The sequence below is a fragment of the Sturnus vulgaris genome, chromosome 19 (assembly GCF_052056855.1).
Source record: "Sturnus vulgaris isolate bStuVul1 chromosome 19, bStuVul1.hap1, whole genome shotgun sequence".
In the NCBI taxonomy this organism is placed as follows: Eukaryota; Metazoa; Chordata; class Aves; order Passeriformes; family Sturnidae; genus Sturnus; species Sturnus vulgaris.
Genome location: NC_142261.1, coordinates 5924166 through 6943833, shown reverse-complemented (window position 1 = coordinate 6943833; position 1019668 = coordinate 5924166). Strand labels below are relative to the sequence as shown.

Genomic DNA, 1019668 nt, shown 5'->3' with positions numbered 1-1019668 from the left:
GCTGCCAAGCCCTGCAGCTGCTGCAGGATTTCTGATGCCATAATTTGCATATATAGGCTAATTGCATTAAGCAAGGATCCACTCGAGCATGTTCATTATAAATGCCAGGCATATTTGTGTGCTGTTGTGTCTTCACGTGGCAGAGATTACCTTTTATATAAAATGGCCCAGACTGTAATCACCAGGCTCCAGTGGCGTTTGCTACATCAAGCAGGATTATATAAGGACATGATCTGTTTCAATACATTTTACTTAAACATATCTTGGCTTACAGCAATCTCGGCTTTCCTCTCTCTAAGTAATGGGCAAATGATCCAATTTTGTATTTCATTTTTTCATTGTTGTTATTTTTCATTCTGCAGGACAAGTTTAGGTTCACATATTGGAACATAATAAGGAGAGACAAAGGAAACTATTTATACAGGTGAATGTGTCTTTTAAGAGAGAATCAGTTTTACAATAAATAGAATATATTAGAAATAGATTAGAATTACTGTCAAAATTGGTTTTGTTCATCTTGTCATAATAACCTGAAATTAAAGTAAGGCTTATTTCACAGCTGATATCTCTAACCCTGAAACATTTTTAAAATGTTTTGCTTAAACATTTCAAATTATATGAAGAAATATGATCTACTTTTACAGATTAAAACAGTACTGGAGAAGTGATGGTACATTTTACAGTGCCTTATATATATGTGTATATATTTATATGTATATATATAATGCCTTATGTATATAATGTATATGTAACTGTGGACATAGAGTTAAGTAAAACTAGTTACAGCTGTCTCTCTCTGATGTATTTTAAATGGAACTGATCTGTCTTGATAGAAAAAAAAGAAAAAGGTTGTATCAGAAGCAAAATACAAAACTGAAATTACTTTAAGAAAATGTAAGCAAATAAAGTAGACTGGAAAGACTGTTTCTGCCAGTGGTTATGTTCCAGGCCATGGAAGACTGGTAGACAGATCCACCATTTTAAGAGATACTCAGAGAGAAGGCAAAGCAGTGCTGGAAGCTTGGAGAAAGTGGAGAATATGTAAGAGCAGCTTTCTTTACAAGTTATGTTGTGTTGCCATCCTGTTCACCTTTTACATGTCCATCCCTTCTGTGGATTTTTCAGACAGTAATTTTGCCATTTGTTTGCAAGGAATATAAAGCACTGACATAGCCTGTCCATGTGTTATTAGATGTAGAATACCCCTGACCTGGGATGGACAGTGAGCACTGTGGGCAATGCTGAGGTTTAATAATATTTCTAGACTGTATTAAGATACTCTGTCAATCTGCTCCTCATTAATTAAAGTAATTTCTGCCTTTGTGGGCATGGGCCAGTTGGATCAGACTACATGGTAGAAGTGCACAATGTGGCTTAGGCAGCAGATTCTGCCAGACCAGGAGCTTTTCCAGGAGTTTAGTTGCATTGTAGAAAAAAAAGAGTACCACAGGTAAGTCTTTTATTTAAAAAAATATCCCCTTTCTGAAATAAAATTATTTTACAAACATTAGTAATTCAAAAATCTTTCTTTCAGCAGACTTTGTGAAGTACCTGCCATGTAAAAGCCATAAATGCCATGTGCTGCCTTCTGAGGGATATTTCACACCTTTTAATGTCCACCCTCCATGGGCCTTGGACTGTCCATTTATTTTTTCAGTAAGGGGTAAGAGCAGGATTTTCAAGGGTTTATTTGAGCATTGTCTGTGTATGTGAAACCCTCCCACTGAGCTCAGTGGTAACTGAAAGAAATAATGGGAAGGATATGTGTGGGTAGCCAGAGAAATGGCAATGCCTGGAGTGGAAAAGTCTCCTTCCAGACAAGTGAAGAACTGTCCTTTAGTTAGCATTGCTGTTTTGGAACTAAAGTGTGCTTTTAGGTTTGGCTTCAATAAACCTTACCTTTACACACAGCCATGAGGACTCAATGTCGGGCTTTGAGCCACCAGAATCACAAGGTTTGATACCCCAAATGAACACCTAAAATGAGGATTCTTGTTTTAAGAATAACAATAACACATCAAGCTCATGAGTGCCATGCCTAGCTCACACTGAAATCTTACTTCCCCTGAAATCAGTGGTAGTTTTTCCTTTAAGATGAATGGTGCCTCGTTATACTTGACATGTCACTGGGAGTGGCACCCACAGGAATTTGCTCACTGCTGTAGTTTATTGACATTAGGACTTTTTCAAGGCTCTAACTTGTAGCAAATCAAATACTTACCATCTTTTTTTCTCACAACAGCACAAAGAGAAAAGTGGAATTTCATAAACACATCCCATGCTGGGGTCAGCTCTATTTTTAATGGAACTTCTGTCCCTACTCCACAGAACAGAGATAGTCTTCATGGAGGGATTTTTGAGTGGCAGGCAGCAAGGAGGAATTTGGGATTAGTAGTGGAGCAGCAGTGTGGGCTCTTCTGCCTTTTGGCTTGTCCTTTCATGCAATGTGCAGGGGAGTGGTTCCTGGGCAGTGGTTTCCTCCTGCATTCACTGTTCCCATGGATATGAGGTGGATGGCTCTTGGTGTGCCAGTTTCACACTCATATAACTTGAAATCCTCTTTCAGTTACATAGGAGCAGAGCACATGGGGATCTTTGGGTCAGAGCTGACTGGAAGCTCATAAAATTGCTTTATATTCTGGTTCTAGTCACAGGCACAGGTGGTTTAGCAGAATACAGCTTTGCTGTCAGCTTTTTCTCTTGTACAGTCATTGGAACAGATGGTGAAAGGATTGTCGAGGGGTTTTTTTACATACAAGCAATGCTACTTTTTCTTAGGAAAAACACATCTTGTGGAAACTGCAGTGTCTGAGTAAATTCAGTGAGTAACAGCATAATCCATTTTTTGCAGCCCGTATATTATGGATCCATCTGGCCTTGGGATCAACCCTTACTGTCTCATTGACAGATACCTAAAACAACAGACTTAAAAACAGAGAAGTAAGTAGTTATAAATAGGTGGTACTTGGTTATGACTAATTTTTTGGCCACACTGTGACATAGTGGAGACAAACTGCTCTGTTGTTGACCACAGTCTCCTCCATCAGAATTCACATTTTTGCACTGCTGTTGTTGGGAGCTTCTCAGCATTGAGCTGTGACTCACAGTGACAGAGGTGCCAGCCAGATGTTCTCCTCCAAACATGGGCTGCACGTGAGGCACAGGAATGGGCATCAGGCATCCTGGCACCAGTTCCTGACCCCAGTGCAGATTCCTGCTGCCTTGTTTGTCTTTCTGTGCCTCTTTGCTCCATGTTGGATGGGGGATCTGACTTCTTGACTCACAAATGGGTTGTGTTTGTAGGATGCTCAAGCCCTACTGCTCTGCAATCAGCTCTGCAGCTGAAGTCAAGCAGATGCTTCCCATAGGTATCCTGGAGAAGTAGGAATTTTTGGGGCACATTTAGCCTCAAATGAAAGCATCACTTAGGTCATGTACTTGAGAAGAAAGTTTTTGGGTGTTTGTGATGGGTGTTGTTGACAATAATCTTGGTATTTCACACTGATTTTGGAAAGCTGTTTTAGTAAACAGATAAAATACATTTCTGCCTTGATCCTTCCATTGACCCCCTGCATATTTCCCTATAATCCAAAGCCTCTGTACATTACCCACTCAGCACAACCCTCATTCCAAGAGACCATATGCTTCATTGCCTTAAGCAGTTCTGCTCTTCCCTGCCTGCTTCTTGGAGCAGTTGTACATATATATAATAATAACTAAAATGACTGAGCAGAAATACAGTAAAAGAAATAGCTGTAGCTTGGGAATGACCTCGAAAAGGGAGGACACTGTGATGTGCTGGTGAGGCACAGAACACATCAAGAGCTGAGTTTCACAGTCATTGACATGTCGTGGGCAGCTGAGGAAACTCAGCCTTTTGAGAGCAAGGACTGAGCTGCTGTGTTGCCATGTGAAAAATGTTATTAATTCCTGTCTTTTTTCTGTGTCTGTTTCAGTGTTGTACAGAAGTACATATCCATTTGTCTACATTGCCATATTAACAGCACATAAAGCTTGTCAAAGATGGAATAATGTCTATTGGTGCACAAAATTATTCCTTTTCTAGTATGGTCTTTAACTCAAGGAGCAGGAATCAGATGGAAATTACTAATTCCTGGGATTTTAACACAGGAAAGCACTGATTTAAGGAATAGGAAAAAATAGGTATGTCCATGTGTAAACAGAAGTTACATGATTTCATTTAAGTGTAAAGGCAAAAAAAATTGTTTCCACTTAATTGAAGAACAAAACACTTTTTTAAACATGTAAAAACCTTCATATGGATGGATATCATAGAAATTTAGATTATTTCTCCCTCATTTTTAATATCATTCTCTACGAGTCTTTTCATTTATTTTTGAGAATAATATTTTTTATTATATGTATTCTAAGGATATTTCTACAGCTTCTGTTTATGTATCTCTGAAGCCCTGGATGCTGCAGGACTGCATTTCAGCACTGGGACACAAATGATGGAAAGAGTCCTTTTTGGGCATTAGAGACTTGGGGTGTGCTCTCTGCTTTTGATTCAATTCTATATGTATAAATAGATATATACACTCTGCTACTATTATTAGCAAGCTATTATTAGTATTAGCTACTGTTATTATCCCCTGCATGGGTTGGGAAAGCAGTGCTCTCCTGGCTTGCGTTGATATTACTTGATTTTTGAGGCCGAGTTCCTTGGATGCTCCATGACTGCCTAATCCTATGCTTAAGGATAAATTCATCACTTGAATCCTACAACTAGTGACTTGAATAACTTACACTAATGTGCTGCTCAGACTGGCTCAGTGCAGCAGGCTGATTTTCACCTGAGGGTCCTTAACATTTCCCTAGGAAATGCATGAATACATTAGCAGAAATTTGATGGAATAAATTCAGTAACATCATTTGGAAGAGAGAAAGAGCCACAATGCCATTTTGTCTGATCTATACCTATAGCAATTTCCAAGTTGTTACACACACACATATAAATGTACACATACATTTTTATATATGTGTGTGTGCTCAGATATTTATAAAACCAACCACAGCCTTTCAATTGTGTGTGCTGTGATTCATCAGCAGCAATAGTTTTTGGCAGGGACATAATTTCAAATCTTCTGCTGAGGATGCCTGCCAAAACGTTGTTGGACAGAGATAGGAGGAGGAAAGTTATTTATAAATGTGGATAATTAGGTCCTATGCTTATTAGTGTTGAGGATGAGACAGAAAGACGACATGTGTAGTAATGAGTATTGTAATATGAGAAGATACTCTCAGTGATTTTCTAATTGTTGAGGGAAAAAAATTAAAAAACCAAAAAAAACCTCTCAGGTGAAATAACATCATTATATGCTGCTCTCAGCTATGAAATTCAGACTGGGAGTTTGTGGACTATCCTGCAGGAGAGGTCTCAGAGTAATGGAAGCTTGGAATACTTCCACAAGATTCAGGTGCTGACTGAGCACCTGACTGATCCAGGTCATAAGTGAGATTAAATTCTGTTTACTCAGTCCTGGACTTTGCATTTTGTGTTCAGGCAAAAACAAATCCTGATCAGACGTAGGAACTGCATTAAGTCCTCTTATGTGGAAGCAGTGCTCACAACCACACCGTCAGGAGAGAGCTCAGTTCTGTCAGCAGAGGCAAGGCTATTTCTGTATTCCAGCAGTCATGTAGATGTATGTATCACTCCTTTTTTTCTTCAAGAGATACTGTCACTGGGACAAATTCACCTTTCAACTGGTATTCACTCTAGAGGTATAAATCTGGTGAGCACAGTGTGAAATTCCTCTCTGCAGGGTCTGGAACCCGTGCTCACACAGACTCTGCACAGCACCCAGGACACTGCTCTCAGCCAGTTACTACAGAAAACTGGTCACACAGTGAGTCAGGAGAATAGCAATTTATATTTAAGATGTCTTAGCTCCTGGCCTTGTACCAAGCTTACTAGATAGTGTGACTAATGTGTAGGAGACATTTAAGCACACATCTGTGTTGAAACAGTTTAATATCCCATTAACTTTTCTTACTTCCAAGCTATTTGGATTGGTCTCACAATGCTTGGGATTTTTACAGCCTGAAGCTCCTGAAGTCTCAAGTAAATGGTTGCTTTGGGGGTTTCTGAGTTTCTCATTAGAGGTAAGGGAAAGAAATAGTCTTCAGCATTGCAGAAAGAAGCTTGAGAAATACAAAAATGTAGTTCTCTCCAAAGGTCATTATTTCTCTGCAGAGTGTGGGGGTTTTTAAACACTGGCACAATATTGGCAAAGTCCAGCGCCTTCAGAAAGATTATTCATGTATTTAAAGGTGGGTGCAGTGTAAGCAAGTGCCTGGTTTGGCCTGGGCCTTGGTCTCTCTGAAGGGGGAATGGTGTTGGGAGAGCTCGTCTGGCTAAATCACTGCCACCACTGCTATTTCTGCCCTGTTGCCAGCAGGGAATGTCACCTGTGTGGCTGAGAATCCCCTAGACTCTCCAGACCTGGAGTTAGCATCACTTACCCAAAAACTATTTCATCCCAGGGTTTTGCCTACACATCCTCAATGCAGCCTGTATGTGAAAACACTGCATTTAAATGCTGTTGCCAAAAAAAGAATCAGCAGGGTTTAGACAGCCTGTGCCAAGCTCATCCCTAGGGTGATTTTTTTTGAAGTAAAGCAGGGAATATCTAAAACAGCTTCTGGCAGAGAGATAGGAAAGGATATTTGAGGGAGCTAGAATTTTGCCTTTGTATTTCTTGTAAAGCATTAAAAGGATCCTTAGAACTAGAAATCTCCTAAAGTGTGTAATTATGTACGTCATGGTGTCTCAGATGGTTCTGCAGGCAGAACACTCTCCTTCCTGCTAAGGGAATTTTGCAGAGCAGGTTTTTTAGTGGTTTGCAAGGGCACCTAAATGCAGTGCTGGCTTTACAGACTGCAGTGCCTAAATATTAAATGCTCAGTAATGACAGTTACTATCAAACGCAATAGAAGCTAACACTGTCAAGACCATAACAACTATTTCTTTTTCTTTCTAAAACAGAAAAATAAAGGGAAATGGTGCAAAGGGAGATCAGCTGAACTTTGCAAAAGCAGCATGTGCTATTGCAGAAGCAAATTCTCACTTGCTAATCAGGATTAGGAGAAATGCCTGAGTTGTTTCATTGTTGGGAGCTATCAGCAGCACCTGTGCTTCATTAGCAAAATCAAAGTTTACTGTTATCTAAGACAAAAACGTTGGGGGGGGCAGGTGGTCCTTGAGGCAACAATATCAAATCCCTTTTTGTTTCCTGGAGAATGATTACAGTGAAATACTTTGCTTATGTTTCCATTCTTTAGACCATCTGTTTCAAATTAAACCCTTCTGGCAGGATACATCATCATTTATTAGAGCGTTACATTAGATAATGCAGTGTTAGTATGGCTGTTATAAACCCTTAGTTTCATGACTGGGACTTCAGGGACAGAACTGAAGTGTTTACTTAATGAAAGGGCCAGAGACTGTTAATAAAACTGGTTTTCTAGTTCAGAAATGGCTTTTTTTAATAGGTCTTTCACAATTCCAGTTCTGATGTGTCTTGATCTGCATCTGAATGTGTTTGGTAGAGTGAAAACTTCGGGCTTTAGATGACTGAAAGCAAAGGTACTGAGAAGGACTTGTCAGTAACAAACTGAGAGACACCTAAGGCTGGAAACACAATCCCTGCACATGATGGGGTGACAGCCATTTCCAGAAATCTCCAATGCCCTGTAGTATTCAAGGTACACCCCATGTGATTCTAGAGCATACACAGATCTGGCAGGTAACACCCCCACATCTGAGGGAATTTTCTACATTTTCAGTCTTGTCCTCTGTAGAAGCTCTTATGTTTTCTGTCAGAGGTAATCTTCACATAGACAGAAGACAGGCCTTGGTCCTAGAACTGTCCTGTCACTGTCTCAACCATTTGGGGACAATTTAAGAAGTACAAGACCTTGCAAGGAGACTGTTTTTTTTTTTTTTTCAATTCTCAGTCCCAGTGTACTAAAGAGTCTCACTCACTCCTTACTAAAGGAGTAGGGAAAGCAATTCAGTCCCAGGAAACAAGAGCAGTTCATTATAGGTGTATTTGAGATACTTCAGTTTAACAGTGATGCCCACTGTTACTAAAAAAAATTATTTCAATCTAGTTCAATTAGAAAGATGGTGACTGTGAGAGGAAAATTAAGAAATAGATTTATCATTCATGATATAAAGACTTTGTATGCTTTAGATAAGGCAAGGCCTACTTTTAAATATGCTTATAGAGAGTGTGCCTGGGGAAGAGGACAAGTCTTTCATCTTAAATAAGCTTCTCTCTTTTTTTCTGGTCAAAGGAAATGTGAAGAATCCTCTAGTAGGTGATTTACACCATCTAGATTAAATTCAAGATGTGAATCACTGCTATAATATATATATATATATATATATGTAGAGTTTCTTTCATGCCACAATCTCCCAAAATTTTGTGCTGTATTTAAGCAACACAGCATTTGTCCTGGTTACCCTTCAGCAATGCAGTCAGGCACAGTCAGGGAGCCAGCATCTTTTTAAAAATCTTTTTTCTTTTAACTGATCAAATCGTACTAACCAAAGTTGCTTAAAACCAGTATTCTCTCTTGCTCCATTAAAAAATATGAATTATTAAGTGAGCTTAAGTAGCATCATTTTATAACCCAAAAGTTTAGTGTATCATTTAAATGTTGCAGGGTGTGAAGCAGGCCAGGATGACATCAATATTTCCTTTAAGAAGGCCAGCAGTAAGTCCACAGTGTATGTCTGAATACATGTGGTTCAAATGACATAATGTTAACTTTTTTCCTCTCTCTGTTTCTCTTTCAAGAATAAATTTACATTTTTTTTTCTACATTGGGAAGGTGACACATGGTGAGGAAAAATTTTTGAGGTCTTGGAAGAAGCTATTAAAACCCACATTTTCTTTGTTTCAAATGTTCTTTTATTACTCTGTTTTCTCTTAAAAAAAAAGAAAAAAAAAAAGCCTGAAAGTTCATAAACTTTGCTTGCCAGTTGTTGGCTAGAGACCTGCCCTTGCTCTCCCTGAAGCTAATGGTAAAACATCCAAACACTGACTCATCCCTGGGCTGATCCAAGCCCCATCCAGAGATGAGCTGTTTGTATTCCTGGTGAACTTAACCTTGAGAGCTTCTGTGGGGCTGCTTTTGCTACAGGGTTTTTCTGCCTGCCAGGGGAAACCATTTATTGGGCCCCACCTATGCTGACCTTTCTGCCACCCTTTTGCTGGCTTTCTGACTTCTCTTTTCTTTGATCTGGTCACAGCACAGTTCAGAGGCTGCCCTAACCTTGGGCATCCTCCTTGAAGGTATCTCTGCATCAAACCACAGAAATGGGATAAGCCCCTGGGAATCATCCCTGAGGATTGGACCTAGGGCATCAGTAGCACAAGCATTTACTGTTTTCTCTAACAGAATAATTCCATTAGTAGGCATCAGTAGGTTGTTATCCTCTTACATGGATTTTCTGCTTACAGATGAAATACAACACAATAAAACTGGATTACAATAGCAGCAATATAAATACGTATAAAAAGAACAAAGAGCAAGAATCTGGGTAGTTATTGGTGCAACACAGGACTGTATATCAAGATAGTGTAACCTTCAACAAATTATTTTTTGAGATTTTTTTTAACCTAATTGAATTTCAAGTTTTAAAAAGTGGTAAACATAATATAATTAAAAATAACATTTTTGATCATATTGAGGAAAATCTAAGGTAATCTCAAAAGACTTTTGAACATAAATTGTGTAAGTATATTAGTACCTAGTCCAAGAAAAAATAAGCTGCAGAATGGAGCACAGGCACAGGAAATTCCTGATGGTGAAGTGTTAGTGCAGAAGAATGACAGCCAAAATGCAGCACTGAGGCAAACAATCAATATTATCCATTTTCATTTTCTAGCAAAATGAGATTGCCCAGATGTTCAGCAATACTTTTTTTTTGTGCTGGGGAAGCAATTTTGATACTGCTTAACAACAGTCTGAAACTTTTCTGGTGATGAGCAGACCTTAGCCCTGGTGCATTTGGTGACACTGCCATGCACTCCAGAAACTTGCCTGTGTTTATTACTGGGATTTTGACTTCAAATGGCAGCTACTTGTGCAAGCAACTGACCTCAAATAGCACTGAAACTTCAAACAGAACTATATGATTTTAGAATTCAGTTCAAGCCACTGAGAGATTTATCAGGAATTGTTTTATTTGTCTGATCCATCTTCAGCCTGTCGCTGTTCCCAAGTGAGTGATGGTGTCTGGTGCAGATTTTTCCTTCTTTTGTGAGATGCTGGAGGTCAAATGGGATTCAGGTTAGAGGGAAGGCTGGAGAGGAAGAAATGGGACACAAGTGGGAGCATATAATGGAGAATAAGTATTACTAGAGGTAAAAGAGAAAAGGTATTGTGGAAGAAAAGATTTAGAAAGCATTTGCATGACTGGGAGAGTGAGACCTGGGGAAAAGGGACCATGCTACTTCGGGAGGAAATGGATGTGAGGTTTTTTTTCTTCAGGGCTCTTGGTAAGAAAGAACATACACAGTATAAATACACACACTCGCCTATATAGTAAGATAAAATGAAGAAAAATAATAAAATTAACATTTTAAAGCTATATAAGAAGAAGCAGAAAGATGAGTATCTTAAATACAGAGAATGAGCAGGCAAGAAGGATAAAGGAGGGTATGTAGCAGATTTTTATCAGCATATTTTATGTGACCCCTGGGAGCCACAGTTGGTCTGTGAAATGCCCCAGAGCCAAAGGACTTGTGCTCCAGTCAGATGTGTCTCCTCTGCTCCTTATGTGTGTGAGACAGAGACACGGAGTGGTGGACAGGGGAAAGACACTCCGCTGGGAAAGCTGCAAGGTGGCTTAACTTTAACAGAAAGACTATTTGATTTTGGGCAGGCACAGCATCCCTGTACCCCTGCTGTCAGTGCCGCAGGAGGCTGAGCCTGGTCACTCCAGGGCTCAGGGGAACACATCTCGGTGTGCTCGGCAGGGGACAGGCTCTGGTCTTAGTGGCTCCGGAGTCACTCACACTGCTTGAAATCTGGCAGTTGGAAACTGTCTGCCCAGCTAGTATGTTAGTGGAACAACAGGAGTAGTATCATAGAATTTGTGGTGTATGGAATGTGGGTATGGAGCTGGAGCTTGAACAGGTGTATAGGAGTGGTAAGAATACGTAATTAAATAAGCAAAGGCTGGATAATGGAATCTGTAGAATCTGCTGGCATCCCAAGATCCACATTCAGCAGCAGTTCTGTCACCGTTTGCAAACTACTGAATCTGACAGCTAGAAACCAGTGATGAATTTGTGATGTCAGCTCAGAAAAAGGGGGCTCTGTCCTGATTCTCTCTCCCTGAGGCCTCTGTTGTGAGGTTAAAACAGCACCATTTGCCATCTACAGGTAATTAACATTACAGTGTGAGGTAATTAACATTCCAGTTCCACCACGTCTTTCTTCTGCACAAAGCAATGTGTGGAGCGGTAATGATCTCTAGCTTCTGAAGGGAGTTTCCATGTGAAGAGGTGAGCAGTGTTCCGACCAGAGGCACAAGAGGTACGACCGGAATGCCCGGACGAGTCCTCCTGCTCTGCTCTGCTGAATCCACCTGGCTGGTAACCACTTTTTATTTCCCAAAATGTGGGTTCCTGGTTTCCAGTGCCAGCGACCCAGTGCTGCCTGTACGAGATTGATTCCTGTGTGACAGAATCACAGAATCGCTGGGGTTGGAAAGGACCTCTGGAGATCATCCAGTCCAATCCCCCAGCCAAAGCAGGGTCACCGAGAGCAGGTGACACAGGAATGCATCCAGGTGAGTTTGGAATGTGTCCACAGAAGGAGACCCCACGACCTCCCTGGGCAGCTGCTCCAGTGCTCTGCCACCCTCAATGTAAACAAGTTCTTCCTCGTGTTGAGGCAAAACTTCTTGTATTTCAGTTTAAGGCTATTGGTCCTTATCCCGTCACTGGGCACCCATGAAAAAGAGTCTTTTCTTCAGACTAAACAGGCCCAGCTCTTACAGTCTGCCCTCATAAGAGATGCTCCAGACCCTTCATCTTTGTGGCCTCTTGGTCTTTGTTGTACTGAGGAGCAGCTGGACACAACGATAAGGCTCAGGGCTTATGACGGACTTGGCAGTGCCGAGTTAGTAGTTGAACTCAACGAACAGGTCTATTCCACCCTGAAGGACTGGTCACCGCATCAGGCGATTAAACCAGGCAGGGCTGGCGGGGATCCCCTGCCAGCCCCACACGGTGACCTGGCTGGGGCGGGAGCCGGTTTGGGAGCTGCCAGGCAGGACCAGCCCTTGAGCCCGGCCTGCGGCGGGCGCAGCTCCGCGGGCACCGCGTCTGGGGGAGAGGGGCCGTGCCGGGCCGGGCCCGCGGGGGTCTGTGAGGGCCGGGGGGTCGGTGGGCTCCGCGCAGCCCCGTCCTCCCCGTTCACGGAGGAATCTTGCCCCGCACCGCGCTCCGTCCGGGGCGGGGCGAGGCGGGGCGGGCTCGCCGGTGAGGGGCACGCGGCCGCCCCGCCATGTCGGTCCGCCGTGCCCTGGCGCTCGCCGCCTGCGGGCTGGCGGGCGGCTCCGTCCTGCTCTCCGCCGTCGTCGTGGGCAAGCAGCCGGCCCGCGGTGGTGGCGATAGCGAGCCGCGCCCGGGGGGCTCTGCCGTGCCCTCCGCCGCGCCGCCCGGCTTGCTGCTGCTACCGCCCACCGCCTCCTGCCCGCCGACAGCCGGCTGGATCGAGAGACCCGCCAGCACCGGCAGCTACTGGGACAGCAACTGGGACAGGTGGGCGCGGCCGGGCTGCGGTGGCGGGGCCGCCTCCTCGCCCGGGGGAGGTCGCGGCTGTGGTGAGGGGCCGGGGGGTTGGGGGACGGCGGGAGCTGCCCTGGACCCCTCTGCGGAGCCCCGCGGGGGAACGGCTCGGAGCAGGGCTGGGCCCCTCGGGGGTCAGGGGTCCCCGGGTCCCCGCGGGAGCAGCCCCGAGGCGAGGCAGGAACCCAGGACTCGTTTGCCGGGGAAATTCCGTGTGGTGACCTGCTCAGAGCAGAATCCAGCTGAACACCCGGGGAACGCTGGAGCGCCCGAGTGCTCCGAGGGATGTGCCAGCGCTGGGTTTGTTCACACAGCTCCGAGACTTACCCAGGGCACATCCCGTTATTCTGATGCTTTCAGCCAGCGAGAGTGCCAAGCCTCAGGCTTGTGATAAATGTAAGCGCTAGGCAGAAACGTGTCTTTTTTTTTTTTTTTTTTTTTTTTTTTTTTTTTTTTTTTTTTTTTTAGCCATGTCTCGATGTTGCTGTATGTCTGCACCAGGGTTTAGCAGCTCCCCGGTGGATGCCGAGCGCTCTCACGTGCTGGGCCGGCGCTGGGCCTGCTGCTCATGAGGCTGCCTGGGCTTAAATCGTTGGAAAGGCACTCGCGTTCTTCAGCGTTGAAATACATTCACGCAAGGGTTGATTACGTTTTTTTCTGAATCTTTAATTAGAATGTGCCGATATCTGCATGGAGCTTTGGCTCGTTTAGCTTCAGTCTGGTAGAATTATCTCCCAGGGGAGACTTATGTCAGACTCCAGTTTAATCATAGTAAATCCAAACCTAAGTACGAGCAGATTTTTATTGTATAATGGGTCGTTTTGATTTTTGAGAGGCTAGAGGATCAAGTGCTCATGTAAATAGGGCTATGTACGCCCCCGTAATAAAAACAATATCTTTATTAAATAAGATTACAGCTGGTTACACAATTTTACTGAGGGAGGTACTAAAGCTGCTTGTTTAACTGCAGCTCCAGGCCTTCCTGAGTCTGCTACATGGTTGATTTTCGTCAAAGATTCTGAAGTACTGTCAGACTCAAGTATTTTTTTTTAAACCAATCCAGGAAGTAGAGATTGTGCTGTAAGTTACAGAGCTGTCGCCATTGCCTGACCAAACATGGCCAGATAATACTTCCTAGCAGCTCAGAATAGCGAATCACCATTTGTCACAGTGTACAAACAGTGGCAGTGGAATGAATATATTACCCTAGATCAATTTATTTTCAGCTCTTTGTGGTCTACGAGTTGGTGTGCTGTGGCTTAGGTTGTGCCTGCTTGAAATCTTAATCTTGACTTTTGGATGTTGTTGGCAGAAGCACTTAATGTGCAAAGTTGTTAAATGGCTTATAAATACACAGAATATCTGACTGCTGCTCTTTGGGAGCAGGGAATGTTTAGAAATTCAAGTCTTGAGCAGATACTATAATATTCTTAACAACCAATGGCTTTTCAAGCGTGAAACAAACAAATGCAAATATCAAACTTGTTATTAGTCTGATAGGGTGTTACACTTGGAATGTTGGTCTCTGCCACTTGCACAGGAATAGTGCAGCTCAGTTCTCGAAGATAGATCTAGTTTCATTCACGTGGAATACTTAATGGTAGACATCAGATGAGTTATTCCCCTTGCTGCTTTAAATGTGCTTCAATTGATTTTAGAGATTTTTTTTCCTATTGTATCTTGCCAGCAGCATAGTTTCCAGTGAATCAGAAGTATCTTGTGAAATAGCAATAGAACTTCTTGTTATTGGACTATTGTTTCATTTTTAATGCCTTGCTGAACTTTAACAGCTTGAGGAATGTGTAGAGTCTCATTGTCTAATGGAAATCATGTGTTCAGTAAAGCAAAATGGAAGCAGGAGGGCTTTGCACAGCCAGTCTTGCTGTGAGTAACAGGTGTGGGAAGCAGCAATTTTCTGTGAACAAATTACTGTGCCCCAAACGGAATAAAAGTTATTTTTCATTAATATAATCAAATAAACAAGTTTAATAATGGAAGAAGTGAGGTGTAATATGAATAAAACACACTCTGAGGTGGAATGACACAGAAAGGATTTGTATTAATGGGGTGAAGGATCTGTGCAGAGATGGGCCCAGACTAAGGTGGGAAAAGTTTAGGCAGAGTTGGTGCTGATGTGGGAGATCTGTAGCACTAAACCTGTGATAGCAGAGATAGGGGAAGATCCCCGTGTCCTCAGGAGGAACTGGGTCAGCTGTCTGGGTGATGTGCAGAGCAGGGTGCTCGTGTGCACTGTGACAAGTGGAAGAGAAATTAAAGTGGCATGAGGGGAGAGAGTGCTGAAAAAGATGAAAGGATAAATGAAACACTCCAGGCTGAAACATAAAAAGTTTTACTGGAGAGACCTGATGTGACCTAGTTTAAGCAGAAAATAATTCTCAATGTGCACTGCAGAAGGTTGGAGTCTTTCTAGGATGTTGTTGGGGGGTTGATTTTTTTAGTCATTTGATGTAAATGAGATTGATAAAGTGCAAATTTTGTAGGTGTTATCACAGGGCCTTTTAGATATTTTCTCTCTTTAATGGTCAGTCAACGTATTTTCCTCTTTTCCTGGGTATCCTTCCTGATTTATTGTCAAAACCCCTACTGTTATACCCTACAAGTTTTTCTGTTGCTCATTGCTTTGCTTTTATTTCCCAAGAATTAAGTCAGGTGACGGCACTAAGTGGCAAATTTACCTATGTCAAGTTTGTCACCTTTTAATCCGTGACATTAACTTTTTTTTCATGCAGGCATTTATTTTTACTTTTCATACAAAGGCTTGAATCATTTTCATGATACAAGTGGCTACATTGTCAGTTTTAGTTCTTCAGCTGTGTCTGGAATTAAGACTATATATCTGTAAAATTCCCCTGCCTCTTCGTCTCCCCTGTCTAAAAATGACTCTTTCAATGTGTTTGTTTAGACGTGAACCACTGGCTCTTATCAACCTCAAAAAGAAGAATGAAGAAACAGGGGAAGAAGAACTTGCCTCTCGCTTAGATCACTGCAAAGCAAAAGCCACCAGGCACATATTCCTTATCCGTCATTCCCAGTATAATTTGGATGGCCGGGCTGATAAAGACAGAACTCTGACCCCACTGGGTAGGTATCACTAGCAGCATCATACTTTGCATTTGGAAGAAATTATTTTTCACCAGATGAGTACAGGTCAGTAACTCAGCACCGTTCTGAATCTTGCTGCCAAAATCTACTTTCTGTATTTCTTTGTGGCAGAAAGATGTCATGAATTAGTTTGTTTTCTTCAGTTTTGATCCAAACATTAATATGTGATTTAGAGAGTTCTAAACACGCTCAGTTGTAAAGAAACTTGTCAAAGGAAATTCCAAATTATCTTAAGGTTGCTTGAGCAAATTTTCATGCCAGTTGATGTAATTCCTAAGGGCTGAGGCTTTTAAACTTCATCCACTGAGATGGATTTTTCTTGTGTTTCTCTTAATTTAATCTGCTGATTTATTAAAAAGAAAACACCTCTGACTTTCAGCTGGAGTGTCTATAATTAAGTACATTGCACTTTTACTGCTGTCACTGTTTCTGGGAGTGCTGCTAATCACTTACATGAAATGAGGATAACCTTTGTCTGTGTTAATCTTAACTCACTGATCCTGTGACTAGGTCTCGAATGCTAATTAGTATTACTTTTAATAATGTACTTTAAAGCAGTGAACATTTCCTTGATTATATATGTGCCAACACTGTTTTCAGAGGGGGAAGAATTATTACTGTGGACTTTTTTTCCCACCCACATCTCAATTACTGGTGTGCAAACAGGAGTGAAATGCTAATTGCAGGCCTCAAGTGCTGTCTTAAACTGGTAACAAAACATAATGTTAATCCTGTCTCATCCTGTGCCTTAAGTAAGTGACTTAACCTGTCTGTTGTCTTTTCACCTGCCTGCCTGAAAGGTGGGATGAGCCTTCCTGAGGCTGCCCACGTGCTGAGAACTGTGCCAGGCTGGTGTTGCCTTTACGAACAACAACACACTGTCAGGCCTGAGGGGGATTGTTGCTTCCTGGGGATGGGGCTAGCAGGGATATTGAGTACTTCAGTGAAAGTTGCTGAATAAGTTTTGGGTTTTGAGGTGTTTTTTTTCCTAATTGAAACAAACAGGTTTTTTTCCTACTGATGTGGAAATATGACTTGAAATTGTTCAAGTAACTAGTAAGCTTGGCCTGAATAGTGGCTCTGATGAAAATGTTTTCCAGTTGTTTTTTGAAAGGAAAAAGCCCAACATTGATGCAGACCTTTTATGCCTGCTGGACAACTCTCTTGGTAGTTTGCATGGGGTGCTAATGGGAGTATCACCAATTCAGATAATGAATGTGCTTTTTAAGGTCGAGAGCAGGCTGAACTGACAGGACACAGGCTGGCAAGCTTGGGAATAAAATTTGATCAGATTATCCACTCCTCCATGACGAGAGCAACTGAAACAACTGAAATTATAAGCAAACATCTCCCAGGTAAGAGACTTCTCTTAATTTTTCATTGTCTTCTGATCCTTAAAACTGCTTCCAGTAGAATTCTAAACTTGTCCTTAAATTTGAGGTGTTATTTAGCCATTTCCCAGCCTTGTGTAAATGTCTGTATTTATAAAGAAACCTACAGCTGTAATTCTGCTTGTTTCCAGTTTATCTTTAAAAGTTCAAATACACTTTTTCAGTGTGTAACAGACAGGGAAAACAGCTTGTTGTTCTGTTCAGTTGGAATAAGTTGTCTTGCTGATGGCAAAACAGTTTTGTTGGAGAGATTCACATCCCTTGACAGAAGTGTGTAGACTAAAATGGACTTTAGGATGGAGAGTAAGCCTTCCTTAAAGAAAGATTGAAAAATGTATTGATTGTAGGATTGTGGGGCTGTTTGTAATGGCATGTGGACAACTCTTTTCTGAATGTGTATCTACTATTTCAGGAGTTAAAAAAATCAGTACTGATCTGCTGAGAGAGGGAGCACCTATAGAACCGGACCCTCCAGTCTCCCACTGGAAGCCAGAAGCTGTGGTAATTTTTCTTTAAAGTCTTTTTTTGTTTATGGTTTGGGTTTTTTTTTCAGTGTACTCTGTATGGACAGTAGCAATAACTTGCAGTGTCTGAGCTGATGTTTGTTACCACAGCCCTTAGATAACCCATTCTCTCCTCCTCCTCAGTAAGTGTGCAGAGCAGTTAAAACAGCCTGCAGTCCTTGAGCATTGGTTGAGCCCCAGGTGTGCACGCAGTAACCAGGAGCTCTTGAGGAGACGAGGCCCCGGGGGTGCAGGCTCAGTGCTCTGAGCTGTGTGTAACTGTGCCCTCGGTGCCTTCAGCAGTATTACGAAGATGGAGCTCGGATTGAGGCTGCTTTTCGGAACTTCATTCATAGAGCTGATGCCAAGCAGGAGGAGGACAGCTACGAGATCTTCGTGTGCCACGCCAACGTCATCCGCTACATCGTGTGCAGGTACGGCTGGCCCTGCCCACCTGGGGCTGCTCGGGGGGGGGGGGTTCACTCAGCAGGGCTGCCTTGTGGCACCACTGAGGGAGGAGATGTGTTGATTTCAGTACTTTGAAGTGGTTGGAAATCAATGCCTGCGTTGTGAGCAGCTGCTTCTGCAGCTTCATCAAGGTACCTTTTGAAAATTAGAACACTTTCATTCTAATTCCAAAGCAAAAATGGCTAAGTCGGTGAAACTTAACCTTTTTTGTACATCCGGACAGTTACTTTAATTACCATATGCTTCTGCATCCATAAACCTGAGGGTAATGCCTGTTGGAAAAGATTACAAATAGATGCATTACTGGATGCATCTCTTTGAGGTGGCATGAGTTTGAGCTTACATATTTAAAGATTGATTCAGTCTTGGGAATTCTTTACTAATGGATATTTTTGAGTTACATTCAAGTTTCATTAGTGTGTTTTTGCAGTAACATCCAGTATTGGATTAAGGGGAGAGTGGATTTTTCCAATAACATCAAGTTTGTTCATAAAGGAGAAACCAGTTCTGGATCTTTGCCTGTCTCTGTATCCAGTCAACTGAGTCTGTTTTATTCCTCTTTCCCATCAACAAAGCACTGTCTGTAAGTTACTTTGTCATGAGCAGGACAGATGTGATTAAACTTTAATCTGATCAATACCAATACAGTTTCAGTTAGCTTTATTTAGCTGAGCTAGGTAAAAATGCTAGCCTGTCTGCTTTGTGGGCTCCTTTAGAGCTTTTCAAAATTGCTATACTTGAAATTATCGATCAGGTAAACAGAATATTCTTTCCTGTGCTAAAAAAAACCCATGTTGTTCCTGCCAAGGCTTTTTCTGAAATGCTTACATACTTTTTCTCTTTGCTGTTGCTTTCCTCTTCATTGTAATGCCTCTTCTGTGCCTTTGATTCCAAGCAATCTGATAGCACAATTGAACCATGTAACATTTCCTTCAAATCTAGCTTGGCTGTAGCTGGTATTTAATCTCTTGGGCTTTCTACAAGACTGTCATAAGAGTTAAAACCAAGTTATTCCTCAGTATCAGAGGCAAGAGCTGTTTGAGGCAACATGTTTTTTTTTGCAACTGTTTTAATACAATTGATGGAGCTCCTGAGGCTTTTGAGTTAGGAAATTCAGAATGGCTGCACACCAGCTGTGATGCTGTGTTTCTGTGGAAGAACTTTTCCTTCCAGGGGAATGATGTAGCCTGTGGGAAGTAGTTCTGGTGAATTCTTTCCCTAGGCCCCTGCAGGCCACTGGAGGGAACCTGTGTTGCTGCCTCTGCTGTTGGGGCATGGCTGAAATTGGGTGTGACAGTCACTGCCACATCTACCTGGTCGCTGCTGAGGCAGCCCTTGGGTGCTGAGCCAGCTCTGTCTTGTGCCACCTGCACAGGTGTTGTGGTGCTGGAGCCTGGGCCATGTCCTGCCCTGTTTGTGATGGGGCTGTTCAGAGCACTCCTGGCACTGCATTCGAGCTGCTGCCTTCTGTCCACTTGAACTAATCCTGTCAGCAGTAATCACACCCATCTGCTGGACCCTGCTTAGCCAAGTGCACTCTTGGCCACGGTCCAGTTACCAATGCTGTGGTTTTATGGCACTTCCACAAGGAAAGGATTTTTTCCAAGGCTGGCTGGGGGCACTGGTATGCACTACACAATGCCCACCAATTTTGATTTTCCTCCTCCTTCCCCCCCTTATCTGGGACATAAGGTGATGCCGTGAAGGCTTGTTAATCTTAACTGTTCAGGAATTATTAATATATGTGTTTTTGTCACCAGAGCACTGCAGTTCCCCCCAGAAGGTTGGCTGCGCCTGTCTCTCAACAACGGCAGCATCACTCACTTGGTGATACGTCCCAACGGCAGAGTGGCCCTTCGAACACTGGGTGACACAGGTTTCATGCCTCCAGACAAAATCACACGCACCTGAGTGAGCACAGTGGATGGATGGCTGTCCAGGAGCTGCCTCTAGTCTCTTTGCACTAGCACATTCTGCTACAGTACCACTAGATTTTTATTACATTGGGGTGTGATGCTGTCTTAAAATGTCCTTTAGCCCCATTCCTCCTTCATATTCATATCTGCCTTTCACTCCAGAAGAGAAGAAACCATTGTAAGCCTGAACATGTCCCATCTTTAAGTATTCCCCAAAACTCAAAGCTGAGCTGTGGATTACAGGTTGAATGTCTGCTCAGCAGTTGCAAGAGCACTGACTTTTCCCCCACCCTGCTGTGAATTTCTCTAACCAAAGCTTGCTCCTGTGGGTATTTTTCTTGTGCAGGAAAGCGATTGGTGTGGGAACAGCCTTGTATCACGCTGCAGCTAAAACAAAAGGAGAGCCAGCTTGTTCCAGCTCCTGCAGAAGTGACAAACAGGGTATTCTGCTGTCTTAAGGGCAAAGGGATAAAGCTTCAGTTTTTGTAAGCTGTTGAGTGTGTATGTTGATATTGTGTCATTGTTCCCCTCTGCCCCCAAAAAGCCCATGTAAACTGTGCCTGGAGGTTACGAGCATAAAGGAAAGAGGGTAAAAAAAATTTGCCTCAGAGCTCTGGTGCTAGAACTAACTGCTGCTTATATTAAGTGTTCCACCATCCTCAGGATGTCCTTTAAGATGTTAAGAATATTTTTCAGTCTTGTAAAGCCTTTAACCAAAACACGGTCTGGAGAAGGCTGTAGGGATGAGACTGTAGCAGTAAGATGGGAGGAAAGGAAAGCAGCAATCTTCTTAAAGTGCTTTCAGTTTATGTCATATTTTTGAGTGCTCTTTCCCATTGTTTTATAGTTGTTGGTACCTTACTTTCAGAGTAGAGCAATACCACCACTGAGTTCAGGGTAGTGATGCTGCAGATCAGAGGTCCTGCAGCACTGGAGCAAACTGTGGTTGCCAGAATGGTGAGCAGGTGGCCATGGGACAGCTTGTCTAGGGCAGGTGTATAGGACAGGCATTGGGCAGAATGTTCCCGTGCCTCCTTCATACAGCTCTGACACTGCTGGGCTTGTGGGAGGGGAGGGCTCAGAAGCATTCTGAAGCTTGCTGGGCACCTGAATTGACGTAGAAACTTGGTTCAGTTAATAGGTGGAGGCTTGGGAAATTTCACCACATACATTGTCTGCCTTGGGGAGAGAGTACAGACTGTAGGACAGCAAGCAGAAGTCGGACAGCAGCCACGAGTAACTTGTTTGACAGATTCTCTGATCAATAAGGATGTTGATGAGATGCTGAACTTCTGTCAGAGTTGCATGAAGCATAATCAGGGAACACAACCGATGGAGAAGAGGATTTAAAGGCTTGATAATGAACTGCTGCTACATTAGGATACCTTCAAGGAACAGGGACTGGTAGGGAACAAACTGATTGTTGTGTAGTGTAAGGTGTGGAGGGCAAGAGGAAACCATTATGACGTATCTCTCATTGATGCAATGAGAATAATTTATCAGTTTTTGTCTATTAACTTTTTAAAAGTTTTGAATAAAATACTTGGTCTGTCTTTCCTCTCTCTTCAGCTGAATGGCTTTATGGGCAGCTGTAGCAAGTGTGGCTGGAGCTCAGCAGGGACTGCTGGTGCAGGACCTGTTGTGTCCCACACTGCTCGGGGCAAGAGCTCTTTCAGCAAACATCTGCAATGTAAACTTGAGGTGGGAGCCGGAGCAGTGAATTGTCATCAGCCACAGAGCTGCCCCAGGGGGAACTGCTGTAGCCTAGCACAGCCATTTGCAGGGCTGTGTCACCACCACGAGGAACACGAGCAGCAGCACCCTTAAGATGAAAATTCTGTGATTTTTATTTCTGTGTGTGTGCACATGTACCCTCTCACACATCCCCCTCTACATCCCCTGTGTCAGTGAACAAGCTCTTGGTGGGCCACCAGACACCACAGCACCTCTTTGCACAGGTACAGAAATTAACAATAGTTTTGGTGACACTTTAGGTGGGGGTGGAAAGTGTGAAATTTAAAATTATGTCTTTTTTACCATCGTCTGAGTTTCTGTCTCTTCAACACTCTAAGACACTTCTTTGAAGTTTTTGGTGGTGTAGTCCATTGTCACTGTTCACACACACAAAAGCTGCAGGTGTTGTATGAGCAAGGCCTGCACAAAGCAGTGAGTTGCTCTGCCATGCCCAGCTCCTTCTCCCCATGTCCCATACTGAACACAGGGTGACACTTTCAGCTATTCATCTGATTTTAATATAAAGTGGGATACTTCTGTATTTTTAACATGACACTTTGCTAATTAAAAAACAACCAACAAAAGCACAACTAATTTTTTGCACCTTTAAAAGTGAAATTTTGGCCAAGAAAACACAATTCAAGCACTATCACTCTGATTTAAAGTGTCTCCACAGGCTCAGTGTTGAAGGGCTTTCTTCACAAAATCACAAATGATCAAATCACTGCATAAATTGCTATTTTTGTCATAGCTGAAGTAACACATTGTTAGAAAAATGACCTCTTAAGTGCAGTACAACAGGACTAATGCACATTATATAACACAGTTTAAAAAAATACTCTCCTGACTGAACCAAAACATTACAAAGTGAAAGGCAAGGTGTGGTGGGTGTGTGGGTAGAGGGGTGGGTGTGGGGGGGTGTCTGCTACATGTACATACCAGTAACATACATTTAAATATTAAAATAATAAAGCAAAGCATAATAAACGTAAAAAGGACAAAGAACTAGAGTGTTAGTATCAGTCTCCTGGCTCAGTAACAAACTCTTAGCAAAAGGGGACCAGGGTGGAGAACAGCAGCTGCACCCACAGCATCTTACCCCAGCAGTTTGGCTCTAACATGCTATTAGGCAATTACATCAGATGATCAATTTCTCCAGAATGATAAAGATATAATTTATATTAAATTATTTTAAAAATCCAACCACCCAGCCAAAAAAAACCCCAATCTCGAATCTTTTGGACTAAAACTGTAGGTGTCTAAGATATTAAAATATTTTGAGACCATGGAGCCTGCTACATAAAAAATAAAAAAAACCACCCCAAACCTATGAAAAAGTCAGTCAATATAGTTGCTAACAGAAGGTTGTGGTTTTGGCTCTGGGTTTTTTTTCAAACATGTTTCCTAAAGTATGACACCCCCCAGGGCCGTGGTACTTGTCTGGAATATGACTGAATGAGAAGGATTTATGTAAAGTAGCTCTTCTTAATGTCCAGCTCCATGGAACTGGGTTCAATTTTAACAAAAGAACAAAGTAAGCTTTTTTTATTTTTTTAAGAATAATTTCTAAAAGAGAAGTCTCTCCCCCCGTGGAGAGCTACTGCACCAAATAATCCAACTTTGAGACATTAAAAGACATCCTGTTCAGAAAGCCCAGAGAAAAACTGTATTTTATCCGCCCATAGTAAGTGGATGCCACTTTTTTTAAAAACTTCTAAAAGAACAAAAAACTTAATTAAAAAAATATATTACAAAAGGCACTACTGAGCTTGCAAAAGCATTAAGTGCAGTGTTTAGGTTTGTACCAATCACGAAGCTGTGAGGGTGCACAGTTTGTGTCGAACAGTCACTGCCGTGTGTGCAGCCGGGCTCTGCAGTGGCCCCGGAGGGCGGGGTGGGACCCTGGGCAGGCCGGGCCGGCCCCCCCCCGCCTCCTGCCCGCTAAACTTGGGTGTCCTTCCCTTCCAGCCCTGCCAGGTCACCACCCAAATCCATCCCTTCTCACCAGCACAGCCCTGCAAAGCTTCATCTTCTGACCAGATTTATCTTCTAACAGTAGAGAGGTCTTTTTTTTTCTTTTTTTTTTACCTAGAGAGCTGTTTCTGGAAGCCTTTCACGCAACATTACAAGTACTAGGCTTGATAGGGAGAACTCTCTGGAGTTTCAAAAAGCTTTCTTATTCTCAGCATCATGCTGTCAAAACAAGTCATTCTTACAGAAGGCTGCAGAATAAAATTAGTGACTGCTGTAACAAAAACTCATTTCATTACCACATCAACACTAGAGACACAGTAAAAGCTCAGGTTTCATAAAAATATTTTGTCCTCAGTCCTCTCTCTTTACAGCTGGGAAATAGCCACCTCCTGGGCCACTGGCTACCATGCTAATATATTACAAACTAGACCATTAATATAAGGTATCTTGCTGGTAAATTTGCTGAGATTATTGCTGATGTGCTTTTGTGTAATAACTATTCATATCTGCTAGTGTTAACAGCTTCTCTGGGGAAAAAATAACCAGCTAATTTTTAAGTTTTCCTTAAATCTTCCCACTACCACTTAAAGGAACCCCAATAGTTTCTACAGTGTACTTTTTCTAAAGCACTCAGTAGATCTCAGTCTGTAACAGCCTAAGAACAAGCAGAGACTCGAGCTGTGCACACACACGGACAGACAGGTGAGGGTGGGTGTGGGAATCAACTGCCCAGCCCAGCTGGCTGGAAACACTCTCTGCTGTATGCACAGGCTTTCACATCCCTACTCCACAATGCAAAGGTCTCCTTGCATTCCCAGGCACGTTTTAGGCTTTTCCCCCTGCAAGCAGGAGAATGTTTCACTTCCTGCCATCAATCTCCTCTCCCTTCTGTTTGCTGATGATGCATTTCCTCGACTATCCAAGGTCAAGAAAGGCAGTTGAGGGCTGTGTGTTCATTACAGTGAGCATAAGTAGTGATAGCAAATACCACCATTGCTAAGGGACAGTTCAGCCCAGTGTGGTACTGGCAACAAGCGTTAATACAGCTACTGGACAACTGCACTGTCACAAACTTCTTGCTTATCACCAGTAATAATCTACCTTGTATATGGCATTAAGACATATATTCCATTTTTTAAACATACAGTTGTCCTCAATTGAGGAAAAATAAATAGCCAAGTACAAACCTCATGTCACCTTAGTAACATTGTAGTTCTTCCTCCACTCTAACAATGAAAACAGAACTGAAGTCCGGGGATGAAGAGCTGTATTTAGTGGGCAGGAGGCTCTGCAAAGTAGCGCAGGACACAGGCGGGGCTGTAGCGCCCAGGGCTCCCCGGCTCCGGAGGGAACGAGGCAGCGCTGCCGTGTTTTCCTGGACTTCCTGGTATGGGGCTGTTTCTTCCTGAACTGGGATACCCTGAAGCGTTTGGAAGGCCAGCAGCGATGGATTGGGACTGGAATCTTGCCTTCAACGCTGGACTTGGCCAACTGAAAGAAACCAGAAGTCACTGCACACTTTTGAAAGGGATCTGCAATAATGAGAGCAGCACTTTAACTCGGAATCACTTGAGATCTCAGAACCAATGCAACAGCTAAGAAAAATCCTATCTGGTAGGAGACAGGTCTGGAGGAAGAGAAGGAACAGGAAGATCATGAAATATTCTATACAGACGTGTTGCCCCAGTCAGTAAGACGTAATTTCTTTTAAAATGGCCACATAAGACATACACCATTCTCCACATGAACAACTTCTTTGGACTGGGGTAATAAAGGGTAAAAATAACTAATAAAAAGATGCCTAAAGATAGTAAATTCACCTTAACATACCTCGGCACAACCTAAGTATCACAAGGCAACAAACACAACATTCCTGCACTGCATCAACAACAGGGATGAGTTGTACAAACCAACAGCACAACTATCACTGAGTCCAGTGAAGGATCCAAGTACCAAATCAGCAAAGGGAGACACTGGCCAAATGGAAAACAGTCATGTCTGATTTGTCTGTGGAGACATGCTCAAATTAATTGGAACAGCAGTGGAATAGAAAGACAGGACTGCGGTACCAGGAAGCTCTTTATCAATAGACACCAGTCAAAAAGGCTTTGGTGATTAACTTCAGAAAACAGTTGATTCTGCTGAATATTTAAAATACGGGTTTGGGCGCAACAAGGTCTGAAATTCTGCTATTCAAGCTGACCCACTAAAGATCTACTTCAACTCCTGTGACTGAGTTTGCAGCAATACCTTTGCCTGTCAGATGAGGAATAGGATTGCACTGCACGTTTCCATTTGTAAATCATTGGGAATTTCTGGGGATCGATCTCTGCTCCTTCTATAGCTGCTAAGACATCACCATCCAGCTTCGACGGCTGCTCCCTAGAATGGAAACAGAACTAGATGAAAAGAGAACCATGTATTTGTTCAGGCAATAAAACACCCCAATTCCAAACCACTTAGTTTTATATAAGCAAAGAGATTGCCTGTGCAAGTAAGAGTTAGAAAAGGCAATTCTTACCCAAGAAGGAATAACTTTAAATTGTCATTTGTGGGTGAAGTCTTCGAAAGAAACTTCTGGGAAGACAGTTCTCGATGTTGTTGTGCCTCCTTAGTCTGAATTCCAGATTCTCTGGACACTCTCTCCTTTTCTAGTAACGTTTTGTAGTCTGTCCTTAATGTGGTCTCTCCATGTTTTCCTGTAACACTTGGCTCAGAAGAACTTGCCAGTGACACTGCAGAGCAAGTCTTGTCCAGAATTCCCTCATTCTCAGTTTTTTCAGTGAGTTTATGAGATACTCCTGCAGCCTCTTGTTCTTGGAATGACAGGGTTTCAAATTCTGACATCAAATTGGAAATGGGTGGCATGAAGCATTCTGAGCCATCATGCAGCTGCTTTCTGTCACTGATGATCCTTTCACTGGAGACAGGACTGCAAAACCCATTTTTGCTGGCAGCAGCTCCCTTCTCGTAGTGCCGAGGGTGAGCTGAGGTCTCGATGATGTTTCCTGCACACAGGATATCACACTCGGCATCTCCAATGGCATCAATGCTGGGCTCCTTGGACACCAGAATGGGGCTGATATTTCGTGCTGCATTTTGTCGGTTTTTAATTTCTTCTAAGCTCATGTCATCATCATCCTCATCCAAAAATGCTCCAACAGAAATGGAATTGCAGGACTTTTTACTTTTGCCTATAAACAATTGTAACAAGAGCAATACATCAGAAGACTTTAAACAGAATGTCGAGTATATCAGCTAGGAACAAATACACATTCTTTATGCCTTACTCTATTTCCCAAAGACCTCTCTGATTTTATGTAACAGCATGAACTAACCTGACTAAAATTACAAATGCAAAATGCACATGTGGCAAGCAGTGGTCTAAGGTACAAAAGCTTTCCTTGGTTTTGCTTCTTGTGCCTTTGTACACTCACAGTTGTAAAGAAGTATGCTCTAATTTTTAAAATGTTATTTTTCCATATCTGTGGATTACTAAATTCTATACTTTAAGATGAATGCCCAAATGCTCTGAGTGAAAATATACTGAAGATAGAGGTTTTCCTACAGGGATTTCATTTGGGGGCTACACTCAAGTAAAGCACTTCACATGAAAGATAAAGATTGTACTTCTACATTCAGTGTTGTTGTCTCTTTTTTTTGATGCTGTAATCAGACTGTTTGTGTAACAGATTAATAATAGCAACCACAACAGGTGAATACTGCTTCCCCTGGGCACCGAGCTTTTTCTGTCCCTCTTGTCCCCAGGTACAACCCATTGTTTGCAGCATTTGCTCTTTTCTTACCAGAGGGATGTGGAGTTTTATATCTATTGCAGGTTTCATTTTCCCCTGTTTCTGGCTGAGCCTTTTCGCTCATTTCACAATGACTCAGGTACTCTTCTAATTTTCGCAGCCCCTCCTGGGAAGACAGATCAACAAAACAGCCCAGAAATTCCCAGTATTCAACCCACGGGAACCCCAGTTCATGAGCTAACTCCCTGCAATAAATAAAATAAAACGAATCATTTGTGAAGACATAAATATTAGTTTGACAACAACTTTTCTGATCACATTTTAACAGCTATGAACACGAGCACAAACATGCAACCAGGCAACACAATCCCACAACAATCAACAGTCTGCAAAAGCAGACACATCCTTAGCAATGCAAGTATCACCTCATTTGTTCTAGAGCATTTTTCACATTTCATCTACTATTTTTACAGTTACCAGCATAAACATTGCTATCTTTAAGCTGACTGTATCTAGACATCAGATAGAGAGGAATCCCCACTGATACTGCATTCACCAGCTTTTTCTATTTGGGAATGGGAGAGGGAAGAGGAAGTGAGGGATTATTTTAAAGAATTAAATGCAGTCAGCTTTTAACAAAGTATTTTCTTCCATGTGTTGCTGCTAGAAGGTATTTTAACTGCAGGGACACACCACACACACACAGCTTTTATAAAGCAGCACATTTGTATTAGGATCTTTTCACTCTGGTCCCTTTTAACAATCCCTCTCTTTCACAGAACAAACAGGCTATGCATAGTTTTAGATCTGACAAATGAGGAAAGTAAATGCCTGTGAAAAGCATTCCATACATACCATCAATAATAGCCAAAATATCTTTATTGCCAAAGCTAAGAAAGTCAGGTCTCACATTTTAACTATCTTGTTTACATAAAAATACAGTAAAAATCCAACTGCAAAATACTTTGTCATATATTTCTGCAGTAGCTTTTGCCCCAAGATACTGTGCAGTAAGTAGTAATTGTACTCTCAGCATAGTCTTTTGCTTTTATATGCTCTATTAGTAAGTTTTTATACTGACAGTCTTTTAGATACCTTCCAACTCTTTCAACACCTCTCTCCAGATCAGATTTTCTGACATTGTGAAAGAAGCCAGCTCTCTCTCGAGGTGGAGTCTTCCACAGCCTGCGAAATTCTTCAGCCTTTAAAAAACAGAAATAAATTCAAAAACTACTCCCCACAGTATGAACTAACTCAGTGCTGGCTACACATCTACCTATAGGTCTAGAAGATGTTCAGCTGCTTGCTGTCCACAAGTGCTGCTCAACTCCAGCTGTGAAGAATCTCACACTGGATCTAAAGTTACTCCTTTCACTACTGGTGGTTACTTTGATCTTTTGACTGCTCATGAAAGAGAAGGACCATAATGTACAATCATCTGAAAATCAACTGCACAGACACCACATCTGCCTGCTTTTAATGTGTGTGCAGCAGGAAACAGAAGTGTCTTGTGATTTTGCCATTCATTCTATTTAATTACAAATGCTTCCTAGTCATTGTTTTCTAGGATGCAAAGGGGATATTCTTATATGCACAGACTTGCTACAATTATTAGAATAAATTCTTGCTGTCTATTTTGAAGTTGGAATGCTTCAAGGGAAATTTCTTGCAAAATCCTGCACTTCTTGACTGTATATGACAAAGATTGCAATGAAGACTAAGAATTACATTCTGACATTAAAAGTACCTATCAGCAATCAAAATTATGAACTGTTTACACCCTAAATAATATTTTTCAGAGTATAATGATATTTAAATTTCTGTCAGTTGAATAAAAAATTGACCAAGAACATTAAGGAGAAAAAGCATTAAGCATTTTGGTAGATCTCAGTCTTAAAGAATGCAACCACCAGATGACATAAAGTCCTCCACTGTATTTACTCACTGTTTCTAAAGCTGTTGTACTTGCAGCAGATTCACACTAAATGAATGAGTCAAATAAACATCTGTAAGTTTGGAATATATTTAACAGGTATCTAAGTATTCCTTCTGAAAACTAAAGGTTTTGCTTCTCCACTATACAGTCAACACATTTCCAAAACCATCCCAATACCTACTACTTGGTTGTCAGTTCTTCCATCTAAAAAAATACATAAATGTTAATTCAACAAGAAGAGGTTAAACTGCTTCCAGCATCCAGTGGCAACTTGTAGAAATGAGATAAAGATACAGTTAAGGTTTTTAAAACTGATTCATAGCTGCCTTGAAAGGCTTTGCTTCAGGTTAGAAAGTTATAGCAATTATCTGTAAGCAATGAAAGGTTTGCCAAAGGTGCTCTTTGAATAGAATCCGAGAGGGAAAAGAAAACAATTTTTGACTGAACTTCTACTCTTATGATGTACACCACATTTCTGTTTTCAGCAACAAAAAAATATTTACAAGTTTCTGTGCTTCTCCATGGAGGACGATCCACCTCCTCAGCAAAGAGAGAGCCACAACCTGTACCAGGAGCAAGCTCCACACAGGGAACCCTGTGGGGATCTTTATTCAGAGAAGAGAGAAGCATTAGCACTGGAGTCACAGGAAGTTCTCTCCTTACCTTTGAGGGGCTCATGGGGCCTGCAAAAGCCCTGATGGACAGCACTGGGTCTTTGGGGCTGCCAGGGTATTTAGGCCAAGTTCTCTGGGGGCCATCGTCCGTCTGGTCGGGCGACCAGGGAGCCCCAATGACCGGAGCTGAGGAATTGTCTTCTGCCCTCAGGAGTGGGACATAATAACGACCTAAAAGAAATCATAGAGAGCTTTCTCATTCAGTTTATGTTACAGCAGCCTGCTGCTTCTTCCTGGACTATCAATGCACCCATACTGAACCATCTCACTTTACTTCATTAGTAAAACTATTTGTAATTCAGACTCACTGCTTCAGTGGCTACAGATCACATTTTAGTGTAGGTTCCCTTCTCTTTCAAACACAAAAACACCTGCAATGATCCACAGAGCCCTTGCCTCAGGGTCTTTAATAAATTTCACAGCCTCGTTTTGCAAATGCCTAAATAGACACAACAAACCAGAGGAAGTTCTATGTCAAGGAAATTATAAAATTACAGGACTCCCCAGCATGACAGATACGCCTCTTGCCCTGTAAAAAATTTTTGTTTCTTTTACATTAACACTCTGCTCCAGGCTTACTGAATCAGGGCCTTGCCTACATTACAGAGCCATGAGAGCAAACTTGGGATACATACAGTAAGAGTTCTGACTGTCACTTAAAAGACAGAAAGTTCTCTGTCCCTGCTCAGTTTTAGAGTTTCTCTTTGGTTTTCAGAGCACTGTACAGCAGCATCATTTATAAACTGAAATACTATGGAAAGCAAACATAAGACAGCAAAGAGCCAAAATACATGCCTAATATAGTACAAAATTCTGCATACAGACCTTTCAAGTACTCTCTTATCTTCTCTTTCAATTCAGCAGATTTGTTCTTGCTTCTTTCACAAACTACCTGTTAATATAATTTTAGTTGTTAGGGCAGCATAATAACCTCATTTTCAAATCAACTGCAATGTGTGTTCTTCCTGAACAATCACATTATTGGCCCCTACCCATCTCACCCAGTACTTTTAATTCATAGCAGACCAACTAAAATACATCCAACTCCATAAATTCTATAACTTTTCCACAGACACAATCAGCATAAAATATTTTTAATGTTATACAGAATTTACTCTTTAATCATGACACTAGCACCTCACTACAAGCCTTCTTTCTATGGTAGATATGGTCTATGATAATGTCTCAATATGAAAAATGTTGATCAAGATAACATTTCTGGGTTTGCTGTGGACATGGAGAGACTTACTTCTGCTGGAGTTTGATCATATTTGTTTCTTGGATTTTTTACAATGGCTGGGTGTGAGGTAAGCACATTAACCACATCCAAATTCCCAAACTTGCAGGCAAAATGCAATGGAGTATCAAACCACTGCAGCGGGAAAAAGGGAAAAATTCACATGCACTTAGAAAGATGACCAAGTCAATACCACACATTTGATTTTGAGACTGAGGAAAGTAGATACATGTCATGACTAATTACCTCAGCTCTTAACAAATCTTTTCCCACTATAGTGCAGAATAATGACTACCAAACCCACAGAACTCACAGACAGCTCCCTTTCTTTCTTGTTCAGTCTCCCTTGCATATCCTTAAGCCATAATAATACTAATATTAATAATAATAATAAAAGAGGTACCCCCCCAAATCTTACCATTTTATCTGGAGTGTTCAGGTAAAGGTCGACAATATATTGGATGCGTTTCTTCAACATGACATCGTTGTCATCTGGGTACATCAGCCGCATAAATTCTGGATTTTCCAGAGTGTCCAGCAATAACTGGCAGATAGCAGGCTGATTCTCCTTGGCAGCAACATGCATGACATTGTACCTACACCCTTCCTGGAAAAAAAGACCAATATTAGAGTGAACCTCAATCTAAACAGCTTTCTTACACCCAGAGATGTAACTGATTTAACTGTGAAAATACACAGGTTCCTACACCGAGTCTTATATAGATAGTTTTGTAAAGACTTATCTTTACACCTATATTATTCTTATAATTAATGAAATTATTCTTACACTCAGTGCCTTTATTTAAGAAAAGAATCTGGCAAAAAAGGTATAATATTAGAAAATAAAGGTAGGTAGGAAGTTCAGTTTAGATAAAGAGCAGGAAAATGAGTATCGACATAAAAAATTAAGCTGCTTTGCTCTATTATATAAAAAATGCCATCAACTTCACAAAGCTGGTATGATACACGTTGAACTAAGATCCTAAGTGTTTGCTAAATGGCACCTTATACATGGATTTGGAATTTAATAGGGGTGCTTGAGTAAGCAATGCTGTAGGAACACCTAATTACAGCCTAGGCCCTACCCTGGTGCTTAAATTTAGTCTGTTTTAAAAAAGATTGCAATTACTTGGTGAGACCAAAGAGTAAGAAGACAAGACTATTCTTGTACTACTGAATACAACTATTCCTCCCCTGAAGAACTGCACACTCAGTTCCTTTAGCTCTGCTGGAGCAAAGGCAGCTCTCAGGGTGACTTACAGAGAAGTGCCCCAGCTGCTGTCAATGAACAGAGAAACCCTGCACTGGGTGGAACAAGGTGTCTTGAAGGAGGAGCAGGAAACATCATTCCTTCCAATTCTGCTTTCAGGCCTCAAAAGGTACATCACTAAACCAGAACCTGGATTTCCCCATTTTGCTGCTGTGTTTTTTTTACCTGTACAATTGTTGGGTTGTCTCCTGACCCGATCAGGTAACGAGGGTTACTCCAAATAAGCTCTGAAAACGTTGCTGTGTCTCCCTTCTCAACAGCTTTCCGAAGCTTCGCTGTGAGGTCTTGAGTCCGTGGACTTTTGTAGCTGTTGGCTCTCTCCTTATTCGCAGTCTCACTCTCAGGAGAGCATAAACCATCTACCAGAACACAAATCACTCCCTTCTAGATACATTCTTTCCAGTGATCACCATTTGAACACCCAGGTCATGAAAACAATGCTTTTAATCTAAGCCATGTATTAATTTGGCATCTTTAATATACAGGAGTAAGGAAACTGAACTCAGTAACAAGACACTTAAATACACTAGTAGTTAGTAATAAGGAGGGAGAGGAAAATGATTAATCATCTTGTAAAACTGTTTCAGACTTTAATAGGGGACTGGTAAACTTTATAATTACCAGTCTGTTCCCATCCAAACTTAAAAGCAAAATTCAGCAAGAAACAACAATTTTCTGATTATTAAAACTGCTTCTGCAGTTCTGTGACTCCTGAATCCTTTTAATCTAGCAACTGGGGACACTGAAATATGATCAGCGCTTATCAATTTATTTCTGAACTTACAAATTTACTTAAGAATTGAGTACACTTTTAATATACTGTGCAATTTTATCAGTGTCTTATCAATCCTGAAAATCATGAAGTCCATGAGTAAAATGAAATCCTACAAATATGACCATGGACTACTAAGCCATACAGACCATTACCTATATTTCAGCTTTAGAAGAGTAGCAATTGTATTTTACATTTAAAGCATTTTCCACATTTTAAACATTCTTTTAAATTTCAATTTATTCAGTGCTTCACCCTTTGAATTTTACTGTTATTAGTATATTGGTAAGGCAGTTGCTCCTTCTCTCACAAAAAAAAAAAAAAAATCAACGCTGTCGATTGCATTTACTGTACAGACATGAAGTCAGTTCCCCACTTACCTCTGTTAAATGATCCCATTTTCACTGGAGACAAACATAAAGAGGACTTGCCTGGAGATGGGAAATAATCACAAATTCCTTTAGCAAATTTCTCAGCATCCTCTCTGTTTGTAAAAGCTTTAAAACGGGAACCCTTAATCATCTTAACAGCCTGGAGAGCTTCCTTCCTATCTTCATAAACGTGTATTCTCTCTGCAACAAAGAACCACCAAAGTTACATTGTTTCAATAATCTCAGATTTCAATTCCTAGAATAGCATTACAGAATTTTTAGACTATCATTCCAGCTTTGGTCTCAGATTGTTTCTCTTCCAAACATGGTATAAAGATCAAAAGTCCTCTTAAATCCTGATTCTGGGAAACTGAGCAGGAGCCTCCCACGCACTCCAGGTAATGTCAGGTGATCCCTGCACAGGGCTCCCTTTTCATGGATGGGCCACCTTCAACAAAGCATTTCATTACCAGATGGAAATGCAAACTCAGAGCTCATTCACCCAGTATCTCTGGATGCTGTCTTGTTCAGAAAGACCAACTTTGTAACTGATCCACTGTCATAACTTTAAGATCTCTACAGAGAATCTTAGATAATAAACAAACCCTACTTCTTCTCCTTTCAATGATATTGTTCCAATAAGGATATCTTAATGTACTTTTTCTTAGTAAGAATTCTTACTACTGCCTCGGAGGAAATGATCCTGTGCACTACTCTACTGCCATCAGGAACAGAAAGGAAGATGTGAAAACTTTTAGAAGGGATCATTTAAGCTTCAACTGATGACAGTATAAATAGTTTATTTTGATTGTTTATTTACAGGATATTTTTTATTCTTGAGAGAGATTAAGGGCACAGGATGGGTCCCAGAATAGCAATAAAAAATAATTTTCTTCATCTGAGCTACACAGGATAGAAGATCCTCATGTGTAGGAACTGTAAAGGCAAACACCTGGGATGTCTTATAAATGTGTTTCTTTGCCTCAGAAGATCAAATAAATACTGTTTACAGGAACAAAGAAATACTTCAAGCAATGCCTACATACTAATGCAGTGGTGTTCAGAACAGCTGCTACACAAAAGAATTGTACTAGACATGACTAAAATGCCTATCCCTGGAAATAAGGGAAGCGAGTATTTACCATTCCTTGCCAATATGTCGTCATAAACTGGGCAAACACCATAGAACAGTGGAGGATCTCTGGACGGTGTCTGAGCAGTGATCTGTGAATCAGCACCACAGGCAGGAGCTGAACAGTTTATGTGTGTCACAGCATCTTCTTCTGGAGGGTTCAGACCCACACAGTACCCAAAGTCTGCCTCCTCAGCAGCACTTCCATGGCTGTTGTGATTCACTGGGACATTTCCAGCAGCCTCCTCGGACAGAGCAGACCCTTCCTCCTCCAATGCTCCTTGCTGCTCCAATAGTGCCTGAGCCAATTTTTTTTCAAAAATAAACCTCGTAGTTGCAGTAATGGGCCCACATTTCAGTCCTGCTCTCACAATCTCTTCTCTAAGCTCATCGTGGCTGAGCTTCTTTAATCGGGATAATATTGTATCCATTGTTATCTCACCTACAGGAAAGGCAAAAAAGGAGAGAAACTGTCAAAACCACAACTTTTCTTCTGCTACTTAAATGGTGTATTAAAGACAAGGGAAAAAGTGCCTCTTAGCAATTTCTTGGGATTCTGAAGAGATCCTTGCAGTGCAGGGACGACAAAATATTTTTCAATTCAACGTTTTTAAGTTACCAGACCTATACCAAGTTTATTTCCTCCTCTCTGGAGTACCTAAAAGAATATTTACAGCTTACATATCATTCTTGGTAGCCCTTTTTCAATTTCTTATGAAGTGAAAATTCCATCTAGAGCATTTATTCATTAAAATTTATGACAGATTGAGAAATACTTGATTCTGGACAAGAAAGGCACGATCTATTTGTGCAATGCAATACAAGGACACGAGCACCAGTCAGTCCCAAGAAAAGGGGCTGCACCTCCAGCTAAAGGCACAGAACTATTTCTAGTATTTCCTTAGGACTTTCTGGCTGACAGAAGTCTAAGGGCTAAGCACTAGGCAGCAACCAGGGCAGGCTTTCTCTGGCTGTGATGCAAGGCTGGAAATATGTACACAACACGTTGTTTCCCAGGCCTGTTTTGAGAGCAAACAGCCAGAAGACAAAAACAACTGATCTTTTCAGATCTCCCTCTCCAACAAAAAACAGAAGCTAGGAGAATTTCTTCATTTCTACAGGAATATCCTTCTCTGTGCTATGAGACAATTCCCCCAGCTCACGTCCCTCCATGTAATCCACACTGACAGCTTCCACACCGGGCAGCCAGAAGATACTAAAACCAAGCTGATGCCAACACAAACTCCTTGCTCTAAAAAACACAACTGAAAATACAAGATTTGGGTAGCTCAAGAATGTAAGAAGCTTTCACATTATTTCATCAGGTACTACAAACCTGCACACAGGCTGTGACTCTCCCGGCACACACTGCTCAGGAAGGGAAGCTCCAGACAGAAACGATTCAGCTGAGCTATTCCTCAGCCTGCCTTCACTCCTGCCTTACACTGCCCCTTCCTGCACTGCTGAGCCATTTCATGAGGCTTGCACTGCTTTGGACAGGGGTGCATGGCCGTTTTAGTAGTTTATTTTCAATTTCGGGTTTCATCTTCAGTTAACAAAACTAAAGACTACTTTTCATATATTAAAAAAACACAAATGCACACAGTAAGTTTTTGTAGCTTTCAGCAGCAGTCAATACAACACCACGTTAAGTTTCACTGCAATCAGAGTCAGAACAAACACATTCCTAGTATCAGGAAATACTATGGAAATGTACTTAAACCCAAACTTACATAGTCTTTCAATTATTATAAGACAAGTCATGTGAGTTTGAGGGTTGTTTCCTTGGAGGGACATTCCTTTGAGAACTGTCTCTTTTTTATAAACATCTTATTTTGAATGTCTGTGGTTCGAGAACAACATCATCTCAGTCCCTGAATATTTCACAAGTATTAACTGGAACCTTGCTGAAACAATGGGAAATGAGATTATTTCCAAGTAGAAAAGCCCCACTACCAAACAGCAGCAGAGCCACAGCTGATGTGCTGAGCCACTTCCCCAAAGTATTGTAGTTCCCTTGTGATTCCTGAGCCTCCAAGCAACCTCGCTGTTTCGATTATCTGACTTGCCCACAAGACTACAACGACAGATGTGAGAGATCCTATCACTTGTTTTCAATTCTTTATCCTCTATATTTTAAAATAAAATTTGATACCAGTATGTTTTAATCAAGGGATGTGCCCCTAAGGTCAATTAAAATATCCAAACCTGCTATTCTAAGGATTTTCCTTTTGAGACCACATAACTGTAAAATGACAAGAAAGATAAAAACTCAGGGGTGAGAATGTTTATCGCAAAAACAGCTCAATGAAAATACTTTGAGCAGTCAACATAATGCCTCAAAGAATTAACTGAGAAATGCTTCTATCTTTAGGGTTCAGAACTAGCACAATCATTCTGCAGAAGAGCATGCCTGTATATATATATATATATATATATATATATATATATATATATATATATATATAATTCATGTACGGAGGGTAGACAGGAACACACAAACATCCTTCCTGCCTTGTGGTTAAGCAAAAAAACGCTGTGAGTGATTTTTGCTGTCTTATGTTTTGACAGAACTGGTACCTAAAACTTAGTGCTCAAAAATTTTGTTTAAAGAAAAAAAAAGTTATTTATTTTCTGTGTCTATTACAACTCTGACACAACTGAATCAAAACGAGATGACAAAGCAGACCAGCAGTGAGGAGTCAGGTTTAAGATCTGCCGTTGGTATGAAGAGTTTTCTGCAGGGCATTTGGTGTTGAAATGGGGAAAACATTGTTGGAATGACAACACAGAACACTCATAAAATCTGTTTGTGTTCTGACAATAAGATTTCAGCTAACTTAGATAAGCATCATTGGTTTTTAATTTCATTACCTATTTTAACCTGTCCAAAACAAAATGTGTGACTTGCTAACCTGAGAAACAGCAACTGCTCGTTTTGAGACAGTCCTCCGACCGTTTGTTGCATGCAGGTGCAAAATGAGATTATTTGAACTGTAAAATTATTATATAACTAAAATGATCCAGAGCACAGCCAACACTGAGGTTGGCACCTCTTCTAGTTCAGCATGTAAGGCCTTGCCAGTTACCTTTGCAAATATGAGTAACTGCTTAAAGAACAACCGCATGTTCGAGGGTTCTTCCAAACCAATCACAACTGGGAAGAATAGGCAAGAAATGTATTTTCCCTTGTCTCACCGGATCAGTATGAAACAGCAGAATCTTCTCCCCCCCAAAAAAATAAGACTAGAACCATGACAGAATAAACGACTGACCTCTAAGGATGGCAGTATTATTTTACTCTACTACTTTCATTAAATCCTGCAATAAATGAGTAATCTAAGAAAACTGCTTTTTGGCTGGGTTGGTTCTTTTTTGGTTGGTTGTTTTGTTTTTTTTCCCGAGGCAGGAATGGAGAGTCACATCCTGTCTTTGGCTGTATTCGGCTGATAGGATTTGCATATGTTAGAGCAAGCGTGGCTTGGCGATGGGGTGATTTCTCTGTACCGCCTGTGGGCAAATGAGCCACCAGTTATGAACTACGTGGCTGAAAGGGAACTGCTAAACAAACTTGAAATAAGCCACGGGAGAAGAAGAAAGGGAAGGAAAAAGGGACAACTTGTCAGGAAGGAGAAACGCACACCTATGTCCAAACGCGGACCGGGCGGGCAGGGGATGCAGGAGCAGCAGCAGCGGGGCCGGGAGCGGGGCCGGGAGCGGGGCCGGGTGGGGCGGGCGGAGCCGACTCTGCCGCCGAGCCGGAGACGGCGGGGCCCGGCCGTGACAAAGCGGGAAGGGGAACGGGCGGCGCGGCCGGGCCCGCGCACGGAGCGGGAAAGGCCTCGCGGCCTCCCCGGGCGGTGCCCGGTGCCCACTCCCGGCCCTCCCGCGGGGCCAGGGCCAGCGCCAGCGCCTCCCCCCGGCCTCCCCCGAGTCTCTCACCTGGGCGGCTCCCGCTGCAGCGCTGGCTCCCCGCGGCGAGCGGCGCCGGGCCGGAGCGGGGAGCCGGGGACGCCATGGGGGTCGGGGAGGAGATGGCGGCCGCCGCCGCCGCCGCCGCCGCCCGGCGGCCGCCCGGCCTCCTGTCCCACAGCCGCAGCAGCCAGCCCACGGCGCCAATGACGGCGCAGGCGGCCAGGAGCTCCCAGCACGGCCATCGGCCCCAGCCGGCTCCCCACAGCGAATCCCAGCCCCCGGCGGCCCCGACCCACCGCTCCATGCCCGGCCCGCGGCCCGCCCGCCGCACGCCGGCTGTGCCCGCACGCCCTCAGGGACGGTACCTCCGCGGCCTCGCGGCTTCCACCTCCTCCGCCCCGCGCCCGCCCCGCGCCCGCCCCCCGACAGACGCGGCGGCGGCTCCGCCCGGCGCTGACGGGGCCCCGCCGCCTCCGCGGGCCTCACCGTGAGCGCGGCTCCGCTCGGCGCCGCTCGCTGCTCCGGCCGCACACGCGGAACACGCGGCGCAGCTCCGCGGCTGCCGGGCGGGAGGGCGCTGCCCAAGGCGGGCAGGGTTTGAACTGCACCCGCCCGGCCTGTCCTGTCCTCTCCTCCCGCCGCCAGCACACGGTTTGCGCCACCAGCCCTGGAGACCGGGAATGCACCGGCACTGCCACGGGCTCTTTAGAAAATTGCCGTCCCGGTATTAACCTCAACATGCTGTAGCAGTGTCGGTAAGCCATGAGAGATGAAAGCCACCGAGAAGGAGGCCTCTAGTGCAAGAGAAGGAAACAATTCCCTGCACAAGAGCTCCCAGCAAGTGCAGAATTCCTACCTGAGGGTACAGGCACTTTACTGTGCAGCGCAGGCACTTGGCTGGTTTAAGTTGCTGTCCTGAACGGAGAAAATAGAACCGTGTTAACTCACACTCTTTAGTATTCCAAGCAAGATACAGGAATTTCTCTCCTCGTCATTGCAATGAAGAGTACGCTTCTGCATTGTTCCGCTTTGAACACTCAAACTCCACAGGCTGACAAATTCAGGCCAAGGAATTGTGTTTCTTCCCTGATGAGTTCAGCCGAGAAAAATAAAGTATAATGGAAATACAAATACAGTGAAGTTTAGATGTGTGAAAAGTCAATACACAATAATGTCTTTCAAAGTAAGATTTTTTTTTTTCCTTAAAGGTGGCTATACAGCATATTCGGGATCTCAAAATAAAAATTACTGCCGAAAACCAAAGAGAAAATGGTGAGTCTTTCAAAGTAGAAACAACATGGGGCCCTTTAGCAAAAATAGTTTATTGCACAAAACTTTTAAAGGAATCCCTATGCACATAATTTTTATAATCAACATGCTTTGTATGATCATAAACATTAATTGTACATAGTGTAACTCCTCCAGCCCCTGGGTTATCCATTCTTCAAGAACATGGAATTGTTAACTTCTATCTTTACAAATACAGCCTAAGCAGACATTACTGAATGTCATACATGAAACAGAACCATTTCATTTACAATATCCAGAACATCTTTCCCTCCCCTAGAAATCTGTGCATCTGTATTGGAAAGGAGACTGCCCAAGACTGAAGTGTTGCTCATTAGTAGGAGGCAGAGTGATCAGATGACAGCTGATGAGCATTAGTAATTCCTCTGGACAGCAATTGCTTTCACATGAAAATACTTAAAGGCTCTGATCACAGCAAGTCACATGCAGCTATTCCCACTTTCCCTGCAAAGTTAATAAAATGTACATCACAAGCTTCTGCATCACCAGGAGTGAATTTGTCATCTTTAAGGTAAATTTATGTTGGTAATACTATCTGTCCCCAGCACACCTTTGATGTTGTCACAGCTAACACTAAAATAGCCGTGCACTGCAGTTGTCTCCCCTAAGGAGGAATATATAATCCATGACAATATGAACAGTAGAACATTCATCCTGGATATTACTTTACACATTAAAATCTCATGGATTTCTGCTAGGATATTGCCTGAATAAACAGTATGGGATCAGATCCTCCCATTGCATGGATGGATAGGGGTCTTAGCTGATCCCAATACAGTGCACAAATATTTCCAAGAAATCAAGGAAGACAATAGAATAGAGCATTATGCAATATTCAGCAATGCCAGAGACTCAGTAACATTTTATTCTATTGTAGGGTTTGCTGGTCTTTGTTGTCATTTTTGTTTTACATGCACAGTTATTCAAGAGCCCTCAAAAACTCAACAGCATCTGAAAAAATAATGCTGCAGCATTTACCAGCCTTCAGCACTGGGGAACATTCTCACATTGCAGTGACATTACTCCTTCATTAGCTAGATTTGGTTTAGTATGTAGCAACCACTGAAGAAACACAGAAAATACATTCTATTGCAGTGCTTAAAAAAGGAAAATAAATTTTTAGGAGATTATTCTTCAGATTCTCCTGATTATTTGGCAGTGCTGTGACAGGCAGAGGGGAGACAATTTTCATTCCTACAACTAAGTTATTTTATTGCCTAGACAGCAGAGACCTGAAACTTTGTAGACAGCATGTTCAGCCTCATTGACCCTTTTAATAAAGCAGCAACTATTTCTCTGGGTCATTAAAACCACAGCTAATGAGCTTCAAAAAGGTCTTGCTTTTATCACACACTGCATGCTCCTTCTAGAAGACTTCCCAGTGACTTCTGTAACTTCACTTGGCACCTCACTAGATTTAGACCCTCAAAAGTCTCACTGTCCTTCCTTTAAGTAAATGACATGGTGTTTCTGTTTGTAGAAAAAGCACATGGTCAATATAACAGGACAATACCCAGTGTCCAGGTACTGCCAGAAGCAGTTGGATCAATGCAGGAATCTAATCCACAACAGCTCCCTCATCTTGGAAAGGGAAAGAGACATCTAAGGCTAAATTGTGCAAGCTCAGATGTCTTCAGGAGCTAGTGAGAAACTGCAGCAGGATGCAGAATGAACACAAAAAGGAGAGCTGACATTCAGAACAACTAGGAAGGTTCTAACAATTCTGGCTTCTTTGATACCAGATAAAACCTTTATCCATACAACCACTGCCAAACTAACAGATTGGAACATAGTGGATTCTGAACTGTAGGCAATGTATTTAATAAAGTGAACAGCAACATTTAACGCTGCACAAGTAGTATTTTAAATCCTGGACATTTGGTACTTTTCTTGTACTGAATATATTATTCATTAAAGTTTTTTTTTTTCTTTTAACAATACTGTGGTTTGCTTTTTTTTCTTTTTTGAACTTAATATACAGGCAACTTCAAGAACATGACAACAACAAGATAATCAGTACCATTTACTCTACAAAGTAGACTGCAGCAGCGTGCAGACATGTCTTAAGCTAGTTTGTAAAGCTTTTGACTTGGAATTGTTTGGTAAATCCTTCTGATGGGCAACTAATGCCAAATCAATGCATTTCTTCCTTTACCAGTTGCAAAACCTTGACTGTCAGCATCATTTGACTTTGATCCCAATAAAATCGAAGTTAAAATCCGGTAGCTGCAGGACATGAAATCATTCAATATAAACACTTCTAGTGCAAAGTGTTCAACTGGACTAAAGCTTGAAGTGGTAGTTACGAGAAATCAGACTTTGGATAAATATAGGTGGGTTTGGGAGTTTTGTTTGGTTATTTATTTTTCATCTTACTACTAAACAAAATGCAATATCCTTCCCCCTCCTCTGCAACAACCAAACCCAAAACCAGTGACAGCCTCTGGAAAAATACATGAACTAGATTTTTTCCAGCCTTTGAATCCACTTGTACTTAATAGATTTTTTTTTTGTAAACACCAAACTACAGTGGATATAACTGACTTGTTTTATGTTTTAAAGACAAAAACATTCTAGTACATGAGTTGCCACTAAATCTTCCAAATACCTCAACATTGAATTTTAGAGTGAGAAGAGAGCTGTCTTATCACTGCATTATGAGCCACATGGAGCAATGGGACCAAAGATGGAGGAAACTAAAGTGAGCTGCTTTAAAAATAACTTAGTCAAGGTGCTCTGCAGAGGGGCTGCCACAGTACCAACACCTCCATTCACGGTGGATATCTTGGAATAGAGGAGGCAAAAAGTAGAGGAAGTGTGTGGGAGAAGATAAAGCTATTAAAAATAATAATTTTATAGGCATTATAATTATGTCTTTTAAAGTAAAAATAATTATATTTCTAAAAGCTCTGGCTTTAGGGACTCATTTCCCTAAGCCATTTGTACAGTATGTCAAAGGAAAGCAAACTTAAACATAACATTAAAACAATGACAGTAACAAAACCCCTCATTGTAGCCTTAACTTACAGTATATAAGCATATTAAACCAGATATTCAAAGTCAGAAAATTATGATTTTTTTTTCTTATATATATATATTTTACACACATACTTTTTAATGGGTGTCTACTTCAAAACTTGAAATAAAAAGGTGCAAAGTATTTGTGCAGTGAAGCAAAGCTCACTACTGGCCTGTGACTGTAAGAGAAAAACATCAGCAAACATCCCAGGCAAATCTGCCAAAGATACCACTGGTCTGCATTGCTTGTCTTTACAGTCTTGTTTCTTCTGCTATAGGTCAGAGGTCATCTTCAAAACTGGAAATGGCTTACAATAACTTACTTTCCTTCAAATACAGATATCTATAATCTGAATTTCAAGAGTAAGAGATTATAGGAGGGACAAGAGAATATTCAGCATATCCAGTTCTCAACCACTCCTAATGGCTGAACATGAGAAAAAGTTATTTTTCTCTGTAGTTTGGCTACAACCCAAGATGGGGGAAAAAATACATCCGACTCCCACAAATTAAAGAAAAAACAAACCCAAACAAGAAAACCTAGATGTTACATAATTAACAGTAATTCCTTAACAAACTCACCCAGATTGAACAATTACATAGCTGAAACCAGATGCTCCTCTTGACCTCATTTTAAACCTTTATCTGGAATCTCTTACTAAACCCTCAAATGAGCTAGATTCACCACTTGGCAGTACCCAACATGACAGAATTGCTATGGCAAGGTTTCAAACAAACCCTTAGAATAGCACATTCTACATTTACTACTCCATCAGTTTCTCAAATCAGTGCCCTTTGCTTCTATAGGCAAAAGCACAACTCTGAACACCATTTTAAAAAATGAAATAAATAATTTTTATAAAGATTTGTTTATATACTTAAAGCAATAGGAAGAAAGACAACTGATAAGGAGAGGTTATAGTGTCAAAGCTTCCTTGTCACTAACACTACAATTCTCTTTCTTTTCATCTGCAGTAGGAGTCTCCTGCTGGTCTGATGCAGTTGTAGGACTTGTAGAAGTAAGGTCCATTAACTTGCCCTCAATCTGAGTCCATGAAGACATTGATTCATGTACTGTAATGGTGTGTTCCTCCATCTGCCGCTGAAGGCTGTCCATCTCTTGCCTTTGAATGTATTGAGAACAAAAAAACCCAAAAATTAGCAAGCAGAAAACTAACTGCTAAATGCAAGACCAAAAAATTACTTTTCTGATTCTTGATACCTACTTCAAGACTACCTAAGATACAGCTGTATACAAGAGAAAGAAATCTACAAGAAGCTTAGGAACAGCTCTTCTTTAAGAGCAAAACAAATACAATGTGCTTATTATTATAAAAAAACCCTAATAGCTGTTTCCGATTTTTTCTACTGTGTACAATTTAGGATGGACATTTTTAGTTTATTCTAAAGTCTTCTTTCACTATGGTAATGACCATATAAGTGAGCACTTACAATGACAGAACATCCTACTGTCCTAAATATAGACCCAATAAAGAATTAATTTTACAAATCCTTTTTTCTTCATGGTGGCAGCTGGTTTCCTGAAAACATTTTTAAGATTCTTTAATATGGTTTAAAATAACAGGCCATACTTCAGTTGCCGGAGACAGCTGTTCAGATTCTTTAGAGGCTCCTTGCTCACAGCTGTTGGTTTCAGCAGTTCTTCCAGCAAGGCAGCAGGCACTGGACAATCAGGAATCTTGACTGGAGTCACAGGATTGGAAGAGTTATTCTCACCTTTCAGTTCTTTCCTCTGGTTAAAGGAAAAAAAACAGAGTCAGAAATACAATTAAGTTATTTCATCAATATAATTTTTCCCACCTAGAAAGAGTCTCACATCATGCCACTGGTGCACATCTGCACTACAGAGCAGGAATCACAGGCACATTCATGTTAGGTTATTTAAGAGCATTAGCAGAGAATTTTCCTGTACTTTACAACGTGTTCTTCGTGTTTAAATACCTTCTTCATCTTGCCATGCTTCAGGTCCAACTTCAGCTGCTGGTTTTGCTGCAGCAGTGACTTCATGCTGTTCTTCAGTTCAGTCACTTTAGCCTGCAGCATAAACTTATCCTTCTGAGTCACTGACAGGTCTTCCCTCACCATTTCCAACTCAGTCTTGATGTTCTAAATGGGAAGAGAATCAGTGTGATGTAGAGAAACAGCATAAAAATTCCAGCCAATTAATGCTCTTAGAATCTTTCCAGTTTCCAGAGGAAACTAGAAGAAAAAAACAACAGACAACACTGCTGCTTGAAACAAATTTGCCACGGTAGAAAATCAGTTTTGGTTAAAAGAAAGTCAGTAGCCTATGTTAATGGCATAAAGGTTGAAGAAATATAAGGGTAACAGCATAGTCAAAATAAAAATTCAGAAAAAAGTGTAAGCATGCTTTTAAAAAATAAAAGTATTGTTTTAATTATCCTCCTCCAGTAATCAAAATTCCAATCCATCAGAATTGTTTTGATTAAATACCTGCAAGACAACTTGTATCCCCTCTAACTCCTTGTGGCTGCGCTGTTCAGTCATGTCCAGCTGCTGCTTAAGTGTTTCAATTTCTCTTTCTTTTCGTTCTACTTCCCACTTCAGGTCTTCCACCTGCCAGGGGGAAAAAAAGCCCAAAACAATCACTGGACTTATCTACAGGTGAAATCAACCACAAAATCTGATATATATTCTTATATACAGAATGAAAACCTTCTTAAGAAAACCCAGTAAAGCTTAATTAAATATGCTGAATTAAAGACAAAGTCATACAATGCAATAGAAATACAGATAAACACAGTAAGTGTTCACTTTTTACCTCTTGGCTTACTAGAGGCTGTTCACTAAGTTTGTCATCCAGATTTTTCTGCAGAACTTGGAGCTGAGATCTGGCTTCTGCCAGCTCTTGCTGAAACTGAGATACTTCCTGGGAATGTTTTTCATCCTCTACCCTGCACAGCAAGATTAACAGACACAGCAGTTACTCAATCTGTTCTATAAAACCAGAACTTCACTGGATTAGCCAGTTAACTATAAATGACATGACCTGGAAGTGCATGGAACCTGGTTAATTACAGCTTTGACTGAGGGCTTTGCCAACACATTCATAAAGCAAGAGTTAAAACACAGATTTTATGAAAGAGATGTATAAATATTAAATATTGAAAAGAATTTTACTAAATTCTTGAGCACTGGTAATAGTCCAATTACAAACAACAGATTATGCAAAAAAAGACCAAAAAAACCAAAAAACAAAAAAACCCTGTCAGCAATTTTGCTTTGTTTTTGGAGGATTAGGGTTAAGCTTATATCCATTTTCATGTAGGTCTGATAATATTTTATAATTTAAGAAAAAATTGTGTAGATGCAAACTGAATTCTAATATATTGTGGAACACAGTCAATAATCAAATTAATCTTCTATGCAGTTCCTCAGGGATGTAAAAAGAATAATAGGAGATATATAACGTGTTAATCCTTACTAGCAATGTGAAATAGTACAAGTGTGTGGTGAAAGTGAAAAAAAAAAAAGCAGATAATGAAGCCTAAAAACAGTGTACCTCAGGTCTAACTGAATTATAAAGAGAGATAAATGCAGGTATTTGCTCAGAGTCCAAACAAGCATCTCGTGGTCAGGTTCTTCTGGGGAACATTCAACATAATCCACCCCAAAAGGGCAAACCAAATAATTTACTAATGTGTGGCTTTTTCAGAGGATTTGTTTTAATTACTGTTCTTTTCGAGACATTTACTTACTGCAGCTTGTCCACCTCAGCCTGCAGGGCCTGGACCAGCAGCTCTTTGGCGTGGAGCTCCTTCTTGATCTCACTGAGCTCGAGCATCGCTGCCCGGTGGTGTCGCCGGTTGTGGGCTGCATCTGCTTTGGCTGCTGCTTCCTAACAGGACAAAAAGATGCAGTTTTACTTTGTTTTGTCTCTGCAGGTGAATCATAAAGGGAGCTTAACACAGGACACGACAGAGAAGGCATCAACTGATCTTTCAGTCACTGGCTCTGGTGAGAGACTCCCTGCAGGAAGCAGTATGCTACAAAACATAGATTTCATTTCAAAATACTTTTAAATCACTTTGTAAGTAACTAAAAGATGAGCATTACCTGCTTCTGAAGGTCTTTAACTTTTAATTTTTCCTTCTCTAGGGAAGCCTGTAAAGCTTGAATAAGTTGTTGCATTTGCTGATCTTCTTCCTCTTTCCGCTTTAGGACTGCCTGAACCTATAACACAGCACAAAAACAAATGCCCGTTTTGTGTGGGCTCACTGGAAGTAGAGGAAATATAAACACAAGCAAATGCAGGGATTGCAAAACAACTCTCTGCTGTTCACTGATCACTTTTCCACACAGTACCTTCAACCTTACAAGTAGCTATGGTTAAATGGTAGCTCATTGCCTACGTCCACATTAATGCATAACTATTAGAATAAAAACTATTTGTCTCAATGAATCCATATGTAACACATATGCAACACTGTTACAAATATTGTAGTGCAATTTTATTAATTTTATTTCTAAAGAAAACTCTGTTTAGTGCCAAGTCCCATTTCTGATCTCTGGTTCAACCCTCTTAGCAATGCTGTTATGCAACACATGGGGAACCCAGAGTTGGAATAAATGCACCAACTTTGTATTGTATGAGCCAATTCCTTTCTGAAGTTATCACATCAAAAAGTCCAATACCTGTAGATTCAGTTGTACCAAGTCTGCCTCTCTTTTTGCTAATGCTGTTTCGAGGATATTATTGTGCTCCCGCAGAGCAGCGTTGGACTGGCTGAGACCTGTAAGTTTTCCACGTTCATGTTCCAGTTCAAGGGCCAACTTCTTATTAATTTCTTCTAAACGTTTTATCTTCTTCCTGAAGCCTCTAGATTCCTGAAGCTATAGTTAAAGACAAATCAAACAAACATAACCAAACAGCTTCAGGCTACTATCACAAAAAAATTGTGAGTTAATCTCATTAAGCCTCTTGTTTTTCCAGAGTGGCATTTCTTTTTTAAGTGAACACTAAAAAATAAGTTCACTTTGGTATTTTTTCCTGTTGGAAGACTAAAATGCTTACTAGAAAGATGAATCCAGGAGTACTGTTCAGGTTCAGATTCAGAGGAGTTGATATATATAACTTTTTTGTGCCACTCTACAACCGACCATCACCTGGCCCTCAGCATCACTGGGGATCCATGATTGCCAGCAGATCCAAAAGCTAATGATTCATGTATCCTCACTGTCTCGTGACCAGACACAGCTGGTACCTGATACAGGAACCCCTCCCCTCTCTCATCCTCTTCCCCTATATGATAGTGACTCACGAAACCACAGAGAACCAGCACAAGGCAACAAAATTTGCAAGTACCATAGACATGATGTTTCCTATCCATGACTCTGCCCTTCACCACTGTTGGAATAAAATTTTGGTACTAAAATTTTTCCCTCTCTCAGGCACTTTTTTCTGTCACATGTCCATCTACCAAGCGAATTCAAGCAATCACCTCATCTTCAAGTTCCAGCACTTTCTCTCTGTATTCTTCAAGCTCCTGGCTTGTCAGTGAAATCACTTCTTGCAACTCTTTTTCCAGCATCAACTTACTGCTGTTCACAGCTCGCAGTTCTGTCTTTAGAGCTTGAATCTTCTCCTAAAGACAAAGGGGTCACACGTGATTAGTGCATCATCCATCTTCAGGAGTCACTTCTGCTTTGGTTAAAAAGCCTGCTTCTCTAGCAAATATGAAATTAGGTGCTAGTGTTTAATTTAGAGGTCTTGCTCAGAGCTTTCCACCTTTGCATCCAGCTACTGCTGTTGGTGTATTTGATATCTTGCTCCATTGGTTCAAGAAATTGGAGCTTCCCTCAGTAAATTAATTTTCTTATTACAGACCTAACATATATAAATAAGCTATATTGAAAAACTTTTAGCTGTTGAAGAGAAAAAAGCAGTAAGAGCTAGACTCTTGGAAAATCTTCAGATACTAACCATTAAAAAAAAGAAAAAAATCTCATCAAAAAACCAACCAACAATAAAAATTTAATCAGTAAATCTACCTAGCCAAATAATCTCAAATATAGTTAAAGAAGTTCTCAGTGCTCAGAACCCTGACACCATGTTCTTATCTAGTTTTATTTTCCAAATGTTTTCATCACTTCAGGGTGAAATAGTATTTCAAGACTTATAGCTCTGTCTTTGTACAATGTCAAAGGACATCTGCATACCTGAGCAATCTGGTCATTCCCACCATCAGTTATTTGTGCTTTTAGTTTGCTCAGTTCTGCCTCAGCAGATTCCTTTGCAGTAAGAGATTCCTGCAGCCTCCGACTGAGAATGCTGACTGCATTCTCATAGGCTTTGTGTTTTGCTTTCATCTCTTTCTGAGCACTCGTCAGGTCTGACCCGAGACGCTTCATTTTCTGTTTCTGCTCTGTAATGGCCCTGATGTGAAAGGAAAAGAAAACATCAGGTAAAAACAAAAGCTGCTTGACAAACAGTACTACAAGATTAATTTTTCACATGACCCAACAAAACCCAACATCTGAAATCCAAATATGAACCAAATGCTGTAGTTCTTTTGTCTGTGCTAGAAGAAAACTTACTTTTTTGCTTCTTCTTGCATTTGTTCTACTTGTTGTTTTAATGCCTGATTTGCCTCAGCAAGAGATTCCATTTGTTCCTTATCAAACTGCAAAGACTTAACAGAAGGAAAAGAAGACCCATGAGCGTAGGAACAAAAGCATGTTTGCTGTGTATGTTTGATTACAAAAGAAAAATCATGAAATTTCAAAATTATTTCCATTTCTAAATATAAATTGCTCTCCAGTTCTCCATACTTTCTTTCCCTTTTATTTCCTCTTTAACTCTTCCCTCTGAGGCCACAACTGTTAACACAGATGAACAGTATTTGCATTTTGTTCTCAGATGGAGTTCACTTTAGGATCAAGGAAATTGCTTCCACATCAGTCTTCTACTACTCCTGTAGTGCTTCTCCCCACCTACTTACACGAGATGTTACTAAGCAGTCATGCATTTACAGAATTTTGCTAGGTATATGTCTAAATGTCTAGACTATTTAAAACATATAACCAAGAACATTAACTTGCAGGTAGTCATTCTGTGTGTATCCTGGATGTAACACTCTCCAAGTACAGAACATTACACCTTCCATACCTGTAGGCGTGTTTCCATATCATCTCGTTCTTTCTGCACTGACTGGAGGTGATTTTCTATTTCCACCATCTGCTGGTGAACCTGAGATACTTCTTTCTGTAGTTTTGAATGCTCAGATTCGAGTGACTGTTTTTCAGTTCGGATTTTCAGCAGCTCTCGTTTTGTCTCCTTCAGTTCCGAGTCCAGCCGCTTCTTTGTCGCTTTCAGCTCACTGATGAGCTGGTCCTTGGAACTCGCGTCCCTTCGATAAGCTTCCACCATCACCTTGCACACAAGAGTTTCAAGAGGACAATGTCACTTCTGTTTCAGCTTTGCAGATTTTTACTGATTTACTAGAAAATATTTAGCGATATTCTTTTAGTTTGAAGGGGTGGGGGGTGTCATATAAACAGCATCAGCTTCTCTGATATTTACTCTGGTTCAAAGGCTTTTATGCAAGCTCAGATATCAAGTAATAGTTCATATTAACAGTTCATTCAATGAAACACCTCAGTGCTCTCTGCAGTAAGATACTCTACTTCACATTCTTCATGGAAACTGCATTAATTATGTGCCATTTTTAAAAACCAAATTAATTGTAAAAAATTAACCATCCCATGCACGCAACTAATAACTTTTGCCATGAGAAAAAGGCTTAACTGTGACTGACAGTTTAAACAGCCTTTCCAAACTTAAACATAACAAGCTAAAACAAATTTTGACATTAGGTTAATAAGCAATCAAGCAGCAAATTAATGCTGCCACCTTATAAACAAGACACGTACATATGCAGTACTAATGACATATCCATTTCAAGTTACTGTTCCAAAACTGTGTAAATTCAGAAAAAAATTAGCAGTAAAGCACTTATTTACTATCTAATTACTGAAGCAACTATGATTTTTCAAAGCTGGAAGGAAATGACAACACTTGAGAATTCCCAAGTGCTTTTGAAAAGCAAACCTAATCAATAAACCTAAGAGAGATTTTCTGTGGTGGATCACTTGCCAAACTCCTGTAGCCCTGTCAAAGCATGAACTGGTTGGTGGATCAGCTTTTACATTAGCTGCAGATAGAAATTCAACTGTAAGTTATACAGTTTCTGTATTTTAAAGTCACAAAGTTCTGTGATACAAAAAATAGATTTAAATATCTTCATAACCTCCCCAGAAGTACATGCCTTTACTGTAAAAAGTGTATTCCTTGGGTTTATGTCTCTGAAATTTCTTTGCTTTTGCTTACCTTCTGCTGCAGGAACTGTTCCTTTACTTTTTGAAGCTGTTTTTTGAGGCTGGCATTTTCTTGTTGCAGATTTTCCACCTGCCAGATGGGGAAAAAGAAAACATTGCTTTATGTGCCAAATGTCGTATTATACCCGATTTCTACAGCAAGCATATGTGTCTGGTTTGTAACAATCGCCTAATCAAACAAGGATGCTGTTTCTGACTAAGCATCTCAATGGTTAGAGAACACAACATTTTATACAAAAATACATTCACCAGGTCACCACACTGGGAGCCAAATTACTGCATAGGAAATTGTCCACAGTGCCACAGAAAAGAGCACATTACAAAATTACTTCCCAAACTGTGACCTGAACTCCAAATTATTGTGTTTTAAAACTGGTAAGATTTCAGAAAGATCATTACCTGGCTTGACTTGACTGCCATTTCTTGCTTCAGCTGCTCCAAGATCTGTGATGTTACTTCTGTATCTTCTCCAAGACGTGTTGCTCCCTCATCAAGTTGCTCTTTACTTGCTTTTGCTGCCTGCAGAGCGACTTCCAACACGATCTTCTCATTCTGCAAATACTGGATCGTGTCATCTTTAGAAGCAGCATCACTCTGGAACTCTTCTAGCCTGGCCTTCAGTTCATCATACTGTGTTTGCAGATCATCCAGGGACTGCTCTTTGGTGTGCAGTGTCTCTTGGGTTAGAGTCAATTGCTTCATCAGGTCGAGGTGTTCTTGCTGCAAGGATTCAAGCTGCAGATCTCGCTGATGCAAAGTCAGCTTGGCCTGACAGGAAATATTTTAAGATTAAATTAATACAAAACAAAGGTTATCTTTAGAAAAGCACTCTTATTAAAATCAAGTATTATAATTAATATTTTAGCCTGTAGAAGAAAATAGCAGAAGGTGAAAGTATTTTATATCTTTCCTAGGCCATTTCTATTTGCTTTGTTATTGGTATTGACCGCCTTGAGCAGCATCTGTTACCTTACAGGCTTAGCAATGACCAGAATGACAAACCTAAAATATTCAGAATATTCATTATATACAAAAGTTTTACTTGAAAAATGTGTCCACAGTAAATTCAGCATTATTAATAACACCCTACCATTACATGGAATATAGTACTGAGCTACCTCATGTCACTGCAGCCCTTGACATGCTGCCTGCATAAGGTTACAAGATAAAGCAGGGCTCTGTAAGCGTGAATGTGTGTAATGATATTCTGACTACCTAACAACTTTGAACATGGATCTATGGTTCTTGTCTATACTTACAAGAATCACATACTGAATTCACTAAAAAACCCAGCACCTGGCACGACAGTAGTTAGGAAATTTTTAAAAAGTATTATTACTGACATGGTTGAAAAAAAGGCCTTTTCACCTGGAACAGAATGACTTTAATACACACTTCATTTTTGCAGCAATCTTTCAGGTTTTAAAAAGAAATTTAGAGCTCAGTATCTGTTTACTATTGTTTTTCTGCCAAACGAGTATTTCCCTAAGAATCCCTGGGAAGTTGATTAACAACAGTCTACCTGTTCCAATTCTTGCTCCAATGTTGCTGCAGAATCAGCCATTTTCTGAAGCTGTTCTTTCTCATCCTCAAACTCCTCTAGTTTTCTCTGCAAGTCTTCTTCCACCATGGTTTTAGCCTCCTGGATCTGCATGAAGGCAGCTTCTTGATCTAACATGTCAGCCTGCATAGAAAAAGCATGGAATCAACTTCTACAGTTTTAATGGAGGGGAAGGAGAGGGGAAAAAAAACAGTAAAAGAGAAAAGTAAATTATCAAGAAAGTTTGTAGAGGAAACACAAAAATAATTCTGATGTCTGCCTTACACACCTGCCTTTACTGAAGTCACTCATTCCTACACTTAAAACATCTTAGAATAATAGGGAATGTCTTGCATACTTGTGACAATCTGAATTCCTATTAAATAACACCATGTCCTTTCTCAGTTGATGATCAAGACATGAAGGCAAAGAATCTTTATTAAAATTAAACTGTTTGGGGAAATTGTAAACCAAAAGGGATTCCTTGGATGCTGTAGCTACTCAGGGAGCAGTCCTGTCATTTACACAAGCTATTTGCAGTAACACTGCAGATGGGGTGCTTCCACTAACCTGCTGCTTTACTCTCCTTTGAGACTCAGAAGCAGAAATGTCACTGAAAATCAGGGAATTTACAGTTCTAAGAGCTTTGGAAGTGACCGTACTGCACTTTAGATTTTACCCCACTTTTCTTACTGGAGGGAAGGAAGGACAAACCTGATTACTGAGCACTTTCACACACTTAAAAAAGCACATTACTGATTTAGATTAACTTCCAATTAAGTTTCCTCTTGAACAAGTTAATGGATGGGCAAAGAACAACATTTACATTTACCTTCAAAGTTCAATTAAAAACAAATACCAGAACTGAAAATGCAAATATCACCTTTGAATGGGAAATATATGGCCTTGTTCCCTCTTACTGTTCATAATGCCACACAAATTTATTTGCTCTGAAATATTTATTGCTTTTATAAAGCAGGATTTGAACCAATTTGTAAGAATTCTATGAAACTTTGCCAGAATACCCTTGATTTTACAAAACATAAATATAAAACCTGGACAGAACATAACTCACGAAAACCATCTACAATCATACCTCAATATTTTGTAGTTGTGCTGCAATACGTTCCTTTTCTTTAATGGACCTGTGCTGGGTTTCAGTCAGCTGCTGAGAAAGGGCCACATTCTCTAGTTTGAGATGTTCCAACATCCCTGCTTGAGTCATTTGCCCGGCCTAAAGGAAGGAAAAAAAATCACAGATTAATACCAACAGAATTTCAGAAAAAAACCCATAGTGTTGAAACTGTGTGTGCCTTATTTCAGCTACTACTTTCAGGAACAAGTGCAGTGAGGCCATTGTAGAAGGCCACTAGGTTGTCCTGTGGATAAAACTGAAAAAAAAAAAAAAAAAAAGAGATTGTCAGCTCTCCCATATGCAATAAATCCCAATACCTGTATGTTGGCCATCTCACTCTGCAGCCTGACACGGGCCTCCTGTGCCAGGACCAGCTGCTGCTGGTACCACTGCCTCACATTCTGGAGAGATGTGATTTCTGTTTCAGATGCCTTCAGCTTGTTGGTCAGCGTGGTCCGCTCCAGCTGCACCTTCTGAAGCTGGGTCTGCAAGGAAGCCAACTGCTGTCGCAGGTCATGAACTAGAAAAACAAAAATAAAGAACTTGGATTAACACACCCCATTGTGCTATTTCTATGCACACTTTTCCAAGGATTATTGCTATATTCAGTTTTTTCTATTTTTCCTTTATTGTTGAACAAAAGCACATATGCCCAATTATATAAAGATTGGCTTTTCCTGCCAAAGTGCTAGAATCAAAAGTACCAGGTCATAAGGAGAATAAAATTAAACTAAATGAATCACTTCTGTAATCATTCACAGCTCCTTAGAGGCAGAAAATATGAACTAACTAAACATCAGGAAGTAGGTATCCTGGCACGTACACTCATCATTACAAATCAGCATTTGTACAATTTTCCAAAAAGACAACTAGGCCACTGTCTGGACTAAATGTTTATACCTCCCTCTCCAGGCTGGCAGTGGCAGCTTGCAAATTGTGACACTTCTGTGACAGAAAATAAAAACCAAACATCTTAAAATTCAGACCATTTTATCAATATACCAAATAAACACAAGCTTAAATTTCTTCTTCTTCCTGGACTTTAGAATAAAGTTGAAATAAAATAATTTCTGGAACAACAAATTTTAAAGACTGACATTTAAATCATCCCACCTGTACTGTCTCTGGTGAGAACATTTTTTTGCATATCTTCAACCTTCTGCAGGAGTCTCTGGTACTGCTCTTCTGCTAACTGCAAATCATTGTTTGAAGAAGCCAAACTGGCATTCTTTGCTTCCAAGGCATTTTGCAGGTCAGCCATTGCTCTTTCCAGATCCCAGCAAGACTGCTTTAATGTGGCCACTTCTGAGCTCAGGGATTCCTGCTTCTGCTGGCTGTTTTGGCTGTGCTCCATCTGTGCCTGAAGCTTCATGTTCAAAGCTGCAAGTTGGGCTTGTAGCTCAGTCTTCTCTTTGAGAGCCTGAATGTGTCCAGAAAATCAAAATACAGGAGTCTCATGAGAAAATATATTAATGGCTGACTAAAAAAAGATGCCCAGCAAAATGGCTTTGATAAGGCAAAGACCACTTGCTTGTAAAAAATTATTTTTAAAGCAACACCTCACCTATCAGGTATTTCAAATAATCAGAGAAAACAGAGGAAAGGACATACAAGATATAGAGCATTGTATGTCAGTAACCACATCAGGATTTTTTATTAAGCACATATTTCTACACTTTTAGGAAGAATGCTTTCTATTTGAAGTGCTATACTATCAGTTAAAACAAAGAGAAAATATTTATAAAGACATTGCTAGCACTGCTCCAGATTTATTGTCTCTCTTTTAATTTGACTTAAAAAAAAACATACAAAAACCCCACTTTTTTTAAAGTAATCTTTGAAGACTTTACCAACTTTATACTTATCCCCTTCAGCATCTGTATTGGTTTTACATGGCAAGATTTTGGTACTGGGGGTCTGCAAGGGGTGGACCCTGTGAGAAGCTGGCAGAAGCTTCCCCCTTTTCCAGTGGAGCCAAGGCCAGCTGGCTCAAAGATGGACCCACCACTGGCCAAAGCTGAGCCCATCAGTGACAGTGACAGAGCCTCTGGGATGAGGGATTAAAGAAGGTGAAAAAAAATCATAGAAGAGCAACAGCAAAGATAAGAAAGAAAACTGTGAGAGAAACAGCTCTGCAGACACCAAGGTCAGTGCAGAGGGAGGGGCAGGAGGTGCTCCATGCTCTGGAGTTGAGATTCCCCATCTCTATGTCCTTATCTCTACCCATGGGCCTTTCATTGTTATTTCTTCTCTTCCCTGGCCAGCTGAGGAGGTGAGGGACAGAGCAGCTTTGGTGGACACCTGGCATCCAGCCAGGATCAGCCCACACAGCATTCTTGTGAAGTACCTTACTCAACAATGTTTTTACAAAACATAACTCCACAAGTAATGAGCAAGAGGTTCTTGGAAATTAATTAAAATATTGTTTTGATTTGCTGAATACAGAATTCCAAATTCATTTTCTACCTGATTAGCTTCTAGTGAGAGTGCTTCTAGTTGCCCTTCAAGTCTCATCTTCTCCTTCATAACCTGCAACATCTCGTCATGAGTTCCTGCGATAGAGCTTTCCACAGAAACACTGGAGACAGAGACAGCACAAGCACAGTTACAGGGTTAGAATACAGCACTCATCTACTTGAAGAAAAGTGACTCTGAAATTAAGAGGTACTCAGACTCCATGTGGCTTAGATTGTAGGACATTTTTTCTGGCTTTATGATAGATCCAGAACACAGTGTAACAGCCTCTGTTAAAAAAAGAAAGAAATTCTATTCATGCTAAGGTTTTATACTTTAGTTTCCTGTACTTGCAGCAACTAGAATATAGTGTGGCACCACATATTTGTTATTTTACAGAAGTGCAATCACTGACTTCGTCATATTCTGTATTTTCAGATCCCATTTTAAGCAGACAACTGGACATGATGGGATCACAAAACCTCCACAATTATTCTTGTAACTGTCTGCTTCAATGTGCCTGAGAAATACCAACAGCTGCTGCAAAAGAAAGAAGAACAGATATTTGGCATAAGGGATTCCTTATACTGATTCCTTACTGTACAGCCAAGGCATCTGGAGAAAAGATCTTTTCTCATTACCATAAGAAATAAATCTAAGTCAGAATAATCACCAACAACTGATTGTACACCTCAACATCTCTGGGCATGACACTTTATTCCAACAAAGCGGGGGGGGGGGGAGATATTTTCAAAAGTAGGATGTATAAAACATGCATCTGCAGACAACTGATAAAAAGCACACATTGTTAAGGGCTTCACCAGTCATGCACTTGCTTTCTGAATCAGTTTAATACCTGTCATATACACATAGGCTTGGGAGACTAAACCTCATTCTTAAAGGGATGAAGAGGATATCTAGGACAAGACTCTTGGCATTTCTTAACTATGTGAGCTCTGAAAGGTACCTGCATAGACTGGGAAAAGGACAATACTAAATATCATTGAGACAGTCAAGTCTACACTTTCAGACTTTATAGACCAAGGCTCACGAGTGATTCAGTGAATGAAGTCTTTCTATATAGATAGAAACAACTGCTTGCAGTACATTTAACACGGCCAGTGGCAAAAATATCTTTCTCTAAAGATATACTTAGTAAATAGGTACTCAAGTGAAGCGATCTCTCAGGTTCTTTTAGAATTTGTAAGCTCATAACAGTCTCAATCACAGTGTAAGTTAAAACTAGATCTAAAGTTAGCAGGAGGATGCCTATTCCAAGAAAGTATCATTAACTAACAACACATCATTCTTACCTGCTAGAAATACTGTCTCTCCTGCTCCGCACCTCTCCATTAACTTCTTGCTCTTGGGCCTGATGCTCCACTGCTGCAGCCTGCAGCACCTCACTGATGGAAGGGAATTGCCCCATTGCTTCAGGATGAATCTTCTGGCCATTTATTGTATATGGAGTATCCTGCTTGCCTTCTGCATTCTGTGAACTGCTATACAGCCCTTTCCCTGACACACTGCTGTAGGTAGAGCTGTCGCTCTCATTTCCGTCCAGCCTCATTCCCACTTCACTCCCATCAATCTCTGAAATGCTGTCTCCTGCCAAGGAGGAATTCTCTACTCGATCATCCACGTCAGAAGGCAGACTGATCTCAGAAACAACTGATGTTGGACCACTTCTGCTTTGCATCAGAGCCCCCCCAGGTAAGTCACTAGCCACAGAATTCCCAGCAGCATTTCGAGCATCTGAATCTTCAGTTCTGTAGTCAGCCAAGGATCGGATCTTGCTGGCCTTAGATTTTGAGCTTCTTCTTTCTTTTGAGGATGATGGAAGGCCCAAGCTACCCAGCTTTGGCCCCCTGGGAACGCTGGTCCGCAAAAAGGAGTATTCTTTTGTCATTGCTACAGTGCTGGCTCTTGGCAGGATTTCTGGATTTAACATCAGCTCAGGATCCAGGGTGCTGGAGGGACGGGTTTTGGATGTAGACTGACTCGACTAAAAGAAGCAAAGAGGCAACAATAAATTCCAGGATCTTAACTTTGAAATAGCATCAAAGACTTATTTTGCTGTAACTTAAGTTATGAAGCTCTACACTTTTACACTGATATTAAACATACATCCTTTCATAAACAAGGTAAATTATATCAGCAATCAAGTCTATTAAGCATCGGTATACAGATGTTGAAAATGTTCATGTGACACTCTGAAAGATAACTGAAAAATATAGGCAAAATTGAACATCTAGGTTACTTTAAGTTTGGTGTCTGTTTTTTTCTTCCCTACTTTAAGTAGCACAAAATGGTACTTTACTGATGAGGTAACAGAACCAAATTTTGCCTGTCCCGAAGAAAAAAATGCTTTCTCTCATTTGAGAAAACTACTGAATGTTTTAATTCAAGGCACAGAATGGTAAAGTTTTCAAGCTTCTCTACAAAGTACAATCTAGAAGGTGTGTTGTGTGGTACTCACTCTTTCTTGGTGTCTCTTCACTCGGTATTGTTTGAGCTGTTCTTCCAGACGCCTTCTTGCCTGAAGTCTGATTTGTTCTTCATTTTCCAATGGCAGTGAAGACTCTACTGAGCCTGTAAGGGAAAGGTATCTTCACAGTCAAACAGAAAACGCCAACACAGGCAAAAGGCATGCAAAAGGTAAAAGCCCCTTCTACCATCAGCAACATGCTTCATGCTTAAGCAAGGAACAGAAGGAAAAGCCCACTGACATGCACCTCAAATGACCCTCTTCAAATATACTCTTGTGTAAGCACTAAAAAAGCCTATGGACTTCCACTGCTTCATTTGCAAATGCTATAGCTCCTCAACAAATACATGACAAGAGATTACAGCAAGAAAAAAAATATTGCTGTCATTTAATCTCACCTGTGCTGCATTTCTGACAGTACGAAAATTATAAAACTAAGCAAAACTGCACAGTCCATTCATTCCCTACAAGTAGTGGAAAATTCTTCCCTAGATACACTTTCTTACCTTTTATTAACTCATATTAATTCCTGTAATAAGACTTTTAGACACCTTAATATAAAGGCTTTCCCTTCTCCCCCCTTCATTGCTCTTCTTTCCTTTTTTTTTTAGCTTAAAATCACCTGGTTCTGCTGTTCTTTTTTTTAATGTCACCTGTTATTCCTAATAATCAAGAAGATTAGAATAGCTTCAGCCCCAGAAAGCGTGAATTCCCCTCCAGTGAAGAGCCAGTTTTAAATGGTAAGGCACATGCCTTAGCTGCAGCAGAGGTGGTTTACTGAAAGAAAATGAATTGTAGTTCTAAGTAAGTTTACTGCAAAAATGAAGTTTAGTTCAAGCTTAAATGATGTTACAGGAGTCCAGAGCCAGGCTCAGAGTAAAAAGCTTTATGCAGCAAGAGAAAGCAGGGGCACCACCATAAACAGATGCTTACACAATTCAGTTTCTTGCATGGGAAGACTTAGTTTGAGAGACTGCAAAGCTTCTTTTCTAAGAGCTACGCCCTCAGCACTAGTTCCCTGAGACTTCCTTAGGCTGTCATGGAAACCAGTCACACCTGGGGATGACTCTTCACCCTGCTCACTGCTGGTAGGATCAAAAGACACAGGAGAGTCGGGGCAGAGCGACTCTGGCCCATTCTGGCAGGCATCCACTTTGCTGTTTATCTCCAGACTTCCCTCTTCATTTGGCACTTCATTGATGTTATTACTGGTAGCTGGAAAAGAAAGTTTTACTGAGCTACACTTCAAGCCACCTCATTCATCTTCATAGCTGCATCCAAATACAATGCCAGCACTACTGCCTTTACATTGTATGAATATGGAAACTGATACTGACAGCAACTGGCAGGAGAAATTCCAGAGAGGATTTTAAATTCTTTACATTAAATGACCAGAACAAGCACTTTTCATTTTCTTTACACTGTTGCCCTGAAGTAGGACCTCAAAAGTCATCATATAAAGTATCTTCAAAACTTCACAAAGGTTTTTAAATCTTGTTAGGTTTAGAAGTATGAAACACCAAGTGTAAGGAACTGAGGGGCAATCTACTACAAGTAAGCCTCAGCAGCTGCAGGCCTGTGCTGAATGATTCAGCTCTTTGATGTGCAGCTGGGCACTGGGGAGAGAGCAACCACCATCCCGATTCCCAGCCTGGCCCAAGCAGTTTCTCAATTTTAAACAGTTTACATTTTTTCAAATAGGATATCTTCATTTAGCCTTAATCACTTCTCTGATTTAGATCATCGTGTTGTCACAAAAACAGTTGCAGGCGTGATAGAAGGGGTGAGTTCAACAAGGATGTAAAGGAGGACAGAGGGAAAGACTGCTTTTTAGTTACTAACATTTTAAAACTAGAATAATCGCAAACCCATATTTAAAATAGGTGTCAATACAAAGAATAGCCACAAGAAGCCAAAAATAAGATAGCTCATACATTAAGAAATATTGTTTCTGCTCATCTCAGAAAGCATCAGGTTTATACTTTATTCACATTTTTTTCTTCACAACAGTGAGTGGTATACATATACCAAAGAGATGCTGGAGCAAAATTCTGGAGGAATTCCTGAGGCCAGGAGACACTCGGAATCTAAACACTCCTTGAACTAAAGTAATTTAAAGGCAGTGTCAATACAGCTGCAGTCTTTTTAGAACAATGGGCAAGAAGATGCAATTAGAATAAAAACAGTAGAAAGACAAACTATCTATCTGTAAGCCATAGTTCGATTGTCCAACACAGGAGATGACAGGCACGTGTGATCTCCAGCTCCATAAAAGATGAATGAATCATCACCTAACTACACTCTGCCACTCTGATAACAGGCGGCATAAGAAAAGCAAATAAAGCGTCAGGGCCTCCTCTCTGCTGCCTGTGACAAACCTGTGGTACCAGAAGGTCCCAACCCCACCACGTCACCTCCTTTTACACAAGGAACCACTGTGTTTTTGTGTATCCACACAGCCACAATGTACACACCTCTCCACCCAGCCACCCCCACACCCTTATACACCAACATATCCTCATGCTCCTGCCAAGGAAACATGGAGATTTCAATTCAGTGCAGGGAAAATACTTTCACAAGGAAAGCAGTTAAATACTGGAATGGGCAGGGAGGCTGCTGAACCTCCCTCTACAGACACACTCAGAATTCAACAGGACAAGGCCCTGAGCAACCTGATCTTGCTCCAGAACTAGGTGTGCTCAGTGCAGCAGGTTGGACTAGATAACCTGCACAGCTCCTTTCCAACTCAAGTTTGATTCTATAATCTACTCAGATAGTGGACTCTAAATAGTTTCTCATAAACAGCTGCATGATGATTTTATTATAGAGCTTGTCTACGTATAAAAGTTACTTTGAGATAAACTGGAGGGTACATGCCAGTATCTCTCTTTCATAAAGGGAAGCAGAGCCAGACATTTTGAGTTTTGCCCAAGTGATTTAATTTATTAGGAAGATCTCTTCTGCCAGAATAAAGTACTCCAGTCACAAGCCTAGTCTGGAACAGTCATTTCAGAACGGATCGTTCTAGAGAGTTTCAGGTGTACACTCTTGGAAACATTATCTGAAGACAGACTAACACCCTGAACAACAAATACTCATCTGGCAGCTGATAGTATTTAAGTTAATAGTTTGGTTTTGCTTTCAAAAGAACAAGTTCTACAGCTTAAAAAAATCAGTTTTACATACACACAGAGTTATAGACTTCATCAAACTTGCTTAAAACTGCTGTACAAGAGATTCCTGCCCTCAAGGAAAAACTTGCCCTGAACAATAACACAGATGATTATATAAAAGGCTAGGTAAGACTAGGAAATCATTTGGTGAATATTAAATAACTTACTGTTAATTTCATCTGTAGTAGCTAGCTGTGACTTGGCTTTACAATCCAAAAGTTCTTCAGAGCTGCTGGGAGCCCCAGTACTGCTTCTGCTCTCCAAGTGAACATCCTGCTGCAAAGATGAGGAGTCCATGGTAAAAATGATCCAGATCCCTGGAAGTTCTTCTTCTCAACAATTTGCCACCAAGTGAACTACCAAGTCCTGTTTCTCTCCATCAGCAAGAACAGCATCAAGATGTCACACAGGAGCACAGTTCTGAGCTGTAGAGCTGTTGGTGTGCAGCAAGCAGCTGCTAACTCCACATCATGGAAACAGCTTCCAGCCAAAGTTGTAATCACCAAGGAGCTGCATCGTCTAGAAACAAAATACAGTGAATTTACAAACATTTACTAGAGCTCTGAAAATAGGAGTTAAAAATAAAGTAGTGCCCACAAACAGCACCAGGACATGCAGTAACAACAGAGACAATGAAATACAACCAAGTATCCAGACTTGGGGATAAAAAGTGATCTGTTTATGCTCACTATTTTAGTAGCACATATACACTGCAGAACGATGCAACAGATAATATTTAGCAAGACAGCTGATTTAAAATCATTGTCCCTTTTAATGGAAAGATCTCTTTGGCCTCTGCTTTAAGAACAAAGCCAGTATCAGAGTAGTATTCTCCTCTGTAAATTACAGTATATACATAGAAACATACCACATACTTCATTTAAAGGAATGAGTTTCAATATCTTTTGTTAAAATTAAGTATGGAATTCAGATTTACTTTTTAAAAAATTAAATAACATCATTACTGTTTACTTGCCTGCAGAATAACAAGTATGAATCACTCTACAGACTCTGAACTACTCATTGCAGCACAAGCTGGCAGTCAGAACACGGCCTGGGCTGCAGCTCAACATTCTCCTTCTCCTGTGCCAGCCAACAAAAGGATTTCCAAACACAGTTTATGGAATTTATATATGATTCTTCAGGTATTCAGATCTAACCTCGGAGGGGGGTGTTGGAGAATGTCAAATCAGGAATACTTTGACTGCATTTTTACATAAACACAAACATTTTGAACAACATTCCTTCCATATCTCCAGGGAGCACTTGTGTAACTGCTACTGTTCCACACTGCCCTGGTCACCCTGCAACTCCACCATCACCTCCAAACTGTTACTGAAGCAGCAAACAGCTCAGGGCACACAGGAAAACACACAGTTATGTAGGTGACTCTTACAAAGGTGAGCTGTGAAGGAGCCAACAACCTGCAGCACCTTTCTAAATGGGAAACTTCCACCAAACAAAAAAATTAATACCTTCACTGTGATTTGTTACTAATATTTAAAGATTCTCAGATACCAAAGCTTTCAATAATACTCCTAGAACTGCCACTGAACAACAAATAGATGCTACATGACAGGTTACCAAGAGGAATTACAGATAAAAGAGAAGCAAGATTTTGGCTCCTTACACCTTGTCAAAATCCAGCCAACACGAGAGATGGTGTATCGTCTTTGTTATGAAACACGTTTAAATTATCAAGGTGATGAAGAATGGCTTTCTCCTGTACAACCCATTCCCAATATTAAACGGTAGAGTATTTTGGCCTCAGAGTCCTTTCGTATCCCCATGCTGGGCACAAGCACACACACACACACACACACACATACACACACACAGATGTAGGCACGTCACGGGAACACAGCAATAACCCCACAGCGAAACAGCCGTACGAAAGTCACCGATTTTGCTTAAAACACGAACAACCAGGACGACAACGGGTCCCGGTCACGAACCGGAGAGGCACCGGCAGACACGGCCGGGGGTCCCCGGGCCGGGCACGTCCCTGGGTGCCGGCAGAGGCAGCGGGAGGCCCGGGGCCGCAGCCCCGCGGAGCGGAGCCGAGCCGGGCCGGGCCGGGCGGTTCCCCGCTCCCCGGCAGCCCCGAGAGCCCCGCGGCCTGAAGCGGCCTCCGGCCCCCGCCTCGCCGCCCTCGCCGCCCCCCATCCCGGCCAGCCCCCCGCAGACCTGGGGCCGCCCGCCCGGCGCCGGCTCCAGCCCGAGACGTGGCGCTGCCTGCGCCGGGAAGGGGCGGGCGGGGCGGTGCAGCGCGGTTCTCCCTCCGCCACCGGCCGGGCGCTGCCGCCGCTGCCGAGCGCGGGCCCGCGCGGGGCCTCGCGGTTCTGCCGGCCCCGAGCCGCTGTCCGGGGCCCCCGCGGGCACAGCCACGGCCGAGGCCCAAGCGCTCCGAGGGGGCGGCGGGGCCGCCGGGCCCGTGGAGAGGCGGCGGCTTTTCCAGCCGGACCCTTCCGGCAGCGCACGGAGGGGAGGGAGGGACGGAGGGGGAGCGGCTCTCGGGCCGCGCCGCCTCAGCGCCCGCCCGGGGCTGTACCGTGGCTTCGTGAGGGGTCGGCGGCTGAGCGGCTCTTCTGTCGGGAGCTTGGGGCTGGCACCGACTTGCATAAATTAAAATTAAGTTGTGCATAAATTAAAAATTTAAATCTCTTTGTGAAGCTGGTGCGCTCCTCGCAGCCCTGTGTATCTGCATCATGCACGTTCCTGCATTGCCTTGTACAAGGTCTGAGTCAGGAGAGTCCAGTGACATGTCCTGTAAATGGCAGGTTTTCAGCATTCCCAATGGCCCTTTCCTCATGAATCAGTCCTTAGAGTTTTCAGCGTCTTTTTGGCGCCGGGCATCCCACAAGTCCTCTGGGGTACTGGGAGCTGGTGCATCGGACCACGTAATTTCATAAGGAAAACTAATGCTAACGTCATACTACCACCCTAAATATAATTGCCAGGAAAACAGTGTCTGCTTTGCCAGGTATTCCTCTGTTATCAGCCTTTCCAAATTATCCTCATTATGAACATGAATCCTCTGAGCTGTTTCTCTAGGAAGACGGGAGGCTGTTCCACAAGTCAGGAGGGTTCATAAACCAAAACACCAGCATATTGTTTGAACTGCAAGCCTGTTAACCAAGCTCCTGCATATTGCCAGCAACTGAGGGTTTTCCTGCACACATTACACAGCCCTCTAGACATTATTCGGGAGAGACCATTACTTTACAAACTAAGTCAGGAAGAGGACTGTTCTCAAGTGCAAATGCTTGGATGTAAGAGAGGCTCCCAGCGTGATGATCAGAGGTATCCAGAGAAAGTGTATGTGGATTCACAGGATAGCCTCCTGCTGTGCTGCTGCCCGAGCCAGATGTTGGTATGAATGGGCAATGCCAGGCTGTGCCTCAATACCAGTGTGAAATGAAGTTTGACCTTCTTGGCTGCATGCATGTTTGGCACTGAGCTCACAAACCATATGTGGGCTCTGATGACATATGAAACCCTGAGAATTGCGTGTGTGAATGAGAGTTTCAAATCTTTAGTAGTGATCTTCACTGGATACTCTTCCACAGAAGATGTCAAAAACAATATGGTGAGGAAGACTTGAATGCTTGATCTTCATTTGATCTGGTTTTGATTTTCTTTTAAGAATGTAAAAGCTTGGAGTTTTGACTCTTGCAGAGAACTCAAAACCAGAAAACAATAACCAACAGAGAGCTCAATTGTTGGGTCACTAAAGTAGCTGTCCTCTTCAGTTGGAATATTTGTCTATGTTTGCTTCTTGACTTTGAGCCCATCTCCCTAGAACAATGTAATGCTCGGGTAAATCTCCAAAGTATCTCTTTTTTACTTGCTACTCCACCACATAGCACCAAAGCCCCACTTGTTTGGAGACTATTGTCTCAAAGCTGCAGCAGGCTTAACCAGGCTGCTTGAAAGAGAATCCTTGATACTGAAAGATGTCTATCATCAGTAATGTAATTTTTAGCACAGAAGAGGAATGTCGTGGTAGTTGTTTAAAAAGCCAAAGAAAATGTCAAATACTTTCATAAATTAGCCTTTAAGGGAAGGGATTCTTGTAAATTTGCAGGAGACAACTTGTGTAAACTGCAGTCTCTGTCTCCAGCAGTGAAAGCCCATGGCTGATCCCAAAACCTGTTAGAGTTCTTGTTGCAGAGCACTCTTTATTTCTTCAGAAAGAAGGATCAGAAGGTACCACAACAAATTCTTTAACCACAGCCAGATGCAGCATTCTCTCACCCTGCAACTGGACTGCATACAGGAGCTGCTGTGCTGCCTTCTCGCCAAGTGAGCTCTGCCAGACCTTAATAGCAATTGTCTTTTTCAGGAACCCACAAGGCCTTGTTCCTAAAAGGGGAAGGGAAATTTATTCATCTTTCCTCTGAGAGAGAAGAAAAGAAAAAAAAGGAGAGAAAAAAAAAAAAAGGCATATGATGCAATTGAAGAGCTGACCTACCAAAATTACCAGGGAATACTGGCCATTTGTAGAATTCCTGCCCAGCTGGCTAATTCTGTTACTCACTGCATGTGTGAGAATTGCACTAGTGGAAGAAGAAGAGTCAGGTAGGAGAGAAAGGCTCCATACTCTGCAGGAGCAGAGGGTGGCACTCTCTGCACAGCACAAAGCCCATGCGTGGTGCTTTCCACTTACAGCTTTTATAGTTACAAACACGTTTTTCTAAATATTTCCTTAGGGAAGTTCTTGCTCTCTAACCACTGACAACACGATGTTCCAATTCCCTGTGCTTAGTGCATGTTTTTCTGCTTACATATTTCTATTATTTGGTGTCACTCAGTCTGCAAAAACTTCATCAAAAAAGAAACCTGTGCTAACCACATAAAAATAGCTCTATTATTGGCAGATTGCAATCAGAGTCAGGCATCCAGCTCGCCTCTCACACCCGCTGGGGATAAACACAGTTTTGTATTAAATACAGACGATGGAACTAGAATGCAGGTCTTCAGAAACATGCTTTGTTAAACATGGCATTAATATTTAATTTATATATTTTATTTACCCATAAATTTTATTTATATATGTGAAACACTTTTACAGCATTATACCCAAGCAATTTTTAGTGTGTCTGTTCTAGCATGGATAAGTATTTAAAATGTTACTTTCCTGACTCATTTCTATAAACAGTGAAGACAGATGCAACTGTGGTGTGTCTGATATAGCAACATAGCTCAGAATGGATTTAATCAACCTTTACTATACCTAAGAGAAGGCTGGGAAAGCATAAAAAGCCACTCTGTGTAACCATAAGGTTTGCAGATGGGAGCTCTTATGTACAGAGAATAAACTAAGATTTAAGGCCTTGTTACTGAAAGTATCTTGCCAATGCCCTCCTCCTGTTTAAATCTGGATTCAGTTCGGTCACACCAGCTGTTTTGAAAAACAGAAACTGCTAAGAGCTGCATTCATTCCTGTGGGACGTTCTACAATAGTCTCTCTGGGCCAGGAGAGTTACTTTTGGTATCAGGATGCCTTACATATTCCAGGAAATTAATTCAGAAAGTTCTCTTTTCATGTATCTCTGTGTGTGGGGTAGAGAGAGAGTTGATGGAAATTACTGGGTTTTAGTGGTTTCAAGCTTAGCTTTCCCACAATAAATGATTTTTGCTGCCAGTCTGGAAGCAGTAAGTTTCTAGTTATTTTTTTCCTGGAAATTACTTTCCCAGCCTGGAGCTACTGGTTAAGAAAGTGCTGCCATTACACACACAAGTCCTATCCACTAACTTCATAAATGTCACTATTCTACCGAAATTGGTGCTTGCTTCAGCATTTCAAGAGCTCTCAAAATGGCACAGTACAATAGGAAATGCTGTCCTTGGAAGGACTTGCTAAAAGAGCGTGAAAACCTTGAAGTTTTCAACAGGGAGCCCCAACATAGAGAACAGGACATTTACTTTTTTTAAAGATGTCTCCATGACTATGGAAGAGGCTTGGCCTTTGTTCAGGGATGTGCACAGTTGCCCCTCTATCTCCCCTACCTGGCATGGTGAGAATGGGCTACAACTCTGATCTGGGCTGTGTGGCAGCTCTGTGAGATGTGGGGCTGTAGGGAGTATGAGACAGGGAATAAAGATTGGGCAGGAAGAAAAGTGCCTTTTATCCTTCTGTCCTTTCTTGATCCTTCCAGTAAATCTATCTCCAGTCTCCCTCCAGCTGCCTGACACATCTCTCTAACAGGGAGCTGTGACACTGGGGGAAGCAGCTCACTGGAAGAGGTTTGCAGGTACCATTTGCAGTCCTGGCTTCATGGTTGTTACCTTCAGTGGGCACATTTTGGACCTGTGTTTGGGTAGTACATACCTTTGCATCATATCAGGCAGAACAAGGTTAAGAGCTGCATGTGCAAATTTTGCAGCAGTTGAAATGATTTATTGTATTATTATCCATGTTTTGTAGTAATCATTAATGAGTTACGCTGTGCTGCCTGGCGTGGGAAGTTGTTCAAGCCCATACAGAGTCCTCCTGCCTGCTCAGGGAAGGAGATCATAAATATAAAACATAATCCTCATTAAAAATATGGTTTGAAAGGGTCATCAACCTGAGCTGAAAATACTTTATGAGCAGACTACTGTACGTTTGATCCTTAATTCTAGATGCTAAGTCATTGCTAAGCCGTAGTGATGAAGTGTGGTGTGGACAGGTTCTGCTAGCAGAGGGATGCTGAGATAAGGGAACAAAGACGTACTGACAGAGTTTGCAAGGCCAACAACAGGGCAAACACACACATGAGAAATCAGCATACAGCTGTGTCTGTGCTACATGCTCAAGGTCTACAGCTTGGAATGGCAGCGTAGCCCCCAGAGCACCCTCTTTGCCTCCAAAGGATTATGGGTGCCTGCACTCAGATGACCCCTGGAAAGGAATCCAAGTAACAGGGGTGTAAGATCCTTAAAAAGAGAGCTGCTAGACTTGGGCTTGTTCTTTCTCTTTTATTTAGATATTTTAATATTATTATTCCAGCAATGTCCAAGCAAAGACAAAAATCAGGTTTGAATACCCTTTTCTGCCAGCTAGTCCTTGACTTACATCCTCAACAACAGTGCCTCAGCATAAGGAAAAGTCAGATGGAATCTCTGCATTTACTTCTGTCGCACTGAGCCTCATGTGGAAAAAAAGTACATTTCTTGTTTCGGGGATTTTTCAAAGCTTAACTTACATTTATGGTGACATCGCCCTGAGATTTAACTGTGAGTGTTGAGAAAAGCAGTGCGCCACAGTGCTGTGCTACAGAGACCAGACTGCCCTTCAGGCAGAAGTGTTCTGCTCAGAAAAACCCTCCTGCCAAGGATGCCAAGTGTCCTGGGTTTTGTGTTTATTCAGAACAGATAAAATGTAGTTATAAATTCTCTGATATATGCTTTTTCATCTGACAGGTAACTCAAAGAAATATTACCCAGGAGGAGCAAAATGTAAATTCAAACACAAGTCACAGTAAATAACTGACAAGGTCAGAGCCCAGGAACACCCTTTACAGAGTTTGCCCTGAAAAAAGAAGGGTAAAATAAGAATTGGTCACACAAAGAATTATTTGCATTTTCTGCTTTCAAGAAGTGCAAGAAGTATAAACAAGCCAATTAAGCTATCAAGACATTCCTTATGTGTCCTTCCATAGAAGAGCAACTTCTAAATCAGCATATGTAAATTTCCCAGGGAGGCAGCGTGGTCCCTGTGAGCAGTGAGCAGTCACAGTCCTGTCCCTGAGCCTCCCTCAGCCTCAGGCTAATCATGTTACTTTTTGTAGAAGTCCAATAAAGGCTAACAGACAGCTTCATCTCACAATGAGATGGAAGGATTAGGTGGAGATCTGTTTCACTTCTTTGGGATTCAAGCATTATCTCCTACAATCAGGACATCAAACCCATGGAGCAGGTGAATGGGCCTGGACTGGACATGAGGTCAGTGCCAGGACGCATTCAACACAAGACTGCATTTATGAAGGAAAAAAAAGTTTTCTTTGACACCAGCCCTCCAACTTCATGCTTGTTATATGCACCCATTTGGGTACCGACTGAAGGTTTTATCAATTTTTTCCCATTGATTAAATTGTCATTTGACGCTCACTGCAGGACGTGGTGTCAGTCAGTGGGGTACAGGACAGTATAAAGTAGAAAGCTGCATCAGGAACAAGGAGTGTCCCTTGCCCTCCCATCACCTTCAGAAAGGTTAAGTGGCTGCTGTGTCCTGACTGCTTGTTTTTGTGCAGGTCCTGTGCTTCGGGCTCCCCAATATGCCCATGAATATTCCTTTCCTGTCCTTTGCTTCGTGCTTAGATGAAGCCGGGGTGCTTTTAGTTGCTTGGAAAGACCTGAACCCTTTCCCTATTTCCCATTCCTCTGACCGTTCACTCCAGGGTCTGGCAGGGGACTGGAGCCGCGGCCGGCTGCGCTGCCCAGGGCAGCCGCCCTCTCCAGGGCCAGCACCGCAGCCCCTCCATCTCCCACCGCCCGCAGGAGGAACTTTTCCCGCAGGACCCGCTCCCGCCGCTGCTCGCAGGGCTCCAGCCTCCAGCCCGGCGATTCCCAATCCCGCCGAGGACACGGCACACCGGGCAGGGGGGCTCGGACCAGGCTACCCCCGCTCCCCTCCAGCCCCCTCCGCTCCCGCTGCGTCTCGCCCGGTCCCCGCCGAGCTCCGCGCCGCAGGTGACCCCCCGGGGGAGGGCAGGGGCCGGGAGCGGCCGGGGGAGGGGGCGAGGGGCGGGGAGCCGGGCTCGGGGGGTCGCTGTCAGCGGCGCCGCTCGGGGCACGGCTCGGCGCGGCAGCTCCGCTGGCTGTGCGCGGCTCGGCTCGGCTCGGCTCGGCTCGGCTCGGCTCGGCTCGGCTCGGCTCGGCTCGGCTCGGCTCGGCTCGGCTCGGCTCTGCTCGGCGCGCCATGCTCCGCAGCGGCCCCGGCGCGGGGCTCGTCCTGGCGGCGGCCGCGGCGCTCTGCCTCGGCGGGGCGGGAGCCAAGGTAACCCCGGCAGCGGCGGCACCGGCCCCCGCCCGCACCGGGCAGGGCAGCGCCGAGCCCGACGGGGAGCGGGTGCCCGGGGAGCCCCGCCGAGAGGAGGGGAGGGACCGGGAGTCCCGGGGCGAGGGGTGCAGCAGAGCTGCCGGCAGCAGGGTGAGGGGTGCGCTGGTGCTCCCGGGACGAGGGATGCGCCGCGGACACCGGGAGGAGGGATGCAGCGGGGCGGCCGCAGCGGGGCCGGCTGCGGGTCCCTTCGGCCCCTGCCTCTCGGTGTTTGGGGTGTAGGGCTGGCCGGGGACTCGCCTCGGAGTGCGAACGAGGCACGGCGAGACGTGATGCTCCGGGGCTCCGGATCAAACCCTCCGCTTCGGTACAGCCGGACCCGAAAGGCGGTGAAAGCCCAGTGACTACGGATTCCCAGCAGAAAGGAGAACACTTGCCCAAAGGCATCCCTGCCGCGGGCACAGCCTGGCTTGGGGAGTCCGAACCAAATGCCTCGTGCTGTTTTACAGTCCCCACGCTCGCTCTCCTCGCTCTTGGGCACCTCGGCTCTAGCAGGGACAGCAGGTAAACTCTGCAAGTGACAGGTACAGCTCCCAGGGCATAGGTACAGATATGGGCATAGCTGAGAGCGAGTGGGCACGGGGAGCTGAGAGAGGCTGAGCACGGGGGCACCTGCAGTGGAAAGACAGAGGAGGAAACACAGAGCACCCCAAAACCAGGAGCGGAGCAGTTGCTCTGAGCTGCGGGAAGGATGAACAGTCCAGGTCCCACTGAAGGGAGTGGGACTTTTCCTACGGACCCTGATAGAACCAAGGTTTGACATTTCTAGTAGAGATTCTTAATTCTATAAAACATGAGCTACTAAAGTATAAGAAAATATTATTCCATACAGTTATGTCTCGTTACATATGTATATATATATAACGAGAAAAAGGTGTAGGGTTGTTTTTTCTGGTGGCAAACAGCATTATAATTCTGCGTGATATAGTAATTCCCTGCCACAGCACACGAACACACAGCAATGACTGTGGTTGAAATGAAGATGTTTTATCTCACTTTGGTATCCTAGTGAAGATAGCTACAGTGAGAACTTAATTAAGCCGCATTTCTGGCCCTGAAATACTAACTTTACCAAGATCTGTTGAATTGTATGGTTGTGGAGCTTTGTATTTTGTTTCTCTTTCAAGTCAGGATTGCATTGCAGAATGCAAGCTTACCCTCATCCAGTTGCATACCTCTCTTATTAAACTACATAACTTGCTTGCTTCTCTGAATTATTGCATCCTTCCTGTGCTGTTTCTCTTCTGCCTTTGCCTGTACAGTCATGAGGAGGGAGTACTGGCTGTGTGCTGTACATTTGGGGGTGAAAGGCAATCATGGAACTCTGAATGCATCAGCAAACTCTAATTTTTGCTAATTTTTCTCTAATGTTTCCTAGTCAACTTTTACTGTTCCCTAACTCTGAAATCAGGAGTGTTTGATTTCACACCAGGCAGTAACTTAAGTATTGACCAACAGCACTACAGAAAAGAAAACTGCCTCCTTAATGAAGAAGCAGAAGTCTCCTGCCTGCTTTCCCCAACTTGACTTCTTGCTGTGTCAATTATTCTTTTGATCACGTTGTTTATAGGCTCTTAATATACTGGACAATTTCTTTTGCAGAATGAAAAGCATTTTCTGTTGCTTATCTTCCTAAATGTGACAGGGAGCTCTGTGTCCAACCAGACGTGTGTGTACATCTCTTGCTCCCTGTTTTTATTATTTCTTGGAGTAAATTGCACTTGCTCTTCACTCATCAAGGACTGCACTGTGCTGCGTAGGCGTCACTATTTTTATCTTTTTTGGCTACACTGATAGTGTTGCTATGCTAGTAAAGAAATATACATCCCACTCTAAGTTAGTGGTTCAAATGTAGTTTAATTTATCAGTTGAAAAAAGGTATTCAACGATTTATGAGAAATTATTTGTCTTTTGGCTTAGAGTTAACAATGTAAAAACGTAACAGAAACTCCCTTGGCAAGGGCAAAGTCTGCATGAGGTACAGAGAACTGAATTGTTCTTTTGATCCAGGAAGGTGGTCTCTGCCAGTAAGGGCTGAGAAAATTTGTGATGCTGTGAGGTAGCATGGATGTTTGCAACATGTTTTGTGGCAAAGTAGAACTCTCTCTGGAATCCTTCACCGAGTACTACAGCAATTTAAAAGTAGGAGTTAGATCAAATGAAAGAAAATTTGAAGATAAGGTGCATGATGTTTCCTCCTGCGTGTCTGTATCAAATGGAACAAGATGTGCAGATAAGCAGCTTGTTTATCCTGAAGGAAGAATGTAAGCCTGATGAAAGAGTAACACAGTCAAAATTATGTCTTTGTATGTCCATTAAATATTATCAGTTTCATCAAATCCCTGTGGAGGAGTTCTCTATGCCAGTGCCATCCTTCATCTGGTATTCTTCTGTTCACTTGCTGGCTTAAAGAAAAAAATCAAGCCTTTCTTGTTCTGTTTAAGAGAAGAAATCTTAGCAATCCTAGACCCTCTAGTGAAAGTCTTAGTCCTTTACCCAGCAAGAACTATGGCAAAATTCCTGCTGGTTTCAGAGGGAGCAGGATCCTTCCCAAGATCAGTGAAAGATTAAAAAAAAAATCAACTACTAAAATATGCACTTCAATTAGCAAAGAATGTGGCCTGATTAGTAAAGTGTATGAAATTTCAGCTATTAAATTCTACAGCCCTGATCAACAAAGCACGCTGCACAGTTGGCAATGTATCCAGAATCTCAACTGCTGTACTAGTCTCCTACCAGATCAACCAAGCATGCAGCTGAATTAGTAAATTATGCAACTGGAGCAGCAAAATATGCACTTCTGATTGGGGTGGGAGGATAGGAAAGGTCTCAAATGTTTTAAATTGACACACAATAGGTCTGTCAGTGGTCAGCATCTGCCTTGAGAAAAGTAGAGGCAAAACATGTAACTTTTACTAAGTCTTTGTGGACCATTGCTGGACTGGAAGAGTATATGCCTCAAATAGATCAGTGTTTGTTAGCAGCAGTCCCATTCTTTACCAGATGTATTGCACATCTGGTTCCAATTCCAGCAGCTGCCAGGTGTGGGAGTTATTTTAGTAACACTTTAATGGGATTTTTAGGTCCAGGTAGCTTTTGCTTTATTCATCACTGTAAAGCACTAGGTATGCACACCAGGCTGTATTTCTGTCTCAAGAGATGAAGCCAGTCAAGACAAATAAGGCACCTTCAAAGAACCTGAAAGTTTTGTTGGCAGTGAGCATAATATCTATTAATCTTTTCACTGTTTGTGAAAGTACTTTGTGCTTGAGGAGCAGAGAAATGATAGGTCTTTCCTGTTTTCTTTGTATCTTGATTAATTGCCATAACTGCATCCTATTGTGTTTACAATGTATCTTGGCAGATCAGATGTTTACCATGCAGAGAGTTTGGCCAATTTGGAGAGCAGCTATATTCATACATTCTGAAGCAGTAGAGCTGTTTCTCCCTAGCTTCTGTGTATGTGCTTTAAAAATCCAGTCACTGTAACTGGTTCTGAGCTTCAGAAGCTGTTTTTTCTTTAATTATTATTTTTGCTTTATACAGAAGATCTGCAGGTTGTCCTATTTTAATAAAGATGCAGTTTCAGGGTTTCTATAAACCACTTTTTAAAAACTATTTTTTAAATTTATTATTTTTTATGTCTGGAAGTAAACTTTGTTGAACTGCCTGGGCTCAAGGAAGGTGTGTGATTTGCTTTGTTTTATCACACTGTTCACTTTAGAACTCAGAAGCCTGAAACACTATTTGAGTCTAAAAATTATCTGGATTTGGGTTTTTTTGTTGTTTTGGTTCGTTTGTTTCTGGTTTTGGCTTGGGGGTTTTTTGTTGTTTTGTTGGGGTTTTTGAATACGCTAAATTTGATTCATAAATCTGGCTTGCATTGAACTTCTTATTGACCAAATTTCTGCCTCATTTCCAAGTCAGTTCAATGAATGATCCTATTTAGTTCTTTTTCCTGTTTAAAATATTTCCTACTGAGTCCAGAGCAGTGCCCTTAAAACATAATTGATTTGGGTCATTGAACCCTTATTTTTCATGCATGTTAGTTTACATCCCGCCACTGGTCTGACTGGTATTTAAATTAGAAAATTGCAGGCGGATTTCTTCTAGAGGCTAAAGTTCACGTGGAGTCTCTGGCAAAATAAGATCCTGGAGTACATATCCCTGGAACTGGGCAATGATTTGTAACTCTTCTTTAATTCTGTCTGGCCAGAGTGTTATAAATCTGGCACTCCCTTGTTAGCTTCACACTAAGCAGCAATAATGTCCACAGTGTTTTAGTCCTGATAATTCTAATTACGGAAGCACTGAAGAAGCTGAAAGCTGAGAAGATGGACAAGGCTGGCCTCAAGTCCTGCACAGCACAGGAGATTCTCTTTTTGTAGAGCTGAACCATAATTCTCTCGTTCACCAAGGCAAGCAATGGAAGCAGCAGCCAAGGTAAGACAAACAAGCCAGTGGCAGAAGATTTCTGGAATGATGTGGGTAATCTTTGTGCAGAAGGAGCCAAAAGACTGTAGTGCTGGTAGAGATACCAACCATCCTTGGGGTGAAAACGCTGAAATAATTTTTTTTCTTTACTATCTAAGAGGTTGGAGTAAACAATCCTGTTGCACTGGTTTGCAAAGACCCAGCAAACAAACTTTTCTGTGGTAACCAATAATTACTATTCTCTCCTCTGCTTCTTTGTGTGACAGACCAGGAATGGTGGTAAAATATTCAGGTCTCTTTCTTCCTGCCTCCTGTTCTTCTTAAAAAAAAAAAAAAAAAAAGAAAAGAACTCCTGGCATATTTTGTACCAGAGAGTGGCAGCCCAGCAGTAGTGTAGCTAGACCAGGTCTGGTAAAGCAGTTCTTCCCATTGCACACTGTTCTTAGTATGCACTGGTATCCCAGATCTATAAATGATAAATATTCAGCCTGGTGTTTAGATGCTTGCTTGAGTATGGGAAGTGCTAAATAGAAAAGTCATCTTCCTGTACAGATTCATGGCAGGAGAAGGGTGGAGTAGGGACAGGGCACTGTAGGGACTTGCATTAATATGTGTAACAATTTTACAGCAGTAGGGAGAAGCCTGACTGTCAGCCTTGGTCTTCAAACTCAGTGTAAGAACATTATCATTCCTCTTACAAGCTCTCAGCAGCACATGGCCCCATGGTTCATTTTGAATATCCTTACTCACATCATTGCCAATGGAAAGGAGGTTCCAATTTTCAGAGGAGCAAAGGCTAATTTGCCTGTATTTCCTTTCTGGAGTTCTTGGAACCCTACTGGAGCTCACAGAAGTCATCTGAGACTTCAGGAGGATTTAAATCAGGCCATAAGTACTGCTGGCTTGGATTAGTAATGATGTGCATTGAGGACAACATCTGTATTTGGGTTTGGGTGGAGTCCTTTCATGGTAGAAGAGTTGGTAATACTTTTGCAGTACCTTTCATCAGAGGATTTCAGAGTTTCACAAATATCTAATTACAGAAACTACTAAACTATGTGAAATCCTTGGTCCTGGGGGAGTACAGGCAGTGCCATTATGCTTCAATAGAAAGCAGGGGTGGGTGGTGTTCAGACTGGTAAAACAAAAGTGAATTTTTCACATGCAAGCCATAACCTGCTACACTATCTCATTTTCATCCTGTGTTTTACTCCTCTTATTTCTTTATATTAGCAGCCAGGTTTCAACACCAAATGAGCTAAATAAAATGGGCTGCCACAAGCCTCCATTCAGAACTACTGTCAGCTCTTAGGAAGGGATTTCAGAGGTTCATCGATCTCCTACTGATCTGGTTTTGTAGTACTTGTATTTCTTTATTCTGTTAAGATGTAGCAGGACTTAGCTAGGGTCAGGTGCCAAGGAGGCCAATAATGACACCTTCCTGGGTACAGGAGCTCTGGGATGACATGCCTCTGAAAGTCCAGCCTGATCCAAATCCCAGGAAGTTGGTTGCTCAGCCTTTCCAAGGACAGTGTGCCTGCTCTGTACTGTACTTAATTTGGGATTAGAAGTGGGAGATCTAATCCATTTATTCTACTTAAATCCAGCTCTCTCCTGGTCTTGGTCAGTAAATATTCCACTGTTTTGAGAGACTGAGTTTTTATTAAAGGGATTTTTTGACTGGAAACGTGGAGCCTTTACTGGTAGCACTGAGGCTCAAAGCCCAGGCTACCCATGCCCTTGACTTCCTCCTGTGCTCCAGATCTGCATGGGTGGGCACTTCAGGTAAATCTGAGACCTCACAATTTGAATACAAGGGCCCCAAGGAGTTGCTCATCAAGACTAACTTTAAATGCGAGCTTAGCAGGCTGAACACTTTGATTTGCCTCTAAAATCAACAGTAACTTATTCCAGGTTTCCTGGTTGAAACTTGAATGGGGAAGAAGAAAGGATGTCTGCAAAGCAGATTTATTTAGGAAAACGAATTGCTCACTGGTTGGGACCCTGTAACAACAAACCTAGGCTTAGTTTTTCCTCTGTCTGCAGTATCTGTGATACTTTTTTCAGCTTTCTCCCAACCCTCCCTGCTGTGCCTTCATGGTCTCTCCTTATGTGTAAGCAATAAAGTAAAATTTACAAGCATCCTGCTCTCTGAAATCCTGGCAAAGACAGTCTTAGAAATTTCCCTTTCCAGAGTGCACAAGAGGAGACTAATCCTGGGAGAACAAGGTGGAGAGAAATGCTGCTGTTTATACACCACCCAAAACTAAGGATGAGCACTTGGACCATAGCAGACCCCTGGATGCTCCAGCTCCAGCTGCAGCAATGGCTCATGTGGGAGCCCAGCTAAAGAGATTGTGTGAAAGAGAGAGGATTTTTCTTTGCTTGCATTTTAAAGATCACTACCCATGTTTTTGGCATAAGCCCTCCCACCTGCTAGTGGCATTTAGTGACACAACAACCTGGTTCCCAAAAAGTTGGGATAACAGCTCTGGAGCAGGGTAATGGTGGCACAGAATATTTGCAGATTTTGCATTCACATATGGAATGTTTCCTTCTCCATATGTTTCTACAATAGGCTGCCAGCTTGTGAAACGTCTGAAGTGCCTGAATGAAACAATAGGGTCATGTAGCTGGAAGTCCAAGCACAAGCAGCTCTCCTTTTGCAAGGCCAGTTTACACCTATATGTGTGTTTTGTTTGCTTTAAAAAATCCAAGTTTATTTCCTAGGAAGCGGCCAGCAAATTTTGCATGAGATTGCCTTTCAATTCTCCTTTCTCCTGTTTCTTGTCCTTTCAAAACGAAACAAAGCAGTTTTGGGCGCCTAGGGTGCATATGGATTTCATTATTTAAATCTCTGCCATGTATTTGGGAGGTGATATATATGAAGTTAATTTGGGAACATTCGTTTTACAGATTCCTATGGATATACATAACTTCTTCAATGGTGTTCAATTTTTATATTGAACTCCACAAGTAAACGTTTACTACAGGACTATAGCTTTTGTTTTGTTCTATATTCCATCTGGTTACTAAGCAGTAGAAAACGATCTGACCATGTTTTATACTTTTTAATTTGAGCTGCTTTAAAGTGCTCAATTTATAGAAAATGAAAACCAGATTGATCTTCTGGAAATTGCCCCATCACCCCTGTCAGTTCCCACCAACCCTATCGTTTACTGTTAATTTTTCTATGGTGTGTTGTGTACACTTTGTTAATGAGAACTTGCTCCAGTAGAGAATAGACCTATGTGACCTATTAAAGCCCTGAAGCAAATGGCCATGGCATCTTGAACTCTTCATTACACTGCCTTACTTTTATTTACCATGGTCCCATCATATTCAGGATTATTTGCCTGAGGAGACACTCTAAATGATGCCTTTGTTTCTCTTTCTAAGGCTTTACATTTTTTTGTATGTTTGAATGAGGGTATTTTCTGAAAAAGGAACCCAACAAACTAGAACATGGATAGCAGCAGCTTTGTATAGATGAAGGATCTTGTTTGATACGGCGTCTTGCATCTTTGTTGGAGAATTTCTATTTGTCTGCTGAGTGTCCAGTCACAAGAGTTAGCTTTGTTTTCTCCCCCCTGCAAGGATTAGTCTGAAAGGTCCACAAGAAGAGGCTGGGAACTCCAGCACTCCCTGGTGGATGTTATGTTAGATATGTTGTATGCTTCCTTGGGCATGAAAGCTGATGTTGTGATGAAAGGGGAAAGCCAATGTTCAGACTGCTCTCATCGGGACATGGATCACATTTGTTGCATGAGCATAGCACAATAAATTTATAAGACAGTTATGAAAGGTTTCTGCTTAAAATAGTTCTGCTTTATGGGTGTAATGGTTATAGTGCCCAAGGGAACACTGCCTAGTCAAGTGGGTCTTTCCAAGCACTGGATTTGCATATTTTAAATAGATATTTCAAATCATTTGATAGAAAAACAATCTGGCTTTTGTCCCTTTCAGACTGAAATGAGAAGAAGGAAATTAATATTGCAATAGGGGGCTGCAGTCAAGATAGAGAAGAGTTCATAATAAGACCTGGCACTTAGTTTCTAGTAAAAGCACTTGGATGTAAGTTAAATCAAAGAAAAAATGTTCTGTACCTTGGCCTAGGTCTCCTCCAGAGCAATTATATCTGTATTTCACACTCAACCAACATTTTATCCACTTCATAAGCCTGTCTGCACATTGACATGCAACAACTACTGAGTAATTAGTGAATGCTAGGATTACTCCTGCAATGATAACTTCAATCTGGGAATCTGACAGGTAGAAAATGTACCCAGGAGCTGCCAAGCCCAGAGAAAAACTATTCATCATAAGCATTTCTAGCTCTAAAAATACAGATCATGGCTGTAACTTGTAAGAAAGGAGAGAACTAAAGCTTCTGCCTATTTGTGGTGGGGTGGAAAAGAACTAGAATTCAGTGTTCTGAGACTTTACCTCTGAGCCCTTTTGCAGGGGAATTAGCAATGAGCTCCTGCAGTCCCACCTTTGCTGAGAGGGGGACATATTCTTCCAGAGGGCTGTTAAGACCATCTCTAACTGCTGTTCTGAATTTCCCTCTGTAGGAAACAACTCTGCCTTCTGCCTGCAGAGGGAAATGAGCCAAATGAACCAGTAAAGCCTTGCACCCAGAGCTGGGTGTTCCTCATCTTATATAGGAATCTTGCATCAGGTACTCAAAAAAGTCCGTGGCTGCTGCAGAAAAATCTGCCCACTGCTCGTAACTACAGTGTAGGTTAGCACCTCTGGCCTAATGAGGATGAACTGGTTTTCCTTCTCACCAGAACCTCCCAAAAGCAGCAGAGCATTCTGCTGCCTCTCCTCCATGTGCTCTGAAGGCAAGCATGAAATGTCAATGTATGCTCAGGCTGCATATAGTGCTGATCATGCTATGGAAAGCTGGGCTGTTCCATGGGTGATTGTTCAGAAAACAGCCCCTGCTTGTGTCCCTGGGAACAAGCATTTTTTTGTTGTTTGGGAACAAGCATTTCTGGAGTTAAATGAGGAGGGCTGTTGTTCTCCACAGAGGCTGGAGTGCATCGCTGTGCCTGGTGGTTATCAGAGTGCCCGTGTTTGTTTTTTTGTGATTTTCCTTTTCCCCACCTCCTGTTCTGAGCGAGGACCAAGGAGGAGGGATGGTGACCTCATGGTGCAGTTATGCAATCTGCCAGAGCCAGGTATCAAAACACAGTGCAGCTGTGGAGCTGGGACCTCGCAGGGCTGGGGGCCCTGGCCTCCTGGCTCTAATGAGATCACTGACCTTCTCCTGCCACTTCTTCTGCAGCTGCTTTGATTCCCAGGGATTTGTTGTGGCCGTGCCTGCCTAACGGTTTGGAAAGCTGCTGCAGGGAATGCTGCATCCACAGGCAGGCTCTGGGAGCTGGCCCTGGAGACCTAGAGCAGGTGAGGGTACCCTGAGCCCTGCCAGCCTCTTTCCATCCCAGCAGAGCTTATTTTCCTCCATCCAAGGGTATGCAAACATTCCCACCCTCCCTGATTATTCTTTTTGTCATAGGAACTGAGGAGAAGGTTGCCTGTTACAGTGAAATAAAGCAGTCCCCAGCAATCTTCTTGTGATGCTTGAGATGCAGCAGAGTCACATATGGGAAGAATAAGAGAGAATAGCATGTCTGCAGTCTGAGGCATATTTGGGCCTCCAAGTCCTCAAGTCTCATTCAGACTTCACATTCTTTGCTCTAATTGCTGAACTGCATTCCTGCTTCCCTTCCCTACTCTTCTAGCAGTATTTTTGTTTTCCTTGTCTCCTGCAGTAAGAGGCTTTCACAGCCTCCTTCCCTTCCTACCTATATATATGCTTTCTTCAAATGTCCTGCAAATTACTAAAAACAATAGAAAACTTGGAGAGAAATGTAAAAACAGGGCCCCATGAAGCTGTCTGATGTGTGCCAAGAAGAAATACAAGACAAGTCAGTTTCCTGAAAATGGGATTTGCAGAGTGGAAATGTCACGTCCATAATCACTTTCATGTGGTGGAACTGCTGCTGCCCACCACTGACATAACTGAGCATCTGTTAAAAAATGTGGGTTTGGTTTTGCTTAAATACAGCAGGTTGCACTCACTTCAAGAAGTATTAAGTCCTCGTTTAAAAACATGAGTGCAACTGCTCTGGTGCCATAAATGTATTAAAAGCCAATGTCTGCTCAGCCCAGCTTGAGTCTCACACTGAACCCTGTTCAGAGCTTGTTTGTGTGAATCGGCTCAGGGAGCAAGGAGAACATAAATGTGTGCAGAAGGTGAGTTTGTGTTGGGACAAGGATATTGGGAGGGCAAGGGAGACCCCTCAGCAAGCAGGGTACTCTTATAATTGATGGGAACTCTTGGAGATCAAGCTGAAAAATAATTACAAATAAAGACTAAACAAAGAAGACAGGGGAAGCTAATAACTAAGCAAAGTGTCAGCAATTTTTGTTGTGCTCTGTCAATCCCATGTCTGATCTGCTTCTGCTCACTCTGCTACTTTCAATCATCCAGAGACACTTGAAGAGTTGCCCTAATGTGGGATGAGAGAGTGTCCTTTTGCTGTTGCCTCATCCTTCAAACAGCAAAGGCAATTTGGCAGAGAGGGAAGTGGCTATTCCAAGGCATTTCTAGGAATTCTTGTACTACCAGGTGGTAAAAATAGGTTAGATGTGCTGCAGCTGTATCTAGTTCATTCAAATGGAAGAAAATAAAACTTGCATGCAAAGATGAGCTCAAAATGCAGAATTAAATAGAGCACTAATTTTCCAAAGTCTCTGATTACCTTTGTCCTCTGCTTGGAAAAAGTCCTACCAGCTTTGATCTCTAGATCAGTCAGCTAGTGAAGGAAATGTGGTCAGTGCTTAAACCAACAGGCTGGAGTTTTCTATCTTACTCTTGGGATAGTCTTTCCTCAGATCCTGTATTTGACGAGCATCCAAAAAGCTCAGACTTCCCTAGCTTGGAAATACTGTGAGAGGAGAACTTGGGGTTTTTACTGGGAACCACAAGAATCATATTTCTGGTAGCTTTGCAGCAAGTTCCAGCCATGTCAGCAAGTATAGACTTGTCTTTATTTTGGTTTTCCCTTGTAAGCTGGGATTGTGGGATGACAACGTTCCCTTTTTCCTTCTCATTTTCATTTAAAAACCCCAAGTTTAGCACTTTCCTGCTGCTCTGGCTGAATGTTTGGGCTGCTTTGTATTTCATCCCAGGTGGCTGGCTCTGTTCAAATGTCCTCAGGAGTCCAGGTCATCTTTGACTTGGAATGAACTTCCTACGTTTGGAGGGGAGAAGGGGGAAGTAGCTGGGATGCCATACCTTTGTTTTGAGCAAAGATGTTGGTGTAGCCAGAGTTCTAAAGAGGTCCCTTGGGCAGAATAAATGTGAAGGAGCTGGTGAAGGAGCCTTGAAGTGTTTCCAGCTCTGTGAAAGAAACACACGTGTGTGTGCATGTGTGCATATAAGATGGTTTTAATTTTGGAGGGGTGAGTGATCTCAAATAAAGCTTGCTGGATTTTCATCCTACTGATGCTATGTTGAGCTCAGATGGCTAAATTTAATCATCCAGGCTGAACAATTTTGGGCTATATGACTGGATCCATCTCTGTGCAGAAACTATTTCCTTACCCCTGTGGCTTCTGTTGAATCAGCTGTAGGCTGACAAGATAAGGCTATTGTGAAATGCCCATACACTGTCCTATTCTGGCACTAGGCAGCTGCAGTGGATTTTGATTTTTAAATTAAGCAAAAAAATCAACCTGTAGAGGAGTTCTTTCTTTTCTACTCTTAGAAGTGTTTAAGTACTGAGGCTATTTTACAGGAAGGGACAAAACATGAAATAACCCTCTGATTCAAATCATAGGATCATAACCAAGTATTCTTACTTCAGAATGATTTTTAAAGGGTCTAAGGTATGCATGAAAAGTGTCTATCCTCACCTTCACTAATTACTGCAGTATTAGTTTTTTTCATGTATAGTCTTCAAGCAAAGACCGAAAAGCCCTTTTACTTGGATAAGGGGTTAATGCACATCTGTGCTTGAAAGTACTAATAAATGCAGCACTTCTTAAATGTTCAGTCAGTTTGAAATATAGTGGATTATTCCTACGCTTGTTTCTAAAAAGAAGTGGAAGTGACATTTTTAAATCTGCCAGAAACTCGAAATACATGTGAGAAATGCACAGAAGTTGAGATGTGCATAAAGCATTAATGAGGGCAAAGTGGGTTATGAACTTTGCACATCATTTCCTTGCAAGCCTGCAGCTGGGTGTCTCTGTGAGGTGTGTGCCTTGGCCCTTGAGGATGTCGTGGAACTTCAGTGGCTCAGCTGTGTGTCTCCAGTTTCCTCTGCTGAGCTTTCACTCTGACTCTGGGTACACACCACAGGACCTTGCTATTTCTTGGGTATTTTACAAAAGAAAACAAGCTACATTGGATAGGTCCCAAGCCGGAGAATCTGAGATTGTGCTCGCAGAGGAATATCAAACATCAAGACAGGATGTCCTCCTTCCCCTACTTTGAAATAAATACACTTTAAAAATAAACAGTCTTTGGGATTGCAAGTGAGACAGTGTCCTCTAGGATGTTGCAGCTCGTAACCAGCATTAACATGAATGAAGAAAGAGAAGCAAAATCTAGGAACACAAACGGGCTGAGGATTTCCCTACCCAAGGCCTTTGCTTTGTTTCCACTTCTCTTCAGCAGGGCTTGTATCTTGACAGGCTGAGCCACATGGCCATGTCACCTTCTCTTACCAGCTACATGTCACAGCATCCTCCCACCTTCCCTCTGGGCTCCCAGCATCACCTCAGGCCAGCAGCACTTCTCTCCTGGAGGCAGGACAGAGGAGCTTGAGAAACTGAGCCATGCCTGCTCCCCGTGGTTCAGGTAGAGGCTGGTACCCATCACTGAAGAGGCTGTGGGCCAGCTAGAGGCTGCCACAACTTGCCATTCATGGCTTATTGCAAGACCTTTGCAGGTTTTGAGCATGGGGTTGCTGTGAGCTGCTGCAAGGACTTGTCCTGTCCTGGCAAATTGAGGAGATTACTTCTGAGCAATCCTGCTTCTGAGCATGCCTCTGGTCCAGCTCTAGCCTGGTTCCTTCTTTGGGAGTAATTGTGACTAAAGGGTGATAATTATATTATTAAATTAAAATAATCTTGTAGAGAGTGGGATTCCCTTGGAATGTGTTGATTCACTGACAATGTTCCTACAGGAAGAATGCAGTGGCTCCAGGCCTACATTTGTAGGTGGTGTGTGAGAGCAGAGTTAAGAGTTATATTACTCAGATGATGATAACTACTCTTACCAGTGCATATTCTTGGGTGGGCCTTATGGTAAAATCCCATCTGGCCAAAACAATAATTTTCTCCTTTTTATGCATGGAGATTCTGCTTTTCATCAGTGCCTCCTGCTTCTCAAGAGCTCTTTGATGTACAGAATTCAGTTTGAAGCAGTGACACACTGGCTTTGTGCTGCACCCCTATATAATACAGCAAGGGCTTCTCTTTCTTTGGGAGCTGGTGCTCCTCAGGAAGCAGCTGCTGGTGTCTGCATGAGATTGCTGAGCAATGTCCTGCAGTCGCTTCTGGCCACATCTGTTCCAACCCAGCACAGCTTTGTGTGTAAGAAAAACTCCCTACAACTTCATCACACATGGGTTTGCTGCAGACGTGCTCCTCAGAGGGCAGCAGAGCATTCTCAGCTCCACCAGAGTACCAGTCCCTCAGTCACCTTTGAGGGATAAGCACGAGGTCCTCCTTGTCCTCCTTAGCCCTGTGTTTCCTGGTGCAGAGGCATTATAGCCCCTTACACATGTGTATCTTAAATCAAAGCTGATGTCAATATTAACTTCTCAGTCCAAACACCAGCACAGGAGGAGGTTGGTAATGACAATGGGGCATTTTTTTAGTAATGGCACAAGATTAAACTTTTGAGTGGGCTGTGTAGTGTGAAAGGGGGAAATGCAACATCTTGGCATGTTCTGAAATAGCCAACCATTGTGTCTATGGCCAAGCAGCAGTATCTGAGATTGGAGTTACTTCTAAACATACTGAATGCAGTTCCCCAGTTCCCCCAATACAGAAAGCAGGTAGGATTTGTCTGACCACAGTGGACTGGAGATTCAGTTCAACACAACTGCTGGAAACATTTGGAACTTCTGGCCAGAGAGGAAAGTGCTGAAAAGCAGACAAACAGGACTGGTAATCTGGTTCTCCCTGCTCATAATTCACATAATTGGTGTGGGCATATATCAAGTGTTGTTTTTAAAAAGACAACAATCTATCATTTGCAAAGATTAAAAATGTGCCAATTTTTTTTGCATGCATCTGTCAAAAGCCCACAAGTCTATAGCTTGCTGCAGAAGGGAACATCTGTGTCTAATTGGCAAAACTCAGGGTTCATAATGGGTGATTCAAATGAACAAAACCATTTTCTCATTCATTCAGTTGGGGATTATAAACTAATCAGAAATCCTTCCCCCTCCCCTTCACTCAGATCTGTCTTGCACTTCCTGTCCCTTGTGGGTTTTTTTCCCTGATCTCAGAGCAAGTCTTGAATCTCTTTGGTCTCACAAGCCATAATAAATTAACAATTCCCCCACTGCCACGACCTTTCAGCCTTTCTGGAATTCAGACGTTGCATTTCCCCCTCTGCCCAGGTTTGGGTGTGCAGGGCAGCTCTTGGGGTTTTTATTGTAACCAGTTGGTGGCTCAAGAGGCACCTTGCATCTGAGGCTCCCTGGATGTACACAGAATGTGCAAGATGTTCCTCCTCAAATGATGACAGTTCGACAGATCCGAGTGAAATGAAGGCAGGAAGGGGAGCTTATCCTGAGGGCGGGGGCGAGGGATTTGGGGGGGATGCACTTCCCCATTCAGCACTCTGGTGATGAATCCCACAGCACCCCCTGATCTGGGGTGTTAACAAAGTCCCCTGGTAGTAGAGGAGGGGCTGTGAACGCCTCCAAGCGCCTTCTCAGTGTCTGAAAAAAGGCAACTGGATCAGTTCACATATTCCTCAAAACAAAATCTCAACCTTCAATCACTGCTAATTTAAGGAGGCTTGAGCCAATCTGTGATCCTCCCACATCCAGGAGTGCCACCCTGCGAGAGCAGCAGTGCTGGTGCACATTCTGCCTCCCAAACTGGGCACGTATTTTAGTGCAAAAGTTAGGTGGTGTTTACTGTTTCCTGCTGTGCAAGTACCTTGTTTAAAAGTGAGCTGAGGAGATTAGTGTGGAACAAAGGCAAGACTGCACCAATATGCTGGGATGATGGGAAGGAATACAAGAGAAGTAACAGAAAATCCCTCTATTCTTCTTCCAAGTGTAAGAGGCATCCTCTCCCTGAGGAAAGAGGAGCATATTCACTGGAAACCAAGTGGAAAGCAAGTTTTCAGTAAAATCCAAGTGAAAACAAGCACATCTATAATTCTGATGTGAATTAGTAAATGGATCTAAATGTTAGGACCTGTAGCCTGTTAAACTGGCATAAAGTTTTGCATGTTTCCCCTGGATTTTTACCATTAATTAACTAATCCAGACTGAACCCCAACATTTTACATCCTGGAGTAAAGATCAGTAAAGTTCTATTAATATGTTTTGATTTTTATATGTGGGACTCTTAAGGCATTAGACAGAGTGTGTGGCAATGAATGTGGTTTCTTTTCCACTTGAGACTTCCAGCCATAGTCCAGCCCAGGTGCCTTAAATGAGCAGCCTGTAGTTTATTCCACTATAATTAACATAAGCTTTGATTTAGACTACACTTTTACAAGTCAAATATTGGATTCCAAATTGAATACAGAACACAGTTTCCACCCACGTTACTGTTTTGGTCCTTTTCTGTGGCCATCCTGCATCCACCCTGAAATACCCCAGAATATGAGCAGCACCTGCTGGAAAACAAAGGTCGTGCCTCACAGAGCAGGTCTGGCTTTTTGTTTCTATTTAGGAGCTTTTAACATTTGGCGTTGCATTTTTTTTTCTTTCCATTTCAATATGAGCCAAGGGGAGGGACCAAGAGAAAAAAAATCTGGAGTATTTTGATCTTTGTGGCTTTATATGGACTTCATAAGCTTCGTTTGTTCTACTGCCAAGTCCTTTTGTGTTTAAATAGATAACAGACCAAGACGACTAATCATTTCCAATAAAAAAGCCACACCAAACCCAAAGCATTCCCTTTCTTTTCCAATTAATGCTTGTAAACCCATGCTCCTAGACAGGGCTTGTGACCTAAGCACTTCTGGTTTTGTTTTTTTTCTTTCCCTTTTCAAAAACAATTGCCTAAGGCACAGACTGGGCTCTGTGCTCTGCAAATTTATGAAAGAATCTGGAAAACAGGCTCTGAGAGTGGTTTTGGGAGAAGGTAGTTGTAAATATGATGTGCAAAAGCAGCCTCGTGCACCTTTAGAAAAGAGAAAAGCAGAGAATGGTGGTTAGTGCCATCATTTATGGACTTCCTTCCTCCTTGGAGGCTGGAGGCTATTTGTGGAGAAGGAAGAAATAGCAGATTCACATGGAACTGTCACTGTGTTATGTAAAATGCATGTTGGTTGCTGGTTTACTGGTGAGAGCTTGTATCTGTTGTCACTATTTTGAGCAGCTTTGCACTTGAAAAAGACATGATTTGCCCAATCAAAAGTAGCTACATTTTATTGAAGTAAATAAGGCTGAATGTCCTTAAAACAGAAGATGAGTTGGTTGGATGAATCATGGGTGATCATCAATGCAAAGGTTCTTTTTTACATGAAAATGTTTTTGTAATGAAAATAACACAGAGTTTTAAATGCTGTGACACGTTTTTCCTTTAGCTTGTTAAGATTTTTCTCACACAACATTTGTGTGGTCAAAAAGTTGTATGTTTGCCAACAGCACAAATTATCAGTAGTAGGAAGTGAGAATTATGTGAATTACTTATGTGGGTTATATTTCTCTTGGAGGTTGACCATCCAATATACACTTCCATAGTCTCTAAGAGAGGCTTCCCATATTAGATTGATGCTCCACAAAAGTAGGAGCTAAGACTTGCATAAGCTTAATGAATTTCCCTGTCTTGGGGGTATCTTAAACCAGTTTCTGAAGGGAAAGGAAAGAATCAGAACTTCCATTGGTCTGGCAGGCTGCAGCCTGGGTGTAATCTATGGCAAGATGTAAGATTCTCTGTTTTATTTCCCAGGTGTATTACTCCTGTGGTGCAGTGGTGGAATCAATGGAAAGAGGCCTGATTTTGTCACCAGGTTTTCCAAACAACTACTCCCCAGGGACACACTGTGTCTGGCAGTTTTTCATCCCCATGAGAACCCATCTCATCTTGGAAATATTTGACTTTGACATTTTTGAGAGCTCTAGTGAAACACCAACCCCCTGGGATGGCTTTTCAGCCCCTGCTACAACAGAAAATAAGGACATGCCTTCTCTTGAGGAAAACCTGGACTTTGCTGCCCACACCACAAAACCCTCTCTCCAGACCTCAACATTGAAGGTGGCTCAGAACCTGAGCAGCACCAGAGACCAGTCAAAGGACCTTGCTGGTCACCTGGATGAACTTCCAGGAGCCATCTCAAAAAAAGATGAAGCCAAACAAGCATCTGAAGAAAACCAGTGGAAGCAGATGAAGGAACCCAAAGGGATTACCAAGGCTCAGCCAGAGGAGCTGCCATTCCCTGTGGCTGGCAGTGCCCCAGTGCAAAGGCAAAATACCAGTGGCCTGGGAACAGGAGAGGATTTGGAAGGGAAGATGTTGCTTGCCCACCTAGCTGCTGGTGTGAGAGATGAAGCCACAGTAGAGAGCTGGACCCTTCCCTCAACAGCATTGCCCATGGAAGTCTCCTCCAGCCCTCAGTCAGCAGTGGATGTCTGTCCCCATGATGTGTTGTATGTTTCTGATCTCATCACATTTTCCTCTCGCTTCTGTGGCCCAAATTCCCCTGTAAACAAGACCATGGTCTTTGGTTCATCTGTGGAAATGGTTGAGGTTATCATGGAGCTGATCACCACCACGGACCGGGGCCGAGGCTTTGCGATGCTCTTCGAGTACAGGAACATCACTGACCCCAACGCTGTGGATGCTGTCAGGCAGGACAGGAAGGAAAACATGATGATGCTGGCAATTCTAACAGGGATCGTTGTCTTTGCTCTTGTTTTGCTCTCTGCCCTCTGTGTAGCTTGCAGGTAAGGTGATGCACACCAGAGCCTTGGACGCATGTGATATTATCCATAGGGAAAAGACCAGAAAAGAGTTACATTTCCAGAAAAGAGTTACATTTCCAGAAAAGAGTTACATTTCCTTTGCTCTGCTAACTCCTGCTGTCCTCCGCATGTGGTAAAGTGGGTACAGAGGAGGTCAATGCCACTCACTGTTCCTGCCCCAGGATCCTCAGTTTTCTTCCCTACTTCTCCAGCTCCTGTATCTCAGATTTATTTTCTGTTTCCTGCAGAAATACCTGAACAGTCAGGACTTTCCTGGGCATCTTTTGTTTTAATGGCAGTGGTGCCTTTGAACCTCAGCTTTTGGACAAAATCAGCACAGAAAGATCATCCTTCCCTGAGTCTCTTGAGCGGGTTGAGCTGACAGTCACTGCATCTTTTCACAGAAATCCCACAGTTTGGCTCTAACTAACCATCACTAGCACTCTGCAGAAAAGTAAATAATAACCAAAGTATTACCACATCAAATTAAGATTTAAAAATATTTTCCCATCTGTAGCATATTTTATCCAAGAGACTGTGCAGAAATTTTAAATCCAATGCATTCAGTGTGTTAAGAAGTCATCTGCACATCCCTTTGATGCTGGGGAAGAGCCCAGAGCCATGCTGCAGTACCTCTCATTGTTCCCAAATGCAGTCCAAAACGATCCAGTCAAACGAGCAGATGGTCAGGCTGGGTTGTGGATTTCCAGGTCCTGATGCTAACTAGTTAAATGGCTAAAACCAAACAGTTACACAAGCATGCCTCTCTAGTCGATTACTTTTCTTTTATATATTTATTTTCTCTGTATCTATCCAAGGAACACTTCTCCGCCCCCCAGCATATGTTTGCATTTTTCTAACTCCCTAGTGAAAACATTTTTGCAGAAACAGTGATTTATTTCTCTCCCTTCCAACAAATACAAAACAGAGCCTATGCTCCCCAGGTTTTTGGCAAAATAAACACCATTTTTCAAATGTTTTGACTTCAATGAAAACATCAGGTAAACTGAAACAAACCCTTGCAGGGCTCACTCTGGTGGCAGGGTATTGGCAGGAGTGTTCATCATGCAGCTGCTCTGGTTTCTCCCTTCCTGCATCCCCTGCCTCATCCAGTGTGCATCCTCCAACCCCAGAGATCTCGGGATTGCCCAGACACCCCTCACCACTGGGGCTTGGTTTTCCTTGTCCTTATGGGGGCTGCATTTAACTCTGGCTGAATAAACACGAAATGCAGGCCAGTCACACTGGGCACCAGAGAACATGGGCACAGTGGGGAAGTTAAATCTCCTCTCTGTTGCTGTTTATATAGAAATTCCTGCTTTCAGGGTCTGAGCTTTTTGTAGCTGTAAGAGTTAAACTTGCATGTGCTACATCTAACTAACCTTTTTGTTTTTAAAGAGCTCGCAGAACACTAATTTAGACCACAGTTTTTAGCTCTAAGGGAAAAAGTCTGGTGGAAAATGTCTTCCAGATACCAAATACTTTATTTTTCTACCCTTGCCAATCTTCAAAAGAGACAGAAACAGGCTCCCTTTGCTATGGCAGCAGTCTGGGCTGATACACATGTTGAGTAGGCTGTTCTTGCTCCAATACCCCTATTTAATTTCACTGTAACGATCCATGAAGCAGAGTATTATTCAACCCAAAAAGTACACCGGCAATCTGAGGCTCCACTGGCTGAGATTTCCTCTGCAAAGCCTGTTTAGAAAGTCAGGCCATGCTGCTCACAGTCACAGTTTGGCTTTTTGCTTGTCAGATGTTTACAAAATAATGTTCTGCTCTTCCTGACCAACAGAAAAAAAAAAAGTCCACAGGATTTTAGCCCCACACACCAATGTTTGTGTGTTCTGGTTGCTGGGAATACATCCCACCAGGGGTCCTATGGCACAGGATTAGGCTTGCTTCTTCTAACACTGGTATTTATGCCTCTCCATTGCTCTACAATTCTTTTTTTTTAAGAAGGTATCTATAACTCAGCCATCTATTGACTGAATGTAAATAGAGACCACCCCTGCTCCTTTAGCCTCTTGACAGGGTCTTTGCTATCCCAGCCTCCTGAATTCCCTGCATACTGCTCCTGGGAAGCCTTGATTACTCCACTTTATTTTGTGTGAGACTTATATAGCTTTTAAGTGAGACCAGGTGGAAGTGATGCCATGACCTGTGTTGAGTTACCTCACCTGTGTTGCACTGGGAGAGTCTTTTCTCCCTCTTGACTGTGGTAACTGCTTTGAGGGTATTGGTCTCTGGCCCCAAAACCTCTGACACTGCTTGGAGCTTGCCTACCTCACAGCTGTGGGTTTTTAATGCAGCTCAGAATAAGACTGCTGAGGCCTCTAAGCACTAAGCATTAAACTTCTTTTAGATTGAGCCCATCAAGCTCTATTTTATGCTTCTTGTCCTAAACAGGGGCTTGAAATCAGGTGTTAAATGTGTATTAGCCACAGTCTGTCCTCACTGCAGAAAATGTCAGGGTGGCACAGGGTGGGATGAGGGGGGAAATGATGGTGTTTTACCAGTGCAGCACACTCAGAACTGGGACCAGCTCCCTGAGGCACAGGGACACTGTCCTGGCTGGACTGGGCACTGCAGAGGATGCCAAGGGGAACATGGAAGCTCTTGGCCTTGTAAACTTGCCTTCCACTTTCTTTTCTCTTCATACTTTATTTATTCTTCTGGTACCAGGTTTAGCTGATGATTTTTTTTTTTTCCATTTCTATCTGCTGCTCTTGCTCAGCTAAAAGTAGCAGGCTCTGCCTTGCCAGGAGTAGAAATGGCCTGGGATGTGCTTGGCACCCACTGCCACTCCAGTGCACCAAGTCATCAGCAGTATCTGCTCAGGCTCATTGCATTGAGCAGGGCAAAGCTCTCTGGGGAAACTCCAAGTCTCTGCCACACTGCAGCTTTTGTTTGCTACTTGGGGAGGGAATGAAAGCTTCAGTTGTTAGTTGGCCAATAATTCTAATTACTTTTGGCCATGAAGCCTGGCTCGAGTAATGGGGGATTTTTTATTTTCTTTCCCAAGCCCCAAGAACAACAGATACGTCCACCTTATTTAATTTTAGTCCTGTCCCATGCAGTCAAACTTTTGCTGTATGGTTGCAACTCATGAATTGCAACTGCACTTTACATCTGCATAGCCTCCCAACCCTTGAGTGTTCAGTGACTCCATCAAGCCTTCAGTGTTGCCATCTCTCCCACCCAAGCTGCCCTGCCAGTCACTGCCTGCTGCCCATCCATCACCTGGGGGTGAGAATTTGCCTTTGCAATAACCTGGGTTGCATCCCATCAGTCAGTGCCTAATGCTCTCCTGTGTCTGCACTGTCCCCTGGAGAACCATTGGGCACAGACTACACTTGTTTCAGTCATTACCACATTCACCAGTGCCAGCCTTTCTTTGTGATATCTTTAAATCTTGTTCATCCAAAAATTTGTAACACTAGTTGTTTCATAACCTCAGTTTTAATAAAAAAGTGAAAAAACTGGCTAAGAACATGCATGTGTCTCCCTTCAGCCAAGGGGCACGTTCATCCCATCATCATCTGCCACAGTGCTGCCTTTTAGTGAAACAGTCATACAAATGAACAGCATCTGATGCTCTCTGCTTGCTAAATATAACCCAGTATGCAGAATTAGCTATGCAGATGAAATATTCTGTCTAGCAGGATAAGAAGGATGTCACTGCCCAGACTGAAGGATCCCAGTCCTGCTATTCAGTTACTGATGTGGAAGAGCAGCTGTCAGGGGGGAGCCTGGTGGGATTTGGCAGCGGTCTGAGCTCTGTTCCTGCTTTTGCAGTGAGCATGGGAAGAAGATGACAGGTTCTTCTCTTCTTCAGCTGACTTTCCACCACATGAGCATATAATTTTCTCCCCTTGTTCACAGGCCTTGCTGCCTTGAGTCTTGGCAAGTATTTTGGATGCTCATAACCTGCTGGGTTCCCCTCGCAGGATGAGCAGAGCCGAGAACTTTCCTGCTGTGGATCTTTAACTCACTCGAGGGCTTGTTGTTGTTGTTGCTGTCTCTCCTTTTCAGGCAGAGAACGTGCCCCAAAAGGAGCTCATCCAACGCATGCAGTGACCAGGAGGTTAGTGCTAATGGCTTCAGCAATTTCTGTTTCTCTCTTTCATATTGGCTGTTGCACTGTTTATCTGACGATGTTTACTGGGGCATGTTCTGAGTTGTAGAACAGGATCCAGAACTCCACTGTCGATATCAATGAGCTCCAGCTGGTGGTGCCAAGCCGGGAGAATGAAAACAACAACCACTCTGTGAGCCGGGAGCAGGCGGGTGAGTGCGGGGCAGCGGCCGGAGCGGGTCAGGGCACCCCGGAGCCCCGGCCCGGTTCATCAGACCCTTCCTTCCCTGCAGCCCTGCCACTGTCTCACCCTGCACAGCTGGAGAGCTACTCCACAGCAGAAAGCCTTTGTTGTGGGGACTGTCCCTTGCTGCTCCCCCCTCCCTGGTAGGGTAATTCCCCTGGCAAGGAGCTCACACAAGCACAGCTCCAGCGCGCTGCCAACACAAGCTGTCACAGCACATGGCATTGCAGACACTGGGTTAGCAGAGCAAATGTTGGGTTCAGGCTGCTACAAACAACACACACAGATCCATAAACTGGGGAAGAGTTTCACCTGCCCCGGGCCAGACTTTGTCCAGAAAAGATGGGTTTTACAATGCTCAAATTGTCTTTGGTCAACTGCAGCTCCCAGAGCTCTCAGTTTCTGTGGGTCTGTATGGATGGAGGTGCTTTGGGTGACATTCCCTCACAGCGTGCTTCCAGGAAAAGCATCCCAGCCAAGATGCAGAGAATGCCACTCGCTGGAATTTGGAGTCACGACACATGAACTGTCTCAGTGGCCCTTTTGGTTAGTGGAGGCCAACAGGGAGAGACTTTATGCTGTGTTGTGACACAGCATCACACTATCAGTGAACCATCAGCCACTACACACTCAGCTCTCACAAGGGTATCTCCATAAAAACTCTTCTGTACTCCCAGCCACGACAGCTTCCCATCTCCTCCTTGAGGAGATTGTGGCCAGAGTTCTCCTTTCCTGTACCTCATGACAGACCCTGGGGACACATGCAGACACACACACCCCTCCATGGCAGTCCCTGGAGCAACAGGATGCCTATAGGAGCAGCTTCACTGGGGTTTAACCAAAAACTACAGCTCCCAATATTAGCAGATATGAGTTAAAAAAAAAAAAAATTAGTTGAGCAAGTCTGCAAGTTTCTGATCTGCTGCACAAACTCATGTGTTTAACACAAGGAATTTCAGTTCATGTGTGTTTTTATTAGAAAGCAGACCCAGGGTGTTTCTCCTCTCCTCTTTTGTTTTGTTTTTAAAAGCTTGCAGTTTCAGAAGAGCAAACTGTTGACTTGAATTTTGTTCCGGCTGGTGCAACAGCCAGCCAAAGCCTGTTCTGCATTGTCTGGGGAGGGAGGGAGGGAGGGAGGAAGGTTGGAAGGTTTGTCATGGAGGAGTTGGAAACAGATGTTTTGGACTCTTGCAAGCAGTCTTTATTGATTTTCTTCCTTTCTCAGTCACTTCCTGCAGAGGCAGCACAGAACGGTCTCCTCAGGACACTGACCCAGATGTGCCCTCCTCCATCTCTGCAGTGACCACTGAGACTGGGAGTGATGAAGTGTTTATCATTTCTGCTGGACCTGGGACCAGTGGGCTGAGCTTTACCACCTACAGGATACAGGTACATTCCCCAGCATCTCTAGCAAGCTGCAGGATGTCCCTCTTGGACAGCACTCGTCATACCTGTGCATTTATGCCTAATGCCCACTTTCTAAAGAGGCAGGGACTGAACCAGGCAGTTCCTACCCCTCAAGCTGAGCTGCCATCAAATGATGTGGACTGTGATCCCCTGAGCCAGTATCTTTCCAGCTTTGGGAAGAGCAAATGCAGAGCCCTACCTCACCTCTGCTAGCAAATAATGGAATATTTGCCAGCAGGCAGTAGGATCAACCTACAGAAGTGTTAACTGGCAAAGCTGATGTTCCATTAAAATTATCACCTGTAGCAACTGAAAGACCTGGGAGTCAGACCTACTGCCCATCACTCCAGGTGATTAGGGAGTTACTCAGCTCCTCAGCTTGGCAGAAGGTGTCTCGCCAAGCTGATGTGAAAATTAACAGTGTAGGCTCCAAAAAAATCAAGTACTTAAAATTAAAGCACTGAGGCCCTCACAAATTCAGAGAGAGAAACTTGAATCGATTCAGCAGGTTCTCTCTTATTTTAGCTTTTCCCCCCAGATTCCTGGTCCTTTATTTGTTTAGGAACAGATGATGGCTCAGAAACCTCAGGTCTGGCTGTCACCTCTTCAGCCTTGAGTGAGTGCAGACAGAGCACAGTCATTACAAGTGTCTGCTCAAGCCTTTCCCAGGTCAATACTCTCTTCTCCAGTGCCCTCTCTCTTTTTCCCACAAGAGGATAAACAACCAGCACAAGGAACTCACATGCCCAGGACAGGCTGTGTAATACTTCTGTTACAGTTTACAAAACAAAAGCATTCTGTATCCTTGCACTTGATTAGGAAATTAGCCAGGAGGCCAGGCTGGTCAGGATTTTCCTTACACTGGTGTAAGACACGTGCTGAGCTTTTCCTGCAGCTGGCCACTGTGATGAACAGAAAGAGGGAAAGAAAGGAAAACAGCTCTGGAGCCTTCCCTTGCCTGAACATTGCCTTCTGTGGAGCAGGGCACTGGGAGCTGCAGCCAGGCTGGGCACCCTTGAACAAACACCTGCACTCCCTGATCCTTTCCAGAGCAGAGAGCTTCATCTGGTGGCAGCCCCACACACATCCAGCTTCTAGGCAGGAGGGAACAACATTTCCTGCCCCTTTTCCCCACTTCAGCCTGAAGGAACAAATACACATAAACCCCCCATTTCTATTCTTACATTGCTTCTACAATCAATCTTCAGAGAGCATTTATGCTTAAAAAAAATAAAAGAGCATTAAAACAGTGAAAGTAACCCAAAGAATTAAACACAATAATAAGTCAGGAAGCATGTCCTCAGTAATGCTCATGCAGCACACAAGTGAGGCAATATTCCCAACCAGATTCCTCAAGGAACAGGAAACCAAGCCTGCAAGCATGGCAGGGCATTTTAAAAAGCCCTGGGTCTTTCCCCACAGCTGAAGTTCATCCTCTCCAGGGGTGTGGAAATGGAGCACAGCAAACTAATTACAAACCTGCACTCAAACGGGTTCTCACCAGGCCACTTGATACTGAGGGTTCCTGGATGTTAGACGTGTTTACAGCTGAATTTTTAGCTGTGTATTTTTAGGGTGTGAAATGCTGCTGGCCAGCCAGCCTGCAGGCCTCACAGAGGAGATGGAGCATGGCTTTGTGGCCCAGCTCTAGGCAGTGGATGAGATTTCTGCTGGAGCACAGCCCGTTCCTTGGCAGGAGCTGAGCAGTTATCCCCATGTGAAAACACGTGTGAAATCCCGAGCCTTCACAGCACACTAAATAATGCCAGCAGACTCACCTCGTGCAAAATGCTTGACTAGAATTTGTCAAGTTGTAAGGAGCTTTCATTAAAAAAATTATCTTGATCTTTTCCCTGAGAAATTGTGTCTGTGTGCTTGGTCCTGTGCTGCCCACTAAGTGTGAGCCTCAGCTCTGCTGGGCCTGAGCCAGAGATTAACTGGCTTTTGCTCTGCAGTTTTTAAAACCTATTTGAAGACACCAGTCCTGTGTTGTGAGGGAAGAGCTAGGAGAGCAAAAAACCCCCTCTGTGACTGGCATGAGGAAACAGAGAGTGGGATGGCTTTTAGGGAGATTCCAGGTGTCCTCCAGAAGAGTCATGGCTTTCTAAATCCCCTTTAGTTTAAGGCATCATTCACCCTTTGGCTAACTTATGACTGTGATCTCTGACTTCTGTGTCTGACTTCTGATCAGACACTGCAAGTTTCAGATGCAAACGTTTGAGTGAAGAGTATGATCATGGAAGTTTAACAAACATTTCTTGCCAAAACAAACAAAAATTTCTTGCCATTTTCAAAAGCCTAGGAAATACATTGTTCATTTTCCCAGTTACTTTCAGTGTATCTATCTCAAAACCAGTGACTAATATTTACATCAGTTTGGAGATATTTATAATAATATTGGAATAATAAATCCTAAGACTGTCTGAAGGGGCCACTGAGGAGAAGACAGCCAGCTTAAAAATTTATAAATAAAGATTGTCCCTTTAATATAATCTTGGACTAGGAGCTTAATACTGAAACAAACTTATCCAGAGCCTGATGCCTCTCCTGGCTTCCTACTGAGTTTCTTTTTCTGATCTAGTGCTAATTTCTTGCCTCTCTCCCCATCCACTTTCAATATGACACATTTACTAAATAGTTTCTTTGATTTGCAGAAACTTGGGAGATTCAGTTTCTCAGAAATAACAAATTACATGTTTCTGGTTTCTCAGGATTTTAAAATCCAGGACACTGTGGGATTTATTTCAGACACTCTTTAAGGACTATGTAAACTTTGGGAATGTGGATTTTGCATTCTTCTTATGACAACCACATTTGCACAGCTGAAATTTAAAAATATGTAGAGTTGTGTAACAGGAGGTTTAAATAACAGGTGAAGTATTAGTAAGAATGAAAAGAGATTCATAGGAATGTCAGGGATTCTCTAACTTTTCTGGTTCTAAGCTCATATTAATATTAAGAACAAAAATTGTGATTTCAAATGCAACATCGAACTTATAAAGTATAGAAGAGATGTTTAAAGTTCATTCTCATGTCTGATCAACTCTGCTCATACACAGGGCTGGTGACAGCTGTTTGATGTAGTCTCACCTTCTGGTGATGCCAATTTTACACCTGGATGTCTTGTTCTACTCCTAAAGCATGTTGTCCACCTGAAGAACACTTTTTTATGTGAAATGCAAATCTCCTTGGCTCCAATCCAATTCTTGTGTTTCTTGTTCTCTTCAGCACAGACACTGAGAATAGATTATTTCCTTTCTCTTTCTTTTTCATTCTTTTTATTTTTTAATTCTTCCCTTACATAGGATAAAGAGCACCACTTACTTCAGTCTTTCCCCCCGAACTGTGCATTTTTGAAATTTCCGATTCTCTTCTTGCTTGCTTCTGGATTTATTTCAGCAGGCTCCATCCCCCTAAGTTTTATTTCCCCAGACAGACACATCTGGAGCCTTCCAAGAGCCAAGCAGAGTGGAAGAATTCTGTTTTACACAGTGAAGTTTACGACTCTGATGTGTCAAATACTTCCAGTAAATTAAGCCGTAGATATTTCATATATCGAGTGAGGGCTGTAGGACTATATCTTATGTAACTTCAATTTCCCATTTCAGCTTTAAACCCGAAACTGGGGGAGCAAGGTAAAACTTTCCTCCAGGGAAGCCAGCAAGCTTCAGACAGCACACTGGAAGAAGAGCGAGGACTGAATCAATCAGTCCCATGCACTAACAGCCTGTTTTCAGAGTGTTTCAAAAATGTTTTGATGAGAGATGCCAGCGAATGATCTTCATTTACTCTTTTCAGGACAAAAACCTGAAAAGGAGTGTCACCAGCCCGGCCTCTGTGTCCGACTGGCTGAGCTCGCAGCCCACGGCTGCAGGGGCAGAGGCTGCCGAGAAGGGGAACGTGCAGCTGGAGAATCCCTGTCCCAGGCAGCGCACCTGGAGCGCCCGCACCTTCCACGACTTCCTGGCCCCGATACCACAGCTACAGAAAAAATGGTGTAGCTGGAGCACCAACAGCCCCTTCACAAAGCTGGTTGACAGCACTGTGAGTCTTGCAGGGAGGGGAGGATGTTGGGGTCTCCGCTTCAGTATTTCCCAGTGTTCACTGATGGCACACGTTTTCCCCTTGGCCAGTGCCTCACCTCTCTGTCCTGCGGTGCAAACGCATCTCAGTCCATCTTCCTTGCTGTATGGGAAACTCGCTGGCCTAATTATATTGTAATTTAGCCAGGCTTTCCTAAAATATTAAGCAGCTGTATTTTCCTGCAGTTGGCACCTGGTTAAGAAATTATCCCCAATCCAGAAGAACATTAAAAAATGCCTTCAGACAAGATTATCTCATTGAGTGTTCAGACATGTGCTCTTCTCCCCCTGGTTATGCCTTGAATTTATTATAATTGATGTGTTATTATTGCACTGCAAGGAATCTGTAGGTGTGGCAGGGATATCTGGGTCTCACTGACTCCAGTCATCAAACCAAGAGCTTTTTACAAAGCTAATGAAGGATGCTTCTTCCTTTTTAAAGTAATAAGTTTTTGCTAAAGAATGCATCTTACCTCTAAAATAACCAGGAATTTTTAGTTCTCTTGGGATCTGCTTTTCATGGCATGTCTACTAATTTTGTACTATTTTGTGCAGGGTTTTTCTACAGCTGCAAGATCCCAAGGTGTGCCAACCAGAAAGGTAATCTCAGCCACTGAGATAGAGGGAGCATCAGAGACTGTTTACTCTGATTCATCTGCCAGTAATGCCTCATATCCCCTCACTCTGTCTGCACAGAGGCAGCGGAAGTTAACTTCCTGCAATTTGAAGAAATCCAGATTTGGGAACCCTTATTTTGGAATTTTAGCCAGTTCCCCTGACAGCAAACATGTGAGGTCCTTGGATCCCTCAAGACATCTAGGGGCAGCATCTCCAGTTAACAGCCAGAGCCCCAAAAATCTTTTAGAGAGCTCCAACCCACTGAAAATCAACTTGGTCAACAGTTCAAAAACAAAGGATCTTATGGTAGAAACAGATAAAAACAAACCAGTCTTTGTTATTTCTGAAGAAGGGGATGATCAGCAGCCTCTGGTCCTGGCAGAACATCTTAGTCAGTGTGGAGATCACCTGTCAGAGCAAAATGCTGTGTATGCTCCAGCCGTGCCAGACAAACAGCTGGTGGTTCTGACTGCAGAGGGGAACAGCTCTGCCACCTTCACATCGAGCCTTCCCCTTTGGGCAAAATCCCCCACTTCATACAAAGGGCACGGGAAGGCCCCCAGCTCCTCCAGGGACCAGCAGAGCTCAGCAGGTGGAGATGCCAACACTACTGAGACCTCACAGAACTGTGACACCCCCGCTGCTCCTACACTGTGCCAAGCTTCAGTCCACTGATGTCCTCTGAAAGATTGAAACGTCAGTTCCCAAACCCACAGGGAACAGGGACGTGAGCAGAGCAGAAGCTGTGTTCAGCAGTTGAGTGTGGCAGTCACATGTGGCAGCTTTGTTGAGAGCAGTGTTTGCTTCCCACACAGCGGGACTGAGATTACAAGGATACAAACCACAGCACAAATGCCATCTCCCATAATGCTCATTAACCTCTTCTCTCTTCTCTTGAATGAGATTTGGATGTAGTTCGTACAAGAAAGCACCCTCTGAAAAGGTACTTCAGTCTGCAGAAACCCTTTCCTGGGATGGGAGTGACCTGGGGCAGTCACACTGTGGTTTATATCTGAAATGTGAATCAGTCCCCTGTCCCTGTGGTATCACTCGAGTCTTTCTGTTAGGAGCTCTGAGTTAACTTCTGTTTATAGCTCTGCCTGTACAATCCAAGCCTTGCCAAGCCAAGGGTAAGAATTCAATCATGCATGTTTGCATACAGTTTTGTAAACTTCATTTTAAGTATTTCATAACTTCTGCAGTCTAGCACAAAGCTTACCAAGCATTAGCAACTCTAATATTATTAAAGAGCAAGATTATCTCATCTCCTAACTCTTTAGAGAAGTGTACAGACAAGCTGAGCAACCCAATACCAGATGCTTGTTCTATTAAAGTCTGATGTAGCTTTATCTTTGTTAGGTCTACATAGGCTTAGAACACCTCAGTCCACTACATTAAATGACTCCTCATGGCAACAGGAGCATGTATACAAAAACACTGAAATACTAGGAATAGTTTTCAGCATCCAACACTTGGATATTTGCAGCTGCTCTGATCCTATATCCACCAGCTATTTATTGCTGGTAACGCACATTGACTAGAGAACTATTCTCCTTCCTTTAGCAGGCAAGACTTGAAAGAAAAAATTAAGGTGGGGCAAACTTTGAGTGCTCACTTTCTTTAGAAATTAACCCTACCCTGGCTGTGCCTCCCTAAGTACAAATCCAGGGCATTCAATGGAACACTGAACCAAAGGGAAGCCTGCTAGTCCTATTGCCTTTAACAACCCCATCAGTATTTTAATTGCCTCCTGGTGATATTTTCCTATCTTAGCAAGAGACTCCTGCATGTTTGTACCACAATTCAGAATTGTTTTTCTCTCTTAAATGAAAAAATTCCCCTCTGAAGCTGCATTTTGCAGCTAAGACAGCACATTGTTTTAAAGCAATAGTATGTCATAAAACAGGTGTCAGAAAGAAATCTTCTGCACAAGTCTTCCCCTGTATTAGCTGCACTGTGCATCCAGTTATCTTAATCCTCCTCTGTGAAGGCATTTAAGACTGATTCCTGAAATATTTAACTGAATTATTTATGATTTCACCTGCTATTACAGCTTCCATTTGCCACCTATTAATGTCTGAGATATGCAACACAAGACTATAGGTTTTGCCTTATATTTTCTCTGGGTGTTTACATGTCTACCTAGACATAGAAGCTGTGCAGCTGGTAGCAGTGGAAGCAAAAACACATTTGCCCTTTAGCAGTTGACTCAAACATGAACAGCAAACAAGTCTCTGCAGTTATTATTTCCAGACTGTGTTGAGTAGTTTTGAAGTGCCAAAGTCTGGCTCCATGTTGGTTGGTTCTTTTTTGGTGGGTATTTTTTGTTGTTGTCGTTGTTTTAAATTAATGCTACTTGATTCAAAGGGAAGAGTTAATATATTTATGATTTTGAAAGTATTTAGAAGTCTTCACTACTCTAACAATAACTTCCACTGCATTAAATTAATATACATTGTAATTCAGTGTTCTGTTACTTATTACATTTCTAAAGGTTGAAATACTAAAATCTACTTTTGAAAAGTACTTGTGTTCAATTATTGACAATAGTTATATTTGAAGGGCTGGAAAAAGTGGCTTTTTCAATAAAAGCATGTTTAACTACTAATTTCTATGGTGTAACAACACTGAATATGTTTTGCTGAAAGCCTGAATTGTGCTTCAGAGCACCAGGGCAGTGTGTGGGGTACCCCAGTGGTGGCAGAAGAGCAGAAAAGCACACACTCCCTTTGGAGATCCTTTCAGTTTCTCTGCGACTGAAGATGAGGTGGTTGTTTACACTGACCTCCTTCAGTACCTGTTGTGGAACCAAAGAACAGACTTTGCTAACCAGGTTTGGCTAACTGCTGCCAGAGGAGGTTTCTGTGGGAGTTTGTGTTTCCTCTCTGCTGCTGCTGCCTGAACACTCTTCCATCAGTGCCTGCTGCAGCAGCACAGGGGCAGTTATTGATGGGACTGCACCAGACACCCTGGCTGCAGCACGGACCATACACACACACAGAGATGTGGGGAGAGAGGCCCTGCTCCTGATGAACCTGCAATATTGAACAGTGCTGCTTATTCTCAGAACAGAGGTGGCTGATTTACCAACGATTGAAAGGTGCTGCCTTCTGCCAGCAGAAGATACTGCAGCCCAGTGCCTGCAGGTGGGTGCTGCAGGTAGCCCAGGGGAGACTTCAGTTTTGTGTTTGATTAGAGTTTTTTTAATTTTTTTTTTCCTTTAGGCAGATCACTAAAATTAACTGCTAACAAGGTATTTGTGTTTTATTTTGTACCCTCAAAGAACGTATAAAATATTTTCTTCCTCTTACAGCTAAAGCAACTGTTTTGAAGTTCTCATATTTTCTCCCCCCCCCAGGAACACAGCTTCTACCCAAACTCTTCAAAAAAAGTCACAGTGCAGAGTTAAGAAATTCTGAAAGCTCTGGGTGGAATAAAGCACTTTAATACTCTCAGCTGCAAATATTGACTAGGATTAGTTTTTAAATAGTATTACTTCTGGCATTTATTTTGTTGCTAACAGCTATTGTTACTTTGGAAAGCTATGCTGCCACTTTCAATGACAGAAAACCTCATCCCTCGTGCACGGGCTTAGATTCAGTTTTACCTTTGTGAACTGCAGGGTTTGCTGTGTGATTCTGTGTCCTGTAACCAAGCAGCAAAGGGGATAAGCACCCCAAACACTCACTGAAGAGGAGGAAGAATCACAACTGCATGGGGGAAAAATATTTTGGAGCTAGCAAAGAGAAGTATTCTTTTCAACAAAACTGAGGAATATTCATCTTTCTTCTTTTTAAAATGAATTATTCTGGAATATACTAGTCAAACCCTCTAGCCAATGTGTTAGGTAGACTAAATAGGACAAAAAAATATGTGCATTCCCTATTTTTTACTCTGTACAAGGAAAGCTTCAATATAAAAGCTTGAAGCTATACAAGCTGACAAGAATCTGGTGTGCTGAGGTTCTTACTGTCAGGTACTTAAACTAGTTGAGAATGGAGGCTCAAAGGGAAAACAACAGATTTAATATCCAGATAATGCATCTTAGAAGATTCAGAATAGCATTTAGCAAGAAAAATCCACTTATAATTTAGTAACAAAACACGAACTGAGGTTTCCTTTCAAAACTCTAACTTTTTGTTAAGAGCAGTTGGTTACAAAGCTCTCTACTCACAACTGTTTTGTTGGGTTTTTCCCCCCTCGGGAGGGCAGAACACGAGCCCTAACAAAACATATTTGCCTCAAACAGTCCAGTCAGTAGATTTTATTCTAAACAATTAAAGATTAATTTGGATTGCAAGGGAAAAGAAAAGGCAAGTCCTAAGCTAACACTTACCTAATGAAAGCAAGTGAAACTCAGCAGCACTGAAAAGAATACCCAACAGAGACTAAATACAGCTTCAACATATATTCATGGTCTGTCTAGAAATGTCTTTGATGTTAAACCTCATATGGCACACTTAGCATTTTTTATAATTCATTTCCTATGGAAACTAATGAGCTTAAGGGTGAAATTACCTCATTGAAAGTCAAAATGGAAGTGTGAAGAAAAGAAGGATGACCTGGAAAGCAGATTTAGAAGCAATCTTTGCATATTAAGCATTGCTGTGGGAAATAGTATAATTAGTTTTCTTCAGAACTTATTCCTTGGAATTGTGTAAGTGGTATTTCAGCTCCCAAACATCATGCAGAAAGAATGTTAGATAAAATAGGTGGAAAAAATGCAAAATCCTCACATGTTCTTCTTAAAGATGTTTTTTCCCTAACTTTCAGTGACTGTTGACTTATTTTTAAGAGGGCAGATCATGAAAAATAAGGTTCCTCTCCAGCAGACATCTAAGGGGCCATAAGAAACCAGATTTTAAGAGCATAATTTGGAATAAGCATTTACTTCCCAAATTCCTAACTCCTTTTACTTGAATCAAGTTATTTCCCTAAGCCCTTGCTGCAGGCTAAGCCATCTGCCCTACACAGTTCTACAGAAGACTAGAAATTGATACCAAATGTATGCATTTTGTTTGCTAAATGAAAGAATGATTAACCTTGGACTGTCAAATACCAAGTTTTTCTTGTTAAATACAATGAAAACAGTTTCAGAGGTATCAGCAGAAATTATCCTGTAGAGTTCAAGTACCTGAGCCACTCTGTGGGCTCTAGGAACTGCCATACATTTGTTCCCTCTCAGTCACACCAACATTTTTATTTATTCTTTATGGAGAAAGTGCTTGGAAGAACTTTGGCTGTGCCAGACCTGATATCTCAATAGTGCTTAAATCCCAAATCAGCAGCTTCCTCAAACTAAATTAGTTACAAGTCATCTGTTGACATAATGGAGTATAAAACATTTAAACCCACCAATGCAAGTGCAGGGTTAGCCAAAATTACCAGTTTTAAAGGCTATCAGCTCATCTTTCTGGTGCACAGAACAACATAGTATTTTCACTTTTACAATACTCAACCTGAGTTTGAGTTTCACTTAAATTTAGTCTGACAGCTGGGCTAAGCACAGCAACAGAGATGAGCTACAACATTAAAGGGTATACAGCTTCAAGCATAGGAATGGCAGCAGCACAAAAATCCTGGGATGCTAAACTGCAACTTGAAAGTTAAAACTCTGGCATTGCTGTCTTTCCACCTCAGATAGAACAGGGTGCAGGCAGGTCCTCCCATTTACTCAGCAAGGCTAAAGTTCTGTTCAGAAAAAAACTGTATTAACAGTTGTCATTTGAAACCTTATAATTTATACAAATTACACTGTAGTAAAGATGAACACAGAATAACTGTAATTTTATCTAGGCTGCTGTTAAATCAGGTGGTAAAAGACTTGTCACTTTGGTGTTTATGGTGTTTGTTGCAAGAAACTAAAATAGTAAATACTTTTAAATAGTAGCCAACTTTTTAATTTGTTAGCATCTTGAAGCCCTCTTCTACTTAATAGGCTTTTGCTTACATCATTTATTATACATCCTGGAGAGATACTGATGATCCTTTGCAATATCATCTGACATTTTCAAGGAAGTTTGAGAATGACACAAACTCATGTCACTTTCAGTTACTACAAGTCCAGGGATGGTATTTACTTGTAAAATCTCAACATTCAAATAATTAACTGGTTGACTGAGTATTAGCAAGTATTGCATACATCCATTTCTGCAGTGAGAGTATATGCTATAGAAGAAACACAGACAACTTCAATAGCTTTTTTTTTCCTTTTTTTTTTTTAATTAATAACTTCTTAGTTCAGGAAAAAAATAAACCACAAAAGAGAACTGGAAGAACTACTCTCCACCTTCTTTATAAAAGAACTTTTCTCAAAGACAGAGACAATATACCTTGTTCACCACTATGTCAAATCCTAATTACCTCAGTTTCCACATCTATCCTACCACATGTCATGCTCAGCTTCCAAACATCTCTTATAAAGGAGGTGGGGATGTGCTTTAGACAGGTTAAAAATATGCTGCACCTTTACAGTATTTAAACAATTACACCAAGCATAGTTCATACATTTATCACATTAACTATCACCTGGTAACCATACATTTAAAAAGGTCTAATGTAGAGTATGTAATACCCATGACAGATACTCTTACTTACTTAAGAGCATATAAAGATCAGGATTTATTCACCCTCCCCATCTGCAAGTCAATTTCTGATCTCTTCCAGGTACAATATAAATGACAAAAAAATCCCTTCATTCCATTGCACTACTGCAACCCTATATGCATAGAAAGGCAGATTAATTACCTGTGACAGGGAAAAGGAAGAGGGGTTTATAAAAAGAATTTGAAGAACATCTACTGCACAGGTATTTTAGATGTTAAGCACATGAGTTCTGCTGTTTGGGTTTTTTCCCCCAAGTTTTTTTCCTTATGGTCACACAATACACCCCAACACAAACATAACTTGAGTAAGTGCAAGTTACTCCTGACCAACAAAACAACTTCAGCACAAGAGGCCTGAACACCAGCACAGTGACAAGGCTGTGCTGAAAGCCCATCTGGGGTGTGGGAGTGGTGAATGAGAATGTAAAGCACATTTCTGCATATAATGTGCAAAGGCTTGATCTCCACAACTGCACTCAATTTGCTACATGCACAGCCAGAGATGAAAATGAGATCAAAACCAGCTGGGAATGGTTGTCCTGAGAAGATACAATAACCATTTAAAAAAATCTAAACATAAAATACAAATACAGAAGCAACAGAACATTGTTAATAATACTAAAAGACAGAAACACACTGTTGTTGTTAAAAGAAGTTTCAAGTAATATTCCAGATCCAATTTCAATCCTACTCACAGGAGAAAATGCCCAGAGATTAGGAAGAGAAGTCCACACCAAAGTGTATTTTTAATAGCATAAGGGCATGGTCAACAGACTCATCCTTGCAACAGCTATTTTAAAAAATAAAAAATCTAAAACAGAAAGACAATTCTAATTAGCATTCATATTAAGATGTGCATTACTGGAAATAGCTGTTTAATTCACTGCAACCAGTAGACATGATGTGCTGCATCATTTGTGCTCCATTATATCACAAGATACTATGTGTACACTTTTTAACATCCAAGTATAAATCCTGCTCATAAAATAAGGCATACTTAAAAACAACATGGTCTCTACAGAGGTAACTTTGTATCCTTTCTTCTCATTCTGCTTCACTCTTCTAGGTGTGATGAAAACGAAATTGGTCCCAGTCGAGGTTTGTCAACATTAGCAACCAGTTTATGTTGAAACAGATTAGGGAAGGGGGAAAGTTGGGATTTATTTATTTTTAATGACACTTGGGACATCTTCTGAATGAGCTCTGCAGAAGGCATGGAAATAAAAATCTACATTTCCTATGTCAGTGACACCAGTGTGCCCCTTCATGATCCCTATCCAGAAATGCCTCCATATTGCTACAATTTGTCCAAACTCACTTATTTCCTGTAAGATTGTTCCTTCCAGTAAAGCTGCTATATTCTGTTTTAAATTATAGCATTTTCTGCATTTTCACCAGTGTATGCATGCTAGAGAACAGCTGCATTGCAGAGGTACATATTTAGCACATGGTATAAAACCAAAAAAGAAATACAAGAAAATGAACCAGTGTGTCCTACTGGCTGCTCTATGTCAAAAGCACTGTTTGGTCTTCTGATATAAAACACTACAGAAGTAATATTAGCAGAAGTCTGTTCTGCTTCAAGTATTACCCCAACTTTAAATGTGATCTTCAAATTTTTGTGCAATTCTTTTTGTAATTTCACGTGAATAAAAACATCAACATGTCTAAACTAAGAAAGGAAACTGTACTACCTCCACTGTAACACTACACATATGGTAGAAGCTTTAAGTTGAAAGAGCTGTTTATTGGATGGATTATTTAAAAAGGAATATTAATGTGGTTTCTAGCCCAAATGCAATGGGTGGCAACAAAATATCAGACTACCGCAAAATGCAGTTACAAATATACACTGACAATTTCCTTCTTAAATATTAATGGCTCTTGAAATACCCATCAGATACTTTTACAAAACTTCTCTATTTTAAGTCTAACGATTTTTCTTAGTTTCTTCACAAGTAGTGCAAATACACTCCTTATTCTTAGGTCATCCCAAGATATGGCTGGTTTTTGTGAGTGTGATTTGTTTGTGTTCTTCACTGAAGTGACACAGGGACACTGTAGTCATGAGCATGGAATGCAATGCTTGCTGGACTACTTTGGGAAAAAAAAAAATCTACCTTATTCATGTACAGCTGTAAAATTCTACAAATTAAGAATTTCACATCGGGTTACCTGATGCAAAAGTTAATGATTCCCTGCTATGGGAGCAGATCCCCTGAAACCTTAAACTGTACAAGCAGTGTAACAGGTTTTTGTCCCCTCTCTACAGACTACAGTTTTCAGTTCTTGAATCGTGTTTGCTCACAAATGTGATTGAATTTCCTAAAATAAAGAAAAACATAAGAGTATTAAAATGTAACAAAGTTCTCAGAAGGCAACAAAATCAAGTCAGCATCTTTCACAGGGTATTTTAAATGTTAAATAGTCTGAAGCAGACCATTTACACACTAAAATCTTTTTCAGAACCTGTTTAGATCATACTTTACTGCCATTTTCCATGTAACAGGATTTTCAACATCTCTCCTGCCTAACCCTCATTAGTTTTATTATGCACACAGAAAACCTGTTATTAAAAAGCATTCCTCTATACTTCTGCATACTTCAAACCCAGCAGGCAATTAAAACAGGAATCAGTGAATTAATTTCCCCTGCAAGATTTAGTAACTTTTAGTAGACAGCATTACACAAGTCATTAAGAACAAGAACTAACCAGGCTACTAATACATTTCAACATAAACACATTGTCTCAGTGCCTTAGAATCTTCTGGAAAGAAAAAGTTTCTCTCAGTCTGTATTATCGAAGTTTTTATGGGAATGGCAAACCTGTCTTCATGGATTAAACAGGTAACAATTTAGTACCAAGTACTTCTTCCCACTTCTCAAAAACATTTCACTGTTCACTCCTTGTTCTTCCCTTGCTTGGGCCATGTGACCCATGACACAAAATTGAAACAGAAGTTGGGGTGTTGAGTGTGTAACTACATGTGGAGGAAACGGTGCAAAGGAGACCCTGAATTTCCCCTTAGCTGGATTAGATCAAAGATCAGAAAAACCTGGCTCACATAATCTAACTACTTAGCAGAACGATTTAGCTCAAAAAAAATTAAAAATTATCTGGATATAAAGGAGTGGTATGACAGGATTGTTTGCTTTTATGCATTTTAGGAATTAACAGTAACAGCCAGTAAACTTCTAGGAAGGACTAATGCTTGGAAACAAAAAAAAGAAAACAAAGAAAGAAGGAAAAGGGAAAAAGAAAGGAAAAAAACCCCTGAGTCATTTTTATTCTAGATGAAATTATCCACAACATGAACAAAGATGACTGGTGAGTACTTTGATATTGAATTAATGCTAACATTTCAAAACAAAATCTCCTCTGGGAACACAGACAGTCCTATAATGTGAAGTTACAGATAGCATTAGTACTTCAAATTACATCTGCAACTTAAATCCAAAATTATTTTTGCAAGCTATTTGGTAAAACCCTTGAATTTGTAAAAGACTGCAGATGAATATTTTACAAGTCTGTCTTATGATCTGCTTGCCTGAGCTGCACAGACTGGTTATTTTCAACCCACAGTACCTGAAATATTAAAGGAATTATGCTAAGCGTGTATGTACATTGCAACATTAGAAATGTACTGCAGAATCTACTATTCATTAAGGCAATTTCTCAATAAGGGGTAACAGCTCCTCTATCTTAAATTAAACTTAGAATTTAGAGAATTATTCATAAGGTGAGAAGGATTTTTCCACCCTCCCTGAAACAGTTAGCTCTTAGGGAGGAAATTTTGGTTTTGCTTTATGAGTCTTTAATATTTGTCTTACTACATGTGCATCTTTTTATAAGAATAAAACTGCATGGGTCATCAGAAGCCTTGATATTTTTATTCAAGAAGCTTGATTTACTTTGGAAGGACATTTCTCATAAGTGACCAGATACCAGGAGTCCAAGGCTGGTATTAAAACTCTTGACAAGTAGAGGGTTAAATCTCTTTTCAGGTTTAATATTTCGTTTTTGAGGCATGCCAGATTCCTTGGGTCAGACGTAAGACCTAGAAACTCCTCGGGAACCTGCTGTGGCTTGGGTTACATGCTCCAAGCTGCTCCTGTTGCTAATTATTCCCACCAAATGATCTCTTCAATGGAAGCTGCACCTCACTAAAAGAATCTTTCCACCCCAGTGGGTGGAAAAACAGGCCCAAGAAGTGTCAGCCATGGGTTACATCAACTTACAAGTGCAGGCAGTGCCCTTGACAGAGGACTCATTTCAAAGTTGTGTTAAAGAAAAATGACCAAAAAAATCCCCAATGCTCACCCAATCCTGCTTTAAGCTGCAAGTTCTGGCACTTCAACGTTGCTCTTTATATTGTTGTTGGTTTGGTTTTTTTAAGGGACACAAAGCAAAACCACCTTCTAAAGTGCACAACTTACATGGCATGATGTGCTTTGACCTGAGTTCGACAGTTGCGTCCCCAGTAGCAATCAGGACGTGACGTGACAGTCACTACAAGAAGAGCAAATGAAATGCTACATTTATTACAAAAGTCATTAAAGGTGACCTAGATTATTAAACCACTGCTAATGGTGGTTACTCATCAGAGACAAGACATGATTGGCAAGAAATAGCTGTAGAACTATATTGCTTCACCTTTCTGGAAACAAAGCAAATGCTCTGTGAAGGGCAAGAAATTCATTTTTAATGTTAAGTTAATGCAGATTTATGATGAAATTATTTGGTTCTCAGTGCTGGCAATTGAAGTTTTGCCATTTAGCTTAACAGAGATGGATTTGGTTAGACACTCAGTATTTGTCTAGATGTATTTCCATACAAAAGAAAAATTATTAATTTGGGTAGAGTTTGCTGCTTTCCCCCACCTTGACATACATTACAATTCAGTTGTCCAGCAGCTGAACTGAAAAGCAATGCTAAAGGTAAACCAGGTACACAATTTTTGGTCATTATGCACAGCAGTACAACCAGAGTTCTCAACATCTTAAGACTGGGAAGCTGTTGCTAACAGCAAGAACTAAATTGACAGAAGTAATATTTAAAAGCAAACTGTTGGAACAGCTTCTGTTCCAAACAAATTTAGGTCTGAAGGAGGCACAGTTGCTTGCATGCTATTTTATACTAAAATTGTAAATGCAAAGATTTAGAATCAGTCTATGAAAACATTCTTGTTCCTAGCTGAGTGCTGGTAAAATGTTAAATTGTTCAGAAGATGCATCATTTTATGTGTTTAAATGGGAAAATTAATTACAGCAATTGGTTCCTGTTGACTATATTCTGATTTTACTGAATTCCTCTTTTCACTTAGCAGATATTCCACAGATGAGAAATGATACTGAAATAAAAGGTTCCATTAGGGAGTCTGAAAATAACCATATGCAAGCATAGCAGCTGACAAGTAAAGCAAGGAGCGTAAGGCATTAGCCCTGCAACAAGATTTACACTGGGCTACACGAAAGTGCCAAAAGAACACCAATAAGATAAAACTGATATTAACTCTTTCAATTACTCTCCTCATTGCTTATTGTGCAAAACAATCCCCACCTGGCAATTCAGCAACAGGAATATTCTGCCTGTACTGGTAGGCAAGTTCTCGAAAGCTGCGAAGGCCACAACAGTAGCAAAGCACTGTGTTCCCAGTAATTCTGTAATCTGGGGAGAAAACCAGTTTTTAAAAATGTAAGATTTAATAAATCAGACGTAACTAAAGAGCCAGGACTGCACTGGTTCTGTACACAGAACTCCAAACTTCTTGGTAACAGAGCTGAGTTACATCCAGACAAGGAGTCATGCACGTGCAAGGTGAACACAACACATACCTGACAACATAAAAACTCCTCTTTGAAGAGCTAAGAGACTTTCATTTAACATATTTTTCCATGTCAGACCCCTGGATGCCAGGTAATCCTGAAAAGAGCAATTTAAGTGTTTAATCTAGAAAAATCTCCAACCTTAGAGAGTAAGCAAGCCATTTATTCTCAAATATTTCCAAATCTATCAATAACTATGTTTTCAGAATGGGTTTATGCTGATGACAAGTGAAAATAAAACACCTGTAACTTAATTAGTATGATACAGTCAGACCACCAATAAAACCTTCCACTAAGTATTTTTTTTCAGATCTCCACTGTTCCCAAAAGTATGCAAATAGATTCATTCCAGTCACACTCTCATTTACCTCAAATCAAGATTTCCTCCAGCTTACCTAATTTAGGCAACCCTGTTATAGTATGGGCAAAATATTTTCCAAACAAGTTAGTGTGAAATTTAACTTGTCTGGGACAAAATATTTAACAAGCATTGCTTGCTTGGCACCTTTTTATTGAATTATTTTTCTCTTAAATAATATTTTGGATGATCGTTTGGAGCTCCTTTAATCAACCTTTTAGAATCAGGTTCTGCAATTGATACAATGCTGCCACTGTAACTACTAGGCAGCATATCACTTCTATTTCATCAGTGAGTACATCTTAAACTTTGTGCATTTGTTATTATCACACACAGTGATTTTTAAACATACCTTTAGGATATCTGATTCATAGTGGTTGTTATTCAGGACGCCATCTAAACACTTATCACCAAGATTTATTTCTAATGAGAACAAGGAGAAGAAGAAAAGTTACTATTTCTCACCCAAACCCCGTGGCCATCACACATTTTCTGAAGGTTCTTCTGTTTCTTGAAATAACATGCACAGGATCATGTGAGCACCAAGCACATGACTGCATTCAACATTCCCAAATGCATGTGATTTATAACTTCTAGTGGCAAAGACAAGATACTGAGATTTTACAATTTCAGTTTCAGTCCACCAACACTACCAAGCTGCAAAAATTACCAGTTCTAGTAAGGCATATTCCATTAGCTCCAAACTGCAGTCAAGCCATCCCAACTGCTCTAATTTATTTCTTCTTCAATGCCAAAATCCTGAGTTTCAGGAGTCTGAATGTTTAAGAGGGCAAGGTTCTTTTCTAATCCGTTACCACCAGATGTTCAGTGCTCTTGCACTGGTTTGTATGATTCTCTTCCTAGACTGAAATACACCATGGTTTTTTATATTGGAAAGAATTCTGCTCAGCAAGTGTAGTGTCTAATCCAAATATTGTGTGAAGAGACAAATCCTCTCAACGTTAAGACACGTGCCACTTCATTTTTTTGTGTTTTTGATGTGAGGACACAGGCCTTGCTTCTTTTCTGCATGACTGTGCTAAAAACATGTTCTGTGTCTCTTAAATTACTTAAAGCTCAAGACAGACATTATTGGAAAGTGAACAGGCTGATAAGAAAAAAATTACTCCACAATACCACAGAACGGTGCCAAGCAGCCAAAACACGCCATGCGAGTGCAGCCCCAGTACAAGTGACAGAAGGGCTGCAGACAAACTGTGCCTGTAAAATAAGAAAGAAAACTCTTGTAAGGACTTGAACACAACAAAACTCAACAGTTACCATTCTCATAAATCAATAACAGAGTCCTAATAAACTTGGTTCAAAAAAGGTACAACTTTCTCATTTAAAATACATTCTTTAAAGGACTAATAAATTCTATAAAGGAAGATTCTTTCATGCTGTCACTACAAGAATCCAAATAAAAAAGATTCATATTAAAAACAGTCTTCCAAGTAAATTTAAGTTTAATAATAAATAAGGAGAGTTCTGTAGAAAATAAAATAAAAAATGTACACACATTGCTGAGGAGCAACATGAGGATTCTGTTCACGTTCTGCTCTTCGGTCAGGCATTGGCTGAAAGCAGCAGGTGCATATTACATGACTTCCTTGAGCAGGACACACGTATTCCTGAACAGCTGGATGAGACAAAAAGGAACAATTTACACAATTGCAATCTGGATGAGGAATCTTATTGAATATTAACAACATAAAAATCTCGAAGTAACAAGCAACCTTTTTACAAAGATGCTATGAAACAGCAGAAAAACAGCATTCAGACTTCTAAACTGCACAGGTTTGTAAAGTATTTCAGTACGTAGAAAAGGTTAAGAACTTTTCAACCATCTGATCAATCATCAGCAACCCATTTTGGACAGTCAGAGCCAAACATTGTATTTGCCAAGACACCGGTGTGGAGTTGCTCTCAGTCCTGTGAGAGGGAGCTTGCTTAGGTCTAACTTAGTTCATTGTAACACAGCTCATTTCCTAGCTCAGGGAAGCTGGAGATGATCTTCAAGACTCCCTTCCAACCCCAACCACTCTGTGACTCTGCCCTGAATGTCTGAGTTGCAGTATTTTTGTGCTGCACTGCTGAGACAATGTGACACTGACCTGCAGGGAAGTTGGCAGAGGTTGATGGAGCATCTCCCAGAGCCTGCATTCCTCCTGCCTCTGTCTCCTGGCCTGCGCCAGACACAGCTGGAACAGAGTGTCTTCGGTACCCTGGGCACTGTCTGCATACTATATATGGTTGACTGAAAGAACAAAAAGTCATATGACATTACACCAAACAAATGCAAATACAACTTACATCACTATGCTAGACAAAGCTGGTTAGACTCAAAGTTTAAATTTAGGATTTCCTCATTCAATAACAGATGGAAGTTTATGTAACTCAGTACCTTACAGCTCTGAAGTCTGCTGTAGTTGTGACAGATAAAAACTTGAGTTTTGTAGTATTCCTCAGGAGGTTTTAAACAAAAGGAAAAAGAAAAAAGAGTAATGTGACGGAAAGAGAGACGAACAGAGCAGGAATAGTTATCTACAAGAATTCGTCTGTTCCTCTGTAGACAGTGAGCAAGAAGTGTTTGCTGTTGAAAATAAAGAGGAGGTATTTTGGTACTTGGGAATTCCTAAGTCAAGCATCAGCTGCTTTGGTATCACACACCCAGAGAAAGCAGCATTCCAGACACATAAGAGAGCACAATCATTGCAAACGCACTCAGGATCATGGACTGCTTTATCTCCTGACAAGATCTTAGCTAGAAACCTGTCTTTTTTTGTTCCACAATTCAACATAGAACTGCTGGTCACAAACTGAATCTTTTAGGAAGTTCTAATTTTTGCTGATTGCTCAAGGTTCAAAAGGATGGCCAGCAAAACTGCCAAGTTAATTACTGTCAAGAATGAACTTCATCTGAAAACAGATCCTGGCAATGATCACAGAAACACTATCAGCAATAACAGCATTTGTGAAACTAGCTCAGTTTGTGGGTCTGTGCATTCAAACATAGGCACATCTAATTCAGCACACAACTTAAAAACAGACATACCTGATATCTGAGGATTCACTGTCTACATCAGACAATTCCAGTAAATCTTCAGAACTCCCCTCCTCATCTGAAAAAGATCTCCGCACCTTAGGCTGCAACATGTCTTGAGTAATTTTGTTTCTGGCATCCATGCTCCGAACATCATCTTCATTGCGACATTTATCTGGCATGAGAACCAAATTCAGACTTCCAGAGAAAGGAACACCTCACATCCCTTAAATGCACTCTGCTTTCTTAACACAGTTACCATTATTGTGTTTTCATTTTTGTAAGACTTGGTTTTGGATGAGAGAGTTCTAAATCATCTTAGTTCAACTCCCCTCTCTGTTAAGGAAGTCTAGGATCAGGCAACTTAAGTTTTGTTTTCAAGACAAGCCACGTCAGAGAAAACAGCAGAGTAACAAAACACACAAGTATTTTATAGGCAACAGTGTGTCTAGACATCAGTTAGGCAGCTCATGTGTGAAATCCATAGGATTCTGCCACAGATATTGTTCAACTTGCCTGGATGCTGAATCAGATAAGCTTCAACCAAGTTGTTCAATATGTGATTTTTACAAATTCGTTCTACTGGACAACGACAAGTTGGACACAGAGAAGATCTTTCCATCCATCCTGAGTAGCAGGCAGCACAAAAAGTATGCATACAAGGCTGCAAGCTGGAAAACATAAAAATGGAGTCAAAATACAAATATTACTTTTTTTCAGATACATCCATAACACTGAAAAAATTATTTAGCATTGATTTGACTATCTAGATGGGGTAGGAAAAGGAAATTCAAGAGGGCTTGTGAAAATGCTGATTATCCTGACCTCCTCAAACAGTTGTCACTGAATGTCTTGCATTATAACTAGATGATTAAAGCTTTTGTCACTCTTACATACCTTACACAGTCATGCAGCAGTTCTTGGCAGATAATGCAAGTTAAAGTCTCTTCCATCTTATCTGGTTTCACATTTGATGTTTTTGCATCTTCAGAGCCAATTTTAATTATACATTCACTTGGAGCTGCTGGTGAAAGATTTGGACATGCATCTTCATCTACAAAGACAGAAGATAAGTTTAAAAAAGCTTTAAAAACTATTTTTATTCAAGTATTTTAAAAGTCCCTGGAAGATATGTACTGATTCGCTGTTCATTGGCAACGATCCCAAAAGAGGTTCTTGCTGTACACACTACAGCTTCTGCTACTGAAGACATTATTTCCACAGGACCAGATACCAAGTGAGACACAAGACACAAGCTGAAGGACTGATGACAGCTGTTGTAATTCATTTTGGAGGGGTAGGGGTGAGGGTTAAGTTGCAGAATACTGTAGTTTACTAGCCTCGTTTTAGTTTCTTCTCAGCAGGTTCAAAACCTTCCTCCTCCCCTGTTCTTTGAGAATCTGATTCTGCATTTTCTTTGTCAGTGATTTCTGGAGCGACTGCAGAAGTTTCAGCATTCACATCCAACTTTTCATGCTTGTCGTGCAGTGCTCTTACACACATGGATTCTAAGATGGGGAAAGCAGGCACAGAAGTGACAACTGAGGACTGTGATCCTATAAAATAAAAACAGAAACATCAACATGGCTGCACACAGTTATGAGACATGTGAAAACAAAAGGTACTCAAACCCTGACGAGGCACACGCATCAATCCAAACATCTGAATAGGAAAAAGTGGAGCAGAAAAGGAAAGTCTGCATAGCTTACTAAACACACTCTGAACCAATCTGACTAATTGGAAGACCTGGGGGAAAACAACCTATTAGTTGTGTAACCCTACTTAAAATCCCCATTCCTCTTTCAATTGTGGAGTATTTATTCTTAAGACTATTATCCACACCAGGTCTTCCTGACAAAGATGCCAGGCGGGAGTTATGCAATACTGATCATACGTAACAGGTTGGGATCACAGCAAAGGGAAAGCTTTGTTTCCATAGGAGCCAATGAGGTCCCAATGAACTGCTGACAAATGCATAAAGGAATTCTCACAATTCCTTCACTCATCCATCAGGATTTAATCTGCTTGCTCGTAGAGAGAAAGTTAAAATGCACACATCCACCTGGTATTTTCACTAGAACTTTACAAAGCAAATTCTAAAGACTGAGATAGGGGTAAGAGACCAATCTGCTTAAAGTAAAAACTAGAATAACAGGTGATGAACTTCATTCAGTGGTCCTGGGTCCCTTCCAACCCAGCATTCTATGAATGTGTGATCAAACTTTAAATACTTGACCCAAGCCTCACCAGAAGTGGACGGATTATCCTGTTGAACAGATGCAGACTCAACCGGAGAGGTAGAAGCAGCATTAAAGAGGTTTGATGTAGAAGTAGATGGCTGTGGTTCCTCATAGCAAGACTGAGTAGCTGACAGTGATGAGGTAATTTGGGTCTCATCATTACTTCTTCCTGTACTTGAGGTATCTTTGGTCTCATGGCATTGGTTTTCTACATTAACTTCTACAGTTGGAAGGGGGGAAAGGAAAGAAAAATATCTGTGTGACAGTCACCACATCATGGCTTCAAAATTCCAAGGAATCAAACTCTCTCAAAAGGGTTACATTAGTCATTAGAGCTTAGCTCCTCTTCATGGATCTTGAATTACTTCCTTACCTACTGGTTCTTGAGTTGCATCATGTTTTGTGTTTAAGGATTCATAAAGATAAGCAACATCTGAAAGAGATTTAAAAGTATTTTAAAATATGCTCTTTAAGCAAGAAATTCACTAAACTTAATCCCACATAAACAACTTCTAGTCACAAATGGCTGCATCCCCAAAGTCTCTGATAATGGAAGAGGGAAATGAGGGGTCACCTCAATAGTAACACGTTAATACTCCTACTTAGGAGGCAATTAGGAGCAGCACAGCAAGATCTTTTCTTCTCAGGAAACCAGGCAGAGCAGCTTTTGTGTGATGTTTAACTTGTGCCAGCCATGGAACCAGAGGCTTAATCATTTCTTAAACCTAAAATCTGCTCTGTCAGAACAGACTGTATTTTTACTGATACTTTGAATCAAAGTTCTTCGAAGAAGCTTATTATTTCTGAGCTCACATCTCAACCTCTTCAATCAATATTATTTCATTTCTTTGTGAGATACACGAACTCTCAAAAATACAGATTAGGACATGCCGTAAGTTTCAGCCAGAAACTAATTTAGAATCTATTAATAAAACCAACTGGATAATATCCTTTTCTTTTCCATCTTACTTCAATTTAATATTGCTCCAAAAATTCCTCTACCTTGCTACCTTTCTGTCATCACCTACAAGCAAATAAGTCTTAGTTTGTAGCAGTCCTTTTTCTGATCAGAAGTTAAAATATTGTCTCCTTCAGTAGGACTTAGAAGGCCAAACAGGCCAAATCTAAATTCTTCTCTGTGCTTGAAGATGGAAAAGCTGAAAAAGCAAAATTAGAGGCTTGGTAATTTAACTATTTATTAACCTAAATGGAAATCAGTGATTCAGGTCATTGCCTGGAAAATTCACCCAAGTGATTCATCTAAGTAGTATCAAGTGCTATAGTGACAACTTAGAAAAGATTTGTGAGATAAACTGTAGAGACAGAAAAATATAGCTTATCACTGCTTCATGTAACATTTACACCAGACAGCATAAATCTGTCTGTATATAAATTAACAGTAATTTCATAAAGGAAGTATTTCAACAGTGAGCATGTATCTGAAGAATTTTTTAAATTAACAGTTCATATGTTCATTACTTACGAAAATTGTAAATAACAGCATTGTTCCAGGTTTACCAATTCTACTTTCACTGTAGGGCTTTCCCTATCTCCCCCCACTTTGCCTCTTACCTCTTTAAAACAAAAAAAGCCAACGTACACACACAAAAAACCCCCACACACAAACCAAAAAGCTTTTGCAGCCTTTCCTTCTGGTGCCAAAAACTGCTTCACTGGGATATATAAAGTATCACTAACTACCCCAGCAATTTGACTTCTAAAAGAAGCACTGGACATGTGATTAGAACCTCATTACTTACCATTCCATGCATTAGTTCTACCAAAATTACTTCTAGGCACATTTAAATTTCAGACAGTTGCTCAGATTTGTCTCTGTAAAAACCAGCACATCCATGACCTTTTCTCTAGGGACTTGTTTTTAAATATATTTCTCTTTAAAACAGAACTACTCAGTTTTATTTTACAGATATTTCTTTTCCCTCATGACTCAAAAGAAAATGATTAAGCATGTCATTTAAAAAGTACTATTCACTTACTGTTCTCTGGCTCATTTTTTCTGTAAACAACATAGATCACATCCCCAGTCTGTAATGGGTATGTCTGCTTCTTAACCACTTTCAGTTTATTTATTACTGTTCCATTAGTACTGAAAGAGAAAGAAAAGATAACTTAGCATAAATGTTTTCATAATTACACAGGAGAAGGAAGGGAAAACACAAGATACATTTAAAGAAGAAAAACTATTGGCTACCCCCCAAAAATGCAAGTGGACTAAAAAACTTTTTCTAAAAAAAAGGAAGTCTTGAAACAAATTCCCCCGAAGACAAAAATGCAGAGCTACTGGAACTTCAAAGCTCATTTGAAGCTACTGGTAAAGAGATGGCAGTTGATAGACAAAAAAATCCCTGATATTTAGCCAATGTCTCCAAATAATTAGAGGACTGTTTCTGTATAATAGTCTCCACCCTTCAAGTATTAAACCCAAAGGGACAATACAAGTTCTATTCATAACGTTCCAGGCCATGTTTTCCATTTAATACTGGGAATCTCCTAAGATGTTCTGTGACAAAGGAACTTCTCCCTTACAGTCAGGGATGCCACGCAGTGTTAATTTTTTTACTCTTCTTCCTATAAAAGGAAAAACCCTAAAATTGTGAGGTTACTTGGACTGTTTGCAACTTGAAAGTGAGAAGTTAACGAGGTGGGAAAAAAGTGATACATAATGAAAGATGAGTTGGAATGAATTATTTTGATATTGATAAAAAATTCAATACTTGTAGAAATTAACTAGGGAAAATGAAAATGCAGAGCATTTCTGATTAATATCTTTATTCTCTTAACTATGGGTGATGTTGTATACACAAGCCATTAATGTTTTATAAAAAAGTCAAGTTATTCAAGAACTGAATAATTCCAGCTCACTTGCAGTAAGTATCCTTCAGGGCTGCAGCCTCTCGAATTTCAGACTCCTGCCACTCAAAATCTCAGCAACTGGTACCAAATAGGACCGAACAGAAAATATCTGCTTTTCCCTCTCTGCAGAGCAGCTGCAAGAAATAACAGCAAAGCTGTGCTGCCATCTCCTGGAGGCACAGCCCGTGTCCAGGGCACTGCAGACTGGCCCTCACCTCAGGGAGTTATTTGGAAATCAGCACCTTCCCCCTCCACTTTTCTGACACAAAAGTATGAATTAAAAGTTTAAAAGGAAAAACAAGTCCTTTGGAAGCACTACAGCAAGTCGTGATCAAAGTATTAGTTCTTGGTCTTGCTGCTGCAGCTGCTTCCACAGTCTATGTGGTTGAATCAACGAATCCAACATAAATGAGATACCAAAAAAATAGAAATGCTACTTGTAACTTTCAAGAAATGAAAAAAAAAAAAAACCATCTTTGGGTCACACTGATGAAATTTCAAGCTTCTCTTACAGGCAAGTATTTAGTTTGTCTTTTTCCCCCCCAGGCATACAGATGTTGACTAGGCTGAAAGACAAGCACAAAAGAACCAGCAGAGCAGAGAAATCACTAAATGATTGCCAAAATTTAGTAATTAAGAGGAAAAGAGAATTTTAGTCAGTCTGATAAAAACAACACCAATTTTAAACTCCATACTGATGGTAGTGATAACATATTTTAAAAGATTATGTTGAAGCAAAACTTCTATCTCCTTCACTTGCCAAATAAATAGTAAAATTTACAGCAACCTGTCAGAGGTCCTTTAAAAGAACAAAGAAACATCAAATTTGACCTCAGTTTTCCAGAAAGTATCTCCCATCTGCCCCAAGCTCTTCCTCTTTTGTAATAAATGAGCTAAATCCAAGTAACAAGACTTGTCTTTCACTGAATTTTAGCTTCTACAGGCAATTCCTAGCCCAAACATTTCACTAAACACAGGGGATGAAATGTCACAATAATGTATTTCATGAAGTAACTCTTAACCGGCAGTCATGACTGCCAAGTTCCAAGATCATTCTGGGGGACAGTAACACAAGACATTTTTGGGGAAAGGAAAAACTCCAAAACATCAACATCTAGTAACCACTCAGGCTTGGTCTCACAAAGCAAGATGCAGAAATAGCTATGCAAGATCCTGCTCATCAAACTGACTACAGACAGGCAAATCTTTGCAGTTCTGTATTTACACAGACTTCAGTGGGAGCTGACTAATGAATTAATTGGCACACATGGACCCAAATGAAGTAGGAATAAATGGATATCACCTAACACAGAAAATCATAAGCTTTCTTCAATGCATTAGTAAACTAAAGCAGTGGTATTTATCTCTCAGCCAACAACCAAAGGGAAAAAAATATTCAACTATCCCAGATAATTGTATCAGTCTTTCACTTCCAATTCCAGGCTTTAGCATGAGGCTTTGAACAGATATGGTGACATTCCAGATTAATGTTGTGGGTATTTTTTAACCAGACACACATGATAAATTATGACATTTGTACATTCCTCTGATGTTTCAAATTAAACTCCCCACAAAAGAAGTAGAAAGTACAATGAGAATCCCAAATATGAAGGCCATTCATTAGGACTTGGTATTGAATTGATGCCAACTGGCTGTACCATTTTTCAAGGGGAGAAGAAAAACAGTACTATCAGATATAAACTGTGTTGTGAAACTGTCACAAAAGGTTCCAATGGCACTTTTTTAAACAGGGGAAAAAAAAAATCAGGCCTTGACTCAATTCCAATATAGTTGATAACTACAGTTTCATTAATGAACCATAAATTCTGTTTACTTCCCAATCCCATCTGCTGTGCAGAATTGACATGAACAGCTTCACTCAGAACTATGTGTTAAAATTTTCATATCCTTCCAAGAAAAATGCCAGTCTAATAATTTCTAATAATTATTTGCATCCATCCAGGAAAAGAATGTAGTTTATGTTAAAGCTTCTGGGTTAACAGTTATCTGTTATTAAAGTACAGAATCCCTTCTGTACTGTAATTCTCCACTCCTTCAATGTTCATAGACACAGTTTGGACTGGAGGGTGTGGAGAATTTAGTAGCTGAAGGGTCACCAGCACCAACTGCAGATCAACCTCCAATTTACCCACAGAAAGGGAGTATCAGCCTGGTCTAAATAGTTTCCTGATCTGAAACATAACCTACTACTTAAAACCTTAAAAGGAAAAAATACTAGAAAATAACAAGAAATTACACTAGTTGCCTTTAAAATTTCTTTTTCAAAATGGAGAGTCTTCCAAACTGCTTTTACTGGGAGAAATCCAACTACTGCCTCCACTGTGTTAGGTCAGCTTGTTCAATTTGTTTTCTTTCAAGCACTATAAAGCAACTAGTGCATGGTTTGGAAAATAAAACAGAAACATATCCCAAAAGAGGGCGAGTCTGAGTATTTTATTGCACTATTTGCTAATTCTTGGCTTTTGTTACTTCCAAACTTTTATTTACTCAATAATTTTGAATGCTCTACACATTTTCTTTCACCTGCAAATTTTGGGTAATTCTTTCCAAAGTATATTCAAGAACTCATTATGCTATCCAAAGATAAAATGTTGGCTGTCTACATATATTTGATTGTATTCTTTGGATTAGGTACAACAGAGAAACAAAGTCCACTCAGTTTGACTGTCCCACACTCACTGCCTCCTTCAATGCATTCCTCTTCACCAAAAAAATCTAAGCTTGACCACAGCAATGTTTCCAAATTATTTTCAACTTCAGAGAAGAAAAAGCTGACCTTGCAGTATTTTTCTGTGACTCTGGGCATCTGTACTGCCAACTCAAACATTCAAGAATCATCTTCTTTCAGCTGCATTTTTTGGGACTCATCTGCTATTTGGCACAAACACTGGAAGACCCAGAAGAATCAGAAAAGTCTTCTGCAAGCAGTCATATCAAACCTTTTTGGTTTCTTGATTCAGCAATTGGCAGCCACACTCGAACTCACAGGAGGGAGAGCACTCCAAGGATTTCCTTTGTTTGATATACAGAAGTGTAACAGGCACAAGCAGCTCCCTGGCAATGCTCCATGGGTGAAGCCTTTCTGCTACACTACCTTGTAACAAGCCTCACCTTTTCATGAATATATCATACACGAAATTAACTTTAATTTGGCCTTACTAGTTTTCTGCTGGCTGCACCTTCTGCCTCAGGGGGTGGGTAAGAGGGAAGTGAAAAAAAGAAAAAAAAAAAAGGGGAAAAAAAAAAAGGAAGCAGGAATGTTTCTGCATCATGCACAATTTATTTAGCTTGTTCTGTCATAACATTGGTATAAACCAATTCTTCCAGGGACAGTTTCTCAAGCTGAAATTTACAGCTACACTCTGGGACTGCCATGATGGCAAACATGGCTTGGTTTGTTGTTTGGAACATCTAGAAATTTAGGATTATAATGGAGAATGATAACTATAAACCTCTCCCAGACATCCCAGCTAATCGTCTTTTTTTCCAAAACCTTAGCATTCCATCCCACTGCTTCTGGGAGTATAAACCCTGCAGGGACCTATCCTGGACCCATTTCTAATTACAACCTTGAAGAGGAGAGGGAATACACCCTTGTCAGGTTTGCAGATGACAACAAAGCAGGGGCAGAGCTGACAGCAGAATGTGCCCATGATGTACACAGATAAAGAGGAAAGTTTCACATTTGAGGTTTTGAAGGGTATCATGCTGAATGCCTGTTCCAACAGCCCAAAAGGTAATTTAATGTTATTGTGGTAGCTCAGGGTTAGTATCAAATACCTGCTGAGCTTTGGACAAAAGTACCTCTAAGAATATTCAGAGAAACCAACCTTGTATCTTCCAATGACACTTGACCAGACTCTTCATCCACTATGATTTTACAGTGATCTCCAGACACCAACTTGTTGCCAGGGAAAGATAAGTCACAGCCTTAAAAAGAAAACAGATTTTCCAGCATGCTTAAAAATACACATTACACAGTCAGATCAGCATTTTACATGGCTATAAATGCAACACAAACTGACTCATGTACATCTGCAATAGTTCAAAACTTCTTCTGTCACACAGGCAGCAACACAGTCCAATGTGAGATACATAAATACAAGTGGTGAGATTGAAATGTGTTATCAGCACATGGGGCTACCATTCGAAGAGGTTTCAATTCCCTTTTTCCCCCCAACCCTGGCCCTACAGATGGCAATTAAATCACAGTTACTCTGTTCTAGAGTAGCACAGAAATAAATCCACACATATCTGAAGTGCTCAGTTTAACTCCTAAAAGCATACACCTCACAGCACTCAGCTCTTTTTCCAATTCATTGAGATGCTGTCTCATTGGATTTCGCTTCTGTTTTATTCTGGTGTACCGGGGGGAAGTAGCATGAACCAATAACTGATCAAAAAAAAATTATTGTCACTGCTCTAACTTAGAGTCTTTTGTTTGTTTTTCAACAGGAAACTTGTCCTCATCTCTGCTGACAGTTTTGTTGTTTTTTTTTTTTTTTTAATAAAGCTGAAGAGAATTACAAATCCAGGACTAAGATTTAGGGACACATAGGTGAAGTGCCATGATGATGTGACAGAAATCTTCCTACCTAGAACTCAAGGGCTCTGAGAAAATCTTGTCTTTTTACTTCACTCTAACATTGCATATTCCAAACAACACTCAAGATTCTCTACTGATCTCTCACAAAGGATTCAAAGTACTTGCTTACACCAAAGTTATCATTAACAACCAGGATTGCCCCTCCACCTATTCACACCGTGGGTGAACTGACCTTAGCCTACCCAACAACAGATCCAGAAGGAAAGCAGCAACCACTACTTCAAACAAGTAATTCTAATACTCCTGAAGAGTCATAAGTATTGTTTATAAAGTCACAATTTGGTATTGTAGTAACCATCCATTTAACTAATCCATTAGCAAACAGCTATGAAAGCAACTGAAAGAGAAAGAATTCACCTTTTTTCTGCCAGACAATCCTCAAACAAACATCAGATTGAAGAATTCACCCACAGCTTACTGATAAGCAATCTCAATAGATATCACCAACTGTAAATTTGCAAAACATTTTTCCTACAAGACACTATTTGCCTTTCTCATAGAGCTATAGCATCTGGTGTTTGTTCACAACTATTTTTACAGGAAGTGACTAATCAGCCAACTAGCTTGAACTGATGAACAGGGAAAAGAAAATTATCACTGTCAAGGCAGAGAAAAAGAAACTGAAAACACTTCAGTTCTTGTTTCAAATACAATAAGCATGAAACCCTTTAAAATAAAGGCAAGTGAGACAAGTCCTAGACTCTGGGAATAAAGCTTTCAAACTGACTCTCAGAGAAACTTCCAGTACTTGTTGGCAGTCTTCATATGGCCAGAAGAATTAAGGGCTTTTATGTGGGTGTTTTCTTTTCTGTGAAGCCAAAGGATTTTGCATTGCAGTTCCAACTTACTTTAACCACAGAAACGAAATGAGAACGTAAACAGGACCGAAGCACAGAAACTTCTGAATCAACAATCGGTTCTCCTTATTAATACAAACTGCCACATACTACATAGAGGCACATTGACTTTGAAACGTGCCCGTATCGCAAGTTAATGAAAAAGCAAAGGTCAGTATAAAAACTAGTTATTCACACAGCTAAGAGATAAATTAGGAATACGGGGTGGCCCAGCGAGCACTTCCAACAGCTGAAAGCACCAAAGCCAACTAGTTTCAGTCCACCTTCCAACGCTGTAAGGGCCAGGAGGGGGATGGCCGCTGTCCCCCGAACACCGCCCTAGCCAGGGCAGCGCGTCCCTGTCCCACCTTTCCTCCGCCCAATGGTCCATTCTCTCTTCAGCAGCAGGACGTGCTCTGCCTCATCAGCACCCAGCCGGATCAGCTTCCCCCAGGGCTGCGGCTGCTGCTGGCTCTGCTCGCCTCCTTCCGACTGCTCCATTTGGATTCACATCTGACAAAAACAAACAAAGCCAACCCAAAGCCCATCATTACACGGCCCCCGGGGCGACACAGGGTCCCCGGGCACCCCCGGGGCCCGGCCCTGCGCGCCGCTGCCCCTCAGGCCCCTCGCACCCCCGGGGCTCCCCCGGCCTCGCCGCTCCCTTTTGTGCGGCGCCGCAAAACCCTCCCTCGCCCTCGGCCCCCCGCAGCCAGCCCACCCCCCTTCCCTGCGCCCCCACCCCGCACGGCCGCTCCCCGCCCCACGGCGACCGAGCCGGGGGAGCGAGCCGGGGCGGCCTCCGTCCGTCCGCTGCCTTCCCTGGAGCGGGGCGGGGGCGGCCGGCGAGCCCGAGGGGCGCAGCGCCCCCGCTGCCCGGCCCGGCCCGGCCCAGCCCAGCCCCGCTCACCCCAGCGCCGCGGCCCGGGCGGCTCCTGTCAACAGACATTGCCCCATCAGCTGATGCGGCCGGGGCGGGCCCGCGTGCCAATTGGCCAGCGCGCCGTGAGGGGCGGGCCTTCCGCCGCCCGCCACAGAGCCTCGCTGCCCTTCCGGTGAGGCCGCGCCGCGTGCCGCCCGTAGGGAAAAGCGGGCCTGCGGTGGGGCTGAGGCGGCGGCGACGCCCCGGCGGCCATATTGGGTGTGGGCAGACATCTTAGGTGTGGGCGGGACTGGGTGCGCGCCGCCATCTTTGTTATGGGCAGACCCATGCACTCATCGCGAGCTGTCTGTGCCGGCAGCCGGCTGGGGTCGTTTCAGCGGTCGCATCCACTGAGAAATTGTTGTATTTTAACTCTTGGATGTTGAGCAGTCATTGGTTTGTCAGCAGCGGATAAATAAAGATCATAACGTGCTGTTCCAGGGCCAGGGTTTAAAAAGCAAGCTCGGACCGAGGCCGGATCAGTGCTCGCAGAGGGGGGTCTCGCACGGAAGGGGCACCCCTAACTTTGATCAGGACACTTACAACTCTTACTAACCAAACCCTGCCATTATCGGAGACAAGAGCAGGCGACAGAGATTTCTGATCCTCGAGACTCGAGACTGGTCACTTGCCTCTTTGTTACCCCATCACCACCTCATTTCCATATCCTCCATTTGGTGGTCCTTTGTGTAAAACAGTATCATTACTATCCGCTTGCTGATCTGCTTGTTTGTACTGTTTTCGTTTCTTTTCTGGGACGTTTGTATCACGTGCACCGTAATTTTTTTCAGATCAATTAGCACCTCGTATAAAATGGCTTCCTAGCCAAACGAATTGTGGTCCTTTTGCACAGCATCAGTAGCATCCTTCTAATGATGGATCCCTTTCTCATATTCATCTCAGAACAGTTTTATCTTCATCAAAACAGGAAAAAGTAGGTGAGCTATCCTGGATGTCCCTGCTTCTTAAATTAGTCATCTAATACATACACAGGAAGTGACCCCTTTTTTCCCCTTCACTTGAATGATTTTGAAGTTTGGATTAAACGAGAAAACAAAAAAACTGGAAACAAAACACTAAAACCAAAACCATTTGCAGTTCTTGGCATTGATACTCCCACTTGGTTCACAGGCTTGAGCTTTCAGATTTTGCTTTTTTACCTTTCCTGGAAGCCCTGCAGATCCCCTCGGCCACAGAAATCTCACAGTAAGCCTGTGCAAGGCAGCTGGATGGGGCCCTGATGGAAGCAAAATTATTGAAATACAGCAGTGTTTAGATCTGCAGTTTTAACTGATACCTAACACAGTATTGTTCCACAGTCCCAATTGCATGAACCCCAGGTGAGGAAAAAAATATAAGCACACATGAGTCAAAATTGATGCATGTGCTTAAGAGCTTTGTGTTATTGACCTTAGTCTATAACTCTTCCCTTAGTAATAATAGTATGAAAAAAATGGTTCTTTGAGACCAAATGTCTACATTCCTCCAAAAGGATTTGTCTGTAAAATACCCTGCTTGCTCTCAACTTTGTCCTCACTGAGGAATAGAGCCTTTTATACATTTGAAGAGAGGCACATCAATGGAAGTTACAATCACTCAAAAGCATTGTCATGGTGCTTCATTTTTATTACTGCTCACAGTGACTGGTAATTGTTATCTCTGAGTGGCAGAGGAAAATACCAGCACATGGGAGATGCAACTAACAGCCCAACAACCAAATCTTTTGTGTAAACTGTAGCATTAGCTGAGGGAGGAAGTTGTTTTGTTATATTGTGGCATTGAGAAAACGTATTTTCCAAATATTCCTGCCAAGAGATCCCTTTGCAATCATACCAAGGAATTACTGCACCTCAGTGATAGCACAGAGCAAGCAAACGATTGGTTCAGCTCCGGCAGCTCTCCCATAGTATCCATGTAAAAAGACAGCAAGTGAAACATACAGCTAGCTTAACGAGTCCTGTGTGGTTAGGAGACTCAATTAAAATTAAATTATACAACAAATTAGGTTTTAAATGCTGCACTGCTTAGCCAGCCAGACAAATAATAATTAGAGGCGTACTGATCTGCTATGTGCTGCTGACTGCTGTAACTGCTCTCCGTGTACACTCACCACACTTCCCTCTCAGCTCAGGGTACTTCTGTACCACATTCCAAGTAATCCATCTCTCAACAGCCCCATTTTGTACTTGTCACCCTCCTGAGCTGGGCAGAATGGACAGGATCTCTTTCTAGAGACCACCTTTCCCATCTGCTCCCTCACTTAATGTTTGTTTAGCAATATACCTCCCCCTCTCCTTTGTTCCTAGACTCCAGCTCGTTCTAGATGGAATTAGTTTTCAGGCTCTGAACTGTGTAGGCACACATATATCAGGAGAAAAAGAAGCTACAAATATTACTTCTTTTTTCCCCTACATGTAGTGATACACATATCAGTTTGAAAATACCCTGTGGTGGATTATGGGGTATCAGCTAGAAACTGTCACCTCTGATACTGGTTCTAGCAAAAGAAATTTAGGACATCCTTACAAAGTACAATATAAAAATGAGTTCAGTTGAAAAGGACCTGAAGGTGGCTACTCAAATCCTACTGTAAATGTTCAAATGCATTTGTATTGCATTAATGTTAGAAGCTCTCTATCACCCTGTTATAGATAACATTCAGAAAGACTGGTGCTATTTAATTTTCTTCACAATTTTTTTTCACCTTTTGGAGAAAGCAATATCAAAATCTTAATACCAGATCTGGCAAAAGCAACTTGTAAAATATATTTCATGATTAAACTAATAACTGTGTGTTCTGCATGGAAAATAAATTATTTAAAATCATCCTAAGCCAGCAAGAGTAATGTTATCCCACAGCCATCTTCAGCTGCAGTTTCTGACCGCTGGCTGCTTGTCTGTGGGTAAGGAAAAAACAATTTTGTAGTGCGAAATAAAATATACCAAGGACAGACTTTTACTCAAGCATTTTTCCAAATACTGATAGCCCAGTCCTGCAGATAATCTATGTTCCTGCTATACTGTAAATGAGAATACTCTATTAACATGAAGGGTTTTCCAAGTCAGGCAGCCAGCCCCAGATTTTTTCCTTATTGTGTGATAGAGAAAGGAAGGCAGCTACAGACATCACATGGAAAGAAGAAAAGTGTCACTTATGTCCTTTTTCTTATGCTGTTAATCCAGACATCCATCCAACTGCTAGTGTTTGGAACCTTTTCAGAGTAGGGAAAACCAGCATGGAATTACCCATGAGTTACAAGGTAAAGCAGCAATGAGTGTAAGTACCTCCAGAGGAAGGACTCCCTGGGAAATTCAGAGGACCTTCCAGGAAAACAAACAAAACCAACACACCAAAATCATGCACAGGGGAGCTAATGAAGCAGTGCAGTTCCCAGGGAGAAGATCCTCTCAGCAGGGGCCACAGCTGAGCTTTGTTGCTGGGGGAGAAGGAGCAATGAGGAGAGGCTGCTCTGTGCCCAACTGGCAAACAGAGATCAAAAATAAAGCAATTGTTGTTCACACTTCCCCAGTGAGCTTCACTGGATGCAGCACTGATCAACAACACTCTCAGTTGTCTTTGAAATCACTTTGTAAATGCAGTCAGGTATTTCCCAAAGAGAGCTAATAATAAAAATTTAAAAGAAACCTTATTGACATTTCTTCTTAGAAATTGCTAACAACGAACTTTTGTTACATTCAAATGCAATTTTAAAACAGTATAAATACCTTTCAGCATTATTTACACCTCTCTTCCTCCCCAGGCTGGTGGAGGAAAGCAGTTCAAGTTCTTGCCTTTGGCACTTTTTAGTTTCCAAATATCAAACTCTGTAGGTAGCTTGCAAGCCCCAACAGATGGTCTCTTCTGTCTAATAAAGAAAACAATTCCACTTGATTAGAAAAATGGAACTATTCCTAACAGCCTTATGTTTTCATGGATTTGGGGGTTTTTTGGTAGATACAGGAACAGCCCTACAATAAAGTCTTTCCCCATCTTACCTGGCAGGAGCCCACCCTAGCCACAAGCATATGGACATACACTGACTCCCACTTTTCTTGGACCAGATTCAAGCAGACGTTTTTAATAGTTCTTCTTGTCATTTATAGGTGACAGTCCAAGTTTTCTTTTTGATCACGTAATTCTTGATGTTTGAGAAATCCTCCAGCACTTCTCCAGTAAGCGTTGATTGATATGTTTAGTCTAAGGAAGAAAAAAGTTGCATGTATTATCTCAGGATGAAAAACTGCCTACAGAAAAATTGCATTAGTATTTCTGCAAAGAATCCATAGGAAACTGGAAACATTTACAATCTAGTTAAAGAATTGATTGCACCAAAGGGGATTTTTAAAATATTTCTTTCCTTTGAGTGTTTTGAAACATACTTCCTCCAGGGGGTGCCAGATTAACACCACTGGAAAATAAAACTGTGTGAGTTATCCACTCTAAGGACAGAACTGTCCATCCTGCACATTTCCAAGTACCTCGTGAGTGATGCACCCCTCCAGTCTGAGCCAAAGGCTCCAGTGTCCAGAGTGAAATTTTTCAGCTGTTCACTTGTAAAACTCTTGAAGTCAGAAACTGCTGACTGGTCCTACAATTAATGTCACACACATGCTCTGCCAAGTTCAGATAGGACACATCCCTCAGAAAAGAGCTTTAAGAGTGGCTAAGTGGAGAAATACATCCATCTCGGCCTTTGGAAAAAAGAGACCTTGGGGAAGGAAGAAGTAACAAATGCAGTGGCAGCTGTATGTAGCTTCAATCAGCTTATGAATAAGGACAGAAACCTGGACACAAGAACTAAAATGACACAGAAAAGCTGAAGAAAACATGGTCAGAAGTGTCATCAGGTTTTCTATAGGTCTGCAGGGAATGTCAGCTATGAGTAGGATGTCTGTAAATGCCATTAGAGCAGAAGAGAAGTTTCACTGGCTCAGAAAATCGAGATCTATCACTTAAAACAGAAACTTTGCCTTGAACAGGTGACTACTTTACTCTTAGGGAAATTGATCTAATCACTATTTCCAGACAAAGTAGCAAGAAAAAAAGAAAGTTGTTGAGAAGTCATGTAATAATATCAAAACCTTTTCAACATTTCACTGCTCGTGTTTTTCTTTTATCTACACAGCAGATAAAATAATCACACAGTCAAGCCATTCTGGTTCCCACAGAAATATTACTGAAAGAGTGCCTGGTTATTTTCGACTTGACAGTAAAATCTCTGCTGGATAAGTATTTAAGGAGAAAATTTCTGTGAGACTCTAATACTAAAAGACAAAATCTCTGAAATATACCTAATTTGTCCTCTTGCAAATTTGCTTTTCTTTGAGATTAGGAACAACAGTCAATGCTAGCAGTGAAAACCAATATAATTAATCCATAATATCATATAAGTGTGGACATTGTCAGAATGAAGGAACACCCTGAATATTATATTAATCCATTCTTAGAGTGATCTTGGACCCCGGGCTGTTAACACCCTACTGAGATGGAGAAGAGATGCTCATTATTCCAAAACACCACCTCACTCAATTCTCAGCTGTGTATAACAGTGGAGCTCCAGTGCAGTCACTGATCAGCAACTTTTAGCATTTTGCTAAAAATATGATCACTTGTGCAGAGTTTGAATGCTGTGGAAGCACAGCAAATTCATGAACCAAAGCCTTGAGTGCTGGCAGTGGTTTCTGTGACTGTGTAGGGAGCTGTGCCTGGTGTAGGCCCTGAACCAGAGACAACAGATCATAATTAGAAATCACTTGCAGTACATACCTGGAAGTCTAGTAATGGTTTTTGTAAATGATAACATGCCCTAAATAGGATGATCTTCAGACTAGGCATTAGAATTAATGGAATATTTTACTTTATTCCTCACTTTCTCTCAATGCCATATTCTAGAGACACATTGATATTTTTGTTTGGCATTACCTTTGTAGATGCAGGCTTGCACGCTAACCTGGTTTATGCTGAACTGTCCCCTGAGAGAGGGAAGGCTCTCTCTTCTATGGCCTGTACAGAAACAAAAGGTCCCATAACATCTTGTCTGGCTTATTATTGGTAGGGAGTCAACCTGGGGGGATGTGGCAACATTTTTTATTTGTTATTTGATTTCTTAAGAATCCCTGCTGTGGATATTAAGAGGAAATCGGCCATAATTCAGGAGCGGTAGTTCTGATGGACAGTGAGATGGAAGGTTTCATATTAAAGCCTTAGGAGGCCAAAAAGAAAATTGAAAATCTGGAAGTATTGGCTGATGGGCACTATACTTTCATTATAAAGAACACCAAGCTCTATAAACCTCTTGGCGGGAGGGATAAGAGCAGAATGAAAACAGTGACCTTGAGTTCAGCGTCAGGCTAGAGAATAGGAGGTTTACAACAGAGGCCAAGTAAAGGAGAGGAAGAGGAAATGCAGGTCAAGATATCATCTTCAACTTCGACTTCATTCTTGGCACTCCTGGTCAAAAAATGTCCACATTTCTAGTTTCTTTCTGCAAACCAAATCAGATACATATTTTTTTTTCCATCCATGAAGCTGGAACCCCTAATTATGTTCTCTTAGCTTTGCATCTTCACTGCTGCATTATTCTCTCAGTTTTTGTCATTTGCTGTTTTGCCCCATTCCTATTCCTAGCCAGTGGCCTGCTTTGACCAAATCGCTTTCTATTGACAGCCCTCCTTTGATTCACCATTCTTTAGTGCAGCAAGGAGAAAGTTATTCTATTAATTATCCAAGACCTATTTTGACCCAAGTCTATCCAGCCTATCATTTAAATTAACTTTTAGGAGTCAAACTTCACCTCTTACCTGACACATTGTCATTCTTTTTCACTTCTTTGTTCCATTTTCCCACATTTCCTCCTAAGCCTGGTCTCAGTCTAAAGAAATCAAACTGGAGACCATTATTTGGGGCAGGCTTTGAGAAGCCAAAAAGCCTGTATTATCTGCTAGCTAACTCTGGAGGCAACTGGCTATGATTTATGAGGGTGTTGGAACACCCATAGCTCAATATCCACAGCCACTGAGAGCATGGGACACCGTGGGTGTTGGCACACCATCACCATGTGTTTTTTCATATGTGAACCCTGGCTACTTAAACACCCTGCATTCAGCTTTGACAGACTGTAAAGTACTGGAAGTCACAATCCCAAAACATTGGTCTTGTTGCTCCTTTTATGGCATTCTCATCTTTTACAGCAGTGTATATGTGGAGAAGTAATGGTTCAAGAGCTCACCTAAATCATTGGTTTGCAGTTTATGGTCTGCAGAGCCTGGCAAGCCCATGAAAAACTTCTAAAGAGTCTGAAAAAAGTGATTGAGAAAAAGAAAATTCATATGTGCCAGATAGCAATCTACATATGTGAAATTCCTAAAGGAGTCTGCACTACTGCTGGAATTTTTTTAGGGGTCCACAAATCAAAAAAGGTTGAAAAACCACTGACCTAAATCTTCTCCTGCAACAGCAAATGGCCTAGAACTGCAGCAATATGAGAACTTGGCACAAAGAAATGGCATGACAGCTAAGCAGCACAAAATCTCTGCAGCTTCTCACAGATGTAAGTGGAAGGGAAGAGGACAGGCACATATCTGTTTTGCCTTTGTAAGTATTTGTCCAGGGATTAAAACAGACATAGAGAATAAAAAGGGCAGTCTGTCTCAATGCTAACTAAATAATCTTAACTACAGATTACTGCATGCAACAAATTTGGAGATGGATATGTTCCCTATACAGATTGGTCATTTCAAAGGGTGAACTTTCACTAATTAAAAAAAAAAAAATCAGACAAGCACGATACCTATTAAGGCATCATGTCATTATTTCAGCAGATTCTCTGGAAATAAGCTTGTTTCTGTGCTAATTTTTCTTCTGGCAGAACCAATTCATTCTTGGCCTTTACAAGCTGGTCTTTTACATTTGATTCAAAATTGGATTTGGGCCTCTGGAGATATCTGATGTCAACCTTCCTAATGTAGTGTCAGCATGAAGACACAAAGAGATAAAAAGTCAGTTTCACTTAGAGTTTCCTTTTTCCAGGGTCTAATCTGGATTTTTCACTCTTTCACAATTGCAGTCTGGATCATTGCATCTTCTTGTTGTGAGTCACATTAAGCAAGAGGGCAAGAGAGTGCTTAGCCAACCTCCCTGGTTTATAAGCAGGGTCACTAACACAGCTGGAACACATACTTATGCTTCATGATATCACCTCATAAAACGATCACATAGCAGACAAATTTTAAGTGCATATTGGAAAAGCAGAAACTCTGGGGTCAGGGTGGCGCAGAGTGGAGGAAGGGTAAATGTAGGCTACAATGAGAAATAATGAGACTCACTTTGCTGGAGGAAATGGTCAAACATTAGCATTTCAATAGAAGAGGTCAAACCATTTCATCCAATACAGGATGTCATTCCCTGCAGACCAAGCTAATACAAGCCATAACATCTGTACTCTGTACTGTACTTTTTAAATATGACATCCAAACTGTGGGTTACTCCCCACAAAGACTTCTATTATCCCTCCTGCCTCCCTCCCTGGCCCAGCATGCAGTCTGTCCTCATCTGGATCACATGAATTAAACAACTAAAAATGGGACACAAAGGAAAAAGAGCAGGAACACAGAATATCTCAGAGGTGTTAAGGAAAACCATGTAGGCACACAGCTCAGGTCTTTCATAACACACACAGAGAAAGACTGAATTACAATTCTTTGGACAAGCTTAGGTCTATCCCATCCAGGCAGGTTCATTTACTTTTTTCTTGGAAGTGTGAAAATGCTGTGACCAAAAAAAACCCTAATAATACCAGAACAAAAACCCCAAACAAACCAGAAAACCCCCACAAAACATAAAATACAACCAAAAAACCCCCAAGAAAACCAACACAAAAACCAAGCAAACTCTCTTCCCTCTGCATTTCCCAATCTGCAGCACATTCATGGTTCCAAACACCTAGAGAATCAAACTTTAGCTACCACCACCACTGCAGAGCAGAAAGTAAAGCTGCTTTTTGCAGTGTCTTACTTAGCATGTTATATTTCACAAAGGCAGTAGAGGAGGTATTTTGTTCCAGGTCTCACATATGGCAATTGAGACAGGATTTTAGGCCACAGGTAGAACATCACCTTTCTGCCATATTGCCTATCTCTTAAAAAGGTAAGGAAAAACCCTCATGTTCAGATGAGCAGTACAGCTGTTCAGTTTTGCAGAAGACTTGTGAATTTCCCTTGATGCTCTTTTCTCCTTTGCTTACACCAATGTCTAATTTAACACCTTCTATTTCACTGTTCTCTCAGCAGTCACTGCCCAACAGCACATCCTCCCATCAGCTCAGCAGTGTAAACCAGCCAAGAGCACATTAAACATTTGATTGGATTCAGCTGGATCTTTCTGCATTGTGGGAAGAGCAGACAAGCGTTTGGGTAGAGTTTCTGGGTGTTGGTCTGGACATCCATATCAATCCCTTGCCAGAAAGAGAAAAAGCAGCATCACATTTTTCATAGTGCTTTCCTTTAATGACATTTCCTTCCTTCCATTAAGCAAATGTCCAGGGGAGATAAATGAATTGCTTTGTATATCTAGAGGATCTTTGAAACCCTTGATCTAGCCTAAGTGTGCAAGAATGAGAAAAATAACAGGGAGCTGAATGGAGGAAGGAGATTTAAACACACAAATTCTCAGATAGAAAAAATAATAAAGAGCTAGAAAATGGAGGCATGGCCCAAGAAAATAGCTCAGACATAGGGATACTCCAAAATAACACAGCTGCTAGAGGAGAAAAAAAACAACACAAAAGGACCTCATGCAGAAGAGGAGAGTTGATGTTCGGCAATGCTCAGAAATTTTAATACTGATGTGTAAAATTAAACCATGACAGCAGAACAGGCTTATCTGCAAGCGTCACGTTACTTCCCCTGGGATCACTACCTTCCCACTGGTGCTTCTGTCATCTTCTCCTCCCCCCTCCAAATCTCACTTGACCTGAATTCTCATGATTTGACTCCATAATCCTCTGGTTTCCACTGTATGCACACAAAAGATTATTGTACAAAAGCGAATTCCCAGGGCCTTGGGCTTTGCTTTCCATTTAGTTAAAGAATTATCCTACAGTAGTTTAGATGCTGGGAAACTTGTCCTGTAGATTATTGCCTACAGGGCAAATGCTGAGGAGGCTGCTAACGAGAGAACAGATGTTCAGTGGCTTATGAGCCTTGCTGAATGTAAATATCTTCAGCACACTGCCTGTCAATAAGCCTCTGCCTGAGAATCACAAACCTTATGGACAAAATTCAGCCCCCTTGTAAATGCATGGGTTTAGGCAGAATTACACTGAGGAAGAAGCTGCTCCTTCATCTGCACCAGAGAGCCAGAGTTTAAAAGCTTGTATAGACATTGAGACTGAATGTCATGAAAAGTTAATATTTTTAAACAAAACATTGTCTCTTTCCAAGAGAAAATGCAGCTCTTGGATCTGTTATGACACAGCAGGCCTAAAATAAACAGATTTCAGTGAAAAATTGATATTAGGGGTAGAAGATTTTACAGTGACTGTATTTCTACAAGTTTTCTTGTCTCCATAAAAGGATGTTCTGCTTACAGGGCTTCAGTAGGTGATGTCTTTCCAGGGAGCAGTAACTTAAGGGGGAGTGGGTGCCTCTGGACTCTCCTGAGCATCACTGTGCCTCCCTGCATACCCCTTTGTCTCTCCCTGTGACACCTGTAAGACCTTAGACAGTCTCCTAGGCAAAATGTGGGAAGAGTTTAAGCCCTCTCTTCCAATCTTCTGAACACGTGCAAACTTTCAGCTACCAAGGCAGTAGTGTTTTCTCCCTGTCATTGCCTGGTGAGTGACCCTCAGAGCACATACACTCCAGTGAGGGCTGAGTAGCTGATCACAATCAGTTGATGCTTCTGAACGGCTTTTTCTTTATGAGATTTCCTGACAGGAGGCCAAGAAATGCAAGGAGGACACTTGCCCTCAAATTTCACCCCTTCCAGCCATCCTTCCTGGGACAAGAGCAGGCTGACCTTGCTCTGCACCTCATCTTTGCCATGTCAAAGCTCAGTTGTACCTACATTACTGGAAAGCCACGAGTTCTTGCTGGCCACAGATTGTCACTTCACTGTTGAAGTGTAGTAACTGCGCTCCCTCATGAAGTTGCTTTTTAGGATCCACTAGTTGCAATTAGTTGCAATTTTTAGGATCCACTAAGGATTCTTTAGAGCTGAGTGTGCCACATCTCTCTGCTTTTGCCAAGTGTTGCTCAGAGCTCCAGTTATGGCACTAAGCAGGGTCTCTCCTCTATCACTGAATCCATGAAACCATGAAGGGGTTGTTTTTTCTAGGAGTCCTCTGTTACAAGGGCGTAACCACAGTTTGAAAAATAAACAAACTCCACCAGGTACAACATTTAACTGAAAAGACTGTCTGGCAAGCTGAAACTTGGGAGACCTGGGTCAGCTACTGGACTGTTTTATGATGTGGAACAAGTCACTGTGCTGTGTTCACTCCTCTGTCCCGTCCCAATCAGACTGCCACCTCTGCACAGACAAACCTTAAGTTTTATTAAACATGCATACTCTACTGAGCACACTGCAACCCTTGTCTCACCTGAGGCTTCTAGGTTCTTGTAACACACATAATAACACTTTACAGTTCAATCTCTTACAGCGGGAAGTCCCATGAAAAATATTTAGTATGTACCTTTGTGTATATAAAAGTGATTGGCATGGAAGGATGCCACAGAAAATACCGTAATTACAATCTTGTCTTTTGGAGGTAGAGATTTACTGCTGCAATGTGCTCACCTCTGGGTGGAGAGCACAGGAGCAGCAGCAGCACTGCCAGGACAGGCACACAGGGCAGGACCCAACCTGCTCAGCCTGGTTCCTTCCCCTTGCCCTCTCCCTGCAGGCAAACCACAGCTGGCAGAGCTGAGCTGTCCCAGCCTTGGATCCTGGCTAAGGCACCAGGGTGAACACCCCAATTCTCACCAGAACATTCACCATTTATTGTTACCTGACCAGAGTCCTCTACACCACCTCAATGGGCACTAAACCTGCACCCACCCAGCCCTGCTGGGCACCAAGCAGAGCATGGCCACAGCAGCCAGGCTGAGGGTGAGGAGGTAAGAGGCACATCAGCATGCAAAGCTCCATGAAAATACAGAAATATTAGGTGCTTCAAATACTGGCGAACCTTACTTCAGTTCCTCCATTGTTAGTAGCTGTAATATTTTGCCCTTAAGCAAAGCTATTTGCACGTTTCTTAAGCCCTTCGGTGTCGGTGGGACAAAGCGGGATCTATGGCAGGGCTGCACATGACCTGCTGAGTTTTGGCAGAACATCCTGAGATTCCCGGCCCCGCAGCGAGGGGAGCTCCCGGTCCAGGGCCAGCAGCCCGGGGCCACCTGCGCACAGCAGCCATGGCTCCCGGCTGTCCTTGTGCTCCGGCGGCACTAGATGGCAATGTGGGTCTTCAGCAGCCCAGGGACGGCAGCCCTGGGGGAGCCCGGGGGGTGGGTACCCCTGGGCAGCCCTGAGCATCACCGCGCATCCCTGCATCCCGCCCTGTGACCCCCGCGGCACCTCAGGCGGTCCGCTGGGCAAAACCTGGAAGGAAATGCTGCTTGGGTGGCTGTCATTGTCCTGTGCCTCCAACAACTGCTTCTCTTCCCAAATTAGATTTTCTCCGTCTCCGGAAATCAAAGCTGCAGCCAGCAGCAGGGGCTCAGTGCTGCCCGCAGCCCTGAGCCGTGGACGGGAGCAGCAGCTCCCTGCCCAGCCTGACCTGCCATTGCAGGGACCCACGGTATCCATGGAATTCTGGGGCACGAACCCCCATGGGCAGGCAGCCCATGTGCCAGCAGTGCATTTGTGCCCAAGCTGTCATCAGGCCACACACCTGCAGCTCTGCAGGCAGTGCTGGGGCACACCAGCCTGGCACCACCAGGCACTGCCACCACTAGCTGCCTTCTAGCAGATTTTTCTGCTCAGAAAGGGTTAACATTTCCTTTCCTGAGTCCAGAATAACATTTCTGAGAGTTGGTTTCTGGACATTTTATTAATCACCCTTAATCCAGTGAATTTTTCTTGAAAAGGAAAGCCTTTTTCTTAACAAAAAGTCACAGAGCCTTTTCTATTGTTGCCTTTGGATGGAGTTTTATCTGTCAGTCATGGGTGGGTTTTTAAGAGAAAATTTTCAGATGAATGATAAAGGACACCCTGAACTCTGCAACACAGAGATGATTTGCCACTGGTTTATAGTTTCTGTTTAGTTTTTAAATCTGCTATGCCTAGGAACATTTAATATTTCAGTTTCAGAATTAATGGGCTTATGTCCTGTCTTACACCTTACTTTTTAGGGTTGCCTCCCCTCTGAGTTCTCTCTGTGCCCATGGCACAGCTAGAATTAGTGTTTTCAGCAAGAGCTGTGCTCTGCAGAAGTGAGGGATGGTGAACATTGGGCTGTCAGTCCATGCAGACGAACTCCCCAGGCTAATTTGTGCTGCCTGTTGCACCAGGGACTTACCATTAACTCTGTTGTCATTCCTTGTCTGCTTTAACATGATTACTTTCAAGATTTCTCTCTCCAGGAAAACATCTGTGTTTTGAATTAGTTTTCCCTAGACAGATTTACTTACAGTTTTCCACATTAAATCTCCCTATTTTGTTGCTTTCTAGTCTATCTAGGTCCTTTTTTTGTTATTATTCCTCCAGGTGCATTAAAAAATCTCCCCATTTAGTGGAGTCAGCAGAGTGCTCTGGTATCCCAATTTAGTCTTTGTATTCAACTATGAATGAATCACACATTCCTGGATGTCCTTCTGTAACACAGTGCATTCACTTCCTGCAGTCCTTTGTTTACAGTTCATGCTTTTGTCATCTGCATGACTGTGCCAATACCCAAAAGGATTTAAATTACTGTTTCCATCAGTCACATATGAAAAAGCCATAAAAACCAGAATAACTCCCCCAATTGTTCTGCTTATCAGCCATAATTACATTATCTTTTGAATGTTAAGAGATTTTCCTCTTAGTATCTGCATTATTTTACTAAATATAAGCTTACAGTAACTTCCAGATTACTTTTGATTCCTGTTTGCAAACTGTTTGGGTATTTAATTTTCACCCTATTTTCTGTCAGTATAATATCAATTGTCCATTCCTCAGTTGTAACTAGCAGAAGATATTATTTTGTCCTTTAATTCATGGATATAACATTATAAATAGGCCCATAAAAGAAATGAAAATTTTTGAATGGCAGCAATCATGTCTAACAACAGAACAAAATGAGATGGTGAGTGAATTTAAAGAGTATCTTTCCTGCCCTTTGTTTTGTCCGTGTATTGAATTCAGAATGAAAGCACATGTAGACTGTGTCCGCAAAACATGCTTCCTCTTGTCAGCATTCCTGTATTTCATCCAGACATGCTGTTATTTTGGACCCTCATGCTCTGAGGTCGAATGCTGCACAACCTCTCTTGGCAAAAAGGAGCAGAGCTGGAGGCTGTGCCTGTGCCAACAACTGGGGCTGCCATGGCCCCTAAAGCTCCCCTTTATGAAAGCCTGTGAGAAAGCTCCCCTTGGAGGACACACCGATGGCAGAGCTGCCCTGAGTGCCAGTGCAGTCCAGTGCATGCCAGCACTGCAGGACAGCCCCTGCTCCTGGTCTCTACAGCTTTGCTTGGCTCTAAGTGAGGAGAGGGAGGAGGCTCAGTGCTCACTCCCCGTGCTCCCTTCTGCTGAACAGCATGCTCAAGTTATTGTCTACTTGTGTCCCAGCACTGCCTACAGTGAGAGCTATTTCCTTGTCCCTCTGCTCTTTTCTTATTGGAGACAGATCCTACATCTTACATTTACTCTTATTCCTGGTAGGTTTGCAATTTGAGCACTGCACTATGGTTTTCTCCAAGGTCTTGTTCTCTCAAGGCATTTCACTGCTGGTTTTTTTGGATGCACTTGAGCGACAGGGCACAGGTACTGTGTCCTTCTGGTGAGTCACAGGAAGAGGACTTTTATTTCTAAACTGGCCTCTTGGTCTATCAAGTCCTCGTAGAAACTACAAGACTCCCCAGTTTGCATTACTTCTCCCCAAACTCCATTTCATTAATATCACTGAGACACGACTCACCCCACCCTACCCCCTTCTGCAGGATTTTAAAAATGTTCCTAAGATTCCTTTGTGCATTATTATTTTAAAGTTGAGCATGGGGTCAAGCAGCTCAGTTCCCAGTGTGCTTTCTGGATGATGTGGCCAAGACATTGGTCACACTGGTGCCTTCTGCTGCCCACCACAGAGCCTGAATTCATCCTTCATGTGGGGGAGGATGGCAGTGCTCACCTAAAGACCTTGGCTATCCTGATGATGATCTTGGAGGCTGTTGTGCTTTGCCTTATGCCTATTCCATAGATCCTCCCACTCTTGTCCCCTTTATCTTCACTGCAGATGATAGTGAAGTGTGGGCACAGTAGAAGCTGAAGGTTCACTGTGATCATTTGCAAGAGCAATTAGCAAAAGCCTGTGCTCACATGAAGCCTCCGTGGCATGACAGAGTGTAGGGCATGTCCTCCAAATCTCATCCCTGCTCCAGGCTGTGCAAAGTCCTGTAAGATCAGAACTCCCAGCTTAGCGTTGCTGACAGGCAGACAAAGGCAGAGACAGACAATTCTCATCCTTATTCAGCTGTCCCTCCTCCTCCTCCTCCCACCTGTGAGGCTTTTGCTGTTAGAGCTTAGAGCATTCAGCTGTCTTCTACCTCCATCATTGCTTTGATAACTGATAGCAGGGAAGGTATTACTTAAAGAATCTGGGTGACTGTTAGCAAAATAAACAGGAGATGAAAGATAAGGCAGTCTCCTTGGTGCGTAATTACCTTAAAGGAAGGTCTGTTTGCTAATACTGTTGTTTTGATGTGCTAAATAGCTTGGGCTTAACGCCCCAGCAGATACTAAAACTAACTAACTAATTCCCGATGATGTCATTCCAAGATTACAGGGACTGGGGAGGTAAGGGAGGAGTATCCACAAGGCAGTGGTTTGTAAGGAGTGCTCCCAAATCACCCGATGTGGCAGACGGGAGGCTGGTCTTCAGAGACAGCTCTGCTGTCAGCACAACAAAACCCCGCCAAGCAGTGCCTCCAGGCAGGCGGTGGCTCTCACAAAGTCACCTACTCCCTTCCCACCAGCCTGCTCTTGAGGAGATGTTGTCAGGTGAGCAGCAAGGAGAGCTCTCTGCATTCACTGCAGAGCTCTGCAGGGAGAGCTTGCTCCCCAGTTCTCCCAGTAAGGGGGATTCTCTCCCTTTGCTCTGAGCTGGGCTGGAAGGAAGTGCAGTTGGGTTACCTGCATGTGTGCATCATCTGAACTGTGTGTGATTGCAGGGTTCCACTCTTTTCTTTAATTGTCTCCCTGGAAGCATCTTCTGACCTAATTATGCCCGCAGTTGTGTCACTTGGCTTGTCCTGTGTGCTGAGTGGCTTTGCATGAGCAGGGCCCGCTGTGCACATGCTGGCACACAGCTGAGCTAATAGAGACTGACAGTGGGTATCGGGTTTTTTAAGACTAAGAAGTCTCCTGGGGTGTTAGTAATCCCCTAGAGGTGCCATTAGCTTATGATAACCACACCTTTGAAATTGTTTTATTGCTTTAATAATGTGGTGGTGATGGAAAATGGGGAACATGCCACATTTATTATTTATGCTGGTAAAAGATGAAAGTTAGCAATTAGAAGCTTTAAACCACAGGTTCAGCAGAACTAGATGACTTGCATTTATTCCTTTTTGGACTGTGCACCCCAGCACTGGGATGCCCTTACTGTCCAGGTCTGTTATGTTGAGCTGCCTACAGAAACCACAGCAAAGTGGCAGGGCCAGCACAATTAACATTGTAAGATGGATACACATCTCACTGCAGGGATGGGTGGAGATTTCCTGGTGGGGAGCTGTTGGAACAGTGCTTTATGATATCTGAACTAATCTTGTGCTATGATAATTCTGTCTTGCTTAAGTGCTCGCAGCCTCTCTGTGCTGCGCAGTCATGCTGTGGCAGCTGCTGTGTGCATCTGATCCAAACTCGCTGCTTCCCCACACACTTAATTGGTAAAATTGCCACATATTGTTTATAAAAAAAAGCTTGGAAAGAGTGAGCAGAATCTTGGTCCCAGGACTGTAGAGCAGTGGCTCTGCTGCCACACGGCTGGGAATCACACTCTGTCAGCTCAAGGCAACACAAAGAGGATGTATGTTGTACCATATGTGTCACGACACCTGCATCTGGGTGGAGCAGCTCTACTGAAGCAAAAGAAGCTGGTGCAGCTGAAGGTAGAGTATAACATCAGCCTTTCAAGGCTGCCATGCTTCCCAAGTGTGGGGTTTTAACCTCAGCACTCAGAGAAAGGGACACCCAATGCCACAGCAGAACTGAAGGGAAAAGTAGGAAAAGTTAGGCTTGTCATAAAAGAAACATGCCAAGACAGCAACTGTCCATGCCTGGAGCTGTAATGGAAGCAATTTCACTAATCTGCCTTGCAGGCCACTTTCTCATTCTGTGTGATCCTTCAGTGAGGCTGCAGGCGTGTTTGATCGCTTCACCTTAGGATCAAATAAGCAGAGGGCTGACTGGTTTTATCTGCAGTTGGCAGAAAATGGAGGTGAGAGAGAGCAAGCAAGTGAGTTTCTATTAAGAATAGAGAGATTAATGCACCCAAATTTAATTGGAATTGCATGAGCAGGCAAGAGGTGTCAAGCTCTGAGTTCATGCATAGATTGTGTGGGTGTCCTATGTACTACATTTTGAACATCTGCAGCATGACTATCTCTGCCTTGTACTTTGGTCCTTGCTGCAAGCTTTCATGTTGGTTACTGATGTTGTACATCCTTATTTCTATTGTACACCCTTGTGCCCTTTGCCTCGTTGCACTGCACCACTCCCACTGACAGGCTGTGTGCAGACAGAGGTGAACCAGGACCTTGTCCATGACTTGGTTTCTCCCTGGCTCAATGTTATCAGTGTCACACCCATGTCCTTACCACAGCCTGCAGAGAAACCCCTTCCCTGGAGCAAATTTAGGCCAGCTATAGGCTATGTACAGAGCCTGGTATTGTGAGTGAGCAACACTGGAGTGCAGCACCTGGCTGTGCAGGGCAAAGCAGGACCTCTGAAGCCATTAACATACTTCTATTAATCGGGATCCATGTTGCTCCTTTTGAAGGCTCATTCCATGGCTTAACACAGGAAGATTGCATTAGCATCAGTCATTGGTTCCACGTTACTCAGGCAAGAGGAAACTACTTATGCAGCCTGGGGTCCCAGCCTTCATCCCACAGCTGACAAACTCTCACTCTGCAGGACCTGATTCACTTTGTGTGTGTGTCTTTTTCTCCAAGCAAAGCCCTTGGGGCTGAACATCCCTTCCTAAAGAAACTGCAGATGATTCCAGCCAGGCTGGTGAAGGGTTGGAGATGGTGGAGTCAACACTGTGAGTGCAGGCTGCTGCCACTCACAGACGGGAATTGGATTTGGGCCCATTCATTTCCTTCTCACATGAGCATCACCCTTTGACAAATCCCATGCTTTTGGTTCAGGTTATTCCTGTAAGGCTGGAGCTCAGCAATCCCCATGGGCAAAGCCTGGCCAGGTTTTGTATCTTTTCCTCAGGGCTGTTGTCAGCCTTGGCTGTGCTCAGGGACCTTCCCTGGCAGCACCAGCGGGACAAGGAGCCCACCCTCACTCGGAGCATTGTGCTGTGCAAGGAAGAAATGTTTCTGGCTCTTCTCATGTGTATTTGGGGCAGAAAGAAGGTGTAGTTTAGATTAGAGCACTGCAGCTTTATCAGTGTTTATCAGTGTAGGAGTTCTGCTCCGTGTAGCATAACAGCCTCAAGTCCTTTTAAACCCTGACATCAATATGTGGTGATAAGATAACACTGGTTATCCTGTACTGGTTGCTCTAGATAAGATAAACCCTTTTATGCTTTAAAACTGGACTCAAAGTTTCTGCTATGTTTTCTTTTCCTTTTAATGTAGCAAACTCCAGAAACATTTTATTTCTAAGGGAGTTGTATTTGTTAAGAGCAGATAAAAATAATACATATCATAAATTACTTTCCAAACTTGCCTGAGGAGCATGAAACATTTTCTTTCAAAGACTAAATAGAAATGAGCTAGTAGGAGGTAGATTTCAATGTCTTAGAAAATTGTTGGATTCATTAGAAACTAAAATTATTCCAAGTAAATGGTCATGCCTACATTTATTTTGTCAGAAGTATGTCCACACAGTGATATTTCATCAACAGTGGATGTTAATTTTAAGGTGGTTACTTTTAACTAACATGAAATAACTTTGGTAGTATTGCTTGAGACAGCAGTAGTTTGCATTTAAAGCTGGGACTGAATATCTCTACAAGCTGGCATATCCATAAATCTACAGCACTGGCTCTTCAAGTAGAGACTATATCTTCAGAGAATTTAGAGATGCATCCATTCATTAGTGAGTTAAAATTAATAACTAGGTCCTCTATGAAATTTAGCACTTTAGTCTTGTTTGTCCCAAATGATTTTAACAATGGAATAACAGACTCTTCACATTTTCGGTATAATTAAAATTAATTGAAATGACTTGCATTAGTTGTAATTAAGCTATGCAGCTAAGAGTGGTTGTACGTAATTGCTATGATTATATAGGCTACAAATAACCTCGAGGAATGGAAGTGGAGTTATTATGACAGGAGAACTCAGGCTCTCACCACCTTCCCATGACTGATGGTCTGCACAAGGGCAGGAGGTCTCTGGGATGAGGCAGTGCTCCATCAGAAGGGGATGCTTTGGGAGCTGAGCTGGCTCACATGAGTGCCCTAAACCTGATCATTAAAGGCTGCCCCTTTCCTCAGCTTTAGGGGAGCATTAGTGAGGGAGACAAACTGAAGTGGAAATGCAGTCCCTATAAAGAACTGAAGCTTTGGTACAGGGTCTGGCATAGCCTGTAAATCTCTGAATTAGCTCCAAATTCAGCTCCACATTCACCAATCCATCCCGGTTACATCAGGCATGCCCTTATCCCAGCACCAGCTGCACTGCAGGAGCTGTACAGCCCACAGAAGGTGACCCTGTGGTGGCAAACTCCTGGTTTGAGCTCCAGTGATTTCCATGTCCCTGTGGAAATGTTTTTCAAAGCACCTCCAGGCCACTTTGTCCAACTGCTTCACACCAAAGCTGCCCACAGCAGTGCCAAAAAGGGGCAAGGAAGCAAAAAAAATTATCCCCACCACTCCATTGCTTGGAAAGCTCAGACTGAAGTGATCAAGCCTAAACCACAATTCTGTAGGTCACTGCAGGGTCAGGTTGAGGTTGCTGGGGATGTCATACCCATAAAATCACCTTGTTTGCTTGTTTATGCTCTGCTTAGGCTTTTAGAGTAGTGTCTTTAAAACCCAGCTCAGTTTGTGGGTTCCTACATTCTTAATGATGGTTTGGGTAATAACAACTCCCTATATTTAATTTAGTTTGTTTCTTGGGTTTTTTTTAGTTTTTATTTCTTTTCATTGCCTTGGAAGTATTGAGCTTCATTTAATGGAAAACCCAGGGGAAAAAGGTTTGTAGGGTTTTTGGTATGGGAATAAGCCCAAAGATTTGAAACGATGCTGTTGTAATCTGCCCTCTCGCCACCTGCAGCTGGTTTGTGCATGACAAGCCCCAGAATGCAGAGCTGTGTCATGTCTTGCAGGGTGCTAGAAAAATGAACATTTCAGCAAGGTTTTGGCCTCTACAGCACATAGGAGTGGGAGGGATATGACTCTGCTTGGCCAGCTGTTCACATGCCCCGTCCCAAGGTAAAGTAGCCCCCCTAAAGCATTAGCCTGGTACACCAGCAGCAGGGCAGATGCAAAAGTCTGTGCTCAACACACAGCAGGAAGCACAGGATTATACACTGCCCAAATTTCCCTTCTTAGAGTGCATTGGGAATGATTGACAGGGCTGCCAAGCAAAGCCTCTTGGAATGTGCAGCACATGGAAACCTTCCTGCTAATTACTGGGGGTTCTGCTTTGGGCAAGGAGCTCCTGAAGCCTCTCCCACCCTGGGTCTGTCCCTAACTCAGGGCTGGTCTCTGCCAAGAAACTCTGTTTATTCCCAAACTCCAAACACTCCTGAGGAGGGTGTAACCTTCAGGCACCCACTTTGGCTAAAACCTCCTGGCATGCTTCAGCCTGCTCCTCTATGAGATCCCAAGAATTCACTTCTTGCAGTGCTGTTTCATAGCCCAACATTGCAATATAATTTTATCCTTGAAAGGCTCAGCTGTCTACCTTCAGGCTTAGCAACATGACTGCAAGAAAATATTTATTTACACCTATGTGTAAACAAGTGACAAGTGTGGGAATCTGATTTCTCTCTTATAATTTCTTTGATGACCTGCATCCTGTGAAGTTTGGGGTACAGATTTGGACAGCCTAGGGGTAACCACATGGCCCATGTGTTCTTGCACTAGTATTATTATCATGGGGAAGCAAAGTCTTTAAAAGAAAACAAGCAACCCAAAAACCCCACTCAGGATGGACAGACCATGATATTGATTAGAGGGTGGGTGAAAGAGTTCAGGAAAGTGAGAAAAACCATTAACATTTTGCAGCATTAGTCAGGAGCCTGGGGACCTGCTGAAACAAATAAAAACCCCATATAGTTTAGTCAAGGGAATTCAGCCAAAAAATTTAGAAGTTTCTTTTTATTTTATTTTTTTTTCAATATATTAACTTTTTACTCAATTTCTAGTTTAAGCATCTGAATAAATAATAGAAAAGTACTGTGAGCTAGGGAATAATCTGAACTGAGGGAGAGAAAAAAATGCTGAGAAACTTGCAGGCGTGCTCACAAAAAAGAGTCTTCCAAGATACCAGAGAAACCAGGAGGCAAGTAAATCAGGAGAAAACCAGATCTTCCTACCCCATTGCAAGAAACACAAGGAACCTGCTGTGCATTTCCATCTGGCAGGAATGCAGACCAGCACAGGATCTGTGTACACAAGATCCCATCAGCAACCCCTGGGCTTGCAGGTTCAGTAACTCCCAGTCTCCAGCTTTTGCTGCTGGAGAGATCAAGTCACAAACTCAGCAATGGGTTTTGTTTTTATTTATTTATTCTGTTTAAAAGCTAAAATACTAGCTTTTGTACAACTTGTGGCTGTACTCCCATCATTTTTGCTAATAAGTATCTTGGAATGGATAATGATATCCTCATGATACTTTCTTATCCTCCTCAAAACATTGAATACTTAAGAGTAATCAAGAAGCCACAGCAACTGCTCCTGGCAGGAAGCTGCCAAGCTGTTATCCAGAAGCCTGACCGGCATTATTTGGAACAGATGCTCTTTCAGCTTTGTAATTTTCAGCCAAAAACAATGGCAGTAAGTGAAAGTAAAGCTGTGGGTCAAAGGAAGGCTAAACTGTATGAGAATCATGCGAAAATATTTTTGATTTCACACATTCTCTCATTTACAGCACATGCTTCTGAAATGGTCTGTGAATGCTAACGTGCAGCTGCAGGTTTGACCTGCATGTCCATGGCCTGGATTTGCCAGCAGTGGAGACTCACTGGAAGCACAGGGTCACTGTCCTGCTGGAGCCCTGGCACAGCCTGTGCCACAGCAGAAGCTCCTGTGCCTCCCCAGGCTGGGGATGGGCCACACCTGAGACTCTGCTGCTACCTGCAGCCCTGCAGCCCTTGGGAAGGGCACTGCCTGGCACTGTGGCCAAGCAGGGGGACGTTGGTGCAGCCTGCAGCCTCTGGCTGGGTAAAATCCTCAGTCCTGTCTGTGAGCCCAGAGCAGTCACTGATGTAGGCACACAGGAGCCAGCTGCTCACCTGCACGGCCTCTCAGCACCAGGAGCTCACCTGGATCCAGGGAGGCAGCTCCCATCCTCAGGAGCTCCCAGGGCTGCACAGGATAGGCAGGATGAAGCTCTCAGTTATTATGTCCAGGCAGGCAAAGCCTGGTCTCCCCAGCTGGATGAAGGCTCTGCTGGGCTCATGCCACTCCCTTCCTTTGCTAGGCAAGCTCAGTTTAACAGAGCTCAAGAAACAAGCAGGTCTCAGGAAATAAATGCTTTCAGTCTCTCTTTTTTATTGCCTGTAAAATAGCAGGAGGCTTTCAAAGCAACAGCAAATCCTGTTAAAAAAAGTAGAGAAAATTAAAGAAATGTTTCTTGTCTCAGATCCAGCCCTTTTCACCTTAACTTTCCATCATGGTACATAAAATTTTGTATATTTTGGCAGAGCAGAGAAATAACTTTTCCCCTTTCTCTTCCTTGCACAGCCCAGGAGCTCTGAGTGAGCTTTAAACCAGTTTTGCACAAACAGAGAACGGCCAAATAATAGAGCAAGAAAACAGCATTAAACTTTGTAGACAATCAACTTTATTCTGTGCACAGCAGCTAGTTTCTCCTGCTCTCAGCAGAAATAAAAAATTTACAAGTGTTCTGGGAAAGCATTAAAAACCAAACACATCCAGACAAAGTCTAGTGCAAACTACTTGGAAATAGATCTGTGCATCACCTTCTGAAAGGCTCATTCCAGCTGTACTGGTGTAGCCAAGCTGACTGCGGCCAAAACAAATACACCCTGTGAGTTCAGGACAGGATTGGAGGGTTGAGATTTGAGTACCAGTCATCCTGGAGATCCCAGAGACGCAGTCACAGTCCTCTGCTTGTGAGAATCTCCTCATCAAAGAGGTTTTCTGCATCATTCCTTGCACACTGGCACAGAGAAAGGATGCTCACGTATTTGAGGAAAAGTGGAACCTCTCAGCACCAGGAGGAAAAACCCAGCTATTGCAGAGAAGGGATCAAAGATAAGAGGGCAGGATGCATTTCCAGGCCCACACCCCAGCCCTTTCCACAGGGACCATATTAGGTTTGCTGTACACTCTTATTGCACTGAATGTCATCTTCCAAGCATAGCAAATAACATTTTCATAAAGCACTGCTTTTAATCAAGCACAACCCTCACATCCCCAAAGGAGCTATCTGGAGTCTATCCCTTTTCTCTACTGTTCTTTTTTGCCCCCTTTTAACTCCCTCCCTTAGAGGCCTGTGCCTCCAGCAAGGAGGGCTCCATGTGGTTCCCTTCGGAGCTCATTAACACGGGTCCATCCATCAGGCCACGAGTGTGAGCGGGGCCCCTCGGGGCTGCAGCACAGCCTGCACACGGGGCTGGCACACAGAGTGCTTTAATAACCCTGGTGAGATGGGGAAATGCAGCCTGCTACCTGATTGCACAGCCCCACGCAGGCTGGGACACTTAAGCAGGATGCCAGCCTTGATGGAGCAGGAGGATCCAGAAAGCCTTGTGCTCATGCAGTATATTAAAAGCACTAAATTCAGTGTCATCCAAACAGAGTGGGTTATTTGCATACCCAGACACTGTTGCAGCTGGGGTCGGGTTTGAAACCACCTAAAATGCATTTCAGAACATCAACCCAAAACAATACTCTCATTACAGCAGTAATGGAGACCAGCCCCTTCCCAAACCCCAATCCTGACCTCTTGTGTGAGCACCACTAGACTGGCAAGCAGCTTGTGTGGGTGAGGGTGAGACCAGCTCCCCAGAGTCAGTTATTTCCTGTATGGCACATGCTTCCTATTCAACACAAAGAAAAAGCCTTCCAAATATGTTTGTTTCTTTATCAAGGACTAACGCTTGGGGTGAGGGGTTGAATCCCTTTTCATGGACATTTTGCAGCCTGTGAGTGCTCCTGAGCAGAAAGGCAGAGCTGCCTGTACAGAGGGCAGCACTGAAGGCTGATGAGCACGGCCAGGCAGCACTGATGTAAGCACACTCTTAGCCAAACACATGGAGTTGCTGGTCAGATTCACCTGCCCTCGTGTCTGGCTCTGGACAGAGCCCATCATCTCCGAATCTTGGAGCTCAAAGACCGATCAGGAATGAGGTAGACTGAAGGCTTGTGCTCTTAGGTGCAAATGGCTCATTATGGCCTTTTTCAGACTGTGCTGATGAGAGGAATCATTCTTCATTGATGAGAAATCCTGCATTTTCTTCTCTGGGAGAACACAGCTTTGTTCTCTTCCCCCATTTAATAATGCACAATTTATCAGGCTAAATTGGTGAGCCTGGTAGCAAGTGATTCAAATCAACTTCAGTGGCTATGAGCAATCACATGCACTTGAAGAAACCCACTTATACCATTTTCAGTAAAACCTGAGGAAAGCTGGCTATGAATGCACTACCATATCCTATTAATGCTCAAGAAAACCCATTTAAATGAACCTCTAAGGGCTGATTGAGACTTCTGTAATGAAACTCCATAAAGAGTCAGCTCCTTCCTCCAGGCTGGGCAGGCCAAGTGCCTCCATGGCTCTCTTGTTAGCTGTGGGCAGGAAAAACAAATGGATGGAAACACAACTGTGCTGTGGGCACAGAAAGGAGGGAAGGCTCCTGGCTTTTCCAGGGTTCATACTCTGAGCCTCACCAAGAAGAGCACAAGGTCTCACCTGCATCTCCCGATGCTATAAGAAACAATTTATCAGACTGTGACTGCTGTGCTCTGAAGAGCTGCTCAGACCTTCCCCCTACACAAAGCACAAACTGCCTCCAGTCTACAAACCCCAGTATTTCTCTGCTGGAACAAACATAATTTCTATGTCTCCCTATGTCTTATGTTAGCCCAGCGTTTGAAGCCTGCCCAGAACTGGAGAGGCTGCAAAGGCTGAGGGTGTGGAAGGAGAGGGGGAGACAGTCCCAGCCAACCCCTGTGCTCTCTTTGGGAGCATCCAGCAGGGATGGTTGGCAGGGAGCTGCTGTGCCCCATAGCCTATTCTAGCATGCACCAGGCTCCCACACTCACCAAAACAGGAAATAAATGGCCTTTCATAACCTTTCAAAAGCATTTACATGCCAACCACCCACCTCCCTTTCAGGGCAAGACGACCCTAAGGGGAAACACCTCTGCTTTAAGAAGAACGACTGTTCCCTGTCCATCCCTACAGACCCATCTGGTTTCTGATGCCTCCCAGGTGCCTCTGTTTTGGGCAGACTGGCCCTTGCCAGCCCCTGGGAAGGTTTGGTTTGCCAGGCATTGTGCCTGTGGGCAGCTGGCAGTGGGATCTGGAAAGCCTGGGCTGCAGCCTGAGCCTCCTCCAGATCCTGGCTTGTCCGAGCCCTGCCTGGGCAGCAGCCACCAGCCCTGGTGTTCCCGAGGACTTGCATCATCCTGCTGGAGATGTGGGTGGTCATCAGAAGGGGATGGGGCATGCTGGGGCCGTCGAGCTGGAAAGGCCATGGATGCCTCTGGAAAATGGAGACTGTCCTTCCATTGCTGCTTTTGTAGTAGCAACTGCTGTGCCGAGATAAAAGCTTTTGTTTGCCTTTTCTCTCCTACATTCCTAATCTCCCTCTGTGCTGGTCTCCCCTATAGTCCATCAAGCACTTTTAATCTCTAATTGCATATGACTGATGAGCCTGAACTCTATACACAGCGTTGCCAAGAACCACTTTTTCGGAGCCTGCTTTAGCTCTTTAGGCCAGTCATAACACACTGCAGGACCATTAAGAGTTTATAGTTTGTATACATAACACCCTGGGAGTACCAAAGGGTGGTTTATCCAAACAGAAAAGAATTGAGATGAATGAATGCAGAAATGACTTTTGGCCAGGAAATACTTTAATTTTAATTAGGGGGGAAGGGGGCGAGAGAGGAATGAAGAGGCTTTCTTCTCTCACAAAAGACAAGACTAATGAGTTTACAGCTGCAGGCGCTGACCTTGGAGCATCCCGTATAATGCTAGTGCTGAAATGTTTGGATGTGATGTTAGACCCGATAACCTTGCTTCTAAAAGGAAGAAATAAAGGGAAATGGCTGAATGGGGAGGGATTCATTTCATGGGGATGTACCGACATATTTATTTATTTTTCCCCCTCTTGCATTCCCATTCAACTGCCTTTGGCAACACAGCCGTTCACCCAGCTGCTGAGCTTCATACAGGCCTCATCTCTTCTGCAGCAAAAACAAGCCTGTTATGGCAATTTCCCCATATTTAGGATTGTCCCTCATCCCAGAGCCCGTCTCACAAGCCCCCACCTCTCTGGAGCCCGTGGCTGGAGTGAGCGGGGTGCCAGAGCCTGGGAGAACCCCACGCTCTGCACAAGGGAAGGCGCAGCCGGGGCTTCTGCTGCAGGGGCATGAAAAAGGCTGAAAGCCTGAGACAATCCTTGTGCAAGGATGCTGTCAGCTGCTTCCCCTGGTGGCTGGAGCCTGTGCCGGTGCCCGCAGCGCTGCACTCCCCGCTGTCCCCAGCCCAGGAGGCTCCTGCTCCTGCCCTGGCGGTGTCACAGCTCAGAGCAGCAGGAGCAGAGCCACGGAGCTGACACCAGCTGCCCGTGGGGTGCTGCCAGGGCGTGCGCCAGGGCAGCAGGGATGTGTGTGTGTGTGTGTGTGTGTGTGTGTGTGTGTGTGTGTGTGTCCCTGGCCCGCCCGACTCTCCCTCCTGCAAGGGCGATCAGGGCTGATCTTGCACCTCCATCCCTTGGCAAAGCGCATGGCTCTCACATCTTCCCAAAGCTTCACTGCTCCTTCTGCACTGGAGACCTCGGCTGTCTTCTCCCTGGAGCTTCCAGGCATCCTGGCATCTCCTTTCTCCCCCGGAGCTCTTTCCACGGCCCTGTGAAGCATCATGTGGTCCTATGGACCCTCCCATGGGGGCTGCTGTGCTACAGCCAGAGTGATTATTAAACTCTGAGTGTGAAGCTGCAGTGAGCTGCTGTGGCTCTGGAGCCAGCTTGGCCTCCGGGGAATCAACACCCCCTGCCCTGCGAGCTGGCAGCCAGACGGGCTGGAACAATAGTGCAAGTTAACGGAGCAAAACAACCATCGGTGTTTCCTATTAAAAGTATTTTTATGATGCTGATTATTATTAATATTATATAGGGGCTGTAATTTTCTCCCGACTCACTCCAACATCTCACAAAATAAACAGTTGCTGTATTATCCCCTTGTAAATGAGACCACAGGATTGTAAACTTTAATTTGTTACTTTTGGCTGCTCTCAGGTTTGGCAGACAATTAAACCAATTCATTAGTTCACAGAGGCACATTTTTGGCCATGTCTGGCTGCGTGAAGTCATCCAGTGAACACATTGGAGGAGGGTGTGGAAAAACTGTACTGTGCCTTTGCCACAAGATCTGTCAGTAATGGTCCAAACAGGCCACAGTGGACTTTGCAGACCAAGGTGGGAGAGGGTCTCCTTGCTCCTGTGGCTCTGCTGTGCCCTGGGCATGGGCCATTGGCAGCCCAGAGCCCCTGCGTGCTGGCCAGAGTAGTGGCATTGATTCTGTATCTGACAGCAAAGTAGCTGCGTGGTGCCTGAGGCTTAACCTTTATATTCTGCAGAGTTGGACTAGTGAAACTCCATAGGACATGGCAGAAAATGCTGAGCTCTTGGAAAGGCTAATCTGGCCATGCATGACCTCCCGAGCCAGCCCCAGCAGCTGGATTAATTCCTTCAATAGCTGGGCTGCTTTCGATCCCTGCTTCCCCAATTGCCGACACATGCTTAACCTGCAGAGCCCCATGACAGCAGAGCACAGCTTTTAGCCTTTTCAGGGCCACCAGTGGTATGTGCTGGGAGTTAAGGTGGGTTTCTTTTAAATGGAAGCTGTAACTGTGTGTTTTATGGTACAACCACCTTCCCAGTCCAGAGTGGCTTAGTGCAAATCACCCCGCAGATGAGGTTCTCTTGTCAGACATTTTTCACTCTCTGTAGTTTCTTAGATGTCCTTTAACAAACCAAAAATCCTGAACCATCTTAGTTTTGAAAAAAGCCCCATAAAATTAATCCCTTTTCCTTTGTTCCCTCCACAGGAGGAGGCTTTTTTATAGCATTCAGAAAGGAAGGAAAGATTTTTGAATACTGAAACCTAAAAGCTTCCCCAAACTAGTTCCTCACCATTGTGCTTTTCACCGGCCATCAATTTGAATTTGGATTTGCAGAGTTCTTTTGCTTTGCAATTTCCTCTGAGTGATCCCACCAACACCAGCATGTCTGGGGAACATTGCTGAGCTCTGGCCCTCCATCAGCTGGAAATGCTGCAGAGAAGGGGAGGCTGTGGAAGGGAATGGAGCATTTTTGAAAAGCTGGTCACTTCCTTCAGTGTCTTGACTGGTTTTTCCTTTTCCTGAAATAATATTATATAAAACACTTTGAATAGAAATAAAACACTTTTATCAAAGTGTTTTTGATAAAACAGTGAGCAAATGCTGCAGAAGAGCTAATTATGACTTCGCATATGACGGCAACTCCTCTGGAAAGCAGCTGCAGAAACCTGCCCGCCCCACTGAGCCACAGTGGTTTTCTTCCAGGGCTCCTCCTGCTGCTGCTGTGTGACCGAGACTGGGCCCCATCTCCTTTGGGTGTCAAACACATCCTCTGCTCCTCAGACGGCTCCGGGGGGATGAAGGGCTTCACCCTGCTGCGGGCAGCTGCACTTCGCTGCGTGAATTCCAATCAGGAGCTGGAGGAGGAGGACGACGACGACGAAGCTGGCTGGGTTTGGAGTCAAAAAATGAGCCCTGTATTTTTCTCCTTTCAGCTATTTATCAAGGCTCAGTGCAAAGGGCCTGACACCCGGCCAGCACAGGCCGGCTGCTGTGATGTGTGTGACACACGAGCCGGTAATGAGGGACCTTCTGCTGAACGGCCAATTGAGCAGCCGGAGCCTCCAACAGCTTCATCTCCGAGGGACGGCGGGTGGATCTCTATTTTGACACATCCTCGCTGAATGAGGAAGAGAACAAGCAGAAAATGGCTGATGATAAATGCAGCAATTAGGGAAGCTTAATGGAGCAGAAGGTTTTTTGTGAGAAGACAAAGAAATTGCCGTGCCGACACCTGCAAGGAGGTCCCAGCCGCTGTGCAGGGAGCCTCCAGCTGTGCCGCAGCAGCAGGGGCTGGGATGAGGGGACCCGACCTCTTTACTTCACACACACATCCCTCAAAGGCTTTGGAAAAATATTTTCCAAGTTAAACTTCAAAACATCATTTGATTTTTCTTTTTCTCCATTATGTTCAGAAATGGGAGCCTGTAATTTAGGCCTGGTGTAGCCTTCCCCCACTCCTTGCTTTTTATTCAGTTTCACATAATACAGTGCACTACTGGGAAAGGCATTTTCCTGACAGAGTATTGATCTTGGTGCTGTGAAAGAGCCGTGGCCTCAGCAGGGGGATGCCATCGTGCTCGACACAAGTGGACAAGAAGCAGATTCCCTGGACAATGCTGCTCACCCACAGTGATGCCCATTGGAGGCTGAGCCCACATCCCGCCCTGCTCTTCCCGAAGCACCGTGTTTCTGAGCTAAGCCCTGAGCTACCAGCTCCCCAAGATCTGAGCAAAAGTGCTACATTTGTTTGCCCAAGCCCCATTTCTCTTTATTTCCTTAGCTGGACTCTCCCCAGAGCCAAGTGCCCATGCAAAGGAGCACCAAGAGGCCCTGGGGACAGCTCTGCAAGGGGTGTTGGCAAGGGGACACCCAGGCTTCGGTGATGGGTAATGCCATTTGGCCTCTCACAAGACCATCCAAAATCCCCCAACACTGCAACCCAACTATTTTCTTAAGACTTTGGCAAAAAGGAATTTCCTGAGGGAGGTAAGGTTTCCTTTTTTATTTTTTTATTTTTTTTTTGCTTGGCACAAGCCAAGGAAAACACAGATCTTGTTTTCCCCTCTGCTGATGGTTTCTCGGCTCCAGCCTGAGCTGCACACCACTGATCTACCTCTGCTCTCATTCTGGCACTTGCTGGGCTGCCCGAAGCACAGCTGGTGTGTCTCGCTCTTCCCTAAGCTCTCAGGATATTGCATTCCTCACTAGTTGGCTTCTTATGCTTTCCCTGCTCTGGGCCCGGGCAGTGCTGGAGCTGCAGACCTGACAGTGGAAGCTCAGCCTGCATCAACATCAACCTCTTGTTTATCTAACTCCAGGTCACCAACAGCTAACTACATATTTATGGTATGTATACAAGCTGGAAAGGACAATTCCCATATGCTTATTTCAGGCAATAAAGCTGGCTTTTTAAGGAAGCACTAGATTTTTTGTCAAGAAACAGTTAATATTTTTGACAAGTGATCTGAGGATTTGTTACAGCTTTACAGATTGGCTTTTTCCCTCACTCCCTGATATCCTGGTTGTCTATTTTTATTTACTGGGCCAAGAGAGACCTCCATTAACTGAGGCTGGTGCACACATCTTTCATGGAGCCCCAGTTGGGTGTGCGGTATTTTGGACAAAAGGTAACTTAAGTGCAACCACTGGTCTCCCTCCTTATGGCTTCCTGAGTATCTTTTAAAATACAGGTTGCCTGAGGCAAGCAATGAACCTTCCAAATCCCATCTTCTTCCTCCCACCCACTGTCATTTGTTTGCTAAATTCCGCCCTTTTTTGGTGACTGAGGGAAGTCTTTGGGGAGACAGCCAAAAGTAGAATAAAAATGGTGAAAACAGCACAAAATGAAAGCTGAACAGTGGTAGTAATGCATAAAACCCAGGAAGTCCTTCTGTACCAGTTCTTTTAGCAGAAGGCAGCTCAGCTGGGGTGACTTAAAGGAATAAGGCTGAATTAATTAGTTTCTCTGTTTAGGTAATAATACCATTAATCATGATGAACCATTTTGTGAGAAGGCTGATACTCGACACTGTGTAATTCCACAGGAATCCCACTGTAGTGCAGCATTATTGATGGGTCATCCTCTGAAGGCGTGAGAGCAATGCTTCCTAATACAGTAAATGGCAAACCACTGATTTTCTTTTAATATTCAGAGCACCGCAACATCGGTCATGATGAATTCTTCTGGCACCAGGGTGGCTGCAACAAGCAATCCTTCAGGAATGCCAGGGGAGCATGGCATTGATTTAATGCTCACTTTTCAAGTCATACACAGACCAAATGCTTCAAAGGGTATGGCCCATTTTTGCTTTTTTTCCCTGAAGTTTGCAGTAATAACCTCCTTGCTCACACGTACCTGCATTAGGCACATGCAGCTATGGACTCTAACAGAGGTTAGGGGGAATCATTTACGCAGGTCCATGTCAGAGATGGTGTCAAACAAGACCCCATGTTGGACACTGGCACCAGGAGAATTACAATCCCCCTGAGCCAGCATTATGAATCTTTACGCTGAGTTCAACACGCTTTTCACATCCACCATGTGTTCTACATTCCTCCAATTTCAGCTGGGAGAGCAGGTGCTGATTTTTAATGCCTATTTTGTTTTAAGCCTCCTTTCATCAGATTAAGGACCCTGCTATTTTATTTCATTTTATTTTTCCACGCTCAGTAATTTAGTCACACGCAAACTTAAACCCAGAAGCCGTAGCACGCTGTGAAGGCACCGGCGCCCAGCGCTGCGGCACAGGGGCTGGGGGCACGGCTCCATCCCCCCGGAAAGGCTGGGGAAGCAAAGGGGGTGGAGAGCAGTGCTGCAGGCCACAACCTTCCCGTGTGATGCTGCACAGGGTCCCTCCACACTGAGCTGCTGCACACGGGCTGTGCTTCCTTCCCCTGCAGGAGATGCTGGATCAGCCCCTGGGGCGCAGAGCTCCAGGTGTCCCCAGACCGTGGGGTGGGGATGCTGCAGGGCTGGGGGCACTGCTCTGCTCTCCTCCCCAAACCCCCAAATCCCGATCTGCAGCGTGCCATGGGCCGTGCTCCTTCTGCTGGGACAGGGATTCACAGGCAGAAGCCAATCCCTGTCCCAGCACCAGCCCTTTCCACCAGCTGCCTCCTCCCAGCCGTCAATAAACCATTAGCCTCGAGTCAACAGCGCTGGCTACGACACACAAACACTCAACTGCCTTTTTCATCCAAAATCAATGTTGTATTTATCTTCATTGATCTACAAGGAAACTGAATGTTTAAAATTACAGGGGGTGCAGGGGGGAGGACGGGGAGGGGGGGGAAACAAGAGTTACAGAGCCAAGAAAATAGTAGCGGATGGCTGAATTAACTAGAGAGAAAAAGCCCAGGATATATAAAACATGGACACTGAAAAATAAAATAAGGGAAGGGGGGATGGTACAGCAAGTAAAACATGGCAAAATTTACATATGGATGAAAAGTAAAATTGGAAATAAAAAATAAATCATGCCAAAAAGCAGTTCAAGGCAGAACCACACTGAAACAAACATTTGCTTATGGTCTTCATGTACTATAGATAATATATCAGAATTTCTTTTTTTTTTAATCAACCATTAGAACTTTTTTTTTTTTGCACTCCTAAAATTCTACTTTGTCTTGTATACAGATTCCAATAAGAACACTGCACAATTAGCACAAGGGGTCCACGGAAAATTGTCCTTGCTTGCCAGCGATCCTGCCCACAACACAAAAAAAGAGGAAAAAAAAAGGAAAAAAAAAATAAGGAAAGGGTCTGCCGCATGGTACTGTGCCAGTTCCATCTGCTTTTGCCAGCTTGAAAAGTAGGAAACCGAAATTCCCTTCCAGGAGCGTGTGTTTCTCTTTCCTTGACGAACTGTCCCTTGTGTTTGTACAAAAAAATTCAGTCTCTCTCTCTTTTTTTTTTTTTTTTTTTTTTTTTTGTTAAACACAAGCATCCTTCTTCCTGTTCACATGCCATTGCCATTCTGTCTCCAGAGTTGCGCGAGTTGGTTGTTTTTGGGTTGTTTTTTTTAATTTTTTTTTTTTTAAAACCTTCCTCCCCCCAACATCCACTAAGACCTGCCTCCGAGTTCTTGCATAGTTGAAGTATATATGCCGTACTGAGCTTTCTGAGTGTGAATTTCTGACTGTGACAAGAGTATGAGTTGTAACCATGTTAACAAATAACCAGAGTGGTTCTAGAAACCATTTTTATAAAGTCTACCTATGTTAAGAATTTAATATTGGTGTACATTTATATTAACAGAATATTTACAGTTTGTTTTCTTTTTTTTTTTTGTTTAAAACAAGAAGTCAAAAAAAATTCCTCTTAAATTTCTGCATAATATAATAAGGCAAAAAACAAACAGTTTTGTACATTATTATTATTATTAATATTTTAATATATATCTGTAACTTCGGTTCCAAAGTACCAAGGTAAGTGATCAATTGGCCTCAGAAGGGAACCTCACAGTGGACTGTAAAACTACAGTATTTCCATAAATAATACTTATAAGAAACCCTGGGTATTTTTTTCTTAAGGATCTGAGGCCTTTAAAATGCAAATTTAACTAAAAACAAAAGCAAAATTTCTTCTTTTTTTAAGTGAATAAAGAGCACAAAATTAAAAAAAATACAAATCCATTAAAAATGTTTCTCACATTTGGGAAAAAATGTACAAACTTGATATTCTTAACTCTTTTTTTTTTTTTTTTTTTTAGCACAGAAACAAAAAACAAAACCAAAAATCAATACCTATATATTAAATTCCCATTCTCAGCAACCTTCTTGTTGGAAAGTCCCCAACCCCGTTATTTATGGAAATGTGCTTAACTTCTACAAATTTTACATTAAAAAAAAAGTTTACAGCAGTGCATTTTGTAAAAGGTTTGTTGTTTTCTTTTTTTGTTGGTTTTTTTTTCCTGTTTGTGTTTTTTTTTTTTGTTGTTGTTGTTGCTGTTGTTTGTTTGTTTGTTTGCTTGCTTGTTTTATGTACAGGTGAGTTTAAAATTCGATGTTGGGGACTATCGTGCCTCTACTTCTTTGGGGTTCCTAGAGGGGGAGTAGTCCCTGGACTCTGAGTTTGTGAGTGGAGTAGTCCTGCGAGGGGAGGCAGGTCTGGTGCTGCTGGCTGGTACGAGAGGCGGCGGCGCGCTCAGCGCTGCGGTCGGCGGGTTCCTGTTCAAAATCCCGTTGTGCATGGCAGTGGATGGGCTCAGTCTGGGGTAATGCATCCCGCTCAAGTGAGGCATGAAGGATGGCACGTGTGCCAGGTGGCTTTCGATGGGGGACGAGTGCAAGTGGTGCATTCTGGCACGCTCAAGTTCTTCCCGTAAGTGCAAGCGCTCGCGCTCCTCCACTTGCCGCAACCGCTCCTGCTCTCGGCGGGCTTCCAGAAGGTTCTCGTGGTTGTAGTCGTGGGGTTCCCTGTCTCTGTAGGAACGCTCGTGGTCGTAAAAGCCAGAGGTGGTAGGAAACCTATGGATAGGATCTGTCCGGAGCTGGAAGTCCATTCGACGGTGCAGGTCTAAGCTCCGGTAGGCATCTCGCAACGGGTCCCTCATGGGGTCCCAGGAAAATCCGGGGTGCGGCAGCCGCTCTCTTCCTGACAAAGGGTTCATGCCTATGAGCGGGGTCATCATCCTGCTGCGGTCCAGGACATTCATGTTGTTCATCTGGTGCACGCTGCCCATGGAGATGGGCATGGAGGCAGCCATCGAGTGAGGCAATGATAATCCATGGAGAGTGGGCGGTGGGGGATGCTCCACTGACCGGGAGTGCTGGGAAGGCTCAGACCCAACCACGAGCACATCACTGTCTTCCTTCCTCTCCTCCTTGACTTTGATGTCATTCTTAATCTTCTGGAGGTCGCTGGGAAGCTCTGTCTTTCTCTCCATGTCCTTGCTCATTAGATTGGTAAGCTTCAGGCTCTCACTTAGTGCAGGTTTGCTGTATGGGGATACAGACTGGATTACTGGCTTTGTGTTGTCCTCAGAGGGTCTCTTATCATGGCTTGGAGTTTCCTTCACTGGGGAACGGCTCTCTTTGATCTTGTGCTCCGCTATGGGCGGCTCTCTCAGCCGGTCAGGGTGCTCTCGCTCGGGCTCCTTGGACCTCTCCCTGTCCCCGAGGCTGACCTGCCTGATGGCATCACTGGAGCTCTGGCTGTTGCTGCGGATGAGATTGCTGATCTGGTGTGTCACTGGGGCTGATGCCGGCGAGGATCTGTTCGAATGCCTGTTTTTATCCATGAGATCTCTGTAAAGAGACAGAAGGTACATCCTTGGTTACGTGTGACAAACACACCCGTGATGTTGGGCATGCACAGTGCTGTGCCCAGCTGTACACTTCGAGACTGCTCTGGAAAGGATTTGGAAAGCTCTACAAACATCAGCAACAGCTGTGATGCTATGCTAAGTGATATGCACTAGCTGCCTTTACATACTTCAAAGACAAAAAAAGTTAAACGTTCTCAAATGCAGGACTAAACTGGGGATGTGGCTGCAAGGATATTATATTCACCCTAAGACCATTTCACTGAGACATATAGGGAAAGAAGAATTCTAGCAGCTTATTTTTCTTTAAAAAAAGCTTATTGTGTGTTCATGTGGACATCCTGCTGCCAGACAATGACCTTCTCAGCTGTAAAACTTGGGTTCCTTTCCTAAAACACCAACCCAGGCACATAAAACAGAAGCCTACAGAAATGTATGCAGGTCCTTCCCAAGTCAGCCTCATTGAATGGAAGCAGCTATAAGGGGAAGCTGATTTTCCTATGGAACTGCAAGACTTTTTCTTGTTGGCAGTTCTTGCAGGTAAGTCAGTTGCTTCAGGAGAAACATTCTTGAAGTGGCCATGAAACTGAGCAACTAAGCTGTGTTTCAAGAGGACCTGCTGTGATAAACAAGGGGTCTGATGACAACATCCATGGTTTAGAAAGAGAGGCACAAAGGTTTACATTTCCAATTGCACCTCTGCCTCTGAGCCATCCAATTAGTCACAGTTAATCCCACGTTTTAACAGGGGAATAAATAATGCTCACCTTCTAAAAGCACTTTGCTCTGAAGGAGAAACACTTTAAATGCAAAATATGATCACATGATTGAGAGAACTGCATTATGCAGCTGAGAGGCTCGCTGATGCCTAAGTTTTAAGTTGTGTTTGTTTTTGAGAGCTGTAAGACCTAAGTGCTGAAAGCAGGAGGTGTTTTGGGGAGCTGTGTAAGTATTTATCCCTTATGATTACATTTGCTGACTCAGCTTTTTTCCTCTGTGATAGTTCTGATTGCTGGTCAAGGATGTGGTTTATTAAAACCATGGCCTAACAGGGATGCTGGAGACAGCTTAAGGTAAATTAATAGAAGTGTAATAGAGCTGTTAACCCCTGTGTGAACACTCTTGAGAGTAAAGTAACCTTGGTCTGCAAATGAATTCCATTAGAGCCAAGAAGGGATGCCTTCCCTACCTGAACCAGATCTGTGCAACCATGTCAGACAATTTAACATGTAAAGCAAGAAGATTTTCAGCCTATTGCTTCCATATAATCTTGTTCACAGGTACTGCCTGAAGATCTTATAAAAAGCACTCCAGCAAACTGTGAACCCCTATCACTAGTCAAGCACACATATCTAAGACTTGCAGGCTTATTGCCTACAAAGAAGTAGCCTGTTGGAGAAAACTGGGCTCTGAAATATAAAGGGCTTCACAGCTTCAAAATCATATAACTGGGAGCTAATGAAGTAACTATAGCCCAGGTGATACAGGCCTGTCATTGTTAATAAGGGTTTGCCCACAATGCAATTTTTAAAAATCAGTTTTGCTAATGGATTTATGCACACTGCTCCAGATACAGGCATTTGCATTTTTATCTCGTTAATGTCCAGCTAACATTTGAATTCATCAGCATATCTGTACATTAATGAGAACTATGACTGTTCCAAAGGACCCATCACAGTTTCAGAATACACAGCAATATTAAAGCAGCTGCATTGAAACAAACATGTTTTCAGTACACTGAAAACACAGCAACACACTCAATTCCTCAGCCTGGTGCATTTTGTTAACTGACTAGCAGGGACTGGGTTACCCAATTTCCACAGAAGAAAAATCCTAAAAGGCAAAAAGGAGTTTTTTGGTGTTGCCAGTACTTGTGCTTATCTGAGGAAAAGGCCTATCAGCTGCTTTAAGGATCAGCAACATTTTATGGAAAACAGAAGAAATATAGAGGAAAAACAGACCCAGGAGGAAGTGGTGAGAAGCCCAGAGTGCTCACCTCTCTTTGTCTCTGTCGTCTTTGCTCAGAGAAAGATCCCTCTTCTCGGGCTCCCGCTCCCTGTCCCTGTCATGGTTTGTCACCGAGGAGCTTCGCTCCGAATCCGTGGGCTTGGGCCACTGTGGAGGTGTTGGGAAGGACGGCGGGGTCCGGTGGAGTCTATTCCATGGCTCATGGGGGTTATTGAAATTCTGCAGGTTTGGGCCATCTTTGTGAGTAAAAATGTTGTTGTGAGCTAGAATAATGGCAGGGGGAGGAAGAGTTAAAAATAATTCAAAGCAAACCATTATGCAGACATTTTTCACAATATTAGTCACAACCAGAATTGTTCTTTTAAGGATTTTTAATGGTGAGGGGGAGCTACTAGTGAGTGGATGCAGATAATTCCAACACTGGGTGTAAGATCCACCAGCTCTTTTAAGGCTGTTGTTGGAGGAAGCTTTATACATTTCAGTAACTCAGAGACTACTGAAAATGCCCAGCTTCTCTTCTCCCCCCACCCCAGGCAAGGGCTCCAGCACAAAAGCAGTATTTTTCCTCAGCTCCTCTCTCTGGCAGAAACTTTAATTTGTGGGTAGTTACAAGCAACCAGCTGCCTGCAGCTGAGGCTTCAGGGACTTTTTTGTTGAAAACCCAGACTATTTGGTGGTGTGTGTGTGTGTGTGTGTACAAACACAGAGCTTGGCTGTAAGGCTTTTCAGAACAGTCACTCGATTTTCCTCCATCCATCTTCAGCTGATTCCTGTTGCACCATGAGATGCACAAGCATGCTCTCTTATGTGCTCTCTTATGTGTGGCTCTCAAGCATGTTTCACCTACAGGTAACATGTTTTTGAAGTAGAATTATTTCATACAGGTAACTTAAACTCCAGCCAACAGCTACAGAGGAAGTCTACACAAATCAGAAGAAGTATCAATAGCTGCTCCACTGTGCATCTTCGCTGGTGAAGGGTGTTACTTTAGGTGCCCACAGGGTCCCAGAGCTCGGTGGGGTTTTGCAGCTCCAGTGTCTCTCTGAGCACACAAGGTAGCAACCCTCAGCAGTGAGGAGGCACAGAGCACAGCTACTGATCTCTGTGACATGCAGAAAAGCTCCCACCGCAGAGACCTGGAAATCTTAGGTGCAGTGTTTTCAGATAGGAGAATGGAGGTTAGGAATTAAACTTCTTTAAAAACTACCACCAGCTGCTGTAAATATTAGCATGTGGCTTTTCTGGAAGGGATGTTTGTCTGCAGTAACCCAGCCAGTACTTACTCAGAGCATGACTGCCTAATCCTCCAAAGGCATTGCTGCCTAAGTTCCCAAGGCCGCTGAAGGTGCTTGACCTGCTAAATGGATCTGGAAAGGCAAACAGGGATTTAGCAGGCATTTAGCCAAGAATGTTGGAGAATGAAACACACCCCTCCCCTTCTTAACGGTTTGAATCCAAGTAGGATTAGGCCAGACTTTAAGCTGATCCTTCTCATTGCAAGGTTCTTTGCACAGAAAATTCCCATCATGTTAAAATGGAGAAGGGATTCAGTGCTCACTCTGCAAACAGGTGCTGTAATAAACTTTAGTATGTGAGTCAGAAGTGAGTTAGAAATTAAGGCCTAATAGCTGAAATTAGGGTGGCTACTGAGCTATAACTCTCTTTCCTTATCAGTATTAATAGCAGAAACATTGCATTTGCCTTGAAAGAAGAATCTCAGCAGGCCCCTCGGCCAGCATTGAGGAGCATTGTCTTGTTTCTGCACTTTTTTTCCAGTAAAGGCACCCATCACCAGAAGAGGTTCCTCTCTGAGAGCACATAGCCCATCTCAGGTTTCCACACTCCAGAGACAGCTATGGGTTAAATCCTACCAGTGTACTTGTTTTCTTTCCTACTGATCATCTCTAAACAACTCTTCTTCCTGCCCACTGGCTTTTTGACTGTCCCCTTCAAGCCCTTAACTTGCCATGTTACAGGAGGTAATGATGCTCTCCACTTCCTCACAGATAACACATTTAAAATATAAGAGCAAATGGCACAAATAGCTTGTATCTTTAAGCAAACAGCTATTTGCTTATTTACTTATTTTAAAATAGATGTTCTTGCCCTTCCTCTTTGATCTTAAGTGGCTGAGTGACTCGGTAGAGATAGTTAATTTTGACAGAATGTTCAGGAATTGATGTAAATCTGGGTATTTGCAAGAGAAAAGTCTACTAGGTCATGTGGCATGCCACATTTACTGATTGGATGAATGTTACTAAAACATTAATCAACAGAGCTTGAACTTTAATTGGCAATGAGCTGCTTGTGAGCTTCTAAAATGAGGAAATTTGACAAAATCAGGCTCTACTTACTGCCAATTAGGAAACTGAAAGGCTGGCAAAATGTGCAGAACATTTACTTGCCAGGAAGTGTTCCCTGAACTCTTTTAAAGAGCCTAGTCAAGACCTTTCATAGGTGGAAAATGGTACAGGAGGAGCCCATTTTAAGCTGAGGCTTGTCTGAGGTATCTTTGCACAAATTTCCCCCATTTCTTCAGGCACATTCAGGAGCACAGGTCACAGTTTGGCTCTGGTGCAGTGTCCCAGCAGTGCCAGATGTGACAGCTCTGCACTGCCCTCTCCTTTGGGGCACAGTGAGGGGATGTGCTAGGAGCTGGCAGGGATGAGAAGCTGGCCAGCTTCTGGATCCTGAGGCAGTTTAAGCCTTTCCCTCCCCCAGTGGGACAGTGCAGGACCACACTGAGAGCCAGGAAGGGGGCAGAGGTACAGAGGTGAAGGCAGGGTTACTTACACTTACCTGCCAAGTGGTTTGTAGGCAGGAAGCTGCTGTGGTGAGGTGAGGGACCAAAAGGGGTGGTGGCTGGATGTGTCGCACCTGTGAGAACAAGGTCCCTTTTTAGTTCAGGGGCAAGTGACTCTTTGTGCACACAGAGCTCCTGGCCATCCCATTCAAGAGCCGGATGCAAAGGCCATATTTAACCAAGAAAGGCAGAGGAAGACCCCAAAGCTCAGCCGAGTGAGCACCAGGCTGGATTTCCCTGGGAGCCCTACCAAGGAGACTAACAGGGCACTAGGAGGCAGGAGGAGCCCTGGCACTGAGAGCTGCTGCTCACCTGAAGTAACGAGGAAGCCAAGCTCTTTGTCTGAGATTTTCAGTCATTACTCCATGTTTACATTAAAAAGGGTCAGCCCAGGTTATGGGCCCAGACAGAAGGTGCTCGGAAGCAACTGATTAGAGTCTGTATGAAACACCAGTTAATGACAGGCACGCAGGGAACATCAATCATGCTTCTCCCATGAGAGCTCCAGCTACGCTCTCACATCTGTCTCTGCATCCACAGGCTCCCCCCCTGGTGTTTTTTCCCTTTCCTAGACACTGCTCATTGCCATGGTGCCATGCTCCTCGTGGGAAAGAACACTGCTGAGCATGCTGGATTACACGAGGCTGAGGAGATGGGAAGGAAGGGGGGGAAACAAGCAGGTCTGCCCTGTATTTCAAGGTGGACCAGGCTCATGCAGAAAACTCTGCTCTCCTTTCAGAGCAGAAAATGAGAGATTTTCTTCCTTTGCAGGCAGGCATATGTGGATCTGAAGGAGCTCACAAGCTCAGTGTGAAAAGCACTGGTGTCACATGTCACTGGGGTACTTGGTGAGCTCCCGACCTGGCCTTCCTTGGACACAGAGCCCAACCCCTGATGGTTGCTGTGAAACACACTCCTGTCCAGAACATGAGCAAACTGTGAAACCTGAGGGGGAGGCAGAGCTCTGTGTCCCTCACCAGCCTGGGCACCTCAAACCTAAGCAGCCAGAAAATGAGTTGAAGAAACTTAAGAGAGACCATGGCAACGAGACCTATCTAGTACCTCTTTATAAACAATCTGACTGCTCCAATGCTTCAAGACGGATGGAGACTGTCATCTTTCTAATCCTTTAAGATTTCAGGAGGTGTATAATGGATGGGAGATTTCTTCAAAGGAGACGGCTTACAAACTCCACTACATGGGCTGATAATAAAAAATCCTCTGGAGAAAGCCAGGAGCAGCATTGCAGGCTGTCAGGCAGTTATTAAATAGACCGTCTGCCAGGCAGCCCAGCATCCGTCCTGGAGACAGGTGGCCCTAAGATAACTTATGTCTCCCCCAGTAACCAGGCAATGCAGCAGAACCAATGATTCACATCAATTGCACACGTGCTCAGTAAGGTGAAAAGAATGCCTCAGATATTCCAGAGTAAAAGATTTATTCCTCCACGTATTCCAGCTGCAGTGTTTGCTCACGTTGACAGCACTCTTTACATGGATTTACCGTGTGATGGCTCTTGTGATTAATATACTCACAGACAGGTTGCTCTAAGTTGTTTCTCTCTACTGAAAGTTTTCTATTAGTTTGCCTTCTCTAATGTTTCTATTTCATACTATTTCCCCTCTTGCTTTTACGAATGAAAAGCAAGCCATGCTTGCATCTTTTAAGGGAAAAAACTCCAGATACCAACTGCACTGGTTCTTTTCTGCCTGTTAGGGTAACTCTGTCCAGAAGCAACCTTCAGTAGCAAAACCAGACATGAAACAAGATTTTTGTAATGACAGGACAGGACAGACTGAGGACAGTGATAAGGAAACATAAATGCCACAGGAAAATAGCCAGAGGTTTGTAAATAAGCACTTCTTATGCATCCAAGCAGATGCAATAAGTGTCTTGGCCTTGTACTATCACAGTACCTTTATAGAGACCAAAACACAGGGTGGCACCCTACAAGGTAGAACTGGTACTAACACTGATAATGTCTGGTAGAAATGTGCATTTGATGCTTAAGAATTCCCATCCACAGAGCAGAAAGACAGACTGAAGCATTGGTGGAGTTCCTGAGGGCTACTTGGCATCTGCATTTGAAACTCAGTTCTCATAGAAATTTCAGCTTGATCGTCATCTGTTGCTTTTCTGTCATTTTTGGGACAGAGTTCAAAACAGTTTTAACATTATTAATTTCAACAGGGTTGAAACAAGGTTGAATATGATCCTGTCTGCACTGAGTTAGGGTGATTGTGCAATATTGCATCATAAAGCAAGAGTAACAGTAGGGAAGAAAATTACATTATTTGCCAATTAATTACATACATAAAGAGCTAAGTTACATCTTGTCAACTCATGCAGCTCATTCAGAACACAGACTTCGCTATCTCAAACATAGAGAGAAAAGAAGTTGAGGGGAAAGTTAAGCTTGAGAATAAAAACAACATTTGGCATTTGGTAGACAGATGTCCACATGAATTCACACTGGCCTCCTAGACCAGAATGTGAGAGCTGCAGTCTCCCATGGTCAGAGCCATCGAGAACAACACAGTGAAGGTTACTGTCCTTGGGTAATTGCACAATTGTAATTACTTCTCCAACAGATTGGAAAACAATTGATCAGTGTAAATTGTCTTTAATTCTTTGGGGCTTTTTGTAAATTCAATATATCACTTTAAGCCTCAGACTTTGCTGAACTTTGTAATGCATAGGGGAATTTTCTATTTAAAAAACGAACACTTAACAAATACACCTTCTGTGATATTTTCAATGCTGTTATTGAAGTTTTCCTTTTACAAAAAAACCCTTGTTTTCAGAAAACAAACAGAAACTTGGTGAGTGGAGGAGCTGAGAAGAATAACATGGCAAATATAAAAGCAAGGAAGAGTCTGGGGCCACTTCCAATCCTGTGCAATGGAAACATTTTCAAGTGTTTTGTCAAAATCACTTTTAAAACATCACTCTACAGCCTATTAATCAGGCACATAAGAACCAGCTGCACAGACAGGACTGTGAGCCAACTGCTGCAGCTCAGTGATGTGCAGAGGATCCTGCACTGGAGGTGGTGGCAGAGCCCTGGTCACAGCAGTGTCTCTGCACCCCTTGAACCAACCTTGCTTCTATTTTTGAAGCATATGTAGCTGTAAAGGCATGCATGACATACACTGACTGTTTCTTGCTGTTTTTTGTTTTTTAAAATCAACAAGGAGTGATCTTCCCTTACCTGTGGTAGAAAACAGAGGCCTGGCAAGATCTTGTGGATAATGGAAGCCTGGAAACACTCCAGGGGCGGGAGGTCTGCTGAATAGGTCAAGTTTACCACCTATCTCAAGCTTGTGGGGATCCAGCTGCATTTGCTGTCAAATGATATAAAACCAATCTCATTATACACTTCCTTTTTTTATGGGAGAACAAGAGAGGGAGTTAAGGCTCTTTCCTCCTCAGCCCTGCCAGGGAGTGTTAGGGAGAGTGACAGCAGCGTCCCCGGCCGCACAGCGCAGTCGTGCCGTGCTCTGCCAGGCTCTGCAGGGCCAGCCCAGCCTGCAGCCTCTCAGCTGCCTGCCCCATCCCAGGGAAGGTCTGCAGGGAGCACACAGCCCCTCAGCACATGCTGGAGCAGGAACATGACACACTGAGAGCACGGCACCCCGGGAGCAGTCTGCTCTCTCAGCCTGACAAAAAATACTCTGCAGGCACAAAGCTGCTGACAGAAGAGCTGGGTGATGGGCTTGTCTCTTCTGCCTCTCCAGTTTGAGAGAGACGTGCCCAGACTATGCCCTTCCTGCAGCCAGGACAGCTCAGTGTGCAGGCAAAGGGCAAAGGATGAAGGAAGCTATGAGGCTCCTCCAGAGACTGTTTTTATCCTTGTCCTGTAGAAGTGAGCATGGCCAGATCTGCACCTTAGTCATAGAAGCCTACCAATAGCTTAAAGATTATATATTTGCTTATTAAAATATATGGACATACACCCCCTCCAGAGGCACCTACTTAAGGAGGGAATAGCCTTCATTAATGGGACAAAAGAACTACTGCAGGAGCTATGAAAAAATAAAATCTACACGAGTCCCTTTATCAGCTATTCTACCTGCCATTGGGAGATTCAAGCCTGCAACAGCACCCCAGGGTACCAAACATCCTGTTACCTCTTGAGTGTTAAACCCCCTCCCTCTGCCCACCAGCACAGCAGCACAGGAAGCCCCACAACCTCTAACACTGATGTTATCAATCTACTCTCCTGCTCTGTGCTCTGTAATGTTCTTCACTGCATCGGCCATTTCATTACCTCCTCCACAGGAGGTACTAATGCAGAAGGGAAGCGACATTAAACGCGCATGCTTCGAAAAAAAACTATTGACTTGGGGAAATTACTCTGCCCCTCACTTTCTTCCCCTCTTTCTGGCTACACATCCACCTCCTCTGCCCTCAGATAAACTTTACAGTTGCTACAATAAATGTTAAAGGAGTGTAAGTATTAGTTAATCAATACAGGCAAGTTTGAGAATCACCACAGTAACTGCTTCCTGCCCATTACTCACTCAAATATGATCTGTAAGCTAAAAGACTTGGCTTTGTTCCAGAAACCATGTGAATTACCTTTATCTTTTGCTGGTGATGGTAGATCTGCCAGGCGATCTGTACATGAACCGCACACCACTTCCCGGGTTTCTGCAGTGGAAAGCACAAGAATTTAGATTAATTCATACGTTAGCAATCTACATCAGATAGAACATTTCATTTCCCTTACTGTCAACCAGGCAGCTAAGCAATGAGAAAGGCTGATTACTAAAATGGCACAATGGGTGATCAACATTTGCTTCTGCACTGCAGCAGATGATGTTTAAATTAAGAAGGAAACAGGAAGAATGTGGGATATCTTCCCCATCTCATGGACATCTGAGATCCTGCCTTGTTCTTTCCTACTCGCACTCCCCCCTTCCCAAATTGAAATGAATGGCAGCAAAGAACAGTATGCCATGCTTAAGAGAAAGCAACTAATGGTTCAGAGTTCTGTTTCTGAAAGGAGCCCTGTTCATTCACCCCTGCTGCACTGCAGGCTAAGTCATGCGTGGTTATTACAGCTACTGGCTTTTGGGGAGGGAAAGGGTAGGGACAAACAATCCCCAGGATGAGCAGTGCCACAGCTGAACAAGTCCCTATTTTCAGCTGAGCTGTGGTACTCACTGTTCCACTGTTTATGTAGAACATCAGCACATTGACCTAAGTCACCACGAATCTGTTCACTGGTGAGTGTCTGCCCATGCTCACAGTCATTTATTTCTGTGACCCTCATTTCATACTGTGAACTATTAATGCACATAAATGGATGCAAAATAAGGCTGGGATTCAACCTAAATGTTATTAATCAGAAGTGGCAGACAGCTAACTGACATTTTGCTTTAAGTAAAGGATGAGCATGAAATTTTCTACTGGACATGTTAAATTTCAAAAGCACATGCATAATATTCCAAGTGTCCGTGCATAAATATGTATATAAAATCCCCCACAAACCTTACTTACTCTTACTGGAGGCCTGTAAGGGTCTGACACCTATGGAAAAAGCAGAAATAAAACAATCAGTCTTTCTAAGACTAGCCAATATATAGAAAGGTGGGGAACTTTCTTCCTCTGAACAAGTAAAAGCATTTAGAAAGCAATGTTCCAGAGAAGTCCCCTGTGACACGGGAAATCTAAAAGGCTTAAAGAAGGCTTAAAACTTCTCTTTCATTCCTTGAACCAAACTCAGCAGAATTTTATGATAAACAAAGCAGCTTCATGCCAGCAACTGAACAGTGCCAGTGCTTTTCTGAACCTTGTAATTATTCTGAAATGGAGCACATAAAACTACTCTCCAAGCAATACTTAGAGGTAAGACATTGAAGGGGTCTCCTGCCCCATTTTCCTCCGACTTTTGAAAGAAGCCAATACATCCCTTTGAATTCATGACTGGTGGAGATTACTGTCTCACCAGAAAAAGACAACTTCTCTCCTCACTGCATTCTCCCAGTCTAGAAGGCCAATTTGCTCACCAGCCTGCTCTCCTTTTATTATCAGCAATCACTGTGTTTACTGTAAACCCAGATAAGCTGAAAAGACGTTTATATATTGTTGCCTACCCCTGGAGTCTTCTGCAGCAGCGTATGGTGGACTGTGCCTGGTCTACCTGCTACATCAATAGGGTTTGAAGTCTGAAAGACAAGAGGAGAGCGTGAATAATACTGTATCACACCAGTGGTGCATTTAACATCTCTATCTGATGTTAACAGCATTAATTAGTCCATGTTTGCACTGTGCTTTGAACACGCATATTGCTACATTAGTGCTAAATGTTATCTCTTACTGACAGCCAACAGCATTTAACCACCATGTCATTTATTATTATTGAGCAGCAGTAACAGTATTCCAGTGGCACCCCTAAGCCCCGCTGAGATCACACCCTGTTGTGCTGTGCATGTGCACGGGAAGAGACATCCCTGCCCCCCAAGCTTATTCTTTAGACAAAACAGGCAGGAGGTAGGAGAGAGAGCGAGAGATGTGGCCTGAGTCCCTCCATTTTCCAGGCAGCAACCAGCACAGCAGTCAGGAACAGAATAACTCGAGCATCCCAGTCCCATATTCCACACACTGGACCATGGCCCCTCTCTGACTGGGGCCAGGTAACAATGCCTGAACCAGCAACAGCCCATCTATTTGCTTCGACAAGGCAAAAATGAGAAACCTTAGAAGGTGCCTGTGGGTCTTTTATAGCTTTGCATTGCTTACCCCATCATTTTCCAGCAAGAATTAAACACCTCATTGAACAAATCTCTGTTCCTCCTCCTCCTCCGGATCCCACCTGTTGTCCTGTCCTAGACGATCCCCAAGAACTCGTTCATCTCCTCACTCCGGCATCCATCCATCTCCCACTCCCACAGCAACTGCACCTGGTGCCTCTGCACAGCTGAGTGCAGAGGGGTTCAACCTCATTCCCCAAGAGATTATTTCACTCATGTTTTAGGTCAAATTATAGCAGATTTCAAACACCACAAGGCATGAGTGTAATCCTGGGTGTGGGAGGGAAGGTAGGTTTTAGTTTGTCTAAGGCTACATAACTTCCAGCCTCATTAAAAAGCGAGTTCTCATGTGTGTGTAGGTAAGTCAATGCACTCCCCAGGCAGATCAGAGCTCTCAGGGCATCCCTGACAGCTGAGGTAGATATAAGGTGGCAAATAAGTTACAGCTTTCATACAGGCAAGAGCTTTAAGATCACAACATGTTAATAGCATGGTGTCATCCTGTCCCTTTGTCCCCTGGAGAAAGATGTGAATGCTTCCTCCAGCAAAGTAAACTGAATACTTCTGACCTTTTCAAGTTCTTAGCTTGTGAGAAATGGCCTTCAGGAAACTCACTGAGAAATTTACCGTCAGCCTGGATTTATGTGCAGTGGACTCACATGCACAGCTGTAGGCAAATGACATGGGAAGGGGAAAAACAAAACCAAGATCTCTGCTTTGGAAAGCAAGAAGTGCAGGAGTCAGAGTGCCAAAGCCAAATCATCAGGTCTGTAGTGATTATGCAGGCTTTAGTCAAACAGCTTGGGAGGGAGAGACCATGGAAGAACGATGCAGTAACAATGACTGGAGTGACTTTGCCTAGAGTTCAGCTCTGCCTCCTCTGGGAAACTGAAAAGTAATGTGCCAAAGCAGCAGATCCATTTTTCAACCTATCCCTCTCTTTTTCAGATGTTAGATTGTATGTAAATACTGCACTGTGCAGAGATTAAATGTCAGTGATTAACCACAGCACCAGAGTGTGACCTTGCACTGCCTAAACTCAAGCTAGCAAATGTGGGATGCATCTAAAATGAATTACAAGGCAGTTATAACAGCACTAGGAACTGCTTAGAAATGTAAAGGGTCTGTGCTCACTTTTTCCTTCTCACTATGCAACTGCTCCTTGGCCTAATAGTATTTAACAGTGAGACAGGATCTGTGAAGCTCTGTAGTGAAGATGGAAAACAGAAGAAAGTGCCATTGGTGTAGCAGCAGCTCCTCATGAACAGGAAAGAGCCTTATGGCAAAACAGCCCTGCCTGCACGTGAGCAAAATTTGTCCAATTCCACCTTATTCCTGCAGCTCCTTTTCCTGGAAAGTCAAGTCTACTACTCAGGGTCTGTAGGGACTCCCTGTCATCCCTTGCATGAGTAACAACAATTAACACTGGCAGACAAACTCCATCGAGGGATGGCCAGGTTCAGTCCCTCTTGCTCCCTCTGCTTCCATGAACTGCTCCTTCTCTAGGCCTGCAGGCACCACATACAAAACTGCCCCTGAACAAAGCCATTTTAGAGACTTTGCTATTTGTAATGCATCCCTAAACAAAATAATGTCAAGGATTCAATGGGCACTGAGGAAATCCTCTGGCTTCCATTAAAAGCATTAAGGGGGAAGGTTGTAAAAGGCCTTATTTGCAGCAGCTGCTAATTACTGACTTCCACTGGGGTCAGTGAGGGAAGCACATCCCCCAGACCTGCCCGGTGTGGGTATGGAAATCACCTTCCAAATGCAAACAGGAATGGCCTGGCTACAGTGCTGGTCCTTCAAGCCTTCTTAGACAGTAGCAGAGTTCTATGGAAATGCAGTTCAAGGTAAGAAATCTCTAAAATCACAGCATGTAAGGAAGCTGAACATGTCACCTTACAAATGGAGTATATGCTCCATTTTCAAACAAATGCTATATATACAATCCATTATTTCTTGTTTGGTGAGATTTAGCAGTTTTGTTACATTTAAAAATAGGTAATAAAAAGAACATGTCTGGGAGGGAAAAAAAAAAAGCAGTGCACACCATAGAATTTGCCAAAAATGGGGGTTATGATGGCAACATTTCCAAATGCCAATCAGTGCTAGTTGTAATGACATGTTACAGCTGCAGTGCACTTTTCAAACACATTATCTCAAAGAAGCTTGCAGGCATTAATCAACCCTTATAAAAGCCACTGCAAGATAACTTTATAGATGAGGAAGCTGAGGAACAGAAGGTTTAAGCGACTTGCCCAAGGTCAGACAGTGTTGGAACTGAGAATAAAAATTCAGCTCCTTCAAATTGCTCTACCCATTTCCAGCAGTCTCTCCCTATTGTTCCCACACTTGTGCAGTCAAATTCTCATTGTTTTTTCTGGGAATAAACACAGTTTATATTTTGCAATCTCAGACCATTAGATTTATAAAATGATTTGGGACTCATCGGTCTATTATGAGCTGTAAATATTTCAATCAAAATAATGCACTTCACTGTAGGCTTCTCCTCCAGTTTCAGCAGACCTCCCAAGTGAACCACTACATCCTTTCCAAGGAAGGATCTGTAGTGCCAAGAGAAAATTTCTGCTAAAGTGTTGGCTGCTTTGTGCAGAGGATGCTCACAGTTCTGCAGGGTGATCCTTTCCAACCCTGTGCTGCACTTCTGCTAGTTAAATCATGTGCTGCAAATCACCAGAGACAAGACTCTGAACACAGTTTCTCTCCCAGCAAAAGAACAAAGCCTTCAGAAGAAGAAGTTTGTACCTTCGGTTGAAATGCTCCCTGAAGTGACCCAAAGGGACCTGAATGTGGAAGCATGGGTGGCATTCCAGGCATTGCTGGAGGATAGGTTGGAAAGAACTACAAAAGAAAAAGAGATGCTTATGTCACAGGATGACTTGAACAATAATGGAGGTAAGTGCCAAGCCTGGCACATACAAAAATAGTACTGTGCTGAACAAGTGCCACAGTGAAAATACACAATAAATTTGCTTTCAAAATTTTTAAGAGCAAAGCCAAAACTTGAAAAATGCACTCATCCGGTAAATTTTCTAGATAGTGCTGAACAAGTGTGCCTTTAAAAATTGTGGACTATTGCAGGAAGCACAGAGCATAATTTGGGGTTTATGTTCACTTTCCATTAACTTTGCATTTTTCTGCTGTTGCAAAAAAATTGATCCTGTTTTGAAATGTGACCTGCTTTAATTTTTAAAGCAAAAGGAACCACAAGATGCTGCACTGCACTCTAACCACAGGCAACATGCACACCACCTTGTAGTTGTGTAGCCTGGGTGAAATTTTGCTTAGGCCTCTCCTGAGCACACACAGCAGTTTTACAAGTCCCAAAACATGTAGTTTTTTTTGTGCTTTGGAGCAGTGGGGAGCACCAGGAAGAAACCACCAGTCTGCCTTACTCCTGTGACCTGAGCAAAACCTTGTGAAAGAGCCATGCACTCCGGGCTGCTGCACTGGGAGAAGCACCAGCTGCAAAGGTACTGCAATGACCACTGACTGAGCAATTCCTGCGCATTCCCTGCCATCCCAGGCACAGCGATACAGAGCCGCAGCAGCAAAAATGCAGGAGACAGAGAATTAAAAAAAAAAAAAAAAAAAAGCCCAAAGAAAACTTGGTACCTTAAAAACATAAAAATCAAGACGGAAAAAGAGCTTTAGAAATGAATGGATCAAAACACTACTCATCAATCGAAAACAAGCAAAAGAAGAGCAAGCAGAACCATTAACAAAGAAACCAACGAGAAAGGTGAGCACTCACGTTGGAATGTCGAAAGTAAGGGTTGTCTAATTTGGGAGCGTACTTGTCAAACTGGAAAGAAAAGAGAAAAAAAAGGGAACAGGTGAGTTTGGTTTTGGCAGTAGCAGACACATCAGGATCTCAACATAGACAAATAATCATGGCCCGTGTGTAAGCGTTTAACAGAGCAGAACTGACTGGTTATTCCATACTCGCTCAGCGGGGACATGACTGATTTCCCCAGGCTAACACACAGGAGCCCCCAGGCCACGCTGGGCACTGCCAAGGCTCAATGCAGAACCCTGTCTCAGGCACTGCATGAACAGGCTCCTGCTCTGGGAAGAGAGCAGCACAGTGAAACACAGGGAAGTTCAGCTCCAGGTCCAGGTCTGGGATCTGCCCCGCTGAACTAGATCACAGACTAGCAGGTAAGAAACATTTTCCATTAGAGCCCAACATCTACTGTGGGGCAGCCAATACCAATTCCCAGTTTCCTGGGATCCTGTAAGCACCAAAATTCTTTGGGGAAGGGCTAAATTACTTTAGATACACAAATCTCGATATATTCCCCCTCCCCTGCAAAAGGGAGAGTTCCCCAGAGAAATGGTGGCTGCAAACTTTCTCAATTCCAGCATGGGGTTTTAACACCTCCATGTGTGTAGTCTGTGCCCTGTTTGTCCTGTTGACCATCTCAGAAGCAAACCCAAAGCACACACATATTGCATTTCTGAACAGTATGTACATTCTGCTGGGGAGGAGGGAATGGGGAAGAAGGCAGGGAAGGGAGCTGTAGGACCCCAGGAAAAGCTGCTTATTTGGCAAGTCAGCTGCTGTTTCACACTCCTCTATGTGCAGGAGAGTAGATTTGTAATTTCATTAATTACAGTTATTACTGGAGCCATGTCCCCTCCAGTGTAAATACCATAAATTACCAAACACATGCAGCTGTAATTTCAACACTCTTCTCTGGTGTTGGGATTAGCAGACCTGATCTAGTGGAATATAAGAAGATGTGAATGAAATATAACAAAAGAACCTTGCAAGTTGTTTTTGGTCTGAGGGCTGACATCAATGGGCATGGGAGGGGAGGGAGCTGCTCCCAAGCTTGGGTATCACAGTTCTTAAATAACACAGGAGACTTCTGAGAAAAGATTCAGGATTGTTTTACAGAGACCAAGCAAAGAAGGAAAGGTGTTTACACACAAGTACACTGAGCAAACACCTGGGGCTGGATTTTCAGTGGATGATATTGCTTTTAATTGTCTTGCTGCTAAGCAGATTACAACCCAAGAATGTCATCAAGCAGACAGCAGTGGGAAAGAAAAGTGGGAAACACTATATGCTCCTTGAGTCCTTGGTAGTTCTTCCCAAAGGCTGTTTTTGCTAGCCTTAAATAGGGTTGTTTCTGCATTTTGGACACAGTGTGAAACTGAGAGGGGGAAAAAAGCTCAATCTTGTGCTTTCAATTTCACAAAGTAATTGCCAGAAATGGGGAGAGAGTGCGTTTTAAAGTACTGACAAAATCCATTTGTAGCAGATCTCTAACAATTTTGTAACAGCTGCAGCCAAGTCCCATTGTGTTACAAGCAAATTCAATGACCAAATGCTTATTACACGGGCAGGAGGATCTCTCCCAGCAGAACCAGCCACACACAAATTAGCGCTTGTTGATGTAATCAAGTAATAAAATGCCTAAATCAATACAGATCAGGTATTAGGAGGAAGAGGGACAGAACTGGTATTGGATGAGATGCTGCACTGTGGTGAGAGCTCTGGGTAAGCCAGCACGGTCTGCCCTGCACCCAGCAGTTGTGGGGACAGTGGCTGGGGCTGGAAGCCACTTGTCCTGTGGCATTCTGGTTGGTGTCTTTTGATGTGTCAAGGCAGCTGGCTCTGGGAAAGGGGGAATAGAAATACACAGCAGGACACATGAAAAGGAAAACAAAAGGGATTCTGGACTTGTCTCGTGGGTGCTGTATCTGCTCACAGGTAGCAGCATGGGGGACCAGGAGGCTTGGTGTGGGGGCTCTGGATAGAAAGGGGGTCCCTTTGGGAGTGCTGGCCTCCAGGCTGGAAGGGCAGGGACAGCACACCTGGCTGAAATGAAGAGGGCTGGGTTTTGTTTGACAAGAGTGGGTTAGGCTTTTTGACCAGAGATGCTCTACTTATCCTCACATTTTGGGCTGGGGTACGCACCATGGGAGGTGCAGAGGGCGGCATGAGCGGCGTCTGGGGCAAGCTGGATGGAAAAGGAGTGAATGTGTGCTGGTGGGTGTGTTGGTGCTGATGCGTGTGTTGGTGCTGGTGAAACTCCGCTCTCAGCAGCGGCACCGGGCCAAGTGAGGCAGCGGCCCGGTCCGAACTCTGAACCAAAAACCGGTTGTTCAGCTCTTGCCTGAGCAGTTCGTGATCTAGAGGAGAGAGAGAGAGAAAAAAAAAAGACACAGAGGCCCGTGGGCCTGTGAGTACCACAAAGACGGAGGAGAAAGAGTCAATATTCACCTGGCATTCCCTGTTTCTGCAGGTCATGCTGTGGTGGTTTTCTACGTGAGGACTCATTGGTGGAGGTAAGAGAGATGCCTGTGACAAAGTACCAATCAGAATCCCCGAATGAGGCTGGCAATACATGATTGGTTGGTTGAATGATATCAACAGGCTGGTATCTAAAGACAAGAGAGAACACCATGAGTCATCACAGCAGAAAACATCATCGGGGCTCGCACTCCGCCCGGCCCGCCCGCCGCCCGCGCCCGCCCGCCCTGTCCTCCCAGCACCTGCTCAGGGATCCAGCCTCACCTCTGGGATCACACCTCAGAGATCCAGCCTCACCTCTGGGATCACACCTCAGGGATCCAGCCTCACCTCTGGGATCACACCTCAGGGATCCAGCCTCACCTCTGGGATCACACTGCAGAGGTGCAGCCTCACCTCTGGGATCACACCTCCCAGACTCACGGGAGCTGCACCTTCCTGCACCAGTGAGGTGCTGGGGAGTGCCCTGGAGGCCAACAGCTCACTTCAAAACCGTAATACTGACCTTCATCCTCTGGGCGTGTGACAGTCAGAGGCACACACACACACATACACTGAAATTTGATGTGTGTTAAGCTCTGACATATACATACTTCACAGGTAAAATGTTGGTAAGATCTGCAGTGCAATGACATAACCGTGGGTTTGGGTGGCTGGAAACTGCCTGCTCACACATCCATCCCTGTGCCATCCCCTCTTCTCAGCCCCAGGACATGCACACAATGACCAGAAACATCTATCCTATAAATCAAGGCCTTCCTTGCAGTAAGTTTTTTATCGAGATCTTAAATAGCAACCAGTCCTTTCCTCAATTTGTAACAGGCTGTAATTCTTGTTTTTTGTCATTGCCTTCAGGCTTTTCTCCTCTGAGAAAATACAGAGGATGAATCAGTGGGAAGAGGACAAACATCGAAGTAGCTCAAGATCTCAGCAAGGTTGCAACGACTGCTGAAACAAAATGTTCCACCATATGACGTGGCCTCTTCTCAGCATCCTCCTCTGGAATAACAACTTGCATTGGATGTGGTTCAGGACACCAGTGCTTTAGAAATGATGTCACTGAAGACAGTAAGGACCAATGTCCACTTCTCCAAAATGTCTGCTAGTATAACAATTAAATATATCTGTGGCTTTGCCTAAAAACTTCACACAGGGATTAGCATCCAACATGTTCAGTATTTTTAAAGCAAAGACCAACCCGTGTCCCCAGCTGTGGATGACACAAACCTAGTCCTGACTGATCTACTTGCTTCTGAATTTACATGAATCCACTTCTTTCACTGTAACAACCCCTTCAAACTACAGCTCTGAACAGAAAGGGGCAAAAGAATACCTGCACTTTAAAGTTTTATTTCATGTTCTGCAAGGATTTCTTTCACTTCAATTTTTTACAGTACCATTGGAAATGTCTAAATCAATCACTTTCTGAAGTGACATGGTTAAGATCTTTAAAAACATGCACTCTGATGGAGAACTTCAAGGTCTCTACTGTCACTTAGAAGCCTACAATCGAAAGTCACATTTGAAAGCAAATTTTGGGTGCCTAAGTCATTCGCTTTTCGTTAGTAAATGTACTGCTAAGAGCAGGTACTGTGTACTGCTACAATCCATATAATAATTAATACAAAAGCAGAAAGTATATATTTTTGTGATACTGAAGCCTAAGGCACTGGAATAAAAGAGTCTATAATGGGTTCTCCTCGGATTGAGCAAATAAGAAAAAAACTATAGGCTGAAAGCACTTAGGTCCAAAACCTAACCTCTTTAGAGAATATGAGCATGATTTCATGTGTGTGTGTTTACGCTTTTAAATCTGGCATGACTTAAAGAAACTGAATCCTTCTGTTAGCATCAAGATAATCCACTTTTCTGGAGGGGGAGATAAAAGCAAGTTGGCAGTTGTAAGTGCTCTGATATCCAATTTCTTTAAGAGACTGGAAGTCAGACTGATAGATTTGCAGCTGGCTCCAGCCCACAGCCCTCTACCACAACTTTGGCCTCCGTCAGGAGAAGAAAAGGCCTAGAGATGTTTGGAGAAGCTGTGTGGCACTTGGAGGAGTGGCTGCCTCGTAGTAAGGATGGAATTGCAAAGGAACAGCCCAGCTCCGAGAGGGGCTCTGAGCAATGTCTGGGTCTGAACTAAGCTCTTGCACCTGTCAGTGATGTCAGGTCCAGTCACACAGTAACACAAGCAGGGTGCCCGAGCAGCCCTTGGGACCTGCAAACACTGTCCTGTGTGCACACATGAGCTGGGCATGGCACAAAAAGGACACTCACAGTGCCCTCACGTTCAGGAGAGGAGAGACACACACCACTGCTTCCTCTATGTATCCTACACAAGGGCAGCCTTTGAGCAGATGGCAGAAGCTCAGCAAGGGCTGCTCTTAAGTTACTTGTATTAGCTTTAGGTTTCCAAAGGAAGAAATGCCACCAGAAGTGCATTCTTGTCTCCCTCTTCAGGGCTGCTCAGCAATATTGTTTGCTTTTAAGGAAGTTTTATGTGAACGACAACAGAAGCTCCTGGCTCTGCAGCACTCTGTATTGATTTTATGATGTGCCACTTTGCAGGCATTTCATATAGTGCAGACAAGAGGCATTTCACTGTCTGCAGGGTTAGACATCCAGACCTTTTCCTCCACTAACTTAGGCTTCTCCTACTTAAATTGGAGGAGAAATCCTTTTAGTAGGAACAAGACTGTTAGCGTTTCCTGGCAAGCTGCTGAATGTGAATAGGTCACTTGATCTTGCATCTCCTGAAGTTAATGGTGAAAACATACTTGCTTTCAGTGACTGCAATATCATGCTTTTAGTGAGTCCTCTGCTATTTCCTTTCGCTATGCTTTCAAAGTCTCCATCACAGTAGTTCTTCGCCTTAAACAGGGGAAGCAATGAATAGGTCTCCCACAGTGCTGCCAACATCTTCCCAGCCATGTGGTTGAAATTCTAGATGGTGCCAGGGCCTGTGACAGTCGCCAGCTTTGGCCTATGTGGTCCTGTCTCTGGCAGGGAACCCACAGCACTTTTGTCTATCATCGTTCTCAGAGCTCACTTTGGACCAATTCGTACTTTTTTTTTTCTCTTAAAGAAGCAGTAATAAATAACAAGACATTATTTAGCTCCTGGAAGCAAAAAAAGGGGGATGGAAGACCATCAGATTTTTCCACAGCAAATCTGTCATTTCCTTATTCCTTTAACTGACTTCATAGGAAACAGAGAGTGTGTTTTTTGCAAAATGCTTGTCCTGTTTAATCCCTGCTGAGTTAGTTGTGGAGTCAAATGCCAGATCAAAAGGAGGCCCCAGCAAGTGAAAGTTGCTGGGAAGTCTCCAGCTGCCAGGGTCTCTTCCAGGGACAGCTGTAGGCTAATGGATAAGCTATAAACAGGGCATTTAGGGCAGTAATGACAATAGAATGGGGGGCCGGGGTGAACAAAGGAAACCTTTTAAAAGGATGCAAAGACAGTGAGAGTAGCACAGCAGAGCTTGTCAGCTGAGCTGTCTCTGACTCAGATTGAAAAGTCATGGAGCCATGGGCACACAGCAGTTGTGCTACTGCAGGCAGAGGATCCAGCTCTGCCAGCAGGATGTGCTGCTGATCGAAGGATCAGGCAGGGGATTCAAGTGCTCAGTTAGAACAATTGTAGAAACAGTATTTTCTCATCAGTTCTAACGGCAGCAGCTTTCTCAGCAGAGGGGAGAGAGAAGGGGAGAATGGCAAACTGCACACCACTTCTCTGTTAATCTGAAAAAATGTCTGACTGTGGAATGCCACACTGGACAACTCATGCCCTGAACAGGACTTTTTTTTTTTTTTTTAAAGCATTGGCTTCGAAGACTTCCTATAGGAAGCTACAGTGATGTGTCTACAATCTCTGAACTGGTAAAGCACATCCAGGTCTCCTACCTGTTTCATGAGCACTGTCACAGTTCCAGCACACACTGAGGGGTCTGTGCCGAGGTATTTCACCTGCCCACCAGCCAGCCCATCTCTCAACACCCTCCAGTTGCATGCACGGCCAATTAGCCCTGGCAGAAGAAGGGACCTACCCGCAGGGTGCCCTGGTATCACGAGGCTGTTGGTGGGTAACGCTGGTGGAGGTGGCAGCGTGGGTGGGGTGGCGAACATGGCCGGATGGTGCTGGTGTTGGGTCTGCGATCTGAGAGAGAAGTGCGAGGTAGCAAGATTAGAGATGGAGAGGGGCAGAGCTGGGCCGGAGGAATGGTGAGGCGGAATCTGGGGAGACAGGGGCAGGTGTTTCGGGAGGCTGATGCTCGTGGCGCTGCTAGCACTGCTGCTCCGGCTGCAGAGAGAAAGAGACGGGAGGGAGGGGAGAGAGACAGAGAGAAAGAGTGTGTTACAATCCAGGGCTGAAACAGTGCAAGAAATACACAACCAGAAACAACACAACTATGGAACATTGATCTCCCCAGGCTTATGCTTCTGCTTGTCTTAATGGCAGTGGAGACAGTTAACGAATCTTAATGAACGTCTCCAACAGGGCAGAACAGGCCCTGGGCTCTCTGGAGGGACATTTCCTCCGGTGCTACAATCCTCACAGCTATCTGTGAGTACTGATGAAGGCCACAGAGGCAGCTGGATTTTGCACCTTTATGGAACCTCTGATGACCTTGCAGTGTCCACGTGGATCCTCGTGACCAGAGGACACAGTGACACCAATTCCTTTTTCTGTTTTTCTGGGTATGCAGAGCTGCACTGCACGAGTGATTGGGACCCCACTGGATCTGCTGCACTTGTAGTCACACAAGCATGCAAATGCACACCAGGTTAATAATTTTTTTTAGTAATTTGTATTTTATATCTTCCTCAATTATTATTACTCCATTGCAAGTGATCTAAGTTTTGTGGGCTGAAACACACTATCACTGCAGTTATTAGTTGTGTACTTCCCACAATACTGAATATCTGTTGCAAACTAAACCTCAGAGAGATCTTGAATAGTTTGAAATATTATTCACCACTTATACTACGGTGGCATTTACAAGGTAAAACCACAACAGACCTTAAGTATGCAGGATACTATGAAATACACATTAATGGCAGCTCTCTGTATTCATACTCTGACCTTTGTGCAGTCAAATATTATGCTTTAAATCAGTTTTCTCATCTTGTTTGAACTAGCCTAGCTCTTGCTTGGGAGGCAAAGCATGTTTTCTGCACCAGCAAAAAGACTATACAGGTTCCAGTTGACTGACTAAACTCTTTTCTCTAGAAACATTTTATCCATATCATTTTCACCCACCCTCCTTACTGGATGGGGGCAATTCAAACAGCAGAGCTAAGCCTCCTGCAAGATCTGAACATGTTGGATTGAAGCAGATTTATCAGCCCACATGGAAGCCCTGGTCTCAGGGACTCAGCATTTTCCAACACAGATCACAGGATATTCTGAGTTGGAAGGGACCAACAAGGATCAAAGTAGAAGACAGATATCTCTCTTTTGATGCTGGTGAGCCAAAATACCTGAGAACCATGAGTAGTGGAAATATTTCTGAATATAGAACAAAGGTGTTGCTCAAACTCAAACCACCTTAAATTTCTAAGTTAAGAACTAGCCAGGTCAGACAAGACCATGCAAAATTTTCCTTGCAACTGGACTGAAAGGAAAATGTGCCTTTCTCCTCATTTATCACGTTTCAAATGCACTGATCCACCACATCTGGAAAAACCAGCCTGGAGTCAGCCCACGAAGTCCAATATCCAAAGCACTGACCATCTTACCCCAGACGAGTGCTCGCCTTGCCTCTCAGAAATTTCTACCTATGTGAAACAAGCTCCATCCCTGCAGCAGCCTGAAGAGGACGCGAGCATCCCTTCCTCCTACCTGATGTTATTGAGTCCGTTGTGGGCCACCTGGTGATGCACTTGGTAGTTGAGAGGCGGAGGGATGTGGCTCGGAGGCTGGCTCCGGAGGTCGGGGATTAACTGAGGCTGCGACTGCGGCCGGGGCTGAGGCTGTGACTGCGGCCGAGGCTGCGGCTGAGGCGTGAGCCTGGGTGGTGCTGGTGCTGAAATCACTGGCTCCTTCTTCAGCAGTGGGCTCGCTCTGGCACTTGACGTGGGCGCTGAGGAAGTCGAAGTCACAACGGCAGCGACTGGCTGGGGGCTGGGGATGGGCAGGGCGAAGGGCACGTCGGTGCTCAGCTCCCGGCTCCGCTCTAGCCCAGACACCTTTGGGACATTGGCTGCTTTCGCTTCTGGCTTGTCATTCAAGGTGGGACCTTGTGGAGCAACAGGAAAAAGAACAAAGCACACGCTGAAAGGTTTGCGTTTACTTTCTCTGCTCGGTAGAACACATGCCTGGGAAAAAACAAGTCATGTTTCAGCTCGTGGGAGCACCGTGGGAGCACTGCTGCTACAAGATGGATGTGTGCTTGAGTCTGTCCTTCCGCTGTCCTTGACTGGCCAGTCCGCTGTACTTTTAGCATGTGTGCAAGAGACTTAGCTGTCATTAAATGAATGCATACTACAGAGAACACACAGCTTTGTGACTTCTTCAGGGACCCAAGGTAACGTACAACAGGAGTGTGAACATGTCTCAAGTTACTGCTACAGTATTTCCTGCTCAATGCAAGTTTCATGTTCAGGAAACACAGGCCTCATCATTAAGACATTTCATTTTCTCAATGCCCTTTCAAGGTAACCCACATCGGATTTAGGCTCAACTCCAGCTACAACGCACCATGATCCAAGCATCAATCCTTAATGATAACCCTATCTGTCTTCCAGGCTGGAGACTACCTGGGATCTCTGTAGCAAAGGATGGGACAGCTCTGCACAGAAGCTGTGACACTGCTGTCTCCTGGCTACACACTTGTGTGGAAGAACAGAACAGAGAACGTCAGAAAAATCCAGTCAGAAGTTCAGTAGGCACTCAAATGTAGCCCTGCTCACCCTAGACAGTGCAAACATCTGTATGTTCGGTGTGCCAAAACTATAAGGAATGCTGCAACCTTGCAAAATGCACCTATAGAGAGAATTCCATATGGAATTACTCCTTCTGTGGTGCCAAACCCTGCCATTTTTCATAATTAAGCTAAACAAAACATCCCAGAGAGTTAAAAGGCTGGAAAGGAAAAAGGGAGGAAAGAAGAGATATTTCAGATTAAGCAGTATCCAAAAGGTTGAAGACAACTGAAAAGACCAACATGAAAGCAATTCAACTCCCACTGTAACTCCCTTTCCACCCTCATCTGTGTATCCTTGAGTGCACACATACCCCAGACACGAGAAAAGCTCTTCATGGGCTACAAGACCTAAGGTTGTTGGTGTGTTGCACACATCCCACTGTGCACACACAGCACCTCTGACTTTTAGGAGACACACTTTTATTACCCACCAAAACGTGCTGGGGGCTGCTTGCATTTTGCTGCCTTGCAGACACGCAGGAGATGTGACCTACACTCATTAACATGCTCCCAACACCCTCACAAACAAATTCCACCTTTGAAATTCGCCCGTCTCATCAAAGGACCGAGCCAGTTCCTGATGTAGGAGGGTGTGGAAATAACACACAGCACGCCCTGCATGGCTAATTCTGGCCGTGCACAGCGTTTGTGAACCAGCCCATGCGAGGCCAGAGCCCCCAGTGCCACTTCCACAGCCTGGGTGCCACGGTGCTGGCTTTAGATGGGAGGAGGACAGCGATGACTCAGAGCCTGCAGCACACCAGCTCGTGTTCATGCACCCAGAATGCCCACGTGGTGATGGCATCTCCTTCCTTGAGATAAAAGGCAGCTTCCCACACTGCTTCTGGCTCTGCTTGTACTCTCACCAATGCACCGTTTCCCTCATCCACCCATCAATCAGCTCATCACTGTGTACGTATAAATTCAGAGTGTGAGAAGAGGACAAATGGAAACATATGAACTATATTTATCAGCTGAAAATGTCTTGAGGTCTTGGGGCCTCAAACCCACAAGTAACAGGAACAGAAGCCTTTCCAAACACCAGTGTTTTGGCTGGCAGCAAGTACTATCAACACTGTACTTTCCAGCACCTTATATATCTTTACTGGTTTGACACAATGTCTGGAGATCCTAAATTACTCTCTACAATAAATGAAAGCCTCTCATTTCAGTGAATTTCTTTATCAAATATAAATTCATCCATCACAGGTAACCTGGTTGTGAGATGTAGCTAGGCTTGGTTCCAATGCTATTTGGAATTTATTTTTGAAGTGAAATTCTCAGTGCTCTAGTGCATCATTACTTTTTATAATGCCACCTATGTTTGTAAATTTTTCTCAGATTTTACTGCTAACAGTTTAAAAATTGTCATTGCCTAGTCAAGCCAGGGCTCCCCACACTGCATTTTGGAGCAAGTGTGTTCACAGCTGTAGATTCCACTATTTTTCAGGAGCTACCCATTAAAAGCAATTGGGTTTCATTCCTGAGCATAGGTTTCCTCAGAGCCCATTAGCTCTTTGCATCCAACAGGCCTCCTCCTACAGAGTTAAACTTCATATTGTGCAATTATAGGCAATGTAGACTAATGGTGTATATTCAAAACACACTGGCACCACAAAAGTTAGTTGAGTAAAAAGTCAATTAGATCCAAAACAAATCAATAAAGTCCCACATTAAAAGCAGCTGTTTGACCAGTTTTATGTGCAACTATTGATTCCCTGTGGTTTCAGCATTAGTTCTCATTTGCAATTTTCTCAAAGCAAAAGCTCAGGCTCCCTTGCTGACTGATTTGACCAGCCAAGCCTGGTTGTGCTAGTTAGTACAAGGGGTACATGACTAATTCCTGCTGCCAACTTCCATCTCTCAGGATGCAGTACTGCAATGTTTTTGTGTTTCATTTTCGACAGCAATGAAAATATCCACATGCCAGTTTCCTCCTTGCCAGAAAAGCTACAGGCATGAGTGGGAGTATCTTCCCTCCTTTTGCAGCCATGTTGCACAAAAGCAGAAGCATGGAGAAGGGAAAGATATTATGTGAATTCATGGGAAAGAGGGGAAAAACATCTGAGAGAGCAGCTCCTGAGCCTTCTCAGCCACCACATAGGAAGGGGAGAATCCTGGTGTTTAGTGACTTTGTCATTTCTCCTCCTGATGGCTGCAATACACACATGGAAGTCTCTGAGCTATCTTTCCTGAAATCCCTCAGAAAGTTAATGATTTTAATGAGGGATATTGCCCTGATCAGGATCTCAAACTTCGTAGTTTCTCTGCAGGATACCCGAATATCCCTCCCAAGAGAACCACACTCCTGAGTGCCCAAGCTCTAACCAGGCTGACTGCTGCTCAAATATGGAAATATCCCAAGGAAAGCAACCAAATATTCCATTTTGTGCAAGCTGGATCAGGTTGCATCGAGATCCGTTCAGAAATTTCTGTTCTTGGGCTGCTAATCCAGCCCTCCTGAGCAGGCAGACCCATGGAGCTGAGCTTAACTGCCCCAACAAAAACACAGACCCACCCGACCACACCACAATGTTCTAGAGGCAAAAATGTGCTCATTTTTACCAAGTCCTAGAGTAATTTTCATGCTTAATGATAACAGGCTGAGCCAATTTGCCTAAGACTTGACAGTCAGCTCCAATAATTCAACCTTAATTAAACCTGAACGCATGTCAGTTCAGCTTGTCCCTTCACAGGAAATCTGACATTTGTAATGATTCATGTTCCAGCCATGCTAGGGGAAAGCTGGATCACATCTGCCACTCTGTACCGTGCAGAGCGCTACCCCTTTTGAGCACGCCAACTTTTGTTTATTTCCCAACCAAACACCTTGGACTTCTTCCATTGAGAGGTTTTCTTAAATGAACAGACATGTCTTGATCTCACAGGAATGAATGATGACTGAGTGTGAGAGACAGGGAAGAGAAGGCTGAAACTGCTCTAACAAGAAAAAAACCCCAACAACCTGGGATTAGTAATTCTTGCCTCCCTGATCGACTAATTTGTTCATTTGGAGTGTTGCAAAATGTTAACCTCCCTATGTCTTGGACTACATCCAATTCCAACTTCAACCGGTAAAGAAGAAAACCATTTTTAAAAGCACAGAGAGCTTCAGCTCCTGCTGTGTAAATCTGTAGAAACCGGAGGTGAAGTTAAAGGGAAACCCCGAAGTCAAGAACAGCTTAAATTACTGTATAAAGCATGCTTCAGGAGGAGTCACCCAAAGCTGAGAGACCATCAGCCAAGACCCCAAGCGAAAGTTTCCTGAATTCTGAATCTGTGGCTGGGATAACCGTGCACTGCCCATCCCCAAGGCTGCACAGGGTGACATGCCTGCCAGTGTGTCACTACACGGCATTGCAGGCTAAGCACAATACAGAAAGTCCCAGACACAAATTAAACCTTTCTGTTACAGGAATTTGCTTTCAAGCTGATTAAGAGTAGCTCAAGTGCAAGGGATTAAACATGTAAAGGCTGCTTTGAGAACTCCAATAAGCAGTTACTGTGTTATACAAACAGTACTTAGGGCAACAGCAGTTCCAGCCCTGCCTCTTGCTCTTTGCAAGCTGCTGGTTGCTGCTGAAAGGGGACTGTCAACACACGTACAATGTGATTGGAAATAATCTAATCTTGCTTGCACGCCTTTCCTTTGTCTCTTGGAAAAAAGAAAAGTGGAGTCATTCAGACGTCTTTCTGCAGCCTCCCTCTACAGTCTCCCTTGTTGCTTTCAAACAGCAAGGGTGATGGGGTGATGTGAGAAAGAAATTCCTCTCCTACATCCATCAATGACATCTTTACCAATGGCAGTTTCCCAAGAAACACAACAACCACCATCTGTAGCCCATCTATCCGCCCTGTACATATCCTTGAAAACAGACCCAGGCCAGACTGGCTATGGTGAACCCTGCTCCATATTCCAGCAAGAAACGCTACAAAAGCAGCAGCACGGGAATTATACATGGCAAGAAGCTGAGAATTTCAGAGTGAGCTGATGAGTCCCAGAGAAGACTTTTGAAGCATCAGCAAAGGAAACGAGTAGAGAAGAGCAAGACTTTACAGCAGTAGGTAAAAACAAAGAAATAACTAAATGAACCTCAGTAAACATTTTGTGTATTTTTTTAAATTTTATTTTAAATTTAAGGCTGCTGCATAATGTACTATGGATATGGAACACATCATAAGCAGAAGAGAGAATAAAGCATTTTGCATTGACAGCAATAACACTGATGCTGGTAGAGTGCTTACAAGTGAAAATCAATATTTAAGTGCTAATTCTTTATCCCTAGATGGCTTTTGCTTTTATATAAATGGCTTTTTCATTGCATTTTAGGAGAGTAGCACTACTTAAGACTTTAAGCAATTAGGCTGTTTGCAAAGGTAAGGCAAGCAGAGCTACTATAGCACAGAAGCTCCCCAACAAAAGGGGCACAGAGTTCCTCCATCTATTTTAATGCAAATCAGCTCAAGATAAGACATAAAGACATGGGACTCGAACACAGAACTACTGTCTGGGAAGGTCCATGGTGTGCAACATGATGATTTTTAACATTACTGAGAAGCAAGGGCCAAGTTTCCATCACTACAGCAGCACTACACATTAGGCTGTGTCAAAACAATGTTCTCCTGTGCCATGGGCTCCTCTGAACATCCGGGCTCCTGGTGGATTTTCCACAAAAAATTACAGTGTTTTCTCACAGAGAAGAGTAAACTGAGAGTGAGCTCAAACCCCTGTGCTCTGAACCCGTGTGCAGAAGAGCCAGCCTTTGTTCCCGGTGTGGCTCCCAGAGCCCATTCCCAAGACCAAGTGAGAAGCTGCTTCCCAGCCCGGTCTGGATCCGTCCCCTATCACTCAGTTCATTTGTACAGAGCTGTCTGTCAAGTCTCATTGCCCCGCTGCAATCTGAAACACCCTCCCAACAGCTGCCACTATCAATTACTCTCCCAGGCAGCCCTGACTATCAGGAAGAGAACTGGAGCGAGCACTTGCCAGTTTTAATAAACTGTGTTGCCCAAGTCATTTAACCTGCTAGATTGCTGTATGCTGGGGCTGTAACAAGCCTTCAGCTTTTCAACCTAGAAGAAAGCAACAGTGGCAAAAAGCTGTCAGCTTGGCCCTCAGAATTAACTTCCAAGGGTGTCTTCCCCCACCCTCCCTCCCGAAGCACCCAAGTTTAAAAAGTGAAATATCTTCAAGTCACGACATGGAAAGCAGCTCTCATTTTTATCACAGAGCCAGCAACTCCCAAGAACGAAGGGCTGACGTGCTCCACGACTGCCAGGTTAGGGGCAGAGAGTTCCTCTCTCCTGGACCTCCACGGACACACCTATGGGCACTCCCCAGAGCCAGCTCTGGCCACGTACAGGTCACCACCACCCTGGTAATGCTGATGCAAACCAAGGGCTTCAGGTTACCCAACCACCTTGAGAGCTTTGCATCCCCCCCACTCTCAGTACGATTAATGTTTTTCTCCCAACCAAAAACTCAAGCATGGCAAATTTACATTTACTTTGATTCTTTCAGAACTGGTAGGAAAGATTTCTTACAGAAATACTTATTTAAAATTAAACATTTCCATCCAGATCAGTGTTTTCAGTCTGTGGCTCACATATATACCAATATATTTGTGAATGTTAATCAGTAAGAAAAGATCTGCCATCACTAAGATTAATTTGAACACAGGAATGTGCCGTCTGCCAGAAAGCTTACTGGACTCTACAAATCAAAAAGAAAACTCAAACACACTACACTGAATGTTACACTGAATACTCTGTAGATAAGAGCCTTTGTTGAGAAAGCTTGAAGCACAGAAAGGTTTCACCCCCTCCTGCAGAAACTGAGGAGCAACAGCAATAAGATATGGACTTGATGCCTATTTGCTGCTCTATGTTCTTTAATGGGATGCTTTATTCCTAGAGATTTGGGAGCTTTCCATGCTCTATCGAGGCATGTTAGCTGTAAGCACGCATGATGACACACCAGAACTGCAGGGCCTGAATGAAAATGGGTGCCAAACACAGGGATTGGGGCCACAGCATAAAGAAGAAGGATCACCATTCAAATCCCCCCAAAGTAAGTCACACTGCATTTTCCTAGCAATGCTGCTTCTGGCAATATCTCAATGCAAAGCTGGAACTGGATTTGCAGCTAAATCACCTACTGTGGATGCTGGCGTTGTAATGAGATTGAAAGTTTCATACAGGCTTTTTAATCCAGGGCTATAATGCTGGATCAAATGGGTTAAATCTCTTCAGCACTACTCCTAAGCAGATGCTGAATGCCTACAAACCAGTGACGTAGGAGCCACTCTACTTCCCTGGCCAGAAAACATTACTAAAGCTCTTTGTAGTTGTATACTAAAGGTGTGTTTGTCTTGTTTTTAATGCGTGATGGCCTCTTGTACACCTAATCTGAGTAACAGAAAAAGCAACAAGGTAAATAAGTTATTTAGAAAGACACTCCCCCAATATGAAAGCAAGCAAGCACACATCCTCAACTCCAGCTGCAAGCTTTTAAACAGACAAAACTGTTAAAAACCAAGGAATCTTTTGATTTTAATTAGGCAAACAAGGGCAAATAATAAACCATCAACTACTACATTACCAGAGAAAATGTACTACTTCTGCTGTTTGAAATCCATATTGATTCCCATCTAGTCTGCGAGTGAGTTATTAATCACTCCAATTAAATCATGAACACAGGTCTTTACACTGAAATTGAACCCCCACCAATAGATCGATAACTCAAACCTCCAAGAGCAATTACTGCTCAGCATAATAGAGCAGCTTGTAACACAGAGCTCCATGCAGACCACAATTCTCTCTGTCATATCCTTCACAGGCAGTGCAAACAAACTGGGAAAAGAAAGATTTTATAACTATTATTTTCAAAATAAACAGACATCTGCTTAGAGTTACCTAATCTCTCACATCACAGAGGCAGATCTGCCAAGGTCACATTGGAGACATGATTACATTTTTTCACAATTTGTTATTCTAGCAAAGCCCTGATAAGATTGAACTATTGAAGTTCACACTCTGGTTTAATTTCAAGAGGTTAAATGCCAAATCCTTTTCTTATTGCTACAAGGAAGGGATCTGCCAAGCTGCATAATACCCTGTGTGGGCTAAGACAACAATTTTGTTTCATCTGCACAGTCTTATGAAGGTTTTGATTCTTTTTTTTAAATGACATCAGAGAGCTCCAAGCTCCCAAAGAATGATTTAAAGTAAAATCAGAAAGTGAGACTATTCCAGAGGAGCGTGAATGACCTTTCGGATCTTCCAGCCTGGAGAAGTTAAGTCAACGTCTGGCTGAGAAAGCACACTTGCTAACCAAAACCAGAAAAAGGCAAGAAAGAACATTCTGAAACACCAGATCATCTCTGCTGGGAACAGATGATTGCCCTAACCAGCCAAGCATATGCAGGGCCACAGAAATCCCCATCTCTGCCTTGGAAGACAACTGAAAGAAAAGAAGAACTGTCTGCACTCAAGCTCTTGGCTCTCTGTCCTTTCCAGGTGAGAAATGTTTTTCTGAGCATCCTTGCTTCTGACAGGCTGGCCCCTTCCCACAGCCCTGGAGCCCAATCCATCATCCTTCATTAGGGGAGCTATTGGCAGCCAATTAAGTGGTGATGGACACACACCACAGAGCTAATCAAGTTGAGTTCATACCTTACCCTTCAGCCTATGGGCACTGGCTCCTGCTTCCCCCCTTGCTGCTGACATGGAAAAATGGCACCAGATCAGGCAACACAAGAAAAGCAGCAGGGGCAGGTGGCTTCCCACCACGAGGCAGCTTCTACCAAAGGAAGGCAGGGAAATTACCTATTCCCCACTGCAGCAGAGGCAGAAAGAGCCCTAAAACCAATTTTCTTCCACCCTAAAGGGCAGCAAACAGATCTGTTTAGAAACAGTCTCAGTAACTTGGGTGAGGTCCATACTTGATGTCACGGCTGGAGCTGTGAAAAGTTGTGCTGCAAGGTGACAGAGTCTCTGCTAAGCAGGAACTGAGAGGAGCGACTGACCACACACAAATTAGCAAAATCCCATCTTGTTTATTTGTTATGTCCAGCTCTCACAGCTCAGTAGCTGCTGTCACATTAGTGCTAATATGCTCATAATTTGTGAAAACAACACTTGAGATCGAGTGCTTGTCAAGTGGGCCACTGCTTTCCAGCCAGCACCTCCCAATACTCTGAATTCTCCCACTGCCCTCCCTCTTCATTCCTAGGCACAAGGATGCCTCTTTCAGGCAGACACTTCCCGTGGATTCAGCAGCACACTACTCCCCAAACCAGCATGTGCAGCTGTTACCCAATTGCCTCCAATTGCTATGAAGTAGCACCTCCTTCCATTAACTTGGTTGAGAATGTAGGGTCAAAATGAAGAGAAACTCGAAGAATTTTCCTGCAAGTTTAAAAGCAGTAAGGCATCACTCCTCTTTGCATGGTCAAAATCCAGCTCCTGAGCTGCTCGAATGGATCTCAAGAAAAAATTGAGATATTGAAACTAACTGATTGAATACATTCAACATTTCCAGTTGCATCATGGATAATTAAAATATTTAAGGGACAAGCTGCAAGTTGTTAATCAGGGAACATTTACTTGAATGGTGTGTGCCCTTTGGATTTGGTCCCTATGGCAACCAAAAATTCACTCCAAAAGGATGTGCTGGAAGAAGCATGTCAGGAGCTGCCTCAACATTTTAATTCACAGAGTGAGCAATGAATAAATACAGCTACTGACAGCACAGCACAGGCAAAAAACGTTTGTAAACAGCATCAGGAAATCACAGATGGCCTTTTGCTTTTTAAGATTGAAAAAGTTCACTTTTCCTTTAAACACGCCCACTTATCAAGAAAACTGGACTGTGTTGCATGTGAATCACAGTTATTAACTACTGATAACAAAAGATGTAGGGCAGAGGAGCTTTCCTTCACTTTAGTTCTCAATACTTGATTTTTTGTGATAGAGTTTCCACTCCTACATTGGAAGGTGTTGCATCTTCTGAAAAAGCTGTTCTGTCCCATCTGGTTCAACAGGAACCACACTTTGAGAATGCAACAACATCTGAGGGATAGCTTTGCAGAATGCTTGAGAAGAAAAATGTGAGGGATGATTGGTTTTTCCTTCTAAACAGGAAAGAGTGGTTTGGTATGCAGTAAGGGAAAGAAAAGAACACTTCACTGCACTGCAGAAGGCAAACTCCTTCAGCATGATCTCAGTGTGTGAAGTGCAGCTGCAAAGCTCCTTCCAGCTTTCTCCTTTGATGAAGTGTGAATTCTTCAATGGGCAGTAGAAATTCTGGAAATATTTTAGTGCTGGATATGCTGGAGGATAATGTATGATCTGGCATTTAGTAAGACCTAACAGAGGAACACTGTGCCGTGCATTGCAGTGGAATCACACCCTATTAATGAAAAGGTACTCTTGAATCTCTTCTTGTGTGAGAGTTTATGGCTGTGGAAAAAAGTCTTATGAGGCTGGAGGGTGCAAGGCAGCTCGGATTGCTGCGATGCCAGCCTGGATGTGCACAAAGCCTGGAACAGTCACTCAGCACTTGCAAACCCAAAAGTGTGCTCTACACTCCCCTTCCTGCTGACTCCTTGGGGTACCTTTATATCCACTGCAGTGGCCCTGCAAATATCATCAAGCACAACAATTTCCACAAGGCTGCTGGATGGAATCTGCTGCAGGTTGTCAAGGCCATGGAAAGCCCTTGTGATTCTGACATGCATGAGACTACTCACTGTAGTGAGGGAAGTCGTTCAGGAGAGTATTCACTGCCCTACTGACTGAGGCATTTGGCTTTCTTGGTGCCTGGGGTTTTGCAGGAGCCCCAGCAGCATACAGCTCTGAGCTCTCCCACTTCCCAGGCAGAGCCACAACTCTCACAATCCCCACCTTACCCTTGGAATTGGAATTGGGCAGGCACTGCCACATCTAACCTCTCTCGGGCAACAAACAAGTACAGGCTCAGACTTCTGCAAAGATAATCACAGGAATAGTCTGGTCTGAAACTGCCGCACATTTTCATTTCAGTATTGGGTGAAAGAAAAGAGACAAGTATGTGGGCTTAGCCTGCAGTTACTTTTCCAAGACAGTAATTGCTGCATAATTCATATTCTTGTTTTTACATGTTTGCCATGTGTACCAACAATCCCACTGAAATCACTCTAAGTTTTTCCTTCAAATCCTCTCCATGTCACAGTTTTTCCAAACTGCACAAACACAAACATGCCTGGAGTCCAGTACAAAGCAGCTACTTGGGTTTGGTAAATTCCTGTATTCCCAGATTCTTGCACATTAGGGTCTAAGCTAATTTTTGAGAATTTCCACTCCACATTAGCACAGCAGACAACATCATTCACACATTATATCTGTATTTCCTTTCAAGCAGCTCTCTGTGGAGTCAGAATTGAGCCTTTGTATCTCTACCCAGAGCCACCTGGCTCCCCATCAACCCCAGATCCCACAGGCTGAAGGAGTGCTGCCCTCTGCACGAGGGAAGGCTCAGAAATAGTAAGTATTTGCAACTGATAGGAAATCTTAGCACAGTAAGAAGCAATTCATAGCTTCTGTATCAAAGAGGCTCACAGGGAAGTGCAATGATGCAGTTCCTCATCTCAGCCCTTCAGCAATGGTTTGAGGTACTTGTGCTCATATTAAACTAACTGGAGATGACATCCTAGATTTTTGCAGGGAGGGGAAATACATTTATTCTAATGGACCTCAAAATGGTTAATCAATTCAATGATTACAAAAGAAATGCCTCATCTCTCAAGGGGCAGAATCCAAAGGCTCGTGCCACTGGTTTTGGTTTTGAGGACACAATATGGTTTTGTTTTTGAGGACAACACTCCAAAGTGCCAGCAGTTGGTTTCAGGGAAAACCACCTCCTCCCACATTAACATATTCATTTGCAAAATCTATCACATATGTTGCGTGCAAACTGGCTGAGAGTTGATTCAGCTCTGACAGCATGAGAGCCTCTAGCCCAAATATCTGAAAGTAATAAAATCCACGCCATTCTCCTGATTCCTCACCCTAACAGAGGAGTGACCTATATTTGCTCTGCACTGTCAGTGTTCCCAGAAGACAGAAAACAGTAGCACTGGTCCATGGTGGGGTTGTGGACCTCACAGTGGGGTAATTGTCACAAGAAAAACACAAGCAACAGGGCTTTTGTTACAGGTTATGCTCACGGCTAATGGCAATGCCTGGGCTATCACATTCTACCTTATGGTCACTCCACAAACAGGAATTAGGCCAGGAAGACAAAGCACCCATTATTTTATATATAGAGATGGGAAGCAGGGGAAATTATGAAACAATCTCTCACAGACAGCAAGTATTCCTGTGATTTTTAGAGAGTTCTCCTCAGCCCTTTGTTTTGCAGGCAGGCTGGCTCTGAGCTGAGCTGTTCCCGACGAGCACTCAGCCTGCCAGAGGCTCAGAGAACCTGATCTGAATGAGTATGCTTCTTCCCATGGATTTGTTAAAATCAAAGCCAGACTCCCCTTATGCTGGGTGCTGCATGCTTCTGAAAAATCCTGTCTCTTTTTAAGACTGAACACAACCACGAGTGGCAAGAAGGAAGCAAAGATATTCCCCATTATGAAAGGAGGAAAAAGACACCGAGAGAGCAGTCAGCCTCTCCAATGCCACACCACATCTCTGGGGACTAAAGCTTTGCTGCATCCACAAGATAAATCCACCTCCTCCCCCTGCTCCCACAGCAGCAGGGAACAACTCCCCAGTTACCAGTGCTGGATGCCAGTAAAGGTCTCCCTTTTCTTCCTTGTGCAAGGCATTTCCCTCCCCTTCATTTTATAAATTACCAGAACAGACATTTAAATGTTCAAGAATAATCTGAACAGAGTATTCATGCCTTGGGCATTTTCATGCTCTACAAGGAGTGAAACAAAAGGGCCTCATTTAATACCTCCCTACAGCATTCCCTATTCCTGCTCTTCCCTTGTGAATCTCCAAAGGCAAACTCTCAGTGGTTCAAGGCTCCTGAAATACCCCATCCCTCCCTTCTCCCTTTTTAAGATGAGCTTCTAAAGCAAATCTTGCTGGCTGGCAGGAACAGGTGGTAGGAATCCTTCAAAGGAGAGAAAAACCATTTGTAACTAATAAAAGGAGAGGAAAAGCCCAATTCCTGTGGTTTTACTGAGCACCCCTGGGAGTCACTCGGATGGCAGGAACATCCTGCTGCTTTATGTGCTCTGTGCCCCCTGGCATCCCAGCCCTGCAGCTGCAGGACAGGCAGGATGAACGTCCTCCCTGTCCCTGCACCCCCTGCCTGCCGGGATGCCAAGCAGCAGGGTGGCTCTGCCTGCTTTATGGGGGATTTCAGGAACACTGCATCAGTTCCTGATGGGACAGGCTAAGGGCTGAGCCTGTCTTCTGCCCTGGATTTTGAATCTAGCTTTACAAAACCAGCAAAAGCCTCTATCCTTTTCAAACATATAGAAACCATCCAATGTTTGAACAAAGTTTTGTGGTAGATCAAAAAGCAGGAACTGCAAAACTGTCCTTGGGGCTTTGCTTTTATTCTTTAGCAAAACCCCTCTACAGTAACTTTCTGATGTTCAGCCTTGGAGAGAAACACCACAATACACTGAGGTGAACAATATACCTTAATCTCTTGCCTTATACTTGACAGGTAAAGAAGTCTGACTTGGAAAGGACCCCCAGGACATGGTTGGCAAAGGCTGGGCTTGCTGTGTGGTACTTGGAGACAGCAGCTCCCCTGGAAAGAACTGCAGCCCTGGGACAGCAGCAGCAGCTTGCTCCCCACCTCCCCTCTCCAGCCCTGCCATCCGCCTTTCTTCTTCCCTTATTGTCAAAACTGATGAAGGGAGAGGCGACAAGCTGGAAAGGCATGGCCAAGACTCGAGAGCGAGCATTCAAAGCACCCCTGCTGTGCTCCAAAGTGCTGTTATGGCTGCTCCCTGTGTGCAGGGAATTAGGATATGGTCTCCAATCCAGCTACAAGCAAAGGAGGCAGAGGAATAGATGTGCTTTCTGCAGACACCTCAGGTATTGCTTCTTTCCTGTATTTGCTGGCAAGCACAAGGTACAAAAACATCCATGACCAGCAGCAAATGCTGGAATCCAGGTTTATCTGGATGTAATTCTAAGGGATACTTCATTATGATGTGGCCAATGCAGTTGTTTGTTCAAGAGTTAAAAGGAAGGGATATTTCTTCCTATGGAGGAGGATCAGGAAATTAAACCTGGACTTGAGTCAGCTCTTCCTCCTTTCTCATATGGGTTTCTCTCCACAAAAAGGGGGTGGCAGTGGGTTTGAATGTTCTCCAAATGTGATTTCCCTTTACTCCACAAGAAATTTATAAAGAGAAAGGTCTGAAGTCCTTGCAGTCTTCTACAGATATGCCATATTCAGAAGCTCTGGGCTTCTCCCCATATCTTTGTTTCTCCATACCAATTTTGTCTGTTCACAGCCTGAAATTATGCCCAGCCCACACCATGCACTGCACACACATTTGGTCAAACTCCATCACCAACCAGCTTTTGAGCAGCCAGCCCCCACACCAGTGCCAGAAGGTCTATTTAGTTTGTAAGACTACAAAACCCAACACACTCCTTTACACAGCCTGGAACAGCGCTGCAGTATTTACATCCCTTCCAAAGAACCACAGGAACATTTATCACTGTATGGTCACGCTCTACTTGTCACACACCAGCACTGGCATCCTGGAGAGGACTGTATTACAAACAGACGCCCACCTCAAGTACCTTTGGGGTATTCAGCATGTTGTGGCTGCACTGAATTGGTTTCTGACCAGAAAAGAGAACACTTTCTTCAATCACCCTGTAGAAATGTTTTCCTTATGGGCAAACTTCAGAAATATCCACCGCCTGATATTGAGGTTGGTTTTTCTAAGAGCTAAGGATCGTAAAGTAGCCACGTGTTTAAACAAGAGGTCATTATCCACCAGCTCCAGGGTTCAGTACCAGCTTCTAAGCAAGAAGCAATTTGAAAATAGAGCTGTTAAAGCACTAACAGTAATTTAGTGTAATTTAAGTTTCTGTCTTACTGATTTTTCTGGCTAAGATTCATAGTGCTATCAAATTAGCATCTGGTTATCTTGTTGAGGGGAGTAAGGTCAATAGTCTAACAGGCCCATTTTGCTTCTCTTTACTGCTGCAATTGTGTGACTTCATCGATACTAAGGTCTGAAGGCAAAGGACACAGGAACAATGCCCTATGGCAGATGCCAAGCTCCTGTTTTGTGTCATACAGCACAGTCCAACATACGAGATTTCAGACACAGCAGTCAGAAGAAACTCTATCGACTCAAGATGCCACAATACCAAAAGTTTAACACCAAACTTATTAGTTACCACCCAATTATAGGAACTGAGATTTTTCAAAGGCATGAGGTCAGCAAGAGATTGAGAGTTGGACCCAAACCTTTAAAAGCTTTGTAGCAGTTCACCTGCACCAAAACCTGAAAGCATTTCAGGACCAACAACGGTAGTATATAACAACATTTGTTATTTAAGCAAACATGCTCTCCTAACTGTTTGCAGAGAAATCTGCTTTACCCAGTACCAGCCTTCCTCAGTCTCTCCAGCTTCATCTACCCAGTGTGGTAAGAAGAGAAGCTCCTCCACACCCTTCCTTCCTCTCCCTCTCCTCCACCTCTGGACAGCACATCATTCTCAGCATTGGTTTGTGCTACCCTCGGCATTCCACATTGCCAGACTGGTCAAACCCACAGATGGAAGGAAAGATGCCTTTCCAAGCCCACCTCTGGAAAGATGCAGATGTGGTAGGAAAAGCCCTGCAAGCAGCCCTTGTTCCCTTTGAAACCCGAGGAGAACAGATGAGCAGCACATTTGAAATTAATTACAGCAAAACCTACTGCATTGTTCTCTCCACCCCTTCCTTTTCCCCTGACCCCCTCATCGCAAAGCTTTCACTGGAACCTCTGTGGTGTGTATATTTTCCTAAAGTTGCCAGGGCCAAAATGGTACAGCTGAGACATTCACAGAAGTCAAAGAAAGTGCAGGCCCAGGTTAGTGCACAGGGGTACAATAGTTCCTTAAGAGCGAGCGTCTCCCCCGCCGCCGCCTCCCTCCTCCCAAACCTTCCGTCTCTAATGAACCTTTGGTGTCTGTCCACAAAAAACAAACATCAATCAGGCAACAGGCTGTTCCTTTTCCCCTGTTGCTAGTCTGAAATAACAGGCATCCCCCGCTGGGCTGGGAACGCCACTTCCCTCTCCAGCACACATACGGGATAATAAGGGGGAGGCGAAGGAGGGAGGAAAACCCGCTCCGAGGTGCCAGAATACACAGCGAGACGTGCCTTTCAGAGCCAGAGAAAACTTGGGAACACAACAGCTTTTGATTCCTCCTGCCCCACTGGGTACGTTAATTATTTAATAGCTGGCTTGTGAGTTGGTGGTGGTAGGAACAGGGTGGAAGGGAAATCAGCTTTTCCCTCCGCCCCCAGTCCCCTCCTCGTGCTGGCAGAATTGTGTGTGCACACACACACACGTGTATATGTGTGTGTGTGTGTGTGTGTGTGTGTGTGTGAGATTTTGGGCGTTCTTGGCAGCCTCTTCTGCACCCTGTCCTCTCTCCACACCCACACAAGACCCTCCTCGTTGGCCTGGGACCACAGTGGCCATAGACAGCATGGGACAGCATCTGGATCAAATGATGCTCAGGGCAAAGAAGCCCCGTCTGCTCTCCCTTTGGAAGCAGATATTTTTCACGTATTATGCTTGGGGGAAGGGCACTTCAAAGTTTATATTGGATTTCGACAGAGCTGGAAATGGAGCTGCAAATCAAACAGAGATCAGCTTATGATTTGCAACCAGGGCTTTCTAGGTGTCTGAAGCAACACTTTGGAAGGAGCATAGGGAAAAGGAGAATGTAACTACATCTCATTTGGATGGAGAGGACTCACAGATGTTAGGAGTATTTTTGATCAACAGCTTTCCTGGCACCGATTGTGGTGGAATCCACAACCTTGACGGCTAGCTGAGTAAGAAAGTGCTGGCAAGCTCCTGACTGCATGCAGGCAATTTGCAATGCTGCCAGTCAATATTTCAGTGAAAACAAAATTGCAGGGATCATATTAAAAGAGAGAAAAACAGAAAATAAAACAAAACAAAATCCAGCCTCTCCTTTTAAGAGAAACTCTGATACAAACTTGATCCAACACAAACTGATGGGAAAGTCCCTTCCAAATCAAAATGCAGCCTTTGTTTGTTTAAAATTAACACGCTGTGATGGGAGCCCTGCCGTGAGCACGCAAAGGCAAGTCTGCCAGCAGCAACAGAAGCAGACACAGCAAGAAGTGGCTTTACACGGGGACACCTGGGTGGCATGTTTAGTACAGGCCTGCAGGAAATGATGCAGAAAGAGGTTTATAGTTGTGTCCATTTGATGGAGGAAATGCATGCAGCAGGCAGGGGTCTGAGCCAAAAACCTCGACCCAGTTCTCTTCAATCTTTAGGAGGAGAGAATTTATGAGAGAAAAGGAGAGAGCTTCTTTGGCAGTTTTGAAACACTGGCTCTTCATGTAGGCCTATTAGTGTGCAGCAATGGCATTACTGGGAAGGACTGCAAGCAGTGTAGCCCAGGCAATGGCTCTCACTGGACCAGCCTTGAGATGACTGACACGAGCTCTCGGGGGCATCTGAACTCCTGGTACAGCTCACAGAGCCATCTGGAGCGCCTTCACAGGTCTCTGAATTACTCCCACCTGCATGGCTGGCAAAAGGGTGCTCTGCTGCTCACTGAGTCAGGCCCTTTTCTGTCCTGGCCTCAGGACTAAGCTTGGCTGACTGTGCTGCCAGCCAGCGGGGAGTCCCCAGATGCCTGCTGAAGGCAGCTTTACAGCACATACTGCTAGAATGACATAAAGAGCCCAGAGACTGGCCTGTAACACAAAAATATTTCAGGCCAAAACGTACATTATGCTCAGAGAACGTTTCTGTTGATACAATGAAAGGCATAAAATAATCTGCCCCACTTTGGTTACTAAATTGATCAGTACAGAGTGTAATGAACATATTCTAGTTGTTGGTTGCATGTTTCTAGCTCAGTTTCAAAGATTGGTTCAATAACAAAAATAATGGCATGTTCATTATTGTATAAACATTCAATGCTCACACTATAAATTTCTTCCTGCAGCCATTAAGACTGTATTAAATCAGGTTGTCTCTGCAGAGCTTGCACTGTGAGCACCTCTCCTGTGCCCAGAGAAGGCCAGCCATGTACCAAAGCAAGGGGCTGGGGACTGGTCAGCTGTTTGGAAGCCAAATCACATAACACTGAGAAATGTTAAAATGTTAGCTGCTTCAACCAACAAGGCTGGCCCTTTTCTGCCACCCTGCTTTGCATAGAGCTTCCCAGGGAGCAGCTCTGGCTTTGCAAGCTAAAGCAGTTTGAGGCAGGGTTTGCGAATTCTAATGCGAGCTTTGGTAATGCTGCTTGGACCTGCACTTCCGAAGATGTCCCAAGGATGAGGACTCATGGGACTGAAGGGACAAACTCTTCTTCCACAGGTTTCACAGTATGGGACACTGAGCATTCATACAGATGTCTCCCAAAACTGGATTGTCAATAAAATAAATATGGAAATACAGAACAAACTTAGCAGACAGCAGCAGCAGATGCAGGTTCATAGATGTCTGCTTATTACCAAGCCTCACTCCAGCTGAGACTTAAATAGCCTCCTTTATGCACAACGGGAGAGGGAGCGGAATTGAAGGAAACTGGCAATTACACAATTTTATTTCCCTCCTAGCCCGTTTGCTGTGCATCAGGTGGCTCTGCACTCACACACGAAAGGCGCTTGTGAGCACTAAGTGAAGGACAAAGCCAGATTGATGCTCTGCTTTCACTGGGAGGAAGTTTCTGTGTGCTTTTCTCCACGCGGTGCAAAAGCACAGTGAATGCATTATTTTGCATTATTTTGAAAGCACCACGAGTGCCTGAGACACAGGGACTTCCAGGCTTCCCTGTGTCTTTTTCAAGGCTGCAACCTCTCTTGAACATGATGGTGCTCAGAAACAGATGCCAGGGTCTAAGTTTAACACCACACCAGGATTTATCTGTATAGATGAATCTTCGATCTTCTTCCTCACCTTTTAATACAAACAAACTTCCACTTTCTAAAATCTCCACCCAAACTTCAGCAGGGTTGACTGGCAAAGCACCCACCACCCCACAGTGCTTGATGGTGTACTTGGGTGCAATCAGGCTCTCCTAGCTTTGCCACTCACCTTGCTGACACTTTTTAAGAATATATCTCCAACAGGGCAAAATGTTAATGTCCACTTCATTGGAGAGAGATCTGGAACTCTGACTATTCCCTTATGGATAAGCCTTTAAGAATTTATTAGTGATGAAACCAGTATGTTTCTTCAGAAACTTAATAGGGTTCCATAAAATTACTTCAATAACTTTAAAAATTTAATGGTGAACAAGAACCTTTCCACAGGCTTTTTGAACTGTCCGACAGAATCCCAGAGTGGGGATATAATTCTGCAATAAATTTTGCAGGATGGTTAAAAAAATATAAAAAGATTTTAATTTCCTATTACCTCCTGCAAGTCTTAGCCATCAATTTAAAGCAACTACATGAACTAAAAGCCCTGTAGTCACTTTTCCGTCCCAGCAATTTACAAGAAAATATTTACTGTTTGGGGAAAAAACCCAACAAACTAGAACAAGTATCCTTTTCAGAAACACAGACACGCAAACACAAACACTCTGCCAAGTCCTGCTCTTATACACTGGTGTAAACCCAAATAAATACAGGGAAGTGAATGGAGTCAGTATGGCTTTACCTGGCTGAACCGAGGCCGGGAGCCGGGGCCGAGTGCCCGGAGCAGCAGAGATGGAAGGAAAGCCTCATGCTGTGAGTCCCCAGGCAGCTCGGCAGCAACATTAACAGGCTCCACGGGGAATGTGTTCAGCCCTTGTTAGCAGGAAGGATGGCCAGCGAAGCACGGAGGTGAGGGAAGCAGCGAGCACATGCGTGCACGGCTCACACGGTTATTAGAGAAGAGAACGGCAGGAACCCCATGGCTGAAAGCAAGCCCCGAACCCGGCCTCCCTCCTCCCCTCCCACAGGACAGGAACAGAGAGCTCCATCACTCACAGCACTGATTTCAAATGAAGCTAACACACAAAAACCAAGCCCAAACCAGAAACAGCATGAACTGCTACAGGCTGATCAGGCCAGCAGGGTCCCGTCATCAGCCGCAGCCCTGCCCCGGGAGGAAGGTCTCAGTGTCCAGAGGGGCAGTGACAGGAGCAGGAGAAGCAGCGACATGCTGACAACATCCTCTGCTCCTGAAGTCTCTTGCTGGGACTTACAGACCTTGCCAGCATTGCACACAAAAGAGCAGCCAGATCCATTTGCAATTAAACAGCACACCCTGGTCTCATTGATCACTCCCATTGATTGCCCAGAAGGAAACACCAGCTGACCCGGGGTCAGACCCAGCTCCCCCCGCACCAGCACTGCCTTGTCAAATCCCTGGTGGATGGCCAGGCTGCCCTGTTCTGTGCTGCTGACCTGCCCTGCGAGGGGCTGCTGTGTCTGCAGGAGTCCCTAAGGGGCTGTTTCAGAGCCCAGCACAGCTGCCCAGGGTACCCTGTTCAAACTGCTCCACTAACACAGAAACAGCTCAGCGTGGGGAGCAGCTCGGAAAGGGGCATCGGAGAGCTGGGAAAACAGCACGAGCCTGGGCTGAGCAGAGTCTCAGGCCGGGGGGCTGGAGAGAACAGGGACTCTCCTCTGCAAGGAGCAAGGCTGATTTAAATCCCGGGGATGTGGTGGGCACAGCTCAGACCCACAGCAGACACCTCCCTTCACCCTGCACTGCTCGCCCATTGGAAGAGGGAATCAGGTTTATACCCCGCGTTTAATTTTCTCAGAAACTGAAGCTTTACAAAACCTTCCATGAATAAAACATGTCTCTGAGGTATTTCAAAAGCAGAATTGAGAAGACCCAACAGTTTCGTGGGGGTTGCAACTGCTGCTCTTAACATCACCACCCTACAGCATCCTTCTGTGCTGAGATGCAACCAGGGACTGCAGCTGGAGACAGCACTGAGACTTTACCCGCTGTTTTTTGCTACTCGAGAAAAAAGAAAAACAAACTATAAACAAGGAGTAAAAAGATGGTATCTTTCAAACGTCCTTTAAAAGCTGAAACTACTACAGGCACTTGGAAGTAATTTCTATTTTTTTCTTCTGATTTACAGTTTGATGGTCCTTTTATCTACTTTTACATGAACTGAGAAAAGCTAGAATGTGCCTACTCAATCAATATGAGTTTGTGCTGGCCCGTTCAGGATATATAATATTTTGCTTTTATAGTTTATTTTAAATAAAAAGTATAATTAAAGAAAATAAACCACCCACTTCATAACATTTATACAACGAAGACTTTATTTATTTTATTTACATTTTGGTGGGCAAGGCACAGCATGCTGTTAGCTTTCTGTGATACTTAACAAAGCCGCATTTGAAATTTAAAATCTTTAAGGAAATGAACAAATTCTATGGAGGAAGGGCAGTTGAGCAAAGAGACTTCTTACATTACCCTAGATAATTGTGCATATATATGTTTCTGTGAGTCTCTCTCTACTCCAAAAACATATCCATGACTTGGAAGCTTTAAATCAAAAAGCAATTTCAGTCTGTAATTCTCAAATAAATAATTAAACACATTTTATCTCCTACAGTATTGCTTCTATTCATTCTAATCCCACTGACACGAATGCAGCAACATACCCCACTTCCTTAAAATAACAAAACAAAACACAAGATACCAACCAGAAGGCCTGGAAATGTTTATAATTCAACTTTTCAACTCTCCTGGCTGCAGCCTGAAGCTACAAAGAAAGCTCTATGCTGGCTCAGTGGAAGGGGAAAAGCCCGGAGATGGCTGTGCAAACCATATGGCCACTGGTGCAAGCAAACCCCGCTGGCCTGCACGAGGCAGGTCTCACTCTGGGAGGCATACAACACTCAGTTTGTGTCAAAGTTAATAAATTATCCACTTTTGCAGTCTGAGTTTTACCAAACTAACCGGACAGTGTGGTTACAGTGAATGGTCTCTTGCTTGTCCATCATAATTTCACAGACAGCTGCTGCAGACAGGGACGGCTATAGCCTGGGCTAATAAATACATACAAAATAGCTAACAGGGGAGACACAGCGTGCATTCCCATTCCCAAAGAGAAGGTTGAACTTTCCAGAGCCTAGCCTGCAAAATCAGAATGGTACAATACTAAAAGACTGCACTTACTGCACTATTTTCTGTGTTTAGTTTCTGTTTGAATTGTGGGTAACTGGCTGTGACTTGGGTGACTACCTTGGTTACCCATGCTTTTTGATAAGCAAAGTCCTCGTCCTCAGACCACTGTGTAATTATGTCTATACATATGCAAGAAAGCTAATTCACTCATCTTGATAGTGGCAAAATTAGATAGAACTTTTCAAAAGGAGGATGCAGGGATGGGCTCACGCACTGGGGTATCCAGTATTGCCAACTCTAAAAGCATTTACAAATCACAAACTATCTTCAAAACAAGGTTGAAACCAAAGTATTTGAACTTCTTTATGACTACCTGCTGGCTTCTGAAACAGAAGAATCAAAAGTTCTAGGCTCTCTTCTGTAGTAAGGAAGACTAAAGTATTGCCTAAATAATGAAATTAAATCTTAGATTTTGGTACAATCCTCTGAGGGTCTGGGTTTCATGAAAAACACAGAGTCTTGTAAGCTTGTGATAAAATTACGGGGAGCAAAGCAGCTGCAGAGCATCCTGAGCACTGTATAAATCATAGCAATATGGCTGCTATCTAAAAAAATGCATTGTTTATTTTATTTATTATTACAGATGCTGTTGTGGAAATTTTTGCATGCCTGTAATCATGGTGGACTCTTGTCCAAAGGTTCAGCTGTAAATTATCATCCCCTTGAAGCTCCCTGGCCGTGCAGGTAATCAAGCACAAGATGGTGACCTCATCAAAATGTAACCAGAACATGGGGATAAAACTGAGATCAGGAGACAGGATGTAGCTCAGATCTCACTGTGGACCCCACGCAAGAAAACTGGGAAAATTGATGACACCTCTCCTGACCGCCATTCATGTAAAACACAGCTAATTGCCTGAGCGGGTGCAGTGAGGCTTGTTTGCTCTGTCTGTGCAGACTTCCAGGGATGGAAAGCTCTCTCTCCTTGCACAGTAAAGTAAAGCCCTGAAGGAGAGGTGGGCTTGATTACAGGAGATGCTGTCCCAGCCCAGACAGGGAGTCTGTGACCCTGACAACTGGAGACAGAGCGCCGAGGGACAGGACCAAGGCACGCAGGCAGCATGGCAAGCCCGGGAGACACTGGGCTCCTGATTCCCCTGTCAGTGCTGAGCATCCTTGGAGCTGTGCTGCTGCTGCAAACCTGTGCCAAGCACGGTATTCTGAGCTCAGCTGCATTCAGGTTGTTTTCTGCTTCACCGGGCACTCACAGGTTCCTCCTGGAGAGCTGACTTGCTGCTCTCCCATCCTGCCCATGCCCCTCCTTTCCCCTCTCACCCCATCTCACTGTAATAACCATCAGTTTTTAACAGCATGTCCTACACTGGAGGTTTTGTAGTTCCAGCTTTTAAAATGATTTAGTGTGACAGTTTAGTGCTGAATTAAAGAAAAAAAAAGAATAAGAAAAAGGAAGAGAAGAAGCAGAGAGAAAAAGGAGAGACAGTCCCCTTAAGGCAACAACATTATGGAGCAGTGATCTCAGAGGAACAAGGGTTCTTCTCTGGTTCAGATGTGCTTGTCAGAGCTCAGTGTCGTCTCTGAACAAGAAATCTCTCTTGCTGGCCCAAGGCACTGTTTTGTGGTCAAGAGGACAGAAAATAAAGGGAGGGAACTTCAAAGAAGCATAAGCTGCATTAGCCCGCTGGGGCGGGTGGCTTCGGCACATCCCATGGCTGACAATTATGACCTGCATGCCGAGAAAGCTTGCCTCCCTCTTGTCAGAGGGATAAGACACAGGCTGTGAGCTTTAGAGCTTTGAGGATGTGTACAGTTCATGATGAAAGATAGCACTTCAAAGCCCTCTGCCTGGAAACCCAGGGAGAAGTAAGAGCGGAGGGTAAGCAATCTTTTTTCCTGGGGGGGTGCATATGCGGGGGAAGGATAAGACTTACTTTCACTGTCATTTATTATTGCCATGAAAATGAAGCCTTGCACTGTTTATGGAATCTCTCATTAAAAGGATCTCTTGATAAATCGCTTGACAAACATTCATTAATTAAGTCTCTGAGCGCACTTGGCTGACAAGCATTCGTCTTCATTTTGCAGGAGGGGGAAATTGAGGCATGGAGCTCAGCGAGCCCCCAAGAGCCAGGGCAGGGCTGGGTCCTGGCCAGCCACTCTGTGCCACCAGACAGATGGATTACACTGCTCCCTCCATGCCCAGCTTGATTCTGATCCAAAGACAGGAGCAATATACTGCCTTCAACAGACTTCAAAGCTCTTTTTCCCCCATTGCTGCCCAGTGCCTCCCGGGGCTGCAAGGCAGACTGGGCTGTGCAGGTCTGGCTCCTCCATGGGCATCTCATGCCCTGGGGGCTCCTGGACACCTCTTTCATTTCACAGGCACCTCCCCACCCACAGCCTGCCTGAGGTTATGAATGGAGAAACCCTGGCTGCTGCCCAGGCTCCACTTTTCGATGGAGGTTTTCTTCCCTGGGGCCTTGGACCTATCAAACCAAGCAAGAGAAAAAGCTCCTTTAAGACTCCATTTCACCCTCACTGCCACTGTGGCCTTGGTTTCTAACACTGGGGACTCAGCAGCTCACCTGGGCTGCAGCCACAAGGCTACTGTGGTACAAAAGGCAGCACCTCCCTGCTCTTCCTGGCATGCAGCAGCTCTGGAGCAAGGACTGGTGTGAGAAAACTCAACTGCCTCCAGCCAGACCCACAAGGGAAGCCACAACTGGAGGGAGCCAGCAGCGAGAACCCAAGGCTCAAGTCCAGAAAATACAAACTATCCTACCCCACACACACTTCAAAATACTACAGCAGGCAGGAGGAGGTCCTTGCAGTGACTTAGGGGTGACTGTCCCTCTCACCTCCTTAGCCCCACAACTCATCTGCCTTCCTATCTCTGCTATCCCTGTGCCTCATGCTCCGATCTGGAGACACAGGGACAGATCTGACTTTCGCCTAAACTTCCCCTGCCTTTCCTAGTACTCACCCTTCAGAAAAAGGAAGGGCTGCCTGGCAGATTCCTGTGAGAAAGGAGCTGCATGAGAGAGCAAACAGACCTTTATTATTTGTTTATTGATTTATTCTCCAGGAGGATGTAACACTGGGCCCTCGGCAGCAAATGCCCTTGTAACTCTGTACTGCAGTGACAAGTTGGCCAAACAAACACTTTTCTGCGTCAGAAAACAAAGACTGTCAGCAGAGCAGATCAGGTCTTCTCCGCTTTTGCTTTTAATTATTATTTCCTCGCACAGAGGATTTAATCTCCTCTTCTGCTGGAAGCTCAAAGTGCCCCATTCAGCCTATTTCACAGCTGTGACTACTGAGGTCGCCCCGGGTCAGGACACCTCTCTCTGCAGCATAATAGTGCCTGGTCCCCGAAGTGGACATGCACGCCGTGCATCTGCCGCTGCAGATGAGCGGTGTGAGGAGGAGGAGCACGGCCACCACGGCGGCCCTGCCGGCAAGGGGCAGAGGCAAACCTTACCCAGAGAGCCCCAGACAAAAGGCCTGCTCCTCGGCCTTTTGTGCAGCTCTCAAATGCGGTCAAAGGTTACATTTTACAGCTGTTCCAGCCTCAAATAAGCGTAACCCGCCCTATCTCAATACTTAATTGCATTGCTAAGCTGCTGATAAACTAGGACAGCATAAAACACATACACAGGGCCAACACATCCCCGGGGAAAGTTTGTGGGAACAGAGGGAGTTGCGCCGAACAATGAACTGGGAACACGGGGAGTCGCACCAGACAATGAATCCGCTTTATGTGTTTTGGAAGCCTGGTTACCTTCAATGAAAGCTGCAGCACGGATGCTGCACGTTTGCTAGCTAATATCTCCCCAGAAAGGCCGCCAGTGTTTACAAAAGAAGGGCACAGTGCAAATGCCCACGGGAGAGGACGCGCACGTGCCGCGCCATGCGTGTGCCCACCAGGAAACTGTGCTGAGCTAATCCCCTCCCCACAGAGCCACCAGGCCTCCAGCCCCGGAGAACGCGGCCTTAAATCAACGCTCTTATCTCACAAAAGGAATTTAAGTGCAATGCTTTGAAAGTCACTTTCTCCCGGCCATATGGCATCCCCGAGCCTGGTCGTGTAGGAGCGGCGTTCATTTGCATGTGCAAGAGACAAATCTGGCTCTTGCATTGCGGGAGTGATAACAGGGCGAGGGGTAAAATTTAGCACTGTTTGGGTTTCTACACAAAATCTTTGCCGAGGCGAATTTCTCTCACCTCTCAAGCCAAGTGCCAAACGCTGAGGTGACCCCAGGAGAGCCTGCCCACGACCCCATGCCATCAGCGAGGTACATCAGTACAGGGCCAGGGTAAAAGAGAAGTCTGAGACAAAACCCATGATCTGAACCCAAAGCTGGCAGTGTCTACACCCACATTAAAGCAAACAGGAACAGGCTGAAATTGCAGGGATATAAACAGCACTGAACACAAACTTCAAGACAGCAAATTCACAGGCATTCGCACATTTAACTTCCTGATAGGGAGGTATTTTGAAAACTCATGTTGCTGAGCTGCTCCATGATATGAAGGGGTGGGGGATCTTGGGTTTCAGCACAAGGAGGAGCCAACAAAGCTGCTAACGCTTCAACATAAGCCTCTCCAGCAGATCTCTGTGCCAGGCATTATGCAGGATGGCAAGATTTTTGTTTTGCCGAGGCAGTGCCGTATGGGCAATCTGGTTTGCCTTATCAGCGAGCCAAGTGAGAGAAGAGAAATGTTCTTCCCCACCATTTGTTTAAATTTCCCTCTTTCCCCCAGATAAAGCTGCATACTTTTGTAAAAATATCTACAAATGTAATAACATAATGGGCTTGTCATCGGTTTCCACATTTGGCATTGAAAATCTGCAAAGCTTGGAAAGAAAGAGAATTCCTAATAGTTACTGCTGCTGAAGAGCCCAGCTAAAAACTGGGCCTTGATCCAGGTGATGGAGCACACAACCACCAAAATGCCTTTCCATGTCCAGCACCTACTCCTACACAACTGCAAATTGTTCCTTTCCTGGCCCCACTGAAAAAATGCAAGAAGGTTATTTCTCATTTCTTATTGATGGGCCTTATCTTCCCTCTTTGGGGTATTTGCATGCCCCTAACACCCACTACTGCCGTGAACTGATTTTATTTTGCAGCTCAATGCAGAGCATGCTGCAGACAGCCACAAGCCGTAGCAATTAATTTGGAGCCACTCAAACCTCCTTGCGTGGCAAGGTGGAACCATTCCCAGCACAATGCTTTCCACCATGTACCACAGTCTGCCCTCTCCAAAGCTGCTTCTCTGGCATTTCTGCCCAGGATCCATCTCGGTGAGATTATCCCTGGGAACACAGGAAAGCAGAGCAGCCCTGTTTTATGGCAGTGCCGAGCCCTCAGAGGAGGGCTTGGCGCATTTAGAGCTCTGTGGCTGTGCCCCCCAAGGGGATGTGGAGCGAGGCAGTCTCTTAGCAACACCCAGTGCCTATCACAGGTAACTGTCACCAACAGCAGGAGCGGAGCTGCGCCGTGCCCAGCACCCTCCGCCGTGTCCTGGAGAACCCAGATGTACAGACACAAACGCTCCGTGGGCACTGGCAGGGGAGGGATGTGCAAGCCCTTGTCAGGATGACACAGACAGCACTGAAATACTGATTTCTTTAAAATAAATGAGGATTTGATTGTATTAGAGAGAGAAGCATATCCCCTACAGTAAAGACTGACTTCTCCTTTGTCAGTAATCCCTCTCTCCAAGACACTTAATACAAATCTTACTGGAAGGGAAGAAGTCCCACCCCACACTGAGACAATGCAGCTCTAAATTTTAACTTAGATCATCACAAGCCTGTAAAGCTGATCTTTATGACAATGTGTGTGGCCAAGCTACAGGCTCTGGCAAAACTGATGTCCTGCTATTCACACGATACGGATTCACAACCCAAATCTCTTGGTGTAAGATAAGGAAGGCATTTCTCCAGATCACTTACCTTTATTTGCTGCAGGAGAGAACAGCTTCTCAGAGCCTACAGAAGCCTGAAAAAGGAAAGAGAAAGAGAGGGTGAATAATCCTGAAGGAGAAATTCGGAAGGCTTGCTCACAAAAACACAGCTCATAAAACAAGTGGGTTATCTGGAGACCTGCAGTTGCGCATTGCACCTGGAGGGTGCAATGTTGTGCCATTAAAGAACGAGCATGCATCCTGAGGAGATGAAAGCCAAGCAAGAGGACTGTCCTGATCTCACCCAACTACATCCTCCTGTCTCGTTTATTTAGGCAGCCATGCAATGCACAGCTATTTTATCCATGATTCCTCATATAAAAACAAAACCAGTGAAACTGCTATCAAGCTGAAGGAAAATAAAAAACAACCAAAACACATTTCAAAGGCTCTCTCACTGAAAATAAGCTCAATTCTTGCTGAACATGCAAAATGTAATTTGTGTATTGGAAACACAAGTTGCAACTGAACACATCTGTATGAAGGAGGGTGTTGTTTAATATTATGCCAAATGATAGGTACATGCTGCTATGCACTTAGTTGAGTATGAAATAAAACGACTTCCTCTTGGAAGAAGCCCGTATCCTTGCAGACTGGGTTGCACTATGCTGTCTGAACTCCACAGCAGTGTATTTGTGCTCCTCACAGCTCTGGGAAACAGTTAAAGAAATCCAATTAACCTAAACCTTGTAAACAGCTTCATGATAATCAGGGTCACTGGGTTACAGACAAGATGATAACGACAGACAGGGAAAAAAAGTCCATTCATCGTAAATAAAGCTTTTATGAGTTAATTTGATGGCTTCCTTTCCTCCCCCCAATGATATCAAACAGTCAACCGATTTCAGCATAAGCTTTTCCTCCTCGCTATCTGATAAAATAGCAAGCAGCCTCTCCAGAATCAAAGCTGGTCTGGGAGCAGGAGCACGATCAACATTACTACCATCTACAAGAAAGTATCATCAACGTGTTGCCACTGACTGCTGCATGAATACAATGGGTGAAGTACAAAGCTGACGAGCAAAAGATACTGAAAGTGAAAAAAGCCTTTTTCCCCTGGCTCTGCTTTAAAAACAATTAATTAATTCAACACATGGCTGAACGAAGTTGATTTTATTTTTGATTTTATTGATTTTATTCTAAGGTGCCTTGGGAGATTTGCATGATAAAGAGCACTACAAATTGTATTACATTGCTATGTATTTAAATGACGACTCAGAAGGAAAAAAACAAATAGTAAAATGCAAGAAGTTCTGCATGAGATATAGTAAGAAGCAAGAGTGATCCATTAATGTTACTTCTAAGAAAAGTGGCACTGCAAGCACTGAATGTCTTACTTAATGCAAATGTATAAAAAAGAGAGGGAAAACAACATGAAAAATAGGTTGAGGCTGAGACACATAAGAAAAAAATTCTGAATTATGTCCACGACAAAGCTGCACGTGTAGCTGTGGCATGTATGATCATTACACAGCTCAGCAAAAAGATCCTAAAATCTTAGGGAAAATCAGTTACCTGCACGATCCCTTTACTGCGTGGATTAAAAAGAGGAAGAACCAGGATTAAACAAGGTTTTGCCTAGGCTGGTTTGCAAAGAAAGTGTAACAGCGTCACACAGCAGCAACAACAGCGGTGCATAAAACGTTTGACAGCCAACTCTGAATTTACAACCCATTGTTAGGAGATTTTTCACTTATAATCAACACCAAGTCACCACGGATGCAGAACACATCTGCAGCTCTGGGAACTCACCCATGCTAACAGCTCACACAAAGCCAGGGCCTACTCTCAAAGCACTCCACAAGCACTCGGACACGTGGCAGGTGGATAAATAAAATTCCCCCGTTTTACAGGCAATGAAACCTCGGCGTGGCTTGCACTAAAAGCCCCAGCAGAAAATCGGCTGCTGAGCCACAAATCCTAAGTGCCGGGTCTGGATGCTGGGGTGTGCAGCCTTCCTGGGGAGCCAGCCAGGGCTGCAGGACCTGCTCTGCCCGTGGCAGACCTCCAGAAGCTCTGGGAGAAGCTTGGTGCTTCCCCTGTCCTGGAGAGTCCGGTCTCATGGCCATCACTTTGTGGCAGCTGCCAGCTCGCTCCTTTCTGTGCCGCTCGGTACCGCGGGCTCAGGGCACACACTGGCAGCGCCCAGCCACAGCTAAGGAGCTCAGTGCTACAGGTCCACACTATAAAAATCAATATTTAAGGAAGTCAAGCCAGAAAATTCACTTTAAAGACAAAGTAAAACACCCAGATTATTGCTCAGTTTTCTGCTATCAGCATGTGCCACCGCCTTCCACAATCAGAGTCAACATTTACAGAGCAGCGTTTTCAACATCGCAGCTTCAGTTCACAGACACAAACCTTCACACCTAGAGTTTACAGTAACTTTTGCTCTCACTTCTGGTGATTTCTAGCTCCAGATCTGAGCAGTTTTTGGCACGAGCACCATTTTGAAACAGTGAATGCCTGTGCTATAGGATATTCTGTGAGCTGCTGTAAAAAGCAGGAGGGAAGCTGGGGGAGGAAGAGCCTGAATACATCATTCAACCCTATCAGTCACCCTTTAAAGAAAGCATACAATAAAACCTATGTGTCTGAGGGAGCCCACTAATGAGAGAAAAAATCCAGCAAATCAACACATCTGCTAAAACAAGTCCCCTCCCAAATACTGCTGTTCCAACCAAATCATTTGCATATGTTTAATAAGGGATTTAAAAATAATATTAATAAAGTGGAATTCTTCCCTTGTGAACAAAACCAGGCATTTGGAGTCTTTTATGCACAGTTCAAGCCATCAGAGGAAATCACATGTTCTTTGATTGCAAAATGAAACTAAAAATTTCCTTTTTCCCCCCTCTTGTTGCCTCCTGCCTGTCTCCATCTGAAGGACCATCTCACGAACCCTTCAAGTTCCTTTTTGTTGCTGCATAAGGCAACGAGACTTGCCCAGCCTGAAGCTCACAGACAGAAGACACCTCCACCCTTCCTTGTTCACTGGCTGCTCATCTCCCTCGCCCCGGAGCACAGCCACAGAACCCACCACAGGCTTGTGTTCATAAAAATGCTGCTTGCATGGTCCCGCCCTCACCCCAATAACAACCGTGGCACTTGAAGCATATCTGACATCTGTCCCCAGAGCAGCAGTTCCTGAGCTAACCTCATGCTGCTGAAACCTCTAAGACCCAGCACCCTTTGGATGACACCAAGCCTTCCAGGTTCCCTTTGTGGCATATTCAATGAAGTTACCAATCCTTTGTCACCTTTTGATTTTCTTTCTTTTCTAATCTAGACCTAAAGGGGAAAATGCCTCCACCCAGTTCTGTGACAGCTTGAAACCAGGCTGAATACACTGCAAAGGAAAATAACATTTCTGCCCTTTTCTGCTTTGCGGAGAGCAAGCAGAGGAGAGGTGCTGCAGTCCCTCCCCCTTCCTCCCCTTAAACCCAGCACACATAAACACTGATTCAATTTTCAGCACTAAAAGCTCAGCAAAGGCAGCTTTTTTCCTCAAATGTGAGGTGGTAACCACAAAGGATGTAGCACACCCTCTCCTCTCGAGGTGAGCAGTGAGGCATAATGAAGTCCATGCCTCATCCATCCTGGTTCCCACTAACCCAAGGCAGCTGAAAGGTGCAAGAGCTCTTGCAGATTAATAATTTAATGATTATATATAACAGAACAACATCATCTGACAAAGACAGCACTATAAATTATGTCAGGCCTCAAAGTAATTACTTCTTTTTTTCCCCTTTTATCTGTAGCCTATAAATGGCTAACAGGGAATAGAACGATTCCTTATCGCCAACAACAGAGGCTCTGTGGACCTTCATGCCATCTCCTGGAGCACCAAATGCCACATCCAAGCCTGATACTCCAGGAGCCTGATAGCAAGACACCGGGAAACTGCTAATAAGGCTGCAGTTCTGGTTCACAAGGAACAAGCAAAGTAGTGTTAGGGGCCTGGCATGTATGTCATGCGCAGGGCAAAAGCCAAGCATTCCCTCCAAATAAGTCCAGTACAGTAGGCAGAAGAAGGAGACAGTTTAAATTTTAGATCTGGATGGCTGCCTATCTACTAGACAGCCAAGAGCTAGTCTCAAGAGAGACTGTTTGCACAATTACTGAACGTAGCAAGCACTAAAAAGCTCACAAGAAAACCCTTCTCTGGGAGATTTCCAAGCTAGAAGTGCTGGATACGCTTAGAGAAAGTTTTAGCATAAAGCACGGACACTCTCTGAAAATTTTGGATCAATTTTCATTCTTTCCTTTGATCTGCCTCCCCTGCTTTTACCAACCACTCCAATGCCACTTGATCACTTGTCCAGCACAGAATTTCAGCACGCTGGTACTGCTTTACTACTTTGCAGTTCACACTACAAGTCGTTCATACCAGACCCTTCATCCAGTAATATGAGAACAATAACTAAAACAGGAAGGTATTGTTTGGGTTGTGATTCTTCTGTAGGAAATGGAAATTGATACATATGGAAAGGTGCAAGAGAAACCTAGAAATAGCACACATGCACACAAAAACCCAAAGTAAAAATCCCCCTTAAGACCAACAAAGTATTCCATACATTCAGGATATAGAAGCAGCCCACGGATAACACTGCCTGCATTGTGAGGGAACGTTTCAAGGTAGCCTACAGTCCTTCCAAAACCTGCATTATTTTTGGAGAGAAACCACAGCTCAGTCAGGAAGACAAAAGAAAAGTTAGAACTGCAATTCAGTAGTTTTTGTGAACCTTCTGGTAATATCCAGCTTTGTGGTACATGGCTGGCTGGGACACAGCACAGCCCAGCTGTGTGAGGGATTAAGCAAGAGGGAACAGGACTTCCACAAATCCACACTGTGATTATCTTCCCACAGAATTTATAGACTGGGCTTTCAAGAGGGCTCAGCACTCAGCAGCTGCCTTTGGGGCATCAATGTGATTGGAGCTACTGGGTATGGAGCATTTCCAAAAATCCATTTAGAGATCTGAATGGTGGACCAGGTTGTTCTGAAAAATCTGGTTGATATTTGGGATAATTTATGAAATTCTGTCTGTTGACCTCCAGTGCAAATAAGGACTTATTAATAATAAATAATATTCCCTAAGCAAGAATGATGCTCCACATTTCTAGTAACAATCCTAAAAATACAGTTGTACCTTCAGTTACGCTGTAAGAGTGTTCACATCACAGTGAAATACGCAGCACAAACACTCCAAACAAGCAGCTATTTATTGAAATGGCAATGCCTTAAATGCCACAGATATTTCTAGTACAGTTATGATTCAAGGCCATCTTTGAGAGGTAGTGATGGGTCTTCTGTATCTTTCACGAGTTCACTCTAAAGAATGCTCACTAGAAACAAAATGTTTCTTGGGCTGTACTTCCATACAGCAACACACTTGTTTAGGTTCCCACCTCACATTCATTTAGCACACACATATTCAGTACTGCTCTGCTCCTGGAAGGGACTGTCACCATGCACTCGCCTCTTTGTCACCTTTTCTTCCAAGAATGCTCATTTCTCTCAGCAGTTCATATAATCATGACTGTTTTTTGCAACAGCCCCTTTGAGAAGCTAGCACAAGCCTGGGAACACAGATTAAATTAGGCCATAGAGAGCCTAGAAGAAGAGATCACTGGTCCTAATTCACCACTGATCACGCTGACTTTACACAATGGCAAATGGAATAGGAGGCAAAGTGGATGAGGACAGGAAGGCACTGAAGGAAGTGTATGGAGAATGACACAGTGCAGGGCAGCGAGGAACCAAGCTCATTGCTCCTCCACAAGTTCAACATCTTGTTTTGGTCCTCTTTTGGCAAGACAGTTATAAGCTTAAATTAACAATGTTTTGAACCCTGAGCATGTTCCTCATCGTTTTACAACCATTGTGGGACTGAACAAACGAGATTAAATCGAGCAGCAGCAGCAATTCTTAAACATACGCTGCTGTGGTGTGTTGCTTATTGCACAGATGTGCCTCTTCCCGTGACAAAGGGTGACTGAATCCTCTGACACAGAGGGACATCTGACCTACAGCATGTCTGCCATCAGAGCCTCGGGGCACAGGCCTGCTAACTCCTCTTCCCTCTCTCCTCAAACCATCCCCCCAGCCCCTGGGGAATGGCTGCAGCCCAGAGTTCTCCCCTTCCCATCCCCTCCATTAGCGATGCTTTATGATTCATCTTCCTCTGAGCAGTTGCTGTCTCCCAAAGGAAAAGATCAAACTCCCTCTCCTTCCCAGCTCAGCTCCAATAAATAAATAAATACGTGTACTGAAAAAAAAATTTAGTGAAGGAGGAGAAGGGAGGAAGCTGGGGAGTTCCTGGACCTCACCAAGGCTCGTCACACAGCTGCAGAAGGTTCCTCAGCTGCTTCCAGAGACACCAACGAGAAAAGAAAATTTCCAGCTGTCCCTCATTAAAACCAGCCAAAATACTTGCTTAATGTTAGTGCCTGTGTGTCCTAATTTAAATTAGGGTGCACTTGGTCCTTATCTCAGGATCTTCCTCCTTTAAACCTCAGCTCCCCAACCACTACCAAATCTATCTTTGCTTTACACTTGCTATTTTCCACTCTAATCAGCACTGATTTCCCCCTAACACATGTTCATATGCTCCTGGGTGTTCTGGTATATGAATGGCATCCAGAGAACAGTCCTCTCCCTGTGCCACTGGATAGGCTGCAGCTCTCAGTGAAGACTGGAGGCAGTGATGTGTCCGTGTTAAAGGCAAATGATACACACCACAGTAAGGGAGACACAGCTCTACATGATACACTAAGAAAAGGGCTTTGTGTGGTCCGGTTTAAAACATCTCAAACACCAGCCTTTGTGCCTTTCTCAGAGAGCTGACCTCCTCCCAAAACAGATTTTTCAGCCTACGCTTCCATATTCAAAATTTTTTCATTGCCCAGACACTCACTTAGGCAAGCACAGATTTGATTACTGATTTATTTTTTGCTAAAGATGTAAGGGAAAACCTACGTTCAGGTGGGAAAGGTTGGGAACGCTGTGTAGCAACACTGCTATAGCAGTTTGTATTACTGTCATTACAGCTTGATCCTATCTAGTCAGCCCATCTATTTGGCGGGGATATGGCTTTTTATTTGCACTAAATCAGAGGGAACGGCGAGTGCTCTTTGCAGAACTCTCTAAAACTTCTTATAATTCAAAGGCTGCACTGTAGGAAGAGTGATGGGGGAGAGCAGGGACTGTGCTGCGAATGACAGGTGGCAGACTGTTGTTTGGTACCTACCAAATTACTCTGCTGCTCCCAGGGCTGCCTTGGCATTTCATTATCCCAACTCTCTCCTGGAAGGATGCGGACATAAATTCACACCTCATGTCCTGGTTTCCGTCAAACAGAGTAAGAGCGCAAATGCTGGCACCAACTGGGAATGCCAAGCAGGGCTTGGCATGCTAGAACAAACTCTCAGCTGTGGTCTTTGCCAGCTACCTGCATTTATCATTGTAATGGCCTGCCAGACAGGACTTGGCAAGCGATGGAGGAGGGCGGGAGGAGGAGGGCCAGGCTCTGCACTGCCAAGCAATTCATTCCTGTAGCTCCTGCCATCACTGTACCAGCAGGGCAACCTTCATTTTATTTTATCTTTTAACCAATTATGTGTCACCCAAATCCCACCTGCAGCTTTCTCCAACACAAATGGCTATAAATCACAGTTCAGAGACCAAGAGGGTTTTGCAAGACATTTGATTTCATAAAAAGGTCACTGTCTGTCTGAGGATTGCTGCAGTTCAAAAACGAACTGAATAACAACCTGCATTGGCAGACAGGGAAGGAACTGCTTCCATCGTCTGTTGCATGTTGTCAGATAATATTAGAACAATTAGGGAGGCCAACAATGGCTGGATCATTAGGATTCAGCTGAACCAAAGAGCTGATAAAAATTCAGTAAAATATCTCCTCCTTTCAATTTTTGAAGAAAACATAATCAAATCAATAAAAAAGGGAAAATTGCATGAGCACACCAGAAACATTCAACATAACCTCCTTGAGCAGACAAACAGAATACATGCCTGTCATCACTGCAGCCTGCTCCAATCGGCCTGGGTATTCCAGAGCCTAACCCCCAGCTTTGCTATTTCTCAGAGCACTACTCTGCTCTCAGACCACTCAGCATGGTCTGCTCTCTAGGGAAAATGGTGTATTCTTGTTTTTGATCTACAAACTGGACACACAGTGGACTCTGAACAGAATTTTATGTGAATTGTATCACAGAGCAAACATTTAAGGGTGCTGAAAAACCATTTGACACTGATGCTGTTCTGGACACCCTTAGTGTCCATTCCTTTCTTGCAGGTGACATGTCATGCCAGACAGCCCTGACAAACCAGCATCAAATTCTGTGAAAAGCACGAGGGTAACTGCAGTGAGTGCATGAGGCACAGAGAAGATTGCATTGTCCTCCTAGCCCAGACCACGGCATATGACACACGGACATCCCTCTGACAGAGAGTCCCAGTTGAGAACACAATCCTGATGTGGCCCTTTCCTGGGCCTGGGGGGTCAGGGAGCTTATCAGGAAGGCAGCTCCTGTCTGCTGCCATTGAAACTTGCTGTCTTACCCACAGCAACCTCAAAGGAGTGCCTCTGCAGAAGGCTCTTTTGTTGTTGTTGTTTCTAATTCACTGCTCCAAAATATTTCTTGGCTGCATCCCAGGGCTGAAGCCTTATCTGCCCATCCCCCCGGCAGACACACAGCAGCTGCAGAGGCTTATCACAGTTGCCTGTCCACTGAGTTTACAAATTAACACCCTATCGAGGCTGCACGAGGGCTGATTAATCAGAGAGAGGCAGTCTGAGGGCCTTTATCACCGTAAGCGGCTGCTGGGAGAGAAGTCACAAATCTCTCAGGAGGCCAGAGATGCCTTACAAATGAAAGAGCAGGAGGCCAGAGAGGAGGAGGGCCCAGTGGTAGGGGAAGCAGATATTTTAGAGATAGTAGTGGTGGAGGTAATGGAGCAGTGGGAGGGGGGGAGCTGCAGGCAAAAGCCAGTACATTATGACAGCTAAAAAAAAAAGATAATTAACAGCCTATACTTCATGATTCTAGCTTTCCCTCCCCGGGCTATAATTTAGCCTATTGCTCCTTTGCTCCAGAGGACAATAAACATTTATTATGTTAAACACATAACTGTGCTGCACAAAAGCACCGTTCTTTCCCAGGTCCACTCCTTGCACAGCTGTGCAACCCAGGAGGATGGGGCTGCTCAAGTGGGCTCCCCTTTCATGCAGAAGATTACTCGGTTTGGACACAAAGCACATCCCTGGCTTCACCCAGAGCTGCAGCCTGCTGGATGTGTTCATACTGAACATGAAGGCAAATCCCATGAGACCCAGAGCTCCTGGATGGGGCCATGGCCCACCAGTACCTGACAAGCAGCGTCAGGATGTGCCCAGGTATGGGAGCAGCTCCTGCAGAAATCGTGTGATTCAGGCAGGCTTCACCTCCTAAGAAGTACCTCCTCTTTTTAATTCAGCAGCCCTGCTAAGAGGTTTACTGGGAAATTTTCATTCCCACTAGAATTATGTGTAGGAGAGATTCTTATTACAAGATGAATATTACAGTCATGTGAGTTGTACTGGAGCAGTGCTGGTCCTGCCCCCTCTGAGCACCTCAGCTGCTCTAAGAGCACAGAGATTCAGGCGTTTGCCTCTGCTAGAGGCTGTGGTTCAGGGATTGCTCTCCTCTGCTTCAGTGCTAGTACCTGCTGCAGCCTCCAGCTTTGTTCTTGTGGCAGGACAATGCAAAATAATTATAAATACCAAGGAGACTCACACTAAAACGATTTAAAATCTAATGCAACTTTAAAGGAATCTAATTTGGACATCTGTCCACATTTGTTAACATTCGTGTCTAAATTTAAAATTTTCAAGTTTAATCCTTGAGACCAAGACACATAGCTGAATTTTTCCTTTGAAGTGTAATATGTATGGAAACTGAGATTCCCATGCAACAACATGACTCCAGAAGTTAAAATTTTAATAAAAATGTTACCAACACGAAGATATTCATAAGCAAACACTGCAACCCCTTCCTGTCCAGTGCTTTCTATTAACACATCAGTAAAGAATTTAACAAATAACCTCTGGATAAAAGTGTCATTCACTGCAGCTTTACCACCAACAGTGCTGGGTGTGTGCATGATCTTGGGGAATGGCCATTTCCATTCTGCCCACGGAAATTGCAGAATTAGAAGGCTGCCACTGCCTAACTCAACATCTTCAGACCAGCTCTTTTCAGACAGCACCAGAAAGCAAAATAAAACAAAAATGAATGATCATCTGCCTTCTCCTCCTCTCTTGATCCAACGAGGCAACTATTTCCCAAACCACCTGGATTATTGGTCTACGAACTCATGCAGATGCCCAGTTTTAACACTATCCATTAGGTTAATTAGAACTGGGCAAGTAGATGCTGAGTATGAGTCCAGGAAAGGAACGACAGCTTTTTTATTCGAGAACTCCCTGCCAGGCTCTGTGAAGCAGACAGCTGCCCAAGGTCTTCTCATGGCTCTCCTCTGCCAACAGACACCAGATTAATTTGAGCTGGACTGGACCCCCACTCATTATGTTCAGGAGACCCCGGGTAATCAGATGGAGAAGCTACAGGATGACAACACGTCCTGTCACCCCCAGCACGTAACAGCAACTCTATACATGAAGGAAACATCAAATATTCATTAGGTAAACAATACGAATGTGGTAATCCCAAAACATGGTGAAATTCTAGAAGCCGTCTCTCTGGTGTTTATTAGATTGACTTTTTTACCTTCATTATCAAGTCTGCCCATCAGCCCTTCTCCCTCTGTCTCAGGTCTCGTGTTTCTACATTTTAGGGAAAAAAAAGTCTCTGCTGGCTGCCTGTTCTCCACAGCTCTGGTCCCACTGGTGGACACCTTCACCCACCACAGAAGGCACACCACAGGGGGCACATATTTAAAGACCTAAGAGAAGGGGCTAGGAACACCTTAAAAAAGGATAGCACATACATTTTCCTGCAAATGGAGGCTGCAGAGGAAAAAAACATGGAAGGAAGCCTATGGTTCACATCTGCAAAGCATCTGGCTTCCTACCCCTCACTCATTCAAGGGCAGTGAAGTGTGCTCACCTACTTTTTCTACAGGAAAGGGTCACCAAGATTTTCTTCTGTGCTACACAGTAAGTCAAGAAAGAAGCTCCCATTGTTGTACCTTGATTAAATATGGCATTAACTGACCTCATCTTCTGTATAAGAAGGTGGTGAATGGGGCAGTCCCCCATTTCCAGCCAACATATAATCTGTCTTCTCCAATTAGATATGCTTTGCAACAAGTGTGGTGGATCCATTTATTTCCATACTGCAATAATGCAGATAAATCCAACTTTGGCTCCAGTCCCACTGCTTTCAAAGCTGGGGCTCTGCATTTCCAATTGCTGCCCTTTTTTTTTTTTTTCTCCCCTTTCCCCCCGCCTTTCTGCTGCAAAATGTCACCAATTTACTTTAGCCTGGGGGCCCATTTTGAATTTTACCACCAATATATGAGAAATGCATTTTTCAAGCTGTTACCACTTAACTGTACTGATATCAGCCACTCAGGGGACACAATATTGTTTACACATCCTGCTCTATGGAATAAGCACGGATGCCAAAACTCTGCCTGGGTTGTGAAGGAGACGTTTACTCTCTGTTTTATGAGATTTCCTCGATTTGTGGCTGCCTCAATGGTCGTAAAAACAGCTGTAAATCAAAAGAGCACCACAAAATTGCAATAACAACTGTCGAACTCGGCTCTAAAAAGCATAACTCCCAGCACCAGAAGGTGGAAGGCTTTTCTCTGATTTAACACCAGGTGTGGGAGAGCCCTATGAAGTCTATGTGCAGCACTGTGTCTGCCCACAGCCACCCCCCCACGAGCTCAGCCAAACCCCTCTATTTTGGCTGCTCCCCTATTGCTCGCCCCTACTCTGCCCCACTAAGCTCCTTCCGGCCCCTTTCCTCCTCTTCTCTGGAAAACAGAAGTCTTTTTCAAATGCCTGGAGAACGCTTATACAAATAACTGCTGAATGCAGAGCCCTGTTTAAAGCATTAAAGCAGACAGAAAGTGAGCGCGGCTGAACACGGCTGTGCTCGGCACCGGGGCTGCTCTGCAGGACAGCGATGGCTTTAGCAGATGACCTCAGACTGTCACCTTGCTGCTGGCCTGCCCGGGAGAGCCCCAGCTCCTGCACAGTCTCTCAGCCCGGTTTTTAGGGAGTGGAGTGAAGGAGGAGAGGGCTGGTGAGACATGAGTTATTAACAACTGTCTTCTGGGAGCTGAGTCGAGCTAAAATGGTTCCAGAACAGGCAGCTCCATTTGAGCCTCCAGCGAGGACTGGCCAAGCAGCAGATGCATGAATTCAAAAGTTTCTGTTACTCTGTGCCACTGGCTAGAGTCCAAACCAAAGAGAGAGTTTCACCCGTGGGTAAAACAGCCTTCCTGGATTTTTCCATGCCCTATTCCAGTTGCTTTCACAAACAATCTTCTCATCCTTGTCTCCAAAAATCTTAAAAGACTCTCAGTTCCTGCATCTTGCCACCCCCCGTAATCTAAGACTAACTTGGCCAACAACAAACTCCCTTCAGCACCTCCCAGCTCTGAGAAACCAGCTGTGGCATCAACAGCCACACTATAAACCCTGAGTTACCCAGGCTCTTTGTGCCCCTCTGTCCAAAGCATGAAAAGCTTTCCTGGCCTCACCAGCCAGGTCTTCATTCTCTTTTTCAAACTTCCTCTTAAATCAAACTTCTTTCATGGCATTTGAATAACCCAACTTTTCTCCAAAAGTGGTCTGTGTGTGAATAAGCCAAAGTATGTGAAGAAATGTTGAGAGAAAGTTCATGGGAAGGAAGTTTAGCTGGTGCTCATCTCTGTTTTTCTATCATCTGCAGCAGACTAAAATACACTTGAGTTCCAGTGTGTTACTGTATCTCTGTCTGGCGGTGTGTTTTTCCAGATGCACATCCTAATTATGCTCTTCAAGCAAATGCCCCGTGGAGCGGGGTAGTAGAAGAGAAAACCTCTTTACAGTCACCACCATGCTGTGATCCATTCTGGACAGGAACTCCCCCCTGCATTGAGAGGACAATTTAATTTCCATGGACCACTTGATGTGAAGGGAAAAGGATCTATATTCTTTTGTCTGAACCCCACAAAGTGTCAGCCCTTCTTTCCCCATTCTTCTAGTAGACGTGTACATTCACATTCTTGAGAAAATCCCCAATAGATGGGAACAGTCTTTCACTTCCAAGACATTATGCCTCCCTGCTATAATCTTTTCCTTCTTGTACAATGCCTCTTGACTTTCTTTTGACTCTTTTCTTTGCAATTTTTCCTTTATGAATACAATCAGAGAGACAAAACAAAAAAAATCCCCCAAAACTAAACGGACAAAAAATGTCATTCAGAGCCTTTGCCAATGATGTTACTGGCAATTCCAGTTGAGAAACCATCTGTACAGACATGAACTGATCTGACATAGGGAACAGCTAGTTTTATTTCAAAAAGCTCTGTGTTCTCAATGTTCTGGGTATAGGAACTCTACAGGCCAGCTGAAGCTAATAAGGTGAATATGTGATCAGCTACACCCAAACAGCTCTTCCAAATTTATTTCTTTTGTACTACAGTGAGTATTTGGGTGGGGTTGCAAAAATTATTAAAGCAGTCAAACGCATACCATGCCAACTGCTGACCACAAAAACAGGCCATTTCCTCACGCACAAACTATAAGAAACATCTCCAGTAATTGGCTTGTATCAGTAACCAGCTATTTCCAACAAAAACATGGTTCTGCTCCATTTGGAGTCTGGCAGTTCTCAAGAAGGACGGAAGGCTGTGTGTAGATGCATGACTCGTACTGGGAAGGTGGTGTGGCAGGACATGCCATCTAACAGCAGTTGCTTTGATGAGGCATAATTGCAGGGCAATTACTAGGTTAATTTTCCATATATACCAGTACAATTTCACCCATAAAGTTTGATTTGCCTGCGGCGAGCGATAGATGTCTGTCTGTTTTGTGTTCTAAAACTCTGCTGTGCTTGCTCAGGGACCTGTGAATACACAGAGCACCACTGATCTGGCTGTCCTCTTCTCCCTTCCTGTGATGTCTGAGGGGGAAACGTTTTTTCAGTCCCTGACTAATGCTTGCCATGCTCAGCCACAGCAGGAGAGTTTCCAGCACACTCACATACATGGCTTGCCTTGTTGTTGCCACAGGCATGGCTGTGGCTCTGGGCAGGAAAGCTGTCCAGCTGGAGGAGGAACATCACTGGTGTGTGTTCAACCACCAGCTTTGCACGGGAGATGCTTTTGGAAGGAACAGGAGAGCAAGCTGTACTCAACCTTTCTTTGGCCAACCATCTGCTCGTTGGCCAAAGCATCAACAACTCTATTCAGCTGTCAGGTCATTTACCCCCCGAGACAACTGCACCTCCAGGAGCCCAGTGCTGGGCTCCTGTGCCTTGGTCCTGACTCATCTCCCTTTGGACTCTGTGGCAGGAGAGGCTGAAGCCACTGCCCTTTCCCTGCCTCTCTTCCTAAGTCCCACAGCAGCTAACAGCTCATTTCATTGGAGTTTATTTCTGAACTGGAAGCACAAATGGAGCATTGTAAGAAACCTTTGTGATTTTAGCCCAGACATGACTGTGCCTGCTCAGTAAGGAGATGAAAAGCTTACAGTGAAGAAAGAGGCAGAATAATCCTGCATGTTAATACACAGTGACTAACACTTTCCTGGTGACAATCTCCTTGTAGTCTCTGCAGAGGGATGTGTGTAATGATCCTCCAGAGACACTATCTTGAAAATGCACAAAAGCCTCTGATCAGACCTCAGCATCTCCCGATTAGCTTAGCAAGAGCAGTGGAAGGGACATCAATTTTCTAGAAAGTGCATTCAGAAAAGCACTTGATCAAATGCTTAGCTCCATGTATGTGCTTAATCTCACTATAGCTGAAGCACTTTCCTAAACCAACACCTTGTTTATTCCTTCTGTGAAAAAACCTCCAAAACCAAAAATGTAGACCTGAAGAGTCAACAGTTTAAGAAAATTCTGAATTTCTGTGGCTTTCAGTTTATGTCTAAAACAATTTGAAAGTGCTGACTCTGGAAAACTGTAGGAGGAAATAAATAGAAAATAAAGAAAACCAGCCAGAAGGGATGAGGGTATGTTATCATAAACACAGCTTAGCTTAGTACAAGGCACATGTATGTATCTGTCGTTGAGTATAACCTTCCTGGGATTTTATTGGTTCTTTTTTTCCTTTGCTAAAACAATACCAGATACACCTCGACAAATCTGGCATGCTGCAGCCAATCCATCAGCTTCCCTGCATTGAGCAGACTGCAGAAAATGGAATTTTGCTTTCCCATTTGCCTCCCGGTCTCACTGCTGCTACTCCCCATGCACACACTTGCAAGCCCTTCCCCTGTGCTCTGGCTGGTACAGGCTCCTGGACTGGGAGCAGATGGCTGATGGAGCTGGGATTGCTGCACCCTACTGCACTTGACAGCTTCCAGTCAGACCTTGATGCCTCCTGCCTAGCTCTGCAAGAACACAAAGCAAAAGGTGCAGCAGTTCTACACCCAATGAGCCAAAGTCACTTTTTAAGCTCATTTAAAATATCTATTTGACTAGGTATCTCTCAAAATAGGCACTTGTAAGCACAAGCTAAATGAGAAAAGTAAAAAATAATCTAAGGCACCTAAACACTTTGGATCTTTAATTTTCCCCCCAAACATATCTGTTGCAACTTTACCATTTGAGACAACGCAATTTTGTGCAAGACCATAAGCACAATTCTACCAGACTAAGCTCCCCTCTAGCACAACCAAGGAAATGATTGGTTTTCTACATCCAGCCCAAAGCTTTCAAGTCCCAAGACTTACTGCTGTATGCAAGTAATGCAAAGAAGTCAATCCCCGTGCCTCTGCCTTAATCTCCAGACACGTAATTCCAGAGCCCCAAGTTCTCGTCCAGCAACAGAGAGCAGCCTAAAGCATGTTCTGAGCTGGGTACTCACAAAGAACTACTGTGGATTTTGTTGTCTTTATTATGAACACTTCAGGGCAATGACCACCTTTAATTTGTGCCTTCCATAACATCAAATATGGTATTAAAACCTCAGAAATAGTTGTGCTTGTGCATGATATCCCGAAGGCTTTTTTTCTCTAAACCACTTCCAGCATGCACAGACAAAAGAAATAATGTCATCCTGCCTCCAACACTCCCAGCCATCAGAGGTAACATTAACCATAACTTTGCTTCTGTTCTACATGAACGTTTCAGTGCATTACAAATAAGCACCTTATTCAAAGCTCTCTCCCCAATTTATTTCACTCCAAAAAAGGAGACAGATGGTAGAAGACAGAGGGTTTTACAGTAAGAGAGGTTGGATTTTTTTTCCTCTTCATTTGTTCCCTGTGCTGTTTCTTATCCTTGGGGACCTGGAGTTTCTTTTGATAGCACTGTGCTGCCTAATAAACACGCACACAAGCACAGTCACAAGTATACATCTATCATCAAAGAGCCCTTCTTGTCTCCACTCCCCACAAAGTTGATTAATGATTACGTGTTTAACACATACATTATACATGGGAGGGGGAGACGAAGAGGGTAAATCCAGGCCCCTGTATACATTTACATATATTTACATACTCACATATAAAAAGCAGAGGAAAGCAAAAGAGGGCTATTCCCATTGGGACAAAAATCCATTTTGATAAACATACCTCCTAGCTCCCATTTTTAAAAATACAAAGGCAAAGGAAAGGCTCTACCCTGGTCTAAGGAAGAAACTGAAGCTTGAGCAAGCAGCCTTGTTTGGTTCCTGCAGTTCAATCCTGACACGGAACTGATAACTGTGTTATCAGCACTTGCATTACTTATGGTTTGTAAAAGGTATCTAACAGCTGCAACCCAGTTTGAGAGAAAGGAAAGAGCTTTAAGTTTTAAGGACGCTCCTGGTTTGTATTATTAATTCATACAGCTAAAATCCCAGTTCATCTAGCAATAGATTAGTAAATAATTCAATTAAATGGCACCTTTATGTACAAAGAAAAAAAAGGTCTGTCCTGTCAGATCAGTCCTAGAGGTACTGGGAGCATTTAATGGACTCAACATGGGGTGACTATGGACCAACCACAAAGCCAGGCCTGACCCTTAAACACAGCTGAAGAAGAGATGTGGAAGGGTACAACATGGCAAACTTCCTTCTCCATCCTTCCAGGCCGAGCCAACCCTTGGACCTGGATAGCTGCCCATGTAAAATAAAGCTGCCTGAAGGCTGCTTTAATCATGCTGACTGCCAGTGGTCTCAAACAATTGTTCCAGCAGCTGGGGGAGCAGTGCCATGGTAAAGGACTCCCCTGACAAAGTCCCTTCTGGCAGCTGGGACAAAGCTGGCACTGAAACTGCTATTGTGGCTCTCTGCTCTCCAGAGTGTCCCTGTGCAGAGTTAATCTTCCAGCCACCCGCTCTGCTGGTTTTCAGACATCTTTGCAAGGTTCAGATTTAATATGGGGCTCTTGTGGCACACCAGTGGCATTAACCTCTGCTGAACTGATCCATCCCAGCTTTCTGCTCACCCAGCTCCACCAGTTGCAGCCACAGCACAAGTGCTGGTGAAGACAAGGTGAAAGCAGTGGCCACTGACAATGTTTTTAAAACATATTTGCCTAGTATCAATCCTAGGAGTGGGAGGGATAAACTGAGGGATCAACTGATTAAATGTTAGGAAAGAAAACCTTCCATACACAGGGCTGGTTACAGTCCTAAGGCTGTGGCAGCTGGCCAGACAGAAAGCTCAACTATTTATAAAGCACAAATAAGGAGCGCTATTTTTTTCACTTCTTTTTTACCCTGTAACCTTTTGACTCTGAATCATGACCACTGACTCTATGACTTCACACTTTCTATTACAGTAAGGCTCAGGGCTGGCACTAAAGAAATCACTTTCTTCCTCCTGCTCATCCCTTACTTCAAATATAAACCTTTTCTTTAGCTGTATAAGAGTGGAAGAGGTTTGTCTTGAGTTTTTCAAACAGAAAAATTCATAACTGTTCAGGAAGTCCCAGCTAAGACTCCATTGAAATTCAGATAATTGACAGCATTCATTGTCTCATCTGCACCCCTTCCTTTGCTCCCTGATCTCTCCAAGTCCTTGCAGACCAGGTTCTTTCAAAACACTTCACCACACCACAAACTGAAGTGGATGCAGACAATTGCCAGAAATACATCCTAACATAAATCTGCAGCAGCTGCTGTAAAGTATTCAGTTCTTTTGTGCTGAAATGAACAAGTCCAGGGTGGACCTGGAATCATAATCCATGGCAGCAAATCCTCCTGGTGTGCAAGGCCACCATGTATCAACAGAAGGGCCAGGGTTTGGATCAGCTTGGCACACGTGTTTTTATGGGCCCATTTTATCACTGTCCTATATAAACTCAAGCATACTTCTTTTACTTTGTTACTGCAGCAGTTTATGGTAGATATTTCACATCTACCTGGGCTACAGCCAGGAGATCTAGTCTTTATAACAGGGAAGTAATTAATAAAGAAATACAGCTCTATCAAAGTACTCGTTGTTCACCTCCACTAGTACAAACATATACCTGACCTCAGCCAGTGCTTATCTGTTTCCCAAAAACATTCTCACACAATGGAAAGAAAAGCATGGTAAAATATAAAAAATACTAAACTATCCTTTCCCAGTCTAGAGGGAGTAAGCCATATTTGGCTTGTCTGAGTTCATATCTAGGTGGCCTCTGAACCAGAACCAGACTTCTGAGATGACAGGTAAGAACTTAGACATTTTTGATTCTGAGACAAGGAAAATGATCACATTAAAGGTGTGGCTCAAGGTGGCTCAAGTGAGATACCACGTTCCTTCCACCTCTCCTCGGCAGATGGAAGTCAGAGTGCAGTGTTCCAAAAGCAGCAGCAGCAGCTCATGCCATGACCATGGGTGTCAAACATGAGTTAAGCAATCTATGACTGAAGATGCTGCCTACTTCATTATCTTGCCCAGATATGGGGTTTGAAAAGCACTATAATCAAAATCACTTTTATCTTCCCTGCTTCTAGATTTCAAGTTCTTTTACTTCAACACCCTGGAGATTGTTCAACAATGCATGGCTGAAGCCTCAAGACTCTCTGCTGTCTCCAGAGGCAAACCTCTTGCACAACTCTGGCAGCAGAAAAATGACTCAACTTGCAGACTCCGGGGACTTTGGGGTTGAAGAAACGACAAACCACGCATGAAAACACCGCGATTGCTCTTTGCACCTTTTAAAGCAGGGAGAGATCACAGAACAAAAACCGAAGAGAACAAAAACCAACAAGAGACTCACTGAAGAGTGTGCAGGGCAAGCACAGCACCACAGCTACTACTAAACAGGCACCAGCACTCCTGCACCTGGCCTGAAGACAAGGTTATACCTCCAGCCCAAAGAAGATGACATTTTTAAATCAAAGAGATTTTGAACTATCTTAAGGCACAGATGTAATGAAAATACAAGGCTTGAATCGAAGATCACCAAAATACTGTTTGAAACAAAGATTTTGCTCTCTAGAGTAACTTTAGGGAGTTGATATCTTTGTTGTACCATCTTGCCAAAACATAAAAGCCATATAAAACTGCAGGTGAGAGAAGGGCCATCTTCATCCTGTGTTGGGTAGGCTGCCAGGAACGATGCCACAATAACCACACCTAAGACATGTTTCACGAGGAATGGTGAAAAGCAGGGCATGAGAGAGCAAAAGGGGTACGTCAAGTTGATGTAGAGAAAAAAACCTGGGGTTATCAGATTCACGGGTTGGGATTATTTCACATTGGACACAGAGAGAGGCTTTTGAGTTCACATTAAACACAAAACCAAGGAAGTATTCCTTCAATGGTTTGGGATCTTGCATTGGAGGGAGAGCTCAGGGGAGCACATGGTGACCAAGAGAAGAGCATTCAACACTTCACTGGTGCCTGAGCCAGAGTTTTGGAAGGAATGCCAGCAAAAGCATGGGAATAACATGTTGTACTGCCAGTGTGGCTCCACCTCTGCTCTCTTCAGCCATGAGAACCAGAGATTGCTGCAGGGACCTTCCTCACTACACAAACTGAATGCAAGGAAACATGGGCGGGGGAAAAAAAAGCGTCTCATGAGACAGGAGGGGCAGAAGTTCCCCTGCTGTTAATGCCTTGGGTGGGCAGTGAATCCCGCGCTGTGCACCAGAATGAAATGAAGCCAAACTAGTAAGAAACAAGGAGCATACAATGGAGCACTGCTGCTGAGATATCCAAGAGATCGAGCAAGGTTTAAAGCTCACAGATTAGAGCACAGTGCAACACGACGGAGCTGGCAAGGTACTCCAGTGCAGCAGTGACTCAAACCTTGACATTTTGACTTTGAAATTCCTGTTCAAATATGAGTTTCTCTACAGCTACAAAAGCAACAAAAAAATTTCATAGACACGTCTCAAAAAACCCCAATCTGCAGCACAGAATCCTTTTTTCCCCACCATGTTTGTACAGAACCTGGTGGTGAAATCCTGGTCTGCCACTCAGGCTTTCAGGTACAACTAGAACGCAGAGAGTAATAAAAATACCTGCCCTTAAAATAGCAATCTGGAAAAAAACATTGCCCTTAGTACTGCAGATATCCCTGTAATAATCTCCACCATAAATTGAAAGTGTTACCATTGTACCAGGAAGTGCTGGAAATATTTAGTGCTACTGTTATCAACCTGGGTTTAGTTTCATTAGCAGTCCAGACATGTGGTAAGGAAGAACCCATTCAATTCTCTGTCTCTGCTAGTGGTACACTTCATGGGCTCATGGAAAGCACACGTAAACCCGTTATCTCTGACAGGAATGGACACATGTGTGCATGTCCCAGATTTGCAAATTGCATTGCAGCGAATGCAGCCTTCATGTCACTCAACTGCATAGCTTAGAATTTTACATTTTAATTTTTTTGATGTCTGGGGAGATTAAAATGAGAACTGGCAGCATGTGCAAGGGATACTGCACTTTGAATGCCTTATCTATAGTGATTCAGGCTTCCCGGAGCTCCAGATGAAGCAGGTTTTTCACGATGGAAGAAACCACATTACATTGCTCCCTAGGAAGTGAAACAAAACAATAAAGGACGGTTAATCTCTTCTCTAATTCTGCTCTGTGGGACAACTCCTTCAGCAAGCAGTGCCTGGCTGTATCTACCTGGGAGGGGGTCATTTTACTTCGGCTTCCTCTTCTGCTTCCCTCTGTCCCTGGGAGCGCTCTGTCTCCCCGCTGCATCTTTCAATGGCTTTATCAGAGCTTGCACCAACTCAAGCGTGAGAAGTAGCTCTGGGCCCAGCAGGGAGAGGTGGGGGAGTGTGTCTGTGTGTGCCGGGGGGGGGGGACGGGGGGAGAGAGAGAGAGGGGAAGACGAGGGAGGAAATGTTATTCTGTCCTTTGTCTTTTCAACAATTTCTTTTTAATGCAACTTGCAGAGCAGCATATAATTAGGGGTCTTGCAGAGCAGGCTTAAACTCAGGAGTAACCCTTCTAACGACCTCGGGAGCGGATAATCAGGTGCGCGGCTGTGGGGCGCAGCACGGCTCCCCACCCGCCGCGCCGCTCGGCCTCGTAATTAGAAGCCTCCACACTCCGCTGCATAAAGGCAGATTGCAAGGACAGCGTGAAGCCCTTGTTTGAAGCTGGGGGCACAAAGATTGCAGTGCCTCTGATGGATGGAGACAAAGACTCCGATACTGGAACGCTTCCAGCAGCCTCCGAATACTCGCTGCGTTTCTGATGGACATTTTCAGGATTTCTTAGAGCGGCAAGGTTTATTCTCCTGCTCTCTTCCCCCCGCCCCCCCTAAACCCCCTTGCCTCAGAATTCCTCCACAGCTCTCTAAGCCAGGGATGTGGATGTGCCACTGTATGTGCACACATCTCCACAGATGCCTCCGTGGCTGTATTATGAGAAAAACGCATTGCCCCCTTTCCTCTATTTTTGTTACTTCTCATTCTTGACTGGGAGAAACATGGTGACACTTTAAAAATGCCCAGAACATGGGGCTCCGTCCGACCTACCCCCCAGAAACTCCCAAGCTAGAACGGTGTTTTAGCTAAGTTCACACTGATTTGAAACTGTGGTAGCAAGTGCTATGTTTAAGTCGTAGCTGATGTTAGCGTACCCCCCTCAATACTTGAGCATGAATAAAAAAAAAAATCCCTTTCTTAAAATCACATCTTTCTTTGCTGATCACAACTTGCTTTTCTCTATTTACATAACTTCAGGCACACAACTAAATGAAAATTGACACTGCAGTGTATCCCAGCTCCAGGAAGGAAAGAGGAGAAGGAAGGATGGAGGATAGGACCTTTGGGTAAGAAGGTAAGGGAGTGTGGGGAGTGTCAACTCGTGCCATGTAGCTTGTTATAAAGCAGTCACTGACTTCTATTTTACCCCAATTTCACCACTCTTTTGCATCTGAGCTTCTGCCACGGCTTGTTTGTGGGTTCCTCTGCACCTGACCCTCCCCAGCAGCGCTCCAGGTTCTCGTCCCATTGCAGCCACAGCAAACGGGAGAAAACCAAACGGCTCAGGCAGCTTGAACACAGCACAGCACCAGACTGACAAAAAGCAGCAAAGCCAAAAGTGCTTGAATAATAAAACTGAGGAAAAAAAAACCAAAACAGTAGAGCCACTCAAAAACTGTCAATTGCCAGACAAGCTCCCTTGGAAAGAGCATAAGAGGCAGGTTCAGAGAAGAGCAATATCCATAAGGCAACACGGTGCCAGTGGTTTTTTCCCCTCTATTTATAATGACAAGTTAACAGGGAATGGAACAGAACAAAACCTGGAAGATTTTCATAGGAAAAATCAGGACACTGTGCCAAGGATGGCTGCCCTGAACTCAAGTTATCTGTGAACTCACATTTGTAGGCACTTAAAACCTAGCAAGATCATTAGCAAGCTAATAAGAACCACCAGCAAAAGGAACATAACCTGGATTCACTAATGTGTTTCATTCTGCATGATGAAAGGGCAAAGGCATCCAGACACTGAGTTGCTGCAGCTAAAAAAACCTAACAAAAGATGCTGTGATGCATACTACTACCCTACCTATTCCATACCAGTACAAATGCTGCTATATCAAAGCAGTATCCATCCTATTCCCAGTCTGTCTGTCTTGTGCTCTCCCCACTGTACAAAAAGCACAGTAATTTCATAAGTGCTACAGCATCCCCCAGAAAAATGGACTGGAACAAACACTGTACAGCTCAGCTCAAGCATTTCCTTTGTCCCTCTGCACAGACCCATTGAACCACTGAGCTCCATGATCAGCACACTGTTCTTTGGAGATCAGGAGCTTCAAGGGAGCAAGGCAACCTCAGAGTGTGGGATCTGCAAGGAGAGCTCTTGACTCGTGACTATTTCTCATTCCCCAGGGTTTGAGGAGATACACTATGGGCAGGACCAATTTGGCAGTTCATGCCAACCTTGAACTGTGTAGTGGTTTTGCTTTGGTTGGTAGCATACAGGGACAAACCTGTTTATGCCTTCCCTCTGAAGTGATCTTACAAGCTTCAGATCCACTTTTATGCTGGTTGCATCACAGATTTCAGCAAAGAGGAGCATGGTTTCATCACACAGCAGATCTGCTCTACTTTTTCTGCAGCAAGACGCGTAGTCACCTGAACAAATCTTTTCACCAGATCTTTCTGGGGAACTGATGATGAATACAAATTTGGGGAACTACAAAGAGGTAAGCTGTAGAGAGCTTTTGAATGTTTACAAGCTGATCCAGATCTGTGGCATTCAGAAACTACATAAAACCACCTTCACTTCTTTCAACTTCCCATACAACACACTTGTTACAGTTTGCGAAAACTACTTCACAGATCTGAAATTTATTTAAGAAAGCACCTCTGCCAGCACCTTTCTTCCAGCCCAGCCCACACTCCCTGCAGCTCTGTTCCCAAGAGGACATGCAGTAAATCCCATCAGAGCAGTGGAGAGCCTGACTGGCAGTGGAGTGTACAGCCCGTTTTGGCACAGTCAGAGGAAAGGCTCCTGCCCATTGTGGAGTGACAGCAATCCTCTCCTAAGCCCTGGCTTGTGGTCTCCCAGTGCCTGTGCTGCCAGCAGTGAAGCCATGCAGACAGAGCTGGCACGGCTCCCGATGACCTTGGAGATGATCACGGCTCCTCGGAGTCAGGCGGAAATGTACGCGATCCGACAAGGAGGAGAACAGAGGGGGAACAAGAGATTCCAGAGGGCTCTTCTGCCTCTGAGTCTTGTTACTGTTGACTCCTTTACTGTGATTAACTCCTTGACATCCTCCTTCTGTGACAAGTGGGGGAGGACAGACTCAATTTGGTGATTAATTTATCAGTGAATTGCCTCCTTCCCTTTCAAACCTCGCCCCCGCTGATGATCTTTATGATTTAGCAGCACCTCATGAGAGGGTTTACAGCCTGATACAGGTTTGGCAGTCATCACTTCACCACCGAGAAACTCCATTTGGGACACTGTATGTTCCTTCAACAGACCTGGTGGTAACAGAGTCTGCAAGCTTCAGCCCACCCCACAAGCTCTGTATGAGGAAAAGAAATCCTCTCCTCCTCAACCTGGTGCTCAAATGACAGTAATTAGGGAATCTCATCACTCTAGACCTGGAGAGGGAGGGGACGTTCATGGTAATTGGAGACATTATATGAAGCCACACTGTGCTTATAAAAAAAAAGAAGAGTAAAACCACACACAGAAGAAACCAGCCCCCTCCCCCCAACCTGGCTGGCATTTCCTGAATAAACTGCCTTTTTTCAGGCACATAGTGTGCTTTTTAATACTGGAGACTACTGGAAGGACTCCTGCAGCCCGATTAAGTGTAATGCAGTGTAAAAAAATAGGAAGGAGGGGGAAAACCCTTGGAAAGGCAATCGAAGTGAAAAATCTATCAACAGCACGGGGGCTCCAGTGGAGCCAGGAGTCCTGTTCTGAACATGCTCTGACTTCCCAGTCGTTTGCTCTGCCGGACACTCCGGGGACCCCAGCACAGCAAACTACAATTTCTAGTAAATATATCCCAGGGACACAATTAGTTTTTCAGCTGGGGGCATGATAAATTGGTCATGCATAATTCAAGGCCGGCACAGGCTGAGTATAAACTGCTCGGTGGCAGCTTCCAGCTCCCTGACAGGAGAATGCAAATGTGCTGCTGGCTGCACCTCCCTGCCTGCTCCCCTGCCCAAAGACCTCTCCAGCCCTTCCTCCTCTGCATCTCTGGGTGATTTTAATTTCTCAGCTATGTATCCATCACTGTCCGATGGCCTTTTGGGACCCAATGCACATTGTTATCACAACAAATACCACTCTCCGCTCGATCTACTCTGTTTTTTCCATATGCAGACACAAGAGAATGGTTTTGGCACAGAAAGAGGCCGAGGGACTGTGTGGTCTATTGTCAGCATTAGATGGCCTGGGGCAAGTAATTTCCAATCTGCTTCAGTGTTCCCATCCACACAATGCAGATAATTCCAGCCACGCAACTGCAGAGTTAGCAAGACACGCTTAGTTTGGAGTCTGATAAAGGTCTGAGAGGTGGCTGAGGATGTGCAGCCTGCCCAAACAACACTGTCAAGTTCTCTGAGCTTATTTTAGGTGTCTAAATAAATACATCTGCCTGCTAAAAGCTGGAGAACAAGAGCACTTGCTGCTTCACGGAAGCTGGCTTAGTGATACATGAAGTGAAGACTCCAAAGAAACTTTGTGAGGCCTTCAAAATGATGTCAAGTTTCTCAGTGCATTCCAGTACACACTGGAAAATCCTGCTAGAAAAATTATTGCACATGCATTCTCAGATATAGCCATGTAACTGAAGGGTAACAGACATGTTTCAGCAGCTGCAGTTTTCCTATCTACCAAAATCATGAAATCACTTCTCTGGATTCATTGCCATTTTCAGGCATTTTAAGTCTAGTTTGTGGGAAATATTCTCAAAAAGCAGGGCTAAAATGGAATAGGGCATTAATAAACAAAAATTTTGTTTAATTCTGGCTGTGTATCTGCAGATACAAAAGCCCTTTAATTTCATGGTCAGTTCCACATACCCAAATAGGTGAGTTTGATTTGTCTAATAGTGAAAATAATCCAGGTCTGTTTGTTTATTTTAAGAGAAATACCATTTGGGGTTTTTTCTGAGCATGACTCTCCTGCACAGAGCTGGGTTTTCCTTGAATGAGACAAAATAAAATCCAAGCAGAGATAGAGAGGGTACAAATCTAGGGAGCACAGATGTTAAGCACGGTTAAGACTGAACATGCCCATCAACTTCAGTCACACAATTCTGCCAGCACTCAAAGCAAAGGCTATTACTGAGCCCAGGAAAAAAAAAATAGTAACAGTAAGGATACTTTTTTTTCTTCCAATTTAGTTTTAAACCAGCACTTCTTATCCAAGGAGTCGGGACCCTTTTGGCAAGACCACCACAGAGGAAATCTCAGTGCTCAGTTCACTGCAGCCCTGTTTTGAAAGGGCCAATGCCCTCTGTCATCCTCTAATAACAGATGCTCTCTGAGCTCTTGTGACCAAGCAAAATGCCACCTTCTAAAATCCTTGTGGAGAAGGTAAGAAAACTAATGTGGCTAAACATTTCACTCTGTTTTTCTCTTTCTAACCTAGTGTTAGCTTAGTTAGTGTGCATCTGTGTGCACATAGACACACATAATTATCTGAGAAACGCTTACAAAAGTAAGTAAGCCAGACTAAATTTAATTTTGGACTAGATTAACTAAATTAGCGCTTCAGAAATAAAACACACATTTAACTGAACTTGCAGAGCTTTGTATGATTCAGCAAGTCTGTCTTGTGTGGACACCTTCACCCCAGAAAGAGATCCTTCATTGACAAACCATCATTTATGAGGCTGAATTACAGGGACAAGGGTGGTGGTGCTCCTGAGGCTGAGACATTTGCAGGACTGAATCTGAAGACTGGATTTTGGTCCCAGAAGGTTTTTTAGTCACTAAGAGTATGAAGCTCTGACAGTTTCTGATGTTTGCCAGCAGACTTCTGAGGAGCTAGTGAGTGCAACAGCAACAATTTCACCAACAATTTATGCCAAACTAAATTCTGGGCTGGAGCATAAGTCATTAGAGAGCAGGAGCTGAGGGTGAACTGAAGGATCAAATCACTCACTCTTGGTAAGAATAACACTTCCTCCAAGACACCAAGCCCCTTCCTTTTCCAATTAAACAAAAAAATATACAAACCTTTTAAAATTTAAATAGTGTTTCAAAGGTCAGCTCTGTTCACATCAGCCCACAGGGATTACATAAAAAAAACTCCCCTATGAACAAAATTTTTTTACTTAGTGAAAACAGCAGGGACAAAATAGTGCTAACAAGGATTATTCTTTTTATGCACATTGGTAGGTTTTTTATCTTCACACATGAAAGTCTTCTCCATTAAGCCAAAATTTCCTGGCACACATGGCACACTAATTGTTGTCCCAGCTATAAGGGCTGTCCACCTCACAACTCATTGAAACATAGAATGGTTTGGGCCGGAAGGGACTTGAAAGCCCATTTAGTTCCATTTGCCATGGGCAGGGACATGTTCCACTAGACCACATTGTTCAAAGCCCCATCTAGCCTGGCCTTGTACACTTCATTCCACCTGTGGAAAAAACTTGTGCTCTCTGCTGGGCAAGGTCAAAAGGGGAGCAAGGAGATGCCACAGCAACACAACACTCCTCTGGGATAACCACTGCAGAAAACTATCCATAAATATGGTGATGTATGGAGAGGCAATACCTGTGTAGTCACCATCCTGCAGACAGAATTCTGCACTTCATTTACACAGCTCATATCTGCAACACACAGTAAGCAGAGCCTCCCAGGCACTGACAAGGCTAGAAAATTAAAACTGCAGTTTGGTCCGAAATACTAAAAAACCCTTGGTAGTTTCATGGAGCCAAGGGCCTCGGAGAGAGGCTGAACCAGCAATTCCTTCCTGAGCTTCCACTGGAAAAAGATTAGAAGAACATTACATATAATATACCCATATGCTTTGTTTTGCTTGCTTTTTGTTTTGCCTTTTAAGAAACTTCCCCTCCAGAATATTAAAAGTAACAAATTTTAATTTTTTTTTTAACAAACACTAACCTCAGATCATTAGCCAACCTGGCAACAGACCAGAGAAAATTTATAGCCGACGTGCAACATCAGCTTTCATCCAGAAATGCTAATTTCAGTAAAATGAATAGTGTGTGGGCTTTTCATACTGCTTTGCATTTGGCTCCTCACAGCCCTGTTTAAAGCCTGGGAACCGGCCATATAGTTAAACTGCACAGATGTTCAACAATCTGTACTTGTGTTAATTACCCTAATGTGAGCAGAAACTCAACAGATCCCTGCTAATGAAGGAGAAAGTTTTCCAGTGTGACTACCGTATGTTTCATTGTCACTGTATTACCAAGCTTCTCCCCCTCCTTCCCCTGCCCCCCCAGCTCCCATTCTCTGCAGCTCCTTTGCATTCACATCACCCTCCTACCTCAGCATGCATGAATTGGACCAACTAATGACTGTGTATTCGCAACATGGCAGACACCATTAGGCTGATCGGAGGTGCGGCTGCTGAATTTTAACAGGCAATTTTAAACAAGGTAAGAAAAACAGATTCATCACGCTCCCGATTCTCTCATCCCCACCCATCTGCCATTCTTCTGCCCTTGCCACAGCTCAGAAACACTCGCGAAGTGCAAACACACTTCCCCCTCCATAAAACACGGCGGTGTAGAAAGCAATGCAAATAGATGTTGCTGGGCAATTACTGGGGCTGGGAGCCCAGAGCTGCGTGCAGCCAGGAGGCCAGGCTGAGGAGGAGGAGGAAGGCTGGAGCGTGGGCTGGGCTGAGCCTGGAGGCTGCTCCCGGTCACAGAGCGAGGGCTGCGGGGTTCCACTGCAAGGAGGATGCTCAGCTGCACGCAGGAGGTGAGACAGGCTTCGAAAGGGCACGGCGGAAGGGTAAGGCAACGCTCAAGTGATCAGTGCTGCCAGTAGCAATGAGCCAATACTGCTGTGCAACTTAACCCAGCATTAAAACATACTCGACCTCCGAAGAACTGCCTTTCCCACTGAGGATCTCACTTTCTCTTCCAGCGTCTGTCTGCTCTCCGCTCCCTGCTGCCAATCATCACCTCCAGCCACTTTTACTCAAAGCAATCTGCTCAGCAAGCAGCAGGCAAAGGGGGCTGGGGAAGGGCAGCTGACTTGCCCCAGAGAGCCCCAGGTGACCTCTGAATGATGCCAGCCCTGGCCTGAGCCAGAGTTCACATCTCCCAGGTGCCACCACTTCACGGTCAGGCCAGTCTGCACCAGCAAATTGTATTACAATGACCCTCATGGGAACAAATGTACTCGCCGTGCTTGACTTGACTGGCAGACTCCCACCACAGAGGAAGGGGGGAGGCAAACAACTTTGCTCATTTATTAGATCCACCCTGCTAGGTCAGGCTCTTTGTTGTTCACAGAGCCAACAACTGCAAATGCAGAGATGGGGCAGCAGCTGCCATCCAGAGATCTCAGCGTGTTTCACCCTCACCGTTTCCACCCCTCCACTCAGGACTGGGCACTCGCTGCCAGCTCCACACCCGACAAAGCTCCAGTTCCCTCTCAAAAACCTTGTTCTTCATGAATTGAGGAGAGATGGAGGAGAAACGTCACACAGAAAGGTGGGGAGGGGATCCAGCATAACCCAGAAAGAGTTGAAAATTATTCAGAGAGCACTTGGCTCTTTTCTCCTACCTCTTCATCATTAGCACTGGAAGCAACACAGCTGTCTAATGGCAACTTCAGACACCCATGGGCCAGCAAAGCGACATTTTCCACACTTAAATAACACTGAGCTGATTTAATTACTGCACTTAATGGTAACAAAAGATGTCTCAATTTAATCTTCAAATGGCCCTCCAAGATCAAAACACAGCTGGCTGGATAACAAGATGGCCTAGGCCAGCAAACAAGTAGGTCCAATTTGTTCAAGAGCTGCATCCACTCCTCGGTATGAAAGGCCAAGGAACACTTGTGTGTCGAACGAATCAAAGGAAGCAGCGCTCCCTTCGCCCCCTCCCTCCCCGCCCGACTTTTGTTATAGACAGGAAAAATAAAAAGGCAGCTGATTCACGGGTAAAGAAATGCAACATGATAAAAGAACAAATGATGATGTTTGGGAGGGAAAGAAAAGAAGAACGAACCAAGATTTAACAGGTTTTGCTTTCATAATCCTTCAAAATGATTAGGAATGAATGAATCAGATTAAAATCACACGGAGACAAAGGAAGGTCTCTAACACTTGTTTTCCTTTCCATACTGGACAGAAGGAGATGGCTCATTAAGGAAAGACCTCAAGACACAGCTACAGTGAGGAACAACCAAGCTTCTTTTTTGGGCAAGTAAAGTAGGGAAAAATTAGCCATTTACTTCTAATGTTCTTTACTTGTCCACACTGGGCTGCGATTGTTACTTTTTGCAAACTATTCTAAGAAATGTCCCTCTCTTGAGCAGCTTTCACACATACTCCTGCCAGGCCTCTCCAGGCACTTTCAAGAAATCTCAAACTTTTGCATGTTCCATTACAGCTAAAGACGGGAAAGTTACAGCCAATTTTTTTACCAGTGCAACATTTCTGTGATGCCAAGTGGCAGGGACATCTAAATAAGCTCTCATGATATACCTGGGATGTAGCTTTCTAACTCCCCTTCCAGCTACTAAGAGCAACACAAGTGACACACAGCTCACATTCCTGACCTTATTTTACTAGCATTAAGTAAAAACAAGCTTGCTATAAACCAGGATACTTTGTGGGGTTACTCTGGATGAACAATAGTTTGTGGGATATTGATGCTGAAAGCTTAGAAAGTTTTCTCTAGTAATTTTTCCTTAACTTTTCCTCTTGATGGAGAACTAGGATAAGGCAACTAAAGTGTGCCAGTTTTCTTGGAGCCCTGGATGTTTCTGGGGAATATGGTTTCTTTGGGTTTTGTTTTTCATTGAATGCAGAGCTGTATTCCATCAACAGTTCCTAAGTAACAGATGATGTCATCGGCCACTGCACCATGAATGTGGAAAACTGGGGACATGGGGAATTTTCCTCCAACTCTGGTAACTCCCTCCTCCTCTCCCTGGACTGTGACATAACAGAGGAAGATAATGTCTGTATTCACAACAATCAGAACCAGACAAACCACTGGTTTGCCCAAACACTCTGGCAGGGATGAGACATCTGATCAGTCACTGAAGTGGGAGGGGCTGGGACAGGTCCTGTGGCTCTGTCTCCACCTCAACAGGGCTAAATCTCTGTTCAAGTGGGTTTTAAAGGGCCCTGGTTATCTGAGTCTGCATGCAAATTTCAGACTAATTCCCTCATTATTTATTTAAGTACCTTTCGTTCCCAGTGACTTTGACCCTGGATAGACCTGTATTTTCAAAACCCCATTATTTTGCAATAAACTGCTGAAGAAATACTCATTGCTTCAATTTACAACCTCCCTACTGATTTGTGTTCAAGCTCAGGGACAGAACCTTCGTACTTCAAACTAGCTGGGTTCAGACATCTGAATGGCAAGTACGAATAAAATTTCTCATCTCCCTGCCCAATTGGTTTCATTTAAGCACGACTGAACCTCATCTTAAAGCCACTTTCCCAATCAGTTTAAGTTCTAGATCAGTAACAAGAGATCTCGAGGAGGCACTGGCTGCTGAAGCTCGAGCAAGTGCATGTTTCCAGTTTGCATGTTTGTTTAAGTAAGTGACAAAGATGGAGGGACCAAAAGCAATTCTCTTAACCAGAACTCACAAGTGCAACCAAGTAGAAAATCTCCCTCCCGCCTGTGAGGAGGGAGTCAGGCTTTCTCAAAGGCTGAAAGACGGCTCCGCTCAATGCCCGGCAGTGCGCACAAAGCGCCAAGTGTGGAATCCTGACCCCGCTGAAGTCAGCAGCAAAATTCCCATAGATTTCCTCAGGGCCAGGATGTTCAAACCTGTTCAGACAATTCATAAACCACCACTTCAAGGGCACACCTTTGCATGAGATTCTCAAGGGCCTTTTGAGTTTTGACTTAAATGCCTGGATTATTTTTACAATTCCAGTTATGGGTTCTTTGTTCACAGGGAGTTAAGCAATACAAAGAACACAGTGAGAGAACAATGAAGGTATTACCATGCATGATTTGTCTTTAAAAAAATTCTTTTTCTTTTCATGAAGTTATAGATCCAATTTCAGTCTTTATTATCACTTTGCCATGTGAGAAAGTGGTTCTTAATTTTAATAAAGGAAAGGAGCTTCATATTTCAACAAGAGCTCAAATGCTTCCTACAATACAGGAGGTGGAAAGCTCTTTTACTAACAGTTACCGCAGGCCAGATTTAGGGAGGGAAAGGGAAATAATCTGCCCACACTGAGTAAATAAACCCTGTCTAGGACATACCTAGCAGTGGGCAGTAGCCCAAAGACATCTTGTCTGATGAGATCATTTCTGCCCCCTCCATTTTAAGGGAAATTAAGAGCTTGCTCTGCCAAGCACATATTAACATTTCACTTATCACTGAACCCAGGGTCCAAGCAAGTACATATGCTACTGCAGTCTGTGGTGCACGACTGGACTGATAAAAATCTTTCCACCATGTTAACCCATCTGGAGAAAGAACCATATATGCAGCTTTCACTCAGATTACCAGATAATTATCTTCCTCAAATCTACTTTGCCCTTAGAAAGGAATCTGCAGTATATCTAAGGAGGTTCTCATCTAAAACTTAACTGTATTCTGTTTCATGTGAAGAATGACAAGTTTAACCCAATTCACAAAAGTAAGTGCCTCAATTCACAAAGGCTTGTGTAGTTTACCTTTGAAAAAATCCAACTAGTGGCCCACCATTCCACTGCATGCTACTATAGCAATTTTAGATCAGAAATGCTAGTTGGGTTTGGCCGGCCAAACTTTCAGAGCTATTCCAGTTTAAAATGTTCTATGGAAATTTCTTTTTCCCCAAACATAACCAATAGCCCTATTATCTTACAGCCTTTCCCATCAGACCCTGTTTACACTAGCACTGGAGCCATAATACCAAAATCTGTCTTTAAATATGGTCCTCATGGGTAAAAAGTAAATACAGCTTTGCAAAATCGTTTTTAAATTTTGTTCCATCTCTGTTCTGGCAAAGGAAATGAAGCCAGTCGTAACCTCAGTACCAAGAATCTAGTTTAAACACAGCCCATGCTGGAAGTGAAACAAAAATTTGATGCACCATACATTACTTAGATGATCTGTGACCTAACTTGGGCTGTGACCAGAAGACCTGACTTGGGCTGCAGCTACACACTCACCCAAACGAACAGGACTGTGGACAGTGCCAATACACTCATTTTCCACACAAAAACCTCGAGATGCACAGCCAGGTGAGGTGCCTTGCCCATCAAGGGCATGCTGGGGAGGAGCACACAGCATGGGTGGGTGACCTGGCCACTGGGACACGCCACCTGGGTGCTTTAATACTGCATCAGCACGATGTTATGGGCAATACGTTATTTGTTGCATGTGTTATTCATTGTTGTTATTTCCACACTCTGAATCTCCGTACAAGGGGAAAAAAAATAAGAAACTGAGAGCCATGTACGGAACGCAGTCCTACTGAGAGAGGGCTAACCAAGTCAGTAAGACGCCTCCTAGCAAATTTCAAGACAGAGCCAAAGAGAGAAATTGAGAAAAAGCAACAGCAACTAGCATTTTTATCTTCCAACTCGATTGCCTACAACTCCCAGCAAAGGGATTTAGCTGTGATAAAAAGGGCTGCAAAGATTCCCAAGCGAGATATGGTGGTTTTACGATTCTTTTCAGGTAGCTGAGTACGAAATTCCTGCCCCTTTTTCTCCTGGGGCCATTCATCTTCCCCAGGTGATGGAAAGCCAATCTCCCAGCGGGTGGGCCTGCTCTCTCAGACTTTAATGCTTAATTGCCACAAATCAATTCCAACCCTGATGCTCAAGCTGCTGCTACCCCACATCCCAGTCCCCATTTCCACCCCTTTCTCCTCACACTGACTGCAGCCCAGGATCCTCTCATGTTACTAAATCCATCCTTGGACACAGCACCCAGGAAAAGCAAAGCTCCAGACACTGCTGGCTGTGGCCAGTGCTGTGAGCTGACCTTACACAAGAACAGCCTCAAAAAAAAATTCAGCTCTGTGTCCCTGTGCACGTGTGCACACACACATGCCTTCTATTTTATTTTTTTGTTCAACTAGAATTAATCAGGAATGATAAACACTGTTTGTTTCCTGAAAGCAGCAGTGGGGGGATGAAATATGCCTCTTAAGCTTATCAGCTTCAGTGCCACTGAAGAGAAAGCTGGCTTCTAAGCCCAGGGATAATGGGCTGTCCTTTCAGGAAGGTATCAGAGGTCTCAGGAGAGGGAGACAGCACAATGGTGTGACCTTCAGCTAATAAAGCCCACCCTAGAGTCCAAAGAAGCTTGGGGAATATTGACAAAAGTTCGTATTTACAACAGCCTGGACCCTTTCCAGATACCATTACCAGTCTAGAGAGCTGCAGTACATACACTCACACAGGCTTTTATTCTGCCTCCTCCTTTCTTTCTTTGTTCCCAGGCTAGCAAAAAAAAAAACAACTTAGTCAGAAATGGCAATTCTTCTGCTAACAAGGCTCCACCAGCATCCTTCTTAAAGGAGAGAGTTATTTCAGTTTCAGCCTTAGCCCTATCCTCTACTTGAAGGAGACTCAAGGCCTCTTGCAAGGATTCTTGGTGCACCATCACGCTCATCAGGAAGTAAGCATATGTGTTTTTGTGGAAAATCTGCTGATTTATTTATAATTCTTTAAACAAAAAGGCAGCCAACATATTGTAAAATGAGAATGTTGTTGGGTTTTTCTTCAAATAGGCACTGGCAATCAATGAAGCCCGTCAGAAATACACACCCAAAGCATTTTCAGGCAGAAACTGATCCCCCCCAGTCTGAGTTGTGGTTGGCAAAATGACGTTTAGCCCATAACTAGAGTGCACAGGCATGACTGGAATACAAATAACAATAATATTTTAAAAATTGTTCATACAGTGAAAAAAGCCGATTTCAAAACATAAAAACTGTTTGAAGCTGGAGTTTCATTTTTCTGCCTCCTAAAATAGTTCCAAAACAAATATATTAAAAAAAAAAAGGTTTGGACGAAATCTGTTTTCAAGGGTAATTTCACTGAAATCAATATTAAATCTCAAAACATTTAATGGAAATAACATCTTCAGCGACAGAACTATTTTGACCACACTTTCCAGTCCAGATATATGCCAGTCTGCCATTTTTATTTATCTGCTCAATAATTCATCTTTGCCATCCTGAAACTAATCCTGCTGGGGATCAAAAGGGATCCAAAAACTGGAACAGGTTAGAACTTACCCTAATAACATCCTCTAAAAGATGCCTCTGTATCGTGGTGGTCTCATTTACCATGCCAGTATTTGACAGGCAGGAAGAAAGCTGAACACATCTCTGTGAAGACCACACATTTCTCACTTTTGCAGGTTTTTTTTTCCAGTGAAGAACACGTTTCCACCAAGTGCTACAGTTACATCAGCTACACAGGCTCACAAGCAGTTTTCCAATTTCCTAGAGTTTTGGCCCAAGCAGGCATTTCATCCTTTCTCCTTAATCCCATCCAACCATATTTACTGTCAGGAGAGTTCAAGTGATTGATTGCAGCCTGGCTGAATCCAGAGTAGTCAAATTAGCTATTAATGCTGTGCTTTAATGTGCTCACACAAACAAGGTCATTGGTTGCATCGAGCCTAATAAAAGATGACACACACTGGGAGTGCACAGCCCAGGGGACTGCAAATAGCATGAAAAAGTCTTTGGTTTATGGCCACTACTTCAAAATCAAGCCTGATGCTACAGACATCCTATCTGTGCTCAGCAGTTCAGCTGGGATCCATTCACAGCACAAACCCAAAGGAGAAGCAGTTGGTCCTCCATCACCTCAGAGGTGCTACTGGCTCAACTGCAGCCACATTCTGATCCTTGGCAACATTAACCATCCTTCCTCCTGGCCCCCAAACTCTGCTCCAAATTACATTCATCCTCCCTCCTGAGATGAGCTAAGAAAATCAACCAGCAGCAAGCAGCACTGAACTCAGGAAGTGGTGTAACATATCCGAAGAAAAATAGAAAGAGTTAATAGTGCCATCAAGAAGATGAAGCCATGTGCATCTTGGAAAAATACCACCTAATTCAAGTGTGGGGAAATACTCAGGGCAAGTTAGAAAAGTGAAAGGTATTGGGTTCCTCCAGCAGGAACCTGGAGCTCTGCTTGGAAAGCTGGAGCCCAGTAGGGCAAAATACCCATTACCAGCCCACCTGAGTGAGGGCATGGGGACACAGAGAAGACTGCTCAAGCAAAGTAAAACACCATTTCCTATGAATAGGAGAAGGTGCTACACATGCTAACATGAAACTCTTGGAGTCAGTTTTAATTTCTCTACACACTTTCAAGGATGAGAGGTGATGTCTCCGGGCTGCCACCAGGGCCCTCACTAAGGGCTTTTCATTGCCTAAACCTCTACACCAGCACTGTTTTATTAACAATAACAGTGAGATCCTATTGAGAAGCTCCAGAAACAACTATGTCTGGTAGTAATTTTATACCTGTTTTCCATGGCAGAACCCCCTGGCTCTCAGGAAACCATGGGATATTAAGTGTATCCCAGAGAAACAGGAAGATCCAGGACACGTCTTCTGCTGTAGTGGATGGGCAACTGCTCTGAACTGCTGCCCTCTCTACTTCCAAACCACAAACGCTCAGAAAATGCCTTGCTTTTAGGGTACAATTTTAATAATGAATATTGGGAGTTACAAGGCTGAAAAAGCAAGCTCCATTCCGAGAGGGTGTAATAATCCCACCTGTGGCTGTTCCCAGTCCGCACTCCTGCACCCTACCTTGGGGCACAAAAATGGGAAGCAGAAATGGCCTGCTTGTGATGTTACATGATATGGCACAAGGCTTTGTCTTTCTTGAGTGACAAGATGAAAGAAAGAAAACTCAGGACTTGAAACTGCAAAGAATTAAGCCTTAATATCATCAGCCAAGCCGGTGACTGGATCTCAGAGATCTGTTTCCCTCTGAATTTCTCCTTGCTGCTGTGACGTGCTCACACTGAAAATTTTCCCCTGAGCAAGTGTCTGACTAAAATACAGCACACCCTTACCATAAAGCCCTTTGTTAAAACATCTTTGCCATAAAGCTGCAAAACCTTGGCTCCCAAGTACATTAAATCGTTATAAACCTGCCTTCATTTTAACCGTGCAGTATTTCAAAACACAAAGCGCTTCTTCTGAGAGATAGCACTTTAATGAGGAGAGGGGCAAAATATATAAACCAAACCTCATTATAGCATAATTTCCAGGAGACAAGCATGCTGTTATAAAAGGAATCCATGGCAATAGCATTTCACATAGCTTGAAGATTTAATACTTTTAAAAAGCCACTGCTACTTTCAGCCTTTGGTGGTGTTTTGTTTTGAATGTAACAGAAACAACCAAAATTATGGGTCCACTGTCAGCTATGTATTTTATATTCTGTAAATTGTTGCAAACGGAGGATTCAACTTTAAGGCACGCTCACAAAATATAAGGGAGTCAGTAAGAGATGACTACAAGTTACTGTGTATACTTTTTCCTTTAAAGCTCTGCATTCTTAAAGGTTGCTGCTTTAAACACCATGATGCACCCGAACCAGATCCAATTCAAACTGGATTGAAAGTACTTACAATGATACAGTTTGTTCATGTGTTAACACTGAAGCCAAAGAAACCAATCACACTACAAGAAAAATCTGGAGTATTAACAGACAAATGAAAGTAATGGATATAATGCCGTTTAATACCACCTGTCAGATAAATCAGGGTAACTGGCACATCAAAGGGACTGCAATTAGTTTCCAAAAATGAGAATACTCATTTTTTTCTTTAAATATGAAACTTGATTGCTTTCTACAAAATGACAAGTGGATCAGCCTCCCTCAGCCAACAAGAAAAATGTTACCGGAGAAAACTGTTCTTCCTAAGAACAAATTATCTATCAAAGAAGCCTTCTGAATTACACTGGTCTACAAGACTTTTAAACTTAATCTAATAAGAATTGCCATTATTGATTACAGTTCTTCCACATTAGTCTTCCAGTTGTAACTTCTGAAATGAAAGCTTAGCAATGATTAGGTATTTACTACAGTCAGTAGAGTAAAATAGTGAAAAAGAAATGACCATGAAGGCCACCAAAGAAACAACATACCTTTTTTTTTTTTTTTTTTGAGAGAAGGGAAATAAAACAAGCAAGAAGCCCCAACCCCCCACAAATAATCCCATCCCAAACCCAACAACAAGCAAGAGGAGATGCACTTCATGGCAGCTTTGACTTAAAGCACATGTAACACTGATTGATGGATACTGAAAGCAGAGACACCTGTGGAAAATTAAACCCAACCAAGCACCAAAACTGGGACAGGTTTTTTTTATGTTTCTTGGTCCTACTTCAGAAAATTATGCAAGAAAAATCAGAATTTCAGGAAATTATCATTCTAGCTACTGTCACAGATCTGGGTCAACAGCAGGGTAAAAGTTGACCTGTAATTGATGCCTATAACCTGGTTAGGATAAGCATTTCCTCTTATCTCTTGGCTGTGGCTCACAACGAATGCTATTCTGGACTGAAGGGTGCTTATGCTCCCTGATTACCACAAGGTTCAACACTTACTACATGGCTACAGCGATGGAGGGCCACTTCTGCCTGCAGTTCTCAGAGAGGGCATCTGAAGAGAGCACAACACACCAACCCTTTTCCTAAATACAGCATCCATGATTTTGCTGTTCAAGTCCTGTTTCTGAGGTACTTCTTAGAATTTTCATTTTTTCTGATGTGACTCTTGTTTCCAGGTTTAGAGCAAAAGGATAACAAATTCCTCCTTCACTGTCATCACTCTCTTGTAAGTCACAAGAGATGTTTCCAGCTCTTACCAACTGTAGCATGGCAGAAGACAGCAGGCTGGACAAGTCTGAGGCAGCATGTCAGCACACAAATTGTAACAGGATGTCTGGTGTTAAGGTAACCTAGCCTAGCATGTGCCTTCCCTTAGCTCAACTTTAATATTTTTCTGCTTGGCTGTGCAACTAAACCTCGAGGAAGAAGACAGCTGCAAGCAAGTGCACATGCTACTTCTGGTTTTTACAATCTTCCCACTTCCTCCATTAATAGCTGAGGGTTTGGGGTGCTAGAAACAAGAAGACTTATCACAAATGTGCAATGAGAGCCTGAGCTAACAGGTTAGCTGACATGGAACTGTTAACAGTGAATTGGCTTGGAGACAGTGGGGGAAAAAAAAAGGGGTTGGAAAAAAAAGGGAGACAGAGTGAAAAAGACAGAGACAGCAACCAATTCAGCTGCAAGAAATCAAGCTAAATCAGTCCCAAGTGCCCATGTTGGAGAGACTTGATCTCATACCTTGCTTGTTATCAAGGCACTCCTGATACGAGTCAGCTCCAGTTCCGTTGCGGTCTACAGACAAAACAAAAAGTTTCATTCATATCAAACATAAATATTAGAAACGTCTCAAATGGCAGCCCTGCTGGAGCAACACGTTAGGTGCAAACAGCTCTACTGCTTTCGGAGGCCATGCTGGTGTGCTGACAGAACCTGTGAGTGGTTACAAACAAGGCACAAAGACTGACACCAACCCCAAGTGAGAAGCTTCTTTCAGTCGTGGGCAGGAGGTGCTCCCAGCCCTGCCCATCTGTCTCCACACTGCTGATGGCAAAGGGAGGGGATTACAGCTCCAGCTGCTCTGAGTTCCTTAAGCACACGGAAGATGGAATACTTGGAGATAAATCTATCATTGCACTGCTCTCTGTAGGCCCTATGAGAACACTGGTTTGAACCAGCAGAACTCAAACTACAGTCTGGAATAGACTTCTCTGTGGCTTGTGGTGCTGTGGTCCCTTTTGGGTTTTGGCTGCTATATCATATTAAAGGCAACTGAAAATACAAGAACGGTCTTTCCAAATATTACCTTTCCATGGAAGCAATCTTACTGTAGCTAGCACTGGGGTTATCTAATCCAGCAGCAGAGGAGCTGGTCTGTGCCGTGAAAATGGGGAGAAGCTGAGACTCTGGTACACTTGTGCTCCACACAGAGAAGAAAACAGACAGCTCTCAAATACAAATATGGTCACACATGTGGCCTCTCACATCTAGCATGGACATCACCTAACAAAGCTCTTCATCTGCATTAGACGTTCAGCTAGATCTCATCACCTGCATGTAAAAATAGTTTCACCTGCAGGTTAGCAGAGTCAGGTTACAACGTGGTTTGGACCTCAAATGCAAGCCAGAGAATGTTCCAGCACAGCTTCTGCTCCAGCTTTACAATTCAGTTCAACCACAAAAAATGCCTGGATGGTCCTTGAAAAAAAATATTTCCGTAAACCTGGGTAAACTACTGTTCTTTCAGCAGCTTACACACACCGGAACATACGAGGACTAAAGCAATTGAGCCCATGAGGTGTTTGCACAACCTCAAAAAGTGAGGTTTTCTACATCACACATCTAAGAATGCACATGGTGCTAAAGTCAGTCCTGTGTTTAACTATCAAACCATTGGATCAGGTCACCCATGGCACATACTCCTACCAAAGCAACCCCAGTGGCACTGGAGACAGCTCCTCTACTAGAACAGATCTGTGAGGTGATCACGATTAATGAAGGAGCCACTCCACTAGGCTGAGCTGGGTGGCCAGGCTATCCCACAGCAATACTTCAGCATCACCATCCAGAGATGCAGCACAATAGCAATGTGTTTATTTCTTTCTAAAGATGCTGCTCAGGGCGTGAAGTTTATAAATATTGCTCACAACAGAAAAAAAGAAGACACTAAGGAGAACCCTGCCACCCAGGCACCTGCAAACAACTGCATTTCTATACCTCCAACAAGTGACTGGTCCCTGACTATGAGGGCTTGCTGGCATTGCTCCTGTGTGGCAAACACATTCCCACATCAGCTGCCCCTCTCATCTTTGCCCAACCATCAACTGGTGATGGCTCCTTGAAGAGGAAGAGATACAGATGCAAGTTAAAAGGCTTCACATTCAGCAATGGTATTTAATGAACAAAGAAGCAAAAATTGAAGTTGCCCCACTGTTTGTGTTGTGTAAATCGCAGATAATAGATCTCCCTAATCCTAATGAGGCCTTCCTATTAAAATCTTTATTAGCTTTCAGCTCTGCAGATTGCCCAAAGGCTCATCAGTTTCCCTATCTCTCAGTACCAAGATCTGCTTTAACTTTTACAAATAGCTCTAAGATATTTCTCAGCTTATCAGCATTGCCAAGCAGTCTGTCTTATCATTACTATTGCAGATAAAATAAATGAGCTCACGATGATATGAATAATGGCATTTTCTGTAGGCTGGTTTCCCATTACATTTTCAACAGATTGTAAACTTAAGCACAAAAGACAGAAAAAATTAAAAAGAAGCCAGTACGTGTGTGTGTGGCGGGGGAGAGGAGTGGCTTTTTTTTTTTTTTCCTTCCCATTTACCTTCAGTGCCTTAGAGCACAGGCTGCATTTTTAAGCTCACCTGATGAGAGCTAGTAATTAATTTTGAAAGGGAGCAGAAACGCCTCAGCTCTGCTTTCTCTGAAGACCAAAAGCCCGGTTACTTCTGGGATGTTTTTTCAGCTGCATTTGTTGGAGAGAAGCAAGGGCTAAACCACGCTCTTGCCTAATGAAGCCATCTTCATTAGTTTGCTCCTTTCCCTCGCAGCCTAGGAATACCAGTCAGATTGGGAATTGAAATCATGAAAAGCAACAGAACTGCATTTGAATTAAAAGACTGAGCTACAAAGGTCTCCGACGGCTGCTCGGGGCTGATTAGCACGAGGCGCGTGTGGCACCATTGCGGCACAGAGCGAATTTGGCGGCGCACGTTCGCGGATGAAGGCAGAGCATCCGCGGGAGCCGGCGCAGCTCAAAGCCTCTCGCGTCTCTGCCTGCCCGTGACAGCGAGCACGGAGGTCATGTTCTGGCAACCATTTTCTGCCTGGTCCCTGCAGCAAAATCCCTACAGGGTTAAACGCTTTTCCGCTCCCCCCCCCCCCCCCCAAATTCCTCGCCCTGTCACTGTATCAAGGTTATCTATTATTGGCAGTGACAGGTGAAAATTAATCTCCTAATTATTTCTTGCTGCGTAATCTGCACTGAAGGAGTAACGTAAAAGGATTACAGTACACCCTCTACGGAAGGCTTTGCTAGAAAGCCAATCATCCAGGGAGATAGAGGGGATGTGGGAAAGAGATATTTATGACGGATTTCCAACCATTTTGAAGGCTGAATATACTATAACTTTATAAGCGACAGCTCTGGAGTGAGGATATTCTTGCAGGTATCTTAATAGCCTAAGCACTTTTTATTGTTGATTCCTCCAGGAAAAAAAAACCCTTAAGATTTATATCCATTATTGTTCCTGATTCTCCTCTGGAATAGCAGTTACTGCAGGAACAGCATCCATGTACAGATGTTTTTTACCCCCTACAGAAACATTATGGCAAACAATCTACCCAGACTGGTTCAACTCAATATTAAAAATTTTGCAGCTACCTTCTACAGCAATTTAACTGTAACACTTTTGCCACAAAAACATAAGCTAGACGGAATACTTGCAAAAATAAAAGCATTTAAAAAAAACCTCATTTTGTAAGCAAGCTAGAAATATCTTTGGTAACAACACAAACAGCCACCTTGAAATTCTGGCTTTGTGTAAACTCCAGCTCTCCTTTTACCACCCACGAGAAAAGAAGGTTTATTTTTATAGTATTAAAGAACACATATTTATCTTTAACCCTTTCCATGCAGCCATATAAGGTACAAATGGGTGTTTTCAAGAACCTATTTTTTTATGTCCATGTCAACAGCACCATTCTAGTGGAAGTTTCCAAGAACAATCAATCACAGGTTGTGCTCAAAATTACATTAGATACTTTGAGAGATGCTGTCATTACCTGTGCCTCTGAGATAGTTAATGCAGGGGTCCCTGTCTGTGAAGCCCAGCCTGGCAGGTAACAGCACAGGGCAGCAAGGAAAATCACCACTTGTAATCATGTCCTGACACCAGTATCAGTCATGGTTATCTTCCATCTCCTTGATGGCTACAGTGCAGAAATGTCACTAATTCCTTTATGCAAACTCTCAGTGCTTAAATCCAGCACCATGCTCCTAATCTTTGGTAAGCCTAGCCCTGACAAACCTGGACAGTAAGACGCCCATCAGCAGCGAGTGGCCAGCACTGTGGTTTGTGTTTCTAGGGACCAGGATGTCAGGGCTGAGGACAGGTAAGTGACACGAGTGACACTGTCCCGAGCTGGGGCAGGATCTCAGAGCTGAGGACAGGTAAGTGACACGAGTGACACTGTCCCGAGCTGGGGCTGAATCTGAGAGCTGAGGACAGGTAAGTGACACGAGTGACACTGTCCCGAGCTGGGGCAGGATGTCAGGGCTGAGGACAGGTAAGTGACACGAGTGACACTGTCCCGAGCTGGCGCAGGATCTCAGAGCTGAGGACAGGTAAGTGACACGAGTGACACTGTCCCGAGCTGGCGCAGGATGTCAGGGCTGAGGACAGGTAAGTGACACGAGTGACACTGTCCCGAGCTGGGGCAGGATGTCAGGGCTGAGGACAGGTAAGTGACACGAGTGACACTGTCCCGAGCTGGGGCAGGATGTCAGGGCTGAGGACAGGTAAGTGACACGAGTGACACTGTCCCGAGCTGGCGCAGCCCTCGCAGCCGGGGCGGTGCTGGGGGCGCACCTGGGCGCAGTGCGCGCCCGCAGCCACACGGTGGCGCACGCCGCGCTCCGAGCGCGCCCGGCCCCGAGCGCTCCGCACCTGAACCCCCAAACCCCGCCCGGCCCCGCACCGGAACCCCCAAACCCCGCCCGGCCCCGCACCTGAACCCCCAAACCCCACCTGGGCCCGACCCCCGGCACCGTCAGGGGTCACTGCGCCCCCACAACCCCACTGTCAGAAGAAGCCGCCAAGCTGGAACGCATTTGCAACTCCAGGGACAGAAGCTGGCCGAGCCATCTGAACCACTGCTAAAATCACCAGCACTCGAGGTTTTAAATGAGCGGCTCAAATTAGGCAAATTCCCCAGCAGTGACAGAGGTGTTAAGGTTGTTCACCTTTTCCTCTGTTGGTTTTAACACCTCTGGGCCAGGCTGTGGCTCCTGGAGCCTCACTGCTCCCTGGACTCCCAGCATCAACAGTGCTGAAGGGCAGCTGTGTGGAAATGGATTATTTACCTCCTTAAGGCAACTGCTACTAAAAGAGTAAGACTCTATTCAAGTAACTTTTAACAAGCGCTTGCTTCTCCATCTGAAAGACAACTCCTAGGTGATTATTAGAATATCACAAGGACTCTGAAAATACGTGTCCAGCTACCAAGTTTTGCTGAATCCATGCATCACCTCTATATGTTTCTATATATTTCATTTTCACCAGCATGAGGATAAGGCAATTTGAGTTTACCCCATTATGACTAGCGATTTACTTCTCCTCAGGACCTATTTTCAATAGATAAACAGAAATAATTTAACAAAGTCTAGAACAGAACATAAGCTCTTAATGGTTTTCCCTTGGTGTTAAGTAAATGAGGAAATTATTCACTGGCATCTCTCATTCTGCCGATGTTTCAATCTTACAGTTACCTAATCTCTTACACAGTAGTTATGAGAACAAAAGAAATGTGTATGGAGGCAAAGCACCCACCTACTAACATATCAGTACTACTTCTAACAAGCCTGTTTTCCAGTAATATGTTTTCCTGATGGAAATCTGAAGAACAAATTCCTATCCATAGGCATTTTCCCCAAATGCTCCATCATCAACCTCATTATGCGATACAGAAATTGTCCCAAGGGATATTATGTAATGGCAATCCCTCCTTCCTCCCCCTAAGGAGTATATTTCTCATTACATCTCCTAGTAATTGATCAGTCTAGGAAATAATTTCTGGTAAAACCATATGTTTCTTTACCTAGTTTAGAATTTCCATCTTTATTCAGAAGGATAAAAAAAAGACTTTCAGGAGACCCTAAAATTTCCATTTTGATGCACAATGGCAATCTTTGCTTAAACATGCTATTAAGCAAGGAGTAACACATTTTTATACCTGCCTGACCTCAGATCTTGCAAACTCAGAAAGTCATTAAAACTATCTTACATTTCCTATTCTGATGACAAAAATAATTTTATTTGAATAAATCTCTAATGGATTTTAAAAGACTGTTTCGTATTCCAGTGTATCCAGACACCACAAGCCCTAGCTATTGTGGGTCATTCAACACAAAGATGCTGGGAGTCAAGGAATAAAAGAGGAAAAAAAAACCAACAAAAAGAAAGAAAATATTTAAGGCAGAAAATGACATAGACATCTGTGCTTTCCAAAAGTACCATATAGCACAGACCAGCCAGCTGAAGAATGCAGCCCTTTCCACTGCCACTTCTGTGGCATATCACCACTAAACATCCGACCAGGTTTTACTTTAAAAAGCAACAACAGGAAACACTAATATTTATACCCCTTGCTCAAAGTTAACACTTCAAGATTTCACATTCTTGAAAATCACGATGAAAATAAATATCAACTACTGCTAAATATCTTTAGTTTATCACTGGAACTCGAGACATACTCCAAAGCCTTTTTTAACTCCAAAATACCAGAGCTATGTGTGACACTGGTATTTGATTTAGCCGGCCCAGGCCACAAGGTCCAGCAGATGACTGCATGTCCCGATAGAATAACACTGGGATATATTTCACTCCTTCGTTTGCTTATGAGAACAGACTGCCCCTCTCAGATAAACAAGGCTTAAGGTTTCACTCAGAATAGCCCACCTTCCAAACAAAATAAAATTTAAAAAAAACCCCACTGTATACTAGTGAAAACTTGGTATCCAGCTAAATAAAATACTGCCTGCCTTGTCTTACAGCATTAATCTCCACTGGAAAAGAAAATCAGGCATCCAAGCTGGTGCCTTTTTGGCTTTAGCACAGGGCAGTTTTAGGGAACTGCTGTCAGCAAAGAAGAAAATTCTTGAAGAGAGCATTAGGAGCCTGCCACTTGTGGGAAGTTAATGCCGTGTGTATAATTCAAGCAGCTCACCCTTGTAAGTCTGTATGTGGGGAAAATCGGATTTATACATAAACATAAACCTCCGAAGTAAATTCTGATCAGGGATGACCAGAGATTTAACTCTCTACAAAGAAGAATGGGAAGACTCTGTTTTCCTGTAATACCTTGGCAGCCTTTTCCAGTTGAGCAAGGCTTTCTTTCAAGAATTGATAACGAAGTAAATAATTCCAGTTTCTGCGGCACAGGGGAGACCAGTTAAGGACGCTCTCCAAGACCCAAAGCAATCATTCAGAACAGTAACTTACATAACAAGAAATTATCTTTGTTACAAAATTAGGTTAAAAGGACCTCAGATACTGTAATGTTACAAAAAATCAGGACATGCCTTGAGAAGATTAGCTGGCAAGCAGCCTCCTGAGATAAATGCGCAACTTCAAGAAGATTTTACAAGCCTAAAAACCAGTTTAAATTCCTGAGAGACACACAAGCCTTTGCCATTTAAAAAGGTCCTTCTTTCTTTCCCTCTGCCCTCACCTTATTCCCGAGCTCTTTTTCCAAGCCATCTTTAGTTAACCAGTGACCTGGAAATCTTATTTCGCCTCCCCCTCCCCTTTTCAAATTTGTCACTTTAAACATACAAGGTTTAATTTCTTAATTGGATTAAATTTTTCATTCAGGCTAAGCAGAGGGGGTGGGGAGGGGAGCAGAGCCCGGCAGCCCCGCACCCGCGATCCAGCCTGGCCCGCACAACCTGCCCGGCCCGGGAGCGGCGCTGATTTCTCTGGTCAAAAGACACATGAAAAAAAAATAAAAAAAAAATTAAAAAAAATAAATCCACGACGACCATTTTCAGACTTGGTATTCCTTATGAGTAGACGGGCTGTGGCCGCACCGAAAGGGTTAAACTGCCAGGGACGGATTTTTGAGTTTGTTACCGTTTTCAACAGCCAGAAATCCCAGACCAACACCGGCCTCATCCGGCAGCTGGCTACAGCGCCAGCCAGCCAGCAACACCCGACAGAGCCAAGTCGCGATATTCCGCTCGAAGGGACCACCGGGGCACCCACGGAGCCGCCCTGCGGGACCCGCACGGCCACCCGCGGGTGGGTGGTGGCTGGGAGCGGCCGTATCCGCCGGGTCACCCGCGCTGCCCCGCTCGGAGCTGCCGCCCGCGGAAGGCAGAGCTTCAGTATTTATTATTTACCCTCCCCGCTCCCGCGAGGGTGGGAAGGGGGATGCGGTCGCACTGGAGGAATGTGAGAAATAGGGTGAAGAAAAAAAAAAAAAAAAAAAAGAAAAAGCAGCTCGGGAGCGCATCGCATCCACGCAGCTCCGCGCTGCTGCGCCTCTTTCTTGTCTTCTGTTTTATTTAAACACACCCAGTTTCTCCCGCAAAAAAACCCTCCATAATTCTGCTCGGAGCGCTTTTCGGTTCGGCTCCGGGAATGGGCAAGGAGCGGCTCCTGCCCCTCCGCATCCCGAGCCCCGCTCGGGAGAACGCGGCGCGAACCACCCCGAGGAAGGCACCGGGGCTGGCGGTGCGGCCGGGAAAACCGAACCAACCTCTCCGGCTGCACCGAAAACGGCGCAAGAGGGAAAGAAGAAGAAGAGAAACACACAGAGACCGCACGCACGGAGCCACCGGCGGGAAGCACGGCGATTTCCTCTCCTCGGCTGACCGCAAAGCCGCCAGCTCCGCGGCTGGAAAACACTTCCCCCGCCGAGGAACGGGGCTCAGGGAGGGGGACGAGAAGTCCCCGGGGGTGAGGGGTCCCCGGCCCGGAGGGCGCCCACCCGCCCGCCGCTACTCACCGCGCGGCGCGCAGACCATGGCGAGCCCCGCCGGCCCGCCGGGCCCCCGCGGGATGATCCTCCGGGCGCGGCCGGGCGGGCGCGGCAAGGAGCGGAGCGGAGCCGCTCGGGGCCCCCCCGCAGCGGCACAACGCGGCTCCCGGCCCGGAGGTGCCCCGGGGGTCCCGCCGGCCCCCGCCTCCTCCTCCTCCCGCCGCGGTCCTCCGCCGCTCGCTCTTTCCCTCCGCTCTTCCTGAGGCTGCAGGCACAGCGTCTCCTCGCTTATTCTTCTTTATTTTTTCCCCCTTGGGTTTGTTTTTTTGTTTTTTTTTTTTTTTTTTCTCTCCCCCCGGCCGAACCCGGGGCTCAAAGTTTGCGCCCCCGCGCCCGCTCAGCCCCGGAGCTGCCGCGCAGACGGCGCTACGGGTCCATCACCCGCGGGGCCAAAAACACACGAAGGGGCGAAAAGCCCACAGACGTACCACAAAAAAGGTAAAAAAGCAGCAAAAAAATATAAAGCGACCCAGGCGGCGGCTCCGGCCGGCATCCGAGGAAGAGAGCAGGAGAACGCTCAGCTCCGCAGGCAGCACCAGCCCGGCCCCATCCAGGGGCTTCCCCCGGCGGCGGGTTTCTTTCTTTCTTTCTTTTCGTGGTTCACGCCTCGGTAGCCATTATTCCCAAGCATGGACGGGGAGGCACCGCGCCGAGCCCGCTCCGCTCCGCGGCGGCGGTGCCGCTCCCCGGGCGCTCCGCGGCGCGACTGCTCCGCGCGGCCGCGGCCGCCGCGCCCCGCCCCGCGCCCGCCCGCCCGCGCCGCGGGGCCAATCCGGCCGCGAGACGCGCGGCCCCGCGCCGCTCCCGCGCGCGCGCCCGCCGCGCCCCGGCCCCGCCCCGCCGCGGGCGCGCGCGGGACCCGCCGTCGGGGCAGCGGGCGCGGGGCGCGCGCCGCGGGAGCGCGCGGGCGGGCGACGCGAGAGGTGCGGGAATGAGCCCGAGTTCAGTGCGAGCGCGGGTGCGAGCGTGTGAATGGCAGCGCCCGTGTGCGCGTGCAGGAGCGCCCGCTCCGTGCCCTGTGACTGGGCGCGCACACGTGCACAGGTGTGCAGGGACCGTGCGGACACGGCCCACATCCAGGTGCGCGGGGTGTGTCTGCACGGCAGGTGTGTGTGAGCCGTGTATTGCAGTCTGTGCGTGTGCACTGTCCCTGTGCGCACCGCATGCGCGCACAGTCCGTGTGTGCACAGTCTGTGTCTGTGTGTGCACAGTCTGTGTCTGTGTGTGCCGTGCGTGTGCCACGTTTGTATCCGTGTGTGTGCCGTGTCTCTGTCTATGTGTGCCATGTCTACGTGTGCCGTGTCCGTGTGTGCCGTGTGTGCGCGCACAGCAGGCGTGGGCCAGGCCCGTGTGTGTGTATGTAGCCCGCGTGTGCGCGCACACAGCCGGTGTCAGGGTGTGTACACCTGGCCCAAGGTGTCGGTGCTCTCTGAACGCCCGGCCCTGTGCGTGCCTGGTGTCCGTGTGTGCGCACGCTCCCTACCCCCGCCAGTCTGTTGATGGGCTGAGGTTGGGCTCCTTTCCCTCTATTTTCCATGTTAGTTGCAGCCTCCCGTGTCCCTGAGATGCATTTGGACCCCCAGGGGATATGGATCCGGGCAGAAGGAGAAAAGCAATGGAAATGTTTAATCGTGATTAACCTTCCCCATTGCAAAACAGTTGTTAGTAGGTATATTTAAAATATAATTACTATTGTGATTCATAGGTGCTTTAATAAATGGTTAATCAATGGCCACAGGGCCGGCAATCCCCGCTGCCTGACATGCCTGCTTAGCGCCTGCCGCAGTAAATGTGATTCATGGGGACGGGGCCAGCCCCTGCCCTGCCCTCCCCACCCGTGCGGGATGGGGGTGTCACTGTCCCCTCCCTGGTCAGCAGCCCCCCTTCACTCAGCCTGCACCCCAACAGCCTGTTCTGCACCCCAACACCCCGCTCTGCACTGCTGGCCCAAGTTCAGCAGGACTTTGGGGTGTCCCCAAACGGCCCCAGCACTGTGACTGCCTCTAGGGTAGGGGAAAGGAACCGCCCGAGCTTGGTTTTCAGCTGGCCTGCAGAAATTATCTGAAAATCTTCAGGGAGAAAGGCGGTAAACATCTGTATACTATTAAATCCATTAGATGTGTTCATTATTTTATATTGATTGGTATATCACTACACAAAGTTAATATATTATGATTATTAGTATATTGTTAAATCATTAAATACGACAGCAGACACAATAAATAATTTCCAGGGGATCTCAGCTGACATTTAGAAATTGATGGGTATGTTTTTCCCTTTGCATCCTGGCTGGCTGCAGGACTGCAGCGACGCTCTGGCTGCTCTGACTGATCTCATTCCCCAGCTTTCCTCTGCAAGTGAAGGCAGCAGAGAGAGCCTGCTCTGCCATGCCCAAGTTTGCATTTTAAAAGATGAAGCTGAATTAATATAAGCCCCAAAGAAACCTGTTGGACAAGGATATTCAAACCACTTGCATGAAACAGGGAGCCACAAGAAGGATCTACACCGGAGGCTGTACCTTGGTGTTGCTCAGGGAGAAGAACACCCTCTTGCAACATCAACAGGATTTTCATGTGAAAACGCAAGGATGGAGCTGCCCTTGTGTCAGGAGCCCTGCCACCTGCCTCCTGCAGGTACCCACCCCATCGGGGAGCACAGCAGCACAAGCATCCCCAAACCCTCAGCCCAGACTGCAGGTCACGGGGGGTTGTGGATTTATGGCACGGCTCCTCACGAAGCAGCAGATGTTGGAGAGCATGCACATCTGTATCTTTACAGCAGGGGAGCTGGATGCCAATCAGGGTTAATTCGGGATAAATTTACAAGAGCGCACAGCATGACCCAAGGTACCTCTTTATTGGCCTACTACAGGCCTGCTAAATGCATTGGCCGACTACCACACATTAAAGCCACATGAGCTTGTATGTTCAAAATGAATTTTACAGGAAGACACAGGGATAGAAAAAGGAGGAGAGCCTGTGTCACAAATGACATCCAGATGTGAAAACACTGTAAATACAAACATCAAAAGGCTCACCCCTCCACACTCTGCAAAGACAACACTGGAGAAAGGACTTGCTGCATTTAAACAAATATTCTCGGCAAGGAAGCCAAGGAGCCTGCTGTCCCTGGTGCACAGCAAACCCCCATGGATCCGAGTGGGAATTAGCCATTTGTCAAGGCAAACATGCAGCAAATATTATGCCATCCTCTAGACAGTTCAACCTTGGATCAGGGGCAATGAATCGGGATGGAAGGGAAGGTGTTTTGCTAAGAAGACCAGAAGTTTAAATCTAATAACTCAAATCTGAAAACTGCACTCCAGAAAGCTGTGATTATTTAGATAAAGTCTCCAGGGCTATGACATACTTCTTACTAGAATTGATACCGTTCAGGGACAGGACTTAAGCCTTGCCAGTTGTAAGAAATAACTAAATAAATAGGTGCCTTTTAAAGCCTTGTTATTTGCTGCAGTGAAGACTGGAGTGATAGCCTAGAAAATCTGGAATATCTGGGAAACCACTCAGTAACGTGGTTTTAAGAAGATGTGGGAAATGAAAGGCCATTCCCCTGAAAGGACTCTGAAGAGCTCCAAACCTCTATTTGCATGGACCTACAGAGGAACTGGCCGTGAGTCACCATCAGTGAAGGACAAGTGTTCCTGGAGCCAAGGACTCATCCCATCAGTCACCTGTCACACCGTCCCTTTCCCTTCTTGCCTACTTCTGACTGCTGTAGAACACAGTGGGGGACTAAGGTGGTTTGAAGCAGCACAGAATAAACCTAAAGAAGCATCAGAGGCAGGGCAAACCACTTAACACCCTTCCAGAAAGGCGGGGATTGGTGGCTAAGTGCACACAGGGTGCAATATCAGATGCTCATTTTGTGTTCTCGGTTCAGCCCTCGAACATGCAAACCACAATGACAACACTGGGTGTTCCTTGCTTGAACTCTTCTCTCAGAGCACCATGGCCAGGCACTGGGCTGGGGCAATGTGAAAGCCAAGCTGAGATGGGGTGTTTTCTTGTTTTCTTGTCTTTTCAAGATCCTATCTGACCACCAATACCTTACACACAGCATGAGCAGACCACACGAGGGACTCCACACTGAGCTGCTGCTAATCTCTTGAAGGCGCTGGGATGCCAGGGTGTGGGGCCAGCGTGATTGTTCTTTGAGATGAGATGAGATGAGATGAGATGAGATGAGATGAGATGAGATGAAATGAAATGAGATGAGATAGGCTGGGGCTATTGTTTTCACTCAGGCCTGACTCAAGGCTGCAGGATCACAGCCATCCACTCCACCAGCATATCTGTCTCAAGTGGAGAGCTCTCCCTCGAGACCAGATCCATCAGACCAGACTGATGCTTGAAGAGAGCACGGAAGACTCTCACCCTGAGACAGCACACTTCTTACTTTGGAGCTAAAAGCTTCAAGCAGTTTGATACTGGCAGTGCTGACAACAGACGGAGAAAGCACTTAACCATTGTGTTGCATAAAGATATCATGAGGAAATCAGGATTATACAGTAGAGAGAGTAGAAAAACACTCAGGAAGAGCTTGGATAAACTCTGGGCGAGATTCAATAACAGATGCCGCCGCCTCCTGCATCGTCTGTCCCCACCTGGGCTCCTGTTGGGAGGCAGCCAGAGAGGAGTTTTATTGAATCTGTTATTGAACCTGCCCCCAGGCTGGGGCTGTGCTAGGTACCCTCGCAGGGCCTAAAATAGAAGTGAAGTTACACAGGAATTTGCAGTGCAACTGTTAAAATATGCTCTGATTTGCCTCAAAAGCCAGTGTGTGTGAGGCCAAGGAGTGCCAGCTGCCTGCCAGGGCTGTGCAGAAGTGCCAGAGCAGGACTGCAGCTCTCCATCCATCCCAGAGCCTGCTGCTGATGCACAGCTCTGCTCCCAGGCCTAACAGCACTGCAAAACTATTTAGCTGTTGGAGGATCACATTACATGCAAAATCTATAGCTGCTCAAGAGCTTAATTTTGACATACAATTTTCACTTGCTGAACAGAAAAGGGAGGGGAAGTCTGAAACTGTCTAAACAAAATAATGTTTTTTTCCACTGCACTTTCAAATGTTCGTAAACTGAACAGAATACAGTTAGAGACGGCCCTTTGCCTCGGGGCATCCAAGGCTATGGCTCCAATTAAAGAGAACAAGGATACAGGAGGTGGTACCTCCAGTCTGATTGCTCTCGCCTGGGGCAGCTAAGCCTCATGAATAAACACTGTTGACTCTAACTCTCAACAAAACAATTACACGTTTGTTTTTAGAATTCATTTTCTTAGCCTTTCCACTTGCAATTTTTGCTACTATAAACTAGCCAGGACAAGAATAAATACCTTTGTGATTCTCTAAACATCCTTGTAATTGCAGTGCTTCACTCATGAATGTGTATTTCGACATCAGAAAAGATCCTGAGCGATAAGACGAAATGTTTCTTTGAAGTAACCTTTCAGAATTAGATGCAAAATATTTACAGCTAATTACTATTACAAGAACTCCTGTACACACACTGCCAACCACAGGAGTGAAAACCTTATGTGCAAATCCAGTTACCTTTGAAGAACAAAACCACAAGGAAACGGGTGAGACTTGTATTTTTTCGGACTCTTGCCGAGTGTGGTGCAGCCCCCGGGGTTCCCCATCTGCCCATGGATCTGTCAGCCCTCACAGACCTCCCTCCTGGCAAACCATCCCCAAAGGGATGCTCCCGAGAGATTGAGGGTGCTTCTATGCCTCAAAAGTGCCAGGTCAGCTACCTCCTGGATGCAAATGAAAGGAGTGGCAGGATTTCTACTGCTGGGAGAGTCTAAACAGAACAGGTAGTGGAGGAGTTGTCGCTCAGCTGCCTTGGAGACACAGCACAGCTGTTATGGCAGCTAGGACAAAACCTAGGGTTTCCACATGGACAGAAGACAGCTCCAGCCAGCCCTTCCTGGGCTCAGGTTACTTGTAAAGATGGATGGAGAATTAAAGCAGAACTCTGGTTTCCTGCTGAGGATAGTGGTGGAAGGGGAATAACCATTTACTCAACTTCTAAAGGTTTTTTTTCCAAAAACCAACCTATTGCTGCAAAGGAACAGCCAACCACCAACCACCATTTCAAAATGGCAAGCCTTAAACTACTTAGCACAAAAGATTTTGGCCAATAAATAACACTTTTTTTTTTTTTCTTTTTCTTAGAAATGCTTCCAAACTGGTTTATTATCCTCCTTCTCACTGTTAGTGTGAGGATGAGAGAATACAGAATGGGAAAGGAAGGGAGAGCCTGCTACCCTGTGGATTGGGAGAGACTCAAGCTATCCTTGACGACGCTTGTTCCACATTCCAAGGCAGACTACAAGAGATGTTGCCTGCTCCTATATGTTATTTATACATTGTGTTAAGCAACAACGTGCAAATGAGCTGGAGTACGAAACGTCAGACACGGCAAGATGTTCCAGTGCAGCACAACACAGCACAACACAGGGAAGAGACTCTCCGTATGGGGCCCTGTATCCTAGGAGTGTTTATACTCCCTTGGATAATTGGGACCACAGCCAGCTCATCCTAAAATATACAGCATGAGTATGGTTAGGCATCGCATCTGTAACATATACAACTTTAGATGTCAAAGCATCTTTGTTTGAAGTCAACAGCAATAAAAACTGCATTTGTACGAGAGCTTAGCATGTGGGAATACATATTGCTAAACCAGGATGTTAACACATGGCCCTCCTCAGTTGGCTGCTGCCAAAAGTATGCCTTTCAAAATTGGGATGAGCATGCCAATAATCTGTAGGATATTTTAAAACTTGGAGAAATCTACAGCTATCATCCAGTATCATCCAGAGAAAACTCTTTTTTAGGCACATTTACCTTTGGTAGAAACTGGCATAGCTTCCTCTACTTGGAAAGATTTGGGTCCTTTGCATAGATGGACATCTTATGTGTAAAAAACACAGAAGGATTTCTCTGTCCTGTTTCATTTTGCAGAAACTTTGCTTAGTCACTTAGTGACAAATTATTCACTTGTGTAGGTGAAAATTTCAAATGTACACAAACTTTCAAATTAATACAAACCTATCTTTCAAGGTTGCTATCTTGCTATTATTTCATTAAGGCACACAGAAATTAAACCAGAACTGTGTTAAGCTTATGGGATTTCTATGAATTTCCTCTCTGTATATTAAGCTTTAAACAAATATTATGATTGTATTCCAAAGGCTTGAATGGGCTGATGATTTTGAAAGTGCTACTCTGGCATCACTGTACAGCTCCATTCTTTCATGTATGTTTTGTTGTAACACAAAGAAGCTCTATTTATGAAAAGCCAGTCTTAAATCTATAGTTTGTGAAGCCATAATTTGTGGTTGCAATTGTGGTTAGTTTAACAAAGCAAGCCTTTTGGTTCACAGTGCACCATACTTACTATTTTTCATAAACTATCAGAGCAAAAAAAAACCCCTTCAACATGTCAGATATATGATGATCCAGCAATGTTGCAATTTTCCAACTCCTATTTTGTGGTATACCATATTATATGCACAGGAATGCTACATAATTTATTCTGGAGCACAGCCCTGTAATTATTGCTGGCAAACTACTAATTACATACCGCCATCAAATCTAACCATTTTCCCAATAAAAAACCTCTACTTTCGTGCGGAACACAGCAAATCCAGCCCTGAGTGTGCGCGTGTTTTTATTTTAACACGCATGCCATATGGTATTGATCCTCCACTCACATACACTTCACCTAAAATATCTGTACTGACTACGGGATTCTGCAGGCTTTGAGCTGTGGCACGGTGCCATGGGACAGAAAAGGTCTCAGCTCTGGGTCTGCACCAGCATCTCCCCCCTTTCTGAGGGCCAAACTTCTCGTCTCACTCGATTTCTGGCTTGGTTTAAGTAAGATTCAGGTCCTGCTACAAAATGGGGGTCTAGATCTCGAGTTCCCCAAACTCCAGGATTGGGGTGTTTAGGATTTTAGCACCAGTTCATCTTTATAAGCTACAATATAGCTCTGCTTGTGGGTCCCTCCCAAGAGTACAGTGGTTAGCCCTGTCAGCTGGCCACAAACCTGCTCTCTGCAGCCCAAGGAATTCTATGAGCCGTGGCACATTTCAATTGCAGAACTGCACAGCTTTGAGATGCTTGTGGGGGAAAAAAAAAAAACAAAACAGGAGGGATTGTGGGGAAGAGGGAGCACGCAACAAAAATTCCCCAAAGATACTGCCCTACATACACTGACATTTCCAGAAATTGGGCACAGATCCCACAGCCTGGAGAAGCCCCGGTGTTCCCATGCAGCACGGGAAGGAGCACGGGCAGAAAAGCAGCAGGGACAGACTGAAGCACGGATTTCAGTGTTTCCGCTCGAGGCTGTGCGTGCCCGGCCCGCTCGGGGGGCTCCAGGCACGGCTGTCCTGTGCCCAGGCTGCCCATGGCAGGAGCGCTGCTGCACCTCCCAGGGAAGCACAGGGAGAGCAGGGAGCCGCCTGCAGGGAGCCAATTACGGATCTGAGGCTCCAGGCTGCTCGCCCGCAGCATCTGCCCGAGTGCCGGCAGCAGCATCACCTGCAGGGATGTGGCCGAGGCCAGCACAGCTCAGCAGCACAGGGCAGATGGGGCTGGGGCTGCAGGAGCTGCTTTCCCCCAGCAGCATTCCCTAGAGGGCATCCCAAAAGCTCTGGGAAGCCAAGGGCAGGGGGAGAAGCCCAATCAGTATTAGCTTCTACTGCATCATTTTTCTTTATTCACAGAACCCCCTCCTAGCTTGGGGGGCTATTCTGTCCCCCAACGTGACTCCCCTGGACTCCATCCCCCTGAGCAGTGCATTTCTGACTTGGCAATCAAAACATCCATGAGATTCGTTCTTTTTTAAAAACATGACAAACAGTGTAGGTATGCGAGACAATTTTCTTAATCTTTCTCTATTTTCTCCTATTTCCACACTGCAGTCAGAATTGACTGCAGAGCAAACCCCCTCTCTCGCTTGTCTGAAGGTCTGGAGCAATGTATGGAGCTTGTTGCACACTCTGATGATAACGTGTGAAATGAAGCAGCCAGGGGCACTTGTGAAGGATGTCAGAAAAATCCCACTGGAGTGCAGTAACCCCAGTGCCTCCCTGGCAGCACAGGGCACGGGCTGCCAGCACAGAGCTGCAAAGAGCTGCAAAATCTGGCCCAGTTCTGGTAAAACATGGACTATTTGCTTAAGTTTCTGGCATTTGCTCCACAGTATCCTTAGCAGCTTTAACAAGAATAAAGCATGCTTTGCATGCCAAGCGAGTTGGCTGATCTTAGTCACGGCCTTGGTCAAACACAAGGAGTTGCTTGACAAGAAAGAACTGCCACTAAAAACATTTAAAAATGTTAACAGAACTCGCAGCTTGCAAGTTTAGTGTTGCATCTGAAGCCTGAAGGTCTTTGAGAGCTACCTTCAACATTCATCTCAGCTGTTTCCAGGCATCAACACTCCTTTTCCTCTTTACATCTCTATTCTTACTTATTTCACAGCTACAGAAATGGTCTGTTTAAAGAAAAAAAAAAAAAAAGTGACAGGTATAAGACTCAGCTCATATGGATAACTCTGGAAAAAGAGATTTTCTTCCCTGAGACTACTTTCAGGTTTGCTGCTATCAGCCGAGGATTAGTCAGCTAACATGGCATCTCTGTTGACATACATTTTCTCCCCACAGCTAAGACAGCTTAACTACTTTATGCTCCAGAATATTGCAATGGTTAACCAGATATTTTCCAAAAAAATATAAGCATCTCCTACTTATTAAATTGTAATTCTGCTTTTAGTATTGAATTGGAATCCACAGACAAAGAAATAAGCACCCAAACACCCTTTTGCCTCTAAAATATGCTCACTTGAAAAACTTGAAATATGGTTAAATAAATAAATGAACAGAAGAAGTTGCTTGGCCATTCTTGCAGGAGCACAGAATCCATTCAAAATCTTGCATAAGTTTTCTTCTTCAGCACATACACATTACAAGGATTAAACAGAAAGGGAAACTTACAGCTTTAGACACACTTTGTGTCTCAATACCAACTGCAGCACCAGCTTCTCTGTAAGGATTATCAAGGCTACAGCCCCATGCAGCTGTCAGTCCCTGGGGCTGTAATTCAGCTATCCTGCTCTCACTCTATCCATCACATTTACACAAATCCCCAAGGTGGACTGCCTTCTAAATGTCTTTACCTTGTGCATTATCCTGGGGCTTAACAATCCAATATTGGTGCAGCCAAGGATAATTACTCTCCATTGATGATAAAACACCCTGAATCCTGTCAGGCATGGCAATTTGCATCTTACAGTGCTGAGGATCAATAGATACAACAAAGGAGTGAAACCTGATTAGATACTGCTGCCTCTCAATGGAAAAGGAAGAGCTGATTGTTTTGCAGGGTTGAAGTCCTGGTTAAAAGGGAAACAGAGGTCTCCCATTACAACACAGTCCCCAAGCCTGCTGTTCAACTAGAAACTGCTGCAGGGAGTTTGAGACTCCAGGAGAAAGCAGTTGAATGAACAGGTCTTACAGACTCCTGGTAGAATAATGAGAGTTATTTACTTGGGCCAGCATGGCAAGAGCAGTTCCACTGTAACCCAAGAGAACACAGAGGGTGTGAATTGTCTGGAGCTCCAAGAGGTTCTACTTTCCCCTCGGTTTTATAGATGTACAGCAGAAAGAGGACTTGTTCACGATCACACACTGCTTCAATAATGAGCCTGGAAATTGGCTACTGGCTCTGCAAATGGATCTCTTTCTGAAGAATCCTCCAGGAGCGTGGGCTCAGCCAAGAGCTCCTGCCCTGTCGAGGCAACAGAAATGTCATATATATTTAAAATAAGGGATTGCAGGATTTTCCAACCACAATTAACCAGGTAAGCAGATGCATGAAGGTGGAGGTGGAATAAAAAATTATCCCAACAGTCTTCAGTCTTCTGACACTAATCTAACACTGAATCTGATCGAAGATAAGAAGTGTGGTGGGTGAACTCCGGTTCCCACATTTAATCTAGAGAGACATCACAAGCTTCCTCCTCTTCAAGTCTTTATTTGGAGGCCAGTAACACATTGACAGAAACCCATGGTTTGGCTGACAGCACTGCTGGGCTGCAGGCAGGGAACGCATTCCCGTTTGGACGTGATTCTCCACCACTGACACTCCCTGGGCTCAGCTGTGCCCATCTCCCACAGCCTGCCCAGATTAGTGATAGCAAAGCTCAGCCCTGGGCTGCACACCAAGAGCTCCCTGAAAGGATGTAGCTAACTGTGTTAAATCTGGGTTTTTATTTGGTTTCTGGTGGCAGAGCTACATTAAACAGGGACTGCATGTCTTCACGTTCTTGCTTGACTGAAAGAAATGCAGAGTTTTCTTCCATGGAAAATAGCAAAGGAAAAGCTGAATTTGGGGGGGCTCCCAAGCATGTGAAGGATAATGTTTTAAAAAAGGCCTCAAAACGTGCAAATAATCAAACAACATCAAGAATAAAGCTGGGCACATCTTTTCAGAAGGCATGCTCTGAGGCTGATGAAGGGCTCAAAGCAAGAGAGGAGGAAAACAGAGAAAAAGAGAAAAACTCTTCAGAAAGCGGCTGGGAATAGTCTGTTCTTATCAAAGCACGTTGCTGACACAGACCTGTCACGGAGCCAACATCTGCTCCCAAGTCACAGAGTCAGTCCGAGGCAGGCTCAGTGTCTCTTGCACAGGAACACCAGGAGTTGACTTGGCACGATGGACGTAAATGAGAAGAGCTGAAAGTACCAGTGAGCAAAACGGGAAGGAAACTTGTTCCTTTGATGGAAAACCTTTTTATTTTGACCTACAGGCAAACTTGCAGATTTTTTTTCTGCAGAAAGGCGTCTCTTCCAACATGGGAAATGGGCAAAAAAACCTGATTCTGGACATCTGACACATATGGTAGTGTCTGCTAAAGCCAACGGGGGGTTGCATATGGCAAGCCTGGAAACCTGAGGCTCATTAACATTATGGCATTGGATTATCACTATTTTATGGTCATAAGGATCTGTCTCTTTCATCCTGATGCCTGCTGAGTGATGGTGGATTCAGATGCCCCATATTAACCCCTAAGAGTAAATATAATATTGGTGAGAAGTACCAAGCCCACATGTAAAATCCTTTGTCTCCACTCGTGCAGTGGAGTAGAAACATGCCTTCCCACCCTGATCTCCTCCTGAAATCTGTCCCAACCCTTTAAGGCTTTCACTCCCCCTGCCTTCTTCAACCTCCAGCATTTTTGGGGTACTGGAGAAGATTTGCAAACAGTCTGAGACAGCATCACTGTAGAACAGATGGCAACTCTCCCACCTAGGGTGAGACACCACGCAACATCCGTTGGGTTCTCACATGAGCATCCAGCTCCTGGCACTGCCCGAGCCTCTGCAGCGGCACTCGGAATCTCTCCTGTGTGGTGGGAACCCATCACTCCTCATGGAGAAAGGGATGTTATTCTGGTTTTCCATCTGTCAGTGCAAACTGAAATGTAACTTTGTATTGGGCTCTCCACTCTGCACTCAGGCATGGAAGATTTAGAGCTTGCTGTTCTGTACTTGAAATGGGAAATTGGAGTGGAGCTGCTGAGTCATGAGAACAGGGGGCCTCTATTGCCAGCCGTTCCTCCCTGGGGAAAACCTCTAATCCTCTCTGATGCACCTGGGTGAGATTGATTCCTCAGGATTCCTGCACACTCACACAGCCTCTGACTGTCAGAGGTGCATTGATTTGTTCAGCAGTGGAGAACAGAATGGATATAATGGAGGTGATTTTTAAGGTGATGATTGCTATGGGTGGGTGAAAATAAAACTGTATTAAATAAGCAGCCATTAGAGCTTAAAACTGAGCAGCCCAGCTGCCTGCTTCTGCCCTCTGAAAGGAGGATGATAACACTGTCACATGCTCCAAAAACAGGTGAGCAGGAGCATAATGAATTCACAGGGTGTAGTAATACTGGTGGAAACTGGCTCAAAATGCCCTTGTGGCAATAATGCATCCTCTTGCATCACAGTGCACTCAAGGACATTGTCCTCATCTGAATGATGTTATGTGTGGTGGAAGAAAACAGGAGCAGAACATAAATTTAGGAACCTTATACATAGCCACCAAATCCCAGATAAGAGCATCCCATCGAAGACAATGATGCTGAGCCCTTGAAAACAAATGTAAACCAGCAAAACTGCAGATCAGTTTGCCAGGAAAGTTTCTGGTGATCGTTAACTGCTCCATGCAATTGGAAGGGAGAGGAAAAGGGTCAGGGTAAAGACCTATTTCCCTATCATTTCATCACATCACTCTTCATATAAGCACCCTGCTGACCAGCCTTCTCCCAGAACTTCTCAGCGATTAGCACCATGCTGTTTCTTACTGTGAATTCGAACAAGAGTAGCACAAAGCTATCAGCAGGGACTTCAGTGATCAGAAACTGCTCAGCCAATTTTCACTATCATTTTTTCTATGTCAAACAAATGCCTATTGTCACCAGGCCTGCTCCTGTGGCATGTTGAGAGCTTCTGCAAATTGCAGAGCCCCCTGTCTCTGATTCTAAATCCCTAAAATGTTAGCTCCCACCTTTTAGACTAACAGATGAGCAAAGGACAGGGAGCCAGGAGCTGCTGGTGGTAATTCTGGCTATTGATGCAAAGCATAAGTATTCTAGGCACCCTGTCCCCACCTCAACGCTTCCCTGCCTGCACAACAGGGATGTTAATACCAGTATCTGCCCTGCCACAAGGCAAAGAGAAGACAAGTTTTTTCTAAGATGCAAAGTGGTAATTACTAGTTCAGACTACAGGTCTTGGCACTGGAATTAGAAGCAAGAGAACTACGTGAGCTGGTGTTGCAGTCACTCACACAATAGGCCTGCAACAGAGACTTCTCTATGATCCTGTGCTTCTGAGATCCCCATTAGCTGTGATGGGAATGTTGCACATTGATGGGATGTCATCATCCAGCCATAAAGACTCTGGTGGAAGTGGAAAGAGAAGAAGCAGGCAGGCTATGAAGTGTATAACCCTGATTTAATGACATTAATGCAATTTGATAATTAGCAGAGGTATCACAGGCCTTATAGAAAACAAGGGAAAGAGAAAAGGATTTAGGAAAATAAAGGATATGTTTTAGAGCTTCCTCCAGCCTGCAGATTTCTTTTCAACAGCACATATATTGCATTTTTTCTTACAGCAGCCGCTGTAGGGGTGAGGGCATTGTATAACAAGAAGAATGGTCAAACACAATTTTAATGTGTCTAGTAAGGCAGAGTGCAATACTCATATATATCAGAACAAGCAATGTGCCAAAGTGCCTGATGATAAGGAAGAAATGTGTCCTCGATCAAGAAAAACCAGTTTAATGTGCACACTGGGAGCAGAGTATTACACAGATACAGCTTTCTCCTGGCCATGTGAATTTAAGGAACCCCTGCTGGTAACTGAGATTCCTTGCAGACAATCAGACCAGAAGCAAAATGCTATAAATTCTTAAGGTAGTGTATGACGTGAGATACATCCTCACATTTTATACAAAACCAGGAAGGGGAAGATAGCATGTAAGCATCTGAACTCCCATACAACAAATGCCATTTCAAGCATCATTTATTATGCTGCCTTTCACAGACTTTTACAATCCTCAATATGGTTAGCAATTTCAGCTGACTCGTAAAGCAGTTTTAAAATTCATCACTGAAAAGAATGTTTATCTCTGTGTTTCCTCCAATTCGGGAGTAAAATTAGACTCTTAAAACCTGGGGATGGTGTGTCTTTAATTTTGTTTAGAACAGAAAATAACTGCGATATGAAAGGTTTAATGAGGTTAGAAATCTAAAAGGAAATGGAGTGGGAATAGATTATCAAGAGAAATAAAGCCAACCGCTGGAGAGTACACTAATATTAAATATTAGGTTTCTAAACCAAATATATATAATCCATTTAGGGACTTAATGGTGGTTCTCAGAAGCACATTTATCTACAGCTTATGGTTCAACAACCAATATTATAACTCCATTTGTCATTGTTAGGCGAGGGGGATGGATGTCGGGGAGGCGAGGGTCAGCACGTGAGGAGGAGCTCGGGAGACGCCACTGCCCCACCTTTACAGACAGCCCTGGAGGGGAAGAGCTCACCTGCACATTCCTGGCTCCACAATGAAGATCTGCCCTGCAAATATCTCCTTACAAAAATACTCCCTCTTTCATTTTCCTCAGGAAGAACAAAGGCAACACATTCAAGCAGGGATTTGTCTTAAATCAGGCTTTATACCCATTTTTCATTTAGAAAGATACTTACACGTGTGCCTAACTAAATGTGGGATTACGCACTTGATTAAAATTAGCGACATGCTTAAACTACTTGATGAATTGGGTCATTAGATACCTAAGTCAATACGAGATAAGGAGCTCTGAAAATCAAGACAAATTGAAAACTCAAAAATGGATTTTGGTTCTTAGCTTTTTGCACCTATACTAATGAATTTACAGTAGAGGCAAAGGTTTAACTAAACTTCCTGATATCAATATCCAAGATGAAATCCCTGCTTGGGAAGCACCTGCTCCCTTTCTGGTTCTGCTGGGACACCAGGGCAGGGAGGTGACCTGCTCTGGGACAGCTCTGCCCTTGCAACTCCACTCAAGTAATTGCAGAAAAAAACTTCCACCATTAAGAATAAGAGACTTAGGAGACGGAGTATTTAGGGGAAAAACAGAGAAAGATGCAAGGGTTGTCACACTTCCATTTTAGTAAAAGCCAGAAGAGCCCTGTGTGGAGACATTAGCTACCTGGCAATATGGAGGGACAGCTGCTGGATGACCTGCAATTCCTGATCACTTTAACCCCTCCAGGCCACCACAAGCACAGGGTGAGGTTTAAAGACAGAGGTAATCTTTTTTATTGTATTAAATAGTTGGCCAGAACACAGAGCCTCTGCAGTGACCTTTTTGTGACGGCCGTGTGCCAGAACTCTTGTCCTGCCACAGTTCCATCTGCTGGCCAAACACCAGGCACCCTCTGCCTCCCTGCACATCCTGCCTTGCTCTATCCCATCAAAGAAGGATGCTGCTCCATTTTACACTCGGGATCATTGTGTTATTTTGGTTATTCTTCATGTTTTCCCTGTCTTTTCCTTTCTGAAAGGATGCCTGCTGTCAGGGACCCACCACTTCCAAGTGAGCACTCTGCCTGCCAGCTCCAGGCTTCTGGATGCAGCCAGCAGCTCTCTGAGGACTCCCAGACATGCTTCCTTTCTTTTTTCACAGGACAGGAGGGAAGCTGAGCTGGGAGGATGACACAGTAGGAAACAGAAGTGTGCTCCTTTCTCTTGAAAGGCTCCAAATCTGTTCCCTCTCCAGCCCCAAAGTACTTCTTGCGCCAATTCTTGGTTGACTGAAATCTTGAAATGTCACCAAGAACTGGAGAAAGCCAAAGGAAAACACTTGTTTGAAGTGGTCAAAATGAAGTAAAACATGCTCCACTACAAACAACACTTGGCTAATTCCAGCTTGAATGCTTTTTGCTATCAATGAAATTCTAAGGAAACAGGGAGTTCAGGCAGCACCATATGTTGGCTATCACTCTGCTCAGGCTGGGTATTAGTGGGTTTTTACTACTAACACCATCAATAACAGCAACTGAATTAGCTCTAAGAGTCAGAAATCCATCTTTTGAGTGGTATGACCAAATTCTTTCACATAATTTGCCTGACTGACAGAAAAATATGTTGCTAGTGTCAAACAAGTCTGGAAACTTAAAATGTTTCTAATTCTGCAAAAAACTAATGCAGAGCTTCTTGACTCTAGAGAGCTTCGAATCAAGACCTCATTTCAGAAAACTGCTAATTTTGATGTTCGAGCTGAAATCAGTTTTGCTGAATGAAACCTGTAAACCTTTCTTTGCAGCAAACACAAGGAAGCAGTTTTTCCACATTGACGTGTCATTAAATTGTGGAATTCACTGCCACAGGATGTTGCAGAGGCCAAAAATATAAATGAGTTCAAAAAAAGATTAGACAAATTCATGGGGGATAAGTCCACCAGTGGCAATTAAACACAATGCTCTGGATATGACCTCTGGCTCAGGAAGTTCCTGAAGTGCTGATTGCCAGACGTGGGGAGGGTAAGACTCGGGAAAGGTTCACCCTGCACAATCCCATTCCTTACACTCCTTCCCAAGCATCTCCTGCACACCACTGATGGAGCAGGGATTTCTGTGCTAGACAAACCATCCCCGTTTGTCTCTATAACATTTGGATCTGAACAAAGCCCTAAAATTTGTTGCAAAACAGGGAACTTGGTCACATGCAGAATGCTGCCTTTTTTTTTTCAAAATCTTCAAACGTTTTCCATAGTTCTCAATAAAAAATAAGCTGTACTAATCATTTCAGTGACAAAGTATCTCGCACTTCTTGCCATCCCAATTTAAAAAGAAGATCCAAATAAGATATTAAACTGAATAAATTGTTTATTCCTATGGGTATCCTGCAGCTGCTCTATTGCTGTGATCAAATTCTGGTGAAACAGCTGAACATATTCAACAGAGTTTTTTGACTCTTATTCCTCTAAGTAATTTAAACAATGCTGTGTCCAAATGTCTTGCAAAAGTAGAATTATTATGGCATTTTATACAGGAGGAGTTTGCTTCAATAAGGTGCAGATGAACAGGGACATAACTCTGAGGTCTAGAGCTCCTTTTCAGACTTATATTCATAGTGCAATTCTTAAGTCTTATGATTGTTGCTGTTTTTCTTGAAGCCCATCTCTAAGTGTAATTCTGTGGGAATCTTGGTGTTCAATGAAACAGAAAATGATAAATTTCTAGCACTGTGAAGCTTAAAAATGTGATCTAAATGCATTCCCTCATCACCCAAAGGCTGGGGTAAGGCAGAGAAAAAGACCTCATTTAAAAACCAAGCCCATCCTGTTAGAAACAAAACATTTTCAGGGAAACGTGATATTTGATGAAGTGACTCAAATCTATTTATCAGACTCAACCAAGTCCCACATTGCAGGCACCCAGATGTAACTTAAATTTCATATTCTGTGAACCCCCAAATAGCACAAGTTCTTAATCACATTCTTTAGTCTCCTATCTCAGTTACAAAGCACAGCACAGATTTAGAATTAACCTGTATAATTTTGCTGCAAGACGTAATGAAAACGTCATGATCCAGAATTCTTGGCTAACAGTTAGCCAAAGACATCTAATTAATCAAAAAGCCTAATTCACAACAACATCCTGTCTATGGACAAATTTCCACTGTTTTAAAAAACAATTTTGCTAATGAGCGGCAAAACTTAGATCAGTTGTTTCAAATTCAATTTGATTTAAGCCTAGGCAAATTTAAATTAAGATCAAGATAAATCTACTTAATCCTGGTTTAAAAGAGAAGAAAGTCCATGCTGAGTTTTGCATAGTTTAAGCTCAGTGATGTAAGTCATGATTAGAGACTAGTACAACTGTGAACACAAACAGTGCCTAGGTCAGAATTTACTTCTTAGCACTTGTAAAAGTAATTCTTAGAAAAGACTTTTTAAAAAAAAAGTTCATTTGTGCTTCTATTGTTATCTTGTGCTGTACAAAGACAGTCCAAAACATTTTTTTAACAATACATGTATATACCTACCGAGATTTTATCCACTGTACTTCTAACACAAGAATCTTCAGCAGCAGAAAGCCTCAACAGCTTGAGTAAAACTATTTTATTCTTTTAAGCTTTCCATCTGATGATCTTTCCTGGTCATGTAATTTCGTGCATTCCGTAAGTCCTTAAGAGTCAGCTGGACAATGCACGACTAGCAGAAAATCACCAAGATTTACAGACCAAACAAAACCCCTAACTCCCCTAGTCAGCCTTTGGCTATCTTCATAAATCACAGGAAAACACTTAAGCCTTTTTTTTTTCCTTTTTAAAGCAACCACCTATAAACAACACCACCATTTGTTCCTTTCAGTTTCTATTAGTCATAAATTTTGCAAAATTAAAGAAAAGGCATGAACAGGGCCTGAGTATGGAAGCCAATTTGAAGACAGACATGAAGATGAATGCTAAGACAGCACCAAGTTCCACACTATCAGCATATTCTTTAAGTAGATCGAAATTATTTTTCAGTGCTGTTTTATTCAATTTGTTGCATCACGTTTGGTTGTTTTCAGGTCAGATACCAGCAACCATTTGGTAATTGAACACCTACTTAATTTCAATCAGAGCCATGCTATGCTAATGCAATTCTAGCTGTTTTAATTTCTGTTGTTTTTCCCTAATTTGCTTTTAGTCTTCTAGTCACACAAAAAGTCTGTAAGACATTAACATTTCTTCTCATCTCAGTCAGTTGGGAACATACTGGAATCTGTAAGAAGTTATCCACCCTGTGCTCAAAAGCATCAGAAATCAGTGTGGTGACCCCAGCAAAAGACAAGCAGAGGCAGTGGTCCTCAACAAACCTCTCCCTCTGGTTTTCTCTTTTTTCTTGTCCCCTCATGGGGTACTTTTCTCTTATTTATTTGGAGGCAGTGGGAAGGCAGGAAGAAGGCTGTTCAGTGTTTTTTAAGAAAAGTTTTGTTTCCAACCCATGGCAGCTTCTATTAGAAGAGAAACAAAGAGAATGAGCAGATCCTGCTGTGGTGACGTAAAGCCTAAGAGATATTTCAGGGTCACCAGCTATCTTATACAGACAACATCTGGCAAAACCATCCAGCAGCAATATGGATACCAGCCCCAGGAAATACTAGTACACATAGCTAGAAAAAAAATATATATACTATTCTGGGTTTTATATTAAAAAAAAAAAACCAACAACTTTCTTTTTGTCAAGAAGAAAAAAGTGACATATCCACAAACGGCAGCGGAGACTTCCCGGCGCAGGCAGTGATAGATGAGGACTTTTGCTCACTCTCAGATGCATGGAAGAGAATAGTTTTTTGTGTTGAGAGATCATTACAGCTTCAGCCCTCCTACTGCACTGTTTCCTCTGAAATCAGGGGCAAGATTAAATCTGTTGTAGCAGAGTGCTCTGTAATGGCTCTGACAGACGTTGTTTTTCCTCGGCCTCACATCTGGGAGTTAACCAGCAGAGCTCTTGAAACCAACCAGGTCAGCTCTTTAGTTGAGTTTCGTGTCTAATCAGCCAGGAAGGCTGAGGCCTCAGGTCACACATGGAAATCACTAGAGCTATTTAAGTCGCCAGAGGTTATTAATAAATCTCCCACTATTTCCTTAAGTAAATAATTGGAGGCCCATCTTTCAAACAAGTTATGTCTGGCCATGTTATGGTACCAATTTTATCCTTCCTTTTTTCCCTTCACCAAGCAGGAAGAACAAATCTCTGGTGACAACAATGGCAAAACTGTGAATTATAAACATCCATGTGTCTCTCATTTGAATGCCTCCTCAAGTTTCCTTGACAGCTGGGGGAGAGGGAGGCTCTTAGTCTTTCCACCAGAGCCTGAGCCACTGAAACTGCTCTCGGACCAGCAGAGACTTTGGGGGAAAGCTGCACAGCTCTGGCTGCCGGTGAAACAGGAGCCCTGCTCTCTCCATTAGGTGCAGTTAGGTAGCCAAGTTCAGGTCCTGGGCTGCCACCAGGGAAACGAGGGGAAGAACCTGACTGTGAAACACGGCCAGAGGCAGAGCTCTGGGGGTGCTGGAAAGCAGGAAAGGAGCTGAGGGAGATGGGGCTTGCATGCTGCATCCTCCCTTCAAGTCACGCACAGGGAGCTGCCCCCAGGCCTGACACACACGGGTCCTGTGAGACCCACAGCCACTTGCCCCATGGCCAAATTCATCCACGCCACAAATGACAAGCCCTGGTTTATCAGAGCCCCAGTCTTTCCTGGATATGTTGCTCTTTCAGCTTTGGAAGTAACAGATTGCTTGCACTGAGGTAGATATGCCCGTTCTCACACGCACAGAAAAGAACACCAGCCCTGACCACTGGCCATTGTTAAATTGCACCAGCGATCCTCTGCAGGACATTTCTGCAGCAGGACTCCTGCTTGCCCCAGCTCTGACAGAAGAATTCAACATGAGATGGCTCCTGCCTGCCCCTCCTGCCCTGCCCACCAAGCTATTGCATCCAGCTCCTTGCAGGTCTCGGGGATATTTATGGCAGCTGTGATAACCCCAACGCATCTTCCAGCTGCCAGGACCCTTCCACCGCTGTGCTGAGTTACGAGTTGTCTTTGTTTGAACTTCTTTCAAGATGATGCAGAGTCTCAGGCATTAAGAGTACAGAATGAGTGCTTTAAACGAAGCCAAAGTCCACGTGGAAACATGTATCTTGTGCATATATATGTGTACACAAATATATCTGTCCCTTTACAGCAAATAATCTAAAATTTGCCTCTGAACAAAGAACATCAGCTCCATCCTTCAAGTTACATCAGCAACCAGAAGGTTAATAACCATTACAAGCCTCACACATATGAAACTATTTTAAATTCACAATAAAACCCTTTCTCCCCCTATTTTTTAGAAACTGCTCCCTCTCATAACAACACATTATTTTTTTTAAATTTTTGTGATCTAAATGATCTAAAGTTGTTCATACTTGAATAATGTTTTCTTTCTTTCTTTGTTCCCCCCCTTCCTTTTTCTCTTTCTCTCTTTCCTTCCCTCACTCTTGCAAAGATTAATGCTTTCAATCTAAACCCCAGCCTTTCTGAGGGAGGATTCTCCTCACACCATCATTGCTTTGCAGCATTTCTAACAGGGGCTATCGACTTAATTAACTCTAACTTTAGGTCTGAATCTCCCAACGGAAAGCAAATGTGAGCTGGAGCTGCTTTAGCCAAGCTGTGCCTTTCAAGCAAGCAGTACTGAAATATAATTCTCCCGTGCCTGCAGAAGAAGGTGGAGGGAAAAGCAGCCCTACCTTTGGGGCGTGCTCAGGCTGCAGGAGGGGCACGCCAGGGCTGGACCTCAGGAGTCCCCAGGCAGGCTGGCAGAGATTTGGGGGCCCTGGCAGCAGAGCTTTGTTCCAGAAGTGACACATTGAGGCTGTGTGAGCACAAACGTGTGGGTGGGGGAACGGGGGGAGAGTGCAGGTAGTGCAGTGCTCTGGTACCCGGGCTGTCGCCCAGGCATCACTGATGTGGGCACTGCAGGGAGTTGCTTGCCAATCCTTCTGGCAGAAGAAAAATTGCTACAGATGGCAACTGCCAGCAGGGAACGAAAAGCAAAAACAGAGGAATGCATGACAGAAATTATGGAGAAGAAGAGGAAAAAAGCGTTTCCAATGTACCCGTTTCATCTTTTCAGTTAAAGCAAAACCTGTTATCAAGAGCCCAAATGAGCAGCTCCACTAAAGCTGAGGGTGGAAATCACTGCAGAACCATCAGAGCCATGGAATCCCTCCAATTAAAAATCTACCATGTGCAGCACACACATGTAATATGTATATTTGCTTGTAAAGATGTGCTTGCACCTAATGAGGGACAGTATTTAGGCACATATATATTTCACATATATATTTTTGTGTCTGTGGCCCAGGAATTAGGTTGAAGACAAGCAAAATTGATGGAATTTGCACACATTTCTGTGTGACAGAAGGTGCCAGAAGAAGATATTTGCTGTCCTATTCACTCAAAACAGCAAAAGTAAGGAGCAGGAAGGAAAAAAAAAAAAAAAAGAAGGAAAAAAAATACAGCAAGCAGAAACACTTAAAATGAGTTACTATGTCTGGTCACTCAATCCTTTAAGCCCTGCCAACACTTTTCTGTGATTAGTTAGTAAATCTGACAAGGCCTGCATTTGTTCACAGCTTATTGACAGAACTGTATTGATAAAGCAATATCCAAGCCTGGGGAAAGAAAGCCCTCAATCTCATTTTACTTTCTCAAGACTTTATTGCACAAAGGTGTTTTTCCTGGATGAATTCATTTTCCTGAAACTAAACTTTGAATTTTCTGAGAGTGCAGCTCTTATATCATTGCTTAATAATTATTTATTGACTGGGTAGCCATTAAACACAGGAGAGAAAAAACATGTCACACGAATTTATTTGTGCAGATTTCTGACCTGACGATGCAGGGACATTTGTTCAGAGATCAGGAGAGACAGAACAACAGTAGCTGTGGGGGTGATAATTTTTCCATCCCCTAGAGATATCCTGTACTTTCCTGTTCCCTGTGCCCCCACTCGTCCTGAGGTTCTTCCTAAAACCAGCCCCAGTCTCCCCTGGAGGTTTGTGTCATGGGCATTGCATCCTGGATGAGGCTCCTGATGGAGTCCCTCGAGGACCCATTAGTGCTGCTCATAAATTAGCCAGATGGGGTTTGCCCTGACCCAGCTGCAGCAGGTTTGCTCTGGAGGGGAACCCAGGGCTCCCACCCCACGCAGAGGGAACTACACTTCCAAAGATTAGGAGCACTGGGATATGAAAAAGCAGGAATAGACAGGATTAAACCACTGATGATTTCATATTAAAACCACTTTATATATTACTGAAGCCTAATTGCAGCATTTCACATCCAGTTTAATTTTATGAGCTTGATGAATCCAGAGTGTCAATAAAGAAGTGGCAGTGTGGGATTGTTCAATGGTTGCAACCCAAAATGTAGGGAACTGGGTTCAGTAACAACCACTGGATACAAACACCACCAGAGAGCAGGAAGTGGTGAAACAATTGTGCTCCAAGAGGCTGGAGAAGACACCCAACACTTATTATTATGTGCTCCCACTGGAGACTGTTCAGTTTAAAGAGCTCTAACGGCCACTGCTGAAGATGGTAGTTGAAATAAATTGTTGAAAAAAACCCTATTTGTTGGTGTTTCATTTTACTTTTTCTCTTTTCTGTGGGTAGTGGAAATTGGCAGATATAAGCCAGCAAAGAAGTAGAACATCATCACTGAAACACAGAATGATAGGGAAAATCCCTTTATCATTTGAGTTAAACCATCACCAGATATCAATGAATCATATCACAAAAGCCTATTTAAGCTTTCCTGCCATTACAAATCCAGAGTGTCCTCTGGGCTCTTCTGCAATCGCTATTGATTATGACTTTAAAACCAAAAAAGTCCTCCTTGCTTACAATATAAAAAAATCACTTGTTCTAGACACAAAATAAAGCAGTTTTCAAAAATGGGCTGAAAAAAGGTGCACACGTATCTTCAAAGGCTATTTTCACTACTGCAAGCATGCACATAGTAAGTCTTCTAAAATTTATGAAGGAAAGAATAAGTAGGAGAAATTATAACCAGTTGAAAAATGGGCTGTGATAGGAAGAGGCTAATAAAGTATATATACTTCAAGGGGTGACATGTTTATTACTAATAATCTATAACAACATTGTCCCTTTATTCACCAGTGTTGTATTAATAAGGAAAGTAGTTAAGAACCTACAGATGTTACATGTGTTTTGAAAGGATTAGTTCATGTACCAATGACTTTCTGAAAAAATGGAAGTGTTACTACAGCTGTATTGCCCTGGGCTTCTGCAACTCCAGTTCAGCAGTGAAACTGGAGAAAGGAACCACCTCTAAGTGTGTGTTCACAGTGAGTGCTGAGACGTGGCAGAGCTCAGCTCCCCAGGTGTTGCTTCCTCAGGAGCAGATTCCCTTCTGGCTGAGTCCTGCTGATCCTCTCCAAGGAGAAACCCCACTCAGACAAATTCTGTCAGGAGAGAGGTCATGGCAGGCTGGAGACACAACTTGGTCATGTAGGGTCTTAACAGTTTTTTTATTAAGACAGCACTGGTGAGATGCCACAGCTCTTGCTTAAGCCAAGCAGGGTTGCAGTCTCACAATTCTCATTTTGACAGTAAACAAAGAGCCTGGCCCTCTGTGGTAGGGATCTGGGGATGACTTATTGTTAGAGCTGGATGGTGGAAATTATTGCTGTGGCAATACTTTGTTCTGCATCGAATGCCATTTCATAACATAATCAGCTCAACCCCGCCACAAACATGGATTATGCTCCATTCAGGAGAGATCTTAACAGTTTGTCAAATGATGTTTTACAACTGAGTTATCTCCAGTCTAGTCTGCTGCTTCATGCACGGTTGGACTGGACAGAAGGGAAGAGAAATGAAGTTGGTATCTGAAAAATCTGTAGCAGCACTGTGGCACTAAAACCAGTGCAGGCCTTCTCCACTGCAGCCATTTCTGAGCAATATAAATCAGAATCTCCTCCCTATCAGCTTTTCCAAATACCTTCAGATTTAGATTTCCTGAAGCAACTCACCATTACGGTAAAAGACTCAACATTCTTGCTTTTTAGAAAGTTCAAAGAGTGTAAACTCTAGAAAGTGGTAAGTCTCTCCATATGGCTCTGGACACAAATCTCAGAATCAGAATTTCTAAGAACAAAAAGGCACAGTAGTTGTGTGTCCCTGAATTTCTGGATATACTTCTTGAAACCTCTCTGGCCCATCTTGGAGAGGAGCTGGGCACTTGCAAACCCTCCAATGGTCACAGCAGAATCGAGTGCTCAGCAATCTTAGCACTGAGCATTTTACAGGACAGGTCTTGAAAATCAATCTCTTCCTGTTTGCTGTCAGTCTCTGCCTTTCACTACATTCTTTGTTGACACACCTATGCCATCCTAAAACTAAAGTAGTTTAATCTCCATCCAGGATGTATCCACACTCCAGACCAAACAGACACAAGCAGTGCACACCTGCTACCACAAAGCGCATCTAATGAAATGTGCCAGGCCACTGTCATTATATGCTCAACTACAAGCTCTGCTTACAACAATAAATATTCACTAATTGGTAACATAATTATTCACAATGCAAGGAGGAGGAGGGCTGCAGAGGGGAAAAATGTGCCCCTTTTATTTTCACAGTCTCTCTGAAGCCATGACATATCTACACATTTTCCTACCACATGTGCTGATCTAGACCTAAGGATGAGATGGCTGCTGAAGAGAGCCATTTTCATCATCCCTGGAGAGATTTGTAAAACAAGAGGGAGGGTTTCTTATTCCCCTCTCACTGAAAGAAGCATTGGCTCCTTTCCACTTCCAATTTCACCATGGCTGCACACGACTAAACATCCATTTTGACACTAATGTGGAGTGGTGCTCTCTGCTAGGTTGGGTCAGCCAGCTCTCCTGCCTGACTGGCCAAGTGATTGTAAAATCAGTAATGGTATATTTTACTCCTCATATTTCTTAAAAAACATAATTACTAGGGAAATTATTCTTCTTTTACTCTAGGATTTTTTCCTTTTCCTTTTTTTTTTTTTTTTTTTTTCCCAAAGACACATGTGCTCACTCTCTCATAACATTCAAAATGAGGTCAGAAACTTGCACATATGTGGCTGTGTGTGCTTTCTCCTCCAACCAGAAATGACAAAGCAGAGTTTGGCAAGGCAATAAAGGAATGGCCACAAATCAGCCAGGATTATCTGACTTCCTTTAAGAAAGCCATAAATTGTTTACAGCAGCATTGGTCTTTAATGGCAGAATGGGGGGTGATGGAGGGGAAAGCTTTAATCTAACAATTTCAACACATTGCCAAAGTCCTTTCCTGTAGTTTACAATAAAAGAACCTCCAAAGCATCTAACTTATGTTGGCTGGACTTTTTATTTTCGGGGAAAAGATCCTTCCCATGCTCCCTTCTCCTTCAATACCGAAATAGACTGGAGTGTAATGAGGTTAAGTTTTAAAGCATGAAGCATTTGACAAAAATGCTTGCAAAGATTTTAGCACCAGAAAACCTCTAGAGAAACTGGACAGAGCCTGGGATAATACACAACAGACTCTTCCAAGCTTAATGCACTGGGAATTGGAAGTGCATTAGGATTTTGGCTGCAGCTGGGCTTTTTACGGCCACTGGATTCTCGGCACCACTGCTGCTAATAATACATAGGTGGGGGGACATGGAGACAGACAGCTTGCTGTGATTGCCACTCCCTGTACACCACAAAACAGTTCCAAACAGGAGAAGGCAGAAGTCTAAAAAAAAAAAATTCTTTGGAAATGGAGCCAATCTGAACAGTTCCTATATATGAATTTCCAACACTGCCTCCTTTCCCCTGCAATGTAATTCTACATTCAAAGTTGTTTAGGTTTATCCTTTTGTTCTTGCTTGTCCTAGAGGGCAATTGTGAAGTTCAGAACCATCATTGGAATTTGGACAATTAATATTTGTAAAGTTTGAAGGTGCCCATAGTGGTATGTTTAGAGATAGGGTCTATGCCTCCTGTATTTCTTTGTATGTTTTGCACTTCAGGGCTATTTCTCAGATGGCACCATCGTGCAATGTGCATCTAGCACAAAAAAATGCAAACTCCTCCATTGCCTGGTATGGAAATCCTCTGCAAATTTTCCTTCTGGGGTCATCCCTGATATGGTACTGTACCTCTTTGTTCACATGCCACTTTTGGAAATGGATTTCTACTGCAAACTGATGTAAATAAATACAGCACAGCTCACATGGTTTGAAGAGTTTGTCAACAGAAAATATCCATTCCAGACTACTGGCTTCTGAGAACTGGAATGTTTCCAAATCTATTTATCACATCACTTTATAGAAGCTCTTTCCTCCCTCCTCTTGATATTTCAGAAATTTATTTGCCTCCCATTATAAAAATAAATACAAGTGCTTTCCCTCCCTAATGCCCAAACAGTAATTAGTTATAATGATTGTTATTTATGTTGTGGCAGTGCTGTGGAGCCCCAGACAGAGGCAGGGACCTGATATGGTTACATGTTTATAATCCCTCCTCTACATGCTACTTAACAGCATATTGCTCAAAAGCCAGTGAAAGCAATTTCTTCAAGTATCACAAAGGAGACTGCCAGCAAAGTTTCCCAAAGCTTTGGATAAAATTCCCATGAAACTGAGTGGTTCCCCATACTCCAAACTCCAGCTCTAGTGAGAGCCAGTCATCCGAGTTGAATTTTTTGTTTGGCTGAAAACAAACTCGCAAGGCTGAAGTACAAAAAGGCAAATGTACAGTCTTTCCAGGGCAAGAGGGAAACCATTCCCCTGTTGAAAAGCTTTTCTTTAATAATTAGGGCTGAAAAATTACTTGCATTTTCCCATGCTCTGATGAGAAAGTTATAGGAAGGAAGGAAACGCAGGAAGATCCGAACAGCACAGAAGCATAGGATGAAGTACTTTTATGGATAATTGCCATGCAACTCTCTATTTTGTTCCTGGTGCTTAGATATTATTAAGTAAAACTAATTAGAAATGCAATAGATAAATGTACTCGGAATTCTTCATATCCTCTAAGTGGTTCCAATACCACCCATCAGGGACTCTGCATTTGCTGGGTAGGCAAATGATTTTCTCATAAAAAGCTGGACGACTCTTACCATGGATCATTTTCTCCTTTAACCTGCTCTATTACTGCTCCTCCTCTCCTCCTCCTCCAAAGTGAAATATAATATCCATCAGTGGAGTAATGATTCCTGAACAAGAGACACAAGTAAAAAGCAAACCCCCCTCCCCAAGCCCTCAGCATAGAAGGCTTGATGAGCACAGCTAGTTAGCCCTGTCTCTAATTAATGCATTTTGCTTTTCCTGCCAGGTGTGGCCCCATTTCTCACTCACTGTTTTCCCTCCCCAACAATTTATTCTTAAAAACAGAAACAAGCAATGGATCTGTAAAATACAAATAATGGAGCAAATCAGTGTTGTTGGGTTTTTTTTTCCTTGCTGCACAAGAACTTTAAAGAGGTTTGGGGGAAAAAAAAACCTAAAACCAAACCACAAAAAAATCCCAACCAAAATAAAAACCTTTCCACTAAGTAATTGAGTCTGCACTCTTGTATCAGACATTCAATGCTAATTTGGAGTCCTGTCTTATCGCATTACAGACAAACACAGGGCCCCTTACATCAAGTGCAACAAAATAGCTACACTCGGCATTATTAATGAAGTAGATGGATTAATTTCCTATTTATGAGAAGCTAACCAACTGGCTAGCTTGCTGACAGCACTATTAATGATCCTTAATGCCCCACAGGCGGTAATGGGTCCCGCTGGGAGATCTAGGAGCGCTGCAATTTGTATTGAGGATTTAGACATAACAAAAAAAAAAAAAAAAAGAAAAAAAAAAAAGGCAAGAAAAAAAAAAAAAAAAAGCCCTCCTGGGAGCAGGCAGTTGATCAGCGGGCGCCCCGGCGGAACACAGCAGACAAATAATAAATGACAGCCTTGCGATTAAATCAAACCTTCTACTTTAAGTGTTAAAGTGTCTGACTGTCACTAACAATCTAGTGGTTGTTAAAGCCTCCCGGGGCCTCCAGGAACAGAGGCAGTGAGCTGGAAGGTAAAAGGGGGGCGAGCGGCCACGGCAGCAGCAGGAGCTGTGCTGGCTTGGGAAGGGAAGCTGCTGCAAGGCAGGAATTCACACAAACACCGAGCTCTGCTTTTTGAGGTACCACAGACCCCACGCATGGGACCCCCAAAACTTTACATGAGCCTTAAAAGAAAGATTTTACCTGGGAATGAGACAGCCTAGAGATTCCCTCCCCCAGCTCTCCAGCCCTGCTTACAATGGACTCAGAGCCCAGTGGGAGTGGGAATCCCACATCTAAGATCAGGTTTGTTGTAAATGAACGTCTTGGCTGCAGCTATCTAGGAATTTTAGTTTCCATTCGTATGCCTGTGCATGCAGGATTGAAACCAGAGGGCCATGTTTCGAGATTCAAAGGGGACAGGTTGAGGTGTGAACAGAAATCCCAGAGGCAACATGGATTTCATTCACTTAGTCTTTTTGATAAATGCAGCCATACATACTCTATCTTCCTTATATTTAGTTTCCTTGCTGCCCTAGACTGATCACATCCTGAGGCTGGGTGACAGCTTGGAGAAATCCCAATGCCTTCTCTTCTGGAGATCCATGTTCAGAGATAGAGATGAAATGGGCAAGTAGGTGAGATGAAAATAAGCACTGAAAAAGCCCTTTGCCCGTCACCCTCTATCAAAACACCAAAGCAAGAGCCGAGGCTTAATGAGTTAAGGAGGCACAAAGCCAACGTTTTGTACTGATTGGGAGAATAGTCTCCTTTTTCTTTGCCATCTTCTCTCTGTGCCATGACCAAATGTGGGCTTCTGTCTTCTTAGACCTTCTCCTACCCCACTTTAAAGTCCAGAGCTACATATAATTAAGGTGAATAACGCAAAGATTTCAAACAAGGTTAATCTATCTTTAAAGAAACATTTAGAAAATCAAGGGGAGTTGGCTGTTGTGTACCTGCCATCAGCAGTAATAGAAATAAATTCTTGTAATCTGACTCAAGGTAATGTCAAATTCCTTCTAGGTGCTTAGTAAAAGCTCTGAGGAAGATTTATAGTCCTATTAGGTTTTACAGGCACTTAAAGGTGGACAAGACACAGAGGGGCCATGTAGTTGTTCCCCCACCCCATAAGGAGCCCTTCATAGAGCACATAGCTGTGAGGAACAGCAGTCCAGGAGAGGGAACTGGAATTTTGTCTGGTTGTGATACAGACTCCCTGAGACCACTCCAAGAACCCATCAAAGGTGTGGGATGATACTGGTCTGCTGTCCTGCAAGAAACTCTCGTGCAATTTATGTCATCATCATACCTTGACAGTGCAACATGGGAAGAGAACCATAAATATTCAGCTCATACACATCAATTTATTTTATTACAAATCTATGTGTGTTTTCTGACAGAATTAGTATTTTTAAAATCATACATCTTCATAACAGGTCACTGAAGAGAACCCACTGGAAAACACAGCAGCCAATCAGAATTGCTTCCCCTTATGTGAACTTCAGTAAAGAACACATAATAGAAAAATAAAGTGCATGATGGGGAGTTCTGGTGAGCACTGGCTGCCAGGAAGGTAGCATGGACAGAACCACACTTATTTATCTATCAGTTCATACAAGCTGCTCTGCTATAGCCTCTGGGTGGGGAAGCATTGATTTTTAAACATCACAAGCTAAAGAACAACGAATCTGACAAAATGTCAGTGTGGAACAGAGGCCTCCTGATGCAGGGAAGGCAATGCACTGCCTTTGCCCTCAGGCAGGAGCCTCAGTCCAAAGGGTGAGAGATGTGCCCAGAGGCACCCGAGGGCAAGGGGAGGCTGCTGGGTGCTGAAGCTGCCCATCAGACCACAATCAGGGTTTATCATGGGGGCAGCAAGCAGGGATGGCAATTGCCACGCTGTCCTGGCTGCGTGTCAGATGCCACCTGAATTAATGCCATGCCCCAAAGGGCACAGGTAGGACAGGGCAGTGCCAGAGCAGTGAGTGGGACAGTGGAAGCACCAGCACTGGAGGGTAAGGGCCTCTGAGTGGCTGTAGCAAGGACACAAGTTTTGGGAAGCCATCAACAACTGCACATCAGCTCTACGAGCCTAATTAGGAGCTCCAGTTTCTCCTGGTAAGACCATCAAGTTTTGCTTAGGCTGGTCATCACCTTTGGACACGTGGATCACTAAAGGCAGGGCTGCACATATGTCAGAGACAAAGTCGTTACAAACAGAGAACATGCTCTTCATAAGGCACCTTCCTCCCATTCATCACACAAAGAATTAAGACATACTGGTAATTTCTTTAGCTGTCCCCTCCTGTCTTCTTCATGCTGGCATAAAATTGGATCCTGAGTCTTGTTTGCTTGATCATGCTTCCCCTCCTCCAACCTGTCCTCACCCCTTGCACCTCCCACCAACTTGTCCCCACCATCCTCGCCTGGATGGGGAAGGCAAAAAGTAAAAGTGACAGCCCTCCCGGGAAAGCCAAGGGGCCCCTGCAAAGTGCACTGCGAAAAGGAGCGCGCCTGCTCACTCATCACATTTCGCATTCGTTCTGCCACTCGCTGTCAAATTAAAACGTGGCCAACAACTCATTTCTCCTGCTCTCACAGTTACAAATTAGTCCATTAAGCTGTCTGCAGCAAGCCTTTTTTCCTCTTCCCAGTAATGGCCTCCGAGAATTCCTTCATAATCGCCAAGTCCTCCTGGGATGCCCACCGAAAGCAGATGGAGAAGCTCCCGGGTAATACAAGGCACTTTTTAATGACACAACATGCTGTGGGTCTTTTTTTATTTTGGTTTTTTTTTATGTCCCTGTTCTCCCTTCATCATCTTTCCCCCTTCCCTGCTTTCTTCCACCAGGAGGATTAGGAATTGAAAAAAATAAATAAAAGAGAAGCATGGATGGAGGGGCACGGATGCTCTGGTGCAGAGGCTGACAGCTACAGGAAGGAGTGTGGGGGGGAATCAGCTTCAACTCCCTAATTAAAACCTCCTAATTGAATTATCTTTATTGAAAAATTAGATCTTCCATTGGAAGCGTAGAGATCTGGGAAGACAGACGATCAAGTCCTCCTGTAGATGACTAATCTGTTTCATTTATTGTGTCTCCTCCTCCCCAGGCAGAGGCTGCACAGATGACGACCGTCTCTTCCGGGGGCCAGACCTGTCGCAGAGCGAATCGCTCCTGACAGAACAAGTTGCTTAATGCAGAATCCCCTCTCTGAAGGGATGTTTTGGAGAGCCAAAAGGACTTGAGTGTTATTAGCAAGTAAAGGGCTAGTACCTGCTGGGAGTTGTCTTTATTTATTTAAAAGAGCATCTTATAAAGTGAGGCTGTTACAGCAGCTTGTTCATGCAGGTGGCACAGGGAAGGGACTGCTGACCCCAGCTTTGGTGAGGGTTCTGTAACCCCCACAAAGATGCTGTGTATAGAAACATGGCATTTAAAATAAGGCAAACAACATTTTCTGTACATTGCTGATGCACAGGAAAAAAATACACTCACTAAATACTGCCAGCTGGTATCCATGCTGTATGTTAAATAATAGCAGCTCCAGAGAGATCTTTCCTGTCCACCTGCTAACCTAAAGTTAGTCCTGGAGATGCTGCTCTGCTGCCCCACAGCCCATGCAGCAGATGATGGTGGTGAGCACCTGGACTGGAACATGGCTGTGCCCAGCTGGGACCAGTTCTGAGCTGGCATTGGCTCCCATTCCCAGCACAGAGCTCGGGAACCTCCTGCCCCGATTGCAGCAGCTCTGAAGGCATCACCTTCCACACTACCCTGAGCTGAAGAGCCTGGCCAGGAGGATGTGAGGCTTTCTACTGTGCAATAAATAAAAACAACTTTTGGGTAACTTGGTCTTTCCTTTCCAGGTTACTGACATAAATTGAGTTCAGCCTTTATTTGATATTTATGTGAGGAGGAGAAGAGGCTATGAGAAGAGGCTGAATCCACCCCACATGTAGCATTCCCAAAACCACAGCTGGCCTTTGATGGAAGCCTCTGAAGACAGAGGCCAGATTAATGGTGTTTGAGAAGATCCTATCATGTTTTTACTTTTCATGTTCTTACTTTTTCAAAACAAGGAGGAAAACTTATCCAAGTGGGAACTACCAGAGGCACGTTGGCAATTCTTGTTTCCAATGAACCACCAAAGGGTAGAGAACACAAATCAATTTTTGCCCATTCGCCTTCCTCCCTTTCTCCCAGCAAATCAGAAGATTGGCTTGAAACTTGGAAGATGAAGCCCTAATTAAATAAATACAGTGGGCATTCCCTCTATTTGCTTGCTGACTTTGCAGTGGGGTCACTCCTATTGCCAAGTCTCCTCAGTGGCTCCATGGGTTAATTTATCTTTTGTAGCAAAGCCAAAATTCCTCATCTCACTGCAGATTTCCAGGAGCTGTGCCTTTAAGGATACATTTTGCAGCAAAATTATAAGATTTGGTGACACTCCAGTAGTCCCTCTTCAGCCTCCTCCCACACCAAATAAAATTCAGCGGCTCGGCTGTCACCCTGCTGCTCTGCTCCCCGCTCTGCCGTGAGTGACAGGCATGCTGTGCTCTCACCATCCTGGGGAACAGCCAAAGTATTCGTGGATCTCATTGCTAGACAGGCTGTGATAAGGCTGTTTTCATGGCTACACACCCTGCAGACAGGCATAAAGAGAAACAAGAAGGCGGCACCGGAGAGTAAAGTCCTCTCAACACCTTCAGGAGATGCCGTGTGCTGGAGGGCGAGAGAGGCTTTTCCACGGGCAGGAGCTGGGTTATGAATGTGTGTATGTCGAGGTGGGGAGGGGAAGGAATAAACCAGTTTCCTGGAAGTGAAGAAAAATTGGCTGTCTTTGTGAGTCTGAGGCCAGCTGGGAAGACAGAGGCGTGATTCAACTTTTTTTTTTAAAGAAAACCCACTCCAAGTGGCAGAAATATCCCAAAAAACCCACAACCAGCCCAAGCCCCAAACCCCTAAGTCCTGTAGCAGGAGAAGGAAAAACACAACTTTCTCTAAACACAGACAAGTCAATATGAATAAAAAGTGTCCTTCATGCATCATAAATTATTACTTTAGGAAGGAAACAGACAGTTTTTCTTTGAACAGTAATATACAAATATTCCCACTGGCAGAACACAAAAAAGGAGGAAGACTGCAAATAGATCACTGCACCCTTGGATTTTCTTACCACTATCTGCTCATTTATCCTCTTTTCACAACATAGACTTTCTGATTGTATTATGTTTATAGCAAATATGAGACAACATCCCTAGGCTTTTTCATAGCATTCTTTTCTTGTTTTTACAATAAATTCTGTGAAAGAAAGAACTCACCTTTTATCTTTCCTATTTACATGTGTACTCTAGACAAAGACAACAACTAGAAGAAATCAGCTAGTAGCAAGAAATTCCATCGTTTTTAGTAGAAGGTGAGGGAAATAGGTACATGTAAGCATGGAAAAAGCAGGAGAACATCCATCCACGTAGGCTCTGATTTTGGTGCAGACAATTAGCTAGAGAAGGCTTGGCCAGCACTAAAACAAATTCAGTGGCATTTGCTAGGAAGTCTGTTAGCTCTTCTCTATTTCTGTTGCACTGTTGTCCCAAAATATAATGAGATGTGCTACTGGAAATGCTAGTTCAAATAAAAAGAAATCCCAATCATTGACACTAGGGTTGTACAGATGCTAATTTTATTGCTCCTGCCATATTTTTAATTGCACGAAAAATCCAAGTTAATCAGCTCAAGTCCCACTCACTTTCTGTGGGAGTCAAGTCAACACCTTTGCCTTGGCCAAGCAAGAAGGACTCTGGTTTAGCTGCTTGTGACAGCAATTGTGCACACTGATCTATTTGTATACACATCTTTTTAACTGGCTCACTGCTCTGTTTAAAACATTTCCTTGAAATAACCTTGAACTTAAAGCACACGTGCAGCGTGCATACACAGATAGAAACACACATGTGAGTTCAGAGTTATCATCATAAAAATATTTCGGTAGAGTAGTGCTTCGGTTAAGCATCAAAACTCCACAGCTTCTAATTTTATTTCACTTCTTGGGGCAATTTCTGAGAAATACTTCAGTATTTTTAACAGTAGATATACTAGAGACCATATACACCACTGCTGGCCTCTTGCTTCCATAAATCTTTCAAAACCAATATTTATACTCCCATGAATGAGTGCTGGCTGCTTATTTTCCATCTCCGTAAAAGTGGCCAGATCAATAGCTCTGTGTATGTTACTTGGAAACATGTCACAGCAGCCTCTAAAACCTCTTTTTCCTTTGTCTGAAATCGATTTCTCTAATATGCAAATATTAAGAAAAAGGAAGCTTTAAGTTTCCTCTTAGGATCCTTTGTGAATCCTTCGATATCCAGACACCACTACGACGGAAAATTAAAACCCTGCCAGCAGTTTACTGTCTCCCCTGAGTGCCAGCCGTGCTGTGATCCTTACACTTTGCTCCAAGCTATGAAATTCTGAAATTTGCATATTCTTCACTTTGGGATTGTTTTGGCAAAAAGGTAAAAAAACACCGTGGAGCTGCCTGCCCACAAAAACAGCCCTCTCCTCTGACAACCTTCCTCCCTCTGAAGATGACAAAAGAGGAGCAGGAGGATTTCCTTTGCTCCTCTATGCCAGTGGAAAGATAACACCACTCACTCTCTTGCTTCAGATGTTACTGCACACCCAATTTTTTAGTTAATATGCAGGATCAGGAAAATTAAACTTGTGTTATGGACTCTGAGAAGGAGCAAAGAGATGTGCTATTCACTGGAGGTTTTTTGTGAGAGACTTGATCCCCCCTCCCCTTTTTTTTTTTTTCCAGCACAGCTTGAGCCCTGAAGCTTTTATTAAAAAATAAAAAAGGGGGAAAAAAAACCCCAAACCAAGCAGTGTACAAAAGTGGGGGGAGTAGAGAAGGTTTAACAAGCTCCAAGTCATAGATTATAAGCCTCTGCTAAAAATTTATGGCTGTTTGGATCTTTGCCACACTGAACAGATTGGCAAGCTGATCAGAATCGCAGCAGGCTGCCTAATGAGTCCCACACAATTTTTCACCCCATATTTTTCCAATAAAAAAGCAGTTAAATACCAACCGCAGCCACAGCAGAGCCTGCCATCTGGCTGCTTTTTTCTCCAGCCATCATTAAAATGGTTCTTGGCAGTTTACACCTCGCTTTTTTTCTGTACAGATGTGGAACGAATTTTCTGACAACCCTTGGATGAAACAGGGGGCTTTATTGAGCTTTACAGATTAACTGCCTAACTTCTGGTCCTAATTTTAAGTGTCTTAGCACACCGGAGGCATCATTTTAAGTGAGCTAATTGTACGTATCTAAGCCCACCAGCAACATTTGGTTAAGTTAAAGTGAGATTCAAAATCAATGTTTCGAGGAGCTGTGTAACCCACGCCACCACGGTCACCAACATCCAGCCTGTGCTGTGAGTTCACAGGGATTAAAAATAATAACTACAGGCACAGTGTTTGAAAGCGTCTGCAGAGGAAACCAAAGACTTATGGTTGAAACCCATTTATTGCAGCCAAACGAGTATGAGCAGCTTTATTTCTTGCTCTTTGCTTTGCAGCAGTGTGGTCAGCTGGGGAGTGAGGAGCCCTGTATTTGTGGTGACTCCACTGACCTGGCACAGCACAGCACAATGAAGCTGCAGCCCTGGGTGTCTGGTCAGATGTGTTTGAGCCACTTGCAAGCAGCTCTCCTTGTCTCTCTGCCACTGGAAGATGAGAGTGAGCAAAAGGAGAAGGAAGCTGATTATGGGGCACTGTGTTTACACACTGAATATCTGTTTTTTACAATCTGTGTTTGAAAACAGAAATGCAAAGCAAAGATCTTTTCGAAATCTAGAAAAATCGAAATATAGGCAAGAAGCACGTTTGAAAACTGCTTGTGGGCCAAACAGAAGCAGGACAGGCTGGAGATGGATACAAGTGGCTGAATGTCTGTGGACAGTTTTGATTAATGCAGTCTGCAAGGCCGGGCAGTTTGGGGATGGGAGCAGCAGGGCAGCCAGCTGAAGTGCAGCTAAAATGCTTTGAAAACACTGTTTCAGTCTTTCCCTAATGACTTGTCAAGACCACAAAAGAAGCAGTGGAAGTGCAGGGCCTGGAGCCCAGGTCCTCTGAGGGCAAAGATGGAGGGCTGTCAGACCCCTCTTTCTCCTGAAAGGATGACAAACAGCAGCAGAACATCAAGGAGCCTTTTTATCATTTCGCTCTCTTTCGCATCCCTAACACAGATTATTACTTATGCCAATCATCTTATAATGACCAGTGGATTTAAAAAATGAATAATTTATAGGAATGTTGATAACATTTATTTGTTTTCAGCAAGGACTTCACAGAATCATAGAAATGCAGTACAGAAAGGGACCTTAAAAGGTCATTCTAGACCCCCTGCTTTGAAAGAGATTATGTGCATAATAATGTAAATGACCCTATAACTGTACTCCAGAATCAACATTTTCATTAAGAAATATATTGCCCTTGTAATCCTACTGGTTGGGTAGATAACCTTCGAGCACAAGCTGACGCAACCACAGCTATCCAGGCTGGAAACAGGCAGGAACAGTGACCCTGAGACAGCACGAGTGGGCATTTATTCAGAAACCTACCAAGAACAGACTGGAGATGAATACAATTGGCTGGCTGTGTAATGATAGCTTTAATTAATTTACACTTCTGTGGCTGTCCAAAAAGGATGGCAGTTTTGGGGGACAGGAGCAGCAGAGCAGTCAGGTGCAGTTGCGAATTGCTGTGTTGGAGATAAAGGGTTCCACATCCATGCTCTGCTGTTGAAGTCATCCTTGGCCCCCAAACTGTGATGTGCCCTATCCCCATTACTGGAAATGGCTGTGCAAATTGCTGATGAAAAAGCAGAAAAAAATTACCTCCATCTCTTTAGTGGGTGCTGAAAGCTCCAATTTATCTCCTACCGATCGACCTAAAACACCAGTTCACCCTAAAAGCACTGATGTACTTTCAATGCACAACCCTGCAGCCTGCTGCAAACCTCATGGCAGTAATAAAAAGAATTGACTTGATCATCAGTAGTCAGGTCAGACAGTTCTGGGGTTCCAAACTCTATAATTTGGGCCCAGTGTGCAGGCTAGGGTAAAGGACCTGGTTTTGCAGCAAAGTAAATTAAAGACTAACCAAATCTGTCAGAGTAACTTTTTTTTTTTTTTTTTTTTTTTTTTTTACTGTTACGCTTCTGGTAAATTTTGCTTCTAAGAACTATTACTGTATGAAGAGTTATTCACATACACCCTGCCTTGACATTTGCACTTTTTTATATAAACATTTTTACAATATTCCATTACCACAGAACGCACCAGCTAATAGCCAAATCCCTAAAGCTGCTAACAATCAAGTCTGGCTCAGAGTCGCCTCTGAATAACTTCCATTTCTTCAATGCTTTTGCACAGCAGGATTGCTAATAAACAATTGGGCAGTAAAACTACAAGTCAGCCAGTACTGCCTCTGTCTTCTCCAGTTCAGGGAATTGCTCTAATACAATGTGGAAATATATCCTGTGGCCAAGCAGCCTCTGGGAATTCTTACATTTCAGGTTGGATTGTCTTCATTTGGGTTATTTTGGGATATCCACAAAAATGAGTCCCAATTCCCTTTCCCTTGCTCTCTACCCCCCACAGTCACACACTCCACCAAGCAAAACATTCTAGCTACTTAAAATGTGGTCAGGGAATAAACTATTTCAAGGAAAAAAAAGCCAGTCTCATCTTAAATGGTTTCCATCCAATCAAACAATTTAGCCCAGAGGCTAAAATGATTTAGCCCTTACACAAGCCTCGCACAATAGCGTTTGCATAACTTACTCGAGCTTTCTCTGCCCCATGGAGAGTTCCCAGCCCCCTGAGAACACACAAAGGTAACTGTGCATTTGATCCAAGGCTAGTTTTCGTTCTGTTTAGGGCTCACCTAAACTGAAGGTCTGGTAGGTCACCTGTGCACAGCAAAATGAGTTCCACGGGTCCATCAACCACCACATCCTCTGTGGTGCAGCCCCAGCTGCATTTTCCAGCAATGGGGCCAATGAAAAGCAGGAGCAAGAGCTTCCAAACAAAGTAGAGGGCAAGGTGCTAAAAGCAGGTGTATCCTCATGCAAAAACCCTGACTACAGCACTGGTGAACTACATCACCATGGAACGTTCCAAAATTCACATTTTAGGCTTTCACGCTTGTTTCAGCCTGGCAGTGTGCGTTGTTTTTATTGCTTATTATTGCTAAGTCAGTGTAGCCAACATGCAGCCTTTACAGATAATGTTCTTATGGTGAGTCCCAAAACTAGTTTTAAGGTTATTAGTGATCCTTTCCTCCTCACTATTTTTAAGGGTTTATGTGTTAGATTTGAGATTTCAGCTGTAGGCAGAAATATGGTGCAAACTGATCCTAGACTTCTTCCCCTCGATCCTATTAAAAATAAATGTGCTTTATTGCAATGGCATAAGAAAATTCATAGTGAAAAAGGTAAGAAATGGATTTGAGGTATTTTCAAGTCATTCATTTTCACTCAAAATAATAAATTGAAACCACATTTTATTCCTAAGAAACAAGGCTTTGCTCTTGTCATTAAAAAAAATCTCAGCACTTCAAATCCATAGGATGTGTGCAAAAAGAGGAAAGTAAATTAGCAGAGAGGCTCTGAAGTTCCAAACAGAAGAGCTGGGCTCAGAATCTTACAGCCAGACATTTGGATGTCTTGGGGTTATATAGTTCGAATTCCGCATTTATAGGCATCAGCAGGAGTTTCGCCAATGACTTAACTGACTTTTATGCTATAAAGCTAGAATGATCCATTTTGATTAACTGCTCTGACCTCCTGCATAACACAGGCTTACAGCACAGGGCCAAGATTTCATCCCAAATCTGGACAGAAGAAAGATGCACATCATATGAGTCAGCAGGACAAGCACAACAATTTTAATTTTAAAATGCCAGATCGTGCTGGCAAGGGAAAACAGGGTGGATGATGGACAGTTCTGGATACTGAGAGGTTTCTTGAAATATTGGGAGATACTTGGCTGTGTCAAGCAAGCTGACTGAGCTAGCTTTCATCTCTTGTTTTTAATTATCTTTACTCTTTCAGAATTTCCTTGTTGTGCTAAAAGTTGTCCTGGTGCAAGCCTCCTCCCCAGATCTAATCTCTTTGCTTGAGGCAACCGGGGCAGGGTTATTTTGACACGCAAACTAAGAGGACATATGTTGCATGCAAATGAGAGGGCCACAGCTCAGAGCAGACAGATTTTTTTTTTTTTTTCCCCCTGCCCCAGGCACTTCTGTTGTTGCTTAACAGGATTTCCTGGGGATCTAGATCAACACTTTCACAACAGGGTCTCTAAAGTCTGGCTCCCCCACCCAGCCATCCAAGGGCAGCCTGGGGAGCGGGTGCTGTGCAGAGCCAGCCCAGCCACAGATCCTGCCTTGGGAGGGGAAGGACAGGGGGCTGCTGGTGGCTGCAAAGGCTCAGCCCCACCGAGCCCTGGGCTCACCTTAAGCCAGGCTGACTTGAGAGACTTGCTTAGGGAAAAGCTGGCCTGAGGCCACCAGCCTGGCCAGTCTCACTCGCGATTTGTTGTTCTCAGGTATTAACATTGGAAAATTAGCTACTGTGCACTGGCAGTAACTTCTCAATGTTATTTAATACATGTTATTGTATTCACATTGTAAAGGGCCCACACCCTGTTCTGATTCAAGACCTAGATACAGAGTCATTATGGTGCTATAAACACCACTTTTAAAAGCCTGACTACGTATTGACACAGTTTTTAGTATGTGCAGAACAGACTCCCAAAACCACTCCAAACATTGTGATGACATTTTACACTGGGCTCATGTGTCCCCAGGATGGCATTAAATGAAATAAGACCGAGAAACCTATGAAACAGCAAGATCTGTGCAAAACAATCCAGCTTCAGAGATAAGAAATCAAGGCAACTTGAAGAGGAGGCCAGGCTCTGTGCTTGATCCATCATCTTTACTTGCCAAGATTGTAACAGACATCCAAGAGTGAATGTCACCAGGGGAAACGTTTGAGAACTTGCCTTTTGCTACTAAGAAAGGTGCTTAAATTTCAAAATGCCAAAATGGTAGGCTGCCCATGCCCAGACAAAAGTACTGAATACATGAATATTTAAAAAAAAAAAAAAAAAAAAAAAAAGGAAGACAGTCTCAAAACACTTGGCACAAATCACACCATTCATTGCAAGGAATCACTTCTGGCCAAGCTATCCCCATGGGCTTCGAGGGCTGTCAGCAAACTGCACAACCAGAATGAACTTGTAGGTCCCTCCCTTTGGCGGGTCTGCTCCAGCTGGGACGGGACTGCTGGCTGTCAGGGATGGGGGCTGGCTTTTTCAGGATTAACTAATTATATCAAAATACTTGTCCCACCACCCTCAATAAGGCAGATTTGGAACAGAAGCAGAGGAAGAAAGTCTTACAGATGGTACTGCCACTCGGCAGCTTACACCGAGGCTTGGGTGCCCTCCTGACCTTTGCTGGCTCTCCCCAGGGAGCAGCCCCACAGGCACAGGCAAGAGCAAGTCAGATGGGGTCAACAGATGGCTGAGAATATGGTGCACATTAACACACATTCTTCATGAGCCTGTCTCTGGCCCAGGAACAAGCAGGAAAGGGATTTGGCCCCAGAGCATTCAGCAAAGCCATGGTCAATACTGCACTGAAACCTCTACTGGCATCCACGAGGTAGACAAGCACTTGCTGCCAGAGTTAAATATTTCATTCTTAATGCACTATGGCATTGCTTTTGTGGTTTTGAGAAAGGCACGTTAAATTCTCTTAAAATGTGCTAGGAAAACCCCTGATGCATGATTTGCCTACAAATGGATGCTGCAGTGTTGTGCATGTGCATACGGGTAACTTGATAATAATAAAATTTGCCTTGACGCCTCTCTAAAAAGACATCATTGTCCTTCTAATTTTGATTCCTTGTAAATAATCAATCAATTAGCTAATCTGCTCAAATGTTCCCCCCACCTCTTTATGTTTTCAATTAAAAGTGTGAAAGGCAAGTGCAGACAGATTTACATGACGTTCCAGAGGCAGTAATGGGTATTTTTTCACTGATCTTATCAGGTGCCCTTTAAGTACACTTGGGGTTTCTTGTGATCTTGGCTGCTAAGCAATTCTGAGCATTCATTTTTTCCTGGTGGAAGACATGTCTTTATGAGGCTGTCTTTTGGGAAACTCCATATATAGAATATCCAGCAAACTACTTAGGAAATGGTATTTTCCTTTCAAAAGCCTACCTGTGTTTTCCTGAAACTCTTAGAATGTGCAAACTGATCCTTCTGAGAGTAGTCTGACTTTGAAGGACTTATGCAACTTTTGTAGAGATAGCAAAAGGCATCTGTCTTCCACAGGGCTAAGTCCTGGCCAAATTTCACATCCTTGCTTCAAAGTATGTAAGTGTGCAAGTTTCCTTAGCAAACTATTTGCAAGCACTTATACCAAGACCAAACCAATCTATTTCTCCCTACCTTGTTTTTTTCTTTTTTAGGCAGTCAAATCTTTCTATTTGAACTTTCAAAGAAAAGGAAATCAGCTGCAGGCAGACACACGACATGGAAAATTTCAGCTCCAACAGTTAAAGGTTGGCAAAGCTACAGGCAATTGTCAACAGCCCTGCAAGGGAAGTGCCAGACAATCCCCACATCGGGCTGGGCTTCCAGCTCCACCTGCAGCCTGGCCAGGAAGGCACGGACATTGTGTCAGCTCCATGCCTTCTCCCAGGCAGCTCTTTTAAATGAGTCAGGAGCAGTGATTTGTGGTGTGTATTGTGAGTGGACTGCAAATACCATGGAGGCTGAAGTGTAGAAGGCACAGCCTTACAACTGGGGGGTTTTATAGCAGAGGAAGATGGATCAATCACGGCTACTCCATAACACTTGAAAGACTCGCCCATTATTCATACAGATTTGGAGTCTACTTTAGACATTTCAGGTGACATTTGCTGCAATACAATGTTTACATATAATGTTAAATTATATCTTCAATCAAAAGGAAATGTTAATTCCTCAAACTGCAAAATAACAAGTCAGGATCTTGCCAAGATAAAAAATCAAACAAAGAAAATGAATTAGAACAACACAAAACTGAGCAGCAACTAGAAAGGCACAACGCTTTTCCCCAAGCCAAAGTCTTACTCATGTATATTGTATTAAATACTCTTTCAGAAACTAGCCAAATTTTTAAAATTGAACACAATCAAGCTTAATAATAAATTTCATCCTTCTGTAAGAGGTAAGGATATACTTTTTAGCATAAAGCATTAGCGATCACACTTATCTCTGTTCTTCAGATGAGAGGTGGCATTGCCCCGTGGACTAAAAATGGCAAAGCAGGTATGGCATTCACATCCCTTTGGGGTTATTAATTCCTGGGAGCACTGAGGCAACGCCACACTCACTTATTTCTGCTACATAACTACCCTAATATCCTTTCTGTGACACTGGAGCTAGAAAGTGCCACTACTACCCTCAGAGCAACAGTCAGACATCTCAGTTATTTCAAGAGAAAATCTAGTTGTGTAGTTGCGGGGGGGGGGGTCTGTACAAATTTTAATGCACCAAGATCTCACCTTTGGTATCATTTTCCCCTAATAAAACAGGGATGATCACACTTGCATAGCTGTTAGAGTGGGACAAGGACAAGTTAATGTGCGTTCCGCATTCTGAATGTGGAGCATAATAAGTGCATGAATTATTTATGTGTATAAATTTAAACTCTTTGATTGAAATGTAAGACTGGTTGATTAGAAATAAACTTCCTTCATCTTTGATACCTAGATGCTCTGCCACTGGAGCTTTAAACATTGTGGGCTCCCTGGTTGCACATTCCCATCTCCTCTTCAGTGCCAGCACTGGAATTCATGAAATAACACAGAAATCCAGAGCTGTCCCAGACGAAGAGAAGCCAAACAAAAGTACTCAAACCTCCAACTTTTCAGCTAGCTGAGTTTCCTGGAGCAGCTCGGTGCACAAACACAGAATGGTGGTAGCGCCAGAGGGAACATGTGGCTGCACTCAGGGGCCATCAGCTGCCACCAAACCTCACACCAGGTTAAACACCAGTCACTAGCACATCCAACTCCTCCTAGAAATGTTTGTTTTTTCCTGGAAACATGTCTCTATCTCTAGTTATTTCTCCCAATAGTACAGTAGCTTAAGAGAGGCCTATCAGTGATCTCCTGCACTTAATGTTTAAACCACCTCATTTAATAATCTGAAGAAAGGAGAAGGTCCCAGACAATTAAGTGACATAGTGATTTGTTATCAGGGAGTCTCAAAGGTAGAGCTGCAAGAATAAGAAATATGTATTGAGAAAACAAAGTCACACAACCAACAATACTCTGTGTAGATAAGGCCTCTCAATTAAATGTGTTCTCTTGCTGATGTGGATTTAAGTCAGAGCTTTCACTGCTCTTTCCTCCAGACACCAGGCAGGTATCAACTAAAATGTAGTTCCCTGTAAGAAAGGCATAACATCTAATCTGAAAAAGTGACCTCTTGTTACCCTTTGGGCAAGAAATTTTCCTGCAACTTCAGATCCTGTTGATACAATTTATTTCCTCAGTACAAGGCTAAAAGCAGTACCTGACACTTGTCCCATCCTGCCAGAGCAGCATGAGGGATTATAGGCAATTTTGTAATTTTGCCTGTTTTAGTTGCAGATGCTGAACGGAGAGTTAGTATATAATATGAAAAGGAGTAAGAGAACATCAATTATTAATGCAGCCTCATGAAGCAATTAATTTGCTGGGTCATTAACTCACCATCTACACAGGAATTCTAAAATCCCACGGCAGAAAAATGCTGGTCTGAGTATGGCTGAAGGCATTTCTGTGTGGGGCAGTGTCTCCAAAGCCCAAGGCCAGGAGCTGCAGGAGTTTGTGGTAAGCCTGGTGCTATGAACCACATTAATTGTACGATGTTTATTCCAGGAGATCTGCATGACCACCTCAGTGGAGATCACCATCCATCATTCCTCTGCTTTGCTTACAACTTTCCTCATTAATCTCAATGCATATTTAATTCCAGTTCACTCAGTCCATGCTTTACACTCACCAGAAATGCCATAATGAGTTCATCTTTTGTTTCCAAAATACATTTGGCTCACTGTTTTTAAGCAACAGAAGTGGCATTTGTGCACCAGCACGCCAGACTGGACTTCTAATACATGTGAAGTCTTTCAGAACAGCTCTACAGCACAGCCAACACCACCCAGAGCTGCTGGTGTCATTTTGACAGCTGAAATATTAATTTTTTGAAATTATTTTTCAAAAAAATTATGGTCTTCACACTTTCCTTGACACAAGGTAAGACATGCTGTCTTCCTTCTACCTAAGGCAGCTTTCCCTCCCAGCCATTATCAATAATCACCGTTCCAGCAGACTGATGCATATGCTGGCTGGCTTTGCCACATTAAGTCTCTCTCTGCTGGAAGAGGCATTAATTATAAGCAGGCAAGAAGAAACTTCTGCAGCATTGATGGCTGCTCTGCTGGGTGCTTTTCCTTGTACTAAGCTTGTTTTCATTAACTTTCCAAATAAATGATAAAAGGCACAGGCATGGGCAACAGAAAGACAAACCCACAATCAATGGAGTAGCTGGCTGGCTTCCTGTGTGTGTGTGAGGAAGCTTTGTTTAGATCCGTGCAAGCACACACACACACAGGCTTTCCTGCTGAGCAGTTTAACTAATCCAACCAGGAGTATAAAATACTAGCTCACTAGGAACTCCAGCACTTGGCTACATTCTTTGGTTCCAAGCTAAAACCAAACTTGCTCAGGGTAGGATGCTTCGTGTTCTGTCTCCAGGCTTGGTAAAAATCAGCCAACAGAGAAGTGAATCAATACATTCTGCTCTTACTGAAATGCAATTCTGACAACTCTCAAGATTTTAATATAAAATACTGATGACTGTTATATTGATTAGGTTGATTTAAATTGTGATTATTAATTGTGTCGATTAATTACCACATTTTATATACATGTTAGAGCTCAGAGCATGGGCCAGAGAAGAGATTTCCCTCCAAGTGCTGCCCAGATAGAGAGCAAGAAGAATATCTGACTAAAGATCTGCTTTAAAAGTTCCAAGTTTACAAGTTTTAAAGGAGTGCTGTGCTCGAGGAGGAGTCACAGCTTTCACTAGCAACTGCAAACTAATCTTCCAGACTTCACAGATAGGTTAAAGAAAACCTGCTGCACCCATCAGCAGAAACATTCAAAAGAAAATTTAAAAACATACTCCTGATCCAATGTGTTGTTCTAAATAATGATTTTTAAGAAAAATCACATTATTTTCCGGAGCCTGACTCATGATTTTTAAACATTTGGGGTTTGCCAAACTGCTGGTATAAATCTGGAACCGCTCCACTGACGCCACTGAAACTGCACCAATGTAAAAATGGCATCAGGGAGAACAGAAACAGGCTGAGAGAATTGGACAGCTGTGACCACTAACACAGGCTGCACATTAGGAAAGATCAAAGACTAATTTTTACAAAACATTTTGGCTTGTTTTTTATTTTACTGAATTAGGGTAAAACATGGCTCACATTTGCTCCCAGTAGCTTGACAGGCTAAAAATTCTTCCCTGACTTTTGAACACAGCATAATACCAGTGGGTATTTAGCCAGCTATTTTTCTGAGAGGTATTTTTATCTCCTGTTAGGAGGCTTCAATCACTTGAAATACAAGATTATCTTTCCTCCAAACTGCATGATTGTGGTGAGGATGCCACAGCAGATAAACACAACCTTCTGGTCCAAAGTCCCATCCTGCTCCTGCACTTCATTACTCAGAAACATCCTCATCCTCTTAGCAAGGGGAACAGAGACCAACAATAATGCCTCTAAAGGTTAAACACATGAACCTTTCGTCATGTTGAAAAAGGGGAGGAAAAAAGAGCACAGGCATTGGAGAGCACTACAAATCAGGGCAACTGACTGCTCAGCAGAAACAGAGGGCAAAGGGTGGGTGCACCATTATCCAGCAGGGAAAGTGCTCTCCAGAACCACTGCTCACACCCGTCTGCAGAGAAAACAATCGTCATTCCCAAAAGCCCCTCAGAGCTGGCAGTGTTTAGGCACAGACTCTGTATCAGGAAATGCCGGATCTTGGCAGCAGGCGTGTTACTGATAGGAATGATAAACCAGCAGGGTTATGTGAACATGCCTATCTCCAAGGCCAGAAGAAAAGGAAAGCTAAAATCTCCAAGGCCCTTTTGAGGGAATAATCATAAAAGCTACAGACTGCATTTCCCGTTTTTTTTGTATCATGATTAAATCTGTTTCTAGCATTACACCTTTAAGAAAGATCAAAGGGAGGCAGTGAGGGAAGGAGGTGCACAATGACTTCCACTAATTGAAGCAAGCTGAAGCCTCCAGCACCTTCTGGGTTTTCCAAAATTTCCCCCTCTATCTCAGCAGTTTCTCTGCCCTCCCCTGCGGCCCCCTGCCCCAGCCTCTGCAAAAGCATCCAGATGACTGCCACAACAGAGATGCCTTTTATAGCTGCCTGGGCACAGGAGTAGGAATAAAACCATCCCAATTCTCAGCATAATCACTGACAGAAACTCACTGTAGTTCTTCCATTGTTTCACTTCTATGACTCTTCTCTTATGTCTTGAAGAAAGGACATCCAGGTTTAGAAACTCTTAACAACTTATGTGTATTAATGCCAGTAACACTGAAACACTGCATGCAACTCATCCCAGTAACGAAACCTATCAAAGCAAAGCTGTACTGGAAAAAAAAACTAGTGCAGCAGGAGTTTTTGCCAATCTCCTCCTACCCCAGACCAACCCAATTAAGCTGCTAGAACTGGTAGTGTAAAGATAACCATGGCATCCCAAGTGGGGCTTTGTAATAACCTGACTCTGACTCAAGCGCGATAACGCTGAGAGCATCGTGGATTCTGCACTCAGCCAAACAAATGCTCTTGGATACCCCTATCCTTACCATTTACCTTCTCCAGTGTCTCTGCTTCCTTCTCTCATCCATCTGTGCCTTGACTATAAGCTCTTGGGGAACTCCTGGGAGGTGCTGGCTTCACAGGGGAGGCTGAGCCAGGGTCTGCAGCCGCCTCTACAGAGGCTACAATTCCATCCGCTCATCCCACAGCCCTTGTGCATAAGCAAGGAAGAGAGCTGCTTGTAAATGCCTCCAAGGGTCAAGTGCAACTTTCCCTTTGATGCTTAATAAAGTTTTGAAATCAAAACCACCATGTAAATGTTGTTCTTATTATCAGGTAGGTGTGCTCTGGTTTTCTTCCAAGGGAGCTCAGCCGCTGAAAGTGGCTGGTGCTACAAGAAGGTCCTGGATGTTCGACATTCAACTTTGCAGGGAGTAGACTGACATAAGAGCTTGGCACACAGCAATGAAAGAGGATGCAATCTGATTTGGCAAATTAGCCCCTGGGATGATGCAGTTGCCATATGTACCTAGGTGCCAAATTTCAAATGGAGCAGAGTGACCTGACCCTGACCTTTAGCTCTGAGCACTAAATTCCCTCTCCAGGGAGCCTCTCTAGCCTGAAGCGTGTTTCAAAGCTGTGAAGAGAAAAAATGTATTCACCTGGGGGATATTTACAGCAGAACATTTGTTTTCACTTATGCTGAAATCTAAGGAGAGTTTTGGTAGAGTCCCTGCATGTCATTCATTCCATCAACAGGTTTTGCAGCTCTTCTTATGCAGGTGTCTGAGGCCTGTGCAAATCTCTCTGGCTGACCACAAGTATCTGATGAAATCTCTGTTCTAGACAATAATTTGTTCAATTTGGGAGTTTTTCAAACAGAAGCAAACATCGTCTTCTTTTTCCCTGTTTACCAAAGACACTGCAGGACAAGATAAGGAGGCCACCAGCTACAAAAATTCACCACTCTTAATAAATACGCTCAAGAAGTTTACAAGAAGTATTGTAAATAACAACCCACACTTTTGAGAAGCCAAGTGCTTTGTTTAGTTTGGGATATTTTTTAATCATGGCACTGCAAACTAGTAATTAACTTGCTAATGTGAAACAATTGCCTAATGGGTCATCAGGCAACAAGTAAGACAGGTTAGAAGGGAGAATGTTAACTAGAGGTAACCATCAGAACTTTCTGAGTGTTATGATACCCAAAATACAGGTACGTAAAGAAAGGCAAAAGAAGGCAAGCAAAGGTTCAAAGACAAGGGTTAGTTAAAATTGTTATACAACTCAAAACAACTTTAGACCTTTACAGATCAGTTCAGTAATGAAATGTCACAATAGGCATCCTCCACGTGGACATGCTTTCACTTGGCTGTTGGCTTTATCATTTTAGTAGACTTGCATTAATTTTTCTGAGTAACCTAGCATGAACACAAGGCCAGAGATCATCTCAGACATGGCTGCTCTTCTGGAAAGCAGTGTCAATTCTAGAAACAATTGCCTTGCTTTTTGCCAATCCACTCAAACATTGATGGTTTGAAAACTTACCCAAACACTCTTTCAGACTCAAGTTGGCATAAACGAGGCTGTGGAAGTATTCAGAGAAAAGCTGAGAAGAGCTGCATGCAGCGTTATGGGCCATGCAGTAGCTTTGGGAAAGGCAGCAGTATAGATGAACCAGGCTTCCATTTAGTCAGCTAGCAGAAATACATCTTTATTTCAAGGAACTGAGTCACCTCTGAAATGCACCATTTGTTTAAATTACAGGAAATAAAGGTTTACAATCGGGGACGAGCTTGGCAAACCTAGTTAAGAAAAAACAATGGTTTGTACCATCTGCAGAACCTGATCTCTGGAAGGCTGATACATCCCTAAAAGCAGCAGTAAAAGGCGAGAGAAGGCTTTGCTAAACTTGTGTTCCTATCCAAGTTTCATATAGAGAACATCTGTTTGCACCCAACAACATACACAGGCATTTGATAAACACTTTCTTGCTTCTCACTTTAGGATGGCTCTTTGGCTCACACAAAATGTAACACTGCTTTTTATATAGTCTCACTTATTTCAAGTACCATAAAACCAGGCATGAAAAAAGCAAATCTTTAAAGATGCAAAGTAAAGCATTTTAAAAAATCTGGGGAAAAAAGTACTTCGGGTTGTCCACACAATCTTAGTTTAGCTCCCCTTTGCACACATGCTTTAGTTGTGTTTTGTTTTCAAAATCTGGCTCCCACATTTCCTCAGCAATCCCTTCACAGGCTCTGGTTCCCCAACACCACATCAGGCCCACACCTCCACCCTGCAGCACCTGTCATCTTCTTCCACACTGCTGGATGCCAACAGGAAAAGCTGTAAGTGTAAACGGATGTGCTTTTGCCATCTACCATATTCTCTGCTCCAGAACTTTGCTGGCAGCAAGGAGAACTAAGTGGAAGATCTCACTCTGCTGAAGTGTTTCAGCTGAAATTCACCTAAATAATTCAGTCTGAAGAAGACTCTGAATAAGGAAATTCACAATGACAGTCTGGGCAGATTGTAAGCATGCAAAAGCAGGGCTTCATGGTATAAATTGTAGAATAACCTTGACATCTGGCTTTCCTTCCCGTCCTGTTTATAGGAGGGTGGAAAAGACCTCTGTGTTCTGTGACTTTGAGAAGAATGAAGAGAACATGTCTCCAAAGCTATTCCAAAATAAACAAGGATACTTTGTGTATCCAGGATGACAGCAAAGCTTACCAGGAGAAGCTTACCATTCTAGCAGAGAATGAAGTCAGCTGCACATGACACAGACAAATGCTGTTTCAAGGAAAAAAATTGTGCAGAGATTGGACAAGATTTTCCATGCTCATTTTGTGTTCAGAAAATAACCGTGAACTTTAGACTTACAAGAACATACTGAGAGACAAGCATGTTTTACCTTGCATTGGGAGCTTACAGAATAATGCTACGAATAAATCATAGGAACAAACAAAATAGTCATAAAAAGTCCTCACTGCATGACACAGACTAGAGCAGCGGATGTACTCAGACAGTGATTCATGAGCAATGCTCCTGAAACTGCTATTGTGTCATTTCCCAACACCTCCCAATTCCTACCAGCAGGCTAAAGCTGCAATTAAAGAAGTGGGAGTGCTCTGCAAGCCTTCCCTGTCTGTAACAGGCCCATATCCAGCTCTTTATTAGGTAATCCAATCGCTGTAATGTGACCTTCCTTCAGAGATGTCTAGTCAGCCTACAGGACAGCCTATCAACCCGGGTGTGTTCCTTCTGTTCCTCTAATAACAGAGGTTGTTACAAAACACAGCTACTGCCCAAATCATTGCTCCTCTTCTGCATCTCCTCCCCTCTCATTGTCTTCCTGTTGTCTGGAGAGCACCTACACACCCAACCACAGTGGGAACAGGTTGAGACCAGTCTCCTGCACCCACTCTTGGAGCACACCTTCTTCCAGCCTCCCCTCGCACCTGGGAGGAGCTTCCCGCTAACACCTACAGACCTGCCTCATTATCCTCCTCAAATTTGCTTTCATGGCAATGCCATAGACAGCAGTTGGGCCTCCCAGGTCTGACAAAACCACTCCTCACCTTGTTGGCTTAGGGGACCTCTTCAGAGCCCATGCACACTCTCTCCTGCCTTTGCCCTGTCACATGAGCTACCTGTAGGGGGGACAGCCTTTTTGTGAACTAAGTATCCTGGTGAAGATATGGTCCTTGGCTGGAGTCCTGGGGGCTTTGGTACAACACACGGGTCATTTCCAACATCACCAACAGAGCTATCTTCAGAAATCAGTGACAAAGCTGCAGGACTCACTATCACAACCAGGAAAGCAACACGGAAGAACTTGGATTCCTGGCCAGTGTGTGAGGCAAGTCCCCGTTTATATTCCATTTGAAACAGGCTTTTTCAAGGGATACAGGGCTTCTGCTTGGAAATAAGCCAAGGGAGGACCTTGAGCTGTATCCATTGACCTCTGATGACAGAGATTAGATAACAAGTGAATGGAAGTACTTTCAGCAGTGGTGCTGTGTGCTGAGAGACATAATAAAGAGCATGTATCATGGCAATACTCAGCATATATAATTCCCTGGAGAGACTACCCAGTGAGAAAAAAAGGCTTTGGTATGTCCCTATTTGTTACACTGATTTTCCTGACTTTCCTGAAGGAGAGAATACTTTCTAGCTCGCTCCTCCTCTGAAAAATGCTACAGCCTCTGCAAACTCCAGAAGAAAACTGCAGTACTTGATGGTCAAGGGTCACTTCAAAACACCTTTTAATTCCTTTGATTCCATGTTTTCCACACTATGCTTTAACTTGAAATATCTGATAAAGTAAGAACCAAAAGTTAAGGCATGGGAGAAGAAGATGTGCAAGTGGATAAGCAGGTACAGACCTCTGGCCAAGTGAAGATGACAAATAAAACCAAAACCAGTAAGGGAGTTTCTAAATGGAACAGATCACAGCAGCCTGTCCAGAGGTCTGTCAGAGAGGGCTCACAACATCCGAGCCACAGGTACAGGTACAGAGTCTAAAGCTCCTCCCACTGCTCTGTGTATCCTTCACCCTATGCAGGCAGAGGCAGCTGCTGTGAGGAACAAAGAATGTCACTTCCCTGTGTGAAGCTTTAGTGAGCCCTGGAAACATCAGAGAGACCTTCGTGGAGCAGCTGATCTGGACAGGAATCCCAGTAATCAAATCACGGCGGTGGCTTCAATGCAATTCCTGCACCACTGTACGAAAGGCCACCGGCAAGGATTACCCTGGACAATTTAATTATGTGTGAAAACAGCTGCAAAGCTTTATGGGGTTTTAGGGTTGTTGTTCTTTGGATAGGAGGGGGAAAAGGAGAGGGAATCAGACATGGAGGGAGCTGGCTGGGAATGACCTGTGATAGCAGGGAAACACCCTGTCATACACAGGAGCAAAAGATTAAGGACTGATACATACAAAGCCAGTTTTTCTCAAAGGGTCTGCTTTTTCATGACTTGTCACCTGGAACAGGGTCAGTGTGACCTGCTGCACCCCACATCCCCAGTGCCATCAGAGATGACTGATCATTTCCTGCACACACCTTCATCCAGCTTTGCCACCGTTTCCCTGTGCACCCATGTTAGAAGATCATGATGGTCTAAGGGACAGTGAGGTACATTCTTGCTGATACTAGCTGAAATCTTGGTCATACTTAAATGAAACGGGATTTTATTGCTCCCTTTGTGCAGGCCAGAGATTCACCTGTGAGAATACAGTGTCTGGGGAATACAAGGTAACAAGGTCCAAGGAAAAACTACACATTGTCTTTTAGACCACCTTTTCCCTCCTTGATTCCATTAAAAGGTCCCCCTGCCTTGTAAAATATCTGTAGAGAAAACAAACCACCACAGAAAATACTTCACTGGGTATTACTTTCCTCAGGCATGATGAGAGCTCATCAGTGAAGTCTGTAAGCTGTTCGATTTAAGGACTCCACCAAACATGTCTCACACAGAAATTATAATACATGTGGTATTTATTTGGTTTTGTTTTTATTTCAATTTTATTTCTGGATTCTACTTTGCTCTGTAAGTTATTTTTCTTGCATGACAAGCAATATCCAGTTGTTCATGCACTGCCTTTTTTAAGTTTTGACATTTTGCCCAAATTTAAGACAACAAGATGCTTCCTAGAGGTTCTTCTAGCTTCAACGAGGTCTCTGATGCTTCTGGCTTTTAAAAACTAGTACATACTAAACCTAATATACATAAAACTAAGGCACAGTTAGTGACAGCAGCCACAATTTCCATTCCACATGAGTGTATGTTCTCTGTCTATGCACAATGGTGCTTCCAACCTGAAAACAATGCATGCAAGGAAAGAAATATGGGTTAGTGTGATGGGATTTCCAATGGAGCCTCAAGGACTTTGGTATCCCCAAACTATAAAGAAAGTCCAGAGAACAGAATGCTTAACATCTCGAACTTCCTTTGAATTCCCAGCCTTACTGAACGAAGAATAAAGAAAGCAGGAATCCACTAATTAAAGAGAAATGGGGCTTATTTGTCTTGGTTTCTGAAGTCACAGTTCTCCACTTCTGAAAACACAAGTTTCTCACCAGTTCTTTTCTGCCCTAGGGCTGTGACCTAAGCAGCTTAAATGATACACAGATTTTGGTCGAAATCTGCTCCTTATTTACTGGACTTCAAATGTGCAAGCAATTACTGAATGGGTCTCGTTTATTGAATAAAAGTATTTAGGCATTATGTTTACAAAGGCCTAGAAACATTAAAATCTAGTGAAAAACAATTACTTTTACAGAATACATCTGCAAGCAATATGAAGTCATTTTGTTTTTGTAAATTTCTCCGTAATAGACTTATTGTTGATGTGGAAAATGTTCACATTGCAGCAGTGAATAATTTTGAAATGCCAAACTTAATAAAGGAGAAATTATTGCAAATAATATCACAGCCTTTAAAGAAAAAAAAAAAAGCCAAAATACCAGCGGTTTCCTGACTAGTCAATCCTCTTCAGATTGGCAGAACCTCTTCAGACTAATCAGGAAGAGTTAGACAAATAGTTACTTTATTATGGAGGCTGTCAAATAAATCAGAATCTGGCAAGCAACTGTTTTTGAGCCCTGCAGCCGGCCTGGCTTCTTTTCCTGTAAACCCAAGGCAGTTACAGCAGACCCACGGATGTGTGTGTTTGTCTGCACAGCAACGTGTAGGCTTCAGGCCTCTAAACAAAACTTCTTCCAAATCTGGGCCAGCATTTTTCTTGGCTTCCTCAGGTTTTGTTGTGGAACATGGCTGAGAGAAGAAATGTTTTCTAACCAATTAATTCAAGTCACTGCTGTTATTTTTAATGGAGAGCTCTGAAGCTCAGCTCACAAAGGGTAATGAGAAAATAATGTTTTAAACAACATCATCAGAGGAATTAGGCCATGGACTTGAACTACATTATCCAGTTCTCGCCGCAGAGTTATTTTGCCCCCCCAATGTTTGCTCTTTACAATGGCACGATGAATGGGAATTTTGCCTACGGTACAAGCCTGAGACACAGCCACAACTGAAGGTCAGAGAACAGCGAGTTTCAGCACTCAGCCACAAGAAATGGGCTCTTGTGCTGCTACAGCCCTGACTCCAAACACAGTCCCAATGCCCGTGGGCTTCCTGTGCTTGGGAGTGAGTGAAAACCGAGATCTGGTTTTAGCAGGGCACTAGGGCACACGCTTAACCCACTGTCTTACAGCACTTCAAGTATTTAAACTGATGAAGAGGAGATTTAGGTACATGATTACATTGCTCAGTCATTCTGCTGAATAGAAGGAGGAAGAGTAACTACGCTAAGAGGTAACAACATCACCTTTTCTACCTCCTTTCAATCCTTTTTCTGTTGTTTATCTGGCTTGGACAACATTAACTTGAAAGACAACCACAAGGCAGAGGGAAGGCAAAAGGCAGACAGGACAGGGAGGGAAAAGAAAGTTTGAAATTATAAAACAGAATGGATGTAATGATCACTGGGGCTTACAGGCCTGTTTGAAACGTTTTCAAGCACTGCTGCTGTACCAAGTATATCCACCAGCTGAACAGCCAAGAATTGTAGCTGGAAAAGTCTAAGATTGCCCAGGCAAGAACTGTCCTTCCTCCTACCTCCTTTACATCCACAGCAATGCATACTGGCAGCACTGACAAATCAATTCAACACCAGTGATGATACAGACTAAGAAGGTGAGTTATAATAAGTTTTGAAGCTAATAAGATGGCTTAAAAAGATCTTTTTTTTTTTTTTTTTGCACTAGATCACATTAAAAGCAAGTAGCACAGACAGACTTGCACCTGCTTCCAGATGAAAGTGGCATCTAGTGCACTGCTATTCTTAATATGAATTAACTACTAATACACATCTGCTTTCATTCTAATTGACTTTACAGTGCTACTAAAAATAACTGGCAGGCATACTTCTCCCCTTCCCTGTGTCTCAATATGGATTCTCTGTTTTATGGATCCTAAAACGTAACACTTGCTGTAAATACAAACAATACCATCTTATTTATAATGTTCATTATATATACTTTGTGGGGAAAGCTATATATTATGTATATATTATATAGGCTTTGTGGGAAAGAGCCACAGATTGGTCCTTGAAGGCAGCCTGTTTCATGGAGAAAACCACCTGCAAGAGATTGGCATCTCACAGCCTAGGGCCAACAGCAGGGGCAGAGCAGAGGAGGTGCCACTGGTGCTGTCAGACAAAAACTGAGAGATGGGGAAAGGACAAGAAACTCATGTTTCACAATAAAAAGAAAGACTAAAAATACAAGAATAGGAAGGAGACCTTTTTGGTAGGATATATGTTGTTTTATGGGAACAAGCTCAATAATCACAGTACAAAAAAAAATCTTACTTCCTTCACCTTCACCTTCTGCAGGCAGGGTGAGGTTATCTACAAATTTAAAGGGGGTGAAAACGCCTGCAGTCACTCAGTAACTGAGATCTGAGTGCCCATAATATATAGTGACATGTATAACACGTTGGTCACTTCAGCCACCTTTGTGGCAATTAATAAAAAGAACAGACACCTTAAAATCCTTGTTGGTTACAAAAGGTTACTCTGTGCTTTCATCCTTGCATGATACCTTAATTGAGTTTATATATGAATGGGATCCCCTTCAATTTTAGGCTAATGTTCCTTTATATTTATAATATTCAGGATAGCGTCACATGCTTGATTACCTTTAAAACACTTATCATGATTCCATTTAAAAATAAATGAATCCCATTTAAAAGTGACTTGTCCCCATCTTCTAGTATTTATGGACAAGGACATATGGGGCTGATTTCCCTCATTATTAAGAAGCACGTCTGAGGCTTAAATCATTTAAATTATTCATTGACAGCAATTGGGCTACTCATACAAACTCCTACTTACATAAGGAGTCCCACTGATAGACCAGTCAAGTGGATGAAGATGGCTGAACAGATTTTGGGATGCATGGAGCATCCATGGACACTGCTGACTTTGATTAGGGTGAGGAGCACTTTTGAAAATGGGGCCCCACCTTCACTAATTAATATAATTTAGCTGAGACCTTCAACATGGTTGTTCTAAATGACTTTTTCTTCACAGGTCACCATAACTGAGGTCCTGAGGGGGGATCAGCAGCAGCTGGAGGAACAGGAGTGACTGTGCATCAATTACCTCAACAAAATGCCAGCCTGTTACCAGACATTTCTAGAGCACTGGGATTTTCCTTTTTGGTGTGGGTTCACAGTGATGCTGAGAGCAGCCAGACACAAGGTAGACATCTCTGCCCAACGTGGGCTATGAAAGATTTCATGAAGAACAAAGCCAATTCTAAGCAAATAAAGAAAATTATCTTCAAGCAGCAGAAAATGCCCATCTTTAGCGTGAATTTTCCTATTCCTGCAATACTGAAATCAGAGACAGGAGATGGAGAAATCAACTGCATTGCTGAGCTTGGACTGTAACAGTCCAAATAACAAAGGCTGTAAGCATTTAAAATTCTGCTAGAAAGAGACTTTCCAGCCTATCACAGACTACTGTGCTCTCTGACCACCTCAGCACTGGAAGACCTTGAGCTAACTGTGAGCATGTTTCCAATCAGTGGAGTCAGTGAGAGAACAGGAATCATCCTTCATGGAAAACAAAAAAAAGCTATTGTTATTCTTCGCAACGTTTTATTTTTAATTAAAATGACATGTTTCTTGCTCTCCTTAGAATGAGCCAAAGGAACATTTGCAGTCATTTTCAGGTCACATTATGTTGCACATATTGCAACTGATTTCACTGCAGTGTGGGCAAATTACTATTTTTTGGCACAACTAAATCATTATCAAGGTAAAAGCAGATAGTGAGTACCACCAACACCCAGAGATTACAATATATTTTAGGAAAACATGGTCTAGCTCTTGGAAGAAGACACTTTCATATTTCAGCCATTTCTCTCTTCCTACCCAGCCCCAACTCTGAGCCCCAGCATACCCTGGAATTTGCTCCTACATGTGATCCTGATGTAAAGATTTTGTTTTGTTTCTGTTTCCCCTAAGAAAGGCAAAAAGGTTAGTAAGTCTTTAAGCTCTGAGTTCTTATGGCTGTTAATATTTCACACTGCCAGCAGGGAAAGGAATTAAAACTGCCAGTAGCTATCCAGATAGATTTTAAAATCCCCTTCCCTCCCCCTTCTCTCTGCCTCCCTCAGCTTCAGAGGATATTTTCCCCGCAAATTGGTTTTAAATTAAGGAAGGTGATGAAGGCAATGTGCCGTCTCAGCATTTTCCCAGGTGCACTTAATCTAATTTCATTAAGGAGATCAGGACAGATGATCGCTACAGTTGAAACATTAAGTCTGTCCATTTTTGTATAAAAAAACCATTAAGTCTGTCAAAGTGTCGGCGGGTGGGCTGTTTATTATTGGAGATGAAGGCATGCTTTGCTTCCCCAATAAACTGTCAGGAGTAGTAAACCACAAATTAAGTCAGCTGCTGCCAAAGATTTAGGCAAAGATCTCCAACTAATTTTGACACAGGTGTGGCAAAGGCCAAGGAAAGGCTCGGAAACCTTGGAAACTGAGCCTGTTACTTGTGTTTGAGATATTTCAATCTGACCAACGAAGAGTGGAAAACTGGGCATCAGTGGGCATGATCAGGACCTGCTGATGCTTCTGACACTCCAGACAGAGTTGATGGGAGCTGTGCTGCACCGTGTGCCCCACAGCACAACCTGTAGAGTTCACCTTAAGCAGACAAGAACCATAAAAGCTTCATTCAAGCCACTGCTCTGTTTTGAACTTATGCACAGCTCTGACTGAAATGTAGAATCACATTCCTCGGACATACAGGTATCAAACACAATCAGAGGAAACTCATCAAAACTTTGGAAGACCAAGAGCCGTAACAGGAATCAAGTGAAGCCTTCAGATACTACAAAACCAAATGTGAGCCATTTGCTAAGGAGAACATTTTACTTCTCAAGAAAAATGCAGCTGGGTAGAACTCAGTATTAAAGACCATCAGGAAATGTTAAAAATGATGAAATATTAACTGGAATTACACAATCTTTACAGTACACACAGAGAAACTAATAGTGACTAATATGGAATCAGAAGTGACATTCCAACTTGAATTTTGTGTTGAGGGAAGAATATCATGTTTGTAGATAATGTGCTTTGAGCATCAAGGGTGGGCAGAGCAGAGGAAGGTTCCTTTTCCCACGCCAGGTGCAGGCAGGGCAGGAGCAGAGCCCACTTGAGCTGTATCCTTTGTTCCTGCCCAGGGGACACAGTGCTGCACACCGTGCCCTTTGGTGTTACTTAACCTGGCAAATGATTTTGGAATACAGGAATGAGAAACTCTGCCAGCCAAATGAGGGCCTGCAATTGTGGCTACTGGAGCATGCATCCTCCAGAATTCTCATCTCCTTGGCATCTTTACGGTTAATTATATCATTCGATTTAATTAATTGAATTGCCTAACTCAATTGCCAATTCCTATCACCTGCCTACTCTGTTATGTTCTATCTGATCACCTTCCAAGGAGTTACTGCCATTGCACAGGTAGCCCTTTGGAGCTCAGACTACCTTATAATGTTATAATGGTGTTTATTGATGTGGGCAGACAGCTGCACACAACTGCTCTCTTCTCTGTTGCCTCACATCTTAAAAATGTCTTCACAAGGTCCCTGGTAAGATAAGAAAATGCTCCAGGATGGGAAACTGGAACAGGGAGATGTTAAACAATGGAGAAAACAGAGAGCCAGGGACATGCTGACTGCCAGCAACAGAACTGGTATTATCCTGTTGTGCCCAAGAGCTCTCCATAAGCTCTCTTCAAGCCTTTTATGTGAGTTAATGATGCATTTTTTTTTCAGCAAACTAGAAGGCTCTTCTCATTGTTTGCTCTGAAAACTCTTTTCTACATTTTCAAGAATGAATATGGACAACATAGACTGTGATGACTCAGCTTGTTATATACAGACTAATGTACTTAAAATTTGAGTTTTTGTCTGGATAAGAGAAAAACACAAAATCTCAGTAGGAGGGGAGCACATTGGTGCTGAAACTTTGACTCTCGTTTCGTTTTTTAACTACATTCTTGCTTTATTTAAATACAAAGGTCAAGAAGGGCTATTATTACTAATAATATTTACCAGAGCTGTAGTTGAGAAGCACAATTTGGAAGGCTCCTCTCCCTCTGAAAGGATTCACAGGGCTTAACTCAACTGCCCCAAAGTCTCAGTGGGAACCTTTGTGTCTGCTCCACACACATGGTGGGTGGAATGATGGAAGCCCAGGGCATGCCAAGTCTCTCCCCCATCTGGCATTTCCCAAAGAGCAACTGAGTGAACAGGGTACGCAGTGGGCTTAGAGGATGCTATTTTTCTGGCAAATCTATTCATGGAGAATGATGAAATAAAACAAATTCACTGAATGGTGAATTTTTGTCTTCCTGTACTGGCAACAACATTACATTTGCCTGTTTATAGCACCCAACTCTTTCAAGGGCTACAAGGTTATTTTAAATTCAATATTTTGATATTGTTTAAAAAGCAGATCTGTTTTTAATAACAACATGCAGATTGTCTGTAAAACAGAGGCTTTCTTCCATTAAGAGAACTAACAGTCTTTACCCAGTTATTACTATATGGGAGAGAGCTTTCTCACTAGTTTTCACTCTATATCACTGGGTTTTCTGTTGGTAAGGAATAAACCTTAGCAGAAGCACTGATTCTGTGCACGTATGTGCATGCACATGCATATATGCAACACCACTGCATGATGCTAAGCCTGCAGCAGAGCCCAGCCACACACTTCCACAAGGACATGCAGCACTGCTGTCCATAAGCCAGAGCATCCTACGGTTAAAAACCACTTCAGATCTGTCTGAGAACCCAGCTGGGAAATAACTGGCAAATGGAGATTTCTCATTATTAGCCACAGCTGAAAACTGTCATAGACTGAAGTGTAATGCTAACAGAAGTGCAAATACTGCCATGTGAAAGCCCTCGGTTCAATTCCATGTTTGATCCTTCCCTTCTGCTGCAACCAGTATGAATCTCAATTTCTGGAAAAGTACCAAGTTTAATTTCTCAGAGAAAAGGACAATCGAATGATGGGCAAAACCAGTTTGGTTTTGGTCTGGATAGGCTTCAAAAATAGCAAATAACAGATTACCTGAAGTGGGAACTAAACTTCCAGCCTCACAAAAACAAATCATATGGAACCCACTTTTACCATTGCCAGATAAAATGTAATGAACAGAGGAAGAGAAGCCTCCAATAGTGCTGGAAGGGGCTTTTCTTACTGCTGGGTAATCTCGTACACAAACACACACACACACAGTGACCATTCCTGCTAGAGCAACTCCTGGACCTCTCTTCATTATTGCATCCCTTTCTCCTGCTGCCTGAACTATGATTTTTCCTGTGGGCTTGTGGATATCCTTTCAAGGTCAACACAGCTGAAACAACAGTGATAATTTCATCCCCCAGATCTTCCATACAGTTTATTCTTCTCATTGCTTCTCCTCTTATCACCTCCATCACTCACTCAAGCCCACGGTACTCAGCACCCTCTTTGACTCACAACACTCCTGACATCAAAATATTCAACCTGTGTTTTAAGTCCTGTATATTCTTGTTCTCTGTAACATAATGAGCATCCTCTGTTTAGCAACACAACTACATTCTCGGTCAAGCTGCTTCACCCTTCATTTACCATTTAGTCTTTCCTTTGGTGACAGCAGATCTAACTGTGTCCTTGTGCCAAGGAAAAGTTCCTACAAGATCATTTTCCTAGTCTGTGGCATTGCTTCCTACACAGCTTCTCACTTCCTGAATGGCAAACTATCACTCTTCATGTTTTGACTCTTTCACAGTTTACCTCTTCTTCCCAACACTGACATTCAGCATTGCTGTAAACTTTCATCTCTCACTGGTCTGATTCGATCACCCCCTTGTTAAACTTTCAAATAAACACCTCCTCAGTACTTGCCACTGTGCCTGAGAATAACTTCCCATTCACAGTCATAAAGCTGCCTGACTTTCCCTCTCAAATGCCTCCTAAAACCTTAATACCTACCAATACTCCCTTCAGATTAATACCTACGAAATCAAAGCTGGACAACAACGAGGCTGCTGGAATTCTGAAAGAGTGCTGTTGACATGTCCCCCCACTCACCTGGATCCCTTCTCTCTCATCTCTTTCTTAAGCCATGAACTGTTCTGTGTTTTCACAGCAGGTAGCAGGATGGGAACCCAGCCTCAGGTGGAGGGATCACAGCACCACTGTGCTGCTCCCCTCCCATCTATCACGGGCTAAGCTGCACCTGCTCTCTTGCTGCCGACTTCCAGGCACCTACTGGGAGGCTGGGATTAGCAAACTACAGCATGGCAAGGCTGATTCACATTGCCACAAGCACAGCCTGAGGAACTCACTGGGCTGCTGCAGAAAGCCATGAGAAAAAAAGGACTTCAAAACTTTTTGTCTCCAGCTTGGATTTAACTTTACCTGTCTCAGAGGTTGCTCGCTATAGCTAAAACATAAACCTACAGAACAAATATACAGTAAATATTGAGTGAACTTAGAAACACAGTTCCATTTTTTGCACATCTTACTTAGCACCACATTAAATGAAGAATGCTTGATATCTAACCCCTGATTTGGAGAGCTCACTTACATGGCGGGGCCATGTAATTAAGCTGACAACCCCCAATTTCACACAGAGCAGACAGAAGTCCAAGACTGAAAGAACATGAACACTGAATTACTTTTAAAGAAAGAAACAGACACTTTTAAAAATGCAATCTTGAACACTGTTATTAAAAAAATGAGAGCAACATTTTGGAGTAACGAGCAGAGATTACTCATTCCCTTGTTTTACACAAGTTGACTTTTGGCTTTCTGCAGAACACCATTTAACAGAGCACATTACCAAGCTGCTAGCCACTTTTCACAGTGATGCTAAAGCAGGTAAGAGACAATAAGTGGAACTGTTGATGGTTTATATTACTCTATTATGTTAATGTTCACTAAAGTATGCCATAAGCTCTCTCATTACATGTGTATAAACCAATTCTCTGTGGTGTTATTCCTGTGCTAAATGCTATAACTACATAAATCTTGAATTAATGGAGACTTTATAGTTCCAGAAAATGAAGGGTAATTGCTATCTGTTAATGCTGTTGTTGCTATTAAAGGAAGTATATATTTTCAGTAACAATGTTTATGGACCGTGAGCTTCACATCTCAGCTACTGCACAGAGAAGAGACAGTGTAATACAAGTATCAGACCGACTCCCTTTCTCTCCCTCCTCCCTCTCAAAAAGCACAGTATCATTTCCACAGCTTCAGTAAGCAACATTGCAATGCTCCTTAAAGCTGCAGGGCCCAAACCAATGTCCTTCACTGAACATACAGTAAAGGAAACAGGATTTGCATTTCCATCTCTGGGAACACATGATTTGCTAAGTTTCTCGCTTGGTTAAATGGCTGGACAGCTCACTTTATTAGTTTGGGTATCTCAAACAGTTCTGTGAGAAGCACATGGTGACAGAATGATAGGTGTGAGAAAGTATCATCCCACTTACTTCCTCTGAGATTTCAGCAGTGATGCAGAAGTGAAAGGCTATACTTGGCCAGAGACAGTTCTCAGAAAGTAGATGGGATTGACAAGTCCCCAGCCTTGAGCTCCTCTTCTCCGATTATTAAAAACAGCAGTGCAATGTTTGGAAACACTCACAATCTGCTGTGAAACTGTACCTTGCACTAAAGTAATGGCTTCTCTTTCTGATACACTGTACGTGTGACTGACTATGCTCAATTGCTTTTCTCCCCTGGAGCCCTGCACAGGAAAAAAAACCAAACCATCAGGGGTGTGTTTATATTTTACAATGCAACGAGGGTAAAACCTTAACTTTACTCTAATGTCTATGTTTGAAAACATTAAGAGCTCAATAGCCCATACACCTATGAACTAAATAAATAGTGCATAATTACTAGCATGGTACAGAGAGAGAAGTAGGAGGTGGAAAATTTCAGTTTTGCTTCTAGCTCAGTTGCTGACTCAGTTTGTACTTGTACACGGACTTTTTTTGTCTGCTTTCCTCGTGAGTTTTATGCAGGCGATACTGACCTGATGTTTATGACTAACAAAAAAATGTTATGCAAATCAAAAGTACATTAGTAATTCCTGCCCTGCCCTTCCTTAGTGCCAGCGTGGGTAAGTGTACCTCGAAAAAGCTGGTTCTTGCTGACCAGGCAGCAGAGCAGCATTGCTCTGCAGCAGTGGGGAAAGAAGCCGACCCATCATGTAATTTGGGAAGGCTGGTGCTGGGCTAGGCACTGTGCTGAATACTCCATCTGGCTGCAACAGCCTGGGAGCGTTAGCAGGAGATACATTTTGCCGTAACAGGGAGGAGGAAAATGTCCGTCAGGACAGTCACACCAAAATTTTTATAGCTCTTTGTTGCATCAGTCAGGTTAAATTTTAGACAAACACTGAATGAGTTTCCAGGGGAGTGTAGTATGTCAGGTAACAACAGAGCGAGTCAGGCTGCCCCTGTATTTCCCAACTGGAAGGCACTATTGCACTTATATTATCCCCATGAAAGGTTTGAAGCATCTTCACTTCAACCCTGGTGAATTTACATGCATGTGCCCATATCTTTGCTGACATAAAAGCAACCCCACTTAATTCCAGAGACCTATTTAATAGGACTGTGTCATGTTTCACGTCTCTGCAGATCAGGCAAGAGATAGAAAGATGATGATCTTGTGCTGCTTTCCTTATGAAGAAAAGAAATGTTATTATTAAGGCAGAGTCACCTTAAGGAGAAGGTAGCTGGGAAATAGGTGAGCCTAGAAGGTCAAATTACAGTTACAGAAATGTAAAGAAATGTCATATTAATGGTAAGGAACACTGTAATAGCCTTTCATTTGCTGTAAAGGACAGCACGTTACCAGCCAAACACAATGCAGCTTCCTCTGAAGGTAACCTCAGATCCCACATTCTGAAAGCTAATCAATGTTGTTCAGATTTCAATTTCTTCTCTACAAGGTGAAGTCAAACCTAATCTAACAAACGTCAGTCTCAGATGTAATGCCGCTAGCTGGGTCTACCAGTGTAATTTAGATAATCATTAATAGCATAGCTGTATAATAAAACTACATGTCACTTACAACTTCATCTGAGGTTTGACTGGCAGATCTTTAAACAGTTTTCTAAGTGATTGCTTTTACTTCCTTTGATTGGGCAGTCTGAGAAACGTTTTAACCCCATGGTATCTAAGCTTTTAGGGAACAATATTTCACCCTCACCACCCCTGCTGTCAGCTCTGCTGGTGTGTAACCTTGTAAGAAACACAACTCGGGGAGAGGGGTGGTCTCAGGGAGGGGACTTTATGCACGTATACTCATATAAATTTAAAATAATATAGAATAATATCTGTACAGTTTCCTTCATTCAACATACTATTTAAATGTTTCTCTTCAATCAAGCCGCCATTTCTAAACACAGCTTTTGCCATACTCCAAGAATATTTAGTATCTGATGGGATTTTTAAAAGAAAAAGTTGAAGAAGCCCTAATGTTTCTATAGCTTTAACAATATAAACAAAAAGCAAAAGACTTAACCAGGAGAAGCTTTCAGAGTAGTCTCTTGAACTCATGGTAACCTCTGATGCAGCCGGGCGTGCTGCTGAGGACACAGGGCTATCTGAAATCAGCCTTTGCTTGTGTAATGCTGATCCAGGAGAAAACTCTGTGCCACAGCTCCCCATCAATGAATGCAAGAGACTGGACAGCCAGAATATAAGAAAGGTTTGATGAAGATCTGCCCTGAGATTTCCAGGTTTGATCTGCCAGAAGCTGGCAAGGAATACTCAAGTCTTTTTTCTATTTGATGTTTAAAAGCATGGTGCCACTGGCACTACACTGTGGGACTTGTCTGTTTTCCTTGCAGAGGTGAACAAGAAACCCCCGTACACAAACACACAACTACAACCTTTCAATGACCAACCTCTGTACTCAAAAGAAGGTCAGAAAAATCATTGCTCTGTGATAAATATGCATGCAACATGACAAAACACTCCTTGACAGTTACCACACTGCCTTGGAGGGCAGGTCCCATCTTCTAAACTGATTATAAAATTGACATCTTCAAAGGTTACTATATATAAAATATGGGCTCCCGACAAGTTATCAGAGGAAACTTCCTCTGAAACAGCACTAATGCTGTAACTCGGGTCTCACCAAAGGCTCACATAATAATCAATAAAGACTATTATGTTAACGGGACTTTCTTTCCTGTGAATAGAAGCTAGTGAAGATCACAGAGTAGCTGATCTGATGCTTTTTCATCCAATTGTAGATATTTTAAAATTTGACATGAAGACTGGAGGAAAATGTTATTTTCAAATTCATTCTTATTTTGACTATCAGGGAATTTCCAAGCACAGGAAATAAGAAAATTCAGTCTTACCTTATCGTCAATATCGCTCTCGCTGTCACACTGTGGATTAGAGAGAGAGAAAAAAAGATTTTGAGAAACACCTTTATGTACAGGGATCTTTTGCATCATCCTCTTAAATCTTTAGGATAGCTGTTTATGATGTTCACAGTTCAATGAAACACACTTCTGATGTTTGCAGTAATGCCTTTTACATTGCTAGAATAAACCAGACAAAGCCAGATCCTCTCTTACACAAAGTTATGGTGTGCTCTTATTGGATGGGGGAAAGCAAACTTTAAACAAAAAGACAATCAGTGATGCATTATAACAACCACTTTAACATGAGTACCCCAACAAAAAGCATGCCTTTTTATCATCCCAAATCGTGGAATATATAGTAACAGTTTTGCATTGCTTCACCTTGATAAGCACTTTGTCATCTAACAAGGAAACTGTGAAACTGGCAATCAATTTCTAATTTAATGAGTGGTACCAAGAATAGTAATTAAAATACATCATAAATTCTGGTACACTTTTTAGTTTGAATGAGATCACGATCCCAGGAGGAAGTGTTTACTTAAAGAGTTTTGGAGTGCAATCTCTTTCAGGCTCTGAAAATGAAATGCTCTACTTTCACAGCACAAATGATGGAAAAATAACTTGAGCGCTGAACATTTCAGGACACGCACATCTTGCTGACTGGAGCTCAGAAAGATTTACAGTTGGGAACAGCAGTAAATCTCTTGGTGTCTGTTATGATGACAGAAGTGGTCAGTGTGTTCTGTAGCCTTGGTGCCCAGTGGGAATTTCCTCCTTCAGCCAACTGCTGATGGGGATGGCCCAGCGGGCTTCTGTAACCGGCAGCACCCTACAGAGTTCACTGGGTCAACAAGAGGGGACTCTGCAAGCCAGCAGTGGCAAGCTCCAAATGTGGAAGTGGTCCATGAGAATGCATATGCTTTGGTGTCATGAATGTAAAAGCAGAATAGATCTGTTTGGTCATTTTGCCCAGATTTCCTCCTGGAGAGGGGAAGAGGGATCTTTCCTGTCACATTCTTTTATCCTCAAGTCACACAGCAGCAATTTCAGCTGTTATGTTCTTAGTTTTCTGCTGATTTATGAGAGAATATTTAATCTCTTCTTCTTCTATTTGGCACATGGAATGATTGACCCTAAATACTTGAGGAATCTTTTATTTTTAAATTCTCTGAAACACAGCAAGCACACAAACAGCCCCAATATATTGGAGGAATCTCCCACAGTGCTTCTGCAGTGAAGAGTGCTCAGCTTCCCGACTGACACCTTATTCCCATTTTACTGTAGTAAAAATGCTTGGTTTAAGGAAGCTGTTTTTCTACAGTCTTGACTAAGCAGAACTCTTTTTCTTTCAAAAGGAAACCATTTTACACTGCCCCACACGATCCACAGCATGTTTTTCACTGAGAAATCCAACTGTTTAGTAGGATGTGCACAGATCTAATTGTATGTGTAACCATTCTGGAAAAGAAAGAACCTGAAGAAAAATGATAGAAGTAATAGGACGCTGCCTTGCAGGGGCCAGGAACTGTGGGTGGGCAAGTTCTATGGGAAAAAACAGTGTTAATATCAGCAAATACTGCTTTGTAGTAGGCAAGAACATCAGACAGCCATGTCTTTAGTAAATACCTTGCCATAAGCCATTTGTGCCTTTTTTGTGACTTTTATTCTGTCACTGACCTTTATGAAAATTATTATACGAAACACAGTTTCTGTTTTTTTTTTCACAAACCGAAAGTCATGAGCAGCCATCTGCTGACTCCCCCAAACCCGTGTCACACAACCACAAACAATTAGAAGTGTCTACTCTGGGCTTGGAATGGGAATAATTGTCCATCACATCAAGACACACTGAAACAGGTTAGCTGGGCAAAGGCTGCCCCAGTACCTGCTGCAATTGTGCTTGCTCAAGACAGAGATAATTCACACTGACAGAGCAACACATTCATCAAAACTCAGGCGGGGGGCGGGGGAAGATGCAGTCACAGCAGTCCACTTCTTATTATTTACATGCTCCTGAGAAACCCTGGCTGAGTGGAGGGAAGCCTTTCACCTCCACCCACAGGGAGCTCAAATCAAGCCCTAATGCTACAGAGACTGTGCATTCCCCCAAATTATCGGCATAATGCAGTGGGTCACAAAGACTTTGTTATTTTACCCTTTAAAGCCTGTCTACGTGAAAGTATCCTAAGTTGCCATTTTAATCTTGGTGCTCATTCAACATGAACACTCGTATTTTAGAGGCAGAATATTTTGATGATGTGATTCATTGCTCAGACTAAAGCATGTTACAGTAGAACGACACCTATTACAAGAATGGCATAAAAATAAGTTAGCATGCTCAGCCATGGCTTTCTTCAAATTGTATGCTTAGGCAACATCAACACAAATTTTAATTCTAACAGGGGCTTAAAAATTATACACTGCAATAATAAAATAACCAAATAAATTAAACTTTGAAATCCATTGACTAGAAAGCATTCAAAATTATCACTAAATCTCAGATGGTTTTGCCTATGAGTCCTGGTTTAATAAAACTTCAGTACTGTAAACATTACCAAATTTAGCTTAAAAGTATTTGAGATGTAAACAATTTTTTTGAACTGTAGTAACCATTATTATTCAAATACAAGGTAGTATTTTAGTCTTCTCTGGTTTTGTAACAAAACTTGTCTTCCTATTTCTTACTGCATTATGATGTTAAAAAAAAAAAAAGAGGAGAGGGCTTTTCTTGTTGAAAACAGATTTGACCTCCAAAATTTGTATGCCTATGAGTAAAAAATCCTCTTACAGATGTTTTACATTATTAAAAGGTGCAGAGTTGCTTTATTTAGATGCCTAATTTTGCTTTGTACCAATATGCAACTTTGCCTCATGTAGATAAGTGAAAGTTGCAAAAAGCCAGTGAACCATCAAATCCACATGCTAGATTTTATAAACAGACATATGAATGAAGCAAACAGCTGCTCTCTGAGGATACATTTTTCCCCATTCAGGATCTGTAAAGACTTCATAATTAATTGCTTTTAAAATGGAAAAGACAGCAAAGAATTTTGTTTCGTTTTAGCTTACATCTTCCTTACTTTAATCATGATTGCATCAGTCCTGAAACTGCAGAAGGCAGCAGGGCTGTGGATGCAGATCCACACGTGAATGTGGCTCAGTGTGGACACAGAGCCTTCCGTGAAGCTGTGACTGCAAGATGAGTGGTCTAAAAACTGCATTTGTGTCAGTAAGTTGCCTAATTTCTTGTTGGCCTTGTGAAAGCAAGTCCTCTGCCCTCTCTGCACCCATGCAGGATCACCCACACACAAGAACTGTCCCTCGTATTGGCTCCTACCTGGCTTTAAACCACCAAAATACTTTTTTTTATCCATGTGAGAATGTTCCAAACCGGCCCACAGTATGAGAGATCGTGAGGAAGAATAAACACATTGATATTTATTAAATTTGGACTTCTGCTTAACATACAAGAAAAGAAAAAACTTGAGACTCATGGCTACCAACCTATGGTAACCTCCCACCGACTCCCGAAGAAAATACAACCAGCTTTGGTGGAAAAGGCCCCAAGCGTCAGAATTCCCAGAGATTTGCTTTGTTTTATGTAAAAGGAACAGGCTCCCACACTGGCATCAAGAAACAGGAACCCAGAGGCTGCTGAACGAGCAAGAGCGCCGAAAAAAACGACGACAGCAAAACCAAGCGGGCCCAGACAGAGCTGCAAAAAGCAGAAGCACTGCTGACCCCTCTCCCTTCCCTTGGCCAGGGGGCTGTGTGATGAAATACTCCAGTTTCGAAGGGCTGGTTCAGTTTTTGTGGGAACAGCCTTCAGCCTCCTCACGCCTGCTCGGCTGCAGCCTCCTCCTCCTCCTCCTCACCTCCAGCCGCACAGCCCCGGCTCGGCACAGACACCGAGGCAGGGACATTGCATCGCTGGGGTGCTGAAATCAATAACGGGGTCACAGGAGGAACTTTGGTTTGGCCACAGAGGATTTTCTGTGTCTTAAAAGCCAACTTATGCCGTGTGAGGAGGAGGAGGAGGCCATGCTGCGAAGGCTCAGGCTGCCACCCGGCCAGGCTCACCTCCCACGCTGCTGTTGTTGAGGGACAAAAGCCCTTGTCACAACAAAAAAAAAGTTAAAGAAAATGTGAAGAATGGCAACTGTTGAAAGCAATGGGGGCTCATTGAAAGACAAAAGCTTCAATTACCTGGATTTTTCTAAAGGCCTGTTAACACTCCTGGTCTATAAGCAGGACTGTAAACAGCCATTGTACTGGGTTCATAAAGGCCCCTAAAGGGATTATTCACTGGGTTGTGCCAATTGCCTCTCAATTCCACCAAGAATGTTTGCAAAGTCGACCCCTAATTGTGCAGCTTTTTGGAAACAATTTCTTGCAGTGACAGGTTCCAGTTGGAAGGAAGCCTCCCATGAGGTGAGGTTCAGCAGGAAAAACACAAAACCCAGGAATCCCAGACAGAGCATCCATGTGTGTACACTGGGCCTTGTGGCTTCTCGTTTTTTTGATGCCTGGGCTGAAATCTCGCTTTTCAAGACTCCTCTCCATCATGGCTTTCCCACCAGGCAAGAAGCCGTGATGGATTCCATCACCTGCTTCTACAAACCACCTCCACAGGGGACAAAGATTGACTTATGGCTACTGTAAAACAGGCAACAGTGTATTTGGCAAAGGACCTTCTCTTACCATTAGACTGGCATCAAGCTCCTTATATTAAATCTGTACTATGATTCTCGTTGTTTTCTCGTGAGTTTAGGAATCAGGAGAATATCCTTTGACTCTTTTCTTACCCCCAATGCTTTAATTACTCCATCCAGCTTCTTCACATAATGAAAACACTACACTGATTAACTGACATCACACAGTCGTGTAAACTGTCTCATACCAGGAATAAGAGCTTCAAGAAATGAAAACAAAACCAACCCACTCTCCTAAAACTGCAACAAGATTGGCAATTCACGATGGGTGCAGAGAAATAGGGTTATTTCAAACGGAGCCACTTCCTCTAAGGTTTTGAGAAGTCACCTCAGCTTATCCACACAAACATGGTTATTGCCTACTTCACACAAACCCCGTGGTTTATGATTTAGGTTGTGCCTACACAGCCCCAAGGCTGTGGGCCCTGTTGTGCCAGATACTGTACAGCATTAGGAGTTACAGGTTCCTGCCCAGATAGCTGAGAGAAAGGCTTGTTTTTTTCCTCTCCACATAAATACACATACCTCTAGATATTATTTATATTATGATTAAGCAGAGGGTGATAGACATCTAACTAGCCATGTGAAGAAACAGATCCCAGCCCGGAGGGACATGCAATCTAACCAGTCTACCTGCAACTACAACTGTCTGGGGAAGGGCAAGGCTGAGAGAAGAGGAGGCAAAAATACTAAATATGCTGCCTGCAACATTCCAGTGAAAGCTAGCAGGGTAGAATACATATGTAGAAAGTTTCACATAATATATGAACAGTGCAGACACCTATGCAGCCTGCACACCCACTCCACAACCATGTCACCAATATCTTATTATTTCCGACAATACTTAGTTACTGAATTTTCTTTTAATAGCAAGGCTTGGGGAAGTACTAAGCTTAAATCCTGGGTTGTTAATGTCTCTTTTAAAGGAAGGAGTAAAATCAAGCCTATTTTTAAGAGCCCTTCCTTGTCCATGCCCTCTGAGATAACTTCCCAGGAGCAGTGGCAGTGCGTATGGATGCGCGCTTGTGTGTGCAGGGAGGGTGTTGTTTCCTATTAAGTCTGGCATCAGATTCATGTCTGCAGGGGCTTGCTTAAGATGATAGGAAGAGAGAGTTTTATCATGAGCCAGACTGACAGAAAAGCTTGCTAATGGGACTTGAGGCATACACAGGAAAGAAAGTGCCAAAACATTAAGCTACCGCCAAGTGTCAGAGGGCCACTGATTTATTGCAGCAATTTTGCCACTGTGTCCTTTATAAGGTCCCACAAGTCCTTCCTCCTGGCAAGAAGCTGTGAGCTGCTGCAGCTCGGGGAGAAGTTTAGATCCAGAGCGCAGAAAGTGTCCAAGCGAAAGGCGGGGGCCGGGGGGAGGACGGAAATCGAATGTTGACTTGAACTTGCCCCAGGCAGCAGAGTCCTCTTAGCTCCACTGCCTCCCTGACAGCTTGATGAAATGAGTCAGGGCCTCCCCATGGCTAGACCAGCTCAGGCTTCCAAGTGCCGGGGTAGAGCTGTAAGAAACAGATTGAGCCTCAGGGCAGCAATTTTTTTTTTTTTTTTCCCTTTCTCTCCTCAGCATTTGGCTGGGGGAAGGGGAAGGTTATGAGCACTACAGATGTATAGGCTGAGCCTTTGTCTGCAGAGGGGGAGGGCGAGGGGGAGAGAGAAGAACAGCAAGAGAGTATTAGCTATGGCAGCCGAGAATAGCCCAGAGCACTATAACTAATTTTGAGGGGCAGTGATGCATTGTACGGGCTATGTGCTGTTTGGTCTGAGGGGGCCCCTGTTGTGAAGCAGCAATCAAGAGGACATTTTGTTAAGTGACCAACAGCTGTCATCTGCAAGCCCAGAGTGGGGAAGGAGGGAGCAAGGGTAAGGGAAAAGGGGGGAAAAAAATAAGAAAAGAAAAAAAGAGCATTTGTCCCTTGGAGGCAGAGCACATTAATCCACCAATCTGCCACAGCTTTAACTCTAAACGTGCTCGAACTCCACTCCATCAGCCACCCGGAGAGATGGGCACCTCTCGCCCTGCTCCAGCCTGCCGGATGCAGGGAGCTTCTCTACCTCTGTGGGTTGAGAAACTGACGCTAAAAATACTGTTTAAGTCTCTTTTCATTCCATAAAATTGAGTTGATCTGCTGCAGCTTAGGGTCAATCCCTCAAGGACTGTTTTTCCCCCCTTCCCTTTTCCATAGCACTCATAAATTAATCAGGAAGACCCTGACTAAGTCATTTCATGCTGTACAACATAAAAGAAAGTCCCCTGATGATCCATGCAAGGATCTATTAAAAGCGGGAGGAGGGAGGGAGGAAGGGTTAGGGGAGAGGGAGGAAAGAGGGGGGGGGGAAGGAAAAAATCTCAACCTTTTTGATTTTTAGGATAAAAGCTGGAGGACTTTGTTACGAATTCTAGCCAACATCAAAACACCTTAAATAATTCAAAGAACATGTTAAAGGGAAGAAACTGAATGTTGCTCTGATGTTCAGTTGATGCAACGCAGAATATTACCCAAAACAGCACAGCCTGTTAAGGGAGACAGCAGCCTTGAGCATTTCAGTTCTTTAGAAAAATGTCAGAACCTGTAAAAATCATAATTTCCAGCAACTTTTTTTTTTTTTTTTTTTTTTGCATGATATAAACTCAGCGAGACTGAAATGTAGGTTTCTGACAAGCTGTTAACAAGACAACTTTAGAAATCTGTCTGGAGCTCTCAGGGAGATGGGCTGCCATTTCACTGCTTCGAAGAAGTTCATGACATGACAAGCAAAAATCAGGGAACAGAGACCTAAAAACCACGGTGTAATTTTCATTTGCTTCTGTCGTGAAAGAATTCAAGCAGAAATATTAGAAGGCTGCACAACTAAAAAAGCCAGGAACTGGAAAATCATTGCTGTGGTTTGACAAGCACATCTTTTATGCTGAAAATGGTTTCTTTATTATTATACCTATACACAGGAAAGCACTTTGGAGAAAAAGGGATAATCACAAGTTATTCCTTAAGATCTGCAAAGTAAGATCTACAGCTGCCTACTTTCCAGCTAAGTCTAAAAATGACCTAGTTCAAGGGAGAGAGTGACCAACCCATGTTGAAAAAGCTGTGAGAGCCACCAGATTTCTCTTCAATTCCCACATCCCTGCCCTTCCCCCCATAGGAATGGTAGAAAGATTTTTCCATAGTGCAGTCTTTTACTGGAGCCTACACAGACGTTGCTACCTAAATGCTTAATAAAGACACATTCATTAAAAATAGAAAAGTCAGCAACCAATGCCATCTACACACCAGAGTTCACTACCACACACAGGAGAGAGCTTTTGACTGGTTTACCGTATTATACCTCCTGCTTCAGGCCTCAATATACCAGTAGAATGCTTTGCCATAATTTTTGGATTAATTAATTATGCTCTTTCCAGAATCAATCTATCAATCTATTCTACTAGAAAAAAGTAGATCGATCTGTCTATCTATCTATCTATCTATCTATCTATCTATCTATCTATCTATCTATCTATCCATCCATCCATCCCCATAAAACACACCTCTTTCAATATACAGTCTCTCTCTTCCACTATTTGAATTGATTCTAAGTATTTAATGGTAGGCTGATGTAGCTGCCTGGAAGTCAATTTACTGACTGTGATTGACTCATTATATTTATGGTTGCAGAATCTCAGCACCCTTGGGAAAGCTTGGGAAACCCAACATACAATTTTATGCTTAATTTCAGCCCATATTTGCCAAGAAGGAGAGTGATTGGACAATGCAGGAGGTAATTTTCACTTGTACTGTCTATGATTACATCAAAGGGTAATGTGAATTATGGACCACACTTAGCCCAGCATTTGCAGGGATCACACAAATAATGAACTGAAGCTTTTTCACCTCTTTCCTATCTCTCCTTCTTTTCACAGGTCTCTGGTGGTGCTCCCACAGCCACACTTGGGTAATTGAAAGAACAGTGCACGCAAAGTTGAATAGTTGACACTGCATTTCACCAATTTAAAAAATAGAGGAAACTCTGACAAGAAAAGGGATGCAGTCTGCTTCTCTTCTGAAGTGTTCACAAGCTCTTTTCACTCTTCCCTCGCTTGGGCATTGTGTCACCTGTCACTCATTTTCTTTTCATTAGACAGACACTCTTGGAGACACTACAGAAGCTGTATATGAGTTTTCACCAAGGAACCAGAGAAACACCCATTACTTTCTAATTCTCTTGTTTTAGGCTATGACTAACCATGTGCTTGCAAGAGACATCTTGCCTTGCTGCCTCCCCTTTACCACGAGCATCCTGGCTCAGAGTTACCTGGACCCCCTGCCCCAGCTGCTTTGGTCCCTCATGCTCCCTGGGAGGAGCAGAAACCAAGATGGGATTTACAGTGACTCACTGCACAGAGCAGCTCTAATTTTGGTTAATGCAAGGATGCCTAGATGATACGTCCAACAGAAGAAAAATGGCTTAAAGCCATTATTTATAACAATGAGAGGCTGCTGCTGTTTGGAGAGGGGGTTATAAGCTTTCTCTAAAATCAAGGAGTTCAGGACTTAATATGGATATAGTCAAAAGCCACTTGAACCATAATGATCTGTCTAGTAATTCCCCATTTACTATAAACATCAGCTTTCTTCCATTTGGATTGCAAATCTAGTCCATTACTATGTCATGTCCACGTCACTGTGGAGTCACCAAAAACTCTTGTACCAGTACAAAACAACAGAATTTGTTAAAGTACATTCCTCTAATGGAAAGCATTTAGTTATTACTCAGCCATGTGACTCCATGGTGTGTGACTCTGTTTGGGAGCTCCATTTACATATTTATTTAGTAGAGAACATGCATGGCTGTCTTCCCTCTGTGCAGAACCATTATGAGCTGCAGGAAGCTGTTAGAGAAGATTTCAGCACAGAACTCAGGAGGAAAGGCATTTCCAAGTAGCTCCCTATCCTGCTTAATGGCAGCCACCCTCTGGAATCAGGGTGATGGATTTCTGGTTATGAAACTTGCTGTGGTTTCTTACAGTTCATTCATGTGAATGTTTATTTCTTTATGTATATACTTAATAATTTAATTTCTTTATGTATATATTTACACACATACACACTTTTTCTCATGCTGACAACTTCCTTTCCTCCTTACTTCTCCCTTTAAGTCCAAGTGGTACAGCAACAAAAGAACACACCAGGTTGTGCATGAAGACACCCATGTGAGAACCCTAAAGTCCCCCCACAGGTATATTACAGCTTTTTGCATTCAAATTCAAGCTGAAGGCCCAAAAATGTCTAACATGAACATTCAGAAGTGCCTTGTAACCACTTAGGCTGGAGCTGGCTGGAGGAGTGGCTGAAGCCAGGCTGAATTCAGGTGGGTGAAGCTGGGCTGACCAGCTACACACCTGGAAACACACCACTACCATGGTAAATAGAATATTTTAGAGCACCGTTTAATTAGGGATTCTGGATGTGGAAAACAATCTATGCACCTACTGTATTGTCAAAATACATTAATTCAGTGAAAAGAGCTTCAGCTCATTCTTCACTTAATGAATATACAAAGGTTATGTGAATCAGCTGCTTTGTTTTGTCAAATGCCTTTAGTCACTAGAAGTCCCTGTTGCTGTCAGGGACAAGATTAACTATACTTATATATAATTAATGTAATAATTAATGTAATTTAATTCCACTGCTATTTAACTCATAGCAAGGTCTGTGTTGTTGTGAGTGAAAAATATTAAGCTTACTATAGCTACCATTAATGTTTGCATTATCGAACATTAAAATTCAAATCTGGTAAAATATTTAGCACAAGAATTGAGATATGTACAGAAGGCCTATTCCTTCAAGGAAACCCAGAGCATGTGCTTACAGATTTCAACCACTGCTTTTAAAGAAAACCGTAAGAGATGGCTGCCCCACTCACCACAGGCAAGCTACCCCAAAACAAAGAAATTCACCAAGAGAGAAATTAAAAAGATTTTAAATATGAAAACTAAAAACCACCTCTGCACACCCCCACACCCCTAATATCCAGCAGTTGTCATTAGCATTAACACAATGCAAATTAGGTCTGCTTTTTTCCTTTCATTCCATTTAGATTTTAAAAATAAAGTAGGTAAGTCTTGGAAGTGAAGGACAAGCATCACCTAGGACATACATTTGGGTGTCAATGTAATCTAAGGAATATAGCAGAGACTTCAACTAAGAAAATAACATAGTTGGTTACTCCCTAAAACAGAACTATGTCCCATCAAAGCTAAATATAAAAGCCTCAAGACCTATGCCATTACCTGGAGAATACTCCTTTGGACCACAAAATGACAAAGCTTTGAACACTAAGCAATTTTGGAAACATATATATCCTACTTCAGGTAAAACTGTAAAGGCTTGCCCTCACCTTAGTATGTCTGCTCCTCTCCTTCAGTGCCCCTAGATCCTCATTTGTTCTTGTCAGCCCCCAAAACGTCCAGGATTGATGGAAATGTAATGACTGACAAACGGAGCCTCCTACCTCACTGTTCTGCTTTCAGACTGCCAAGGTAGCTTGACCAGCACTGACCTCAAAGACCAAGACAAGGCTTGGCTGTACATGTTGAAAGATGGGAATGTGAGTATGCTTTGCTAAGCCATCCTGAAACTTTCTGAACAAGCATGAGCAAATTTATGCCTCCTGTTGTCATCTTCTAAATTAGTATTTTCCTTCCAGAGCTGATGGGGACATGCTCAGCTGTGTGGATAGATGTCTTTTATGAACAGAAGTTCCAACATGTCAAAGTGCTTCCTTGGCATTGACGACCCCCTATTCAACTAATCCAGACTTGAGTAATTAGCGAATAAAAGAAAGAGAAAACATCTCAACAGGAGGGGAAAGAAGAGAAAAAGAACAGAAGAGCATAAATGGAAAAAAACAACGCTCTGTGGACCAGTAATGAGATGGGGCTACAAATACTGTTGGGAGTGGACTCTATCACCTTTTATTAGCACAACGAGGAAATAATAATTAGCTGGAACAAGCTATTATGTATTTGTCACAGAGTCAGAACACATTGAATTATACAAACCTGTTATTTTCCAGTAAGTTATGATGAACAGAGAAAATGTGAAATCTGTTTGAAGAACTGGAAAATACCTTGACCAGGATATTTTAACCCCTCTCAGTTCATGTGCACTGTCACTATGAAGCAGGTGAGTTTTCCTGCTCCAAGGGGAGCTGTGGCACAGTCAGTTGCTCTTTTTTCTCTCACGAATGTTGCTGTATCAGCTGTGATACATCAACCAACTCACGTGTGGTTTGCAGCCACACTTGGCAATAAAATGCAAAAATAGCAACTCACGATAATACTATTATAATTCTACTGCATATCGAATAACAACAGGGGTTTTCATAGACTGCAGAGTAATCAGGTGTCTTTAAATATGCTTTAAAGCCTTTTCATGGAGAGAGTGAGGGGAAGTTCTTTTCAGAGTTTATGCAAAGTATTTGCAGAGCTAACTGAGGGCTCAAGAGCTTCTGGGCAGCTTTTAGAAGCACAGGCTTAGAAAGACAATACTAATAATCAATGTAATCAATGTACAGCAAAAAATATTCTTTTAAATTCACACCTAATACTAGTTCATGAAGCAGAAGCAGTATTCAAAACAAACCACTGTGTTAGCTCAGCTGGCTAATGAATAATTGCCACAATTACAAAAACAAATCTTTGTTTTCAATTTTCAGTAAGTAGTGCTTTAGAAGAACAAACTGCTCTTGAAAGCATGATAGTATTTTTCCCTAAAAAAGGAAAGAAAGAAATCCTTCCTAGCAACTGCAATTATGATACTTTCATGTCAAATGAATTATATTACTGAAAATAAATCTTTCTAAGATGCACAAGAGGGTTATCTGGCTCCAGTCAGACTTATGCATTACTGGTTTTATATGTTGTACTCTACTTGATTAATATAGGTAATCAAATTATACTGCCTTCCACTGTGCTCTCAAATTCAAGGCTATAATGTTTTCAATGACAAAGTTCATAGAGTTGTATAAAAATGTACCTCATGCTGTACCAGCCCTTTATTGCTGTAGTAAAACACCATTTCCAATTTAGTAATAAGTGATATAAAACAGAGTGTCTTGATTGGCAGGGTCGTATTCATTATGCAGTGCCCTATGACACAGCACAGTTCCCAATGAAAATTTAAGGACAGAATCTACCACAATCTCAGATGTTGATACTTAAGGGAATTAAATGATTCTTTTCTCATGAGCTCTCCAAAGGAAGGACAAGAAACTGAAGACAGACACACACACACATATTACACATACACACACACGTGGATGGAAAGGAGAAAGGGGCAGACTCATCACAACATGCTGCTGCTCCATGCAGGCTCTCTTGCACTGGAGCCAATCCTATACTCTTGCTTCCCACCTGGGATAGGAAAGGAGAAGAGAAAATGACAGAAAAAGAGGAAGCATGACACTCAGGATAGCAGCAAATATTGAGAAATCTTCCTGGCTCTTCCACTGGCCTGACCAGTGACCAGAAGAAGTGACTCTGAGTGTTTAACTTGAAGGGCTTTAATGAAGTTGTGCTATCAAGTGCTTTTCACTTTATCAACATCAGGATTCTCTAAAGAGCTGTAAATTAGCCTGTCAAAACCAGTAACATCTTAACTTTGCAGCTATCTTTGAATATGTAAACTGTAACCCTTCCCTTCCTTCTTTTTCCTTCCATAAATCAGGAATAATTTACCTTATCTGTGAACAAACCAACCAATCTGTGGATTCCATAGAGGCCAAGTATTCTGGTGAGCCCTGTCATCACTGTGAACACTATCTGGAGGAGCAAGAATTATAAAGCCATTTTCTGCTGAACTAAATGGCAGAGATATTGTCAGCTGGTATCTTTTCTAAGCATGTACATTGAGCAAATGATATGATCAGGAAAGACAACTCTTGGAGTCAGGAATTAGTAATGTTATCTTAGTTTTGTTTCCTTGGCAACTTGACCTTTCATAATTTGCCCAAAGGCAAAATATGGGCAGCATATCCCTTTCAAATCATACCTCAATAATCTTCTGATTAAAAGCATCACCAGAATGTGGCCTTGCCATAAGATGGAGAATTAACAACTCTCTACTAAATGATCCACTGATGTTGAATCTAATTTAAGTAGCCTTGCAAGAATATTTAACACTTAATGATAGGCTCTGTATTAGAGTAGGTTTAATCTAGGATGCAGCCACAGATGTCATAAGAAGGAATTAATCAGCATTGCTTCCACTAAAACAGAAATGCAAAATTGCTGAACAGAATGTATTAGAAACAGATTAAAGAACTGGGACTTAAAACATAAAAGAAACAGAGATGATGCCACCCTCAGAGAGCTAATTTTAAATACAGGAAAACTTAATTCGCCTTTAACTGAAGAATTGGGGTGTTTGAAGTTACTAAAGAGAAGCTTGCGTTATCAAGAAGGAAAGAAAGGCAGATAGTCTTTTCCTTCATCAATTAAAAATGAAAGTCCAACCCTAATATTAATGCCTGCCTTAAAATCCTAGCAAAATGAAGTTATTGATGCTCTAGGGACTATTGCTGCATTCCACATGAAGCTCTGTACACAATGGAGTGCTGTGGAAGTTTCGTTGATTTGAAAAATGCCTGCCTGATTTAGATGTTACCTTTCAGAAGAGTAAATCTTGGAAAAAGAGAAATAGACCCTATGGTTATTGAAAAGTGTGCAGTTGAAGGAAAATAGGAAATAGAGTGTTTGAAAATTCACTCTGAATGCCCAGCACTGAGATAACTTGCCCATCCAAAAGTTTGTGTAAAGATCTACGTTACAATTAGTTGTTGTTGCATCATTCAGTTTATGTTCTCCCTGTTGTTTGAGGACCTCGTGCTGCCTACAGGGTTTTTGCTGCACAGTGCCTTGCATTAAAGAAGACACGTTAAAGTATAAAGGCAGAAGGGAACACAGCATCACTTCAGAGCATTCATATAGCACAAGTTATTACATTTCAGACAGTAACTCTCCTCTGTTCTTGATCTGAAGATATTGAGAATGAATCCCCTAATCATATGAATCTTTAGAAGCACATCATGGATTAAAAACTGCATTCTTAAAAATTTTTAGTTAAACTTAGCGTTCCTGGTAATGGTGAGGAAAACCTCAGTTTAGCACAATTTTCTCCTGAATGTATCTAGGAGTGTGCTGAATACTCCAATGACCTGATTCAACAAGTCCAACTCCTGATGGAATGGTTTTATTAAATGGTTTTGGGCTCAGTTGAGTGGCCCTTCCTTGAAAAATTATGAAACAATCTAGCTTTGGTCCCAGTTTTCATGGATAGCCTAATAGAACACACAATAATCTCAGTGCTTGTTCCCAAATGAATGAAGAACTTATATAAAGCTTTGATCTTGATGGAAGAATCCATCAAGACTTCCCATTTGTCTCCCTAATTACTTGCTTTGATGCTCACGGCTTGCAATCACTGCATAAGTTAATGTCCGGGGGTTGCCATGGCTACCATTAGTGAGGCAGAGTGAGACAGGGCTCTGCACATCAGCCACCTTTGCTCGAGCTTTGCTTCTCTCCCCGGGCTGCTCCTCCACCAGGGATGGTGGGAAGGCTCTCCTGAGCCACAAGTTAATAAAACAGTTCCTATTTGTGTTACTGCAAATGTTACTGGTAACATCCAGTTCACCCTTCTCCCTGCTGCTCACACACTGGAGGTCTGGGGAGCAGTGAAGTGGTCAGAAGACAAGAGTGCAAGCAAGGACTGGATTCACTTCCTAACTTGAACAACAATTTGCCAAGAGGTTCTGAACCTTGATTTTCCTGACTCTTGGAGGACAACAGCGATACATCTTTCACCCCACAGTCCTGTTTTGAGAGCACAGTGCTAAGAGAAAAGGAGCTATAATATTCAATTATTTTAATTTAAAATTTGCTTTAAGCGAGTTCCCTGTATTTCTACAACTTTCTGGTTATCTGAAGACATTTCATTAAACCTCTACACTTCTTTTTTAATAAAGGACACCAAACAAGTAATGATGCATAATATACTTCAACATTACTAGTAATTGCTCATTGAAAATAAGAAATGAGAAACCACTTTCTTATTTGCTTATCTGATGACCTCTAAAGACAATGACACACATGATAAATGCACAGTGTGATGTATTTCCTCATTTATTTTACTGATCTGATTTAATGTAATATCCTGAAATGAAGTACTAACCCATTAAGTGTCAACAAAAGTTATATTTTGCTCTGAAGTGTATTTGCAACTTAAGTCCACACACAAATTTTTGTACTTTGTGCAATTAGTTCATAGAAGTTTTCAGCACAATCTGTTCTCAGAAATTTCCATTCTGAAAAGGATGACAAACAAATGAAATATATGAGTGGGAACCATCATCCTATCATATTTCAAATAACTAACCAAGGTTGACTGAAAAATTCCTACAGCAACGACACAATGCTGCTTATTTTAGTTATTAGGAAGATAGATCACTTCAATACTCTGTTCCTGCCAAAGTCTTATGCATTCTTTTAAGCATATGAATTCGAAATCATTTTTGTTCTGAATACAGTATTTTCCTCTGGGAGATAAAGTACATGGTAAGTATAAAAAGTTAACATGTAATTAACACGGTAATGTCTACGCAAATTGCATCATGCTAGAGTTAACAGAGGTTCAGATCAGAAATAATCCTCTGAGCACAGACAGCACGAATTACAAGTTCCTGTAATGCTCAATCACCTGAAAACCTTCAGGATCCTAAAGCACCCACCAAATACCCTAGCACCTCAGATGCTCTGTTGCTCCTTACCAACCTCTGGTGTTCAGCACAGCTCCACAAAGATCTGCCCTGAAGTTTGGAAATCATTTGGACACAGCTTTTGCAACGAGCAAATGGTTGGTGGGATGGTGGGAAATGACAGCACTCACATGCTACAGGACCGTGTTCTAAATATTTACCCACAGTGTGACAGCAGGACACTTTGATTAGATGCTCTCTTGCTAATTTTCCTCACGATTAAGTTCACTTATTTTACTAAAGGAGTGACTATTAAAAATAAATCTACTGTGTTCTTATTTTTGGTCGATCCTGTAGTTCAGTCACGCCTGACAAAATGTGAATCAGAGCCCCTGCACAAGCAACAGGGCTATTTGTAACAGACAGCCCAGCACAGTGCCAATGCTCTCACTGAAACAACCAGTACTGGTATCCTAACAACTTCTTACTATTTTATGTAGAAACAAATAGCAAGGATCAAGAAGGAGATTTCAAAATAATTAAATGGGCTTAGGGAAGAAAAAATCAATTTGGGCAGAAACAATCTATGTTATATTTTTTAAATTAAACCAATGCTGCATGGTACTTAGCAACTCCAGGACCCACATAATGACAAAAAACAGCTCAGTGAAGCAACAATCAGAAGAAGCAGAAATCAGAGTAAACATATTAGAGCAATCATAATTGGACAATCCATAGAAATGAGGATAGTAATTTTTCAAATGACTACTGATACTGCCAAATGTTAAAGACAAGGAAGAAAAGCAAAAGGAGCTATTTTGAGACAACTGCCTTTCTTCTAAAGAACACAACACTGATGAGCTTGGATTCACCTCTCCAATACTATGGCTCATAGTATGGTTGGAACACACAGCACATGAGAGAGAATACATAAGCCAACATAAAATTCAGCATGATTAATATATGATTAGTTCACATTTGTACAACGCTTTGAAGATGTAAAGTGCTAATTAGAATTTCTGGCTTAGGCTGGTTGATACCCCAATGCAATCCACATCAGTAAATAAGAAACTGCAGAAGTTTAAACTATCTTCCCAAAGATTGAAGAACCCATGAGACACAAGGAAATGCTTTAAATATCAAGTGGATAAACAAATGTATAAAAGAGAGAAGGAGAATTCAATACCCCAGTGAAGAAATTTAAGATAGATAGATGAAAATATTTAAGACAGAAAGATAGAACTCATAATTATTTAAAATATACTGTTTTACCTCCCTCTACCATGACCAGAAACACTCCCATTGGTTCGTGAGATACAGAGATAACTCAGGAATCAGTAAACATTTGCTGAACCAAAAGTTCAAAATCTAATGGCCTAAGTGGAACATAAACAAATATCTTCCCAAGAGTTGTTCCGTAGTAATGAGAATGAAAAAAAAAATTATTCTGACATGTACAAGGAAAAAAAAAAGATGGACCCTAAGAATGGAGAGCAGAAAAAAAAGAAAAGAAGAAATTCCTGCCTGGCTTCCATCAGAAATTTTGAAACTAGACTTCAGTGAGGTGGCAGAGAATGAAATCTACATCAGAGGAACAGTATGTGGCAGAATATGTAAAATCATTTACAGCCAAAAGGCCATCCCAATACATCACTCTCGTGGGACCAACGCAGAGCCCGGGATCAAACCAGAATGCCATCCAACAGAGAGATGTTGACTCTGCTACTGATCTGGCCTTTCCCTGCTTAATTAAAGCCACTGAACACTCGAGCTGGAAAACTGTAATCCCCATTAAAGTGTCATTTGAGCAGTAGGTGATCAGACCTTTCAAGCTACACTAAGTAATTATGCTAGCAGGAACCAGGAGCAGTATCAATGTGGCCACGGGAAGGCTCTTAATGCCCAATCTGGTAACCTCTGAGGATTACCAGGCAAACTAGTACTTCCAGCTCCAGCCATGTCTGAATCAAGACTGAGGTCCCAGGAGGCAGCTGTAACCAGTGCAATGCAGGGAAGATGTGTGGCTCTAATCCTATAAAAGTACTAATCAAGATTGGGTAACTCCATCTGCGGGAGCAGTCACTGCATGTCGTGATTTGAAATAAAATAAAGATGAAATGTACCTAAACAGTAGGCACAAAACAAGGAAATACTCAGTGTGTGAATATTTACTTTTGATCTCCATTACGATGCAGAAATAGACACAGAGGCTGTGGTGGTTGTGCCCTCCCCCCAGGTGCCTTCAATGCATAACCTAAACTGTAACAGAGGCTCAGAGAACAAAAACTGGTTTTATGGAATAAGAAATGTGACCAAGGAAAGTCCCAGTGATACAAAACCCATGCAGATCTAAAACCACTACAGATGCATCTAAGTTGCACTTCAAGCTTAGCAAAATCTCTGTGAACTGATGTCAAAAACATTATTTGGGGACCAGGGAAAGTGGGGCCCCTAGTGATGCCCCATGGTTGGAATTGTCATAATGCAGAAACCACATTAAACCGCTCATCCTCCAGTGCCTGAGTTACTGAAAAGAACTGAGGCAGAAGAAAGACAAAACAAAGCAAACCTCCTAATTAGTGTTAAAATGAAACAAAGGCACTTTCTCATTATGCAGGATGCACATTTGTCTGTAGTGGGCTCTTGCAGAGGTCTAGGACTATCACTCACATAATGTATGAAAAGATGTAATCCCTAGGTATATACAAATCTTTGCCAAGTGTTTTTAAAGCTAGAGTCTGTAGCAACACATATTTTGCAGCAAATATTTAGAATGAAATATTTCATAAAGTACTTCAGCACTTCTTTGAGTGTTTAATTTATCTGACATAAAAGAACAAGAGTGTATAGCATTTTCCTGTAAGTGGATGTAAAATACGCATTGCATGGATCCCTATAATTAAAAAAACAGCAAATCATTGTCATTAATGCACAAGCAAGATCATAAATGAATACATTATTAAGTCCTACTGAATTAATGTTTAACTGCAATAGAGTTGAAATTGAATGAGGCAATTAATCAGAGTAAGAACTGAAAAAAAAAAAAAAAAAGCCACATCTGTCTCACTTTGAATACATTGAGCAAAACGACCTTCAAAACGGCACTGCCAATCACACCACGCCGCCCACTGATTTGACAGTCTTGGTGCCACCACAGAGAGAAAGTTTAGGCAGTGTAACAGAGACAAGCTTTCCATCTGAGTCACTTCATGGGTACATCTCACCCTGAGGGAATAAAACATTATGTCTCAAGGGTCTTATTTCATAAAATCATGAATGTTCAGATGGTGAAGATCATGCTGGTTATAAATGTGAACTACATCTGCTCAAAGTCACCAGAAAATGAAGCTGGGGGAGTTGACATACATTAATGATAATTTTCACAGGCTTAATGCTCTTCAACATCTAGGGGAGGCTAAAAAAATTACGCTCAGAAGCTTTTGTTCCACGGATTGTGCTTGGATCAACTAAAATACATTAATTTAAATTTCCCCTCATCAGTTTTCAACTCTGTAGTGGAATTTTCTTTAACGGGTTAATTAAACTCCATCAGGTTCTTAACTGTTGAAAAGTCTTAGTTCAATTTATTTCAGAGTTTAAGGAGGAGTAAAATGATAATACTAATGATGATAATGACCCTTATACTAGCTAAAGCTTTTTGCACTTCCCATGTAGAACAGTATCTATTGTTCACCAGTCCTACCTTTGACAGATTGGTAGGGATATGTACTTTTCTTCTGTGTAACATATTATGAATATTAAACAATATTTAAAAAGAAAAATCCATTGGTATTTTTGTAGCAAGTTCTTAAGCAATAATTATCTTTGAATAAAGATTTTTTTTTTCACCCTCAATGCAAATGAACTGCAAATTTTCCAAACCACGATTGTTTTACTACATGGCATTGATGGAGCAACTGACATGCAGGTAAATCAAAATGCTTGCTTCCTTTTCAGCAGCAATAAGGACTAGGTTCAGGATTTTCTGGTTAAAAAAAAAGTAAGGATTTCTCAGATATTCATTGATAAAGCAGCTAATTATTAGGGGTTAGGAAAGTTTGCCAGAGAGCTGAAGAGTGGTTAACCTGTTCCTACACTCCTACTGTAGGAACTACCAGTGAGTGTATTAAAGTCATTGTATTACTTTCCAATGCACAATAATTTGTCACAATATATCGGTTTTTTGCACCCAAAAAAGCCAAGTCAGACTATAGTGTTATCTTTCCATTAACATTTTGCAACCACATCTTTGCCCACAGTGCATAAAATGGGCACTGGAGGTGAACATGACTGGATCTGCACAGCACCTCAGTTCATCAGGGGGAAGTTGGGGTCTCAAAGTCACTGGCACAGGCTATGATGAAGGTCAGCAAAACTAAAAGTTCATTTCAGCTACTGTAGAAAGCCTGAGGAATACAGACCTCATGTGCCTTCTCTCTGGTCCTGTTTATTGATGAGTATGGATCAGAGAAGGCCCAGGGAAGCAACAAGTCTCCTTTCCTGAGAAAAGTGACACCTGGAAGGTGCCAAAGCTCTCACTGGATTCTCACTGTCCCTTAAACGACAGCAAATAATACTCTTCCATATTTTAAGGGCGTTTAGACAACTTCCCAGGATATATTTTTAGGCTGGCACTATTTTCTTTGGATACCAGTGTGAGATGTAGGCATGAGCTGTGGCACAGGGTATGACTTTGGAGGAGCACAGCAGGATGGAGCCATTGCTGCTGAAACAGAACTGTTTCAGTCTCAGCTGCCAGGCCTAAGATACCACAATGGCTTGTATTAAACCCATCACAACAAAACAGTTTATCAGCACCTAGATGCAAAGGAGGGCATTGGTAACACCAACTACCTGCAGGGATAGTTAACCCATCCTGTTTCATGGGAAAATGCAGGATTCAGGGCTGAATCCTGATGTGATCACAGCCAATGGTGCATGTTTTATTGGCTTCCATGAGACTGATGTTGGCATCTGTAATAGAAAGGGTGAGAGAGAAGAAGGAAGAGAAAGAGGAGAGCACGAGTGGGGGCTTCACTGACACACACAAACCCAAAAGATAAAATCAACACAGCAATTAAGCTTCAACAGAAAAAAGACAGTCCTTTTTGTTTTGGTTTGGGTGGGTTTTTTTGTGTTTTTTTTTATTTTTTTCAGTGTGAATGTTAATTACCATGCCTTACAGCAGAGATAACGAGAGGGTTTTACTGCCTAGCATTTTTTCAAACAAAGACATGAAAAATTCATGAGCAGGGAAGACCTTGGTGTTGAGCTTCAGTTTTCTTGTCAAATATTTCAGCTCTGGAGGTCCTTGGGAAGGTTACACAGCAATATTCAAGTCTAAAGGATGCCTGTCAGCTGGATCTAAAAGGAACAGGAGTTTTATAGGCTACATGTGACCTTGTCAACATATTTTCACTGGCCAACGGCGTCTTCCAGCATCATTCACCCAGTTCACAATAAAACTGAACACTGGAATGGCTGTTCTGCTAAGGGCACAGCACTCACAACACCAACCTGTCCAAAACACAGCAACTAAGATGGTTCATCATGAAATGCTGGTGTCTGCACATCGCTCTGAAAATGGTCCAAATGTACATTTGTGCTGACAATCAGGTACTGGGCTCCAGGGAAACTTTGTCAGTCACAAAAAATTTATCAGGACTCTACGCAGTCCAAAATGTCACCTTTTAAACGGGAAGCAAGATCCCACTATGTCTGGTATGGCTTCTAAGAAGATCTAAACCTTCTTTTCAAGTAACAGGCTTTAGACACACGAATGCTTTGCAAGTTGGCAGCACCTTTATTAAAACTCAGCTGAGGGGTTTTTTTAAGATTACAAAAGGAATTGCTGTTTGCTGACATGTAGGTCAGGCATAGATCAAGTGTGAGGAGAACAAGGCTGTTTAGTGGACTAACAAGAAACAAGTGTAACACAAAAGCTTTTGGGATCATGTGAAACTCCTTCCCTTCCCTTCCCTAATCAAATTCACCATAGCAGAAGCAGGAATTTGACGAGGCCTTCAAAGTCTGAACCGCTCAATGTTTTCTTTCCTTGTTAGTTTAATAAAGAGAAACCCCTCAGGTGAGTCACTAAGAATCACTCTTCAAATCAAAAACTTCCCTAATCCGTGTTCCCATGCTTTTAAAAATTATTCTGCATCAAAATTCTCAGCATACCACCTCTTCCAGAACAGACTATTGGAAAAAGCCAAGCCAACAGCCTCACCACAGTCTGTGTGCTCTATCTGTGTGGATCTCACAAAGACACCACATATCAGTAGCATGGAACATGGAGATGCCTGAATTGTGAATTTGAGGTAATTTCTTAATTATCCTCACTTCCCAGAAAGCTTTTTTGGCAAGTAGACAGACTTAACATATGCTTAAGTCTCTGAACTTAGGCAAGAACCTTCAGCTAAAAATATTACTAAACAAGGAAAAACCTCTCATAGTCATGGCAGTGTTTAAGATCTCAGTGCAGCCAAAAGTTCACAAATGTATACTCATTCTCTCCCACAGCACTGTTCTGAAACTAGACTCTTCTTTAGAACCCGAAATTTCCTGGTCTGAATGGTTTGCAGGGGTTTGCTGTACCTGTGCTAGGCTTAGTTTCATATGTAACACCATAGTGCTGCTTGTGACTCAAGAGCCCAGGAGGTATTTCTCTTGCCAGTGCTGGTGCCACTAAACCCAGAAGGGTTTTAGCAGTCACAGAGGTACTAATCAGAATTTTCTAATAATGACACTGGAATTGGAAGGCAACACTTGATTAGGTTTCCCAGTACTGAGCCTTTAGGAGTAAATCTCAGCCCATCAGTTAAAGCAGAGGACTCTGAACACTCATGAGAGATGCAGTCAATTCCCCAAAAGTGTCTGCCACCAAAATCAGGAAGTTTTAAGTCTCCAAGAACGACAAACCCTTAGAAGCTGCAAACTCTTCAGTCAATATACTTTCTCCTTCACATCTGCTAAAATTTTACTCAACTATTGCCATCATGTCCCTGCCCAGGGAAGAAATGGGATTCAATTTCTACTCTAAAAGCAAAAGGTTATTAAGAATACTAAGTCTTTGTTTTACAATTAAGTGACAGGAAAGGAGGCTAGCAGCTTCTTTCTCTTCTTTTATAAACTGTTGCTGATGAGTGCCATCCTGGCCTTTGAAAGATAATCTGTTGATGTTTAGAGGAAACACAGTAAACAAGAGATGAAAAGTCAAAGGCAAAGTAAATAAACACACTGGCTTCATCAATTCTGTATCTTAGCAGGGTGATAAAGAAAGATGTAGTGCATTTAACCTCAGCATGCCTCTCTCAAATACTGACACTGCCCTGTGTGCTCTGACTGCCACAGGCTCTCAGCTCCCACATCAGCACACCAAGGCATGCAGCCCTCCAGCCCCAGCCAGCCCCTCGCAGCTCTTCTGGGTGCTACAACACCGCTCTTCCCAGCTGTTCTTCTCCACACTTCACTCCCTGGCTGCACTTCTCTGAGCAAACAATCTTCTCCTTCTTGGGACATGGATTTCTGTTGCAGGAAGTATCTTTCAGAGATTTGCCTTCCTGGCAAATTTGTGAGGATGGATTCTCAGCTGCACTCTAAATCTGCTGGGAACAGCGAGTGGGGATAGACAGCTGATGTAAAATTACTAATTTTGCTTCTCTAGAGCTGACACTGTACTCACTGTGTCTTTTGGACAGCCTACACTCGCAAATCCCATCCACATATGGCTGTTTCAGTGCTTGGTAGACACATGGAGAATTCAGCACTGGGTGTGGAACATTTTGTCACTTTATGGTCCCAGTCTGAGCCTGACTCCAGCAGAACAGTACTTTGTGACTGCTAAGAAAACATTTAGTCTGTTAAAAACCAGAAGAATTCAAAATCCATTTGCTGCTCCTGTGACCTGAGCTTGCTCCTCTTCACCATACAACACTGTGGTGACCCGCAAATGAAAAAGAAAAAATAAATATAGCTCCATAATAATTTCTGAGTCTGCACTGGGGAACAAGAGAGCAGGGTCCAGGTGTCAATCCTGAACTGATGCCGAATTTCCTCCCTCTCTGAGGTTACTGAGATCCTGACCAGCTTCCTTCTGAAATGACTGTTTGGGCTCCACCACTCACTTTCAGTATCAGTGAGCACGAATCCTTCGCAAACCATTTTGTTTCAGTCATCACTCCTGCCAAGTGCCTTCTTTTTCTGTTTGTTTTATATCCAGCAAAGCTGTCGCTTCCCCTGCCTGCTCTTCCCTCGCACTCCTGTCTGTTCCTGCCATGGTGGGAAGTGCTTTCATTTCAGATCACCACAATGTTGCAGGTGAAATCTGTTAGATCACAGAGCAGTTCAGGCACAAAGAAGTTCTGACTAGAGAAAAGTGTCCTGTAGGTTTTCATATCAGTTTTCTCAGCTGGACCAATTTGTAGCTGGTTTGTGCTCTGGAGCTCCTCACTGAGAACATAATGGAGCAAATGAGGGCAGGTTTTGTCCATTGCTGCTGGTCCAAAACATTCATGAAGCTTGAGCTGCAGACCCAGCAACTGCACCAGTTTGCTCCAGTTCTAAATAAGAAAATTTCTCTGTGTGAGTCACCAGTACTACCTGCATGACCAATTTGGTTTCTACTTTACCAGACATCCTGTAACTAAAGCTCCAAGGGAGAAGACAAACCTAATGACAATATATAAAACAGTGGATCCCTCATGTTTTCCCCAGATAGTCCTGGAAACAGAGTTTGAGCTGCAAGAGTGCTGGTAATGGCTTTGCAAAAAATTAAAATGTACTTGTATTCAAACTGTAAACAGGGAACTTAAAGCTGGCCATGGAAAAGGCATTTACTTTAGGTATAAAGGGAACTTCCATGGTACCAAACCACAGATACTCTGTCTCTGCTTATACCTTCAGACATCTCTGCTTGTGTATTTTTAAATTAATACCCAGTACATATATTTTTCAGGTTTGGGTGCAATCTTCAAGAAAAAGCCTGACTGAAGAGATAGAACATAGAAAGGACAAATCCTTCACCAAAGAGGAGAAGACCTAAAGCGTGTCTGTTCCCAGATTTCTTTCCTCTAAGAGGTTTATTTCTGTTTATTACTTAGTAGCATGTTTAAACTCTGTTGACACCTTACCTTGACACTTTAAAGATCCATGTTTAAAAAACGACCCGTCTCTACTAGTAATGCAAATAAGATTCAGAATCACAGATTGATCTCCGCGGGAGTGTGTCCGTGTCCCCAAGACACGAGACACCTCGGTCCCGCTGGGGCCGCGGCGGCTGCACTCAAACCCGAAATAGCTGGGGCAGTTTCAGGCCCGAGCTGAGGCTCTGGGTTATGACTGAGAGCCTGAGCAGCACCTGCACGTCCCATGCTTGGCTACCGCTCGCTCTCTCGCTTTCATGAGAACCAAAATTCAGCCTCCTACACATCCACCGCAAAGAGGAAACTCGACACAGGCGCAGCCAAATCGATCGTGGGCAATGGTTGGGAGGAGGGGACTGTACCAGGCAAAGCCACCAGAACAGTGACTAATCTGCTGGGTGAAACGTGGCCAACCTCCTCTCCATTCTGATCTGTGAAATCACAGCGTCCTCCATCCGAGGCTGGCTTGCCCGAGAAAATAACGCAGCTGCAGGGTCAGTTTTATCATGGCTTAAGCTCTTTTCCTGCTGAGCTTAATAAAAGATGGAGAGTACTCAAGTGATTGAGGCATCTCTTACAGTGGGTTGGTGACTCATCTGGGTTTAGAAAGAATTCAGGGTTTTTCCTTGCTCACAGGCCTATATTTCAAACTGTGTTTTCTTTTGACTATTCTTGTTTTCATTTCATCTGGTTTCCATTGAGTAAAATTAGAAGCATAAAGCTTAAACTATATTGTGGACTGGTGAAACATTCAAACACACAGAGGAGTTTGTATTGAATGCAGGCCATTTGCTGAGGCTCATTATCAGCTAAGCATCGCCTAACGAAGGCTGCCAGATTAACTGTCCTCAGCCATGCAACAGTAGAACATTTCCCTTGTCCCCAGCTGCCTATCCAGGATTTTTTCATTCCTAGATGTGGCACAAGAGCTCAGAGAGACAAGTGGGATGCTTTGGTTGTACTGAATGTAATCCTGAAGGAGCCTTTGAACATTTGATACTTGCTATTTACCAGCATCAGAAACATGGCAAGGCACAGGTAACACAAAAAGAAAGTGTATTTGGCAATAACAGTAAAGCAATAAAGTAGATTTGTTTTCAATATACTGAAAAATAAAGCAACTTTCCAGAGTTTAGAGACATGGTTTCTCTAAAATCCAGATGCTTCATCATCTTTGTACTGAGCTAAACGGTCTCAGTTTATCCCCACATTCAGATGCCAGAATCTAAACCCTAGATCCATGTAATTCACTGGAAAGGAGAGTGAAAAAGACTTAAACAAACCCTATCCAGTATTACTGCCTTACCCATGTAAGACATTGCTCTGTAAGCTGTGAATGCAAACTTTCAGGCACTCATCTGAGACTTTTATCAAGCTGTAAAAAGTCTGCACTTGTGTGCATTCTACTGAACTTCTTCAGGCTCCTATTAATGGAAAAATGGCTGAAAACTGGATTCATTATGCCCTGTAGGCTGAAGAAAACTCTTGCTGTTGAGAGACCATTTTGCTGCTGCAGGTAACCATGAACCCAGTTGGGAAAAGCCAAAGAAGAAATCCAACATGACTGCTGAGATACTTGTCTCAGCCATGGCAGCACTCTGGGAATTTGCCCAGCAGTCCACAGCCTGTCAAAGTCCAAGGAAAACCTTGCAAAAGAGCACCTGAGATGGTTCAGTCATGGTGGTTTTGTTCATTTTTGTCTTATGCTATAATTGACATCACAAACTGGAACCTTCCTACTGCTAGTGGTGGAAGTTGCTCTTTTACCAAAATATTGTATCATTTCTGACATTAGCAGTATGGGAATTCACTTTAATAGAGATCTATATTCCCAGGCTGCTTTTAGATTGGGTTAGCAAACAATGTATGAATGCTGAACTATTCCTGGATCTACTATTCCCACTCTTTTGAGAAAAACAGAAAAAGCAGTTAGGCAAGCAAAGTCCTCTGTTTTCTATATTAAAAAAAAAAACCCTATAATGAATAAACACTTTTTTTTAAAGGCTCTGGATTAAGTCTCAAAAATCAGCCTATCAACACAATATAAACATTCTTGCTAATTAGGAAGAAGTTCTTATCTATTTGAAGAGAACTAAAACTGTGGTCCACATTGTCACACTATTAAGAAGGATGTAATGACATGATTTCCACATGGAAATGCCTTTTTTTTTTTAATAACACCACAACACTTCCTTAAAATGGTGTGACAAGTGTCATGGCTCTTAATGACACTTCGTTATCTGAGCAGCTGGCTTTGAAAAGGAGATGTGGCACCAGAAACTTGGGTGGCAGAAGCAGCCTGTCAATCACGGGCACATCCCGTAGCCATCGCTCCATCTTTGTCATAACTCGCCCTTGCCCCACTTTGGAAGAAGGCAAAGGACTGGAATCTGTTATTTAGATGGTATCTGACAAGTCTGTTGATCATTCAAGCTGTTCTCCAGGGAATCAGGGCTCTGGGATCCACCACAGCCATTGACTCCCCTGGGAGCTGCTGGGCTGGGGTCACAGCTCTGCCTTGGTCACAGATTGAGAGGAGCCAAGTGCAGGAATACAGCTGAACTCATTATTATATTTTAAATGTTTCAGGAACCTCAAAAACACATTAAGTAATGCAATAATAAAACTCTCAGTGAACCTGTGCAATAAAATCCATCAACAGAGGAGATGGGTAATATAATCTCTTTAGGAAAAAAAAAATCCTCTGCTCTATGCCTGAATTACCTTGTGCACCACAAGATAGAGGATTTAGACTATGGCAACGGACTGAAATCTCTCTTCAGGGACATCCTTCTCATAATTGTACATTCATGCCTCTCTCCCCAGTAGTAGCCTAAATACAATTTACCGTTGCACACATTTTTATAGGGTTTCTGCAAATCCGCCACTTTATTACCACCCCGGTTATAAGGGGCCACACGGCAATTCCTAAGGGTTCACTAACTGAGCAAGATATTAAGCTTGAATAAAAAGAATCAAAAACGTCTATCTACAATTTATAGTTCTCTATAAAGGACCTTGGGGAACTGCAATTTGAAGGTGAAAAGTAAATGGAAAGCAGATTTCAGCTGAAAAATTCCATATGATCGATGGAAGACTTACTGAGAATTATCCAGAGAGGTTTTTAAGGTGTGCTAGAGGTAAAAACATCCAACTCCAAATTACACACAAGACACACAACATCCCGCTGTGGATACATCTGATTAATCAGGTCTATTCAGAGCTTGGTAACAGCTGCCTTCTTTATGCACATCTCGTGAAAGCATCCTATTTTACACCTTTCTTCAGAAGAAAGAAAGGTAAAAAGAAGATTTGAAAACCCCTGAGAGGGCCCAGAGTACCTTTCACTCTCCCAGTTTGAGAAATCCTGAGGTGCAGAAGTGAAATCTCTGCTCTGAACCAAGCCACTACCACTTGGGATTGGAGCAACTGACCTAACTCAGCTGTGCCTCACTTTCCCTCTTGGTGAGTGAGGGAGTTTCAGATCATTCACCATTTCTGTGCTTTCTGAAGCTGGCATGAAAATGTTACAGCAATGAAAGCTATTATATCAGTGGTTTTTGTCTCCCTAAAGTTTTAAGAACAATAACATACAGTCACTGTGACATCTAATTATAACTAGCAAAAATGGAGAGAAAAACTACGCAGTTAATTACCTACAGAAATTAGGAATAAATTCAAGTATTTAATATGAGCAAAAAGAAGTGAAGTGTGGATAATGTGGCAGATGCATGCTCTTGCCAGACTCAGAAGGTCTGAATGTGGCAGTCCATCACTAACAGCATAATACCTTGTAACACTTGAAAATCAAGATCGGATGTTTTAGTGAAAGATAAACTATCTCTAGTGCTCCAACACCCCTTCATGTTTGGCTGAGTGCAGCCCCCCCGGGCACATGAGGAACCAGGAATGGAGTCCTGATAAATGGTTCTTACTTCTGAAGAGAGGGGCCAAAACCTCTGCTGTCTTATTCCTCAGCTGCAAAGCATCCAGTGATGTGCTTGGCCCACTGAATTTATGGAATGGAATGTGCCTACAGGAATGACTCTGCACTTAAATGTTTTTTTCCCTTATCCCAGCCACTGCTCCACTACAGGATCTTGTGTGATGGAGGGATGGGATATTTCCAGGCAGTAAACTTTCTTGTTGATGAGAAGCAAAATATTTATCTCTGAATCTCTGGCAATTTTTGAATAGTGTCATAATCCCCAGAATCTGTGGAATCTGAAACACTGACATATGGTAATTAACCCTCTTTTCATCTCTCTTTGATTCAATTGCACAGGATAAGTATAGTAATGCATAACAGGTGGGAAAATCTGTCTTTTATTTATTTATTTTTGCTTTGAGGTGATGGAGATAAAAATCATGGACTGTATTTGATGCAGAATCAAGTGAAGACGTGGTGCATTTAGGTTGCTGTATATCCATTCTGCCATGATGTTTTTATTAGTTCTCCTCCTAAGGCTAAGTCCAGGAATAACAGCTCAGAAGCTGGGCTGTGAAGGTAACACTCTTCTGCATGTGCTGTGACCTTTATGCTGGTGCTCTGGACAGCAGCACAGCTCCACCAAGTCACTTCCCATTATTTATGACATTTCAGTTTGAGCCTTAATAAATCATGCTCAGAGACAGTGTGATTTCCCAGCTAAGGAAATGCATACAGGGAGGAGGTAGGTGCAATCAAATGTCTTGGGAGTCCATGGATGATGGGCTATTAGAGGAAGATGTGTGGGGAGGCAACCTTGGTTTTACATTGGCAGGCTTTCAGTGGAGGTTTTTTCTGGAAATCACATTCCCTGTTGGCGCTTGGTTCGTCATCCAACCCTCCTTCCTCCTCCTCCTCCTCTCCCATCCTGCTTCCCCCCTCAGCTATCGAGCAGGCTCTTGGCAAAGACTGTCTCTAATATGTGCTTGCATATGGCAGAACATCTATCTGGATGGAAGCAACCACACATTAATGTATAACACAAATAATGAACAATGATTCATCTGAACAGGCTTGATAGGAAGGGCTGCTTTTTTCAAATCTGGGCCACAGTAAAGCTTTGAAGGATAATTTCCACTAAAAATTGGATCAAGTCCATCAAGAAGAACACAAATCCCTGTTTCCTCCAGATTGTTTCACTCGATTCACTAAAATGTTTATTCTACACTCAGAAAAAAGTTGCTGGAATTTCTAAACTGCATTAAAATTAATCCTTTGCTTCTTTACAGTTGCCTTTTTCAGTGCTTCCTTTGTTCCAAGCTGGCGCTTACAGGAGCTTTTATAACCAGCAGGCAATCACATACATCCTTCCTGTTTGCAGTTTTTACTGTACTTTACACAAACAAAAAATGTGGAACAGTCCAAAGTACATCTCAGACATCTGAGAAAGAAGAAGGTAAATTCTGCTAACAGTTCCCAGCAGATGACAAGAACAGGATAAAGCCACCTAAGCTTTGAAATGGAGCTGCCTTATTAACTCACATCTACCTTGTGAAAATCAGCTCACGGGATAACCCAGCAAGTCTCACACAACCCCACAGTGCTCCTGAAGCACAGATCTGCTCCAAAGGGACCATTTGCACAGCAGGACAGTGGCCTCACAAAGGGAAGTGGAAATTAGCACACACACAGCCCATGCCAGATCATAAAAGCATCGGTCCTGGCATCTAGGAAAGGACAAGGCTTGCCCTACAGCATATCTAACAAATTAATATGTAAAACACCAGAAGCCTCCATTCCCTGCAGTGCTCTTCAGCTATCTGGCCCATATTAGGCTCTAATTCCAAGCAAATTTTAATTAAGGACTCTTTCCAGTGCATACCTCCAGCAGGTTGGAATAGCTTGATTTGAAGGTAACGGTAAACCATGAGAAATGCTCAATGGCCAGTGACACTTTTCTGTCCCTCTCCTTAACACATGGAGACCAGATTTGGTGAATGAGCAGCGAGTCACACTGGCCAACAAACATCCTTCCCCATCAGCTGACACTGAAAACAGACACTCACCTCTGCAGCGAGCACTTCAGCATGGTTAACAAACCCTTATTACCTTTTGTGAACCTGTGTCTCATCAAAATTTAAACAGACACGTTGTCACACTTCAAAAACATCCTATTTCCTGCCAATGAAACAGCGAATTGCTGCTTAATGTTCTCCAGCAGTATTTGTTATAGGCCAAGGAGCCTGCTCTCTGCAGTCTCTGGTACACTACAAAACACACTCATTTTCCAACAGCCCTGTGTATCTGAAAAGAGACAGGGCTCAGGTGTTTTCACTACAATGCTGTGAAAAAAAACTGTGAGTGCACTGAGAAAATAGGCCTTGTCTACACGAGCATTTGATTTTTGTTAGCCTTGGTGCAGCTGCACTGCTGCTGAAAACAGCACAGAATATTCAAGTGTGCACAGGCCTTTAAGGAAAAAAGAAGCTCTATGGTTTTATGCACCTATCTGATATGCAGCAGTGGGAAAGGACTGATTGCTGCAGCTTGAAACAGAGCAAATACTTTTAGTTGCATCCTTATCCTTCTATCTACAGACTCACCAATCTACCTGTCTGGTGATACAGTGGGAAAAAGTAGTTCTCCATCATTTGCCCTTGCCCAAGCTTTGGCCATGTGCCACACCAAAATACCATAAAAGACATTTGCTGCTCCAAAGCTACAGAGGCAGCAGAATGGCCCTGTGCAGGCTTGTAGAAGCTTTGGAAGTGGAGCTGAAGGCTCTCAGTCCTGCCTTCTAACAGACCCACCACCACCACTTCATGCCCAGGCTCATGTCAGTGCTTCAGTGCTTATTCTTTATGGGACAACAGGACCAATTACAGAGGGATGGAACGAAGCTTGATCCCAAAGTAAGCACCTGGATGGAAAGCAGCATTAGAGGGCAAAACTGTCTAAATGTGCGGATATGGACTTGAGGCCATGGTTTGGTGGTGAACATTTGGTGGTGGTGCTTCATGGACAGCTGGACCTGATGATATTGGAGGTCTCTTCCAACTTTAACAATCCTGTGATTTTTATACTTTAGTCTCTTTGGAGGAGGAGAACAATCCCTTAATTATGGAAAACAACAGTTAAAATGTCTTTGCAAAATAGGGGAAGAATAATAATGCATATATGTACGAAATTTTACATAGTTGCAGTGGACTAGATACAATTCTTTGCTAAGAGGCTGCAATGGGAACAATATGCAGTCTGGATGCCTTTTTTCTTTTTACTGTTTATTGCTTAAATGAATGATGTTCATAAGGTTTCCCACAGCCCCACAGAGTACTGACTGATATCAGTGCCAGCCACACAGGTCAATAAAGAGAATTTCTCTATTACCACAATGATTCATGAAAGTCATTACTCCTTCTTTGACTCGCTTCCCAAAAAAATCTGCATGTAGCAGCACACTTGCCAAATGCTCCGTGTGTGCTCTTGGTGAAACTGGTGCAGAAATGGTTTTGTGAAATAGGATGGAAATACTGAGAAATGTGGAGGACACAGAGCACATGCAATCTCTTAAGGATAATTTTCATGCTGCTGGACTGAGCAGGAGCAGCTGCACAGCGGGGTCTAATGGCTCCCCACTCTGTCACACCTCCTGCCATGAGGAACACAGAGAGATGGGATGAAGTCAAGGGCCACTGAGGAGCTCTTGGCTCCATCTCCAGCCCTGCTTCAGGATTTTACTGAGAAAAACCATCTCTACACAGCTGGAACCCAGACCCTGCCCACCACACCCAACATCTCTGTCTGTCTCACACACACTCACACTTACTTTCTTTTTTCCTGCTGGCAGGAGACACCTTATCTAGAAGGTTATGCATTACTGTGATACATTTGCTTTTGAAGTACTGAGTGGCTTTTAGAGTCTGGCATTTTGAACTTTCAGGAGGAAGAATGTTACTCTCACAGCAAACTTTGAAGTCTGTTTCCTGAACACATTAACTGTTTACTCTCTTTTTCTCTCTCTTGGCCACTTTAAGCTCCTCTAGAGTAAACACAGTCCTCAGACCTGAAAAATCTTATCATCCAGGTATCAAATAACATCCTAAACACAAGAAATTAACCTGCCTATTCAAAACACATGGAGTCTGAGAGAGGAATGACACCACATCTGTAATAGAGGCCACAGTCCCCTCCTCACATACTTGTCACTTACACTCTAAGAATGTGGCATCTTTTGCCATTTTTATATGCACATCATAAGAAGCAAAAGTTAGCACCAAATATTCTTCCTTTTCCAAATCTCCTCAACACAAGCAAATCTGGACCTCAACTCTTCTTTCAAGATCAAGCGTTTTGGTTCCTAATCATCACCTGTGTCCCGCTGATTTTCAGCAAAAGTTTAGTTGTGTGTTTAAAGACTACAACTGCAAAAAAGGAAAAAAAAAAAGACCACATCAAAGAAATCTTTGGCTGCATTTGTGTATTCGACCACTTCCAAAAAAACTAGGTCACAGTTTCATATTCAGTTACACAATCACTAAATCCAGCAATGACTACAGAAGAACCTGATCCTGTAATTTATTCTATTCCAAACATAAGTTTAGGATAACAAAGATTCAGCCTGATAACTCCCCTCATTTAATGTAATTCTTTGTCATGAAAACAGAAACAAAAGCAAGTTCTTTGCGTTAGGCTGTGTTGTCAATTTAAATACCTTTGAAAAGGCTTCTGTGGTTGAGTGACCTGGGCTGGCTACGTGCTCAAAACAACCAGCCCTCCATTAAAGAACAAAGAAAAGTATGCTTTACTTTTAATCTGATAAACTTACATCCTGATCTTAATTGGTGAGACCATTTTGCAAAATTTGACTTCTTTTGCATTAAAGAAACAAAATTTCTGACTAGAGTTGGGTTGTTTAATTAAATCCATCAATTTAGAAGATACTAATGTCAACAAGCATAAACCTGCAAAACTCCACCCAACATAGACAGTGGAGTTTTGTCAGTGAGTCACCCATTCCCCCTTAGCAGAATTAAAATATATATTGATTCTTTGCAGTAAAACACATTCAAAGCAAGCGTTAATAAACATTTCCCAGTTTCTGCTTCAACCTGATCGTCTGCTCCTTGCTATCCTTCTAAGAAACAGGAGGAGGAAGCTTGCTCAACTCACTGAAAACAAATGGCTTTTGCATTACTGTATGTTCAAGAGAAAACCAGTGACAAAGCCACCCCACAGAAGCCTGGGTGATGGTGTAAGCCAGGCAACTCCTCGTGCTGCAGTAAATGAGCTGAGGAATGCAACAAAAAGGTGCACCAGAAGGGCACAGTAGGGAAGACATAAACCCACCTTGCTCATACTCATTCCCCCTTTTCCCTCTGCCACAAGCTCAGGCAATGAGAATTAACCAAGGAAACATCCTGTCCTCAAGATCTCCCTCTCGAGTGCCTTGATCTTAAGAGTACATTCCTTCCACATGTGTATCTTCTCAATCTTACTATATTGTTTTCCCTGTGAGAGCTTATGGGAACATTCTGTGCCTTGTTTTTGCTCTCACCCTTCCCAGGAAAAGAGAGATCCAAGAATCTGAAAGCATTTGAGCTCATACATGCCCTCCACATTTGGGCAGAATTCCTACTGCTGATTCAGGAGCTTCAGAAGATGGAAACTAGAATTATGCATCCTTTCATATGCTGGACACAAGGGCTTCTTTGCTTTAAGCCACAGCTAGGGCCACAATGATCATAAGCTAATCACTGTTGTTTCAAAATTTCCTTCACTGGGTTTGAAGGGGTTTATTGGTAATATAATTGCTTTTATTCTTGGATGAACAGAAAACCAAACAAGAAATGCTGGGATGGTACAGGTGGACAAATTCAGTGGTTCATCAATGCTCAGAGTCTTCTGACCCAGACAAGGAGAGCTGAGCATGATGTGAACTGGCCAAACCCAAGTTAGCAGGCTCACAAGACTGAAAGAATAAAATTACCTGGTTTGGGTTATACATAAAGTGTGAAAGGAACTGGTTCCATCTGGCCCTGAAAACTACTTTTTTATGAAAGAATATTCTGTACTTTACTATGTTGGCTTAAAACTCCCTAAAGCTCTTAGCCACCTGTATTTGATCACCTGCAGTCTGACTGCGAGGTGGCTGCTCAGCATCGCTCATCCAAACACCCTCCCTGTTCTCAGCCTGCTCTCACACCCACACCCCCAAATTTCACACCTCCATGGCTGCTTTCTGAGTCACAGGGATCGCTTTCGTCCCAAAGCTTAAACATTTTCTTGAAAAATCAGGATGTGAAAAAACTGCAAAAAGAAATAATTAAAAACTTGCTTGAGAATCCAGAATTTTACACTTGCAAATGCTGTGCTGGCTTGCCTAGTTTCCTTTAAAAAGTCATCCCTCCTGCCCCCTGGAATGTGGTTTTCCTAAAAGGAGACTTGGAGGGGTGTTTTCTTTTCCAAAACCCCAGTGCCACCACTGCTGGTGGCTGCTGCTCCTTTGCAAGGTGACGTCCCTGTCGCCGTCCCCACTGTCACCGTGTGCCAGACACTGCTGTGCTCAGCCTGGCTTGGCCCCTGGCCTAGAACCTGCTCTCAGCTTCCTGGCTGCCATTTGGCATGTTTTGTCTATTTTTGTTTTAACTCCTTTTCCTTTCTTAGAACATTTTCCAGGCTGGGAAATTCAATGGGAGGCTGCCCCCAGTGGCTTGGCTGCCAGCAGGGAGGTTTGCCAGCCCCGAGCTGGCAGGGTGAGAATTGGACGCTTCCGCTCCCTTCTCCTCCTGGACCTCGAGCCCCCAGCTCGGCCTGGGCACTGCTGCAGCAAGGCTGAGAATTTGGGGTGTCCCTGCCTCCCCATTTCCCCCGGGGAACACAGCCAGCACTCCTGTTTGCTCAGTGACTTGGCTATTCCAGTTAATGACGGCAGCTCACCGACTGACAGGCACAAGGGAAAAACGTGTTAAAGCAAGATGGGACACGTTCTTTGGCCTTGAAGGGGCTGTTGAAGACTCAACATTGAATAAATATGAAGAAGGTGGAAATAAACCTAAAAGGTCCCCAAAGTGTCACATGCCTCCATTAGTTCGCCTCCAAGTTGCCAGCACTTTGGTGGCTTTGCTGACACAGAAAGCTTGAACATTTTGTACATGAATGTCTCACTCGTCCTATGAAAGATCTAGGCACAAAAGGTAAAAATGTGGGGTGGAATCGAGGCAGTGCCAAAGGACACGGTCCAGAAGGAAGGGACACTGGACTGCAGTTCCAGTGCTGCCATGCAGGTCACAGAATTGACAGCACATCAGGCATGAAGAGTGCAACACTCAAAAATCCTAAGTAATATAAAATATTGGAATTTGTCCCTTTGGCAAGAGTACTTACTGTAAGGACATCAAAATGTTCACGATTTAAACTAGGTTTCCATACAATTTTGAATCAAGTTCAAAGCCTTGGACCTTATTGCTACGGCACTCCCCGGCTTACATCCAACTTATCTAAGAGATTATTGAGTGCTCTGGGATGACAAAGAAAATGTTGACATATTTATAGTTAGCTTTCTATAACTTTTAAGTTATGGAATTGATGTCTGGTATCTGCAGACAATGTGCATGATAGAGACACTGAAAAAAAGGTATTTGCTCATTTGCTCCTTAGACCATTCACTGCAAGCATTCACCATATAAATAAAAGCTACAAATATTATTTCACTCCCAATAAAATTATTTACGTTCCCCTACACAGCCTAATAACAAACATATTTCTTTTCAGCCAAGAGAGATCTCAAGTGGTTTAAGGACTATGCTGCTTTTATCAGGATGGCAAAATGAGCAGCAGCCGTGTCGTAGGGCAGACCCAGCCAGGATAACCCTGTGGGTTATGAGAAGAATTATAAATACATTCAGACCACACAAAATCCATGTGTGTGTGGATTTTTTTTTTTTTTTTTAAGAAAAAGAGAAACCAGACAGGTTTTGAAGGCCCAAGATCAGAACTGAGTTTCTTTCCTGTGACTGAGACAACACAGGAGAGCGTGTGGTCCATCAGGAGGGTCCCCTGGGGACAGGGCAGGTGACCACGTCTGCTTCCAGCATGAGACAACTGCATCTTTCCTAACATGCTCACGTTTGTTGGATTTCTTTTGGCAAAATCCTGGTGTGGCATTGCTGGCTCTTCTGCTCCTGTTCCCTGGGAGGGGAGTCTTCTCCACAGGGAAAGGTGACATTCCCACCTCCTGCAGGCACAGCAGGAGATCTGGAGCAACCTAAGTAAGGTAAGTACTGTGACACAAGAAGCAAATACCACTTCTTCTTCCTAAGTCATGAGCTGTTGCCTATCTTGTTTTAACTGTATTTGTGTGAGATTCAAGAGAATTTAAAATAAATTACTGAAAAGCTTTTTACTTTTCTCACAGGAAAAAAAAAAAAGCCAAAATAAAAGCCCCAAACACCAACAGTTTGACAGCAAGAGTAACCTCCAGTTCAGTGTCAGCTTTAATGGAAGAGAAAACATAAGGAAACGTTTTCATTTTGGAGGTCCCAAGAGACTCTTCCAAACAATACCAAGAAAAAACATTGCAGAAGTGCCAAGAATCAGGGGAGTGCTCCATTTACTTATTTTTATGGTCAGTCACTGATCATGCTGATATTTAACTTTGGCTCTGAAATCTTAGCTGTGTTAAAATAAAGATAATACACAACTCAGGGTAAATCCAAAAACAAACTGAGACATTCACAGAACTACTGTTGCTATCTCTGAATGCTGATTCGTAGTTGATATTTTATATTTTTACCGTACAGATCTCTGGGACAATGATATCTTTCTGTATTACATCCAATGCAGTGGATAATTTTCTTGCATTTTCCTATGCAAGTAGCTAAAATACTAATTCTTTTGCCAGAAGAACAAATCTGAATTTATACATTTAAATCATCAAAATGCTTACCACAAGTTTTAAACTCTCAGTGGCACCCAAAGGCTTTCAATAAAGTACAGGGTGCCACAAAATAGAAAAAATAAGGCAAGTGGCCAGATAAAAAAACTCCCAGCTTTCCACAGGGTCCTTCAGACTATAGCATACCTTCAGACATCAGCCAGCACTGGAATTATCTTAAAGATATCAGCTGTCTCACTTGCTCAAGAAGCCTCCACAAACATTCCACCTCTGCAGTGCCTGGGAAAGCCACTGACCCTGGGATGGTGGCCAATGGCCACTGGAACTCTGAAGAGCCCACGGGGTGAGGGAGTTACACTGAGAGGCAAAACCTGCCACAGCAAATGGGCTCTCCCATTGTACTTGGTCATGCATTATACAAAAATCACCATTTCTACTGTACTGCTGTCCCTTGGAGCAATGGGGGTGCCCAGATTAGTTACCACCCACTGAACAAAGCACTCAAGGTGGCACGCTGCTCACTGCTGAACTGAAGAGCTCCATTCTAATTTTACAGTGTTCCTTAGATGAAGCATCTCATGCTATCTCAGTGCCTCTATCTGGGTTTATTTGATGCTGCCAAATTTCCTCCTCCAATCCTGTCTATCTCCTCTCTCACTGGCCTCCGTATTAATGAGACTGAGCTAACAGATTGTGGCATGTCAACATGCTGAGCTGACATCCTGCTGCCCCCTCCGTGTCTGTCTGACTTTTAAGCTTTTTCTTTCCATTTCCCTTCTGGATTATGTGTAACATGCTCTGTAGTCCAGGAATGCCTCTTGCTTTGGCTGCCTTGCCTCTCTTTTTGGCATGCTCATGGAGCCACAGAGAATCTTGCTGAGGCCGGCTAAGTCACATGTTTGCCCTTTAATGAACATTAAAAAGAAAGCAGAATCTCTGCCATTTTGATGTTTCTATTAATACAGGCCACAAGAAAGCTCAGGTTCCTGCTACGAAGATCACAAAAAAACCAAAGGCTTCTGTAGCAGCTGATGCAGAAGGTCTTGATCATATTGCAAAGAAAAGATCAATTATCAGGCAGTACAAAGCACGTGCACTCAGTTTAAATTTGTTCAGCACAGCAATTTGGTAAATTTTGCTGTCACTTTCTGGCATTTCTGAGCTTTGTCTTGAATGACCTTTACTTAGAGATTTATTTTCACTCACTGAACGAAAGATGCTCAGCACAATGGAAACATGTCTTTGGGAAGTCACCTTATGGGAAGCATCTTGAGGCTGGGAGCTGAAGCAGTGACATTCTTTCATAAACCTTTCCTCCCTTCTCTTGGATCCAGCAAAGGTGGAGAACATTTGGGGGATTATAACTTGTTTTTCCACAGATGCCCCACACAGGGACATGCAAATGCAGGTGTGCAAAGACCAGGGGGAAGCAGGGAGAGGGAAAGACAACGTCCCCAGCACTTCAATTTCAAGTTCAGCTACAAAGACGCCCAGGAAACTCAAACTCCAGCTCTCAAACAGTGATTTGCTGTGTAAAAAGCAACCACCAAACCAAAAATATGACCGTGTTCAGCTGGAGTGACCTTTGCAAGAAATCTAGGGGAAAAGAAAAGAGCAGAATCTTTCCTTCCAAGGGAGGATTGTGAATTGTCTCCCAACTGCACTCCTGAGCATGAATCAATTTTCTTCCAGTCGATAACTAGCGCAAAGGTTCTAACCTTCATTTGTGCTCCAAATACTCAATCGGGGATGTAGAACACATACCAATTAAGCAATTCAGCTAAAATAAGAAGGCCGTGAACCAACATCGTTGCTGCAGCTGCCCCTGAGGGATCGAGGGTTAGCAGCTTGGGGAAAAGGTAATTTATTGAGCTTAATACTCTGCGAAATGTTCTCATGATAATAAGATTGTAAGATCGTTTTAATATCTGAAGTCATGTTGAAAAGGTCATTTCTCACTTTTTACGCCTACCTAAGTCATGTAAATTAGAGCTACTCAAACAGAGTTGAGGATGTTTGCAGCCTAAGTTTTTCTACGTTTTTGGACGACAGAGAAAAATGTCAGTAATCCCATGTGGTGGGCACAACCAGCCAGTGACCATGAGTTTTAGAATAGCAACAGTAATGGAAGCAGCTACCTTTTGCTGTGCATTAGGCCAGCATTTCATCTTTGACCTAGCAGAAACTATTCAGACTTTTGTCCTCCTTTTTAATGTTCTGATTTGTTATAAAATTATTACAAACACACTGCATGTAATCTGAAAGGGGAGGGGAATACAGCTGATGTGTTTGCCAGAGGTTTTATAACCCAGGGAAATGGGGCATTGGCAATTTCACAAAGTACTTGCCTCTTTCCCAACATGCTTTTTTCCACAAGAGAATTAACTTGGGAGATTCTTTTTTCTTTCCTTTTTTAAAAATGCTTTCTAGGCAGAAACTTTGTAGACTTTGCCTCCACATCTCCCAGCCAACATTCCTAAATCACAACTTGCAGCTGCCCTTGCTATTGCAGCCTCAGAGCCTCCATTTGGCAGAGCACCAGCATCATGCCAGGATGTGATGTTTCTGTGATGTGCACAATTACCCAACAGGGATGGAGCAGAGATCCCCAAACGCATTTCACTAAGGCCCCTGAATCATATTTGAAACCAAGTCTTCAAAATTTATAACAGCATTAGGCTATCTAGGCCCTTAGTTTCATTTATGTTTTGAAGCTTCAAATCCATCACACAATGGAGCTAAACGAGGGCATTATTCAGAGCAGTAATGCACTTGATCCCATGGAGGCTGAAATGATAGAAATCCCATCCTGCTCTCTTCTTTTATTTTCCAGCATCTTCTTCCCTCCTCATCTTTCAGCCCCAACTCTCGTCCTTTACACAGCCAATATAAAAAACAACCCTCCCAGGAAAACCTCCCTTGCCACCCCCCTTCCTAATAATTTTTCCATCTCTTTTCTCCTGAACCATTGCCCCATTTGTGACTCCTCACTGGTCAGGCCACAAGCTTTTCAGAGGAAAAGTCGCCTGTTTTTCTCTGCTTGGCAGTGTGCTCCAGAGGTGCTATGCAAACGATTTATTATAACAGATTATGGCCCAGAGTAATTTAATAGACTGGAAAGCCCAGCTGAGGAGAGCCAGCGATCCAGCATTCACAAAGCGTGCCACGCTTGTATTTTTCAATACATAATACATAAATCTCTCTGCTGCTGTGGCTCTGTTTTCAGATTTGCTGGGTTTTCTATGTGAAAATTTTCCGACTATTTATCAGCTTGATCTTCTCTGTCAGCCTTTATCATCCCTTACAGTCCTCCTGGAAACAGAGAGATCAAGGCAGCTGCCAAACAATGTCACAGCCTTCCAGGGGTGGGGTTCTGCAGAGGGCTGTATCCCTCCAGGACAAAACTGTCACCCTTATTATGATACCAGCAATAATAACAATAACATCAAGCTGAACCACTCTATCTCAGCAGAAAAGCGGGCAGGGAGAAGAAATGTCTGCATGCTTGTCTTCTGGCTTCTTTGGTTAGGTCCAAAGGGTTGAGGGCAGGACACTTGGAGGAAAAGAATCCCTCTCTGACATTTGGGGGATTCACTGAGGATGACCCTTCCAGGATAATGCTTCACCCCATTATGATCTGTTTTGCTACTAATTGGTCACACCTAATAACAACCCTGCCAGGAACTTCACTAATTCCCATGAGAACACTTAGCTGACAAGAAGTTCCTGCCAGCTTCCAGGTAACACCCTCCTCCCTCAGCTCCATCAATGCTCACTTTGCTTTTCAGGCTCAGTTTTGCTAAGGAACACTTGGCATCCAGCTAGAAAGTTCTTCCAGCGTGAACTGTGCTTTCAAGGAAGGTGATCACAAACAAAAGACAGAAAATATAATCCTGAAAAAATGAGAAAATGGAGATCCTGAGCAGAAGTGAGAGAAGTTTTCATTTGGCCAATGGATTAAATGTTAAACCTGAAACCCGCCTTTTACTTGGTTAGATAAATGTGAGAGTATTTGCATGCAAGGCAAAAAACCCAGGGAGCTTCAGTTTTGAAGTCTGTCTTCAATGAGAGGTTCCAATTTGGATGTTGACTGCTCCTAACAGACCATCACAGAAGGCTCTTGAGCACTGGTGCACACAGGGCTGTCTCCTCCTTTCCTCCTCTCCTCAGCAGCTACCGAGCAAGCAAAGTTCCCAAAACACAAGCAGAACTGTGAAACAATAAATCACGTTTGCCTTGCCTTGGCAGTCTGTCTGCTTTGCAAATTTGCACCCTGCCTGGGACGAATGTGGCTGTAGGTATTCCATGGGCAGGGCCAAGCAGTGGTTAACGGGAAACCTCCTGTCTGCTCCTTCCAGCACGTGCCAGGCACTGCAGCCTGAGCATTAATAGATGATGAATCGTGATTTGGGAGAAATATATGTTTTACATGTAGCTTAATATGCATTCATAAAGAAAGGCTGAAACCTGTTAATTCCCGGCATTTATACCTTCAGCCAATTTAAAAAATTCCAGCACAGTTTTAGAGGAGCCAGTACTTCCTTGTAGACTGGAAAAAATCTCTGCAAAAGGGAAAAATAAACCCTTGAAGTACATGAATAGTACAAATTACAGAATACATTTTCTGCAATTCTCTAAAATTTATCTGGAATGTTACTTTAAAAAAAATGGTGAGGCACTAAGATTACGTGGAAAAAAATGCACACCTTTCACACACTTTTTTTAAGGTCAACATTTTTGCAGCATACATAAAAAATGCAGAGAAAGGCAAGGTACTTCAAATAGTTTCAATCTTTTCATTAAGATCACTTTCCTCTAATTCTTTTCATAACAACAGCAAAGTCTCTTCCTGAGTTTTTATAAGTTTTGTATGGCATAATCTCTCAAGAAGTAAAAACAATAAGTGATGGTCTAGTGGAGTTACCGCAGTCAACAGACAAAAGGAGTGTTTATTGCTCAATTAGTGACTTCAAGAAATGCCAGGTCTGTAAGAGACAATCAAGACAGGATTCATCTGGCTATTGTAACTCCAGGCGCCTGGTTCCTCACTCTGGCCAGTCCTTCCTTTGGCTCCAGCCCTCCTCAAATCAATAAAAGGACTGGGCCATATTCAGCCAGATTCTGAAAAACCACAGCCACACCACCAGCCAACCCCCTTCATGCTCCAGTGTCTCACAAGGCAGCAGCAGCTACGTGGCAAACTTCTGCACGTTACAGACAGATGGGTTTTAAATAAAAGCACACACCAAACCAGATCTCTAAGAAACTCTGCTCCCAGGAGGCCATCCTGAGCCAGCCTACGATGCTGGAGGGAAGAGCCTGGTGCTCTCCTTCACAGACCATTCATCCCTTTGCTAACTGATGCCTGCACAGAGCACGGCCAAGAAAGCAACCATAGACAGTGCTGAATCTGGAAAACGTGAAGCATGAAAGAAGTGTTTAACTTCATATATTCAAGCAGATCAAAGATTTCTAACTCAAACTTTCTACGCGTCAAACTTTGCAGCTGTTCCCTTTATCAGCTCACAAGGAAAAAGTCTCCATGGATTGGTGCCATTCTTCGTAAAACCTCAATTGCTCTGCAATAAAAGAGGTCTAATTTTTACAGTACAGTTCTGCTTATATTTAGTATCAACATCTGACCACAAGTGCCAAATATAAAAGTTACTGGGACTCACTTTAATTGCGTTTCGTGCTCTCTTTGTGCACCAAATCTTTTAGCCTTACTCAGTGAACAGCTGACATTTGCTTCTACCAGTAAATACTTAACTTCCCTTCAATGTGGAAATCCAGCATTAACTTCCATTGCTTTAGACTGGAACCAAAATATTCTTCACATATAAAATTCTATGTGTAATATTACATGACGAGAGCGTTATTCTACCTCAGCTGTCCTCCCTTTAAAATTTTCTCTAAAGCAAGAAAAAACATAATAAAAAATGCACCAATTCCTTTCTCTCCTGCTCTCCTCCTCTTGAGGAGTTCTCAAAGCCAATTAAGACATCATTAAACAGTCAGGCCCAGCAATGGAAGGCAGAGCACCATGGAGCACCTACAGCACAACTGCAGCTCGTTAGAGCAAAGGCCGTCATCCCAATTAAGGACATTCACTGCTTAAGCAGCACAGCAATTGCAATCCTTTTGGCATTCAGCACTCTGTGACCCTGGCAGGGATGAGGGTGCTGCCATCCTGTTTGGGAGTGCAAATTAAGCTTCCTATAGTTGGGTGCAAACAGGCTTTCCATTAACTTCTTCCTTTCCCAGTATTTAGTTTAACTACCTGTGTTAAAGCCAGGGGGACATTTACTGCTAAGAACATTCATTTGCAGGCCCATCTCTTTCCCAAATACCTAAAGTAGTCTCCAGCAATAGTTTCATGTTAATGCACATCTTGGTTAAATAAACCAGTTTTCCAGGCTGCTGGGTTTTCATTTACATTTCTGGTAGATTAGTCTGAGCTGTGGAACTGAACACCACTATACCAGGAAATAGGAAGAGGTAAATTAGTCATTTCTTGTACAGCTTCCCACCTGAGAGCCAACTGGCTCCACCAAGTCCCAGCCACTTGAGATGCCCATGTATCTCTCTGCTTCTGGGGTCAGGACACAAACCCCCTTAACTATGGAATACAGGTACCACCCTCAGCTAATGAGATGCACTGGGGGCACCTTCCTTGGGCTTTGAACTGGGATGTTTATCCAACATACCTGAGGCAGTCACCAAGAGGGAAAAAAAAAAAGAAAAAGGAATGATAATAAAAGGTTGATTAATTATGTGCAATAACTGGGACAGCATATCATGAAAATTCCATTCTTGTTTACTCAGCTAATTCACTTTTTATGAGTGTTTAGGCTTTAAAGCAAAACAAAGCACTAATTACCCAATTAACGAGCAATTAAGTTACTGCAGCCTAATAGCCTGTACAGTGGCTGCCTTTATGAGTCTGATGGTGAGTTAGAGACCCATTAAACAAATTTATACACAGCTGTAGCAAACATTACATTTCCAGAGATGTTACATTACATGCTAATATTTTCACAGCCTTGAAACATCATTCACTGGTTTAGTGAATAGTTTGCCAGTTTACTCAGCCGAGCTCTGACAAAGGGAAGGTCTCACATTTTACCAGCAGCTACAACCCAGGGATGGATGAGAAGTGGATCTCTGTACCTTCTTGAAAAATCAGGTGACTTTTAACCAAGGTGAGTAACATTTACCTTAAATTTTTAATTTTTTCCTTAAATTAGGAAGAAATCACAGTCAAGTAATTTTCAACGAATAACTGCATATATTTCAGGAGTCTTAGGTGCTCTCTGCAGCAGGTGACACTACACTGGAAGTTTTAGGTTGGCAATTGGGTTGTGAAGATGAGGACATTTTACTGTGTGGAGAGACAAGATGTTTCTGTAAGCTCCTGTGAGACAGATGGGATTACCTGTGAGGAAGCACGACAGCCCTGAATGATGGTGCAGCATTAGAAGCAAGCTCTCCCCTTCTGCACACTGAGCAGCAACAAAGCACAGTGGCATGAATGCTAAGGAAGAGTTTGGTCTTAGCTCCAGTGCTCTCTTCCCTTCAATGACTACATCAAACCAAACATATTGTATCTGTATTTCAGTGTGGTTCAATTTTCACATCAATAATGGGTGTATCTTTTAGTGCAATTTTGATTGCATGGAGAAAAGCTCTATTTGTAAAGCAACCATTTCATCACAGTTTAAGAAAACATATTTTTTTCTGAGTGAGACTAAATGAAACTCAAAATAGATGGATCATTTCTTTTTGCCCATATGAGACAGGTTTCCATTTATCTACTAGCACATGAAAAAACCTTAGTTCACCTCTTTCACAGGCATAGTATCACTTCAAAGCACAGGCTGCACTAAGTAAATAAGGAATGTTTCATAGACCAAAAGCATGTAAGCAGTGCAGTATTTCCCTACCAGGCTGCTGCATTTCCCCAGGAGCTCCATGGAAACGTGCTGTAAGCAGTAAAGATTATTGGGTATAGTGGTGGCCTGACTTTAACCTGATGTTAAAGACAAGCCATTACTTGGAAGTCCAGCAGCTGGAAGTAGATATTTTTTTCAAGTTGCACACACACATATCAAACCTTCAAGTGGTATCATCACAGTCCCACTGAATTCCATGAACTGCCCAGGTCTGGTTTCTGTATGTTTGTTAATAAATACAAAACACACCTGTGCTAATGAATTTGAAAGCATGAGGAGACCTCATCTGTCTTATGGATAAACAGAGTTCTGCTCACATCCTGCCCCCAGACACCTCCCCAAGCAGAATTGCTAATAAGGCCCCACTGCCTTTGGCCTGTGCTTAGAGTTTCTTCTTGTGTAAATTTTCTGATATCTAATAAGGCATGAGCTTAAGCTTCACCATTTCCCCTACTGGGAATACTGAAGATGTGTTCTTTTCCTTTCTTTTTTTTTCCCCCTGCAAACACTGCAAGAATTTACTGGGTTTGAGATATTTATTGTTCCATCAAATTGGATGGACCAACTCTCTGATGGGATTAAAAAAATTATTAGAATGGGGAGGTACAGACACACACACAAGGACGTGATTGCACAGATCGTGCTTTCTTAGGAAACCAGGCTAAATGAGAAAAGCAACCATCTCCTTTGGTGGTAGATGGCTGCACAGATAAGTGTATCAAGGTAGGTTTTGTAAGGTATTTAAAACCAGCATGGCATGGAAAAAACAACAGGAGCAGCAGCACAAAGCTAGAACAATCCTCATTTTTGTGATCGTAAACAGTGTAGGAAGGTAAATGGTCAGCCAAAATGAAAAATGTGGAAAACAAACCTGAAGGCAACAAATGAGAGTCAAAGAAACTACATCTCACCTAAACAGGGACATCTTTTAATCATGTCTTTATTAATGCTTAAAAACTTCATCACCTATCAGCCAAACTGGCAACCCAGCAGCATCTGGTTTTGATTGAATAATGTCTCCCAATTTATCTTTCGTCTTTCATTTTTTAATTTTAATTTTTATTAAAGAAAAGGTCTTACCTGGCCTGTTTTGTATTGTTCTCTCTGCTCTCTTTTTTTTTAAAATCTAAAGTAATTTCAAAGAGTGAGCGTCAGATATCAAACCCAATATCCTTTTTCTCATTAGCACTTTTCCCGTGCAGACCTTCAAATGTGGTAATAATTAATGAGTCTGTGTCAGAAAATGAATAAAAGATGGCTCAGATGCTTCACTGTTCAGGGCTGACCTTTAGCTGAGTCTACTGTATTAATATATTCTTGTGTTGTCAGACTCAAAGAGCTAACTGCCTTATGAATTATTTATCAACACAAAAAGTCTTAACCAGAAACAGTGTTAACATTAATTTCTAACCCTCTGTGTCACAGCAAAGCCTGCCTGCACTGCATAATTGAATTTTAGTTTTAGACAAGCAATCAAAGCACAAGTCGCTGTTGTTGTAAGTGTGGCTGCCTATGATAGCAAGAGGAACGGCTGCTCTTTTTGCACATCTGGTGCATTACAGGCACTTCAGGTTCCTGTGAGCAATAAGCCTGACTGCAGACAAACGTGGAATGGGTTTGCAGGGATGAGGAGAGCTGTGGCTCCCTCCTCCCCAGCACACTTCTGGATGCTGAGCTGCTCATTACCCTGCTACTGCCACTTCTGAGTGGGGCTGGTATGGAGATGTGCTAATTCTCTGCTTTGAGCATCCTGAGGGGCTGCCTGCTACACCTGACCCATGGGGGATGAGGCTGGGAAGACAGTCCAAAGACTCTGCTGCCTCTTGGTTTTGCTCTGCCTGGTCTGTCCCAGATGAGAGTCCATCTATGTCCCTGCTTTCCCCTGTGTGCTCCCCAAATGCATGAGCTTCTGCAAGCCCATCATTTGCAGCTGTTGTACAAGTGGGTTTCAGCTGCTATCCCCAGCCAATTCTGAGTAACTGTCAAACTGATTTACAGGTTAGGCTTAATTTGTATCACACCAACCCTACTAAGGCCTAAGATTCAGGGGCTCAGTTGGGACTCAAGGGCTGCATTCACAACTCTTCTCTGCAGGAGACTCTTGGGAAATGATGCCTGTGCTGGACCAAGAGCAGAGATGTAACAACACATGTGTAGGAGGGAAATGACTCAATTCCCTGGTGGAATACATCAGCCTGTGCTCACAGCTCCTGGAAAAGCAGCACCAGTCTAGTACCTTTTTCTTCAGTTCACACTCAGTGACTGAGGTTTGTTCATCCCTGAAGAACCAGTTCAGAGATTACCAACAGAGCATGAGGGCCTTATAGAAATGAGACACGGCTTTAGGCTCTAAATCCTGCAACAACTCAGCCAAAGAGCAGCTTTGGTAGCTTTCTCCCTCTGTTCTCAGAGTTAGCAAGGGCAAAAAGAGAATTAAATCCCCTTGGCTCTTTCCCATCTAAGTAAAGAATGAATTGGAAACTCCTCAGTCCTGTAATATCTCTTCTCTTACTTTTCCTGGGAGCTTAAACCCAGGGGCTGAATGAGAACCAAGAAAAGCCAGCACAGAGAGAGGCTGATGGACCTCCATAGGAACTCAGGTCCAAACAGGGATGATGGAGCAGCACCAAGAGCTTCAAGAGACTATGCAGCTGAGGAGAGGAAGACAGACACTGTGTGAAGTACAAATGCTGCAGCTCCTTCAATAGAGAGTAACCCCACACAAAGAAAAAAGCTCTGTCATTCAGCTGTGCATCACCTCGGTGCCTGATACAGGGAAGGAGTTGGACTATGTTTGCAAAACCTGTTGTGGCCTCACACTGAACCCAGCTCCTGCTGGGGATGTTCAGATCCTGAAAAAAACCCCTGAACCACAGGTACACTGACTCTGAGGAAGAAAAGCTGTTTTTTACAAAGCTACCAGCAGGATCTGGATGTTTAATTCAAATTAATGGAAACTGGGTGTCTTAATCCCCGAGAGCTTTGTGAAATTTTAATAAAGATCTCTACTGTCTCCAAAGTGAGGAATGAGCACTATCCCTTACCTAATGACTGACTTGGTAATCAAAGGTTTGCTCTTCCCAGGAGCTGTGTGCATCATGCCTTTGCAACAAGAAAGCAGATGACTACGAGTGTTTTAATCTGAGCTGAAAAGTGCTGAGCTTTGTGGGTGTTAGGCTGTGTGATTCTGGGTTTTCCATCCAAGACTGCCAGCCAAGTTTCAATGGAAAACAAGACACGACATTTTTCAACACTCTGCTAACTCTTCTTAAGACTAATCTTTTATAGGCGCTGGGATCTTCAGAGCAGATTATTTTCTGTAGTTGTTTTTATTTTTACTCTGGAGCCTATGATGGAATAAACCAGTCTTTGCCAAACCAGATACTTTTCTTTGGCAGACATTTGCATATTAAATCTAAAATTGTTTGCCATGACACAGTGAAAAGCAATTCTTGAAAGCCACTTCACATCCTTCCTGCAAGATCTCACTAGCACCTCGGTAAGTAACACCAACCTGTTTTTTTGGAGGCCTGATAACCTGGCACATTCAGCTGTTCCTTGTACTGTTAGTGCTCCAAGCAAAATCGATGATCAAAGGTCTGGAAGACACGCACTCCTGCAGTAAATCCCCAAGACAGCTCAGGTCTCCCTTCAATTTGGTATTTATTAGCTTTTTCCCCAAACACAGCACAAGATGGTGACGACTAATTCCCATCTGCACACGCCTGCTCCCAAGCTATGGAAAATGACTCCACAGGCCAACTGGAAGCTGAATAGTTTATCCATGAGCCAAACAAGTGAGATTTAAGGATGAGTGATACGCTGGGATTGACTCTTTGCCCCACCAAAGGCTCCTGGAGGGTACATCCCATGCAGTTCATCACAGTGTTGGCAAACAGATGGAAACAGCTCCTTGCTTTATGGCTCTTGCACCAGCATGGTGACCTGCTCCGGATCCTGCTGCCTCCCATGTCCCAAACTCTCTCTGCTGGTTGTGTAAAATATGTTACAATTGGGGATATATATATATATTTTTTTAATCTTCCACTTCAATATACCAGACTAAGCTAGTAAAAAAATGAGACGGTCATGCTCTTTTAAAATAACAAAACACCCACCCTGGCAGTTATGACATAACCCGGCAGATTTTTCTTGTTACTTTGCTGTTTTAAGTGCCTCACTCAATGTGAATCCAATTACCAAGGCCTTTGTTTTCCCTAACAAAGGGACTGTGTTTCGGGGCTCCGACTCATCTGGCTTTAATCATCTCTCATGAGGGGAGCTCACTAACAACCACCTTGGGATACCTTTTATGACAGATTTGGGAAGGCACATGAAAGAGGGGGTGGTTGGAAGAAAAAGGAGATGAGGTAGATCCCCTGCTCCCTTTTTTTGTTGGTTTTTTTTGACAAGTGCATAGGCTTTCCACAGTGCTCCAGTAAACTCGAGTATGACATACCCCCGGCCACGGATGGAAGTGATTTTAGAGTGGCCATTTTTTTGGACTGAACTGTGGTTTATTTAAGAAGTCTCCAAAGTATTCTGAAAGAAGGAAGGAAGGGAAAAAGCCCAGCCCTGGATCTTCCCTGGCCCATGTGGCTGAAAATTACCCATTTTACTACTATGCAGGCCCATGCCAGTTGGCCAGCCTGGACAGAAATGTTTTCTTTTCCCTTTTAGCCTTATTCTATAACAGATTTTTCCTCATAAAAGTTACAACTGGTGCAGCTCCTCTAAAGTTTGAAAAGCGAAACTTTTGAAATCCATAGGACTCAATTCATGTGGCTGAGCAGCACAGATCCTTCAAGCAACACAAGGATTGAGACTTTGCTGTGGTAGAAAATGGGAATTTCATTCTCTCCCCCTTCATTGCAGGAGGCAATCAGGGTTGCTCAAGTCACGCTTTAAAAGTAATCATTTCAATACCAGACTAGTAAACAAAGTCTTATTCCATCCTGAAATGTTGTATTTAAAAGGGAAAACCCTTCCCCAAAGCAATCTTTCCCTGCTAATTGCAGTGTAAAAGACCATCAAACATACTGTAAGTACTATTTTCTCAATGTTGCACGGAAAATTTACGGTGCAATTTCCATTGTATTCAATAACCAGCACAAGGAGTAGTGTTAAGCCTAGAAAAGCTTGTTTTAATCACATATTAATATCAGTTGTTTTGCTTTCATTGAATTTAATAATTTTTTTTTGCACAGCCATAAGCCAGTTACAGCAATTCCCAAATACCTGATAGGGAAAAGTACTTAAGGTTTCTGGGTCAATCCTTTTTCACTGCATGTGACAAGGACAGGAATCTGCCAATTATCCCTTCTCTCAACATTTTGGTAACCCCAGTAAAATGGTCCACAGTCACACAAAGTCTTCTGAAGGCTGGTCCACTGTCTCAAGGGCTCCTGGCTGTTGCAGCACTTGCTCTCAGAGCCCATCATCCCCTCGTGTACAGGGGGAAAAAAAAATCCCCAGCTGCAATGATAAAAACCTCCTTTTTTTTTTAAAAAAAAAAAAGGAATACAGTAGAGAACTGTCCAACTTTCATGAGAATCCCAATTGTTTCCTGAAGGTCTGCAAAATTAGAAGAATGAGGCAGACAGTGAGAAGTAGCAGACTCCAGGCCCTGCCACCCAGCTTTGGCTTTTGACCAGTTAAACTGAGATTTTTAGGAAGAACATCACCCTGCAGTGTCCACAGCATCCCAGCTCTGGACAGGACCATCTGGTCCCTCCTTTCTCTTAGCAGGATCAATGCTCCCGTGCTCTTTGCTGGAAGGATGGTGATCCACCCCAGCACTTCTGCTTTTTCCAAAAGCTTTGGAGCAGAGGCTCATTTTGCTCTGCCTTTGAGAAATCATTTCAGATTAATACAACCATTCCAAAAACACAGGGGAGAATTTCTGCTCAGGGACAGCCTATTCACAATTTCTTTTTGGGTCGGAAAACAACACACAGACCTCTACCAGGCACAGCAGTGCACTGACAACCCCACACAAATCACAAGAGCTACTGTGTTAGGCTAATGTGGGCAATGACCCAGGCAACATGATTTACCAGTACAGTAACTATCATACATTTCATGTTGATTTACTAAGTCCTTACATGAGTGCTGGAACTAAAACTTACACTGCATGTTGCAGAACTCAAATGAGAATTGTTTTGGTCTATTCAGAGTGCAGGGACATCCCTAGGGCAGATCTGCAGCTCCACTCCAGATCCTTTCTCCTACTGATCCCCAACGTCCACAGTGTGTTAAACATAGGACCAATACAAAGGCAACTGAGTGAACCACAGACAAAAAATTAGCATGTTCCTTAGAGAGGAAAAGGTTTACCTACTTATGAGCTTTCCCACCCAGCTTAAAAAGTCTGCTGAAATGAGATTGCTTGGCCAGGCTTGCAGTAATGCAAGGGGATCTTCAAAATCAGCTCTGAAGGTTCTCTAGCTGAGAAACATTCAGCTACCATGAGCTGATGGATGCAGTTGCAGGTTTCCTGATGCTTCAGCCAAGACTTCAGGAGACCACACTGCTTGCCACCACCTATTATTATTATTATTATTATTACACAAACTAATCTGCTAAACTTCAATGGATTAGCTTTCATTTTAAGAATTTTAGCTTCTCTTCTTGAGAAATGTATCTGCAGGGCCAAAAGAACCCCAACATTGCTTCACAGTACACCTATCAGGCAAAACCCTGGGATACCAAGAGTTTATCTAAGATTTTGATCAAAGTTCCTACACCTCTCTCACTCTTGATTCTGCCCTAACCCCCTGTGCTTGTAAATAATTGACATCAGCTGGACAGTGGAATCATCTGGGCACAAGGTAGTTATGCCTTGGTTTTTTGAGTTTTTTACTATACAGAAAGATCAATGCAGTTTCCCCATAAAACACTAATCATTCTAACTCTCACTGTGAATAATTAAGAGCATTAATCATATTCCAGGCAAATATTTCCATACAGTTTATTAATATATCCCTATCAGATCAGAAAGACTCAAGCCCAGTAATAACTGAGATGCTAAGCCCTACTAAAAGCAGCTTTTTAAGACATACTGTGGTTCCAGATGTTTTGCACAGCTATTTATTTAGCTTGTAAACAAGCCACCAAAAACATTCCACATAATGATGGGAGAACCGCAATTACATTGTTGTGGGGATTTACAAAGAGCTCAGCATACTTTTGTGATTTAGAGAAGAGAAATCTCTCATTCTTTCTGAGAGCTGATTTCCAGATTTATGTCTGTGCTGTGAAGTGCCCTGGGAATCATTAAAATGGTGACAAAGAAAAGTGATTTTCTTTATTAAAAGAGGAATGAAGGAGGGGAGGGTGAAAGAAGAGAAGCCTCCCCGCTCTCCCCCACAACAGATTACTTTCCTCCTTGTCACGGAATTTCTGTGGAGTCAAATGATCATGGGGTAGCATTGATAATCTTTTGCTTCACTTTTTATGCATATTTATTAACAACAAATTGCCAGAACAGCAGCACTCCAGTCTATCCTACCACAAATTCCATCCTCTGCCTTCCCAGGCAGGAATGCTCAAGGAATGGCACCAGCAGTGTGCCCACCCCACAGCCTGCTGCCCACACAGCACCTTTAGGGTGCCAAAAACTGGAGAAGTGGCACAAAATTCCCTGCACACCACGGGAGGCTCTTGCTGCCATGTGGCCACATCCATGCAGGGGATGGCCACAGCTGCTCCTTGCTCAATACCCCATCCAACCTGGCCTGAGACACTCCTGAGACACTGGGCAGCCTGTTCCAGTGCCTCAAACCCCCACAGGGAAGAGTTTCTCCTGTGTATTAGTGAATGCTTCAGAGAGAACAGACCCTGGGGCCAGTGGCACTGCCAGGGCTGGTGGATAACACAAACCACCTGCTGGGACACACTGTGCTGTCACCCAGAGCATTTAATTTCAAGTGTTCAACAGGCATCAGGCAGCTACAGTTTTTAACTGATTCTGATTTGAGCTGCCCGGTGAAAATGGAAATCTCTATATGCCACTAGCAGCTGGGAAGACCTCATGATCACCTCATCTCATTTTGTCATTTGTAATACAAGCTAATTGCTCCAAGCCAAACTGGGTTCAGCCTTCATTTTCAGGTGCTCTCTTTGGTCCTGCAAAGGGTCACTTCAGTTCAATGTTCAAACCTTATTCTACTTCAACAGCACAAAAAATAAAGCCATGTATTCATCTATAAAAAAAGACCAAAGAACCAAATCAGCATTTTCAGCACTTCACAGATTTGCTGCTTTCATTCAAATCCAGCCCAATGGCTGCGACTGCAGCCTCCAGCACTGGGAAATGCTCCTGTTCATGCTCCAAGTCACACGTGGTGTGGCACACACAGCTCACCTTTGTGCCCTGACCCTGCCTGCCACTGCCAGCAAGGGGGGACAGCACATCCTCAAACCCTGCCCTGGGGTCAGGATCTAAAGGCAGCCACCTCCAAAACCAAACGCTGCTAAATCCTGCTTACAAGGACACAAAAGTGCCTTTTTGAGTCTAATTTTTTGAGCTATTTCAGTGAAATAGTTTTATAACTCCTGGCTATGTGGTGATAGCTGAAGGTGAAGATTTTAATCTTGACAAGGGTGCAGAGCCCCAGGGCACTGCTGAGCTGCAGGTGAGCTCCTCCCAGGATGGGGCTGAGCTGTGCCTGGTGCCCTGCAGAGCATGGCCCTGTGTCCCACTGTCCCCAGCCAGCACTTGCTGGTAACTCACAGGTAAATCCTGAGCCTGCTGTGGTAAATTAATGAAGAAGTGACATCCTCGCCATAATTCCTAGGGAGAGAGTGATGAGAGGCCTTAAATGTGATTGCTTTCCATCTGTATATGTGCTTAAAGACTGTAAAATAAATTAATGGGGAAATCTAAAACATAATGATAAGGATTCCCCACTGAACAGGTGTTTTTTCCATCCATGAAATTACAAGTTGCCAGGAAAAGACATGGGCCCAGCTCAGCTTTATTTCAGTCTCAGCTCCTTCTGTTAAAATAATAACAGGCTTTATGTTCCTGAAGCTGTAATTAAACAAGTGCTTTGCAAGGAAGACCTACAGCTTGTTGTACTGGAAATAAAAGGAAAGCTACAGCAAACTGCTTGGATTGGTCATTCCCACTTCTCCCTGGTTCCTAATGTGACTTCCTAGACCAAGCTCTCATTTCGTCCTGCTGGGTTTATTGGTTTGCCATCATATTGTTCCTCCCTTTTCCTTTTTTTAATGGAAAATATATAATCATTGAAGTATATTTAAAATCTAGCCAGAACCCACAAACTAGAAATAAAGTAGGTCCTCCAAGAGCTGCACAGACAGTCTTTGCCTCCAGTATCTGACAGGGACACCCAAACAACTTGTGCAAGCACTGAGCATCCTTCCAGTCACTCAGAGTGTAAATGACGAATTCTGCTCTCAAACATGTAACATAATGTATGGTGTGAAAAAAGAGAAAACCCACGAGTGCTGTCGCTGCATATTTATGATATAAAATAAGAATTAGCATATGGGAGAGCTCTAAAGGGAAAACAGCATAATTTTCTTCAAATTTAGGACAATTGGATCAGTTTTAGAATCCAGGACTTCCAAGGGAAACATGCATTTTTACTAAGTCAGAAGTCAATTAACCTGTCTATAAACCCTTTAAATAAAAGATTCCCCCTTCATTGTGCATGACAGGAAAATAATAACATAAGGCAAGATGAAGTTTAACTTATTACTTTTAGTTTTAAAATATAATTTGGGAAAGAAGATATGGAGGATTTTCTGACTCCTCTGCCCATTCACTTTTCTAAGGAAATATATTTATGAAGCAATGATGAAACAGAAACTAGAAAGTGATGATAATTACTAATAAGCAGCTACAGTGAATTCTTTACTTGCATACTGAGTGGAGTTGCACATCACCAAATTAAATATGTTTATGACTGGAACTCTCTACTAATACGTGCAGCTGACCTACAAACATCTTGCTCAACAGAGACTCTAATTATTAAAGTTTACATGATTTAGCAATACAATTGAAATGCAGAACAATTTAACATAGTGGGAAGAAAGTGGCTCTGGCAGAGAGTTCCTGAAATACTGGGAGCCCATGGCAGTGGAGAGGAGAAGTTGTTCTACCAGGACTGACCCCAACCTCCAGTTTGGTTCAAAGTCTTGTGTGGGAATGTTCTGCAGCCCTTCCTGCCAATATCCCAGGAATGAAAGCAGAAACCTGTGCAGCATGGGCTGCTGCAGCATGAGCACAGCCAAGGCTCTGCAGGCAGGGATGGAAAGCAGCACACCCACTGCAGACCCCAGCTAAGGAAAAACCACCACAGGCAGAAATACCATCACCAGCACAGGACTGGTCAGGTCAAATTCCACATCTGCTGGGTGCAGGTTTTCTCCACCCTGGGCAAAAGGCAGAGGGCAAGCCCTTAAACTGGACAATGTACAATCCTACAGGGCATCTAAGTGTCTGTACAGACTTCAGTAAAACACGGATGATATGAGCCCTGCCTGCTGGCTGCAACTCTGCCATTTCAGAGTGCCCAGAAAATCACTGGAAGTTTAAAAAAATTCTCTCTGGTACTTCCTCAAAGACCCACAGCACGAGGAATTTCCCCTCCTCTGACTGTATCTTAATTGTTGCCCAAATTGTTTCCTAACAGATATCTACATGCAAATGTAATGTTTTGGTTTTATCTTTCAGCTCCAAGATAAGGCTTCAAATTAAAACGGAAGGGTTGTGTTGCAGACTTCAAGAAGTGAGGTATAAATAACGTGGAGGTAATTAGCAGGGTGCTGATAGGTGCCGGCACCACAAAGAGAACCCTCCTGCACTCTGTGCTTCTGAGAGCTCCTGGACTGCACAGAGCACCCTGCTCCTGAGCAGCCCTTCCCAGAGGGGCACTGATATGGGTATATACCACTGATATGGGGTATTTGTGAGGGCCTCCACAGGGGAGATGGAAACAAAGGTCCCACGTGCTGATAAATGCTCAGCATCGTGGAAGAAAACACAACCTCAGGAAGCCAAGAGTGGATTTATCAAAGGTCCATGCGAGCTTTGCCCACTTGGAAAGGCAGGGCAGGCTCTTGCCAGATGGGAGGAGAGGAGAGGAGAAGAGCTACTCCAACTCTATAATTTAATGTTGTCTTTTTCAATAAAAGTTAAAGATACTTGGAAGCTCAGGGTACATAAATGCTGGAATTTATAGCTGTCTCAGAGACAGCTGCATGATATACAGTTCAACGAGAAGGCCACCACAATTAAGCTTCCAGGATTATTTTATTGGAGGAAGGGGGTGATAGGCACTGTTTAGAAAGTGGGAAGTAACAGAGAACAAAGTCTGTGTTTAGCATCATTTTACGAGGCTATGAAAGGATAAGGTGCACACACAGGCAGCTCCTCTGTGCAGGGAGGGTCCCTTGGAGAGTGTGACAAGGGAGGGAAAGCAATGCGGCATTTGTCTTTTTAAAAACACAGTTTCCTGCTGCAGGATTATCACTCTTTTCTTGAGTTGTCCATTATAAAGAGTTGCACTGCCAAACTCCCTCGGGAGGGTCAGACACAACACAGCACAGACACGTTCCTTCTCTGGTGCCTGCAGAGGGAACACAATGTGCTGCTAAGTATTCAGGAATCTTCAGACCATAAGAGCACGATGGACAAAGAAAAACATGTGGGTCACATAAAATAATTAATTGCTAGAAAGTTGCCCTTGTAAAACTTTCCCTCCCCCTCAAAAAAGGACTTTGCAAATACTGTCAGCGTGTGTATAGGAGGTAAGGAGGCACAGATGGTGAGTACCCTGTCTGAGGTCACACTGGGAAGATTTTACAGTGTTTGCAACTGGGGAAACACAGAAGTGAACACCCAGATAAAGACTGTGTATGCAGGACTGGATGTTTGACGAGTTTGCATGTTTAACTTTACTTTATTGATTTTCATAATTCCATTGAATTAAATTTATATTCCCTTATGTATCTAGCTATACAACTTTAAGTACATTATAATGGAGTGCTACCTGCATCAGGTTCAGTGCTCCAGTACAGATCCCACACCAACAATAAGGGGAGGAAGAAGCTATCATGGCCAGGGAGGAGTGTGGTTGGAAGGCTTTTTTTTTTTATGAAAATAGATATTTCAGCATGCAAAACAGGTACTTTCTGTGTCACTTAACACTAAGCCACTTCCCTGTCCATGCTAGGATAATTATCCTGTTTTTATGAAGAGCTGAGCCCTCACAGATTGAGGCCAAGTTGAGAGAGCTTTGCAGCACGTGGCACACGTTGTGCCTGGTGCTTGTGTGAAATTCCTAATGCCTTCTGAGAACACAGAACCACCTAGCAAGGGGAAAACATGCTGTGTCGTGAGCTCCCACATGATGAATTAAGCTGGATTTGCTTTTGCTTCTCCATATTTTTTTTTTCAGTAAGACTGGAGGCGCTTGAACACAATAAGCTCATCTCATTTACCCGTTCCTAAGCTGCACTCAGCAGGAAGTTTGACACTTCTGCTCCAGACCTAAAGAAGGGCTTGTCTTGTTTTCTCCAGCAGTTTGTCCAATAAAAGATTGTCTAGGTACCTCACCTCTTCCATAACCTTTCCTGAGAAAGCTTTTTACTGACATCTCAATGGTAGGCAAAGTGAGAAAAGGATAAAGCTACAACTACTGACTTTTAGAGGAAATAATTGCACAATCAATTTTAGGGGAGGGGGGAAAAAAAAGGTCGGGAATAAGCCAGCAGGGCTTCAAATCCAAGAGCTGATGTGGTTAAATATTATCACCAAGACATGGTGACAGGTCTGTCCTCTGAGTGAAGTATCATACCCCTGACCTCGTCCTCAGCAGCACCAAGGCCATCCCTGCTACACTGAACATCTTCCTTATTTTAACTCTATTTTTCATAATAATGAGCCACATGTGATAACAACTCAATTTTCCCATAAAACAGGATTAATCTCATCATCCCTCCTTTGAATCTAATTGATGTGATAATACTTGCAGCATGTTTTGTCTCATTACCTATAAAGGTAAGAAAGAAACCAGGACGAATGAGAGCAGCTCCCAGCACCAATGCTCTTTGGTTTTCCTACAAAAGAAGCACTGGCAGAAAATTCACTCAGCTCATGTGAAACTTAAGGGAGGAGTAAATGAATTGCTCTTTTATCATGTCTTATTAAGAATGCTCAGTATATAATCCATTCTTCAAATTATGCTCTGTTGAAACAGTCAGATAATCATATTAAAAAGGTGAATGGAAGAGGAGAGCAGCACAGTTAGTACCTGTCACTTTAGTAAAAGCAGATGTAGGCATGCATAATACATTTGTTTCTTAACCAGGACTCTAAAATAGTGTCTTTTAGAGCCTTACATTTCACTAAGTAATACCATGCACTGTGATAATACGCTGTAACATTCCTCAAACTGCTGTCACAAATGAAGACTAGAGCTTTTAAACACTGAAAATTGACTACTGTACTGCAGTAGCAGCAAGGCATTGGGGGAGAGGAAGGAGCTCACAGAAGGTCACATGAATGCAATGGCATCATGGAGAAAGCACTTCCAGTCATTTGAAAAAAGAAATTTTGAAGCTGGAATAAAATATCTTCACCTTTCATTGATATGCAAGTATCAAACAGTAAAGTACATCTACATAATATGTATGATGCAACTTTATTTTTATCACAGGGTTCTTCTTGCTGAATGCACAAACTGCTTTGCCTCTGCTGTCATGATTTATTTTACCACCCCAAAACCCCATAAAAAGGAACCTTTTATCTGTGGTTTGACAAGCTAGGGGCTCTATTTATTTCACACTACAGCACAGCACAAGGACGTTGTGTTGCTCCAGGAGACCCAGGCTGAGCTTTGTGACTCTCTAACCTCTTCTCATTTCTGCATTTCTCCACGGGAACACCTGCCATGGTCCTGCTAACTGCTCTGATGCTCAGCACAGTGGCAGCAGGAGGGTCACCAAGTGACTTCACCCTTCTTGCCTTTCCCCAGCAGATGACTCCAGTCATGGTCTGTACCCAGCTGGCTAATGAAGAGCTGCATTGCACTGAGGTGCTGGATCCTTTTAACAAGGAAACACATCCAAGCCTTACACATTGGCTAAAACTCTACTTACTGTGCAACGCCACAGCTCTCACTGTGTAAGTGAAGATTTTATAATGTGATTTCTCACCTACGTCCTCAAAACATCTGGTTTAGGAAGCAAGTGTACTTTCCAGTGCTTACAGGAATGTTCTGACACCAAAGGGAAAAACAAGCATTCCCTTGTAAAAGTTAAGGACTCCTCAGATTTTAAAATTTCTCACTTTGCATGTTCCATCCAGGCTTTCCTTATGTCTTTGCACCTTCCAACGACAGAGTTCCCTCTCCCACACTTTGATTCTGACTGAGACAGCACTTCTTTCTTTTCCTACTTCAAGAACTTTCTTTAACTGATCACTGAATCATGAAATACCATTTCTGCCAGTGGTGAGTACTTCACTGTAGTGTTCCCACCAGATTTGCTTATCAAAGGTCATAAACCTTACACTGCTGCTAATAACAGCAGCAGCTCTGTGCTATTGTTCTGTCAAATTTCTGTATGCAGCTGCTGGCTGCAGTTAAACTTCTGATCCCATTTACAGTACATAACTATGTGATACCATTTCACCTGTAAACAGCTGTTCAAGTGCTGATGTTTTGGGATAACCTTTTTTGTCCCCCTTTCTTTTTTCTCTTTCCCAAAGAAAAAGCTTCTTTAGTTACAGCTCTGAAGTGGGAGTCTGGAATTTTGGTTCCTGTTCCAGTGCTGCTCGAATCACAATTTTCCATGCTAGGAACCTGTGGTTGTAGCACTAAGGTTATCTACATACAAAATATATGCATTACCACGTAGATTTGACATGTGCAAGTATACCTGTGTGAGTGCACACAGACATACAGAGCTGGCAGGTTAGAAACAAAGCTATTTGGAATTTGTCTTTTTAGTCTAAATCATTGACAAACCTCCTTAAGAAGTTGCCAGTAAGGCAAGTAAGCTAATCAGTCCACTGCTAGTATTAAGTCTAAAACAATCTCCAGCTGAAATGTGATTAATCCATGCATGACAGCTTAAAGGTCAAAGCTAGAATGCAGAGCTTCTTGACTGCAAAGAAAGAACTGACTTATTTTTATCTCTTCTTTAAAAATTACAGCAGCCATGAAGTGGCTCAAGGAGCAGAGTAATGAACGTCATAAACCTGCCTCATAAAAATGGCATTCATGCAGTAATACAGCAGGTCAGATGAGCAGGGAACATTTCATTAAAAATTCCCCTTCTTGCCTACCCAAGAGAGACTTAAAACTAATCATATAAAATGGCTGAGTGACACCATTAACGAGCATTAATATTTTAAGGCTTTAATAGTACAACAGAGCTAGGCTGTTACATCAAAATTATACAACCTTATTAGACAGTGCACTTGGCTGCATTGTACTTGAACTGTCACTACCCCTGATTGGAAATATTAAGGTGGCCATGAACCACAGCACAAATACCTTGTTGACTGTCCATACTTTGAAGGCTTGGTAGTTTCCTGATATTAGCCAAATTCTGGATGATTTTGTGGAAAACAAGCTGATTTACCTTATCCATACCAAAGGAGGGAGACCTTTACTGTGAGAAATGGGAAAGGCTACTTTCAGAAAGCTGTTAATTTTCAAAGGTGCTGATTAGAATTCAGAAATCCAGGTTCTTGTGACCTGGATTACAATTTTGCACAAAACTAGCACAACCATGAGGGCAGAAAAACGTCCAAACTTTCCTTCAGCATCAAGATGTGAAAGGGAAGATTGGAGAAAGCAGAGAGACTACAACATGAGACAAATGTAATTGTCACCTATATCACTCTTCTGGGGACAACTAAGGATGTAGTTGACAAGGTCAACTAAAAACTTCATTGGGGATTACCTGTGGTCACACACAGTAATTTTGTGAGTTTCAGCCATTCGCTTCATAAACAACAGTTTCCAACTTTACCTCTTTTCCTTGTGGCAAGATCAAATCTCAGTCATAGTTTCTGGACATGAAACACATGAAAGGGAACTGGGAGAGGAGATACAGACAAACAGGAGGTTCAAAAGGAGTAATTTATCAATATTTTATGAGTAGTGCAGATCCTATCACACCTCCCAAATGTATGAAATGCTCAGTGCCTCCATTGGTGCTCTCTTCCATGATGTTGCACTTCCAAACACACACAGAGCTAGTGGCAACTAGCACTGCTCCTCTTTTAAACTTTAATGACTTGTAGGACAGTAATTAGCCAACTGTGACCAATAACAGAGCCTGACACTGCAGCCTTAGCAAGCATCCTACTTTAGCATCATCTGAAAGATCAGCAAAGTTATCATTTAAGAGAACCTCTTAATTACTCTGGCATTATAATGAATGTTTCTGATAGGCACCCAGCTGTTTTGTTTCCTCTTGCATAGAGCCAGAGAAATGAATTGCTCAACAACTGCCTGAGTGATAAGACACTGGTATTCTGAAGATTGAAGAGATAATGTTGATGACTGAGAGCTATTTCCTTCTCCTAAATGCTATAATTTTAGTGAGCAATTCAAGAAGGGATTTCTCAAACAATAGAGAAATGGAAGAGTTGGCTCAGTGTTGGTTACTTAGGCAATGTTTATAGTAAATTGATGCTGTGATTTTCAAGGAGAAAAGAGATTTAAGAAAACTGCAGTAATCTAGTACTTGACAGCCTTGTCTTTTCTAAATACTGAACATAATTTTCATCAGCACAGCTTTCTGCATTTCATAAATGTGGAATTTGAAAGAAATACTAATATCTCACATCTATGAATGCTGTTTGGCTCAGGTAACAAATTTTCTTGGCCACAGGTAATTACAGATTACCAGTTCTTGAGTCTGTTGAAGGATTCACATCTAATAGCATCCCTCTCAAAATGCATGAGCATCTGACAACATGACAATTCATGGGGTCAAGCAGTAAAATGATAGAAAACCAAAGATGCTGCAAGAGACCTTTCCTGAAAACAGAGGAGACAATAAAACCAGGAAATGGGTAGCAGTAAAAGTGGGTTAAAGCCTTAAAGGGTTTATATTCAGACCCGTGTTTTCAACACACACCTGTAGCAGCCTTGCAAAATTCTAGTCCTTTGCTCATCCAGAACAGGTAAGTTGGACACACACATGTAATGCTGCAATATTCTTGTCTTCTGTTGCCAAATCAAGAGCATTAACATCAGTCTTAGTTCTAAGACCAGCTGGTTGGGTCATACATTTTCAGCTCAATACACTGATTGAAAGAAGTTACAGTAATGATGTATCACTGTGACGTATGAGCAGGCACTACATGACAGAGAAGGAGAGAATCCATCATTTTGTGTCTAACAGCTTTGACACTGCTCAAAGACCACGGTCAGCAACAGACCTTCCTGAATTACAATGATGCTGCTCAACTGGAGAGAATCAAACAGCAAAAATAATTAGGGAACTGAAGCAATCTCTTAGTGACTTATGACAGAATGGATTGAACAAGAAGGCAACAGCCATGCAAAAATGCCATGCTGGAAGGGAAGTATGTTGTCATTCAATCATGTTAAGAAAAACTACAACTAACAAAATACTGAAACACAGACATCTAAAGAGGGGAAACATTGAATCTGTTATTCTGGCTTGTGTGCAATACTAAGATTCATTAAATAAATTACAATTTAGAGCAACTGCAGGAGTTCAGCAACCTTCCCAGGGACATGCAGAAAAGCTGCTGCTGCTTTGGCCACCAGCAGCCAGGCTGCATGTACACAGCTGGGCACAGTCTGATCACCTGCTATGGGACAAACTCAGACAAACTGTCTTTTCCATCTTTATTTTCTGCCGTCATTTGAAATTCAAATCTGACCTGCCTGTAAATAACCTCTCTCCCAGCCAGAAAATAAAAAATCATAGAAAACAGAACTTTTCATTTATGACTGCTTTAGGATTCAGACTCCCCTGGGCTTTGTGTACTTGGTTACACAAGAAAGCTGCAAAAGCAAAGAGAAACTGCTGCTAAGTGAGCTGACAGTAGCTGCTCTCAAACGTCAAAAGGAACATAATTGATAGGACTGTTTGGAAGCATACAGGCTGAGAAGTATCTTTGACAACTGAAACTGTGCTAGAAATATGTAGTAATTTGCCAGATAGAGTTTACAACCCATAATCATTTCAGAAGTTCCTCTTTTTCAATAGAGCTTGACTGAAAATTAGTACAAGACCCGCAGGGAGCAAACATCCATTATTAGTAGCGTGTAAGTGTAGGGTAATTGCCACAAAGCAGGTGCATGGCTGCTTTGAACTGCAAGAGGGGATGAGGGAGGTGGGGTAGGACACCTGAATTCAGGAACCTGAGCAAAATGTCTGGTTTCAAATACGACATTTCAGCCCCTGCCAGGCTTGCCCTGCGTCACTGATGGATTTGCTAAGCAGCTGCTCCTCACAATTCTCCCCCACAAATCCAGGTTCTCTATGCCTTGATTGGTAAAGAAGAAATGGGAAATCAAAAGGAGAGCAAAGGGGCAGCAGAGAAAACAGGCAAGCACAAAAACGCCAGGGGTTTTATTGAGCGTGCAGACTTTGGGAATCATGGCATCTCACAGACAGGGGATGTGCTTTCAGTCAGCCTCAGCAGACTGCTCCTCACACAAATGCAGAGTAATTTCAAATGTTGTCTTGGGGGCACAGTCTCCCTTGCTCTTCAATATACAGAATAATACAGGAAAAGAAATTTTTCACTATCCTCTTTTTGCTTTTTTAAGTACCCATCGGGTTGACTGAAGAAAGCTGTACTTCGATCTGATATACACCCTCAAAAGGAGTAAAAAAAAGAAGGGAGAGAAAGTCATCACACCCCTGCTGCTGATAACCAGGCCCAGTTTATGCCACTTCCAGCTTAAGCCTGTGTTTTATACCACGTCTTCTGAAAGGCTCTCAACACCTCCACTTCCCAATTTCACCTCTGCTTCTCTTGCTTTGTTCCTAAACCAAGTGACAAGAAAACACAAGGATGGTTTCAGTGATAGAATCATTATAGATGGTATTGCTAAAAAAAAAAAAAAAAAAAAAAAAAAAGGTGCTGAACTGTTCAGTTGCCTGAATAATTACTGAGGATGAAGAATCCTCTTCGTGAGATCTGTTCTCTGTGGTGGTGAGGATGGGAGGCAGAGACAGTCTATCAATCAAATCAGACAGAAAGTGTCTGTCCTTTTTTATTCAAAAAGGATTTTGCATTTCCAAGTGTGCTGCTCCGGTGTAATGAAACAGCGGCTGCAAGCTCCCGTGTAGCACTTCAGCTCTGTGCAAGGACATGCAAAGCCTGCCAGCCTTTTACACAATTTATTTCTTTATCTAATAAATCAAGTCAGGCCTTTTTGAGTAAAGCATCACTCCTTGTGAAGGAGTGAAGAACCGCCTCATTTGACAGTGCAAGGAAGGGGAAAAAACCTAATGGGGGAGCCAGCTTCATTTCAAGGTGACACTAAGCAGAGGAGGAGAGGCAGCAGATTGGTATTCCGTGAGGCTCCACGCAGGCGTTGGACAAGAGATTCCTCTGAATTGAGGGAGTCTCACTCCATTAATTCAAAAACCGATTGAGGTGGAGGGAAAGTAGAGCAATATGCATTATGTATTTGTTACAAAACTATTGTGTCAAAGCAATATTTAGTGGTAAATTATGGCACTATCAGGAGTAGGATGCCACATACATAAATCAATTTGTCTCCTCTGCTGGCAGGAGTGTGACAAAAAGATAAGAGCTCATCAGTGCCATTATTTCCCTGGGCTGGAGGAGGAGAAGGGACGAGGGGGTGGGGAGGAGCTGCTGGGAGAGCCCAATATACCAGTGATTGTAAGTGACAAAAGGAGGAAGGCCTTTAACTTTGAGAAGCAGAGTTAAGATGCTATCGCCAAGTTAAAACAAAGAAACCAAATCCCTGCTAAGGGAAGGTTGTTTAGTACAAATAAACTTGACTCTTCCCCCCAGGAGAGGGAAGGGGAGGACAGAGACAGACTACTCACTCATCCTCATTTATTTTCCTAAAGTCAGCTTGAAAAATTGATAAAAATTGGAACAATAATATTTTCTGTGGCAGAAGGATGAAATAAAAAGAGGCTTTATTAGAATAAAGGGAAGTACAACTATCGGCCTGCTAAATGGTAATTATGCCTTTATGGAAATATCCTGTTAATTACTAGGTCATTTTTTGTTTTACAATTGAGTTGTCAATTTGCAGTTAATTTAGGCCATGCCAGTCTAATAGCTATTTACAGATCACACAATTGCCTATACGGGAGGAGCATGTGGCCTCCGGGCAACAGATGCCATTTTGGGAGAGCTGGAGGTAAAGTATCATTGAACAAATGCAAGCCATCAACCCAAGGCAGCTCCAGAGGGGGGACACGGCACAATAACAATAAACACAGCAGTGCAATGACAGAGAGGCTTCTTCACTTCGCTTAGTGCTCAGTTTATGGTAATAAGAGAGAGCAGCACGTTAGAGAAGCTATTAAATAAAATCATAATTATCCCTCTCTTTAACAGCACCAAGCAGTTGTTAGCTCTTCTCTAAACATAACGCATCTGAAGTTGCAAACCCAAAATAAAGGCTACAATCACTGGGGATCTCTGCATAAGCTTGGCCCTGAGACAGGTGAAAGCATCTCTGCTCCTGGCACCTTCTTGGCACAGGTGCCTTCACACCGGGGTCATGGGCACAGGATGGAATATGAACATGAGAGCCAGAGATGTGCCTGAGAGGTGACAGCTGAAATGGCTCAGAACTGCCAGCCTGGTCACGATGAAATCCTTGGTTACACAAGGCCAAATGACCAATTTGCCACAATACCAGGGAGCATCACTGCCACTGAGGAGGAACACAGAGTTCTTGGCTGCAGAATGAAGTGCACATAAAGTATCTCCCGAAATTGCTTTCCTCTCTGAAAATACAAAGATCCTTGAGGCATCCATAAGGACTACATCTACAAGCCATTTAGAAATGTAAAATACAACCCCAATGCTCAATGCTTTTCAACAGGTTCGTTCCTCTGTTCACAAGTACAGCTTTATATATTTCAAAGGATAAATTCCTGTGTCCATGTGATGACTGTAAACAAAAAAGCCCATTATTGCCTTGTCATAAACTTCAAGGAAGCCCAAGAGCTCCTCCAGATGTTCCCTTCCTCCATGTCTTTGAAGGACAATGGAAAGACGTTTTATTGGTCAGTCCAAGCCTTCAAATTTTTAGGAATTTAAGACAAGTGAAGTGAGACAGTTTCTCACCAACATCTGTTTGCATAAAAGGGATCTTATGCACCACATTTCACATGGAGAACTTCTCCTAAGACCTCCTGAGGAGCTGTCATGTATATTAAAAGTTAAAGCCCTGGTTTTATTTGATAAAGTGAAGTAAGGGGCTCTATTCTTAGTAACATATTGAGGCAACAACATGAATAGTCTTGACAAGCTGTTCTACTTCCAGTTTAGTCCAAAGCATGATATCAACTTCCCATAATAACTACAAATGGAAGTAATGAAGGGCAGAGAGGAAAAATACAAAATAAAATACAACAAACAACTCAAGCAGATTAGCAGGCACTTTATGAAATTATCAGTTTGCAACAGTATAAACAATTTTAAGTCAATTTATAAAAAATATTCCCAGAAGGCAATCAAGTAAATCAGGTAATTATATCCTGTAAAGGGAGATAACATCAGGAAAATTAGAAACACTTCTGCACATAAATCAGAGGAAGGAAAGCCTTCACACTTCATTTACTCATTATCACATTTTATGTATTTCTTTGCAGAAGACAGGGAGCTGGCATGGTTAATGTTGGCTGCTGGGTGCCCCAATTATCATCTGTACTTATGGAAATGGCTTGAGGTCAGCTTACATAACGTTGTCAATCAACAAAACACGGAAAAATTGACAGACAGATGATGGAGGAAAGTGACAAGACTTTATTCCATAGGAATAGGAATTCCCACTGTGAATACTGACACTGGGAGAGAGGCTGGGAGTGCAAAATAGAGCCTCGAGGAGGCAGGATTGAAGACACCCAAGGTTTTGGAGGAGCTCGGCATCTCAGGCTTCTAATTTCACTTCAAGCCCTGTCAGCAACACCCGCACTATGTCATTTTTCTCCCTCTACCTCCAGTCAATCATGGCACATCTCCATGTCTTTCAGTAACCATAACCATAGGGAATTACTGTTTCTCTTTTCACCAGAAAAAGAACATCAGTGTCATGTATCTAAAATGTAGCTCTCCACTCAGCTGAGCCGTTAAGCATCTATTTAAAGTTAGGCACACGCTTAAATTTCATTAAAATTAACAGGACTTGAAGAAAGTGCCTGGAGCCAAGAGTGTTTTAAGTGCTTTGTTGAACAAGAATGTACTTAAGCAAATGCTTAAATGCTTCCATGAATTGGTGTCAAACTTATATTAAATCAGGGTCCTTGATGTTTTTATACCAGTATGTCACAAGTCATGAAGAAGAGAGAATATTTAACCAAATCTTCCATTTTTTTTCCTTAGGATACATAACAGTTGTCCTATTTCCTGCTGCAAGCAAAATATATAAGAAATGTCAATGGGGAATTACTAGTTGCTGAAGCATCTCTAAGATATTATGGCAGATAAGCCTTTTAGTAGTTAATATTCGTCCCCAGCCACATCCCTGCTTTATAGATTATAATTTCTCTTTAATAAAGGAAAACCCTAAATCCCGCAGCTTCAGCTGGAGATGGATTTTCATTTATTTGGTTGCAAGAAACCAAATTAAGAAAATTACTTTCTAACTAATTTTATAGTGCTAAAGAACATCTGATCATATGCTGGGGAAAAGCTTCAAGCTTTCCGGACGAAGCCGTTAAGACATGAGTAATAATTGGAAATTTACTGTGCATAAATCTTGATGAAATTAAACTGCATTTAAGTATGTTCTATAAAAACCAGGTCAAACGGCAAATGACGAATGCCCTGTGTCACTCGGCGTAGGGAAAGGTATTGCAGAAAATCAGAATAATTAATTCTTCCAAGTACTAAGCACAGGTAAAACTTTATTTTTTCCTTGTGCACAAGAAATCTAAGCATTAAATTGGCAGGTATTTCTCTGTCATTCCTGACTCAGACCCAGCTCTGGAGGGAAATGGCTGGAGCTGCACATGGCACAGGAGACACAGCTCCCTAACAACACCCTCACTGTGATTGCTCAGAGCTCACAGACCTCAGCAGATCAGCCCAAGTGCTTTTCACACAGAGCTAGGGCTTTGTTACATCCAAATTATTCCACAATCAGTCTCATAGGTTGGTCCAGACTCTTAAGTGGTGTGAACTGGAGACAATATAGCTCAGTTATCCCAGCTGCTGACCTGCCTTACTGCACAAAGCCCAAAATGTCCCAAAGATTCCCATAAAACTTGCAGATAATGCACAGGTGCAGTGCAAACCAAAACTCAATCATTTATGGCAGAGGTTTAAAGTAATAACTACAAAGGAGAAGCTCCTGCTCAACTCCCATGGGCTAGGATTTTATCAGCATCTGCAAAGCATTATCACTACAAAACAAATATTCTGAACACAGACATCTCTCTCCTTGAAAGAACAAAAAACAGTTAAATTTTTAGAAAGGACAAAAAGATAATTCAATCATGAGCTACCATCCTTCTAAAGACTGTCACAGTACATTAAAACAATAGAAAACTACAAATGTGATAATCAAATGTTTTTGTAAGTTAATAATTTCAGCTTACAGGACCGATTTTTCACTGGTGAAAGCTGCCACACTCAGTTGAAATCAATGGAGCTATGACAATTTACTCCAGCTAAAGGTCTGGCCCATTGGTTTTCGAAATTTAAGCTGAATTGAAGGAAGAAAGCATAAATTTACAAGCAAAAAAGATTGGGAGAGGCAATGAACCATCCTGACCTTTACTTTCCAAGTCACACACCAGAGAGCACAGTTCAGAATAAGGCAATGGGGAAGAACCTGTGCTCTTCATTTACTTCACTTGCAGAGGTTGCATCATCAAACTCAGTTCAGCACTAAGTTAACAAAGGCACCCTTCTAGAAATCCTCAGTCAGAACGATGGAAGTCAGGACATTGGAACACCAGAAAATGAAAGAGAGGCCATGAGGAAAGAAAATCAACTACCAGCATGAGACACACCTGCATTTTGATGGAAAAGACAGTGAAGCTGTGACCTGCACTGATGGGCCAAGGACAGGGCTCAGGGACTGACCTGGGCTTTGTTTGCTGCAGCCCTTCTGCTGACCTGGGCTTGGAGCTGAGCTGCAGGGGAGGGAAGAAGGCTTGGCAAATTCCATGGACGTAGCTCAGACTTCAGCATGAAACAAAACTATTCTAAGTTAGCGTGAAAGGCAAAGGTAATTCCCAAGGAAAACATTCATACTGTCCTTTTATGAGATTATGCAGCAAGTATCTGCTCGTGGTATGTGTTAAATACCACTATTTTTTCCTTCACAATATGTTGCATTTACTACACAAAAACCCTGCTGATCCAAACCCTTTCAAGTAATGTTTGTTGTGTTTCTTGTTGTCACTGTTTGTCGAGTAATACTTTGCTATAGGAATTAGGCAAACTTGTAATGGAAAGTGTCTAAGAAACCCCACAGTGACTGGCCCAGAGCCCTGCCCCTGCTCTCACAGCAGCTCGGGTGCCCACCAAACTGCAAAGCATTATTATTATTTTAATCTAGAGACAAGGAAGATAGGACTGATGCTATTGATCAGCCCAACAGACCATCAAAACCTACCAGATAGGTCTACTGCTAATCTATACTTTCTGGTTCACAGGAAGGTAACTGCACATGACGTATGTGCCATTCATCTCTGATAATGTGCTGAGAATAATTAGCTCGTGACATTTCTTTGTTCCAACTTATCTTTGTATCTGTGCCTATCTCTATTTCCTTTGCTGAGATATCCTTTTAGACTATTCTATTTCTGATATTTATTTGCCATGAGCACACCATTGGCAGGCATTGTTAACTTTAAGGTACCAAGAAGAAAGAGCTCTGTGCTATCTGAATTATTTGTCGTATTTCTTGGCTGAATGTGGGTGTTTAAAAAAATATATTTCAGAGCATCAAACAGGAGAGAGAAGGATGAGTTACCTGAAAAGACTTTATAAGGGGTTTGGGATTTAGTAACATCTGCTCACGAGGAGACTGCAGATCTTTTAGGGAAAGTTGGAAAGCAGCAGCCAAGCCTGTGAATTGCACATTATACCCTCGTGAATACAGACAGCTTTGTGGAAACAGAACATCCTGTCAGCACGGCTATTTGACAGCCTCAGGTAGCACTTGCTAACAAGGATAAGCTTTATTTATTTATTTTCATAGAAACTCATTTTTATGATTACTCCAAACCAAAGTGAGATTTTGGGATTGAGTTTGAGAACTATTATCAAGTGCTGCACTAATGCAGGGACTCTTTCTGGAAGGTCACGGCTCAGTGGAACAGGGAACCAATTATACACCTGCTCCCACAGCGTGTGCTCAGGCTGCACGGCCATACAATGACAGTTTCTTCTTGTAAAGACTGGGGAGAAATCAGATCTAGGAACAGAAATCAGCATCCCTTTAGACAAACAGGGCTGCAGTTCCCTGGACTGAACTGTTCAACTCTTGCTTTCTTTAAGGTAAAGGATGGGCCCTGCAGCTTCCCCTGGGGTCAGTGTTGCTGCAGACCCAGGAGAGAAGAAATACAGAGCTCCTGCTGTACCAATGAGAAAATGGCTCCAGCTTCAGACTGAAACATGTCTTGGTGACATGAAACAGCAGCACTCGCTGCCTTCTGCCCAATTATTCATCAGCACCTACCACCAACAGAGCTGGTCAAAGGCTGACTCCGACTGTTTGTTGTCCTCCAAGAAGTCAGCAGCAGGACGCTGCTTTTACACTCCAGGTTAGGTTTCCTCTCCCATCTGGCCTCTGCTATGTCTTCAGAGAGAAGATTTCATTTACAGGCTCTTTGCCATGAAGGAAGGAAACTGCCTGCTACTTCTGTTCTCTGCAGGGATGATGATACAGCATGCCTGCATGCCTGCTCTCTAACTGTCTGCTACGCCTTTGTGGCACACACAGAAAAAGCCTATTGACTGCCACTGCCTAGTAAAAATACTCATGAGAAAAACAACTCTCTTTTTCTCCCATGAATATGCTGCTCTTGAGTTCTCACTTGGATTCAAATTGAGGCAGCACACTAGGATGGGCAATGGGAATGGAGAAATACAGGACTCCCTGTTACTTGCAATTCATCTTTGTATGGAAGAGATGAACACAAGTTTTTCTCTCCAGTAATCAAGTCCAAGGGACTCCATCATGGTCAAGAAGACAGCAAATACTGCTGCTCTTTCTTTTTCATGCCTGCTTCTTATTTCCTCTGAAAAACACTTTCAGTCAGCATGCTGCAACTCAGTACCCCGGATAGGAGGAAAGGGAGGAAAGAAGATCTCTTGCCAGTGAGGATTTCATGCATGTGGCACAACCCCATCACAGATCCCCTACAGAACTGGCACGATCTCCCTGTGGACATCAGACAGCTGTGATCCTCTCCCATCCTTTGCAGTTCAAAGTGTGTGAAACTCTCCCCTCAGCTAGAGCTTCCCATGGCTCTGATCCATGGAGCCAAATTCACACATGCATCCTGCTCATATTTAATACAAAGGGATTTTAATGATTAAAGTTGCAAGAATGTAGCAAAGGATGTTAATCATTTTCCCAAAGACCTGAGCCAGAAAATCTAACATTTATGCTTTGAGTTCAGGTTTGGGCTTGTGGATTTTTTTAGCCCTCCCTCAGGCCTGAAACCCTCGAACAGTGCTGTTATCCTCAGCTGAGCTGAGGCGCCTGCTGTAAGCCATCAGTTCCCTCCTCCTTCCACTTCCACTGTCTCCTTTTAATCGCACCAAATCCCTTTGGCACTTGCCTCGGGGTAGTACATAACTCTGCAGGAATTCCATTGTCATGTAGCATTAATTTAATGTCCACTTATTATAAAGTGTTATGGAGAAATAATACACTGTTCCTGGATGAATTAGAAACCTGCCTGCATAACGAAGATGCCTTTTTGCAAGGTGCTGCCTATTGTTCGGCATCTTAGGCTCTGCAGAAGGAAACTGCTGCTTGTTTTGACAAGCAACTGAAATTTCTGTTTGCTGCTTTAACAGCAATGTTTTAACTGTCATTCTGCAAGGATAGAAATGTTCTGTAGTTCAAAACACACTTTTCAAGGATTGATTTGGACATACTTAATTGCCTGTTTTCATATATATATAGATATAGATATATATTTAAATGTCAAATTAGCTTGCAAGTTTAATTTTCTTGCCCTGGTTGAGAAAAGATTCCAGGGCACAGGACCCAGCAGCACTTTAGACCAGACCTGTTACATGACTAAAGGGCAGCCTGCAGCTCTCAGTTTGATTTTCCTTTAAAAGACAGCTCCCACCATCACATTTTAATAAATGTCCTTAGTCAGAACAGGTAACTGGGAGAGTATATACCTGTGCTACAGGATAATGATGTACTGATACAGTGGTGCACTTAAACTAAGATGCTTTTTTCTGAAGGGGAGCACATGGCTCAGAGAGGACCCCTGCACGACGAAGGGAGCAGGGTTTTCCTGGGAGACACAGGGCTGTGACCCTGTGCCTTCCCAGCTGTGAGTCCATGGCTTTAGGAGCAGGAGAGCCCTGCCACCAGCACACAGCTCACCCACAGCCAGCCAGGAGCACCAACCTCAGCTGCAGCTTTTCCTCTGCTACACTCGATGGGTGCACATCCACCTGTGAGGGCTGTAAGAACCGCCCTGGATTGGCATTTCTGGACCAGATTTGATGTGTGCTGGAGGTTATTTGGTCCCTGGATGACACTAAATTTAGCTTCTCATCTGTGCCCCATCTGCACTGGCACAAGGAAAGCAGATCTGGTACTTCTATTACCATAAGTAAACAATTATTAATAGGTCCTAATGACTTTTGCAGCCAGTTAGAGGCACGACAGGATGACCAGTGGAAGTTCAGCAGAACTGAAGAGGACAATGCAGTCCTAAACAACAGCTCATGGACAACAGGACACGGCAGCTCATGCAGGTGTGATTGTTCCACACTGCCACCATCAACACAATTGCTAAAAACATCAGGAACACAAAAACAACCAAATCCACAGGCAATGTCTAAATAAATACAACTGAGGGAGCAGTGAAGTTGCTGGAACAATGCTCCTTCATCCTGTATTTTCCTGTTTTTATCTTCAATATTGCCAACAACGTGAATTTCACAACAACATGCAGGAGACTGTGATCCTGCCAGTTAGAAGACTTTAATTTTTGATTCTGTGAGATATAACCAAGACACACGCTTTTTGCATCAAGATACCCGAGTTTAAAAGCTGGAAGTGCTTTTCTAAAGCAAGAGTCTTTTAATGATTCTCTTCAGCATTTCAGGATGTCACGGGATGAAGAACAATAATCACACAGCAAACCCACCACATTGTCTTCCAATGTCCCCTCTTGTGCCTATCAACTCCTTGGTTTAGTCTCAAAGCTATGGAACAGAAATGAAAAACTACGAACAGAAGCAGGAACTAATTTAATGTCAATTTGTATTTAACCCCGTGGGTCAGTGCAGAGGAGGGGACAGTGCAGGCATCACCCACTGGGACACAGCAGAGCACGAGTAATGTAGCATCTGTCTTTTCACAGCAGGGCTATGTGGCTTTGGTGGCACTTTAGCCACTTTGCTTCCAAAAAATTAGGAATAATTTTTGTCTTGTTCCAAAGATCATCATTTCCCACATAATTTTAAGGTGTTTTAACTTAATGAAGTCAATGGTGTGAATAATTAAAGTTACCTGATAAAAGAGAAATTCAAAACCACTTTCCTCCCAAGTCTGAAGCAGTTACAGGATATTAATTAAAAAGTAACCAGAGGAAAAAAAATTACATTACTCTCAGATAAAACTCCCTGAATATGAAGGGCTGAAGTGTAACTAAGAAGATCCAGGTAGCTCCTTCCAGTTTCTTCAGAACAGTTTTTGGAAAATAAAAGCAAGTGTTGGAAATGCAGTGCCTGCAACTTTGCTGGCACCATGACAGTGACAAAGAGCATATGTCTGTTTAGCTTGAACAAAAGCTCTGTACAGACTGATGGCAAATAGATGGTTGTCTGAACAATTAAATCAGGGCAATCAAGACCAAACCCTCTGCCAAAGTTAAAGCAGAATGAGACAGACACTCAGCCTCTCTCAGCACTCCCCTCCTGAGCATTTTGCTGTGTGGATGCAATTCCCCTGCAGCAGAGCCATGGCAGAGAGCAGAGCATGGAGAGATGATGGACTGACCCATGCATGGCACGGAGCCTGTCTCTGCAACCTGCCACAGCCTCTCTTCTTGCTGGTGCCCCAGCTTTCCACTAACTTAGGCACTTGACATGGAAATAAATTCCTGCCCAGACCCCTGCCAGGTCTGATAGCAGCACAGCTATCCCTGTGCACCAGCTGCATCCCAGCAGCACGCTGAGCCTGGGCAAAGCCTTGTCCTGGGGGAAGGCAGGGGCATCTGGGGAGGCTTTCAGGCTCACACAGCAGCAGGACTTGGAAAAAGTGGCTCGACTGACAGCTTCAGACGCTCACTGACAACTTACAGTGGCGTATGGCAACAATCCACCAGCACAAACCCGATGTTGCAAGTTATCACAACTATTTAGAGATGAGTGGCAGCCAGGAGAGCTCCCAGCAGAAGGGAGGAGGTAAGGGAAGGTTCTACAATAAGAGAGAAAACACAAGATGGGGAAACAGAAAAGGAAAACAAAAATCTATTCCAGTCTGCTTTTTTCCTCTGTTATGACTGTTACCTCTTCCTTCTAAAAATGAAGCAGGCTGTCAGAGACTCATAACTTATTGGGTCTGATGGAACTGAGGGAGATCTGTGTAAGTCACCAGGCACCAGGGTATGTGCACACAAGTTGCTGAGGACCAGCAGCTCTGCTTCCCTGCTTGATCCCAGTTACATGGGAGAATTCTATCACAGGGAAGGAGGTACTGGTTCAGAGCTTGTTCCTGTTTTAAATGGATGAGACAATTTCACCCTAGCCTAAAGACCCACCCAAAATGTTTTAGGAGTCCTTCTCCATTCAGCTTTTGCTATCACTGAGTGAAACAACCCACACAGGAGCAGATATGACTTGGAGAAGCAGTGAAGCTGATGGCAGTGGCTCTGGATAGCAGCCAGGGAGACGAGTTCTCTGTCTCACCTTACCAATTTTCTGCTGCTATTGCAGGATTCTACATCACACATGCCTTGTGCTCCACCAGTTGTACCTTGGCAACACAGAATTCACACCCTTTTTAAAGGTCAGTCTCTAATCGTGCAGCTGTGTAGCTGTAACTGTAATGGTGCACAGAAGGTCCACAGTGTTCTCCAAAGAGAGTAAATAGCAGCCAAAACGAAATATTTCTGAGTTCAAAATAAATTATCTTCTTCCATACTCACTGGGCTACAGTCCAGTAAAGTCTTTTTCAACTTGAATTTAATACAAGACTCTGCAGTGGCTTTTTCAGCACATCTTGAAAGCACGCGAGTACTTGCCAGAGTAATCTGCTCCCATGCATTCCCTGTGTAATAATTTCTTTCTAATACAGATCACCCCATAAATGTATTTTTCAGTGCTACAAGGCAAGATTCTGATCTCAGTCACGCTGCTGTAAATCTGTTATAATTCCACAATCTAGCCTTTAGCATTTTTAATTTCTAAGAATGCCACTGGGGTATATTTACCTCCTATTTTCTACAGCCTGTTAGGTGAGAATTATAGTCATGTTGTCCAAAGCACACTCTAATCTTATATGCATCCATTAGTGGCTTAAGAAAAAATGATCAGACTGTCCAATCAGGCTAACAGATAACACACAAGCCATCATTTACCTGTTATCCCTTTTTGCAATATTGTGATTTCCACTTGGCCCCAGGGTAATACACTATCGGTATTAGCAATTTTCCTTGTAAATTAATCAGAACCACCTAGCAAATAATTACAAACTTCTCTTCCAAATCTATTATCTTCAAGTTTAAATGTGGGCAGATGGTAGGCCTTAGGGCATGTTTTATTCCAGGTATGGAATTAATTGATGATTTCTCACATTATAAACAGAGAACTTCAAATTATTGTTGAACCTCTAATTTTTTTCCTTCTCATCCTATTAATGTTCATCCTAGGTAAATGTCTGGCATGAAATGTGCATTTTAAATACTTGGCCAATTTTGATTCAGGTGTGAGAATCACAAGGTTCCTTCTCACCAGCACACTGATATTCAGAGTTTCTCTGTAACACTCATCCACTGATGGGTAAAAATTAATTTATTCCTCAGGCTGCCTGCCCTTGGGTGGACTTGGACACTTTTCTAAACAGGACTTTGATATGCACAGTAGTTTCAGAATATAAATAGTCTAAGACATTTGGGTTTGAAGATCAATTTTTCCTTCAAATTGATACCCTAGAGCTGAAAACTGCTTATTTATTAATTAATTAAGCTTTCAATGAGCACAGGATCTTTGGAAGCCCAGACAAGGGGGAGGGGAGCTCGTGGAATACCTGGTCCAACACACACATGGAATATCTGACCTTTATGATTTAGGAGGCCTTTTCTCATTAAGCCAATAAAGTGAGATACCACCACCCTTATAAAGCATATAAAGAGAGGTTCGTGCAGAAAGCTTCCCTTTCCTGTTTGACAGGTTCTGATCTCAAGCATAGACACCCAGGGACCTGGGAGTCTCCACTCAATTTGAACACCCACCTATTACAGAGTTCTACAATTACCAAGGTTTGCCTCAAAGGCAATAGCATTGTTCTGCATCATTTAAAGCCACCAGATCAACTAAAACAGTTTTGTAATTAAGAATGGGTCATGCTCAATATCTTTCCCTCAGAACAGTGGGGTACTTGCTATTCTTTACTACTCATAAAATGGGGATATTAAAAAAAAACAAACCTACTGTCTGTTGCCTAGACTTTGAGCATCAGTGCTATTGTCAGCTTAGAGATACCTACTGTATCCTAAATAAAATGAATGTGAGCAGATCACAGGCAGCCAGGAGCCAGTATGGACACAGAAATATTTTATTTTTAAACATTATTATTATTTGTCTTACTCTATGTGAAGATGTAAGAAATAAATAAATACCTCTTTATAAATCACAGTCACACAACAAAGCACTGAGAGTTGAATTCATTGCTTCCTTCCTTTATTATTTTTCTTTATGACTTCCTCATTTGGAACTTCTCCTATTTCATCACTCACATGAATAAAAACGATCTTATGCAATCATACATCACATTTCCCTCTCTTTCCTGGAAGGAGGGGGAGGAAACTGGCTCAAAACAACCCAAACAATCAGAGACAATTTCCCAGTTGAGACAAGTTGCAAATGTGTAGCCAGCACAGTGTCCCCTTCACTATCATCTCCCTGCCACAATCAGCTCTGCACATGGGAATCCTAAACTCCTACTACAGCCAAGGAAAAACCCAACAAAACAGCTATTAGAGAGCATTTGCTCTCAGACATTTTCAAGAACTGTGTCAGTATTAGTAAAAAGCTTGGGTAATAGAGATGGCATGAATGCAAAGCTTTGTTCTGGCTTTTCACTTGAGGAATGCCTGTTCTTTGTCAGCAATTCATGATCAGAAAAACAAAATCAGAACAACTAACTGGGTAAAAGACAAAAAGACAAACAGCTTTTAATAATGTAGAAAGTCGATCACAGCACGCTCCCAAGACCAAGATCCAGTGCCTTGTATTCAGCAAAGAAACCACCATGGCTGCATTAATAGAAGATGCCCAATGCACAAGGAACATTATTGATTTTAAACAAGTAACTTCACTGACAAAGCTTCTCAGGAGCAACGAGTCATGTCAGAACATCCAGTCTTTTCCTCACTCCCGTCTACAACTCGAGATGCTTTAAGAGAAGCCTTAATTTCAGAGTTGTAAGCTTATCTCGAAGTATCTAGAGCTGTAGGTGGAAGGGAGGGAGGGAGGAAGTGTTTGGCATTCCAAATTGTTCCTTGCAAACAGGAGGTACTGGGCCCAGTGGGAAGGGTACTACAGAAACACTCACGTTATGCTGCTCAAAGCAACGTCCTGAAGCTGCACGACCAGACAGATCTCTCAGTGAGAGTGGTGAAGGATTCTGTGATGGCAAATAACTGCTTACCAAGCTGACTGTGTATCCTAAGGGGATGAGGAGGGATGCCCAAAGAAGTAGAGTTTAAGAAACAGGCAAGCAAGAAGATCAGGGTTTCCATAGACCAAAATTCAACTTCCTTGAACAGGAAAAAATTTATTTTGCTTATTTAAGTAATGAAGCTTCTACTATCCCTCCTGTCCTCTTCACTGATCATAATTGTTTGGGTAATGCTTGGATAGGGAAAGACAGATATAACCAGAAACCATTAACTGCATTCTCTCAGCAACACATTAGGCTCTTTGAAGAAAAACAAGGAACATTTAATAATACCTTCTTAAATGAAAAAGAAGGATGGATGCAACTTAATTCCATAATTAAAGGGTTAATTATATGCATGATAAAAATAAGTTTTATATTTTACTGTGCACACCCAATCCCTATAATCTGGTCATAAATAAAAGGGCTGGTGATAAGGAAAGCTGCAGGCAGGAGAGCAACTCACCATCTTTAATGGGCAGTTATATGACATGCTGCTAGTACATTGGCAGTAAATCAGCAGAAACATCTTTTATAGAGTTCTAGTTTTTATGATGTCATTAACTTTCCTCCTTATACTTAAGGGATAATGAAATAAAGTCATGAGGAGGGATCAAAGGATGAGCCCGAACTGTGTAGTTTGAAACAGCCACAGGGGAATGAATTTTGCCCACGCTTTCCTGCAGACATTTTGAGGGCAGAGAGGAGTGAAGAGTGGAGGAGGCAAGACAGACCACAAAACTTTTGGCAAACCCTGAATCTCACACATATTAATGAGCTGTTTTATGAGAAGAGTTCTTTAAGCAATATTCCTGTGGCTTCAAAACACTGCAATTTAGCAATAATTTAAACACACGAGGCGGTGGGATCCACACCATGTTGAAAGAAATGGCAAGGCAGGCTGAAACATTAGCACACCCATATTGCAAAGATCACAGGCACGACAACATTGTCTCATCCTTTTGTGTAACCAGCCACGCTGAGCAGGTGCCATCAGCAGGGTAATGCACAGCACCCAGTGCACACCAGTAAACTAAGGCAGTAATACTGGGAAGTTGTGACAGTTGTGAAGCATTTAGGCCAAGTCAGGCATCAATCTAACACAAATGGAAGAAAATGTTGCCAGTGGTTAACTGTAGCTAATTAAAAAAAATTAAAGTAAACCTCCCCCTGCCTAGCAGCAGTCATTGTAATTAAAATTCCTTCATAGGGTACCTATCAGACAAGCCTTAAAAAGCAGGATGAAGGTTCTAGGTTTAACTGATAAAATGACATCCAAATCTGAAAATTGGTAGAAAGACCAATTTCTTCACTTCCTGATCATTCCTGATTCTCATTTAGACACATAAAAGAGGAAATTTTGTGTCTTTCTCTAAAGATACCCAGTGTCAGCCATTTCTGAACACACAAATTATACGTAGCCCAGGTCTCCTCCTCCTTACAGCCCAATGTTTTCTTTCCCTTGCTTTGCATAACTCTGTTTAGTGGATTTTGCCAAGGAAATGAAGATGGAGAAGTTAATTAGCCCATCTTAGGGATCTGCACGAGCACGTGGGAAGCTCTAGGTCAGCGCATCTGTCTGCAAACACAGCGGTCAATTAGCACAAAGAACATTTATCAACAAGTGCTCTTACATTTTTCACAAGCAACCTTTCAGCAAACTCCCAGCCATGTACAGCAAGGCTCAGACGTGTTAGTTAAGATTCTGGAGGCTGCTCTCCCCAAGCACCGACTCCACTCATCTTCCCATTCAAATTGAAGCTGTCTTTTGTCTGATGTATGCACGCAGCAGGATGGAAGAGGAACCCATCCTGACTGCCATGGAATAATAATGGCTGTGTCAATGTGCCTGTCCATCTCCTGCCTGAGCATCTCTCATGTGCTCCCCATCTTCCTCACAACTGCAGCTGCGATGGAAGCTCAGTCCTGACAAGGAGTGTGAGAGATAGAGGGAAGCTCCTCTCTGCTGTTATTAAGAGGAAAGGGAGGGAATGGAGGAGCTAATTGTGCACACTGCAACTCCTCCTGAAAATAGGAAACTGAGTTATCTCAGTGTTTCTCATAGGGCTTTATGCATTCAAACTTCTCTAAATGAGGAACTACACCATGCATTACACATCGCCATAGAGATGATTGTATACCATTACCCAAAATTGAACCGAGTCTGTTCAAGCTACCCTGCACTCCAATTTGTCACAGAAACAGTTTCCCTGGTCCATTCATGTAATGAATGTGGATATGAAGTTAATGCCAAGGAAGATAAGCACCCTCAGGGTTATTTAAGCCTACCCTTCTCTGTCATTCCCTGCAATATTTCTTAGGCAGCATTATATAGGAGTTAAAAAAAAAAAAAAAAAAAGAAGCAGAAGTGGAAACAGGGTAGTGTCACATCATTCAGATCTGATACCAGCATTTACAGTGACCTTGCTGGGTGGAAATTATTTTACTGTTACCTATTTCAAAATCCAACAGGATTGATCTTAAAATCTGTTTCGTTCTTAGAGAAGATACTGAAGGACATAGCACACAGGCATACTTTGTCAGGCCAATATCTCTCTGGTTTCTATAGAAAACTTCTCAAATTCTTCATATAAATCACATTCATCCAGTGAAGTGTGAAATGCAGACCAGATTCTACAAAGCAACAAGTCATATTTCACGAAGCCCTGCGCTTTGTTAGGGCACTCTAGATGAAGTCCTGTCTGGGTGAAAGGAAAGGCTCAGCTCCTATGAATACCATTCAGGTGAGAATTTAACTCATTTAATTGTCCCTTTTAGCTTCCACACAGCCATAAGCAAATACAAGCAATAAGGCAAAGTAAAGCCCAGAAAAGTGACTGCAGCAGACTTAGACAGGAATCACTGTTCAGCCAGCCTTTCCAGTTGAAGTCCATCATCACATCCAACCCAGAGATGATGCACACACTGCACAATTTTGCAGGATTCCCCATCACTGCAGCAGCAGCAGCAGTGGCTGGGTGCTGGATCAAGCCTGTACTTGGAAGGCAGCAGCGGGATCAATGTGCCTCGAGATGCAAAGCTTGTAAGCTGGGAGGTTAAAAGCAGCATTAGAGAATTAGGTGTCCAATTCCCACTGAGAACTACTGGTAATTAGTATCTACAATAATACAAAGACCCATGCAATTAGTATGCAAAGATGCTCGTGCAGAGGGCAGGCTGGCTGAGATTTAATTTTTAGGGTTTCCACAGCAATTTTATTTGTGACCTAACACTTGATTTTTACCTTCAATATTCCTCTATATTCCACCTACCCTATCCTTACAGCACAAGCCAGCAAGATTACAAAACAGGGCTTATCTACAAAGAGCGTTTCCCTGCTATGGAGCCTGCGATGTCCCTCAATTTAAATTGCAATGGTTTCTTCTTTGAAGGATTGCTAAGTGGCAAGAACAAAACCTATGACTGTCAGGCTCTAAGCATCACAATTTCTTATGGCTTTACAGCAGAACATTAGGACAGGATGAAGAATTAGCTGTGTCAAGGAGAAAATTTGCTACTGTCAAATTTGTTTAGTTATTCAGAGTTACAAATATGATTTGCTGCTACCAAAAAATCAACTAGGCTGTATTAAAAGTGTAATTTGATACCCGGCTATAAATCTCTTTAATAAAGGTGTGGTGGAAATGATATTATCCATATATAAAGATTAATCTCTATTTAAATATATATAAATTCAGGAAGCTGAACGGTGCCAAAGCTGAAAGGCGTCTTCTAAAGTGCGAAGGTGCTTTGTTACTCCTGGTAAATGCTAATTCTTTTTGCTGCCGCTTGGTTGTACTTTACATTTAACCACACAGTCCTATTTATTATTCTCACTCTGAACTTTCACGGCATCCCTTTCATCAGTTAAATTCCCCCTTTCGAAACAAACATCTATTTGAACAAAAACAGTCTTAAAAAAAAAATAAAAAAGAAAGAAAAAAAAAGAAAAAAAAAAAAAGAAAAGAATCAAAGCATTTTTAGTGAAATGAAGTTTTCTGGACTGAATTACCCAGCCTACACCATAGCATGCTCAGCCAGTGGAAATTATTTAGGAACAAGCGAGGGATGGGGCCAAAGGCCCGAGGCCTTTATCTGGGCGGATGATTGATGTGCTGCGGGCCCCGCTGTGGCGAACAGCGATTTTTATCTGTTGCCAGCAGCAACAGGCCCGGGGCGCAGCGTGAGGCCCGCGGGCGGCGGGGCGCGGCAGGGCCCGCACACAGGGACACACAAACGGCCTTTTCAGCCGGACAGCTCTCGTGGGGGGCTCTGACATAAAGGGCCCTTTGCGAAGGCTGGAATTGTCAGCCCTTTGATGGCCGCATGCTGGGCCATTAGCTTCTGTTACTAATTTGCGGTGCATGTGAGAGGGCAGAGCGGCGGGAACACCTGCGAGCGGCTCGGGCGCATTGTGGGACGGGTTTTGTCAGGAGACACGAGGAATAAAGGACGAGGCATAACCCTTCCCTCCAAAGGGCAGATGACACAGGCTATTATCGTTTCCAGCCATCAAAAGGACGGCTCTGAAGTAACATCAAGCCGTCTAACTCAAACCTGGAAAAGCAAAGGAACTAGGGAAATTCAGAGTTAATAAGGGGCCAGCTGTAACGCAGTGTGCCAGGCTCCTCCGGGAACTTTTTGGGGACAGGCACCCTTACACGCCAGGATACTGAAGAACAACACACAGAATTCAAGGATAAACCATCATCCTGATTGTGAAAATCTGCATCTCCTCGAGCTCCAAGTGTGCAAAACACGAGGGGGAAAATAGCAGCGAAGATGGGAGTGCTGGTGGCAGATGCCAGCCCTGGCCAGAAGTAGAAGAAAAGCCATTTGGAACTGCTGGGGTAACTCCTAAACCCACGGATTCCGGCGCTCTGAACACAATAACGACGTTTTTCCAGCAGCAATCCCATAGAGCATCAAAGCTTCCACACCACTGGGCCGGTGAACACACCCAGAAGGTCTCCCTGCCCCACGCAGGAGCTAAACTGAGGCACAGCAAACAGCACGCCCCAGATCCCAGAGCGAGATTACGGCAGCGCTGGGAATACAGCACAGACCTCCCGTCTCCTCCTCCTGGCTTTGAACACAAAACCTCGCTTCCTTTGTTGGTTAATATTCAGGATGCAGAAATTATAAGCATTCAAGGCCGAAAGTTTAAAGATTAATATAAAAGCAACTTTTGTATTACATTTGTGCAAGCAACCAGAAAAGTACATATTGTAAAATAATCCACAAGTCGTACTACGGTGGGCCACTGCGGTGACTAATGAACGTGTTAACTTTCAGGCTGAGTTTTGCTGGAAAGCAATTTTTCCCACCAAATTATAAAGTCTACTTCAGTAAAAGAATAATTTACAACTCGCACAGCACCATGGTGTCACAAAAATACCACTCCAGCAAAATTAAATAGGTGTCAGAAAGCACAACAATATCCAAACAAATCCAACCCCAACTCCAGTCAGAAGGAAGAAAGTCCACTGCAGTAGGCTGAGTCTGCACTGACGCTGAAGACATACTTTTATTGAACAAAATTTCTGTAAAACATGGTTTGCACAGTCTGTATTCATGCTACAGCAGAGCCAAGAACCAGAAACGGGGCCCCATTGCATTAAGCTACTGGTTTTCAGCCCTGGGACATGAGACCTCCAGCTTTGCTGAGTACTTCTTAAATGAGCTGTAAAAAGGTAGCTAAGAAAAGCAAGCCTGTGGTCAAAATGGCTTTGCATTCAAAATATAGGGCTCTGCAACTTTAGTGCTGTTTTTCTTAGGTTGTTTGCAAATTGGAAGAGGTTGAAAACCACCAGCAAGACTCCAAGTTAGGTATGAGAGAAACCTACCATTATAAAAGAGGTTTGGGTAAAATGGCAGCAGACTTTGACCAAACTGAAACCCAAATAAATATTAAAAACACATTACTACGAGTCTGGAATCAGAAAATGCCATCAGCAAGGCTCCAGGAAGTTCTGATTCTGGCTTGTCACAATGCAACTTTAATTATGAGTTTTTCCTACCTGTGCTTCCAGCTTCACAGCAATTGAACACATTTAAATGTCTAAAAACCTCAAATCATGAGATCTTGATCAAACCATTGTAAGCTTATTTTCAATGACATGTTTGCCTTAAGTTTCACAACCACAGATTAGAATTCATTCCTTTTAAAGCAAATTCTGACAAAATCAATCAACTTGAGAAGGTACTGGTGAGTGAAAAACACTACACTTGGTAAAGCCACAAGTTACAGCCACGCTGTGGTCCTGCTGACCCACTCCCTTCTCCAGATTGTGTTTTCTTGGGATTCCTGCAACTTTCTACTGCTGCCATTGACAGAGATGACAATCCTACTGTTCTCCCATTCATTGTCCAAGGCCAGTGAGGTAAAGAGCTACCTGAACAGAATACCCACAAGGATGTTTGCTCAAGGCAGACAGATCAGAGATAAGGTTTTGGTCAGATCAGGTGTAAACCATCCATGATGTGAAGCAGAAACTAGTGCTATTGAGGATCTTTCTTTCACACTCCATTTCTCAAGTAAAACAAAGAAAAAAATCCTCTACAATCCCTTTCCTTGTCCCCCAGAACCTCTAGATAAACCAGTTGGTAGTGCCAAATGTGCTGTTCAGAGGCTGAACCATTCACACACCTCATAGATAATGATCATCCTGTCGACCCCACACCTCAGAGCTGGCAGGCAGCCCCCAAAGCAGCTTTGATTCTGCACGTTTTCACATTACTCAATCCCTCCACACAGCCATCTTCTGCTCACTTTCCCCAGCTGTCCAGTATAGCATTGAAGAAAATTAATGTGAGACTGCCCTTCTAATTTTTCTCTCTCTTTGGAGAACCTGCCCTCCTCTTTGATCTCCCTGTGAGCCTGTTTTGATGGGTGACCCAACCACCTGAACAGAAACTTTGAAGGCAAGTCACGGAGGCAGCGTGTCAGAGCACTTTGGGCCAACAAGATGGGCACCATGCTGACACTCTAGTTAAAAACATGCCAAGCTCCTCCTTTCTAAACACCAGATTAATCTCAAGTTCATTTGCATTGCTCTTAATGCACGTTTGAACACATCCTCTTCATTTAAACTGCATTGCCTAAAACAACTTCCATTATTTTTCTCATTCAATGCTATGGTAGTACTGGAAACTTTTGAGGAAGTGATTTCCTCTACATTTGCAAGGAACTGATTTCCTTTACATTTGCATTTTTCCTTTTCCATTTGCAAATTTCATCATTCAGTTCCAAAAGCCAACTATTGCATTGATTCTGCCAACCCAACAGCTCATTGGCCATCATTCAACTGAGGAACTCAACAGAAACACTCTCCCTGAGCTGGGTTGCTGCTTCCCCCCTTCCCTAAGATGACATAAAACCCACTGAGGTGAGGGATGAAGTGGGGCCTGACAGGCCACTCTTGTGCTCTCTGCACCAACCAGGTGCAGTCCTTCAGTGCTGCAGAGGGTACATGTCAGCTTGTGCTAACATCCTTCAGATAAAACCATTATCTTTGCATCATTCATTGGCCTTTATACAAATAAAGTCTCTGAACTAAAACACTGCTACAGAATCAATTTATTTTGGGGTTAATAATGAAGGCTTTGGCTTTTATATCCCATATAAATGTGTACTTTATTTCCAGGAAGGAAGGAAATAAAAGGAAGGAAAGGAACAAAAAAAAAAGGGAAGGGCCTTTCTTCTCAGTAACTATTGTAATTTCTTGAAATATCAACCAATTCTTACCCTCCCTTCTCACATGGGATCAGATATATGTGTCTGTAAGAAAAACCCATTTAATTCCCTCCCTTCAAATGCTCTAAACAAGATCCATAAATAGGATTCATATAAGGAAGCTGATTCTGGCATGACTGAATAAGTTTTACTTATTAAGAAAGGTATTTGAAGAATTATGTACTGTGAGAAGTATCATTGTTTGTGAGTTCTGAAATGCAAATATGCAAATATGGACACAGTATATTTAAAAAAATAAACAAAGTCTGAAATAGCTACCCAAAAATAATGCAGACAAGCTTGAGAAATAGATGTAGATACGAAAGTCATAATTATCTAGCAGTAGGACTAATCCAAAGAGATTAAAGAGACGGAAAAAGAATGAAAACAAGGGAAGTGATAAACACATGAGATGCAGCATTTGGTTTAAAGTGGGCCAGGTGGCTTCCTTGGCACTCTGGCAGCAGGGAATTCTTCAGACTCTCAGCACATTCTGAAGGCAGAGAAGCTGCCTGCCCCAGCTCCAGCCCATTGGGTGGGTGCAGGCTCAGGGATCATTCTCCCTATCCTTTAAAAGCAGCTAGATTGGAATGCAACCACAGAGATCTTCACATTACCCTGCTGCCTTGCAAATCTGGCCAATAACTTATGTCACTCCAGACTGCAAGTTAATCTGAATTAGGCATCTGATACTCTAGTTCTAGTTCTAGTCATCACACAATCTCCAGGAGAGCAAGACTCCTGGAGTAGGGATATGCCTCGGGTCAGGATGAGCAGTGGGGAGTACTTGGAGAGAGCCACCAGGGCATAAGGGAAATGGCAAGGAGCATTTGGCTCTGCAGCTTCATAGAGGGATGGTTTGTTGTCACCAGATCTGGTGAATCCTGGTCCTGTCTAATGCCAGTGCTTTGCCCTCTGAGATTCAGCTTAAGCTCCATACCATCACATCCCTTGGAACACACTCTAGAGGCAATTTTGGATATGGTCAGTCCCTGTTGCTTCCAGCTTATATAAACAGGAAAGGACACTGACCTGGTATTATCCCAGACAGAGAGCTGGGAAGAAGAGAAAAAAGCAGGGAAGAAAAAAAAAAGTTCAGTTTGTGGGTAACGTTTCAAGAGTGCAATCTTCTCAGCTAGTCCCTTCAGGTGCTCTCCACCCCCCAGCCTTTAAACAGGCATGTTCTGCTGCAGCACTGAGCTTCTCAAGGTCTGGTGTTCTAGGAAGGGCAGCGGTTTGGCCACCTCCTCAGTGCTCGGCACAACAATTAGTAGGAGGTTCATCACTACACATCAAAGATGTGGTCTGGCTGTGGATAATTTTTCATAGAACTCTTAGAAGTGATGAGTTAAAAGCATTTATCAGAAAAACCAGTGTAACAACAACAAAACCTGCAAAAAATAAAACACAAAAAACCAACCACTCAGGCACACACACAAGCTTCCAGACATTTAATTACAAAATAAATGCATATGACAGACATCAACAAGCCTACAGGAAGATTCCTGCTTCAGTATTCAATGCAGCCTCAATAAATATTTCAAGGTTTCAAATGGATGCTTTGCAATAGCACAGTTTCCATTTGCACAAGTGCCAGAAGGAAGAATTCAAAACAGGCTTAAAGCAAAACCAGAGTATTTTCCTGTAAAACTTTAATTGGGAAACTGACACTATATAATCTGTACATCATTGCCTTCGAGCTGTTGTTAAAAAATTAAAGCTGTATCAAAAGAACTGCTTTGTTAAATTAACACGTTATGCATACCAGACATAATCTGCAGCAGGAAAGGAAATAGCTTTGAGTCCAAAATGCACTGATTGCTGTGGCTGTTGTTGTCAGAGGCTGAGCCAAACAACATCAGCAGACTAAAGCATCTCTCGTGCCTCCTGTACGGACACATGCCCTTACAAACACCCAGCCTTGATTTCAAAACCTGGACAAAAGCAGCAGACCAGACGAGCAGGATTTCATCATGGTGATTGTAACAGCTACAAATCACACATCACATTGTGTGAATTCAGTGTGAAGTTTTGAGATGTGCAGGTGCAGAGTTGAGGCTGTGCTGACAGAGCCTGGCTGCCAAGCCCACCTTTGCTTTTATTCCAAGGCCACGAGGGAGGAAGGGGCTGAAATGCCCAGGGCTGGTGTGATGGGCATGAGGGCTCTGGACCAGCCACGGGAGTCTCTCTCCCATGGAAAAAGACATCCCAGCCCCTTGCTCCAGCAGGAGGCAATGCCTTTCCCATGCTTGCTCAGCAGCATTTGCAGGAGCACAGCCACTACCAGGACAGGCACCTGCAGCATGGGGAGCTGGGCTGCAGGCTGTGGCTGGGACAGAAGCTGAGGGGTTTGGTTTGAGGAGATGAGTGATCAGACAGGGACATGGGACAAACAGCACAGAGCTCCTTACATTCTAGGCACGTGACAAAAAATTTAGGTGGATCTTCCAAACGACCTCACCTATTTTAGTAAATACTCAGTAAAAGACTCTCCCATCTACACACTCCAAGAAAAGACCTGAGTACTACTACCCCATTTTAAGGCTAGAGACACTCAGGCACTGAGGCTCAGAGGAACCTGCCCAAGACCTCTTTGAAATTTAAATTAATGTAAAATCTCATTTACTTTAGGTTTCTCTCTGAAGTCCATTCTGATGCTGAAGTCTGCTCAGCAAACACATGCCGAAAACAAACCCAAGTGCCCTAAGTCGTTCCCAGGATATGACCACCTTCTCTGTTTAACCTTTGCAAGCCCTTGTCACAGTCACCATCAGTTTGGCTTCAGATCAATCCAGGCTCATCAAACAGGCTCCACTTTGAAAAGTGATTCATCACTTTGTATGCCCAAACTCCTGACAACATGACAGACTCAAGGAGGCCAAGTTTTCTAAAAATACAAAACACACTTCCTCAGAAAAGCCCGTTTCTCTCATACGTTTCAAGTCGTTCACCTCTGAATTTGAAGTGCCAAAGTAATTTTGGAACATCTGAAAGTGTTTCCTCGGTAAGAATTTACAGCTTTGCACACGATGGTCTGTACTTCACTCTGTGCATCGCGAGTCTGAGGCAGCGCTGTGGTCTGCAGTGGTGAAGGCGGGTTAACAGTTTTGAGGCTTTCAAGATAAGCAAAATTTCCCTTGACGTTGTAAACTCTTCAGGTGGTTAGAGACAACAGTTTCTGCTTTTTTGATGTCTTCTCAGAAAAGAGCTGACATAATTTTATCAGTCTCTGGGGTGACCATCAGATAACCAAGCTATTCCTGCCGGAACCACTCAATGCATCTCCCCCTTCCTGTCACTGGCAATCCACAAGACGACCAGGGGATTCGAGCTAACCACAGGGCTCACAACTTAACTGATTAAGTAGGTGGGAACTGATGCCAGCTCAGCTCAAAGTGTCTGCCTCTGCTAACCAGAAGCCAGCCGCAAGCTGTGGAGGGGAATGACCACAGATAACACACTGATACTGAAACCGTTTGGTGAAGCTGCAGCTTCCTGTTCGAGTGCTCTCACAATCTCTTCGAAATGAATCTTCAGCAGGAAACTGGCTGCAGTTAAATAGGCTGTTTGGGTCGTCCTGTGGCGTCTATTGCTGCCTCTTGTTTTCAAGGGACCATTTATTATTCTCTCCTGCCCTCTTCCCTGGCTCTCTAGATATGAACTGAATTAGGGTTCCTCCGAGAACGAGTCTTGAGGGGAAAAGGAAAGATGCTTAGGCAAAGTCTGTGAGCACCCTGCACCCGTTACAGCTCGATGCCTGCCAGTTACTCAGTGCTCTGTGGCCTCGGGCATCTCCACTGTGACATCCTAATCTTCGTGACTACAGCTCGTTTTCTCTTAAACCAGGATGCTACTAGATGCTATTAAGAAGCTTTGGAAGAGACATGAATACATGGGGAAAATATGTTCTGTGAACTGGTTTGATCTAACTTTGGTCACGAGCCTTATAACCATGCTTGTATCAACACCTGCTTGTATTTTCTTATGAGGAATGCTTGCAGAGAAAGCCTTTTATTCAAATGATTTTTGAGATAAAATTTTGAATCTTTGGTTCATTACTAGTATCCCACTAAGTTTGGCTTCTCAGCTGTTCAGTGCCACTGCTGCCCTGCAGGTGATGGCAGAATTTCATCAATCCAGTAAAACACATGTATGCTTTACCCATCTCAAATGCAGCAATTTTTTCCTTTGGTGATTACCAACTGGTCTGAGAATGCTGCTGCACGAGTTCAAAGCACACACTGCACAGTCTGTACCATCCCTCATCTACAGCACTCTAATTGCTACAGGATGTCCAAAAATTGTCCTGCTTTGATTAGCCGATTTCTAGGGCAGCATGAACCATTTCAACCCTGTATCCAGAAAACCCAAGAACCACATGACAGCTTCTTAATCAACTCCAAAATTTCTTATTGTTTACAGATAACAAAGTACCAGTCTAAAAAAACTGAACTGAGGTTTGCAAATATCCAGCAGCTATATCTAACATATTCCCCAAAACTGCCAGTGTCCTGACGCTTTCTAGTGAACACATGTGGTTAATTAATCAGACAAGAAAATTCCTCAGGATACTACAGATCTAGTCTGTAAGTGTTCAGGCACACAAAGTCTTATCCATCATATAGCACAGAGATGAAATGCAGACAGTACAGGTATGAATCAGGCTACATTCCTGTAGAAACCACTGCTGCCATCCACAGTAATGTAACTGTATGCCAATTTTCCATCATTCTGGTTGCAAACCCCTAATTATTCACAAGCATCTGGAAAGTATCTATAAATAAAGCAGTAAATTCCATTAAAATCTAGATGTGATACCACTTGAGCATGCAACTCAGGAGCACTGTGTAAGGACCACTAGTGCTTGCTGGATTTTTTATTATATTTTTGAGACACATACTAACTCCATAATCAAAAGCAATTTTGAGCACAAAACTGACCCCGAGGTCATAAGACTCTATGGCAGACTGTTCCCTTTCATTGGAAGTACATTGTACAGCCAGGACGTCAGCACATCCACACCGGATGGGCCACAGGGCTAATTAAAAAGTAGCTTTGGTGGTTGTATCTGTTCCTAGAGCAGGTTAGTAAACCAAACTTTATAACAAGTAATGAAACTGAAGATGCTACAGAAGCAGACAATTCCCACAAAAACAAAGCAGAGCTCAGAGTGATGAACAATTGTTTTACTCAACCTCAATACCTTTGAGTTTCTGACCTGTGAAGAGCTGAGAAAAGAGAGAACAGCTACAATCACCTGAAAACGATGCTGAAACACAAGGTATTCTGAACTGGAACTTAAAAATTTATCCATGAAACTAAGTATCATTGATCGAAGGTTTTAAAACAACTTTTGGATACAGTAGTGCTTGACTTGCAGAATTACACCACTGCCTCCCTAAAGGTATTTTATTAAAAGAAAGAGACAGGGAAGAAGCAGAAAGTATTTGGCCTTACCATTTGCCAAAAGGTATTGCAAAGAGCTCCCACTCGGTGTGACTCCTATCTCACATCCAAGTTACAATGGATTCACTGACACTTCTGCCCTCGCCCTGCATTCCCTGGCTTTCTAGAGCTGCAGATGGTCTTTTGGCATCATATAGGTAATCTCTTACAGTTTCATTTATTTATTTGCTATAAAAGGAGAAAAAACACCTTTCTAAAATGTGACCTGCAGATCATAGTGACTGGGGCTGGTGTTGACCACGAGTGGCTGTGATGCTGAAATGCTGAGGCAGCAGGAAGTGAAAACACTGACCCTGCATAGAAAACATCTCACATGGCTGACCAGGGTTTCCATCTGAATGCTCCTCTTCCAGCAATGCAAGCACTGCACATAAGAAAGTTGCTCTTCAGCAACTCTTCTACAGTTACAGCAGGAGCTGAGCAGTTTCTGGAGAGGCAGCCCAGAAGCCCAGGCTCCTGCCTGAGCCACCTGCACAGGGACACCAGCACAGAGCCCCTCTGTTCTCTCATCCCACAGAGAATGGAGGAGAGCTGCCTTCCCACTGCACAGGAACCACATGGCCCGGTACATTCACATTTTAGCAGCCAGCTCCATCACATCCAGGCTGAAACACGAAGTGAGGAGAGAAACCTCAGCCTACAGCAGATTTCCACCCATTTGCAGCTTTCACAGCAGAGCCTCCACACCTTCAGCATGTTATCAAAAGTTTTCTTTGGTGTGAGAGCTGACTTAGGGTTGCATCTGTTGTTTTGCTACATTAAAGTTGCATTTTTGTCTTCTGTTAGGACAGGAAAGAAACTGAAGATCTCTCTCGCCTGTAATAACAAATCCCAATTTAAAAAAAAAAAGGTGACAAGGAAGAAATACAAGTGATGAAATTGAGTACAACCCACCAACCTACAGGAACCCTTCCCTACACTCTAGGATGTGCAGTGATTGGTTTTACCATCACCCAAAGAACTTACCCTCTCTAGACTATTTTATTTCAATACAGTTTAACATAGGGAAAACCATTTCGGGACTGATAAGCAATCAGGGTATTCCACTGAGCTGCACAATTAAATATTTATGATGCTTCAACATGACAGCAGTGTTCTCTAATGCCAATAACACCCACAAACTTGATGCAATCGATCCTTTTTCCTTGATCTCTCTTGTTCACCAACTATCAAGGCCAAAAAAACATGTTCATCTTCTATTTCTACAATTACATTCTGCAGTGGCACTGTTATTTCCTCTGCTGCTCCCTTTACACGCCGTGGTTTTAGGTGCAGTTTCTGCAAGGGCACAGTGAAATATGAGTTAAGAGAGTGTGAACCCCTTTTCCACCCATGTGAACCCCCTTTTCCACCCGCCCCCCTGAGTTTCCTCTGAGGAACCAGCCACAGCAGCCAGCACAATGAGCACCAGTGCATGGGCAGCCCTCAGAAATGGACTATCACCCTCTCTGTAATTATAAAACACCAGAACTACCCACTCTCGCTGCACAAGACTATCAGAGAATTAAACAAAAATCTAAAGCAAATCCCCCAAGAGGCCCCACACTTAACCCCTGCTCACTGTGGTGGTTAGGTAAGGGCCCTGATTCTAATCAGCTGTCTACTTTAATCATCTTTTTGCTGGCTTTGGTAAAGGGAAAAGAGTTAAAACAAGGCAATGGATTCTAAGGAAAGAGAGTCATGAGAGCAAACAACCATGTGGAAACAGCTGAGGCAGGCAAGCAAATACCCTGCCCTGCTACACAAAGAAAGCTACAGCACGTATATGACACAACTGCTTCAGGACAGTCTTAATCAAAAAGATCCAGAAATAAAGACCAGATATTCTCAAAATCCTCTGCCTTTCCTCTTCAGCAGGATGTAATCCTTTCCAGGCTGGTGAATTCAAGATGGATTTAGGACAACTTTTCATTCTAGCGTGCAAGGCCAGTGACAGCGAGGTTATCCCAGCCCAAAAGCCAAGGAGCACTGGGAATTTCGGGGGATGTGTCTGCTGAACAATAGCGTCTTTCTAGTCAGATTAGAGGTCTGCTCCCCCCCAGTGCCCCGAGCCGAGGGCAGCGGCAGGGAGATTAAAAACACGGGCAAAAATCACACACAAGTCATATGTCCCATCCCTCGAGGGGCTCACAGGGGCTCAGTGTCAGCTGGCTGTGTCTCCCTGCAGCTGGAGGGTTTATGGAAATCAGGATCATCCTGTCCTGCTCCGGCCACAGGGACAAAGGGGCACCACTGCTGAGCCTCCGAGGCAGCCCTCTGCCAAGGCCACTGCTCAGGCAGGGGGAAACTCAGCCAGAGAGGGCCCTTTGTGCTTGCTTATGGCTGTGGAGATGAGTGAAAATCCATGAGACTTTTCATCCTAATTAAAAGCAGAGGTCATCTAAGAAGAAACAGACTTTCAGAAAAGGGAACTTCTAAAGGAAAATGTGTGTAAGGAAGTTCATGGACTTCAGTATTTGTAAAGCTGAAGTATGTAGTTTATTTATGTTTGTACTTCTCCTTAAGCTTTCCATGGGATGTTTCAAAAAGAGCTCCCACAGATCTGGAATAATATGTGTACTAATTACTCAGCTCAATTTGAGCTCATGGCTTATGGGACAGTCCCTGGAGCCAAGGGGCCAGCTCCTCAGCTGGCTTACAGCAACCTGGCTCCATCCCACACAGCACTAAGAGCAAACAAACTCTTCATTCAGTGAACTGAGCCTGTCCAGGTGAATTCAAGCATGGGGATAGTTTTTGTGAAGTGAGGCTATTTAGGAACATGGGAAAAGAAAACCAGCAGAAGCTAAATGCTTTGGACTGACACTCACCATTTTATTCCTGGCTCTCTAAAACTTCTGGTATCTTACAGGGAAAACTCCAAAATACTTTATACTTCTATTCCATATTATTATTTTTCTATCATTTAAAATCCTTTGTGTTGTCATTGCACTTGCAAGCCACATCACTTTTTTACAGCCCCTTCTTCTTTTCTCTGTCTTCAAAAAAGACAGAGTATTATTGCACCCGAAGGGGACCCATGTGCCATTCTTTTTCTTGTCCAGAAGAAAAAGACCATTAAGAGTCCCTCTTTTATGCTTGGCATCATGGCAAAAGGAGATTGATACTTATTTTGGAATTAGTACTCCTTTATTCATAAATCTTGTCCAGAAAGTCTTGCTCACGTTGCCAGCCCACAGGCACACTATTGTAGGAAATACATATTAAATTCCATTTTATCATTTACCTTTGGCTCCAACTCAAGGAGTTTTAGATTCATAACAAGAGTCCTGTTTCCAATATTGATTTTTGGCACAGAAAAATGCTAATTTATCAGAGATCCTAAAATACAATGAATTTTCCAGTCTAGCCAAGAAATGTTACCCACCTACAGAAGAGATTTTTCATTAGTGTGTGACAGAGCAGCAGGTGGAAAAACCCTGTTTGTCACAATTCCAATGTGCCTCTGGTCACCGAGCGTGCTTCCACACCATGAGGGAAGCACACTCAGGAATTCCCAAACAGAAGTATGACATACTTCATTGCAATTTTTTTTTTTAATCTTTATGTAGAAATTTATCCTTCTCAGGACATCAGTTTCTCCACGGTCATCTCAAGATGTCAAGGTATACAATCATCCCTGGGATCCATGTGGGAAATGGTACTGACTCAAGGTCTGCACAGAAAAGATGCTGTTGAAGGTACTTTTCCAAGTGATAATTTGGTTGCAACCAAACAGCAGAAGAGCACAGAGTGGATTGGGGAATGCTGCTGGTGTGATCTTTGGTGAGCCCCTGTAATCACTACACCAAGGCCATGAACGTGCCTGTGCTCACACCAAGGATTTCTGGCCTGAGAACAGTCTCTTGTTGGCTTCTTCAGGCTTTCATACAACTCCACTGAGCTGGCACAAAACTGAGAGAGGCCATGAAAAGCCCTTTACAGGGGACATAAACCCACAGAGTCAACAGTTCCTCGGCTGATGATTTCCCTGCACTTTACAGCCATTTGTACCTGTCCTCCCTCCCACTGAGGTCGCTGAACTGGGCATTATCTCTGTGCTGCCAAGCAGGGGAATGCAGCTCAGAACTGGCTGTCCCAGCAAGTGCACTCATGGGCATGAGCCCAAGAGAGCTGACAGGGGCAGAGTGGTTGGGCAACAGCTCCAGTGTGCAGCAACACTGAGCACAGAGCACAGAAGAGTCCTGGATGGCTGTAAAGATCTTTGCCAGCAAAGATCCAAACTGGCTGGAAAGCCAGCTCCAAAAATGAACAAGATCATTTAAGAGGAGCAGCCAGGAAGGGGCAGACTGGGGTTGGGGTGCTCAAAGCCTACCCAGCACTTGCCTGAGTCACCTCAGGTTCAACTTCACCCAGGGGACAAGATAACTGTTCTCAGGCTGCGTCACCAAGCAGGAGGAATGAAGGTTGCAGATAGCACTGAGCTGACTCTGGATGACCCAAGAGTCTCTGCAAGCCTTTTGGTGTTGTGCACATTTCTCTCTATCCACGAGCTCCAGCCTGAGTTATCTGAGACACTGGTTTCCGGCACTCAACAAGGAAGATGTAAAATCAACAGAATTTGATCAGCTGCCAGGGATTTGACTGGGCTACAAAGACTTTGATATTTTACAGAAGCTCAGAATAAAAATCAGCTGCTGCTGTAGCCAAGTGTATGTTACTGTTTTTATTTAAAAAAATAAAACCCTTTCAAGAACAAATAAAACCAAACAAAGACGTCTCATCCTCCTGTACTTTCGTTCCAAGACACACTCAGACAGGTTGGCTCACTGGCTACCCATTTGCCATATGCTTTCAAGTTTATTCTTTTATTCACTCACATATTTTAGCCCCTTCATTTCAGAAGACGAACAGCTGCACAGATGCTCTATAAATAAACTACATAATTTATTGGAAGAGGTTTTTCGTTTATTTTTTTAAGCTACTGTATATTCCCCAGCTCTATTCTTTTCCATCCTCTCTAAAAAACTGAGTTAAGTTCAGCTGCAGCTTGGGCTTGTCTCTACAAAGTGTTCAGCCTTATAAACAATCGCAACGTTTTAGCCATTAATAACAAATTGTATGTATTGATCTTATATTCATTGTAACTACTTTATAATTATGCTTGGTTCTAAGTTAACTATCGGGAAAAAAAATGACAAACATCCACAGAGTGGATATGTATCAGTGATACATAGAAACCTCAACAAATTCTAACTCTAGTTTCTGATTGTCTGTGCACTTTTTAACAAAATCAATGCATTTTCAGGTAGACAGGCCTCTCATCCTGTTACCTAAAAGAGAATCTGTTTTGTCTGCTCAGAGGACAGACAGACCTCTCTGACTAAGATCACTAATCTCATTTGTGCATGCAGGAAATGTGACAAATGGCTAGAGTAGTTTATCACACAAATGTAACCATCAAGTCATAGAGGGAATGAGATATTAACCTCCATAAACAAACTTGTGTTCTATTTCTCAGCACAGCGGAAGTATACATTTAATGAGATAAGGATATGAAACACATGCTACTGATGGGAGAAGGAGCTTGCAGCAGCAATACAGACATAGAAATGTCTCGTCCTATCCAAGTAAAAGTAAACACCATTTGAAACTTCATTTTGGGAAATAGTATCATAAGAGATTTTGTCCATGGTATGTACGGGAGACTCTGAAACTATGTGCCAGGTCACTGTTACTGATGGTTTTGAGACTCAAATTAAATCTAGGTGCAGCTGGAGTTCACCAGAGGTTATGTGGTAACTTCAATGAGACCAAAATTTCACAGCTATTTCAAGCACGCTCCTTATTTAGGCACTTAATGTTCCATGGGAAGCCTGAAGTCAATGAAATTGCTGGAATATCCAACCCTCAGGAGTTAGTTATTTAGACACTTGAATTTCATTTTCTTCCTGCCTCTAGCTCCAGAGCCTGCACTTTATGGACAAGGCATTTGCTGAGGTTTTTCACCAATGAGCCTGCTCTGACTGCCTGGACAGCCCTTGATGGCTCAGCTGGATGAGCCAAACCATGGACTGAGATTTTTTTTCATGCAAGATTCCTACTGTAAGTTCTAAGTTCTCTCTTTGCAAATGCTCATTTCCTTAAAGTGTGCATTTTCTACAAATGTTTCTGAAAGCAAACATCTCTGCAAGGACAGCTGACGCAAGTGAATGGTGAAGAGTGCGGATTCAGAACGAGGTAATTAAAACTGAGCATGCACAAAATAGTTTGTGGTATTTAAACAGCTGCTGATGGAACCCAGTACAAGAACTTCACTGAGTAACGATACAGATCATCATTCCACAAGCCTTCCACAACACAAGCCATCAGCAGAGCTATCAGAGGAACACCCAGCACAGCAGTGCCTCCTGCTACCACTGCTTTCACCATGTCTGGGAAACGAGGCGTCCGATGGAAACGGGGCAGAGCCAAAACAGTGACTTCATGTTTCACAGACAGCTGCTTTCGTGAGAAAAGGAAAACTGTTATATATGTTATGGACAGCTCCTGGTGTGGGGCCAGCTGTCTGGATCTGGTGGTTTGAACATCTCTGTGCCACCTGCGAGGATCAGCTTCCCATGGGAGTTTGGGCCAATGAGGTCTGGCAGTGGCAGTCTCTGACTTTTGCTAAATCAATTTAGAGCACCATCGGAGTCTGGGGGAAACAGTCCCAAGAGCTGGCACATGGTGGGGCAGAAGGCAGTTTAAAGGGAAAATGACAATCCATAAAGAAAAGCAATGCCAGTTCACACTATTCATGATCTCTAAATACTGCCCTGGCATGCAGAAAGCTCTTAACTCCCTTGAGAAGTTATGGTTGGCAAAACAAGAGAACCTTGTCCCCATACATGCACAGAGAAGGAGCTAGTAATTTTCTTAAAATCATTTCTCCGAGAAACAAAAGTAAATTTCTGAATAGCCAGCAATGGAAGAAAACAGTCCTATGATTTATTGGCCTTGAGACTCTGAGAAGAATTCTTTGGCCTTTTTCCATTACGATTTTGCAACCTATGTTATAGCCACTGGGAAATTGTTTAGTTCCCAAACCAGGCCCTCAGTCATAAAATCTGTGAAGATGATTCATTATTATTTATGTGGTGCCATGGGCATGCATGGCATTTTACAGACAAAGAGAAGATAAAGCATCTGCCTTTAGAAGCTTAGGTGAATCTGAATCCCCAAATGAATGGAAAGCAGCACTTAATGGGTCCTAGAGCAAACATTCCTCATCCCTCAATGAATACTCACCTGAGATACTGGCAAGATTTAGACATGAGGATACTTAGTAGACATATAACTACTGTCTAAAAATTTGTGACATTTTTTCATTAAAACAGTGAGACTTTTCAAGTCATACATTATTTTCTAATGGTTTTATGATGAAAATGTACTTAATCTTGTATTATGAATTTCTGGCAATACACATGATAGCAAGGGACAGCGTTGCTATGAAATCAGACCATAAATTCTGCACTGCCTGGCAATTTTTTCTCTTTGTGCACTGGGTAGAAGCTCAGCAAGTTCCATCACCTTAAACTTACAACATAAACTATTGAAAGTAAATAATTCTGGTGCTTATTGTAAAAAGAAATGTGATCCAAGCCTCCACATCAACTTCCCGAAGTACATAAAATCCACCCTTGTTCTGGTCCTATAGAGAATGAGCAGCTTTAGCTCTTGGTATCAGTTTGGGACCATTCACCTAGAAGGCAAAACTTTATCATGGCAGAGCTTGTGAAAACAGCAATTACTGTCAATCAGCGTAGGCAGGAACTGTTTGCTGGACTGAGACATTCACGTTCAGATTTGCATACACCTTCATCTATAACCTTTGCACTCCACATGACTTACTGGCTGAACAACCAGGGTATCATATCTGCCCACCATACATTTGTTTTGAGAGCCAGATATAATGTGATTCCAGGAATTTTCATGTTGACTTTGCTAAGCCTCTCACACCCTCTCCTATTTCTGTATTACTCGACTCAGTGATGTCTGTGCCTGCCTTTTTGGACAGCTGAGCAGAAAACGTAACCACAACAAATTAATCCACCTCTAAGTGAAGAAATGTCATTATTGCACATACAAATAAGGCACATATGAACAGAAATGGACAATTAAACATGTCTGGTACATTGCATACACAGGCAGATGTGTCCTGACACTGAAACACCACCCTTGAATATTGTGGCACTTGTGTGAAGGAAACATCAGCAACATCCTCCCCTGAAAACAGACATGCGAGCTTGTTTTGTAACTCAGAGCTCATAAATAAGAGAATATTGACTTTCTTGTTCACAATGGTGAGGGGTCTTAATTCTTTGTAAAATGGGAGTAATTGTGTACTTGATCCTTGTATTTAACAGACAAATGAAAACCTGTATGGGGAAGGGAGGAGAGGAGGGAAGCATCTCCTGCTTGAAAACTCTCCCCACTCAGGTCTTGTAATTCTCCAGAGGTGACTATCTAGCTGAAATACAGCATTAATTGACAAAAAAAATCCTCCCTATAAGTATAATATTAAATTAAGAAGCCCCTAGGCTCTTAATGCTCTCTCACATGTCAGGGCTGTCCCCTGCCAGGTGCACGACAGCCCTGTGCCCTCACCCTGTTTCTGTTCTGCATTTCTTCCGTGTCAGTGGCTGTGCAATAGGTGGTGTAAACCTCTGCAATCAACATCAACAGAAGTGAAAGAATTAGCTGTAAAATGACTTACGGAGTAGCCTCTTCCTGAAAGCGATTGAGCAGAACTCTGTGGGAGGAAACAATATGCCACAGTAAGTAATGCAAGAGACTCTGTGTAATGTAAGATAAGAATCATTTTGCGATTCCCTCCCCCAGCCCAGTATTCCTTAGGGGAAAACTCCACAACCTCAAATGATCTCCTGATAACTCTGTGTGCTGCCACAGGAGTAACAGCCAGAGAGCACTTCCAGGTGAGGGCTCTGGGGCTATTTCAGACAGGGTTTCATTAGCCAGAGCAGGGCTTCGACAGCTCCTCCCGACCAAGGTAAAAGCTCTCAGCGTGGGACACGTCTTCACAGCAGCAGGACACAAACTTTGAGCCATCCCTCTTCAGGACGTGACGGCGCCTTCCTGGGAACAGCACGCACATGTAAGGATGCTCTCCAGAATCAGGGCTGCACATTCTGCCTCACCGACTCCAGCGCTCAATCATGTAACCAAATATCCCACTTTCCATTCCCCTCTACGAATCTGTGAGCCTCCAGCATTACCATATGACAACTCTATCTGAAATAACAATAGCAGCAAAGCACTAATTTATCATCTCTCAGAGCTTTAATAAGCATTCTGTCCCTTTTGAATAAGTTAAATTACATTGTTTACTCCTGCTCTTCATTTCAGCTCCTCCTGCTCCTTTCTCTACCACATCCTTACCTCTTTCACATGCTGCCAAATCATTTGGTTCTTTTCCTTCTCATTACACCAGCTCCAGTCACTTGGATCCCTTTCCCCTCTCTACGACCAAAGACTGCCGAGCTGCTGGGTTTTTGCTGGCAGTGGCTTTCTTGAAGCAGCTAAATGAATTCCACCTCTAGCTCCAGCTGCTGCTATATGCCTTCTTTTCGGAAATTAAAAAGGAGCCAGGAACACATGACACCACATAACCCAGCAAGTACTCTGCAGGCCAATTTCCAAGTGTGATTTATAATCATGATGCCCTCACTACATGATTTTATTAAACAAGATCCAGGGAGTCTTAGCAGCCCTGTTTCTAAGACTGATGTTCTAGTGGCTACCAAAAATACCGAATTGTTGCAGGCTGATGGTGAGGATTATTTTGTCCTTTTGCAGCAGTGCCAGAAGTTATCACGTTACTAAATCAGCACAGCACAATACCCCAAAGAGATTGATGCAAACTGATTGCAAATACTTGCAATTTTTCACCAGCAAGATAACAGTCCCTTTGTACTAGCAGCTTGAAAACCTTTTGATCAGAGGATACCTAGATATACACAGAAACCTTTTCCAGACTCCTGCCCTCAGTGGAAGACATAATTATCTTGTTGCTCTGCCCACACAAGCTCTGTGCCCCTGGCTTGCACCTGCCTCTGACACCAGACAGGCAATTCTCCAGCCAAGTGCCCACGAAGGAAAGCTCCCAAAGCTAAGAAGAGACAAGAGGAAAGTCCTACAATTATGTGGGTGTGGGAGGAAGGCTCCCTGTTAACCCTCTCACCAGTTGGCACGAGAAGGAGGGTGCCAGGCAGAAGGAAAGATGTGACCTAGTTATTACACATGTCTGCAGCCAAGGTGTGACTGGGTGCCAGTCCCCACCCCTGGCATGCCACACCTGCACTCTGTCCTGCTGTAGATCCAGAGGCCTCTGTGCTGCTGGAAAAGGACATCTTCCATGGGGGAGCCAGAGGCTGCAGCAACACCAAGACCAGCATTTGAATTCCCACCTTCTGCATATTGCACACAGATTTGGCCACCACCTTCAAACATTACAAAAAAAAAGTATTTATTTCTAAACCTCCATAATATAAACTGCCCAGAAATAAAGCTACAGACCAGTGAAATGAAGGGCAGTGGCTTTTACCTCTATTTTTGAGAAACTATGACAAACTTATCCCTCTCTCAAAGTACTCTCTACCCTAAAGTACTCATGGAAATCAGCCTTGTATAGAAAAAGGTTAATAACAATATCCTGCTATCTACATAAGTATGTCAAACAGCTGAACACAATTATGTGTTCTGACACACTGGAGAGCTTGATCAGGCAGTTCACCTAAAGTAAACAGAGAAATGATGAGGAGGCAAATTACCTGCTTGGAAAGGCAGGAGGAGGAAAGGAAAAAGGGTGGAAGTTCTCACTCCAGCCCTCCATCAACTGAGATTTAACCAAGAATGACAAGGTCTAACAAATTGGAAATAATAACTAAAAACAGAAACAGGAGGTTTCATTAGAAGCTTCTCTCTAGGGAAACAGTCTCAGAGCATTTTCACTCTCACAGTTATTTACAATCTTTGAGCTTAGTGCACATGCAAAATATTTTCCTGGGATGGAGCAAACTCTTAGGCAACAAACTCAAGCACAGTAACAACAGACCTGCTTTTCTTAGGACAACTTTCAGGCATCCCAAGCTGTCCAAGAACCCCAGGAATCTGCAGATCACTGATTTAAAACCACTGAGTAGAAAACAATAAAACCAGTTGTTGGATAAAGTGTTACATCAGAAATAATTAAAACTGAATGGCAATTGACTCTGGTATTTTTCACATCCAAGAGCCTCTTCTCTCTTAGAAGTTCTAACATCAAATTTCCTGAAAATCAGCGGTGAAAAAGGGTGGGGTTCCCCCCTCCCTCAGAATTTTTATTGCATATATAAAATTAGTAACTGATGAATAGTTGGGAGTCAACTTGTAAAATCTTTTCCAACAATTAGGTTTATGCACAACCATGCTCCACACTCTCCAGGGCTGTTTGCATGCATTTTTCTGCACATCTAACAAATCACTATTGCTTTCTTGGTTAGCTGAGAAGACTGCAGCTCTTTAGGCAGATCCATACCAATTGTCACATGTAGCAATTCTGAAAAAAACCCCAGCTAATATCAGCTAGGAGTGCCAGAGCAGAACAGTTTGCATGCAACTATGATGGATGTTCCTAAAGAAAAAAAATCTTTGGGGGTTAACACAAACATGGCTCTGTCCGTATGTCTCTATATCAAGAGCAAATAATGAGAAAAGTAATCAATTGTGGCTGCAAATATAAGAAATCTTAGTGGAAGTTTAACTTGGCATCTACCCAAAGCTGAGGAAACCTCTTTTCACAGTGAATGAGTACTTGTCTGGCAGGAGTAATTACTGGGGCAAGCCTTCAGCTGGAACAACTTACTGAGACTCTTACCTACAAGGACAGGAGCACTTACATGGAGGGCTGTCAGAAAACTCTCACTTTCCAAAGAGTCTATTTGCTGTTTTGGTCAATTTTCTCCTTGTCAGAAGGGCCTCAAGCAGCAGGGTATGATGGTGCCCGTGGTACCCAGGCAGCCACATTCCTGTTGCTGCTGCTCCCACCAGCACAGCACCTGCCTGGGAGCTCTGGCTCACCTGAGAAACCCAAACCTGCTCTCACTGCTTCAACACAGGCAGCCAAGCAGGCTCAGCTCTGCCCCTCCAACACTGCCTGGAGAAACCATGGCAGCAGGAAAGGGGCTGACAAACACACAGTTCACAGCCAGGATTGTGACCCCACCCAGGCAGTCCCTGCAGAATCCCAGAGCTCTGGCTCCAGCTGCACAGCAACCCCGAGCAGATCCCCAGCGAGGGCAGCAGCCCTCTCTGCCTGGCCTGAGCACCAGCTCTGGCCTCTTCCAGGGCTGTCTGGAACACCCAGCGTTCCTAGAGGAGACTGTTATTAGTTAGGGGCAAAATGACTACGGTCTGTACATTTAATGATGCACAAGTGGAGCTGCACTGCTAGGTGGCATTTGTGCATAAAGATAAATGGCTTATAATATTTTGCAGATGATATGCTCTTTTACAACTAAAGATTTTGGTTCCTTTTAAGCCCAAGGTTAAAAACAAAACCAGACAGCACAGACAAGACATTTCAGTTATGTCACAGAGTGAATTATTTCTACCCTGGGATAGCGCTCATGTTAATTACACTGGATATAAAAAAATACACCTTTCTGGCAGCAAAGGCAAAATCTTACTGCTGAAAGACTCTACTACCCCCCCACTGATGTCCTTGAGAGCTTGAGCTACACCACTATCTGCAACTGTATTTAAAAGATTTCCTTCTTTCTTTTTGATAAGAATGGCAACTGCAATTTAGAAAAGAAAATTATGAGAAGATCTCACCAATAACCTGTAGCAGGTTTTCCAATATTGTCTATTAAATTGACAGGAAAAGTTATTTTCCTTATATAAATAAAAGCATAGCCTTCCACTGCTCTCATGATGCAAAAGAAATTAAGACACCCTCTGTTCAGTTTCTTAAAGCTACTGAGTTACTTATGGAACTCAAAAGACATCAGGAAGGGCTTTAAAATCCAGTCATGATAAAGGTAATAGGGCACCTCAAGCCAATTCCCCACTCTCAATGGGTGAGGCAGGATTCAACTTGGATCTTTTGTGTCCTTGATATAAAACCTAACTATAAGGGGATTAGTTAAAAGCAGGTGATGGCAGCACAACCACAAAACTAGCTTGTTTGTAGTGCTCCCTTCCCTCCTCTTTGGCTAAAGCACGCACATTAACATATTCCAGAAATGTCAAGAGTTCATTCCTGCTTTTCTGACATGTGCCACTTTCATTGGCTGAAACCAAGAGTGTATCGAGTACCTCCAAGTCAGCTGTTGAAACGGCTGTTTTCAGCCAATAGCTGTTCCCATGTGGCACAGGACAGTCCCCAAAAACAGTCTCCAGCCACTACTGTTAATGCCATCCCTGTGTTGGTGTGGAAACTGAGGCAGGGAAAGACTCAAATGTGCCCAGTGGCACCTGAGGAGACCCCAGCAGAGGAGAGAATTCCCAGGTCCTACACTTAGTGCCAAATCTTGCCTTGCCAAATCACAGCCTCAAGCTTGTGGCCCAGTGCTGCAAGCCTGCTTTGCTTGGTTAGCACTCAGCAGAGGTAATCAATAGTATGTACAGAGAGATCTGGTTTTGAATTGTTTTACAGCATTTGTTCAGGGTGACACTCACCTCAGCTGTATCCATCTTCTACTCTTTCCCAATTCCACAGTCAGAGTGGGCAGAGGCACCAGGAATTGCACGTGTTTACCCTCCCCTTGGTCATTTATAGAGCATTCCACAACAGAATATGGATTCAGCTTTGAATAGTGGAGAAGTCTCATATTTCCTTCCCAAGCAAATCCCTTATGAAACTCAAATATCTTGGAATGAGAAGGGTAAGTGGAGAGGAGGGCAAAAAGAGCCAAGGGCAGGAGATATCCCAGACCTTAACACAGAGACTCTTAACGCAATTAATTTCCATAGCCACACTCCTGTGTGCTGATACAATGAGTTCAATTGACACGGCAAAGGTCACCCAGTGCATCTGATGTTCCCTGAGATTAGAAACCCGGACCTGACAAGATAACCACAACACATGATGAATGATTTGGATGTTGTGCAATGCTTGAATGTGTTCCTTCTTGAATTCACTTACTTTATTCTGTTGGATAAACAGAGAGTGTTATGCTTAGAAACACTGCAATACCAGTCTGGTAAGATATCAAAGCACACAAGGTCTGAACATCTGTAACTGGCTTGATAAGCTACAGAACAGCTTCCACCCAAGACACTTTATTCCTACAGCTGATGGCTGCAGACAGCAGAAGGAAAGGTGGCCACTGACCAGGAATGAACAAACTGAGTGCAGTTAGCCAGGAACAACAGGAAAAGACCTCACAGAAATGCACAAAACCTACATGAGTGCTGCTCCCATTGAAACTATCACCTCTGCCAGCTTCACAAGACTTCTCCTGACTTTCCTTCTTCCTAACTATCCCTCACTGAAACGTCCTTCCAGCCATTAGAACTTAGTTTCTGCTGAAGCCGTTTCCATGCAAGCATTTGGTGTTTTGTGGAACGCCAATAAAGCAGACAGCAAGCTGAAAGGATGGGAATTTTTGCCTCCAGAAGAATGGGATTTGCAAGGTTTCATGATCCTTCCATATATATTGAAACCAGTTTCCCAAGAGTCATGGTTTGTGGAAGGTGTCTTAAAACTATCCTGTTGCTACTCTTTTTGACTAGGATGGTCTTACTCTGCTCTTCCAACTGCAGATCAGATCCCAGTGTGTCACACGTGGGGAACAATGGACAGCACGTGCCACAAAGAGTTTGCAGCCCACATGTCACCACCCCAGGCCTTCCAAAAACTCCTTCAACGTGTTCTGTAACACCCCTGGCCATGGCACTGAGGTCCCACTGCCACCCTGCCAGAGCCAAGACCAGGCATCCCACATGCACCAAAGTTTCCAGAGTGGGTAAATATGGAGATGTGTGACTGTGGTCCAATTCTCATTTCAGAGCTCATCTGATTGTGCTCCTGCCAAGGTACTTCAGCCTGAGGCACACATGAGGGACCTCCAGCTTTGTACCCTGCTGCTGCTGTAATCCCTGTGTCCCAGGAGGGGAAACGTGGAGAGAAGGGGGAGACAGTGCCTGTGATGGCACACAAAGAAAAGCAGATCACAGTGAACTGCTTGAATTAGAAATCACAGAAGTTATTTTGTATTCATCTACCAGAGAGAGAATTTTATATCTAGCCTATACAATATGCTAAACACTTATCAAAGAACATTTAAAGAGAGGAAAATCTTCGCATTTCCTAAAAGACTGCTTTTCGTTTATTATGTTTAAAGAAAAACAAACAAACATATGAGGATAGGATGATGAAAAATTAGAAAAGATAGCCTGGGGGATGAGAGGAAAAGGCTCTCAACAACTTAGTAGCAGCACTTGCTGGTTTTATGCACAGCTGAAGCCAATCCCTTGAAAAGGAGAGTTTTGACTCTTAAGTGGCCAGCACCTCTTGCAACATATTTCCTAATCAGCAAGTATTTATGGTCGATATTTTATATTTCCAATTTCCCCCTAAGGGCTCCTGAGAAAGCAGCACACCTGCCAACCTTTTCAGCTGGGCCAATAATTGCCAATTTGCTCTTTGCCTTAGTATATCACTCAATTTAGCCCTGCCTGTGCCCTGCATACATCCTCATTCATCTCTGTGCCCCCATGACAATTAGAGTGTTAGCTTCAGCTAACTAGGGCAACTATTCTACTAGGGTTGGAAGACAATTATTAGTCTATTTTCCCATCTTGTGGCAACAAAATTGAGAATCCATGACAATTACATTCAGCAATTCTGCACTCTGCCGCCTGTTCCCCCTCCTTGCCCCCACCTTCCGAATATTTCAAATTATCACAGCTCTACTACCACATTCAAATTTTCCATGTTCACAGGGAGTGAGGCTTCTATTTAAATGATAATGAGGGACGATCCATTCAATTTAGTGAGGGAGAAAATCCATTAAAAAGCAGGCAGTTCTTAAGCTGATGGGTCAAGAAAAAGATAAAAACCCTTTTTTCAAGCCATTATACAAGGCTCTGTGTGGATTTTTGGACTGTTCAGGACATCAGAAAAGATTAGGACAATTATGGAACATGGGGAAAACCAAAACAAAATGCCCAAGCTTTCCCCTTTTACTTGGGTCAACACAACAAAATAGCAATATGGCTTATCTGGCTCTTAATTCTCTGGCAACTTCCAATTACCTTGCACTGAAAGGCAGCAGAGGAAAATCCCATTTTGGAAAAAGGCTGTTGACTCTGTTTTGGTTGCAGAAGACCTGAGAGTACATGTGTAATAAGGATATCAGCTCTGTATTAGTTTTTAAGGGAATTTTACATCAAAACTGGGAACATAAACAAGTGGCAGATTCCCATCTCCTCTGTGCACCACAAAGCCTGGGCTAAAACTTCTCTGTTTTTTCTGCTCTGAAAGTTTCATCATCCCAAAGAAGAGCCCAGCCTCAACAAATCAAACCTCTGCAGCCAGAGATGATTTCACTACATCATAATAAGCATTTTTTCCCCCAATGACCCATAATAAATGGCACTTGGTGTAATGTCTGGAAAGACTTACTATATAAGCCAGACAATTACGGTCTCACTATGAAATTGTATCATTCTCTCCCCACAGAATTTTCACTTGTGGCAAGGAAGGAGCAAAATGCTCTGGGTTTCATAGTGGATGAACCAATGGCTGTTTGTGTGTGTGTGCACAACATAATCAATCATTTGCCTCAGTTTTCTTTAGAGTGCAATTATTTCACGACAGAGCAGGCCACCTCTTGACTTCACGGTCCATTAGAGACTAATGACATGCATTAATGTAAATAAAGAACAACTTGCTGGCATCCCAGTGAACAAGTCACCTCAAGAAACAAATGGCACAGAGGGGCTTGGCTGTTCAGAATAGCATCTCTGAAAAGGGGACCAGTGAAGCTGGAGGGAGGATCTAGTGCTCCTGAGATGGCACGGCTACAGCTGACACTTGGATGGGCACACTTCCCACCACACCTGCTGTGTGCTACCCTACAGCAGCCAGACCTGTCACCTCCTGCCTCATTTACTCCACTGTCCACCCCACTTAATGGGGAAAAGCACGGGAGGGAAAGGCAGCACAGAAAGCACCGAGGAGCAGCAGGAGAGTGACAAACAGCCCAGGTGGCTCGTGCTGCAGAGCATCCATGTGCAGGGGCACTGCAGCCTCGGTTTGTGACCACCAGCCTCCAGCAAACCCAATCCCGCCTTCCCTGGACATCCTGACTGCCCTGTGATCCTGAGGACATGTGAGGAGTTGTGCCCCTCCAGTGTCACAGCTATTTAAACAGCGTGCAGGGACACACAGCTCCAGAGCCAAGAGGGAGCAGGCATGGCTGGACAGAAAATCCTGCAGCAATCAACGCTCGGTATCAGTAGCACGTTGTTGTCTCCTCTCCCTTTCTACAGTAAGGGAGCCAGTCTGCCTCCTCATCCCTTTGCACAGAATGGGGAAAACCATCTGATTGCACCCGTGGGACTTCCCAAGACTTTCAGACAGTCACTAAATAGGCTACAGAACATGTACCAGTACGAGGCAGCGTTATATGTAATTAAAGCTAAATTGCACTCATCAAATAATGAACGAAGAGCATTCTGTGATTCATGAACCTTACTTTTCAAACCGTTTAATTACTAATTTGAAAAATTCTCATTTGTGATGGGTCGCCAGGTCACGAGAGCAGCTTCAGCAAAGCTCTGAAGTGTGCCCTGGCCTCCAGGCACTGCCCAAACATCTCCACTGACTAAAAAAGAACAGAGTGCCTATTTCCCACTGAATTTCACTGGCTGCTGAACAGGCTTTGAAGATTTTGCAGGAATTAGGCACTCGGAGTCAATTCCTACAGGCTCAGCCTGCAACTTTAGGGGCAAAGGGAAAGGAGGAGAAATACTGGAAGTGCATCGGCTTAACAAGAAAAGTCTCCAAGACCACTTAACGCTTTGACCTAAGCTAATGGCTAAGCTGGAATATGTTATTCCTTTTTCCTGCAGCTCCCAGGCACTCCTGCTCACACACCCGTCAGGAGTGGCCGAGGGGAGGGGAAGCAGGGAATCGCATCGATGTACGTGTGTATGAAATTACCATCGTTATTGACTAATAACACAGGCAAAGGTGTCCCATTACCATCGTTACTGACTAATAACACAGGCAAAGGTGTCCCACAGCAAGGGGATTTGTCCCGGGGCCCCCCCCGGCTGCCTGGCCCCACGGTGGCGCGTGGGCTCGCAATCCTGGAAGCAGATCACAGGACACGTTATTTTTCTCTTCCTCCCACTGCGTCGGCTGTTTACAGCACCCCATTCACACTCCAAACATGTAGAGAGAATTTTCCCCCGTCACATTTCCCTGTCAGAGCTGTCAAGCTGAATCCCGCTTTAATCTGCCAAAAGCACTTTTCTGCTGACATTTTTAATAAATACTTTCAGCTTTTAAACACATTTGTGGGAGCCATTTTTTCCCCCTTTTCTCCCTTTTCCTCCTGTAGAACGGGCTCTGAAAGCCTTAATAGCAAATACATTACACTTATCAAAGGCTTTCCCCCCCTCTTCCTTTTGCATCCTGAAGCGGAGGTAGTGTTTTCAATTTTAAAGCTAAATTAACTGTCCAATTGAATTTAGCTGGTGTGAGCCGTTTTCTGTGACAGGTTTTAGTTATGAAGCATATTTTACATTAATAGAACTCAACATGAAAACCACTCGCTCTGGGATTTCTGTGGCTTGCCATTGAAATGGCAAATTTAATATTTCAGACATGCTCGTGCCAGCGTTTGATTATTGTTCTTCATTTAAATCTCTCCTAACGGGAAAGGTCCTAATTAGTAAAAAATCATGTTTTAATGAAGGCGAAATGCTAATTGCTAACACAAAAAGCCTTCGTATAAAATTATCCCAGCACTGCCATTGATTTCTTGGTGACTCAAAAGCCCATTTGTGTGTTTACACACTAAGGCACCGTTTGCTTTTGTTTTATCATAACATTTCACTCAATGTACCATCGAATTTCCTGAGAGAAAGACAGCTTTCCCCCAAAACCCTCTCATATCTTGGCGGCAGGAAGCATAAAATTAGATGAACTAACTTTGCACCCAAACTATGAGATTACGTGCAGCAGCTAAACCCCAAGATGCTGTAAAGAGCTTTTAAAAACAACTTCTTTGAAAAGACAAAACAAGACATCAAGCCATTTTTCCCCAAGGAATAACAATTCCATTTTGTTTTCCCATCTCCGATCTTTCGCTTATCATATTATTTGCACCATGATTATAGTGTTTGCAAGGCAGCTCAACCACTTATGCCGTAACACTCAATCATGACATAAAAAAAAGTTATTACACAGTGACCTCTGGATGCCAACATTTGTTCAGCAAGATTTATGAAAAGCCATGTCAGCAGCGGGAATTGCTGCAATGAAGCGATGCTTTCTCCTGAACGGTACTTACATCACTGAGACGGTCCCTTGAGCTGCTCCGCTGAGAGCTTGTGGCCTCCCTGATGCTGTCCTCCTCGCTATTTCTGCCACTTCTGCTTGTAGGGACCTTCATCTAGAGGGAGAAGAAGGAGGGGGAAAAAGGAGATTTTCAAGCACTGCTCTGCCACCTGTTCCCGAGGTTGCTGACAGCAGTTCAGTCAATGTTTCACTCCACCCACGGCACCGTGGAAGGGATGGGGTGCATGGGGCTTCTCTGCAGTTGTGCTTGACCACGTGTGTCCACGCTCCTTTCATCACTAACGTGGGAGGAAAGGTGCTTTTGGCACTCCTGGAAGCAGGCGAGGCCAAAGTGCTGGGGCCTGACAGGAGAGGGAAGCAGACAGACAAACCACCTTCACTCAGCTCCCAGCACACCTCATCTGGGACACTGCTGTTACTGCCTGACCCCTGCCAGCTGTCAGCCCCCAGCCCAGAGATGTGCCCTGGGGCCACCCCAGGGACTGGGACTGCACTGACAGGTCATGATGGCACCGAGGGACACTGGCCTGAAACCACTCGCTTGAGATAGCACACCGAAAAGTAGAGCAGGATTAACTCTTACAGCCAAGGCTGGTGCTTCAATTGCTAAATCATCCCACTCCCTTCACCTGCAGTCGTGCTTGTGTTTGGATAGAAGTGAGAGAGCCAACGTTTGAAATCACAGCAACCTTCCTCTTACATGTGCAAAGAGTGCTACAGGGGGAGGAGAGAGGTAGGATAGATGTCATTCACAGCTTCATTCCTGGGCTCATTTACTAACAAATTATTCTGCTAATTCCCTCGTGAAATATTGGGTGGAAAGAAGTGTTTAATTTATTAATAGGTTCTATTCATATCAGTTTGGTTCCATTTAAATTACACTATTTAAAATGTCGGCTTGTACAAATTGGTATTTTTAATGGCAATAAAACCTCTTTGTTTCTTGCTGTCCTGTTCCATGGTGGTGCTGGCAGCCAGCAGTTTGCTTGTGGTGCTGATTTAACCCCTGCAGCCCTGGGAACACTGGACATGCTGTCACCACGTGGGCACATTAATCTGAGTGCTGGGAGCACTGATCACTGCCCTCCATGGGTGTTTGACAGTGCTGCCAGCTAAGTACCCCACAGTCTGGTAGTGTTTTAGTGAAATGTTCAGGGTACTGTATGGAGAAGGAGCTCCAGTTCTCATCCAGAGTGCACAGCCCTGGATGGGCTTGGGTAGCAGAAGTAAAATGAAAAGAAAGAAAAGTATCATGCTCAGTAGCATGTGATTAATGTCCTTGCCCTGCATGCCCTTCTGCCACCTTACACCTCACCAATACACTTTCTTCTGCAGCATAAGACTTTTAAACACAAATAAAAAATTTTTTCATGGCCACCTTATCACACAACCACCACTCTCAGTGCAGTGCCCTGTCTCACTCCTTGTCCACCACCTTTCAAACATGTTGCCCACCTGAAAACTTTTATCATGACCAATATTTCATCTTTGCTCCTACGTCAAAATGTTCAAAAGCACAGCAATGAGATGTAATCCTTGCTGGGATCAGCTAGAAGCATTTCCAACAACAGTGAGCTTGCATTTGCAACTATCCACACCATGTATCAAGGCAAGAAATAATCCACTTGGAGTTCATGATGCTCAATCCATATTGTCTACTTCCTTAATAAATAGGTCAACAACACCAAAAAGAGAAATCTAACTATACTACACATCAATATTGGCCATAAGCCATCAAATTTTTAATTCCACATATAATTAAGTAAATTTGGTACGATTTTTTTCCTAAATACATTAAATGATTGTCATTCTCTTATTTTATTCTTTTTGAGGTCTTTATTAAGCAATTACTACTTCAGCTATGCCATTATCTTGCCTAGGATTGATGCCAAGCCAATAAGACAAATGGTAATACCCCATTAATTACAGCCTTTCATAACTCTGGCACACCAGCTTTTTTCTGTCATCTGGGTCTTTCTACACTTCCTCAAACCCCAAGTCCACTGGTTTGGAGTCATTAGCCAGCTCTTCTGAAACTCTTGGATGTAAAGTATCTGACCTGCCAATTTCAGTCCTTCCAGACACACCAGGTGCTTTGTTTCACCCTGAAATAGGAACCACTTAACCATTACAGGGCAGAATTACCATTTCCCTAATACAGTACAGAAATGCCCATTGAATTCTGCAGCGTTCTGATTTCTGATCCATTACCTTCTCTTTCCCACCTAGGAACCACATCAAAGCCTGTCAAAATTATTACACCTCTGACCTAAACAGCTCCTAGACAGCTGCAAATTAAAGGAAAAATAAATTATGCCATTCCAAATCCTTTCACCTTCCCAAGTGCAAATGGTTGCTAGAATTAATTCAAAAGGACTAAACTGCCAGCTGTTTAAAGTTAGCACAGACTCACCCAACCTGTTACCAGACTGGATCCTTTTGCTGCTTTTCTTGAGTTACAGTCAGCTCCAAACACCACCTGTTTCTTTTCTCCAAATTTCATTAAAGGAAAACTACACCTACACACACAGTAACAAATTGAGACAATTTGACCTGACAAGGTCTTGCACAAGCAAGCAAATTAGAAGCATCACTGCTGCCATTAACCTTTCCAAGTAAATATCAATTATTAAACTTGCTGCACTACCTCTGTCCCCAGTTTGCTGCTGTGAATTAAGAGGGTCATCAGCCTTTTTGACAGATCTTGTTCATTTACACCTGCTGCCTGCCAGCAGGGGAGCCCGCACACCCGCAGCCCCAGCGCTCAGCCAAGCTGCCTTAATTCATCAGTAATTACCCTAATGAGCCACATGCAGGACCCAAGGAGGAGGACAAGTTGTTCTGCTAAATGGATGCATTGGTTTCAGGGGCACTCTCGGCAGACCTGGGTATTAGCAAACTGGTCAAAAGCTTCTTTCCCAAAGTTGCCGCTGGCTCAGCTGCTTGATTTTTAGTGATTTTCTCTGGGTGTTTTTGCTTGAGTTCCAGAAATTCCTCCTGACCACGTTCCCTGATTGAGTTTTGCTATAAAAACTAGTATTCCTCTCCCCTGGAAAAAGTCATTACTGTTCCAGAGTCTGCAAAGGTGAGGTGGGCCAGAGGCAAGGAGGGCTCCTGGCCCTGCTCCCAGCCTGGGGATAGCATCTCCAGCTCAGCACAGACCCAACCAGCCAGCTCCCCAAACCCACAGGTAAAACACCCTACATCCTCTCATACAACACACTGCCAGGGACTTCCAGAGGTATTACTGCAACACCAGCCATGGGTTCAAACACCTCAGGTGGATGGCAAATATCCCATCTAAAACTTGAGCAGGCCGTATTGATTGTCCAGGGTATTTACACACAGTGGCAATGTCCTTCAGCAACCAGAATTACATAAGCAATTCAACATTACAGGCTGTTCTCACCCAGAACCAAATCCTTTTGAGACACACATTGTGTGTCCCTGTCCCTCTGCATTACCCACTGAGTGCACCCAGGTCCTTGAGCAAAAGCAATCCCGTGGATGGGTTTGCCTGTTTGAGGCTGGACTAATCCAAACTGGAACTGGAGGGTTCCAGGCAGCACAACAGAGCCAAAGCACTGAGTGGGCAACAGCAGGAGCGAGTGTGTGGGCCAAACCTGGATGTGTTTGACTGAGCTGCCCTTAGGGCTGCTCAAAGTGTTTTGGGAGCCATGTGAGAAGCAAAATGTCTCAAAACAACGCTGATGCCCAAAGCTCTGCAGAGAGGGGCTTGGAAAGCTGCTCCTCAGCCTTGTCTCCAGAGGGCTGGAGGTGGGAGGGAATCTTGCCTTAGGCAAAGGCTGACTACTGTGTCACTTCAGGAGAGCAAAGCTGGAAGAAAATAAAAAGGCACACGGGGACAACTGAAGCTATTTGTTAATTTATCTCTCCCAAACCCTAAGGCAGCAAGACATTAATGCCCATGTGTATGAACTGAAACACTGAATAGGTGCTGAAGTTTCACTACAGCAGAGCCTGTTTCATTGTTGAAGTTAAGGGAATTCTCCAAAAGCATTAATTAAACCCAAAGCTGCTTAAAAACCAGACCAACACAGTCTCCTGCAAGATAAATAACAGCCCAGACCCACCACACACCGCAGAGCAAAGCTGGTGGCAGGCAATCCCTGCTCTCTGCAGTAGCTTCCAGCTTTCCCCAGGAAGGACAGATTTGTGGAAGGGACGGTTCCCAGCTCGGTGGGAGCAGGCCAGGGCTGCAGGCTGGGCTGGCTCAGCAGACACAGACCAGGGGTAGGTACAGAGGGTTTGCAAGGCCATGATCAATTTGCATTCTGCAGGTGCTCATGGACAGTCCCAAGCCACGTTCAGAGCCAAGAATTATGAACCTTGCGCTGTTGGACATCATGTAGCATGATTAAATATCATAACTCATCCTGGTAATAACTCCAGCTCTGCTACCCTGGAATGCTGTTGCCTTTCCATCTCTCCCATCCAACTTCCCCCTCCCTACTTCTTCCTGTGAGGTGGGGGTGGAGGAATACATGAATGGGCAGAATGGGCCATGTTTTCCTAAAAGGGCTTTTTCATTACCACTATGTTGGCTCTCAGCCCCTGGTTTTTAATCATAATAGATCAGCCTGCTCTCCATTTACTTAAGCTTTTCCGATGTCGGAGGAAAGCACGTTTTTATTTGGCACACCTATTTTCACATCACGGGCACGCTGCCCCTGCTCATTATTAATAAATACACTTCGATTTATCACAAGCTCCATTTGAGTGCCACGGGGAGCCCGGGGCAAAAGGAGACAAATTCTTTTCTTAAGTTGTTCTGAAAGGTGCTGGGCTTGCCGACCCTCACCCCCATTAACCCAGCACAGCTCGTGCTCTCCTACTGGGAGCTCCACGGCCTGTGCAGCGGCAGACTCGGACTGATCTTGTGCCATCTCAATATATTTGTTCATTATCTTGCGCACACACAGAAGCATTTGGAAATGTACTCGGGGCACAGGCCAAATTGAATCATCTGCCTTCATTTTCCACACGATCTGAAGCTACAGCTGCTACAACAGGCTGTGGGATTTTTATTTTCCTTCCTTAACAGTTTTTTTTTCCCCCCTCGCTCTTAAAGTCGCAGCAGTCTCATTTTAAACCCCTTGCTGTTGCTTGGGTTTGTATCTGTGTTGTACAAAACGGGTTTTGCATACACGCAGGGTGGGAAAAGAAATTCCCAGCAACCTCTCTGCAAAGTTCTGAAGGAAAGACAGAAAGCAGAAGCCTCAGGGTGAGACATAATTAAGCTATTAATCTCAGAGATGCCTGTTCTGGTGGCTCAGATGGGTCTATTAATCCACTAATCCTGTCACCTCTGCCAGTGGACAGGCACCAGCAGGAATGGCACCCACTCACTTTGTGCTGCCTTCTGGAGCCAGGAATGGTCCATGGAAACAAAGCTGCCCTTCCAGATCAGAAGGGCAAAGAGCTCCACGCAGCACTGAGCCAAGTTACCTCCTTTCAGGAACACATTAACTTTGAGAAGAAAGTTTAATTCCCTTTTAAAGCTCTGAAAGATCCACTTTCATTTGTCATGAGAGAGGACAGACCAGACACAGCCTTTGGATTTCCATGTTACTGACTTCATGGTAAATCTATTTTGGCAGGAGCCACTTGGAGATAAGTGGGTAGTGCTGAGAGGCGTCCAAGTCCCAGAGTTTAGGTCCAAGCTTTCAGATCACCAGAGACAGGGAGGAATCAACCTTATCATGCTCATCTATCTAAACTAATGCTGCTGAACACCACTTTACATCTCATCAGCAGGTAATGACTTTATCATCAGCTCTGCCAAAGGACCCTTTTTCAACTCTTTCTACAGGGCTGAAGAAAAATCTCCTGCAGGTAACACTTAATTCTAATCAAGATCATGATCTCCTATGGCTACAAGAATTGATAACATCAACTGTTCCAAAAACTTATCAAAAATAATTGTACGGCCTGTCCCCTTCCCAAAAAAGGGTGAAAAGTATGCTTAAACAATATTTTGGGAGACTTTTTTTGCTAACAAATGCTTGCATTTTATTATCAAGTCCCAGATAAGCTCATGTTTCTCTGGTAGACTATCGGCATAGCAGCTTTCTGCAGAAGGAGACAGCAAACTGCCCTAACAAATACAAATGGACAATTTAATTAAAATATATTGGAGGCTTGGAAAAAGTACTATTTGTGGATGAAACAGTCTGTTAAGGGATTGCACTCAAGCTAGCTCAGTGTATTTTAGGCAGGCAACAATAAGTGGCAGTGAAACATAGTGCACAGAGCTTTAGCCCAATGATTAAAGACCACGCCGAAATTACAAACGTCTGTTTTCCAGAAGGAGGGGGGAAGAAAGTCACCCAGTTGCCTCTGGTTTTAATGTTTGAAGCAAAACAAACCATTTGGCTTTAAAAATGTACTTCTTTAAACCTGAAAAGACCCAAGTATCAAAACAAGGTGGAATCAGCTAAACACATTACTTCTGATTTGTTTCCTTGAAAATCCAGCCTTAATGCATTCTAACAAAATTTATCTATCCCAAGCATACCTCATAATGAGATCAACTGGGAAAAATATCAGGCTTGTTTGTATATTTTATACTTGCTCTAACTTGGCAGTTTGGAGATTATGTATTCCCCAGGTCCCTCCTTAAATCGTTTCACACGCTACAATTTGATTTTCTTTGCTTGCCCTTTTCCACAATTTTTTTTGATACATTTTATTGAGTTCTGGCTCAGAGGGAAACGTTTCCTTTGAATTAAGGGTGCAATCATTTTTTCTCCCCTCTAAATAAGGACATATGGCATAGAAAGCAATGTTATGGTCTGAGTATTTTATGATTGAAGTAGGGCTCATTTTAAAAAATGACAGTAGCATCAGGTTGGATTAGAGTAGTTTTTCTAATTGGGTGGTGCTGCTGTGGATACTGTGATGGGCCATCTTGGCCATAACTCATTTTAAGTATGACATGTCCGTTTTTACTTACTGTGATGAAGAAGCAAACAGCAGCAGTGTTATGATACTGAACGAAAATTGTCCTTTTTTTTTTAGCAGTCACTCAGTTTCATGATGTTTTGAAGGTTAGTGTTTGCACACTTACCTGCCATGCAGACTACTGTTTCCCTAACCCTGGTTTGCCAGTTTCGTTTGGCTAATTTACATCAATAACCCGTGTTGCAGTCAAGCAGTCTGTAACACAGTGGTTTGTTTCTACCTCTCCCTGGGATGCAGAGAATTTGAATTGATGATAGCAAAGGATTTCTGTGCTTAGACTGAGTCAGCTGCTAAAGCAAGCCAAGTACGACTTCCTGTAATAAAAAGTATTATCAGTGAAAAACCAAAATATTCAATAGCCACTGATAGCTTGTCAGCTACTTGAGCAACATTAACTACTCACTAACACCCTAACTCTACATCTTAACACTTGGAACCAGATACACGGGTCACCTTCTGTTTCTAAGAGCAAATGAAACCCCAACTGTCTTTGCAGATTTTGAAGAACTCCTGTCTGAAGCTGTGATTAACCAGGGCAATGTCCGCAATGAGCTCAGCTCCAGCTCTCCAGGAAACACTTGTGCAGATCTGGTGCCACTTCTAACCAGGGAGGAGCTGTCTGACCCCACGGCTCTTGCCAGGTGCCATCTGAAGGGAGGCCAATGCCATGGGAGACCCTTTGTCCCCAGCTCCCACCAAACAGAGGCCGTATGGAACAGTGGATTGGCTTTTCTGCAGCTCTGGAACTGCTGCAATGATTTTTCACAGCTTTTGGGCTGGCAGGTGGCCCCAGCAGAGCCAGCACTGCTTCCCCATCACGGCCAGTGCTCTCAGGATCAGGAGCCTCACTGCCACGCAAGAGCTAATGCTTATTTTGGAAAAAAGGCTGGTGCTTAAGCAGGCAAAACTGCTCAAATTTACAGCTGCCATCAGGCCTGCATAGCAAACTGCAAAGTGCATGCCCCCAGCCGCACTTGGCAGATGGCAGCAGACAGCTGGGACAATCTGGCTTTGACATCCGTCAGTGATAAACTGTGTCAGTGCAGACCTGCTGAGGTTACAGCGTGTGCTGAGCAGGACTGGGACTGCTGAGGGAAACAGCATCCCCAGCCTCGACAGCATCCCCAGCCTCGACAGCATCCCCAGCCTCGACAGCATCCCCAGCCTATTGAACTAAACGTGCCTTGCACAGCAGGGCACCCAGATGGCTGCAGAGGCAACAGAGGGGCACGTATGGGGTTTGTGTGGCAAAGTCTTGGTGGCAGGGTGTCTCCTGTGAGAAGGTGCCCAGTGGAGACAATGCCAGCTGGCTCCAAGAAGGAGTCACTGCTGGCCAAAGCCAGGCCAGCAGCAATGGTGGCAGCACCTCTGGAATTACACAGTCAGGAAAGGGAAAAAGCTGCTGCTCAGCAGCAACTGCAGCCAGAGAGAGGAGTGGGAACATGTGAGAGAAACAGCCCTGCAGTCACCAAATGGGTGAAGGAAGAGCTGTAGGCAGCAGAGCAGGAGCTCCCCTGGAGCCTGTGCTGAAGATCACAATGAGCTGACAGGACTCAAAGGAGTAGCATCCAATAAATAGCCCATGAGAAAACTGAGCCTCTTAGAGCTGAAAGCCTCCGTGCCTCTTGAAAATAAGATTTGTAGCTTCAAGTTTCACATAAAGATGATTTGGACCTGTGACTCTCGGTTATAAAATGCCACCCAATATGCATCAAATAGAAAATTGATTTGGCACGGGTTTTTTTGGTAATGGGAAAGAAATGGATACACTGAAGATGAGCTCAGAACTCTTAGAGCAGATGCATCAAGTGTTACCAATCTGGTGCAGTGGACCATAGCGAAAGGATCACTGTGAGGGAAGTAGCTCCAAGCAGGACAGAGGGATGATTGACTGAGCATCCACTTAGCAAGGAGAGAGCTGTGTTCAGCTGGAGCCAACGCACTAAATTAGGCTGAGCTTACACGATGCTTTTAAACACCATGTAGGAGGCAATCAGAATTGACAGCTTTAACATTGCTGCCATCTATGCATACAGATACCATCTATTAAAGGCTAATATCAACAGCTGTGATGTTCAAAGCAAAAGTAGATTTAATATACATATTAAATTGTCCAAAGCTGCAGGAGATGTTTCAAAATATATTAGGAAATTCCACCAAGAAAAATATCTCTGTATATTTCAGTAGTTCTCTTCTGGTAATGCTACTCCACAAAACCAAGAGCTTTGATTTCAATATGAAAGGTGATGATAGCCTTCAAAAGTGATTTTGGTAAAAGAAGATCCCAAAAAGCAAGGTAAACTTACTACTAATTATGTCAGACAGGCAAAGCATTCAGTGCAGTGCAGCCTCAGCCTTGGGAAGAAAACACATTCCCCAGCCTTCTGATAGCTAAAGGAAGACAACATTTGCCAAGAACAAAGTCCAGACCTGCTGCACCAGCTATAGAATGGGAGATCACGTCACACAGATGTTTCAGCTGATCTTGGAATATCCACTGAGAAAACAGACAAAAAACAAGTACTGGAGACTTATTTTGAAAGAGCAACCAGGCCTGGCTGGGCTGCTATAGGCACAGTGCTGTGATACCAGGCTTGAGCAGCAGAAGAAAAGAAAACCAGAACTGGAGTAAATTGACTCAATTAAATTATTTCAACAAGGTTTTCTGGAAAATTAATCTTCTTTAATCAGCTTGGTTTCATTTCTTCAATAAGTTTGGCTGAAAATGAAACTGGATAAATGTGATACATCTAGGATTCTAGATGCACTCATACTGCAAGACATTCTGATAAAAGTTAGTACTATATAAATATCAATAAAGCATATTTTAAGTGGAGACCATCTCAGCTGAGTTCTCAGAAAGCAGTGTCAATAAATAAACATTAATGTTTGCTCCAGAAGGTAAAAAGATTTAAACAAGGTTTGCAGCTATTCAATAGTCCCATCAATATCTGAGAAAAAATGTTATCAAAACCACTGCAGATAAAATTCATAGATGCTAATGATCCCTTTTTAGAATAAATAAGGAAGAGGAGGGGAAGGCAGCTTTAGGCAGCAGCTTGAATTCTGTGAAAAACACAGCTCAGGATAAAAAAAAAACATATCTCAAAGCTGCACTATGGTTATGAGGAACGAGAGCAGCTGCCTGCAGCTCCTGCAGGAGAGAGGCTGTGCTGCCAAACAGAGCCTGCTGGAAAAGCTGGGAGGTGACACTGGACTAGTGTGTCCTTATGGTCTTCCTGCATAATGCTACACCCAAAGGGAATTATCCAACCCCGCAGCAAGGGAAGAGAGGCCACTTTCTCTTGGATACAGCATTGACAGGAGTGACTTAGGAAGGTGTTCAGCCTCCCCAGAGCAGCAGCAAGGCACAGCTGTACTGAACAGACAACCCCTGGTGGGTACAGCCTAACCCGTGGGGCAAACTTGGAGAGCTGTCCTGAACTGCTCCAAGCCCTTCTTATGGGGATCACAGAGACAACTGAACCATCATTTTAAAAAAGCAAAAGTTGCCAGCAGCTCTGCAGGTGTGAGGCACTGCAGGTCTCTCCTTACCTAGGGCTGGGCACAAAAGCTGCCCCTGATGCTGCCTGACACTGAGGGCAGCCTGCAAACCCCTTTGGGTTCTTGTCCATGATTCAAGGCAAACACACCCACATTCTTGCTCGACAGTTCTCTCAACCCCTCCAAGTGTCCCATGTGAAAAAGCTGTGCTTAGTACAGTTGGGTTTCAAATTCATTGCTAGGACTCTGAGGCACCACAATAACACAATTAAAACACCACCAGATGTGTGTCATATAATACATGTTAAAAAAAGAAAAGACATACTGTGTGCAGATACAACAACAATTTGCTGTTCAAATTAATTCAGGAATCAGTACCATCCCTATAAACCCAATATATAAAACATATGCTACTGTAGGCATGAATAAATTGCATGCATTTTTATCCAGATAAAGCCACACGTGCAACTAATAAACAGAAGTGAAAAAAGAAAAGAAACAAAGTAAATAAATAAATGCAGAGGCTGCCTAGGGAATAATGAATTGTGCAGAAACTGCTGTCAAAGATCAGAGTGCTGAGCAGAGCCCCAGCAGGACAGTCACAGCCTGGCCTGGGGCCATCAGAGCAGGCAATTCCCATGGAGTGCAATGGACCCCAGAACAGTTTTCTTGCCCAGCACTGGGGTGAGGTTAAGGTACAGTGGGCACAGTAGAAATCACAGGAGAGTCTCCCACACGGGCAGGGTCTGGCTGATGTCGTGTGTTCGGCTGTCCTGCAGAGCAGACATGTCCCTTTGATGGGTGACAGCCCCTAAAAGCCAGGAGCAAGGCTCCAGCCCCACAGCAGCTGGAGGAACTGCTGGCATTGCAGGCAAGAAGAAAACCACCACTTCAACATGTAAAGAGCTGCTGGCTGCCTGGCACAGTGGGAATTAGCAAAGCACAGACAATCCCCATGCACACCAACACGAGTGGTTTCATTCCAGCTCCTACCTTGTTCAAGCCAGACCTACGATTTGCTTTTATTACTAATGCAAACTCTACAAAGGCCCTCCTTGAACTCTGCCTAGATTTTGGGATCTGTCCTTTCCCTGGCAGGGGTCTTTGTCCCCCAGCCACCTGTCCCATGTCTCCCACAGGCAGTGCACAGCTAACCACAGCTGCTTCAGCTCAACAAGAGCCAGAGCCATTTTCTCCAGGCTCCCTGCACTAGCAGATGAACCAAGCCACCTCTGGCAAACATCAGAGCAAACCTCACACCTCTGCAGGTCTGGACTTGAAGCAGAGGCAACTCAAAACATCACTGTGTGTCTGGTTGTGATCATCCATTGTGATCAGTCACGACACTGGAGTTGTCAAGGAAACTCCAGTAAGGCCATGAGCTCCTGCACCACCAGGACAAGTCTTCTGATTTGAGAAAAGTGTTGAAACTACCAGAGCAAGCACAGCCAGCTCCTCAAGGAAACACAGAAGCAATTTCCTCTAAATGCCCAGGGGACATCCTGTTTGCTGATCGACATCCTGAAGAAAACAAAAATCTAAGAATAATTAGAGGCTAAGCAAGTATGGTGAAACCCTTTGGTAATTTTCAGTCTCGAGTAACTGAAAAGGGGTGACAATTATTTTAGCTAATGATCGCTTTGAGATTAATGTTCACAGCTGAGGAAGGGGAAGCAGCTCTTTAGAAGGCAGCACTGCTGTCAGGCTGAGCCCAGAGCTCCCTGAAATACCTGGCTGATACTTGCTACCATCAAAGGACACAGGGCATTACCCAAACATGCAGGGAACTAAAGCCAGCACCAAAAGCTCTTCCCACTAATTCCAGTAGTTTATGGTAGAGAAAAATTCTTGTTGTTGGCACTGTGTGGACTCTCATGATGTGCAGCACAGGAGTAGCTTGGCACTAGCTACACATTCCCTAAAACAGTGTTTTTTAACATTTCTCAGTCACAAAAGGATTGGCTGACATTCTGTAGCTTTGATACAGCTGAAAGGGCAAACTGCAGAGGTAGACATCAGGCAGACACTGGGGGTTATCCAGCTGGCCTGAATTGCTCCCTGTGAGTTTTGACAGCCTCTCCTCACTGATTCTGGAGAGAAAAATGTAATTGGTGCCTTCCAGAAAGGGGTCAACCTGTGCCTGGGGATGAGCTGGGCCCAGAGGAGGGGAAGGCTGCCTAAGGCAGAAAAATGTGAGCTGTTGCACCTGCACTGTTTCACAGAGGGCACAAAGACTTGTCAAAGCCCAAAATAAACAAGTCCACTAGTTCAACTCAAAGCCCGATTTGAAGTTGATTTAAAACATTGCAAATACTTGTCAAGTTTTAAGCCAAACCTTCATTCTATTCAGGTTAAATAAGTTATCAATCAGTTTAACTTGAACTGGAACAAGAAGCTTCTAAAATGAAATTAAAGTAACAGCCCAGTTAATTGAGCCTGCTGCAGTCCTTCCCATAAGGATGGTCTTAGCTTCAGGAAATGCTCATCTTCCTTGTCACATTGGGTGCAGAAAGGTATTTTAAACAGTAATAAGCATCTGCTTTCTCTACTTGTTCAGTGGGAAAGTCTAGAATTATATACACAGCACCTTAGAGGATGCTGTAATAGCAAGATGCATTTATTAATGATCCTACTAATGTTTCCTGAGAGCATCTCCAAATACTCTGCAAATACCCATCAAATTTAAATAGCAAGGATGTGCAGTGGGTGGTACTATCATCCCTTCTCGGAAGGGATGAAAAGACCAGATGACTTTGGGAACATCAAGCAATGAACCTGGAATAAGGCTGGGACTACAACTACAAAGAAAACAGGATGGCTAAAAGCACTGCAGCTTTTAACAGCAACCATCTTGCATCTTAACCACAAGATCATTCTCCCTGGGTGACATGTAAGCAAATATTTCTTAGAATGAAAGCATAATGTTAATAGAGTAGAGCTTGCTGAGAAAGCAAAAAAAAGGAATTGCTGCTTTCTTGGATATTACATGGAAACCCTACACTTCCACAGGAAATATTTTAGTAAAAAGAGACATAGAGTTACAGCATGAAAAAAATGAAGCCACCAAATAAGGCAGGTTTTGTGGAAAAGGGGTAAGGGAGCATGGCCTTTGCTATTTTGCTGTTTGGAAGATTTGGTGGGATTCGGGACTGCTCTTGATACACAGGTCAGTGAGGTTTTACTGTGGCCCAAAGATCTGTGTCTGAGTGCTGCCAAGTACCTTGGGTACAGATCTGGGAAATGACCAAGGTCTGTTACACCGTGGGATCTTTACAAGCAGCACTGGGGCCCAGAACCAGGGGGAACAAAACCAAAAACTCGATCCAGAGAGCAGAAATCAGGAAAAGGACTTCTCTGAACTGCAGCTCTTCCTGAAAGAGCGAGTGTGGGAGAAGGAACAAAGCTCAAAATAACAAAGCTCATGAAGCCTCTATGGGTAGAGCTAAATAACCAGGTAATTATCCAGATGTTATTGTTCCTTTGTTGCTGCCTGCAGATGAGAAGAAAGAGAACAATAGAAGTAGCAAGCGGGGATGGCCAAAGCCTCTAAAATATTGATGCAGAGATTGAACATTTCTTCTGGAGATATGAAACTGGTCTCACGTGGAGCTTTTGTGTTAATAGTTGTCTCAGTCGACAGCAAATTCTTTATAACAATACATGTTTAGATACCACTGCAGTGTAAATATCCTTACTCAAAACACTTTGCATCTTACTGCTGCTCACACTGTACCTGGCAGTTTTCTATTTAAAACAGTATTACTTGCTAAAGGAAACCATTAACAGAGGGCTAAAGGAAACAATCTTATTCACTGAACCAACACTGTTGTCTCAGCAAAACAAAGCAATTAACATCTGAGTTCACAGGAAAATATATTAGCACAACAGATGCATGTGCATGTATTTCGGCCCTTTGGTAAAATGTGCTGTTTTGGGGCCAGATGTTTCTGCTCATGCCAAAGAAGAATCCAGCTGCATCAAGCTGTGAATATTTCTTCTGATCTGTCAAAATCTGCTATGAACTAGAAGAGAAAAAAACAGTACTGAAGTTTGAAATAGAAGTCTGTTTTCCACTGGGGATTTTACCACCATCTGTATTTTAAAAGCTTTAGTACAACTTGACAGAGCCTGAAAAAGTTTGCAGCACAATAGGTAAAGCACATTGAAATACCATTCAAGTAAGGTTTCTGGTAGAGTTGAAACATATGGTAAAAGACTAGTTTTATGCATTTTTCCCATTAAAAATGAATTTATACTTATTAGTTGGATTTACAACACGTTTAAATTGTATGGCCTTTTTTGTAATGTGCTGCCATTATGAGCTGAACTCTCATTATTGAGATGATAGAGTAATATTGAATTACTGGGCAAACAAGGTCCTTTCTGAAAAACACCACAGCAATTGCTTTTCTCACGGTTTCTAAAACCAGGTGCTGTTTTTTCTTGCATTAATAGAATTACTATGGATTTGCACTGATGCAAGAATAAAATCATATCATTTTACCAAAGCCATAAAAAAGGAGCCAAAATGGAAACAGAACAGCTACGCAGAAAACATGAAAGCATCTCATAACACCATTAAGTTCACAAACCATAACACATTTGTCAAAGCTTGGTGTTGTCCCTCCTAAAAATCATCCCCCCAGCAGGACCAGCACGTTCCCACCTCCCAGGCCACCTGTGCAAAAGCCTGTAACTCATCTCACAGAAACCTCTGTTGTTTCATCCCCTTAAACCACCTCCTCCTGCCCCAGGGAGAGCCCAGTGGCAGGAGCAGCCTCAAACAAAGACTTGCTTGAGCAAGTGGCTGCACCATTATTTTCTGGCAAATCCCAAAACTGAGATTTTCTAACCGCAACTTGACCCCTAAAGGCACTGAGATTTCAATCTCCACTGTTCTATCCCCAAAATTTCAGCCCTAACAAAAAAAAAAATTAAAACTTGTGAAACAAACGTATATGGTACAGTGCAAATGAAGCAGAATGTAGCTGGGTATTTCTGAACTGAACTCAGTTTTCCATTCTGCTCTCCTCAGCTCTCCACATTCATCTGCCAGCAGCCAGGCAGCTGTGCTGCCTTCCAGGTGTGCAGCACAGCTTTGCCACTGACAGGGTTATCTATTTTACAAAGAATTATGCTGGCAGTGAAAATCACAGTAGAATTGTTTTGAAAGAAGCAAGCCTCAGATGGACAATTTAGATTTCACAGAAGTTGAAAAAGGATTTGCAGGTTCAAATTATTAATCAACACCCTGCCAGGCAGGGGCCAAGAGCAATCTGCCAGTGCTGAGTTTTTTTGGACTTAGACTGTAAAATCTGGATTTTACATTGACTCGGTCAGGAGAAGGATTTTTGTGCCTACAGCCCTTTCCTTCTGAAGTATCCAGGCAAAATGGATCCCTGGCTTTTAGGGGCGAGTATGAACTTAGGGATAGTGGGGTAAATTCTTTAAGGAAATCAGGGATTCCAAGGCTTTCTGAGCCAGAGGACACACTGCACATGACAAGGTTACTTCCCTGTAGTTAAAATCATGTTCCAGCTGTAATAAGACATATAAACTGCCCCTGGGGTCACATGGGGCCTTTCTTTGTTAGCAAGAAACATGAAAAAAACTGGCCAGAAAAAAAGCAGGTGTTCATGGAGAATCCAACCTTTTGCTGCAACATTGTCAGCTCTTCCCCGTGCCAATCAGGATGATACAGGCTGCTCTGGGAAGGAAGAATTTAATTGTAATAAGCACCTAGCAGAGTGTAACAATGGTTAATCACAGAGAAGCACACAGTGGGTGCCTCTGGTCACATCAGGCTACCTTCAGCATCCTTTTGGCTTGACCTGTCAAGTTACATGCCTTCAGAATTCTGCAGGGACAAACTTAAAATTAAAAAAAAAAAGGGAGGGGGGGAAGAGATTGGAAAAAAAGGGAGATTATCAATGAACCATTTTGAAGAAAATGCTAACTAATGTTCTTCCACAAACAAAAATGTAAAGCAGGTGGAGAGACAGTCCACCATTAGCTGCCTATTTCTATAAAAACCATCACTATCTCCTGGGGAACAGCCTCTGACAGCAGTGAGCAGCTCCTCCTGCTCTCACATCTGAAGCCCCTGAGTGTGCAGGGCTGGATGTTTCAGGTGTGAGCAGCAGAAGGGCAGGGGAAGGTGAATGAACAAGACAGGACACCCCAACAGGTGAGGCAGAGAGCACCTGGTGCAGGTCTCCTCTCTCCTGCACATCTATATTACCAAGAAGCGTTGCAAGATGAAAACTGGGAGCTCGAGGCCAAAATCAAAACAGAAAAAAAGAGGATATGCTCCCACAGAAATTGTTGGAAACAGTGATTTAATTTTTCTTTATGTTTACATTAAATGTGTCTCAGAGAGGCTGTCCAGAGAAGCATCACACCACGGCTCCCGTTGCACTACATTACAATACTGCTTGTTTCCTCCTGCCAGCTACTCATCAAGGGTTACCACCAGCACAGCCCTCTGTTCTTTCACATCTAGTCAGAAGGCAAATTAGTTGCAGCCTGATGGGGGAGTGCTAAATTTTTCATTACAATCTTTCTCCGGAGGTTTGGTGTTTAATAATTTGTACTGTATAAAATTTCACATATGGGAAAACATGGCACCACACAGCCTCTCCAGATGCTGGTTTTTTTTTTTCCTTGCTGCTAATCATGTGAGCCCCCCAGCTAAAGAAGTGGATTTAGGGCATAATTAAAGCTTTATACTTTAATAGTAAAATGGGTAATGCTCAATTTTATTTTTGAGAGGAACACACCACATTTGTAAATTCCCATTTCACCGAGGATCAGTTTTCACACAGGCTTTGTACCCGGGCTGCTTTGTTGCTGATGTACCGTGGAACATAAAGCATGTAAGCAGCTCGTGGTGCTGTGAAAGGCACACAGCCCTGCTCAGCCACTGCACAGGCTCTTTAATCCCTTATGATCAACCCAAGAGCAGGGCTGGCTGTCCAAGGGACATCTGCAAGGAGCCTTCACATCATCTGCTCTGCTTTTCATCACATCGTTTGGCACGGGAGTCTCTCAGATTGGTCACATGAACTTCTAACTCCTGGAAGTTTTAGCTGAAGCGATTTTTAAAGTTGCTGCTAAACCTCCCCCCTAAGCCAGGAGCCTCCTCCCTGCCCGCAGAGCCTGCAAACCGCAGCGCTGCTGTGGTGCCTGGGAATGCTGAGCCCTCTCCAGCTTCCCACCACGGCTCCCTCCCCTCGTGTCCCATGAGAACGGGACCTGGAGCTCGCTCCTGGGATTAACCACAGCTGCACACAGAGCACCAGGCTCACACGCCGGCCAAGAGCCCTGAAAGCCTCCCTGGGAACCGGGACCCAGGCAGGGACAGACGGGACGGGCAGCGAAAGGGAAGAGGTGCTGGAAGAAAGGCAGGAGACAGGAATAGCTGCGTGATGGTCAGCATTCTGAGGACTAATTTTAATTATTCGTTGAATTCTAGAGTGTAATCCCCCGAAAAAAAAGAAGGACCCCAAGGATTATACTCCCAGGATGCCAACTTGGTATTTTAAACCCTTTCCCTTTTCTCCTACACATCCTCCTAAGTAAATTCAGAAAACACAGAGAGGAGTACAATGATCACCTTTCACAATATGGTTTTAATTCAATCCAAGTTTCTTCCATCTGCTCAAGAGACCCACACACTCACTGCCTTAAAATCAAGTCCTTTGGTTCTATCATGGATTTCTGATTTCCCAAAGGAAAACCAGGTGATAAAGAGCCAGTTCCAACTAACACAGTAAAAATCTACAGTGTTCTTTGGCAAACCTTGTGCTTCAACTGAAAGCAGAGATTCCAGCTTTGCCATTAAGCATCCCTGTGTCCCTCCATCGTGGCTGAAAGCCAGGTATTACTCTACCAATCAGTAGCAAAACTGAGTAGGGTAAAGTAAAACTGTTACCATGGATAAGCATCTACTCAGCTCTCAGAGCCTGCAATATGCTGGCAAATAAATCAAATGACCTAGAACTGAGAAATAATGACCTTGGAAGTGAGAACTTATTTCTGTTTTTATCCATCTTTACTATCACAGCTTAAACTAAATCAACCATGCATTTTAAGATCTATATTGTATCCTTGCAAATCTGCCTGAGAATGTTGAAGTCTTGAAACACTCTTTGCTGAAATGAAGAGTTTATTACAGGTCAAAATTTTTACTTGCTCTGTAACTGGTTATAGGTGTTAAATCAGTACAACCAACACAGGAGAGACAGCTCCCAAACTCAATGAACCTTCCTGGTGGCCATGAGACTTCCAACATAAAACTGTGGTAATGGAATTTAGATATAGGGAAAGACTGTAAGTACTCAAAAGTGCTTTTTAAATGCCTGAGTTCCAGTTTCACTGACATGTCTGGGTCCTGCTGGGTGAAGACTCTCAGCTCTGTGATCCTGTGTTTTCAGCACAGCTTCATGAAGCCTTGGTGCCCAGCTGTGAGTGGCAGTACCTGCCCACAGAGCAAAGTGACCTTGAGGAGGCTCATCCCAGTGCCTAGAACTCACTTCCATGAAATCCCTGGGCAGGAAAATACACATATGGAGAGATAATAGAGGCAAAGCCTCCATGTCAAAGAGCAGATTGGACTCTTGCCATCAGGCCTGTGACAGCAATCCCTAATTCTCCAGGACATCTGCTTATCCAGCAAAACACAAGGCGTCTGTCCAGCAGCCAGGACAGCACAGGGGCTGGGCTGGCAGACACAGCACAGTCAACTTCTACCCCAGCTCTGACATCAGCCACATTCATCTCCACTATCACCATCCATCCCTTCTTTTTTTCTTCCCCCTAAATAGAAACCAGTTCTACATAATGTCATTATGCTCATCTTGTGAGGCTGAGTTTATCTGTGACTGCCAAAAGCATTGTAATCTTCAGCAGCAAGTATGATTGCTCTGTCATCGTGCATCTCCACAGATAGCAGTGCTCAGGGTGTCCTCAGAATGGGAAGAGGTCAAACCACTGATGCTAAACCCGTGAGGCCTGAGAGCTAAAGCACGAGCTGCAGTATCAGTTTTTGCCAGAGGAAACTCATCCATGTTCTGATTTGTCAAGAGAAGGATTTATATCAACTTATACCAGATAAGGAACATGGGGAATAAATACCTAAGTCAGAACTTACTAATGGGTATTATTTCTCAGATAGTAGCAAGTTAATGCTATATAGCTAGGCAACAAAGCCATCCCATCCTTGATAAAGGCATAAACACATTAAAGGAATAATCCCTGTGTGACATGAGGTTACTTGTGCATTCATAAAATTTTCACTGCTTCTGCCAGCACTGCCTTTAAAAAAAATCACTGCTCTGTCCCAGCTTGATCAAACCCATGATCTGCTTCTCCTTCAATATTCACAAACATGCAGAGAATCCCATTATAAATCCTTTCTTAAAGGATAAATAGAAGTCTCTCATATCACAGACAAACCAGCAGCTTGACCTAATTTCAATGGTTCCACATTATTTCCAGTATCAATTTATCTATCAGTTACACTCTGCCAGGAAACACCAGGGTCATCCTTTGCTCCCCAGGCCCAGCTGCAGGGAAAGAAGAAACCTCTTCTCACTGCCTTAAAGACATTGACAAACATGCAGAAGATCCAAACTAGAAATGCAAATTCTCATGATAAAATAGTTTAAGTTATTCTTTTTCATAAAAGAATTAAGACCATAACTACCTTTCATTACAGAAATACATGTCTAACACAGTAAGACCTCTTGAAGGGACAAGGTTTTTTTCTAAACTCCTGTGCAACAAGACAATTCAAAACCTGACCATTTAGGTGCTCTCCTCATTAGCTATTGCAAAATATCAAACTGATTCATTACTGGCATGCACATTTAAAATAAACACTCTGCTTCCTTAGAAGTTCAAGAAAGCCACATGGAGTAATAAGCCAAGATTCACACATCAGGACCTGAGCTGTCAGAGCTCTGCTAACGTCACTGACTCAATTACAGAGGGACAGCAATGAAAAGAGAAGCCAAAACAAGTACTCATCATCACAAGAGAGAGGATTACATAGAAGAGCATTATTTTGAAGCACCTTTTTCTTCTCTAAGGATGATTAATAAAAAAAAAAAATAGAGAAATTAACATTACATTGTCTGTATGTAAAATGGAGAGAGGGGAAAACAGGCTGTGGCTGTTACAAAATGTATTGTCATCTCCATCAGCAATCCTTTCACCTCCCTGATGATATTTTGGGGCAGAAGAGAAAAAATTTCTCTTGAAAGTTCACAGCAAATGGTTTTACAAGCTCCACGTTGCTTTATCAACCATTACCAAATCACTTCAACGGGAAAATCTACCCCAACTTGTATGAGTTGCCTCATTTTAGGTAAACTCTGAAGGACAGTGGTTTACTGAAAAGAAAATATGTGATCTAACATTGAATATGCCTCCCTCTTTCAGTAAATAAGTTGCTAAAAACAAAACACTGATGCCAGTTTGTAAGATTTAATGAATATGCAGAGTGGTAAATTAATAGACTGTGCCCCAGAGCTGCTCATTTAGAATGCTGCTGTTATAATAAAATTAGGTAAGTATCCAATGAAACCTCAGCACCCTGGGCTGGTGCCATCTAATTGAAGTTTACAACTTTATTGGAGATTCCTTGCATCTTATACATCTGCTTTGTAGAGTTCAATAGCTGGTGGCCTTGGCTCTAACTTAATTACAGAGCAGAAAGGAAGGTTGTGTCAGCATGGTAACATTTGGCTAAGCTGAAATGGCATATTTCACCTGTTCCCCTCTTGATTTAAGTGGACTAATAGGTCCTAATTACACAGAACAAATGGGTGTTTAAAGTGAAGACACAGAATTAAAGGGCCAGGTCGTGGCTGCCTTTGATCACCAGTGAAAGCAGCGGGGTGGGTGGCACCCAGTGCCCAGCCAGCAGCTGAAGGTGAGGACAGACAATGCTGTGAGTCACAATTAACAGAGCCAGGAGGGCAGCAAGCCCCAGCCTGAGCCTTGTGAACAGCCATGTCTGAGCCTGAGGACATCCTGGAGGGGAGAAAGCATCAGGTGTAAAGGCAGGGAAAGCAAAAGGGGTAAAATGGCAGCTGAAAGTGGTGATTGCAGTCACCTGCCCACAGTTAATGCCCTCCAGGGCTGAAGGAGAACACTTTTCACCTGGTACCTGTTGCAAGGGGCAGGAGTCAGAGGTGGGAGGGTCCCAGCAGGGTCTGAGGTGGTGCAAACCCACAGCTTTCACATGTATTTTTCTACAATATAACAACAATCTGATGGAAGGAGTTGATTGGCAGATGCCAAGTAAAACACTTCAAAAAGATAAAAAAAGCCACAGGAAAGCAAGGCTGTGTAACTTTCTGAAAGATAAGATGGAGCATGTTCACTATAAACAAACCCACCTCCACATCCCACATAGACATGCACTGTGTGGCAGCCCATTAACACTCAGTGTTTCACTGATTAAAAAGAAAATTTAATACATCTGTCGGAACACAGAGACAGAATAAATATCCTTATCGTTCCATTTACTGTAAATAATACTTAAGTGCAAGTCAAATATTAGCTATATTCAGCACAGCATCATAACAAAACAGGCACTGCTAACATTATGGTCCCAAACTGTGTTACTTGCAATTAACATCTGACATATATCTGCTTTTGCAATCACCCATTACTGATTAAATGACAAGGCACAATGTCAGATGCATAATCTGATTGGTTAGTACTCAGTTACCAAGGTGTTACATTTGGAAATTGCCTGTGAATTGATTTCTTTTATTGAATTAATAAGTGTTATCATACTGTACAGAAGGCAAAATTGCTACTGAATGTGAGCGATAACATATAATTACAGAAAATCAAATCCTAATCTGCAGAGCCAAGCCAGGTGTCAACATTTTAATTGTAGTTGGGGAAGCACAGTAACACCACAGAGCAGAGGGAGGATGGGAAGAGATCTCTCAAGTGTAGGAAGAAATATATTGCATAAAGAGCCAACTTTAGTTAGGCATGATAGCAACCTCAAGGGATGCCAGCCACTCGCGTGCAGAAAAAATTAGACTTAGTTTTTCATTTTTGACTATAATCCCACTTGCTGGGACCCACCTGACTGTCATGCAGACCCTAATCTATCTCTCAGTGTCTTAAAATGTGCATTTTTAGGAGAATGTTTCTGAAAGATTTTAGGAGATACAAGCATAAAATATGAAAATCATGCACCTCCACTATTCGTTCCATAAATTTAAGAAAACAATATCCCTTCTGTCCCCAGAAGGATCAAGTCCCTTCGAGATCATATCACAAGTTTCTGCTATGAATAAAACCACAAAGGTTTTATTAATTTTAGCAGCTGTTCACACTTTTTGAGTGAAAGCTGCCTCTTCAGGCATTTATTTCCTCGTTGGTGTCCCTGTTAGCCTGCAAACACTGCACTGATGCAGCTACTGGCATTGAAATTGATGATGTTAAATTGGTGGAACCCTGCTGCATGGACACTCAAATTAGCTGGTTCCAATACATTTGATCTATCTCAGGCACTCCTAAACCAATTTGAGTGTTCATGCTAAGGGACTGCACCACTCTAACTATGTGTACTCAGAAAATGATGTTGCTAAATTACTGCCATTTCTTTGGATTAAGGAGAGCCCTGGCTTCCTCTGGGGAATGAGCCATTCCAGCCACCACAACCAGCCTGGCAGGCTGTGATTATCACTCAGCACTGCATATCCAAAATCCTTCCATATCACCCCCTGTCCAGGCAATTCCAGTCCCAAACATCTCCAACCCTTCCTCCTCTCTGCTGCTGCCTTCCCACCATTCCCACCCCCAGGGCTGTGCTGCTGCTTCTCCTGACAGCAGAACTGAGCTGCTCACCATCAGGCACAAGCTGCCAGCTTTTCCTGCCCTCAGTGTCTCTCCATTTGGCAATCTCTGATCTCTGTCCTTTGGAAAAAGACCTGGCTAGGCACAGGATGGGGGGCACACACAGGAAGCACCAGGGGCAAATGACAAAGCTTGGTTCAAAGACCACACCACTCCCCTACTGCACCACGAGCCAGCTCCTAATTTGCAAAACATCTGTTCAAATCATCAGCTTTTTCTTTTGTTCAGGGATAAAGAGGATAGGTTAAGTCATCCTGTTGGCATACAGAGAGAGAAGTTAAGCCCCGTGCTACCACCACCCAGCTGGCAAGGCGTCTTGGCAGCAGGATGGCATACAAACATTTTTCACGAAGCTCTTTCCAAATTAATTCCTTGTATGTTTCTGTTTTCAGGATAATAGAGAAAGTTTCATTCTCGAGTTCCAAACCCCTGGGCTCAGCTGTGAGATGACCAGGTCAGCAAGTGTCTTCCCAGCACAGTTTCACCGTGGTCATGGTTTTGTGTCTCAAGAACTACGAGTGCATCTGGCACAGCCAGCTGTCCAGGGTGGTGAGGAAAAATAGCAATCTAGACAAGAGTACACGATGAAGTGAGGTTCCTGGGTAAGCAAAATCCTGGCTAGGTACAAACAAGCCACCATTGCACAGAAAAGGAAGAGAGCTGCACCTCTCCAGCCTAAATGCATCTTAATTCTGTACATTGGCCAGTCTTCCAGACACTAATAAAGTTGTTGGAAGGAAAACAACCCAAACTAACAAACACTTCTTACTGGAGCTGAAGTAACGTATTTTTAAAAGAAAATTTCTACAACATGAGATGTATAACTTGGCTCTACTGTGATCACTGTGGGGAAAATAACTGCTAGGAGTTGCTATATGCCTGAAGACTGAATTCTGGAGAGCAGGAGGAATCAGACTCACAGGAGAAGTCTGAACTACTGTAACAAGGAAAATCCAGCCATATAGAAGAGAAGCCTTCTTTCAAATACTTTTTTTTCCTGCAGTTAAAGGCAGTGCTGGGGAGCAGGACTGCAGGAGAGTGAAAGCCTGCATCGATTGAGATGAACTGCACCAACCTGGAGGCCTTTTGCTGTGAGGAACAGCAGCATGACCTCCACGCAGGAGCTCCGGAAAAACGACAAGCAGCTAATTGGGTTTCCTTTCCAGTCACTCAATTTACAGCCACTTCCTGACCTCGGCTTTGCAGCGTTTGGAGCCTCGGTGGTTTAATGAGCTAAAATCCAGGCTTTTCCACAAACTCAACCTACCCAGGTACATTTCTGTATCTCTCCTAGGCTGTGGCCACGGCAGAGCAGCAGATGCTGCTTGTTGCTCCCCAGCCAACCCATTATTTTTATTTTGGGAAGACCATTTTGGGGAGGATGCTGCCTGCAGACAGAGCAGCACCAGGCTGCCACTGGCCAAAGGAACACCTCACCCCAGCCTGATGCACTTTCTTCCATTGCAAGGAGACAGAGCCATAACAGCCCAGACGTGACAGTCCCATGGCAGCCTGAGGTGATGTGAGTTATAAACTATCCAAAATTCCCACTCCTCTTTGCCCCCAGCCATATGTTCCCACCTTCTCTCTTGCACCCGTACCTTTATGACTAAGTGGTGAGACAATTCAGGAAATTAACCCAAAGAAAAGTGATTTTTTTTTTTTTTTCTCATCACGTTAGCTTTTGGCTGGTTGAGCTCTCTCCAGCACTTATGAACACTTACACTGTTGGCTGAGGGAGAGGGAACATGTGGCCAGAAGCCTCAGGGAGGGAACTGGAGACCCCTCTCCCTGTAAGATGGGACCGAGCTCTGCCTGCCCTGTTTTACAGGGATCTCCAATGTCCAGAGGAGGATGAGGCTGGAACACCACCCGGTTGTTTAGAACGTAGGACGCCAAATCAACCATTAGCTGCTTTCTGCAATAATTACTTCGAATTTTTCTATGCAAGACCACGGTTACAACTACTCCAGATCTTGCTGTTCTGTGGGAGAGATTCCCAGGATGCATCTTCCTTCAATAATCTCCTGTATATTGCTGCAACTGACTTGGGCACCTACTTAATCTGTGACCTTACAGCTCCTGTCAAGCAGACTGTGACCCTCTCTAGACTTGTATTATCCATTACCAAATTTTCATTTTTATTAAACTCAGCAGAGACTTTTTCCCTTCTCCTCTAGGAAGCATGAATTCTCTTTTGTCATTTATTCCACGAATGATTTATACCAAGAGCCTGTCAACTATAGGAGGTACTTGCTTGTGCTTACTATACCTGCAAGCAGCTCTGTCCTTTCTGGGTCATTACTAATAAAGCACTTATCCCTCATACAAGCACAAATGCCTCCCTGTGCTCTCATAGGTATTTATCTGAGCACTTCAGAGTCCCCAGAGGATTTATCCTCACAGTGCTCTGCCGAGCTGGGCACTGGTGTGATTTCTGTTACACTGATAAAGAACAGGGCTTGGACACTGAATTTGGCTCTTTGCTGCTTCAAGGAGACTTAATCTCCTGAATCGGGATGCTGTAACCACTGATGATTCTTCCTTACTCCCCCCACCTGCTTCCTCTTGGGACAGCAGGAAACTACTCCAGGTTCATCCCACATTCTCTCCTTTACCAGACAGCCCCACTCCAGCAGAGAATTGCTGCTCCAGCCTGCAGGAGAAAAGGCTCCAGCCTGGGGCCATTGCTTACTGCTGAAGTGCTTATGAAAGAGAGCATCAAACCCCCACCTCCCAGCCTGCATGACCCAAATCATCACCCTCCATCCTGGCTCCCCACTCACAGATGACTCATGAGATGAAGTCTCCCTGCTGCTCAGCACCATCACTCTGCAGCCAGCCACATTTCATGAACAACAGTAAAACAAATATATTTGTCTTACAACTACAGCGCCAAGACAAGCAAGGAGCAAAGCTGGGGGCCAACTGTAACACCACAGATTTTGGCAGTCAGCCCTCTTTCCAGCTCCTTATATATTTTTCTCCTAACTTTCCACCTAGGTCTCCCTCTTTTTTGGTATTTCTGGGCAGATCATAACACCACTGAAGAGCAACAAACGCCTGCGTGGCTCAGTGTTTGCCCTTGATGAATTAAGGCATCTCCACACTCTCTCCTCTCCCACTCTTTCCAGCACCACTTTAGCACAGGCAAGGCTCAGAAACCTGTTGCTGCTGTGTTTCTCTTCTAAACCCTAAAGCCAACTGGCAAACTAGAATTTAACCACACAGCTGCTGAATGCAGTTAGATTAATACATGGTGGCCAAGCAAAACATTGCTTTTAAAATGCAATTTGTGCTTGGCACTGGAACCACTGGGAAAATTCAGAGCAAGCTGCACTACAGACCAGCTCATAACCCTATGCAGAAAGTGCTTTGATGCCCACAATTTACATCTGACAGCCTTAATGCATTTTGGAAAGAGGCAGTAGAGTAGAAAGTCCCTGCACTAATCACAACTGATGTAAGAAAACTCATTTTTGCTTCTACTTGGTTGTAAAATTCTATACGTGCGCACACACCCCATTTTCCAAAATTAAAAAAAAAAATTAAAAAAAATCACAGCAAGATGGTGGCAAAAATGGAGAAATTCTGGCAAGTTATAATTTTTATCCTGAAAGTCCTCCTTTATTGATCCAAAATACACCTTACAGTTTTCTGGTGGCATGGGGGAAAGGAAGGTGTAAAAAAAAAAAGCTTTCACCTGTGGTTATCTTGCCTGACCCTCATGCACCTCCATCCTGCTGTACTGAGCTGCAGCTGTGTTCATCTGCACAGGTATTTATGGACAATCTCTTGCAGACACAATGCATATTTCCCCACCCCAATAAAAGTTAGTTCAAAGCAGGCTGCTCCCATTGAAGTCCATGGGAGATTTTTTTCTTCCATCAACTTGAGCAGGAGTTGGGTTGGGCTTACTGAGAGTGTTTGCTCCAGGAAAATCCTCACTTGCTGATTAGGGCTCAGCAGGAATAAACACAAAATATTTTATTTTCATTGATAACTCCCATTCCTCAAATAATTTGAAATTAATCCTCCAATTTAATTTCCAGCTGCTTTTCTGTGCTTGGTTGCTGAAGGAGAAAAGATTCTGCAGAAAGCAGCACAGGTGAATTACATTTGCTCAACATTTTCAGCATTAAATAATCTGCACATAACTCAGGCTCACTCGAATGGTACACTGCACTGACCTGACATAAAATATAGCTCTGCTAAGCCAAAAAAGATAAAACAGGGATACCTTCATATTTAAAGGAGAAACAGTGAGGGATTTCAGACTTTAACGAGATACAGATGCCGACCACTGAATGAATCACTCTGCCCATAATTAAAGAGTCTTCTGATGTCTGAAGACTCTTCCTGTCATGAAAACTCTTGGATGCCATTTCATCTCCATCCTAAGCCTGATTTCAGACTGAAAGGGGGGAATCCAAATGTTGATGTCACCCCAGACACCACTTATATTCTCCATTTCCCTTTTGAAGAACTTGGTATTAATTTCTGTCTATTCAGGTTTTATATTTTTATAGGTCTTCAGGCACCCTTAGAGCTAGACAGGAGATATGAAAAATCAACAAGGAACCAAGGAATTTCAAGGCAACATGCTTTAGCATTTTATGCAAACCAGCAGTATTTAAATCAGGGATCTCTCTCACTAACCCACAGTATAAAATCAGAAAATACCACTTTGGTGGTGTAAAAGAACACAACAAAAACATTTTACAGTTTTGTTGACGCTTCAGCTGTAACAATTCAAGGATCCCAGGCAAGTGAAAGTCACAAGAAGTTGGAGCTTTATTACTATTATTATCCAGCTGGGCTACCTGGGCTAAAAATAAAAAGAGAGGAAAAAGCAGTGTCCAGGTACACAGCCCTTCCATGAGATGCCCCAAAGCTTGTGTCTTACTGATAACTTGCCTGCCCAAAAAAAGCCCCTTTTTTTGCCAATTAGGTTGGAATTCTCTATTTTCATTTACTTACCATTACTACTCCCTGGGCATGAATAAATCTCTCAGCTTTTCTGCTATGAGGTAAAAGAATGATTTAAAAAACAATAAATAAATCATTCTTCTCTTGAGCTGAAATATCACCTGAAGGTCCTCTTGCTCCACTGCAGCTGCAGCCTCCCCAGGGAAGCTGGTCCCCATGCTGAACTAGCCCTCATGCTGCAAATTTCTCCTCATTTCTGACAGCCTGTATCCTCCTGAACAGTGATGTTCAGAATGAAACACACTGGACCCACCACCAGAACTGAATAAAAGGAACAAAATGCTTTGAGTATTTTATAGGAAACCATATTTCTATTTCCTGATTACTTTTCCCCCCTACAAATAGATGCCACTGCAGACCCCAGGGTATTTAGTGATCAAGCTCCTGCAAACCTCAAACCCTCCACTCACACTTCATTTTATAATTTCTGGTAAAAGAGGTTCCTGACCATTTCTGGTCTTTTACAGTTCATTCCTTCTTTGCCTAGCACTGCTAAGCTGGAACTCACTTTTTTCAGACCTTTTCTATTATTTCAGATCCCCTGAATCCTAATCCTGAACTTGGCTGTGCTTGTACCTGTCTTAGCTTGGCATGGCCTGCAGAGAAACTGTGATCACCAGTGTGTCTTCCAAATGTGAATGGAGATGGAGGCAGCTCCACCTCTTCCAGGGACTGCTGCCTTCTCCATGCTTAGAAACAACTTCATCATCTTTATCACACTCTCCTGAAAAATATTCCCTAGGCATTACAGGCTTCCCAGCCCACAGCTCCTCCCTTTCTCCCTTTTTCAAAGATATCCCATTAAATTTTCTTTCCTGCAGTCTTCTCAAGCCTCATTTGTCCTCCACAGATTTTCAAAGATTATCACTAATGGCACTGAAATCACTTAAGCCAGTTTCTCTAAGTATCTGGAGCTGAATTCCTCCAGGCTCTGCTAAGCATTCAGACCTATTCTTTCCCTCTTTTCTGAGAGCACGCTGGCTGCAGCTGACCCTCTCAGGAAGAACAGAAGAAATAAAAAAGTCATTTGGTACTTCTGCTTTCTCACTTCCATCTTCTGAGAGCTTTTCCTTTCCACTGAGCAGCAGACTAACTCATTCCCTGGCCCAGCTCTTGCTGCAAACACATTCATGGAAACCTCTCTGGCTGCCCTTTTTGTCTTTTGCCAATTGTGGCTCATTTGGACCTTGGCTTCTCAATTTTCTTTGCATGTTCATGATAAAATTATTCTCAATAGTTCTGCCCAGTCTCCAATATTTTTTATGTTGCTTTTGAGTTTCAGGTCATTAAAGACCCTGTGATTTAGCTAAAGTAATCTCTTACTATGTTTCCCATCTGTCCTCTCCATTAAGGGAGTTCTACTTGTGCATTGAATTTGCTTCTCTAAGAAAACCTTTAACTCTCCCAAACTTCCTCTTCACTCAGAGCAGCTTGCCAAGACTGCAGCTCTGAGCTGACTGAAATCCACTTCCCTGAAACCCATTGTCTTCCCCATGCTGCTCTCCCTACTTTCCTTCTTAATAATCAGCAGTCTGGCAATCCAGAAATGTTTTTGTTTTAGAAAGGCTATTCTCCTCAGGTGGACTCATTTCCTGAATTTCCCAAGGACTGAATTCCAGTTACAGATCAGTTTGCATCTGTTCTGCTTTGGGTTTTGGAGATGAACAAGGGTGTACTTCAAGTACTTAGAAGAAATTCTCTTGCCAAAGTATCACAGCTAAACCTGTCCTGCTACAAAGCATTGCCACAAAATAGAGGAACTGGCAAAGAATGAAGAGAGTAGGATCTTTAAAAAAAAAAAAAAAAAAATCAGATTTTTCTGGAAGGGCAGACAAAACATCCTCCAAAGCATCAGAATCTTCAGCTCAGTGTCCTTAGAAAAGGCTGCAGAATCCGCCTTGCTGCTGGCAGAAGATATAATGAAGGATTTAAGTACAGGTTGTAAAATTCTATGTGCTGTCCTAGATAATTTATACCTTTCCAAATGATGCCTCTCCATTCCTCAGACACGAGAGATCACCCTGGAGGAGTCAGCCCTGACCCCAGTCCTTTCAACATCCTCTCTCTGCACAGGGGATACTTATATCCTCCAGCCCTGCTTCGCTCACAGTGGCAGTCGATAGGAACGAGTGACTCAGACAGAGGAGCTCAGAAAAAACAAATATTTTTATAGCAGCCCCCTAATACTTTAAGCAGGATGGGAAGACGACAGCATGTACAAGGGAGCCATTGAAAACAGCACTGCTCCTAACATGTGCTTGGGAAGATATCTGTTATCTGGGGTTTGCCAGCTGGCTCCTGTGTGCACAGCATCACCCTGCCTTTAACTCTGTTTGCTTTGCCCTTCCCACAAACGCAGTCTTTGCCCTGCACAAACCCCTCCTGCTGCCAGCTGTGATTAACCAGCCCCAAGGAGCCCCAGCAGCCAGTGCTGGTCCCACAGGAGGCACAGCTACCCCAAACCATCCCCCAGCAGATGAGCACTGTGCCCTGCACTCAGAAGGAATCAAACTCTCTGCCCGGGTCTGTGTTAATCCCACCATCCTTCCCAACACCACATCTGTCAATGGCTGACTTGGGCAACTCTGCACTGAGCATCCCTGGGACCTGCACCCCATCACCTTCAGTGAAGGGGATTCTCCTGCCCCCACTCCTGAAGCCCAGTTATTCCCCAGGAGAAATCTTCCTTGGCCCTTGCAGAGAAGCAGGAGACATCAGCCATAGGATGAACGGAGCAATGAGTTATTCACAACCTGATCCATACTACCAGCCTTATTTATGGCTGTTCCCCATTGGGCCACACAGCTTCTCTAAGGTTCATCTTAAAAAAAAATTGAGATCCTTGCTCCCATTACAGTATTTGGCCAAACTCCACTCCTAAGAACATCTGGACACTGTCAATCAGGACTATTACATTCCCTTACAGAAGCTGCATTTCTTCTATTAATTTGCTTTTACCCAACTATTTGCACCTCCATCAAACATCCTAAGCTGTCTACATCAATATTTGGGTTGCTAGTTTATTTTTCTTTCTAGCTTGTTTCCATTTATGCTGTGCTCCTCCATTTAATATTAAATCGACAGTGACAGATCATCACCCTTTTTCTAAATTCACTAAATGGTTTAATAATATAATTTTGAGAAACAGATTTGCGGCTCGCACGCACACACCAAGGCAAAATAAAGATGACAGCACATTTGAACAAGGCAGCAATAAAACAGTGATAGTAATAAAGAATAAAAATGCTATATCAGGTTGCCATGGGAACCAGCATTCAAGGACTCCAGGTAACGTTGTAAAACATGCCACTGAGCATAAAGCAGCAAAGCAGGTTAAGAGGTTATTTATTAGGCTGCGACATGTTGTGCAGTGCCCTCTGGTGAGAGCGCAAGAGAGGCACAAATGGGTTCAAAACCAGGCACCAGATCCAAGTGTTTGTGGCCCAGGAGCATCACCCAGGAGCTGCCCAAGCTGGGAAGGAGTGGCACGGGGCAGCGAGCACGGGTCAGGCACAGGCAGAGCTGAGCTGGGCTGGCACCACGACACACACCCACAGCGGCTTCAGTTTGCCTCGGGTCCCAGCCAGGAGCAGCACAGGGAGCCACCAAGGGCTCCAGGATCAGCTCCATGGATGGGATGTGCCAGCCTCTCCCAGGGATGCTTTTCTTGCCCAGGGCCATGGGACAAGCCAAGATGAAAGGCACAGCAGGTTATGATTAAAGGCACTAAGCACAATCCTTGGGCACAGCGTGTTTTCTTAAGGACTGAAAGTGGAACTTGTTCCATGCCCAGAAGTTTCCCCAAACCCAGGCTCAGAGTCCCTGGAGCTCAGGGACATGCACCAACCACTGCATGAGGAGCACAGAGGAATGACTCAACAGGGTAAGGAGCCCATGTGCAAACAACAAAAAACAATTCAGTAATTCAATTCAACTCAAGGTAAAACCAGCCCAAGGTGTCCCGTCCTACACAAGACAGAAAAACATAGATACAATCAAAGACAAGATGTTCTTGAGCATCTTGACAAGGTAGAACACACAAGAGAGGATGCTGCAAAGCCTTTTGAGGGCAATGTGCTCCCCTGCACCCTCCCCATGGCTCTCCAGGCTCAGGGGACATGTGGCTGATGGCCATGTCCACGACTGCAGACATCCAGCCCATTTCCAGGTACCTCTAATTAACATTCAGCATTTATCTGGGGAAGCAGAATAGACTGCTTAAACATATCACAGCACAGGGTTTTTCTTTTTTCCCCACAGGCCTTTCTGTAGGGAAATCAATACAAAATCTAGTTAAATGATTTTGAATAAACACTGTTAACATTTTGTATAGATTGGCTCTTCCAAAACTAAATCAGAGCTAACACCATCCTGATCCATCATCCTTCCTGCTACATCTAAAATAATGGAAATCATAACAGAGAGAGGATGATTTTTAAGCCTGCCAAAACCTGCTAAACACAAGACATGGCTGGATTAGCTTTTTCTATTAGCAAAGCCTATTTAGCCCTAATATTCTGCAGTGCTTTCCTTGCAGCTTTCCTGTTGGGATGAGGGTCATGCATGCTCAGCCTGCCAGCACTACTGTGCCAACAGCCAGCTCCTCAACCCACCACAGTTCTGTGGCTAGCAGCAGATTTGGATTTGTCTTTAAACTGCAGAAATACTGCTGGGAGATGGAGGGGGGCTGGAATATGAAACCCATCTCTCCTTGTTTTCCCCTGCACTGTTTAAAGCTGTCAATTCAATTCTCCTCCCACTAAGTGGCACCAATGCACCGCAAACCACAAGGAAAACATCTGTACAGACAGCTTATAAATAAATATTCCCCTGTCTTCCTGAGCCTGGCCCGCAGCAGGGGAAATCAAACAAGCAGGGGCTGCAGGGCTGCCTTGGCCAGCTCTGCCCCAGCACAGCCCTCCAGGTATGGCTCACCTCCCTCATAAAACCTTTAATTACCTTTCCATCAAGGAAATGCAGCTTACAGGGACACAAGGAAAGAGAAAAAGTCAAAGAGGTAATGCTGTGTTAGTTGCACACCCAGTACCTGCTCTCTCTTTGAGAAGAAAAGCAGTGCAGGGACAGCAGCAGACATTGAAACCCATGGAGCTTTGAGCCAAGCCCAACCCAGAGTCCCTGCAGCTGAACTGCATATAATTCACACCACAAATCACACCCTGAATGCCAGGCACCGCAGTTTTTCTTCCAGACAGCCCCTGTGAGGCCCTTTTGTTCAGGAGAGCTGTAAGGACTGCTCTGAGCTCCTGGCTGAACCACTCGAGGCTTTGCCCAGCAAAGCCCAACACTTGTGTTACTGGAGAGCAGGTATGTGGGGCAGAAACAGCTTTGCTGTAAATCAAATCTACTGTAAAAACCAAATCTATGGCTCAAACTTACTGTAGCTGGGAAAAGGTTATGAAATAACAAACCCCATTTCTGTTAACCGTCAGGCAAGAACAGAAACTAACAGGGAAAAATGTCTAGCAAATATCTTTTCACCAGTGCTCTTGAGAGAAGTGGCAATTAGCCAAAAATACCATTACAAATGCCAACAACGAGCAGTCTGGGACATGGGAGTTTCCCTTGCCATGGCCTGTCCTTTGGAAGGGTGATGCCCATGGTCCCTGCAAAGTGTGGAGACAAAGTGGTGTGTTGAGCACAGAGCTGAGCAGCACCAGCAGCAATGGTGGTCCTGGTGGTTTCACCACCATCTGCCTCACATTTGCTCCAGCAGAAAGCTGCTAGAAGACAGCAGCTCTGGAACACATTGCCATGCAGGCCAGCCTGGCCAGACACACAGAGCCCAGTGCTGGAAGCTGGCAGACACTGACTCCTCCAGCCCAGGAGAACTGCCTGTGGCTGACAGCCACCACACTCCAGACCAGACATACCAATCTGCCCTCCTAAATTAGCAATATGCAATGGCCACAGAGGAATGACTTGCCTTCATCTACAACAGAGCTGAACAGCCACAATCACCACCCTTTTATACAGCAAGGCTGAGCAGTTATCCCTGAGGGGAGGAAGATGTCCCTAAGGGGAGGAAAAAAGAGTTCACAGGCACCTCCTGAGTTTGTTTTTAAAACAACACTGACAGATGTAGTACTGACATTAAACCTCCTGTGCACTGAAAGCAAAACAGGGAATAAAAGAATCCCCTTGGTGTTGAAGCATTCCAAATACCCTACACTGAGCACTGGGGCTCACATCACTGGCCAGGGATGTTGACTTGCTTCTTTATGCTCCCTCCACCTTTCCCCATGCAATACCCAACAGCTGATTATTCTGTTGTTTGCAGTAGACTGAAGTAATTAAGCTTAACCCTAGTCCTGTGGGAGTCCCAGAGAAGGTTAGTGATCCACAGGCATGACACGCTGTTATTTATAGCTGATTAAGTTCTATTTATCTACATTTAAATGTTGCAGGAGATGGGAAGAGATCCCAAAACACATCTGTGTCTTATTAGAAACACCAGCTGTGTGTGGTAGCTTAAAGTTTGCCTTTCTTGAGAGGTTATAAGGAAAAGAAAAACCAACCCTGAATAACTCAAATTCTTCACTGCAGCTAAATAAATTGGTGTGGTTTAGTCATAATCTTCAAGATGTAAGCCTGCCATCCCATGCAAGTGACCTGCTTCTGGGGTCAAACTCAAACCCAAAATTAGCCAGGCCACTTTGAAGCTGCTCTGAGCACTCTAATTGCATTTAGTTTTTACTGTAAGACTGTTCATGTCTTAAGAGACATGAGAAAGGTGACCAGCAGGTCACAAACCAGATCTTTAGAGGCATAACTTCTGAGCCTCTATGCATTTCGTCACAGCACTGTGGTTTCACTAGTTAGACCCTCTTCATGTATATGCTCTATTTTCACACACACACAGAGGAAGAAAAGCAAACTGAGGGGATGCAGTTCTGTCACCACCCTTTCCTCCAGACAGATGTGGTGCTAAGGCCCAGAGCAACCACTGAGACTGGTATTAAAACCTTTGTGCAATTTGAGTTACTGCCTTTTTGTTTTCTGGTAGAGAACAGTAACAGAATTACTCGCATGCAGGATATACAAAGAGCTTTGAGAACAGTACCGTCATAACTCAGAGCCAGGCTCCAGAGGAAGGGACACCACTGTCTTGTCTCTATTTTCACCAAATCACAGAGGTAATGAGTTTACCTCCTAATGGCCAAAGCAGGATGTGCTGAAGGAAGCTGAGGTCTGTGTCTGGAACAAGTCCTAGTTGAAACATCCAGAGAGCAACAGGAGGCTTGAGCAGGAACATCTAGCTCTTGTGGCTGCAGAACTGTAACTCTCCCTAAGACACTTCAGAAGAATGACATATCATCTTTGCCTTTTCCCACTGCAAACCATTCGTGAACTGTAAGACTTTTGTTGGTAAGTTCCAGCCCAGGAGAGCTGGCGGAGTTTCACTTTCAGCATCACCTGAAACGCAGCTGAGACTCAAAATGAAACTTTAAGGTAAAAAGCAGAATCTCTGAGTTCTGCAAAGAATGCTTTGAAGTGCATCACCTTGGCTTTGACATCTTCTTGTGCAGAATCAGTGAGATTGTGCCCACAGGAGCTCTGTGAAACCATGCATCTTGAAGGAAGACCCACAAGGACTACTTTCACTCAAGCCACTGACTGCAATCTTTTGATGGATGATTACCTGGCTTGGCCACCACAGACCAAACTGCAGCTCACCTGGGCTCTCTTTGCAATCCTCACCCACTGTTTGACCTGGGGGGTAAAAGCCACCCTGCTGTCCCTGTGCAAGTTCTCTCTGAGCTCCTGGCTCTGACCATCCCCTCCCAGTGCAGTGCTCCTGGCTCTCCCCAGTCCCAGCCCAAATCTACTCGAGTGATGCAGCCGTGGGCTGATGTTAACAGAGCGTTAAACCTCAAATTAGAGCATGGCTGGAGCAAGCCTGGGATATTTCCAGTTTCCCCTAGGAAGGCAATGCTGCCAGCTCTTTGTTTTGTAGTGAGGCATGTGATAATTTGGCATCATCTTCTAAGTTCTGAAATTTGCTGGAACAAAAGAAATGTTGAGCTTTCATTAAGAGGAAAAAACAAAGTGTACAGTCTCAAGTCATAAACACAGACTTGCAAATACAGCCCATGAGTGCCTGAATACAATTAAGAAGACTCTAAACCAGTGCTCATTAACTACCTCGGTTGCTGGATAGCTTATTTGTTCATTCTTATTATTTGATTAGATTTGATAACTCAAATAGTTCGGAGTTGTATTTCTGCTGCGGTTCATCTGCTGCTGAATTCCTCTTTCACAGGCCTCCTTTACAACCCTAAGGAATTCAGGTGGTCACTCTGCAGTGATACTTGAAAACGGATATTTTGATATATACTAATACAGAGAACTGTCAATGCCTTAAATGTCACTTACTGGTGCTTTTAGATGATGTGTTTCAGCAGTTGCAGGCAGGTATGAGCATACATTCACTAAGTCAACTGCCAGAAGAGTTCTTCCCATATTACAGGCAAAGTAGAAGCATTTCAGTTTAAAAACAAAGAAGAAAAAAAACCAACAAAAACAAACCCAACACTGAAGCAAAGTCTGGTTATTCCAGAGTACAGTTTCCCCTGGTACTTTGTGTTGCAATTATTGACTTATCCCCAGATAGTCAAACTTATGCAGTCCAAAGTTTTGTTGAGGACTTTGTAGGACACGTTGTGCCTGAGCCAACTGGAGCAGACTTAGTGTGTTATCAGGCTGACCAGTGGAGCAGGGGACACACCAGATTTGCTGCTAAAGGGGGGGGGGTGGGGGGGAAATCACTGAGCTACACAAACCACAACAAAATGCAAAATCAAATTTCAGCACGCTACAAAAAGCAGGTTCAAGTTGCAACCACCTCAAGACTCTTTGGTTGGATTAACAGCACAAGTAACCAAGATAAGGAAACACCAACAACTTCCACTTCTCTGTCACTTCAATTATAGATGAATACAGCTCCTGGCAGAGCCACACCTCATAACCACAGGACAAGAGAATCTTCAGGTACACACAGAAGCATGAATACTGGTCTAACAGCAGCAGCATTTCTTCCTCATGCTTTTTTAATAATGTCTTAACTTTATCTTTTGGCTGGACAGGCTAAAAACACATGAGTAGAGATGGAATGCCCAGATGCACTGCTTTACAATCAATCCTAATAAGCAGGAGCAGAAATCTGAAAGCAAACACTACAAAGGGTTTTCAACACAAAAATTCAACCTCAATTTCCATTATCTAACCATAGTCCTACAACTTCAGAATTTTCTTATGAGTTCCTCTGCTTCCTCCTTTCAAATTACATTTACACAAAAAGCAAACCAATCTGCATTATTCTGGAAAACTAAGCAGCATGTGCTTTCAGATGTGCAAGCTGAACATCTGAGTGCCTAATTTATTAGAAGAAAGGCAGAACCAAAATACAGCCATACCATATAAATCACCTTCAATAAGAACTAGACAAAAACACCACGCTGGTTTCTGTAACCCTTTTTCTGTCCCATTCATTGCATGCAGATGGGATGAGTTCAACTGGAGGCTTGTTACCAGTCTCTATTTTAAAATAACCCCACAAAATCACAAGCCCCAAGAGATAATACAGCCAAAAATAATATGAAGAACACAAACGTGCTGCCACAAACACAGCGTGGATTTTTAAGGGCTGGTGTTCTATATCCCCGTTCAATGAGTTGCTGTAAACTAAAGATTGTTACAGGGACTTTGGGGAAGTACCCAGGAGAAAGCTCCCCAGCCTGCTGAGCGACCCAGCCTTTTGTGTCCTCACAGCTTGTGAAACTGAGCACAGCTCAGAGCCTGAAATGGGATGGCAAGAGGAGCAGCATTACCTTGTTCTTCTTCTCTCCCTCAGCATTCACCTCCACTCCTCAGCACAGGTCCCCTCTATGCACATGCACTGTCCCACAAGTGCTCAGAAGGGGCTGCTGGCTCAAAATAACCAGGATCTAAAACAACAGCTTAAGCACTTAAACAAAAACATGAAACAAAAGAAGAGAAGGGGGGCGGAGGAAAAAAAATGTAGTGGAATAAATCCAAGCGTAGCTCTTGCAGCTCAGAGCCCCTGGCAAGTGCCAGCAGTTTCAAAAGAGCTGTAATCTCTAAACTGTTATCAAGGTTTTATCACACTCCAGTTCTTATCTAAACCAAACAATCACTAGAACAGCAGCTGATAAGGCATCCTGACAAGGTAATTTCAGCAATTTAAATCCACTGCTACAGCCATCATACACAGAGAATATTTTAACACCCTTTCCAGTTTAACCTCTAATCTCTCTTCCTCTGTTCTTTCCAAACACAAGGCCAATTTTTCTCTCCTGCAGCCAGGCACACTTCCTGCCATGGTTTGTGTTACAGGCAGGTGCCCTTTGAGCTCTCCCCTCTGGTGTGCACAGCCCAGCCACCAATGCCAGCTTGCTTAATCAAAAGGATCATTATTTTCTCTCTGAATTCAAGTGGCCATTTTCCCTGGCTGGACAAAGGTCCATCGTTAAAAGCAGTGGCTACATCTGTCACAAGCTGCTGTGTGGGAAGAGGAGAGGGAAATCAAAGGCAGCAAACACGAGGCAGGATCAGCCCTGGCGTGACTGGGTGTAACACAGCAGAAATATGTTCTTTATAGCCCCGTGGGATTTTCACCTACAACATCTCACCCACATGCCACAAGGCAGGATTAGCTCAATGGCTCATCTTCCAGAATGGCCAGAACATCCAGTGCCTCTACATTTTTTTCTTGCAACAGACATTTTACATCAGGCTAGACTTTGATACATGGGACATCTGAAAACATTTATTAATGCTAAATGTAGCTGGCAAATGACAAAACCAAAACAAAACCAGTACCTCTACTGGACAGAAGCATCAGTCCATCTGATGCAACTTCCTTTGGTCACTAGATACTGCCTTGACACAATTCCTAATTACTTCTCTCTTTATGCTGGAGCAGAGAAGGGATGTTAAGCTACCAAGACATTGCTATGACTCCAGTGCTAAGCAGCAACTCGCCTGTATCACATAATGTTTATGTACACAGGGCAGGGCAGAGCAGCTTTAGAACCAGAGGAGTTTTCCCTGGGCTTTGCAGAGCTCCCACAGGCCAGGGAGCTGAGCTGGGCTCTTGTGCAATGGCCCTGGGCACACCCAGCACCTGCAGAGAGAGCAGCAGAGCCACCCAAGTCACCCAGGTGACCAGAGGAGAGCTCCTGGAGGAGCCTGTGGCCAGGTCCCTTCAGTGGTGCCATCACTGAGTGTGCCAGAGGTGTTCTCTTCATATGAACAGAAAGTGAACTGTGGTGCAAACTGGAGCAACTGCTCAACTCCTTCAGGCTGAGCTTCCCAATTCGGGAAGGGGAATTCAAGATGCACACCAGGGGAAAAAAACACCCAACCAGATGCTGCAAACCCCAAGAAATCCCTTCACTAAAGATGGAAAATTCTTTTACATCCTATTTCAAAACCTTTCTTCAATCAAAAGTTAATGATTCAAGAGACATACCAGATGCAAACTCCCATTTTCCTCTATAAATCAGTGTCTGACATGTGAAATGCAAACTAATTTGTTTACATTACAAGACTTAAATGTGGTTAAAGAAATAATAAGAGTGCCTTCAGTTTTAATCAGAAAAAAAAAGTATCTTGAGTTCTAGAAAAATTACCCAGCACAGGTAGGAACAGATCTGTAAATATACCATGGTAGCCTTCACTAGCCCAAAAAGAGATAAGTTATTTCCTTTCTCTTACACTACAAAAAACAATATTTTTTTTCATACCTGAATAACCTCTGACTGGGAAAGCACTGGGTCTCTGACATCAAGGAAACCCACGAGTAGTGGTCTGATTCACCAGGTATGAAAATCCGGGTGTGTATGAATATTGCTCTAAATGAGGTGACATCAAGATCTGGACAACATGAGTGTCTACCATATAGGAAGAAAGTGATCATCAAGTCATAAAAGACATGTAGTTTGTATCAAAATACACATCATCTTTGTGTTCCTCCTGCAAGGCTTTTTTGGGAGGTGATTTGGGCTGGATACTGTGTTCTAATGGGTTCCTATTGTATTATATTAGCAAGGGCTGTGCATTACCCTGGGTCCAACTGCTCTGCCCCAAGGAGAAATGAACATCACAGTTCAAGCTGTTTCTTCACCCAACCTGAGTTCACAGCAGGCTCGCCCGTGAAAGCACAGTTATGATGCAGCCACTCAGCATTTAAACATCCAATCCTACCCACCATAAACTGTCACTTCAGGCATTTATGGCAGACAGTAAACACATGCTTATCAGGGAACTGCACCCTGCAAGCTCAGCCAATGGAGCAGTATTTCTTATCAAATCAATGGCTTATCAGGGAACTTAACAAAAATAAAGGTTACACCATACGGTCTCCTCCTTTTCACCTCTGCTCCATCAAGATGTACAACTCCAATTAAAGCTACATTGCTTAGACTTTGTAGATTTGCTTCCTCCTTGCCTGCCCTTGAAAGCAAAAGGCTGCCTTTAAAGCAGAGCACATGGAAACAATTCCCTGCCCAGCTGTGCTGAGCTGGACAAACAGTGCATCGACCCCTGAGCTGTGCCCACCTGCTCGGGTCGATGGCCCCGGGTGGCAGCAAGGGACTGCCCGTCCCCGGGTGCTGCTTCCTGCACCCCAGGGACAGCACCAAGGTCAGGAGCCAGCAGGAACGAGCAGGATGTGTCTGCACAGCCACTGGAGTCAAGGGACACCATTGCTGCCGATGGGGATTTGGTTAACCAAAGCAACAAATAAAAGTAAACACTCCATAATAAAATGGAAAAAACCTCAGATTCTCTTTTACCCGGAGGTGTCTAAAAATGTTCACGTTGCATGAACAAGGGCATTTCTGAAGCAAGCAAAAGTGATTATATTTGTTTGACCAACTATTAAAGCTCCTTGCCATACCTCTCCACACAAAATGAGTTATTCCTCCTTCTGTGGCTGTCCTGTCCCACACCACAGCCTTACTCTCTCTTACTGGCAAAGTAACAACAGCCCCCTCAGACAGAATAGGTTGGATGTGACTTACTGCCCTGCCCATAACTTAAATGAACTTAATTAATGATCTTCTAATTAACTGCTGTTTAACAGTTGATGTCATTATTAGATCATCTTCCACCCCTAAGTTTACAGCAGAGGCACTGGAAGGAACCCAGAATAACAGCAGCCAGATGGAGACTGAGGAGCAGGTGTCTGGGGTGGATACTCATGCTGTTACCTGAAACAATTGCTATTAAATGCCTTCACACATTCACACATGAAAATTCCTAAAATGCAAAGGATCAGAAGAATTTTCAGGTGCTGAGCTACCAAGCTGATCTTCAGATTTACCAAAGACTTCTCTGCTTCAGAGAACAAGGCTGGTGAAGTTACTCAACACAAGAAAACGACCCTCTTGATTTTTTGTATCCAAATCAAGGTTTTCAGATTACAAAGCAGATGTCAGTACTATCACAGAACCAGGTGAATAATCACTTTTAAGAAATTCAATAGAAGCAGCCCAACTACTCACTCACCACTTTACACCATACAATTCTTGTTAATCCAAGCTTCTAATCTTGACATGTGACTGCCCCTTCTAAAAGCTCTAGCTCATCAGATATAAATTAACCTGAAAAATGGAATTACCCTGTAAAGCGGTCTGCTCTTTCCCTCTACATTTTACAACATCTAAGAATAAAACACTTGGGGCCTATAATTTGTTGCTGACAACACTTGATTTTGCTGAGCTGCACAGTCTGGAACAAGAAACATTCATTTCTACCTAAGAGACAGAGATGGATTTTAATCAGTATTACCCAAATTACTGCAGCCTGTGCTGCAGCTCCTCCTTGGATGACTGGGAATGCTTTCCATCTACAAGACCTTTCCTATTGATTAGCTGTTGTTTGGGGGTTTTTTTTCGTGGAAAACTTTGAAAATAGCTACTCGTGTATATTATCAATACTACTGACAACTTCATTGTCAAGTAAAAAACATTAAAGACCTTAAATTATTTTTTAAACTATTACCATATAAATCTGAACTGTCTTTATGGATTACCTACGCATGCTGTTGTTACCAAGCCAGGTTAAATTTAGTTCTAATGTAATGCACTTACTTCTCAGTGAACTCAAACACAAACCCGCCTTGATAAGCAAGCAATAAAACCCTGTCCTTTATTGCCACCAAGGTAATTCCAACTTTAATATATCTATTATTTCAGTACTAAGATTATTTTGCTGCAGTAAATTGAATTCTTCATGAAGGAAATAAAAGAAAATGCATGAGAAATGCTGAAACAAAATTTAAGGTTCTCTGAGAGACTAGACAACAGAAAATTTCAGAGAAACTGAAATTAGTACTGATATTACAGGAAAGAATAACTTAGAAGAGCATTATTTTTCTCAGTGTTGCTGGGATAATTTGAAGAATGTCAAGACTAAGCATTTCTACACTGCACTTCATCTGAGACTACCAGAGAAGAGACATTAAACAGTTCTGCTGCCTCAAGGACAGAATTCCCAGCTTCCAGCAGGAAAAATGCTGCAAGTGGAACCTGAGGTCTTATTTCTGACTCATGCTTTTTCACTGCTGTGAAATCCTTCCTTTTCCTAGGCCTGGATCTGATTTGCAAATTACTCTTTTCCTAGCGTGCAAAAAAAATTGGGAATGGGTTGAAAGATCATAGATAGTCCTGAGAATTTACTCAATTTGTGCAAAGATTTAGAAGGCAAGTTAACCATCTGCTCTATGTTAGAACAGCTGAGACTCAGAACTCTTGTTCCCCTTTGTGATCTTAACTACACAGGCTCCAGAAATGTTTTCATTAACACCAATTTTGTATTCCAAGAATCAGACACTACCATCATCATCCTAAACCCCTGCTCAATGCTTTGCAGCACACAAGAGTTTTTAATCAATACTAATATGATTACTAAACTGATAAAAGGATTTGGAAGTATGTGCAGAATCTCCCATCAGAGGATGAGTCTATTGTCATTGAGCAGTTCAAGCTTCTCCTTCAGGTGGAGATCTGCCATCAGCAATTACAAGAGTTTGCACTGTATTTTCATGTTCCAGTAAGATAACTAGAATGTTTCTCAGTAAAACAAGGACTGAAAACAGAACTGGGATCTCTAGAGTACAACATAGTGTTGCATACACTAACTACCACCCCCCAAAAAACCAACTAAGTTGGAAAATAAGGAGAACAACAAGAAAAAAAATAAACTTTTATCTTCCACCATCTCACCAAGCTGAAATGAAACAGTCAAAACGTGCTGGCTGCACCCACACAACAGAGAAACTGAAGAGGAAGGCAGGACCAGAACTATTTCCCTCCCACCCCCCCAGGTGTGTTTTCCCTGCCCAGGAAAACCCATCTGGCCCAGCCACAGCCTGGCTGAGGCTCCCCCAGCACCAGGGTCTGGGATTATTTGGGCTGACACAACCCTGCATGGTCCCCAAGAGCCAGGGATGATTTGTTCTTCACTGCAGTGAGAACAAGAAATGGTGGAAATCACGAAGATGAACAATGAAAGAAAAATGCAGAATTGGAGAAGTGAAAGCTACAATACAGGACAGTTAGAGAGGCAGGTTAATTATTAACACTGAAGACTTACCATCCCCTAAATCTTTAAAAATGTTTAACTAGCAGAGCCACAGTAAGGAAAGTATGTGGTTGAGTCTTCTTTCCATTTTGCAGAGGAGGAAACTGAGGTGAGGAATGAGCTCTTAAAGGCACAGAGAAGAGCACAGCAACCTGAATAAAACGTGTCTGGCTCCTAACCCTGTCTGCTAGACTGGAAGTCCTCTGCTCTGCTTTATCCTCTTCTAAACCTTGATCAGGAAAAGTGAGTGCCAGTATCTTTAAAGCAACAACATTCTTACTTGTGAATTGAAAAGCGCTTGATACAAGGGACAAAATAAAAAAGCTGACCTTTGACATTTTTGAAAGCTCAATAAAAGGCAATAGGAAGCAAAATTGTATCGTGCACCAATAAACCGTAAATTATTTTATGATACGAGAGGTTACTTAATCTAAAACTATAACTATTAAGGAGAGTGATAAGAGATAAGGAAGGCAAAGACTCAGGGACTTTTCAGTCTCGTATCTTATCACTTCTGGTGTATTATTAACCAGCTTGATTCACGATATCCCAGTTACTTTGTGATCTTTCCACAGTTGGAAACTATTACCAAATGTGAAGTATTCAGAACTTTGTTCAGTTGTGCTACTAAAACAATACAGTCTTGTTTTTGATCATGCATTCAAGCCACAGTAGCACCAACATAGGGGAGTTGTAAATCTTGTAGATTTTTTTTTCTTAAGCCTATGTAAGCTTTGATTTTGCTCTGAAAAGGACAGTATGAACACTTGCTACTCCTCTCAACACACTTTTTAATCCACTTTGCAAAGATTAGTAAACTGCTCTCTAATATATTGCTTTGACATCTCTCTAACCGATTCTACAAAGTTTTCCAGAAGGCATTGATTTATGTTAGATGTCCACAAGAATACTCACATTAATAAAGCTGATTGTGTCTCTCACCACAGAAATTATTTAATGACAGAAGCACCGTGATGCACATTCACCTGCACCCAAAGGAAATCAATTTACCAGCTGAACCACCCACCTGCTGTTAAATCTTTTATTTAGCTTGCATTGTTATTGATTTTAATTGAAGAAATCACAATTTGTCATAGCTTGTACTGCCTGAAAACTAAAAACTCTTTAATGTGCTGTTAAAACTGCAGGTTGTCTTGTCCACAGTGGAAGAGTATTGCTCAACTAAATCCCCATATCACAAAGCTGCAATCACACTGCACCTATGGTTGTTTTAGCTGTTGTAAACGGTTGCAGTTGGATAAGACAGCTCCAAGCAGAATACTGGGGCTTGGAGAGAGAGAGAGAGAAATGGATTATTTGATTAAATGCAATTCATCCTCCTCCCCTCTAAATCCTCCATCTGGCATAGACTTATTCATATCAATAATCTCTCGACTTCAAGAGGTTAATGAGTGTAAAATATTGGCACACAGTGCAACCTCAGGGGCGTAATTGTGCAGGGACTTCAATGCAGCACAAACCTACACAGAGGCAAGAAATGTGGAATTCTCTCCAGGTCACTGCTGCTCCTCCACCTCAGCAAGGTGATGCTGCACATCAGGAAACTGGTACGGCTAAAAAACTCCCAAAACATGAAGAAACAGACAAAACCAAAACAAAGCCACTAAGAGAAAGCCCAGCTGACCCTGATCCTAGCCCACAGTTGTGCCTCCACAAGGCAGCAGCTGGCACTGGGGAGAAAGCCAGGTGGAAAGGGACAGCAGGGCTGCTTTGCAGCAGGACCAGCTCAGTGCCTGTACAATACCTTGCCCCAGAACTGTGCACAATAAATGCCCCCCATGCAGCACCAAGGAGAAAACTCTTTCTTAAGGTGGCTATTAAGTGGCTATTTTTGGCCAACAAAGCAAGAATGTAATTTTCTCTGATGCCAGAAGCGCTGTGTTAAAGAAAAAGGCCAGACAAATAAAATACAACCCAGTCTCTGCTCTTCTAACACAAAGCTGTCTCCAGCCATTTTACATCTGGCAGCTACTTGGCTGATCCTCACCCATGCTGTCCAAAATGAGGTATTTCAACACACGCTTATGTTGCAAACAACATTCAAAAGCTTTTCCTTTTGTTGCAACATTGAACCAAAACAAACTTTGAAATCTCAGAAGCTGCAACAAAACAGGCTTGTCATTCCCCCAGCCAGCTTTAATCCTCACCCTGGAGGAGCCTGATGGCAGAACCACAGATACACTCAGGGCTGCACAAGCCCCATTTCAAGCTGTTCCTTCACACACTGTGCCACCAGGAGATGGGGGAAACCTCAAACACTTCATATTTCTCAAGGGAAAATAATACCCTGGTTTTCCCCACTGAAGGGTGGATGGGGAAAAACAACCTGTGAAGGTTGGCAGCCAGCATTACATTTGGAAAGGCACAAACATTTCCCACCCACAGAGCTCACCCTTAACCCCCTCGTCCTGAGCAATTCTCCCATTTATCTTATTGCATCTCCCTCTTGAACTTACACTGCCTATAATTATGCAGCTAATACAGAGAGATGGATACCTTACATTGCCTCATTAGATTGACAATAGGTGTTTTATAAAAAACATTTTTAATGCAGCTGCAGAGGAGGTAGAGGGATGAGAATTGACCTGCTTAAATATTGCTGCTCCCCAGCTGTCTCCCTGCTACCTTTAGCTCTACACAGTAATAACCATTACATCTATTCCTCTCCCTCCCTCTTGGTATAAACACTAATTTAGACCCAAAAGCCAGGTCAGATTTGAGTTGCTATTACATAACTTTTCATTTGTGACACACACATCTCATTGAAGATGGGTTTTTCCTCCTGACAACAGAGCTACGTGCTCTGTGTGTGGGGAATTACAGAACACCCACCTTTGCTCAGCTACGTAACATCTGCAGCGTTTCAGAAAAACAATTCTGTGTCAGACATTTCACCACCAGGATCCTCCCCTGCGAGTCACCAGGAGAGCAGGGAGGCAGGAACCCTGGAAAGCTCTGTCAGCTCCAACACTTAATGCTCCCTGACAACGCCTGCCTGGAGCCAGTGGCTGCAAATAAGAGGCTATGAGACATTCTTCAGCTCGGAAAGAAAGCAGGGGAAAACAGAGCTGGAAGTGTCCCTAGGCTTTCTGAAATGTAAAAAAAGACTCCAGCTCAAAAGAAGTGAAAGATGGAAATCTCCCAGTATCCTGCAGCAGCAGCCAGATGGTGTTTCTTCACTTATCCAGGCCCACAAGAGCCATCTGAGCTAGAGGGCAAAGACAAACAAGCTGCTGTAATCACACAACTTACCAGCACCTGGCAGATAATAAATGCTACCACTTAACAAAACTAGAGAAAATAAGCTACACTGTGCTCAAGAGCCTTAGCTAAAGGTAGCTAAGGAGTGCCAGACTGTAACAGCAACTCAGGATGGTGCTCTTCTCTATTCTTTCCTGTTACCTTGGATCAGGAAACAACTGGGAGGCAGAAGTCTTCTGAAAACCATCCAAGTTAAGGATTTGGTCAGGAATCTTCTGCTTAAGAAATGTGATCAATCCAGGAAAGGAAATAAATATTTACCATTTCTGTAAAGCCCCTAGTTCTGGTTTTTGAGCCCATGTGTCGTGAATGCTATCCAGTATCAAAGCACATATATAACGTCCTGCTTTTTTCATCCCTCAGTACAACCCACAGTAACCAGGAAAAAAAATAAAAATGTGAGTGAAGAAGGGAAAGACTGGAAATTAAGGGTCACACAGAAGCAAGCTGGACTAGCAGGAGACAGCAACAAGGTCTTAATCCAAAACAAGCAATACACACCGTGTATTTCCTGCTACCACCTCCCCACTGACTGTAGTCTGGTGTCTTGTTCTATAACCTTGTTTATGGGAACTCCTCCCTCTTTTTCTGTTTCTGCAGCAAACACCAAGCCTGCATTAGAGCCCAAGGGCCATCCCACTGTGATACAGGGCACCACTGCAGCCAGAGGTTTCAGATGGAGTGGCCCTGCTCTTGCACTGCTATTCCAGGATGCTGAAGTCCTATTTACACCCAGGAAAACACAGCAGGAGGCCTGAAGGTGTGAACTTTGCTAACACACCAGTGTGGGTCTCCAGTGACCCAGCAGCAGCTCCTCCAAGGGTCAGACTCAGCTTCATCCCCTCTGCTGAATGAATCAGTGGTTTCTCAGTCAGGACTGCCAAAAGCAAACTGGAGCCAAGGAGTGCAGATGCTGGCACTCTGGGAGCTGGACTGGATCCACTGTCTCGTTTTGTACAGTCACTGCACAGCTGTCAGACACAACAGTTATGGCCATTACCAAGCCAGAAGAATGGAGCCAGATAACCACACACAAGTGTCTGTATTTTATAATCAACTTTGAGCCATATGTTGGGATTTACTCCACAAAAGCATTCAGAGATATTCTAGTGTGGAAATACAAAATAGCAAACTTAAGATGCTTCTTTGTGATACTCGTTTTTCACTGAAGTTATTTACCTACCTAAGCACACAGACAGCAAAATTATGCTGAAACTTCACCTGACTCCATTCTCAATAGGGAAGTAAATAACTTGAACTAAGGATGAACTCATGCCTAGTTGATTTAGAAAGTTATTAATTTATTGATCTCTAGTTCGGCCTCTCCAAAACGAAGATTAAAACCTGTTCTGCCCCTTAGTCCAAAGAGGGGTTCTGGGCCATGCACTGGGATGCTGGGAACAGGAGTGGGGACATAGCCCATATATTTGATTAAAATGTGGGTTTCTTTCATTAAAACATCAGTTTATAAGCACTAAATGTTGCATGTTACCTCTGTTCATCACTCATGCTGAATCCAGAGAACACACAATACCAGCTGGAAGGCTTTATACTTTTTGATTCATGCTGATGTAAAGAAATCCACAGCATCCTCTCAGTGTCCCTCACTTGTGCAGCACATTTGCTTTTTTTAGTAGAAATCATTTTCCTTGTTAGATACTGCTAGAAACAGTCATGTTTTATGCTCCTGATTCAGAGGTACATTTCCTCTGAGTTTCTGTATGCTCACAACTGGCAACAACTATTGATTACTGCAAGCATTCTCCTCTTCTTTACCACTGCTTAAAAAAATGTAGAATAAACCTAGACACAATTTCTAAAAAAACAGACCTTGCTTTATTTTTCTCCCTAGAACTCTCTACTCCCTCTCTGTTTTAAAGACCCACAGCTCAACCTGGGCACAGCAGCATTGGAGCTTTCCTTAAAAATAAACAAACAACAATGTAAAATCCACCGTGGAAGGATGGAAGATTACAGGTAACTGCCAGCTAAAGAGCAATGTGCTTATTTATTCAAGTTCAGCACAAATACAGCAGAAGCTTAGGGACAAGACAGTTGAGATAAAATGTCACTGCACACATTTGAAAAACCTTATGAACTCTCTTTCCTTCTATGCAATCAGACTAATTACACTTGTGTAGAAGTCTAATTACACCTCTGCATTAGCTACCAGTCAAGTGTTTCTTGGGTTATTTCTGAGCAGCCTACAGTTAAACCAGCCTCATCCATTAACTGACACTTTGTGTGTGCAGTCTCACTGCTCCCATTATGTACCTTGAATCAGCCTCTGAAAATCCTCCTTGCTGCCAAAGATATCCTGGTGAAAAATGAAGGACATTGGAGGTGGCTTGAAAAAAACTGCCAGCATTAAAAACAAATGCTGTTATGCAAAGCCCTGCGTTTTATTTAAATTTGTGCTGCTTGAGATGCAAACAAGATTCATTTCACTACATGGTTGTGCTATCCATTTATTAACTATTCTGCATGAAATCCATTTCTAAATGATTTCACTAAAGTTCATAAGCCATTTTAAAACTCAGAAACTGATGAAAAAGGAAATGATCCAGCAGTCACAAGCCTTGAACTAAAAAGCCTGATGGAAATAATTTTATTTCTTAATTTAAACAGCATATGAAATTGGATTCAATCCCAAAATCATTGCATGCTCTTTTTAATTAAAACTTATGAAGGTTATAGCAAGTGGTTATACTTTGAGAAGGAAGGAACTGAGTTTACTGCTGTAGTAGCCTATGACTAATATTTGGTAACAGACAACAAGTGAGGCACACAGAACTGTTTCCACATTTTTACTCTGGTGATACACACTTGGATATCCAAACCCTGGCATTAACAAGCACTGTGACTTCAGCTGGTGATAACTAAGCTACCTCCTCTACTTTCCAGGCATCAGTAGTTCAGTGTAAATTAGAAAAACCCCCTGCAATAGGCTGCAATTTGCTCAGTGTCATCAGCTCCCACCTCTTATGGGGGATTCTGACACAGCACCCATAAATAACACTGACAGCAATGGGCTTTGCAGGGAGGACGAAGTATTTTTTTACACATTTATTTACTTATTATCAACATTCCCACTCTATTCAAGCAGGTTCCTGAGCAAAGCAGAGTACAAATGTTGTCACAGGCTCCCAGGCCCAGATCTAAGGACATGCTTACAGGAACAAGTGATTCTCCAAGCTCTTCCCAGAGTGGCTACGAGGGGAAAGCCACATTCCTCACTGAGCTCAATGGGGCACTCAACCACCACTAGTGGTAGAAGAGACACATTTGTGCCTTGCCTAGGTAAGCAAGAGCTGAACTGTGCCTCTGCAGTCCTGTGTGCCCTGTAAATCCAAAAGGATGGCTCCGAAGCCAGCTCAGAGTACCACACACTGCTCACACAGTGCCGTGGTCCCAAAGGCTTTCTGCTGCATCCCTCCTTGCCACTGCACCCCAGCACTGCCTGTCCACAACCAACACACCTTGTATTTCCTTAAACACAGTGTTTTCAGAACTCATTCTGCTTCTCTGTACTAACACCTCTCTTTCCTTTCCACGCAGGTGAGCACTGGCCCAGCACTGCCCCACACCCTTGGTACCATTTACCCCCATGCCACTGCAGGGCCCCAGCATCCTTCCTTCAGCCACTGCCTCAGTCAGTGCTGCTAACCACACCAAACCTCAACAGCTTCTGTCCACTTCCAACACCTCCCCAGCCTCCTCATAATCCATGTTTTCCAGCATGGACTCATTCACGTTGCAAGAATCCAAATTACAGCACCACCCAGTACACGTCTTGGAAAAGACCCACAGTCACAACATGATGCATTTATTCCATGTGTATTTGTGCTTACAGAACAGGAGGTTGCCACAATGCTAATTCCCTCTCTAAAAGAAATTAATGGCAAGTGAAACAGTGCAACGCTGAATTTCTGTGCTGTTCACTGAGCTGCAGCTCAGGAGGAAAGGCACATCAGCCAAAAAGCAACAGAAGACTCAGCCATGAGCCCCTTTTTAAGCAAGCATTCTGTATGCAAATCAAATCCAACTGAAGATATCACTACAATGTTAATGAAACCCTGAGCACTGAAAAAATAAGTGTCAAGGGAGCACAAATGCACATTTTGAAACCACAGAGCGCTATTACAGAAAACGTCTTATGACTACCACGGTCACCTTCGCCCAACAGACTTTGCATAGCACAAAACATTTGCCATCTGCAGTATTACTGAACAGGCATGTTCTCATTGCTCTATTAAAAAAGACTGAAGCTTTCCTCGCCTGGGTCAATAAGACAGCTGTTAAAAATCATACTCTGCTTTCAGAAATAGAGAGAACCTTTCAAGAGCTGGTTTCTTCAAGTAACTTTGATTCACCTGGGAATGAGCAGCTGGCTGTAGGCAGAACCAGTGCTGCCAGTTCCCTTCTGCACAACATTCCCTTCGTATCTGGACTGCAAGGAGTAGATTTAAAGATGATCTTGATCCTACATTAGCACTTCACTATATGCCCCATCAATAATCCCACTGAAATTACCACCTGAAAGGTAAACAGAAGAGTAACTTCTACAGAACTCGGTGTTACACAAAAAGCTTCAATGGACAGGATTGCTGGTGCAGTGCCAGAAACAGGGGGATTTTCCTTAAACTCTTGGTTTGACTTAACATCCACCAAAGGCAGCCCTTGTGTCAACTCTGAAGAGTGTAGGGTCATGCACCCGCCTCAAAATGCAAAAAGAGGGCCCCCCATGAGGTACTAACAGCTACCTCCCACCCTGGACATGCTGAATGACTGTATTTGAAACTTTCAGAGTGAATGTAATGGATAATCAAATCCCAGAAATGATACAAAATCCTCGTGTAACCTAGGACCTCTGTGATATAATTATAAGATGAAGATTATTAAAAGATCAAAATCAGGGAGCTGATTAGGGTAAAATATAGAAGACAATTGTTTGCAAACTGCTTCAGCTAATGTATTTGAGGCTTTCCAGTGACTGAATACATGACAATAATCCTCCTTCTACAGCTAGTTTTGCACCCTCCTATGCTTCACAACCTGCTTTCTTTATAACTTGTCCTAAGCAGTGCTTTTCCACCTTACTAACAGTGCAACTTACCTTGCAAAATCCCTCAGAGAACAAGGACCAGCATTTGAGTAGTTTCTTCATTCTAATGCAGCACAAAATGATGCAAAACAAACAGCAGTAAATTTGCATTTCAGCGTGACAGCAGTGATCTAAAGAGCAGCACCACAGAGCATGAACAACTAGGTTTGTTTTCAGGTTTGGACAAGTATTGTAAATCACCTCTGCAAAATGATGACTTTACAGGAACTTTGCTTTTAGGACAAAATCTCTGTAAAATGTGCAACCTGAGTACAAATGCCAAGTGGGAACCTGCAGGATTCTTCCCTCTCTTCCCTGCTTGACCTCATTATCTGCTCAGAGCCCACTTAGCAGCTCAGTCTAACCACTGAAACCTCACAAATTAATAGCACTTACAAGAGTGCATGAACCATAAGTCACCTGGGGCAACCTTCCAACGAAAAGGAGCTGCCACAAAGTCTCACAGCGGAGCCTGAAATGAGGTTATTCTAACAGCAAGGAAAAAACTCTCTCAGAAAGCTTTTCCTGATTCTTACCAGCACCAATTTAAAATAAAGTTATTCACATTAAAATTAAGTGAGGAAACAAGGCTGGTTCAGCATACTAATAGCTTTCCTGAGCTCAGTGTTTCTGTTCAATAATCAGCAGCTTTAGAAGGGTTTAAGCATCTTGTTTTAACACTGCCCTGACAGTGAGGATCCTGCCTGAGATGATGCTTAAGCACTTCACCAGTGTGAGACAGGTCCATGGCAGCAGCTTTCCCCTCTGAAGAGCAAAGCTCTACAAATCACAACACTGCTAATCATTCAGTGTTTGCAAATACCAGTTCAACCAGCAGGAAACCAAATCCCCAGCTGGACTGGCTCTCACCAGCCCTTCACATCCAACAACAAACAAGGCCCCAGAGCCAGGCATGGGCAATGAGCAGAAGATGTTCACCAATACAGATATCAGTAAGTAAAATATTACTCCAGAAACACCAGGCTCAGTTTATGCATAGAAAGTAACTCAGGCTAAGTTTCTTAATTGGTTTCACACTCAATGATGCTTAAACTTAGTGTTACATTTGCAGCTTTCTTCATTTCACTTGGAAGGATTCTCTGGGTAAGTGATGATCATTGCCCCAAAACATGAGCTTCCTATGCATGTGACAACTCCAGGACACTCCCTCAAACTCCTGCTCCACACTGGACTGCAATCCTCTCCCACAGTAGTCACTGGAACACCTCTGGTGTTCATCAGACCCTTCATTTCTCAGAGTGCTTGAGAAAGGAGAACCCAAGGAGCAGAAGCAGGAGCAGCAGGGATGGGCTACAGGCAGTCAGAAGGGAGAGAGGGTCAGCAGAGACAGCAGTGTCTGAAGAGAGGTGCAGCTTAGCAGGAGGAGACCTACAGTGCATTTTGCAAAACCTTTGGATCTGCTAATTTTTGAATGTCCAAACCAAAATCATGGCTTTCAGGATGCTATCTCACTGTCTCCATGTCAAACAAAGCAACCAAACATTTCCATCTCCTTTCTCTCTGCCTCCCCATCTTCATCCTTTGCTGCAGACCAATGGACATGAGCTGGGTGACATCTCCTGAGCAGTGGGAAAGTGCTGGCATTCAGAATGCTCTATCACAAGCAAAACCTGTTATTTCACTGTAAGAGGAAATTCCTAAGATTTAACTTCCTCATAAAGTTTATTTTTAATGACCAAACACTATCAAACATCATGTACACATGTACACAGCAGGAGTTCTTATTAGGGAAAAAAAAATCTTTGAAAAGAATCATGATCAAAATCATGAAGACTGCTGCATGAATTTTTATCTTCCTTCCTAAAGTACTACTGAAATATGAAAAAAAAAAACTTCAAGCTTTTTAAAAAACAAACAAGCCAGACACACTGCAAGTACATGGCATTCCCTTCTATCAGGATGGCCTCATTTCATCAGAAAATGGAAAGAGGAAAAGCACTGGAAGGAAGAGCCAAGAAAGTCTGACCTGAGCAAGTGCACAGCCCAGAGCTCAGGCTGTCCTCACTTCCCCAGCAAGGGGCACAGACAGCAGCACATCCTGCCCGAGCTTCCAGGGAATTTAGAACTTGGAACTTCTTTGAGGAGGAATCCCATGCTGAAATACTGACAAAAGAGCTACCAAGTGTTGCTTTTTAACCTGTTTTTTCTACACTGAGACAAGCAGCTGTTTCTCCACGCAGAAATACAGGAGTGAGGTACAAAGATGAGGAACACAGGGGATCAGGTGTCTTCAGGGACTGCTTCTGCAGAGGGAATTTGGTTTGTTATACTCAGAACTCCCCAACATGGGGAACAATAGAAAAGGAACACGGCATCACAAACAGCCCCCCATCTTGCTAATGAGACAAATTAACGAGGAGTCATTTCACAGCTCTCTGCAAGGCAGTTCTCTGGCTGAGCCTCCTTGCATTTGCTGACTAAACAGGTATTCCAAATCACCGATCAATCCCTTGAAATATCCCCTTTCACTGAGGTGTGAAGAAGGCAATGTGCTGAAGAAGACCCTGTGCATGCCCCCCTCCCTGGGTGCAGACCTTCCCTGTGATGCCGTGATCAGAAGCACTCCTGGTACCTTTTCCAGGAAACTGCAGAGTGGACTGAGACCAAATCCTGACCCGGTACAGACACACCAGCAGCCTGTGACACGGTTTGTGCCATGTCATTCCAGTGCTGTCCCCCAGGCACACCCAGTTAACCCCAGCTGAGGCACTGAGCTGCTAAAGCTCTGCTCTGCTGGCAGGGACAGGAGCTGGGGCCAGGCTGGCACTGCCCCTCTGGAGATGGACTCGTGCCTTGCATGCACCAACAGAGCATCCCGAGTTTGCAGAGTGGAAGAGGAAGGGCAGTGTGCTCCCAGGACACCTTTCCTGGGGAGCTGTCAGCAGCAGGTGCCTTTTTACAGAAGCCCAGCTTAAGTCTCTCCATTACAAGGGGCTGAACTGAGCACCAAATCCCTCTGAAAACATCACTGCCACTCTTACAAATGCACGAAATATTGCTTAGAAATAAGCATTATATTATTACAATATGGGGCCTTTCCTTTTTTAAATCTCAGTTTTCTGATTCATATTCACTACCTGGAAAGAGGAACATCAACGTTTAAGTTCTATGGTAGAAGTGTGCATGGAGAAGCAGGAAGAAACTGAAGTGGATTAAAAAGTAATTATTAAAAAGTCACTTAAATTCCCAATCTCTGAAGAAACCAATTAGAAAATCCTCATTCATGGCATTTGAACTTGTGTTATATCTGCAGCACACTTCTCCAATTCCTACAGCTCCTAAAAGGACACTCCTGAATGTCTGGATCCAAAAGCTGATGACAGGATGAAGTGCCAAAAGAGACCAACAAACAGCCAGTAACCAAGAAACCAAATACCATTAGGAGCATATGCATTATGTAAATACTTCCTGTACAATCCACATTTTACTCAAGTACATCTTGCCAAGCACACAACACACTCTAACAGGCAATATGACATTTAACTAGCAGTAGGTTCCAGGGGTAACAGCTCTCTACACCAAACAGAGGCATTTCCCATAGTCTAAAACCACCATTTCTTGCTGTAAATAGAAACAAACAGAAATTTCACTGTCAATTCAATGCATTGTTTGAATTGGGCACCAAACCCCCCATTCCTGAATTCACAGGTATTTTGGATGACAAGACTTAGCTCTCATTTCTTCTGAAATCAAGTCTGAACACAGGCCAAATGATTGCTGTGCACCTGCAACATCCGAATTTACTGAGAAATCCACCCAGAGCGCTGGCAGGAGCATTAGGTGGTAATTCAGTGGTATTGGGAGAAAGGAATGAATAATTCACTGGGTTTAGACAGTCAAAACTTACCACTTTTGGTGAACTTTACCTCTGAGATTTTAGATTCATTCAAACTCAAACCACAGCTCAGCAGGTGCAAATTCATAAAAGCACAGAGTTTGCATGACTCTCTTCTAACTGAAACTACCATCTTTTTGCAAAGCAGCAGCTGTGGCAAGCGCTCCAGTAGAATAAATATTTATTCCTCCTTAAATAAAGCTGCCTTCCCACCCACGAGTGCAGGCAGAACAATCAAAGGCTTCTCAAGGACAATTATAGGAAAAACTCCTGCCTGCCAAAATCAACCACTGCCAAGCACAGTGAAACCTGGGACACTTGCTCCACAGCTCCTTTGACAAAAAAGGCTTCCGTTACAAATCCCAGAGGATTTCAAGCTTGTTTCATAGCCACAAGGATTATTTCCCTGCTTTCCTGGCCAGCTCTTCTTTCAGAATTCATCAATATCACTCCTTGCTGCTATATAACATCAACATGATGCATCATACAGCAGCTCCTCTTCCCAAGGGGCACAAACAGCACACCAGTACTAACCGTATTTTTAAGATCAGTTTAGCTATTTGCTCTGATTTCTGCTATTTTTATATCTCTGACTATTCATCTTCTAAAACAGTCTTTTGTGATGACAAATAACAAGACAGATCAATTCCTTTTTGCTCCAGATGTTAAGATAAATTACTTTAGATAAGAAACAGCCCTTGTCACTGAAATTGCTAAAGAAGCTCAGAACAGAGTACTAACAGCTGAAACCTTGTACACTTAGGTTGATGTTTTTAATTGGATTTTTATTGTCCTTTGTTGATTTTTTTCTCGCTTGTGCTTCTGTGCACTTACAGATTGGAACAGCAACACTCAGCTGGAGAAGGCAAGCAGCTGAACTTGCAGCAAGGATCTAACTGGTGAGAACTGCATTTTTGCAAGCAAATAGTTCATTTCACAACAGGTTTGAGCTACAGGACATGCATGTAGATGGAGCCTTCACTCTTCCTAAATGTGAAGGATGTCCAGGCTGCATGCAGCTTGGCAAGAGCAGGAGGGCTGGATACCCACAGAACCCCCTGAGACCCACAGAAAATGCCCCAGCTCTTCCCTCCTGACTCCCTTTATGGACCCTCACACCAGTGTCCTCCCAAAGCCCTTCACCCCCAGCCCTGCAGCCCCCTCTGCACAGTGCCATGAAGGAGCTGATGGAAGATGCACAAGAACCACTGGACTGAGCAGCAAGGGCCACGTGAATATTCAGCCTGGGGCACACAAGAGCCCCAGAAGAGGCAGCAGGGCTCCCTGCAGGGCTGTGTAGTTTGGCACAGACACCACGTGTTTCATCAATGCTGCTCACGTAAAACAAACAGGAATTAAATCAGGGCTACTGAAGGCTCCTTCCCAGCTCCATCCCATTTTATCACTTATTTATTTGCCAAGGGTGATGTTATCTGCACAGGATTCGCATCCAGATTCTTATCCTTCACGTGGCAATATTGCAAATGCAAATTCCTGTTTTCTGCTCACAAGGAGCAGAGCAGTGACTGAGCAACCACACACACGTGATGTCAAGCCCTAATGAAATCACAGACTGCACCAATACCCTGTGACATGTTCAGACTGCAATCCCGACAGGGCATGTAATGGCAAAGGCAACTGCTGAGAGCATCCTGGATCGCATCCAGCCTCTTCCCCAGCAAAAGAGGGTAATTAGGCTTTGGGCTATGGGCTGGAAACGCTCCCTCATGCAGGGTTTTCCCAGCAGAGGGCACTTTTGATTCACACACCACTTCGGGAGCTGCTTTTTGTTCTTCCCCATCGCCATCTCAGAGAGCTGAAGCAGAGGTGGTGCTGTCTGCTTAAAAATAAAGACATCGTTGCTTTAGCTCCACTTTCCTGCCTCCCTCTCCCCTCCAACAAGTTTTATTAAGTTCTCATCTTTAATTCATGCCTGCAGCAGAGCTGATGTCACTTTTTTTTGCTATTAAAAAAGGATCCACAAAGCACAAGCCCGGCTTGCAGTGGTATCTCACCTACTTTCCTTCCCTATTTTTATTTTCACTTCCAGTGATTTGTTAACATTCATTATCCTCACAAACTGAAAAGCTATTCCAACAGAAACACAACTATAGCACCTCGAAAAGGAAAGCAAACAAACCACCTATTAGATTGCATGCTCCATCCCCTGCAGAGGCAGGACACAACCCACAAGAGACATCTCACAAATTAAACCCTCCAGTTGTCTGCAGGAAATTGCAGGGTGTTAGGGACCAGTGAAATAAACAGCTTAGCAACCACTAAGGTGAATTCCCCTTTGGGAAACTGTCGTTTCACAGTGGATGCAAAGTGAGAATGAGGGAGGATGTGTGATAAGACAGCGTGTGGGGAAGAAATTTCCAGCAAAAGCCTTGGGAGCAGAGATGTTTTCAACTGCTACAATAAAAAGCAACAACAACAACAACAAAAATAATGTCTGAATCAACTAACACGCACATCTGTTCTAAGGTAAAACACTGGGACGACCAATCAGGGCAGTTTTGCCATAATTCTGCTTCATTTGCATACAGCTGTGGTGTGGGGTGTAGGCTGGCAGCACCATGCAGCTGACTGAAGGCCACACAGTGTTAGGACAGTGAAGATGCCAGGAGTGCTGTCCAGGGGTTTCCTGCCATGGATCCTGTGCCTGTGCCTACCAGGGCACTGTTCTGGAGCTCTGGAGACTAAAAACTCAGCAGAGTCCACCAGCATGGACTGAACCCAGCACCCAGCAGCCTCCACACCTGCATTTCCAGCCTCTACCAACAGCCCCGAGGAACCCTGTGGGCAACAGAAATTCTGTGGTAGATCAAGGTCATGCTGCAGATGGAGAGAAGCTCATTCAGTAGTAAGCAGCCCAACTGAACAAGTCATTTCCTCTACAATTTATGTAATTTAGAATCACTCTGGTTCCTCTTGGCTCATGGATGAACAGTTTTGTTTTTTCAGAAGTCGGAGCAGCGGGTGGTGTGGTCATGTTGTGTACAATAATACAAAGAGCAGAACAATTACTGCCAAAGGAAAAGACACTGTATCACAGGCTTTGTGCTTTTTACCATGTTTTGTTGAGCAGGACTTCTTGCAGAATCACTTGTTTGTTTGTATCATGTTTTACTGGAACATAGGCTATTACCAACCATCCCCAACCCAGGAGAAGCTGCCATAAACATGCTTAAATAAAGAGCAAAAAAGCAATTGAAGATCAAAGGGATTGTGTAATATTTGTGTAATAGTAGGCTGGGGAGAAGGAATATGAAAAAATCAAACCCCAAAACCCAGAGATTGTTGCTTTTGAAGCAACAAAGAATGAACCCCAAATACGTCAATAGTTGTACTGAAGTCAATAGGGCCAGGCCACAGTAATCCCCCAAATATTTTATTCACCTGCTGCAGAGAAGAGACACATTATTCAGCCTCTGACACATTATTCAGCCTCTGACACATTATTCAGCCTCTGCAGGGCACTGAGTAGAACTGTACAAGGCAGCTAAGTACAATATTAACTGCTGAAGTGTGGGCTCTAGAATAATATAGAAAATTTTAAAAAATTAAAAATTAGGCCCTTTCCTTGGTTCAATACTTCGCCTTCAGGGCTTGTAACAGGATATTTAATTACATGATTCTGTATTATCTTTTCTATTATTTACAGAAGCTCTAACTGTTGATACCAGATATTGGAAGTTACACCACACATCAATACTATTCTGTGTAAAGCCTAGCACCAAAACGTCTCCCAACATGAGGGCCAGCTTGCAAATCATTAACAATTTTGGGAAAAGAGGATATTTCCCTGTTGGCTGTTAATCAGTAGCAGGCCTGAACATATATCCAGTAGCAATCATCTCAAGAAAAATACACGAAATCTGCAATAAAGTGGTGTTTGGCTGGTTTCCAAATCCTACACAGTCCACAGGCACCTTTTCTGCTGCTTTCAGCATGCTCTGCTCTCAGCCACACAGCACCACAGGCTGTACTGTTGTCCTTACAAAAACCACCCAGAAAATCCTCACAGCCACCAAATTCAGTTGACACAGAGCACACACTACGAATTTCTAAGCTGTGGCCTCCAATGAGCTCCAAGAAAGCCTGGTGTCCATGGCAGGATTATGGAATTCAATGAGGCAGCAAGGAACAAACTGGTCCCAAGACTCATGGCAGCAGGATGGGTATTTCAGCACAGACATAGGGCACACTATTGGCACCATGGCCAGAAGGAATTTTTATCACACTACAGCCTTCTGAAGTAATAATAATAATATCAAATTTTGTGCAAGAACAATAAAAGAGTTTTTAGAAAACCTTCTAACACAACCTTCTGCCCCAAGCCCAGTCCTCCTGCTTCGTTCTCTTTTTCCCTGACAATGTGGCTTATCCCACCAGCTGGCCAGTGGTGCAGACTGACCATCAGGAAAAACACATCTGGCACTCAGCTCCTCCAGGACTGCAGCAGCCCCAAGACTTGAGCTGCTTCCACCTACCAGCAGCTTCCCCAGCAAAGGGAGAATGAAGGGATTGTTCACAGCCCTGAAAAGCTCTGTGCCACCACTGAGCTTTTGCTGAACAGACACAGTGCCAGGAAGTCAGTGCCTGTGAGCTCCTGCTTGTTTTCAGGCCTGGCAGTGATGGATTACGTACAACCACAAGTTGGGCACAAACCAGCTGTCTATCTGTCTTTTCCAAACATCTTGCTCCAGTTTCTGTATTATAGAGGTGCCAATGCCTTGTTTCAGGATGCTTACTGCATAAAGAGCACATATTTCTCTGAATATTTTACTGTCACACAGAGGGACTGGACTGTTTGTTTTTTTTCCTAAATGCTGTTGCTTCTTCCCCAGCACATTCCCCACAATAAAAGTCTCTCTGTTCCCAGTGGCCTGAAGCTGAAATGACCAACTGCACTAGAGCTTTTCTCTGCACAGAAGCCCACAGGCAGAGAAACCTGTGCCCCACACACCCCAACCCTCCTGCCAGGGCACTGTGTCTGCAACAGCAGCTCCTCATGGTCCTGCTGTGTTTCCATCATGGACTAGAGGGGAAAAAAAGGAGAAATACAGCCAGCATTCTCCTCCTGGCCCTTCACACAAACACTAAAGGGCAGAGCACTGCAATAGCTTTACAAAGAGTCTAAACCTGCCCTGTCCAAGACTGTATATAATCCTTTGTGGCAATGTACACAGACACTGCAGGTACCAGCATGCACACGAGGCTGTGTGGGATTCACTTACTCCAAAGGATGTCTGGGAGAAAGGGCTATAAACAGCATCTGACTTGGGAGGGGCAAACAAAAATCACTACTTATTGAATTTAGGTTATCAGCCACCAGGATTAAACATTGGAGACACTTTGAAAACCCTTCCAGTTTTGTGGGAAAAGCTGTGGTAACACCACCGTGCTGTCCTGCAAAGCCAGAACAATTCCCAGGGAACAGCCTGGAACTGGCTGCAGCACTGCCTACATAGCAAAAACAAAACCAAAACACAGATGAAAGATGTTTCCCCTCTTCTCTCCCTGAAGGGAAAAAAAAAATCTCAAAAACATCCTTCTTAGGTTGAAAAGGAGATCACAGGGAGGAAAACATGTAGGAGTCCAGACGAATGATAGAGCTGTAGACCAGGCACTGCTGCATCTGCTCCAGCTATACACAGTTGTTTAAGAAAAGCATGATGAATTTTTTCTCTCTCCTTAGATGTCTTGCCTGGATGCTTTAAAGCAGCCTCAGAGGAATGTGCTCTTGGGTCTGAATCCCATAGGAAATTATCCTTTGTGGTGGATGGTCTCCCCTTGGGGCCTGTCTGTGTGTTTTGCTTTCATGTAATCCTCCCACCTTGGTTTTCTAATGTAATGCTATCCACATTATTATAGCTCTTTGATACTCTCAAATGGTACTTACTCAGGCTGTCATATTTTCAGCTTTCCCAGACTAGGTCTGACTGGCTTGGATGGCCTGTGGCTCATGCCATAAATATTAAGTCACCAAAAGATACCATGATGTGTGCCAGAGGCAGACATCACGTACAGGACAGCCTGGGCCATTTGCTCCCTCCAAGTGGGATGTGCTCTACAGGAATAACAGAAACCTCACACACAGGCACCACTCTCTCAGGGTTACTGACTAGCTTTTTGTCCTAGTTCCCTTTTCTTTTTACAACTTCTGCTCCAAGAAAGTTCAGCAGATTACATGCAAATTTTTAAGATACTTCCTGTGATTCAGCTCAGTTTTACCAACAGCCCAGCAGGTCCAGCACGCTGTCCTGCAGACAGGACTCCCTCTAGACAGCCCTACCACTGAAGCTTTCTCAGAAGGCACGAATCTTCACTGCCACTGCTGCTCTCATTTGCACAGAGCAGGGGTTTGTGGTTTCCTTTCCAGTTCCTCTGCATCACCCAACCTCAGTGCTCGGTTTGCATGACCTTTGTTGTCTCCCCAGTGCACCACGGGAATTTAACCATACAGCAACCCTCACTTGGAACGTTCTCTTTTCTTCATCCTGGCATGAATTTACACCCTGACAAGCTGGATCTTTAACATCCCTCCTCCACACACGCAGAGAGACAACTCCAGTGCGTCCCCCGTTCACGGAGCAGATCCCCTTAAACAAAAATCAACATTTTCCCGCAGCTTTCCTGCAGTGCTGTGTAACTGCCAGCAGTCATGGCCCGTGTGGAGGAGCACACTCCAATACCACTGACTGCTCTCCTGTGCTTTTGCTCTTCAAAGTTATCTCCCCTCGCAATGCAGGCTCAGGAACGGGGGGGAAATGCAGCCCACCAGAGCAACTGGGATCAGTTCCTGGAGGCTGCTCCCAACCCTGCCCTGTTTGCTTGCTGGATACTCACACTGAATCCAGCCCTCACCACAAGCCTTGCCTTCAGCTTGCCCACCTGCAATAATATCTTTTCTGCAGAAGACTAAGAAATTGACAGCGAAAGGTAAATTTTGTAGCTACTTGATTATTACCAAGAGTTACGTTCTGCACTCAAGCTTCAAGGTTTTTTGTCTAATGCAAGGCAGTATTTCACAAACACAAGGCTGATAAACCTCATGGCATGTATGAAGAGGTGACAGTAATCATGCTCATTAATGGCATTTACCCTTAAATTTTGAAGGCTTCCCTGAGGAAGAAACTCAATCTTGGCAGAAAAACCCCTCTGATCACATCTCAATTAAGTTGGCCCACTGCTCTATAAGCTTCACTGTTACAGATACATGAATTTCTGGCCTGAATTGTTCTAACATTAAAAGATGCAGAGAAGAAATACCAGACCCCTGCATCACTGCCCACTCCACCACCTCCCTCATTTATTCTATTTTAGAATACATAATATATTCTTGTGACATTATTTATATTATTATTTTAATTATATAATAAAACAATCCACAGCAATCGGGGTTAAGAAAAGCCTTTTTTGTTTTTCCCTCTTTCCCTTCCCTAAGGAGGGCTGATACAAAGGAGAAATGGCTCAGTTCCCTTCACAAGATCTGTCCTGAGCTGGTGCTCCAACCTCGTGGTGTGGCAGCTGTCCTCGGGCCATTTCAGCAGAGCAGTGCTCCAGGAACAGCAGCACAGCATTTCTGCTTTGTCTTACTGTCAACTCTGCTGAAAAGCAGCAAAGTAGGAAGGTTTTGCTTCATTCTCCACTGAGCAGCAATAAATTGACACAGCACAGCTGCAGCCTGCTCAAGCTGAAGGAAGGAAGAAAACAATTTGGGGCTCACATCTGTGCAGCAACTATGAAGAGAAGCCACCCATCTCTGTTCCAAAGAACTGACCCAGCTATGCAGTTCACTTCTGCTGATGACATTAGGTTTAGGAAATGCTCAGCATGTTTATTTTGCAAACAGCATTTTGCCTGGAAATTACAAAAGAATCAGAAGTGCCACTTGCTGTTAGACAACATTATAATGCAAAATGAAGCACAACCATTGTGACAGGAGAACACAGTCATTAACTCAAGAGAGTTGGCAGTCTTCTGATATTTAGTAGATTTTTCTCAAATTCAACACCCTGGAGTCTTGGGATCTGAAAATCTAAAATTTCTTCCTTTCATAAAACCTTTAAAGCAGCCCTCATAATTGCAGGATTTGAAAGTTAGGTACCCAAATGGCAAGTATACAGATTGAAATATTTTATGCTGAAGTATCATCTATTTTGAGGACAATATTATGATTCTTAACATTAGGTTTGATAACTCTAAACAACCAGCATACAGGACTTCCTTATCTCTAGATCAAACCCCAAATCTTTCATTGGTTTATCATTTCAGGACAGTTTATGATTGCTTACAAAACAAAGACACGGGAATTCTCAAAGCTATGGGACTTTCATTTTGGTTAGAGCTGCACAATTGTGATGACTTGCAAATAATTGTTATCGATGTTAGAATAATGAAGGAATCACGATCAACTATTTCTTAAACGATAAAATGGTCTTTAAAACTTTTAAAATCCATCTCTGATCTGAAAATACCTCTGCACTTTGAGGATATTCACCAGAGTTTGTCTGTGTTACTGTAAGGGACCCAGCAGTATTCTTGAAAAACTTCCTGTCTAAAAAATGTGTTTTCCAAATAGGGCCCCTGGGAAGAACACAGATGGATCTCTGCAAAATCTGGTACTTCTGCAAGAAACCAAATAGGACATGTCAAGTGGCACAGGAACAAATGGAGGTGGTCACATCCTTGAAGGTGAACCAGCAAAAAAAAAAACCACTGAAGACAACACAAGATTGGCAATCACTGTCTTCATGCACCACTTATCCTAAGAACCAGCAGCTCAAGAAAAGTCAAAGAAAAAAGAAACCAAAACAAAGATAGATAATCCAAGAGTTACTACCTTGCAGTATATTTGGAGTGCCCACCCTCTCCAGGGATATACCCTGGGTTTATGCAGCACATGGAATATCCTCCCTGGCCAGGCCACTGATGGGAAACATCAGCAAGTGCCAGGACTGAGATGAATGAAACTTAATGACAAATGGGGAAAAAGTGCAGAATATTGACCCTGGTTTCCTTCTGCCTTGCCCAGTTTGCCAGCACAGGGATAGTGCCACAATCCTGTCAGTGCTGCTTGCACTAATTAGATCTGCACAGCTAGAGCAGAACGTATTAAGGTTAAGAAAAAAAATTACCCTCTGAACCCACCAGTACATATCCAGAGGAACTATTCATTTAAACTTCAACTTAAATATGTATTTATCTTTGTGCTCTGAAGTCCAATATACCTCATTTTCAATTTAACCTCTCCTCTTTCATGCTTTGTAGAAGTTGTACAAGATCATTTATACAGAGACTTAATATTTATAAAAAATTCAAGCAACTGGAAGAGCCAGCATTTCAAAGGGTCAGCAATCAATGCACACAACCCCCCCTGCCCTTCCAACTGGAGAGATACAGACACAAGCTGCCAAGTGCATGTTAGGAGATGTTCTGGATTTCACATCCCTGGCACAGCCAGGGGAGGGAGAGCTGCAAAGAGGGGAACACAGGTCAGACCCTCGGGCAACGTGAACTGTAAAAATAACTCCTGTGACTGCAGCCAGCTCCAGTCAGCCTGCAACACTCACTGGAGCCACTGGGGCAGCCTGCAAGGCAAAGCAGCTCTCAGGAAGGCATGGTGGGGAAATATGGCATTCCAGGCTCAGAACAGGGATGGAGACTGGGATGCTCTGCTTCCCTGGAGCTCCATCCCAGCTGGGATGGAGACCTGCCCTGCCCTGCTTCCCTGGAGCTCCATCTCAATGTGCTGATCTGTGCCATGCTGCACTTCCCTTCCCAAGTACTGCTCATCAGAGAGAGCACAAATCAACATGTGCCAGGGGAATGGACCTACCCCTTCCTACATTTTTTTATTTTGTGAGTAAATCAAGGGTCCATCATCCAGAGATATCTTCCAAGTACATATAAAAAAGCCTACATATCTTGCAGGCTGCATTCAGCCCAGGGGTGCAGTTGTAAAGCCACCACCTCTCCTCTGCTAAGCAGCACTGAGTAATTCAAAGCAAAAGCCCAGTGTGAAATCCCCCACAAACCTAACAAAGTACTCTCAAAACCTTCATTTATCCAAGCCTAATTTTATAGCACTTTGACAGGGTCCAGAGATTGCCATCTGTACCCTTCATCCACCAACATCCACCACTTACATTATTTTGTAATCTGACATGAAGGTTTAATAGCTCTATTTTAGATGTGTTCTGAAGGGAATCAAAGTCCAAATCCTACTCCTAGCACATGGAAGGTTAGAGTGGCTCCTTTCACAGGCTATCCCAGTCTCAGCAATACTGGAATATGTAATGGCCACAAAATGTCAACCTACAACTTCTGGGTGTAATAGAAAGGTGTTATGCCTGGCTTTAGACATAGAAGTTGGGAGCAGAGTGCCTTAAACAAGCTGCTGAAGGTTGTGTGTGGATCTAGAGATGACCCATATGCCTTCTGCACCTCACTCGAGAAACCACCTTTCTTCCTGCTATGATTGAGGGGATTTCCATGTAGTATAAATTAGGGTGAAATATTTCTTTCCAGTGGAAACACCCCAAAACTACAGGTACACATAAACATCAACTTTTAATCATTTCAAGAAGCCTTGTTTAGAGGTAATATTGCAGCCACTTATTTACAGTAGTAAGACACAGTATAAATATGCAGTAGAACAAAATTACTTAATTAAGGAGGAAAGCAGCACATGAAATTCAGAGTACCTGCCTCAGAATTAAAGATAAAACCATTTCAGCTTGACAAACAAGACTAGAATTGTACTTTAGTAGAAGCTTCCTTAATTTCTTTGCATCCTCTCCTTCACTCCTTCTCCTTCCTATCCCACCCCAAGTATCTTTTCTGTGCTGGAATCCCCAGAGAGCTGTAAACTCCCAGTGACAGGCCAACAAAAAATCTGCAACAAATACAACGTGAGATTTCAAATACAACTTACAAATATTAATACATAACAGTATTTATTTTCCTTGTTTGGATTTACAGAGTGGAAATCCATTCCCTTTCCTGAAGGGAACCGAGAGGGCTCTCAGTGCCAAATGTGACAGCAATCACAAGTTAATAAAAAGACAGTAAGTTTATAAAGCTTACATGCAATACTTGATCCTAAAGCTCTTTTCCAACCTGAGTGGTTCTATAAGTAAAGAAAAATTAAATCAATATGCCCATTTTGTCTTTGCCTGCCCCAAAAGCTGCCTCTGCCAGGGGCAGCTCCTGGTGCTGCAGAGCTGTGTCACAGCACATTGGCAGCCCAGAGCTTACTGAAGAGCTTTGCAGATGGGAGATAAGCAATACTTTATATTTCACTCAGATGTAGATTATGAGCCAGGGAAAAGAAAGCTTAAAAGGTGAATGGCTTCTTTTGGCATTAGCTGAAATCTTTGTATAGTCTCCAAAGAAAGCCGACAGCGAGGTCAAGCTACAGTATGGGAATTCTATAGTCAATAAAAAGCCCTGTTTTTTAAGCTCTGAGACAGAAAAATTCAATGTGGATGACCACTTATTGAAAGGGTCATCATCCAACAGAGAGAAAATTGCTAGAGCAACAAAGAGCCCAGAAGTATTGCTCAGTTTATAGAAACCACAGAGAAGGACAAACTCTAAATCCGTCTCCTCCTAGTATTAATCTAGTTTGCCTCCAAGGATCAATTTATCCAGTAGAAACCGCATTGTGGTGGTGCAATCAAGTTCCCTCTCCAAAATCTGAACTTGAACTATAAAAAACCCCTCTGTTTTATGACTGCATGCTGACATTTACATATTTATTTAGCATTGAAAGCACAGCTCCAGCACTGCATTGACAATCAAGAAGGACAGATGGGGGTTCTTGACCCGAGATTTTTTTTATATTTTTTTTTCTCCATGGAACAACTTGACTTTTGCTATTCTCCAGGTGACTGCACTATGTGTCAGCATTCTCAGGATGTTTCCAGCATCAGAGCTGAGGAAGAGCACTTAGAGATCTCCCAGGATTTCCCTCTCAGGGAGGGGTTTCAATGCACCTGTGTGCTGACTGTGCCCACGAGGCTTTGCCTGCACCAGCCCTGCCAGAGCAACATCGATCCCAACACAGCACTAACCTTGCCCAGGCACTCTCTACCAAGAGCATCAAAGCAACAGCTGAACTGGCTCCTCGTGGATCCTGCAGCAGGACTTTCCATGCATTAAGTGACTCACTGTGAAACAAAGCCAGCTCAACGAGCCTTGTAGCAGAACGTCCCACTGCAGTGAAATAAAAACCTTTTGTACCTGGAGGCAGAGATCTCTCCCCCACAAGAACAGCTTTCTGCAATTGCCCCCCTTTCTGATTCTCATTCTCAAACCAGTTATATCCTTCTGCTCCTCACTTGCTCACACTCGTGCTCCCAAAGCAAGGAATTTGCTTTGCTAATTAGTGCCATTAGGGAAGTTGGGGAACATGAAGCACAGATTAAAAAATTGTTCAGGCTGGGTTCTTAGCACTTCACCCTTGTGATATATCCATGTTGTAAGCTCTGCACTGAACAGCACTTGACTCAGCCTCAGTTTGCAGCAGAGAGAAATTAATTGCAATCTAATAGGATTCAAATTGGTACAAGGGATGCCATCATTACGGGACAAGACAGAGTAAAACCACAGTACATTAGCAGCCAGTGAACAGCTCCAGTCAATGCAGTGGAACAGGCAACACCATGCCTCAGACATGATGAATTGATACCTCAATAATTGTAATTTATTAGTGGGTGCTGCTGAACTAGCACACGAATCAGGTGGGAATGGGCTGAACCTAAGCGGTGTTTGTGGAAGGAACAACATTGCTTTTGCAAGGTCTAACTTGAAATAATTTTACACTGAAGTGAAGATGTGCCACAGCTTAATTCAAGCAGCAGTTATGTGTACTGAAGGATGAAAGTGTAAATCAGCAGCAGACTGCGAAGCAGAAGGCTCCTGATATCAAATGTCAGTGGAGCTGCTCCCTTGCTCCACAACCTTTGACAATTCACTTGAACCTCTGGTGCTTCACTGAAGGCAGGTACAGCACTGGGTCAGGAGCAAGATTCCCATCACAGGCCACATTCATCCTCTGTGCTGACATCTGAGGAAAACTGCAGCCCCTTCCTCGCTGCATTTAAAACTGACACTGGAGTTAGTACATGAGGCTGGCCCGTGGATATTTAAAGTCATGTGTGACAAACAGGCTTTATGTAATGAATTATGGTTAAGCTGCAAGAGTAAACCTGACAGACATGCACATGCATTCACACTCACACAAAGCCCAACTGTCCCACTTCCACATGAGCAGCTCCAAGGGAACATCTACAAAGCAAAGCAGAGGTTGGGCAGTGACACGGATGGATGCACCCACAGTGATTCCCTTCCAGGTAGCACACGTGAGCTGCAGAGCCCAGGGCAGCCGAGGTTAACAGCCTGGGATCCCCACGGGTCTGCATTCCTGCTCCTGCTCCCTGCTGGAGCCTATCCCCTGAACAGTCATAACTTGCTGCTAAATGAGGCAATCATTCCCATGCCTAGGAATGCCACACTCCCCATGGATTTTGCTGGGCAGGCAGAATTTTAAGAATTTGTAATATTTTCCAGCTAGTTTCAGCAAACAGAATGTGAGCCACCAACACCGGAGGTGCCAACACAACCCACCAGCAGCTGCTATTTCCCTCCCATCTCCTGTTAGGGAAAATCTTTTGGATGCCAAACCCCCTGAAGCACAGACCTGCCACCCTCGCACCTGGTTAGACCTTGACAGCTCCTTTTGGCACTTCCCACCTGAGGGCAGTGAGGAAAGCACAGGGCTCCTGCACTCACTGCAGGAGGACCAGAGCACCACAGGAGAGGTAGAAGTCTGGCTCTCTGAGCTAGGGACAAATGCCACTTCTGGGAAGAATAAAAGAAATTAATTAACGCTGAACTGCAGAATTTTTTCCTCTTGGCAAGCCTGTTTAGTTCCCTGCAATCAGCTCTACTTACATTTCATACTCTAAGCTCATAATCAAGTGGGGCTATTTTAGAGCAGTAGATACCTGAGCTTCCTTAACTGGATCTATTCCATCCTAAAGCTAACCAAGAAGCCATTCAGCAAAGACAGAAAACCACAAAATTACACATTCAGTACTTCTAACCAGCTCTTCACCCTAGAAGACTTTTAGAGGGTATATAATTAAGAAAAAGAAAATGGTTAGGCTTAAAAACTGGCTCAGTGAGTTTGTTATCAGGATCCTTGCCTGGGTTTGTACTGTGGAAACACCCTCAGTACTCACACCTAGTTCTCAATCATGAGATGATGATTAATACCAGTATTAGATCATCCTCAGCAATTGCCAGAGCTTTCTGCAAGGTTCTTGCTGGATTAAATCACTGAATGGTGCTCAGCACCTCCAAGCAAGCCCTTGAAACCTGATGCTGGCATCCATCCTGGGCACCTGACCTGGCACATTCATCTGGCATGATGCAGGAATACCGACTGGGATGGAGTCACTTCTCTCCTGTCCTCTGTCTGAACCAGCTCCCTGTGCTCTGAGTCAGCTCTGAGCTGATGTGCCAGTGCTGTTTCCAAATCCAGACAAGTCTGTGGAATGATGAGGTTCCACAGTTTAAGGCTGGGCCCTTAAATCTTGCAAGACCCAGACTCCTACAGCAATGACCTCCTCTCTTCCTTCTTTAAGTTGAAAAAATAGTGTTGTATTTTCCTGTATGGTAATAAAATAATCATCATCTCCCCTGTTACTTTTCTTCTGTGTATTGCAAACATTTTAAAAATTAAATAAAAATTATCTTCTCCCTGTTACAGATGAACAGCCACACAAAAGATAGCAAAGCAATTAATCCTCTTGCCCAATAATCTAGTAGCACAAATTGGTGGCAGAAATACTTTAATCTCAACAACTTTACCAACTAGCAGGAATATGGCCTCTCCTCCTCTCCCAGACAGTTATTTTTGGAGAACAAGGAGAAGGAGTTTTAAAATTATGTGTCTGCAGTGTCTGGAAACATAGAAACACCCAACTCATACCAGGTACCATCATGCTAGAGATCAAGATCTGTATTCAATACAGAAATAAAAATACCACGTACAAGTTAATTTCTTAGAGACTGACTACTTGGTGAAAGACACTATCTGATAGTGAAAAAGAATGCATCACTTGCTTAATTTTTATTTTAACACATATAGTTCAGCACAGGAAACAACTCATTTTTTGGATAGGTAGAAAGAAAAGATTGACTTCTGATTAAATCCTAATTCTGTCAGAACAAGCTCCAAGTCAACAAGTGTGTCAATACTTAACTAGGAATTAACTAAGGGCTCCCATTTGTGTAGTTGTATTAACAGCTTTGCTGCAGGAAGCAAAAGCCCTTCAGCTTTTGAGCAGGTTTAGCAGATGCACCTCAGGCCATGACAGCACATCCCCACAGGTCCCCAGCAGCAGGGTACACCCCATCAGGGTGGGCCACGAGCTGCTGAGTGCTGCAAAAACCCTCTCCCCTGCTACATCCTGCAAATGAATACAGCTGAAGCACCAGAAATTCCTGTTATTGCCTATGTAAGTTATAGACATGCTGCCAAAATAAATAAATAATAACCATTAGGAAAACGAGCACATGATGCCACAGAAGGAAGGCTCTGGAATGATCAGAAATCCTATTTTGAGTCTCATTAATGGAGCACAACAAACATCTTAAAACACCTTGTACCTTTTATGTGCCTGGATCTATCGAAGTAGAAGAAAGACATTTATTCTAGTGAAAGGTATCAGAATATGAAACTAGAAATCAGAGTAAACTTAGTATGTGGGATTTGTTCATCCTCTTCTGTCATTTTTTTTATTCATAGGAAGGACACAAAAATGTGTTCAGGCTTCTCAAGACCCAAGTTTCAAGCCACTGAAACACTCTCATAGAAAAGTAATCATTTGTGATGACCAGTTATCATGAGACTGTAAATAAATTCCTATTCTTAAAGTGCAGTGGCAGGTCAGTAAATGCTGAGATCCAGAGTGGTGATAATTGTATAACTGAAGAAAAGTTAAGAAAAAAAAATGCAATTCAAGCAGCTAGGACTCAAAAGCTGCAGGAATAAAAACAGGTTTTTGAAATCATCTTTACAAAGCTACATGATAGTTGGATGAACATAAAGCACTATAAAGACAGGCAATTCCTGAAAAATATTCTTTCCCTGCTTCTTGGGTCAGTAAAACCCTTATTAACTACCAAAATATCTGCTTCTGGCTCTGCCTTAGGCTTACGCCTATTTGAGGTGACCCAAGGTTGTCAGACAACAATGCAATTCCTACTAAAAAAACACACACACAAAACCCCACCAACACCAACAAAAAACCCACCACAAAACATACTACTGTTTGTTTTTTTTTTCTCTGGGACAATGCAGACTTTATTACGTCTGCTATTACAACGTGCCTATAACAATGTTCTCTAACAAGCAGCCCTAAGGTCAAATATGTTCCTTGATCAATTTACTAGAGGTCCCTGGTGCTGCTGCTGTGGGTAGACTGTCTGGGGGAAAAAAAATAATCCCTTTATTCCTTTGCTTCGCTATAAGGAAGAAAAAAAGCTGTCACAAAGCCATTTTTCTTCTCCCTCTGCTCTTGACAAGTCAGGTAAACAGGGAGGGAATACCCAGCTGCAAAGGACTGTAAGAGATCAGCATTTGTACAGGCACATAAAACCACAATGTTTATTTACAGAGCTCCTCAACTGCAGCAGGGTGATTCAGAGCAAGGCTAAGGGGATTGGGATGATGTCTTAGCAAAGCACCTGCAGCACTTTGCATGAGGACAAACAAAAGCACTCTGGATGTGTGGTCATCTTTGTACAGGAATTTAACAGTTCAGTACAGTTGCTACAGTCAAATAACTGACAAGCAATAGCACAAATTCACAGATGCTCTGAGCAGCACAGTCAGCACATTAACCCTCTCCTAGTTTTGTCAGTAAAGCTGTGAGTGCTGCTCTGGTTTTGCTCAACACACCAGTACCAACCCATGAGTAATAACTCTACCCAGAAAAGCAGATTTGACACTGGCAAACTTGCTACAGAAATCACCTCAGGCTTGCATCAAGCAGCAGGAAAGGAGTCAATGTCATTGGCCACAATGCTGGGTGCCACTCTTACTCATGCCTGGCTGCATGGCTTTTGTTTCAGATGCTGTGATTTATTTATTTTCACTCTGAGTGTTTTAGTCACAGGTTGGCACTGATGTTAATGGGAACCATCCCATTCAGTCCCCCAAGCTGGAGTGAGCCTGCAGCTCCAGGTGCCTCTGGTTATTTGTGGGTGATTCCTGGGATTGTCTTTGCTTGTTCCCTATGGCTGATTCCCATCAAACACATCCATTCCTGCAAACAGCCCCTTTAAATACACCCCCCTCAAAAAAAAAAATTATCCTCTGCTAATGGCCTATAATGGGTCTAAATAAAGCCTGAGCTGTTCCTTACTCATGCAGAACTTCATTGCTTCTATTCCCTTCACACCCTGCCCAGTTGGCATAATTTGCAGAAGGGTTTTAGCACAGACAGTTGAAACATCCACATGCTGCCCGAACTAAAAACCTTAATCCTAGAGCCCCTTTCTTCCCCTGTGATAGATAAACATGGCTTTTATTTTGATTACACTGGTCCCATCTGCACATGAAGCCTGAACTCCAACCACGGCCCCACAGAGATTAGGACACCATCTCACCCAACACAATGCCTAGAGAAGGTTTAAAATCTGGTAGAACTCCAACCTCCACATGTCATATGGCCAGAATAGAATTCTGCCTAAAATAGCAGATTGCACATGTAAAACCCCTAAGCCACCACATGTGGTAATTAATTAGCACACACCTTGGTGTGCTCCAAAATCAGGACATTGACAAAGGACAAACAGGGGCCACACAGAAAACTTGGCAGCTTCTTCCAAGACCACGCATTCCCACTCGGGTGCCATGCCCTGAAACAATTTAAATCCATCTTTCTCTTTAAGCACAGACAGCACTGCCACTGACGATGATACGACAGTGACAAAGGAGGGCTGAAATTCAGACCCAAATTGTTATTCCCCTCAGCTAGGCAGTTATGCACAAGAAACACTGCTTGTAAACACTTCTTTGTCAAACACTCAATTACAAGCTGCTTTATGAACAAAATGAGGCAGTGGCAAGGAAAGTGAGAGACGAAAATGGGGAAGAAATCTCCAGTGGCTCACAGCAATCACCAGGAACGTTCCAGGTCACACTGCTCCTGACAGAGGGCATGGATACCCGGTTGGAAAACACCAAATCCAGCTCTGCAGAATGGGGTTTGGGTTTTGAGAACCTCAGCTTTGTTCTGCTGTTATGGTTATTTCCTATGTGGTAAGGAAAGAATAACTGGTTTATTTTTACATCATCGCTTTTTGCATTCTGAACCAGGAAGAAAAGGAGCACATGTACAAATGTGGAACAAGTTCAAAGCCCTCAGTTCAGGCAACACTCGTAATATGACTCCCTTTGTGTCATCCCCATTTACACCTTTATACACTGAAATTGCTCCATAGGAGCTAAAAAGTAACTGGAAACTGGAACATTCATTTTTTCATGTTAAAGCTGCAGATGCACTCCCCAATGTCCAGCTGAGCCACCTCCAGCTTCGATCCTAAAAGGACTGAAGCTCTCACTCCAAAAAGATATTTCTGACTGACACTATGCCAATAAAAGCCATGTTAAATTATAAGATACTGCCCTATGACCACTTGAAAGTTTTGAGAACCGACAGAAAAACAACTTCATGAGCTCAGTACCACTATCCAGGAGGCTGCAATGTTACAGCATCACAGGGCTGCTCATCATGGCACTGCTGCTCAAGCTGCCCTGGACAGCACCACCTACTTGATCCAATACCTCATCCCTGGAGTCTTTTAGCAGTATTATTCCAGTGGATAAGATTTCCCCTGGCAAGAGTTTTTTCCTTGTTTTTACTATTCAGACAATGAGTCAAGCAGAGCTGTGAGAGGAAATGTCAGAGAGCAAAGTGAAAACCATTGCTAATCTACTTGAACTGGCAATGGATCTGCAGATGAAGGAAGAATTGAGCTTGTGCTCCTTTCCCTAGAGCTGAACTGAAACCCTTTAACCAGAAGAAAGTGGAATGTTGAAGAAAAGGTGAAGATAAAAGGTTTTTAAATTAAAAAACCTGCACATATTTTCACAATTGACTTTAGACACCAACACTCAGAATTCAGCAGCTACCCAAAGAATACTCTCCTTTGTAATCTCAACAATTCCAACTGCAGAAAAAGCAAAACTGAAAGAAAGCTATCAGAAAGAAGAAAAAACACCAACTTTTGCATATAACGATAACAAGAGTTTACAAGTATAATTGCTAAAATTAACACATGAAACCTTGCTAGGGTGTTTTTTTAAATAAACTAATTTCAAGGCTCAGCTTCAGCAAATTTTTAGAATCAACTTAGAGTGCTAATAGCTGGAAAAACCTACATACAGACATAACATAGTTCACCTCTTGAATTAAAAAGGTACATACCCAACTACACCTTAGGACTCTCCCAGCCAGTAAGTTTGGAAGAGCTTTAAATCTAGCACAAACTCCTATGGCCCTATGGCTTTATTTAATTTTTATGTTTCTTTAAGACAAAACATTAGGGAAAATAGACTGATTCTGCCAAAACAATTGTGCAATGGCATTCATGTGAATAGCTACTAATAACCTTGCTTGAAGGAAAAATACAAGTGCTTATTTTACCTAAGAGATGCCTCCAAACCAAAGATGTGCTCACTCAAGCTGTGTATATTCTCAACAGCTCGTGTAAACCATCCATCAGGCAGAAGTATGAAAATGATCTCCCCGAAGAATGCACACAGAAAAAGGCTGAGGGATGTGGGTAACACTGCCCCAGGCTGCAGTTTGGGAGGTGAGAGCAGCTGAGAGGTGCAAACAGCATCCTCTCTGATATTCTTCCACAAGGAAAGCCAAGTCAGCTGGAGCAGTGCCACCGAGTGACTCCAGGCAGAGACTGGCAGCTGCCAAAGCAATCCTGCTGCAGCTCCTGGCACACTGGGGACCCCAGCAGCCTCCTGCAGAAGCTGACATCCACAGCCAGCAGTCAGCAAGGGCAAGCTCTGCATGAGGAAAGCAACAGTAAGTAGCTCATGGAAAAGGTATTTATCCTGCCTCAACCACAGGTGACATTGGGATGTCATTTTGTTTGTTTTAAATCAGCTCAGATTTAGACTGGAGTGGCGCAGATGGTTTAGTCATCATGCTGATAAGTGTGCTAGGAGAAGAATATTGGCTGTCTGCATCAAATGTGCTTATTTCACACCAATAAAAATACCTGTGATCATCTCAAATATCACTGCAGACATGTGGTGCAAGCAGAGGAACAGAGGCTACAATTAGGTAACAGATCCCAGCCTCTTCTGCAAAGTCTGCTAAAATATTGGGCAGCTGGTGCTTAAATCAAGATGAAGTTACCTTTTAGATGCTTCTTGTCCAAATCAGAAAAACAACATCCAAAAATACTGCAGCTTCTTCAGGGTTCTAGCCCCTCCTGCAGCATCCCCACTGAACCCAGGAATAAGGTCTCTACACATCTCACAGGACACCTGGAGCAGTCCTGTCACACAGCTATGAAGAGACGTCCAATAAAATCCTCCAGCCAGGGCTCTGAATAGAGCCCACACTACTCCATTTTTCAACTTGCTAAAATCACACTATCCAATAGAGGTGCTCTACTTTGGTACCTTCTCCAAAAGAAATACAAAAATAAAGTGAGAGGAAGGAAGAGGGAAAAGAAAGAGGACTTAGTGCATTGTGTCAACCAATTATATTCAACAGAGAAAAAGATACAAGTGGTTATAGCTTCCTGTAAATTACTTCATGTAATTAAATCCCCTTCTCTAAATTACAGACCATTTAGCTCTTCTTTTATAACAATGTAACCAATGACCACCAACAACCTTTTTTATAGCATCTAATGCCACGTAAGTTGTTAGCAATGAAATTTCCTTTTTATTTCTCCCTTTTGAAAAAAGCTTCTGTAATGAGATTCATTCACAGCTACTTACAGGCTGTCATCGAGAAGAGAGAATCGCCCTGTTTCCCTTTATTCTGCTCCCTCTGAGACTATATTTAAACAAATGTGACCTGAAGACCTTATCAGTCATCTAAATGCAGGCAGAGAAGTTAAAGGTGACCAGCAAGAGATTTAAAATATGGAGCTTATAACTGGTTAGATTCCCCACACACATACAGCATCACTTCCTAACACTGCACCAGCGTTACTATCTTCCTACCACTTGAATTTTCTGAGCTGTCTTAGCTTTGAAACCACCAGAACACCAGTTCAGCCTGCTGCAGCTCCTGCACCCTGCTGCACTGCAGGGCCAGGATGGAGAGTGAGGTCCCTGCAGGCACTGCAGACAGCCCCAGCAAGGGAGCACCCAGTGCCTTCATCACCGTGCTCTGCAAATCTATTCCAGCACATCCTAAAAGTGCCAGCAGCCACCTGGAGGCCTGAGCACCTCGCTGCTGCCCAGATGCTGTGAAGCGGGAGAGGTGAGTGGGGATAGAATTTTTGGAGGAGAAGCAGGGACAAAGAAAGCAGAAGCCAGTGCTGCAGGCAAAGCTTTGGGATGTGGTTGTGAAGACAGCATGGTTGATGTAACAGCAGCGGTCTGATCCTTAAATACACAGCAGGGAGCAGAGTGAACGTGGCAAGGCACTGCATCACTGCATCCCCATCCCCATGGTCCCCAGCCCTGCCTGCTCTGACACCCAGGAGCAAATCCCCACCCAAAAAAAGCCCATGGCAGGAAATGCTGGCCAGGTGAGCCAGCCCTGCCCAACCCAGCACAGGCACACCAAGGAACTGCACTCAGAGGCAGCTGAGCCTCCCTAAAAGAATCAGGAGAGCTCTGTGAAAGCCGGGACAAGTGGGGCACATGGAGCAGCAATACTGGCAAGGGAGAGTCAGCTACAAAAGGGAACACGCTGGTCCAGACAAGCGTTTCACTATTCAGTGAAAAAGACAAAGCCATGTTCTCTTACATATCACACTTCCAGCAGCCAAAACATGCTTTACATCACTGTTCAGAATATAATATTTGCAGTGTAATAAAAACCAGCATATGCTTCTGTTTCATTCTTCAGCATTAGCAGAAAAATAGTTGGACACCCCACAATTCCAACAGGCATGATCTCTTCAATTTATGTTTCCCTACCAGAACTGCAGAGGGTTTTGAAATACATTTTCTTCTGGCTTAAGCAAAGGCCGCCTCCTGTCACAGTTCCCAGAGGGTTTATGGCACTGTTTTGCACTGCAGTGTGTCACAGAAATCTGTTATGGAAGCTGTGCTGTAGCTCTCCAAAGCTGGCTGCAATCCCATGATGAAGTTACCTGTGCCACAGCTATAATGCAGATTTTAATGGCCTAAGATTGGTACAGCATTTTAAACAAACTACACACACTGCAAAGTTCTCCCTCTGCTGCAGAGCGGGCTCTGCAGCCACTTCAAGAATCTCGATGAATTCTTGGATAAATTTAGCAAAAACAACAGCACTTCTTTGTAATAGCAGGGTTTCATTTGGGAAATAAACATCCACTTTTTATTTACAAAGGATTTTTTCTCCTCCTGCCACTGCTGTGCTATGCCCACTGCTTCCCTCTACTTTGATCCAGAAAACAGAACACCAAGTGCCTAACCAGGACTTAAAGCAGATTTTAAAATTAGTTCCTGACAGTGCAAACAGATTGCTATTGATTGAAATGAGGCTGATTTCAGGCCCTGGATTAGCAAACCCAATGCATGGATGGTGTGCTGCCCACTGCAGTTCCCTGCCCTGCTGCTCCCCAGGCAGCTGTGGATCCTCTGCAGTCACAGATGAGTGTGAGAGAGCAGCCCTGCTCAGCTGGAACTGGGGCTTCATCCCAAATCCCTGGGCCAGGACCCTGCTCCACACCCTCAGCAGGAGCTCTGCAGCCAGCCAGGCTGTTTGGGAGTTCGGGAAGGTTTTGGGAAAGCTTTGCTGGAGCTCAGCACACAACTCGCCAAGCCTGGTGACCTCCACTGCCAGCCACGTCCACTGTGGATGGAGCCAAAGCTCTGGGGGAAGCCAAACCTGGTTTTCTTTTCCATAAAGCCAAAATCTGGGACAGAGGCTTCACACAGGTAGTGGCACCACCTTATCAGCCCTGATCTCCCAGCCAACACAAATACCTACTTAAAAATTGGTGCGAGAGCTTTCATGTCCAAATTGTACATTCTGTACTTACAAAGGTAGAAATGGATCCTGCTTTTTAGCAACATTTCGCTGATTAAAAGAAAATGGACTTTTTTCCTCTTGCTTTGTTGTTTAGTTTCAAAGAACGTTTAAATAACAATATCTGCTAACAAAAAGGGTAACATCAATTAGAAACAAAAAGAAACTAGTTTGTATAATTTCAGCGTTCAAAAGCAGTGAAATGCAAACACCAAAGCAGCACACACCAAACCCAACCAATCCCCAAAACCCACATTAAAGGCAACCTTTCTTCTTTTTTTTTTTTTTTCTTTTTTTTCCTGTAAGCTGACTGCCTATAATTCATTGGGTTTTAGTAGCCTGAGATACTGAAGGTAACAGAGTAAGTTACTGTTCTATCTACACCCTCTCGGACACAATTCAGCTTCCAAATGCTACATTATTAAGATATGGAAGAACAGGCACATCCGTGTCCTCTGGCTAAAGACAAAGACTCCAAAGGTTATTTTTCAGACTCACTCACTCTCCCACATGGCTGCTGAACCTCAGCTCAGAAAGGGGCATTTCAGTCTGAACTGTGCACCACTAAGCACACACTGCCTCCAGCCCACCAGTGGCTTCAAATCCAGGCATGACAAATACTACTTATTGTCTGAAAAATAGAAGTAAAACTCAAGCAGCTACAGGGTCCTATTGCCCAATCATCAGCATAGGATGCCAAAGGAAATTTCCTGCAGTATTTCATTATCCAGATGAGTTTCTAGACCATTTCTCTCTGTCTTGGGAAGGCCTCACAGCCTTTCAGAACCACCACACACAAATGGGGCCAAGGGTATGTAAATGGGTTGAAAAGGAGCTATCAATTTTCACCTAGACATCAGAAGAAACAGCGTGCATCCTGGATGGAAAAAATGACTTAGTGGATCACCTTTAGCTCAGCTCAGCAGTAACCCAGAGCTCAGCCCTCCTGGGGGGTAGGGAGGGTGTTATATCCATTAATGAATGTTGGATAACGAGATGATGAGCATCACAGAGAAACCACATGAATAGGTAATCAAACTCGTTAATGCAATTTAGCAGTTCCAGTCCAGCAAGAGCCACGGCACTGCAATACATTAATCACCGACAGTGCTCAGCAGTTTGGGGAGGGCTGGGGAGGGAAGGAGGCTCAGGAATTAGCTGTGCTCTGCCTTCCCTCCCTCCTGGAAGCTCTGCTGAGGTCTCGGAGATGTCACTCCTCCGGAGCAGCAGGACTGTGTTAACTCCCCTGCCCTCTGTCTCCTCCCAGGCTCCAAAGCCAGCTCGCTATTTCTGAGCACTGAATACGTGCTACACCAGCCTGCTCTCCGCAGCTCCTCTGAGACTCTCCCTCCTCTCGGGTGATTTAAACAGTGGGTGAGAAAAGGAAGGAGGAGGTGTAAGACACTAATCTTCGTGACAAATGACTATTTGCAGAACACTGTGTTATTACAGCCGCATTTAACATCTAAATATATTCAACACACCATGATGCTCCCAAGCTGGCTGAACAGAGAGCCTGAGGTTAAGCTAACTGGAAATACCAGCAACCCAACTTTCCTATTATCCCCAACTCTTTTCAGAAGGTGGTCATTGTACAGAAAGGCAACGGGTCCTAAAGAACAGAAAAAAGATGAAAAAAACCCCAAAACCCCAACTGTTCTACATCCACAGTGCTCAGACATTCAGAGGAATAAGCAACGCCAAAAATGAAACCAGAAAAGAGAACAGCTTGGCCAAGGTTAATCAAAGACTGTCCCAAAGTTCCAAGAGTGACTCCCCAAAAACTAGAAGAGGACACATAAGGGAGCACTGGAACTAAGAGGTTTTGTTTTATAGGTACCTCTTACTTAATCTAATCCAATTATACATCCGACCCTTTAAATCCCTAGCAGAGGTGATGGGCTGCTCTCCCCCTCCAGCACTGTCTGCAGTTGTGGTGGGGATTCCTCTCCCCCAGCCCCTGGCTTGGCTTTGGACATGGCCTTTGGAGAAGGCACTGACTCAACCTGCAAGGAATGCTCCAGGGCTGGGGCAGTCCCGGCCTTTCACAGGGGCTGGGTTTCCTGCAGGCCACTCTGGCTGCACCAAAACACAGCCCAGCTTTGAACAGATTCTCACTCCTCCACATAGCTCATCCTGATGACTGCAAGAGCTTTTTTTTTTTTTTTTTTTTTTTTTTATGATCCCCATTATAAGAGCAGTCTCAAGTCAAGTTTCAAGTCAGCACCTTGCCCTGTGCACATGTGTTGAGAGCAGCCCCAAACTCTGACAAATCTTGGACAAAAGGATCTAGACTATTTAAAATGCCTTTTTCTCCCTCTGCTTAGTTACAGCAAGAGAGAAATGTGTTTGAATGATTTTTATACACAGTTGGGAGTAATAGGCTGGAAAGGACAGATTGGTTCTTGCAGCCCTCTCCCCATAGCCTGAGGTACAGAACAACCAAATATTCAGGAGCAATCGCAATCTGGATGCTTTGTCAAATGGAGTGAAGTATAAATCTAATTTTCTAAACAAAGCAGACAACCTGGCACTGAAATCAGCTTACCACTTTGCACCTCTCTACAAGGATTAGCAGAATGCCATAATTATAATGCCCAATTTGATTTATTAGAGGAGGTTGCATAGAAAAGATGACAATTCAGTAGCATTGTGAAGAGAGGGGATGAGAGTAGAAGGAAAGCTTCAAATTGAACAGTAATTTCTAAGCAACATCTCAATATAATTAGCATTAATTACAGTAAGCTATCCAAATTAGGTATAAACCTATGTTTAATAACCCTGAGATGCAAAAATCATCCCCCCAATTCCAAAAAACTTAGTATTACAGCCAATTTGTCTAGACAGCTTGGCAGGAAATGCCAGAATTCTAGGTGTGAAATTTGTGGTTACTAAAAAGAAGGAAAAATTATTGAACTTGTCTATATATCACTTGCATAATGAGTTTGAACTAAGAATAGCCTAGTTTATGTAGCTTAGATTTTGCTGCTACTTTCATCAACCTCACAGACCTCCAAACTTGTCTGGATTTCACAACTGTATCAGCTAGGATAATAGCAGGTATTTAAAAAACCTCCCTTTCCAACAAGAGAGGAATTTTAAGTGTGACTTATTTAAAGAGGCACCATGTATTAAATGAGTCACTCATCACAGGTTTTCTTTTATACTCTTTGTGCAGGCTCTTTTTCGAGTTTGTTACTTATCCTTACAGGTTAAAAAAAAATTAAACAATGGAAGTTGAATTCAGGTTTTTATGAATGTGGCAGCAAATCCCCTATTTAATCACTGATGGCAGCCAAATACTACTCAGAAGAAATAAGTAAAAACTCCCTGATTTTTCAAAGCTGAAATACCAATAAACTAAATATTTGGTAAACTAAGGCAGCAGAATATGAGAGAAATCACAGTCTGCCAGTGCAAGAAAATCTCTTACCCCAGAGGCTTCTATGGAAGTGCCATGAAATCCCCACTGGACATAACTATGTGAAACTCAGTTTTAAATTTCATGCAGAACATGTCACTGTTCTCAACCTTTTCCTCCTGCAGGAAGAAGGAACCTCCCCATTGTCTCACACATCCACAATTCTGCAAATCCCTGCCATGCACTGGATTTCCTGCAGTGCAATTTTAGAACTGAAGAAACAACTTTTACCAGACCATGAGAATTTGTAATTTAAAATGTGATGAGCCCTTCTAAATTAATATGCTGAAACACAGAAGAGCATTGATAGAGAAGTAATAGGGGAGGGTTACATGACATAACCTTCACCATCTTTTTAAATGTTAAAGTATTGCAAGTCTGAATAAAACCATTTCCAGTAACTGGACAATTCAATCTTTGGCTGTCTGGCACACACACAGGATTAGTTTCATGGAACAGAAGGTGGCTTGAGTTAAACAGCTCTTTTTCTGCTGGAGAAATGGAGAATAAAAACCACTTTTTCATCTTAGTGTGTTTCTTAGCTCGGAACTAATGCTGGAAGGTCAAGTACACTGGTGTTCCCACTGGCTGCCACTTGGCACTTGTTAAGGACAACTGGGAAAGTGTCCACAGAGAGATGCTGCTGTGCCATGGGGACTGCCAGCCCATGAATGCACACTAAGTCACTAACAAATCTCCCTGCTGAGCAGCAGTTAAGAGATAAAGAGCCTGCCAGCCACAGCCTTTTCTTTGTCACCTGCCCCTCTGTACACACTGTGGCTCAGATGGAGCCTCTGGAATAATTCCCTGCAGCATGACAACTCTTCATTCATTAATGCTCTACCACATTTCACAAGGGTACACAGGAAAGAATGCCCAGAGCACAACTTCTGAAAAATGACTTTCCACTTCTAAAATACTTGAATAGTCTCTCCTCCTCAATCATGTGTTTTGGGGGTAAGTGAAACTCGAGTCATGAGATGGACATAGAAGTTTGTAACTTCCAGGTGCACATTGCCCAGCACAAATCCTCCAAAGGAGTTTTTATGACCTGATGATTTCTACTCGTGCTCAAGACCACAAGGGCCACGAATCTACTGCATGGATCACTGCACTGAATCAAAGCTGCAGGACCCTAGGGAGGTCTGCTCCTTCCTTCCCACATTATTCAGTGCACCTGGCTTCCACTCCAGCTTATGGAACCTGCCCTCAACACAGCATTTGTGCACTTGGCCACAAGTCTTGTAAGAGGCATTGTTTTCACCGGCCCAGAAAAGCCATTTACACGGACAACTTCACCTACCAGCAAGGACAACATCTCACAGTGGCCAACACCACGATGGTGGCTCCAGAGGAGAAGTGTTTCCCTACCTGTTTGGATAGCTTCAAGGGGAGTTTCTTCTTCATCCGTTCCTTGCCTCTTTCTGCCTCTCTCTCTGAGCTCCCCGCATCATTGTTATGGCCATTTTCACTTGGCTCAGCAGATACACAGTTTTCAGATTCTCTAGGTTTTTTGCCTGGATGCCTCTCCCATTTCTCCTTCCGCTCCTGAGGCTTTAGCGACATGTCCTTCTGTAGAGGAGATGAAAAAAAGAGAATGGTAAGTTCTTTAAGTTCTTTGCAGCTACCTTTAAGCATTAAGCTGGATAAATACTGAATAAAAACACCAACAAGACAATATGTGTTTGACCAGAGGTTACTTAAGATGAATAATCAGGCATGCACAATGCAAACAGTAATTTTAGATTAGATTAGGATGAATATTCTCCAGGCTATGTGTTTGATTAATTTCAGTGATGCTGGAACTGGCTATGAAAACGAGCTCACTTCAGATTAATTCAGAAACCACACGTCAACAGCACATGAGCAAATCAGCATCCTGAAGGGAAGCCTTAAACTGTTCAACTGAAACAGAGGTGGGTTTTGTTTTCTGTTTCTGATCTGAGAAGGAAACGCATCAGACCCCCCTTGGGGCTGACAGTCTGTGATTCACAGCAGCATTCATATGGAGAAAGGCACTTCTAAAGCCCTACCACGAATTCCCTGAGCCAGAGAGATCAATGGGATCCAAACACACAACAGAGGTTGAACACTTCTAAGTGCTAAGTGTCTGCCCTGAACCAGGCTGTAACACACAATCTAAGCACAGCTTAAAAGCGGGGATGTCATGTCATAATGATTAACATTGCAAGTGAGATCAGAGAAGGGAATTACTCCTGCTATCCCTGGCATCTCTGAGGACTGGAAGCTGAACTCCCAGTGACAATGTACCCAAGTCCCTCTCCATGCACACCGTGTGGAAAAGGAGTCCAAGAAATAATATGCCAAATCACTGTGACATTGGGTCACTACAGCTAGATATACTTTTCCCTTATGTCTTTTATTAACTGCTTAAGGAGCAAAAATTGAATTCTTATGGGAATGTTTTGCAGGATATCTATTCCAATTATCTTTTTATGTGAGGTAAATAGATAAGGAAATACCCTAAAAGCACTGCTTACTATGCCAAAATTCAGCTACAGATATTTTTCTAAATGCCTCGCTTTTGACTCGAGCAGTTACATGACAGGTATTTGTATCTTACATGAATGGAGATCACAATACAACTGCTCACATCAATGCACACACCTTCAGTACTGCAAAAGAGCTCATGAAAATCATTAGCTCTCTAGTCTCTCAAAAACTGAAGCCCAACAAAAAAAGAAAATTAGGAACTGGAATGAAATGCCCTGCTGATTGCTCCAGATTACTTCCTCCCCCTCTCCCTTTAATTAGAGAATTGACTGCCTCAGTGTGCAACATGCTGATTCCACTCCAAATCACTCACTTGTTTAAAGTTGCCCTTCCCTGGGAAGTGAGTGATGCACTGGCACTTGAGGGTCACAGACACATTGAAATTAGAACCAAGGCAATAAAACACAGCTGTTTGCAATTCCTGCCCAGGCTCCCAGACAATGAGCCAGCATCCAACCTCTGTACACCTTGCACAGGAGTCCTGTGGGGCTGGAGGCTCCTCTTACAGCACACACACACATATCAAGTTGCCAAACCCCCGAAGATACAAATCTTCCACCAAAACTAAAATAACTAGCACTGTCTTGGGGGCACAGAACAAACCAGTACACAGCTCAGCTTGCCAAGTCCATTGCTAGGGAAAGAGGAAGGAAAATACATATCTGGCATTATTCTCCGTGAAGGATAAAGGAATATAAATCCGTGTTTAGCTGCTCAGTTTGGTTTTTAGTTTAAAGATAACACTTTAAAGCAGCAGTTCAAGATGCCAGTTGAAAAATATCATATTGTGCTGTTTACTGGGAAGCTACTGAGATAAAAATCAAAATGCTAATCTTCAGTAACTAATCAAAAACTTGTCATGTGGAAATGATATCTGCTAACTGATACTCAGCAAAACATTAGAAACAGCAATCACCACAAACGTGCACTTCTTCACAAAGCCAGATGCACTTGTGATGTGACAGCAGGTGCAAGGAAGATGCTGCATGAGGTGACATGGACCCTGACAGGAGAGAAAGGAGGCTGGGGCAGGGAATGCCACCACCCGAGAGAACCAGCAAATCATGCACTCCTGGCTTGAGGGGTAATATTCACTTCTAAGGATGCCTTCAAAGCCAATAAATTACCATTTTGGTTTAAACTCTATCTGGTTTCACATGGTGGTTGGGCCTCTGTTAAAGCTTTAGGGAAAGTCTTCCCTTGGTACCCACAGCACATTCACTGCAGGTTTTCAGACTATTCCTTTCACCATAGAACTGGTCTAGAAATCTGTGTTTTTCTCCTTATTGAACCCTACAAAATTCCCTACTTCAAAATGCAGCTTTTCATCCCATTTTGTCTGGAGATTTAAGGCTTGTCTCATCGCTGAGCTACTAGCAAAATTAATTCATGAAATACAGTTATAGCTGGATCAAAGCCAAGGAAATAATTCATTCACTTGTAGTGCCATCCAAGAATCTCAAGCACTTTCCAAACAGCCATGAATTAAGCCCCAAGGCTGAGGCTGCTCCTGCCTCAGTGGGGGGACAGTGGAAGGAGACCTGGGGACACAGGGACAAAGTCACGTTTGTGTGACAAGAAAACCTACTCCAGAGTGCCCTTTGTCCCTGCTTCAGCAAAGGACACACTTTTCTGGGAAGGCAGGACACAGAGCTCAGCAGCCCTTGCTGACAGAGGGTGACAGCAGGGTGTTCTCCAGGCTGCTAAATGCAGACCTCTGCAGCCTCAGGCAGAGCAGGAGGGGGCTAATGGGGTTTCTGTTCTTACCTCCTTTGTCTCCTTTCTATTTGCTCTACTAAAAGAGCCTTCCAGTGATTGCTCTTTTACTAAAGTTTATGACCTCCAAGTTGGGGACCTCACTTAGCACAAGAGCTTACTATTTTTGGATGTGCATCTGTGCTTGTGCACAGGCAATTGCTGGAAAATTTAAGCACATCCAGAATATACAGCACATCACAAGAGTGGAGGTTTATTGATGCACCTTGACTGACTTCCATCCAGAAATCCCAGCCTGCAGGTGAGACTGGGCTCCTGACAAAGTGCCCCACTGGAGCCTTCCCCCCAGAGCAGCAGGTATTTTCATCCTCTGCACATCAGGTAAAACCTGGGGATTCACACAGGGACAGGATCTGAAGTCAGACCCCAAAGTCAACAGGTCTTCACATCAGCCTTGTGGTTTCTGCCCAGCCCAGGAGTCTGCAGACCTGCCAGCCTTTGCTGTCACAGTCAATCCCCTTCTCCAGGGAACCTGGGGGATCCCACCCAATCTCTCTTCTCAGTTCCAGAAACGAGACTGCTAAATCTTACTCCAGAATATAGAAAACTGTTTTGTTCCTTACTAGTCATTGCTTCCAGGACTGTCTTCTACCTGTCCTCACTTCAGAATTTCTCAGACACCTTCCAGGGCAGGCCACAGCCTCTCCATCTGCACCCCTTGTCTGTCTGGGCTGCAGACAGAGTGCAGATGGTTCTAACTGGCTGCATGGTTACAGATAGGGAAGAATGAGACCTTTCTTCAGAGCCCCTTTCCTGGCAGTTACTCCATGAAAAAATACAGATTCTATCTCCCTATTTGTTTATTTGGATGTGCAGACACCAAAGAACACTTCATCTGAAAATGGGAATGTGGTATCTCCTCCAGCTCTCCCTGGAATTCCTCACACACCTTCACAGCAGCTGTGCAGATTCACTGACAAAGACCCTGGCAAATGCTGGCAACCCAAGTACTTAACCTAGGCTCTGCAACAGATTTTGGGAGTCACAATAAAAACCCTGGTGATTTTTTTTCCATCACTATTCAGCCCAAGCAAGTTATGCAATTGCACCTCTGCTTGCAGCAGATCTGGCAGGAACCCTTAATCACTTGGAACACTCCTCCCTGAAAAGCCATTTTTCTTCTGTCACCAAGGCACAGCTGCAATCCCCAAAGAACTCAAGGTACACACTGCCCAGCTGATAAGTAAAGCTGGGAATAACGTGGGTGCACAGCCCCCAGCTCTGGAATGAGACTGTTCTTACCCCTAAAATGCCACAGTGAGAGACTTCTGCACAATGGACTCCACGTTTGCTGTTTGATCAGGAAATAATGATCAGCCCTGGAGGAGCCTGGCACAAGCTCACATCCCACAGCCATCCTCTGGCTGGGGTTATCACTGCCTGTTTGCTCAGCCCAGCTCAAACTCAGCCTTAATCCTCTGAATTTACACAGCTCTGAGGTATCAGAAAGACTGCAAGGGCCAGCTGTGGTTAGAAATACCTTTCACACACAGGGAACACTTAAAGAACCTGAAGAAAATGTCCAAAACCCACACAACTGGATGAAAACCCTCGGGTATACTGCTGGGATGCAGAGGGTAAAAATAACACCTACAGATAATAAAATAACTATCCTTAGCCCTCAAGCATCAGTTCAAAATGCAGCCCCGGTGTGAAATCAAGGCCATTACAATCCCCTGTCCCCAGGGCCCGTCGGACACTGCCAGGCTCAGCCTGGCTACGCTGCAGCCCTGCCAGACTGCCTGTGCCAGCTTCACAAGATTATATGGGCTGATTTCCCAGAAGGGAAACAGCCTCCAGCTTCTCTCTGCACAGCTCTTCACTGCAGCACTTATTCCTTAAGTTTGGCAATGTGAAACACCCTACCGAACATCAAATAGGGGAAGGATCCACACAAAGGAAATAAAAACACTGCTGCCTCTGAAACTGACCCTGCTTGTCCATGTTTCTGCCTCCAGCTTCTCTCAAAAAATTGCAATGGAAAAGCCCCCAAGGATCAGAGAACCATCTATCCTTGCACCAACTTGATCATGCAATTAGCAGTAGGGTTGTCAAATGTGTTTGTGTAATAGTTCAGGGAGAGATCCTGGCTCAGAAAGGACCTGAAACAGATTTTTAAGTATTCCTATTGACCTGATACTCAGTTTATAGAACCACAGAAACAATTGCTGACAATGTTCTCGTGCTTTCTAAGCAGACAAAGCACATTACAAATACAGACAGAACCACTACTAACACAAACCTACTGTCCGTTGATTTGCATAAAGGACACACAAGAGACAGTAATTCAAATGGAAAGATAATACTGGAGATACACAAGAGAAATGTACATTAAAGACAAACTTTAAAGAATGGATTTGAAGACTGGTCTGTAGAGAAAGAGAAACCACTGCAAGAACAGGAGCCAGCACAAGAAGTGATAAACAGGCAAATGAAATCAGGTGAATAATAAGGAAAGAAAAAGAGGATAAAAAAGCACCACTGAAGGGCATCAGGTAGGACCACACCAAGGTGACTGAATTTGAACTCAGCAGGGTGAACAGGCAGCAAACACAACTGAAAGGAGCAGAAGCACATTTAACAGTGGCAGAGAGGAGAAGTCAGAGCTCTGCCCTGGAGAGCCGAGGGGCAGAGTTTGGTGGCAGTGGGGGCAGGCTGTGGAAGGAGGGCTGGCCCATAGCTCAGCACTGTGGCTCCTTGCTGGCAGCCCCCAGGCAGGAGCCAGCCCAGACTGCCCGTCCCCAGCCCAGGACACTTAGCAGTGTGCTGGCATGTCCAGCCACACAGCTCCGCTTCCACCATGGGGAAGTTCTCACTTCTCCTGTAATGTAACACACACTTGTTTGTTTTACTTTCCAGCCCTCTCTTCTCCCCCTCTGAACTTCACTGCAAACATAACTCAAGCCCCTCCCCAGCCTCTCAGCCAGAGACACTAAAGCTGTTTCAAAAGGTAGAAACGGGAGTCTAGATTTGAAGTGACTTTCTTGCTTTGACCCGACATTCAAGCAGTGCAATCAATATCAATTAAAATGATTGCAAATGAAATCCTTGCTTGTTTAACCTTGGACTGCAATTCTCCTTTCACAGCTGACATATTCCAGATGAGTTCGGGTCCTACTTTTTAAAATGCATCACATTTGCTCTGACCCTGTCAAATGTTTAGCTCAAGAATAAGATGACTTTTTGACAAGACAGATTTGGAAATGTTAAGACATTTGAAGCTGACACTGGTTTGCAGGTTTATGATACATGATTTAACTTAAAAATACAAGTGGATGAACCAAGAAACTTACTGTAATTGAAACACTCAAATTTATTACCAGAGGCTATGTTCCTGTCACCTATGAATAGCTGAAGAGCAAGCTGCCATACTCTGCTGAACACCCGCTTGTTATGTCTCCCAAGAATTAAGACCTTTGCTTCCAGGACCTCAAAGACACAGAACCAAGTAGAGAAAGCTTGGAAAAATGTTACTTCAACAAAACAGTCAAAAATTACAAAACGGAAGGTCAGTTCACTATTCTTTTAAATGCATTTCAATCCATGTTGAATTTACAAGGCTTTGATTGCTCTTTTTGCTTGCACAAGACCTGAATAAATAATGAAGTAGGGTTGAGCAACGATTGTTTTTTAAAAAACGAGGAGAAAAGGCGGTGATAGTGTTCCTTTCCTTTCTAATTACTCAAGGAAAAATCCAGTCCTCTCCCCCCACAGCAGTAGGAAACAGAGCGTTTAACATTCATTTAGGGAACAATAAAAGTAAGAGCGCACACAGCAAACACCTTCACTTTAGAGGCCGAGGAAATCCGCAGGAATGCGAGCTGTCCATGTTTTTGGTATAAGCCCTTCTCCACCATCACCCATGGGGGAGGTGGATACACAAACTCTCCCGTTCGAAGCCTCACTCCACAAGCTCCAGAGGCAGCCAGCTGTGACTCTGCTCCCTCTCCAATTTCCTGCTCAGAGCCTGCGGGTGCCTCACTGCAGAGAGCTGCACCCCTCTTCCTCTTAGCTGCCTCCTTACAGACACTGCACAGCTATTAGGACTCCCACAGGTGCTTGCTGTCCATCAGAAAGGAAATGATCCCATTTGAAGCCATCAGTATTTCCTCCAGTGATGGCAGTAAATGCCCGACGAGCGCTCACAGAATTACTGTCAGCGGAAAGTGTGTCAGAGAGCGAGGGAGCTTAAATGATTGAAGGGGAGCTGGGGCACCATTTCCAGGTAGATGAAATGAGGCATATTGCAAGCACAGCCTGCCTGGCTTTTACAGCCTGCAGGAGTGCTGAAAGGTGCTGCTGCCCATGCACCACCAGGCCACCCTGCCCAGCTTCCACTGCAGATAAAAAGCACATTTTGGCTGAAGCTGCTTTCAGCCAAGATTGGGAGCTCAGCCTGCCTGGTTTATGTCGTGTACAAAGGAGCTGGAAAGAGCTTGTGCCTGTCAGACAGCAGCTTCTCCAGCTGCTTTGATTGCTGCACTGCCAGGTGTGAATGCTGAGCAGGGAGCAAGTCCTGCCTGCAAACTCCCATCCTCCCAGGAGCTCCTTCCCAAGGGACCCAGCAGGAATGGCAGCAGCACCACACACTGCCCAGCATCCCACAAGTGACAGACTACACAGAAACATCCCCACCTTGAAGAATGTGACCTGGAGCCTTCAATCTCAACTAACTTCCAAAGGTATCCAGCAGGTAAGCTACACAGTCCGACACACACTCCAGGTCCAGTGTTTTGGGAAAACATTCCTCAAGTGTGCCAATATCCAAGGACACTGCTGAGCCCACTGCTGATAGCCATCAAACAGATGCTTCTTGACAGAGCAGCCTTTAAACATTTACACAGAACTAATTTCCCTCTCCCTAGATTATTCAGACAGGCACTCCTTGAATTCAAACAGCTCCCACCAAGTGGCAGAATTAGGACCTGAAGAATCAGCTCCTTTCCTAAAGCCAGATGTGGCCATATCATCCCTCATTTCCAATCTTGCCAGGAAGATAACACAACCCCCCCCAGTCCCCAGTTGGCCCTAACTTGCCAAAGGAAAAAGCATGAGGATCCTACCAGCACAAACTGGTACAGCAGCTGGATGCATTCATCATTACCAATTTTCAGCTAAGCTAGTCAGATAAAACCAGAAACACAATGTTGAGTAAAAATACCTCCAGCCTATTTATTACTATAGACACGAATGCTTTAAAATGAAAAACAAAAGGAGAAGACCCAATTGCTTCTACCTCTGCTGAGAGGGATGTCATACTTTCCTGAGCTGGACTCTGGAAACGGAGTTGAGCCAAGCTGAGGCTGGGCAGATGGACTGGACACATGGCTCATTTACCAAAGGCACAGGCCTAAATTTTGCTCTCCTCCATCTATACTCCTGCGTTTAAAGGTTTGGTCTTCACAGTGTGAAATACACAACAACCACAGTATGATTGAACCGACTCCCATGGGAATAGCTACAGCTATAACCTTAGGAACTTCGTCATGACTTCAAGAACCTCAGCCTGATTTCTAAAGTAATTCAAGGCTTCCACCTGCTAAATACAGAGTTTTTCTCTATTTTTTTATGATTCCACCACATGTTCACTTCACAGTACATACTTTTAAAACACAGCCATGACAACTGTACTGCTCTTAAGGCAGCAGCACCAACAGCATGGAAGCTCCAGACCAATCTTCCGCACGGTGACAGCTCTGAACACTGCACTCTGTTCACTCTGCAGTAACTGCAGGTGTTAGAGACCCTGCTGCCAGCCTGCACCCTTTATTCCCACTCCAGGAAGGGTGCAGCTGCCCGTGGTGCTGCAGGGCAGAGGGGTGAGCTGAGCCCCAGCAGAGCAGGCTGTGAGCTCTGCAGTTTGACACAGCCTGCACAAAGCCAGCCAAGAGAGGAGTGCTCGTGAACTCGCTCCTGCCAACTCTGCTCTAGGGGTGAGAGTCTCCAGAAATAAAAACAGCCATATCCTGATCCCTGGGGCTGCCTTATAAATTAATTTCTGTTTAAACACCATGACACTAGAGGCATTTTTTTACCAGCTCTGCAGTTGCCCTCAGTGGTAGGCAACAATTTTCAGTTCAGCTGTCATGAGCTCTAGAATGTGTATTCAATAATTAGTCCTCTGGTAGTTTTCTTCTGGCTGGGAAACAAACGACAAGAAATATAAATGGTTTAACAAGAAGAAATATGTAGGAGCCAGCCTCCTCCAGAAACAGCTGCCCATAGCACATTACTAAGGGGAAAGCTCTGAGCAGGATGGCTTCTAGCAGGAGAGTGATGCCTTTCCATCTATCTAAATGTCACATGTGTTAATGGAAAGCCCAGGACAGTGCAGCTGTGCCACCCTGGCCAGCCCTGCTGCTGGAGAGATGCAGTGTACAGGGCAGCCTGCAGCTGTCAGTGTGGCCAGCAGAGATGCTCTCCCACATCCAGGGGCTGAGCACACCACGTGCTCCTGAGCAGCTCTTCCTATCACCGGTCTGCTTGAACAAACAACGAGCAGCCAAATGCTTCAGTATATCCTTAGGGCTTCCTAGAATAGTTTCAAATAGTCTCATATCTGTGGCAGAGGCAAAACATTCATTTATATCCTAGGCAATTGCTGAGAAATGGGAAACATTCACCATAGTAGCAGGCAATTTTAATGTATTCTATGTTACAAAACGTTTTCAGTCAGAGAGCTCAAAGGTCATTAATAGATTTTCATATGTTTACAGACAGCAGCAATTTCAAGCTCTGTAATTTTAAAACTGCATGTCAGTCTCTCAACTTCCAGCTGTTATTTTAACATTAGATAATGAACACAATGCAAAGGTTACACAATCACTTGAACCAGCTTATGCAGTAGATCCAGTCACACAAATAATTATTAAATTCTAATTACACATATATTATCACTCTTATTAGAACAGCAGGGCAAATCCTCTTTTACAGAGAGATCAACAGTTTAGAAAAAGAGGCCAGCAAGGTTATGCTTTTAGAGTTGCTCTTCTCTCTCCCCCATCACCTAAAGCACTGCTGATTTATGAGTCTCAAAAACAACACCTTGTTAACACCTCACCAGCCGGTGCACATCCAGCCACCAGCTTCTGTTTTCCTTAAGTCTATTGTAGATCCCTAAAACAGACATTGATGCCTACTAAAAATATTAATCCTTGATCAAAGGACAAAAAAGCATGTAGTGGTTACCCAGTGTCCTGTTTAAATATGCTGTTTTTTCTTTATGCAACTACTTTGATACTAAGAAGACATCCTCCAAAACGTAGAGATTTCTTCTAAGGAGAGTGCTGTTACCTAAGCTAAAGCTTTGCAAGACAACAGGGTCCCATAACATAGATTTTTATTTTATTGTAATTTTAAAGCAGATGACATTATTATAATAATCTCATCTGACTCTTTTATCATGCAGCCAAATGAGCAAAATCACCCAGCTGTTGTCTCAGGGAAATTTTGGATGTGCACTAGCAAACTGTCCTCTTACCACATAAGAAAACCAGCAGATTATATTTTGCTCATCTCCCTCATTTTTTTCCCCCTCTCTATTCCCAGGCAGTGCAAAGTGTTACTCGCTCTGGTTTATTCCGCCCCAATCCAGCTGTCAGTCACACAGCATGAAACCTCAATGGGAATTGAGGAATCTCATCCCCAAGATTCAGCTTTGAAGCAGGACAGACCAGCCATGTCCCTTTGTGTGACTGCGGTCTCCTGCAGTGACAGCAACGCTACCCTGGCAAAGTGATGTCTCTCTAATCCCCAGAGCATCCTTAGCCAGCCATGAATTTCACACTGGGAAATTCCAGGCTTTGACATTAAATAATTCCAGCTGGGATTTTCAAAGGATAAGAGGTAGGAGTCCAATCCCATCACATTCCAATAGGAAGCCCTTAAGGTTTGGTTTATTTTCTTTTTAAGAAGGAAACCCATATTTCATTCTCATTTCCAGCCCAGTTTCCTCTGGGACATGAAATTGAAAGCAAGAAACGGAGGGCAAGTGCAGTGCAAATGGGAAGAGAGACTTCTGAGAGTGCCAAACAACACCTCCAGATCCTGGGTACATCAGCTTGCAAAGGGCCATAGGAGAAGGAACAGATAAATCAGCACATCCATTCCTGTTCCTGAGGAAAAGGAACCTCTGTACTTCACCTTCACTTGCCAGAAGGAAGAAGTAACCAAGCAAACACCAAACGAGGACAGCAGATAATTGAAGCATAGAAGCCAACAAACCCAGCAAGCTGCAGCAAGGAGAACACGTGCAGAATGGGAATGAGGTGATCCACTCATCCACACGTGTCAAATTCGGCTGGGGCAGGCAGAGCTGCCAGGACAATGACCCAGGGCAGAGACAGAGCTCACAGAGCAGGTGCTGTCACTCACCCCACGCCCTCTCACCAAATCCAGAGCCAGTGCTCCAAGCTCTCACCAGCTTTCACACTCTTTCCATCATGTTTAGAGGATCTCAGTCCTCCCCCAACCAAGAGGTGCTAAGCTGTGTCTCTTTGCAACCATTTCAACTCCCATGCTAAATTACAAATTTCTCTAAATGCTTAGCTTTCAGATACAGAAACATCTATCTGCACTTCCCAGAGCCAAAACTGAAGGTTGGCTGGCATGTAGGACACATTTTTCTTCCTTACTGAAACAAGACACTGCCAGTCAGAGACTAGAGAAAGGGGCATTCCTGCAGTTTTCCATTTGCTGGTAGCCCTCAACCTTGAAACACAATAGGGAATTAAAACATGATACAGAGCAGCAACTTCCATCCCTGCTGGCCCACTCAAATCAGTTAAGAGCACTTGAACATCTGATTCTTGCACATCTCTGAGAGTTCAATTTTGCCTCTCATTTACTGTTCACAGCACCTTGTCAACAACAAACATCACAGAGTGAGAAATACAGATGCAGCACACAGCATTTATTTGTTCAAACAGGCATATCCCTTTGGCAAGAACCAAAAAACCCAGTCAATGTGAGAAGGGTTAAGATGGAGCAGATGCAACCAGAGACTCTGGGGAACAGCCTGTGTGGAAGCAGGGTTTCTTGTGATTACTTCTGTCTTGTAGTTCTTAATAACCCACATCACAGCTGACATCTCCACCAGCTCTCTGCTTCCTTATGTAGATAACCAGAAACAGAAAGGCTGACGTGGCAATTATGTTGTACACAAACACACACACACACTGCCTAACAACCCTACAACAGCACAAGAGACAAGCACACCTCACGTGTGAGATACTGGGTCTAAAACTCGGCTTAGAAACTGCTCATAAAATCAGGTAAAAGCTGCAGCACAGCTCAATTGTGCAACGGCACAAAGGATTTTCAAGATGACAAAGATCTAGAAAAGCATTTTGCAACTCCAGTTTGTTAATGAAGCTCTGATCTCCACCACAGCTATAACCCAGGGGGCTCTTGGTGCCTGCCTGCTGCATTAACACATCACACCGAGCAGCAGCACTTCAGGAATGAGCTGAGGAGACCCCGGCCAGCAGAGCAGGGAGATGCTGGGGTCCCCAGTGTCCCCTGTGCCACCTCCATCCCGAGGCTGTTGCTAAGAGACAAAGTGCCCGGGGATGCCTGCAGAATCCTCCAGCTGTGCACCCCCAGCGCCTCAGCCCCATTCCCAAAAGTTCCCAATCCTGGCACCCAACGGGTCACAGCGTCTCTCCTGGAGCCTTTGATAATCTCGCTTTTGTGTGCAAAGCAGCTCCTGTCAAGGAATTCAGGGAGCCTGATGATAGTAAAACCTGCTGATAAAAAGATAATATCAAGAGTACTCCATTTCAAAAAGCTGAGAGAAGGGCACAAGGGGAAATTTCACACATCAGAACAGAAGTGCTCACTAAAGCAGAAAGGGGTTTAAAAACACTGGGGTTTTGAGGTATTTGTTTCCAGTGAAGGATCTGGATTTCCCAAGTTCCCCACTGTGACCAAGCAAAACTGTAAGCATTAGTTCTCAGGTTTCAGCAGAATCTATAAAAGCAGGTGACCGAGACAACAGCACTCTTTGCAAAGATATCAGAAGCCAGTGTATTCTTAAACCTCACAGATCTGGGCTGACAACATAAAGGCTTTAAAAACCAGAAAGACCAGCTCCAATGTGCACCCATCCCACAGAAGGCAGCAACCCGGGTACTGCAGGGCCATGTTAATTAACACGTGCTTAATGGCACTTAATTCCCCATCTCTCTCTCTCTCTCTCCACGTGACTCTTATTGATACAGATGGGGTTTGTGGCTTTCACATCCCATTAGCAAAAGTCTAGGAAAAAAAAATAGAAAAAGCATGCTGAGAAGGTGAGGGAAAGTTCTTTCATAATTTATAAATAACATCACAATTTGGCTTTTATCAAGCTTTTCTCATTAGCAATTCTTATAGCACAACACAAAGGGAATCAGCATTTTGACCTCTATTTTTACAGAATGAGAAATTAACAAATGCAAAGCAGCTCGCCCCAAATCAAACATCAGTTCTCTGGCAAATCTACATCTCCCAGCTCCTAATCACGCTGTGCTGCAGGAGAACCAACAGTCAAACACTGTCAAAATCTCCTTCTGGCACTGGGAAGGGTTACATGGTGGTGGTAGAGAGCAGATTTTTCTAGGACACACAGTATGTGCAAATGCAGATATTAGCTACAGAGTGGGCAACAGGTGGTTTTTGTACAGCTTCAGCCTTCTATCCCTTTGAGTGTCTTAGATGAAATCAGCTTGAGAATAGCAAGGACAACATGATCAATATATTAAGTCAAGCTGTTTGTTACCAGAGGAGCAGAACTGGCAGCACTTCTTGGCTTCTGAAATATGACACATAACCTGGCCTCTCTAATGCGCCGCTTTGGACGGCACCCAAAGCCAGCACCATCTGGCCAGCATGGGCATGTGTGTACAAAGAGGACAGAAGAGACTCCTGGCTGACAGATAAAGTGACATATCAGTGCAGCAGCACAGACTCCAAATCTCTTCAGCCTTTGCAAAGCCAGCTCAGCACGCTGCAAACACGGGGCCAGTTAAGTGACTTCAGGTCAATAGAAGGGCTCAGAATTTCTCATGCAGATAAGATCCAGGTAAGCATTTGCTTTGTTTGTAGAAAACATTACCAACAGTAAAAACAAACAAACAAACCCCACAAACAAAACCAAACAAAAATGCAAAATGTTTTTCCTGGGGTAGGTTTGAAGCAGAGGGTATCACGTTTCTTCTCCTGCCCCAAAACTAATCTGTAAGTTTAAAAGTTCGATTTTTCCACCTCTATTTTTTACATGATTCTCCCCTGGCATCACACAGCAGACAAAACCAACATGTTATTCCATGGCTTAGAACTTCTTAAAGCTTGGCCTCCCAGCCATGGCACAGGCCACTCCTTCCTTCTCTCCTGCTATGCACTAGATTCTTCTAGTTTCAGTTTCTAGCATTTCAGGGATGATTTGGCAGTAAGGAAGTGAGAATACTTAGGTAACAGCATGAATTGCAATCTGTTCAAGAGAACAAGTGGGATGTCTCATATCACATCTACCATCCAATTCTGCATTCACCTACATGGTTTTATGCAGCTGTGAACTCCACTGAGACAAGGAAAGTCACAGTGGTGGAGAAGAGAGAACAATCATCATCCTAGTTTATGCCAAATCAAAAAAACCGCAGGAATCACTGAGTAATCGGACCAAATGCCTATTACAGTTTAAGAAAATACAGACAACCTATCCACCTTCTAAAAACCCAGTATTTTACACGGAGCAGCCAAACCTTGTTCTTAGCCTGACCTGTTTTCATTCATTCCCAGAGATCAGCTGGCTTTACAGAACAAGCCAATTATCCCTTCCTCTCCTTTGCAGAGATAACACTGCCAGCACCGTGCCTTCTCCCAGCTCCAGCCCTAATGCCTGCCTTGCTTTCAGCATCCAGCACCTGCCTCAAGCCTGAAATGTGACAAGTGGTTCCAGAGCCAAGGAAGATGGGGACAGGAGCACGGAAAACCTGCAACCTGCTTCCACAGCGAGCCCAGCCTGCACCCACCACTGTCCCCATGCAAAGGCTTCATCCAGGCAGCCTCCAGCAGCTCAGCACACACTTGCTACTTCCCCTTATCTAATCTTACTTTCTGGTACTTGACAGTATCGCAGGCCTGGCATTTAAAGCATTTGTAAGAAAAGCAGCGTGCAGAAGCAGCCAGGGAGATTAGAAGGCAGGCGCTAATTGTCTCTGCTGGGCAGTGAGGAGGTGCTGCAGCATCCCTGCTCCCTTCCCAGCTGTGCCCAGCTGCTGACAGTGACCTTGAGAAAGCCCTTTGCCTTTATCAGGGTGATAGAAGCACCCACGGGACAAGCCCGAGCTCCTTTATCAGTCCCTGCCGCTGCACCAGCACAAACATCTGGGCAGCAGCACAAACATCTGGGCAGCAGCACAGCTGTGGACTGGACCCGTTTGTGCCCAGTTCACCTGGCAGGGACAGCTCAGCCTGGCAAGCAGGGGACATGGTTGTCCCTGAGTGCCCCAGCCAGCAAAGTCACTCATAAGTTCTGAAACATCCTGAGCTTAAGTTGAAACATGATGAGGGAATGAAGAGACAGAAGACACAAAGAGGAACTGAAAAAGAAAGAATAAGTCTCTTGTTCCCCTAGCACACCAAAGTAAAAGTAATTAGAAAAAATAAAATTTTTTAAAAAAGGCATTTTAAGAGGATGCAAAGGGTGCACAAGGAAAAAAAAATCCCCCAACAAAACAACAACTATAGAAACAACACACAAAACAGACCACTAAGGTTCTGTTCAGGTTTTACACTTCTACAACTCGGTAAGTCAGGCTACTGATACAAAACTCCCAGTACATTAAAATCAGACATCAGTCACAAAGCCCCTCACTTGCATGAAACTTATTCCCTTCTGTACTTCTACACATCTAAACCAAAGCACTTCATTAATAAAGGATTTTAAACCCCACCACTATCTACGAAACACTAATTCCCAGGACTCACTCTCACTTTTTGTTTCTACAGAACCTCGAATTCTTTAGGGCTCTCCCATTCTCTGCCATACCTTCCTCAGCTGGTTTCCCTATCCTTTGCTATTTGCTGCATTACAAACAGTTTGGAGGATTGGAAAGCACAGTATTTAACATTTTATAGAAACATCTGCCAACAGAGCTGCTAAACACTCTTGTAAGAGAGACAGAGATGTTTATTTAGACATGCTGCTGACGTTTCCTGTTGCATTTTGATCCTGAGGCATATGTAGTCCTTCCAAACAATTTAGCATGCACTGGGAAGCACAGTTCTCAGAGAAGTGCAGCTGAAAGTAATTGAGATTGAAATTTCAGGCCCATCGCAGGAAAACCATTACCAAGGCTCCTCCCAAGGCTCCAGGCAGAAGCAGCACCTGGCAGAAAGGCAGGCAGGAGAAACCAGGAGCAAAGTTTGGGGCTTGGGCAGGACAATTTCCCGGCTGGCTCAAGTGATGCTGGTCACACTGGCCAGTGCCACAGGGCTGCCAAGTGCAGTGACCTCCTGTCACAGCCCAGGACAGCCCAGCTGTGCAACAGAAGCTGCAAAATTCACACACAATCCACCCACACACCTTGGGGCATCACAGGTGTCCTGAACTGGGTGCCACTGCCACCAGCAAGCCACTGGTCACTGTGCTGGGCCAGCTGGGCCATCCCTGGGCACCGATGGCTGCAAAGGTGTGTCCTTAGTGCCCCAGTCACCTGTCCTGTGCCCTTGGCTAGATTTAATTGCAGTGCCTGGGAGGGCTCTGACCTGACTCCTCCCTGCCCTTCTGCTGGGATTCAGCACCCCACAAGTGCAGCTGACAGCACAGAGCTTACCCAGCCCACTGCCCCTGTGGTTCAGAACCTGATGGATTAGTGCAAACTATAAATTGATCACAGTTAAATCACCTTCAGCTGCTGCAGCACAACCCCCAGGGACAAGGAATCCACATCCCTCCTCTCTCTGCCCTTGCTTCTTGTGTATTAAAAGAGGAGTAACCCCTCATGACCAAGTTAAAAACATTATGTTGGGCTAGAGTTTTAACACAGGCTGTGTGAGTACTTAAGGAAAAGAGTGGTTTATCCTACGTTCACTGAAGAAAAAACCCTACATTTGCAGCAATCTGAAGGAAAAAAGAGAATCCCAAACACAGCTTTTGACATCTGATCCCCAGAAGCAAAGGATAATACTTTCAACAACAGATTATTAATCTGTGTATACAGAAAGGATTAATGCAGCTTGTTGGTTACAGAGAAGGAAACTTAAAAAAAAAAAGAAAAGGAGAACTGTAAATTCAAGCTAACCACACGAAAATTAAGGGTTTATTATGGGGTACAGATTTAAACAAGCAAACCAAGTACTGTTGTGCACCAAAGGAAGAGGAAATAATCGACTCCAGCTGAATTTACTCAGAAGTGTGGATCTCATTCTCCCCCCAAGGAACACTTTTGCAAAAGCAGCTGATTTTACCTTGTGTTTGGGCCTACAAAACAGTGAGGAAACAGCATTTCATTGTTTTAAGACCCTCATAACTTCTTCATGGGGGAAAGTGGATCTCTGCCTGCAAAGATTGATCCAGCACAGTAATGGATGTCCCATACACTGTCTTTTCTTCTGATGCATGTTTGAAGTTATTTGTGTAAATCACCATACTGGTTGCCCTCATCTGGCTTCCATAGGGAAGTATTTTAATGATGATGAAAATAAACCCCAAAAACTGGAACACCGTGAAAACTTGCATTTTATGCAACTACTTTCAACAAGAACCAGCCCAGGAATTTTCTTTCACTTGAGCCCCCTTTAGTAGTGCTCATATTCTGCACATATTTGTGTAGAGCACATTACTCCAATTAAAAAAGAAATTGTACTGCTAGATCTAGCCATATGCTTATAATTACTCTGAAAGAAGTAGGTTTTTTGGATTCTTCTTCTGGGTCCAGGGGTTTTAAATTCTTGATAAAGGTCAAATCATCTCATTCAGAAGTGATGATGAAGTTCCACCAGTGTTTGACTGAAAAAAAGGTCATGAAATCCAAATGCTCTCAATATTCTTTAAATAAACTCATAAGCCTTTGCTCAAGTGTTAAGGGTATTTAAGGACACTGCAGTAAAAATGTATATACTTCTTCTCTTATCAGCCAGAGGTTGCATTAAGTGGCTGAAAATCTGAATAAGAAACTCCCCTCACTGCACCTTTTTCTAAGTTCCTTGTACTACAAGGAACCAAAAAATCCAGATGCTCCGAATATGCCATGGTGACTTATGACTTTAGTGAATGGAAAGATGCTAAGGGAGGGGTAAAAGAACAAGATACAGAGCCCCATGTCTGAATCTCTTCATAGCAGATTAAAAGGATTAATTAATAGCACCAACTCAAAGATTCATAGTAATAACTAAAGAGCAAGCACCGTTTTAGAAGCAGCACATGCACTCACTTCGTAACACCTGATGCACTTGCTTTGTATTAATCAGTTCACACGGACTTCCACATTTTTCTTTTTTTTGATCACAGACACCACCTCTAACAGACAAGCCCAGAGTATAAATTATCTATTATGTATTATATCATTAAATAAATGAACCAGCACGTATCCAAGCTCAAGAAATCCAGAACTGAAATTTGTGCTGTCCAACAACTACAAGGAAAAATCTGGGTAGGTCGGTTCCTAAAGGTCTCCAGCACATATCTGAAGTGAACCTTTGAGCCACAAAGACTTGCCAAGACTAAAGGCAGCCAGCACAAGTGACCAGGTCATAATCTAGTGATGTTTACAGGTCACAAATGAAACGTGGCTGAACTTCTGATCAGCTTCAGACCACTCTGATCCCAGCGCAGAGCACAAGTGAACCAGACACAAAATTGCAAGTTGCCAACAAGCAACTTCCAAAATCTGCTTTTCTTCTTCACTACCCAGCACCAACTGTCTGGATTCCTATCACAGGGTTAAGTTACAAAGTGACAGGAGTTAGAGAGGCTTGCAATAGCTCTGTGCTCACCTCCCTGCAGCAGGGGTGGTTATATCACAGAACTTTTAACAAAGCCAGTCAGTGCAACCTTCCCTTTCCTTGCTGCTTGATCCCCAGAATATTTCATTCTGGACCTTTCCATGATATTGAAGTATTCAACTTGAGGCTGCATGTACAGTGACATACACAGAGTTAATTCCAGCCTTTTGTCAAGGTAGAAATAGGTGAATCAGTGGAAGGGAAGTACTGAGAAAAGAACGTAGATATTGGGAAGGGAGTAGTAAAGGAAATAAAGTTCATTTTTCAAACAGCTGGGTTAAGAATGTCATTCTTTTGAGGATAGTGAAGGAGTTTGATGCACACATCTCCCCTCCAGTCTTCATGCACTCTAAGGAAAAGAGATCTGGGCTCTCCAGCAACTTTGCCCACACAGAAATCTGAGCAGCCAGAAACACAGACCCCCGTGCAGGGACTGGGGCAGAGCACCCTTCACATCACCTCTGCAACGGGAGGCATCAGTGCTCCTACAGCTTAAACTCTTCTTGTCCCTAAAGCTCTTCCTGGCATCAATTATTTTGGGCACAATTCAAATGGCTTCCTCTGAAATCACTTCCAAGCACTCAGAAGCAGAAAGCCCCAAGCAGGCTCTCAGGTAAGGCACTCACTTGAAAGAGTGAGCAGAAGCACAAGGTACCAGCCAGCTGAATTATTCAGGAGCCATGTGCATGGGGTTTTCAACCACTGCTTATTGCTGCTGGTGCAGCCCCTTCACCTTCAGGACAAAAAAAACTCAGTGCTGGGCTCAGAAAAAGATGCCCTTGTAGAGAACAGAGCCTCTCTGACATTGCACAATTCAGGAGCTGAAGGACAGAAATACAATACTGTGTATATCAAACAAGAGGGCACAAACACCATTACAGGCTCCTAATGAGAGACTGATTTCTTCCACAGCAAATTATAAATATACCACCACTAACAGTTTCTGCCCCCTGCCCCCCTATTTTAATAATTTCTGCCAAACTTGGTGCTTATAAAAACAAGTGGTGCAAAACTGTTCAGAGCTTCATCCAGACACATTTCCTCATTAAGCCTTATTAAAACACATTGTCTAATTCAGCCTTTACTCAGGGAAGGTTTCTGACTGCCAGACGAGCCACACATCACTTGTAACATCAACAAAAATCCACTAAGAATTAGTCTAAAACCAAACTCATTTCCTCTACAGGCTTGGGCCAAGATTTGCATCAAAGCCTCTGGAGGCAAAAATCCTACAGCATTATAAAGCATCACCAGCTGCCTGTTTGCCTTCCTAGCATAGCTTCAGATTTATTTGAAATCCATATTTGTGTAACACTAAAAAATTAGTAGGATATTTCAGATTCAAGAGACAAGAGCAAAGGGTTGCTTTGAAGGTCTGTGAATTGAAAGTTTTGTACTGTTTGCATTCATCAGTGGATTTGTTATAAAACAAAGTCCTGAAATGAATTCATAATCATTTAATCACAGCAGCTTTGATTTGCCTCTCAGTCACAAAACACAAAGGTATGTCACGATCCTGTATTTCCAGGACTTACAGCACACTGAAATCCCTGGATAAGAGTTAACAGCCTTTTATTTCACTAACTGAACTAGCAATTTCACTTAGAAAATAGTCACAGGTGCAGTTTCACATCTCTGTGTATTGTGTTTACAGGAGCAAGGCCACTTGCCAATAATAGCAAGTCTTTTTTATTATTTTATTTGGGAGGTTAAAAACTACCCCGGATATGCACTAGGTAATAAATGTTAATAACTTAATCACCTAACTTATAAACCTCATATCTTTCCTTTACCCTATAACTTCTGATGGGAGAACTGAACCACACACAATCAGAGCACACATGAAACCAGCAGACAAGCCAAACCCAGAATCACAGTTTGGGTCCCATGTCCAGCCTTGCCCCTTGGGGCATTCTCTCTGAAAATTCGGCTTACATTTTATCTATCCCATTAGCTTAGGAGAGAAGGCCACCCCCAGCAACAAAATCAAGCTCAGCAGTAGAAGAACCCACTAAAATGTTTAAAATACTGCAGAGCAGCTCCAAGGAAAGGCCTTGGCTGGGGGACAGAGAGCTGATGGGAGGATGGCAGCAGCGAGGGGGGCTGCACAGGACAAAGGGGTGGCAAAGGAAAAACCAAAGCCTGGCACCCCAGCACTTCCCAGGCTGTCAGTAACGGGGCTGCTGCTGTCACTGGGCTCTCCCTGCCATCAGACACTGATAGCACGCCTGTCACAGCAGGCAGAGATGACAAATCACAGGGAATACGTGTCAACACAATCAACTGGCCTGGAGACAGACAGCTGGTGTGCAAATTCCAGCACAGACTGCATCGCTGGTGAAATCATTCCAAGGCGTTTTTAGCAAGCACGAGCTCTCAACAACAGCCCTGGCTGCTAAAAATAGCCCGCTGGAGACTTGCTCCACATTAATAACAGTGCTGGCTAAATTTGAGTCATGACCCACTTGGTGACATATAAGCAAAACAAGCACAAATCTCATAAAGAAGTGAGAGATTAGAGTGCTTAGAGCCCCAGCAGTTTTAATGCACCTATATTACCATGTTTTCTCAACATCAATAGATTCCCCCAAAATCCTGCATAGGGAGGGAGGCAGGCAGGATCCTCTGTCAAATGCAAAAATTCAGGTAACTCTTCAGCACGAACATCAGTGCAGTTCAGTGCAAACCCTCCTCACTACAAACAAAAGGGACCAATACATCAAAGGTGCCAGGTGTCCCCATCTCTCCCATTTCAAAAGCTCCAACTGAGCATTCATCAGTTTTACAAAACATAACTGCAATATCAGGGGGAAAACAGCAAACACTGCCTCCCCAATGGTTTTGAATCTTGAGAAGCAGCAGCATGTTAGGGAAAGAGATCCACTTCTCTCTGGTGTACAACTAACCTCAAAAATGCAGTTTTCCTAGCAAGGGCTGTAACAGCATCTGCAAGCTGGAACTGCTCAAGATCTTTAAGAACAACATACAAAAATGGTAAGCACACAGAGAACTCTTCACACTCACATACCTGAGCAGCAGCTTTGTCTCCTCGGATGTAAATTAATTCCCAGACTGTTTTAAGAAAAAAATCTACTCCCTCAAAACTGCAGGTACACTGCTGAAACACAGGCCACCAGACTTGTCTGAATTAATCCCAGACTCAAACACAGCCTCTTGTTTAGAAAGGTTCAGTTCAGAGATAGCCAGGGATGGAGTCATCACAACCCGTGGTAAACTGCTTACAGTCATTAATTATTCACCCCAGTAAAATTTTGCAGCTTATCTCTCGTCTAAAAGTATCAGTGTTAGAGCCTTCCAGCCACTGGATCTCCTTACAGTTTTGACTGCCAGACAGAAGAGCTCTCTATTATCAAATTTCTCTGCCCTGCACAGGCTGTTATAAATTGTAGTCATGTCACCTCTTGCCCTCCTACAATAAAACAGACAGAGCTCCTGGAGTCCTTCCCTGCCAAACAGATTTTCTGACTCTTTAACAGTCCTCACGACACTTCTCTTGAAGTTTCTCCAATTTTAACCAATGTTCTTGAATTGCAAGCATTAGGATGGAACACAGAATCCAGGTTACACTTGTGTCAACTCCAAATACAGGGGTTATAACCACCTTGGACCTACTCAGCTCAGTACTTCCCTGTCTGCACATTCAATCTTGGGCACAGTTAGGCTGGGAGAACTCCAGTACAGATGGTTATCTGCCTTGACACGCCAGCCTCTTTCAGGCTAGCCATTTCCCAGGAGACAGCTATCCCTCCTCCATCTCCTCATTATACCACAAGGGCCCTCATTTTGTCTCTAGAGTATGGCATTTTATTGCCTCAGAACACACTGTTCACAGAGCGAGCCCAGTCACTCAGGCCCTGCTTTATCTTACACTCCACCTAATCTGCGTGTTATCTGAGAGCTTTATGAGTAATGGTTTTATTTTTTCTGCTCCAGGTCACTGATTAAAAGAAGTTAAATAGTGCTATGCTAAGAACCTAGTACAAACATACCTTCTGGAAACTGCTTTTGTCTGCCCAGTTTTGAAACCTTCCAGTTGGACAGTTTGGAATGCAGCTCTCATGCTGCTCCTGTTCAATATCTGCATTAACAAATAATAAAGCTGGGACAAAATCCCTCAGCTTCAAAATATATTGAACCAAGTACCTGGGGCTTTCAGATCTCAGAGAAAAGCAGAGCTCCCAACTACCATGCAAACAGATTAAAGCTTGTTCAGTGTCCAAGAGCCCACACTCACCTACCTCCACTGTCCCTCTGGAGAGCAGAGCTGCACATCTGGGGGTGTCACAAACCTGCCATGGCAGGGAAGCTCCTGCTCCCAGGGGAAACTGCTCAGGGTTATGAGCTTGGAGAAACCAGGGCTGTGTCTTTGCAGCACAGAGCAGCTGGGTCCCCTTAGCCCCTCTCAGTGGGCTCCCCTAATCCCACCATGATAGAATGGGACTATCTGCAATGGGAGGAGAATCCAGAGCAGGCAGAACAAGGCTCTCCAGAGGAGCAGGAGGCTGTGCAGAATGTGCCCCATTCTTTGCACAGTGTGAGCAGCCCCAGCCAGAGCTCAGCCAGCTCCAGTGTGAGCTCCCAGCCTCACCCACCACCCAGAGCAGCTGCTCAGGACAGCCACGCTCTGCAGCCCCACTTAAAGAGGAGGGATTTGAGCTTGCTGATCCACAACATTGCAAGCTATTTTATGGAGTTACTGCATAGGTTCTTCTAAATCCTGGAGAACTGGAACAGGAGGTCATCCAGACTACATGGAGAGATCCAGTGATGAAATGCACTCCCCTCCTCCCCCATCTCTACAAAATGATATATCAGGAAACCAGCCAGTACCTCCACCTGCCACCAACTAGACTTCACACTCCCCATTCTGTGCTTAAAATAGATTTCTCTGTATCTCAATATCGTAATTGCAAAGTCCTTCTGCTGCTCTGCAGTCTCTTCAAAAAGCCACAACCACAGCCAACATCATGTTTCTACAAGCCCTGCTGGAGAGAACTCCCTGACAGACGAGCATGAGAAAAGGGATGCAAGGAATGCATCCAGATAATACCTAAATATACACAGCTGAATCCTCTGGGTCTAAAACCCAAAATTCATCCTCATGACAGCAGTGCCTGCCTCTGCTGCCCTCCCAGCAGCACCTCCATGCTTGCACAGTGCACAAGTCAAAGTCCTACCATTTGTCTCTTACATCGCTGCTTGCTCTCAATCAAAGCCAATTCTATTCTTTAAGAAGTGCTCCTGATGGCATAAAATCACACGTACCTTAACCTCTCAAATAGCTCTGATCTTGAGCCACTTCAAATCTAAAATCTGGAAACCACATACTTCAAATGCTGCTAAAAAGCCAGTGCAGGGAAAAATGTGAAACATATTTTTGCTGCCTCCGTGTGCCTCAAAGAAAGATGCACACTTTCCACACTAGACACACTTCTAAAAGGATTTCTGGTGCACTGTGAAGTCTCACCTGCACACAAAGACAGGGATGACCCAGGAGTGAGGAACATCCTTTGTCTTACTGGGGCTTGTCCCTTAATCAGTAACACCAATGAAAACAAAAGCAACTTCACCTGCAAAATAGTGAGGTTGAGACTTTCTGGTCCTTGTTAGTGCTGAGATTCTGGACTAAGGATGAAAATAAAAGGCATAGAATTGAATTTAAGCGCAAAGAAAACCTAAGATTAGCTGCAGAACAGGTGTCTCTAAATCCCCACATCTAAAGAAATTAAATCCATGCTTAGATTCCTCTTCCCCTTTCCCAAAGAGCTGTAAAGATAGCCCTGGATAAACTTCCCAGGGGCGACAATCTGGAATTTCTCATAAGAACAGCATGATAAAGCTGTTAATGATAAATTCATGCAGAGGTGTAGGAAATCAATGTAAAATGGCAGTTTCATGGGCAACACCGTATATTACACAGCAGCAAGAGCCTGGATAGCACCTTATCCCCAGCACTGAGCACGTCCCAAAGGAAGGTGCTGCTGTTCCTTGTACTTGGCAGGAAGAGGCTGGAGGAAGGCAGGAGCCTGGCCAGGCAGGGACTGGGAGCTTTCCTACACCATCCAGCCCGGGAGAAGCTGACAGCTCTCTCCTGTCAGCCCCACACAGCTCTGCAAGCAGCTTGGTGCTCACCGGGGCTTTGTCCTCCTCTCCCTCTGCCACCAAATAAAGTACTTGGCAAATTTGGCCGTGTCATTTTTCAATGGCTTTCGTGTCACTGGAATGACAAGCCCTTATCCTGCCTGGCAGGAACGACCACGAGGACTTCTTGAAGTGAATCTGCAATGCAGACCAGGCAAAGCTCCTCCTGCTCTACTCCTTTGGCTGCAGTAACAGCTCTGGAAGTACCGCAACTCCACGTCTTCCCCATGCAAAGTTTTTGTCTAAACTCCTGCAATTATGATTTGACTCATCTCTGCAAAATGAGGTTCTGAATAAATTCATAAGAATAATTATCACAAAAATTACATAAACGAACTTTCTCGATGCTTGCCAATGTTTTTAGCCATGTCAGTGCAAAGCCTTTATCTTGTCTAGCAAAAGTTGGCAGGTTAAACCCAACCCATACCCTTGAGACTGCACAAATGACTGCTGCCAGTCGAGTAGCCAAAGCATCAAATCATTAAGGGCAAGCATTCTCTCCATCATTCAGTACTTCAAGGCAAACAATTAACGAGCCTCATTTCACTGCAAGTGTCTCCCTGAAACTTTGCTGGAATCTGGCCTAGTGTCATCATCTCATTTTCAAAGACTCTTCGTTTCATTTCCATTGCCAACACACTTCTCACTCCTCTCAAGGTCTTTTCATTGGTCATTTGTTTCAAAGCAAGAAAGAAAAACCCCACAAAAATCCAGGTAAAGAGTCCCACACACCTCACACTACTTTATTGTGTAGATCTACAATAAACTGAAATCTTCACAATAAATTGAAAATTATACTCTATGGTGAGAGTAATGTATCATCTACATAGCATAGGAAAAACCCATGAATAGAAAACTTACTCTGAAGAGAAGCAAGTGAAAAGAGTATCAAAAGCAGATCAAGTACAGCTCAACCAAGAAATACAATCTTTTCAAACTTGCAAAGAGAATTGGAGTGGCCATAAATATCAAGCTAATGAGGGCTTTAAATGGGATCTGTGCTTCTAACTCCTTCAAACTGCTGGAAAAAAAAATAATCTCTGAATGTCAACAGTGCCAAAATCTTCAAGAATTTTATATTTGCCCTGCTTATGCAAACGCCAGAAATTCTTACAACCATCCATTCCCCTTGCTCATAAATATTTATCTAGTTGGAGCCAAGTGCATAAATGAACCTTCTATCCTGCTTATGGCTGTTCTCCTTTTAATCCTTAATCCCTTTGCACTATCTTTCTTGTCTCTAACCTGCAGAGGACTCTGACTGTTTGCATTTAATTCTTCTTACACATGCCCCGGAGCACAAATGGCTTGTCAGGTTAAAGATAAAGCAAACATGTACTGCCACCAGTAGAGTAACCAGCCTTTTTGATATCAGAACACCTGCAGCCAAGGCAGGCTGGGAACGGAAGAAGGAATAAATAAGTGATTTGGCTGAGACCTCCCCACTCAGCAAATACACAGACTTTTCTAGGAGAAACCTCTTGTCCACTACACCAGTTCTGAAGTTGGTTCCTTTCCTCATTTTAATCGAATGCAGCAACACGAGGGATGGCACAGGCAGAGATAAGCCTGAGAGATTATGTCTAAATTGCATCTTGAACAAATGTTCAGGCAGAGCAGAGAAGGGAAAGGTATAAAATCTGTGAGAGGTCAGCAGTGAGAGGCTTGGAGCCATCAAGGGATGAGAAGGACCTGGACAGTGTTTCATCAGCATAGGCAGAAAGGTCAAGGCAGGAGGAGCACTTGGAAGAAACATTAGTATTTAGTCTTGGAGAGGGTCAATGGAACAAAAAGACAAGGGTTTGTCAGAGTCAAGAGCTTTGGTTCCTGAACAAGTCCTTTCCATTCTCCTACTGATCTACATTTCCAACCACAAAGACTCTTCACTTTTTGGAAGCTACACTCAAATTAGTCCTCAATTTTAAACCAAAGGCACAAATGAAGCCCCAGCAGTTTTCCTCAGTAACAGCCACGTCTCATTAGTGCTGAGGATTTGAAGCTGCTCCCCTTCCCTTCCTGCACTGTGAGCAATGGCCCTGCCAGGGCTGCTGCAGGACACTGGTGGGAAGGTGCTGCCAGAGAAAAAAGCTGCCAAGGCCCTGCCCACACTTGCTCCTGGGACTGACCGACCATGGAATTTTCTAATGGGTGTTTCTTTCTGTTGTTCTTTCCAATCAATTTGTTACAACTTTCCCTTCAAAACAGGAAAATTTAAGGTTTTGGAAAATTTATCTAAGCATACAAGTGCATCATCTGGCAAATGAGGCATTCCAGGGCAAGGATAACATTACATAGATCATTGTGATGATCCTGTTGAAGCACAATGTTTCCATCCTGTTTCTATCCTGAAATGTCAGACTGACGAAAAATGTATCAGATTTTGACATAATTCGGAAAATATTTATCATTATTTCTTTCAAAAATTCTCCTTTAAATCAAAGCACTCACACAGCCCTGCAGCCACAGAGAACCACAGCCAAAACAAGATAAAAAGGGGGAAAAGTGATTGCCAAAAGAGACCAAGTGAAACTCCTTTAACTGCAGGGGCTCCTGGACAGCAGGGCTGTATTTGCAAGCAACACCTCCAGTCACAGACAGAGCTCTCAAACAGAGATTTGGAATAAAAGTACACTCTTGATTCTGTGAGATAATTAACATTGTTTGTCTCAGCAGCAGTAAAAACAGGCTTTTGCCCCTTAGCAAGATATTTGGCTATGTCCACTATTGTTTACTTGAATGGAAGGCTAAAGGGCTCACTGAAGCTTTTCTCCCTCTGTTGTGAGAATTTCAAATACTGTGGAAAAAGCATCACTTCATGAACAAACTTTGTGAATCAACAAATACAAACCATACCCCTTGAAAAAGCAAACAAACCTGATCTAAATATTTTCTTCCAGCGTTTCTCAAAAACTTCCAGACAAAGCACACAGCTGTCACTCAACATCTATTTATAAAAATCTTTCTGAAGCCTTTATGAAAATGCATCCATGTGCCTACATCCATGATTGTATTTTTACATGCCTTTGTAGAAACCTTAACCTTCAGTAAATAAATACATGGAACTGTGTCCTTTTGGCAGAAATGCTTCCTGCTGTTTGAGCTGTAACAGGAAGATTAAGCTGTGATACACCTGCTAGCACCTTGCAGGTAGAACAGAGAGGTGATGCCCAGAACAGGTAAGGCAGAGCTCCAGGGAGCTCTCTCTGCACACTGGCAAATCCTGCTCGAGCAGTTTGTTCTTCTGACTGCTGCAATAAACCCACTAAAAGCTGCCAGAGGTGACCCAACACCTCTCAGCAGTTCCCAACTTTAGAGAATATCTAGATACACCTGCTGAGTTTTAACTCACTCTATCTTGAATTTATGCTTTTGCTTGACTGTGGCTTCCTCCTTAGAGGTGCAGATTAATGACTAGAGAAATTCAGGGTGAGAAATGGCTCAGGAAAGTCACCATGAGCTTAGTGGATCGAGTCCTCTGCAATTCCTGTGGTGCAGAGCCCACAGAGCTGATCACCACTGGGCAGCAAGAGCATCAAACCCTCCCTGCAGTGGCCCCCAGGGCCAGGTCTGCAGGGCTGGCAGCCAAGTGCCAGCTTGGCTAAGCCCTGCCTCACACCTGAGAGCCATGGGCAGCATCAGGACCTCAGCTGCACCCACTGGAGTGCAGGAATTGATTGCTAAGGCAGAAGCAGCAGCAGGTTTATTTACAAAGGAGGGACCTGCATGGAGAAAGAACCTAAAAAGTTGGTAATTTGGGAAATAAAAACACCCACAGAGAACTGGGACTTTCCAGAAGCATTTTTTCTTATTTAACGCAATATCTGAAGTTACCTGTAACAAACTCAAAAGAAAGGATTGCCCAAACCTCAGAATAAACCCTGGCTTCACACAATTAACCAGCTGCTAAGTCCCCTAGCACTTCCTGACTAGGAAAATAGAAAGCACGAACTCTCTTTTCCTATGTCTCAGACAGTTGGCACAGGAGCTCTCAGAGTTTAAGCCTCCTCTCACATAGCCATGGCCCAAATATGGGGCTTTTCTATACATATTTTCCCCATACAGAAGAAGTACTTCTTAAAATCACACATCCAGTAACTCCACTGAGCATCCTTCCACTGACACTTCATTACAGGCTGAAACAATCCGAGGATGGCCTGGATACAAATTCACAGGACAGAGCACCTGCTGCTTTAGCTACTCCCCCAGACTGGTTATTAAAACTTCCAAAAGCTGAGAAGGCAAAGGTGGCAGGACAGTGTCTGCCCCCGGGAGCAGCCAGCCCTCGTGTGTTTGAACACCACACTTTGCACTTCATGCCTCCACCAGCTGCTTTCATTTAGATGCAGGTCACATTCACACAGACTAGAAAGCATCACAGACCTGTACAAATTGCTAACATGGGAATTCAGGTCCTTGAAACTCCTGCACTGCAGCCAATGAACAGTCTATAATTTCTCCATTAAATATTTAAACAATACTAACAATACTGCTATTAATAAATAGAGTACCTTTCTCTTTTAGTACAGGTTCCTGATGTCTGGGAAAACGGTGCTATAGATTTTTTTAATACTTATTTTAAACAGACCGAAAAATCTATAAAGTGGCCACAGAATAATAAAGTTCAGTCTTCTGAGGAGACATGAATTTTCTTGTCAATCCACCAGTCACACTTCATAGATGCTTACAACATTTCAGGAGTGGGGGAAGGAAATTTGGGGAAGAGCATCAGTTGAAATTGGTTTCCAATGGCAGATCAGAGAGCACACAAGGCAGCAGCAGAGAAACATATGTTTGAACCCAAGCCAAAAATCTGGCTTCCTTAAGAAGTGTAGGATGACAAGCCTCTTGTAGCAGTAATAGTAGGCTGAAAAGTGGGGGTGGAAAAATTCCCTCTCTTCATGCAGAAGGCAAATTCTGTAACATCTACCTAACAGCACTTAATTTAGAACAGCTGAGGTTTGGAGAAAGCCTTCAAAATGACCCATTAAAGACAACCAAAAGCTTCACACTTTATGGTTTGGTATTGCAGTCTCTTCACTCACCACTGCTTTATGAGATATTTAGGGAAATGGTAAATAATACACTGGTATCAAAAACCTGAAGCACTTGGCAGAACAGACACCCCTACACTTCTTAGTTGAGAGCTGATAAATGCCCGTGCCTTTGCTATCCTACATGAACATTTCCATGAAATTAGGCACGTGAAAAATGATGGTGATCAAAAGTTAATTACAGTGTTTATGTCAAAAATCAAAAGAGTAGAACGGTGACTTTTGGTTTGGGTGTTCCCTTCACCAAGCTCAGCTACTCCCAGCAAAAGAGACTCCCAGGGAATGACATTTGCTTTTACCAGCAGGGCTGAGGTCTGGTCTGTTCTCTCCATGGTTCACAGGAGACTAATAGTACCAGCCTAGAGCTGAAAAATACTTTTATGATAGCAGTTCTACTGCTGTCACCAACAGAAACTATGCATGCACCCAATACCAGAAAACTGCATAGTCAGGAAGATAATAAAAGTAATATTCCAGGCAAAAAAGGGGGGAAAAAAAGACAGACTTAAGTTCCACTGTTTCAGATGGCACCAACTGCAATTCCCCAGAGAGCCAATAGAAACTTTGGCTGAAGTCATGTCCAGCATCTGTAGACTCAGTAAAAGCTACTGCTTGGCTTTTTTTTTTTTTCTTTTTTCTGCTGCATGCCCTCCTCCACCTTGAAACAGCCTGTGCTGATTATCAGTTTTGTGCCATTTGATGAAAAGATACTCCAGCAACTGGCTTGCATAGCTGCTTATACAGCAGCAAACAGCATCTTTGTGGAGTACAAGGGAGCAGAAAGACATCTGCTTGCTTGACTCCAGTAGGTACAAGTGGCTCATTCTTCGGGACACGCTTGTGCTTTCTGTGCCTGAGCTGCCTTGTCTCGCATGGCTGAACCCAATCCCTTTCCTTTTTGCATATCAAAGAGTTGATTTGAGCAGGATTGCAGGCGATGCTCAGAGGCTGCTGTCCAAGGCTTGTGAGGTGCTCCTCTGCACCTGCACACAGCTCACGAACTGTTTGCTACCACCACTGAACAGGGGAGTTGCTACATTGCACCTCCTTGAGCTGCTCACCAGCTTCTGTACATCCACACCATTTTTAAAGGAACTTCCGAGTAAAAACAGTCACAATTCCTTTAAGGAAAAAAAAAAAAAACCCAGTGGATTACAGCCACCTCTCCAGTCCTGAATCCAGTTGCAGCTGTCATGGTTTTCATGGATTAACATCTTTAAAAAAAAACCCAAAGCAGTGAAAGCCTGGAGCGAGCATCCCCTCAGGTGGGAGGCAGTGTCCCGAGGACACACTGCTGCCCTGTGCCAAGCCTCACGAGCTGCTGGAGTGTTTATCCTGCTGTGCATTCCTGTTTCATCAGCCTGAGCCACCCCACATCCCAAAATCTGCTTTTTAAAATGTGCACAAGTTCTCTCACTGTGACCTGAAGCTGGTGCTTGAAGAACAAGCAGCACTGATCTCTATCTACAGTTCATGACTGCCCCAGAAGCAGACAAGTTATCCAGAGAGAAAGATTCTGTTTTCAGGTTAGCACTCATGGGAATAAACAAGCAAAATGGAGAGAAAGGCACAATTTTTATTTTTTTTTCTAGACAGTAAAGCTTTCCACAAAGTCTCAGCAGTTCTGGGTTTGCAGGCTGTTGGAAAAATAAGAAAAAGGAAAAAATAATAAAAAAAATCAAGCCAGCCTTAAATTGTTTATTCACGGCTCACTGAAAACACACACATACAAAATGAGACTAGAACTAAGCCTGTCAGTGGTATTTCTCCATCCAAGAGATGACCAGGTTGAAGCCAGAAAATGAAGTCTTCATAAAGGAGAGTTTTCCAAAACTGTCAATTGCCCCTACTTCAAATGACAGCAGGTTTGACAAAGAAAACACTACTCTGCTTTAGTAGGCAGAGCTACTGCCAAAAATTAAAAGACATCTTTTTTCTTAAATTAAAACTCTTTCAGTTCCTCACTGTTTGTCTGGAAGTCAAAGGGAATGCAAATACAAGACAAGAGTGAAGTAAGAGCGCTACTTTTTATTGAGAGGAGTTTTTCTTTATTTTTTTTTTCCTGACATAAAGGCAACACCCTTTGGTACAAAATACACATGGACTGATTCTTAGAGGGTCCCCTCCCCATGAACAGTGCAAGGACAGCTAGTTACTCCTCATTTTTTGGGTGTGTTTTTCTCTTTAAACACAGTAACATTTCATCTGAATTTCAGCTTGCAAAGCTAATGTGCATGCTCAACTGCTGAATAATCCATGGATTTAAGTGTCCCTAAATACACAGTGAAAAGATGGATTACCCATTAGGATAAAATAATATACACAAGCCTCTAAATACACATGTACACTGTAATACACATTTTAAATAGTCTCTGTGTGTGAATTTAAATGATAATATGCATGCTAAAAAGTTTCAAAAGACATCTTGACAAAGAAGCCATTACCACTGTGTAAATAATACATCATTTAAAATAAATTTGCTGTACTCCCATGAAAGATTCTTTTCTGGTCAACATAAAAAGAATAAAAGAAATGAACACATATAAAATACAAATAGCACTGTGGGATCAGTTTCAATCTGTAGCAGAGTGCACATGTGAGGGCAAGGGGTTATTAAGTTCCTAACTCAGCATATTTCACATTCCTTCACTTCTGCCAGGAAATCTTGAAAAAAAAATAAATAAAAATAGGGCCTTATCGATTAATAAAGTAATAATTTACAGTCTTTACAAAATGTGGCCTTTTGCCAGTGGACATCTGAACAATTTTCACATACATCCAGGGCTCTACAGCACACACAAACTTGGGTTTTCCAATCGGCTCTCATGGACCCTCGATAATTATCCACAGATTGTAGACCAAAAAGGCTAAAATGTTCCTTCCAGACATGCATGGAAGAAACACCATCCCCTCTGCTGCCGGGAAGGAACAAAGCCCAGCACTCTGGAGGAGGGAAGCTCTGATCTGCATGGCTTGGCAAGGTGTGATGGTTCAGAGACCAGAGAGAGCTATGCAAAACAGGGAGGTCTTAAACACGAATGATCAGGTTTTACAGCTTGTTTAATTCCAATTTTCAATCAAGTCTGTTTTGTGTACACGGTTTTGGCAAGTCTAAGTCTGGTATAATATCCTGGAATTTGCTACTAAAACTTACATTGCTGAGCAGAGTAGGGAGGGAAACAAATCAGGTTTCTCCCTTTCAGAGATAGGACAGAGATGAAAACAGTGCCCTGGGGAAAAGAAATAGAGCTGCTCCAACATGATCCAGCTCAGCTCTGGCATCACAACTTCTGCAGGGTTCAAAACTTCACAACTGGTCCTAGGATCCTGACACAACCCCAACCAGAAGTGGCATGTGCTTTTCCAAGTCAAGATGTCACTTGCCAGGAGACGTGCCTGTGCCAGCTGCTGCTGCTGAAAGCTTAAACCTGCAACTGTTGTGCTTCATTTTCCCGACTGCTCTTAAGTTGGTTTTTATTCTGCCTTTCCAAAAGTGATTTAAAGGAGAATAAAATCAATAGAAGCAGAGAAGAGCTGGTATGCCTTCTTCCAAGGGGGGCTAAAGAGTGACAAACCCTCTGTTCTAAGCACTCCCTATCACAATCTCAGCTCTCTAGGATACCTGCCAAGTCTCTCACCTATGCCTGTGCCCTGCACCCTCCACTCGCTGTCAGCTCCACGTCCCACTACCAGAAATTAACCACATTTCCCATCAGCTCAGGGTGGAAACAGGGAATTCCCACTCGACCCAGGATCAGCTTTATTTGCCCAGTGTTCCCCAAAGGGCTGCAGCACCTGAGTTTGGTGGGGAGCAGCAGGTAAGTCCCTGTTTGCATTGGTAACCAAGGATGCCTTCCCTGCTGAACAGGTGAGACATTCACCTAAACACACATTAATACCATTTGGCCTAATAGTTAGCAGTTATTTTCTTTTTTAGCTGACCTAGCCCATGTGCTCAGCCAGAAGAAGCCCTGTGATCTCAAAAGGCAACGTTAAAAAGCAAAAAAAACACACCCAAAGACCCAGAAAATTTGGAGCGTGGCGACAGGAAAAACTGATGCAGAGTGTCTGCTCTGCAAATTATTTTCCAGTTGACATTTCCCCCGTCCGTCCCCGAAGGCTCCCATGCAGTCTGTGCTCTTTGGGCTGCTGGAAAAGGCAGGAATCCATGTGGGGACCCCTCCTTGGCACAGCCACCTGGGCTTCTGCACAGGACAGAGCCACACAGCTCAGCAAAGCACTTTATTCATAAAAAACACGCACTTACAACCCTGAGCAAACTCTGAAAGAATGTATTTGCCCACACAGCACTGCCTCTCTGAGAGGCACCAAAGAAAGCGATTTTAAGGGCTCTTTAAACTGGAATGTAGATGTATCAAAGGTGAGCTCAAGGCTTTAGATTCAATAAGCTACTGCTCCATTCTTCCCTCTTGACAGTTTGGCCTGAAACAATCCCAGGCAATTCCTCTAAGCCGAGCGCGATTAATTTATGACACCGTGCTTCAAACTGATTACAGCTGAGCAAACCCAGAGCTTCAGCCCGGGCTCCTTCCAGAGGGGAACAAGGCAGCTTCCCAAGCTCTTCATCAGCACGGGGCTGGGGGGCTGCTGGGGAGCATCCTCATCATCCTCAGCATCCTCATCCCTGGAGTTTGTGCAGCTGGGCTGGGCACAAACTGCTCTGCTCAGAAAGGCAGAGCCTGCTGAAGGCAGGCACACACAGGGCAAGCTCTGCAGCTTCTGCTGCTCCTGGCAGGGGAAAAGTGAAACCTCTCCCAGGAGTGAAAGGGCAAATGCAGAACAAGCAATTACAAGCGAGATTAGAAAGTAAAAGCTAAAACAGATGCTTTAAACCTTTGCCTACATTAGGTCACGAGCGTCAGCAATATTTTTTTCCACTTAAAACCAACCTATCTTGTTTATAAACAAAGTTCTAACACATACCTTTCATAACCTATGTGATTCTAACACTGTGACGTCTCAAAAACAAAAGGTGATTATTTTGCTAAAGCAACATTCCCCAGGAAATTCACACTTTAATCGTATCGTACTTGCTTTCCTTTGCTATTATTCATGTGCAATAACAAACTCGTGTAATTTAACTTGAAAAAAAATCAACAAAAAACCAAGATGCAACAAAGATTTGGTAAATTAGATTACATAAATCATTAAGGGAATTTCTAAATCTCTGTTCAATGAAACATAATAAATTGGGTTGTTTCTGTTTGATACTTTTATAAAGTAAGAGAGAGTTTTGTTTTTTAGAGTTTTTTTATTGTTTCTGTAATTTTTAATGCAGCAAAGCTTTGCACAGAAAATTCAAACACATCTTTCTACAAGCAGTAATATTTTAAAATATCTTTTTTTTTTTTTTTTTTGTGGTGCAAAACTCAAACAATTGCTGCAGCCAGAACTGGTGAGTTTATAAAGGTAATAAGTCATGAGCAGGATGAAAGGTTAGCCTACAAGACAAAAATCACTCCCATTTCCCTTGAGGACAGGAACTTGCCATCTTTGCTCTCCAATTTTGACTTTTGTTCAGCATTGGAAGAAAATCTCACCCCATATTCTGCTGTTGGTCTTAGGCAGCAAAGATTAATTACTGTGTTTGCTTTTCTACAGCAACCATTTGTATGGATGCTTCCCTCTTTTGAGATGGAAAGCACATAAGAAACTCACTTGATTCAGAGCTTGTCTGTGCTGCTTCCCTTTATCCCAGGAGTAATGTATTGTTTTTTTAAGCAAAGCAAACAGGGAGGATTTAGTAGAATACAATTTCTTTTGTTTTATTGCTCCATTAATTTTATTTATGTTCAAATATGCTGCTTTTATCAATTTGGTATGAGCAAGAGAGATGCATCAGGAGGAAGGAACATGACTGTACTTCAGAATGAGGCATTGGGCAGAACAGGAGCAGGAGATGCCTGAGCCACCTCGGATGATCAGTCATATTAATGCAGCACAGCCTTGATAGGCAGCAATTACAGGGTAATAGATAGCCCAAGCATTATTCAGAAATCTACTGCAACCATATGTTTAGACCCCTGCCTTTACATCCCTTCCTGCAGATACACAGGCAAGCTATCATTATTTAGGAAAAAAAACAACCCAAACCCTCCTTAGCAGTATATTTTGGATTTTCTAATCTGTGTCTCTTGAAAGTCTGCCACTGCAGAAAGTCACCTGTTTCCCCAGAGTTATTTCTTTATACTGTTAATTTTTAATCACTCAACTGTGCCTCAGTCAGCAAAGCAATACTCTTAAGAAATTGTAACAATAACACCTCGACAAAACCTAATTGAAGACTAACTAAAAAAAAAATTCCAGAATGAAACAGATACCCTTGCTAACTGAGCCCACTACACAGAACACTTTTGGGTCAACATCCTACCACAGAGTTTTTCTTATGTGATACAAAGGACAAGCTGCTTTTTTAGAGCAGCATCCTTTAAAGAGTGAATTGGATAGAAAAGAAAAGGCAAAGCACTTGCCTACAAGAAATGAATGATGATAGAGACCCTGCAAAAGGCCTTTCCTAATGACAAGATATTACTCCACAGGTTAATGAAAACCAAATACCAATTTAACATGCTAACCTTTGAGCAAATTGAGTTCAACTAATCAAGAGCCCTCCAAAAGGGTATTTTGAGCTAAGAGAAAAGACTGGAAAAATCATTTACATAAGATGGCTGGTAATGGTGCATTTAATGGCATTGGTGATAGGGAATTACACTGAGGAAATGAACACATCATGTATGACCTATTCCCTAAAGCATTTAATAAGATGTCTCCAAAGAGCCAAATTCTGCCCACTGGTAGTGAAGCACAATTCCTGTTAACAAGGAAGGCAATAATAGACTTCCTCAGGATACCCCCTTCTCACAATTTTAGACAGAAATAATATCTGCCATCAAACCCAGACTGGATAAAGGCTCTCTACATCAATTTTGGTAACTAAAGGACAGTCCACCTCTGAACTGGAACTCCTCCAGCACACAGGGATATTTATTACCCATGATCTCCTATTCTTTATGGACCCTCTATGTAAGGAGGATGTGACACCAATCTCTGAGTGCCTCTGGCTGAAGACTACTGGATAAATAAATCCTCCCACCATTCTTTTTAAAAGATTACCCTGACAAACATGCTTGGGAAATATCCTGAGTTTGTGCAGTCACACACACAAGGCTCAGTATGTACCTGCCTTCACCTTGTCCTCAGCATCTTCTCAAGCTATTTTTGATGCCCATTTAGCAGGGCTCAAGTACAAGAAAACAAACCTCATTCATCCCTCTCTAAAATTAAAGGCAGTACACTCATTAGAAATTTATATAAACAGCTAAACAAAAAGTGGCATTTACATTTTTTGTAACAAAAAAAGTAACTCCCAGAAAGGTGAAAAGATGTAGCTGGCTTTCCAACCTCTATGCTCACATATATAAATGGCATTAAGGCTTTTCCTCTGCTCTCTCCCTCCTGCCCCTAGCAGGTTGCATAGCCCCAAAGCACCAGATTTGAAAGTCTGCTTTGCACCACCACGTCCACATATTCTGAAAATTATTGGAAACAATCCAGCAATCCCCAGCTAAGCACCACACCTGTGATTTATCACTTACCACTCACACCGTGGCAACTGCAAGCTACGTATTCTTGTTTGTCAAACACAACAGCATCAAATTACATGGTTGGGAACGTGTCCAGCATCTCTTAACAATTCCAGGTCATGATAGATCCAAGATGTTACATTACAATAAAATCGGGACACATCTTTAGGAAATATACTTCAGAAGAGTATTAAGCCCTGCAATATATTATTTTTTATAGTATCAGATAATGCAGCCCTTTTTGAGGAAGGCAGGAGGGGCAGGCATTTCTCCCCTGAAGATTTCTAATACAGCAGGGAATAGCTGGCAACAAACAAGTGCTTGCCTTGGCAAAGCACATCAGGCTGCTGGTTTGTACATTTGCTAATATTTTCAAAGTCCTTAGAAATGACCTAACCCAGCAGGCACCTCTGGCCTTCCTGCACAGGGCTGTTGTCTTCAAGCACTCTCAGCCTGGCCAGACAACTGCCCAGGGGAAGGACAAAGAGATTGTCACCTAGATGGACATTAAATCAACAGATTACAGGAAATAATCTGTACAAATATAAGGGAGGCAGCTCTAATTGAGCACATGTAGTAAGACAATGTGAGGCCTTTGCCCAGGAAAGCATCAGAGAACAATGGGCTCCAAACCTGCAACAAAAGCACTGCAGATACTCCACCCAGCGAGAGTGGTGACCACGGTCAGGGGACACTGCTGGCTCAATACACTTAAACCTTTTAAAATGAAAAAAAAAAAAAAATCCTATTTGTTAAAGTGTCATCTGCTGACTTTCACTTGGGAGAAGTCCTGAACCATTGTAACAGCCACCCAATGGATGCACTTTAGTGCTTTCTTGAATTGGAGATATCCAGAGAAGTCATCAAAAAAGACACTAGTCACAGGTACATTAAACTGCTTAAATAATGTGCTTACATTTCAATGTATCATGCTGTAAGTTTATGAGTCAGACACCCTCCTCCCTTCCAGTTCAGCTCAAGTTTAAGCCCTGTGATTCTTGCTGGCTGCACTGAAGGACTAACCTAAGACATTTGGCCAACAGCTACCCCTTCAATCTTTTCATTACTCACTCCTGTCTCACTGCCTGAAAATAAGAATTACAATATGAATCTAAAGTTTTCCAATATTGGGAACCCTCATATTCCTTTGAAAAAAGATCCCATGGAAATGTGCCTACGATTAATAAAAGACCCAAACCTTTTGTGGAACTATACCTTACAGTTAAGGGATTCCATAATTAGAACATAATTACTGAGCCATATAATGTGTCAAATTATGGAGAATGACTATTTGTAAAGCTACAGATAAAGAGAAGAATGAATAAATCTGGAGCCACAGATAAAACCAATTAAACTGAAGTCCTTCCCTTCAGCATTCCTCTAACACTTTGGAGACCATCTCTGTACCCAGTACTAGTTTACATGCACAATTGCTGTGATAAAACTTTTACACTATATACACAGCATAAATCCCAGTAGTAAATAATTCAGTACAAGAAACGGCTGCAAAGAGGGACAGCTGGTGCTGACAACACTATCAGCATCTCTGCTACTACATGACACACAGTCAGTTATGAGTGGAGTAAGATTATGGAGAAGACAACACAAATTTCAGGTTAAGATTGGAGTTGTTAAAGGATTTCACTTGTTAGTTGAATAAGAGCCAGCATCCTTTAAAGCACTGTTCCAAACGAAACTACCTGTCTTCAAAATACACTGAGAAGGTCTTTGCATAGAAATTCAAAGCATGCAAACAGCACATTGAAAACATGCAGGGAAAGAAAACACTCATCTTTATTTGTTGTAAATCCTGAAACTCAGTTATTGCAGAGAATAAAATTTCACTTAGGAATTCAGTCAAGGCTAGCCTGTAACATATGGAAGAGTCCAGGAGAGGGTAAGAACCCACAAAGGCACAACTCTGATGCCCTGCAGAGTGGGCAGGGCAGGAGGCTCAGTGCCACAGACACCTCCTGCACCAGGTCAGCAGATTGTCCCCAAAGCAGCTGCCTGTCCTCAAGGTCACCACGGGCCTCAGCACACTGAGCACATCCAGGGAAGCTCAGCAGAAACAATGAGGTATGGTAAGAACAGAAGATTTACAAACAGACCCAGAGGAAACACTTATTTCAGATTAAAAGACACACAGAGTTTAAATCATCACCCCTTAGTTACTCTAATTTCTAATTTCATCCCAAAAGAGAGCCTTTGCTCTTGGACATGAGGAATTAGAATTTTTTAATTGGATTTCCTTGCAAATGCACCGCTGTTTTTTTCTATTCCCCAAAGCTCATTCAGCCACAAGAAGAAAATGCCACTTTTGCTACTTGATCATACACAGGGCAATGATTTTCTTCACCTGGTAGAATAAAGTCACCAAGAGTTCTTGTAACTTAAAACAAAAGCAGACCTCAGGCACCTGCTTTTCTCTGCCCCCCTCAATACAGCAGTACCATTCCTGCCTTGGTGCAACTTCAGCAAGGCACCATCCTTCCAGAAACTGAAGGGGGTGACCCAGAGAACAGCATTATAATTCTGTACAGCACAGATAAAAACAAGAAAGGAATTAAGCAAAGTACACTGACAACATAGCTAGTAATAAATTAGGGATCCACATCTAAATTAGTACCAATAATTACATTCTCATTCAAAGAAACCAAGGCGTAAGAGACACTAATGTCATTTTTTCCTGTTCAATAATATTGACTTTTTTAACCAAAAAAAAAGCAAACTGTCTAACCAAGTCAGAATATTAATTATGGCCACTTTAGAGACCCTGGATGCAACACCAGGCCACACTGCTCACACTGTGGCAAATTTAAATAAAGACAAATCCAGTCAATGTAATCTCTGTGGGATTGGGAATCGATGGAAAAGGCTCCTCATTTCAGCACCTGACCTAGAAGCCTAACAGCAGTATTTATCTAGCTTATAGGAGGACCAAACAAAATAAATATTGTGTAGAGTATATGTATGCAAAATATGAAGATTTATATTGCTGCTTTGATAGGTTCATTGGTATTTACTATTTAGAGATTATACTGGCATTTCAATTCAACAAAACCTACAGCAAACTCCCCCAAAATCCAAACCTGCATTACAAAGTTTCAAAGGCAAATCCAAAGCGAGTAAACAAGAACTCACTTGTGCAATAAATGTCCAGAGCAGCCAGAAGAAAAGAAAACCAAAAGGAAAGCACTGAGAGCAAAGAGCTCCACCCTTCAATGAGCACCGGGGGAATGAAAATGTGCTGGGGCAGGATCACAGAGAGCCACAGCAGCACTGGGGCAATCCCTGCTGGGCTTCCTCACACACCCCAAACCCCACTGGGGTCCCTGCCAGAGCCCCACAGCTGGACAAGGAGCCTTAAACCTTCTCTGCTGTGCAAAAAGAAAAGCTATTTATAGCAATGTTAAAAGCATTTTTTTAAAATCTCTTGCTGGAGGTATTTCAGTGCTTGCTCTGCTGACCGCTGTCATGTTCCCACACTTGAAACCACCAGCACTGATTCTTGTTTTCAGAGAAGAATTGCTTCTCCAGTACCCAGGAACAGCATGGGACGTGTTAGAAAACGCTAAAGAGTTTCCAGTTACTTCTAAAGGATCTTAAACTCATGAATCCAGGGCCATAAAAATGCACTTCTCGTCATTCTGCTTAGAATATCATCAAAACACCATTTGCCTTTTTACAAGCCCAATTAGCCCCCAGATCCCTCTCATGTCTCTAGCTTTTTCTGGCTGCTATCAGAAATCATTATACTTAAACCTGACACAGTTCAGAAGGAAACCAGAATGGCTGAATCTTTATATTTATTAATATTGAATAAAGACATCAATACCTCAGCAGCACAGTTATTTAAGATTATCTGTTATCCTTATGCAGAAAGCAAATCTGCACTATACCAGAAGTATACATATGATCCACTACGTTGCTGCTGAAATTCACATGACATTTAGATATTTTACTTAATGTGAGAAAAGCAGTGTTACAAGCTAAAACAGTTAAATGTCTATTACACAACTTGTGCCATAATATAGTATCAAATTCAACAGCACTGAGCACACCCATCCAAGCTTGATTTATTGCAGCTAATTGCTAATTAGGGTTATTTTTGAAGCACTGCTGTTTGCATTGCACCAGATTTGCACTTGGGGAGGAAACAGGATTTACAAGGTCAGAATGAAGTTTAAACATTTGTATACAGACTGTTTCCCTCCCCTCTATTGCTGAAAGGTCTCAGCAATCTGAAGACAACAGTATTTACACATGTGATGTTATTAAAACTGGGCACTCCCAGCTTCGTACAAAGCAGTTATTAACATGCAAAAATTCAAAGTAGGATTGCAATGGTTACCCAGACAACTTTCTAATTAAATAATGGCAGTAATATCACTATGCTTCCATGTACTACATTAAAAATTGAACAGTGCTTCACTAATAATGCATTGGCCATTTGCATAATCTAAAGACCCTGGCTGCCAGTATCAGCTACAGACCTTCACACCATGAACCACCACCACCACACACATCCCACACCCCCTCCACGGCCAGCAATCCCAAAGACAAACACAGCAGTGATTCCTGGGGGCTCCTGCTTCAAACTCCTGCCTATTCAGACCCATTGCTGGTAGGATGATCCTCAAGATCAAAACTTGTCTGTTTCTTTTAGAAACCAAACCCCTCTGTAAACTCTCCTCAATTTTTGTATCAACCTTCTCATTCATTCCCCTAGCAGATTTCTGACTGGTGTTTTAGGCACCACAGGAGTGTGTCTGCAACCAAAATACCATCACAGTAAGTACAGCCCCAGCCCCGAGCCTGCTGTGCTGGGTGGATTCCCCAGTGCTCCTGCAATGTCTCTGCCAAGACCCAACACAGCCACGTCCATCTGTGCTGCAGGTGAGCTCTGCTGGGCCACAGACTGAACAGGAATAATCCACCTTTCAAACCTCAAATACACCTGTCAGTAACTATAAAAGTAGACTGGCAGAGTGCTACAAAATTTAATCCCTTGAAAAATAAAGCTTCAGTTCGCTTGTACTGGATACAGGACACTAACACAGGCTGTACAGAATTAACTGGCTATAGAAAGTATGCAGGCTGAGTGACCTCTAATCAGGAAAACATGACGTGCCTAGACTTACCAAAGGTTCCTCTTGAATTATGACCTCAGTTCAGATTTATTTTTATGATTTGCTATAACTCTTTCCAAATCTTCTCTAATCATTAGCTGTATCAGCAGTATGAGAGCCCCATGAAAAATAGTGCACTGTTATTTTTGGTTTCAAGAGACCAATTGCATTTCCAAATATACTGCTAGCATAATCCAGCCAGGCTGTGGTTTCATAAATCCAAAGAGTTTTCCTGGCATATTATCCCAGAGCCAAAGACAGCTAGTAGAAAACCCCAGGGAATGGGGATTCACAGCTTTGACTTCATGAACTGTAGCACAGGGTCACGCTTAAATGTTAAAAGAAGAAACAAAATGTGGTTCTTTCTATGCCTGCCCAAGGAGATGGCTCAGAGAATGTGTTTTCAGGAGGAATTTAAAATGTGAGTCTGTCTCCTGTCCCTGGAAATACATTCATATTTTGGCAGCAGGAGCCTGAATGAAGGAGCTCCCAAAGTAGAGTGCTATGGAGACAGGATAAGGACACTTTTCCAGCCCCAAAACATGAACATAAACTACAGCCTCAGATCTTCCCTTAGTGTGGGTACATCGTTCCCAATTGTGTCTTAATGGAAAATACACTTGCATCAGTAGACAGCTGCTTACAGAGCAGCTGTTCCTTCCTGTCCTCCAGTTTGTTTTTAAAGGAAAGCTGCACTCCTCCTTCCTATGGTCCCCTGCCAGACTTGTGCAGGCACAAAGGGACTGCAGCACATGCCAAGGGTCAGACCTCTCAGCACCAGCCCACAGGAAGGGGTGGATGCCACAGGAGCTGCTTTTTTAAATCTGCATTACACCACATACCATACACATACGTTGCTGTTTGGAATAATCCTTTGCAGTCAACAGGCACTCTCAGAACTCTGCAATACAGCAAATTTGGCCTCCCCACCGTTCACAAGATGTTTTGCATCAGTTACTTCAGCCATTTCCAATGCTGATCAGGATCTCAAGGCACAGAGATCCCCCCACAGTTCTGCAGCAGGACAAGCCCCACACTTGGTCCCCACCATAACCAACTGCCCTGAGACAGCTTGGGACACACTGTGGTCAGTGGGAGCTCAGTCCCCTCCCTGAAAGGCAGAGCATGGCTTCAGTCCACTCACAACACACAGAGAACACTGTCTCAGTGGATTACCCAGAGGTGGGATGGGGTAGAGAAATACATTGTAAGAAAAGGGCATTCCCTCAACTCAAGGAAAAAAATCCTGCCCTGTTTGGAACTTTGAAGGAGGTCTTAAAACTCATTCACTTTTGCTTACTCCATTCTGCTGCACAAGTTCATACAGCATCCATCAGCACGGACCTTTTTTAAATCTTGTGGGCTTTGCTACAACATAAATGTTCAGACTCAGAGCAATTACTTCTGACTGCACTAATGAGACAAGCATGCTGTTTCTGTACTATATATATACATTATACACAAATTTCATTTAACAACTATCTTGGCTGTGATGTAAACCCATCCCTACTTAATTTATATTTGCAAACATTTGGACTGAAAATTAAAATTAATAGAAAGCTAAAATAAATAAAGGAGCTCCTGCTGCTCTGTGTGAATGTTCAAGAAAGCAAAGTGCAGAAACACTTCCCCCAAGCAGAGAGTTTGCAGATTCCTGATTACTGAACAGCCCTGTCAGACACCACTGGCTGGCTTGGTGTGGGGCTGACAGAAGGGGTGCACAGAATAGAGGAATTTTCTCCTTTCATCGGGCAGTACAGAGTGGGGACTAATGCACGTAAATCCCTGGTTCATCAAGAAGTGAATAGACCTTTTGTGGCAGTCTATTACAGTTATAAAGATTCTGGCCACGCTTCTCTCTTACCACCACCATCCCCTCCACCGAAATGAAAGGTAGAGCTTAAAAACACAGAGACAGATCAGGATTCAAAACACGCCAGAAGAGCCTGGCTGCACGGAGGAGAGGAGAAAAAGCCTGGCAGCCCCCCTTTGAGGGCCTTACGACAGCACTTTTGAGAAGTTTTGCTCAGGCAGCTGACATCCAGTTCTCGTCTTCTCCTGCAGATGTGCGGCTTTGCTGCACAATAGGCGCCTGCAGCCCTGGCGCTGCTCCAGGGCCCACTGTGTGACACTAACAAAAGGCGAAGCTGGAAGCCCTCAGCTACAGCACAGCTCTAAATGATTTAGTGACCACGGCGTCCAGACCCTGGCAGCAGCTGCTGCTTTAAAGGGACATTACCCAAGGAGTCAGTAAACCACGGAGGCAGGCGGTTTTTCACGCTAGGTTTGAAAAGTTCTGTTCAAAACTGAAATGGCCCTGCCACGTTTCTTCAAATATCCAAGGCAAAGAGCAGGGAGATGGGAGAGAACAGGCAGGGATTGTCACTGCAAGTTGTTTATGCAATACCACAAAGCCTAAAGACCATCCCTTATAATATCCTCCACTTCAGGACTTCAAGTCACTCTGCAAACGTTAGTGATGGCAACCTTCTATCTCCTTAGCTATATATTATTTATCTTTTGAGTTAGAAAAATAAATCTGTGACATTAAACCAGCCGCCAGTGACCAGGACAATTTATGCCCAAGGATGACACCACATTTTCTCCAAAGAGCATGGAGAAAGTTACCTCTTGGCATTCAACACCACATCACATTAGGAATTTTCATTTTCTTTGGTGCACAGCTGTACACCACTATGATGCCACCAAAAGGGCCTTTGCAGAGAACCTTGCACTAAAGGCAATCTCTATCTTGTGGAGATATTTATGATCAACAGCATGCTCAGCCCTGGGTATCAATGTATCCCACACCTGAACACATACAACTCTTGCAGAACCATAATATCAGTCCCCTACAGAACCCCACAGCAGCTTGTGAGTGCCTGTTCCAGAAGGATATGGGCTAGAAGAGCTCGCTGGTTTTTTACTGGGTACAAGAGCCAAGCAAATCCACAAATCCCTTCAAGCCCTGTTAGATATTTCACTTCCTCTCCAAGCTAGGGAGTAGCTGAGCTTGTGCTACAAAACTTCTCACATGTATTAGAGGATTAATGGAAGCGGCAGTGCAAGCTTCCAAAAACAGCCAGTGAACACAAGGAGTGCTGTGCTCAGCATTCATGTCCTTCTGCCCATCATTTCTTTTCTACCTTCTGATAACATACACAAAGTGGGTCCTTGTTTAGCTCTGCAGACACATCCTGACACCTTTTTTCTCCAAGCCCTCCCTGGGTAAGGTCACCCTGTGGTCATGAGCAAGGGCTGCAGCTCCAAACCTCTCTTGGTGGAGCTCCAAGAACAGGTGACCCCAGCTTACTGCCAGAGCTCAGCTCTCCTGCTTTGAACCACCACAGTCTGTACTGTAAGTACACCCTGCAACCCTGCAGGAGAGCAAATGGCTAACCAAAAAAAGTCACCAAGGGTCTGGTGGCAAAGAGGAATCAGTAGCCAGCTGCACTAAGTCCCAGCAATAATTTAGTCCAAAAAAAAACTTTAATTCAAGTAAAAAAAAAAATTATATGAACAGTAACTACTGTGCAGCAGAAACTCAAAATAATTTCTGTCAACAGAGCACTAATTAAGATGGATAAACACTCCTTTCGCTAATCTTCCTCCTCCCTCCAAAGCAATTTAGTTGCCCACAGGGAAAGAAACGTACAAGAAGAGACTGATAAAAGAGACAAATCAAAAAGGTGCACGTAGTTCTATATGCCAGAAGCAAGTAACAGCTCTGCTAGAGCTCTGCTGGAAGGGGAAAAGGTACAATTTTATATTTCTTTGTGGAGTCTGAAAGTAATTTTAAAAGGACCTTTTAAAGCCATCCTTCACCACCTGCAGTCAAGTGGTCATTAAAAAAGACACACTGTAATCAAAGCACCCACTAACTGCTGAGAAACGCTATTAATCCACCAAGCAGCACTTCTCCATCCATTCCCTCCGCAGCCATTCCGAGGCGGTGAAACAAAGCTGTGCTGGCTGTGTGCACTTCCAGCTGCTGTGGGAGCAGAGGTGGTGGGAGGGAAGTCAGGACATCGCTGTGCAAACCCCAAACAACAGCAGAGCTCAGTGGGGCCAGCACAGCTCCTGTGCTCACACCTTGGGCCAGCTGCCTTGGCCCAGATGTTGGGCTGCTGTGACAGCAGGGCATGAACACGGTTTGGTTCTGCACCTGAGCTCTGGTGGGTGTCAATATTAAAGTGGTGTTTTGTCAATGACTTGAATGTGCAGGGAAGGGAAACCAGCAGGAGCTGTTCCACGTTCTGTTGGGCCTTTCCTGCTCAGAAGGGTGGGAGGGAGGGAGAAAATGCCTTTGCAAAACATATGTTTTGAGCAAGAAGGGGCAGTGAGTGCTCTGCTCTCCCAGCACACTGCTACACACCAGAAGACATCAGTGAGAGGCGGGCAGCACAGTAGCAAATCTGGTACCAGGAAATGTTGCACAATATCAAACACATATAACAAAAGAATGATTTCCTGCTCCCCCCATGGAATATATCCTATGTAGCCTTATTTTGTGCTCCAAAACACAACAGCTATGTGCTCAACACAGACATCATCAGCTTGGTAGGATTAGAGATATTTTTTCCACCTCACTGTAACAAAGGTCAGATAAAGGGGAGCAGCAAGACCAGGAGCACCAAGCTGGGAAACAAAAATCAATGCATCTTCCAGACTCCTGCTCACCAGACACATCAGGAATGTAAGCAACTAAGAGCTGGAATGGGGGAAAGGGGAGGGATTCACAACAGCTTTTAGGCAGTAATTTGTCTTTTAACAGTTCTGGATGGAGTGCTGACTGACCAGTTGAAGAGGTTTTTCCCTATGCTTGGAGGGGGAATAGGAACAGTGCAAGAAATCAAGAGCGAGGAAAAAAAAATAGAAATCCTACATGAGGATCAGCAATTCTACCTTGCTAAAGAAAATAATTTTTATGTTGCATAGCTGCCTGTGACTTTAGGTGACTGAGGGTCCAGCCTGATGCTCTGAAGTGGCAGTGCTTTCAACAGTGCTAACAGCAGAAGTTGCTCCCCACAACACATGGGCCATATCTCACAGTTGTTCCAAAGGGCTGGGGCAGTGGGAGGAAAGCACTGGTGGCATTTGGGTCAGGGACACTGCCTGCTGCCAGCCCCCAGTGCTGCTTGACAGGCAGTGTGCAACAGCAGAGCCATCGCTGGCATGTCTGCACAACATGGGGCAAGAGACAGGTTTATCCAGGGTAATTTCACAGCATTCTCTTGCTCCATTTCCTGGTTGTTTTCCAGGTCCACTTTGTTATGCTGTAAAAGCATTACATGGCTGTGATCATGGTGACAAGACAAACCATGACGGTAGTGCAGTTAAAGGCAGCAGGCTCTGCAAAAACAAGCAGACAGGTCTGCCTTGTTCTCAGCAGTCAGCTCCCAAGAGACAAACGGGTTTCCAGGGATGGGGTGCCAGGTATCTCATGCCTTGCCAGTGACTCAGTTCTCTGGTAGGAGAAAAAAAAATCCCCACCATTTCCTTTGCACCAGATTTACCCTCGTTTTGCAAATGCAAAACCTGCTCTGAGCCCCTTCATGTTAACACGGAGAAAGGTAGAAAAGGCTTATTTTTAAGGGACTTTGAACTGTTTCGGTAGAAGGACCATGACTGTTCCTGGTCCACAGTATTATGAAACTCTCGGATTTCCAGCATTTGCTAGGATCCCAGCCTGACTGCAACAGCTTAAACCCAGCCTGGAACACATGCAGAGACTCTCAGCTCACCACCCACTCCCGGAGCTGAAAGGAGTGAGGACTCCAAAAGGTTGAACTGTAACAGGCAAATGTATTTTTAACAAATTCTGTTTCTATAAATATTACAAAGCTTTCTGCTCTTCGGAGGCTGCTCTGCTCCCAGTGCTGCTGACATTACGGTGACATTTCGGAGGCCTTCACGTTGCCTTACTGCCTTTCGTATGCTGGTTTTGTTCGAGGGATCAGAGAGACATATGAAGACACAAGGGCTGCTTATTCAAACCCTGCTCACTCGCTGACCTGCTGCTCAGGAGCACAAAGGGGCTCTCCATGTCAAGTGTGCTGCCTGCCGCTGTCTCCAGCGCTCTGGAATGCATATAAATGCAAAGGACACTAACCCCGAGGTGCCACCAACAAGGCACAGGGGTAAAAGGATGGGGAATTCACTGCTGAAGCTGCATTGGTGCCTCACACAGTCCCAGCTGGTCCTGTACCCTGTCCACACACCATAAAACACCCCCCTTCATTTATTAACCCCTGCATTTGCTCTTTCCTCTTCTCCATTTCCCAAGCTGTTTTCTCTGTGTTCCCTGTCCTCCCCCTCCATTTCTTCACTTTCTTGCACTCTCTGGAGCCCGCTGCCAGCGCAGCATGAATGGCACCGAGCTGGCACGCTCCCCAGATGCTGACATCACCTCCTCTCCTGCCTCAGCCTCCAGATCTGCACCCAAACCAGCATCCCCTGCCCTCGCTGCTGCCTCCTGCCAGCTTCACATGGAGCTCTCCTGGGACCAAAGAACAGGCTGGGTACACAGAAAGAGGAAACACATACAAATATATGCACACACACACACATATGTGCATATATATATATATATACACACATATATATCTAAGAGAGATCCCCCCAAATCAATCTGTGACACTAACACTTGATTTAGGACCCTTTACACACCATTTCACAGACACTCCAGCCCAAAACTACCCAGAAAATAGGAAATTACTCCTACATACCTGAACAGGTGTTAAGGATCACATCTACACTTTTTTTTTTAATGCTGCAACTGTTAAAAATCCAGCTAATAAAAGAAATAGGCAAATAAATAAACGCCAGAAACTCTGTTAGTTATCTCCAGGATTCAGCTGTTCAGTCTCATTCAAGGTCAGCTGCCATCGGAATATCCAGTAACACTTTCAATTAAATTTAAGGCTACATGTTCTGCACATCACAAAAAATCTAGTATTGTGCAGACACTGTACTGTTACCTTCTGGTTATTCTGAACAGAAATTACAGGGTGACACCTAGGGTGAAGAATCCATGTTCTCACTTCAGCAAGTGCTTAATTTTAGGGATGAAGAAAGCCCTTAAACAAACACAACAGATCCAGGACTGGCTGTACAGTGTGTTCCTTGGACTTTGTTTTATTTTACATAGGTATCTACTGTTTTCTTAATAGCAAACCTCAAAAGACTTTCTTTTCTTATTAGAGGGCAGGAAAGCCTCAACAATGGTGGTGTTGCAGCTCTACGAGAATTCTCCCATTGAAGATAATGAAAAAATAACACATCTCGCTTCCCTTTTCACCAGCAAAAATGGTTTGAAGTCTTGTTGGAACACTTAACAAGATGTTTTTGGCCTCCTATGACATTTAACATAGGTATTGTCATGCTAAGAGGATTGTGATTCACAAGAACTGCATACTTGAGTAGGATCATTCCACAAAAATTTCCATCTACCTTAGAAAATTGCCCATTGCTTTTTGCAATTCAAACCCAGAACACAACTATAGTTATTTAACCTTTCATCAAAAACTGCGAATATCTGATAATGATAAGTACAATCTATAAAAGCTTCAAGTCAACACTTTTTATAAGCAGATTTGTAAAGTAATAAATTTTCCATGACTTAACGATCAGCTTTGCCTATGAAAGCCAATGTTGTAATTCCCAATTGATTGTAGATGTTAATCTCGCAAGACTCTTGTTCTTATGCTGTGATTTATTAGCTGAATTAATGACAGATTGCACTGTTTAAAACAAGCTGCTGTTTTACACAATAACCCAGGAAGCTCCATCCAACTGAGTCACGCCAAGGATGGGAGGAGGGTGGTGTGCAAGGTGAAACTGCTCACCATACCTGAGCCAATTTGTCTGATTGCCTTTGAAATGCAGCACTAATTGTTTAACAATTAACCCTATGACTGAACACCGGGAGAGCTGAATGGCAGCAGCTATTCAGCCTCTCTGCAGTTTGGGATTCACATCCAGTCTCTGCAACTCATTTGCATTGAGGCATTTTGCTTTCTCATGGAGAACAAGAGAAGATTCCCCAACCCCCCTTGACACACACTCCTTTGGGTTTGACGACATTGGAAAAGAAAAATCTCTTGTGCTTCCGTATATACGTATGTGACCAGAAAAGGAAAAGTACAGAGTAAGGACAGAACCAATTCCTCACTCCTTATCTCGCTGCTACCACAAAGCATGTGACATTACATTACATTATACTGTAATAAAAGTTAGACCCTTCTCTCCAGATTATTCATTCTCTACCTCTTCAGCAACAACTCTGGTTTCTAGAGAATGTGCCACAAACAAGCTGGAAACAACGCAAACGGAGAGCCAGCACTGGAGTGGAAACAATGACAGCTCCTCAGATAGCCTGAGTCTGCAGGTTCTACCAGCTGTGATGCTGTAACAAACCTTTTACTGTCAACTTTGCCATCGAGACCCAGCTGGAGGGGATGTAACATGGGGACCAAACCCTATTATCCCAGGGCAGGTCTTCAGAACGATTTAATTCTGCTGCAGGAACCCCATGCTCTGCAGTAAATGGCTTCCCCCTTCATCTGCTTGTTAAAAGCTTGCCTCAGAAGGGATCCCTGCGTTTTGCAATGGATTGGGAGCTTGCTTCTGTGCTTTTTCACAAGTGTTGCAGTGACGGGAGGCACTTCCTGAGCCGTGGAGTGCCGAGTGTTGCCAATTCCCATGGAGCCATGGCTTGCAGCTCCAGTGCCTCGCTCGCTCTTCCCCGCGCTCCCTGCCTGCGAGAGCAGCAGCATATGCTGCTCTGTGGCACAGCTCTGGAGGTGAGCAGGGAGCTGAAAATAAATAAGGAAAACCAAATAAAGGAACCAAAACGATGGAGCCTCTCGTGGCAGCTTTTGAACAGGTGAAATCCCAGGCAGACACCTCAGAAGAGTCATCCCGAATCCCTGAGACTGCTGCTGTTATTGGTTTTCCAAAAGTGGCCCCAGCCATCTGCTGGTGGTCAAGCTCCATGATGTGGCAATCAATTACAGCTGTTATCTTGTCCTAGCTTTGACAGATGTTCCTCTCTTTCATTGTACAGTAATTACTAGTGAGCTGCCAGCAGGCTTCACACTTTAATTGTGGCGCTAATTTGAGACAAAGAGAGGGAAAAATAGGGAGAGACAGACAGGGAAAGGCAAAAGCTAAGACAGCTGTGGAAATTGGAGCATCCATGCATTAAACATTTCTTTACAAACAAGAGGTGAAGGCAACCAGTTGCCCCAATAACACTTTAAAAAGCACCATCCAACCATACCATGGCCTGTGGTCCTGCTTCCTTTCACAGGGGGAAAGAGGGACACGTCCCTTTCCTTGCCAAACAGGCTATGCTAAAAATACCTGCCAGCCTTCTGGCAAGGCATGGCTTCACACTGCCACCCAGCACGGTGCCAGCCACCTCACAGGAGTGAAAATTGGATGGATACAGACACAGGGTCGGGTTTGGATTTGGGAAGGGGAGGTGCTGAACAAAACAACGAACCTACTTAAATTACACCACAGATGAACTCCTCCTGCAAAACACAAACAAAAGCACTCCTCTGCCTTGCTAGAGAGCAAGAGTCACAGAGCACCTGCTCTGCAATCTGCTCTTCATGGAGAGCCTTTGGAGATGGGCAGGAGAGAACAAGGGCTGAGACCAGGAGCCAGCAAGGTAGGAAACCTGGCGACTCATTTCTTATGTAACCCCGGGCTCTAAAGAGTCTTCAGAAAAGGGACACGATAAGGTTCATCCTTTTCTTCTTGGCTGGTTTAGATGCAGTGTTCCAATGCAATTTCAGCAGCCATATTTTGCCTTAGTTTCTGTATACTCCCTAATGATGCACACCCTGTTTCTGTACACTCCCTAATGATGCACACCCCATACCCCCATGAAAGGGCTCTACAATGATCATAACCACGTGTAAAGCCCCACAATAAAACCCTCAACAGCTGCTTTTTAATGACCGTAGTTTAAGAAGTGCTTATTGCCTCTGTATAGACTGCAAGAGAATTTTTATTTTAAGGTGTGAAATAGGCCAAAGACTCTTGAAACAGTTTCCAGAAACCAAATATCAAACTTCCACTGGAATTCTGAACAATAAGCAGAAAAATATCCAATTGCTAAGAGCAAATCCGCAGCAAGCTACAGACACCCTCCTACCGGATGTCCAAATCTGCATTAACTATTTTCTTCGCAATTTAATTCACAATGGACATATTTCTGCTGCTCAATATTTATTGAATCTTTCAGTAGCACTTAGGCTGTGGTTCTGTGATGTGTTTGGCAGTAGCAGTGGCTCACAGCAGTTCCTGTCATGCTCTCTTCCCTTCCCTCTGCTGCCCACCCCATGCCCAGCCTCATGCCACTGGGTGCTCCCTGCTGCAAGTTGTGGCAGCACTACTATTTCAACATCCATTCAGACCAGGAAATGGAGAATGGCAGAAGGAATTAACACCCTCATTTAACACCAGAAAAAAAAAAAAAAAAAAAAAGGAGGGGAAGAGACTATCTCGAGCTGGCACAACTGACACTCAGGGGTTTCGCAAAACAGCTCGCTGCCACCCCAGGATCAGCCAATTCCCTGAACTGGTGAAGGGGAGGGGAACCAAAGAGCTTCCACCAGTGTGGAAGAGCTCAGCCATGTTAGAAACCTTCAGCTGGCACAGGCATCACGTGTGCAGCAATGAGAAACACAAAACCGCTCGGACCGGTATGACAGAGCTCCTTCCCGTGCCCCCAGTTTAACTGGACACCAACTGCAGGCATCTGCACTGGGGCTCAGATTTCTGTGAGCTCGGATCCGCTCATGTTTGCTGTCCAGAAACTTGTTTGTTTTTATGTGCTCTGGGATTTTACACTTTAATGCCGCTTACTGACCTTTCCATTATTTTATTTTTCCATTCTGGTCTGAAGGAGTGTTTGTTGATTTCATGTTTTATTATTACCTTGTTGTTGGGAGAACTTCTGAAATCAAATGGTTGGAAAAATGTGTGAGGCTTTTGTGGCTGCTGAACGCAACCAGGCTGCTCCTGCCAAAAATGGCAGTGTAAGTGAACTGTCTGGGATCACCACACAGCAGCTGTCAAGGGAAGAGAGGGGAAGGGATAAAGCTGTACATTTTTAACATGTTTCTAACATTGTAAATAGCAGAAGTAGTGGTTTTACAGCAGCAGAACTATGTGGTTCACTGACCAATGATTTGAACTGGCTTCTCTGCAGGAACTGCCACTTATCTGGATTACTGCTTTTTGAAAAGGGACTTTGGGACAGTGCTGTAAACATCTGCCAGGCACTGAGATGTTATGCAGATGGACAAGAAAAGTAGGTTGACCAAAATCCACTAGGGTCCTGCTTCCTGATATAGTCAAGTCAATGACATAGAAAATAATATCACAGGAAGCATAACTACCTGGAATAAGCTTCACAGTCTGCTTACCAACTCATCTTACTTGTAGACCTCTACATGTCCTGCAGGCAAACTGTCCTCTCCCTTTGTTTCCAAAGGACAGGTCCTCCTCTTAAGAGACATATTTGGGGGCAAGTTTACACAACATGTTCCCTATCAAATGAAATTCTGGGTCACATCCCCCATGCTACCTTGCCAAATACAAGCAAATACCACCTTTAAATCTCCAAGTTAGCCAAGAAACCAATTGACCACGATCCCACTATGATTTCTCCTAGCTATGTGTCCCATGATAACGTTCTAGCCAAGCAGCCAGTGAGGATCTCTCAGAATCCCACTGCTGCCATTCTTGTCTAGGACACCACACCAGCACAGCAAGCACTACAAGTTCTACTGAACTGCTCTCCCTGCACTGCAAACCCCAAAAGAGAGGCACGGATTCCCCAGGGAGCAATCCCTGCAGTCACAGGGTGCTGACCTCTGAGCTCCATCTCAGTCTCCACCAGAAAGGACTTGTTAAATGCAAGGCAATCTCTCAACTTTCCTCAATGCTAAGTAGACAATTATTATGCTGATTGATTGATTACAGTTCCCTGCCTAAATTATATCAGGAGAGAAGGCAAATCACTCAGAGAACTAGAAAAAAAATCACAGCCTAACTTCAGGCGAGTGCAGAGAAGGGTTTTTAGCAGTCTGAGTAACAGGCAAGTGGACTGGAGTCAAATCATTGCCTTGAGAAACAGTCCTGAACGCCAGAGGATCCCTGAGCACAGAAAGGCTGGGCAGGGATTGCAAATCAGCCATGACCATGTCAGGCCATGACCTTTTGTGGGAAATTAACTGGAAGGAAAGAAAAGGTCTCCTGAGCCTGATGATCCCCAAGTAGCACAGATGTGCATCCATTCCCTGCACTTACTGCTGTGGAAACAGCCTCACTCCAACATGAACCAGACCCCCTCCTTTCCCCTGGCTGCTTTTCTCTTCTCTCTTATTTTTTCAGTGGCTCGAGTATGTCTGGGGTTTCCTTCCATCAGCCATGGCCAGCAGCTGGCAGGCAGCTGTCACGGCTAAGGCAGAGATGGTTCAAAGCCTGCTCCCTTTCCAGGAGGCACCACAGCCTCCCAAACCCACATGGGACCCCACCAATTCCCAGACAAACAGCCCTGCTGTGCCCTGCTGGCACATCCATGCTCCAAGTGTCACCCTTAAACACACCCCTGGCAGTTTTTCGTCACAAACTCGTAATTCCATGTTGAACACTGCTCCAACTCACCTCCTGGCCCTTGCTGCCCACTGCTCCCCTGGCCAGGTGAGACAGCAGCTGGGTGACCAGGCAGGAGCACTGGGGTGCCAAAGCCTCATTCAGCAGAGTCAGGGACCTGGGGCACTGCTGCTGAAGGGCACAGCGGGGTCAGGCTGAGCCCTCAGCCTCTTCCCCAGCCTGAATGTGACACAGAGCTGTGCAGAACCCATCAGGACAGGCGTCCTCCTGGCCACTTTTCTGTCACTTTAAACATGCCGGTCCTGCTGGGTGTCCAGCCAAGCTAACCAGACCAGCACAGCCCTCCATCCACCACCAGACACAAATACTGAAGAGAACTTGCTGTGAGAGCCAGCCTTTGGTGCCTCTCTACTGATCCTTTCTCACTCAAACACCAGCTCAAGGGACACAGGCTCCCCTTCCCCAGTGCATCCCTGCACAAGACCCCACAACAACCCATGCTGGCCTCTGATCTGTATCCAGGGCAAGAATGAGCTTTCAATTCTCATTAAGGGCTCCCTCACAGGCAGCAGGGAGCCTGTTCCAGCTGTTCACCACAGGACACTGCCATTGCCACTCACCCCAGCACCATTTAGCCACAGGCACCCACACCCACCCAGTGCTGGGGATGCTGCAGACAGAGATTGTGGTCACAGCTCCCTAAGGAGAGTTTTTTGAGGGGGGAAGGCAGCAGTGGATGAACTCCAGCTGCCAAAACTTTTAATTCCTTCTCACAAGCTCAAGGCTGAAATGTTTGAAACAGCTTCTTAACAAAAACAAAAGAGGCTGTTGAAAAGAATAACATTATGACAGCTGCTGGGAAAGTCACCAGTGGGTGAACACCACTCACCTGTGATCCTGTCCCTTACAGGAAGGAAAAGGGTTTTTATATCCTGAGCTGCAGTCTGCACTTTTTATTTACTTTCCCCTTTCTCCCAAAGCCACCCTGGCTCGAGCTCACTGCTGTCCTGTTTCCAGCCTTCAGGATGGCTTTCACAAGTTGCCAGACACCATGCAATGTTTGTACCTCAGCACTGACCATCCAGTGGCCACAGGAGACAGGCACAGACAGGCTGGCCTGCAGCCCTCACCTTGCACAGGCTCTGGCAACAAGCATGACACACATGATCTACTGAATTTCCTTTAAAGTATCTCTACGTGAATGGAAAGTTTGGTTGGATCAGATAAACTCTGTGACATGAAGAACTCTGTGGAAGGTGTTTGCTTCAGAAATCTTCACCTTCTTTTCAAGGCCAAAAGCTTTGTTGCTCTTACATTTTAGGACAGGCTTGCTTGCTCTAAGTATAGTCCCAAAGTTTACCCACAGAAGAGAAAACCAGCCTGTGCCTCATTACAAAAAATTAAACAGAGTTTCAAACGAAATTAAGTTAATTATGTACACCTAATGACAGGTATGTGCTTTTAAAACAACAGATGTTGCACAGATGTGGTTCGAGGTAAAGATGACAACAAAAGCTCTGCTGGTGCTTCAGAAAATGTTTCCACAGAGCAGCCAGCACTGCACCACCTGTGCCTTTAACCAGCTGTCAGAGCCTGTTTCTTACCCAGGTACAGCAGAACCTCCCTTGCCCACTCCATACACACCACCTTGTTTGTGTCTGTTTGCCTGGGGGGTGAGGGTTGTTTGCTTTTAAAGAGTCAGCATTGACAGACTCCCCAAAGATAATTTCCTGATCATCCCCACTGCCTCCAAGGTTATTCTACAAGCTTCTCCTGCCCCATCACCATCTAGCTTGTGCACAGAAAGCAGAACATGTCAGAATCTCTCTCCTGCCTTGTATTTCCCCTTGGTCAAATATTTTTCAGGAAGTAGTTGATCTGGCCTGCAGGATATGAAAACCAAGGTCAACCACATCACTAGATGGCTGGTAAGAAAAGAAAATAATAGCATGTCTGAAAGGGGGCCAAGAGAATTAATTTGAAGGGGAAGTTATTTAGGATGAAGCTTTACAAAACGGGAAAAACAGCACTATTATGTTTCACAAGACCATTGTCACAGTGAAAGACACTGTGGCACTAAGATACACGCTAACAAGGGACATACACATTCCTAATAAACACATTTACATACTGTTGCATGTGGTAATTGCTTTTATTCTACAGTCACTGGCTACATTTCCAGATCCTTTGATTTCTGTCCAACACAAAAACCTAGCCTGCCCTTGCTCATGAATTTTGGAAGCCAGCATGAAAATATTCCAATATGCAGAATGAGAGCTTGTACAAACGTGCCAGCAAAACGTAGCTCTGTGTGATCTGACGCATTATGAACATAATGCTTGCTTTTTTTTTTTATGCACAGGAGCACACAGTCACTTCATGAATCATAGGAGAAGAAAGAATAAAGAGGAGAAAATACTGGGGGAGAGCGCCTTAGAAGTCTGCAGTTTTAAAAAAGGATTTGAGGAACATTGTGACATTTTAACTTGCATTTGGCAAGATCAAGTTTGATTGCAGTTTATAGCAGCTCTCAGCAGTGCACTGGAAAAAAACAGAGCCAACTGCTAGCAGGTGAAGAGAGCAAAAGAAGAACATAGCAGGGCTGTAATTCTCCTCACTCTATCACAACTCTTCTCTGCCCCATCACTGTTTGACTTCCTTGCTCTGCTAGACTCTAAAAATTAACCAAGGGACCCAGGGCTCTGATGTCCACACACCATCTTCATGCCACATCACCCGAGCAGAGCAGGAGCGCCAGGTTTGGGAGCAGCACGCTGGAATGGTGCAGGGAGGAGAGGAGCTCCATCCCTGCCCAGCCTCCCAGCCCTGGCTGGAATTTGGCACTTTAGCCTCTCTGCACACAGGACAGATGGCAGGATAGACGTGCCTGCTGGCACGGAAAGCTGTGCCAGCTCTCAGGGGGTGGCACCGAGGGAAGGCTTAGCAGGGAAGGGTCACAAGAGCAGTGTCACTTCCCTGACCCCTGCCTCCTTCCAGACACTGCTGGAAAGACTTGGCAGGAAGGGGGGTCTCCACTCCTGGATGCCACTATCCAGGTATTTAAAAGATCTCACCACATAGCATGTGTCCTGCTTGATGAATGGTTTTTTTATCTCCTCTCTGAACAGCTGTTTATCTATTACTCCTTTCCCTGTCCATTCCTGTTATTTAATTAATGCTCCTCTCAACATTCTCCAAGGAAACTAATGGCTTTGGTGGTGACTGAAAGGTGCTGAGCAATTTGCACGACCATTTCCAGTTCAGATTCTTTGAGACGCCGCTATCAGTCAGCCTTGTTTTACAACAAATTAGCAAAGCACATGTAAACGTTCAGCTATTCAGTCCAAATGTGCAATCGCAAAGAAATGATACCCTTCCTCCAGCACCACTTGTACTGCACTTCCTGCAGTCCTACACCACGCTCCTGTTCCACCAGAACACAAATTAGACTGCACTACAAATAAACAGAAAAGCTCCACAGATTTTTCTTTGTTTATCCTCCACAACATCTGCCAGAGCCAAACGGGAAGATCAGGCTTTGGTTTCAACTGAGATACTAGAAGTCCTCCAGAGCCTGAAAAATCGCACAAGGGAAAAATCAGATTTTAAGGCACAATAAACATGTCTTCATGAGATATTAAAAACCTTAGCAAAATAAAAATAAATGTTCCTGCAAACCAAACACCAGACATCATGTATTTCATCAGCTGCAAGCCCGCATGCCCAGGAGAAAAAAACATATGCAATCCTATGGAGTACCAGACTGGGTGTTCAGGCAAGGCAGCTGCTATTTGTGTCTCCATTCCCCAGCCTTTTTGGAAATGAAAATTATCCCTTCTTTCTGTCTCTCTCCCCACTCCCAAAGAACTATTTCCCAGCTCCCATTCCCCCACACTCTCTGTAAAAGGAGGAAAATGAAACCAAATCCTTAAAATGCCTCAAAACACAGAGACAAAACACACTGGTAAGACCCAGGTATTATCATATAAAGTAAGCTTGTTTAGATGGTCAAGGATTTCTTTTTTTTTTTGGTGCAGATATAGTCAGATATCAAAAGCAGTCTTGAGAGAGCCCTACACTGCACACACGCTGTGAATCTGTAAACTTTTTAGTAGCCATTTGCACATTAAAAAAAGTGTGTTTTAAAAATCCTTGAAGATCAAAGCACATCAGAACAGAGTTTTAGATAAAAGGAAAGATAACATGGTATAAAGATCCCTAGAGCCAACCCAGTGGCTTTCAAAACATTTTAGTCACATCTTTATTCCTTTCTACCTCAAAAACCCCAAAGGTCAATTTATTTAAATTGGTCAGAGATAAGCTGGAAAGTGAGAAAGACTAGAAGTAAATGGGGATTGACACACAGTGCACCTAAAAGATACCTTCCAGAGAAAATAGGTTTTCCTGTATTTGTCAAATACATGGTACACTTGAGGCATTAAATGCTATTTCAAACAATTCCCCAGGCAGGTTTGTAGAAATCAGCTCAGACGCATCAGTGACCGAGTGCTGCTTCCTTGCTCTATGATAATATGTAAAATTGCTCACATGAAGCACAACTCTCATCTCCTCCAACCTTTGCTGAGGTACCAGTCTTCAGGACAGGTGGTGGAACAGAGCCTGAACTGGTTATGCCAAGGGGCAGTGGTGGTGGACCGGCAGGATGTACCATCCCTAAAGACACCAGGCAAGGCAGGTTCCCTTGCTGAAAAACACTCACAGGAACAGAGTGTTCTCTCTCCCTCACAAAGTACATCCAAATCAAATCATTTGCCTTTGATTCTTTCCAAAATCTGGCTCTGGACCACCATCCAGAGTGAAAAATGCTCTCAACTCCCTAATTTACAACCCCACATTCAAATTCAAAATCTTATGGACAGCTACAAGCAATCAGCCAAACAACATTACTTAGCATTAATCAAACCACTGTTGACACTTGACAGCAGTGAACACATGATTTGTCTAATCTGTTTTAATAGAGAACACTGTCAATTTACTAAAATTAGTTTACTGAGCTCAATAGAAAAGTATGACGTTCCTTAGAAACCTTCTGAATACCTTACAAGTAATTTTGCTGCATTGTAGGTAGAATTCTTACCTTAGGCCCAGTAAAATAGAGAGACTTGCCCTGATTTCAGACATATTCAGCCAAGACTCAAAGGATACAAAGTTCAAACATATAAACAATGCCAGACACTCAATGGACCCATCAGCAGAGGATGCAGTGCTAAAGAAAGCTATTTTAATACCTGATGGCCATTTTCACCAGTTCTAAAACTTCTCTTTGGCCCTTTTACAACCTGAGACCCAATTTCCTGAAAATTCCTCCTATGTAGATCAGCTTCCTAAAACACACCACGATCTGACCACCTAAATAAAATGCATGTGTTTATGAACCATCTGTCACAGTCACAGGTCACTTCACAGTACTGGTTAGGACTTTGGAAAGCAGATGCCTGATTGCCTAGAGAAGAGCTATTTAAATGGGGAGGGGAAAGCCCAGGACAGGGCAGTAGGTACTGTCTGTGCCCTATTTAGGATTGTGAGGCTTGGGGTACGTGCAGCAGGACAAACCTCTGTGCAGTTTGAAGAATGCATCATCACACCCACTGTACCAGCAGCCATCTCCTGGCTGTTAGCCACCTTGCATTTTCTTGGGGTTATTTTTATTGCAGTAAGAAATACTTAATTTTTACCAGATGTTCATTTATCAGCATCCCCAGAGGCTGCTTCAAACACATTCACGTCTCCCTTAGCCTTTTCAAACCGATCAAGTTATCAGCAACCCTTTGATTCCTCCCAGCCTTGCCACAAATGCAAAGTTGGAATGGATGAGAAGATGGTGGGGACAGCCTCTCTCTTCCTGAGGACACCAAACCTGTGTCACTGCAGCAATCATCTGAGTCTCTCACTGCACTCCCTTCCAGTTTGCAGCATTTGGGTTACTTCTAGAAGAGTGTGTAAAAGGAAACTATGAACAGCACAAGCCAATCACCAAGTAAGGTTCAGCTCCCTCCACCAGGACCAGCAATTCAGCAATCTCTTTTTACTGCATTTTTTTAAGGAAACTCAAGAAGAAAAATATTGAAAGCTATTTCTTTTGTAAAGGAAATGTCAAGAGGGCAGTTAAGCAGCCCCATGGGAGAGATGACAAAACAGAGGCCATACAAACCCTTTTCCTCTCTCTTGCTTTAAAGGTAAAGTGGGTGAACAAAGTTGTTTCTCTTGGAAGTAATTCCAGTTGGCTCAAACTCTCCAAACACAAAATTACTGAGCTTGCTTGGGAAATGTATGCAAGTTGTACTATTACTTCAAATGCTTACAAGATGGCTGGGGTGCTGCTAGCCAAGTGTGTGGGTCATGTGGTGCTTTTATTTGCTAATGAACATTGAGGGTGGGTTGGCCCTGGGAACAAAAATCTGAGAAGAATCATAACTTGGCTCAAGGCATGCTCTGATAAATGCTGGGAACATGTATTTTAAAAGTCTGCTTGGAATAAAGCTTCCTCTCATACCAGCAATTCAGGCAGAGCTTTTCCCCCACTTACCACTCCTTTGAAACTGGTGTGCAGTTTCTATCTGCAAACTGATTTAAGACATCACCCGTCCCCAGCACACACGGAAAGAGGCATCTTTGGAGTCCTCAGGAGGCAAGGGAGCACAAGAACACACAGGCTCTCTTCTCCCAGGCAGGCATCAGGGATTGCCACAGCAGCTGAAGAGCTCTGGTTAAGTCTGAACCCTCCCTCTGCTTCCCAGACTGGACACAGCAATTCCACCCCACCCTGGACTGTCAGATCTGCACTGGCCGTGCTGCTGAATTCCCATTCTCACCCTCCAACTCCCTTCACTGAACCCTCCCCTCTTTCAACCTATTTTGATTTTTAACTGCAAAAGTTTGTTTAAACTAAAAGACACTCTTGGCCTCAAATATATTTCATATTTTTTCCCATTCCCTCCTCTTGCCCTTTTCCCAGCAGAAATCACCCTCATGTGCAGTGTTTGCTCTCTGTGAAGGAATTTCCCACTCCCCAAGCTCATCTCTCCCCACCAAGGCTTGCAATCACAGGTTTTATGCTGCCCCTTGCACTGCAGCCAAGACTGAAGAGAGGAGGATCAAAGCAGCTGTGAATAAATAACACGAATAGTAATGGTGGTGCTATGAACATTCATTATTAATACATTTTATTTCTAAACTGCCATGACAGTCTAGACCACCCTGCAAAAGATGAGGTACATCTGTTGCACACTCTCTTCCCTGAAAGCAGTGTTAGAGGAGGTTGTGGATTTGAGAGATTTGGATGGTGCCAGCAGACAGAAAACATCCCACTTTGGATAAACTCAGACTAACATCCCCGTGGCTGGCCACTGGTTCAGCAGGTGAAGCAGTGAAGAGTCCAGGAAACAAAAACGCTCCCTCCAAAGTCTGGAGGTTATAAGTGCTCTCTGAAGTGAGGAATACAGTGTTTAACAACAACCATTTAGGCTGGAGATGCCACTAGCCTAGCTTTGCTCAACTGCCACGCACAAACACATGATCCTGCTGTTGTATTTTCAAGAGATACTTAAACCATAAGCATTAACATCTCAAAGCTTTAAAATACTTCTTTAGGCAGAATGGGCATAAAAAGCGAGGAGAGGCAGGAAACCACTGTGGTGATGAGCCAGATGATGTTAAGGGCTCACTGCTCTTTCAGCAAGGTGTTAACCACAGCCAGGTCTCAGCACCGTGGTGCACCCAGTGCCAGGATCCTGCTCTCCATGCACCTCACAGCAGTGACCAGCCTTGTGGCTCAACAGCAAAACCAGAGCCCCTGAGGACACACACAGGGTAGCAGGAGCCTGTGTCCAAGAAGGGAAAATGGGCTCAAACCCAGCCAGGTGGCTTCCTGCTGCCTGCTGGGCTGGGGACATGCTCACGATGCCTCTGGCACCCAGATGCCAGTGCTGGCCCCAGAGCCTGGGGCAGGATGTGCATGCCAGAGGTGCAGCTCCACTGCTCCCAGCACCTCTGTCTGTCCCACGACTGTGCAACCACAGACCCAAGGAAAAGCCTATTCTGCATCCTCCTCAGTGCCAGGAGCTGCCTGCTCCATCAGCAATTCCAGAACTTAATGGGCCTGGGATTCCACAAGTTCCATCTACTCTGGAAGGAAGGAAGGGGCTCCAATCTTGCCTTTAGAATCCAGGCAGATCTGGGCTCTCAAGTCTCTTTCAGACACTCCCAACAGGCACAAAACCCAAACAAAAGCCGGAAACTCACACGGATTTGACAGGAAAAATGACAATTCAGAAGACAAGACATTTGATGGTACTATCAGCCTTTCACTTAAACATTTCCACAAATAATTTCTTCCTACCTAGTCTGTATTTTTTTCTGTTTGAATGAAGGCCCTAGGAATATGCAAATGTGTAAACTGTTGGGAAAAGCTGTGATGTTAGTCATCACCTTACACTTCATCTTATCGAAAGGCAAACTGACATTTAAAAATGAAATACATACAGGCAGAATAAATTAGATAGAAAATACTGTAAACACTATTTAGACCAAACACTAATGGAAATGTTTTTCAACACAGTTTTTAAAATACCTCCACTGTTATAGAAAAGCAATTAAGTTGTATCTTCCTTCTCTACAATACAACGTTCAAGATTACTAAATTGATTTTTTCTGAATGTTTTTGACCATGACACGTCAGTCAGTTATCAGTGGGGATGCTGAAAGCACTTCATATGACACAAAGCCTTTTCTCAAGTACCAGAGACAAAACCAAGGCCCACACAGCTCCAGTCTACACAACTTTGAGCCATAACTTCATTTGGACACAGAATTTCTTGGCAGTAGAGGAGAATTAGGAGGCTTGACCCAGCCCTGTGGTTCCACCTACTCCAACAGAAAGGTGGGATTTTTCAGTGACACAGTACCTGGGTGCAATCTCCTTTGGACAAGCTCTGAAAACACTTTAAAATGGTTTGAGCTTAAGTGGCCTCGTAGGTAGGAATCGAGCTGGTTTAGAATGCCCATGTCAGAAAAAGGATTTTGCGTGTTCCTAAATCAGCTGCGTTCATGCAACTTGGGCAACTGGAATGCAAAAAAAAGAGGATTTATCCCAGAACAGTTACCAGCTTCTAAGTAAGGAAAAGAAGGTGTGGGCAGTAGGGAGAAACCAAAGTTAAATTTCAGTAATTTGGTATAACAGTTGATTCCAGCAACAAAATTTTCTGTGTCTTTTTGAGCAACAGGCTGTCACCAGAAGGAAAGTGAAAAATCTCTGCCAAGAACAACATTGGAAACACCCATCAGGCTTTTAATTGGGAATTGTGTTCACTGAAGCCTTACCTGAACTCACAAAGTTCACACTAAGAGACAAAGTCCTGTACTCTGTGGAAGTATCACTGTTGTGTCAATGGGTGTTTGAAAATCTTGTTAACTGAAATAAACTTTTACATCACTGAATATTAGAGACAGTGAAGACTGAATCTAGTTGTTCAGCACACACATGCTTCTGACTGTGCAAAAATATTTCCCTGTCCTTTCAGAGCATCCATGGCCTGTGCTTATGGCCAGTTAAGTAGCTGCTTTTAATCATCTTTACCATTCTGACCAGTCCTCACACTAATTCAAAGCACACTATCTTTTTCACTTCCTTTTTTAAGGGCTGAAAGCAGGATCCAGACAAGAATAGCTGAAATATAAAACAGCTGCTTTAATGTTAGTGATCTTTAATGTTTGAGTTTTCACTACCATGTAATTTTAGGGGCTAATTATGAAATTACTGTCTATGCTCAGAAGAATTTTCCTCCAAACCAACATGCAATCTCCTTTACCAACATCCAAGTCACCCACAGAGATATTTTAGCAGGGGTAAAAACCCCATGTTGAGCAGGCTTCTTGGCTAAGCTTCACCCTTACATTATCTCAATCCCAAAATCATGATGGCTTTGGGTAATTTTCAATCACTAAAGCTGAGACAAAACAGATGCCAGCCTATGTCAGTATTACAGTAAGCATTATAACCCTAAGCACAGCATAGCAATAATGTGGTAGGTGACATTGGCTTGTCTTCCCAGTGCTTGTATTTGAAGAAACCAAACTAAATAAAAAAACCTCTTTCTTTAAATTGAACTTGACAGCCTTAGTTTCTGGACTGGTCTGATCTTGCACTTAGTGGAGACACAATTGGTGGGCTCCTGCCAAGGGAGCCAGCACTTCTAACTCACAGTCAGGAGGAGTGGAGGGGAAAAAAAACTTGGCCTGCACCTTCACTTTGGGTCAAAAGATGTTCATTAAGCCTGTAGGCTCTCACCACTCCCTGCCCCTGAGCTGTGATTCACCAAAGGCTTTACACCAAAATTTCTCAACCTACAGCTGCAGATGAACGATCCCTGTGAAAAATGCTCAAAATCAAACTGTTATGATTAGGGACATGTTTACTGCCCTTTTAGTCAACTTTTAGAACCAGTTTGTGATCTGTAATCATAGTCTCAGCTAAAAGTTCCCACTAATAACATTTTTAACACCTCTGTTTTAACCAGTACAACTATACCTAGTCAGCCAGGCACTTGCTACCACAGACTTCACACTTCTAGCATTGAACCCAAGAGGCCCTTAACACAGGTATATAACCCAAAGATAATAATTTGGAAGTGCAAAAACAAAGGTTCTGCAGGGGTGCATTAGCAGCCTGCTGCTTGCATCCAGCTCCTGACTATTGTGCTCCTTGGAGCCAATACACACTTGCCAATCCCACTAACCACATTCTATAAACCAATTGTTAGCAACAGGAATCATAAACTGCATGCACACACAAAGGACTGCACAGCTTTCACACACAGAAAAGAAACTCCAGCTTCTCTTATGCTATGTGAAATCCATAAAACGTTTCTGCTCTACTTGGAGTTTGCAAGGAAGGAGTAGGAAAGCACAGAGCCGTGCTCAGATCCATCTCCAATCACCTGGAGTCAGGGCTCCTGAACGTCTATGACAGTGATAATTGTGATCAGGAACAGAACTGGGTTCCTCCCTGTGAGCATGCTGAGACACTGGAACAGGGTGCCCAGAGAAGCTGTGGCTGCCTCACCCCAGGAGTGTGCAAGGGCAGGTTGGACAGGGGGCAGCAACCTGGGATAGTGGAAGGTGTCCCCTGCCCGGGGGCAAGAGGGGGTTTGGAATGAGATGATCTCTAAGGTCCCCAGCAACCCAAACCACCCTGTGATTCTAGAAATGCAACAAAGCCAACCATTCTGAATGCTCGTGTAAGTAAAATGAGCTTTGGGCTTGTCGTAAGCAACCTTACAGAGCAGAGCTCTGCAAAAATCAAGATTCCTTTGTCAACCTCACTATTGCATCTTATTTTGGGATCTGTAATTACACTCCACCAGACCTGCATACACTCACTGTTGCACTCGTACTGCAAACCAGCTAATTGTGTCAACAAAGATAAAGATCACTTCCAGCCCTGGAGAGCTCTCACAAATACAGACTGATACAAGGGGATGAGGGGAGGAAATACTTCAAAGCTCAAAAAGTAACTGAATTTAGAAAATGCACACTTTCCAGTCTCAGGATGTATGGCAACCCACAAAAACATGTTTAGAAATTCAACCAAACACACAGAGGGGAGCAAAGCTCACCCAGGTACAGCAACATGTCATAAAATGAGTAATGGTACCACTAAGACTCAATTGACAGCAAGACAACGAAAAACAAAATATATTACTTCATTTCATCTTTCCCTCGTGCTCCCTCAATAAATCCAAGGCAGGGAAAGCAAGCTTTGAAAGCATGGATTGGTAACAGAGAACAATGAAAAAAAACCAGCAGAATCAGAGGAAAACACACAACTAAGCACTGGAAATAAATTTCACTTTTATCTCTGCAAACTCATGATGGTGTGCACACTCTGCTCGCCCAAGGGAAACACCACCAGTGTATCCATCACCACTCTGCTGTGGATGTCCTCCCCAAATCCAGAGTGACCCATCCCTGCAGCTGGGGAAGATGGACAGGCTTCTCCATGCTCACTGCACACAGCTGCTTATGGGATTAGCTTGGAAAAGACCTTGAAGATATCACAGGTATTTTCCACGTTCATGCCCTAACTTGTTCCATGTTGATTTACTCATCCTCCTGTGCCTCAAGTTTCTTCTTGCCCTTTTCCCTGACAAGATTTTTACAATTATTGGTCAGCTTTTATTCCATTAGAGCCCAAAATTATTTACCTTTTAAACAGATGACAAAGCATCCCTTTGTCACCCCATCCCAGGGATGAGGCTGCTCTATTATAATTCCATTATAACTTTTGGAACACACAGTTGGGAACACGGTCACCTGTCTTTAGTCACGTAACACTTTCAAACTTCTCTTTGCCACCTCTGTTACTTTAACATATTAAAAATGCCGCTCCTGCACATTCTGGGGTGTAGAATAGAGAGGGGGAAAAACCACACTGAGCTTTCAATGGAAATGGTTTCAGTGGATTTGGCACGTGATGCTTTTTGAAAGGGTCACAAAACAAAGCTAATCCATTGATTTCAACTTCAGTCTAAGTGTTTCTGCAGTAAACAAGTGCTGGTTGCAATTCACCATGAATTGAAAAGTTAACAAGCCCAACAGGAAGGGACATTTACTTCCAGGCCATCCCAAGGGATGTGATTCTCAGCTGCTTTGGAAAGAAGTCAAAAACACCATATATGTTTCCTAGGAATAGTTAACTGAAAAGGTTTGTGTTTCTCTGTTTTCTTGCAAACTCTAGTGGCAAAGGGGAAAAAAATCCAACCTTTTACCCACTCATCAATTTAATAAAATGTCAAAAGCACACAGGATCACTTGAGCATGTGGATTTGACTCCATTATTATACCATATAATTTCAACAGCCTGTGGTTTTATTGTCCACAAAAAGCAGTAACTCACTGAAGCAAAAACAACAGCGGTATTGCATTTGTGGTACAACACCACAACACCCTCACAACCTTAAAGCTAAAACTCGTTTGTATTTCCTCATGTGCAAAAGTCATCAAGGCTTTTTGGGACAATTTCCTTTTCTTTAAAAAAGCGAACAGGTGACAACACAGCTTTATATTTAACTAAATAAAAACGAGAAGTCATCATATACATTACAGGAATTGCTTTATCTCAAATGACTCAGCTGTGACCTGTCAGAGGCCAGCCAGCACTGATACTGCTGCATCAAAACCAGATTTCATTCCTTCCCTTCCCTGTCCCACATATCTCTAATATTTATGGGCAGTCTGGTAATGGAGATTAGGCTATGACTTATCAGGCTGCAATAAGACATGTTAACATGGAATTATGGTCCTTTAGCATAACTAGTAATGATGGGTAATGTTATTTACCTGTAGAAAGAAACATCACTGTCACAGCTGCAGCTCATTCTACTGAGTGTAATTTAGTTCAATCATTTATAAATGCCTGCCTTGCTTATACTTTCCATTTTAATTTCCTTGTACTCCTTTAGTACTCCTTGTACTAAATCTCACCATATTTAGAAAGACAGTTTGGATGTCCTACATAATAACCTATGAACGCAGCAGAAAGGAAAGCCTGACACACTCTATTATTTTGCCCAAGTGAGTTCCATTAACCAGTCCCATCAAGTCAAGGCTCACAGTGCAAACAGAGCCCACACCTGAGGCACAGCCACACCAGGGCTCACCCTTGCCTGGCAATGTTTGCAGAGCAGATGGAGGCACAACGTGTGTGTCAACAGCTCTGAGGTCACATTTCAGCTCCCCAACATTTTTTTTTCCCCCCTTCCTCCACACAGTAAAACGATGCAGTGAGAGCTGCATCATTATTGCTGCATCATTATTGCTGCATGGTGTCCTGCAGCAATAGCACACACAACTGCATGCAGCATTTCAGACCAATCCTGGCATCTCTTCACTCCTTAGGATCAACTCAACACCCCAAGTCTTGCTCATCTCCCATAGAAGCAGCTGAACACCATGAAGAGAAGAATCTCTGCCAAGCAGATATGAGAGCTGCTGAGCCAGCCCCTCCATCCCTCTGCCAAGGGATGGATTCCCTCAGCTGGGCCTGATCTGCAAGTCAAGAAAATCACGGCAAATCACAATGCAACAATTATGCTTCTAATAAGAGCCACAATTTCTCTCCCTCCTGAGGATTTTTTTCCTCTCAGGCAGTGCCAGTGCTTTAGAAAATCCTGCTTATGCTGAAATGGCAAGCACTGGGGGGCTGCCCCACAGCACTGGGATGTGCAAACCAGGTAAACAGGCCAAAATTAATTCACAATTATCTGGCATGATTAATACAGCAATTCTACAAACACCTCTAAAGAGTCTATTATATTTTGAGGTCCAGCACAACAGGTTTCACAGGAGGAACAAGTGGACAACAAGGAGTTCTTACATAAAAAAAGCACCTTGACAACGAGTAAAAATTGATTAAAATTCTAAAAAAAAGCCAGTTGGATTTTTCTTTAAGTTCTCCGGCCAATTTTGGTAGTGATTAACAAAAGAAGCCCTTCAGAAGCCTGCTCATTCACAAGCCCACTCATTTATTCTCTGTATGCATGATGTGATCTTGGCACATAGATAGACACTTGAAAAGAGATTATATTCATCCGCCAATATAGTTATGACTTTGCTAATATGTCTTTCCAGTCCAGGATATTTTTAAGCAATCTGAAGACTAATGAATCATAGTAGAGAAGAATGTTACTGGGCAGAATACATGAGGCATGAAAAAAGACGACAGACAGCTGAACAATTAATTTTCGATTACAATTAAGTGAGGACACGTCCTGAGAACATTTGCTCAGAGAAGACATCACTGGGACTTTCGTCACAGCAACATCACTCAAACTAGGCAGGTTCCCACAAACTCAAAATATCTGGTGGATTTTACAGACTAAGCAAGTTAATCTTGCATACAAAATATGAACATGCAGAGAAGAAAATCTGATTCTTAAAACTGAATAAATTGCACACCTTCAAGCACAGACTGGAGCTAAGTGTCTGAGCCTGAGCTGTTCATCCCATAGGCCTATTCTGCTAAAGCATAATTATCATCACACACCATCATCCCATGAGATTGCCCTGAAATGTTCTCAAAGTGGTTAGTAGAACTCTGGCTGTGCTAAATCATTTTCAAATTGGTGCTACTCTTACTGAGTAACTTATCATCTATTCAGAGAAGGGGAAAGTTAGATGGCTCTGTGTGACAATTTCCCATTTTACTTCAATTTAGTTAATACAGGAGAAAAGAAGAGGGGGATTCAAAAGCTAAGGAATTTTAAAGAAAACAAAAACTGGATTATACCCATGAGATATTTAAAAGACAATACTGGATTTTAAGCTCAGAATTGCAACATTCAAAGAAAAGCAGGCTGGAATAGACCAAGGAAAAAAACAGCTATGAGCCATTAAATCAGAAGAAGCAAAGAAGGAAAAAGTGCATTGGAGACCTTTTAAATAACTATACAAGTATTAATCCCTATTAACCATTAATTCTGGGGCTGGGGTTTCTTTTCTCAGGTCCAACACAGGGCATAAAATACTGTCCAACAAGGCTACTCCCGGTGGGGGAGAGGAAGTTTTGCATGTGATTTCTTTGCTTTTTCAATCCCCCTGGCTCTCTCAGGCTGTGGCAGTGCTCCAGTCACCAGCCCTGGTGAACACACCTGGTGAAACAGGAGGAAAGGGAGACACAAGAGCCTCTGATTACAAGTGCATGCAGAAGAAATAAGCTTTACTCAAAGGTACTGTTTGAGCTGAAAATAAATTCATAATAAACAAGGGAGCTGCTATCTCGGGGTGAGAGCTCTGCATTACCTAGCAATGCTGCACCCAGGCTTTACAAAACCATACATGAAAGGACAAACTCTCTTTAAGGACATGCCCATTGAAATCTTAATTTTACAAAATGGAGGGTAAAGATGCTCCTGAAAGAAAGAAGTAAATGCCCATAGAAAAAGGGGCATTATAGGGTTTTTTTTATTGTTACTGGAAGAGACTTTCAGCGACTGAGGGATTAATTCATCTGCTTTATGCATTCAATTTATTCACATACACATCATGTTTGTTCATTACAACACTCTTTCAAGCCATGCACATACACACAGAATTCATTCCAAGCCTGAAACAACCCACCTCTGAGCAGATGCAAGACTTGTAAAAGATTAATAGGCACAACAAGCAATCTCGGCTGCAGGGGGAAAAATATCCTAGATAAATATTTCAGTGCTTTCACCAAACATCTGTCCTCTAGGCTGTGCTTGACAGAATGGCAAGGTAGCTGCTCACGGTGCTGGGTTTTGTGGTGAGGTTTTGGTAGTGGCTGGACCCTGTGAGAAGCTGGCAGGAGCTTCCCCCTTTTCCAGTGGAGCCAAGGCCAGCTGGCTCAAAGATGGACCCACCACTGGCCAAAGCTGAGCCCATCAGTGACAGTGACAGAGCCTCTGGGATGAGGGATTAAAGAAGGGGGAAAAAAAAAAAACCTGGACAGGTTTTAAGATTTGTGTTTCTTCCTCACTACTCTATTCTGATTTGACTGGTAATAAATTAAACTCATTTCCCAAGTCGAGTCTGATTTGCCTGTGATGGTAACTGGTGAGAGATCTCCCTGTCCTTATCTCAACCCACAAATCTTTTGCTGTACCTTCTCTTCCCTGGCCAGCTGAGGGACAGAGCAGCTTTGGTGGACACCTGGCAGCCAGCCAGGGTCAGCCCACCACACTCACAAGGATTAACAGACATCTGCTCAAGCAGAAGCAGCTTGTTGGTGGAGTGCCAGCCCAGCACAGCATCTTGGAGTAACTCAGCATCCTGCTGTGAGCCTGTGAAGACGTTCCAGTATCAGCTCCCTTGAAAATGCCTCCCTCAGAAGATAACAGCACGGGTGGGGTTTTATGTTAATGCAAAATCAGCTGGCATAATACACGTACAGCACATTGGGAGCCTGCTTCCTAAGGGTGGGAGGCACAAATCCAGAGCTGCCTCACTTCTTGCTCTAACAGCCATTTGTGAAGGCAGCAAACTGCAAGCAGCAGTAAGTCTCAGTGCCAGACAAACAAGGTTGCTTGGAAATGGCAGGGGCCTGTTTTTACTAACCTCTCTCCCAATGCTGTAATACAGAAACAATAGGTGAGTTTTGAAACACTTGGCACGTATTCCAATAAAAGGGAGATGTGGAAGGACATTGCTACTAGAGGGAGACTAGGCAGGTTATATTTTACACATGAAGCAAGTAAAAAGGGATCATCACTCAAGCAGTTTGCCTCTGCAAGAGGTTTTTGGGCACCACTGGCTGCCACTGCAGCTCATCCTTCCTCCCTCCTGTGAGGATGTTTGCTCACACCATGCCCACCTGCCCTTAGAGCAATGCTCTCAAACACCTATCCCCACCACAGTGGGACTGCTCAGGACTACCCCATGCCCTAAAAACACTGACCAGCTCCCAGGCAGGGTCCCTGGGCAATACCAACCCCACTGCACACACAGGAAAGCTGTAGGGCAGCCCAGTGTTTCTGGGGCATAGCCCATGCTAGCTCCATTCACAACTCGACCTGGAATGAACTAGGAACAAAATAAATACACGCCTAGGAAAAGCTCTGACCTCTTCCACTCGAAAAGCAATGTAGCACAAGGTCAAATCACCTTGGGACCTGACAGGCTGCCAGGACACCCTCCAAGGAATCACTAAACTTGGGGTTTCTAACTCACCTCACGTACAGAGCACCAGGGACAGGTGAAATGCTGGGCATTTGACTGCCAAACCCACAGAGAGGTCACATCTGCTCTGCTGGCCCATGGGCAGGCAGCAGCACCATCCTCCCCTCCAGCAGCAAGTCACTGTCACCCCCACACACAAACATCTTCAGCTGCTACACCCCACCACAACCAGGTCTTCAGAACACCCTGTTTTCCAGGGTTTTTTAAAACATGTGTCACAAGTTTAATTGAGATCCCAGGCACCTGCCTGGGAGAAGCAAGGGAGTAAAAGGAGACACGAGGCACACGAGCATGTGAGAGCTATTGGAAATGCCAAGGGGGAACCTTTCAAAGCAGCTTCTGCCACCCAAGAATTGGTCCTACCAGCCAGACGAATAAAAGGCTGTTAAAACTTGGCAGGACCACTTATCCAGCATCAAGTGACTTCTTGTGGCACCGTGTGACACTTCCAGCATCTGTCACTCAAAAGCTGTGTGGTGGCACAGCTCTGGCTTTGGAGCAACATTCAAAGGAATATCAACACACACCTTCATCACCTGGTGCCTCTTCCCAAGCACAGCCTGAAGGGATTTCCCTGAAGCTGGGAGCAGCACAGGAGTACAATTCCCTAACAGCAGCCTGCCTCCCAGAAGAGCCTACCTGCTTTCCAACAGGCACTAAAAATAAAAATAATTTTCAGCGAGGCACCCAATGAACAAGCTGCCTTTTTTCTTAAATGAGAGCAATGAAGTACTTAGAATGTGTAACATTTAATAATATTTAAAATATAGAGGCAATAGCCAGGCTTTAAGAGCTCAGAGCTGCCATTAAAATTAATAGGGCTACCTACTAATTACCTCTGAGGATCAGACCATTGGGTGCCTTGAGGATTTGCACTCCTCCTGTTTTAAGAACCCTGGCTTAATCTCTCTTCAACATAATGCTCCTTCTTTGCCTTTTTTTTTTTTTTTGAGCAGCTATATATTTCACACTGCCACCCACAAAACAAAGAAACCACCAGGCAGGACCACAAATGGTCACTCTAGCTGGCCAAACAGCGAGCCAGAGAGCCAACAACCCCCGGCACACCTGAGCCTTGTACAGAGCCAACATCAAGTGACACTGAAGGGACATGATCACTGCCTCACAGGGACTCTTCCTGGAAGTTCAGCCTGTGTGAATATTCAAACATTGCTCCTGTCCTCCTGTGGGAAGCTTGAGAGCCCACGTCATTAACTTGGCATCAAACCCAGAGCGTTTCCTCAGCCGACACTGCTGAACACAGCAGGTCTGACCAGCAGGAGCATCTCCATAATGGGAAAAGCTGCAGTGTGTTCATATAAAACAACTTCAAAACCAAAGAAGGTCCCTCCCCAGACCTGACAAAGCACACCACCAGCTCCAGAGCGTGGCTGTTGAAGGGGGATCCTCCCAGCACAGGGAGAAGGGTGGTGGTGCCAGCCCTCAAACTCAACGAGCATCTCACAGACACAGCTCTGCACCTCCAAGGGGCACACAGGTCACCCCTCCTCTGGGAACTGCCAAATGAGGGTTCATACTTCACTCTCAGCAATTTCACTGAAAATTTAATTATATCTTTATCCAGTTAAGGTCTGGCACTTCATCACCGTAGAAGCCATAGGTCAAAATAGACTGCTGAAAGTTCCCCACAGAAATCGTATGCAAAATGGATTGCTTTCACATCTGAGTGGCTCTCCTCCTGTTCAGGACAGGGCTATCATGTTTTCCATAACTTGCTCAGTTTATTGTCTGCAGTCAAACAGCACTGCTAGCATTGTTACTGCCAAGTAAACCATGATATTATTATGCTCCTGAGAGTTAATCCACAACTCACTGAAGACAATGGAAAGCCGCCCCTTTGCTTCTACAGGCTGCACATCAGCTCGCTCAGCCACGCTGCTGGTTAAGTACACATTTATGACATGAAAGCCATCACTAACACCAGTCAGAGAGGGCAGACACACACCCAGCACCCTGCCCCAAACACAGCTTTGTGCTGCTTCCCCAGCCCACCCAGCGATTCCTGTCAGGCACCAAGATTTCGAGATCCCAGATTTGAATATTTTCAGCTCTCACACATCAAGCTAAGCCTCTCAACAAACTGAGGGTTGTTTGCCAGGGCTTTCTCCAGCCCAGGGCAGCACTATCCAGCCCAGAGAGGAGGATTCTGCACCCTCCTGGGGACCAAATGGCTCGGGTTGTCCCTAGGGGAGTACCACAGGCATTTAGCAGCATCACTGGATTCATTAATTAAAGCCTTTGTGCGGAGTCACAGGAGAGCAAAAAGAAACTCTTCCAAGTTTTGCCACTGCTTCTCATTTTTGCCCTGCTAAGAAGCCACACCAGCACATTTTAAGGCAGCTGGGAATATGCACATTTCCACCCTCAACTCTTTCCTGGCCATGCCATTCTCCTCAGAGCCCCTCTTTTTCTACAAACCATCTTAAAGCAGAAGAACATAAGCTTTCTCCTTCAAATACAAAGACCTCTATCAGAAATACACTTCCTTCTGTATTTTCCTATTATGCAAAAAAGGTGCAGGGAAATATTTAAAAGGCAGCAAATTAAAGACTTATAAAGGGAAAAACTTAATCATCCCATGCAAAGCAAAGCCCATGAGACTTGATTCAGGGCGTGGAAACTTTAGAAAAATTCTTTAAAGGACACAATATTTATATCAACAAGAGCATCCAGATTTATAGCAGCAGGAAGAAAAGAAGAGGGGAACAGTATGCAGCAATGCTTGGAAGGAATATAAATCTGTCTGCTTCAAAAGCAATTTAAGCTCTGAACTTATATATAAATATAACAGTTGGAAACTTTCTGTGTCAACACAGTCACTCCCTTCCCTCGGTTGGTTTTATTTCTTTCAAACACCATGCTGCAGAGCTGTCCCTCCTCTCCTCTCTCCCCAAATCCCTGCAGATGCTCTCACCTGCCCTGGGCATCTGGGGGACCCCAGCTCCAAGCCCAGTGCTGGCCCAGGACACCCCAGGCTCAGACCCACAGCAGTTTCAAGCTGTGCCTGGCACCAGCCCCTTGCACAAGGCTGTGTACCTGCAGATGCAACTTTCCAGAAAATTCAGCAGCACCGCAAGGAAAAGATAATTTTCAAAGCTCCAAATCCAGGTGCTTAGAGTTAATTAAGTCCATTATTTGACTTCAAAGGGAAAAAATACATTAAAAAAAAATCAAAACGAAAATAATTTTCTTTCCACAGCTAAAGCGCTACAAAATCCATTTTATCTTTACATATCCACATCCTCTTTACAATGCTTTTTGAATGCTGGGCATGAAATCCTATTAATTTATAGGTACTATTAAAGGCATCTGAATTTAATATTCAAATGGCCAAGTCTTTTTTTTCCCCTTCTTGCATCTCAGCAGAAAGCAAAAGCCCCTCTCATTAAATGTGCCTGGTGAAAAAACAGCTAAGCAAGGCCAGCACCCCCACCTAGCACTTGCCAGGATATTTAAACATCTATGACAATGTCCCTTGAACCCTAAAAACTGCCATAATCTCAGCCCTAACCACCTCCTTTCTTGTGCCCTGCAGTTGATTACCCTCTGCTCCATGGAAGCCAAGCCACATCCCAGACCTCCTCCAAGCTCCCAAACCAAGAGGTCCGGGTTTCCACACCACTCTGTGCCTCAGCTGCTCCACACCACGGATCAGCCCTTCCACCCTCCCAGAAAAACCTCCATCTCCCCCTCCCAGCTGAGCACCATGGCTGAATTCCCCTTATGGATCCAAAATTCCTGTATTATCCACTGACTGTGTGATTATTGAGAGAAGATAGATGGGAGAAGGAATCCATAAATCTTCCGTTTTTCTCAGGAAAATGAAAGAATGCTGCAGGCAAACTTTCCACTGATGTTTTAGTTGCTTCATTGAAAGCAACTGTGTGTTTTCTTCAGACAGTTGTTTTGCATGATTCATTGTGAGGCCATTAAAACAACTGTACTCTTGAATTTTAAGACTATTTGTGCTACCACACATAGTCATTGCCCTTCTTCTCTCCCCTCAGCACCAACAGCCCTTTATTTTGCTTGTCTCAATAAAATGAAAGAGAACAAGGCACAGGAGAAAAAGCACCCACACTGTCCTATCTACGAATCAGCCTGGCAGGATATAATTCTCACAAGGCAGGGAAGAGGGGGAAATTCAGCTGTTGGCAAATTTTCAGCAGCGAATATTCCTTAGAAACATATAGATTTGATTAAAAACGTTTGTTTTCTGTCCAAATCTGGTAGGAGAAAATGAATGGTGCTCTTTGTTAGCCATCAATCTTCCCCACTTGTCCATGTGCCAGATGGCACCACACTTCATAGGAGGAGGAACAATAAGCAAAGAGTCAGTTGTGCAGTAAGTTTGCTTATAATCATTTCATCTCAAACAAGCAAAAGGAGAATAAAGATGGAAAGATGGAAAGAAGAATATTAACTCAGCATTCATCCACTTTATATTCTTTTTTTATAACTAAACCCCCACTCCTGACAATACTAATTATTGACATCTCTGGAATTATTATTCCCCCCAATGGATTTTGCATTTTTAAGAGAATTTCAAATGGAAGAGAATTTCAAATGGAGCGTGACCAACTTGTTATTAAGCAGCAAAATGGAAATATTTGTAACCTGCAAGGGCAGCCTGACTCCTCTGGCACTGACAAATGCCCCTTGCCCAGCCCCAAGAGCTTCCCTGCTGCCCACCTGAGGCACAAAGAGCTTGGCAGAGGAGCTGTGAGCACGGGCAGGAGCCAGGAACTCACCCCAGCCCCTCCACTTCCCTCAAAACCAAACCCACTCACAGGTTTGCTTTGTCAAGACTGCTGCTAGAAACAAACAACCGGCATCTTTCGCTTTGCACGAGAGAAGTTGCCATGTAAGTCAGCGAGCAGGAACCCCGCGGTGCCATTTCACAGAGTCACACTTCAGAGCAGAGCTGCGCCTCGAGATCCGATACCGCTCAACAGCATCTGCTGGTATTGTGCCAATAGCATATGCTGGGAGCAGATATGGATTCCAATGCCAGCAACAATATAGAGTTCAGACCCAGCTACGGAACAACACAGCAAGGGGAGCAGCGAGGCCTCTCGAGTGCCAAGCGGAGCCTGCCTGAGCTCCCGCAGCCCAACTCCAACCCAAAACTGAGCTGCGGGTGTGTGATGAATGGGGAAACAGCGCCGTGGAACAGCTACACCACCATGGCAGAGCCCCAGGAGGCCAGAGGGTGGGAAATGAACGTGGGTGCCCCAGCACAGGCTGCAGGACACAGGGAAGCTCCCTGGCTCTCAGCACCAGGATGCACACCTGGGCTGCCTCTGCTGCTGACAGAGCTACAGAGCCCCGTCCCCACCGCTCCTTGCACACCTGCTGCCAAATACCACCCAGGGGATGGCAAAGGTGCTCAGGACACTGAGCTGCGGGTCAGAAACAGCTCAAGGCTCACTGACCCAGCTCTCAAGTGTGCAGAGAAGCATTTTGGTTTTGCTCTTTAGATATCACAAAGAGTAGACATGCTGAACCAGGGGCTCTCGTGTTTGTGAAGTATTGGACATACACTCTCTCACTATGAGGATTTCGTTCAGTCACTCACATATTAAATAAAAATTAAAATGAAATAAAATAAAATAAAGCCCTGAAAATTTTGTCCTTGCCATCCCTGGCAGATGAAATAATCCTAGGGGAAACATTATTGCCTCAGCTCTAACAGATTGGATTTAGACAGCCAGGATTCATTCTTTTGGCTCTGCTGTTGACCTACTGCTTGAGCCTATTCATCTCCCCTCTGTACTTCTGTTTGCTCATCTGCAAAATGAGCAAGATACTAATCTCCTGTTCAAAGCATTTTAAAACTGTGGCTGGAATAGCTAAGTGCTGCCGGTGTGAAGAATCACATCACTCGCAATCTTTTTTCCAGCTGTTAAGTAGTTAATTGCTCGATCTGAAGTGATCAGATGGTTTCCTCCTCTAACCAGTCCTTTCCATCAAACTGAGATCTTGACATATCACTGAAAACATCTTGTGGAATTAATGGTCTGATTTCTCTACCAAATGTATTCATTCCTCATCTGACAGTTTGGTGAGGTACAAAGCCAGGCAGGGAAAGAAGCTCTTGGAAAAAAAGAAGGGGCAGTAATAGCACACACATCCCTCCCCCCAAAAAAACCAACTCACCTGGACACCAAAATGTCAAGAGAAATTACAGCTGCCTAATACATTAAAAATAACAGCAATAGCCCCATGGTTACTGCATTATCCAGCACCAAACAATTTCATGCTCTGCAACTACATCATGGGGGGAAAAAAGTCACAGCAAGCCTTGGCAACATCTTAAGTGGAACAAAGTGAAAACCAGCCCGGGCTACAATACAGGAGCTGTTCCTGTTCAAAGTAACTTAATCTTCTAATACGGCTGTGTACTTTAAATGCACAGGAGGAAGGAGCTTTGAGGCATTATCTGCTGCAGGCAGAGGATCCAGGGTAAGCAATACTGGCTGCTGCTGCTCAGCTCAGTGCCAAGCTGAGCCCTGATGGGGCTGGTCAGTGCTGGCAGCAGCTGCAGAAAGTAAACTATATACCAAGGGTCAGCGTTTTGTGCTGTCTTATGCAGGTTAAAATAAATGGTTCTGATTGGTATGCACCCCAATTTTAGGGGCGCAAACTTTGAGCCAGCTACAAGGCTCTCTGCACAGCCACAGTGTGGAGGTGCACTCACAGACAGCACTGCTGGGTTTAAATGTCTTTTAAATGAAAAAGGCAGAACAGATGCAAGTGATAGAGGGAGGTATTTTAGTCTTGTTGAAAACCTTGGTAAGGGAGGCACAGGGAGATTAACCTGTGAAACATCAGTGCTGAGAAACGTATTTAAGTCCCAATCTCACACATAAAACCAGCCTCTCCCGAGTCTATTGAGTCTGAAACTGAGCTCTGCTCAACACAGATCGTGAGATTCAGTTTCCCAAGATACCACCTCATTTGCTATCCTCACACCAACAAAGCAGCAGCATCTCAGGCTTTCACACTAGCTGCTAGCATTCCCACAAAGGAGAAACTTTATTCTTTTTTATACTAATTTAGTTTTAATAAGCTCAGTTCCCATTTCAGTTTCTCTGAATACACAAAGTTATCACAGGAGGCCTGGTAAATTATGCACCATTAAGGATAAGGTGAACTTCAGACTTTAAAAAAAAAAAAATCTCAAACCAAGATAAAGCATTTTTCGGAGCAGAACTGCCGAAGACATTTAGTGTTACAGTGGGACCCCTCCCTCCTCCTGGAGCGTGAAAAGGAAAGTATCAAAGAGTGACAAACAGAGAAGAAAGGGAGTGTGCCTATCAGGCTGTCAATCTGCCAATAAATCCCAGCTCTGCTAATGCCTTCAGTTCCCCGACACGTCTCACACTGTTTAAAGACACTGTGATGTGCACTCTGAAGAATTCAAGGAGGTGGAAGCAAAGCCCAAGGCCTTTATGCTTAACTGTTGAGGAAGAAAAGGGAAGAGAAGAAAACCCTCAGCTAGGAGGATTTAAGAGACTGCAGTGCTGAAGTGCACCTGCAGCCTCTCCCATTATCACCTGCCTCTATAATTTATAGATTTGCACTTTATGCTGATACCCAGCCTGATGTGGCAATATCTGTGCACGGCATAGGCTGAGGGAGTCAGAGCATCTCACCAGCTTCTGAAAAAAAGACACGGTGAAAAAAGCCACCATTGCACCACTAATTAAAAATTCAGGTTCTTTTTTTTTTTCTAGAGTAGAACAAAATGCATCATATCCCAAAACACCGAGCCCTGGGGGTGAAACTCTGCCTCATGCAGCTGACAGAGCTTCAAAAGCAGCAGAGCTCATCAGAGCAGATTTCCACCAAACCCACAAGGCAGCATTTCTGCTGTTCATCTTGATCACCACAACTGGCTCACAGTGCCCAGAGAGGTCGAGACCTCGCTGCCTTTTTTTGTTCCACAGGATTTTTCATATTTCTCCTTCAGACCGAGCAGCCTGCCCCACGGTGAGCCGGGCACCTGGCTCTGCAGGGGGGGATTAATCATCACAATAAGGTATTTGTAAGGCTGCTTGAATAAACCATGTATCCCCAAACTCCAGTCCCTCGCATTTTCCACTTTTAATTTGAAAAATATGTCGCTTCAGTCTTTCACACAATTTAAGTACAGCACATGCTAAGTTTCTTTAGTCCTTATCCTCACTTTTAAGATACTTCAGAAATACTTCTGATTTTTAATTATTTTTTCTTTATTACTGATTTTTAAGTTGTACTTATTTTAGACAGTATTCATTTTATTGCTATTTTACATTTTATTTGGTTTTCTTTTTAGTCTATTTACATTTTTTGAAGCTGGTCATTGACAGCCACCATATAAAACTCAGTCTGTATAAAACATTTGCCATGCTGTGGTTTCTGCCCACTGCAGCCAGCACTGCTGGAACCTTCTCAAAGTACAACCCAAGTTTTCCCATGGAAAATCTCCAGAGCAAGAAAAGCCAGCCAGCAATCAAACACCATTACAGCCAGACCCTTTGATATTTGCATGCTGTATCAAAGCCAAAGAACAATTCATTTAAAAATACTCATCGTGGGCTATTTTTGCATTAAATTTTAAATTTATAAAGCCACAGTGAGAAATTTAAATTTCTATTTTATGGGGAGAAGAAATTTCTCCATTTTAATAAGGATACAATTGTAACTGCCAGCAATGCATTGCATTTGTCTGATGAGTCTCAGAGCAACCCTTAACCACCCTGCCCTTCCTGACATTGATGGATTGTGTAATTCCAGGAAATAAAATATAATTATGGAGACAGATGAACAGACACCCAAGAAACAGCATTAAAAGGTATTGCATAGCCATAAAAAGCAATATTTCATATATAACATTATTAAAACTAAGGAAATGTTATCTAAAAGTGTTATCTGCATAAAGCCTCTCTGCCTATTTAAACTAAAAAGGAATAGATGGAATTTAGTCCCATGTATGGTCTACCCAGAATTTATTTATACAATCATTTTAGAGCAGTATTTTAAGACACCTGTATCATTTTGCAGACACACTGTATGAACTTCAAAAAAATAATACACAGCAAAGCTGCCAGAATTTCTCTCTTTCCCCCTGGCCAACCTCAGAACACCTTCTGCATTACCTCCCTGAACAGGTGACCAGGCTCTCGTTTCCATGAGGGCAGACAATGTCTTGGGAAAGCAGGAAATCTCAAGGGAGGACATCTCAGGCTACAGACACTTCCCCAAGGTAATTCCTGAACTGATTTCTAAGTGATGGCACACATTCCTTGGCAAGGCAGAGCACAAATATTTCCTGCATGCATGAACTGCTGGGAGCCACCACCAGCCTGCTGCTGCTCACCGTGACCTATTCAGTTTGCCAACCTTCCATCCCAGACTGTGAGCACTTTAAACAGACAGTATTTGTTGCTCTTTTCCATTCCTTAACACAATAGGACTAATCCTTGTTCAACATTTAAGGGTGCTTCCAACAGGAATAATCTCCTCCTCAAAGCACAGCTGGTTTTTACCCTAGCACTGGAATAGAAAAAAAATTTCTTTTTCTTACTAAAGAATTGGTCTAGAAAGCTGAATTACAAAGTGCATATTGCTGTCTACATTTTTAATAGCCTTTAATAACTTACAGGGTAAAAGACCACTGAAGAAGGAAAAAAACCCTTTAAACAAAAAGACCCAAGCAGCAAACCAAGCAGCACGCACATATATCTTACGTACACAGCCTCCCCCTTGAAATCGCTTAAGAAAAATGGTTTCTAGACAGATGGTGTTTTCCCTGCCTTGACTCCAGTTCAAACCTCCTTTTTGGAGAGACCAAGTTTTCCACTGAACTGCACATTACACACCAACAAAGAATAAATAGGCTAAATATAGCTTGCAGCCAAATCGCTGCAGTCTTGCAACGCAGCATTTTCCAGAGTCCTTTGAGGACAGCCAGCATGCTGGCAATGCAGCCTGCTCTATGTTTAGGTCCTCCACTTCCTAAATCATTACCTGCACACCAGGCAGTGCCATCCCCTGCAGAGCCCTCTGGAAGCACACTGCTCTCAAAAGCAGAAGCACGGGGATTTGGAGCCATCCCTCTGTAAGCTGCTGTCTCTTGTCACGCTGTCCCAGTCTGGAATTGGTTTTCCCACCACTGCTCTCCAGGGAGCTGCCTGGAGTGGCTCTGGGGCTCTGCAGCATCAGGGGATGCCCATCCTCTCTGGAGCACACAGCCCACGGATGGTGTGAAGAGCTGAAGGTGGGGAAGGCAGCTGCTGCTGATCTCACCTCCCAGAGCATCTCAGAAGTGACAGCTGAGGCTGTCAGACACCAGGATCAGCACTGCTGCTGAGAACTGAAGAAAAATCCACAACATTGTTCAGGGAGATGCTGAGTGTCCATGCGCTTTTTGTGATGCTCCCCAAGAGGTGTGCATTTCTTTCCTCTCCCCTTAGGAAGCACAGCTGAATTTGTGGGTTTCCAACTTTGTCTGTGTTTTAAGTTTGTGGCAGCTTGTCTAAAGCACAGGTGACATCACACCATGCAAAGCACAGCACTTCTGCTCCACAAACAGCAAACTGTGACATCCAGAGGACCCCTCAGGACCAAGGGTCATTGTTGTGTGCTGCTCATTTTTTGGGGGGGAAGCAGTTTGTTACCTGTCCCCAGGTGAGCTGCTGCCTGTCTGTACATTTATTTATTTCGGTTTTATTTCAGCAGGCGAGCTCCCTGTCGCGGTGGCAACGCAGGAAACGCTTATTGTTTTACATGTTTACAAACAGCCCCTTCAGATCTCCCTTCCCTCTCTGTCCCCTGAGGTAATATGCATTGTAATAAATTCATAATTCGCATTAGGATGATTTAAACAGCTTTGGAGTGGCATGTTTTAGTGCCTTGATTCAATTGTCTGCCTCTCACACTGACAGCCCCGTGCGCTGGGAGCTGCTCCCGCCTGCAAACGGGGAGGAACAAGCAGGGAGAGACCTTCCAGGAGAGGAATTAGGAACAAACTCATGCGAGCCCTTCACCAAGGAGATGGGATAAACACTGCTGTCTCACCCCAAGCACGTTTGGGCTATAAAGCTTTCTGTTTGGGGCTGCTTTTGGGCAGTGATATCAAGGAGTGGCTTTTCATTGCATTTACTATGAATTCCTACTATCCAGGCAAAAAATCCTAGCAGGTTTATTACCACCCCATTCAATCCACACACCATCTTGCAAGATGTTTATAAAGGAAGGAAGGCTGGGTTGCCACAAGAGAGAAGGAGATAAAACTCTTTGTCAGAGGGAAATGCCCAGGAGTCCCTCTCTTTGTTTAAGGATCTTGAGCAGTGAAAATCCACTGACAAAACACCAGCACTTCTGCTGTTATCACAACACGAGGAAATTGTCCTACCATGTGACAGCAGAACTTGGCTTTTAAGTATTATAACCACTGCCTTGAAAGGTAAACAGCTGTATGTAAATACATAATGGATCTTGGATAACTGCTTAGTGTTTTCACCTTGTACCAACCCCAAACCACTCTCTAAGTATTCACCAGCTGGTAGTCACTGCCTGCTTTCCCTACAGATGCAAGAATATGCAGATGAACAACAAAAGAATAAAAATCAATGTCACAGCTTTGCTTTGATGTTTTTAAAACTGCCAAACTCGGTACACATCCTTTCTGTATTCATGTTGCAACTTTTGTAAGCCATGCTGGTGGAAGTATCAAAGCATCAGCAATTACAGTTGTGACAAGAAAACCATTATAAAAGGGTCACACTGTGATTAAAGCATATTTTTCTATTACAATCTGGATGTCTTTTTTTGTTGTTTTTAATTAGGTACATTCTGGTAAAGATTTAAAAAAAAAAAAGTTTTGTTTTTTTTTTTTTTCCTAGTACCCAACACAGAAGATGCTGTAAAGATTTGTTCCATATGGTTGGACTCAATCTTGAAAGTTTTTTCCTACTTAAACCATGCTATATACTATGATACCCTATTTGAAGGCACTACATCAGCTATGAGGATCACTGATACTTGGGGTTAGAATTGGGTTTTTTCCTATTATCAACCAAAGGAATCCACTGCACCTGCATAATGACAGAGGAACCCAGGGGCTGTCCCACACTGAACCAGCCTCAGGTACTGTTTGACAAACAGAGGCTCATGTGGCAGCAGCTCACCCTGGAATTACCACCCCTGCCTTTTCTCTCAGGGGCCTCTTCTTTCCTGCATTCACTTTCTTCTTGGCACACAGGACACACCGTGTCCTAGCTGCAATCTCCCAGCCAAGTGGAGATATTGCCTAGTGCTACTGGCTGTCATTCCCATACCCCTCCTATCCCAGAGGATTAACCATCTCTGACCAGGAATCACCAGCACCTTTTTCTGTCTTTACCTGTATCCTAATTCCTCAGTTTGAATCTGTTTCCAGGCTCTAACCCCAGTGTCTGGTGCTATTATGTTTTACCATATTTCTGTTACACTTCTGCTCTACTCCAGATCAAACTGTAATTTTAAACAGCAATAGCAACAAATTTAGTTATTGTACTGCAATCAGCCAACTAGACAAAGATAAAACTAATCACTTAATAAGTCATCCTAGGGATTTTTTTCCATCTGTAGCAAAGGGCAGTAATACATGAGATCATCAGTTAATCAGGCTCTAAGACATTATCTTTGCCCCTCTCCTTTCAACCACAGAAGTGCTGTTTTCCACTGTCTCACATATTGCTTAATACACTTATTCTAAATCCAGCTGTCCTCAGAATAATTTCAGTTACAGAATTCCTCTTTTCTCAACCCTCACAGAGTTGAAGCAGGTCATACTTGAAAACACCAAGATGTTTCCACCCTTGGATTCCATTAATGCTGAATAAAACATGGCCTCAATTTTTTTTCCCTCCCCCTGGTTCCAGGGCCGAGCCTGGTAAACACAAGGGACTGCTGTGCCAGGGAAGCCATGCACAAAAGTCTTTACAACAGTGCCAAACTTCATCCCCACATCTCACAAAATGCAAGATCTTATACAGGGTAGATACTGTATTTTAGTAGAATTCTCCAAATCTCACAGCAGGCTGTCAAACTGTATTAGTACAGATCTGTCTCATGACTCATTTGGGATGCACTCCTCAAAAATTCAAACCTCAGAACATATGCACCCATTGAGACAGGGCATAAAATAAAAAAAATTAAAATAAAAAAATCGACAAAAGTCAACAACAGTTTATAAAGAAGGATTATGGATGCAAAGAGATTTGCATCTGATATATAACTAAATCCCAGTGATCTGGATTAAAGCAGGAAAGCCTCCTTTAGATACCCAGAAAGTCAGGGGGGAAAAAAAAGAACAATTAAAAATTCTACAGGGGCATATTTTAGCCCCTAATACAAAGCACAGTTTCATTATTCCAAAATTAAATTCAGTGGAAATAATGCCTCCAACAGTTTGAAAAAAAAAAGGTGCCTGGAAATGCCAGGAAATGAGAATCGGTTTATGCAAAGAAAATTAAGGAGATTATATGAGGTTGGGGAAAAAGGCCACACAGCCCTTTCTCCTTCCACCTTCTGGCATCTTACATTCCCAGAAAATGAAATTCCCACCAAGCCACAGCAGAGCAGAGGGTGGGGAAGAAATGGCCATAAATCATTCACACTGGAGCACTCTCCCACAAATTTCAGCTTTTCTCGAAAGCTGCATTTCAGGCAATTTCTCCAGCAATAATTCAGTTCTGGTCAAAGGCACGAGGTGCCCAGCAGAAGGAGGGACAGGACCCACAGCCCCCGGAGCCCTTGGCTGGCAGCAGAGCCCAACCTGAGCTGAGCTCTGCTAAAAAATCACCACGGCACTCCCCACCATCAGCTCCTACAGCAAAAGGATGTTTTAATTAACACAGTGTCATGCAATAGAGAAAAAGCATATTTCGACCTGGATTAGCATATGCTTCACTTAACAATAATCACCGCACTCACAGAGAGACTGACAGCTGAAGTATACACTGAGATGGGCCTAAACAAGTTTCTGACATCAGCAAAAAAAAAAGTATTAATTAAGAAAAATATTGTCTTTAGCTGACTTTAATGCCTTTTAAAAAATCACACTGCTGTTCCCACATCCTATGGAGAAGAGCTCTTCTATCCAACTCTTGTGGTGCAGACCAAAGCAAACCCTGAATTCCCTTTAACAAACTGTGTATGCTCTGTGACAACTGGGGTTTTTTGTTTCCTAAGCAGAATAAAACTAGTTCCATCTGCACTGTAATGAAGAAAAGACTGCAGAGCTGGAATCCAAGGATGTCAACTGAGACTTTTTAAAGATACAAGGTCCTTCAAGCTCCTGCAGCCTCTCCAGTGCCTGGGGAGGGCTGAGCTGTACAGGGCAGCTGAAGCAAACCTGAGCAGCCTGAGCTCCAAATGCTCCCCTCTGTTTGACCTAGTACTTGGCTACCTAATAATTCACGAGCACATACTGAACTTACAGAAAGGAAATACACTTATTTTCTACTTGGCCAAATTGTGAATTAGAGAAGAATCAGAAGTTATTTGATAATGACAGCAAGCAGTGCAGTTCTTAATCACCGACAGTAAAAAGTAAGCATCTTAAACCTGGAAATTCCCAATTCCTTGCAAAAGAGGGAAAAAGAAAAAAAAGAATCAATCACAAGCCGTCATGATACCCCATTGTTCAGCACTGTTAGCATTAGGAAAGAGTCACAGGGGATTAAGGCAGCAGAGAACGTGTAGTAGCTCCTGAGTGCTAAGCAAACGCAGGCTGCCTGGTAACACACGGCACAGGGCTGTGATTAATCATTAGGATGCGACAGAAGGCGAACCACTGCGAGATAATGTCAGCAGCTGAACTGTGCCCTGCCTCTAATGACAAGTTGCTTATCCTAACATGCTCCACATTTGTGTGACTAAGAAAGCAACCCCAGCCTGCTCAGAGCTTCTGACCCACGGCCAAAGGCTGGGGGATGCAGCCAGGGTGAGGGGCAGGTACAACACTCAGGGCTCAGTCCCTGCAGGGCTGAAAGGATCTTTGGTGGGACCTGGTGTGGAGTGTTTCTGCAGGAAACCACTGCAAACCACTGCCTTTCACAGCCCTGTCACACCACTAAAGGGGCTTCTCTGGATTTACAGCAACAGTATTTTCTAGATAGACTGCAATCGGTGGCAGCCTGTGGTGAAAGCAAAGGTGGTAATTTTTATTTCTATTTTATATCAAGAAGGAACCTAAGCTTCAGAACTTCCAGGAACCAACATGCACAAAATACCTTGCAAAACAACTTTCCCTGATACTCACTGAAATGAAAATTCAAGTGACCTCTGAAAACGGTGTAGGTGGTTTGATCTGTTCCCAGAATTGACTGGGTTTTGTTGTTCTGTTTGGGTCTTAGGCACAGGGAATAAGAAAAATTTGAAAGCTCTGCACCATCAGCAAGGGAAGGATGGAAAACCTACAGCATCCTTCATTCTGCCCACTGCCATGGGCCATTAGTGAAGTTCTACTCTGCATTAAACAGCATTTCATGGGAACAATTATTTATTAAGGGTATGGACAATAGCATTGATTGTTACAAGTTTGATTGATTAAACAGACAAATTGGCACAGTTTCTCCCTCCCTGCCTGCCATATGTTTCTTCTTCTTAAACATCTGGCAAAGTCTTTGTTTTTCCTTGAGTAACCTAACAGGTGTTGAACCAAATCCTAAATGCTTCAGTTTTCCCATTGGAAGCAGATGGGTGGAGGAGACAAGAATATTGCATTTCCAACATCTCTCCTTAGTTCTCCTCTGTGGTGGCCTCACTAATAGCCTGAGTTTAAAAATAGCAGAGAGGATTTCAGATTCATCATTAGTGATCTTTTGATGTGGAGAAGACTCTTTACATCGAGACAAGGAAGTCAGACCTCACTGCATTGATGCATTTTCCCCTGTTCCTTTTCACAGCACAAAGGACACAAAAAAAGAAAAGACTTATACCAGCCCTTCATATTGCTGTCACTAAAAGTGTTTAACATTCTGCCTCCCATCTGAAGGGGGTTATTTGTACATTGTTCTTGGATTTCTACAAGTCACCATCCCCTCTCTCCTCTGCTGCTGGAAGTCACCGAGTGCCACAGTCAAGCTCTCTCTTGAAGTCCTGTGTTGGGCACTGCACCAAATTTGTAATTCAAGCTGAAAGCACAGAAACACAGGTGCCTAACACTGAGAGGGCACTCTTTATTTTGAAAAAATGCAGCACCACTTTAGTTAATTAGGTCTTATCTGTTTAAAGCTACAGGATAGTTTGATAACAATTAGGAAGGACTCCCAACAGGCTGCTGGGATCAAAGGCCCTTTCTGCTACGACGTTTAACAAGGAAATTAACACTTTTGCCAAGTAATTTGCACATGCTGCCAAAGTTGTTTTAACTTGCTGTAATATTTTAGTTTTAAATATGTACCTGCAGAGATGCTGCTTTAATTCAAGAGTTCTGTGTGCCAGCTACAGGCTCCCTACCACACCACCAGCTCCCATTTACTGCTGGAGGGGAGCTTTCACCAACAGCATAACTCAAGTGCTTGCTTCTAGTCACTTCAAGAGATAAAAAAAAAGGAAACAAACAAAAAGAGTTTGGAGGCAAAAATTCCCTCACCATTTTCTTATTCATGGAAACTAAATATTTCCACAAGACTACCTGGGAGATCTCAACTCTTAATGTCACAAGAATTAATGAGAACTGTGATGCCAACATGCCATGCATGCTTGGAAAACTCCAACTGGACTCTTCTGATGGGTTTTTAATGTTTGAGACTGGGGAGCAATCACGGCTCCAGAGAGCTGTAATGATGAATGTCTGAGGGACAGTGAATATAATGAGGGAAAACACAGATTGAACAGCTGTATTTCATAAAGAAACAATAAAACCATGCATAGCAGTTTTTCTTTTTTAATTCAGTGCACTGTTTAAAGAGACGTTCTGATACCCAGTAAATTACGCTCACATATCCTCTCTGCTGATTACTCTTTAATAAGATCAAGCTTCCAGCAGAGTGGGGTGCTTGTCTCCTGGTTCCCTGGGATGCAGGGCTGAGCACCAGCAGTCCCAGCTGGCCCTGGTGTTCCTTTATTGGAGGCCATCATGCTGCACCCTAACAGAGCCATCCTGCTGTACCCTGAACCGGGGCCATGCCCCAGGCACTGCCCTTTGTGCTGCTAAACAAACTGCAGGATCGATCCTTGGAGGAAGCCTTTCCCTGCTGCTGTGCAGGGATGATTCATTCACTCAGCATTACTCAGCTCAGGTTAGCAGCCAAGGAGCCAGAGTTTATTGAGTGCACCAACTCAAAGCCAAAATTACATTTATTTCTTATAGTAAATCAAGAGCAGCCCAAACTAAGAGAGACAACAGGACTGTGGCTAAAGCCAGTCTGACACTGGGACAGTCTGACACTGCTTTATTTCAATTTCCTTCCATGAGGAGGGCAGTGATGGCTCTCACTGGGTGATGATGGCCAAGGCTGAACACAGCAATGGCCTCCAGCCCTCACCATCACCTCACCCATGGCTACAGCATCACCCACCCAGCTTCTGCACAGAGACCGGCCAGTCCAGACACAAAGGTTTCAGATACCCCTTGATCCTAATTAGACACTGGTCCTGTTTCACTGAAACATTCCATCAGTGACCCCGTGGCACCAACAGCCCGAGCAGGAGTGCAGCTTCTGCAGCACATCAATTTAAAGAGGGAAGATGAAGTGCCATCCTTGGATCTGGAGGCAAAGGGAAAGCTGTTTTTAAATCTGGAACCACTAAATACAGACTCTCACCATGAAAACATACCACTTTCACGGACTAGACACTGGCAAAAAAACCACTTTATTTTTACTAGCACTTCTTTTGTTCTCTTTAGTAACTCAGCCACATCAGTCAGTGACCCACTGCAGCACTGAGCAAAAATACCCAGGTCACAGCAAGACAGCAGTGAGTCAGTGAGGCACTCCCTGTGTCAGAGCCCCGGCTGTGCTGGCTGGAGCTGCAGAGGTAGAACCAGCACAGAACCACATCCTGCCCTGCAGCAAACCCACCACACTGCCACAGCCCTGCTGCCAGCTCTCAAAGCCACCTCCAGCCCTTCAAAGAAAGCTTCAAGTCCTCTACCGCTTTTAATTAGAGCTCAAAGTGCACCAGGTTCTCGAGTTTTTAATCACATAAGCTTTGTGAATTTATTAGCACGACAGCAGACAGCATCAGACAGCATGAGAAAAGGAATTAAGAGTATTTGCAATCCTTTTGCTGCTTCTGTTCCAATGTTGATCGTTACACGGTGAGACTCGCAGGGCTCAGCATTACCGTGTTACAGGAGCCACTGTGCTCTCAAATCAAAGGCTAAAGGCTTAAATCAAAATCGGAGGGCTAGGTGCTATAAAAAGGCTGAGGAACAAAAAAGAGCTTCTGAGAAGTTCTAAGCAGACACGGCCAGCAAAGAATAAGGAGACATCAGTAGCTGTCACATATTTCTCATTTAACCTCAGGCAAATTGTTTACTTTTTGCCTCAATTTCATATCTCTAAAATCTAACTGATAATACTGGCTGCAGTCAGCACTCCCAAGCTCCAAGCTTTAGCCAATACACTCAATTTCTAAAAACGAAAAATAACATTTCAGTCAAGTAGCTATTAATATTTTTGGATACAAAAGTATCTGCTGATTAGTCAAGTTAGCTCTTGAACTGTAAACCAGTGTTTCATTAGAAGAATTTTCTCCCTAAAATTAATTATTAAACTGGACACACTACCCAAAAGCAGTATCTTCCTTCAGAAGCAATATTTAATATTGCATATGAAGTGCAGGTTCTTTCCCCAGTCCTTAACTACAGCAGCATCTCTGACAAAGCCAGTGCACATCCATGTGCTGTTATACTGGAAAAGCTGCATTTTAGATTTGGCTCAATACACACATCAGAAACCTCACTCTTCAGATGGCTTGTTGGATTTCTGAGACTGAAGAGCTTTTTCTGGCTCATACATGTAGTAAGCGAAGTATAGCCAGGAAATTACTCACTTTTGAGGACAGGTCTTTTTTAACCCAAGCCAGAGAAGGTCTGGAGCCTTATTTCAGATGACAAGCAATTAAAAACCAAACCAACCCTTCCCCAACAGTTTCAAGAAGCCAACCCCAGAGCAACCCCAGTAACTGGAGCCAGTTTTGCAAGATACTTTATGGAAGGTGGAAATTTGGCTATGTTCCCAATCAAAGTTTTTCCCCAGGGACTCACATGCAAACTGCCAGCACAGTGAGACAGGTGCCCCCCACCTTTGCAAAAAAAGATTGTCTCCAACCCCTTGTACAGAGACAATTTAGTAAATTCACTCTATTTCCGTTTTCTCTCACTTCCTTCAGGCAGTTCCCAACAGTTTCTGTGTTACAGAAAACATCTCCTGTAGCCTTTCAAAATTAAGGTGCTGTGCAGGTGTTAATTACTGGCATGGATGGCCAACAGGCATCCAGATAACACCCCAGGGCAGACACACAGGTCACCTGCTGCAGTGGTCACAGGCTCTCCAGAGCAAAGATTAGAGTCCATCAGAATAGGAAGAAGGTTGCCCAAAGTCAGTTTGATTGACATTCTCCTTAAAAACCCTGGCTTAATACCAATGTTGAAAATAGCCTGGATTAACACAGCAGAACTCTTCAATCAGGTACTGATGGTACCAAAAAAAGTAACCAGAAACATTAGCTGAGAGTAAGAAGATAAACTTCTGGGAAATAAATCAAATTTATTTCCTCGGAAGGCTCATTTCCATTTCTAACAAAAATAATCCACAGTGTAAGGAACATTCAGGTGCAGCCAAGTCTCACTGACTTCCCAAACCTACTGGTGGAAATTGAGGAATCAGATTCAGCAGCAGGATCTGAACCCCACCTTTAACTGACTGGGCAAGAGAGAAGAAAACAGAAAAGAGACTTCAAGGACGAAAAGGCAATGGGGGGGATCCTCCTCCCCTGCTGAGCACTTCTTCTTTCCTGGCTCACCAGAGCATCCCAAACAGCTCAAACCCTGCCCTGCTGCACTGCCACACCATCTGAGACAAGCACCCCATTACTGCTCCAAGAAATTAAAGCGAGTTTTGTGAGTATGTGGTGTCAGGCAATGCAGTAAAGGGAAAAGCTGTTGTTGTGAGCCCTGGTGGACTCCTCAGCCTTCCCATTTGTGCCAGAAAAAGTAAGAGTTCAGACAAGCAGGCTTGGTGTGGTCATTAATCACCAGCAGCAGCAGAGCAGGTTCCACACCAGAGGGACGACCAGGGAGGCAGAAGGGGAATTTCACTTGGAAAGAAAGGGACTGCCCAGACCACAAAAGGCAAGCAAAGAGGTTCAAGGCAACAGGAGTAATTGAAATACAAGTGTCAAGAGAAAAAGAAAGCTTGAAAAACAAAGCATAAAAGCACATTTTGAGCAGGCAAGACCACAGAATTGTGCTTAAGGATTGCACACCTTGTTTTCTGCTCAATACAGAAACACACAATGCATCCCACATTTGACCTGTGCAGTATTACTTTAAAACTGCTCCCACCAGTTAATTCTACAGCCAAAATCTCGCCAGCCAGTTCTAATCCTTTTAAATGGTGGGGGATTTCTGCTGATCTTCTATATCTAGGGATCAAACCAGCAATGCAGAAGCAGGAGGGGAAAAAAATGAGTTTTAGTTTGATTTAGCACTGGGACATTTTGTATTGAGCAATGAAGCAAATGTGACACAGCTTTAAAATAAAATCCATAATGCTCTTCAGTGCAAGCAACTTGGGAAGCCTCCTCTAAGCATTAATAGGAGCAAAAGGATCTTATTTTACAAACCTTTCCCTTTATGTTTTCCCAGCTCGGGCTTACGTGAGCTTAGGAAAGCCCTGCTACAGACTCAGATAAAAGGTCTCATTTTCATACCCTTTTCCATCTAGAAATGGTGCTAGAACAGAATCCCATTCTGCTCCTACTCACAGTTCTGAATACCTCAGAAAGGGAAGCTCTGATACAAAGAAGACAATGATGCCTGCCCAGGACTGAGGCAGGCTGCAAAGGGGCATATTCCAGCACTGGCAATGGGATTTTCATTGTGGATATTTTAGCTCCAGATGCAATGGAAACAACCCCAAGGCTCCCCCTTAAAACACTTGTAGATGTGTCAGTAACTTCTGGAGTGACTGGGCTTTTTTTTTTGCAGGGATCTCCTGTGCACTGAAATGTCAAAATTGAAAAAAATTGAGACCACATGAAATAAGTAGGATTTAATAACAACTGTCAAGAGAACAAAATTAATAGTCTTCCATTTCCACATTTCTATAACGAAAACTTTAATTTCTGGAAGAGCAGAGCCTCCCTGGTGTATTTGATCTGCTTCATTAGTTGCCAGTTTGGAATCGATGCGATCAGCCCATGGCAGGTTCTGTTATTTAAAGATGTGAATCAACACAGCAGCCACTGGTCCTCGGATGGCTGAAGAACTCCAAGATCCCAGGCACAGGAAAACACACATTAAAGTGCAGCTCCACACACTTGTCCCCTGGGACATTCGGGTATTGCTGGTGACGCAAGCCCGGCTGCAGCTGCACTTTGCCCACTGACAGTTCAAAAGTGACTGCCAAGTCACTCCTGAGGTTTATTGACACTGCAAACTGGACTGAAGGCTGATTTAGAAACACTGCTCAGCAAGTTTGGGCATACACTTTTAAGTAATTACACAAACAACCCCATAGACTCAATCTAAAATTCAGCTCCACAGTCCAAACAAGTTTGTTTTTTTTTTTTAATGATATAGTTCCAAGACTATGAGGAGTTTGATGCAATTCAGCTGTGAGGGACAGCATGCCAACAAGGCACATCTGTCACTAATAAAAATAAAATGGAGCCTGGGTAAGGCCTACCTGTACTACTGCATCTACTCGCACTCATTCCTACCAAGTTAGACTACTAACAGCACCACCAATGCAACAATAAATGAAATACTTTTAATAGCTGTACTAGAAAGTTAACCAAACAAGCAACAAACTGTGCAAGGGCAGCTATTATACCAGAGCAGCAGAAAACAGCCTTAGAAGACACACATACTGCTGTGCTACTCACTCTCCTGTGTTTCTTGCAACTAACACACATGGATTCACCACCAAAGCCATTCCTATGATGATTTGGGAAGCTCCTTCTCCTCGTTTGAGGGAACAGCACACATACAAAGACTGCAAAAACACAGTGGACCAAGGCATGGGAAGGGACAGGGATGGGCTGAGTGAAGTCAAAGCTCTGAGCCATGGGACCATCAGGGAGCTGCAGCAGCCAAAATCACACCTGTGGCAGAAATAGAAACACTGAGGATGTTATGCAGAAGGAACAAACTTTGATGCACTTCACTGTGGTTGGAGTCAAGAGAGCTTGACACGTCTGACCTTAGGAAAAAGGTTCCTCATCTGCTCTCCCCTCTAACCCCTGCTCTGGGAATCAGGAGCAGCACAAGGGAAACAGGGATGTGCTTTCAGAGGAGCAGGTTGGGAATGGCACACACACTGCAACATGAAGCCTTTCCCTCCACTCAGCTCACACATAGCAAAACACCACCTGAATTTGAAATCCATTTCTCGTCTGCAGCTCTCCTCTGACATTTCAAATTCTTATTTTTTTCATCATGTGAAAAAGGCCAGTAATTGCACGAGGGAAACTCCTCAGCTATGGGCATGGCAGGGAAATCAATTAAAATGTTCTAGTTTCATTTAGGGAAAAAGGGTCATTCTGCTTTAACCACTTGAGCACAGGATTGAATGCAGAAACCAAAGTCAACCCAGCAGGACAAACCACTGCCATTAGAAAGTGCTGACAGCACAATGCAGCTGCCATCCAAAGCACTCATAACTGAAATTTCTTTTCTTGCAAAGAGGTTTGGTAGCACACAAATCAACAAAACATCACTTTCTGCATCCATAAGAAATTTTTTTTTTTGCATCTCTCAGCCGAGTTCCCAAGTTCCCCCATCAGACTGATTCATACACAGTAAACCTAAACAGACTGAGAATCATGCCTGGCAATTTCACTTCCTTCCCAGTTTCTATCCCTTATGATATTCTTACTTCACTAGAAATACCATGTCTCTCAGGCATGCTTCTACCAATTTAGCTTCTTCCCCATAAACTGCAGGCAAAGCAGCTCATTCACCCCCACCTGAAAGCAGAAATAGGCTGCAAGAGCTGCTGGTAGTGGGGTTATGTTTGGTTTTTGTGCACACACGTGTAACCAGGCCATAAACAAGAGATAGGGTTCAAAGTTTTAGAAAACTGCACACTGTGGAGCTGAAGCACAACTCCTGCACTTAGGGGTTAATCATCTTGCATTCCCTATTGTCCATCTCCTTTGCTGTGCAGACCCTTGGGGCACAGCTCTTGGGGCAGTTGAGTAAAACAGGACCCAGCTGAGCAGGATTTAGCACAGAACTAACTTCACTGGGATTTCCCACAGCAACTAAATACTCCAGTATTTATTTATCCACTTAAATGTACATTTTGAGCCAGCATCTGCTTTAAGAGATATACACATATGTAAGTCAGCAGCAGGAAATTGTGTCTTCTGGGAGATCATTATCTCTCAGTGCTGGCAGAGAGAGGATCCCTTTGAGAAAAGCACCAGATCCTACAGCATTATGCCAAGCACTGATGATGCACCTACAAGAGGTGCCTCATTCCACCTGCACAGCTGTGATGAGGAGTAAGCAATGCCTGCTGCCTCCAATCACATGTAAACACCTCCTCCTCCCCAGGCTGCAAACCCAGGACTCATCCCTTCTCTCCCACTGCTTTGGATACAGGAACTGACTCATCTCTAAGGTTTTTCTCCCCCCGCCTCTTTTTCCTCATTCCAATGCAGATATGAAAAATAATAGTCTTCGTTTCAATATTTAATCATATGCTTCATTTAATAACGAGTCCAAGAATAATTTAATCCCAGCTATCAACATAAAAGAGATATTGTTCTTTTCGCTTGATTATGTACTAAAATAAAACCCCCTCTGCTCTCCAACTTCTCACAGGCCAGAGTTTTGCTCGTTCTAACTTATAATATAAACACAGATCACTTTATAGATTTGATTACACACACAACACCTTGACCTGCATTTGGAAAGGGACACGGGATGCTTCTCCTAGCAATTTCACCTGCCTAATTACAAATGCTGCCATGTCCCCTGAATGAACAAACTCGCTTATGAAACAGAGAGGGAGCTGACATTTCATGGCACATCGCCTCGTGCCTCACTGAGGAAAAACACATCACGTGCCACGGATTTCTGGAAGCATCACCACTCCCTTATGGTACGTGATCTCTTGCCAGGAATAAATAGGACAGAGTCCAGCACTGGAATCACATAACATTTGGCTCACACATCATTTTTCTGTTATTGCACATTATGATACCAAACGCACTGTTCAGGTGCTGGCCGCTCTGGAAAAATCTCCTTAGCTATGAAAAACCTGGACTTAAGTACGAGGTGATTAATATCTGCAATGTCTTGCTTAGATACCCAGTGAGAACTTGAAGAGAGTCCAAACCTCTGAAGAGGGCGAGTGCTTTTGCATGTTACCTTTATGTGATTTAAATGATCCCCCAAAACGTGCTCTTTGGAGGACAAATGGAGCCTGTTCTCTACACATTTGTTAATGCTTTAGGAATGATCTCCAAACATTTTTGAGCATCTATAAAGCACAATAATGAAAATGATGTTATTTTGCATTAAATATTTTAACCATTAAATATTTTACTTCTATGTTGACAATATTCATGTATTTAAACTCTCTGCTTTGTTTTTGTCTGAAGACCTTTAACTTCAGCTCCTCCATCTTTTTCCAGCTAAAACATTTCTGCTCAGTATTACTTGTGTGCACTCCCACTCTTAAATCCTCCTTCCTCCTGCTTCTCATCGTGCATACTTCCTTTGGAAACATTAAGTAGGATTTATCACTTATTTCTGGAAAAAGAAAGCGTTTAAAATTTGAATACAAGTCCTTCAGAGATAAAGCATCCCAGGTTAAATTTAATGATGTCCAGGGGAATACTATGCAAGCGATGAGCTGCCTGCTAATATGTCGGTGCTTTAGGGAAGAAAATATCAATTAAATTTCATAGCATGCAACTACATACTGACCTTGAAAGCTATCTGTAACTTAGTTTAAACTTGCAAATTCAAAGTCTAAGTCAGAACTTCTGCCCTAATTGGTTTTAACATCACTGAAGAAAGGCACAGTTCTGTAGAGACTACAGAAATACTATGAGAATCAATCTGGAGAAAAGAAGAATTCCCCCAAATCCTATTAAGTGTTTAACCATGACATTTGTGTGTGCATCTGGTCTCCCCCCGCCAGCCTTGGGTTTTGGCCATTGCTTCCAGAGATATTGATGGTTCTTTTCTCTTTCAGCCTTCTGAAAACGCTAAAATAACTCAACAGTCACGATAGCCCACGTCTGCCAGCTCCACGGCAGTGTCACCCCAGTGCCTGAGTGGGAATTTCTGTGACTGAGCAGTTTATTAGCAAGAGAACAACAATCCAGCAGCATGGACACACGGGAGAAAGAAATCTGCTATTACCAACTGCTCCACCACTCAAAGGAAACCCAAAAAGGAAATCTCTCACCTGCAACCAGATTTCATTTTCAAGCCTCTCCCACAGCAGTGCCCTTTTCTAAGCTGCCGTTCACACTGTGCCACATATTCCACTGCAATTCTAATGGCGGGGGTTGTTTGGGGAGATTTTCAATTATTATTTTTATCTGCACTGATCTAGCATCTCAGTCTGAGATTTCACCATCAGGAAGAAATGACAGTAGAATATACACCTGTCTTTCCTACTACAGAGCTCAAGCTAAGAAAAAAAATCCTATATACTTATTCAGGATAAATACACCTAATTTCATCAAATATGTGTAAGCTGCATTTCCAAGCCTCCAAAGAGAAAAAGGAAAAGGAAGTCATTTTGTATTTACCAAACGTCTAGAAAAGCCCAGCTCCTTCCAGCTACAATCCAACTTGCCTTCTATAGAAGTTTCCAGACCACAGGCAGCAACAGCAAGATGTAATACACATGCCATTGTTAGAGGACAGCCAAGCATGTCTTCTCACTGAAATTCTTCTGGACTTTGCATCAGTAACAAAAGATTTGGAAATTCCTCCAACGTTCCTTGGAAGTTGAATTAAAATTTGTGATGCCTGAGCTGATGAAAAGGCACAACGTTGAAACCCATTGCACAATTCCTTCCTCCTCAGCTACCAGAACTGACTCTGGCCAGAGTGAGGTGGGATCAGTTTATTACTGTGAGACTCTTGTCAGGTGAGAAGCTCATTTACATCATGACTAGCAGCTAGTCAGAACACCTGGTGTCAGAACAGCAGCTCAAGTGAGCAGATAATCAGAGCCATTAACCCCATAGTCAACCCTGGTAAGGGGGGGTTTTATTCCCCTAGTAGCAGTGGAATATAAAATATTGCACAATAAACGAGTTGTCCAAGTCAGCTCTGAAATTCAGAGCCCTCTGACATCCAGCTCAACTGATTTTGAAGTTAAAAAACGTGAGAAAATAAAAGGGTTCTTCTGATCAGGGCTCACAGACCCATTAATCTGAGACACTGCATGGCAGCTCAGCCTATAGCTCAACAAACTTCTCCCTGCAACTTCCTAGCACCAGACTGTGGTGAATTCTGCAGCAGCCTGAGGCACCTGGGGCATCCACATCCCATCAGAGCCACAGCTATATACACATAAATACACACACAGCTCTTTCCTCTGCTTTGAAACATCCTGCAGAAGCCAAAGCATGAACTCTTCCTGCAGAACAGCCCGGGCTCTGTGTAACATATGAGGTTCCTTCACCATGAAATTTGCTCTCAGACTTCTTAAAGTCTGAGTAATTATTTGAAGAGCAAAAGACAAATCAGACAGCTCCTAGCATCGTGTTAAGGATCCCAGGAGCAACAGAGCAGCTCTTTATTCATGGAGCATGAGCACCAGGGCTCAGCTCAGAGGGAAGCCTGTGAGCAGACAGAGCAGGAGCCCATTAGACTGAAAAGAAATGCCAGAAATCCGCATGAGAGGCTCAGGCAGATCCTGCGGTCCAGCCCCAGCTCCTGCAGCCCTAGGTGGCTGTGTCTTCCCTGTCTCTGTGTAACGGGATAAAATGAGATGCTGAGGTTCAGTGACACAGCCCCAAGGGAATTAAGGTCTGACACGTCCCTGCTTAGAGGGAATAGAGATAAGCCTGCAGAGAACTCTTACCTAGAGCAATGCCAACCAGGCACAGCTACCACACAGCTTTTGGGATACTGCAGCACTTTGGGAACAGGAATATTTAATGTGAGCAGGGCTGCCTGGTGTGGACACTCAGCAGGGCTCTGTGCTGAGCCCCGCTTTGCTCCCGGGGTGTTTTCCCTGCATTGCTCAGGCTGGGGCCATGGAACAGCAGGAACAGAGTTATTGGCACACAGGTGTTCCTTCCACAAGTGCCTGGTGGCAGCACATGGAGTCCAGCTTTGCTGACCCACCAGCTGTAAAACCAGAGGGGAAAGCAGGAAATGGGGAGAGGAGGGGATGCTAAGCACTAACAAGCCCAAGATAAGCCACGTTTGTGGCAAAACGTTTTACAATACAGTATCTGAACACCTAGAGCTTTCACTTCAGGATTGTTTCCACTGCCTCTGGCTCAGGGACATAATGTGGATTTGCTACACTTCGTGGGTCATTAGCCTCCATGGAAAGTTCATTCCCTCATGCCCCAAAATTACTGTCAGGAGGGAATTTCACACTCTCCCCAAGGCACCCATCAAATTGTGCATCAAAAACAAAAGCCTCCCTGCAGCAGGAATCCAGTAAATTACACCCAGGTTTTTTTTACACATCTAGTTGTGTCTGGGATCAAACACTGGCATCTCAAAGAGGACAGATATTTCTTTGGAGACTACTTAATGCTTTGGAAGGGTTTTGCTCCAGGATATCCTGTCCTCACAGCCTTAGAAGGTTCCTGGTACCAGTCTCGGGTATTTTTCCAGACCCTACAGCCCAGGAGGGGACAGACATGGACCTTGCTCCTCAGCAGCATTTAAGAAACACTTTCACCTCAGCAATAAAACATTTAAAGTCTAAGTGCTTCTAAAACACATATTCCAGATCCAAGCCCCTTCCCTAATGTCCCCGATCACATTATCAGTTTTACCACAACAGGAAAAAAAACCCACAAAAACAAAAGCCCCTTTGAGCATTTCATAACTGGGTGGGGGTTTAGTATCACTAAAGCCTCTCACTGGTTTTCAATACAGCTTTATTTTAAGAAAGCATCTATTATATGAAGCTTGGGCTTTGGCAGGCAGAGCAGAAGCCTGGCCAGTGCAGAGAAGGAGGACAATACTCAAAGTGCACTATTATTGTGTCACTTTTTCATATTTCTTAATACCAACTTAGTGAAAAAGTTTACTACTTACTGGAAGTTACTTAGCATATGACTTCTGCATTATTCTGCAGCCATGATACAGCCTCTCCCTTTCTATCCTCCTACACAGACTTAGTAGAAACATTTTCTAGCAGTTCATCTGAGCCAGCTATTTAGTTTTCGCTTGGCAATATTTTCAACACGAGGCAGGTCCAGCCTCCAGGAAAACAAGTTATGCAGCAGGAGGGTGGGACACTACCAGAGAACACATAATAAAGTAAGTACTATGTATGACCCATGAAAGGAAAACTAAGAGATATTGTTTCCAAAATATTGTAAATTAAAAGTCATTGACACTGATGTAAAATGTGAAATTCCTTGTGCACTGTTTTTCATTCACTGGCCACAGAGGTGGAAGGCCAGAGCCATGGCAGAAAAAAGTACACTGTGAAAGGCCAACACCAAACCCAGCCATGACCCAACATCAAAACAGCACCCAGGAGGATTAAGGGAAAGATCCTCAACCCAGCACATAAACCTTCCACTAAGTCTTGCAGTAGGAAAGCTTTTTTTCCTCTGCTGCACTCAGGCTTCAATGGACCTAAAGCAGCTCCTCCATCAACCAGAGTCCTGCTGGTATGGATGAAGAGATATTGCTGTGCATTTATTGATTAACTTCCACCCAGCATTTTCCAGTTGCCCGAGAATCAATTTAATATCATTGCTGAACACAATAAGGATAAAAAAGGATGGGTACCTTTCATCTACACAGTTTTACCAGGCACCAGCAGCTAAACCATTGCTGAGACTCTCCTTAAGACATTTTCCCCTCCTCGGAATTGTTTTGCAGTTCATTCAATAAAGCAGCAAAACAATTTCCTGACAAACTAGGAAATGATTGTTGGACTGAATTCAAGAACTTCAGAAAATATTAGAAACAGAGATTTAACTGCAAGTGCTTGGATCCCACTGACCTTACAGACAAATCAGTCTGTCATTTCCTCAGCCAGCAAACCCAACCTGCTCAAAGACTGGTGGGAGGGAAATAATCCTGCCTTGCACCTCAGACACTTCCAAATGCAAGTCTGAAGGAGTCACACACACAAAACCCCTCATCCACTAAGAGCCTGCTATAATATTTTGCCCCTAAAACAATGCAATTGGTAGAAAGTATATTTAAAAGTCTGAGTTGTGCAGGGAAGTCTCTACAGAGTAGGTGGGCAGGGGAATCACACCACCAAGCTGAACCTGCAGTGGCAGACAAGTTCCTTCAAGCCCATGGCTGCACTCTCCCTTCTGGAAGCAAGGGCAGGAACAGCAGCTCACCCACACAGGCTGCAGGCTCCTAAATTCCCGAATCCCAGCAGGGAGAAGCTGCCCTGTCTTCAGCAGCAAAGCAAGCAGGGCTGCAGACAACGGCTCAGTCCAACAGCCTGTGTGTCCCCGAGCTCACTGCACCACCCGTGTGCAGTACAATGCCCCACAAACAGCACAGCCCAAACCAAAGCTGGGCCAGCTCCTCAATTATTAATGGTCCCCGTTGCTTCTCCAGAACACACACTACTGACACCACGAGAAAATCCCAACAAAAAATGAAACAAACCTAAGCGGTCAAAGCTTTATTTTACCTGCTGCAAATTAAAAACAACTACTCCTACTTATTGCAGCTCCAGCAGCTCCCTCTCTGCTTTTGACCCAGAGCTGTGCCCAGCATTATCAGTGCTGCTGTGAGTTTGGGATTGCCAGATTGAGGTGATTGTTCTGCTCCACACTGACCACGTGTAGGACTCCAACCATGGAGCCTGAGAAAGCTCGAGTTCACTGAGGGTCTCTGCTCTGGGACTGGGATTCCTGCTGCAGGAATGAGGGAAGGTGCTCACAGAAAACCACATCACTCTGTTTTCCTGCCAACAAGCTGCACTGTATTTCTTAAAATCTTAATTCCACCCTGAAAAGGCCCAAGAGTGCTTTGAGTGGTGGCCAGCAGAAAGTACCCCTCTGCTCCAAGGAGTGGGTGAAGCTCACTACAGGGAATTAAAAGCTTACACAGACTCGTTTATAGGATGTAATATTGCAGTATGGTTTATTCCTCTTCAGAGAATAACTGCAATACATGGCAAATTAACTTCTTTTTTTTTTTTTTTTTTTTAAGAAGGCAAACCACATTCAAAGCTGTCACTTCCTGAAGGCTGCACTATGGACTTGGTGCAGGAGGATGGGGAAACTCCTGACTCAGCCCAGAGAGAGATGGGATCTGTACAACACACATGTGGGGAGAACAGGCAACCACAGGGACAGGGTATTTACACAGCCATTCAAACACTGGCTAAAGCAAATTCCTGTCTTCTTGCCTCACTAGCAAGGTTTATATCAGCAGCAGGGAAATGGGAGTCATTTCAACAACTTACCAGAAAATCTAGGAATTGCTCCAGGGTCTTGTGAATAAGAAATTAACTAAAAGCACTGCTGTACAGCTTTCATGCAGATTATAAGGGGTTTTGGCTAGCAAAATGTTAGTAGAATTAAAATTTAAAAATGAATTTGGCATTAGCCTTGATCTAGCAGAGAGCCACAGCATGTTTCCAAGTATTTCCCCCAACATCCCATGGGACTTCCCGTTTCCTTAACTGTAAACATGTGAGAAGTCTCTGCACAACCGAACTAAAAGTAGTACATCTGCTTTCTCAATAGACACACTTGCCTATTAAAACTGAAACTCGGTTCCTAAGTATGTGAATATTTGTGTGCCCAGTCAGGAGCATTAGATTCCCTTGCAAGACCTTCTTCCTGGTCAAATGTCCAAGAGGAACAAATGTAGCTGCTGGCAACTGCTCTCCAAATTGTTTTTTCCAGAAACACACACTAACCATTTCCATCCAGAGATTCAATGTTTCCTTTAGAGAGGAAATAATTCAAGATTGTTTTTTTCCAGTAGTAAAAATCAATCGTTTCAATACTGAAATTCTCAAGCCAGTGTTCAGTCCCACCACTTGGGGGGTGGGACACATCTGAATTAAGTGAATCCACGCAATGAGCTGCTGCTACCTGGAAACTCATCTCTGGGACAGGTATGTGCATTGAAGGAAACACATCAATAGATCAGTTACTCTCTGCCCTTCCTCCCCTTAGTTTACAACCAAAGCAGTTCAAATGTAATGTATGCACCAAACAAGTGTAGCTCTACCAACACCTATGTGACCACAGTCAAGCAGGAGCCTCCGGGATTTAAAGGGTCTCATTCACAAGGTGAGACTTGCTAACCTTAGGAAAAATGCACATTAGAATCCCAGCACTAACATGAAGAGGACACTGTATAAAGCAGGCAGGGCTCTGAAATATCAAAACCTCTGCTGAAGCTGAAATCTCTGCTGAGATCTCACCAGCCACCAAGCCCACCTCAGCAGTGCAGTGACCACCCAGTGACAAAAGGAAATAATTTAAAACACCAGTTTTGTAGAAAGATGGTCATTACTGATTCTCACAGCTAGGGAGACAAAGAGAATAATTTGATCCAAATACATCCTTAATTTTCCCCCCACTGAGATAAGATTACAATAGCCTTCCAATCTTTAGCTGCTCTCTTTTGTGAGTTGCACATATGTGCTTTTTATTAGCCTTGGGCTTTGCAATTAGATGGATTTTCAGTTACTTCCAGAAATGCTGCAGGATGACTGAGCTGCAGCTAATCTTTGCGTCTCACTAAATGGGAATATGAAAAATGCAGCAGGGCTCCCCAGCACTACAGCAATGCATCTCAATTCTGCACTTCCACACAGAAATACACTAATGCTGTATTTCACACCTGAACTCTTACACAGGCACTAAAAAGGGAACCACAGCATAAGGAGAAAACCAGTAAACTAGTTAAAATCATTGATTTGTAGGGAGGAGAAGGAAAAATAACACAGACATTGCCTGCCAGGAGATGACCAATTTTCCAACAGTTCTTCCACATAGAAACTCTGTAGAGATGTGAGCTTCCTTTTTTTTTTTTACTTGAAAACCATTAGGGCAAAACAGAAGATTAGAGCTGCAGCAAGCTATCCCTTAACTCTAATTAGAAGTATTTGTTGTCTGGATTTAAAACTTCCCAACTTGGTGTTAATGAAGTGTAACACTGTAGCAAAAGGTATTAATAAACATGCCAGACTGTGGATTAGATAACAGATCTCGGCTCCCAGAACAGAGGATGCTGGTGGGGGAATTTTCTTTGCTGCTTCAATCCAGAAACTGTAAAACAGGGAATTCAAGTATTCAAAGTGGAAGACCGAGGGAAACTATTTACCTTGCAAAATTATATTTAAACACCTACTCCATATTCTGTTTTGAGAAGTAAGTTTCTTCTAATCTACCAGCGAACACAAATTATGTTTTGGGGTTTTTTTTTCTCCTTGAAAGAAAACAAGCAATAGAGAAATTGACAGGAAAGAGAACACAAAACTTAGTTTTGAAATTGTTCGGGATTTTTTGTTGTTGTTGTTTGTGTGTGGTTGGGTTTGTTTGCTTGTGTTTGAAAGGGGGGTTGGTTATTTTTTGTTGTGGAGTTGTTTTTTTAGCGTGACTTTTATCTCTTTTCAAGATTCCAGAGAGAAGCAAACAAAAAGTGACTCTGAAAGCCACAGAGGCTGAGGGGCAGCAGCAGTAGAGGATGCACAGAGGGAAAGGAAGGAGCTCTTCCCACTCACCAGCAAAAACATTTTCCACCCTCCAGCACATCTCCCTATTGTTTTCTAAGGAATTCCTCCATTTATCTTTCACTCACATCCAAAGCCCTCATTCCTGCCCAGGGCTGTGACCAAACCCCGGCACTACAGGACACGATCGGTTTAATTCTCTGTGCACATGCAGATGTGCCAGCCCGGCTCTGTGCACACCCTGCAGCAGCTCCTGCCCCTCTGCCACAGCTGCACTGGCCCAGTCTGGCTCTCCCTCTGAGCTTTTCTGCTGCACTGCTTTGAAATACAAGCAGCACTCTGTGTGCCAGGAGCAGCACAGCAAGCATACTCAGAGCCTCACCAATGCTGCTCTGGGTGTGCTGGAGATTATTCCACCACCCCAGCATCTTCCTCCCAGGGCACCCAGAAGTCCTCCAAATATCTGTGCAAAAGGAAGAACACGGGAAGGAAGAGGAGAGAGAAAAAGGAAAACCATTTACTGGTCACTGAATCCGAGCTGTAACCTGACCCTGGCTGTGTCTTGCCACCAACAGCATTAACTACAAGCAGCTTCCATTCAGCAGCTCCTGCCAAAAATAAACAGTGCTGGCTTTCCTGGCTGCTTGCTTGGGTTTGCTCTCAATGTTTTTCTTCTTGCTTCTTCTGGCTAATTGGGATATGCTATGTTTCCTCCAAGTAGTTTCTTCGTTTGTTTCTACCCACTACATTACCAAAACTGGAGCAGTTTCTCACAGTACAGAATGAAAATAAAAGCTGTTTGATCAAAGATGGCCACAGCAGGCAGCCTGGCATTTTAGGGGAGAGATGGGAGGAGGGATACGAGGGGTTAGCACAGGTACACAGCAAGTGCTGAAGGTGGTGAGGATGCTCTAAAGGTGTTACACCAGTACATTTACCTTCTGGAAAAAACTCCAGCAAGCAACACTGGAGCACTCCAGCACACTCACTGGACCTGGTCGGAGCTGCAGCAGGCAAAAGGACTTAATAACCACCATGGCAAAGTAAGAATTAATAAATACATGACCAGTGCTAAAGAGTATTTAGGAAACAGCAGCAATAAACCCAACTGATTTAAGCGTTTGGACAAGCTTGCTTATATAAAACCTCCTTTCTTGCCTCCCCTAGACCCAGCAATGCAAGCAAACAAAAGAGGAAAGAGCAGTTTTGTCAAGCTAAACAGCATGTTTCTGACCCAGCCACTGAAAAATAAGTTCAAAGGCCCTTTAAAACTCCTATTTTAATATGCTGTAAGTAGCACTCTCTGCCTTCTAATTTGTTCAGCTCTTTGAAACACCTAATTTCCTCTGCACTGTCACTGCACAGCACTCTGAAGCCTCATGGAGCCCTGCCACTTGATTCAACACCAACAGTCACGTTTCAATAGGCAATTCCACTTGAAAGGTTACAAATGAAGAGAAAAAAGATGTCTTCAAACCAGAGAATGCAGTGCAACACCATTTATTTATATCCAATCCTCCTTTCTGTTGCTGGCTACTGTAAGGCAGGCACAAGAGAAGGGGTGCTTTAAAGCTCAATAATTAATTCTAAGTGGTTTTAAAATGGCTAGAGATTTAAGGTAGACAAGATGCAGCACTGGAATTAGAGTCAAGCTGCTGTGCTCTTTGCTCTGCTCTGGAATGCACTGTTTACTCTGGCAGCACACAAAATACATAATTGATTTCTCAAAGAAAAGAAATGAGAAAAAAACAGCCCCATAAGCCTCATTATTCTATAAAACAAAAGTAAAAGGGTGTGTTTCAGGCCAAATCACAATTGTATTGCAGTAGGGTAGGAGAATTGGAACAGAATCATAATTTCATATTTATTAAAATTCATTTACTACAATTGCCATCAACAGGACCCCCAGGCTGCTAACAAGAACCTCCCTAGAGTCAGAAGCATCAACTTCTACAAGCATATTCAGATTTAAAGAAAAATTAAATTAAAAATAAATGTAATAATATTACTTTGGAGAACATTTATCATTCCTGACTATGGGGATTTTTGGGTTGTGGGGATTTTTTTTTTCCTTCCCAAACTTTCTTATTAAGATTTCGTGAAATTATAATGAAACTTGACAATAAACCACACGGTGCCTAAGTACACTCCCAAATTAGTCAGTTGGTAATTGCACCAGATACACAGCAATTATTTGTGTGTCCTCAGACAGCAAGTGCTGCTCTTCTTCTTGAGACCAAGCAGGATTCCAGGGGGTTCCAGAACATCCCTGACACAGAGCAAAACACCAGGGGCAAGAAATGCACTGTGCTGGTCATGGCTGGACAAAAAGAACATTTTGGGGACTCACTGAAGCCCTCAAACCTGTGGGGTCCCTCCAGACCCAGCAGAGGAAAGGCAGGGGACTCACCTGTGCTGCACCCCACAAACTGGCCCACAACAAAGCTGGGACCCCATGTGCTCTGCTTGCACACACAAAACAAGAAAAAAATCAGTGTGTGCCACTCAGCTGAGCCTCAGCTCTACAGAGGGAACCAAGGCTTGAAATATTCAAATAAGAAAAGAAAGATCTGTGAAAATGCAACCAAGGAAATGCCACCGAAAACCCTACGACAGCAAATTAAAAACCAAACAAAACCCACAAATAAACGCAATTAAAGCAGAGCAACTACAGTGCTAGCCAAGGGGAGGGGTCACGAGGAGAGGGACTTGTCACAGTCTCCATCTTTTTATATGTTCAGGAATAATAACTAAAGGCGGAAAACAATGAGATCCAATTTGTCACACAACACCTGCAATCAACTGAGCGAAAAAAACTACATAAATAAAACTCCAATCCAAAAAACGCACTATTTCACTCATACATTGTAAAGTATACTTCATGATTGTTTAATTAAAGTCATTTTTAGCTTTGCATGGCTGCAATCACCAAACATTGTCTCCCTGTCAGCATTTGAGGGGCTAACATACTGTTGCCAACAATTAGCACAAATCTGGTTGACATTGTTTTCTCTAAAAATAAACCATGCATGTTAAGTAGCTTGAGAACAAACATGAAAACAAGATTTTAGGATAACATTTTTCTTCTCAGTGGAAACGCAGTAGTGTAGGAAGCCCGAGTAATCACTCCAGGATCTAGTCAAGCCATCACCACACCTTTGCTGATGGCAAAGCACCACCAGGATATTTATTGGGGGTTCTGGACACTTGTGATTAAAAAAAATCTTTCTAAACAGAGGGACAACATTAAGACCAGAACTTGGCCAAAATCCCAATTTCCCATCTTTACCAGCAATGGTCTGAGCATGGGCATCACGGCAATAGAAGAGTGTGCAAGAAAACAGCCTTTAAAGTTCTTTCCTTTTGGAAAACTGACTTGTCTCTTAACGGGAGCCATCAAGAACAACACTGAAACACTTGCACCAGCATGCAAGTCGCTGGGCTAGGGAAGGCAGCAGTCATCTGAACTAGGAGCATCTGAGAAGCAAGCATGCCAACACTTCCAAGGGCAGCTTTGTTGGCTGCCCATCTTCAATTTCGGGACCCAGCAGGTCACCCACAGCACACTCCACCCTAGATGTGGTTGCCCAAAGATGGTTAAACGTGACTCAGAATAGAGATGAATAATTCTCCTGAAGAAATACTGTATTTAAATACAGACTGAAACTGCCCAAAAGGGAAGAAAACAGTTTCTTATTGTTGTTTACAGCCAGGACTGTTTAAACTCCAGCACTGACAATAGAAATAATGAACCTACTCTGAGGACTAGAAGCAGATACATACTCCAGTTTTGAAGCCAACAAATCTCCTTTCCAGTGCCTGCATGACACATGGATTAGAAGTAAAGGTGTGTGAGCAAAGTGGCTGAGAAGTTTGGGTGGCAGAGCAATAGGCAGGGGTCTCATCCATACTCTGACTATTCCCTCTTACACTAAATTACACTATGCAATTACAAAACTAATGCTGGAAACCCTTAACCAGACTGAAGAAGTTAACATATTCCACTCAGTGGATAGCAAGTCTCTAACTGCTTATTTTATACCCTGTTCTCATCTCTGAAGGCTTTTATTCTCCAGAGCAAATTAATCAGGCAGCTTGCATTATATGTTCTTTCTCCAGGCCTGGCTCCTCTCGGCATCTCTATTGATCTTCACTCAGCAAGCCATTAGCAGGAGGTTTTGAAAATTTGCTGGTTTTACAGTTCCCAGAGAAAGCCAAGTCCAATTTAGGGGGATTGCCAGGTTCAGATTTGAGAGCTCAGTCCTTCAGGGGGAAGATAACCATTTCTCAAAACATGCAACAACGCTCAAATCCTGTTCTGCCGTTCACTCACACGTGCCTGTGCTTCTACTGCTCAGTGCTGCTGTCTGCTACAGGAAGGCTTTTTCAGATGGCCAGGGAGAACAGAATTCACAGAGAACAGACAAGTACCACATACCTACAGTCAGAAAATAAGCCAGGGGAAAAAGAGTCTATGAGACTGATGTGGAAAAAAAAACAAGAGAAAGATATGGAGAGAAGGGTAGGAAGGTGACAACTTTTAATACCTAACTGTAAGCTCTAGGACAAATTATTTTTCCCTTGGACTCCAAAAGGTCATCTCTTCAATACACCTCCCTGGGGTTCCCATTTCCTCTCCAGTCCAATAAAATCATAGCAGTAAAGAAAATTGGTGCAACTGCAACGTATTTTTTGCCACATTTTTTGTCGCGTGTTTGAGACGACCTTTGTTCCCTCTCCTTTTGTAAGTTTTTTCTCTAGACACGCATGAGAGCAACCCAAACTAAACCTGATCACCCATCCCTCCTACCCCGTGTCATCTGGGAGCCTGCACTAGTGCTGAGCACACCAGAAGCCAGGCAGGCAGAGGCAAGTGCTGCTGTGCCCAGGGCTCCCCGCGAGTGCACACTGCGATTCTGCCGGGCCAAGTCTCCAGCTGACTTTCACACTGTGCACACATTATCCCCTGGCAAACAATGGTGCTCATTCTCCCGCCCGTTCCTGCTGTACACCGTGTGTCCCCAAATGCCAGCCTGGGATAACGTTCCCTGCTCACAGCCTTCGACCAAAGCCAGGCTTGCTGCTCGACCCCCACGTTACATAAGCTGAGCCTGCCTGGGCATCCCCACACTCCTAGAGGGAAAAAAAGTGGTGGAAGGAGGAAAAAGAAGTTTCAGCAACAAAAGAAAACCTCAAATTTAGACCTGAACTGGCCTAAAGTCCAGGGATGTAGAGATTTAAATCAACAAATAAATGTAATTTTAATTATTTACCCTTAGGACATCTAGAATATCACAGTAAAAACGACCTGGGTGTGCAATTCCAGTGCCAACTGCTCCTCTCTTTCCCCCATACAGCACTGTATTGCATCCCAGCCCTGACTGCTGTTCTGAAGAGTGCACAATTTCAAAACACCAACTCAAATCTGACATTTAATTCCCTCACAGCTGCTGCAAGAGCAACACAGGAGGGGCAGAGCTGTGTAACCAAGCTGGCCAAGTCCCCAGCTCACCTGACCTTTCATGGCAAAACTTCTTGGTGGCCACAAGAAACCAGGAGACAGAGCCTGACTTGCTCCTAGCACTAAGCAACACAGTGAAAGCAGATTTGCTCATCTACTGCCCAGCTGGGGGACAGCAGTGCAGGGCCACCAGGGGACCACTGCAGGGCCACCAGGGGACCACTGCAGGGCCACCAGGGGACCACTGCAGGGCCACCAGGGGACCACTGCTCTGTCCTTGGCTGGCTGGACCTGGCAGAGCTCCAGATGAACACCAGCCTGGCACTGTGCTGCTGCTGGGAAGGCTGGCCAGGAGCTTCCTTGGAGCTCCAGCGCCCCAGGAGCAGCTCTGCTTCCACTTTTAGACTGCAGTTGGAATGTTTTATTCAGGAGGAACCAGGGGTGAGTCAGTGCTCCTGCAAGCCACTGACCTCAGGGTGAAGGAGGCCATGGGTGTGGAGGGTCAAGCATGGCGAGTTCTCCTTTATTGCAGTATTTGCTCTCATTTGACTCCCTGCCCTTGTTTTCAGCCACAGCGGGTCCAGGGGTGCCCCAGCACACCCAGGTGTCTCTGAAGCCTCACCAAGCCCAGCAGCACAGCCCTGGGGAAGGGAAGGGGGCCCTGGGGAGGCAGCAGCAGATGGAGGAAGCACAGCCCTGCCATTTCCTGCAGTTTGCTGGGGCACAGTTACCAACCCACCAGCCCCAGCTGGGGAGACAGTGCTGCAGCTCCTGCATCCGAGCCAGGAAATCCCAGCCACAGCTAAATTGTGTTTCTCAGCCCTCCTGAGAGCCAAGGGCTCGGGCTGTGATGCAAGCCCAGATCAGTCTGGCCATGCCACAGGGCTGGTGACTGGCCCTGGCTGGTCAGCTCTAGCCAGAGGCTGAGTGGAGTCACAACCAATGAATGTGGTTTAGAAACATCTCCACCCTGCACCTACTGCCTCACTGAAAAGATAAATAAATAAAAAAGGAATAAAGAAATAAAAAGGCAAAGTGCATCCTGTGTTCCCACTGCATGTATTTCCCCCAGCAGTCACTGGTTGGGAAGGAAAGGCAGAATAAATCCCCTCCACAGGGGTATCCAAACTCACTTGACATGGGAGATAAATCTGTACCCAGGAGGAAATCAAGCTCTCTCCACTACAGACCCAATATAGATTGTGTAATGAGGTGCTTCCTTGCCCACACCACCACAAACACAAGCCGCCTGCATGCAGAAAAATAAGTATATATAGTTTTCCTTTAGAAATCCACCACCCATTTCACCTCCCCCTCACTTCAAGCAGTGAAAACAGCTTCTGTCCAACTGTCACGTGAGATTTAAGCAGAAATGACAAGAAAGGCAGCTTTGTGCAACTCTCCCTGCAATTTTCCCATCTACAATGTACATGGAGAGATGGAGAATTCAACAAAATGCAGAGGAAAAAACAAAATGACCAAGTAACAATATACTGAAGGTAATACAAACCTACCACTGACCCACAGACCAGCCACCTGCTTCTCCATTGCTGGGTATTCTGCTCTTTTTTGCTGGAATTTACTAAAAAGATAGCACCAAAATAACAGGAATATGGTCCCAAAGGAAAGTTTTCCCCCTGATGATCCTCTGCCACTGCAGAAATCCCTCTTTAGGCAATAATCTAGAGCTCTGGCAGGGTCTGGAGGCAGTGCCCTAGCCCAGACTCACCCTGATTTCATGCACAGAAGTTAATGCCATGCTATGGATGTAATTCTCTTGTAAAGGGATGCAGACCAGCCCTGGCAGCAATCATTACAGCAGCTCCATGCATAACTCTCCTGGTTATCCCAGCTACAGCCCTGCCAATGTGGCCCTCTGCTCTTTTTATTTCACAAATCTACTTAAACTATGATTTGCTCATTTTGCAAGATCTAAGGCTTGTACTAGACAACCTCTCTTAGGGGTATTTAACCCACATCACAGGTTAAACACTGCACCAGTGTGAATTCTGGGGAAGAAAACGGCTCACAGTCTTCATTACATGTATTACACAATTTGGGTGCGTTTGGGGTTGGGTGTTATTGTTTTGATTTATTTTAGTTTACCACCATTGAAAAGCTTTTCAGGACACCTTCCACAGTAGCCCATTATTATTAAAAAGTCCCCTAAGCAAGTATGAAAAGCCTTTGAGATTTTCTGGCTCAAAACCACAAGGGAAGGGTGAATAGCAGAACATGATGAGCTATGTTTGTGGAAGGGGCTGGGAATGAAGAACAACCCACAGACACACATCCAGAAATATCTAAATGTGCAGTCTTGAGGAGAAATGATCTTTCAGTTTTTCATCTTTCCCCTTGTCGAAGATTAAATATCAATTTTCAATCTTGTCACCAAAAAGCTTTAAGACAATGGATCCATCAGAGAGAAGCAAAGAGACACCTCCAGTTATTCGTTATAAAATCATATCCCAAGGCTACCAAGCCAATTTCCCTCTCCAAAATTCTTCATCATCCACACAAACCTCATCCCCCTCCCCAATATTCACATAATATCCAGAAGAGCTGGCAGGTGGGGGGGAAAACAAAGCAAGGCTGCTATTGCACTTGGCAGAGCTCTGGAAGACGAGACAGAAATCCCAAGGGCAGAGGCAGGGGAAGGGCTCTGCTCTGGGCACTCTGCTGTGCTGCAGAAATCCCAGCACCATTCCAGAGCCATCCATCCATCCATGAGCCTCTGCAGAACCAAGCAGGGACAGGTATCAGTGCCTGCGAGAAGGATGATCATCCAGAGCAACCCACTGCCTTGCCACGCTGCTGTCTGCACTTTCCAGCTGATTAAGCCAAAGGATTGGGGGGAATTTCACAAACTAAATCCTTAGAATATAGAAAAGGGATGGGGAGGAGGGAACAGCAATGGCTGAAGGATGTTCAGCAGGGAAAGATGCTTTTTCCTGTTAGACTAACAAAAATTCACAGTCACTAAACAAGTGGAGAGAGGACCTTTTAGCAGGAACAGCTGAGAGACTGATTTGAGAATGAGAAAAAGACCATTTTTACAAAGTGAAAAGCTCTACCCCATGCAGCTATTTGTAGCTGGTAGAATATACTGGATTTCTTGCCTTTATCACCACAAACAAGAGGCTGTTTGTACTGTAAAGCTGCAAGTTACACGGCCAGTACCAGTGTCTGTTCCTTTATACTTCATCTCCCAATTTTATCATAAGCAAACATGCAGCTTACAGTTGCCTATAAATTTCATCCTCAAACTCTTCAGAACAAAACACTGTGTACTTTAATCTTAATGTTCTCCCTATCAAAAAGATCCTGCTTGCAGGCTTTACAACTACTAAGCAGTAAAGTACCAGGAGATAAGTTATCCTTGTTTTACAGAAAAAACAGAGGGACAGAGATTAAATAACTTATCTAGACAGGGGGGAAAGTGACGTGCCCCAATTTTCAACTCTGATTTTTCCAGCTTTGCCCCAAGCTGTGCTGAAAGTACTTTGGAAGGGCTCTTGAGCAGCTACTGCAGAGAAAATCATTTGCAAAAATTAAATTTCACACCCAGTTTTAATAAAACTTACACCCTGATAATTCAATAAGCAGGACGTGAAAAAACTCACAAGTTTAAACAGCTCAGAGAATTTAAAGCTAAGTGCTTGTACAGCTGCAGTTATTTTAATAGAAGGCTTTATGCAAGACCAAGACACTTCACAGGTGCTGCTCTACTTAAAAAAAATATACAGTGCCATGAGTGCTCAATCCAAAAGAACAGGCAAAGGAACAGGAGTTTGCAAGCAACCTAAGACAGGTCCAACCATTTTAAGCACACAGAGGAGAGAAAACACATTTGCTCACACATGATGTGCACCCACATACCCTTTTTACTGATCATATACTAGCTGGGACATGATGGAAACCAGGGAACTCCTTCAGCTACCAATGAAATTGGGTAACACCAGGCAGGTGGATACAGCTGCCTGCCTGGAACCTGCCTTCAGTTTAACATGAAGCTGTCACAAGAAAATAAACATATCATTTCCTCAGAATACTTCTTCACATGCAGTCTTCAATCCCTAAATCCTGCATGACTGACAAGGCATTGTTCCACAGACCCTCGAAAAGGTTATGTTTATAAAAACTTCTACCTCTCACTAAAAGAGGAAATGCTCAAGCAGTTTAAATTTGGTGTAGCAAGAAACTTGCATACAGATTAGCCCATTTATTTGTTATGATGTTGCAAGATACTGTTTTATTAGCTTAATTTGTCATTAGCAGCACTGGAGACCAAGGTAACTACAGCAGCGTTGCTGGAACCTACATTAAAAAACCCAGCTTTTGAAAAAACATCTTCTTATTCTTGTACTTGCAACTCAGTTTTGTTTGTTTTTAAAATAGGCTGACTTATTTGAAGGAAATGAAGCTTTAAAAAGCTGGTGGCTGTTGGCAAATATTTTACACTATTTCTCCACTTCAAAGACTGTTCATATCAGAGATTCTACAAAGTCCACAGCACGCTAAATTGACACAAATCCCTGACAGAAACAGAGCTTATATGTGTAACCTACTAGCAAAATTCAGCTACCTGAATAATTAATATTCTTCAAATTAAGACTTCACTTAGCTCTCTAGGTGTACAATATTAAATATACTACCATTTGTTAATTTTCAGCATCAGATCAAAATCAGAGAGCAGCCATAGCAATTTGGCACCAGCAAGGACAGAGTTTTGACACTCACTTCAGCAAGGCACCATTTCACCCCTGGTCACTCCAAGCTGCTTCAGTTCATTTTCCCTTCTTTCCCTCAGCTTTTTAAAATTTTTTTCTCCTTTCACACCTCTTCTGAAATACGCTGCAGCTGCAGTGAGTTCCCAGCCCTCAAACAATGTGTTCTCAAAAGGTGCAGCCAAGAATGCCAATACAAATGAAATCTGTGCAGCAGCTTCTTGGGAGCTGGGACCACTTTACATCGTCTTGTCTGATATTAAAAAAAAAACCCCACCAACCTACAAGAGTGAGCCCATCTTGTTTCTTTCAAGTCTGAAGAAGCTTTGAGAGTGAAAAAACAAAGCAACTAATGGTAATGAGTTACACAGAACCCCTCATCCATGCGTTTTGCTTCCAAGGGAGCAAGACTAAAACGCAACATCAGATCCACATGAAATTCTGCACCTAATCTGCAAACCAGTTACCATGACTGCACATGCAAATTGGTCAGATAAAAGCCAGTCAGAGGAATAATTGGCTATTTGGAGGTACAAAATGACTAATTTATCACAGCCACCACATAAGTGGGTTGTTTTTTTTCCTCCGCTTCATAATTGCGCCACTTAATTCTCCAAGTCCAGCCTGGTGTTTCAGATGCAGTGTGGTACAGCAAGTGCTGAAACAGGAGAGCCCAGGCTCCATCCACATCTCCAGCACTGCTGTGACACAGATCCAGACTGTCACCTGTGCCCCACAGGTCCTGGCAGGAAGTCAAGGCACCACTGCTAAAGGTGACTGTAAAAAACCACCCATGTCCGTAAGTCTTGAACATTTACTAAGAGCAGTGTAACCTCTGAAGAAACCTGGGAAGCCACCAGTGCTGAAAACCCAGCACGGGCTACACCTCTGTGGTGCCACCAACACCACCTGTGAGCCTGAACCTCCTGAACAGAGAACCTGCAATGACCAACCTTCAGCATCATTGTCCTGACGCTGTTCAGACAACGCTTTCTGTAACTCGTAAATTTGCACAACTCTCATTATCCTGCCTAGCAAAAATTTAGCACAAATATCAAACCCCATCAGCACCCAGTCTTCTAGTAACTACAACCAATTACAGCTTCATTCTAGGTGCCCACAGCTAAGGCAGGAGCAGAGCATTATCATGTCTCTCCTCATCCAGGAGGTGCCTGGGCATCAGTGACAAATGATGTCCTTTACTGGCAAACACAAAGACCAGAGAGCTTCAACTTTAATGCTTCTCCTGCCTACTAAGATACCAACTATTCCTGATGGAAGTATTGGTAATTTTTTTAATACCTTCTTCCTGGGGTATGAAATTAATTCAACTAAAGCAGAATTGCAAAAGAATACAGGAAGCAAAGCAGAACAGGTCTGTATAAAATCTGACACTGCAATGCTTAGGCTTCAAGGGTGCCATGGCATCAAGCTTTCTTATAAACACTTTATTCAAGCAGGAAAGCCAGCCTTAAATATTCTCTCCTTCAGGCACAGAGCAAATGGATCAGTTGTTAGTAATTATCTGTTTTCCCTGTACTTCAGACACTACCATCTGTGAATTGGGCCTCATATCTTCACACAGTAATTGTGCAGTCTTACACGGGAGTCGATACACCACTCATTCCTTCTGAGGTTTATAACAAAACATCATCCTCCAAATATTTTCAGCCCAGTAAAAGGCATACCCTGCACAGAACTGTACCTCTCATACCAAGCCAACAGCTGAAGGTAGGATGCCAAAGTCCATTTGTATGTGCAAAAGTACAAGGGAAATCTGGGCAAAAAGTCAGTTCAGTGTTCAAAACTCTCTAATTATGAGATGACCAAGGCAAGTTTGTGGGGTTTTATGGTTAAATTCCAAGTCCACCTTCTCCTCACTGGAGCTGGGAGTCCGTGGTGTAACCAAGTGCTCTCTCTCTTGCAGCTGGGGCCAAGAAAGCCCCTGGCTCCAGACAGGTTCTCCCCTGCTCTTCTGGCAGGTGCCTCCCCATCCCCTCTCTCCCTGTGCTCTCTGATGGCTCCATGTGCACTGCTGGAGATGGGATTTGGTGTGCACAGGCTCAGAAGGAAAAACCCTCTGCCCAGATGTGCTAATCCCCTGTGGCAACCCACTTCACCACACATGACCTCCAATGGCAGGGCTTGACAAGGTCAATGACTGCTGTGCCACAGAGGTTACTTGTGCTCACTGAAGTCTCCAATGTGCACACAAGAGGGGCCCTCCCCCTCTTTTAGAGCAATTAAATGCTTTTTATTTAGAAATTTGCACAATTTACGTGCAATTTTCTCCCCACACAAGCAAGCTCCATTAAAGCCATTTTCACAGAGCAGAGCCAGCGTTTAGCTGGGCTCAAACACTGATCTTATCCTCCTGACACTTTCTTCAATCCCTCTGTGGGATTACAGCTGGGAAAATGACACTGATTAGAAGAACTCCTTCTTCCCCCACTCTTTGGATTTAATATCCAATACAGACTTCTCCTTAATACAACACAAGCACAGGATACAGTACAGAAAGAAAGACAGGAGGAGAAAAAATAACAGAAGGCTAAAAAAGAGGAATTATTGTGTGAACAGAGCTACAAGTGCCATTTGCAGACTGAATTGCTTTTAACTTTCTGCCATCAAAAGGGTTAGATACCTCATCCCCTCTGAGCAACCAGCCAAGCACAAAAAAGCTTGTCTCCTCTTTCTCCCTGTCACATTGAAACTAATCACTGAAAACAAGGTAGAAACTCTGTTCTCAGAGCAATTAACTTGCAAGTGAGGTTTTATCTTTCCCAGTAATCCTTTCTACCCCCAGCCACTCCCCAGTACCCCATGTATGACCAACTTCAGAAGCTTAACCAAGACCAGAGTCACCCCAGCACAACCATCATTTTACAATACCCATTCCAGCAGACTTGCAAGATGACCTAAAACACAGAAAGAACATGCAGCTGTAATCCTGCTCCAAAGGCTCAGGCCATATTTGCAGGGTTTCTTTAATCAATACACATCTGCTCTGCATCCCCTCTGCCCTGTGCCAGAAGGGCATTTGCGTGGCTGTGCAGCGAGCCAGATCAGGGAACCAAGGGAATTAGTTTTCCTGGCAGCATAAATGCTAGAGCTGGCACAAGGGAGGCAATCGGGACAAGCAGCCAGGGCAGGAAAGGACCAACCCCTTCAGCAAAAACACATCCTTATGTCAGATTAAAGTGGCCACAGCCCCAGCTCCCCGCTCGCTCTCCCCCTGTTTCTGCAAGAGTGCAGCGTGGAAGATCAAGGTGTTTAGCCTTGCAAAAGGGTGTCCATCTAAACACAGAGTTACTTTCACAGCTTGTTTCTTCTCTCACCAGCTTCTCCTCCCTTTAAAAGCAAAAAGAACGATTGAATAAAGGGGCTTGGATGCCTTCAGTCACCGTGTTCCTGTGCCCGGGCAGGGAGCGAAGGCTGGGCTGCAAGGGACTGAGCACTGCAGCCCTGGGCTCCTAAATGGAAGGGTGCTAACATTTTCCTCCGGCAAGGTAAACAATCCCGGCAGTACAAAGACTGAATGACTCCATGGAACAAAAGGGAAAATAAGGTCAAACCAGGGGAAAAAAAAAAAAAAAAAAAAGGAACAAGAAGCAAGCGAGATGAGAGAGATATGACAGATACAAACACACAGAGCAAACCCCCAAGAGGCTGCTCGTTAGCTCTGAAGCCGAGCACATGGAAAAAGAGAAGAATTTACTTCTTCCTCAACTGGAATGTTTGCATAATTGTCACTTTCAATTCCACATAATTCCCCTTTCTACACATTTGTTCCGTGTCTAGGCCACCATGCATGAAATAAATCCCTGTCTCAGAGCACGGCCTGTCTGTGCGACTCAGGGTGCTAAGGAGATTGGGTTTCCCGTTTATTCCTGTATTACATTCCAAGAAGGTGTGAACAATGCTGTATCAGCCTTAAAATATCAACCAGACAGATATCCACCTCGGCCACGACCACTTGGCCTAGGCAAATTTTTCTAAAACCATAAAGCTAAGTGAACGTGGTATTACTAAAGCATTAATTAAATACCATTTTCCCCCTTCTCTCCCTGTGACACATTCCAAGTGTGCCCAAACAAATAATTCAGTCTGAAGTTTTAGGGTTGTTTCTTCCCCCAACCCAAATTAAAATTACATGCACTCACTTTTGGGATAGGTTCAATTTTCTTCATATTTAGTGCTGATACCCAGGTGCCCTATTAAAAAACCTAAATTATAAGCTCAGATATTGAAATATCAACACTAATTAGGTCTTTTAGACACACATTTTTAGATGCTATTTAGAAAATCTACATTAAAAAGAGCAGGGGCAAAGGATGAACTTTCAAAATTAAAAGGAGCAGCACAGGGTAATTAGACACCCAGATTCTCATTCTTTTTTTAACAATAGAGACAAACACCATTTCAGTGGCCACAGAGGACACAATATTATTTCTTTTTTGAGGCTGAAGGAAGTAGAAAACAAAGTTCAAATGCTGCTAACAGAGGTGATAGTTAAAGTTCATTCAACTTTAAAGCTTGGCAAGGTATCATTAGAAGAAGAGAAAGTCTAAAGCCGTTTCTGCATATCACAGCAAAGGTTTTACTTTGCAATTCAGCTGCAGCCCAAATTCTGCCCTTCTTGACAAGTATCTGTAAAAAGACATTCCAAAGTTTCTAGTTTGGCAGCTGCCTAGGAAGGCAGAGCCAATGGGATGTCAATGCTCCAGGTGGGAAAATCTCCACAGCCTATTTTTGTTGCTTTCACCAGCATCAAGAATAGACTGCAAGAACCAAAATTTACTCCTTTTGAAAAGGTTTGATCCCCATGAAGACACAGAGCCAGGTGGCTTTTTTTCCCTCCCTATGTTTTTTCACTTCCAGAAGCACACCAGTTCAAGTGCACTGCTGGGAGCTGTCACTCTCCCCAGAGAACACAGTTTCCTAGGGTGGGAAGGGATCCCCACACTCTCCCCACTTTCTCACATCAAAATACCTGTCTTACATCATGATTAATCTCCTCCCAACTCAAAATAAGTTCTGGAATGCTCCAGTGAAATTGGTAAAAGAAGCTACACTTCACATTTCCTCCCATGTCTGTATCCTTATTGGCATGCTTTATGTGTCTGGCTTTATGCTTTAGGCACAGACTCATTATTCCTACAGTATTCAGCAGAGACTCAGTGAATAATCACATTCTGCTTATGTTGAGAACATGGTAAAGGTAATACTGGGAAAAAACACCAGTGACTTCATCTGCTAAACATATATAAACAGGGAATGGGAATTTTAACACACACGTGCACAACAGGAGGAAGATGTAAAAGAACAAGAATTCATTTATTGCTTGAGACAAAAATCTATTCCCCCTCTTCAGTAGCTGCTCCTTTTTGCCCAGGTAATTCCGTGAACAGTGAAAATTTACCTGCAGGTAACTAGCAGACAATCAGAAGTAAAAGACATAAAAAACAAACCAAGGAACACCCCAAGGGAAGCTTTATTTGCCTGCAGGAAATGAAACCAGAAGCTGCCCATTTGCCAGCCCTGATGCTGACACATGCTCTGCATTACAGCATCTCACCACGCTGCTCCAGACCACCCCAGCTGCTGACCCCGTCCCATGCCACAGGAGGACAGCAAACCAAATTAATTCGATTTTGGACGGCCATCACATTGTACTTCACACAGATAAACACAGTTTATACTCTGTACTTTTTTAGGGCAAATGAATATCACTGCAGGTTGCATCAACCTCACAAGTACCATCAAACATGCCCCTGTTTGGGCCACACAGCTCCATGCCAAAATTCCCCTGAAAACGTGCCACAGGCGAGGTGTATGATTGCAGACACCGTATCAGCAAACAGCTATTTAGTAGCAGGCACAGTTAGCTGACCTTCAGGCAGAAACTCAGTAACCTGACGATGATGACATTGCTGGCCCTGGATTGTCTGCTGCATTTATTTTGGCAGGGCTGAAGAAAACCCGCGGACACATTTGGAGCAGGAAGCGCCGATCAGGAAACCAGAGCGAGCCCTCGCTGCTGCCCAAGAGCCGGGCTTGAACAGCCTGCCCTGAAACCCTGCCCCACCTGAGCCACACAGCACAGCAAAAGCCACGGAAATTACATTAATGACCTTACAGTCCAGCAGCATGGCTGGCCTCAGAGCTGTGGCACAAGAGCTACAGTGTTTGGAGAAAGCAACTTTATAATTCTATAACCCTGAGCATCTTCTGGGCAGAGGAGAACCAAGCAACACACTCAGAGATTCCACAACCCATCCATGACACAACACAGCTGAAGGTAAGAAACCAAAGATGCTCTCTCTGGAAACAGCTTGTGTAAAATGTTTTTCTTTTTCTTTTTCTTTTTTTTTTTTTTGCGAGGACCAACTTAAAAAAGAATTCTTGGGAACCCACCAAGAAAACAACCTGCCTATAGCTGTTTGTGTGAGGTATCACCTGGGAGTTTACATTAGTTTACACAGGCCCTGATACAGCAGTTCCATAACCTCTGGTTTGGAAACAGCCTGTCTTACCCCTGCCAAAACACAACATCATTTTCTAACCAGGGCAAATTAGCTTGACGTTAACACAGGGCTCCTCTATCTAACAACTGCTAAAAAGAACATCTTTCCTTGCAAAAACCTTAAAGTTGTACAGGTGACTTAGTAATGAGCACAGGAACCTTTTCTAATTGAGTCCTGCTAGCACTTTTGCCTGGATGCAGCTAAAATTTTCATTTCCAGCTCACACCGCCTGTGTGTGACTTCAGCAACGTGGAAGAAAAGTCATGTATGAGTATGAAAGAACTGTGTGAAATCAAATTACAGACCCTGTGCAGCCCGGAGGCTCTCAGTTGTGTTTCATCACCCCTCTTCCCAATACAAACAGCATCGGGAATTATCCATTCCCTGCACAAGTTACAGGGATCCTGCAGCTGCAGCCACCTGCACAGCCATGGACAGGAGCTCAGAACCACAGGGACAGGCTGGGAACAAACCCCCACCCACTCCCCTCCCTGCCAAATCCACCCCAGGGGCTGCCCAGGAGTGGGAACAAGGCTCCAAGAGAGTTATCAGTTTGTTTGATGTAACCAACAACACTGCCATGTGCACACTGACACGAATGCACAGATCTCTGTGGAGTTTGATGGATGAGCTGATGGCAGGCAAGTTATAAAATCCATCTGGTTGGAAAACCATTGTCATTTTCAGCTAAAAATCGCACCAGCAAACTTGTATCACAACTTTGTACAATTCAGTGCCAAACTAGAGTACCAGAGTAAGTGGTGGTGTTCTTTCCTGGGGAGATCTTGCAAAATATTCACTAAGTCAACACTAATAGCAGTATGTGAGGTTTTTTTTCCTTTTTTTTTTTTTTTTAATGCACCAAGTGTTTTAGTTAAGCCTGAGAAAAAAATGGAAGGCTGTTTTTGCCTATCTTGCAACAAAACCTCTCTTGAGATGTCTGTTCTGCATCAGGAGAGTTTCCTAGTAAATGCATGAAAGAGTACTGCTATGAGAAGCAAGATTATAAATCCAGAGCATCAGGAAGGACTGATGAAGCTTAGGGGAACTTAAGAAGCCTGAAGTCAAGGCCTGTATTTTATCTTCGAGAGGGGAACTAGAGCTCAGGAAAATCTCAGGCTGCATTTGCAGTGCCCAGAGCAGGGCATGGCACTGCTCAGGACGTGCCACAGGAAAGGCTCTCACACTCCTGGCGTGGGGCAGAGGAGAAACATTTCCCTAGGAGTTTGTACAGGGAGATTTTGACATGAGAGGCTCTCCCATCACCTCCTGCACAAACACAGCACACACATCATGTTTGAGTTCTGTCACGTCATGGGGTGACAGGAGTTTCCCAGAGGGGCACATCCAGGTACCCCACAATGGCACAGCCGGGGTGACACAGGCAGTGATGAAAGCACTCGCCCAGAGCTCAGAGAGAGGAAATTTGTGGCACAGTCAGAAAGAAAACCCCGTTATCTCAACTTCCGGACCCCTCTGCTTAACCGCCAGACCACAAAACACTTTTATTGTAGGATAACATTTCAACAAATAGCTGTTTTCTCTTAGCAGAAAACCCACTTTGCAGTTTTACTTTTAAAAATCCATTTTTACTCCAACTCCGTAGGACTCCAAGCCAACCCTGTGACTCAGCATAAACAATTTCTCCCTCCTTAACATGCCCCAGTTTTATTAAGTAATCCCCATAAAAGCAATTACTGAGCTTTGGACTGAAAAATAACTAGGGAAAAAAAAAAAAAAGAGAGAGAGACAGCAAATTCTGCATATCTTTATTTGCATACGGATTCCCTCCCTCCCCCATTCTAAGGTTTTTGCCATGAGGTCTTTTATGTCTCTTTCAATAATCATATAATTATATGATTCCTAAAGTACACGCTGGCAACACTTCAGGGGATTTTAGTCATTACAGGTGACAAGACTTTTCTCTCATGTCTAATGCTCGCTAGGATTTCCTTCCACTTCATTCACAGATAAGATGAAGAACCAAGTGACACCCAAAACGCTCTCTCAGACAGATTTTGGGGGAATCAGCCCTTTTGCTTCTCCATTACAGATGCAGGGAAATGGGCAGAATTGAACTGGAATGAACTTCAATTGGAATGAAGCACTTTTTCAATTAAGCAGCCTATCATTTTTCCCAGGCACCACATCCAACTACTTTAATGGCTTTCACATTTTTCCTTTAATTTTACAATCTGAAAGAAATGCCAAGGTTCCATCAAGGACTGAGAATGCCATAATTCCATTTCTTCCAATGGCTGCAAGTTATTAACAAGATGTCAAAACATCATAATTATTTTATATCAAGTTTGACTGACTCCATAAACATCTCTTAGCTGCACACCATCCTGAGTCTCACTCCCCCTGAGTGCAGGTATGTGCTCAGGCTAAATGGAGTTAAGAGGCTGCACATCCTCTTCCACAGCTGTACAAGAGACATTTAAGAGCCACCAAAACATCAACAGCAATAATGCATTTTATTACCTGATGCACTTGATGTCATTGTAAGCTTTGAGACATTGCTTTCCTTGAAACTCTTCGGGGGTTTTTGCTCCTCTCCACAAATAAGAGCTCCCAGGAAAGAAGCTGCAGCTTCACTAAGCAAGAGGAGGGGTTAAAGGAAAGAGCTCGGTGTCCTTCAGCAGCCACCCAATTCAGAGCCAGCAGCTCTGAATTACCATTTGTTTCCCAACTTGGGCTGCACACTTCCTCCTAACTTCAGCATCTCATCACTAAGTACAGGTTAGGTCAGGGACACCCTAGCATCAGAATGACTCAATCTATATTTAAAACTGGGGAGGGGGGGAAGAAAGAAAACACCAAACAATTTCTGTCTTATTTTTATGAAGTTAGAAAGAACATCTGTTGAAGGGCAAGGTAACACAATGATATCAAACCACAGACACTGCAAGCTTCACATTCAGACTACAGGCACAACTGCATCATGCATATGTATTTTCTGAATTCCTCTCTATGACAACCTGTGCAGAAGAGAGAGGAAGGCAGGCTGTGGGCACAGGAGAGGAGCCCAAGCACGGCTCCTTGCCCTGCTGACCATGCACGGCAGCCCTCAAAATAGAACATTTAACTTCAAATTGCCACGTTTGTATGGCACTATAGATAGCCAGGAAAAGATTAAAAAAGCTTTGCTCTGAGCACAAAGGGAGAGACAGGAATGGTGCCATAAGCCCATGTTTTGCAGCCAGTGGCGCAGGGAAATAATTTTGATCCCTTCAATCCCCTTATCCATGCCAACCACTGACCTTGCAGATGCAACTTTTGTTCAAGTTCAGTCCCTTTTTGGCTCGAAGCAAGACAGAGCTACAGAGGAAACACTCTCCATTCATCCTGGATCATCCAGGCACTGTGCACCCATCTGCCCCTGCGCTCCAGTTAGCCACGTAATTCTGCACTTCACATCCTGTCACTCAGGACAAAATAATTAAGCTGCAAAGGGTGACACTCACCTCTCTGCCTGTCAGTCACACTGCCGGCCTGGCTGTGCAGGTGGGAGCCCCACAGCCAGTGCAGCTCGTACCTGCCCAGCTTTCACAACTCTTGCACCAGAGGAACTGGACCGACAACTACACACAGGTCGGGTTTGCCTGGGCGGCTCAGGAGCTGGTTAACCCTCGCCTCCATGGTAAATGGCTCTGGACTGAGAACATAAAGACTGATTCTCCTTTCAGCATCAGAGCAGTATTCTTAATAGTTCATTAGTTTTGGAAAAGACACTATTTCTCAAGGAGATGGACCAGGGCTGGTAACACTGTACTCCAACTCTCTTCCCTCTGAAGAGCATGGCTGGAACAGTCACAGCCCCCGCTGTGCTGAACACAGCAGAGCCAGGAGATATTTAAACAGCAAGAGCCACTTCACCTACATAAAACTCTTTTATACATTTACCATGATAAACTAGAGGCATTAAAGTGCAGTGAATTGGAAATTGTTCTCACTTAGAGCTGGATGTTCACCTACAACCGATACCAAGGTGCACACTCTATGCACTGTATTTCAAATCCTTATTTAAAAAAAAAAATACTAACCCAAACTGCATCAAGCAGGAAACAGCGTTTCAGTTCTGCTGAGACTGTTCTCTTTCGAGTACTTGCTGCAGCACCACAAACTACACAATATTCCCAAAACCTGCACACCAGGACAAAGCCCAGATGCTGCAGAAGCTGAAGCAGTAAGCATATTTTGACAACCCTCCACACAGACAAGGTGCACACAAGGTTGGGATCTGTGTGCATGCAAAGCCTGACACAGGTCAGCAGTATGCTGTGGCTGTGCCTGGAGAATTTCACATCTCACCTAAAAAAAGCAGGGAAGCAAAAGTGAAAAAAAAACCAAACTACCCCAAAACCTTTCTATCAATGTGCCTCCAACCACAGCACTGAATCTCTGTACCAAAATGAATTTTTTCACAAGTGCAGTTGCATGACCATCAGCCCTTCTGCAGAGCAAGCAGGGATCTACCAAAGAAACAACAAGAAACGCCAGACTGATCTCATCCTGCCCAGCTGCCTTCTTCACTGCTATTTCCCCAGAAACTAACATCATGACAGTTAGTCTCATTCTGTGAAATAAATGAGATAAATGATAAAATGTGCATCTTCTTAGCATACTGAGAGGACAGTAAAGTTTTCAGCTCTTACTCGGCATGAAGTGAAATGTACTACTGCAAGTAAACATTTATTATCTGAGTGAAGTGCAACATTAATTCTATTATATCCCTTTTATTACAAAAAAAATTTAACTGTGCAGTAGAGAGTACCTTAATTTTTTACAAAATATTATAGATTCTAATTAATTTAAAAACTGAATATAACTTCTGAATTTCTCTGTGATGGTTGGTCTACTTGACATTTCAGCAAACTTCACCTCATGTTTTGCTGCAGGTTTCAGAGTGCTCAAGAAAGCCTGAGCAGTTACACTATGGGAAATGACTTCGGAAAAATTGGTAGGATATTAAGAAGTCTTTCAAACCACCCAGATAGACCGAATCAAATGCAACTTGAGTTAAAAATGAAACCTCGGGTAGGGATGAGGGTGACCCCTGAGCTTGGTTGGGATTTCCAGGCAGTTTCCTCTCTCCAACTCCCCTGCAGCCACTTTATGAGCACTCAAGGTGCCCTGACCTTGGCTGCAGGGATGGCCCCAGGCAGGGGCTGGACTTGCCATGCACTCCATCACTCCTTTAATCCTGGCAGCTTTCACTGGGAATTCCCTATCCAGCAGAAGAGCTGGATCTTTCCTTACCACAGCCCACCACTCGACCATGTTTGCAGGGAACATTGCTCCCCTCAGTTCCTGGCCCAGCCGAGCAGATACTTCAGGCTTTCCACAGCTCTCCCCCTCTGCTTTAATCACCTCTGATTCCTCAACAACAAAGATACCTTAAGTACCTGCTTCAAACAAGATGCAAAAAAAAAAAAAAAAAAAAATCAACAGCTAGGAGAATAAATCAATGGAGACTAGCAAGCCTTCAGGAAAACCAAAAGGCATTTAGAGCCTTTAGAGCATCATCCAGAAAATCATTAGCTTTCCTGGGGTTAAAAGCACTTTTTAAGAGGAATAACTGGCCATCAGAAATGCTAGCTTGATACACCATCACTTGACAATTAAGTAGAAGGAAAAAATACTTAAATATCTGGAAACTTGTTTTAAAACATAACCTAGCTATGGAAAAATCTAAGCTGCAAAGTAGACATAGAGAGAGATGGTGACAAATCAAAATTTACATCGCTAGGTCAGTGGAGCTAGCACAAAACCTTTGGAACAGGAAACTGCAGTTAAATACATTGGTTTTCTTATCAATGAGAGATCAGAGCAACAGTAACAGGACAGTGTACAGCACACATGTGAAAACAGCCTTATCAAGATGACAGCCAGAGAACTTATGGATTTTGTCCAGAAGTCTACTAGGAGCAAAAGGCTTTCTAAACTCTGCTGCACCGAGGCATGCAGAGCAGAGAAGGGGCTGCAGCACTGCCAGGCCTCTGCATACGAACAGCAGGAGTGGGTAAAGCATTCTCCTCCTTGGGGCACAGCTGGGCCCCAGCTCAGCTTGTAAGGGCAGCATCTCCACTTCAACACCACGTGCACAGAGTCAAGGTCTGCCCCTTTTCAGCTCTACACAACACATCACACACATCTGAGCATGGGTTCTCCACAAGATTCTATAAACAGGTTAAACATTCCTCAAAATAACCCATACACACACACACACACCCCAAGAAAGTTAGAATTTCCATTCAGAGCTCCAAAGCTTTGCTGGAATCTGTAAAAATTATAAACAACAGCCATAAAGAAAACACAACCCCTTGTCTTTTCAACTACTTTGGGAGAACAATTGCTCTCAAAGATCGCATTCATTAACATTCTGATGAAGTTCCCTTTTAGCGCTGTTTTTCATACTTGAAAGGAACAGCTATGATCAGAGAGAGCCCTCAACTACCGACTCACTCATTTAGATTCTCTCGCTCTGATTCACCAATCACCTTCAAGAATAATTAGCAGCTTCATCTGAACGTAATGAATATACACACATGCTCACATCCATACCATTCATTTCGGAAGGCGGGGAGAAATCCCCCTTGCCCCATGCCAGCTTTTTCCTGACCCCTGGCACAGCACCCATCTCCTGGGCAGCACCAGCACCTGGGGGATTTTCCAGCAGCTGAGCATCTCACTGACCACCTCAAGAGGACACAGCAAACTACATTTCGTGGTGAGTGGCTGGCTACTAAAAATCCCCAAACAAAACACCACTACACACACACACACACATCAGCAGTCACCTGCCTGAAACCTGAGCTGGATTTATACAGCAAGATCAGGGGAAGGAAGAGAAAGGAGAAGTTTTAACTTCTTATGCACAGAAAGAGGCTGCTGCTTGTTTATCTGTGGGGCTGGTTTTTTTTTTCTTTTTTCCTTAATTTAATATATACATATATATATCATCAACTCAGTCTTTATTTGGAAGATGGTAGGATAGGAGATACATAAGTCAAGTCACAAGTGTCGCTGAAACAAGACACATGACTTTCAGATGACAACTGCCAAAGGAAACATTGCCACACGAGTTAAAATCCAAAATGCTTAAAATTCACACCAGAGAGCTAAAGGAGACCTCAAAGCATTAACCTTAACTGCTCATACTGCCAGGTCAACACAAAGGAAGAATACATATATTTATTCTATAAAGCACCCTTTACTTACAGGAACACCAGCGGTGAGAATTTGCTTCAGTGGGGAAGGGGAATTCACAACATGGTGAGATACAAAGAAAAACAAACCAAAAAACCACCTTACCTCTCCCAAATGATTCAACCATTAAGTTCCACCTAAACACTGAGAAATTTCATTTCCAAGGGGAAACCCAAGGCTTAGTTAGCCTATTAAACATAATCAGAGATCATTGTAACATCAAGAAACTAACCAACCTAGAACACCACAATGAACTACCACACATGCAACTCAAGCTCCTTTTAGGACTAAAAAATTAAATAAAATACTTTCTTAGTTCAGTACTGTCCCTAGGCCATGTACTCCCTTCTATACTTTCTTCCCCCTCATGAGCACAGAAGGTTGCAATTTTATTTTATTTTTAAAAAAGCATTACAGCAGATTTTAAATCATCTTAAAAAAACCAATGTACACCAAAATACAGATTTCCTCCAAAGAAGAAGAAAACCACTTGTTGCAGTAAAGTTCACCAGAGAACACAGCTCCACACCACACAAAATGACCTTGCCATTTCAGTCATTTACATGGGCATATACTGCTTTAAAGTATTTTTGCCTTAACCATCTCCTTCCCTCACTGCTGCATCACCTCTGCCAGACATCACCCACAGTCCAAAGAAAAAATCCACACCATGTAGAGTATTTTCTTCTTTCCAGTTTTACAGGGATTTAGGAAATGCACACCATCATTATGTCCAAGAACACAACCTCGAACATAACACACCTGGCTGGGGTGAAACAGGTGAATTCTGATCTCACTTTTCCCTCTGAGGTGACAACCACCATGGTTCCAGAGGTGCACACGTGCTTTTTTCTGACATGTTGGTAAATATAGTAGAAATTGGTTAATTTCAGGTGGTGTTCTCTGACATGTTGGTAAATATAGTAGATATCAGTTAATTTCAGGAAGGCACTCTCCTACATGTTTGTAAATAGAGCAGAAACTGGTTCATTTCACATGGTACTGAAGTTTTGTGCAAGGATTTTAAAGTGGATCATTTTGTAAAGGATCTTTTTTTTCTTTTTAAAGAAAAAACAGAAGTGCTTCCACAATCAGAAGTACCTTGGGGGGCAGATATTTAAGGTCACTTTCTACCCTTGTGTACCTTATTATCAAGGTCTGACTGATTCAATAACAAGGCTCACCCCATCTGAAAAACCCAGATTTTTCCCAGTCAGCCTGGAGGGACTGCACTATCATTTGAATTCTATTTCCTGATAATGTGCTCATCATGGTAGAAAATTTCTGCAGGAAGATGAATTTTACTTTCTTCCCTGACAGCTCAGTAGAGACTCAGGGGTTTAATTGGACCTATCTGCTGATGCATATTTGACTAAGAGCATGCCCAAGAAAAAAATAAGGTTATACAGACAGGTCTAGGGTTTGGTTTAGAGACACACGAAAGCGGATTGCTCGCTCATTATCAGTTCTGCATACACAAAGTAGTCAGCTTTCCTGTTAGGACAACACCCCACAAATGACACCACAAAAAGCCAAAGAACAGCCATCAGCAAGCTAACACAAACCTTCTTCCCTGTCCAGCACCTGCACACCCAGAGCTGCTCAGGGACCACTGGGCTGAATGTCCCTGCTGAGCAGAAGCCCTGGCTCCCCCAGCAAGGGTCCTGACACCAGGGCACATGGCCAAGGCCACCCCTGACACCTCCATGGCCACACAGGGACCATCTCTGGGATTCTGAGAACTTGGTCCTACGGGCAAAAAACTCCCAACAGCCACGATGTCACCAAAGGCCTGCGTGGCAGGAGGGGTGGGCTGGGGGAGCAGCAAAGCCCAGGAACAAAATGGGACCTCACAGTCTGAGCCAAAGACATTAAAGATCCCAGGGCAAATCAGAGCATTCATCAGCCCTTGCAGAACTCCTCACTACTGTAACACAGGTTAATAGACACACAAGTGGCAGGAAATCCAAAGTAGGGAGAGCACCCAAAACTTTGCCCATGTTTCCACCATGGTATGTCAAAGAAAGTGGGCAAAAGCACCAGGATTGCTCACATTTACTGGGAATTCAAGTTATTACACCCAAGAAGCAGCTTGCGAGGTGCTTCCTCTCGACAGCTCACTCCTTCCCCTCGTACACAAACAAAACAAAAATCAAAAGCCAAAGTCAGAGTTTGTCAATGCCCCTCTGAAAATATTAAATTTCCTGCTCTGCTTAACTTAGCTCAGACAAGGCAGGCAGTATTTGCTTAGCAAATATTGTTTGTAATAAGTTAGACAAGCAATATTTTTTGCCAGCCTATTAACACCAGAAAAATATGTACAGTCAACAAGAGATGAAGAATTTGTTCAATTACTTCAAAAATGGGAATTACAACCGAGGGATTATTATCCATTTAAACATCTCTTTTCCACAAAATGTCAAACACTAGCCATTTGCTAACAATCTCCGGAGACAGATAAAGTAACATTTTGGCAATGCAAACACAAACTCCCGAGCTGGAGGAGGGGGGAGTGGGAGGAAGGAGGGCGGGAGGGGGGGAAGCTCCACCATTCACAACAATGCCGGACCATCCCAACACGCCAGGATTATTTTGCAGCCAATTAAAACCCCAAACAAACATTTGACTAGCCCGAAGTGATGGCGAGCAGCGGCCGGAGCCGGGCAGAGGAGGGGACCGGGGCAGGGAAGGAGCGGCGAGCGGGGGGCAGCAAGTTCCAGCGGAGCGGCGACCGGCGGGGCTGGCCCGGCACCCTCCCGACCGCAGCCCCAGGATCCCCCCGGGCTGACACCACGATTAATGCACGTTAATTGCTATTTGCAAAATTCAGCAGCCTCAAAGCGCCGCGCTTCCTTTCTCAAATCCTTTTTTTTTTTTTTTTTTAATTTTTTTTTTTTCCTTTCCTTTTCCCTTCCACCCCCCCCCCCTTCCACCCACCCCTCTCTCCCCGCCGGCCCAGCCCCCGCCCCGCGGGAGGGCAGAGCCCCCCGGCTCTCTTACCTCCAGCGCTTCCAGGGTGTTGAAGCTGGCGATGGCGAAGCCATCGATCAGATCCTCTTCCTGGGAGCTGGACTCGCGGCGGCGGCGGCGCGGGGGCCGGGCGGCGCGGGCGGCGGGCGGCGGGCCCCGCGGGGCGGTGCAGTTCTGGCCGCCGTTCTCCTTGCCGGGGCTCGGCTCCTTCTCGGAGCCCGAGGACGGGCTCTGGTTCCGCGGGTCGCGGGCCGCCGCCTCCCGCCGCCGCACGCGGTCCCGCTGCGACCTCGACCTCCGGCTCTGCCGGATTTTCCCATCCATCGCCGAAGAAGAAGTAAATTAAAAAAATTTAAAAATAATAATAATTAAAAAATTAGAAAAAAAAAAAAAATGAAAATGAGAAGGCCGGGCGCGAGGGGGGGAGGTGGGTGGGAGTGGGGGGGGCGCGGGGGGAGAGAAAAGTCGCCCCCCTCCAACTCACCGCTTCCCTTCTCCAAACCCCGAAGCCCTTAAAAAATAATAATAATTATTGGAAAAAAAAAATCAACAACAACAACAAAAAAAATCCTGCTGTTCAGAGCCTCGGATCCAGGGCGATGATAATCCACAGAGCAAGGCTGGGTGGCGGTGGCGGTGGGGCGAGCGGCACACACACACAAAAAATATTAAATCCACGGAATGACCTTGACAAATTTCCACCCCCCGCCTCCCCCCACCCCCCAAAAAAAGCAACGACGGGAAGAGGAGGGGAGGAAAAAAAAAAAAAAAAAAAAAAAGAGAGAGAAGGGGGGGAAGATTTATCTGGATCAGGACGAGGACACCTCGGATTCACTCGGCGCGGAGGAGAGAGGCAGATCCAGGAGGCTCGACCCAGCTCGGGATAATCCAGGCGCGGCGCCCCCTCCCCGGGGGCAGCGCCGCTCCGGGGCCCCGCTCCGGCCGCCGCGCACCGCCGGGGGGGCCGCCGCCGCCGCCGCGCTCGCCGCCCAACTTTCTTGCCGCGGAACGAGCGAGACAATCCCTGGGCAGCCCCCGCCGCCGCCCGCCGCCGCCGCCGCCGCCGCCCGCCGCCGCCGACCCCTCCTCGCCGGGCGCCGCCGGCGGCTCGCAGCCCCCCGCCGGCGCGGCGCGGCGCCCCCGCCGCCGCCGCCCGCTGCCGGATGGCGCTCGCCCGCCCGCCCCAGCCCGGCCGCCCGCGGCGCGGCGCAGCCCCGGCCCCCAGAAGCCGCTCAGTCGGCGCTGCCCGGATGCCGCCCCATTCTCCCCGAGCTGGGACGCGGCGCTAGCACCGCCCGGCCGGCCGCGCATGAGCAGGGCTGCCAGCTGCGCGTCATTCCCCGGCGCAGGCCCGGCCGTGCCCCCGGCCCCCCCCCTTCCTCCTCCTCCTTCCCGCCCCGCCGCCGCCTCGCCTCCCCTCCGCGCGGGCCGGGGGCGCCGCATCCCGCACGGGCCCCCGCGAAAAGTTTCACCCGGGCCGGCTCCTGCTCCGGGCCCCGCGGCCGCCCTGCCCCGGGACACCGAGGGGACACGGAGGGGACGCGGAGAGGAGCCGGGACAGGGGGCGGGCTGCGGCCGGCGGTGGGACCCGGGGTCAAACGATGAGCCCGGGGACGAGGAGTGAGCTGGGGTTCGAGGGCAGCGACAGGGAAGGAGCTGCGGGAGGAGTTGAAGATTAAAATCTGAACCGAGGGTCAGGCTTAGGGATCATTTGTGGGTCCAGGACAACTTGGGGAACGCAGGAAGAGCTGAGAGACATAGAAAGAGCGGAGGGGTGAGCTAGGGAACAATCTGTGTGTCAAGGAACGAGTTAGGAAATGAGCTGGTGATGAGGGTGCAGGACACGGGAGCTGGGCAGCCAGGGCTGTAGTTGGGACGAGGAGCAGTGTAAGAGAACCGAGGGTTGGGGCTCATGAGATGGAAGCAGGAGACCCTGTTCCTTAGCTAGTTCATTTTCACCATCCCTGTTCATTAGCTCCTGCTCCCCATCCATTCGTCTCGTTAAGGTTTTATTCGGGCTCCGCAATGCGAGAAGGGGCTGTTCCCTTTCTAGATCCCCTGCAGTTTCAGGCCCTGTCTCCTCTCGCCAGGATCACTTAGGCTAAGGCTTGGTCCTCAGGCATTCCCTTGGGACAGGGACTGGCTTGGTGGCCGGCTGAGCAGCTGTGCAGTGCCCAGTCCTAAGGACAGCACTGAGGAAGGTGTGCTGGACCAGGGCTGTCCTACATACCACAATGGTAGCAGGACTTAATCCTCCTGTTATCATCTTTTATTGCACAAAGTCAGATATTGCAGCACGTTACCATCACTTCTGGGTACTCCCTTCCTTGTGTGGGGCTGACTCGGTTTAATTCCTTACTTCTTCAGCTGCTTTCACCTTCCCTGGGGGGGGGGTAGACTTTAGTTCTGGATGTGAGAGACATTAGAAAGATGTTGTGAAATAAAGCCTAAAGAAATCCATTGAGATTCATGTATAAGGGAAAAAGTCCATGAAGGAGATTCAGAGTTAGTGGTAGCTATGGGATAAGGGAAGCCAAAAAAATCTCCTGCTATTTGCTCACACTGTGTTCCAGTTCAGTCATCACCAGGGATGGTGGTTTCCTCATGCTGGTGTCCCCAGAAGTGGCAGGCTGGTAGCTGAACGTCTAACACACTCATCAAAACATCGATGTGGGCACTTCAATACCCATTTTCCTACCATTTTCTTATGTTCCTGATCTAATTGTAACAGCAGAGTAGTCAAAAATTAACTGCCTTCCAACCTTCCCAAGCAGGCTCTTTGAGAAGCGTTTCTGGTGTCTGGCAAGAGTGTTGCCCTGCCATACTTAGACAAGCGCTAAAATAAATATCATCCTCTTAAAATGTAGGATAGAAACGTCATTTAAATTTAAGCCATTTAAAACCAAAGGTAGAAATCCCATGTGTAGTGCAAAGCCTCTTAATGCAAATAGTCAGTTATGCATTGCATGCCTCAATCACACTCCTATCGGTGTCATTTGTGTCCTAATAAAATCCTATAATCTTTTGTGTGCCAATTAAAGAAGGAAGATAGCTAAATCTAGCTGCTTCCTCGGGTAATTACAGGCTAGAGGGGAGCCAGACAGTTATCTGTCCTGGGTTTTTGCTGGACTTTGGATTTCCAAAGGGTATTTCCTCTCCTGTTTCATTAAGAGACTGAACAGTATTTTTTTAAATGTGTGATATTTGAAAGGCACAGTCAAGATCCCGGAGATGGTTGTTAATTAAAGGTCTACATTTAGATAGACCTAGTTTAACAACGGATTTGGTTTAACAACTGCATTTGCTTTACCAATATTTTAAGGGACACTTTGTAGAAACAAGCATTCACACTGAGTTCACCAAGTTATTTTTTACACTGGTGAGCCTGTCCTTTTATTTACAAGGTAATTTCTATGTTGCTTATAAGTACATCATAAGGGTAAGTAATTAAAAAAGAGAAACTGGGGCGTTTTTAACAGTTTCTCTTGCTAGGACTCATCTCACGTTGTGTTATAGGCCCTCCATCATTAATATGCATTTCTAGTTCTTTTTTTTTCATTCACTTCCAAATTTGCTGACCAACAAGGACAGTGGAAATTGCCTGTAAAGTTGCTTTCTTTATTTCCTGTCAGCAGGGTCATCAAGATTCTCATCCCGTGTTTACGTTCAGGAGTTTAATGTCACTGGGAACGTAAACCAAAGGTGCCTTCTGGGGAAAGTTGTGAATACCATTATTTTCTTCAATTAACTCCACAAATTCAGCAGCACTATGATTGTCCACAGTTATTCTCATTTTTGTATATATATTTTCTCTTGTTGAAAGATGCAGCAGAAGGGTCATCCAAAGGAATTAACAAAATCAAATGGTCCACATGGGAAAGGATGCCTCTGCTTGAAACAGCATCTCTGAATCAATCATGCCTTTCCTTCCACTAAGGCAATTTCGTGTTTTCAATAGAAGGCAGACCTACAGTGGTTTTGTTTCCCCCCAGCATCAAATGGCATTCTGCACAATGATATTCATCATGTTATAACTCTAGGTGAATGATAATGGATCAGAGGGAATGAAAACAGATGGATGTTAAAACAGACAATTCCCTGCCACAAACCTGGGAGCCCTCCACTGCTGCCTAGTCCATTCATTCAGTGGATAATTGTATTAGACATTCCAACAATAGAGAGGCCTTCTTCATTAATCCTGAATTTACTGAAAAGAAGCTTTGCAGACTATAGCTCTTTCGGTGCTTAGACAACATCAGGCAAAATTTACCACCGGCTTAAATGTCTAAAACTCAACTGGATAGAAATGAGCACAGAAAATTCCAAAAGCAAGAGAGATGGGCGAGTGAGGCCAGGGGACAGGACAACCCAGGGGCAGCACTGCAGGTAGGCAGGGGATGTGAGTGCCTTTGCAGCAGAGCTGCAGCTCAGGTGATGCCAAGGAAATGTATTGAAAAGTTTCCCCCTGGCTGGAGTGCAGCTGACACTGAACTTAGCAATATTGGAGCTGGTTTTGAGCTGATTGTCCCTTCCCAGCCTCCAGCTCGCCACACGAGCCAGTGAATGCCAATCCCTGCCATGTGATGGGGCGCGTTCTGTAACCCTGGTCTGCATCAGGTGACAGGGGCTAAGCAATACAGATCAAGTCTCTTACCAGCTGTCCTGTGAGTCAGACCTCGATTACAATATTGACATTAACATTTTAATCACATGCATGCTGCTGCGGATTTTAATGACAAACTTGCTATGCCTTTGCCTTTTGAGGATCAGAAATTAGCCCCTCGTTCGTAGCAGGAGTGAGTGTGGCATCAGAGCAGCAGCAAGCACAGCAGTAAATATGGCATTGCTCTCGCCACGAGCCTGCCCCTGAACATTAACCTTGCTGGCACTGAGCACCTCACTGGAACAGGGACTTTGTTCTCAATTACTCTGTTCCTGTGGCTGGGGCAGTACTTAGGAGAAAGGAGAAAGGCGGTGCTTTTGTATTCTCGGTAGCCTGAGGCAATGTGAAAATCTACCCAATCCCCGAGTAACTATCATTTTCGATTCACAGGTACGTTAATCAGGGCACGGTAATCCAGAGACGTTTCCTTCATTCTGTGGAGGTGGAAGCAGGGTTGCTACTCTACTTTTTCTGCCCAGTGCCATCAGAGTGAGGTGAAGAAAATTCAGTGCAAATGAGAATCGCAAAATGCCCCAAATCTGTGTTGTTCCTCTCGCCCCAAACACGCTCCACAATCTATTGCAAATGCTGCAAGCTGAGTCTGCGAGGCTTTGCTTTGTTAAAGACTGTCATGTCCAAGGTGGAAGGACAGCCAAAAGGTCACAATAAATAAACTGAATACAAAATTGCTTAAGGCAATAAAAGGAGACCATAGACTTTCGGTACAGCTCTGACATGCACCAGGAGACACTTCAGGATGTTAAATAAGCTGGGGTTTGTGTCGATGGGCTTAGTTGTTTTCTGTTGTTTCTTTCCCTGCTACCCTAATACTTTGCCAAAACAATCAGGCCTTAACTGCTTGGTATCCCTTTCACAAACATGGGCTGCCTTTATCACTTGCTTCATCATGGTCATTTGCACTGAAAATACATAATCACTGTCAGAGTACAAAGAATCATTACGAGTAATTAGTTACTTCCAATATGGCAAGTCAGTCTCATAAATCTTGAATATTTGGCTTTGGTTTTGGAAAGAGATTCCTTAATGGCTATACTTGTGAGACTCTGTTAATTGATATAAAATTGTATTCAAAATTAAATTTGTTTTAACAGATCTAAATCACCCCAATAAATCAGCTTCAGCCTATCTGCTCTAAGGGTTCAAGTACACTTTTTTTTTTTTTTTTTTTTGCCTTTGGGAGAAACTGTGAGCTTGCAATCAATGCTTAGAGAGCTGGATCTGACCCTCCCCTCATTGACTAATTTCTTCCACATGCTGACATGGGATGATTTTGCTGGTGTGAGGAGGGATAAAGGAGGGGGTGGAAGCTGCAGCCCCTCTGCCCAGCCCAGAGTGGCAGTTCTGGGGCACTCAGCTTTCCTGCCAGGCAGGGGTGTGGGGAGCAGAGGGTTCTGTCCAAATTCACCTCACAGCCGGGGTGTGAGGAAGGAATTGCCTGCCTCTGTTCTGAGTGGGCAAAGGAGAGGGAATTTTAATAAGAAAGAGGAGTTCAAGTCTATCTCTAATAGTCAGATATTGAGAATTTATGCTATTATAGGTAATAGCAGTGTGAATGGTAGTTCTTATGATGCTTTTTTCCTTCTTCAGAGAAACTGTCTTTTTCATCTGATATCATGGGTGAGAGAAGGTGAGAGTTAATAACAATAGCTTAATTTTACTTGACTGTATATGCTCTATTTAGCTCCTGAAATTGTTTCAGGACAGGATGTTATTATCTTTATCCTTGCTTTAAACCACAGAAGCAGAGCTCGAGAGACAAAAGCCCAGTGTTCCTCTCCCATAATATCTTTAGTAGGCTGTATTCCTCACCTAGGCAGCAATGAGCCCAAATGCTTCCTGTGATCCTGTGTGGTAAGAATCTGTTGGAAGAATCCCTCATTTGCATCCTGTCTGTTATCTTAAATATCTCTCTAGTTCGTTGGTTTTTTTTTTTTTTTCCTTCTTCTCCAGAGATTCTTTTGTGCCTACTTCATCCCAGTAAAACTTTCCCCACCCCTCTCCCGGCTGGGTGGCTGCCTGTATTTCTGCCAGTCTGATCTCCCAGGAGTGGCAGCTGTGCAACCCCTGGAGCTGTGAGTGCTGCCTGCAGCCGTGGGCAGGGGATGTTCAGGGATTCACGAGGCATGGGTGGCTTTGGGGAGGCTCGGAGCTCCTCTTGCCTCCGCTGGGAAAAGCCTGCAGAGCTCTGTCTGCAGTGGTGATCACCAGCTAATGCTGTGTCTTGCTTGGCTGGGGATGCTTAAATCCTCTTGGGCTCAGTCATGTCTTTAATGATTCTTGTGCTTGCCTTTAGAACCTTGTGAGTGCACAGCTGCTGTCCTCACTGTTTGGTTAGGGGTGAATAAAAGTGATAATATTTTCAGTTTTATTGGGTGCAACTCTTGCATGTGTTAGGCATTTTCCTCAGGTAGAAGTTGCTTTTGTTTCCAAGTGTCTTGAAGGTTGTGCTCCATTTACTCTTAAATTTGGCAAAGCAATGCATTTTATTTTAATCCCTCAGTGCATATTATTAATCAGCTAATGCTTCAAAGAAAAAAATATTAAAAATTCCCAAATGAACAACAAAAAACTTACCCACCTGCTGTCGGAAACCTGAAGATTAAGACTGTAGGTATGGTTTTTGTGTCCTAAGCCTGGAAAGTGAGGGGAACCCTAGCAACAACTGATTCAGAGAAGGTATATTTGGCAGTCTACAGCTTGCTGACCTCTCCTAATAAAGACTGGCAGGGTGTGCAAATGGAGCTTAACACATGGTCATGATCAACAGGTGCTGAAACCTTTCTGCAGCATTTCTTCCACTAATATTTTGTCTCTTCAGAGCAATTGTCAGGAAGTTGTGTCATCTTAATTACAGAATCTGGGAGTAAGCTATTTACTAATAGCTGTGTAACTTGTTAATAAAGTCTTCCCTGCAGTGGGGTTTTGGCTCTCTGTGTACCAGCAGCAGTCTAAGCATGGATGGAGGCTGGCAAAATCACAGTGCCACATAATTTACACTGGGTCAGGTTACTGTTCATGGCAAGTAGATGAGCTGGACAAGTGTTAAACAGGGCTTCACCTTCACTGCTGTCCATGCCTGTGATGGGAAATTCATTCCCAGAATGGATGAGGCTTAACTAATTACTGCACAGTTGTATCTCCTGATGTCTTTGGGTCACCAGACCAACTTTGCCCGAGCCAAATCAGAAATGGATTCAAAGATAGAAGAATAGAATAATCAAAGGGATTGACTTGACTGCCTGGAATTATTTTGCAAAGAGACAGGTAGAATTGGAAACTAGATGAAAGGAAAACAGGAAAGATGGGAATGGCTCTGTTAGAGCGAGTAAGTGTAATAAGGGCTGAATTATTCTTAACAGAGAATTTTTACATGCACCTCATACTATTGCAAATCTTTTGTTGTCCTTCATCTAATTCACTGATTTAATTTCACTTGTGCAAATGAAGCAAGGAGCCTCAATTTATTGAGGGGGCTGTGAGGGCCTTTGGAAGGGAATGTATTGAATTTCAGAAAGCATTTTACAAGAAGGTAGCCTGCTACAGTCTTGTGCTGTAGGACTTCCTTTGGAAGCATATATTTCTCCCCCATAAGTCTTTTGAACAGTTTTATACCACACATGTTTCAAGAGAATTAAATCAATAACAATCTGTACCTTTCTAACCTGAAATGCAAGCTCTGCACGGCAGGAGATCAAGCTATGCAATTAACTGTTGTCCTTTCAAAGGAATTCTGACAGATATTTATAGTTTACTGTATTCCATTTTCCTGCCATTGGAATATAGCAGTGCAACTGAATGCAGCTGACTGGAACTATGAAATAATTATAGCAATAACTATTTCCTTCTCTACTGGGGAAATCTTGTAAAGTGCTGCATGTGGGAACTGCTGCTGTTCTTGCCCCTCAAAATCCAGTCCTTACCTTCAGTTTATCATGCATCCCTGGCTAAGTCACCCAAGAGAGAGTTTTTGTTCCATTACCTTCAGCTTTTTCTAAAATCAGGTTCTGAATCTCACGTTCATCTGGATGTGGAATGAATCAACACTGTAGAAATAAATGCATTTTAAAAAGCTTTCTATATCTGTGCATGGACAGTGTATGAAGTAGAAAGACCTCTCTGTAGTAAAATAAGTCATATCTTTGTGTGGGAGTTTGGAGCAGTCTATTAAGAGGAAACTATGCAATATTACCAGAAGTGAATAGATTGGCATTTGACTGCTAAGCACTTTGCAAATTTCAATATAAAGGCACTTATTTTATACCCTGAGCTGTCACTGTAACTTATGTGCTCGTGCTGGTGACTTAGTAGCATAATGACAGGCCATTGTTACTGAGCTAATTAGTTTTAAGCAATCTTTCCTAACAGTTTGCTTGAGGATGACATTCATTTGCTGCAAACTTCTGAGACGTTGATGCATCAGGAAAATAGTGATGCTGAATCTTTGAGCTACCCCTCTTGCTGGCTCAGTATGAGTGTCCTATCAGGGGACACTTGCTGTGTTGGACACTTAAGATGCCTCTTGCTATTTGTAATACCCTCAGCTACCTAGCTTACAGCTAAGGGCTGTAAACCTGCAGAGGAGCACTGTGGCTTCCAGCACATGATGGGATCTAATCCTTGCTTTGCCACATGGCCATCCTCTATCACTCTGGTTGAATGTCTGCAGATGCTTCCCAGGACCTTGCAAACGGGGATCAGATACATCTGGTGCTTTGGGGAGCAGTGTGGTAGGGGATTGTGGTGTCATTTGAAAAAGCCAGAAGTAGGATAAGTAGAAGTGGAAAAGTCTTTTCTAAGAAACTATTGGAATTATTTTTCTTAACAGTGCTCACCAAGGCATAGTAAAGAAGTGTCCAGATGCCCTCCACCTCAATTCACATGGTCTGGGCATGAAGTTAACCCCTCCTTCCAACGTGAAAAGAATGAGAATAGGGAAGAGAAACTGTTCTCACTTTATTCTCACAGGTGGCACCAACAGCTTGTGGCTGTTGAGTAATACTGTATTGTGCAGCTGCCTTAGAAACTGGTGGTACTGAGTCATTCACAGGTAATAATTTTGTTTTGGAGTCCCCCCAACTTCCATTAAGACCGGGTGGATAAGTGGTGATACTGTAACAGGAGGAAAAATTCAACCATCAGCCTCTCCCAGGTTTGCATTTCCTGGAACGGTTGTCATAAATGTGAAGTCCACGGGAAGGAAAGAAGTGAAGGAAATGAAGAACATCTTCTAAACTACCCAGACCCGGGAGCTCCCCGTGTTTTGCCATAAGGGGCTCTGGAATGCAGCTGTCTGACCATCTGATGTAGTAAAGCCTGAGTCTGCACCCCAACCCGTGTGACTCAGCTTCTGCAAGTTTATTTCTGTGCATGGAGGGCAGGTTTGGGGTTTCTGCACAGGGAGCTGGTGTGTGCCTGCAGATCAATACCAGAGCTGAGAACTCTCCTCCTGAGAGGCTGCAACAAACAGTTCATTATTTATGTGCTCCTCTCCTGTTCCCTGTGCGTTATGTAAATACTAATCAAGGTGAATTGGGCTCAGCCATGTCTAATTTTGACTTGGGTTTGTTTTGGCAATATCCAAGCAGAAATCAGTCTAATGGTCTTCTAGAGGGGTCCTGAGGTTTTCTAAGACTTTGCATGGATTTAAGGCAGAGTGTAGGCTCAGAGCTGACTGTTGGAATCCCAAGAGCTGGTGCTCTGTTTTTTCCAACCTTTGCCTACAGCAGGAATGTGACAAATACCGTGTCCTGTCCAGCCATTGCCCTCTGACCACAGCTGAAGTTACTCATTCTGATAAGCAGCAGCAGATTTTATTCCATTAATCCAACATTTTGTTAGCTTTGCATCCTCTCTCCCACATTCTTGTGTTTTTCACTTTGTGTTTATGACTCTCTGTGCATTTTTATTCCAGTTCAGCTGGGAGTAGGGGATTTCTCTTGGAATGTTTCACAGTTTTCAATTTGTTTTGTGGTTTCAGCAGTCGAGTGTTGGTTGTTCGTATTTACTTACTTACAGCACTGCTGTATTTTTTCACCTGTCTGTAGATCTGGGGAAAAAAAGGTGCTTTGCTGGCAGTGCTGCCAACCAGAGTCTCTTGTTCTTACTGGTGAGAGCTGGGGCACTGCAAGGCTGCCGTGATGTGCATGGGTGTGCCTGCTGAGCAGGGCAGCTATTAGTTCTGTGCATGATGATGGTTTCTGTGATGTGCATGACTTTCTCTGTTGGGAAATGAACTGTGAACACCTACTCATTTTTCATAGGCCAAATTACAGTGCTGTTTCAGCTCTCTGAATTGCCTACACCTCAAAAAAAAGGTCCCTAGGATCCTTTAGTGCAACAGTAATGAAATAGCTGGGGCTGAGCAGCTCTTCTGTTAGCAGGAACCACCTCTATAAATTTAGCCATTTGCTTTCTGCCTGGCAGACTTCTGATGCACTTGATGTACTTCTTCACCCTTTTATTTTTTTACACTTGAGGTAGCCTTTGTGTGCTTGTTGCTCAGGCTTTAACTGTGATTAAACCAGAGGAAGAGATTTTGGAGTCAGTGAAATTTTGCTTAGACTTCTGTGTCACTCTGAAAAGCTCAAAGGCAGCAGCTTAGAGAAAACAAATTAAAGTAGACATTATTATTTTTTCTTGAGGGAAAGGGAAAAGCATTACCAATAGCATTGCTGCTAAAATAGATAATACAAATTCAAACCTTGGAAACAAAGGAGCACAACTCTCAAAGAATTCATTCCCAAGTTGGAGTTCATGTGCTTCCACACTTGCATCTTTGGATAATCATTAAATTCTGGTTGTGCTTCCTAATCTAAGAGTTCTCCAGTGGTACTTAACAGCTCGAATATTTGTACACGAGGTTTTTTTTAAATTTCCTCTAGTTTTGGGGTTATTCCTGATTTGGTCTAGCAGAAAAAAAAAAGATGCTTAGTGGAGCTTGTGACTCTCAAGGTAGCAGGTCATGGCCAATAATAAACTTGTAGTGGAGTAGAGCCCAGCAGCTGGAGGGGACGGGGCCCCTGATGGAATGGGAGCTGTGGGATCTGTGTCTTCAGGCAACTGTCAGAGCTGTGTTCCCCCTCCAGGGTGAGCATGGAGAGTTCATGCCAGTGCATTACCACTCATTACCTTCTCCCAGGCAATCAGGTGTGTGTGTCTGCATCCAAAGATGGCTTCAGCCTCTCTCTGATTTTCCTAATGTTACATCACAGCCTGTGTGTATATACACAGCTGTCTTTTGTTTTCTTCAGAAAATAAAAATCCGTTTCTTCTCAATGTTCTGAGGTTTGGACACTGTGGTCAGAACTATGAAAGGTTTTCCTTAAAATCAAGCATTCCAATGCAGCAGGACAGAAAGAATACTGCCAGACAGTCAATTTGAGCTTCAGAGCTGTGCAGGTACTTAGAAGTGCAATCCATCAGGTCCTCTGATCTACAAGTCTGGCTGAAATCTTGCAGCCGTCAGCATGACATTGCTCCCAGTCACATCAAGTGTGACGAATTGCTAATAGATGTTTTGAAAAGAGAACTTAAATTAGCTTCCCAAAATTCACCTCCAGAATACAGGATCTGCCTACAGCTTGGATGTTTAGGTGTGATTTTAGCCCATTTTGATACATCACAACACCCGTGGTTTTTGTTTCTTTATTTCCTCCACCCGCAAAGCTGCCATTTTAACTTGTGTTTAGCTGGCTGTTAAACAATCCTGTGTTCTGCTAGAGCAGACAAACTGTGTTGGCAGGTGACTAAGATCAGAAGGAAAACTAGGTACGTTTCTTTCTTCTTGGTGGCTGTGGCTTTCAGTTCAGAGGCAAGGCAGGCGTTTCAAGCATGTCATGTGTGTGCTATAGGAAATGTGGGGGTCTCACGTCAGCTCCAATTAACCTCGCCTGTACACTGAGTTCAAAGTAAACTGCCGTGTGATCAGCAGGATGAACTCACTCATTTGGTCATCCCGAGCAGGGAAAAGGAGCATATTCAGATTGTGGACTCCTCCTGAGAGGGCAGAGGGTGTCCATAATGTGCTTCCTCAAAGCAGGCAGAATTCCAGTTGGCATCTGCTGAGGGCACAGTTCTTCACTGAGACAGAGTTGCTCAGCTTTATGCTGAGAAGCTGTCCCTGAAAAACAAATGAGGATGAAAAGGGTGATCCTCCAAAAAGTAGTATGGATATGGAAAAGCAGATTTCCAGAGAGGGCGGGTGTAGGGATTTAGCTGTGCTGCTGCATTATGTGTGCTGCTTATGGCCCAGACTTGGGTTCCAAGCAAGTGTGCCCATAAGTCCCAGTGTCCATTGTATGTCAGTCATTTCCTTGCCTCGGTTGTATTTTTCCCCTCCTTTGGATTGCCAGTTCAGCAGGGAGCAGCTGCAGGGGACAGTAGGACAGAGTGCTGGGACTCATTTTTAAGTACCTGTTTTATGCTTTGCGAGAGCAGCTGGAGAGAAGGGATAAATTACTATAAATTGCCAGTCTATGCAAAAAGGTGTTTGCATAAATTATTGGAGAGCCCACTTGAACTTGTTGAGCAGTGCTCCCACCAGCATTAAGAGGTCACTTAACCCTCTGTGCAGCCCTGCTGTGGAGCCCAGTCATGCATTTCAGAATTCAATGAGTTTTCTTCTGAGCATTGCCCAGAACTGATGCAAAGTGACATCTGACAGCACAGGCAAAGCAGTGACAATGCTCTGAGACACTAATAATAGCTGTAGAGCTAGAGCAGTTTCCCTCTATCCTTATTTTTTATTAGATTCTCCCCCCTTTGGTGAGGAAATGTTGTCATCCCTGGCACAGTTTATCCTTGGAAACCACCTTTGCTGAGCCATTTAATCACAGGGCTGGCTGCACAGTGGAGTCAATGTGCTAGGAATGCTCCCACCATAATCTCTTTAAAGAACAGCTGATACCTCATTGAGAACTTTGAAAAAAAAAAAAACCCACATTCCTCTTGGGTGATCCTTGCCAGAAGTTAGGAGCAGTGAGGGATGCTGATGGGGAGAGGCTGAATCATCTCTGGAACAGCGTGGCAGCAAACACCCCTAGAGAAGCAGCCTGCAAATCCTGTGCAGACTCCTTCTCTTCCCCCCTCCATTTCCTTTGTTACTAAGGAGATTTACGTTGAAACAAGCTCTGCAGGAATCCTCAGGTTCCTTGCAAGGGGATCTTAATATTTCTTCTCCTTTGTAATTAGTAAAACAAGAGAGGATATTAGAAAGGTTTCCTGTGAGGGATTCTTGGGGCCAAGTTACAGTAAAAAGGGAAAAATTATGGGTAACCCTCAAATGCTCGGTTGTGTGGTTGTGGTCAATTTGATGGGAACCCAAAGGCAATCCCAGGGGCAGAGCAGTAATGTGAGATGCTTCACTAGGACAGAAGTAGATCAATCTTAGTTATTGTTTTTGTATTTTTGTTTCATGATCTGCTGTAGCAGTTTATTCCTTGCACACTTGCTTATTTCTGAAGGTTATCTATCTACTTATCTACTTATCTGTTATTTATCTTCTATTTAACTGTTGGACTCGCTGGTCTTAAAGGCCTTTTCCAACCTAAACAGGTCTGTGATTTTATGATATTACCTTGCTGTACTGAAGTCAGCTGTAAGGCTGCAAAGAACAAGTGAGGTTCCAGGATGCCTGGATTTATTCAGTCAGGTGTTTTTAACCAGTGCTCCACGGTTAGGGAAGACAAGGGCAGTGGGTTGGGGTTTTTTTGAGTGCTGGAATTACAGGAAGGAATGGATGCCTAAGGAGGACCTTAAGGAAGAATTTAGGCACCTAAATCCTAAAGGATAATCCTGGCTGCTCCCGCCTACTTCTGTAAGCTGCTGAGTATCACCACCAAGAGGGTTCCTTAGGTACTTAGAGCTCTCCTCTGCATGTCTAGAATTATCCAAGTCTTGTTGATGCTGAACTGCTCAAATCTGATCTCTCTCCTAAGCCCTGTCAAGATTAACAAGCCTGGCTTTCTGGTGCCTCCTGCGAGGCCGTGCTGGTGGCACAGGCAGAGCTCGCCTGCAGCAAGGCTCTGCTCCACCAGCACAGACAGCTGCTATTTACATTCCAGAGCAGGGGAAGAGTCAGGCACATCCTGCTGCTATAAAATAGCACTGAATATTAAATGGCAAACACGGAGTTGTTGTATGAGCAATGGGGGTTTGTCCAGTCCTGTGTGTTCCTCCACTGCAGCAATCTTGGCAGACTTTTCATTTTTGCTTTGCAGTATCCTCCTCTCTCCCATCTCCCCAATATCCCTGTTGTCATTTCCCTCTACCTCTGACATCTTTATGCACCTCTTCCATGTTCCTGTTGTCTTCCCATTGCCCCTACACTGAGCTGTGCCACAGCTTCTGCTTTCTCCTGTGTCCTCTGGCTGCTCCTGGCAGGGATAAAACCCAGTGGCCTGAGGGTGGGCTGTTGGGAGCAATACCTGTGCTGGGCAATGTGATATCCTCTGTGTGTTGGTTAGAGAAGTTCTGCAAGAAAGGGAGTGCTGAGCAGTTTTCCAGTGCCATCTGTCTGAGTCCACGTGGCCATGGGAGGCCTGGAGTTTCTTGAAAACTAAAGCAGTCTAAAGTAATTTTGGTGCAAGGCATAAATTGACAGAATTTAGTGCATACGGCGGGCAACATGGAAAATGCTTTGAGAATGGAATTTTTGGAGATTATTCAGTGTGAAGGTGAATGGAAAGAAAGCACAGAGAAGGGAGGAATTGGTAGATTCCTGTAAAAGAGCAGTTGAAATCTTAGAATGATAGTTTCCTCCCACCTCAGCCCCCATCTCATCTGCTGGTGTCTTAGTGTGTATTCAGCAAGCTAACAGCATCAGGTCTTCTTTCACCTTGGCAGCACCACTGGTGATACTATTATACACCTCTATGGTTACTGATTCTTTTTGCCAAGTGTTCCACACCACTATTTTTTTTTCCCATGTTGATTATGCAGAATCTTCTGACCTTTAGAAATATGGCACTTCTGAGTGCTGCAGTGGAAACCAGCCTTTCCGTTTACATCTCTCCTCAATTCCCAGAGCATCGCTATAAAACACATTTTTTTTTTTCCCCCCCTTCCAATACATTATATTCCTGTAGAGTTAACCCTCAGGAAATCAACATCTGGTACTAATTATTGTTCTTTAGCTGAGGTGGCTGAATCTCCTGCCTTACAGCAGTGAAGGTCTAGAATTCCTTTAGCATGGGGAGTCCATCAGGAAAGGCAGAAGCTTTCTGTGAGACGAGGACATTGGCACACTTCCCAGCACCTGTTGGTAGCACAAAGGGGTATGTTACAGGCTGGGCTGTGCAATCCCAGGGTAAAGGAACACCATGAGGCCATTAAACACCCACTTTAAATTGCACCTTTGATCAAATTCCTCAGCAAAGGCAGCCTGGCTGTGCAGTCCTGTTCCTGCTTTGCAGATTACATCCCCAGATGTACAAGCTCTCTGGAGACCAGAGGGGAAGGAATGTCATGCACACAATAGAGCTGGAAAAACCTTCTGTCTTAATGGTGTCCCATCAAATCTTATCTGATAACCTCTCCTTTTGAAAGTATGTGGAAAGCCAAAAATAAGAACAAAGCAAACCATAGACACAGGCTTGCCCTGACCTGTCTTCTAGGCTGTATCTCTGTGGAGCTCTCCTTGCTTGCTCTACTTGTCTTGCTGTGACCTCTCTCTCTCATCTTGCTATCAAACTCACTTGCTGGTGTGAGAAGCTCCCCCTCCCTTCCTCCTTTCCTTCTTTCCAGCCTCTCCTGTTTGTAACAGCCTCCTCATGCTTGCCTGCCTTATCCACTTTGTCTTGTATTTTCAGTAAAGATTAGAAATATCTTTTCTTCTGACTCAAAGTTCTGAATTCCTCTATCTTCCTGCCACTGCTTATCTTGCTGCTGTATTTTTAAACTCTAATACACTCCAGGATATGGTTGTCATCAGGGACACTTGAACAAAGTAAAAGTAGTGTAGCAACCTTCCAAAATTCTCAGCAAAAGTGCTTTGTCAAAAGAAGAAAGTTCAAGGCATAAAAATCTATATCTGTATTTTTTAGTTGTTGAGTAGTGACAAGATATGATAGCAGAATGATTTTGGAGCATGTTAACTGCATTCAACCTCTGCCTGAGTTATCCACAGCTGCTTTTGTTGTAAAATCCGTTCTGTTCTAGCCCATCATGTATGCTATCACTTCTAGTTCGAGGCCTCTGTGGTGCTGGGCAGGTTGCAGTAGCTAATGCCCAGCAGTGTGGAAGGTGAAGCATTGCTGCTGGCCCGTTCTTGCTGCCTGCACAGATGAGATGTCCAGGCAGAAGGAGGAAGCATGGCTCGTAGCTGGTGTCAGACCAGGGAAATGAACTCTGACTTCCCCATCCCAGCTGACAGGCTGTGTGCCATCCTTCCTCTCCTCTGGGGCTCCCTCCAAAGATCAGTGAGACTCTTATCTAGGTGCTCGCTATCAGTGAATCCCTTGAATGCTTTGAGCTGAATGGAAAGGCCCTGAAACACCTCAGTTTTCAGAGTCTAAAGAAGGGAAGTACCAGATCTTACTGTCCTTCAGCTGAGGAGGTTGCAAACAGTTTGTCTTTCAGGCTATTGAAAGTTTTACCCTAAAACCTTCGGCTGACACCTCTGTGGCTTTGGAAGCTCTTACTGAATCCAGACTCAGGTGCTTTCCATTTAAAACTTTCTGGTTGGTCCATAAGATACTTTTGTGTGTTTTACCTCAAATCGGGCCTGCCAGGCATTGTGGGGGTAGTAAATAACAATTTCCTTTCTTACTGCTGCCCACTTGGGATCGTGAGTTGCCATATTCTGAACAAGGTTATTTTCTTTCTCTTTGGTTTGCTGAATTATACTTGCCCTGAAGACAGCTCTAAGATACATATCTACCTTTTGAACCGATGCCCTTGCAGTCTCTGATGTTTATTTTCACATTGCAGTGCCCACAGCTGTTTTCTGGAGCCCTGTCATTTCTCTAGGACTGGAGCATTAGTAGTGTGCAGAACAGTGTCTCCACTCTAAGTTGTTTACAAGACCATTTTACTGTCTCTCCCCTTTAAGTCTTATTGTGTGTTCATCTTTCTCCTCATTTCAGGAGGCATTATTACCTTTTTTATGGAACTTTTAAAATGTGAAACTTGGCTGTTAGAGAATGGCAATGAGGTTGTGGCCTCTGTGGTGTCTGGGCACCTAAAGAGCTCTTCCCTTCCTCAGGGGGATGGGGGGAGGATGCTCAGTGCCTGCTCCAAAACTGGCAATTCCTACTCCAGCAAGGGCTGAGCTTCCACCTGATGTTAACCCTGCAATGAGACAATTCAACAGATCTCTTCTAATGCTGTGTCTATTTACTAGGAAATTAATTACATTTTTTTTCCTGATTTCATTTTAGGGATGGTAAGTTGTTGCTTTGCCTTAGGGAGGAAAAAAATCAAAAGAAGAGGCATATGATTTCTGCTTCTTCTGAAATCTCGGTTTTGTTATGCTGAATAGCTGCAAACTATTTGCATTACAATGTACTGTAAATAAGAGATGCCACCAACTGAAGTGTAAACTGAGCAAAATGTGAGGAGCTCTCAGCACAACTGAATTTAAATGGTTCGAGGTGAGGTTGGACAGAACTCCGAGGTGAGAACACAAGGTGCTGAGTTTTGGGTCTCAGGCACTCCGTGGTCAGCAAAAGTCCTTACCCTAAGACACCCAGAGGATCTTAATTTTCAATATAAGTAATGTAATGTGTGTGGTATAGGTGCCAAAACTGTCAGGCAAAGAGGATGGGAGGGAATATGAAACCCTGTAGAACAGGATTAGGCAGGATTAAAGTCTAAAATGATCATGCTGAACCGGCTAGCAGATATTGCCACAGCCAACTCAGTAAAACTCAGTGGGACACTTGACATTGCACATTTTCAAGCAGCAAGTCTTAAATCTATATTCATGTGGAATCTTCTGCACTCAGCCTGGTGGGAGCAGGAACATGACAGCTTCAGGTGCTGGCTTAGGGGAATAAAGCACAGGCTGCTGCCTCGCAGGGACAGATCTCTGCTAGGAAAATGGAAAGCAACTGAATGATGTATGTAATTATGTTTGTTTGCAGAGCTATGTAATTTCTGCAAACCCACTGAGAATCCCTTAAACCTGAGATTAAAACCAGCTATAGATATATTTTTAACAACAACTGTCTATATATAATTATAGGTACATACCTAGCAGTTGGTGGAATGGTGTAATAGCTGCCAGTTCAACAGTCCAAAGCACATAAACATTTACCTTTATGAATTAAACCAAATACTTAAGTGCTTTGCTGGACAGGCAAGTACTTAAGCCTTTTGCTTAAATGTTGGGCTGAGTCAGGTCGGAATGAATTTGAGTTCTTCCCATCTCACTGTTGGTGTGAACCTGCCCAGCTTAGAGCTGACCAGTGTCAGGAAGGTGTTCCAGAGATGTGTCCTTGCATCAGCATTGTGCTACCAGCTCTGTGTCAGTGGTGCCCGTGCTGCTGGAGCTTTGGCAGCGTGGGAGGGTCAGGATGCAGGATCTGGAGCAGCCTGGAGCTCTTAACCCACTGTTCTTCAGGCCTTGCATCAAACACATCTTTGAACTGCTGCAGGCTCCAACCCTGCCAGCCCCTAACCATGAGGTAACCGTTTGCTAGGCCCAATATGAGTCATAGATGGGGAGGATATTTCTGGTTTCCAATTAAAGAGAAAGAAATGGCAGAGCTCATAATCATGAGCAAAAGGTCTCTGTGCAGTAATGGGAACCAGCTGGTGTGGCAGTCCATTGCAGACTCAAATCTGTCTTTGTTCAAAATGTGGCCCCACCATTATCACGGTTGGAAACAATCCTTGGTGCTGACACAGTAATGACAGCTTCATGTTTTAGACACATCTAATGGCACTAAGTCCTGATCTTAGCTGGCATTTATCAAGATAAGTAAGCCAGTCAGGCAAGAGCATGGTGGGCTGGCTGTACTCCTTTTGATAACGACGTGCGTGTTTCCTCTCTTGGAGGAATAATGAACAGAATATGACTGTCAAAATATTTCTCTCTGGAGAGAATCCAAAATAACTGACACTTACATGAGCTCAGTACCATCAGCACTGTGAGCTTCCTCACAAACCTGGCAGAAGTGGAGCTGTGACCAAGACATGTGAGGATTTATCCTCAAAGCCTGGGAGAATTGTTTTCTCACAACTCCCTGTAGTTCTCACTTGCAATTGGATCTCTCCTGGGAACAGCTTCACTTTCATGGACGCTGAATGAGATGGTCCTTTAAAAGGACAATCCTGGTGATTTCAGTGACGTTGGTTCTCATGTAGCATTGCTTTACACTTGCTTTATCTGGAATTCTCACTAGAATTATCCAACCCAGCAGAGAATCAGGCCCTGAAAGTTTGACTTTATAATTCTGGGATTTTCCTTCTTAATCTGACTGGGAAGTAGCTCAGCTAAAGTCTTGTCTGCAGAACAGAGTGCACACACAGACTCATGCAGAGCTTAATGTGCTTGTGTGGTGCAGACAAGCCCCCCCTTCAGCTCCTTGCCTTGGAGAATTTTGGGAAGCACATCTTGCCAGCAAAGAGGCTACTTCTAGGAGGAGGGGTTGTTTTAGGGAGGGTCCATGAGGAAGGCACGGCTGGGAATTGGGAAGGCATTGCTGAGAGTGCTGGTGAGTGCTGTCTAACCAGGAGAGGTGTTTGGGGTGTTTGGAGCCAGCTGAGCTCACAGAGGGACAATGGCCCCTGCACTCGGCATCCCAAATGCTGGAGAAGGAGCCAGCAGTGCTGCAGCACAGGTCAGGGCTGGAGTGTGGCACAGGGGCTCTCCCTGCACTGCAGGTCAGGTCCTGCCAAGCTGTCATAACACTCTCCAGCCTGGGCAGCAGGAGAGCAGGGCTTGCAAGACTGGATTAAGGTGAGTTTATTCCATTTTAATTCTTTCAGATGTAGATTTGCCCCTGTTAATCTGTGATGAGCTTACTTTTTGCTGTCAGCAAAGGGCTGACACTCATGCTGATGGAGTGACTCTTGTATTTTTGCTGACCTCTGTTCCATGCTATTCATTGTAGTTTTCATGAATTTTCTGTATGGGCAGCCAAGAAAGTGTCCTGTAGCTGGGGTTAACGGGTGAGTGTTTGTGTGTGCCTGTCAACTTTTCAGTTGCTAAAATCCCCCTTTTCCTGAGTGTTTCAGGGTTGTCTGGGGGATGATAAAGATGACTACGACAGCAGTAAAATTATATTTATAGAGCTATGTGTTTGTGAAGGTGACTGTGGTTTTCTAGGTAAATAGTTGCTGGATTATGCAAAATACAGTGTATGCCCATCAAAATCCTCGTGCCATGGGGAATATCTCCCACACAATTTTGTAGAGAGCTTCTTTTTAAGTGCTAGTGGTAAACCTGTGATGCTACATTAGGTTATTTTATAGCTTGCTAAGGTCCCTGATTGATTTTTCACACATTTATTTCCACAGCAATAAGGTTTTACATACTGAGATGTGGGAAGGAAATAAAAAAAATATTCACAGGATGTTGAATGGTTTCAAAACGTGAGCCTAAGTGTCTGTCCTTCAAAGGCTCTTACCCTTGGGATGGGTAAACTACCCAGATGAGAGGTGGAAAGTTTGCACATTCTCAAGTAAGGAATCACTTAATTTCCTCAAAGATGAGGTAATTTGAGTGAATTCCCTGATAAACGTGGCTCAGTGCTGGTGTCACACTGACAGCAGAGCTTGGCCATGCCTTGCTGCTCCATCAGCTCAAACACCAGTTACTGCAGCACTCCCTGAGTTGTCATTTCACATGATTTCTGTGCACTGGCAGGGCAGAGCAGAGAGAAGGGGTAACTGGGTGTGTGGAGGAAGGATCTGGGGATATGGATTCAGTCCCAGTGCTCCTGCTGCACAACCTCAGGCAGCTCCAGCTGTGCTGTCCTGCACTGTCCACTCAGGCTGGAAACCCTCCCAGCAGAATGGGAGAGCACCTGATGGGATACAAGTGACAGCTGTGACCCTGAACCCACCCCAGGAATTGTCCTTACGAGTTAAATTTCAGAGATCTGCAAAGCCTTGATGAAGTTTAATGGGCTGTAGGTGGTTTTGTCATTTGCATAGCAGACAGCATTATTGGGGATATTTTCTTCCATCTCTCACAGCAGCCTGTTGGAAGGCTGGAGTCCAGCCTGGCTCTCTCAGAGCTTCTGAGTAAACAAACAAGCATGCATCCTACTTAAAAAAAACAGACTGGCAATTAAAAAAGACATCTTGCGTTGTGCAAACAGGAAGGGCTGTAAAACACACTTTGCAGGGAGTCCGTGGAAACGCATTCAGTCTGGTTTATAATCACAGCACAATGAAATACCCAGAACATAAATAGCAAGAAATCAATTTTTCTTAGAAAAAGTAAAATAAAGAACATTAAATGATCATTTGACTAGATAACTGCAGTTTACTTGGTGGTATAACTGTCATCTTGCCTGTGCACAATAATGGAATTAATGCAGAGGGGGTATGGTTTAGATGTCTCCTTCTTTACAGTGACAATAACTCCCTTGTTTTCTCTAGTGAGTAGATGTTTATATTCTAATTTTGTCTCTGCAGGCTACACAGAGCCTTAAACTTGCAAAAGGGATTTGTGAGTAGCCTGCTTGTCAAGAACAAATACTAGTCCAAAGAAATGCGTGACTTATTGACCTTGGGTTCACTGAACCTTCATTTTGATGCTTCCGTACCATGAAGGAATCAGCTTCTCTGAAAATTAAAGTTCCCAGATTAGAATGGAGGCTTCAACAAAGGACCTGTGTGGCTTTACAAATACACATCGATTAGAGGACTTTGGAAGAGCTTTGTTAGAAAAGTGGAATTATGGAAAGCAAATGTTTGAGAGGTAAGAAACCGATTGAGGTCAAAGTTGATGAAAACCAGGCTTTTGAAAATACAGAATTTCTTATTTGCATTTTGGCCAAAAATGTTTACTCCTTGTCCTTACCTGTTATGTTGTTCATTTGGAGATACAGTGACAGGGTCTGGCTGCCCTGTTCATCTTGGCAAGATGAATGGTGATGTGCTGTGGGGAGAGGTGATGACTTTCAGGAAGACTCCTTTGGTATGTGCCCAATTTTTTTTTGTGTTATCCAATTCAAATTAGTTTGTTGCATCTTCCAAGTCTTTATAAGCTTAAAGAAATATTTCAAATTCCAACTCTTAATGTCTGTATTTAATGACTACAAAGCCATGACATCTTTTTTTTTTTTTTTTCCTCTGTGTCTGAAGAAACATCTCTCAAGAAATCAGCCCAAAGATTTCTGTGGGTGTTAGGGTTCTAGTCTTAACTTGGTGCTCAATCTTTTTGAAGGGTCAGAACTGCACCTCTTCCAAGGCACCAAGATGCATCTTTATGCTAAGAGGAAATTTATAAAAGCATAGCAGTTCCTATACAGAACTGTGCAGAGGAAGTGCATTCTTCCACTGCAGAACAGTGTATTTGTGCACATGTGTGACCATGATGTGGATGTGTTAAATACTTCTGTTATGTGTGTACATATCCACAAAACCTGATAAAATGCTATTTAAAAGCATATATATAATCAATGCATATGCTTTTCATATGGTCAGGAAACCTCTTCTGTGTGGACAGTAGTTAATTTTCAAACATCAGTTTACTACATTGGTTCCAAGGTTTTAACACCTATATATTTTACCTGTTTAATTGCAGAGATATTTGAATGATGAGAAAACTCAGAAAACTGAGAACTTGTTTTGCTTACCCCATAATCTGCAGTTTGCTTTGATGATAGTGTGTCATAATTCTTCCTGGGTGCCAGTCAAAACAAAGACTTTGCCCTGTACACAAGCAGTTCTTGTTTGGATGGTTTTGGTATTTTGAAATGTGGAGTAAAATCCAAGACAGATTATTTCCCTTCCCATAGCTCAATAAGGATAAGGCTGAAAGTGTGAAGAATCTTCAGGCTTAAAGTAACAGAGGATTCAATCCCCTTAGCACAGTGCCACTGTGATGCTGGGCTGCATCATGGATAGTTTGAAAGCAAAAGTAGGAGGGGAAAAACCCTCAAAACCTTTCAAACTGTCAACGTTTTTCTGAAAGAGGATTCTTCAAATGCTGTTATCAATGAAACTGGATGGGAAAATATTTCTTCAATATTTTGAAGCTTCTATAGTTGGATTATATTGTAGAAGTACTCGTATTTTCAGCAATATTTTCATCTTTGTTTTTTAACTACCTTACCCCTGTGACTTGAATTAATAGGGTACTGGGTTTGTCCCGTTATCAGGAGTTTGTTGTAATGGCACTGTTGAATTACATGACTTAAACTGCAGTTGTTGTAGTTATGTGCATTCAGTGGTATCTGTCTGGCTAGAAGAAAGCTTCAATTTTACTGTTGAAACTTTTGAAACTTAGATGGCTGGACAAAACAAAGTATTCCATGAAATCATATATCACAAAAGCTGACAGTCAATACTGTGAAATGCCATTTCCATGACTTGTTCCTGACTCTGGTTCACTGCTGGAGCTGATTACTGCCTTTGTGCTCCTGCTGGAGGATCAGTTGTCTGAGCCTGAGATTATGCTCATGTTTAAAGACAAGCTCAAGGTTTCTGATTTGGGATATCAATTAGAAGGCAAGGAGGAGGGAAACATGTTTAGCTGCAAAGTTGGAGGGCAGCCATTTGCTGTGTGTGTTCCCAAAGCAGCCCAGGGTCAGTGTGCTGGTTCCAGCCAGGAGCAGGGGGCCTGGGGAACGGCTGCCAGATCAGGATCTTTATCCCATGGTAAAGGTCCCATCTTCCTCTTCTGCCTCACTGCAGCTTTCCTCAGCCAGCACTCGAAGATTCTCTGTCATACCTTGACACTCAGTGGTTTCATTTGTCCTTTCTTGTCTGGAAAACAGAAGTGATTTTTAGTTTCTGATTTGGTTGAAAATGTTTTGTAGTTATTGGGATTAGCTATCCCTTTAGTGAGTCTGTTTTTGACATTTCTGAACCCAAACCATCCAATCTTTTGCTTTGCTCTTGAGTTCAGAAATCGCTGAGAATTAATTTTTAGGTTGAGATAGAGTTTTACAGCCTTCTAGTAATCTGAACTGAGATAATCCACTGGCTCAAATAGAAGATAAGAAGAAGAATAGTGAATGTCCTCGGACAAGACACACAATGAAGTTTCCAGCAATGCTCCTGAAGTGCCTTGGGAGAGCTGATGGTGGGCACACAGAGAAACCAGCTGCAGTTTGGGCTGCCTTGGCACCCAGGAACTGCACTGGCTGTCAAGCCTGTAACCAACCAGGCAGGGGTGAAAAAAGGTCAGGAAGAATCTTGCTGTTCCCAGTGTCTGTCAGTAAGTAATCATGCAGATAAAAATCACGCCACACCCTCAGCTCAACAAAAAATTTCTTTATCTATATATCCATATAACATTACAATACAAGCCTCAGGGCATCTCTTGTCCTTATCTAAACAAAAGTCTTCTCTGGAAACCTTAGTCATGCAAGTTATGGCATGAAATCACCCTTTCAGCAGAAAAATAGTAATTTTGCATCTGGAGTCAAAGGAGGACTGGCTTGGTGTACAAAGCTGTTCTATTTCTCAGATCCAATCACCCTTAGTAATTCAGGAGCAACTCACAGATCAATCTGTGAGGGTTTTTATTCAGTGCAGGTGTGTATCCCACTGAACTGTACCTGGGTTTTTCTTGGGGTCCTGCTGACCCCAAGTTGTGCATTTTTATCTGCCTTCTCTGTGGAAGGCATAAGAAAAATTAGAGGCAAAAGAAATGAAATGTGAATGACCTGGCAAACAGATGCAAACCCACAACACTCGATCATTGTGTTGTGGACTAAAGTGAGGAGGAAAAAAAAGGGGTTTTCTTGGAAAAAGCAGCAGTTTGCTTGTTGAATGTGATTATCAGTTGCCACATTTTTGTTTTGTGTAACAGATGCACCTTCCCTCTGGTGTGCTGGGTGACTCTTGTGCTTCGTGCTCCCAGTTGTCTGTGGGCAAACACACAAATTGCAAAGGGGAGGAGGGAGCTGTGCCCTGCTTGGGCAGTGTCTGCACAGCCCTGGCGAGGCTGTGGAGGATGCAGGTAGGCAGCAGATACAGCGATCTCCTGGGAGGCAAATCTGTGTGAGAATCCTTTCCCAGACAGAGAAACCTCTGTGGGCTCCTCAGTGCGTGTAGCATTAACTCACACAGTTCACCTTGAAAGGAATGTTAAAACAGTTCTTTAAAATAATTACACATAATCATCCTTTTCTCTGTCTTCATGCTTTAAAAATAATTTATTTGCCCTGATTAGTGCAGGTAAGACTCAGAACTGAGCTGAGCCTTGCTGTAGATAATCCTGCTCCCGGGTGGCTGCATTGTTCACCCCAGACTGTGTGAGAGGCAGCTTAAAGGCTTGGATCCCCTTCCTGACACCTTTAAAACCAAGCCTGGAGCCTGTCCCCGTGTGGGTGGTGGGATGCTGGGCAGGGGAAAAAGGGGGCTGTGCCTGGGGGAGAAGGAGGAACCCCTCCAGGCTGGCTGGGAAGGAGAAGGAAAACAGAGCATCACTACAGGGCTGCTGCCCTTGTTTGTAATGGCTCTGTTGCTTTTTTCCCTTCCTGATATTTCTGCAGTGTGCATTACCCCGTGGAAAAGAGCCTGTAGCATCAGTTCCCTCCCTGCTCCAGACAGATGATAACTGGTAAGCTTTGATTTCTTTCCTTAATTATAGTGTCTCAGTGCAAAACTTCAAGAAGATCTTTAAAATACTGCTGATTATTAAGAACTGCACTCCCTGCTTGCAACATTATTTCTTGACATTGCTTCTGACTTGCCTTTTTTTCTTCTTGGAGAGGTGAAAAGCAGGCTTTTGTAGTTTTCCTCTTTAGACTTTAAATAATACTGTGTTGCTTCTGCTTTAGTTTTAAATGTTTGCTTTCCCTCTCACTGGAGACCTGGTCTCCCACCCCCTCCTACAGCCCCCAAATGCAAAAGGGATTTTGCAAGTGCTGTTTGTTGTTCTCACTTCACTGTTTATGATGCTGAGCAGTGATGCATTCAGATTATCACAGCACGGGTAAAATAATACCCAGTTCTTCACTTACATCCTATTACTGCACCTCAGAGAGCTCTCTCACTTAGATTACTCAGGGGAAAGTCAATGACATACGGTCTTTTGATTTCAAATACAAATTGTTGTGTAGAGATTTAAAACATACCCTAATTTATTTTGAGATGGCCTATAATGTGCTGGTACTTTTTCGACTGTTTTATTAGACTGTGGTTTTTCCATCTAGCTTCTCTTCCCAAAGCCTACCAAATGATCATGATTTACTTAGGACATCTGTTAAACGCTGGGCTGTCTGGGGAACAAAGCAAGGGAGCTGCAGTCCTGATGGGAATATTGAAGGAGAGCAGTGAAACAGAGTGTGATCTCCCAACAATAGGGCAATTTGAGCCAAGCCTTACTGCAATTCCTCTGGCGTGCATGGCTTTTGCAGAGGAATGTGTACATCTCTAGAAATGCTATGATTAAGTGCTGGTAATAAACATATCTATCTCAAGACCACCTCAAGACTTTTAGATCTATTGCTTTGATATTTTTTTTCCCCTACAAGAACAAATCTGGAGCATAAACAGGAGCACTGACAGGATGCTGGGACCTGTTTGATTTCCCCACCCACAAATGCTGAGACAATTCTGTTTTCAGCTGTCACTATTAGTGTTTTCTCAGTTCTCCTCCCCTACACTCCCAGTTGAGACCAGTGCTAAAAAGATCTTTTTGATTCTTTCCTAGCAGTTGAAGCAAACCCTGCTGCATTTGAGCTTCCTCCTGCAGGACAGATTTGCTCTCTGCGGTTACCCTGTGGTTGCCACATGTTAGTTACATTAAAGGCACTGCTCCCATATCTAATGAAACAGAAATCCAGGAGATATATAAAAACATTCTACTATTTTCAAGAACATTTCCTGTTCTTCCCTCTCTCCCCTCAATTTCATGAATATGGGCTCAGTCTGTTGGAAGGGAGCTTTTTGTTAAAATATATCCACCCTGTTTGGCTCTCAGCAGTTGCAATCAGCAGGAGCATGGAGGTGATAGTCGTGTTTAAAGAGAAGTGATGGGTATTTATCTATGAAATATGAGCCGATATCGAGGGCTCTTAATGGTTTGATGGCATTGCAAAAAGCACACTGTGAGTCAATACAAGTTTTACCTGTGCAAAGATGATTGAAATCTGCACAAAATGGGACTTTTTGGGTTTGATACCATGGCCAGAAATGGTGAGATCTGCTCTGTTTCTCTGTTTGTACCTGAAGAACAAACTATAACCTGAATAGGGGGGCTAGAAAAAATACTCAAGACAATTTCCAAGTGTGTGGAAGCATCAATCCTCACAAGTGTTGAAGGAAATGTTTAGCTTCAGCTACAAAACAAGCAGCACTATCTTGGAGACTTGAAATGGTCTGTGCTTCTGCATTTATAAGTTTTATTGTTGCCATGATAGGAAGTTTAAGAGCACATAGGGCAGGAAAAATGTTGGTGTGGGGTTTTTTTGAGGTTTTTGTGTTGTTTTTTGCTTTTTTTTCCTGCTTATAATTTTTCAAGTGGATGGATCAACCCTGTGTAGGAGGATCCAAATGACTGTGTGAGCTGGGAACTGGAGCTGGGAGTTCTGTTTCCCTCCAAGTGCCTGAGCTCTCAGAGTCAGATCATTTTGTATCTGGACTTCAATATAAGGTTTAGTCAGAGATGACGGCAACAGAACTTCTTCATGAGTCATATTCTTAACCCTGCTCCAGACACAGGGCTCTTCCTTTTCTGCATTGGTCTCTGTAGCTCCCTTGTCTTGCTCTTAGATGTGCTGGTTATTGCTCGTTTGGGTTCTTTCTAAATTAGGTTATTTTTTTCTGTGCTTTCAGTTCTTGTGGTGGTGGCATTTTCAGCCATTGCAAGGATTTTTGTTACCTCTGCAGGGTAGCCCTGTCTTGTGCCATGCTCAAGCAGATTGTTTCCAGTCCTGAAGAGAAAACTGTCTGGGAGTTTTCCTATGAAGAAGCTGATCTAATTCCTTTGAGCTGGTAAAAGGTTTCTGAGCTTTGAAATGTGCCAGGCTCTTCCTTAGAAGTAATTCGTGTCAATTCTGTAGCAAGGCAACAATAATTTAGAGAGGATGATAACTGCAGGTCTGTGACCTGAGAGAAGCTCTTCTAGGAGTGGCTAGAAGTTTCTATAATGAAATCCCAAACCCTGTGAGAGATCCCAGGCTTTGCTGCCAACCTGAAACCTGAGTTCGGGTTTGGTAGGTCCATGAAACTTTCAAGAGAACTGTGGCCAGTTTTTGATTTCAGCTGAGTTTCACAGTGGTGCCATAGGTTCATTTAAATGCTGAATATGTGGAAACGAGCTCCTCTCCTTCCATGTGAATGTTAATTTAGCACACTTTGTTTAGCTGCGATGGCAACACAGTTTTTGGAAGCATTCTGTGTGCATTAGTCATCAATATCTGAGCGATGTTTCTATTGTGCTCATCTGCCAATGGTCCTAAAAAGCATCAGCAATTCATCTATTCCAGCTGGGACAAGAAAGCCTGACAAACTGCAGTGCTGCATTGAAAAGCAACTAAAAATGGAATCATAGGGCATGTTTATTGTATTTTCATGACTGCAGCAGTCAGGGACTGATTTTCTAGCACACTGCAGCATTTGGGATTACCACTGTGGGCTGTCCTGTTTCATCCCACAGGATGACTCAGTTGGAAGCCTCTGCAGCCCATGTGGAGGACTGGCCTCTCATTGGTACTGAGGGGGGCACAGAGCTAAATCTGAGTCCAGCTGCCTGGCATGGTGCTACTTTTACCTTGACAGCCTGGTGCTAGGATGGCAATTCCCCATCAAGTTGAAGAGTTAGGGCTGACACAGGTTCAGACTAAGAGGATTACACTGGGAGGTTCAGCTGAGGTCCTGAGCTAGAACCTCGTGAATCCAGGTTTGACTTCTGCTCTCAGAGCCTTGCCTGACCTTGTGTTCCAAGTGTTACCAGAGGTTAATTTTCATCCACAGGGTGAAGATGTTGTTTCTCCATCTGCTTTTTCTTTATTTCTCTAATTAAATTGATGAATGAGGATGGGCCTTAATCAAAGAAACAAGGGGGGGGGGGGGTCTCACTAAGCCGACTTCAGCTGGCTAGTTTTTTTTTAGTGTCTGTATCTAATAGGCTCTTCCAGAGGCTGAATCAGAGCTGCTAAATGGCAATTCCTGCTCTGAATGCCTTGATTAAAGCTTCTCTTTATGAATCCCCCTTTCTCCTTCACACTTACACCAAATGCCACGTCCACCTGGGTTTGGAGTGCTATTCCATTTTTGCCATCTGTTTTCAAGGCAGTCACCTTAGAGAGAGGTATCTCTGCCCCACTGCAGCCTGGTGCTGCTGTGCTGCTGGTACTTGGGAGCACCTGCCCTCAGATGAGTTGATTTATCTGCAATTTATCAAGAGGAAAACAAGGCATAAGAAAATTCTGCAGAGCAATGGTGCCCTGTGTCTCCTCCTGGCTGGAAGTGCCCTGGCTGGCTGCTCCATCACGTTATTGTGAGGAGGGGGACTGGCACTGGAAGGTTTTTAAGGTCAGCACCATCTATTCAGAGCAAGAAGAGAAGGTGTGACCTTTTTCAAATGGTAAGCTTTGTCAGTGCTCCCATTGGGATTTTCCCCCAGGTGACTGCTTAAATGTCACTTGTGGTAAGCCAGGGCATTGGAAGCACTGTGAACCTCCCCTTCTCCTTCATGAGGCAGCACAGGGAGATTCTAATTAGCCACAAAACAGAGAACCTCCTATGCTTTCCTAAAGCCAAAAACATCAGAGAAGTGAATAGCAATGTATTTTTCATATCATCTCTGTTGTTTAAAAGCCACACTTCTTGAAGATGTCTGTTTCTTTAGCAATGAAAAAGCCCTCCTGTATAGCTACAATTAACACTGCAGCAATAACTCAGTGGCATACATTCCTCGTGTTTATTGATTAGTGAACAAGCCCCCTGGGGTTTACACTGCTTCCAACATATTTGGTTCCAGCTGAATACCTGCAGTGTGCATTGATCTAAGCGTGTGATTTCTCCTAAATATCAGCCATCCTATTGCACCAGCTCTACATGTACTGGTGTAGCTGTGCAAAACAAGTGGCTAAGAATGAAAAATTGTGTGAAAAATGAAAGGGCAGCTGTTCCAGGCTCTGTTGACATCTGTGAGTGCTCTCTGTCACATTGAGGTCACACCTGCATAACTCACTTGGCTTCAATAGTGTGACTTCTGATTTGTATTTGCATGTATGAGAAGAAACTGAAGTCCCTCAGGGGCTGTGGCAGCTCAGGGCTTCAAAGAATCAGGTCCCTGCTGTAGAGAAGGACCAGATATCAAATGGATGCTTATTTCTTTACAGCTCTTGCTTTCTTTGTACGAGCTACAGATCATTGCACAGGCATTTCCAGTATAGGTGTGGCTGCAGTAATTGCTGCTTATTCTTTTGAAGGAACCTGTGCTTACAAAACACAGCAGGCTGTGAAGGCAGATGAACACACTGTCCAGAAGGGCCCAGTGTGGCCAGCTGAAGTTCAAAGATTAGGAACAGAGGAATGAGTTGCTTGGCAAGACAAAGAGCTTCAGCAAAATGTGTGCCTGGTGGGGCCCTGGAAGGTGCAGGTGAGCTCTGGCTGAGCAAGGGCTGTGCAGGGGGAGGCAAAGGGGACAGATGGGTATGAAGGAGAGGAAGACTGCAGGGAGAGAGTGGTGCTAGTGCTGTAGGAGTAACAGGCTGGATGTGTTTCAGCTCATCTATTTTAAAGTTGATATTAAAGTATGAAATAGCTTGTGGCAAGCAGGATGGAGGTACAGACAAGCTTTCAAACCAGCATTTAGGGGCAGGGTAATTCTGCATTCCTATTTGTAGCTGTGTAGCAGAAAAAGCAGAGGCTGCATGTGCAAGAGTGAGAAGAGACTGATAAGCAAACGAGGGAACATTAATATACCAGGAATTGGGAATTTCTCCTTTCAGCTGCATGTAGTGTTGGCTCCTACCAAATAAGAAGATTCCACACACACATCTGGCACAGCCTCTCCCAAAGTTTGCTAGGAAGGGTGATGCTGTGAGGGTCTGGCTGTGCTGTTCAGGATGTGGAATGGGCTGGTTCTGTTCACTGCAGAGCTGCTCCATCAGGTGCCTGTGCTTGAGCTGCCCTTGCTGTAGGGGTGAGACCTTCACCTCTCAAACTCACTCCCAAACCTGCTTCTCTATAATCGAAGCAAGTGTCCCTCTCCCTTTGCTCTTGAGGCCGTGACCTCACCATGGCTTTCTGCAAAGACCTGAAAAAATGTCCATTTTCCAAAATGAAGGTTTTTTTAAAAAAAGGTGGCCTTTGTGTATCTTGTGCTGTTTTAATGAATGCAGCAGCAGCCATAGTGGAGAAGGCTGTGGCAGGACTGCAGATGAGTGTCTGAGGTTGTTATTCTTGTTAAAAGTCAGGGCTGAGGCTTTGGTGGCAGGAGGCTTGGCTGCAGAAAGCCAGGAGGGCTTCACCCTGAGCTCACTTAGCCCTGCTCACCCACAGCAATCACAGCTGCTGCTTTGGGCTGTGCAATAAGGAGCAGTCTCCAAGGTTCATTAGGCCCTCGCCTATTAAGGGCTTTAAAAACTCGGGTCAGGACCTTGAAACAGATCTGCAGGCTGGGAGTGAGCAGAGTATGTGCAGTATCTGTGCAGTAAGGGGAGTGTTTTGGTTCAGCTCCAAGTGGATCCGTGCCTGTGGAACAAACCCACCTGGAATTAATTGAAAATGCTGGTGGCCACTCTTGGCAGAGAGGCAGGACCAGGTCTGGAGGCTGGGAACACCCTGCCCTCATCCCCTGGGCACGCTGCTGGAGGCTCCTGTGGGAGGTTTGTGTTGGCACTTCCCAGGCTGTATGTGCTTTGGGAACTTTCATTTCCACAGCTGTCAAGAAAAAGTCTTTCCCTGTAATAACAGACATTTTATTTTCTTGTGGTGTGGTTGTTTTAGATGTAAGGAAGAATTTTTTTGTCACAATGAATATGGTAAAACACTGGAATACATGGCCCAGATTGGTGGTGGATGCCCCATCCATGGAAACATTCAGGATCAGGTTGGATGGGGCTCTGAGCAACCTGATCTCATTGAGGTCAATGCAGAAGGACTGGACTACATGATCTCTAAAGGTCTAATCCAATACAAACTGTGCTATGAGTTATTTTCAATCTAACCATGAAGTCCCAACAAGAAAGCTTAGAATGACAACAGCTTCTGAAACATAAACTTGGTTTTTCTGCTCTTAGGCACCTCTCTCTCCACAGGCCACGTGCATGGCAGAGTAATTGTGTGGGGTACAGGACTCTACTTGTTAAACCCACGGAGATGAAGCTCACCAGAAAACTGTCTCAGGTTTGGCCAGGATTTTTAGGTGAATTCCAAATATCATTAGGAGGATTTATGGGCTTGTGTCTGATGAACAGTGTCCTTTGTTTCCTTTCTATTCTTTGGCTTATGAATATGAAAGACTATCTAGCTGATGAGACCACTGATATTTTAGTGTACAGAGAGAAGTTAGGATGCTCTGAGTATTTATAAATGTAATCAAGGAGAATTATCCAGATGTCCTGTGCCTGTGTCATTTGGGAAGTACAACTAAGTTCAGATAACAAAACCAATACATTCTGACATTGATTTTTGTTGGCCTCAGAATCCTGGAGGAGATGAGGGACTCCCTGCTCCAGGAGAGTCACAGCTGGGACTGAGTGGGACTGTAGCTGCAAGTCTGAGGAGTGCAAGGTGGAGAAAGACACTGACCAGAGCATCCTAAGAGGAGTTGATTGTAACCTGCATTGGAAAAGAAGACTAAGAATGAGGACTGAGCTGTGCTGAGATGCAAGTCCTGTTGCATTGTGTGTCTTGGTGAGAGGGAGTGATGTGCCAAAACAGGGTTTATCATGCCAGTGGCAGAAGAAGGAAGTCTCTTGGTTCCAGCTCTGCCAACAGACTGTTCATGGCCATGGACAGGCTCTTGTGCCCCAGATTTTCAGTTGTTTCATCTACTCTCTCCTCCCAGCACTGACTTCTTGCCAGGCTGTGTTGTCCTGCTGTTCCTTTGTGGAGCTGGGCCTTTCTTCTCTGCCCTCCACTTTTGGCAGCTCTTGCAGAGCACCCCTGGTACCACTGAACTTTCTGAGCAGGACAGAGATCTCTTGCCCCTGGGGTAGCCATTCCCCAGTGCTGATGCCCCTATTTCAATTAGTACAGGTTTTCCATGGGCAGTTTTATGGTGTTTGGATGCAATCTGAGGCTTCAGCTCATACAGACACAGCTGCTGGACCATATTTCTTCTGTCTCCTTTTCAGCTCCTAAGACAGAGCTCCAAATGGAATCTCAGAAAACTGAAGTTTCCTGGTCCAAGAAGTAGGGTAATGATCTTTTGGTTTTTTTCTCTTGCTTTGTGTTGTTCCACACAGGTATAGTGGATTCCTCCTTGCAGCAAAGGAGGTAGGGGCTAAGTTCTTCAAGGGGAAATTCCAGTTTGGGATAATGCAAATGAAAACACCATGTGTGTCCTTTTTCATTCAAATTACATACAAAAAAATTGGTGATACGAGACATGAGCAAAGGCAGAAAGGAGCCTAGAGTCTTTAATCTTTAAAATCTATTTTACATGATTAAAAGGATCCTGCCTAGAGAAAAGCAAGACTGGCTATTTATATCTCCATTCTTCTCCCCACTGCTCCCCCTTTTTTTCCCAGAAAATACTGCACAGTCTTTCACATCTGAAAGACCACGGCTGGCTGCCATTAATTTTAATGCTAAATCCTCATCAGCATTTCAAAACATTATGAAAATGTCTAAGAAACTGTCTTCTAGTAGCTTGAAAATATTGCAGACAGCAACCTAAATAATACTGTAAGTGCCCTGGTAAGTACAAGAGCACATGCTGGAAAGGAAAAGAGAAAAATAAAAGGCTTTAGACCACCAAGCAAACGTCAGCTCTACAAAGCAGGCATAAATGGATTGCAGGATTTCATGGATGCTGAGAGTTTGAATTACTGGCTGAGCTACACCTCACTTACAGAAAATGTGGTTTTCTTTTTTAGAGAACGCATCAAATATTGAATGCTAGCTTGCTTGTTCATGGACAAGTACGTAAATAACCTTACATGGAGGGTTCTGGTTAGGCTGACAAATGCAATTAAACGAATGGAATATGGCCAGGCCCCCCATATTAGTGCTCTGTTACCCTGCATTGGTGAGGATGATGGATGCCAATTAAATTGGAATGAATGGTCATAGGTTAAACAAATGATGACTCTGATCAAAGCACTCCTCCTTCAGCAAGGCATTCAACCTGTCCTAAGCTTAAATACATTGTTTTCAGTCCTGCTTAAAATTGAGTTTAAGTCATTTCCTGCTTAGGGAAGGGCTGGCTCATGGATTTTTGTGTTAGTTGTTGTAGTTTGGACTACCCATGCTTACCTAGTCTGTTATGCATGTGCCAAATTTCACTGGGCTTCCAGGACCTGCTCCTGCTCTCTGAATTTATAGTGCTCCAGTGGGCTTGGGGAGCTGAGTAAGGACTGCAAAAGCTCCTGCTATTTCTGCTTCCACTGAAGCATTGCCCTGCAATGGGCTGGCAGCAGGGCCTGATGAGTGGCCCTTCTCCTGTGAGTGGGGTGTTGCCAGTTGAACATGATTATCCAAATCATTAGTTTTCCTTTAGTGAGTATTTTTAAGTATTGCCACATCTTTCTGCTTTTGTAGGATTTAAAGTGGATTTTTTTAACCCTCTCATTTTAAGAGGGAGGAAACTTAAAGCCCCATTTTAATCATTATTAAAATAAAAAAAAAAAGGTAATTTTTCAAGAGCAGAAGGGGAATAAACCCAATTGTTTTTTCACAGCTTGTATAAGAACAGGGACAAGAACTCTCCAAGCAAATAGAGTCAAAATGTCAGGAATTGCTTGGAAATCTCAGAGTTTGGGGGTAGGTGTAGAGTTCAAGACAAAGGCATAGATAGGAAACTTCCTCCAGCTTCTGTGCTGCTTTTTCTCTCTTTGATTAGACATCAAGTTGAAGTATCATCAACACTGTGAATTCTGAAGAATACAAGAGAATGCACTTCAGGTTAGAAAGCCTGTCTTTTATTCAGGTATTAAAAAAAGAAGCCACTAGACTCTTCTTGAAATAAATCACTGAGAGGGTTAGGCAGGGGCTGGAGGTGTACACTACATTTTTCATTGCCTGCTCCTCGTAGCCAAGGTGTGTTGTCAAGACCAGCCTTGGAAAAGCACTTCCCTCTCTCCTCCCGTGTGGCTCTCCATGGTGACATCATTAATGCTGATGGCTGTAATTGACCACAAAGCACAGACCTTTAGTCCCCACCTGATCTTCCCCAGTGTTTATACACTGCTGGCCTGACCACACAGCACACTAATGAGCATTACACTTGACAAATATTGTCATGCCTAAACAGGAGATAGTGATTCTGCTAAGACAAGCAGCAAGCCCGGGGGCATGTCATGCTCAAATAGGAAAGTTAGGAATTAATATTCATTCTCTTCCACTCACTGGGGGCCTGATCCAGATCCCTGATGTCAGTTAAGTCTTTCCACTGTGAGCTTTGCTTCCCTCCTATGAAGCAGCATTTTAAAACAAAATACAACCGTGGAGTATCATAATAAATTTGACAGTAATAGCAGATGGTGCAAACTGTTTTTATCTGGGATCAGGACTGTTCCAGTAGATGGATGAGGTACTGATTTGAGATGAAAAGACACAGGTCCTAATTCCTTCTAGATTTTACTGTCTGGAGTCTTGATATATGTTGGATCACATTCCAAATTGTATGTGCTAGAACAAGACGTGGTGAGCAATTTAGAAGAAATGAGAACCTGTGATTCCCTTTGTTGCCTGTTTGCCTATTGTGTAAAGCTCTGTGTGGCTGCTCTATCCAGTCTGCGTGCAGAGCTTTGGGAAAACTCCCTTCTCCCCACACCAAGGCTGCTCATAAATCCCCAGGAATTGTACCTGTGCTGTTGAGTTGCCTTGCCACTGCTACCTTATATTCATTTCTCTTGATTATAAACAGCATCAAAAGTTTTAATGACTTCTTGAGGTTTTCTTTCCAGATGCTATAGTTTGTTTTTATTTTATATAATTTAAGATAGAGAGCAATTATTGTGAAATTAATGAGATTAAAAATTATGCTCATGTTTAAATATCTCCTTCGTCTGCTTTTCTGGTGTCTAGGCTTTACTGTACTTTCTTTTTTGTCATGAGTTGCCATGATTTACTCAACCCTTCTTTTTAATCCATTTCTGGCAGAATCCTTAATATCAGGTAGAGTTGGATATCCCTGAAGCTTTGGCCTAAATTAACTAACTTTGCAGTACAGCAGCAATGAGTGATGCCACGTTGAGGGCTGGCCCTGCCATGGGGGTGATTGCTTTGCTCAGGAAGGTTCTAACAGTGAGCAGCTGCTGGGCTCCAGTGCCCAGGGTCTCTGCTCTCCTCTCCTGGCCCCATTGAGTGCAAATCTGAGCCAGCAGCCTGTGCCTGCAGGGTTTGGAGTGCCTGGGTTTGTGTGGCTGGCTCAATGCTGGGTTTTATCTCCTCTCCTCTGGGGCTGAAGGGCACAGCCACAACCTCAGCTCAACCAGCCCCTGCCTGTGCTGGCAGAGATCTGGGATTTTGGGCACCCCCAGCCTGGGAGTGCTGCCTGTGCTGGCTCACATTGCTGGGGCAATGGGATCCTGTAAGACCAAGCTTTGCTGAGCACTCCTGTCCCCGGGTCCCTGTCTGGGCAGCAGAAGGCAGCCAGCCCCTCTGGAGCAGGGGCAGCCCCAGAGTGAGTGGAGTCCTTTGGAAGGCTGTGCTGCTGCCAGGAGGTGATTTACTGGGATACACAGCCAGGGCCAAGCCAAACTGAGGCAGCTGAAGCAAATGGATCTCAGCATAGGCGAGCCCTAAATGCAGGCTGGAGCCTTTTGCCTGTCCTGGCTGCAGCTGCTGGGGCAGGAGCAGCATTTGAAGGCACAGTCCCAAAGCCCAGTGAGTACTCAGGCTGCCCTGGCTGGGCAGTGCCTCCCTGGCATCCCTGACTATGTCCTCAGCCATTCTCCTCTGGGACAGATGCAATTCTTCACATTAGGATCTGATTTTGTGTTCAGGATATTTTGGGCGTAATGGAGAAAAATAATCACTGAAAAGAGCAAGGACTCCTTTGCAGTGCTGGAAAGCAGGTGCAGGGAAGGCTTTTCAGCATCCTTGTTTCCTTCCCTGTGGGGATGTGCTCAGTGCACCCCTCACCAGCCCCAGCTCCCTGGGACACAGTGTGCTCCTGAGAGCACACCGGGGCTGAGCACTGAGCAGTAATTGAGCTGTGCATCGTCACAGCACTGTCTTGATCCATGATGTTTGCTGTCAGCCAGATCCCACTGGGAACTGCTGCAGACATGTCAATGTTCTGCTTCCTCTGCACAGAGGCTCCAAGCTGCCAGGGCAGTTTTTTATCTCAATATCACCTCGTTGTTTTCACCTGTGTGCTATTAAGCTGTTAATATATCGGGGGAAAAACTCATCCTGGCAAGTGTATTAGGGATACTTAAATGAGGTAGAAAAAAATATTATTGTTATTAAATGTTCCCACCAGATACTTGGACAGCTTGCGTTGCAACTGCAAAGCTAACATTTAATTACAGCAAGATATATATTCATAATGGATTGCAATTTACCAAAATACACAGAGGGCCCCGGATTTGTCAGTGTGCATTTGCTCTGCAAGAAATGCATCTCACTAAAAACCAGATGTCAAAATTAACAGTAGAGCTTTGGCAGTGTAGGGAGGAAAGCTGACATTTCTGAGCTGGCATTCCAGCTGTGTTAACAGCATCAGGGGCTGTCGTGTCCTTAAACACAATGTTTAACAGCAGCACTGCATTAATTTGTTTAAATTATAAGTGGGGGGAAATCACCTACATTGTGTTGGAGGCAACAATTGCAATCAAGTGAGATTCTGGATCCCCTCCTACACCCCAAATATTTTCTCCCTTTCCATTCACTTGCCGTGTTCCTGTCTAGCAAAATCCCAGGAGGTTGTAAAAATTAGTTCGGTTCTGAGAAAATTGCTGGGGATCATTATCAGGGTCAGGATTTGGAGAGGGATGAGGGAGACAGGTGTTTGAAAGCTCTTGTAAATGTCTGAGTAACTGTTCTGAAATGTAAATTATTGATTCATATCCTCCTGTTTTTTAACGTGCTTTATCTTCCTGGTAATTTAACCTAGTTTCCAGAATATTTTTATCTGCAGTTTTCTAGAACCTGCATTACCCATGCATTTTATCTCATCTCTTTCTCCTGTTCTTAGATGTTAGGTAGTGAGTCAGGGCACTGATTAGCTTGACTAATTTGTTGGCATAGTTTTCTGTCAGGGGAAAAAGGATGCACGTTTTTAAAAGTGAAGATAATTAACTGTTGGAACAACACAAGCACCAGTGCCTTCTTCAGTACTAGCAATAGTAATATCAGGATGTGTGTTTTCCTAAGAAATGTCTCTGGTTTTCCACTGTCATTAATTTTTGGAAGCCTTAAGGCTTGCACTGCATGGAAGATGGATGATCCTGATAGGCCATCATGTTTTGGGACTTCCCAAAGCTGGTGCTGGGGCTCTGTGTTTAGTTCTGTTCCTTGCAGGAGAGGATGGGAGAAAGGGTTTGCCCACGGGGTCCAGCCTGCAGGAATGTGCCCTGTGGAGCTGGGCATCTGCATCTCAGGCCACATCAGGTGAAGGGCAATGAATTACTTGTGAACTGCTGGGAAATCTTGGCTCCTGGAAGGCTCCTGGGCTCTCTAATCACTAATTGAAATGTGAATTGCAATCTCCCAGAGCCTCTGATTGTATTGGCTGGAGCAGGCACTGCATCAAAGGGTGCTGATGTGGGATTCAGCTGCTCCCTGGGGCTGGCAGTGGGAATATGCTGTGGGCACTGTCTGGGGACACTGCTGTGTGCAGGGATCATCCCCTCCCTGCTGGGCTGAGAGGATGGGCAGCGCCAGGAAAGCAGCAAAAAGGGGGATGGCAGTGTGGGAGGGGGCTCTTGGGGACCCGTGTGGGAGCTGATATCCCGCTGGTGTGTTTATAGGAGTTGGTGTATTTATCTGTGGGTGCTGTCCTGGTCCTGGCATTTGGCACCCCCAGGGACCGAGCCTGGCTGCTGTGGCTGTGCTGGGGGGAGCAGGGTTCCATGCCACAGGCAGGAGGAAGATCTCCCTCACCTGTGGATAAGGGAGATATTCAATTTCGAGGCAAGATCATATTTCCTCCTTAAAATCCAGACAGATAGAGATGGCTGTTGACCCCAGCAGCATTATGTGACCTTATCCACCACACAGATATTTTCCTGAGGTTTTCCATTAGAGAGGCAGGCCTGGGGCTCCAAGGGTGAGCGTGGGGGTGATGCTGAGGTTTGAACCCACCCACCCACACTGAGCAGAGGTGGCTGGTGGGGCACACGAGGTGCTCTGCCTGGCTGGCTGGGTGAAGCAAAGGGAGCATCATCCAGAGGAAAACAGCTCCCTAAAGCTGGTGTAGAGATGCTCAGTAAATTACTTGAGTGTGATCTCGAGCATCTCTTGAAATGTTTTGCTGAAGGGGGGCCCAGCAGAGGAACAAGTCCTTGGGCAAATCACAGTGTATAAATACCTCTGGTGTGAGTGTAATTAAGGCCACAGCCCTGCCACACGATGCAGTCAGCAATAAATAGGTTCCTGAATTAGAGAGAATCTCTGCTGTATTTCAGATGTGACTGTTTGAGTTACATGTATAAAATGGCCTGTGAAATAGCAGCTGTGTCTGCATTATCTTCTTCTGAGAGATAAGCAATTATGAGAATGTTATAATGATTTCTTTAAAAAAAATTTTTGGTTTAAACAGCAATTGCTTTTCAGTGCAGGAGATATTTAAACATCAGTACCTTGAACTGATTAAAAAGAGCTGTACTGATAATGCAATTTTGTAGCTTGTGATTTGCACTGAGCAGTGTGATGAATGATGATGAAAGGCTGGAGAGGAGGTGTCTGATGGGACCTTGGCCACTTTGGTGGCTCTGAGGTGATGTGCTCATCTCACAAAGGGAGCTGCACTTGTATCAAACTCCTCATTAGTGCTGCTGTGTGTTTAGTGGCAGGTTGTTGTTCATTAACAGTGAACATGGGAATACCTTGCCTTGCTGAAGGGCCTCTTAGGAGAGCCGTGTTTCTAAGGGATACTCTGCATTCCTCTGCACACTGATCCTTCTCTACTCCAAGGATTTTAAATATCACACTTTAGCAATTTGTATTTCTCCTGACTGTTTATTAGTCAGAGCAATTACATGTATTTTTCAGACTTTCCCGAATGCAAAATAGATTCCTTCCACTTGGATAGCTAACTGCTGGAAAATCAAGTCTCCCAGCTCACAGATAGTATCACTGAATTCTTGGACCACAGAAGAATTTGTATATGCTCCTTGAATCACGAGGCAATTTATTTATTCAAACCCTCTTGGAATTTGTTCTCTGGCAGCGTGTAGCTCTGGTGCTGGTTGATGAGTAAAGCTAGCAGAGAGGTGCTCACTGTTTGTGTGTGTTCATGTATCTCCTGGGCAGTGGCAGGATGCTGTAAGCAGATAGAGCAGTTACCAAGGTGAGCTGGACTCTGTCGCTCTGTTCTTTTAATTCCTTTTCGCACTGTGTAAAAAACCCAAGCAACAACAACAACAAATAACAAAAGGGGGGGACAGGGTGTTTCATTTCACTGAGCTACACTCTGAGCATCATTAATTTCACTTCTGCTTGAGGTGACACTTAGGTCTGGAATCCTTCTGTACCCTGACTCCTGCAATTAGTTTGCTCCCTCCTCGATGGGGTCTCAACCATCTGAATCCTTGTCTTCGAGCAAGTACTGACAGCCCCCTCGTGTTAAGTTTTGTAAACACTAATTTGTGACATCTCCCGTGGCTTAAATCAAAGCACTCAAGTAAAAGTAATAATACCACTGTTAAAGTGAACGTTACAGAAGAAAATGCCTGTCACCCGACGCTGAATGGAAATGACACGGAGCATGTTCCAGGAGAGGCTTCTAATGAGGAGGCAACGCTGCACTGTCAGCTCCAGGGCTGCTTGGCACAAAAAGGGAGAGCAGGGCTTGTTTCCAGCCTCTTCTGCATTTCACTCAGGTGCATGTAAAAGGAGGAGGATGACCTGGCTCCTGCAAGTCTTTGTGTGAATGGCAGCTGAGATCCACTGGTGCATGGGGGTGCAGAGAGCTCTGTTTGTGCTCGGTGCTGGACACACAAGGGTCTCTCTGGCCTGCCAAATTTAGTTTAGCAATCAGGAGACACTATTGCTTGAAGTTATGCTTAGACTGTAGAGCTCTTTTCTATTTATCATTTGTCTCTCTATTTTTTTTTTTAATCCAGCCTTTCAGTCTTTCTTCCATAATCACATTGTATAAATCAAATGCATCTCTCCCCCCTTTTCCTTTGTAATGCCCTGAACATTGTTGCTGTATTATATGAACTTTTAATGTCTGGCAATACTGGAAACAATAGGAGCCCTGGAACCCAAAACTGTGTGTCACACTCGGTAATTTTCAAAGAAACTTCTGTGATCATTCATAGTACAACCATAATACAGATTTTCCAGCAGGTAGCTGAGCTGGTTGTACCCATCTGCTGTGTTTGAGCCTGTTGAAGGATAAAATAAACCTCTGCCAGCATATAAGAAGCCCAAGCAAACTGGGAAAACAGACAAGATTATCAGTCAGAGAAACATCATGCTGTGTAAATTCCTATCCCATGAGAGGAGCAGGGAACAGGGGAAAATGCCTGAGGGTGTTGCCTGTGCAGGAACTCCAGGCTGGGAGGGGATGGGTGTCAGCACTGGGTGGTGGATGCCCACTGGGTCTCACCAGCATGGAAACTTGGCAGGTGCTCTTGTGCTGAGGCATTCTGTCTTTTTCTACAGGCATTTGTCTGAAACTGCACAATGCAATGATGGTGTGGAGCACAGAACTGGAGTGGGAGGGAGAGAATGGAGACAGGAGATGCCCAGGAAGCAATCTGCACAACTCAGCTGGAGCTGAAGGTGAGAGCTGAAGGCAGGAATACCAGGAACACCTCTGCACCTTCGGTGTAGGAGGAGGTGGTGGCTTTTCTTCATGTGACCCGTGAGTGCTCCAGAGACACCGCTGGGCACTGAGCCATGGCACAGAGGCACTGGCTGAGGGAACTGGGAGTTAATTTATTCTTCTCCTTCCCTAATTTATTCTTCTCCTTCCCCAGGCTGCCTGGTGGGTGCTGTGTGACCCAGCTGCCCCCCTTGCTGTGACACCCTGTGTGGGGAGGAAGGGACTGACTGGTGCCAGCTCTGGCCCTGCTCTGCTCCGTGTCCAGGGGACACAGGTGGCACTGGCAGCTCTTCTGGTGGATCCACAGCAGCTCCCTCGGGTCAGCCCAGCTGCCCCAATTCCCCTCAGCGAGGGGCTTTGGGGTGCAGAAGGCAGCAGTGCCCTACACTGCCCAGCTCCTCCCCGTCCTGCTGCTCATGAATCCTTTATTCATGAAAGCATAGAATTAGTAAGGTTGGAATTAAACCTTTTCAGGCTCTCCTCTGTCAAGAATGATTCTAATGTCTTTTATTTCCTTTCTAATTTAATTTAACTGGAAAAAGCACTTCTATTTTTTTTTTATCCTTATTTCTCTATTCCTTTATGATTAGGGGAAACCTCATCTAGTAAGTCTGAATGCTTCTGCCATGGAAATATTTAGTACCAGCTCTGGCATATTTATGCTGGCTCTCTGATTAGACAATGTGCCAAACTGTCCTTCGTGGCCTTAATTATCACAATTTCAGGCCAGCGTTGCCTGCTTACAGCATAATCCCACGGCCTAGAGTGAACCCTGAAAATGCTTAATTAAATGACATTCCACAACAGATTAAGGAGTCAGAAGCCCAAGATAAAGAAAAAGGAGGCTGTGACCATAAGAGTGGCAGGTGCTCTTCCTACTCAGGATAATGCTTCTGACATGGACTGTTTCGGTTTGAGCACATTAAAAAACCAAATTGGTTATTTGTTATTTGGTAACAGTTTGGGGTCTACACTCGGCTTCTTGCATTTTCAGTGGTTCAGAGAGATCCTGCCTTGGGATGCAGTGTGAATAGCCCTGTGGACTCTCACTGATTTTACATCAGCTGAGGACCTGCTCTGTGCTCATCTCATTTGTTTTGGGCACCTGGATGAGACCCTTTGCCAAAGTCAGTGGATGCCTTTGCAGTTCTGAAATCCGGGGTGAGCACTGGGTTCAGACACCAAAAATATGTTGCTTTTATAAGAAAACCCCCAAAATCTCAAAAAACAATTTAAAAAAACCCCCAAACCAAAACAACCCTTTTCCCCGTGTAAAATCTAGCGTGCAGTTATTTGGAACAGACAGGATCACAGTGTCTTAGGGAGCCCTGCGGGAGCCAAAGCCCACATCCAACCACAGAAGATCAGCACACAAATACAAATGCTGAGATAATGTTACAGTGCACAGATTAGGGCTCAAATCTTCAGCAAATCTGTTCAGAGCAAGGAAATGACAGCACGTGGGGCACGTGCAGCACACTGAGCACGTCTCATTCAGAGGCCCATCAGTAAAGGCAGTTATTGCTATTATTGTGTTTTATCATATTATTCCTCAATTATTTGCTCCAGCAGCTCCCTTGTCTTAGCTAAATAAAGTGGCTGTGCAGAAGCTGACCTGGTGTGATTTCTCCTTTGTGAAGAGTGTGGGTTGTGGTTGGGTGTCACGATGTTTCCAGGGGTTTGGTTTGTATGGTTTGTGTCCTTCTCCAGTTCTATAATATAATTTCAGCAATTAAACTACAGGAGAAGGGAGTGAATTAAATGTCCCTGCTAACATAGGGACAGTCCTTAGGGGGAACAAAATGCAGAGGAGCTGAGTGAGGGTGGTCCCTGGCTGGTGCCAGGTGGTCGGGGGGGGGGGGGTGAAGTAGCCCCAGCCTCAACCCCAGTGGGGACTTGTTACCCACAGCACAAAATATACCCCATGCTTGGACACAAATGGAATCTCTGGGTGCACAGAAGCAAGGAACTTTTTTATATTTGGTAACAGAAGCAAGGCACATCATTCCTAAACCCCATCAGGCAGGCTGTGCAAGGGAGCGTGGCACATCATTTCCCTATCTCTGAAATGGAGGCTTTTTTGCTGAGCTGGGCTGTTCAAGTGATGAGTTTTTAGCATGAGGGAGGCCTCTTGCTGCAGCTCAGAGGCTGCATGTGCTTAACCCCTTAGCCTGTGGCTGGTCCTGCTGGGGTGCAGAGCAGCCACCTGGAGCCTGTCCCAGCATCCAGCCAGCCCTGAGCCTGATCTCCTCTCCTCTGAAATGCTTTTGCAGAGCCATCATCTGCCTGAATGCTCCATGACTTCACCCAGCACACTGCATTTACCAGCTTTAACATTTACCATCCTCTCTGGCAGCTTTCCTTTAAGCAAACGAAAAGTAGAAGAGCTTTAAAGAAGTAAGTGAAATCTGACAGCAAAAACCTCTTTTTAGGTATTCCATGGAGGAATAACCCAGGGTAATATGTGAAGCAAAAGTATTTTTATTTACCTAGAGGTATTCTATGCTTGGAGTCAACAAGACTGCACTGATTCCTGTTCAGAGCTTTTTATGTGATAAAAAGCACCACCTCAGATTTGTTTTCTTTATTGTATGTTTAGTATCACTCTTGAAACTGAAAATTTGTCTTTTTCTAGTCTGAAGACACAGTGGTGCAGGTGTTAGAGCATCCTCAGGTTCTCCCAAGTCATCCAGCAACATGAAACTTTGGATGCTTGGAAGGTCAGGCAGAGTCCAAGGCTGGGGATTTTGCCCAGTTTGGTGTTCATGAGGATTCTGTGTGTGTGTGTACAAACTGGGACCCCCTCAGCTGCAGCAAAGCTTTGTGCAGGTGAAGCCCCAGCCTGAGCAGAGCCCAGCTGAAGGCCTTCTTTGTGGCTGGAGCAATATAAAAGTCTTTAGATCCAGTCTTCAGCCTTGAAAGTGCTTCTTTGAAGTTTCTGGGCATTCACGTGTCCTCCAGACTTTCATTTTGTATACTGGGGGTTTTTTTGGGTTTTTTTAAGATTTCAGGTAAGATTTCAACAAGCTGGGGATGTATCAAAGTATAAAATACTTTGCTTGAGTCTTAATCAATCCAAACTGTTCTCTTAAGAAGGAAAAATAAAGGCTGTAAAAGCTGGCCAGACACAAGGCAGCAGATGTTTCTCTTTAGTGTCAGAGCAGCAATCTTTATTAAATACCAAAGAAAGCCCTGTAAATCCAGGAAGGCAGTTGAGTCTATGCTGAGGACACCTCTTCCTGAGGCCAAACAGCCTTTCCTGAGTAATTTGTTTTTCCTGCTGATCTTTCAGTGGTGTTTCTGTGACATAAAAGAAAAAGGGAAAATGAATATTTAACAGTGGAAACAACCTGATAGTTTGAGCTTAAAAAGAGAAGGGAAAGAACTGAGATGATGCTGTTCCTGCCTGTGCTGACTCCTCCTTGGCACCAGGTCTAAGGTGGGAACATTCCAGGGGACTCCAGGAGTAGAGCAGGGAGCTGGTTTGTCTGGTCACCACACAGCTGATGGGCAGGCATATCTTCTCCCAAGGACACGTCTGAGGGAAAGCAAACAACTCGTTCCCGTGGCCTGGGAATGGCAGAGCAAGGTCTCTGTAGGATGGAGGGAGTTCTTTTGGGGCTGTCTGCAGAGCACTGGCCATAATGAGCCTGGTAGTTTTCATTAGCATTGCTAATGGCATCTTCCACTTTTAAGAAATAACAACAAGGTTTCATGAATTAATAAAAGGAAGATGGTGATTGACTGAACAAAGGGTGTGCCAGGCTGTGCAGCTGGTCTGCTTTAACTAGGTAATGTCCATAGATACGGCGTTAATTTAATTCTCCGTTGAAATACTCCAGAGGAAATGTCAGATCAATAATGTAGGAAAGGGCAAAGATTTGCTAAGCCTGGCTGGCTTGTGTATGTTAACTACCAGGAGATAGATATGGATAAATGCTGAGCATTAAGGTGAGTAATCACAACTGTCTTGGGTGTCTGAAAAAATTTTCTGCATAAACGCTGTACAAAACAAACATGTTTCAGGCAAGGGGCTGGGTAACAGGTTGTTATTTCATGCACAGCTCTGCAGTTAACAGCCATGGGCTTGCTTTTTTTTTCTGGGAGAGGACAAAAAGCCTCATTTCAGACGTTGTCCATTCCTCCCTAGTGAGGAGCAGAGAGTCCCTGTGCCCATCCCTGCTCAGGGTCCTGCACCAGCACATCTCCCTGCCTGCACACACCTGGGTACCAGCACTAGCTCTTGGTGGTCCTAAATTCTGCTTTGCATCTGAATTTTACCTTTTACCACATTACTGGTGAGATTTCCACTGGACTGGGTGGCAAAGGTGCTCTAAAAGCAAATCCCACCTCTCCTTGTTAAGAAGCACTTCTGTTGGCAGGAGCTGTGCTCAGTTGTGGTCATGGCTGGCACGCTCTCATTGCAATGAAACAAGAACAGACACCTTTCATGGCCTTTGGGCCTAAATCTCAGCTATTTGACAGTTGCACTGTAATTTTTTTTTTTCCATGCAGTCTTGGCTAAACCGCTCAGAAACCTTGAGGATTTATTTATTTAAATAACACTATCTCCTCCAGCTCTGAGAGCGAGGGCTCTCCCAGAACCCACATGTGTGTGTGTGGAGTTTATGGGAACACTGTGATTCCAGAATTGCCAAAACAAACAACAGGTGCCTGTGTTATTTTGCAAGTAGGAGCTGCTCAAATATCAGACTTTGGCAGGGAAGAGGCTTCCTTACCACACTGATCTTCTTACCCCAAAGGCTCCTGGGAACCTGGGTGGTGTATTTATGCTAAAGGATGCAGAGTTGGAAAATATTTTTAAATTACCTTTGATGAAGGAATCTTTAAAGTGCCTTCCCAGCTACTTGTTAGTCTGCTTAATTTCTACTTTCAACAACGGTATGGATCAGTATCAGGTTTAAGTAGAACTGGAGAAGGCACAGGGTGACTCAGAGAATCCTGTAATAGCCTTTTTCCTAGGGGCTTGGCTTGCCTACTCCAGAGAACAGAGCATGGGTGTAGCTACACTGAGGTCTGCACCAGTACAAACCTGTGGTTCAGAAACAGGGTGGGATTGGGAGAAATGCTCACACCAGTGCAGGGAGCCTCCTCCAGGGACTGTGCAGGCTGCAGGGATGTCCAGGCAGAGTTTGTCATGCTGGTGGCTAAAGATGGGTGTGCTGTAGGAGTGAGCTGGGCAGAGCAGTCCTTCAAGTGGGGCTTCTTCCCTTCTCCAAGGGGTACAGTACCAGCTGCTGGCTTTTTGGGGTCTAGTACAACCAAGGCCCTCCAGAGAACCAGCTCCTGCTCAGGAGCCACCCACTCCATAATTGTCATATCATGGCACTGGTTTCCCAGCAAGGTGACAAGGGGCAGGATCTGTCCCCCCAGTGACAGGGAGCCCCTGCCTGGGCAGGACAGTGTGGAGATGTGTGCTGCTGCCTTGAAAAGGTGCTGTGAGCAGCCCAGTGCCTCCATCCCCAGTGTCAACCGGGCTCTTACTGGGGCTTTTCCCAGCTGGGTTTTAAAAGGAGGAAAGAAAAGAGCTGACAGAGCTGGAACTGCTTTAAGGTGGAACTGAAACAATAGCTTGTGGCTGTCTGAATCAGTTCCCTTGTTCCATGAATTTGACTCAGAGCTGAGTATTTCAGAGCCTCAGAAAGAAAAGGCTTATTTCAATTTTGGTTCTAATAATGGGCAAAGGTCACAGCAGTTGGGAGGAGAGGGGAAATGAAAGGCATGGGCTTGGCTGTTTTCTCTGAACCAGCTTCACCCGTTCCTGGTTACGATCTCAGCAGAATAATAGCTGATCCTGAGCAAAGCCAAGAAATGAAATTAACACATGCAAAATTACATTACAGCCGTGTCAGGATCCTGCTGCCCAGCAGTGTGAGCAATACATGGCAAGGACAGCACAGGAAAACTGATGGCTGGGAGCACAGCACCTCGCACTGCCAGGCACAGCCCATCCCTGCATCTCTGTGCTCTGGGGCACCTGCAGCTCTGCCCTTGGGGCTGCAGAGATGCTCTGCTGCCACTGCACCCACGGCTCAGCCTCCTCTCAGACCCACGGTGCTTTAACATGCTGTAAATCCAAACCTGAAACCTGCCAGGAAGCTCAAGGCTGATGTTGAGCTTCTCCAGGGACTTGGCCAGCTTTCAAGAGCAGATCATAGCACACCATGGGAGCTTCCTGGGAGGAGCAGCCAGGCCCCCTGGCCTTATGGAATAACCAGCAGTGGCACTTCCCTGGCTCTGGTCACCTGGTCCAAGCCTATCTTTAGGGGTGGATTCTCATTCCTCAAGGCTGGTGTGCCCCACTGCCTTTGCTGTGCTGGGCTGGGAGCACAGCGTGTGCCAGGAGCCCTCCAGGGCTGAGGAGATGCTGCCAGGTGTCAAGGCAAACACTGGCTGTGGGGAGCCCTGGCCAGAATCTCCCACCTGCTCCTCCATTTCCAGCTCCACAGGAGCCAGCAGCAGGGTCAGGCCTCACACAGCTCATCCTGCTGCTGGTACCAGCAGCTGGGAGCTGCTGAAAATGTGCCAGCACACCCACTTTGACCCCCGTGGCTCTGGTGTAAAGGCAGGTTTGCTCAGAGACAGGAGATTAATATGACTATTCCCACGATGTGCTTAACGACATCATTTACTTCAGAGGCTCTTGGGACGGCGCTGACACTCGCTTTAGCAGCTCAAGTGTTTAATGTGTTCTCCAAGGCACTCTCTAAACACAGATAGAGCTGAGCGACACAAATGTATTTGCAGAATGTTTTAGGGTTAGCACGCTCCAGAGCCATGCAATCAAATGATGGAGAGTGCGAGGGAATGGCTCTTTGAGAGGATCATGATTCAGCAAGGGGTCGTGATTATTAAATACATCACAAGGCTCCCTCTTGGTATTTTTCATACCTTGTTCTCAAAGTATTACTCATATAATTTTCCCTCTGAAAGTTATTACAGGTGACTCACCTTTAGCTCGAGTGAGCAAACATGACCAAGTGTTTATTCTCTTCACAGCTGAGCAATTTTAAGCCCAGATCCTGACCTTAAAAAAGTCCCTGAGTGAGGCTGGTGGGTAAGACAGTACACCACTGGTCCCTGGAGCATCGTGACTCAGAGGCATATTTCTTATTAAAGTGCTTCTGCTTTTAACTCGAGGCAGCCCCATCTTGCTGACCGACATGCACAGTGAATTTCCCGTCCCACCCTCAGCAAGTGCTGGGCTGAGCTCCCACCAACTCCCCAGGTCCCTGCTGCTGCCAAAACATCATCTGCCAAAACAGCATCAGCCTGCTGCTGTCCCACCCAAGTGCTGGAGGAAAATATGATAGGAAATGCCTATTTTTTTCCATAAGCAATTAATGCAGGGGAGGGAATAAAAATGAGCATCCCTGGGGCAGGGGGAGAATGGGGAGCAGGGGCTCAACTTCTCTCCATGGCTGCTGCCAGCTCCCCACTGCTGCCCCATCTGAAGGCTAGTTTGGGTGAGATTTTCTATTTGGATCAAGTTCTTTGTCTTTTTTCTTTCCCCTTGGCACTTGAGATCAGCAATTTCATTTTGCAGTGACAGCTAAGGGAGGGCAGAGCATGTGCCACTGTCCTGCCTGTGAAAGCCTCTTTGTCGCCTGCTGTTAATCTGAGCAGTTTTGCAGGCTCTCCGTGCTTTTGTCTCGAGTTTTGTTTTCAGTGTGGGTCTCACCACCAGTCCCACATGGTTTCCTGGCTGGCAGAATAATCTCCAGGCTTAGCAGACAGAAGGCTGGTAGCGTGTCCTGTGAGCAGGTGAGGGAAACCTCACACCCTGTGAGAGGGGAGCGCCTGCAAAGGAAAGGAAAAAAAGACACTGCACAGAATGCTGTCACAAACCCTCTTCCGGGCTGTTTGCAGAGAGGAAGGGACTTTGGCAGGGGACCAAGAGCTCTGGGTCCTTGCATTGGTGTTTCTTGCAGCAAGGAGAGATAAAGGGAGAGCAGTGACCAAGGCTGGGCTGGGCACATTGCAGCCCCTGTGCCAAAAATCACCCGGAGCCTGGGACACAGAAATGGATCCTGAGCTCAAACCTGTGTGAGACTGGCTGGGAGGAGGCTTAGGCTTGGGAACTGGTGCCCTAAAAGCTTCTGAGCCCTGGAAGTCAGGTTAAATTATTAGCTAATTGTCTGGGATGTATCTCATTTGTAAGAAATGAAGAGAGGAAGGCTGTGAGCATGGTTGGTGGCAGCAGAGCTGGTTAACTCCTGGTTGAGCTGGCATAAGAAGCTGTTGTCCTGGTCTCTAGGAGGGGCTCTGTGATGTGGTGATGCCTTATTCACGTGTGTGTCCACAGGAATTGGTGGCTGTCACCTGCAGGCTGTCACCAACCAGGATTTCCTGCTCAGGACAAGGCTTTGGAGAATCCCTGCCATGGTGCTGCCTGGGCTGATGCTCTCAGGAAGACAGGAGTCAGGTAATGTGTGCTCCATTTTAGTAGCTTTATAACCTGGGAAATTGCCTTTTGAGAGGTTGGGGGGGATAAAGCAGAGTAGTTCTCAGAGCCCTAAACTCAGTGACAAAGCTGCTGTGGAGACACTGAAAATTTTTGTCAGGAAAATATCAGTAGCCTTAATCTCTCATTGCCTTCTTTTTTTTAACACATGATTTAAAAACATACTGGTGTTATCTTGGCGTGATATAGGAAGCAGCCATGTAATATTGTCTCTTTGAAGGTTGTGTTAGAGCCACTATCTCAGCTCAAGTAGCTACAAGGTCAAATCCCAGCTGATATCCCATAGGAATTATAGAACAGATGTTAAGTTGAGCCTCTGACTTGGGGTGTCCCTCCCCTGGCTGTGCCATAGATGCTTGTGATAGCAGCTAACCAAATTAATTTGTCTGTTCCCCCCTCCTGCCTTGTGAAATTGGGATAACAGCAGTTTGTTATCTTGTAGATTGTGTAGATCAGCCCAGTAAAAGTTATGAGGGAGTGATGATGGGATCCCTACCAGAGCATGGGGAAAGATGAGAGGGAAAGGAATCAACAGGACTGAGTTTAGGGCTGAAACACAGCAGTCTGGGTTCCAAAATCTGTAATCCTCTGGGAAAAAAACTGATGTAGTGGTTTCGGTGCTGCATCTCATTGAGCAGAAATGTTTGGGTGAGGGTGCTGAAACGTAATTAGCAGAATAATTCCAGTTGAACTGGCTCTGCCACCAGCTCCCAGAGCCAGCTCCCTGTGCTCTGGACATGCTGCTGGGAAGGTGCAGAGCCCTGAAGCTCCTGCTCTACCTCCCTGCTCCCCAAATCCAGCAGTGTCAGTCCCTGGCACTCGGTGTGCAGTGTTGGCCTCATTTGCTAACAGCTTTGGTCTCTCCATATCTGAGACAGGATTATTAATATGCCTTTACCTCCCAGGCTGACTGAGGTTAATTGAGATTTGTGAGGTGCTGAGAAGGTGCAGCAATGAGTAGGGCAGAAAGTGGAGGTGGCAGAAGTGTTGGTATTTGAGGGAAGATTTTTAAAGATGAGTCTGGAAATCATCAGAAAACAAAAAGAATAAATCCTCTCTTTTTCTAACTAGAAAATTCTAACAGTAATTATTGGGGAAAAAAAATTTGTACACTTCTTAACAAAACCCTCTGCTTTTACTCTTATCTGATGGCAAAGCAGATCAAACAGAGCACTTTCTGATAAGGGTGATGTATTTGCCAGTTGTTTAAATGAACACCTGCAAGCCTTACCTTCAATATTTGGCTTTAGAAGTGGTGGGGGACAGTGGCTGCCAGTTCTGCAGACCTTGGGGAAGGGGCACAGAGCCTGAGTGAAAATGGGAAATCCCATGAGTGTTTGTCTACACTGAGTTAACTTTGTGGTAGTGGTATTAAAACCCCATGGAATGGAGTGTGATGGGTTGGAGGACACAGAGCCAGCTCCCAAGAGGCCAGAGGAGCACAGGACACATTTAAAATGCCAGTGAGTGTTCCATGAGGCTTTGGAGGAAGGTTCCTGCTCTGCAGGTCGGTGTCTCCATGACAGGGTTATTCAGGATGGCCCCCAGTGCTGCTCCTCCAACCCTCAGGTACCTTCAGTGAAGCTGATGGTGAATTTCTGCTGCTTGAGTCCTAATCCTGAAAGAAGCCTGAGGTGGGCCTGGAGCACCCTTGGATCTGCCAGTTCTTCCCCATCTCAGGAGCAGGGACTTTGTGTCCCTCTCACTGTAACTTTGTGGTTTGCTTACTTGGCTTTTTTTTTTTTTTTTTTTTTTTTTTTTTTTTTTTTTTCCAAGGAAAGAGGATGCTTTTGATTTGGAACTCAGTAACAGGTGTGCAAGTGAAAGGTTTGTGCCTGGTAAATGGCACTGAGAACAGCATGGGGAGAGAACAGTGTGTGCCTGAGCTGCTGCTGTCAGATCTGTTTGATGTGTTCTTCAGGAGGCCGAGGGTAAGGATGAGTTTGCACACACTGGTATTTGCCTGCCTCTGGTTTGCTTTCTGTAAGAGAGAAGTGATACAAGATGGAAAGGGAAAATGGAAACTGTGATATTTGGAGCTTGAGAAATTCAAGTGCCAGTCCTTATGCCATGATCTAATGGAAACCAGCAATGCAGGAGGTGCAGCAGAAAATATTTCTTGTCCTGGCTCTGCTGCAGGACCAGTAGGTAACTTGGATTGATGTTTCCCTGCTTCATCCTCCTGCCTCTGCTCCCTCACTGGTCTTGTGCCAGTTTCTGACCTCGTGCAGCTGTTGATGTGGGGAAAGGGGAAATCCCCTCCTGATGTGTGAGGTTCCCTTCACACTCCCTGTCCCACCCTGGCTTCATCCCATCCCATCCCATCCCATCCCATCCCATCCCATCCCATCCCATCCCATCCCATCCCATCCCATCCCATCCCATCCCATCCCACCCTCCCAGGGGCACAGGTGCTCTGTGCCCTCCCTGCACTGGGGATGTGCAGGGAACAGCAGTGTTGAGGTGTCCCTGGGCACCAGGGAGCTGCTGGAAGCTTCTCCCCAGCCAGCCCTGCCCTGACAGGTTGGTTCTGTGTTGCTGACCCTGTGCAGGAGTGGCAACTGGGCTGGGCTCCTTGCTCACCAACAGGGCAAAGCTGGGATGAGCCCCTGGACATTTTGGGTCCCCTGTGAGTGCCTGGCTGGCCAAGCAGCACCACCTGCCCCTGGGCTTGGGGCACTTGGCACTGTGAGACATCACTCCTGGGATGTCTGGTGACCTTTGAGACAGCTCAGCAAAGGGCTGGCACCACATCCCTGTGGATTTCCCTGGGGTGACACACTCAGGAGAGCACCAGCCTCTGTGGCAAGGACTGGTGTCAGCAGCAGCAGGGTCTGCAGGGCTGCCCAGCCAGCCTCATCTCATCCCCATTTCCTCCTCTTCAGTAGCACAAAATGAATCCCTCAGAAGTGAAGTTAACTAAATAAACAAATATGGAGCTATTTATTTTCTATTGTCAAAGAAATGCTGTGGGCTCAGGCGGGATTTTGTATTCACTGTTCACATCTGCAGCCCTGCTGTGCTCGGGGTGGGGGAAAGACTATCCCTTTTATTTGCTCTGGCCTTGCCAGTAAATCAGATGAGAAGGATCCCACCCTGAAGCCACCCCTCTCCAAACACTCTTCCCTTTCTCCCCAGTCTGAAGGGAGCAGAGCTGCACCATCCTCATGGTAAACACTGTAAGAAAAACAAATGCTTTTTCCTCTCTGGGTGGGGGGAATAGAGAAGAAAAAGGCATTAGCAATGTCGTTTTTCCCTCTGAGCTAAAATAACACAGCAGTGAGAGCTAAGGATGCAGCTGTGGTGCAGAGGGGGTTTATTTTTATTTTTTTAATACACCACTGGGAGTTCAAACAACGTGTCAGTGATACGTTGCCTTTTGTAGAGAGCAGCTCAGTTGTCTCCACCCTCTTTGGGTTTCTTCTTTTATTTTTTTTTTTTAATTTTCTTGAAGCATTTTAGTCACCCTGTTGAACACATAGCTCATCTGGATAAAAGCCTCTGCTGTGACATCCACAGCCTGGATCTGCACAGTTGTTTGTTTCAAAGCAATAGTCTGGGAGAATTTATTGAACTGGCTTTGCCTCCCCCCCGATCCTCCTGTGTAAATTAATGAAATGCATGTTCTGTGGCACTAGTTAAAAAGCAATAAATCCTTTCTTGCATTTATTGCTTTGAAGGTAAGGAAAAGAACATGTGATTTAGTCTTGAGGTAGGGTGGCTGGAGACACTCAGGTTTCCCTGGTGCTCTGTCTCAAAGATAAAGTGCTTTGTTTCAGCAGCCAAAGCAGCTTGAGAACCCCAAGATGCCCCTGGACCATAGTGGCCTGATCCTGTTGGCTGTGACCCAGCTGAAACCCCATCCCAGGTGCATTCACCTGGAGGCATCACATCTCCTGGTAAATCCAGCCCCAGCCCACAGAGATGCTCCAGGGGGGCTTTTGTGGGCTAAGTGCCTCTTCATGTCTATAGGCAGCTCTGTACATCTTGATTCTCGATGATTAGAGGTGTTAGTCTGCACTTAGCAGTGCCTAAGCATCTCTCAGTGCTTTGCAAATCCCGATTAAACAAACCTTAGTTAATGGCTTTTTGATTTTTTAAATTTATTTTAAAAATATCCTTATATTGCCAGGATGTGGTAAAGCCACTTTCCTAATTTCTGAGTGTGCTGAATCAATGGCAGTGCTCAAACAGAGCCAGGTGCTCTCCAGCTTGACCACTCCTCATGGCCCTGGGCTTGTCCCTGTTCCCTGGGCTGGGAATGCCCCCAGAGCAGGGGAGAGGGGGGAGACGTCCCTGGGCTCAGATCTGTGAGTGGGGCAGCTCACACTGACAGAGGCTCCTTGGTGTCTGAGTGGGACACACACACAGGTGTGGGGACAGGAGGGGGCTGCTGGCCCCTCCTGCAGCAGGAATTTCCAGTCAGATGGGAGCTCTTGTGTCTCTGAGAATGCTCAGCAGGAGGAGGGAATAAGTGCAGGCTGGAGACAGGACAGGATGGCAGGAAGGGCCATTTGTGACCACAAACACAACCTCTGCCTGTCCTGTGGCCTCTGCTGCACCATCAGCCCCAATCACACAAAAATCAGGACAGAAAGTCGCTCTGTCTGCCTGAACCTGACCACCTTTCTTTTCTTAGCCTTTGGCTTCAGCTCCTTCCTGGCTGGCTGGCCAGAGAGAAGTGCAGCTCCCTGGGCTGTGCCTGAGGGATGCCTTGGGGAGCACTGGCAGTATTGGACTTTGACAGTGGGAGAGGACACAGAAGTGATGGGAGCACCAGCCCCCACAGCATCCTGAGCAAGCCCCAGCCCTTGGGTGAGACCTGGCTGTAAGGGCACTGCAGGGAGGGTTACATGAATTTAACTCCTATCAGAAATGGAGAACAGGAGCGATGGGAGGATGTGGTCAATAGGCACTTAATGCTTCCTTTGAAACCACAAACCCCAATATACTTTTATTTTTCGCTGGAATCATGTAAAACCAACTTGGCCTGTGGCATTTTCTGTGAATGAAACAGAATTAAGGACTTGCTGTATGTACCAAAAATTCTGGTGAGGGGTTCAGGTGCTGGGCTTGGAGGTGTTTTTTTTTTGGAGCACTGCAGATTTTTCCCATTCCAGCTCCTCTTGTGGCTCTGAGGAAAGCAGAAACAGAGTGACCTGGGCAGAGCTTTTTGGGCTCTCTCAGATTAGCTCAGAGTGGGTCCAGCACAGTGGTGGGAGACTTGCCACACACATTAGATTAGACAGCGAAAATAGATTAATTTCTTATCACTGCTTACAGCGTATTTTGCTACTGGGTTTTAAGTCCTTCTATTGCAAAGTGCCCTTGGCACTGTAAAATGTGTGCATGTGCTCAAAAGAAAGAGACCAGACCAAATGTCACCCTCTCACCACCACCAATGCAGTTGGCATTAGCACTTGGCAGTGAGGATCCTCAGCAGAAGCTTCTGCAGACGTGGGCTTCGTGCCCATAAGGGTCTCAGTTTCCTCTTTAGATCTGGTGATTTGGAAAATACTTGCTCACCACGGGAAGCATCTTAATTCGTGTTTCCCTGCAGTGGAACACCTACAGAAGGGATTTTGTCTCCTCTGCATCAGCGAGGGCCTTAAATGGCCATGTGAGCTGCATGCTGCCTTTCCCTGCCAATAAGCCCTGATAGCAATCACAGCCACGTGGCCAGTGTCCTTGGTGGGCGTTTGTCATCGCTGCTCACAGAGCCCTGGCTCTGCCCTCCAGCCCAGCATTCAGATGGTGACAGGGGCCAGTCCTCCCTGCCAGCCCCAGCTGAGGGCTCTGCAGTCTGTGGGGCTGTGTCTCCTCGGCTAAATGAGGATTTCAGGGCAGTGCTGGGGACAGGCACTGGCTGCTCCAGATGTGTTTGATTCCAGTGTGAGGATGGGGTTTGGTACTCAGTGTGTGGAGATATCATCACGCCACAGACACAATCCCTTGCCCAGGAGCTTGGGATGCAAGCCCCAAACGCTGCTTGGCTCTGGGATCTGAGTGCCTGATGCCCTTGGAGACCTCAGGCAGGATTTATCCCTCTTTAGGAATGCTCTACACCCAGCAGCAATATGTGGAAAGTGGTTTTTTTTCTTTACCTAATTTATTTACTCTGCGAAAAGACCCATTCCTTGCATTTTTATGGAGCAGTGGAGGCTAATTTTTAGCACCTGAGGCTTTAAAGCAAAATAAATAATAAAACCCAAAACCGTTTATTTCTATTTCCAAAACATTCCTGTGTTTAATTCGGCAACATAAGTATAACTTTTGACTCTTTCTGTGAAACAAATTATTACCTGGTAACAGCAGGGAAAACCATTTCAAAATCTCTTCCAGGTATCCAGAAAATCACAAAGCAGAGTTACAGCCTGAAACTGAAGCCCCAAACCACTTCTGAGTGGCAGGTTTAAAAGCAGCTGAGGTGAGAAGATGCCTGAACATGCATATTTTTGTAGGTGGATAAGCAGCAATGAAGTGTGGTGTTTCCTGCCTTCTGCAAGGCTTTTAGTGGGTTGGCTGATGCTGATCTCCCGAGGTAATGAGCAGGGATGGGAAATGGTGCCTGCAGCTGCAGGGAAGGAGTGGGGAGACAGGAGGAGAAATAAATGGCCAGGGTTTAGAGACTGGAGGTGTGCAGCTCCTGAAGGGCTCTGTGGGTGAGCTCTGCTGATCTGACAGCGTTGTGTGGGTCTGTGATCATCCCATGGCTCTAACCACCACAAACCCAGGGACAACCGGAACCTAAAGGTCTGGTTTTAATCCAAAAAAACATCACTGGCCTGGTACTTTTCCACATTTTTCTCCAAGGTGTAAAAGAGCCCTGAAGGCAATAATTTTTTGATTCTGTGGGCAAAAGGCATGGGATGAGGAGCCTGATTTCCTCTTCTCTCCTTTGCTATAGGTGAACCAGAATTGTTCCAGCCCAATGCCATTTGCTCCAAGAATCCCCAAGTCCTGAGCAAACCTTTGATAGTTTTCCTCTGAAGCTCAAGCCTAAGATAGTCTTTAGTGATTTCTCTGTGATGTGTCAACTTTTTGGGTGCTGAGGCACAGGGGTGACAGGACCTCACAAACCTGGGCTCCCTCCCCTTGGCCAGGATGGGTGACACCAAAAGTTTTCTTGGAGCTTTTCCCTGGCATCACACCTGATGGAGACCCTCGAGCTTGCACTCGACTAAACACTAAAACCTCATCTCCTTTGAAGTGAGATCCCTCTGTTGTGCTGAGATTTACAGCCTGGCTGTGATGCCATGATGTCATGGTGTGTGATGGAATCTGTCCTGTGCTCCCCTCAGCCTGTCCTGCACACACACAGACCCTTGTGGGGCTCTGCTGTGATCAACAGCACTGCCCAGCCCTTCCTCCTGCTGCATCCCCAACCTTGGGCTCTTGGCTGCTGCTGCAACCTGAACTGCAAAGCCCAGTGCTGCTGGATTTACCGTGGGCACAGTGATCTGCAGTGCACGTGTCTTGTGGAGGAAATATTCCAGGGGGAGAAATAAAACATGGCTTTCTGAGCTGCTTGTCTCCACCAGCTTCATTTCACTTTTTCTAATTTTTTTTTTTTAATGCAAAGTTTGAGCTGTAGAAACAAAATTAACTCTGAGGTTAATTTGGTTGTTTTTTTTTTTTTTTCGGGTTTCCCCCATCTCTTTGGCTTTTGGAGTGAGGGAGACCTGCATGTTTTGCCAAGAAAGATGGATGTTTGTCAGTGACACTTCCCATATCCTGTCCCTTGAGAGCCATTGATGACACTTGGGAATTGATGCCTTTGAACCCCAGGAATTAATGCCTCCCAGCTGTTCACAGCACAGATCAGTCCCTAGATTGCATGTTTTAACTAAATTGGTTACAAAGCAAATATGTCTAAACTGGTGTGAGCCCCTTTGTGTGGACACTCCTAAATCAGTTTAAGAGTGGCTAGTATTGATTTTAACTTAATGTGGTTTGTTACTGAAGTAAGCTGGATCAATAGTGCTAAATAGGTGCCATTTCTTGTGTTGACTATGCTATGGAAAACTTGCATAGAAAAGATGAGTAGAAAGGGAAAAAGATTGAGTTTCTTCTTTTGTTGCTTCCCAGTGATCATTTATCAGTTTTTATGGCCGCTTTGGGAATTTTCCCCCAAAAGATACCACTTTAAACAGCACTTTTGAGGTGGTAATAAAGATTCCAAATCCACCTTAGCAGGGCATTTCTGGGAATGCAAAGCTTTGTTTCACTTATTTATCACATTTACCTCTGAACGAGGAACCCATGCAGGAAACCAGCACCTAAAGTTTCCCGAAAGCTGCAGGGAGGATGCTCCATTATTCATTTAGTGCCTGGAGCTGTGCTTTGCCATAAAATTCCTGCATGGCCCTGGGAAAACCAGGAGGATCCTCCATCTCCATCACCCACAGGTACTGGTGGCTGTGTGTAACAAATACAGAGATTCTCGGGGGCACACAGGTACCTGTGAGGGTTTGTGTTTGGGCTTACAGCCCTCCTGCCAGAAGATCCCTGCCCTTGCCTTTGGTGAGCCAGAGGAGCAGATCTGGGGTGTCCTCAGGAAGGATGGAGTGGAGGATGGTGGAATGAGAATGAGCTGCCCTGTCTCCCCATTAGGACTCAGATTTTGTTGAATCGAGTGAGATTTTTGCCTTCCACTTCCCTGCCAGCAGCATTTAGCCCTTGCTGTCAGTGCTGTGGGTTTCCCCCTCATGCATTATGCACGAGCCTTGCTTCCCCCCTGCCTTTGCAGCACTGCTGGGTTCAGTGCTGCTATCACAACCCTCTGACTTCAGCTGCTAAATTTCATTTCTGGTAGCTGTCAGTTATAGATCCATGCTGGCCACCAGAGCCTTGTGCTGAGTCCCTGCTGGCCCCTGTGGAGCAAGGCTCCCTGCCCAGGTGGCTGGAGATGCCTGCAGTGCCCCAAGGCTGCTCCCTGGACACAGGGGCCAGGCTGGCTGTGACTTCACACCCCTCCTGCTCTCACAGCCTGTGCAGCAGGAGAAATCCAAATATCCACTCCTACGGACAGAACTTGTCTGTAAATACCTGTCAAATATCATACCTACAGACAGAACACCTCTGAACCTTTGGTTTCCACTAGGTCTTGGATAGTTTTCCCTTTTCTCCCCGCCCTCTTCCAAATCTCATCCCCGAAAGACACATGATGGAGATGCCCTGACACACTTGGCTCATTGCCATGCACATTGCAGTCAAAATCTCATTTTCATTCCAGAAGCAAAAGGTCTGTCAACTCGTTTAACTGCTCAGAAAACACCAAACAAGAAATAAAGCCCAATTAAGAATGAGGAGAAGGAAGAGGCTCAGTATAACAGATTGTTTTGGTAAGAGGTTGTGTCAGCTCCATTTCCAGCTGTTGCTGTGTGACCCAGTGGCCAGGGCTGGCTTAGGGGCAGGCAGGGCAGGCACTGTCCTGGGCTGTTCCTCAGCTCTGGGGGCAGTGGAGATGAGGATGTTCTGTCCCAGCAGAGGCTGTGTCCCCAGACCCCAATGCCCCATTTCTCCTGCCAAGGGGTGAGAGCAGGAGCTGGGGTGCTGCTCTCTGACATCCCTTTGTCTCCCTGTCCTGCCCGGGAGGCTCTGCCCAGGTGGCAGCAGATGGAGGAGGTCACTGTCACCGTGGCTGGTGACCTTCCTGCAGGCACCACCAGGCTCCTCCTGGGCACAGCCCCCTGCTTGCAGGTTTCTCACCAGCTTTCCCCTGACTTTTCTCTTCCCCTCAAGAGATGACCACTTCAAACAACGGTTCTGCTTTCTGATCATTAAGACTTGGAAATTTGCCATCCATCACAGCTGTGTGTTTGAGCCTGTGTGATTATTTTGGGAAGTGAACCATGATGATTTGTGTGTATGTGCTTTATTGGCGAGCAGGATGTTCCCTATCTACCTCTCCCTGGCTGCCTGCATTTGCATTGGTTAATAAAATGTCTGATGTTCAATGACTTTCTGATGGGTGAACAAGATTTGGCATACAGGATGTAGCAGTTTTTCACGAAGGCTAAAATTTCATCCTGGGAGACTGAACCCTCTGTGGCAGCCATACACAATCCATAATAACAGAAGCTTTTAACCCATCCGTAATTGCTTTCATATAGAAAATGATTGCTGTAAGTTAACTTCATAATTCTAAATCAGTGGCTCTCAGTAGGAGTTCAGATGCTTTAATTTGCCCTGAATTATCTTTAACTCACAGGCAGTTCATCTATGCTCTTTTCTGATTATGTTCCTTGTCACTCTGACCCAAACTTTGTCTGCTTAATTTTTGTCTCTTCTTTCTGAAATTAGACCAATTTCCAGCGATATTTCACCAGTGGGGATGATACTGAGTGGGTGAGGTGCTCCCACCTGCAAACCAGCCCATGCTGTGAACCTGTCCTGGGTTACTGGTGTGGTTTGGAGGGGCCCAGCTGGGGCTGAAAGTGTGGGTACCCCCAAAGAGAATGGGAGAGCAGCCCAAGCAGGGCCATCCCAGTGGTGGTTTCTGGGCTGGTTCATGCCTTGGCTCCCTTTCTTTGGCTGTGAGGAGAAGGAAGGGACATGGTGGCTGTCTCTGTGTGTACCCAGCACGTGGAGGTTCCCTGGGCACAGTGTTTGGTGTGCTGTGATGGCACACCCAGCACAGATGTGATGGCAATCTGGGGGTGCCTCCCTAGTGAGGACAAAGCTCCTGGCTGGGTTGTTTGGCAGTCCCAAAATGAGCAGGGTGGCCACTCCTCCCCTTATGGCAGCAGCCAGCTTGTGTGATTTTGAGTGACAGCAGATGAAGGGATTGCATTACAGCTTGTCTCTAGAACTGCACATCTGTGTCAGCTCCTTGCTAAATCAATAAACAGGATGCTGAAGGAAAAATACTTTCAGGCTTCTCATGTCTTTATGCATCAAACGGATTGGGCAATGAGAAAGTCGGGTGATAGCAGGGAGTGTGGTGGGTCTGGGCTGATGAACTTCTTGTCAAATCAAAGGTGAGGGCTGAGTCCTGCAGAGCACTGGCAGGTTGTTCCCCTGGTCATGTGGATTCCTTCCCTGTGGTAGTTACTTTGCAATTTGGATAGAAATCTTCAACCTAGGAGCCTGTGGTACAGCATCAAGAAGTGGAGAAAAATCACTTTGCATGTTCCAACAGACTAACAAATTACCTATGGAAATGCACTTGGGAATATTCCTCAGTAATTGAATTTCAGCTGTTGTTTCAGTGTATGTGCCCCCAGGCTGTGGAGGTAAAAGGACTCCACTGAAACGCTTTGAAATGTTCCCTGGCACCTACAGAATGTGTTTACTATTAAAAAGTGAAACCTGCAAGTCAGAACGCTACCAAGTGCAGTTTAAAAACAAAATTGCACCCCTGCAGCATAGCTCAGGGTGCTGAAGCATCTGGTTTATCCAGACAGTCTGTACCCAGAAACATTCCTGTGACCTGAGTGGAGAAGTCGTGTCTGTGTCTCCTGCCAGGCTGACACGGGCACAGCTGTGGGTGCAGAGGGGCAGAGCAGGAACCCCTGGACAGTGGCTGGTGTGGGCTGAGGGGTCCACAGGGCCTGGAGCAGGCTGAGAAACACCCAGGAGGCTTTGAAGGATGAGCTCTTCTAGTTTTGGTATCTCTTGGATGCATCTCTTGGCATCTCTTGGACCCTCTCTTGGTCCTGCTGTGGAAACAAAAGTGCTCTTACAGGCTTGAAATACAGAGAATTTGCTGCTTTTGAAGAGCATGAGGAGCAATAGCTCCTTAAACTATCTGCAAGGTGTGTGGTGAAGAGGAGATGTGCTCTTGGGACATCGACCTTGGATGTCTGGCACGTTTTTCTTTAAATGCTGGTGACATCTCCAGTCCTGGCCTTGATGCTGAAAACACAGATGAAATAAGCTGTCAGTAACATCACATGATGACCAGTGAGTTTGATATGAAAAAATTCGAAGTGGCAGTAAGTTGGATAGAATTGAGTCTGGATGCTGAGAAAAAATTTTTGAATTTGGGAGCAGAAGGGAAGCAAAGCCTTCTTCCTTAGGCATACATGTCTCATAAAGCTGAAGTGGTGGTGGTTTTATTTTTTTTTATTTTTTATTTATTTATTTAGGGTTTTTTTGTTTGTTTTGTTTTGTTTTGGGTTTTTGTGTGTGTTGTTTTTGTTTTGGTTTTTGTTTTGGTTTTTTTAAGTGGTGATCTCAGTTGCTCAAATTCTGATTCTCAGTGGCCACACACTGCAGTTGTCTGCTCACACGGGGCACTCTTTTCCAGTGGAGATGTATACTGAGATAAAAAGGACTAGACTTGCACTTCAAGAGCTGTATGTGCAGTTCCAAATCTAACCATGAGTTTAAAACACAGTATCCTGAAAAGATGCTGTTTTTGAAGTGGGAGGGCTCCCTTGGGAATCTCTCTTCAGGGGTCACCTTCTGTTTTGCACAGAAACACATTTCTAGGATTCCACAGAGCAATAAAACCCAAACATCCCTAGCGTGAAAAGCAGGACTTTTATTTTCACAAGGTTTTTGTGTGTAAACCAGAAGTTATTATGTGTGCTACAAGTGTTGAAGAGCAGGGAAATGGGATTCTTTTCTTCTATTAAAATGGTGTTTAGACAGGTGACTTACAGAGCTGAACTACACACCTGGCTGCGGGAGAGCCCTAAACAGAGACGACTGAAAAATCCCCGCCTTTCCCCTGAGATTTACTTTTTTTTTTTTTTTTTTTGTCTGAAGATACTGAAAACTTCCCACCTCCACCTGAACTTTTCAGCTCTCCCTGCCTTTGGCAGGAGCCGAGAGCAAACCTGGCCCCGCCAACCGCCCCGGTTTGGTTCCGTGGGAGCCACAGGGAGGGAAATAAATCTGCTGTGGCGACGAGGCAGCGAGTTCCGTGGGTTTATAAATGCTGCAGCTGAGTGTTTTGACACGGCAGTCAGACAGAGTTAATCTTTGCCTTGACCCCGGGTACCGGGGCGCGGGCTCCAGCCGCTGGCTGAGCGCGTCCGTCTCCTGTTGGAGCATTCGCGCTCCAGCGCCCCGGCTAATCAAGTGTAATATATCTCTGGCTAAAACACACACTCTGCTTTTCACAGCTATTTAAACAAAAAGCAGACCTCGGCGCATTAGTTACGTATACAAATCACAGAGGGCTGCGGTTCCTGTGGTTGGGAAAGCAGTTGGATGGGCTGGGCTCGTTCCGGGGAGGAGGTGTGGGAAAGGTGTGGGAAATGCTTGCTTCCATCTGCCCAAATAGGTAAAAAAAAAAAAAAAAAAAGAAAAAAAAAAAAGAAAAAATCAAACCGCACTTGGTGTCGTATCAAAGGCTTTGAATCTTGATGGGGGGATGGTTTTGTGTATGGATATGGAAAATAGCTGTTTAGTGTCATCCCAAAGGTTGTGTATCCTGCTGGGGGATGGTTATGGGCCCAGAGTCCTGCACCAGGAGTTGGGAGAGGTGGGATTGGCTCGGGGTGAGATCAGGAGTATCTTGTACAGATTATGTGGTCTCAGTGTCTGATAATACCCTCTCAGTACCCTCTGTCCTACAGCAAACGGTAGCTCAGGAGACAGTCAAATTTGGGCAGGACAGTGAGCAACAAGGATTAGAGGCACAGTATTTATTTAAATTGCTGGGCTTTTCTCTTTAGCAGCACAGCTGGATCTGTAAAATGTGCTGTCCACAGAGGCCCAAGGATGACTTTTATCTCAGAGCAATCTTCCTTTGCAAATTCAGTAAGACTCATTTGCTTTGATTAGACTTTATCATCCCAGCTTCAATTGGAAGAAACTGGGGATGTTTTGACAGAGGTATACGAAGGGATGCTCTGTTTTTAAAAGCCTATAACAGAGCATGTCCCTGTGCAGGGAAACCACAGGAGCCCTGAGCTCAGATGATGGGGTGAGGTGTGGGATGGAGCCTGGAGGTCACTGAAGGGAGCAGCATCTTGTCTTGGGCTGCTGTGGATGGTTTTGATGGCACCTGTGACTATGGAAGGTGAGGCCAGGTGTTCACAGGACTTCCCATGGTAGCTCAGAAGACAATCAGGAAAGAATAAATCATTCAGGAGGTGAAAAAATAAAATGGGAGAAGAAACAAAGTGTTTCAGAATTGGTCCAGATCCTGGCTTGCAAGTAAGGCAGTCGTGCCAGCAGTGCACAAAGTAGTCTGTGACTTCTAGATTAAAGAGTTAAGTGATTTTTAAAGGTTTGTAAACACTGGACTAGATGACCTCTTGATACCCCATCAAGCTTTATATTTTCCTGTGATACTTTGACAGTTTTCCCCCAAAGGATCCCAGATGCTTTCTCCTGTAATTTTTCTAGCTTCCTGTTTGATCTCCCTGGGATCTCAGTGTGGATTCATTGATGTTTCTCTGTTAAAATTCAACAAAGCTTCTGCTTGAGAACTCTATTTTACAGAGCAGCTCATCCTGTTGGATACTGAAAACTTACACAGCTCAGGATAAAATACATCCTAACCCACCAAAAGCCTGGTACACCAGAGCACGAGGTTCCTCCAGGCAGTACAGTGAGAGAGCCCTACATAAACGTCTGTGTGAAAAATACGATCCTTAAATCTCTTTTGAACCCTGGCTCTCCCAAGCCCATCACAAAGCCAGCCTGTGACCTCTGTGCCTCCCTGGTTGCCTGTGAGCACTACTGGGGAGCCAGGAATGATGCTGGGGAGCCGGGGGTGATGCTGAGGAACTGAGGATGATGCTGGGGAACCAGGGGTGATGCTGGGGAGCCTGGAGTGATGCTGGGGAGCCTGGAGTGATGCTGGGGAGCCAGGGGTGATGCTGAGGAACTGAGGATGATGCTGGGGAGCCAGGAGTGATGCTGGGGAGCCAGGGATGATGCTGAGGAACTGAGGATGATGCTGGGGAGCCAGGAGTGATGCTGGAGAGCCGGGGGTGATGCTGGGGAGCCAGGGGTGATGATGGGGAGCAGGGAGTGATGCTGGGGAGCCAGGGGTGATGCAGGCTGTTTGTAGAGCCCTTTGAAGGTGAGTGCCAGCGCGTACCTGCGGCAGTAGCCGCGCTTGAGAGCGCTCATTTCCATTCAGGGCATGCTCCGTGGCGCTGTGTTAACTGTGCTGATAAATCTGGTGTGAAAACAACGCCGAAGCTCCTTCCACCTGGGAGCATCAAAGCCCGGCACCAGCGCGGTTTGATGCTCAGAGAGGCTGCGGGGCAGGCGGGGCTGGGGGGACACCCCTGGCTCTGGAAAGAGGGAGAGGCAGATCTTGGGGTGTCTCAGCAAGGGAATGTCCCCACCACAATAACCATCAAACCCCAGTTTATATAAATGCACCAAAAATGTGCTGCTGGAAGCTGGCTGGTGTGCCCGGAAAGAGAAGGGAAGCCTGCGGATCACTGCAAGCAAGTTCAGGCTTTAGCAATAAGAAAAATAAAAATAGGGCCTATTTTATGTCTGTCTTCTATACTATGGAAGGTAATTGGATACCATTATAAAATCAAATATGAAAGCAGTCATGCCAGCACTGGAACTGGGTGCCTGCCCTGTGCAGAGTGCTGCAGGATTGCAACCCGTGCCCTCTTTTAAAGGCTCCAACATCTTTCAAATGTATTTACTTCTCCTAAAGATTTGAATCCAACACGGCTTCAGAATAGGAGGTACCTATTATTAAACTTTCTTTTTCCTGTGGCTTGCAATAAGTTACTTCTCTTAAAAAAGATGGAAATTTCTATTAGGGAAAAAACACCAGATCAAAGAATAATTTAGGTTGCAAGGGCCCTCGAGAGGTCACCAAGTCCAACCTTCTGCTGAAAGCAGGGCTGACCTCAAAGTTAGATTGAGTTGTGATTTAAACGTGATGACGTTTATTTATATAGTGATAATTGTATAACACTTGGGTGTCAATTTATGTTCAGTCTGGCTCTTCTGAGTGGAGAAAATGGATGGGGATTTTTGAGATTAATATCTGGATAATAATCCATGGATAATAACCATCACTGCCTTGGGATAAGTTTTTCCCAGCCTGGCACAAGCCAGGACCTGAAGGATGCTGTGCAGGGCAGGAGCCTGAGGCAGGTCCCAGATATGGACATGGCCATTGGGACACAAGAAGGGTCCTGAAATTGTCCCCAAGCCCATCCCGTGGGCATCCCTGTGCCAGGTTCAGCTGCCCACATTGCCCCAGGCAAAGCTAGGGACAATCTTAACCTGTGCACAGCGACATCAGCCCCAGCTCCTGCAGCTCTGCTGCATCCTCTCCCCTCCCAGACATCGAAGAGGAGCTGAGGAAGAACAGAGAAAGTTTTAGTTCAGCAAATCCATAAATCATTTCATTTGATGATTATTTATGAACTAGATCAGAAGCTTGTAACAGTAGCTCTTAAGAAAGAGTTCCTGGCTGCCGAGCAGTTGGCATAGTTGTCCTCTGAGAACATTAAATATGCATTTACACAGGTGACTCTGGCTTCTTCCATTAACCCTTGCTTTCCTGCCTTCAGCCATTACTGCACTTCTTACACACAAGCATGTTAATATTTCGTAATTCTACCCTAGAGACTTCATTAGGAGAGCAGTGCCCTCTCCCTGAGGGTTGTGCTGTCTCCCACTCAGCAGTGCCTTTCTATTCTGAGAGCTTTTGCCCTCCAACTGTATTTTCTGCTTGGGGATGGAGACTTCTGCAGTGGGACAGGACCAATGCAAGTTGCTGCTCTTTGCTGCCAAGTAAGGCAGCAAAACATGACCCTCCTGTCAGCAGCTGTCCTTGCTGCTCCTGCCATCAATGGAATGTTTTTCAAAATTTTTGCTGTGCTGATGCCACAAGAGGCATCCTCCTGGTCCCTCTGCCAGGGAAGGACCCTGCAGGCCTGCACACTGTCCCAGCTGCTTGCTGAGGATCCAGTAGCCACAATACACAAGCTGAGTGTGAACACAAGGGGTTAATGTTGAATGCAAAAGGGCTGCAGGGTTCCTCTGCAGCTCTTGGGCAGGTTTGGCACTCTCACTTCATGGTGTCACTTGGCAGTCAAAGCAAATGCAAGTGATGTTGCAAAGGACAAGTTAATTAGATTGGACAATAAGACTGGGAAACAACTTGTCTTTGGAGTGATCTGTTACAGGAAGGGAAAATATTTAATTGCCGGCTTCTTGGCTTTTTGTTTAAAACCAGACGCAGATTTCCAGCTCTTGTGTGGGAGTAGGCACCTTTCTGGTGTCCAATAATGGTTTGGGTAAGTGAGTATTTCCACTGCTGTGGAACTTGTTACTCAGCATCAACTGGGAAAAAATTACTGGGCTCTTTTAGTATTTAAGAGCTCTGTACCAAATTTCCCCACTAACCTGGGGAGCTGGGTGGATGTGAGTAGCAAACTTGCCTGGGTGCCTGCCTTCCTGCCTGTCTCCTGCTACAGAGATCAGTACCAGCTCCTGGTTTGCACCTTTGACTTCAACTATGTTTGACACAAAAGCTTGTGATTACCACAGAAAGTTCGGGAGATTTTATTGCACTTAAATCCAATGGTTGTTCTTTTCTGGGACCTTTTTGCACTTGGTGGCTACAGAAACACATTGCCAGTTTCCAGTACCTGTAGTAAGATGGGCACACCCACCACTTCTGTGTCTTCTCCAGGTCCAGTGCCCCAACTGTGCTGTGTTACCTCTCCCACAGCTGCAAAACCCTAAACAGACTCCAAATAAAATACATCTGAAACCTAGAAATCTTCTTCATTTCCTCCTTTTACCAAGAGCCTTATTTTAATGTGCAAGCTTTTATGCAATGAGCTTTACTGTGTACATCTACTTGTATGGGTTACAGCTCCAGTTACCTTTAACATTGAATATTAGCATTTATTATTTATATAGTGCAAACAATGCACTAAACTCACTGAATTGTTTTAGTTATAGATGATATAAACCCCTGATTGTTACTTTTGTGGCTTCATTAATCCAGAATTTCTGATGTTTTCCTTTGGCATAAGGAATCTGAAATGCCCTGGCAGTATTTGCTAAAGGTGGGAAATTCAGTAGGTGGATTTCAGGAAGACTGTACCTGAGTCACCCTGCCTGTAGGAATAGACTTGAATGACACTGTTGTAGCACTTACATGCATTTCTTAGGGATGAAGGATTAACAGATGATGGATTAGGCAAATTAATCTACGGTTTGTCAGGACTACATTACACAAAGTTCAATTTAGTTTGATGGATTAATTATTTATTATTTATTATTTGCTGTTGTGTGTCAGTAAGTGGCTATTCCTAATGTGATGATGTATGAGAGCAGCCCATGCCTGAGCTGCTGTATATAAAGGTCATAGTTTCCATAATTAACCCCATTTTTCATGGACTTTTAATGCTGATACATTAATTTGTGCTGGTCTGGAATGTGACAACGAAATGCCTTTCCTTGACTTAGGTTTTCTTCAGCTCCAAACCATAGGATTATGAGTAGGATCTTTTGGGGTACAAGCACACCCATTCTTCAGGAGATTGCCTGTAGCTGAATTTCTCTGACCCAGCAGTATTTTGAGGGAGATAGAGAAGACTTAGGTGCCTGCAATGCCAGTTTTTAAAAGGAACATGAAGCAGGGTGATAGAGCAGCATAAACCTGGCAGGTTTATGAGGTGGGGTTGGGACCAGAGCCACACGTGAATTTTTCCAAGGGCATTTTTCAGCGGCTTTTCTAAGGTGTGATCCCATTTCCCACCCCCTGAGCTCCCTGACTCCTCTTCTGCAGCCTGCTCATTCCTGCTGAGCTGGGTTTTCAGGATGTGCTTGGGGACAGTGGTTTCTCTGCAGGGACACTCCTTGGATCGTGCCCAAGGCTTTGGAAACTGCTGCTCCCATCTCATAGCCAGCCTCAAAGCCAGAGTGGAATCTTGGAGGGGAGGTCACTGGGCTGCTCAAATGGGAGATTTGCCCTTGCCTGGGTACCAGTGGCTATGTTCCCAAACTGCACCAGTAAGCAGGAAAATGCTCTTTTTTCCTGGTGCAGGAATTGGGGCCAGCCTCTCCTGTAGAGCTGAGGCTGCATGTGCAGCCCCATCTCCCCATCTGCCTGCAAGGGCAAGGAAGTGGCAGTGTCCTGCCTGCCTGGCTGCTCCTCACAGGCAGCAGCAGGTTCCCCTCTGAATTTCCCTGTTTTTGTGACTTAAATCAGAACCTTGGGGCTGGCAGAGCTCCTTCTTAATGATACCATGGGCTAATCATTTACAGCAGAATGCAAAGGCAAAGAAGTGTGGTTTTAATCTTTACAAATGTATCTAGATAAGCCAGGAGACAGACTTATCTTTTGTATTACAAGAATGGAGGGTAAAAAAATCCACACTGAGGAACGTTGCTGTAGCGTCCTTGGCCTTTCCCTCAGCCTTTGTCTTTTCCTCTGTATCTTGTGCTGTTGAATTAATGGGATATGAACTCTGAATACTTAAGTGATTTATTCATTTTAATTAGCTTCCTAATAGCTTCTGGACAGTGATGGAATGTAACGTCGGGGCCTGGGCTGTTTACCTCCCAAAGCTCAGGGCACTGTGAGCTCCCTGTGCACAGCTCCTGCCCTGCCTGAGCTGCCGAGCAGCCTCTGGGACTGCAGGAGTTTTGGGCACAGGTGGAGGATGTGAATGGGTGGAGGAACACGGCTGAGTGTGCTGGTGGCTGCGAGTGCCCCCTCCTCCTCTTGGGGGGCTCCCCATGGCCAGCGCTGAGCGAGGGGGGGATGCCTCGGCTGCCTGGGGCTGAGCCGGTTGGATGCTGGGGATGCAGGAATCAGGGTGGGATGCTCGGGATGCAGGAATCAGGGTGGGATGCTCGGGATGCAGGAATCACGGGTGGGATGCTCGGGATGCAGGAATCACGGGTGGGATGCTCAGGATGCAGGAATCACGGGTGGGATGCTCGGTGGGTGAGTGCAGAAGGCAGGAGGGCTCCTCTCCGCCCGGACAGCTCCACCGCAGCCCCCGAGGCGCCGGGCGGGGAAGAGCTCCCGGCAGATGGGCCTGTCTGGATTCTGGCTGCATCCTCAGCAGGAAGCATACGGTGGGAGGCTGGGGACAGCGAGGTGAGGGAGCCAGCCGCGCTCCTCGCCTTCCGCTGTGCGCATGAAGCTGTGAATGGGAGGGAAATCGGGAGCTCTGGAGCAGCCAAGACTGGGGGCAGAGAGATTCGCACCGTTCCAGTTTACTGAAGCTGTGAAGGATGTGATAGATGAATCACTTTTGCAGCAACCTTCTCTGCCTGAGATGTTAAGCTTCTCTGTACACAGCGTGTACTTGAGGAAAAGATAGAAGGGATGTTCTCTGAATCAGGGGAGAGGCTGACGCACAGAGACATTTTCAGGGGAATAATTTACATATGCATTCCCTTTCTAAAAATATCAGTCACAGTATTGCCTCTATTTTTGCATGCGAGGCTCTCCAGGCTGGTGGATGGATAGAACTGGGAATTTGCACTTACATGGACACAAATACCACAGGGCCATTGGGATGACAGCATGGGCTGCCTTGTGCTTTGCTCAGGAGGCAGAGTGGAGCTGGCTAAACTCCAGAGGGGGTGAAAATGGGTATGTTCAGGGTGACAACAGCCCAGGTGTCATCCACCTGGCATGGTCTCATGGGTGTGCCTGATAGACAAGGGTGGAAGTCAGTTCCTGTTCCCTTCTGGAGAAGCAAGCTGGCATGACTGAGCAGAAGGCAATGACCCCTTTGGGAGGGGCAGAGAAAAATACAGGAATGCTTCCTTTCCTTGGCTAAGAGACATGGTGCTAAAAGTGGGCAGCACACCACAGTGGTTGTCCTGGAGGCTGGTGGGGAGACATGGAAGGGCCTTTCCCACCACAGCTGTTCTTGGCCTGAGCCCCGTGCTGAGGGAGAGGAGGGATGTCAAGGGTTTGCTCTGGCCCTACCTCCTGGCATAAGAGAGGAGAAATGAGTTTTCAGATGCTTTTGACATTGTCCTGCTCAGCTCTAGCAAAGTCAAAGATGAATTCCCTGTGACAGCAGTGGGAGCACATCTGGGTCTGCACTGAGCTCAAACCTGCTGGACTTGCATCTTGGTGGGGAAGGTGGATGTGGGGCCAAAGCATATCCTGCCATTCCTTCATTTGAAGTGGTGCTTTCCTGTGTGCCTGGGAACCCCAGCCAGAGAGCCTCAGTCTAAAGGGACAGGGCTGTCCCTAAGGTCCTTCCTGGGGACTGCAGGATAAGAACACTCACCTCCTGAGATCCTTAAGGCAGAACCTGTGTCTTAGCTTCGCAATAAATTAAGTAGCTCAATAGAAACACACATTTATCTTGAACTTCTATCGTGTAACATCCTACAGAAACAAAGTGGAGGAGTGCTTTGATGTCACTCCAACAGCCTTCTCCATCCCCGGGTCTCCCATCTGGAATTTACCTTGACCTTTGCCTTGGGCCTGTTAGGGACTGGCGAGTAAAGAGAGGAAAAGAAAAGGAGGAGGGGAAATAAAGGTACAAACTGGCCATTAATATATGTAAGCTGGAAAGAAAACAGGCATTGCTGCCACCAGAGGGTTGAGGTTATGAAACAGCTGTGCAGCAACACTGTGTCCGAGTGGTTTTATGATGGAAGCTGATAAATTTATGGAGGAGATTATACAGTCCAGACTTTGTGTTAGCAGGGACCAGACTCTCTGAGCAAACTGCTGGGAATTTTGTGAAGTCAGAGCTACGCTGATATAAAAACTGTCTTTGTAACCTGAGCAAAACCCATCCTTGGCCACGGCTTCACTGCAATGACTGATCTGAACCAGGGCTGATGCTCCCCTGCAGTGTCACAGCATCCTCCTCAAACTGGGCACACAGGGCTCTGACTAATGGGGACAGAACACGCAAGGCTGCAGCTGAAACACCAGGGAAAATTTTTTTAAGTGTTTTTTTTCTCTTTTTCTCTGTGGGTTTTGCTAGTATCTCAGGAAGTCCCATTAACGCCCACTCACTCCAGTAAGACACATCATTTTGCACCTTATTGTGTCTTCTATGAAAAGCTGGTACTGAGGAAGCAGTCTTGTGCTTCTTTGAAATCGTCTGTCAGAAAAAAAACATCACCCGGAACAAACAAACAACCACTCGATCCCCGAGCACGCTGAGATTGATTTGTAGCACTTTTCTCCCCCACCTTCCCCGCGCAGAAATGTTTTGGCAAGTCGTGAAAAATCAGAACCCTTTACTGTCAAATGCAATCTATTTCTGAGGGAGCTGCACTGAGGGCTCCGGGTGGATGGGAGGGCTCTGCCAAGGAGCTGAACAATTCCCATCCTAGGGATGCTTGTCCAGAAGAGCAAATACAGCCCGGGAAGTGTTTTGCAGCCTGTGAAGCAGGACAGGAGAGGAGTGAGGAGAGCTCACTGTGCGGGCTGCAGAGAGAGCTCCGGCAAGGAGATGCCACACCAAATGTAATACAAATGGGAGACAACCTGCCTACTCATTCATATCTAGTATTTTTCTAAGTGTTGCTGTTTTTCTGCATCCCGTTAAGCTTTTTGATTTGTTTCCATCTGTTCGGTATAGATCACTTCTGCAGTTTACTTAAAACACAAATACCCTTTATGAATCTCTACAGATGGTTTTCAAAGACTTATAGAAAGACAAAGATAAGATCAAGAAAATCTTGAGTGTTTGCCTCAGGGGAAAAAAATGGGACAGTCGCTTTGCCTTGCAGCTGCAAGCCACGTCAAATCAGACACTTTGATATGTTTCATTTTCTGTCTGAAGTCTACATCTGAAAGGCAGCCTGGCTTATTTCAGTCAATGCGCAATTTTGGTTAGTCGGGGCTCTTTCTCAGCTTCTAAAAAAGATGCTCATTTGCATCCTCGAACAAAGACAGCACTTTCCCCCCCTACATTCCGTGTGTCTTCGCCAAAAACTAATCATGCTGCAAATCCTGTGTGGGTGTGTGTTTTTTTGAGTGGTTCTCTCCGGCCTCGCTGCTCAAACCACTGCAGGGATGGGGCTCATCTCTTCCTTGGGAGCCTCGTCCAGCTCCGTCCTGCTTGTCCCGGTTCTTGGTAGCTCAGGCAGGACCCCCAGGTCAGAGCTGGGTTGTGCAGAGCCCATTGGCAGGTGACGGTGCAGCAGCAGCATCCCCCTGCATCCCCTGTGGGATGCACTGGGGCTGTGCCAGTGCCCTGCGGCCCCGGCCTGCGGGATGGGACTGGAAACACTGGGAGCAGGGAAAGGTGTAGAGGATGGAAATGGAAGCACTGGGAGCAGTGAAAGGTGTAGAGGATGGAAATGGAAGCACTGGGAGCAGTGAAAGGTGTAGCAGGAGGGAGAGCACACTGCTGGAGGATCATGCTCTGCTTGGGCAGTTTCAGCTGCTCTTTGCATTAACTTCTCCTCAGGCCAAGGCTGTAACTGCATTAACTCTGCTGGCCTCGGTGGAGATGCTAAAGCCTGTGTCTGCTTGTGAGTTTGAAAACCCAATCATTTCCCACAGAAACCCCCTGAAGAAGGCTAACTGATAAATCTCTACTACTACACTATTCTGCTTTAGACTCCTTGCTTGGGAGGGAGGGGAACTCACATTTCTTGTCTTTTCTTTTTAGGCCTGCTGAGTCCGTCCCAAAGCCATTTCACATCAAAGGGACTCTGCCCCTGGGCTTCAACAGACACTGATGTGGGCTCTGGAAGATTGGCCAGAATCAAAATCCTTGCAGAAATCTGAGTATTTGCATTGCAGACAGCGAACAATCACAAAAGGAACACTCCACCTTAAATGCTCAGCATTACTTAGAGCTGACTAAAAAAGAGCCAAACCACCAACTTGTAGGAGACACACACGTTAGCACTGGACTTTATGTGCAGAGACAAGGTGTGTATTGTTTGCCCAATTAAAGAGATAAAACCTGTGGGCCACAGTCAGCGAAATGAGCTGTGAAATGAGTGATGACTCGCTGAACAGGCAGGTGCACGCACAAAGGCGTATGCAAACTGTTCTGCTTATCTAAAGACAGTTTTATTGCCTGATCATCAATTTACAGTCCACTTCAGTTGCTCCTGAGCTGCCTTTGTGCTGGGCTCTCAGATAAACAGGAGGACTAGCATCCCTTGTGCTTTCCTTGCCTTTTGGAGCAGGAATGGCCATCAAGAGCAGAAAGGAGGTAAGATAAAAATGGGAAGGTCAGGGTTGTGCTGGGACACTGTGGTGGCAGCTGTGGCAGTGCCCAGCCTGGGGCTCAGTCAGTGATGTTTGTGCTGCTGAGCAAGCTCCTCCACCGGGAGAAATGCATCCAGCCCGAAATGTGGGGATGTGAAGGGGATGCCTCCATGCCCCTCAGTCCCAGACGTAAGGAACTAAGTTAGGGAGGATGAATGGGCAGTTCAGCTGTTTTGTCTTCACCCCAGCCGAGAAATTTGAGAGCAAAGTGTTAAAAACTTACAATTCCTATGCTCTATGGATCCAGCCAGCTTTGTGTAAACGTGTACTTGTAACAAATATTACTGGACTGAAGACTGCAAACCTGGTACTGAACTTGGATCTGAGGTTTTGCCAGTGCTGTTTTTATTTATTTTTTTTTTTTTGTGGCAGCTGCTCACAGAGTTTTTTGTTTGAGGCTGTGAGCCCCCAGGAAAGGGACATCTCCCACGTGTGCTGTGTGAGCAAGAGGTGGCATGAGCTAAAAGTGCTGAATTTAAAGCTTGGTATGATAGAAATACCAGCAAGTTCTATATAAATGTGGGTACATACCCGATGTAGCTCAGTGTGATGTTAAGATAGGTTTGCAGGGAAGTCAGAAGACAAGAATGTTGCCCTTGATCTTGAATTTGCAAATGAAGAAGCTTCCTCTTTCCAGCTTTCTTTGTAAGTTAAACACTGTATGCTTCCTGCAAGAGTCTTACAACTGTATAAATCAAGCCTTTTCCAATGCACGTGTGGCTTAGAGATCCAGGATTTGCCTCAAATGGATAATTTCATAGTTTGCATCAGAAGTGTGTGTATCCAGAGATTAATAAGTATCATATGCTCAGCTGTGAGACTTTGACAAAAGACAAGTTTAGGTTCGTTACTGAACATTTACACCTGGAAATTATAACCATATTAGAGTATCATATATTATATGATAACCATATAACCATATTAGAGTATTTTGCATCCAGGTAGTGAGTCTGAGAACCAAATAATTGTTGGAAAGTTTCAAACTGCTTGAATGGAGCATGTATTCCATGATGAATAATCTCATCTGATGAAACGTCTCGAGAAATAAGAAACTTCTCCATAAACAACTTTGACTTGATTGTTAGCTGCTGAATTCACCACTCCTGATCTCGAGTAATAGAGACAGATGCTTTTTAACCAAGAGGTTCAGGAAATCCGGGGTTCATAAAGCCAACACATCTGGTGGCTGTGCTTGTGATGGATTTCACACTCCAGCCTGGCTTGCTGACATTTGCCTCCAAACAACATTCATTTCAAAAGCAAGGGTGAAAGCATGGCTGTGACAAATTGGTTATCAAATTAGACTGATTACAGACTTTCTCTTTTTTTAACACCCATTCTGTGAAATTTCCTTTTCTCAGTCTTTAGAGAGACTCATACTAAAGCTTCAGATCTAAGCCCTGCCAAACCTCCAATTTTTTTTTCAGTTCTGCCCCCTCTCAATTTAAGGGAACTGTGATTTCCTCCTAAAGAGACCCTTGCCTAAGGCAAGGCAGCAGAGCCGCTGGAAGCTACTGCACTTCTGAGACAGGGAGAAGAAAGTGGGATGATCGGCCAAGATGAAATTCCAGGGGTTTTGTCCTTTGGCTTGCTGAACAAAAGTTTTATCATAGGACAAAGAAAAAAAGGACTCCTGGCCACTGCCTGTGAGGCTTTTTAAATGGTGTGGATCGAGCAGGAGTTATTTTAGGTAGATGAGTGTGTGCATAGTGCAGGGGAGGTCTCTAGAGACTGATACACTGGTAAAGAGGGGAAATACCAAATATCCATTGTCAAGTTAATTCCAGTGTTTAGTTGCTGTAAGATGGAAAAGAAAAAGCATTGCCATTGCCCTCTGAAGGGTCCTGTAACATCCACCCACCTGTCCCTCATATGCTTATCCCTGTGAGTGGGAGAACAGCCCCCAAAATCCCCTGGAAAGTCTTTGCCTGGGCACATGGATGCAGGAGAACTCTGTGAGGCCTTAGCTGACTGAAAGCTGTGGAAATGAGTCACATGTTGTGCCAAGTCTGTAGGAGCACTGCTGTGACGTCCTTATGTGTCACTCCAGACAGAACAGTGATTTTATGAAGTTCACTTTGGAAAGGATTGACCTCATTATCCCAAGGTAACAGCTGCTAAAGCACATGGGCTGTCAGGACTCTCTCCTGGTTTCCAACATGTCTCTCATGCTGCATATTGTTGTTTTCTGAGAGCAGAGGAAAGGATGGAGAAGAGGGAAGACAAGTGGGACTGAATGTGGTGCGGTCCTGTGACAACAACAAATCCTGGAGCTGCTCAGTCTGGGAGCTGTCACTGATGTGACACAGCCCACAGGAACACCCACAGCACTGACCTTGCACTTTCATTGCTCTTTGCTAATTTTTAAAGAAATGTGTCCATGTTCAAAAGAGTCTCTGCTTCTGATCTGTCAAAACTGCCATTAAAATTTAAAAAATTAAAGTCCCCAACTTGCCTCTTGACTTTGCATGCACTTTCCTGCTATCCATGCCCTGCACAGGAGCGTTTGACAAAGTGACACACGGTTACAATTGCTCATTCCTCACCACTGCAGGCTTTTGATGAAGCTGAGTTACGACCACAGCTGCAAAATACCGTATGGTGTTGATGATGTGGGGATGTGGTTCTCATAATGAATTCAATTAGAGCCTGTGTTAAAATGCATGGAGTGCATCCCCTCTGCTCTCAGTTCCCAGCAGCTGTGTGCTGTTGACTCCCTGCCCTTCCCCTTGGAGGGTCCCCTCTCCTCGTCTGTGGCTGTTTCCATCTGGCTCCCACTGCAGTGGGAGTGTGGTAGGCAAAGGATGCAGCCCGGTGCCAGTGCACAGCTAGGGGAGGGCGAGCAGGAGGAGGATGGAGATGACCTTGTGTGGTGGAGAGGGTGTTTGTGTTCTCAGCAGAGACAGATGAAGGGAGGCACAGGAAGGATCTGGGGGCAGGCAGCAGTAAGTGTTAACTGGCGGCAAAATATTCACACAGGGAGACAATTTGTGAGCTGAGATTTTAATTTTTGCCTTTCTGCTCGTGACCTTTGCTATAGGGAATTGAGCAGAGCAGACATCAGTTCCTCCCTCCACGTGTAAGAACTGTGTTTTTGCAATCTATCCTTAGCTTTTAAGACCTCTGGGGAGTCCTTGCAGCAGTGTTTGAAACAAGTCCCTCATGCATAAAGTAATCAGGTTCTTCCAGTCACCTTTTAGAAACCCCCTCTGGGTTCCCCACTGAGCTGGGATGCTCTGCTGAGGGGCTGTGCCCCAGGAGGGACAGAACAATAATAACACCACTGCTCTTGATCTCCTCCTTTACCATATGCACTTGTTCACTTGGTGGTATAGGGGGACTACCAGGCTTCAGGGAAAAAAAAAGAATTAAAATCGAGTCCCACCACTGTAGCACAGGGAATTTGTAGCACAGCTCATAGATGGTGCTTGGGACACACGTTCATCTGCAAGGGGGGGAATGTGTGCCATGTGTATTTATTTTTAAGGAAGCAATAACGTACCTTGAAAGAAATGTTTTAAAATGTTCCAAAAATCCGCCAGCTGTTTGCAATTTTGCTCAACTGCTAGAAATAAAATGCCAGTTGCATGGCACACTGCTGTAAGGAGTCAGCTCCTTCAAATGTCCTTCTGAGCCTTGGTGTCAGCTTATTCAACAGCCCAGCCTCAGCTGAGAAATCTCTGACTTGAAAGATCTTTTCCCCCCCTGTTACTGAACACCAGAATAACCTTTCACAGCATAAGTCTCCTCTCCCATGTATGAGCTCAGCCACTATTCCCTGAGCTCAGATTTTCTTGGAATTTCAGCTCTAACCTAAGTTCCTGGGTGATTTGTTGCAGGTTGCTTGATATCTGTCTTGGAAATGTTTTGGTGAGATGCAGTTGGATGAAAGATTGCTATTTTCAAAGCATTAGCTTCAGCTGACCCACTGGAACAGCTCATACTCCCAGTTTTGTTATTTTGCCTCCAGCAGTTTGCTTTATTGCAAGCTCTCGGAAAAATTCTCCTCCCTAGGAAACATTTCCATTGGGTCAGACAGCAAGTGAGCCTCATCCCAGCCAGATAAAGCAAGGCTGGGATTGCTCATGCAGGAGGAATGTGGCCCTGGGAGCCTCCTGCCCCACTGCCACCAGTGCCCATCTGACGTGGGGAGCCTGGCCCAGTGCCCAGGCTGGGGTAAACCCAGGGTTTTCCTGGAACTGAGCTCTCCCTTGCACTCACAGGAGCTGGGCAGGGCTTTGGGCTGGGCCCTAGGACTGAGGTGACCTGGCTCCAGCAGCTTTTCCAGTGGATGATGCAATGACACCCCAGCTGTGCAAGAAGTGGTGTTAGGAAGGCAAGGTCTCCATCACTCTGCTATGAAACAGGAACAGAGTTGGTTTTTTCAAAAGCTTTGAAGGTGACTGGACTTGCCAAAGTCCCTGGGTCACACACAAGTCCTGCTGCCAGCCCCAGGTGACCCTGGGCAAGCTGATCTTGGTGTTTGACTCGTCAGGTCTCTGCCTCAGCTCTGGTTCTGCATGCATGCTACAGAGATTCTATCCTAAATCTTCTCATGTGAATAAGCAAGGTTAAAGTGGTTTAACGTGAGAATTTCTCACTTCAACAAATGCATTTCTTTCCCCTGGTCTGAATCATAGAGGAAAAAAAAAAATTGTCAGCGTTTCAGCTAGAAAGGATATAAAGCTGGTATTATACCTCGTAAAACAAGTGGTGCAAACCAGAGCCGTGTATAACGCTGAGTGGGCAACTCTGCAGCTGAAGTGCAATAGATTATCTCAAGCTCAAGCAGTCAGGACCATCAGTCATGGGGTTTCCAAGAAACTGAAGATTTAGACAGAGAAATGACTTGCAGAGAGAAACTCTGTGACTACGTCAGGAAAAAAAAAGCACATTTAGTCAGATCTGCTAACTAACGTGGCGTGGGCACCACATTTCTAAAAGAAAGAGGTTTTTTTCCTTATCTTAGGGAACTAGATCTGTGTGGTTTATCTAAATTCCTGTCTTGCCTCCAAAGATTCTGTGAAGAATAATAAATGAGAAGTTAAGCCCAGGCTGTAAGTGGCTGCCTTACAGGATTCCCAGGGCTCTGGGGCCCTTGGCTGGCCACCACCTCCCCTCTCCCCTTGCAGAGGCAGGCTGCTCAGCACAGCAGAGCAGAAGAAAGGCTTTTCCCTAACAATTAATTTGTGTGACAAGATGTGCTGGAAAGAAAAAAGCAGCAGAAGAAAGGAGTTTTCCTTTGTTGCCTGTTTATTCTTGAGACACGCTCTGTGCACCTGACACGTTTGCTGGCTTCATTCTGGATCTAATGCAAGAAATTGGCACAGCCTCACTGCTGTGGTTAATTTTAAATGCAACAAGATCACGCTATGGTACTTGACACATCTCTAAGAACAACATCATGACACTGTTGACACTGAATGTTCGCTAATGGCATCCGCTGCCAAACTGCGATGTAAAATGAGTGGGATAACAACAGCAGCATTTAAAAAACTTCATTCAAGGGAGCATTTAAAATTTTATCAGGTCTAACTGGCATGGTGGATTTGCAAATGTGGAGAATATCCAGTTTCCTTTGCTTACTCACAAGCTTCCATGTGCAAGCCAAGTGCAGCTCCATCCCCCGGGGCAGGGAAACCCAGAGGTGCAGCAGCCATCCAAACATCTGTCCTCACAGCAGGTGGTGTCTGGCTGGACTCCTGCAAGGGACCAAGCTCCTGGAATTTCCAGTTCTGAAGAAAAGCTTCATTATTGGGTTTATTAACGGCCCTAAAACTCTTGCATGGATAAGTCAGAATGTAACCACTCCAGCTTTTCAGTCAATAAAATACAATATAATAAGATGAAAATCAAAGTTCTATAAATAAATATGGTTGAGAGTTAATCATTAGCTAATGATCTGTTGGTGAGGATGTAAGCAGAAAAGAATTACTGGTTTTCTGTGTGATTGCTGTGAACATTTCTGTGTGTGGATGCAGTTATATTGGCTCAAATTTTATGCAAATACAACTTCATTCACACTTTTGCTAACACAAGCTACTTTCCTAAAAAGTACTCTTATTTAAATATTTGCACAAAAAACCAGTGGGTTTTAAAACACATCCTTAGTTTGGACACTGTAAGGCACTCATTTAGATTGTCAGGACTGGGTATAAACAGGGCTCCTATTTTTGGAGATGGTGAGAAAAGAATTGCAGGGAAAATACTTTTTTGTACTGGTGTTTCAAATCCCTCCCAGCAGGGAACTGTGGTAGGACTAATCAAAATATTTGAGTCCCAAAGGGCTTCCAGTATCTGTATGTCAATGGCATTTGAAATTTAAACATTGTGACTGTTGAAAGTTTTATTTGGGGGAAGGTTATCGGTTTTAATCTTTTTAAAGTGATTCTACTCCCAGAAATAGGGTTTGTAGGTCTTTCAGCAGTCTGGGGCCAAAGCAGAAAGGGAATCTCTTATCCTCTCTGTAGAGCCTGCAGTGGAAATCCTGAGTGGGGCTTTGCTGCACAACCTCAATTCAGTGATGATGATAATAAGTTCCTCCAGTTGTTAAGTGCGGCTAATAAAGTTGAAAAACACCTTTTGAAAAATGATTAGGTAGATAATAAAGTATGTCAACTTGAAAATATGCATTCTTCATGTGATGACTGGAGATAGTTTATCACTTCATGAGTGACACATCCATTTATAAATATTTATTCTCTCCGGTGGTACTGATAAATCTTTTGAACCTATAAGCCCATTGATACACACACAGTAATATCATTTGTCTTTCCAATGCATTTTATTTATTATTGACTAATTGCCTGCCAGATTGTAAATATGATAGGGGTGGCATTGTGCTTTGATTAACTGTATGTTAAAGTACCCAGAGGAATTTAGTTCTAGCTCTGAGCAAAGACATCCAAGGCAATAAATTGTATATTTTGAAATCAGCTATGCAGTATGGAGCTGCAGCACTAGTTAAACAAGCTGAGCAGAGGCATTTTCCAGAGCAGTTTATTTTGATTAATGGGTTCCCAAAAGCCTCTTGCTGCTGTTTACAATGGATTTGCTGTAATATTTACAATAAACTGGGGTAAGTCAAGAGAGTTTTAATGTACTTCGACAGGTTACTTGCACTTCACAAACCCAGGGCCAGGAGCACAGTACAAAGTCAAACAGGTAAATGTTTCATCCTCTTTTAGGCACATGTGGGGATTTTTTCTTGTTCCTCCTCCACCAGCTCCACACTCAGACATTTTCTTAGCCAAATGTTTAAAACTGGCTTAACACATCTTGAACCATCTCTGTGATGACTGGAGATAATTTATCACATTAGACCTGACACACCATTTATAAATATTTATTCTGTGTGGTGGCACTGATAAATGGGCTGAGCAGTGTCGGCAGAGGCTCGTGGAGCTGCTTCCCTCTGCCTGGTTATCCCAGAGCAAAGGGCTCTGGCAGGGAGCACAGCCAGGGCAGAGCTGCCTCTTGATCAACTCCATCAGAACACTTCGGATTAGGACACTCTGGACCTTGTTAACCAGCTGCTCTCAAGCATTCCTGCCATGAAATTCAAGGTTTTCAAGCTGTCACAGCAGCAGTTTTGTGCTCTGGGTGGCTCTCGATGCCCAGCACAAATGCACATGCTTGCTCTCCCCTTGGTTTTCATCTCTTGAAGCCATAAGGGACAAATGTCATTGTCCTGCCCAAATAAAAATCCCCCTGTGGCAGCTGGCTGCCTGAAACACGGTGCAAGATGAGGGGTGTGTAAATGTTGGAGACGCCTGCCAGCACTGCCAGCCCCTCCACTCACCCCCTCTTCCCTCGAAATTGAACTAGTCTGTCAGGCTGTACTTATGCACCGTGTAATTTGACAGGAATTCTATTGTAATTAGCACCCGCTAATCACTGCCAGCCATGTTAGTTAGCTAATTGTACCTTGGGTATTCAAAACCCAAGCAAACCCCAAACCTCGCACATGATTTTGTTGAAATAGATGAAATAGCCAAATGTGTGTGTCCTAGTGAGGGATGTGGCAGATGGTGACACGTGCTGGTGGCTCCTCCGAGTCCTGCAGAAACATCTCCCTTGGGCACCTTCTGGACCTGCACAGGTCCCAAACCCTGACTCTGTGGGCAGGGTGTGGATGCTGCTCTGTGAGCAGGCAGGGGAAGGGGAACTGTGCAGGACTGGTGCAAGAAATCCCCAGGGTCAGAGAGCTCCAGAGGCAAAACTGAAAGCAGGAGCCCTTGACAGATGGGCCAAGGAGGGGTTTGGCGTTTCCAGCTAGGGGAAATGATCTTGCTCAGACTTTTTTTTTTTTTAATTCTGTTTTTAACACTTGTTTCTTTACAGTTAAAGAAACAGGGAGTGCCATCACCCAGGGCTGTTCAGCAGCCTTTCCTCCATGGAGGCAGAATAACCTAACTCTCTTTGATTTCCATTATGCTTTCCAGTGGATCTGAGATGTAATTAATTAATTGATTTTTGCTGCCAGTCCCCTAATTAACACTAAATAAAAATTCATGCCAGGGTTAATAGCTTTAAAGGTTGGAGGCAGGAGCTTCTGGTGCTCAGGTCTGTTGCCCGTTGAGCAGTGCATTTGGGTTGTATTCCCTGCCATGCTTTTAATTCCTAATCAATTGAAAGTTAATTTTGTTCTTAACTGAAAGGGAGCCAGAAACAGGGTTACTGTTACACAACTGGTTTTGTTTTATGCCCTTCCAGGGCAATGTTCACAAAGTTATAGCACCACTGGGCCAAAATGGGATAGCATGGCAAGGACATGATCCTGGTGTAATATGGTCCCCAAACCAGTGAGATTTATACCTTGTGCTCCCAATGCTTCCCATAAATGCTGCATTCTTTGCTCTCTAGTGTACTGGAAAATTACCAACACTTAGTATTTGTATGATGCTTTGAGGCTCTGAAGTGCTGGTTAATTTTATGTGTGGCCAGTGGAATTTTACTTACAAAAAAGTCAGGTTGGTCTTATCCATTATTTCTTACTAGACAATAAAATGGAAAACTAGACAGAATTATTGAAAATATTGCTTTATGTGTTCATAAAATGAATTATCTGAGCTATCTCATTTCCTCTCTAGAGCAGGAATGTTGAACTGCCTCAAAGACCTCGACTGAACCTGTGAAAGATGGGCTCGTGGATTTTGGTGCTCCATTAAACCCTTAAAAACATCTCCGTGTAAATGATGAGAAAAATGATAAACATTTTCTAGTTGTCTTTGGAAAAATGGAAGATGGCCAAGAATGAGAGTTTCTATCTGACTGCTGCTTTCACTTTCATGCCCCTGTGGCTATTTGGCTCAACATCTTCCCTTCCCTGGGCACACATGGTGCAATCCTAAAGTGTATCAGGGAAATAAATATTCAGAGCCAATATCATGAGCAGTGAAACACGGCCCTGTTTGACAAAAATGAGGCTTGATACAAACCTCTGCAGGGTGGCTATCAGATGATGTATTTACATTCTTTTCTGTCAATGAAGAACTTGGTTTCTTATGAAGAAGTGGTATTGAAGCAGTTCAGGTAGGAAGGTGTATGCCCAAGGCAAATATCCTGTAATTCCAATTGTTGTTCGTTGTGTTTGAACATCCATGTTCCTTCTCCTAGTCTTTGTTAGCAGTACTGTCCTCCTGAAATATGGGAGCATTCATCTTCATAATTTCTCTTCCATTTTCCACTGCCTTCTGTTCTCACTTGCCCTCATGCAACCACAGTGTGAGCAGCTGTGCAGCTGCTGTGCTGCACCTCAGTGCCCTCAGGGTGCCAGGGCTCAAATTGGTGACATGGTACAAGCAAGAGGGAAATTGAGCTGAAATCCCTGCTCCTGTCTCTTCTTTTCGTCTGTGTTTGGGCATTTGCAGCACTGAGCAGCCTGGAAAGAGAAAGGAGCAAAAAAAGGCAATTTCAAATAAGTGCATAAAACGCATTTTTTTCCCCAGTCCACCTCTCCTAGGCTTTAAAATGTTATAGGTATTTTTTAAGCTACAAGGTGGTGCAGGTTTCAAGGTGTTTGCCAAAGCATGGCATGCTCTGTCTGAGTTGGGATCACTATAGCTAATCCCTGAGCATTCAACTCTGATTTTATCTTTTTGTTATCAACTTTGTTCTTTGATCCAACTGGAGTATCAGTTCCATTCTCTTCCTTTAATGATCTGCTGCTCATTTGCTTCTCTGCTCAAATCCCATGCTCTGGATACTGCCAGCCTTTAGCCCTGGCCACACTAATACATAATGCAGATGATAAAAGCCAGTGTAACAGAAAAGAGGTCCCAGGGAGAATACAAACCATGACAAAATAAGAAGGAAGCAGATGGTTAGGTATTAAACTGCAGTAATAAAATAACATCTGGCAGAATATCACACACACACGCTGATGCCCGTCTGAGGAGTGCACTGATTTAAGTAATATGTTTCTCATTTTGGTGCAATTAACACCAAAATTTGCATAGCAAACTGTGGCAGAGCACACAGAAACTTCATTTGAAAAACGAAGTCCAAATATGTCTTTCCTACAAGGAGATTGGGCCTAGCAGATGCTGATGGACTTCCATAGTGTGGTGTAAAGCAATTAACGAGTCATACCTTCCTGCTGGCCAGAGAACCCATTACTATGTTTACATGCAGCCTGGCAGATGTACTTGTTTGCAGGGCTGGAAATTAAAAGATAAAGGGGGAATAGGAGTTGACCACGTGGAACATCACTCCTCCCTGTGCTGTAGAGAGCAGGCTGTAAGGACCAGGTAGATCCTTAAAACCCTGTGGAGGTAAATCTGCCTGCCTCAGTTCCTCTCCCAGATTTCCCTCTATGCAAGCTGGGGAAAGAGAAACCTTGGGGCTGCGTTTTTCAAAGGAAGTTGGAGGGAAGTTAAATCCCAGGGTGGTTTGACAAGCCACAGGCAGCACCGGATTCCCTGCAGGCAGGGAGGTGCTGCCTTCACAAGCCCACAAACAGAGCCCAGGGCCAGCCCAGCCTGATGAAAAGATGTTTAATTTGTGTTGCTGATCACATTGGGATACTGAGGAAGGGGTGTGCTGGGAAAGCTGCTGGAGAGGGCACTGGGAGCTGCAGGGTGGTGGGGATGGGGCTGACATCAGTGCAGGGCTGGTCAGAGCTGTGCTCTCCTTGGCCATCAGCACAGGATGGGGCTGTTCCATGGAGAAACCCTTCAGCAGCAGCACTCATGACACCTCAGTGACTGAATGCACAGGAATATTGTCGTGGGGGGTGGAGGGAGCTGTCTCCAGCAGGACCCTCTGTCTGTGGACACCTCCCAGCCCCGGGGGACACCTGCTCACCCCACACTGCACAGGACAGGAGGGTTGGAGCATCTCCATCTCCTGCGTGCTGGGAGCTGTGTCTGAGCTCCGGGGGATTCTGCCTTGCTCCACAGCGGGATGTGGAGTGTGAACCTTCCCGAGGGGCTCCAGCAGGAGCACACGGAGCTGTCCTGTGCAAGCACCTGGTAAAGTCAGTGGTTCATCCATCAGAAGCCCACGCCATTAAGAGCAGGTTGCAGGGAGCAGATTGCCAGTGTGTGTGACAGAACAGATGCCCTGTGCTCTGCTCCAGCCAAGGGAGCACTGGATTTCTGCTGCTGAGGGCTGGGCCACACTGCAGCCTGGCATGCACTTCAGCATAAATGACATCTCCTCTGGGAAACTTCCAGTCTAGCTTGGAATAAAAGCAGCTTTGTTTCAGAATTCCCTGGGATGTGGAGTTCTGAGAGAGAAAAGCATGGGAAGAGCTTAGCCTCCATCTACCTGCTGGTCCCTAGCAGGAGAGAGGTGGGTGGAAAATATTTATCCTCAGCTCTGCCATGCAGACAGATTTGACCATCTGAGCTGGGCCTGGCTGCTGGAAAATCCCATACACTGAATTTTCTCAGTGTAATTGGCTTTTGTGATGTCCCAGCATGCTGCAGCTGGCACAGCATTACCTGTCTTTGCAGGGCAGGCAGGCTGGCCAAGCAGCAGCCCTGTTCCAGGAAAGGGAAAGTGTATTCCTTTCTGTTTTGGTGTGTTCAGTGAAAGGCCTGATCTTGCTTCTTTTGAAAACGGTGACAATAGTCCCATTGATTTCCTTAGAAGAAAGGAGTGGGAACATGTCTAAAGTTCTTCTTCTTTCAACAAAGTGGAATAAAAGGGGCTCTTTCAACACACCTTTATTCCAATTCCTTCTGCCTTTTGTGGAGGGGTTATCTGCTGGAAGTCTGCATCGCCCCATGCACAGAGAGATCCAGATTTTGACATGAGCCCTGAATGCCATCACATTTTAAGTGAGAATGCAGTGATTTACTTCCCATCAGTGCAGCATTTAGATCATGTGGTATCTACTTTCCTATGACAATCTTTGCAAGGAATAATAAGGATGTTTTCCTGGTAGCAGATCTAGGACACTAAAAGAAAAAGCTGAGGGGTGAAAGATAGAGGAGTATTTAAGGGGGGAAGGAGTTATTTGTATTAACAGAAATATGAACTACTGCACCTCTGAGGGATAAAAGGCAGAATTTTGCTGTTTTAGGGACTGTGATGTGAACAGCGAGCTTTTTGCAGCAGTTAATTGTCTTGAAATCTGATTTCCAAAGGCAGCAGCCTTGATTTCATTTGTTCTTTGCTGGGGCTCCCATGGGAGTGTGAGCTTCAGTCTCCAATAAATCAGGAGAGCAACATGCACTGTGGGCTGACTCTCAGGCTCACTGGGAATCTCTCTTTCCTCCTCGCTGGGCTTTGGGTGGAGTCTTTAATTCTAAAATGGTTAGAATAGCCTTAATTCTTATTTCTAAGGAAGTAATGCTGCCAAAACCAGGAAATTAATGAGAGCCCTGCTCTTTGCCTGCTCCTGCCCTCCTGCCTCCTCCAAACTGCAGAGTCCTCAGGGACGTGGCAATTTGACCCCTGAGAACCAGTGCTCACAGGGTATGGAGGTGCCAGGTATTCCCAAAACACCTGGCTGCACAAGCAGAGCAAGAGAACAAGCCAGAATCCTTCCCAGAACAGCTCCAACCAAACCTGTACAGGAGAACCCCTGACCCAGGGACCCCTGGAGTCAATGAGCTCCTTTGCCAGTGGAATCTCACACTGAGCACATAACCTTTACTTTTGCTGCGTTTCTGCTGGGTTTAACCATTCCACTGTAGTGCAAAACGGGGCTCTGATGGTGCCTGAGGAGCAGGTGGAGGGGTCAATGTGGAAACATTTGCAGAAAAACTGCCTGTTCCAGCTCGTTTTACCAGCATTTTGCATTTCCCTGAGTCACTTTCTGAAGATGGTTTCATTTCCTATGTGATGCCTGTATTTTGCTTGAATTTCTCCTCTTCAGCCCCCCCTCAGTGATATTCTGGTGCCTGCCTTCTCAACAGTAGTAATAGCTGCAATACATTTAATAGCTACCCACTGCCAGGCTCTCAGCCTTCTCCATGGATTCCCCAAGGTCCCAGATGCATAATGCATTTCCCAGCTTAGAAATCAGACCTCACCAGGATCTGCCCTCTAAAAAAAAAAAAAAAAAAAAAAAAATTCCTTCCTGGCAGGTTCCCCAGCTCTGTGGGAATTAGCAGTGTGTGCAGAGGCACACAGAGGTGGTTTCCTTTCTCTGTTTGGGTGTGAAGTGCAAGGCTTGCAGCTACATCAGCTGCTGCAGACAAACAGCAGTGCCAACGCTGCGTGTCCTCCCTGCAGAGTCCCTGGTGGGACACAGCATCCTGTCCCCAGCCATCCTGTCCCCAGCCATCCTGTCCCCAGCCATCCCACCACTGAGGAGCAGAGCTGCAGGGATGGAGCTGGGTGATGGGAGGGCGATTTTTTGGTGTGAGAGACAGCAAAATGCAGAAAACAGTGCAGCAAGAGCATAACTGCAGAAAATCTGTGAAATATTCCCAGAACTAACCCAACTAACCCATCAAAGGCCCTGATCTGACCAGCTTTGTACTCTATCCTAAAAAATTGCTGGATGTGACAGCCATGGGGGGTTACATTTACCTTAAATTTTATTTTCTTCAAGAAGAAGCAATTAATTTCATTATTTATTTGACTTTCTATACAAGCAAAGAATGATTTAAAGCAATTTGCTTGTATGAATTCCTGTACCTCCTGGTGTCCTTCAGGACGGGCTTGTTTTCAGAGGAGAAACTCATCAAATGGCTCAAATGAAGGTTTAATGAAAAAAATGAAAAGAAAAGGCCATGGTAGAGTTGGGAAATGAACCCAGGAATGTTGACTTTGAACTACATGAAACCAGTTGCACTACAGTAGCATACTTGGTAGTTTTGCTTGGTTTTCAGCCACAGCTTTAAAGTTTGGCCAACAAAGTTAAGAAGTCAGGAAGGGGGTAATTTTTATTCTTCAGATGAGAAGACTGAGAAATCTAAAAGCCTGGTGCTCACAATAACTTATTATTGCTCTTTATTTGATGGAGTGACTCATATAGCACATAGCTTCAGGAGCAGGTTTGGGGAGAGCTATAGCTGAAAACACAGCCAGCTGTAAAAAGCTAGCCATTTCCTACACAGCATCTACTTCAAAAGAATAAAATAGATGTCTTCTCTTTTCTGTCCAAAAAGTCACTGCAGAAGCAGCTTTCTTTTGTTATCTCCCAATAAATGTGTCTCTGTAATAGTGGAATTTACTGCTGGGGGTGTGTGTTTCTCACCGCTGCTTCCCCTTACAAAGGAGCTAATCTATCTTGTGCTGGGAGAAGGCAAATGATGTCATGTTTCCTGTATTTCAGCCTACTTTCCAGCTGCTGCAGAAAGGCAGGGCTCGAGGTAAACACTTCACTCTGCAAGGGCAGAGCAGGAGCTGCTGCCTGTGGCCGGGCTGGGTGGGTGCTCCAGGAGCAGAACGATGCTCATGGCATTTCTGGCACCTCCAACCAGCCTGGCTTGGCTTTTCTCACTGCTTCCCCCCTGGATGGGCAGCCCAAGCACACGGGGTGGACAGGAGGCAGCGTTCCCATCCCCATGCCCTGCTCTGGCTGGGCTGGGGCTCGGCAAGTCGGGGCACTCTGCCTTGGCACAGCCCAAAGTTTGCAGAGCACCGCCTGAACTAGTTCGTTCTCCTTCCAGCAAGAGAGCCCTTGACATTCATTAAGGCTAAATTCACTCTCACATTTTAATCAATGAGATGGAAAAACAACAAAACAGGAATGCATAAGCAAGTCTGACTTCTTTTTTTTTCCCCTTTTTTCTTTTCCCCCCCCCCCTTTCTATCAGCAGTCTAACAAGCCCAGGATAACACCCGCCTGCGTGCCGGGTTCGCCCAGGCAATTATCACCAATGCAGATTGAATAATTATGCATGCAAAGGCCCGTCTGGTACCTGCCACATGCCATGACTCAATCCTGTGCAGGTGCATGTGCTGCCTCTGCCTCTGCTCCTCCCTCCTGCTCAGCGGGGCCGGGGCTGCGGGGACCAGCTCTGCCCATCCCATCCCTGCCCTGCATCCCCACGGAGTGCCCGTGGCCACACACTGTGCCATCACATCCCTGCATCCCCACGGAGTGCCCGTGGCCACACACTGTGCCATCACATCCCTGCATCCCCAAGGAGTGCCCGTGGCCACACACTGTGCCATCACATCCCTGCATCCCCAAGGAGTGCCCATGGCCACACACTGTGCCCATCCCTGCCCTGCATCCCCACGGAGTGCCCATGGCCACACACTGTGCCATCACATCCCTGCATCCCCAAGGAGTGCCCATGGCCACACACTGTGCCATCACATCCCTGCATCCCCAAGGAGTGCCCATGGCCACACACTGTGCCATCACATCCCTGCATCCCCAAGGAGTGCCCGTGGCCACACACTGTGCCATCACATCCCTGCATCCCCAAGGAGTGCCCATGGCCACACACTGTGCCCATCACATCCCTGCATCCCCACGGAGTGCCCGTGGCCACAAACTGTGCCCATCACATCCCTGCATCCCCAAGGAATGCCCATGGCCACACACTGTGCCATCACATCCCTGCATCCCCACGGAGTGCCCATGGCCACACACTGTGCCCATCACATCCCTGCATCCCCACGGAGTGCCCATGGCCACAAACTGTGCCATCACATCCCTGCCCTGCATCCCCACGGAGTGCCCGTGGCCACACACTGTGCCATCACATCTCTGCATCCCCACGGAGTGCCCATGGCCACACACTGTGCCATCACATCTCTGCATCCCCACGGAGTGCCCGTGGCCACACAGCATTCTCTCAGCCCTCCAGGGAGGCAAGGAGGCTCCTTGGCATTTTGGGACCCTCTCTATTGTGTGCTGGCAGATTCTGCAGGTTTTCCACTGACCCCCACTGCTGGAGGAGGGGTGCAATCCAAAGCCTGGCTTTTTCCCACTGACAGCAGACCTTCCTGTGTGGATTTACCCCAGCAGTGCTGTCCCTTCCCCAGGACTGCTGCCTGCAGCCCCACAGCTCTGCTGCCTGCAGTTTGCCACTCTGTAATTCTGTCCTTTGCCTGTGCACCAGCAGAATATGACTTTCTTCATATATTATACCTTGAGTGCAATACAAGAAAATAAAAATGAGTAACAGCTTGTTTCCCAGCCCTGGATGGAGCAAAAATTTTGATGAATGGGCAGACTACTTGCATGAAAAAGAGCATGAATAATTTGTAATGAATAATATTCAAGTGTTACCTTTTTTTTCCACTCATAAATTGCTTGCAAATTTTTCCCCCCGAGCTGTTAGTCACCAGAGCAAATACAGAGCAGCTTGTTGGAAGCATTTGTTTTCTGCTGCTCTGAGCTGTGCTTAGACGTGCTGGTCACTCTGATGGATGGGGAAACTCATCCTGGCATGTTTCTTCAGGTGACACTTGGTGATTTCCAGAGCTTTGCATATATATTTTGTCACAAGCAATGGCAGATGCTGAAAAAGCTGTTTGTTTGCTGCTACTGTTCGTAATTTATAAATTATTGCCTCCACAGGTCTTAACCAATATTGCAGTTTGACAGAGACCTGGGTTAAGAATGAATTATGTTATGAAAAATATATGTATATATTTATGCTGCTGGAGAGGCACAGTTCACCATTTCCCCTCATTTTTCTGGAGTTTTGCTGTTAAAAAATAACAGCCCTATATTTGTGGAGAAGTTTTGTGGAGGTGGAGGGTGAGGAAGGGAGCAATGGTGCATGGGTGAGGTATTCCTCACCTCTGGCACTATTTGTCCTGCTTTTATTAATACAGCAGGCTGCCTCTTCTGACCTGCTCCCTCTGGGAGTTCAATTTCATCCTTCAAACCTGTCCTCAGTTTTGGGGAGGGACACACGATGTCCCTCAGGGGTAAGCTCTGTCTTTTCCATATTTTCACCTTTCCTTCCAGGGTGACACAGGCTGTGGGGAGGTGGGAGAGCTGTCCCCACTGTGTCCCCCTGTCCCTGTGCATCCCTGCCCTGTGCTGGCAGCTCCACCAGGGGAAGGACAGAGGTCAGCCCTGACCAGTGGGTGGTTATTTCCATGTGAGCTGCAGCATCTCACCTGGCATTTTTCACTTTGACATTCGAATGGTTATGAAGAGAGCCTGTGCACACCTGTGTAACCCTGCCCTGCCCTGCCCCGGCTTGCCTGGGTGAGCTGAGGCCAGCAGAGGGTAAGGAATGTGCCAGGGCTGGCAGTGTCCTGACCAAACTGCCCTGCTCCTTGTTCTGGGCATCATGTGGATAATGCAGTCCAAGTTATTTTGGGATCTCTCCCCCACCTCTACCATTTTCTAGTCCTTTTCCACTGACCTCTTCTAATCAGCTGAGATACTTTCCTGTTTTCTTTTTTCCTTGAACTCAAAGCAGTATGAAGGAATGACCTCTCTTCCATGCACATGATTGCATTTTAAACTTTAATAGCTTCCATACCCTTTCCTAGGAGGTGCTCTGCTCAGCTGAAGCTCTGTACATTGCACTCACGTTCAGGGAGCAGCCAGAAGATGATGGCAAAGTACAGTTTCTGCATCACATCTCCATCTGCATGATGGATGATTCAAATTTAAGCTATACTTCTTTCTAAACTGAACATATGTGAAGTTGAGGTTCATCTGATAGAGTATTTATTGACATTATGCAGCTGTAAAGAGATCTGGTTTGCCTATGAAAAAATTGGAGTGTAATGTAGTTAATGCTAATTAAGAGATACCTGAATAATGTGCAGTGATTTCTTAATAGATGCCAAGAGAACAGGCTAAAGGGGAGATAGGAAAACACACCCACAGACCTGCTTTTGCTCTGTCACAATCCCTCCTCTGAAGTGCAGAGGAATGTTTGATTTCTGGGTGTGTGTGCCTGCCAATGGAAACCCAAGCAGCTGAGATTACAACAGTTCTGCTTATCCCGAACTGGATATGTTGGTTTTTTTTGGTATTCTGAGTTTAATGACTGATTTCCTCTCAGCACCTCGTTACTGATCCCTGCCTCTCTCGAAGTACAGGAAGATGGCTTGGATACACGAGGAATCACCTGGGAAGAGTGGTTTGCTCACATGGATCCCAGAACTGAGAATTTACAGCCCAAATTGCTTCCTGGTTGTGAGAAACGTGATTAGCTCCTGGGTGGATAGCTCAGTTATGAACTTTGATGTTATGAACTTTGATGCGACATTAGCTGTTCAAAGTGGGAGGAAAGGATGTGTGAGAAGGCTGGGGAAATCAGAATAAGGGCTTTTAGCTTATAGATGTTTTCTTTTTCTCTCTTGGTGGAGTTGTTTCTACTCAGAGGTAATTAACTACATCTGGGACAGGGATGAGCTGGCATCCACCCTGCAGTGGATAAAACACTGGGGAGATGTGCTGGTCCCCACAAACCCCTCCAGACCACGTCTAAGAAGTAGCAGGCTTTGTTTCCAGCCCCAGCTGAGCTCAGCAGCATGCCAGCCCTCGCCAGCAGCCCCTCCTTTTACAGCTGGTTCCCCCTTACATCAAGGCCAAGGTTCAGCCCCTTGGGTTTGCTTTGGATGTAAATCCAGCCGGGAGGGTGTGCTGGGCTGGGAAGTGAGGACACGAGCTGGGACCCCACCTTGCAGTGTGAAACCTAGAGCAGGGTTAGCTGCAGAAACGATTCCCTGTGACCTCTGCTTCCTCTGCCGTGAGAGTTTGCATTGTGCAGCCACGAATACATCATTCATTGCCACCCACCGGGGAAATGCCCTGCCAGCACGGCACAGACAGCCCGCCCTGCAGGAGGAAAGGAGGGGCTGATACGAGATCGAAAAACACACAGCCCTGCAGGAGGGATGTGGGAGATGGATTCTGAGTGGGAATGCAGCAATAAGCCTGTTTGGCTGGATTCTTTGCAAGTTTTTTTCTTTTAATGCAGGCATTCAATACTACTGATGGTCTTCCATAATTTCAAAACGCCTTTACTTCTTTTTTTCCTCTGCAAACCGGAAAGCAGAAGAGCTGAGTCACCTCTCGAGAGGACATTTCCCACCACAGATGTTCTGCCATGTGATCCTGGAATCCCTTGTTGCTGGAGGAGCTCCAGTGTCCCAGGGTGAGGATGACATTCCTCCAGTGGCATTGCTACAGCAAAGGCACACTCCCTGCTCAGTGTTTACTGCAGAACAAGTAAATCCTCTCTGTTTGGAAGCATCCCTGCCTGCACTGAGACCTTGCCTTTGAAAGGTGATAATGTGAAAAACATCCTGCCACGTTTGGCAATGAAGATCTATTTGCATTTGTTATCTGGGAGCCGTCCATCATTTCTAACACCCTGACTTCTGGGTGACTCTTCTGTGCTTCTCTCTGGCACTGTGTGCCAGCTTTGTGCCAATAATCCTGGGTGACAGTTATGGAGGTCTAAATTCATCCCTCATTTCTGTTATATACTGCCTGTGATTTAAAGCCACTTAAACATATATTGCCTGTGATATAAAGTCACTTAACTGTCTTGTTCCTCATCTGTAACACAATACTGCATTTTTGCTCCCTGTCATCTGCCTGCTCTCTGTGCATGGATGCTGGTCCAGGCAGGGCTCTCTTGGGTGCAGGTGTCTCAGCAGACTCTTTGGAAGCAATAAAGTACTTTAGGGGATTAACTTCTGGATTTGGAACTAAAGATATTTCAGTTTCCCCCAGTTCGCTGCTAACCAGACTGAGATCTTAATGAGATTTTCTGCAGTATTTAAATCTCAGCTTCTTTACTTCACTGATTTTATGAGAATCTTGGCTCCTGTGTTCTCTGGATTTATTTTTTTTTTTGTCTTGCCTTTTAAAAGAACATCACTAGCACCAGTGCAAAAAAAGATCCTGAGAGAGATGTCCCCAGATGGCTGGAATCTGCTATTTATTCAAACACAAAGAAATTTGGGCTGATATCGGGACTTTCCCCAGGCTCAGCTCATCAGGGTTGTGCATGGGGATGGACTTGAGCAGAACCAGCACTGGAGCCAGGAGAGAAGCTGCTTTTTCTGTTCTGGCTTGGAGCAGAGAATGCCTTGGAGCTGACACTCTCCACACACAAACTGAGTCTCAGCAGTTTCCTTGGGGCAGCCTGCTGCTGTAGAGTTTGTATCTTAATAAATATTTCTCTGTTGTTACCTGCTGCTGCAATGCATTTATTGGGTATTAAGAAATTCCATCTGGCAAAAGTGATATATACATATTTAATGGAAGTATTTTAGACTCCAGAAAAGTCAAATCTCTCTGTTCAGGCATCCCTCTGTGTGCTCCAAAACTGCCACAAGAATTAAAGCAAGTTATGTATGAGTGATCTCCTGTATTAAAGGGGCTACATTCATATCTTCCATTCTCAGCCTCTACCTCCTCCTATTCAATTTACAGTCCAGACTCTTTAAAAATGCCTTGTTATTGGTTGGCTTTTTTTTTTTTTTTTTCTCTCTCCTGTGGGGAAAGGGCACTTGTGAGACAATGCTCTCAATTGGAGATTAGACAGAGCTGTTGCATGTTGGTGCATGATAACAGGAGAGGTTCCAGCAAGCCCCAATACGTAATAAACTGCAAAGGCATAAATTGCATATGATTAAACCTTTGATGGTGGGCTGTTAGGAATTCCCAGTGCAGTGTGCCATGCTGCCTTTTACATCAGCCCTTACAAGAGCACTGCCAGACTCGTTGGCTCCAAGGGGTTAATTATACATTATGGATTAAAACAATGAAGGATGCTTGTTAATACTCAAATCATTGCATGGCAGCCCTGGGTGACTCCCTCACTGCTGCTGCCAATTTGCAACACTCACCTGGGGCAAGACAGGAAAAGCTTGTCATTTCTCACCCCTTCCCCTCTCTTTCCCTCCTCCTTGCTGGTTTTTTTCCCCATCTGCAACATCAATTTGCTTGTCAAGGTAGGTGACAGGTGAAAAGCCTACCTGATTATTGAAATTGTAAGGTCAAGAGCAATTGGATCCATCTGCCATGGATGGCAATTTACAGCCAGTGCTGGCCCAGGCATGCACACATGAGGGGCAGGTGAGGCAGGCAGGGGAGTCCTGACGGGAGTGATAAAACAGGGGCTGATAAAGAGGGTCAGGGAGGGCACTTTGGGTCCTTTTCTGGGGGTGAGGTGCCTCATCCCTTGGTTTCCAGTCAAAGCATTGGCTGGAGAAACTGGGTGGTGTCCTCTGAGGTACCAAGGAGCTGCTGATTTTTGTTCCCTCCATTTTTTTCTGACTTCAGAAATTTGGATGACTTTTATCTGTCAGAAACTAGCACTGCTATCAGAGAAGTGAGCTAATGTGTCTGTCTAAATGTTAAATACTAAGTGGAGATGTTATGCTGTGAGGAACACTACTAGAACTTTTCAGTTCTCTCTGGTTGGCAGAAGGCTTTAACAAGCAGAGTTAACATCCATAAACCTAGCATGAAGTTATCCTTTCAGCAGTTGCAGGCTTTGTATTTTCGCTCTTCTAAATAACAGCTGGAATAAAATGAAACTCTGCTCTCAGCTTCCCCTCCTGCTCTGGGTAAAACCCACCCCACTGTATAATCACAAATCTGAGCTTGTGCTCTCTGTGTACCTGATAAGCTTTCCTACCTACCAGCTTGTCTGAGTTAGTCAGGCTCTCTAAACCCTCTGGCAGACTTTGTGCTGGGCAGATCTGGGATGCTCCATGTGAAGCTGGAGTTGAGCAGTTGAGTGCTGTAGAAAACCTTGGTAGCCAATGTTACATCCAAGGCTTTTCCTTTTTTTCTCCCTTAGGATGATGTGAGGTCTGCCTGAAAATCTCCTGCCCTGGTCCTGGGGAGCCCCTCTGCTGTGGGTGTGTGGGAGGCTGATGTTGGCTCTGAACAGGAGTGATTTTCCCTTTGCAGTTTGCAGAGTGGCTCTGTGTTGGTGTCTGTGTGGCTCCAGCAGGAGGGAATCAAGTGCCAGTGTGTGTGGATCCCAGGAATAGCTGGGGAACGAGAATTAATCTTCTGGAAGTCAAGCTAATCGAGCAGTGATGGTGTTTCTGTGTCCACATCCCCACGCAGCCACTAATCCCTGGCAGAGCCTGTCTCAGTCATTTTACAGACTGAAGGAATGTTTGATGGCTTAAGGAAGGGGGAAAAAATAAACAAACAAAAAAACCCAACTTGGGGGGAGCATATAGCAAATAAGACTTTGACCTTACCTGAAGTATTTCTGTGCACTGAATTTAGCCAAGGACTCTTGAATAAAACAAACCTGAAGTTTCTAGGCCAAGTAGGGTTTGAGATATGGCTCCAAGATAAATTGTTGGAGGAATATTTCAGAGGCTGAATTGCACCTCATTTTTCAAAGTCCCATATCTCACAAACATCTTGTCTGATCTGCCACAAACTTTGTCAGTAAACTAAACCCTGACTATTGATTATGTATGCAAAGTTGTGAGCAAAAAAACCTGAATGAATCTTCACTCTTATCTTAAATACCTCCCTTCCAGGACACATCCCCTCCTCCTCTAAATTTTGGGGTCAATTAAAAAACAAAAAATTAGCAAATCCCAAACTGGTTAGTGCTGAATGGAAAGGCATTAGAGCTTCCTGTTTTCAAGTTCTTTATTACAGGAACTTGTATAAATAGAAAGTTTGAAACTAAGCACTTTAAGGTTTCTTTATTTTGTGCATGAGCCCTAGGAAAGTAGAAGCAGAGCAAAGGAAAAAGTAAAGGGATTTGAGGCAGGAGCAATGAGTAAGTTTAGGACTTAGTGTCATCTTCCATAAGTGTAATGGATAATTATTAATCTCTGGGCATTATGGCTTTCTGGCAAATGCACCTTGATAAATCTGTGCTTCTATTTCAGGGGTGTGGATAAACATTTTTGTTTGGTTTTCCCCATTTGTACTCCTGCAAAGACAAGCCTTTTCTTCACTTGGATCCATAGGGGAGTAATTAATTACACTGGCACCACTGTCCAGTAGCAATGGGACAATGACCCTGTGTTCCTAGTAATTAATTGCATGATATAATAAGGATTCAAATTATTTAATCATTTAATAACAGACTAAAGAAACTTTACATGCCTATGCTTATGATGATTTCTTTTAGCACTGCTTGCTTCTAGCCTTCCTTTGTCTCCTAAGGAAACAGAGCAGTCATAGATTTTATTTTTCTTTATAGCTAGATCCTGTCTGGATTTTTTTCAGGGATAAAAATTTCAATTAAGTATCACAAAATTAACAATTTAACAGATTTAGGTATTTAATCCACATTCTTCTGTGTGTGACACTTGTAATAAATCTACAGAGAAATGATTGAGAAAATACCCACTTCACTGAAAGTCGAAGAAGAAACTTGGAATGTTCCTTTTAAAGATATCAGTAGTATGTTAATATGTTTCAAGTTAAATTTTCTAAAGAAACAAAAGTAACTGAGTTGTGGAAGTGTTTCATGTCCAATTATTTCAGCACTTGCATTAACTCTGAACTTTAAATCCTATCCATCCTCATTATACAGATATAATCAATATCAGTAATTTAGAAGTTAGGGAAGATCTTCATTAATATCCCCTGTTAAGTGGGTTTTGAAAGTCATTGCATTATTATCCAGCTATTATTTTGTCACAGTATGAGGTTTAAAAGTAATTTTTCAGTGTGTTGCTATGCCTTGCTAACCCATACCAAGCTGATAAACACCTAAGAAATCAGTAAGTAAACAAGCACCACTTAAAATGTTGGTTTTTTATCAGACTTTTTTTCCAAGCTGCTGCCTAATAGCAGCACTTCTAAGAAGAGCCATCACTCTGCATTTATTTAAAGTACTACTGTGGTGGGGTTTTTTTTGTTTTTTTGGTTTTTTAATGTGTGTTTCCTTTTCTCCCAGCTGAAGCTGCTGGGCTAACCCTGTCACTGCTGCTCCAGGTGTGGAGGTGGGGCACAGTTGCTGGAGATGCTGTGGAGCAGATCCAGGCTATAAAATCAAATCGTGGGCAATGGCTGTTCAGGAGCTGGGCTGAAATAAATGTGTGGGTGCTCAGAGGTCAGGGCTCTCCTCTGTGCTGTTCAGGTCCCACTGTTGCAGGACTAGCAGTGAAAATCACAGGGGAGGATTGCTGGTGAGGGCTTTGAGCAGCTCACTGGGGTTTGCTGCTGCCACCCAAAATCTCCTTCTGGCTCCCCTTGGGCTGCAGCAGTCTCACAGTGACCATATGTGGTAGCAGAGGGGACTGTGCTGGCAGGGTGCATCTGGAAACTTGTGTGGGAAACTGTCCTGCAGGGCTGGTGAGATCCAAGGAAACCCCCGATGGAGTGAGTGTGTGGTTTTCGGGGGAAGCTCTGCATGAGTGGGACTCCAGTGATGGCCCCATCCACCACCACTCACAGCTCTTATCTCTGCAGTGCATAGGAGATATGGTTTATGAAAAAGCTCTAAGTGATTATTTGTTTTTCTTCTCCTCTGCATATGTGTCAGGAGTGGCTTGGAGCAAGCTTCGTGTTTGTTGGTGGCATGTGAAACAGTATCTTCCAGGAAACTTCAGAAATATTTTATGAAGTGTAGTAATAAAAATAACCATGTGGTACAGCCCATGCAAAGTAACCCTTTTGGCTGGGAGCAGCGTATGCAGTTTCTGAAGTGCACAATGCTTCCACGAGAAACACTTGCAGATGGATTTCATCTCCCTGGTATTTTAATATCCATTACTCAAGCCCAGAAAGCTTTCCTGGGGTGGGTGTGGAAGCAGTTGTCTGTGACAGACCCTTCCAGCTCGGAGCAGGACTGGGGCTGGCCCTGCCAGGTTGCATCCAGCTCTGTGCTCCTGCAGATCCCATTACCTGGGGCTGCGGGGCCCCTCTCCTCTGCAGGGCTGCAGCTCCAGGGGCAGGGTGATCCTGATGGGAATTGCAGGGCTGTGGGAAAACTGCTCCAGGGGCGGTGGGAAAATCCTGCAAGGGAGGCTTTGCTTCCTGGGAGGACTCTACCAGAGGGATGGTCTGGACCACCTTTGAAGAGGAACAGATTAGAACAAACTCAAGATGTATCAGCTAATTAATAGAGCTCGGCTACGGGGTTTGCTTTGTAGCTTCTGCTGCCGTGCCCTGTGAGGAGTTTGCTGCATGCTCGATAAGGATCCTCCTGTGGCAGCAAGTACCAGCTCTCTCTGCTGGTCTTTTGAGGTCTATGAGGTTTGACAGGATATGAGCAAGGCTAGTATGCCCAAAGGACAAACTGGGCAGTTGTTCAGGGTTGGCATTTCTAGATCTGATGAGGGATTGCATGCAAATTACCACTAATAAATGTTAATTACTTGGAGAGTACGTATTTTGCTTGATTCCTTTTTGGCAGCTTGTGCAACTGTGTTTTTAGATACCTGCTACTTGAAATGTTTGATTTAAAAAATAATAATCCTCTGTAATTACAATGGCTTTATTAAAGGTTGCAGGGCTTATATGATCTCTGTAGTAAAACTTTATGAATTCTTCTACCTAGATAGTGATCTCCTGGCTCTTGCTCCAAAAGAGCAGTGCTGGGTTTGCTAACCACTCATGGATTTATTTGGCAGCTTTCCCAGTTTGGATCCCATGATTTCTAGTAACTGGAGATCATGAGGGCTGAATATTTTTGCCCAGGATGTCTGTGGGTGGGAGCCCAATTGTCAGCTTGACTTAGCCTTGATGGTGGCAGTGGAGGTGACTTCCCTCTGTACAGCTCATCTTCCCATGATTTGCCTCACGAGCAGCTGGGCGATCAGCTGAGCTTGAGCCAAACTGCAGTGGAGATTTCCCCTGGGCATGGCAAGGCAGCAAAGTGCATCCCCAAGATGCAGGAGCATCAAGGACCTGCTGCTCGTGGTGCTGTGGGGAGCAGGTGGGGCACAGCAGGACCTTAAACTCCAGTGGGTGCCAGGCTGCTGCTTACAGCTCTGCTCTCACGATTTTTGTGGCAAACCCAAGCCATGGCTCTGCTGTAAGAGCTGGGATGACTCAGCTGTCTCAGCTGGTAAGACAAATGCCTCTCAGTCCAAGCCCTTTTGTGCCCAGACTCAAAAGGATGACGAGGTTTAGGTTACCCTTTGGGGTACAGTTCTTGTACATCATCACCTCAGCATTGTGGATGGGCAGGAGGAAAGTTCTGCCCTCAGAAAAGTTCTGCTCCCAGTCTTCCAGCACAGCCCCTTCTAAAAAAAGTGTGCCCCAAACTTGCTGTTTTTCTGTTTAACCGTGTGACCTGAGAGCACCCCAGCTGTGTTGGCTTAACCGAGCTGATTTCTGTGGTCTGTTTGAGCAGTTATGTTTCCTTTTCATAACTCATCTGGAGGAACATCTGACTTTGTGGAGCTCTCTGTGGTGAGCTCGTCCTGGCCAGCTCTGCAGACAGGTCCCACGTTGTGTTTGGCCCTGATGAACATGCCCATGACAGCAATTCAGAGCCCTTGTGCCCGTTTCCACTGGAGCTACAATCACTGGCTCTGTGACAGGTTTCCTGTCCTGACTCATAGTTGCTGAGTCATTTTTAATTTTATCTCCTTTTGAAGGGAAATGGCACTTGGTCTCAGGTTTCTTTTGTTATTATTTTTAACTTATGGCAATGTTTAATAGCTTTTGGTTCACACTTTATTTTTGCTATTAACACTCTTGCAGTTTCAGGCTGGCTGCCGTAACAGCACAATTGCATGTTGGGCTCTGAGCTGGGGCAACTCGCTGGAATAACTTTGGAGTGCTCTTAAATAGCAGTTCCTGTCTGTCTTGTCTCATCTCAGACCTATGATAGATAATCTGGAAGATTTTTAAAACCTAAAAATGTATCCATCCCAAGCATGCTTTCAAAGGACTTTTTTTCTTTTCTCCACGGCAGGAGCTTGTGTATCCCTTATGGGCTTCTGTGCTTGGTGATTTCTTTCTTTTTTTTTTTTTTTTAAATTTTATTTTTGCATTTTAGCAACACCGAGAACTTGTGCATATTTGCTCTTAAAATAATTACCCGGCTCGTGCACATGATCTACATGCTTTGATTTATGACACTACTGATGGTGAATGGACTTCTCTGTTACCAATGGGATGGGAGAAAGCAGTAAAGCCCTGCTCACATGAGTCCTGCTGGGTGATTTGGGGCACTGTATTTCCACGATGCTGTGTTACTGCCAGAGGATGCAGTGCTGGAGCTCAGCAAGTGAGTGGAAACACTTTCTTGGTTCAATGAACTCTACATCAGGCACATAAAGCTCAGTCACTCCAGGAAGCCACCACGGAATTTACCTCTGTAGTTCAACATGGTGTATTTTTCAAATGGCAGCCGTTTTCTTCTTTTTGTTAGTGTTGGAGGCACGAGGCACTGAATTCTCACTCCCTTTGGGCTTGTAGCTGAGATAAGGTATGTAGGTTTTACTGCTGCTCTCAGATAGTAGGTAAACTGCTCGAGATGCTTAAAGTGGGAATATGCAGAGTATTCAGGGGTGAAGAGCCCTGAGCTCAAGGGAAAGTGCTGGGCAGGTGCAATAATTGAGCGAGTGGCAGGGCCAGGGGCTGAGCTGTGCCCGGCTGCGGGCAGGGTGAGCAGGGAGGGCGCAAACAGGGATGGAGAGCAGGGCAGGGGACACAGCCAGGGCGAGAGGGGTGGGAGCGCAGCCTGGCTCCTTCCCAAGGGACTTGGGTGCCTCCCAGACTGCCCTGGTTGCCGAAAACCTGCCTTGGCTGCCAGCTTCCCTCCGGGAGGGGCTGGTGGCGGTGCCGGGGCAGCGGAGCTGCAGTGGGAGCAGGACCGGACTGGACCGGACCCTCCTTCCCCCGGGGCTCACCGGACCGGACCGGCCCCTCCTTCCCCCGGGGGCTCACCGGACCGGACCGGACCGGACCCTCCTTCCCCGGGGCTCACGAGACCGGACTGGACCGGACCCTCCTTCCCCCGGGGCTCACCGGACCGGACCCGCTCCGGACCGGACCGTCCTTCCCCGGGCCGTCCGTCCCCGTTGCGCTCCCGCTGCTGCTCAGCCGGGATTGCCGGGCTGGGAAGGATTCCTGGGATCTGCACAGCGCCTGGCTCCCGGCCAGCAGCAGCAGCAGCTTTTCTTTCCTGGCTAATCGCTGATAAAACAGGAAGACCTTGATCATCCCTTTTGACATGAATAACGATGTTATCTCCTGTGATGTATGACCCAGAGCCAGATAACGTCCTCTGGCAGGCCTTTTTTCTCATGAGATGTAAAATACAATGATTATGTTACAAGGGGGAGATAAAGTGGCACAATCTTCACTAGTTCAAATAACTAATTGAAGCAGGAACTAGTGGAAATGGCTTCCTTTGTTCCCCAGCCATTGTTGATATAACAGTGCTTATAATGAAAGCTGAAACTGTTGCCCTCTTTCTTTTTTTTTTTTCCCGTCTCTATTTTTTTTTTCCCTTTTCAACTCAAGTGCCTTCAGTTGTGTTTCGCTCTCCCTGTTTCCCTGGGGGAGCTGAGGACAGCGGTAATTTCTAGCAAGGGGTCCTGTTTTCCAGCAAGTCTTGTGTGTGAGTGTTAGGAGGATGAAATCAATAAGCAGTGCTCATTCTTTGTCTCCCTAGAGGCCTTTTGAGAACAGAAAAATTGAGACCAGTGCTCTCTAAACCATAATTACACTTTTTTATTTTATTTGCTTTCTATTTTTCTTTTTTTGAAAGCAACAAACCTAATTACCTGGCAGGAATGGTGGCCAGGGGTTTATTGGTATTTCAGTGAGTGTACAATGCTTACCACAATTGAGTTCAAATATTAAAAAAAAAAAAAGAAAAACAATGAAACAACCCAGCCCTAAAGCAGGCTGGTGTAAAAAGCAGGAGGGGTGAGACCAGAGTTTCACACAGGGAGTGGTGCTGCACAGTTATGGCAGATAATGATTAAAGGTGTTGGGAGGTTGCAGAGCTTGGTTTGATCACTAAAAAAGCTGTGATGCTTTTCCTACCAGGTGGGGCAAATGAGCCTTGTTGAACCAAAACTGGCTTCAAATATGAAACAAGAATTCCTTACTTTAAGAAGCCTGAACATACTCCTTAAGATGATTTAGTCATGTCCACACCACACAGAGGGCAGCATTAAATATGAGCTCGCTAGGGAAGGCTAAGAGCTGCGGGGGGGCTGCACTGCTCAGCAACAGGCTGTGCTCTGATGGCTCGATAACCTGCACAGATGAACTCAATAGAGATGTATCCTATCATGTGACAGAGACACACGGAGAATTTGAGAGACTTGCTCACATTCCTAGATGACTGTACCAATTTCGCAGTGAAATTAGACTTCACCTCTCATGATCCCATTACGGTGTCAAAGGTCTACCTGGTCTCACAATCACTAAACTCTAATCTTATCAGCACTCATTTTATGGCACTTCTGGCAAAACATCTGACTTGTGTGTGATGAGCACTCATTCCAGCTCTTTGTCCTTGGATTGTAGAGGCTGCAAAGCCAGAAGGTCTGCAGCTGGTTCTCCCTTCTTTCTTGAGTCCAGTGCTGTAAAGTTCAACTCCCACAAGCTCCCACAGCTGCAGAGCCCAATAACCTTGCCTAGAGACCAAACAGGTGAGGTAAAAGTCACCCTCAGCTATCTGAGAGTGTCTGGGCTTTGCAAGGCATTTGAAGGACCCAACTTTGTATTTTATTGATGGGATGGAAAGGATCTTAAAGATCAGAGTTCCAATCCCCCTGCCATGGGCAGGGACACTTCCACTAGAGTGGGTGCTGGAAGCTGGTCCCATCCAGGCTGTCCTTGACCAATTGATGATTACAGGTGCAGAAGTTCCAGATGTTACTTGGGTGCTGGGAAGGTTTTGCCCACAGGTTATGTGTAACAGTGGAGCCTTTCATCTGACAACTGCAGTTGTGGCCTCTCTGGTTGGAGATATTTGTTAGGGCTGCAGAAGGATGTTTTTCCTTGCAGGTTCTACCTTTCTCTTGCTTCCAGATGACCCTCTGGATGCACTTTTTTGGGTCAGTATAGGGAGATCCCTGGCAGTGCAGCACAGCCCCCCTGAGCATGAGCTGCTTTGGTGTCCATCCTGCTGCAGAGATTGTGCTGCTTGCTGTCCTGCAGCAGATGCAGGACAAGCCAAACACTGAGTGGGTTCAAAGCCTGTTTGCAGCTGAAGTTATGCTCCCAGAGTGCTGCAGAAGCAGTGTGAGGAAGCTCAGAGCTGGGTGCTATTTGTGACTGAGCTCCTGTGTGACCCTGAGCATCTCCCTGCACCTCTGAGTCACAGCCCTGCCTCCCCATGCCCAGGCACTGGGATGGTAACACCTACTTCATTTGCAAGGGTATCATGTGGTGCAATTTTGCACTTAATTCAATGTAGGAAAAGGGTTTTTTCCCCTCACATAAAGGCTGCACTGCAATGGTTTTTCCTCCCAGTGCTTCCGTGCAGGCTGGGAGTGTGGCTGAACTCGTTGGCTTCTAGAGGGTGCTTTGTTCCCTGTTAAGTGCAGGAGGAAATATTTGCAGGATTGGGAGTCCTGTGAAAAGTTTTATGAGTTACCACATGGCCACTGTGCAAATCAATTACTGTAGTAGGTCTGTAATGAGACTAACCCACAAAACAGTTACTGATTCTACAGCAACTTGAGCAGATGCCAAAAAATGTGGCCAATAATTAGTGACGGCCTGACGGATCCAGGGTTTCCAGCAGCATTTGCTCAGTGCGTGGCTCACAACACAGCTCATCCTGGGGATGGTCCTGCTCCCAAGGTCAGATTAGCTGATTTTTTAAAAAAAATTTGATTTGTGTCAGTCTTTTTTGGGAACCTAGTTTAAAACCTTTCAGGTGTAAGTATAAAGCTTAAAAGCTTTTCCACAGCTCCACCCTTAAGAATGGGTTTAATCCTTTTAACAAAGCTCTGATCTGACAGTTTATTTCGCTCTAGGCTTTAGCTTCAGTGGTTGCAGCCAAAACCTGACAAGTTCTTCTTGTTAATTCTGAATGTATTATCCAGTGACAAATGTATCTCCCACTTATATGTGACACTGAGAATGAAATGCATATGATCAAATTTCTTATAGCTGGAGTGGGGCTGGTTGTTAAGAACATCTCCATATCTTTGCAGTATGACAGTCAATCTAAATCCATTCTTTTTCAGCAGCATATCTCAGCCTAGTTTGGGATACTCATGATGGGTTGCAATCTGCTGCCATACTCTGCAAAGATTAAAGAAAGGCTAAAAATAAACCTGTCACTTTCCCTGGACACTTTCTTGTGAAATGCAGAGAGATACCTCACTAGAATGCAGAATAAATTCATATAGAATTTTTTATGCTGTGTTTTTTTTTATGGACAGATGGAGTCAGTGTCGTTTCTGATTTCTCATTTCTAAATACAGTGGTGTTATGTACACCCTTCCACCTGAAGGCTTGTCTTGGAAGCCAAAAGTGAATGAAATAGATTTTTACAATAAAGCCAAAAAAGTCCTTAATTCCTTTAAATTTGCCAATATACAGGATACATACAATGTATTTAATGAACTCTGCTCAGAAAGTATTGGCATGATGAAGAAATTTATTTTCTGGATTGTAGTCTGTCTCAGGAAGTTGGGGTTTCTCTTTGTAAGACTGATCTTTCGGTAGAGCAGTGACACCTCAGGAGGAGGGTGATGACTGCGTGCCATGGACTGACAGCCAGATCCTGCCCACAGTCTGTGTGACCCTGTCCTGCACTTAATCCCCGTTAAGCAGATCTCCTCCTGCTGTACATCCTGTGTGTGCCTGACTGGACCCATAACCCACTGCTATTTTCACCCAGTCCTTGGGTTCCATCGCTGCCGCTGTGCTGTCCTGAGGCTGCTGATTGCCAAGGATCAAGGCATCAATCCCTTCTCAGTGTTGATCTGAGTGTTCTGAGTGACTGTCCCATTTCCTCTTCCCCCCAGCCGTGCAAGGAGCTCTGTGGCCTTGGCCAGTGGAAGGAGAAGTGCTGATGGCAGGATGTCTCTGGGCAGCGCTGCCCGGTGTCACCGCGGCCGGAGCGCGCGGGTGACGGCCAAAGTCAATTTCCTGTTAAATTAGCTCTGCTCTTTCCCCAAGAAAGGTGGAATTTTAATGAAAGTGCTTATTAATGGATGAGCCCAGAGGGAAGCAGGTTTGTGGTGAGGCCTGAACTTTATAGGGAAAGCCTTACCTCGTAAAAGGCCACAAAAGATGCTCACAGACCTGAGCTCAGCCTGGCTGCTTGTACAGGGGACAGTCTTCCTTTTCCCATAAAACGTGCTTTAAGGGTGCCAGCTAAGTTGGTTCTCTTTTATATCAGTCACAAAAACAGTAGGAGGTTTAGTTCCTGTCAAATTTTATGGGCCATTTACAAGGATGCCTTCCCCAAAGTATTTCACAGGCCAAATAAAAATAAATGGCACTGAAAAATTTTATAACACAATGCACGAACTGTTGTGGCGGTGGGAGAACATGTGCTGGAGACCTTGTCTCTTTCCCCTGTGCAGAGGAGTTGAAATGGAATTTTAATTATTTTATCTTTTATAGGCTTTTTCATTTTTGATCATTACTGTAGTGTCATGGTTCCCTTTGGGAGAGAGAGATTGTGACTTTATACAGAGATGAGAAAATGTGATAGAGGTACAATTTAATGGCCCTGGAGAGTGGCATCTGCCCTGCAGAGACAGAAGGAAAACCACAGGAGGTGGGGAGTGATGACTTGCAGAGTTGAGAGCACTGTTGGGTCTGAGTTTGATGTCTGATGTGTTTGGGCATCCTGTGTGAGAGCTTGGAGATGGGCAGAGAGAGGCAGACACGGGCACACGAGTGCCTGTTGAGCCCATAAATCTGGATTCTCTAAAAAGACTTGGCTAAAACTGGGGGTTTGGTTCATGGTGATGTGGCTGTGCTGCTGCTGGGGAGGTACTTCATCCTGTAACTTCATTTTTCTGGTCCACACAGGAGGACAAAGGGAAGGAGCCAATTTTCTTCGGTGCTAGGAACAGATAAAATATTTGGAGAGGAACAGTGTGGCTTAGAATACAGGGAGAAGCCTGCTAACAGGCATAGCTGCAGTTCCCAGCTGACAATCTGCACTTCAGTCTGGGGGAGGAAAGCAGCACCTAAAAACCCATGTGGAGAGGAGCAGCTCTGGGGAAGGGTTTTAATAGCCACGGGTTGAGCAGTGTTTGCTGCAGGGCTCACAGCTCCCTCCCTGGGCTGCTGAACTCTGCACCTCAGTGCTCAGTTTACACACCAACAGCTTTACTGGAGGAGTGAAACAACAGCTTGCTTGCATGGGAAGGGAGAGGAACAGCCTAGCCCTCAGCAAGTAAATGGGCAGCAAGCAAGGATGCTCTTGAAAGGGTTTCTCTTCCCCTCTTGTGCATGTGCTCTTGGCAGCCCTGCTCAGCAAAGGTCAGAAATGCAATCACACCACTGCTGCTTCAGATTGCACATTTGATAAGAGATTAACAGTCAAATCCCCTCGCTGACCTTACAATATGAGAACTGCTGTTGTTTTGTTAATTCTTTTTCGCCATGGGGGTGGTCCAGCCCTGGAGCTGGGGCCCAGAGGGAATGTGGGATGCTCAGGCTGGCTTTGGGGTTGCTGTGGTGCTGTATCCAAACAGGACATGGTATTGAAACGAGCCCCTGAGGTAAACAGAGCTGTAAACCAGTGATGTCGATAATTTTGCATAACAATGACATTATTCCCCTCATATACCTGTGGCTTCATGACTTTGAGTCAAAGCTTTAAGACAGGTTTACACTAATGCAGATCTGAATGCTGTGAACACACAAGTAACCAGGTGCTTTCTAGTTCAGGTGTCAGGCTACAAGAAAAAAATACCAACTACTAATGCAACACAAAAGGCATTGTACTTAAGTGACTTAACTAGATTCATTTAACTGTTAATTTGTGCTGGGTACCATCAAAGTAGCAAAATGTTTGTAATCTTCCTGCTCTGAATAATCTGTCTGCTAACAGGGACGTGTGAGGGAAGGAGATGCCTATTAAACGCTTTTAATTAAGTGAAAGTGTCAAGTATGACCCAAGGAGAAAGTGCTGCCTTTTATTCTCTCCCAAGCGGTGTCTGCTTGAAGACCTGTGGCAACGCCCTGTCTGCCCCAGCCCTCCTGGGGCTGGAGGAGGTCAGGGCTGCTGGTTCTGGGATGTTTTGGGATGTGTTGGGACTGCAGTGTGTCCTTAGCACTGGCAGAAGTGTCTCATGCTTGTGGGACTGGCTGGGTGCTGACCCCCAGGTGTGCTGCTGCTGGAAGGGCTCACCTGTGCAGAGAACATCAGCAGCAGGGATCGTGCCAGGTGTTCCCCCAGCTCCTGCAGGTGCTGCAGATGGGGATGTTTGTCACCCTGCCGCTGTTCTTTTTCCTGCTAAGCTCATCATCTCCCTGGCGCCGATAGGCAGAAGACTGACATTTTCCACTCTCCAAGATAGCCAATATTAACAAATAATCAAGAATTTAGGGCCTTCCTGCTCACACAGCCCCATGGATGTAAAAGGGCTGCATGCCTGTAAAAAGAATTAGAACCAAACCTGCAAGAAGTGATGGGGTGGGAAGTTGCTTTCCTCTTCCCCACTGCCTGTGTGTATTTGTGGGAGAAGACTGATGGTTCTGCCTGGATTTATAGCCCTGTGTTTAACCAGCACTTTTGCCACAGCAGCAACTCTTGTTTTGTTTCTAATTTACAGCATATATGAATTGGAGGATAAATAACATTATGACCTAGCAGATTTCCTAGTGAATATTTTTGCTGCTTGTCAGCTGGGTGCACCAGGGCTCATGGTGGCCCTTGCACAGCATCTTCCTCGTGGGGAAGAATAGTCCCCTTGATTGTAGTGTGCTCTGCTGAAAGCAACCAAATAACTCAAGGACCTTAATCTTGCAGTCTTTACTCTCATAGTTAGCTTTGTAATTAAAATGAGTCCAACAGAGTAAAAAACCCAACAACAAACAAACAGAGCAAACAAACAAAGGAAAAACCAAACAAAACACAACTCAAACCTAAGCTGAGCCAACCTAGCCCTCCAAAAAACAAACTGCTGCTTTTACATAAGAATTATTTTTAACTGTATTTTCGTTTTGCTAAAGTGTCTTGCAAAACTATTTACTTGTCAGTAAATTGCTGGAAAGTTGTTCTCTGCTGGCAGAATGAATTTACTTTTGTGTGTATATTTAAAAAAAAAAACATTTTGAGAGAAAAGTTGAGATTTTTAATGAAAAAGTGTTGTTTTTTTTTTTTTTTTTGCTGAAGTTGTTCTCATCACAAACGTTTGTAAAATTTGAGAACTCTTGATTGCTGAGCAGTTTTATCAGGCTTAGGGATCAGGTTTTCCTATGTGACTCATCTCTCCTGCCCACAGGAAGCAATACCTGTAAGGCTTGTGCCTAACTGGGGAAGAGTTTTGTAGGGCTGTTTGTGCTGCTACCAAAAAAAAAAAAAAAAAAATGTTGGGAGTTAATTTGAGTTAATATAATCTCAGTAATCACTGGATTTATTGCCCAGGAAAACTGAAGGCATTTCAGTCTCTCCATTGGGCCAAAAGCTGAGCTCATGGTTTGTGGACTCTGCTGCTTTGTACAGGTGCTAATCACTCCCATACAGCTCAGCCACAATTTGCTGGCCCCTTCTGTAAAACATTCCAGCTTTTCTCAGTGCCCTCTTGCATGTGCTGCTTTACAAGGAAACTGTAAATTACAATTAAACCAGCAGGCAATATTTTATTTTCTGGGTTGCTAGCGGGTTGTTTCACGGGGGGAGCACATTAACCAGAGATGCCTGGGGGGGACGTGGCTCGTGGGGTCCTGCCCTTGTGTGCCTTGGGGTGTGCACAGAGAGGAACACACGGCCCTCATTGATAATCAGGCTGCAAAGGGCTCTGCTGAGTAATTGCAGCATTAGTCTTCTCTAAATGAAGCTTCAAAGTAATTTCAGCTTTTTATAATTACAGAGCCAGCGGACTGTAACAATTTCCAAATGTTTTGGAGCTGATTTGAAAGCTGATCTGCAACGTGTAGTTAAGATAAGTCTCAAAGGCCCAGATCCTTTGTTTTTAAGTAAAAACCTGTTGAGGAAATCTTCAGTGATGCATGTAAGATTTACACTGACTACAAACTGGCCTGGATCAAGTGGCACCACCAAATGGGTTGGGAGAAAGAGGGAGAGGAGGTGCAGAGAGGATACACAGACACGGACCAGAGTTTTTATATTAGGAATACTATATTGACAATTTTGAGGCAAGCTTTATTAGAAAAAATATTATTTCCCCTTTCCTTTTTATGTATCTCAGTGGATGATTTTGAAGCAAAAACTATTCCATTGACTAAAACCACCTCATTTTTTAGGAGGTTTGGATGGCTTTTGGGGTTTCTGTGCTCCATATATAAAGGAGAGCTTGTGGGTCAAGGCTTCAGAGGTAGTGAAGTGCTTATAGCTGGTGATGAGTACCCTAAGGGCATTCTCAAAAGCACCTGGACAAGTCGACTCATTCATTCTTGGTATTTGTGCATAAATAAACCTGAAAACTGGGCCTGAGAGACACAGAGGGTGACCATCACCTCAGTTGTCTCACTGTGGTGACCTAGGCTTAATATCTTTCCCAGTAAAACTTTTCATGGCTGAATGTAAGGCTGGATAGATTCATGCACTTGACATTGATCCAGTGAGCAACCCTCAGCTGCTTTTCAGGGATGTAAGGCTTCAATTACCACATCTAGCATTATAAAAAATAGATCGTGATCTCCATTGTTTCTCAAACTGCCTGAAAGCTGTAGGAAATATTCTGGGAGAGAGCTTAGGAACCATTAGAAGAATACCTGGAAAAGAAGGGAGGAAAAATGATGTAACTGATTCTGGCCTGGCAGCTATTTAAGTTAAGATTCTGACATGGTGTGAGGAGGGAATTGAGGAGGTTCCTGGCCAGCTCAAGGGAATGAGATCAGGTTGAAAATCTTTGCATTGGAAATAAAACATAGGAGTGGGACAAAGGAAGTAACATGGAAATGGCAGCTGACTGCAGAACCAAGTACAACAAGCAAAAACTTATTTTCTTCCCATTTTGAGGGTTTTATAGCAGGGCAGTGCTGTTGAACTCTATTTCTCCTGCTTTGTGCATAACACCTTGAAAATCACGTGTGAAGTGCCTTTGCCTCCTCCTCTTCGAGTCGTCCTTGCCTACTGCATCATCTTGAGATTGGAACTCGGGGATATCATCCTGCTTCTTTGTGTGTATTTTCAATCTGGAAAGAAACTTTTATTGGAAACAAGAGTCTTACTTAAAATAGGAGAGAGAGCAAAGAATTTTTATCCTTTCATGAAGTTGATCCAAACCTTCAAAGTGTTTTGGTAATTGTGTTTATGGCTAAAAGATTGATTATTTAAGTCTGTGCTAGAGTATACTTTTTGGTATGAAGTAATGGCTCATGACAAACCAGTTCAGGAATGCTTTTGAGTTTTTCAGGAATTTTTTTAAGCTGGATGAGGAGGGAAGAGTGTGAGGCACTAAGTTTAGCATTTCAAAACATCTGGATCTGCTCTATGGTTTATTTTTTAATGTGTTTTCCATGAGTCTAGTTAAACAACCACATGGCTTGATGGCAAAATGAATGCAAGTGTAGTGTTTGGAAAGGGACCCTGGATGAAAGTTCTGTTGCTAACTAGAGTCAAGTATATGCTCTTGTTTCTGGTTAGGTTGTGTGGATTCACAGAGAGCCCATCTTGGCTGCTGCTGTTCCTTTCCTCTGCCAAAAGCTGCTAAACATAAAGCAGGCAAAGGAAGTACTAAATTACAGAACACCTAATCTTTAGTCCTTTGTTTAATCTCAAATGAGTCTCCCAGATCTCTTAACTAGAAACGAGGCCAAGCTCAAGATGCAGCAGAAGCTGCACTGGAGCTGAGGGTCTCCTGTGGCTGCAGGGACAGGGGGGATTATTCTGGAAATGGTTTTTTTAGCCTGTGCTGCCACAGTGCTGCTGAGAGCTGTGCTTCTGATGGGCTGCCAGCACACCAGCAAAGTGTAGCTAGTACAGGTTCCTGTTTAACTGCTATTGATTTTGGGCACACTGAAGGGTATTTTTTGGTTTTTTTTTGGTTAGTATTAAAATAGATATGGTTGTATTGCTGTGAAATTTCTCATTGCTGATAGACACTGTCAGAGGTAAGGACCTAAATTAGCTCTGCTTGCAAGTGATCTTTTGCCATTGCTCTGTCCTTCCCCTTGACATCCTTTTCCTCACATCCATTTCCCCCCTTTTCCCCCTTCCAAGCATGTGTTTTTCTTCTGTTGCTGCTTTCATCTTGGCCCAAATGCTATTGAGGCCCTGATGCTGCTCTTGTGTCAGCAGAGTGGGGCTGGCTGAGGCACGACTGGGGGCAGCTCTTGAGGGCTGCAAGATCCATCTCCACAAGGATTTACAGCCTTCCCTAAAAATCCCTGCCACTCATGGCCATTCTGTCCTAGCAGTGACATGTGGTGGCAGCATCACTTTCTCCTGCAGACTGTGAACACCTTAGAGGCTCTCAGTGCATCTCAGGTCCCTGCACTGCCTCTCTCTGAGGGTTTTGTTGCCTCAATCCCTGAGAGATGGGCACAGGCCAGTGCAGGCTGAGGGTGGAGAGGGGCACAAAGGCAAAAAAGTAATGCCCTTTACAAGTTAAAGGTAGTGTTTTTTTGGTTTTACAACATATGGTGCTAAAAACTCCTGTTCTTCTGATATTATTACTACACATGCAAAACCACTGTAAGTGCTTCTGTTGAAATCCTACCAGCTAAAAAGTGTGAGTTGCTGTTGGGTGCAACTTAGGCTTCTTTGTATCTTTAAATGATTTGTAGAGGTCATTCTGAAAAACCTGCATTTGCCCAAAAAGACTGGAAATTGTGTTGAATTGATGCCTTGCAGAATGTTTGCAGGAAGGATTGGGTGGCAGGTTAGGTACAGGCAGCAAAGAGAAAAGATTAATTCCTCAGCAAGGAGAGGATGGAGCACTAAAGGAACAAAACAAAGGATATTGAGGGAGAGGAAGATGGCAGAAGGGTAGAGAAATTCATGTGTTGATATCCTAAAAGAGGTATTCTGAAGTATCTTTAGTGCTTCAGGTTTGCAGCCAATTTACATGCCTGGAAAATAAGGGATGTTGGTGTGCAGATGTAAAGAAGGATGCTGGAGATGGAGCCAAGGATGGTGCTATTTGTCTTCAGTGACTCATACAGATTCTTGAGCTGAGGAATAGAAGGGTTAAGCACTCTGTGTATTAAGGCTACAAAAAGCTTTTCAACCAGGAACATAAATTACTGAAGCTGCTATTCACAAAGACACATATGAGACATAAAACAACTGCCACAGCTTTTCACATGTCTTATTGTACTTCATCTCATGGTGATGACTGCAATGCTCTGGGACTACTTTTCAAAGTATTCTCCTTTGTATCTCAAGAATACACAATGGCTCAGCCTTGACATCCATCTTCATATGTAAGGAGACTGATAGGTCACCAGTGACATAGCTGCAAACATGTTATCAAGCATCTTCTGATTGCTTCCAAGCAAGTGCTCTTGTCCTGCATAAGGCAGACAGCATTTAGCTGTTCCCTTCCTGAGTATCTTACTAGATTTTTATTTGCTCTGAATTACAGCAAAAACAATCACTATACACTTTATACACTTTTTTTTCCGCTTTGTGATTTGCAGGGAGTCAGTGTTTCCAGTGACTGCTGGATTCCCTCATTCCCAGGAGGGCCCTACTCTGAAGTGAATATGCAGAAATCACAGTCCTAGAGAGCTGCTGAGCTCCAGGTCTGGAGGGATAATAGTGAATCAGGTACTCATGCACTTCTGTCCTCTCTGTTTAGAAGTAGCCAGATGCTGCCATGGTCTTTACTGAGCTGAACTGAACAAACAAGGAATAAACCTTGCTGGACCAGGATTTTTTGTTCCTTTCCCAGCTGCCACCTAGCCAGAGCAATCATTGCCAGCCTTCTGCCAGTCTTGCATTTATGGCTGGGAAGTTGCAAAGCTGATGTGTGTGTGTGTGTGTGTGTGTATGCAAAACTGCTGACCATCACACTGAGATCTGCTGCAAAATGAGCTCTGGGAAGCCTTATGCCAAGAAGAAAAATACCTTAGTGAGTTGAATATTTAGCACTCAGCCAAAGAGCTCGTACTTCCCCTCCTGCCTCTGAGCTGAGAAGAAGCCCAGTGTGGTGTAGAAAGTGAAGTCAAAAGGCAGGGCAGGGCTCCTGTTTGTGCTGTGGCACACCTTCTGTCTGCTTGGGTTTGTATCAACAGACACAAATTGTTGACTTCACCTGTGGGTGTTTATCTCCTGTGTGCAGGCTGTGTTTGCTCTTGCTGTCTGGGAGGGTGACAGGACCCAGGATCTGGAGCAGGTTGGCCCTGGGTGCTGCTGGGCAGGGATGGGGCTCTGGGGGTGCCTGGCTGGGTCAGAGCCCAGACCTGCACTGCTGGGCTGGGGGACAGGAGTTAAGCAGGGAAGCATTTGTGTGTAAATATTTGCTTTCTCAGACCCGGAGCTCTGCAAGAAACAGGTCTCAGAGCACATATAAACATCCAGCCCTTGCAGCTCTAAGGCTGGTTGGGTCCAGCAATGTCCAGTTGTGCTTGTACTAATATTAAATATAAGCAGCAGGGTTTTGCCAGCTTCATCCCTCAGGCTAGCCCTGTTTTTTAACAGCTCTGCAGTGAACTGTCCTTCCCCCACACCTTTTTTTTTTCTCCCTTACCATAAAGTAAATCAAAACTGGGGTTAGCCACAGTTAAGTGACCATGAAATGCTCAGAGCTAATCCTAAGGCTCTGGTCCTTTCAGGCATTAGCCCTGCTGTGACTCTGTAGCAATCTCTTCTAGCTCTGCAGTTTTCAAAATTACCTCACTCGTGTCCAAACCCAGGATCAGAAGAGGTGCATTTACCCCCCCTCAGCCAACTTCTGTGTATCTGCATGAACCAGAAACAAATCTCCCTCTTCCACAGTTTCCCCCAAGTTTTAATTTCTCTGGAGTGCAGTGTGGTCACAGCTGCTGACACAGATACACATCCAACACTGGGTCCATGAATGCAGCAGTGACCTACCAGCATCCCCAGCCCCAGCACTCGGATTCAGAGGCACCTAGTGTGGAGCACAGACAGAACACTCTCCCTGCACTGCAGAATAAGCTTTTTATCTTTCTTATATTATTTCCTGTCTTATGTGCTGATATGGCTCAGGCACAAATTTAACTCTGAAGTGCTGACACATTGCAAGGGTCAGTATGAAATCAGTGTTTGTCCTCGTCCTGGACAGATTAGCTACTTGTTCACATTGGTAACACATCTACATTTTTAAGTGGCAGAACTGATTTTGTGGGTTTCTGCTCAGAGAGACCCAGTTTCCAGCAGATTTTCCATGCCTGCAATGCTCAGTGTTGAATTCTGCCTCTGTTTCTTCCAGTATCTGACAATGCAGTAAGTCTGAAACAATGACTCAAAGCTGAGTTTTCACTGTGGTGTTTATGGGGGAAACCCTTAGGGGACTTTTTTGTCTTGATGCTGGAGTGCTTTCACTCAAATACAGAACCAGAGGATACAAAAGATTTATTTGCTCTAGCTCTTTGTTTGGAGTTTTGTGTTGCTGTCTGGGAGGAGTTTAAAGCTGAATAATGTTGAGATGGGGCAGCACAGCGGTGGTGTGGGACAGGGAAGGCTTTTTCACTTCCACAGACCAGTCGGATGCTCCCTGTCTCAGGGGTGGCTGATGCTTCAGGAGGATGGTGAGGGATCACTGCAAGGAGCTTCTAAGGAGGCTGCTGAGTTAATGATCAGAGTTGTAAAAGCCAGGGAGCATTTCCACCATGCTGAGCACGGAGCTGGGGTGGCTTTTGGAACAGGCTCAGTGGTAGTATGAGAACATGATGAAAATAAACAAGGTATTGTGTGGAGATTTGGTTAGGGAGTTGAAAGTCAATTCACCCACAATTCATCTGCTGCATTTGTGACAGGCGAATAAAATAAAATACCTTGGGAAAGAGCTTGAGGTCATTTCTTTTTTCTGGACTAAAGAGACTAAATCAGAAGACTACACCTTTCATGGAAGGCAGTCAAGCTCTTTTTCATGAAACATTTGGATGTCAACACGAGCAGCTTGAGCCTATGTAAGATTATAGACTTTTTCACGTGTCAGTCAAAATATCCTGGGGAGAAAAATGTCACATTCTTCCTCTGTGTTACTGGCACTCATGTTTTGTAAAACACATAGCTTTTTATTTAAAATAGATCTGCAGATATAAAAGCTGAACAGAAAATATCAGGAAGTTGGCTGGTCTCTGGAAGAGATGCCTGCTGAGAATGTAAAATTAATTTGCTGCATGTGAAAAATGCTGGCAGTGGGGACAGATGACAGGGAAGGTGTCTGAAAGAGAACAGCATGGGTATGTCTCCTCTGCCTTGCAAAGCAAAATAGTCCAGTCCTGCTCACAAAGGGCTGTTTCTGGGGTAAGCTGGTAACCTGATCTTTGTTCTTTTCACACTGGTTTACTCCTTTGCTAGTCTCTCTTCGAGCACAAAACACTTCTGTGTATCTTACATGAAGCCAGAGGACAGGCAGAGGTGCTGGTGTTTGTGAATGGCAGGTGCCTCCCTCGGCTGATGAGTGACATTGCTGGCGTCTCTAAGATGCTCAGGGCCTCTAGGTGATGTTTGTCCGTGTTTCCCCCCATAGAGGAACCATCCTGACTTGGGTCAGAGATCCATCTTGACAGAAGCAGAAAAAATAAGATGTTCATGGGGTGAATTACTTGTTTCTCCAATCAAACAAACTGAAGCATCAACATTTTTGCACATGTGTGAGAAGATTGCATAAGGTGTTCAGGAGCACAGCAGGACCAGCGCTGACCTTTGCTTTCAGCTCTGACTGTGACATCTCTGGTGTCTTGTTCCTCTTGCACCCAGCTGCATTTGCCTCAGGTGAAGGGTTCTGCTGCTGCAGGATCCCTTCCAGGACCTGTGAGAGGATAAAGATGTGTCTGTATCTCTGCAGGTATTTCAGCTCAGCAGAATTTCACTTCTGGGTTTTGCAGCAAGCCAAGCCGTGATTTTCCTGACTGACACACAGAAAATGTGGAGAGAGGTGAGCGCTTAATTTCTGATTTGAGACGAGAACGAGTAAGGAAAAGTACATCCCTCTTTTGTTTTCAGAGGATTTGAGGTGCATGCTTCAACCTACCTCCACCATTAGCACCTGTGGGGTCTAGCCTGGAGGCAAGGAACCAGGAGATCCAAAATGTAGTTTCGGGATCCTTAAGGCTTCTGGGTTGAACTGAACATTGCTTCAAATTGATTGTTAAATCAGGGAGTGTGGGCGTAGCTCATTCCATTATAATCCCCACAAATTGCTTTGTAATCGAAAGCTTTTGTTCCAGTGTCAAGTGGTTAAGCACCAAGTAAGGAGATCTATTTTACAAGACCAGACAAGATCTGACAGACAGCGGAAACTTAACTTTCAACAAATATAACAATCAACATGAGAGAACCAAAAGGTCCTCATTAAGCACTGCTGTTCTTAATTAATTGGTCCTTCAGATTTACTTCTTTAAAGCTGCTAACAGCCTTAAGCCTTTCCTAGATTAATTACAAAAGACGAGCAAATCACAATAATTAGTTTAGCCTCAGGCTCTTGCCAGGCCTCTGACCTATGTGTGTAGGTTTGCTCCATGCAGGGTAGACTGGGGGAAGCAATTTGCCTTCTTGTCTTGTTTTTGAATCAGAATTTCTGGCAGGAAGTGTTTTTGTTTGTTTTTTTTTTTTTTTAATTTATTTTATTATTTTCTTCAGTTGTTGGAAAGTGTAATTTTCCTTCCCCTGATAGATTCTTGTCACTTAGTTTAAAATGATCCCTGTGCTGTAACGACTCCCACTTGGGCTGGAAACCCTCCTTCACCAACAACAGCTCAGTCAGTGATGATGACTTTCAAGGCTTGTAATTCTTGGCTTATGGGCCTGCAGACTGGGGGAAGTATCATTAAAAATGAATCATGCTGCTCCCCTGGGGATGTGCCTGCTTCCCGGGATGCAGGAATGTGAATCCATCACCCCTCCCCTGCCGCACAGGGCTGCCAAGTCACCAGAGCAGTGCAGGGATGGATTGTACCGAGAACACGGGTGTGTTGTACCTGTGGATGTAGGGAGGGAATTTGTGTGTGTGCTCCTGGAGGAGCAGAGCCGTGGCTGCACCAAGCACCTGGTGCTCCTCGGGTCTTTCTGGTCTGATCCATCCTTTGATCTGTAACTCAGCTTTTGGGGCCACCCCTATTCCCTTCATCCTCCCGTTTCAACCATCACCCACCTTGATTTGGATGAGTGGTCACAGTGAAAGTTTGTTTCCTGTGCCTCAGTTTCCCTACCTGTAGAATGGCACAGTACCATCCCTTGGAGATTAGCTACATGTCTTGACTTACTCATTCTGTAAATTGCTTTGAGATCTTAGGCTGATGAGGAGATAAGGGAAAATTATTGCAGTTTGTGCTCTTGATTAGATAATCATCTGCTTAATTTCCTGTGAGTTCAATGAGGCACCTAAGAATTATGCTAAACTGTGGTTTAAGCAGTGACATCATCCCAGTGCTGTACTGTTTGGCAAAACTGCGTGTAGCCATGGATAACACCTAAAAAATGCTGTTCTAAGGTATCTGCTGTGCCCCTCCACGGTGCCCTTGCCAGCAGTGAAATGGAGTGGGAGGTCCAGGGCACATGGTCCCTCCACAAGCCTCAGCCCAGCTCTGCTGCCAAGAGGAGAATCCACTGCAAAGGTTCTTTCTAAGCTCAGCAGTGCTGTGTTAGCATGATGTACTGCTGGAGATTTTCTTCCTGAAAAAGAAGGGAGCATACATTTTTCATTGAAGCTTTTGAGTTCCCTCTTCCCACTCACCTTCCCTCTGTCTCACTGCTGCTGGATCCAGGTTTCAAATGTGTGGTTTTTATTTATTTTTTTGTTTTTAATGCTTTTAGGGTGTCTTCTTTCAGGCCAGAACAAACACAGATGAGCTCCTGTGTGCTGAGCTGCCGGGCATTGCTTTATTGCTACCTGGGAGCTGTAGAGCAGCATCAGCTCACTGCTGTGCCCCAGCTAGGAAATCTGTGCTAGTTTTTTGCTAAAAAAAAATATCTTATTGCTTTGGCAAAAGTGTACAAACCAGTGAGTTTTTTTCACCTTAGATAGTGAGTGCCACAGTGAGGCCAATCCCCATTGGGAGGATGCTTTGCTCACCCCCAGGACAGCTGGGATCAGTAATGCCACAGTCAGACATCAGGAGGGAGTCACAGACCAGGCTGGCTGCTTCCCCCTGCCTCTGGCTCCACAGTGAAAATCCTGGCCAACACAGTTAATCCATTTCCCTTTTATTGCTCTGACAAAAAGAAAAGGATCCTTATCTCTCTAAACTAGAAGTGGAATGGGAAGCAAGCAGAGGCCTTCCTCTTCCTTCTACTTATCATCTCTTTGTCCCTCTAAATTTGTCTCTGTCCCTGGACCTTAACCTCCCACTCCAAGGGCAGGACAGGGCAGGCTGATAAGCCTTCTGAAACCACTGCTATTGAAGCAATTATTCAGCAGCTGCAGCCCTTTGCAGCTGAGCAGAGATTGCCATCTCTGCTCATGGGAACACTGTCCCCGTGCCTCCCTAATGCATCCTGGCCTCCAGACCTTATTTATGGCACCTTCTGGCTGAGCTCCAATATGACACAGCTTGGGGATCTTTACTGTGATTTCTTCAGACTCTGTCCTCAAAACCAAGGCAATTTTTATTTTTTTCCCCCCTCCTTCTCTATCTTCAGCTGCTTGTGCTGAGTTCTGTTCACAGGACAGCAGCACTCCTCACTCCAGAGATCAGGTCCTGTGTGTTTGCTGTCCTTGGGGAATAAATTCAGTGCGGCAGAGACAGATGAATGCTGCAGAGCTGCTCTGCTACCCATGTGCTAATACTGCCTTAGTTAGCAGGCTCCATTCATAGCTAATTTGAATGCAGTTGGGGAAATGTGTCTGCAATATTTCTATGGATTTTTTTAAAAAAATTATCTATTTGTAGTTTCTATGCAGAAATCATTGCAAAAAGCAGATTTTTACACTTCAAGTTTTGTCATCTTAACCCAGAAGTGTGATTGGTCCCCAAGACTGGGAGTGCAACCTCAAATACTTGTTTTCACCCTCAGTTCAGAGCTGGAAAAAAACCTTTTTGGAAGTTAGTTTCCTCTGCTTGGGCAGAGAAAAGCCCCATGGGACTATGAAACATTTCAGCAAAGAGATTAAAAATATCAATACATGCAGCACAGAGTTAAAATGCCACCAAAAACTTTTAAACCCAAAGCCCCCAGTGGTAACGATGGTGGTGGGTGCTGGCAACGTGCAACTGACAGAAAATAAAAGTGAGTTTGGAACATTTTTTTTCCAAAAAACAAAGGCAGACTTATGCCAGGTGCAAATGAAAGCAGGACCTAGACCTGTGCCTCTCTCAGTGGTGCAATCCACACGTGGGGGTGTGGGATCCAGGAGAGGCTGGGGAGGGGAGTGGGAGGATCAGGTCTTTTTTCTGAGTTATGGATTTAGCAATAGACAATAACGATTTCCCCTTTATATAAGCACCAGTAGGGGAAACAAAACAAACCCTTTGCCTCATTTCCTGTTGTGTTTTGAGGTTTTTTACCAACACTGAAAACCACAGTTCATTACGGGAAGTTTTAGTGGTCTGGGTCTGTCAGTGTTTTAAATCAGTATTTGGCATCAGCAAATGAGACACTTTTCCCTTGAAGCTGGAGGGGAGTTTCACTCTTTTATGTGTGTTTTGTTTGAGAAACAGTGCATTCGCATTTCTTGTCGAGTTCCTCATTTATAAGCACTGTGTAAAGCTACACAAAACCAGCTATGTTTTGAACAGTTTTCCTTCAAGCTGGATGAATAACACTTCACCATTAACCTGCTGCTTGCCAGGGGCTGGGGAGTGTGGCAGTCACTGGCCTGCTGTCAGCTCAGTTTAATATCACAGCTCTTTGTAGATGAGTTTCCATCAGTGAACTTGTTCTGGAGGGAGATATGAGATTGAGATGCTGGTAAATTTTAATGGAGTGAGTAGGTTTATATTATCCATCTGGGGTGTTGGGATGGTTTGTGAGGGGCTGTACATACACATGGGTAGGAGTGTGGTGCCCCCTCAAAACCCAGGAGGGGCTGGCAGGAAAATGAAACACAACTTTTTACTTTTTGCTGCCTGGTTCCCAGTTTTTAAAAGGAGTAGGTGTTGTGGTATTAATCCGATTTTGTGGAACATCCTGAGATGCTCAGGTAAGAATAAGCACAGGAATGGCAGCAGTGCCACAAGGCTCCCTGAATGGCTGTGTCCCTCACCACTTGTGCTCCTCTCTGGGCAGTCAGGCTTCAAGCTAAGCCAAGCCTCTGTCCCAGACTGCTGTGAGAGCTGAGCACTGCGAGGAACCCTGATTTTATGGTGTTCTGCATATGAACTGTCCTGCTCCCAGCTTAGTGCAGCCAGAAGCCCTCCAGAAGCACTGACCCTGCTGTAGCTGGGGGGATCCACACCCCTCTGGTGGGCAGCCAAGGACTGCTGAGACACTGTCCCAGTTTAACTTCTGGGGGGCCGTACAGATGTGGAGGCAGTTCTTCAGCTGCACCATCTCACTCCTCACATCAAGCACAGCCTCAGAAGAAGCTTCTCTGGGTCAGAGCCTCCAGCAAAACAGAGCTGAGAGTTGTTTAGAGAAGCTGGAAGTGAGCGTTGCCTCCCTGTCCCCGTGGAATGAGGAGCAGGCTCTGGAATGAGGAGGCTTTGCTGCTGTCCTGTCTCTCCATGGAGACTGTGCAAGCCCCCGGGGAATGTGCTCTGGTGCCACGGGTTAAGTGTTTTAGAGTATGGGAGGCATAAAACAAACGGGCTGAGTGTTCCCATGTGCCACCAAGATCCATTTAATTCAGCAGCACAGAGAGAACTGTGCTTTGGCACCCTCCCCACCTCCACCAGCTTCTCACAGAAGGGATTAACACAGGATTTAATTAATAAGCAGAGTGACTTGTTGTTTGTTGTTTTTTTTTTTCTTTTTCTTTTCCCTTTAGCATGGTGTGTCCTACCTGGATGTTGCCCTGTGCAGTTCAGGCTAATAAATACCCCTTTACCTGGGCACAGGGAAAGCCACACCTGGCCTGTGCAGCCATCAGGGTGTGAATGCAGGTGCAGCAATCCCATCTCACCCCCTGGAAGGGATGTGGCCAGTCTGCAGATGAGGAAGGCAGCAAACAGGAGGAGGGGAAGGTCACACTCTAAACCCCATGCTTTCTGTGATAATTTTCTTTGATCCCTTTGCTTTAAAAGAGAATAAAGCAAATTTATAACGTCCCACACCCCTTGAAGTTGCAATAGGCTAAAAAACCCCTCAAGTTTTCCAGCTGAAACTTGCATGCTCCTTGGCTTTGGTGCCAGATAACATGTTGCTATGCCACACACTGCCAAGGAATCCGAGTGCTCTGAGTGCAGGGACACTAAAGATGCCACACAGAAGGCTCTGCATGCTTGCTGTGTTTTTCCATAGCAACAAATACGCCTGATTACAGCACATTCATATGCTCTATATAATGAGTATCCCATAGGAAATTTATCACCGTGCATCCTGCATCATAATTAGAAATCAGGCTGGGGCAACTGAAGCTAATTCCCCAGGCTTGGGATGTGTTTGGTGTGGAGAGGGCAGTGGGGAGCAGAGAGGGGAGGGTGAGAGGCAGCTCTACTGAGTGCCTGGCCCTGATGCTTGTTGCCAAATTTCACAGCTAATTCTGAAATATTTGTGCTGTCCCTCCTGGCAGTGTGTGTGTGAGTGACGAGAGGTGTTTTTGAGTTTTTTTTTTTTCTCTTGTTTAAAAATTAACAAACAAAGCCAAACTTTCTAGCCTAATTTCTGTTCTGGTCCCCTCTGGCAGGAAGAAATTGAAACCAGCAGTGTTTAGAGTTTAGTTCCATAGGCAAAGTGTGTTCTCCTGGGGGGTTTCTGCCGTGGCTTGGTCCAATTGTTACTGCCAGATCACTTACAAATATTCCTAACTACTTCAGACAAATTCAGCGATGCTCTAATGAAAAAATAAAACACCAGGCAAAGTTTCAACCGGGAAAATTTAATAAAGAATTTTATTCACCTGACAAATCGAATCAATTTTCACCAAATAAGGCAACATTCGGCCTCAAGGCTGGAGTTCACAGCATGTGCAGTGTGTACATCCTTACAGGTTCAATGGACTCGAGTTTTGTGGCTAGAGCTGAGTTCAAAATGAAATGTTACCAGCAGGTCAAAAGCTGTTTTGTAGCACAGCAATTGTGTTAGGTGTTCCTATGGTTCAGGCAGTGATGATAGCTATTAAGGTATCTACTTATATTTGCCATCAGCACTGCATTAAGGCTTTTTCTTATATGATGAGATCAGATTCAGGTAATGAAATTATCTTTCTTCTCCATTAACCTGTGTCACTTCAGTTTATGAACAAATGCTGCCCTTGATTGTAGCCTGACCAGAGCCCAGGCTTTCACTGTGCCTCCAAGGACAGAATTTGGTCACTATTGGTAAGTACAATACAAAGGGGAGACACAAATATATAAAATATTGAAGCCGTGCATAAGTATATTAATAGTAATGATGACTTTGTAGTTAAATCAACTGTCTTTGTACCCAGAGATAATTTTCTAAGGCCTCAGTGAGCTCGTGGTCAGAAGTGGGTTGGAGATTGTGCAGAGGAGGGATTTTCCACACTGAGATTTATCCTGTTACATCACCTGCTGTTGCATGGGCATGTGGGAGTGAATCAGGTGCCCAAATGTAGGTATCTTGTGACATTTTTTATGCTCTGCAGCACTTGAGACATGGCCATACTGCTAGAATCTGGGATGCAGGAGATCTGTGCCCATTACAACAGGCACAGTTGAATGTTGAAGTGGCAATAGATGCTTGTCAGCTACTTGAACTGCTCCCTTCTACACAGAAATAATGATATTTATTCAATAAATGGGTAATTTGATGCCCCAGAGACTGAATTGACTTCAGGCATGATGCTTTACATTTCGGTGAAATTATTTAGGATGGGCTCACAGAAGTTCATGAGGCTTCTAGTTCTTCCTATCTATGCTAAAAAAACCCAAGGCAAACCCCATGCTGCCAAATTGAACTGCATTTTGCCTGTGTAATGGCTCTAAGTGATGCAGTTACAGCCTTGTGAGAGTGTCATTTTTCAGACCACTGCTATGGAACAATGCACAGTGTGTGTGTGAAGCAATCACTGAGACTTCCTTCATCTCAGTTCCCCCCCAGCTCCCTATTCAGACACAGCCCAGGTTTGGATTTGGGGAATGCAAAGGGCAGCCTGCACCTAACCTTTGCAGTGACATGGAGATTGCTCTGGCCACGTTGCTAGTTCTTTGCTCTCTTGTAGGTTTTATTGTGACTCTCATTGCAGGTTTCATCTTGGCAATGACTGATTCACATGGTGGTTTGAGGTAAAAGAAGCAACGCCAGATTTCTGGGACTGGCGTTGCAAATGCTCTGGTAAATGAGGTGTTTTTCATTTGCCCTCAGCTGGGTCTCTTAGCTTGGACTCGCTCTGCAGATAGACCTGTTCTATCACAACAAGCACAGCACTTTGTTCCCATCTTCTCCAGTCTGGAACAAGGATAATGCAGTAAGCCTCTTTACTCCTTTCCAGGAGAATGCCAACATTTGCAACAGTCCCACAGCTCCACAGCATTAATGAAATCACTGGATGGTGTACTGTGAGTTGAAGTGGCCAAAACACTCTGTTGTAACCTTTGAATTAAGTGCTTCTCATCACAGCCTGGAGGTGAGGCAGCTGGACAAATGGCCTGGCAGCCAGCCCAGCTGCTCACTGGGCACTTGCTGGGCACCAAATGGCCACGTGTGCTCTGTGTCCAAATGTTCTGACTGCAAAAGGCCCTGTTTCACAGTGCTGCCCCTGAGGAAGCGTTTTTCTGTCTCAGGGGAGGATGCTACAGCAGTTTCTGTGCCATTTGTTACCTGCTCACTCCCTGAAGCAGCCAGATTGGGTAGAAGTGTGTTTTCATCAGGAGGAGAAGCTGCAGAAAGTGCTGCTGTCTTGTTTGGCAAGGGTGGAAAAGCACGGGCTTTAGACAGTTTCTCAGGCAGGGGACAATGGTTACAGGTGGCTGTCATGTGGAGGGGAAGAAAATTTCCACCCTCAGGTTGGTTCCTGTTTGGGGAGGGTGACAGGCTCCCTAGTGTTTGATGTCAACTCTTGCTCTGATTTATTGTACACAGGTCTAAAAGCTCTTCTTTCCACAATGCTGTGAAGCTGCAAGTAAATTTAATGCATTTTGGGGGGATTCTCTTGATTACAGACAACAAAAAGTCTACTCCTGTTGGTTGGCACACTTCCTGCCAAAGATCCAGGCAGTGAGACAGATCCCTGGGGGTTTTCCAGGTTTGTGCTGCAACTTGATCTGCTGAACTTGCAGTGACCGAGGGATTATCATCCCTAGTGCTCCCTGGGTTAGGTTTTCCTCTAGAAGTCAGGTGGTGTTCTCCTTAATAAAGCATGGCCAGGGCAGGGTGTGACAGTGGCATCCTGTGTTGGTTTAGGGTGTCTGGACTGACAGACCATATCCTTCAGCACTTATTGTAGTGCCCATCCGGGCAGCAGAGCAGGTTCTAAAACCATTTACACATGAAACGAACTCGGTGCAGCAAGAATAGATCAGAGCAGGAAAAGAGAGATGAGGAAGGAGGAGGGAATGGGAAATAGGCTGATGTGTCTTTGGAGGGAGGAAAAGGAATGTGTAAAACAGACACAGGAGCAGTAGATCAAAGTAGCCCAGTGGGAAGAGGAGAAAGAGCAAACTAGTTATTGCGTGAACAAAAATATCATCATGGCTGAGACATGAAGGGAATGACAGGAGGAAAAGAACAGAGATTGAGAGTAAAAAGAAACATTTTCCTCTTGGAAAATAATAGAAGAGTAATAAAGCATAGGAGTGGGAGGTGAAAGAGAATCAGAAGAAGAGGAGGAAGGCTGGAAATAAAGACATTCTAAAATGGTGACTGTATGACCCCAGGGGAAGAGCAGAGCAGCTTGGAGATGGATCTTGAAATTCACTTTGGGTATCACATCATGAAACTCAAGCTCAGGCAGGAGCTCTTTTCTTTTGGGAAAGAACAACCTGTGCCCACATGAATGTCAGATTGGTGTTGATGCAGGGGGGGCTGAGAAGCGAGTTTGTGGCTGGAGCCCTGGAACAGCAGGCTCTTGTTGAAGGGAAAGAAAAGAGCCCAGGGAAGCACAGCCAAGCTGCTGTGGTTCAGTGAACCAGGCAGCATGTGATGACATTTCCTTTAAAGCCCTGCCTTGTGATGAGCGTGCTGCAGGGTAAGCCCAGGCGCTGGCAGCCTGCAGCAGGGCAGTGCTGGCCACACAGCACCCTGTGGGATTCCCTGGGCTCCCTGCCTTCACTGAAGCTCATACACACCCATTTCCAGCAGCTCCTGCCTGGCTCTTCCTGCCCCTGGCTGCCTGCTCAGGGTGGCCAGAGCCTTCCCTTTGTGCAGCTGGAGCTGCTGCTCCTCATGCTGCCCTGTCCCATGGGCTGTGCTGTGGATGTGTCCCTCCTTCCTTATCCTCGGTGCCCATTGCTCCGTGGAGCAGTTTGCTTCCTCCCCAGCTGTAAGTGGCATTGTTAGTTCTTTGGCTCTAATAATCTTCATTTGAAGCTCTAATGGATATCCACACAGATAACATGCTAATTTATTAGTTCAGCTCAACTGGGCTGCAGGATGAAAAATGATTGCGGAAGACTTTTAATAAAATTCAAAGGGATTTTATAGGTCTCAAGCCACTTTTAAAATGCAAGAGAAAGCCAAGAGTATTACTTTGTTAACCCACATAATTCTATCCTGCCTAATGAGGTCTGGAGCTAATCTTCAGTGCTCTGCCCTGGGATCAGAATTATTGGAGCAGGTAAACACTGCTAAGTACCACATTGCATCTCTGAGTTGGGTTGCATTGTCACCGTGACTTTCTGTTCCTTCTCTTTTATGAACTTTTCATAAAGCTCAGAATAGAGATAATTATGTAAAAACGAAGAGCTGGCTTCCTGTAGTGAGTGGCATGCAGCAGCCTCCTTTCCCCTGTTCTGCTGGGGTTGAGGCAGTGAAGGGAAGCACAGAGTGTTGGCTTGGGGCAGAGCACAAGTCTTGACTTCCAGGCTGCTTTTCCAACGGGATGTGGAGAGATCAGCCCATGACAGCCACCACTCATGCTACAAGCTCAGCTTAGGCAATATAGTTCTTTTCCATGACAACTTCACATTTCTTACTCATTTTTGTGGAGCTATTTTATGTTTGGGGGAAACAAAGGGTGGGCTCTGAGAAATCCAGGAGAGAAATGATCTACTTAAACCTGTTCAGGAGAGCAAAATCTTCTAACGTGAATGTGGAAAGACTGTTTATTCTCCCCTGTATATGTATGTTTTGGGCTGTTTTTCTTCTGACAGAGACAATCAATGCAGTGTGACAGAGTCAGTGTTAGAGGACAGAAAATACAGAGCAAGACTGCCAATTACTGTAAACTGGTGACCCCACTTGATTCAGGGGAGTTACTCATCCACACAATCTCAGAACTTGCTTCCCATTTGAGAATCCATAATAAACTCTGTCCCTGTCAGTATTTCAGCTCAGACCTTGTCACTAAAATGAAGCAAAGCATTGAAGAGTCAGGCTTGTTGAAGGTTTCACAAGCTGGCCATGTAGTTCCCCACACCTGTATTGGTTGTAAGGAAAAAATATTTCTATCTGAGTTAAAAACAAGGCAATTGAACACCAGTTCTCAGAGTGGTTTGGAGAAGCTTTTCTGGTTTCCATAAAATTGCACTGTGTCACAGCAGGCTCTGCTTTGCTGCTTTCACAACGTGTACAATGCCATAACCAACCACAAAGCAAACCCACACACTGTCATTATGCTTACTAGTCTAATACAGCAGCATGTGTCCTGTGCTCAGGGCAGGTTCTGTTCAGATTTATAAGAATTATGACATCAGGAATCCTCTTCCTGAGTGTGTAAGCAGTGCTTGTCACAGTCATCAGCAAAGCCCAGCCACAGATGTGGTTTGGATGCTGGAGGGGGTTTTGCCCAACCAAGCGACCTCGTGATTCACTCTGGTCCCATTACTCAGTGATTATAGTGTGACCTGGGGAATATTAGCCACAGTCAAAGCAGAGGAGGTTAAGGTGACCACTTACCAGGAAAATGTAGCTTTCAGGGTATAATCTGTTTACAAGCATTTAATTGCAGTAAATGAGCCAGGCAGAAGGTGAGGAGGATCTGAAACACAGAGGAATAATAAATTGACTCATGTTTATTTAAGCATTTGTATCTTCTGAAGCTGGGCTTAGCCTGAGGATGCAAAGGGATTAAGGCATGCTTGCAAAGCCCCTTGTCTTCTGCCTCCCACTTTTCCCTATAATGCCAAATCCTCTGTCCCTTTCCAGTGGGGTCTATGCACTTGTACATAATTTTTTTCTGCTTAGAATATTCTCCCCTGTCATCTGCACTGTTCAGCCCTGTACATCTCACTTCCTTTCCCAACCTATTCCTTGTGTTTCAGTAAATGCTGCTCTTTCAAGCTTTTCATCCCCCACTTCCCTTTAATTTGAATGCAGAACTATCTATCTCCATGCCTGCATGTGTAAACTGGGTTGTATCACTTCAGGCCAGCTGAAAGCTGTACTTTCCAGAAGGGTTCAATTAATTAAACAAATCTCAACCCCAATTTCATTTTGACCTAAGTTCTAAAATGCTTGACATAAAATGGATCATTTTCTGGAGTTTTCCTCTTGATGAATCCACATTTAATATTAAACTAAAATCTAAATTAGTTTTTTTTTTGCTTGCAAAATGTCAACATTTTCATTTTGAAAAATGTTGAAACAAAATGTTCTGACACCTTGGAAAATCCATCTCCTCCCATACCAATTTACCATCTGAAAACCTGTCATTAATGTTTTATCCATGAAAATAACCTAATCAGCAGTTGTAGAAAAGCTTCATCTCCTTTTTGTTCCATGGCTCATGGGATTGCAGACCCACTTGCATTTTTGGAATGCCCCTTGGATGGAAGCCTGAGCTGGGTGCAGTGGGACATGATAAATGGGAGGTGTGGCCTGGCAGGGGGTTACAGCTTGCTTGGGGTGGCTTTTGCACCCCAGACTTGTTTTGGATGAGTGTGTAAGAGCTTTACTTGCATGGGGTTGACGGGCAGCAGTGATGGCCCCGATGGACTACACCTAGGCTATGAGCCTGCTTTGGCTCAGTTTGGGACCATCCTGCCTCCCTCGTGATGCTGTAGGGTGTCTCCAGCTCTGCTGTGGCCCTGCTCAGACAGGCACCACCCTGGTGATGATTTGTCTTCATCCTTGACCCATTCCCACAGAGGTACCTGGGCTGGGCTGCTCCTGCAGCCTCCCTGCCCTTTACCCCATGGAGCAAGAGCCTTTGTTCCCCTGAGCATGGCCTTGTTGCTCAAGTCCCAGAAGATGCTCCTGACCCAGTAACTGCAGACCCACAGAAGTGTTTTACCTGTCCAGGTAATGAAATACTGCAACCCTTGCTTTCTGGATGCAGAAGGGAAGTGGATTTTCCTAGTTGTTGCTGATTTTCATCACTTTCCTTCATTTTTATGACTCATTATGGTTCTCATTTTCTGGTTATAGTCAAAGAATATGCTTTCACCACGATTCTCACATTCCCACAGCTGAGGAGCCCAGCATGGGCTGTGCTGTGCCATCCTGCCCCCTCCTTCCATGCCAGGCTTCCCACGTGTGCTCCTGCTGCTGTGCTGGGAGGGTGCCTGGCTGGTCCCTGCTGCACTGCTCAGGCATGCAGGGCACAAGGCAGCAGCTCGTTTTCCAGTGCCCTACAAGAGGTGTGTTTGCTGCCCAGAAAAGCCCAGGAACACCTCTGAGGCTGCAGGGACCTGTCCTGGGCTTCTCTTTCCAGCTCCAAGCCCCCTTTCCATCCCCACTGTGCGAGGCGAGAGCGGAGCGAGCAGCGAGAGCTGTCAGGCGTGTTAGTTATGATCCCATCAGCCCTGTTTATGATCTCATGATTCAAGTCTGTGGTGTGGGGAGCAGCAGTGCTGCTGGGCTTGTTTTAACAAGCTCTTGCAGGGTGGCTGCTGGAGGCAGCTCCACCAGAGAGCAAGAGCCTGGCGGTAGCGGTGGCTGTCGGGGGAGCAGGGTGAGGTGACCTGCCAGGTGTCCTGTTCCTGAGATTTACCCCAGACCTGGGCTGACTGCCTCCCCTGACATTGTGCCCTGTGCTTTATGCTGTCTCTGCAGCTGGGAGGACACACCACTGAGGAGATTTCCTTGTGGGCTGCAGTGTGTGGGTGGCTCACACGTGGGGTGTGTGGCACAAGGTGCCAGGGCCAGCCCCGTGTGCATCCTGGCACCCATAAAACATGCACTGTGCTTAGGGTGAGTGTGTGCATGTCCTGTTTGTCTTCATCTATCAATCTACAATTATACAAATCTGTAATTAACCATTACAGCCCCCCAGACAGCCTGTGGGACGTGGCTCTGTTGTATGTGCTCCATGCTGGCCAGCCAGAGCTGGGAGTAGCACTGTCCAGGGATGCAAAACCTCAATCACTGCAGCCCATTCCCCATGTCTGGTGTCTCAAGCCTGGGGGCTCTTCCAACATCTTCAATTATCCCAGTGTTTAGTTCAGTTTCTATTAAAGCTCATGAAAAGATTCCCACAACTGCAACTGGACTTCCTCGTTTGACTTTCACTTTCTAAAGAGGAGATTAATTTCATGGGATCTGCAGTGGAAAACTCAGCTGTGCCAAGAAATGTAGACAGCTTTGCAGGAGCAGACATTTCAAATTGCTGGGCTGCAAACAACTTGGAGTAACTTGTAAAGCCATGTGAAATGAAAACAGTTTTCCAGTTAATCTGCCAGTTTAAAAAAAAAAAAGTCCCAGTGTTAAGAGGAACAGTTTTTTGGCTTGGGCTGTGATTTCAGTGGGTTTAAGATGATTTAAGTGGGGGCTCCTGGAAACTCTGTGCACTCTTTTGTACAGAGTTTGGTTCTTGTGCTGCTCCTTTGGTGTCCACTGTGTCCAGACAGGGCAGTGACCATCAGCCCCCGTGGGGTGGTTTCTTATTGGGGACAGAGGTTGGGAAAATATTTTTCTGGAGCAAAGTAAATTCAATGTGTTTGTGCAGGTTGGCATGCTTGCTGTATAGAGAGGATGGTGCTTATAAAGGGAATTACCTGAGAAAGTGCAAAGTATGAATTTCAGACCACCCTGACTGTTCCCTGCTTTACATCCTGTGGTGAAGCAGATGCTCCTCAAAAGCCCTGGGCCAGGCAGGTGCCCAGGTGTGCCTGCACTGCTGGCCTGGCTGCACAAGTGACCCAGCTGTGTCTGGCTGCTGGATCCTGCGTGCTGAAGTCCAAACTTGAGGTCTGCAATGTCAAAGAGTAGGGCAGGGAAGGGAAGTGAAACAAAAAACCAGAAGCTGAGGGAGTATTTTGAAGAAATGGGCGTCTCTCTCATAATGCAAGGGGCCATGGCTGGGCTGAAGGCAGTGCCCTGCTCTGATTTCCCTGATTCCAGGACGTGACTTCTTTCAGTTCCTTCTAGACACTTGAGAATAGGGAAGAGTGCAGAAGGGCTGTGGTGGGACTCAAATTCACCTTCAGGAACAACTGCTTGGCCTGACCTGGTAAGGAGTGCCCCTGTTGGATGCAGTTCCCCAAGAGGCAGAAGCTTTTCAAATTCAGAGAAAGTTTATCTGAACAGCAAAATGCCTGGGAAGATCATATGTGAAAGCTGGGTGATAATTTCCCATTGCCTCACAAGGTGTGTGGGTGTAAGTGTCAGAGTTAATTCCTGAGACTCAGTGAAGGTCATCTGAGCTTTTATGTGATTCATCTGGTGGGGGTTTTAATTCTTCTTGTGAGCAAAGTCTCACAGCCATACATGAGGAAACTCAGCTGTGCTGCCTGGCAGAGCATGGCTGTGACTTTGTCTCTCCATCTACGAAATTAAGGATATCCAAAGCTGTGAAGGAAAACTGCAAGAATTGGGCATTTTGTTATTGGAGTGTGTTTGAGAAGGGAAGCATTATTTTGCCCCTTTGTAGAGCCTTTGAGGGTAGATCTTTACCTAAAATAGGTAGAAGATTATTTTATATCTTCAGATATCCCTGCAGAGAGGTAGCAGGAGTAGCCCCGTGAAGGACAAAACTTAGAGGTGTCATTTCTCTCAGCAGACATCCAGTTTGCCTTAAAGTATTCTCTAGCATTTCCATGAGCACTTTCCCCTTTATTTACTTGTTTGTTTGTTTATTGTCTGCCTAATGGTTTCAGCCTCATCACAAAGAATGAAAGCAGCACATCACTGCAGGAGAGCTTGCAGTTGCTATTGCAGTCCCTAGCAAGTAGTAAAAAAAGAAAAAAGAAAAAAGAAATGCTACTTTTATCAGTCTGTCCATGGCACCCCTATGTCCAATTTGGGATTGATCACTCATGTAGAAAAGCTAAAAACACTAAGTATTCTGCTTTTAGACCCCACAGGCAGAGACAGGTTATGTGACCTCTGTTTGCCTCACAAGCCTGGTGTTGTGCTGCTTCATCCATTGCCAAATTTTGTTTTAAGGAGGAAGCAGATGTGGAGCACAATGAAGGGAACTGGATAAAGAATTTCAGGCCTAGTTAAGAGAACACTAAATGTGAGGGGATCTAGCTTTCACCTTACACCCCACAGTCTAGGCACAATTCCTCTTCATGATCTGTCAGACCCGAGGAAGAGAACAAACACTTTTGTCCTGGAGGAAACAAAGTAAAACAAAAGCCCCATTGCCCAGGGTTTTGCTGGGCAAAGTGCTTTGTAAAAATGAGAACATCTACGAGATTTGCCACTGGCTCTTCTGACTTGAAGCTGAATGGTTAAATGGCTAAATAATCCCTACCTATAGCCTTGGTTTCTTGATTTTACTGGAGAGGGAGAGGTTCAAACCTCCAGGTGTTTGCTGTTTGTAGCAAGGAGTTGGGGTTAGTTGGTGGTTTGTTTCTGCTGTTATGGACAGGGATTTTCATGGTCCTGGGCTCTCCAGAACCCTCTCATGTGTTTCTTGCTCATTCAATCTGTTCATTTGGATTTAGGGTATTTTTCAGCTCTGAACTGATACGTGAGTCAGGTGGGAATTTACACTGCGATGTTTAAAGAAACAAAGAAAAAAACAACAAAAGGAACTCTGCTCTCAGCTCTGCTAGAAATTGAAATAAATAATACACCTGTATCAGCAGTTTATTTGACAACATAACTACAGGTTGGTGACAACTGTTTTTAAAAAAAGGAAAAAAGACATTTTGGTTATGTCAGCATCTCCAGGAATTAGGAAAAAAAAAAAGACTAGGAAACAGATATAGCCTGGATCTTTGCAAATGTTCAGCAATGGCACAGGGCTAAAATCTTTTGTCAAGGTACTTGAAACCCAGGATCTCATTGTCTTTATTATAAGAACATGTCAATGCTGAGAGTAGGAAAATTCAGAGTGACAGGTGCTTCAGAGCTCTACAAGGACCAGGGTGCTGCAGCAGGAGGCACAAAGGCACAAGGTGTGAGTTGAAAATATAAATGCTGTGTCCAGCTGTAATAATCCCCTGGAATTTCACCATGTGCAGAGCAGTGCTTGGGGTGGATGGAGTTCCTCAGTCGATGGCCAGACCCTGACCTGGTGGAAAATGAAACCCAACAGCCCACTCGAATGGTAATTATCACAAGAGAGTGCTCCTGGGTGCTGGCCTGCCCATCCTTCAGGCTCAGGCAATCTCTGCCTGAGGGAAGAGCAGAGTGAACCCTCTGGAGCTGGAATGCACACTGCTAACCTGGGCAGCTCTGTGGTGGGAAAAGCTTTGTGTGCTTTGGCTCCTGCAGGGCTGTGCTGGAGTTGTGGAAACCTCCCTGTGCAGAGAGGAAGCCTTGCCAGCACCTGGCTGTCCCAAGCATCCATTTATTAACCTGAAATCCCAGTTTAATTCCACAAGGGTGAGTGTAAGGTATTTTCAGTTTACCCATTCTGGACAACTTTTTGCTGCTGAAGTAGACAGAAGTGCTTTGTAGAGGTTTATAATAGCTCTCAATCTAAATGTTTCTATTGGATTCAAAGAGCTAATTATCCCTTCAAAATGCCTTTCCAAAATTGTTTTCAGACTTCTCCTCCATTATAACTGAACCCAAAATTGAGTGTCTCATGTATTTGTAACAGGTGCCATAGGACACCTGAAAAAGAAACACCAGTCACCAGCTGATGCCACAGAGATGTCACTATCGAAGGCAGCATCTCGGGACATTTAGAGTCTTTTTTTGGCTGAGTGTATTCTGTTCTAGTAATGTTTCCCTTAGACTTTGTTGGTTTGTTTTCCATGGGGCTAAACGGCTTGGATGTACTGAGGACCTGGCCTTTTTCATATGGAAAAGAAAGATTTAGCACAAAGATTTATCTTCATGAGCTGGGGGAAAATTTCCTTCTTTTTGATGGACCCAGCCCTTTAAAGCCTCTGAAAGGAAACCAAATATCTTTAATTCCCAGGAGACATCTCAGAGGATCAGAGCTAAAACATTACTCTCTGAACTATTAGATACAGAGACCTCTGCATGACCCTTTGTGTTTCAGAGTCTCAAGGCTGTGGATTCTCCAAAAGAACCTATTTCTTCTACAACCAGAGGCTGAACAAGAGTGCACCATTATAGAAGTTTAAATAAACCACATCAGGTCATCTGCTGCTTAAATCCTTGCTACCAGGTCTGTAGATATTTTTGCTTTCTTTCTAGGCGAGCTCAGAGTCCCAGTGCCAAAGGGCAATATGTAAATTGTGCTGTTATTCTGAAACATGCAAGGTAATAAATGGTGCTGTCAATTGTTTTCACTCAAGTGACAGATTTATTCTCTTCAAAACGAATGACCAGGAATGGCTATTATTGCAAAAAATTCACTAGGTATCATCTTGTGCCTGTTGTTAAACAAATAATGCTGAGTCTAATTGCCTTCCTCTGTGGCCAACTACCTATGAGTTAATGTTTTTTTTGTTGAAGACGTGTAATTTAGCATTGCTTTTGATGTGCCATCTGATTGAATGTCTCTGTGAATCACATCTGCAATCTAGCAGTGTGTGTCCCAGAGGAATACCCCTTATCCCATTGTTTTCTCCTGAGCTGGGTAAAAACACGCTTAATTTTTTTTTCTTAAGCATGAACTATTAAGCTTCTGTTTCCCAGTTTCTAGGTTGATATTCCTGCTCCTGGCAGATGCACTAAAGTTTACTAAATCAGTTGCATGTGGGAATGTATGATGTTTATAGTACTAGAAATAGGGGGATTAAATCTCAGTAGCACTTTCTCCAGAGTAAACATGGAATTAGCCTGGAATCTGATCCTGCAGTTCTGCCCAAACTCCCCTGGAATCTGCAGCCCTTTTTGATAGCACCCTGTTTTTCAGCAAGAAAATTCTGCAGATGATACACTTCAGGCTACAATCATTATTGCTTTTTGAAGATTTTTTAGTGATTCAGCAATGCCTGTTTTTCTACAAGTCTGTGTTCATTTTTTTTCCAGTCAACATTGCAGTGTTTGTAATGTTTTAGGAGGTTAGAAAATAGCATCTAAAACCGTAAAGCTTACATAAAGCTTGCACTTCAACAACATATTTTAGAAAGAGCTGATGGCAGACAAATGTTGACGTTAAAGCTTTGCTTCCTTGGAAAACAATACAGCTTCATGTGCCAAAAAGAAGGTGATGGGGAACAAAGGTAAAACTTCTATCAGCAAAAATCTTAATTTTTGTAGCTATCGAGGTCTGTTGTGGTTGAGAATGCAGTGGAGGGGTCCCAAAAAGGTCATCAGAGATGTGAAGAGGTGTCAGAGGCAGCTTGTGGGCCACCCTCTGCCCCAGGCACTGCGTTTCAAGATTCCCCTGTGACTAAGAACTGTAGAAATGCAAGTTTTGTGCTGGTGTGATGGGCTGAATTAGGCACACTGTGATTTGTTCTAAGATTATTCTGAATGCTCATATCATTGAGCTCTCCTCCTCATAAAGATACCTGATACTACTGATAAAGATATTCGTTGTTTTCAGTTGTGTTTTTACAACAGTATCAAACTGGATCAGTCATCCTGGTGTAAGTTACAACAGTGTGACTTTTCCACACAGATACATTTTTAGCCAGGGCTTTTATTTGCGTTTCTGTATTACAATAATGCTCCATTAATGGACTTTGTCAAGCAGCAGAAGCCAAGGTCTGGTTTGCCAGCAGGTGAGCGTTAAGAAGGGGAAATGAGATGGGGAAATCAAAATAGGGGATACAGGTAGGACAGGAACTGTGACTTGCCTTGCAGTCATTCAGGAGCCAGTGGAGGCACTGAGGACAGTCCCAGTCATCCCTGGGGCTGGGACTGGAGCCCTCCAGGACAGAGGGGTGTCTGAAACCCCAGCAGTGGCACAGGGATCCCAGCCTGCCCGAAGCAGCATCCTGAGGGGCTCTGCTGGGGATGTTCTCCCTGCACGCTGTAATTCTCCAGTTAAAGCAATTTGCCAGCAAACCCCAAGCACTGATTGCTTTGCTCTGTTGAAACAAATATCCAGGAAATCCAGCTACAGACTTTTCTATCACTTAGCTCTTATCTTGCTCTATTGCAATAACTATTTGATGACCTCAACAGAGGCCTTGAATCCAGCAATCAGTTCTTCAAGTTTGCAACAAAACCCGTTCTTTTTTCCTAAACAACTACAAGTAACAAGAGGTTGTCTGGGACTTTTATCTGTTTTGACAAAGCCTAGAGCTCCTCCTCAGCATGCTGATCTGCTCTTGCAAGGTCTGGAAGGAGGATGTGGCTTGGCTCTCCTGCCTCAGCTGGGACTCGGTGTCTCATGCCTGGCAAAGCAGAGGAAGGAATTGCATTCCTTGCCTGAAAGGCAGCAGAGGCTGATTGGGTTTTTATTGCCACCAAGAAGTTCAGCTGGTTGATTTGCATAGATAATTTTTAGCTCCTGTTTAGCCTTTAGGAGAGTAAATGATCTGAGTGATTCACTCGAGGCAATATTCACCCTGGTGCTTTAGCCAATGATGCTGGTACCTTTTTGCTCCAGCTGGAGGCCTCTGTTTGGTGTGGAATGGGTTAAACTGCAGCCCATGACTGCAAAGCATTTGTCTGAGGACTGGGACCGTTCTTATCTTTACAGTGAAATATTATCCCTTCATGGTTAACAACCAGCAGCAAACCTGCTCCTTGTGGAAGCAGTTTGGCATAATAAGCCGGTTAAAGAAGTCTGCCTATTGATTAACTGAACTAAATGACCCATAATTAAGAGCCCAACTGTGGAGCTAATCTATTTGGTGGTGCTTTCCTTGCCCTGCCAGGTTTGGAACCTGCAGGTGTGCTGGCTGTTCGGGGTGGGGCTGGTGTGTCCCTGGAGGGCTGTAATGCACACCCTGATGGGTCTGGGGGCTGCTGGCACACTGCTCCCCTCTCTCAGACCACAGAGGAGCTGCAGGAGCCCAGCTGGCTCCAGGAGGGTGTGCTGCCTTTCCCAGGGCTCGCTGGAGCTGTCTGCTCCACATCACCTCGGATTTATGGGGGCATGGGGAGGTGGCTCCATCCCTGCAAATATTCTGCTGTGAGAGGGTTCTGTGTGCTGGACGGGAACCCAGGCCACCAGAAAGACAAATGGGGCTGAAGCTGTGGGAACCCATTTGTTTGGTCAGCTTGCAGTGTTATTTCCTTGCAGAAAGTTGCCTATTTTTAGTTGTAATTTGTGTGTAGTGTGGTGCATAGTTTCTATAAAATGTATTCAGACTGGAGTTTAACTTAGGTTGTTTAGAGGAGCTCCTTTTTATACCTGAATATTATTGAATCTCTCATTACCCCCTTTGTAAAATGCTACTTTCTGCTCACACTTTTTTTCCCTGTGTCTTACTAAAGATTATGCCAAAATGAGTTCATTGCTTTGCCCTCCCTTTGAAGCAATGCTATAAAATCAGGATCACACTTGAGTGGTGGCACAGCCAGCCTGCATGCTCTGAGCTGGTACCAAGCTGCACCAGGCCAAGGGATTGATAACATTAAGCTACAGTTTCAAGTAGTCACAAAGAAAACAATGTTGGGTTTTTTTTGAAACTCAGCTCTTATCTGCCTCTTCTTCTCAAACAATCCTCCCCAAACGTACAAAAGTAGCAATCTGAACAGATTTGGTCTCTAAGAGTTTAAGGTTAAAGGATTTAAGCACTGCTCTTTCCTCTGCTGGGCCCACTGAAATAATCAGAAAACGTTTTCACTGACTGTACTGGGTGTTAGAATAGGCCCCCCAAATCCTCATGCTCTCCTGCATTGTGGAAAGCTCTTGGCTGTGTGTGTTTCTGGCACAGAAAGGAGGTTCTTTCTCCCTGTTATTTCCTTTAATCTCTAAAAGCTTTCAGCCACCTGCAGTGGAAGCTGCTGGTGACAGAGTTTGCTGTGCTGGCATCCTCAGCCTGAACCAGTGGAGGAGCAATTCAAGAAATAAACACTTGGATCTTGGTCCTTGCTCTGGTGACACAGTAATGAGGGAGGGATCTGCTGATAATGTGGAGGCTGCTGTGCAAGGAGCAGAGGTGCCTGGTGAGTGGGGTAGGGTGATCCAGGTCCCCTCCTTTGGGATGGGGACTTTGTTCTCTTTCCTTCATCTCTGGTTTGCTTCAGATCTTTCTGGGCCCACGTGGCCCCAGCCTGGGAGGCATTTTCTAGGCACAGACCCCACTGTGCTGGGTGGAGCTGTGTGTTTGGAAGCTGGACTCCTGTCCCAGCACCTCTGTGAGAATCTGGCCAGGGAATGGCCTTGCCCCAAAGGTGCTCTATGAGAATTGTGCAAGGACTACAGCTGGAGCTCTGGAAACACATTATAACTAGTTGCAAGAGAGCTTGTATGAGAACCTGACTGAGAATAAAACCCTGCAGCTGCCTTTTACACTTGATTTGATCTCATTCTGGCCTTTCATCCTTCTTTTTGTACACATTGCTATGAGAGAATAGTTAGTTACCTCCTATGAATATCTCAAGATGTTCATGCAATGTCTGAACAGCAGAGCTGGCTTGTGCTGAGTATCTGACCATGATCCAGGAGGTTGCTTTGATCCCAGGGATGGGCAGCAGGGAGACAGCTGGCTATTTTCTTCCCCTAGATGCAAGGAAGTCCTGGTGCCATTCACATCACCTCATCCCCCAGCTGGAAATCCCTGGAGCAGCTCACACATTTGTCCACCTGTGAATTAAGTGAATTAACTCCCTGCAAAGATGCCAGAGACAGCTCAGAGTTGCCTGAAATCTCACCAGGATTCCCCTACAAACACGTGTCCAAAACCCTTCAGTGAGGGATCACTGAAATGCCTGGGATGGTTTCTGCCAGCCATTAAGGCAGCCCTCATTGTCATTTTGGGAAGAGATGAGATGTCTCCTCTTCTTACTAGAGTGGTACTTCTTGCTATATTTACAGCTTTTTAAAAGTTTGGATTTGGTCAGTGCCTCATAAGCACTTCTGCTTTGGCAGTGAGAGAGCAGCTGCTTCCAGGTGCTTGCAGAATCCCCAGCAAATCTTGAATCTGAAAGCTTCTATTATTTACATATATATAATCATTATTAGATTTATATATAATATCTGCTGATTTAATGTACATATTATTAAAGAGTCTGTGACTATATCAGCACTTGTGTCCTAGCAGATCGTGTTATGCTTCATATGCCACCACAGAGGATGCAGATAATCTGAAAAGTGCCTTGCTTGCACACCAGAGCTTTAATAGCTATAACAAGACAATTAGTACATCGTTCCACTTGAACTTTAATGTAATAATTGGCAGTAAGTAATTCCCCTCAGATGTGATACACAGCCCGTGTTGTGAACAAATATTAGAGCAGCCCTGTGTAGGAAAGGGAAAATAAAAGTCACAGCTGCTGATTATGAGCAAGGGGGTGGATTTGGGGATGATGTTCCACAATGATGGATGTGGTGTGGATGTTGGACATGGCCCAGGTGCACTGTGAGGACTTCCAGTGGATGTGACATCCTGATCTGCTGTGTCTCTGCATCTCTGGATACGTGGGATGTATTGCACAGTGCCTCAGGGGAAGGGACACATTTATCCCCAGGTCTGGTTCTGAGAGGTGCAGACAAGGCTCTTTATTCTCCCTGCCCACAGAGAGAATGACTTTGAAAAAAGGGACATTGGATAGCAGAGATATTTTTGATAGTCAGTGAATCAGAGCCTTGGCAGAGGCCAGCACATCCTGGAGCAGAATAAGGATTGCCTCTTTCTCAGCATGACCCCAAACACTTCTGAATTTCCAAACATATTTCTGATCCTCTCTTGCAGTGAGGTCAGTGGGGAAATACAGGCTGCAATGCAGCTTTGTGATTTGAAGTTCAATGTCCAAATTGTGCTCTAATGTAGCAGGGAAAAGCATTTGTTTCCCACAGTGGATCAAGTGGGTGCCAGCAGATTGCTCCTTGTGTGCCCAGGACCTGAGCCCCACTGCCTGTGCCCAGCCCTGGCTTTCTGGAAAAAAAACCACTGCTTGTGACAGGAAAGCTCATCCAGGCTGCCCTAATGATGTTCACATGAAAAGAAAAGGAAGGGGGAGGGAGGAAACATCTTAACCCATGTCGGGTATGATCTGTGCTGTGATCACATCCTGTCTGATCCTCCCTTCTGGGTCTCTGAAGTGTAGGTGGTTGGTGTGTGCTCTCTGGAGCTCTGTGTTCACTTCTGTGCAGTGCATGGGTACAAAAGGCTGCTTACCATGGGAGTTTGTGATCTGGAGAAAACAGGAAATGACATTTGGGCAGTACTACAGGAGATGGGTTTTCACTGACCCCATGTTTTTGAACAGAGTAATTTGCAGTATTTTCTAGGACCAGATGTGTAATTAATGATTTATCCTAGTTTTTGTGGATTTTTATGATGTGGGCACCATGCAATTGTTTCCAACCAAGGAAGACAAGGAATGTGTTTCCTAAACTTCTGAGGTAATAGTCAAATGTGGACTGTGACAGCAGTTAGAGAAAGTTTCCCATGGGATGATTATGTGACATCACGGTACTGCTGACAGAAAGCAGGGTCCCCAGTGCTGGTATTGAGGCTGTAGCATGAGGGGTGACTTCTTGAGCCCTGCTCAGTGGGGAGTGGGGACAGTTTGCTCAGGCCCTGATGAGGGGGAAAGTGTTGACATTGATGTGACAGGAGCTGGGGAATCTCAGGACTTCACATCCAAGCCCATCACGAGGAAGTTCTCTGCTGCACCGACGCTGAGAACAGCAAAATTCCTCCTCCAGCACAGGCAGGCGTGGATGGAGGAAACGTCTGCAGTTCTCACAGCCCCTGGCAGGAACAGCACTGCAGTCCTGGGCAGAGCTGCAGTCCAGTGCATCCTCCCCTCCCAGAGTGGGTGATGCTGTGCTGGCTGTGCCAGCTGCATCCCATCCTGGCAGGTGGAGGCTCTGGCTGCACTCCTGCCATGTGCCTCGGATAAAACCCCACTGATTCATTTAAATCTTCCCCATCCAAGCGTGGCAGGACCTGCTGTCCTTGGCAGAGGGTCGGGGATGGACATCAGGTGTAACAGTGGGCAGGGGAATGGGAAGAGGAAGGTGTTGGGGGATCCAGGCACTGCTCTCCTTCCACCCAAATTCCTTTGGCAGCTGGATCTCCTGTGCTCCTGTTCATGAAAAGCAAATGACTTCTCAGATTTATTAGTTACCTCCAGGTGCAATTTATCAATCCCAGGCTGGGCCCTGCCCAGGCAGCTGGGGAGAAGCCTGTGCCTTTGATTAATGTGCTCTCCCCCACAATGGTGGCAGATTTCTTACTGGGGTTTAATTCTAACAGATTCTTAAAAATAACAAGAAGCATATTCAGTGAGCTGTTTAAGAGGATGCAGAGCTGAAGCACAGTTCATTCTCTAAAGCTTTGAAGTATTTACAGAAGGGGTTGAGGGAATCTTCATGGAAGCTGGGAGGGTAAAGGAGGAACTTTAAAGGAGGGTGAATTGGAATGGGCGGAAAAAAGGAACAATTACAACAGCTCATAGTGGAAACAGGAGACTGAGGGGTTTCAAAGTAGAAATGAAACAATGGGAGTGAGATCTCAATGAGAATAAGCAAAAAATGTTAAAGACTGGGCTCTTGCAAACACAGGCGTTTCCTTGAGCCAACACAATTTTTGTGTCTGAAATTATTGTGAAGGGGTAGAGGAACATTAAGTGGGAAAAACCAGATAAACTAGAAAGATAAGAGGAAAATGGGAAGCCCTCAAACTATGGGCTGCAGTGTAGAAAACCTCTGAGGCTTCACTGCAGCTATTCCCCTAAAGCATCAGGAGGATGCCTTTTCCCATCTTTATTTTCTTCACCTTTTAGCCACAGGTTAAAATGAAAACATTACATATAGACCTGCCTTTTGGAGACTGAGCCGAGAAGAGCTCTTGATCTTTTGACCCTTTTTTCACAGATGGAAATATATTCATTTTCCCCTCCTTTTCAACAGTCCAAAGCTGTTTTCTCACAGTTCAGGGTCTGTGCTGGAAAACAGTTTGCTGTTTTCCTGTGGGATGAGGATGCTGGTTCAGAGTGGTTTGGAAAAACTCCACCAGCATCATCTTGTCCCCTCTGTACCTGAGTTGGCTGCTGACAGCCCTCCTAGGTGCAGCAGCTTAGATTTCAGTGTGACAAAGTGTTTTCACACCCTTTGGTAAGGAGGAACATCACAACCCAGTTAAAGGGCAGGATGCTCCAAGCTTCCAATGCATATTTATATCATCTATTTTAAGTATCTACTTTCAGATCTTTCTATATGGTCAGTGCAAAAAAAAAAAAAAGAAAAAAGATCCACATCCCTGGAAGGTGACTCATGACACTTAAAATAGACTCCTCAGACATCCTCTCTCTGCACTAATTATAGCAGGAGGCTGGAGATGTTTAGCACAGTTTTAGCACGTGAAGGTTGATGCTGCAGGAGACAGCAGCAATACCCAAGCAAACCAAATACTTTGTTTTCCCTGCTGCAGGCAGCAGGGTGCCTGCAGTGAGCTATGTGCAGGTTATCTGCAGCCCAGCTCCCTGGTTTATGCCCTCTTTGCTCCAGAGAAAGGTGTTGAAGCCAACACAGGTACTCCCAGGCTGATGCTCTGCTCTGTTTCTGGTAATGCTGTGCATGGTAGAGGGAGTGTGGCCACAGTTCCCACCCAGGTCAGGCTGGGACTGCTGCAGGATGCTGTAGCAATTGGGATGAGATGCCTGCATCCCCCTCAGAAAGGAGATGGAGAGGAAACCCACTGTGGTCTCCCCTGGTATCACGGCAGCTGTGCCAGAGCAAAGCTGGCTTTGAGAAGGGCACACAACCACAGTAACATGTGGGAGTTATCCCGAGGCTTGGGGCTGCCATTCACTGGCTTTCCTGCTGATGGAAAAAGAGCAAAACAGCGTGACTGGGCGAGCATGGGGTGGATTTGCCCCACCCTGTTCATCCTTCAGAGCAGGGTTGCCATGGCTCAGAGTGGCACAGCCTAGAGTTTCTCCCTCCCCTCACCCCCACTTTGCATAGCCATCTTTGGAGCCACAGTTGAAAATTAAGCCCAGAGTTGGCCATTTGTAAACCAAGCTGACAGGAAATTGCTGGCTTTGTGCTGAAGAAGTCATTACCTTAAGCTTTATTGCCGTGTGCAGAGTTTACTTGTGACAAAGTAAATGTGCAGAGATGTCTGTAAATAGGGCTGGGATATTGCTGCGTTAACAGCTCCTGGGAAGGCATCAATCAGCAGAGCAGTGTGCAAGGAGCCATTACCAGCCACTGCTGCAGTCTTTCCCACATGCACATGTGTCTGAGCTCTGCACCCACTGCCGGCTTCTTCCCTGCCTGGGCAAAGCTCCCTCCTCCTCTGGGTTTCAGAGGATGCTATGCAGCCTTGCTGTGTCATCAGAGATGTGAGCAGAGGACACTGGCGAGTGTGACCCACCTGAAAGAGCTGCACTGCATGAGGTGTGATCTCAGGTCCCTCTGCCACTTGGGCTGGAACAGCAGTGCTGCAGAGCTGGTGAGAGAGCCTGGTTTGGGGTTTTGGTGTCCATTAACTGTATGGCTGTGAAAGGGAGACAGCTTTGTCTCAGTAATGCCAACATAAATCTCATTTAAAATAAATGAGGCAGCGAGATGCACCACTCGTGCTGCTTGAACTGCTGAAGAAGCTGTGCTGGGGGGAAACAGATGCATTGAAAATAAGTCGGTGTCTGTGTGATTGGTGTGTCTAAATGATCTTGGTGGTGCCTTGAAGGAGCATCTCCCCTCCTGCTGCTGTCAGTGGTGAGGAGTTGCTGGCAAGCAGGCAGCTCTGGCTGTGGAGTGGCTGAGTTCTCCTCCAGCTCACAGAGCTCTGGCAAGTGGGAAATGGGGGTTTCTGGCTTATCTGTGTTTTCTCAGGGTGGCCGACAGCCTGCTCTACTTGTCTGAGCACTTCAGGATGTCTGGAACTTTTTATGTGCTTCTTCCCTCTGAGTCAGCCCCCTACTTCTGATAGTGTTTTGATTTTTGCCAAAATTGTGGCAGCCCAGTGCAAGCACGCATTTCTGGTCTTTTCTGGCTTCTGCCACTTGTGGGAGTGATAAAGGCAGACAGGGAATAAGATCTCATCACTTGGGGGTCATCAGAGGGGCAGCCTGGAGGAATTTTCCAGGCACTGGCTGTGCAGGGCTGGATTGTTGCAGTACTGCAAGGAGCAGGAAGGCAGAGCCCTGTGTTTGCCATTTCCAGCCACTGCTGGCCCGGGGCTTCTGCAGCTGCTACAGCTTGGGGTGGTGTGGAAAGGGAGGGTTGGCAGGTGGCAACAGAAATCAGATGATGCTGCAGATTTCCTCCCTCTCGGTCCTCACTCTCACAGCTTGTGGCCCCACAGTGCCCAGAAGCTGTGAGGTTTTGTTTGGGGTGGTAAATCTGTGTTTGCCCATAATGAAATCCTGACCTGATGTGGGGCTGCTCCCACCACTTGGCCAGGAGGGGAACACAGAGCTGTGCTTTCTGCTCTCTGCTTTCTGCCTCTCAGCCTTGGCCTGGGAGTGCCCATGGCTCTGTGAGGGGCTGAGGAAGGGATTCATTCCCCACTCACTCTTCAGCTGCCCTTTGGCTGCACGGCTGTCCCTTTGGCACACAGAGGGAGCAGCACCCAGCTGTAACTCAGGGCTCATTCCCTGCATCCCAGGGCTCTGGGAGCAGGGCTGTTCTCACAGCCAGGCACCTGCCTCTGCCTGGGGAGTGAGCCATGGAGAACTTGGCCCAGAGTGTGCAAATTTCCTGCTGACACAGAACTTTTCATCCACAGCCACTGCAACCCCGTGAGCCCAATGAGCCTGGCTCCCATGGTGCCAACCTCAGAGCTGTGTCCCCTGTGCTGCCTCTCTCTGCCTGAGTTTGGGGATGTGGTGTCAGCAGCCTCCCCTTATCAGAGGGAAGCAAGAGGGTTCTCTGGAGCCTCTGCTGAGCTGGGGCATCTCCTCCAGTCACTGCTGGCAGAGTCCACGAGGAGCTTTGAGGAACCCAAAGCAGAGCTGAAGCTCGGTGGCACTGGTAACCAGGTGCCAGCCCCTCAACTTGCCCAGCTCAGCAGGGTGTGGGAAGGACAGCCAGCAGCTCCTGACCCCCATCCAGGGCAGGGACATCACTGCTGGTGCCAGCAGTGATGGCTGTGCTGTGCTCCCTATCCAGGCTCGGCAGTGCTTCCTTGGGAAGTGTTGTCCTGGGGGATGTGATGGCAGGAGCTGCTGGGGAACCTTCCTATCACACTCTTTAAATCAGAAAATGCTTACTTTTCCCTTCCAGAACTCAGCTCTGTGGGAATAAGTATCCTGATTATACACATTTGAAACTGCAGTTGTAACACTAAAACAGAACTGCTTTTTCAAATTTGAGCTGACTGATTTGTGTGCTGAGACTTCAACTGATTCTTACCAAAACTGCTTGGAGAATAACCCTGGTGCTCTGTGGCTGCTGGGTGAAACTAGTTTGCTCTGGAGTGGTGTGTCTGGGTTGGGCTGAGGAGGTCAGGAAGACTGTTCCCAGGGTTGGGGTCTGAGTGATCTGCAGACTCATTCCCTGGAGGAATATCTAGTGCTGATTCTCAAGGCTGAGCTCATGTTGCAGCTTTTTGTTCAGTTGAGGTTACTCATAACATCTCTCTCCTTTACGTGGATGTTTATTTTTGTGAACCTTTGAGGAACTGAATTGTCTCTGAGGCTGTTATCTCTCTGTCAGATTTGGCTGAAATTGCTCAATGAGTTCAAAGTTGTTGAGGGAGACACAGCCAGTGTGAATGTATGAGCCATAGGAAATCAGACTGACAGGCTGAAATGAGAAACACTTTAAAACTGTCAAAGCAAAAAGTCTTCCCTGTGGCCTGGCCTGACTTGTCCAGATTATTGGTTCCTAAAGCATCACAAGATCCTGCCAGCTACCTCCAACCCTGAGGAGCTTCTGAGACCTCCCCTTTGGAAAGCTCAGCTTTAACTCTGCTGACAGCAGAAAGGACCCTTGGGATTAGCAAGAGATTTGCCACCAGCTTTTCTTGTGGCCTCTCAAGTCTGGGAGAGTGGAACCCCATGGTGAGATGCACATTTGTACCATTACCAACACCCCGAGAGTGATGGCACACCAGACTCTTGATTTGTGTTTCCTTTTGCCAAATGACTTTGATTGAAAAGGGATCTGACACCAGTTAATTAGATGTAGGAGCAGGTTAGAAAAATAGTTGCAATAATGAATCTGCTTTCACTGGTCCCTGCTGCTGCTCCAGGAGTGCTATCACAGCCATTCACAGGATGGTTAATCTTTCAGCAAGTGCTTTGAGCATTTTGTGCAGGGAGCTATGCACCATCGAAAAGAATGAATGACCCTGTTTCTCTTCCCTATCGTGGCTATCAACCAGAGCTGTCTTTGGCAGAGCTTGTAGGTTGACTTCTGGTTGAATATTAGAGGCAGGATTCATCTGTCCAAAGTAGACATCTAATTGTGAATGTCTACATCTGAGTTACTTGTCTAGACTCTTGTTTATAGGAAAGAAATGGGCACCCCAAGGACATGAGTCATTGTATGTTAGAGTAAATGTCTAAAATAGGTCAGATGAATCATTCTGTAAATGGGCCCTTTTCTCTGCCGTGACAATAAAGGGAGCCCAGAGTCATCATGAGGGGGACACAGATGCCTCTGAAGTACAGTGAGATGCATCCCAGCTCAGACACATTTCTGGGTATGCATAGTCAGCTGCTCTTATGTTTGCACATCATCCTGACATCTTCTGCCCTCTTCTTGCTCTTCCCTTTATAAATTTACCTGAGGCTGAGATGCCATTTTATTCTTGTAGCTTCTAGTGCAGGATGACTCCCAAGTACCTGCTTTTCCTTTCTCAGGGTCATCAGACTGGAGTCACCTTTGTTCCAAACCTATATCTGGGCCTGGAGCTCTGCTTTATCCTCTCATGAACCCTCCTTTCCCACTGCACTGAAACACAGCTGGGGATCTGCTTTCCCTGCAGTCAGTATGTTCCCTGTTTAGACCATCCACAAGAGCCACCTGCACACATCTCAGGTGCCCTTGTGTTCTCCAGGCCAGCACAACCTGCTCTGATTTATTCAAAATTTCCTGAAACTTCTGGTAAGCTGACAGAGTTCCTTCCTGGGCTTTGATTATTGCCTTTTTCCATCTGTGTTGTTTCTGCTCTGGGTGGGCACTGCCACCTGAGAGGGACTCACAGCAGCTCCGTGCCACCCCTGCTGAGATGAATTGCCAGAACTGATGGTGTTGGTGCACAATCTCTGCTGGGGGGTCAGGCTATCAGCCTCAAGCTCCTTCACAGATTTATTCCCATTTTATTTCTGTTTGCTGAACAAAAGAAATGTATAATACTTACAAATCCTTCCAAATAGGCTTGGAGCCTAGTTCTAGATGTAGCATTATTTTAACAAAACCAGTGCTGTGCTGATAAATGGGATAGTGGGAGGAGGGAAAGAAACTATTTATAACACATAGTGCAGGAGATGAGGGAGAGCAGAAAACTGAAGAGTGCAGATAAGATTTTTGCTGCAGGTGTTTTCTCAAGTTTTGGCTTGGAGACAAAGGGAAACCCACAGACCATCCAGATAAGCCCATTAGGTTAGCTGAGCACTATTTCATTACTCAGTAGTGTTATCTAGGCCCTCTGGCCTCAACAAAATCCCAGCTTTATTCTTTCCTCAAATAGTATTTTATTAAAAAATCCTCTCTGTGTGAGAGGACTTTTAAAAAAGCGCATTTTAAAAAATACATTGCAACATGGGAACTTTCAAATGCTGGCAAGCTGCACCCTTGTGTGAATGTGAATAGGACACGATGTGCCTGCTGTGTCTTGCCTCAGTGTTGCTGAGACTTTCCTTTTCTTTTCTCAGCTGGGATCAAGCCCTGGATCCACAGGTTTGGCTTTGACCAGGTGAGGTTTGGCATCTGGAGCTGATGGGGGCAGAGGGGTGTGGGACCAGATCAGGGTGCTGTGAATGTTTGTGAGAAGAGAAGAAGTTGTGCTCTCCCCTGGGACCTGAGCAATGAGGAGGCTGTGAGGCAGCAGCCACTGCTCTGGGAAGCAGCTGGGACTGGAGCTGTGGAGTGAGGGGCACCAGCCCTTCTGAGTGGGCTGGCTGAGTGTTTTAGAGGGAGCCCAGCTGATCTGCCTGGCAGGGAAGTTAAATTATGTCCCAAAATACACACACTCCTGAGAACCAGGCACGCAGGAGCACTTGCTGGAGATGAAAGCTGAAGGAACGTGCAAACTGAAACCACAGTGAGCCTCACCCTGCTCTGAACTGCTTCCCACTAGGAAATTCCTGGCCCCAGCAGCGTTTCTGTTTGCTCTGCAGAGCGTGGGCCATTGGAAGGTGGCTCTGCTCTGTGGCAGGAGGTGCTCCGGGAGGCTGCTCCCTGCTCAGCACTCGCTGCTAACAGCAAACACAGCAGGGGTGACTCAGAGGTGCTTTCCCTTCCACCACAGAGGTTCCAGATCAGACCACGTCAGTGCTGAGCCAACGTCCTCGAGTTCCTCTGACGGTGTTCAGGGCCTGAGGAGTGGCCAGGTCCTGTCTGGCTCCCAGGAGGGTGGCACCTGTGACACCTAGGGTGTAGAAAGGGCTGTCCTGACACTGTGACCAGACAGGCTGACATTTGCCTGCAGCACTGCCCAGTGTAAGGTCATTCCTTCCACTGGATAACGATGCCTGTGAGGACAGAACATCTCTGCTCTTACCCCATTCCACACCTCGTTGTCTAACTCAGCTCTTCTGATACCTGACAGTCCCTCTGTGTTTTCTTCTCATATCCAGAGTTAACCTCACAACTAAAGCTCAGCAAATCTCTTTAAATCCACTTGTTCCTGGAAGCTTTCTCCCTGCAATGATACCTGTGTGTGCCATTGTCCTGCAAATACCGAGTTAGAGATTTTCCCTGACACTAAGAGATGTCATTACTAAAACCAAAGCAGATGGCAGAATGGGATTGAGGTAATATTATGGAGATTTTCCCAAGGTGTCATGTATTTTCTGCAATTATGAAGTACTCAAATGGCTCACATGAGGAGGCTACAAACCCTGCATCCCGGGAAGGTTTCTAAAAAAAGTGAACATTTGTCAGGGATGACTTTGTTACCCAGACTTTCCCTGGGGAAGCAGATGAACTGTGTGGTTTCCTGAGGTCTAGTCCCAGGAAACACAACTAAGAAACTTGCCAGATGCTGAAAGTGCTTGTAAGGTTTAGCAATGGAGAGGAAATGTTCGAAGAAAAAAACATATCTCAGATTCAGAGCTGCTTTCTCAGCAGTACTGCTGAGTTTGATTAGAACAAATCCTGCCACATTTGGCATTTGAAATGCCTGAGTAACAAATAATACCTACTTCTCAGGGCAGGAGGAAATCAGAGTGTAGAAGAAATCAGCCTCCTTGGGGCAGAGCATGTGGGAGTTTCCTTTGTATTGTCTGACCCACACTGGGGCCAAGTACAAACAACACTTGAAATTTGCTCCCAGCATTTAGATATTTCTTAAAAACAAAAATGATATTAGACGGGGAGCAGTGGCTAGGCTCAATCTGATCCCAAGGTAATTTGCATTAAATAGTTCCCAATTCTTTCTTTAATATTGTTCTCCTGCCTTGGCTGTGTGTGCTGCTCATTTCCTTTGCTGGAGGAGTGAGCAGCACATGGCAGCGGAAGCTGAGCCAGCCAATAAAAGTGATGTGGCAGAGGGAAAGAGAGGAATGTTGCAAACAATCCCTGTTTTGGCTGATAAAGGCATCCTCAGGAAGCTTGCAAGTTGTAGGAGTCTGTCATTTTGCTGGGCTGGGGAGAGGAATGGGGAAAAAAAAAACATATGTGCAAAAAAGGCACTTCCCCATTTGATTCAATTTCCATAATATTCTAGTACTCGTTCTACTTTTGCACAATGTGAGGCAGAGATCCAGGTCTCCTCACCCAGCTCTGCTGTTGCTTTGAGAGGGATGCAGGACTTGCAGTCTCCTCTTGATCTCCAGCTGCAGGAAGCTGACCTGGAGTGCAGTGGGGGAAGGGGAGGATGCTGCAGTTGGTGTAACCTTATTTTCCACATGGTTGTATTTGCCCAAAACAGGTGCCATGCTATCACAAGGATGTCCTTTCTGAACTTCTGACATTATTTAACAGGCACAGACCGGCGTGGTCAGTGAAGTCACATCCTGGATTTTCACCACAACTGGTGCCAAGAAGCCACCAGTGGAGCTCTCCATCCAGCCCAGCAGTGCCAGGCAGGTCCCTGCTGGGTGCCAGGCCCTGGGAGGGCAGGCTGCTGTGTCAGGATCAGTGGTTTTCACCCACTTCACATGCCGTGAGTGGCAATGCCAGTGCAGCACCATGGTGCTGGAAATGCCCAGCACACCATCGTGCACGGAGCTCAGGGCACAGCATTCAACATTCAACACTCCATTTGTGCTCCCCAGGGGCATCGTGCAGGATGGATCCAAAACGATTAAATCCCCAGCCGTGTTGGTTCCTCTCACAGCTACAGAAAACATTTTCCTCTGATGCTCAGTGTGATGTGCCCAGGACTCAGGCTCTGAGCTGTGCTCATCTCAGCCCTGTCCTTGCAGTGTCCCTCTGGCTGAGACACCTCTGGGGTGCCCAGAGCTCCCACTGCCACTCAGGGAAGAGCCACAGCAGTCTCCAGTGGCCACATGGCTCACCTCAGCCTCCCCTGTCACCCAAGCGAGACAAAGGCGATTGGAAGGCAGAGAAGAAAATAACAAACTGTTGACCACATCGTAAATCCCAAGACATGGCAGCAACAGGGCTAAGCTCAGTCATGCAGGAAATATTGTAAATGAAACCACAGTGCTCAGATGCAGCGTCTGTTGAGAAGGAAATCTCTACTGGTAGCTTGCACCTGCTGGATACAAAGAAAAGAAAGGGACTGAATTTCTTAATTTAGTAGGAATCTATTTTTTTCTTCAAAAGACAGCATATTTATAACTCTAGTAAAACTGCAAAATTGGTGTATAAAAAAAATCCTACAACAAGAAGAAATTGATTTCTGGATCTGATCAGAGCACAGCTCTTAATCTTTGCTCCTCTTTTATAGAATTGCTGCCTGGACACCTCCTCTATAAGCCCAGGACCTAATGCTTTTTCAGTCCATACTGAATGGAAAACTGTCAGGAAAGGGAAAGAATCTTTAGTTATTCTCTTTTTCCCTGATAAAAAAAAAAATAGAAAAAGATACAGATATTCAAATAAATTCTTCTCCTATTTTCAGTGCTTTTCAGGTGACAGGAGAAAGTGAAGGCTGTTGTAATCCCCTAACCAGGCATCTCACAAGAGCAGTCCTCAGACAGGACTCAGGTGGGCCCAGAGGTGCAGAGATATGAGCTGCTGATCTTTTTACAAATCAGTCTCTTTGCTTCATGATGTGAACATGTAGCAGAGGGAATCTTCCATCATCTATAACTCAAAGGCCTTGGGGCTTTAAGTAGCAGCAGAAACAAGTTCCAAGAAAGGCCCTGGAAGCACCTGCAGCATCCTTTGTGATGGCACCCTGACTCAAACAAAGCTTTGGCCCCCAAAGAAGATTGAGAACCTTTGAGTTAAAAGAAAAAACCCAAACAAGCAATTGGATCAGGTTTTATTAGAATCAAATCAGGGATGTTGAACTTTGCAAATGGAGCAAATGCAAAGCAGCTGTTTCCTCCTTCCCTGCCCACAGGTGGGTCTGTGCTCCCAGAGCTGGCTGATCCTCGATCATCTGAGCTGCAGCAGAGAGAGCCTGCTGGGAAAGGGGTACCATGCTGGCACACTTGGGAGTAGGGGGTCTGGGAATCTGGCAGGAAACCTCCTCTTCAGACTGGCATGTGATCAGGAGATAGTCAGGCAGCACCACAAGAAGGGAAATGAGCATCCAGGTTTGGCTGCTGTGGCTATAGGTGAGCCAGCCAGGTACAATGGTCTCTGCCTCTGTCCCCTGCCTCTCTCCTGGCACCAAGGTCTCTCAGATGCCTCCAGCAGTGCCTCTGTGTTTCAGATACGTATTTGTTAATAAGGCTAGAAGCTTTGAAAGCTTTGAAAGGTCCTGTTTGACTTAATCCCTATTGATCACAGAGCCTTGATGTGAAGGAATTCTAAATTTCCAGCTGCTGACTGTTTAACAACTTCTGACTTCAAAAGCTCTAGGAGCCTTCTCCTTTTAAATACACTTTCCACTTAAGGAAAATATAGTCAGCCCCTCATTAATGTGTACTTCTCCCATAATTATACAAGCGTTTGTAGTGCAAAGCTCTGCTCTGTGCCACGAGCACATTCCTCATCCAGGAAATCAATAGGCAATAAGCAACATCCATTTCCGATCTTTATAGAAGTCGTTTGCTACAAAGGCAACTTTTACTCAGTTTGACAATGCAGATGTAAAATAGATGATCTGTAAAAACACCCAGGTCTCCTCAGCTGACAGCCCCTTGTCCCCCAGTGAACCAGGGCACATTTCCCAGTACCAGCTCAGCAGCTGGGAGGGCACCACTGCTCCAGGCCACTGGCATCTCCTCCCTCCCAACTGGCACTGCCTGGGGGCTGCTCCCCAGGCAAGCTGAGAGCTGCCAGTGGGGCCCCTCAAGCACAGAGGGTGACAGTCTGAGTTATAGCCCTGAGTCAGGGAGCAAGAAGGAACCTGGAAATGATTATGGAGCGTACGGGGGAGCCTGAGCAGTGGAGAGACTGCAGAAACCATGCTGATCCCTGGGGAGCTCAAACCATATAATTTACATAGGTCTATGCCTGAACTTACCTTTACAGTCATGCTCTTGAAAAAGAGTTTACTTGAAAAGGAGGGGATACATAAATCTCTGGGGCTGAAAGAGCAGCTGAGCAGAGCCAGGTTTATAGGCAGAGATTTGCATGCCTTCAAATTCACACAGCCTTCCTGTGTGCTGCAAGGCTGGGATGGAGGCAGTGAGGGGCTGGAAAATCTGTCAGCTCTGTCCTGCACTGGTCTGAGCTCAGTGTGACTGCAGGGACCACAGGGTGAGGTGATGCTCAATGGAAATTGATGTGAGCAGGTATTAGTGCCTCCAGGAGATAGAGTTATTCTAGATACAAATGCTTGGGAGATCTTTGTGAAGCTTCTTGCATAAAACTGAGACTTGATACTTCTGAGGGTTTTGGGGTTTTTCTGGTTTTGTCAAAAAAGAAAAGGAAAAATTCTCCCTTCCCCATGGCTCCCCTTCCCAGACCACTAGGGCAGCTGAAGAAAGTGAACTAAACATGCATGCAAAGCATAATGTGCACCTTCCAACTTCTGAAACTGGTGGAGCAGGGTCCCAGACACAACAGCTTTCTTCACTGGCCAGTTCTGACTCACCCTCCTTCTGCAGAAGCCATGAGACATAGTGAAACCCCGCGGTCTCAAACTGTTTACAAAATGTACAGGAAGGCACTAGTCCAACTAACTTAATGCTGGTTTTTGGTACTGAGACACACTCAGCTGTGCAGCCCGAGACAGAAAACCAAACTCCGTGGGTGGGGTGAACTGGGAAGCTGCAGCAACCACCCAGAGCTGCAGGCAAGCCTGGGACCAGCACTGGGCATGACAGGGATCTCCAGCAACCCCAAATTGCACTTTTCTTTGAAGTTGGCAGAGAGGACTGTCACTGAGCTGATACTCGGGTTTTTTTTTCCCTCTGATTATGTCATTTTCTGTGACTCAGAGGCAGTGGCACACAATCCAGAGGGTCTTCATCTCTGAAGCTGAATGCTGTGCTTCAGCATGAAATGATTGCTGCACTTGATTTCAGAGCTGCAGGAGAGAAGGCTTCTCTGCAATATATTGGAGAGGGAGAAACCTCCTGGAGTGACCCACTGGATTGTATCCTCAGTGTACACGGGACAGGGAGCTCTGACACTCATCCCAGTGCTGGCAGCTCAGTGACAATCCCTGCAGGGACCACACTGTTTGTGTGTGCACCCCCTGCACCACCCATGCACAGTTCCTGCACTGCTGCTGAGGAGCTCTGCCCTCAAGGTCAGTTATTCTTCTATCACACAGCATTTTAATTGCCTTTGGATATCTTTCAAAACCTGAGCTTGTGTCTTGATGAAACTTTTGACAGGCAGTGAATAACAGGAGCATTATTAATTTATGTCAGATGGGACTGGAGCATTTCTTGTTTATCCTTCCAAAATGGTAAATGAAAAAATGGACTTTTTCTTTGACCTTGGTTTTGGTTTGTGCTGTAGATCCCCAAAGAAGAAAACATCTCTGTAGTGTCTTATTAACAGAAAGCATTTGCAGCAGGAAGAACAATGTGTTCTGGCCCAAACTCGCAGCTGTGGCCACCAGCTGTGACAGCCCTCTTGCTCCAGCTTCGTCTGTACTGCATTATTTCAGAGGTAGCTTTAAAGAAGTGAGAGGCTGGCTTAGAAACAACCTGCTGCAATCTACAGAAAAACTTCTGGGTCTGTGAAGGGCTCCAGCAGCCCAGGGGATAACCTGATGCTTGGCTCCAGGGCCCTTGCAGGAGAGCCAGGGAATGCAGGGAAAATCTGGGTATCTGGTGAGTGGAGATGTATTTAGTAGCAGGAATGAAGTGTGTGCCTTCCAATCACATAAATTATATAAAAACTTTGGCCAGACTCTAGACATCCCACTGGAGATCATTACTGCTCTCTCCCTTAACTTTGGGTCTTTCATACTTCAGTTTGATTTTAGACATTGGGAAGCATTCAGAGATCTTTGGCATGGGTCTTGTATGGCCATTTCCCAAGTAGCTGTCTGCTCCTCAGGTTTTCTGGGACTGCTGGGGGCTCGTGCCAGAACTTCCAGTGCTGTCCTCTGGAGCAAGGGCTGCAAAGAGCATTTGGCACTGACTGCATATGGGAATACCTTAATGTCTGCTGATGATTTGTCTGACCTGCTCCTCTGCTTTGTCCACACGCTGCTGACTCTCCCCTTGGGAGCTAATTCAGAGCAGGTATCAGGAAGTTCTGCTCTCCTGGGGTCTCTATGCTGGTGGCCTGGCAGCTTGGGCTGAGAGGAAACAGTTGTCTGCACCCCTTGGACTGCAGCTGCTCTTCACAGAGTTTGGGTGTTTTGTTTGTGACCTGGTCCTTGAATGAACATTCTTTTAGAATAAAACATAATATAAATAAGTGAAAACACATTTGCCTCACCTCCACTCATATAAAACCTGTTGTGTATAGCTTTCTCTTACATAACCCACCTGACTCCAAGAACAAATGTCCCTAATTTCTTCTGGATGATAGGGTTTGTAGAAATTTAAAGGGCAATTTTTCTCTCCTTCTCTTAGCTCTCACAAAGTATTACAATAAGGAACTGCAGTGACAGACAATACTTAAAGGCATGGTTTAGAAGTGATTCATCTGTGAAACACGGTGTAGCATATTTTATTGTATTTTAGCTAGTAAAAGCTGTGCCTTCTAGCTCAGCTCTGTCATGCTGCATGGTGAATTACACTGATAGGAATCCCAGCCACACAGCTGAAAATAAGAACCCTCTATACAAGAGTTAATGTGGTAGATTTGTACTTAGACATGTATTTGTAAAATATTTAAGCTGCACGAGAAGGGCATCTGTAGGAAGATATGATTACAGGATCACAGAAGTGCAGCACAGGGCTGTCGTATTTTAAGGTTAAGGAACAGTCATTAGGCTTTGGTGGCTGACACTGCGTGAGTGGAGGAATGGAGCCCTTTGAAAAGCTGAGTGGGGAACAGCCCTGGTCCTGCATCTGCTGCCCCAGCTTGAAGGATGGTGTTTTTACTGGTTCTAGGACCCTCTTATATCATTGTCTTATGGTAGGAGAAGAGAGCTCCAGGAACTGGCTTCTTGTGGCAGCACAGGCTTTATGCCTGCTGCTATCCAGGTGGAAAAGCACAGCTCATCGGGAGCTGATCTTTTCAACTTTACAGCAGTACCTCATCATCCCAGGGCTCTGAGTGCCTCCCAAACACACACAGACAGTTTTACAAGCCCTTCAGCTTATCTAGACAGTGTCTTGTAGCCTCTTGGCACTAAGCAGTTCAGGCTGTAGTGCAACAGCCTTCAGGAAAGCAGAAAACCAGTGTATTTATTGCACTGGGGTGGTTTAGTCTTGCAGAGAGAAACACGCACCTCTGTACTGTGACTGCAAACCCTGAATCTTCTGTACTCTGGAGTCTTATCTATTCTCATACTGCTAGCAGTTCTCAGCCAAATGGAAAGGAGGACATGTTCAGGTACTACAGTACAAGGTAAAGTATTGGAAATTTTTGACTGCTGATTCCTAAATCACACCCAGTCTAATCACACCCAGCCTAAATAAGCTCCAATTCACTGAAGTGTTTTAGCAGCCTTCCCTTGACTTCACTGAGCTCTAAGCAGATGTTTAAACTTAAGTGCATGCTTGAGTTTTGCTGAATCATACAGCAATAAAATATGCAGAGCTGGTCTTTAATATAACCTCCTGATTCATGTGAAAACTACACATTTCCCGCAAAGCCTACTTTGAGTTAATTAATGAGCATTAAGGACTCACATTTTTCTAGTGAAGAAGGGCCCCAAGGGATCACAGCAATTTGTGTTCATACCCTGAACGATACCAGTACAATCTTCCCATGCAGACAAAGCCTCAAGCACTCCCTCTGTGATAACCAAGCACTTACATTTGATGGATGGGTTTTGGCTGCCTCTGACACCCCCTGGGTCAGGCGGGAGGACCTGGCCTCTGACCCATCCCTTTCATCCCTCTGGCTGGAAGTGTGCCCACTGCATGGCTGATTTTGGGGGGGACAAGGGCAGGGACCCTGGGAAAGCAATGAGGGGAGTGGAGGGGCTGCCTTCTTGAATGTAAGTTCCCAACATTTCCTAAATCACACCAACTCCCCTTGCTGTTGTTACAGCCTTCTCCACAAGCTTGACCAAAGGGGCCTGTGATCCGTGTCCACAGGACATGCTGGCTACAGGAAGCCCTGGCTGTAAATTTATTTTGAAGCAGCGTGAAATGAATCAGAACAGCTGGGTGTGACACAGGGAGGCAGAATGAGTGCTGCTGGAGTCAGGGACTGCCAGCCCTAAGGCAAAGCATCCCAGGACCTCATTGAGATGGGACTCGAGCAGCCCCTGCCACAGAAGGGATGAGGGCACTTTCCTTCAGGACATGAAGACACAGATTCCCAAAGTGCCAGGAAAAGATCTGGAGCTGAATGCTGCAATGCAATTTTCTTGATGACCACTTTGTTTGGCAGCCAGGGTTTTACAGAAATGGCCCTTGGTGGCTGTGAGCTGCACAGCTCAGTGCTTTCCAAGAAGTCACAGGGAGTTCCAGGCTGGGGAGACCTCCTCCATCAGCAGATCATCCTAAGAGGTCCATCCCTATAGACTGAACAAGCTCCATCTTAAAACTACATGGGTTGGCTGAGAGTTTTTTGTCCTTGATATTTACTCCCCACTACTGCTCTCCCAGGCCTGTTCCAGAAGCTTACTCTGCTGGTGAGAAACTGTTTAATTTCCACTCAGACTTATGTCAACATTGCCTGGTAGCTATTTCCCTTCTCTCTATTTATCCTGCTAGAAATCATTGCTCAGCCCCATTCCCAGCCCTGTGTGGTCCTCCTTCAGCTGGAAAAGCAGGGGAAAAGGAGGAGATTGTTACGGGAAGCACTGGAGCAATAAAATCGGTGGCTGTGGTAAGATGTTTAGGAGGAGTGAACCCAGCAAGGACACACTTGGAATGCTGCTGGCAGGTGGGGCTGGGGGAGAGGGATGTCTGAGGGAAAGGAGTTGTCTGTCCTTGATAGGTGAGGTTGGTGAACAACCAGCTGCTCCAGCAAAGGAGTTAAGGATGCTCCAAAAGTCTGCAGTTATGAGGAGCAATAAGACAAGGTTGATCAGGAGAATACTACAATATTTCATGAAGCACTTGAACAGGACTGGAAACAGAGAAGAATGTTCATCAGTTGTCAGCTATTTGGCCTGAGGAGTGGCAGATTTCACACTCCTTTCGAAAAAACAGGATAATAATAGCCAGTCACCTCTCCCCAGGGTATTAGGAGGGTCAACGTCTGTAAAGGGTGTGGGCCGTTTAAAGTAATAAAGAAATGCAAAGTGTCCTTATTATTAACCTTCCTGTGCCTCAGTTCCCCATTTGTAAACTTTCAGCCAGCACATTTTGATTGCTTTTTCCTCAGGGAGCTCTGCCCAAGGAAGGTCTCAGTTGGAGCTGAGCTCTCCAACTGCTGCCACTTGTAACCATGGCCCACTTGCCAAAGATGCTGGGACGTGCTGAGATGGACCCGATCAGAATGTGAAGCTGGTGATCAGAGTCTTCACAGGCATTTCTTTTTTGTTCTGTTATTTTGAATTCTATTTGCTTTTGCAGCGTCCTTCTATTACTTGTCTTCTCTTTATTTTCCAGCTGGTCTCTTATATGAGGTTCAAAATAAATTTCTTGGAATGTTAAGGAGTGCCTCGTAGAGGGTGTAATTTCACCCATCTCTGCAGTGACATTTCCCATCTTTCAGGACAGCAGAGGTGAACCTCCTCTTTCAGCAGCACAATTTCAGGTACATAATCACCTGTGAGCCACTGAGCTGGAAGTAAAAGAAATGCAAGGCAGAGCTTCAGGAGATACAGGCCTGGGGACAGAAAGCTGAGTAATGCCCCAGGCTTGTAGCTGCAGGTTGATTTGCATGCCTTCATTGTGCTGCTGTAAGGAGGTGCAACTTTTCTTCTGCACATTTCCTAAAGTATGGTCTATTGATCTTTGCAGTTGGTTCAAAGTGTGGGGCAAGGTTTTTTGGGTTTCAGGACTGTTTGTTTATCTGCCTCGTCTGAAGCCTGACTGCTCTCTTGCAGTGAAATGAGCCTTGTATCTGGTGACTTCACTTCAGTGAAGTGTGTCACTTCAGTTCTTCCCAAAACCTCCTTGCTGTCTTAATCTAGCAGAGTTGTTTTTTTCTTGAGCTTGGTTTGTTTGTCAAGTGAAGCATCATACATTGCCTGGAGCCAGGATGCAGCTCTTGAAACCCAATAGTTTACAAGCTGCTTCTTCGGAAAGCTCAATTTACTTGGGATGAGTTATTCTGAAGTAATGTTTTCTTTCCTGTTTATTTTTTCTGACAGATCTTCTGCTTTCCCTGTGCCCTGTCACATTAAACCATTTATGCACAAAGTAAGCAGTTTGGGTTTGCCCTTGTGACTTTACTGGAACCAGTTGCTTATTCTTATCACGATTCTGCCAGCAAGTGCTCCAGCAAAAGAAATTGCAAACTACCCACTGCAGCCACTGCATTTCAGTGCAGTTACAAGTGAAATCACATCCTAGTTTGAGGTTAACATCTGGATATATGAATGCCGAAAGCTCTCTGAGTTTCGTCCTGTGAAATGCTGCAGTGTCCAGAGCAAGGTGCAAGTCTGAAGGAGAACACCCTCTGTTCAGAGCCCAGCTCTGCAGTGGTCTTTCCACAGAGGCTGATAAGGCTGGTGTCACCAGTGACAAAAACACAAGATCCACTCAGCCAGGGAAGGAAAACAAATCTTGAAATCCAACCAACTCGTGGCTGAGTCTGCCCCCTCTTTCTTTCTTCCATGAGCTCACAGAAACGTTTATTTCTTTATTTGCAAGGGGTTTGAAGCATTCTCTGAACAATAGTTTCTGTTCACTTTTGCAACACTAGAAATTACTGGAACACAATGCTTGGTTTGTTTTGATTTCCTCTAGATTGCCATATCCAAATGTCCCTTCAATCTATTATATCTTAATACTTAAGCAAAGAATTACTCATGGGACTAACTAATTTTTTTTAAATTTATTTTTTATTTATTTTCCTGAAGGCAGTGCCTGTGACTTCGCAGCATGGAAACCAAGTGGGAAAGTAATCTATGCAAATTATATGTGCTTTTCTGGTTGAATCACGTTCCCTTCACTCACAGTAATGAGTCACTTGGCATAAAGTGGACTGTTACTATGAATGGAGAAAGCACATCAGGGCTCTGCTTCTCAAGAATTATTTCCACTTGCTGCATCTCATTTTGGCCTGGAACCACAAGGGGTGAGACTCTGCTGTAGCTTCTCTGCACTTGAGGGATTGTTGTTCCCCACATTTTCATTGGTCCCAGATCTTGCTAAATGCTGGTGCTGAGGGTGGTGCCTCATGGTCAGTCACCACAGCTGTCTCACACAGCTCCTAAATACTGGCCACAGAGTCCTTTCCTGTAGTAATACTGAGACTAAGCCAACAACTGGCCTTGGTGAAGAGGAAGGCAGGAGTGAGTCCCATCCCATATGTGGTGTCTGAGAAGTGACTGCTCAAAATGCAGCCTGGCTGAGGGACTGACTCCTGCCAAGTCAGCTGCCATCTCAAAACTGGTCCTGTTTGTGTCAGGCCTCAAGCAGGGCAACCGAAATCAAATTATCACTCTGGAAGATGTTTTTTTCTTGTAGTTTTTCTTATATAGTAATTAACCCAATGAGCAGATGGTGAGGTCTGGTGCTCACACTGAACACACGGGTGCCAGAGAGCTTGGATTTCCTGCTCTCAGCTTCATATAAGCACTACAGCAAAAGCAACTCCCATGGGCATGACATGTTCCACCTCTCCTGACCTTACACAGGCTTACATTGCTTTTTCTTGACTAGAATACGTAATTCTTATTTATTTATTGTAATGGAAACAGACAACTGACACTGAAGTACTATGACACTGCTGATTGATAGTTGAATGACAAGCTGCAATGTCACTTTCTTAGGAGAATAACTATCCTGAATTACAAGGGTAGTGAATTGAAACACATCCTTTAGAAGGATGCCTAATCCCATTTTTAAAGCTCTGAGTGATGGTGAGCCCTCTATCTTGTCAAGTAAGGTCTTTAATTGCCCTCACTGTGAGGACAGGGCATCTTATATCAAGTTTGGTTTTAATCTAATAGCATTGACTTGCCTTGTGACCTTGGAAGAGAAGGGATGGATCAGTTGTTTAAGGCTAAATTGATCATGGAATTTATGTATTAATACACCTGTTCTGGAAAGCCTCCAGAGTTGTTTTGAACAGGTGAACCCTAAGTAGAGTTTCAAGTTCAGTTCTTGATTTTTGTGTGTGCTATGTGAGTATCACTTTCCGTTATCATTAGCCTGGGGTTTAAACTTTGTAAAGCAGCTGGCCTGGGCTTGCTCTGTGCAGTGGCAGGTAAGACACTTGATCAAGCCTGTGACTCCTTTCTGCTTCCTGAGCTTTAGGAGGAGCAGTGGGGATGAGCCTCTGTGTACTTGTGAAGCTGTGATGTCATGGTGAACACCTGTAAACACCAAAGAGAATAAATGCCATAGTTATGGTTTCACTGCAGCACTGCACTGGTTGAAATACCCAGTGAGAAGAAATAAGTACAGTCTGAGTGACAGCCCAGGTGAACTGTTGCATATCTGTCATCAGAGTAGCATTTAATTAATTAGGAGATAAATGACGATGCCATTAGGAGTGTATTGAGACCAGTGAGAAATGTTCCAGTGTTGACAGAAATCACATAAAATAGCAGTCACTGAAATAGCTTCTCAGGTCTACACTGTTTTTGACGTGTTACTTAACATTGGGGAGCCCCTAAGCTTTAAAGAAGCAACTCTCTACCCTGATCTAGACAAATTACTTTTGTACCTTGATCTAAACAAACTCTGATCTCTTTGCTGCCATTGAACTCACCTTGTCTGAAACCTAATCTGACTACTTTATTCTACCTCTATACTGGGAATTCACTCTATCATTAGCATTTCAATCTATTTAATTCACTGAGGGTCGCTGAGCAATGTAACCGAATCCATGCTAAGCTACCACTGGCAATTTAGCTGTCAGATAGTCTCACCTTCTATTTTTAGTTGCACTCAAATTCCTTGCTTAAGGGGGTGCACTCTGAATTTCTGGATTAGCTTCCCCCTGACCCCTCTATTGTATCACTGCCAGTCACGTTTAGGTTAGAGCCCTGTTTACATTGTTCTGTTACATTAATTGCAGCTTGTCCAAAGTATGGACAGTATTCTGGGAGACTCTGTTGACAAGACAGTAACTCTGGGATTAAGGCCTTGCATTTTGAGCTGAGAGAAGTCTGTATTAGTGCAGTGAAGAAAGTCTTTGCTAGGGAGACTTAAACTGCAACACCAAGACCTCCAGGATCTTATAACCTAATTCTTTAGGCTGGATGGGCAGTCTCATCTTTGGCTCTCCATAAGGCATTCTGTCGTGCCACATGCTTACACTTGAGTAGGGCAGGAATAGCGTTGCCAAGGTTCATACCTTCAGAGATAGGTTAGGATAAGGCATGCAACTGCACCATTTCTTTTCTAAAGAATTATTTCGAGCAGCTGTGCTCCCTGGCCTTCTGTGTCTTTTCTGTTATTTTCTCTTGCACGGATTCCACTACATCTTATTTTTATATTTATTTTCTCCTGGCACAGCTGTCTCCCCAAGCTCTGTGTTCTAATGACCTTCTTAGCAAGTACATATGCTGTGGTGTATATTTAGTTTTGAACCAGCTTATGGCTTTTCTTAGGTGCAATTCAGGGCAGGAAGCAATTTGTTCCTGTTAACAGAGCTGTGTACACATGTGTGCTCTGCCTCTGTTAGATACACTTTGGTTGCTTGTTGTACTTGCTTCAGCTCTGTATTCCAGTCACCTTGAAGTCTAATTTAAAAATTAAGCAATTAATGTGTATACTAAGCTTTAAAGAAGCATCTCTCTACCCTGATCTACTCAAATTACTTTTGAACTTCAATCTAAACAAACTCTGATCTCTTTACTGCCCTTTCAACATACAAAAAATGTGTATATAGGCAGAAAGCAGGCTTTATTGGGAGGAAAACAGGCTGGGCATTTAAGGTGCAAAATTCTTGATCTGTCTTGTAACTTTGTGGTCACTTCACTTCTCTTACATTCTTCAGGCTTCAGTTGTCACGCAGCCTGTGAGTCCTGATGCTGTTTCCTGTGATAGACGTCCAGAGCATGCACCAGTGAGTCCTGCTCTGAGCTGGGCTGCCCCTCTGAGGCTCCTTCGGGGGCTGATGCTCAGAGGTGAGTGATACCAGACTGCCCTGCTTCCTCTGATTCCAGCTCTACCTGACATCAAATAAATATTTCCCTGTGCAAGGGTAAGTAAAGAGCTGAGGCTGATCCCTAGGAGGGTCATGGCTGGGGATGAAACTGGAATGTTCATTGGGAGCCTCAGTAATATCCAATTCAGATTGCTGATGAATACATCCTGACTTTGGGCACATACCTCCTATTAATAGTAATGGGAATGTCACACATGAATGCTGGAGAATATTGCCCATTATTTTTGGTCTCAGAGCTCTGAGCTGAGAGATTCCCAGAGAAAAATGGCCATTTGCTGTATGTTGCAGGCTGCAATTCATTATACACAGTGCTTGGTGACTGTTATTTACCTTACAGAACTGTAATGTGATAAGAAGTCTATGTAAGCCACTTAATGGTCTGTCTACCTTAAAGAAAATGTGTACCTGATCAGCCTCTGATTTATGCCACTTTCACCCCAGTGCAACTCTATTGGCTCCACTGGTGTTACCCCTGATTTATGCCAGTCTTAGTTGGACTTCATGAGTTTATGTACTTTATATGACTCATGTACGTGAGGAGAAATGTAGTCTAATAAAATATCTGGCTGTGCATCGTAGCTGCAGGTTCTTTGCAGAACTGTTAACAGGAGTACAACAAAACCATGCTCTGCTCCTCTGCAGTGTGTATATATTTCAAGGGGTTATATTCCATATCTATAGAGATATAACTTAATGGTCTCATATTTGACTAATGTGCTGCCTCGCTGGCACAGTGCAGAGTTAGAGCAAGGCAGCAGGCAGGGTAAACCTGTAGAATGAGAATAAGAACTTGAAACTTGACTGTGGTAATTTGGGCTTCTTTTTTTTTTTTTTTTTTTTTTTTTTTTTTTTCACTTGATAGCTCGACTTCTTTGCCTGGAAACAAAGAACTTCCCACAGATTGCATCCCTTCACTCTGAAAACAACTGCTTTTATCTCAATCATCTTGCTGCATCAGCACTTATCCTCTGGCTTTGGGGTAGGAAAACAGTCATTTTATGATGTTTATATTGCAGTAACAGCCAGGACACGTAGTCTTAGATGCAGGACTCCTTGTTCTGAAAAATATGTAAACAGACCAGGAAACTGCTCTCTGGCTTAACGATCCCGTGCTCCTGTTAATGAGGGCTTCTCTAATCACCATGGCAGCTTTTATCACCTGGCCTTGTCTGCAAGGAAAGGGATCATTCCTCTAATCTCTGGAGCAGGAGCATCAGTGTGAGCCCTGGTGAAGTTGTTGGGGTGATATCCATTACCTCTGCTGGATTCCAGGTCAGCTCACCTTGTCTGGTACTCCTGGCTCCTGATGGCCAGAGCTGACACCTGAGCCTGCCCTGTAGTTGATCCTTGTTTCCTTCACCATCTTTCCTTTTAAAGTTTGCCAGCTTACTTGTTAAGCTTTCAGACACATTTTCATCTAATGAATATGAGTGACAGGTACACTCAGGTGTAAAATACAGAGGCTGAGTGAATTTCTCAGGGAAAATGTCAAAAACTCTTTGAAATTAATTCTGTACTGCAGGACAGCATGACACCTGCTTAAACCTCAGAAAGGTGCATTTTGGAGACACTAGTAATCCTAAACTTCTTTCCTAGTCTGCACAGGTTTGTGGACAGCCTTTGCCAAGTGGTATGATAAAAAAAATTAAAGCTGCTAAGTTCTTAAAAAGGAAAGTGCATCTCTGTTGGCATTGTAAAACAGCAAGTTGAAGGCTTGCTCTGCCTGTACATAGCTGTAATTTATGTTTATGCTCTCGTAAGGGGTCTGCTTGCCCTTTATGCATGTGCCTAAGTCCCATTAACAATAATAGGAGCTGAATGCAAGCAGAGAGGTTTAGCTAGAATATTAGGAAGCACTTCTTCACCGAATGGGTTGTCAAGAATTAGATCAGGCTGCCCAGCGGGGTGGTGGAGTCACCATCCCTGGAGGGATTTAAAAGATGTGTAGATGTGGTGCTTAAGGACATGGCTTAGAAGTGGCCTTGGCAGTGGGTTGGACCCGATGATATTACAAGTCTTTTCTAACCTAAATGATTCTATGATGAGCTGATGCTGAATTCCCTAAATGCTGCCTTGAGCTCTAAACCCCAGCCTGGGTTGCTGCCTCTGCAGTTGATCAGTGTCTCACCACCCAGAGCTGCTCCCCTCCCCTCTGGCCACACAACAGCCAAAGAAGGCTTTTTGCAGGGCTGGAGCACTGCAGTCACCCTCCTGTTACACAGGCTGGGGTTGTGCACAGGGGTGGCTGCTGGGAGGTGTCCGGCTGCCTTGGAAAAGCACCACAGGAAGGAGATTCATCAGCAAGGGATGTTTTCTGCTTAGCTCATGCTGTAATGAGCCCAAGTCCCTGGGTGGAGAAAAGAGAGGTGACAGGAGGAGATGGGGAGATGGGAGGGGAACAACTTGTTTCAGGCAACAAATCAGTTGCTAACTCTTCTCCAAAGCCATTTGCATCGATGATGTTGGCCCACGGTGTGTTGGAAATATAAGGCACTCTGTAGACAGCTGCCCAAGGGAATGCTAATTAGCTGCCAGACAATTAATAATTAATCAGACTTTTGTTCATTGTGAAGACACTGTTTTCTTTGGCAGCTTCATAGTGTTCTGAGTTTGCCTTGCTTTTCTTTCACAGGCTGATATCATCGTGCTGGAACCAGGCTTTGCGGTGACATGCTTCTCCCTCCCTCTGGCATCCAGCTTGCCCTGGCCACATGTGCAGCCCAGGCCACGACCTCGGCCTTGGCTGGGCTCTGATGGCCCATTTAACAGTCAGAGGCTGGAAAGGGAGTTGCTGCTGTGCTATTTTTAACCAGCTGGACAGTTAAATAATTCAGAGGCAGACACACACAGAGTGGTCTGGGCTGTGCTTGGGATCTGAGAGAGGAGAAGAGCATTCTATCGACCCTGCTGGGCTTGCATGACCTTATCAAGCATGGGTTCTCAGGCTCTTTAACACAAACACAAAACAAAAACCAAGCTTTCAGAAGTGAAATCCCTGCCTCATTGACGTCAGTGGGACTCCTGGCTCTGACTGCAATGGAGCTTGGATCACACTTAGCTGCAAGGCGAGAGCTGTTCAGTATTTCCTTGCTTTCTAATGCTGCAGAACTCTTTTTCCATGACAATAAAACCCAGAAATGGTGAGTAGAGTCCAGAATGTCAAAATTTCTGGGGGAAAAAATGATTACTTCTAAGAAATCTCTTTCAAAACAGGATGTCCCACGTATGGCTACTCCCCCTGATTTTGGACTAAGAAGAAATGTACAGAAAAACATTTCCTCCCATCTCTCCGGCCCAGTCCCCTCCCCCGCTGTCCTGAGGAGTGGTCCACAGCTCAGTGGAAAGCTGACCCTCTCAGGGATGCCAGGGAGAGCACAAGACCTGCCAGCAAACTTGTTCCAGTGCAGAATTCCACAAGGTCATAGCTTCCTTTGGGCATCTCCCTGCTACAGTGTGGGGTCTTCCCCAGGCTACAGGGGAGTATCTGCTCCACCATGGACCTTTATGGGCTGCATATGAACAGCCTGCCTCACTGGGGTCATCATTCATTACGGGATGCAGGGGAATTTCTGCTCTGGTGCCTGGAGCACCTCCTCCCCTTTCACTGACCTTGGTGCCTACAGGGCTGTTTTTCTTGCTTATTTCTCCAGCTGCAGCTGCACAGGCACTCCTACCCCCCACCACACCTTTTTAAATCCTTTATCTCAGAGGCTTTACCACTGTTGCTGATGGACTGGCCTTGACCAGTGGTGGGTCCGTCTTGGAGCCAGCTGGCTCTGACTCTGTTGGACATAGGGGAAGTTTCTAGCAGCTCCTCACAGAAGCCATCTCCGTAGCCCCCCTGCCACCAAAACCTTGTCATGCAAAGCCAGTACACTTATCCTTCAAATAAAAGGCACAAACTCAGTTTTAGGCATGAAGGAGATTCCCTCAGAGAGTTGAGCAGAGGAGCTCAACTTTGAAAGACAAATGCGCAGCAAACCAGGCTTCACTGATCCTGCTGTTAATAGGGCTGCTTGTTTCCTTTGATTCCTGTGTGTTAGCTCAGCTGTGTTTTGGGACTGAACAAGATCTTTCCACTAGTTCAATTTCAAACACGTGGTAAATGACTCTGTGCCTGGAGCACCCAAGGTTCCCGGGTGGTCTCTGTGCAGAGCCCAGAGCTGTTCCTGCAGCCGAGATCAGGCAGAACACAGCTCCCTGTTCCAGCGTGACCAGCGCCCGCCGGAGCCGGCTGATGCGGAGAGGAGGAGGAGGAGGATGCGAGTCCTTTGGGCACTCCACACTTACGGCTCGCCCCATGTCCCCACGACCCAAACCATCACGACATTTGCTAGCAGAGGCGTGTGTAAAAGAATGTGGTTTGTGATGATGCTCGGTGGATCGAATGAATAATTCGTGGCCAGGGTGACTCAGGCAGCGCGGGCTGGCAGCCAGGGCAGGGCAGAGGAGCCAGGGGCTCGGCAGCACGTCCGGACAGTGTGCTGGGAGCACGGCGTGTTGGAAAGGACAGCGGTAACCCGTGTGCTCCTAAAAGCCCATCGGGAGAACACCAGCAAGGAAAAGGAATTTGGCATCAGAGGTGTGTTCTTCTAGCCAAAAAGTATAGGCAAGTGGGTGGGAAGGCTGTGCATCCAGAGTTCACGTTTGTAAATGGAAGTGATAGTGTACTTGGAAAATGTGACTCTGGATTTACCAAATCCCACTTCTTTTTCCCACAACTGAACGATGCCTATCTTTCCTTCTGAGCTTCAAGAAGACATTCCCTTGGGAGGCAAAAGCCCTGCCTGTTTGACAATGCATGCAAAATAGGATGCTATGCCCTGTACAGTGCAGAAGTTCAATTTTCAGATAATACAGAATTGGGATGTCTTATCTAACACTGCTGGCAGGCTCTCCTGAGAGTCTGCACAGCAAAATTTACCTGCTTAGTATGGTGAATTTAAATCACCAGAGCCACACTGGCAAAACTCTCCTGTGCAGAACCTCATTCTGGTCTAAAGTCCTTGAGTAATTATTCTGTAATAAAATCACTTAAATTTTAGAATAGAGTGTCCATGTGGAGAAGTTATACAGCCACAGCTATAACAGGATAATTATTTTGTTATAGCTATGTCAGTCAATTTCTCAAAGCGTCAGTCACATGGGAAAGTTGAAATTATATATTTTTTACAGTCTACAGCAATTCTTTATTTTTTAATGTCCATTAGTGCTTGACTAATGCTAAATGATAGTGGAAATTCTCTAGAACAAAGACAGTGCTCAGAGTTTCCTCGTGGTTATCAAAGGAATTTGGATCTATTCTGGTAAAACTAATATGTAATGAATTGGCAGTGATTGGGGGTTTATAGCTGAATTGACTGGGAATTAGGAAACCGCAGTTTACTCAATTCAACTGAAACAGCTGAAACTCAGAAATTTGTAAAGTCCCTATTTATGTGTTAAGAGTTCTCAAGATTTAAAAGTACACACAAAACCAGATTAAGGCACAAAATTCTCTTATTGCCACACAGTGTTGGATGTTTCATATTTCAACACAGGACTTTATGTGACTAATCATAACAGTTTTGGGGCTGTCGGAAACAGTTTAGTTCCTGGGCAAGTTGTTGTGAGGTCTATTTATTATGATTCATTATAAATTGTGGTGGAGATAGTCCTTTAGGATCAAGCTGTACCTGTCAAAGGACAGTGGCATATATGAGCTTTCTATGGAGATATGCCAGAACTAGTTTGAGTCTGGAGATTAAAGCATAGCAGGAATTAGGAGTCTGGCTCCCCTCAGAGCTGTCTGTTGAAATGCTAGATGGAGAAAACAGGTGCCAACTGAATTTTTCACAGCCACATTTGAATCTGAGTTGAAGAGTTACCAGAACAGGGAAGGCCGAAAATCTCAGTGCACATGAATGCACCATGTAGCTCCTGCATGCCAAGCTGGGCACACAGCAAGCCTGGGGAGCTGGGGCTTCTGCACAGTGAAGCAGACCTGATATGTGCTTAATAGAAAGCATGACTCAAAATGAAACCTGCTGATGGCTGTCAGATGTCTTACAGCAAAATGTTACCAAATTACATGTATTACATCTCCCTTCCTGCAAAAGGGGCTGGGTTTGAGGTGGAGGATGCCAATGTGCATCTCCAAGTGGAGATGCCAGCTGGGTTGTACACAAGGGCAAGGACAGAGTGTGGTCTGTAGGGCCACAGCTGCAGGCATATTTGGGTACATGGATGGCTTCTTGGTCCCATCGGTGTCTCCTTGGGCACAGCTCATTCAAACCAAGGATGCTCCTCTGTCACCCTCTCCCAGTATCACCATGCCAGAAGGGCTCTCCTAACTCAGCACTTCTTGTCACGCAAGCCCTACTAGATCTGGTCGGGTAAACCACCTCATTTTGATTTCAGTTTATCTCCATACATTCACCTCTTTGGTTCTTTATCTGAATTTGGGCTTTTTAGGCTAGTGGAGGGGATGCCCATTTTGCACAGGGCACAAGGATAAAAGAAGGACATCTGTTTCCAGGGCTGCAACACAAAGGCTTAATCGTATTTCAGAATAACTGGAGTTATAAACTGATGGGGCATTTAAAATGTTATCTAGTTCCAAACATCAAATGTTCAAATTCTGCCTTAAGGGGACATTAGCTGATTATCAAATCACAATGAGATTCTTATAACTTTATTTTAATAAACAGTTTTCATAAATGTTAACATTTTAATGGATGATTACATTCATATTTAGCTAGCAGATGCATTCATGTTGATTGATGTTATTTCCGTGAGTACCAAAGGAATTAAATAATGACTTGTCACTTATGGCAAAGAGCTGCTCTAATACTTTTTAAATAAACGTTACTTGCGGTGTTTGATAATTTGGCGATGCTGGGGTCAGCTGTAGGTTCTGGGTGGACCCCGAGCTGCCGGGCAGCTCCCAAGAGAGCGGGCAGCCCCTACAGCAGCACCCCAAATACGGGGGGCCCGCGGGGAGCAAGGGAATCTCCTGCTGCCCTTTAGAGGCTGCCATGTGCCCCTTGCCCGGCCGGGCAGGGCGGAGGGGCCAGCCCAGGTGCAGGGCGAGGGCCGGGCCGGGAGCACTCGCCACCCGCGGTGGGCCCGGGCAGCTCGGCCCGGCCCGGCCCAGTGCGGTGCTCTGTCCCCCTCTGCTGGCCGCCCCGGGCCGGCGGCTGTGTGCGACCCGCTGGGGGCTGCCTCAGAGCCCGGGGCTCCTGCGGGGCTCCTGCCGCCCTCAGGGAGCGCCGGCTGTGCCCTGCCCCAGAGCCCGGGGCTCCTGCCGCCCTCAGGGAGCGCCGGCTGTTCCCTGCCCCAGAGCCCGGGGCTCCTGCCGCCCTCAGGGGCCGCCGGCTTTGCCCCGTCCCAGAGTCCCGGAGCTCCTGCCGTCCTCAGGGAGCGCCGGCTGTTCCCTGCCCCAGAGCCTCGGGGCTCCTGCCGTCCTCAGGGGCTGCCGGCTGTTCCCTGCCCCAGAGCCCCAGAGCCCGGGGCTCCTGCCGTCCTCAGGGGCTGCCGGCTGTTCCCTGCCCCAGAGCCCCAGAGCCCGGGGCTCCTGCCGTTCTCAGGGACCGCCGGCTGTGCCCTGCCCCAGAGCCCCGGGGCTCCTGCCGTTCTCAGGGACCGCCGGCTGTGCCCTGCCCCAGAGCCCCGGGGCTCCTGCCGTTCTCAGGGATTGCCGGCTGTGCCCTGTCCCAGAGCCCCGGGGCTCCTGATGCCCTCAGGAGCCGCCCCGCAGGCCGAAAGCCAAGGCATCTGTGGCTGGCACCGCCCCGGCCCGGGGTCGGGCGGCTGGGTCGGAGCTCCTGGCAGGCATGTGTGTTGTCAATAAAGATCTGGGGGTTGCCGTGGCTTAGCCCCAGAGGTTCCGGAGCCGCCCGCTGCCGTGCCCAGGCGGTGTGGGAAGATGGGTACAGTTCCACGGTGGGGAAGGTGTGAAGAACGCTAGAGAGGGGCTTCCATTGTGACAAAGACATGCAGAACCTGTCCTGTGCAGGTTCTGTTGTGATGAAGCATGCACAGCCTCACTGTGAGTTCTTTGGCATGCAAGTCTACAGAGCCCTCCGTGAGATCCCCATTAGGATGAAGGTCATTGGAGCCCGCTGTGTGATCCCCATTGGGATGAAAGTCTGCAGAGCCCACTGTGTGATCCCCATTGGGGTGAAGGTTTGCAGACCCAGCTGTGTGATCCCCATTGGGGTGAAGGTTTGCAGACCCAGCTGTGTGATCCCCATTGGGATGGAGGTCTGCAGAGCCCACTTTGTGATCCCCATTGGGATGGAGGTCTGCAGATCCCGCTGTGTGATCCCCATTGGGATGGAGGTCTGCAGAGCCCACTTTGTGATCCCCATTGGGATGAAGGTCTGCAGAGCCCCATGAGGTATGTGGGGTCTGGGCTGTTTGCTCCCAGTGCCCTAGGGAGTGCTGGAGGTTTTGTGGTGCAGTGCTGCATTAGCTGGGATGATGGTGGATGAAGAAGAGGTGTACTGGAGATGACCTCTTTTTAGGGTCAGTTCTTGATGGCTAACTTTTGGGTGGCTCGTCAGGAGAGCCTCTTGGTGTTTTATCCCTCTGTATTTCTTGGTGATTGAGTTTTTTTCAAGAGACCTGAAACAAACCTTTGATGACCTGTAGTCCTTTTGGACCCTGGTGTCTCCTGTGTGCCCACAGTGAGACAAGTGGCTGTGTCTTTAAGAGGCAGAATTGAGCAAGTATGTTCTCGCCTGCTTTCCAGAAGTCGTTATTAGGTTTGAGGGATCGGTTATCTGATCCAGCATGACAGATGGATGCAATGTTTTTGTCTATGATGACTAAACCTATAGAGATTGCATAAATAACTTCAAGGTTCATGTTCTGATTTCATTGTAAGCATGTTTACATGTAGGTGTATGAATATATTTTTAAAAAACCCAACAACAAAACCAACACAGAAAATATCAGTGGTAATCCTCTGCCATGAATGGCTTGAAAACTACCCTTTTTGTATCTGTGCCCTGATTTCTCTGAGTGACTCTCCCTAACTTTGCTATGAGATCAGCCTGCTGTCCATGAACTGTCTGAGACTTTCTGGAAGGCAGCTCCAAACTCATTCCAGCTTCTTGCCTGCAGAGATCCAGGAGAGCTCTAAGAGCCAGCAGTGATGCTTGCTGGCCCAGCTGCACTAGCTCAGGATAGGCCATTCATGAGGTGGCATGGTCCTGTCCCTGGCTAGCAGAGCCTAATGTCTGGTACCCAGTTCTCTGCTGCAAATAGCTCATGTTGCTTGAAGTATTCAAGCCCTGCTGTCTGAAGTCGAAGATACAGTTTTGCATACACTGAAAGTACCTGGAGCTATTTGGCAAGTTACATTGTCCTGGTTAACAGCCTGGTTGTTTCCTGTGGGATTTTATTTTACCTCTCTGTGGACCTGTGTATCTCATTCTTTTAAGCATTTGACTCCTGTCATGTAACTCCTCTGCAGTTACACTTGTGTTATGTCTTTCGCTGGTAATACACTGTGGCATTTCTGCTGCTCGCTGAACCCGGGTGCTATAGGTAGCAGCTGGATGTGAAGCTTTGTGTTTCTGAGCATTGGTGTGTGTTTAGCAGGGAAATTTCCTGGATCAGCAGGAAATCTTGGGCTGCTGTTGTTTGCTTTAATGAGCAAAGGTACCTGCTGAGACCCCTGCTGAAAGCAGCATACCCTAAAGCGTGGTTCAACGATGAAGTGCTCCTGGGAGAAACTGCAGACGTCCAGAATCACTGGAGCAGTTCCAGTTCTTCATCTACTGAAGATCCCATCTAATGTTGGCAGGCTACAATTGGTGTGTGGCAACTGCATTTCTGCAGTGGGAGGAGTGTCTTGGGGGACTGAAGTGTCCTTCTAAAGAGGTTCCCAAGCTGATGTCTAGGATCAGCTTCTGCCATTGGCTTTTTTTTTTTTTTTGTAATCAACCACCTAAGCTGCTTGGAGATTGAAATGCATTGCACTTTGAGCCAGTTCATTAACAAATACCAGTTGAAATACAAAAAGAAATTTCTAACTGTCTATAAAATAGTTTGCCTGTGAGATCTCTTTCTATATAAAGAGTTTTTACATAGTTTCTTGTGATGTTGATGTCATTGGGCATCATTGAAGATCTTTACAAGAGTCATTAACAAGTCTTGACTGCTCATTTTAAATGGCTGCTTTTTTCATAAGGAAAGATAGGCTTTTTAACAGTTAATCAGGCTGTCAATATGGTGTATGTGTTGTGGTTTGTGTGTTTGGATTTTGTTTGTTTTACCCCTGAATGACTGTCCAAAAACAACCAGTGATACTGGATGGGGGAGAAGAACTGTTCAAGAGAGGCATTTTGGCCTCCCATGATTTCCAGCAGACATGGTTATGGGCTTTCATAGGTAGTGGACAGAGTAAACTTTATACCCAAGTCAGCCAAAATAAATTGCAAACTAAATTACAGCCTTTTAAAGGAAATCCAGCACTGAAAAAAAGAGACAAACAAAATCCCAACCAAAAGTCACAGGTCCCATAGCTAGAAAGAGTATGGTGAAGATAAAAACCTGGTGCTGCAATCTGCTGTGGATAAGAGCAGGGTGGACAGTTTGGCTGTGTTGTTCTGGTGTACTTTTGAGGATAGCAGGTGTCATTTTGATCTCAGACTTTTTATGTGAAAGCAAACATTATTAAATAAATGCTGGCCTGTATTTCTCCCATGCAGAACTAGTCACGTTTTGGGCTCTCCAGAATGGCCACATGGCAGATCTGTCTGTGCCTTGGAGCCATTTCTGATGGACGATTTTATAAAAGCCAACTGCAGAACTCCAAACTATTTCCCACACACTTGAGAGGGATTAGCTAATGCTTCAGTGCCGTGCTTCAGTGATGAAGAACAGTGTTGTCATATTGCTGGCAGAGTTAACTTTGGACTGGAAAATCCATTGAGCAAGGAGTATTATTGGTTCCTGGCTCTGCTGTACCATTTCATGGGTGCTCTTAGGCAATGATTGGCCCTAAGTGGGGATCCCAAAAGGATTTGTACAGAATGGAGATACAGCTCCAGTCCTTAAGAGCTCTTCTTATCTTCTGGCTGGTCCTTAGGATTCTGACACAAAGTGATCTGTGGCTGGAAAACTTCCTGAAAGTGTGTGCAGACTTGTTACTAAGAAATGCCTGCTTCCACCACAGTCAGCTGCTTTTGTGCTCGGCCCCAACTTAAGGAAACTAAAAAAATGAACCAGTTCCAGTCCTTGTTCAAAGACTTACTACCCATGCTGAGCAGTAGGAGAAAGGAGGGTGGCATGAAAAGCAGCTGCTAAGCACCCAGTGTTCTGGGAAATGAATTTTGCACAGCTAGGAAACAGGAGGAGAGGAATTGCTGTCCTGCACATTAGCACTTGTCAACCAGAGCAGGGGTCCCCCCCCCGATCCAGAGGGGTCTGCTGTCTGTGAAGCAGAGTGGTCCAGCTGACTTGTGCCAGGTACCTTCCATTTCTTATCATCTGTGATTGCTTTAACTCCATAGTTTGTGTCGGCTGTTTTTGACATATTTCATGCTGGGAACTCCTCAGCTCGTGGTGGCCAGAGGTTAACTCAGCTGAGAGCTGGCTTGCACTGAAATGTGCCTACTTTCTCAAGACTAGGTTTGTGCTTTTAACAGATGTCTAATTCTCTTTTCCCTCTAGGCCAGGGAGGTTAATTGGAGGAAAGTGACTGTACATCGGGCCCAAGAGCCTCCTACAGAGATACTTGGCACAAATAAATCAGCCTATTTTTGATGAATAACAAGGCCCCAAAGGCTCTAGTTCTTGCTGCCTGCACAAATTGCAGGTATAAATTTCACAGCTGATCACAGGGACTCCAGAATTCAATTAACTCTCAGCTCATTTAAAAAAAATGCTGCCTGCCTATTTAATTATGAGTGTCACTGATACTACACATGCTGTTCAGGAAAACTCCAATTAATAAAGCATTGCATCATTAATATGAGTGACAGCATGAAGCCTGTGACTCTCTGAGGAGTCTGCCTTGACCCTCTGCAATGACAGACTTGGGATTTAATGGAAAGGGGAATCCTTTTCTCCAGGTTAGGGTGATGCTGAGGGAGCTCCATGCTTTGCAGGCTGTTCCAGAATCCCTCTTTTGGGGTTGGGATGTAATATAATGCTGGGAACTGGATTTAGACCTTCTGGTACTTGGGTAAAATTCTAGGGTCTCTGACTGGGGGGATGGGGCTGCACAGAGACACACGGGACAAAAATCTGCAAGGATTTTTGGAAAGAAACTGCAAAGATTAACGTGTAAGGCACGGTGAGAAGAAGACAGCAACATTCTTCTTGCACTGCCTTTACCACATTAAAGCGCATTTCACTGCCAGGAAGGGTGTTAACCAAAGCTGTACAAATAACCACATCTCTGCAGAATGTTTCATTTTCAAGTGTTCTTGATTTAAATTTAGCTCAGTCTCAAAGATCTATCAATAAACAGACACGTTTCATTTTGACTTTCTAACGTGTCTTTCATTTTAAACCCAAATTGATCTGATCTGGTTATTCCATGCCTCTGCCTGTGCCCATCCTGTTCTCTCTTGATTTCATACCTTGCAGGTTGTGTTTTTGGAAGTGGTCTCCATTTTTGCAGCTGCATCCTTCCACTTCAGGAGGGTGTCTGTGCCAAATGGCTCTTACCACAACTGAAGTATCAGAATGATACACAGGAGGTACTTGGCCTGTCTCCCAGGCTGTGTCCCTCCTTCCTCAGCCACTATTGTGTGACCCACAAGGGTAACAGACTGGCATTTTCTTTAGTTGTTCTGCAGATCATGTCCAATTGGCACCTCAGTTTTCTGAATAATACTGAATTCTGCTTTCTCTTCACACTACTGTTTTGGTTTTTTGTTGTTGTTTGGTTTTGTGGTTTTGTTTTTGTTTTTGTTTTTGGTTGTTTGTTTTTCTTTTTCCTGAGCAGCTCTGTTCCTGACTACAGCAATCTTCTTTCCAGTAGTGGCAAAAACAATCTCGCTGTTTTAGCCCAGAGGCAGATGTCACCCCAGATTAGATGTCATGGCTCCATCTCTGCTCAATTTCTTGCATCTTCCAGGGATTTCCACACTAGTCACTGGTGCATTCAGGAAATGTGTGTCCAGATGTTGTTGCAAAAAGCTGGTAGTCACTTCGGTTGCCTCAGCTTTCTCCAGAGAATCCTTTTATAAACTGTTTGCCTTATTGCCCTGTTCTGTGTGCTGCTGTTCCCTGTTGTTGGTCAGAGCTGAAGCTCTCCCTGCCTGTTTGCCACATTTAGGTAGAGTATCTTCACCTTTTGTGTTTAGGCACATGCTTGTCATCCATTAAATACCTGCAGGACCACCTCTCTTGTCCACAGTATTATCTTAAGACCAAAACCAAAAGAGAAGCTTTTCCACTCTCTCTCATGCCTCTTCATTTCTGGTCCATCTCTAGCAGCTACTTCAGTGCTGGAAGAGGGAGTGGGTGTTTTGTGCGAGTTTATTTTTGCACAGTGAGTGGCTGCAGAAGCCCTAGAGCTGTTAAAGGGCTGTAGTTAGACCAGCATTTCTGACACTTGTGAGAGTTCAGATTTCGACCTATTCACTGCCATCCTAGGACTGCTCCTTTCATGCTACCCACTTTCATTTTCGACTTACTTTGTTCCCCTGTTGCTTCATCTTAAACTGAAATAATCTCTGTCCTGCACTTGGAGCTACCTGTCTTGTACAGCCTGAGGCTTTACAGGGCTCTTACTGATGGCATGGGGCCCTGGGCACTGCTAAAGCACAGCTCTTGGATTCACACTCTGTTGCCTGCCCTCCCTGTGCAGTGCAAGCCTCCCCTGCCAGCAGGGCTGGTGCTTGACTGTGACCAAACTCTCCTGGGACTCGACTGAGCAAACTGTGAAGTGACTGTAACTCACGTGAATCAGCAGGGCATGGTGGCTGCTGCTACAGCCCTTGGGTGACAACTTCCAGGTCTTCTGCTGCAGCTGTGCAAGCCCTGGAGAGCACTGATTCCCACCTTGCTTTCTCAGCTGGGGCTTGGTGGCTGTAGCCCAGTGCTCATCTTGGAGAAAGTGCCTGGGAGCCGATGGAGACAAGGGGGTTGGATGCTTCTCATGAGAAGGCTGAGGTTGTTCTTGTTTCCATCCCATTTGGATGTCTTCACACAATTCCCTGTTTTCTAATCACTGGCTTTCACCTGCAAAATAAGGATATCCCTGTAAGCCTCGTGAACTTTAATTGAGAATAACAAGCATAACAGTACAGCAGTTTCCACTGATTGAGGAGAATAGGGCTCAAGTCCTTGTTTTGACAGAAGTGTGATATTTAGGCTGCCTGTGGGAGATTTTGCCAACTCTAGAACCTGTTCAAACTGTTCTGCAAAGTTTTGATTGTTATGAAGTGAAACTGCAATGAAAAAAACATGTGGCCACGCTTCCTGACCACCTGCAGCTGGGCAAGGAGCTTGTTGCCATTGATTGTTTTGTGTGACTACAAGGCATTGACTTTCCTGCTGTTTGTCATTTTCTGGCTACCTGTGGGGGTAAGTAGAGGTTGTGAGCCACTTTAATCTGTGCCCCTGGGCCAGCACTGAGTTAGCCAGTGGGGCTGCGATGTTTATCCAGCCTCTGTGCACATCTGTCCTTCTGAAAGCATTGCTCACCTGCAGTGAAATCCCTGTGAGGCTGGAGGAAATGGAATGTGAGCCTACAGCACAGAGATGTGCAGGTAACAGGACCTCCCCCTGTGAAAGGCTGAAACCCTCCAGAACTCCTGCCTCCAGCTTTCCTGGCTTTGAAGTTGGACTCGTGTGCCAGCCTTGCAAAGGTATCAACTTCATCCTGAAACAGATTTCCTACATTTAAAAGGCTCCTTCTCACTTCGAAGCACACAAACCCCAATGCAACTGAAGATGACCCCCACAGTGACTGTAGCTGTGTCTGGCCCTGGCTGGTCCCATCTTTGCTGGTAAATGCAGCTGGGGACAAGATGCAACCCTTCAGCTGAGGTTGCTCCCTCACCAGGGTACCAAGTCCTCCAGCCCCCTCGGGAAAACCCTGAGCTGCCTTGTTCCCTGCATCTGTCAGCCTTAGGGCAGCTTGTTCACTTTGCAAGGCACAGCTCTTTTCTCAGCATAGCCCACAGGCAAAAGGCACGACTTTTATTTGTCTGAGAGTGAAAAAAAAAAAAACCCAAAAAAAAGCAGCTCTTTGTTCTAGCTTTGTACAGTAAGCTTTGGCCCGAGGGAATTCAGGAGCCGACTTTTGGCACTCATCGTGCATTTTAGGTATCAGTAAGATGCTGGTGTAGAGATACCCTGCTCACTTTCTCAGTTTTGTTGAATATTAGGTGGGGATCCAGGGTGCTTCCCATCCATGAAACTGCTGTGTATTCCTCTTAGGGAAGGAATGATTTCCGTGCTAAAAGCGATGTGTGGCCACTCAGGATCTGCAGCCTCCTGTTTGGAAGCCTTCCTTGTACAGCATGTGGGAGCATGTGGCTCAGCAGGGAATCGAGACCTGCAGCGTCCTGGGATTTGCCAGTTTGTGCTGCTGTACAAACACAGCACTACAGTGTTCTCAGCGCTGAGTAGAGTCCTTAGTCCTGGCTTTAAGGGAACAACAGTGACACATGCTGTATCAAGAGCTGGTTGGACCCTTTAACAGGCTGGGAGGAGATTCATGCTCCACACCCAGATGCATTTTTCCTTTGGTTTGATGCTCTTGACTACCCCTGGTGTAATCCAAATAACGTCAGGTCTGAGTACTATTGACAGAGTTCCACCAGAGTAGCTCCTCTGTGACTGTATGTATGATACTGCTGATAAGCACTACAGCATGATAAACTAGACTTGACCTAACCTCAGAAACCTGGGATTCTGCTTTGGTTTGGCATCAAATCAGCAGAGGCTGATCTGAACCTGGAGGATGGGAATCCATGTGAATCCTGGCTTTCCTGAAACTTCTGCTTCTGTGCTGAGCCTGATTTCCAGGTGTTCACTTTTATTTTCATCATTGTGTTCCCATCCCAGCCTGAAATCTGGTTTGAGTGGTTAAGTATGACCTGTGTTCCCTGAGTAGCTGCACACTTGGGCTCTGTATATATTTTTTCTTCACATATCTGCTTGTTCCGATTAGGATCAAGCTCTGATCTTGTGTACTTGCCCAAACTGTGAGGATTTGGGGTTCAAGTTTTGATTAAGTGTGGTGCATTATTCTTTACTGTTTCCACAGCTCTGTGGTATCTGGCTTCAGCTGGGATCGATAGCAAAGGTTCCAAAATAAAGCAGGAGTGGCTGGGGTTGGGATTTTCCAAGCCTCACAAAGAAAATAAGAAAGTAAGAGGGCCTGTTGTTAGCTGGAGTGTTTTGTTACATCACTGTGTAGCAATCTGCCTTGAGGGAATCCAGCGGTCCAGATCAGCACAGAGCATCTTTTTCCTTCCAACCCCTTTGGGAAGCTTTGTGAGGATAATCAGGGGACTTTATTTGAAATATTAATCTCTGTCTTGGAGGCATTTGGCCTCTTAGATAAATTGCTGAGGAAGGCACACAGTAAGACATCTTCTTTTTTCCCCCCTTTTTCTTGTCTCTGGAGAGACAATGAAATCGCCATTGAGCCCTTCTGCTTGGAAAGAGATATCACCCATTGTGGTTGCCAAGGAAGGTCCCAGCTCACAGAGATGTTGCTCAGGTGAAACCTAAATATGTTATTGGCATTTGAGAAACGTGCATCACTGCACCACTAGAATGTTTGCCAACAAAAAAATGCCATAGTTTCTCTGAAATTCTGCTACATTTCTCTGAATTAAATTGTAACAGCAGTCCTTGATGGGCACGAAGCTTACTTTATTTTGTTGGTTGGTTGCAGTGCAGTGTTTAGAGTTAAAAAGAGCTCTTAGCTTTTCCACTCACTTTTTCTGGGCTGTAAGCAGACTTCCCCTCCACCACCCTGGCTGTGCCTTGACTTGTGTTAGGTGAAGAGTGCTGTTTTGGGAAGGTGGGCTTGTGTGCAGTCTCCTTGATGGACTAAATAAATGGAATTCATCATATTAGTTTCTATTTTGCCTGTTTCTAGAGCTTGCTAAGCAGTCCCTAAAGATTGCAAATAAATAAAATGTGTCAGGGCCTTATCTTGAACAAACTTGATTTTTTTCCTTTGCAGAAATTGCATACTGTAGTGTCAGCTTTGCAGGGGATGACAGAAACCAGGATCCCAAATTACCATGGCTTGTGGCTAATTCAAGTATTTCACTGTCAGCTGAAGCTGAATTTCCTCATATTCTAATTAGAAATTTTAGCTGGCTGGAAGATGGGATGGTTTCACTGGAAGCATTGGCAGAGCACCTAAATAAGCAGATTTTGCATCCTGCTGTTTTCTCCCTATAGAATGTTATTAATTATTGTGCTAATATATAGGGGGTGGAGGAGTAATGCCTTGCCCCTGCCAGCTGCAGAGGTGGGAAACTGGGTTATGCTGCAGGCTTTGGGGTTCAGCCCTGTTCAGCATTCTCACTTGAGAGAAATTGGAGGAAGTTAGCATCCCATGTTTGAAATGACTGTTGGTGTTAAATACACTGATTCAGGAATATCTGGTAATATGGGATAGGAAAGGAACGTGACGTCCCTCATATTTCTCTCCAGCTTTTCTCTGCAGGCTTTTGCTTTTCTGTTCAAAAAGGAATGTGAACTTTGCCATGTACAACCAGAAATACTGCTTCAGCATGAGTTGTTGGGTCTTACCAGACTTTACTTTTCTCATTCCAAGGGTTGATCTTTCTTATAGAAATATCAGCTTGTATTATTTTGACAGATTAAATCCTATGGATGTCTTTTTGTGAGATCGCCAATTTAGGTGCTCTGGTCCTCAAATTCAATGTTGATTGGTGTTCATATGATTTTTTTTTGTTGTTGTTCTTTCCACACGATATCTCCTCAGAGATGGAGGAACAACTATGCAGGCTTTACAGGTATATTAACTTCTGTAAGACCTTTGAAAGGAGTGTATTAAATCAAATTGCATGTGTTGCTTTGATTAAGAAAGGCTGGTAACCCACACAGAGATACTCATGTGAAGGAATGGGTGCTTGCAGGGGAAGCAGCAAGTCTCTGTAAGGCACCTACCAGCAAAGTTGAGGTGAAAACACCATCTGGGAATGATGGGTGTTTCTGCCAGACAAGGTAAAGTGAATATCTGGCTCAATCATGCTGCTGGTGTTGCAAGCATATTCTTGAAAGCTGGACTTGGCACTGCTTGTTACCACCTCACCAACATGACTTGGTGTGCTCTGGCTCTTGGCACTGCTACTGGAAATAGGGTGGAATAATGCTGCACAGCAAATCTTTTATAGCAGAGTAAATATAGAAGGTGGAAAGGTCTTTAAATGGCTGATTGAACTTGTCTGGAACAGTCACGAAATTCTGCTTGGAGCCAGAGCAGGGTAAATAGCCTAGGTGTCCCTTTTTTCCCTCATTCATATGTATTTCTGGAGGGAAAAATAATTCAGAAATCTTTCAGACTAAACAAAACTCTTTGACCTCTTGTAATAGCCTTCTCCCCATTTTAAAAAAAGCTAACAGTTTGGCTGTGCAATAATTCACAAAAGCTTTTTGCTTTGCCAAAATTGTACACTCCACCCCGTGCTCCCCCAAATTCACTCTGCTCCATTTAGTAGAGCTTGTTGGCAAAAAAACTGACTTCATGCTGTGGAGAATATTTGTTTCTTAATAGAAGATGGAGCAGAAGTGGAATTGTGCTGGTTGTGTATATTTTGCCTTCTCAAGATTAGCCCCAAGCAATTATCTGACTGTGGACTGTGCCAGAAAAACACAACAGAACAATTTTAGCAGTGCCAATGAAAACTCCAGAATGCGCTGCACTCAAGAGTGTAATTTTAGATTCTGTTTTCAAGTAGTATTTCTGTGACATCATTGACTTTAGGAAAAATAATACCCCAGGGCTTGTTTTACAAACAGGATGGAGCTTTATGATTTGGCAGCTTTCCGTAGGCAGAAAGACAAACGTTCATCACTTACAAACCCCTGTATGACAACGGGCTTTGCTTCCTATCAGCAGTTAAAAGTAATGAGAAAAAGTAAAAACTGATGTGGAGAGGGAGTTGGAAGGCACCCGCCTGCTGCCCTGAGGGCAGGGATGCTCAGATCACCTCCAGCAGAACCTGAGCTGTGTGAGGATTTGCTCTGGGAGTGGGAGCACTTCTGGCTAAATCCCGTGTGTAGAGTTGCCCCCGGGCAAGATTTGGGAAATACAGTTGTTTCTGCTTGTGCTGCCTCTGGTCTCAGTTCATGACATCGACAAGCTCAAATCTGGTGTCAGGATGGGAGGGCTCTGCTGGTCCCCTGGGCAGGCTCCAGCTGCCTCCTGGAGCTCTGTCATTCTCCTGCAGCCAGTCTGGTGTGTGCTTGAGAGATTGGGACGTCGTGGTGACACTCCCTGTGTGCCTCAGCCAGAGCTCTGCCATCAGGAAACACTTTGAATTTCTTCACCACTTCTTGTCAGAGTTCTCTGTTGATTGTAGGACTGGTAGGGGACCCCAAGTAATTGTCTGGTCCTTTTTTCAGACCATGTGCATTTGGGCAATTCTTTGCAGATCTCCAAGGATGAGGTGCCATTTTCTTCATGCTAATTCACATTTTCCTTTCTGTGTTTTTACATCCATCACTTCTGTGTTATGCACACGCATTACAAATAGGAAAATTGCAGCTGTCAAAAGTCACTCTGTGTTTGACCCTTATTCCCCTAACCATCCTGGTTCTTCCCTGAATAGTCTTTGTCTATCTTTCCCCATCCCTTCTTTTCTCTTGTAGGTAGATAATTTAGAAAGCTCTCATAGTACCTGCACCAAGCACTTCCAGGAAAATCCAAAGTGAATTAAAGAAAAGATAATACCCATATCAGCCTTTTTCATACTGGAAGGCTCTATAAGCTCAATGGGTGCCTTCGACTCAGTGAAATAACTTGTTTCTCTTCAATAAAGATTTTCTTATAAAAAAAAAAAGAGTTCTCTGGCCCTAGGGCAAACTATGCTGCAGATTTCCTTCACCCTGTGCCTCCCAGCAGATGCAAGTGGAAAACAGGTTACATTCACTGGGATGAATCAGTTGTGGCTTGATGGCGATGACACCAGCTCTGTCGGCAGCTGGTTGATTCAGCGTTCTCTCAGGAATTCAACAAGTTCGTAAAATCAGTCAGTTTGCACACAAATTTCTTTCACAATCAGCACCAGTGACCAACTCCAGTGGAGTTGCTCCCAGGGGGTGTTGGTGCATCTGGCACAGGATGGCTCTTCTGTTACTCGACCACAATCCTGTTTGGCAAGTTTGGGCACAGCAGCTATGTTCCGAATGAGTAGGCTCATTGTTTGTTAGAGTGGGGAGATGGAGGCATCAGGTTGCCTCTGATTGTGTGAACTAATAGCTCTGTTCCAGAAAAACACGTGTAACTCAGGCTGATTTCCATGAAAGTGAGTAATTTGCTATGAGCGTGAACCCTGTCAGAGAGGGGCTGCATCTTCCCCTGAATGTGTGCAATGTCCAAAAATCTTGGGCACTGTTATAATATAAATAACAGATCCTCATAGTCTCATCAGCTCCTAGACTCCCTGGGGGAGCTTTGCATTCTTCTGTAAATATGAGCTTTGTGGGAGAAGTCTGATGCTACACAAGCATGTGAGAATTTCCTTCCCAGTTGGCATGAAAAGACTATAAATCTGTGGAGACACAAGCCCTTCCCCCTAGCCCTTCCTATAATATTAATGGGTGTTCAGTTAAGCCAAAACAAAGAGTGGTTTCCCTCAGGCAAAGTTGCCTTAAAAAAAAAAAAAAAAAGAGAAGGTGTTTTAGCATACAGATAGAAAACCTTGTTTAAATCCATGCTTAATAATGCAGTAAGTGTCCAGGGAAAGGAATTGTATTTCTTGCCCTGCTTTGGGGGCTTTCAGCTTCCTGGGAGTAAAGGTTGGAAAATAAACAAGGGCTGATGCTAATGGAGATTAAGGGTGACCTTGGCCCGTGGGGTGACTTGCATGACCCTGTAGGGATTGAGTTGTTGGATAATGGAGACTTTCAGACTACCTCTGTCAGGCAGGGAGGTCAGCTGTGTCACTTTGCAGTTTTTCTCTCACTCCCTACCTCCATGTTGCAGAGATGTTTTAAGGGATAGTGGCAGAGAGCTAAGGACAGAAAGTCATTAGAACTTCAGTTCTCCTCTAAAGTCCTGTTGGACAAAGTGGTGGCAGCTGCCAGCATGGCAGTGTGTTTTTTTCTGGTCAGATCCTGAAGGTGGTCATGGGAGGGTGGGGAGGTGGTTACCTGCTCTGGCCCTCCCTGACAACAGATTGCTGGCATCATCTCAAGCTCATCTGGCTTTGAATCTTTCCTATCACTAAATTCTGGAGGAGAAACTGTGCATGATTCTTCCTTCCCACTGTACCTGGTTTTATATTCCTTAGAGTCTCAGAAGAAATCAAAAGATATGGATCTCACTGGTTAGAAACTAGATGAGGCTGATAGCCCTCAGTACAAAAAAAGCACTTGAAGAATATTTTAAGTTTATATCACCGCTTGGCAAACGAGTCAATGCCGGCTGTCTCCAGCTTTGGTAGCAATGTGGAGCCTGCAAAATACAACCCACGCTGGGAGCTGAGATGCAAAATGCCTGCAAGCATATCTGGATATTGAAATGATAGGAGTTGTGAGCCGTTTCTTATGGTGTGGGTTTGTGTTTAATATCACAAGGAATTTTTTAAGCGTTTGTGTAAATTTTGTTTGGTTTTGGAATATTCAGGTCTAAGTGGATGTTCTGATGGAAAGCGGTTTTATTTATTTACTCACTTTGGATATTTGGAAATAATGCCTTCCGGGGCTTTGGATACTGCTCAATAATTTATGGCAATCTAGAGGTACAAACAATTTCCTAATAGAAGTAAAGGCAGCTTGAGGGCAGGTGGGAGCACGGTGAATGAGGAGGTAACTGCACCCAGAGGATCAGAGGCACAGCTGCATTTTGTGCTTGGTAATGCCCCAGGGATGTGATTATCTTTTGATAACAGAACCCCTGTGTGTCTCTCTGCCTGGCAAGGGTTGGGAAGGTGCTGGAATAGCTCTTCAGTGAGCAGCTTTCCCTGCAGAGGATCCTTTTGAAAGCGTTTGGGAACCTGGAACAGCTTTTTATTGTCTGGAGAAGTGGACAGGAGAGGTCATGGTTCTGGAAAGCCCAATCTGTGACCCTGCTGCCTCTGCTGTGTGGGTGGGAGAACACCACCATGGGAGGCTGCCCCATTCTCTTGCCTTTTCCCTTTTCTCCTGGTTATGACAGAAGCTCATCTGTTGTGCCTGGAGCCAGACAACTCCATTTTCTTACATGGTTGCCCTTGGGCCATTTCAATTCAAAACGCCTCTCTAGGTAGAGTGTGTGTGATGATTTTCTGCTCTTTCCCTCTCTCTCCATTTGCTCTGCAGCTGCTCTGAACTCAGCTCGCTGCTGGAAGTAGTTGCTGAGAGCAACGTGATACAGCCAGGGTTTCATTTTTGCTGCTGTAACCTCCTGTACCCTGCTATTGATGGAGTTTTGATGTGTTTGACTCCAAGTATGGGATTCTTCACCTTCAGGCACCAGTCCTGCTGGATCCCAAATGTGCTAATGCTCATTTACAGCAACATCAATTGGCACATTGCAACGGAGCTTTGATCCTACAGCAAGGGCTTATCTGCTAAATGACTGCAAGGGTGTTAGTGTCCCTAAGGGTTAGGCTCAGCATATGTTTGCACAGGAAAAGGGCAACTATCTGAAAATGTTTTTCAGCGTTTTCTTGGATAGGTTAAGAAGGGAGACAATATTACACGCTGCTTTTGGAAGAAAAGAAAACCCTTAAGCTCTCAATCTGTAACCCAAGGTTACAGATCCCTTTTTAGACAGTTCTGCTCACAATCCTGGGAGAGGAAGCAAGAGGTAAGGTCGTCTGCCTAATTTTTCTTTTTTGTCATCCTCTCGCAGTGAGTTTTTGCGCTAGCCTGCAGACAGAGGGAAGAGCTGGGTGGGTGGTGATGAAACAATCATCACTTAAAACTATTTGCTGATAATGAGTCACTCTTCATGGAGTCCCAATCTGTTCTCCCTTCTGTCAAATACGAGTGCAGCAAGTCTGCCTGCTTTGCTGAAGAGTTTTACTGGCTTGGGTTGGTTTTTTTTTTTCCCTGAAGGATGGATTCTAGCAGGAGGATTTGGCGAGAAGGATGAAAGAATGAAATGTGTTTGTGGGTGAATATTAATAAAGAGGTATCTTCTTGTGCCAAAACTGAGGTTGAACCTCCTAGCAGCTCAGATGAGGAGCTGGGAGGTTTATCTGCAGTCTATAGGCTCCCTCTTCTCTCTGGCACAAATCTTGGCAAATTCCCATGGCTGTTACTCCTCAGCTGAAAGTGGAGTTTAATGCAGAACCTTCAGCTCAGGTGGTGAGGCACAGGGTTTCTCCTGCTGATGTGACGGTATTTGAAAAGAACTAAGAAAATTATTGAAGACAAACCTGGGGTGACCCAGCATAAAATAAAATAAGGCCTGCATGACCCAGCATAAAATAAAATAAAGCCTGCATGATCCCAACATGCCCCTAGGCCTTGCCTTCTCCTGCAGTTCCCTTTGCAATGATTTATAGTTGATATATTGATAAATGCCACCCAATGTGTTAAGAGCTCTCTGGCTTTTGTTGTGAGGGTGGCTGCGATGTCTTCCCTGATATGGTTCCTGCTATAATAGGTCAGTCCTGTGATTTTGATGAAGAAAAGTCAATTTTCTTATAACAAGGTTTAACAGAAAGTTTATTGAACTATTGATAATGGAGGATGCAATAGATACATGTCCCCTAGTTCATATGCTGTAAGACATTAAAGAGTACATTGTATGTTTATCACTGTCAAATCCAATTAAGGTTTTAATTATAAATAAAAAGAATTGGCCATTCAAACATGGGGAATAATGATCAAGGGAGGGCTAAGCATAGGTTCTGGGTTAGACTGGACTGAAAAGAGACTGAAATCAAGAGAATTAAGAGTTTGGCATTTCTTCCCAGAACTACATGGACTTCTGCTATAGACTCAGGCATAAGTTTTGTTCAGTGATCTGTCAAGTGAGTTGGGGGCTAGCAGTGAAGTGGGCCTGTGCCACACGCTGAAATCATCTCCAGGAGGTCTGGGGCCTTCTTCCATTGTGTGAGTGCATTGTTGTTAGTGCCACAGGGATACACAGCTCTGCATCTGCCCTGTCACAAATCCAGTGAAGCCTTCCACCAGCATATTTTACTGCTTTTCAGTTCATCCTGATTGTAGTGAGCTGCTTCACACACAATAATCCTTCTTGCAGATCAGATATACAGTAATCCTCCTTTACAAGCGAGAGCACAATGGGCCTCTGCCGTCAGACATGATGTAATCCTGCTGCATCAGATAGAGAATTTCTTCCCTGTGCCATGTGAAACACTGTCCTCTGTCTTCTTACACCAGACTGCAGCCTTTTCCCATCAGGTGATTTTCACATCCATGCACTGTGGTTCTTCTCTAGGCTCTAAGCCATAAATTCCCATATTTCCTTGTCGTGCTCTGCTACAGCCCAGACATTCCATGTCCCTGGGAATGGTAGCAATGGGTAAAATTGGAATTTCTACATTGCATGTGATGTGTTCTTTTGAGTAGGGACTTCTCCTGTCTTCTGCTTGTGCAGGACCTAGAGCAGTTAGAGGCAATGAACCCTGGGTGTTAGGGGAATATACAAACCAGCTGACTGCAGGCTCTCTTGCTTACAATTCCCTGCACAATACAGGCCTCTTAAAAATGTGAAGCTCATCTTCGAGCTCTGCTAAAAGCAGGTGCTGTGGTTTTAACCCAGACACAGTGCAAATGGAGCAGCTGGCAGCTCCTTCAGCTGCACCTCCTCTTCTCCTGGTAGCTCAGGTTTATTTGCCTTGTATTGCACAGACTGTTGTTTAATAATTCTTCTGCTGGGGATGATACAGGAGAGTTGTCTTTTGTATGCATATTCTCTTTAACCTTTCTCTAATCCTTCTTGTGGGTCCTGAGCATTGCAAATCCTCTTCTCTTCAAGTACAGACTCTGCTAGTTTCTTGACTGGGGAAGGGAGAAGAGGGAGATGCTGTCATGTGGAAGGAAAGGATGTATTCTATCGCTCTCTTAATCCTCCAGTCTGTTAGAAAGCAGCTACACATCCTGCCTGATTGAATACCTGCCTTGTAATTCAATCTCGGAGTTCCGCTGCCATTCATAAATAGATTACACTGCTGTGCTGCAGGGCTGAGCCAGGGTTTGTGTATTCCACCAGGCAATCCATGGCAGGGGGATTTTCCTTTTGCTATGGGGAGGTGAAGCAGCTGAGCAAGAGGCTGAGTTGGGGTGGTAGAGGGCAAGGATTGGCAACTTTCTTGGCTTTGGGGCATGCAAACCCAAATATTCTCTTTATGTGGCTCGGAGCCACACAGATATGTAGATATGGATGATGAGATGGCTGCTGTCTTTATGTGCTTTTAATTTGTCCTGTTATGTAGATCTTTGGTGGCTTGCACAGTTCTGACCCTCCACTTCCTCAGAAATGAGTGCACAGTAAAAAGTGGCTCAACTCCTGTGCTCTTCTGCCTTGACCATCCTGAGCAGTGTCCATCAACACTGGCTGGCCCTTCTTTGGTAGCATCAACACACACTTCTGGCCTAGTGGGACAGAGGATAATGGATGTGGCTTTCTCACACTTGGGCAAGCTCCACTTCAGATTGTGTGTTGCCAATTTGAGAGACAAAGTGATCTGTGTTTGCCAAGTGCACATCTCTGTAACCTGAGAGAATGCAATTCAGAGCTGATAAGTAATAATCAGGCTTAGCAACCAAAGAAACTTCCCAGGGTTTTGCTGGGATCAGAGCCACGACATGGTGTTTGTTTGTGGATTCCTCTCACATTTGCAGGATCTTGTGCTGTTCTAGGGCCATGGCACAATGGATGTGGGAACTGAACAGTGGACGCTGGTTATGTGGAGCTGTCTTTGTGCCTCTTGGGTTATTCCTGGAGCAGAAACTGGGTAGTTCCTTCTCAAGAAAATTCTTCCAAGGCATCTTTGTGAGCAGAGTGAATGGATCTCGCTGCAGTGTGATTTTTTTCTGCTCTTTTTCTGTTCATTAAATGATATATATTCTCATGGAGGCTCTAAAATAAATTGTTGCTGCAGAAGCACCTTTTAAAACTTGTCAGCTGTGGGTTTTTTTTCCCCAGTACCTTTGCCTCTTAGGACCATAAATGGCTTCCTAAAGCAGGAAAAAACCATTATTAATTACACTGCCTAATGAACTCATTTGGCTTTCTGCCCAGCTTCCAAAAACAGCAGTAGCACCAGGCTGGATACTGTTGTCTCACTGTAATTATGTTTATATGGAAAGTTAATTTTTGTTTTCATAAATTGATTTGAGGCTTCTGGAAGCTATTTGGAGATAATTAACTTTGCCCACACAGACCTATATAAGGGCGTTTGTTTACAAGGTAGCGCTCGGTGCTGGAGCATGGAGGTAGGTTCTGGGATCATCTGGAAATATTCAGTTAGCAGCTCAGGACAGCTGTTTTCAAGCTTGATTCCCTCATTTTGGGCAGCAATAGCAGGCAAACACCACAGCCTTGAGATTTTTCAGGCTGGTAACAACCCTCAGGGTGGACCTGCAGTCCCTTGCTGCAATCCAAATGAACCGCAATCCAAATAATTCAAACACTGCAAAAGCTGGTGCTGGAATTACAAACTCCCTCAACGTGAACGACAAACGTGACAGTCCCAAATGGAAAAGGCCTGTAAGGAATGAGACCAGACCTCCACAAATAAGCAGTTGTGAGGCAAAAGCAGTTCCCATATATCTTTTATAATGGTGAGGATGGAGAACAGGCAGCAGCAGCGCCAGGTGATTTAATGGAGCCTTCACCAGCAGGATGCACGATGTGATGCTGCAGAAGTGACTTATTTGTTCAGTCATAGGTGTGTGTCTTTGGGTTTCTAGCCCCTGCAGTGAACTCTTCCTTCAAATCAATTCATTAATGAGCTACTTTATTATGCATGGAGATCCATTAGAGAAATGTGTAATAACCTCAGGATGCAGAGCCCTGCTCCCAGCACACAGCTATTGAAGAACAAAAGAGGGAGGAAAAAGCAAGGGCTCCTTGGCAGCTCTAAACCTGTTTGGGAGCTCTTGTGTGACCCCTTTTAAATGCACTCTGGATTGTGTTTAATAAAGAAGTGGATGGCTTGGCTGAGTGCAGCAGCTTGTGTAGGTCAGTGCCCAGGGTACTCTTTTTAAAGCTGCATTTTTAAAGTTCCTGTGTCAGTGCACTGTAGGCTTTCCTCTTAAAGAAAAAAATTGTAACTCAGAGGCCTGAAAATGTACTAATTTCTTACTGCACACTTCAAAACCATGGACAAAACTGCATCAGAAGGCCTTCAGGGCAGCTGGCATAAGATGTGTCTCTGCTTTTACTGGTGGAGGGGCTGGATGAAATTTAGAATTCATAATTTTGGGTCTACAGAGGATGCTGTCTGTTCTGGTCTGTCTTGCTCATAACAAAGAATGATTTTCTCAGCCCTTGCAGAAGACTGATGTCCACACTGTAGCCGGATTGCCAGCAAGCCCATAAATTCCAGCTTTTCCTGTTTGAATCTTTGCATTCCTGTCTCGAGCAAATCCCCAGGGTCAGTGTTTTGCAAGTTTTATCTAGTGCGTCCATCAGGATCAGGACATTTCTGCAGATTGAAGGTCAGCGTGCTGGAACAACAGCCCTGGGTGAGATCAGAGGAAAAAGGAACTTCCAGAAGATGCTTCTAGTGTTTCATCTGGTAATCCTGTTGTTGTAAAAGAAGAAGCAAGGCAAAGTGTTACTAGAGATGTTACAGGTCTTCTAAGGTTGCTTTTCATCTTCCTGGTCTTCCTTTCTCCCCACTTCCCCTCTTATACAGCAGCAGAGTTACGAGTTTTAGTCCTGATTTGCTACTGCACTTTCTGTCAGTTAGACTTAGGGTCCAACCTCTTTTAACCTACATCTATGACTCTGAGAAAAATAAATATTTTTATGTTGAGGAAATTTGCCCTTTTGCTTTTATTGATGGATGTTCAGGCCCCTGCAGGCCACCCTGTTCTCAAATTCTGTCTTGGGATTAGCCAGCACCTTGTGAGATGTGGTAATTCATGGCTGACAGCAGCTAAAGTGGAATTTTCTTTTGGATCCTGTGGTTTGGACACCAGATGGTGAAATGGGTCGAGTACACATGTGCACTTAAAGCACTAATGTTAAAACAAAAATCCTGGAAGCAGGTGTGGATGAAGGGCCATGAATTGGAAGGGCTGCTCCTTTTTCCTCCATCTGCTGAGCTTTCCCAATGATAGGTGAAGGGTTTACCCTTCATCTCTCCAGTTATTTGCTTCTGTATTTTATGGAGACTGTTTATTGTGCACTACAGGCTGCTCCATAGCTGTGTTCCCATGCCAACCATCCTGCAATATGGTGTACATGCTCAGTGAAACAAAGCAACTTTAATCCTCAACCTTTGGATGTCTCCTGCCCATCGGGGCCAAGCCTCCAAAGAGGAACCCTGCTGCTTTCAAAGTGGAGCTCCAGGTTCCAGTTAATTGGGCCCAGTCATTAAAGGAAATTCAGTTTATATCTACTGGGACTGTGAAGGGAGTAGATTTTTTAATAGCAAATATCTACAGTGTCTATTGGTTGTCCTCAGGTTAAAAAAAAAAAAAAGCAAACTCTCAGCAGAGAAGAAATAATTCTAATTGCTTGCCGTTGGCAGAATGGCTGCTCTGCTCTTTAGAAGCTGTATTTATATCCTGTAAGAACCAGCTCATTAGCTCTATTGCTCACACAGATAATCAACAACATAATTAATAATTATTTATATGACACCTATGGCAGAGGGCTTGGGATCACACAACAAAACATCATTCCCTTATGATCACTCAGGCATTTCTAAGTATGATTTTTTTTCCTTTCTTCTGTCTGTTCTTGACTTTCTCTGGCTATCTGTGCCAGTTTTTAATGTTTGGCACAGGTTTTTTGGTTAACTTTCCACCAAGTGTGTTCTTCTCTATTAAAACCTCTCTGAAGTCTCACTTGATTGACAGAGTTTTTCAAGTGGCACAACTTTGTCACCCAGTAGAGCAACCTGGATTGGCATGAATAGCCAATAGCTCTGTTGACTTCAGTGGCATTTATTTTTCCTGATCTGTGCACTGATCCCTGACTGCACTTAGATGTCAAAAAGCAGGATTTCTCTTGGTCAAGTGCTCCACCTGTTCTGCATTTCCCCAGGCCAAAGCAGGGCTGTGGGATGCTGTGTTTGGGCTCCCTCCAGGATGTCTGTCCTGGGGAGGACTTAGGAGCAGAGCATATAGATGCTTTCTCTTGGGTGGGATTTTATCTATTTTAACCAAAGATTTTATTCTCAGACAAAGCCAACCTTCTGCTAGGTTTCCCTGGTAGTGCTTAGACTCCCATTATGCAAGGCAGCTCCCATAGCCTGACCTGCAGGGTGACCATGGGGCAGCTTTCATTGTGCTTTGCTAATGTGGAGAATTCTTACAGCTGCTGGCATCAAGGGTGACATGCATCAGAAATCCTGCAGTCACATCCCATAAAGCCACTTCCCCTGCAGTGCTGTCAGCCTGGGCTGTGCCAGGGCAGCAGGGATGGGTGTGGGACACCACAGGTAAGCCTTGTTCCTTGCCCAGCACAGCAGAGAAGCTCCAGGAAAGAGGTAAAGCTGCTGTGAGCTGAGCACTTGGGACAGGCTGACAGTCAGAAAGGTGAAGGGGCTCACTGGGAGATGGGAAGGAGAGCAGGAAATCAGGGAGCACCCCTGTAATGGGACATTTGTAAGGTGTAGCTCGTGCTGTAGAGACTCATTTCTTCCGAGCTTTGGAGAACAGTCAGGTGTCAAAATGCATTTGGGAAAATTTGAGGACGTGTTTTGGATGGGGAGAGAGGGGAAAGAAGCCAGTGTCTGACTAGAGATGCTGCTCCTGTACTTGAGGAAAGGTGTTCTTGCACAGAGGATCCTTGTACTGAAGGAACAGAGGAAAAGAGGGTGCATCTGAATAGGATTTCAGAAGACAGGAGATCCTAAAGCAGGTTGCTGCTGTGTGAAGCTGCCAAAAGGGAAAGAAGTGTGCCCTGCTGGTGGCACCTGCCTGCTGTGGGCAGGCCACTCTTGCCCTGCCCCTCTCTGGATGCCTGTCAGTGGAGCTGGGAGCCCAACGTGCCTTTGCCATATCTGCAAGCCTCAGCCTGAGGCTTGGAAACTGTTTGCTGGCACCATGTGTTGCTAAGCAGATGGGCCTCTGTGTTTGTACCCGCTCAAGTTTTTCAGAGAGGGTGGCTTTGGTGTGGCATTACAGTTATTGTTGCCAGCACAGAAAAACAGAAGGAAAAGCATCTCCAGTTTTTTACCACCTGCTTCCCCTTCCTCTTTGTGGCCCCCATCCAACACCTGAGTAGGTGCTTGCCCACAAAATGCTCTGGGAGGAAAAGGAGAGAGAAGAAAGCCCCACCCAGGCTGATTGCAAGATGCAACAGGTGAAATTCTGATGTGAGGAAATACCAGAAAAGTCTTACCTAAGCATACTAAAAATACATGAGGGTGGGGCAGCTGAGTTACTAGAGGGGAAACTTGAATTACTGCAGGAGACTGTAAATGGTTTGAGTGTGGCTTGCCAAGGCATTTGCTGGTCTGTTCCTCTGAGGGCAGGTACCAGCTGGGGTGTGCAGGTGATGGCAGCACTGTGGGACATGCCATGCAGTCCCTGCCCACAGAGCTGGGTGCTGCAGGCAGGCAGGTGGCTGGATTTTCCAGGCCATTTTCCTTCTTCCTAGCAGGCCAAGGGTTCAGTCTGTTTCCATGTTCTGAGTTTTATAACAAATGATATGTAGGGTGATTTTTTTGGTTAACCACAAGGGTTCCATTTGAAGTGTGATACAGCAGTGGAGCTGCAACCAGTCTGGGCTGTCCCATCCTTGAATGGAGCGAAAGAGTTAAGAACAATGCTTCAGAGTTAAGATATAAAAAAAATCGGAAATGTTTTGAGAATTCTTACCTTCCCTCACTAGGTTTTTACCTCCTTGGTACGTGTGGCTTCTCCCCCTTGGTTAAGGGGATTATTGCCCCTGAAAAATGCATTTTGACAGATTGCCTAGGCCTCATTGGCTGATCGGATACGAGCTGACTCGTTTCTCTCCATCCTAGTGAGTGATCTGTCTCTCTTACCCATTGATTTTTCTGTCCTTGTGTCTTGAGATTTATGGAACTGGATGTATCAAAGCACAAATTCTGTTCCCAAACCCTTGAAAGATCAAAGTGGTTAGTATTTCACATCTTCAGCACCCTCTTCTTCTCCCTCTGTTCAGTAAGGAAAAAGAAAACATTATGTGTTAAAAACATGTAGCGACAGATTTCTTCATCACCCAAAGGCTCTACATACCAAACCCAGTCTTTGTTGGTTTTTTGTGTGTCCATCCACCCCTTGCCATGGCAGTTAATACAATTCCATGGTTTGTGAGCTAACAGGCACTGAGCATATGGGAGAATTCTGAGTTACATAATTTTCCTTTTTTCTTTTTTAAATGTAAATTTTTTACCAGATCTCTAGCTGATGAAGAAAGAGACATATTGGGAAAGAAGGTGTGGGTGAAACAAGGACAACATTATCCTTGTGCTTGGCCACATGGGTTGGTTTGTTTTTTGGAACACCCTCTCTTGCAGATGATCTGCCCATAAGTATCTGTTGCGCTTTTTGGTGATATTTTCTCCTCAGCATTGTTTTTCCTGCCTCTAACACAAATATTTTTTTTTTGTGTGTGGCCGCATTACCACTTGGATCTTTTCTTCCCAAAAGGGAAGAACAAGGTATTTTCTCCCTCCTCACTTGTTGTGCCTACTTCTGATTACAGCACTAGGGTGGAGATTTTTTTGCTGTGTTGATGAACCGGACTCCTGTGTCACTAGAGATGTTGCCAAGAAAGAGGCTGATTTAAGATCTATCTTAGAATGTAAGCTCTGCCTGAGAAGTACCACTATATTTCTGCTGCCTCTGGGAAATTTAGCTGCTGCATTGCTGCCAATGGAGTGAATGTGCACCCTTTATCTGATCACCACTTCACCCTTCCTCAGTCCTTCATGGCAGCATCCAGTGCACACACTGTGCATAGCTGATGTCTGATATGTTCTGCTGGAAAGCTGAATGATGCATTGCATTGTTCAGCAAAACCAGTTGGCGTGTTTATTGTGAATGTTTGGAGAAACAAAATCAATAACATTTATGTAATGCTCCTGTCATCCACTTCAGCCTCTCCCTTGTAACTATGGATGCCTTTCCTGAAATGAGTAATGAAATGTATTTAATTGTACGCTGTGATGGTCACAGGACAGCAGCTCCAAAGCTGTTCTGATCACCCCAACGTACAGTAAATACTCCAGCAATTTTCACGTGCAAATGAGCATAAGTTAGTGTCTTGTTTGTAAATGAGCACAAATAGCTGTGCTGGGTTCATATTTTTACTGTCAAGATTATTGTCCCTCTGAAGGCATCGAGCTGCTTGTTGCAGCTGTTTTACTGTGCATTCTGCAGAAAAGGTCCCTGGCTGAGCAGAGCAATCCTGTGCAAGGCAAGACAGTTGAGCTGCCACTGAATCATGGTGTGGCTTTTTTGCTTTTTCGTGTGTGTTATATTACAAGTCTCAAAAAGATTATCTGCCTGTGTCACTTTAGACTTGCAGGGAGGAGGTGACAAGTGGCTGCAGTTCTCGCTGTCCTGCAAAGAGAGGGCTCTCACAGGTCATCTCTGCTGTGACAGAGAGCAAATGGTACATTATTTTTTCCTCTCCCCATGAGGGAGTGCACCTTCCTTATTGTTCAACTGAAGCCTCTTTACTTTAAAAAAATTATTAGAAATTTGTTTCAATCTCAACTATGTCATTGTCACTGTAGATATTGAGGAACTGATGTTCAGGTCATTGTTTACTAAGTGGATCTTTTCCCCAACATAAATAGATCCCCCATCTAGACAAATTTTTTTCAGTGAGCTGTAATAGAGTAAAACTCCTCCATAAGTGGTAATAAAGTCAAAGTCCTTCATAAATGAGCTAATGGGTTGATGTAGGTCAGAGATGTAGGCCTGTGATGAATCTCAGCCTGCCCATCAGTTGGCTTCTCTTGGTTTGCTCAGAAGAGATCTGTGTACCACAACCTGAAACCCACTGGGTAGATCACCCTGAGTTCCAGTGGCAGGTCAAGGGAGGCAAGGGATGAAATCAGATTACAAATATTCTTGGCAGTCCTCTCAGCTCTTTGAAGTGATTGCTGCTCGTCTCTTTACTACTCATTTTGTCTTCTGCTGCCGACTGCAGTGTAGGAGCATCTGATTATTATAGAAAAGATGTGGGATTATCATACTGAAGCAACTAAAACAGTGAAACTTGTTCTTGGCATGATCCAAAGCCTGTTAAAGCTGGTAACAATCTCTGCTTTCATTGCTCAGTCTTTCCTAACTCTGTCCTCCATAAGAAATGCTGTGTTGGAACATCTAAAGAGTCTGGTGGGTGCGTGTAAAGAGCCCCAGGCTAAACAAGTCTGTGCAGTATTTACCAGAGGCACTGAAGCTCCTTGTGTAGTTTTAGTGCAGTCAACCTGGCAGGAATCAGCATGCTTCCCTTGATTTGGGGGGTCAGCTGGGCACTGTCCTGTGCTTCAGCCACTAGGAACTGTTGCTGGGACAAGGGCAGCAGTGCAGGATCACAGGCATTTGGGGTATGCTGCACATCTGAGCCTGTGGGGGCCCAGGCAAAATGTCCTGCTTGTAGTGCAGACAGTTTCTGGACTCCCTGGCTGGAGGAGCTGTGCTCAGAGGGCTGGGTCACAGCAGTCCTGTGGCTGGTGAGGCTGGAGGAGTGCTGGAATGCTTTCCCTAATTGCAGGCTGCAGCACAGAATGAAGGGACTGTGTGGGAGACAGAGCTTTGTGTTCTGTCTCTGCAGTCTCACCCCAAAGCTGTGATAGGAAATCCTACAACTCATTAAGGGCATTTCCCTTAGCAATGTCCTTAATCACTTCCCAGGATACTACTTTTTTCCTTCCCTTTCTCTTCATGCTGAGAAGGTAGCTTTCTTCTAAAGTGGGTTATGCTAAGAGTTCATCCCATCTGACTCAGCTCTATCCACTGCTTGGTTTGTTCTGAGTCAGTGCCTTCCTAGGAATGCTGTGATCATTGTTACTGTTGGATACCTTTAACTCCAGCTGGACAAAGCTGGCAGCTTTGGGCTTGGAGTCATGTTGTCAGAGCTGTGCATACAGCAGGGTGGGAACTGTGCCAGGCGTTGGGATCTGCCCAGCAGTGCCAGCGAGGAGCTCAGCATGACTGGGAACACCTGCCTGAGCTGCATGGAGATCCCTCACAGACACCCCTTCCTGCTGCTGCGGGGTGTCCCAGCTCAGGGTGTGTCTGTGCTGTTTGGTGGCCGTGGCTGCTCTGGAGGTTCAGGTCTGCACAGCACTGGAAGGGCCATCTCCACAGAGATGTTGTGAGAGAGAGGTCAGTGGGACCAAAAATAATATTTGAGGCTGTGTGTGTGACAAGCTAAAGCAGTCTATGCTCACATTTGCTGAATTAGCTGCAGCACCCGAGGTGACTTCTTGTGCTCCTGCACCATCTGTGGGAGGACAGGCTGAGCTGGGACAAAGCCAAAGCAGCACAGTCAGCCTGTCCTCACTACTGTGGGCCGCCAAGGTGAGTTTGTCCTGGATCAGCAGAACGAGGATAGGAGGGCTGAGGTAACAAAATCTCTAAAGAGCTACCTTGCCCTGTGGGGAACTGAGCAGTCCTTGGCATTATTTTGTACAAAATACTGATCATGACAGCTCTTAACTGCAGGGGATTTTCAGAAGCCTCTGGGGATTTTGTATGAACATCTGGTTTTGGTAAAGCAGCTCCTTGTAAGAGAACAGCCATGCAAACAAGCTATTCCTGAGTGTGTAGGATTACACTGCTTTAACTGCATTTGCCAGGTAAAATTCTCTGTTCTATGTGGGTACTGGAGAACACTTTTGAGACGTTTCTTTGCTGCAGTCTTTGTTCTGCCATGGATCTGCAGCCTCCTGCTAGCCTTAGCTGCCTGACATGTTACAGGCTGTCACCTTAGCCTTTCCCTAATAAAGATGTTCTTTGCCTGTTTGCTCATGGGTCTTCCCTGCCACTCCAGAGGTTTAAAAGAAAGAATGAGTTCAGGTTAAATTACATTAATGTGCAAATATGTACTGATTTCATCTACAGAACACTCTTGCAGCTTCCTCCATAAAGCTGTACAAACAGCAGTAATCCTTCCCTCCCTGGACCCCATCAGTCACCAACATTCTCACACTGAGATGCTGAACTTTCTGTGACACTGGAAAATCTTGCCTGTGGGTGTGTAATGCTCTTACTGGTGCTGCAGAAGTAGGTGTAAGGTGCTGGAAAAAAAATCATTCCTTGTTTCTCAGGCTTTCCCTCATTTACTCACTGAACAACATCAACTGTGGGGCTCAGTGTTCATTCCTTTGCTCCAGGTATCCGAGGCTCTGGTGATGAATAAGGCAGAGCCCAGTGTAGCTGATGAGATATTCTTTGATAGGTAGTTTTCATGCCATAAAAGGCTTTTGGCATGTAGGAAAGGAGGAGCACTTCAAGGACACCACTGCAACGTGACTTTCCCGCTGTGGTGTTCCCAAGCTGGGAGCAGCAGGTTAATTTACAGTGCTTCCCTTTCCCTGGGCTGCTCACCATCTGGCAGGGAACCCCTCTGCTCCTCCTGGCAGCACACAGCACACAGGTACATTAAAACCAGGCTTCTGCAGAAGCAGGAACGGGTGCTTACTGAATGTACCTTAAAAACAAGGCTCTGTCCAAGGTTTGTAGCAAATATGGCTTTCCTGAAATACAAGGCTGTGAGTAAAATAGGGACATCAATGGACATGATCACAAAGTAGCTCCCTTTTGGTGTGGAAGCTGCTAAGGCTGTTCTTGCTAAGGCACAGGACTTGCTGTTGATCTCTGCAAAACCTGTAATGCCCTGGAGGCCTTTCATGTGTCTGTTTAATATTGCAATTACACTTGTGTCTTTGCAGGTGAAGGCCAAGGGCTTGTTGCACTGAACTTAATTATATTAGTACACGATTTCTCTTCTCCAAGCCTTCTTTAAAGATGACTGTGTATTTCATTCTTGGTGCCTGAGGAAAAGGACTGTCTGCTAAAGATGTTTTTAATGATGGAGGTGAACAGTTCTTTAATAAGATGGGACCTTCCTTGCTGAGACACCAAAACTGGTGACAGATATTGGGGGGTACCATCTCAGCTTTAGTTTAGGCAGCCAAGTCAGGGAAACGAGCTTTGCAGACTTTAAGTTGTGGTGTCTTCTTGGAAGATTCTGTTCTCTGGCTTGCTTTCCTCTTGTGCATGTGTTTGCAAGCCAGTACAGTGGTAAATCCCCTTAGAGGCAAAGCTGTAGGAGGGGATCACCTGAAGCCTAAGCTGTGTGGAATCCAGGATGAGGTATTTGTTTAAGCATCTCTGCTGTATTTCTTATGACCCTTGACTTGCTTAGTGCTGTGTGTGACCCTGGTGGGGAAGAAAAGCCACTTAGTAAAGAACTGCATTTCTGAAGAGCAGCAGAAAGATTTCCTCACAGTTTGGCTCTTGTATCTCTGCACTATCTGTAAGCTGGATAAAAGCCTTGGAGGAATGATTGTCTGAGCAAGATTGAATCTGGAAGAGAGGCTCATGGATCCCAGGAAGAAACTGGCTGTCAGGATGTAGTATTGACTTGAAGAAAGCAAGTCCTTGGAGGCACTATTGACTGTCATTACTGATGTAGTGGAGACTGCCTGAAGTGCCATTTCTTGAGAGTGGCATCATTTTTTTCCTGTATTTTTTTCTTTTTTTGTCTTCTCCTTTTTGCTTTTGAAGAGGGTTGGCAGAAAAGCAACACGAGCATGTGCCATGAGTGATCTGACAGTACATGCTGAGCTGGAGCCTGCTGAGGGGCTTGTTTGGAAATGAAGGGCAGGAAGGGGGTCCTGAGGGACTGGTTCCCCTCAGTGCACACCAGCCTGGAACTGGAAGTGTTTCCAGCCCTTGTTTGCAGAGAGCAAACTCTGCCCTGGTCTCACCCAAAGGCAGGAGCAGTGAGGTTTTTTCTTTCACCTGCCCACATTAGATTCTGCCCTCGAAATTGGGGCTTCCATACAGGAGATGCAGTGACAGGTCACAGACAACTTGGGACAAACCTGGTGTCTGTGCTAGAAAACGTAGAGGGAGGAGGGTGAAGGATCTCAATATTATTTTAAGACTTGGCAGAAATAGCCCTAGGGAAAGTGAATACAGCTGCTTCCCTCCTGTTTGTCTCTGGTATGCCTCCACTTGCTTTCTCAATGCTGAGCCTGAAACAATAGGGGGAAGAGCTCATGGCCCTTTGGGAATGCTGGCTGTTCCCAACTCTTACAATTAGGCTGGGCAGAGCAGTGCTAATTGAAACAACACTGTCCCAGCCCAAGGGGCCATCTTGGTGTTTGGGATGGAAATTTCAAAGCCATTTGGTGGACATGTACTTTTCCTTTTTAGTAGGGTTTTTTTGGTGTTTATTTTTTTTTCTCTCCAAGGAGGCCCATCCACATTTCTTTGGTGGCATGCAAAATGTGAGTTTTAAGTTCTCTGGCTTTAGTAATGTATTTCATGAATTTCAAAAATCCCTCTTTGCAAAAGTTAGTATTTTTGGTTAGGGTTCTGTTTCTATTTGTCTGCTTTCAGACAACTCAACAACTGCCTCAGAACATAATGACTTTGGGCTGTGCATTCCACAAAGCTGTATCCAAAAAGTTCTTGAGAAGCATGTGGACATCTACTGAAGCCATACAGCAAAATTCCAGTTTCTCATATACTTTCCTAATGGCACAGCCTGAGGATAAGGAAAGGAATAATATAATAGGCTTGTGCATGTTAATGCTTTCCTTATCCAGCTTGTACTAAATAAGTTCTAAAGTCCTTCACCCCTTAATGAGGTGCCTTTGGGAACTGAGTACCCTATTAGTAGCCTATTGACCTCTTCTGGTGTCCTCATATAAAACAGGGGTAGGATGGCAATACCCAGTCAGCTACAAGCAATCTGTGCACACTGATAATTATTCTCAGGGTGTTAGATAAAAAACAGACATGCCCTATTCCCAAAGCAGTGTGGGAGGGATGGGAAAGGGCTGCTGCCCAGGCTGCTGGAGATAGTGGGCAGTGTTAGGATGAAAAGGCAGGAGAGATTGAGAAAGGGTGATGCAACATCTCACCTCTTATCACTGATCCTCACTCTGGCTGGCCTTGCTCCCAAGGGGCTCTGCCCAGGAGGGTGTCTGGCATTGTGGAGTGTCCCAGCTGAGTGTCTGGCTTTTCTCCCTCACGGACACACTGGCTGGGATATTGAAGTGACTCAGTGTTTGGATGGTTTCAGGCAGAGGATTTGCTGCGTTGTCCATGACTGAGATGGTTTTGGATAACCCAACAGTCTGGTTAAGCCTGAGATGTAGGTAGTCCTTGTTTTGTTCATCTAAGGAGGTGAAGGAAGCATTTTGAGGAGGCTGTTAAAATCACATTCTTGATTCGAGATGCTTTTTCTTCCCTTTTCTTTTTCCAAAAGGAAGATGATTTTTAGGAAGTGATTTTATGCTTATCCTTGAAATCTCTCTTCCCTGTATTTCCCCATCTGGATGCAGTTAGGCTGTACATCCTCTTCCCTGTGACTCAGCATGCCTTTGTGGCCTCAACCTCCAAGGCTCTGCTCCAGGGCTCTCTTGGAAGCACCATCCCCTGTAGAGTGGGGCTTCCTGGCTGCTGCAATTTGGCTTGGGAAACTGGGTCTCACCGACTTCAGCAACTCTATCTTATCTTCAAGGTACCTCTCAAGGTTTTAACTCAAAGCCTTGGAAATGGTTTGGCATCCATGTTATCTGCAGAACTGACTGCTGCCATGGCAGCTGAGATCAGCTGGAAAGTTTAGTTGGACAGGATTAAAAAAAAAAAAAAAGAGAGGAAAACTATTTTGGTTCTAATTAGAAACACTGGGGGAAAAGAATTGAGGAATATGTGTTAAAACGTTAAGCAGCTCTGCTCATGGCCTGTCTGGGAGTCAGAGATATCCAGGCTGCAGACTGTTGGGTCTCACATTCTCTTGCTCCCTGGCAGGGGCTGCAGTGACCAGCCCAAGCTAAGCAGGGGTAGGAGGCAGAGTGGGTGGGTGGCTCTGTGGGACAGGAAACCAGGGCACCCAAGTCAAAAGGAGTTTGCCAAGGTCAGAGGCTGGGCTAGTGGCAGAAGTTGACCTGAGTCATCTGGAGCCCTTTTTTGGGGGGGTGGGCTCAGTTCCAGAGGTGTCAGAAAGCAGACACAGCATCTCGTGGTGCCTCAGTCCTGGCTCTGGAGGCAAAGAGGAGCCTGAGGCTTTGTGCCCAGCTAAGGAGGAGCTGCTGAGCATGTTTTAACAGCACCCTGATACAAGGCACTTGATTCTCAGGGACGTTTGCCAGAATCCTGGCAGTGACTGAAGGTAGGAGTAGAAGTCGGGATGTGGTTGTTTAAAACAGCTCTGCTGTTGCTTTCTGAAGGTCACCAAAGGGAGGTGAAGTGGACATTTGCAGGAATTGGATACTTGACTCCCCTGTGTGTCTGAAAAATGTCCATCCTGGATTCATTTTTCCCCTGCAGGGGAAAGCTGTGTGCTAGACTGTCCCATTACACTGCAGCAGACATGAAGATCTAGTTAATTTAAGTGCCTCTTACTTCAGCTGAAACATATTTGCAATTGGAATATCATTCCTGCTCACTGAGCAGACTCCTGGAATCCACAGGCTTTTGTGTGAGAGATCCAATTAAAATACAAAAAGACAGATGAGGTGAGTAAAGCTCTCCCCACAAATTCTGGGAGGGATTTCCTGCATGAGGCCAGCCTTGACCTTGAGCATTCCCAAGTCCTTTCCCTGGGATGCTGACCCAGTATTCATAAATCATTTGAAGCATGAAGTGATCTTTTTATTTAATAAATAATAAAAAAAAGTAATTGGATTGACATAAATTAAAGCTGAGTTAACCTGTCTGGAATAATTGGATTGGTAATAATGGGCAGCAGTGTGGATTGAAGTAGGTCACAGTTTAACCCGGAGGCCTGCAGAGGCTATTTTTTTTTTTCTACCCCTTCTCTCCCTCGCCTTTTTTTTTTTTCTCTTTTCTTTTTTTCCCCTCTCTGAGAGCACAAAGAAATGTGATGGGAGGGAGATACCAGTATGTGCCATGTGTGTGGGGCTGCTCGTATCTGGGGAATTGCTTTAGGGAACTCCAGTTCCAAACTTGGATGTTCCTGAGAATAATGTTCCCTGGTTCATTGCTGGGAACTGACAAGACAACTGTGACAGAAGCTGTATTGTACATGGTTGCAGTGATAAATCATTTCACAGGGATTAACCCTCCATCCTTCCATACTGTCCTTGCACACCACTGATATAGAAAAGGCTGGAGGAGCTGCTCTTGAATTGGGGCTTTCCAGTGACAATGAAATGTGTAAATCACTGGGGTTTGGGGTTGTTCTCTTCTATTATTAGCATATCTGTAAATACCCCCCTAGGTATTTTATTTATTTAAGTTTGACTGGACTCTTCTTGTGTCCTTGGGTGACAGCAACAGTGATAAATAATCAGAGAGCTGAATAAAATCAGGAGTTTTTAACTCAAAGTAGCTTAAAGCTATTTTACATTGCTCTACTTCTGACTTGAGACCTTCAACACTCTTTAACTACTGGTTAGAAATGATGAGTACTGCTAAAGTGCATCCAGAAGGAGTGACTCCTCCAACCCCTTGAAAAATATCCCAGGCTTGGGAAGTAACTCTAGGATATTGCTTCAAAGCAGTTGCATGGTCCTCTCCCAAGACCTTGATTGGAAGCATTGCTGTGTTTGACACCATATCCTTCACTCCAGTGAAATCCAAATCCACCAAGGCACAGATGTTATGCTAAGCACATGAGAAATCTCATCTCCATTGGGATAGAAACATTTCCAAAGGAACCACTTCCCTCAGAGTGGCAGGAGGCCAAGAGTACCACTCAGGCAGTTGAAAAATGAGCTGTGTAGAAATCCTCTTGAGACGAAACCCTCCTCTGATCCTGAAGCAAGCAGGATATTGAGAATATGTGCTAAGGAAAGATTCATGTCCCTGTGGCATGCCCTGGGAAGGGCTCTAGAAGTGGACATGCTGCAAAACATGCTGGAGGTGTGGAACCAAGCAGGGATGAGGAGGCAGGACAGAGAGACCAGTCTTCCTCCTTCCTTCTCACCTGGGCCATTCAGGTCTTGTTTGCTTTATTCTGTAAGGAATTGATGATGGTTCTGTAGTTGCAATAGCTGCTTTGTTAGGTGAAGTTAACTGGACTGTGTTCAGTTCCTGTGGCCAAATCCTGCTGCGTTTCCAGAATTGCCTAAGTAGTTCTGATTGTCATGTTAAAACCACTCACTGTAAATGGCTTATTTGGAACAGTGGTCGGTGTAAAACCTGTCCTAAGCCACGTTGTTATCACCTGCTTGGGAGGAAAACAGGTTTTGAAGAATTACACTTGCCACTCTAGAGCTTTCCTCTGTGGCTACACCCTGACACTGCTGGGCTCAGTGGTAAAACTCCCTGGGTTTTTGGTGGGACACTTGGTACAAGGAGCAATTTTCTGTGAGCAGGCAAGTGCATCCATGGCAGGGATGGAGCAAGGGCTGCCTGTCCGTGCTGTGCTGGGGCTGTCCCCTACTGCCCCATCACACTCCGTGCTGGGCAGCTCCTGGGGGAAGCATCAGCACTCCCTGTGCCCTTCCAGGACAAGGGAGGGCTGAGGGAAAGGGAACGCTTCCGAGTCACCATCTGCTCAGGAGTAGTCCAGCTAGATGCTTTTCTTTGCCTAGAGCTGATGATAAAGCCACAGCGTGGACTTAAATAATTAGGAGATGCCTGGCTTTGGAGCAGAGAGTCACTTCTTTCCCTGCTGACCTTGGCTGATTAGCAAATATTTGGTATTATTTGTAGAATCCTATCAAAGCAGCCCAGAGGTATTCATCTGCTTAAAAGCCTCTGGGAGATCTCTCTCCCCCATGGGGGTACTGCCCATCCTGGCTCTTCAAAGCAGGTTTTTTGATTAGCTGACGGGAGATGCATGTTTAAGATCTTGTGGTTTTTTGATGCCTTTTTTTTTCTCCCCACCCCCTTTCAAAGAAGGGAGAAACTTAACATCACACTAGTCCCTTTGTGGCAGTTTGGAAGTTAAATTTACCAGGACCATTATCTTTAACAGCTGCTGCTGTCTGACAGATTGAGTTTATAGTCGGTCTTATAGGCACTAAAATCACTTTTATCCTTGTGGGTCCAATTTCAGAGCTATTCAATTTATTATCTCTAACAGCTTAACAGCTGTTCTCCCCACTCCCTCGTACCCCTCTGCCCCTCACTCCCTCTGGCTCCCCAAAGCTCAAACCTAAGGGTCACCCCTTAATCCTGGAGGCAGGAGCAGGGATGTGCACGTGCTCTTCCAGCAGCACCTGGAGCTTTACTGGAGACAGGCAGCGTCCACTGATGGAGGAGGGCCCTGCTCTGGCAGTTTTTTCCAAGTAGAGCACCCAGCCATGGCCACAGCAATCTCACAAGAGCTGTTCCTTTCTCAGCACCTTGGCAGAGGAATCTCCCAGTCTGTGCCTCAGTTCCCTCTCAAGGAGAGGTGTAAAACTCTGTCACTTCAACTGGTGAGGCCACCGAGCACCTTGGCAGCAATTAGTCAGCTGTGTTAATGGGCCGGAGGGAGGCTTGTTCTTGCTGCAATTACTCCCTGCTCAGCAATGGCACACATTTCCCCTTCCACCTTTCCCACCCCCCCCATCCCCTCATTTTTCTCTCTGCTCTGCAGAAGCATTGATTTATTGTGTGAGTAGACATTGTGATGATGAGATATATTGTGAAAAATTGCTGAAAATTAGTAGCGAGAATTCTAAGATGGATTTCCCTTATTTCCCTGTAATGGTGGTTCATGATCTATTACACCTTGGCTGGGGCTAAGTTTCCCTGAAGTTAATGGGAGGCTTCCTGTTGACACATGTAGTCTTCGGATCAGACCTGTGGAGTTTTGGCACTTGTCAAGCGATAGCAAAATCTCAGCAAGTCATGTGGCACAAAGGAGACTATTCAGACCTGTCACTGAGTGTCTGTTTCATTCTTTTCATCTTCTCTTCGGTTCTATTCAAGTTCTTATGCTGCTCTTGTTCCAGTGGTGCCCGAGTGCCCTCCAATGGTGCTAATGCTCCCACAAAGAGATAATAATGATACCCGGCTGCTTCAGAGAGTCCCTTTCTGCTCTGCTTCATTTCCCTTCCACCTTGCAGACAGTCTGATTATACCCCGTGGCTATTCCTACTCTCTTGTCAGCTTCAGAAAGGAAGAAAGAAGTCATTAGAAACCAACGAAAATGTTAATTGTATCATAAATCTCTGAACAGAGCAGCATTTCAGCAGTTTATTCTGATTTGGGTGTGTGCCACTGCAGCTAAATCTGCTTTTCTTTTTCCTGTAAGTCACTGAAAGGCTCAGAGAAGATGGAGGAGACAGCCTGGTTTGCCAAAACTGTTTGCAACATCAAATAGGGCTGCACAGTCTCAGCATTTACGCCTTAGACCTAATTTGGAAGCAATACTTAAAGAAGTACTGAATAAATTCTGTATTTTTTTTTTAATTAGGCTGAAGCGAGCATTTGCATGCTCTTTTTCAGTGTGTGTTTCAAGAATGGCTTTAAAGGCTTATGGGACTGAGAGCACATCCAGCACAGTAGCCTTTCTTCAGAAGAGCTGGGCTGATGCATCTTCCTAGCAGAGGAAAGGCATCAGTAACCATGTGACCGTGTGGCCATGGGAATCACTCATTGTGCCAAAGAAACTGTAGAATTGGATTTAAAAAAAGAGGCCTGGAACTATAGCAAGGGGTGCTGGACTTGGAAGAAAGGCTCAGAGCAGAGGGTGCTGCCAGCTCTCCTTGCAGAGGCTGCTGGAGCAGCTCATGGAAACAAGCTGGTGACCTTGGAGAGACCTTAATCAGTGGTGCAAGGTGTAACTGGGGTGTATTAGAGGGAAATCACTGAAGTGATTTCAGATGGATAAAGTGGGTAAGTGTGATGTGCACAAGCTCAGGGAGCAGTTTTGCTGTCAGCAGTGGGGTTATGGAAGTAGAGGATGCCTTTCCTTCAGGCCAGTGTCTGTCCAGAGCTCCCACCCATGCTGGGACTGTCCTTCTCAGGTGTGGCTGTACTGAGGAGCCCCACAGCCAGCCTGTGCTGCCCTAACTGAAGCATATTGCCACAGATGGATAACTCCAGCACAGACTTGGCAGAGCCAGGAGGGATCTCGGGGCTCAGGAGTGGCACACACCTTGCAGACAGGTGGGTGGCAGCCCAAGGATGGGAACTGCAAGGTCTATGAAGAGGCACAGCCACTGCTTTGTCTTCCCCATCAGGTTCTCATGAGTTCAGGTCCAGCTGTTCTCCACCATTTGCACTGGTCCGTGGATGTGCTTTGTGCTTCCATCTTTTTTACTTTTCTCCCTATTTCAATCCAGTTTGACTGTGGCTAGTCCCTGGTAGACGGGAGAGAGGGAAGAGGAGGGTTAATCCAATCCTTTTATCTTGCCCTTTGTCTAATTAAAACCACAACAAATGGCACAGTTTAGGTTTAAATGTAATTGTGTTTAATGAAACATTAAGGGCAATTAAAGGAGTTACCGTGGCAGCCTCTCTATACCCTCCAGGGTTATAATGGTCTGATGAAGTGCTCTTACTGGCTCTCTTGGCAGGGGGCTGTTAATTGCGTTAGAAACTGATAGTGGTTTTCTTTTAATACTGAACTTTCTCTGGGTATCCATCTCGCAGGCATTTGCTTGTGCTCAGTCTCTGGAAGTTGGGAGCAGCACATGGACACGGTGGCTGCCCGGGAGGATGAGTGAGACACTGGGGGCTGCTGAGGCATCCCCTCCCTTTGGCTGAGCTTTGGTCTGGACAGTCACTGGAGGCACCCACTGAAGCCCTGAGTTCCTTTTCTGGCCTAATATTATGCTGCCTTTATTGTGCATGGGAGACAATGCCTTATGTTTTTTTGCCTGGGAAAGGTTGTCCTGATATAGCCAGGTTAGTTCAGGAGTCGTCAGCAAAAGGGAAAACATATTGTGCAAACTGAGATGATTCATGCTTGTAAATATTACATAGTTACTATCAATCTCAGACTTTTAAAAGAAGCACCTAGAGGTCATTGCTGGAGATTTCACAAACACAAAATTTGGCATTTTCCTCCTTAAAAAGCAGCCTGAATTTAAAGCCAGTTCCTCACATTTTAAGACTTTGACTCATGCCTGACTCATGCTGTTTTTAAAAATACAGATGGGAGTTGGCAAGAGTGTGATAAACTGAGGCATGGAGGGAGAGCAGAGGCAGCCCCAGCACTGCCACTGAGGTCAGGCTTCCCCCACACCATCCCCAAAGGTAACCCAGACGGAACCAGGAGCAGAGCCAGAACAGGATGCCCAGCTCTAATCGCTTTCCTGCATCTTGAAGAAATAAGCACTGCCAGGGCAGCAAAATAAATACCAGTTTAAAAAACTGGTGCTGTAAGTAGACAGCAAATAGTCCCCTTGCAGAAGAAGTGGGGCAGTCTGGGCTCTTTCTTTGTCTCTGCTGCCTCTGTATATAGAAACTGTGGCTGAAAACAAGGTTAGCTGCTGCCTCCTGAACATGGGGCAGGTTTGACAGCAGCTTTGTGGCAGCAAGGCTGCCTTCACATCCCTGACAGGATGACTGCTCTGTAAATCTTAGTAAAAGATGTCACAGCAACACGTGTCCCCCAGAGACTGGGAGGGGAAGGGAATGATATATGAGCAAAACCTTTCTCTAGAGTCCTGCCATCTATTTCTCAAGTCTTAAGAAAATGCTGCCACTGTGCTGCCTCCATTTATCTCAAATAAATATGGAGGGAAACTTCTAAAATAAGATACCTTTAAATATTTTTTAAGGCAGAGGTTATTTTTTAACACAAAAGACTTTTTTTCCCCTTTCCTCAGCACATTTTCCAGTTGCTTTCATAAATAAATAACTTAATGCACCTCCTTGTCTCCACCTGCTTCCTGCCCCGTTCAGCGGGTGCTTCCTGAGGCCATGGGGAGAGCCAGGCAGTTATCTCAGCCTCCACCAGCTCCTCGGGATCCTCCTGCCTTTCCACAGCATGAGGGGGGAACAGATGGACCCTTATCTCCATCTTGCAGCCCAGGAGCCAAAGCCTGTGGAGATCTGGGACTTATTCATGCTCACTCAGGAAACCTGTGGTTGATCAGGAGCTGAATCTTGTTAGGTTTGTTTGGGGGGTAGGGAATTGTGACTTGGACATAACAGCAGCTGTATTTTTGGGCTGTGTCTTCCCTTACAGCCATTGTGGAGGACTGACTGTGGAGGTTTGTTTTACTGGGCTGTGTTTGTGTGGCTGTGTGTACCTCAGGTGACAGGTGCCTGTGGCTTGTGACAGAGCAGCACAGCTCTTGGTGAGCTGAGTGTGCTGTGGTGAGGAACTCCCAGTAACTTGTCCTGGTCCTCAGTGGTGGGATCCAAGTGAAGGATCCTTCCCTGGTGTTGAGATAACCAAGGAGGTATATTGATTTTCATTAAAAATGTTTTTTTTTTTCCCCAACCCCAAAAGAATTCTGAAACTGTTTCTACCTGAGCCTTCTATTAATTCTTTTCCAGGCTTTGTGGATGCTGGATGCCCAGACTTGGTATCACCCCTCCATACTTGTCCCTAGCTGTAGGAAATCAAGGAAAACAAAAGTGTTAACCTGAAGATTTCCTGCCATGGTCCTTGGGGTGCTGTTGGGTAGGTCTGCCCATGCCTTGAGGAGGTGTTTTGCATAGCAATATGAAGAGTTTTTCTCCTGTTCCCCCATCCTTTCATGCTTGAAGGGCTCTGTGGCAGCAGGAAATTGTCTCTAAGGAGGATTGATCTTGCCCTTCACAGGGATTAAGGGCCTCTCCTTAGTCTGGGATGAACTCCCTTGCTCCCAGGGAAGCTGCAGGGCCTGCTGTGTTTCACTGTGATTATTTTTCTTTTTCTTCCCCCATTTGTGGATCCAGAAGGCTGCTCTACAAACCCCCACCCTTTGTGCTCCAAGATCCCTCAGTCCACCTCTCCTCGCTTTTCCTTGGAGCACTGCTCTCCTGATGATACTGGCCAGCAGAGCAGTGGGCATGTGAAAAAGGGATAGGGAGGATAAATTAGATCATCCCCACTGGGTACATTGATCCTCATCATCTCCACTGCCCCATCTCTGGCCATACACCATTTCTTCTCTGTGCTGCTGAAGTGGTGCTGCGGGAACAGGGACAGGGCATTCACACTGTTTAAGTAAAATATAATGATTTAAGTTTTATTTAATTTAAACAATAAAATGGCCATTAAACAAGTTATGCATTGACCACCTTACCATGCCCTCTAGTGCTAATCCTGATTAAGTGTCTTTATTACTTGGCTCAGTTGGCCTTTTTTAAATGACAACGAAACACTTGATAGCACGAGTGCAAACTCTTTCCCTCTTGGCAATTATCTCCCTTCCTACTGAGTTTTGCAGGAGGAAGGAGAGGGGGAGAGGGAAGGAGAAGGGAGAGCGGGTTGGCCAGGGGAGAAATCCAGCAGCACCTGATCCGTTTATCACACAGATATGCCATAGTGGAGGCTTAATGGAGATTTAAATAATTCAGAGCACTCAGCCCCGCTAAAGCTGTATAATGAGCCTTCTGCACTGTGAGCCACTGCTCGGCTGAGCATACGAGCAGGGAGGTCGTGTGGTTTTTCCATGCATAATTAAAGGGATAAAAGGGGATTTAGAGCAACAGTGTTACAATGAAGCATGCGGACAGAGGCTTCACTTTTATTTAACTTGGAAATGCCAAACTGTTTTTGACTTGCAGAATAAGCTTCCCTCTTTCCTTTTATCTTTTTATATATATAAAAAACCCCATATTTTTATATATATTTCTCCCATTCCTTACTGACCTGCCCCTGCTCCCCTCTGTCCCTTGAGCATGGGGTTGTCTCTGAAGAGGATTCACAGTGATTCTTGTTTCACACTGGGACAGCAGCTCCCAGCTCTGTGGCTATTCAGGGTGGAACAAGCAGGCATGAGCTGAGAAGCCTTTTCCAGCATGTTTCTTTTATTTCTGCCGAGAGGAATGGCTTCAGATGAAGAGAAGGAAGATGGGAAGAATACTGGGTGTCACTTCAACTCTGTGATTTACCATTTTCTGCTGTGCTTACAAAATTTCTCGCAGAATGTGCTGCCTGGATGAATGGGTCTGAGACAACTTGGTCATTCCTGGGTTTTATTGCTCCTTTCTGCTCCTCTGCCCTGTTCTTTCAGGAGCAGCCAACCTTCAAAGCCCTGAGATGCTTTGTGGGGCACTTGGGTACTGCCTGCTGCACAGCTGGGCCAGGAATGGTGTTTCTCACGCTGCCCTTCATCAGCTTGCTGTATCTGATCTGCCCCTCAGCCCGTGCTGTTGACAGGAGAAAATGGTTGTGCATTATCCTCCTCCTAGGAAATGGAAGAGGATGCTTCTGTGCTGAAAGTTGCTATCAACCATGTCTCAAAAACTGTGCAGGTCTATGGTGGTGGTGGTGATAATTAACACGTCTTTCATTAACCCCTTATCAATGGCCCAATCTGCTGTGGGAGAGCTGCTCAAAGCAAACAGGTCTGGTTTCATCACAGCCCTTCCCAGTTTGAGTGAGTCTTCCTGCACTTCTCCCTGTGGAGTGGGGGCAAACTGGAGAGAGCTCCAGTGGTCTGGAGGATCCTGAGAAGGCTGGGGAAGGGCAAGCATAAACTCACCTGTAGTAAGATGTCCCAGGTGACCAAGGAAGGTGAGCTCAGTTTGGCATGGCTGCAAAATGAAGTTTATGTTGTGGGTGGAGGTTAAAGGAACTAAAGGGACATTCGGGCCAGCAAAGTAAAGGTTGAGAGGGGTTCCTGCTGCTCCTTGTGCATAGGGTGGAGAACCATTCTTGCAGGTCAAGATGAAGACCAAACACGGAGTGGTGAGTGCCCAGTGGGAGCAGTGAGGTCTAAAAACCCAACTGGTTTTAAGGAGACGTGTGATGACTTGCAAAAATGGATTCTATGATGTTTCCATCTGCAGAGTTACATGGATCATTAAATCAGGAGCTCCTTTCTGCCCTTTGATCCTTAATAACCCCTTTGCCCAGGGCTGTGGGAGGTGCTGCAGCAGCTCATGGTTGGCTCCCTGTGTTCCTCAGGGCTCTCCTGCCTTCACCACTGTCCCCAGGTAGAGCTTCAGAGCTGCTTGTCACTGTGATGTACAGCCAGGAGCACAAGATGCTGCCACACTTAATCCCTAGAATTAATTCATTATTTTCCTTTAGATAAAGAAAACAAGCAGGAATCTGTGGCCACTGCATTCACCCTAATGGCACGTGTCTGTCACTTATTTGTTGCTGGGTGGGAAGCCAGGGCTGCTGTGACATCCTGCACGGTCACTGTAATGGAAACATCCATCTTGTCTCCCTCAATGCACACTCTCCATTTAGGAATTTCGAAAACACTTCTGTCAAATATCACTCTCTGCACAATCCTGTTAGCAGGGCTGATGAATGGAGTCTCAAATTAAGACCGATCCCTCTGATAACCACAGTGCTGTAGGAGAGTCATCTGCTCAGTCAGAGCTATTTATTATATTTGATTAGCTGGGATGGCAATCTTCACAACCCACTGTAAATTCTATTAGGGGCACTCTGAGGCCCAGAAATGCAAATTAGACTTCCCAACACACATAGGCATACATATCACCTCTCTTTGCAAATGGGTAATTTCCTCACATTCATTTCAATGTTGTTACAAGAGAGATGTTGATGCCTTCCCTCTGCCAGGAAGGAAGGGAGAGGGAAGAGGGGGACTACTACTACTGGGTGGTCAGACAGCCCCATGGGGCTCCATCTTCTCTTTACTCTTCATTGTGAGACCCTGCATGGCAGCAGCTCCAGCAGTAATGTTTTGTGAGCCCATGGCTTTCTACCTCCCAGCTCTCACTAGCCCATATTCTACAGGCATCCCCATCCAAATGGGTGCTCAGGAGCACAAGTCTGTACAAGGCTGGAGAAACTTCATGGGAGACTGGCTTGTGGAGAGGCTGTAAAGACAGGGCAGGCTCTTCACTCTATTTTGTCTCTCCTTTATTTGATTCAGACAGGCCCCAGGTAGCTCTAGCTGGCTGTGTGACATGAAGCTCACAGCTGGCTCTCCTCTGGCCATAGGAGCAGGACAGGGTAGGTTTGCTGAACAGCTCCATTAATAATCATTGGTCAGGTGTTCTGAGGCCCGTGCATAAAAGGCACATTTTAATCAGATTGTTTTTGTGGATGGTGTTGGTGCAGGTCACTGAGGTGCCTTGGACTCCAGTGGAGTTGGCATTAGGTGTGTCCTTTCAGGAAAGGAAGGCTCTGTCCTGTGGCCAGCTCACAGAATAGTGCATCCACAAGTTACATTTGTTTGTGGTGATTCTTTCTGCCAATAACTGAAGGAATTTATTAAGGGCAAGTAAAGCAAAGGTTATTTGGGAGCTAACAAGCAGCACTGTTGGTGGTTTGCTTTCTTCTTTTGGTCATATTTAAGAATAATTTTCATAATGGCTCATTAATGTCTGCATTACACAATCATTTACTAATACACATTATCTAGTAGTGTACTGTCCATTGATCTAAGGGTTAGGTTCATCAAAACTGGTTATTCTATGAATAATAGGTTTTTAATAAATCCTTTTTTAAAGGGTGACTAAACCTTTTAAAGAATAACACTGACATAAAATCTAATCTTTATCTTTTCCCCACCTTAAGTTCTTATACCTCTTCGGTAGGATGCTTACAACATCTGTGTCCCTTTGATGTGCTTCCCATTGTGTCTGTTTCCCTAGGATTTTTATTAGGAAGAGCTGCTGCAATGCTGCATAGCAAAGAGAAAATCCTCACAGAGCTGGAGGTACCTGGCAATGTATTTGAATCTTCTTAAGCAGTTAAAAAAAAATAATTCCCAACACGGTGAATGAAAATCTTATCTGGGCATGATAAGGATCCCTTGGTCCCTGTAATATAATGTAGTTTGTTTCTTCCAGCCTCACAAATGCTTTTGTTATCTTTGCTTTGATTTTTTTTCTTCTCCCCTCTGTATTGCTTTGATTTTTCCCCCCCCCTTCCCTTTTCTCTTTCATCACTGTTGCTTGTAAATCCTTCCCTTGGTAGAGATTAGAGTAGGAATGAGTGATAGATGCTGTCAGTAACAGGAGCTAATTTTACCCCTGATAATGGCTCTGTGGTTTGTGCAGACTTGGCTGTGCTGATGCAGACACACACCTGGGGACCCATCCTGTCTGTGCCCTGCTGGGCACTGGGGCTGAGCTTGGGCAGGATGGGCTCTGTCCTGCCAAAGCCTCATGCTGGGAACAGTCTCTGCCTGTGCTTCTCACAGTGAAGAATTCCCTCCAAGCTCACAAATAAAGCAATAGCCATGTTTGGGTTTTCCATGAAGAATGTTTTCCCTTCTGCACAAGAGTGTGCCTGTGGCTGGACTGGGAGAGGAGGAGATTCAGTGTCTGGAGAGAGGATTTCCCTGGCACCCACGCAGCTCCCAGCCCAGCAGGGAGGATTTGGGGGTGTCATGGGCAGGGACCAAGGCAATGGCACTGGAAACTCCAGTAGTAACTCCACCAAGCATTGCTCAGAGTGGCCCTACTCACTGCTGAGACCTCCTTCTGCAGTTAGCACCTGCACATTGCCCTGTGGCATGGTGCCAGCTCTCCCTGCGAGCCACTGTTCACACACTGAGGGCTGGGAGTTCAGAGGCACTGCTGTGCCAGCCTTGCCTGCCCAACAGAATGCCCAGTGCTCTGTGGATGAGCTCCTTCTTGCTGCTGCTTGTGCTCATCTCGTGCTACCAGCAGGGAGGGAGTGCCAGGCCATGGGTGAGGGGGTGAGAGGTCCTTCTACACATCAGGAGGAAGAGCTAGGAAGGAAGAGGGCTGCAGCAGTGCTCAGCTTTGCTCTCAGGTAGGGGAAAAGCACTGCTGGACTGGCTCACCAGTGCCCTTGACCTGCTCTTACTTGGTCATAGCCTTTGTGGAGGATGGAATTGAATTTGGCTCTGCTCTTTCCCTGCATTAAGTTAACACTTAACAGTTCATTTTCCCTGGTGTTCTTACAAGGGACTGAGTTCTGGGAGGGGATTTGCACAGCAGATGAAAGATGGCTGAAAGGATGTTGGAAGTCTGAAGAAGTCTTGAAGAATAGCTGTCTCCAGTGCAGATGCTTGTGCTCTGCTCATTTGAAATTTCAGCTGCAGTTCCCATGAGGGTAATTCCCTCCTCTGGCCTGTACTGGTGAGTTTGATTACTGTGGGTCATGTTCCGGCCCCAGAAGGGTTGCAGTGATCTTGGTTAACTGCTTGTTCTTGGATAAAGGCTGAGAGAAATCTTTACTTTATTTGGTGTGACACAGTCACAGCAAGCCTTTGCACTTTTCAATACCAGTGGTAGTGACTGAACAGATCCAGTAAGGCAGCTCACTGTGGTGCTGTCCCCTCTTTACTGCTTCTGAAGCAGAGCCAGGCCATCCCTTCATTTTGAAGTATTTCAGGTGTAGTAAGGTCTGTTCTTCATGAAGCTGTAACTGGTTAAAGAGGTGGAGGAAGGATAATGGTACAAAGCTGTGACACAGCTGTTCCAGCCCTGTTCCAATATGGGCTGGGAGCAGCTGATGGCCTCTGATGGCTGGTGTTTTTCTTAATTGTGGTTGGAGATAAACAGGGGGTGGATAGAGAGCAGATGCCATCTGTGAAGCCAAGTCTTCTGCTACTTGCAGGGTCTGTGGTAAGGAGAGCTCTGCTGTGAAATAGTTTGTGCCTGTCGGGAGTGTTTGGGTGTTAATTCAGTGTGGTTTTGCTGCCTTTTGATGGGGTAATGGTAATCTGTGTAATTACAGGGTAGTTTCTCGTTAATAACTGCTTCAGTCATTTCTCTCTCCTGCCTTCCCCACCAGTTTCTTTTCTTCTGCAACTTAGAATGATATTACTCATAGAATCATATGTATTTATTTTGTCAAATGGAAATACATGCAGTGGTATGTAAATTCAGGACCTGAATGCTGTAATGGGTTGGTCACTGGGACAGAGATCATTCACCCCTGCACTGTGGAGTCAAATGGTGGCTGTGGGAGAGGAGCTGTAGGTGTTTTCCAAGCCACTGGTCTTATCAACTGTTCTCTTCACCCTTCTGGGAACCACCAAAGGAAAGTGGGTTTGTGCCCCTTTTGGTCTTATTGTGCTTGCTTTGGACCCAAACTTAGAACCACAGAATCATTTATATAAGATCACCAAGTCTCACTGTTAACCTAGCACTGCCAAGTCTTTTATTAAGGGAAATCCAGTTTTTGACCTCTTTGGCTGTGCAGGCTCTTTTCTCCTGTGTAATGTTCTGTCCTTCATCTCCTTTCTTTTTTTATGGTGTCTTTGCATTTTCAATCATATTTTCACAGTGAGCTGAAAAGGAAATCAAGAATCTGCCAAAACATTCATCATCTCCTTTCTTTTCAAAACAGTATTAGAAGTCAGGCCTGTTTGAGGGCCTGTGCATTGAAAATTACGCAACCTGCAGCTGAGAAATTGAAAAGTACTGTGAACATTGGTTTAAATTTTTAACCAAATTCCTGTCAGCTGCATTTCTTCCTTTTATATATTTTCCTTCTATTAATATTCTAGTGAATGGCTTTACAAGAAATAATGAATTTTAAACAAAGCACTGGAATGGAGGACTTTTCCAGAGAATGAATTTCAAGTCATAAATGTGCATATTCTCACTGGGCTCTGAGGGAAACCACCCTCTGCAGAACAGAGACATGACATTGATTCCTACATCCAAAATCAGCCAGAATATCCTGTATTTTGAATACACCCAGCAAAAAACTTAGGAAAAGATGGGTATCTTCTTCTCTTGTTTTGCACCAATAAAACCAAAAGAGAAGTGGAGACAGAATTCATTGAATCATTTCTGGGGAAGAGATTTCCGTGTAACTTATTTTTTTATGAAAGAAACTCAATATCCTGACAGGGAAAGGGCTGAAAGGGCTTTCTGTGTAGGAGGAAATGGTAGAGTGTCTTTCTTGTGAGCTCCTAGGTGACTTACAAAGCTAAAAACATGTTATATTCAGAGGTGCTCTGCACCTGCAGCTCCTCCTGGAGTTGGTGTGAATCAGGCTGGTAGCACAGACTCTGCTGTCATCTTGAGGGATCTTCTTTTTTTGCTTCTTTCTGGTTGTCTCCTGACGAACTTGGGAGTGTGTGGTTAGATTTTCTGCTTGGTTTTCATTTCCTTTCTGCAGAGGAACAGTTTGTGGGTTCTACATCCTGCCTCTTCACCGCAGGTTTGTAACAGATTGGTGTGGGGAGCCAGCATCCCCAAAGGCAAGACTGAGTGAGCCTGAGGCTGCTGTGCTGGTCCTGGCACAGATGTGTTCCAGCCATCACCCAGGCTTATTAATTTCCAGTCAACCCTGAGGATAATTGTGTTTCCCTAAGGCAGGAGGTGTCCAAAAGGATCAAGGGTACAGCTCAGAGGTGAGACTTGTTAGGGAAGAAGAGCTGCTAAAAGTCATCTCCTGCAGCAGGAGGGCTGAGGTCACCTGCTGGGAGGCAGGGCAGTGGGGCACCCTTCCCCAGGGCTCTGTGCCCTCTGCCCGAGCTGGAGACAAAAATAAAGATGCCTTCAGCAGAACCGTGACCTTCATGAGTACAAACTTGGACCCAGCCCATGGGATTCAGAGTGAAAGGGTGACGAGGAGAAGCAATTCCGTCCTGACACAATAACAAATGTGAGAGGCTCAGTGCCAGTATTCCAGTGCATGAGTTCACCCTGGGACTTGCAGGTCACTCGAGTTTTCTCTCAGGACCACTGACCCCACTATGCTCTGAGGTGCCTCTCCTGAGGCTGTGTGCTGGCTGACCTTCTCTGTTCAGCTCTCCCATGGAAGAGGCTGTGGCTGAACAGTCCAGATACTTCCCCAGGATCCTCTGAGGGTCTCTGGGCTGCAGAAGGTGCAGGTTTAACCTCCACTACCCATTGCCTTCCCAGGCTGCTTTGTCTTCTTGAAAGCAGGCACTGCTGCTAAGCAGAGAGGAGAAAGTTGTATGGGAGGAGACCTTTCCTCTGCTTGAGGGATGAGGTGTGTGAATGTATGAAACCAACTCTTGCTGGCTCTTGCAGGTGGATTTGGGCAACTCCCCCTTGCTTTCTAAGCCCAGCCTGCTTCCTGCTGAGCCAGCCAGGACCAAATGCTCCATCCCCCCTGCCAGCAGAGGCAACCTGTGCTAATGTGATGCAGGTCCCACGCTGCTGCTCCACTGCCGTTCCATCTGATTTGCTGGGAGTCTCCCTGCTTTGAAGGCAGCCGTTGTGTTATCGTGTCAGAAGGTAATTAAATAGACCCCAATTCTTCTAATTACTGCTCTCTCCTCGGTACATGCCTGCACACAGGGGTGAAGTGAAGGGTATGGAAATAATCTCTGACAGATCACAGCTGGAAATCTGTGGCACCTTGGATAAACATTGGAGTGAAGGCACCGTGCGCAGCCCGGGCGGCTCAGCTCTGCAATTACTGTGAAATCTGTCTGAAGAGATTGGGGCATGGGATTGGAAAATACAGCAGGATCTGTTCTCCAGAGAGCAGCATGTAACGAGGGGCTGGGTGATGGGGAGGAGAGGCGTTCCTGATACACAGCATGGGTTTTGCTGTTGGCAGGAATCCTCAGACTGAGGCCAGGTGAAATAAGCAGGTTAGTGAGATGCACCTCGCTGGACAGGGACAGCAAGATGAAGGAACACTGAGATCTGGCAGCATATAAGAGATACAGGTCACCATTACATCCCTTGTCATCGTTGTGCTGACAGGGCTCTGCTGCTGGGAAGGTGGAAAAGCCTTGAGTTGGTGTCTTGGTGCTTTCTCTGCCCGGAGACCAGAGCTGGAATGAGACAGAAATGACACCAGATCCTCCCATGTGCCGTCCTTTATGCCAAGGGGTGTGAGGTGAAAAAAGCATCTTTGGCTTGCACCTGTCCAGCTGTTCCTCACATAAGGTGAAAATGTTGTTGCCTTTGAAGTTTTTGGAGGTTTTCCCCCTAAAAGTCAGGGAGAGGAGTTTCTTCAACAGTCCAGCTCCTGGTGAGGTGCTCCAAGGCGTTGGATCATAGAGAGCTGATTTAGCAAGGCACAAATGACCCTGAAATGTCTTGCTGCATACAACATGATGTGTTGCTTTTTGTTGTCTGATATTTATGCTGCAGTCTTTAGGAAATCATCAGCTGCTGGTATCTGAATGCAATGCTATTGCAGGGCTGGTGGAGGTGGAATAAATATTTCACAGATATGACCAGAAGCATCTTACTGGGGACTAAAGCTTGGTTGTTTGAGAGCCAATTCTGCTTTATTACCTTTCCCTTTATCTGCCATTCTGGTTCTAAAAAGGTCTCCTAATGCCTCATGGGGTTAATAAACCAGGAGTGGAGGCAGGAGACTTAATTTTGAGTCCTGTGCGATTTATGGGCTGGGGAAGTTGCTGCTTGCCAGGCGTCCGGAAGGCAGCAGAGCACACGGTGCCAGCAAAGGGCTGCACACAGCTCGTCTGCTCTGCTCTGCTCAGTGGCACCAGCCACGGGGGAGGCTGAACGTGTGTCTGTGCTGCTTAGAGGAGCAAAGACAGAGCAAAGATGGGACTGTTTCCCCCTCATTTACCTGTTGTTTTTCATAAAGGATCAGGCACTGATAAATACCCCGTGATCTCTTGGTGAAGCTGTTTCCTCCTTTGGAAGATGAAACAGCCTTTTTTTGAGCTCTGGGGCTCATGGAATGAAAAACAGGACAATAACTGAGAGCCAGTGGTGCCTGAATGGGCAATGAGGGCAGGTTTAGCTGCTGAGCTGCTGCCCAGCCTTGCCTGCACAGCTCAGGGCAAGGGCAGGACTCAGCTCAAGCTCTCACCTCTGGCCTGATAGCAAAGCCTGGGAGGGGTGGTACCAGCCTGGCTGCTGCTCTGCAGAGCTGCTGGCGTTCATGGACCGTGCTGGCAAGAGCAGAGCCTTCTCTGTGGGATGCTGGTCTGCTTCCAGTGTTTCACAGGAGATGCTTCCTTCCCTGGGCTGCAGTCACATTGCCTTTTATCCTTCTGGGATTGGCATTACTCACGTCCTCAGAATCCGCTTCCAGACAAAGCACACGGGGCACTTATGCAGGAAATTGTTCCATTTTTTGCTTGTTGTTTGCTGTGTTGATTGTACTCTCTCTGGTGGTGTTTGCTTGCGGCAAGTGATCCACAGTACCTGAGCCTGAGGGGAAGATGTCAAGGACAGAGTTGTCTAATTCCCGTGGGAAGTCAGCTGGATACTGTGCCTTGGAATCCTGCTAATCTTAATGGTCTCTATGGGTTTAAGCAGAGCTGATGAGATTAGGGTTTGTGCAGATCATGTTGCTGTGTGCATTGCAGGGACTTCCTTAGAAACTACCCCTGCTTTTTGAACCAGCACCCAGCCCACCCCAGTGCATGGTCCCTGAGGGGCCTGCTGTCTTCGTGGATGTTCTTCCTCCTTCAGAGAACCTTCTGGGATCAGGGTGAAGAATTCTGAAGCGTGAAGGGTCACGAAATCAAACCCTATTCCTCTCTCTTAATGGAGGGCACGTTTTTTTAAATAAAGCCCTTTTTGGAGCAGCACTTCTGGTTCGAATCATTTGGGGTTACACCAGTAGCTATGGCAAGAAAAGGAATCCTGCATTTTCTTTTTGCTATCACAGCCCTCCCGGGTTTCAGTCTGAAGGAAACAGCCTGATTCACGACAGTGTCACAGACCAGCTAAGACCCTACAGGTGACCCTGAGTACCTTGGCACTTTAAAGAATTCCACAGCATGGAAATAGTATGGAGACTACAGACAGAAAATAGCTTTAGCCTGTCTGACCCCTCACCCCCTGTCTAATTTTCATGGGTATTATTTACTGCTGCAAAATACTACATGCTTAAGTTATAAGCTGATTTTAAATCAAGGCAATTCCATGGCCATCTGTGGAACTACATCAATTTACACCTGCTGGCGATCTCAGCCACTGCTGATATATCTTCTTGGGTTCCATAAAAAATGATTTTTTAGAAGCTGACTTGTTAGCTAAAGCAGCAGCAATGATCTTTTAACAACGCTATTAGGCTGTTCAATGCAGCATTTTCATTGATCAATGTCCTTAATGTGGCAGAAGAATGGCTCCATTTTCCCATTACTTCTGTGTATCCAGCCTGGCCAGCCAAGGTAGGATGAGTGGCAAGCACTCCTGCTTACCAAAACCTGCTGTTCTGCTACAGACTGGTGTGCCTATGCCAATTGGAGGTTGAGGGTGGACACTTCAGCTGTGACTGCCTTTGTGCAGGAGCACAGAAGTAAAAGCAGCCATGGTGTGCTGACCCACCCAAAAGGGGAAGGAGGTGCTTCCCTCCCCACACATGGTAACTCTTGCTTCTGTTGTCTCAAAACAGATAGTGATGGAGAGTGAATTAGGTTGAGAAGGGAAGCATCTGCAATATTGTCTCCTTGCCTCACCAGTGAAATGGAAAAATCTTTGGGATAAGTAAAGAAAATTAGAGTTTTAATCGTTTGGGGCTGCTATTTCAGAGGTGATCAGTTTTCAACAGACAGATTGTTTATCCTGTCTGGGCCTCTATTTACACACCAACTAAATGAGCTTCATAATGGCTCCAGCAAGGCCTTTATGAGACTGTGATGTTCTCAAAGAGCTTTGAGGTCTTCCTGTGAACACACAGCATGGGAACCAAGTGCTGCTGCCTTACAGCTGCTAAGCCACTTCTGCATTTGGCTCCAAGGACTCTCAATTATTTCAAGATGCTGAGATGGGAGTGTGTTCTGGTTCAGTGCAGTGCACGTGGACATCAAATATCCTCTTGTGTCAGAGCAAGAGGCTGTAGACAGCAAGTGTCTCTGATAGGAAGTACTGCCTGTCCTCTCCAGGTACAAATCTCGGGGAAGCAGCTCTGTGCTTTGGGTTGGAGGCTGTGATTTGAGAGTAATGAGGCCTTCCACACTGGCAATGCATTGTGGTGATGCTGAATTTAATGGATTCCTTGGAGGCTTTGCACTCTTTCTGCAAACATTTCCTCCTCAGCCAGACATTTAGAAAGCACCATATGTTTCCTCCACCCCTTTCCCGCTCTGCAAGCATGATTTTTATATGGATTTGATGGGTTTTGCTTAATGGTTTCTTCATGATGTTTAAAGGATTATTATGCCATGGGCTAATGCATGTTAGTGTTGTCATGGATTTGTACCAAAAGGGCTTTTGTTCTCAGCCCTGGACTTTGGGAAGCCTCTTTGAGTAGCTATCAAATGGTTTCTTATATCTTGTTGGCAAAAAAGTTCTTTTGATCCCTTCAGTTCTGAGGTCAGACCTGAAAGTAACAGCACCTTATGGTAACACTGAGGTCTTGTTATGGGCAGCATGTCCTTAGGTGGGGGCTTAACTCTCCAGTGAGTGAAATGCTGGCAGCCAGCAGTGATTGCAGAGAAGCCAGGTAACTTAGGAAAGTGAATTTGTGCTTACCAGGTACAGCAGCCAAGTTCTTGAGGCCTCAACCTGTGGTAACATGTCCTTTCTCAAGCAGAGAGAAGTTGGCTGCCCCCTTGCCAGCATATCTTGCAACACTGGCAGACTCCACCTATTTTTCTTCTCTTCATTCTCATCCTGTTCTTTTTCCTCTCCTCCCAAATGTTCATCTCTCTGCAGGAAAAGCACTAACTGGAGTGAGAAGTGCCAGTGATGCTCCAAAGGGTGTCCTTCCTTTCACAGCCCTGCCTCAATGCAGAGCAACATTTGCCTGCAGGTTGGGTGGTGATGTGCAGACCCATTAAGATTTGTCTGTTAGCTCATGACAGCACTGTAAGCTGTTCCTTCATGTAGAAAAGGAACACTGAGTGCTGGAGGAACTGAGGCAAAAACAGTGAACCCAAAAGTTACAGAGAGCTTTCAGAAAAGGTCGAGTCATCCATGGTCTCCTTGCCTCTGGCAGCAGAGCTGAGATTCTCCTTCCCATGCCACCTGCTGACAGATGCAAATGGCAACTGTGTAGAAATAGCCTGGGGAATAGAAATCTTATATTTCTGCTCCAGATCTCGCAGAAAAGCTTTTGGATGGTGATCAGGGATTAGCTACCCTTATCATCCATCTGTCCTTAGTGCAATAACAAAACAGAGCCTTGCTCTGACCAACCTTGTTTGTAAACTGCAGGAGTGGGACAGCCCCAGGGATCCAGATGAAGATGGTCTGCTGGGAAAATGATTGCTGTTCTTGGTGCCACAGATGTAGTCTGAGCCACTTCAGAGGGATCCTGTTAGATCCCGTCTTCTTCCACACAGTCCTTTGGGATAGCTGTAGAGATGAGGTTTACTTTGCAGATGTGATCTGAGAGTTGTTAGAGAACCTCTGCTACAGTTTGTAGTCTTGGGTAAATCAGAAAGCAAATGTCCCTCTTTCCTTAGTGATTCAGTTATTGCTACTGGAAGGCAAACAAAGCAGGAGCAGGTAAAGTGACAGACCTGCCCCTGTCTGCCTGAAGCCAAGCCCATGTCCTGAGTGTGAGAGCATCTCCTGCCAGCTGATGCTGATAGTGAGGAGAAGTGGCTTGCTCCAATGATAAATCCAAACCTGTGTCTTTTGGGTTATTTGATTTTTACATTAAAGGATGTAAGACTGTATGTCCAAACCTTCCCCAAATTTTACACCTACAACTCCTCTTCAGATGCTCTACAGAGGAACCCTTTGAAACTGGGTCCTCCTCTCTCAGTTCTTGGTCATTCATGGTCTAATTTTACAGCCTGGCTTAGTTAGAAGGTCTGGAGATGTGCCATGAAATCAGGAGCCCCTCTGAAGCCAGAGGCTGACCAGGGCTGTGCAAATGGATGGAAAAAGGCTTGCAAAGTGGAGACAGTTTCTAGACAAAGGCAGCATGCAGTAATCCCTGAAGAGTAAATGGAAAACAGATTACGTTTGTTCTCAGATCTGTTCAATAATGGAGCAGCAGGCAGCTGCTGGCCTGCCTCCCCTGGGTCCCTGGCAGGAGCAGACAGCCACTACATTATTAATTGTCTGCTGCTGGCAGTCCAGCGGGACACAGCGGGGCTTCTGGAGAGGAGCCTGGTGCTTTGGGAAGCAGCCCCTTCCTCCTGCCTCCGGGGCTCTTTTAATAAATGTGTCTCTTCCCCTGAAAACTCTTCCTCATGGCATGGTGTCCACGTGGCTGTGGTCACAAGCACAGCTGTAGCCACAAGGCAGGGGTTCTTCATTCACTGTGGCACTGTAGCACCTCCCCTGCTCTGGGCATCGGGTGCCACCGCCCGCAGTGACAGGGGGCAGGGAGCAGCTGGGCAAAGCCGAGGCTGTAGCCTCGTCCTGGGTGGGGGAAACCGAGGCACAGCTACGCTGTCACACGGGTACAAAGACCCTGGATGTGCAGCACACATCTTCTCGTAGTATTTCTTCTTGTTAGAGCTTGTCCTGGTCATTCGGAGGGAGTCTGGGGATAGTGACTGTCACACGTGGTATTTTAGCAGGGATGCACCAAGTCCCCTTTGTGTTTCAGGGTTCCAGTTTTAAACTGGGGAGTGTTTCTCTGCTCATGGCTCCGGGTCTCTGCCAGCCAATAGTTGGCCTAAAGAGCTCTTTCTTGGGCCACTGTTTTCCCCCTTGTCACCAAGCTTTCCTGCTTCATCTTTTGCTCCCATGCCCTAAATTTACTCAACTGCTTTGGCTGCACAGGTGATTCTTGGTCTGACCTGCAACGTGGTTGTGTCTTGGGTGAAGGACAATTTATTTCAAATCTCCAGTCTGTAATGAACATTAATTGCTTTATCTGTTTATCTTAAACAGATATCTGAGAAACAATCACTGCTGATCTTCCAGCCAAGGAGTGTGCCTTGGCCTCTGCCCTGACCTTTGTGGGAGCGCTGGGTGCTCACCTGATTTAAAAGCTTGCTTGTTTTAACCAAGCACATAAGTCACACAGAGGAGTCTGTGACCCCAGCATGAGCTTAATTATTGAGTTAAAGGTCAAAACACACATTTGGTGACTTTCACATTGCATCCCCCCAAAAAAGAAAAAGCTTTACTAGGAGATGTCCAAACAGAACAATGAAAAAGTGTTGTAGAAACTGGGAATGTTCTTTGGCTTTTTATTTCCTTGTGTCCCTTTTTGCTTATGCACTGTCCCTGAGCTGATAACAGTGGTATATTTATATTTGTGCGAAGAATTCCTAATTTCCTTTCCTGCTACTGCTTTTTTTTTTTTTTTTGTACTTTTTCAATATAATATCGCCTCACAGTGGCGTGCTTGATAATTTTTGCATGAAATTCTGGAAGGTGCCTCCTGTGAAAGCTGGCCTTCTTTCAATAAACTGCCTTGTTCTGGTCTTTTTGTTTGTTTTGTTTAGGTTTTTTTAAAGTGAAACCAACAAAAGAAAATGTTATCTTTTCCTCTAGCACTTGGTGTAATTGGAATGTTGCTGTGCTCATAGTAGGGATGTGGACTGCCTTGGATTATAACTATACCCACGTGTATTTTTGACTGCTTCTCACCTAAGCAGTAGCTCACATTTACAAAACCACCCATGGATTTTTTCCAGCTGGAAAAAAAAAAAAAAAGAGTTTTCTTCTTCTGTCTTTTTAAATAGAGAATGTTTTCCCTGCAGACAGGTATTTTCTTTCATCATTGTGCTGTCATCATGAAGAGACAGAACATATCCTGCTGCCTTTAGCAGAACTGCAGCCAGAGTTGTTGTATCCATGGACAGAGACTTACACCACAGAAAGGTGGTGGACACCGAGTTATTGATGCCACCCTGGCAGACTCAGAGGGGCAGTGTTTTGTCATCTGCAGTGTCTGAGGGTTAAGCCCCAAGGTGCAGGACACATCCCACCAGAACTGGCCAGGCCAATATCCACGTGTCCTTGACCTACAGGAGGTGTGGTAGCCTTGGGAGAAAATCACACAGAGGTGACACAGCACTCCAGGCCTCAGGAATTTGGGAGTTACCAGACAAGATTTTATCTGCTCTTTATTTTTGTAAGTGGGTTTTTTTCCTGTTTATTTCCCCCCCTTTTTCCTCCAGTCTGCCATCAGTCTCTTGTGTCTGCAGCTTCCCTGCAATGGAAGGGGAGGAAGAGTTGTGTTCTTTTGTTGGAAAGGGAAAGAGGATCACTGACACTGCAAGGATGTTTGTGTGCTTGAAAGGGGTGTGCAAAGCCATGAATGTCCCTGAACCTGAAGGCTGGATGATCCATACTCCTTTTTATTCATTACTGGAAGGGTGCAGTGCACAGAAATAGAAGTCAGAGCAGTTATACCCACTGAACAAAAATAATCTGCTCTGATAAGTACTACATTAGTGATATGATAAGAAAGCAAGGGTCACTCATTATTTTCAGCTCTGCTCCCACCCTGGATAGATTACTGAGCCCAAGCAGGGACTTTTTATGAGCAAGAGAGATTTTTCCACATCTCCCAGTCAATCTAGTGATAGGGAAGGGAAGAAGGAGGCAGCTCAAATGCTCAGCATACTGCTGTGCATCTCCAGGGAGAAACAGTTAAATGGAGATGTGAGGGCTTGCCTTGCTTCACAAGGAAATAGTCTCTTTTATGTGTATCTTGCCTGTGTTGATATTTGAAAGCTATTTTGGGCCACAACAGCAAATTTAATCCACAGTTTGTTCTCTCTCTAAAGTATTGTACCATAAAAACTCAGATCAATTTTGACAGCTCCAACTATTTAGATTGGAGAGGAAAGCCAAACAATGAATCACTCTGAATATTTACAGTTGAATTCATCCCAGGGTACCTGTACCCACCTCACTGAAATGAAAGAATTATCTGAGAGATGAGCAAAGGCTTGGAGGCTCCCAGCTGTTTTCCCAGCTTGCATGGAGTGGTGTATCCAGGGCTGGGATGTGAGGGGCAATCCAGGGCTAAGGTTGCAGAGGGGTTGATGAGTTCAGAGTGGTCTACACACTCTCTTTGGGAGGCTTGGGGGTTTATGCTGCACTTGATCTGCTGAGAGTCAAAGCACTTGAACCAGAGTAAATACAGCTTCCTCACTTCTCTGGAGCCGGCTGAAAATGTGGGAAAGTTGTGTTTGCAAATAATTATACAGTAGTCAATTTTCAACAGTCCACAGGAAAAAAACCTCACAATGAAAAAAGCCCTCACAGTCAGTTATTGAATGAATTCTCTTGGATATCTTATCATGTTATAGCCTGTGGCTATGACTTGATATGCAGGAATCAGTGTTCAATTCTGTACCTTCTTCCTACGGTCTTTACCCAAGGTGCTCCATTTCCCTCCTGTCTCAGCTGGAAAATCTCTTTTCAGGTTTTTGCCCATTGCCCATCACTGCAGCATCTTCCCCATTAAATTGATGGCAATTGCAAAGTCCTTTTCAGCTTTTATGGGCTTCATAATACTTCCTCACAGGGAACTCAACAGTCTATATTGGCTATCAGTGTCACCCTCTGAAATATTGCTGTCATTCATATATGTAACGTCCCCAGTCCCAGAGGGGCTGCAGCCACTGTGCTAACTACAAATAAGTGCAGGGATTGCTTTGCTGTTAAAATGCAGCTGTGTCCTGAGTGTAGAGAAGGAGCTGCATGGCTGTTGCCAGCAAACAGCTCTTTGCTCTTTTCTTGGAGGAGGTGACCAGCTATTGGTGAGAGACAGGAGAAACAATTCCTTTTACAGGCTTTCCACCATTAATGAGAGCAGGATATGGTGATGAGCTGATTTTTGGCTAGGCTCTCAGGGCTGTATTAGGTATTGTATCCCTAGTTAGGTGTTGTGATTTGCTGTGTGAATTTTTTCCCCTCCTCATTGTTCTGTTTTCTCTCCAAGCCTGTACCCATGTGAGCCTCTTTGGGGTTACCTCTGTTTGTGTCCATCAGTGTCTCAGAGTGTGGCCCTCTGAGCTCCCTCATGCACAAGTACTTCTAAGCTCTGGCATGAAAGAGTCGTGGAAGATCTTTCCAACTATTTTTCCTGTGTGGCTGAAGGCACATCTGACCACAAAGCAGGGATTAGGATGGTTAAACTGTGAACAGACAGACTGTGAGATGGACAATAGTAGCAAAGCTCCTGGCATGCTTTTCCCTTAATCCAGTGCCTGCCTGCAAATGCCATGGATAGCACAGGCAGAACAACGGGGAGAGTGAGAGTGGCAGCTCCGATGAAAGCAAAGGTGGGGGGGAATCCCGGAAAGCATGGGTGAATTACTGCTCTGCTTATTCTGCACTCTTTATGTGGGGAGAGGGACTTGTTTGACTTCCTGGTGTTGGTGGTTTATAGGAGCTCAAGTCTCACCTCTGCTCTAAAGTGCCAGAAGGGAGACATATACACGTTACCAGGAAATCATAAAAAGTGCCCATAAAGATCCTGTCTCTCACACATTGTGGGGCTGGGAGTGAGGGGAAGCATCAATGCACTGTGGGCTGAACAGGGCTGAAGAGGTTTGGATGGGGAACAGGCAGGGTGTGGTCCCACTCTGCAGACTGAGGGACTGTGGCAATGCCAGCTGGAGACTCAGGCTCACTGGAACCAGTATTAGGGGTGTTGGGGCTGGATGTTGCACAGGTGAATCCCTCCCTGGGGAGAGAATGCCTCATGCCAGCCACTGTGCCACTGGCAGCTGAGTGTGGAGGCAGTGGGAGATGTAGCCTCTGTTTCTCCTGTTTCTGGAGCATCCCCTTTCCTTCTAACAGGTTTGAGTTGGTGATGAGAGAGTTTCTTATCTGTCACAGCCTCAGCTAAGACAGCAAATGAACCTGGGACTTGATGGCAGGAGCTGGTCCCCTTTTATCTTTCCTCTTGCCCCACTTGTGCATTCATGGGGATCTCATGTGCTTTCCTGTGCCCTCCCAAAGGCAGCTGGAGAGAGGCAGAGAAGGGACAGACTTACCACTGTCCCTGGGAGCCTTCCAGCCAGCACTGAAACATGTACATGCCATCAGCAAAGGGCTAATTTCCTGGAGCAGGAGCAGCCCTGTGGATGGATGTCCCCAGGTCACAGTGCCTTGCAGGGTGGCACAGCTCCCTCACAATCTCAGTGTGCCAGGCAGCTACTCTGGGCAGTGCTCACTGGGATGCTGGCATTGCATCCAGGGAAGAGCCTTGCTGTGTGGAGAGTAAACAAAATGCTTAATTTACAGCCATTGATTTATCGTGCTGTTTGCTGAAATGATATTACAGTTGGCTGCAGACTGTTTTTCATCCTCTGATAGCGAGCTCCCATCAGAACAGTGCTGCAGAAGCTTTTGCTGCCCACTGAGAGTGATGCCAGCAGGAGGCTGGGAAATGCCAGCTGCAGCTGGAGAGGAGGGGTCACAGCCTCAGCTGGCACATGCCAAGGTAGCCCTGCACCAGCTGGCATTTGCCCACTCCTGTGGTGTGCTGCACTGGAGGGATCTGGTCCTTGCACTAGCACAATGTACTTGCAGGCTCTGGACTGAGAAAATTCAGTTTAACTCCTTTCTATTGATGGATATTGAAGGAAAATAATTGTCCTAAATGCATTGAAACCTGGAGGAAAAGGCATTTGTGTTTCTTTTGTTCAGTAGAGGTTCTCTTTCTAAGGTTCACAGAGGGACCTACTTAGTCCATGCCTGTTCCTTGTTCTGTATTTCCAGTTCAGCCTGTCTATCACTGGGGGAAGGACTCCACGGGCAGCGTTTTTTGTTTCTAGTGCCCTCATCACTGTGGAATCCTAAACCTTTTGTCCACCCCGTGCATACAAATTAAATAAAGACCACTGTGTGTGGTTGGTGATCAAAGGTAGGGAGCTTGCAGCACAACAGGCATGTAAAACAACAATTGAAATTCTCATTGATCTTTTATCATTGCTGGCTGAGCCTGCCAGCTCTCTGGAAAGCTGTGGTCTGTGTATTACATTTATTGTGGCTCCATTTGTGACAGCTTCTTGGAGAGAGACAGAGAACTCGTGGGGCAAACACTGGATGGTGGCCAGAGGAAGGCAATACACACCAGGAAGATGCTACAACTCATTCAGTGTAATTGTAGTGGCAGAAAAACAGTGGTGGTGGGAGAAAAGCTTGCTGAGGTCGGTGATGAGAGATGACTTGGCAAACAAGGTCCAATTTGGAGGCTGCTCCTTCTCCCTCTCCCTGCGTGGGCATTGCCCAGGTGTGTGGATCTCTGAAATGTGCTTTTCTGTAACATGATGGATTTGCCTTGAATGGCTCTGTAATGGGATACCTTGGAGAAAAATGGCATTATCCCTTGAAGCACTCAAGGCTGGATTGCTCAGGGGAAGCCCTTGAGTTGCAGCTGCACTCGCTGAGCATCCTCCAGGCAGGTGGGCAGAGGCTGCCCTGCTATGAGTGAAACTGGGGCCCTGGCCAGTCAGAACCCCCTGCCAGCAGTGCAAACTAGTGACAGCTCGGTGCCAACAGCCCCAGCCCAGGGGTAACCCTGTTCTGCTGCTTCTTTATGGGTCTGGCAAAACTGGGCTTCACCCAGGACCTGGTGGAGAATAACACCTGAGCATCAGGGTGTCCTTGGTGAATGGAGGGAGGCAGACCCCTTCCCTTGGTGCCTGCCTGTTGCCTGCAGCCTGCACACTGTGCTAATCCACGTGTGGGTGGATTTATCACCAGGGCAGGATGCTACCTTGGCATTTAGTCCTGCAAACCTCAACTAGATAAATTACCTCATTGCCTGTCCCTGTCGGTCGCTGCGTGGGGGAGCAGAGAGGAGCAAATGTCTCCTTGCCTGTCAGAAAGGGCTGCTGTGAGCCAGCACCAGCAGGACTCCAGAAAGCTGCTGTCCCCTCGATGCCTTTCCCTCCATGGGAGGCAGGTTCATTAGGTGGAGAAGCTTTGTGGCAGCAGGGAGCCTTGGCTGCTGCAGCGAGAGGATTGCCTGGCACTCGGCTGCGCCGTGCAGGCTGCTGCTCTTAAATCTCTGCCCTGTTAAACGGGATTGGCTTGTCTGAGAGCAGGCAAAATGCCCTCCCAGCACATGGGCATTAGTGAGAGAGGCTGAGGCTGCCAAGACATCATTGCTGATCATTAAGTGTGTTTATAAAGGCAAGGCCAGGAGCCAGGCAGGCCCTACTGATCCAGCCCTGCTGCTGCAGCAGAGCCAGTGGCAGGGGATGCAGCCTGGGTACTTCTTCCCCCAGCTAGATTAATTTATAAACTAAAAAAACCTGATGTGAGTCAGGTCTGAGCACTGACTATGCTGGCAGCATTCCTCACTGAGCTCCTGGAGAGTGCTGGCCATCACCAGAGCGGGGACAAGGTCCTGGTGTCCTCACAGGGGACAAGGCTGCACTCACAGCATCGGTGCCGTGGCACAGGGCAGCAGAGAGGTGCCTTTAGCCAGTGCAGAGGTCTTCTGCCTGCCTATTGTGACGTGCAAAGTGCAAAGTTATTTCTTATCTCTGTGCAAAAAGGCAGGAAAAAGCACTTGTTTCCCTCTGTGAGTGGCAGTGGAAATCAAAAGCTCCTTGGTGAGGAGGTAATGTGGCTCTGTGCTAACATCTGTGAGTGATGGATGGCACTCCCAGAAAAGGTGTCACAACCCATCACATGCCTGAATCGTGACAACAAAGGGGCCGTTCTTCCATGCCTGTCTTCTCTGCTCTGGCAGTGCTTGCACACATCGTTCCTGAGGTTGAGATCATTCATGCTGGAATAACTTATAAAGTATCAGCGTACCACTGGGATTTAAACTTCTCTTTCTCTGCAGCCTTAAAAGGAAGGAGCTAAAGGCAGGATACACAAACTGATGAAAATTACTGATTTTATTCACTATTTTTACCACACTTTTTTCCCAGAATAAAATTGTAACTGGGTGATTTAATAATCTTGATGTATTCTGGGCGGAGATGCAGAGCTGAAATGCAGTCAGCACTCAGCACTTTAGAGAACTGAGCTGTATTTCTGGTGTCTAGGGACTGGTTTAGGATTGTAACTTTAGCTGATTAGACAACTGGCTCCGACACATTGCTCCCACCCCATTTTCTTCACATTTTTCATAGCAATTTTTTTTCTGCAAGCAATGTAATGTAAGCAGGTTATATTCTGCTGGTTTCTATGAAGTGAACTTGCAGAAATGAGACTGGAGCACAGTGATCTTTCCCCATGCCCATCTGAGCAGTCAAGGGGGACAGGATTTGCTGTATTTAGAGCATTTGGGGATGGAATGGGGCTGAACAGCTTTCCTGGCAAAGTGAATTTCTTCTGGTAGAGTCTTGTGGGATGCTAGGATCTAACTAAAGCTTCAGATCTCCTAATTTGCATTAAAAGAAATAGAAAAAATAAACTCAGAGACTCCGTTGCCTTAGGCTGAGTTGGATGATAGATTTTGGACAAGTGGGCTAGCAAGTCAGGAATCCAAAACAGGTGATCAGCACAACTTCATGGGCTCCCAGCCCAAACCCAAGCTGTCATTTTGTTGTTCCTCTTGCATGTGCTGTGTTTTGTCGCTGCCTCCACTACGGAGCTGTGTTAAATGCTGCTGCTTCAGAGTGAATGGCTTGGCCTCTGCAGGGAGCAGGTAAAATATATGTTCTTCAAGAGATACTTGCTGCCAGCCACCTTCCCTGAAGGTGGACATTTGTTATTATCCCAGGAAGGTGAAGGATGTGCTGCTGCAGGATGTAATTCACCCCAGCAGAAGCCTCCTGCCAGAGCCCTCATCCCTGTGCTGTGGCAGAGGAACAATCACTGTCCTTGCTGTAAATAAGGAGGCTGAACTCTCAGCCTCTTCTGGGTGGCATCGAAACAGGGCAGTGCCCCTTTTGTGCTGGCACTGGCTGAGGTGACAGGAACCAGGGGAGTGCCTCAATCTGCCTGGCATGGCTGGTTCTCAGAGCCACCCTGCTGTCACTGGAGCAGGGACTTGTCAAGATGATAGCAACTGAAAACCTTAAGGCGAGGTTTCATTGGGATGACCGTTCCTGGATGTCTGAGTTGCATTTTAAAGTCTGGCATAAGTGAATAACGTCAGCACTCTTGCTCCACCAAAATCTCTGTGCCTGCTTGATTAGTGGATAGGAAAACAATTAACTAGGAGATAACTTCCCATCATATGAGGTTTTTCTTGTTTGTTTTTTTTTTTTCCCCTAAAAGTCTGGGCCTGTAGATTTTCCTGGCTCTCTCAAGGGCAAGCAGTTTCTCACGTCCTTGAGAGTAAATGCCAAACTGCTCAGGCTTGGCTGCAGCGCTGGCTTTATTTGCCAAGGACTTCAGAGCATGCCTGAAGAACAGAGCAAGAGGGAAGAGGGAAAACAGACAAGTAATTCTGACACACTTTAGTATTCCTGGCGGTGCTGCTGCCATCAGCTGTTCTATCAGCTTTCACAACCCATGCTATAATTAAGATCTGTCAACACTGATAAAAGGGAGAACATTCAGTCAACTAATTAAGTATCGCTTTAATACTCTAATATTTAAATTCAGGTTCCTAAATCAGCAGAATAATAAAATGTTTTATGTCTGCTTAAATGGCAAGGGAACAGAATGTGAATATCTCAATAGTGGATTTAATTATCAATCTGCCTTTCCCCCATGGAGCAGAGGAGGTCTCAGTGCCAGTGCAGCAGAACCAGGATCCCTGGCAGCTGTGGGAGTGCAGAGCTGGCTGGAGAGCAGGCCTGGAGCTGGAGGGAGCTGGGGACCCCCTGCAGCATGGCTGGGGTGGCCAGGGCTTAGAACCAACCTGGCTGGGATGCAGGTGTTTAACTGTAGTGTTGAGAGATGTCCTTTCCAAATGTGCCGTGGCTGGTGATGGCTCTGCACGCTGAGCAGGAGGCAGTGAGGCACAGACACAGATCAGGGCATCAAGGGGAGCATCTGGGGTTGGGATGCTTTGGTGTATTGTCCATGGCTCCAGATATGTGAAAAGAACTGAGCAGGGTGCAGGTGTTAAGTTGAGCAAATGCTTCAGCAGGCCTGGCTTCAATATTACCTTTCCTTTGTCCTTTTTGTGTTAGCTTGCTGTGAATATTTTAGTGAGCACGTTTACTGGCAGGAGTGTGTTCATGTGGAAGGGAAATATTTGTTCAATTAATCTCCAAGAGGACTGCAAACTGAGATATTTGAAGTATTTGCAGTAGAAACTTAATGTGACTGCTGCACTCATCCTGGCAAGGAGCACAGGCAGCCAAGCAGCTCATGAGCACCAGTAAACTGAGCAGGGCAATCGGGGTTGTGGTCAGGGGGCTGCTGCTAACGATGGCTCAGGTCTGGTGGGGAGCTCTGGCCAAGCAAGGATGCAGGGCGTGGAGTTCTTTTAAGACTTAAAATTGTTCTCAGAAATTACATGGGATGGAAAAAGGCTTGAGGAAAAAAAAAATCAATTTGGAAAATCCAGCTCTGTTCACACATAATTTGCAAACTGGAAAAGAGGTGAAATTCATCAAGGAAATGAATCGTTACAAATGATTTGTTCAGCTGTTGTAGGGAGACGATTTATGAATATTGATCTGTTTGTAATTGTGAATAACTCCCTGTGGAAGCTGTGTGCTGTAGAAGTGTTGGGTATCTGAAATCGACTGAGAAAGTGCATTTTTTTAACACTGCAGTTACTCCAAAAGGCTTTAGTCAAGATTGCAGCCTCCTTGTGCTCTTATTTGTAGAGGTTACCGTAGGAATGAATGCTTGGCCAAAAAGTTTTCAGAAAATACCCTGACTTCCATTTTCCAGCAGGGCCCTTGGAATACAAAATGACTTGCCCAAGGTCAATTAAAGTCTGTAGCAGCCTTTGGGAAAGAGTCATAGTTTATTTTGCTTTGGTTTGGTTTGTGGGAGATAGTCCCAGAGCAGGAATTATTGGCATGTCTGCTGCAGAAACGCAGCTTTGCAAAACTGAGGATTTTTACTGGAATGCTTGAGTTTTGAGGAGGTGGTGTGAAATCCTGTGTAATTCCCTTGCTCTGCAGGAAATGGAGCGTGGGTCACCCCCAACAGGCAGCTCAGCTGCCAGGGAAGTGTGGGAAGGTGGGATGGATGCATCTCACCCAGAGGGTAGGCATGGGCACCTGCAGGAGTCAATTTGAACTGAGCAGCCAAGGAAAAAGCATCTCTGGAGCAGAAATGCCACAGAGCATTCACAGTACAGCCTGGGTGTGCAGCTCGAGGGTTGTCACCCTTCCTCCTCCTGGAAGCTTCGTTTCACAATTATTCTGTGCCCTTACTCTGTGACTCTGGCACAGGGCTTTATGGCTGGTGATTTTCTGTTGTGCTGCCCGGTCCTGAGCAGGCCACTTGCTAAGTGAAAAAGGATGACCAGCAAAAACATGGATTATTTCTTTTAAAATAGAGAAATGTGGCAATTTCATACCCTGCAGTTCCTTCCTGTCAACTCATCCTCCTGCATCACATTGCAGTGAGTGACAGCAACCAGAGGCTATTCATAAGGGTGGCATCTCCGCATGTAATAATCATAATTACATGAAATAATAACTATCTAAAGGGCAGCACAGTGAGTGACAAGCCAGAGAATATACCTTGACACCTGCCAAAGATGTACTAAACACACAGAGAAATTTTCCCCAGGATCCTGTCACTTTGTCAACTAACAGAACCAGCCAGAGTTAATAAAATTATTCCAACAAAGTCAGGCAGGGCTTTTTCCCTTGCTGTCAGAGCCTCAGGTTCACAGGTTCACAAAATCATTGAGGAGCCTGCTCTAGGTCTGGCAATGATCTTGTCGTTACTATTTCTGGCTGTAATTAATTGGAGAAGTTTCTCTTCATGGAGTTTAATCTGATAATTATTAAAGATAATAACTGATAAAGTGCAGGTGGCAGCAGTCTTGAGGGACCTGGCTAAAAAAACCCCGAACCTGGAAAGGTTTGACATTTCCTTTGCTGCTATTGCTTCTGATATTTAATTCTACACGTGTGTAAGAGCCAGACCCTGGGATGTGGAGCCCTGTGTGGCAGCTGATAACACTTACAGACTTTATCCTGAGGTGCAGCAGCAGGTGATCTTATATTGTACAGTATCTAATCCTTTGTGTGAGGCAAACATGGAAATTGTTGGGACAGACCCCCTTCCCTGACAAAATGGTTATGGAAAGGCAGGAAAGGGGAATAGGAGTGGGAAAGGTATAATGTGTGTAGATAAAACATGAACCACTCCAACTAGAGTTAAGGGTATTGCTGTCCCCCACAGGACCTGACTTTAAAAAATCATCTGGAAGTTATCCCAATGAAAATGAAACAAAACTTGTTGGCTGAGTGCTGGCCTTCCTGCCCAAACTCCCTGGCTTGTGTTGTGGGTGGGTTTGGAACAGATATCCCCAATCACAAATATCTAACAGGAGTCACAACCCTGGAGGTGGGACTGTGCTTCCCTTCCAGAGCGTGGGGAGCACTGCAGGAATGGAAGATGCAGGGTGGTTTTTGCAAGGCTCGTTATAATTAGGTTATGTGCATTCTGAGTGTCTCTTTAGTGCTGTTCTTAGACACTTAAATAACAATTAGAATTGTCGGCAGGGCTATTTTTGTTCGCTGTGGTTGTGAGGTGTGGTGTTTGACCGTGTGTTATATTGCCTGATATGGTCCCTCATTTCCTTGGTTCCCTGTGTGCCCAACCTTGGCCTGTTTTTAGGTACAAGGGGGAGCAGCAGTGTCCAGGCAGCACAAAGAGAGAGGCACCTGTGTCCCTAACGTGGGTGTCAGACATCACAGCTGTGAAGCAGCACACGGGATGAAGTTCATGCGAGAGGTTTATTTATACTCCTGGCGGGATGCACCAGTGGTTTCCATGGGGATGGGAAGGGCTGCACAGTAGGACGGCTGCTCTTATTGCACATGATAGAGAGCTAATGGGGAGGGCTGCAGCCTCCCCGTGCCCTCATTAATCCAGCCCCCTGCCAGCTTCCCAGCTCTCCACACCCTGCACCACCCCTGACGGGCAGGTCATGGGGCGTGAGGTGAGAGGTGCAATTTTTAGGAAGCAAATGCATGTTCCCGTGGCAGTGAATGGATAAAAATAATTTTTTCCGTGCACTCTTTTTGGGGGTTATTATTTTGGAGAGTAGAGGCAAGGAGGGTTTATTTGTTTAGTTTTATTCCCATAATGAAAGTTCCGTGGGAAAAGCAGAACTGGAAGTGGAGTTTGCTTTGTTATCACCGGGTCTTGCTGCTGTGTGGCTGCCTGGAAAACCCAGGGGAGAGCACAGGTGAATTTGGCATTGGCTGCCATGTGCTGGTGGAAGTTGTTTGTCCTCCAGAGGAGCAGCTGCTGGCCAATTCCTGCTCCTGGGCCACATTCCCTGCAGGCATTTCCCAAGTGTGCAGCACAATCTGCCCCATGCCTGGTTTTGCAGGGAAAGCATCTTAGAGGGAAGAAGTGGTCCTAGGTGGTCACCAGCTGTACTGTTCCTGCATCCCTCCTCTAAATGCAGTGGCTGTAGCACCTGCCCTCTTGATTGCCTTGGAGCTTTTGAGGGAAAGTATAAAATTCACCCTTCCTTGCAGTCAGACACCATCCCACAGCTCAGGCTGGGCTCCAGGGAGGGGCTGGGGTGGCTGCACCTCACCCACCCAAGACCAGCAGCCCTTCCGACGAGGGGGAGCTGCAACCTCGGTTTTCCTTGGATAGCCCTGGGGGGCTCTCAGGTTTAGCATCCCCGAGACGGTGTCAGGCGAAAACAAAATCTCAATTGCCCCTCATTTTCTCGGAGGGCAGGGATTTCTGGGAGCGTGTGGGTTTCCTGGAGCCTCTGAGTGCCATCTGCTGGGCGAGGGGCTTTGGTCTGGGGGCTGTGGCTGCAGAGAAAACATCCACGGGGAAACAGAGATTGGCAGGGAGAGGCCAAGGGCTGTTAATAATACAGTAGCTAGGGGAAAGCAGAGGACAGAACACACCAAAAATTGCATTCAGACAACATAGATGACAGTTATTTTGATTTGTAAATGTCTACCTAGTTGGAAAAGCTGCCATAAATAATACCCAGCTGTCAGGCTGTCCTGATCTGCAGGCTGTGTGCTCAGGCGTGGTACTGATGGGGGGCTATATTTTTCTCAGTGTATGTACAGGATAAACACACACTCTGCCTGCACATGTTTGTCATTGAGAAATCCCTGCTGCACCTGCCGTGTTCAGTCACTTGAGTCTTCAGAGGCAGCACGTTGTTGAATTTAATTTTTTTCCTTATATAATTTTCCTCCTTGTCCCTCATCTAAGGCAAGAGAATCCCTCATCCCACGGCTCTGCTGCTGTTGTAACACAAATTGGCTGCTTGCTTTGCCTTTGCTGGAGCAGGTGGCAATCTCTGGGTACCCAGTGCTGCACTGCACCACACGTTCCTTCTCCCCAGGCTGGGGAAGCACATAAACCTGAGCCATTTCCAGGAAGGTACTCGGCTCCTGCCAAGATTTCACCTGTTTTTTGGATAAACAGAGCACTTCAGGGCTATCAATATTTATGGATTAGCGTGTTTGAAGGCCGAGAGGGAGCGTTTATCATTATCCACTCTGCCCAGCCTAGGCTGTGGAACAGCAGCAGCCCACCCGCAGCCCAGCCTCTCCACCAGTGCGTGCAGGCAGTGCAAACAAAACCTCACTTGCTGTCGATCTCAACTGCAGTTTGGGGTATTGGGATCGATTCCTTGATTGGAGCAGGAAACAGCAACAAGGACAAGTGTTTCCTTGGTGGGGTTTGCCTGAATTTAAGCCACCCACCCATCAAACGCTGCTGAGATCTACCAACTCTTTTCCCAGGGAGCAGCAACAACCTGCAACCAAACCAAGCCTTCTGTCCAACAGCATCAAAAGGTTTCTGAAATTGCCTTCTGAAGGTGCTGGCCAGTGAGCTGGATTTATGTTCAGGTAGTTGGTGAGAAGGATTTTTGCTTTTCTCCGTCAGCTCTGAAAATGGCTCAGGAACAAGCCCAGCACCCTGAGTAAGTCACCTTAGCTCAGCTGTGTCCTGTGTTTAGAATCCCATAAATAAATAGCTGAAAAGTCACTTCAAGGTTTGGGAAACCTTTGGGGGCAGCCCTGGATGGATTTATAACTTCCTGTCAAGAAGCACATAAGATTCATGGCTGTGTGTGGCTTTGCTTGGATATTTGACTGAATTCTGCTTTGCATTCTGGGCTCAGACAGATTTACAAGAGAAATCAAGGGGAGACAAAGTCTGCAGCTTGAACTAAGCTCAGTGTTCACATACCCTGGGGAAGCAAAGCTTCTGGGTGTTTTGCACAGCTGTGACCTCCAGACTTAGAAGGAAATTTCCCTGTTGAAGATGCACAATTCCTCTAGCAGTCCATTCATTCTAGGTGCAAACTGCTACCAGTAAATGCCACATCCTGAAAATGCATATTGCACTGGTTGTGTTGTGTTTTGTGCCCTTTTTCAGCTGGCCAGCCCTCCTGGGATCACCAGGCAGAATTTGCTGTTAAATGAGTGTCTTTGTGTTTCCTTTGCCCCGTGATTGATCTGTCTCATCGTGTCACAGAACTATATATAGCTTCTCCCTACGAGTGGCTGCTTCTGGCCATGTCACCTCAGGTCGGATTAATTAACCCTGACATCATCCATTTTCATGGACAGCGATCCCATTCCCTGCTGCTTGTCAGCAGAAGAGCTCAGGGGTGAGTGCAGGCGGGAGGTGATGGGGAGGCTGTGTAAACACCATCGCTCTGCTCTCAGCCAAGGCATTTCCAGTGCCTACTTAAAAGAGCAGAAGCCAGAAGCCAACTTTTCATCTCCTTGTTTTTCTTAGGGCTTAGCAAGGAACCAGTAAGTTTGCAGCAGCTCTGATTACAAATATTTGCTCTTTTCTTTGGCCCCTGATGACTCTGCTGTTGGCTTGGTGACAGCGTTTATCCAGTGCCGGTGCTCCAGCACTTGGCTGCTCTCTCCCAGAGCCAAGCTGTCCCCAGTGCCTCGTAGGAACAACGAGGCTGGGATTTCCTTTGTAGGGGCTGTGTCAGCCGGGGAACAGGGGCTGAGAGCCTGGAGCAGCTCCAGCCTCCAGCTCTGACAGGCTGTAATTGCTCTCCCAAACCTTCTGCAAGGGTTAAGGCCACAGGGCAGGACGAGGGGCAGCTCCAGCTCTGTAACACCCCTTTCTTTGTCAGTAGGATCCCTGCCATGCAGCTGGAGTCTGCAGCACTGCTGCTGTGCCTCGTGGGTCACAATTGTTCAAACTCGTGCTGCTCATCCATTCTAGCCTTGAGTGGCCTCTTTTGAGAGCAAAAGAAAATCTGTGCAGTTGCAGGGGGAGCTCAGACAGCTGGGGCTGGCGTTTACATCTGGGTTGGTTTGCTGAGTTGGCCTTGGCTTTCCTGGTTGACCTTGGGATAACTCCTGTAGCTGACCCTGCTCTGCCATTACTAAGCTGTGGCTTCAGACTTTCAATAACAAGTGTGTTTTGTGGGGTTTTGTTTTGTTTTTTATTTTGTTGGTTTTTTTTTTAATTTGGAGCTCTTATTAATGGAAGCACAAGTGCTTCCATTTTATTAGAAAATACTGCTGAAAGATGGCAGGGGGAGAGAGCATGAGAGATTAAGTCTACTCATGGATTGGATCAGAGTATGAGATTTTGTCTCCCACTGTGCTACCAGCTGTATTAGACGAATATGTCAGAAATCCTGCAGCAGGCAATTACAGCCCGACGTGGGCTGCTGCTGCCTGACCTCGGGTAGCCTGTGCTTGGCTCCTATCTCGAAACAAGGAGCCTTTCTCCCCAAGCTCTTTGCCTTGTGCTGCCTCATTAAAAATCTGCACTGCCTTCGTTGTCCCTCAGTATGACCCGTGGAAAAGCTGGGGATGGTGGAAGAAGGAGAGAGCCGAGCAGTGGTGCTGTGCTGGCCCTTGGAGAGCACGGGCTTGTGTCATCTCAGAGCTCTCCCCTTTCTGTGCCTCACCAGCATCTTCCTTTTCCTCACGCTGCTGCACGTGAGATTTATTCCTCCAGCCTCCATGGTATGCATTAGCTCTGCATTTTTTTGGCTGGAATATCATTTTGCTACTTCATGCTAATATTTTGTGAACTTCACCAGGCCTGCTATTTTTCTTCGATTTCTCTTTGCAACACTTTCCATTCTGGAATGATCTGAACTTAATTCATGTGCCATTTGCTCTGCGCTCTACTTTCAGCACATTAATAAAAATAATTTAAATTGTATTAGGCTCCAGACAAATCCCTGTAGTATCCCCTGAGTATCTCCCTTCAAGCTGATGCATTTCTGGTCCTTATTTTTCCTTTGTTCCTTGCGCTTAAGGCAGCTTTATAAAGGGATGGAGGTTTGTGTAGCTGAGCCAAACTGGAAGCTGATGAGTAATAAAAAATTGCTCTGCATTTTTGAAGTGAGGAGTAGAGTAAAATAGCTTAAGGTAAAAACAGCCATGAGGAGAGGGGATGGCTCATGCTGCAGTTGCTGAGTACCAGAGGTATCAGTCCAGCACAATTCTGTCCCGTTTTTGCTGGCTCCACGTCCACGTGGCCATAAAGGAGGGCAGGGAACCACTGAGCCTGTGCCACCATCAGCCCTGAGTGTGGAGAAGTGTATTTTTCAATCAGCATGTTTTCTTTATTTTTACAATGTACTTCACAGAAAAACTGTTACACCTAATTTGTTCTGGATTACTACACAAACAGCATCCAGATATCACTTGTCACCCTGGGAATAGCAGATGATACACAACGAGCCAGCAGCAGCATGCTCTGGCTGAAGGGCCTTGTGCTTCTATGTTTTGTCTTCTTTTTGTTTCTAAATGTGACTTGCAGAATAAAAACACACATTTTAAGCAAGCACTTCCTTGCACAGATCTGTTTTGGTTTAAAGCATTTAGTGTGTTCCTTTAGCAGATCAACTTTATTTTGCTGCTCTTCTGATGCAGTGCCAGCAGTGTTTATTTTTTTAGCTGAAATGATTTCCTCAGCAGATTTGCTTTTGAAAGGACGCTGCTCTGTGCATATCTTGTTTAAACCTTAGCTCATCTAGCTACTGTTCTCTTCTGGTAGATATCTTGCAGATAGGGAACAATGTTATTGGAAGGCAAATGCTTATTTCCAAGCCATCTTAGAAGTACATCAAAATCTGTATGAATGAGGCTTGAAGCAAATGAACTTTAAAATCCCGGGTTTGATTATCTCAGAGAATCCCTGCTGAAACTAATAAGGCAGCATCATGCAAAAGGCATTCCAGGCTCAATGTTACCAAGTATTAATTATTGTTATCTCTTTGCTAGCTGATAGCAGTGCCTGCAGCCCTGTAATTTAGCTTTCCATCAGGAAGAATGGTATTGGAACAGAACTAAAAAATAAAGCTCAATATAAACATACCAGACCTGAAACAAAAGCTGTCGTGGTACACTGTGGTTCCTTCCCCAAACCACAGCCTGGTGTGCTTTAAAGTGGCTTTAAACCCACTCGGGGAGCAAACTGCTGCTGCTCCTCTTGTAGAACCTTTCTTGGGCTGCTGGGGGGAGGAGAGGCCAGAGGGTGGGCAGCTGCAAAGTTTGAGGTGTCTTTTCAAGTCTACCATGTGCATCTTGGATGACTTTGTACAACAGTGACATCTGGTGATACCCATCAATATTTACTGTTTCACTCTGCTTTTCAGGAGGGTGGAGTTAAAGTCTGCAAATTCCTGACTGCTTGAGAAGTAAGTTACAGCAAAGCACTTGGCCAGGCTGCTTCTGGCAGCCAGCTTGCCCTGGTTTTGGCTTGGGAATGTGGGTGCTTTTTGGGCAAGGGCCATAGGAGGTGATAACATATCTTTCCTCTTTCCTAACTCACTATGGTGTTGCCTTGCTTCTTGGTTTGCACCGGGGATATGACCTGGGGAAAAGGATGTATTTCCACCAAATGGTGGTGGAGAATGTTTGTTGACCTGTCTATCTTCTTCTGGAGGTCTATGTGCCACAGAGGTGTATATTTCCTCTTTTCTTCCTTCCTTGCCAGTATTTGTGCAAATTAAAACAGTTTAAAAAAAGGTTCCTATGGATTGATTCAAATATGTGAATTGCAGGAAAGAAATGAGGTTATTATCCCCTTCAAGTGATTCTAAGTGGTGTCTGGACCACCTCCCAGGATCAGTGCTTACCTGAACACTTGATGCCTGCTGTTACAGCTCTTGGAAAAAGAGAGAGCTGTGCTCCTCAGGGCAGGGACTGGGTACTCTCCCGTGCTGCATCAAGCCCTTAAATGATGCTTAACAAGAACTAATAAGAAAAACGATGGTTTGGATGTGCACACATGGGGGACAGCAGGAGAGGTCTGTGGTGAGGCTGAACTCAATTTCTTTATTATTAGATATTATACATGCACAATAAGCAGCCTTGGTGTGATTATTCCATACCTATTTCTTTCCAAAGAACTAAATCACCCCTTGGAGAGCAATAGAAAGATAATGTTTTCACACCATTAGTCAGATGCTAAAATACCAGTGCAGTTTTTCTTCTCCCTGGTAACATAAAGCTAGAAACAATTAAACAGAAAGGTAACACCTTGTATGCTGCCCAAGGAGGTTTTTTCAGTTCTGGAAACTTCGCTATAGGTGAAAGCTGCAGCCAGTGTATGTTTGTTCCCAGAAAGTCCTGATTCTTCCAAAGAATCTAGCTATGGTTGGACTCCTCACAGGGATTCCCTCTAGAGGCTTTTCAGTGAATTTTCAGCAAGGACCAGAAACCTTCAGGCTTGCTTGGGGGAAGATGGGGAGAAAAATGATGCAGCCTCTTCCAAGAAACTCCTCATTTAGGAGAAGTCTGTCCTGCTGCGAGCTCCTGAGCATCCCCTTGGCTCCAGCTGATCTCACTGGCCCCAGTTCAGCTTTCCTGAGCTGGGGTCGAGGTGCTTTGGCAGGGCTGCCCTAAAGAGCTCACACCCTTTGGGTCCCTCTGCCATCTGCAGCACCAAGGGACAGTGACATTTGGTACAAGGACCCCTCATACCTGGATTTCCTCGGGAGCCTCCGGGAGCTGCTGCTGCTCCTGGGCCTGTCCCACAGCCTGTGCCTCCCTGTGCTCATCTCTGCAAACCCACTGCTATGCTGGAAACCAAAAGTTCCCTCATAGTCCCTCAGGGATCCTTATTGACTTTTATGGTCTTTAAAAGACCTCTGCATGGATTTGTAATCATTCTACGTGTACGCCGAGAAACACTAACATAACTGGTAATTAATTTGTTTTAATTGTTTTTATATAATCCCCGCGAGCGACCTCATGTTTTGTTTTGCATCTGTTATGTTTCTGACTCAAATTTTAATGCCTTAATGGGAACAGTGCCAACTGCTGTTACTCTGAGCTATGAGCAATCTCCTGGCACACTTCCAGTCCTTTATTGTGGAACTAACTATACAGCACTGTAATTTAACTAGCAAAATGTGGCAAATCACTATTATTAATAACAATAAATCTATTTCTGCAGGTTGACAGCATTAAAATAACAAATTATTCTGCAAGGAAAGCTGGTAATTTTGGGTGCTTTCCACTGTGATCATTGCAGAAGTATAATATCCATTATTAAGAGCCTTTTGGTGTCTCATGAAGGAGCTGCTTGCACATGACAGTGCATCACAGTACTTACTACGGGGGAGGATACAGAGGCCTTGACCATGGCTATTTCAGTAATTCATCATTTTAATTTTAAATGTTAATGGCAGGATGGGGCAGGTCAGGAAAAATTGCTTGCCTCCCCTGCTTATCATTCCCACTTCTTTAATAATCTTGTCTCATTCAGTTAGTCAAATCTTAAAGCCCAAGATCTTAATTTCTGCTCCTCTCTTCCCTTCAATCTCTCCTGCTCTCTCCATCCTTGACTCCCCAGTGGCCTGCAGCCCTCCCAGGTTTAGCTGTGTGCTTGGTTTGGGCAGGGTTTCCACTGTGAGAGCAGTGCCCAGCAGACACTGCTGGGGTAGGCACTCTGGTGAGCTTAAACAGGAGATAAAATACTAAAACAGGAGATAAATACCATGGAAATGAATACCTGCCTTGTAAGTTGCAGGCACTAAAATGTTCTTGTAGAGTCTGTTTGCAAAGTTAATGTTTGTCCAAGAATTTGTAACATACCCAGGAGTTTTATTCACTTTCTGATTATTATTTCAGGATGGTTTTTATCCAAACCACATCAGGTAATGGAGAGATTGTTACTGGCCATTGCCTCTAGCCCCTTTGCTCATTTGTAGAACTCTTCCAGGTGTCATTAATGAAGAGGGGATGGGACACAGGAGTGCCTGTTGCTGCTTTCTGCCAGCTGAGGAGTGTTCCCTTGCTCTGAGCTCTCCCAGCCTGTGTGAGCAGGTGTCCACAATGGCTGGAGTGGAACTGGAGACCTGCCCAGACCTGCAGTCTGTAACCTGCTGTCAGCTACTCTCTAGGTGCTACCAATAAACTCCTCTGCAGCTTCAGCACGGGTTACTGCTAGTGGGTAACACGGGTGATCACAGCTGTTTAAAATCCAGCCTCAGCAGGGCAGCATGTGCTCAGAACAACGTGGAGGGGAAAGAGAAAAGGTCAGTAAGAATAAATATGTGATGTGGAGATAACTGGATACTGAAAAAGGGAGTAGAAACAAAAATATTTGTGGGGAGTGAAATTTTGAAGACACATGCAAAGATAGAACTACTAGATTGATTGATAGAACTACTAGAAATGTCAGGAGCAGGGAATCAGGGAGGAGACCAGGGTCCACAGTTTGGTCACCAAGTGTTTCCCTCTGCACCAGAGTCCATGAGTGTGGAGTCAGAGTGCTGGGAAATCTCGGGTGAGCAGGAAAGTGGTCCAGCTAGTGAAGTGGTGTTGGAACCGAGCAGTAGTGAGTGTGAAGGAGCTGACACGCGAAAATCTGCTCCTTGGTGCAGCTGCAGAAGTCTCCATGTGGTGGTTTGCAGAGAGCTGCTGGGGTCCTGCTTAACTCCTGGCATGTGAAACAAGTGGCTTAGAGCTGCTGCAGCAGGGAATTGCTGCAGTGGTTTGGTCAGTGGTTTTCCTTATTTTTCTATTTTCAGTTTTTCAGGGGAAACAAGGAAGTGGAGAGACTGACAATCAGTCTGATTCTTTGTGCTTAAAGGTGGAGGGGATTAATTTCAGAGCAGCCCCTGAGAACCCTGGCAGTGCAGCTGGGATCCAGCCTGAGCTGCTGGGCACACTGTGATAATTCCAGTTTAGCTGCTGCTCTCCTGGGCAGTCCAAGGGTGGCAATAGGAAAGGGTTTCTGAAAGGAGTTGTGGTCCCCGCTTCTGCTTAAAAATAAGAATTAAATCCTAGTTTATTCTCTGCTATTTTTGTTCTTTGCAGCCCACCCTTTGCTTTCAGCCAAAGATCCTGTGGCACTTGACCAACAAGAGGAAGGCACTTGACCCTTCTGAGTGTTTTCATCCTGTTGATTTGCAAAGCAGCCAAATTCTTGGTCCAGCGTGGCAGGCAGTGCTGACATCCCCAAGCCTTGCTCCACCCTTGGAGCGTTCTGTTTGGAGCTCCACATTTTATGTGAGGGGTTTTTAACTTGTTCAGCTTAGTTTCTGTTGCAAGTGATCCGAATAAAAAAACGACTGAAAACTGTCCTTTTTACACTTTGTTAGAAACTACTCTGAGAGCACAGGACATGGTTATAAACAGACACAGAGCACAAATGTGCAGTTATGAGAAATGAACCACTGATCTGCACTTGTCTGGGAGTGGTTGCCATGGGTTGAAGCAGCCTTGTTGAAAGTGGAGGGGTGAGATAGCAATCGGAGTGATTAAAGGCTGGACTCTTTCATCTATAGATGCTTGAATAACTTTCCATTACTTTAAATTGGGTTGCAAATGAACATCCCCTTTGATCTATAATGGGACTTTCCAATCAGCGAGGCCTGAGCTCAAAACATGAAAAGCAGTTTACGTTGATGAGAGCAGTAGGAAAGATCTGAACCCTGAAGAACGACCTGCTCCAGCACTGCTGGAGATAAAAGAAAAGTGGAGGTGGCTCTTTGGGAAGCAGGAGGGCCAGAGGAGTGACCTGGATTGCCCAAGGGCAGAGGCACCACTGTGGTTATTCAAGCTCTGAATGACCCTCATCCCAGGTTTAAATCACCAGTCAGAGGGTCTTGGCCAGTCTCCTAATTCGAACGATGAGAGCATTTTGGGTGAATAGAATGAGTCTTTTGTGGGTGGGGTCGGAACATTGGGTGGGTGTGTACCGCTCCTGTTTTCATTAGGGAGCTACTCAAGCAGAACCAAAACAGGAAAAAAAAATAACCTATTTCCGCAGATGCTGACATTATATTGGCTTTATTGAAAAACAGCCGAGTACCTAAATAGTGTGGTTTATGTTATTGGTTGGTTCATATCTAGATGATATTCCTTATCAGGTTTGACAGGTCGGCTTCTTGGCCTAAGTTACTTAACAGCATCTCTTTATTGCAAGCTTTTGTTGGTCTGTCTCACAGCCAGGGTGTTATCTAGCCTATGGAATTTGATTTATTTCTGTGCTGGCATGTCCAGGAGAATCCGTGTAAAGAAAACAAACTGCATGTCCCCTTCACGGGAGATCTTGGCTGCTATTTCTCTACCCACTAAAAGCTTTATCACTCAGCCTTGTTATTACCATACTAAACGGAACACTTCAGAGCTTAGCGGCTTAACAAGATAAAAACATGCTTTGTGGTTAATGTGGTTACTGCAGGCATGCACCGGGGCCGGGAGGAGCTGCTCCCTTCCTGCTGCACAGCGCTGGGGAAATGCCTGGCCTGATAAAGCGGCTCAGAGCAGGCAATTCCAGACAGATATTTCAGCTTTATCAGCCCCCCCGTGCTGCAGGCTGGCCGAAGGGACAGGGAAGTGTCCCTTCCTCCCCTGCCAGCCGCGTCATTGGTGACCAAATCGCATCTGGGGCTGTTTCTGTGATTCTGTCTCTGGTCAGTGCTGTGGAGTGCAAGGGTGCTTTTCAGTTTACAGGGATTCCCCTCCTGATACCAAGTCTTGAAAATAATCCAAAAGGTTTTTTTCCCCTCTGAGCAGAGGTTGGCTTGTGTTGTCTGAAATGAGCAAATGTTGGAAACTTCCCTGTATGACTTTCTTTTTGTCAAGTTGTGACTTTGGGTACAAGGTGAAGGGAGGTGTCTGGGTCCCTATTGCTAGAACTTCATGAGTATTTAATCTCTGGTATTTCCTTTTCCCAGAGATCCAGTTATACTTCTCAGGATAACCTCAAAGCACACACATTCTCCTGAAATACTTCTGAACGAAATTTGCAAGTGTAACTCTAAGAACCTTTTCATGTACCTTCCAGAATTTCTCAGTGTCTCTTGGTTTTATTTAAAGCATAAAAAGACAATAATTAGACAAATCTGCAGATGAGACTCGAAGTCAGCTTTCTATCTTAAACCAGAAAGCAGGACACCTTATGTTTTGTCTCTTCTGGTGCTGTTTGATTTAGTGTTCAGGAGGGATCTGATTTTTCTTACAAAAGCACAGTCAGTCCTCCTTCCTCCTTCCCAAAACTTCCTGGACCTGGTTCTCCCATGAGATCTTTTTCAACCTTCCCTGTCTTATTTATTGTTGTTGCTGTTAATTTTACACTTTTATTGCCTCCTTTCTCAGCCCTACACTTTGTTCTCTCTTTTTTTTTTGTGCTGAAGGATGAGCTGTCCTCCCACAGTGCAAACAAATTTACTATGCTGAGGCTCTTTGCTTAGACAAGGACCCATTTTTAACCAAATGTTTTGTAAGCAAAAAAGAATATTCATTTTCCAGGACACTGCTAACAAGGACATTTTTGTGGTTGTCGTTGCTTAGTGACTTCATGTCATCTGGAATTTCTGTGAGCCCAAAGAGAGCCCAGATTTTTGATGGACTGCACAGCATTGCTGCTCTGCTCTTGCCATCCCTTCTCAGCCCTGGATACAGGAGAAGCAAAAATCCTGAGCACGAGGATGGGAGGGGTGGTGACAAATTGTGTCACATTGTGCAATGACCTCATTTCATGCAGATACACCCTCCCTTACCAGCTCACTGTTGCTCCTGCTGACAGCAGCAATGAGTTAAATATTATACAGAAGTGATGTTTAAGTGTTTGAATTAGTACTTGGAGCTGTAGTTCAGTTTGCTGTGGAGCATGTTTTTCATGCACACAGCATGCAATAAAAAAAGCAGTTCCAGAGCACGGTTCCATCCCAGTGGTCAGGGCAATCTTTCACTAACCACATGCCCAGGCTCATTCCTAAAGGTTCCATTGTGGAAGGAGTAATAACTAATTAACAAATATTATTGATGTTTACACAGAAGGCAGTGTGTGTGTATCAGGAGCAGGTGTTTCAGGTAGGAGGAATATTGATGAGCAACCTCTTGAATCTTCTGCCTTGTGACCCGTCTGGGAGCTTCAACTAAATTTGATTAGTGCAGCCATTAATCATCTGTTAGTGGTTTTGATTACACTGCCTTAAATAAACAGTTTATAAAGTGTATTCAGGTGTTTCATTATAGCTGCCATGCAGTGCCATGAGCCTCTTCTCCCGTGGTGTGGCCTTGGTGGGCTGGCTCAAGCTCAGTGTGATGGCCAGGGCTGCAGCCCAGTCCCTTGGCTGGTTACAGGACAGCATTGTACCCCGTGGGAGATCCTTGGAATCATCCTGTGTTACGTGTCAGGCTGCCTCTCTGTTCACTAACATTTGAACAGCTGGTGTGTTTAGATCCTTGGGGTCCTAAAACCCCTGTTTGGTAAGTTATGAAGATGTCTGCCTGCATAATCATGAGCCAGTTTGAGTGGGGGCAATCATTCTCATCCTGAGCTCCACAGCAGCCATTCCTTCCCAGGGGTGTGGGTGAGGAGCTGCTGAAGTGCTGGTGTTCCTCAAAGCTGCCCTTACCCTTTCTCCAGCACTGTCACACTCACCCATAGCTCTGCAGACCTGCTCCAGGCCTGCTGGCATCACATGTGAGGAGCAGGGGTAGTCTGGGGAGGGACATGCTCTGCTCATGGCTTGTGGCTCCAAAATTCACATTCACAGGTGGGTCCTGCCAGGGACGTGCTCACCATGTCAATATCTCCAGTTCATGCATTATGCAAATTGTTTGCAATACAGAAGTGCTTAAACAGCTGAAAAGATTTGAGTTTTGTGCACAATGTACACTTTGCTTTTCCTATACTGATAGCAATGTATCATGTTTTAATTAAATAAGTATGGAATGCAAATTGTAATACTAGTTGATTTGCAATATTTATGTAAGCCTCACATTCTGTAAGTATTTGAATTTCATATTAGTTTTGCTTTGGACACATTTTTTTGTATACTCAAAGAAATTTTCTCACTGGTTGAAAACAGAGCTGGTCTCTGTCTGCATTTAGCTACAGAAAAATTATTTTGGTACCTGTGGAACACTTTGCAGAGACTGTGATGCAGGTCAGATGCTCACATAGGGTACCATCCCAGTTCAGCATGCAGGAGGGTGGTCTTTGGCTGGGCACTGACCTGATATTGCAGGGGCTGAGGTTCAGTTGTCAAACTGGCACTTTAGACCTTTACTGTGTGCCTTGTGCTGTGCTAAAATTTCCATTCCAAGATGCAGTCAGCTCATTAGGCTAAGCCAGTGTGACTGTAAATTCTGTGATTGATCTGAGCCCACCCCAGCTCCCATCTCCTGCCCACTGGAGGAGCATTCCAGGAGCCCCTCAAGGCATCCTCTTTCCCTGTGCTTCCCTCCCAGCTCACCCAGGGCCTCCAGGAGCTCCTGCAGTGAGCAGTGTGCTGCATTCAGGTGATGTTGAAGGTCTGGAAGTGCTTGGTGGGGTGTCAAAAGGAGTTTTGAGTCAGAATTTCAATATTTAATAAAATAAATTTCTCAGGACAGGAGAAAAAAAAAAGGCAGCCAAAAATAATATAGTGGAATAATTGCTATCTCTGGAAGTTTCAATTATCAGTCAAAATATCCTGAAATCAAACCCTTACTGACATTCAGCCTCAATTATATAAAAACCACTGGGGATATGGAATATGTTCATATAAATGAGGTCTCTGATAACTGAGGGAATTTTCAATGTACTTAATGGATGTCAAGAGACTTGACCCTGTTTTGAATACCAAGGAGTTTTGGATAATTGAAGTTTGGATAATCTAGGTTGAACTGTAGAATTTAGCAAATTAAGATAACATTGAGAATCTGTGTGAGTTAATTTTAGTTCTTACAAATGAAACCAGTTTAACTAGCTTGGAGACTGGAGCCAGCAGACAACACAAGTGTGCCACAAGCTGCACTTATCCCAAGCATCACGTGCAGCCTCATTAACTCTGTCCTGCCCAGCCCCTGGAAGGATCTGTGTGCACAGATGAGGGATGGTTTAATTTCTCTGGGCTGTGCTTAGCACACGCTGTCAGGAGGGCTTTGGGTAGGCACGAGCATGGCTTCTGTGATGAGGATTTGTGTCTGCTTGGAATTGAGCAGAGCTCGGTGAACACCAGCAGAACAGGGGGTGTGCAGGGGCTGCTGGTGATGGTTTGGCTGATGAGGCCCCAGTGCAAGGCAGAGAAATGCAATCCTCCCAGCAGTGCTGTCTGATGCCCCCAGTGCACAAGTGCTCGCCTTCCTCTTCTCTCTCTCCCCCCCATTCCTCAGCATGCATATTTTAAATGAATATTTTAATGTATTTCTAGGTTTCCAGGAACGGGGAGGAATAAATTATTCAAAATGAATTACAGTGGTTTAAGGATATAAGAGCTGTAAGGTTTGTGGGGAAACAGACTGTCCTGCATTGAATCAGCTGACAGCACCTACCCAGCTCTGATAAGCTGGCAGAAATGTCTTTATCTGACAGGTCTGAACAGACTCGGTGCTGGAAGTTTATTTTCTCCTGTCTTGTCTTAACAAGAAGCAGTACCTCCTTCTCCTTAACACCTTTGGCTGGAGTACCAGACCCTGGAATATTTCAAGAGAGAACTGCCTGGGGGCAGGAGGAATGTCCATAAAGTGACAGTCCAGGAACTCCTGGGAGCTGTTACCGATTTCTTGCTTAGCTGCAGCTCTTGTGCAAGGCAGTTGAGATCAGTAGGAGTTGCCCCCTAAACTCTTTAGAGATCTGGGTCTGAAATGTGACTGTAATATTGAGGTGTTAATTCTTCCTTTACTGCAGAGGGAAAAACATTAGACAGTGTAATGTATAGAGACTACTTAAATGAGAGGCAATGGAGGAATTTTGGACAGAGGCATGTTGTAAGTATTTGGTCTATACATTGTGGATCACAAAACCTCATATTTCAAAAATATATTCTTGTTTTTAATAGAAGCTCCTCTGGCAATGGGAGGAGGTGACAGTGTGGTAAGCAGTTGTTCTTTATGAACCTTCTCACTCGTCACAGGCTCCATGCATCTGCAGGAGTGTTTATCAGAGAGCAAAACTGCTGCACAGCATCACTGAAGGATGCTCTGCAAGTGCTCTGTGCTGGTTTTATTACATTGGCAGCTGAAAACCCCAGATCACCTGGGGCTCCACTGTGCTGGGCTGTGTGTAACCCCTGTCACCTTTAAAAAAAGCTAGAATAAATGAAAGGATTGTCCTCTTTTATAGATGGGAATGGAAGCTGTGGTGCTGTCAAGTGACACACATAAGGTTAAACAAGAAACTGTAGAGAAAATTATCCTCCCCAGCTCTGGTCTAGGTCTACTGTCCTCTCTTAGATCTCAATTTGAAACCCACTGCATTAGAGTGGATGGAAAATTAGCCAAGAAGGTTAATCCTACACTGAAGGACCAAAAAATGCTCAGTTATGGAGAGACTGAAAGATAAGACACAGCAAAACTTCAAACAAGTGCTCTGGAGACTATCCAGATACCAGAGACTTGTTGGAGAACTGATAGGAGAGCAGTGTGTATCAAAGCACAGAGGGGAAACACCAGGGGTAGTTCAGATCAAATGTCAGGGGGGGCTGCTTTAAAGAAGAAAAGTAGAAATAAAAGAAGCTGCATTAATCTGCAGGGGTGTGATAGTTGGAAAGATATTCTCACCCTTACAGCTTTATTAGAGATAGCTCTCCTTGCAGACAACACCAAAAAAAAAAGGAGACCAGACAGTGTCAGCTCTTTTCTACTGCAAAATTTCCATGCAGAGAACCACAGGGAAAATGCCTGACACTGCGAACTGTAAACAAGCTGAGCCACTGTCAGGCTCAAAAATCAATGTTTTTTTAAAGTGTATGTTAAAACCAACTTTGTTTACTTAATTGCAATAGAACATTGTATTTTCCTTTAGAGAAAATTGAGAAAACCTGGAGGGAGATTCAGTGGTTTGCAATAAATAAACACAAATGTGAAATCGAACACTACCCAAATTACAAAAGCTAAGTACATGAAACACCCCCAGTGCAGACTTGTCACTCAAGTGCCAACTGTCAAGGGCTGGATACTTTTCATAAAGCATAGTTTTAGCCTTTATCTTAATGTCAGTACTTTGTTATGATTGACCTTCTTCTGGCTGGAAGCCCACTTAAACTAAACAATGCTATTCTGTTCTGAAGAGGGTGAATAGAGAAAGCATTGTTACTTGGTAAAATGCCTTTGGACCGAGTCCCAGATGGGAAGGAAGTGCTGTAATTACTGTACTCAATACACAGCACTGTAGGGGCACGTAAGGCAACTGGTCTGCAGCAGGCAAGGAGCAATCCTACACCTCTGCTGGCTGGGAGGCTCCACTGACTGAGCAAGTTTCATATTATGATTTTATTTGTTCTGCCTAAGCAAAAAAATCTGCACTTGATCACTGGAAATTAAAAATTCAAACCAGGCTCCCTAAGCAAATAGCAGAAAAGACTTTAGAGCCTGTTCATCCCCCAGTGCCTGTTTGGCAATGGTGAGCACAAACTAGGCTGGTTTATATTCTGCTGTACCTGTGGAAGGTTATCCATATTCTATTCCAAATCCAGTTGTGATTACAACTCCATTCCATATAGTCTGTGCTATGAAATGTGTCTGGTCCCAGTGCTAGAATCCCTGCTTTTGAACTTGTCACAAAATAACACATAAATGGCATTTTAACATGTGTATTTATCATGATATGCATTTCCCTGAATGCTGTTTTTATAAAATAGCACAGGAAGCACATTCATTACAAAGCTTTGCAGTATTGTGATGAGAGACTTCTCTTTTAAGTGGAAAATTATCTCAGTTACACTATTGTCATTCAGTTTTATCTTAAAAGCATCTCAGCAGACAAGTGGGGAAGGTGAATTATTCCAGCTGCTGTATCTACTACCCATTGTGAGAGATGCTCTTTGCCATGCACAGCTCAGTCTTAATAGAAATGGGCAAAGGAGATGGGAGGAATTATTATTGCTATTTTGCAGAGGGGGAGCACAGACATGCAATTGCTTACAGTTCCTTGGGAGGCTTGACACAACCAGGAACTGAATGCAACCTCCTGAGATGTAATCCAGGTGCTTTGCTGCCCAGGAAACACCTAAAACAAGCCTTTGCCTTGTCTTATGGGGCTTGATCCCATTAAAAAGCTAAACTAGGCTTCCCTTCAGCCACATATTTAGTTTTTTTGGTACTCTGGTTGGTATTTTTGCTGCTGGCTTGTACCAGCCCTGTGATGCCTTACACTGGTGTGCTTGGGGTGGCTGATGGATTGGGCAGTTCTGTTGGTCATATGCACTAATATTTATCTTAGATTAGCACCAGGGTCTGGCTATCCTTTGAAAAAGTATAAAAGATGGTTTGTAACCCTAATTTGTCCCTGGAAATGAGTGCATCCCCTAGCTCTGTAAGTTATTCTCACCCCTCTGGTTGGAAATGTGAAGAAAAACCTGGAGGGGCTTTGCCCTGTTTTTATGCAAAGTACATTTTGAATGGGTTAACTGCAAAGAGCATGTGACCCAGCTGAAAAGAGCTTCCCAACCAAAACACTTTTGACTTCAAAAAGTGTTGGGACCTAGTGAATACCTACAGCCCTTCCTAGGGAAAAAGCCAAAGTGGTCACAACTCAGCTCATGAGGAAGATTTGTGTGACATCTTCTGTCCTTTCTCATGCTGAATGCTTTGGCATTTGCAGACGAAAATCATAGGTTCCTCATTTAAAAAAAAAAAAAAAAAAAAAAGAGAGATTAAAAAAAAGAGAAAAAATCCCTCCCTAATTCCCATTTGTTTTTCATGTAACTTTATCCTCCAGAAGTAACATGGAAAACTGGAAAATACCATGTTTTGAATGGACACTTTGTTTCAATGCGAAAGAGGCAGCTCCAGCAGTTTTCTGGATCCCTGATGTGTTTTTGAATGGCATCCAAAGTTTGGGTCAGGATAGACAGGAAACCAGATGGGGACATTTCTGTATTTTCTGAGTCAAATTTCTTCCCATGCTGCAAGGAGTTTTAGTCTCTGGAGAACCCAGCTGTGATGGTGTCGGAGCTTTTAATTCCTGTGATGCTGACAGATCTACCAGGCACTGTGATGAAGACATGCTCTTGCCTGGAGGAGCAGGCAGTGCTATCCTGTGTGCTTGGAGGGGAGTTCAGTCCTGGGAAAGTTGTGTGAAGACAAATGTGTGGTCCAGCAGGAGTGAAGGGTTTTGGTGCCATGTGCAGAAAGATGTATGTTTTCATGCATATGGTGATTATTTGAGGCAATCACTGGCTTAGTGCTTAGCTTTCCTTGGGGACCATTTTTTCATGATATCTGGTATTTTCCAAAGGCCTGTGTGCTTAGACAGAGGAGCTGGAAGTCAGCCATGGTGATCAAAATGAAATGGAAAAAGATGCAGGGTTTTCAGATTTATTTTTTCAGGATATTTATTTAAGCGTAGCAGTTCCACAGAGGTCATCACTGATGTGCACAGAGGCATTTTAGCAGGGAAGCATTCTACCAGCATGGCTGTGTTTTATTGCTGGTGGGATTATTATTAGATTAGGGAGAAGATTGCAGCTGAGGGAGGGGGGAGTTCAATGGGCTCTGGAATTTGGATAGATCTGAAGGGGACAACTCATTGCCTGAATTGCTGCTGGTAATGAAATTGCTCTTGACAAGTCAGAGGGAGCTGCTGGCCTCCCGTGTGCTGAGGTATCTGCAGTGCTCAGATTGCTCTTGGAGGAACATGAGGAAAATCCAAAAGCATTGTTTTTTCAGAGACTGCAGGTGGGTTAAACTCGAGCAGCAATGTGCAGAAAGGATGCTCCTAACAGCAATGCTGGGGGCATTCAACACTTCACTGGCAAATCCTGTCAGGCAAAATGAAGATGAAATTCATTGAAAACACTACAGAGAGTGAGGATTTGGTGCATTTCATGCCTGTCCTTTGCATTTCCATGGTGGGTGGCTTGCTGCCAGCCCTGCTCCCAGCAGGTCCTGCTTCCCCTGGGCCAGCCCAGCCCCTGTGGCTCTGGCTTTGGGGGCTTTGGTGAGCAGTGCTGGACTGGGGCAGTCCCCAGATGGGGCTGCTCTGGGTGAGAGGAGCACCCAAAATCTCTCCTTCCTTCAGGTGCTGAGGGCTCTGGCAAAAATCTTCAGAACTCAGAGGTCTGAAAGCACCAATTCAGTGAAAGCTTTGGAACACCTGCTCCTGCTCCCTGGCTGGGACTTGTGAGGGGTCAGAGCAGGGTGGATCCTCAAGGAAACAGGCTAACACTGCCCCATAGCCAGTGCTGGAGCTGTGGGCAGCAGATTTCCAGCTGCTTGCTTGGAGGGAGAGCCAGGCAGAGCTCTGGGTGACCTGCTCCAGCCCAAGGTACAGATTTGCCATTCACGTTCCAGGCAGGGCAAAGAGATGAAGGGTTGAGTCCAACAGCTTGCAAAATATTCTATCTCTTGCTAACAGATTCTCATGCAAAAAAACAGGTTTTAATTACTGCCCTGTTTTTCCATACTGGCCCCTTACAAACAGCTAACTCCTTTTCAATGGAGAGCATTGCAGTGTGAATATTTTTTTTTCCCTTTTTCCTTTTCTTTTTCCTCCCCCTAACCTACTTTAACTAATTTTCAGGATGCTGGCAATTGACATGCATTATTTATACTGCTGCAAACCTTGTATTTGGGATGAGAAATCCTACTGTCAGGCTTCCTGCTTCTAATAAGCATTCCTTTCACTGCATTATCTCCTCTCACAGCCCAGGGCTGCTCTTGCCAGGGACCCAGCTGGTGTTACTCGATGACTTTGTGGCGTGGGGAGCCTGCCTGGTGTAGCAGATCTGCTGGCTCGTGTGCTGCTCATCAGCACAGAGACACAGGCTCCTGCTCCAGCACAGGGAGGGGGCTGAGGCAGAGGCAGAAGCCACCGTGGGATTGAGTGACAGAAGTCCTGATTTTCCATGACCTGCTGTCTTGTGTTGCGACTCGAACCTGTGCAATCTGAATTTCAAATGTTTCCATCTTCCTCCCCTGCCACCCAGTCTGGATGAAAACAGAAGGTGAAGCAGGAGGACAGCCAGTGCAGCCCCCGGAACAAAATGCTTTGAGGTTCTCAAATCTGTCTCTGTCACACTGGATCAGTTGCCAGGGCCTGTGCTGCCACCTCTTTTTGTTCATTTGAAAGATAACTCATTCCTTAACAGCTGAAATGGCTTCTGACAAACCTCCCCTTTGAAAATTGTGCTCAAGGACACTGCTCTTCCACTGTTTGCACAGTCAAAATATTCTGGGGAGGATTTTTTTTCCCCCTCTCTTTTATCTGAGGCAGCATAATAAAATACCTTAGATAAACAAATTTATTCTTGGAGGGATGTTTATTAGGCGCTGGCAATCCCTATGATAAATAATTTCTCTGGGAGGAAAAAAAAAAAACCTAAATAGAAAGTAGGCCAAGGAAATGATGTGAGTGCAGGGGATAAGGCAGGGAGTGGAGGATGCAGAGGCTCCTGTCGGCTCTGGGGGTCTCAGATGCTCCCGCAGTGCCATCTGCAGGGAAACCCATGGAGAGGGGGCACAGGGGCCTGGGGCAGGACTAGGGCTCCCATATTTGCATGCTCATTTTCTGAGGATTTGGGAAAAGCAGGGACAGCGTGTGACAGCAAATCCCACCGTGGGAGAGACTTTACAGACACCTGGTAGAGGGTGACACACGGCTTGGGCTGTGCATCACCAGCTGGGGGACTGATGCAAGAAACCCGGCAATAATGTGTGAGAATTGCTGATCTTTTAGTGCAGAAACCAGAGGCAGATTTCAAGGTGGGATGGGTGGGGGGGAAACGGTTGCTGTCAGTTTGAGACAGATATTTTTTGTTTTCAGTTTTTTCAGTGAAATTTAAACCACAAAACTTTCATTTCAGGTCAACCTGGAATGTCAATTAGGTCAAAAGTGAAGCAGTCAAATTGCTTATTTTGATTTGAGATTATTTATCTCCTGCTTTCCCTCTTAATTTAGGTGATTTTTAGTGTGAGGGAAAAAGCCACTTCTGAGAAGCCAAGAAGTTTCTTTTTGAAAATATTATCACAGAATCTCAGAATGTTCTGAGTTGGAAGGGACCCACAATGATCACTGAGTCCAACTCTTCTGTGAATGGCCCATGAGAGCCCATGACTCTGGCATTATTAGCACCACACTTTAACCAGCTGAGCTGACTTCAGGGATCCATTTCATCCTTCCCAAAGTGAGGCCTTTGATTTTAACAGTCTTGTCCTGAAATGCAGTGTCTTGAACTCTTTTTTTAGATTTCCTTCCTAGGAGCAACCTCACAGCCCCTCACCCTCTTTGCTAACAGCAACAACCATCCTCTAAATTTATCTGCCATTCGGTTGTGTCTCTTTACAATTCAGTTCCTCAGCAGTTTTGTGTCAAACCTTTGTTTGCTTGAAGGAATAACAATATTTTACTGGTAAAGGAGTCACAGAGTGAAATATCCCAGATAATGTGAAGAAGTGTGTGGCAGTCCCCCTGAGACTTGGTCCTTCACTGTGCATTTCCACAGCCCCTCTTTCCCCAAGAGCTGCCCACACCAGTTCCTCGGTGAGTTGATGTGCAATAAAAACTGGCTCTCATGTACCAGGGCTGCTCAAGGATGTGGTGCTCTGATTGTGGGAGGAAATTGGGTGAATTATTTCTTCTTTGAGAGGCAACTCTGCTAAACGGTATGTGCTGCACAGCAGAGGTCAGCTCTGGCCACAGAACACTGCCATGCTCCAGGGAATGTGAGAGGTGGAGAAGGTCCTTTCAGTTTTGCTGTTAATGACTGATCTGGAGGTTTCTGTATAGTCTGTGGTTAGAGAGAGCTCCAAGCAGGTATTTTGGCATAAAAGAGATTGGTTAGATTTGATACAGAAGCTGTGAACTCCAAAAGATGAGCAGAAGCATGGCAGCACTAGGACTCTGTCCATTTTGAGATTTTCAAAGAGGTTGAAGGGATACCAAAATCCCACTGACTGTTTAAAGCTATGGCTAAGCTTAAAGAACAAAAGGGAAGTGGCTTTGGCCAGAGGGAAAATCCAAATTTACCAGAGAAGAAGATGAAGTCAGAATGCTTGTGACTGAGCAAAACAGGAACACAGAGTGACTTCTTGTGAGTGGATTTCAAATGTGGAGCAATTTGCTTTATGCAAATGTGATCTGGGGTTTCCTGTGGGTCAGGCTGGCACAGGTGCTCAGTGAAAGAGCAGTAGCAGCTCCTGCTGGTGAGCAGGCACCAGCTGAGGAGGCAGCTCGGGCTGCTGAGATGTTGCTGGTGATGCCAGCACTTTTGGAAGAGGGCTTTCTGCCTCCATGTGTATGAGGAGCAGTGGGAGGCTGTTATTGCTGCTGAGAGACTGCAGGCAATCTTAGTTCTGGGAGTGTTTTGAACCTTAAGGTATTGAGGTGGAGAGGGAAAGGAAAGAATCAGAAATGGAAGGAGATTAATTCTTGAAGCCTGTCTGCATTTTTTTACATAAATTCTGTTCTGCATCCAGACGTGTAAGGCACAGGCTACAAAAATCCCTGCTTCTGCTGTAGGCAGAGCAGAGGATAAATATATATGGATGAATAAACAAGGCAAGTAATCCAATCTCATTGCTAGTATTCAGTTCCTGCACTGTTGCTCTAGGCAACCAGCTTGAGTGGGGATATTGTCTATAACCTTAAAAACTGATTATAGGCTACTTCACTGCCTCATACGGTCTTAAAGAGGATTAGAAAAGAGTGTAAAGCTGGCTTAGGCACTATGTTAACAAAGCCTCAAAGGCATCTGCAGATTTCCTTGTTCACGAAGTGATTAACTTATTTAGTAACTGTGAAAAAATGTGCCCATTCGGGGAGCCAGGCTGGTAATAATTAAGAGATGTAACTGTGCTGCCGTGAGCTGTGCGGGCTGACACCCTGCCTGCTCACACCAGCTGCCTCCCGAGCCTGGGCTGCTCTGCCTTCGGGCTCACACAGCTTTCCCTTGTGCTTTCTCAGGGGACGAGGAGGAGTGTGCACGGGGCAGAGGAGGAAGGCCCCGCTTGTGCCTTTCATTGCCCTGCAGGGCTGTCCCGTGTCCTGACACTGTGTTTGGCACTGCAGCCACTGGCTGAGGCATCACTGTGCCCATGGGAGGAAGCACACGCCAGCACTTGGCTTCCTCCTTCGGCTGCTTTTAAACTAAAGAATAAAAATGACACTGAAAAACACCACCCTTATCCTAAGCTGAAGTGTGCTGGTTGAGGCAAACACCAAGCAGCCACAGCCAGGGTGTCAGGGGATTGTAAGTGCAAGGCGAAGCCAATCCTGGTTTTGCTTCTTCACAGTTTGACAGCAAATGCTTTTCTTTGATAATAATGAAGGCAGCAAGGCCAGCAGAGAGGGCTGTGATGGGGCCCATACCTCAGAGGATGCCCAACTGGATCTCTCACCAGGGTTGAGTGCCCTGTCTCTGACAAATGAAGCTTTCTAAACCTGAAAACATGCAAAAATATTTGGTACGGGGGGATAGCTTGGCTTGTATCCATCCTGGAAGTAAAACAAGTAAAAGTGGTTTGAAATAATGGCAAAACCAACCTTTGATTTCAATGTGTTCTCCCTCTGTGAAAATCCTCAGACATCACAAAGATGAATGAGAGATCTGAAAGCACACATAAACACCATCACCACTGTGTGGTGGATCTGACATGGATCCTTCATTTTGTCAGACCCAATCTGGATGTTAAGAACTCTTCCATTTATGCACAGCCTACATTTCACCTAATGCTTCTAATTTTCACTTTCCTCCTGGGTCAGTGTATTGTTATTTAGTGAGATGATTTCATAAATTCCTACAGAACTTCCAGGAAAATCTGGGCTAATAATGGGGAACAATTGAGGAGATAAGACAATACCCTATGTCTTTAAAACACATTGTGGTTAAAACTCAAGCTCTTTACCATCCCAAGCTTACATGTGTGTAAAGTGACAGGGGATGAGAATTACACATTTAGAAGGGAAAGCAGACACTCTGAAGATCATAAGAACAGATTCAAATCAGGAATTATTTAAAGAGAGGGAATTTAATGCTGCATATTGAATCATATGGGAACGTCCAAGAGGTCTGTTAATAGTCCACAAGCTTTCTGCTAGTGGATGGAGATATGTTTTGATCTTGGAGGAGCAGAATGGCACTTTGTGTCTTCCATCTCTCCTCTTGTTTTCCTGTCATTGCTTCAACCCCAGATAATGGATGGGATTTTCAAAGTCACACAGCCTTGACCTGTTCGCTTTGTCACCAAACTCAGCTCAAAAGCTGAAAATTCTGCCTGCCTTTCTATTTCTGGCTCTCCCAGGAGAGTGGAAATCATGAGAGTGAGTGGAAAGAACTATTGGTTTAAGGAAAACAATTACAAACCTGTGTGTGCTTCCCCACTTAGCTTCTCCCAGGAAAATAGGTGTTTTCAAATGCTGCTCTTGTGTTAACAGCTCTTCTGAATCTGTCATTGTAGCTACCTGTGTTTCATTCAGCATCTTAGGAAGAGACCAAAATAGCATCTCATGGATGAAGAATGTCCATTTTAACCTCTACAAGTGTCAATTGTTCGAAATGTATATGCAGCACTTGGCATCAGGGCTTACTTACAGTTATTGACAGCATCCCTTGCTAGACTTGAAAATACATTCTTAATACATGTTGGCTGGAAAACAGTTGAAGTACTTAGTAGTTGTTGAAGTCCTATTTGCTTTTTTTTCCCTCCTCTCCTCTTTCTTGAACCATCCCACCAGAAATACTAAATTTATAATACTAAATACATATTTAGTGGCTCCCAGGGTGTGGCACGAACTCATCTGAATTAGTTCATCTTCATTTTTAAAAACCTTGTGGTAGGCAAAGTGTCCGATTTTTCTATCTTGTTTCACAGGAGCTGTATTTATGTGCAACAAACACCAGTGTGCTCCTTTCACACATGTCTGGACAATGTCAAAAGGCAGTTTCTGTTTTGATTTGGTCTAAGAGGTGATTTCATCTCTCTAAGAGAGATTTCATCTCTCATGATCTGCTTGTGTAAGTCATGTCCCTTAAGTTAATTTGGTTAGGATGCTGCTGGCAGTGTGTCCTGGCATGGGAGCTGGTGGGAGGAATGCTCACATCAGGTAAGGTCCTCCACATGGTGCCTGAGGAAGTGGCTTGACACAGAACCTCTGGATTTGCACTGGTGTGCTGCTCAGCAGAGTGAGGAAGCCGTGAGAGGCCCTTATGTGTTTCATTATGAGAGTCCTGGAATAACACTTTTGGCCTGGTTCAAAGCCACATTTTTAATGAATGAGTAATCTCTCTTCCTCTCTTTCTGAACTGTTAGCAGCTCAAGTAATGATGAGAAGAGGCAGGGAAATTATTTCTCTTGCAGCTGGAGGGCTGACCAGTGGATCCAGAGGAGCAGGTTGAATATGTCACCAGCCACTTGAGCAGGGAGAGAGACCCTGCTCCTTCCCTTTGAGAAAAACAGATGTGCTCCCTCCACCTGCAAGGAAAACACCACTGTGAATCACTTCATCCCGTGCTCCTCCTGAGGGTCATTTATGCTGAGTTTTGAAGCTGTTCCATGGCTGAAACTCAACCAACCATCCATGCTCTCCTTCAGCTGTGGATGGAGCTGTGGGGGGAACTGGATACCCTCCAAAACAAACCCATTCCCATGGTCCAGCCAGGCTGCTGCAGCTGTGGTGGGAGAGGGGGAATGTTAAACACAGTGAGCTGGGGTTTGACTGAGCACTGCCAGCTCCTCCTCGGGGGTGAGCTGGTGCTCCCCAGGCACTGCCATCCATCTGTGCCAGGCACAGCATGTAGGAAATGCTTCCTTTCCTTTCCTTTTGCTGTGCAAAATCTCTTCTGAACTCAGAATGAGTTCCTGTACTTCCTTTGAATGTTCCATGGGAAAGAGCTGCAACAAGAATATTTAGGTGGTGTTCTCTCTTCTAGCCATAATTTCACCTCATGTGTGTGCTCTGTATTACTGGAAATCTTTATATTCGCTCACTTGTGAGCTATGGCAGCTCCCCAAGGAAACAAGTTATTTCAGTAGCTGGGGTGTGCTTTGTGGCTGTGTTCAGTATCACTGAGAGCCAGACTCTTCAGGCTGGGAGAGTTGCCCATCCTCTGTGAGCAGGTAGAAAAAAACTACTTTTATGCCCCAGGTGTGTAGGGAAGGAGGTCTGGATTTTTTCCATCTGTAACAGGCTTTTCATGTGTCATTGGGCAAGTCATTCAATCTCCCTTTACAACATTTCTCCACTCTGCAGTGTCTATTACAATCTTTATCTGTTTTTGTCAGCTAAGAACATGTTCTTTAGGACAGGGGATTTCTTCCTATGTTTATGTGTAGCTGTGTCATAATTAGGGTCTCTGGGTATTGCCTTAATTCCCACTATAACATCACCAAATTATACTTGAATAAATTACACATCATGGATATTAAATGCTCAGCTCAGTTTCAGTGCAAAATAAAAAGCTCAAATGATGGTAACTTAAACTGGCAATAAAATCGCCAGCATTACACCCGTAAATACTTAATTTGCAAATGTTTAGAGAATTAGGCACCTGCTATAAATCTTTATTGTGGGCTTTGCACCCTGTTGGCAATCGGTGAGCTATATCTCACTTCATTATGCATGAATGTATAATTTTCCAAAAGCATAAACGTGGCCTCCAAGGGCAGGCACATTATTAGCGTTCCAATGAACCAATTTGTTTCCTCCCCAACGTGTTTATCTCCCAGCTCTTGCTTGCCAGTGCCAGTGGAAAGGTTAATGGCTCACAGCTCCCTGGCAAATGATGCACTGGTTTAACCTCTGCCAGGCCTGGATTCTTCATTGTCTTTAGCCCTCAGCATGTTGAAAGTTAACAGCTGCACCCTGTGTGCTGGCTGGGATGGAAGAGGGGCTTCTTTCAATTATTGCACGTGTCCAGGATGAAATGGGTTCCTGTTTCCTTCTTGCTCGTTGTGGCCCTGATTCATTGGGTACACGATGCTCTGGGAGCACTTGTGCCTGCTTCAGCAGAGCCTTTGTGCCATTTAAAACACACAAAGAGCCACCAGAGCAGCTGGGTCTGGTCACCTGCCAAAAGTCAGGCAGCTTTGGGCTGAACTCATGCACAGCATTCCCAAATGGAAATACCTGGGCAGGTGTGAAAGGAATATACAGCCTGAAAGGTAATGGAGGCTAATGAAATGTTGGATGTGCTTTCAGTGCTGTCAGAACCACTGGGCAGCACAAGTTTTTGCTAAAGTTTGCATGTTTCAGTATTAACAAGGCTCAGTTTAGACAAACGGAAGGCCAAACCACATAGGGAAAAAAAATTATGAATTTTGCTCAAATCAGATGAAAAATCCAATGAAATGTGCTTTTTCCTTCCTGTGAAGAGGTCTCAGACCTAAGCTCTATAGAAATTTGTTTTCAGCTGTCCAAAAAGGAAGAATTTCTTTAGGTGCTTAAATACAACTGGGAGTGTGGCATTTTCATTTCAGGGACAGAGCCATGCTCAAGGATAATGCACCTCCTCAGGCACTCAAATTTAAAAACTATAGCCCAATTAGAAATGCTCCAATTATTACTGTTATTTGCTACTTAGCAGCTGTCATTGGAGGCTCAGGACAGCTTTGTGCTGGATGCTATGAATACACAGAAGAAGAAAAAAAAATAACCTGAAGGTGCTTAAAGTCTTTGCCTAGGAGACAATGAATAGATGCAACTGGCAGGGAAGCCAGAGGTGGAAGCTGTGGAACATTTCATCAAGTCTGAAAAGAATCCACTGTTGTCTAAATCTGGACTCTGAGCTATTACATGGAGTAAAGTAGCATTAAGTAGGCAGGAATGGCTGTCTTTGAGCAGAAGGGATATTTATTTCTAAGCTTGAGTAATAATTACCATGGTGAAGTCAATGAGTTTAAAAGGAAATAATTAGGCCACAATTGCAGGGGTGGGATGAAAAGCCAAACCATGCAAGCTCCCTCTTCCTCCAAGAACCTCTCTGATTCTTTCCCTGTTGTCCACTTGCTACGTTACCCTGGAATTCCAATGAAAATTTAAGTGTATCTAAATGCAGCCTTGCCCCTGGGAGAGGGAGTGGATCTGTCATCAGGGATCTGTCAGAGTCAATAACATTTCCCCCTGCAGCCCCGAGCCGTGCCTCAAGATCTAACATTTCTGTCTGAATTATCAGCTAATGCTCTGACAAATTGCCTGTGATTTTCTTTTTTTCTCCCTGGGTGGATGTGCCTGGTCTGCAGATTAGGTAAACACGGGCCGGGCTCTGGTGTGGAGCACAGGCTGATGATTTCCAGCCAGACATTGCTGGGCTGGACACAGTGAGCTCGGCTCTGGGGCTCTTACAGCCACAAACCTGTCCTGGGAGATACCCACCCACCCACAGCAAGAAATGATGGAGCTGGAAGGTCAGGACCTGACTGAGACTTTGAGTAACAGGGCTGTGAGTGAGGCTTTGCTCTACCTGTACAAAATGGGGTGAGTTGTGGCATAAACTGTGTTGCTAAAATGAGCGGCAGTGCTGGATTTATTTCTCTGGCAGAAGGAAACAGCTACTGGTGGATTAGTCCTTAGACACTGAGGTCATCAAAACTGCCATGTGGGTGATTTTGCACTTGTAAAATGAAATCATCTTTGTGAGGAAAAGCTATGGAAAATGCCCCAGAGAGGCACCCATGGGGTTTGTTTCTCTGGCTACGAGATTCCAACACCTCTCGGATGAAGGAAACCATTGCTATCGCCTGCCTCTGCTCGCTGCAGTGTGAGATCCAAGAGTCTCTGTGTGTGCCTGCTGCAGAAGTGATTTTCCTTGGAGCATGAGCTGGTTTTTAAGCACTGTTGGTGTAGTGGCAGCCTGAAATACTGATCATGAAGTAAGATCATGAATGAGGGAGAGGCAGGAGAAATTCTCATCTGAGCTGTCTGGATTTCCATTCGCTGTTTCAAGTCTCTTCTCTGTCAGTCAGGTGGATGCACATTCCCTCCCTGGCCTTTTTCTGATTCCTCTGTTCAAACTCCAGGCACCACCAGCACCCTTTTCTCCTGCCTGGAGCAGCCACACAGCCCAGCAAAGGGCTTTCCAGTCTGTTTCAAATTCCAGCTGCAAACATGCTTTGCCCAGCCCTTCCCCTTGCTAGTTATTAAGTAACATGATATTATTATTAGCTCCGCTATGAAATATTTGGGAATTGATCAGCTCTGCATCTTCCTTTAGGCTGAGAGTACTGCTCCCCCAAACCATCAGTAGGATTTGGGTGCTGGATTCCCTTAGGCTCCCTTTGCAAATTTCAGTCTTTTACAGGACAGTGGAGTAGTAGAAGCACTTTGGGATATGTGGCATTTTCTACTGTCTTCTTTAGGAGTGCATCTAAAGGAAAATAAAACCTCTGGGAGGACAAGAGTTGTGGGACTAGACACACACACTATAAAGTCACCGAGGTGCTTGACAGATGAGCAGTGGCACCAACTAGAAATATGCCTGTATAGCTCTAGGAAGCCAAATAACTAAAAGGTAGAGATATTTATAATCTTTCTCAAATGTCCACATAAACATGCACAGCAGCCAGGAAAAGAAATGCAGTTCTGGATTCTTTCTGAGGAATTTCAGGCTGGGCACGCTGCCCTTTTATTACAGGCACTGCAAAGATTTAAAGAGGGAGGGCTTGAAGAGGAAGGAGAGACAAAAGCCTTTGCAATCTAGATTATCCCCTTAAAATAAGGGTTAGTCATAAGTCATTAAAACGAGGATACCTGTCAGCAATGTTTGATAATCGATGGGTAATACACACCAATGAAATTATTAAAATAGAAAACAATTGCAGAACTACCATTCCTTTGTAATAAACCTTTTTTTTTCCCTGAAATGCCGAATGTTCTATATGTAACATTTGAAGTGCCCATAATGAAATCCCTGTCCTTTTCACATAGCAGTGTGTGCTGAGGCACAGAGATAAAATCTTTAATGTCATGGAAGATAGATTGCATTTTAGATAGGCTGGAGATTTGGTGGTTAATAGACACAGCAAAGGCCACCTGAACGGATGAAGGGGAATGAATGGATTGTTCATTTTGAGAGGCCCTGTGTGTGCATCCAAGGTTTTTCTAAATATAGAAATAGTGGATGGCTTGGGCCAGAGCCTTCTATCCCACAGGGAAGCTGCACCCCTCATGAACCCCACTTGCTGGGAACCTCATGCAGAGGCAGACTCTAGGTGGGTGGGTCACTGTGGTGGGAGAAAGCTCTGAGCTGAGCTGGGCTTTTGTTTCTCTGAAGAAAATACTGCCCTTTGCTTGGCCAGAGTGTCCAGTTATCCCTGATCTAGGGGCAGGCAGAGGTGCTTGGATGAGGATGGGAACAGCAGGTGTTGGGAAGTAGGGCTGTTACTGTCCCCAGATCCAAGCATGGACCAAGAGGGGTAACACAGGACCAGTAGCCAGCCTTTCAGGTAGACAAGCCTGAAGAAAAGGGAGTTGTGAATACATAAAAGAAATATTTTCTTGATTCTGATACCTATTTTCACATTAAGTTAGTGCAGGCAGGATGGCAATAAAAAATTTCCCAAGTGCTATTTCTCTTGCTATTAAAGTTTCATGAAAAAGTTCCACAGACAGGTCTTGCTCCTATTTATAGACATCTTTCTTGCCTTCAACATTATTATTAAACTCTTTTGTTACAGAAAGCTAGTCTGAAAATGAGCTGGCCTAGTAAATAAAACACTTGCTTTTGCCAGCATACTCATCTCTGCAGAGCAATATACCCAGGAATATTTTCCTCATATGTTTTTGTCAACATGTTATTGCATATGCCTACTTAAACAGTTTTAATACATCCTCAGAGCACTTGCTTTGCCTGTTGATTTGAGGTGAAATCATGAGCAGGCAGCACTGCACAATCCTGACCCCAAAATCCAGGAGGAACATGCAAAGGAGAGAAGGGGAGTTTATTCCCATACATCCACAGGCAGCCCAAGTGTCTGCTTGGGGTTTTGTGCCCCAATTGTTCCTTCACTTCTGAGAGTCAACCTACAGTCTTCACTAGAATGAAACATGCTACCAAAAAATTGCTTTAAATGCTTTGTTAATTATTTTGTTAAACAGGTTTTTCTGCTCTGTATTATTTGCAAGGCAAATTAAAGCAAGGGTCTGTGATACCCAGAAAACATCTGGTCAACAAAAATGAAACACTAAACCCAGAAGCTCCCCTCTGTGGCTTGTTTTCATCCAGATGTGCCTCTTTCAGGATGCCTCTGCTCCTCCAAGGTGTACCCAGAACAGTTGTGGAAAATGCCTTACATCTGTCTATAACAAGAGTGAAAAAATCCCCGTGCAGAGAATCGAAGTGATTCTGAGTACTTGGAACGCTAATTTCTGTACTCTTCTGAAAGTTTTCCCACAAATATGCATGAAAATGTCTCTTTAGTTAGGTTACAGCCCTTAAAAGACAGACATCTATCAGCTCATCCAGCTTTTTAACCAGGAAAGCATTTTGGATACTTTTGGTACTTATCAAATACTAATTAAGAGTTTTTAACATTTTTCTATGTTTATAATATGCATTTAGTAGCTCTCTCCACAATGTTTGAAAACAAAATTATTTCTCTGTTTGCTTATTAAGCTCCTTCCTTATCTGGCAAAGGGTGGATGGTCTACCCCTGATTCTCTCCTAGCAGCTTCAGGAAGCCTGATGGAGTGTGTTGACTCTGGAGTTTCTGGCATGGCACCAGATGCAGTAGATAAGGCCTCTTATCTCCCAGAGGAGGATATAAACAGCCTGACTGCAGGGCGTGCTCCAGCTGGGGTAGGGTGGGAGCTGGGCAGGAGTGGCTTTTTGGCTTTTCTCTGCAGGTTTAGAGTTTTAATTTCTGTTACTTCCATTCCATACAACCCGTGTTTTTCAGAGATGAGACATGAATTTACACAGACCCCTCCTACACTGCCCACTTTGGCAAAGCCTTGCACTAGGTACTGGTTGATGGTTTGTTGTTTAGACCTGGGAAATGACAATGCTGCTTTGCAAAACTCTAGTGAATTAATGTTCCGTGTAGAAACAGCATCTTTTTAATAGAAGAAAGTGTGTGAGGATGTGAGGAGCTCAAACTTGGTGCCAGAGAGATCCAAAGGAAGTAAATCCGTGTCTCACCTGGAAGTATTTCTGGATTTACAACTTTTCACAGCCCCCTCTGCTTGATGGGATGAAGCAAGAACCAAAGAGCAACTCGCTCTGTTCTGCAATAGCTCAATTACTGCAGCAAGTGCACTTCCAGATGTGGGTAGAGCAAACTTAAAACCATTAGAGTCATAAAAAGAGCCTATGACAGTATCTAATCTAAATCAGATCATGAAAGATCAATCAGTGATTGTCCTTGTCATCAGTGATAACATTGTCTCACTCGCAGTTGCTTTGATGCCAGGGATAATCTTGACATAAGAACCACAGATCTGAATTCAAATAGAGGAATCAAGAGGTTATTTCCAGCTTGATTTTTCCCCTCAATCTAAGCCATGGATATGTTTATTAGAAACTTGTTCCTAGCCTCCTTGATGGCAACTCAAAACTCCCTGTAACCCCCACTGGTGCTCTGTGCCCCTTGCTGGAAATCAGCCTTTAGAAGGTTCACCAGCCAAGCTGAGAAAGTTAAAACAACAACAACAAAAAAACCACATCAAAGATGCTTGGGCTGTCTGCCCACAGTGGCCCAGCCTCCCTGTCTGCAAGGAGCCCCTTTCCAGGCCTTTTGCTGCTCTCTTATCCTGAGTCCAGGCTGCAGGACCAGCACCCCTGGACCCCCTCCACAGCCCCTGACACCCGGCTGGGCTCTCCAGGGGTGCAGGGTCCCCTGGCTCAGCAGGTCACAAACTGCACCAGCTGCCAGCAGCATCCTCAGGGGGTCCTCAAAGAGAAAAAGGGAATATAGAACCACGAGCACAAAAAAGTTACTGCATGCCTGTGCTGTTGTTTATACATTTAGATACTGTGATTAAATTACATACATAATGCATAGTGTTTGTAATACATTATTAATAATAATAATACTGTCTTGTGTTATTCGGCTAGAAGATACATGCTCTGAGTGATGGTTCATTGGTCTATTCACACACAATTTTCATACATCTCTAAAGATTACCATTTTAACAGCTTTCTGTATGGATACTGCCAGGCAGTTACATTTAACAGTGCATAAATCTAATTCCCTCTGCACTCAATTTTCTCAGGCAGCAGAATCAATTTGAATCTGTCAGGATTTTATTCTAAAGTCTATTAATGCCTCCTGCCTTTTTCTGTATTTCCTCTTCTCTCTCTCTCTCTCTCACTTAACAATCTCAGTCTTTCATGAATTCATTCAGCTGCAGAAAAAGATGCCCCACTGATACAAACACTCTTTTATCTCTTTACAACAGAAACCTAATTAGGTGTGAAGGAGACACAAGAAAGGTCACAATTAGCCCTCCAGCAATAAAGGTTAGCAGTTGTAAAATCCTATAATAATGCTGTTGAACTTTGTTATTATCAATAATGACGGCCTTTGACAAGGTCAGGTTCATTATTCTTAGCAGCTATCACTGAGCTGCTGAACATCACTTAACATCCCACCTCAGCAGCCCCATCCCTTCCCTGCCCCGGCTGCTGCCACAGGACCTCTCACACCCCACGTGCCAGCCCGACCCTTTGGGCACATTTCAAGACATGCTTTAATATTTTTTTGTATTGAGCTGTGCCGAAGGATCCCTCGCTGAGCCTTTTAATTATTAGTTAAAATATCGCCTATGGGTTTTTTGGGTTTTTTTTTCCCTCTGTGCATGGGTGGAATGATTCTGCCTAATTAAGGACTTAAATGGAGATGGTAACAAGAAAGCAATAGGAAATGTGTCCTGGTAACAGCATTTTGGAATAGAGGAGAGACAATTACCTGCTTTGCCATTAAAAGCCAATGCATCTCTGACATCTTCAGATGGTTGATTTTTGGGTTGCTTTTTTACCTGTTGAAGAGGGCTTCCCAGGAACCTGACTCCACCAGAAATGTTCCTTTTTAGTAGAGCTCTTGAATAAGCAGGATGAGCGTGCCTTCACTCTTTCACCTACTTGTAGTTGAGCTTTTAAGGATCGGGAAATTTATTTAACCTTTATTTTCTAGTTCACCTGGAATTTGAACAAATAATCAGTGGTATGTAAGTTGGGAAACTCCTGTCCTAGGCTACTCCTAGACTCAGTGGAGGGACAAAGGGAGGCAGAGAGAGCAGCAATTCAGATCTCAGATGGGCTGAGAAGTCCTTGGAAGTTGCCTCTCTCTTTCCCTGTCCTTGAGGGAATTCTGAATAATTACACTTTTAATTTAGACACCTTGGGAAAATACTAATGCTAAACTGTAAGTGTAAAGCTGAAATTGCAAAGTAAAACAGAAAATTAATATTAAGGGCAAAGGGCCAGAAATACAAAATATTTGATTTACATATTAAAAAAGAAGCTACAGATGAACATGGATGTTTAGTTCTCTCACTTTTACCACTTCTCAAGGCAGATTCTTGTCAAGTCAGAGTTTTGTATCATGCTGCCCCTGCTAGGTCTCCAGATAATGCTGCATTTGGACTTTAACTAGCATTAATCCATATCTCATCTGGTATTAAAAAAAAAAAAATCAAAACACTATATCTAACCAGCCAGCAGCGAAAATATCAGTAAACTAGGATATTCTTGAGATAATTCATGCTTCATAGAGAGGACCAGGTGCTGGCACAGACAACTGTACAACTTCAAAAGTTTGTGTGAGCTGCAAGCTCAAGTACAGAAGCTGAACAGCGTTTGTGCTTCCCACAAACTCCAGGATTCGTGCAGTGCTTGACAGGGAAAAACGTGTGCTGAGAACAGTCCTTAATTCATGGCTCAAGGCTGGAGTTCACTCAGCATTTTCAGGGAGTGCAGACACAGATCACTGGGCTCTTTAAGGATGTTCTGCAGTGTTGTTGCTTCATTGCCCCCCTGCTCCCCAGTGCTCAGGAGCCCATTCCCAGTGCCCCCAGCTGCCTCTGCTCCCTCTGACACCAGGGGAGGCTCTGCCCGGGAAAACACCACACGACTCAAAAAAAGACATGTAGGAAAAGCAGATAATACAAGCCAAAGCTGCCGAATAACTAGAACAAATGCCAACATCTGTCCTGTTGCCGGATTTTAACAAAGGAACTAACAGCTGCTAGGAAAACATAGAAATTCGATTGCTTGGATGTAAGATTTGGTAACGTGGTTCCTGATACTTTTAACTTCCAGTTCAGAGAAAAGCAGAGTGTTGTACCCCAGGCTCACCAAGTCTAATCTCAGGGCAAGAATCCTGCTGCCTCCTGAGACATCCCTGCCAGCTGTACCTGACACACTGCTGCACCCTCCTGCCCTCCTCTCCTTGACAGAGCATTCAACATGCAAAACCTTCCAGAAAGGACATGTTACAGCAGAAAAATGTGACTTTTATTTGTTAAGTGGTTCAGCTTTAGGAGGAAGATTAAGCTCTTTAGCTTCCCTGTTGTCCTCATGGCACTCACTGGGCGTTTATCTTGCTAATGTTTCTGTATTGCTATTGCTGCCCAGTTGGTAGGAGCTTCTATTTGCATAAGGCAGCAGGTTTTTTTTTAATTTATAAACCAAGGATGCGTCCTTGTACTTCAGCAAGAAGTTTATTGGCTGATTGACTTTAAATGTCAATTTTATCAAAATATTGATTGGAAAAATTCTTGTGCTTCCATCGTATCCTATAGCTATATCTAATCTCAGCTCCATCCAGCCAGTGCAATATGTTGCTTGCCAGACTAGAAAATGATGTATGAGCCATCTGGGCAATGGGCCCAACCCTGGGCAAGATTAGTGCTTCAATTAGCTGCTGATAGCATTCCATTAGAATATTGGTTTCAAAGAGCACTAAACAAGAATGTTGTGCTTTGATTTTCAGATTTAATTACTTCCATCAGGGCTATAAATGAACTCATTAGTCTTAGTGGCTCTAAAAGCTAGAGACAATAGAATGTTATTGCCATTGTTCTTGGGGGCTGTGCAAACACTGCTTTCCAGAGGCTGTTAGGAATGGCCATCAACCTTCCCTCCCTTCCCAGCAGGGCTGACCCTGTGCAGCTGCTCTGGAATCAGCTCTGGTCGCCTGTGTGGAGATCCAGGGAGATCCAGGGCCTGCTCCCAAAGGGCAGCTTTGTTTGGGGGGCTCATTACACACTAACAAAGGTGTATGGAATAAACTCGCACCTTGGCTGCTTTTCTTTTCAAAGTTATTTTTGTGTTTCAGTTTCTTCCTCTATTTTGTTGTAAAGTTGGCCAGAGTTTCTAAGATTTCTTGAGACTTTTTTCTCTTTTTAAATCAACTGCATCAGGATTTCATGACACTTTTCTCCGTAATTTTGCAGAAATTTTTTTTATTTAGTTTTATGGCCTTTGACCTAAGTGGGCAGTGCACTGTGTTTCACAAACACTAGTTTTTTTCTTTGAACATGATTCTAGGCCTGTTCCTCCTGAAACAGAAGGGAAAAAAGGAATGGAGAAGGGGAATGCAGGTGCTCACAGTCACTCCCAGTGGCTGGAAGCCCCTGAGCTGAGCAGTTTGTTCCTGGTAAAGAAACTGTCCCAAGAAACTCGGGCTGTCGCTGCAGTCAGCATTGCTTTGAGCAAGACCAGGAGGTACCAAAGTCCTCTCAAATTAAATTGTACAATAATTATATGAGGAAAAGGGCAGAATGGACTGTCAGCTCTGATGGGGAAGGGGCAGTGCAGGATTACTGAATCAGAACCTCGGTATTTATTGATATTAACCCCCCCAGTACAGTGGTGCCATTAGTTCAGCAGCACATGATGTTGTTTATTAAAACCTCAAACTTTGCAGAGCTTTCTTTAATCTGATGTGAATCTCACTTAGTCAAAGTCCCTTTGTTTTTTCTGGCTTCATTTTGCAGAGGAAGGATGCCATGTGTAAATAAAGGATATGATGCTCTGCACCACTGATTTTTATTAAATTAAAGCTGTAATCAGTACAGTATGTCTTAACCATAATATTAATGTGGCTAAACCAGTAAATGCTCTCATGTTGAAAGCTCAACACCTGCTTTCTATTAGTGTCTGGATAGTTATTTGATTTTTCATTTTTCATTTCAATAGAAAGTTCTTTGATGAAATCCATAACTCAGCTCTAATTTTTAGTTCCCAACCCTGCATAAATCCCAGAATATGATTGGAAAAGCCTACTCTCACATCTTAAATAAGTTTCTCCTAAAGTTTGCCAGACTGTTGTGATAATGTTGGGGGTTCAGGAAAGTGAGTAAAAATGCTGAATCCTTTGACATCACTCATAATTTTGCCCTTGCCTTCCAGCAAGCCCATCCTTTGCAGTTCAGAGCAGTGGATGTCCATCCTTTCAAGGCTTCTGCTGGTCACACACCTCTTCCCCCTCTTTTGCTCTGCCCTGCAGCTTGCTGGCAATCTGCAGCAGGAGTGTCCGTGTCCCCAGGGCTCGGAGGCAAACTGAAGGAGGAGAGCAGCTGGGACAGCCCGAGCTGTGCTGCTGTGTGGGCACAGAGGAGAGGCCCTGGGCAGGGACAGATGCCAGGCTGGGCAGTGCAGCAGCCTCCTCTCAGCTCCTCCCTCAGGTCTGCAGGCTGGGAACGGGAGCCAGCCCATGGAGAGGGAGAGAAAACATCCCTGCCTAGTCTGGTCGAGGGCAAAGCCAGTGGTGGAGCCAGCTGGAGTTTGGATGTGTACTTGTGATTTTTTTTTCCTGAGTGCTTTCAATGCCATTCTCAGTAGTTCTGGAGCCATTCTCAAGTGTTTAAAAATAGAACAAAGTCTCTCTCTCTGTCTCGTTTCTTTCATTTCCCATCTTCAGGGGAACAGTCTGCTGGATGTGTTTGCTTTTCTGGTTCTGCTGTGCTGGAGAGATGGGAAGAATGAGGGTGAGGAATCTTCCTCCATGGTCACTGTTTTGTCTAGTCAAATTTCTGGTCTCTAGTGCCAACTCCTGTGAAAGCTCAACTACCTCTGTTTTAAAGACTATTTGGGTTAGAGAAAATCAGGCAGATTATACACAGTTGTCAGAGTTTCTGTCAGCAGATGAAAGCAAGATCACTGTTGGCTTCTGGCAAGTATTTCTGACTCAGTCCCGTTCTGGTGCTGCATTCCTGTGTGCCCTGCCCCAGCAGTGCTCCTGCAGGCAAACCTCACAATCTCCCACCCTGGCCATGCCCTGGGCTGGGTGGTGCAGAAGTAGAGAACAGAGAATGGCCACACTGGGATGGCAGGAGGGATTTGCTTTCCTCTTGACCCCAAGCCTGATGGGTTCTTGCAGCTGGCTGGTGCTGACAGCAAATTTCAGATCTGGCACACACCAAGCAGAAGGCAGATGTTGTGTCAGCAGTGTTTAAAGGGTGATCCTGCCAGGAAAGGGAGAGGACCATGGCCATAATGCAAATACCCAAGTCCTGTGGTGGGGATAGGACAGGCCTCCTTCCCATCACTCTGCTCAGCCTGGCTGCTAATCCTGGCCTTGCAGGAGGACACGAGTTTAATGAGTGAATGAATTAGCAGAGCTCCTGTGTAGCTCATCCAACACCTCAGATTTATCATTACCAATCCAAGGCTGAGGCAGAATTATCCTAAAAAAGCCTGTAATAAATTAGAACAGACCCAAATTCTAACGGGCTGTCACGTTTGAGATCCAGACTGTCCAAGCAGCGCTTGCTCTCAGTTTGTCACTGATCACGCAAGACTGAGGAATAAACACCAGATGTTGGGAATGGGAGGTTTCTCCCCTGCAGGCTGCTGCCTCCAGCCAGCAGCTGCTGCTCCCAGTCACGTTCAGCCCCAGGGCTGGGCTGGGCTGTGCCCCAGTGGCTCCCAGACCTCTGGTGAAATCACTCAGGAGCTCCTGTTTCCTAATGACAATACAGCAGGGCTTTATTTGAAGGCTGAGCCAACGTTGTATCAAAGCCAAATATGTCTGGCTTGGCACCACGAGCTCGCACCGGAGCCAAGCAGCTGGAGCAGACTGTACATGTATTTAAAGGGAACAAAACCAGAGAGACTCTTGAGTTATCTCCTCCAAGAGGTCAATCAGAGTGCCAGATTGCCGTGCCAGGTTTTGCATCAGGCTTCCTCTGGTCTATCCCTGTACACCTACAGGCCCAGCTCTCAGGCTAAGCCTCGATTCTCCTCTAATTTCCCACCCCTTCCTGGCTTTCTTCTTGCAGTCTGCTAATTGCAGGAACTGCAGCCCTGTTGGTATTTTGTCCCTGCACTCACCCTTTTTCTTCTTGGGGACAGGCCCAGTTTGTGTCCTTTGCAATCCACACCAGCACAAGGAAAAGCACTCCAGACTTTTCTGGATGTCCTGTCTCTAAACTGTGTCCATCTGAGCACTGAGGGGGTAGGTAACCTTTGCCATCACACAGAGAAGCAGCAATAAGCCTTTGGCTTCAGGATTCCAGTCATATTCTGTGACTCAGAGACCTGCTGCTGGTCCACTGGCTCCACTAAATGATGGCTTACAGGATAACTAATGGTTATTAAGGCTGTGGCTGCCCCAGCTGATTGCAGTGGGAGAGGCTGTGTTTGAATGAACATAAAAAGGATTGCTTGCATTCGGGGTGTCATTCATCACTAATTTAATCACTCTTCCTTGAGCTAAGATGTGTTCAGATGCTGGACAAGATGGATCCTCTTCCCACCCTGGGCTTCAGAAATGCTTCAGGTCTGTCTGAACCATGGACTGAGAATGAGAAGGAATCATACTGGATCACAAGACATGATTAACTCAAGGCAGACCTTTTCTTGTCTAATTAACAGTTTTACCCTTGATATTAAATCCACGTGTGCTCATAGCTCACCACAAATGAGAAATCTGGAAACCCATTTTCAAGGCATTTTCCATTATGCAGTAGCAGGAGATGTACCATGGTTTTCTAGTATTGGTTGTATATTGTTTTCTCTCTTATCTTGATTGCTATAACACAAAAGTTTTAAGGTTAGGTCTCCAGTTTTGTTGGGTTTTTGGGGGGGTGGGGATGAGGGGGTAGGATTTGTTTGCTTATTTGTGCTCCTATCCATTACTTTGATCCAGGGAAGTAAAAGAGATGAACGTGCTTGATCTATAAACAACTGCATGAATAAAGGGCAAAACCTGTTTACTGAAGTAAATCTTGGAGAAATCCTGGTGGCAAGGTAAATTGTCACATCCAGTGGTCATTCATAATTTGCTTCAGCATGTGAGTGCTGAAACTGGCCTTAATTTCACCCAAAATGTCCTGGGGAAGTGCTCAGCTGCTGATTCATTCCTTGCCCTGAAATCCCCAGGGAACTGAGGTGCAAACCAGTTAAAGGTAATTACCTCTGACCAGTTCCTGTGCTCTCTGGATTGCCTCTGAGATTCACAGCCCTTGAAATGAGAAATCTGAGACCTTTACATAAAATGTTTGTTCAAGACTCTTTATAAATGAGGGAATGTGATTGAATTGGAGCCCCAGTGAGGGTGGGCTGATTTCAGTGGCACTGCATTAATTTTGCATCAGATGAAGCTTTTACTCTGCTCTGCTGCTGGAGAGCTTGGGATTGGATGCCCTTGCACCTGAGGGAGGGAGGGAGGGAGAGAGGATGGGTTTGGGGAGCACCTCATGGGGTTACTCCTGGTGTTTGTAAAGCCTGAGCTGTTGGAATGATCCTGTGTAATCCTTGGTTTGCTCTGGCACTTCTGTTCAAGCTGGGTCCTGTGATGGTTTGTGTCAGCTCAGGCTTTTTAGCAAAGTCCCAGCAAATCATCTGTGTGGAGAGATGGAGCTCTGGGGCTGTGGCTGAGCCCACATCTCTCACTGCAGCAGGGTCTTGAGATTGTTACCTTGGAAGATAAATGGAAATGTCACCAGCCCCACGTGCTTAGGAGGTGAAACAGCCTTTCAAGGTTTCTTATTCTGGCATCAGGAGGCTTTTAATGATCACATAGATCTGCATGGGGAAATAGAGGAAGAATGAATAGAGTGGGTTGGGCCTATTATCTAAATATAGGTAGCATTGTGTGTATTATCTCTGTTTGTTTAGCCAGAGTAAGATGGGCATTAACATTCTGTTTCAGTCTTAATTAGTGGCTGATAAAAGCACAAGGTGATACTTAGCAGTCTTGACAGTGTAATTCATCTAAAATTCCCTAATAATATGGTTGCAGCAGTCTTGGAAGGGCTAATTGAATGACTTTCACACACTTAAGGTTTGGTACCCACAGTATCCAATATGTTGGTTGCTTAGGAGACGAAATTAAACAAAGCTGAACACATTCATTTTCTCCTTTTTTACTGCACAGAGGATTAACTTATTGCAATATTTTTCTCTATTAAATGCCTAAGCTTTAGGTGTTTAAACAAATGAAAAAAAACAACCAAAAAACAAAAACCAAACCCAACCTAACAATCCAGATCCCCTATTAAATCAGCAGATGGCTCCTAGAGCCAAATTAGGGACCTTTGATAGAACCATAAAAGCTCTGCTTTATACAGTGCACATGTTCAGAGTTGGCAGTGTTAAATGAGACCTCCATGCAATCTGCTCTGAGAAATAGCCTGACTGGCACTGACCCCTTCCTTTGTATAATTCAACACTGTCTCATCAATTGCAATTGCACAGACGTCTCTGCAATTTAGCAGACCTTGTAAGGACTGACTTTCCCAATATTTGTTTAAGATGAACTGTATAAACTTGTTATTAGTAGTCTGCCAGAGTAAGGGAGATAACAGTGTTTGCATTAGGCTACAGAAAACACAGCACCTGGGCAAGGTGCACCGAGCCTGTTCCCAGCAAATGCTCTTGTTTCAGGCTCTGCTGCTGATCCTGATGAAGGCAAAAGTGAAGCTTCCAGCAGCATGTCAGGGCAAGACCATGCCTCTTCTATGTTGGACAGAGGCTCTGAGCTTGTATGGCTGAGTAATTAAATTTAATAATTTTTTAAAAGTCTCTGAATTCACCTGAGCAATGCAGGCAGCAGAATGAGGCTGCAGTGGGGTCTGGTTGATCTCATCTCAGTTTTGTCTGTACAGCCCTACTGATTTCACCCACAGACCCTGGCACTGCTCATCCTCCCACTCAGCCCCAGCTTCCCCACACATGTCTGTGCTCATCCTGTCCCCAGATGCTCTGAAATGGGGGTGGGATCCCAGTGTCCACCCCAGGGAAGCTGTGAGCACTGACCACTGCAGCTCAGAGCTCCAGACTGGAATTATTTGCAGAACTCTCAAACCCTCTCTGAGTTTTCAAACCTAATCTTAGTTCAAGGTAGGAGAGAAAACAGTCCCGTTATTAAAACCACATTGGTTGTTGCAGTTGATCACAGCAGAATGGATGCTTTTTGCCTCCTGCACAGCAAGACTGGGATAGGGAGGAGTGAGGAAAAAGCCCTGGAGCAGCAAGGCTGATGGTAGCAAATATATGGGCACTATTTCATTTTTCATTGAGTTTGTCTTTCCTTTCCTTGCTATCTCTTCCTCCCCACAGTATCCCTGCATTGATTTTTCATTCTGCCTGTTTATAAATGTTTATAAAGCATTTGGGGAGCCTAGGGAAGGAAAGGTCTCCAAGTACTTAGTGGAGGAAGAACTTAAACACAGGGCTGCTGTATTCCTGCTGACACTGGGCAGTATTTCAAGCCAGCCAGAGCCCTGCTCTGGGCTTGTGGTGCTGCTTGGCTGGGGATGGCTGAAGCAGGCAAAATCTTGGCTCAGCCTATGTGTAGCCACTGCACAGCATCCACTAGTGCTGAGAGCAGGAGGGCTTGGAACAACACTGCCATTTACAGCCTGAGCAAAACCAACACAGCATCAGATGATAAAGGAAACAAGCAGACATTATTCCACATTTACTCTTTGCTTTGTGCAATGAACTTTTTTTCACATGAAATATTAAATAACCTTCTTGTCTTGCCACCCTCTGATTGAAGTATTGATGAACTAGGAATGGAGATGTTATTAGGCCAATAAATACATTTATTGATACTATCATGCTGTTTATTAGAGAAATGAAACAGATCAGGATCTTCATGTAACTCACAGGAAAGACACCACAATTCATTTCCCAGACATCCCCATGTTTCTGATACCTGGGATGCTAATGCACCTGCAGTCCTGCTTTCACACTAACATTTCTCTCTGCTTCTTTCTTGTATTTTAATTCCACATCCACTGTGGCAACCTTACAGCACCCACATTCTTAAGGCTGTTGGAAAATTCTATTTGTGAAGGTGGAAATCAGCTCTGCCTGGCACAAGTGCAGGAGGTTCCATAAAGTGCTGGAGGAGCTGGCTCATCTGTTGTGCATCAAACACTAGTTGCAGTATGAGCTTTTAGCATTGTTGAAAAGTAAGGCTTTCACTGTTTTGAAAGAGCTGGGGAATGAGGAAAATCATGAAAGGTTATTTTTAAAATCTTATATCCCTATTTCCCCTTCATCATCCTTCTTAAACATATGAAACTGGGTATTTTGGAAGTTACTGTGGCTTGGCTGATGCTTTATTCTGCATTGCTTTTAATACAGTTTCATCCAATTCCCCCTTGATTGGCCCAGCAGCTCATTAGGGGTTCCTGCCTCTCCTTTCTGTTTGCTGGTGCTGCCCTGGTGTGTGCTGACCTGGCCCCTCTGCTTCTGGATTTTACTGGGGTAGGAATCAGGAAAACAGCTAGAAATCTGTGCTGGAGTTGAGCAGAGGGAAGGGCTGTGGCTTCAAGTTCCTCCTCGTTCTCTGAGCCTGCTTGGAGTGTGCTCCCTTACAGGAGATGCTCAGCACAACCAGAGCTGGGTAAGTTGTAATGAGAAGCAAAGTGCCCTCAGTGTGTTTTGAACCATGGCCAGTGTGGTATTTTGGAGGGGTTGAGGTTGTCTTAACAAGGCAATGAAAATTACAGCAGTTTCCTTCTGTTGCTCTCTATTGAATGTTTGTTGTTTTTTTTTTTTTCTTGAGGGCTCACTTTCAGCAAAGTGAGTTATTTGTCTAACTTCTGCTGATCCCTCTGCTTTCATGTTCTGAAGTTCCAGGCTTTAGGGCACTGTGTTTTATTGGAGGCCTGGATGCTGAAGGTGCCCAGATAATTGCAGTGTTCCAGCTGAGGGGTGACAGGGAAGGCACAGCTTCTGAACCACAGGGGATGATTAGATACCATGGATCTGCTTAAACTGGAGGAAGCTGGCAGAGTTAGCATCTTTTATAAGGCAGTTTTCTAAAGGAAGCTCTTTTTTCTTCTGCAGCTGAAATGTTTTGCATGAAGGTGTCTATTTCAAAGATGTTTTGACAGAAAACTTTGGAAAGGAGTGTTTGTTTTGTCTACTTTGTTTTGTTTGAGCTGTTTTTGCAGTGTTTCAGTGAAGTGGTTGCTTGTTTCTAAACAGAAGCATTTTGAAATTTCTGTTCTGTGGAATGACTTGAGATTTTAAGGTTTTGTTCTAATTCAGAGTAGCAGAAACCCTGGAATTGTTGGAGCACCCAGTAGGTTTAGGATTCATCCACCACCAGGTAGGATATGACATTGTTTTGTGTAAACTTTGTTTGTAATTACTTCTGCTCCCACCTCTGTAGGTCTTTAGCTGGGGACTCAGTTGTGAGAATGTTTGCCATAATACAGAAGGGATCTTCTGGCCTCAGAATTGCATGGCTTTAGTTATTTATGCAGTTAAGAGTGTTGCTTGCAAATGACCCAGGTCAGCACCAAAAGAACTTTTTTGATAAAGCACTGGGAGAGGAGACAGCTGCATGGGCATGGACTGAGCCTGGGGTGGGTTATATTCAGTTCAGGGTACTCTCCTGTCTTCTGCTCTTTTCTCAGAGCAGCCAGCACTGTCACTGTGCAGAAATCCCTCTGTTCATGGCAGAAATGACAAATTTGGTGGGTGTTCTGGTGGCTGGGATTGGGAAAGCCCTGCTGGCAGGAGGCAGAGAAGGGGCTGCTGTCCAAGGCCACCAGCACAGGGCATTCAGGGTTCCTGAATGGCAGGATGTGGCCCCTCTGAGATCCCAGGTGTTCCTTAGGCTTTCATATCTTTACTGCGTTTTGATAAACCAGTAAAGCTCAGAATTATTTTGATTTAGACAGTCCAAAACTTGAAAACAGCTAGACTTACACAGTCAATAAACCAAAACTGTCTCTTCAGCACTGCACTGACAAGGCTCAGAAGAAAGACACACAGAGAACCTCTCCACTAATATTAAACTGATTTGGCCATTTTTATTCTATAAAGGAGGCTGGTTATGAGATTTAAAAAGACTCATATATCATGCTGCCTCATTAATTTTCCATTTGGGCTCAGCTGTCAGAGGATACCATATTAAACTGCTGCCTGGAGTAGTCTTCGGTGGCAGAGAAATGATGTTTGATACCCTTTGCATTTCACACAGTCTGTATAAAAGGTCTCCTTGATTTGCCATCCCTATTATTTTCTGTCAAAGAGCCCTGCACAGCCTCTCCAAAATAATATCACCTCTCCAAAACCCTGAAGGTCTATTTGTGGTTTCCATGGTGACAAAATGACCCATAATATTCTTTGACTACTTCAGTAAATGAAGGACACAACTGGGCCTTTGAAGAATAATAGATTTTTTCTGTTTCTTAAGAAAAGATGTACTTGTGAGCTCAAAGAGGGGAGGGGGAAGGATGAAAAAGATATTAAGAGAAGAGATTTGCCTTGTAACTCAAAGGACTTGCTGCAAGTGTAGCAGACAGCACTTGTTGAAAAATAGACCTTGAGCCATCTGGTACCAAAACAGGAGTGGGATATAGCCCTTGTGATGACTGAGATGAAGGAGCTTGTGCTGTAACTCATTTTTACAATAGCTCTGCTGCTTAATTCCGAATTCTGTGACACGCAGGGCCAGGCGCTGCAGGTGCAAGTGTGTGGTTAAAACATTTTCTTCCAGGAGCTGTCAAACCCCTGCTCTGTGCTGCGTGGGAGGGAGGATGGGATTTTCCAGCAGAGCTGGCCTGGGGGACAAGTGGGTGGGAAGGAAGCAGCGAGGCTTTTCTCAGGGTGTCTGTGGAGTTTGTGGGAAAGCCAGGTTTGCAGATGGAGCTCTGTTACTGAGCTGCCCTCACAGCAGAGCCTGTGCTGGGGTGCTGAGTGAAGGTGCTGAGCAGGGGTTGAGCTGCTGGAGCTGCTGCTGCTCTCTCTCACCACTGTGGGACTGCCCAGGCTGCTCTGCCTGCACCCTCTCCGGGGTGGGAAGCATCCCTTGCTGCATGATGAGCTGGGAGCAATGTGTCCCATGGCTGCTTTGCATGAAACAAAACAGAGGAAAAAAAATCAAAAACAAACACCCCCCCAAAAACCAAAAAAACCCCAAGATTTGTAAACTTTCCAGTCCTGTGAGAGCATTCAGGCGTGCACTGGAAACAGGATTTTAAACAAAACCACATCTTGCAGGGGAAGAAACTGAGGCAGCAAGCAGGTAACAGGGCTGAGCAGAGCACTGCAGAGCCTTTGTGGGAGCGCTGGGGAGGAGAACGCCAGGCTGATTGTTCCTTCCCCGGGGTGCTTTGGGATAATGCTCTTTGCTTAGACAAGCTGTAATTCAGTTTTTTGTAGCACACACTCCCAGCCTGCCCAGTGATGCTGTCCATGACCATTGGCTGCTGGGGCAGCACTGGGGTGTTGGGTCTGGCTGGATTACATTAGGTCAGACATGAGGAGAAAGGGTGGTTCAGGTGCCCCAGAATAATAACTGAGATTCCTGGGGTGCAGGAGCAGGCTCAGGTTAGCCTGGGCAGGTAAAATCCAAACAGCTGAATTATCTGAGGGGGCTGCACTGCAAAGCAAAGAAAAGTTCAGGATGTTCCCAGGAGCCTCTCAGGAATTCCTGCTTTTGGAGTTTTTGAGCTTTTCTTGTGTTTTCTTTTGGGTGTATTCTAGCACTTTACCTCCCAATTCTGGAAGAAACAGGGAAGTAAAAAAGATGAGTAAAACTTGAAATGTAATTCCAGAATGTCCTGGTGTTTTGCAGATGTCCCTGAGATGATTTTAACAGCTCTTCCCACCTCTCAGTATGTTGGTGCTGCAAGAGGGAAACAAAGTCTGGTGTAATGAGTTACTCACTATTTATCCCATATTTTGGTGGATTTTTTTTTTTTAGATTTGGTATGGGTTTGGCCTGAAAATAACAACATTAAAAAGCCCAAACCAAACAAAAGCATTTGCATGGCTGCTTGCTTAATAAAGGACTTGGGCAACTTAATATAAACAAAGGAAGAAATGAGGGCAAGATTAAACCAATAAGCAGTCTAAAACCACATTTACCACCAACCTTGAAAATCTGAGGCAAAATCTTGCCTGGTTCCTCTGTTCCTCACATGTGCATGCCTTTGGCAAGGATGATTAAGGTCTGTGCTGCTTCCCCTCTAATGTGAACAAAGCCCTTCAGAGCCCTATTCTAGTTTCCTCTTAGCATCGTGTTTGGCTTCCTTTGGGACTGACCTTTTACTGCCCACAGCCCACCTCCATCCTGTTAGAGAGCCTGCAGAGAGTTACTAAGTTAAACATCATAAATCCCACTATAAATGATTACACAGAGCTTTTCACTAACAATCTTCTGTGGGGATATCAAGCTTGATAGAAGCATAAATCATTTAAAGAACATCTGCCTAATGAGGGGTAACCTGGAACTGCTTCCCTAAGCCTGAATGTACCAAGGGAAAAAAAAATTGTAGGCAATTGGCCTATTTTAGCTGGATGCAGGTTGGTTTCTGTTGTCACAACTGGCTTTGCTGGCCACGTGGGACTTGCCCACATTCCCTGACAGTGACATTTGCTTTGCCTGCAGCCCATGGCACCAAGAATGAGGGATGTAAGCTCAGTTTAGTGCTTGTTGTTGTAAAGAAAGACTGATAATGTGTCTAGACACAAAGTTCTACAGAGGCAGATGGGTCACAAGAGGAAACCTGAGCAGGTGACTTAGAGGCAAATGAGCACGGATGTGCTGTGGTGTGGGAGCTCTGTTTTGTGAAATGGCAGCAGAACTGGGAGCCTGAGAACAGGAGCCATGATGTAGGAGGTGAGCAGAGAATGCAGATGGACTCACCTTGCCAAAGCCTTGCTTGAATCGCCACAGCAGGACAGGTAACACCTGTCATGGGAACATGGGAGGGTGCTGAACACAGCTCATCACCAGTGCAATGGTTGGCTTTGTCAGGCAAAGAACAAGCTGAATTTGAAGGAGGGAGTCTAATAAAGTTAAGGATCAAATCATGACTAATAGATCAGGAAATTGTTGGTAAATACAAGGGTGGAGTTTCCAAGGGAGCCTGATACATTCCCTGGGATCCATCACGTGTGAATCAAGGCTAACGAGTCTGTTTGCAGATAATCCCACAGGCAGAGAATAAACTTGGCACTGGAAAGGCTCTGTCTGTTCATTAGGTGTAATGGGAAGAGTTTGAGATTCCTGTTGACAGTCACAGCTAAGCCAACCTGTGACTTTGACCATCTGAGGGACACCTGGCTGCCAAACTGATGATGGAAGGCCTATGGGGTGAGGAGTAGCACATGGAAGCTTTTCCATTTAAAATCACTGGATCATCAGGAAAGGTGTAAATAAACAGCAGCAGTAACCTTGGAATGCAATTGAATCACTCCTGCTGTGTAAATTTGACTGCCAGATGCTCATGGCAAGTCTTCATATCATGGTTTAAAGCTGCTGCTGCCTGATGATAGATTTAACAGACGTGACTAGCCAGGAGCAGGATTTTTTTTTTTTTTTTTTTTTTTTTTTTTTTTTTTTTTTTTTTTTTTTTTTTTTTTCCAACTAAAGTTCTTGTCACACAGAAGTGGTCATGAGATTTCAGGAAATCCATTGCCTCTCTGGATAAATAAACTTGCTGGATGTGTGAGTTGTCCATCACCTCACAGTGGGGTCATTGCTGGGTGTTATTGCTCTCTTGACCTGCAGAGATGGTGCCTTGGATCTCACCACTGTGATTAGAACTGAGACAGGGGGGTCATGAATAGTTCAGTCTTCTCCTCGTGCTGTTGAAGATGAAGTCAATAGGAAGTAAATATTATTGACTGCTGTTTTCATTCAAAAATCAAGATTCATTGAGGTGAATCTGAGGTCAATAGAAGCTCTCGGGGGAGGAGACCAATAAATCATGACACTGGATAAAACAATATTTGTAATGCAGCTAATTTTGGATATTGAATGTCATTTGATCTAGTGAGGTTTTTTGCAGTACCTTTTTTTGTTAATTGTCCTGTTAACCAAATTGGTAGGTTGTACCATTTAAAAAGACTGGGTAGTCAGGTTGTAGGGCTAATTAATCTTGGATTACATATTTCCCTGGTTGGAGCTCTTTCTCTATGTGAACCTTACCTGGGTGTAATTGAGTTCTCTTTATGAAACTGCTTTGTGGAGTGTGTGCATTTGCAAGTAGGGCTTGGGTACATGAGATAGGATTTATTTTGGGGAAGGAGGCACAAGCAGAGATGGAGAGGGAAGTGCTTAAAGTACAATACTTGGCAAGTATGAGGTTTTTATAGCATCTTTTTAATTTAACTGAACCGAACAATGAGTTGGACAGTAGTTTCAGTGAAGATTTGACAATTTCTTTTGGAGAGAGTTTGCTTTTTTCTGTAAGTGTGTTCATGTCCTTGACTGCTGAGACTGCACCCTGGGGCTGGCAGCCTTGTACCTTCTCCCAGGCCAAAGCAGGGCAGTTTCATTAGATTGTCAGCTGCTCTGAATAGCTGCTGCTCCACAGAAGTCAGTGGAGTAAAGCCAGGTTATACCAGCTGAGAACATGGCCATCATTTTTCCTGAGTCACATTTCTAACCCTTGCTGTGCTCTGGGATTCCTGATCGGGAGCCAGCCCCCGTGGCAGCTGCAGGGCAGGGTTGTCAGGAGCATCCAGCCTTGGCCTGACTCCCCTGCCTCGGCAGCACAGGGCTGCTTGTGTTTGTTGTGCTGCTGCACCCAGCCCCAGACTGCAATGGGTTGGATTCAATTAGGGCTGCTGCTGGAATGCTGACATCCACTGGAGCATGTCGGCTCCAGCCCATGGAAATCAGCGAGGCTGGGCTGGTTTGCAGCTGCTGGGATCAGGCCTGGGCTCAGCTGCTTGCTCTGCCCACCAAAGGAGGGTGAGCAGTGGCAGGGAAAGCCTCGTCCTTTGTGTCAGGGCATTTCCTGCCCTACCTGGGGGTGCTGTGCTGGGCTCCAGCCCCCCGGGATGGAGCAGGGATGCTGAAGGAGTGGCATTGCCTGCTGGCTGCTGTCCCCATGTCCTGGCAGGTGTTTCCATGGCCCTGCCAGAGCTCCAGGGCGTGCATGGATCCATCTGTGAGCACAGAGCAGGCATTCAGTGCCTGGTTTGCCATTAAAGAGTGTTTCAGCCCTTCTGCAGATGGTCACTCTGCCTTGTCTGTGTGGGCTGCCTTTGTGGCTGGGAGCCACGCTCTCAGAGCAGATATTGTGCTTCTAGGAGTGCAGGTTCTCTTTCTTTTTGCCTTTTTTTCAGCCAAGGGTTGTTTTGGGTTTGGATTTGTTATTGCCAGTCCCTCAAAGCAGGAAGACCAAAGAAGGGCTGGCCTCTGGTTGGCTCTTGCTGAGGCTTTTGCTGCAGGATTGCAAAATCCGGCAGGGATTTCAGAGGAGGAAATAATTATTTGTGCACTCCTTCCTCAAATCTGCCTCCTGCTCCAGCGTTAGAGAGCATCTAGAAGGAGGTGCCAGGGCAGCTGCTGTGCCAAGGACAGCATTCCCCAGTGGGGTCATCCTCCAGGAGATGGGAATTAGGGCCAGAGATTAGGTGGCTGTGTTCACTGACACTATTCTCCCAGCTGCTGAACCCTTCCCTCTCACCCAAAGCATGACGTGGCTTTTACCTTTCCCCTCACTTTTATCAGCTGGAGCTGGGAGAGCTGGAGGTGCCAGCACAGCTTCGCCCCTGGCTCGGTGCCACCAGCTCTGTGTGACACAGGGTGGCTGCCTGCCAGCCCTGCCATGCCTCTTGCAGCCTGAAATCCCAGTGGGTAAATTCCAGCTACTTCAGTGGGAAAGGGAGCGGCTCCTCTGCGGCTGGGAAGGGCTGGCACTGCCTGGAAGCTCCACCAGGCTCCACAGAGTTCATGGAAAACTCAGCCTGCAGCAATGTGGAACACACAAACCCGTTCTTGTGGTGCCTGGGAGTTGGTGTGGCAAGCTGGAAATCCCAGCTGGGAGTGATATCCTGAAACGTTCTGCTTCATTGAGCTGACCTGAGAGTGTTTTGTGGGTCAAAGTTTGTGTTAATTTAAATTTTGTGAATTCCAGAGTATTATATTTGTTTCATTACTATTTTCTGGTGTTTCAGATTAATGGTTAATGCTTGATGAAGGTTTTAGAACAGCAAAATATTTGCCATTGTTTTTATGTTGCTTAATTCTGTATGAGCTGCAACAATATTTTAAAAACCACCAAAAAACAGGGAAAGCCCTGAGATAAAAAATACATATAAAGTGCTTTTTCTCTGCTGTAATTGCCAAACCCTCTGACCTGGGGTTGGATCTTGGAGTGAGTCAGATCTAGGGCACAGTTTCAGCAAATGTTTGCTCGAAGTGTTGCATTCTTCACTCCAGCAGTTTGGTTCATTTTAGGCTATGACATGTCCAGCCTCGTTCTGCCACTGTTTGAATCTGTGGGACATCTGCTGCAGGACAAGTGTGTTGGGTTTGGGCCCTGCTCTGACTCAAGCAAGGCTCAACAGACCTAGAAAAGGGCCAAGAGTCTCCTCCTAGGAAAGAAATAACTGAAGATAATATCACCAAGGCTGTAAAATCCAGAGTGAAACAAGGAAACTGAATAGGGAGTGACCATCTTTTAGGATGTGATTTAAGGGGCACCAAATGGCAGGATTAGATGGCAGGCCTGAATTGAAAAGGACATCTTTCCTCACACAGTGTGCTGACACTGCCACAGGGGTGCGAGGTGCTGAGGTTTTGTGTGTTAAAAAGCAATTGAATGAACTGAAGGAAGAAATGTCCATTGAGAGCTATTAAATGTAAAAGCTTTCATCAGCTGTGGCCACAGCATGGGCTCACAGCACAGGCACACATTTAACAGCAAAAGGGGCTTTGGGGACTGCTCTGATCACCTCAACTAACTTCATGTATCTCTCAGACCCCTGAGAAATATTTCCAGTGCTAACCTACATATTGTACCAGCGACCCACCACCCCTGCTCCCTTTGCTGCCTGCAGAAAGGTCAAAGATAATGATTGAAAATAAATAAATAACCCAGGAAAACCCCCACTGCTTCCCTCTCAGGTCGTTCAGGCTTGAAATAAATCATCTTTCTATTTCTGAAGGCACAGATGACTTAAGCCAAATTGCATTCAGAGCCATTATCCTCACACTTATTTATGCTGTCGTGTCTTGTGCTAACACTTTGTGAAATATTTATTTGCTCCTGGTCTCCCGCAGCTTAGCTCTGGATTCATGAGGCTCCCGTGTTATGTCTCTATTCTGTGCAGCTGCATTCTGTCAAGGAAGGAGGAAATGAAGACTCCAATCTGTGTTTTACATTATAAAAATATATTGCACATCACCACAGGTAATTCCATTCTACAGGTGGATGTTTTGTTTGCACGTGTCAGGCACGTGGGATGTGTCAGAGTAACTAAATGAAGGTGTAGTCACCAAATCTTATTGTCTGATGATGAGCAATTCTTCTGTGTTTGCTTCCCAAGCCTGCTCTTGTGCTTGCTCTGCAGGTCCCAGGTAACTTGCAGGAAAGATTTTGAGAGGAACAGGAGAAATCCTAAAAAACAACACATGATTTGAGTGGGTCAAGAGATGAGGTAACTACAAGTGAGAAATTCTGTCTGTATGAAGTGCTGTAAATACTTTTATCTCTAATTCTGTGGTTGGAGTCAGCCCTGTAAGCATCTGAAATGGCTTCCCCAGGCACAGTGCCAGCTTCCCTTTCCTCAGCTGAGGGGAAATGGGCTGTGGCAGTGCTCTGCAGCTCCTCTCCTGACTGTGGGGCTGGGAAGATGAAATCTGTCTGCTGGGCTTCCCTCCCCTTACCAGAAGCACTGATGTAAGTGTCTGCTGGAATCTCTGCAAGAAGATTGACTGTGTTTGCTGTGGTGGCATTGGGTAGCAGCTGATTTAAAGTACTGAGGTACAACTCTGACACTTGGCTGAGGCAGCAGAAATCTGCTGGAGAGAAACTTTCCTGTTTCCAATCCCAGCTAAAATCCAGGTTAGCAGTGCCTGGCTGTCACTTGTGTTGGATTGTCAGTGATTAGTGCAGGATGTGCTAACAATCCTCAGTCCAGCTATGGACAAGTTCATCCAGTCTGAGAACCACTGGCCCCTTATCTGAGCAGAGCTGCCAGAGACGGAGCCAACCCCGAGTGGAAACTGCTGCATCTTTAGGAACAGTGTCTAAATCGTGTCAGGCTATGGCACACGTTTGTACCATGTTGATTTTGGTGCTGTAAAATCAAACTTGCCACTGATGTCGTCACTACAAAACCTTTTGCAGCCCAAATCCAATTTTAGATAGATATATTTTTATATGTGTATATGGGGGGAAAGAGCTGCTCAGCTGCTGTTGCTGCTTCTTGGTGAATTACCCCGACAAGCTCCTTCTGGTGTTAGCTTTAAGTGACATTTGCTGTGTAAATGACACTGACATTCAAGCTGAGATGTTGGCTCTGGCAGCAGCTCGCTGGTTCCTCCCAGGGTGCCCTGGAGAAGAGCCTGCAGCAAAGAGCTGCTGCTGCCAGCAGGTGCTGCTGGGGCTGTTTGGGGAGGAGAGTGAGCCTTGTTCTCACTTCGGTGCTTTTTTCTTCCCTTTGTGTCTCCAGAAGACCTGGGGACACCGATTTAACTTCTGTGTCTCCCCAGTGAGTGCTGCTCTCGTGTGCTGGCCTTATTTACCAAACACCTTTGGCTAAACATGGAGCCAGGGTCGATGGGTCGTGTTTAAACAATTGATCATCTGAGGAACAGGATAACAGAGCAGAACTACCAAAAATTGCTGCACAGTGTGTGTGCACTGATCCTCTAAGGGATCAGAAATCTGTCTTAGGCAATGCACAGCTTTGCTAGAAGAAACTGGCACTTATTTATTTATTTTTAACCAGAGGACAAGCTTTAAAGGCTGCAAGCAGAGCTTTTCAAAGGACAAGTGGGAGTTAGTTGCCTAATTCACATTGACTTTTGGGGAGATCTGGTTGCTGAGCTGCTCTTTATGCCTTTCAGAAATCTCCCCTTGGTCCACATAATCTCTTTATAACCCCTTTTTAATTAGCTTGTCTTTCTGGAAGAAGAGACCAAGAAGTCACGTTCAAAGATTATTGCTCTATCCAGCAGCTGCTAGAATAGCTCAGTTAATGCTGCAAAATCTTACTGCAGGTCCCAGCAGCATGTCTGGTCTGCCTCCCCATTCTCATTTGGCCAGGGCATGTAAACTGCCCCCAAACTGTTCTCCAAACCCATTTCCAGCCTGTGATGCTCTGTGCTGTAGCACCAGCTGGCCATTTATCCAGAGAGCCTGGCTTTGAATCTCTTGGCAGAGCAAAATATTTGAAAGGGAGAGAAATTAAAGACTGGGGGTGCTTCAAAAAATGACTGCCAAGAGCACATGTATGCCAAGCAGGAGATAATGTGCTACCTTTACTGTCCCAGGCTCTCCATCTGCAGTTCATGCCACAGCCTTGCCCCTGCTGTTTGGGATGAGGAGGGGAATGTCAGTCCTGCAGGCAGCATTTGAAGATGCAGCCTTAAAGCTGCATAGAAAAAAACCGAAGTCTTCTTAATGGCAAGTCAGGCTTCTCCAATGAATTTGGGATGGGGACAAGGAGACGTTTTTGAAGCTTCTTGATTTGCTTTTACATCTGTAATAACAAATTCAACTCAGAATTTTTATAATGAAACCATAAACTGTAAACATTGGAGGTGGGAGCCTGGTGAATTTGGATGCTTGAGGGAAAATATACAGTATTGTCATGAGGAGACAATTCCCTAAAGCAGATGGGGGAAAGTGGTCCCAGGGGCTGGGGGAGGCTGAGAAAGGAGGGACTGATGAACTGGTGGCTGGGAAAAATCCTGGATATTGCACATGGCAGAGGAAAAGCTGATTTTTGTGTGCTGAAGGTTTAAGATTCAGGTCCTTACTTGCTGGTGTAGTTGCCAGCAAAGACAGCCTGGTCAGTCCATAGAAGATCAAACTCTACAGTGGTTAACACTTCAAGCACGGGGCTCTGGGAGGTGCAGTAGAGTTTGGTGGTGTCACAAAAAGTAAAAACTCTGCTGTTGGGGACCTGGCTCAGTCTTGTCCCCCACCTGTCTGGGAAGCATTTTAAGATCCTTAAACGGAAGGCACAGCTATTATGTGGGTCGCCAAAAAATGTTACTTTTTTGTTCTTCTAGTATAAGAATAGTGAAAAGGAGGCTTGGCTCTGTCAGTGACCACCCCAGAGACCCCAGGCTGAACTGGCTACTGTCAAGCTACTCCAAGGGGAAAATAAACTCTCCTATATCCTTGCTCTCAGCAAGTCCTTTAAAACATCACCACATCCTAAGCCCATGAGCTAGAAAAACAGCTGCCTGCTCCACTCCTCCTCTGCCTGATGAGGTTAATAATAACTTTGAATGCATATGTACAGCATTAGCTTTCATGGTAACATGCATAATTCAAATCCCCTAAAGAACAGTAGAGCTTTGAGGAAGCAAACTTCCTTAATGTACTGGGCAAGGATCCAGCTTTTACCAGCTGTTGAGGGTTGATGTACAATTTTTGGTTAAGTGAATAATTTATCACGGATATTATCTGTAGTGTATCACATCCCGACAGTTTATAGGGCTGTGTGTATGGCTCTTGAGATGCCACAACACTGCCATATGCTTCATGGCCCATTACCACTCACTCCCTTAAGATGTTTTCCCCTATGTTAAACATGTTAGAGCTGCAGTGGGACCACAGGCCCGGTGTAAATGCTGGCTGGGTTTCTCCCCACCAGCCTCCCTGTATTTAAAAAAAAATTAAAAAGGAAAGAAGAATTGCTCAGACTCTCCCCAGCCTTGTCATTTTAAATAAGCTGCCTGCTGCTTCATGATACAGATGTGGATTATAAATTCTGCAGAACACCTGTCCTGAGCTCATCCCCAGCTACCCCGTGTAACACGGTTGTGTTGTGTTGTTACAAATCTATTTATTGTAGCTCCAGTCGACTGTCTGCATAAATCAAGGCTGCTTTAATCAGGCAGTGAGGCTGCTCTGCCCCTCGTACTTGCAGCACAGAACAGAAGTGGGATGTGCTGGCAGCCTCTGAGAGAGGTATGCAATGCTGTGTCCCAAATTCCATCTGCAGATGTCCTGCTTCTTGGTCAGGAGAAGGAATGCTGAGGCTGAAGGACTTCATAGTTTATGTAGCTGCTACAGTGCAGAAGGGGGGAAAAACATCTGGGTTGTTTGTCAAGTTGATTGCTTATATAGGAAGCAGCTTCCTATGATAAAAAAGACTGAGTCAAGACTGAGAGTGAGCAGCTGCTGAGCTGTAATTATAGCTGGGTGTCCACCCTGAGGATGGTTACAGCTTCTTCAGCTACAGAATGTGCTGGTTTTGAGTTTGGTGACTTCACATCCAGGGAAATATCTTTGTTCAGTTTATCTTGAACTTCGGTGTGCTGCTACTGCTCAGTGACCACCAGGCTCCCCATGGTTGAGGGCTGCAACTTGCAATAAATGAAATAACATGACTTATTCACTTCTGAATGTGCCTCAGGAAAATAAGTGCTGGAATGGGATCTTTCATGGATGTGGGATGGAGTATTTCAAATTCCATGTTTCTTTCAGTAAAAAACTCTCTCTCTTTCCAAACAAATTGCATTTTTAGATCTGTTTATTACCCTGTAGTTGTTTCCCTGTGTAAAGATGGTGCTCAGCTTTCTCTTGTGAGTCTGTTGCTTGTGTGAGTTGTTCTTTTTACCTCTTTCCTGACTAGATTAGAACTTTTGTTTTCAGTATTTTTCCTTTCTTAATGAGAGTATTGGTCTTTAGGTCATCACTTCCACGTGCTTAAACGTGAGAGATCCTGTGGGAAGTGGAACAGGAGAGGGGTGTTGTGATGGACAGAACAAATGTGATGGGTTTCAGGTGACTGGAGCACATCTGCTCTTCTGCAGCCACCAGGCACACTCTGGCAAAGGGATCCCTCCTTCCTCTGCACATCAGTGGGAGGAAAGGCAGCCTGTCCCATGCATCTGGGTCATTGCACTCTGTTCAGGGAGGAACAGGGAGGAACAGGGAGGGCAGTGATCACTGAACTCCTGCCTGGCTGCAGAAAGGCAGAGGGGACCCAGAGGAACAGCCCCCAGCTGGAGGAGCTGGCATTTGGGACAGCTCTGTGCCCCTCTCCCCGAAATAACTGAACACGGCTAAACGGCAAGGCGAGGGGCTGGGTTAATCCTGCAGGATCAAAACCTGTGCTGGACTCAGACCTGGTGATGCCACAGCTCTGCCTGGGCCAGGCGAGGCTGTGCCTTGTGCTGAGTGACCTTTCCTGGCTGGGAGCAGCTCCGAGGGCACATCACTGCCTGCCTAAGTGCACTTGCTTGCTAGCAAGGGAATGTTTATCCAGTGTTTGGATTAATCAACCTTGAAAAAGGGTCACATGGATTTACTCAAGCATCTAAGTAACCTTCACAGCAAAAAATATAAACCCCTGTGTGTTATGGGACTCTGTGCAGCCCTGGCCTTGGAATAATGATGTCTGGAGTCTGGCTCTGACCCCAAAACACTTCTCGTTTCTGAATGCACACCAGGTCTGTCATGATGTTCCTTATGGCCGTGTGTAAGTGCCTTTCCTGAGGAGTCCTGTTGCTGGCAATCTGAGAAGTTTTTTCTCAAATTCCCTTTGATCCTGCTGTCCTGTCCTGGTTTGCTTGCTGTGCTCTGTTCCCTCTGCAATTCTGTTCCTCTTTTACCCTGCTGCTTAATGCCTCCTAGATCCACCCCTTGTGTTGTTCCCCCTGCACAAGTGGAAATTGTAGGCATTTTAAAATGTGGTTAGTTGTGCACATTGGCTCCATCAGAGTTTCCTTGGATAACAAGACCTTTGGAAACAATTTCATTTACACCTCCAGCTTTGGCAAATAGGAGATGACAAAAAAACTCCCCCTGCAAATAAATAGAGTCTCCCCACAATAAAGCACTGCTTTCTTCTAATATTTTTAGAGGGATTAAACAATGCTGAAGATAAGTTCAATATTTAAACAAGAAGTTCTTGAAGCCTGTGCTCCTTTAAAAAAGATCATATACATGGTTGAATTATGAGCAGACCAGTTCCTGTCTCATACTGGAGGAATTTGACACGTGTCTTCTCCCATAAACATTAAGCCAAATATATTCTGGTGGAACTATCATATTAAATTAAGATGTAAAATCACGGCAAGGTCTTCATTCTTTGTGGCAACTGGCATAACAACTAGAGGAAAAAATAAAACCCAAACAATTGTTTCAACTGAAAGTCCAAGAATGACATCTAGTGGCACCGTGTGAGACTTCTGGGGTGATCTATGTGAGACTAGTTAAATGCATCCGTGAGGGTTTTCCTTGACTATTCGTGTGCTAGAGATCCAATTCCTGATTTTCAATCACTGCCACCTACCCATTTTAAAAAATACTGCAAGCTGAATACTTGTTCTTCAGGTTTGTTTTTTTGTTGCTGATTTTGGGGATGATAACTTCAGATTAATTGAGGCTGTGACTAGCTTTTTGCTCTGTGGCTAAGTGGATCCCTGTACACCACAAAGCTAAACTAATACCTGTAGTTGCTTTAGCTTCTTTGAGTCGAAGTGAGAGTAAAGTCAATGTCTTATGGGATTTCCAGCACCAGATTTCTCTGATGAGAGCAGCAGTAGTGGGAGACAGAAGAACTCTTATACAGAGGAAAGAGAAGAAAAATGCCTTCTCTCTCTGCATTCATAGATTTAAACTAAAAAAAGGTGAAACTTCAAGCAAAGCATTTTTTTGAAGGCATCAGTGCAGCATTTTAAGTCATGAGAGTCAATTATTTTGCAAAAGGTAGAACTCAGATGATGGAGTGTCCTGGTCTTCTCTGTGTGCAATGGAGAATTGACTGTTCTGACAGCAATGACCTTCCTGCATCTTTAAATCCCGCAGGATCTGATGAGGATTGTATAACATATTCATCATAGCAACCTTGGTGATCCCAGTGTGGCACAGTTAATCTTGGCTGTTTGTGTTGTGCATGTCTGCTTTGGAATTAAGACTCCAGCTTTTCTTGTGCTGTTCCAGTGGTAAATGTTGCTCTGTCCTCTGCTGGGAATGGAGACTTTGCAGCCTCATTAGGAATTGATTTCACTCCCCTTCTTAGAAACAGAAAATGAATTTTAGCTGCTTGCTTTAAACTCGGAACACATACCTGGCTATAACGGCGCATAATGAGGTAAATAGTTGCTGCAAAAATGCTCTGGTTCCCTTTATTAAGAAAGAGTTTAAATTGACACAAGTGGAGTACTTTTATCTTTTTACCCAGCAGGCAGCAAATGAAGTGGGTTAATATCTCTGGAGGAGGGGCAAACTGTGTTATAAAGGGAAATTTTGCTGAGGATATAAAACTGAAAGAGGGACTGTGAGAACAATAAGATGAATGGGAATGTGGAAGAAAAATCCCACAACTCAAAACTAGGCAGATGTCTTGGCAGCTGAGGCTCAACTTTAAAACAGGAACTTGATGTAGCACATCAGAGACTGAGAAGTCCTACAGGACACTCCCAGTCCTAGCTCTGTCCTCATCCAGGCTCTGCCACTGAGAGGGATTACAAAAAAAGGACGAACTATCAAACTGTAGTAAAAATTTATTACTTTGCTCATGCTTCCCTCAGCTAAAACAGGAGGCAGCTCCACTGCTAAGCATCCTCTGGAAGAAAGGCCCAGTGCTTAGTAGCCTAAAGGCAGGGCCTGGTGGCAATATTGTCTTAGAACAGGCTTGAAGAAAAGCTGATGGTGATGAACGAATAGAATGACACCTGCGTGCAGGCCTAAACACTGTGATTGAGGAGTATTTATAACCTTTGGTGGTTTTAGTGTTTTCTCCCAAAAGGGAATTTAGTGATGGATTAGTGTCACTAAAATTCCTTGCTCTGGCTTTATGAGGAAGATTTACTTTGAAGAGGGCAGTAGTACTAATGGGTTATCTCTAAGGTTGGTGTACTGTGCCAGCTTTAATTAGAAAAAAACCTCTAGGTATTTGTGCCAATTATTTTCCTGCCTGAAGTCTTCACCCTTATTCAAAGTGAGTCTTTCTATTGATTGCCAAAAAGAAATATCTGAGACTTAGTAGGTGAGGGTGTGATAGACACAACTCTGTCCCTGAAAATCTGTTCAGACTGATTGTCAGGAAGTGCGGGGGGAGCTGCTGTCTGTCTGTCTGTGCTGTCTGTCTGTGCTGTCTGTCCTGGGCGGTGCTGCAGGGGATGAGGAGCCTGTGTGTGTCTGCCCGGGGCACTCAGAGCTTGTTTTCCAGGCAGTGTCCCCCCATCAGGGCAGTGTGTGTGTCCCCCCATCAGGGCAGTGTGTGTGTCCCCCCATCAGGGCAGTGTGTGTGTGTCCCCCCATCACAGCAGTTTGTGTTTGTGTCCCCATCACAGCAGTTTGTGTTTGTGTCCCCATCACAGCAGTTTGCGGGAGCGCTCTCTCGGATGCCCACTAGATGCCGGTGCTGTCCCACAGTCTCTGTGTGCTGGGATCGGCTCTTCCAGGGGTAATTTCACTGCACCCACCGTGCAGACAGCCAGGCTCTGCTCAGGGAAAAGCAAAAATCATCGCTTTTGCCCTCCTTAAGGTTCTTACCGTGTTTTTATTTTCCCCTCTGAACGGAGAGACAGTTTTAACATCAAATGTTGCACAGTTCAGCTCATTCATTCTGTTTAATTTGGGATCTTATGTCTGCATCACTTAAAGGAGGCTAACAAAGTTGTGCACCAGTGCTGAGGATGTATTTTGGGTGTCTTCACCGAGTTGCATTATTATTTCATTATTATACCAGATGTTTGAACCATGAAAACTTGTTTGGAATAATATGCAAGGCTCTCTGCATAATACAGGTATTTAGTACATAGCTTTGTCTTCGTGGTGGCCACCATCATCTCATTTGGTGGATGAATATGAGCTAAGGGTACCCTTTGTTCATTATTGCTTGTCAGCAAATCATTGCAGCAAGGATTTGAGAGATTTTTCCTGCTTGGGTGTTTGCTACTGGATCTCTGGGAACAATCTCCTAAAGGCTCTCATCACTTTGTAGCAGAATGTCCAGTGTTGTGTCTTCACTCACAGCATCAGCGTGGTTATGGTCAGGATGCCCTCACTGCTGCAGGAAAAAACAATAGTCCAGAGCGAGATTCCTGTTGATCTTGAGACCTCTAAATCCCCTGGCAGTGCTGCAGGGCTCTGGATGTGTTAATTCAATTTACAGTCATGATAAGGCAGCAGCAAGTGGCAAGAGGGCTGTAAAGTAATCTTTGTATGAGTGAGTCTTTGCAGAGACTGCAGAAATTTGGCAGGATTTGCTCAAGAGACTCTAATTTTTTTAGTCATTAGTATTAATCAGGAAGAGAGTGCTGCATTTCATAGCTTGGTGTTTCCTGTCCATGATAGCCTCACCACCAGGCTGGATAGCACACCGATTAACGTGGAATGATGAAATGGAAGCTGGAGCAGAATGATCCTTCCAGGGTATCTGCTGGCAGGACTTCCCCTCAGTGCCAGCCAGATGGACTGAGTGGATATCACAGCCCAGGCTCGTAAACAAACTCAGCTCCATCTGGCTGGGAGATGGATTTCATTCCCAGTGATGTAATTCTCACACCAAGCTCCCTCCCTGTGATCCATCTTCCCTCCCGTGTGCTCCCCCGTTCCCTTCACTGCCTGCTGAGTGCAGGGTTTGCTGTGGCCCTGGAGATGCTGGTGCTGCCCCTGCTCCTGCTGGAGCCTGCTCTGGGGGTCACATCCTCACAGCTGCTGGGCAACAGCCTTGGGACCCACCTGCACCGAAATTCCTCAAATCACTAAAAATACAATATTTAATCTTGTAAGATGTTGAAGTTCAAATGAACCAAGTTAAAGGAGATTCACCCCAATATTTATGAACATATTGGGCAGTGGGAATGAGCCTGGAGTTATAGTTTGCACAATTAGCTTCCAGCAGTATTGCCATCACTCTAAAGGGATCATTTCCATTCAGGGATGGAAAAGCTGCTTTTTTTCAGTACAGCTGATCCTGGCTATGTTGGCTGCCTCCTTTAGGGCTTATACTCACATATCTTATTTCGTACAACCTTTTGTTTCTCTCTTTAAAAAAAAATAAATTATTTGCTCCCTCCAGCATTAAATATTTACGTCTTTTTCAGCTGAGAGCACAATTTGGGCATGCTGGAGCTCATGTCAAATTTCTAAATTGCCACTGGTGAAACAGCTCTGGCATTAAAACTAAATGCCTTGCATCTGTTTGTGGCTATCTGTAGTCTTTTAATTATCTGGCTAACATATTGCATGGGAGAGAGCTGGTCTGCCTGGGGCAAGGTTAAAGATTATTTGGTGTTCCATCTTTAAACAACAGATTCCAAAAAGGAGAACCCAAAATGCCCTGTTGTGACCTCAGCTTCTCAGCTCATATACTAGATACATCTATTTGTACTGACAGTGCCCTGGTTTAACTCGGCATACATCTAATGAAATGCCATATAAATTATCTAAGATTGATTTTAATTAAAGCCAGACCTCTGCCAAGGCAGAAGTCATAGATATTGTGTTAGCTGGATGGAAAGCACTTGTGGATCCATTGCTGTGTTGTGCTCAATACCTCTTAGCTCAACTCAGTCCCCAGCTGCATCATCTTGTGAAAACAAAAATGTGATAAAATTCTCGTTAAACTTGCTTCTAAGCTCATTCACGTTCTTTCTGAAGTCAACAGGAGCTCTGTCCCTGCTCTCAGCATCCTGGTGCTTGTGGCTTTCTGGCTTCCCTGTAGCACCTGCTGTGATCTGGCTGGAGCAGGGCCCTTTGCTTCCCAGGGGATTCAGCAATGTGAAGGTGGCAGAGCTGAAGATCACAGGTGTGGTTATTGTGTTAGACAGAGAGAGTAGTGATAGTAACATATATAGATTTTTTTAGAGAAAATAAGGTATTTATTGAGAGTACGATTTGTATTTTTATAGTATTTTTTTGTAGAGTTAAGACAAGACAGTAATTTATTGGATAATTGGGAAAACGTTTTTAGAATAGTACTTTAGAATGAGTTTTATGGTTGGTATTAAGTGTTAATTTAATGTTATTAATTTTATTTTATTTTTACTAAATTATTATCTTGGGAGAAAATTTCTTTACAGAAGCTGACATGTGATCAGCTTGGGAATGGAGCTGAGAGAACAGGAGAAGCTCCAGCCTGAGAATGATTTTCCAGGCTGTAATTTCCCTAGATCTCTAACAGTGTGTCCACACACAAGACACCCTTGCAGGCTTCTCTTGCAGTGCTCCCCTGTGGTGGCAGCATTCGTACAACTCCTGGACCTCAGTGGATTTCCCAAGGCAGCTGGAGGAAAGGGAACAGGTCTGGGACTGTCTGTGCACCGAGGGAGCAGCTCCTCACCCACTGCTGGTGTTCCCTGCACGCTCCTTCCCTTCCCATTGTAGCAGGGAATGTGTTCTCACAGTGACCTGACAGAATCAATCACTGTGTTTGAAGGAGTAATATATATATTTATGTAACACAGGGAAAAGCATTTCAGTTCAAAGCTTGGCATAAATAATACATTAGGTTTCCTGCCTAAGCTGTGGTTTACCATCATGCTGAGACACAAATGTAAGGGGGGGAGACCTATTATACAGAGCTCAGCAGGCTTCCATCTTGTTACTTATACATAAACTGGGGGTAGGTTGCCCCTCTGTTCGCATTATGAGGTGATTAGCATGTTGTTTAATATCAATTATGCATGTTCCATGTTTACAGGCATGTTAAATTATGCAAACTGTAGTCTTTAGACTTTTTATTTAATTTGTTGGGGGTGGGGGGGAGAAAAACAACAGCAAAACAAACCTTTTAGTTTGGTGGCCTTCTCTCCTTTTCTTATTTGCACCCTGGCTTTTACATCTGGGCAATGTCAGTGAGAGAGATGCTCCCCCACTGCTTCTGTCACCCCCCATCTCTTGGGGACACATGGCCTGGCACAGGGGCTGTGGCAGTGGCAGAAGAGCTTTGGAAAATGTATCTTGTAGCAAAGTAAAGACACTTGGGCTTCAAGTTCTTTCTTAGCTTTACAGTAAACTTAAAAGAAAAATTAAATGTGAGCATAGGTGGATCCAGAAATGCTCCCTTAAGAACACTTGCCTTGAATGCAGGCACAGGCTGGATCTTGCCCTTTGTAGGGCAGTTAAGTTCTTTGTTTTGAAGCATGCAATACTTGAACTTAAACAAGGTCTCAAGCACTTGAACCCTGTGCTGTGTTTAATGACAGATTCAGTACTTCCAGGAGTACTTTTCTACAGGTACTCATTGAAAAGTGTCTTCCCTGAGACTTTACCCTCACTCTGCTTAGATCTGGTGAAGTGGGCACCTGACCCCTCCTCCAAGTGCATGGGTGCTTTGGAGCTGCGATGTGTGTTTCCCTGATGATTAAATTACATTTGCTGGCCATCCTGGTGTTTCATCTGCAGGGACAGGAATGCTCACTTCCTAGAAAAACAGGCTGGTCTGTAAACTCTCAGAGGAAAAGGGTTTTCTTTTCAGCTCTTTACTCCAACTGAGAGAGACTTTCAACCTGTGGAAAGACAAGTTTGGAAAGAGCTGGGGGTGGGGGTAAATGCAGTGTCTGAAAGAATCCATCCTCCATGGCTTCCCACAGTGATATAAAGCACAAAATACTTCCCTGCACGACTTTAAGGCTTGAAATAAAAATCAGAAGCTACAGCTATGGTGTGCTGTAAGGAAAGAGCAGGAGGGCCTGAAGGCATGCTGGAGGTCATAGGTCCCTGCAACAGCAGCAGCTTAGTGAGGTGAAATTCCCAGCTGAGGACCTAAGAAGAGAAACGATCCTCTGTTATGAAAAATCACTAAAGGGCAGGAAAAGACACAAAATCTGGTGAGGTGTCTTAACCCTTGGTTGCCTGCAGAATGAATCAGCTGGGGATGAATCCTGCATCCTGCTTTTTGATGTTGGAGTGCTCGTGGGTGATGGCTCTGTGAAACAAGAGCTTTATGTACCCTCTTTATAAACCCTAGCCAGAAACATGACAAGCACAGTGCTGTGAGGATGGGATGGTTACAGGCACAGAGCCCTGCCTGTGGGATCAGTAGTTAGAGCAGAAAATACCTGGCTGCTACTGTCTTTAGTTAACCTGAGTCCCCAAAGCCATCCCAAGAACATTAAAATAAGCTGTGGGTTTGCATCCTGTGCTTTTTGCAATAACAAATCTGCCCTGGCAACCTGATCTTGCTCCTGAGGCTTTGTGTGGTCACTGGCTGTGCCCACACCTGCACAGCAGGGCTGGCTTCAAACCCTGACAACAGGGACATGTCAATATGGGGCTCTTTGTTAGTGCTATGGACACTTATTAATTTTTTTTTTCTTTTCAAAGAGGTGGAGAATCCATTTTATTCAGGGACAAACCCAGTTAGGACTGACCTTTATTTAATTGTGTCAGATGCAGCTCCCCAGGGTACTGATATCAGGCAGGAGGGTTGGGCAGTGCAGTGATTCCTCACTCAGCATTTCAATATTACAGGTTTTTGGCAAACACATGAGAAGGAATGTGATGCTAACTACCTGCTTTACTGTCAGCATAAAATCCACAATAGGAATGGGTCAGAAATGGAGTCCTAATGCACACAAAGAGCTTGTAATCTCAAAACAATCTGTGTAGCACCAGGGAGAGAGCTGCAGGCTGTGACTGAGTAAGGAGAAGCCTGGGTGTCTAACATGATTCATGGTGGTCACAGGTATGAAACAGGGAGCAGGACCAGCAGTGAAGCAGATTCAGAATCTCATTTTCCTGACAGGATGCATGTACATGCTGTGCAGTCAGCAAACATACACCTGTCTGGGTAATAGCTAGAGAGGGACACACGCAACATGCACACACATCTCAGAAACAGATGGGGAGGCTCATAAAGTAAGTTTATGGAAAGGAAAGATTAAGCTGGAGAGGCAACAAAATGCTCCAGGAACTTAAATGAGAAATATATGTTGGCAACGGGACAGTGCTTAGAAAGAACAGAAAAATCAATTGTTGTTTAGCTGCAGCAGAGGATATGGATCATTTAGCATGGGCTGGTAGAAAATATCCCAAGAATAGTAACAGTGCTTCCAAGGACCTCAAAGAAAGCAGTTCTTGCATGAGTTACAGTTCCCAGGGACGTGCACCACCTGCCCTGGTGTGCAGAGGGCAAGCCTGCTGAACCCGATGGGACAGGGACTAGAATATAAAAGAGTTTATTGTACCAAGTGAGAGGCAAACAGTGAGGCATCTCTCGGGACCTGGAGATCTGGGATGCTGGAATTTGTGCTGCATCCCCCATATTTTGCAAATTATTTCAAATATAAAACAGCTTTCTCAGGGAAAAATCTTATTTTATGAGAGCTATGTCTTCAAGACCCACTTCTGTGACATCTATTAGATCTAAGGCAATAGTGACAATTTTAGTGTATTGAGCAGAGTTTGGAGGTCTGCTGATACATATTTATTTTTCAAAGAAAGTGTGGGTTGAAGTGATTTTAAGTTGTGATCGATACCAATAATTACCACCTTACCTACGTGATATCTCTTTACATGCATTTCATAGTGCCTCTTTATTGTGTTTATGATAATTTGAACCTCTTTGCCCTAACAGGATTGTGAGTGATTTGGTAAGTTTTAGACACTGTAGGACTGTGCAGGGTCTCTTACTCAGCAACACCTGTGTGTCAGATGTGTGTGTACAAACCAAATATCAAAGAGCAAGAAATGTTTAGACTTCCCATGCTGCTCTGAGAAAAGCACATCTTGAATTTGAGCCAGGCATTTGTGAAGTAAAGGAGCAAGACCATGAGTGTGTGCCTTTGATAAGCAGCAAGATTTTTTTGTTTTTTGGTCTGTTTCTTGACTGCATTTGTTTGTTTGGAAATTTTTATCTAAGAAACTGGAAAACATCAGTAATGCCCCAGCCTCTGCTTGATGTTAAATGATTCAAATACTAAAACTCTGTTTTCAGTTTGCTCCCTGAGTGTTGTGCTGCTCTCAAGTCCTTTCAGTTCCTCACTTCTACCTAAGCTGACAGAAGTCAGTTCCTCAGTCTCTTTTCATGCATTTGCTTTTGACCAGAGCACTGCAGGACATCATCCAAGTCACTCTCCTCAGTGCCTTGTGAGTCTGTGTTCTCACTCTGTTACATTTTTATCAAATACTGTTTTTATCAGATGCTGATTGCCTGTGTTTTACAGCACTGGGCTATTTACAATAAAGTTTTGCTAGCAACAAATTCTGGATGTACCTGGAGAAGGGAACATCCAGGCAAAGTTTTGCCTGATCCAGGTTATAAATTAAAAATAGGCTTATTAAATTGTTTAGTATCTTTTCTGCCCTTGGCACATGTTATACACATGAATAATTAAGAATTAGATCAAATTCATGGTACACAAAACTCCCTGAAAGCTGTGGTGTTTTGTGACTGTCTTTTATCACAATGTGAAAGAAAATACCTTTTTTTTTTTTAAAGTCCCAAGCTGAAAAGAAAACCAGAATCTTACAGATACAAGTGATCTCTGAGGTGCAAACGCTGTGGATTCTGGGACAAGAGGTTTTTGATCTGATATTTAGATTCATAGTTGTAAGAATGTTTTAGCCTGGCTTTTAATATAGTTGCTGGTTTGGTTTCAAACCTTAAAACCCATGTCCAAAGATGGGTGTATAAGAATGCACGTGAGCCTGTGTGTGTGTGGGGGACACAGGAGAATGTCCATGGTGGTTCTGGGGCTGTTCACTGGGGCTCCCTGACAACTACAGCACCAAGCAACGTACTGAGAGCTTGCTTTGGTTTTACTTCCAGTGTCTGCATAATGTACTCTGAGTATTTATAATTTCATAGTGCATCTCCTACTTTGCTGCCCCTTTTTCCAAGCATTTAACCTCTCTCAGATTCTTTAGCAGTAAGACTTTGTTCCTGGCTGATCTACCTTTGCTCAAGGGCACCTCTGCTCTGAGAAAAACCTCCCAATAAAGTGAGAAGAGGATGAGTTAGATTTAGGTGTTACAGAGTGCAAAAGGTGCTTAGGAGCAATAAAAGTCTGGGAATTTTTTTCGTGTCTCTTGTGTTTTCTAATTGACATTTGGCAAATGTCCTTGCACTCAGTCCAGACTTTAAAAATAACCTTTGTCTAACCTGTATTTTATGATTACAGGCTTGTGGGCTTTTTAAGGACTTTTCAATAATTATTGGTGGAAATAGGGGGGAAACTGAGACAAAGAAATGGGGCAGAATCAGAGGGTTGAATAAAAAGTGTTGGTTATGGTGTTGGGGATGTATGACTGAGAATCATGGCTCAAGGTCCTCAAGAATGAATGAAATCTGTCCTGTGTCTTCAGGACTTCAAGGGGTCTGTATTTGAAGATGCAGCTGCAGTGATACTTTGAGCTTTCTCAGGTCTGTGGGTATCTGCTGATGCTTCATTCAGGACAGGATTTATGAAAAGAGTATGGGGTCACTGGAGTACAGATCTGTGGTTATAACACAGCTTCTGGCTCCTGTTTAGCCTTACCTAATTCAGTGTAAAATGCACTTTCTCCTGCTGATCAGTCCTGTTTAACCTTTCCTGTATAGCACATGTTACTGCAAATTAGGAGCAGAGTAATAGAGTAGTGAGAAGTTCTCTAGGCTAAGGATGAGCAAAGATCCCTTTGGGGACTCATCTCTACAATTGCATTTTGCTTTTGCTGTGAAGTACAAGTGCTTCTGCTGTCTAAGATCTCATGGAAATGGGATTCAGGAAATTTTAGAGAGAGGCTGTTTCTGCTTATGGATTACAGGAAATTCTGCCTCTCTATCTCTTGCCACATTCCTATGTCCAGTCCTTCAGCATCTCCCTTGTATGGGTTCCTTGTGCCAGTAAGGAGCAAAACCTGCATCTTAATTTTTTAATGTACTCCAAAACATGGGTGACTTCTCTGCAAAAAGCATATAAAAATGTAAGTGATAGAACAACAGAACTAAGCAGTAGGTTAAGTTCAAAGCATTCGTGATTACATTATTTCTGGGTTTCTCCTTAAAGAGCAGAATATACCAACAAGTTTCTGTTTTAGAGCTTTCTTCCATTTTCTGTTCTTTCTCTAGGTGAGTGTCATCCACAGCATGCAGCAGTGCACTTTCCTCCCAGTGGATTGTCCTTAGGCAAGACAAGCTTTAATTGTCTTATTTTCGAGCCATGTACACTGCAGCCTTGCTCCCTGCTGTAAAATGGCTCCTAGCTTAGCATTGCACATCAATGTTTCCTTGCTGTTCTGATGTCCTTGGCATCTGCTGCTGATTCCTCAAGACAGCATAAAAAAGAAAACCATGCCTTGCTTGTGGAGTCTCTTTTGTTTGTTTTGCTTGTGCTGCTGACACTCTTATTCCTGAGGACTGCTGGAATCTTGTGTGGGCACTTGAGGAGTGCTTGTGAATTGTGCCTGTTGTGATCCTATCAGACCTGCTCAGGTTTTGTTCCACTCCAGTGACTGAATCCTCACCCGGGGAGCTGCATGTGTCACTGTGACACACCAGTTTGATGCTGATATAAAACCATGTGAATTATGGCAGAATAAACCCAGTTAGCAGGTTAGTGGATCTGACCTTTGTGGTTTGGTGGCCTGAGGAGACAGCAGCAGCACTTGTACAGGTATCTCAGCAGTCATGGCAATTTTCCATTCCCTTTTTCTCTGGCAGAGAGGGAAGGGGAATCTGAGGCTATTTGAAAAATGAAGCCTATAGAAGAAACAAACAAACTGCCTGCTCTGGTATTAGAGTCATCAATCTTGGTCAGGCACTATTGCCAAAGGAGAACTAGGCTGGAGAAATATGCCTGTCAGTATTCAATCATTATGTCCATTAGATACTGGTTGGCATTGATACATATTAAATAAAGGAGTGTGAGTTGTAGCTGCTCCAGTTTTCCCTGTGTGGAACACCCAATACAGTGATAACAGGCTGAAAAAGCTCTCAGCAGCTCATTTATTTATGTGTACATGGAAAGGGGGTTGGCAGCTGGGCTGACTTTAACACTGTAAAGAAGAAATTTGGTTATGTGCCAGGAGATCTGTAGTAACAATCAACAACTTCTAAAGGATTCAGCTCAGGAAGAGTGAAGGCATGGAGCTGGGGCCAATTGAAGCATTTGCAAAGTGACAGGAGAAATACATATTTTTTATATATATTAAGGAGAGAAATAGTGATGATTCCTGTTGCCTTCCAAGTAAATGGAAGGCATAGAAACTCATAGGAGGAAGCTGGTAGCTATTGATAAAGCTCCATAGGGATTACACCTGCAGATTTGAGCTTGAGGGGAGTGATGCCACAGGTGTAGTGGGAGGGAGGATCAGATTGGGCTGGGTAAGAGAAGAATTAAGTTAATGGGCTCAGCTCTCTTTTGCTCTGAAGCTCCTGCAGCAATAGGAACAAACGGTGCCAGCAGCTGCTGCTGTGTCGTGATACAGAACAGCATGGAGGGACCAGCACAGAGAGGAGAAAAGTCTTGCAGCTCAATTGCAGGCTCCTAGGATGGACGTGGTTTCCTACCAGCAAAGCAAGTTTTATAACGTGGTGACTGCTCCAGAACAATGTCTTTCTGGCATCTGCATTGTAGCTGTTTTAGAAAAAGGCACACAGACATAGGAGCCTGTGCCCACAGAATTGCCTCCCTTGCAGGGAACACAGCTCACACTGGTGATAGATGTAGCAAAGGTGACCTGCTTCCTTCTCAGCATGTTTCAAGGCTTTAAAAGTGCAGTATTACCTTTCAAAAGCTTTCCATGGCTTCCTTGATGCTGCAGCTCTCAGTGATAGGAATCCCTGGCTAGAGAAAGGCAAAGGTCTGAACACAGCTGTTCCTCTCCACAGAGCAGATTGAAAACACTGTAGTTAAAAAGCAGAATTTTCCTTTTGAAAAACGGAAGAAAACATTTCTGAAGCCCTGATGGTGCTGAACAGAAATACCTCATTCCTGCAGAGCCAGGTGGGGGCTGTGCTTTGAAGCCTCGTGCTTCTGTCTCTCTTGCAGACTGCAGGTCTCTTGTTATGTTGTGTCTTAGCCCAGCCAAGGGCTGAAGGAATGAAAGCAGGGATGGGATCCTGCTCAGCAAACCCCAGGCAGAGGCAGGCAGTGCACACCTTACAGTGAGGCGTTCTGAGAGCAGCAATGCCCCTGGCTCTCAGCATGACACAATGGGGGATCACAGGGAGCTGCCTCATTGCCTGGGAGTCTCTTTCACTGTGTGGAACTCTTCAGTGCTCAGGATCCCAATTTGATATCATTCAGATTCTCCATCTAGATGGCTAAAACTGACAGTGCAGTGGATGTCAGCTGTGCTGATGAATTTGCTGAGCATCAGCTCTGCTAACCACACTTTGCTACTCTGAACTTCAGTTTTTCTCTCTAGCCCAGCAATGTTTGTGCTTCTTCCATGCTGTTTGTTGCTGGACCTTGGTGTAGCTCTTCCTTCATTTATTTTTATATCCTATGGAACATTACACTTTGTCAGGACCCAAAATAAACATATTGTATATGTAATAACATTGTTTTCCAATGACACTGTGGAACCTCTGCTGTTCCCACTGGTTCCTCCATTACTTGTGCACCCTATCTCACATTAATGTACCTCTTCACCTCAAACCATTTTCTAACATAAAACACTTCTGTTTCACAAAGCACAATTTCCCCTCTTTAACAGGGTTTATATTTTGGCTTTTATTTTTCTTCTTCATTTGACTTTCCATTCCCTAATGCTGAAGCTTTGCAAAACATGGAGAATTGGTTTGCTTTGACAAAGGGGAAGTTTGGAAATGCCTCTGAAGACTGAGCCGTGGACAATTTCATCCACACAAGTGTGTCTAGACTGTGCTTCCTGACAGCTGGGTGCCAGGGAACCCTAACTCCAAACTAGATATTAGACCTGTATTTCCCTCCTGCAAGTCTGTGAAGGAAATACCAGATGTGTTAACTTTTATTGTTCATGGTCCTCATGTATATGAGCAGTAGTAGAGCCACATCTGTTACAAACATGAGTGGGGTCCAGGATGCTGTTATTCTATTCTTATTTTTGCCCCTGTGGACCTCCATAAAGGCAGGTATAATGTGCTTTTTGATCTCTGTAAAACATCTTGACGTCTCAAGATGGAAATTTCTCCAGTGCACTCTGCTGCTGTCTCCCTTATTTCCCCCAGCTTTAGAAAGCCTTCATCTAAATCCTCTTATCTGAAATACATGAGAATAAGCAGTGGATTTTGATATATTCCAGTGGTGGGTTGACCCTCAGCTAGTTGCCAGGGCTGTTCTCTCACTCCCCCTCAGAAGGATGGTGGTAGGGAGAAAATAAGATAGAAAATCTTGTGATCTAGACAAATGGTAGTTACCATAATGGTCAAAACAGACTCGACTCGAAGAAAAGTAATTTAAATTTATTGCTAATTGCCTTAGGTTTGGATAGTGGTAAACAAATAAATTAAAACAATACATGCAGGGAGTGAGGCACTCTTCTGTTTTCACAGCTCTGCCTCTCCATCCTCCTCACAGCCTGGGGATCAGGCTCCCTAACAGCAATCAAGGAGTCTTTGGATACAGAAGAAACAACTTTTATCTGCACTCAGCACCAGGCACTGCCTGAGTGACAGCTGCAAAGAAGTGCAAAGTCCAAGTGCATAAACTGCTCAGGCCCCTGGAAACACATTTCATATTTACTTCCAGTTCCATTTCAGAACGTACAGCTCAAATTTCTGGTGTTGTCCTCAGGACGGGAGAGAGGGAGTCAGTCCAGTCTAATTTGAGGCAGCCAGGGCTGATTTGTCAGGCTCCCTCCCTGGTTGTTATTCTCCAGCTGTCAGATGTGGCCAGCCCTGAGCTGAGCATCAGGAACGACATCCACAGCTGTCAGCAGCACTCAGTGTCCTGTGGCGCTTCTCTGACAGCTTCAGTTGTGTTGTACCTGAGCTAAATCCCCTCCTGCCCACGGTGGGGATCATAATCCATCACATTTGAGTGACTCTCGCTGTCAGGGAGGTGAATGGTCTTTGCTGAGTGAAAAAAATTCAGGTAAACGCTGGGTTTGCACATGGTCTGTCTTGTGAGCAGTGAAATTCTTCTCACAAGGGGAGTGAGAAGGGGTATTTGCAACATATTCAGGGCATGTTGGGTGATATGCCCTCTCTGAGTTAGTGCAATGCCAATTTCTTCCCATGCAAACTGAGGATGGACTCAGTATTGACCAGCAGAGAGGTTCTGTGATCTCTCCAATATTGAGAAAGATTTTTGTGCCAAAATGCTGCTGGATGAGCATGATTCCAAAGCACTGGCTTGGTTAGATGGAGAAATGTTCCTCTTGCAGTTTCAGTTGTGAAAACCAGTCCATGGAGCTGAAGCGTCCAAAGCAGTCTGGTATGGTTTATTTGTTTCTCCAAATTTTAATGATTTCAGTGAATGATTCCTCAGGCTGACTTGGTTAAAAAGATTCAGGCCAAATAGGAATTTCCAAGTTGTGATCTATAGGCTAATCTGCCAAAGGCAGGGGCTATAGGAGGTTTTTCCCTGAAATAAATGAGTGCATCCATCTTTGGTGAGTGGCAGCTGAAGGCAGCCTTGTACATGGTCTCCTCTTTCCTTGTTTTTGAAATACCAGCACGTTTTGACTCTTGGGAAATCTGCGTCAGGTTCTGACTCATGGGTTTATTCTGGTAAATTTTGCATCCTCTTGGTTTTGTGGACTGGAGCTGCTGTGCAGGGGAGAAGTGCAGCTCTGCATCCAGGATTTTCCTGGAGTTACTGTCCTGGGGATGCAGAGCTCCTGTCCTGTGGGTGCACACTGGTTGTCCAAGCGTGACTGCCAGTTTGAAAGGATTACTCCATGTGGCCACCTCTTTGTAGACTTTGTGTAGTTCAGAAGCAGAGAATCGTGAGAGAGATTTATAGTTAATTAAGAACTTCATAATCTAATCCTACCTTTTATTATAACTCAGGCTAATGAGCTCCACTCAGTCATTCATGTACAGAGGCCAGGCCTTTGACAGAGGGTCCCAGCTCTGACTGAAAGATGCTGCTGAATTCACCACATCCCTCTCAATTATGCTCATGAATAATTTGCTTATGATATTCAAGGATGCTTGCAGGGTGTAAGAAATTCATCTTTGTGTCTGGTTTCCCTGAAGAATATTCCCCATTTCCTGAAAATACAGCAGCTTGTGCTGGACGTGCACTGCCTCTCTCCTTGTCATTCATTAGAGCTCTGCTGAAACATTTCCGGTGGTGAAGCAGCAGCAGAAATGTGCTGCAAAAGTGCCTGTCTGGGATTGCATCTGCTGAAATGGACATTTTAGTGAACTGCCCAAAGTCTGGAAATTATTCGTGCTGACTATTTGGGAAATGCTTTCAAATAATGAATAAATTTGCAGGAATCAGAGATGGCTCATGAAAGATTAATGATGGCTTTTCTTTTACCACCCCCCTCCCAATTTAAATTTCAGCGTTAGGTCTCTGCTTTTGAAGTTACTGCATCAATGCTGATTCATTCAAAATTAGATTTGGAATAATTTTAGGGAGTATATTATATTTAAGGGTAAATATAATTTATATATATACATTTATAAATGCATATATATGAATATAATACATAAATATTATATTTATGGACGGGGAGAGGGGGCAAACCCGCCTATTATCTCAAGGAAAAGATTACTTAATTTCTGATTTGCAGTTTCTACTTTACTTTTATTTTACCACTACATTTTCTTTGTAGGAGTTAATTAAGGCTATGCTATTACTGAAAGTTATTTTCTTCTCATAATTAGAATGTGATGTTCATTTTCTTATGCTGTTTTATTCTGGTCAGTATTCATTTCAGTGTTTAATCATTTCTCCTCCTGTCAGATTATAATTTTACCACTTGCAAGAAACATTGCCCTGGCACTGGTCCCTTTGTTCCTCCAGTGTACAATGCAGTCACCTTTGCTCTGGGTTACACTGGGCCTATTCATGGAGAAATCTGATTTTTAAGATAACAAGTACTCAACCCTTGAACCAGAGATTATCTCCTTAACCCGGCATCTGTGGGAAATGTGGATTCATGGAGCTGTGTGTCATGTGAAATTCTTGAAGTCCTCATGGTTTAAGATTGGCTGGGATCAAACAGTGTTTACTGAGAGGTGCCTGGTAAAGTATTTCCAAAGAAATCTGAGCCAGCAGGGCCAAATGGTCCCTGGAGAGAAGGGAAGTCCTAAATAAATTGTGGGAAGGCTGTAACTGTGGCTGAAAGCTGAGCTGTGGTGGATTTGGCAATCCAGCAGAAAAATCCAAAGCATGAAGCCTCAGCTGAAGGTGCCCTGGTGGAATCATGGCCAAGGGAAAGGCTCAGTGTCCAGGGGAAAGTGTTGGGTGAATGTGAAGGTTAATGAAGCTGATGCTGGGGCTGAATCCTGTGTGTGTGAAACCTGTGCTGCCTGTGACTGTAAAGGGCCTTGTTGATCAAATGATGGGATTTCTGAATCAGAGAGTTAAGTGCTGCTTGGCACAGTTTGTTTCATTGTCCATAATGATAGGCTGGACTGCCATGCATTTCCAGCTATTTTTTTTTTTTTTTTACCCTGAGCCATGTTTGAAAGGATTGGTGTAGCTTGGCTGATAACTGTGGGGCAGAAAGAAAATGGTTTCTTAAAAATAGCTGAGCCTACACTAGGGAGCTCATTATTTCCACTGTACTGAAAGACACTCCATTCACCAAGACAGGCTTCCATCAAAGAAATCATCAATGCAGTCTGCCATCATCTCTCAGAATACCTTGTTCTCTTCTCCATAATTAAAATACAGGAAGGCCTGTGCATTACCCCCCTGGCAGTGTGTTCCCTCCTGCTTGGTTTGTGCAGCCTTGCTCAACACAGGGCCAAATGCTGCCAGGGAATTCTCAGTGAGAGGCCCTGGGACTGGTACGTGAGGGGACAATAATTCCTCAGGAAAGGTAAAAGTGTCTTTGGGTTGTTACAGGGGAGCTGCAAATACATCATTGCAATTCTTGCATCATAAACCACTCATTCCCATTTTACACTGTATTGCAGAGGGTAGACTTAAATGGATGTAACTTAGCATTCCATGTGTTTCTGCACTGTTTGAAGCCACACAATCTAGTCACTGTTTGATTTCCTTGGCTTTACCAGTCACTAAGGGATACAGCATTCTGTGAAACCAGATGGAGTGTGTGTGAACTGCTGGACTAACCTCCTAAGCAGATTTAATGGATGACAAATATTGAGCAGAAGTGAAAAATGCTGCTCCATTGTGCTAGACAAAACCTAAACAGATCTGGAACTCCACTGTGATCTCCCAGCTTCTGCTGTCTTACTATGCAATTTAGCTTTTAACATCCTAGAGATGAAACTCTCTGCAATACAAACTAGAGGGTGCCCATTAAAATACTCATGGCATGGAGCAATTCTGCAACACTTATTTCTTTAGCAATCAAAGTCAGTGCTAAAAGAAATCTCTCCCTGCCTTCCCCCCACATCCCCCCCTTTTTGAAAATTCTAAGTAGAATTCATTGGTTTGATCTCTTTTATAAGCAGACAGTAGAGCTGATGAAGATAGAAACCAAGTTTTTCTTGACACAGCTGACTGGACTGACTATGATTTATTTGCAGTGTGGCAACAGTCAATTTTTTTTGCATACATGTAATTTGTATCCTGCTGCAAAGGTCTCACAATTAAACTCTGAAAATGAGGAGTACATATTTAAATTACAAGTATCTGTAGAAAGGACTGACTGGGTATGCACTGAGAATAAGCTCAAAGTATCAGTAGGCTCTTGTCCTACTAAGTTTGCTTAGGCATAAATGGAGAAGGGAAACAGTGGACTGAAAAGGAAGAAACATGCAGTTTGTGACCTGGAAAGAAGAAGTTCACAGAAATAATCTCTAAGTACAGTAGAATTGGAAGGTGACACTGCCAAAAGTAAGTTCTGTTGCCCAAAGTGACGAAATTGCCACTGCTAAGGAATGCAGTAATGCCATTGATGAAATTTACCTTGGGTTGATTAATTATTCTCTCCAAATGCCATCTCAATCCAATTAACCATCCTTTTTCTTTCTCAGTGTCACTTTTTGTCCTTATGTGCACTGCAGCAATATGTGCATGTCCAAAGTCCCACATCATTGCTGCTAGAGTTGTTCACTGTGCTAACTGCACAGCTCCCTTTTCTGACACTCCAGAGTGGCAAGAACTTGATATGAAAGAAGAGCATATGGTTTTTCCACTGAAATGTTCCCCAGAGAGTCTTTTCCGAAATGGGAATCCACCATCCGGCTCTCATTTTTCAAATCCCCGTGTAGCTGCACTTATCTTTTGTGAGCTGCAGTTTTCCACCAGGAGAGCACTCCCTGTTTTCATGCTGGGTAAATGGCCCAGATGTCAGTCCCAGGGCTGGCACAGCGAGAGCAGGATCTGGCTCTTGATGAAACTGGTCCCAGATTTCTGCCAGGGAATCTACAAGACCCCGTTGGCAGCTCGGGCTGTGTCTGGCCAGGTCTGCTTTGCAGAGAGGCTGTTCCTGGGGGCATCTGCTTGGTGAGGAAGGAAATGCCAAGGACATCATTGCACTGCGAGCCTTGGGAGAAAACTGTTCACATCTGTTTAGGAAATGGGCTTCCAAATGGCTCCCTTCTTCCAATGGCAATCTGTGCTGTGTGCTCTGTGTGCCCTGCAGAGCACTGATTACCCCAGGCATGTGTGAACCCCAGGCTAATGAGATGTGATCCCAGAAACACAGGGCAGGTGTGTCTGGCTGTGATAGCAAATGACAGAATTGGACAGAAAAAGCTAACTGTCATTTCAATTTTTTTTTTCCTCCCCTTCATGCCTCTGAGATTCTTCTCCACACTCAAAATGAGACCTTTGTCTCCCAAAGCTCCCTTTTGAGATGTGAATGGAAAAAAACCCCACAGTCTTTGCTGTAGCATAGAAGAGGAAAATACATTATTTTTCTTTGCAGATAGGCCAGGCTGCCTTGCTTACACCTTCCCCTCACTGAGTTATTACAGACAGTGGTATCTGTGGTGTGAATAATGCTGTGCTCCTGCCAAAAGGCACACAACACATTGGCCATAGATCTCATAAATGTCAGAGGTATAAAGGAAGGTAATCGGTGATAGTTCAAATCCAAAAAACAAAGGGGCTGAAGAGTCAAATTTGGCTTCGTTGATGTTGAGCTTGAACTTTTATAGACTTCTGAGAAATGGGTGTTCTTGAAAAGCAAATCGCAATTACAGTTTAGCAGTGATTTATCTCAGAGCAGCTTAACGAGGAAGTTTCACGGCTTGCTCAGTGGGCTGGTACTGAAATGCAGCATTAAATCTCCCAGGGAATGCTAGCACCCCACACTGAGCCAGGCCTCTCTCACCCGAGAGAAACTGCAGGCAGAAAGCTTTAGGAAATTCTGAAGCAATTTTACAACAGCACGGAGCAGACTCTGGGTGCTCCTGCTGCTTTTCCTGACAGAAGTTTGCCCAGTTAAATTTGATCAAACATTTCTATTTTTTCCCATGTTTATACACTAATGATTGTAGCCTGATACTCGAAGTCTGTGAGGGGCCACTGGAAAATTCTTGGGCAATTCTTATTGCCCTGCTTTAATGTGAAGTCACTGTGTTCTCCCAAACCTTTCTCAATGTCAGTGCTTCAGTGCATTTCTGATCCTTCTCTGGAAAAAGGTCCAGAGAAGCCTCCTGAGGCTCTCAGTCCTTTAGTGAAAAGAAAATCGCAGGAAGGACACACAGCCTTTGCTTTATTTTAGGCAAAACGAAATGTAGAAATCTCATGGAATAATGTACTGGGTTCAATTATTCTGGGAGGATTCCCTAATGTTTCATTTGGTGTCCGTGTTCTACCAGGCTGTGCACTCCACCAAAGGAAGCTGCTGAAAACGCTCATTGCTTGGCAGAAGAAACAGTACAGTTTTTAAAAGTTTGGGTGAAACTTAAAAATTCAAATCAGAATGTTCCTGCAGGTGTTGTATTTTCAGGGTTGATTCTCCCACTGGCCTCAGCAGCCTGCTCACTCTGGCTTGCTGAGCTAATGAGCAGGAGGAGGGTGGGCTTGAAAGCAGCTCCTACAACTGGGGCACTGTCTTTACTCTGAGCACGCCTTGGAAACAAGGATGAAAGGGGAAAAAATCTGTTAATGACTTGACATTATCACTGTATCTTCTTCATACGTTAAATCACCAGATAATAATAAAAAATAGCCTAGCAACATGGGTTACTGTTACTGCAAATGTTTTGCATGGAGCTTCTAACTGCTCTAAACCTTTCTAGCAGAAGTTCAGATCCAGATTTGAAACCTAAGGTTGGTTAAAATTTAGCATTGCGTGTCTACTTCCAGGTTTTACAAGTTATGAATTAGATGGGGAATTAGGAACTGAACTTAAGTGCTTTGGTAATTCAGAAGAGTCAGAGTAATTCAGAGATTTGCATCAGACTCGCTTCTTGGGGTTAGAGGCATTTCTAGAGACACTGCTGCTTCTCCTGCTGTGAGGACTAACAGGCAGAATGTGATGACAGCTGGCAGCACGTCACTGCAGAGTGTGCTCCTGGGTTAATGAAGATGAGGAGGGAAAAGCTCTGTCTCTTTCATATTCTCTTAACTTGGTAGGTTGAAGATGTCTGACAAAGTCTCTCCGAAGTTTCTGTGAACTGCTTTGTTTGTCACCCATTAATTGCGACTCTGCAGTAACTCCTCCCGGGGCTTTGCTCAGGGCAGTTATTTTAGGGAAGAATAAACCTTTAGACCATTCTGCAGGTGACACCCAGGATGTAAAGATGCTGATCTTTGCTGTCTTTAGATTGATCTCTCTCGTGAATTTGCAGTGGTATTGTACTGCCACGAAATAGATGAGGAGGCTGATAGACAAGCTCAGGGAATGAAATGCTTGACCCCATCTCTCTAGGTCAAAATAGAAGTGAATTGGTAAAACTGTTGAAAGGAACTTGTTCTGTCCCAGCCTGCGAGGTACCTGCACTGTGCAATAGTGCTGAAAGTCCTTTGAGTGAAATATTTATTGAAGTGGGCATCAGGTTTTTTTACTGTTCTGTTACCAGGGCAAGAAGCAGCTGCAGTCTGTGCAGTGTGAGTAAATGAGGAAGCAGAATGAATCCCCTACAGATCAGCTGCTCCCATTTTGCCCCTGCTGCAGGATTGATACTTTGGGGTCTACTCAGGCTGCAAGGAGGTGTCTGTCCGTCCTCACAGAGAGGAAATAGGGCTGCCATGAGAATTTTTCTATTCTTTCTAATCTCTTTCTACTTGCTGGAAAAGAGGCTTTTACCTTTAGCAGTTTGTTCTTATTACAGAAAGCATATTGAAAAATTAGAAAAGGTGCAGGAGAGAGTAACTAGTAGGATAAAAAGTCTTGATGGATTAGAGCCACGTGGAGAGGTTAAGAAAATTTGGCTTGAATTCATTAGAAGAAAGGAAATTAAGAGAGGACATGATTCAAATGTAAAATTCTAGGGAAGGTGGATGGAGCTGAAGCTGTGTGGGAGCAAGTTAGAAATAGCATGTGAGCTGAAACTAAGAAACAGAGAGGGAAGAAGATAGAAAAACAACTTTGAAAAAGTGGATTTTTCAAAGGAAGTGCAAGCAATAGTTTTTAGACAAAAGAATGAACTGGAAAACCTGAGAAATTGGATAGCCCAAGGGGGAAGTGTTGGTAGGATCCACTTAAGCCTCAACACCAGCCTGATCTCATCTGTCCAGCTGTTGCCAGTGTGTCTGCTTTAAGTGGAAGCCAGTGCTCAATATGAAACTTATAACCCATACCTGTTTCTACCTCCAACAGCAGGGGAAGTGCTGGGTTAATGAATTGGCACCACCCTGATTAAAACAGGCCAAAATCCTCTGTAATAATGGTGACCTCCTTCTTCTAGAGATTGAGCCTGTCCTTGTGGTCCTAAAAGCTCTGTGGCTGTTGGGTCCTTTTGGATTCACATGGAAATGCATAGCCATGCCCATGGCTGGTTGTGAGGCCAGTTCCCTGCCCTCCTATGCTGTGTTTGACTGGTGGGTAGCAGTAAACCCAGCAGGTGTGCTCGCTGTGGTTTTGGGTTTGTTCCATATGTGCTCAGCAAACCTTCCTCGTTCATCAAAATGAAATCGCTGCCTCTCGCAGATGCTACCCAGCTCTCCAAGAGAAAATGCCAGAAAATAAACGAACCTTTTTCTCACCTGTACACAAGTAATTTTAGAACCCCCAGGTGATCTTGCAGCTCATGAGATTTAAATTGCAGCCAGGCCTAAAAACAGGCACTCAGATTTTTGTGTGTCACATTGAATTTTGCCCTGGTTGTAGTGGAGTTGAAAGAAGTGTATTTCCAGGAGCTGGCATTTCCTAATGCCAGGAGCTGGCACTGGGAAGAAGGTGGGGACACAGCTGCTGAGCATGTGCTGCCTGCAGATGCAGGAAGGAAGGAAAATATAAAGCCTGGAAGGATGCTCCAGACTATCATTTGCAGAAACATTTCAGAGGGAACCTACAAAGAATTGAGTTTGTCAGATTTCCCATCCTCTCTTCTATTTGGAACAGGGGTTGGGAACTCAGCTCCCAGTGGGACCAACAGTATTTACACAGCTGACAACTTTCATTTGGAAGCTGCAAATGGACAGTTAACTCCACAAGAAGTATGTTCCAGTGAGGTGAAAGGGCTGCTGCAGACACACATTAATTGGCAGGCCTTCTCCTTGCCAAAGTCACTTGTCCTGATGTGTGCTATTGACTTGGGGAATGGCCATGCCACACGGAGAGCTCACTGTGGGCAGTTCCACAGCTGATGCTGGGGAAGAGGCCAGAGTGTGCCCTGATCTTTAAAAGGCATCCTCTCATGCCTGCCCCCTTCATAACCTCCCCAGGGCCCTGCTGCAACTCCACCAGTTGCTCCAGAAAGAAACCACAGCAAATATCTTCCTTAAGCACAGTTTGTTCTGCAGGGCTGCCATGAAGCCAGCCTGGGGAATTATAGAATATTATATATATTCACTAGGAGGAAATCCTAACGTGAATCCAGTGCTTTCCTGTGCTGATTCCTTTGCACATCAGTCACTCCTGGATTCCAGAGTGGCCCCTTGAGGACAGTGACAGTCTGTGTGAATTGACGTGGTCCCTGGCACACAAATCTCAGCATCCCATGCATTGTCTGAATGCTGTAGGTCAGGTACCTGTGCAGCTGTACCTGACAGATGCCTTTGTACACCCTGTTGTCCCTGCTGGTTTCCATCTGGATCAAAAGCTCTGAGGAGATTCCTCATAAAGCAAATACAGAACCCATCTATTCTATGCCCCTCTAGTCACATTTGCTCTCACACTTTGCTTGCTTCAAGGTGGACAGATGAAAATCCTGTTGGCTCAGGGCTTCTTTGTGACAGCCTCATCAAGCCATTAAATATAATTCTGGATTGCTACTGGTTCTCAGTTGAATGTTAAAGAGAGGAATTTGGAAAAGGCTGGGAGTCACGGTGCTGTCCACAGCGTCCTTCCCTGGCCTGCCCTGGCTTCCAGCAGTGCTGGATTGTCATTCTCTTGAGCAAGGCTCCATTCCCTCCCTGGGAGGGAGGTGTTCACACATGGAATTGCCCACGTGTGTGAGCCTGGGGGAAAAGCTGCATCCTCTTCTTAGCCCCTGCCTGGTACACAAGCTGGATAAATAAACAAGCCTGCAGCCTCTCATAATAAAATATGTTTGTTGCTCCAGCTCTTCTGCTGAGTTATAACTTCAGGAGTCAGAATAGCCTCTGTGTCTTTTGTATGAAACCCGTGCAGCTGAGGCTGCTGACAAAGGGCTGTATTTTACATAGGTGAAGCTCCTACTGTAAATTGTAGCACATTATCTGCTGAGCTCTTTGCTTCTAGGGTCTGTTTAACATTTGGCAGCATTGAAAGAAATAGCAGCTGAAGATGGGAGTGGGAGCACTGTGCTGTCAGGTCAGCTTAAAGGTCTGTGCTGCCTTTCCATGGCCTCAATTCTTAAGACCAGCACAGCTGCGACTACAACCTTGAGTCTATCTGAGTAAGATAATGTGATCAAACACCTTTAGTTAATTAGTGGCAGTGCTTTACCATTCTCTGAATGTAGTCTTTTATTGGACACCAATCAGGCTATAATTTTATATGATCCTGGACTGCTTTTATTCTGTTAATTTCATGCCCATTATTGTCCATCTTCTTTATACCTAATGAAATGCTCACTTAGTAAAATTGATGAGCTTTTCTAGTCAGTTCTGCAAATTTGAGTGACTCCAGTTAAACCTAGGCTTCCTGGCAGTACTGACTCTGTTTTTATTGTCTGTTTCCATCTGAGAATGCATTTCAAGCTTACCAGTGTTGGATAAAGGGGACTGTAACATGCTCAGCATCCTTTGGTGTCGGTGTAACCGTGGTCACATCACTTAAACCTGTCCGTGCCTCACTAACAAATGCCTCCTCTGTCACCGTGCTGCATTTGTGTGTTGGAGGCAGAGCCTGTGTGTGGTGCAATTGGATTCCATCCCTGTTGCACTGTAGAGGTGCCTCTTGTCACAAATACCATCAATAAATTCAGCTGGGATGGCAGGAGAGTTACATCTGCCTGTGTGCACACAGCCCCCTCACAGAGAGAGTGGGGAGCTGCTGTCCCCTGCCCCTCATTAGAACTGCTCAGTTGTTCTGTCCCTGTTCATTTCATTCCCAGAATTAAACGGGAGCTGTTAATTGCCCTGCACACATGCTGGGTTTTCACTGGAATGGGGGCACTGCTTGGCTCAGCACAGCTGATGACCAGCAGGGCTCATTTCCTCTGGCAGGGTGTCAGAAGTGCACTTTTCCAGCTGACCTGAGTGGTGACAGTGTCCTGGTTGACATCCCTGGGTCTTAGAGGACTGCATCCTGCTAGGGGCTGTCTCATCAGGGTGGCAAGGAGCTGCTGAAGTCCTCTCCAGGAGTGCAAATGCAGCACACAGCTGTGTTTCTACCACATCAGAAAACATCATCCCATGCTAGCAAAAGCTTTCACAGGCCAGCAGGCAGGAAAAACGTTCACATCTTCTCAGGCAGAAAGCCATCAGTCGTGTGCTGGTGCTAATTAGCAAAATTCTGATTAAGTCATTGGAGCAGTGCCAGCTTGTACCAGATGAGGTGCTGGTCCATGTGGAGTTGGTGGATATGGCACAATACAGCGTGGGCTGAGAGCACCCTGGGGATGTGGTGTGCTGAAAGCAAAGCCCAGAGCAGCAGCCATGCAATCCCAGCACCAATTTAGTCTTTAGGTTTCTTTTCTGGTACTTTATTTACTTGCTTATTGTGTTTCCCTATCTACCTACCTCAATTTAAAATGAGAAATCTCTTTATGTGTACACAATAGATGGGTGTCCCTATGTCCCCAGTGCACAGCAGTGTGTGGTTCAGCTGCACACAGGACCTGCTGGCTGCCTTGGGGATCCCTCCAGGGAGAAGGAATATGGACACTGTGCTCCATTCTGAAGGACCTGGTTAGGAAATAGGTTTGTTCCACCTTCAGCTCACCAAACTGGTGATTTATAGGAAATCCTTTTGATTTATAGGATACTCAATCAAATACAGCCAAAACATTAAGTTTCTGGGGAAATTTGCAAGTCTTTTCAGCTCTGGTCATAAATGTATATTCTTAATATAGCATCTTAACATTTCCAGCTATCCATCATAGGAGATTTCCATTTACCCCACACCCACACAGACACGTTATTCTGCTTCAGTCTGGAAACGTTTCTAGATTTAATGAGTGAATCATCATCTGTAGAAAGGCATGAGTTTACAGTGCCTTAAGTTTCTTGCATGAAACTTATATCTATCTCCATTTTTCCTTCTTGGTCATTACTGATATGGACATTCAGGTATGGGAAGCTTAGGGGGAAAAGTTCATGAGGTGTTATTTTTTGTCCTTGCAAGTTCATTACAGAGATGTGTAGCAATATTAATTAAACAAAAGTAATCATTATGATACTCTTAAAGCACAAAAGTTTGACCTATTTCTCTTCTCCCTTTAGCTAAAGCCCACACAATTATGCCCTTGATAATCATTCAGTGAAAACACTCAGCACATTAAAAGTTTGAGCTTATTAAAAAAATGGAGACTAATGTATGGCTTTCTGCTGTTCTCTCTAGTGGAGAAACCTGTCTTCAAAGAAGGTGTGTACAAGCATGGGGGATCTAATAATTTTTGTGCTGGTGATAGAAAATTTTCCTCCTCATGTACTATTCAAGAATGTCAAAATACTGTTCTTATTAGGTACTTGCCTACTAGGGCCTCTGATTTTAAATGTCTGGCTAAACTGATTTGGGGCATAATATTCTTCAAGCTGTGGACTGAGAAGCCTCTTGTGCAGCCAAAATATCAGTGACCACATTTGCCTTTCCCAAATAACCTGAGTATGTTCCCTCTTTCTGGGGTGAGGTGCACAGGCAATGAGATTGCCCCTGCTTGAGCAGCCAGTCTGTGAAGCTTCAGGAGCTCTGGTGATTTGGAGATCCTCAGTCTCACACTCTGCAGGGTACAGCTGCCTAATCTGCATGCATAGGATTCCCTTTCCTCGTCATTTGGATGGTGAAGCCTCTGGGATGAAATGCAGAAGCTCTGTAGTAGTGCTGAGTAGTTACTTGGCTAAAAAAAAAAAAGAAAAAAGAACAAAACCAGCAACTCTGACTGCATTGAAAAGATGGACTGTTGGAAGAGAACAAATGCCTGATCATGTGGCACGATGGAAGAACTGTGCTAGTTTGTCACCACATCTCTGAAGATTGCTCTGGTTTTCCTTCTCGAGAAAATGAGCATTTCAAATGCTTCATTTGCAATTTTGTGCAATTTCTATCAAAGATAAGAGGCATCATTCATTGTTGTATTGTCATGCTGGAAGAATGTTGGTGGCTTTGAGTCTGCCATAGACTGAAACTATGTTTGGGGTCTTTTTTCCCCTGCCTTTCATGATGGATCCCAGCCAGTTATTTGACACAGTGAAGGTTCAGCAAGTGTGTAAATGCTCCTGAGTGTTCACAAGCAGTTTAAGAGACTATGCTGAAGTGAGAGGGGGATGGGAATAATAATATATGCACAACTGTTGTAGCTGTTTTTAAGAGTACTTGTTGCCATCACAGCTCTGGAATAAGAAATCAGAGCTTGGAAGCACAATTTATCCAGGGCTATGGGAATATCAGCTCAGGGTTGTAAGGCTAAAGGCACGACTGGCTGGAGAGATGTATTGGAAAGTGCTCTGGGAATGGATTCAGCAGCTGAAGAGCCCTTGGATGCAATGAAGCTAAAGGTGTAGAGAGACAAATCAGTGACCTTTTAGGGAATTGCCTTTCCAAATCATCTGTGAAATCATCAAAATGACAGTTCCCATCTTAAAGTCAGCTGGTGCTTGAGCATTATGGAAAGCTTGGGATGGAGAGTCCTTGTTTGGCTGGTTCAGGTGGGAGGGTGGCTCACTGCAGCCTGTGCTGTCTGTGACAGTCAAGGACAGGTCTGTGTGTCTATAAAATGAAATCCAAGGCCTGGGTTTTTAGGTAGGCACTTCAGGAGAGCAGAATTCCACTGTAGCCCGTGGCATCACCTCACTGCTTGTGGTAATGATCAGTTCTCTTGGTCAGTTCTCTTTGTGTCTGCTCAGAAATGGGCAGGGCAGCCTGTGAGCCTCAGAGCTGCCTCTGCCCTGTGTGGTGTAGGGAGAGAAGGATCTGAGCACTTCAGGGGACAGGAGGAAATGGAGCTTGCAGATGGAAGTGTGCAGCATCACAAGGAACACACACATGGCTGGGAACTCTGCAGCCAAAGGACCACCCCTCACTTCCATGTCTTGGGAATCAACCACATTCATTTAGGTTTTGCTGCACTGGTTTGATAACACCAGTGAGTTTCTAGGTTGGTGATATTTTCTCCTCTTTCTCCTCTGGCAATTACACAAAACAATTTTCCTAAATCCTCTACTCTTTTTCAAATAATGAGTTGGAGTTCTGCTCTGTGGAGCTCTATCTCTTTTTTTGTGCTGTTCTCTGTGATGAGTGTGGTGGGAGCATTTGTCTCCCCCAGCTGCCTTCGTTGTGGCCAGCTGCAGAACAATTGGTGAGACACCATCTGGCTGTCCCTAATTTTCACCAGCTGTAGGTGTAATCAGCAGGATGATTGCAAAGCCCCTCTTCCTTCCATACAAAAACCCTGGAAAACAAATGCAGTGATGCATGGATGTGTAATGGGAGGTGGAAAACACGCCTTGGTTTTTCAGAGGGGTACAGGAGCTGCATTATGTTATTTTTGTACAAGTGTAAAAGCATCTAGGTCAGGGTGTACCTGGTGAAGAAGCTGCTGGTGTTCAGCTGCTGCAGCTTCTCTGGGGTTGGAGTTTCTCAGTGCAGGTGAATTGGGGTGCAGGCACAGGGAGGTGTGCTGTTTGTGCCTCCTGCTCACACAGAGGGCTTCCTTGTTGCCTGTTCAGATGTGTTTAGATTTTCATCTCTTAAATCAGTGAAAGTTTTCCAAAGTGCACAGCCAGTCAGGACTTGCCATGTTACCCCACATGGAAGCAAGCAAGATAACTGTTAACGTCTGTTTGTTTGGACTCGGTAAAGTGTCAGGATTAAGCCCTGCCCATGGTACTCCCTCCACCTTACATTAGGTGTGATATTTCAGCACCCTTTGCCTCAACTGCTCAATTATTCAGTGACCCAGACCTCCCAGAACAGCCAGAGCTGGAAGGTTTCTTTCACTGGCTTTTATCTGGCAGTTTACCTGGGTTTTAGCTGGTGTGTCTGTGTTTTCAAAACTAAGCCCTGGTGTAATGACCCCCTGCTCCTGCTGTTCCAGAAAATCAGGCAGGGCATTCCCAGGGGGTTGAAGTCCTGCTGGATGGGGACTGAGGTGCTGTCTCAGCCTGGTGAAACACTGGGTGACCAAGCTGTGCTGAAATTCCTCAAAGCCGTGTCTGCTCTAAGCCTCTGTAGCAGAGGCTCGTGTAATGTTCCATTTGAATTATTTAAGTAGTGAAAAGTACAAATAGCTAATGAGGCACCTTAATCATAGATTGTAGGGCTAAGGATTATGATAAACGTGCACAGAGGTGTAGAGGAGTAACAGTATGGAAGGAGGATTATTTAAAGCAGATAGCATTTATCATCTATGTATGCCAGTCTAGTTCTTATTTTAGTTAAAGCAATCAGTACTCATATTCTTTCACATCTTCCAAAAATCATTGCTTTGGTAAAAAAAAAAAAAAAAAAAAAAAAATGTTTCTCTCCCATGGGACTGAAATTAATATTGACCAGAAGGGAACTGCAGGTATTCCAGTCTTTAAAATCTGTGGCAGGATGACTCCTTGGTTAAGCACAGCCTGCTCATAGGCTAGAGATGGAAGGATGTATGGCCAGCAACAGTTAACATATTGATTAATGTCATATTAAAAAACACTGTGTTTTGAGAATAGAATAAAAGGCAAGGTAAGGCTATGTGTTTGAGTTTGGTAAGAACAATGTTAATTTAAAAAAACACATGAAGACAAAAAGGTGTTTAATAGAGATCAATTCTACTCTTATCAAGACTATTAATCCTGCTACTAGTTCAAAGCAAAATAAACTGTCAAAAAAGCCAAACCAAACAACAGAAAATGTCCTCCATTGTGCCTAACAGAAATAGCTGCACAAAAGCTCTTCAGTGGAATTTGAATTTCTGATTAATTAGACTGCAGTGTTAATTAGTGCCAGTGGTCCTGAGACAAATCTGGTAATTAGTGAGTTGCATATCCAGTGGGGAAGCCCAGCAGAACACCTGTTTCAGAGTGGCAAAATGGATGCAAATGGAAGATTTGCAGTGTTGTTTTACCCCTGCTAATTTCCCTCATTCTGCGGTTTGTACTGCAACCTTCTTTATGCAAGTTGGAGTTTGTGAGCAATATCTCTGAAATTATAAAAACCATGATCTTCGGGTAGGCTGGCAGTGCTGGGCCAGGTATTGCCTGGCTAATGTGAAGAGGGTGACTATGGATGTGGAACGTGTTATTCCCAATTGTTTAGACTGCAGTAATTAACAGTCGATCAGGCTTGCAGTAAATGGATTAACAGCACCTCAGGCTCTCAAGACAAACGTGTGTAAACCTCACACCTCAAAGTGAATCTGATCCACAGACGGTTTAAATCAAAAAATAAGCACGTGAAATCTCTTAAAAGTTGTTGGATCAGGTGAGGTAGCTCCTGGTTTTCAGCACTGTGACTGACTGGGTGTTGGCAGCTCCTGCTCACTTCTGATGAGAGCAGAGTAACCCCAAAGGTGTCAAAGGCAGATCCCCTCCTTCCTGAGACTCGTCTGCTAAGAACTCCCTGTGTGGTTTTACATGCTCATACCATTACTGATAAATGAGGAGTTGTTTCTTAATTAAACCCCTTTATGTTTCGGCAAATTTTTTTTTTCTCTTTCTGAGGAAGGGATTTATCTTTGGCTTTGTTAAGTTGCAGAAACAGACGTTACAGATCTTAGGCTTAGGAGAAGTTCAGTGTGAAGCAATAGCTGGTGTCTGCTGCATTAGGGGAAGGTGTTTGAACACAGCTCTGAGCACTAATTAATTGCTCTAGGAGCAGAGAAATACCGTCTTCATTCCGACCAAAGGTTTTATGTTATGCACAGAAACTTTTGTACCTTGATCAGATACACTGTCTGCTTGGAGATAATAGTCTCTTTTTTTTTTTTTTAAACAGGCATATCCAGGATTAAGATTTCAGTTGGCCTTAATTAAGGATGTCATTGGTTGAATAAAAAATGCGGGGCTGGAAATGTCCAGATGCCCTTTGGGACACGGTTCATCCACGATAAATGCCACAGGTTTCTGGGTAATTATCTCCTACAATATGAAGCATTGTCAGCTTCAGGGCAGGCTGTAAGAAAGGTGAGGTTCAGAGCAATTTACTGCATCAGAATTTGACACTCAGTGTTGATACGGCTCAGATCTGATTAAGGTCAAGAGACAGAAAGTTTGTGTCAGCGTGGAACCGTGCTGAAAACCAGAGCTTCAGAAGTACCAGAGAAGGAAATACTGCTAAGGAAATGGGCTTTTTTTAATACTCTGGTTCTCTACCAGCCTGTTCCCCATCAACTTGTATATGGTCATTCTTAACTTGATACAAATCGAGAGGCAAAATGCATCCCTTGGCCATGAGCCAAGCAGACTCAGCAGAATCTTGAACGAAAAATAGAGCACCAATCAAGTTAGCAAATAAAAGTGGAGATGTCTTTCCTCTGAGAACAGTTGATGGTTTTTAAAAAGTCTTGTGATCAGAAACCTTAAAATTTCCTCTCAGCACAGGAAAAATGCTCCATGGCAATACTTTGGTCTCTGTAATTTTTTTTCTCCCCCCCAGGAAAACTCAGTCTAGTTTTATAATACTCTTTACAAGCAAATAAAAGTACCAGGTAAGACACAAGTTAAAATACTGTGACAAGCAACCAGGGTATAGGCCAGTATCTCATCCTTTTAGTGCTTTAATCTTTTTGGGGATGGACATTTATGTGCCTAAGTAACAATGGGAGAAAGGAGGGCAGTGTGCTAGGTGGGGCTAATATCTCTTGCTAGACCCACGAATCTCATTATAAGAGAGAAAAATGCATTTTGAGACGTTCAGGCCCATCTTTTTTCCAGAAATACAAGCCAGTTCAGTATTTATGGGCCATCATGTGGAGGTGAAAGTGGACTTTGGCAGTGCTTTATTTTAGCCTGGTGAAAAGAGGTATAAATGTTAAAGGCAGTCCTGGACACCAACTTAGCTGCAGTCTCTGGTCAGAATAATGCTGTCAGGGCATTTTAATGGTCTTGGTACATGTCTTGGGGCTGGATGGAGCCATGAAGTTGAGGCTGGAGGTCTCCAGCATGAAGTTCCCTCATCTCTGTCCATGGGCAAATGCTCTGTGTTTCTGTGAAGTGCTCAGCAATAGCTCACAGCACACCCTGCACCAAGACCCCTCACCAGGCTCTGCTCGCAGCCAGGCTGGGTTGGGTACCTGGCTGCAATTGTTAACAAAATGCACCTCTACAGAGCAGCTGTAATCACAAAATCTATAACCATATGGAAATCAGAGCTGGAGTGCAGAGACCTTGTGGACTTGCAGTCTATCATAATGACCTCTTCAGGTCGATAAACGCTGTGCACAGGAAGCCAATTCCATCCTCTCTAACCTATCTCACTTTTGAGAAAGGGCAAATGCTAAGGTTAGATGTAAACAATACCCTGATGATGGGCATGATCAAAGTGCCACCATGCAAGGGCTTGGGGTTAAAATGTCTCAGAGTCATTTAGCCTTGTTAACAGGTTGCCCCGGAGCTATCTAAGTAGATGACAAAACAGATTTTTCTGAAGGTTTCTGGATTTGCTGGAGGCCTTCAGCCTTTTGGGTGTTACCTGAGCTCAGAAGGAAGATCAACTAAATCATTAACTTTGTGGAAATGGTACCAAGGCTTTTGTTGGTGCTCCCTGCTCAACTTCAAAATGTAAAAAATATGTCTCTTAATTTCTGGAGGGACTATAGAAAAAAAAATCCCAGTACTTGAAATCCTCTTTAGCTCTAAAGAAACTTGTAACAGATTCTTTAACAGAGGCATGGGAATGGGCATTCTCCTTTAATGTTCTATCCAAGGAGGGTTTCCACAGTAATGAAATATGCCACAGTCAGTGATAGCTCAGCTGAAAAAATTGGCCAGTTAAGGAGAGGCTCAGCATATGTGCCCCTTTGCACCATCTTAAATCACTCTTACATTCTGAATTGTCTATTCCTGATAAATCTTTTCAACGTTGCTAGGTTTGAAGTGTGTGGAATAAATGCATCCTTATGGGATATGTTCCAGCTGAATTCAGCCTGGTGTAATTCATGGCATTGGAAGTGGCCCAAAGTGACACTTCTTCCTTTGTTAGTTTTGCTTTTGCTTTTTGTTTTGTTTTTTACAAAAGGGCAATTGCTATGCAAAGTACCTGTGAGAGCAATCAACATTGGAAATATCTGTCACTGTAAATAAATTTGGAGTGTTTGTGGCTTATCTCAAACCATACTGTAAACTGATCAGAGTAGAGGCTCTGAATTACAATGAATGAAAAATGAAAGCAAACCCTTTGTTTTCATTTACACAGGTCATGAGCTGCTAATGTGTGACTGGCTCCAAGAAAACAGCTAACGAGAAGACACTCTTACTTGGTGTTAAAATGAATCCCCCAAACTGTCTTGCCCTTGGTGCCTCTTCCTAGAATCGTGTGTAGCTTCCTGAGCCAATGCAGATGTGTATCTGAGTGAAAGGAAAATAAGACAAACTGGAGGAAACGAAACTTCCACAGGCAATTCCTGAGCTCAGAGCTGCCTCTCTGTGAAAGCAGGCAGTGAATGTGCTCAAACAGGGCTCAGCTGAGTCTCTCAGGGGAAAAAAAGCATGTTGCTAAAATGCAAATGAAAACATTTTCTAATTAGCTACATACTCCATATGATATAATGTATATTATATATTGATGTGAGCCCTTTCTATGGGCAGGGCCCAGGTGAGCCTGTTGGGGCAGGGAGGTGATGGAATTAGGTTCCTGCAGGCTGGGGTCAGCCCTGACAGGTTCTGTAGCTTTCAATTCCCCATCGTGGAGACTTCTGAGAGCTGAAATACCTGCCTGGTGATAAATACTCCTGATAACAGATCACTTGGATGCCTGTGGTTTCTGGTTAGGTCATTTGGAAGCAAAACTCTGGGCTGGTGGGGCATCCTGGTGATGAAAACAAACCTATTAGTGCTTTACTTGCGTTTAATTAAGTGTAGAGGGCTGGATTTGCTTGACTGGAGGATTCTGGAAGGGATCCAGCTCTGTCAGCCCTGGACTCATCCACTAATTGCCCTAATGCAGGGAGTGATTTGGAGAGGTTCTGTGGGAGTTTCTCCACCAGAAAAAAAAAATTCTCTGGGAAAAGAGAACTTCATTGAAGGCCAGAGAGCATTTACAGCTGTAGTTCTGCACTGTCCTGGAAGAAGGGAATCCTTCCCTGGGAGACTCCAGCCCAGGCTGGGCTGCAGATTGACCTTTGCTGAGCCCAGTGTGCTGCCCTGGGGCTGGGGCAGTGCTGCTGGGGCACAGCCTTCTGCTGCCTGGGCAAGGAAACATTCCTTGCTAGAAATTTTAGTGTGGTGTGGGGTTTTTTTGGTCGGTTGGTTGATTGGGGATTTTGTTTGTTGTTTTTTTGTTTGGTTTGTTGATTTTTGTGGTTGGTTGTTTGTTTGTTTTTGTTAGAAAAGGTGATTATTCCACTTCAGCATTTGTTCTCACAAGCTTGTTTCAAGTTCCAGTCTAATGGTGTTCTTATTCAGACAGAGGCATGCCTTGCTTTTACTTTGGGAAATCTGCTTGTCACTTCATTAGACCACTTACAGCTGAGTGACAGGGAATTTAATTTTCTTCCTTTCTTTGCAGCTGTTGAAGAATTCTCCCCCATCTCTCTGTCACCCTGTCACAGTGGGATGATGTTTGTGGAACAGAGATGCTGTGGCACAGCCTCTCAGCTCACAGCTAATCAGCTGTCTCTTATTCTGCCTCGGTGTCACCCAGTCTTGCTTTCTGTTACAAAATCCTTGACTCATCTGTTGCTGAAACAGATTTGTGATTTGACACCTTGCTTTCAAATCCTCCAGGCAGGGCCAAGAACATGGGCACAGTGTGAGAAATTTGCTGGGCATCCATTGGCTTCAGGGGAACAACAAGTGCCAAGATCTGAAGTTTCAGGTTCAGTGCCAACTAGATCAAGCAAAGAGTCTTTGGTGCCTCCTGGCCAGGCTTCTCCTTCCCCATCCTCACTTACTCCTGCATTGGAATAGAAAAGTTTTATTTCCATTTTTTTTCTTCCTCCATTCCCCTTTCTCCTCCACTCCTGTGATCCATTCCCTCCTTAATCTACGAAATCAATGAACTCCAGTCAGAGACTTTTCTTATCTCTTGGCAGTTCCAGAAACTGCCCTTGAAATGCTAGAATCTGAGCAGAGAGTGGAGCAAAGCATCTGGAAAACTTATCTTCCACAACTTTGTATCACTGGTGTATTGCAATTTTCTGCCTCTGTACTCTAGCTGACCTATACGTATAATAGAAAACTTTCTCCTATATTTCTCATAGTCAAAAGTTGTCTTATCTTCAAGGAAGAAGAAAATAGGTTCATTACTCAGAGAAAGACAAGGAGATGTCATCCCATGGTAGGGTTTTTTGAGTGCTTTGTTTGGGTTTTGTAAGTGGCCACTTACTGAACTGAAAATTGCAGGGGGAAAAAAAAAGCACAGCAGCTTTTCCCATTACTATTTTGTTTTCTAATTAATCCTGCCCATTCAAGCTTTATCTGCTTTGCTCATGCAGAGTTTGCTTTTATAGCTTTAAAAAAGGGTCGAGGGGAGGTGTGAATACCCTCCTCTGCTAATGCATTTTGATTGCTTTTTCCCCCACTGTTGGAAGGCTTTTAGAAACACCACAGTTCTTAATTTTTCATGTGACACTGGTTTCCCACCGCTCTGGGTTATTCAGCTTGGTAAACATTTTGCCTGAAGGATTCCATTTCTTTGGATGCACAAGGTTGTGAGCTGAAAGTTCCAGCCACTGTGATTGCATTTGATGAAGACATAATTAAGACAGGCTAATTTGGGTGAGTGTGTGTGTGTTTTTAATAACTTTTGAACCAGCCTCGTGGAAGTGAGTGGTTCCCAATGCCAATCACTGCAAACCAGTCATGTGTTGGGCAAGTGCTTGGAGAGAAGGAATTCCCCATGCCAGGGGTTACATGGCTTGGCTTCAGCTCGGCTGGGTGACTCCAAGTCAGCCTCCGTGGTAGCTGAGCTTGTGGACAATTATCATGCTGCTCTGCTGCCTGTGCTCCCTGCACAGAAAGGTTTTTCATCCTTGTTATTTTGTGAAATTGGTCTGCATTGTCAAATATTCGTCATGTAATAATATCTGAATAAAATCTGGTTGTATTTTAATTGGAAAATGAGGTGCTGGGTGAGTAACTGTGCATGGTCCTCCCTGCTGCAGCAGTTTCTTTCTGACCAGCACATTCCTCATCTAGAAAAAGCAGCTTTATCAGTATTCAACTTTGCAGTATGTGGCAGTTGAGTGAAACTAGATTTTGAAAGAAAAATGGAGTATCTAAAGAGGATCAGCTTTTAGAGCTGCAAAGTTGTGGACCAGACCTGATACTGGCATCAACTATTTTCATGATTTTTCAGCTAAAATGAAGCAAAGTGTGTTTAAAAATGCCCATGAAATTAAGTTTTTAGGAGAATTATTATGGCTTGGAAGAGAAACTACACTCCAAGAGCATTTCTTCTGGAACAGAAATTCCAATTTTAGATAATATTGGTGATACAGAAGAATAGTACTATCTCTTTGATGTGCGATGCACTCATAAATGAGTGCCTGTAACACCTCAGAGTTGAATAGGTCCATGTAAGTGCTATTATTGTTTATTGCTATTTAGCATTAGTGGATTTAGATCTCTCAGGAATCCGATTAAAGCAGAAATAGTGATATTCAGGCCTTCATGTTCCTATTTGTCTTTCAGTGGGTTTTATTTCATTACCTCTGAGACTACTTAGGGAATGATTTCTGACCCTCCCTGGGTAATTTTCTAATCTGTTAATGCTAAAATATCTTGGAGAGTCCAGATCTCAGGCTATTTTTCTTCCCCTAAATGTTTCTCGGAGCCATTTAAAAAGCCCTTGGAAAGTATAACAACAAAAGCTAGGCAGTGTAAGTATGCATGACTTTAAATTATATAGACCCTAATTCTGGGATGGACAAATGCCTCTTGGTATGCAGCATCATTCCTCCCTCTGCAGCCTTCCCTGGCTAAAGCTGTCAGGGCAAAGTGCATGTCAAGGCTGAAATGTCTCAGTGTCAGAGCAGTGCTGGTCTGTCATTGCTCTTCAAAGTTTAATGTGGTATTTAGAGGTGAGATCGAAGAGGAGCATCCCTGCAGCTGCCTCTCTAAACAGCTCAGACCTTGAGGGCCCTTTTGATGGTGCCATCTCCAAGGTGCTGAATAAAAAATACCCGTGGCTCCAGCTGGAATCCAGTGGTTTGTTTCAGAAATGCCCCGTTGAAGCTTCCCAGCCTGTGCCAGCCGGATGAAAGCTGTGACACGTGCCTGTGCATCCTAGAGCTGCATCTTCCAACTGCACTGCAGACATTCCCTCAGGAGCTGGGGAGTTTTATCACTGTGCTGCTGGGGGGAAGCTGGGCTGAGGAAATTACTTTGCACAATCTGAAAGCAGAATTCTCTCTGATCTGATGGGGAAGAAATTTGTACAGTTCCATGCCCAGCTTTGGAGTAATTGCATTTTCAGACTGTTCAAGCCTTCCTTCAGGTGTTGCTCCATTGCCACCTAAATGGTGTAGCTGTAGAGACAACCCTTGGGCTGATTTGGAAAGGATGCAGGCAGAGATGAAGTTCAGGAGTGACATTGATTAAATAATGCCCAACTCTAATTTTGTCATCTGCAAAGAGGCTGGAGCTGGCACATGTCTGTGATGGTGAGGGCTCTGCTGGAAGGTTTATACCTGTCAGAGCCAGAGACACCCTGCTGAATGGAGACAGGTTCCCTCTGCTCTGGATGTAGATGATGAAGCAGCAAGCAGGTGAGAGCTGTGTTTCTCCAGCCTGGCTGGATGCCTTTCAGCAGAAATGTCTCGTTCTGTGAGTTAAAGGGACTTGACTAATCACAGCTCTTTACAGAATAACTCTGATAGTGTTTCGTAGGCATTTCCCTTTAGTGAGCTCATTTTTCTCATCTCTGTTATGGCTGGAGCTACTGAGCTGGGAGACTCCTTTAAGAATCATCTATCCTCTTAGTTGTGATAAGGAGAAATTGAGGTGCTGCTCGTGTTTGTGTCCACCTGAGTCCTGGTCCTGAGAAGGAAGTGAAAACACAGAGCAGCCAAGCTGTAATTTCCCTGGGCAAGGCAGCAAGGCTTCCAAACCCTAACTTTTCTGCTTTCAGTGACAAAGATTCAGCTTCTGAGCTGGAATAGGAAATAGAAATTTCTACTTAAAAATAAAGATATATGCAGGTGTACTTGTTTTCCTCCAACACCTTCTTATATCACTTTTTTCTAAAGTGATAGCCTTTCTTCTGAAAGATAACTTGTTTACCTTAAGTTCTGTTTACTTTTCTGTTCTTTGAAATTCTCTTGCTTCCTATTCACTGCTGCTGTTGCCCAACTCCTGTCCTCTGTGAAATGTTCTACTACAAAAATTTGTGGTTGTCTTTGGTGGTGAACAAGGAAATCAAAATTGTCTAAACTACAATCATATCCCTTCCTTCCTCTTCCCATAAGAAGCTGTATTTCCTCATTGAAGTCTACAGGCATGGTGGATTTGAATAAGAGGAAACCTATGGAGAGTAGGAAGGGGGAGGGAGGAAGATTCTTCGTTAATTCAAATCGGAACCTTCCTCTGTATCTTTCATGTTTTAAGCCTCTCTGAAATATGTGTTCGTATTGAATAGTTTGATAGGTAGAGCATTGAAAATCCACTGTTAAAACTCCCTGAGATGTATCACCCTCCTGTGCAGAGGGAAAGCAGTGCTGATGCTTTACACAGATTGAACTTTTCTCACTGCAAGCCACAGTCACAGGTGATAAATGATCCTGCAAAGCCTGAACTTTTGTGTGAGTGTATTATCTGCCACCAGCTTCTGGGTTCAAAGTTTCTCCAACACATACACTCCTTCCTTTACCTGCAGAATAGGTTTGGGGGTTTTTTTTGTGGAGCTACTTGTTCTTTCAAACAGTGTCTTCTCGTGCCCTTTCCCTTGGCTTAAGGAGCCACCTGTCAAACACAGGACTGTGACCTTGCACAGTGCAGAAGGCAACAGGTCCTACCCAGCAGGAAATGTCGTGTGTGTGTGTGTCTGGCTTTGCACTGTGTCCTCACCCTTCTCCACTGTTGGTGCAACAGCCTCCCAGGATGTGTGATTCCAGGAGGCTGAATACTATAAAAATGAAGTAAATAGCATCAGAGTACATGTAACTCTAAACTGCACAACAGTTCAGATTTTGAAATATTAGAAGGTGATTGTAACATGATCAACTGGTTTAGTGATAAATCACAGGGCAAAATACTGATTGTGAACAGGGAGCATTTCATCAAAGCTAATCATTGCTACGGGTAACTCAGAGCCCCTTTAATAAATGTGCATGTGATGTGAAGCAATGTGATAAGTGGTGTGGCAGGAGGCTGGATCCTGGCAGGTGTGACTGTTAATTTTGTCGATGCAGCACTGCACAAGGAGCACCCCAGAACTGGGTCTGGTTTTGAGCAGGGCAATCTGGTGACAGATTTATTGAACAGCTCAGAGGTGTGTGATGGTGGGATCCCCTTCTGAGGCTGATGTCCTAGTGTCACACTCTGAGTAAACTTTGCTGGAATGGGTTTTTGCCAGATGCCTGTGTCTCCCTCCCTTTTCCTGGCCTGGTGATACAATGCAAATCAGACACTCCTGTCCATAGGGATGATGAACTCTCCCTTTCACTTGACCAGCTGGACATGTGTTAAGTAAATCTTGCCAATATTAACGAGGTCTTTAAGAGTGTGAGTCCCAGCTAACTCTTGCAATCTGTCATTGCACCTTTAAATCTTCATCAGAACTGGAGCACTGAGTCTTCCCAGGACTGTATTAATTGGATTTCATGCTACTGGGAAGGTGTGTGGTTTGTGTTTTGCATAGCAATTACAGGTACAGCCACTGAAGATTTTAGTACTCCTTGTTTAATTCCTCCAAAACTGCCATTGCTCTTGAAACTTTTAATAACCACCAGCTTACCCTTTGTGAATCTGTGATTTGAAGGAGTAAACAGAAGTGGAATAGCTTTTCAGCTAATGCAAATCACCTATGTTTTTGGCTGACTCTGTCAAACTACGTTTCTTTCTTTAACCTTTGGATGATTTTCTTTGCCAAGGGACTGCCTGGCACCATGGTGGCCTTAGGTCCATAAAACAAAGCAAGCATAACTTATGCATCTGGAAACTGTCATCTTTAATCTCGATTTCCAGAGTGCATTGCTGACTGAACTGCAATTTTAAAAGCTTTATTCCTCCTTTTTCTATCGAAAAGGTCTAGTCAGAAAGTAGTGGAGAACAAAACCATTTTTCAGCCTAGATGAAGTGCATAAAAATTATAAATTGATTTTTATAGTGCTTGTTGAACTTGCTTGCTCAATAATAAATTATTCCAGTTACAACGTAACCAATGCATTCCTCGTAACTACCTACTCTCTGAACAGTGACAGTCTACAACTTGTATTAATATAAACCATATTGAGAACCAGCAGATCATATGCAGTGTTTCAATGCAACATCAGCACTGAAATCATGATAAAATACTTCAGGGTGTCAGGCTAGTCGGTGACAGGGAGCTGGTGATTCAGTCTGGTCTTCAGGAATGCTCTTCAGGGGCTACAGTGGAGTTAACAGGAAAAAAGAAAAGGGTTCACTGGCAATAAAGGGCTGAGTGGCACTTTATTTGTCGGTTCAAATCAAGTATCAGGTGCCAATTAAAAGGGTCTCCTGCAGTCGCTAATTAAGCAGCACTGAGGGATTGATTAGCCATTTACCAGTGACTGTCAGTACAAATGCATTTGTTCTATTATCCCAGCATGTACTTCAGGGAATCGACCAGTTTCTATTAATGAATCTGAGCATGTTCACGTGATAAGCACAGGACTCTGGCATTTAATTTGTTTTAATATATAAGCCATTAATTTTATTGACTGGACCATGCTCTCCAGTCATGGATATGCTTTCTATTGCTTCAGTGGAGTTTGTCTTCAAAAATGACTCTCCAAAAATGAGGAGACATCCCAGAAAATGAGAAAGGGTCAAATTATTGAGTGTTTCACTAGTCCAGCACTCTGGACTTCCTGCTGCATTTCTGGGGCAGAAAGGTGAAGATAGAAATGAGGAAACTGGTAGTGAAAAACATGGTTTTGAAAAGCCCAAGTTGGAGATCAGTGTTGCACATCTGTAGCATTGCTCCAGCCTAAATTTCTCTAGCAGGATTTTGGGCAGTTGGCCCTGCCTTGGCCTTGGCACCACCTCCACTGGAAGGTGCTGCAAATCCTGAGAATGCCAAAGACTTTTTGGATTTTCTGTGCCTCCAATTCCTTCACAAATGTTTAGATGATGACGGTATTTTGAAACAGAAAAATACTTTCCCCACTGTGTATCTTGAAAGTCACCTTTTCATTTTTGCTCAATTTGAGAAAAAACACTTCTTTGTGTCGGAATTTCCCACATCATGATAAAGTTTGGCCAATATTCCTGCCTCACCCTGTTAAGTTTTTCTGATGGGGCTCCCAAGGCACCTTCTGCAGGAGATACTGGGGTTCTGAGAGAGTCACCTGTGAGCCCTTCCATGTCTGTGCTTAGAGCTGGTGAGCAAGGAAATCTCTTGGGAAACAGATGTGAGAGACCAGCTGCAGCCCAAGGTTTTTAAAAGCAGATTTAGTCTTGCTGTGACAGGATCAGTGGTTTTGCTTCCATACCTTCAGTGGCAGGTTTTTTTCCTGACTTCAGTGGGAGATTTGGTGCAGCTTGGAAAAGGGAAGGAGCTCAACACAGGTGGAATATACTGCCTTTATATTCAGAATTCAAAATCTGTTTGATATTAAAATGCAAATAAGCAAGAAAACAAAAATCTCTTCAGAAACCATGATGCCTTATTCAAGATGCTGCTATTTGGTGCCTATTCCAGACTTCATCCCACTTTTAGTCTTATACGAAAGTCTTTCCTAGTTCTGATTTAATGTTTGGGGAAATTAGATTTGGAATGAAAGACAGTAGGAGGAAATATTTCTTAAATTTGATAGTTGAAAGAAACACCCTTAATCTCCCCTGTTATTAATACTAAAGGAGCTTTCAGAGAATAATAAAGCTCTTGCACTAAGCCCCTTAATTCTTTCCTTTAGCCACTTCTGTTTTTTATTTGCTTTTTTTTGGTTCTTCTGATACTAATTTTTTCATTTTCTTTTCCTCTGCAGTTTTCACCTTCTTTCCCTCATCATTCTACATTTATTACTCTTTCCCCCCACTTCTCCCTATCTCTTTTTAAAACCTTTTTTTTTTCTTTTGTTTTCTCTAGTCCCCCTCCTCCCTTTGTTTTGTTTGATGTTTTCCACCGGAGCTCAGTCCTCTGCTGTCATGTTCTGTCAGCGTGGTCACAGTGGCTGATGTGTGCTGGGCTGTAGAATGCCTGTGCCTGGTTTTTCTGAGGGCTCCCTGCACTGCTGCTGTTTTACAGGACAGCAGCAGCTTCCCTGCTATTGCCAGAGGTATTCTGCCTGCACGCACCACTCTGCTGTGGCTGTGGGAAGAATTGTACTGGGTAGCTTGAGAGTGTGTAGGGATATTGCTGGTGAGGATTTTTGCTCGTTCAACTTGGTTTTGCACTGTTCTCCTCCTTTTCCTTTGGCAGAAGCTGTGTGCAGTCACTTTTCTGTTGGCTTTGTGTTAAAAAGCTGCTGTGAGGGCAGTTGGAGAAGGAGGTCACCCAGATGGCTCATTAGGACCAGAAAGTCAGGGGAGGCAGGAAAATTGAGACTCATCTCATGAGAATCCTGCTATTGTGACTAAAAATCATAATAAGTATAATCCTTGTGTAATAAGAGTGATAATCCTTGTGATATTTGCAATGGAAATGGTTACATGTATGAATAACTTTCATTCAAAAACAATTAAACATTCAAAGTTGTGGCTAATCAATCATCAGGTGGTTATTTTCATTACAACTATGCCACCACCTCTGTGCCTTGTGGCCCCTTCTTCATGTAGCAGTTTCAGTCACAGCTGTTAGACATCATTAAGTGGACTTGATACGCAAATTGAGGTGAATATAATGGTCTACAAAGCAAAGATTTGGATTAAATGTAAGACACAGTCCTAATACTAGGATTTGGTGGCCCTAAATGCATAGAGTGCCTGAAATTAATCTCATGATTACAGCACTTTTGTTCACATTGTATAATAGAGTAAAATGTTTTAACAAATCCTTTTTGATGACTCTGATCCTCTATAGGCATTGAAACCTTTCATAACCTGCAGTTATGAAAATATAAAGAATAGCAATAATTCCCCAAATCTGAACAGACAGCCCTCAGTGTTTGATGCTGAAATCCAGACTGCTGGTTTGGCTCCTGGAACAATTTGTATCTCATGTCTTTTCCCCAGCCTTTGGATGGTCACTGTCCTGACTGTCCTGAGGACCTTTGCAGTGGGGTGTTGTTGAAATCCCAAGTGGCAGCTGCTGCTCACACAGGGGCCAAACTCACCTGAGCTGTATAGACTTTTGGAAAATGCCATTTGAGGTAGCCAGACATTCTGAGCTGACCATCTGCTTTACAGTAGGTGTTCCTGTGCCTCATCAGCCTAATTGCTCCTGTGATTGTTAGTAAAGAGGGGGGGCTATTTCTCGTTGTAAACTTAGTGATGATATTTTCTGAACTATAAATATCAGTTCCTCTTCAGACATCCACTGGCTCCCATTTATCAAAGTGACAGCCAGCCAGCAAGCAAACCCTCAAAATGGGTGATAAAATTAGCTACAATCAATACTTCATTCAAAGTAATATAATTAAGCCCACAAGTTTCGTTTAATTTCATCTTGCAGAGGACTTTGTTTCAGAAGGACCTGATTTTTGCAATAGCCAGGGAAGATAAGCACAGATCACTTTACAGTTCTCATTGGACAACTGCACTTAGGAAAAAATGTTAGGAAAAGTATGGCTGATGCATTTATTGCAGGGAGACAGGTATCAGCTACCACAAATTTCAGGGCAAAATGGCAAAAGTTTTATAAGACGTTTTTTGAAGACTCCAAATTATGATGGATGCTGAGACAAACCACTTTCAAATTCATGTGATCACTGGTGCATATCAAATTCAGTGTGGCAGAATGCAGGTTGGTATTTATAACTGGAATTATCACTTAGAGGTGCATATAGCATGCTAATTAATCTTACTACCAGTTGAATGAAGAGCTTGTGGGCAAGTATCTAAATTTTGAATGTTTGAAATAGGAAAAGGAGAAGGACTAACTGCTTGGGAGTTACACTGGCTATAAGTAAAAGTATTTTTCAGAGTTTGAGTCTGTCTGCATGTAGCTGATAGTTATATATTTTCATCTTCTTTAGTGTTGATTTTCCCTGGTAGCTGTCCTTGGGTCACTGAGATGTTTGTGCAGCACCACTGGTTCATTGCCAAAAAGTGCTGCTAACTTCCAAAAATTCAGCGTGGGGCATTATGCCATTGATGTTGGGGTTTGCATCATTAAGATGTGTTTGAACAAGGTCTTGAATAAGAGAGCAGAGTGCTAGTAGTAGCACTGGTGCTTTTTTTTACTGATGCCATCCTGCTCCTTGTGTTCTCTCCCACCTTTGTGCATGGGAGCACTTCACCCTCCAGCATTCCTGTGACTCCTCCTGCCTGCAGGGATCAGGCTCTGCTGCTGCCTTGTCACTCTCCTCCACTGCTGTAATGCTGCAAAGCAATGTCAATGAAGCCATAAATCCGCTCTGAAAACAGATACTTGTAGAAAGCTAAGTGTCCTAAAAGTTCTGCACAGTGCACAACCCAGGCACCAGGCTGATCATCTCTTTCCAGGGTGATCCAAGCAAGATGTTTCCTTTCATAAACTGGGGGTTTCTGCTGGCAGAAAATTCTGTGCAGAGATAAATTCTTTGTGGGATTTGTTCTGTTTCTGTTTGATCTGTTACTTTGCCTGGAAAACCCTTTCCTTTTGGCTCTTGGGTTGGGTCCTGCTGTGGGTGTGGGGTGAGGTGTCAGTGTCCTGTGTGGAGGAAGGATTGGAAGCAATTGCAAAAGGAAGTGTGGAGAGTTTGAGCAGAAGGGTTTTGGCAGCTCCTGCTTGCAGCAAATCCAGAGTGCATGATAACACTGCCAAAGGAGGTGTCAGGAGTCAGTGCCACATTAAAGAAAGCCTGGACTAATCTTTCAGTTTGGGCTGTGAGAGACTCTTTTACAGTGGTGGGTGTGTGTGTGTGTGCACGCACACTGTATGCTTCTGTGTGTATAAATAAAAACTGGCCTCTGACTCTTGGAATCCCTTCCTACTAGAAAAAAATGTCATGGTATTACATAGATTTTTGGTGAATTCAGAAGAAGCTGTCTTAGCACATTTTCAATCAATTGGTCCTGGGAACATGCCTCTGACTGTGCACTTGTGTGCTGCCTTTAGGCACCATGTGTAAAAAGGCAGCCACCCCAGGAGCTTTAGCTCTGCCCAGGAGGAGAGCAGCATTTTATGAGCTCTCTTGCATGCTTTGTCTGAGAAGTGATCATGTTTGCATTATAGGTCACTCGGAAATGTTTTCTTCTGAGCAAGTTTTTTGTGTTCAAGGTATCATCTAACCCAGAGCCCAGCCAGGCAGCTGCCTCTTGGGTAAATCCTCTGACAGCACAATTCTTGTCAAACTGTTTCACGTGTTCATCTAGGTTAGAATAATCAGAGCTGCTGATGTGTGCTGCCATCAGCAACTATATTGGCCTGGGCACATCAGTGCATAGAGTGGTTAATTAAAAAAAATGAGCTGATCTTTGTTTGCCCTGAGCCAGATTAAATTGTAAGGAAACTTGCAAACAGCAAGGCCTCTTGCTGGATGGCTCCTGACAGTCAAGAAGCAGATGCTGGGGGTGACTTTTGAATTCTCTGTGCAGTTGGAAATGCAGTCATCTCAGGATGACAGAGATGACAGGACTGGAATTACAGCCCTGTTCGTGTCAAGCTTTGTAGAGATGTGCTGTGGCTGAGGCTGCCAGTAGCCTTGAAATTGTATCTTCCTTTAGTGGATCCCTCACAGCAGCAGCTATTTCTGTTGAAATGCACATCAGATTTGGGAGGTTTATATTCCACGCTTTGGAGGCGTTTTTTGGCAAGAACTGTAGTTCTTAATTGAGGCAGTGCTTGGTTCCTGGGCCTTTGCTTTGTCAGGTATGGGTTTGCTGTGCAGAAAGACTTTAAATGTCTTTAACTCCAAGCTCAGCATCTTGGCTCCAAGGGATTTTCCCATAGCTCAGAACTACAAACCCCTTCATCTCCTGTGTCAGGACTGGCTCCTTTGCTCTGCAAAAGGAAATGAAGGGTGCAGATTGCTGTGACACCAACCATGGGCTGTGCTTCAGCTGCCTCACTTGCAGGAGAATAGAGCACAAGGCTCTGCTGGTCTCTGATGTGTGTAGGCATCTGAAGGTTGATGTGTGCTGCTGTGAGTCCCTCAGAGATAATAAGTGTGAGGATCCATCTGGCTGTGCAGTCAGTACAAACATCACAAAGATGGATTCATGACTAAGTGTTCTTTGGCTGTAGCTGAAGGATGGAAGGTGGCCCAGCACTCACGTGTTCCCTGAGGGTTTGTTCCAGAATGTGGCTTTCCAAATGCCACCGGAAAGATGATGATGACAACTCCATGTAAAACACTGTAAGTGGCAAAGCATTCAACAAATTAGCTCATCGTCTTGGAAATCAATATCATTTAAGATGTGTGTTCCAAACAGTAGCAGCACTAATCTGAAAGTGTTCCCTGATTCAGCAGCTGAATGGAAATACCCATTAGAGAACAGGATGCTTCCTACTGTTCAGCCTACGCCTTTCTCTTCTTTGGAAGTAATTCATGTTCCTTCACAGCTGGTGAAGGCAATGAGCTCCTCTGTGTCTATGAATTCCTGAGGCAGGAGGAGAAATACTGAGATAAAGAATCAGCAGAAGTGTGACTGTGACAGAAGTGTACCAATTAAGATGAGCAACCAGCTTAGCTTTGGAGTTGGACAGGCAGGATTTGCTCCTCCTTGGGGACAATATGTTTGAATGTGGGGTTTGGGCCTTAGAGGCATTGACTGGGCTTAGACAGTGACTGGATTTAGGACTGGGAAGAGCTGCAGGATAGGGGTTATAGTTTGGGTAAAGGACAGAAAGTGCCAAACTCAGACACTTCTATTGGTGACTGGTGTAGTGCCTGATAGTGTGAGGTGGCAGGGGCTGGACTCTGGGCACATTTTGACCTGGGACTGTGAGGTTTTGCTGTCATCAGCCTGGGGCTTGGACTACCAGCACAATGAGGACTGCAAAGTGGGTAGAAATCAGTGCTGCCTTCTTCTAGGAGTTGATTGAGGCAGGGGTTCAGGACACTATGCTGGATTGAAATTCAATGTATGTGGGTGAGAGGCATCTAGCCTGGAAATGTCTATTTCTTTTAAGCTGAAAAGCTCCACTGAGTTTTGAAGGAGCATTTGGGATAAGCTGGGCTTGTTGATGCCTGCTGCTGTTGTCTTATACTAAATATGGACAGAAAATATAATTTTGGGTCTTTGCTAAATATAATGGGTCTTGTTAAAACTAATCACTCGTGTAGAAATCAGTGAAACAATTGTTTCCCAAGGGCTACAGTAATTCAGCTCTCCTGACCAAAAGGAGTGGTCAGTCACAGAGCAGCCTCTCTCTGTCACAGTGAGCTTTAAATAAAGACTGACTTGCTTTTCACACTAAGCTGTGTTTGTGGGCATAGCTCCTGGCTGTTGGGTACAATCCTGCTTCACCACATCAAAATTTATGCCCCACTCATAAAAGTAGATTTAACAGTAGCAAAAGCCTAAATGCTGCAGCAATATTGCAAAGTAATCCAGGCATCAGAGACTTCCACAGCCTTGTAAGAGGCTTGGCTACATAGAAACCTGACAAATGTCCCAGGATCTAAGACAGCATTAGAAGAAAACAAGCACATTTTGTAGGGAGCAACAAAAAGGCAGGACAGGGGGATCACAGGACTGCCACGACATGGTTCCCTCCACACCTTCCTGCTTGGCACCAGCCTCAGCCAATATTGCTTTTACTGCTCTGCCTAGGGTCAGGCTTATGTCTAGGGTTAGGCTTATCCCTAGGGTTAGGGTTCTGAAAATCACAAAGCCCAGCACTCCAAGCACACTGCAGCTGCAAAAATCATTCCAACATTAACACAGGACTGCCATGTTGTTGCAAAACAAACAAGAAGGAACCATTACATTTTGTAGGGAGGAAGGATTATTCTTATCTCTTGTTTACAACCTTTTGTGGTACACAGGTCCACAGATATTTTATCTCCTGTCACTCTAGGAGAGATATGATTGTCTTTAACTTATAGAAATAAAATCCCTCCCCCCTCAAATTCTCATTATAGGACAGAAATGTCTTCATCTGTGTTCTTTGAGAGAATCATTTGGGAAGTCACTACTTTGTTCCTACTGCAAGCAGCAATAAAAGTGCTGTAGAGACTTTGATAAGCGTTGTCTACACAATTTCACAGCAGATTTTTGTTTCTTGATTTCCCTGCGCCGTTCTGCTGTGTCCTGGTTGTGCTCAGAGGATCTGTTTGTTCTTAGCAAGACTGCCCCGGGCATTATTTCCCAAATGGTTCCAGCACAGCCTCTGAAAATCTGGCAGAGGAAAAGCTAAAATCCTGTCTCTGAGAGGTTTGGTAGCAAAGGGCAGGTACATGCCCACGAGTGTTTCTCTGGAATGGTTCCTTTTTCCCTGGCAGGGTCCCCCTCTGAGGGTGACAGCAGCACAGTCCCCAAATGTGTCCCACAGTTTGGAGCTTTGAATGCAGAAATCTGGCAGCTGGACCCAGACTTGAGGGCCTAGCAGTTGGGAACTAACTCCTTTCCAGCTCAACAGTGCAGTCCTTGAATAGTTTTGGGTATGAAAAACTTAAACAAGATTCATCAGCTGCTGTTTTTTTCTCCTTCTTGGCTCTCCAAAAGCCAAGGACTTGTAGGGCATTTGGGGAGTGCTTTTCTAACCATCACCACTCAGTTTGTCCTGCAGCTCTTTGACACATACTGTTTCTTTCAACAGTTCAGTATCAGTATTGTGTGCACGTGAATAAATTTAATTTTGGATGCTTCTCTGACATACTAAAGTCAGTGTGAGCCCAGATGAGGTGTTAGCAATGGGTTTGTAAAGGAGAGTGATGGACTCTGCTAATGTGCCTTTATATTCCTCGTGCATTGTGCTGATACTGTTTTCTGCTGGGTGATGCTGAACACTGGTTTTGTAGTACCTTAATATTAAAAATGTATCAAGCAGTTTGCCTTTTTACAGTGCCTGGTGTCTGGATGCCTTTTGAACCAAGCACATTATCTAGACAGCAAACAGCATGGCAGGCTGTGAAAACAAACCTGTTCTGAGTTCAAAGGAAAGTTATCTCCATTTTACCCAGGGCATGTGAGTCAGCATGAAACTGAGTCAGCTGAGTTTTTTGTGTCCATCTAAGCATTGCTATAAAACATTGATACATCCCTATTGATCTCCACAGTACTCCACCAGTGCATCTAAATCACCTGCTAGAGAAGGAAAATATTTATTATTTATTTGTAATTAGTGGGCAGCCCACGAAATCCACTGTAAGATGAACCTGCTCCTGTCTCAGTTGCATCCCTCTGGTTTCAGCCTGGCTCTGTAAGACAAAAGCCATTTACAGGGCAAGGGCTCTTAGAAGCCAGCAAGGAGTTTTCCCCACTAGATCAGCACCTTCCACCAACATCCTGCATTTGGGAAATCAAGGATTAGCAAGGACAAGGGAAAGCTTGCAGAGTGGGTGAGGCAGCATCCTGCCTTGGGTTGGTGGCTTGGGGACACCCCAGGGTGAGCATCCTGAGTTCAGGGCAATGGGGAGCCCTGACTGAGCAGCTCTGTGCACACCTCCCCTGGGGAAACAGCTGGAGCTCCTCAGGCAGCTGTGCTCCAGGCTAATAGGTCTTCTTTTCCTCTTGAATCTAGAAATTTACAGTAAAAATGAAGTCTTGTGAAGCTCTTTTGCAGCCAGCCTGGGCTTCCCCAGAGTGTGGAGGCACAGAATTGGAGCTGCCTGAACCAGATGAGACAGCAGGAGCCCCAAGAGCAGGAAAAGCCATTTAAAGCTCTTCTGCTTCTTTCTCTCACTGCTGAACTTGCTGTGGGGGTAGATGTTAATTTAATGAGTACTCATTAAATTATCTTACAGTAGCTCAGATAGGTCCCAGCAGGTTCCTTGAACATGACACAGGATTTTGTTTTGTATTGTTTGGGCTTAATTAGTTTTTCTGAGGGACAGTTATAGTCCTAGCAGAGAAGGATATGAAAATACCATTGTACAAAATTGTGTGGGGAGAACTCCTGCTTAACTCCACCTATGATGATGTTATTTTTAGGGTAATACTTATAGTTCAGCTTTCAATATTTTCTCCCCAAAATTCTAGCGAATTTTTTTCTTTGAGATGTTAGAAATAATAGCTTCAAACAAAGCAAAATATTGTAAAGTAAAAACAGCATCTACGACTTAAATGAATTTAATAGAACTCAAGAAGTTTTTGCAGGGGTTTGCAAAATGGGAAAAAACCAAACACATTTGTCTTGGAGTCCATCATAGTTTTCAGATTTCCCACAGATAGAGAAGATGAGTTATTCACAACACTACAGTCAGTGTGAGCTGGAGAAATGAATTCCACCTGGGATGCACTGTTATAGGTGAGGTGTGACACCTCTAGCAGCAGCCATTAAAACAAAAAAATAGGCCTGGAAAAAAGCCCAGTGCCTGGAACTGTAGAAAAGGAGAAAAAGTGAGAGATTTGAAACAAAGAAACTACCTGTAAGTGGTCACAGATGACATTTTCCAAGATTGTTCCTCAAGACAAATAACTGACAGGTTATTGGAGAACAATCTCGTGTTAGAGATAATTGGGGATTAATTAGCATCAGGGATCTCTGTCCCCAGTGATGCAATTTTGGCCTGATGGCAGGAGGACCCTGACCATGCCCAGGGCTCACAGAGCTGTCCCTGCACTCCCAGGGGTCACTCCTGGGACAATCCAGCTCCTCTCCCAGGTGCCAGGGCAAACACAGGTGTAACCCATGCATTGTGCAGAAATGGACCAGCCCTCTGAGCAGCCATAAACCCCTTACCTAGCTGGTGTGGCTGATTTCACCTCTTCCCTTCCTCCGTGTGTGATATTCTCCAGCTCCAGCCCCTCTGTTACAGGAGTGGAGCAAACACCCTGTGAGCCTCCAGGGCTGCCCTTTGGTCCTGCTGTTTTCCATATCACTGAACGAGAGAGCTCAGATCAGAGTGAACGAGCAGGATGTTCAATAGCTCATTTTATTAAAAAAAAAAAAAAGATTTCTCCTCCCCTTATTTGGGCTAACAGCTTATCAGTGCTAGTCAGGCCTGGAGAATGAACACTGTGTTACATGGGTTTACATATAAATTAGCTCCCATTTTCTCACAGGCAGCCTGGGCTTTTTCTGCTAGTTTAGCAGAATTTCCCAGTCATTGGGGTTTTGAAGGTCCATGCAGTCTCTGCAATGAGAATAGTTGCTGATGCTAGAATTCAGTTTTTATTGGAGATGAGGTGTGGTCTGGCAGTTTATTAACAGCTGAGCAGCTGGCGGGCAGGTCAAACCCAAGGCAACATTAGTTAAACTAACTCAATACTCCATGGTACATTTATTTTAGGGAAATATGGAAACAGTTTCATCTCCCTCTGATAAATAAATAACATCCCAGCCTAGGAAATTGTATTTTAAAGGAAACTTTTAGAATTTCCATGCTTCTGGAACAGGCACCCAACATAGGCTTCAGCTAGTGAAGGGTGGGGAGGAACATCTTGAATCATTTGCCTATAGTGATGAATTTTGGCTCAGCTGAGGTTTCCAATGGCCACAGCAACTAAAGATATTTACATGGAAGCCTTTCAGTAAGGAAGGATTGTGATGAACTCATTCTGTGGACATGGCCATTCCACATGGTGAATAATTGCTGAAGTGCCCAGTCCTGTGATAGGAAGCACAGTAATGACAGAGGCACAGCTGCCTCCAAGGGCCATTGCTCAGCACCCAGCTCCCTGTGGGTATCAGCAGCTGATTTTACTGAGATTGCTGCCAGAGGTGTCCAAAAACCACACAAGAGATGGAGCTGGGCAAATGGGGAGCTGTGGTGAGAGAGGGCACACCAAGACCTTGGGGGGATGTCTGGGGGATCCCAGGCTGAGAGGAGAAATCTCTGTGTTTTCTTTCCAAGGTCATCTCTGGAAAGGGGCAAGGAGACCTCCAGAAATGAGCCACAAATGGGTTTTATTACAGGTCTTATATTTTCCAAATACAAATTCTGTGTCTGCATGTGTACTTACTTTTTAAGAGTATGTATAGTACTAACCATGGTAAACCTGTTGTTTCTGGTCAATTTAATGATGCCATAAAATGTGGTTTTATGGCTGACTTTCTCTGTGTTAATGCCTGCAGGAACCTGGGGAATTTTTTTCTTTTTTTAATCTCTAAGAAAACCAGACAATGACTGCTCCTGATTTTGTGGTTGGGAAGTTCCTGATGCCTGTTTTTGTTTATTTGAGGGTTTCTTTTAGTACCTTTCACAGGTTCAAGAAAGAGGCTGTTTCATTAGCTTGGTTTATCAAGCAGCTGTATCCACATAAACACTTATTTTGTTATCTGCTTCCAACACTTCCAGAATGGAAACAGGATCTGCTAAAATTCAAGGAGATCTGATACAAGCTGATGAATTATTGCAGGAATTCAGTGCAGTGTTGTTAAAAGAAATGAATAAAACATTAGTAATGAACTCTTAACTTGTGGACATAGAACAGTTCTCCAAGATACAGATTGTTTTCATACTTCAATACTTTCTCCATTATGAAGCAATTAACTCTCATCTGTTGTCTTTTAAGAACAAAAGCTTTTGTTTCAAACATGGCATCTTCCTCTCTTCCCAAATATCTTTTTGCAGTTTCTTAGTCTTTACTGTTTCGGATGAAAGATTCTTGTTCTTCTTTGTGTCACGGGAACAAGAGCTGAATTTTGATGTTTTCAATTTCCTAGAGCACAAGTGTTGCTTAAGATTGAGTTCTTAATATCTTTTTCCCCCCAGTAAAATTTGTATTTATTTCCTTGCTAAGAAGCAATTGCAAAAATATGGGAATGTCTGCATCTTCATGAGGTGACATAGATTTTAGCAAATTATTTTATTTACTTCAAATAGTGATTTCCTCTAATCATCCTAGCAAACCTTGATTAGCAGTGTGATATGCATTGCAGAGCTTGACATCTGTTGTATATCATAACTGAAAATGCTTGACTTTGCCATCTTATTTCAACATCTTTCTCTTCCAATGTCTGCTCTTTGAACCGGCTGACAGAAATCAAAATCCAAGTGCAAAAGGGGCTGTAATTCAACCCATGCTGGGAGAAACACAAACCTGATTGGTACTTTGATGGAAACAAAATACAATTTGTGTTTCTTAATACAACAACGAAAATCCAACAACAGAAGGGTCATGAATTTAGTTCTAAGATAGATTTGTGCTGAATTGGAAAACTGCCTCGAGTGTTGGAGGATGTAAAAGCCTGATGTACCACTTCCTGATTTAAAACTTATTTGTTTGTGCTCAATTGGTTTGATATTATGAATGTTATAGCCAGGGCAAAAAAAAAAAAAAATAATGATTTTATGAATAATTTTAATTATCACAGCAATTTTTAATTTGTATTGTAACCTAAGGAGCATGTAAGCAGGCTTTTGTAGCTTCTGGTGATCCTTGTATCAGAATAGTATTCCAGAATTCTTTGGGCTTTTTTGTTTTCAGGCCCTCTTTTCACCAGTACACAAGGTAAATTGTGGAATTTAGGCACATTAATTAAAATTCATTGCTGTTGATTCATTGCATTCCATATTTTTTTTTTAAATGTAGCCTGTTATTTTTTCTTATTAAAGCCAAAAACTCCTCCTTTCTTGTCCCATTCTTTACATTTCTCAACCACATGTAACCTTGGTTTCAAAAAGAGACAACTTCTTCAGGAAAATTTCACAGCTATCTTGACAAGGCAGAACAGTAATCTTTGAAAAGCTGTTGCAAAGGATTTGTCAAACACACATGTAGGTGTGTGGTTTAACCACCAGGCCATGTTGCTGTGAATTTTCTCTTTTGTCATGGATGTTTTTTGGTCATGGCATTTTTGGTTTTGAGCCAGTACATTTAAATAGCTGTGAAATGTGACAGATCTTAGGCTGAAATTATTCAGAAGTGGGATTTGAACTCATCTCTGCCACCTCTCAGGTCAGTGATTCCTATTCTAGATTATGGAATTATTTGCTCTATTTTTGGGGTTATTTGGCTGAGGGTTTGGGGGTCTTTTTCCCCTCTCAATAACAAATGAAAGCAAGTGTAAATCTCAGAATTTACAGAATTTTTTTTTTCTGTGTCTTGTATATACTGTTCATTCTTGGAGATGAATCAGTGCATAATACCCATTTTGACAGACTGAACAAGCCTTTGGGCTAGGTGCTGTCTTTGTTATCCTAATTCTCACTTTTATTCTTTTAATGAAACCTCCACCCCACATTTATTAGCACAAAGCTCTATGGGAAGTACAGAAGTCCTACTGTAAACTCTGCTTCCTTCTTTTTTCCCCCCTCTGCTTTTCTAATGCCAAAAAGCTTCAAAAAGACACTTGAAATCCACAGGGGAAAGAGAAATTAGACTCCAGCTGACATGACTGAATTTTAAACTGCTAAATATTTTATAGTTAGATTAGGTAATGTGAGGTTCCACTAAGCACAGCATTGGGCTGTTTGGGGGTTTTGCTTTTAACTCAATCTGTGCTTCACCATCTTGATCAAAACTGCTGCAGGAACTTTCCTGCAAAGTTGAGAGAATTTTGACCTTTCCCAGCATTTCTTGTAAGTGATCTCAGCTTCATGCCTGGCTGATTAGAGTTCACCTTATTCTCCAGGAGCAGCAGAAAAAAAAAACCGAAAGTGCTTCCTTGGCTCTTTCTGGCTCCAGCTGATAAAGGTGGAGGTGCTATCTCTGTCACTTCTGAAAATGGCTGCAGATGGCAAATCCTGCAGCTCTCCTCTCCCAAATGATGTGGCAATTCTTTGTCATAATGCTTCCTCTGACCCCTCTCACAATCCTGCTTGGAACTTGGGCCCAGACTGGGAATTCTGCTGGGTATTTGTGGTTTTGGTTTTTTTTTCTTTTTAGAGAAAGATGGGATAATCCAGAACTAGAATGCTGAGTTGGCTGATCCAATGCAAACAATTGCATTTTTCATATTTCTGAAAATATGTGTTTAATTGACCGAAGGCAGTGTAGCTGAAAACACACTCCACTTACTTACTTTGATCTTTTAAATTTGGTCACGAATGTCTAAGAGACTCAATTGCAGTCAGACAATGCTGAGACACGTCCTAGAGCACTGTGCTGTGAATTCTTTTGGACAGAAAGAGGTGAGGGCAAGCACCAGACATCTGCTGGTGTGGGCCAGCAAACTATCCTACATTTTATTTTCATTCATTCCATTTAGATTGGAAAAACAAAATTCAGCTTAGAAATCTTTCTTGACAACAGTGAAACCTTCCAAAGTGCCTGGATCTTGCTAAGGAATGTTGTTTGTGGGCATGCTGTGCCTTCAGGGCATCTTTGAGGTTCTGCTGTGAGATGAGACTAATGGGATCTTTCTGGTGCATCTTTGCTGTTTCTCTGATGCAGCAAACAGGATCACAGAGCCCTCAGTCCCACGTTGGGAATTACTGCTCTGCAAATGGTGATTCATTTGATCTGCCTGTTTGCTGCATATGGATCTTCCTCTTCAGAAGGGACAGGGAATTTTTCAGCGTGAGGGTTGTAGCAGAGGCAGAAGAGGCTGCTACGTTGGAGGTCAAACAGTATTTTGGTTTTTCCCTTCTCTCTGCTGAAGACAACCCACAGTTCTTATTTCAGCACATTAATGCTGAGCTGCCACAAGGGCCTGGTGCCCTCTGTGAGGTCACACCTTGGTGGTGTGTGACACTGGGGCAGTGCTCAGTTACTGGAGCACAAAAATTGGCATGGATTTGTGCTCTTGGAAACAGCAGAGCGTGTTACAGTGTGTGTTTTCTGCCCTGACAGCCGTCAGGTGTGGAGAGAAGGCAGGCATTCGGGGGGTTTGGTTTCACAGCAAGCAGCCAGTGTCTTCTGTTCCTCACAGTCCTTTGGAATCCCCTCTGCTGGTCCCCTCCTTGCTCTGCAGCTGGCTGCTCTGAGATCCTGGACACAGCCTCTGGAGCCCATCCACACTACACTGCACTGCCACCTTCTCCCCTTCTCTCCTGTGGAGCAGCTGTGTGTACAGGAGCTCCTTTGGCCTCATTTTTTCTGTCCCCCTACAGAATCACCATGTGTTTTACATTGTGCTGATGTGCAGAAGCTCAGGGGGACATTTGCATATATGCAAAGCTTCACAGAATGTGCTGAGAGATGTAACCTCTTCTTGGGCGAGTTGTTTTCATTTGCTTGCCCAAGAGCCTTCCTCTATCCTGTTCTCTCTGTTTATTAAAGGCACTTTGCATCTCCTCAATAAAACAGTTTTGTGGGTTTTTTTTTTTTTTGCCACAGCAGTGGTAGCTTGTTACCCAGTGCCTGTCACCTTCTCTGGTGAATAAATCTTTTTCTTACATGAGCTGAGGCTGTCAGAGGTTGTAGAGTGAAAGAGGATGAGTGGTTCTCCCACAGCTGCTGGGGAACAGCTCCTTCCATGGCCCTGGGACCAGTGCAGCTGAACTGCCACAAAGAGGCACATTTGCAGGCCAATTTTAAAGGAAGGTAAAGCTTGAGCTTAAACAAGGATGAGGTTGTACTGCTGAATTTTCATGGGAAGAGAATACCATTAAGGATGTTTAAACTGCAGTTGTTTCCAAGGTACTTCTTCAAGTTAAAAGGGAAACTTTATAAGAGCTCAAAAATCATATGCTGAGTATCACACATACAACTTTTTCAAGTCTGTAAGAATCCGTAAAACAGCAGAAAAGTGAAGTAATTCATTTCGGTGCTTGGTATTAGACAAACAAGCAGTGCAGTTCCTGGAGCAGTTTCATTAAAATGCTGAAGTAGTGGATGGAGAAGAGAGGCAGGTTTACAGTTATGCTCTATTTGATATCAGATGTTATTGCAATGTCCAACCAAAGCCACCAACCAACTCCATCAGCAGTTTATATATATGGAAATGTGCCTCGTGCCACTGCCAGGTTTTGTCACAAACTGATGATTATGAGGACCAGGCTGTTTGAGTATCCAGCCTGAGAGGCCTTAAAAAGCCCTTTACTGACAGTGCTGCCAAGCTGCTTGCCTTAGGATGTTTCAGCACGGGAGGCACCTCCAGCTACTGGAGCTTTTTGAAAATCTTGGCTGTGAAGTCTGAAGCTGTGAATATCTAATATGTGATGGCACCAGGCCCAGCTGGAGTACAAACACACACATACAAAAACACATGAGAATATGAACAGTGCTAACAAGATAGAGATACTGTGCTCTGCTGCTGCTCTCATCCCACTTCCATAAAATAGAGTATTGAAAAGGAGAATTTACTCTCTGTCCATTTCTTCTAGCCTTAAGGCTTAATTCTGAACTTTATGGGACTTTCTGGTTCCCCCTGTTCTTCATCTCCCCTTTCAACTTAACGTTGCCTTTTAGTTTTATTATCTTGAAAGCTCAGAGAGACTGAATTTTATCTGCAGGGAAGCTCATTTGTTTTTAAATGACTTTCAGTCTGAAAGTTGGGAGATTACAGGCAGCTGTAAAAAAAAATCACCAGTGAAAAAAGATGAGTTTCTTGGTTACCTGAGAATCAAAATGGGTTCAAAAGGAGAGTTTAAAATATGAGATTGGTTTGGGTTGTTGGCCAGTGATTTTGCATCTCGAGGCGTGTTAAGCAAGGAGAGACACTTGGATTTCTCCACCTCTTGTTGCCTGTCAAACCCTGAGCTGTGGCAGGACGTGAGCTCTGCTGGATATCATCAAGTGTAGGAGATCGCTTAGTCTGTGGCACTGTTGTAGTCAGCTTTGCAGCTAAAAATCTTCCAGCATCAAAGAGGGATGTGTGTCCCAATGCTCTGATCTGGCAAGGACAGCTTGGAGGTGGACAGGGACACCAAGGAAGGGACCCCAGGCCCTGGGGGAGGTTCCTGGGGTAACCCTGGGTGAGGTGCCTGGCTCTTGGGAGAAAGGAAAAAACCCAGTGTGCTCTGGTGGAAGTGTTAATTCTTACCATTGCACTGCTATCCCCAGTGACTCCAGGTCACCAAAGTTTGGGAGTATGATGATCCAGACCTTCATTTACTCCTGAGTTTCCTTTGGCATAAACTTCATTTCATGAAAAAGGAGTGAGCGAGTCAGGAAAATGATATGGCTGTCAGGAGATTTTTATGTTTTGAGAGACAGGTGATATTAAAATACTTTTTAATGGATGGTTAAGCTTAATGTGATTAATAGATCATTTTCGTGTTCTGCAGTTAGGGTGATATATAGGAAAAAGCAGAAAAGAAACCCTAGGGAAGTAATATTTTCATCCCAGTTTCTTTTCTTCTGCTTTTTTAGTTTCCTTTTCTCGCATCTCTATTTTTTCCCCTTTTGTTACTTTACTGACATCGTTTTGCTTTTAAGGAAAGATAATTGTGAAAAGGAAGAAATTTAAAATTAAGGCATTTCAAAGTTAGTCTTCTAATATTTTCTAAGGAAACTGAGATTGCCTATGTTTTCCATTTCAAGTTCTGTGCTGTGCTGTCCCTGATAAGAGACTTCAGTGGTTTGAATGAACACCAAAGTATTAGCCTAAAGCAAGAAAACTGGCAAAAAACAACTCAAGGCTGTCTTTAATGGGCAATGTTTGTTCCTTTCTGCAGTGATTCTCCCGTGACTGTGATCAGGAGTTCTAAGGTCTGTGGTACCTGCAAGTAATCTGGTGCAGATGCTCACACAGAGACACAGTGGGAGGAAAAACACTGCATTTGATCTGAGGGATCAAACATTTTGGGGAATCATCTGATCTCAAGTATATCTGCTCCTTTCTTTCCCCACATTATTTTTTTTTTAAAGATGCATCCCTAATCAGGCTTTGTCACTACTCTGTAAACAGCAGGGCCTGTTAGTGATGCTGAAAGGTGAAGAGATTGGAAAGACAAGGGAGCTTTTCTTCTTACTTGTGCTTTAAATATTTATTCTGGATGTGTGCTGGACCACTTGCTTCTGATTTAGAGAAAGGTATCAAACATGAAGTGATGCAAAACCAGAGAAGCATTGTGCAGACTGCAGTCAATGTTTTTTATATTCCTCTGTCACATCCTACCTGGTGGGGACAGAGAAGCTGCTCTTTGGGGACACAGCCCTCGTCCAGTCTTGTCTCCTCCCTGGCAGTGGCTGGTGCTGGACACCTCCAGCTGCACAGGAGTGGGAGGGCTCTTGGAGCAGCATTTTTCCAGTCCTACAGGCTGAGCAGCATCTTCAGTGCTTGCCCAGAGCTGCCAGAGTTTGGGTGGGGGCACTCATTCTTCTGCAAAGCCTCCCTGCCCTTGGCAAAAAGTGCTGTAAGTGTGGGCCAACCTTCCTTCCCTTGGAGTCAAGCAGCATTCCTACCTCTCTGTCCTTCAAGATATCTGAATTTTTGTGCCTGCTGAAGCAGTTTCCAAAGCTGTGAAAGCATTTCTGCTGTACCTACATTAAACACCAAATACACTCAAGGCAGGCTTTTTTTTTTTTTAAAGTCTTTCAAAGGTAATTTCTGTCTTATCAATGTGTCAAGGTGCTCGGAACAGGTTTCATTGTGTATGTAGCACTGTAATTCCTTCTAGCCTTGGTGTGTATTTAAAAAGGAAAAAGTGTAAGTTCCCCATTCAG

The 1019668-nt window shown here is 44.2% G+C and overlaps 6 protein-coding genes and 1 long non-coding RNA gene across 29 annotated transcripts; 3 read left to right on the top strand and 4 right to left on the bottom strand.

Moving 5' to 3' along the window:
• Positions 1-12497: 12497 nt before the first annotated feature.
• Positions 12498-21790, top strand: PGAM5 (PGAM family member 5, mitochondrial serine/threonine protein phosphatase). Of its 2 annotated transcripts, none has more exons than XM_014894427.2 (6): positions 12498-12809; positions 15760-15938; positions 17189-17314; positions 17763-17851; positions 18154-18287; positions 20082-21790. In XM_014894427.2, exons 1-6 carry the CDS (start codon positions 12553-12555, stop codon positions 20230-20232), a joined length of 936 nt encoding a protein of 311 aa, XP_014749913.1. In that variant the 5' UTR covers positions 12498-12552; the 3' UTR covers positions 20233-21790. The 2 variants fall into 2 exon arrangements, with proteins under 2 accessions (XP_014749913.1, XP_088032238.1); XM_088176112.1 differs by having other exon boundaries at positions 12503-12809; positions 18157-18287.
• Positions 21791-25196: 3406 nt separating this feature from the next.
• On the bottom strand, positions 25197-39329 carry ANKLE2 (ankyrin repeat and LEM domain containing 2). 2 transcript variants are annotated; one of them, XM_014894515.2, is made up of 13 exons: positions 39035-39329; positions 35103-35534; positions 33970-34161; positions 32983-33176; positions 31966-32154; positions 31560-31682; positions 31136-31202; positions 30300-30481; positions 28796-28902; positions 27752-27945; positions 26467-27139; positions 26196-26327; positions 25197-25436 (listed from the first exon to the last, which is right to left on the bottom strand). In XM_014894515.2, exons 1-13 carry the CDS (start codon positions 39309-39311, stop codon positions 25217-25219), a joined length of 2982 nt encoding a protein of 993 aa, XP_014750001.2. In that variant the 5' UTR covers positions 39312-39329; the 3' UTR covers positions 25197-25216. The 2 variants fall into 2 exon arrangements, with proteins under 2 accessions (XP_014750001.2, XP_088032236.1); XM_088176110.1 differs by having other exon boundaries at positions 34021-34161.
• Positions 39330-40310: 981 nt separating this feature from the next.
• On the bottom strand, positions 40311-64791 carry GOLGA3 (golgin A3). 2 transcript variants are annotated; one of them, XM_014894507.2, is made up of 24 exons: positions 64690-64791; positions 62670-63021; positions 60263-60544; positions 59321-59433; positions 58155-58846; positions 56854-56965; positions 55501-55807; positions 54705-54907; positions 54349-54486; positions 53235-53396; positions 52112-52480; positions 51705-51782; positions 50484-50747; positions 49913-50007; positions 49535-49751; positions 48817-48960; positions 48011-48208; positions 47432-47548; positions 47074-47213; positions 46137-46269; positions 45809-45931; positions 45296-45460; positions 44926-45086; positions 40311-44457 (listed from the first exon to the last, which is right to left on the bottom strand). In XM_014894507.2, the coding sequence occupies exons 2-24, from the start codon at positions 62797-62799 to the stop codon at positions 44250-44252; spliced, it is 4551 nt and encodes a 1516-aa protein (XP_014749993.2). In that variant the 5' UTR covers positions 62800-63021; positions 64690-64791; the 3' UTR covers positions 40311-44249. The 2 variants fall into 2 exon arrangements, with proteins under 2 accessions (XP_014749993.2, XP_014749999.2); XM_014894513.2 differs by having other exon boundaries at positions 60386-60544.
• Positions 64792-71385: 6594 nt separating this feature from the next.
• LOC106864827 (uncharacterized) lies at positions 71386-101507 on the top strand. Of its 3 annotated transcripts, none has more exons than XM_088176293.1 (7): positions 71386-71485; positions 89153-90147; positions 94201-94252; positions 94353-94455; positions 95713-95876; positions 99693-99938; positions 100532-101507. In XM_088176293.1, exons 1-7 carry the CDS (start codon positions 71408-71410, stop codon positions 101267-101269), a joined length of 2376 nt encoding a protein of 791 aa, XP_088032419.1. In that variant the 5' UTR covers positions 71386-71407; the 3' UTR covers positions 101270-101507. The 3 variants fall into 3 exon arrangements, with proteins under 3 accessions (XP_088032419.1, XP_088032422.1, XP_088032421.1); XM_088176296.1 differs by lacking the exon at positions 71386-71485 and adding an exon at positions 71913-72052 and having other exon boundaries at positions 100532-101418; XM_088176295.1 differs by lacking the exon at positions 71386-71485 and adding an exon at positions 75883-75991 and having other exon boundaries at positions 100532-101418.
• Positions 81272-83507, top strand: LOC148221640 (uncharacterized). The gene is made up of 2 exons (XR_015807714.1): positions 81272-81394; positions 81507-83507. It is a non-coding gene; the product is annotated as an uncharacterized LOC148221640 (long non-coding RNA).
• Positions 101508-107844: 6337 nt separating the features above from the next.
• CHFR (checkpoint with forkhead and ring finger domains) lies at positions 107845-127993 on the bottom strand. Its single transcript, XM_014894505.2, has 18 exons — positions 127914-127993; positions 127372-127516; positions 125392-125491; positions 120664-120773; positions 119040-119099; positions 118674-118886; positions 117767-117982; positions 117324-117480; positions 116943-117097; positions 116439-116601; positions 115498-115640; positions 114903-115022; positions 114521-114604; positions 113736-113806; positions 113035-113122; positions 112760-112867; positions 111637-111709; positions 107845-109524 (listed from the first exon to the last, which is right to left on the bottom strand). Exons 2-18 carry the CDS (start codon positions 127502-127504, stop codon positions 109482-109484), a joined length of 2037 nt encoding a protein of 678 aa, XP_014749991.2. The 5' UTR covers positions 127505-127516; positions 127914-127993; the 3' UTR covers positions 107845-109481.
• Positions 127994-160763: 32770 nt separating this feature from the next.
• Positions 160764-660839, bottom strand: FBRSL1 (fibrosin like 1). 18 transcript variants are annotated; one of them, XM_088176066.1, is made up of 20 exons: positions 660500-660838; positions 527293-527493; positions 443004-443105; positions 432191-432226; positions 330620-330649; positions 255430-255483; positions 215836-215881; positions 187500-187896; positions 185704-185957; positions 181302-181789; positions 179148-179198; positions 178139-178234; positions 174713-174784; positions 174108-174146; positions 173193-173264; positions 171823-171955; positions 168608-168685; positions 167092-167175; positions 165837-166071; positions 160764-163823 (listed from the first exon to the last, which is right to left on the bottom strand). In XM_088176066.1, the coding sequence occupies exons 1-20, from the start codon at positions 660791-660793 to the stop codon at positions 162590-162592; spliced, it is 3996 nt and encodes a 1331-aa protein (XP_088032192.1). In that variant the 5' UTR covers positions 660794-660838; the 3' UTR covers positions 160764-162589. The 18 variants fall into 18 exon arrangements, with proteins under 18 accessions (XP_088032192.1, XP_088032193.1, XP_088032195.1 ...); XM_088176067.1 differs by having other exon boundaries at positions 181302-181537; positions 660500-660832; XM_088176069.1 differs by having other exon boundaries at positions 181323-181537; positions 660500-660829.
• Positions 660840-1019668: the final 358829 nt, after the last annotated feature.

What these genes read in the sequence shown, in the direction of transcription:
- FBRSL1 (XM_088176066.1), bottom strand. Translation starts at nt 660,793, where the DNA reads ATGGATGGGAAAATCCGGCAGAGCCGGAGGTCGAGGTCGCAGCGGGAC. An exon ending in GATACCAGGGCACCCTGCGG is followed by an intron (nt 181,790 to 185,703) that starts GTAGGTCCCTTC and finishes TCTTGTCTTTAG; the next exon opens with ATACCAGCCTGTTGATATCA. An exon ending in CTTACTTTCGACATTCCAAC is followed by an intron (nt 178,235 to 179,147) that starts GTGAGTGCTCAC and finishes TTTCTTTTGTAG; the next exon opens with TTCTTTCCAACCTATCCTCC.
- ANKLE2 (XM_014894515.2), bottom strand. Translation starts at nt 39,311, where the DNA reads ATGGAGCGGTGGGTCGGGGCCGCCGGGGGCTGGGATTCGCTGTGGGGA. An exon ending in CTGCAGCGGGAGCCGCCCAG is followed by an intron (nt 35,535 to 39,034) that starts GTGAGAGACTCG and finishes CCTTTCCTGTAG; the next exon opens with GTGAGATAACAATGGATACA. An exon ending in TGAACACTCCAGATAAAATG is followed by an intron (nt 31,683 to 31,965) that starts GTAAGATTTGGG and finishes TTCCCGCTGCAG; the next exon opens with TGGTTTGATACTCCATTGCA.
- CHFR (XM_014894505.2), bottom strand. Translation starts at nt 127,504, where the DNA reads ATGGAGCAGTCGGAAGGAGGCGAGCAGAGCCAGCAGCAGCCGCAGCCC. An exon ending in GACCATTGGGCGGAGGAAAG is followed by an intron (nt 125,492 to 127,371) that starts GTGGGACAGGGA and finishes TTTCTTTTTAAG; the next exon opens with GCTGTGACTTATCTTTCCCT. An exon ending in TCCTGTTGCTGAATTGCCAG is followed by an intron (nt 111,710 to 112,759) that starts GTGGGGATTGTT and finishes CTCTTCTTGTAG; the next exon opens with TGACTGTCACGTCACGTCCT.
- GOLGA3 (XM_014894507.2), bottom strand. Translation starts at nt 62,799, where the DNA reads ATGGACTCCTCATCTTTGCAGCAGGATGTTCACTTGGAGAGCAGAAGC. An exon ending in GGAATGACCAGATTGCTCAG is followed by an intron (nt 48,961 to 49,534) that starts GTATGCAGATGT and finishes CTTTGTCTTTAG; the next exon opens with GAGAAGATTCAAGCTCTAAA. An exon ending in TGGTACAACTGAATCTACAG is followed by an intron (nt 47,549 to 48,010) that starts GTATTGGACTTT and finishes GCTGTGTTATAG; the next exon opens with GTTCAGGCAGTCCTAAAGCG.
- PGAM5 (XM_014894427.2), top strand. Translation starts at nt 12,553, where the DNA reads ATGTCGGTCCGCCGTGCCCTGGCGCTCGCCGCCTGCGGGCTGGCGGGC. An exon ending in TATAAGCAAACATCTCCCAG is followed by an intron (nt 17,315 to 17,762) that starts GTAAGAGACTTC and finishes CTACTATTTCAG; the next exon opens with GAGTTAAAAAAATCAGTACT. An exon ending in ATCCGCTACATCGTGTGCAG is followed by an intron (nt 18,288 to 20,081) that starts GTACGGCTGGCC and finishes TTTTGTCACCAG; the next exon opens with AGCACTGCAGTTCCCCCCAG.
- LOC106864827 (XM_088176293.1), top strand. Translation starts at nt 71,408, where the DNA reads ATGCTCCGCAGCGGCCCCGGCGCGGGGCTCGTCCTGGCGGCGGCCGCG. An exon ending in ACGCATGCAGTGACCAGGAG is followed by an intron (nt 94,253 to 94,352) that starts GTTAGTGCTAAT and finishes TCTGAGTTGTAG; the next exon opens with AACAGGATCCAGAACTCCAC. An exon ending in TTACCACCTACAGGATACAG is followed by an intron (nt 95,877 to 99,692) that starts GTACATTCCCCA and finishes TACTCTTTTCAG; the next exon opens with GACAAAAACCTGAAAAGGAG.